Below are 1,097,416 nucleotides of genomic sequence, written 5' to 3'. Positions count from 1 at the left end.
GTCTGTGCACCATGTTGGAGACGACTTGCCACTGCAGTTTGGAGGCTGGGTAACAGCATCTACTCTTTAGTTCTGATAGACAGAGGGAGGTGAGATTTGAGAGACTGTTCTCCCTGGTATAGAAAGACAAATCTAGCAGAGCTGACCTTGATTCTCAAGCTCGTACCATCTTATAGCCAAGTGAAGTTTAAATGTAGCTTAAATAAATCAATTCATGGGATTTGGGAATGGCTGAACTACAATGACCAGATCCTTATTGCCAAGGCTCCTGGAGATTTTTGTGGCACAGCAGAGTATTTGGGTATCAGCAAACTCCTAGAGCGTCTTCTTTCTTTGCTCCCCACAACATGGCTGGGATGTGTCCTATGCTCTCAGAATCTCCAGCTATAAAATGAACCATAAAAGCCTTGGACAGCTAGCATGGTAGAGAGCTAAGTCTGGGCAAATAATTTTGGTTTTGTTTCAGGAGCTACGGCAGATCAGGAGAGACGGGGGGAAAAAAAACCAAACACAAAAAAAAAAAACACAACACACGCTAAATTTAAATTCTTCTTTTAACCTGTATGCTCTTTGGGCAGGGACTGTCATTTGCAACATGTTCTGTGACCCTCTGAACACAATAGAGCTCTGACCTAGATGGTCCACTGATATCAACATCACAGGAATATCGAAGCCAGCTTTGCAACCTCTTTTTCTGATATCTGTGATGAAAATCAAAAGCCCAGTCCCCCGTCCCCACTGCCATTTCACGCTGAATGAAAAAAGGACAGGTACAAGTTCTTATTATTAGGGTTCCTGCCTGCAGTGGAAGCTTTTGCCAAGTTTCAAACACATCTGCTCCTCAGCATGGTGGGGAGTAGGCTTGCATCAAGTATCATTACAAACTGGGCGCATCTACATGTGCACTTTAATGCACAGTAGACTATTTTACTGCGCATTAAAGTGTCACTTAAAAAGGTAACACACTAATGCACAGTAAAATAGTCTACTGATCATTAAGCATCACTGAAAATGTATGCAAATACGCTACTGTGCATTAGTGCAGCCTAATGCGCATTAATTTAGTAACTCACATTGGAGGAACTAAATGTAATGTGCGTTAGAAAAAGGCACATTAATGCACATGTAGATGCACCCACTGTGAAGTTCTGTAGAGCTGAGATTAAACATTATTACTCTGTAAGAATGACATGAGAGTACCTGGACTCTATGTAGGAATCCTTCTGCCACGTGACCAGCACAGCAACACACAAAGATGAGGGGCAGGTCTATAGTTAGGGTGTTAGCCAGCCACGTGGGAGAGTTGGGTTTAAGCTCCCACTCTGTCATGGACTTCCTTTGTGACTTTGGGCAGGTTGCTTGGCTTCCTTGTTGCCTCCTCTGTAAAACGGGCATTACTGTTGTAAAAGTAGATACATGAAGGCATTGTGGCCTATTAGTTCTATGAATAGCTGGCATGCTGGCAATTTTTGGACAAGATAAATCACTTCCCTGTGCCTCAGTTTCCTTACCTGTGAAAAGGTACAGTGAGACTCTTTGCATAACACTTGAAGACCTACTGATGAATAGTGATAGGCATACTAGTATTATCAACAACAAGTCTTACTACCTACTCTTTAATAATTATTGATTATTCATGATGATGATGATGATGATAATAATATTGTGAGTTGTTTATATATTCTCTGGTAATAGAAGTCATATAAGCACCTTATATAGATAACAGTATTTTAGATTGAAACCAGTTCCTCTCCACTTAATAGCGAGGGCCGTGTGTCTTGCACTGAGTTCTGAAAGAATGACCTCTCCTGAGCCTTGCTGCTGTTTATAGCCTTTTGCATTGCCAGTGAGCAGTATCAGAATATTTCTGAAGTGTATTGAGACACATCATCCTGGAAAATGTGATTTCACAGTTAGTAAAACATTAGACACGGTGATAAAAGGCTTAATATGTGGTGTTTGTTTTTGGGAAACAGTAATTTTTTTATTGCACTTTTGCAGCTGAGACTTCATTTGAAGTCTCAACAGGATTTTCTCAGTGATTTGGTTTAGATTTTCATCTGCAGCATTATCTTTTTCCTTAGCAGAATTAAAAAGAAACATGTACATACCCCGATGTTTCTCTAAATAAATAATTTGCCCTGGTCTTTCACAAAACAATGATAGCGACCTGTCTGCCACATATGCACCTGTAAAATATCCCATTAAAAATAAATGACAGTTCACAGAACTCTCTGAACATTTTAATATATATTGTGGCGTCTGTCAATGCCCGAGTCTTTAGTTGGCATTCTTGACTGGAGGTGAATATGAAAAGTGGTACATGAAACTACTTCCCTGTTCTTCCCAATAAAAGTGATGGAAAGTGGTGTAGCTAAAGCTACATACAATGCTATGCAATTATATCCTGTGTGCACCTATGCTTAATGTTATGAAATGCTATCCCCTCATGGAGAATAGCAATAAGCTTATGAAATGAATTTTGAGATGTTTATTTTCCAGTAGGACTGAACAGCTCACAATAGCTCTGTATGCAATGGGAGTCATGTAAAGTAACAGCAAAGGTACTTTAAATATAAAGTATAACATCTGGGATCTAGATATTGTCTACTGAAATATGGCTAACAAAATACAGAAATCTTATGAGAAAGGGAATGGTTTTATGTGATGGGGACTGAGCTGAGCGTCACATCAGCTTCCTGAAGGATTATAGCTCAGAGCCCCTTGTCCTCTCAGTGATCTCATTTACACATTGAACAGACAATCTCCCTGTACAACCCTCTGGGATCCCTCCAAAAATGAGGAAGCTATTCGATAGCAAATCCCCCGAGCCCTGCTACGAGCCACAGATGGTATCCAAATCTCATGATCAGTAGCATCCAAGGCAGCCATCTGGTCTAAAAGAGTGAGGGGGGATGTGCAGTGATAGTGTATCACCAGGAAGATGTTGCAAACGAATGCAGCTGCTGCTATGACGCAAGCCTGTGAATGGATTGAGGTCTCCAGGGACAAACAGACTTACCTCACCATTATCTTTCCACCTTCCTTTCTAAAAGCACACATGAGCTTCAAAACCAGTCCATCATGGGCTGCAATGTCCATATCAGGAGAGATTCCTGGTTCCAGGCCCAACAATTGCTGCCCTATGGGAACCTTGGTCGTGACGATGGCTTCCCAGGGAGCAGCTCAAGTTTGTCTTCGCTATCCTTCATAGGTCCAAGATGCATAAAGCCATCTTACAGTTCACACTCTGAAGTTCTGTGACCATCTTGGGCATCTCAGTTAGCAGTACAAGTTAAAACATCATCACAAAAATAAGTTATCTGCACTGAGAGCTCTACTGTGGTCAAATTTTAGAAGTTTATTTTAAGAGTCAGCTTTTTCACACAATATGGTATCCATCTTAATGTCTTGTCTGATTGCATCCTAGCTATAAAGAAAAAACTCTTTCAGACACTTCTGGGTGTTGCATTTGATTGCATTTAATCATTTAGTGTAGCTCTCTTCCTATAGGCACATTGCTAGCAGCTTGTATTTTTAAAGGCTGCTGTAATGTCAAACTGGGGAGCACTGGGGGAGAGTTAGATATTGAGATGGCCATCATTTCCTCAGCTTACACACATGGTGCTGTCAATTCAGGTAATTTTCAAGTAAGTCTGGCAGAATTTGATATTTCTTTTAAAGTGCTACCCCTGGAGACAGAGTAGGGCATTAAAAGAAATCAGCTGTCTAACTCTTTCTTTAACCACAATCCCATGGCGATCCCATAATCACCTCTTGGCAAAACCGGCTAACTGCGGCCTCGACCTCGCCATGATCCACTGGGTGGGGAATTGGCTCCGTGGCAGGACCCAAAGGGTGGTGGTTGATGGAAGTCAATCGTCTTGGTGCGCTGTGACTAGTGGGGTGCCTCAGGGCTTTGTCCTAGGGCCTTTACTTTTGAACATCTTCATCAATGATGTGGACATTGGTGTCAGAAGCAGACTGGCCAAGTTCACCGATGACACCAAACTCTGGGGTAAAGCATCCACACCTGAGGACAGGAGGGTGATCCAGGCAGATCTTGACAGGCTCATGAAATAGGCAGACAAGAACCTGATGGTGCTTAACACCTAAAAATGCAAGGTTCTCCACCTTGGGAGGAAAAACCTGCACCATGCTTATAGGCTTGACAGTGCTACGCTGGCTAGCACTATGGAAGAAAGGGACTTGGGGGTCACAGTTGACCACAAGATAAATATGAGCCTTCAATGTGATGCTGCAGCTAGTAAAGCAACCGAAACGCTGGCTTGCATCCGTAGATGCTTCTCAAGCAAATCCCCGGACGTCATTCTCCCCTTGCACTCGGCCTTGGTGAGGCCGCAGCTGGAGTACTGCGTCCAGTTTTGGGCTCCACAATTCAAAAATGATGTGGAGAAGCTTCAGAGAGTGCAGAGGAGAGCCACACGCATGATCAGAGGTCATGATGAGAAGCTGAGAGCAATGGGACTCTTTAGCCCGGAAAAGCGCAGGCTCGGGTGATCTGGTGGCCACCTATAAGTTTATCAGGGGTGTTCACCAGGATCTGGAAGAACATCTGTTCACCAGAGCTCCCCAAGGGATGACAAGATCAAATGGTCACAAACTCCTCTGCGACTGTTTCAGGCTGGACATAAGGAAGAACTTCCTTACTGTCCGAGCCCCCAAGGTCTGGAATACACTGCTGCTGTAGGTGGTTCAAGCATTGAACACCTTCGAGACACTTTTGGATGTTTATCTTGCTGGGATCCTATGATTCCTGCTGACTTCCTGCCCCTGGGGCAGGGGGCTAGATTCAATGATCCTCCGGGGTCCCTTACAACCCGAATGTCTATGAAACCTATGAAAAACCATGACCTGTGGCATCTCCCAGAGAGTCTGCAACTCTAGGATCATCCTTCTTAGCCATCAATGGACTCTTTATAACCCTTTACTTGACCCATGGGAGTGATCATCTTCAATCATGAGGGATTGCTGCCACCGCTGCTGCTGCTGACTCCTGGAGACACTTGCATAAGAATCCTAACTCTTATTTAAAAAAAAAAAAAAAAAAATCTAACCCTGCAAAGAAAGAGGCTAAAAACTATGAATTATCCTCCATACCATCCGTGTGAGGGAGGAAAATGTGCTATCCCTTTTTTACTGATGGAGGCCTGGTTTGTACAGAAATGTAGAGTTTCTGTGCTCCATTCAGTGTGGGTCTAACTTGCCTGAAATCACAAAGGAAGTCTGTAGCAGAACTGGGAATTGCACCCATGTCTTCTGACGCCCACGCCAGGGCTTCAGCCACAAGAACATCCTTCTGCCTCAGATAGTCCTTGGTTAGCCAAGCTATTTAGTGGCGATAGCCACAAGTATTGGCTAACTGCTTTCCTAGGAACAGTAGCCTCACTGAGGAACTGCTTTTGTGCCTGCATTCTTTGTACTTAGTGTATATCCAACATGAAAAATGCAAGAGGAGCAGTGCACACGTGCCTTTCTTAACATTGCTTTTCTGTGTGTCCCTAGGAAGCATCTCGCCTTAATCCCACCAATGAATAATGTCACACTAAGACTCACTGTGCTTGCTGCCCGTGCAGCTGGCAGGGAGATCTGTGCTTCATCAGCCAAGTCAAACAGTAGGCACATTTCTGGGATCCCCACTAAATCCTCCATCTCTGCCAGCTGTCACAGTTTAGTGGTATCTAAAATAGTTCCCCATAATACTCATAGGCAATACCTCTAAAAAATGTCTTTTGGAAAATGATGTTGATCACTGAGAAAAATCAACACCGTATCAGTGACCTCATCTGTCTGATGTTTCTTTTCAATGTATGGGACAGCCTGGTAAAGGTTTGTGGCTTCATTTTATCCTCTTTTGATCTGTTTCACAATAGGACAACTGCTGTAGGATGCTGTTCCACCACTACTGATCATTAGAGGTGTGCAAAGTAGGCCCTATTTGATTCAGATTTGGCCTGAATCGGGGACAGTGATTTGATTAGTTGATTTGGATCACTGTCCCCAATTCGATTCGGCAGAATTGGAATCTGAGGATTCGATGTTGATTCAGAGAATGAGCGATTCGGACATAGACACAGCTTTAAAACTTTTTTCTCCATACCTTGAGATAGCAGGCATGGCTAATGCTCCATGCGCTCCAGCATCGCAGCAATCATTCCACAGGGATGTGCTTGCGGTGAACCCGGAAGTGGACCAAAAGTACTTCCGGTCCATTCCTGGGTCTACCGGGGAGTGCACAGGGGGGTGACTGGCCATGGGGGGACCCTGCGTGCCCCCCCAGACCGAGAAGGCACCAGTCACTGAGCTGCGGGAGCATGGGGGACCCCCCTGTGTGCTCCCCGGCAGACCTGGAAGCCCCCCATGCTCCTGTGGGACACTCCATGTGGCCCAGCATTGCAGCATTGATGAGCCGCCTGCTATCTACAGGTATGTAATAAAAACATTTAAAGCATACTTATAGGCTTGGCAGTGCTACACTTGCTAGCACCACAGCTGAAAATCCTAATGCAAACACTCAGTAGCATATATTATCTTGCCAAAGGTAGTGGAAATCACAGCTTAGAGGATATCTCTGACCATTTGGCATATCATTATGATAGATCTAATAACAGACTTTGAAGATCAAGAGCAAGGTATTTTATGGCAACAATATGTGGCTTATGTCATGAATGTTTATGAAGAGTCCAAGGTTGGCAAGCTGGTCAATTGACTATTCAAATATTGTCAGTTCACCGGTCAATTGGCTGCATATTTTTGACTAGTTAAAGATTATAGCAATTTTACAAAAAAAAAAAAAATACATTTTTTATAGTTTTCTTGACAGAAGTATGATTTTTAATTGTTCTTGACACATTTCTTAAGAGAAAATTTGTGCTTTTTCTGTGCATTATTTGGACCATGTAACAGGTCGCCCTCCTCAACGCCATCTTCCCTGGTAATCCACACCTTACGTGGGGCGCCCTTGGAGCCTTCTTTGAAGTTCTTATGTCCTGCCCTCTACTGTCCTGCCATGTCTTGATGGAAATTATTATGCTGATGTTCTTGCGAGTGGGAGACTATGTATTTTGTATGTTGGGGCCTTTCACCTACATGGGCCTGACCCCCTGTCTTTGTCTAGCTAGGCCTCCCCATCTAAACCCACCAAACAGGGTTTGACTCCAAGGCTCTAGCCTTTTCCGGTGTCTTGAGGCTTGTGGCCCCCTTTCCTACTCCAATCTGGAGCCCAGCCCCCCTGGCCCAGAGGCACGGTCGCAAGTTCAAGGCCGGGGACGGTCTTGAATTTGCACTCTCTCAGTCCAAAGAAAAAAAATAAAGAAAATTGCACCTCAGGTGCACCAGACCTCCCTGGCCTTTTAAGATTGTGCCTTCAGGTGCCACGGTCAGCGCACCCCAAAATCCTGCGCCCCCAGTGGCACCAGGGCCTGTGTACTCCCAAAAGCCACGCACTCACTGGTGCTGGGGGTCTGTGCCCCTGAAAGCCATGCCTTCGCTGGCACCGGGGTCTGCACTCCATACTGGGCCCCAAAAATGAGGCCTCCTCCTTCCCCTATAGCCTCACCCAAACCACCGGTGTTTTTGCAATAACCAAAAGAAAAAAATAAACAGTCCCATCCATGGGCAATAACTGCCACCAAAAAAATATGATTAAGGAAAGCAGCATGTCAGCTTACCTTTGCAGGGTTCATGCTTCGGCTCCCCACCATCGGCTACAGTCCTTGCTGTAGTGTGGCTGCTGTCTCTCCGGGGCTTCTGGAGTCCCCTCTTCCCATCTTTGGACTGCTCATCAAGCCTCTCCATGGAGCTCTGGGAGGCACTTCTTCCCCTTTGGCTGCTGGCTTCCCACTGCCGCTCTGCCCAGGGTTTTTATAGTCCTGGCCCCTTCCAGTCAGCTGACTAGCTGGCCAGGCTCATTTAACCCCTTCCTTACCAGCACTCTGTGCCCACAAGGTTCTGGCCATAAAAGGGTGGACCAGTCTTCTGGTGACAGGGCTAGGGTTCCCTCTTACCGACCTATTGGCAGTGTTTTATTATTTTGACCCATATTTGACAAATCAGTTGACCAAACTTTGACTGGTCAAATACCCAACCCTAGAATAGTCTATTGAATTGTACAATGTAATTTGTACATTAGTAGACATAATTTTATCAATAATTAAAGGCATAATATTGTCTCTGAGTTGGAGTGTCAGTAGCTGTTCTGAACAATACTTTGGTGTGTCACCTATTTGGCAGTCTAGATAACAGGCAGAACAATGAGACTGCAATAGGAGGAACCACAGGCAATATATACTCATTGCTATAAGCTTGCTTTGAACCTGAAATGGCAAGAAGCTATTAAAATAATATCTCAAGAACCCAGCCCTGGCATCTCTGTTAGCATAGCACTGAGGAAAAGCCAATAGATTTTTTTAGCAGGAATATTTTGTGGTCTCTCACAATTACAGAAATAATTTTTTTGCACTCCTGGCATCAAGTCAAAGCTGCCTTTTCTATCTGAACATGGTGCATCAGCACCCCTGATGCTCCAGTGGGTTCTGGTGTTGACCCTACTTTTATAAGAGACCTGTGTCCATGCCCTCTCTGGCAGATTCTGTGGACAGCTTAGTTTTTGGCTTACTTTCAATGCTATCTCAGAATCAGGGCCATCTATATTAACTCCTTCATTTTCTCAAATTGCTCATTTGTGCCCCTTGTCTCCTGGACGTATTTACACGGCAGTGTTCTCAGGTTTCTGATTTAGGCAACTAGATCAGGCACAAATTCCTTCCCCCTCCAATTTCACAATTTCATAGAAACTTTTCACCCCTTCTTTGTTTGCTGGGGGAGGGCACATTGGAGATCAGTTCAACCTTGCTGTAATATAGTTGCACAACTTGCTGCACACATGGAAAACTACTGTATTTTCTCACATACATCATACCTTTAACTATAATACACACCTTGTTTTTGAAAGGTAGAATGAAGGAAAAAAGATTTTTTTCCGGTGTTACAGCTGCATAAAGCAGGGACAGAACATAATATTCAACTGCATTCAATAGCTGCTTTCCTGCATTACTAAAGCTGAATGCCTAACTGCTGCTGAAGACTGGTCTGCATTGGCAGATGTATGTTTTTGAAGAGGGCTATAGTCGGAGTAAAAGAGGGTATGAAATGTAGTGTTAAGAGCAGCAAACAAACAGCAAAATTGCCCTATAAAAGGCTAGCTTTGTAGGTGGAACATCAATTGTGCCTATTCATGACCTGGAAGGCTGCTCCGGCATGCTGTAATTACAGCGCACCAGAACAATTGAGTCTGCTGGAGTGTGGTAATGACTGTACTCCAGCCAGCCTCCACATCTCCTGTATTAGCATCTCCGTGCTTCAATGTGGCGGCAGGGACACTTTAGTAAAGCATATATATTTGAAGAGCTTTATCTAAAGCATGCCCACTGCCATTTTGAAGTGTGGGGTGCTGATACATGAGATGCTTCAGGCACTTTAATTAGAACAGTTCTCGAAGCCGCTCTTATTAAAGTGTACAGTTCCCTCCCCCCTCCCACTCCTGGAGCACATGTAAAAATGCCCCAAAATGATTAAAGAGGAGAGGCGATCTTTAACACATGTAGAACAAAGGACAATGAATCATTAAGCCAACTGACTCCCTCCGCTGCCTGAACAATAATACCACAGTTGCTGCACTGTAAGACCAGGAATTGAACAGGACGCTTCCGATGCTGGGCAGAAAAGCAGCTTCCCCATTTAGTGGGGATTTATTTTTGAGGAAAAGGTGAGTATTGTGCATGAGAAAAGATGATATTCCGCATCAGCCAGGTCTGCCTCTCTGGCAGCAGCCAATTCCCTTTATAGGTAATACTTATTCAGTTATTTTGGGTGGTATTCACAAGACAAAGATCTTTTCCCCCTAAATGACTGAATATTTTTCTTGCTCTGCTTTCCAAAGCCATGAATATAAGAGCTGATTGAATCAGCTTTAGATAAAAGGACCAAAAAAGCCCTGCCAAACTGCCCAATCTATACAGATGTTGTGGAGCCGGGTTGAAGTAACGCGTGACTCCTTCTAGTAAAGAGCGGGGGTTTTTTCATATGTCAGCAGCCATATTTCTGATGCTATGTGGGCCTGCACTTCTTTCCAAAAGAGAATTAATAGATGCCCCTTTTATTTGAAGCTCAATAGTCCATTCATTTACTGCTGCAGTGTTTTGTGGTGCTCCTTGGAGCTAGCGGTGCTGTTGTCATTTTCTTTGCCTGTGCCAGGCATGTTTTGCACAATCCTTTCAAGTGATGTTATCCATTACTGTTCATGCATCTTTCACCCTCAGCGCGGAGCGCTCTCTTGGCTACTGGTGCTTGCTACACCGTGTGTGTGGCAACACGTGCTGCTTTTTTGGTGGATGTTGACTGGAAGTTGCAGGTGTGTTGCTGCCTCATGATTTGGGCTCTTACCAGGAATTCAGGTATCCCCAACAAAATTAGTTTTTCAGGTTTAGGCCAGTCATAAACTATTTTAAATTTTCACATGCTCTTTTTGGTACCTTCTGTTTCAAATTTATAAAAGCTGCTTTTATTTTTACCAGGAGTATAATATTCCTGTGATGTCTGCACTACAGGTTCAGCATTAGCCCTATTTGCCTGATCCCATTAAAATCAATTAAATGCACTAAGTTCTTAAGAACGAATGAGTTTCAGGAATAAAGCTCTTTGCCGTCACTCTTTGCTTGCAACTATAGAGTAAGTGCCTGTTTATACCTTCTCAGATTCTCCCCAGGCTTTGCAGAAGAGTTTTAACTTGTAGTGCAGCTTCCAATTGCTTCTATTTTTCTCTCAGTTAATTTGCTTAGTTCATTTTATTTGTGGCACCACAGGTCATTCAGCGATTGCTCAGTGTCAAGGAGTTGCACTGGGCTCTCTGTTCAGAGTATGTGTCCATGTCATAATGAATTGCCATGCAGAGTCGCCCTGGCTGTGAGCACACTAGCTCACATACAAGAGCCTACACAGAGCTTATTAACTTGAATACCGCTACTGCAGCGTTCGAAGGACGCTCTACTGCTTCCACTTCTGGAACGGGAATATGCAGAGCCAGCTTGGCAATGTCTCGGCAGCATTGCACGTGCTTTTCAGTCATCTTCTCTGTCTGAGTTCTGTGTGATGATCAGCAGTGTATGACTTCAACCTCTGGAAAATGTAACGTAAGCCTAAGTCACTAGCCTTTAATACATTTGTAAGTGTACTTGATAAAATATATATGATTTCACTAAAAGAAATATGCATCTTTTCTTCAGATGACTTCACAGTGGGATCTGCTCTAGGCAGCCATGTGTTGTAATACTGTTCCTGCTTCTCTCTCTGATTATTGCCCATAGATGCACCCTTTTATCTGTCAATGGTTACTTACAAAAGACATTTTCCATTGGCACCTTGTTCTTTACATCAGTGCAATCAAGTAGATTGTAAGATCTTTTCAAAGACTATTAACACTAAGTAAGATCCTGGGCCTCATGGTACTACTGTCAACAGTTTGCATAGCATCAAGTGCAAAATGAATTGTTTCCCTGCTGTGAGAGTTCAGATTTCTGAACATAACAAATGAGATGTATTATGTACAGCTTGTAATAACAGTCCATTCCAACCCGAGCAGTATTGTAAATACCTATTGTACTTTAACTACCAGTATTGTAAATTGTGCAGCACCTACCTGGTTATACTTTCCAAGCAGGATAAAGGTAAAATACTGCAGTTTGGTATAGGGCATATTTTGCTGCCTCTAATTACCAGTGGCTGAACCTATGGTCCACAATGATTTTTTTTTTTAACAGGTTAGATGTCTAATTGAAATAGGTAGGTTTTCAGCCAGTGAAAGGGGTGCAGAAAGGGAACACACCTGCATGCCTAAACTTGCGTGCAACATTTCCTCAAGTATACAGGCAAATTAGGCACCTGTCTAGGTACAGTTAGGCATGGAACCAGGGGAGGCTGCAGCTGCACACCCTTTTGATTCCTGCTCCACCCAAACTTTAAAGTCAATTCCCTGGGAGGAGCAGAGTGTTTCTATTCAGACAGACCTGAGAAAGTCAATTGACTTATCATTTCCCTCATTCCTGCTAATCTCTCTTCACTCTACAGGTGTGAACAACCCTCTATCCTTTTTAATAGTCTTGATGTTTCACTATTCAAACTATCCTTTCTTCTGTAGTTTTGCTGTCTGTTTGCCATTCCTAGTAATGTCTCTTCAATTTTACAGCCCTGCACACTGTTTTTAGCTCTAGCTAAAAACCTTAGCTCAGGTGCGGTAATATTAACTCATGTGTAGAAATGATTGACAGTGAAGTACTGGAGGCACTATATCCAAACACTCTAGAAGGCTAGATTTATAGTTTCATATTTTTGTAGCACTTAGGGTCGGAAGGGACCTAAACAGATCATCAGGTCCGACCCCCTGCCCTGGGCAGAAACGAGTGCCGGGGCCATAACACCCCAGCCAAATATCTGTCCAGCCTCCTCTTGAAGACCCCCAAGGTAGGAGAAAGTACCACCTCCCTTGGGAGCCCATTCCAGAGCCTGGCAGCCCTAACCATAAAGTAATGTCTCCTGATGTCCAGCCTGAACTGTCTTTCTAACAATTTGTGACCATTATTCCTAAAGCCTCCCCCAATTCCCGCTGGTCCCCCCTGGTGTGTTTGTAAATGGCCACCAGATCCCCTCTCAGCCTTCTCTCGTGGAAGCTGAATAGATTCGGGCCCTTGAGCCTCTCTTTGTAGGGCCTCGCATGCTGCCCCTTGACCATGCAGGTGGCCCTCCTCTGGACCCTCTCAAGGTTAGCCACATCTCTCTTGAAACACGGTGCCCAGAACTGGACACAGTACTCCAACTGTGGCCTGACCAATACTGCATAGGCAGGAAGAATCACCTCCCTGGACCTGCTTGTGATGCATCTGTAGATGCATGAGAAAGCACAGTTAGCCTTTCTGACCGCTTCCTTGCATTTGCAGCTCATGTTCATCCTGGAGTCAACAATGACTCCAAGATCCCTTTCTGCTGCTGTGTTGACAAGAAGGGTGTTTCCCAGCCTGTAGGTGTGTTGCTGGTTCCTTCTCCCTAGATGCAGCACCTTGCACCTGTCTGTGTTGAACTCCATCTTATAGTCATCTGCCCACCTCTGTAACCTGTCTAGATCTAGCTGGATTCTGTCCCTCCCCTCCAGCGTGCCCACCTTGCCCCACATCTTGGTATCATCAGCGAATTTGGACAGTGTGCTTTCCACACTCGCATCCAGATCGCTGATAAAGATGTAGTACAGTACAGGTCTCAGGACTGAGCCCTCAGGGACTCCACTGCCCACCTCCCTCCAGGTCGAAAACGACCAGTCCACCACCCCCCTCTGGGCGCGACCGTCTAGCCAATTTGCCACCCATGTGACTGTGTAGGCATAATGCCACAGTCACCTAGGTTTTTTTTTTTAAGAGAATGTGGTGGGAAACAGTGTCAAAGGCCTTCCAGGAAGATGACATCCACCTCAAAACCCTTGTCCAGGGACTTTGTGACCAGATCATAAAAGGAAACCAGGTTAGTCAGGCAGGATCTGCCCTCAATGAACACATGTTCCCACCCCCACTGGGCCCTTGCAGATGTGTTTCTTGATAATTTTCTCAAAGGTCTTCCCAAGAACTGAGCTGACTGGCATATAATTGCTGCGGTCCTTGTTTCTCCTTTTCTTGTAAATGGGGACCACATTGGCCATTTCCCAATCCTCTGGTATCTGGCCGGAGCCCCGTGAGCACTCATACAGATGTGCCAGGGGCCCTGCTATGACCCCTGCCAATTCCCTCAGCACCTTTGGGGGGAGATCATCTGGATCTACTGATTTAAATACATCCAGCTCCTCCAAAAGATCCCTAACTGGGTCGTCCCTGACCTAAGCATGGCGGTACCTTCCCTGGGTCTGTCCGTAATCCTAGTGGGGGAATTGTCCCAGTCCCTGATCGGGAATATGAAGGCAAAGAATTTGTTAAAGAGGTCAGCTTTTTCATTTTCTACAATCACCAGATTGCCAAGCCTGTCCTGACTTGGTATTCTGAAGCTGAATAAGAGACCTACATATAACTATAATAACTATGAGACTGAAAACACAATATCATTTGACTATTTTAACTATTTTCTGCCTTATTTGTTTAAATATTTCAACTTAATATATAATCTAGCCAATTAGTGCATGCTGTGATGGTTATTTTTGTTTTTGCTTTGATCTTAGGATCAATAGTACAGTGGTAGCACCCTAGCATATCAGCAAACCTTCTAGTTTCTCTGTAACTGAAGAAAAGCAGGGATTGTGTTATGTAATGATGTGCCACACTGTTTCTACCTCCCCACCTTTTCAAAATCTGAGATTCACTGACAGATACAGTTATTGTGTACATTTGTGTTGGTTTCATCTGCAAGCTAGACACACACTTGAATTCTGTGTATCCAATTGTGCACGTAAGGCTGCTTATAGATGTAAAAAACAAAACAAAAAGTCACTTTACTTTAAACTCAGCATGCTACTGCACCAAGCCCAGTACATGCTCATAGGAGGCATCACATTAGTTGGATCCGCTCAGCCAATGTCTGTATAGATTTTGGTACTTCAGTGGGGCTTTTTTGGCGCGTTTATCTAATAGCTGACTGAATCAGCTATTAGATAAGAGTGACAAAAAAGCTCCATTGAAGCGTGTGATCTATACAGATGCTGCAGAGCCAGGTCAAACTAATGCATTGCTTCTTTCAGTAAAGCGCAGGGGGCGGGTTTCATGTCTGTCAGCAGCCTCAGTTGCTTGATGCTCTTGTTTAAACTTTTATTCTGAATAGCAGCTGTTTAGTGTCTGTATGCAGAAACTAATTTTTGTAATGTAGGTCTTGATCCAGCGCCTATTGAAGTCATTAACTTCATTCAATATTGGTTCATCCTTAATTCACCTTTCAGTTTTTATTACTATTGTTTTAGCCTGTAAATGGTTGGAACTAGGCATATACCCAAATATTCAAAGTTCTGTATTCCTGGGATCATGTAAAAATGGCTTTGAATACCTTTTAGCACAAATCTGGTCCATAAATAAATAATACTGTTGAAGTTGTGCATGAGTGATGCACCAGCCAGGAAAATGGTTTTAATTATTCTAGATGGAACATATTTTACCAATGGCCCATTACTATGTTAAATACAATCTAATAGTGTTATTTTGTGTTTCCTTCCAAATGCTTAGCTACCACCCCATCCTTCCTTAGCTTCTGGGGTGATGGTTTCAGAAAATCAGAGCCACCTCAACCTTGGACTAACAATACTCTACACTAGCATAATAGTACTTGTCTTCCTTCTGATGTGGTATAATTTGTCAATATATAACACTTTTTAACTAGGCAAATGTGTAAAATGAATGTTACCAACTAAACTGACATCTAATCATAGGCAACTCATGTCATCTTAGTCGGGGGGGCACATGCTTCCCTCCCAGCCAATTTCTCTGGCTGGGGGAGGGGTCCCCCCTCAGCCAATCTTGTTGATGGGGAGGGGAGGTCCTTTTGCGGCCGCTCGTGAGATGGCCGATTGCTGCAGCCGCTTCTGGGAGCATCACGGTGCTCCATTCCCTGGCTGATGCTTTCAGGGGGGCACTGGCACTCCCGCCTGCCCCCGTCCATCACCTAAGTGGCAAGTGCAGCCAAGCCGGGGGTACACCAGCGCTCTCAGGGGGTGCACATGCACCCCTGTGTACACTCTACGTGTCACCACTGCATCTAATCCTTTCACTGTATAGTGCTGGCTACAATTATAAGAATTTAAGAATGGGGATGTATCTTCTTTTCTGTGTAGTATACATGGGACCTAGAGCAGGTTTGGTCCTGCTGTCCTCACCGTACCTAGAGCAAGATGAGCAAGCAGGATTACTGACCGGTAGACATATAGTTGAATGTTCACCATGGGATATGAAGTCTAGATACTGTTGGTTTGGAGTGATAAGTGGAACATTAAGTAGTCTGGAACAGAACTACTGGATATTACTGCCCTGAGTTGGGTTTGCCGTAGATGGCCCTGCGTTAGACGGGCAGGTGTCTTTGCCTCCTGACCTGCACTACCTGCTGAAAAACCCACTTGTACCATGGAGCTTTTGCCATCCTGAATCTGAACCTGCTTTTGCACCTGCCTTGATGTCGCTTTGATTCACTTCACCTGAATGTTCAAACATTACATTTAAAAAGTTATAGTCAGTGGCACTAGCAAGTAGTTTGCCTCAGTTCTTTTTGTTTCTGTGTTGCATTCCTTTTCTCTAGCCCTCTTCCCGAAACCAACTAATATCAGTTAAATATTACAGTAGCACAAAAGGAATCAAAACTTGTGGAAGAGGTGATATCTTTTATTAGACCAACTAGATATTTGCAAACAAATGATTTTATTTAATAAAAAAGCCTAAGGGTGGGTGTGCAAGCTTTTGGGCACACTCACCCTTCCTCAGGCATAGGAGAGAGCAGTGACTGTAAAAGTTCTCCTAGATAGAAATGAAAATTCATATTTCAGAGAAGAGCTGAAGATGTGATAAAATTTCCTGTTTGGAATAGTTCATTTTGTTCAGGTTAGGCACAGAGAAAGGTTGAAAGAGTCTTTTTACCTCAACATTGTCTGGTGGCAAGCAGGATGTCAAAGCATATTTCCTTCAGGTTATGATATTTTGCAGAAGGGTGGAAAGATGGAAAGCTCTTCTGGGCAGGAATTTCTTTTGTGGTGCAGTGTTTCTGTGCTTGCCTCAGCTGTATGAAAGCACAGCTCACGATCCACACGGGTTTCTTCTTGTTTCAGCTGCGCTGTGCTGTGGGTCCTGCTGCAGGTAAGTGTTTTCCAGTTTTGTTTTCTCTTCCTCGGGGGGTTCTCATCCCCAGGAGTCCCCATTTGCAATTTGGGGTCCTCTCTCCCGCTCTCCCCTGGGATACTGTGAAATATGAATTTTCATTTCTACCTAGGAGAACTTTTTCAATCTCTGCTCTCTCCTATGCCTGATGAAGGGTGAGTATGCCCAAAAGCTTGTGAGTAAATAAAATAATTTGTTTACAAATATCCAGTAGGTCTAATAAAAGATACCACCTCTTCCACAAGTTTTGATTCCTTTTGCCTCTGGACCAATACGGCTACACCCTGAATACCTGACACAGTAGCATAAAGCACCTGACCACTTCCACTTAGGCAGTTAAATAGCTGGTCTGAGTTTCAGAAAAGTCCACACTTTCTAGCCATGGGGGGTTCAAAAAGTTGGTTTTCAAGAAGTGTCATAATCTTTCCATTTATTTTCAGGCTAGATGAAAAGCAGGGGCCGGAAATTTGTTGGATGTCCTGAAACCGTTTTTTCCCCTGTTATGTTATTGATCCCTGGTTTGGAAAAGTCTCCAGGATTTCACAAGCGCTTAACATGCAGCATTTTCCTTCAGGGAGATGACTTTAAAAATATAGCCTTATTTATGGGTACTGAACACTGAAAAATGTATCCCTTAGACTACAGGATCTTCAGAGCATCGGGCTTGGAGACTTAAGTGACTGTAAAGCATTGTACAGCCCACTGGTGCTAGAAGATGTCCTATCAATATGATACTGAACTTACTAACAGTTGTACAAGACCTGGTAACTCGTGTTTCTTTTAGCCATTATCTCTTCCATCGATACATTAATCACTTAATGTAGGCCATAGCTAATCCTTAGGCATAAGGGTGATTAATATTCAGATTTTTTTCCTTATTAACATAATAATTCTCTTTTTTGCCTAATTATCTTTAAAGGATTATATTTTTTTTCTCTTAACATTTAGCAACCCCAAAAGCTCGGTGTTTATTGATCAACACCTCACTGAGGATTTTAATGTAACCACAAGGGCACTGTGCAGCTGAGACCCTTCTTTGTGTTAGCAGTGAGTACTGTTCAAGCAAATGAGGTTAACCTTGGCTTTAGGATTTCATGCAGCTTCTTTGAAAATGTATGCAACAATAATGACTTGTTGACAGCTCTCTATCAATAATGTGGCAGCGGATCGCGGTTGTGCCCAGGGGTATCGTTCCAGCTACATTTGGAATTCTGGCTTCCAAACAGAGGTTATTCTGCATGAGCAGATGAGGTCCATCTCACTTTGCTGCATGGAAATAACTGAAGGAGGTAAGAGACCTTGACTCCACTGCACTCCCAGGGAGAAAGGTCTTGTGGAAACAACAGACAACTGAAAGTCAAGATGTCTTTACGTGGAAGTTCAGCCACTGATTTGCTTTGTGATGCTGGACATATTACTTACCTTCTCTCTGCCTTAGTTTTCCTCTCTAAAATGAGATCACATCTATCTCAGAAGAAGTGCTTGTAAATGGGAACATGTAAAGCACTTCTTTCCTTTCAAGAAGGGAGCAGGAGTGGTAACAGGCCTCTAGTGCTTCACAGAGGTGCATAGCCACCTTGAGAGCTCATCTGATTTCCACTTAAATGCCAATGAGACTTGCTCTTAAAGCAACAAAAGTGGCTGTTCTTGTATTTCACATGAATATTTCCCTGCCGAAAGGATTGTTGTAAGGATTTTATTTACTGTTGGGTGCTTACTATGAAGAGGAGCTCCGTATTAGTACCCTGAATAGTTCTAATACCTGATGGAGGGTGAGGAGGTAATGCAGTATGAAGTGAGGACTGATTTACTTTTTGGGAAGATGCCTTTGTCCCCGCCCTCCTCTTAATATGTTACACTCATTCCAAGAATCCTGGCACTCTAACTAAGGCCACTTTAGAGATTAAACATTTATGGCATAAGGCTATTTGATGATGCTATTAGGGCACTGCATTTCTGGGTTGTTGTGGGAGCAGCAAAAGATTGTTTCTTCTAATTAGCGGCAAGAAGCATATGGCACTGGACGCATGAAAGGATGTCTGAGTGTAATTTAATTAGATAAAGAGTGGTGGCTTGGTGGAACTTGCTGTGGTACTGAGAAAATGGTAGATAACCTGTGGGTATGGAGTCAAGCAGAATATAAGTCTCATGACATGAGAAGTCAAAACTGTTAGGTGCTTTTGCCACTAGAAACAAACAGTTGCAGGGCACCACGCTGACAGAGGCAGCTCTGCAGTCTGCTTTACACATTTATCCCCGCTTTGAGGAATTTAGCAACCGGCTCTTTGTGTCTGTGGTGACTGTGCTGTGATATGGTAATGACCTGTGCTTTATAAAATGATAATTCCTTAATTTAGACTAAACATTTGGGATCTGGATTAATGTTGTTATTACCCTGCAGCCCTTTCTACAGGTCCTTTAGTTCCTGTTGGCCAAACTATTCAAAGTAGAGTACTTGAAGTTAGTGTCCTTGTTCTATATTTAGGTGCCTAGATTTAAGTGCCCTTACTTTGTTATTTGTGTCTTGGTAATGCTGAGTGCCCAAAGAGCGGTTGGGGCACTGTTAAAGCAATGCAACAAAATTTTTCATCAGCTGATCTCCAGGGGGTTTTATTCATTTAAAAAAAAGCCTAGCATCAGGATATGTTAAAAAGTGAAGTATATTGATTGGTTAACTGAAGCACAAAGACACTCCAGCAATCAATCAACAATAGAGCTGGAAGTAGGAGACACGAGCCATAATTCCTAAGCTGCACTAACCACTTGATAGAATCTTTTCACATCTGTTAATATGCTTGTAGTTCTACAAAGCACAGCTCATCCCCACTGTTTTGATCACTTACGCCTATAGAAACTGCCCCTGGGTGCAAGCTACCTCAGTCATGTTTCTTAAGCAGTTCATTATGACGACGACTCCTCTTTTTTACCAGACCTTGCCCAAGCTGAGAAAGGAATTGTGTGCCATCAAATGAAACTCCTGTGCTGAATTCTCATCGGCAGTACAATGTAGAGTCCAGGAAGGTAAACTCTAGCAGGATTTGCCTCCAAACAGGTACTGATGCATCTCCGAGTGACCACACTGGGCCCATTCTTTTCACTTTGGGGACCTTCTTTTCCCATCAAGGCATGGCAGAAGGGTACACTTTGTCAATGTAGGAGGCTGCCCTGAATTGCTGGAGTGGCTTCACTGGGCATTTTTACATGTGATCTAGGGGTGAGCACTTTAATTAGACCAGCTCTGAGAGCCACTGTAATTAAAGTGCCCATGGGCAACCGTTGCCTCCTGGGTCGGGGGGGGAGAAATGCCCCCCCAGCAGTCAGTCAGCGACCAGGCCAATCTCGCCACCCAAGGGGGGAGTTCCCCCCATAGATGATCACACTGACCCAGAAGTGCCAGTGGCACTTCTCCTGGTCTCCCCACTCCCCAGCCAGCTCTTGTAGTGGGGACACCAGTGTTCCCAGCTGCCTGCCCTGCCCGTTGCCTAACCGAGGAACACTGGCTGTCAGGGGGTGCAACAGCACTCTCCAGGGGTGCATAAACATCCCAGTGCACCCCTACACATTGCCACTAACAGTGCCCATATCATTTTGTATATCAGCGTTTCGGCACTTCAAAATGGCAGTGGGGGTGCTTTATCTAAAGCTCATCTAAAGTTCATTCTGAAGTGTGGGGATGCTGATACATGAAATGCAAAGGCTGGCTGGGCTGTGGTAATTACCAGGCTCCAGCAGACTCTACTAAGCGAGTCTGCTCCAACTTACTGTAACTGCAACATATCGGAGCAGCCTCCCGATTCGTGTACAGGCACCCATTGGTGATTTCATCCATCCTGCTCATCTTCAGGTGGCCTATCTCACTCAATCCACTAAATCTAGTTTTAAGCAGGGTGTCTCTGTCCTTAATTGGCCTCAGCCAACCCACTGACCCCAGACTTTCTCTCTAGCCCCTGTTAATAGTATTTAGCTAGGGCTCCCAGACCCCTGCTTTTGGGCCTCTCTCATAGGACTATAGTCTCTTACTTTATGCCAGGGGCCAGAAACATACAGTCTGTGAGCCAGGTCCAGCCTGCAGAGCCACTGGATTGAGCTCTTGGAGCCACAGGGATTTGTCTGGGCCAGTGCAGCAGGAGGGTTACACTGTACTGAAATATTCTTGCCACTCCTGCAGTTTGGGGAATCTTGCTTAGTTAAGCAAACTGGGAACTTCTGTTCTTGATAAGCATGAGGTCAAAAGAAGTTCAGCATAATTAGTAGTTATGAACTATGCAAGATGGAAAGGTACTAGGCAGTGTTTATTTAAGGAACCATTAAACAGGTAAGAAATAGTTTGCCTGCTGTGAATAAAGTATGTGAAACTGGTTGAATAAAAAGCCATAAGGCTGATTTCAGATATATTGAAACAGGAGACAGCAAGTCAGACCCAATAAAGGCATTTAGGTGCCTGGCTCTTAATGTCCCATTGAACTAAGTGCAACTTAAGATGTTTACATATTACCTCTGTTTGGCCCAGGGTAACTAAATAATATTCAGAACTTTTTCTACCTTGTGTACATATTTTTTGGAAGCAGTTTCTCTTAAATGTCCAACAAGTGGATGGATGTAATGTAACAAACAACACCTATTTTTATATAGGACTCTACAGTAGTCAATCTCAAGGAGACTTACAAAGGAGACCGATATCACACTTTCTGCTCTATAGCTGAGGAACAGAGAGGTGAAGTGATTTGACCAAGGCTACCCAGCAACATTGCTGAGGATAGAACCCACAATGCCAGAGTCTCAGTCTAGTGCGCCATCCTCTTAGTTTCAAGGGTCGGAAGGAACCTGAGCAGATCATCGAGTCTGACCCCCTGCCATGGCAGGAAAGAGTACAGGGTCAAACGACCCCAGCAAGGTGTACATCTAACCTCCTCTTAAAGACCCCCAGGGTAGGAGCCAGCACCACTTCTCTTGGAAGTTGGTTCCAGATCCTAGCCGCCCTGACCGCGAAGTCGCGCCTCCTGATGTCTAGTCTGAATCTACCCTCTGCCAGCTTGTGACTGTTATTCCTGGTCACTCCTGGTAGCGCTTGGGGGAACAGGGACTTCCCCAATGCCTGCTGGTCCCCCCTGACTAGTTTGTAACAGGCCATTAGATCCCCTCTCAGCCTTCTCTTTTGGAGGCTGAACAGGTTCAGGTCCCGCAGCCTCTCCTCGTAGGGCCTGCCCTGCTGCCCCCTGATCATGCGAGTGGGCTCCTCTGGACCCTCTCCATGTTGTCCACAACCCTCTTGAAGTGCGGCGCCCAGAACTGGATGCAGTACTCCAGCTGCGGCCTGACCAGTGCCGCATAGAGGGGGAGGATCACCTCCTTGGACCTGGTCGAGATGCATCTGTGGATGCATGCCAAGGTACGGTTGGCCTTCCTGACTGCCTCCCCACACTGCCGGCCCATGTTCATCTTGACATCAGTGATGACTCCAAGATCCTTTTCTGCCTCTGCACTGATGAGAAGGGAGTTTCCCAGCCTGTAGGTATGCTGCCGGTTGTTCCTTCCCAGGTGTATCACCTTGCACTTGTCGGTGTCTACTCTAGACCATGTTGCTTATGTACTTTTAAAGTGCTAGCTACTAGCAAAATTCTGCCTCAGGCATAATTGGACTCTTGCAATCACTGCAGATATATTCCTTCAATATAAACTCAAAGTAGCCAGCGTTCTTTGGTGAGCTTCGCCGGCGCAGGGTAGGTGCAGAACCAGGCACATGGGTTGGGTACTGCTACTTCAGAACCCCATGGTTAAGGGTGAGTCCATGGAGGGAGGGAAGAGGGTATGGCATATGGTTAAGGTAGTCATAAACGGAGGTGATTTAGATCCTTATACAAGCCCTATCATAGCTACCAAGATCCAAAATGGTCTGGGCACCAGTAGAATAGCCCAGGCATGTGCCTCCTGCCTTCAGTCCTTGTTTGGCCCTTGCTCTGTTACAGGGATGAATCCCAGTGTCGGAAGGGTGACTTCATGTCATGTCACAGGAGTTTCTATTGCCCTTGTTCCTCCTCTTAGTCACAGTGAAACATCTTTTCTACCATTTCAGAGGGAGCAGTTGAGTGTCATCATCCTGCCCAAGGAAAAGGAGAGGGCACAAACTGGCCCACATATACAATGCCACAACATACAGCAGAGGACAGGACTGAGGGTTCCAGTTTATTCCCGTATAAAGACGGGGGATGTCTTCTGAAAAATGTCTATGTTTCTTTAACATGCCTGGCCCATTCCTGTGGACAGTGCCACGCCATGCAGGAGACTCCCAATTGTTGCACAAATCCAGTGAAACTGTGGATTTCACTAGTAAGCAGACATCACATTCACTCTCTAGTTACAAGAAACCAACCTGCTTTGAAGATAGAAGCTAGTTCACTAACACTAGTTCACAGAACCACTTACCTGCAGCATCCTTGTTGATACGAGGGCTGTGCATGGCTAGACTTGATATGATGGGATTATATTTTAAGTCAAAGTCATAAAATACAAATTACAATGTTTGAGTGAAGGGCTTTACAGAAGAATGCTCTTAGATACATACCCTGTCCTTGAAAAATGCTCCTGAAAACTGCTGGAACTCCTTTGTTAACTGAGTTCTATTATTCTTGCTAGAATTTTGTTTAGTATTTAATTTGTGATAGGCCTCATCTTTAAATTGTTTTTCTTTCCTTTGTTTGCAATATAAATCATGTGCCAAGATAGCCATGGCACTATAAAGCATTAGAAATAAATAAAGATTCTGTATTAAAAATTATGATTCAAGAAGTCATATTGCAAAAATAACATAGGATTGAAAAACAACCTGCCATTATTTAATGTGGGCTTTAACTCATATTCATGGATCAAATGCCCCTTTTAGTGAAAATCTATCACACAGCTACATCCATGCTGTCCTCACCCCATTACAAGCACCCAGCACACTTTTGGGTACTGTAAACATAATAAATAATAACTACGGCCATCTTCAAATACCGCCAAATGGCAGAAGTAGCAATTTTGCCTGAGAAAGGACCAGGGGAAAAAAACTGCAGGGCTAGGTTCATTCTCTAACAAACAGCATTTTCCACCTCATTTTTCCTGCATTTGCAAGAGAAAGGGTGCTTGGATATAAACAACCTGATGACAACTTCGGATTTCACAAACCAGTCATTACAATGGGCTGGTTCTAGCAGTGGCGTAAATTTACCTAAAACTCTGCAAACGTAATAGAGGGTTTCCTGTCTTCAGAGACCTTTTGTCCTGAAAAAGACAAAGCAAATCATGGCTGAGGAACATAGGAATTGTTATAGTGGTCCCTGGACCAGTAGCAGGTACTTCATTAGGAGGTTGCAGTAAGCAGGTTCTCACTCCCTTCCCTCTCCACACCTGCCAGAGATCTCATCCAAGTGTCTCATGGTTACAGATATTTTCACTCCTAGCCCAGGAGGCTGTGTAACCCTGTAGAAAGGGTTATTAACTATGGCAACACTGGATGGACAAAGGAGATGGGTGGAAAAGCTTGAGGAAAAGCTATGAAGGTGAGCTCTGTTGGAGTCAGATTTACTGGTCTCTCTAGGCTCCTGTGGAACTCCTACAAGCCTCCTGGTTACTTGACTTCTATGCAGTTGTAAGCGTCTGCAGGCTTTGACATACTTGGCAATTGGAGTGGATTCAATCTACTAAAATTGAGCTAAGCCTTGTACGTGTGCATAATCAGGGACTGCCTCTGTCATCAAGAGCTTACAGTGTAAGCAGAAAGAAAGAAAAGTGTGGGGAAAAGCAAACAGTGGTCTCCATTCTATTGCTGAGGAGCTAACATAAAAAACTACTTAGAGTCTCAGCCAATGCCCACTGAAGTCCAGGATTTTCCATTATTATCAAGTAGGCATTGGAACAGGTCAGAAGTGAGCAATGCAAGGTCACTCAGAAATCTTTAGAAGAACCAGGAGTTGAAACAAGATTCCCCGAGTCCCAGCTCAGCCACTGCTTTAAATAAAAATAAGTAAAATCAGCAAACAGGAACTGATACAGTTTTATTACAAAACATCCACAGATCATCGTTTAGTGTTCAGCTAGCTCAACATACCAGCTCCTGGCTCATCTTCAATTCATTTCAAAATTAACTTGAAAACAAACGTTTCAAATACTGAAACAGAACATAGATTTCAATTTATAAACTCCCAAGATAAATTCATACACTTCGTGTCCATGCTTTTATTTGAAGGAATTAATACAATGACTCAAGTGGGAGGCAGCTCTATGGAGGCACTGGAGACCATTCTGTGAAACTTTGTATTTGGGATGAATTGCATGCAGGCTTCATTGTATAACTTTGTGATTAGCCAGTATGCTTGGGACCTACAAGAGGGTCTTGGTATGGTTCCATCCCAGCTTCTTTTTCAATGCAAGTCTAGATATTGAGGTGAGGGTTTCCCAGATGTTCCTAGCATGGCTTGAGGGACATTGCCTAAAGAATTGTGGTCCAACCGGTGACCCATGGTCCACAAGCAGCCTGGAGTAGTTAAAATGGGCCCCTGCAGCAGCCTCTCCCACTCCCACATGGCAGGGGAGGTCCTGGCAGGGGCTGTGCACTTCTGAGAAGGGCGTGGGGACTTCATCCTGCCAATGCATTGGGAGCAAGGACTTGTTCAGCCACAGAGAAGTTGGACCGCTCTGGCCTAGAACAGAACACTGGAGTCCCTTTGGAAGAAGCAAGGGGTTTTTTTGTGACATCCTTTCTTGAACAAACTGATAATTGGGGGAAAAGCTTGACGAGGTTTCAGGCACAAAGCAGCCTGAACCATCATGGCTACAACAACACTCCATCCTTTTGGGGTCAGACTTATTGCATTTCTAGTAGAAAGGCCTGTGAACAGAGAGCAGGCTGCCAGAGGAATCTTGTTCTCTTTTAGCTGGGTAGTAGGGGTGTGTGAAACAGGCTGTATTCAATTCAGGCCAAATCCGAATCTGAATCGGGGACAGTGATTTGATTAATTGATTTGGATCACTGTCCCCTATTCGATTCGACCAAATCCGAATCTGAAGATTTGATGCTGATTCAGAGAATCATCAGTTCAGCCATAGACGCAGCTTTAAATGTTTGCTCTACATACCTCAAGGTACCAGACATGGCTCACGAATGCTGCAATGCTGGGGCACATGGAGCATCCCACAGGAGCATGGGGCCACCCCCTGCCTGCTCAGCGGAGAACCCAGAAGTACTTCTGGTCTACATCTGGGTCTGCCAGGGAGCGTGCGGGAGGCCCCCTCCTGTGCCTCCCCTGGCTCAGCAATCAGCCATGGAGGGACCCCAGGAGCCCTCCCAGACCCAGGAGGCACCAGTCGCCGAGCTGGGGAGGCATGGGGGGCCCCCCCCTGCATGTTCCTTGGCGGACCCAGAAGTGGACTGGAGGTGCTTCTGCTTCACTTCTGGGTCTGCTGCCGAGTGTGCTAGGAACTCCTCCATGCTCGTGTGGGATGCTCCATGTACCCCAGCATCGCAGTGTTGATGAGCTGCCTGGTAGCTGCCTGTTGAGGTATGTAGAAAAAACATTTAAAGCTGTGTCTATGTCTGAATCTCTGAATTGATTCAGAGGGTTCCGGTTTGACCCAGAGAGATTAAAGGGTCTCCTGATTCAATTTGGATTCAGAGATTCGGCCACTGAATCGGGCTGAATCTCCACTGAACCAAGTCAGGGACCAGAGGTTTGCATGACCTGACTGGGTAGCTTAAAGATTTAAACATAGACAGATCTTGAGGCCTACACTAAAGGTTTTATATAGCTGGCCTAGCAACACTGGGCCATTTGGGTCTCAGCTGTGCAAGGTATTCAGCACATTTGCATTGATCCTGTAAAACATTTAAGCATGCATTTACTTTAAACAAGGAGTAGGTCTACATTCATGCATGCAACCACGCACATGCTTAAGTGCATTGCCAGATCAGGTCCAGCCTATTTGGAACCTGCCTTGGAATTGGACCATCTTTGTGTCTTCAGATGTTTCCAAACCTAATAACAGAGGGATCTCTGGGGCAGAAGTTGTTTCCTATGAGAAGCAAAAGAGCTGGTAATGATTTCTAGTAGTGAACAAGAGCTCATTGTTGGAATTGTCCTCTCTTGTTTCTTGTTAAGGGAAATGGGTTGCCTTTCATAACAAAAGTTGAGAGCTGCCAAGTAAAAGGAAGTTTCCCTTTGTGGTACTGCTTGAGAGGCTGTCAGGCAAGAGTTTAAAAATGTGGTGCAAAAAGAGCAAGGGGAATTGTTAACATGAAAGTTTACTTCCTATTCCACTCTATTTTTTTGTTTGTCTGTTCAGGTTGATGACAAACAGAAAGGAAAACCAAATCCCTAGCAAGAGAGTGCTGAATTGAAATTATTGTTCATGCTGCAGCAGGAAAAAAAATGAACAAATAATGGGTGGGAGATCCCATTGGGTCAGTATTTGTTCTCCTCCCAAAACGGGACAAAAGAAATAGCCAGTATTTTGCCCAATCGGTTTGGATTCACAAATGTCACAGTGCAAAAAAAGTAACACTTTTTTTTTATCAAAATGAAGTGTTCTTCAGAAATGCCAACATTCTGCAGAAAGTTATATAATAGAAAAAGTAATTACAATGAAAGACCTTCCCCCATTTTTTTTTCCTACGGAAAATTGGAAAACAGTCAATGACATAGAAATTCTTCAAGGAAAAGGTCAGTTTCAGTCACTGGCGAAACAAAAATAGTTGATAATTTTCAGCCACTTTACTTAATTATACCCAACTACTCCTGTCTGACATTTTTACTTGGGTAGCCTAGGAGTTGAGGGGGAGAGTCTCTGTCTTTAGTAGCAGCCACTTTCCAAAAGGTGATGACCCTAACGGCTTGCCAAGCCACTGTGGCTGCAGTACTAGCAAGAAGGTGCTAGATTGGGTGAGATCCTAGGGGCACATGTGACTTGCAGCAAAGCCTAGACAGGCAATCCATGGGATGCAAGAGGGTTCCAAAATGGGAGGTCCAGCCTGGGCCCAACTCTCCCCCGGTAGTGATCGCTGGATTCAGTAAAGAAAAACATACATGACTGAGAAAAAGTAAACAATGAACATTATTGTAGAGCAGTAGGCAACATCTGCTGCTCCTTGGTCTCTCACTAGCTAGCTAGCTGCTCTCTACCTGAAAGACTACCTCCTAATTCCCAACACTCTGAGTCTCCTGTTAGAAAGCACCTTTAAATTGTAATATCTAATGCTACACTCCCCCATATTTAGTAGTGCATGTACAATAATACTGTTTTCAGGTCAGGTATCTGGGAACAGCTTCAGCCAAAGGTGGCAACCCCAACTGTAGCAGAACCTTATAACTCAGTCACTGATCAGATGATTGTGCCTAGGTCCTGGTGTGTGAGAAAACATTCCTTGGTCCCTGTAGTCCTCTGTACCAGGGGTTGGCAATCTATGACCTGTGGGCCAGATCTGGCCCTTGGACATGAGATTTTGGTAGTATTCAGCAGTCAGGGGTTTCAGCAGTGAGAAGAGGTGGTAGCGGTGGTGGTGTTAGCAGTGGCAGGGGTCTAATTCTCACTGCTCCGTCCGCCCACCGCTCTGTACCCTGAGCTGGGTCATTCTGTATCACTACCTGTAAAGGCTGCCAACCACTGCTCTATATGAATATAGCACTTCTGGGGCATAGCTAACCTTGTATCTATGAAAATATTTTAGACATTGTAATTGTATAATTATAATTATATTACATTGTATCACTGTAGTATATACTTCTATTATACTGTATAATAATTATAATTACATTATATTGTATAATTGATGTGTTTAAACTCCTGCTTATTTTTAGCATAAGCATCATCCTGGTTCCTCTCAGCTGCAAGACTTTCACCAACTTTAAATAGCAGTAAATGCGAATCCTATTGCAGCATTCTGTTCTCCATTTCAGCATGCTTGGATTAATTAGTATGTTGTAAATTATTTTTCTGTACTGGTTTAGTAATGGCAATGTCCTTTGCTTTATAAGCAAGGAAGCTAAAGGTTTCTTAACTGAAGGATATTGTCTACAATTGATCTGTAAGCTTGCTTATTTAAAATAACTTAAAAAAAAAAGATTTTTAGGTTTTAGTTAAGATCAGAACCACATTTTGCAAGGCACTGTGTAAACCTCTCTCTCTGACTGAAAAGTGCTCACATAAGTAGACACGATAGACCAAGAAGGAAAGATAGGAAATGCTATTCCTAATTTTAGAGATAGGGGCAGAAGTAACAACAAGCAAAGGGTGGTAACATTTTCAAAAGGGGTGTAAAGCTATGACACCTATGACACATGGACTTAAATTTTTTCTGATACGTGGATGCTAAACTCCCACAGATTTCTGAAATAGGTGCCTAAATATTCTAAAGCAGTGGCATAACAACATGGTCAGCACCCGGGGCAGTTGACATACACAGGAACAGCAGCAACTTCTGGTTACTGCCACCATTGCCAGTGCAATCATGCAGCTATGGTAGCAACTGTTTTTTCTCACACCCTACTCAAGTCAGCAGCTGGAGTGACTGCTAGTTATGCCTAGTTATGCCACTGCTCTGAAAGATCTGGGCCTTGAGCACTTTTGATAGCAATTAACCCAAGGTCACACAGGACTGATATCCCTTGATACCCAGATAAATCACAAGATTTCATAGATTTCATAGACATTAGGGCTGGAAGGGACCTCAGAAGATCATCGAGTCCAGCCCCCTGCCCGAAGGGAATCTGTCCTCTCTCTATTTCCACCTGCTGTGATTTGTACAACATCACAAGTTCCTCTTTGATTATGTTCAGCTGCAGGAATAGAAAGTTTTTTGCCCACCCAGTAAAGAGATTTTTCCTTGCCCCTGATGGGCACATCCATACAAGCTAGCATGTGCCTCTTACAGCATCTCAAATCCCTTTGAGGATTTGAGATGCTGCAAGAACAAAAAAAAATGTTTCCTGCACTGCAAATTTGCAGTGTGGGGGTAAAATTAGATACCTGGATATCCAGGGGTCAAAAAGTACCCCGGGGGAAAAAAGCAGAGCAGGGCATAGTCCCGGACCATGCCCTGAGACAACTGCAGGCTTGATCCTCCATAGAGATGCTCTGGTAGCCAGCCAAAGCATCTCTATGGCTAGCCCTTGCCCCAGTGCTGAAGCACGCTGCCTGCCTGTGCGGATCAAGCAGCGGTGCAGGCTGCAGGAACCTGGACCAGGCTTTGTGGCAGGTAAGTAGGAGACTGAGGGGGTTGGAGAAGGGGGCGAGGGCACCTGATCCCAGCCCCCAGTTCATTCCTCCAACTCCCCATTGGTTCTCCCAAAGCTGGAGATGAGCAGGGGACTAGAGATGAGCAGGAGAATAAGCAGGGGGATGGAGGTGAGTGGCAGGGCTGGTGGCAGAGCAGCGGGGAGGGCTCTGGGCCCTGTGGGGGGATGTGCTGTAGCCCCTGTGGGGGTTGAGACCCTGCAGGCAGGGCAGTCCATGTGCTGTGTGGGGGGTTGTGCCCTGTTGGGGGGCAAAGGACCCACCCTTCTTACCCCACCCCCACACAGTCCCCCTACCCCACTTCCACCCACATTTCCCCACCCCACTTCCACCCACCTCCTGCAAATCCCCTATCCCCCCCATCACACACCTACCATGTGATAAGGAAACCAAAAGCAAACATTAAAACATATAGATATTTAGGATTTATTTTATTATAATGAAAGAGACACTGGTAAGCTTCTAAATTACTCTAACATTGTAAATATAGCAACAAAAATTGCTCATCTGATCAGTTCCTCTCTCTCTTGTTCTAATTGTGAAAGAATATGGATTTGGAGGTATTTTAAAAGTGAATTTGGGAAGTCAGCTATCCATTTGGCACAAGGGGTAGTGTCCCCAGATACTAATTGCCAGGCCCCAGAAGCTCCTGAGGGCAAGGAGCCTGGAGCTGCTGGCCAGGGCAGGTTTTTATACTGCTGGGGCCAACACAGGTGCTGGCCCCAGGCTCTAGCTCCCCCTGGCTGCAGACCTGCGAGGATCCAGGCAGGTTTATTTTGCCCCAAGTGGCACAATTTGCCCCACACCGAAGTGTATGTCTGGGCATGTGCACAGAGGGAAAGACCCCTGCCTGAAATTTGCACCACTTCTATTTGAGCTTCTGCAAGCGCATGTGCCTGCATGTGCAGATACGCCCCACTTTTCAGATGCCCCATTCTACTGAACAGTATAAAAAGTGAAAACTCCTCTGTCCCCCAGTTGACATTTCTGCTTGCTCATGGCATGCCCTCTAGTCACATCAAAGAATTTTGTGTGAGGTACAATAATGAGCTCTTGCTTAAGTTAAGTTCCTAAAATGTTGCCAGCTGTTCTCTTTTCTTACCCTGTGCAATTAACTCCATGAATTACTTGTATGTCTGTAGTTCAAAGATCATAATAAGCTGCCTTTTCAAAGTGATTCAATCTTTAGTGGGTTTTTTCATTTGAGTGATGACATGGTGATATCACAGGAAGAACTTGCCAAAAACTCTTTCTAGGGGGTAATAAATCCACATAGTAAACATGCACTCAAGTAAAACTGAAGGAAAAAGACACTATGGAGATTTGCCACAAGTAGGTAACTTCCTGTCTTAGCAGATGTTTTGCTTCTACGGTAATCATCTCTCACAGGCAATGTGTTACAATCTGAATCAGTCTGAGACAATAAAAACAACAGCCACACTCATTGCTTCCAATTTCTTTACAAATTATTCAATCCATGTTGCCAGTTCCGTGGGAAAAAAAATCAACTGTATGCCCCTTTCCCATAGCTGTGTTGTGAGCACCAAAGCAGCAATTTGGATAGATACTTCTGTTTTGTGATACCCAGAAGTGAGCTGATGCCATCTATGCCACACATAGACTTTTCCCCCAACTTAGGATATGCCAGGATCCTTAAACCATACAATGCTATGGAAAAAAAAAACCAAGCAAAAACCCCTAATAAAGCAATAAAACAAATGCACGTTCTGATTTCTTGAGAGAGATGCAGTGTGAAAACAAATTAAATAAAACACTCTCTTTAGAGTTTGCTGTCAATGTAAAAATTAAGGAATGCATTTTTTAATGTGGAAGGACACTGTCAAGACTATTAAGTGCAATCCTTAACTTGATGCTATGATGCTGTTTGGCAGGCACTGTCTGTGTGCTTAAAAGAGCAGACATGGTACTTACCCCTAGGAAATTACACTCTACATTAGGACCCAGACACACCACATAACACCTGTGTAGCTTAGTTGAGTTATATACATCAAGGAATGTATACTGGGATACAGAGTGGACAGAGAATTAGATAGCCCATAGTAACTTCCAGACTAGGCACTATGGCGGTGCCTAGCCTGTCCACACTGAGCAAACAGCCACTCCACAATAAGTGGACACAAGACACCTGCACTCCTTTCACACTATTATACTTCTACCACTGTTTTTTTCATGGGGTAAGTCTACACTGGATACTAGTAACCTGCACGGGGATAAAGCTGTGTTGTATCTACTCTTTTGTGTGTATAAAGACAGATTGTGATGATGTAAATGTCGTGGATCCAAGTTCTTAGATAGTATGGTTTGATACATAACCAGAAGAGGTCCAATTTCAAAATTGCGTTGGTGACCTTATTTCTGGAAGCTTTGGTAGAAGGCATATTTCAGAGGGATCTGAATGATAAAGGAGTCATTGCCTATAAAAGTGTTTAGGAGTTGGGGATCATGGGTAAAATTCCTGACGTGCTTAAATGACTTCGGAGTCTAGGGCAGATTTTTAATAGTATTTAGGCATGTGAAGATTCATAGATTGTTAGGGCTGGAAGGGACCTTGCAGATCATCAGGTCCAGCCCCCGAAGATGCTGATAGGCACCCCTTGGCTAAGGACCTGTAACAGAATAGAAGTTCAGTGCGCATAAACCAGTTTCAAAATGACTGCCTACAGGTAAGATCCTAGGAGGAGAGACTGAGGGACCTAAATCTCTTCAGCCTCCGCAAAAGAAGGCTGAGAGGGGATCTTGTAGCCATCTACAAATTCACTGGGGTGGGGGTGTGGAGGATGCAGCAAGGAATAGGGGATACTCTGGTTACCAGGGAACCCTTTGGCGTTACTAGGAATGGCCATAAACAATGGCCATAAACTAACAGAGACCAGATTTAGATTAGACATTAGGAAAAATTTCTTTACAGTGGGGGTTGCCAAAATCTGGAATGGGCTTCCAAGGTGCTCTCCCCTACCTTGAAGGTATTTAAGAGGAGACTAGACAAGCACCTGGCTGGGGTCATTTGACCCCAGCGCTCTTTCCTGCCCAGGACAGGGGGTCAGACTCAATGATCTACTGAGGTCCCTGAAGAAGCAACAGGAATAGGCAAATTATTTAGCCAAAAAGTCTGACAATGAACAAGGGAACCTTGTCTCCACTCCCCAAATACAGAGCTAATTGGCATAACTCTCTAAAAATAACACACTTCAGCTGTTCCTAAAAGGCATCAATCCGTTTTTACTCTAAGAAAATGACTCTCAGGCTAGGGACAGAAGTTACACATAAACCAGCTTACGTCATCAGAAAGTGATTTAAACCTGTAACAGAACAGAAGCTCAGTGCACATAAACCAATTTCAAAATGGCTGCAACTGGTTTAAGATAAACCTGGTTGAATGTAGCATCAGACTTAACTGATTTGGCTCAAACCAGTTTATGAAACTTCTGTCCCAGACCCCTTCCTGGTTCAAGTTAAATCAGAGTCCCCCAGCACCGCAGCGTGCTTTGCAGCCCGGGTGGGTCTGTGCTCTCTGCTCCAGAGAACAGGGCTCGCCCTCAAGGACCGCCTCTGGGGATGCCAATTAACTAATTAATCCAGAGGGTTGTTAATCCTCTATGAACCACAGTTAATCAGGTTTGGGGCATTAGAGTAAGTTAATTTTCCTGAGCATTGATCCAACCCCACTCAGAGTTAGAAAGAGTAGCTACACACTACAACGCAGGTAGGTTGAGCAATACAAGCTGTATTACACAACAAAACAACTACCCGATGCAATATTCCTGTAACACCCGAGCCACAACACAATAGAATACACCTGACGGGACAATAACCTGACACACATCCCAAACCCAATGTCCCTGGTCACACAACCAATCAACTACACGTTACAATGAGCTTTGGTCACTACACAGTTAAGTACTATGCAACTTCACAGACAACCCAGAAACCACAGATGGCAGCAAGAACGCCTTGGGGCTCGTCAGCAGGAGAAACCCTCTGACAGTCCCTGAGGAGTTCTAGCTTGTCCTTGCTTAGGTACTCAGCACCTCAATTAGGGAAAAGGTGATACTTTACCCAAGTAGCTTCCCAGTGACCAGGTCACAGCAAGAAACCTGCACTTGATGAACTCCCACACTTGAGAGCTTGGGGTGGGGTGGGGTCGGGTCAGGACAGTCCCAGTCCTGCCCCTGCTCTGGACAGGATTTATAAACTTAATCATGCCATCTGTCACTCACCTGATGGTCCAATCATAGGCCCTTTCACAATACCCAATCAAATTCAAACCTGGGTAATACTTAAAAGAACCGATCAATTCAAACTATTTCAATGCAATACAAGCAACATTATCATAACTGCCTTATTAATTAATATGTCAACATTGATAAACAGTTGCATTACCATTATACACTGCGGATGCCCAGACCTTAAAAGCAGGTCATGACTTCATCAAATCCTCTAGAAACTTCTTACCCCTAGCCATATGGTGCATGTGTGGACTTTCACTCTTCTACAGCCTGGCCCCTCTGCTCCCTAGTGGAGCAGTAAGGGCTGGCTGACAAAGGGGTGAGGGGTAAACTCAGCTGGGGATGCATCCCAGTCTACAGGGCGGGGGGACTGCCCCCTCCAGACAAACCCCAGTTGGGGTCTGGGACCAGGGAGCAAGGCGTTAAATCCCCCTTGCCCTGCTCAAACTTACTGCTGGCTGCAATTGTGGACTTCAAATCCCAGAGACACGTGGAAGCAGGAAGAAGTGATGGGCAACCCTGCAGAGTCCTGCTGCTGTAATTTTGGACTGTAACTCTCAGAGACCTTGAGAGGCAGCAGTAAGAAGATATGAACACACAGCCAGCAAGCCCTACCTTAGCATTCCCCAGCTTCTGGCCTGAGTCACTGCAGGTATGTGCTATATTTCCTGTATCAAAGGTAAATGTCCATTCACTTCTGTTTTAATTTAATATCTGCAGCTCCGACTAACCTGCAAAGACTGAATCAATTCAGCCTCAAGCTTTTTTACAGTCTGTACGTAGCCCTAGGGACATTTTCAAAAACACTTAGATTTCTGCTTCTGTTGGTTTCATGCGTTTAAAAACTTTTGAAAATCCTAGTAGGTACCTAGCTGCATCCTTATGCATGCAAATACCTTTATAAATCTAATTCTTAGCCAATTTTCAAAATGTTGCACCTTAAATTTTTAGAAATGTGCAAGGCCTTGTTCACCATTGCTTGGTTTAGCATATTGTAGGCCCACTTTCATCTTTATTAGAGGTCAGTTTTTAATGGACAGAAAGGTATGTCAAAATACAGTTGAAACTGAAGCTTGCTTTTAAAATGTCAGATGAACTGTTTCCCTTGACTTCTTCCATTCTTAACTGTATGCTAAATTGAAGCTGGAATCATGAGGCTTTACTCCCCATGAAACTCAATTTTTCATCAAAAGAATGTTACCTGTTTTTTCTCTGTGTTGTATGAGGGAAGGGCAGCAATGAGTTTAGTAATTAGGAACAGAAAGTTAGAAGTCACAGCAGCTAAGTTCTACCTGCATTTCTGCCAGTGAAAGGGTAGCTTTGGATGAATCACATTGGTGTGCTCAGACTCGGTTACCTGAAGAGAAGTACCTACCTAGAAAAACCTGATTTTCTCAGAAGTATTGAGTACGTGCTGTTCCCACTGCCTTCACTAGATTGAAATTCTTTACAAAGCAACAGTATTTTTAGGTTAACTGCTTGATACTCTAACACTGAGGCTACATTTTAAATTAGATATAGGGGCTCTGACAAATTAGAGAACGATTTCCATCAAACAGTGTAACCTGCCTGGTAGCTGTGACATCTTTCACAAGATATTCCTGATAGCAGAGTACTCCATAATGGAACACGACCCTTCATAATTTGCATACAAATGCAGTATTTTACTAGATCTTCCTAAGTTAAGCACTTATAGTGTATGTACAGCCACTTTGGTTACAGGGAATGTATTTCACAACATATTTAGTTTTTGATTTCCACAGCTATGAAAGCAGTCTGATTTTGAATGTATTCTCTATTCTTCTTTTTCAAGTCAGATTTCCCAGTTACCCCACTTCTTTTAATTTGTATTAGCTAATTACTTTTCTAATGAAGATAATAAGAAGCAGAGCTCCTTTGAGATTCGGTTGGGATGCTAAGAGCATGTCATGTTACACCTGCTTATGTCACTTTGCATTGCATCCAATTCTGAAATGTAACATGCTGTTAATGAATGCTGTTTCATGCAGATGACACGACAAGTGTGGGTTCTCATTCTACTCCTACTGGAGTCAGTGGAAATGGGTATTAATTCCTCTTTAAATCCTTCAGTTAAATCACTTACTGGGGTGACTTCTTTAGATCAGTGATTTTCAATTGGTAGTCCACAGACCCTTGGGGTCTGCAGGCTACATCTGAGGGGTCCAGAAAAAATGACTAAGATCAGTCAAAAGTATTTGAATACCCACACATGCAATTCAAAGGGGTCCACACCTCTATTCATTTTTTTTAGGTCTTCACAAATGAAAAATGTTGAAAACCACTGTTTTAGATGAACTATCTATCTATGATGATACTGTTGTTCTATCTACCATTTGACATTTTTTCAGCAATATCAGCCTGATCCAAATCTACTGCTTTCATCCAGACTGTGTGAGATATAGATTTCTCAGTACTAGTTAAAGAGCAAATTAAAATGTCATGGTTGAATACTAAGCAGTATTTGTAGGTTATTAGTAGTAATCAGAACAATAATAAAGTATGTTCTAGTGGTGCCTATAATCAGGCCCCATTGTGCTAGGCACTGTATAAATAGTGAGTAGCCCCTGCTCAGAAAAACTTCTGATCTAAGTAGGCAAGGAAAACCCAGAGTGGATAAAGAGAAGATGGCAGCAAATAGCATAGAAATCATTGGAAATAAGGCTGGAAGGGACCTCATGTGGCCAAGTAATCTATCTCCCTGTCTGAAAACAGGACCAATGGTACCTAAACCGCCTGTCATGGATAGTTAGTTGTCTAACCTTCTCTGAAAAACCACCAAGCATGGATATTCCATATACCCGCTTGGTACCATATTCCAATGCTTAACTGTCCTTGCAGTCAGATGTATTTTCCTTATGTTTGCCCTAAATCTTCAGTGCCACAATTTAAACCCATTAGTTCTTGAATATGGAGGCAAGTTCGTACATAAAATGTAAGTGCAGAAGGACAACTTACAGGGCTCCTGTTCACAAGATCTTACCTGGGGCTAATGCCATGAGCAGTTCTGAAAGAACATCTTAACAAATGACAACATACAAATAATTCTTTCTATAGGTTTTGTAGGGAGAATTATAACCTCTCATGCAATTGAAACACATGTTAGAATGGTCAGCGTCTAGTCTTTACACATCAGTAACTCCACCGCCCAAACATCCATTTGCCCTCCTTTCACAATGTATGAGACAAAAATGTTAGAAGGAGGTCTCCTAAGGTATGATAAGTAACTGACTCAATTTTTTTTGCAACTTCTGATTTGTAAATGTCACAAACACTTTCTTCAGTTGATGCATAGTCAACTGTTCACCATAAATACTGGTTAACATCATGAATGATGAAAAAAGGAACTTTATAAAGAGCTAATTGGTTAAGTGGTTAGGTGCCAATAATGGGCACTTCTATTTAGTTGTCTGTTAACTTTAGGTACCCCTAACCAGTCAAATTCTGCAAGCGATCCATCCATCAATCATATGGCCTTTGGTGTTGAAGGAAGCTCAGCATAAGGAAAGGGTTGTAGAACTGTGTCCTTGAGAGGAGTCGCAGGAGCGGCCATGACCTCTCTCTAGCGCCCCCTGCCATGCCAAGTAGGTGGTTCAGCACCCTCTTACTCACCCGCCACGTCTTGTTGTTATATGGTTCTATAAGGGAGGCTGCCTCTTATCGCCCTGGACGCTGTGCTATGCTTGTACTCTCCCCTGTTCCGTAGGGAGTGACCTGGTGCACCCCAGCCTTATGGGCTATGCATGCCTCCAACCTCCCCTTTAGCACGCCCTAAACCTCGCAGATGTGCTGGATGTTCTCATGTCTATATGCTCGCCACTTCCTGGGGTCTCTCAATACGCGCACCCCCTCTCTCTGGGGTCCCTCAGTCTGCACGCCAAATATACTCGCCCCTCCCGGGCTTCTGTTTACACTCTTGCCCCTTTCCAGGCTTCTCTCTTGTAAACACCCTCTCCGGGGTCTTTCCAATATAAGCGCCCCTCTCCCAGGGCCTCTCCAGTATACGCATCCTTCATGCCCTTACTGTATACGCACCCTCTCCGGGCCTGTCAAATGTACGCGCAGCCCTGTCCGGGCTCTTACTCTCACACTCGGCCCTGTCTGGGCTCCTGCCCGCACGCTCAGCCCTCTCTGGCTTCTAACCGCACGCTCAGCCCTCTCTGGCTTCTAACCGCACGCTCAGCCCTCTCTGGGGCCTACGCGGTGCTTCTCGCGCCCCTCGCCCTCTCTGGGGCCTACGCGGTGCTTCTTGCGCCCCTCGCCCTCTCTGGGGCCTACGCGGTGCTTCTCGCGCCCCTCGCCCTCTCTGGGGCCAGGGTCATGACACCCCACAACGTTGCGCCTCTCTCCGGTGCTCACCCGCAGTGCCAGTTCTGGCACCAATCGCTATGCCCTCCCAGGGCACCCAGGAACCCCCCCACTCCACTGGGGAGCTCCTATTGAGGCCTCCTCTGTCCCCTACAGCCTCTCCCGGTCCTCTGGTCTTTACACCAATAACACCACAGAACCATAAGCCAATCAGCTGTAACAGAACAATAAGCCTACCGGCTATAACATAAAACCCAGTCCCACCAGTCTCTCCTGCCAAGCCTCCCAGGGAGGGTTCTCTCTACCCTGCAATGTGATGCCGCTACTCGTTCTGTCGGTCTGCTTGACTCAGCCCGACTCCACTGCAGAGCTGTTGCTCATCCAGCTGCCAGAAGGGAACTGCCAGCTAGGCTTCGGCCTGGGCTGCTTATAAATGCCAGGCCCTTCCCCCTTCTGGTCAGGTGACCTGCTGCAGTTGCCCCAGCAACCGACACCTGGGCTGCCCTAATTTCTTCCTAGAAATGGGGCACCCAAGTGCCCCCGTGACAAGAGGCTTAACATACCATTCATTGGTGGGTGATTTGCTTTCTGCATCTGTGGGTATAACCCATTGGCATGTATATACAAACTGGAAGACATCTCCCACCATTATCCAACAAGTGGTATTACATGTATAGCTGAAGAGTACTATAGTCCTTTCCTGCAATGACCCTTGTGTGGTGACACAGTAGATTTCATAGATTTCATAGACATTAGGGCTGGAAGGGACCTCGGGAGATCATCGAGTCCAGCCCTCTGCCCAAAGGGCAGGAAGTCAGCTGGGGTCATAGGATCCCAGCAAGATAAGCATCCAGTAGGGGATGCTACTATGCAGAGATACCCACCTCACTGTGCCAGGCCCAAAACCTCACTTCAGGGGTCTTCCTCAGGGAGCCTACAGCTGGCCATCCCACTTCCTGGAGAACCCCCACAAGCCTGGGGTAAGACTGCCGCCACCCAGGCACTGGTCTCTGGCAGGGTCTATGCAGCTTGGGACACACAGACCCCAAAAGCCTTGGGGGTGCTTTGCTCAAAGTAAAGTTTCTGAGTACTTATTTCAGCCCAAAGCACCTCTAGATAGCATTAGGAAGAACAGAGGGAAAATTAAAAAACAAGAAAAAACTTTGCTGGCCAGGCAGGGGTCAGAAGGCCACTCTCCCTCTCTATGCCCTTCTCAGCATGCCACCAATGCAGGATGTAACCCAACACCTTTATTGACTGGAGGTGGGTAGGACGAGGTGAGTCAGAATACACTTTGAGCAAACAAAAGCAACTTGAGTCTTTACAGAGACTAGGTACAGTGACCCTTTTAAAACGTGACTTGCCTAAACATAATTCTTAACTCCTGGCAGGTTTCCAAGTGTCTACTTACAGAAATCACCAGGCCACTGCCTGGGGTACATGCTTGTTCTTTCAAGATGCCCACGCTGAAAAAAAGAGAAAAGAGAGCACTCCTTCCACACCCCTGCCCCCTGGGGCATTTTATCTGGCCAGGTCACCTGATTGAGCAGGTATGGGGAGGGATCACCTGGGCTGACCCAAGTGCAGGTCAGAGAGAGGAGGAGAGGATTCCTTCACACCTTGTACTGCCCCTCTTTATTCCTAGGCTTGCTAAGAACTGCTGCCTGATAGCCACTGGCCTCGGGTAGTTTGGCATTCCCGTTCCAAGACAGGTTCTGAAGCAGCAGGGACAAAGACCCTGAAAGTGTAAGAGCCATGCATGAACCTGAGTACTTTGCAAGCACACTCATCTGTAATATGAAATGGCTTGTCTGAATTGGGTATAGACTCCAAGCTTCATAGGCAAATTAGCAGAAGCCATTAGCTGAGTAAAGCTTGGGGACCTTTGCTTTATGGGATGCAGTATCCATCAGGCAGGAAAGGAGTTATATAGCAATGGAACATTATTGTTAACAGGCAATAATGTATGTAACTGTATTTGTCTTACCAGGCGATAATGTATGTAGCTGTATTTGTCTTGCACTGAGGATTTACCAGACATCCAAACTGGAGTGAGCTGACATGGTTAGGAGCCATTTTGCATGCCTTGGAGACAGATAAATGAAGATCTCTGAGCTTTTTATTACATCTGCAGTGTCTAGCAGTAGTCAGTAGATAACTGACTTAGTATTAACAACTGCAAGTTAAGCAGTCTGAAAAATGTAGTTTTGTAGTCGGTGAAGTAGAAAGGATAATTTCTCTGGTGTGAAGGAAAAGTTGGAATGTTATTACAAGGCATTTGAGCAAGTAAGTTTTAATATTTGTAGTTCCAGAAATTGAACCAGTTTCATGAAACATCCACTTCTTGCATATGAAACATATGACTTATGTTTTTATGTGCTGAAGTCATGGGTAGGTTTTTGATCAAAGACTGGACAGGGAATGGCATGTGAACAATCCCCAAGAAGCGCCTGCCTATGACATTAAAACATCCATCTTTATTAATAGCCAATTCTATCTGTTAGGAAGAATTCCCTTTCATGACAAAACTGAACGCAATAAAACTTTAAGATAGATGAGGCTTCAGTGTCATGCATAGGCATCCTGGATGAAATCCCAGATATGTTGAAATAAAAGGCAAAACTTCCATTGATCTCAAGGATCCAAGATTCCACCCTCTAGCTGTATATTTCCAACTTTAGAAACAGGACTTAGTTCCAGTCTCCTGGCTGCCTGATCCAGGGCACTGTTCTTTTAAAAGGCTTTGGCATCTGCCAGCTAGAACCAGTTGTTTGCTATACATAAGCCTAGGTTACACACTGCTTAATGGAACTCAGACACTGAACAAAGGAGAATTATTTTGCACTCCTTAGCACTTTACCCTGAGGAGAAAACTAGAACAATTGATCCCACCAAGATTGAAACTTTCCAGAAATTTTTAAGACAGGAGAAGGAGCAAAGAGTGCCGCACTCTGTATTTACAAGCAATGGATGGCAGTGAGCAGAGTTAGAAGGTAGCTTTGTTTCTGACTGTGGGTGTTCTCAAGTATCTGCACTGCTTATTAGTGTCCTGTTAACTTAGGCAAAGGGAGTAACTATTAAGTTGGAGCATGGGTAGATGAAATGGGGGCCCTAAATTGAAGTGGTGGGTTTTAAAAAATACCGCTTCAATTTAGGGCTGATTAAACCCCTGTGTTGTGCACATACCTTACCTGCCTCTCTGGTGGGGAGGGAGGGTGAGCTGCCGGTGGGCAGAGAGGCTCCTGGACCATGGAGGGGAGCTTGTGCTTCCCTCCTTGGCAGCGGTGCCCCCCCACCAGAAGGTGGCACCCGCCCACAAGCATCCGGCTTGGGCAGTCCCAGAGGGCACTGCAGCCTCGGAGAGAAGCACCGGGCTGCCATGCAGCACAGGCAAGCAGGCAGGCTCCAGCAGGGTGGGAAAAAAATCAGGCTCGCTGCTTTTCTTGGGTGGAGCCTGCTTTCCTGGTCTGCTGCCAGGCTGCTGCAGGGCTTCTTGTAGAGCCATGGAGCTGCACAGAGCCCAGTGCTTCACTCTGCGGCTGTAGAGGCAGCAAACTAAAACTCCTTTGAGTCACCCCAAGTCATTTAAGGCAAATTACACTGCCGAATTTCCTACAGTGGCTGGAATTAATGCACAGTACACCACTGTGGCATGCAAACACTGACACTATTAAAGTGGTGCAAAAGCATTTAGTCCAGTTTAAAGTGTTGTGCACACATGCCCCTCATTTTGTCTACACATGGTCCTTAACTACAGAAATTTGAGCAGTACTGCACTCCACATAAAACTGAATTATACAAAAGATATGTTTTTAACCAGAGAGTAAAAAGAAGGTGAAAGCCCAGGCAATTTAAGGCTGAAAAGCCAATCTTGCTATTTTATGGGGATAACTGAGCTATTGATTTGGAATAAAGGCTAAGAACTATAGCACTGAAAGACCCAGAGTTATGACCCTTGACTAGACAATTAGAATTCACCAAGCAAATTCCAGACAGAAGCTTATGGAGGGTAGATAGTACTCTGACACTGTAGACATGAGGGAGAATTCAAAATACAACAGAGACAAGAAGTAGAAAGGTATAAGAGACTCAGAGTTGGAGGTCACAAAAAATAATAAAATAAATAAGAACATACATAGCTTGAACATGCAGAGGGAAACAGAATCACCCAGTGCTGTTTTCTAGTACTTGAAAAGAGATAGAAGAACTTTTGTAATGGATATCTCTTTGAAAGAGATTGCAAGCACTGGTAGAATGAGCATATTAGTGGAGTGTGTGGCCCTTTAAAAGAGGTAGACAGCCCTGGGGTAAAAACCCAGCTGTGGGAGACTCATGGGCAGTTAAAAGCCCAAGGAAATAGAGAACAAGAAGTTGAGCTGGGAGGGAGAGTTTTGCTGGCTGCAAACAGACTGAAAGTTGGAGGAGTTTGCATCTAGAAGGGCCAGAGCTAAAGGGTCTTCTCCTGCCACCTGGAAAAATGATAATGGTTTGCTTTACCCATGTATTTGTTTATTTCAACCAAGGATAATTGTTGCATGCTTGAGGACTTGCTGAGGGGCTCCCAAGGGACCAAAGCCAGACTGCAAGGCTGCCACATACCCAAGCTGGCTCACAGACTATTGTTTGCATTTTTGGAAGGACTTCTAAGAGAAAAAAGCCCACATGCACAGCAGCTGATGCACTGACTTGTTTACAGGGGCAAACAGTAGGTATTAGGGCCATGTGAAATTTCGCTGGACATTTCATTTTGATACTGTTTTGACTAATTTCAAGGTCAAAACAGCCAAATTGGAACAAACAAAGGCCATCAAAATAGCCTCAAAACAAGGCTAATCAAAACGTTTCAAAAGTCAAAACATTTCGACCATAGACTAGGGCTGGGAAGTAAGTCCAACTGGGCTGACTTCCCATCTCCTACGCAAGATCCGGCAGGGGATGGGAAGTCAACCCAGCTAGGTTGACTCCCCATTCCCCACGCTAGATCCCCATCCCTGGTGCTAGATTGTGCCGGGGGAAGGAGGAAGCCCAGGTGGGCTGCTTTCCCATCCCTGGCACTAGATTGTGTGGGGGGCAGCTGAGCAGGGCTGCTTCCCCATCCCTGGCCACTCCCAACGTGATCTAGCGCAGGGGATGGGGAAGCAGCTTAGGTGGGCTGCCTCCTGCCCCCTGTGCGATCTAGGACCGGGGATGCGGAAGCAGCTCAGCTAGGCTGCCTCCTGCCCCCAGCACAATCTAGCATGGGGGATGGGAAAGCAGCCCCACCCCCCAGCATGATCTAAGGGTTAAAAGGGCCTCCAAACAGGGAAAAAAAGCTCAGTTAGGCTCCGGAGTGGTGAGAGACGTGCGGGTGAAGCCTGCTGCGCCCCCACTCCCCCGAAGCCCCCCAGACACCCCCTCAGCAGCCGCAGAGCCCCCTGCTGACCCCCAGCACAGCCGGAGGTAAGCGGGCTCATGGTGGGAAGGGGTTAACTCCTCGATCCCTGGGAGGAGGTGGCTGCCTGGAGCCGGGCCGGGTCAAGCCCCCACCCAGGCTCCTACTTGGCCCAGCCCCCCAGGGAGAGAGAAGAGAAGGAGTAGGGTACTCACCAGTCCCGCTCCTGTAGGGCAGGGCCCCCCAAATCCCGGGCAGGGCCCCCCATGGGCATGAGAAATCAGTGTTCCCCAACAGCAGGCCCACTGCGCATGCACACAGTTTAAAAGGGCCGCCAAACAGGGAAAAAAAGCTCAGTTAGGCTCCAGAGTGGTGAGAGATGTGCGAGTGAAGCCCACTGTGCCCCTGCTCCCCCAGAGCCCCCCAGACACCCCCTCAGCAGCCACAGAGCCCCCTGCCGACCCCCAGCACAGTCGGAGGTAAGCGGGCTCGTGGTGGGAAGGGGTTAACTCCTCGGTCCCTGGGAGGAGGCGGCTGCCTGGAGCCGGGCTGGGTCAAGTCCCCGCCCAGGCCCCTACTTGGCCCAGCCCCCCCAGGGAGCCACGCGACTGGAGCTGCGCGAACAGGCTGCATAAATAGGCGCTAGTGTTAGCGTGGAGTTCATGCAGGAGAGGACATAGGAAGGGCACAAGACCCTGCCTGCGACCCCTCCAGAGTAGTCAGCTGCTGCCGTAGCCAACCTACCAGAGGCATGACACGGATGGGCACATGCCACACCCCGAGGGTCCCCTCGAACTCTGTGGCCCCCCCCATTGGGCACCTCAGAGACGGCCGCCCAGACGGAGCCCATGGTTCTGGGCTCCACACAGACGGAGCCCCTGGCTCTTGGCTGCACGGGCTGCCTGTCCCTTTTTCAGGCTCTGGGGCCCGGGAGCATGGCCACCTCCCCTTGCGGGGTCTGCTTCCTACTGGGGTCTCTGGCGCGCCAGCTGAAGGAGCTCCAGGCCCCAGTCCAGAGACTGCGTGCCATCAGGGACTGTGAGCAGGAGATAGATTCCTACTGCCAGGCCCTTCTCCCCTGGGAGCCACAGGGGAGAGCACCGTCTCCCTCCAGGACTAAGGAGGACTCTGGGACCTCCCGCTCTGCCCAGTTGGGGCATGGACCAAGGTGGTCAAGGGCCCTAAGGCCCGCCGCACCAAGGCCCCTCCCTCGCCGGAGCTTAGCAACAGGTTCACACCTCTTACAGCCCTAGCAGAGCCTACTCAGTTGCCAGCTCCCACAGGCAACCCAGGCTCAAACACAGCTACTGCCCCCGCTCTCCCCAAGACAAAATGAAAAGTGTTTGTTGTGGGAGACTCTATCCTGCGGGGGACTGAGGGGACAATCTGCCGCCCCGGCCTCTTAGCCCGGGAAGTCTGCTGCTTCCCAGGGGCCCGCACCCAAGACATTGCGGAGAGGATCCCAGAGCTCCTCCGGCCCACAGACCAGTATCCCATGCTCCTTATTCACGTGGGCAACAATGACACGGCTCGGAGCACCCCCAGCCAGGTCATGAGGTGCTACAGGGATTTGGGAGCAGGGCTTAGGGGTCTGGGAGCTCAGGTGGTGTTTTCCTCGATCCTCCCAGTCTCGGGCTATGGGCTGAGGAGGGAGAGGAGGATCCACGCAGTGAACGAAAGACTGCGGAGCTGGTGTCATCGGGAAGGCTTTGGCTTCCATGACCACAGCCCGCTCTTTGGCAAGAGAGGCAGCGAGCTGCTGGGAAGAGATGGCCTCCATCTCTCCCCGCTGGGGAGGAGGATCTTCTCAGCCAGGCTGGCTGACCTGCTCCACTGGGCTTTAAACTAAGCCCGCTGGGGGATGGGGGGACTACTGCCCCTGCTGGCCCGCTGAGCAACCCTTGCAAAGCCAGCAGACCAAGGCACTTAAGGGAGCCCACCCCTGCCCCAGCCCTGGCACAATCTGTGGGCAAGGCAAGAGCCCCCAAGGGCACACTTGCCTGCCTGTACACTAATGCCAGGAGCCTGGGAAACAAGCAGGAGGAGCTCATCCTCCTGCTCAGTGCAAAGAATTATGATGTCACTGGGATAACGGAGACCTGATGGGACTCCACCCATGACTGGACCACTGGTATACCCTGTACAGGAGGGATCGTGTTGACAAAAAGGGTGGGGGTGTAGCTCTCTATGTGAAGGAAAGCTACATGTCCCTGCAAGCTGATGTTGGTGACTGGCATGGACAGCTAGAGACCCTCTGGGTAAAAAGTCGTGGGGAATTCGGCACAGGGGACACAATGGTGGGAGTCTACTACAGACCTCCCACTCAAAGTCCTGAGCTTGACCAGGAGTTCGCCCGGGAACTGACTGAGGCCACTTGCTCCAGGACCTTGGTTGTCATGGGTGACTTCAATTACCCGGACATCTCGTGGGAAGATCACTCAGCTAAATCTGAGTGGTCGCAAATCTTTCTCTCATGCATGGATGACCTCTACCTGACTCAAGAAATCTATGGGCCAATGAGAGGCAAAGCGCTGCTCGACCTGGTACTGGCTATGGGGGACGACCTAATCAGCGACCTAGTGATCAATGGGAAGCTGGGTGACAGCGACCACGAGCTGATCACCTTCACCATCCACCGTAAAGCTGGCAAGTCAGTCAGCAACACAGAAGTCCTTGACTTCAGAAAAGCCAACTTTGACAAGCTCAAGAGGCTTGTCAGTCAGGCCCTTAGGGGCCATGACCCCAGGGAGATGGGAGTTCAAGAAGAGTGGTTGCTTCTCAAGGAAGCAATCCTCAGTGCACAAGCTAAATCTATTCCAACACGCAGGAAAGGCAGCAAGAAGGCACAGCAGCCCTCCTGGCTCTCCAGGGACCTAGCGGACCTCCTGCAGCTAAAAAGGAAAGCCTACAAAGGATGGAGGACGGGATTCACCTCCAAGGACGATTATTCTGCACTGGTCCAGTCCTGCAGGGAGCAAACCAGGAAAGCCAAGGCTGCAACTGAACTCCAACTAGCTTCAGGCATCAAGGACAACAAAAAGTCCTTTTTCAGATATGTGGGGAGCCGGAGGAAAAGCAAACCAGATGGTTTGGACCCCTGCTAAACCAGATGGGGCAACTGACAACTGACGCCCAGGAAAAAGCCAACCTATTAAATAGGTACTTTGCGTCAGTCTTTCATCAGTCACACGGGATGCCCATGCCTGCTATGGGACAGGGAGATCCGGGTGATGGGGATCCCCTACCCTCCATCAATGCTGACCTCGTGAAGGAACACCTTGAGAAGCTGGATACCTTCAAGTCAGCTGGCCCTGACAACCTGCACCCCAGGGTACTCAAGGAGCTGGCGAGTGTCATAGCCCGGCCCCTGGCACGGATCTTTGAAAACTCTTGGCGCTCTGGTGTAGTGCCCGAAGACTGGAAAAAGGCCAATGTGGTGCCGATCTTCAAGAAAGAGAGGAGAGTGGATCCGGCTAACTACAGGCCCATTAGCCTGACTTCTATCCTGGGGAAGATCTTAGAAAAGTTTATTAAGGAGGCCATCCTTGATGGACTGGCCCAGGCTAACATCCTAAGGGATAGCCAGCATGGGTTTGTTGTGAGTAGGTCTTGTTTGACCAATCTCATTTCCTTCTATGACCAGGTGACCTATCACCTGGACGAGGGAGAAGAGATTGATGTCATATATCTTGACTTCAAAAAAGCTTTTGATCTGGTATCCCATGATCACCTCTTGGCCAAACTGCCCAGTTGTGGCCTTGGCTCCACCACGATCCGCTGGCTGGGAAATTGGCTTCGTGGTCGGACCCAGAGGGTTGTGATTGATGGCAGTCACTCAGCGTGGTGCCCTGTGACCAGTGGGGTCCCTCAAGGCTCTGTCCTTGGACCCATACTGTTCAACATTTTCAAATGATGTGGACATTGGAGTCAGGAGTGGACTGGCCAAGTTCGCCGATGGCACCAAACTTTGGGGCAAAGCATCCACGCCAGAAGATAGGCAGGTGATCCAGGCTGACCTGGACAAGCTCAGCAAATGGGCAGACGAGAACCTCATGGTGTTTAACACCGATAAATGCAAGGTTCTCCACCTCGGGAGGAAAAACCTGCAGCATCCTTATAGGCTCAGCAGTGCTACGTTGGATAGCACTACAGAAGAAAGAGACTTGGGGGTCATCATTGACCACAAGATGAACATGAGCCTGCAATGCGATGCTGCGGCTAATAAAGTGACCAAAATGCTGGCTTGCATCCATAGATGCTTCTTGAGCAAATCCCAGGACATCATTCTCCCCTTGTACTCGGCCTTGGTGAGGCCGCAGCTGGAGTACTGCGTCCAGTTTGGGGCTCCACAATTCAAAAAGGATGTGGAGAAGCTTGAGAGAGTCCTGAGGAGAGCCACGCGCATGATCAGAGGTCAGGAAAACAGATCTTACGATGATAGGCTGAGAGACATGGGACGCTTTAGCCTGGAAAAGCGTAGGCTCAGGGGTGATCTGATGGCCACCTATAAGTTTATCAGGGGTGACCACCAGGATCTGGGGGAACGTCTGTTCACCGGAGCGCCCCAAGGGATGACTAGGTCGAAGGGTCACAAACTCCTGCAAGACCGTTTCAGGCTGGACATAAGGAAGAATTTCTTTACTGTCCGAGCCCCCAAGGTCTGGAACAGTCTGCCAGCGGAGGTGGTTCAAGCACCTACATTGAACACCTTCAAGAGTAAATTGGATGCTTATCTTGCTGGGATCCTATGACCCCAGCTGACTTCCTGCCCTTTGGGCGGGGGGCTGGACTCGATGATCTCCCGGGGTCCCTTCCAGCCCTGATGTCTATGAAATCTAGTGCTGGGGATGGAGAGTCAGCCCATCTGAGCTGACTTCCCATCCCCAGCGAAACATAGAAACAGCATTGAAACAGAGTCAAAACAGTCTTTCTGTTTTGATGGAACAAAACGGAACAGCTGTTTTGACTAAAATGATATTTGAAATGGAACGCTGTTCCGTCGAACCGTTGAAACTGAAGGCAACATGAAACAGTGCTGTTTCACACAACCCTAGCAGGAATGGATCTGGGAAGGTGGTTGCATTGTTGCTATCATTTCTTCAGCAATTTTGCTGTCTGTTAGCCATTCCTGATAATATTTTTTTTATATTTTGTAGCCCTTTTTAGCTTTTGCTTAAAAACCTCAACTTGGGTGTAGAAATGACTTCCAGTAAAGTGTTAGATGTACTGTCAAGATGCTTAAGAAGAATAGATGATGTTGTACAAATCTGAAGAGACAAGCATTAATAACTATGGGACAAATAAAACATCAGTTTGTCTAGTTTTTCATTTTTTAAAAAACTTTATATCTAATCTAAGAATTTAGTGCATATTCCAATAAGTTATTTGTTTTTGCTTTGGTCTTAAGCCAAATAGTATAGTCCTAGGCCCTCAGTATATTAGTAAATACTTTAGTTTCTGTTTCACTGGAGGAAGATGTGTTGTGTTATATGTGACAATGCACAGCAATATTTGTGCCCCTCCCCTTTTTTCAAAATCCTAGATTTGCCCATGCAAACAGGTACCTATAATTGGCTTAAAAAGGTGTCAGATGAAAGGGGTGTGCTCAGTGAAGAACCATGGGATTAAAACAGTTAAGGAAGAGTTTGAGTGTATTTTTTAGGAGAAAGAAAAACTCTAAGTCTGTTTCTAGATGTTATGTTTTTGTAGGTTTAATTCAGACTACAGCCATCACTATATCTATCTATCTAGATAGCTAGATAATATTTATTTATTTATTTATTTACACATGCCATCACCTCAGCACTGGGTGCTTTGAAAAGCTGCGACACGTGCAGTTGTGTAAGTGGCAAAATGCATGTCAGTGCAAAGAAAATGGTGCTGGTGTGCTTTTGAACTAAAGCACCTTGGTGGTGCTTTAATTCAAAACTGCACCACCAACATTTTCTGCACACTGACATATGTTTAACCACTTATTCAACTGCTCGTGGCACAGCTCAGTGCGCATCAGCTCACTCAATTAATCACATCTGCTCTGAAGCAGTGGATCTCTGGTGGGGACAAAAAGGTACATGTATAAATGCCCTAAGACTGGCTGTAGTCTAAATTAACTAATCCTCATTGAGCAAGGATTAAAGTTAATGCAACTAGGGCAGTCCAAATTAGACAATTTAAACTGTATTAATTAACATCGATACATGACATTGCTTTTAGAGAAAACAGTCCTTAGGAACTCAGATAAGCATTCCTTAGGAATGCAGATAAGCATTGCAAATATAAATACCCTCAAGGGAAACTCAGTTGGGTTTTTGCAACACAACAGAAGCTATCAAGCACAAAGTAACACCTTTACAAAATCATATGTGCCAACAGCACCATACCTGTGACTAAGTATCAGTATCTTGAATAAGCCCCGAGCCCTGTTTAAGCATACAGGTTACTGGTTTGTGAGGAAGGGGGCAAATCCCCTGATTATTAACTCTTAATTCAAATTGAGAGTTGAAGAATCTGTGCGATGCAAAGCCGTAAACATGGTTTAGAAAACAGTGAGCATATCTACAAACAGCCTAAAAGTATAAAGTAGAGCTGAAAGAACCCAGTTGCCTATTCATATGTCCATTACCCTAAGGCAGAGGCTACAAAGGATATGAGGAGTGTTTTTATCGCTCTATGCCAGTGGTGCTAAACCTACAGCTGTGGGCTACATCCGGCCCCCAAAGTGACTGGATCTGGCCTGCGGGACAAGAGATCAGCTGCAAGCAGCTCAGCTTGGCCTGTCATCTCTTGTCCCGCATTGTGCCATTTATCCCCTTTGTAGCTTTCTCTCTCCTCCCTCTGACATTGGCAGCTGCCTTCCTCCGTCTTTTTCCACTCCACTCTGGCTCTACTGGAGGGACATAGTGCCTGCAGTGCATTTGCGTTGCAAGCCCCTGGCCCACCACTCAGAAAGGTTGAGCTCTACAGCTGTAGGTATAAGAAGGCAATAAAACACCCAATTAATAGAAAGAGCACATTTGCTGGTCATTTAGGGAAAATATATTCACTTGCCTGTAGGACTCCAAGAACAAAGAAATGGAGAAGAACTCACTTTGGGGTGAGGGGGAAGGGAACCAGTGGATAAGGGACATTGGTCTGAATAAAGAATATGAGAGACTTAAGTAGTATAATTGAAGGGGGACTTGTCCTGAGGCACTATGGGTACCTATACATGAGCAACAAGTCTGTTCCGACGTGCTGTAATTACAGCGCGTCAGAGCAGACTCGATTAATTGAGTCTACTGGAGCGTGGTAATTACCGTGCTCCAGCAGACTCCAGCGTTTTGTGTATCAGTGTCCCCACACCTAAAAGTGGTGGGGGAGCACTAACTAACTAAAGCTCGTTCGAGCTTTAAATAAAGTGTCCTTTCACCAGTTTTAAACGTGAGGATGCTGATACACAAGACACTGTGGGCACTTTAAATTACAGGGGCTCTCCGAGCCACTTTAATTAAAGTATGCCCCCTCTGCTCCTGGAGCATGCATATAAATGCCCTTTAACAGCAAGCACAAAACAAAGTCATCCCAGGCATGCTCCAAAGAGGACATTGGCATAGTCCTCTCACATCAGATTGGTCCAAACTAGACCATAATGGGTTATGACTCGTATGCCAATGTGTTCTAGGGATCTTGTTGGGATGTACTTATGCCCACCTTTTCTCAGACTCAAGAATGCCTGTTATGGCCATGTCCTCCCAAGTTTATGATGACCTTCACTGTTGCAGCCAGTTCCTTATTATCTACCGCAGTAAGACGTAAAATAGATAATCCCATACTCGTATTCTTAATTTTTTTTAAAGAGAAGGTTCCCCCTGTAACAAATTCTCTCCCCCTTTTCTATTCGCTTAGGGATGCATTCTTTAGTGGCTTAGTATGACGTGCTTCTGTGGCATAAACCAGCACTCAGTGAAGTAAGTGGAAAGACTCCCTTTGATTTCTCTGGGCTCTGGATCAGACTCAATGAAGTGAGGGTATAATCTGAGTGAATCATGTCTATCTAGGAGTGAAAGTGCACTGAAGTCAGGGCTATTAGCAGGTTTACACCCCCATTCAAGCTGGTAGAAGTAGATTCCATTATGTTTGATAGCATTTCTTTTATTGTTACGAAACCCACACAGGAAGCACATAAAAGAAATGCACGCAAATCTGCCTATTAAATAGAAAAAACAGGCAAGTTATTAGCTCCCCAAATACAGGTTACTCTATCAGTGTGGCATCAAAGGCTGCCTCTGATGTTCCCAGGGTTTTACCATAGTTGTTTGAATACAGGCAAAGCGATATAGATATCCCTGCTCCTGTTTAATAATGCCTTCCAAAGAGATTGCTTGCTCAGATTAGCATTCAGAAATCTCCAGCACACCAGTCAACCCACTTGAGGCAAGCAATAGCAGAAGAGCACAAGCAAGAGCGCAATAGTAAGGACAGACTTTGTCAGCATTTCACTGCAGGTGAAACAAGTAAGATGAAAGGATTCCAAATACTGCAGGCATCGGAAAGGGAAAATTTACCAAGTGATGAATGTCAGTCTAAGGATCAAAAGTTTATGCAGCTGGGAGATGAGAAGAACACAGCCTGCCCATAAAGCACCATAAAAGCAATTAGAAAACGTCCAGACTTAAGACACATAAGTCATCTTTAAAGAGTGCCAAGAAACAATATATAATGGATTCGCTGCTTTGCTCCTTCTGCACCGGCCTTCTTAACAGTATCAGAATGAGTTTTATCTGTGCAGCGATGGAAAAATTAATCCCTTCCAGAATTTGGACGCGGGGCCTATGCACCACTTAAGTCCTAGTTTCCTCTTATCTGCAGAGGCATAAATCTTTATCTCTGTAAGGATTTTATACTGTTGCCCATCACTATAGTATCTAAAATCATATCTGAGCCTGAGTATGGGCCAGGAGCTGACCTAAATAACATAGTAATCTATTTTACTTAGCAGGAACAGAAGGGCAAAGGGTTTTTTGTTTGTCTCCTTAAACAAATAATTTAGTTATGATATATATCATGCTTTTTCTTTTCCTTGAGAAGACAGCAGAAGAAAAAGAACTCATGGAATAACAGTCCATAGGATTCATTCCTTATTGATTCAAGAAAGTGAGTGAGCATGTTCTTCAGTCACCCTTACTCGGGCAGTACTGAAGTATGTGTGACATTTCAAGCACTTATTTAAGTCTTAGTGAGAACTCCCAGTGCATGAGGCATGGGCTTAAGTATCTCTCTAGAATAGGAATATTGCCTCCCCTACCACACTTGGAGCAATTTGCTGCATGCCAAAGTGCACGTGCAGGGATATGCCCAGGGACAATTAGCAGCGGCACAAATATGTGCCACTGCTAGTTGTCCCCAGGGAAGCATACGTTCCCTTCAGTTGAAGGTGCAATACCTTCCCGCTCATGTGGACACAACCTTTGTGTCCAGCACACTTGAGAGTAGCCACTGGGAACAACTCTGAAGCAGCCTCACTGGACTGTTTCCAGGTTGAGCTTGTGAGAACAAGCAGGCGGGCAGAATATGTTTGGGAGGGTCTCTACCATGTAGATGTACTTTTAGATACCTTTGACAACTGTATCTGCTTTCCTGAATCAAAGTGCACTGTTATAGAAAGCAAGGAGGTGCGAGGACTAATAGACAGCACAGTCACCCTGCCTCCTTTCCTCTCTTGTGCACTGCTACTTCTCTTTCCAAGGGTGTGGGTGATATCCACTAATCTTGTGACAGCATCCAAAACAAAAAGTTAATGCTTAACCCCACAATATTTATGATGCCAAACTATTTTTATTTCTTTTTGACAGCTCTGCAGCAGAACGTTTATATCCCATTCAGTCAAAGGCTCACCGTGTTCAGTGACAGGACTGAAGCCTGACAACAGGGTAGACAGCACATATTTCATCTGAGCATCAGTGTCAGAAGTACCATGCCATTTTCCCTACACATTTATTTCTCAGCAGCTCTTTCATCATCAGGCATTTTGGTGAGCACAGGGAAAACCAACTCACTTTATTCCAACATTAGACAACATCTCCAGCCTTGGTAATTACACTGGTCTTCTCCTCTGGTTCTTCCAGATCATGGTAGTGGTTAAGATAATGCCTGCAAAGGCACATTGCACTGGAGCTGTACATATAATTGTTTTTTTTAGTGGCTGATCTTTTGGAAAAAAGAACAAACTTGTTTTTGAGTCCAACAAACACATTCAATTCTAAAAATAATAATTTGATCATTTTTAGCTTGAATTAAACTTTGGTCTAAAATTGTTTTGAAATAACAACATTTGGTATTTTATAGTTAGGAAATGGAAACCTGTATTTTTTTCCAAAATTTTCCCTCCCCCCTCCCGCTTTTTTTGCCAATGAATGTTTGCAGAAATAGATACGGGTTGTTTTTTTTTTCTCCCCTGTTCTACATATAGCACTTTGTTATTGGTATAAACCAGGGGTAGGCAACCCCCGGCATGGGTGCCAGAGTATGGCACGCAAAGGCATTTTGCTTGGCACGCATGCCTCGGGGCACACAGCAGGAAAGGGCCCTTCCATGGCAAGGACTGGGCCTCTTATGGGTCCCCCACTGGCACACCAGCATCTTTCAAGTCGAGGTTGTGTGTGCTTTTGGCACTCTGCCCAAAAACACTGCTGACCCCTGGTACAAACTATCCAAAGTAAGTATCCTGTAAGTTTATTAGTCATAATTATCATCATTGTCATGTAGCACTTCCCATAGGACATCCAAGTGCTTTTCAAAAATAACTGAAGGGAGATGAGCCACAGAGTTTATATGGTCTGCCAAAAGTGACACAGCTTGTCAGAGGAAGAATAAAGAATAGAACCACGAATGCTTATTCTCAGTGCTGTTTGTCCTCCGGGTCCCCATGACCTCTGTGTTTTGTAAATCACTGGGGAAACTTCCAGTGCTCTCCAATAAATAATAATTCTCTACATGTATAATTCCATAATTTGAGTGTGTTGAGTGGAGCGTGAAATTGTTGGAATACCAAATGGGCTTCTCACAGTGATAAAGGTGAATTGCTCGGTGGAAGTGGGAGAAGTGAAAGGTGCTGATCTGATTTTTATATAGGCCAGCAGATACACAGTGTCCTCCTGCCCTCAGGCTAAACTCAGAATCGAGGAGGTGAACTTTGGCTCTTTTTAGGGAAGGCAATGACACAGAGCACAGAGGGAAACCATCTTCCATTTCACAATGCTGTGTCTTTTCCAGTACAGGCAAACCTGAGCTATTCCAAGACGTAAAAGCACACTCCAGATTTTTAAAGGTATTGAGGTGCAGAAAGATGTAAATAGGCACAAAAAAAGGTCAAGAACCAAGTGCCCGTTGATTTTAATGAGAATTGGGTCCTTTTACAAATTCCACCCAGCCCCTATTTGCATGTTTAAGCAATATTTTTAAAAAGATGACATGAACTGTCCAATTTAAAAGTGAACATGGTTACTGTAATCTGGATACTACATGAGTGGTTAAACACCCCCCCCCAACAAACTAAATGGGGGAGGGGTTGCCTTCTTCAGCCTTGGCTAGGGGGACTGAATGTCACAAACCAGTGATAAATCCTTGAAAGATATTGTCTGACTTCCAGCCCCATCCCCCTACCCATTTCGGTCATCAAGACAAAATTACTGATATTAATGGACAGGACTTTGTTAAGTTGACGAAAGAGGTTCAATTAGGAGTAATGGAATGAAATCACCAGGGGGAAAGACAATATAATCTAGCTGTCAGTAAGTATTTCTTGACAACATATTAATAATGGTATAGGAACCAGTCCCTCAAATTGATGGCTACATCATCCTCTGAGTCCCTTGAATCCGGACTGGATGAAGCATTGCATATAGCAGCTGAGTAGTTTATTTGCTTTTTTTGTTTTTAAAGCTGCCATTGGATTTTGACACACAATTCCCAGGTGTTCAAATCCTCTAGGAAGCTTAAAGAATTTCAGCGACTTTGTAGTTAAAACCCTGCAGTGGTAGAGTGAAGTTGATAGACTAAGTTTCATATAGGTGCCCATTTCATTTCCCCAACTGAACAAGAAAGGGAGTTTCACAACTGGGCACCTAAGCCTATTTGAAGCCAGTGGAAATTAGGTACCTAACTGCCTCTGGATTGGCTTTAGAGGATACTCTTTTTTATCAATGTGTCCTCTAGAAATAGGATTAGGAAAATATCCAGTCCAGCTCAGGACGTTATAAGTATAACAATCTACAAATGAATAAGAAAGCACCTCCTTAATCATAGAAACAAATCTCATCTCTTCACCTTTTCTCTCCTGTCCAGACAAACTACATAATTCAGTGCCTACTATCAGCGCTGATCCAGGGACTGGTTCCAGAGACTGCCTTAGCATTTGCTTGTCCTGGCTGTGGGGGGGAACCTGTGTTTTCTTGGTACTGAATTTTTCTGTTTGCTGATGTTGGTACAACCACTGAAGTGCAGGCTGGTAGAGACTGAAGATTTTTGCTTTCTTTAAATTCCCTTCTGTCAGTTCGCTGTTGTCAGAGGCCATAATGCCCCATCAAGCTGAATGTTACACTGTGGGAAACGTTTATAAGTACAGGTATTTGGCTTTTACTGGTGTTGTTGTTTGCCTTACCCTGGCCAGCTCCTGAGGTTTCTTTTTAATCTCTATGTCCTTCAGCTTGATTTTTTTCCCCCATAGTTTCTCTTTACTTGTGTAAAAAGTCTATTTAAAAACTTTTCAAAGCATGTCTCTTCATCTGCCACTTTCAATGCCCCGAACAGCATACATCAGTGTAACCTTCTGCACATCATTCCAGCCTTTGCTAGAAGAAATGAATGCTGTCAGCCTCTGCTAAATCCTTCAGAGCGTCTCTTCTCTGACTCCCCCTGCACGTTCTGGTCAGCAAGACAACAGGTAATAGTGCTGTTGATGGGCAGCTTGCCATAACATACATGTGGCATTAGTGAATGAGTGGCAAAGGTAGAGTCCAGTATAAAACTGAGTAAAGGTGCTTAGTGCAAAGAAATGTTATGAATGTTAGAATTCAGATGATTGGCTTTTGAGTCCACTGATCTGGACGGCAGTGGCATGCCATTGAAAGGACATTCAAATCACATGCCATGACCTAAGACCCCTGGACCTAGCAAGTATTTTGAAGTCACATTTGAGTGCCCCATCTGACAACTTGTAGTCCCCACTGACAACTTGTAGTCCCCCCTATACAATAGCCTGCTTATGTTTCCCTCTAACGCTGTCAAACACATCAGTGACTTTAATCACAAGTTAGAATGGCTGAAAAGAGCAGAAAATGGATGTGCAGAATCAGCTTTGACTATGAATCTGCTCCTGTTCCCTTCACAATAAAAAGGTTAGATCTGAGGATGAAATAGCTTCCCAAGGGAAGCAGTGGAGGTTCTGTTCCTGGGGGTATTCACATTCCCGGAAAAACATTAGAAACATTTTATATTGCGGTAATTCCCGCAGGCCACAGCCCTACTGTCCTGAGCACTGGGTAAATAGAGAGTGTTCAGTGTAAAAGAAATTGAATGCATGCTAAGGTGGATGAGACAAACATAGGGGTGAGTGAAGAGAACAACCAGTACTGATTAAATGGTTGTATGTGCCTATGTGACGACTTGGAGAAACTAATCATAATATTAAAAATCATAGTGTTTTTCATGGCTTTATATGGCTGAAGAGAATATAGGAGTCTGCACATGGTAGCTACATGGATACGTAGTTGGTATATATTGACACACTCTAAAATATGCAGTTACATAGGCTCTGACTTTTATTTTTGCTGGCGGGGGGGTGGCTAAGAAGCTGAGATGAGGACATGCGAAAGGTTTTATGCATTTCAGGTGAAAACCCTCTTCCCAAGGGGGGCCAGGGCCCTTGGGCCCCCACGTACTGAGCACCTATGTGCAGTTAGTCATGTAGCCTACATTAGACCGGGGTAAAGGGGGTTAAGAGAAAGTTACAATATGAAGGGGAGAAGGGGAAAAAAAGACCCTGCACATGTTAACTGCATCGGTACAGCGTTGTAAAGTAATAAGACGTTCTCAGACAATGGTGTTAGCATGCAGTGTATATACCTAGCCAGTCCCTCACTCTAGGGGAGGAACCGTTAGCAGCAGGTGAAGCAGCTAGATGGCATAATGGATCTCTCCACCCTTATGTTATTCTGTAGGACCAGAATTTGGTTGAGAAGATGCTAGTTTTCAGTAACTACAATGTTGCTGCTGTTACTTTCAGTAGGGGTTGTTCTTCTTAAGCAAGTATTTTTGGTTGCATCTCTCCTGTGCGTGTTGCTAATGTAGGTGGGAATTTCCAGGGAAATGCTTTCTAAGGCACAAAACTCATAGAAATCCGGCAGTCCACTTCTTTGTGCAATGGGAAATTGTCCCCTTTCTTGCTTTCTTACATGGATGAGTCTGAATGTGCTAGTACCATACTTCTCAGTACAGCAGGACTTTTATTTGAGTACTATGATAACTATTATACAACAAATCCATAAGTACTTATCATGCTCCATTACACCTTGTCACAGGGTACTGCTGGCAAGTGACCCTGGGTTCTGGCAATGGCTGGGTCCAGACTCCTCCATCCCCTCTTGCTTTCCTGCTACACCTTGATGTTGCATAAGTTGGGGAAACCCCAGACCCATGTGTCATCATCTCATCTTCATCCATATCACTGTTGTTAGCTGGGTCCAGACCCCTTCCAGGGGTCTCTGCCACGCCACATGCAAGGCTCTTTCCTGACCAGGCCTACTTGTGACCCTCCTGGGGTTAGAACCTTTGATTTTGCAGGTAATGTCCCAGGTTTTGAAACCAGTGCTCCTACCACACCATAACTCAATTACAGACAAAGGCTTTTGTGTCAGCTCTCTACTACGTGGCCTCCACATCGTTCATTATAGCCGCACCCATACCGCCAGCTGTTAACAATCGGATATCTTTCTTTGGACTGTCCTGCCCACTAAACAAAATCCCCAGATATAACCTTTGCCCCACCAGGCCCTGCCAAATGAGAAAACTCAAGCCACTTACTGCTGCAGTGATCCCTTTGGCTTTGGGGTCACTCCTTGTGTGTCCAACAGTCTGGCCAGCCAGTTTCCAAGGTGGTTTCTCTCTCCCTTTAGATGCCAACCTTCCAGGCTTCCCTACCAAGCCTCTTTTTCCGTATTAGCAGCCAGGGATCAGTTTTATGCCCCTGTCCCTCCCCACTTTCTGGTCACCTGACCAGCCCCTTCCATTCAGTCCTGCCCAGGTGATCCTCCATAACAACATGCAACCCTCAGAAGGGGCAGACCCACAGCTTTCCCACAGCTGTGGGCTACCCCATGTCCCATCCCATGTCCTCCCCCCAGGAATAAGAATGTAACCTGCCAGGGATGTAATCCCCTGTTACACACCTGGCTTCAAAAGATAAGGCCTTATCAGATATTCTAGGACAGTTATACACTGCCAGTAAAAATCAGGTCTAATATCCCATCCAATTTTTATGGAAGTCTAAATTATTATTTTAATTTATTATTGCTTAGTGTTTGCAGTCTTTCACCTACATGTGCCACATCCATGTAAATCAGTAGGTGCCTAGTCTTCACACATGCAGAAAAGCTAAGTGTTGCAGTGTAATTTCTAGAAAAAGAATGATATTAATAATGATATTAATAAAGACATTTATTGATACACAGAATGTAATGACAAAGGGCCAGATTCTGTTATGCTAGTGTGAGCAGAAGAAACTTCATGGCTGCTGCTGATATATAGCATTTCATTTAGGAATAGAGGTCCCCAGTTGAGATTGGGACTCTTTACAGTCACATCAAAAGAAACTGTTTTAATATTACACTGAAATTATCTGGTGTGAGAAAGCCATGTTATTCCCATTTCAGAGATGGAAAACTGAGGCCCAAAGGGCTCGATCCACAAAGCAGGGTAACTTTTAGGTGCTTTGCTACCTAGTGGAATTCACAACATCCAGTTAGGCTCTGGGCTCCCTATATAATACATGGCCAGACACTGAATTTACTATCTGTCCACAACTGCAGTTACATTTTTCTAAAGGGATTCTTATATTTCTGCAGGTCTGTACCTTTTAGTGCATAGACTAAAACATAGCTAGACACCATGGTACTAATGTCCACCATTTTGACTGAGATCCACCTGGACATGGTGAAGCAGTGGAACAGGTTACCCAGAGAGGTGGTGGAATCTCCATCCTTGGAGGTTTTTAAGGCCTGGTTCAACAAAGCCTTGGCTGGAATGATCTAACTGGGGATGGTCCCACTTTGAGCAGAGGTTGGACTAGATGACCTCCTGAGGTCCCTTCCAATCCTAATTTTCTGTGAGTGTATAGATTGTAGCTGTGTTGGTCTAAGGACATAGGCAGACAAGGTTCTTTGGATAAATCTGATATCTTTTATTAGACCAACTCAATTTTTTGTGTTAGACCAACTCATTTTATTAGACCAACTTAAATCATTTTGGTATTCAGTAGCAGGACACTTGAAAGACTAAGGCACCTGACCAGCACATTTTTGTAGGTTCACCTGAGAGAACCAATCTGGCCAATTCATGTCCTGATGCTCCAGCCAACACTTTCCACAGTCTCAGTGATTCCTTTGTCCTTCAGCCTGTCAGTAGACTAAAGATGCTCCTAAGATTGATTTTGCTCCAGCAAACATCACTGTGTGTCTCATGGCAGTCTTCATGCTTGGCATCTCTAAAGTGTCACAGACTGTAATTTTGAACTGGCTAATTAGGGGAGGCAGTTATTATATATCTACACAAGAGTTCTCATGAAAGAATATATCAGGCTAACTTTTTGGCAACTTTTTTTCTTTTAAATTATCTGTTATTTATTGCAGTGTGTGAATAAGTACTTGAAGCACTTCTTTGCCCTTTAGTTAAAAAGGGATCATGCTGTATATCTAATGGATTATCTTTATTTTCATATATATATTTATAAAGTGGGGGGGAGAGAGAGAGATAATTGACTTTTTGAGGGAAATACTGATTACCGCCTATTTCACTTTCAACTAGAAGAAGGGAATAATTTAAGAGTTGCATAATACAATTAGCAAGGGCAAAATACATGACAGTCCTGCTGAATAAGGAAAATGTAGCAACAAAGGAGCTACTAAATAATGCTGTCAACAGTGCTCAGTAAGAAACAGGAGATCACTCAGGGCAGTGGATCAGCTCCACTTTTAGTGAGAGTAGCCTGCAAACAATATGAAGAATGATGTACCCAGTTTAGCAAGGAGCAAATATATGTGCCCCTATGCGAGTTTTCCTGGAGTCAAATAGTCATCTCACACTAGGATCAAGTGTTCTCTTAGAGCTCTCCTGCCATGACTTTGATGGAAAAGGAGGATAAAAGACAGAAATGATCCTAGGAGATAAAATGGCTGTTATTGACTCAGGCAATACCTCTTTGCGGGGTTCGGCCATCCCCAAACCCTGCCCTATCCACACCAGGTGTTCTACACCTGCAATTATCAGTCTTCATCTCCAGGAGGTCTGGCTCCCTGGTTATCTGGTCCCAGTTCCACAGGCCTGCTCCCTGGCCACTTGCTCCATTCTTCTTTGCAAAGGTCCAAAGCTGGCCACTCCCTGGTTCAAATCCCACCATGCGGTGCCTGATGACTAAGGAGATGACGGTCCAATTGCTCATGGATCCTGTTACTCCTTACCAGAGCAAGCAGGGAGCAAACACCAGCACACATGGCTTGCAACAGCTTTATTCAGAATGGAGAGAACAAGGGTCCTAAAAAACAGCAAACTGGGGACCTACACTGAACATTAGTTCTTTTCACATTTTATACGCCTTGGTTCATGCATATTAACATTTACTCCACCTATGTCCCTCCTTTGGTTCCACTCATTTCTCCTCCCACCTCAAGCTCCGCCTCTGTTTACTGTTTGCTTCCTTATAATGGTATTGCCTATATATTTCATTCATTTACATGCCTCTCTGCTAAGAGCGCGTGCGTAAGACTTTGATCTCTGCTTCTTTTGGTCACTCGCGATTTCTCGCTGGCTCTTTCTGGTTTTCTTGTTGACTTCAGCACCATCTGCAAGGCCATACTTCTGCTTTATCTCCTGACAATAGCTGGTGGGCTGCATCTTATTTTACCCAACACATCGTGTACTTTGCACCCTATCCTTTGTTAGGAATCCGCTTACTTAAACATTAGCAAAGTTAGTTGCTGTTAATATATCATCCAGCCTTGTGACTAGTGGCTTTTGCTGAAGTTACTTTTAATATCTTATCCAGCCTTGTGACCAGCAGTTTTTGCTGAGACACAGGGAAAAGCCTTCATTCAGCTGCACACCCTGTACTCCCCAAAATCCATATCATTACCTTAACATCCTCCTTCACTTTTCTTCTCTTATAGATTCCCAGAGTGGTTCACCACACCCTCCAAGATCGAACTCAGCAACTGGGATGTCATCACTATAGATTCATAGACTGTTAGGGTCCAGCCGTCCTGCACTAGGGGATTATTTGCCCCTAGATGGAGCACTGTATGCTTCTTAGTGTTGAACCTCTTCTGTTTCCTATTCACCCACCTCTCCAGTCTGTCCAGGTCTGCCTGTATCTGCAGCCTATCTGTAGGTGTGATCACGCTCCCCCATAATTTGGTGTCATTTGTGAACTTGGCCAGTGAGCTCTTCACCCCCACAGCCAAATCACTGATAAAAATGTTGAAAAGCACTGTGCACCCATCTGGCTTTGAACACCTGCTCACATGCTGCCTTAGTCCATGCTGTAAAGGGTGTGTGTTTGATAGCTTCGTGAAACCCCTGAGGCGGGTATCAGTTGCCTTGGGGACCACCTGCAAACTCACCTGCCACAACTTTGAATGTTACACCAGTGGAGGGAGTAGCCTCAGGAATGATCACATCGCTAGCCAGATGTTTATGGGGCTCCACCTCCCCTACACCCCAGCCTTATGCCAAACTCTGACGGGACGCAGGTCTTAAAGCGGCCGTTCCTCTAGCATGGGTGTTCCAAAGTTTCATTGACTCTTTGAGGCCCTAGGCTTTTGTCCCCTCACTTCCCATGAGTGGGATGGCAAATTAGCTTAGCTCCTGTGTCCAGGATCCCCTGCTTTGACAGGTTCTGCTCCTAAAGCCTGTTCTGGTGCCCTTGTGCCAATAAATGGAAAAGAAAAAAGGAAAAACCCCCCTGAAAATCCGGGGTCATATGGGCTGATCCCCTCAGCTCTCCTGCCTGTACCTGGCAAGGTACTCCCCGACGTCATTCCCCCAACTTCTCCCTTCCTTTTTCATCCCCAGCCCATCTCCGTGACCCAATGCCTGGGAGCAACTGGGCAGATGAACATCCATACCCACAGGGTCAGTTGCAGCCTCTCTCCCCGGGTCTCCATCCTTGTCTCTCCACAGACCAGAGCCTCCAACACTATGTTCCCTCAGCGGTGTTCGGAGCTTGTCACCCCAAGCACTCCCCACTGTCTGGGGTTCGACTTTGTTTCCACTGGTTCAGGGAGCCCCCGCAGCCTCTGCTGCCACTCCCTGCCCAGGTTGCCTTTGATCATGCCAGCGCAGCCCACTACTGGCATGAGGAGCCTCCGCCGCCTCTCTCTCATTCCTCCCACCTCTTCACCAGTGCCTACTTTTATTCCCACCAGCTGGTGATTCCTTCTGACGTCACCCGCCGGCCTTAATTGAATAAAGGTGTGGCTTGTGAACCGCACGAGTGCTCTCCTCTTTTCCTCCAGTGTTGTCTCCCCTTCAGATAAGTAACCATTTTTATTTCTTTTTTTGTATCCATCCTTGTCATGTCCTGCGGGTGCAGTTCCCAGGTTGTTTTTCTTGTTGTCCCTGGGACACACTGGACCAAGCAGGGACCCCTGAGGGACACCACTGAGCACTTCTCGCCAGGACAACACAGATCTGTTTATAAGAACTCTCTGGGTCCTACCTCAAAGTCAGTTTACTACTTATTGAACTGTCAAGCAGTTAAGCCCACAATTTTCCAATTTTCCCATGAGGGGATCACGGGTTTCTAAATCAAAGGCCTTTTGGGAAGTCTAGGTATACAATGTCAACCTCCTCTCCCATGTCCAGGTGGTGAGATACCTGGTTGTAGAAGGAGATGAGATTGGTAAGACAGGACCTGCCCATGACAAAGCCATGCTGGCTGTCGGTCAGAATCCTACCGTCTATGAGTGAGTTGCACATAGATTCCTTGATGAGTTTTTCTAGAACTTTTCCTGGGATAGAAGTTAGACTGATTAGCTGGTTGCTCACCTCGTCCCCTGCCCTTCGCAGGTGAGTGGGCTGCTGGGGTTCTTCCTCGAGTCCCAGGATTGATCCCCGGCTGCTGGCGACTCTCTGCATTCTCCCCATCTCCTCGGGTTTCTTTCTTCAGGATCGACACCAACTGTCTTGTCAGTGTCCCTTTAATTCCCCACATCAATCAGCTGGGTTCGTAGTGGCAGTTCGTGATTTGCCGCTTTTCCTGCTGCTCCAGCACTGATAGTGCTGATTGCTGCAGGCATGGCCTTTCTCCCACTTGAGTTTGTTACACTTTCCTTCCCTGTCTGGGATCTGCCCTGTAAATTTCTCTTTGTTTCTTTCCCTTTTGTGTTCTTGTGGCAGGGCATGTTAGCTGCTCTATCCCACTCTACCTGCGCAGGGATTTATGCCACTGAATGCCACAATCTTGGCATGCTTCCCAGTTTTTGAGGCAAGTGTCCAGTGGTGTCATGACTTGGGGTTTAGGGTGCTGAAGAACAGGCTCCTCAAAAGTCCATGTGCTAGCCAAGAGGAAATGCAGGATAGGAGGGCATATTGTTAACCCTGCCCCTCTCCATGACTCAGAGACTTCACTCGGAGGTGCAGGAAACTACCTCCCTCCATTAAGCCCTGATATCTCTCCTGGAGTTATCTACCCAAGTCCTTTTCAAAATCAGAACTTTCCTTCAAATGGCAAGCAAAGGAGATGGCTCTGCTACCTTCCTTTCACTGCTACCTCCCTTTCATCCAGTAACCCTCATTAGAGTGCTGGGTATGGGAGACCCAGACTTAATTTATTCCTATATCTAAGGGAATTGGAAACTACATCTCCCACATCCCAGGAGAGTGTATGGGTGTGTATGTGTGAATGTGCTGGAGTGTTCTTGTCAGGAACCATAATAGGCCACTCTGGCCAAGCTAATTAGTCAGCTGGGCTACATCAGGCTGGCTATGGCCTCCTGAGTGGTGGAGAGGGGCAGCAGGGTTTCTGTTTAAGCCTACCTGGGGCAAAGGACTGCATCAACAGACTAGCTTCAGGGTGCCAGCTGTGTTAATCCAGGGCAGTCTGCTTCTGACCCCTGTATGACCCCTGACTATGTGACTCTAGTACTAAAACTCAGCTCTGACCATTAGGTCAGACTACCTGCATCCTGGTGTGTGGACAGTTCCTAATCCATACTGTTGAAGCTGTTCTACTTCACATGAGATAATTACTTATTTAATCAGGACAGAGAGAGAGAGAGAGAGACAGCATGCAAGGGCAGAACTATGCAGTGAGTTACCAGGTAACAGCCTGTTTACCTTGAGCAAGTGGCTATCTCAAAATGAGCTGTGGACAGACACCACATGTAATTTATGCCAGTGGAGTTTTAACCCTGGTCCTTTCAGAGGCAGTTCTACATTGAACTAGGCAAAGTTTCCCCAAAGTGGAGGTTTACATTGTCTGTCTGCTCCTTTGTTTACCCTCCTTTGAAGCATCCCGTCCATGTTTTATATTGAGTTCTAGAAGTGGGATTGTTTGACACCAGATGTGCATTCATTGCAGTGGTGTAACCAGGGTGGGGTGGGGCCAGGGGCACCGAGTTGTGGGGCTAGGGGCTGGGGACAGAAAAAACAGCTGCTACTACCACTTCACAATCACACCCCTGTGCATGACATGCTCAGGCACCTGGCCACAGTGTTTTGCCTCTGACTCAGTGGGGCACTCTTTCTTATTCATGTATAGCCTCCATACATGAGATGACTGAAGCTTTCTTCTAGATGTAATAAGCAAAAAAATGAAACAAGTGTTCATCAATCCTACCAGATCTTAGGATGCTGGGAGGGATTATTAAGACCCAGACTATTTAGGAGTTTGTTGCCAGTAACCAGGACATCATATATGAAGTGGATGTAAATGGGCACTCAACTTCAGGTACCTGTGTGATGTGCTCTGGACAGTGAGTTCTGCTCTGGATGTGCAGTCACTGCGGCTTAAGATGAAACTTGCCAAGAGAATGTGGCTGTCAATTAGTTATGGCCTCCAGAAGGTGATTATCTGTTAATTGCGTTACCGCAGGAGTGCTGCTGGGGCAGGTTTTCCATTATTCAATTTGGTGAGGTCCACCCTGATTCAACATGATTCCAAAGTTTAATATAGTTTGTCTTATTTTTTTTTTAGGTAGCAGCACCCACAAATCAATACATATTGAGTTAGCCAACTGCAGTGCGATAGTTAATTTTTGTATGCCGGTATTTTGTTCGCTGTATCCACTGACTGTGTGTGTCATTGTTGGCTTCCCATACTGAATCTCAGAAGAGCTGGCACTAATGACCACTTTGAATAAATGACCGCTAATGACCAGCATCATTAGCAAATTAAATAACCTTTCTTTGTTTTAATTTAGGATTCACTCCAAATTGACCAACCCTTTCATACCAAATGATAGGCTCTTCAGATACATTTGTGGACTTAAATGTTCAAAGTGTCTAGTTTTACTGGGTGTGTTAAATTCTACATGGGAAAATTCAAACCCATTGGGAATAAGAAAGCAACCAGCTGAGATATACCATCACTTGCTTATGTGAGAGTTGTTTTTTTTTAGCAGTTCACCAAGAAACTTCTATGTAGTAACATCAGCCTTGGCTCCAGTGAAATCACAGAAATCACAGTTAAAAAATACCGTTTTTCTAAACCCTTGGGGCTGTCAATACTGGATGAGTCAGGACAGAGAAAGTCCACCTGCCATTTAGGACTCAGTCCTAGGGCCAGGGAGTCCTGTTTCATTATCCAAGGCCCTGTTGCAAGGCACTTAATAATAGTAACACGGATCAGTACTTGGAGTCCAAGCTTTGTCTTGTAAAAAAGGATAATTAAGGAAACTATTTCCTAAAGGCTTATCCAAGTAATGTTTTGCCTCCTACTGGGGAGGCAAGGGGAGATGAAGTAGTAAACAACCCAAACTTTAGCAGACTAAAACATTTAAAACAACTATTAAAGGTTCAACAACTCATCTGATGTATGAGGAACTGGCAGCGCTACCTGTAACTAATTATAGCTGACACTTCCTATTTGAAAAATTTTGCTTCCTGTTGCCGGCCAAACTTTTTCCGTTTGGACTTCAATTTTCCCTGGCAAGTTTCTTCCTCAGGAGGCATTTATTTTGCAAAGTTTCAGTTAAATTGGTTCAGCCGTTTCAGAGAACAAGATTAAGGAAAGGGCTGAGGCAACCTTTTCTTAGGCGTTCCCTAACTTTGACTGCTTGATTTTGCAGCCTTGAGGTTCTTTTAACATCGGCTTTTTGTGTGACAATTTATAACCAGTCTGAGACGTACCAAGAGCAAAGCTGGTTCCCGTGTTCATGAGTCAACATTTTTGGAAGCAGCCATTTCATATTTTTTTGCCTCACTTCTCAGATATAAATCCAGATGCTGTGGAGGGCATGAGCCTTGGGTGACATGATTTTTTTCCCCAGAATAATCTACAAGAAAAATGATACTTTTGTAAAGGGATCAAAGCAAAGCTGTTGCTGAACTCTTCCCTACGCATGGGGAAGAGCAGAAATTTGCAGCTGATCTTTTTTTAATGTATTCCCATAAGAATTATCTCTATCTTTCTCCACAATTAAGGTATGGATATACAAAAATTTCCCATGGGGTAAGAGTAGGTGGGAATTTACTGTGGATCAGCTGGAGTACAATAACTGTCCATGTGCATGCTCTTACCCTGTGACGAGTGGAAGCTAAACTGTGCAGCTTAGCCCTCCACGAAGGAAGGGTGAGTTACCACAGTTAAGAGCATGTGCATGGATAGTTACCACAGCATCAGACATACGGCAAAGCCTCACCTGCTTTTTCCCCACCAGAAATTGGTCATACGTCCATAGCCTTGGTGCACTACTTACTGGACTGACTGCCTCTGTCACTTGTGCAGGAGTGCTCCAGGGGTGTTCTGGCCCTCCTTGTTGTCATAGAAGAGGTGGAAGTAAAAAAATCAGCTGTGTTGTATGTAAAAATGGGAGAAGCAAGGTTTCAAGACAGAACCTTGGAAGTCCCCACAAAGAACAGGTAGAGAAACCACCAAAATGATGCTGCGGCAAATATCTTTGATAGGCAGTGTGGTCTCTTGGCTAGTATTCGCGTCAGATTTGGATTTGGATTTGGTCGATTTGGGGGACAGTGATTCAATTTGGTAATTTGAATCACTGTCCCGATTCAATTCAGCCAAATCTGATTTGGAGATTCAGCTGCTTCCGAATCTCCGAATGAGCTAGGCCAGGCCCATCCCCCTCCTCCCCCAACTCCTGGCACTTGGGGGGAAAAAAAAGCCCTGACTCAGCAGGTGATGCTGGGCAGGGGGGAATCCCCACTGCCTCCCGTTGCCCCACACCATGTGGGGGGCTCTGCATGAGCCCCCAAAGGCCTGAGGCTGCTGCAGGAGCCGTGGGTCCCAGGGCTTTTCTTGTTTTTTTTTTGCTTAAAGGGTCAGAGCTGGCCTTTTTTTTTTTTTAAAGGGCCCATGGGTGGCCTGGGGAAGCAGGGGGGGTTGGGGGAGCTCATGGCAGAGCACCCCCTGCAGTGGGGGGCAGTGGGGATCACTCCCCCACCCGGCAGCACCTGGTGAGCACCGGGGCTTTTTTTTAAAGTACCAAGCTGGGGTGGGCAAGGCAGCCATGGGGGCGCTGGGCGAGTGGGGGCGTCGGGGAGTTGGCAGGGTTCTCCCCCGGTCCCCTCCCCCAGCCCCACCTCCCCCACCCCTAGTACTTACCAGCTCCTATCTGGCTGCAGCTCCCTGCTGCAGCCACCAGGGACTGACCAAATCATCAAAGCTCTCTGAATCTTTTCTGAAGGTTCGGAGAGCTTTGAATTGATTCGGACCTTTAAATTGGTCCCCCGATTTGATTTGGATTCAGAGATTCGGCCGAATCTCCTCCGAATCGAATCACCACCTGAAGCTTCTCATAGCCCTAGTGACCATGCGCAAATAGGGCATCAGATATTTGCTTAATATCAGATATTAAGCAACTATCTTAATTATTGTCTGTCCTATATGATGAATGGGTCTATGGATTTGTATGCCATTATCTGAGTTAGCTTTTTTGACTTCTTTGGGCATTCACAGACATGCTTTGGGAGGTGGGAGCACTTCAATTAGCGCAGCTCTGATAGTCATGCTAATTAAAAGCTCCTGGAAGGGTCATGTGTATAAGTATCCCTGTGCTGAAAAATAGCGGTGGGGTGCTTTGAACTAAAGCCTGTTGAATGAGATTGAGTTTAAAGGTCCTCACTGGCATTTTTCAGAGCAGGGACACTAATACACATAACGCTGGAGTCTGCTGGAGTGCGGTAATTACCATGGTCCAGAAGACTTGATTAACTGAGTTGCAGTGCATTGGAGCAGCCCCCTGAATGTGTATAAGAGCCCTATGTTCCTACTGGTTTACAGCATGTTTGCCTGTCTCTCCCAGCACTGGCCCCCTCCCATTCTCCCTCTATCATTTTCTCCCTCTTCTCCTCTCCCTTGACTTTTGTATTCTGATTTCTCTCTCCTTTTTAGGACATGCAGAAAGTGGAGTATTTCACAGCTTGTGAACTTCAGCTCATGAAAATTTGTGATATATATAAAATTTGTGATATTTGTTAGTCTGTAAGGTACAAATCTACCTGCTTTCATTGTATTATCATTAGAGGTGATGCTGTGAGGACTGCTTGGAATATGCCAAGATCCGTATCAACACTACGTTCCAGTACATATTCCTTTTGTACTACATTATGTAGATAATTTTCAACAGACCTTTTTAAACACATTTTTACTGTTGTCTCCTTCTTTGCCTAGTATCTCACTTATTCCCTAGGTATTTAAATGCGGCAGTTAAACTAGGTTCCCATAGATGTGCAAACTCAAAGGTACATGTGCCTTTTCTAGAAACAATCAGAATTTTGTACTTAAACCTCCAAAATTTAATGACAGGATTGTAAAATTGATGTCTTGATTTTTTTTTTCCTGGGTAGACGGGTCATTCGTATTGCTCTCTTTGCTAAAAAACAAACAAACAAAACACCCCTTTCATCTTCTCTGATTTTGGAAACAGAGTTGTGTTCTTTGGTTCAAAATAGCAAGGACCACTGGTTTACATTTTATCACAATCTTGTTGCACTGCATTCATCCCAAAACAGAGCTGTCTCTCTTCTGGTCTATTTTTATTACCTGCTCCTCTCTAATCTCATTTACTGTACTGAGTAACTGATTCCATTTATGCTACTGATCTCATTTACACTGCTGAGACCTGAAAGCAATTTCACTGGAGAACAAATGGGTTGACACCAGTGTGAGATAAGACTCTCATAGCATTGCCATTTTGTTGTGATCTGGAAATCCTCCCTGGATCTCCTGTTATCCTGAAGAATCCCCATGTTTATACTTCTTCCCTTCCAATGTGTAGTAAGAGTTAACGGACTTCATCAGTCATCATGAACTTTTTAAGGGATTTATGTCCCATGCCTGCCTATCAGATGGTTCTTTTATACCATTTGCTTTATTATGGGGTTACTATATTTAATTCTGCCAGTAAGCTTTCCACTAGGTTATTTTTTTAAAAGATTGTGCAGTGCTTCTTCTCCACCCTTCTTTACTTCTTTTTTTCATTCTCTCCTTTATTATTCCATATACTGCATTTTTTGCTTTATACTTTTTGTCTCCCTCTTCCTCTGTTGTCCCTCTGACTTAGTGGCTGATCCAAAGCCTAGTAAAATAAATGGAAGTATTTCTACTGATTTCAATAGATTTTTGATCCGGCTCTTATATTCCTATTGGGTGCAATGCTTCCATATTTCCTCTTTTTGTTCATTCCTCTTTCTTTCCTGCATGGTTTTCTAATTAAAGAGTGAACTGACTACACTTCCACTCATGAGGAACCACATGGCATGTCAGACCTTCATGCAAAGGCTGCCCCACTGAATGAATTGGACCATCTGCAGAATTTGATTCCTGGAGCTCGTACACTAAAGGCATGACCCTTTACTGCTGGGTCTAGGAGAATAATTTTAGTGCCTGGCAGCTGTAGAGGAGGAGGAGTGAGGAGAGAAGAAGCATTCTGCCACTATGAATTTTATAAGCAAAGCAAGAGCGTCGGAAGGTATCACACAGCACTGATGATCAGTAGTGGTGTCAGTGGCGAAGAGAATCTTTTCCCCAGGCAATCTCTCTCTCTTTCCCCTCCGCATCCCACCCTCCACATTGTAAACAGACACAACACACGCATGATTTCACAAATTAAAACCCACATCCAAGAGCACACATGCACTTCTCCACGTGTCCCTTCAAACTTCAAGCCCTTAGTATATGGCCATTTCTTCCCAGCAACCGTATAAGGCCCAACCCTGCAAAATTCTGGGCAAACAGAAATCGATTCTAACAACAGCTCCAACCAGAGTTTCTGTTGCTTTCAGTGTGGACAAGTTGGAGATTTTATAAGAAACCACTGAATCCCAACTCAAGAACTGTGCCTCTGGCTTATTTTCTAAACTAAACCAGCTTCCTCTGGATAAAACAAGGAGTTACTAAGTTGTTTTTGAAACCACACTTTCCCACTTAAAGGGGTGGGTCCCGTAATTGTCTTTGTTCATAGAAAGCAGCTGAAGTGGAAGAAAAATTATCATTAAACAAGCCTCCTGGAGATCTTCCTAGGAAAGCTTCAGGACTGAGCAGGGGGGAAATGAAGTCTCCATCAGCTCCACTTGACTGTCCAGAGAATTAAGCTTGTCCTAGGAATGATAACAAATGCATTTTCTGTCAGTGGGCAGTTTGCTGGCTGCTCTAGAGCCAGCAGTTGAACATTATGCTACCTTGAGATTACCCAGCCTTTCCTTCAGCTGCTCAAGCAATCAACACTCACAGAAGTTTATTGCAAAACCTGGTTTTCCCCAGGAAGGCAGCTGTTAGTGATTCTGCACCTGCCCTGGTATCTGGGGACTCCCTGCAATAGCTCCACACAGTTCAAGGTCTTCTATTATCAGAAGCAGCATGGTCCAGTGCCAGCTTCGGGACAGGCGTGGTAGGGAAGATGCTTGCTAGGTACCTTAGCTAGATAATGAACTGGGCTAATAGTTATTTAGATTAACTGAAATAGGTCCCAGCCATTGCTCTAGACACATGTACAAGTTGCATTTGCCTTAAGGTAAAAGTACTGGCCAGATGGCACGGCATAAGGGAACAGAGGGGTTTCCAGAACTTTTTTGCCCAGCATGCCCCTTGTCAGCAATCAGCTAGCACCCCATGCCTGAAGCTTTCTGGGTTTCTTTCAAAAGGACCTTTGCTCCTCAGTGGTCGAGTAAAGAACGTGGGCAGCTGGCTCTGCTTGTCCCTAGTAAGCCACGTGCTGTAGTCAGTCAGGAAAAGTCCTGAGGCTCATTTATTTGCTTTGTCCCTCTTCGTCTTGGAGGAAATGGGACTGGAACAAATAGGAACAATCAGCAAAACATAACCCGCAGTTTATCAACAAGCAGTTCCAGAAGGCACTCGCTGCCTGGTTCCCACTGAGATGCCTGTTCTCCTTTTCAGACACTTTCCCATTAACTTGATGGCTTAACTTGCTGCAGAGAAGCTCTCAGTCATTAGTAGCCATTGGCAACCAACACCTTGCTGCTAAGGGGATGCATTTGGCAGAGCTATGAAGCGGACGCCCCCCCACCCTTTCTCCTCCGCTCCACTACTCCCCACCCCAAGCAAAACTCCAGGTGATCTCTCCCTGTACTTGATGCCCACTTTGTTCCTCAGTTCCAAGAAGACTTGTGACTGGCTCAGCTGGGAATACTGCACTATTGCCTGCCTTTCCTCCGCCAACTCGTTCTTCCACCCATTGCCAGCTGCTCTGTGTAACCTGGGGGGGGGGGAGCCTGAAAAATTAATAAACCCTGCAATGGGCTCTGAAAATGCACACAATTATTGTAAGTTTGGCTTTGGAGTTTTCTTGTTTCCTTGTTGCGGTGATTCTTTTAAAATCTTTTTTATTGCAAATTCATTCCTGTCATTGGAGGGTTTTATTCTGGAACGGTTTAGACTGGGGTGATCTTGCCTTGAGTAGGAGGCCAGACTAGACAGCCTTACGAGTTCCCTTCCAGCCCTGATATTCTAGGATTCGAACATGTCATTATTTCTGCACCTGGAGGATGCTTTGGTGGGAAAAGTGGGGTTAAATGGGAAATATGGTATTCATTTTAAGAAAAGAAAGAACAAGAACACCCTGTGTGTTGGAGCCAAGGTGAATGTTTGAAATATTAATGCCATTGCAGCAGGCTGGTTGACAGGTGATGGTACGGCTTTGGCATGCTCTCGTGATTCCCTTTTGTTCCCCAATAAGACGATCTTGTTTATTTATGCCTGAAGCAATTTTGTTATGAAGAAAACAGAAGTGTGAATCATTAGAGAAAACAATGGGTAGGTAACGAGCAGAAGCGGTGGTCTTTCTAAACTGAGAATCGCTAGCTCAGTGGTAGGGAAGGGAAGGTTTGATCAAATGTTTCCTCGCAGATAGGAAGAGAAGGGTCTTGTTTTCCTTGGCTTCTCTTTTTTGTCTCCGGGCAACTTCAGTGAAAGCACAGCCCCTTGCCAGTCTAGGAACAACAGGATGTGGTACATCCAAGTTCAAGTCACATCAACATTTGGTGGCAACACACTTAGTGGCTTTGCATTTTCTAAAGCAAAAAGTTTCTTCAGGAGAAGAAGCTGATAAAGTGGTTACTAGCCATGGGGATGACAGAGGTAACGAAGGAAGTGGGCCCCCCATTCCAGTATAGCAAAATAGAGCATTGTGAAGTGATGATTTAAGGGTAGGTTTCTCAAGGGCCTCAGTGATCATCTATTTCTGCCCCCAGATATATTGTTCCTACTGCAGATATTAGCCAGTTGTCTTCCTGAATTCTTTTAAAAATCCCGCCCCAAATATATATACAGGCGACCCTCGCCATTTGCGGCGGATACGTTCTTGTATCCCCTGCAAATGGTGAAATCCATGAATAAGGCACTGCACTCATGAACCCAGTACCCCTGGCAGCTGTGGGAGGCACAGCGGTGGTGGCGGGAGTTCGGCAGCAGAAAGCTCCCAAGCAGCTCCAGTAAGTGTTTAAAGTGTATTTAAAACGTGGGTTCAGCATTCACAAATGTTTGAAACGACGAATGCTGAACCGGCAAATAATGAGGGTTTCCTGTACATGTAATTCTATAATAGTTTACGTAACTTAAATCAGGATCTCGATCACTGGGAAGCCATAGAGAGGCCATGACTCCTGTGAATCCCCAGAGATCCTAATGCCATTTAACAAAGGTCTCTAGAGGCAGCTTCTGTTTTGTTTCCAAGAGCAGCCGGTCGGAGAGAGGGAAGAAACAAAACCTGCACCCTCTCACTGAGACCGTAGGTTGTTCCGTTCTTAATTTGTTTTTCTCCTAACGCAGAGCCAGGTCCAGCCTGAAAGTCGGGTTGATTTTTTTGCATGTGGAAAACCATGAAATCCCTTTTCCACCGTGGTGGAGCAGGAGACAAATGGCAGCTGTCATGGAAAGAGACCAAAGGATTCGGCTGTTGGCCGTGTAAAAGAACAGGTAGCGTTACCAGACTTTGAAAATTCAAGCCCTGTGCACGTATGTGGATGTGCGCACTGCATAATACAGAAACGTAGCCAAAGTTAATGTTCTGTAAGTTAGTCAACATTTCAAAATGAATCCCTGTAGATTGCACTTTAATGTTTCATCAGATGACTGTAACCTTGAGAGTCAAATGCTTGACAGGTACATCTAATTACCTCACTACACGGAGATAATGTTCAGGTTTGCTAAATGGAAGCTCGGCAACCATGCCCAAGCAAACGGATGCGCCGCTGTCATTATGTCTAGTTCTAGACTTTCTCAAAACTCAACTGTTAAAATGACTCGGCTCAACAATGAGCTGTCACTCTGTAGCGTAAAAAAGCACTCAGTACTTCAATTTCATGGATCAGCATTTGTGATTCTTAGTTAAATCAGCAAGCATGGAATAGTTTTGTGGGCAGAAGTAAATAGGGCCTAAAATAAAGAACAGCTGTTGTAGTGTAAGAAAATTAAGAAATACATTTTTGGGCATAACTTGTGCTGCACTTTTCTGATGAGAACTATCTGAATTTTGCCAGGAAAGTCAGAAATTACATGCTGAATGTCACCAGCAGCAGACATTATTAATCACCAATGCTGTTGGGTAGCTTATCAAAACGTGATGACTTGGGTGCTTTTTTAGGGAGTATTTTGTCTTCTTTTTTGTTCATTATGAAGTCAAAAACTGTTGGACTGAGAAATGATCATGTTTAGATTTCTTTTATGTTAAATGTGTCACTGAAGCAGCAAAGTGCTTTTTATGTTTCTCCGTTGCCCAAGGCGCTTCTTAAAATCTCTTGTCATGAGCTAGTTTTCCCAAATATCTAGAAAAAAGAAAAGCTTATTCCCAGTAGATTGATTTATAAGCACATCCATTGGTTTTTAATATGCATTTTGATTTCCCTCCCTGCCCCCCGCTTTAGATGAAAGAGACTTATGCTGTGAATATTATTGGTGCAAAAAAACAGGTTTTATTCACATTGACTCATACAATTGTGGAGTTTGTAGAGGGAAATGACTTATCGGATCATAGAGGCCATCCTTTGGCTATTACGGGACTGTCATCTAGAATATATACTGTTCTTTATCTAAGCCAGTCCAATGTAATTTGGCTGATGTACCCGAAGACAATGCTCCTGCAGAACAATTCCACAGCCTTAGAGTTCTTATATTGGCCTGAGAAATGGGGGGGAAATCTTCTAAACTCCATTTTAAGTTTCTGATCATACCCCGCCTACCACCATAGTTCATAATCAGAGCATATACTTTCCGATTTCTTTTCTGGGTGGTGCTGTCAGGTAACTGCTGCAATTTTGCCTTGCGTGCACTGGACCTTTACATCTCTAAGGACTCTGTGGTGCCAGACACTGTTCTACAGTCATTTTCTCTCATAGGCTGATGGGTGAGGGGCTTCCACTGGATGCTCTCTCCTGGAAACTTTGCTTTTGTTACTTGTTTTCTTTCCTTAATCTAAAATGTTTTCTTTGAAAGCCCATTTGCTGTGTAGATCTGATGTCCCTCCCCCCAATTCCTCGTATGCACCCTTGTCATCTTTTGCCCACGTATTTAGGTCTCTGGAATCTTTTCTTGTCATTCATTTTCTTGTAATTTGGCTATAGTCATGTCACTGACTCCTTTCTGCAGTCCTCCAATCCATAACTCCATGCAGTCCCATAGAGAGGAACTATTGTGTCGTTGGTCCAAAGCGATATTTGTTTGCACGCACAACCTCAAGTTGCAGCATATTTTTGTACAGTTCTGAATAAAAACATGTGGTTGCCTGAAATTAGTTTCTTAAGTCAGGGCAGGCAGGAAAGGGTGTAAGTCAGCACATAAACTGTTTCTAAATGTCTCATATTAGATAAGTGGCTTGGAGACTTCTTTGGTGTTTTTAATCAGAACTGAAATTTTGACCCTGGCTTGGAAATAACTTTAGACTCTTGTAAAGCCAGATAAGCAATTTAGTTACCATCTGGTATCTGACCCTCACAAAAGTGTTTTATTTCTCATTGGAAAAGACTGTGCCACAAAAAACAGCAGAACTACTTGCTTAGGTCAGCATCGTCTTTACTATTGTATATTTTCTCGTTTCCCTAGATACTTCAGTTTGTCTAAGACAGCAAAACTCCTAAGAAAGGTGCTGACTGTCCCTCTTCCCTTTATAAGGAGAAGGGTCAGATTAATTTGCAAAACTGTTCACCTGGCTCAGTTCTTCATTCTCCAGGCTGATGGAGCTCGGGCATATTATGGAACTGCTATGGCTGTGTTCATGGTCTGGTGCAGAGAAGACGGCCAATTCATAATACAGCATCAGGTTTACAGCAGAAGAGGCCACTTGTTCAAAATTTCTCAGCATTTTGCTTGTAGCCACTTCAGCTGGGCATCTGATATTTTTATTTTCATGTGGCTTGGTGGTCACTGGGGACAGACACCAGTATAATTTAAGTAGTTTGCTTGGGGGACTTGGTGTAAAACTTCAACCATTGGCACCTAAGCCCATTGTGAAGCACTTGATTAGATGACCTGAGTTTCATGTCAAAAGTACCAGCAGCTCCCACTGATGTGAATGGCAGCCACTGGAGTTCAAGGTCTCAGAAATTGAGTACTTTATTTAGGGGCCTAAGTTTACATACTAAAGTTTGAAAATTGTGTCTATTCACCCCTCCCCTCCTCCCCTCCTCCCACTTCCACCCACACACCATTTCTCCAAACACTAGGGAGAGGTAGTTAGCCATGTTTAGTCTGAAGTCAGGCAAAAGGAAGGGAAAGGTGGCACCTTGAAGCTTAGCTAGTTCAAAGAGACATGAACTTTCAGAGATCTAATGAAGTCCACTGCTACCTATGACAACTAATTCCTTCTTCCAGAACTGGAAGACAGGCCTTACAGCATACCATGAGGAACAGCAGATACATGACACCAGGTCTGTACATTACAATTGATGTTAAAGCACACTGCTGTTGGCACTCTCACCTCAGAGGCTAAAAAAGGCCTTTCTGCTACTGCTGGATGTGAGAAACCTTCCCTATGTGAATGAGGAGTCTTTCAGGGAGCCACAGATGTGGTGAAACTCAGCCTCCTCCTAATCTAGGAGTGGGCAGTTATTTCGGGTGGAGGGCCACTTACCAAGTTCTGGCAAGCTGTTGAGGGCTGCATGGGTAGCTCTGCCCCTTGACAGATGCCCCACCCCCTGGTCACCATCCTGTGACTGGAGGTCCCACCCCCTAGTCCCTGACCTTTGCCATCAGAAGTCCCTCTCCTTCCCCCAAAAGTACTCCTTTCAGCAAGGGGTTTTGCCATCTCAGAACAGAAAAATACAAATTATTCTAAAAAAGAGAACATCTACAACATTCATTAATTGATTTCATAAAATATTTTTGTCCTGTTTACATGTGTCTGTGTAGTGCACATGAGGTGATTCATAGATTCATAGATGCTAAAGTTGGAAGGGACCTCAACAGATCGAGTCCGACACCCTGCCTAGGCAGGAAAGAGTGCTGGGGTCAGATGACCTCAGCCAGATGCCTATCCAGCCTTAGGCCAGGCAGCTGCACATGGGCTAGACAGCTGCCCAGCTATGTATGTGTGCACACAGTGTGTAATTCCAAGATAACTTGATATCTAATGTCTTAACAATATAATAGCTTAAAATTAAGTCTTACTCTTGGATATCATCGGGCAATAGGGGCATGGGGGTGGTTATAGCTTTGTGGGGGGCTGTGGGTATATGGGGTGTGAGGAAGGGTGTGGGTGTGTTTGTGGGGGTGGATAGGTGGGAGCTGAAGGATCATGTGGGTGTGTTTGTGGATATGTGGGGTGTGGGTGGGTATGGAGTTTGTGGGGGAATGTGTGTGGGGGAGGGTGGCTGAGGTGTGTGAGGGGGTGTGGGCATGGGGAGTCTGTGTGTATGGCAGTGTGAGGGGGCACGTGGGTGCATGTATATGGTGGATGTATGTGTGGGATGCACCCTATGAACACATACACTCTGCCCTTCCCTTCCCTACACTCTCTCTCTCTCTGCCCCTTCCTACACACACACAATCACACACACACACCCTGGTGCAGCTCCATGCTCCTGTGGTTTGGTGATACAGTAAGGAACCACAAGGTGCTGGAGCAGTGTGGGGGCAGGAAAGCAGGAAAATGGCTGGTGGTGGGGCAGGCCTGGGCTGCTCAGTCCTGCTGGCTCCCCATGGGTCCTACTGCCCTGTCATCTTTGACAGGCAGCCAGGAGCAAATAAATATTAATTTACTAAAATTTTTTAGGGGCCCTGCAGGCTGGATATAATCATCTGGCAGGCTGCATCTGGCCCATGGGCCATATTTTGCCTGCCCCATCCTAATCTCTGCTGCAAAGGAGTTTCGGCGTCTAGGACTTCACAAATGAGCGTATTCTGCCTGTGCCTCCTCAGAGTCTTACTCTAGGGCATGGGTGGGAAAAATGCAGCCCGGAGGCCAGATGCGGCCTGCCAGGCCATTCTATCTGGCCCATGGGGCACCCCCAAAATTAAGAAAATTAATATTTATCTGCCCCGGCTGCCTGTCATGCAGCCCTCAATGGCTTGCCAAAACTCAGTAAGTGCCTCTCTGCCCAAAATAATTGCCTGCCCCTGCTCTAGGGGCTGTCAGGCAGCATTCAGACTGACTGTAGCTCCTGTAATGGTGTGCAGATGGCTTGGGCCTATCCCAGTAAAGTTATAGTCAGACCACAATGAATATTGAGCCAGTGGGGAGCATTTCGTTGGCCAGAAGTGATGTGGCACACAGGTGGAGTTGAAGGGAAGTCCTTTTAATTAAGTATCACATTGCAATAAGGGATATTTTAGGTTACATGTTAGGAAGAACTTTCTAACTCTGAGAGTAGGTAAGCAACAGATTACCTAGAGGATCCCCATTAGTGTAAGTTTTTAAATGCAAGTTAGATGCATGCTTGTCTGGAATGGTTTGGCAGTGGTGATGCAGACTTGAGCAGTGGTTGGACTAGATGACTCCTTGACTGCAGCCTTATTTTCCTATGATTCTGTAGCCAACAGCTAGTATTATATGCTGAAGCTAGAGAGATTTGTGTGCAAGCCTCATGGGTCTATTCTATGCTTATAAATCTTCTGGCACCTTGCCAGGCTAGATCTTTCCCAAAATCTGAAAATGTTTGTCCAGTTTCACACACCATATTGCAGGGGTCATCCAAAATAATTGCTTTCTCCAGTCCCTGTAAACTTTGGATGTCAGCTCCTGGAAAGCAAACTAAGACTGTTTTCCACCTGACCTTTCCTGTATGTCTTGGGCTGGATGTTTTTGCAGGCACCTTGACTAGAATCCCATTAAAGGGGAAAGAACCAAGCTTCCTGAGGCAGTCCACCCCATCCCATGGCATCTCCTAGAGAACAGTGAGTACTGGAGGCCTCAAGAGAGAGAGATGGCCTTTCAGAAAGAGACTGCTTCTGACCATCCTCAAGATGAGGGACATAAACTAGTTTAAGTGGTATAAACATGTAACAGGACAGATGTTCAGTGCACATAAACTGGTTTGAAAGTGGCTGAAACCAGTTTCAGATAAACCTGGTTGAATGTGGTATCAGACTTAACTGATTTGAGTCAAACTGATTTATGCAATGTTTGTCCCAGACCCCTTGCTGGTTTAAGTTAAATCAGAGTCCCCCAACATCTTGGCATGCTCTCCCAGCTGGGCAAGGCTCTCTGCTTTATAGAAGGGGTGGCCACTCCCCTCTACTCCCTGGCTGGAGCTTTGGCAGAGACTGCAGGTGTCTGCCTGACTTGCCAGTCTGTGCTGCGGGATACTGGATGAAGGGAGACTGGACAGGCTTAGAGCTCCTTGGAGCTAATTAACAGGTACTAGGTAATGTCCCTCCTTCCTTGGAACAAGTTGTTTAAGAAGAGTTTGAACTAATGAGAGATCCATTTGTTTTAGTGATGGGGTGATAAATGTGTGAACCCTGCTGGCTCCCTCACTGACTGGTGAGGGGGGAATCCCTCCCTAATCAGAGCCTCCTGCTAGAGCCTGGCCACATCCCCCCTGAGCTCAGCATTGTGGAAAGGAAGGGAGGGCTGCTCTAGTGCCACCAGCTTCTAGCCTGAGCCACTGTAGGCATGTGCCAACATTTTTTCAGTCCAGAGGGCATGTCTTTAGGGGTACATACTGATTTAGCCTAGGCAGGTTAAACTAACTTGCAAAGATTGAATCAATTCAGGCTCAGGGTTTTTGAATGTCTGTCCATAGGAGTTTTGTATCCAGTTTTAAATACCCAAAGCAATCTGGATTGTACCACTTCCCTTAGGCTAGACTGTAACAGTCCTCACTATTGAGAAGCTCTTCCTAGTATTTGGCTTCCTTCCTTCTTTTGTTGACATTTGTCCCATTACTCTACATTATACCAACTTCCTACTACAAGTGCAACAGAGCACTTGGCCACACCTCTTCAGAGCACAGATCTGAATCCCAGTGCTGTATGAATGCTTAGATAGTTGCGATTAAGGAGAGAAGCCTGAAAAACATTTAAACCTGTGGATCTGACTGTTCCCAGGAGCAGGAACAGAAGACAGGACAAATGGGGAGTCATTTAAAAAAAAGATTGAAAATACCAATTCACTGCTTTTGTGGTATAGCCATGGGGTTATTTTTTGGAATGATGTTTGACAGAAGGATTGGGAAGATTTACTCGCAAGCAGAGGGAGGTTTTTCTTTTTTTCTGAAAAACTAGGCTCTATTGAATCTCTTTCTTTTTTATAACCTTTACTTAACAAAAGGATTATGAAATGCACAGTGAGAGAGAGTGAGAAGAAAGGATGCAGGAAGAAATAAGACCAGTCTAATCTAAGTTGTTGCTTCTATTAATCATTTGAAATGAAAAGCTGTCAGATTGCTCTCTCTCAGGTTTGGGTCATAAAGACTCTTGCTTAGAAATTAAGGTGCTGAATGTAAATCTTTTCAGTAATTTTTGATAGACTTTTGAGGGCTGTAGTTCCTTTTTCACTTGGTTTGCATCTGATTCCATTGCTTTCAGTGAGATGAGACTGGTTCTCAGTGTCTGGAAGAATTGATATTCAATTCAATTAGCTAAATTCCTTGCTAGATATAATTGCATAATTCCCTTGCTATAAGTAGAAAATGTAGGAGGATATAAGGGTAAACTTTTAAGTACATTCAGTATTAATGAAACCCCAGGCACTCAGGGTGAGGACAGACACTTAGACTAGTTTAAAGGCCACAAGAGTCCCAAGGACTCCTGTGTTAGCCAATGAAAAGAAGCTGATCAGTAGGGGTGTGCGAAGTGGGCCATATTTGATTCAGATTTGGATTCAGCCCAAATCAGGGACAGTGATTCAATTTGTTGATTCAGATCACTGTCCCTGATTTGATTCAGCCAAATCTGAATCTGAATATTCGATGCTGATTTGGAGAATCAGCAACTCAAACATAGACACAACTTTAAAAGTTTTTTCTACATGCCTCGAGGTACCAGTGAGGCTTGTGAATGCTTGGTGGCAAACCCTGAAATGGACCAGAAGTGCTTCACTCCATGAGCCCCAGCATCCATAGATTTCATAGGCATTAGGGGCTGAAAGGGACCTCATGGCAGGAAGTCAGCAAGTGACCCCAGCAAGAAAAAAGCGTGACTCCAACCCAAAATCTTTGAATCCCTTCACCCTCTAGAAGTCCAATACGCTATCCATTGCACCACAGAGCCACCTACTAGGTAGATGCACATGCTACCTATATGTATGTAAAAAAAACATCTAAAGCTGTGTCTATGTCCGAATCTCTCTGAATTGATTTGGAGGTTCCGATTTTAATTCAGAGAGATTAAAGGGTCCTCTGATTTGATTTGAATTTGGAGACTCGGCTACCGAATTGGGCTGAATCTCTGATGAATCAAATCGGGGACTGAAGCTTCATGCAGCCCTACTGATCAGATCCTTAAAATCAGGCACACAGAAGCACTGTCCAGGCAGCTCCACTCCTATCACTTGGACAACTCCTCCAATTCCAAATCAGCTCAGGATGCACCAAACTGTGGTCCATTTTCAGGAATCAAAGTAAACTTTGTGGCTTTGGGGGAAAATGCTTTTTAAAAATTGCAATAGCTCTGAAGGCTCTAGACACCCAGCTCCAGAGAACCCAAAAGAAAGGATCCAGCCCCCCTCCCAACTCCTCCCCTCCCCACCAGGCACTCCAGTCAGGGTACCATCACACAGATTTCAGTAATATGCACAACTGGATCTTTATTTGAACTCAGTGTTAGCAAGGATGGGGAACAAAAAATTGCATTTGAGCTGTATATTCATTGCTACCCCTCTGCTGGAAGTCTTTTAGCACTGCAATGCCTAAAATGTGAGGGTTTTGCTTAGAGCCCTTAGCATTATACATGAGGACAGCTGTGAACTGGTTTCCAGTCAGTGACATACTTGGAATGGTTCAACTGTCATGTCTATCTGTATCCTCACCCTTCAGGGCATTCTATAAGAGTTTAGCTTTACACCTCCAATTAATGCCAGGGAAGAACAATGGTTCGTATTCACGCAGGAAACTACAGGCCCGTTAGTCTTACCTAAGTCCTGTGGAAGCTCTTTGAGAAAATTATCCAGGAGCACATCTGCAAGGGACCAGCAGGGGGAATCATGCTTAGGGGCAGCCAACATGGGTTCATTCAAGGCAGGTCCTGTCAGACCAACCTGGTGGCCTTCTACAACCAGGTCACAAAATACTTGGATGCAGGTGTCGTAGTGGACATAGTCTTTCTGGGCTTTAGGAAGGCCTTTGACACTGTCTCTCACCCCATTCTAAAGAAATTAGGTGACTGTGGTTTCGACACCTACACAGTCAGATGGGTCACAAATTGGCTGGAGGGTTGCACCCCAGCATCCTTTCCTACCCATGGTAGGGAGTTGGACTTGATGATCTGTGCAGGTCCCTTCCAACCCTACCAAGTATGAAATTTTGAAATTTTGGACTCAAATTTTGTGAAGGTGGTTGATGTCGCGCCCGAATGACCGGTGCACCCCTGACCTGCGAGCCTTGGTCAGCATGACCGGCTGGGCGCGGGTTGGGATAGGAGGTTGGACAGGTTGGGTAGTAGCAGCAGGTAGGAGTCAGGAGATTTTAAAGCGTATTGGTTACACAAAAAGTTTATTTTTACTTACACCACAGGAGATTGCAGTGTAGGAAGGAAGTTGTGGCCGTGCAGTGTAGAAAGAGAAATTGATTTATTCAGCTCAGCATGCAGATATTTTTTGTTGCTCAGATTATAAACTGTGTAGTGCAGATTTTAAGTAAAGCATACAGGTAACTTCGGTCTGAAGACTTTCGTGAGCTCTTGACGAGAACGGACGAGACGGCAAAAAACGAATACACCTGAAAACTTTTACCGTCGGTGGGGAGAGGTCAGCAACTGGCCAAATCGCTGACTTAACCTCTAGGGCGTGTACGGAATTCTCCGCTGAAGGCGGAAATCTTTCCAAAGTTATAGCTGACAGGGTAGCCTATTACAACATGCCAGGCATGAATAAATGAATAATTACAGGACTGCCAATCATAACTGTGAACAGACTCTGTGTGTTTCTCTCTTCTGCTCAGGTTTCATGTGAGATTGACTGTGCATGTGTTTTACATTTCAGCAAAAAAGAAAAGGGGGGTGGGAAAATGCGGAACTATCGTGACAAAATACGTTATGTCAGTTTTTGGCTTTTTGCCATCGGCATCTGAGACCAAAGATTTTTCTTTGACAGTTGACTCTTTTGCTATGGTATCAGGTAGTATCATTAGGGATTCTCATTCTCTGTCTGGAATATTTCAGTACTGTTTATCACAAATTCTGCTTAAAAATGTGGTTTCAGAAGTAGCCAATAGAGCCATGCCAATCTATACTCACTGAAGATTTTGCCCACTTTTTCCATTTTTAATGGAAATTCTGGAATATGTCACCTATAAGCCAGAACTCTACTGTTCTTGGGGCTACAAACACAGGGCACAAAAGGTGGTTCTTTTCTCCCCAAGACCTGATGCTTTCTAGAAAGTATCTTCTCCTGTCTGTATATACACATAATAATCTAATCCTTGGGGACATTTTTCAATCACTAATACACCTTGGATAGCAGTGTGAGTTGCAGTCCCTTTTGACCTGTAAGAGAACAAAATAACAATACATTAAAAAAATTAGGACAACAGACAAAACTATTACAATATTACATTATGGGAAGGATGATGTGACCCTGCTTCTCCCAAAAATGTTGTAGTCATTTACCAGGCTTCTGGTAAATAAGATGGAGCTAGAGGTCACCAAGTGGAAGATTAAAGGCATGTTCAGCAGCTACCGTGAGAAAAGAAGAGTAATGAACAGCATTACTGAACAGCATTCAGTACCAAAAGTCCCTCATGATATAGTGTATGAGCCATAACATGCTTATTCTATAGGACCTTCATTATTTTTCTGAGAAGCAGTAGGTGGATCAGATACTCTACTGAGGTATTTGGTAAATAATGCTCCCTTACTTTGAGGGGACTTTTTATATTTTGCCTCTGTAAACCCAAATGATCTCAAGTGAAGCACTGGGCTTAAAACTAAGTCTGTGCTTCCCCCTTTCCAGCATGAGCAGTGGGAGGGGAGGGGAAGAGGGGGGTGTCATCAGTTGTCGTCTTAAAAGTTGCTAATTGTTTTTAGGTTTTCTATTATTCCTGGCCTAAAGTTTATTGGCGGGGAAATATTACATAGTTATTTCAGCAGCAGCCTGAAGTTCATTATGCCAACTTGTAAAGCACCTCCTTAAGAGCGCCTTAATGCTGTTGTTCCCTTTGAAGCACAATGGGCGTGTCTACACATTCATTAATGTGCCATAGTTACTGCACATTAAATTTTAGTACTTGGATAACCAAGTACTAAATCATAGAATCATAGGATCATAGAATCATGAGTCGGAAGGGACCTAGACAGATCATCGAGTCTGACCCCCCGCCATGGGCAGGAATGAGCACCAGGAGTGGGAGGGGTTATAAGACCCCAGCCAGGTGCCTGTCTAGTCTCCTCTTGAAGATTTCCAGGGAAGGTGAGAGCACCACCTCCCTGGGGAGCCTATTCCAGGCTCTGGCCACCCTTATAGTGAAGTAGTTCTTCCTAATATCTAACCTAAACCTATCCTCCCTCAGCTTGTGGCCATTGTTCCTGGTGACCCCAAGGGGGGCCCTGGTGAACAGACTTTCCCCGAGTACCTGCTGCTGGCCCCTAATAAGGTTGTAGTCAGCCCCTAACCTATAACCATAATGCTGGTTCCCTCTCCCCAGGTGCAGCACCCTGCACTTGTCCTTCATGAACTGCATCCTGTTCAGATCCGCCCACTTCTCCAGCCTATCCAGGTCTGCCTGGATGCGGACCCTGCCTGGTGGTTTATTTACTTTACCCCACAGCTTGGTGTCATCAGCGAACTTGAACAGGGTGCTCTCCACACCCTCATCCAGGTCGCTAATGAAGATGTTGAACAGCACCAGCCCCAGGACCGAGCCCTGGAGGACTCCGCTGCCCACACCCTCCCAGGTCAACATCCACCCGTCCACCACCACCCTCTGGGTGCGCCCCTGGAGGCAGTTTGCCACTCATGTGACTGTGCATTCGTCAATGCCACAGTCTCTCAGCTTGCCCAACCAGAATTGGGTGGGACACTGTGTTGAAGGTCTTCTGGAAGTCCAAGAAGATGACATCGACTTCCTCCTTCACATCTAAGCTCTTTGTTACCTGGTCATAGAAAGAGACCAGGTTAGTCAGGCAGGATCGGCCTGGCACAAACCCGGGTTGGTTACCCCTCAACCTCACTTCCCCTGCAGGGCTCTCACAAATGTGGCCCTTGATAATTTTTTCAAAGACCTTCCCCAGGATAGAAGTGAGGCTGACTGGCCTGTAGTTGCCAGGCTCTTCCTTCCTCCCCTTCTTGAAAATAGGGACCACATTGGCCCTTTTCCAGTCTTCAGGGACTTGGCCCAAGCACCAGGAGTCCTCAAACAGCTGTGCCAATGGCTCCACAATGGCTCCAATTCCCTCAGCACCCATGGATGAAGGTCATCCGGGCCCACCGATTTGGACACATCTAAGCCCTCCAGGTAACCTTAACTAGGTCTGAATTAACAGTCAGGGGACTCACATCCTTCCTGGGCCTCTCTACGCTATCACCCGAGAGCACCCCATTGTCAGCAGACAGGAACACGGAGGCAAAGAACTTGTTGAAGAGCTCTGCCTTCTCTCGCATGTCTGTCACCAACTGCCCTGCCCTGCCCTGCCCTGCCCTGCTTCGTAGCGGTCCAATGTTACCCTGAGACTTCTTCTTGCTACCTATATACTTGAAGAAGGACTTTTTGTTATCCTTAATCCCAGAAGCTAATCTAAGCTCCAGTGCTGCTTTAGCCTCCCTTACCGAATCCCTACAAGCTTGGGTCAGGGAGGTGTACTCCTCCTTTTTTCCTGTCCCCTACTGCCACCGCCAGTACACTTTTTTCTTTGCCCTCAGGCCAGCCTGGATATCCATGCTCAGCCATGAAGTTTTCTTGGACCTTTTCCTGCCTTCCTGCACAGTGGAATTGCATCCTGCTATGCCCCAAGGATAGCCTCCTTGAGGAAGGACCACCTTTCCTGGACCCCCATACTAGCTACACCCTGGGCTCTGAGTACCTCCCTGACTACTGCCTTGAACACATCAAAGTTGGCTTTCCTAAAGTCAAACATTTGTGCTGTGCTAGTTACCCTACCCACCTTCCTCTGAATAGTAAACTGGATCATTTTGTGATCACTGCCCCCTAGTAACTTGCACTACTATGCAGTAGCACCAGTGCATGGGTTTCAGTGACACTTACTGTGCAGTAACTTAATATTACTGTGCGGTAGTGTATTAGCGCAGTTTTTGCCCAGCACGCTATTGTGCAGTATCGTTAGGCTATGGTGTAGTTATCGTCTCATGTAGATGTCCAGTGGAAGCTAACACTAAGCATTCTGATTTGAATCTGAAGTGGAGTGTGTGTAGAAATACAGTGTGATAGAGATTGAGAAGTGCTTTTTCCAGCCCACTGTCAGCCCAGGGATAAAATCATAGGATTTACTCAAGAGCTAGTTTGTAAAATCTTGCATGTGACAAACCCTAACATTCAGTTGTACCCAACCTGTGCTCTAGATCTCTCTCCCTTGTTAACCAGCTACCATGTTGTGCCTAGCACTTTATAGTTCACATAGGCATCTAGTGACTGAATAATATCCTAGAAATAAACAGGTCAGTACTTTCTTACTCACTTCCTTTCACTGTTTTCACTTTAGTCAGAGGAAGAGACTTTATTTTGCTTGATGTCTTTCATGTACCATGCTTTTTAAGGAAAGAAACATTATGTTCCACAGGACCCCTATGGTTGTAAATGTATGGTCATTGTAACACATCATCTACGTCTGTGTAACAGTTAATAATTATAATTTAACTTTATGGACTCCAGTTATACTCTAATCACTTGCTAATAGGGACTGCATCATATACATGTAGATATGTTACAGGAATAAGGTTCGCTAGCATCTGAATGCTGTGGACTTTTGACCATGCAGTGAGTTGATTACTATGCTTCGAGAAACTGGGATTTTTGGGGAGGGAGGGGGTCTGGACTTGAGATGCAAGGTAATAAAACAACCCACATTCTGATGGGAGAACTTTAAACACCTGAGGAGGCCTTAGAGGCCCAATAGGCCCATGTACCAGAGGATAATAAAAATCTTTAGAAAGACAAGCAGAACAAGACGGCACGACTGGGCAGGAGGAGTGGAGGAATGGAGTGTCGGGAGTGCTGCGGGAGAGTTGTGTGCATTGGTTTGTTACTTTCTGCATGGATCTTTGCAGATGTTAAGGTTCCTCTGAGTGGAGTACATGTGTTTGGAAATCCCTTTTATTTCACGTGTCTGTGTTGCTAGTTGCCACTGCCGCACAGTCCTCAAAGAGGGAAGCAGTAACCAGAAGCTCAACAGTTTCAAAGAACCTTAAGTATAGACAGTAGCTGCTATGGAAGATAGAGGAGTTGGCACCGATTCAGGACCTAGGCAATTAGACCATGGGGTCCCTATGGCTAAGAGGGATGTCACAGGTAGGGTCTGCACCTGGAGTGTGTGCTCATGGGTAATGCCTAAATTTTGCTACACCCAAGCAAGTCAAGGGTGCATGGATTCAAAGGTGTGAAGCCAGCGTGACTGCCCGGTGAGTGTCCCGTTTGAGAAGCTCATCTAGGTTGCAACAACTGTGTTACATTAGGCCTGCCCACATCCATTTTAAAATATAATTTTTCTTTTTAAGCTTGTATAATTGATTATAGTGTTCCCTGCCTGGCACGTTCACAAGCATGGGAATATGTAAGCGCAGCTAACCAAATAAGTACAAGCTCTTTTCAATAAAAGCAGCCATCCATGTCCAGCTTGCCAGAGAAACAAAAAACCATTGTGTCCAGCAAGGCAGGAGATTAATCAAATAACCAAAACAAATGATGTAAAGGATAATGGTGCTGATTGCAGTACAAATCTCCCACTTGCTGTCTGCTGCATGGACTCTGCACGCTCTCCTGTCATGGTCTGAAGGACTGATTGCCTTTCTTATTAGCTGAAATTGTTAAGTGTCATAGTCACAATGGGAGTTGTAGAGAAGCTGCAAAACTTCTACCTGAATGCAGTATTCAACTTGAACCATCATTTCCTTGTTATGAAAGATGCGCAGAATCACACTCCCCAAGTTATTCCCCATCTTAAGCAGCATCTTGCATAATCTCTTGACAAGCAGCATAAGCTTTAGACTTGGCAGGACAGGAATGAAGCTTCTGCATAGTAAGACAGAAAAAGTTTCATCCTAATACAGCAGTTCTCAACATTTTTAAACTTGAGGACCTCTGAAAATGCCAACTCTTAGTTTTCACTCTTTTGACTACAGGAAAAGAATAGAACAATTCTTCTGTTGCAAAGAACTCAGACCACAACAGGTCAGGACATTTTTTGACACTAGGGATTCCTGTGTGAAATCTCTGGGTTTATCCTGTGAATCATGTTTGTGCACATAACAGGGCTCATATTTCATGGCACACCATGGCACCCCAAGAGAAAGGATCTCAAGGTGCCCCAGGGTGCCTCAGCACCCTAGCTGAGAATCGCTAGCCAAGTAAAACAACGTGTGGTAGCAGCTAAGCATTGTTCTTCATCTTCTGAACTCTTCAAGGTCTGATTCTGAACAAAAGTGATTATCAAACAGCCCTGGAGTTCAGTGGCAATTATACACATATATTTTTGTGCCTGGATGTGCTGGATCTTGCTAGGCCCAGTTAATCAACCCAATTAATCTGTTCTGCACATGAGCTGACATGCATGGTGCTGCATCGTTTGTATTTGTAGAAGCCACAACATGCACGTCAGTGCAGTGAAAATGGTGGCAGCGTGCTTTTGAACTGAAACACCTATGTGTTTTAGTTCAAAAGTGGACCACCGTCACCTTCTGCACGCTGACGCGCATTTCGCAGCTTATAAAACTGCAAGCAACACAGCACCAGGCATTTTTCAAGGCGCCCAGCGCTATGGCGCTTTCATATATAGAAATGCCCAAAGTGCCACAGGAAATGGGTGGGTTAGATCTTGGAACTGCAATTTCTGCACAATGAAAACGGTGGAACCAATTGGGGCTGCCTCAAGTAAAGATGCACCGGTGGTTTTCGATGGACATATGCGGTCATACTTGGTAGAAGATAGGGATGATTAGTCCTAGTTATGGAGAGAGATCAGATACCTAGTACTAGTAGACTTACTCTTTTTTTTTTCTTTTCCTCTGGAGGAAAGACCCAGTTATCTCGGGTAACAAGACGTGTGGTCTCCTGTCTAGGAGTCAGGGAAGGAGAGTTAATCACTACGAGCTAGAATGCAATGGCATTGCCTTTAGCAGCTGTACATCGCAATATTTAACAAGTGTGAATTGCCTTTCTGTGCCTAAGCTTTTTAGGAGATTAAGTTATCAATGTGAATCTGAAAGCCGCAGCCATAATGGTCCTGTGCTCCATTCTGAAGCTGTTATACCACTGGATGCTTCAAAGAGGCAGTGAATGGATGAGTGGAGCTCTGCATGGGCCACTTACAAGTGAATATCTTTCCCCATTAAGAATTCTTATGCTGAATATGTGTTCTGGATACCAACTAGCCATAGATGAGCAGAGGACCATAAAAGGACTGAAGAAATGTTCCTTCAAAAGAGCATCAGTCCTCTTTTCTACACTGGAAGCCTGTTGCCAAGTAAAGGCACAAACTGAGCTCTGTGACACCTTTTATAGATTTGAGAGGGACATTTCTCAGGTAGCATCTCTCTTGAATGTAGCCTAATGTGCCTATAGGATGTGATGTTGTTAGAATTGGACATAGGCTGCTGTATTTCAATAATCTCTGGGGAAATGTTGTTTCTTGAGAGCTGTTCCATAATATCACACAACTTTCGGATCCTATGGAAGAGCTGTGTGTGTTTTCCTTTGGATCAAGCTGCAGTCCAATGCCCGTGATCTCTAACGAACCACAGTGTCTCCAGAGGGGCTGTGGGACTTTGAGAAGTGGTTGATCAATTGAGACCACATCGAAGGCTTAAGTAGTTTGCTCCCATTACGTGTTGGAGCATTGCACCACAATGCATAAGATCCATAAGGACAAAGAGCTTGTGAGGATAAAATGGAAGGAGAAACTGGATTGAAGTGAGCAGAGGAACTTCACTGAGCTATTCTGTGAAGCATGTTAGTGTCTGCACAAAGTTATCTGTGCATTATTAAAATGTGCCCAACTTGGATCTGGGTTCACTTGGTTGCCCTCCTCTATGCTTCATCCTGTTCTGTAATAATGTTTTAGCTGCTGAACTTCTGATGGTTTATGTGAAATACCATAACATTGCACTGTTTCAGGAGTCTATATTATGTTTGCTAATGTAACCGTTCTATAAACAGTTTTGTATGTTAGGCAAAATTAGGTCCAAGTGTGAATTCCATTCCATTATCCCTTGGTTGCGAATTATGCTGAATCAAGAAAATGCAGATGGATAAAAATTCTGTAACATTGTACAAAACCAACTAGATCATCATGCTCACTGGGTGTGTTTACACATGCATTAGATCCAGGAGCAGTTTACTCACAAGTAAACTACTGAGGAGTAAATGCTTCTGGGCAGGTGTCTACATGCACAAAGAAGTGGGAGCAGATATGCTATTAATGACAGGGAACAGCTCCTACTTCCTGGGGCCCTGCAGTGGGCCCCTGCTGTTACCAAAGGGAGCTTCAGGCTCCCCCTGGGTACCAGGCCAGGGGCTGGCAAGGAGCACTGGGCCGAGAGACAGCTGTCTCCTGGCCAGGGCTGGTACATTGCTCCTTGCCCCCGAAGCAGGGATAATGTCTCCCTGCCCCAGCAGCAGGGAACTCCTAGGCCCAGTTCCCTGATTGGAGCAGGGGACTTGGAAAGAGCTGCAGGAGAGGGGCAGATCCCAGCCCCCTCCCCCTCTGCCAGTCAGCAGCTAGTAGTGAGCCCCCAGATGGGCAAGAAATCCTGGAAAGTGTGGGTCGGGAATCCTAAAAATCCCTGCCCAGCTGGGGGCTCACTACTAGCTGCCCCACTTTGAGTTTAGGGCCCTACACTTTAAAAAAAGATGTCAACAAATGAGATTGACAGCAATTGACAGAGATTGACAGCAATGGAAAGCATGACTTCTGAGGGAAGGCTAAAAAAGCTAGGGTTATTTAGTCAGAAGAAGAAAAGGCTCCCAGGGGTTTGATAGAAGTCTGCAAATGCCTGAAGACCAATTACAGAAAGAATGGAGATGGGCTTGTCTCTGTGGCTGTAGGGAACAGGACTAGGAGCAGTGACCTCAAGCTGCAGCAGTAGAAACAAGTTGGAGATTAGGAGAAACTTTCTGTCTATGAGGGTGCTCAAGCATTAGAAGAGGATACCTAGGACAGTAGAATCACCATCTATGGAAATTTTCAAGAGCAAGGTAGACAGTCATTTGGCAGAAATGGATGAGCAGAGATGGATCCTGTCTTGAGTAGAGGGCTGGACTAAATAAGTTAGTCCCTTCCAGCCCTACTTTCCTATGATTCAATGTATGAACCACCAATGGTGGTTAAAACTGGATTAAATGAATCCAGAAGGTTATTAGTTTTCCATTCCAATATAGATTAGTTATGTATTTCTTTCCCACCAGCTAGAGGCTTTATATGGGTGAGTTTGCTAAGGCAAAATTTGGTCAGTAAGTTCTGAGGCAGTTCTTCTTGTTTAAGGGTTGGAAAAATGAACCTTCAAAATGAGAATTTAACACATCCAGCCGGTAGCATTAACTCTTATCCAAAATCCTGCTGCATACAAGGCGTCTTCTAGTGGGTGCTGGAGCCAGCGTTCCCTCTAAGCTGTGTTGCATGTATGGCCGTGCAGGTGCATACCCACGCAGCTTAGAGAGAATGCTAGGTGGAGCACTCAGGGAAGGGTGCATCCTGTAACTGCATTGCATGTACACTGATAATAAAAAAAGGTTTTATTTAATGCTAAGTTTATCAGCAGCACAGCAAGCCTGGTACTCTGCTTATAATTGCAGGCTATTATACCTCTGACAGTGACTGCCTTGTCTGGGAGTGGAAGCAAGACCTCTCTTCTGTCACTTACATGGGTAGATCCAGTGATGTAGAGAAGCTGTCAGGAAAACTCCTTGATGCCACTAAATGCAGTGTTAAAACAACAACCTGTAATTTCAAGCCCTGACAGCCCTGCCATGGTGTGTGATGCCTTATTCTAGACTTCATTCTTGCCAAAGTGCTGTTTTCTGACACCAGTAATGACTTGAGAAACACGAGAGAGGTGTGAGGAGGAATAGCAGTCATACAGCTCATAGGCTACACCCTATTGGCCCCACCCCAATACCCACCCCCTCCTGAGTGGTGAGTGCCCTCAACTCCTATGGACTTCACAGGAGTCAGAGGCTCTCAGCACTTTCCTGGGAAGGTCCCATCTTGCAGGGCTCGGCATTTTGGAAGGAGAATCTGCTGGCAGCAATGAAATGTTACTTGGCTCTATGAATGTCCCCCTACTATTCACCAAGGCCCCCCAGGGGAGGACAAGAAATAATGGGCATAAGCTAATTGAAGTTTGCTTCAGGCTAGACATAAGGAAAAACTTCTTTACAAGCCAAGTGCCGAAGGTTTGGAACAGGCTCCCCCAGAAGTGGTACAGTTATCACTGTACCCTGGCAACCTTCAAAAAACATCCTGATGCCCATCTTGCTGGGATCATTTGATCCCAGTAGTCTTTCCTGCCCATGTGCAGGGGGGCCAGACTCAATTAAGGTCTCTTCCAGCACCTAACCACTATGAAACTATATCAAAGACACACTGCTGGCTCATATTCATCTTATTGTCCACTGTAACCCCCAGGTCCTTTTCTGCAGAGCTGCTGTTTATGCAGCGGCTTATGCTTGTCCATAAACTTTTATTAAAACTTTGGTCACATCTCTGGGGGCTAAATTATGTCCCATGCAATGGGCTACTAGCAATGTCACAATGCAAGTAATTCTAATAATAATTAAAAATTTTGTGTTCCAGGAGCACAGGAAAGAAAGTTTGCTGTTGTCATTTCTCATTTTTCTGCAAATTTCTGTACAGATTTATTTAGAAAGCCAGTTGTAACCATAGTGCCACTCCTTTCTGCTGATATTTCTTGTGAAGATGCTGGATCTCCATAAGTGGCTTCTTTTATTATGAGCATTGTTTTGCCCATCTGCCTTTCTTGTTTTCCAGAATTACATTTTCTGCCTATGATTTCCCCTCTTGAGCTTAGCACAAAGCCTGTTGTTCTTGCCTATAATTTTTGCTTTTTTTCCTTTAACATCAGCTCCAACTTTGCTCTTATTTGTGTAATTCAGTTGTATTTGTATTTCCTGCCGAACACTCTTCCCTCCTCTGTAATTTGTAGTTTACAGTATTCAGTGAGGGTTTCTTCTTTCCCATTTTTGAGGAAAAAGTCAGCTTTGTGCTATCATCCATGCAGTCTGATCTATTCTAGATTCTGCTATTCTTTTTTCCCCCTGTTCTCAGTACCTTATTACCTAAGGGTTGCCTTTCTTCTTAGTATAACACATTCTTTGCCTGCAACTTTTTTCATTGTTTTTTTTCCCTTTGTCATTTAATATTGTGAGGTGTTTCTCTGAATTTCTATTTTTTCAGCAGCATATTTTTTACTTGTCTGTACATTTGTTTCCCCCCCCCAAACAATCTTTGTTTTCTTCTGTCTATTTGTCACATCTAGTTTTCTTGCTCAGTTGTTGTGACAGTTCTTAAGGCAGATTCTTGTGATGAGGAATTCATTGCAGTATACCATCTCCTCTGCCACAGACTTGCGGGCTCCCCAAAGTCAGTGGGAAATGTGCCAGTGCTATTCAAAGCAATGGGAGCAGGAGCAGGCTCCTTGTGGGTGCTGACAGAAGTGGCATTTGTCATGCAATTGGCCCCTTGAAAGTGCTGTGCTGCCATACCCCAATAGAAGTGCACAGCTGCAGTGTTTTAAAAGTGTCTGATTATGCAATAAATTAACACTCATTACATGAGGGTTCAGATGAAGGCATTCCAAAGTGGAGCACCTTCATTAACTTCTGTCTGTCCCTGCGCCTCCCCAACTCAGGCTGGGGAAACCCCAACCCACAGCTCCCTCTACCTCCCATCCTGCAGGCAGCTGGGATCTAGGGAAAGAGACAGGCAGCTCCTCCTAGATCAGCTCCAAAGTGGGGCTCAATCTTTACCCCCCACCCTCCCCAACCCAACAGTGAACATCTGTTGGGTTGGGGGAGTCGCTGTAACTCATGGTGCTTTCTGCAAAGCATCATGAGTTAGAGCAGGGAGCTGCACATTTGTTAATGCCCTGTGTTTTGCCACTTCACTACATTCAAACTTGCCGTTATCAAATTCTTACTGGTAACAAGCCAAAGTCTTTTGCTGACTCAGTAAGCAAAGCCCAAGTATAAAAGGACTCACTTTGCTTTCATGCAGTGTAGTAAAAAGAGAGCAGAATTACTTCTATCTTGATGAAGTCAATGACATTACACTGATCTGAACCAGCTGGCATAGGACAGGGGTGCTCAGCCATGTCACCCCTCCCCCGGCTTTAGGACAGGGGTGCTCAGCCATGTCATGTGGCCTGCTGGACTCCCTCTCCACAAGTCTGAGCATTTGGCAGTGGGGGAGTAGTGGCAGCTGGGGCAGAAATCATCCATGCTTCTGATATAGCACAGTTAGCAGTTTCCACCATAACCTCCTTTCCATCTTTCTGTGCTTTCAGCCCCCAGACCTAAGCACTGACTTAGTTACAATTTAAAAGTGAGTGGGACTCAGGTTGGAACAATAACACCTCCGTAGCCCAAATCAATGTGGTTGACCATGGAAAATTGTGAGCGCTATGCTTGGCAGAACAGATGTGGCACGTCCATTTTTCACCATTTACATTATTTTTCATGTGGGCAGGACCTCTAGTGGGGCATCTAATCTAGCTGTCTCATTGCTTGCATTTAGTTTGGCTAATCCCTAAACAAGCAAATAACTTTTATAGACTCTGACTGTCCCTGAGCCATCAGAGCAACTGGAATTTTTTCCTCTGGTTTGAAATGTGTTGCTAACTTAAAGTTGGAGCAAATCCATTTCAGAAATGTTGCATCCAAATGCAAAATGTTGGCACTTTAAAGCAATATATATCTATGAACACACAACGTATTTATGTTGGGGTAACTGATCTTCACACCTGTATAAACAAGAAGCAAAACAAGAAGCAAACTCATAGCAATCCCCTATCTCAGGGTAATTTAATCCAGTCTGAAGGAGAATTGGCCTGAAAAAAGAAGGGTAAAGCTATACAAGAATAGGTTACACTAGTATAGATTATCTCTGTCCACGGTTTATCTTGGGGTAGCTGCTTGCTCAGTAGAGGCTGCTACTGATACCCTTACCACATCATGGCAAGAGATAGTAATAAACTGTTTGTCTGTCTAGTCCGGATTCTAGGACTGTGGAGTTCACGCAGGCTGTCACAGGGAGGGTGTGGGGTACTCATGAAGGCAGTTCTGCTACCAGTGCGAATGCGTACCGCCTCCCTCCCCCAGGTGCCCTTCCAGACTGCTCCACACTGCCCTGGCGATGCAACCCCTGCTACTCACAGCACGGACCATGCAGCCTCTCCGTGCAGCATTTATTGTATTGTGTGATTACTGTTTGAATTTGTCCTGGTTTGGAGGGGCAGTAGAGAGAGGCTGGCACATATCCCTGTTAATGACATGTAATAATAGATTTGCTTTATGCAAGGTTTTTTTTGCAACACAACCCTCGGATAAAGAGAGACCCAGAGTGTATCATACCTGAAAAAGGTCCAACCATTTATAAAGTTATAGCTTGAAAATGTGTTATAAATTTATATCTGGTTTCTGGACTGCTCCAGGCAAGTGGCTGGGAGATTGCAGCTGCTGCAGTCTCCCAGCCATTGTTATCTCCAAGCTGTGGGGTGCTCCACACACTCCTGTGGCTGCAGAGGAGTGGCTGAAGGGGACCCAGTGGCCCTCCCCTCCACTGCCACCCGTGTAGCAGCACCCCACAGGGCTCTCAGTCCCAGCTGTGCCCCATGTACAGCCATGACCCAGTATCCCGGCACCTGGAGGGGTTCTTGGTTCCAGCTGCACATGTGCTGCATCCAGGACTGAGAAACCCGTCAGGCGTGGGACTCTCAGTCCTAGCTGCACATGTTCCCTGTGGTTGGAAGCCCCATCGGCAAAGGGGGCTTGGCTCCCAGTCATGGGTGCCTGCTTCTTGCTGATTCAGGGGCAGCCCCCTACATTGGAGGTAAGGTGTGAATGGATCTAATGCGTGATCCCACAATCATGCCTCCTGCCATGCATGTGTGGCATAGGAGGAGGTGTGATTGGGTAGATCACCCATTAGATCCAATCGCGCCTATACCTGCACATGTAGAGGGGTCTTACATGACTATATATATCTCAGGGGGATGGAAAACAAAATGGCTGTGTATATGTGCTGATATTTTATAACAAATAAAAACAAATTATATCAGTGCACTGTGCCAATGTAAATACATCATGGTTCCAGGTCCTACATTTAGCTGCTGATTCTGTTTGCACAGCACCTTGCACAGAGAGGTCCTGGTCTGTGCCTAGGACTCCCAGGCACTGTTACAGAACAAATAATTAACGGTAATCTTCCCAGAGGGAGGCCTGATTCTGGCATCATTATTCACACTGAGAAGCAGCCTGCTGTTAGAATCAATGGGCCTACTCACGGAGCGATATGCTGCTCAGCAGGAATAGGGCAAGCAGAATTAAACAAAGGATCTTTCCCAGATGAGAATACATGACTCAGATGAGCAACAATCACACTCACATTTGGTTTGGGTAGCTGCTGTCTACTGATCACAGACTGTAAGCCCACACATAGCCTGACATGAGACAGTGAACTGCAAGCCGAAGAAGAAAAGCTTTGCAACAGGGAAGGTTTTGCCCTTTCTCCTGCTGAGAGCAGTGTGTGATGTGAATTAGAGAGTGTATTGGCTCTTCCTAAGGTAAGTGAAATGGGGTTTTTGATTCTAAAGCTTCTGATAGATGAGGGCATTTGAAGCCAGAAGCTTCATTTATGCTCCCATTAAAACTTTCAAATGACCTAGTGACTCCTGAATTACTGCTACAAAGCAACAAAATTTATATTTGGTCTTTTGCGGGGGAGGGGGGGGAAGAAGATTTGTTTCCTTTCAGCCGGTAAAAGCTCATCAGCCTATAAAACACTTCTACACCTATAGTAGCTGTAATAATGGCATATTATCTTTTAATCTCTCTGCTCGGGAAACTGTTCGGGAAGTATTGTCAGGCAGAAAAACCAAGGCATGTCCTGTAAAGAAAGCGTGGGCGTGAGGGGCACAGTGGGTGCTCACTGCATCATTAAATAACAGTAACATGTTTTGATTCAGGACTGTAAAGACGCTGGGTCACATCCTCTTGGGCATCCATGTAGTTCTTAGAGTGGGCTGATCAAATGCCAGTTCTATTAATATATTCATCTACTTGCAGTCTTGCCCTTAACATCTAGGTGTGGGTGAACTCAGCACCTACGCAGCATACTGGGGAGCACTGCTGCGGGGTGACACACCCCTCTATTTACTCTAGGTAGAATGACCGTGCAACAGAAGATGCTTTCCCCACCTCTAGCACTTCTAACATTACCTGCAGTACAAACAGGCCCTGTAAAATTATGGATTCTCACGCCTGACCTTTACGTGCTCATCAGAGATCTGCTGAATAACGTAATTGGTTCATTATTATTCTTTTAAAAGAGATTGCTGATATCACAGCCAACTTGTTGTCCATCTCCATTCCTCCCGCGGGTCATAATATTTAGTTTAGCTTGTTTGCAACACTTCCCAGCTCCCACCCCCGTTATGTGACCAGCTAACAATGAGCTTGATTTGGTTCTGAGATGAGGTGTGTTTGAATTACTAATGACTTTGAATTACTAATATTGCTGCAAGGGTGGAGGGCAGGCAGTACTTTGCAGGATCAGGTCTGCAAACTGACAGAATAATTCAGTAGGGAAAACAGTCCCATTTGGGGCGGTCTTTCCTCCAGTATTACTGTTGTTGACAAAATAAAGTAAGACAAATTTAACATGGGCAGGGAAGGGAATTGGGAAGACTTCATGGCTTCGGGTTCTGCTTAGCCTTTGCTGCTACCCAGAGCCAAACACCCTGCCTTTGTCCCACAAAGACATGAATTGGGTATTGATATTTGTATTATTTTCCAATAATGCTCAAGTACTGATGTCGGAATGTGCCTGGTGGGTGTTGAAGATAGCACGTGTCTCCACATGCATTTGCACACACAGAGCAAATTGTGCTCCTCAAACCACGGCATGGTCCAAATGGACAGCCGGCCCGTGTGCATGGTGGCCAGTAAGACAGTACAGAGTGTGATTTTTTTCCTGTTAAACAGAAGTACAGTACCCAGTGCTGCTCCTTTTGGTAACAGTGCTAAAGAGGCAGGTCCCAATTCTGGCGTCACCTGCCCCACATTTCCACAGAGTCATTCTGTCGGTTTTGGCGGTGGCATCCCTCTCGATTTATACAAGCAGGAAGTAAGAATTGGACCCAAAATATGAAGTGTCCAAAGCAGCTTCCCCATTCATCACGTCTGGGCATCTCCACAGTCCAATTAAGGACGTTCTCTGTTAATCAAAGAAGATAGACTGTGTCTTTTAATGATCTAGCTCTGCACAGTCGAGATAGCAAATACTTTTAATTGCCATCACTCCCACTTTAACTGTTTCTCTAGATGCTTCTCAGGAAGGGTGACAATTTAGAGTCAGAAGACTGATTGTCTCTGCATTATCAAGGCAGCTGGCATGCTGGAGTCACTGCTTATTATACCTACAACTGTGACACGGGTGCCTCGTGCCTTTCCCTGTGTTGCAGTGTCCCCTTGCCTCTCATTGTAAGATCTCAGGTGAGCCTTTGTGCTATGTGTTTATACAGCACCTAGTGCACCAGGGTCCTGGTTCCTCACCATGGCTTCTAGGTACTGTCACAAAATGAATAATAAGCAATAACAAACCAAATATTAGCAGCATTGGCTTGTTTAAGAATAGAGAAGAGGAAAACAGCACTGCCATTTGTATGCTGATGAAGGAATCCCAGCCTGCTGAGCAAAGAATCACATACAAGTCTTTTTTGCCACCACCACTTTATATTACGCAGGCTGAACCTTATACACCCACTCGAATGGAAACGGACATTGTTTTAAACCACGGTTACTTAGTAGTACACAGTTATTGTAAGACCCTGATAACAAGTATACTCAGCCTCAGAAATCTTTATCTCATGGACTCCTCACTTGGATAAAGATTTTGCCCAGCATTTTTTCAGCAAGGGATTGCTCTGATGATACACATAACACTTGAACAATCCCTATCTAAAAGCTACATGGTTAAGACACCATTTTACTTCCAGTGGCAGTGGTGGACCAGTGATAGATCGTCCATGCAATGCATGAGCAAAAAGAGGTAGATTAAACCTCAGGGAGCGGATAAATGATAATTTAGTCTGTTTACCAGCGGCAATATATTATCAGCAATTTTTGATAAATTCATTTTATTCACATCTGCTTTTCCATAAGAATGAAGATATTTGGCTTGATTGAAATTTCACGGTCTGAAGGAGGCTATAATGCTAATCACGCCAATAATGTATGAATATAAATAGTCTACACTACTAGAGCACTAGAAAAATATTATCTGAAAAATGGAAACTGGGAGGGAAGAGGAGAAAGGAGACTTTCTAAATGGAAATATGGTGCAGTCCTAAGTTTGGTATGGTGCTGGCTGTGATTGGGCTTTTCTGTCTCCATCAGTCTCCACCTGAATAGAATGGAAATAGTATGTGCATGTTCCCCTTTAAAGTGCCATATGCATGAGTCATGTTATGTAAAAGTCTCCTTCAGAAAGCTGTAAGAGTTTAGAGACCAGCTTCATTATGGTCAGAACATCTGCCCACAGCTGTTAAAAAGACCATACGATCTGGACTTTGTAGTTGTGTCTCTGCACTCCCCAGAAAATATACAGTCTAGAGTGTGCAGTTGGTATGACTCCATGTGCTGGGGCTTTGCAGAGTTGTGCCACTGTAGGAAAAGCTTGAGGGCTGCAAGGGCTGTTCCATGTTCATGACCAGTGTGGACTCTGCTTGCTGTAGAGATAATGCAGTTTGTTCCCTCTGGTGCATTTATGCTGCACTCTGGGATGAGGTAGATGGAAAGGAAGGGACGTGGCCCTTTCCCCCAAGGTTCGTCCTGGTATATCCATTCTCTGAAAGGGTTATGGGCTCCAGTCTCTATGTAAAGGGATTACCATTGTTCTTTGGCCTTATGTGGGGTACCTGGTGAGACCCAAGCACCTCCCTGTGGAAATACATGCTGAGGCTCCCAGTGCTTTGGGTGGGAGGAGGATGCTCTCCAATGGGTTGTGCAAGACCAGGATGAACTCTATGCACCACCACTTCTGCTTGCAACCTCAGCAATCTCATTCATGAAGCTCTATGATTATAACAAGATGGGTTTTTTTGTTCAGCTGTCTTAAGCAAGCCAATTTCCACTTGGGAGCCTGGAGCTGTCCACGACTGTCGTTAAGGACCAGATCCTGTTCCACCTGTTAGATGTATATGTGGGTTTGGATATCTGAATGTGAGTTTTTTTCATGCTGCTGAAGTCCCTAAAATACTGCAAATGCAAAAGGTGTAAGAAAGTCACACAAATAATATAATACCAAGGAGCCATGTTGCCAATATTTATTAAATATTGAATTAAATATTTATTAAATATTAAAACAGAGGTACACGTGATATACAAAGAACGAGGCATTCTTAAGGCAAAGATGATGGCATGTTACCAAGGTAGATGGATGAACACCTTTTCAGGAACTCAAGCCAATGGAACAGAATCACAGCAAGACCCTTAAATCCATATAATAAATGAAATCAGATATGGCCCTAAGGTTGTCAGAATGTCTCATCGTGGGGGGGATTTGTAATAATGTTCACTTCCAGCCAGGTTCTGTAAGCTTCCTGGTTCTCTACTGGCTGAAGGAGAGAGTGTGCAAGTGCTTAAAAAGATAACTTCATTCACAAACTTGCTTTGTAGGCTCTCATATTTACCATGGGAGAGAGTTGTGTATGCTCTATGTGCCTCTGTTTTCATAAATATTGGCAACACGGCTCCTTGTTGTTACATTATTTGTGTGACTTTCTCCTCCACCTGCTCTATGTCCTACTTGTGATCATCTCTGTTCTCCTGGAGAACACGCACCACAGTGGCCCAAGAATTAGGGATGTTTGTTTAGCCAGTGAAAGGCCAGTTGTGCTCAAGGGAATAGCAGGAAGGGCAAAAGTAACGTCCTTGAATCCTCCATACAAATAATTTAGATTCAATCTGTTTACAGGGGTTAGAAAGCACTACATTATTCAAATCCCATTAGACTGTAACATCATGGGTGAGATGGTATTTAGATAGATCCTGGAAACTGAAATCTCCATTTTCTTTTCTTAATGCCGTTAACTCAACACATTGTCCTTACCATATATGGAACACTGTCTCTAAAATGAAAAAAATGAATGTATTTAAATGTTAAAGGTATTACTTTTTAAAGGCATTTTTAACTACTTTTTTCTGTTAACCTCAACTTCTTTTAATGCGTCTGGTAACGCTGCTGTAAAAATGTGGATAAACTAAAATAGAGCTGTATTGTTATTTACATATTGCAATATTAAAATGAAGTATGATATGTTTCCCCAATTTATTATGAGGAAAAAAGTTGCGCTCCCAAACTTACTTTACAAGGCAGGAGTTGAAGTGTTCCTTGGTGATGCACTGTGAGCGTTACTATTTTCTGGCACAGAGGAAAAGTCAAGACTTGAAAACTTTGGCTCAATATGATGATAGCGACTGGGCTTTTCCTGAAAGAGGGCACCACCACAGCAGGCTGCATTGGGCATCTAAATGGATGCCAAGCTCTCCTGGACGGGTCTGATTCCAGCTCCAGATCCATGCTTGCAATATGTGGGTGGTGCTAGGTGGAGCTATAAGCACACAAGTATCTCTGTGGTGATACTTGCATGCCCATTTCGAAGTATTAAAAATAATGTAGTTGTAAAAATTCATAAACAAATTTAGAAAATATCCAAATCTGTGTTGACTGATGGGAATTGGAAACTAACTTGACCTTCTAGAAATAGCTGCTTACAGAAATTGATTAACTGGAGCCTTCTCTACTACTGATCTCTGCCAGCAGCTCCCCTTGGCTCTACTGCAATTCCTGGTACAACAAGTAACTCGATTACAATTTTACATCCACATATGATCCTTACATCTATTAAATTAGAACTTCCCTGTTTCTCCACAATTTCTACTGCCAAAACAAGGCTATTGAGTACTAAACTTGAAATCTTTGACTTAAAATCATTCTTGCTGTGGTAGCCAGACTTACTTAAAAATCAGTGGGTCAGCCAACAACCAGCATATTAATTCTCTTAAAAGAATATTTCATCTTGCTGTATTATGTTGCCCAAATGCGAATGAGAAATGAGCTGCGTGGTTCAGTCGCCACTTATAAAAAGGTGAAAATAATCAGTCAAAATCATGCATTGCAAGTGAAATGGCTTGAACAAAAGTTATTTAGCTAGAGTAGAAGGCAAACACTGAGAAGACAGAGCCATTCGCTCTATATAATATTTTTATCTTGGCTGTCAGTCTCTTTAGATCAACCCTTTGGTTTATTCTTTTAATCTCTACCTTCTGTCCCTTCTCTTTGCCTGGAACAGACATTCCTCTCAGGAGTGCCATGTCATCCATCAACTCTCTTCCAAAAGCCAGCATCCTCAAACCCATCCTACGCTCTACTAAAGTAACTAGAAATAAGTTAGTTATCATATTGCTTCAAAAAAAACCAGTTTGAAAATCTAAGAGTTGATCATATTAAGACTTTATTGTGTTTGTACAGCACCTACCTCAAAGGGATTGCAGCCCATGCCTGGGATTTACAAGACCTTCTACAACAAACATTATCTCTGCACTGCCAGATCAGACAGTTGGAGCAACATAAATCAAACTGAATCAAGGTGCCTAGTTTCTGACAGCCGGTATATAAAAACGGTGCAAAATGCTGTTTTAAGAATTAAGCCATCTTACTCATGAGGACTAGGATATGCTTGGTTTGCTAGCTGAAGATTCGTCTCATCTTGAAGGATGCCTTCAGCGACAATAATGTGTAGTAGTTGCAATACAGCATTTTCTTTTCAATTTCATAGGATTAAATATGACTAAATAGCGGTAAAAGGGGGTCATCCTGGACCTACAGTGAGGGTGCAAATTATACTTTGACACTTTGACTCTTGATGGGGGAGGGGGAGTCTGCAAAAAAAATGGGCTGCCCATCATGCTTCCCCAGCAAAATTGGAGACCCTCCCAAATTATGATTTTTCAAATCTTACAGGAAGATCTCATCTCTCATGGGGAGCTCAGCTCCCCTCCCCACAAGCTCCCCTGTAATTCAGACCCCAACTACAGCACCTGGAAGGACACTTCAGAACAGAGTGATGGCAGCAGTAACTCCGTAAGTATAGTGGGAGTGAGTTTTTAAATATAGAGTACAAAACAGTATGTTTATGATAGCTGAAAGTCCTTTGTATGACTTTAGACATACATAAAGTCATGGACTGAAATGCTAAAAAGTGCCCAGGAATTTTGATGCCCTCATTGTTTGAGTACTCAACTTGTGAGCCCTTAAAAGGACATGAATTTCAGAGCTGCAGTTTTTGAATTTCAAGACGATTTAAAGTGGTTGAAATTAAACGTTCAAAATCACTGGTTTGTTTTAAAATCTTGCAGAATAGGGTTGTTTATACACATGATGATGTAGTTTTCCAAAGAAGGCATGGTAGATAGTTCTGCAGCTCTTACTGAAAGTCAAAAGGAATTGGTCAACCATCTCCCCTTGTGCCTATGGAAAATATGCCTTAATGTCAAAAAATGGTATAGTGTAAAAGATAAATTGGTGCCCGGTGGCATGCATATGCTTTGCCAATGATCTTCCATTGCCTGACTACACGTAAGTAGATGTGTCAATGGGGGGAATAAAGCAGAATCCATTCAAGAGAGACAAAAATGAATCTCATTAGAATAAACATAATTCCTCATCCATGAGGGGCGATTAAACTTATTTTACTAGTAACAAAGTGAGTCTAATAAAGTTATGGGGGGTTTAAAACTCGTAAAAGCAATTTCTATATTCCCCCTTCACGGGTGAGCTCTCAGAAGTCATGCGTTTGGCAAGCTTATTACCAGACACCATTCAAAGAATGGCAGGACCATTAAAGTGCTCCATCAAGTTTACTCTCTTTTCATGTTTCTCCTCATCAGTTCACAAGCACATTTCCTTTACATTTAAAGAAGACAAATAATGTATTCAGGAGCTCATGTTATTAATGGTAGTAGTATTCCAGCTCTATAAATGCCAAGGTATTTGGCAAATCGGCTGCAGATTTTTTCCCTGTCAGTTAATGGAAACTATATAGGTGAAAATAGTACCTTGATTGCATGCTTCTTGTAGCAGAGACTGTTTCGTTCTGTGTTTTTATAGCCTCTAGCATGCTGGTGGCCAACCTGTGGTACATGTACCAAAACTGGCAGAGAGAGCTGGTGCGTTTAGTATATGAGCCTTGGGCACAGAGTTTAAAGGGGACCCTGGCAACGGGAGTCAAAGTGGCACTTAGGGAGAGGGTGGAAATCAGGGTGGCAACTTGCAACATGTCAGTGGCAACAGGATGGCTGATTATTAGAGTGGCACTAGCTCCTACTTTGCACTTAAATTGTGGCACACTTACCAAAAGGGTTGGCCACCACTGCTCTAGCACAATAAGGCCTTGACTTCTGCCTGCAGCTCCTAGGTGGTTGTACACTATGAATAACTGGTATTTTGTTTCACCTTGTGGCCAGCTGCATCAGCAATTGTTATGCAACACCTGACACAATAGTATGTGGTAACTGTGTGTGTAAAGGACTTTCTAACGGTGACTTGTATTGTCACTGGCTGGAATTTAAAAAAAGATGTTAAGCAAAATAAAGTAAGGGGAAGGCATACAGCTGCAATGCTTTGGGCCGCATCCCATTTCTCCTATAACCACGTGGCTCAGCTGGATGATGGGTGTCATAGACTGAAATATGAGAAAAGCAGGAGACTGCAAGGAGGAGAACGGTCAGAATTGTTCAAAGGGGTCACTATGTGCACAAGTGCACACAAATGCACAAGACTGTTGAGAGATCAGTTCCCATTCAGGCATCTCAGCCCTTTGGAAGTCATTGGCTTCTCTGCTTTGCTTGAAGCACTGAATCTCTAAGTGCTATTCTTCAAGCCAGTACGATGGGTGGGAGAAAGCAACCTTCATAATCTTCTCAAAGACCCTGCCAGCCTGGAAGCATTTACTTCAAATGCAATTTAGTGAAAGGAAAATTAAGCTCCTGCAGAGGTGTTGGTTCAATTGCATAGAGGTTTTGCTGGGGGATGATATTGCATCATTAACTTTCTTCTCTTGGATACTTTAATCAACACTCCCTAGACCTCATAGCCCCACATGCAAGCACACACATCCAAATGTTTTTGAGAGACCTTTTTCTTCTGAGTGCTTAGATTCAACATCAAGGAGCAGTATAATTACCAGGATAGTTATATCATATACTTCTAATTTTGTTGCATGTGCCAGAAACCATTTAATATACTTGGTAATCGTACACTGTGAACAACCTCTGAGGCAATAAAAATAAAGACGAGTCGGTATGTTTTACAAATTTAGCTTTGCCACAAGGATAAAATATTGTGCATGATACTTCCCTCTACCCTGACTAGTGTCCACGGCTATCTCCAGCATCAATGTATTTGAATGGGGCTCAGTGCCTGAAATTTGGCCCCATGTAACTTAAGCTCCAAAACAGTGCCTTGAGTAATCTCATGTTTTATGCACGCTCAAAAACGTTGAATGCTACAGAGGCCTTTAGTCAAACAAACATCTAACAAAATAAATAAATGCATCTCTTTTTGGTCTACAAAGGTTATGCATTTACCTAGTGGCCCTTCAAACACAAATTCAATAAACTCTCAGTATTCTGTGTGGAGTCTGGGTATAATATAGTTACTTCATGAACACCATTTTATAGCTTTCTAATATAACAAATCTCCAGTGTGAAATACTATTAATGATCAGCATAAAATACCGATCACTTTGGTGCAGCTGTAAATCAAAATTTACTTTTTACCTGAGCTGCAGTGAGGATATGATTAGGTTTTATAAAATGGGAAGGACTGGGGGAAGCATCTGATTGGTCAGTATTAGCTCTGAGCCCTGTGTGTAACTTTTATGACTAAACAGGTCGAAATTCATTAGACATATACCCCTCCCTCATATCAAGTTGCTCATTAAAGAAGTAGAAGGAAAAAAAGTACCAGTAAAAAATATTTAAGTTTATTCCCTGTTTTATTTGCTTTCAGTGGGCTATAAATGCACTTCAGGTTGTAGGTCTGGCTTCGGCTTGATGCTTCAGCATCTTTATAGGCCATGTCTGTTTTCGCCACAAGTTAGCTTGCACATGGTTAGACAAACTCTTTGAAGTCATCACAGCTAGGGGGGACACATCGCTGTGCCCATAACAAACAGTGATCTGTATTAAGAGCATGCTGTCATTCAGTTCCAGGCTCCAAAGACTTTGAACTTGTTAGAAACACAGTTAATTTTTTCAGTGTGGAAAATGATGCACTGGTGTACGGTATTAGAAGAAACTGAACATGGATTGACCACAACACTAGAAGACAGTTCTCCTTGGGCACTATTACATGTGCTACAGCTGTGGGGAGGGGTGGCGCTTTAATTAGAGCAACTCCAAGAGCCACTGCCACTGTAATCAAAGTGCCACCGCATCTCATGTATCAGCATCTCCCTTTGATGAGCTTTAGTTCAAGTGCCTCTACTGCCATTTTGAAGTGTGGGGACTCTGATACTCGAGACGTGGGAGGCTGCTGGAGCATGGTAATTGCCATACTCTGACAGACTGGATTAATCTAGTCTGCTCTGATACACTGGAATTCCAGCGCATTGGAGCAGCCTCCACACTTGTGTATAGGCACCCCAATTTTTAATCTTGACTGCTGATTCTGCCTGATGTTGTGGTGTAAAGCAACACATGTAGACCTGCACCTTCAGATCCTGTTGTCTAAACTTAATGGGCCAAGCTAAAATGATTGCATGAACACCTTAGGTAGAGGTGCTAACACTTCTTTCAGGGATACAGGTTGTAGCTGTATTGGTCTACAGGCAAAAGGAATTGGAACTTGTGACAGAGATGATATATTTTATTAGACCAACAAGATATTTGCAAAAAAAAATATCTTTATTTGCAAGCTTCTGGGCACACACACCCTCCCTGAGGCATAGGAGAATGCCAAGATTGTAAAATTTCCCCTAGGTGGAAATGAAAATTCATATTTCACAGGAGAACTGAAGATGTCGTAAGACCTCCTATTTGGAATAGTTTGTTTGTGCAAATTAGGCTCAGATAAAAGTCAGAGTAGTCTACTTACCTTGAAGCTGCCTGATGACAAGCAGGATGCTGAATGATGTTTCCTTTTGGTTGTGATGTTTCATATTTCACAGGCGGATGGGTTGATGGAAGGTTCTCCTGGGCAAGGAATTTCTCATGTGTTGAGGCAGCTCAGTGCTCTGTGAACATGCAAGTTTGAAACAAAAGCCTAATTTGCACAAAATGAACTTTTCCAAGCAGGAGATCTTCTAATACTTTCAGCTCTCCTGTGAAATATAAATTTCATTTCCACCTAGGAGAAATTTTACCGGCTTTGCATTCTCCTATGCCTGAAGAAGGGTGAGTAAGCCCAAAAGCTTGCAAATAAAGAATTTAAAAAAATATATATCTAGTTGGTTTAATAAAACATATTACCTCTGCCACGAGTTCTGACATTTGTTTTCAGGGACTTCAGCAGGGTCACACTTTGGTACCTTTATCCACTTCCAGCAGTTTGTGGCATTTAGTTTATGCATGTTAAATCCAGTACCTTTGGGTGCCTGTATACGAGCCAGAGGCTCCTCCAATATGCCATAATTACAGCGTGTTGGAGCAGACCCAATTAACTGAGTCTGCTGGAGTGTGGCAATTACCATGCTCCAGCAGCCTCCTGCATCTCATGTGTCATTGTCCTTGCACTTCAAGGGCATGTCCAGAAGAGCACACATGTGCCTCTTGCCCCACCTCAAACCCTTTGGAGGTGGGACAAGAGGCACATACAGGAACACAAAAATGTTTCCCGCTCTGCAAGTTTGCAGTGCAGGGAGAAAATTAGACCCTTGGATATCCAGGGATCTGAAAAAAAATGCTCCACAGAAGAGCAGAGCAAGGCACAGTCCCAGAGCACACCTGGAGCCAGCAGGGAGTCAGTCTCCCAGAGCCGTGTGACCCGCTCCGGTGCAAAGCCAGACTAGAGAGCCACACAGGGCTGAGCCAGGTTCCAGCCCCGCGGGCCCCGGCGCACAGCCGGCCCTGGGGCCCATCTGCCGTTCAGCCGGGCTGGACCCACGGTGACAGGACCCAGCACTGCATGTGGGGACCGCATGCCAGGCCCAGCTGGGTCATGGGGTCCCTTTGCTACCCGGCCAGGCCGGGCCCATGGCAGCAAGACCTGGTGCAGCATGCGGGGACTGCGTGCTGGACCCAGCAGGGTCCTGCCACCCTCGGGGCTGCTCTGCCACCTGGCTGAGCCATTCCTACAGCGGCAGAACCCAGCCCGGCGCACAGGGACTGTGCACGGCCCTGGGGCTGCTCGTGCTGCCAGGCCAGGCCGGGCCGCAGAGCAACCCTGGGGGTGGCAGGACCCGGCTAGGCCTGGCATGCGGTCCCCATGTGCCATGCTGGATCCTGCCACCATGAGACTGTACCGGCTGAGCAGCAGGAACAGCCCCAGGGCTGGCAGGACTTGATGCACGATCCCCCCGCTGTTCCTGTGAAAGGTCAGTTGTGGGCCCTGGGAGGGGAGTCTGTGGCCCTCCAGGGTGGGGCTGGGACCCTGGGTGGGGGGCGCCCTGTGGGGATAGAAGCTGTCAACCTCCAGGGGGGAGCTGGGGCCCTGGGGCCCTCCAGGCTGCCTGGGATCCACGTTTGGCCTGAGGCACATAAGTGACCTGAATGTCCCTGTACATTGAATGACCAATGTTTAGCATTACAGTACCCACTATTATGATATTTGGTGTAAACTGAGGTGCTTACGGCTTCCTGTGGGACTAGGTGGCAGCTGAGTGAAGCTTCAAAGATCTCGGCAGTGTCTAAATGTTGGATTCAAGCATTTAGGTTACTTGTGGATATACTGTCACACGCCCACAGTGGGTGCTGTCTGAAGGGAATCTATAGTTGCTGATAAGCCTTTTTGTGTCCCTTCTTCACTCGAACAACTAAGGCAATGCTGGAATCTGGCAGCTGATTTTTCTTTTGCCCTTTGGGGAATCAACATACTAATTTCTGGCACATGGAAGCATCCAGCAAACTTGATTGAAATAAATCCAACATAAAATTGAAGTGACAAGAACCCTGATTCAGCAGCAGCGGTCCCCTTAGCTATGCTAGAAGCTGATGATTGCTGGACCAGTCACTGACTCATCTGCTCAGTTGTCATTCAGACTGGCTTCCGAATGACAGCTGCAGCAGAAGCAATGCTGACAGAAGATCAACATCAGGGACCCAATCAAGTGAGACCTCTTCCACCAGTGCCTAACAAAAACTTGGCAAATTTCAATCAACCACAATGGGAGAAAGTTGGCAGTGCTTGGGGTGGCTTCAAGTCCACCGTCAGCACCTACAAAGAGACACTTGGATTCTTTACCAGGAAACACCAAGACTGGTTTGATGAGCATGATCTGGAGATCCAGGAGTTGATAGACAAATGCCATTTGTGTTTGGCAGAACAACATCAACACCAAGCAAAATAAATTAAATCTTCAACAATTCAAGGTAGAGGTCCAAAGGAGGACCCACAATATGAAGAACAGATGGTGGGAAGACAAGGCAAAGGAGGGTCAATATCTTGCTGACATCCATAATATGCACTTTTTTGTCAATGCTACCGAAGCCATCTTCGGTCCAAGACCAACCCCTGTGAGACCTAAGGATGGAGGAGACCTGATACAGGAAAGGGAAGTCATCAACGCCTGTTGAAAGGAGCATTTTGAAGACTTTCTTGCTGGGATCATAGGATCTCAGCAAGATAAGCATCCAAATGTGTTTTGAAGGCGTTCAAAGCAAGTGCTTGAACTGCCTCAGGCAGCAGTCTGTTCCAAACCTTAGGGGCTCGGACAGTGAAGAAGTTCTTTCTTATGTCCCGCCTGAACCGGTGACAGTGGAGTTTGTGACCGTTCGATCTTGTCATCCCTTGGGGGGCTCTGGTGAACAGTCATTCCCCCAGATCCTGATGAGCACCCCTGATAAGCTTATAGGTGGCCAACAGATCACCCCTGAGCCATACAGTTTTTTTGGCAATTTTATCCTTACTTTACCAATGGGGAGTAAGAAAAACTTGCTATTCACTTTACATAGGCCCCAGCCCACAAAGGTGTTTAGGCACCCTACTCCCATAGAAATCAATAGAAGCTAAGTACCTACATATTTTTGTGGAACCACCCACAAGTGATCTGCCAAAAATCACACTGGAAGTCTGTGACAGGGCCATTTAATTATGATCCTAACCACTGGGCCATTCTGCCTGTCTGGAGATAGCAGTTATATTTTTAACTACCAGTTAAGTGGCTGGTTTATGCATAAGAGTTTATGTCAGTATATTTTTTTAACATTCATATAAATGTCTAATTGCCTTTCAGTCCTGGTAAGTTTTTGTTGCCGTGAGTTCCAGAAACTAATGAATAACCTGACTAAGAGTATAACAACAACAACAAAAATCCACTGCTTATATTTGAATCATATACATATATTATTATGGAATGCGGTTTAATTATTGTGATGGCTTCCTTTGCCCACACAAATTCAAAACTAAATAGATACATATATTTGTGCCCGATGATTGGAAGAAGGCCAATGTCATGCCTATCTTCAAGAAAGGGAGGAAAGTAGATCTGGCAAACTGCAGGTCCATCAGCCTGACCTCTATCCTGGGGAAAGTCTTGGAAAAGATTATCAAGGAGGTCATCCTTAACAGGCTAGCTGAAGGCAATATCCTGAGGGATAGCCAGCACGGGTTTGTTGCGGGTAGGTCTTGCTTGACCAATCTCATTTCCTTTTATGACCAGGTGACCTATCACCTGGACAAGGGGGGAAGAGATCGACGTCGTATACCTCGACTTTAAAAAAGCCTTCAATCTGGTATCCCACGATCACCTCTTGGCTAAACTGATTAACTAACTGCGGCCTTGATGTTACCATGATCCACTGGCTGGGGAACTGGCTCCGCAGTAGGACCCAGAGGGTGGTGGTTGACGGGAGCCAATCGTCATGTTGCCCTGTGACCAGTGGGGTCCCACAAGGCTCTGTCCTAGGGCCTATACTGTTTAACATCTTCATCAATGATGTGGAGATTGGTGTCAGAAGTGGACTGGCCACGTTCACTGATGACACCAAACTCTGAGGTAAAGCATCTACACCTGAAGACAGGAGGGTGATCCAGGCAGATCTAGACAGACTCATGATATGGGTGGACGAGAACCTGATGTTGTTTAATACTGAAAAATGCAAGGTTCTCCACCTTGGGAGGAAAAACCTGCATCATGCATATAGGCTCAGCAGTGCTATGCTGGTTAGCACTACAGATGAAAGGGACTTGGGGGTTATGATTGACCACAAGATGAACATGAGCCTTCACTGTTATGCTGTGACTAGTAAAGCGAGCAAAATGCTGGCTTGCATCCATAGATGCTTCTCAAGGAAATCCCAGAACGTCGTTCTCCCCTTGTACTCGGCCTTGGTGAGGCCGCAGCTGAGTACTGCATCCAATTTTGGGCTCTGCAATTCAAAAAGGATGTGGAGAAGCTTGAGAGGGGGCAGAGGAGAGCCACGTGCATGATCAGGGATCAGGAATACAGACCTTATGATGAGAGGCTGAGAGCAATGGGGCTATTCAGCCTGGAAAAATGGAGGCTCAAGGGTGATCCGGTGGCCACCTATAAGCTTATCAGGATCTGGGGGAACGTCTGTTCACCAGAGCGCCCCAAGGGATGACAAGATCGAATGGTCACAAACTCCACTGTAACCAGTTCAGGCGGGACATAAGAAAGAACTTCTTCACTGTCCGAGCCCCCAAGGTTTGGAATAGACTGCTGCCGGAGGCGGTTCAAGCACCACTTCTAACGCCTTCAAGACGCATTTGGATGCTTATCTTGCTGGGATCCTATGATCCCTGCTGACTTCCTGGAGCGGTGGGGCTGGACTCAATACTCCTCCGGGGTCCCTTCCAGCCCAAATGTCTATGAAATTGATGAAAAAAAATTACTTATCTCTTGTAAATAGATTCCTGAAATATGCCCATGTGGGAACAGCAGAATAAAAAAAGTAATGAAAATAGCTGTGTTTTTTTCCTCAAAGCAGTCAGGCATGATTAGTGGAGAAGTGGTATTAGAGCATCAGGAAAAAAATCCATATTAGATACAAAAGTGCACTCTTTACTCAAAAGGAACCTAAAGAAATTTGCCTGAACCTCTACATTTATTGTTTGGAAGATTAGGCCAAAAATGGAAGTGATGTACAGTGCAAGAGTTATTAAACAGAGAGAAGTAATTTCTCCTGTCAGTGTTCAGTGGATTTCATTAATATCTATGGATTAAGAATTCTTTGCAATATGTTTCTGCACTCTTTGTTTGGTTCATTCCTTCCCTAAGATTCGCTGCTTCCTGCCAACACAAGAAGTGATTTAATAGCAATATTAATAAGAGGGGGCAGAGCCCTAGTCACTCAGTCCTTTTGGCTTCTGTGTATTGGAACTCTTTAGGGGATGGTTCGGTGGTGCGTTCCTTGTACAGCACCAAGCACATTATCAGTGGCTTGAGAAGTCTGCAGTAGCCTCCTTTGGTAGATCAAAAATGCTACTGTAATTTGGTTATTTCTTATTTGTTTGTTTTGTTAGAGGGGGAAAATGCCTTCTGTAGAGGTAAAGACAACACAACCAGTAATACATAAGGGCCTGCCCCTATCTACAGTGTAACTTCCATGAAGCATCCCTCTTCACTTAACCCACGGGGGTGAGTTCAGGATGGGCAGACCTGATTCATGCCCTGGATGTCACTTGACTACTCCGACAGACATCTGTTCACAGTGCAGGCTGCCCATAAAGAAGTTGGTCGTGCCCTTGCCCTTGGACAGATGGCTGCAGCCGGTGATGAGTTTAGAGAAGAACAGTCTGTGTGATAGTGTGAGATCTCTGGAAGAGCATGTTTTCTCTGTGCCTTGTGCAAGAGAGTATATGAGAGATTCAGCTCATCCCTTCTGGTAATCCCTCCCTCTGTTGCTCCAAGGGAGGCTCAGGAAATGAGTCTTGTTATTTAATCTGAGAGCACTAAGATTATTCGCATCTCCACGCTGATGGCCAGCTTCCCACTGTTTTTGATTCCAGCAACACTGCTTCCATAGGCCCCTGTAGGAACAAAATAGGGGTCATAGTGTCCAGGCATTAGGGTGGTATAGTATCAAAGGCTGCTATCGCTTGGGAAGCCTGTGCTTTGGATGCAAAGGAGCATGGTTTTTAAGGACAATACCACCATTCCTGAAGGCCGTGGTACCCCAAAAGCTGGGGTCTCATTACAGAGCACAAATTGCATTTACCTAAAACTCTACCCCATGTTAGAAAGGAAATGGTAAAAAATGCACTGAAAGTGTTTTTCCAAAGGTATGCTTATCCACAAGACGATGCGGTACATGAACAAGGATAGCGAGACCCAGTTGCTCATTTTTAAGCATGATTGGAACAGATAGAAATACTTGAATGGCACAGCTGTCCCCAGAAGACAGTAGGTAACAGGTCCAATCCAACACTGTATTAATTAAGTTCAAGATTCTCATAGCAGACAGTCGATTTGCCATGTACTTAACATTTGAAAACTTTTTAAGTGCAAGACTGTTCCTTAGGTAGCTCATTCCAAGTTTGTATGACTTTTAGTTCAGAGGCTGTTTATTACAATGATTTATATATATTTATCATCATGATTCTGGGTAACAATTGCTGAGCAAATCCCTTGATAATTTTGTACCTCTTCTGATCTTTAGAAACTATCTCTGAACAGACAGTGATTTACTCATTTTCATGGAATACTGAAGGAATGATTGTCGGTAGCTTGTTCAGATGTTTATTTTAATCATGACAAGTCAGATATTCAAATGAGATCAGCCTTGGCCTAATTCTGCTTCTGCTGACAGCAGTACCAGGTTTCCCCAGAGCTTCTGTGGAAGCAAGTTATGGCAGTATGCAGGACTGAACTGGAGGCCTCCAGAGCCCAAAGCAGAAGTCTTTCTGCAAGGGTCCTGTAACACACTACATCTTCCCTGTCGACCCAGCAGTGCGGATGCCACATAGACAACCTGACTGGTGAGCTGCATCCCCACAGAGCATTTTGTTATCTCCAGGAGGAATGTTTCAAAAGCAGAAGGGTTTTTGAGTGGAGGCAAATCATGTGGCATGTTGCTGTTTCCTGATTGGATAGACATACCTCTCAGTCAATATTTCCAGTAAGAGCATATAATAAATTATACAAATGATAATATGATTCCAGTTACTGTGCTCTGCTGCTCACTCAAATGTGCTCTTATAAATCATATCTGGCATTTCACTGAGTTACTAAACTATTTGGGGGCAAGGGATGCAGTGGCAGAATGGGTAATGGCTCTGGATTGGTACTAAAGGTGACCCCTGCTTGACCAAGCTGTAAATGGTACTTGTTCATTTACACTCAGATGTCAAATGGAGCCAGAAATAATATTGGTCACATTGCTGCCTTGTGTACCATTGGCTTCAGCAGCTGGCTGACTGGGCCACTAGGTTCAGATGGACCTTCCTTCTCAGAGGGTGATATTTGTATCACAAGTCCAAGCAGGTAGAGCCTAAGGGCATGTCCACACATGCAAGCACATGCACTTGCAGCAGCTCAAATAGAAGCGGTACAAATTTGAGCCGGGGGGCATTGCTTCAGCACACCTGGTTGGACATGCACTTTGGTGTGGAGCAAGTTGTGCCACCTGGGGCAAAATAACCCTACCTAGCTTCTCCTGGATCTGCAGCAACGGGGAGCTAGAGTCTGGGGCCAGCACCTGTGCTGTTCCCAGCAGTATAAAAAGCCGCCCTGGCAAGTAGCTCTCAGGAGCTTTTGGGGCCCAGACAATTGGTACCTGGTAGCTTGTGCCAGCTGGACTGCTGAAGCAGCCCTGAGAGTTCACTGCACCCTCTACCAACTGCAGGGGTCTGGCAGTGGGGGCTGCTGCCTGGCTGTGACCTGCTGTGCACCTACCAGACTCGGATGGGGACTGCAGAGCCAGTAGAGGCATCTGCCCCTCTGGGCCAGCTGCCAGTGGACTGTGGTTGCAGGGTTGGCCTCTGTATGGCATTACTGCCATGTGTGCCCCCTGCCTGCCATCTGGGCAGCTATAGCTCGGAAGATGTTCCGGGTGTTGTGGCCTGCTTTGAAATGTCAAAGCATGTCCTCCTGGCCCCATTTGGCCAGGAGGTCTGCCACAGGCAGCTGGGTCCAAGGTGCCAGCTCTGAGCAGGCAGGGTCCTGCCACTGGCCTCCCTAGCAGGAATTCTGGTGTTCCCTATTGGAAAACTGAGAAATCCCTGATTAAAAAAAGTCCCAGAGTCACTCTGTAAAATACCCCCAAATCCATGGTCCTCCACAAGTAAAACAAAACAACACTATAACGAGATTGAGAGCAAGACAGAGACAGCTATCAGTTGGACATTGTTTTATCGATATATCTACAGTGGTAAAGCAAGTCTCTTAGCATAATAATAAAGTGAACTCTAAATACAGGTTTCATGAATTCATGATTACATATTCTGCTGCACTCCCACAAGGAGTTGGCCCCCCACACAAGGGGTTTGCCCCCCCAACAGGGGTTTAAACCCCCAAACAAGGAGTACTGCCCCCCAACAAGGGGTACAGCCCCAAACAAGGGGTTCCCCCCAACAGAGGGTTCAGCCCCGAACAAGGTGTTTTGCCCCCACACAAGGGGTACACCCCCCAATGGCCAAATGGACCCCACAGGGGCTACTACCTCCCCTGCAAGGTCCACATGCCCCCCCAACTGCTGCCCTCCAGGCCCCATTCCCCACCAGTTCCTGCAGCCCCCTCAATGGCTGCCCCACCCAGCCCCACTCCCCCAGACTCCCCCAATGGCTTCCCCATCCAGCCTCACCATCCACCTTGCACCCCCAGGCTCCCATGGCTATCCCCACAACTTCAGGCACCATCACAAAACCCAGAAGAAAAAGGGGGGGGGAAAGGGGGAAAAAAGCCTCTGCTTACCTTAGAAGCAGGGGTTGGTGGGCTCCAGGGCCTCCTGGCAGAGCTCCCCCAGGCAGCACAGGACAGCAGGGGGGGCAGCAGGGCCTGGGCTGGGGCTGTCAATCTGCCCCACACTGTGCAGGTGGGGCCCCATTCAGGCAGAAGGCAGCTGAACTGCCGGTAAGTGCCAGGGGTGTTGATTTTTTAAGCTATAGGGTGGTGGGGCAGGGATGGGGGGCTTGGGGGAATGAGGCCAACCAGTTCAGGGGTCAGGGACCTCGGGGGGAGGGGGGGCTGGCAGGGGGAGGGGCCAGCCATGGCAGGGGGAGGGGGACTGGTGGGTCTGGCAGGGGGGAGGGGCAGGCCCCAGCAGGGAGAGGGGGTCTCAGGGGGCTGGCCCCACTCCACCATGTTTCCCGCCCCCCTCCTCCAGCCCCCCCTGGATAGCCAGGGGTCAAAAAAAACCAGAGTGAAAAATACCGGGACCGTGCCCTGAGGCAAGTGGAGGCTGGGTCCTCCACAGTGATGCTCTGGTAGCAGCCAGTCAGGGTTATTTTGCCCCAAGTGGCACAATTTACCCCCCACCAAAGTGCATGTCTGGGCATGTGCGCTGAGGCAAAAGACCCCAGCTCAAATCTGCACTGCTTCTATTTGAGCTGCTGCAAGTGCATGTGCCTACATGTGTGGATGTGCCCTAAGGGCCTACTCCTTGCCAAGCCGTGCTAGGCACTATTGTGAAACCACTCCCTCCCACTCTGTGTGCACCAGAGCCAAAAACAGTATTATAGCTGCTTTTCAGCATGAGCCCAGGATGCACCCAACACCAGTTTCAGTCTGAGATGAGGTTATTCAAGCAGCACTGGAGCACACCTGGCACTATTGAAATGGTAGCTGTGTCATGGGCTAGCCTGGGCTAATTGCCTAGTGGGCCACACCTGCCCGGGGCTTTGACTGCTCCCCTAAACCTGCAACTGACTCCAGCTGGCCACTCTCTTGGCCTTCTATTTAGGTGCTAGAAGAGCAGCTTCTCCATTTAGCTCTAGCTGTGGCAAGAGACTGCAGACTAGTCAGCAGCTCTGCTAAAGGTCTGCTTTAGCAAGCCTCTCTGTTCCTGCACTTGCCTTTCCTGGTTCTTGTAGATTTTTTTTCTTGGGTTTGGGAACTTGGCACCCAGTTTCCCAGACTGTCACCCTGACTTTGCTCTAATTTGTTCTCTGCCCTAGGGTTTCCCCTTGAGTTTGTGGAAAATTGGCTCCCCAACTCTGTCCCACCCTGTTTCAGGCTAGGCACCTGGCTTCTGTCTTCCTTTCCTGGTTTAAGCACTAGGACAGGCTGCCTCCAACCCAGCCCCTTCCACTATGTTACAGTGTTTCAGCAAGGCAGGGATGTGTACATTCAGGGTGCTTGTACAGTGACCAGCACAATGCAGCATAGGCGTGATGAGCCTTAATACATTACATCGCCCACACCGAGCACCAAAAGGAAGCGAACACAGCAAGTCGGTCTGTTTTTAAAAGCTAACGTGTTTCTATTTATTTTGTAGCATTCATTCAGCTTCGCAGATGTACAGCCTGTTCACGGAGGCAGACAAGGCACCAGCAATAAAGCAGTAAGTCAAGTTAGACTGAAAAATGAAAGCAGTGTCACTCTAGGGCAAGTACAGCCCAATAAACTCCTAGAGCAGAATACATTGACAACAGCAGCTTAGATTTGCTACTGTAAAAATCCTTTTAAAGTTGTCTCAAATTTTGGCAAAACAGAAATTGTTCTTCCTCCCTCCTGCCCCACCTCCCCTCCCCAGTTGTTTGGCAGAAATTCTCCTAGGCAAAACTTGATGTTCAGTTGTTCATATTTCCATGTTTGGGGGGGGGTTCATCAGCCCCTGGATCTATGAAAAGCCCAGAGGTGTTGAGTTGAAAATTGCCAGCTCTTGAAGAAACAGTGAAAGTTTCATGCCAACTTTTCCATGCATGCGGACAGCTTCATGGGCGCACTCCTTCCCTTCCCAGGCTTTCACAACATTACCTCTAAACTTTAGTTGGTTGAGGCTCTGTCTGCTCCCTTTTACCTATTACTTGTTCCTCCCTGACACTGAGTGAATCAGATCCAGCTGGTATTTATGGTGGCTGTTATTTCATATTGATTATTTTCAGCTCTTACTATTCCAAAGAAGCCAGCTTTTATATTGAAGTTCAATACCAAATCTAAGCAGAGCAGCACTCTGTGATAATTATTTTATGAATTAATTAAGGGTAAGTGGCTGAGCATAAGGGTAATTGGAATTATCAGTTATCAAACAGTGAACTACTGTAAACTTTCATGAACTGAGGGCCAAGTCCTGCTCACTTGGCTTCTCTGAGCAATATTGTTGAAGGTAACAGAGCTGCTTACATACAGGATTGCCCTACAAGTAGGCTGCTTGACTTAAATATTTAGGGTCCATGTTGTTTTCCCCCAACGGTCATATTAACTGTCTCTTTTTCTCTGCCCCATATTAATATTCCATTACTGTGTCAGTCACACAATGTCACCATAAGCCTTGATCCTGTTCCCTTTGCTAAAGCAAAACTCTGATTGAAATGAATCAGTAAGGAGCATAGGATCAGCTCCTTAATATTACTTGTTCATCTCTGGGATCTGTATAAGCCTTGCTTAGCTATATGATACCTCATCTCCACTTCCCCACTGTTGTTCCTGAATCTTTCAAAGGACAATATTAAGACAGAAGCCAAAGAAACATAAAATAATACAAACCACAGAGTCATGGTTTATCTGTGTCTTTCCTCACTCTAATAGAAATGAAACTCAGCATTTATTGGAGAATTAAAATAACTTCAATACTGGTCATCGATACAGGGTCTGGGGGGATTTGTGCCTCCTTGTACCAATCCTGCTCCTGGCACTTCCCTGTGGATATACCTCAGGGAGCACAGACTGTTTCCCTAGTTTGGATTTTCCTTAACGTCCACTAATGACTCCCCAGAGGCGTTCTCCTCTGGGTACAGAGGAAAGATAATTCATACATCTATCTGATCTGCGAGTGCCTTCTTGTTTTGCAGTGCTGCATACCTCTTTTCATTCCAACACCCCCTACTTAACCCCACCACCCTTCCCTACTTCTGTACTGGGCTTTCTTTACACCAGACTGTGGTCACAGTTGCATGTTTATATGCATAGCAGAAAGCACTGTGATAAGGGTTAAAGACAAAAGGAACCGGTTTGATCCTCTAGCTCAGTGGCTGTCACTATTTTCCATCAAGTGACCCCATGTTTGACTGAGACGAAGGTTTTGTTCCCAAACCACAGATCTGTTGTGTGACATTGGGCAAGTTGCATCATTTTTCTCTTCCTCAGTTTCCCCTTTACTAAAATAGTAATAGTGATCCTGAATTTCCTTTGCACAGTGCTTTGAGATCCACTGGTGAATAGATTTGTAAATGGGTAAGAGAATGATGGTTACAACAGAAAACAGCTTCAGCTCCCACTCTGATCTAGCTGTAAAGCTGGGTAGTTTGTAATCCTTAGGTTGAGAGACCCTAATATTTGTCTGATCCACACAATATAGAACATGGGACTGCAGCTAGTAATTTCTGTGTCAAATCCATTTTTTCCCTTACAGGTAAATTTTCCATCAAACCCAACTGTTTGTTGTACCCAAACATTTTCAGTGAAATCAATAGCAATCTAGAAGAAAACCAGGATTAGCTCGCACGTGAGGATGTATTGTGATTGTTCAAAATGGGAGGTGTGGGATAAGCAGAGAAAAAATGAGTTTCCTGTCATAATAGAGAATGATGGAGGGCCAAGGACACCTGCTGCCAAACCATTTAAACTCTGAGTGGCAGATGAGTCGGGCCAGTATTTTTGCAGGCTATGGGAAGGATCTCCAAGCTGACCCCATGCACATAAAACCGTACTCGGGACAAGCTAGAGTGACCTAAGTGATAGGCCGCTTACTTGCTTGTGTATAGGTACAGTGGCCCCCGGTAACCAGCACTAAAGGTAGATCTTTGAGGATGCCCTGGGAAGAGGGGATGCTCAAAACTGCCATTCTTGAATGTGGTGGAAACCCAGGTCTTGAGCGTCATACTGGAGCGTCATACAGGGAGCGTCTTCCCTGCCTCTTCTGATCTGCATGAAGTGGAAATAGGTGAGTGGGTTTTATTTCCTCAGTGGCCTCATAGAGCACTCTGCTGCTGTGATATACATGTACCTGAGAGGCTGCAGCTAGCATTTTGACTTATTAATGCAGATGTAGGAGTGGGTGAAATTATAGTTCAACCAAGATTTGGGTGATATATATGACCTGCCCAGCCCTTGCATGCTTCATTCACGCAAAGCCCAATAGCTTCAGCTTTGTGCCACTAGAGTGAGTTTCATCCCATCAAGATGGACCTCCAAATGAAAACTAATGCTTGGAAATCTGGAAGGGGACTTTGTGTGGGAAGCAGGAAAGATCAAAGGCTAATTAATTTGGCCCTTAGAAAATGAACCAAAGGCCCAAGCAAGTAAGATATATACACTTTGGCATTCAGATTTTGGGAGCTGAAATGTTTCTAAAGAAATATGAGAAAATGAAATGTACTCCAGTAGAGCAATAATAAAGATGGGGAATGTAGGAGGCAGAAATTGTCTCCTATCAAAAAAGTACCATTATGAAAAAGGAAAAGGGATCCAAGAAATGGTGAGAAAATTTGCAATCTGGATTAAGTGCTAGAACCAATTTGGATTTTTTTCCCCCAATATATAAAAACTAGTATGATTTGAAAAATGTTAAGCTGTTCCAAAAAAAATCTAAGAGGTATCTTTAAGGGAACATTAGTTTCATCTTGTTCTTGAGCAATGCTGAGTGGTGTCTTCTCTCCAGATCTACAGTAGAAATTGGGGGAGTTTTTCCACCTTCCACAGGGAGCTCAGTGCCTCTCAATCTGGGCCAAAATTAATAAAAGTTTAAACAATAAGTGAACATAAATGCCCAGTTATATGAAGATTATTAGTTGTGACATAATCAAAGTTAACTATATAACTTATCTAGGATATTTAAAAAATAATAATAGAAAGGCTGAAGAATATTACAGATGCATCCATTCAAAATTGCTAGATGTGCTAAACACTTAAAACTGCAGTGCACTCAGGGGAACCCTGGCCTCTAAACATCCTTGATAATCAGGCAGAATCATCAACTATCCATAAATGTACAGACAGTCTGCTTACAAAAAATTGAGTTGTCCATAAAAGACTAGGAAACAGAGCTTGATTGAAGATCTGTTGTCACCAGATCTGGATGATGGTGATGAATAGGTAGAAGAGGAGTGCCACCTTGTGTCTAACCAGGAGCACAGCTTAAAGCCCTGCAGGAAACTCTCCAACAGGGCTTTGTGGTCTACAGGCACCTCCATAGCTCATTCCCACCCCCATCCCTCCAACCATGTGCTGCTGCCGCATCCAGTCAGTCATCACTTTCCTGTAATGGTTGCCCACCTTAAAGGTCAGTAGGGCTGGGTGGTTCTAGGCACTCTGAGGCACCAGGCAGGAAAGAGAGGGAGATAGTGTAGCTAGAACAGAGTCACAGGAGGGGGCAGAGGCAATGGGTGAAGGTCCATACTGGGATGGAGAGTGAGGCTGGCAGGGTAAGATTGGGGGTGGGCTGGGGTGTGAACAGCACTGTGCAGGGTGCATTTCGGTGTATCAGGGTGTGAGGCAAGTAGGAGATCCCTCAAGTAGGGGCAGCATGATCTAAAACCATTGCTGCAGTCAAGTAAGCTTTTATTTATCAAAACCTCATTGCTCATATTATTGGCTCTGTTTTAAATGAACACTGCGTGTGAACAGGGAAGTTTGTTCACTTCAGAATATCCAAAGTAAAATTTGTTTTCCTGGGATTTCTGAAAGGAGGCATGAGCCAGATTTAGAAAGTTGGTTTTAAACCCCTACATTTGAACCCAGAGCTGTTACTAACCCTCCTAGCAGAAGGGTTACATTCCCATAATATAAAATGTAGGTCAGTATAAAAGTCTAGCTGGCAGTAAAGAGTTTGCATATTGTCACTAAAAAAAAAAATTCTTGAGGGTTGGAAACCTTGCAATCAGGCCAAGGGTATCCATATTCTGAGGGACTCCCCCCCTCCGGCCCTACCAAACTCTGTAGGACAGCTAAATATAGATGAACTTTTCTTCCAAGTTGCATAGACAAAGGCAGAAGAGCTAAGTGACTGGAAAGAGTCCTCTCCGGAGCCATGGTGAGAACTCCCAAATTAGTAGGTCCCCAACTTCTGGCATTGTCACTAGAACCAATGATTCTCATAGGGCACACTGTCCCCCTGAGGTGCCTTGAGATCTTTCCAAGGGCATCACAGGGTGCCATGCAATGTCAGCAGTGTTAGGTGGGGAAACAGGATTCACAAGATAAACCCAGAGGCTGAATCTAGATGTGCAAGCATGTGCAGTTTATGGTGCTGCGAACCTTTTTGCAGCACCACAAACCTCATGCCTGGCACATTCAAACATGCCCTGTGCTGCAGGTTTGCAGTGCAGGTGCAAATTTTGTTACCAGGAAATCCCAGTAGCAAAAAAACAAAACAAACAAACAAAAAAACCAGCACAGAAAAAATTGGCGTGGCAAAGGGAGTGTGCACCAGCAGGCACAGAGGCTTAGTCCTCTTGGGAGATACCAGAGCATCTCCACTCCTTTAGTTGTCCCTCGGCTACTCCAGCATGCCAGGAGGAGTGGGGAAAGGGCAGTATTCCTGAAGCAAGCCATTTTGCCCCACAGCAAAGCGCACGTGAAGGGGTCTGCACTGCAGCAAAATGTAGTGGCACCAATTTGTGCCACAACTACTTTTGCCACTGCAAGCCCACACCCCTGCAGTTGTGGAGGTTTCAAATAGGAATCCATAGTGTTAAAAACATTCTGACCTGTCCTGGTCTTTCTGAGTTCTTTGCAACAGAAGAATTGCTCTATTATTTTTCTGTAGTCAAATACTGAGTGAAAATTAAGAGCTGGCATTTTCTGAGAGGTGCTTTGAGTCTAAAAAGGTTGAGAGCCATTGTACTGGACAGTGTTTTTCTCTTTTTAGCCTCTTGCATACAAGTAAGTGACAGGCCTTAGTGAGCAGGCAGGAGAATTCCAGAATCCCCCTTTCTTCCAGAGAAGGAAGAAAAGGAGTTACAGGATAAAAACCTGTCCTCATAGAAATAAATGACATTGGCTTCAGTGGGGCCAGGATTTCACGTTTATGGTTGGGGAAAAATGAGTTTAGCCTGATAATTTGATACCAGAAGATGCAGCAGCAACTGTATGGAAGTTTCTTGATTCTTTCTGTTAGGCACAATTTTGTAGCATTCATCTTTGGGATAGAAAATGGATAGATAATGAAATGTGCTTTGAAGACAGAAATTGTTGAGTTGAAGTGGCTTTAAGTATATACCTGAATGTTGGTGTTGAATTAGCCAAGTCATGACCCTTTCATAGTTTCATGGTTGGAAGGGACCTGAGCAGATCATCAAGTCCGGCCCCCTGCCATGGCAGGAAAGAGTACTGGGGTCAAACAACCCCAGCAAGGTGTTCATCCAGCCTCCTCTTAAAGACCCCCAGGGTAGGAGCCTGCACCACTTCGCTGGGAAGTTGGTTCCAGATCCTAGCCATCCTGACCGTGAAGTAGCACCTCCTGATATCTAGCCTGAATTTACCCTTTGCCAGCTTGTGACCGTTATTTCTTGTCACTCCTGGTAGTGCTGGGGGAACAGGGACCCCCCAATGCCTGGTGGTCCCCCCCGACTAGTTTGTAACAGGCCACTAGATCCCCCCCCTCAGCCTTCCCATGTGGAGGCTGAACAGGTTCAGGTCCTGTCACCTTTCCTCATAGGGCCTGCCCTGTTGTCCCCTGATCATGCGAGTGGCCTCCTCTGGACCCTCTCCATGTTGTCCACATCCCTCCTGAAGTGCAGTGCCGAGAACTGGATATGGTACTCCAGCTGCGGCCTGACCAGTGTCACAGAGAGGGGGAGTATCACCTCCTTGGACCTGTTTGAGATGCGTCTGTGGATGCATGACAAGGCGTGGTTGGCCTTCCTGACCGTATCCTCACACTGTCGGCCCATGTTCATTTTGACATCAATAATGACTCTAAGATCCTTTTCTGCCTCTGCACTCCTGAGAAGGGAGTTCCCCAGCCTGTAGGTATGGTGCTGGTTCTTCCTCCCCAGGTGTAGTACCTTGCACTTGTCAGCGTTGAAACTCATCCTGTTCTCATCCACCCACCCCTGTAACCTATCTAGGTCTGATTGCAGCCTATTTCTCCCTTCTGGTGTGCCCACATCCCCCCCATATCTTAGTGTCGTCTGTGAATTTGAACAGGATGCTTTTTACCCCCTCGTTCAAGTCATTGATGAAGATGTTGAACAGTACAGGCCCGAAGACCGAGCCCTGGGGGACCCCACTGCCCACATCCCTCCAGGTTGAATAAGACCCATCCACCACCACCCTCTGGATGCGGCCCTCCAGCCAGTTAGTGACCCATTTGACTGTGTAGGTGTCAACGCCACAGTCTCCCAGTTTTTTAATGAGAATGGGGTGAGAGACAGTGTCGAAGTCCAGAAAGACTACGTCCACTGCTACCGCCGAGTCTAAGAATTTTGTGACCTGGTCATAGAAGGCCACCAGGTTGGTCTGATAGGACCTGCCTCTAATGAACCCATGTTGGTTTCCCCTAAACATAATCTCTCCTGCTGGCCTCTCACGGACATGTGTCAGGATAATTCTCTCAAAAAGCTCATCCAGAATCAAGGTAAGACTAACTGGCCTATAGTTTCCTAGGTCCTCCTTCCTCCCTTTTTTGAAAATGGGGGAACCACATTGGCCTTTTTTCCAGTCCTCTGACACCATGCCAGAGCACCATGAGTGCTCATAAAGCCATGCCAGGGGTCCCACAATGACCTCTGCTAATTCCCTCAGCACTCTGGGGTGGAGATCATCCGGACCACCTGATTTAAATACATCCAGTCCCTCCAGAAGTTCCCTGACTGGGTCCTCACTGACCCTAGGCCTGGGTGCGTCTCCCCTGGAGCTTACAGGGGTCCCGGTGGGAAGGGGTGACCCGATCCCTTCTCAGAAAAGTAGAGGCAAAGAAATTGTTAAATAGGTTAGCTTTGTTGTCTGGTGCGATGACCAGATTTCCTAGTATGCCTTGCAGAGGTCCCAGATTACCCGCTACCTTCTTTTTACCCGCTATGTATTTAAAAAAGGACTCCTTGTTGTCCTTGATCCGGGTCGCTAGTCCCAGTCCCATCTCCGCCTTGGCCTTCCTGACTGCCCCCCTACAGCCCTGAACAACCGAGGTATAGTCCTCCCTGGTGATGGCCCCTCCCTTCCATTGGGTGTATGCCTCCTTTTTAGCTAGGAGATGTTCCCATATGCTTTTGGTGAGCCATGGGGGCTTTTGCGCCCCCTTGTTCCATGTTGGGATTACCTCCCTTTGGGCTTGGAGGATCGTCTCCTTAAGGAATGACCACTCTTTTTGGGCACCTGACTCCTCTCCCCTCTGGGACCTCAGTACCTCCCTGACTATATTCTCCTTACCTCATTGAAGTCCACACGCCTGAAGTCCAGAGCTGCTGCCTTGCTACAGGCCTTTGCCACCTTGTGCTGGATGGTGAATTCCAGCAGGCAGTGATTGCTGTTGCCCAGGTGGTTGAGTACCCACAGACCCCCCGACCAGGTCATCATCCGTGGCCAGGACCAGGTCTAACAAGGCATCTCTCCTAGTGGGGCTGTGCACCTCCTGGGTTAGATGGAGGTCCTGTATCTCAGCTAGGAACCTATGTGAGCGGTCAGACCTGGCTAACTGCTCTTCCCAGCAGATGTCTGGAAAGTTCAGGTCATCCATGATGACCACGTCCTTTGACCTAACTACCTCTGTGAGTTGACTTAAGAATTCCTGGTCTAGCTCTTCCCCTTGGTTGGGTGGTCTGTAGTAAACCCCCACTGTTAAGTCCCTTTCCCCTCGACTTCCTTGTATTCTAACCCAGAGCACTTCAGTGTGCCCATCCTCTGACCTTGTGCTGCTTGTTGAGGATGTGCGTTTTTCCTTGACGTAGAACACCACACCCTCACCTTTCCTCCTTGTCCTATCCTTCCTGTACAGCCTATAGCCCTTGATATTCACTGTCCAGTCATGCATTGGGTCTCACTACGTTTCTGTGAGCCCCACTATGTCTGGGTTGGTGTCAGCTAGCAGGAGGGTAAGTTCCTCCTGCTTGTTCCCCATACTACAAGCATTTGTGTAGAGGCATCTGAGGCCTCCTGAAGATGTGTGCACTGGCCCCCTAATCTCAGTACTACCTGGGCCCCTGTTACTTACCTGGGTATTTGTTCTGCTCATCGTCGGTCTAGGCTGGGATGTTCTTGTGGGTGATTTTTGGTTTAGTGGTCCAAGGCTTCCTCTGCCCTCATTTCCCCTTCCCCTGATGAGCCTAGTTTAAAGCCTGCTGGAGGAGATTGACCAGCCTAGAAGAGAACACACGCTTACCTTTGGGGGAAAGGTGAAGCCCATCCCACCCAAGCACGTCTCTCGTCCTGATGTGTGGGCCATTGTCTAGGAAGCCGAAGCCACCTTGAGACACCATTCCCAAAGCCGAAAGTTGATCTCTCTCTGATGCAGGTCTTGTGTCATCTTCCACATCCGCTCACTGGTAGGACAGAAGAGAATACCACCTGTGCCCCTATGTTCTTCAGCATGCCCCCCAGAGCGTGGTAATCCGTCATCAGGTGATCAGGGCTTCTCCTGGACACATCATTAGTGCCCACATGGATTAGGACCATGGGGTAGTAATCGGTGGGCTGGATCATGGCCTGGATCATCCCCCTCATGTCCTGAATCTTTGCTCTGAGCAGGCTGTAGACATCACGTGTCGAGGGGCCCTGGTGACAGATGGGACCCTCTGTACCTCTCAGGATGGAGTCACCTATGATGATCACTCAACGTTTCCACCTCTGAGTCTACTTAGCTCCTTCTGCCTGTTCAGAGTGTGGAGTTGCCTCCTCTCCAGATGCTTCCTCCTCCTTCCTTCTCCTGCAGTGTCTCCAGGGCCTTGTACCTTTGAGAGAGGTGAATTGTGTATAACCCATCTATTCTGCCTGGGGTATTTTGATGAAGTGTGTAAAGATTACCTGGATATGATGGTAAACTGCATAAAACTGGAGGGGCTAGTGACAACATGATGGAGCTACTTGTGGCAGGATATCTCCTACAGAATACCACAAGGCTGCAAACTCCTGAGTAAGTGCCTCAGAACCCTAGCCCTCACTATCTTGTGGGTAATCCTTGGTTGGAGAAAGTGGGTGCTGGGGTCCCTTAGCCTGAGGTGTTAGGCAGTGAGCAGCAGTTCTTATGTGTTGCCCTCTGGCAAAAACCATTGAGGCACTTAATGTCTGAACTTGGTTTGGCCTTTGGATTCTCTCTTAATGGTCTAAAGGAGAATGGTAAGCCTTGGGCAGCTTCCACTCCTCTGTACTCTTGCTGAGGCATATGCATCAAAGGTCTTGGTGTGATGGTCATAGGACTCCATACAAGCAGATTCATCAGGTGTCTGATAGACCATTTATGCATACGCCATGACCCAGAGGATTCATGGTTGCTACTATTGCAGAATACCACTTGGTAGAACATCTTGCCTCAACTCCTCATGATCCTGTAAGAGCCGAAGAAGTTAGGGAGCACCAATTCTTTTCAAGAGTGCTAAGCACTCATAGATCTCAGCTGCTCTCTGCAGAGGCAGTCTGTATACTGGAATGATCTGTATGTCTTGTGTATACCTCTGAAAATCAGGCAGGTGCCTAAAAAGAAAGTTTGGAGCCTATAAATAGGCTGCATCAAATAAAAGAGTAATAGGAACTGAGATATTTTTAGGTGTACTTACAGAGGACACAATCCAAGTCCTAGGTCTGTATCCTGTACTTGTAAATGAACACCTTGCACTCATACCAGCAGCCTCACAGTTCAAAGTCACCTATTATCAGATGATCTAAAAAACTCTCTAAGAGTCAATGAATGGAGCTTTCATGGTCATCATGAAGAAACTGAGGCACAGAGCAATAGATATCATTTGTCAGGTTTATACAGGAAGTTTGGAGGCCGTTCTGGGACTAGAAACTTGCTACCAGACCACGTAGCTCTCAGTCCTGTGTCTTAACCACAGTTCTGCTCTTTCTGCCTTCCTGATTTAAAAAAAAAAAAAATCAGTGGGAGGTTGTAGCCCACAGGGATGTATTTTAGCCCCATTGTATGATAAATCACACTTCACTTTCCAGGGCTAAAGGGTAGAGAATTGCTACCCCTGCTCCTATACTTCTCAGAAATTTCCTTAGAAGGAAAATTGCTTCCATTTGCTCTGAGTCGTTGGGTTTAAGGTCTGGGGAAAAAAGAGAGATCCATTTACATGGAAGTAAATTTCTTTTTTGTTTCTAGCCCCATCCATAATCCTGTCTTCTAATGTGGTTGAAGCAAAGTTCACAAGTGATGTGCTGCTGGAGACAGGTTTATGATTATTTTCTTAGAAATACCTGTTTGTTTCTGAGCTAGGTTATTCCAGTTTAGGTAATGGATTTGGCAATCCCAGTAGTTTGTCAGAAATATAACATGCCATTGCAGTTTGAAAGGCTGGCTTTTATAAATGCTTGACCCTTTGGAAATGCATCTCTGTTTCTTATGCTCTGCTCTTACCCCATTATGGGACCCCCTGGGAAGGCAACACTTACCCTGTGAAAACCACACTGGAGAAATGCATTGTGTGGAATAACCCGGCCCAGTTCCTAGGGAATAGATAAATAACTTGGGTTTCTTTAGGTTTCAGTAGTCTGACTAAGATCACGGGGTCCAAATGATTCTGATGTCCTCACTCCAGCACAGCGGAGTATCATATTTTTTCTTCCACAGGCAAGTTGGAGAACTAGAAACTCTGTCTCGGACTTCTCACGTAGCCTTGAAAAAGCCATGAAAGCCCATCTGTACCTATAAATGAAGTACTATGAGGTTAAATTCTTCAGTGTTGATTCCTGCAAGTTAAGGGGCTACTCATAGTGAGCCATGCTGGGGACAGTGACTGAAAATGACTGGGCAAAGATTGTGGTGACTCTTATCTTTTATCTTTTCCAGCTTTATACGCTCCTGTTAAGTGTAAAGCATTTTGCTACATCAGGATTTCAAAAATTAGCTTCTGTGAGTTCCCACTTTATAGAGTTGTAAATTGTAATGTTTTTCCAAGTTGTCAATTTCTGTTCTATTACTTCCAAGTCTGGTTAGCCGGGGGGACCAAGGAATCAATTCTCATCTTCAGAGATATCAAAGCAGGTAATACAATTGTTAGGGTTATCTCTCTGCATTCAAAAGGAACCTGGGCAATTTTTGGCAACTGGTCTTTGAAGCAACAATCTCCACTTCTCCTCAAAATTCATTCCTTTACCTCACATCCATAGATCTTTGCAACCCCAGAAAATTGTGGGATATGCTTGATCACAGAACATTTTTCTGACTATATTGTCGTCTGTGAACTACAAGTGTTGAGAATCACAAGTTTATAATATGAAAAATGAGATGGCAAGTGTCTGTCAGATGTCTACACAGGCATCTTCCTTACTATTCTTCAGTATTTTAATGGCTTAAAATCAAATTCTTTACTATTTTAAGAGCTGTATCTGTATCTAAGCCCAGCCCTGCCAGACTTCTGTGGATGAAATTTCTTTGATCTCTGTTGGAGTGTTGGGTGTTCAGGGAATCGTAGAAAAGTAGGGTTGGAAGAGACCTCAGGAGGTCATCTAGTCCAACCCCCTGCTCAAAGCAGGACCATCGCAGCCAAAGCTTTGTGTAGCCAGGTCTTGAAAACCTCCAAGGATGGAACTTCCACCACTTCTTTGGGTACCTGTTTCAGTGTTTTACTACCCTCCTGGTGAGACAGTTCTTCCTAATATTTAATCTAAACTTCCTGTGCTGCAACTTGAGATGACCGAACAAGGAGCAACCATCTGTCACTGCTGAGAACAGCCCAGCTCCGTCCTCTTTGGAACTCTCCTTCGGGTAGTTGAAGGCTGCTATAAATCCTCTCTGTCTCTTCTTCTCCAGACTAAGCCCACTCTTTCCTCACAGGCCATGTGCCCCAGCCCCCTCACCATTTTTTGTTGCCCTCCACTGGTCTCTCTCCATTTTCTTCACATGCTTTCTGTAGTGGAGGGCCTGAAACTGAACACAGCACTCCAGATGTTGCCTCACTAGTGATGAATAGAGGGGAATAATCACTTCCCTTGCCTTGCTGGCAACGCTCCTCCTAATGCAGCCCAGTTTGCCATTGGTCTTCTTGGCAACAAGGACACACTTTTGGCTCATTCAGCTTATTGTCCACTGTAACCCCCAGGTCCTTTTCTGCAGAGCTGCTGCCCAGCCAGTCAGCCCTCAGCCTGTACCTGTGCATGGGGTTGTTCTGTCCTAAGTGCAGGACTTTGCACTTGTCCTGGTTGAACTTTGTGAGATTCATTTTGGCCCAATCCTGCAATTTGTCTAAGTCATTCTGAATCCTATCCTTACCCTCCAGCATATCTACTACTCTGCTCACCTGGGTGTCATCTGCAGACTTGCTGAGGGTGCACTCTGTGCCATCTTCCAGGTTGTTGATGAAGACCTTGAACAAAACCAGCCCCAGGACTGACCCCTGGTTCACTCCACTTGGTACTAGTTGCCAACTAGACATTGAGCCATTGCTTACTACTCTCTAAGCCTGATGCTCCAGTCAGTTTTCTGTCCACCTTACAGCCCATTCATCGTGTCCATACTTCCTTAGCTTGCCTGCGAGGATGTTGTGGGAGACCATATCAAAAGCCTTGCTAAAGTTAAGGTACACCACATCCACAGGTCTCCCCGCATCCACAGAATGGGAGATGGAGTCCTTTCCTTAGAACAAAGCATAGCAATAACTAAAAGGCAATGAAATCTCCTTTTATTAGGTGGAAGACTTCATGGTTACAGAACCTGTATGGTTTCTCTTAACAAAGTAAACATTATTTGAAGCTAATTGAGGTTGATCACAGAGTTTGGTTCTTCAAGCTCAGATCACAGAAATTGGCTAGAAAGTAGGGCAGAAGTGGGAGTTGGACATAGCTGTGGCCCAGTCAACAGGCTGAAGTATTTCCAGGGCCCTGGGTAGAGGATTTTTTCCCCAGCATTTCTCTCAGCTATTTCAAAAAACTACATCTTAACCATGAAATCACATGGTGTGTGTCTATAATAAATAGGTATAGCAGATATAATGTGTTTGTTGTAAATAATACATCTGCACAGATGCACACCCCTATGATTTAAAAACATAACCAAGTTAGCAAAGTGAAGCACTGAAAAGAAAATATCATATTTAAGGATATCTCAGCAAATCTGACCTCCAGATCTCTGGTCCAGCACCCAGAAAACAAGGAACCTAAAAGTCCCATTTGCAAAAATCTGTTTTAAGTGATATACCCAGCATCAGATACAAATTCTGGGGCAGAGCTCAGCTGTGAGACAATCCTCTCCACTACCTACCTCCCAACTTCTGCAACAGATGGCACAGGCTGTCTCCAGGCAATGGTGGTCTCTACCATACACTATCTGTTCACTCTTGGAGCAGCTCCATCTTGCAGGGTAGGTAAGGCAGGGATCCTACAGAAAGAATAATGTGTGATTGTGGAATTACTGAACTCTATCGTATGCACAGCGGGGTGAGTTTAAGATTTCTCAGGTATCCCACAGCAGCTAAATGGCTCATGAGTCCGGACCCAGTCTTCCTGAACCCTAGTTTCCACCTTTTCACACTCCCAGCCCCAGTCTCCTTGCCAGCCAGTCCTAGCCACTGTGCCCTCCTTGACTTCCTCTCCTCTGATCCCACTGGGCTTCTGTCTCAGCTTGCTCCTTTCTCCCTACTCTATTTGGCTCTTACCTTTTTCGGTACAAACCAAATGGCTTTCTCCTGCATGCTAGTTAAGTCTTCTCTGAAAGCAGCAAAGAAAAAGCACCCCTGTCCTTATTCCCAATGCCAGAACCATAACTAGGATTTTTGGTTCTCAGGGACTGAAGGAAGTGTTGCTGTGGCCATGTGGCCTCCTGCTGCCACAGGGCAACCTCCGTGAACACAGCACAGGCAGCGGTAGCAACGCAGGTTCTCCAGGGCCTGTCATCTTGTCACCTCCTTTCAATCAGCAGCCAGGGCTGGCATCCTGCTTTACCCAGACCGTTGCCACACGCTGGCACAAAGCAGACAGGAAAAGCTATTGTAGTGGAAGTCCAGCTTCACCTGCACATCCTAGGGTCTGAAGGCAGTATACTTGATCACTCTGTGGAGATGATGGTAGTGCAGTCTGGCAAAACATTGGCACTGAGAGCAAACTTATTGGGAATAGAGGTTGTGGAGGATATAGCAACTAAGCTCTAGAAAATCTCCACCAAGCCAGATGACCTGGCTCTCTGGGTTGGTGGGGGGAGGAGTGAGCACCCCTGTTGCATGCAATCTAAAACAGGGCTTTAAAATGGGTAGCATTGGGAAGCCTTAATAACAGGCAGTGCTATTAGAGGTTCTTACAGTGCAGGTGTTGGAAACAAATGTAAGGGAGGTCATTTTTTCCACCAGGTGAGCAGTTAAAACAGACGAGGAATCCCTGCCCGTCCGTACAGCATCACAAGCTAACTCTAAAGGCCAGACATGAACAAGGATATTGGGTTCAGATCCTGCAACCTCTTGCTCACATCAGTCATCTTACTATACCGGAGGATCAGATTCATAAAAGAAAAAGGGGGAGGGTGATCAAAATAATAATATCCTAACTTGGGTCAGACTGCACCCTTGATCTTTGCTCTGAGTTGATCACCTCCTCTGAGCCTGCGTGAACTGAATAGGGCTGCCTTTTGCAAGTGAAAATGGTAGACATTTGTCTAAATCATAAATCAGATCTTAAAGGACAAGAAACGTGTAATATTGAGTCCATTTAGGAAAGCCCATGTGATTTCATGAAAAGAAGGTTATGCTTCACTAGCTTGTTAAAATTTGTTCAGCTTTACTGTCAGTGTAAAGGCGGCTGTAATGAAACTGAAGACTGCACAGTGCTGAGATATTCATAAAGCTTTTAACACAATTCCTCAGTTTCCAATTAAAATAACATCTAAGGGGCAGAGTCACGGAGCTGTGAGATATTAGTGCAGTGCTTAGAATTAGGCTAATGCTAAAACAGTAAGTGGGTTTTTTTTTTTTCTTTTAAGATTGTCAGAGAGATGCTGCAGAAACCAGCTGTGGGACACGAGCTTTGTTATTGTGTATATTAACAATGTGCATAATGACATTGGGATCGAGGTTTTCAGGTTTGTAAATTATGCTAAAGACCAACAAATGATAATGAGATTTGAAATTGGGCTCTGAAGTAATATCAAATGGTGAATGTGATTAAATATGGATAAACAGAGAACAATCAGTCATAGAACAAAGAACCAAAAGAGGAATTGCAAAAATGGAAATGTACCGCTGCATATTGCTAGGAAAAAGAGATTTGGGAGTGCTTGCGAGAGGAGGAGAAAATGAAAACCAGGATGTCCTGAGCTCAGGCTGAAGCCTCACTAAAGAAGGCTAACGGGACACTGGATTGTGTTGCCAGAGAAATATAATTATACAGTAAATCAAAGGAAGCAGTAATACAGCCTTGCTATATATGGTGCTGGTTACAGGTCATCTAGAAAGGCTGTTGCTATACTTCTGAAAGAATATAATTCCTTTTAATGGGACCCAGTGTAGAACAAGCTGAATGTTATACCTCTAAGAGACATGAGTTATGGAGCAGGGGAATGAAAATTGGCCTTATCCCTCACCGCCTGCGATAAGACTGCACAGCAACATAGATGTTAACTAACGGTCTCAAGCAAGATGGATAAAACAGCTCTAAACAAGCAAGCTCTCCCAGTATAAGTAATAAGAGCCCTGTTCAGTTCAGAAAGCTATTATGCAAAGGGGCCTCGGCATTGTTTGCAATGGAGCGGTGCAACTTGGGCAAGCAGGCAATTACATGTTGAGGAGGTGACTATCTTCCCTGAGGAAAGGCTGCCCTTTGTGGTCTAGTAAGTTTGTACTTCTGCAGTGCTACAATGTGCTAGGTGCTATACAGTCCATAGCAAGAGAGTCTTCCTTTCCCCCAAAATGTTTTTTAATAAAACTATACCGGGATAGAAAGAGCCATAGAGGCCCATGGAGCTGAAATGACTTGTTCCGAGTCAAACGCAAGGTCTGGCATGGACTACCAGTCTCCCAAGTCTTGGTCCCATGAATCTGTCTGTGTGTAGTCCCACAGACATAGGACTGCATCTGCTCTCTCCAGTATGGTGTAACTGCACAGGGATTCTGGATTATATCCTGTCTTTCCCACAGATTTTTCTGGGTGACTTTTGTCTTGTCACTTAACATCTGTGCCTCAATTTCCACGCAAAATGGTAGCAAGAACATTTCCCTACATCACTGCGGTACTGTGAAGCTGAGCTGTGTTGCAGACCTTCAGAGGAAAAGTGCTGTATAAACACAGACTCTTACAGATCTCTCTTGCTTTTCCATGGGGCAGATGTGGATGGGTCTACAGCACAGAGCAGAGATGGAGAATAGGGACTTAGAGGCAAAACAGTCTATAAACAGAACCATGTTGCACGGTGCTGTGCCGCAAACTGTCTGTCTTGTTGACAGAACCTCCTTTTGCTTTATGTTCAGCTCAGACCATTCATTCATTACCCTGTTCCTAAGAAAATTGTCTACTCTACCTTAAAAGCCTAATTGCCTTTCGGATTGTGCATATCATTAATACTGTATATCTTCATTTTCTAACCTAGATAGTAATTGAGCGTTCAGTCATTGTTACACTTGCTATTCTGCCAATATTTATTAAAATGAAGCAATTAACTATTGTCTTAAATGGAGTTTAGAGGTAAGGCTCATTAGTTTTAGACTCATTACAATTAACTGGGAAGATAAATGTAAAATTATTTTATTGCAGTTTTGTACAGAAAACTGATTATCTTATGTAAACGTGCATTTTGCATAATGTGCTTAAAATAACAGTTCTGCTGGGGCCATTTTAAAGCAAAATTTGGCATCTATAAAATGACCCCTATTAAAATGGTAAACCTCAGCTGCTCCTCACAAGGGCTACCTTTGGCATTTCAGCCACCGTGCCCCAGGCTCACTAAACCACCATTCTTTGATGTTAACTGGCTCTGCTGCTTTTTAAAAGTATTTAGATCTTACCATCCCAGAATCCATTTCATTCTCTACCCTTACTCCTTTTGCTTTTGATGCTTATGATGCCATAGTTCAAACTGGCATGTGCAGTAGCCCAGAGGGGTTATTATTCTTCTACCCCCTTGGCAAATGTTCTTGGTGTTAGTGTAAATGCTGTTCTGTCGGAGTAAGTTGTTTCACAGGTGCAATGTCCAGTGAGGAAGCCAGTGACTAGTCTGAGTCCACAGCCTTGCAAAACGTCATGCCAAAGGGGTTTCAATGCAAATGGCTAGATGGAAATGAATGCTTTCCTGTGGACAGGAGTCAGCATCTGGTGTGCTCACGGCCAAAATTTTCAAAATTGGCTGCCCCACGTTGGGTTAGGGAAACTATATCCAACAATACATCTTGATTTTGGAGGCAGAGTTCAGTGGGAGACCCAAATTAAGGTCATTTTACAAAGACTCTTGTTCAGCAACACTCTTAAAAACATGACCAGCTTTAAAGAGGTGATTTGTCTCTTTGAAGTCCAATGAGGCTACTCATATACAGTACTTAAAGCATAGACCCAATAATGAAGTGCGCTGCTGAACTGGGGCTTGAAGGACATGCGCATTTGAAAAAGCCGGTATCTTTTTGTGGTGTGTGATGTCCATATGTGGCCCACTCCATTTCAAGGCTCAATGTCATGTAAAATCGATGTTGAAGGTATTGTACTTGTCTTATTTGTTCAAAGAGGTTCTTACCTCATGCTGTATTGCCAGGACCTTGCTTAGTTGTACTAATGATACAAGAGAAATGAATTCCATTAATTTCCACAGCCTGGGAAAAAGCAAAACTACTCTGAATCTTCTATGGCAAGACCATTAAAACACAATTTCTCTGTGTCTCTAGTCTTTGTACATAAGTGCTTTAGGTTGCTCTTCATTCTTGGAGCCTTGTGTGAGGGGCATATTACTAAAGATCTGACCACCCCAGAGCTGGCTTGTAGGAGCACAAGCTTAGGTCAGAGAAGTGGAATGAGAGTATGGAAACTTGTAGGTATGTTCTACTTCTACCCCACCATCGGCTTACTACTATGGAGGAGATGGTGGGTGGCTTCTTCAAAGCTTTCTGTCCTCTTACTGTGCTGATGAAAGCTTAGAGGATGCCTATAATAAGGAGGAAGTATTGTAACCATGGTGGTCCAAGAACAAATGGGAGAAGCAAGGTTTTTTTTGGCCAAGCTTGTAGTTGGGAGCAATCTTAAATAAGCTGGGCCTGAAGAAAGGAACTTTGTGCCTGAACACTTAGCTAATATATTTCCCAACTATAATATTGGCCCAATGAACTATATTGCCAAATAAAAAATCAAACATTAAATCCCATGCTTTTCATTTGGAAGATCCCTGGCAGAATGCTGAATTTCTGCCATGGCTGTGCCTGTCCAAGGTGCTGATCACTCGCTACTCAAGTCAGGGAGAGGTTGCTATTGCCTTTCTGAGGACAGAATCAACCTCAGCACATTGAAGTAAAACCCACTTGCTCATCATACAAATACTGTTGACAGGCAAAAACAGATCTTCTTTCACAAATTGTGCAGCTGAAGTCCAAAACTGAAATGAATGCAGTGTCTACCAAGAATATTCCCCACACTGTGCACGTACCAAGTGTTCCAGAGACAGGATAATGTTAATGATGTTATGTAAAATTACGGGGAGAAGGAACCAGGTCAATAAAAATAGGTTTTGCTGTCATCCTTAGCCTTTGGTTAGACTCTTCTTGGTGCAGAATAGCATCATGGCAGAAATAAGCTTTCAGCTGCAAACAGGGACAAAAAAATCTGGGTCTAGTTTTTAAGGGTGACCAAAACAAGTTTTTTGTAGTGAGAGAGAAAATTGCAAAACATTTCGTGACCAGGCTGAACAAAATGCTTTGTATGACTGAAACAAACATATTTACTCTAGGTGTTTGGTATACAAATGTTTTTAATAAAAATACAGTCCAAAATAAAATGCATTTGGAACTTCTCATTTAAAAATGGTTGATAAATATTTTAACTTTTTTCTGATTTCCCCTCTCTCTCTTTCTTTTTTTTTTTTTTTTCCCAAAATAATTTTTTTTGCCAATATGGATGCAAGAACAAAAACTGTTTTGATCGACCTAAATATGACTTTTTTGGAGAAAAAATTCCAACTTGCTGAGCTTTCTTCTCTAGCTATTTGGGTTTTTGGCATGAGCTTCTTGTAAGAAGGGACTCCCATGTAATCACCTGACTACTAAGAGTCTGCCTAATAGGGCAGTCTGCTTCAGTAAGTGTCAGATAGCCTGAAGGTATGAAGCCCCATCAAGCTGGGCACTATGCAATCTTTCATGAAGTGATCCCTTAACCCCCAGTTGAGGGTGCTACTATTCCGGTTTTACAGGTTTGGGGTGACTACATGGAGATAGTAAGTCCCAGAATCTTTACAATTATTTGATTTCAGTGGTAGATAAGAACCCAAATATCTTAAAATTGGGCCTTGTGCGACTTGCCCAATGTTGCCTGCGGCAGACAAGTTGGGCAATAACTGAACCCAGATCTCCTGTAGCCAAAAATAGTATTATAACCATTGGACTATTCTTCCTTTAATGTTGCATTTATCTATGATGCACCCCTAAGCACAAAGAGAGGCACTATGCACTCATAAGCCCCTCTGCCCATACTCAAGAATTTACGATTTTTCAATAGCCCACAGATGGAATTTCTAGGAGGTAGGACACGCCTTTAAAAAGTCAATCTAGTGCCACAATGCAAAATATGATGTCAATTAATCCAGGGATAAACTATTTTGGATGTATAAGAATTCTGTTACATTGAGCTATTATTTTTTTTTGTATGTATTTATTCTCTAATTCTCTGATTTTTAGAGAATTCTCTAATTTTTAATGGGATTTATTACAAGCTTCATTTTTATAGATTTAAAAAAATGTTTTGATTTATAGGTTTTATTTACTAAATTTTAATACAGCCTAGAAGCAGATGAAATAAGGTTAAAGAATTGTTTCATGCTTTTCAAAAAGAAAACACATTTGACTTTATCAAAATAAAGTGTTTTAACAATGTCAAAGCAAAATGCTTCAAAACACTTTATTCATGAAAATTTTCAGCTCAAATTTCATCCCAATTCTAGACACAACTTGCTTTTTGAAATCTCAGAATTTTCCATAGAATGGATATTTTCTATGGTTCAACTAATTATAGTCACTTGTATTCTTCAAAGTTGAGAGGAATTGATGAGTCGGTGAAGAAGTTAGAGAAGTTGCATTCCCGGATGTCTCTAATTTAAACTCCTCTCCCTTCTCAGAAAATAAGTATCCAGAAATTCTGTACACCTTGTTCAGTGAAATCATTAGTTGGTTTTTCATGCTTCTGGCTATATCCCACTGTACTGCTGTAACCAAAGGAAGATTTTGGCCCTTCCTGGGGTGTTCACACTATCATTTGCTTTGATTTTTCAATGTTGAGGTCTCAGGAGCCAGAAGATTTTGATGGTTAGCAAATACATAAAATGAACACTGGGTTACCAGCTCCAACTTCCAGCCAGCACATCTCAGTCATCTTCTTTGGGAAGGAAATTTAATAGAAAAGTACAAAGAAGCAGACTTGCCTTATCATTCTGTTAATACCTAGTAACTTCTCTAAATAATTATGTCCCCAGCCTTCTCAGAAATGTATCATAAGCTCTTTCCTCTGAGACATTCATCCTGTTCTAATAAAAGCTAGTTTCAGGTACTGGGAGCCTTGCCTACTACTATAACCCATGCATACTGTATTTACAAAATGAACAGTGTTAGAGGATTCACTGATTTACTAGATTAGGTACTCAGTCCTGGATATCCAGTTCAGAACTGAGTGACTGAAAATCATTATTAGTATCTACCTGCAAAATGTCTGAAGTGAACTGAGATTTCATGGTCTTATCTAACTCCCTAATGCAATGCAACCCCTATGCAGAGGGGTTAAGATGGGTTGATATGACATAAGGTCTTTTTGCAGTTAGGTAGCTTGGGATGACAAAGTGATTTCTCCCAGAATGGATAAACCACATTCACAAGGGAATGATTTTTTTTTTTTACACAGAGAAAAGGAAAAGCAGCAAAGAACCAACACAATCTAAGAATCAAAGAAACAATCATGTGCTCTGCAAACAGGTAACCCACAAATAAACCTCCACTATTTTTTTTTTCTGCTGTCCTGTTACAAACAGTGTCTTGGCAAACTCCTTACGGCTGAAGTTGAATACAGATAAAAAATAAATAGAGAACACTGGCTTCTGTTTCAAGGTATAATGGCACCATCTCAGAATGAAGATCTGATTACCTTTGGGTTGTAAAGAAACAGAAAACAGTATTTTATTAATTTTGATGACTATTTCATGCCCATGAAGGCCAGAGCTGATTTCAGTAATCCTGGAATGAATACTTTCATATGTGCAACAAGTTGAATGTTAGGATACCCTTCCTGTTTAAAATGCACTTAAAATTGCTTACCATTTCTTTAAACAGGAGTTGCAGTTTTCTTGATCCCACTCATTAACAAGGTTTCTTTCAGTTTTTCCTGCTCTGTTCCTTCTAGCTATGTTCCACAAAGAGTTTGATCTTGTGCTCTTAGTTCAGTCAAAATCCCATTTGAAAATCAAAGGGGAGTTTTGCATGAGCTAGGATCTCAGGCTCTGGCCTGAAGTGTGCATTGCATCACATTGATATTTCAGACACTTCACTGCATTTTCAACATTCATCCTCCAATCCAAGATTATCTGTGCCCATCTGTTAGCTATCATGCTGGTTACATGACCTGTGCATCACCCTCTGTTTCTTTTTAAAATCTAGTTCACTTTGTGCCCATTCATTATTTAATGTTTATCTCTTAATCTCCAAAAATTGACAGCCCACACTCTCCTCTAACAGATGTGTTAAAAGATTGCAAGCAGCATAATATTATAATGTTTGAGTGTATGTATACATATGCGAGAGAGGGGAGGGAGTATATATGCATCTCTGTAAATCAGTGTACATTTACACCGAGTGGACATTACTGCATCTGGGTTTGTATGGGTCTCTTATTACAAAGCAATATGGAAAGTCATGTGTCACGTCACTATAGATTGGAACCCCTGAAGAAGATCAGAGGGGCGCAGAAGGTCAGGCTTTGCATTTATAATGCTACTTAAATAAGTAGAAAGACAAATTTAAAGTGAGATTTTTTTTTAACAGCATGGCATTCATAAGTGATCGCCTATTGTCTTGTGTATTCACCGGACCATTGCAGAATGTTTACTTGACAAATGTTCTGAGCTAAAGCAGGGGTGTCAGAGATACAGCCTGCGGCCCAGGTTTGGCTTGTGGAGCTGTGCACACCTAGAACCCGGGGTAGATGCTGCACACAGCCAATCTGGGACACAAGCCCAGAGGGGGGACCACATATGGTGCAGTCCTGGACCAGCCAGAAAGGGTTCTGGATCCATCGTGCAGGGGTGGGGGGTGTTCCCTGGCATGCCAGATCGAGCACCTGTTCTAGCCAGTCTGGGCCTGTACTGTATGAGGCATTCGCTTAAGTTCAGGACAGGGGCTGCATGCAGCACCTGCTCCAAACTTGCTGGAGCAGAGGCCACGCATGGCATATGTCCTGTATTAGCAGAAGTGGAGACCACATGCATTAGATACAGATAAGGGGGTGGCCTGTGGGCCCAATACAGTCCATAGGACAGGATGAATTTGGTCTCATCCAACTTTTATGGTCCTATCCAACTCCCTAATGGAGTGTAATCCCTACACAGAGGGGTTAAGATAGACAGATAATGATGTAAGGTCTTTTTGCAGTTAGGTAGCTTGGGATGACGAAGTGAACTTCAGCTAAGGAATGGATTTCAGTTATTCCTGAACTTTTGTGTTTCTCCAAAAGCAGAGACTATTTTGTTCACGTGCCCTCTTATCAAGGGCTGCGGTACCCTCTCAGTAATGAGAAAATGGAAAATCTTGATTTTAGTATGTCCAGGAATCAACCACAGATATTAGACTTGAAACAGGAATTACCATATTTTCTCTCATGTAGCACATCCCTTAATATAACCCATGCTGGCCTGATCAGGCTCCTGGTGCCATGACATCTAGCTGGGGATTCCCCAGAGGTTCAGAGATTTGGCAGTGGGGGAGCAGTGGCAGCATTAATTGTCATGATTCCCAGAGTGACTCTGGGAGCCGTGACAATTAACATTGCTATCCCTCCCCTGCCACCAAATCTTCAAGTGCCTGGGGAAACATATTTGTTGCATTTGATGTGCACCTGTATTTCCCCCAGCTGATTTTAGGGCAGTATATGTGTGTTTTATATGAGGAAATACAGTAATTCAGGAACATCATATGGCCTATGTTACATAGAGTAAACGATCACAATGGATCCTTCAGTTAATCTTCTCTGTTCTTGCTGCATGACTACTTTGGAAAGAGGCTTCAACACGATGAGAATGATGATCAACTTGTAAAGTGCCAACATCCAAAGCTTCAAGGAAGTGTGGGGGATCTTTGACCTTCTGGATTCATTTGATAAGACATGACAAGCAAATGTGATGAACACAGGTAGGGCAGGGCATATGAGTGTGCAAGAGGGAAGAGGGTAATGATGTTACATTTGCACGCTAAGGAATATGAGAAGGGCAGATTCTGACTGTGTTTCAGATATTCCACAGCCAGTGCTGCTCCCCCTTTATGCCATGTGAAAGCAGAATTGACTCAGTCATTTTGTTCCTGTAAAATCCATAACTTTTTAATTGAAAGTTGCATCCCTCACTAGTGCAGCTCTGCTGTAGGATGGGGATAGTTATACTAATAATGCCTCGCTCTTATGCAGTGCTTTTCCTTGGTTGATTGGAAAACCTTTTGCAAAGAGCTTAGTGTTGCTGTTCCCATTTGCAGACAGAGAAACAGGTACAAAGGAGCAAATGAATTATTTGCTCAAGTCTTTCAGAAGCTGACCAATATCAGAGCCAGGAACAAAAACCAGGTCACTTAAGTTCCAGTCAGGCGATTTATCTTATAGGCTTCCCTGCCTCCGGTCTTCTAGGGTCTGCGACAGCATTAGTTTGTCTGGACTATATCACAGGTGTGTTGAGAACAGTGCAGAAATGCTATGCCCCAGCTACCAGTGCTGGACCTATCATATCTGTGGAGGACAGTAGCTCGGGTACTAGGAGATTGCACTGAGATGTTTGTACAGTTTGTGGCAGAATGGGGCCCTGATCCTGACTGTAATTTTGGGGTGCTATAGCAATGAGAGAGAGATCCCACCCCCAATCCCTTCCAGTATAACCACCCACCTGTAGTGAGGACACTCTACTGAGATGTGGTGGAATCAAAATTTAAGTCCCTGCTGTAAATCAGTTATTCATATTCCACTAGTGATTCCAGTAAATGCTCTTGCCACTGAGCTGCTGGCTGTTTTGTCATTTTCCCCCCCCCCATTTAAGACACTGGAAAAGATTTTGTTTTGCAACAAACTACAGACAGCTTCTGAACCTTACACTCTTTTGTGAACCAAACCCAATCTCCAACCATCCTTAGATGAGACTCCAACAGGTCTTGTTCCAGGCTTGTGAGCAGAGTATTAGTGAGCACGGACAATTCTGGCCACTTTCTCCAAGCTTGACTTGTCCTATCTTATGTTATCACCCCTGTCTCTGCCCCACAGGGCTGGTCCAAGGGTAATCAGCATCCTAGATGAACTGCGTACCTCGGCGCCCCCACCACTTCCAATATAGAGGAAAATAAGAAGTCTAGAATGAACTTTTATGGCTCGGTGGGAGAAGCAGCCCAGAGACCGGCCCCTGCAGCCCCAGCGCCAGCCCTGGCTCTGCCTCTGGCTCTAGCTCTGACCCTGGCTTTGCGGGGTGGGTGCGCTGGGCAGGAGTGAGGGGCACCACTGGCCTGGGGGCAAGGGCTGCAGGTTAGGAGTGAGCTGCATTAGCAGGGCTGGGGGCAGGGCTGGTCCAAGGTGGAGCCATAGCTGGCCAGGGTTGTTATTTAGAATGATATTCCTGTTATTTTGGTCTGCATATAATTTTGGGGCCCCCCTTCAAATGTTGGTGCCCTAGGCGACCGCCTAGTTTGCCTAATGTTTGGACCAGCCCTGCTGCTCCATCCCTAGCTCTTTATTTCAGTTCCCTTCTCCTTGCCTGAGTAGCTGTCTTTTTCAACTCAGCCTCATTCTTCTTGCTCAATTCATCCTATTCTTGCCACTTTTTACTCCCCACCAGCCCCAGTCCAACTCCAATCTAATTGTCCCACCGGCCCAGTCTTGTCCTGATTTCTTGTCCTGAGTATCTTTGTCCCACATTGTCTTCCCTAATTCAGTTCACCCTCTTGGATTTCTTGTACAATCTCAGTCTCTACTTCCTTATCCCAATATCTTTGTTCAGCCAGTCCCAGTTGCCCTGCCTGCCCCAACTATCTCACCAGAGCTCCTTGCCCTCTCCAGGCTCCTAATTCTTCCCACCTCCAAGTTGGCTTTTGCTCCCTCTGTTTCAACTCAAGCACCTTCCTTGTCCATGTTGCTTTTTTGAACACAGAGAAGTGGTAAAAAGGCCTATCCCTGCTTCACAGAGTCAGTGACAGAGCTGTCCCAGGAAAACCTTCCAAGAAAAAAAAAAAAGCAGCTTATAGCAGACAACAGGCTTGGAAAATTGGTCGCAAATGATTAAGTGGGGACTGCTGGGCAACCCGAATAAAAGAAGTTTCATTTGAAAGGGGTGTTGTACATGATACTCCACAACAGTCTTCAGTTACTGGGGACAAGGGATAACAGCCATGAATGTGACCCTACAACATTTTGGACACATCTACACAAGATGTTTACTGTGGAGCTGCCTAATTAGTTCCACGGTGAAGTCTCAGCATACACACATGTGGTCCTATTAGGCTGCAGTAAACTAATTCACTCTGCCATAGTTTAATATCTGTAAACACAAATACTATCCTATGGAGGCATTTTTTAGTGTGTAGATGTAGGCGTTCTTTAGTGCATAGTACGTGTAGATGCTGACAGGGCTGGCGGGGGCCTGAGGGTGCTTCAGTGTAGGGGGCTGCCTGCTGGCCAGCCCCACACTAGAGCACCCTCGTGCCCCACTCAGCCTCTCTGCAACAGACTGAGCTGGGTCAAAGCAGCCCCAGGCTGGCAAGCTGACCATCACCCACTGGGGCCTCTTGCCAGCTAGGGCTGCTCCGATCTGGCTTAATGTGCTGCAGTCCCAGGCACCTGTTCAAATGTGGCACCCAGGAGCAATAAACGCTGGCATGATATGCGCTGTAATTTATAGCTCCATGCTAATAGCATGTGTAGACATGCTCTGTATCAGCTGCTTTGTTCCTGCTTGCCTGAACCTTATTCTCAGATGCTGCAAGCCCCAGAATATGGGCTGCTGCTACATGATGAAGTGAGGGATGGCTGCCCTATCCAAGTCCCCTTACTTCCATCCTCAGCACCCACTTGTGCATTTGGGCAGGACCAGACAGGTTCTCACCCAGCAGGCAAAGATTTGTCTGCATTTGTAGAAGAAAAATAACTTTGCTGCAACATCAAACTAACAGCAACATTTTTTTCCTAAGCAGAATTTACAAACCATTACCCATCACATGCAAAGTATTACTGAAGCTGTCAGGAGGAAGGAATCAGTGTAGAAACATCATTCCACCAGGAAATGTAAAATGGCAACAAGTTGGTCCCTCTACAACGTGTCCAATACTTAATATAAAATGATGTACAACTAACCTGCAATGAGTTCTGAGAAGCAGCTCTCTTCTGGGATGCTCAGTTGTGGTTTTCTTGATTGTTCTGAAAAATAGCTTTCTGGGGTTTTTTACATAGATTAATGAAAAAGCCATGTTGTGCTTCAGCTGTGAATGTAAGCGCGGTAGGATTATATTTCATCCTTCCTAATTGTTTCATTACAGCTGTGGTTTTCTCCATGTTTTATTTCTTTATGCCCCTTTCAACATGTGCCTTCAAGCCAACTGGAAGTATTGACAACTAAGTATTGATGCTGTGGTCAAGCCCAGTCCCTTCACCCTTTCCTCCACCCGTGACCTCTTTGTGTGTCTCCCATCACACAGGTTCCCCTCCAGCTTCATTTTATATGCAGTATCTAACTCATTTGCTTTTGCTCATGGGCCATGTCTAGATTGTCAAAGATCAAAGTCTTTGATTTCAGATGCCGATGGCAAAAGGTCAGAAGCTAACACAACAAACTCTGTAATTGTAGTCTCACACTATTATTCTTTAGTCTGTAACAGTGCTGCATATACACACGCCTGTCTGCCTCATTTTAAATCACTTAAGCTCCCATACGAGAGAGAAGTTAACCTTGGATTGTATACAACTCAGACGCTATGACGTAAAAAAAGATACTGTACCTATAGTAATGAGATTAGCTGACTTTAATGAAACTGTAAGATCAGAATAATGTGTCGTGCTTACCCTCTTGTGACCAAACAGGCTCAGTACCACCTAAACTAAAAGAAATGCCCCCCACCCCTTTCTTGAAGGATGGGCTGCCAGCATGAAACTTGAGCAAACAAAGAAAGCACAAGTGCCAACTCGTTAATTATTCATGCCTGGCGTGTAGTAATTGGTCACCTGGCCAAGTATAACTTTGAAAGAACTTCCGCCCAAAGCAGAGAACTCTCCACACACACACCCAGGAGACGCAGTTTGTAAAGTGGCCTCTTACAAACATCTCCCCGCCTCCGATCTTTATCTTGGCGTAACCCCGTCCTTGCCGGCTCGATTATCTCCCTCGTTATCTTTCTTATCAGGAACTCTTGGTAACCTGCAGACTGCAATGGCTTGTGTGAATCACTCAGAATCAACTCTCTTACCCACCCTGTAAATGCTGGGTAACACGATATCTGCATGCTGTAACCGAATAAATCAACTCCTCTGCCTACACTGCATCACATCAGTAGCGTAATTAAGATAAACTTTCTGTGTAACGGTTACACTTTAAATCATCTGACTCCTGCTCACTGTTAACACCCACCTGGCCGGTCATAAATCCCCCCTCGTGCCCAGCTGGTCGTGCTGACCCAGGCTCACAGGTCAAGGGTGCACCGGTCATTGGGGCGCGACATAGATAATGTCCAGTGAGTCTACAGATAATTCCAGTTTTGTGCTATTGTTTTCTCTGTCAAAAGGCCTTTTCTCTTCCCATACCCGCAAACCAAGTTGGTCTCTTGAAAACCCTTCTAGCCTCCTCCACTTCTTTTTATGAGGTTTTGTCGTTCTTTTCCACGAGACCAATAGGATAAAACAACATTTCTCCCTTTCTCCATTCTGACTCCGAGGACTTTCACATGCTGTCTGTCTTCTAATTCCTTTCTCCCACCCCTGAAATTCCATCCTTTCCTGAGAGATTGCTCTTCCCCTCTTCCATTCTTCTGGTTCACTCCCTCAAAATTTAACCATGTCTAGTTTGGTGCTCATTACCCAAGACATCCATGGTATTGCTGGAGCTGTCCCTACTGGTTCTTCAACCATCTTCTCACATCTTTTTTCTTCTTTACCTCTAAACTCACTGAACATGCTGTTAAAAGCAGTTATCTTAAATTCCTCACTCTCTCCCACTATTCCGGATCCTTTCCCTCTTTTCTCTACCATAACTACACCCAGTGAGCTATCTGTCCTCCTCATCTCCATCCCCCTCAATACCTCCACTATTTTTAAGGGGCTGCTATTTTTGTGATATCTTTTATTAGACCAACTGTATAGTTGGGAGAGCTGTTGGACAAGCTTTTGGGCATCAGATACCTGTATTTAGGTCACTTTTGGGCACTTGATTCCTGAAAGCTTGTCCAATAGCTCTCCCAACTATATGGTTGGTTCAGTAAAATATATTGCTATACAACAAATCTTTGCATCTTGGACACTTCCTGGACTATCATGGCTACAATAGCACTCAAACTCCCCTCCTTTTGACACCTTCTGATACTTTCTCAGCAGTTTGTGCTCTGTCCTTTCCTGGTTATATGTGGAGAACTCCACCTCTTCATAGGACCTGCTGCTCTCTTCTGTTGTCTGTCAGGTTCTCTTTGGCCCCCTCCATTTCTCCCTTCATATCCTTTCTCTGTGTGACCCCATCAGTTGATATGGCCTCAGTGACCATCTTTATACTGATAGTTGATAAATACAGCTCTGAAGCTCTGGACTTTCTCCCCAAAGTGCCTCAGGTTCGTGGATGTATCAGGGGGAGTCGGACGCTATTTTTCCTCAAGTCTTGTCCATCAGGGTTTGAACATACCACCAGTCTCCTTCACTTTTTGGTTCCTCCCTTCCTCTATGCTCTCATCCAAGCTGTATCTGAATTCTGTTGTTTTTCTGTATAACCCTACTAAAAACCATTGCATCATGTCTATTCAGGCACCAAAATAACTTACTCAGGGTCTTGCCATTTCTCATGTGGATTACTGCAACCTCCACTACGTCATCCTCCTTGACACTCGATGCACCTCTATGCATATTGTAACCTGTCCAGTGCATGGGGCAAACCCACTGCTTCTTCCACTAGGGACTCTCTTTTGCCCTGCCAGAATAATCTCTTAACTTCAGAGGAAGTTAAGCTGAATTGGGATGAAAAGTAAACTGCTGAAATATATACTTTGCTCAAGGTAGGAGAGGAAATGAATGAATGTGTCATGCAGTAGCATGCAGAGGTGGCAACAGCTTTGGCAGTTCAGGAGAAGAGACCTATGAGGAAGAAATGAAGGGTGTCTAGAGAATAGGGTGCTGCAAGGGGATTTGCTGATGTGTCAGGAAAAAAGGAGAGAAGGACAAAAGAAACCTTGACTGAAGACACTCAAAAGGAATCAGTGGACTGTCAGGTTGGTGACCTTTAATAAATGTAATAAAGTGGCAAATTATTGGAGCCACCCTCACGGGCTGAGGACAGCAATAGTAGGGGCAGTAAGGGAAGGTCTTTAAACTCGGGGCTTCTTCTCCTTTTGAGGCTGATCTTTCAATAGAAATATCACAGAAAAAGCCCATATGTACAGGACCCTTGTTCTGTTTAACTGCCTTCTGTTTAACTTGCACTTCTATGTAAATTCAGTCGAGTTATTTGAACACAACTGTAGCAGAAAATGCATTTCCTGTATGTCCCAAGCACTTGTAAAAAATTAGATCCTAGTCTAGCTCATCTTTACAGTGTAGTAGAAGTCCTAGGGTGGGAATTTTCCAATACCTAGTAGACATTATTGCCTATTAAGATGATCTGTTGCAACTACTGATCCTCCCTCAGGATACAGTGCAGAGTTACTCCTTATGAATTATTTAGGTAGTGCTCTGCACTGGGTAAAATATATATGGTGATCCTGAAAGGATTATTTTTGCACTTTGCTGTGTTCAGGTTATTTCACTTGCTACTCTAATATGTTTGTTTTTGTGGGTTTTTTATCAGACTGTTCTTTAGTGGGTAGTTTGTACCTCATAGTATGGCACACGTGACTTTTGAGGGAAAAAAATAATACAGATAAAACTGAAATGGAACAGATTTCCTTAAAAGAGAGAGAGAGAGGTTTGTCACTCAGGCTGTAAATCAGTATACAGTATATTTGCATAATGCAACTATCATACTGCTTTTTCATAGTGTTTGTATTTAAAACCCAAGTACAGTGGAAGTTAAAAATTCTCCCTGGGCTTTCTGGCATTAGGCTTTTTTATTTAGGCTATAACTTCATGCTGTTTAGACTACAAAGGGCCTGATTTTCACTTATGTGAAGGCCTCTTACACCATCCTGGCAGAGTGAAGAGTGTAATGGAAAGAAGACTTATCACAGAGTGAACTGAATTTTCTGGGCGAGTTGTACCCATTTATCAGCCCTACTTGTACCCATTTATCTTCATTTGGGTAACTTGGCTTATCTGGGAGGATGACTAGGTCAGTGGTTGCTATGAAGCTGACTGAGGTCTCCTCTGACCTGGCATTTGCCTGCAGTGAGGGCTGGGTTTAAAAAAAAAAACAAAAAACACCTTAAGAAGCAACTAGGAAGTCCTGGTCCTCGCAGAAGGCAATAGCCCATGCTGCAGAGCATGGATGGCTGCTGCAGGGAGTTGGAATTTGTCCTGTAAGGGGGGAAGGAATCTCTCTTCTATACCTGTGCTGAGGATGCCCTTGATCAGATGAGGGAAGCCCCGATGCGAGGTTGCTACGTGTCTGGTCTGGCTTTGTTGAGCAAAACCAGACCTTAGCAAGAGTGATCATCTGACATGTGATATCTGAGCCAGTTTTGAGAACCCCAAGACTGGAGGGCCTGAAGCAAATGAGGGCGTTCATGCTGGATGAGGTATTATAAAGATAATTGCAACTTCCAGTTTGGCAGTATACTTCCAGTGTGATTTATAAAAAGTCCGTAACTATCTCTCTGATCTACTCAGTAACTATGCAGCCTTTCTGTGGTAAGGACAGTGTATAGAGCAGAGAACAAAATGGGGCTAGATCATAGTCCTCCAGGGCTTCTGCTCATTTCCTGCCCTGGGAGTGGAAGTAATTATACTCTACCCTTTCCCAGGAGCCATGCACCCAGTGAGCTAGTAAGTGGGCAGGCAGAGCTAGGACGCCTAGCTCACTCAGCAGGTGGAGGAGTTAGCTAGTTTCTTTTCCTTCCAAACCATCCCCCAGGGTAATTACTAATATTACTAAATATTAGTAAAAAAGTCATAATCTGAGCAAGGTGAAGCAAGTGATGAAGGGGCCCTGCTCCCTCAGATTGCTGAGCCCAGGCCTCCTTTTAGATGAACGATAACCTGGGGATTAGTTCACTAACTTGGTCTTTGCAGACTCTGTTCAAATCCCTGCTTCACCATAGCTTTCCTTTGTGTAAGTCACTGCACCTTGGTGTGCGTCAGCTGCCCATATGTAAAATGGAGATGGTCCTCCCTCCTCTCATGGGGCAATGTGTGAGGATGAATACATTAAGGAATGGGAAGTGCTCAGATCTGTAGTACCAGAGGCCAGAGAAGCACCATAGATAAAATAAAATAAATACATCGATAAAATAAATTGTTCTGTGACATTCTGGCTCTTTATTTTAAAATAAAATGAAGAAAGCCTTTTTTCCCTGAGTTTCTCTATGACTTCTGCAGAGTTGGTTCATCTGTGCAGACCGTGAAGACTATGATTTGATTAGGGAGGCCAAGATGCTAACAACTGAACAGGAACAGCTATACATTTGTTCCATTAACATGTAACTCCTTTGCCCTTGAATTGGCTCCATTTGCTATTTCTGATACTGGAAAAAAATCCTAAACACATGAGTGAGGTAGGGAAGAGAAGGAAATATTAGTAAGTAATATTGTTTTTTATGGGTTTGAAATTCTGCTCTTGGAGCTCTTGGTAGAGGTGATAAGGCACTCCAGAGGGCCATAGCTTCACATGGCACTGATTCTGCAATGGGTGGATTCACTAAACCATTTAGAACAATATAAATCTGTGTGGATTTGGGTTTCTTATTTGAACAAGGAAAAAAAGGCCTTAATATGGAACATCTTGATCTGAATGCAGACTATTAATTTTGGTGGTCATTGTCAAAGGGGTTTTGCTGTGGGTTATTTTTTGGCTCTTGACATCTGGAGTTAAAGTGTTGGCTCTAGTCCTGAGTGAATATTTGTTGAGTCGCATGATTCTTATCTTTGTGGATTGAATAAACATCCTTTAATACTATTATATCATTAGGCTCAATTTGTCTCTGTCTCTTTTCAAAGAGATCTGGTCTGGTCTGGGAGAGGTCTGGGATGCCAGGAAGCTTGTATGTCATGAATGGCATGTACATGGGGGCAGTGAATAAGACTACTTATTTGATAGCAAACCAGTACACCTAGTTCCTTGATCTATCTGGCAACTTTCCTCCCAAACAGGATCAACTTATTAGAAAATAAGAGCCTGGACAGAAAAGTTGTAGGTTGAAATATAAAACTATTATGAGTCTCTTCCATAATAGCTATGCTTCACTAAACTCAGACGACTAAATCCTTCACAACAAATAAAATCATTCTCAGTTATATGCAGTATTCATTTAGTTGCTCTTGAAAGGCTGTGGAAAATCTACAAGTAATATCTCAGGTAAATGAATGAACAAAATGCATTGTATGATGTGATTGTACATGTGCACACTACTTGTCAGTTGACCTTGAGAGATACTGATTATATTTACCTCCCACTCAGGTTACCTAAGGACACATAAAAAGTTCCATGCATAATTGAGCTTTATTATTATTGTTTCTGCTGTTATTTTTTTTAGCTTTTCTATCACAGTACTTCCTGTACATCTCAACCTGTTCTGGGGATTACAGACAGAGTGAGAGTCACTGCCCCAAACAGTAACTCTGGTAATGGAGCATAAGGAAACATTTAACCATATAAGAAAAGTTTGTAGAGGTGCATTTTTTTTGCTTTTTTTCTTTACATTGGTCACTTGGGTTGAAATTCATGAGTTGTAAAGCTAGCAGAAACTCTCATCTAATCTGATCTTCTCTAAGTCAGAAGCCATAGAATTTCACACACTTGCTTATGTATTGAGTCTGTATCAAGAGCTTAAGTGGTCACAGACCTTGTGTGAATGCTCCAGCAAAAGGAGTGAATTTTATCTTTAATGATATTGCTAACTAATGTATGTCTCTCAAAGTTTCTAAGCCATAAACCTACAATATCAAATGTTAGTCTCTTCCCTTTAGTAGGCTAAATGACTTACTGAGTATGGCACCATCTTTCTTTTGATTTTTCTTTTTCTCCCCAAATAGCTAGGAATGAGAGAATTGGGCACCCAAAAGATTATGACCTTGGCAATCCTCAGGAATGGAAATGGCTTATGTGAGCTGCCAAGAGACAGTGGCATTCTGGAGCACTTGTCATATTAAGCGGGTGCATCTGCACAAGACACTAACTGCACAGTAGCCAAATTCTACTGCGCATTAGCATGCAGGGCAAAACCCATGCTAATATGCTAACGCACTGTAGTCTAGGGCTACTGCACACTTAGTGTCACTAAAAAGTCATGTGCGAGTGCTACTGAGCAGTTGTGCCAGTTACTGTGCATTGATTTAGTACTTGGTTATACAAGCACTGAACTTAATGCCCAGTAACTACAGCACATTAATGAATGTGCAGAGGCACCCACTAATTAGCTGCCTCTGTGCTATTTGTGGGGTAATGCATGACTTCCTGACTGACCAAGATCTGACAGGACAGGTTACATGAAATGTCACTTTTAGCAAGGTAGTGATTTTGATATATTTATTCAAGATACCTTATCTAGATTCTTCACATAATGATCTGGGCCTCTACTCTTCTCTCCTAACATGTTTCAGACTACTGATGCTGAAAAATTCAAGAGGGTAGGGAAGGAGAAAAAGAGGATACAAGAAGGAGGCCTTAAAACTATATAATATTTTAAAACAAGACACCATTTAGCTTATCAAAATGAAGATTGGAAAATGATTTAAGTGCCTCAAAAGGGATATTTGATCTATCAGAGAAGAGCCCAGCCTTAATCAGTGGTTGGAACTTAATGCCAGACACCTACAAATTAGAAATTAGTCCCATATTTTTAACAGAGAGGGTGAATAACTACTGAAATAAATTACTCTTCATCTTCTGATGTCTTCAGAGCAAGACTGGAGACCTTCCTGAATGAGACATTTTAGTCTGACACAAGCTGTTGGTCTAAGTCCAGGGAAAATCAGGTGAGATGTAGTGGACTCTATTACATAGGAGGCCATGCTGGAGAATCTTGCGAACACTTTGGCTGCAAAACATTTGAGCCTATGAATCTAGAAACCTGCAACCAGCTTCCGTAAGACTCCATAAGGATGCAGAGATGCACAGGCTCAGTTGTGGAATAAGGGACTATGTACTCAACCTTGGGGAAATGATAGCTGTGCTTTCAGGCAAAACTCACCAGCCTATGCTGGGCAAATAGAGGGTTTTCTTGAACAGCTGAAACATACTCCTAGGATAGTCACATATTTGGCCAACAACAGAATGGGCTTCTGAGATCTGGAACTCTCTTTCCCCAGCTCTTGGGAGAGGGTTACATAAAAGCTGAATAGCCCAGAAATGCATGAAGATTAAAGCTGCAAGTTAAGTGCTAGAATCCCTGACATGGAAGAATTTCACCCTGAGACTGGGTCAGGAATAAATGAAACCAGTTCTGACACATTCTCTAATCTCTTCCAAAATGCATGGTGTTAAAGATGAATGCAGATACGTTGGGGCCAAACACCTTTAAGTTTGCTAGTACTTTGCTCTGAAAACACTTCCATATCCTTCAGTGGGACCTCACTGTGGAGCACAGCTCTATGCAAGTGTCGTGTCTAACCCTTCAAAAATCATTCATGCTTTAAACAGTGTTTGCTTGAATCTTAAATATCAAGAATGGTATTTTCTCTACTGGGAATCAAACCACTTCAGAAGAGATGAATAGCACCTCTGTTATTATGTGCATTTTAAGTTTGCTAGGATATAAAAAGGATATGGATGTAAGCTTCTTAAAGCGATTATCCTGCCATTGTTTCCTTTGGGTGGGTGTAGGACAAATGCCACCCCCTAGCATCAGGAGGAAAACTTGAGCAGTTGTCATCCCAGTTCAGCACGGTGCTCAAGTGTGCTTAGGTCCCATTTATGGTAAAGTCAAATATGTGCCTACATTCCTTTCTGAATTAAAATCTGTTATGCCTTTCAGTACTCCAAATTAGGTTGCATCTAGCCCTGTGTTCTTCAGGCTAAGACACTGTGCCCAAGAGGGACACTGACTGCCCACTCCTTAGAGCAGGTAAGTGGAGAGGGTAAGTGAATGCCTGGATGAAGCACAGGCACCAGTTAAAGTCAATAGCAAATGACAGTGCCCCTGGAGCAAGAGGAGGTCAGGAGAAAACTCGTGCTCTGAGCCACAGCTTTTGTCCTGTCCTAGTGCAACCCTGTCCTGTAACAGTTTCTTTCCTGTCCTGGCTGCCTCTTCCTATGGCTGTGTCCCAGAGATGCAATTTAGCCCAAAGTTATCAAAGTTGTGATCCATAATTTTCCAAGTAGTTGGCATTATGGTTGTGTGTTAGGGTGGAAGTTGTGCAATAAGTTAACAGAAACCTTAGCTTTATTATCTTTTCAACTTGCTTTGCCAGTGGACCACAGGTGCAAAAGCTTTAATGCTAGGAGATGCAAATTCTCTAAATAAATAGCACTTGAGTGTTCTCCATCTGATTATCTTTCTATTTTTTCCCCCTGTTTACTCTTGAGAGTGAAGTTCTGTCAGCTCTCAGGTGCCAACAGAATGGGACAGAAATTGTTAAGGTACGTCTGCCTGCAATTTTCCTTGCATTGCTTGTTCTCACCTGTCTCTGTGCCAACCAGTGGAAAATGCTTTCCCAGTGCTCTTGTCTGTCACTGTCTCCTTTTCTTTTCCCCTCCTGGCAATGAATGGTTTTTTATGGGAGTCTGAAAGCTGCTCAGAATGCACCAGGTGCCATGCACCTCTCAAAAGAGCAATTAACAAAATGTGCTATAAAAGAAAAGGTAGCAAATTAGGAGTCCTTCAATGAGCTTTGTTCATGCTGTGGATCATGTACTCTGCATTTAGCTGTTTCATGCATAAACCATCCCTCCTGCTCCTGTTTACTTTGTACAGAATCCAGATTATGTCCATGGTACTTTGTGGCCCCAATGCACATTTATGTGCTCTCTCTTTATTTCCCTTTTGTTTTAGAACATAAGAACTGCCATTTACTTGGTCAGATGATATGTCCATCTTCCCCAGTCTCCTATGTCACACAGGGGCAGAGTGGATACTGAAAGGGAGAGTGAGCAAGGTCCAATGAGGGTTTTTCCCCCATTCTGCTCACACTTGCAGCCTCCAGTACTCAAGATCTAGGAAGTTTTATTTCAGTCTGGCCAAGCTGGGGTGCAAGCTCTAATGCTCCTACTCTGTGAAAGGTCCAATTTAGGGCATCCTGATTCTGCAACACATACACATGCAGTTTTACTTGCACGAGCGTCACTGACTTCACTGTAGTACTGGGGAATAACTCAGGGGAACTATGCAGAGTAAGCAGTCCTTAAGGTAAGTCAGGGCAAGAGATTAGTTTCTTGTCTATACGTAACTTTTGATTAGTGAGATTTTTGTTAAAGAAAATGCCAGCAGTACTATTTCTGGGCCAAATCAGCCAAGTAGGGCAAAGTTACCGAGGAAATACAATTCCTATGACCTGTATAATAAGGAGAATAAACCATGACAGTAATAGACTTACACTCCATACAGAAGCAAGCAGTGAACCAATTTTGCTGTAATAAAATTTTTGGAATGGGTCTCTCTAAACACAAAAAACCCTGGCTAATCTTGCCCCTATCACATATAAAAGCAAGCCATAAATCAGTTGCTTCATCATAGCAGTATTGAAACTGCATGGAAAAGCACATTCTAAAGCAGCTTCACCAAAATTGCATATAAATCCCATCATAGGAAACCTCAGTCAGCCAGCTCTAATTTCACAGGAAAATCAGACAACCAATTGTATTCATAATTTTTGCATGTATAATGTTCTCCAAAAGAAAGGCGCTATTGTGTTTATACTGATTCCTTCAGTAATTGGTCACCTATAAATAAATTTAGGAGGAAAAAAACATATTGGCATCAACTAGAACTTATGCCAGTTTATATCAGCCCTGTATAATTATTTATACAACTGAGGGAGCATCCTTGCAGACATTTTACATGAAAAAACTCACACTGACTATCATGCAATGCCCTTCAATGGCAATGGCAAATTGTAGGAAGTACACTTCAGAATACAGGTATGAATTGCACTGTGAGCATTTTTGCAATCATGCATATATCTAAATGTATCAGTTTCCCATAATACCTGAATTTAACTTGAGAGATTTCAAATGCAAGCTAAAACAACTAAAAAGTGGATGGTGTGTTTAATTCTATAGGAAGAAGCAAATTTGTGATCTGCTCTCAGATTACACATTCTACTCCTTCATGATTATCTAGTAAATGAACCGGTGGGTGTGGAGCTGGAGAAATGGCTACAGTTATTGCTTAGCAAGAGTAATTAGTGTGCTTATAATGGTTAGGTCGTGTTAACTATTGTGACTATCATACTATACAGTGCTTGAAGGTTACTAAGAAGGTCATAAATTTTGTAGTATGAAATAGGGGGTGGAATTTTAACTAAAGGTTGCTATAGAATTAGTTTGATTTCAGCGTTTGAAAATGTGCTACTTCTAGTATAGCAGTGATGGCAGCTAAGTAGCTGGCCAAATGATATCATCTGAGAAAGCAAATGATGCTGTTTAAGAAAATAAAGGCATCGCATGAAAACTGGAACCATATTCCCTGTTTTGGGAACACAGATATTTACCCAGTGTGATCCTTTACTGTCCCACACACGTAATATCATCAACTGACTTCACTGGGAAATGTGTTTGTGTAAGGACTGCAAGCTAAAGAAAAGTTAATTAGATTTTGATTATATATAAGAAAAAAGGGCAATGCATAAGCCATCTATTGTATGCCAAAGACTTTCCCCCTCCATTTTAAACTGGCAGAATAAGGCGTTAGAAGAAAAAGACATTTCAAGAGAAAACAGTAAGTTAAAAACATTTCTCGGGTTAAAAACAAGGAGGAGGAAGAGAAAGAGACACTTGGGAAGGCTTTATTCAAGCCCCTCTAAGAAAGGTTCTTCAATATGAGTTTTCAGTGGGTGCATCTACACTTGCAGTTAAGGCACATGAATAAAATCTGGAGCTTATTGCTCTGGAGTTCATTGCTCCCAGGTGCCACTTCTTCACCTGCTTCTGGGACTGCAGCACATTGAGCTGGATTGGAGCAGCTCCAGCTGGCACAGCCTGCCACCCTGGAGCTGCTCCCCCTGGCTTGGTGTGCTTTGGAGGGGCTGGCTGGGGCACAAGTATGCTTCAGTATACAGCTAGCTGGCAGGCAGCCCCCATACTGAAGTATCCTCGTGCTCCAGTCAGATAGGTTAGCATCTACACGTGTGCTGCTACAGAGTAAAAAATTAAGTTTACTCCGGCCTAATAGTGGAATATGTGTAGATGTGTAATGGTTACTGCATGGCTAATTAGTCTGCTGTGCAGTAAACACCTCACGTAGACATGCCCAGTTTCAACATAGTCTCTTGGCTACTCTGGGTGTCTCTCACTTTTGCCTCCCCACTAAGTTTTGAAAATCTGATTTTTCTCTGCACCGAAACAAAAACAGATTTTTACACCTTGGCAGTTCTTTTGCAAAAGATTTGTTGTTCTGAGCAGCCCAGTTATTAGCACTTTCAGGGTCCCAAAAATGGAAACCTAGAAAATTAGGTGCACAATGCATGCACATTTTAAGCAATAGTCTTGCTGAGGCCAGGAGGTCTGTTAGCATATCAGGTTAAGCATGTGTCTAATTTATCTTGCTGAACTAGGATGGATGATGCGTGCCCCCACAGGCTGGGGGGGCACAGCTATGGCCCACAGGTGGCGGCAGCAGAGGCATGGCAGAGGTGAGCAGGGAGCTCCTGCAGGCAGGCATGACAGTGTCGGGGGGTGGGGGTTGGTGAGCACCCACAGACACCACTGGCAGTGGTGGCAGTGGCCAGCAGCCAGCAGTGACTGCCCACAGAGGCTACTGGGGGCGTGTGCGCTGGGGGGGTAGTAAGCGGTGACCATCCGCAGGCACCACCCGCAGTGTCAGTGGCACTTCTGTCAGGGGTGCACCACCGATCTCAGGGGGTGAATGTGCACCCGCGTGCACCCCCTATGTGTTGCCAGTGTAAACTAGGACCTACCTATAGTATCTTAATTAACAATATGCAATATCTGGTAACTGATGATACTTTAATGGTTGCCACTGTCAATGGGAAGATTTTGCTTCACTCCATGAAGTTGTGAAGGAAGTGTTGTGTTTGTCTTGTTTATGGGTAAATAACAATTGAGTATTTCAACAACATAAATCAACTTAATCTCTCCTCTCATCTCTGTATATAGCAGGGCCACAGCAGAGAATTAAAGCTGACAATCTCTCTTCAGCTGTCAACTCTTTTGGAGTGGTGGAGAGGCTTAGAAAGAACTCTGCATGTACTACATGGCTAAGCAATTCAGGGGACCTGTCATTGACTTTTTTAGTGATGGACATGAGTGAAATCTCTCTCTAGATGGTAAAGAAGAGAGCTTGCTTTTTCTTTTTGTATGGATGTAATCAGGATCATTACCCACTGGAATTGAGCTGTAAATCTAGTGTCAGCTTCAAGGTTAGTATCATCTAGAGCTGTTTCCTACCCAAGTTCACTCTGATGAAGTATTTTGACTTAGTGCTGTTGCTTCATGCTGCTGAGCTACATCTGATTATAGTCATTTGGTCTTGTGAGCTAAAATGTCATGGGCAATTCACCATTTGGGCCACCCAAATGGAAGTTTCTTGGGGACCATCATGAAGCACCTGGACAAGACCAGACCACAGAATAAAACATAGAGTCTGGGGCCAAGGCACAGAGCTGTGGTGCCATTTTTCTGTGTGCCCCACAGTCAATGGGGAGGGGGATATTAATGCACCTCAGCTGCTCCTTGAAAACTGTCTCTCTTCCTGTAATTACATCAGGGTGAGTGAAAGCTAAACTTGGGCAAGTTTGCCCTGCATCATTTAGGGGTAAGGTCCACTAGTTATGCTCGCACTGTCAAGTAATTTTGGGCACAAGTAACACAGAGCAGCTTAAGCGAAGGTACATCCCTTCCTGTTCTGGTTCTTCCCCATTCCTTGTTAATAAAGGGGGCAGGATCTGTGAAAGAGTGCCAAGTCGAAGAGTTTGGCGCTTGCACAGTGGAGGACCAAGGCTGGGTAGGGTGTCACCATTATAGACAAATTCATTCAGAGAGGTGTGAGCTTTCATAGGCTGCAGCCTACTTCATCAGATGCTATGCATGGACTTGCAAGGAACAGGGATACTGAATAGAAATGAATAAGGCCATTTAACTACAAAGGAGAGGGGAAGGGAGAGGAAAGGAGGGGGCACTGCTGAGAAAAGTGAAGGTGAATTGAAGAAATCAAAAGGCATAAACAAAGAGTTAACTCACTGAAAGACACAGGGGTTATGAAAGTAAGGTGAGATAATGCCTCTCTGCACAAGTTAGTCTATAAGGTGCCACCCTGCCCTGCATTCTGCCTGACTTCAGACTAACATGGCTAACTATAACTACCTCTGTCTGCAGGATGAAGGACAGCTTCTGTGTCTACAGTCAATGGTGTGGGGACTTCAGCTGCTCCACTGTTACTATTTCATGCATCTATTCCTATTCTATGGGAAGTTACAGCTAACCCAGGACAATTTAATATAATTTCATTCAGGGATAAGATGCCCTGGTTTGCCTGTCGCTGTGTGGTAAGACCAGGTCCATGAATGGTTACTGCAGAGCAGGTGAGGAACAAGACCAAAAGAACTAAAGCAGAGAGAGGAGGAGGAGGAAGAATGCCTATTGGGAGCTTGAAGGATGGAGCTTCCTGGGCAGGGCAGGTTCCAGAACATGAGAGATGTATTATTCACCAACATAACACTGCTTTAAATGCAGTAAGTGGGGAAGCCCCCTTGCGTCCCCCACCATTAATAGCAGGCATGTGACATGAGCAGCAGAAACTACCTCAGTGGAGTGGCATGACTTATTATCCCCACTGTCAGCAAGGTTGCAACTCAAACAAGTTTGGGAACCTCTACAACTGCTCCCTATCACACTGAAATACCTGCATCATTCATGCATAGTCTACCTGGCTCCACTGAACTCCCTGCCCCTTGGCTTTCCCTGTCTACAGATTCTCCAGGCTTCCTGTAATCAGGGCTGGTGACCAACTTCTTCACTGAAAAGACTTTCTATTTGCCACCTGCGTGTCCTTTACGAAGTCTTTCTGCTACAGAGCCCATTGTAACCAAGCACTTATGTACTTGCTTGCAGGAGACAGGGAAGTGTTTTAAGCCCATGGCTAAAGTTGCAAATGCATTTAAGTGCTTTGAGAAGGGGGCCTTTTGGGGAAAGGAGTCAGTTAGTTCATGTTCCGTCATATACCTGAAAGGTAGTGATTCCATGAAAATCTGTCTCAAAGAAGTTGTAGAAGGGCCTGTAGCACTCGTGCTTTCAACAGCTGCATCTACCTTCTCATCACTTGTTGCTAAGTGGTGATGTTGCTTTGTGACTCATAGTTTCTGTAGTCAGACACCAAAATGGCAAGGTAGAGAATTCCACCACAAAGAGAAATATGAGCAGGATCTTGTTATGTATTATGATAAACACATTATGAGATGGTGCTACTGAGTGCAGGTTCTGAGTGGGAGTAATTACAGATATTGCGTCACCCAGGTAGGATGGCATTCTGGAACATACATTTGGGGTCATTTCACAGTGCTGTACAAATGAATTAAGAGGAAGCTAATGAAGCATTTAACTAATGGAGTCCCAGGAGGTCTGACTGGTGAAAGATCATTTCAGCCACAGAGCTATTAAGTATGCTTCTAATATGTGGATACAGTTATGTAGCTCTCATCTAGTTACTGTTGTTGTGCTAGACCACCTTGCAAGTATTAACAAATCCCTCTTGGCAGTGCCCTCAGACCAGGACGGGTTAACTTGACACAAAGAGTCTGTGATAAAGTCAGGGAATGAACTTGGATCTCCTCCATCCAAAAGCAGTGCCTTAAGCACAGAGTCACCCTTTTTCTCCTGCTGATGGCAAGGAACCATAAACTGAAGTTACTGAGCAGGCCAACTAGGAAAGGACTCATGTTGGCCAAATTTCTTCTTTCACTATAACTTTTGTCACCCCTTTCTTCCCCAAACTCATTTATATATTCATGTAAAACAGTTAAAATGATGTTTCAGAGCCTAATGATATAGAGAACCTGGTTTACTTTGAAGCCACATTCTAAACATTTCATTTGCTTTTTCTTGTCTTTATGCAGAGAAGTGATTAAGCCATTCAGAAATCCCAGTGGTAGACTCCGCTTACATCCTAAACTGAATGACTCTGCCCCAGATCTATTGTTGCATGGATTTTTTCCCAAGATTTGAATAACTGTGTTGCCTCACAATACTCAGGGTTGTGAGCAGAGGATCTCGTATGTGAATTCTACTGAACTGTGGAAAAGGCTCGGAGTAAATTTGAGTATTTTTTTCTTATGTGGTTAAAAGTCGTAGTAACTCCCAGACAGGATTTCATCTCCTAGAACTAAAGTTTGCACCCAGACTCCTACAAACAGAATTTTAGCCAGGATACTTCCAGGCTATATTTGAGTAAGGATTTTTTCCCAATTAGATATAGAGTCATACTTTCACAACCCCAGGCTGAAGTCGGTATCTTGTCCTCCCCCGCCTCCTTCACCTCCCACCCCCTTGCACATGCAAAAGTTTGTATGCGCATACCACCACCATTGCATGGGCAAATCAGGCTTTTCCCCATGTAACTATGGATTTAGATAGCTTGTGCACCAAATGTAGCTGTGCTTGAAATATTAGGCCTCTAAAGGGCTATAAAATAAGATGCATGGGGCCCAAGTTCTACTTAATAAAACTCTCATTGCAGTTTATTGTTAGGAAACCTGGACAAAAGGCAGAGTTCAGCAGTGATTTTGCAGTTGTTTTTTTATAATAAATGCACAAGCCCTTCCAGTGACTTCAGTCAGGATGCTGCTTCTCTCTTCCCCTCAGGATTGGGCCTCTTAACTTTAGGTAAGACTGAATGTTATCATCTCAGGGGAAGTAGGCTGAAGGATGGGCAGAAAGTGTCTCTCATTTTCCCTTCATAAGCACAGTGCATGTTATATAACCCAAACTAATAAGCCTACACTTGGTTGCTGTAGGAACTGGATAATATTTTCTCCCAAACTTGTTTACTAGCATGATAACTTATTTGGTAGTATCTTATAACAAGACTGATGCGTCCATGCCTCCTTACTGGATAATGAGGTGCTGCAAACAACATTGCCTTAGTGTAATTAGGGATAAAATACAATGTACACCAACTGCTAGCACATGGATTAAAGCGATATTTGCAATTTAGCATGCTTTTCTTCCTTTGTGAATCTTTTTTTTAGTGTACAGCCTAATAACCTGTAATGTACAATTATGATTTTCTTGCCTATAATAAGCATAAATGTCATCCAAGCCAATCACAGCTGCACTGAAACACTAAGGACACAAGAGCACAAACAAGTGGTGATCTATGCTTTCATGATGAATGCAGGCTATGCAAATGGTTTTTATGAATCAATACCTCAGAGTGCCTGGAAAGGTCACAAAGAGAGAATTAGGACTCAATCTTTGTATGAAATCAGAATCACCATCAATGAGGTACAGCATATGCTTTACGAGGCACCAGTTCTACAGAACCAGGCATGGGAGATAGTTCAGGATGAAGGAGCAGGTTCTGGTGATGTCGGGTTACCATTTTTTCCCTTTGTCTCTCTCATCTGTCTGCCTCCACAGTGAGGTGAGTTATGCTCAAAAGAATTAGTGCCCTATTCTACATCACAACACCACGGGGGATAATTCAGTGTTTGAGCCCCCCAGGTTTTGATGCCAATATCACATTTCTTCAGATTCATCTTCAAGGTGTCTTTGAATCTCTTCTTTTGCCCACCTCTAGAGCAGTGATTATTGGTGAGCCAGGGGTATAGGATCTGTTTTTTGGGAGCCAGGTGTCAGGCAGCCTTATGACAATTCCTGTCAACAGCGCTGGTGACCTATAAGCATGGCTTCAATGCTGGTGGTGATTACCTAGAGCCAGAATGCTGGCTTTCAGTCTTCTGGCCTTCCAATTGACATGGAGGAACTTTTAAAGGAAATTACTGGTAGTAATGTCCCAAAGCTGGCAGGTGTTTCTGATATGTTGTCCAAATTTTACACTCATACAAAAGTATAGGAATGACAACAGCCTAGTAGAAAAGAAGGATTATGACATTATCCTGATGTCATAATTATCAACAACACAATTTTAGAGACATTAAGGGCAACACTGGCAGATTTTATCCAGTGTTGAATATCATCATCTATATTTGCCTTTTTGGAAAAGTGGCTAAACAAGGGTAGGGAAAGGCTTGCTGTTCTCCAGGGATTTCCCCCTAATCATAATATATGGACAAGCAGCTGGTTGGTTTGGGGCAGGTTGTTAATGTATCTTGGTTTTTGTGAAGTTGACAGTGAGTCCAGGCATTTCATATGCTTCACAGGAGCAGTTTAGAGTGACCTGGAGCTCTTCATTTGGGTGGGCACACACAATGCAATCATCAGTGTATTGAAGATCAGTAACAGAGGTGTTGGTTTTCTTGGATTTGGAACATAGCCAGTTGATATTAAAGAGATTGCCATCTATGCAATGTTGGATACTGACTCCTGTCATGCCATGGGCAGCCAGGGGTCACTCAGGGTCAGGATAAGCCAGGAGGAGATATGTCTGGGGAACCACATCAGAAATCAAGAAAGCATGAGGTCAGGAGGCTAGCTGAATCAGGAAGTCAGGCCAGACCCAGGTCAGTATCCAGAGGGTCAAGCAGAGTGTGAGGTCAGGAGGCAAGCTGGGTCAGGTATCCGGAGAACCCATCAGTCAGCAGCAGCACAAGCCAAGGATGCAGCAGCCTAGGTACAAGGTTGCACCTTGTTGCCAGAACACTTTCTCTTCCAGGGCAGGGGTTTATATAGGGAAGGGTAAGAGGTTGGCAGGGAGTGGGTGAGTGCCTAGGGTGTGTCCCAGATGGGAGGGTTCTGGCCACCTTGTCCACCCCATTGTTCCACTAGGGAGGTGGCACATGGCAGGTGGTGGAAGTCTATTGGCAATGAAATGTGAAATACCTATGATAAAGGTGGAAAAGAGTGTTGAGGTGTGATGGGCTGGCTGGCAGTGACCTGGCCCAGGGGTTTTGAAAGGGCAAAAGTTGATTGGAGGACTTGGGATTCTCCTTCTGCACCAATCAGGCCCCAGAGACCCGCCTGCACCCCCACCCCTGGTGTCCTGATTGGCCCCTTGGGTCACCTGGAGGGGGATAAAAGGGGCAGCATGGGCTGACTCAGGGAGAGACCAGTGAGGGACAACAAGGAAGGAATTTCACAGAGCTGAGCCAGCAGGGCAAGAGCAGTGCCATGGAAGAGCCTGAAAGAGCAGGACCTTCAGGCAGCAGTGGGACCCTCAGCAGCATGGTGTGTGGCTGGCAGGAGAGGCTCCCCACTGGGCTCCAGGATCCCCTATGAGAGGCTGCAGCCAGCAGAAGATGCTCCCCAGCTCCAGCAAGGATCTGAGCAGTGACCTGAGAGGTTCCCAGCTCTGCTTCCAGCTCCTCCAATCAGAGGCCAGGCAGCTTGATGTGAGGCTGTGCCCTGGGAAGGTCAAGACCCCTAGCAGGCTAGAGCAGTGCCACCGCTGGTGGCTGTGTGGCAGTGTTCCTGCCTACCATGTGGGAGTTCTGGGTTCATGTCCCAGCTGGAGTGACTTGGGGTGAGTAAGATAATAAGAAGCCAAACTTCTTGCAGAGGAAAGGGGTCATTGTGTCTTCTACCACTTTCTCCCCCTCCAGGTACCAAGGCCCTATATTTCCTTGACATTTTGCATTTTGTGCCTTTTTTATATTTCACCAACCTGTGTTATTTGTTCTGCTGTTTGTGTTTTATAGTTTGTTAACCCTGTTTTTTGTCAATGATTGTAAGTGTCTAACCTTTGTTGAATCCTGCCCCCTTGGGGCACTGTATTGTCCACTATACCCTCTGATTTATGCCTGTTATGTTCCCAGTATTAAAAGGTATATGGTTAAGTCCTCATTGGTGGTCTGGCTCTGCTCTATAGGGGGAGGAGAGTCCCTACATTTCCCACAGTGCTTGTGCACCTGCTTTGAGCCCTTCAATTGGAGAGGGGGTACCTCTTGGAGTACTGCCTGGGTTACAGAGGCAATTGCACACTTTTGCTTGACACCAGTCACTGATGGGGGAAAGGGTCCCTGTCTGAGCCATTGTAAAAACTAGTTACTGTCATATCCTAGTGAAGAGATCTAATCATTGTAACAAATTTGGGAGGCATCCAAATCTCATCAGGATTTCCATAGGGCCTATGTGCTGATTGAATCAAAGGTCTTAAACCAAGTCAGTGAAGGCCATGTAAAGATCTCAGTATTGCTCATGGCACTTCCCCTGCAGCTGTCTAGCAACAAAGATCATATCTATTGTACCTTTGAGTGGTCTGAAACCATGTTGGGACTCGGGTAGAACCTCATCAGCAGGGATCCTGGTTTTCTCTGATTTAAAAAAAATCCCTAATTTTCAGTTTAAGAAAAGGTAACTCCAAATTTTTCCATAATTAAAATGAAACGCACCTATATATACATTTCTATATTAGTGGTGTTTCATTTAAGTCATGGAAAAATGTAGATTTGGGGTTACTTTTTTTTAACCAAAAATTAGGGATTTTTTTTTTTTTTAAATCAGAGAAAACCAGGATCCCTGCTCATCAGTGAGGAAAGTGAGTCTATTGCAGAGAATGCAGGTGAGGATCTTCCCAGCTCTGGACAGGAGTGCATTATAACTTCTGAAATCCATGCTCTCTCTTTTCTTGAACATAGTCACAGTTCTGGTCACTGGGAATCTGTTCATGTTTTGATAATACATCATTTTCATAATAATATATAGTTGGTAAGAGAGCTTTTTTTTTTCACCTTGCTTATAAATTTCAGCTGGTATCTGATCAGGACCACATGCTTTGTTGTTGTTCATCTGCTTAATGGCTTTTCAAGGCTTCTTGATAAATGGATGGATTCATTTGGTAGTCTGTAGTGGGGTGTTGTGGAATGGTTTTGATGGTAATATCTTCAACATTAGAATTGTGGTTTAGAAGCCCTTGAACGTGCTTCTTCCACTAGGCATTGATGGAGGAGTTGTCTTTTTAAAGGGTGTTGTTGTATGCTGCGACAACACCTCTGACAGTAACCCTGTGGGGAGGCACATCTCAAACAATATTCAACATGAGTAAGGGTTTAAGGATTAGAGTGAAGAAATGGTGCCAGCAGTGAGAGTGCTAAAGGGGAACTTGGGAGAGCTGGGTTTAATTTCCTGCACTGCCACAATTTCCTGTGTGGTGTTGGGCAAGTCAGTCAGTCTCTCTAGCCCAGATCCACAAAGAAATTTAATTGTTTGACTCCCATGGTATATAGTGACTAATCTCTAGATAGCATGTGGGCTAGAATAAACCCACCCCGCATCATTTGCACATGTAGATGCGCCTACTGAGATGCTTCTAGGCCTGTCTGGATACAGAACTTTTGGCTTAACACCCTTAATGGCTTTGGCAGAACCTTTAATGTCAAAAAAGTGCGATACTTGTAGACTTTAGTCACCACCAGGTAAAGTAAGGTGGCAACTGAGCAGGTGTTTTGAGGGTCATTATTTTGGATTTAAGCATCAAAATGCTTTGTGGATCCAGTCTTTTAGGATGCCATTCCCTGTCTGAAATATGGGAATCATAGCACTTCCCTGGCTATTGAGGAACAAACACAGGAAACTGTGAGATGCTCAGGTATTTTACTAGTAGAAGCCTTATCTTAGAAAGAATCAGGAAATGTCTTTGATTAGATCTATCTGTGTGGGAAAAGATCAGCACTAAGGAAAAAATGGCAAAAATGGAATTGAAGATGAAAGAAACACACTGAAATGTAATTGGATGGGGTGGGGAGAAGGCCCTGAAAAAAATTCATGCCTGGTACCAGACTGGCTTTATTCAAAAAATAACACATTCATCACTTCTCCACTAAAATGCTATTCCTACTTTATCACACAGTATGATGACTGAAACAGAGACTAAAACTAATGTTTATATATGCAAATAGATGTAAAGAATATTTGTATTCATAGATTTGAGGGGCAGGAGAGATTAAAATCCAGCAAAAAAAAATCTTCTCTGATTTCAGTGTCCTACAGATACAAATAAAACAGGTGAAACATTCCTTGTCACTTCAATAGTCATGTTGGCATTTTTCTATTTGGAGACCCCTCACAGTCATGATTTATGACTACATGATTTAAGCTAAAATCAGATTGTCGGGGAAGTTTAGCTTTCTTTTTTCTTCAGCATAATAGGCATTTAAAGCACACGGATCTTTCCATTCAGTTGCAAGCTTCAGCCTCATTCAGTCAAGTTTGTTAGGTTCAAAGCAATCCTGGACATTGTGCTTTAGCTGTCAGAGATAACAGCTGAAATCTGCTTCCGAGCAATGTCTGAATAAATATATATTTTTGGTACAAAATTTAAAAACTAGAGAAACACAAACTCTACTTCAAGTTTGCTGGCTGCTTCCCAATTGTAAATGAAAGGCTGAGTCAGAGGAAAGTCTTTGATAAATGCCTGGAGGACAAAGTGGGTTGGAGTTGTTCTTCCTTACAATGAAGTAGTAGCTCAATAACTTTAAAAATGCAGCTTATTTTAGAGTGGAGCTAAGGTGGAAATTTTTGCAAGAAGTTCCATCAGGGCAGACTCCACTGAAAAAAAAAAAGAGGCTTCCCATGGGGGTGGGAAGCAGCCAGAATGGAGCTCACTGCAGAATTGAGACTTATGTCTATGTTGCTTTCTTCCATCTCTTGGGTTATTCTATGAAGAACCAGCCCCAAAGACTATGATGCAGATGGACAGGTAGACAATCAATTATTCAGGATTCTTTTCCTCTGCTGTAATTCCATTAGAATCATTTCTCTACTGATGAGTGCTGCTTTTGCATGTCAAATAATGCCTTCGTTTATCCCTATACATGAAGTAAGAATGCCTTCAGACATTCTGCATGGCCTGTTATTCATCTTTGGCCCAAAAGCACTTAGAGCTTGGAGGTTACAGTGAAGGTTTTGCTGGGAGCCTCATAACACTTTTGCTAAATGTATACTGCTTTTTATAGTGCTACCTGTGGGTAATTTCAGGAGTTCAGTGTAAGATTGTCGAGGGCCCCAGAGCCGGGAAAGTGTGCCCTTTTAGTTGTCATTTTACTTTATTTGAAAATAAATATTGCTGTAAGATACAGTAGTAACACTGACCAATTTCCACGCTGAGAGCTGGTTTTGGCATTTCACATTGATATTTTAACATTATATACCAGTAATTAAATTGCAGGCTTTTGGATCTCAATCAAATCTACGTTGGGTGCTGTACAAATAAAAGGTTTAATCCCTACTACAACTTCTGGTAAATCCATAATATAAATGTTTAATAGAAACCCATTCCTCTAATGACTTCACTGGTATTTCCAAGGATGGAGAATGCAGAAGGCACCTGGTCACAGATGCTGTACAGAATAGTCTCGCATTTGCAATGAATGGCTAATATTGAACGTTGCAGGTGCACCTAATCTTATTGGAATAACGTTGGGAGTTTTGCCAGTGTAACAGTGATCTTAGCAATGTTCCTTCCAGTCAGTCTAAACTGTGCTGATAAATTTAAAGTAAAAATGTCAGTGAAAGCACCCTAGTAGCTTGGTTTGTTTGTTGAATTCAGCATGTGTGCACTGACAGAGAAATTGTCTGTGTAATACTAGGTTTATGTGGAGGGTTTGGCTGTAATGTGAAGTTGATTGCTTTTCATTTTGAATAATTCATCACTAGAAGGATCAATTTAATTTCTCCCCCACCCTTCCCAGACAGACTGTAATTAACAAAATCTACATTCCTTATGAGATTTACAGCTTTAAATATATAAAACGTATGTTACATATTAGTCTAAAAGACTGGGCTGAATTCCTTTCATATTAATTAGTATTAGATCATATCTGCATGTATTGAAAGCCTCTTTATACTATTGTTGTGTTGAATTCCTTAGAATCCTGTATAATATCTTAATGCAAATTAGTCTTTATTGATCTCTCATAAGAGGGGGCGGCAGGAGGGAGGGAATCTAGACAGGATTTTATTTTAAAAGGGCTGTGGTGGGCCTGCTCTATTGACATTAATGAGCACCTTTTCAGTGAGCTTTGCATGTATGACCTATACCTTTTACTCACTGTCATGTGTTTGAAAATTGAAAACATTTATTGTAATAAACAGTTCTGGGAAGCCCAAAGAAACCACACATGTAGAAGAAAAGAAATAACTAGGAAAGGCTCTCACACATGTGCTTCATAACATGGTTAAGCCCCCGGATAAGGAATACAATTATGATGTCTTCATTTGCTGGGCTCAGTGCAGTGAGAGTGTGTGTTCTTCATCTCGACATACAGGACACTTTTGTGTTCTGGATTTCCTCATCCTTTTGCCATCCTTTTCTAGGCTCATGAAAAGACTTCTCATAACAACCCATTCCGATTAGTTATTGAGGGAAGATAGTACCCTTGGCTTTTATTTTTTTATAAAGGAGTCAGGTAATTCAAAGCAGATGACTTAATAGTCAATGAAATGCCTTGTTAAACAGGGTATGTTACAATGTGCATTTTAATTATTCACAATGTAATACTGCATTTACATATCAATGCCTTCATAGATCTCTGATCATTGGTAACGAATAAAGTTAGCAGAAGATCATATGAAGATAAAACTATAGGAGACATTATCAGAGAGTCTTGAAGATACCATTTTATTCTTCTAATGTAACCTCTCTGTGCTTAGTATATGCACTAAAACACAATATCTGAACCAGAGTACAGAGGTGGTTATCTTTGTTAGTTTGAAAGCAGGCAGAAAATAGGGCAGGGTGTCACCTTAGAAACTAACTGGTTCAGTCTAATTCATCAGCAACTGGATGCTGTCTGGATTGCAGCTGTCACCTATGAAATCTCATGCCTCGCTGAACTAGTTGTTCAAAGGTTACCACCCTACCCAAACTTCTGCCAGTACTGAACCTGCATCAAAGCTGAGTTCAAGGGGTCCATTCAGTGAAAAGGTGCATGTCATTCACTACTGTAACTCCAGAGCTGCAGAAAACTGTATGGGAGAGGCACTTTATAGCTAGAAGAAGGTTTGGCTGGTTTGAAATTTACCTAATCCTCAGCTACCTGCTGGCATCTCTATCGAATTTTACCCCTGAAGAGCAGGACTTGAAAGCACCACCATAAGTAGAGCAAACTTCTGTATCAGATCCTCTTCCAGAGCAGGACCACACATCTGTGGTCAAGTCAGAAGAGTGGGTAAGCAGGTTTGGCACCTTCCTAGGGAAAGATTCAGAGTTAAATTCTGCCCTCTGGTGCAGTTTTACAAGGGGAAAAGAGGGCATTTTTATCACAATTCTGTTTGAGCTTTTAGGGCTTTTGGGCTCAATGATAATGGGTCACATTTTCTCCTGATTGTCCTTCCATTAGATGGGGGGAGACTACTCCCAGCACAGGTGCCAGAGTGTGGCACTCGAAGACCTTTTGTTTGGTGCACATGCCTCTCGGTGGATGGCAGGGAAGGGGGCAGGGCTATATGGCCACAACAAGGATAAGGCCCTTTGTGGCTCCCCCGCCATCTGCCCCTGGCATGCCAACATCTTACAAGTTGAAGTTATGGGTGTTTTTGGCCCTGTGCCCAAAAACGTTGATGACCCCTGCATTAGATTTTAGCAATAATTGCTGTTCCTCTGAACATGGTCTCAGCTTGCAAACTAAAACACTGGCATTAGGTCTGTTTTAGTTACAATCATCAATGTCTATCCCTTGGCCTTCAATTCCCCCCCCTCCACACTCCCCCTAAGCCTTGGCAATAAACTACAAAGGTTTTATTGTAGCTTTATGTGTGCTATGGAGAATAACTCAGTGATCTCTCTTGCCGCAATTATTAGGTAAATTGTGTACAGGCATAAAAAATTGTCCAGCATGTGAAAGGTAAAATGCTTTAAAAACATTTGATGGATGACAGCATGTTTCTGAGTAATTATTGCATAGTTTAGGGGTCATGTATAAGGTCTAACTCTGATTGTCATAAGATTTCATGCAAGAAGTAGAGCACTCTCTAGAAACCAATGCTGTAACAATACTGCTTTTGCTCTCTGGCTTAGCGGTTTGTGCATTGTGTGCTAGGCTAGAAGGTTATGAGTTCAAGGCTGGGAATGTGTTTGACACCCTTTCCCTTGGACTGGGTGTGCTAGACATTTTTTTTGCCTGTACTATTCAACATCTTTATTGATGATCTGGATCTGGGTGTGGAAAGCAGGCTGTCCAGCTTCATTAATGACACAAAGGTGTGGGGAGAAGTGGGCATGCTGGAGGGGAGGGACAGAATCCAGCTCGATCTAGACAGATTACACAGGTGGGCAGATGAGAATAAGATGGAGTTCAACACAGACAGGTGCAAGGTGCTGCATCTAGGGACAAGGAACCAGCAACACACCTACAGGCTGGGAACGCCTTCTTGTCAATATAGTGGCATAAAGGGATCTTGGAGTCATTCTTGACTCCAGGATGAACATGAGCTGCCAATGTGAGGAAGCAGTCAGTAAGGCTAACTGCACCTTGTGCATCCACAGATGCATCTCAAGCAGGTCCAGGGAGATGATCCTCCCCCTCTATGCAGCATTGGTCAGGCTGCAGTTGGAGTACTGCATCCAGTTCTAGGCACCGCACTTCAGGAGGGATGTGGACAACGTGGAGAGGGTGCAGAGGGCCATCTGCATGGTCAGTGGGCAGTAGGCCAGGCCCTACGAAGAAAGGCTGAAGGCCCTGAATTTATTCAGCCTCCACAAAAAAAGTCTGAGAGGGGATCTGGTGGCCATTTACAAACTCACCAGGGGGGACCAGTGGGAATTGAGGGAGGCTCTGTTCCTCTGGGCGCCACCTGGGATAACAAGGAATAACAGCCACAAATTGATTGAGAGCAGGTTCAGGCTTGATATCAGGAGACATTAGTTTACAGTTAGGGCTGCCAGGCTCTGGAATGGGCTCCCAAGGGAGGTGGTGCTCTCCCCTACCCTGGGGGTCTTCAAGAGGAGGTTGGACAGCTATCTGGCTGGGGTATTATGATCCCAGCACTCATTCCTGCCCAGGGCAGGGCATCGGACTTGATGATCTGTTCGGGCTCCTAATGACCCTTGAAACTATCATATGGACTTCCTGAGAGCAGATCAGCAACAGTGTGTGGATGGGAACTCTTATCTTCTGGGTCCTGATTTGGAGTCTTAATCATGCTGCCTCATGCCTGGGAAGTGAAAATAGCCTAAAACTGGAAAAGCATTGAGAATTGCCAACTCTCATAAATTCCTCCCATATGGTGGGATTTTCACTGGGGCTGGCTTGCAATCACAGAAGAAGCTCCACCCCAAACCCAAATTTTAGCCCTGCCTGGGGAAGGGGACCCTCTGATTGGTTGCCTGAACACCCTGCTTGCCTTAAAGCAACCAATCAGAGGGCTGTTCGGGAAGCAGGCTCTATTCTGACCTCAGCATCTCTGACAGAGGGGGAGGAGGACAGCAAAGAGCTGCTGGATCCTTCAGCTCTTTTGCCATGTTGAATGGGCTGAAAATGTTCAATCCCCTGCCACAGTCATAAGGGGACCTCACATAACTGCTCTAAAGACATAGCCAGAGCTACTTTTAAATAGTCTTCTCAAAGGTCCAAGATAATTTTTCAATTTAAATACGTTAATTTTTAAAAATTGGCAAGTTTCATGAGGCTTATGATCCTAGAAAACTTAGTTGTATGTGTGTGAGAGTAGGGGGTAAAGAAACAAGGCTCCATCAGACAGGACTAGTGGAGCCTGAAGATGGAAATCTGAGATCCATGTTAGTAAAGATGGGATATAAATTGTGGCAAATTGTAAAGCAGAAGCACCTTCTGGTGGTTAGGTGGTGGTAACTGTTTTGTTTCCAGCTGCTAAATTACTTGAACAGGCAGCTAAAAATACATTAAAGCCAAGATTTTCAAAAGCAAGTATTGATTTTTGGGAGCCCAACTTGAGGCTTTTTAAGAGTTTGATTCTTCAGTGGGTGTGCGCTCACTGTGAGCACTCTCTGAAGGTCATGCCCCAAAGGTGTCTGAGGCTGGTCACCCAGTAATTAGCAAGAGCTCTGGTCAGCTTTTGATAATATTGGCTCTTGCTATTGCTTCCTTGTACAAGCAAATACTCAAGATATTATGCCCATCAAGTGGAACAGAAAAAAGTGCTTTTTGAGAGAGAACTGGATTTTCACCAAAACCATTTTTGTGTGCAAGTGTGTGCTTTGTGGAAAGTATTCATATCAACAATAATTATTTTGGTTGAAAAAAAAAATGAAATGGTTTAATTTGGAAATATTGGGGTGGTGTCTCATGTCTCCTTCTGCTATTGCGGCCAGGCTCCCTGGAAGGATTGCAGATGCCATAATGCACAAAGGCCAGGTACTCCCATGATTCATTGCTTCCCCTCTCCAAGAGGAGAGACTGGTGCATTGTGGGTGATTTATTCCAACCAGGCAGCCCATGTTAAAAGGATATTTAGAGCACCTGGACTACAGCTTCCCTGAGGTGTTGCAAGAGCACTTCCAAATATCTCTATTTTTAGTTTAGAAACACATTTTTAATTGCTGAAAAAAACTGCATTTTACTGTGGAAACTTCAGATGAAAATGATTATTTTTGTTTGTCACAGGTTTCCCCTGGGTAGGAAAACACTTTTTCAACCCGCTAACACCCTCTGGCTAATGAAAATCTTCTGGCTGAACAAGTTTTTATTCCTTTTATGAATTCTGTGCCTGACCTGAAGGATGTGAAAAACGGGTGGGAGTTTCAAAAATCCCAAAGCGATAAGCAGCACAGATCTTCCTGATTTTCAGTAGCGCTTGTGCTGTGAAATTGTCTAGACACTTTTTAAAATCCCATCTAAAATATTGCGGATCACGGTGGGCAGCAGGAGTATGATCTCCCTGCCTCAACAGTATCGCTGCATAAACCCTCCTCTTCTGACATCTGCACATGCGGCACTTGCTTCTCAGCTGATATAAAGAGTCCCTGCATTGATCTCCATCAGCTGAGAATCTGACTTATGTTTTTTAAACTGCATGCTTCTTCTGAAGAGGTGGGATATGAGTAAAATTACTTGTCGTGGCTTGTGTAAGTTAAAAGGCAATTAGCGTGGTCTTAATCTAGCCTCGGGATTTTTGAAGGAAGCATGTAGTGCATGACTTTGTTGATGCTTATATTCTTTATAAATTATGCAATATTATTGTAACAATGTGATTTAATACCCCTTCTGCACATACTTTCAGCCAGAAGTAATGTGGAGATGTGTCTTTGAAAGGCCATTAAGTATAAATAAATTAGAGGGAGAGCTGGAATTGCACCGAATGGAATCCTTCCTCAGTAAGGAGATCTTGTAGGCTAAAAGGCAAGAGTACCAATTCCTATAGTATCTTGTCAAAAGTGTTGTATGAGTGTTATAAGTTATAAGAGGGCAGCTCTAATAAGTGACTCCTGTGGCTACAACTTAGATGCTGCAATGATGAATGTCTAGTTGTTTGACCTTCAGCATGAAATCCGTAAGGCAGGGCCAGGAGTCTAGGTTCCCTGTAGGTGGCCTGCAAAGTTAGGTACCTCAAAACAGGACCCCAAACAGCTGATCAGAGAGCCTCCCCAGAGCTGCCATATAGGCACAAGGTATGTCTGAAGCTCAAGGTCCTCTATACATTTGGGCTCTGCAGCCAGGAACTCTCCCCTAACAATAAGCATTATAGCAACTCTGTCCAAAAACTGAGCCTGGCTCAGGTTTTGCTTTGGGAACATGGCCCAGGGAGGAGGTAGTGTTGATTTAGTTTTTTTAATGAAATAAGGGTTCTCACCCTGGTAGTGTGGTTTCAGTTCAATTCCCTCCTCAGCGCGAGATGGTTTAAACCTCTTCTTCCGTTACTCCTGTTCTCATCCCTCTGACACAGTAGCCCAATCTGTCACTGAGTGACCTACAGAAACAGGGGAGCAAACCTGAAAATTCCCTCTCTAGGTGAGTGCCCTGATCACTAGGCCAGAGTCTTGCTCCCAGTCTCTGTCCCAATTAAGCTGGCGTACTTTGCTGCACAGCTACAGCAGGATTGGCCTGTCCTAGGATGTGGAGATGTGAGTTTGAAGTGCCTCAAACTAAGGAGAGTTTTGAATAAGGATTTCCTGCTTTCTGAATAAGTGCCTTAACTGCTGGGCTGTTATGGTACCACCAGAAGCATAGCAAAGCACCAACTCCTCTTCCTTGAGCTATTATTTACAAGAAGGTGTCTGTAACTGTATGCTGGGAGGAACCTGATCTTGCTGCTGTGTATGAAGTCTGCTCTCATCACCCTAGTGATTTGGGCCCCTAAGGTCCTTAGGTGGAGGATGCTGTTTCTGGATCCTGCTCAGGCATAGGTAGGAGATAAAAGGATTCTGGGCATATCCAGGGATGTAAATCTAAGTGTCTTAAGTCAAAATATAAGATCCTGGTGAATTTAGGCATCTACAGGGTCAGATTGACAGCTGAATAGGGTTTTTTTTTTTCAGATTTCAGTTTTTGACGTGGGTGTCTCAATTGCACCTAAATCCTCTTGAATCTAGTCCAGGGTCCCTTGCTGTGAGGATCTCAGAGACCCATTCCCACAAGCTGCTCTGCTGATCCTTATTCTTGTAGGGAGCTCCAGTGATGTTAATGGATAGTTTCATAGTTTCTAGGGTCGGAAGGGACCTGAGCAGATCATCTAGTCTGACCCCTTGCCATGGCAGAAAAGAACACTGGGGTCAAACGACCCCAGCAAGATGTGCATCTAACCTCCTCTTAAAAACCCCCAGGGTAGGAGCCTGCACCACTTCTCTTGGAAGTTGGTTCCAGATCCTAGCCGCCCTGACCGTGAAGTAGCGCCTCCTGATATCTAACATAACCTACCCTCTGCCAGCTTGTGACCGTTGTTCCTGGTCACTCCTAGCGGTGCTCGGGGGAACAGGGACTCCCCCAATGCCTGCTGATCCCCCCTGACTAGTTTATAACAGGCCACAAGATCCCCCCTCAGCCTTCTCTTTTGGAGGCTGAACAGGTTCAGGTCCCGTAGCCTCTCCTCATAGGGCCTGCCCTGTTGTCCCCTGATCATACGAGTGGCCTCCTCTGGACCCTCTCCATGTTGTCCACGTCCCTCTTGAAGTGTGGCGCCCAGAACTGGACGCAATACTTCAGCTGTGGCCTGACCAGTGCCGCATAGAGTAGGAGTCACCTCCTTGGACCTGATCGAGATGCATCTGTGGATGCATGCCAAGGTGCAGTTGGCCTTCCTAACTGCCTCCCCACACTGCCGGCCCATGTTCACCTTGGAGTTGATGACCCCAAGATCCTCTTCCGCCTCCGTGCTGACAAGAGGGGAGTTCCCCAGCCTGTAGGGAGGAGGCTCTTCTCAACCAGGCTGGCTGACCTGCTCCACCGGGCTTTAAACTAAGCCCGCTGGGGGATGGGGGGACTACTGCCCCTGCTGGCCCGCTGAACGGCCCGTGCAAAGCCAGCGGACCAAGGCACTTAAGGGACCCCACCCCTGCCCCAGCCCTGGCACAATCTGTGGGCAAGGCAAGAGGCCCCAAGGGCACACTTGCCTGCATGTACACTAATGCCAGGAGCCTGGGCAACAAGCAGGACGAGCTCGTCCTCCTGCTCAGTGCAAAGAAATATGATGTCATTGGGATAACGGAGACCTGGTGGGACTCCACCCATGACTGGACCACGGGGATACAGGGCTATACCCTATACAGGAGGGATCGTGTTGGCAAAAGGGGCGGGGGTGTAGCTCTCTATGTGAAGGAAAGCTACATGTCCCTGCAAGCTGATGTTGGCAACCGGCATGGACAGCTAGAGACCCTCTGGGTAAAAAGTCGTGGGGAATTCAGCACAGGGGACACAACGGTGGGAGTCTACTACAGACCTCCCACTCAAAGTCCCGAGCTTGACCAGGAGTTCGCCCGGGAACTGACTGAGGCCGCTTGCTTCAGGACCTTGGTTGTCATGGGTGACTTCAATTACCTGGACATCTCATGGGAAGATCACTCAGCAAAATCTGAGCGGGCGCAAAGCTTTCTCTCATGCATGGATGACCTCTACCTGACTCAAGAAGTCTATGGGCCAACGAGAGGCAAAGCGCTGCTTGACCTGGTACTGGCTATGGGGGACGACCTAATCGGCGACCTAGTGATCGATGGGAAGTTGGGTGACAGCGACCACGAGCTGATCACCTTCACCATCCACCGTAAAGCTGGCAAGTCAGTCAGCAACACAGAAGTCTTTGACTTCAGAAAAGCCAACTTTGACAACCTCAAGAGGCTAGTCGGTCAGGGAGATGGGAGTTCAAGAAGAGTGGTTGCTTCTCAAGGAAGCGATCCTCAATGCACAAGCTAAATCTATTCCAACACGGAGGAAAGGCAGCAAGAAGGCACAGCAGCCCCCCTGGCTCTCCAGAGACCTAGCAGACCTACTGTGGCTAAAAAGGAAAGCCTACAAAGGATGGAGGATGGGATTCACCTCCAAGGAGGATTACTCCGCGCTGGTCCGGTCCTGCAGGGACAAAACCAGGAAAGCCAAGGCTGCAACTGAACTCCAACTAGCTTCAGGCATCAAGGACAATAAAAAGTCCTTTTTCAGATATGTGGGGAGCCGGAGGAAAAGCAAGGGCAATGTTGGACCCCTGCTAAACCAGATGGGGCAACTGACAACTGACGCCCAGGAAAAAGCCAACCTATTAAATAGGTACTTTGCGTCAGTCTTTCATTAGTCACACGGGATGCCCATGCCTGCTATGGGACAGGGAAATCTGGGTGAGGGGGATCCCCTACCCTCCATCAATGCTGACCTCGTGAAGGAACACCTTGAGAAGCTGGATACCTTCAAGTCAGCCGGCCCTGACAATCTGCACCCCAGGGTACTCAAGGAGCTGGCGAGCGTCATAGCCCGGCCCCTGGCACGGATCTTTGAAAACTCCTGGCGCTCTGGTGTAGTGCCCGAAGACTGGAAGAAGGCCAATGTGGTGCCGATCTTCAAGAAAGGGAGGAGAGTGGATCTGGCTAACTACAGGCCCATTAGCCTGACTTCTATCCTGGGGAAGATCTTAGAAAAGTTTATTAAGGCGGCCATCCTTGAGGGACTGGCCCAGGCTAACATTCTAAGGGACAGCCAGCACGGGTTTGTTGCGGGTAGGTCTTGTTTGACCAATCTCATTTCCTTCTATGACCAGGTGACCTATCACCTGGACAAGGGAGAAGAGATTGATGTCATATATCTTGACTTCAAAAAAGCTTTTGATCTGGTATCCCACGATCACCTCTTGGCCAAACTGCCCAGTTGTGGCCTTGGCTCCACCACGATCCGCTGGCTGGGAAATTGGCTTCGTGGTTGGACCCAGAGGGTTGTGATTGATGGCAGTCACTCATCATGGTGCCCTGTGACCAGTGGGGTCCCTCAAGGCTCTGTCCTGGGACCCATCCTGTTCAACATCTTCATTAACGATGTGGACATTGGAGTCAGGAGTGGACTGGCCAAGTTCGCCGATGACACCAAACTTTGGGGCAAAGCATCCACGCCAGAAGATAGGCGGGTGATCCAGGCTGACCTGGACAAGCTCAGCAAATGGGCAAACGAGAACCTCATGGTGTTTAACACCGAAAAATGCAAGGTTCTCCACCTCGGGAGGAAAAACCTGCAGCACCCTTATAGGCTCGGCAGTGCTACGTTGGTTAGCACTACAGAAGAAAGAGACTTGGGGGTCATCATTGACCATAAGATGAACATGAGCCTGCAATGCAATGCTGCGGCTAGTAAAGCGACCAAAATGCTGGCGTGCATCCATAGATGCTTCTCGAGCAAATCCCGGGACGTCATTCTCCCCTTGTACTCGGCCTTGGTGAGGCCGCAGCTGGAGTACTGCATCCAGTTTTGGGCTCCACAATTCAAAAAGGATGTGGAGAAGCTTGAGAGAGTCCAGAGGAGAGCCACGCGCATGATCAGAGGTCAGGAAAACAGATCTTACGATGACAGGCTGAGAGCCACGGGACTCTTTAGCCTGGAAAAGCGCAGGCTCAGGGGTGATCTGATGGCCACCTATAAGTTTATCAGGGGTGAACACCAGGATCTGGGGGAACGTCTGTTCACCAGAGCGCCCCAAGGGATGACGAGGTTGAACGGTCACAAACTCCTGCAAGACCGTTTCAGGCTGGACATAAGGAAGAATTTCTTTACTGTCCGAGCCCCCAAGGTCTGGAACAGTCTGCCAACGGAGGTGGTTCAAGCACCTACATTGAACACCTTCAAGAGTAAATTGGATGCTTATCTTGCTGGGATCCTATGACCCCAGCTGACTTCCTGCCCTTTGTGCAGGGGGCTGGACTCGATGATCTCCCGAGGTCCCTTCCAGCCCTAATGTCTATGAAATCTATGAAATCTGTAGGTATGGTGCTGGTTGTTCCTCCCGAGGTGCATCACCTTGCACTTGTCTGTGTTGAAACCCATCCTATTCTCATCTGCCCACCCTTGTAACCTGTCTAGGTCTGATTGTAGCCTGTTGCATCCTTCCAGTGTGCCCACGTCCCCCCACATCTTAGTGTCATCAGCAAATTTGAGCAGGGTGCTTTTTACCCCCTTGTCCAAATCACTGATGAAGATGTTGAACAGCGCGGGCCCGAGGACTGAGCCCTGGGGGACCCCACTGCTCACGTCCTTCCAAGTTGAGAAGGACCGATCCATTACCACCCTCTGGGTGCGGCCCTCCAGCCAGTTGGCGACCCATGTGACTGTGTGGGTGTCTACACCACAGCCCCCCAGATATATGGATGTACAGGTTGGTTCATATTTGACAACTTAATATGACAATTACCTAGATCTTGAAGTGCTTTTCAAAAATCCAGTATCATTTATCTTCAGATCGGGAGGCTGAGGCCCAGTGAAGTGAAATGACTTTCCCATGGTTACCCAGCAAGCCAGATACTGCACCATAATTCAAACCCAGCATTGCTAGAGCCTGGTTTAGTGCTCTATCTCTACTGCCCTGCTGTCTTCCAGCTTCAATAGCTGGTAAGCCAACAGGGGAGTGAATAAGCACCATTGTCTGCAAGCATCTTACAGTTTGTCTGTGGGGTTTTTTTTGGCTTAGGGTTGTTTTTTAATCTCTCTCCCCGCCTTGCGGTTTCCAGTCCAGCCTAACGTTAATAGGCCTTGAGAAGAAATGAGTTTGACAGGGGAGGCAGGTCACACTTGACTGGCAGGGGTCTGCAGGTAGAAAGCATTGCCTGGAGATTACAATATTGAACACATCCAGAGCAGTGCGTGGGCTTTCTCCATTCTTTTGGTCACGTACAGCTTCTTGCAGAAGATCAGCAAAAGGCATGTGTCTGCTGCAGAATGCAGCGGAGCAAAACAATTCCCCAGCTTGTTTCAAATGAGCTTGCTCAGGTCCTGATAACAAACTAGCTACTGCAGCTTGGAGCTCATGGTGGGCTACAAAATCTACGTGAGAAGCAGAGTAAATTAGCCTTGTTTAGCCCCAAGCTGCCATGGTCAGACTGCTCTTGGTCTGAGCTACACGGTTTAAAAGAATTGGGTATTATTTCTACATTATGTTACAGTCTATGTAGTAGGCATACCCTGGCATACTTTTCCAAACATAAGTGCCTGTTTTGGGTGAAGGGCCTGGAGTTGTCCATGGGTGGATCTAGGATTTTGAAAAGGAGGACACAGATAGTGTGCTGCATCATCATATACAACACAACACACATTTTTCTCAAAAAAAATAAACTGGAAGCTTTCCTAATAGGTTAGAGGCCTAGAGTTATATTATTCAGTTCAAGATTGTACAAAAGCAAATAGAACTTAAGTTAATGCACGTTCCACTAATATAATAGATTACATATTAAAACATGACAAACTAGGCAAAAATAATCCATAGAGCTTGTTTCTTTAGTCCTGTTGCCATTAGAATGAATTTTATATTTCCTTCATGTTTACGCAACACGATCTAGCCTTCTTGAGTATCTTGATGGTGCATCCAATGCTTCACTCAGGTGAGCTGAGGTTCACCTGAATTAATGTTTCCACACCTGAATTAATGGTTTTAGCTAGAATTAAAAACAGTCTGCAGAGCTGTGAACCAGGAGCTACTTTAAGAGGAATTCCATCACTGCTGCCTGAATAAAAATGCTAGTCAGGAAGTTTGTTTTAAACTTTGGCCAGACCAAGAATCAAGGGGGTTGGGGGAGGTGGCTGCACCTCTGGATCTGTCCTGGAGTTGTCCATGTCCCTACAGGTAAAGCCTGAAGCTAACAGCAGAACTCTGGTGATGGATTATATGAGAACATCACACAGCCTCTTTCTGTACTGGCTTCACTGCTGTTAGCAGCAACAGAAGTCCTGTTTGCATATTACTGCACTGTCCCCTAACTTGGCTGACATCAAGTCTTGCTGAGGATGGGGTTGCTTCAGGTCACCAGTATACTGACCAATCTACCTTCTTATTCCCAGCAGCGTAAATGAGACCATAGGACACTTTGGAAAAAATGCTTATGCTGCCAGCGCAAAATAATAAGCAGTCCCTTTGCCTCTGGGACCCCAAAACTAGCCAGTCTTTCATTTATCTCTGCTGGCCATGACTACTAAATGATAGTATGACCCTCATCTATGCATGCATCATGAGGACAATTGTAGCAATCAAGCTTGCTCATGCCAGGCCACCCACAATAGCTATGTCCACTTCAGTGGATGCAAAAAAAGCTCAGCCAGGCTCCTGGTTATGACTAAACCATCTAATTATAGAAACCCCATGCTGCGCATATTACATTTGTTCCGAATCCATCAACACATTGATTTTTTGGAACCGTGTTCTTTACCACATTATGATCTTGGTTTTCAAAAACTCCTTCTCTCCTGGGCTCCCTTCATGCCTCTAGTTTCTTCATGTGAAACCTGATGTTCTTTCTCCAAGTCCTTCCTGTTTCCCTTGCAGTCAGGTATTTGCCTACAAGTCATTGCTTAGGTAGCAAATTTGAGTGGGAGCAGTGAGGACCTTGGTAGTCATCATGACATCTGCTGTATGCCACTTCCATGTGGATTACACGTGTCCCCATTGCAGGGTAAAATGGGGTAAGCAAGCAGTACCATCCTGAATAGATAGTGAATGTCTACAATAAATGCAGAGTACTGAAGAATTGGAGCTACTCTGTTTTTCTTTTTGATTTTTAATAGGGACAAGTTGAAAATTCCAGGGCACAAGCAGTGCATGACTCGCATTTGATTTTTGGATTATATTGAAAACCTGCAAAACTGGGAATTTCACAGAGCAGCAATGCAGCACCCTTAGGCAGTATGGATCTGTATGAATACATGCTCCTGCAGGAAACACAAAAACACTAACAAGTCATTTTAAGGGACTGTCCTAATTTGTGAAGTTGTAATGAAGCACGAAGCCAGGCTACTTTCAGAGTTGCCAGTTCTTGAAGTTTTATGTTAACCTTTGCGGCACAGGCTGTTTCTTTAAAAACAACTCAACACTGGATGAATGCCTGAGGATGTAGTTTTTCTTTTCTTCGATGTTTTTACCCCTTTGTGGCTATAGAAGAAAGGTGGAACATTTTAAGACTAAATACTCAAGGCAAGTGAAAGGATCCCAACACACGTTATTTTTTAAATTAATATGATTTTACAGCCAATGTTGTGATTAGGGGTATTTGATTTTGCTGATATGTGATTTTGCTTTGAATACTTAGAGTTGGCAATAATGATTTTGCATACTTCTGAGTTTCACTATAAGGATTTTGCATAGCTCCAATCCTACTCCAAACAAAGAATTGCTCTTTCACAAAATGCTCCTAAAGTATGAGTAAGACTCTCCTTTTTAATACCATTCTCAGCTGAGCTTATGTATAATCCTTTTCAAGTGTAAAAATGCCCATGGATGTTTATAGGCTGCTGCTTATGATAGTGTACTGGTGTTCTTTTACAGTCCTTTGAACAGGCTTTATATGTTAATCCATAAATTGCTTGCTTTTGTCATACACATCTGAATATTTATAGTCAAGAGTGTGCCATTTATGATATTTGTTCATTCTTTTATATTTTCTGTAGCAGAGTGGGGCATACAATATGATTTTTCTTTATAGAACAACCTACTATAATGACTTGTTTGTGTTCATCCTGAGATGAGAGCTGAATTATGCTAAGAACTGCATGCAGACAAAGAAAGAAACAATCCTGCTTCATCTAACTAGATTGGACAGTTGAGACCTGGGAGAATGAAGTAATCTTATCCTCATTTTGCAAATGAGGAACTGAAGTATAAAAAAGTGGTCTTGTCCCAGATCATATAAAAAGACTGAGGCAGGGCTCTGTATCTCCCAAGTCCCAGCCCAGTGCATTAGAAACAGGTTCTTCCTTTCCTTCTCAGGAGTTGATGAATATCAAATGAAACAGTTACTCAGTATAATAAAGGTAACTTATTTAAATCTTTGTCAAAAGCAGTGCACTTCTCTTGGGCTAATTGGGCACACATTAGGCTAATTGGGGCTGCTGTTTGCTTGCTTGCATTATAGCTCTGTGGCCTAATGCCATTCCTTCTGAAATAACTTTTCTTAAGGGACAGGTGAAACCCAAGACAAAAGTCTCCACAGGTCACACAGAGATCTCAGCTGAACTAGACTGTGTGCTGGTAACTAAAGACACCTACACACGTGCTCCAATGCATTTGGATTAGAACACAAGGGAGCAAAATCGAATCTCCTGGAGCGTTTTAATCAGAACGCTACAGCATGCGGCGGTGTCTCGTATTCAGCATCCCCGCATTTCAGAATGGTGGTGGGGGACCACCACTTAGTTAAAGTGCCCCCACCGTGATTTTGAAATGTGGGATGCTGAATACACAAGAGCAGCTCTAATTTAAATACCTCCCCACCCCGGAGCACATGTAAAAAAAACCCCTAAGAATGCAGGAAGCATGGGTCCTGCTGCCTGCTAGTTGTTCCTGTAAGGCACAACACAAAAAAGTCAGCGCTATAGCCCTGTGCCGCATATCACTTGATGCACCATCTAGGCTGGTTGCAGAGCAGAAGGCGGTACAGTCGATGTGCTTCCTTATATCCTGACTTACATGCTTTCAACAAGGAAGTAAAGCCTCCCTCAGGGGGCACGTGTACACATGCCATCAATGTGCAGCAGTAAACTGCGGAGTGTCTTGCTTGGCAGTTTATTGCTCCCAGGCGCACCATTTTACACAAGCACCTGGATCGCAGCACACTGAGCAGGGTCAGGGCAGCTCCTGCTGTCAGGAGATCTCTGGGATCAGTCTGCCAGCCTGGGGCTGCTCTGACTGGACTCAACGTGCTGCGCAGGGCATGAGGAAGCTTCAGTGTAGGACTAGTCGGTAGGTAACTCCTGCAGCGAAGCACCCTCATGCCCCAGCTAGCCAGGTCAGCATCTACACATGTGCTGCTTGCTGTGCACAAAAAAACTCCGCAACACAGTACTACTTGTATTTACACAAGTACTACTGTGCTGCAGAGTTTATTAATTTTGTGCTTTCTAATAGGGGAACACATGTAGATGCTGAGGCATTTATCATGCAGTTATTAGTCAATTGCACAGTAAACATCTCATGTAGATGTGCCCAAGAACTCATTCCATGCCAGAAATGTCTTAAAGACACTATCTAACACTTTATCTTTTGTGGTGCCTGCAGTATCCACCAGTTCATGAGTTGAAATACAAAAGCCCTAGCAGAATGAGGAAAAATCCAACAAGTATTTATTTTGTGTAATAAGGGGATGTGGTGGAAGTGAATGAAAGAGACTTGACAGACAGAACAGTGCTTTTAACACTTTTCAACACTTACAGGTGGCAAGGGATCAAAACTTCAAACCTTTTTTCTGTGCTGTACAGTGGTCAACACATTTTGCCAGACCTTGTAAAATTTCTCTTGACACTTTTAAAAGCGTAGAACAAATAGGGCTGAAAGAGGCCTCATGTGGTCATGTGCTCAAGGCAGATCATCCCTGTCTAAATTTCACAGGCAAAAGTTTGTCCACTCTGCACTTACAACTCCGATTCTGGAGATTCCTTAGTCTTGAGGTAATCTGCTCCAGTGCTTAACCAGCTAGAGTTGGAAAGTGCCTCCTAATATCTAACCTAAATCTCTTTTGTTGCCATTCAAGGCTATTGCAACTTGTCCTTTCCCCTGTGGACACACAGAACAATTGATTGACAGCCTCTCTATATCTTCAAATACAAAAGAAAATCATCAAATCCCTCCTCAGTTCTCCCTTTTCTATGCTAAATGATCCCAGTTTTTCCAGGCTTCCTACATGTCATGCTTTCTAGACAGCTAATCATTTTTGCTGCTCTTTGGATTCTCACAAATTCATCTATAATCTTTCTTGAAGTTTGGTTTCCAAAATGGGACAGAGACTTCCAGATGTCACCAATGCTAAATAGAGTACTGTTGCTTGCATATGAAGCTCTTCTTAGTATATCCAACTACGTTATTACCTTTTTTTTTCCTTTGCAAAATATTACCTTGGTTTAGACATCGAGTTTGGGATCTGCTGTCACCCTCATATCAGTGGTCACCAACCTTTTTAAGTAGGAGATCACCTTTATGACATTTAAAAGCAATGCAATATCTACTGTGTGCCATTGCTACCACCCTCCTCCCCACCCCTCAATCCAGCAAGTTAGTTTGTGGGGTCGGAAGCGGGGGAGAGCAGATTGAAGCAGAGGGAGAAGAAAATTATTTGGGGGCATGTCTCCCCAGCAGGTAAGTCCCACCTGGCTGGGGCCCCACTCAATTTACCCCTACTCCTGCTTCTGCAGCACTGTCCCTCACTGCAGGGGTCTTGATCTAGCCCCTGCCCTTTCCCTTCCCCATGGACTGACCTGCTGGGCTGGGGCACACACATGCATGCATGTGGGCACTCAGCCCCCGGCCCCAGCCTCAGATCAACTCCAAGATCTATTGGTGGATCAAGATCCACTGGTTGGTGGCCACTGCCCTCAGATCCTTTTCTACAGTAGTGCAGCCTAGCTAGTATTAGCATATTTCCTAAGTATTTTGCACTTGTCCTTACTGAATTTCATTCTATTTAATTCAGAACATTTTTCAAATTTATCAAGGTCTTTTATCTTCTAGCATGGCTGCTAGTCTACCCAGATTAGCGGTATCTGCAAAATTAGTCAGTGTAACTAATTTTATCCTCTGCAGCTATTATGGAAAGATGTGCCAGGTCCAGTCCAGACCTCTGGGGAACTCCACTTGGTACCTCCTCATAGTTGGACACTGAGCCAATGGCTAAGTGTTGAACATGATTTACTTGCTAGTTAAGCACCTACTGTAGTAGTTTTGTCTAGACTATATTTCTTTATCTTACTTTTCAGAATGTCACAGGAGCAGTGCCAGAAGTCTAGCTAAAGTCAAGGTATAACACATCCTTACTTCCACCCCTATCACAAAGGCTATCACCTTGTTGTAGAAGGAGATCAGGTTGGTTAGGCATGGTTTGCTCTTGACAAATCCATGTTGGCTGTTCCTCATTATTACCTTGTCCATGAGGTACTTCCAAGCTGATTTTTTTGGATAATATGCACCAGGATCTTTCCAAGCACTGAAGTGAGACAGAACAGTCTGTAATTCTGAAGGTCCTCTATTTAACCCTTCTTAAAGACAGGTGCTGTCTATTTATATTTTCCCAGTCTTCTGGGACTACCCCAACTTCCATGAAGTCCCAAACATAACTGCCAACGGCCCTGCAATTCCTACAGAAGCCTAAAATGAATCTCATCAGGTGGAGCAGATTTGAAAATATTTAGCCTAAGTAATCTCTAAATTATTCTTTCCCTACTCTGGGCTGACTACTTACCACTCCCTCCCCTCCAACCACTTTTGTAATTACCTGGTCTAGTCTACAACTCCAGGCTGTTACATCAAGCAGCAAACTCAGCTCAGGGAGTAAAACGCAGTCCACCGCAAAAGTATGAAGCAGTATCTGTAATTTGATTGATTAGGAGGCATCTTGCTTGGTAAGGTATGAAAACTGAACCCTCAGCTATCCAGGCACAGCAGTAAACTCTTAATTTCAGTCAGCATAAAATAAAATAATCAGGAGAGAGATCTAACAAAAGAGAGCCCCAGAGAGTAGTTGGTCAGCGTGTGTTGGATCAGTGACTATAATGCTCATCAGAAATGGGAACTCATAAGTATTGCTCTGATACTGTTTCCTCAGGGGGAGCTGAGTGGAAGCACATCAGAGTTAAAACCATCTTTTTGCTAAGGCTGGGCTAGGCAGTGCTATTGAAAAGTGATATGAAATAAGCATTTGAAAGGCTTTTGGAGCATATGGATGGCCTGGCTGTAGAGGAGATGCACTCTTGCCTGGACTATGTATTTGCCTTATCCATGGTTCAGGGTTGGTGTGTGGCATTAGCAACTCTCTGAACAGCTTCCCTGCCTGTTCGTAGGCAGGATTTTACTCTTCCCTGGCTCAGAGGTTCGGGTCATCTTGTCCACTCCAGCCAAGCTGCTGCCTCTCCCCAAGCCTCTAGAGCTAGAGGATTTGGCCAGCGCATGAGCCCAGCCCCAGGTTCTTGGGATCTGGGGAGTGCTTTTGATCCCTTGTTTTTTCCAGCATGATTTGTGTCCGTGGGAGATCCAGCTCCTGGTGGGGGTGGATTTAGGGGGGCACACTTGCACCCCTTTGATTCCTGCTCCACCCACAGTTTAAACCCAACTGCCTGGGATGGGGCCAAAGGTGAAATCCCCCTAAGTGCACATCGAGTGATTGTGGGGAGGGCAACCGAAGTAAAGAAAAGGACTGGAGTGAGGGCCAAAGGCTCAAAACGAGCGCGCGCCACTCTGCAAAGCACCGAGTCCAGCCAGCCAGCGGACACTGCCCCCGGGCCTGCAGTCCTGCGAGTCCGCCTGGCCCCGTAGCAGCCTTACCCCGGGGCCCCACACCTGAGGGGGCCGCAAAATTGTGCAACACATTTTTCGAGGGGTGAAGTTATTGCAAGGAAGTGGATCTATTTGCATTTTTAACACTCGACTATTGCTCTAACCCCCCCCCCCCCAATAAATAAATAAATAGATCCCCGCTACAACTGTGGCGGGTTAATATTTACCCGAGTCCCTCTGGGGGCCCCCACATGACTCCCTTGCCCAGCGCTGGGCAGGTCCGGCGGGGTGGGGCCGGGACGTGGCGGCTCGCCTGCGCTGAACTCTCCCCAGCGCCGCGCCCGCCCGCCGCCCGCCGCCCGCCGGCGGCTCTGAGGGGAGGGGGGAGGGGGCGCTGCCCGGGGCCGCGATCCGCGCGGGCGGAGGCGGCTCTGGCGGGGAGGCGGCGGTTGAGCCGCGCTCCTCATCGCGCCGCCGACTTGCTGCGGGCTCGGGCGGGCGGGTGGCCGGCGGAGCCGCTGCCCTCACCATGAACCAGACGGCGGGAGTGAGCAACAGCGTGCGCTGCCCCGCCGGGAAGGGCCCCAAGGTAAGGGCGGGGGAGCCCCGCAGCAGCGCGGGGGTGGGGTGGCACAGCTCCCTGCCCCTGGCAGCAGGCAGAGCGGGGCAGGGCGTCCCCTGCAGAGGGGCACCAGGACCTTCCCCCCCTTGCCTCCCTCTTCTTCGTGGGGAGGGTTTCCAGGCTCGGAGCAGCCCTTGTGCACTTGGCCGCCGGCAGCTCGAGGCTGGGCGGCTTCTCCTTGCCAGCCTCGCAGCCCTTCTCTCTTCGGGGTGTTATCGCACTTGCGCTTTTCCCAGCTCAGGCCAGAGACCCCCCGAGGCAGGTGATGCGTCCTGCGCCCGCCTTCCCCACCTGCATCGTTTCATAGTTCCTAGGGTCGGAAGGGACCTGAACAGACCATCAGGTCCGCCCCCCTGCCCCGGGCAGCAGCGAGTGCTGGGATCATAACACCCCAGCCAGATATCTGTCCAACCTCCTCTTGCAGACCCCCAGGGTGGGGGAGAGCACCACCTCCCTTGGGAGCCGGTTCCAGAGCCTGGCAGCCCCAACCCTCCTGATATCACTGCATGAGGGGGGTGCCCCTGTTTCCCTCGCTCCCTGGCTAGGAGGCTAGGTGAGCAGAGTGGAGGCTTGCAGGCCGTCCAGGTGTGTGCCGAGTCGGGGTGCACCCGGGCTCATCTTCGTGGCTAGTCCTGGACTAATAGTTAAGGGCATGCGTGGGGACTTGAAAGATCAAAGCTTAAATCTAATGGCATGGCCCTTCGGAAAAGTTGTCAAGGTTGGGTCTCCTTTGCCACTCCCTGTTCTTTATTTGGGTGAAGGGTCAGGGCCATGGTCATTACTTAATGTTGTTATCGTAGTAAATGCTGCTGTGTTATGTACCACAGAAGGGCAAGATACGGGCCAAGCCCCAATATTTCTGGAGCTGAATAAGTGATAGATGTGTACTTGAAGACACCTGCAGCTCACGCTCCAACACTGTAGGTTGCATTTGAATGTTTTATTTAATGATTGTTTGAATAGTTTATTTAGTGACTGGTGACTTAAGCTCTTTATTTAAAACCACGTGCAGCTCCATGCTTGCTTGATTCAGTTGCACAGACGGCTTCTACAATTCAGAAACAGTATCTCTTCAGCAAGGGCTGAAAACTAATAAAACTTATTTGCCTATCCTGGAAGACTAGTCTAAGGCAAATAAGCCGACTTCCTTGGGATGTGTGCTGAAGCAGTTTGCCAGAAGTTTATTTTCCCCTGAAACGTGTTGGCAGACTTTCGATTTAATGTCTTAAAACAGCTGGGATTGCCAGCTCACTGGGGCAAGGTCACTCTGATTCCTGGTTTAGCTGTGGTTTCTTTCTCTCTCTAAGGAATAGTCTCTACACCTTTCCTTTGCAAGATTTACAGCTCTGCATATCTGTGATGAGCAATGGAGCTAATGTTTTAAATACAGGGGTCCTAGTAAATGAATGATAAAAGTAAATAGCTTGATTGAAATTCTAAACTGTAGCAGTGTGGAAGTGTCCACTAAAACCTTGCACGTTGTATTGATGTATCCATTTAATTTATTTAACCGATTAGCAAACATCTAAATCCATGTCACTTCCAATTAGCATCGAAAGACTGATTAGTTGGCTGGCAGTAACTCTTTTTGAGCAAATTTTTTTTCACACATTTGGGGTCCGCGCTTTCCTCAGGTGAGTAACCCCATTACCTTCAAAGGGACAGCTTATGTCAGTAGGATGAGCAGTAATCAACCTCTGAGTTTCCTAAATCTGCAAACACTGTGAAGTCATTGGGGAAAACTCTCATTGATTTTTTGGTGGGAGCAGGATTGGACCTAAAGCAAGCAAGTCTGCATTAAAGGAAGGATGTTGTAATGACAGGAATGCTAGACTTGGGTTTACAAGATTCAAATTCAGTTCCTTCCTGTACCACAGGCTTCCTGCATGATGATTTTGGACAGTTAGGGCTAGATCTACAAAAGGACTTGGGTAAAGTATTGCTGCTTGTTGTAGATTCCTCATTTCCAGAGTGGAAGCCAACTCCTGGATATTTAGCTGTCTAACTCTCCCCATGTGCTGTACAGGGAGTTTTGGTGAGATTTGTAGTGAGATTCATACCCTCAGCATGTTTATGGTGTGACTCAGGTCCCTTCCTGCCACATCCCACCCCTTCTGTTCCTTGATATAATAGGACAGGAGCATTCATTTAATTTTAGAACAATAATGACAATGCCGTCCGGTTATGCCCTACCTTAGTGTTCAGAGCACTTATCCAGGATGTGAGACACCTGGGTTCAGCCTGAACAGGTTCAAATCTACATTTCCATCTTCCCAGGTAAGTGCCCTAGTCCCCAGGCAATTGGGTAGGCTGGGGGAGAACACTCGCCATCCTTCCTATGTCTGCTATGCCACTTTGCAAGAATGTATGATTCATTAGGCCAATGAGAGAGAGACTTGGTCTGTAGCCCAGGCATCAAAATGCTTGCTGGGGAGAGGGGAGTCCTGTCTGCTGATCTCTGCTTCAAGTTGCCATTGAATAAAATGTATAAGGTTGCCTAGTGCCAGACAGTTAGGGAGATGTGGGGTTCATACATTGGAGCAATAAGGTCATAGCACCCAAATCTCTCGAATCTGGAGCTGCGCTCTCCAACCCCTGAGCTCTTATATAAAAAAGGGGCCCTGACACCAGCACTACGTCTTCTTCTCTGGCCATGGTTTAGGATGAAAGTAGCCATGGGATGTGTGTTTTGTGGAGTTCATGCCTGAAGATGTGTCAGACAGGCTCACAGCACACCTATTACACTGGTCCCTTTAATGTGTGAGGGCAGAGGAGCACCTAGGCTGGAGATCCTGGTCAAGCTTAGGCCTGAGGCAGATGCTGAATGGTTTAGCACTGATGAGATGGAAGCAGCTTTGGGTATTCACAGAAACAGAACTTGAGTCCCATAGAGAATTTAATAGGTTGGATATTAGGTGACAAAGTAGTTGGCAGGGTTTTTGCAGGATGCCACTCTGGGACTTGGATGTCTCAGTTCCATCTACAGACACCCTGTAGATGCCTGGGTCTTTTTTTGGATCTGCGCTTTAGTATTTCTGTGCCTCTATTACTCATCTGTAAAATGGAGAGAATCACATTTCCCTTCTTCATAGGGATCTTGGGAGACACTCTGGGACTGTATGGTACATTTTGGCCCAATTGAATAATGCTGAATTAAAGCTGAGTAAATGGTAAACGTTTCTATCTTTGATCTCCCACATGCTTGTAGGACAATCTTCAGTTTGTTGTGGATATTAAGCAAACAGCAGCCATATCTTAACTTTCAACTAATATAGATATATCTACAGAACTTCTCACTTTAAAGTTGAGGAACTTGGGGTATCTACATTAGTATAACCAAACTGCATGTCAGCAATATGACTACTTATGGGCAGCATTGGGTGCTTTAGACATTTTTGCTTTTTCGAGGAAAAACAGCTGTTTTCTGTAGCAAATCTCAGTGTCTTAAAAAAATTATGAGGTGGAGAAACAATTATAGGCCTATTCGCCTGCAACAATATAAAGTCCTTACTCAGGTAAAGCACCATAAAGCTTATCCTGAAAAAGACAAAAGACTCATTGCATCCTTGATTGCTCTACTGTTAGTTTGAAAAGATGCAGATGACAGCCATGCACTGCTACTTTAGATACTACTTACAGTACAGCGTCTTCACAGGCAGTCGCACCAAACTGATGGTGGCAGAATCTGTTGAAATCTGGTGAACCAGTATTACTAGGACTAAAATCTTAATCTACATTGTCTGGTGCATATAAAACATTTTTTTACAATGTTTTAATTGCTCTTCTTTAATTAGAGGCTGTCATATTTGCACTGTAGGCGTCCGATTCTCCTCTCACTTAAAGGGTTTTCCACCAAGTTTACTCCCACTGATTTTAAATCCTACTGATTTCCATTAATACAACTGAGTGGAGATTTAGGCCCCATACATTTTTAAAAGCCCAGGTGCATGACAAGTGTGGATAGGGCGATGATCTTACCTTCTGTGCTGTCTTGCTTCAGACGAGATGAGTCTGGCTCATTACATTTTTCTTCTGCCTGTGGCATTTGACCATATTTGTGAGGGGCAGCGTTAACTTTGGTTTGTCTGGATGACAATAAAAGTATGCTTATAAAATGCCCTAGCTAGCTGTGTGCTGTAACAGTCTGCTGACGGCCGTCTTGTTGCACTTTAATGAGTCTTACGCAATAGTGCTGTTAGCATGCTAAGATGCATCTGACCCTATCTGGACTAGGGTTTCAGAAGGTGTCAGTTGGATCATTTTCAAAAGGCATCTTTTAAGCCTACTCTGGACACACTCTTTAAAAAAAAAATCACATTTTCTATCTAAATATTTTTGCCTTTTTAATGCTGTAAACAGTCATGCACAAAAGCCCAACAAAGACCAGGACCTCATTGCTAGATATTATATACAGACATATGCGGTAAGAGACTGTAGGCTTTAGGGAGCTGGGACTGTCTAAACAGACAGTGCAGACAAAAGGTGAGAGACAGGAAGAGTTGTTCTCATTTTACAGGCAGTGAACTGAGGTACAGCACTTAAATGGTTTGCCCGTAATCAAGGAAGTCTGAAGCAGAGCTGGCATTGAAACCTAACACTGCAGTCTGGTGCAGGTGACAGATTGGAGAGAGTTTTTTCTATTCTAATTTTCTTTCTCTCTCAGATTTTGTCTTTGACAGTACTAATATAGAGTCTTTCTCCTATATAATCAGCTGTACCAAGCCCCACAACCCCAGGAACTGGCAGAGGGAGCCAGCAAGGAAGGTTCACCCTTTTATATTGGGGATGCTGGGGATTAGGGTCACAAGCCAATGGGCGAAAGAGAGGGGGACAGAAAGACTTAAATAAACGTTACCAGTCTGGTACATACACTTAGGATCTGGGTGACAAGAAGTAAACGGCGACACTGTGGTGAACTCAGCCAAGAATAGGTAGCTGGTAGAAAACACTAACACTGTGATATATACACTTAAAAGAATCTAAAACCCTCCCACAACTCCAGAGGGCTGCAAACTAGTCTCTGGACCCTTAAAACTCTTAATTGCCGTTTGCCCAGCCTCCACATCTGAGCCCCGCTGCTGCAATTTGCTGCCCAGCTCCACCACTCCTTTGAGCTTTCTGGCCAAGCATCTCTTTCTCTCTCTGCTGTGCAACCTGAACCCCCATGCTGCTCCTTTCACTTTCCCCTGCCCCCTGCCATGTTTTGGGAGTTGTAGTGCACATTGCGTTATAGTTCATGTTGCAGAATTATAGTACATGACATTCAGCATCACAGTACATTATACAACTTTCCATTGGAGGCATCTTTTCCACAGCAGAAGGGGACAAAAAATGTCAAAAATTTGAAAAATGGACTGCAGGACCACAAAAATTGACACGGTGTTTCAGAGATCGGTGTCACGCTGGAGACTGACTTTAGGATGTGGTAAATTGACAAGATTTTAAGTTGATGCTGTCTCTTTAATGTGCAGAATTAGTATGAAATGTCTTGCAGCTGTTGGAAATGAAAAGAAGTTTTTGTCAGCCTCTTAACCAGACTTTAATTAACTCAACATTAAGAATTCGAGAACTAATGACTCTTTGTGAGATGCTTGGCCAGAATTTCCATCTTGTTTTATTTCACACTTTAGAATCTCTGCTCTCTTTTCTATAGTATATTATTGTATTTTCCCTTGTAAAGCTAATGTTTGTTTTCAGTGAATGTCATGGCTGTCCCAGTAGGGACACATTGAAACCATTTCTACCACCAGTCATTCCTCAAGGCTCCCATTATTGTTAATAGGAATTTCACAGGAAGCACAATGGCAGATGGGTTGTGGTTGTTGCCTGTTTAAGGTGTCTCATCCTGACTCCAGAGGGAAGTATCTGAGTCTTGGACTTGTGCCACGGCTGCCTCCAGCTGTGAGTGGGTGCCTGGTCCTTTGGGATGCTGGCCGCATCACTCCTTTGTGTGCTACTGGCTACAGAAACAAGCACGTCTTAACTGTGTTAGCCAGGCTTGAGAGTACTTCTGACAATGGCAGTTTCAAGCTCATAAATAGTCAAACAAGTCTCAAGTTTTCCTTTAAAGAATCTGTAGCATATAATCGTTTCTCAGGAAGGTGGCATTTTGACATATATTAGTGATACAGTTCTCCATTGCATCCTAAATCATCAGAGAGAGGTGTTGGAAGTTAAATTTAAAGAGTAGCCCATCAGTTGCTCTGGAGCTTTAGGGCTCAGATTTGTGAAGCCATAGTAGAAGCCTAGTGAAGAAAGTATTGGGCTGGGAATTGGGGGGCTGTGATTTGACCTTATGCATGTCTGTGGGCAACTTGCTACACCGCTTTGGGCTACTGATTCCCCATGAAGCCTTGTCCCTTGAGGTGGTGGGCTCTTCACAAGAAGGACTGGTTCTGACTGTGTACTTGTTCAGTGCCAGGCGAGGACCTGGATTGATGAGTGTCCTTGACTCCCTTGGGAACTTAGGAGTGAGCCCACAAAGGAATGCTCTTTAAATGATGTCAGGCTAAATCATGTTTAAAAAGATGAGACAATACCAAAGTATGAAAATGAACAGGGAAAACATTCAAAATGAGATTGTGCTTCGTCTGATCCATGTGTTCATGCAGGGTAGGACTAAGAGCTGAAGATGTGCTGAAAAGGTGTCCCCATCCAGTGTTAGAATAGCCTATTTGCTTCATTTCTGTACAGGTGTGTTTGGGTGGTAAAGAATAACTTGTCTGAGGATCTCTTCCCCATATACAAGGGCTACAGACTAAATTGTTTGCCTTACCATGAAGTCTAGACTGCTGTTATCTCTGGACTACACAGCATGTGAGCGTGGGGAAGGAACCAGAGAATGGTTTCTTATAAAAGTTTTCCGGGAAAGCTGGGGAGATGGTACTCTCCAAAGCCCTGAAAATATCACACCTGTTGCAAACGTGCTCCAGCACATGGTATGGTTTGTCTCTGCAGTGCTGTCTACTATACATCAGCACCTTAGAAAGGAGGGAGAAAGCCTCAAGATACATGTCAGTGAGGACATCACGAATGACTGCACTGCTGTAGCTGTCTTGGTTTGTATTTACTTGTGGGTGCCAAACTCTCTTGCTGTTTTTCATCTTTAATGAGAGCTGAACACATCATAAAATTTTATTGGGTGTTTATGCTAACAAAATTAACTAACAGTTGGGGCTTTAAAAGCTCCAGCAGAGCTCTGTGCACCACTGCTGGGATATGCAATGAGTGTTTAACTAGTAGAGGGCAGACAAATATCTGGGATCCAATGGCAGTAAACCATTTTATGCTAATTTTATTATTAATTTGTTATTAGCTAAAATGGATTAATTAAAAAACTCCTAATGTTGCACGGGCAAAAAAGAAGTCCCTTTCAGTGGATTTAAAATTCCTTTAAGGAGGACGCTCATGAAATAATTAGAAGTGGTATTAAAGTTGTAGCATTACTTTGTAATACTCAGGCCATTGGATTGGGGGAGTCTTAATAATCTAGCCTGCCAATTTCCCTCCTCAGATGCTCACTTCAGGTAATGGGAAGAAAATCAGTTTTTACTTTTGAATGATTTTATTTCCCAGTGAGCCAGAAGCGTTATCATGCTATGACTATAGTATGGATCACTTGGGGCCATTGCCACTGGCTTCAGTGGGAGAAGAAATGGACCCCTGGGCTATGCTGTGCTTGATTGTGTGAAGTTGCTTAAGATTTAGTTCCTTGTTATTTTTTATCCATGTTGTTATGTAAATAGGGAACTGATTTTTTTTGGATTGTTTTTAATATAGCCTTCCAAGTTCTGGGCCCTTTTATTTGGAAAGAGTTTGATTTTTAATCTTCACGTTATAAGGAGACTCTGTAGTCTTTCCTTCTCACCTCAGAGCAGGATGGCAAGGCTCGCACACTGGAGGGCAAGTCTATTCCAGTGGCTCTTGAGTCAAATCACTGAGGGTACCTGGGTGTGAATGTCTGGATATTTGTAGGCCCCTCTTCGTGGCCTGGCCAGAAAGGAAGGATGGTCTTGTGGCTAAGAGCACTGGGATGGAATTAAAAAGAAATGGTTAAAGCACAGATTTCCAGTGGGACCTTGGGCAAGTTACTTAGATTAATCCTGCACCAGTGAAGTCTACTCCCACTCCAGCCCTGTGGCCTAATTCTCTCTATACTGTAATTTCCCTTTTCTGCAAAAGTAAGGAAGACTGGTAGGGAGATAATACTTTCCTTGTCTATTTAGATCAGGAATGCTTGGGCAGGGACTTACTGTGTCTGTACAAAACCAAGTTCAATGAGACCCCAAAGCCAATTGTGCACCTGTCATTAAAAACTGAGCCCCTCACATTTATTAATGTCTTTAATTAAAGGCACCCATTCTACTTTTGCGGAAAACAAACAAACATGAGAGGACCTGGACCTAGTACACCAAATAGTTTCCCAGCATCATCCCATGAGGCCTGCATAAAGAAATACTCTGCAGGAAATTTGCCAGGTGTCCCTTATGGAAATCTACAGCTCATGAGCTGAGAGAGTCTTGAAGTCCTGTGTTCCTTTAAGCAGTGCATGCAGATTGAAAAAATAAGTGGTAAATCAATGCTTTTGGCCCCTTACTTACTGTCTGAAGTCAACAAACTATCATTTAATTGCAGATGGTGTCTCTCAAATTGGAATTCAAGAGACAGGTTGAAATTATCCCAGACTGAAAGGCAGATGAGTTACTGGTAATTTACTATTACTTGCCACAGTCGTAACTTGCCATGGGCAATGTTCTTTTTTTTTTTAGTGGGTTATCTTGTGTCTGTAAATTAACTCATGCTTTTCTAGGACTGCTCCCTAGCCATCATAAACAGCTCCTTCTGCTTGCAGATTTTAGGCAGGGCATTTTAATGAAGTAGGAATTTGCTCAATAGGGTATTATGCTCGCACTGATGCTTTACAATGGTGACTGATAGGAACATGCAGGCATTAAATAACAAGTCTGCTTAATGTTCCTTTGATTATTTCTGCTTATGAAACCCAGTCATGGTTCAGGACAAATATAGCTAAGGGGCAATGCAAGGAGCTGTACAAACTTGGAGAAAAACAGTCCTCCTACCCCAAAGAATTTCAGCAGTCAGAGTTTAGATTTGTTTACTGGTATATAATCTTCACCAGCCTAGAGCTTTATTCTGCAACTTTCATTCAGAATGAATAGCATGTGTGCGTGTGAACTGTCCTGTCTCAGGGTCTTCCACAATGCTTAATGCTTGCTATACAATATTAAGAGGACTTAGTGTGGGCCCTTAATAAACATCCCCTATTGCCCTGCCAATTTGTCTAAGGCTGTTGACAAGTGCATCTTTTAAGTACTTTGAAAGCAGGGAGATAATGCACATCAGCTAGAGTAGGATATACCTTAATTGTGATAGTTGTGTGCTGCTGTAACAACACAAGTTAACTACTTTTAAATCTATGTAAGAAACAAGGTCAAAGTTTCAGCAGTTTTACTATGGTTGTATTGATATAGACACATGCAAATGCCACTATCGCATTGTAATAGCTTATACCCTGTTATTCACTACTGATACAATTATTACTTGGGTCTAGGTCTAGGTTGCGGGCCCCTGACTTAGACATACAGTGCCATTAGATCCAGCCTAGAGCCAGGGGACTTTGGTGGCAGAGGAGCAGGAAGAAGTACTGCCACTGGCCAGGTTCTAGCAGTGACTAACTTTGGACCCAAGCTGGCCCAGCACAGGAGAAACATTGCTGACTGCTGCTTTAAATTTTGAACCTGGCATGACTATCGGTGGATTACCTGTCCACTAGCTAGGGACAGACATTCAAAAAGCTGGAGCCTGAATTGATTCAGTCTTGCAGATTAGTCTAACCTGCATAGATTGAACCAGTTTGCAAGTGATCAGACATTCACTTTTGACTCGGAAAACCCCCTCCCTGCCCCCTTTGCCTAAGTGGGGTGTGCTGGCCAGCCTCTGGCCACACCCCTGCCCCTGCTGCTGGAGCTGCAAGGAGGAGGGACCATGATGGGACAGTAGCCCCCATGATGCTGTCCAGCAGAGGGGCTGTGCTGTGGGCGGAAGCAGGGTGGGCAGAGGTGCCACATACTGTGGGATGAGCAACAGCACTGGGGCTCGGAGGGCCCTCCCTAGCACACTACCACCACTCACCCCACGCAGTCTGTGGCAGTTCTGCCCACCCTGCTCCCGCCCACGGTGCAGCCCCCCCGCCAGGAAGAGGCTTGCACTCCCAGGGCACCATCACAAGGGCTGCTGCTGTCAGGGTCCCTCCCCCTTGTGGCTCCAGTGGCAGGGGTTAGCGCATAGCCAGAGTCTGGCCAGCATGGTCCCCTTAGGTGAAGGGAGCAGAGAGGGGTCTGCTTATGCTGTTCACCCCACACAGGGAGAGATTGGTGGAGGTGGCAGTCAGAGATAGCGGACCCTACCTCCAGTCCCTCGGGGCAGAGGGGACGGAGGGGGAATAAACCTCCACCCTGCCCTTTTTGCGTCAGGGGGCATGCTGGCTGATGTCTGACTACACGGCCACCCCTGCCACTGCAGCAGTGAAGGGGGAGTGACCCGACATAGGCTTCTGTGCCTTGGCCAGGCAAACCCTGGCTCGGGTCCATGCTGGTGGGACAGGGAGGGGGGAGTTATACTCCCTCCCTGGCCAGTTCACTTGAGGATACTGTTGGGGCTGGCAATGCCTTCTACTGCTTCAGCAGCAATTGCAGGGGGAGATGCAAAATGCCTGAAAAGAGGAATAAACCCCCTCCCTGCCAGCTGGTTCTTGGTGATGCCTCCACAGCCATGCCTGTGCAGCAATGAGAGGGGCAGACCCTGACACAGACTGCTGTGCCCCAGCCAGGCAGACTCCAGCTTGGGTCCATGCCTCTGGAACAGGGAATGGAGTGGGGAATTAAACCTCCCCATCTCCATTTGCTTCACACTTCTGCTGGGGCTGGCCATTCCCCTGCTGCTGGAGCTGTAAGTGGAGAAATGCCTGGCAGGGGCTGCTGCTGCCTGGCAGACCCCAGCTGGGGTCTGTGCTGGTGGGACAGGGGATGGATGGAGAAATAAAACTGTTCTCTGCCCCTTTTGCCTTAGGGGGGCCGGCATCTGGCCATGCCCTTGTCCCTGTTCCAGCTAGGAAGCAGGGTGGTAGGGCCAGCCCTGCTCAGCTGGAGCAAAGAGCACAGCCCGGCCCAGAGCTATGGAGCATGCTGGGATGCTGGTGGACTTTGGCTTAACTTAAACCTGGCAGGGTTCTGGGACAGAAATTCCATAAACTGGTTTGACCTAAATCAGTTAAATCTGATACTACATTCAACCAGGTTTATCACAAACTGGTTTTGGCCATTTTGAAACTAGTTTATGTGCACTGAACTTCTGTTCTGTTACAGGTTTAAACTAATTTCTGCTCACTTAAACTGGTTTACGTGTAACTTCTGTCCCTAGCCTACGTGTTACTGCCGGGTAATTTAAGGGACCTCCTGTTGGGTACCTAAAAATCACACCTAAATCTTCAGTCTAGTCTAGTGATATACTCAGTGCCATAAGGATGAATGACTCCATATAATGCCATTACTCATGCCCTTAGTCTCTAGTAATAGGTTAAGTGGATTTTTTTCTTCATGCACCAGCGGAAGATTTCAGTACTTCACTATATAAATATTATGCATGATCATTTTACCATAATAAAAATATCTTGTTTAAAGCTATGTCTTTGACACCAGAGGATTATAAATAGCTTCCAATTACTAGCCTTCTTTATTCAGGTATTTTTCTCCAGTAATTTTGATGTATTTTACAGTATTTGGTACTTGGAGAAGGCCTAATTGCTGACTGACAGGGAGAAGCTAAAGAGGCAATTTTTCATTCTGTGCATGGGAAACACACCAAACTTCCCATAATGTTAATAAGAACATGTAACAGGAGTGGCGCGCTGGAGCCTTTCTGTGGGTGGCTCCGCCTTCCTGCCTTGGGCTAACCACCTGCTTACTCGCCTGCCATGCCTTGATCTTAATTGATTGAGTGATGTAATTAGCAGGAGGCTGCCCACTTCATAAGCCTGGTGTCTGGGGGTGCTACCTGCGGCTCCTTTTTCCTCCTCTACACCGCAGCCCAAGCCTCGCAGACGATACTTGACATGGTTTGCCCTATGCCTTGGCCCTCTTCTTTACTTCTGGGGCTCCCTGCTGCCCCCCCTTGCTCTGGGGCTCCCTGCTGCCCCCCCTTGCTCTGGGGCTCCCTGCTGCTCCCTCTCGCTCTGGGGCTCCCTGCTGCTCCCTCTTGCTCTGGGGCTCCCTACTGCCCCCCCTCGCTCCGGGGCTTCTCACTGCTCCCTCTTGCTCTGGGGCTCCCTACTGCCCCCCCTCGCTCCGGGGCTTCTCACTGCCCCCTCTTGCTCTGGGGCTTCCGGGCTAGGGCCAATGCGTCCGCAAACAATGCTGTGCCCTCTCCAGCATAAGGAAACCCCACGCTACCGTGGTGTCTCTATGAGGCCTCCTCCACCCCTAGTAGCCTCACCCGGTCCTCCGGATTAAATAGCAAACACAAAGCCCCTGGGCTAGAACGTAAACTAAACTGCCCGGTTAAAAATCCATGTTCTGTCCCTACTGGAAAAATACTTCAACTCCGCCGCAACCAGGGGATGCTCCTGCAGTCTATCTTCCCCCTTTCCCTGCGTGCTGGCCGAGCTCCCCCCTGTTTGGCCGCCGGAGGGGAACTGCCCTCCTGGCCTTATGCTTGGGCTTAAGAAGGGGCCAAGCCCTGCCCCTTCTTGTCAGCTGACTCTCTTGGTTTCCCTGGCAACCAGCACCTGTGCTGCCCCGGTGACTGGCAGTTGAGCCTCCCCTTTCTCACCACTAGGGGTCTCTCCTGCCATTTCTGCTTTTAGGCGCAGGGCACCCGCGTGCACTGCGACAGAGCAACACACCTAAGTCTTATGTGCACTTATTGGCAGAGAATAGCTCAAAAGCTGTTTCAGAGTGCAAAGCTTAAATTTATTGAAGAACCCAGTAATGAAAAACTATGTTTCTTGGCACTTATTGTACAAAAATGAGGCCTCCAGCACTTTAAATTACAATTTTCAGAGACATCTGGTTAAAAAGCTCCTCTATTCTGAGTTCCTTGTAGGCATTTATTAGATTTGGATTCTGATATGGAGACTATCCAGAATGAGAAAAAAATCAATGCTTTAGCTATGAGCTGTCACTTTTATATACTTTGCTATGCTCTTGAATCAGAAATTGAGAAAATTCAGGGTAAACTGAGGGAATAAAGCCATTGTCCTGCCACAGTTGTCTCGGGTCTTATCTCTAGCAAGGTAACCTAGTCTGTTGTGATGTTTACAAGTTCAACTAAACTTGTATACAATTGAGAAATTGGTACTCATTGCAAAAGCCAAAGCAGGCAGAAGCAGCCAGATCCTGAGATGAGAAAGAGAGGGAGAGATGTTATGGCAGCAGAGGCATATTGTATAAACTGGAAAAGAAGCACTGTATCTCAGGCTCCTGAAAGTCAGTATGTATGTAATAAAGTTCATGAGCCTATCAGTGCAAATGTGTGTGGAAATAAAAAGGGAACAAAATAGGGATGCAGCTGAGGAAAGGTCTGGGGCAACCCTGAAATTAGCACTGTGTTTTGATTTTTTTTTTTTTTTTTTTTTTTTTTAAGAGGGCAGTCAGTCTAATCAATTGTTTGAATAATTTAGACACACAACTAAGAGAGCATTTCCACATCCCCTTGCAAAGCCTTTACTTTGGGATGGATCTCTCGGGCAGACTCTCTGTTCTCATTTAAAATGAAAAGAGAAAGTCTCAAGGTTACAGGAAGTCTAATCAAAACAGGGATAGAGTGCAGCCACCTCTGCCTGCATGTGCAGAGCTTGAATGCATAGCTTCATGGGAAATGGCTAGGTTTTTTTAGTAACTGCTAATCGACAGGGCAGAGATCATACTTTCTCAGCCTTGCCTCCTATTCCACCTCCTCTGGAGACATGTGAGAAAGGAAAGAATGATAATAGGAAGTGATCCACCAGCACCTTTTGAAGTATGGGGCATACTCCCTGGGAGGAAAGTCTGGTAACATGAGGTAAGCTAGATAGCAGCACACAAGAGTTGTGGGGAACAATTTTTGTCACTTATGCTTTGCCCAAGCTCAGGCTTTCCGAAGTTTGGGTAACTGAACTAAGCAATTACCAACACCATATGGGTTTAGGCAGTTGTGTATGCACCTACAACCCTGCTGGATACTACATGATGTAATCTGTTAATCTAACACTGGGCTAAGCAAGAAAAGATGCTTTGATGAATCCAGAGATATCTTTTTTGAAAAGCCAGTTCAGCCAAGCCAGTCAACAGGAGGATCCCGGCTGAAAAAGAGTTGTGAAGCTGTTGGTATTTGTGCATGGAGGATTTATGGATCTCTGCATGGAACTGAAGGCAGATTTAGATAAAGCCAGTTAACTTGTGCTTTGCCTGTAATTGTCAGCGTGATACCAGCTTTATTTTTTTTTGGCTGCAACAACCTTTGGGAGCCCTGCTGGGTACTATACAAGCATTAGCAGGTCAGGCATTGGCTGGCCCATGCTTCACTTTATGAATGTCATTCTAAATAAATCTAATCAATACCACAACTTCTTTAGAACACAAGTGCTTTGCTATTTATGCTATACATCATATGGCATGATGGTATCTCATGGCAAGTGATTTTTCCTTTAATCCTGAGAGCTCTAGATTATGTGTGTGTTTGAACAAAATAAACCCAGAAGAAACCGGTTCTCCAGTCCCTTGACACACTTTGGGGCCAGTGTAATGGCATTTAGCATGGCAGGGTTGAAGTGGAGAGTCAGATTGTATCTTCCTGTAGTATAAGACTCCCAGCAACATGTCCTGATGCATTCATATGTTCATTTTTAATCAATCAGCCCTAGATTATTCATCTAAATAATCTAGCTAAATTACTGGAAGGCTGTTGCCAGTATAATTGGTCTAGTCCTTGTTTTTAGCTTTGGACTACTGTGATAAAGCTCCGTTTTGCTTTTTGAAGAAAACTAACTTTCAGTCTGGGGTTGGTCCACACGTACATAACAGTGAAGAAAAGTTGAGAAGCTGGAGAAAGTTGCTCACAAAACTCTCTGCAATCATCAGTGGAGTTTGAGGCCTTATTACTGGGAGGAGAGCAATTACTGACTATGTGGAGGAGGCAGCTGTTTCTCTAACGTACTTTTAATTATCTATGGCGCTCATTACTGTAGCAACTCAAAATCCTTAATGCATTTTTCCACCTAGCACTCTTGTAAGGTAGGAAAATATTGTTATCCTTGTGAACAGAACAGGAACTGAGGCACAGGGAGATTATACACCAGATACTTAGAGAGACTTAGCATATGTATGGTGCAAAGCAACACTGCAGAGATGCCAGAACTAGAATCAGTATAAATGTGTTAATACGGGAGCTGGGTCCAAGCCGATTATCTCTGTTGAGGAGCAAGGTTTATTCACCTGCAGTTAAACACCTACATTCATTCAGATTCTGGAACTAGTGAATGCAGAGCTAGCTCAGCACATCTCCACATGGCATCATTTTGCACTGCCTAGACTTTCCCCTGGGTGCTTTAAAGATGTGGACAAGGGCCTAATTTGATTTTCCTTAGGACCTAACTCTGAACAAATGAGAAATGGGACCCCCGGTTCTTTTGGCAGCCCTGCAAGGTGCATGCCTGCAACTTTAGCTGCCTACAAACTTTTAACAATCTGGCACCAAACAGCTTTTCCCAAGATTACACAGGACATGAATGGGAAAGCAAGGAGCAGATTCATAGATGTTAGGGTTGGATCTTCAGTGCACTAGCTGCTTGATCATCCTCCCAGCAGGGACAGAAAAGGTTTTTGCGCTGCGCTGGTTTAGTGCACCCACAGTTACCAGAGGTCAACCCTTGCCACACATCTCTGAATCAAGACCCCAACTCAGAGAGGCTTCTGACTCCCATGGATTCCAATGGACTTAGACTGTTAAAGATGTCTGGGATACTTGTTACAACCCTGAGGACTGGTATCCATTGACTCCAGTATTTGCAGTTATACTTACAGCTCCATGCAGTCATATCAAGGCCAGTGATAGGACATAGGCACATGAACAAGTTACCATAAGGGGACAGGGAGGTAGGACTTATCATGCATCTGCTACTCCGTAATAACCGACATGTACATGCTCTTGCTCCATAGTAAGTGGTAGGTCAATGGAGAGTATTCTTTTACTGCAGGGTAAGAGCATGCACACAGGAAGTTACCACCAGGCAGCTATACATTTTTACCTCCTGGGAATTTATATTTATATGGCCACAGTGTGGTCCTTGTGTATGTCACACTTGCCTAACAATATGCAACTTGGAAGTGTCACTTTTCACCTCTGAATCCAGCCCTTGAAATCTTAATAGTATGGCTTAGGTATCAGAGAGTGCTGCTGGCATATTATTCCCATACAGTCTCCTGAAGAACTACAACTTCCCTGACAGTGTCATAGCATTTAAGGGCTGGATCCAAAAGCAGCTGTAGGTGCACAAAGTGGGATTTGGGTGCCTAATTCTCCCTTCCTCTGAAGTAGCAGTCCTGAAAGCCTCTGCTCAGCTGCTGCCTAACCCTAGAAATGCCTAATGTGACCACCAAATAATAGAATTCACGATAAGGCGCAGAATGGGAAAGATAACTTAGTAGGGTGGAAGTGCTAGACTTTAGGAAGGCTGACTTCAGCGACCTCAGGCGTTTAGTCAATGATGCACTGCAGAATAAGAGATTTGGTGAGATGGGAGCCCAGGAAGGGTGACAGTGCCTTAAGGAAGTGATCCTTTGGGCACAGAGGGGGATGATCCCGATGTAAGAGGAAAAGGGCTTCCTTGGCTAACCAGAGAAATCCAGAGCAGCTTAAGGGGAAAAAGGGGGGCATATAAGCAGTGGAAATGGAGAAATTACTAAAGAGGAGTATGCCTCCTCAGCTCGCAGTTGTAGGGAGGCAGTTAGAAAGGCAAAAGCTACCATGGAGCTGAGGATGGCATCCCAAGTTAAGGATAACAAAAAATTGTTTTTCAGATATATAGGGAGTAAAAGGAAGGCACAGAGTGGAATAGGACCACTAGTGAATGGGCAAAAGCAATTGGTGACAGACAGCGGGGACAAGGCTGAACTCCTCAATGAGTTCTTTGCTTCAGTGTCCCTAAACAAGGGGCAAGACAAGTGTCACAATCGTAGAGAGATAACAGCTGGGCACCAGACTACCAAGTGTTGACCCTGAGAGAGTGCGGAGTCACTTGGAGGACTGGATGTGTTTAAGTCAGTAGGCCTGGATGAGCTCCATCCGAGGGTACTGAAGGCACTGGCTGATGTCATTGCACAGCCACTGGCAAGAATATTTGAGCACTTGTGGCACATGGGCCAAGTCCCAGAGGACTGGAAAAGGGCCAATGTGGTCCCTATTTTCAAGAAGGGGAGGAGGGAGGATCCAAACAACTACAGGCCAGTCAGTCTCACCTCCATCCTTGGCAAAGTCTTTGAAAAAATTATTAAGGCTCATATATGTGAGAGCCCAGCAGGAAAAATTATGCTGAGGGGAAACCAGCACAGGTTCGTAGCAGGTAGATCATGCCTGACTCATCTAGTCTCTTTTTATGACCGGGTTACAAACCACCTAGAAGCAGGAGTAGGGGTAGATATCGTTTCCTTAGACTTCAGAAAGGCCTTTGATATGGTATCCCACCCCATACTGGCGAACAAGTTAAGAGGCTGTGACTTGGATGATTACACAGCCCGGTGGGTGGCAAATTGGCTGGAGGGTCGTACCCAGAGAGTGGTGGTAGACGGGTCAGTATTGACCTGGAAGGACAGGGGCAGTGGGGTCCCACAGGGCTCAGTCCTTGGACCAATACTCTTCAATGTCTGCATCAGTGACTTGGACAAGGGAGTGAAGTGTACTCTGTCTAAGTTTGTGGATGATACAAAACTGTGGGGAGAAGTGGACACACTGGAAGGCAGGTAACAACTACAGGCAGACCTGGAGAGGTTGGACAAATGGGCAGAAAACAACAGAATGTGATTTAACAAGCAGAAATGCAAAGTGCTGCACCTAGGGAGGAAAAATGTCCAGCACACCTACTGCCTAGGAAATGACCTGCTCAGTAGCACAGAAGCAGAAAAGGATCTAGGAGTCCTAGTGGACTGCAAGATGAACATGAGTCGTCAGTGTGATGAAGTCATCAGCAAAGCTAATGGCACTTCATCGTGCATCAGCAGGTGCATGACAAACAGAACGAAGGAGGTGATACTTCCCCTCTACTGTGCACTGGTCAGACCACAGTTGGGATACTGCATGCAGTTTTGGGGGCCACACTTCAAGAGGGATGTGGGTAACCTGGAGAGGATCCAGAGAAGGGCCACTCGTATGGTTAAGGACTTGCAGGCCAAGCCCTACGAGGAGAGACTAGGGCACCTGGACCTCTTCAGCCTTCGCAAGAGAAGGTTGAGAGGCGACCTTGTGGCTTCCTGTAAATTCATCATGGGGGCACAGAAGGGAATTGGTGAGGCGCCCCTGGGGCTCACAAGAAATAATGGCCATAAGCTAGCAGAGAGCAGATTTAGACTGGACATTAGGAGGACCTTCTTCACGGTTAGAGTGGCCAAGGTCTGGACTGGGCTCCCAAGGGAGGTGGTGCTCTTCCCTACCCTGGGGTCTTCAAGAGGAGGTTGGATGGGCATCTGGCTGGGGTCATCTGAACCCAGCACTCTTTCCTGTCTATGCAGGGGGTCAGACTCAATGATCTATTGAGGTTCCTTCTGAACCTAACATCTATGAATCTATAATGCCCATAGACGCTGCTTCTTGTGATCTTAAAGATCCCCAAGTGCTGGAAGATATTTGGCACATGCACAAAAGCACATTAGTCCTGACAGGTCTGAGTAGCTCAGCAACCATGTCCTGCCTAAGCCTGATCAAGGGCCAGAACCTAAGGGGAGGGGTTCTTCAGTCTGGGTGGCTCTCAGAGCACACCTAACACACCAATAGGATAGGGCCCATCAGAAAAAAAAATGCAGCGATAGCCACTGCTTACTTTTACGTTATGGCTGGAGAAAGAGGTGGTGTTGCCACAGCCTAGCCTTTAGAATGGTTGCCCAGTATGAGAGAGACAGGTTCAGATCCCTGTGCTGCCTGATGGTAGCCAAAACCACATCTCCCACCTGCAAAGAGAGTAGCCAAGCTATTAGGCTGGATACTTTTTCCTCATCCTGCTGAAGCTGCACCTTAGAGAAGACCTGGAAATTCATTGGGGCAGAAGGTTGGGGGTGAGGGAGAAAAAGAGCAAAAGCAAGCCTAGCAATCTGAGTGCTCACTTGAGGTAGTGAACTCTTGTCTCCTTTGTTTCTATGTTTTTATCCAATGATTGTCACAGATATGATCATGAATTGTCAAAGGGTTTCTCCTCGCAGGTGTCTTAACCACTAGGCAACAGAGTCCTACTCTTGCTCAGTCTGGCCAAATGCTTGAATACCTTTCTGCACCATGACACGGGTCCAACTGGATATGATCAGAGTATCCAGCAAGAGTAACCTGTACTCTGGACATAAGGGCAGTCACCTGGGAGACCTTCAAAGGAAGGCTTGATCGCAGGTCTCCTGGTTCCTGGGAAAATGCTGTAGTCATCAATGGGCTCTCAGACAACACATGCAGCACCACTGCAACTATGTCATTCTCCTTTAGGGTAGGGACAGACATTCAAAAAACCAGAGCTTGAACTGATTCAACCCTTGCAGATTAGTCTAACCTACCTAGGCTGAACTGGTTTGTAACTGGACAAACACACTCTCTGAACTGAGGTAAAGTGGACACATGCCTGCAAGTTTCTCAGGTCAGGGGCAGGTGGCTCTAGAGCCAGGCCTCACCTACAGGGAAGCTGTGCTGGGGGGTATGGCCCACCGAGGCTGAACTGGCCAAAGAGGGGTTTAATTCCCCAACCCTGTGCCACTGGCAGGGACCTGAGCCGGGTCTGCCTGCTCTCCCCCTCACTGCTGCAGCAGGGGGGCACCATGGCCCCAGAGGCAGAGCAGGGCAGGGAGCAGAATTAGTTTTCCCTCTACCCCACTGGCAGCTGGGTGGACCCTGCCCAGAATACACCCCCAGCTTCCCCTCTGCTGGAGGGAGGAGGAATAACCCTGTCCCTGCCCACACCCTCAGGGGCTCTACCTGGCCATGCTCCCTTCTCCTTGATGCAGCAGGAGGGGGCAGAGCCCTTACTGGGGGTGGCAGCCCCAGTCGCACTGTGCAGGAGAGCGAGCCTCTTCCTGGCGAGGGAATGAGCTGCGGCCTCAGTCTGTGCACAGCAGTGCTGGGGTATGGAGTGGGCCAGAACCCTGCAAGCCCCCGCAGTGCCACCGCACTCCACAACAGCTGTGCCAGCCCCACAGCGCAGACCCACTGGGAAGTCATGATGGGCTTCTGCCCACTGGGCACTCACCGCTCACCACTCCAGCTGCCAGGCAGGGGCAAGGACCGGCCCCCACCACTCATTCTGTGTTCAGGCAAGCCACTGACGGGGCTTATTCAGCTGCTGGCCCTGAGACTTGCACTCCTGGAGGGGTTACCTTGCAGCCCTGGGGCTCCCAGCTGGTGGATGCCCACTCTCTGTTATCCCTGCCCCGAGCTTCAACTGCGGCTGGGCTGGGCAGACCCCTGCTGCAATGCCAGCGGCTGAAAAAGCCCCCTCTTGCCAGGAGGGAGCTGGCTCCGAGCACAGAGCAGCTGCCTAGCATGGCCACCGCTGGCCCAGAGCACAGAGCGGCAGCTGGGCTGGGCTGACCCCACTACGGTGCGAGCGACTTCTGTGCTTGGGGCAAGCTCCCTCCCAGCAGGAAGGGGCTTATTCAGCTGCTCACACAGCAGCAGGGTCTGCCTGGCCCAGCAACCACTGCTCTGGGCTTGGAGCTGGCTCCCTCCTGGCAAGAGGGGGCTTATTCAGCCACTGGCTGCTGGAATTGCAGCAGGGGCTGCCCAGCCCAGCTGCAGCTGAAGCATCCACTGGCTGGGAGCTCCCTCTCTGGCCAGACCCCTGTCCCTGCCTGTCCCTCCTTGGGCTGGGGATCAAGTCTAGCTGGGCTGCAGCAGACATCCCTGGGATGCTGGGGGTCTCTGATTTAACTCAGAATGGCAAAGGTTCTGGGACAGACATTGCATAAACTGGTTTGATCAGTTAAGTCTGATGCTACATTCAACCAGGTTGATCTGAAACCAGTTTCAGCCATTTTCAGACTGGTTGATGTGCACCGAATGTCTGCTCTGTTACAGGTTTAAACCAGTTTCTGATCACTTAAACCAGTGTATGTGTCACGTCTGTCCCTGGCCTTATAATGTACTTTGAAAAACAAGAGTGAGCTCTGCTCAGTGCCACCCTCAAGCTGTAGACAGAGGCACCTTGCTGAATCCTTGAGTGAGGCATCAGGGAGTAGAACTTAAGACTTGTCCTTTTCCTCAGCCTTTCTTGATGGCTTGCTCTAGGCAATTATGCACGCTGCCTTTTGGTAGCTTCCCACCCACTGGCTTTGTTGGAGTCCATCCTAAAGTGCTGGACCCTCAGCTTGGCCTGTATAGGGTTAGAAACCTAATACAAGGCTCTGGCTTTCATTCTGGGGCTCAAGCATCCAAAAGTTAGGTGTTGCTGAGTCTCTAAAATTAGACACCTGTGTACTTTATTGGATCCAGCTCTGATTGTGCAATATCTTTTTGGACTTGGCACAGGAAAGTAATTGAAGAGATCCTGCTGAAGCTGGTGAAGATTCACAATGGATTCAGAATGACTTTGATAAATTGGAGAAATAGTATGAAATAACTTGGAAGAAATTTAATAAGGACAAGTGCAAAGTCCTGTACTTAGGACAGAACAATCCCATGCATAAAGCCAAATCAGGGAATGACTGCCTAAGCTACAGTACTTCAGAAAAAAACCCTGGAGGCTATAGTGGACCACAAGCTCAACCTGAGTCAGCAGTGTGCTGTTGCTTCAAAAAAAGCCAAAAATATACAAAGTGGTATTAACAGGAATGTTGCATACAAGTCATGGGAAGTGACTTTTTCACTCTCTTCAACACTGGTGAAAGCTTACCTGGAGTGGCCGGTTTTGAGTAGCGCACTTCAAGAAAGAAAGAGGAAAATTGGAGGAAGTCCAGAGGAGAGCTGAACAAATGATGAGTCTAGAAAACATGGCGTATAGGGATGGGTTTGGAAGAACTAAGGTCATTTAGAATGGAGCAAAGAAGCCATCAAATGCAAAAAGGGTTGCTGTAAAGAGGACAGTGAACACAAAAAATAGTTTATCATTGTCTTCTTTAAAGCAACTAGTTTTGCATTTGATGGCTTCTTTGCTCCATAGGACAAGTAACAATTTAAAATGGAAACAAAGGAGATTTAGACTAGATATTGAGAGGAACTTTCTCGCTATGAGGGTGCTTAAGGACTGGAATGAATTTCCAACAGATTGTAAAATTTTCATTGTTGGATGTTTGAAGTGCAGATTAACAAGCACTTGGCTCGGGTGGTGAAGATAGGGGTGATTCTCCTTTGAGCAGGGGCTAGACTAGATTACCTCCTGAGGTCTCTTCCAGCCATATTTATGTGGTGTAATAATTGAAATATTCTTTCATAGTACTTTCATAGAAGTACTTTCTGTAGTCTTAGAAATAATAAAAGGCAATTCCTGCCTAGTATTGATTGAAATAGCTTTTCAACATCAGAATCTCCTGGTATGATGATATGCTAGATAGACACTCTGATTTTCATGTATGATTTTGGTTAGTGGATTGCAAAATGCTTTACCAAGAAGATCAGAACAGTATCATTGTCCCCATTTTACAGCTGGGGAAACTGAGGCACAGAGTGGTAAACTGACTTAGTCAAAATTACCTAACAGACCATTGGCAGAGCAATGGTGGGCAACCCAGGGAGTCTCCCAAGTTCCAGTTCAGGGCGTTATCCAATAGACCCCACTGCCAATACATAGGCTGCTTAAAATAATATAACCTGTAACTTGGCATTTTTCCTCCTATGCATCAATGGATTCCTTGTTTTTTCACTGCCCATACAACGTTTGAAGGTGAAAGAACAGCACAGCATGAGGCAGCAGGCTACATGTATGCTTTTCGGTTTCCATAAACTAACATACATTGGCCCAGTATTGTTGTAGTTTGAATTTCAGTTGAGATTTTCCAGACTTTCATGTATGCCATTAGAAAGTCTTTCTGAACCAACAGAAAGAAGGCTTCTGCAGAGAAAGCCTTTTCTTTGTACAAAGATCAGAGAGACGCCAGATCTAGAAAATCGCATCAGTTAGGAATGAAAAACATGCTGTATCAAACCAAAGCATTTGGGCAATGGCATGTCATACTTTTCTGTACTGTATACATGGTAGCCCTGATCCTTGGATGCAGTCAAAAAGAGCTCAGCTCAGACCAGGGAGGAGTAGGGATGTGAAGGTAGATCTAAGTCACCCTTGAGTGACCCCTATTTTGGGGGTCCTGTGCACTAATCCAACTTCCAATGTAGTTGGAGTAATGTTAGTTGAAGTTGGCTGCTGCCAATCCTAAAGAACGGTGATAGTAGCTATGGGGGAATGGACTGGAGCCTCCATCATGCGCAACAGCAAGTCGGGATTGTTAGACCAAGTAGCTTGACAATCTAGGAAGCCTTAACTGAGGGGGTGACCGATGCTATCTTCTGGTCAACTCTGCAAAGAGGACTTGATATCCTTGAGGACTAGGGCCCCTCCTTGTTCCTTGTGCTTTGCCATCATTACAATTTAAACTATTCTGATGAAAAATGAAGGAAGTAATAAATAAAACACCAAGTTCTGCAGCTTTCCTGGCTTCAAATAAAATTATCATTTGGCCTTTTTTTTTTTGCTGTGACAAAGCTCTAACTTTTTCTTCATTTTCTGTGTGACAAATAACCAGCCGTGATCCTTACTGATCACAAACCTCTTCTCTTTTTGTGTCAGGTACCTCAGCTGGTGGGCTGTCGGGGAGCTACGGTTCTGTTTCTTTGTGCTAGTATATTTAGCAGGCAGCGTGGTCGTTTTGTTTCTTTCCGAGATGCTGATCCACTTCAAACTATTGTTTTCCCCTCACCCCGTCAACATACATTTTATCAGTTTCTCCTTAATTGCTTAGACTGGTTAAGACCATCCAAAGTGCTTTGGGGTCCTCAGCCCTGGTTCTGTTCCTTGGGCAGTGGCAGCAGTGGCTGGGCTGGAAGACACAGCAGCTACCATTCTTGTACGCCCTCTAAGTGGGTGCCAGGACCTGGTGCCCCAGTCACTCCCCCCACCCCTTGTTACGTTATTATTGGGTCCCCAGATGGAGACAACCTGTATAGGATCTGATTTCCAGCTGAGTTTCTCACCTTCTGAAACCCGGCCCTTTTAAATGGTAAAACTGGACAGCTGAAATTTGGGGTCACTTGAATCACTAATCACTTTATTTGGGGGGAAAAATGGTGGTCAATGCATATTTATTGCTGTTGACTACAGGATTTATTTAGCTCTCCATTCACATCCTTTCCAGCCTCTCTTTCCTAACTGAGAAAGCATTAACTGTGACATCTATTTGAACAGAAAGTAAATGCTCTTCCTTTGGCATACCCGTTTCCTCCAGAGACAAGTTCCATGGTTGAGTGTTTGGCTTTTGCTTACATTGGCAATCTGTCCTTCAAAGCTCCTTTCATTTTGCTTTGCAAAAACAAAAAAGTTTATTGTGCTAACGAAGGCCACTTTTGATAGCAGCACCTAACTGGTTGTGTAAAGCACAGGCAGGAAAACCAATGAATTTGAATTGAAGAGAGCTCCTTTAAAATATGTTAAGAAGAATATAGCTTGAAAGAATCTCTCTGCACCTTCCAATTAGCCAGGTGTGTGATCACTTTGTTGTGGGATATAGGCAGTTTCCTTGTTGCAAATTGAACTAAGGATCCCATTTCCCCCCAAGACCAGATCTTTTGGTTCAATAAACACTACCCAGAATACAACAAGACTGAGTTCTGTTTTGCGGTGGAAGGAGGGCAGGATGTGAGGTATTAATGCCAGGGGCTCTGCATCCCTGACATGGATGCTATAACTCGGTGATTACTTGCCCCCACATGCACTAGTCACTTTTGCTTATAATAAAAGTCACAGGTGATCTGGGATGGCACAAACAATGATGAACCAGGTCTACTGTCCTGGTGTTCAAGAACTGATATTTTAATTGAGATTATGGGGCCTGCTGAATGTTCTCATTTTCTGATTTCATTAATTAGGTTCGGATGGCTGTCATTATTATCTTTATAATAAAAAACCCATGAACATAGGACCGGACTCTTTGGTGGTATAAATTTGCACAGTCCTGCTGAAGTCAGTGCTGTGGCACCTATTGAATGCTAGCAGAGATTTTTGCCCTGCTCTTTTCATGATATATTGGCACGTAGGACAAAACTGGACTGACACCAAACTGAGGATTTACGTCTGATCTCGCACCAAAGAACGACCAGCATCAAACTCAGAACGTGTTGGGGTTGGAGTGAATGGCTGCATCTGCTCCAAGCTTCAGCTGTCCTCCAAATGGCACGTTGAGACAAATCTTAGGCAGGGAGGTTAGGGTGTTCTTCATGTTTTGTGGTGGCAATGTGGTAGTTGTGCGATGGGGTTATTTATATAGTTTTAAGAATAGGTTAGACAAACACTTGTATAGGATAGTGGGAGGTAGATAGGAATGATCCTGCTTTGAGCGAGTGATTAGACCAGATGACCTCCTGAGGTCCCATTGAGCCCTACTTTTCTGTGATTCTATATTTTGGAGAATGTGCCAAATCTAAAATCTCTGAGGTATTTAGGCACTCATCTCCTTTGCTTTCAGTTAATTAGGCACCAAACACATGTCATAGTCCACCAAGACCAGAAGGTTTCATCATTACAAAACAGTTTTTCCAGTCCTCTCTGAAACATTGCATTTCTGGGACAAATTTGTTCCTATATAGCATTCCTTGTAGCAGCTGCTACAAGGCTGAAAACAATTCATACAAGCCTCTTCAGACAGAGTCAGCAGGGAGCTCTCCGTGTATATGTGCTTTTCAGACACCTTTGTGCTAACTTGAAAATCCAAATGCAAAGTCTAGAGCCTTAGGACATCATGTGGCTTTGGGACACCCCTTAGGGATTGGTAGGTTCATAAACTGATGGTTGAACTGCTTCCTTTCATCGGTGTGGTTTTAACTGTGGTGGGAATATTGTGGATTCTTTATTGAATAAATAAACTAGAGTAATTCAGTGTGTGACCGATGTGTTAAAATTTTAGAGATGGGCTTGAGTTGGGAAGTTCAGCTCTGGGTTTATGGGTCTTCAAACCTAGAATTTGGTCTGGCTAATTATACACAGGGGCTAGTTATAAAGTTCAGACACAGATTAAAATTTCCAGTGCTGAGAATTGGAGGTTTTTACTCTACGTCCTTCACTCTTAGACTTTCGCCTCAGGAGAAGTGGTCAAGTGGAGGTTTGTCTTAGTGAATTTATGTGAACTAAGCGAGACCAAAATTCAATCTTATATCCCAGTCTAAGCAAAAGAAAGGAAACAGAAATCACCCAAATCCCTCCCTGTAGCCTCTGTTTAGGGCTACTTTATTAAGTCTCTTGAGGTGCCATACAAGGCACTTGTGTCCCCAGAAATAGGTATGACAATCTCACTTTTATTCCCTATACGTCTTACATTTCCCAAAGTCATTTGTTCCTGCAGTCTACCTCTGGCAGGAAAAGGATTTGGGCTTCTAGTTTTTGTTTTGTTTTGTACAGTTTTTGCATCTTATCATCAAAAAAGTATCTGAGGGCTCTCTGCTCTTCCTTTTATGCTAATTAACATGTTTTTGCAGGTTAATTAGCCATGCCAGAGATGTCAGCCTGGGGACCACACATTGTCTATCTTCAAAGAGGCTATGTCCATGTTTCTTATGACTCTCTCTTAACTTTATTTATGCTCTGTATCAAATGTGGCAGGTTAGAGTCTTTCAAGTTCAGAAATGCCCCATTACTGTTAATTAAGAGCATTCTCCTTTAGCTCAAGAAACAGCTCCGTTGTCTTGCAACCAATGGAGTGGGATTCTGGTATTAGCTTTTGTGTGATTTACCAAAGGAGTATTTTTGATGTTTCTAATAATCCTTTATTAGGATTAGGCCCTCTTTTATTATTGCTCTAAGGACAACCCTATGGAAGGATAGCCTTCCAGACCACTACAAAGCTAACAGAGGCAGTAACAGGTGAACATTGTGTTGCTCTTGTAATACTTGGGTTGTCCCATCCAGATCTCAGAAGCAAATGGCCAAAGTTCACTTAACAGGGGTAGGATAAAATCAGCTTTTTTTTCCAGATGAAAACCTGTTCCCGTGAAAATCTAACCAGCTCTAGACCTGAAGCTGGGCTCCCTAATGGCACAGTAGCCTGCCCAGCCATATAAAAAGACAGGAACAGGGCCCTAGCATCTCTGTAGCCATCCTCCGGTAGGTACTCAGTCTGAGCAGTAGCGGTGAGTGCTGATGTTAATTTACCACAAACCCATTGCAGCATGTACAGCAGTCATGCACAGCTCTCTCTGGGGCAAAGAAAGCAGAATAGCACAAAACTAGATCCCATAAAAGCAAGACAAATAAAATCTTTTTATTGCCTGCGATAGAAAACTCTAGCAGTATAATATGCTCTGAAGAAAATCCTGAGATGGTGCCACTGAATGCACAGTCCGATCAACGAGAAGCAATATCCACACAGCACCATATCAACATTCAGAGAATTTCTGATCATTTCTTTATAGATAAAAGGCAGCCACTAATGTATATCCCCAAAACACAAACACAGTATTGAGTCACACAAGTGTGGTTTATTAGAATGCAAGTATTCCTCTGTTTACACCACAGCTGGATCTGCCTCATTGATTCAACCCTACTTCTACATTGGCTAACGTGTGCTATGCTGCAAGCATAAATAAGATGCAGTTAACAGTATAACCTGTCTTGCCAGCCTCTATAGTAATCAACCCCAGCACAAGTCACCAGCAGCTGGAACTCCATCAGGCAGAGGGATAGTGGTGACACCAAGGAGCTTCAGTCCCACCATGCAGGGGAAGAGGGTCTTGGTGCAGGGTCATTTTCTCTTCTTGCCACATCCGTGTTTGCCTCCTGTTGCCTATACTTAGCTTAGGCCCAAAATATGGCATTTAATCATTGTCTGCAGGAAGGATCCATGCTTTAGATGTTGACCTTCATATATATTCTAAAAACCAAGAAATGCTATAGGAGGCAACCCCACCAAAATTAAATATAAGCACAAACATACATGTAGATAATTTTAATATCAAATCTAATAGTGAAATACAGGGAAGATATATATGCCTAAAAAGTACAAATAAGGCATATCAAGCAATTGATTACACATTTATCGCTGCTCGACCTGGTACTGGCTATGGGGGACGACCTAATCGGCAACCTAGTGATAGATGGGAAGCTGGGTGACAGTGACCACGAGCTGATCACCTTCACCATCTGCCGTAAAGCTGGCAAGTCAGTCAGCAGCACAGAAGTCCTTGACTTCAGAAAAGCCAACTCTGACAACCTCAAGAGGCTAGTCGGTCAGGCCCTCAGGGACCATGACCCCAGGGAGAGGGGGGTTCAAGAAGAGTGGTTGCTTCTCAAGGAAGCGATCCTCAGTGCACAAGCTAAATCTATTCCAACACGGAGGAAAGGCAGCAAGAAGGCACAGCAGCCCTCCTGGCTCTCCAGGGACCTAGCAGACCTCCTGCGGCTAAAAAGGAAAGCCTACAAAGGATGGAGGACGGGATTCACCTCCAAGGAGGATTATTCTGCACTGGTCCGGTCCTGCAGGGAGCAAACCAGGAAAGCCAAGGCTGCAACTGAACTCCAGCTAGCTTCAAGCATCAAGGACAACAAAAAGTCCTTTTTCACATATGTGGGGAGCCGGAGGAAAAGCAAGGGCAATGTTGGACCCCTGCTAAACCAGATGGGGCAACTGACAACTGACGCCCAGGAAAAAGCCAACCTATTAAATAGGTACTTTGCGTCAGTCTTTCATCAGTCCCATGGGACGCCCATGCCTGCTATGGGACAGGGAGATCCGGGTGATGGGGATCCCCTACCCTCCATAAATGCTGACCTCGTGAAGGAACACCTTGAGAAGCTGGATACCTTCAAGTCAGCTGGCCCTGACAACCTGCACCCCAGGGTATTCAAGGCACTGGCGAGCGTCATAGCCCAGCCCCTGGCATGGATCTTTGAAAACTCCTGGCGCTCTGGTGTAGTGCCCGAAGACTGGAAGAAGGCCAATGTGGTGCCGATCTTCAAGAAAGGGAGGAGAGTGGATCCGGCTAACTACAGGCCCATTAGCCTGACTTCTATCCTGGGGAAGATCTTAGAAAAGTTTATTAAGGAGGCCATCCTTGAGGGACTGGCCCAGGCTAACATCCTAAGGGACAGCCAGCACGGGTTTGTTGCGAGTAGGTCTTGTTTGACCAATCTCATTTCCTTCTATGACCAGGTGACCTATCACCTGGACAAGGGAGAAGAGATTGATGTCATATATCTTGACTTCAAAAAAGCTTTTGATCTGGTATCCCACGATCACCTCTTGGCCAAACTGGCCAGTTGTGGCCTTGGCTCCACCACGATCCGCTGGCTGGGAAACTGGCCCCGTGGTCGGACCCAGAGGGTTGTAATCGATGGCAGTCACTCATCGTGGTGCCCTGTGACCAGTGGGGTCCCTCAAGGCTCTGTCCTGGGACCCATCCTGTTCAACATCTTCATTAACGATGTGGACATTGGAGTCAGGAGTGGACTGGCCAAGTTCGCCGATGACACCAAACTGTGGGGCAAAGCATCCACGCCAGAAGATAGGCGGGTGATCCAGGCTGACCTGGACAAGCTCAGCAAATGGGCAGACGAGAACCTCATGGCGTTTAACACCGAAAAATGCAAGGTTCTCCACCTTGGGAGGAAAAACCTGCAGCATCCTTATAGGCTCGGCAGTGATACGTTGGATAGCACTACAGAAGAAAGAGACTTGGGGGTCATCATTGACCACAAGATGAACATGAGCCTCCAATGCGATGCTGCGGCTAGTAAAGCGACCAAAATGCTGGCTTGCATCCATAGATGCTTCTCGAGCAAATCCCGGGACGTCATTCTCCCCTTGTACTCGGCCTTGGTGAGGCCACAGCTAGAGTACTGCATCCAGTTTTGGGCTCCATAATTCAAAAAGGATGTGGAGAAGCTTGAGAGAGTCCAGAGGAGAGCCACGCCCATGATCGGAGGTCAGGAAAACAGATCTTACGATGACAGGCTGAGAGCCATGGGACTCTTTAGCCTGGAAAAGCGCAGGCTCAGGGGTGATCTGATGGCCACTTATAAGTTTATCAGGGGTGACCACCAGGATCTGGGGGAACGTTTGTTCACCAGAGCGCTCAAAGGGATGACGAGGTTGAAAGGTCACAAACTCCTGCAAGACCTTTTCAGGCTGGACATAAGGAAGAATTTCTTTACTGTCCAAGCCCCCAAGGTCTGGAACAGTCTGCCAGCGGAGGTGGTTCAAGCACCTACATTGAACACCTTCAAGAGTAAATTGGATGCTTATCTTGCTGGGATCCTATGACCCCAGCTGACTTCCTGCCCTTTGGGCAGGGGGCTGGACTCGATGATCTCCCGAGGTCCCTTCCAGCCCTAATGTCTATGAAATCTATGAAATTATGAAGTGCACATTTGTCTAAATGCAAAATAATCTTAGTGATATTTGAAAAGAAATTAATCTGGAAATTTCTAAATCCTAAAACTTTAAAAAGCCTCTAACAGGTGGCCAAGTTGTTAGGGCAAAGGGCTTTTCACCTAGGTTTCAAATTAAGTTTTCAAAAAGCTCTTATTTTAGTCAATCTGTAAATGGGCTATTCAGCAGGATCTGTAGTTCAAAGCTGATGAGCAAAGATGCCACGATGAACCCAAATGTTTATATTCTATGGCTTGGCAAAAATGTCAAAAAGCTTACTAAATAGAGGGAAAATATATATATCAGCATTCCTAATAGGTGCTACTCTAATTAATATTCACATGCCTGTTCTTGTCCCCTATATAAGTTATCTCATCTAAAATTTGCCTTGTCTAGCACCAAACCACTAAATGTGTTTGAGACAACCTTGCCATGTTTACCCTACTTTTTTTTGCAATCCCGCTTTCTTCAATTTTTGTGACTGGCTCTCACTCTGACGTCCTCTGCCTTGTCATATCCTTTCCTTTTTCTTCTCTTACCCAAACTTTGGTCAGGCATATGCAAGCAAATGCTATACCTTATCACCATTAAACAATCTAAGGACTACTATACTTTACAGGGATGGGCTCAGGGAGGTTCATGTGACATCCAGCCTAGTGGTGCAGATGGTGCTTCCTCCTGTACTGTGCTTATAATGCAGGCCAGTGCAGCTGAGGGCAGTGGCATGGGTTTCCCTGTGTGGTTTCCCTTATGGGACGTTGTTCCACCCTGGACTTGGATGGGGAAAAAGGTTACACTGGAGACCAGCTGTTTGTGGTCCTAGCACACTTCCCATCCCTCTATGGCACTAAGTTAGTAATGGTAACAATTCCACTGTCCAGAAGGTGGGAGGGAAGGCCTTGGTGGGGAAGAATGGGCTTGTGAGCAGTGAACAAATTCAATGTCTTAACTCATTGGCTTGTGCTGACAAGGTTTCTACAGAGCCCCAGCTGAAATTATGTTAAATGTTCATTTACCCAGATGGGAAGCACTGCAAAAAGTGGTATTATCCCTACTCCTAGCTAAATGAGCACCTTAAGTCTGGGATGCCATGGGACTTGTTGGCTCAAGGAGGCATAAATCGCTAGCTGTGGTGAGTCCAGCCAGAAATCGAAAACGTCATAATTAGATTTACTACGTACCATAGTTTATATGTTTCTGGGAGACATTTATTTTTCCTCTTTTCCCTGTTTCTCTTCAATATGATTTTTTGTTGGCCTGTTTAAAGCAATCAACATTTGCCTTACCCACAAGGGGGGCCAGCAGGCAGACTTTGGAAAATGTGCTAGCAACATTTAAAGTTTTCTCCGACTCTGAAGAAACCTTTTACATTTCTGACTGTTAATTACAAGCAAATACTTTGATAGCAGCAAAACTAAATGAACTGTCCTCCTACCTTTCATAGTGTTGAACTTGTCACTAGGTCTGAATGCACAACTTCATCCAGTTTGATCACAAACTGGAATAAATAGGCTAAGAATAGGCTGATGGAAATGAGTGCAGGGAACTTGAAAACATTCTCTTAATGTATGGAACTCAATTTCTGTTGGAATTAATGAGCATGCTGCTATAAATACCTAATTCCTCTGAATTTCAGATAAAATGGGAAATATTTAGGCATGTCATTACTGTGAAAGAGAGTGTGTTTGCTATTTTAGTGGAACCACTACTGCTGTTGCTTTGTGCGATTATGGAGAGAACCCAGCGAAGACCAAGTGACAGTGTGCTAGGTCAGTGGCATGGGACTAACCCTGTGAGCCAGATGAGTGGCATGGGGCCAGTCCACAGGCTGAATCTGAGTCTGGAGATGCATCATCTGACCTGCAGGGCTAGAATTTGGCAACAGCTGTTAATTGCTGTGGCTTCCAGAACTAGAAAAGTTTCCAGCTCCACCCACAGCTGTGTGGGCCAGATGGCATGGCTCCATGCTCTGGATCCAACCCATAATGGCACAGGTCCATACATTTAGTGGTAGGGTGAGCAGTGGCAGGGTTAACTGCCAATGCAGTGAACACTGTCACTGCTTGCCATGCCACCAAGCTTCCTATTCATGCAGTTACTATATGGGGACTGGGCTGTGCCGATGAGATCATGCAGGGAAAGGGCAGTTATAATGCACAGGAAAGGGAAGAAGGAGAGATGACCTCTTCTCAAAGACATCATTCCTTGTCCATCCTCTCTGGAATTCCAGAAGCAAGTTAACAGTGACCCTATTAGCATTACCTTGTATCATGGGATCATAGGGAAGTAGGGCTGGAAGGACCTCACAAGGTCATCTAGTCCAGCCAACTGTCTGCTCAACCTGCCCTGGGAATTTTGACAAACACTGAATCTCATATGTCCTCATCATTCCTGTAGATTTGGAGAGTAACTATGGCAACTGTGCTCTGAAGCAACTTCTACTCCCATAGACTTGTAGGAGCATTGGGTGCTCTTCCTCTTTCATTGAATGAAACAGCACCAGCATCATGCTCAGGTCTCAAAAGGAAAAAAAATGGCAGAAAAATGTCATCAATTATATTAACATTTGTTCAGTATTCACATAGCCAGGGGCACACGAGCTAGATCTGAAATGCAGCACAACGCCCTCCTTTGCCAGGGTTTCAGTTAGAATACCAGCCTGACTAGTGACTTCTTCAGAGAATGACACAATGACAGATGTTGCTCACAGTGAAGATGGACAACACCTGGGGTTGTTTTCAAAGACTTGTATGCAGCACCTGTTTATTATTTTATCCTCACCAGCAGAATCATTCAGCCACTCATAGATTGTAGGCACTTGGACCCAACTTTTTCTCCAAAGATCTGTAATCTTGCACTGAAATGCAATTTAAAAAAAAAGGCACATGTTAAAAACTATGTCATTCCATAATTCTCAGTGCCATTAAGCCATTCAGCAAGGGATGGAGAAGTTGCTTAGGAAAAGAGAAAGCATGATAATTTATGAAAAACACAGCCTGTTAAATTGCTTTGCTACTTCCAAACATCTGGGGACAAGAATAAAATACGCTTATCCCTGCTCCAGCTGATGAACTGAAACAGCAGAAATGACTGGGCCTTTGTAGTGTGGGTCTGCATTTCAATTCTGTGCCTGGAACTGGTGGATTCTGTGCCTAATTAGCACCAAGTGGGTTTGGAGGATGCATATAGGGGGTAGTCTGCATAATTTCCTTGTGGAAATTTTAATTCAAAGATGCGTTCACAACAAGACTTGTTTTTTCTTGGGGCCCTTCGACCAGCAACCTTGGGGAACTTCAAGAGCTGAGGTTCCACCAGCAAGGGAAGAAATGGTGTAGCCCAGCTGAAACCAGTTCTGAAAATCAACCCATCGCAGACATACCTAGTACCAATACATGGTCTCCAGTGTGCATCACTCTCTAATGTGGAAACTTCTGCTCTTTACTACATCACATCTATATGAGTGTTTCCAGTGTAAGTGAGGGCTGGCCTTAACCCAGATGTAGAGTACTGTGGGGATGGGCTTTACCGTGACAGGGAGATTGACCTTTTGTATTGCTGATGGCTGTCCTGCACCTGCGGCCAGGGACAAGAGAACAGTGTCTTCTTTTGTGGGCTTTCATTAGAGCTGAGTTTGTCCAGATTGCCCAAGTGTATGTGACCTTTGGCAAATCACCTCTCCCTTCCCCTGCTATGAAAAGTGCAAACTCTCTGGGGCTCACTGTGACTTACATGGATATTGGAGAGGACAAGGTGTGGGTGGTTGTGTTGGAGGGTGAGCTCTTATTTGCGAGCAACTCTGGTAGTGGCATTGCATTCATGAGAATCAAACTCTTCTGTAAGCAGGCTAATAATCTCCAGCTGGGTAGAGTACAACTGAGCAGCCCCAGTGCTTCCCAACAATGCTGTTAAGTGCACACAAATTAAACAGGAAAAATGACTCCCATGCAAGCAGCTAGTGAGTGGGAGCTACAGTGTCGTGACCTTCCTCTCTGGCACCACTGCTCCTTGTAGGGGGAGCCACAAGAAAGAAATTACCTAAATGTAAAGAGCTTATAAGAGGAAATCAGCACCTCTGGAGAGCATCTGCCCTCCATCGACATCTTTCAATACCTAGAAAGAAAAAGAGAGTTCTCCAAATAGAAGTATCTCACATAGAGAAGCCCAGGCACTCCAGCACTGATGAATGCATGCTGGATAGGGATGCATCAGGAATCCTAATGCATCACAATTAAAAGGAGCCACCTGGGCCAAATTGTATCTGATACTATTAGGAACATGAATTGCTTTTATGTAGTGAAATTTTCAAATAAGTTCCTCTTGTGCTTTCTTCCATCTTACTTCTCACAAATGAGAGGAGCTGCCTATGAACATCCACAACTTACCCCATTGTCCCTCTTCGGATCCTTCCAGGCAACTCTCCTTTGCTATGATGTCTACAGAAACATGACCACAGTTGGACTACTGCCGCTTCTGCTGACCACTTTTGTCTCCTGGTTTCCCTGCACTCCCTCATTTACCTGTCCATCTTCTTATGTTGTCTTTTGTCCTATACTTGGATTGCATGCCCTTTGGAGTAGGGACTATCTTTCTGGCCCTCTTTGCATGTGAAGCTAAAGGTGCAATAGGATTTGATGTGTGATTCACACAATTGAAGCTCCTGCCATGCTACATATGTATGGCAGGAGGCGCAATTGTGGGACCATGCATTAAATCCCATCATGCCTTATTGATCCCAAACCTTGTCTTTGCCGCCTTTGTTTTTTTTAAGCTCCCTTAGTGATTTTTGTAATTCACTGGTCAGTGTGTGCCCAGATGTCTCCAATCCACAAAGAAAATGAGTCTCTTACACTCCCAGCCAGGCGCTCTTGTCTCTTTTGCTCAGGATGAAACAATTTAGTCCCCATTGTGGCAATCAATATGGCAGGTCAAACAGTTAATCTGGATGAAAAACACATTCTTCATTATGACTCCTCATTCATAGATCTTAACTTTATTTCCCACAGAGGACAAGTTTCCTTATTTTTATTTTACTAGGGGGAAATAAAGAGGTGTGCTCTTGTGTTGAGTCATATCTTACTCTGCAAGTCAAATGGGTGTGCTCCTTGCACAAGAGAGGTTGAATCTGTCCTTAGGAAGCTGTGATGTTGAGAGAGGGATTGTGGCAAATCACATTTATGTAGTTATGCAACTATTTTGTTAGTTCACGATCTTTAACATATTGATCCTCAAAACAGTTCCATGAGTCAGTCAGGGAAATGCCTGTGTCCCCACTTTATACGTGGGGAGCCAAGGCACAGAATGGTGAACTGATTTGCCTGAGACCACACTGGAAAACTTTGGTGGAAAAGGGGCTTCAAGGTTGATCTCAGGCTTCAGTTCCAAACGCTCTACTATCATTCCTCTCTGCACATCTTTCAGCGGATTGAAACTCATTTTTCTACCCCCTTAAGAGCTCTTTCCAGGAAAGATATCATCCCATCAAAAAGGGAGTGGACACATTCTTGGTGGAAAGGTACATAAATAGCTATTGAAGATGGGAGTTGGGGGTACAGCCTCTAATCAGAACTTTCTACACAAATGCTGAAGATTGCAAGTGGGAGAGGAATAGTGAAAAAAACCCTAGTCATATCCAGTTCACTCTCCCTTTCAGCATCCACTCTGCTACTGTGTGGCATAAGAAACTGGGCAAAATGGACCTATTGTTGGACTCAGTGGGCATGTCTACGTGTGCATTTAGGCTGGTTTAAATTTACTGCGCGGTAAGTAGGAATAGGCTGGCATCAACACGTGCAGGCGTTAAAGCGCATTAATGCTATGCGTGCACTGACTTGAGACTAAGGTTGGTCCCAAATCAGTCCACACGCACAGTGTTACTGTACAATAACTAAGTAGGCAGAAATTTGATACCATCATAATGCAGGTATCAATTTTATGCTGAAGTCTGCGTTAAGTCACCATGTTTACGTGTAGTATGGGTGCACACATGCAGACATGCACCCGTACTGCACAGTAATTTTGGTTACTGCACAGTAAATGTGCACATGTGCCCAGTAAGTGATAGTTCTTATGTTTTTATAAGCCATAAGTATTTTTTTTTTTTACCTAAGAGTTATGATTGGTTGGAAGGTATGTACCACTCTCTCTGGCTAACTAGGAAGAGAGGCCCTGAAACACCGTGTGTTCTACCAGAGGGGTCACAATAAAGAAATGGTTGACAGCCATAGTGGATTATTCAAAGAAAGGCAAGAACAGGAATAATAATCCTGAAATGTGGGGTGTGCACTTACCTACTGATAGAGTTCCTTGAAAATGACATCCAGTACTGAATTGCTATTTCTCTGTCTCTGTTAACATTGCTAAGTTTCTCATCCTGAACTGCTTTTGTAGTTGCTCATTTAAATTCTGCTGTCTTGGTATTCACTTTGTTTTACTCTGAACTTCATTCTTTCAAAAAAAGCATTGGAATCATTCTTGGGTCCAATAACGAAGACAAGGTATAATGTACTAGGAGAGGTCTTATCAGTTCCTTACAGTATATAGCAATTATAGCAGTGCTTTTGATTTATGTTATATTCCCTTAGCAACCAAGCATTCTGTTTTTCTTCTTCATTTTAGTTGTGCATTGGGCTAACAGCTCTGGGGATTTTTTTTTCCACAATAAAAAATCCTTAATCTCCCAAATAGTTTCAAATCTCTTTCTTGGTCAGTGTGCTACAACCTTTCATTTCTTCAAGGTTTTTTCTTTTATTATTGTTATTGCTATTGTTTATTTTCCCCCAGAACACATTTTCTTCCGTTTCTAACAGTCTGTGAGCTTGAATATTTCATTGATCTAAAGATTGGACTGGTTGGCTGAGTTGATTTTGGTGGGAAGGGGAATGGTTTCTCACTTCTGTGTTTATTCCAACCTAGTATCTGCAAACTTGCCAATCTTATTCAAGTCTCATATGCAAATACTGAAAATCTGGCAGCCCAAAGGTTATCCAAGAATCAGTCCTTCTACCACCAACTTTTCCACTGTTTCATCTCTTGTTTATTTTTTGCTGGGAAAACCCTGAGGCAGGAATAGTTTTGGTTTCTTTCCTTTTTTACTGTACACTGGAAGAAAGAAAATACTGGGAAGACAGTGAATCTCTACTGTTGTGGTTCTAATGTATTACAATGTTCTAAATTTAAGTAAAACAAACTATTAATTTGCAAGCAGGCAGCTTGTCTAGTGACAGGGCCATCTGTAGGGGACCAAACTCCTAATTTAATTTATTTTATATTTCTATTTATAGAACGCAGCTCTCATTCAGATCTCTGGGCCTCCACAGCAGAAAAAGAAAAACAGGCACCAGACTCCTGACTGTATTGCTTCTGCAGCATAAGGATAGTGGAAGCAGGGACTCCTCCTATGATATTTGTGTGGATACCTTTAAGAGTGTTATGTATAAGTTGTTACATTTTGCCCCAGGATTGCAGGAGGGAACAGCAAGACAGTAGGCAGGATGCTATTTTCTGAATAAAAAAGTTATATTACTAGGAGTGGGATGCAAAGAAAGACAAAAAATGGAGCATCTCAGAATTCCAGAGGAGTTAAAGCTGTCCAGTGATGCAGCTGGAAAACTGGAAGAAATTTAGACAGAGCTTCACTATATACATGACAGCCAGTGGAGCTACAGAGAAGGAAGATTCATTCAAGGTAGTTTTTTTTTTTTTTTTTTTTTAAATATAGCAGACTCAGAAGCTCTGTCACTTTACCTGTACCACTCACAGTCTATGACTGTTAGAAGCAGAACAGAAAAGCTATAGCAGAGTAATTAAAAAATTGATGAATCGAAAAATTGAAGAAAATGAAACCTTTGAACAGTATAATTTTCACATGAGACAGCAGACATAATGTGAGACAATAGAGGAGTTTGTCAAAGACCTCAGACTGCTGACCCAGACATGCAGCTTTGGAGACCTAAAAGAGTCCATGATTAGAGGCCAAATAGTATTGGGTATAAAAGATACAAGCCTCAAGAAAAGACTGCTAGAGGATCCTAAGCTTAATTTGGAAACGACAGTTAGAATATGCCAAGCGGCTCAGACAACAAATGCCAGACTAAGAAGCTGGAGGAAAAAACAGAACAAGCTGAACTAGACAGGATTATAACACTTCAAAAACCTAAGGCAATGCACAAACAATACAGAAAGGAAGACCTCACTCTGAAGCAGGCAAGCAGAGGCCAAAGAGAACTGCTTGAAGAAACAATGGTCGGCTGCAGATGCTGTGGAGGTTATCACAAACACATGCAATGCCCTATATTTGGTAAGCACTGCAACAAACACAAAAGATTCAATCACTTTGCAAGGGTTTGCAGAAAGAAGCAGGATGCAACACATGAGAAACAGAAGGTGAATGCTATAAACACTGAGGAAGAGGAAGAATTCCTCATTGGTACAATGCAAGAAAAAGTTTATTCTTCTGAGGGTTGGACACTCACACAGAACACCAGTGGACTAATGGTACTTTTAAATTAGATACAGGGGCACAGATCAATGTAATACCAGAATACATTATTAAAAAAAATGAAAACTAAACCTGTGTACTATGAGAATAAGAAAATAAGACTTAGAGCACATAATGGGAACATGATTGCAACCAAAGATTTTTGTGCACTGCATATTAGACACAAGGGTAATATAGTAAAAATTGAATTTGTAACAGCCCCAGGAAAGCTAGTGCCAATTATTAGGTTGCAGACATGTAAGAGAATAGATGCCATTGAGGGACTAGGAAGTAAGGATATACAAGAAGAGTTTTATGATGTGCTTCAAGGCATAGGGAAAGTGTCAACTGAGTTGATAAGATAGAACCAAGAGAGCCAAATACTCCCAAGGTTCATGATCCAAGAAATGTTCCCCTTGTACTATGGGAGAAACTGAAAAAGGGAAATAGATTAGTTAACATGGACATAATAGAAAAAGTAAAGCACCCAACTGCTTGGGTTCATTCACTGGTCATAATAGAAAAAATGCTCTCTGAGAAAGGGGTGCAAATTGATTCTGCAAAGGTTAAAGCCATTACAAACATGCCATCCCCTACAGATAAGGAATCAGGGCAGAGATTACTGGGAATGATAAATTTTGTAAGGGAATATCTACCTAACCTAGAGTAGGCCAAACACCTTAGAACATTCCACAAAAGAAGGCTCAGAGGATACGGGCACATGAACATGAAGCTGAATTTAAAAACGTGAAGGAAAGGATAATGAAATCTTTGGTACTAAAATACTAAGACCCTAAAAGACCCATTAAATTGTCAACAGATGCTTCTAAAGAAGGGACTGGTGCAGTGTTCCTTCAGAAGTATGGGGATAGCTGGAGACCCGTGGCATATGCATCTAGAGCACTCTCTAAGTCAGAGTGTCTATGTGCACATATTGAGAGAGAAAGTTTAGCTCTGGTTAAAGTTTAGCTCTGGCTGTAAGAAATGTCATATATTCATCTATGGGAAGCCTATGATAAATGAAACTGTTCATAAACCTTTGGTAGCTATAACAAAGAAAGAGTTATCAGGCATGCCATCCAGATTACAGAGAGTTTTCTTTCAACTGCAAATGTATGATTTTAAACATTCAGTACACGCCAAGAAAACATCTACTTATTGCAGGTATGTTGTCCACTCCAGAGCATATGACACAATGGAAAATAACAGAATTCCAGACTCAGACACAGTGTATGTTAATCTAATTACAAGAGTGATTCCTGTCAGAGGTAAAACGTGGGCACCAATTGCAGAAGCTACTGCACTTGTAACAAGTCATAACAGCTATTTGTGCTGGTTGGCCTGGAAACCATATACCTAGCCCCTACTCTCAGTTCAAGGAAGAGCTGTCAGTACTGGATGGCATTTTTTTCAAAGGCTCGTGACATGTTATTCCAGCAGTGCTAAAGAAAAACATGTTAAACAGACTACATGAGGAACATCTAGGCATTTAAAAACGCAAAGGAGAGCAAGGGGTTCTCTATATTGGCCCAACATAATTAATGACATAGATGCTGTAAAGGCTTGTACAACATGCCTAAAGTACAGATCAATGCAAAGAAAAGAGTCCATGATGGTCATGGAGGAGCTCAGTGGTATCAAGTGGGTGTTGACTTATTCGTGCATGCAGGGAAAAATTATGTATTAGCGCTGGATTGTTATTCTCACTATCCTGAAATTGCATTGCTCAAAAGCACAACAGCGAACCATGCCATAACTCTCATCATATTGGTTTTTGCTAGACATGGGATTCACAAACTGTGAGAACAGACAATGGACCTCAGTTCAACTGTCTTGATTTTAAAGAGTTTGCAAACAAATATGGATTCCATCACAACACTTCAAGTCCTAAATACCCACAATCCAATGGGCTGGTGGAACATTGAGTACAAATAGCAAAGAAATTGTTGCAAAAAAGCTACAGATTCACACCCTGATGGTTACCTGTCACTCTTAAATTACTAGTGGGCAACATGGATGAAGAAATATGGATGTCCCCAGCAGAAATGTTGTTTAAAAGGAAACTCAAAACCAGGCTGCCAAATCTTGTGGATGATGCTCATCAGAATGGAAAGCAAAATGTGAAAACATTTTAAAAAATTGACAAACTCAAACAAAAATGGTAGTATGACAGCAGTTCCAGGGAGTTACCACAGCTGCACAACAAAGATATGGTGCGTATTTCAGATGGATGATTGTGGAAACAAAAAACACTAGTTTCTCATCACGCAGCTCCCAGATCCTATAAAGTAGTCGCACCAGAAGGACAGATGTTAAGAAGGAACAGACGACACTTGCAGCTCATGAAGGGGAGAAAAGCAGCAGCATCACAAGATTCACCAAAGGAAGCTGAGCTAACATCAAAGTAACAAGAAGTGACAGAGAAATTTGAAAATGACACAGAAGTAGAGATATCTGAACAAAGAAACCAAATAGTAACTGAACCAGTAAAGACTGAGACTGTAGAGAAACTGAGAAGATCACTTAAAGATAAAAAGCCAACACAAAGACTAGTAGAGATCTGTTAAAAAGTGCTTTTACTATGGGTTGAACTAAGCTTCCAATGTTAGTATTGCATGTAAAGGGGGAAGATATGTGAATACATTTAAGAGTGTTATATATAAGTTGTTACATTTTGTCCCAGGCTTGCGGGAGGGAACAGCAGAGCAGTAGGCAGGATAATGCTTTCTGAATAAATGAGCTTTATCGTTCTATAAGCTTAATTCCTGGGTCATTTGAAAACAACACAGTATTGTGAGCAAAAGTGACCCTGTTTGACTGCTGTCCAAGTTTGTATTGGGTTTGAGAAAGAAACTAAAGAAAGCTTCATTAGCTTGTTCATTGTAATGGTGTTGATTTTTTAATACATTTATATTATACTGTATTGCATTGATGAAATAACTATTTACCTTTTCTGGGCTTGGTCTCTAAAAACAGAACCTGTAGCGAGGAGCTCTGGGTAGGTGAGTGGGGGACAGATGGGGTGCAACACTTTCCACAGTAAAGTGGAGGCCGGTGAAACTCTTTCCTTTCCTGCTCTCCCTTGTTTCCTATTCTTCTGTTTCATGCAAACTTGTGCCTCAGTGCTGCACACACACCCATGCTTAATTATGCACATGGACGCTATAGTGACCTTGGCTCTACATGTGTGTCAGTATTAACTGGACAAGGCCCTAATCCCTTGATCCTGAAAACACTCTGAAGGTAGAAATTTCTATTGACGATAATCCTCTTGACTTCTGTGGGATTAGTCATGGTGCCAAGCATTGTAAATGGCAGTGAGGGTTAGCAGAATCAGAACCTCATAGCCCAATATTGAAAGACTTTCTTTCAGAAGTGCCCTTTCCCCAGTTGAAATCCTGAGGGCCACTGACATGGGTACATACTGATTAAGGTAAAGGCCAATAACTGGAGAAGAATCCTGGGCTAGGGACAGAAGTTACATGTAAACTGTTTTAAGTAATCAGAAACTGGTTTAACCTAGAGGTCACAGATACATCAGTCCAATGCCAGACCGTCACCGATATAAAGAAAAATGACTGTATCGGAAATCGGCCTGATGTGGCCAATAATTGGGCTGATAAATGCCCTGTGCACGCACTCAGCTGCACTGCAGCACATAGGTGTTTAGGAGCACAGCCTAGCTTGTGGAGCTGCTTGCAGCTGGTAAGTCTGTTGTGGTGGAAGGGGAGGGGAGAGGAAGGAAGGGAAAGACTGTGGGGGGGTCAGATCAAGGTGCCTGCAGTGAGAGGAGGAGTGGGGGTGCCAGGGAGGGGCGTGGGAGAGAGCCATGGCTTATCTTGGGGGCACGGGGTGGGGTAGCTCCCACCACTGTGTACACCCTGGGAGGGCATGGTGGGGGGCATGTGCCCATGGATCGGGGTAGGGTGGGGTGGGGCAGGCTGGGGTCAGGGCTGTGTGGGGTTCTTCCTGCAGGTGGCTGGGCCGTGCTGTGCTCGGGGCAGGCAGTGGTGGTGCTGGGAAGGTGACTTGAGCGGGGTGGGGGAACTATGGCAAATATTGGAGTGGCTGCAGTCCCCCCATAGCTCACCTCCCAGTGCCCCCCACCCAGTGCCACCACCACCTGGGCCAACCCCTGCCAGAAAGAGACCCCCACAACCCTGGCCTCAGTCCCCATCCCCCAGCGGCAGCCTGCTCCGCCCTGCCTTGCGCAGATCCATGGGCACATGCCACACCCCCTTGTACGCTTCCAGGATGTGCGCAGTGGCAGGACCCATCCAACCCTCCCTGAGCCCCAAGGATGAGGTGTGGCTCCATCCCACACCCTGCCCTGCCCCGGCCTGGCTGGCCAACACCTGTCTCAGCCCCAGCCCCACTGCCTACTGCACTGTAGCAGCCTTAATCTGCATCCCCCACCACACCCCTTCCTTTCCCCCTCCCCTTCCACCACAACAGACTTACCAGCTGGACACTGCTCTTTAAGCTGCCAGGCTGCGTATTGGAAATTGGATGCCTCCTTAAAAATCAGCTATTGGTATCGTCCCCAAAAATTTCTATCAGTGCAGCCCTTGTTTAAACCTGTAACGGAACAGAATTTCAGTGCATATAAATCAGTTTCAAAATGGCTGAAACTGGTTTAAAATAAACCTGGTTGAATGTAGTATCAGACTTAACAAATTTGGGTCAAACCAGTTTATAAAACTTCTGTCCCAGACCCCGTCCTGGTTAAAGTTAAATCGGAGTCCTCCAGCATCGCAGCATGCTTTCTGGCCTTGGGTTGGGCTCTGCTGTCTGCTCCAGCAGAGGATGGCTGGCTGGGGAGGGAGGCAGGGATGCCCCTCCCATAACAAACCCCAGCTGGGGGCTGGGTTCGTGGACAGGGGTTAAACCATGCTTCCCCTAACTAAATCCCCCTTCCCCTGAGTACAGAGCTCCCCAGACCTGTTAAACTTACTGCAAGTTATTGGTGGCTGCGACTGCAGACTACAAATCCCAGAGGCACTCGGAAGCAGGAAGAGGAAGTGATAAGCAACCTTACCGAGTCCTGCTTCTGTGATTGTGGACCACAAATCTCAGAGACCTTGGAGGCAGCATGAAGAGGATGTGACTAGGCAGCCCATGCTGGCTACATGCGAGAGAGCTGTCCTTTAGCACCTCCAGCTTCTGGCCTGAGCCACTGCAGGCATGTGGCCGCATCTCTTGAATCAAAAGTGAATGTGTGTCCAGTTGTTTCTCAATGTAATGTCTGTATTTTAGACTAATCTGCAAAGACTGAATCATTCAGCTTTGGGCTTTATGACTGTCTGTACTTAGCCTGAATGGTCAAATTCACAGGCATTTTTTTCTGGCAGCTGGGACCTCTTCCTCCTCCTGTTTAAATCAAGTGTTGGACCTACCGAGTCAAATGGAGAACTGGCACAAGCAGTGACCTCAATTCAAGTGACTGATGCCTGGTTTGAGTTGCAGTCCATTGGGACTCACTTGAAATCAGAAGTGTCCAGGTGTATTTAAAATATCACGGTTTGAGAAGTGAGAGTATTTATTTAGCAATGCATCAAAACATCTGAATATACCTTTGAATTGTCACAGACTGGTTATGAGCAAAGAGAATATAGGCTCTTTATTGCATGTAAAGCAAATGCAAAGAGCACGTAGCATATGGGTAGAATTTGGTATGGTGCTGTGAAATATTTAGACAGGCACCTTGATGTCAAAGGTATTTGAAATGTTTCTGATTCTTTTTTTTTCTTGGTGCCAGTAGGAATTTTGGGGCAGGATTTATCATTTAAATATACCGTTTGCTTGTTTTTTTTAAAAACAAAAACTTCACAGGTTTGGTTAACTCGAGATTTAGGATCCTTTTCTCAAGACACTGTGATGGGAATGTGTATCACTTAGGGCAAATGTCCCAGAGGGATCTTTATGCTAAATGATGCATCTGACAGACAAAATGTAATATTGAGGTCTTCTCCTTATATTAGAAATTTTCTGTGTGTTCCTGCTGGGTTTTTTAAACCTTTGCCATCTAAGCTACACCTGAATTGTGGCATAGTAATTTTAAACAATATATATATTCCATCACCCCTCTACTTCAATGTCTCTGGAAGTATGAAATACCATATTTACTTGACTATAAGATGAGGTTTTATCCTCCAACCAACAGGGTGAAAATGCCCCTCATCTTATATTCACATACAAGGAAACGCGTTAAATATTACCCATCTTTGAACTGCTGTTAAAAGTCAAATGTGTTCAGTAATGGAAACCAACTTTAAAGTGATTAAATGCAGCCGACACTGAGCATGATTATAAAGTATATGGCCCATATTGGGCAAACATGCTGAAAGGAACTTTTTCTTTTTTGTGACCCTTTAAAAATAACAAGCAGTTTTCTCCCAGGAGGGAACAAGCACTGGGCCTGGAGATACTGCAGAACCAGGCTGGCATGTGGAGAGTCTGGAACAAGCTCCAACCTCCTCCCCTGGTGCCAAAAATGCTTAAAAACGCATTGGCCCTAAAAAAAATGGACAAGTGGTCCCTCCTCAGGGAACTGGCACCAGGCCTAGAGTTATTGCAATACCAGGCTGGCTCTGGGAGGGCCAAAGCCATCTCTGACACCTCCCCTTATTGCTAAAAATGCTACATTTGATATGCCAATGGGAACCTACCACATTTTTTTTTAGTTTAAATTTTGTGTCTCAGGTCAAATTAGCCAAATATGTTCCAAATTCTGTCAACTGAGCAGAACTCAATCATTCAAATCTGTGTGGTGCTACCACCGCCAAGTATCTTTCTTCCCAGACTTTTCAGCCTCAGGCTTTGAGATGCTCCCAAATCCATGGCACGCATCCTACATGTAGGCGCCAAACCTGGAGGCCTTGGAATTCAGATGCCCCTGATTCTCAATTGCCCTTAGCCCATAGACCAAAGCAGCAAGCTAGGGAGAAATTTCTCATCTTCACAAAATAGGCGCATAGCCAAGATCCTCCCATTGGGAGGCTATGATAGACTCTTGTAGAGAGGCCTTTCTGCTGTGCATTAGACAGGTCTCCACCCTTCACTACTCAGTGCTGTTCAAGGTGATTTGATCCCCATGGGAAAATCCCCTCATAGTATTTCCCCTGCCACTGGCAGACTACCGGTGATTTGAGCCAAAAGGCTGGGAATCTACTACAGGGACAGATCAGTGCAGTCCATCTGAGTGAGACATGGTAATGACTATTAAATACGGTCCCCCTCCTCACCAACCCCTTTTCAAGTCATTGTGAGAGCCACTACATTGCATACATTTCAACTTCCTCTTCACTCCCACAGCCTTTCTTTCCCATTTCCAATGACCCCTGCTTGTTCACCAGCCTTAAATGTCTGGCAAACATCACTGAATGGGGCCCCAAACAGTTCATACAGATCCCCCTGTCAGCCACTCTCTCAGCCTGTCACATATGATCAGTATGGCCCCGCTCTCCATGAGGTGAAGCTGGGCCAGGTTGCCTTATGCCTCATCTGTATATAAAATTTTGGAGGATCCCAGGACTCATGACAAGAACACCCAGTTCCAGTCACGAGTGGGAGGTAATTAGCCTTTGTGGGGGTGGGGAGGAGGTATCCGGAGTATACACACATACTGAGCAGTGCTGAGCTGCTGAGCTATGGGGTCACTATGGTTTGAAATGCTGTTGACTCTGGGACCCAGCCCAATGAACTGTATGGTAAGTCATGAGTCTTTTGTCTTTGGATCAATAAATATCACGTCTAATTTGATATTCTCTCTAATTAGGTACTAAAGTGTTACTTAAAAGTATGTTTATGGAATACCTTTGCTAAACCTTGCAGCACTTTCAAAGAGGGTAAAATGTAGAGGTGCACCAGAAAAATGACAGTATTGGCTATTGGCTTTTTTTGGTTGATGTGGCCAATAACTGCTGCGTGCATGCGCAGCCGCAGCACAGCACACAGGCGGCCAGAAGTGCAGCCCTGCAGCATGGAGAGTATCCAGGTCTGGCTGGTAAGTCTGTTGTGGGGGAAGGGGGAGGGGGCAAGTGGGGCGGGAAGGGGCACGGGGAGGACAGATCAAAGTCCCCATGAGGAGGGAGGGAGTGGGGTGCTGCCTAGTTGGGGTGGGGTATGGGATGGAGCCACCAGTGGCTCATCTGGGGGATGTGGAGTGGGGAGGGGGCAGCTCCAGCTGTTGCATGCAGCCCAGGAGGAAATGAGGGGGCATGTGCCCCGGATCTGTGAGGGTGAGGGTGAGCTGCTGCTGTGGGCTATAGCTGGGGGGAATGCCAGTCTCTTCCCAGTGTGGGGCTGGATCAGGCCGCACTTGGGGTGGGTGGCAGCAGGCTATGGGGGCGGGTTTCAGCCACCCCTAAATTTGCTGTAGCCCCCCTCCCAGCACCACCACTGCCCACCCCGAGTGCAGACCAGCCCCCATGTCAGGAAGAGGCTGGCACCACTCTTGGCCCCAGCCCACAGTGGCAGCCGGCCCTCACCCTGCATGCAGATCAGGGGAGATGTGTCCCCCATGCCCTCCCAGGGTGCATGCAGTTGCAGGAGCTGCACCCCATCCCCATGCCTCCCAGATGAACTGCTCATGGCTCCATCTTGTGGCCTGTCCTCGCTGGGCAGCACCTGCCCCTGGCTCATCCCCAACCCCACTCCCTCCCTCACCATGGAAGCCTCCATTTGGAGAGAGAGCAAAGGGGCTACCAGACCTCCTACCCCCCGAATTACTTTCCCTGCTGTAGTAATGGGAGGAGGACAAATTCAAGACAGAGGTCTAATAATTAGATTCCATACCTGGAAAATTATATCAGATTTATTAATTTTCTGTATAGAGAATCTAATTATTGTTGGGGAGGGGGGTCATCTTATAATAAGCGTCATCTTGTATTCAAGTAACTATGGTAGTTTCCCCTCCATACTGTTTGCTTATATTTGGCAACACTGGTCGTTGCACAATCATGAACCCATACATGTCTAAGACATTTCTTTAGTTTTCATGGAAACATGCTTTCTTTCTGTGACTTCGGCATCATAAGATATGGGCCTACGTTCCTCTTAACCATTTTAAAAAGGGGTGTGGAGCTGCCTTGCTGGAGCTCACATCAGTTGTTATATTGGAACTTTTACACCCACCTGTTAACCCTGGAGGAAATGGGGTTAAAGTTGCAACAGTTTTGCTCCACTTGTATTACTACAAAACTTTGCAGACATAACAGTTGCACTTTAATAGTTTATATCAGTATCTTCTGATATCATTCAATTGTTATATCAGTTTATACCCTTACATAACACCCTAAGACCATGTCTCTAGTCAGCTCCATTTAAGCTAAATTATTACAGAGGGAAATTTCCAGATTTACAGAACCAGAAAGGAAAAATGAAATGTATTTATAGGAATGCTTGGCAGATCATCAACTTGATTTTAAATCCTCTATCAATTTTGAATGTATTGGCAGAAAACTCATTTGCTGAAGAGAGACTGACATATGAAATGTTTGACTGGGGTCACTGGTGGTGCCAAGCAATCCTGTCAAGTAAACTGACTTTAGGGACCATATTATCCACAGGATGGGAATGGATAGTTTGGAAATCCAATGAGTTTTAGGAGCTTCAGCTCATTGGTGACACATGGGGGGTGCACGTGCACCCCCTGAGAGTGGCAGTGCACCCCCTGAGAGAAGTGCCACTGATGCTACCAGCAGCACCTGCGGGCAGTCACCACTCACCACCTCCACCCCTCCTCACTGCCAAGACCACCAACGGCGTCTGTGGGTGGTTGCCAACGCTGCCAGTGGCACCTGCGATTGGTTGCTGACTGCCAGTTGGTGCTCGCCACCCCCTTTTTCCCCCTGCTGCCACAGCTGCCTGTGGGAGCTCACCGCTCACCACCGCCATGCCCCTGCTGCCACCGCCACCTGTGGATGGTTGCTATGTCCCCCAGCCTCCGGGGGCATGCATCATGCATTCATGCTTCAGCTTATGGATAGCTTCTTTGGGAAAGTACTTTCTGCAGGAAGGGAGGGTTAGGGCCAGCATGGAGAGGAAACTGCAGAGTTTTCTGAACAGTGCTAATAGTTCTGGGGTGATGATTGACTTCTTCCATATCAACAGAGCATTGAGGTAGGGACAGAGAATGGCATAATGATTTTTTAAGAGAATGAATTCTGTTCCTTGCATCAGTATCCATCCAAGAGAGCCCATGAGGAGCATGCCCCAATGTGGCTTCTCCTCACGACCTTCTTTCTCCCACCTCTGGCATGCTTATGCATGACTTGTGGATCCACAGTTCCCTGTTCCATGTTCTTAAAGAAGAGGGCTTGTAGATGCCTAGTGGTGGGTGGTAAAGAGCATGTCCTAAGTTGCTACTGTATCTTTCATGCTCTCCCATCCCATCCATTTTTTTCTACTGATCTTCTTCTCACAGAAGAGATCATAGAGGAACACAGAGTCAAGGTATAAATGTGCCTTCAGGAGCACTGTATGCCTTTCATGGCAGTAGCATAAGGCTCCTTTAGTCTTTTTGAGTGATGATTTGCTTCTTGCTTCTCTGCCATTTTGAAGATAAAGATCAGTATCTCTGGGCAGGATTTTTCAGAAACACTTGGCATTGGCCAAATTCCACTTCTGTGGAAGTTAGTCTAGTCTCAGTGAGAGTCAAGTGAGGCCAGCACTACATATGTTTGAAAGTGCTCATGTATCTTTAAGAGCCAGGCCTTGATGCAGAAGGAAAGCAAGCAGATAATGAGATGGCAGAGCTTATTTGCATATGGTAGGTCAGTGCGAGACACTGGTGATATATAGGAACATTACACACCCTCTATATTCATAATTACAACCACACTATCCAGGTGGTTCTACTTAAATGAATGCTTCCTTTAGAAACTTGCTCTAGGATCTATATTCCAGTCAAAAACTTGAAGAAGATTTGGAGCACGTGTCTCCCAAGATGCATCTGGCTATATATATGCATCCCCCAGCCAATATGCTAGACCCTCGTAAATCATCACAAATGACACTGGGCCTGGCTATGGAATGGAAGCAGCACCAATCAGTTCTCTCTTAATAGCCATAAATCAAGGCCAAAGAGAATCAAAATCCTGAGCCTCTGCACAGCAGTCCTAAGAACATATGCCTGGAAGGGGTTTGCTGGTTCATTGACTCCAGACCCCTAGGACTGCAGGGAATCGTGTAATAAACATTGATGCAGAGACCAAATATGCCTGCCTCTCCCACATGCCACAGCTGCAAAGTATGTGAGATCAAACTTAGGAGCTGTTGTTCAAAACCAACCAACCAACCACCCTGCAGTGTGTCACAGGAAGAGAGAAGGAGAGAAAGGGGTGCCATTGTTATTTTTTACACTGGTGATCACATGATGCTGTTAGCTGACTTGAGATAGATGGCAGAGTTCAAGGGAAATGTTTTATCATGATGTGTGCTTCTCTAAAGACCATGCTCAAGGTAGGAAGCCTCTGTCACGAAACTCTGACTGGCTGGTAGACGTTATACTGTCCAAACCAGTGGTGTCTTCATCTTGACCATACACCATCGTTGCCTCTCACCTCCATTAGTGAAGTGATGCTTATTTGACCTAAAAAAAATGTATGTTTTATTTGACTGAAAAATGACTACAATGACATCACCTCCGTGCTCCATTTACTCCATAGGCTGTCTGTAAAGTACTACCAGGAGGCCTGGGCAATTCTGAGATTTTCTTTCCCAACAAGTCCCCAATCTGAGTGAGTTTGGATTAGATTTGGGTTGTGCTATGAATACTTTTCCAGGTATCTTTATATACCAGACTCTGCATGTCTCATTTTCATAGATGAGGATATATTTAAACTCCTATGGGATAATATTTCTTCACAGTTCTTAATAGTTGCATATTAAATTTAATTACATTTGGGTTTTTAAAATTTCTTGATAATGTCGCTTTTTATAGTTTGTCTCAACTAGCAGAAGTCTCAGTGAAGGGAATAAAACGCTAACATTTTAGCTTTGCCTCACTCCATTTTCCTTTTTAGGGGAATAGTTTAAAGGACTGGTTTGTCAAAAAAGAATAAAACACTGTGTCATGTTGAGAGTTCCTATAAAAAGCCCTAAGAGCATCTATAGAGTCATTAGCATCTATTGTGCACAGTGGATCTGTACCATACTGACAAATTCAATGCACTGAACTCTGGTAGTATGATTTGGAAGTCAGCAGATCTTCCCGTGAATTGGCAGCCTTGTGCCCCTCCCTCTAAGAAAACCTTATTGTTGTTCAGTTTGCAATCCGTCATCCCTTTGCAACCACATGTTTCATGGTGGACCAGCTTTAGAAATACGAAACTTAGGACACGTTAATTTGGCAAGAATGAGTGCACTAGCACAGCAAGTATGAGGAGGTCTTAAGAACAGTTAAATTTGTATTCAGAATAGAATAGCTGCTAAAAGAATGCACACAAATCTGAGTGTAGTAGAAAACAGTGGATGGCACAAAACTCTGTAACAATCAAAAACAAGGAAAACTGATGGTAAAACAAGAAAGATGTAAGTAAGCATCTGCAGTAAGTTATAGAGCAGAGGACAGTTCATGCTAGGCAAATTCACAGAAGTTTAGGGCTGGATGTGACCTTGTGAGATCATAAGGTCCAGCCCCCCTGCTCTGGTCAGGAAAGACTGCTAGGGTTAAATAACAGTATAGTTCTTTGTTTCATGTGGCTTCCACACGTAAGGACAACAGTACAATGAAATGCATTGGATTAAAAAAAGAGAAAGTAGGTATTATGAGACTCAGGAGAAATTTATTCTTTGTACGTGCAACTTTTTTTTTATTTTGATCATCAAAGAGGTAGCATTTCTATGGGGAAATTAGTGTTTTTGTTTTATTTTTGCAAACAGTGCATATGCGCCTATGGAACTGAATGCAGCGCACATCAGGAGAACGACACAACACTGACACCCCCTCCTACTCAAAGAGTCTTTGCTGGGCTTCTCCTTTATTAAATGAAAAAGGAAATTAACAAACACTTAAAAAAATAAACCCCCAAGCCACTACTGTAAGCAGTTCTTTTACCCCCAGAAAGGAAAAGTGACTGTAATGCAGTGGACTCCAGGAGGAATTTTACTGTAGCTTTCAATTTACATGGAGGATCTTAAGTTATGGCAGCAGGCAAAATGCTTGGGCAGCATCCTGAGACTTGGGCCCCCTCTACTCATTGCATGCAATTACTGGGTAGATTGCACAATTAATTTATACCAGCTTCATGTGCAAATGAACTACCATGACACAAAATGGTCCAACCAGCTATAAAGTTAGAGCTGGAAAATGTGTCCTAACTTCATAACTGGTTGCTGTTGAGCTTTAATCTGCATGTGCAGCATAGCTGACGGCTCCCAGGCACAGACGCGCACCGTGAGCTGTGGTGGCTGGGAGTCTCGCAGCTGAGGGGACGCCCAACCATGGCACTATTGCATGAGCTGCTGCAGATCTGAGTCCTGTCAGCTGATGAGTCTCCTATCTGCGCAATGGGAGCTGATGCAGGAGGAGCCCAGGATTGCAATCCTGGGCTCCCCCTACACTGGCAATAAGGCATGATGCTGGATCCCGTGAGCACATCTCTGGCCAGGCATATGTGGCCTGGCAGGAGGTGCGATTGTATGGAATGCATGTTAGATCCCATCATGCTTTTACCTGAATGTCTAGAAGGGCCCTTGCTGTCTTCTCTTGCCCAGGACAGACTGTCAAGACAACGAGTACTTTGGGGTCTTTCTTTTTGGACTTGTCACTGACTCTTATCATATGTCACACACACACACACACACTCCACCATGTCTAGCTGGCTATCATATGTCACACACACACACACACACACACACACACACACACACACACACACACACACACACACACACACACACACACTCCACCATGTCTAGCTGGCTAGCAGATGATGGTAATCATAGCCAAGATGGCTTCACCTTGACCATATACTAACTACCCATATTACCTCCTGCCTCTGTTTCTGCAGGTCAGTTTATTTGACTTAAAATATAAGGTTTTACATCCTAAAAAAACACTTCAAGTGGAGCAGAATGTAGTGGTAAACCGTGACCTCATAGCTTATTGCAATGGCATTGCTGCCATGCCCTGTTCACTCCATGCGCTGCTGGTTGCGTCTCATCAGAGGACCGGGCAGTTATGTGGGTGATGGACCAAAATATAAAAAAACTACAGAAGGTAGATGCGACTGAGGACAAAAACATGGCAAGGTTTAAACAAGGATTAGATACTTCAAAGATTGACAGGAATGCTCAGAATTAAATGAGAAAGCATTTTCTCCTGTCATAGGGGTAGAGAGGATGGACCTGAGGGTGCTGGGGGAGTTGGTCTATATGATTGCAGAGCCACTGCCCATCATCTTTGAAAACTCATGGCAATTGGGCCTATTTGAAAATTAAAAGGCCGTGGGCCTGGCCCACTACAAACTGGGGGGTTGCCACTGTTGGGCAGCCAAGAGCCTTTAAAAATGCAATAAATTACAGGGGACAAATAATGAAAAACAGGGTGGCCTCGTGAGGGTCATAAGGCCAAAACAAGTGCACCCTGAGGGGACACTAAGCAGAGCACGCCTACCAGCACGCACCAGCCCTTGAACTCAGCAAGAGAGCCAGCGCCTACTGCCCAGCGATGCTCCACCTAGAGATGCACATGAAGGACACCCAGGAAAAAAGCCCCCATGTCCCTGGGAACCCTCCTGGCCAGCCTCCCACCTGGTTAGCCAGATAGTAAGCTAGGCCAGAGCCAGGAGGAGGTTGACCACTCATGGCAATTGGGAGAGGTCCTGGACGATTGGCAAAGGGCAAATACAGTGCCCATCTTTAAGAAAAAGAAGGAGGAGGATCCAGGGAACTACAGACCAGTAGCCTCACTCTAGTCCCTAGAAAAATCATGGACCAGGTCCTTAAGGACTCCATTTTTAAGCACTTGGAGAAGAAAGTGATTAGCAGCAGTCAGCATGGATTCACCAAGGGCAAGGCATGCCTGACCAACCTCATTGCCTTCTATGATGAGATGAGTGGCTCTGTGGATATGGGAAGAGCAGTAGATATCTTGACTTTAGCAAGACTTTTGATACAGTTTCCCACAACCTTCTTGCAAGCAGTCTAAGGAGGTATGGGTTGGATGAATGGAGTGTAAGGTGGATAGAAAACTGGATCATTGGGCTCAGAGGGTAGAGGTCAATTGCTTGATGTCTAATTGGCAGCTGGTATCAAGCAGAGTTCCCCAGGGGTTCTTTCTGGGGCTGGCTTTATTCAATATCGTAATCAATGACCTGGAAGATGGGATGGTGCACCCTCAGTAAGTTATGACACCAAGCTGGGTGGAGGAGTGGGTATGCTGGATGGTAGGGCTAGGATTCTTAGAGACCTTGACAAATTGGGGGATTGGAGCAAAAGAAATCTCATAATGTTCAATAAAGACAAGTGCAAAGTCCTTCACCTAGGATGGAATAATCCCATGCATGGGAACAGGATGGGTTGCTGACTAGCTGGGCAGCAGCTTTGCAGAAAGTGGAGTTACAGTGGACAATAAGCTGAATATGAGCCAACAGTGTTCTCTTGTTATGAAGAAGGCTAAGGCATACTGGGCTGTATCAGTAGAAACATTGCCAGCAGATCAAGGGAAGTGAGTACTCCCATCTATTCAGCACTGGTGAGGCAGCATCTGGAGTCCTGTGTCTAGTTTTGCTCCCCAAAACCCCACTACTACAGAAAGGATATAGACAAATTGGAGAATCTAGGAAATGGCTAGGGGGCTGGGGCACATGACTTCTGAGGAGAGACTGAGGGAGCTGGGTTTATTTAGTTTGGAAAAGAAAAGACAGAGGGGATTTAACTACCTGAAGTGGGGTTCAAAACAGGATGGAGCTGGACTGTTCTCAGTGGTGACAGATGACAGAACAAGGAGCAACGATCTCAAATTCATAGAATCACAGAATCAATGAGTGGGAAGGGACCTAGACAGATCGTCGAGTCCGACCCCCTGCCATGGGCAGGAATGGGCACTGGGGTTGGGCGGGGTCATAAGACCCCAGCCAAGTGCCTGTCCAGTCTCCTCTTGAAGATCTCCAGGGAAGGTCAGAGCACCACCACTCTGGGAAGCCTATTCCAGGCTCTGGCCTCCCTTACCGTGAAGTAGTTCTTCCTAATATCTAACCTAAACCTCTCCTCCTCACCATTGTTCCTGGTGACCCCAAGGCGGGCCCTGGTGAACAGACTTTCCCTGAGTCCCTGCTGCTGGCCCCTGATAAGGTTGTAGGCAGCTACAAGATCCCCCCTCAGTCTCCTCTTGCGGAGACTGAAGAGATTCAGGTCCCTCAGCCTCTCCTCACAGGGCTGGCCACTGAGGCCCCTGACCATATGAGTGGCCTCCTCTGGACCCTCTCCAGCTCCTCCACATCCTTCCTGAAGTTGCAGCAAGGGGTGTTTAAGTTAGATATTAGGAATACTTTTCTCACTAGCAGTAAAGAACTAGAACAGGTTACTCAGGGCGGTTTTGGACTCTTCATCCTTGGAGGTTTTTAAGACCTGGGTAGACAAAGCCTTGAGTAGGGTGGTATAGTTGAGGATGGTCTTGCTTTGAGCATATGACCTCCTGAGGTTCCTTCCAAGCCTAATTTTCTATGATTAAAAATGTCTTGCATTTTATTTATTTATTCATTTATTTATTTATTTTAACTCTTTCCCAGCTATGCAGTTGGTCCAATAAAGGTTATCACCCTAAGAAATCCTTGCCTCTCACATAATTCCTGGACCATCATAGCTACAACATTCTTCTAACATTGCTATTTGTCTTCAAATTCCATCTTTTTCCTTCTGATTTTCTTCATCCATTTGCTGGCTGTAGTGTCTACTTGTGTACAGTGTTTTATTTGGTTCAGCTTTCTACTTTTTGAGGATACTGACTTGAATAACCACTTGAACATTGCCATTTAGCCCTTCTGATTTACTCTTACCTTCTTCTTGCTTTCACTGTAGAGCTATATATGTTTTCTGTGCCACTATTATTGTTCTAGTGGAACTTGGATGCCTCCAACCAAGCCTGTCTTTGGCCTATGTGCAATCTCTGACCTCATTGAGACTAATATACATCGTAACTGTCTTATTTTCAAGCTACCTCCAAAGAATAGGCTGAATCCAAATACAAGTGTTGAGGATTAATTGATGGGGCTGTGCATGTATATTGGAAGCAACCATAGAGCAGGCAGAGAACAGCAGAAAACCAGGGCATAACTGAAGTGCTTGTTGTGTGGTCCCTCAGCAAACCAAAAGAGTAAGTTCTTTGGGCAAAGTACTGGCTGGAAAAGAAGGCTTGAAACTGTGAGCACAAAAACTACCTTGTGCTGTTTGATAGTACTGTGTACTAGTAGATGGGGCCTTTCATAATTGTGGAGGCTGAAGAGGTTCAGGTCTCGCAGTTGGTCCACATAGGTGTTTTTCTGTAGGCCTTTAACCAGATGAGTGGCCCTCCTCTGAACCCTCTCCAAGCCATCCACATCCCTTCTGAAGTGCAGTGCCCAATACTGGATGCTGTGGCCTGACCAGTGCTGCATAGAGGGGAAGTATCACCTTCCTAGACCTGTTTGCAATGCCCATACTTATGCAAGAAAGGGTGTAGTTAGCTTTACTTATTACCTCATCACACTGGTGACTCATGTTCATTTTGGAGTCGACTACGACTCCGAGATCCCTTTCTGTAGTTGTGCTACTTAAAATGGTCCCTCCCAGGCTGTAGGAGTGTTGATGATTCCTCCTCCCCAGGTAAAACACATGACACTTGGCCTTGTTAAACTGCATCCTATTCTGTTCGGCCCATTTTCCCAGCCTGTCCGAATCAACCTGGATTCGCTCCCTGCCATCTGGTTTGTGTACCTCTCCCCATAGTTTGGTGTCATTAGCAAACTTGGACAGGATGCTTTCTACTTCCTCGCCCAAGTCACTAATGAAGATATTGAATAGTACCATTCCCAGGACAGTGCCTTGGGGGACTCTACTGCCCACATTTCTCCAGGTAGAAACCAACCTGTCCACCACCACTCTCTGGGTGCATCCCATAAGCCAATTTTCTACCCACTGGACTGTGTAATAATCCACATTGCAACTGTTTAGTTTATTTATAATAATTGGGTGTGACACTGTGTCAAAGGCCTTCTTGAAATCTAAGTAAATCATATTTACCTCTGTTCCTTCATCCAAGCATTTTGTGACCCAGTCATAAAATGAGACCAGGTTAGTCAGGCAGGATCTGCCTGCTATGAACCCATGATGATTACCTCTTAGCATCATTTTACCTGCTGGTCCTCTAAAAATGTGATCCTTAACAATTTTCTCAAAGGTCTTACCAAGGATAGAGGTGAGTCTAACTGGCCTATAGTTACCCAGTTCCTACTTCCTCCCCTTCTTGAAAATAGGAATCACATTGGCCCTTTTCCAATCCTCTGGGACCTGTCCTGAGCACCACAAGTGCTCAAACAGTTGTGCCAGCAGCTCTGCTATGACACCAGCTAATTCCCTAAGTACCCTAGGATGAAGATCATCAGGACCTATTGACTTAAATACGTTCAACCCTTCCAGCTGCTCCTTTACTATGTCAGCACAAACAGTTGGTGGGCTGGTAACTATACTGGGCTTACCTAAGGTCCTAATGGGATGCATATTTGTATTTGTGTCCAAGAATACAGATGCAAAGAAATCATTTAGAAGCTCTGCTTTGGCCATCCTATCTGTTACCAGTTGCCCTAGTTCATCCTGAAGGGGCCCTAAATTACCCTGCACCTTCTTTTTGCTCCCTGTATACTAAAATAATGCCTTTTTGTTATCCTTGACTTCTGTTGCCAGCCGAAGCTCCATTTCGGCTTTGCCTCTCCTCACTGTTTCCCTGCAAGCTCGAGCCAAGCAGGTATATTCCTTCTTGGTGGCAGCCCCCTGCTTCCACAGCCTGTAGGCCTCTTTTTTTCCCTCTAGGATCTCCTGGATTTCCCTGCTCCACCAAGAGGGTTTCTTTGCTTTTTTACCCCCTTTTATGTGTACTGGGATGGTCCTTTTCTGTGCCTGCAGGATTAGTCCCTTAAGAAACACCCACTCTTCCTGGGCTCCCATGTCCCCAAGGTTTTTACCAGTCAGTCTCTCCCTAACTAATCTCCTGAGCTTGTTGAAGTTGGCCTTCCTGAAGTCTAGCACTTCTGCCCAGCTAGTTATCTTCTCCACCTTTCTCCAGATAGTGAAACCTATCAATAGGTGGTCACTATCCCCTAGCTTACCTGCAGATCCCCCACCAAGTTGTCCCCTTTGGCCAGTACCAAGTCTAGTAAGGCATTTCCCCTAGTGGGAATGTGTACCTCCTGCGATAGGTGAAGGTCCTGTAAGAAGGTTAGAAATTTTTGTGAACGGGCAGACCTGGCTGCCTGCTTCTCCCAGCAGATGTCTGGAAAGTTAAAGTCACCCATGACGACCAGGTCCTTTGAGCGCGCTGCCTCTGAGCGCTGTCTTGAGAATTCTAGGTCCAACTCATCCCCCTGGTGTGGAAGTTTGTAGTAGACCCCCACTACCAAGTCCCTTTCACCCTGACCCCCCTGTATCCTGACCCATAGTGCCTCAATTTGCCCTTCCTCTTGTCCCAATTTAACTACGGAAGATTAATCTTGCTCCTTAACATAGAGAGCAACACCCTCCCCCCCTTTTTTCCCCACTCTGTCCTGCCTGTACACCCTATAGCCCTCAATGTCCACTGCCTAGTCATGGGTGGGATCCCACCACGTTTCTGTTAGCCCAACCAGGTCCAATTCTTTGTTTTCAAGCAGGAGTGCAAGTTCCTCCTGCTTGTTCCCCATGCTTCTAGCATTAGTATAGAGGCATCTAAGCCCCACAATGGGTGCCCTTTCTGCCCATTCTGATTCTTAGTAGGGCCCTTGGTACTTACCCGGACTGTTCCAGCACCTGGCTTTAGGTTTGTCGTTCCTGGCCTCTCCCTGCCATCAACATCCCTGTCCCCTGATGAACCTAGTTTAAAGCCCAGCATAGGAGATCAGCCAACCTGTAAGAGAAGAAACTCTGACCTTTTGGAGAGAGATGTAGCCTGTCTCGTCCAAACAAGGCCTTATCCTGGAAGTGCAGGTCGTGGTCAAGGAATCCAAACCCTGCACGATGGCACCAGCTCCAAAGCTGCAAGTTGACATCTCTAACGCAATTGCTGTGGTGCTGTCCTCGACTGCTGATGGATAGGATGGATGAGGATGTTTATGTTCTTTATCATCAAACAGGATTACAATGAAGAAATACTTTATTCTGTTTGGATGGTCTCTCTTAATGGAAGCACTCGACAAGGCCTCATATACTTACTAACCACTCAGGTAAAAATGATAAGAGATGTTTATGAACAGTCTGAATGGCATGTAAGAGTTTTACTATCTTTGCTTTTGATGTCAGTGCCTGTGGCAATAACTCTATGTTGCAAGGCAGTACGTGGTTTACAATAGCTGTGTGTGTGCGCTAGGTCCTGAACCAGTATAGCAGTGTTAACACAGTATTATGTCCAGGCTGACTCGCTTTGCTTAGAGAGCACTGCCACACGACTGTGGCTGTACTTCTCCTGGTGTAGAAGCAGGCACATGCAGAGCTAGGGTGATGTGTCTGTGTGGGGCTCCTTGCACTGTAAAGACAGACCCTTTGGAACTAGTATTGCACTATCGGTATTTCTGCTGTCTAAAGTTTACTGTTCCATGTTGGCTTTTAGCCCTTTGGAAACAGTTGAACTTGATCACGTGGTGGTCTCTAGTACCTAATGGCTCAGCTGCCCTTTTTTTTGCATCAATGCCTGTGTGTTGCTTTGAGTTAAAGACAGTGTCCTCTAGTACACGCTTAACCTACCTGTTCTGGGAAACAGTCATTTTTTAGGATCAAGACATTGCTTCTTTGAGCCTTTGTGACACTTGACCTGTTTATATGCAGATAATGGGAGTTGTTCATGCTCACCATGGTATTGGACTGTTTCTATTTGATTTGTTTGAAGAGGTGTCTACACCTGGTGTCATAGGCCAGCTGGGCACTGTGAGTGTATCAATTTTGTCACAAGCCAACTGGGCTGTTTGATTCAGTTTCAGATTGAGGAGGCAAAGTTGGGAGTGAAGTGAAGGCAAATTTATCATAGCTTACACACACAACAGTTAACAGAAAGATAAATGTGATAAGCAGATAATGCAGTATTAAAGAGCTAATAGTAAATAACAGATAATAACAACAGATAGATAGATTGATTCTGTCACAGGCCAGCTGAGCACTGTGAGGGTATTAGCCACTGGGCTGTTCAAAACAACAGATAGAAAGACATGGGTTGGCAGCTTATCGATAGTCCCTCAATGCCAGGTGTGCGTCAAGTGATTCCAGCTAAGTCAGGCATCCCTGATCGATGCTGTTGGAGGGATTACCGGGGAAGGTCCCTTGATCAGGATCCGAGCCTCACTCACACCGGGAGTTCAGGGTCTGGGCATGGAACAGAAATGACTGTTCCGTTTCCTCCTTCCTGCTGGTTACCTGATGCAAGTGCTTTTTATACCTAGTCTTATGCTAAACTGTTGGCTTTAGAGCCACTCATAATGTTGCCCTATAGCTGTTACCCTATGGGATTGAAAAGTGTTAAAATTATCATAAAAGGTTACTACCCAGACTCAGGTTTATCCTATAAGCAACTTATAATGCAGCACCTTTAGGTTTGAAATTGACATTGCTCCACTTAAGCCCCAACCCCTTTTAGTTTTCATTTGAATATGCTTTCTTGGGATGTGTTTTCCTGGAATGTGTTGGGTGTGCCAGGCATTTGGATCCAGTTTTTTATCGTCAAAGTTGAACCCTGAGCAGAAACCATTAGGTCAGCTAATCTCACATCTACAGCTTCGCCTATGGGGCCCAGTCATAGATTTCATAGATTTCATAGACATTAGGGCTGGAAGGGACCTCAGGAGATCATCGAGTCCAGCCCCCTGCCCAAAGGGCAGGAAGTCAGCTGGGGTCATAGGATCCCAGCAAGATAAGCATCCAATTTGCTCTTCAAGGTGTTCAGTATAGGAGCTTGAACCACCTCCGCTGGCAGACTGTTCCAGACCTTGGGGGCTCGGACAGTAAAGAAATTCTTCCTTATGTCCAGCCTGAAACGGTCTTGCAGGAGTTTGTGACCGTTCGACCTCGTCATCCCTTGGGGCGCTCTGGTGAACAGACGTTCCCCCAGATCCTGGTGGTCACCCCTGATAAACTTATAGGTGGCCTGCGCTTTTCCAAGCTAAAGAGTCCCATGCCTCTCAGCCTGTCATTGTAAGATCTGTTTTCCTGACCTCTGATCATGCGCGTGGCTCTCCTCTGGTCTCTCTCAAGCTTCTCCACATCCTTTTTGAATTGTGGAGCCCAAAACTGGACGCAGTACTCCAGCTGCGGCCTCACCAAGGCCGAGTACAAGGGGAGAATGACGTCCCGGGATTTGCTCGAGAAGCATCTATGGATGCACGCCAGCATTTTGGTCGCTTTACTAGCCGCAGCATCGCATTGGAGGCTCATGTTCATCTTGTGGTCAATGATGACCCCCAAGTCTTTTTCTTCTGTAGTGCTAACCAACGTAGCACTGCCGAGCCTATAAGGATGCTGCAGGTTTTTCCTCCCAAGGTGGAGAACCTTGCATTTATCAGTGTTAAACACCATGAGGTTCTCGTCTGCCCATTTGCTGAGCTTGTCCAGGTCAGCCTGGATCACCCGCCTATCTTCTGGCGTGGATGCTTTGCCCCAAAGTTTGGTGTCATCGGCGAACTTGGCCAGTCCACTCCTGACTCCAATGTCCACATGGTTAATGAAGATGTTGAACAGGATGGGTCCCAGGACAGAGCCTTGAGGGACCCCACTGGTCACAGGGCACCATGATGAGTGACTGCCACCAATCACAACCCTCTGGGTCCGACCACGAAGCCAATTCCCCAGCCAGAGGATCGTGGTGGAGCCAAGGCCACGACTGGGCAGTTTGGCCAAGAGGTGATCATGGGATACCAGATCAAAAGCTTTTTTGAAGTCAAGATATATGACATCAATCTCCATCAGTCAGTTCCACGAACAATTAATTTTATCATTTTGGTTAAACTTATGACAGACAAGTTACATTTTCCGTTTACAAACTTACAAGCTTTATATTAACTAATATTCCCTGTTTAGGCAAAATACCAAATGCCTCCAAGGAAGTACATATTTATTGCTTATTAATCCCTCTGGTTCTGACCGTCACAATCTGGTCCTTTCTCTAATCTGGTAGCTAGTAGTATGAGTCTGCCATTATATTTGTGTTCTTATGACTTGGGATCTGTATCCACAAAATGATAGCATATGGTTGTCTCTACTCTGGTTCTGGTGATCTACTTTAGGTGTAGCAGTATTCCCCAGCAATAATCGGTCTTTCCCGTATAATTTATTGCTGGATATTACAGTATCCTATTAAAAGATATAGGTCATGCCCCATGTTTCAGTAATACTTATGTTGTCAAAGTCTTTTTCCTTTGCAAGAATTCTAGTCCATCTGTTCTTGCTTGCAGAATCCTTGCATCGGCATACAGACACCTTAGCCTAGATCCTCAGCTAATGTAAATTGGCATAGGTCCACTGGCATCAGTGCAGCTATGTCAGTTTGCATTTGCTGGGGATCTGTTCCTTATCATTATGTTTCTCCCATGCCCTTATTATTTAACTCCTTTGTCTGGAATCCAGTATTATATATCCTTCATTCAAAGTTTACCTTGTCCAGGAATGATTGTGCGTTTGCCAACATGGAATTAGCCAGGCATAATCAGACCTATTAGCATTTCTCACAGGTCGTTGGGTCTTGACCAATCAAAATAATTTTGGGCCCCTGAAGATGTTGCCACCTTATGGGAAATGCCATTACCTGTAATTCTTAGAGATATATAATGAAGATCCTAGTGTAAACCTTAGGGCAGAGGCATATCAAGCAGGGTTTGTGCCCTGGGCAAACCCTGTGGGGCAGGGGGAGGCATAGTTCTGTGAGTGACGAGGGGGAAGTCAGTACAGGAATCTTACCCCTGTCGGGACCTCTGATGCAGTCCCCAGCTGCGCTGCTGTCTCCACTGTGTGCTTTGCCCACCCTGGCTCGCTTTTCTAGCAGCAGCAGCAGCAGGGCGTCCATGCATGCAGTTGCTGTGACAAGAGCAATGCTGTGAGGCCACTCGTGCTGCATGGACTTTGCAGGGGTGGAGGACAATTCTGGTGCACTTCCTAAACTGGCTCCTGCGGCTGGTGCCCCTCTTGCTCACCGTGAGTTATGCTACTGCCTTTTGGTCTGTGACTACATACTCAGTCCACAACTGTTTATGGCCCATTGAGAGTCTTTTCATTGGCTTCAGTGGGCTTTGAATCAGTACTCAAGTTTCCTTGCCAGCCTGTTCTGAGGGAGTTTGCCAAGGGTCTTTTGGAAAAGAAACCTTCTGGGCACAGACTTAAATGCAACAGTGAGATATGTTAGGAAACCATTTTTACCCAGCAGCCCCAGTGGTCACTGAGGGCAATCCTGCCCTACCTTTGGACACCACTTCCCTTGCAGCCGCTCCCAGGGGGCTCTTGTCTTGTTCTGTAATTCAAGACAGGCTTCATTGTTTTAAATCTTGCATTTAAAAAGGTAAAAAGGAATTTACCTTTTTAAATGGAAGATTAATTGATTAATTAGTAAAGAGCATGAGTGAAGAAAAGGTTGCAGATTGTAGTGTTAGGGTTTTAGAACGTCTCCATAAAATTCATTAAGTTAAAGGAAAACTTCTGTCAAGGCCTCCTTCAATAGCCCTGCCTGGCTCATCTAAAGGAATGTGTATTGGACAATGTACTAGAAAAGCAATGAGACTTTTCAGTTCTTAATGTTCAAATTTCATTAAGCAGGATGGGTGTTTCCCTGCCAACAGTTTGAGCAGGAGGCATGAAGAATTGATGCAAGGAAGGCTTTAATTATGCAGGAAGTGAAGTTCAGGAAGTAGATGGAATCCTGATTCCCTGCGGAGGTCTCCAGCACGCACTGCAGAGGGTGATGGCAAAATCTGCTGCTGCTGCTGCACGTGCTGGGAGCCATCGGCAGGTGTCACTGGCTTGGAATCAATAGGGAAGCTCCTCCAGTGGCGAGACGGGACCAGGATGTATGGAAGGAAGCTGTTCATCTGCACATGCCCCGAACAGCTGCTGATAAGAGAGTCACCCCCACTAGGAAGAAATGAAACCTAGAAGAGGAGGAGCCCAGCAGAAGGGGCAGGACGCTGTGCCTACTTACTGTTTCTTTCTCATCCTCTGCAACAAAAATCTTGATGTCCTTCAAATCCCTTTACCAGAGCCCATCTTCAGGTCAGTCTTGTCCCTGGCACAGTGTATATCTTCTCCGATACCGGCCTGTTCTAGATCTAAGAACTATATGGAACAAGACAATTTTGTGATTTGCTTTCATGGATAAGTCCAGGCCTCTTCCACCAACCTTACGCCCTTCCCTGCTTGCTGCTGCCCTTTGTTCCCATTTTCATTTTTTTGTGCAGCTCATCTTGTGTGGTGTGCTTTGTGCTAGGTAGCATGTGAACTCTCAGTACAAGAATCTTGTCATCCTTTACATTGGAAACACATGAGCCCCAGTGGCATTGTACCATGGCTGTTCTTAAAAAGGCTCATTCTGGGGTGGGAAATATTTCCTATTACCTTGTGAACATCATCATGGTACAGGGGACCTCTCAGTCCCCCAGCATCCATAGTACTCTGTTTTTGCTCCCTCAAAGAGAGGGAGGGAGAGCAGGCAGGGTGGACAGTTATTGTACATAATCCCAGGGGAGCATAGATTGCCTTCTCCCCACAGATGGGGCTGTCAGTGGATGTGGGACCAAACTAGACCCACTGACTGCCAGTCCTCACTCCATGCTCACTGACGACCCTGTCCCAGCTTGGCTGGCAGCACTCTGCAGGCTATAAGTGAGCAGGCAGGACTAAGCAACTCCCTTACACCCCTGCCTGGAAAGCACAGCCCGGAGCCTTTACAGCCACAGCAGTGCTGCTGGTGGGGTTCTGCACATCTGTCCACACCTGGTACCACACCCCTGTTGTGGGTTTTCAAAGTGCTGTGGTACTTGCAGCACAACAAATGCACATCTGGCCACATCCTTGGTTCCTGCTATAAATGGACAAAATTAGTTTGGTTCTTTGTCTTCACTACTTTGTTGGGAGGCTGTTTCAGAAACTCTTTCCTCTGACTGACAGAAATCTCCTGATTTCCAGCCTAAATTTATCCATGGCCAGCTTATCCCCATTGTTTTTGTGCTAATGTTGTCCTTTATCTTAAATAGCTCTTCTTCCTTCCTAGTGTTTCTCTTGATAATGTATTTATAAACTGCAGTAGTATCTCCTTGTAGCCCTCATTTGGCTAAATTAAACAAATGAAAACTCTTTCAGTCTCCTCTCTGACAGTGTCTCTATTCCCCTATGCCACACCTTTTCCAGATGGGCTTAATTTCTCCTAAACAAAGGTGAGCATCCTATGAACAGGAGCACCACTGCCAGTTGATAACTCCGAATAAAGGTCATCATCTGCATTAAACGAACACCCAAAGTGGAACACCTGACTAATAATGCATCAGGGAATATAATGCATTGTTCTTGATAATGTATGTTTGATAACCGTAACACTTCCAAACACAAAAGAAAACCCACTCCATGTTTCGGAAAGCTCACACGCTGAAATCGTCTGTTGTCCCCTTCTGTGCATGTCAGGTTATTTTTGGCCTTTTGTGGTTGATAATTTCCACTCCCAAGTGTCTATCCTAGGTCACTCTGAATCCTGTGCAGTTTGTGTGATCCTGCTTTCTATGGAATGGGGACTCATCCCAGCACAGAGGTAAGTCCTGCCTGATCTTCAGTCAACATGATCTTGTCTCGTTTATGTAACGGCCCATTTTGGTCAAGATCAAGCCCACCGCATCTGAAGGTGCTAGGAATTATGATGATCTTGTTTTATTTGGTTTATTTTCTAGTAACCAATGGAGATGCTCATTGCACGATACAATATGCAAATAAAAAGGCTCTTGCGCCAAATACTCTTAACAACTAAAGCCTTGGTCCTGCATGTACACAGACTTAGCTTTAAAAACATGAATAGTCTAAAATTCAGTAGGACTGTTCAAATGTTTAAAGTTAAGCAAGCAAGTGAAAGTGTCTTTGCAGGATTGAATCCTAAGAGAGAGGCAAAGTTGCTCTGGGGCAAGATGTTCTGAGAGGCTGTGGAAGGAGTTAGCTTTGGATTTGTCGATTTGCTGTTTTGCTTCTTTTTTTTATATAACAGGGTAGGAAAAGGGTGTGCGTGGTATGTTGGTGTTTATGGGCATTTCAGTTAAAGTAAAATTTTAGGAGGGAGTTGAATAAGTGAAGACCTAGTGCATCAGAGCTGGAAGATCATTCTGTGCAAAAGAACTAAAAAGGAAGAATGGACCGAACATCACCAGCATTTGGATTGGAAATGTACTGCTTCATGTGGCTTAAGCTTTCTCTAATCAAATAGCTGTTTTACATACCAAGTATCTTTCAGGTCCATGTCTTATGTCTAAAAAAGTTTCCCTTCTGCTTTGAGCCGTGGGTTAGACTTTACAGGGGCTCACAAATACTGCTGCTGAAAAACATTTTGATTAAACAGCCATCAGAAAATGAAGCTTTGTCAAAACAGACACATTATAGGAACAGGCTGATTAGGAGAACATTTTAAATGAGTGCAAAATGAATCTTTTCAACTCTTGTTTCATTTTAGAACAAAATGTATCCCTTTCACTTTAGCTTTTTTACTCTCATTTGACTTGTATATTAAAATATTCATCCTAATCCTATGTGTGTGGGATTTTCTTTTACATATTTAATGCTATTGTTTATATTATAATATTTTGACCTTATAGTAGGGACACATTTGATGGTTCCAATTTTTGTTCATGGGACATTAAAAAAATATTTTTTCCATTCAGCTGTAGAATTTCCCCCGTAATAAGCATTCCAGTACTACTTCCAAAAAGTCTGATTTCCATACCTCTTTATAGTAGGTGCAGGTTACCATTTCACTAAGTTACCTTCCCATTAAGAGACTGAGGCAACAGTTCTCATCAGGTTGACACAGGTGTGTAATGAAGCACAGATATGGCATGGTGGATATTCCTGTTTCTGTATCCATAACATGTTGTATTATGAAGAGAGAGAAAGTAATACAGACTTCAATTCAGGCAGTGTTTTAACAGCAGCAAGACCATCTCTGAGAAGGATGGGAACAAAGATTGGGTGGACTGGTATATGGGTATGACTAGAAGGCCCTATGCCATGAAACACTGCTATTTTAAATACACATCCCTGGTGCATATGAGTTTCATGGTTGCTATAGGACCATGGGTGATGCTGTGCTGCTTCCAGATTCCTTTTCAAATGTGGATTTAGCAGCCTCTGCCATCAAGTGCTATGTAAGCATATCATTATATGCCATCTCTAGAGCGTTTCAGAGCCATATATTTCACTAATGGCTACATATCAAGTGTTTCCTTGGTTTTCAGATTGCGCTCAGATAGATATCTTTCAAAATGATGTGTAAATATTGATTTAGTGCCCTTCTTAGACATGGATCTCTGGCCTGGACTCTTAACAGCATGTGCGCCCATGTCAAATGGGAGAATTAAATTCATAGTCAGAGTTCAGTATAATAGCTGTTTTATTTATCTTGTGCTTACCTTTAAAGTGTCATACTGTCATAGATGTCTCTGGAGTACATTAACACAATACATGTATTGAAACGTTAAGGTCCCTGACAGTGAAATATCCCTGGACCCTTATGCTGGAAATACCTTAAAGAGGGATTCACCTTGACAAAGTGACTGTAGAAATGGTGTAGAGGGATTTCCTAGTCATTGTCCCTACATGATTGTTTATTGTGTCCCATGATCATTCCTGACTGTTACAAGTTATGATAGCTTTCCTAATTTCTACATTCAACTTGGCATCTAATAGACACTTTTCTTCTTACATGTCAGCAGTAAAAACCATCCTGCAGAGTAAGTGTTGTTCTCGGGTACAGTAGCAAAATCTATTGTGTCCACTGGGGCTGTGCTGGTATGTCAGAGTGCTTGTCAATGGGCTTGTTGTATAGGTGGAATGAAGGTACAGTGTCTCCCTGCAGTTAGAGCACAGTTAACAATTCTCCTGCTGTGTGAAAGAGAGTATAAAAACCCCTCTTCCTGTGCCAGAGTTATTAAATCTCTTTAGGACTAATAACAAGTAATAAAAAAATCTATGGGACTGGGAGCAAGGTAAAATGTAGTGGAAATCCTGACCCACAGAGAAATAGCAAACCACATGCAAGGACGAGGTCTGTGGAGAAAGGTGGCTCCAGTTTTATACAGTCCCTTTTCAGAATTGAACCATACTTTGTCAAAGGAGTCATTTCCACCCTTTGATCCCGGATCCAGCTGAACCTAGGTCCAGGTCACAGTGTATTTCAGGACTACGGCCTTAGAGGTGCTCTAATGGGTTTTTAATGGCCCACTGAGTATGTTCTGATGTGTAGGAATTGTTAGGGTACAGGGTCATCACGGGCACATTCCTTAATCTCCAGATGTGTCTCTGATATCATGACTTGGAAATGGAAATCACTATGGAGACTTACTACAACTTGTTCACCTATTGCCCAGCATGTTCTACTCTTTCTCTCTCTCACTCTTCTATACACATGCTTACAGGTACTGCAATGTCTGGGGTAGACATCAGGATACTTCTACTTCCATTGGCTTAAGTTTCTCATTAGAATTGTCTGTTATCAACTACATCTCATATTAATAGAGATGTTAAAGAAATCAAGGCTTAAAGCTTATACCTGGAACACTGTTATTTCTAGACAAAGGGAAAAATTAACACAGGTTACTGTGGATTCATTTCCGTATCATTTTATTGTTGGTACCCAACATTTTGCCAACCTTTAAGAAAGGGAAGAAGAAGGATCTGGAGAACTACAGAATGATCAACCTCATCCCAGTCCCTGGAAAAAAATTGTGAAGCAGGCCCTCAAGGAATCCATTTCTAAGCACTTTGGAGGAGAAGGAGGTGATTAGGAGCAGTCAGCATGGATTCACCAAGGGCAAGTCATGCCTGGCCAACCTGATTGCCTTCTGTGATGAGATGACTGGCTCTGTGGATGCAGGGAGAGCAGTGGATGTGGTATACCTTGGCTTTAGGAAGGTTTTTGATACAGTGTCCCACTACCTTCTTTCAGGCAAGCTAAGGAAGTATGGGTTGGGTGAATGGACTGTAAGGTGGATGGAAAACTGGCTGGATTATTGGGCTCAAAGGGTAGTAATCAATGGCTCAGTGTCTAGTTGGCAGCTGGTATCGAGTGGAGTGCCCCAGGCCAGGCTGTCTCTAGTGGGGGATGAATTGGGGGGGGGGCTGGGCCTCACACTTTGGGGGGCCCTGTGGAGCTGGGCCAGCTTCGTGTCTGGCCACTTGCCACCCTGCCCTCCACCGCTGCTGCATCCAGGCCCCACACATGCTGATTTGCCCCAGTCCCCGCACTCTGCTACAGTTGTCTCTGGTCCAAGGGTCAGTTCTGGTGCTGGTTTTGTTCAATATCTTCATCAGTGACCCAGAAGATGGGATGGATTGCACTCTCAACAAGTTTGCAGATGACACCAAGTTTTGGAGGTGTAGTAGATACACTGGAGGGTAGGGCTATGATTCAGAAAGACATGGGCAAATTGGAGGATTGGACCAAAAGAAATCTCTTGAGGTTCAATAAGAAGAAGTGCAAAATGCTTCCTTTAGTTCAGAAAAATCCCATGCACCAGTACAGGCTGGGGACAGACTGGCTAAGTAGCAGCTCTGCAGAAAAGGAGCTGGGGGTTACAGTGAACAATAAGGCGAATGAGTCAACAGTGTGCCCTTGTCATGAGGAGGGCTAACAGCATACTGGGCTGCATTAGTTGGAGCATTGCCAGCAGATTGAGGAAAGTGATTCTTCTTCTCCGTTTGGCGCTGGTAAGGCCACATCTGGAGTGCTGTGTCCAGTTTTAGGCCCCCCACTACAGAAAGGATGAGAAAAATTGGAAAAAGTCCAGCAGAGGGCAACAAAAAAAGTTAGGCAGCTGGGGCATGTGATGTCTGATGAGAGGGTGAAAGAACTGGGCTTATTTAGTCTGGAGAAGAGAAGACTGAGAGGGGATTTCATTCGATAGCAGCCTTCAACTACTGGAAGGGTTATTCTAAAGAGGATGGAGCTGGGCTGTTCTCAGTGGTGGCAGGTGACAAAACAGGGAATAATGGGCTCAAGTTGTAGCGTGGGAAGTGCAGGTTAGATATTAAGAAAAACGTTCTCACTAGGATGATAGTAAAGCACTGGAACAGGCAATGGAACAGGACTCTCCATCTTTGGAGGTTTTTAAGACCCAGCTAGACAAAGCCTTGGCTGGGATGATCTAGTTGGGGATTGCCCTGCTTTGAGCAGGGGGTTGCACTAGATGGTCTCCTGAGGTCCCTTCCAACCCTAATTTTCTAGGATTCTATGATTTCCCCCCATATTATCCTTGCCTCAGCCCTCTCATTCAAAAAAACTCAGGATCAATAATCCGTGATAGGCAAATTGTGAGGTATTGAATGTAAACTGCTTCTGATGGCTGGGTGTCAGCAAGAGAATGTTTGTTACTTTTAGTGTTGTCAAGTTTAAGGCACTGATGGATCAGACAGCAGATTCAGAGAGGCAGGTTGATGTCCCTGGGAAGATCAATGATATGAGAGGTTAATTAATGACACATGGCTAGTTTTAGACTGAGGAGGGGCACCAGCTGTGCAGACTGTGAGATGAATTTGTTGGAAGATCAGTGCAGCTGAAATGGGATGAGCCAGAGCTGATCTTGCTGAAACAGGCTGGCAGATTGCACTGCCCTACGCCAACCTAATTAACTGTGCCCTGGGGAGATTCACCTGCAAGGGAGTGGTGCGTGTGCTCCATGCTTCCTCTCTTACCTTCAAAGGGTATTAGGGAAGTTGAAGCTAGAATTCACCTTGAGTGATACCTACATGGGCAAAGGAAAAATTGGTTCTTGGAGGGCTGGCCCAATCCTGTGTGGTCCTGAGCTCTTTGGCTCCTATTCAGCAAAGCACATGCATAATTTTTAGGATGCGAGTAATCAAATCCACATAGTTAAGTGCTTTGTTAGATTATGGCCAGGGGTTCATGATCTTGCTAGACAAAGTCCATGGTAGGTACTGCTCATAAGGGTAATACCCACCTCTTGTATAGCACTTTCATGAAAAGAGCTTTACAAAGGAAAAACTTAGGAAAAAAAAGTGAGGAAAAACTTCTTCACAGCCAGGGTGTCCAGACTGTGGAATAAGCTCCCTCTAGATGTGGTGCAATCACCTACCCTGGAAAACTTCAAAAGCAGACTGAATGGTCACCTTGCTGGGGTCACCTGACTCCTATTGTCTTTCCTGCTTGGTGCAGGGTGCTGGACCTGAAGATCTGCTGAGGTCCCTTCCGGACTTGCAATCTATGAAAGGCCTTCTGTTATAACTTTTCCAGGTTTCCAGATGAGGAAACAAGGTCAAGGACAGGCCAAATTACTGTCCCAAGGTCACGCCTTGGGCTGGGAATAAAGTAATAGAGCTGGGAATAGCGCCCAGGTCATTTGAACTGTGGATCTGGTCATTCCACGCAGGTTGCTGACCTTCGGGGAGGATCTACCAGTATTTCCTTGCATGTACATGGTATGTGTATCAGTGGGCCTGAACAAGTAGGTGCTACCATAGTGGGAATCACTGCATAAATGATAATTAACTGAGGTAGATCATGGAAGAAGGAGCCTCCATACATGGATCTCTTCCCTACAGCACTAAAGAGGAGCAGTGCCACCCTTGTAGTGTTGTCCCCCCAGCCCCCTTGTTCTACAAGGATAGGGTACCATGGCCTTTGGGAACAATATGGTCATCTTGGGGCCAAAGCAGGGAGAGGCAGTGGGGCCAGAAAGGTGCTATTATCACAGCACCCTGCTCTCCTTTGGAAATGTATGTGTAATTCAGGCACAGTTCTCCTCCCTGGGTGCTATTGAACAGTTGCTGGCGTCTCTCGGGGCTTGCTAGAACCATATGGCCAAAGAAAGGGGGAACATGTGAGACAGGATCTGTCCAGGCAGCTGGCTCCTGTCAGTACAGTGTTCTCCTTCCTGCTGCTCCAGAATATCTTTGGAAGTAGGGAGGGCTGTGATTTGACTTTCATTTTGATCTGTCTCCACCTGCTGGCTGCAGGGGTTATTCCAGGTACCAGTGCAAAGCAAAGCCGAGTACATTGTAAAAGTAGCAAACGATGAATTATGCACCTAATAAGTCCATCTAGCCATGATAGCTGAAACATCTTTGGGAAAGTCCCATCATTTTTGCATGACCGCTAAATAAGGGGCAGTTTTATAATTTGCGCTGCAGGCACTTCTAGAAATCTTCTCCAAAGGGTCCCAACTAACTACATGGATCCCAATGCCCCATACCTCAAATAAAGGGCCCATCTTTAAGTCAGAATTGAGTGGCAAGGCAAAAAGAAGCTGTTTCATAGATTTCATAGACATTAGGGCTGGAAGGGACCTCGGGAGATCATAGAGTTGAATTGCACAAGGTGCTGGCATGCATTTAATACAAGTACAAGGTAGCAAGCCCTTCAGTTCTCTGTTATGTATGCAAGGAAGCCCCAGAAAATAAGTGGGCAATTGCTAATGAACCAAGAGGGAATTAATGGGATAAAACTGTAGTTTTAGTACCGTGTTCCTCCTCAGTATGCTGATTTTGTTTAAAAAAAAAAATGTTGACTGACTTGTCTGAAAAACTGTTGAGTGGCAAGGTCTGATGCATCTCTTAAGCTCTGGTGTTATATGTTGCTACATATCTTTATAGGTTATCAAATGAAAGATAAACATGGGAAAATAACAGCTGCCTTTTACTGCGTGATGAGCATCCGGAGAATATATAGGCTAAGTTTGCCCTCTACTGGACTGCAAAGATACATCACCAACACGGTGTCCATTAGAGAATTTATATTGTTCTTCTTACAGCATGTCCTAGAAAATATCCCTTCACATACACAGGCATTAGTTCTTCAGGGTGTGTTCACCTTTCAGGTCAGCTGGGCAGTCAACATGATGAGCTGGTCTTTGGAAGAAAAAGTGTTGCTCCTCTGGAAACTGCAAGTCAGGTTTAGGCAGCATCCCTTTGTGCGGACCAGAGGCTGATTGAACCGAGCGGCTTACAGAACATCAGGAAGGAACTAAGAACGCTGTGCGGGCTGTTTCTTTTATGCTACTGGTGTGATTGTCAGCAGTCATAGTCCCCAGCCAGTGTGCTATAGCAGCTGCGTAGAAGACTTGGCTACTGTAGAAGGAAGGAAGGCAGAAGGAAGCTGATACTCTAGTTACAACCGAGTTAGCATGCGGCAATCTGGGGCTTGTTTCATCAAATAAAGATCTGTTATGTTTGCAGCTTGGATGGGGCCACCTGGCTACACAGAGTCATGGGAAGGACTTGTGCTGCACACCTATTCTGTAACCATCTGTCCCTTCCTTGCTGCCAACAAAAAATACTGCTAGCGTACTGACGCCTTTAACAGTTCTGGGGAACTGTACACCAGCAAGAGTGGGCTTGCGGGCCAGATAAGGTGAGGATGGGCAGGCCCTGAAATAAAATCTAAGGCATCTTTAATATTGTTGACTGTGTCCCAGCTTTCCCTCCTGAGGAGAAATGGTGTGGGATAAATCAGTCTTACATTGTGTTAGGGCTTTTTGCTGGGGAAAATTATTACAAAAGAACAAGTGCAAGGAAACAGTCAGCGATTCGAACATGATCCCCATTAAAGTGACACAGCCATGGGGGTGAGATTTAAACATTGGCTTATTTTGACATGAGGTCCTTCCTCAAAGTTTCATTATAATAAAAGATTTGAAACACCAGGAGATATGGGAAAATGCAATGTTCCACTCTGCCACACAAGGAAATAGCTGACTGTCTATACCACCGTCTCTAAGAAAACCCAAAGCTCTGGGTAGAGAGATGAGAAAAATTAGGATGAGGGCTAAAGTGAGGGGATTTTGCCACAGTCTGGGTCTACAATAAAGAGTTTTGAACCTATGAAGGCTTTAGCAGCACCAGAAGAGAGAGGGGGTTCGGTTTGATTCAGGCAAACAAAGCAGGACATTTTAAAATGTAATGTTTCTCCTACTGGTGTGGCTGGATCAAATATTATCAATTAAATGCAAGAATTGCATCTGATTGAGTGATATTTGCAAGTGATTAATTTGATTTAAAAAAGCATGAGATAATCATTGTTGCTGTTATTCAGCCCACTCTAGAAATTTTTTTCCAGAAACATGTCTTTTTTTACTTTTAAAAATGCATATTTAAAATAATCTATATAGAAGAACCACATTTTGGCTTCAGTCAAATACAAGTGTGCTTGGGATCATAGGGTCAGATAGATAAAATTGAGTGGAAATTCTGCTCTGACTTGAATAGCAGGGTCTCTATAAGATCAGCTCCCACGGTGATTTAAGTAGTGAATCTCGATTAACTTCCACAGAATGATGCTAACACCAGCTAAGTTTCTGCCTCATTTTGAACATCATCTTTGGTTTATAGAGAGAAATGCTCCTTCTCGGGCTGAAAAGGGGGCTCAAAAGAGACTAATGATCCCAAATCAAAAGCATTTCTTTCCCAGGTATATTTTGTACTATGCATGGCCTGCAGAAAACCATAGAGCAGGGAGATTGCTGGGACTAGGGCTGTCTTAAGTGTGGGCTTGTGCAGAGCCCAGCACAGCGGGGGCCTGGTCAGTGCCCCTAGGCCTTACTGCAGGACAAATAATGCTCATAATCAACCATATTCCTGCCACTAAACTCACAATGAGTCATTCCAGGAGCTGTCAGAAGAGCTTCTACATAGGAAAGCACAATCATTTATTTTCTTGCAGTGATAGCCATGTTGACAGCATTAGGGCTGATGGGACTCACATGCTTTTGCTATCATGCCATGTAATCCTGTGCCGGTGGAAAATTAAACTGCAAAGCTCCAGGTGTAGATGAGCCTATTCGGGCAACACTCCTGTTGTCCTGTGAGACCGCGAGAGTTGTGACAGGATACTTTGGAGGCCAGAGCCTGTGCCTCGGCCCAGGGCAAATAGTCATTGTTTCCCACAAATCCCCAAGGAGGGGAAGAGCAGAACTTGCCACTCTGATAGGAAAAGGTAGGGTGGATCTTGCCTGTGGCTCCCTCCCGAACGGCTTGTTTGTAAGTCAAGTCTCTGAGCTCACAAAAATTCCCTATAAATAACCCTAAAACAGCTTCACCATGCATAAAGATATTGCACATTAAAAATCTGATCTCAAGCAACTCTGCAAAGAGAAGTAGGGAACACTTCCAGAGCATCTGTGCCCAGCCTTTTGGGGCCACAAAATACTTAGCCATCGTGCCACATACGGGAAACCTGATACTGAGCCCATCAGTCCATGCCCAGCCTGGCTTGGAGTCAGGATCAGCTTGAAGACAAGCAGGGGACCAGATATTTTACACCAGAGAAAAGAAACATTTCTTTGGCAAGCTGATTTTTATTATACGTATTTAAAGAGGCGTTTTTAACTCTCTCTGTGATTTGGAAGTTAGAGCAAGTCTCTAAGGCGATGGACTGGTGAGGAGAGGGCAAATGATCAATGGTCGGAGGTACAGGATCATTTAGTGTGCCCATGGTACCACAGTTCGTCACAGGAGCATCATCTCTGTGTTAACTGGAGGAGACTGCAGCTGACTGTGCTATGGCAGAAGTCCATAGATGGTGCCGATTCATACCCAAGAAAATGTTGGCCGCTCTAGCACAAGATCACTTGGACTTTCCTGTGGTGCACACGCATGCTTCCATCCATGTATTACTAGGGACCTACTTAATTCACGATTTCACAGAAACTGCAAAATCCAGGATCCAAAATCTGAGAAATCAACAACACCACCAAAAACCTCAAAAATAAGATGCTCGTTCCCCAGTGGGAGCCAGCAGTCCTTGCTGCTGGGCCGGGTAGGCACTGGCCAGCAGGGCAGCACAAAGGGCAGGAGACGAGATGGTGGGTGTCCCCTCGTCCCCCATGCCCCCACCAGGACTTCTCCACCTATCAAAGGGCAGCCAGGAACCAAGATAGTGGCTGCCTCTTCGTTCCCCCTCACCCTACACTGTGGCTTCTCTGCCAATTGGTGCCAAGGGGCAGGGTTGCCACAAAATGCCTGTGCAATCAGCTCCGCATGCCACAAGTGGGACACAAAAACCCCTTTGTCTCACCATGATTTAAGCAAGTCCCTATTTATTACACTCTGGGGACTCGGGGCTGATAAATATATGGATTCGAAGTATGCGTAAATGAGTCAGAACTTTACCTCCGACTGTAATGTAGCACTCACCCAGGAAATGAGAGACCTCTCCGCATGAGGGAGTCCTAACCCACATCTCCCACCTCCTAGGAGACTGCTCTAGCCAGCAGGTATAAACTAATGTTCAGGGATGACTAATGCATTTTGTATTAAAGAGTCATTGGCTAAAACACATGAACGGCACTGAGAAGAAAGAGCTAAAACTCAGATCTCCTTCTCCTAAGGAATTGCCTTCAGCAGTAGGCTACAGTCAGGCTCCCTTTTTTTTTTTACTGCATTTCTGGCCCCACGAATCTTGCATTCTTGTCTGCACGGTGCCCTGGTTTCAACAGGGATATAGAGAGCTGTACCCCCTCCAGACTAGTCTATACCTTCCCTAGGGCAATCTCTTGAGGGATGGAAGAAGTGGGTTTGAGGGTGGCCCGCAACCTGCATTTCCTACTACCTGGGTAAGTGCTTTAACCACTAGGACATTACATAAAAGCAGACACCAGCACTTCCACCATCTCCTCTTTCTCCAGGGGTGTCTCAGAAGAAAAGAGGGAGTCAGTGGTCTGTACCAAAGATATGCCTCAGTCCAGGAAAGGGATTTGGGTTGTGAGTCTCAGTGCCTCTTAGGGGCTTAACTCAGGGCTGTAGTTAGGTACTTAAGCCCAGGACAGAGGTTGCCTTTCTTTGGCTTATCCTTGGGATTGGCTTAGGCACTCCCTTTGCTCCTGGTGTTGGCTGTTTGTGAACCTTATTCTTGGATGACTAAAACCCCTTATTTTAAGTCAGCACCCTAACTAAGTTATGGAAAGCCTAGTCCCATAGCCAGACATCTATTGCTGAGGTGAGGTGATGCTTAGTGTATCCATGCCTGAGTCCCTTTGTGAATCTGGGCCTTAATACTTGCCCATGGGACCAAAGCATGTCTGTGACAAAACAAGATACTGAACTGAATTGCTGTCTTGTGTCCTCTCACCCTGAACCACATTTTCTGTGCACTGCATAGATTTCCTACTATGACTACAATGTTTTACAGACCTTAATTGCTTCCCTTTGCATAAATATGTCACTGGATCTCAGTTTTTGTTTCAGGTGGAGGCTAGTCCTTTCCCAGCAGGCTGTAGATTTCTCCCTTCTCATAGCACAAAACTGAAGGACTGAGATATTACCAGACTCTAAACCTATCAGTAGTCCAGGACTGAGTTTTGTGGGCCACAGGCCATTTTCATTCTATGTGGGGGAGAGGGAATTTCCCCTCTGGGAGAAAGAAGGAAAAAGCTTTAGTGGCAGGTGAAATGTTTGGGAATATGGGCGTTCGCGGCTGATCAGAGATTTGGAAATGCAGATATAATTCTAGGGGTGTGGGATTAGTGAGGAGAGGGCAAGTGAGGTGGCCATGGGATCATAAGTAATGTAATTTTTTTCAGTACTCTGCAGTTAGTCACACAGCCTTGCAGTTTATCACATGGATATATCACCACATATGACCTATCTAATCTCCACTGAGGACAATTAAATTAAATGTGCTGGTTTGAGGCAACTGAGGATATTCCCATTATCCTTAGCTGATGTATTTTGTATAACGTTTGTGTAGCCTGCTGGGACAGGACTTTGTCTCACTATATGTTTATGCCTAGCCCAACCCAACAGGGTCCTGCAGGATCCTGAATGATGTTTCTGAGAACTGCAGTGATACAAATAATATTGTAAATTATAATAGAATCACTTACAAGCATTTACATTTAAACATGAGCTGTTACGTATGGGTCTGGTCTCCTGTGGATCCCTGGGGATCTGACGAGGTTGGAGATGAGCCCCATGGGCTTTTTTGCATGAAGAGCAAACCTGCCTTGATGAGACTGCAAGGGAATAACTCAGAAATTCCCTTCCACTAATCTACTGCTGCTGCTGATGTGTCTCCTCCTCCCCCCTGGAGGGTGCAAGCACGACAGGTACAGTTCAGCAGTGAATACATTTGATTTGCATCCCTTCAGAGCGCACCTCATTTACGACTTCGAGCCCGGCTTCCCTTCAGTGATAGCAACAAAACTCCACTAGGGGCAAAGCTGAGATACACTCATTCATTTTGCTCCTACGTCTGCCTGGCTTTGAATTCCTATCTCTACATAGGCTAATGTATTACTAATGTATGTACTACACAGGCTAATGTATTGCTCTGCTCGCTAAGTAGCCCTCCACGTTTATTTCTGAGAAACAATAGCCGTAGTGATGAAATGAGTCCATAGGAATTATACAGAGAGAAGTGAATGAGTTTCTCCTGTGTTGCATCATATCTCCTCCCATCTAATTTATTCACCATGCAGATGCATAAATCCACAAAGAAGCTGGAGTCAGCTGAAAATGGAATGGATGGTGTGCTTACTGTATATGCAAGATGTTTGTGAAAGCAGTCTGAGGTACGTTTGAAAAAAGGCAGTGCAAAAGCGGGTAGCAATAACCTCTGCCCTTATAAGCTGCTTCATTTCACATTTTCTTATATTGGGGCAAAAAAGTTTAGTGACTAAGCAATTGCTGCACTTAGTATTGAATTACAGCTGGCCAAGGAACATGATTACAACTCTTACAAAAAAATGCCTCCATTAAATTATCTTAGGTAAAATTTAATATTTTTCCAGTTGTTTAAGGGGAACTATATTATAAGGATTGAGGTAGGTACATCTTGCTCTCAAATTGCAGAGGTGCGACAACAAACTGAATTTGGCCTGGCTTTGTATAATCATTTCATTTGGGAAATCATTTCCCTTTGCTTTCTGTCAAAATGTTACGTAGTTTAATTTGAAGGAGGAGGCTGAATTAGGCAGGAGGAGAAATGTTTGCATTTGTGTGGGAGTGAATGGGAGACACTAAAGGCAGATCTAGCGGCTTGTTCAGATTATGTTTCAAGCAACTTTTAAGTGTAGCAGCACTGGTAGAAGTGCATTTTTCCAATTCCATTTTTATTTCTTTTTCATACAGTTGTAGCTTATTTCTGCCCTGTGCTGATAAATAAGACTAAATTTGGGCTGGAAATGAGATGTGTACTTCCAACAGAGAAGGTAATTAAACATTAAAATAATTTTTCCAAGGGTTTTGGTGGATTCTTCATTCTTCACTGGAAATGTTTAAATCAAGATTGGATCGTTTTTTCTCCTGAATGCTCTGTTCTTTACTTCAACCAAGAATTAATTCAGGGAATTGATGTGGCCTCCATTATGCAGGTCAGACTAGATGATCATAACAGCCCCTTCTGGCCTTCCAACCTTTGAATCTCTAAGATGCTTTCAGAGTGAATTGGATGGTATCTGACATCTAACTTGTAAAATGCAAAGGGTCTCATTTGCACTAAATTACATTGATACCCAACTGAGGGTCCCTTTCTGCCACTAGAGCATTTTTTGTAAAAGAGAATCAGGGCAAAGTGACATGATGCTTTTTGCCTGTGTTGTTTTTCAAGGAAGCTAAGCTTGCAGTGCATATTTGATAATGATGTTTGTTACCATGCCACTTGTATAGGCGGGTTATTAAAACACACACATTGTTTTGTGGTGGGAATTGGGGGTTTTGCCTGAATGACATTTCTCAATGAAAAGTGCTTCCATGCAATTCAGAAAATTGGGAGAGAGAGGAGGGTTTGAAAACCCCCAAAATTTTAGCCCTGAAATAAAATAGCTCTATTTTAATATTCTGCCATGGTGCCTTATGGTACTTGTACTTCAGTGGCTTCACGTTCCTGTTCTTCTCCATGGCCTAGCCTTCTCAGGTAGAGCCTGCCCCACAAATAGCACCATCCTATATGATAAACCATTGCCCCTCTCCATCTCTTCGTGAAAGCTGTTCAAACAAAGGGACAAGCCTATAGAGGATTCAAGCTTGGAGCATCTTAACTGGTTCTTTCTTCTGGGAAGCATCAGTCATGATTTTTTTTTTTTTTTTGGTGGTCTTATCGGTCATGGTAGGAAGGTGGTCAGAGATGTTTCTGTCCTGGCAGGATGCCCGCTACGTTTTTCTTCAACCACCACAACTACAACTCCAGCCCAACACTAAGTTAAACAGGAAAGATAAGCACCCTGTGCTCATCTCGTTCATGAATATTATTTCACAATTTCTCAAACGCTGTTGTTGCCAATGGAACTGCTCACATGAGGAATGGAATTGGGTTCAGTACTGAGATCTGTTCCTTGTGGGTGCTTAATGGGAGAAGGTCTAGGTAATATTTACACCATTGGATGGGACCACACAGATGATGGAAGCCTCTTCTAAAGTTTTGCCTTTGTGGCTGTCCTGGCATTTGTTTCAGTGACTTTTTTTTCCGTGACTTCCCTGTGCTTTAAGGAGTGTGCCCAGACAATTATTCAGTGCATTTGGGAAATAAAGTGAAATAAATGTATGTATTTATAATGTCTGGAGAAACAGAGCGTATCCCCAAATCTTTTACAGGAAACAGAACCTTTGTAGGTTTAAACCTTTATCCACCTCTGCCAAAGCTGAAGTGCAATGTAATGCTATTTATTTGTTTTAATGTTAAACCCCCATTTGTTTCACTACAAGCAGTGCTGAGCTGATAATTATCAATCTGCATGGAATCTTTATTCAGAGTCCAGGCAAAAAATGATGTAAATTAGTGTACACAATAGAGATTTTTTTGAAGCTGAGCTTGACCAGAGAGATCAGATGCTGATTCATGCTTCTCAAAAGTGTGTGATTATTTAGATTCACAGTTGTCTTGGGGTCTACCTCTAACTGACATTAGAAGAAATATTCTATTGCAATATTTTGTAATGCAGAACAGGCAACTGGAACCCATGCGACTAAACACTTCACAAATGCGTGCTAAAAGGCAGTCCATGACCCAAACAGTTTACAATCTAAATAGAAATGAATGACCAAGGAACCAAGGGAACCCAGGAAAAGTGATTTACCAAACACACAAATATACAAGCAGAGAACAGAAGCGGGCTCTCATGAACCTCAGGACAGCACCTGCCCCCACTGGCCCACGCTGTTAAATACCATGGACAGATGTAGGCATTAAGGTCCAGATCATGCAACATATTCAGGCTCCTACTCTCCCCTGAGAATATGAACTCAATATACAAAGTACGTCTAGCAAGACTGTATCTCTTGTATTACAAAACCTTGCGAAGCTTGGTGTTCCATTGCTTTCAGTAGGAAAGTGCATTTAAAATTACAGCAAAAGAATTGAGGCAAGGTGGGAAATAAGAGGTGGTCTAGGATTTAGACTCATGCCTAAAAGTGTACAAAGAAGTCCAAGTACATTGAATACCTTATATCAGCCTTAGAATGGATAAAAGATGTAATGCAATAACATTTTGTCTTATTTTGTTTAAATATTTTTGTCAGGCACAGGGTGTTTCTGCCTAAGATAGATAACTAGCAGCAAGGATTTAATCATCTATATCACAATGTGGGGGGAAAAAAAATCAGACTTTTTAATCAAAATGCAAGTCCTACCTGCTTTGAAATTAAAATGTCGCACCGTGTCTTCAAAATAAGAGAGTTTAGCTAAAATTGAATGGGAATTGGCAGGCATCAAAATTATCTACCTGAAGGAACCTATATCATTTCAGGACTGAAACAGACTTACACCAAGAGTCACAAAATAAAACCTATCTGTGAGGCCACAGCGTCCAAGTAGCATCTTATCTAGGCTATGCCAAGAGCAACATCATATAAATGGGGTGGTCCCCAAGCAGCCTGCATATAACCTGAGTTTTCATACATGGAACCAAAGTCTCTACTTGAGTAAATTGGCACAGCTTCCTAGACAATAGAGTTGTGCCACTTTATAACAACAGGGAGTTTGTTCCATGAAACTCAAGGGCAAGTTTCAGGGCTACATCCCGTACTCATGAAATTCAGTGGCCGAACTGCCACTGACTTCAGTGGGGACTGGATATTTGGTTTCCAGTGCTTAGCGTTGTTATGGCAATAGTCTGCTATAGATTTCCATCAAGTTTTGCCAGGCAAATAACGGCAGTTGTGATTTGTTTTCCACTTGGCAGGGATCACTGTTAGAATTGAACATCCGAGTCAAAGGGACTTCGATGAGTTTTTTGCCTTTCTGACTGAGCTATCATCTAATCATTTTCACTGTTGGAGCAATATTGAAATTAAAAATGTTGTAATATAGGACTTTAACCAAGACTAAATCTTTAAAGGTTTAAAATAAAAATTAACATTTGTCTATGTGTTATTAATAAAAGCTCACCCAACAGTCTATTGTAGCATTTCTCGATTATAAGTGTAATGTGTATTTCTACATAAGTCAATAAGTGCTTGTTGGTTTATTTTTTAATTTGAACTACTCTACACACGGAGAAGTTACATGCTAATACAGGACTCTAATTCAGCAAGCACAGGCATAACAAGATCGATAGGTTGGAAATTGAAATCAGCAAAATGAAGACCTGAAATAAGATGCAGGTTTAACGGTCTGGGGCTGTGGAAGATTACCAAAGGCCATTGTTTGCAATCTTTAAGTCAAGACTAGATATTTTTTGGAAACATCAACTCTCAACCACAGGTGGTGGGGCTCTCCACTGGCTGACTGGCTATGTCCTGTGTTACGCAGGAAATCAGAGTAAAGAATTGCAATGATCCCTTCTGCTTTTAAAACTTATACATCTATCAGCAAACATCGTGAGCCAGTTCCCATACTTCAAGGAATCTCAATGATCTGCTTCCATGTTAGTGAAAGTAAAGTGAGTAGTTTCTATAAAAAAGCTAGTCAAAAGAGGTGATTTCATATTACAGTTTTCTGTTGTACTTCTAATCCTTCCTGTCACGGATCTTGGTTTTCAAGAGCCTCAGAATTCTTCTGCCTTTCTAAAATGTCTATATAATGGAGATGACATTTTCATTCAGAAATATTGTAGACACCTCTCCTCCCACTCATTATCACATCACCCATTATCTGACAATTTCAACCGTTTTGTTCATGGAAGAATAATTATTAGGAAAAGGTTACATACAGTTTCTAGCTTTTTTTCACTGAGTTCAATAGCTGGAAACCTGGAGGAGAAATCAGCAATGAGGCTAGGTAGCTATACAGACCATCTTCACGTGCCCGGAGACCATCATTTGAGACCTCTCAGTCAAACTATTTTATGGAAGCTGTCTGTTATTTGCTAACTTGAACCAAAGCTGAAGAGCCCCAGTTCCAGGTTTGGGAGCACAGAGTTCCTTTTTCAACTTTCCTTATACTCACCTCTGCAGATTGAGGGCAAAGGTTTCCAGATAGATAGCTGGTCACTAGGAAAGAAGGTGAAAGTAGTGTCTCTCAAACTATTTAGATCACCGTTGCATTCAGCACTTCCTGTGTGTTCGAAATGCCAGACTTCAAAACACAAATATTTACATTTAGCAGTTGAATAGTGTTCAAGGTGAAAAGTAACGGCAATATTTTAAGTTACCCAAAGTTTCTGTCAGAGTAAACTGGAAATAAGGAGTAAATTATCTGGTCAAACCCTTAGGGAGGTGCTTCCCAGACAGTCAGTCAGCATTAACAGCAATAAGTCAGTAGCCCTTTTCCAGATGAAGCAGATTTGAGTTGTCCTGTAGTAAAATTCGGTGGCATTTTTGGTTGCTTAGTTATGTCTCCCATTGAACAAAATAGCATCTGTATTTTACATGAAACATCTTTTAATAAAGCTGGAATGAAGACATGTGAAGCAGGAGGCTAAAAAAAGGAAACAGGTGGAGAATATGAAGAGGAAGGAGTCTCTGTCTGCTAACAAAATTGCAGCTCATATCATGCCAAGTTGTAGGCACTGGGGAAAATAAGATGAAATAGTATTCAGAATATCATTCCACAAGGGTTCCTTCTGCTCAGCCTGAGACAGAGATCTCCTCAGCTGGGGCCTTTGAGCAAACATCAGACAAGCAAGTCCTCTCAGCTGAACCGTGGAAACAACCCACGCGGCCACCTTTTGGGCTTGGCTTCTGGGAGCAGCAGCTCTGACTTAGGGTAGCATCCCAGTTGCTGTGTAGTTGATTGAAGCTTAGGTCTGAAGCTGTTGCTTCAAGTTATTCTGTATTGGCTGGCATCCTGGATTGGGCTCCTTAATTTTGGCTGGTTTCAGACCTTGGCCCTAACCGTTAGGATAGACTGCCCATGACCTGGTCCTTTGTGCCCTCCTCCTCAGATACAATGGCTTCCATTAAATATCTGAATCTTTTATGAGTAGCATCTGAGTAACTATGCAGGTCTTTTCCTCCTTTTTCTAGCGATAATGGACACTGGAAATTTCTAAAATTTCACTTGGAAGTAATAGTTGCTAACGGAGACTTTTTCTAGTACTGGCTAACATAGGGTCAGTTCTAGCATACTTCTGGATGCAGGGGGCTCAAGCGGTAATGAAATGCTTTTATTTAACAATTGCATTGGCAACAGATACAGGCAGATCTACTGAACTCAAAACAACAGTCTTCAGTCTCTCTGTCTCTTACTCTACAGCTTATCTCCAAGCTTCCTGCTAGAAGTTATCTTGTTGCCAAACTTCTTGTTAAATACATTTGGTATGATGATACTGGGACAGACTAGCCTTTGATTTTAAGAGTGTGTTTGTGTTTGTTCATGGTTAGGAAGATGGTACCTGTGCATGAGTTCTCATAAGCCAACTGTGCCCCCCAGTATAGCAACTCTCCAGGTCTTCTGAAGTGTGTTTGCTTTAAGTAGCCTGTGAATGGGAACCCAGAGATTGGTACCTCCATCCCTGTCTCATGCCAAGCACCATAACAGTCTCCTTCCCTCCTTTGGTATCAAACCTTTAAGCCTTAAATGACAGATCTAATGCACAGCTCTTACTTAGATTTCAGCAAAGTGCCAACTATGTACCTAAGTGCTTTGCTAAGTATTGGCAGAGGGAAGTATGTGTTTAAATGTTTTGGCCATTGATAACTTCTGGTGTCCAGTGAATGAATCCAGTACTTAATAGCTGGTTTCTTTCTTTTCTTCAACCATTCGTTTCCTCTCAAGACATGGGTGTACATTCACTTCCAACATTTCATGCTCTACTCCACGCTGCCTACCTATTAGAAAATTAATATTCCTGTGTTGTATAATGGAACTTTTTTCCCTTTGTCATTGTTTTTCTGGTGTTCTCCCTAAGATACAGAAATAGAGCTCACTGGGACATGTCATTATATATTTTAGGTAGGATTCTAATTTGTTAAATTGCTACTCAAAAACCAATCCCTTTTCCCTTGCCAAATCAGGGATGCTTGGATCTGGGATTCACAGATTCACAGAAGTTTAGGGCTGGAAGGGACCTTGTGAGATTATCAGGTCCTGCTACCCTGCTCCAGGCAGGAAAGACTGCAGGGGTCAAATAACCCCTGCAAGGTGTGCATCCAGTCTCCTTTTGAAGAACTCTTTATATGTGTCTTTAGCACTGATATTGTTCTCTTTTTTTTCTCTTTAAATCTGGTCTATTATAAAGAGAAAAATAATCTGCAAACTTCAGATCTGGATTCATGTTTGAGTTCCAAATGAGCATGTTCAAATCCAAATCCTTTGTTTGGGCATAGTTCGTGTGTGTGTGTGTACACACACACACACACACACACACAAATACTTACATACACACTTGGATTTAAAGATTTAATGACATTTGTATTCCTCACCCAAACAGAGTGATTAGAATCTATCACGTCTGATCCTATTACTTCTGTTTATGCCTCTACTGCATGGTGATTCATGATCCAAATTCTCACTCTTTTATATTTCCTTTATGTATCAATTTTACTATTTATTATTCAGTTACCATACAAACATACCCTTCTATGCATTAGCACCTCTGATATGCAAGCAAATTAGCTGCTGCTTACTGTTTTCTAGAGCAACTTTAACCCTACCAATGTTTGTGTTATGCTTCACTATAGAAAAATCTGAAGTTCTCCCTTTATTGGAGGGTATCTAGGATCATGTTAATTGCTGTCACTATAGCTACAATTGTGTCCAGCAGGATTATAGTACAATGTGGATAAAGACTTTTCTTCTTGAGAGCCACATCAGAACAGGCAAATAATCAACAGACTAGCTTGGATAGAATGGCTCTTAAAAAGCCCTGTGCAAACTGGTAGAAAAAACTATGCTAGTTGTGTTTTTACATGACATGGCAGCCAATTTGTGAAGATGGTGTAATGTCAATACTGTATTCATGACCTTCGTTATTTTCTTCCGGTATAACTCCAAACTCATTGTCAACATCTGGTATTTGCATGTGCTTTTACTGATCACAAGTCTCCCCAGCATAATAAACTAAAGGTAAGGCAGATCCTACACATGATCTGAAGTGGACAAAACTCTGATTTTTTTCTTTTCCCCTGGCAAGTTTATCATTGTTTTCATATGATAATAATACATAATAAAGAAGTGGGACATTGTCATGATGTTTGGATTTCACGACACTTTTGGCCATGTTTTAAATTCTAGGTTTTGGTAAACATTTTGAGGTCTTGCAAAATGTTTCTCTTTATCACAGGATGAGCCGTCCCTTTAGGAAGGTGGTGGCTCATCTGAATGTTTTGCTACTTTCCTCCTGCATCTCAGGTGAAGGGAATAAATCTCTGGGATCGTGTGATAGCACACTGTGGCTGCATCAACACTTGTGCTTTACTGCAGAGTAGACAGCTGCAGGGTAAAGCATCACTGTCTTCATGTGCAAGGGTATTAGGCTGGAGTAAACTAATTTACGCCTCAGTAAGATAGCGCTGTTGGAGACAGTACTGTCTTACACCAGGGTAATTTACTGTGATTAAACACAGGTGTAGACACTGACACTGGGCATAAATTGCACCTGGTCAGTCCAGCCAGCATGGGGAAGACTCCTGCCTGATGTCTAGCCGCGTGGTTCTGCACTTTCAGCACCCTGCTGCCCCAACCAGGCCCTCCACTGCCTGAAGCTGCCACCCAGAGTCCGGGGCTGAGCAGCCCTGGTGTAAACTACTTCACCCCAGCTCATATTGCTGCAGTCCTGGGTACATGTGTAGACACTGTGCCCAGGAGTAATTTATTCCTGCTCAAACTGCTCTAGAGTTTATTGCTGTGAATTAACTGCATGTGTATATGCACCCTGTGATTCTGAATCAAACCTGCTGGGATTTAAAGGGAAGGTGGACTTCTTCAGTGAGAGGAATGGGGAAGGAGATTTTCCTTAGATAAAGACTCTAAGACACTTAGAAGCAAGTCTCCTGGGGGAAAACCCCCAGCAGAGGACAGCAGGTAGATGCTCCTTACCTCAAAAAGAAGGCCTATGAAGACAAACCAGCAGGGAGTAGATATATTCCCACAGGAGATCCTGGGTGTGGGGAAGAGGGCATAGGAACTCTTGAAAAAATGTCTGATCTGGGAGGAAGAAAATGTAGCCTTAAATTGGGCTGAGATACTGATGCTCTTGCAAATGTTTTAATATACTAGCTGGTGAGCTGGCCTGTTGGCTTCTACCTTAATATTTTTTTCTTTAAAAATATGGAATACATGAAAGTCTGTGGTATACAAAGAGCAAGTATGCCTTATTTGAAATTAATTTTTTCCTGCTCTTACAACTACTGTGTCCTGTCGATACAATATGAGCCTTCCGGCACCAGCCTTGGTTTGAGACAGAGTACCGGACTTGAATGTATTCAAAGGGTTTTTATTTGATAAAATAAGTTCTCCCATCCCTAAGCACAGTTTAAATATAGTATTGTGTAGTAGACAGAGAGAGAGAGAGTCTGTTTCACTGTAGTGAAATCTACACAGGACTGAATTTTTATAAGACAAGTTGTATTCTAAAATTTTAATGGAACAAATGAGAAAATTGCTAGCATAGTAAGGTGTCACATTTCATACCTTCATAGTGTCTGAGATCTAGATAAATCAGGTTGGTTAGGTATGAAGCTAAACCTTTCTGAGCTTAGAACTCTCCCATTCAGAAAATGTTTTAGATACTAATGGACAGTATTTCAAAAGTGCTCAAGGGCTTTCAGGGGGAGTCTGGCCATCCAGGAGCGAGTAATTCTGGTCAAGGTTTCACATGAGGACACAATTACACCAGTGGAAGTAAAATTGCAATGGGTAGGGAACTATTTAATTTATGGTTTTGTGGATTTTACAGAAACTGCGAAGTCCACAGAATCAACAACTCCCCCCCAACTTGTCCCGCCAGTGGTCCTCATGGTGGCTGCCCCCTTGTCCTTCACCACCAATCAGTACCAAAGGGCAGGGTGGCACAATGGACACAGCCAGCAATCAGGATGGCAGTCAGCACCTCCTCCCTCCCTCACCCCGGGGCCTCTTTGCCAATCGATGCCAAGGGGTGGGACTACTGCGAAATGCCCGTGAAATGGGCTCTGTACACTGCAAGTGGGCCATGAAATACCCTTTGTTTCACTGCATTTTAAGTAGGTTCCTAGCAATGGGACCCAGCATCATGGCTCTTGTGGTTCCTTGCTGTTCTGAAAGTTTACCATTGACTACATACAGTGATTTGCATTACTATTTAGAAATCTCACAGTAGGAAGGACCATTTTTTGTGCACCTATCTTAGCTTGCAGTGGGAATTCCTTGTGCCCACTGCTCTTTGGTCCGAAGCCCAAGGTTGGGCAACGGTCACTTCAGGAAGCTTTATGACAATATAATGGTGTGGTTTTTTTAATTGGCTTATGGGATGCCCAATGATCGCTCCAACCTATCGAAAGCATGTAACAGCAGAACTGTAACTTCAGTCTTGGAAGAAGTGAGAAAAAAAGTCATCCTCTTGCACTTACTTGGTCATGCCCAAATTATGAAAAAGCTCAAAGCCAATTGCATCCCGACTGCAATCGGTATGCCAGTCCAGTGTGGTTAAGGCAATGGCAAGCAAGGCAGTAATGTGGCTAACATCACATCCAGCTGTCTTGGGCTGAAGAAATCAAAGGGACAAAGTACCCACTTCCACCTGGGGCAGCCTTTGGTATGAATCTGGAAGGATCAAATTCACTCCTTTGGATTCCCTCTCTGTAGCAAGATGCTTTTGCTGCTCTACCCATGCCTCAAGGTATGGTGCATGTTATGTCTATGGTAAATATCAGAAAAGCTATAGCTTCAAACCTGGCACCTCTTTGAGTATGATAGATACAATGAAAGGGATATGAAAGTGGTCTTCAGTAAAGAATATTTTCAAATAGTCTTGGCAGATAACACAGGTGGGCTATGTCTCATGTCAACTGTTTTATGTATCACCTTTCTAAATTCACTAAGTAGCCTCCTGGCTCTATGGTAAGGTGTTATGGCCAATAAAAAAGAAGATTGCTCAGACAGTCCTCCAAGAGAAGCAGGCAGTGTTTTCCAATCTTATGGGTCATGAACCTTCAGTGACAGGCCATTGACTCATTTCTGAAAACTTTTTATCTGCACTGAGAGGGGAAAGGGGCAAAATCCATTAAATGTGTAACGGGCGTGAAAGTGCACGTACCTTGGAAAGGCATGCTCCATGCCGGACACAGCGTGGCTTGCAGCAGCAGAGGTTTGTCCCTTCCAAGGCACTATAGGGAGCAGTGAATTTTATCCCTCTGGGGAAACCAGACTAAGGGCAAATGAAAACCTGCCTCAGTGGGGACATCTTGGAACAGGGAAGTCCCAGGTAAGAGGCTTGCAAACAAAAGGATTTGTCATCAGCAAGACTGTGAAAAATCCCAGCCTCTTGATTTGTTGGGAGGGCTCCTTAAAGAGAGGAGGTCTTTCCCACACCTGGAGGGAAGGGAGAGAGAAGGGCATGTGCTGGAAGACAGCAGAGGGAGCTGCGCAGCAACAGATCCACCCCCGTTGGCTGGCCGGAGCTTGCGAGGGGACCTCCAGAGGACCAGGGAGCACTCAGCCCACAAGAACCAAGCCGGGGCGCCAGGATGAGACAGGGTAAGTCCCACAGGCACACCCTCCCCGAGGATCCCCTGAGCCCTGTGCGGATGAGAGGGAAGGTGAGACTGGAGGGAGTTAGTCCTGGGTCGCCTTTGGCCTGAGCAGAAGGGGATACTGAGCATCACACAGGGAAGCTGTGTGATGGAAGAAACCCTAGGAAGGGTGAGCGAAGGGCTATAGGAAGATCAAGAGGGGTTGGAAAGTGCAGACCTTGTGTTGCTTCGTCATGTGTTTGCCTTTGAGTTAAGGTTTGTATCAGGGGTGGGACTGAGGGTATTGGAAGCCAGAGTCAGCCACCAGATGAGCATGGCATCCTCTAACAGCTGCTGCTTGAAAACTAGGGGTGTCCAAAGTGGGTCCTATTTGATTCGGATTCAGCTCAAATAAGGGACAGTGATTTGATTCATTGATTCTGATCACTGTCCCTGATTTGCTTTGGCCAAATCTGAATCTGAAGATCTGATGCTGATTCAGAAAATCAGCAATTCGGACACAGACACAGCTTTAAATGTTTTTTCTACATACCTCGAGGTACCAGCGCGGCTTGTGAATGCTGTGATGCTGGGGCACATGGAGCATCCCACAGGAGTGCAGGGAGGCCCTCCACGTGCTCGGCGGTGAACCCGGAAGTGGACCAGAACTGCTTCACTGCACGTGCCCCAGCATCCATAGATTTCATAGGCATTAGGGGTTGGAAGGGACCTCATGAGATCATCGGGTCCAGCCCCCCACACCATAGGTGGGAAGTCAGCTGGGATCAAGTGACCCCAGCAAGAGAAAAGCACCCTACCAGGAACCTTTGAATTTCTTCACCCTCCAGAAGTCCAATGTGTTATCCATTGTGCCATAGAGCCACCTGCTACCTAGATCCACCTGCTACCTAGACGTATGTAGAAAAAACATTTAAAGCTGTAACTCTTTCCGAATCGCTCCGAATTGATTCAGAGGGTTCCAATTCGATTCGGAGAGATTAAGGGGTCCTCTGATGCAGTTCGGATTTGGAGATTCAGCCATTGAAGCTTTGCACAGCCCTACTGAAAACCCAGCTGAAGATGAGGTTGTGTGTGCCAAGCCCGGCAGACCCTGAGCTGCACCCCCTGCTGAGCACTGGACAGACTGCAAAAGGCATTTTATTGTCACCCTGATGCATGGAGGTATTAAGTGGAAGTACCCATGTATTTGAAGCGCTGTGTTTATATATATATATATCAGTTTGTATTGTGTCTTGCACTGGATGAAGGCAACTCGGAGTACTCTGCTGCTCGGCTGCTACCAATTCTTTGGTGGACTGGGAGAAGGACCAAGGCCATTGGCACCCCAGGGATCTGAAATTGGCAGTAGGCCCGCACCTAGCACGGCAGACCAGGGTTACAAATGAATGCCACAAAGGCAGGAATTTCTGCTTTGCAAATGATTTGCATTTCCTTGCCTAACATTCCCGCTCCATCACCTTGTATGTCATTGGAAAATGAATCCTGGCATGACGTGGAAGAGCGTACTTCATCCCACCTGCAACATTTGGAATCAATGTAGTGTAGTGAGAACAGGATTTGTGCAGGAATGGAAAAAGCAGCAATGGAATAATGCTGGTTTGATGAGCCAGGACTGATCTGTTTGGATAAAATAAATTTTAAAAACCCCAACTCATTGATATCAAAAGTGAAACTAAGTGTTTTGCTGCCAGTCTCTACTTGAAACAAAACTCTTAATCAAAGCAATTGCTCCAGTAATGCCAAAGCCACATAAATTAGAGATTAAATAAAAGAAGCAGACAAAACTAATAACTGCATTATGACAGATCCAGAAAAAAGAGCTGCCGGAGTTCAATATATAGTAAGTGATTCTGTTGGTGTATAAAGTCATTGAGGAGGCAAATGGGACCTGCTAACTGTGAAGCATATAACAAATATTCTGCCTTCATTCATAATTAAAATACCTGAGGGTAGAATACTCCAATGGAATAGACAAAGCCTGATAAAAATTGAAAAAAGAAGTAAAGATGGCAGGAGGCAAGATCTGGGAAAGTCAAGTGAACACTTTGAATTCAAGATGAACAACAGATGTCACCTGTAGGCACCTACCAAAGTAAAACAAGGGAGCAAATGAAAGTTGTCAAATCAAAGGGGAAGATTTTTGCAAGTTCTCCCCAGAAGAGCAGGGCAGACAGGTGGGTGTTTGCCAAGCATCACAAGCCTTCGTTTCCAGTTGGAGGATTCCCCAGGAAAGACCACAGGACTAGGAAGAGCCTCTAGAGTAATTGTATCTAGTCTCCTGCATTTGCAGGCAACCATTTGTTCACGGAGTCCACAAGAACACCCTCTCTGACCTTTCTCTCAAGCCATAGCTACAGTGCACCCTATGAAAAAACCCCCAAACTACAACACACCACAAGGAAAGGGTAACAGAGGCATGTGCTGCTACGCCTTGCCACTGCAATAACAAGAAGTTTGTTAGGTTTCCGAGTATCACAGATGGGTTTGATCTTTTGCACGGGACTTTCAATCTTACTGGCTTTATCTGAGTTTCTTTCAGCAAGCTGTGAAAGAAGCTGTGGATTAGAAAACACACCAAGGCATGCATAGTCAGTACAAGAAGATTGTGGGTCTTTGTTCCAACCTCCCACTGACTGGTCCATGTGAAAGGGTCACATGTTTCCTACAAGCTGGAGAGGTTGATGCTTTTAGTTGAGACACTCCAGAGTTCAAACCCCTCTGCAAGCTGAGTTATAAAGCGATGGCATAAACAAGGGGGTGTAGCAGGGAATGCAGCTCCTCCGCTGGTAATGTGGTTTGGGTAGATTGTGCTCTCCGGTCTCCTTGGCTGTTGCAATGAGAAGTCCCCTTCCTGTTACAATCTAAGCGTTAGTTACAAAATAATCTCACTCTATGTTAGGGGTGGCAATTATTTGGGCTGGAGGGTCGCTTAAGAAGTTTACGTGAGCCATGGCTGGGGACAGGGAGGGGGGAGTGCTGACTCAGCATGGCAAAATGGTGGGGGCAGGGAGGGCAGAGTGGGAGCATTTGATCCAATCTGGTTCCAGCCTGTCACCTCCACATCCCCACAGGGTGGGTGGGCGGGCGGGGGCGGGCAGTCTCCAGAGAGACTGGCTGAGGACCCTCGTAGTCAGGGTGCACTCAGCCGAGCAGATGGGACCAGGCCACAGGTGGGGGGGGAGTGGTGTGTGGGAGTGGAAAGGGAGAGCAGGGCCAGGATCCCGTCTGCTTGGCTGAGTGCACCCTGCCTGCAAGGGTCTTCAGCTAAGGCAGTGCCAGCATGGGGCCAGGGCCCGGGCCAGAGCTGTGACCCATCCACGCAACAGGTGCCAGTTCCACAGGCAGGGACGTGCGCGGAGCAGATTGGGGCTGCCCCGGGCCCTGGCCCTGCACTGTCACTGACCGGTGATCCTGGAACTGGCCCTGGCTGCCCATCCCAGTCCTGGACACCACTTCCCATCCTCCTGTGGCCCCATCCCACGGGGCGCCCGAGCCAGTCTCCATGGCAGGGCAGACAGGGCAGGGTGCCCGGGCAGCAGGACCAGGTCCAGTGGCGGCAGTGGAGACACTGGCGCAGCAGCCCAGCAGAGCGAGCCACTGCCACAGGGGCTGCCGGGCAGCTGGGTCCAGCCACTCATCACCCCTGCCCTGCTGTGCATCCGGGGACAGTGGGACTAACCGCACACACCGTGGCCCGGGCTGCCCCCGCACCTGAACTGGCTGGGGCTGAGGGACTGGCCGCAGGCTGCATAGCATCCCTGGGGCTGGATCTGGCTTGCGGGCTGGGTTTTGCCCACCCCTGCTCTATCTTTATGGTCCTTCCCTCAGAAAATAATCAGCCCATTCACTTATTTCTGACTCTCTGGATCTCTTTCATTGTTGCTCCTTCGAGCAATGCTTACCAGCACCAGCAAATGCAGTCAAAACTCTTTTTAGCCAGATCATCCTTTCTGAGGCGTGAATTCCCTCGCCACCGTGGCCCCTGTAAATTTACTGCACACTCAGGGCTGGACACAGGACAACCGGACTGTCCTCTATGATGGCCACCCTACCCAGGGCCTGGATAGAAAGGGGCCTGAAAATGGTAATTTTTGATTATTATCATTATCTCTGGTGAAATGGGGCCTGATGCTAAAAGTTCACCCAAGGCAGCTAGGAGTCCGAGCACGGTGCCGTGCGCCATGAACCAGTTAAGCGCGTTATCTAGGGAATGGGGGGTTTTGGTTTGTTTTTTTTTAAATATAATTTGTATCTGAGGCCAAATTAGCCCAAACTAATTCCAAACCCAAGAGTCCAGAACCATAAGTGGCCCTACTACCGGCAAGCATCCTCCACTCGCACCTGGGGCTTCAGATGTTTCCAAAACCTTAGGCGGGCGTCCCACGTGCGGGCCCAAGCCCCCGAGTTTTGCTTGCCCTTTGCCATAAGGCCCTTGGAGCAAGCTAGGGAGGAGACTCCGTTGCCACTGCACCTCGGCAGGTACCGAACCACGCCAGAGGAGCGGTTGGCGGTTCAGGAAAGCCGCCTTCTTGGATATTTCCCTTGCCAGGTTGCGAGGCCACAACCCTTGATCTGGGCCAGAAGGCGACAGGTGGCTGGGGACCAGCTTTGCCCCGAGTGCTGTAACTTTCCCCTGTCTCCCTGCCTTTAGGGACAAGGTAGGCTTGACCCCCCAGGGCCACGCGCGCTGCATGCCGGGCTCTCCCCTGCCTCGGGCTGGCCAGGAAGAGGGCAGCGCGGAGCCCAGCCCCTGCCCTGCAACCTGCGCTCCCCGGGCCGCGGCTGGGGGCCGGCGCTCGCCTCCCCCGCGTGGAAACCCACGCTTCCGTGCCCGAACACAGTAACTCAAGTCATGAGACGGCCTCGCTCCTATTTCAAGAGCTGGCAGGAAATACATAGAGCAAGAAAGGAATAAAATAAAGAACTCCTTCCCCCCCCCCTCCTTCCCGGGGAAAAAAAATAAAAAAAGCCCGCCCGAGCCGCGGCGCCCAGCGCGCCCGCGCGCCGCCGAAGTGCGGGAGCCGGCGGGGAAGTAAGTGTGCAGGACACGGCCCCGCGCGGCGCACGCGGCAGCATGAAGGAAAAGGCGATGATCAAAACCGCAAAAATGCAGGGCAACGTGATGGTAAGTGGCCGCGGCTCGCGCCTGCCCCGGCCCCAGCCCCGCGTGCGGCCCCGCGAGGGGCCGGGGCCGGGGCCGGGGCCGGGGCGGCGGCGGGAGCCGGGGCGGCGGCGGGGCCGGCCCGGGCGCCCGCAACTTTGCGAAGTCGGCGGCGGGCGCCGGGGGCCGCGGCGCCCGCCGCCGGAGCGGCCCCGCGGGGAAGGGCCGGCCGCTCTCCCGGAGGAGGCGAGCGCTGGTTGCCATCTTGTGCGGATGGAGCCGGCGCGGGCTGGGGCCGGTGGCGGGGAGCGGCGTTTCCCTGCCCCCGCCGCCCCCGGCTCGCGGGCCCGGGCCGCGGGGCCGCCGGCGGGGCGGGGCCGGCTGCGAGCGAGGGCTGGAGGGGACGCGGTGGCTTGAAAGTCTTGGCTTTCACAGAAGAAAAGGGGAGGGGGAAGCGACTTATTTTTTTATTGTCTTTTTTTTTTTTTTAAATCGGCTTTCAAAGGGCACCTGTTGGTGGGTTTTTCCCACCCCCACCCCTGGAGATCTGCTTCTTGCAACCTCGGCTCTTAAGGAAATGCTAATATTTAGTGGGAGGAGGGTGCCCCCTCCTCGCCTGACACGGGGGCCCGAAGTCGTCTTCATCCAAATGACTCAGTGTCTTTTTCAGAGGCGATGCTTCCTCTTCCAGCACGAGGCCGGTGCTTTTTCTAGCCTGACTTTTTCCCCAGGAAGGTGCAGTGCTATGTGACTTGTGAATTCAACTAACCAACTGAGGGAACTGGGCAGGAACTTCTGCAAACATTTTTTTGTGTTCCCACCAGGCTATTGCATGAAAGGCGATGGCACACCCGCCCCCCCCCCCCGTTTCTTTTTTATCACACCCTTTAAATGTCTGTGAAAAAAACTTGGCGCTCCAGTGTGGGGAAAGCTGAATTTGGGGGGGGGGGGTGTCTTCTCTTTTTTCTTTTTTTTTTTTAACTCCCCTGGTAAAGGCCGTTTGTAGTCTTCCACTAGGCTGTTACCTATCGCTAAAAAAAGAAAAAGATAATGAACCACCTGAGATGATGCTGTGTGATTAAAGTACAGGATTAGCCTAATTTACATACACAGTATCAGGGAATTCATGAAAACTTACAACACATGATCCTGGCGTGGTCTCTGCAGTCAGGAGTAATTGGAGGGAAGGGATCCCACAGCCCAGCTACTGCTCATTTCAGTGCTGGATCTTCTTTCTGGTAGGAAATGTTGTTATAATTTGTGCGTGTGGCAAAATGGGGGCGACGTATACAGTCCTGTGCTCAGACAAGGCAGCCGGGAATGATGGGTCTAAACACAGAGCCACGCTCGAAGCGGGAGCCCGCTCCACAATCAGATCCAGCTCCTATGGAAAAGACTGGGAGTTTTGCCACTGATTTGTAATGAGAGCAGGATCGGGCCCATGATGCTAAGTCCCAGCCATAACATTTTGCATGTCGCTCAATTAAGTCTGTTCCCTGAGTCAAATGCCAGGTTTTATCTTGGTTTGGAAAGTGCAACTTTCAAACTGGATGTCGCCAGTAAGATTTCAAGGGAAGAAACCGTTACATTGTCATGGGTGATTTAGCTTCATACTCCTCAGCTTTTAGGGGTTGCGTTAGTTAGGAGAGCATCTTTTTGCTTGATTTGACCACGGAAACCTGTGATTTGGTGTGGGACAGCTGGTTCTGCAGCTTATTTAAAGGGTTTATTTTTAATTTGATTGACACTCAGAATATGGGGCTGGACCTGATGATCTTAGGAGGTCCCTTCCAGCCCTCGCGTCTAATGTCTATGAAATAGTCTCGCTAGCCAATAATAGACCGTGCTTGGCTTTCCTCAAAGTAACAGGCAACGGGCCCAATTCTGAAATAGGGCAGAAACTCCCATCGGGCTTCAGTGAAACTTCTTGCAGTTTCCAGCTCTGTCGGTCTTGATCTTAAACCACTTGTCTGTGGTTGCTTGGTTTTTTTTTTTAAGATATGCAGTTCTTACTACTGTTGTTTTTCATTTTACCTATTCATCAGTTCTGTTAGGAGGAAAAAATAGTCTTGGATTATTCTTATTAAAGCTTTACGTTTAAGAGTCCTCTAGTGAATAGTTCGCAGGGCAATCTCTTTTAAAACGCTAGCATTTTGGTGGATGTGCACATGTCTGTGTGTGCGGTGGCTGAAGCGACTCTCATCATGTTCCAGTCCATGTTGTAGGAATTATCCAGTAGACTTGAAAAGGCTGATGAAAATTCAAAGCCAACCATGGTTTTTATTTTTCTTGTTTGGCAGTTTTTGCTGTTGCTTAGAATCCTGACAAGCTGCTAAGTACATATTGATTTTCCCCCCCCCCCTTCTCTTTAAAAATCTTTTTAAAAATGAGCCGTTTTAACCTCAAAATGATCTAACAGCATGCAACAATCCTGGCAACAGTCCTAGTCTCTTGTCTCACAATGGACCCTCTGAGTGGGGGGGAGGCGGGATAGCTCATAAAATCGCTGCCTTTATAAGATCTTTAATATCTCATGAAACCAGCAAATGAGAAGTTCTTATGAATCAGAGGGGAAGTATTAGTATGCCTGCAACAATATTTTACTGGTTGTTGTTTGTGTACATTATCTGGAAAAGTAACAATTTTTATTTTACTGTGCTACTTCCTGTTCATCATTTGAGTGGGGGAAATATCGTTTATGGGAGGCGAGTTTCCAGTATTTACAATGGAGCTTCTTTTAATCTGGGGTGTGTGAATGCGCTGGGAGGCGAGCTACCCTCTGCAGTTTGTCTGAATACATCTAATGGCATTCCATGAGCTTGTCTTGTTCAAATTAATATATGGTGACAGGGTTTGAATGACACACGTTGGGCAAACATTTATCCAGTCTTTATCTTACGTAAAATTAGTTCCTAATTTCGTTAAGAGCTTATGTCTTCCTATTCTCCTCCATTTGAGCCAAGTTGAGCGAACAGGGAAGATTTCCCAACATTTATGTGCTTTATCTGCAGACTTCACGGCTGACTTTCCTAACACATGCAGACTTTGGTATATATTTGCATGCGAAAAAGCCCAATGCTGTGCATTTTAGGGGAAGATAGTCAAGTCAGTAAGACTCACAGTGCCAAATTCAGCTTTCACTCAGAAACCTAATGGGCCAAATTCACAGCAGGGAGAGTTGCACTGAAGTCAGTGGAGCTGAACCAATTTTGGCCAGCTGCGAACTTGGCCCATATGGTTCATTGAAGGAATAGATCCAGGGAAGTTGCATATGAGTAACTAAGGACAGAATTTAGCTGACTGTATGTAATAGGCGTTTATAGCTGGTTTTGTTCTTAGTCATTTTATTATTCAAGGAAGCGGCGAGAAGAACATGCTCATCAATACAGCTAGTTAGAGTCTCTGTGAGCAACTGCATCCTGCCGCTGTCCAAGTCCTGGTCTGAATTCAAGTGCTGGCTGGAGTACTGTATTGTCTGTGTCTAGAAAGTATCTAGACACATCATAGGCTAATGCATAACTTCCTGTGTTATAAAATTGTGCCGAGCAGATGAAGTGCCTTATGTCCTTACTCTGTATGAAAGCTGTTACAGGGAACTGGATAGAGGGGCATATATGAAGGCTTTCCTGGCAGGTCAAATCCACACAGTTAGCTGTGAACCAAAATTGTTGCTGTTTGGATGTAAGAGTAAGTTTAGTGGCAAGTGTCCATCCCATGGGAGCTCAGCTGATCTCTTTGTTTGATGCCTCTGAGAGACCAAAGGTTGGAAGAACATGGGGGCTGAGCTCCTCTTCTTATCCTTTGAAGGGGTCTTTTCCTGTCAGATTGCAGGCTGTGTTTCTGCAGTTGAACAGATTGGTGTCTTTTTCTGGTTCAGGCACGGAGAGCACATGCAACACTCCTGGCTGCTCGCTTACGCTCTGCCATCATACCTCCCAGAATATGCTGTGCCCTAGGAAGTGCCAAATATTGCCACTCGCAGGATGTAATGCCCCTATCAGAAATGCTGCAAGACTTGCTAGGCCTGTTCTTATGTAATCCTACAGGGAGGTGGAAATCAGGACCCTGACTCACCTGGGAAAAGGTAGCAGGAGAAGAGAACTCTGTGAGGATCCCCACGTGGCAGTTCCCCCCGTACCGTTGCATGGGAAGGGGAGTCAGGTTCTGCCGCTTAATTTCTGACGTGGGGCCTAGCCACTTATCCTGCCAGTCCAGTGGAAACTACGGGTGAGACCTGCTTGCATGGTGACCAGGTGCCTCCTCAGTAGTATTGGTCTCTGCTGCCTCCTCTTTCTTCCCAGTATCTGGCAGTGTGCGAGATTATGGTAGGCCACCAAAGAGGCGAAGAGCAACATTGTGGGGAGCAGCCCAGCTCGCTGCCTAACAACTGGGAGGATGGAAGGACTGAGGAATCCTGCCATGGTGTTTCTACCAGAAACCAATTCCAAGCCTCTGTCTTCCATATTGACCTTAGGTCAATGTCTGATCAATACCAGTGCTCCTGCCTTTCCATGACTGGGGGGAAGCTTCCATCTGCCCTTCTCACTTCATCTGTTTAGTCTTTTGATTATCCAGTTACTCCTTCCCCAATTTCTTTTTCTGGGTCTTCCTTTCCTGAGGATAGATTCAGGTCCTGCTTCTGCTCTTCAAAGCTTTTCTACACAGCAGTAGGAGAGAGATGAACGTGACTCATGCTGATTTGAATGCTACCTACTCTGGGAGCCTCGGCTAAGCTCTGAACAGCAGCAGAGACCACAGAGCTGGTCGGCTCGCTGCAGTCAGGAAGACAGCATTGCAGAGCTCCTCAGTCAGAGGGTGCCTTCACTAATGACATCGAGGAAGGTAATACAAATAAAATCAAAACCTAAATCCTACAGAAATCAATGACACAGTCTTCCTAGCCCCTTTCTTGTTAGGGAGTAGTCCCCACTTTTTGCTGCTGAATGCATTTGTCAAGTGATATTATGCACTATGTGTACCATCAGAGGGCAGGCTGGAGGGCAGCATTCTGATCTGAGTATTTTACACTCACTTTGCATTGGTGTAAGTGCCTTTACAAGGGGAAGGGCCATGGAGAAAACAGGCTGGGAGAAAATTTCTGACTGTAGATAGCTTTTTAGTCCAACAGACGGGCAGAATTCAACCGGGTGGGTAAAATGAGAAACAAGACAATTTCAGACTAGAAATGAGGCGTGCAGTTTTAATGGTGGAAGTAAGTAACCAATGAAACAATTTACCTATAATATAGTAGATTTCTTATCACTTGAAGTCCTTAGAGCAAGACTGATTGTCAAAAGAGTTGTGTGCTAGCATGTGGTGAAGTTGTACAGTCGGCGTATGCAAAAGGCCAGTCTACATGCTCATCCTGATACCTCTGGGTTTAAATCTCTTAATCTAAACAGTTTGATAGCATCAGAAGCACAGTATATGCATAAACATGTTCAGTCTCCTGGCCTTCTGGGGTGTATTTTTTCTATATGTTTGAATTGATACACTGTGGTTCAGGTGGGATTAACAAGCCAAGCCTATTTATTTAATAGTCTTATGTAGAATGAATCTTGTATAATCCACTGATGTACAGTGTTATCGCTTAGCAAAAGAGCATTCCATCAACGTGCAGCACTACATCTGGCACGTTCGCCTGATGTTTACATGGTGTTCATTTAATAAAGGAAGGCGATGGCTGGAAGTGAAGTCGTACAGCTATATCAAGTTTGTAGAACAAAACCTATAATCACAAGGGCACTAATGGTGATATTGTGTTGAAAATGGCAAGTTCCTGTGGCAGCCAAATGGGATGGTTCTGTGGACACTGTTGTTCTGTCACCCATTTAGGATATGTCGGTACTACAGTGATGGGAACTTGCAGGGACAGTGATCACATGCAGTGCGCATGAATGTTTTGTTTTTCTTCGCAATGATTAAGATACTGCCCTTGAGAGAGTTTTGTTGGTTGCATCTTTGAAGTCCTGGCAATTTGTGAAGCAATTATCCCATAATATTAAGTAATGTTGAATCATATCAGGGGTCAGAGGTTTGTCTTGCAGGTAATTTCTAAATTCTAGGCACCATATTATGTGCTCTGTCTGTCTGCTTGCTCATAGCCTCCTCACTGCAATGTTTGCAGGTGGGATGGAACTGAACTGGAAGACCTGGTGTGGTTGCAAAATAGTGGCTTTTTGACCAGTGAGAGAAGCCACTGCAGGCAGGATCTCAGTTCAACACATCCTTGGGGTTGCCATTGTGTAGGCATAGTAAAGCACTGTACACCGAATCATTTAGATAAGGGTTTTAACTTAATGCCAGTAAAGCCTCATTATTTGATGGTTGTTTCAAATGAATTAATTCACCAAAACATATTACAGAGCAAGAGACAGTGAATTCCCCACCTCCCCCTGCTCCCCTTGCTAGTCTGTGTTTTAGGGTTTTTTTCTAAGCCTTCCTCCGTGTCATTGAGTGCTGGCTGCAACCAAGATCTGGGATGAGACTGGGGTATACCAGTGCTTTGCTGGGACTTAAACCCAGACATTCCTGGCTAGAGGGTCTTGCTCCTTGGCTCAGGGCCAGACTGATCACCATATTTGGGGTCAGGAAAGACCCCATAGTCAAATTAGTATGGACTGTTGGGGTTTTTGCATTCCTCTGGAGCAGGGGCATGGCCCTCTTCCTGGGATCTCTGAAGTCCGTATTAAAAATCTTTACAGCAGCAGGTCTTTGGTCACTGTAGTCGCCTGCTTTATCTGTGGTAGGTTAGGGTGTTATGTCTTGCATTGGATCAGCATTGATTCTGTAATTTTGCTAAGAGGTTAGACAATGGATTTGTACAGGATGATCTGGATAGGGATGATCTTGCCTAGGGCAGGGGTTGGTCCCTAGATGACCTCTCAAGGTCTCTTCCAACTCTACTTCTCTGTAATTCTAAGCATACCTGAGTTTCTGATCCAATCTGTTTGAGTTTGTGATATGAGAAGGTATCTGTATGTGTGTATTTTCAGGGAAAAAATGAAAACACAAAGCTTACCTTTAAAAACAAGAGAATTGCTTGGCTCCTGGCAGCTGAATTCCCAAAGAGCGGTGTTTTGCAGTAAACAGCATGGTCAGCGCTAGTGTGAAAAATCTCTCGTGCTAAATTAGGAGGTAATGCTAAGCAGATGACTCTATCAGCTCAGGCACCTATACAGCTAGCATGAGCACCTGCTTGGGTTGAATTCTTGTAACATTAGGATCCATTCATCCAGGAAAAACCTCCCACTTGATCTCATTAAGAATCTTACCTGAGTAACGGGCTTCACACTTGAATCTAGAGACAGCCACACAAGTCATTAAGGATTTTTTAATGCCATATTTTCTCACCAAATTCACATACTATTTTCCTAACAGTCAGTTGCTGGAAATTGGGCTGCATGATTTAAGTAAAGAAATGTGGTCACATGAACTTCTGCCCCAGGAACCTCTGCTGGGGAAAAGAGAAAGTAATGCTCTATGTGCTGCACGGGGTGCTCCCTAGATGCTGGGTGTGGATTTTCTCTTTCTCCCAGGCTAATGCTGCAGAAGCTGGCAGATGCTGCTGGCAGCCCACCTGGCTCAGGCTGGGAAGAAAAGAAGGGTCAGGTATTTTTGGCTTAGCCAGTAAGTAGTACCTGTGGTGTCTTGCAGCAGTGGGGTTAACAGAGCAGCAACAATGCCACTGCAGCTGCTGTTTTCCTTGGGAAATTCCAGACCTACCAGTATTATTAAGGAAAGATCTTTTTCTTTTTTTCTTCTTTCCTCTATTTTGTTTTCAAAAGCAATGTATGTATCTTACCTGGAGGGCATGTTGTATGGGAGAAAATACAGTACTCAATTCTTCCCAAAAAGTACATGGTGAGAAAAAAAATAAATGAACGATTAAAAACCTAGGTCAAGACAGTTCCAGCATGAAGCTCTGACTCTTCAGCTGACTGTACGTGGTGATGTATATTTTTTGTGGTCAGTCTGAGGCCTGATTCTGCAAGCTGTTCATGTGCAGACCCACATCAGTACCTCCGATTCTTCATAGAGTTTGCTGCATTCTTGCATCTTTGTTTATATGTGTCCTTATTGATGCAGAGGCTGATGATGTACACTGGAGATGAAACAATCTAGGTTGAAATCTAGCACACTTTATTTAGTTCTCCTTTGGGACTGACTTTATTAAAAAATAGAGCAAAATTGAAATCATGGCTTGGCATGTTTACTATGAATATAGAATGATTTTTTTCTATAATATATACTACAACTAACGCATCCCAGAAATGAGTTTATATTGCTTTTTTTTTCTTGTGTCTAATTATGAGGATGTGAAAAATATGCTCATACTAATGTCTTCTCATCAAGATTTTAGGGCCCTGAAAGTACCTTTCACAGAGATCTAGTTTGTAAAGCAAATGATTATAATGCGAGACTATTACTATTCATGAGCTCTGAGTGTATTGATTCATAGAGCAACCAGGTCTGTGGTCCATATGAAGGATATTTGAAATGCTGGCAAGTGCAGCAGCAGTTCAGAAATGTTATGCATTTCTTCATCTCAATAAGAACACTTTCCTAACCTTCCCATTAGCGTCCTTTGTCAATGCAGGAGGTTTGGGATCATACCTCTGTCACTTTTGTGTCATTGTATGGCTATCACATTGCAAAATACTATTTTAAATTTGTTCCAAATCTTGTTCCAAATTTGTTCCAACGAGTCTACTTTTTAAGATGACCCTGGTATCTCCTTTGGAGTCAAACCCGTAAGAGTCCAACAATAGACTGCATTTAATATATTAATGTCTTTTGGATTTTCATACTGCTTTCATAGCTGTGTTTTGTCTTTATGAAGGGACTTATTCTTACTGTATAAAGCCCCGAACACAACTGGGATGATAGTTGGGGGGAGGGGTCTTTGGATGGTGCTAACAGGCAAACAAATATTTAAATGTGTGATCAAGTAAAACAAATCACCCACACTGGAGACATTCCCTATTACAGCCCATATCTGGTTAATATTAACTTTAGTATTAAGCATATCCTAGACAAATGTTTTGCTGAGTTGGGACCCATGAGAAGACTCGATCACAGACACAGTAGTTTAACAGTTCTTTATTCGTCTGTGCTAGAGTTTTATACTGGCATCCAGCACAGTTGTAGCCAAGTACCTTCCAGGTTAATTAGGTTGGCATAACAAGATTCCTCATGGACTTCCCGCAGCCTTCAGCTCTTCTGTGCTCTGTGGTCTAGGTCAGAAACTCTGCTTGAAGTAGGGTAATTTTTGAATTCGTAGTTAGTAATTGAAAATGAAATGGTGCAATATGTAGAGGTGAACATGCTCAAATGCAAATGGGATGGCATGTATTGTGAATACATAATACATGTGAGTTCTGTTTCACATTGCCAGCGTGAATTGGGTGGGTTCCTCAAAACACCAAAGTGTGTTTTACCCTACAGGGATACTAACATTCATGACAACATAATCATTAATGCACAGCGCTCAGCTTTAGCTAGTCGTGGCTATGTTTTAAGATTTCTCTAACATTTTAAGCTGGCTATGACTAGATACAGCCAGTACATTTTATAAAGGGTAGCGTTCTTTGCAATGTTACCCAAAGTCCTGCTGTGGCTACAGAAATGCTAAAAATTGAAATAATTCCAATTCCGTGTAAGAAAACTGAGGCTGATATTCTGAAATTAAGGAAAAAGTATGTCAAGTCATGAGGAGATCCAGCCAGGATGCAAGTAAAAGGAGAAAATGATTTCAGCTCAGATAGGCAAATGGTGTCAAAGTATGCATCCTGAAATTTAGCTGCAGAGTAAACACAGTCATAGCAGCGGGATTTCAAATGCTAAGAACAGTCGAGAGGAATTCATTCAAGTGTTTTGTGGTGTAAAAAAGGAAGTTAAGGAAAACACAAGTCAGGCATGTGTGAGAAATTTTGACATGAGGAAAGGCACAAGGACATCAACTGAATCCTAGTGAGGAGAATGGGTGGAGGTCTGCTGGATTTCTTCTGCATATTACTTTTCTTGCCTACCTAGTTCTATCAAGTTTTTGACTTACAGTTTTTAAAATGCAGAGAGTGTCCTATTTGAATTGCTTCAACTTCTCTTTAAGGATTTGATATCATTGCATGCATTATGACCCTGGACCACTGTAATATAATACTGCTATGTCAAATGCAGCATTAAGAGACAATGTCATGATGACACTGTGACGTTATGCCATATGCAGACATCTGTGCTGGACTCAGATCTGTGTTTCTGCTATTGTGAAGAAGGCACACCATGGATGAATGTGACCAAGGAAACGTAGAGCACTTACTAAAGTTAGGCAAGATGGAAGAGGTGAGAAGCTTCAAGGGATTTGTAATGGGGTATGAGATGTCACAGCTGGAATCCTTCCCAGGTTAGTAGCTGTTGAAAGCTGCTAACATCCATTCCCTGTTTCCTGACCTCAGTCCTAAATGTATGAGTTGCTCTTAAATGTATGCAGTATGCACGTTACAGAAACCACCTTTGCAACTGGCAACTTCATTGGCAATCACAGCAAAAAATGATTGGGCACAAAGCATTTTGGACATCGGGGTACAAGCGACCTCACAGGTCATTGAGTCCCAGTCCTTGTTGTCTCAGGAACCTGTGTGGTAAAATGCCTTTCATAGGCAGAGAAAAAGTTTAATACTAATGTGCCCATTCAATCATGTAGCCTGGTCTCCCATATAATACAGACCAGAGAATTTCACCCAGTTATCACTGTACTAGACCCAGTAACTTGTATTGCCTCAAGCGTATCTTCCAAAAATCCACTCTGACTTAATTTGAAGACATTAAGAGATTGAGAATCTACCACTTCTTTTAGAAATCTGCCCCTAATAACTACTATGAATGTGTCTGACTAGATAGAATGATAGAAAATTAGGGTTGGGAGGCACTTCAGGGGTTCAACTAGTCAAACCTGTTGCTCAAAGCAGGACCATTCCCCAACTAGATCATCCCAGCCAAGGCTTTGTCTAGCTGGGTCTTAAAATCCCAAGGATGGAGATTCCACAACCTCTCTGGGTAGCCTGTTCCACTGCTTTACTACCCTCCTAGTGAGAGAGTTTTTCCTAATATCTAACATAAACTTCCCTTGCTGCAACTTGAGCCCATTGCTCCTTGTTCTGTCATCTGCCACCACTGAGAACAGTCCAGCTCCAGCCTCTTTCAAACCCCCCTTCAGGTAGTTGAAGGTGGCTATTAAATCCCTCCTCAATCTTCTCTTCCAGAATAAATAAGCCCAGTTCCTTCATCCTCTTCTTAGAAGTCCTATGCCCCAGCCCCCTCACCATTTTCATTACCTTCTGTTGGACTTTCTCCAATTTGTCTACATCCTTTTTGTAGTGGGGAACCCAAAACTGAGCATGGTACTCCAGATGTGGCCTCACCAGTGCTGAATAGAGGGAATAATCATCCCCCTTGGTTTGTGGTAACGCTCCTACTAATGCAGCCCAGTATGCTGTTAGCCTTCTTGGCAACAAGTGCACACTGTTGGCTGATATTTAGCTTATTGTCCACTATAACCCCCCATATCCTTTTCTGCAGAGTTGCCTCTTTGCCCGTTGGTACCCAGGCTGTACTGGTGCATGGTATTGTTCCATCCTAAGTGCAAGACTTTGCACTTCTCCTTACTGAGACTTTTTTTTGGTGCAGTCCTCCAATTTGTTGAGGTCTCTTTGAATCCTAGCCCTACCCTCCACCCTATCTATCACTTCCTCCAGCTTGGTGTCGTTTGCAAACATCCTGAGCCTTCCCTAACCCTCACCATAACCCACTGATGAAGGTATTGAACAGGACTGACCTCTGGGGCAACCCCTGCACTGATCATCTAGAAACTTGGCAGATTTTGTGGCCTCAGCAGGGGTCACCACCCCTGCAGTTTTCACCCCCCACCCCCCGTGGTGTAACACATACATGTGACTTGAGTTTTGTTTTCGAGAAGTTGGGGTGCAGTTGCCCCGAACCCTTGCACTGATCTTCTTGAAACTTGGCAGGCTTCATGCTCTTAGCAGAGGCTACAACTCCTGCAGGTTTAATCCAAATCAGACAAAAGACAGCAAAGTTATAGATATTTAATTGGTTCCCCATTATACCCTATGCCCAGATCTCCAAGGTGTCTCTGAAGCTTTGGAGCTGCTTTGGCCGGATCGAAACGGGAACCCGGTCCGGATCTCCGGATCAGATCGCTGGCATCTGAAGCGGCCAGATCCGAAGCCAGATTGAATAGCTGCCAACTCGTACAGGCCTACTAACTAGACATTGAGCCACTGACTACTGCCCTCTGAGCCCAACAATCCAGCCAGCTCTCTGTCCATCTTATAGTCTATTCATGCAACTCAAATTCCCTTAGCTTGCTTGCAAGAATATTGTGGGAGACCATATCAAAAACCTTGTAAAGTCCAGGTATATCAAGGTCCACTGCTGTCCCCACATCCAAGCAGCCAGTCACCTCATCACAGAAGGCAATCAGGTTGGTCAGGCATGTCTTGGCGAATCCATGCTGACTGCTCCTAATCACCTTCTTCTCCTCCAGCTGCTTAGATTCCTTGAGGATCTGCTCCATGATTTTTCCAGGGACTGAAGGGAGGCTGACTGGTCCTCCTTCACTTTCTTAAAGATGGGCACAATATTTGCCCTTTTCCAGCCATCTGGGACCTCTCCCAATAACCACAAGTTTCTACAGATGATGGCCAGCAGCTTCACAATCACATTGGCCAACTCCTTCAGCACCCTTGGGTTCATTTCATCTGGCCCTGTGGATCTGTATACATCCAGCTTTTCTAGGTAGTCCCTAACTTGTTTTTTTCACCACTGTTGGCTGCTCACCTCCTCCCCAAACTGTGTTGCCAGGTGCAGTAGTCTGGGAGCTGACCTTGCCTGTGAAGACCGAGGTAAAAAAAAGGCTTTGAAGTACTTCAGCCTTTTCTGCATCATCTTGCTACTAGGTTGCCTCCCCCATTTACAAAGGGCCCACTGCTTTCCCTGATCCTCCTCTTGTTGCTGACATACTTGTAGGAACTGTCTTGCTACCCTTCATGTCCCTTGCTAGCTGCAACTCCAGTTGCACTTTGGCCTTCCTGATTTCATCCCTGCATGCCAGAGTGATACTCTTATACTCCTCCCTGGTTGTTTGCCCCGGTTTCCACTTCTTGTAAGCTTCCTTTTGGTGTTGAGCTCACTGAAGAGTACCCTGCTAAGCCAAGCTGGTCTACTGCCGCACTTGCCAGTCTTCCTGTGCATCTTGATGGTTCATTCGTGTGCCCTCAGTAACATTTCTTTAAAATACAACCAGCTTTCTTGGACTCCTTTCCCTCTCCGACTTGCTTCCCAAGGGATCCTGTTGCTTTCTGTTCTGTCTTTCTCTGCCACTCGAAAGAGCCTGTTAGTACACTGATTTTTCTCCATGGAGCAAAATTCAATCACTGTTTGGTATTTTTTTATGATAAACTAAAAAAGTTTGCTATCAGTCTTTTATGGAAAAGGTATTTTTTCCATCCCTTGAATCTTTTTTGTGGCTCTCTTCTGCATCCTCTCTGATATCTTTACACCCTTAAAAATAAGGGCATCAGTACTACATGCAGTATTGTACTGTGTTTTTCACCAACTTTGTGCCAGAGGTAAAATCACTCCTGTGTTACTTTTTACTGCTGTCCTGTTTGTACACCCAATGATCACATTAGTTCTTTTTGCTACAGCCTTATGCTGGTAACCCGGGTATATCTGCATGCTCACCATGACCCCTTTGATTTTTCCAAAGCCCAGGATCCAGCTCTGCATGCTGTAGGGATGGCTGATGGCCTTTATTTCTTGTTCTTAGGTATTTAATTTTTCGCTTGACTGTATTGCATACATTTTGCATGGCCCCGCCTGCCCACTCAGATTGCTGTTTATGACTGTCTAGTTTTCATCCTTCATTGCCATGTTGCTGATGTTTGTCATCAGCATGTTTTTTAGCAGTGGTTTCATACTTATTTTCACATCTGATAACAATATAGAGTAGCACTAAGTTAAGAACTAACCCTCACAAAATCCAACAAGAAGCCCCCCCATTTAATAGTGACCTCCATTTACAGGCTCCTTTTTTAGACCTGTAAATTCGTATCCGTTGTATATGAGCTTTTTTGGTGTTAAACAGTGCTAATGCAATGTCTTGCAGTGCTAAATCAAATACCTTACAAATGTATAAGGCTAGACACAGATGTGACTTTTAACTGTTTTAAAAGTGGGGAGGGAACTGGCGCTGGGGAGTGCACATTTGCCATTCCAATATAAATCTTACTTCTGTCTGCACTTGCAGTAATATTTTAGGTAAATTTTTATCATTTAAGTTCTGAATGAAGGAGGGTTCGTGTTGCAATGGTTTTGTTACAGTTGGATTGATACAGAAGCATGCAGATGATATGATAACGGCTTCCGCCAGGATTAGAGTCAATGTAATCGTTAGGTCTGCCAATAGCGCAAGTCTATCAAATCTACGGTTACCTTTATCAACCACATCTGTAATCTCATCAAGGAATGAAATTAGGCTTGTCTGACAAGACCTATTTTCCATAAGCTGATGGGCATTAAGTATATTCCTGGCCTTTAGTTCTTTATTAAAAGAATCCTGTATCAGCTTTCTTACTCTCCTCATCTTTGACAGAGTCCCTCCAGAGGGATATATTGGCAAAGTGGAGTGGGGGAAATTTGCATTGCTGTTTCCCACACTGTATCATTTCTGTGTCTAAATAGGGCATCAATCTCCATGATGCTGGCGTAAGCACTATAATTCATGAGAGTAAAATCAGTGGGGGGAGATGAGGAAATGTGGAGGCAAGGCTAAGGGAGTTGATCTGTGATATAAGAGAAGACAAAGCAACTTCCATGATTGAGTCTAGTCAGAATTCTGCAGTGTCAGTAAAATGATCTGCGTGTGTATCTGTAGCAGTCAAGGAGATAGCATGTGAGCATGTGAAATACATTGCTTTCAGTGAAAGTCCTAAGGTAATGGTATTGTGCCTTATATGGTTATTATTTGTAATCGGAAAGAGTGTATGCTAACAGCACGAGGAGAGGCAAATATGATGTTGATGATGCCGTATAGGTGTAGAAACAACTTTATGGTGTGAAAAAAGGCAATAACAATTTCCAGTTATAAAGAGGATGTTCTGATGTGAAACGCAAAAAAGAATATTAATGTGGGCCTACTGATGCAATGCTAAGGCGACAGCATTTGTACGAGATGATATAATTGAAAGTCAGATGCCACATTTCTATGGCATGAGGAAACTTAAGAGGTTGTTAATGCAAATGTGTTACGCCATGGGAGGAAAGGCAAATCTAGAAATGAGACTGTAAATGAGAGGAAGGGCAAACCCCACGGTAATGCAATGCAAAATGTTTGATCAAAATGCAGTAGGGAAATCTGAATAGTAAATCTTTTATATGACGATGTCATCCGAGTCCCGCAATCTACAAGGTTCCCTTCCGAACATGCATGTTGCCCTTGATGTCCACTTTGATTGCAGCAGATGGTAAAATGCAATTGTTATCACTTGGTTTGCTTGGCTTTCAGAGGAAAATCAAAACTGCTTTGCCCAACCAGTTCTGGCTATTGCCGGCTGCAGTATGTGTAAGACCATCAGGCTTTGTTCGTGGAAGGCTTGGGTGATTTGCTGTATTTAGGAGAATCTGACATTTCACAGATGGGTTTTCCTTTTTCCTGTGTTTATATAGTCATAAAGAAATACAGTTTGCAACAAGAACTACATTAAAATGCCAATACAAGTTATACACACGAGAAGAGAAGGTAATATGTGGCTGCCTGGCTGTTTTCAACTTACCTCCCCTGCACAAGTATTAACCCATTATAAAGTTCCTGAGAGGAAACATTACCTTGATTTTTGTTTTGAGCTGGATTTATACTAACAAATCTGTGTTTAGTTTCTATCCCTACCCCAGATTTCTGGTGAAACTTTGGGCAAGTCTTTTAAATTCTTGATTCCTTCAGAGATTATACTCATTCCCTTGGCCCGCTCCATTTGTCTGTCCTGCTGACTGCTCACGCGGCAGCAGCTGTCTCTTACTGTGTATATGTGTGTGTGTGTGTGTGTGTGTGTGTGTGTGTGTGTGTGTGTGTGTGTGTACAGCATCTTAGATCAGGGCCTGTTGTGCTAGATTGGGACGTTTAGTGCCGCTGTACTGTCAAATGAATAAAAACCATTTGAGCGATGTTGCAAATTGTATGCATGCAGACTAATTAGTTACATGAACATTTTAGAAGCTGTATCATACTACTTGAGCTGCACCTATAATCCATATAGTTTTATTTTCAATTCCATAGAAGAGTGAGGGCACTATTCCAGCAGTTCCATCTCTGCCTGTCATCTGTTCACGTTTGTGCTCACATAGCGGGTTTTTCTCGAGAACCCAGGCAGTGTGTGTCAAACTTGATGGGCAGCAGTCCTTTGTTACTGGATGATACATTATTCTTTATGTAAGTAACTTATTCATATCATTAAACGTATATGTCAGTCTTAGGTGGTTATTAGATGTCGTAAAAAAAAAAAATGTGATGAGATTTTTTTTTTACTGTGTGAAAATGCCCAGTGGTTGAAACTGGAAGTTCTTGGGAGAATGTGTCATTTTTAATGAAATGGAGGGGGAAGGGTGTTGGTTTTAAAAAGCCTTTTGATGTGATTAACACATTTGGTTTCATATGGTTTCAATGGAAAGTTTTCATTTCAAAATGATTTTTGTTTCAAAATTATATTGGAAACATGAAAAAATAAAATGTTAAAATTCTTTTTGATAGTTTCAGTTTTTTTCAAGTGGACTCTTGATTGATATTTGACAACAAATTTTACTTCATAGGAAATCTAAATTCTTTGTTTTTATTTCACTTTGGAACAAAACCAAATTTTGAAACATACAATTTCCCATAAGAAGGACACTCCATTTCCTGCACAGCTCTAGTGATTATATATGTTAACATGTGACTTCTCCTCTATTCTACACCATGCAGCCTCTGGACATTTCAGAAACAATGTTGTCATAACTGTGAGCTGATCAAGGTAAGCATATTATGACAAGCTATTAATCCCTGCTTAATTCATCCATTGTTACTCAAGATCACACACTTCTGAATGGCTCTTGTAATATTCAGCACAAAATGTTAAGCATGACTTGGCTTCTGTTGGACTATTTGCATGAAAAACGTGAGCAAAACTTGTTCCAAAGTGGTTTAAATGACAATAATGATGCCTTCGCATACTTCTGATCGTTTTAATTCTTTTCTTTATTAAAAAAGAGAAGAAACCTGTCATTGGAGATCAAAATGGATCTTATAGGTGCTGCTGTGTTACTGTCCCTTTGGATCTGATATGATTCCAGAGAAATCATTATAGCCTTCCTGATAAGAATGCAATAGTTGTCTTGCAGCTGTTAGGATCTCTTAAAAAAAAAAAAAAAAAAAAAAAGTACCAGGTAAGTCATACCCATAGCACAATAAGCAAATACAAGTAATCCTTGATGCCTCTTGCAAACAGCACAATTACATTTCAAATACACCATTCTAAAATCTTCCTACAGGTCAAATCTTCAAACATCATTTCAACACGGCATTTTCGTCTTACTTGGAAAAGTAAAAGCCACACTGACGCTTAAGTGCTGTCAGAGGGTGAGAGTGAGCCAAAAAAAGTGACTTAAGCTAGGTCTGTGTTTCAGTCAAGATGTGACTACACCTTGCATAGACATACCTATATTATCTTTAAACTAGCCAGTTAAGATACCCATGGCACTGTAGCCCCACCGCCACAGAGTTCAGCGTGGCTGCAAAATGAAGCTGGGAACCTGAAGAAGTATTAGGGCAGTTAACCCATCCTGAACTTTGTGCTCCCACAGTGCTTTGGGTACTGTTTGGCTAGTTTAAGTCTAGCTTGACTATGTTCAGACCTTGACTGCAGTATGGACTTACGTTGCAGCTTTTCCTGGATTTCGGCTTCTGCTGGAGAGCAGTTTCCTCTCGCTACTTGTCCACCTGACGTTGGTTCTGGTTCACATGTAATGTGGGGGAAGCGAAGGCTCCGTTTTCCTCAGCCCCCCGTCCCTCCCAGAGCTGGCAGCGCTGGTGCTCTGTGAGAAGGCCCTTTTCCCCCTTGACTCTTCTTTTGGGTCAGGGCACTGCCCACGGCCTGGTGTTGAAGGTTTAACCTGTAGCGATGAGCAGAAGAAGCGGACGTGTGCCTAGAACAATCCAAACTTCTTTCTGGGGGACCTAGCTGTGATATCCCCCCTTGGGCCATTTTTCCTACTACTCTGTGTCATTCGCTATTGTGAGCTGTAGAGACCTTGTTGTCTTGTTGCAAGCTGTATTTGGTAAATGTTTAGACCACGGAGCTGAGCTGTGTGCAGGAGGTAACCATATGGTGCTGGTGATCGGAGCGAGTCAATGAACATATGCTGTAGCTGCCACTTGGAGAGAGAGAGCGAGCTTGGCCTTTTTTAAAAGTACTTTGTCTCAAGGTATATAAGGGCCATGCATACTGGAAATGATACCTGCAGGCTTTTGTCTTATTTGAGCAGAAAGTCAGGGGCACTAACTGTGCTTCAAAGTGAGCTTAATCAGAAAGGCTGTCCTATTGCATAGGGCAGTCTCCCCCAACACTGTTCCTATACAGCTGGAATTGGAGAGGTGCTGGCAGGATGGAGTGGTCCTATAAATGACCCTGATTATCACTTTCATAAATGACTCCGCATTTTCCAACCTAATGACCAATGAAGTGAAAGACTTTGAACAAGATTTTTAATTATAGCAAATGGAATCTGCTACCCTAATCAGATATCTGGATAGGTGGCTATTATTCACTGCTACCAGTTAAAACAATTAAACTTCAGGCAGTCATAAGGCAGCCTATTCAGAAAAAGCACTGTCTAGTGTTTGTTGGGTGTCCTTTGTGTGTGTTTTCAAATTGCTATCTCCAGCGGAAGCTCGCAATAGATCAGTTTTCCAAATCTACCCAAATGTATCACATCTGTACTGTCCAAGGCAGCAGCTGCAGGAGTTTCCAATATGCATCTGGTAACATGAAGAAATTGCATGTCAGTCATTTGCAGAACTGAGGAACAGATCTTAGCATGCGGGTCCATTGTGCATTCAAAAGGCAAATGCAGATGCAAACACCAACTGTCAATATTCTGCAGGAGCTAGTGGAAGGTGCTTTGGGACCATCTCTTAATTTTGTCTCCCTAAGGTGTCTCTTTTTCCTTTGGTTTGACTTGGGGAGTGGGTGTCTGGCAACCTGCTACTTTTTTGCATTCAAACCATTAACTTTTGCCTGACCTTAGCCAAAGAACATAGAATGTGCCTGCCTGGGGCTATACACATGGGAGCAAATCACATTTGCAGCTTACATCTCTGATAGATATTTACATGGTGCAGTTGCATTGGTGCAAAAAACCCTACTGCAGGCAAACTCTAATTAACCTCTCCTGTGTTTGTTTACCCATTTGTAAACTGGGCAGCATACCTACCTATCTTGCAGGGGTTTTGTGAGGGTTAATTAATTGATGTTTATAAAGTGCATCTAGATTCCTGAATGAAAGACACTGTGTAAATGCTAATGAGTCTCCTCCCCCCTCCACCGTTACTTTTTTTTTTCTTTATTAATTCAGCCCGGCAGCTGCAGAGAAACTGCAGCACTGTTCTCACGCAAAAGCAACTTTACCCACCCTTCTTAGGGTAGAGTGAAATTTGCATTCATTTAAAAGTGGTTCACACAATGCCCTGGAAATTAAACTAAAGCCACACAATTCGTAGTAAATGTAACTCACAGCAGGTACTGCAGGTAAAGTGTATCCACCCAGTAGCTAATTTTTACCAGCTGCTAGCAACAGTTGTTGAGTGCAAGCATTTGTAGAACGAAAAAAATTAGCCATGCGTCTTTTGAAAATGAAATCCTGATGTGTGGGCTTGATCATATGGGCTAGGGACAGATATTCAAAAAGCCTGATTCTGAATTGATTTAATCTTTGCAGGTTAGTCAGTCCTGACTAGGCTGAACCAGTTTGTAACTGTACAGACATCCCTTCTGGATGGAGGAAATTCAGGCACATGCCTGCAGTGTCTCAGGCTAGAAGCCATGGAGTGCTAGAGCAGCCCTCCCTACCCTTCCATAATGCTGAGCTGAGGGGGGCGTGGCCAGGCCCCAGGAGGGTGTGCTGATTAGACAAGTTCCCCCCCCCACTCGATAACATAGTATTTATCAGCTCTGTTATCAGAAAACAAAAAGTCTCTCATCAGTTCAAGCTGGTAAACATTTTCCAAGGAAGGGAGGGGCATTACCAGTTACCTGTTGATTAACTTCAGAAAGCCCTAAGCAGCCACTGTCCTGTCTGCCCTTGTCCTATCTGCCTTACACAGACACCTCTCAGCATTAGCTAGCATACCACATGCTGGCTATGGTCCGTGCTGTGGGAGGAAGGAAGGGAGGGATCCCTGTTTGAGCACTGAGCAGCAAGGGAGAGAGGGCAGGGGGAAGGGAAAGCCAGGCAGACACTGCTGTGTCTCCAAGTCTCTGCCAGAGTTCCAGCAAGGGAGCAGAGGGGAGGGGTCAGCCCAACTTTCTGGAGCAGAGAGCTCCACCCAGGGTTGCATAGCAACTGGGATGCTGGGGGAGTCTGATTTAACTTAAACCAGGAAGGGGTTGGGGACAGACATTACATAAACTGGTTTTACCCAAATCAGTTAAGTCTGATATTACATCCAACCAGATTTATTTCAAATCGGTTTCAGCCATTTTCAAACTGAATGCTTGTTCTGTTACAGGTTTAAACTAGTTTCTGATGACTTAAACCAGCTTATGTGTAACGTCTGCCCTAGCCATGGTATCATGGAAACAGCTAGATGGACTCAGCAGGGATCTTGGTTTTTTCTGCTTAAAAATTGAAAATTCTCTAATTAAAGCACCAAAATCCATGATTAAAATGAAAGACCAGTTTATATATATATATATATATATATATATATATAGGTACCAGTTGAACACAGTGTTTTATTAATATATTTACAGTTTTAAAGCAATTTGGAAGCCTACCAGTGCCTCATTCACTATAATAAAATAAATTTTAGATACCTATATGTTTTGGCATTTGATTTGGGGTTTTTCATCATGGAAAAATCAGAGCTCCTGCTGACACCACTCTGGACACCCCAGGGAATTATGTGCAGAAAAAATTCAAAATTATGTGTGCAGAAACTCAAAGCGTGTGTGTGTGTGTGGGGGTGGTTGTGGATGGGCATAGGTATGGGAGTATGTGGGGTTTGGGGGGGGATTGTGAAGGGGCTTGGAGGGTGTGTGTGCGTTGGCGGTGGGGAATGGTTGTGGGCAGGTGTGGGGTTTATGGTGCACAGACCCCACTGCTCAGCAGCAGGAGGCTCTTAGGGCATTCATGGCTGCAGCAGGCAGAGCCCCTGGTGGTGTGTGCCCAGCTAAGTCCCAGGGCCTGCACATGCTGGCACAGAACTGGCCTGGTCTGCTGGCGCACACCTTCTGTGAACCGGGCTGGTTCTGTGCCAGCACACACAGGTCACAGTGCTGCAGGCAGGAGCCATGTACCATCAGGCCAGGCAGGCTCGGTGTCTCTATGCACAACTTCCCACTGGAGTGCTGGAAGTCCCACAAGGAGGAAGTTGCTGGCCAGCCTGACCCAATGGCATGTAGACTGGAAGCTGTGCACCATTAAGCCGGGCGGGCTCCATGCCTTCATATGGGTCTTCCAGCACTCCAGTGGGAAGCCGCATTTGAGGACAAGCAGGAGCCTGCCTGGCCCAATGATGCACAACTCTGTGGCTCCATGTGCAGCTTCCTGCTTGGCTCAATGGCACATGGCTCTTGGTCCGCGTGCCATCGAGCTAGGCCTGCCCTCCATGCGGGGCTTTCAGCACTCCAGCAGGAAGCCACACATGAAAGCATGGAGTTGCGCACACCATTGGGCTGGGCGGGCTCCTGCTTGCCTCAACATGCAATTTTCCACTGGAGCGCTGGAAGCCCCACATGGAGGCACGGAGCCGGCCAGCCTGCCCAATGGTGTGTAGATGGCAGCAGAATTTGGGGACTTGCCTTGGCCTCCGGCACTCTGTGCCATCCCTAGAGCTGCAGCACTGTGCTGTGGCCACTGCCTCCCGCTCATGGAAATGGGTGGTAAGGCAGGTGCCCTGGCTATTCAACAATGCTAGGCACTGCCTGTCTGCCCATCCCAACCCCTGGCGGGGCACGGGGATGCTGCCTAGGTTCTCCCGTGCTGGCCTGAAAAGTGCCCATGGACACTTCCCTGCTCCTTCACCTCCTCCCCCCACCCTCGCCACTGGCTCTTCCCACAGGCTCCAACCTCCCCCCACCCCCTAAGCCCTGGCAGTCACCTGCACCCAACCCACAGGCCTGCCCGCAGCCCTGCCAATATCCCTCATTCCTGACCTGCAGCCCCCTACGCCTCAGCCCTGCTGGAGGGGGCCCGCAGCTGGCCCCTAGCCCCCTGCAAGCTTTACTTACCCCAAAGGCTTCAGAAGGGAAGCCCTGCCAAGCCAAGCCCTGAGCACAAGCCAAGCCCTGGCTGACTTGAGAGTCTCAGGCCTTACCCCTTCCCCTTCTCCTTCCCCCTCGAGATAGGGCTTAGGGTTTCCTGCCCTTTTTGCAAGAAGCTCTTGCAGGCTTGGGAGCCTGCCAGCTTGCACAGAGCTCTTTGCAGGAGTGGAAAATTCATGTGTTTCTCCTTTAAAATGAAAAATCCGCTTTTTTTTCTCAGTCACAGGGAAAATCTGTTGTTTTTTTCCATTTTTCTGTGGGAAATGGAAAACCCAGATCCCTGCTCCAGGTGTAGTATCTGAGCATTCAAGAGTTGCCTGAGTACAATAACACTGACATTTTCTAAAGCTTCAGTGCCCAGTTCCTGTAGACTTTAATTGTCTTCTGAGTGATTTTGAAGATCCCAGCTTGAATACCGAGTCTTCAGAAAGATCGTTAGCACCATTATTTTACTTTTTGCCTTTCATTTAAAACATGCTTATGTGAGGAAGCTTCTGCATTTCAGATTCAGGCTGGGTAAAGATGCTAGATTGCTGGAGTGGCCATCCATAAAGCAAGGACTTCTTAGGCATTATCCCCATTCAGCATGCTGCCCAGAGTACTTCACTCTTCATGCCTGTTCTGTGCTGCTAATTCTGCGGAGTATACCAGGAAAGCTTCTAAGTGGAAGCCTGACTGCCAGGAACTGCACAGGGACTCATTTTGCATACACCTTTAGATGGTGGCTGCTTTCAGATATGGTTCTGCCTAGCCATGGCTGCCAGATCTTAAATCCTGATGGTCCCTGCTAAGGGAGTGCTCACATGGGGAACTTAGTGCGGTGTTAGCTGTTATGTTTGTCCAAAGGTATTTAGAAACAAATGACTCCAGCCGTAAGTGTGGGAAAGAATACTGCTGGGTGGCAAGCGCAGCCTATGCTGTAGACATAAAGAAAAGCTATGCATTCCTTGCCACTCAGATTCAAAAGAAAGTAACTTTTTATTCATATGTACACAGTAAACACATTTATATATCTCACCTAAACCAGCATCTGAATTTATAGCATGCCAGCTATTCCACACTAACTCTCCATCTGGACACTCCCTTGGGGCTCTTCCGGACAGGGACATTCAGAAAATTCATCCAGTTTACACGAAAGTGTGAATTTGAAGTGAATTAATTCAACCACATTAAACTGTTGTGTGGACACTCAATCAGCATTAACATGGCCTTAATTTGATTTAGCTTAATTAACTTTGAAAGTAAATTTACCTAAATCAAATTAAGTTCACTTTAATTCTAAATGGGAGTATCCACACACATGTGTTTAATGCAGTCTAACTAATCCACACCACAAGTGATTTGGATTAATATTCCTGCATGTCTCTAGGTAGACGTATCCTTAGTTATTACTTCTTAAGTATGTTAAGTGGCACCATACAAAGCCACTGTAAGTGCTGAATAAGAGCACCTACTTGGGGATTTAGTGTGCTGTAGCTCGTGCACTGTAAATTCATACTCTGCCTCACTCTGTACTAAGTTCATTATGTAGACCAATTGAAATCAATAGACCCGGTCTGAGGTCTTCACAGACTTATCATCATTCACAGAAATTCAGAGAGAACAGAACTGGAATGCAAGACCCTGATTCAGCAAGGGACATTACGAACATGCTTCGTTTTAAGTATGTGAGTAGATCCATTGACTGGTTAAGTGCTTTGATGAACGAGGGCCAAAGTGTCTTGGCTCTCCTGTGACATATATGGAGCTGCAGGAGACCATTACTCAGTGAAGACTCTGATAATCTTCTTTAATAATGCAGAGGTTCCCATTTTTCCTTAAAATTCTACCTCCAGCAGGATGGTACAGTATTTTTGCTGATTTGGGTCCTAGCTGTATAAAGGCCTCCCTTGCAGAAAGTGGCTTACCCGATTACAGCTTTAATGCAAGCAGCAGAAAGACTTGCTTTCTCCCATCCAATTTTTACATTCAAGTTGTTTATTACTTATTAAAGCTATGTTTTAAACTGTTTCTGGGGTTGCCTGGGAAAACAGCACCATTTGCTCCAAGAACTCCAATTTAATTTAAATACTTATATAAGTAGCTATTACTAAAGGAAGACCCCATCATAGAACAGTGATGAGCATTAATAGCGGCATTATCCGGAGGTAACGCAAAGCTATTAATGTACTTTACCACAGCCACAGGCGATTATTTCCTATGGAAATAATGCTTCAAAGGGCTCGTTGGAGGAACCTGTGGGAAATCATGCAGCATCTCACAATTGTTAGGAAATTCACACATGTCTCTCATGCCAGTAAAAATCGCCTTCCATCAAGTGTGAAGAATAGGGCTGGAGTTTTTTTAAAGGAACTTTTTGGTCCCTTAACAGGTATGGTTTAATAAGCAACTTTTGATTTTTAAATAAGCAGTTAAAACTTAACACCAGACACTTAATAAGATACCTGATTGTTTTTCCACCCTGAGCATCCAATGTCATTGGATTGACAAGGATGACATTATAACAGGTTGCTATTATGAGTTCTGTAAAATGCTCTGAAGGAGCAAGGAATATTTTTGTAAATCCGATTGGTGCCTAGGGTGTGAACGGTCTGTCAGTGGACTTTACAATCCCAAAATGCACAATTGCAGCTCATGCATATATATTATTTACCAATGAGATCAATGTATGCATTCTCTTTTCCAAGTGTCTGGACTCTAATCATTGATAAGCTTCTGTTTGAATGTACAGAGGACTAGGAAGTTCAGAAAACTAAAATGAATGCTCAGTAGCCTCTGTCTCCTCCTCAGTAGCAAAGCCAGAGACATTTTCCACAGTCCTTCGAATAGATTGAGAAGCTTCTGCTTAAAAATGACACCTCTCATCTTCTGCAGCTGTTTTGCAATGTATTGGCACAGCAGTAATTAAGCCACCGACTTCATAAGAGTTAATGCTCCTATTGAAAAGTTAAAATTTAAATATAGATTGAAGTTTAGCGTGTTTTAGACCATTTTTTACTCATCTGTGGCCTGATCGGAAGCCAACAGAATTTAACGGGAGCACTCCTGTTGACTTCAGCAGACTTCGGCTTGCACGTTCAGTCTCTGATTACAAGTGCGCGTGCGTGCAAGTGGCTTCACACATGAGAATAGAACTCTTGAACATAATAAAGTGACTTGCAATAGTAAAGATCCTGACATGACTGGGCATTTGTAGGACCTCCCAATTCAGCATTTTCTCCATTAAATTTTATATCCTTTATATAAAGAAATTCTGCCAATGGAACAAAGATGCCTTTTCCTTTAACTATTTTATCTGTTTTTTAGTATGCGGTTTTTTAAAATTAATTATCTTGTCATTTGTAGTTGAGGCACTCAGTGTCTGTAAGTGACAATACTTCCACAGTGCAGTTAATATAATAGTCTGAGCCCATAAATATTTCACAAATGCATTTTTCTCCAACATAAACTGAGTTCTAATATATTGGCCTTGAACATTTATCATGGCAGTGCTTTGTAGTTACTTTAAAGTATTTCTAAAAAAGATCTGATAAACACATTCTAAACAATTGGTTTGAAGATTTTAGTATCTCAGCCATTTTCTTCTACATCTTCAATATTCAGGAGAAAACAAACACACATTTTTGAAAGCAAGTTGAATAAAGTTCAACCAGTGCTTTCATAAGCATTTAGATATTACACATCTTCTAATTATGCCGATCAAAATATGAATGCAGGTCCTATTGATGATATTGAAATCAGTTTTTATCAGACATTCAAATGGAGTACATAAATGAAAAAATAGTCCTTACTACTTTACTTTTATTCTGGCTGATTTATAGTTTTATGGATAGATTATGCACTTAAAGGTCTGTGGGTGAGACTTTCAGAAATGAGCAATTATTTGGGGTGACACTTTAAAGGGAACTGTATTAATGGGGGCACAGTTGGAAAATTGAGTTCCTTTAAAGTGTATCAAGTTGGGCAAACAAATATTACTCATGGCTTTTGAAAATCTTGACCAATGATAATAAAATCTTCTTAAAAAAAGCCCACGTGTATTCAGTATAACCTCATTATAGTGAACCCAGTTTATAACAAACACCTGCTTTTAACAATCTCAGCAGCAGGAACTAATTTTTTCATTATTAGGAGGCAGCAAATTGACTAGCCCTCTTCTAATGAACACCATTTTCTAATGAACTTTTCTACCAGTCCCAGGGTAATTCATTATATGTGTATTTTTATAGTGTTGAAATAGGACTGGGTGACACATCACCACAGGAAAACTCACTGTTTGTTCTTTTTCAGATACTCTTACTTATTGTTGCTGTTCATATGTTATATGCTACATTTTAAAAAGCACATTTACTGGGTGGATGCAAAATAACAGCCCTAAAATGCGAGAGGACTCTGCCAGACATTTTTATGTGTCTTGATTGTTATCCTCTACTATCCCCCATCATTTATACTGTAATGCATTACTGGAAAATCTCAAGTAAATTTAATTTCCTTACCAGCTGTGGTCTCTTCCTTTTGGCACACAGCGATTATGTTAGTCTGCGTTTAGAATTAGAAATGAAATGGCTTCTCCTGTTGCCTCTCAGAGCTGAGGTGTGGTGCAGGATGTTGAGAAGGAAACCAGCAGTTCAGGTTTCTTCCTCAGTGGCTCATCTCAGAATGGGCCATAACACACCCAGCTAGAGCCTCCGGAGACCTTTTTACTAGCCAGGTGGCAGGAGGTCTTCTGAATGGAAGCCGAAGCTAACCACTTTTATTTTGAGGTGGGAGAGGAGGCCTTGGAAGGCATCCTTGCATTCAGGGGGAAATCCTACCCTTTCATCCTTGGTTTCAGAAACCTCCATGGAATGGAGGTTATGAGTCTAGTACAAGAACATGAAGGCAGTAGTTTCCAGGGAGCAGATGCATAGCCTTGGTGCAACATGGAAACAGTCTGCAGGGACCCTGTGGACACTAGTGGATACGGTGGAGGTGAAAGGGGGAGGGGGGTTGATTTTTGATGGAGCCTATGTACTCATTTCCACGGTGATGATGGCCGTGTAGTCACCTGAACGGATCTTCTCCCCCCTGTAAGAGGAGATGTCTCTCAAGACTGCAGATGTTACTTCAGCACGGCAGTAGTAGTGCACTGGCTTATAGGGTTCCTTTGCTGCATTTCCCTGCAGTTCATTTACTTATAGGATTAACACTGCAGGAAGCCTCATAGACATTGTAGCAATGATTGGATGATTTGGGCCTCATTGTATCTAATCTTCACCCAGTACAGCCAAGCCAATTTAAATCTTCTGGTATAGTTATCAAAGTACTTTCCTTAACCATGCTCCTGGTGAATTCAGAGGGCACTTTATCCATGACTGTACTGGGAACAGGGTTAGGCCGATACCGTATACTATTGACGGTTCCCATACAACAAGTGCATCCTTATAGGAATATTTCAGATAGCTTCACCCCAAAAGCCCTTCTTGTTTTGCCTTGCTCATGGTTTATTTGCTTATTCCGTATGGTAATATTTATTTCTGTAATCTACTGAGCCAAATTTACCCTGCTTTCATTAAATAATGCATTTTGTTATTAAAATTGGCCCATCCAGGTTGGTGGGATGACTCCACTGCCTTGAGTGGAGTTGCATCAGAGTAGGTTTGGCCCCCTGAATCTTCTGTACTGGAAGAAATACTTACAGGTCAATGGTAAATTAAAGATAGACATAAGGTGACAACAGCCATCAGCTGGGAAGCCTCCCTTTTTTTCCAACACAATCAGCACCAACACTAGCCTAATTAAATTCCTCAGCTGGCAAGAGAGTATTCAAGCTTGATTTAGCCAGGCAAATCTTCTTAATTAAAACCCATTGCAACTTGAACAGAAAAGCATTCTTCCCTGAAAGTTTGCTGGAGAAGGCACATCTAAATAGCCACCTACCAATGGAGATACCATTTAGTGAAAGGGATGCCACAATACTGAGTACCAGCCATTGCATTCTTACTAAAGAAGGCAAGGGTTACAGGGGAAATGTTTCAGGGGGAACCTGGCTATCAATTCTCTCCTAAATACAAAGCTAGAACTCCCTTTATTTCCTGGCTTGTGTAAGAAACATTTTCACACTGCTTCTCATCATCTGCTCTCACGCTGCTACTTCATTCTGCTTTAGGGCCTGGGTTCACATTATACTGCTGTAACTTGCTTCAGTGGTGTATACCAAAGGAGACTGACGTAACTATCCTGGGGTAGCTGCATGTAGTAGGTGACTATTACAGTCCTTAGACACTAGGGCCTGTACAGACATTACCCTTTTACCAGTATAAGTGATCAGAAACTGGTTTGTACCCGTAACAGAAGTGCAGCACACACAAGTGGTGTATGCCCATAACAGAATAGATGTTTGGCACAAACAGACTGGTTTAAAAATGGTAGAACATGGTCTAAGATTTGCACCCCCCCTCCCCCACAAAGGGCGAATGTATTTTCTGTTTGCTGCTGGTCTAAACTATGCTGCTTACAGAAAACTGCATAACCCATATTGATTCCACCTCAGGCCTTTTGAATGTCTGTACCTGGCCTAGGTGGTGGGGGAGCAGATAATAGCCTGCAGCTACCCCAGGATAGGCTGAGAACAGGTAACACATACATGGGGTATAACTTACACAACTGTGTTTGTATCTTGAATTTTTCTAGGGCAATTTTACACTAAATTGAAGTGTTTTCCAGTAGTTTAGAGCTATACATGTGTTTACTCCTTTTTATATGAGTGTAAAGGCTGATGACTGCTATTTAATGTGGTTTTGTTTTCAAACCCTTAATCACTGAATAAAGGGGAACAGACACTGGGGACTAGCAGAAAAGTGAAGGAGGAATGAGAAGGGAAGCTTGGATCAACTGCAGAATCTTAAGTGATGAAAGGCATCTATTCTTCATCTACTTCCAGAGCACTTATAATGGAAGTGACCTTTTAAGCCAGTATGATACTATTTTTACTCGCCTACCACACATGCCTTTTCCTCAAAAATTAGTCCTCCAAAACTGGAGTGTGTGTCTTAAGCAGGGAAGCTGATTTTTCTTCACTGGACTAGAAGCAGGGAGACACTGCTGCAGGATGGCTGCTGTGATTTTCCTCCTGCCAGAGCTACAATGTGAACCTTTTCACAGCCACAGCCAGTATAGTCAGGATTTCCTGCAGTCAGCAATCAGCCATGACTGGAAAAGTCTTTTTTTTTCTTCATTCTGCATCTGAAAACAAGGTGCATGTCTTATTTGGGAGCATACAAGATATGCAAGATATTTTGATATACAAGAAAATACAGTATTGTGGTTTGGTTAGCTTTTGTAGATCAGCTCATGCTCTTGCTAAGTATCTGGGCAATGTACCCAAGGAGTTGAGTCTACATGCATGACGTCTTCTTAGGACTGTTTGATTAGCTAACTCATGCACTCAGGGTTTGACTTGTGTTTCCGAGTCTGACAGGTGTTGGGGTTTTAATAGCTGAACCTTTTGTTGAGTTTTGAGTATTGCAGGTGCAGTCATCTGAACATCATGGGTGCATTCCTCCAGGAGGTTTTCCCTTTCACTTCTTGTTTTTATTAATCTCTGTTGTGCTTTGGCCCCAATGCCATTTACCCTTTGTATTTTTAAATGCAATTTCCAAAGACACTGTAAGTGGGGACAATTTAACAGTGCACAGAGAAGAATAATTCAGTACATCCAGGAGCTGTGCCTTGATGTTCATTTTGGTGCCAAAATTCTCGCACTAAATAACTGCAAGCTGTGAAATAGCTGAGAGATGGAAAAGCATTGTGGGGATTAGCATGTGAATGAGGACACACTTTGGTTCCATATCTCTATATTCTGTATCACTACAACAAGAGCCTCTAAACTGGAGCTGGGCTTACCCACAAGGTAGGTTTATAAGAGTGCCCTGCATACATGTTTAACACTGTTGGGTCTTCTCATCACTTGAATGTAGTGGCCTGACCCATGCACCGGCACCAACATTTCCTTCCAGTGCCTCACTGTTCCACAGCTATTTAATATCAGAGCTCTGTGAAGCAAAATGTGAGGTTTGGGCAAGAGAGACTGGGGCCTTGGGGTATCACAGCAATATAAAATGAATAGCAACCACCATAAAGTTCTGCCAAAAGAGAGGCCGGGGAAAGAGAAGCAGAAGCCAGTAATAAATTTAAGCCCTTTTACTTTTATGCCAGCTTTAATTTTTAAAGAATAACGAGGGAAAACACCCTCATAGTGAAAACCAAGGCAAGCATTATGATGCTACTGAATGTTAGGACCCTTTCTCGTGGCTTTTTTAATATGCAAATTGAGATTAAAGTAAGCGGACTTAGAACCCAGTGGAAATGTGGCTATTGGCAAGTCCCTAAACTGAGGAGAGGAATTCAGGATGTGTCTAGAGAAAAAGAGCTGGAACCAAGCAAAGGAATGAATAGCAAGAAATTCTCTGGGTAGTGGACTAGCTGTTCAGGAGATTTGGTGCTGTGTGGGGTTGTCAGGTACAAATAAACCCTCCTCCCTCCCCAGCCAAGGCCTGACTTCAGTTCTGAGGTCGTTTCTGCAGATTTGCCCACCCCACTGACTAAGGCGTCTTTATTTTACTTGCACCCTCTCTGCTCCATGACACTATTTCCAATGGTCTGGGTCTATGAAGCAGATTCAGTCCGCTATCCCTACATTTACCTAGTTCCTTACCTTGGCAGTGGCCTTGAGGGGCTGATGACTACATGCTGCTAGGGTAGTGCTGGCAGGGTGGACATCACTGCAGAGCTATCTCTAATGGTTTCCCTTCCCCTACGTAGGTGTTAGTGCCTGCAAAGACCAGGTGCTGCCTAGCAATTTGGATACTGCTCGAATAGGATTTCATCTATAACTCACTAAAGAGCACTTAGCTGATATACGTTGCTGAACAGTTAAAAGTATAAGGCTGTGATGTAACTTAAGACGTATATAAAGCCTCATAGATAATTGTTTAATTATCATTTATTTTTTGTGTTAGGTGCTGTACAAATACAGAACAAAAAGATCGCCCTTGTTCTTGACAATTTAAAACCTAAGAATTACCATCTAATGGCAAAACAAAAGTTATTCACCAATGTAATGGAAGTGTTGAAAGTACGATAGACAAAGGATCACTAGGAGACAGGTCATGTAACCACCTTAAAGGCAGGTTAGATTTAAGAAAATGTAAGAATCATTTAAATAAGTTCAAGGTAATTTTAAGATAAATTCTGTTGTTATTCTTATTTACTTAATTTAACAGTTATTAACAGTTATATGATAAGTCTAAATCATTATAATTTGATGAGAAAAATGTTTTTTTTTCCCAAAATGATTTAAAAAAATGCTTTTCTGGGGAGGTTTCCCTCATTTATAATTGCAAATGTTATGACAATGGTTACAGATATCTTCTGCTTATTGAAACAATATTCAGTATCTTAACATTTTAGGGTAAATGATGTTTTGATAGCCATTTTGAGGACACTTTATATTTAAATTTGAAAATACCGTATCTAAAAATAATCACAAAAATTAAACATAAAACAAAAATGTGCATTGCAAACCCTCAACAACAAAACAGTTTCAAAATGTAAACATTTCATTTTTCCACTAACAGATTGATTAGATTAACTAAATTTGTTGGTGCATACAAGCTTTCTCGAAGAATGAAATTTAGCTAACAAGGGTGTGTCATGCAGTTTTGCTTCCTGCTGGCAACCAGAATGCTGTATCTTTAAAGGGTGAGGGCCAAAGGCAAAATGCTTATTTGAGTTTTTTTTGCTTCTTGATGAGGTACAGAGACAGCCTCGAGGGCTTTGCTTCTATTGGGAAGTCTAAAAAATCCTTACTGTTTTCACTGGTTCATCAGCAAAAGCAGCCATTCTATTGATGGGGGATTGACTGCTGCTGCTGTTTTAACCCACAGTGGGCATATCTACGTGTGCAGTTATGGTGCATGAATAAATCGTGGAGCTTATTGTTTCGGAGTTTATTGCTCCTGCGCATCCTGTTTGAATGTGCGCCTGGAAGCAGTTACCTCCAGAGCAATAATCTCCAGAGTTTATTCATGCACGGCACATGGAGCTGAGTTGGAGCAGCCCCATCTGGTAGGGGTCTGGGGGGTCAGCCTGCCAGCTTGGGGCTGCTTCCTCCAGCTCAGCTTGTTGTGGAGGGGCTGACTGGGGCATGAGGATACTTCATTGTGGGTATAGCCATCAGGCAGCCCTTGCACTGAAACACCCTCGTGCCCCAGCCAGCCCCTCCAGCATCTACATGTCCACCGCTGCAGAGTTTTAACTTCTCAGCAGGATAGTACTATCCTGCTGTAGAGTAAAGTAATCTACTCCAGCCTAATAGGGGTGCACGTGTAGATACTGAGACGTTTACTGTCAAGGTAATTAGTCAACTGTGCAGTAAATGTCTCATGTAGATGTGCCCAGTGTTGGGTAGCTGTATTGAGAATAGGTCCAATCAGTAATGCAGTGATGGCCGAAAGGGAACCTTTCCCAAGTGTAGATGGAGCTGGAGGTGTATTTCATAAAGTCTTCTTATGACCTACAAAGAAATGTCAGGTCTTGATTCCCTCTTTGGGGTGTAGGGCCTTGCTTACAGCTCAGGTATCAGTCTTGTGAGAGAGCCTCTAGAGATTTTGAAAAACGGAAAAGAAGGAAATGAGGACCTGAAAGTTGTAATGCAATACAGCGCTGAGATGAAAATGTAAATGGCACAGCATTGCCTCTGAGGACAAATGGTGACAAACTTGGGGGGAAAAAGCTGTGTGGTATTTTCATGACTGTGACACAAGCTTTCATGTGGTGTTTGTTATAGTGAGTGACATGCTCCAGAGTTAGACCAAAGGAAGCTATTAGAGGTACCTAGGTAAGGAGAGTTTCAGTACAGGAGGGAATCTGATAGTGCTGGAGAAAGAGAGTCCATCACCACAAATATTTAGTTTGGACTGAAAAGAGAGCCATTGAAGGGAACAAACACATAGGGGCTTGTCTACCTGTGATAGTTCCCGTGACTAGCTAAGGTCCACTAGCAGTTCCTCCTTGCTGTGTGGATGCTCTTATTCTGCGTGAGTTGAGGCCTCTCATTGCTTTTCCCCTTTTTCTATATCTGTCTTTGGGGGCTTAATAAATGATGCATTGCTGTGAAGATGCCATTTTGAGTCGCTTAAATTCATTGGTAGAGGTCTGCTCAACCTGAGGAGTCAGGTAGCTGATTTTGCAGGCGGATTGTGGGTCTGGTCATCATTTTTGCACTGATTGCTGGAGAGGGCTGTCTCATAAAGCTCTGCCTCTTGCCACTGAGGGCTGTCCAACATGCGGCCTCACCACTGATTGGTGGAGAGGGGCAGGGCCACACAACAGGCAGCCCTCTCGCCCAATCAGTGGTGAGGAGCGGGGCTGGAAGCCATCCTGTCTGCTCGCCTTTGTACTGGTAGCCCCCTTCCTCCTCCCCTTCTCCCCCCAGTGGGTTGCAGGGCCGGGGAGATTATTTTCAGTTAGTTTTTTTTTTTTTTTTAGTACGTTTCCCTCTCCCCCTTCCGGATTTCATGGATTTCGCCCGTTTTCATGATTTCTGCAAAACCATGATTTGAGTAGGTCCCTACTCATTGGCCACCAGTCCTTAGTGTGGAAGGACTTACAGATACCAAGGGTACTTGGGCGCTGTCACTAACATAGCAGGAAAATGGGGAAGCTGCTGGCCAGAGATCCAGTCAAAAGGTAGATGTCGATAAGTATAAAGCGATGCACTTGAACAAAACTAACCCAAACTGTATTTACATTATGTTGGGCTCAATATTGGCTGCGATCACGCAGGAGAGACTCTGGGAATCATTGTGGTCAGTTCACTAAAAACATCAGCTCAGTGCTCAGCAGCCATCAAAAAGGCAAACAAAATGTTTTAGACGGGAGTTGTAAGCAAAACAGAAAATATCATTATGCCCCTTTATAAATCCATGGTGCATCCATACAGTGATACCGTGCCCAGTTCTGGTCTCCTCACCTTAAAAAGAGTATAGAAGACTTAAAAAAAGGTACAGAGAAGGGCAGCAAGGATGATCAGTGGTATGGAGGGGATTCCACGTGAGGAGCAACTGAAGAGGCTAGGCCCATTCAGTTTAGAAAAGAGACATTTGAGGGGGGACATGACAAGCATTCACAAAATACTGAATGGTAAAGAGAAAGTAAATAGGGATTTATTATTTACTCTCTCAGTACAAGAACTAGGGGTCATAAAATGAAACTAGTAGTAGTAAGTTAATAGAGTTTAACTTACTAGTTAATAGTATACTATAATATACTATAATACTACAGTTAATAGAGGTTTTTCACACAATGTGTAATTAAAGTGTGGAACATATTGCCACAAGATGTTGTGCAAGCTGACAGTTCAACCAAATTCAAAAAGAAATTGGACAAATGCTTGGAGGAAAGAGGCATCAGTAGCTATTTAGCATGGGAAGTAGGTGTACTGGCTGTACAGCTAACTCCCTAATCGGAACGTCCTAAATCTTAAATGCTGGAGGCTGCAAGTGATAGAGGAACAGCAGAAAAGACCCTGTTTGCTCTCCCTTTCAGCATCCACTCTCTGCCGCTGTGTGACACGAGGTATTGGGCAAGATGGACCTATGGTCTTACACAGTAAATGGCAGTTCTTATGGTCTTATAAATTGCATGGGATTTTGGGGGCAATTCAAGCCTGTCACCTAAGGCAGGATACTCCTGGAAGATGCAGCCAACCCACCAACTGTGACAACAGCTTTCTTCAGTAAAATGCATCATTCTAGCAAGGCAATGAACAGTGCATTTCCATGTTATCCTGGAGCTCACGCCTCAAAACTTTGAAGGCACGTTCATTATGAGCTGCAGAATGATGTGGGAGCAACCGGCATGTAATTTTTTTCCCCTTATAGAAGGAGTTAAAGGCCAGCTGCCTCATTAATGGGATTTGAATTATTCAAGTGTCCTCTTAAGCTCTTCAACCTTGTCATTTGCAGGTGTTTGTGTCTTATAGGAGGCTTCCCACAAGTTAAAAAGGAATTGGGGACATGCTGGTTCTATATTGTATCACCCTAACAATTTACCAAGAAAAATTATGGTAATTTCTTTTAAAAGGTGCAAGGGTCTTTTTGGTGATATCTTTTATTGGACCAACTGTTGAGTTGGAAGAGATGTTAGGCATGCTTTGGCCTCAAAAGGTTAGTATGGGTATGAGGTTCAGAGAAATGAAGGGCCTCTGAGGTTACGAAATACATTTGTTTGATTTGATCCATGAACATTATTTCCTTATTGTACCCAACTGTTCTAGCACACTTGAGTTGTAAAACTCAGCTTGCTTTTCAAAGGAGGACAAGTATCATTACTCCAATTATTCAGGTGGGGGAAACTGAGGTACAGAAGGTGAGTCAGTGACACTGCACTGGGCCAAGCCCTGATCCTGCAAAGATTTACAGACCCCCTTAATTTCAAGTGCACAGGTCACCTCAAGGGAGTTCAGGTAGGATATGCTTGCTTGCAGTTCACTTGTGTGGGATTCAGGCCAGATACTGATCCACACAAACTTATCCACTTGAAGGGTAAACCAGCACCTTAGGCATCACAAACAGGGTGTGAAGAGAACAAAGAAGCATTTCAGGATATGGCTTCATAATTCACACTTAATTTGCCAGTCTCCAGTACTAAGAATCTGGCATCTCTTCCAGTCAGTGGAGAGAATGAAAGAGGGGTGGGTGTGTTTGAAAGACTTTTGAAGATTCGCATATCTGCCTGCATATAACATTTTATGTGTTAACACATCCAATCACTTACAATCCTGAATGGGCTGGAAAGGCAGAGTCTTCTTTGTGCTTAACATTATAATACCATAGCAGAGAGGCGATCGGCCGTTCCAGTCTGAAGTCAGGCAGAAGGCAGGGCGTGGAGAGTATGCCCTGAGAAACTAATTGGTTCACAGAGGCATGAGCTTTTGTAGGCAGAATATTTACAATATATATAATATCGAAAGGGAATTTGTACTGTATAATATCACAGAGGTCATAGGAAAGTAGGGCTGGGAGGAACCTCATGAGGCCATCTAGTCCAGTCCCTTGCTCAAGGGAGCTGGATACTTAAGTATTTCATTCTCTACAGTGATTTGCTACAGTGCCATCATTCTCCCTAATGTTCTCCTTAACCATTTACCAGTAAAACCAAAGTTGTTTTGGGTGGAGGGAAGAAACATGAAAATAAACTGGGCTGTGCAGATCTATTGCTCACTTTAAGCAGGCGAGCAAGTCACTCACTTCTGCTGACTAGGAAAAAAAATCCCTCTCAATTTGTTAATGTTCAACTGCGGGACAAAGAACTGGGATGAGGAATGCAAAAACACTGTCACTGCCTGAAACTCAGCAGTGTGAAACTCTTTTCTTTATTATAAATAACACTGTTCTGAGACTTCAGTGGCACGTTTCTTTATTTCTGAAATAAAGATGCAACAAAGAATGTGTGGGGTTGTCAACTTTGTGAACAGTCAACTTAAGTTTGGTCCTCGACAGAGGGATGGATGAGAAGTGCATCAGGTGTTCACTCTTCTGTAACTGGTTACTACAGCAGTGCCAAGGACTCAAGGGAAGTTGACTGGTCTAGCTATAGCAGAATAGCTATACCACTATGGCTATTTTAGTTTAACTCCCCTATATGGACGCTATTCTGGAATAAGGTCACTTATAAAGTCATTTTTAGGAAATTATGCCAGCATAGCTATAGGGGGATAATTATTTGACTCTGCTGACTAATTTCCCCATGTAGACGAGTGCTAAGATCAAGTCTGACTGTAGCCTAATACAGCGAGAGGAGATTCAGCATGAGCGCTATTCTGAACACCGCAGTCAGTAGTGCAGAGAACACAGCTCCCTGTCAGTGCCTCTGAAGTCGTGCTCCACACTATCCCAGCGGTGCTGGAGTAATCACTGCGCTCGTTACCCAGAGTGGAGCATCATTTGAAACAATTTGTTGCAAATCAGTTCTCAGGCTGGTGTTCCAGTTAAATGAGTGCCTCATTTAAACTCCATGATAAATAAGGGGCTTCTACTGTGCTTATAGAGAGGAGGAGAAAACAGGCCAGTTCTCTCCAGAGGATGCAAGGGATATTTTGCCTTTGTAAAACATCTTATTCTGTTAATCATGTTTTGTTTATTTATTGATTGTGCTTATTGCAGTCATGCCAAGGAGCTACTTGTGTATGAGCCCCATTTTGCTAGACAATGGTTGTATTCTCTTGCTTTAATGTTTCTAATTCTTTTGATCCTGTTGTTTTGCAGTTGGTTTGTCCCTTCTGAAGAAAGACATTTCCATACCTGAAGCAAGTAGCTTCATAATCTGTTGTGCTAACCATTTGGTTTCAGATCTGTGTGTTTTAGACAACGATTTTAGGGGTGCCAAAGGGGGGGTTATCATATTAGCTCCACATTACTTCATTTTTGATAAGGAGTAGCAGGCGAAAGAAAGAAGTTAAAAAAAAAAAGAAAAAAAAGAGGCCTCTATATTCACCAAAATCAAATGAATCTCTGATTCACACTGCAATATAGTCTGTCACAGGCTATCCAGTTTGCAGCACATGTCCCACAGCACAAGTGCAGAGAGGCACCGTAATGGTCTTAGCACAAGAAAGGAAGGTAGAATTAGTAAATTTGAATCCCAGTTCTTCTGCAGCTTATGGCAAGTCACGTAACTTCCGTACCTCATTTTTCCTCCTGACCGACAGGCATAAACATGAAGATTAGATTACTGGATAGGTCTGTAAGCAAATTATTGCCACAAGACTTCATGTTGGGGCAAAAAACAACATGCATGTAGATCTTGGATATATATCTAGTTCTGACATAAGAAAGGTCAGTTTTGGAAGAGGAATTGCTTCTTGCTATTTGTCTTTGCAGTGTCTAGTACAATGGGACTCAAATCTTGTAGCGAGCCTGGAAGCAATACCAGGATACAAATATAAACAGTGCTGAAGGTAGAGATGTCCACTTGCACAAGGGTTAATTCTAAATGGTAAAGCTATCTTATGCCTGTCAGACAGCACAACTGATAGATCTGGTTATTTAGGAATGTTATATTAACATTATGAGTTCCTTAATAGTAAGGACACACAATTTCATAGCACTTTACATCCTCAAAGCACACAGCAAACATTAACTAATGTGAGCTTTCTGCTTCTGCCTGCATACTGCAATCCAGGGAGCTAGTTTACATGACTCTGATAATGCTGACACTAAAATGTTAGTTTCCTATTAAGAGCAGCTGAAACATAACAGGAGCTTGTTTTATTTATACAGTGGATGATACAGAACAGATGTTCAGTATTATTGTATACAGATGCTTTCATGCTACTGTGTTGGTTTAGTTTTTGAACGTGTCAGCATTTTTATATCAAAAAGGCCTTTCGTAGAAGCATGGTGGTCAGGTATTTTTAGCGTTTACTAAAATGTGTGCATCAGGGATAAACAGCTTAGCTAGAGTAAATAGTATCTCTTTTCAAAGGGATACTGAGAAGGAAGCATGAATTTAGTTAGCACAATTTGACGCTATCACCTTAGAAGGTTTTTTTCTCAAACACTGCAATTAATCTAATCACATTTAAGTTTATGACCCACACGTTGAGCTATTATATCTCAAAGCTACTAAAGGCTGATCTTTAGATAACCAGTTGCACGTGACATCAGGTGGGATTAACCAAACATGCAAAGGCAGGGGGGTTACATTTTGCTCTGAAAGTACACTCATGTAAAGACAATCCTGAACAGGCCTGTGTGAATAACTGACTTTTTAGTGTAGCTGCTGAACTACAATATGTGTGTGTCTGTGTGTATAATATCTATCTACCTAATCAGCTTGGATGGATTGGATTTAATTTTTGTTTCAATTGAAAAGTGTTACTCAGCATTCTGTCTGACCTGAAACAACATGTTTTGTGTCAGGTATTTGTAAGAAAATCAGGGGAGATTGATTCACAATGCTGGTGGATGAGTAGGTGTTGTCATTACACTGTGCCCAGTGCCCAGTCTCATGCAACCTGGGACAGTTTCAGAGTGTTTCTCTGTTTGCTGGATTTGAACCCATACCTTCCCCAACCCTCCTCCAGGCCATTGGGTATTCTGAGGTAGGTCTCAACCCTCTTGCTGGTACTATTGCACTTTGTATAAACATTCACTGGAGGGGGACCAAAAAGTTAGGTCCCCCACTGTTAGGTGAGTGTTTTAGCCACCAAGTTAGCGAATCAGTCTCTCTTCTCCAGTAACTAACTATATTTAGGTTTGTTATACTTTGTGGACCATCTGTAGTAGGAGGGATGGTGGGAGATTCATCAGGGCATACAGTATTCTGGTGATGGAAACTTGGGCTCAAAATCCTGCCCCAGGAAAAGTTTTATTATTTCTACCAAGTATCAAAAGAGCTCCTTGCCTCAGATACTTTATAGTATGGCATCGTCCTCAGAGAAGTGGATTTAAAGCCTCAGAGACAGAAGGGAGTTTAACTGGAGTTTCCAACATCCTGGGTACAGTGCTGTCATCCCTGAGTGGATTGCATAGCACCATCAGCTCCACCCCCTCTGACACATCTGTGGATCTGGCCCTGAACACTTTTTCTGGATGAAACTAGCTGGGAAACGAAACCTGAATTTGGAAATAATTTGGTGATGACAAGAACTCCGTTTTCCTGCAAATTTACTGTTGGCCAAAACCCCCCAATAACTTGAATCCTTAGCATCTTGGAGTGTAGCATCAAGATAGCATGGAAGTATTTCTTGTGCACCTGACTTTACACAAGAAATGCACACGTCACCATCCTCCCTCCTTATCCGAGGGATGTGCCGGATAGAACAGGGATCTTACTATTTTTCATCACAGGATTACCTTTTTATATAACTGACTACACTAACTGTTCAAACTTCACAAAGAAGAAAAGTTTTCTTGGGTTACAAATAATGTTTCCATATTCCTCTGAAAGTAACGAAACTGGGGTTGTTAACCATTACAGACTTGCACTCTATATCCCCCGGAATTTGCTTGAAGTTTTAGACCATATTTCTGAAACTAAGTGCAACGAGGAGCGTGACAATGGCACTTCTGCTAAGCATCAAGCATCTTCAGTTAAATGGTTATTTTTTTTGTAGTGTGATAGTACATAGGGACCTCATTCAGGAATCAAAGCACTAAGACAGTCTGGTGATAAGGCTTGCAAATCCCGCACAGCATAAAGGGAGATGGGACTGCATATAGCAGCCAACACAAGGATTGTTTCTGGCTCCACCAGCTCTAACAGTTATGAAGACAGTGGGTCAGGAAGGGAAAGAAAGTGCAGACTGAGGCATGAACAGCCCCTCAGGTGTATAGACTTTGCTAGACAGCTCCCAGTGGTGAGAAAGCTTGTGGCCCAGGCCTATATTGAGGCCAAGATGTCAGTGAGACACCTACTGCAGGTGGTACGGATGGACCAGAAAAGCCAAACAGAGAGTTAGTGTCCATGCGCATTGGCAAATTGAGGTAGGAAGTGATCCAGAGACATGGCTTGAGGATCACTGTGGCCTAACAGACTGATTTCCATAACTGTGAGGACCTGAATCAACACTCAGTGGAGCAGACCAAGCCTGAGTCCCTTCCCCTCAGCTCACATTTGGCTGCTATGGGGAAATGATGCAATGACATACCTAACTGGGGTGCAGAGTTGGCTGTCTGGGCCAGACCCCAAAGGGGCTAACATCTGTCATGTACAGATAATCATCTAGGGTTTCTTGTAAACATCTATACAGATGGCCAAAGCCTAAAGATGGGAGAGACTCCATGGTCACCCTCCACTACACTCTGGGGCTTCTTCCTGGCAACAGGTTGCTTTCAAGGTATCCGTTATGAAATGAGAAATGTCTGTTATTACTTTTCTGACTGTTGTGGGCCTTACTGCCGTGGTGTAGACTTGTCCATGACTGGGGTGCTTGCTATGAAGCCAAATCAAAAGGGGTCATTAAAAGAAGCAAGCAAAAAGGGTAAAACATTAACACTGATACAAGTTATGGAGGAAGCAATGGGGATGTTACCTCTCGCATTTCACTGAGGTTAGAGTGGTTGACTTCCTAGATCATAGGGTCTTGTAAGCTTATAGATACCAACCTGCCAAAAGGGGGAGAGAGTGCTGAGATGGTTGTCAACAGTGTGAAAAGTCTGTCCCGTGCCACTGCAAACATGGGCTACAAATACGGCTCTCAAGAAAAGAAATCTGCAGTAAGGGTCCAAGCTCCCAGGGACTAGTTGGAGGAGAGTCTGAGAAAAACAGGCCTAAAAACAGAGCGCCATTTTTAGAACAGCAGTCATAGGTCGGTGGGGGAAGCCTAGGGCCTATCAGATGGATGTGGTCCCAGAAGGACTGTGTGTGCATATCTGAGGCAGAGCATGCCTTGTGGGTCCATGGTGGCAGCTAACGATCATGAAATATTGGGGGCATTATTATCATTGCCTTTACTCTGCCCAAGGCAAATAAGAACCTTTTCAAGGAAAGCTTGTCAGGTCCCATGCTTTTCACACGCTGCATTTCACCTTAGAGCAGCATCTCCTCTCTGTGAAACAGAAAATACCCCGTTCTCTTCAGAACTTAGGTTTCTTATTCCAAAAGAAAAGGCAGATTGTACCAGGGCTTCAGGACTCCGTGTGGACATGCAAAATTTCCTCGGGGGCTCTCATTATCCCCAACACGATGAGAGTCAAAATGCTGAGGGCCTGACTTCTATCAGTGTGAGATCAGAATCAAGCCTTGGAAGTGCGTCTGGAAAATGATAAAGTGATCAGTAGAGGGAGATGTGGGAGTCTTGGAGGCAAGGATCCTGCTGCCTCAGGAAGGCATTAAAGGCTAAGCTGCCTGTTGAATTATTTGCAAGTATAGGCCTGTTTTAAGGTTGTTTTGAACTTAAGTCATTGACACAGCTGAATAAAAGACAACGTTGGCTAAGGAACAAGTTGGAAAAAGAACCTATCTCTTTATAAGGGTGGCCTAGCTCACTGACACAGTGATTTAAAATAGGACCATTTATCCACCTGCTTCTGTACATGAACAGAACACCAGCTGTGGACCCAGTAGACTCGGGGTGTCAAACATATAGCCTGTGGGCTAGATTCAGCTTGTCAAACCATCCCACTAGGCTCACTGGTACCCCAGCAGGCTACTGGAAGATGGGGGACAGGGCTAGGGGGGCATGGCTTGCTGCTGAATTCAGGGTCCCTGGGCCCTAATGGACATGGCCATCAGCAGCCATGCAAATACAGCTATTTCTTGCCCTGCCACCACCCAAATGTGGACCTGTGCTGCTGCTCGAACGTTGACCCCCTGTCGCTGCCACTGGGTGCACCACAGCTGTCCCTGGCCCCACAGATCCAGCTCGGAAGAGCCCCCACAGTTTAGATCTGGCCAAGAGCCCAGGGCAAGATTAACACCTCTGCAGGAGAGAAAATTCTGTTTAAAGAGTCACTCACCAGAAGCTAACCTTCATAAGAACAAAGCCGTTATGGTAAAGACATCCTAAACTTCACTTAGCTGGTCACTGGAGAAACTCTTATTGTAGATAGCAGCCACAGATGACAAGGCCATAATTCCCCAGTTCTCTCTTGTAGCCATAAATTTTCCTTGGTACAGAGTACACATTGTATCAGTAAATGACTATCAGATTTTTAATGATTTGCAGGAAAAAAATGTAATGTTTGATGGCGATTTTGCATTTCTTGCTTCTCTGAATAAGGAAAATATCTGAGCCAAAGATACTTGTATATTACCCAGATCTATGTTGTATTCTAGTAGAAATGAACCACTATCAACCAAACACCAACTGCTATATGAGAGAATAAGCAGGAAAACAAAACCATCCAAATAAAGATAAAGGGCTGTCTGCTCACTAGGGGCTCATAATATACGTTTTCCACTCATGTCAATGAAAATAGGACCAGACTCAGATAGCGAAACTCTGACACCGTCTTGTTTAACCTCTCAGGACATTTTGTATGGATCTGTCACTGTTGTGTTGGTTGTTTAGTCTTGCACATGGCACACTGTAGCTAATGTCATAAATTTGAGTTTGTTTATTCATGGTGTGTTCATCTGCCTGTATCGAGTGCTTATTCTGAGAGCTCATTTAATAACATAGGGTCTTGTTACAGACCACAAAGAGATATTCAGTGAAAATATTTTCAAACATTTTGGCAGTAAATGCCCATATTCAATCATATCCATAAAAGTGTCCAGTTGATTCTGCTTTCCATACTTGTTATTAAGCAACACTGCTTCAAATGCATTAAGTTTGGGTTCACTTTGGGTGAGAGCATCCTCAATATTCACCAAGCCTGGCTAAAGCTCTTTCCTAAATATTCTTGAATCTGATTTATCTTGTACACAATAAACTGTTGCCAGGATTTTGAGTGTAAAATTGCAAAAAGGGAGGAACTTTTCTAATGTGTTGCACTGTTTATGCTAGATTTAGGACTGGAAAAAATGTTCCAAGTGAACAGTTCATTTGTCAAAACTGCAGTTTTGAGTGGTTCAGAATTTACTGTGAACTCTGACTTTGGCAAACAGCTTGAGTCAAGAAAAAGAAAGGAAAACACATTTCAAAAAGTTGAAATGTTCTGAAACTGGACTTCTCCTCTCAAAACAATGGCTCTTGTTTGGTTAAATTCGCTTTTAAAAACAGAGAAACACATATAAGAGAGCCACTTCTGTTTCATTTTCGTGTTTTATCTTTTTAACATTAAATTTAACTAAATTACAAAATGCTTTATTTTGGACTGATTGACATATTTCATTCAATCCATTTTTTTTTCAGTTTGCCAAGAAAACCTAAATATTTCATTTGGCTCAAACCAAAACAATTTTCCTCTCTGATCTTATATCTCAGCCATTAAACCAGTTGCTCTCAACCTTTCTGGACTCAAAGCACCCTTTGTTACACTTGAGGCACCTCTTGGAAAATGCCAGCTCTTAGCTCGTTCCTTCATTTTTTAATACAGAAAAATACGAGAGAAATTCTTCCTTTAGCGTGCCTTTTATGAGAACGGAAGACCACTAGGCTGTGATACAGTGGCCACACTGAAGTTAGGAAATCAAGGGAAGGGGGATATGAGTAGAGGTTGGGGGAGTTGCCAGCTGTTTGTTTTCAGTCTTTTTTTTTTGAGCACAGAAAAATAATGGAGCAATTCTTTTGTTGCAAAGAACTAAGAAAGCGCACAACACATCATTATGTTTTTACATGACGGATTCCTATTTGAAATCTCTGGGTTTATCTTGGGAATCGTGTGTAGGTGTCTGTACACTTAACGGTGTTAATGCTTAGTGGTACCTCATGACACCCGTACAAGGATCTCGGGGCACCCCAAGGAGCCAAGGCACCATCACTGCACTAAACCAAAAAATGAGTTCTTCACACAGCTGAGGCTTATTGCGTGTCACCTACCCTGCTCTCACTTAATTCCAGGGACCATTCCTTGTGGCTTGAACAGAACAGGTTCATGGCGTATACGTGACTTTTAAGCTCTTCTAGGGAACAACTTGTTATCTCTACTCGGTCAGTAATTCTCTCTCGCTCCCAGCAACGGGCTTGCGGTTGCCCGCTGGTCCAGGTAAGGTGCAAGAAGCAAGGCTTGTGAAGTGAGTAATAGCTCTTATTGGACCAACCTTAGGATTTTTCCAATGAAAGATAGCAGCTTGCCCTACAAATGTTGCTACTCACTTTAAGGGTGGCAAATAGGGTAGTAAAATTTGGTCTCAAATCCTTTACTGGTGGAGTGTTAAATGCCAGTTCCACTGATGTCAGCAGTGAAAGTGCCGGTGAGCACACTGGGATCGTGAGCTCACCCAGTGAGTAGTAACTTCACTCTGGGAGCAAGTCCAGCGGGACCCATGGTTCTCAGCAGGACGTCTCAAGGAGCCAGGTTCATTGTGTGAATTTGTTGTCCGGTGTGATATAATGGACACACAAGATGCACTAGTTCAGCATAGGGCATTTCCCGACTAGCAAAGCTTGGCTTTTGACTGCCTTAGTTAGGTTGGTTTAATTCTCTGGTTATGCTTAAATAAGATGTTTTACTCATTCTGTTCCATTTGACCAAAAACTAGGACCCAGACAGAGTGAAGGAAAATGTTCTTGTTTTTAGGAGCTCTTAGTTTTTAGCAAGTCTGAAGGTTTCCCTTTTTAAAGCCACTCATCTTACCCCCCAAAGCATTTTTATGTCTCTTGGTTCTGTTCTGGGGTGTTCCCTGGTTTTGGGAACATTACAGCTTTGTTAGAGGAGGCATCAGGAATGGGTCTGTACCTCTGCGAGCGTCCCAGAAAGCATGTGGTAGTTAACTGTGCACTCCTTAAAGACCTGTACAGCATGCGAGAGGCAGGCCTGTGTGCCAGTGGCACCACTAGCAGGTGTATCTCATAAAGGACTTCCAAACCGTGCTGCTGAGGTCACTCATTGGCTGTTGCTAAACGGTGGCACTTTCGGTCTGTGTGATTTGCTCTGAATATTAAAATAAAAAAAGAAGGTCCTGATTCTGCAGAGTTCATTGAGCCGAGAATCTCGTTGCCGTCAGGTCTCAGGGAGGCAGCCTGAAACGGCTCCTGCTTTTCCATGGCCCAGGGTTAGTTCTGTTGCTTTGCAGCAGCCCAACCCTGCTTTATTGTGCAGCGTTCATGTGCGTTTGAACCCAATGTAGGGAAAGAAAATCCTCGGAAAATAAAGGAAAACGCAGTGCCATCCCCTCTGCGGCTCTCCCAAGCTCTCCTGTGCCGCCTTGATGACTGCGAGACACTTGCTGTAGTAAGCTAACCTTCAGGTAATTAGAAATCCTGGTTAATTTACTGCAGCTTCCAATAATTAATTTCTTGAGGGAGGAGGGAAACCAGTTTAAATCAACTTTTCTTCCCCTCCGCCCCCTCCACAACCTCCCAGATAAATTCAGACACACGCCAGCTCCCTCCCTGCCCCCCTTCTCCTTTTACTCCCCTTCTTTTAATGCACTCTCAGAACTAATTGAATCTGAAACAGTGATTATTTTCCCGAGATAAGGATCGCATGCGGTTCGCTCAGACGAGTTTATTCCCCTTCATCAGCATTTCCCACCCCCTTCCTGCCTCCCCTTTGCTTTTTTTGGGAGGGAAGCGAAAGACTCTCTGGATTTTTCTCCCCCCCCCCCCCCAGCAGCATTGATTCGCTGCCGTATTTAAACCCCGAGTCCAGTGTGCAGGTACAGAAGTGCAACGTGCGTAAGATGGCACGGGCCGGGAGCGGGGGGTGGCGGGGCCGGGCCGGGCCGGGGCGAGGCGCGGGGTGATCCGTCACAGCCCGCGGAGGGTGACAAGATGCTGGCTGCCTCCGGCTTGATTTCCTGAGGCGAGGAGCGGCGGAAGCGGGCTGGGGAGGGGGAGCGTGGATCTCCCCGGCAGGGGTGGGAGCTCTCTCCGTCTCCATCTCTCTGTGTGTGTGGCTCCCTCCTGCCACCACGATGTCAGTGATGATTTCAGCTCACCAGAAGGTGACCACCACCACCTCCTCCTCCTTCTCCTCCGCCTCCGCGGCGCTCAGTAAGCTGGTAGGTGCCCGCCGGGTCGGGGGGGGGGAAACTTTGCGGCCCGGGAGAAGTTGGCGGGCGGGGGCGGCCCCGCGACGTGCGTCTGCTCCCAGCCCGGCTCTGCGGGGTCCCTGCCTACTTGCCCCTCCTTCATGACTCCCGGCGCGACCTTTTGGTTTCTTTTAGGCGCTCAGGATGCATCCCCTGAGCTGCTTTTCCATGTATAATATTTGGAAAGGGGTCAAGGCGCAGCTTGCCTTGTGCCCCAGCCAAGCGGCTACTGGCAGAGGCGGCCTGTCCGCCCTCCGCTGTGGGGGTCCCCTCTCTCCTGCCCACCGCGCGCCTGGCAGAGTGGAAGAAGACGGGCGGGTGTTTAATCATAATTTGCCGCTGCCTCTGCCATGACTTAAGAGCTGCGGGTGAGAGAGAAATCATGCTTGCTGGTTAGGTTTGGAAATAGATGGTTTCGGCGGTATTCCTATTATTATTTATGGTCTGGGAGTAGCGACAGGCTCCGGGCTGGGCCCAGTTGCGCCCGGCTTGCGCAGCGGGAGGGTCCCAGCCCCGAAGAGTTCGCCCTCCGGGCTGGCGACAAGATGCAACAGGTGCCCGGAGCAGGCGAATGAGCCGGGCATGGAGGGAGGGAGGATGCCCGAACAAGGAGGGGGCTGCGCGTGTTCCTGGCAGGCTGGCGGCGCGTACAGTACAGCTGCCTACCTGTTACAGACGCACAATGTTCCTCAGCAGCAAGGCAGAGCTGAGATTTTTTGTAAGGAGCGATGTGGGGAATCTGGCTCTGGCTTTTTGAGGGGGTTTGTAAAAGTACTGAGGCAGAGAGCTGCAGGAAGGTGGTACTTCTCTGCAACTGCTGCTCCACAGAAAACCAGTAGTATCTAGGCTGTGTGAAGAGGCAGGGAGAAAAAGTCTCCTGTTTCATAGAGGGAAGGAGGGGAGCAGCAAGGAGGACTTGTGCAGTCTGGAGCAAGTGAGGAGGAAGGCAAGCGTCACAGCTGAAGGGATGCAAAAGTCAATGGAATGAGACTTCCAGCCTTGCGCAAGCTTCCCCTGAATGGTGTGGCCGGATGGGAGAGTAATGGATACTATCATGTGCAAGTGCATGCTTTTAATTATAACATGTAAGATCCTAAGTTGTGAGCAAAACGCCCATTGTGCATGTGTAAACCAGACATTTCCCTGCCTAATGCAGCTGCATGCTGATCACTGCTTGGCACACTTGCATTGGGCTTTTGTGCATACAGATGAGTCGTGTGTAAGTATGTGTATATATATATATATATATATATGTGCAATTTTATATGCTTGAGATTCATAAGAAAGCACAGTACCTACACCTAGACCCTGTGGGCAAGAAGCTTGGTCGTTATGTGCTGAAAATCGCCTCATGCTTTTCTGTATTATCTTGTAACAGAGTATTGACACGGGGCATGGTAATGTCCTAATTTTTTAAATTGCAATTTAGGATTGCCACTAAAGACATGTTCAAAGAACCTTGGTGAGAACATCTTACCTGAAGTCCTACCTATGCCTTTTATTGTAAACTATCCCTAGAACTGCAGTACGCTGGATAAACCTCCAAATGCTTGTGTGGGCTTGAACACACAATTTGCCAATCTAGAGACAAGAGTGCTGCCAACTGCACCATGCTGACATTTTCAGAGCGAGGAAAATCAATAACTGAAAAACAAATTGATAACATTTCAGAGATTAAAAGTTTTCATTAATATTTAATACTGGGCTTTTCTAGCAAAACATATGTTAATCCAGTGCACTCGGCTCGTGACAGAACTGAGTATATTACTGGGATCATTTGTAAGCATTTCAAGTGTGACTTCTCAGCGCTTTGTGCCTTAGGTGATCATTATTGCTTGGGCAAAGGGGTATAATGTTACCTCATTGTATTTTTATTTTTTTTTAGTTTTAGTTTTTGCAGAGTGTAAATCATATTGAGTACCACATGCTGGGTGATGCCATGAGAGGACTCCATGTTTTTAAAAATAATAGTTCTCTTTATTAAGAGGACTGTTTACTATGATGCTTCAACTTCAAGTAGTCTTCCTGTCATGTACAGGCATACCTTGGAGATATTGTGGGTTCGGTTCCAGACCACCGCAATAAAGCGAGTCACACGAATTTTTTGGTTTCCCAGTGCATATAATAGACTACAGTATAGTGTAAACATAACTTTTAAGTGTGCAATAGCATTATGTCTAAAAAAAACAATGTACATACCTTAATTAAAAAATACTTTATTGCTAAAAAATGCTAACCATCATCTGAGCTTTCAGCGAGTCGTAATCTTTTTGCTGGTGGAGGGTCTTGCCTCGATGTTGATGGCTGCTGACTGATCAGGGTGGTGGTTGCTGAAGGTTGGGGTGGCTTATTTTAATTTCTTAAAATAAGACAACAATGAAGTTTGCCGCATCGATTGACTCTTCCTTTCACGATAAGCCTGTTTCGCTTTCTTATCATTCGTGTGTTCGCTGGAGTAGCACTTTTAATTTCCTTCAAGAACTTTTCCTTTGCATTCACAACTTGGCTAACTGTTTGGCGCGAGAGGCCTAGCTTTCGGCCTATCTCGGCTTTCGACATGCCTTCCTCACTAAGCTTAATCATTTCTAGCTTTTGATTTAAAGTGAGAGACGTGCAACTCTTCCTTTCACTCAAACACTTAGAGGCCATTGTAGGGTTATTAATTGGCCTAATTTCAATATTGTTGTGTCTCAGGGAATAGGGAGGCCCGAGGAGAAGGAGAGAGACGGGGGAACGGCCGGTCGGTGGAGCAGTCAGAACACACACAACATTTATCGATTAAGTTCACCATCTTATATGGGCGCAGTTCATGGTGCCCCAAAACAATTACAATAGTAACATCAAAGATCACAGATCACCATAACAAATATAATAATAATGAAAAAGTTTGAAAGATTGCGAGAATTACCAAAATGTGACACAGAGACATGAAGTGAGCAAATGCTGTTGGAAAAATGGCGCCGATAGACTTGTTTGATGCAGGGTTGCCACAAACCTTCAATTTGTAAAAAACGCAATATCTGCAAAGCGCAATAAAGCGAAGCGCAATAAAACGAGGTATGCCTGTACACACCAACTGACCTCCTGGCACCACCGCTACCTTGTGCCCTCTTGCAACCAATGCTCTTCCTTCCGAGTGCCAGGCAGGTTGCTATACAAATGATTCAACAAGGTGCCAGTCAGTGGAGAAGTAATATTAAACCCTTAATCTTGTTTCTTAGATGAAAATTAATTCATTTAGATTGTGCGCATATCTGCCTGAGCTCTATATTCATCTATACAATCTCTTGGCTTTGACAGTCTCACTAATTATCTCCCTGTCTATTCTTTCCTCCATCCTGAAAGTTGTTGAAAAGGTGGTGAGTTAATTTTAATGTACTTTGGCTCTGCAGATATTCTTAGTCCATATCAATCTGATTTCTGGCAACAAGCTTGAACTAATGTTTAGGTGCTTTTTTTCCATTGCTGTCTGTGTCCTGGATGGAGAAAGGTCAGGGAACCACGTGTTTCATATGTCGTTGTCCTTCAAGTTCTGACAACTTGTGCGGACCCAGCTAAGGTTGTGGGACTGGGATGTGACTGGTGGTGGCAATACTTTCCCCTTTTATATGGCAGCACAGTGATTCCAACACTTCCCTAGGAAGTGCGAGGCCCAGGGTCAGCCTGAAGGCCTTGAAATATCCCCCACCTCCCAAGAGGGCTGTGCATGAACATATGCTAGGGGTCCTCTCCACCTTTCCAGCTGAGGTTATACCACCATGTGCCAAATTGTTCCAGATCCTTTTGGTCTTAGGGGGAGAGAGAGAGAGACTGGGGGCTCTGCACCCGGGTGGTTACAGCATTTATCTGAAGTGGGGGGGTGGGGGGGTGAGGGGCAGGGTTGCAGGCCATCCTTCAGGGACTTGTTACTTATTTTGCATTAGACAGTTACTGAATATAGCCCCAAGTCCTCCAAACTGACATTGCCTAGCTAGTTTCAGAGCATTTTTGAATAGCTTATATGTCTAATAGAACCCAGCGATAGGCTCACTTTATCAGATCAGAAGCTAAATACATATAAATATCCCTTAGGCCAGGGAAATACTCAGTTTACCTTGCTATTTTTGCAATAATGAAAATACTTGGAAGAACTCAGCACTTCAGCTTGGAAAAACTTTTATATAGGAGAACGATGAATGCAGGAAAAATGCGTGCAAAAGCAATTTACTTTTTCCAGTAGCTCTCTGCAATCCTATTTTTGCCTTTATCCAAACCACTTATTTAAAACACATTCTCTCTCCACCTGATCTTGCTGAGAATTCTTAATCACACTCTTGTGACTTTAGCCTGCTGCTAAAGAAATTGAAGCAAAATCGCCAAGTCAGCAGCTTTCAAATACAGTGAACTGCTTTTCTTCCATACCCCTCCAAGCCCATTTTAGTGGAGAGTATTTTTGTCCCTACTGTACAGATGGGGAAACTGAGGCACAGAAAATGAAATGGTTGGCCTAAGGTTGCAAAGAAGATCAACTGCAGAGGAAGGAGCAGAACCCAGGCTCTCTGTCGCCACGCTTTTCCATATTGGTGTGATGCCTCATGAAACGGGGCTGGAGCCTCTAGGTACTTCTGCAGTATACATCATAGCTTTGTGAAAAAAGGCAGGGAAAACTATGAAGAAAATGTAGCATGAGGGAAGGGGGGAACCCTCCATTTTCTAAATATAATGGTTTAATGGTGTTGTGAAAATATCACATGATCACAATGTCATATAGCTGAATAATGTTTGAAAAGTTAATTGCAGCAGGTGCTATCAAAGAAGTACCGGATCCTCAACCACCTTCTCATTAATTCCAGGTTATAACATTGTACCAGATACGAAGCACACTACTAGAATACAGTAAGTTCAGTGGCATAGAAAATGGATTATTATTCTTAATAACCGGGAAATGTTCCCCTAGCTTTCCATGGGTATCTATATTATTATTATTATTATTATTATTATTACTTTTGAGAAGTACCTACAAGCTTCATTCACAGGTTTGGGCCCTGCCATTCTTGTCTGGTGACCTGTGTTCCTCCCCCATGGCTCTCTGGCAGTGTGGTACCAATTGAGCACAAAATTGAGGACTGGTTGAAACCACTTATAAAGATTTGCCTCAAGCTATAGTTTATTTTTAAAACAACATTTGAATATTTAGGTTCTTAATCCACAAAGTGCTTTCATATGGGAGGGCCCTTGGGACATTCTGCTGGTTTCAGTGGGATGGAGCTTGATGGCAAATGTCTGCCCAAATGAGGACTGAGGCCAAGTTGTCTTTATTTATCTACCAGGAGTCGTCATTTGTAAGCTATTTTTCCTCTAGTTCTTAGTTACCTCTGAAACTCTCAGCCCAAACAAGGAGCTAAGATCGACGCACTGTTCTAGGAAGTTATTCATTGTTGTAGGAAAAATAGAACCTTGTTTTTGAGATTCTTGGCAGATTAAAGCCATTGTACTTGAAACATATTTGAACTGTGTCTGGCGGCTCTACATAATGTCTAAGTTACCACTTGTCTTCTGTTATTGACAGTTTATTTTCTTTAAGTGCTTCATTTCCCCTTGAAAATGCAGTACAGCCACAATCCTTTAGTGCTCAGTATCACTCACCAGAAAAAGGTTCAGAATGGTGAACCTTATGGTTAAAATTCAGATCCACTTCAGAGTGAATATTGCTTTTGAGTAGGCCTGTTGTGTCTAAGACAAGTTCTTTACCATTGTCTAAATTTTATAACAGGATATGTAACATAAATAAATAAAATCACAAGGCTATATTGTCCGTACCTTCAGAACAGCATCTAGGAGTGAAAGGGAATAGTGTCAATAAGTCTCCATCTCCGATTTCCACAATATGGATGGAACAGTCTATTGAACTAGACCTTCAAAGGTTGTGGCTAGTTGAGTGCATGTAACTTTACCCATACACAGCTGATAAGTGCTAGGTTTTTTGCATAAAAAGCTGTGCAGGCAAGCAATGATGGATAAGTAGTTTGTGGGCACAACTAGACATGAAGCTGTTGGCTTTACTGGAAAAGCAGACCTCTCAGGCCAACTTTTTTACATGCATCTTTTAAAAAAAAGTAGTGGTCCCCCCCACTTTCATTCCTCAAAACCAGCAAATTTTATTATGAACGGGTTCAATGTCCACGTAGAAAGATTTTCTTCTAATTTTGTACCTCTGGGTCCCAACTACTGTGAATACCACAAGTGCTGCAAGTCATAACAAAAGTGTTTTGTGATTTCCCCTCCCAGGCTTGAAATCCCTGTAAGCACCCATTTTTATGAGCTGGTTTGGCCTGTGCCTCAACCTCACTTCCCCCTTGGACTTGTTTTTTTAGCTTCTGTAGCCCACCAAAGCCCAAGACCAGGGGGAGTCTTTGGAGCAAATGTTACCTGAGTGAGAGATGTGGATTCTAGGAAGTCCTTGCCCTTCAGGACGGCTCACTGGAGGTTATAGGGATTGCCTGGAGATGGCTATGTGAAATTATCCTTGCATCATTAAGCTTAAAACCAGATTGAGTAAAAATAGGGAGAAAGTGGAATTAAAACACAAGAAAAGGTTTGCTTAACTTGTATAGAATTACACTTATAAATTAAACTATATGAGGCATTTTCAGCTAAGCTGCCCCGGCCAAAAAAGAGATTACTTATCTTAAAGGCAGTCCACTAGCTGCTACTTCTCCTCAGCTTGTTGGCACAGATTGCTGTCTAGAGGCCAACAGCACTTTGTCCTGTAAAGACGCTTTTCCCCCTTCATAAGCCCACTCCTTCTCTCCCTGCAGCCCCCAGAGCTAGTGGAGCTGCTCCCACTTCCTAAACTAATTCTTGCGCGTGCACACTCTTGCGCACACGCACACGCACTCTGCTTTGAGGTAGGTAGATCATGGAAGATTCAGTCCTTTATGGACAGGGTGACTGTAGATCCCAGTTTGGCTGGGAGAGTCCCAGATTCTGTAGGCTAGTCCTGGCTCTGGTAGAAATCCCTAGGCTACCGGGAAATGAACATTAAGTGGAAAAGCTTAGAGCTTTTTTCTTGTTCTCTCTCTTTTCTTTTTTTTTATAAGAGAAGCTTCTTAAATCATCCTTTGTGATGTGGGGTTGAAGGAGCTGATCTGCTCTAGACAATTTGCTTCTTTATATGTTAGAAAGACCAACAGCTGACAGGGAGGTGGGGGATGCTTCCTTATAGGCTTAAGATGCGACATGGCATGAAGGGCACTAAGCAAAAAATCCTTCTATTTCCCAGCCTTTTTGCCTTTTCTAGCCATACACTAAATATCTGTAGGAGAATGAACTCCCGTTGCTAAGAAGAAAAGACCAAACAGCGGGGCATTTCCCATTCACTCAGCAATCAAATCACTACTGATTAATATGGGATCAGCTCCAGGTTTTGAATTCTTCCTACTCCTTGGTTAAGAAGCGTTTACTGTCTGCCATCTGGCAAAAAGGAAATGTGGGGGAAGGAGTTGGCAAACACATTAGGAGCTGAAGGGTCAGTTTTGTGCTCTGGAATTGTAGCAATAAAGTCTGTGAAGAGAGACGGGGCTAAGGGAGGGAAAGTCTGCTCTACCCACAGGTGAGAACGCAAGGCGTTGGAGTGGAAGGACACACTGATTTGTTTCTCAGAAGTCGTTCACTGTTCTGGGCATGAGTGACTGGTGCGTCTTGTGGGTCCCCACCCAGATTCAGAAGCCCTACCAACAGCATCAGTGTTGACTGTTGGGTGGGCACCAGCCCTGTCAGGGGGTGCATGTGCACCCCCTACCAGTTGCCTATGGTTTTCGGCATCAAAGTCTCACTTAAGTCGATGCATGCTCTTGTAGCTAGGTTTAAGCTTCCATGTGAATTATTAATAGAAAAACAGCAGGCAGAGTTGTGTCTTAGATATAATTAGTAGTACTGCCTCTAAGCAAAAGTATAGTACCTTCTGCTTGTAGGCAGGACTCACTCATTTTATAGAAAGCACTCGTTGGATGATATTGCCTCACCAGGTTTCCTGAGATGACGGCAGATGGGAATTTGGGAGGCCCTTGAAAGTCTCAGCAGTTCCTCTCTTCCAGTCGTGCCCTTTCTAGAAAAGGTGGGAACATATAGTTTTCCTCTTGTCCCTCAGTAAATCAAAGGGACCCAGGGCAATACAAACTGTTGTCAGGATATGAGAACTACCCGACACACTGCAAACCAGTGTTTTATTTCCTTGCACCCGTCTGCAGCCATGATTTCCCCACACCTGCTAAAGCTGCAGGTTCATAGCATTGACTGATTAATACAAATGAGCAAGCATTCTTATTGAATGTCGATGAATATGCACTGCACCATTTACATAAAACACCTGATAATAGCCTGATGCTCAGAACTTAAACCCAACAAGATTGTAGCGTGGAGCTAGCCATAGGCATACAGGGGCATTTTAGTGTTCCTGGTTGGCTTTATCGTCTCATTAGCTTGATGTCCAGGTAGCTCTAGTTGTTCCTTTGGCTGCCCCTTGTTTTGGAGCAAGAGGAAGGTAGTGGTCAGGAGGATGATGACACTAGGTGGATGACTGTCTCTGGCTGCTTACTTCTTCCTGGAGAAGGAAAGGGAATAGGAAGATCCTGGCCATATTTCTGGCTGAAGAATTCTGGTCTTGGTCTTTCCTGTTCCTCCTTTGCAGGCTTTTGTGGCATGAAGAGATGGATAGAGCACTGCCAAGAATTACCCTGCAAGTGAATGTTTGTCTCTGTTGGCTGAGTTGAAGGACTTTGCTTTAAGCCATATCTCTGATTACAGCCCTGGAGAATTGACAAATTATACAAATAATAAGTGGATAGAAAACTTAGAGTGTCTCCAGAAGACAGCTGAATACAGGAGTCTGCCAGCTCTGATGCTCCGCAAGATAGCATATGCCTTTCCTGAGGGACGTGTCCTGTTAGGATATCAAGTTCCAAAGATCATTGAAAATCTGCCTCTGAACAAGGAAAGGGGAAAACCAGAAGTTCTTGTCAGTGTGTCCTGGGGCTTTTCCTTGGATCCATTAATGAGAACAATAATGTTTGTAGACACAATTGTTAATTAAATTTAATTAGCCCAGCTAGGTTTCTCCGGAGTTCAGAGAAATCCTGTGGTTTGACTAAACAAACAGACTTGAGACTTTTCCTGAGCTTCCCAAATACTTGCAACCTGCCATTGCTGCAGAGGAAATGAACACACGTAGGGATTCTTGAAACTCCTTGCAAAATTTCAAGTTATTGAACTTACGGTGATCTGAAATTCTGTGATGTTAACATCAAATAACCAAACCAGTCTGACAGTGCCCTAGTTTATACCATGGGAAGTGTCATAGCCTTTAACTTCCAAATAGACCATGATGACTCCCAATCTGACCTTCAGTATTCCCCAAGCCTGTAGGAGACCTAGGTAAATATCTTGTGTTACTTTGACTCTTAGTCCTTTGCGCTGGTTACCCTGTATAGGAATTGGGTGCGATCTCTGTGGGGAAGAGGCCATCTTTGTTCTGAGTTTGTACAGTGCCTAGCAGAAGGGAGTTCTGGTTAATGACTGGGAAGAGAGTTCGTAGACACTACAATTATACAAATAATAACACAAAAGATATGAAGACTGAAGGAAATTTCATCTATTTTCTGGTTATTGTGTTGCTTGCTAAAAGGTACCAAAGGGTTAAGTAGGTCTTGGGTAGGGTTGCTTGTCTACAGCAGTGTTCCTCAACCAGGGTTCACAGCACCCTACAGTGCCATGAGGTCCTTATAAGGGTGCCACCCCACTGCCACCAAGTAGAATGACTTCACTGGACCTTTGTGCAGGAAGCAGTTGCAGCAGGAAGGGGCAACCCCTTGTAGTCTTGCCTAATGGAGGGGCTGCCATGAGGTGGTAGCTGCTGCTGACTTGCGTGAGGGTCCAGACCAGCAACACCATTGCTGTGGACAGTAAGTCCCACCTCTGTACTTCCTCTTGGGTGAGGGGCACCTCCTTGACTTCATGCCTTGAGACAAAGATGAAGGGTTTGGGCATATCTCCCTTGGATGGGGGGAAAAGAGGGGCTCCCTCTGCTCACATCCACAGAGAATGCTGCTAAATTCAGGAAAGTTCAGTTGGGGGACACCAAGGGCATTTATACACGTATCTTTTCATGGTGCGATGCGCTGGAGATCCAGCGTGTCGGAGCAGACTTGGTTAATCGAGCCTGCTACACACAAGGTGATGTGCATGGTGCTGTGTCGCGTGCATTTGTATAGATGGCAAAATGCACATCAGAGCGCAGAAAATGGCAGCGGTGTGCTTTTGAACTAAACCACCTTTGATGTGTTTTAGTTCCAGAGTGGCCCACCATTATTTTCTGTGTGCTGACGCGCATTTTGCCGTTTATACAAATGCACATGCCACAGCGCCAAGCGCTTTTCAAAGTTGACTCATACACACGTCAAAATGCCCCTTGAGTCTAAGATGGTTGAGAACCACTAGTTTAGTTAAGGGTTTGAGATAGCTAGCTCAGCCACCACTACTGAGCTACAAGAAAGATTTCACGGCCTTTGGAATTCTTGTCCTGTTCTGGTTTGTACAGGAGCCATAGATCTTAAATAACTTGGAAACTACTAAAGGAACAAGTTATCACAGACTTGAGGAAAGTACATGGCCAGCCTTCCTTCTGTGATTGGCTGATTATAAGGTTCTACTAGTTTTTGACATTGGACATTGCCAGGGGAGCAGTGCTTTTTTGGAAAAGCCTGGATGCATGATTTGAAGAGTACTTTGGAAACATCCCAGGTTTTCTAGAGGTGACGGGGCAAACTATTTCCCTTGCAGAAAGCAGGGCAGGATGGCACCTTTAGAGTCTCACTTGTTTAGAGAGGCACAAACTACAGCTTACTTCATCGGATGCTACAAATGAGCTTGCAGAGAACAGGGGTTCTAAATAGAAAGGATAGGGAAGGTCAGAGAAAAGGGGGGGCATTGCTGAGAGAGGGGAAGGCGAGTTGAAGAGATCAAAGGGGCTGAACAAAGCTGCTAACTCATTGAGAGACATCAGGAGTGTAGAGGCTAGTCCAGACAATCTATAATTAGTCTCAGGGATAACAATCTACAATCTCTGTTGAGACCATACTTGACACAGTCCAGTCTGTGGATGATTTCTTATTCTGCAATTTCACATTCAAGTCTCTTTTTAAAGTTTTATTGTTTCAGAGCAATGATGGTGGAGTCAGTGGTGGAATATGCAGGGTGGTTACATTGTTCCGCCACAGGCTTTTGGGTCTTTCTGAAACTGATGCCAGCTCAGTGCCCATTTATTCTTTCACAGAGGGATTGCCCCATCTATCCAGTACAGACAGCAACAGGGCCCTGCAAGCAGGTGATGGCACAGAGGATAATGGAAGAGGAGTAGGTGAATTGATCCCTGTCTGCTCTAATTCATGTTATTTGGTCCAGTGATGATGTGGTCCATGTTGATGAGGGGGCATAGCTGGCATCTTGGTTGGTAGCAAGGCCTGGTGGCTTGGTGAGTGTTGGAGTTGGTAGTTTGTTGCTGGAGAGATGTTGTTCGAGGTTGGGGGGCTGCGTGTAAGCCAGGACAAGTTTGTCCTCCAAGGCTGTCGTGAGAGAGTTGTCATTTTCCAGGAGGAGCTGAAAGTCATGAATGATGTAATTGAGTAGTAGAGATAATGACTGATGAGCTGTAGCAGCATTCATCAGGTCCTCAGCTAACCTCAGTTTTGGAGCAGAGATTATTTACGCTCCCTGGATTTTATGGACTTATGTCCATGTTACCCCTCTTCTTTTCTCTTGTCCCATCACATGGAGTCCTCGCATTTCCCCCAGTCATGGGTAGACGTTAAGAACTTGGTGTTGCAAAGACTGGAAGGAGGACACCCAGTGTTCTCATGCAGGTGCGGTGGCTAGGGATGTACTTGGGTCAATATACGGACCTGGGCAGGTTGTGTTCCCCTGAAAAGAGATTACCCATAAATGCTTTAGAAAATTTGGCTCATTTGAAAAGCCTGTGTCACCTCCAGTCCTTGCTGCAAGGAGATACAAAGTTGGTGAGAAGAAACACAAGGACTTATCCCATACCACAAACAGCAGAGAAGAATTCAGCAACCAAAGGAAAATTTCAATGCAGGACTTCAGTTTTGAGGAGTGGAGAAACTGCTACTCTTTCTCATTGCCCATCATCTTTTAGGAAAAGGAGTTTTCTGACACAGAACCCAAAATGAAATCAGGGAGAAGGGAACTTGGCTAGTGACTATCCCAGGAATAATTGGCTTATCCCCTGTGATGGTTCTCTTTTCTGAGGAATGTACCTTTAGAAATTAGTAAATTTGAAGGAGAACAGTGAGTCATAAACCACAACAGGCCACATGCCATTTTTCTGAAGCTTTTCAGATTATATAGCTGCTTGGATGCAGTTCCAGTTGTCCACTTATAAGACATCCAGGGAGACCTCAGCAAAGATTTTTGCACTGCCTCTAAAACATCCCTGCATCCTGAGTATTGATTGCTTATCTGCCTTGGCAGGTCCCTTCTTTGGGTCCAGGGTTCACTGCCTGTTTTTCTAGGATATGTTTCCTGCTCTATGTGACCCTTTCTCGCCCTCTCGCTTTCTCTCTTTTTTTCCAGACAAAGCCTATCAAACCTAGACCAGTGGTCTCAAGATGCAGGAAGTCACAGTTTTCTCTGTAAAGGTGGTCTCTGCATACATTGGCCAGAAGAGGATCAAGGAAGCTGTGGGCTGTTTGTTAATGAGCCAGGAAGATCTCCTAACTGAAGATGTGAAGAAGGTGGGGCTACTCAACAGCTTATTTGCCCCAGTCTTCACAATAAAAAAGGAAGCTGCAGCCAGACACCCGATAACTAGGGACCTACTGAATTCATGGCAGAAGAAGAGTACACGGCAGCTCCTTTTATTCTTGCATGCTCTCCCATGTGCGCCGCGCCCCCTACCTCAACTCCAGCTGCTGATCAGCAGGGGACTCTGCTCCCTACTGGTAAGTAGGGAAGCTAAAACTGCAGTTTTAAACAGGGTGTTATTTTTGCCTCACCCCCCACACCCCAGGGCTGCTTGGGGTCCCTCAGCCAATCAGTGGGTGGAGGCAAAAGCAGCGCCATATTTAAAACCACAGGTTTTGGCTCCCTATTGATCAGGAGCGAGCCGCAAGTGGGGCCCCTTCACCGATCAGCCGGGGTGGGGGCATAGACATATCTGCAAGATTAAAGGAGTTGGCACACAGACCATTTCTGCCATGAATTTGATAGGTGCCTACTAATAAAGATTATTTGGATAAGGAAGGGGGCAAGCTGAGGAAGGAGACAACAAAAGAGATGGACAGAGTTTTTGATGGGTCCGAACGAATTCAAGTCTGGCAGAGGACATCTCGGAGCCCTTGGCAATGATCTTCATGTTGTTGTGGGAGATGGGCCAGGTACCAGAGGACTGGAAAAGTGCCAGTATAATGCTGCTGTTTGTTTTTTTTAAGGAAAGGCAAAAAGGAGGATCTGGGCAACTGCAGAGTGGTTAGCCTCACCTCAGTACTTAAGAAGTTAAGGGGACATATATTCTAAGGAAGGCCATTTACAAGCATCTGGAGGAGGAAAGGCTGATCACAAGTAGACAGCATGGATTTATAAAAAACAAATAGTGTCAAACAAAAGTGATCCCCACTTTTGACAAAGTAACTACTTTGTGTATCTGGATCTCAGCAAGGCATTTGACAAAGGTTCCTTGTGACCTTCTCATAAACAAATTGGACAACTGTGAGCCAGACAAAACTGGTGGAGAGACAACTGGCTTAATAGCTGCAAGCAAAGGGTAATTATTAACAGGTCCATGTCAGGATGGCAGGAGGTTTTGAGTGGAGTCTCACAGGAGGTTGACCCAGGCTGGGTGCTATTCAATATGTTTAATGATTTGGGTGCTGGCATAGAAAGCTTCTTGAGCAAGTTTGTGGATGCCACAACACTGAGAAGGCAGTGCACATGTTGGAAAATGGGAGCATAATTACAAGGCTCTCGACAGATTGGAAAGCTGGGCTAGAGCTAACAGAATGAAGCTCAGTGCAGACAAATGCAAGGAGCTACAACTTGGGAAGAAGAATCAAAAACACAAATAGAAAATGGGTGATATGTGGCTGGATGGCAAAATGATGGAAAAGGACCTGGGAGTCTCAGCAGACCACGTAGTCAAGATAAGTTGCAGTGTGATGCAGCCGCACAAAAGGTGAATGTAGTTTTGGGCTGCATCAATAGAAGTATTAGGTGCAAGACACAGGAGGTGATGGTGCCTCTCTACTCAGCGCTGGCTAGGTCTCATTTGGAGTACTGTGTGCAGTTCTGGGCTCCATATTTTAGAAAGCACTTGGAGAAGTTAGAGAGGGTCCAGAGGTAGGCAGCAAAGAGGATAAAGGGCTTGGAAAGCAAATCATATGAGAAAAGGCTGAAGGAGCTAGGCATGCTCAGCTTGTGGAAAAGGCTGAAGAGGGGACATGGTAGCAGTCTTTAAGTACCTGAAGGGCTGCCATAAAAAGAGGTAAAGCACCTTTTCTGTCTTGCTGCATAGAGGAGGATGCAGACTAAAGACTTGAAGTTGCAGCAAAGTACATTTAGATTGGATATCTAAAAAAATGGTGTCACTGTTAGAACAGCAAGGCAGAGGAATAGGCTGCCTAGGGGAAGTTGTGGGCTGTCCATCACTGGATGTGTTCAAGAAGCAGCTCGACAGCCACTGGTTGGGAATGATATAGGCATAGCAATGCCTATGTTTTGGTATGGGTATTTCCCATGCTTCCAGGCTTCGCTGGTTATCCCCACTCCACCTTTCTGCTACATATGTCAGGGTGTTTTTTAACTCTCCCTCAAAGGCATTGGGTGTTGGCTACAGCCAAGGCTGGGGATTTTGACTGGGGTGTGCCAATGTTCCTGCTGGGACCAAAGCTGGAGGTCCCTGGCTAGAAGGGTCAGACTTACTGCCATATTTGTGCTCAGGAAGGAATTTTACCCCATGGTCAGATTGGGATGGACTGTGGGGGTTTTGCCTTTCTCTGTAGCTGGGGGCATGGCTCTCTTCCTGGTATCTCTTAAACATATATTGATAACTTTGTATAGAAGCAGGACACTTGCTGCTGAGGTTCCCCGGCTTTACTTGTGGCAGGTTAGGATGCTATTTCCTGCGTTGCATCACGGTTGACAGTAGTTGTATGCAGAGTTTATGTTATGGTTCTGTAGAGGATGGTTTGGATAGGAGTGATCCTGCCTCAGGCAGGAGGTTGGACTAGATGACCTCCGGAGGTCCCTTCCAGCCCAATTTCTCTGTGATTCTATGATTTAAAATACAGCAATGGTTTAAAACAATAGTTTTAAAATATCTCCCTTTTAGTTTGCTTTTTTGCTTGGGGGTGGTGTAAGTTATCCACCTTCATCTTTCTGTGGGCATTTCTTTACCTCTAGCTCTGCATAGCTCTTTGCATAGTCATACTGTTCATGCTCATAAAGGCTTTGTCTAGGGCTGAAGAGGGAATTTAGGTCCAAAACGCTAAATATCAAGTATAATCACTTTTTGTTATACACATGAGCTCAAAGTGCAGTTCATCAGGCCCAGGAGGGAATGAAAACATCATTTAAGAGGTCACATCTTTGTTTTGGAGAAGCAGTGAGCCTGTCTTGCTCTGTAGGCGTTTCTGTAGAATCAGATGAATATACTCGTTGGCTCTTTTCTTAACAGTCTGCTGTATTCAGCAGTTTGCTGAAGAGCTTTTCATTTTACCTGTATTTAAAAGCTTCTGGACTGAGTTGCAAATCAATCTCCCTCCAGCTGCAGGGTTTGGCGCTGGTTCATCTGTCTTTCTGTGGTAGGGGAAGCAAGAGCATCTCTAGTAAGCACGTTCATATCACTCTCATCCAGGGGACCAGGGAATAAAGTTATAAGCATTTAAGTGAAACCCTGAGGGAACCATTGGATTGGTTTTAAGAAAAAATTAAAATACATAATAAAACCTAAAACACTTGCAGTCCTATTTTCCCGTGATGTATTTAAGGCTGTCTATGTTCTCACTGGGTAAGGAGGAGCAACACATTTTTTAAGGTCACTGGAATTAACCTGGTGTAGGACCTGGGCAAGCGGGAGTTGATTCAGGCTGAACTATATTATAGTGCAGGGGTGTCAAACACATCTGCCCACTCAGGCCAGATCCAGACTGTGGGGTTACCTGCAGGCCAGATCCAGACTGTGAAGAGCACAGGTTGGATCCACCCCCACCTCCAGCAGTAAGGCCAGCAGTGGCGGTGGGGGTGGACAGTGGTGTTGGCAGGACAAGCGTCGCTGTGCATCAAGAAGCTGTGTCAATGCAGTCATTACTTGTCCTCCCTGCTGCTGAAACACGTCCCCAGCAGGGCTCCATATCCTAGATTTCATTGGTGGGCCCTGTCCCTGTGCCCTCCCTTCCCTTCCCTTCAATTCCTGGCCACCACAGGCCATACCTGTGCCACCCTGCCTGTAATGGAAGCTGTCTTACAATCTGATCTGTTCATGTGCCGGGCTTCTCTGAAATGTAGTCACCTGATGGTCATTGTGTTATGGGGATGTCACTGATCTTGTATCTGGTGTGCTCAGTTTATATGGGAAAAGATATTTTTCTTCTTTCTAGGCACCAAAGCAGTGACTCCCTGCCCAGGAGAACCTGAAATTTCTACAAGCCTGGGTCCCCTCATCTTCATTCACCAGTGACATTGATTCCACAGGCTGAATTATGACCCTTAAAATACTTGAGCAAACCCTGTCCCCTTAAGGAGGGAAGGGGGTCTTACTAAGGTCACTAATGATGCATCAGAAAAAAACAGGCTCCCGTTCTCTCAGCTTTTTGACGCTGCAGAGATCAATATGAATAAAACTCATCTCTTTGCTCCTGACATCAACAAATCGGACTCTAATTGTGCATGCCTCCAGTCGGTTTGTTCCATCACTTCTCCAAGCCTGACTTGAAAGGACCAATCCTGCAAGTTGCTGAGCAACTCCAGAAATCTGCTGAGTACCTAATATTCCCAGTGGCCGTAGTGGGAATTGAGGACATTCAGCACATTGCAAGAGGAGGCCCATTTGTATTTTGTAAATAATGAGCTGCTACAGCATTTTCTGAACACCATATTAATATCCAGGTGATGTATATGACAGCGATAAAAATCACTACAGCATTACCTAGCGCTTTGTCGAGAGAATCTTCCTATCACTTCTAAGACGTAGTTGGAGAAATGTGTGTTTCCTGTAATGCTTTTATCCTCCAAAGAAATCAAGGTGAACTCAAACCCACTGAGGCCATACGGAAAAAGGAATTTTGCATGAGAGGAATGCGAATGCAGCTTGCTGGGGGAAGCTCTGTTCTCTGTCTCTGTGAAATACGATGACAATGTAAACCAAGTGAATGAGTTGGTTTTGGAGGCATTGTGTGCATGTTGGGTCGAGGTTCACAGGCACTTGTTTTTACATATCTGATCCTGTTCTGTGTACTTAGTGGAGAGGGAGAATGTACGTATAGAAAAACTGCAGATCAGTGGGAGGGATGTAAGTTCCTCAATGATTTTTCTACTCATGAACATATGCTGTGGTCCATATTTATTTGCATGCCATGCAATAGAAGCATGGAGATGCTTTAAGATGCCTGCTGCTGCTTTTCTTTCTTTCCCTCAAAGAATTCGGTCGTCAGCAGTGGTTTTTAATCCATTCGCTGCTGACTGGAGCAGGGACAGAGCCCTGTCTTCAGCTCACTCATCCACCCTTTCCTGGTCAGGCAGAAGCAGTCAGTTCAGCTGTGAAAGGGTTAAAACAGTGGCTTTGGTCTGAGCCAGAAATGGCTCTTTTCCCTGCTGCATGTGGCTCTAACTCTGGAGAAATCAATTTTTTCCCCTCTTCATTCTCTCTTCCCAAATACAAGGTGCATGTATTATTTTGGGGGCAAGCAATATGTGAGAAAATATAGTGGATGTCCCTGTCTAACTCATGTTTTAGGCCTTTTCTCCCAAAAGACATTAGCTTAATCCACTGTGGGAGTGGATTAAAAACATGACACTGCTGTTTTGCACTGAGACAGTTCCTTTAACTTCACATTTGTTCCAGAAAACAACCACCCCACTGGCTTTGAAAACCTTCGCTCTGGGATACAGTTTTCTATAGCTCCCAAATTAGTGTATTCAGATCCAGGTTCAACAGTTCTTAAGCACTGAAAGCCGGTGTCACTTAAGGGTACATATCTGCCTCTGTGGCAGATTTCTTAGTTGCACCACACGGGAAGTAAACGCTACCCAGCTCTTCCCTTGCTGTGCACATCAGCCTTTCACATGGAGTGGGGAGTATGGCTGGAAGACATGGGTGACTGGTGCCCACGTTGGATGGGCACAGTTTGTGGGTGGTAGTATTGGCGGTGGGGTGGCGAGCGGTGACCGCCTGCAGAAACCAGCATTGGCAGGGTGGTGAGCAGTGATGCCTACAGAAGCCGGCAGCAGTAGCAGCCAGTCTTGGGGGGGCACATGTCCCCTATGCTCCCCCTACCAATTGCCAATGCTGGAGGATGCCCTGGCATTGTATGCAAGGCCTTGGAGTGCTCAAGAGCGTTGGCTTGGGGCACCCCCGCAGCATCCTCTACACCTCATTTCCAGGCCTGATATGTGCAAAGCTGCAATAGGTGGATAGGGCTTATTTCCTCTTCCCATGTAATGTAGACCTGCCCCTAGGCTCATAGGTACCCAAGTCAAATTGCAGCTGGGCTTTTGATACCTCAAATTGCTTTAAACATTTTACAGTTTCAGTAGTTGTTCGCTGATAATCTGTTGCGCTTGGGGCTCCTTTACTTATTTCAGATATAGTGTAGTAGTTTATATGAGCAAACATATAACCCATATTGGGTTTGAATTTTTTTTTTTTTTTTTTTTTGCACATCTCATAAGCATGAGGGAGGGATGTGGCTGGTTTGAACATGACTGTGTCGACTTTGAAATGGATGCCATATTCAGCCGTTGCAGCCTCTCTCGTGTTTCAGTCTCAAGGGTGGAATTCTCCCTTTATTGTTTTTTAAACACTCGGTTTTCTCTTCTGCTCACCTGCTTGGGAATATCCTCTGTAAGTCACTGGAAACTCCACAGATATTCCAGACATGGTCTATCCCGTGTCCATAAAATGACCGACTTTCAGTGAACAAAATCAGGGTTACGGTCCGGGTTATTCAGAACCAGATGTACCAGTTACTGCAGCCACATTTGTGTGGTGCTGTGGACAAACCAATTAGGGCAGCTGAGAGGTAGTCACTTGGCCTTCATGCAGGGTTGTGGGGTAGAAACAGGGTGCTGTGCAGTTTCAGGCTGAGCCCTCACCTGACATAGCAGGGCACTGTCCAGCGTTCAGGAGGTTGGGAAATCTGGGACCAAATTCTCCAATTTGCAGCTGCACCAGAAAGTTCAAGACAGCTTGCCACTTTAATGCCTTTATCCATAGCACACTTCCTGGAGGTAGGGCAGCAGTATTGTCTCCATTTGACAGGTGGGGAACTGAGACATAGAAACAGACTCTGTGGCTACACTGGGATCAATGTAGACATGCTTAAGCTACCTTGAATGCGTATGGTATGGGTAGCACAATAGCCATAGTAGGATAGCACCATAGTCATAGTAGCATAGCATGGGCTAGCTCTCTACTTCACTTTTTCTGCTCTGGTTCAGCTCATTTACTCGGTGATTTATGCAGGGTCACCATAGAGAGCCTGGAAAATGGTAGATCTTGCAGGCTTACGCTACCGCCCTAGCTACTGGATCATCCTTCCTCATATGGCCTGCTCTGGTGAAATGGATGCGTGTCATTATCTGTTTTTCTGTCCATCTCAGAAAAAGGGTTTCATGGTACAGAAAGTGAACCTTCAGCAGTTAGGGCCGACTTAGACAGCAGTAGTTTGTACAGTCCTGTCTGGAGGGAAAACCAAGTTAGATGGAAGGTGGTTCCCAGAGCAACTTTCTTTCCAGCTGAGCTTGAAGACTGAATACAACCTGCAGCAGGTAGCATTTATGCTGCAGTATCAGCACCCAAGGAGTGAATATCAGCCCTTTTTGTTCCTGCTGAATGTTTTATTGTGCCCTCTTAGTTATTGAGGAGTTGTACGAAGAGGAAAGACTTATTGTGTTGCTGCCTGGAAACTCTGAGGATGGTGCTTGGTATTGATTTAGTCATAGTCTACAAAGAACACTAAAAAATATACCTGCTATACTTGTTATATTTCTTTCATCATAAAATCTTTATTGAGCAGCCTTGGCAAATAATAATAATAGATGGGACTCTATTAAGCCCAGTGCTCTTGCGGGTCAAATGAAGTCTTCTCGTGACACACGTAGAGATTTTGTGTAGCTGGCATTCGCATATATTTCTGCAGCACATTTTTGGTGAGAAATGGGATTCTTTGCTTTCATAGCTCTGTTTGGCTGGTCTAGCACCTGGGTTGTTTGGCTTTTTCAGAAAAGGTGACTTAAGAGGTTCTGGTTTTATAGGTGCATGTGTAGCCTGGCGCTGCTGTTAGAGCACTGTAGGCATCAGGATTTTGGTTACCAAGTGGAACAAGGAATTGGGAATCGCCAAATTGTTTATGGGACTATGGGAGGCAAAGCTCTGGTCTGCACTTGGGGAAGGACCTGGAAATGTCTTCTCCACAGCAGCAGGGCAAGAGGGCTGGACTCATGAAGTTCGTGAAGCAGCAGGGAGGGCAGAAGCTGCTTTACCAGCCTCTTGAGGCACCCCAGTAATGCAGCTAAATTGTAACCAGGGATCCTGGTTTTCTCTGTCTAAAAATTATAAATTCTCAGATGACAATCGCAACTTCTCTAATTTAAAAGCCCCAAATCCATGATTAAAATGAAATGCCACTAGATAATATGTATGTGTATGTAGGTATGTATACAAGTGTGTGTGTGTGTGTGTGTGTGTGTGTGTGTGTGTGTGTGTCTGTATCAATTGAACACAATGTTTTATTGATATATTTACAATGTTAAAGCAATTTGGAAGCCTACCAGTGCCTCAATCACTATAATAAAGTAAATTCTAAGTACCTCTAAATTTTTGGTATTTGATTTTGGGTTTTTTATTCAGAGATATCCCTGCCCCCTTAGCTCACCAGGATGCAGGTCCAGGCCCCTCAGTCCCCACCCACAGCCCCTCCACCTCCCAACCCTGCCAGAAGGGACCCCTCAGCTGCCAGGGCTACGGGGCCAGGGACCTGAGTCTGCAGCCCCCTGCTCCTTGCATCAGTGCCTGAGCCCCAGCTGCTGCCCACGGGAGGCAGTGGCTGCTGCGGCAGAGCATGGGGCCCGGCTCCCCTTCTGTCATGGGCAGCACAGCTGGAGTGGAGCCCATGATGGGTGTGGGGGTGTGTGCGTGCTGTGGGCTTGGGACTCCCCGCCCTGCTGCCCTCCCCCTAGGGCCTCTGTGGCCCAGAAGGTGGGTCCTTGTCTGGCAGGGCAGAGCGGGCAAGGAAGCTCAGTGACACCACTGGGAGCTCCACACCACATGGCAAGGTGTCCTCTGCCCACCCGGCAGCAGCAAGGGGCACAACTCCACCCTACCACCCCATTGCTGCTGGGTAGGTAGGGGGCACTTTGCCATGGCAGCACAGGGCTTGCAAGGCCGGCATTGAGCTTCCCCACCCCGCTTTGTCCTGCCACGCTGGGTCCCAAGCCTACTGGGTCATGGAGGCCCCTGGGGGACGGCAGCAGGGTGCGGAGCCTGAGCCCTCAGTGGTCAGGCTCCCCCACCCCCTCTGCACCTGGATCTGGGGTGTACGTGCCCCTCTGGCCCCTGAGAGTGCACCCAGTGGCCCAGAGTCAGCTCCACCCTGCTCTACCTCCCAGATGAGCTGCCCACAGCCCCATCCTGCTCCCCGCCTGGGCCCTGCAGCCACGCATGCCAGTCCTGGGCTTCAAGCCCCACATACCACCCCAGCTGGGCAGCAGCCTCAGTCCCAGCCCTGCCCAACTCTTTCCCGCTCTATGGGGGGCTCAATCCCCCCTCTCCATCTGCCAGACATACCTGCAGGAGCTGCTCTCCAGGCTGCCTGGTGGCCATGTGCGTGTGTGAGTACGCACATGCATATGGCACCTTCTGCCTGATCACCCTTCCCTTGCTCCCCCCAGCCCGTGGCAGGCTGAACTCTGCCAGCCTGCAGAGAGGTCTTTGCAAAAGTGGAAAATATCCATTTTTTTCTCAGTTAAAAAGGAAAATATTTGGGGGTTTTTTCAATTTTTTCCATGGTAAACGGAAAACCTGGATCCCTGGTCATGACACATGATTCACACCTGAAGTTTTGGACTAGAGAGATATTTGGCCTAGGTCCTCTGTTTTCCCCCATGTCCCTTCCATTGCCTTTTGCCTCACCAGCTGGACCAGCAAGTTCCTATGATACAGAGGTTTTATTTGGGAGATTCCTTTTTGGGGAATTCCTGGCTGGCCTGGAACAAGTAGAAGTAGATTTATATCATGGCAGCTTTGGGGATATGATAAGAGTTTCATGGTGTGCTGCTGGTAATAGAAAGCTGTGGGAATGGGTCTGAGTGGCATCACCATAGTCAGGAACTAACAAAGCTGCTCTGACTTGTGCTACAGGTGGCTACTTTTGCATCCCCTTCACTAAGCAGAGCTCTGCTGGACCCAAAGACCAAGTTCAATGCCAAGAGAAAAATGAGGATTTTGGGGCTGACTCAGCAGAGATCCTTATAGATTATGAAATAAATAAGTACACTACAACATGTAGACTGAGTCTGATTTCATGATCCTTGCTAAAGCTAAGCTAAAACTACCCTTGATTATTTGAGAATATTGTTGAAGGACTGATCCTGATTTCAAGATTTGGCAGTACATCTCTCAGGCAGTCAAGGAAATGCATGGGCAGCTGAGGGAAGCCTGTAAAAAAAAAAAAAAAAAGCAATAAAGCAGCCCTGGACTGATTGTAAGTCCCTAGACACCAAACAAGAGAACAATAGTGAATGGTTACCAAATGGGACCTGTATTGCCTCTAGGAATGGATTCATCTTCTTATGTCATTGGCTACATTTCCAAATAAATGCCTTTGTGTTTCTTCCCCACACTTCAATCCTGATAACCTCGTAAGACCTGGTTGGAGATTTTTCAGCAAAGCAATTGTGGTGGTGGTGGTGTTGGAAAGTGCTGATTCATCAAAAACAAAATGCATCGCATATGGTTTCTCAGGTCATGGCTGGAATCTGTGAGGAGAGAGAGACCCACACTAGAATGACCAATAGTTTGGTGGTTGGGATGCTCATTTTTGGATGTAGAAAATGCAAAGTTAATTCTCTGGCCGAAGAAGGTAATTTCAGATGAGTGCCTCTGCCACCAAACTATTGTCTAGTCTGGCTTGGGGTTCAACTCAGTAACTCCTATAGGAAAGTTTTAACAAGTAACTAAGTATTCAGCCCAGAGAGACTGAGTTTATCGTCTGCCAGTTATGAAGCTGACATGAGACTCATTGTACTCGGGCTCAGATGTCCAGTCTGACTCAAACTGAGAGCAGAGGCTTGAAGCTTGGCTTCCCAGGGCAATGCTTTAAATGCAGAAGGCATGGCAGGGTGACACTTTTAAGACCAACTGGGTCAGAGAGGCATGAGCTTTCATAAATGACAGCCTATTTGTCAGGTTCAATGAATGGATATAGCATCTAACAAAGTAGGCCTACAAAAGCTCATACCTCTCTGAAGGAGATGTTCTTAAAGTTGCCACACTGCCCTGCCTTCTGCCTGTCTTCAGACTATCTGCTTCTCTACTGGATAATTCATTATTTTACAGTAGATCTTTCTCCCAAAAATGTCCCACCCAGTTCTAAACTGCCTACCTGCCACACACAATGCACCCTGATATTGTCCACAGGTGGTTTTTAAAAAATTAAAGGTTTATTTTGTATTTGAATAAGAGCTCTAAGCCAGCCAGGTGCAACCTAACTGGGAGTGAGATAAGGAGTTTGCATTGGTGCATAGTCAGGGTCCAGTCCTCTTAGTGTCAATGAATGTTTTGACCCCAGTTTCAGTGGGGCAGCTCTAAATGTAGCAAGATGTTTAATTGACTTCCTGTAACTCATTCATGAATTTGAAACTCACTACGCTTAATTTACATGCAGTCTTTGTTTTCCATTTCTATCAAAATAAGTGAATGAAGGACTGATCGAGACAAAATCAAAATAAGTGAATGAAGGACTGATCGAGACAAAATTAATGAGCAGGGTTCTTGTATGTTCAAATGTCTGGCCACAACACAAAAATGAAGCTAATAGACAGAGCAGCAGGTAGGTGCTCATGATGATAGTGATGCATGGATTTATAGTTGACACCTAGGACAGAAGTTAGACCCTAGGAAGTTTTAAGCATTATTTGGGGAGTTACTACAGTTTTAAGAAAGGTCAAATTTAGAATCGGTGAACCCAAATCTTTCTTTAAAAGATTTTTAATGTATTGTTTTGTTTGTTCTACCATTTTCCAAAATCCTCCTCAGTTTCCACATCACCTTGCTCCTGACTTGCTACTGAGATTGCAACTGCATCTTTAAGACAAGTTCAGAAAACGGAATTGTAAAATTCATTTCTTAAGTACATAAACCATTAATGTCTGTTGGTAGGTTGCCAACATAACACCCACTTTCAAAAAGGTTTCCAGACGTGATCCCAGGATCTGTGACTAGAGCGTCTGACTTTTATCCAAGGCAAGTTGGTAGACTATAATAAAGAATAATATGCTGATAGTGAGGAGTTGCAGAAAGAGCTCATGAAACTGAATGAGTGGGCAATAAAGTGGCAGATGAATTTCAACACTGAAAAGTGCAAAGTAATGTATCTTAACTAAATATCCACAATGTTGGGCTTTGAACTACCCATTACCACTCAGGAAAGAGACCTCAGTCATTGCAGTAGTTCTTTAAAACATCAACTCGGTGTGCAACAGCAACCAATAAAGCCAATAAAATTGGAAACAAAATGGAAAACATCATTACAGCACTGTGTAAATCCATGGTGCGCTCACATCTTGAGCCCTGTGTTCAGTCCCAGTCTCCACATCTTAACAAGAATGAAAAGGAATTGGAAAGGCACAGAGAAGGCCAACAAAAATGTGAATGGGGTATGGAGCCTGGCATATCAGAAGAGACTAAAAAGGGTAGGACTTCAGTTTGGAAAGGACGATATGATAGAGGTCTATAAAACCATGAAGGGTGTGGACCAAGTAAACAGAAAACTTTTTCACCAAATCCCAGAACACAAAAACTAAGGGGTGCCCACCAAAATGGGCTTAAAACAAATAAGAGAAAGTGCTTATTTATACTGTGAAATATGTTGCCACAGGAGGTTGTAGACGAAGATAGTGTAGCCAGGTTCAAAAGGACAAAAAATAGACAAGTTCAAGGAGCAGAGGTACATTGGGAGCTATTAAATTGAACAGTCAGGGGTGTATTCTCTAATATCTGTAAACTAGTGATGGGTGATGCTAGGGAGGGAGGGGATGGATCACTCATTTATATACTCTTCTCAAATCACTGAATCGAATCACTGTCCCTCCGAATCGGCCAAATCCGAAGCCAAATTGAATACTTGCTGCTTCGCACAGGCCTAATGGATATTCTTATTTAAATGGCTTCTTCTGAATTGCAGTCCTTCATAATGACCGTGTATTATACATTGTGAGTATATTTTAAAAATACATACACAGAGAGTCATTCATATAGTGCATTCACAAGTGATCCTGGAATGAAAGCACAGCTATTTTCCTGTTGATATAGTAACCAGATGTTTTGTACATACCAAATGCTATACAAACAGCTAAAATGCAAGTGGCCCTGCAAAATTCTGCCAACTGTTTCAATCTTGTCTTCTCGAAGGTTGCAAAATTTCTTGAAAACAGCTGTCTGCTGTGAATTATATGACTTCCTGGTGATGTAAAGTAGGACCTCTGAAATCATCTCAAAAGGAGATCAGTGGGAATCGATACAAAATAAGGGGCCTTGAGGATGGAAAACAGCTTCTTCATGTTATGCTATTGTGACCCTGTTTAATCACATATATAGAGTAAAATTTTTGTTGGCTTTGCTTGTGTTTGTTTGGTTCCTCCCTCCCTCCTCTTTTCTAAAATAACTTATTAAAATGTAATTAAACATCCGATGTGAACATTAATTATGAATAGAAGCATGGTAAGAGATTAGCAAAGGGCAGCCTATGATCATATTTGTAAATTATACATGTGTTTATAATATACCAGATCAGTGGAGATGTCAAAGAAAAGGAAAAATTGTATTCACACAATATGTATGGAGAGCCCAGAACCCCAAAGTATGCAAAGAAAACTAGATTTAAACCACTTGCTGCCTCTGCACTAGGCTCAAATGTTTTAAGAGGTGACTTAACAGCACTGATCTTTGCACGCCCGCTGTGGGGCTCAGATGATGCTTGTGAGTGTTCGAGGGATGCTGGAGAAGTAAAGCAGAGATGTTTGTCTATTCCTAGAACACGTTAGTGAACCTTGCTGTCACCCCTTCCATGCCTGTTTCAGTGAAGAGGATCAAAGGCACAGAAAGGGATAAATCTCCTTTATGCTTTCGTAGTGTTATGGCTTCATACTCCTGGAGAAGAGGTGTGCCTTATTTAAAAAAAAAGAAAGGAAGACGATAAAAGAGAAGTTAAATGACAAAGGAGCAATAAACTAACCTTGATTGTGAAGAGCCACAGCTGAATAAGCTGGTTGTTTCAGTTGCCGAAGGTGTAACGCAGCTGCCTCTCTGTTTGCACGCTTGCCACAGCTGAGTAAAGTGACTCTGTGGAGATCATGGCTTGTTGAGTATATATTTTTTCAGTGTGGTCTAGCGGACAGAGGACTGGGGAAGAGTTCAGGGAATTGGCCTCATAGCCAAGCCCTTTCCCCTCTCTGTGCTGCCTATTATCTGTTCTGCCTCTCAGGCTGTAAACTCTCTGGAGCAGGATACTCCCTTGTGGCCTGTTTGCTCAGTGTCTGGTACAGTGAGACTGTTCTCAATCAGGGTTTCTAGACGTTGCTGGAATATAAATAATCATCTTTTTTTCCTCAGTAGTTCGAACTCTGCATCTCTTGATACGCTGCTCAGCAGAGCAAGGAATCTTAGGGAATCCTGCAATCTTCACTCAGGCAAAATTCCCACTGTTAGGTTAAAATCCCATTGGCTGTAGGTGTGGTGATTCCCTGAATTAGGTCTGCAAGGTTGGATCCAGATAGACTTCCAAAAGAGGAGGGAAAGGGACGGTAACCTACATGCCAGGGGCTGAATCCAGCCCACAGACTTGGGGGGCTTCAGGGGAGTCCAGTGTTGGGGTAGGGGGAGCTTTGCCCATGGTAGCAGCAGCAGGGTCCTGGCATCCTCCAATCTCAGACCTGAGTTGCATCATTCTGGCCCAATGCCACAAAATGCTTGCCAACTGCTGCTGTACGTGGCTTGCTGTCACTCTCCCACATACTGTAAATCCTATGCTAACTCCATACCTTTTTTCATACAGATATGAAGGAGTATTTTAGATCCCAGGGCATCCTTGCAAAGGATCCTCCATCCTTTTTGGTTTACATAACTACTGGGGCTGTGCAAAGCTTCGGTCCCTGATTCGATTCAGCAGAGATTCGGCCCGATTTGGTGGCCGAATCCCCGAATCAATTCGGAGAGATTAAAGGGTCCTTTGATTCGATTCAGGGCCCTCTGAATCAATTCAGAGAGATACGGAAAGATTCAGCGATTTGGACATAGACACACTTTAAATGTTTTTTCTGCATACCTCTAGGTAGCAGGGGCTCGTGAATGCTGTGATGGCGGGGCGGAGGCTCCCCAGCGCACTCAGCAGCAGACCCAAAAGTGGACCAGAAGGGGCTTCCCCGGTTTAGTGACAGGTGCCTCCTGGGTCTGGGGGGGTTACCCAGGGTCCCTCTGCAGCCATTCGCTGAGCCAGGGAGGTGCAGCAGACTACTTCCGGTCCACTTCCAGGTCCACCACTGAACACGTGGAGGGGCCCCCCTATGCTCCGGTGGGACACTCCATGTGTCCCAGCATCGCAGTGATCACGAGCCGTACCTGCTATCTCAAGGTATATAGAAAAAAATTTAAAGCTGTCTGTGTCTGAATCGCTGATTCTCCAAATCAGCATCGAATCTTCAGATTCGGATTTCGCCAAATCAAGTCAGGGACAGTGATCTGAATCAACGAACGGAATCACTGTCCGTGATTTCGGCCCAATCCGATTCGAATAGCGCTCACTTCGCACACCCTTAATAACTACGCTTCTATGGAAGATAATGCCATAGATCCTCTAGCTGGAGCTTCCCGCTCAGCCAGTCTCTGTCAGAGTGAACTTTGCTAGTGACTCCTTGTGGGAATGGTATGGAGACTGTGTGAAGAGCACACTGAGCCCTAGCAGTTGCCCATCCTAATGAAGAGACCAGCTGGACAGGGATGGGAGAGAGAATAGGGATCCATGGAAGTGGTAGTGCTGGTGTTTCCCATTAGACCTACCTGTTACTGATCAAATCATTGGAAAATTAGGCTTGAGGCACCCTTCAAAGGTCCCCCAAGGCCAACCTCCTGTTTAAACTGTCTCAGAGAAGTGTTTGACTTACCTGTACTTACAAGTGTCCCAAGACAAGGACCCTAGAATCTCTCCAGGTAATCTGCTCCAGGGCAGAGCCATCTTCCTAATACCCAAACTAAATCTCCCTTGCTGCAGTTCTAAGACTGTTATGGCTTATCTTGCGTCTGTGGAAATGGAGAACAATTGATGGCTATCCTCTTGGTGCCACCACTGCTATCCAATCTCCCTGCCCCCTCAGCCTTCTCCTCTTGAAAATACATTTATGGCTTTTGTTGCTCTCAAGACTCTCTTCAAGCTGGCCTACTTGGTCTTGCCCCTTATTGCATTTATGCATTTGATTATTCCTAAGTGTAACCCTTTGCACTTACTGTATTTCATCCTATTTATTTCAGATAATTTTCAAGGTCATTTTGATTCCTATTCATGGCCTCTTAAGTGCCTTCAGCTCCACCCACAAATTTACTAAAGCTTACATACTATTTCACCCCCATGCACCTAAGTGGCACTTATGTAGCCATGTAACTGCAATTGTGGGCACTTAAACAGAGGCAGATCCAGGGACATGCAGTGGCACTGATGTACCACCCCTTCAGTTGACCTTGCTGCGGCAGGAACATCTGGGAAACTTTTTTTCCTCCCCAAGTCCCAGAAACAAGTAAGAATTCCCCACTGGCTTCCTCTATATGCTCAGCTGCTGCTGCTGCTGTCTCTAGCTGAGGGGAAGGGAAGGAGGAGGGAAGATCCTTACCTGCTTAAGGGGCTTTAAAAAAGCCCCTTGCTGCTGCTGTTGTGGTGTAGTCTGCTCATAACAGGGCTTTGGGTAGTAGAGGCTGGGAGTCATGGTGCACCCCCCTCTGCAGCTCAGGTTAATGTTCCTGCACCCCCTTTTCCAAAATCCTGGATCCACCCATGGACACTTATACAGCGTTTTGATTCTGCCTTACTACACCAGCCCCACATTTCCTTTCTGAGAATGCAGAACCTTTCTGGTACATCAGCACCGCTGCATGCCCCCGTTTAAGTGCCCAAAATTGCACTTACATGGCTACGTAAGTGCCACTTAGGTGCATGGGGGCAAAATAGTATGTAAGCTTTAGTAAATTTGTGGGTTCGAGCTGAAGGCACTTACAAGGCCATGAACAGGAATCAAAGCGACCTTGAAAATTTTCTGAAATAAATAGGATGAAATACAGTAAGTGCAAAGTGTTATCCTTTGCAATAGGCTACACTTGGTCTATGTAGATGCCCATGGAGAGAAAAGAATTGCCCGGATGCATGTGTGATTCCCTCTAAATCCTGCAACTTTACTTGCAAAAAAGCCAGTACCTGTAGCAGGTGGTGTTGCCAGAGAAGGACAAGGAGGCCATTTTTGCCACTTTCTCTTTCTCTATTTTGATTCTAGTTTGGTACATGTGTGGGGTGATCTTATTCTGCCATGGGTGAACGTATAATACAATCTCTGCATAAGTGCCAAACATTGCCTTGTGCACCTATGTAATTGCCATTTCAGTGCTTGAAGGTAAAATAAGATTTAACTCTAAATGGGCACATCTAAATGTGTGCTTTAATGTGCAGTATCCTGTTCTACTGCACATTAAAGTAGCATGTAAAAAACTGTGCTAATAGGCTAATGCACAGTAGAATAGGCTACTGTTCATTAAGCATCACCTAAAAAAGCACGCGTTTGTGCTACTGTACATTAGTGCAGACTAATGTGGATTTATTTAGTACCTCATTTTGGAGGTACTAAATTTAATGCAAATTAGGGAAAGCGCATCGGTGCACATGTAGCTCCACGGTCAGTTCCATCTTCCAAGTCCTTAATTAAAACTTTGATCATTACTAGGCCCAGAAAAAAGAGTTTGGAAGTCCCATTGGCACCACCTCCTTGTTTGACATTCAACCATTCACAACTACTCTTTAAGAATGATTTTTGTTTTGAAAATGATTTTGAGAATGAGTTACATACTCACCTTATAGTAGTTTCATGTAGGCCATATTTCCTTGCCTAACTTATGAGACTGTCATGGGAGATGGTGGCAAAAGCCCTACTAAAATCAAGGCATATCACATCTACTGTTTCCCCAATGAACAAGGCCAAAATAAATCTTACGTTAAATTTTGTCCTCTGTGTAATACCAGTTCTTTCTGTAGGGTTGTATCAGTACAGAATTTGGCCTCTATTCTTTAGGAGCAGGCCATGGAGAAAGAACTATTTCCATAGATCATGATGATAAATATCAGTGATAAAATGGTTGCATTTATTCATTGTATTAATATAAAAGGGGAAGGTTGGTGTGCTGATATAAGGCATAAATATTGGTTTGTTAGCAGTGCTGAGAAGGACAAAGTGAGCGGAATCCAAGATTGCTTCCATAGATTCCTTTTTGTGCTTCATCAATCCTTCACATAATTTCAGTAAAGAAAAACCAGGATTATTTCAGTTGGAGAAACCAGTTTATGAAGGAGCTGGACTTTGATAACATGAACAGGCCACATAGGATAAAAAATATGGAATATTTTGCCCTTGTCACGCATTTGGAATTCTATTGCTTTTTATGTGTGTGTTTGGTTTTCAAATAGCAGAAAGAAATTTGCCTATTACAAATGCTCAATTCACTCAGGCTTATATCATTTTTTCGACCTGCAATGTTGATTTTTTTTTTTAAAGCTAAATAGCATTCCAAATCTATACCATTTATGCATCTTCAATGGCAAGCAGGTTTGTGAAGTAATTTCAATGTATTATTTTGCTGCATTATGTTATATTGCAGTATAAAGTACTACATGAGTAAAATGACCAAAAATACCCCTTCAGGAGGTAATTTTGAGTGTTTAAACCTCTGCTTTCAATAGAAAAAGATTTTTTTTTCCATTTGTGTCATTTTGGCTTAAAATATTGTAAAAAAACTTGCATTGAACAGGGCTGGATGGGTGAAGTTCACACATTGAAAGACATTAAAATATCACTCCACTATATATAATGAAAAAGCTTACAGTAAAATCTCAAGCTTGCCTGCTCATTTAAACTATGTATGATGGCTCTCCTTTTCTTCCTATACAAATACACTAAAAGCCTGATTCTTCCTTTTATAATAATCCCTGAGCTCAATATAGTGCATACAAAAAGATCTACATAGCAGTTTGTGGCTGGGCACAACGGGAGAATTTTGCTAACCCTGGAGATTTTCACATCCTCCATATGTTGAATAGAGAGAGGTAGTTAGCTGCGTTAGTCTGAAGTCAGTCAGAAGGCAGGGCAGGATGGCACCTGAAAGACTAACTGGTTCAGAGAGGCATAAGATTTCCTAAGTGACAGCCTACTGCATCAGATAATATGATGGAGTAGGCTGTGACCTACGGAAGTTTGTGCTCCTCTGAACCAGTTGGTCTCTAAAGTGCCACCATGTCCTGCCCACTCTTGCATAGAAAGCCTGATAAAAAAAATCTTTTGAAATATGCAATGATTCCTATGGACTGCAGTGATTTTCTTTCTTTTTTTTCCTTTTATTCTTTCAGATAAGGTCCATACTCACTAGCAAGAAGCCTCAAACTAAATGTTGTTAGGGAGGTTGTTTGTATAAATCTTTTTGTTTGTTTGTTTGTTTCTTATAAAGTTGAGATTTTTGTACTTGTAGCATTCTGCAAAATACTTTTTGCAGAAAATTAGAAGTTGCAGGCTGATACTGAATTCAGCTGTGCACAGGTTAAAAAAAAAGTTATGTCATCGACTTTAATCTGGGATATCTTGTCCCCACTTTGTGTGCTAGAGTTTTAAATTCTAAAAAGAAATTGGCCAGCATTTAGAGCGAAATTTGGATGCTGGGACCACACCTTTTTAAAACCAGGCCCCCTGAGGACCCAAAATCACTGGCCACTCATGAAAAGCTTGGAACATTTATTGCATTTGGGATGTTCTCAGAGCCGTCACATTGGCAAGGACACAATGGTGCCAGAATCCCCTTGGACGCTAGTGTTAGAAGTGGCTACAGAAGGGCAGTTCCCGTAGCCCGGAGCTGCTGTGATTATTCTGAGGATAGAACATTTCTGAATCCTGTGGTTTCGTAGTGTTTTTTAAACGGTCTCACAACCAGGGTACAAGAGGGAAAGGAAAGTTCTTTTTCTTCTCCACAGTATCTCCAAAAACTCACACATCGCTTTTGGGAGGCAGACCATCCTTATTTTCCAGAGACTCTCAGCTGTCTGTACCCCTTCGCTTGTGAGGAAATGACTTACTACGTTGCAAATGAGACTGATCAGATTAGGGATAGGCTGCCTGTTTCCATGGTGGCTGAGTAAAGTCTAGAGAGAAGCTGGGCTTGCTTGAGGCATGCTGTAGTCTATGATGGTCATGGAGGTACTGAGAGAACTTCATCCCACAGTCTGTGCTTTGGAACAGTGTCCCTCCTGTCCCTCCAGTGAGAAAGTACTGGGTTCCTTACCTCTGGAGATTGCCAGTGTTTCTTTGGAGTAAGCAGACTGCCTGACACTTTGAAAGAAGCAAGGATACAGCCTTTCCTCAGGATAACTAACAAAATTGTCAGCAATGGTTTCAAGGGATGGTCAGCTAAGATGATGGAGAGGATTGGGGTGAAGGAACTCTATTCTTTCTAGATAGCTAGATGTCTTGATCTAAGTTATCAGTTGAAGTACAGGCGAGATTTTAACACACATACTGCACTGGTTAGTGACGACCAGATGTCCACACTGGTAACTTTTTAATCTATCACCGGCATTAAAAGCTATTAATCCATGAAGTGTTGACTTGCTTGCACACTCTGGCAGAAATGGAGGGAGCCATTCTTCCCCCTCTACATGAGACTGGAACACAGATTTTTCTGAAGGAACTCTTTTCTTTCTAGATAGCTAGATGTTTTGATCAAAAAAATTTGAGACTGGAGCACAGGTGAGAACAGATTGGCTGAAGCTTGGTCCAGACAAGAATAAGGTAATGGTGATGGGTTGAGGAAAGTAGGCAGAGGACATAGCTAACGTGGTATGAGTCCCTTTGATTGCACGAGTATGTCCAACGTGCTGCTACACAACAAGTGCAGACTCCCCATTGGTTTTTGGATGGGGTTTAAGTTTCTGGTTACAACATATGAGTCCCTCAATGGCCTGAGACCAGGCTACCTGTGGTCTTTGCTGCTGTGGTCAGCTCGGGCACCTAGATCCCACTGATTATAAAAGAGTACAGCTGGCACGGCATTTTCTGGAGGGGCTCCAGGGCTTTGGACCTTGTTACCTGCCCTTGGTTTGAATTCGTCTGCATTTGATGACTTCCTGGCTATGCTGCAAAGGATGCTTTCTTGCTAGGCTCTATAACATGGGTGGGCAAAATGTGGCCCGGGGGCCAGATGAGGCCTGGTAGGTTATTCGATCTGGCCCATGGGCCCCCAAAGTTAAGAAAATTAATATTTATCTTCCCCTGGCTGCCTGTCATGCAGCCCTCAACAGCTTGGCAAAACTCAGTAAGCGGCCCTCTGCCCAAAATAATTGCCTGCCCCTGCTCTATAAAGAGGCCGGAAGGTTTGCTTCCCACAGTGATGAAGGAGGGGAAAGACATCTCTGGAGGTGGCTGGTGATGGAGTCCCTGTTAAACAGATGAATGTAACGCTGCTGGGTTTTACTGGCTTGCGAAAGATATTGGCTCTTGCAAGCACCCTGGATGCTCTCCAAACAACGGCAGCCTTTCAAAGGCAGCCCGGGTCACCATTTTAAGTCTAAATGAACAAATAAAATTGTTGCAGCATAGGACCAACACAACTTAGACCTTAGACCAACACAGCTACAACCTATATCCTTGCAGCATAGGAAGCATTTCCATTGCGTTCTTCACAGCAGCCCTGTGATCCAGGATGCCCCTCATGCTGTTTTTCTGAGAGGGAAAGGATACACAGCACTGATTCAGAGGTGCACTGTGGTGCAGTTGCCCCCATACCTTCCTCCCCATACCAATAAGTCTAAGAAGGCTGGCGTAGCCTTCTGTGGTGTAGGAGCACCGCGGGCACGCTTCCCCGGCACACCCTGTCCAACAGGAAGGCAGAGTCAGCCCTACCGCCCCTGTGCTGATGCCATTGTGTGCAGCAGCATCCAGGTTAGGTCATGAGGAGCTAAGGGACATGCTGGGGAAGGAGAGGGCATAGTGTGTGGCATTTCCAAGTCCTGGCTAATCCCCTTTTGCTTTGATACCCAGAGTAGCCCAGAGTAGGAGTGGGGAAGGGGAAGTCAATGCCCCATGAGACCTCACACTTCGGGACAAATTGAGACTACGTTGTAGCATGTGGTTTTCCTGCTGTGTCCCCTGGAAGAGACCTCTAGGTTGGTTATGCTGTTTGCAGCTGCCTCAAGGCTCAGCTCCTTGTCCAGGAGAAGAAGATTGCTCTTAAACCTGCATGTGAAATCCAAAAGAAAAATGGAGTAACTGCCTCACAAAGGATCATGGAGAACCCACTGCTAACTGGCTAGATTTGTCTGGAAATTTAAAAGGGAACTAAGTATTTGGGAAGTGTCAGCCTTAGGCTTGTCATGGATTTCATACAGAAAGTACAATAAGCGGTCTGCCCATTTAAGAGCCAGGAGGCCTGGGCTGGGTAGTCCTCTTCAGTCAGCCTGCTGCTACACCTGTACGGGGTATTAGCCTGGAGGGAAAAAAAGGTGTAGCAGGAGAAGATTGGCTGGGGGGGAGGACAGATGCCCATGGGGAGCAAGAGCCTAGGCAGACTGGGAGCTGTCTGCAGCCTGCCAGGCGGCCTGGTCTGGGTTGGGGCACAGAGCAGGTATGTTGCTGCTAGAGCTCGCTTGCAGCGAAGGAGAGCTGAACATTGGGAGCAGAGAGGCTGAGAAGTCATGGAAAGGAGCCTACGGCAACAGGCTGGCTGGGGCAGAGAAATGCAGGAGGTGAGTGAGTGAAGCTGCCGCCCTGAGTGAGGCAAGAAAGGAGACAGCCTGGGGAGGCAGCAAGGAATAGCAGCCGAGCTGGCGTGTGCAGGGTCCCAGGTGTGGGACTTGGGGGTGCTAGTGGGCCTGGGTTCCCAGTGCCATCCCTCTTGCCTCCACCCCCATGGAGGAGGAGCGAGTATGGTTTCAGAGGGGTGTAACTAAGTGCTTCCCTGGAAGGGAAAAGGCTGCTAGGCTGCATCTATGTGAGGCAGTGGTGCACTCAATACACTATTATCCATGTACACCTGGCCCTGAAGCTATACAGCTGCAGCCACACAGTGCTGAGGGTGCGCTAATTAGCAACTGTCTTTGGCTTCTGGTCTGGACAGTAGCACATACAGAGTTGCTTTGTGTCTCTGAGGGCTGCACTGCCTGGCACAGTAATTTTCCCATCTATGCATGGATTTAGGGCCCCAGCTGGAGAGCTGACAACATGCCACCAGGATGGGAAAGACCTGGTACAAGACAGGCAGCTAGGGCAGACTTGCTGCAGCTTCCCAGCCAACTGAGGGTGGTGGAGAGGAAGGGAGCATTTGTGGGTGAAAATGAGTATCAACAGAGGTACAGGATCGCATCGGTTTATTGTGAGGTTACGAGCCTGAGCCTGCGTGAGCTGTTCTGTCAAATTAGGACATCCATTTACATTCTCAATATGGTCTGAGTCCAAACTGGAGCTTCCAGACTGACCCGTTTGCCCTCATTGAAATCACTGGCCATGCCCTGATGATCCTGCAGCAGGGCTGAATCCTTGGTGTAGGGCATATACCATGTGCCCTACACCATCACAAAACAGAGCAAAGACAGCAGAGCACTACATTGCAGGAATGTGCATCTCCTCACCTCCTGGCTTTGCCTCAGCAACAGTGTGGTTCTCGCTCTCCCAGTCGAGCTGTGGGAAGTATGGATCAGGTGGATCAGTTGGTACTTTTGTTGTAGCTTTACACCAGCATAAAACTGGGCAACAGAATTGTGCATCTGGCTCTATTTGCAGAAAATGGATGTTCCCGGCACTTTGCAGATGTATTGAGGACCATACCTGTTTCAAAACACAGCTTTGAGTTTTGTTCCAAGCATTGTTTTGAGTTTAGTAAACTTTTTGCACTGTGCTATAACACCACATTTGTATTCCTTTTTGTTTCGCACACAAACCATTCTGTGCATCCCAGCATGGAAGATTTCAGCTCCAAATACCCAAGTGTTTCAGACATTTATATGTCTGTGATACAAGAGCCTTATAATGGAAACTGTTTTACATCCTCATTTATAATGGGTACTTACAGGCATCTGCTATGATTCTAATATTTACACAGAAGGAAGAATTAGAAGTGTTACTGATTACATTACAATGTAATTAAAATGAATTAAGAGTCAGGTATGAAGGTGCAATAAATAACACAAATATTTATTGATAAAACTGTGTGCTGCTAGCCTGATTCTCAGAGCTGGGATACTGCAGTGCAAATTCAGTCATAAACGTGCCTTTAGTGCAATGCTAGCATTGCAGAAAAGCATAAATCTTTTTTTTTTGCTAAATAACCACAATTAATACAAAATACCTTGGAAATAAATAATCAATGGAAAATTAAACTGGATTTTCTCCCTGCCTCCCCCCCACCCCCAGCTATAGGAAACGCTACTCCTGCCCACCCCCCAACTATTAGAGAATCAGCTATATTTTCAGTGTTACATGTTATCTGTTGTTAATGATAGCAGCTTAATTCAGGCCTGTGATTCCAAGTGTTCTTTATCTGTATAGGCTTAGCCAGTCCATCCCTCGGGTGGCAGACATCACCGTTTGGGCCTCTCCCACGACCCTCACCAGGATAGTGGCCAGCCAATTCCCTGACTGGGCCTGAACTTACTCTGGCCCCTTCTGGGAGCAGCTCTCTATATATAAGCATGCTGGGGCCTCAGCCCTCTGGTTCTTCTCCCTGCTCACTGGGGCTCCCCATCTCCACCCCCTCTCTGTGGTTCCACATCACCCCCTTCACTGGGGCTCTCATTTCTGTCCCCGTCACTTGGGGCTCCACACCACCCTCACACTTGGGGTCACAGGGCTTCCCTCTCCGGTGGGCTCAGGTGGCCATAGCCGTGTCTGGCCCCCACTACCTTTCCTTGGGGTCTTGCACCCCACTCAGGGCTCAGGTGGCTGCAGCCATGCCTGGCCCCAACTCTTCCTTCTTGGGGTATAACACCCTGCAGGGCTCAGGAGGCTGCAGCCATGCCTGGCCCCAACTCTCCCTCCTCAGGGTCTCTCATCCCACAGGGCTCAGGTGGCCATAGCCATGCCTGGCCCCAACTGCCTCCAGTATTACACAAACCCACCCGAAGGTGAGAGCTAGGGTTAAGGCACCCCTACCCACCTTTCACTGGGGTGGTAACTGGCCTGGCATTTCCTGGGGGCTCCCACACCACTGACAGCTCCACCAGGCCACCCACTCCCAGCAGCGTGCAGTTTTATGTCATGCCCTGGACCAGGAGCCTCCTAACCATCCCCTACAGCTCCTCCCTTACCTCCAGGGTGTTACAGAGCCTCACAGCCAGGCAATGTTGCTGCCTTGGCAGCAAGCAGGGAACTGAGCTGTTTATATGGATGGCCAAAGATCTAAAACGGCCGCTGCAATCAGGCACCTGCCAGCTGCTTGGCCTAGGTCTTAAAGTGGCAGACACCAACACAAAGCTAACATATTTAATGATTTCTTTGCCTCTGTCTTCCTAAGTAGGGACCAGTCCAGCCACCTCCCTGCTGGGCCCCCCTCGGGCCCTGGGAGAGACACGCCTGGGCCAGGGGTTAGCGAGGAGTTAGTTAGGGTACTTCTGGAGAGGCTGGACGTGTTCAAGTCCGCTGGTCCGGACGATCTTCACCCTAGGGTTCTACAGGAACTGGCTGAGGTCATTGCGGGACCCCTGGCGCGGCTCTATGAGCACTCGTGGTGCTCTGGTGAGGTGCCGGAGGACTGGAAGAGGGCCAATGTGGTCCCTATCTTCAAAAAGGGAAAAAAAGAGGACCCGGGAAATTACAGGCCAGTTAGTCTTACCTCAATCCCGGGTAAGCTCTTTGAAAAAATTATCCTGGCACACATCCAGGAGGGCCTTGCGGGGGAATGCATGCTCAGGGGCAACCAACATGGGTTCATCAGTGGTAGGTCTTGTCAGACCAACCTGGTGGCCTTTTACGATCAGGTCACCAAATCATTAGACGCAGGGGTTGCTGTGGATGTAGTCTTTCTGGACTTCCGGAAGGCTTTCGACACTGTCTCTCACCCTGTCCTCATCAAAAAGCTGGGAGACTGTGGTGTCGATGCCCACACGGTCAAATGGGTCGCCAACTGGTTGGAGGGCCGCACCCAGAGGGTGGTAGTGGATGGGTTCTTCTCGACCTGGAGGGACGTGGGCAGTGGGGTTCCGCAGGGCTCGGTCCTCGGGCCCGCACTGTTCAACATCTTCATCAGTGACTTAGATGAGGGGGTAGAAAGCACCCTGTTCAAGTTTGCTGATGACACTAAGATGTGGGGGGATGTGGGTGCACTAGAAGGGTGCAATAGGCTACAAGCTGACCTTGACAGGTTGCAACGGTGGGAGGATGAGAATAGGATGGGGTTTAACACTGATAAGTGCAAGGTGTTGCACATGGGGAGGAAGAACCGGCACCACACTTACAGGTTGGGGAACTCCCCTCTTGCCAGCACGCAGACGGAAAAGGATCTTGGAGTCGTCTTTGACTCCACGATGAACATGGGCCGGCAGTGTGGGGAGGCAGTCAAGAAGGCCAACCGTACCCTGTCATGCATCCACAGATGCATCTCGAGCAGGTCCAGGGAGGTGATCCTCCCCCTCTATGCGGCACTGGTCAGGCCGCAGCTGGAGTACTGCGTCCAGTTCTGGGCGCCACACTTCAAGAGGGACGTGGACGATATGGAAAGAGTTCAGAGGAGGGCCACTCGTATGATCAGGGGTCAGCAGGGCAGGCCTTATGAGGAGAGGCTACGGGACCTGAACCTGTTTAGCCTCCACAAGAGAAGGTTAAGGGGGGACCTTGTGGCCTGCTACAAACTGGTCAGGGGGGATCAGCAGGTATTGGGGGAGTCCCTGTTCCCCCGTGCGCTGCCAGGAGTGACCAGGAATAACGGTCACAAGCTGGTGGAGGGTAGGTTTAGATTAGATATTAGGAGGCGCTACTTCACAGTCAGGGCAGCTAGGGCCTGGAACCGGCTTCCAGGGGAAGTGGTGCAGGCTCCTAGCCTGGGGATTTTTAAAAGGAAGTTAGATGAGCACCTTGCCGGGGTCATCTGACCCCGGTGCTCTTTCCTGCCAAGGCAGGGGGTCGGACTAGATGATCTACCTAGGTCCCTTCCAACTCTAGCTACTATGAAACTATGAAACTATAATGTCCAAGGAAAGGACTCTAGATGTAACGTTGTCCCCTTGCTTTACCTGTGGCAGGGTAGAACGCTGTGCTTTGTGGTTGTGTAATGGGAGTACCTATGTAATTGTAGTAATACGTTAGACAAGGGTTTGCTTGTGATGGTTTGGATAGGGATGATCCTGCTTCAGGCATGGGGATGGACTAGAGGGACCTCCAGAGGTCCCTTCCAGCCTTACTTTTCTATGATTCTGTGGATATCAAGATTTATGTGGTGGATGGCTATGGTGAAGGGGCAGTTGGCCTGGGAAATTTTTTATTGTCCATCAGGAAGGCAGATCTCAAATCTGGAAAATGTTGCATCAGTCAAACCAAACTCCCCTGGTATGAACCGATAAATGAGTAAGTAGCCAGGTAGGAACAAAGTTGCTCAAGTACCATGTGCCTGAAATTCCAGTTGTGATGAAGGCCGACACTATCCACAATCCTGGCTGATGGCATGAATCTCTGACAAGGCACAAGCATTATTGTTGGAGATCTCTGTAGAGTTAATAGCAATAGTCAAGTTTATAGTTAAGATGAGCTGCTTTGTGTTTTGGAAACACTATCGGGGCCAGTTCTCTGCTTGATCTTGCCTTTGGGTTGGGTTTGACTACTTCAAGCCGAAGATCACTCCTTTTGGCTCCTCAGACTTATCCAGTCTGTTTCAACATAGGGGTGCACCTCTCCTTGACTGGATCCAAAATTGTTCTGTGACTCTTGATGTAATAATTTGGAGTTCCTAGATGTCCTTCGTGGTGCTGTGAGCGCTGATGCATAGCATCCATCCACAGCATTAAGGCGGAAGAGGGGAGTGTGTAACTAATCTCCTCATTGGAATTCTGCAGAACAGACTCATGCCTCAGTCCCCTTAGAAATTTCTGTTCTGGACTTAAATGCCTTCCCTTTGTTGCTTCTTATGATATAAAATAAGGAAATGGGAATACAAAGGGCTTTCGACTTTCTACTGTGCCACGCAGGGGGACTGCTCTTGGCACTTTGGTACTTTTGTAGCTTCCATTCATACTGGCTTTGGAAGGTGAGGACCTTATTCTCACTGAGTATTATGCTAGCAGCTGTGGATTCAAGATTCAAATTATCGTCTTGTGTGAGTACTTTTATAATAGTTTCTAACCTTGTGCACATCCCAGAAGGATCCGATTTTTTTTCTGTTCCAAATTCAGATGAAAATTGATCTTGAAAACTTTTCCAGAACCTGAGCGTTTAAAATAATTTGAATTTTGACTAATTGAAATGTTTCTGTGTTTGTAATATTTGCTGCAATTGGTTTAAACTTCAACAGAGTCACCTTTTAATTTCTTTCCTTCCCAAAATGTGATTGATCCTTTTCCAGCAATGGTTTTGATAAATTAACAAATTCACCAAAAGCTGATGAATCCAATGAAAGGGGAAAAAAAAGCACCATCCTAATATTCCAGTACTCCAAACAAGCATGTATATATAAGCCAGAGGAGCCAGAATTTGACATGCCAGACAGTCTAATACCTTGGCAATATTAATTAGGCATCATTACACTCATCAGTATAATGATCCCTTTTTTACATCATAGTCCTTTGCCCTGTCCTCTGCAAGCCAACATGCTACCTCATGCACATAACCATCTTTATAGGAAAGAAAATATAAGTTAGCTTGACTTTTTTTCTTTTGAATGATTATCTATTGTGGTTTTGTTTTACTCACTGTTCAATAGGTCTTTCGTGGGAACTAGTCCTATGCGTGTCTTAAGGCAGGGACTGTTCAAATGTCCTGTAATAGGTTGTAGCAAAAACATGGTAATATACCCTGGAAAATATTATGCTTTTCTTGAGTGAGAAATGTTTGTACATAGCCCTAGAATGTATAGTTATGATGAATTTCTGCAGCATATTTCTGTAGAAATGTGTGTGCTTGCATTACTGATGTTTTGTTTTGTTTTTAATGGGGATTATATACAGAACCCTACCTCCCCCCAATGCCATTTGATCACCCTAGCTAGCCAGAAATGCTTTTGAATTAAAAACCTTATTTAAAATGAAAATCTCTCTTGTTCAGCATTAGCATTGGCTGCAAATTTAGTTCTAAATGTTAAGTGCACAAATTGAAATAATTAAGTGAATTACAGCAGTGTAGCTCTCAACAAAACACCGGTCTCCCAGCACATCTCCAAGTTAATATTTAAGAACTACTGTAGCACCCTCAAGTGGTGATGCTGATCTCTATTTACAGGTTTTTTTCCCCCAAAATGTTTCTTTCCAGGGCTTTAAAATGATTCATTCTAATGCTTTAGTTTGAACTTCTCAGAGCTGAAGTCTGATCCTGGTATCTTTACTTGGGTAATACTCCCATTCATTAGAATTAGTCACGGTAGACTCTGAAGTAGGAACTTAGCAAAGTTGTTCTTGCATTGTCAGATGGTTTTATGTGGAACATGAAACATTTTCTGTGCCATCACGTACTGGTGCTGCTGCTTATTTTTTTTTTCTTCCCAGTTGTTGGAAGGCATGAGCAAGCCAAATTTACAAACAAGCCAAACAAAACATGATCTAGAACATCCTACAGCCAGGAGAAGGGTGAAAAGAGGACTTTCCGTACTGAAGAAGGATGACAGGGATGGGGAAGGAATATGAGGTACAAAAGAATGAGATCAGGAATTCAGTGCATCCCTTGCACCTTTTCAGGATAGTTTGCTGCATTCCCCTAGTCTGTTGGATGTACTGTTGTTGTATTTACTTGTCAGCCTGTTTTTTTGTGGATTCCCACATTCTGGTTCATTGATGCCGATTTAGGCATACCAACATATGGGCAAAAACTTGCCATAAAATAAAATAAACCAGTGATATCCAATATTTGTAATGCCCTCCTGACACCTCACTCCTTTTTACATTGGGTCTAACTTTATTAGTACATGGAAGAAGAGACTTTAGTTATAAAGAGTGTCTGAGCTGAGAGCAGCAGTCTTTTCTCTGTTCCAATACACGCCTGAATAAGGCTGGGCTAATCATCCCCTTCTGTACCTCCCTTTACTTTTCTGTTTGGGAGAATTGTAAAGCTTAATTGCCATTTGCAATCCACTTTGAGGGCCTTCTGAAGGCAACTGTAAAAGAACCTGTTATAATAGGTTGTATTTGCTGTATCAGAGCCGAGGAGGAAAGGTAAGTTTGACTAAGCAGTACGGGTAAAAGGAGTATCTGTGCTCTTTCCACTTAGGAATCATGGGTTGTAAGGTGCCAGGATGTTGACTGTTTACCAGCAATGCCTTTATGTTGTACAAAGAGAAGAAATTACTTGGTCAACTTGCCTCCAGGCTACCTCTGAAATGAACAGAAGCTCCAATTAAGCATTTCCATTAGCGCTGCTTTAGGGAAGCCGTGATCTGGGACATGCTGATAGCGCACACTGCAGCTGACCCACAAACCTATTTAAAAACATTTTGAGTGGGGGAAAAATATCTCCGCCCTTAATGATTCTCAGAATTGGACAGTCTAGCTGGAGAGTGGTAGGGTATCTGTCTGTAATACATCTATAAAGGGTGCTATAGTAGGGGCTTCTCCATGGTTTGAAGGTTTGCAGGCTGGCTTGCAAAGTTTCTTACTAGGGAGAAAGCCTGTGAGGTATGTAGCTATACAGAGTTTCTCACAGCCTGTTTGTTGTTCTATCCTTTTGATTTACAGTAGATTTTGTAAAAGAGCTCACGTGAAGCTCTGGGTTTCTCTTGTCTTACCAGCATATGTAGGTTATCAGTGCATTGGAAGATCCATTCAAAAGGAAGACCCTCCTTGTCCTAGCTGCTAGACATCAGAATAGTAAGAGACAGGCCCTTACTAGGCTGTCTGGAAGAGCTTGAGGCTTAAAAAAGATGAGACGGTGAGAAGGAGAAAGGAAGTCTTGTTATCAAAACCGTAGAGAATAGAGGTGACATAAATGGAACTGGATGTGGTTAAAAAACTGACCTTCTTCTTTCTCTTTGACACACATGCCCTGAGTATGTGAGGGCCCTGCCTCCTCTCGGGAAGAGGGCTCTCACCTGAAATGTGTAAAACTTTCCACATGTCCATCATCTTACCTCCCCTGAAAAAATAAAGGTCGGTGCCTATGATTTGACATGAACTAAAAATATACCCCTGTAACATATATCCCTGTAAAACAGAAGTTCTCCGCATTTGTCCCAAAACCAAACATAAGCAACCAAAGTTTGACATAAGTCTGAGTTAGTGTGTGGTATTGACCTACTGGTTTGCACTGTGCCCACCCTCCAGCAAAGCCTGGGCACATGGGTGGGTAGTCCAAACAATTTGAATTATTTTGGTCCATGAGGGGCAGGGAGCCCTAAGGATGAGTCTCCCTTTGGAGGCTGCTTCCTCCTCTTCACAGCAAGGAAGCTGTAATGCAAGTGATTGCTATTCCCAAATCTAATGGTATCACGACGTGGAGAGTGGGTAAGGCTTCTAGGTTCATATAGGTCTAAGCCAACACCACAGATTCTCTAGCTGGACACTAATTGTATCTATTTCTGTAGTGTTTCTGTTATGGTTTCATTGTGACAGTCTTTCTGCACCTTTCCAACACATGTTTTTTCTCCTTTGACAAGTTGTTGCCTAGATTTGTGATAATACCTTCCTGGAAATATCAGCACCTTGCACCCTTGTTTTCTAGCAAGGGCCTGCTGTTTCTGAATGACACTAGGTCATTTAAATGGTCACATAAGTGGTATTTTTCTCAAAATACCTGGGTGTTGTCCACATCCAGGAATTATATCACAGTATTAATACAATGTTTATCTGAATGCTACAGAGGATTAGTCATATGGAAAATATATTTATGTAAATGCTCCCTGATTTTTATCTGGTCTACTAAACAGGAAAAGCATTAAGCCCATTCAGTCCAGCATTTAGACCTTGGTTTGACACAGTGCTTGTGCTGGTCTCACTGGTCTGTTATTTCATTTGTCTGATGGGCAGTTTTTTTAAATGTGCCTAGGTGCATTTGGCATTTCAGGTTCTCTTTTTTCCCAGGTATTGTTTTCTCCCCCCTCTGTCTTTTATGCTTTGAGTGTTTCTTGGTCTTCATGATCCAGATGGTCAGCTGATATCTGGGAAGCTTGCCTTCATGACCATCCCTACATTTATTTCTCAAGAGGGAATCCTCCATAAAGGACCACTTTTCCCCTTTGGTCCCAACAAGACCCATGCTGTTGCCCCTACTTGTAGCAAGGCCTGTCCACTCACTTATGTCACTGCTTGGAGGGAGGTATAGGATAGAAAAAGATTATTCTAAGTTACAGGGTCAAGGAGTTTTATCGCAAAATTTACTAAAAACTTGTCCTGGGGAAACAAGGAGTGATGGGCTAAGTGTTAATCATTTCTCTCTCTCAAATGTCAATTCAGAGATGTGTTTCCTGTTCGGCAAAGAATCCCATGTGTCATTCCTCCGGGAACAGCTCAGTTAAAGGCTGGCAAAATAATCACAGTTGTTAACTATGTCTGTTTCTTTGCTTAAAAAGAAAAAATCTTTCTTTAGTATCCACCCCCCAAACACACACACACACACACACACACACACACACACAAATTGCTTATATTATACCTTCTCTTCTATATGCATCCTCAGAGAATTTCCTGCAGAAATTACATCTTAAGAGTGAGTCCTGCTTTGAGGACCCTCTTCTCTATGTAAAGTTTAAGAGAAAAGTATAGATTATTCCCCAAATTGGTAGGGAGCAAGTCATGTTTCAGTCTTTACAGATAAGCAAACACATTTCATTTAGGGATTAGTGAATTCTGTTCGATTATCCTGGGTAGACTGGTTTAGAAATGGGCAGTTCAGTAAGTTGTTAAAAAAACGAAGTTTGGAGCTCAGTTACTTAAGAGGCCATTCAAGACCTTAAGAATCTTAACAGTCATTAAACTGGCTTATCTCTCTTCCAATTAAGTCCTGCTTTTTCTCCTGGTATATTGAAGCTAGTTTATCTCCTCTCCAGGAACACGTAGTCTAAACAGTCTAGTGTTTAATGGGAGAAGCTGTTAATACATTGCAGTAGCTTTTCAGTATCTCATTTAAAAGGATTTTGCAAGAAGTTGTTAAATTCAATCCCTTGACAGTGCTCTTACAAGCTGACTGAAGTCTTGGTGATGCCCTGGCTGGCAGGCTGGTGTTTCATAGGCCTCTTTCTTTGTCTTTGTTTGGTATCCTGCTTTTGCTGCTTGCTTGCTTATAGAGGTAAGATGAGCATAATGCTGTTGCAAGCTGCCTTTATCTGGGGAGAGTGATGCTTTCCAAGTTTTTAGTGAGGGAAGAAGCCATAATTCTTTCAAGGGTCTGGCTATATTCAGTACCTTCAGCATTAAGTGCGCCCTTCCATTGGCTCAGCATCCTCATGGGATTATCTTGGTGATGGCAGGTTCAGCTCAGGAATCTGCAGTTAGTGAAGGCGTTAAAAACTGCTTTCTGGAAATAGTCAGAACATCACTTGCCCCTTTTGCTAAGGGCTAAGCTGCTGTGGCGGAGCTTTGATCCTCTTCAGGGTTAGAGTATACAGAAGGGTAGTTTCCATGGCACAGTGGATGCCCTCTTTTGCCTCATGGTAACTTTGTGTATCCATGCTCTGCATAAGAGTACTGGACTTTTGGGGCCCGGGAATTATTTGCTCTGCCACTTCTTGTCTGTCAGTGGTTGATGGAAGTTAGAGAATGCCTAGGAAAGAGCCCATGTAACTTAACCAAACTAAAACCATAAGCATATGAGTTGTCATATGCCCAGCGAATCATGTATGTGTGGTGACTGTAACTATCTCTTAATTCAGTAAAGGCACAGGGAAGTTGATAATAACCAAGAATAAGATTTATTTACATAATTGCATCAGTAACCCTTTTGCAATTGAGATTGAGATTGACCTCTTGTGGTAATTTAGCTCTTGCAGTGCTGTGTGGTTGAAGGTGATGGTGATTCTTGTTGTACTGCCGTGTTATTAAAAATCTGCATGCAACTTTGGTGACTTTTCTTACAAGAAGTCCCCATAAGTCAGGGTGTCCATGGGGTGCAAACAATTGATTCCCAAGGTTTTGATAGTACTTGTTTCCTTCAGGGCTACCTTTGAAGCTCTTCAAAAGGTGTGCACATCTGTCCAGATGGCTCTTCAAAATGCCTCAGAGGTTACAAATGTTGTATCTGCCCACACCCTGAATGTTCTCCCTTTTTTAAAGGGAAGAGTCTTTTAGTAAGACTGGTATGATTTTAATGGGTGTGGTTAGGAAACAGAAAGCACAGAGGATTTGATTTATATGGGTGGTTCATTCCTGAAAAACCCAGTAAGCTGCACAGTGGGGGTTTTAATTGTACCTTCACTGTAGACATCGATGGGCATTTCATTGCTTTTGAAAATCCCAGCACGTATCTTGCTGCATCTCAACTAAATGCCTTTAAGAATAAATAAAAGCCTGGCCTTAGTGCCTTCAACTGACCGACTCAGAAGGATTTAAGTACATTTTAAAAGATGCATATGTTCTGGTGTGGTAAGTACAGGCACTTTAAAATGAGGGATTTGAAATCAAATCTTCACCCAAGTGTCTCGTAGGCTCATTTAGACTGATGCGCGGTTACCTGCACTCATCAATTTTTGTTAAAACACTAAGGACTCCTTATTCAATTTCCTATTTGTATTCCACTCTCATCATCAGGTCTTCCATGAGAAATTAATATGTTTGGCCAGATACCCACCTATAAGATAATTTATTTGCTGACGATAACAGCTGACCTAAAGAATTAACAAACCTTTAAATTAGCTGCAGGGGTCCTCAACTGTTCTGGGCTCCATGTGGCTCGGGGTTGGGAAGCTGAAGAAGTGAGGCAATTTGTTCTTAGAAACATATTTATAAATAGATCAGGCTATGTGTTTCCTGCCTCTTCATTTCCATACATTGAGTAGAAAACCACACACACCTGTACAGTACTAAGCTTCCACCTCCTACAGCTTCTGATACCTTCCTATTATGAACATTTGCCAAATCAATTTAGCTCCCTTTTCTCCAACAAGAGAGCTGTCTGTTTGGTGACAGTAAATCCCAAGGTGCGGCGTCCTACTTAAAGGGACTCTCTGCTTCGTAAGGAAGAAGTCTCCGAACCAAACTATTCTATCCCTTGTCTGTTCCTTTCTAAAGTGGTGGCACTCAACTTAAAAGCTGTCTAGCTGAATTCTTTGTTTCACTGGGATCCTTTTGCCTGCAAGTGCCTTTTGGCAGCTGGAAATTCAGCCTTTCTTCAAAGTGCAGTTTGTCTATGTTTCCATTATTGGTGACAGGGCAAGTAGCATATTTCCAAGCTACCACATGCCCCCTATTTTTTTGCAAAGGCAGAACGAAGAGGGGAGAAGAAGATTTTTCCAGAGTTCTGGTCACATGGAGCACAGAGCCTAATCTTCAGGTCGCTCACCATCACCCCCTCCCTGCTCAGCTGAATTTTAACACTTTCACAGCTAAATAGGCTGCTTTTGCCCAAGTAGGAAAGGGAGGGGAGCAAGATGAAGATTAGGATTTGTCTTGCTCCGTTTCAGCAGTGAAAAAATTAAAATTGTAGCTGCTGCTGAAGGCTGGATTTTGCCTCTCCCTCCATTGCATCACTGTTAGGAAAAGAAGGAAAAGAAGCAGCAGCCATCTTACAACATCTCCATGCTTCTGTTCCAGGCAGAAGAATCACCTGCCTCGCTTAAGACATAAGCACCAATTTTGAAGGACTAATTTTGGGGGGGAAAGGGTGTGCATGGGAGGGGATGGGGAGCACGTAGATATGGTATATGGTATGATGTTGGTTCTTTCCCATATATGAAGTTAAAGAAATGTAGAAGTGGTTCAGTCTCTAGGGTGGAATTATAGCCATAGTTTCATAGTAGCTAGAGTCGGAAGGGACCTAGGTAGATCATCTAGTCCGACCCCCTGCCTTGGCAGGAAAGAGCACCGGGGTCAGATGACCCCGGCAAGGTGCTCATCTAACTTCCTTTTAAAAATCCCCAGGCTAGGAGCCTGCACCACTTCCCCTGGAAGCCGGTTCCAGGCCCTAGCCGCCCTGACTGTGAAGTAGCGCCTCCTAATATCTAATCTAAACCTACCCTCCGCCAGCTTGTGACCGTTATTCCTGGTCACTCCTGGCAGCGCACGGGGGAACAGGGACTCCCCCAATACCTGCTGATCCCCCCTGACCAGTTTGTAGCAGGCCACAAGGTCCCCCCTTAACCTTCTCTTGTAGAGGCTAAACAGGTTCAGGTCCTGTAGCCTCTCCTCATAAGGCCTGCCTTGCTGACCCCTGATCATACGAGTGGCCCTCCTCTGAACTCTTTCCATATCGTCCACGTCCCTCTTGAAGTGTGGCGCCCAGAACTGGACGCAGTACTCCAGCTGCGGCCTGACCAGTGCCGCATAGAGGGGGAGGATCACCTCCCTGGACCTGCTCGAGATGCATCTGTGGATGCATGACAGGGTACGGTTGGCCTTCTTGACTGCCTCCCCACACTGCCGGCCCATGTTCATCGCGGAGTCAATGACGACTCCAAGATCCTTTTCCGTCTGCGTGCTGGCAAGAGGGGAGTTCCCCAACCTGTAAGTGTGGTGCCGGTTCTTCCTCCCCATGTGCAACACCTTGCACTTATCAGTGTTAAACCCCATCCTATTCTCATCCTCCCACCGTTGCAACCTGTCAAGGTCAGCTTGTAGCCTATTGCACCCTTCTAGTGCACCCACATCCCCCCACATCTTAGTGTCATCAGCAAACTTGAACAGGGTGCTTTCTACCCCGTCATCCAAGTCACTGATGAAGATGTTGAACAGTGCGGGCCCGAGGACCGAGCCCTGCGGAACCCCACTGCCCACGTCCTTCCAGGTTGAGAAGGACCCATCCACCACCACCCTCTGGGTGCGGCCCTCCAACCAGTTGGCGACCCATTTGACCGTGTGGGCATCGACACCACAGTCTCCCAGCTTTTTGATGAGGACAGGGTGAGAGACAGCGTCGAAAGCCTTCCGGAAGTCCAGAAAGACTACATCCACAGCAACCCCTGCGTCTAATGATTTGGTGACCTGATCGTAAAAGGCCACCAGGTTGGTCTGACAAGACCTGCCACTGATGAACCCATGTTGGTTGCCCCTGAGCATGCATTCCCCCGCAAGGCCCTCCTGGATGTGTGCCAGGATAATTTTTTCAAAGAGCTTACCCGGGATTGAGGTAAGACTAACTGGCCTGTAATTTCCCGGGTCCTCTTTTTTTCCCTTTTTGAAGATAGGGACCACATTGGCCCTCTTCCAGTCCTCCGGCACCTCACCAGAGCACCACGGGTGCTCATAGAGCCGCGCCAGGGGTCCCGCAATGACCTCGGCCAGTTCCTGTAGAACCCTAGGGCGAAGATCGTCCGGACCAGCGGACTTGAACACGTCCAGCCTCTCCAGAAGTACCCTAACTAACTCCTCGCTAACCCCTGGCCCAGGCGTGTCTCTCCCGGGGCCCGAGGGGGGCCCAGCAGGGAGGTAGCTGAACTGGTCCCTACTTAGGAACCAGTCCCTACTTAGGAAGACAGAGGCAAAGAAATCGTTACTGCCACAGAAGTACAGCTACATCATACCTTATACCTTGAATCAGCAATTTAAGACAAACTTGACCTGGAAAACTGGAAGAATTTGAGGGGTAAGCCATGCAGGTTGTAAGCAGGAACTTCTCAAAATGACTACTTGTAGGTTTATAAAACACTTGCATATATGAACATTGTGTAAGATAAAACAGTATTTCCCCCTTAGCAAGGCTTCAGATATAAAGCTAATGTTCCTGTAACAGCTACTCCAGCTGTTCAGAGCTGCATTAGGAAGTCCAGTTTGCTTTTTCATTCATTGAGAACCTCTTGCCGAAACCATCTGAATCACAGGGTGAACTGGATAGAAGCATACATGCACAAAAACTGGTTTCCAACATGTGCCAGGCCCTGTATGAATGACTACCAGACACTTTTTATACCTGTGGGGAGAAAACAACCTCGATTTAGTTTGTCACGATGACATAGATTCATGAGTTCATCTAAACTTCCTTCTGGGAAATTCTGGTTCACCAGTGTATGTGACGTGAAGTCTATTTGTGTGCAGTCACTACGATGGGTCATAAAGGTAGCTCTCTTGCAATGTGAAAGGTGTCTAGTAATGCCTTGGCGGGGGGGGGGTGTTGCTGATCATTATTTAGGGCCAGGATGAATTTTATTTCCCTTGACGTTTTGTTTTGTTCGTCTGGGGCATTGGAACATTGGTCACAACAAGGACTGTGACCATAACACTCATCACAACTAACCCCTAGCGTAGGTGGAGGTGTGCTGATGCTCTTGCCAGTACTTAGAAAACCCAGAGACTCTGGGCTAGAGGTTCTTGTTTCTTTCACTCAGGACCATACTAGTTGCTAATTTGAAGTGGGGAAGGAAATTTTCTTTAGGTCCGATTGCTATGGATTGCCTTCCTCCATGGTATGGAGCATGGTTCTTTTTCTTAGGATCTTCTGAGTACTATTGGCACAGATGCTATTTCACCTATTAAGCACGAAAGTGGATGTAAGCACCTCGGTGCAATTCAGTTCCCCCTTATTTAAATTCCAGAAAATCCATATTGTGTCTAGTTTTGTAATATACCGTCTCCCATCCCTGAAGACTGAGTAACAAAAAAGTAAGGAGAAGGACCTATCCACGTCTTTATTAACAGTTTTTCAGGGGTGGAATAGAATTGTACTTAGGTACCTACATCCACTTACATGCCAAATGGGTGAAACAGCATCTGGCCCATATGAACTAATGACTTCCCTTTTGGTAAGCTTGCCTCTTCAGCACTAACCTGTGGCACATTGTAGGGGGTTCTTGGTGTTGCTGTTATTGTGCATTTTACTTGTATCAGGGTTTGAAGTGGCAATTCTGGGGTTGCATTGTGCTGACAATTTCCTGAAAATGCAGGGGTCTGGACTCAGCTGCCTAGGGACCCCTTTCTAGTGTCATGATACTTCAGATTAAGGTTTAAAAGGTACAAATGCTTTTGAGCAAGAGTGTCTTCAAACAAGAGCTGCATTTGTATTACTGTGGGAGAACAAATCAGGACCTCTCTCCACTAAATGCTCTGCAAGCACTTATCTCTCTTTCCTACCTGGGCTTTTCTGCTGAATCCAATCCTGGCACCGTTGTTGTCCCTCTGCTCTTTGTTTCCTCATTGTCTGTTGTCTGCCTTTCACTACCTCTGCACCATTTGCAGAACTGTAGAAACTAAAGATAGAAAAGACCCATTGGGTCATCAAGTTGGTTCCTAGGCCAACTGGCAAGAGGATTCCTTATGGTATGTTTCTGCATATTTTGTGCAGCCTCTCTTAAAATCTCCCCAACATTGCAGTTTCCACCTCTTCCCTTTCCTGTTCTTCATAATTGAGCTGAGAGTGTATTCGAGGACATTCAGCATACACGTTCCCTTTCTTGACTTACACCTAGGAGTTACTGGATATTTAACATAGCTCCTTCATCTACCTGAGGTCCGCTAGCATGTGCATTGCTTTATTGTTTTTCTCTTTTTTTTCCTCGGTATTTACAGTTGCTATTGCACATGTTGGTATGGCACTGCTTCAACCCCTTTTTGCTCAGCAGTTTCTTTGTTTATCGACATAGGCATCTGCAAGAGAAGTGAATCCCAAGGCTCAGGACTTGTAGGTAACCGCATTAGCGCAAAGATAGAAGCACGATTGTGTTGTTTCAAGCCAGGAACAGCTCTGCAAGCTCCTACTTCAGTGAAGAAACTAGTTTAAAAGTGCTTGTCTTTGGTCCTAAAACTTATTTATAAAGAGGCTCCACCTAACACCAGTGCAGCTCAGTCTGTCCCCTGTTCCACTCTGGAATTGTACAAATCTAGCTTTTAGCCCTCCTTTTATCCATCACACTGGCTACTGCATGGGAGCTGCCCTCTCTTTAGCATCTGCCCTGTGGGAATGGCCTTTCTGCTTCTTTCTGCCTCATTGACTCGCCACTTCATTTTAGAATTTAGAAGTTATTTATTGCCCTTGGAAATCTATTTTCTCCCTGTCCTACACCACTTCTTTCTCTCTTTTTTTTCCCCCTTGTAGATCTAGGAAATGTTTTGGATGATGAGAGACACATCTTTATAAAAAGATCCATTTACCTACTACCTGTGTCCTGCTTCACCCAGCAGCAATCTCTTTAAAATCTTGAGAAGAGATGGATTGCAAAGACAATCAGTTTACTACTGCCTTGGGTCAACACATGTGGGATGCCCACTGGGGGTAGGTCATAAGAACTTGTATAGGTTTCAGGGAAGCTAGTGCTGAAGCTGAAGGAGGCCATCCTCCAATATCTGTAGTCACAGGCAGAGCAGCAGGTATCCTTAGCAACTTATTATGACAATAGGATCTGACTAGGGTAGTGTCTCAGTGGAAGTTGGGGGAACTGCTCTGCTGCTTCAGTCTCCTACAACCCCTTGGTCCTTTCCCACTTTCTCTAGGCCCCTTTTCATGCACCCTTGAACCTTATCACCCTCCTCCTTCCCCTGCTCTAACTCCTTTTCTTTCATCTTTCTCACTCCTCACTGGATCCTTCCCATATGCATGCGTTTTTCCTCCTCTGCCTCCATCCCTTCTCTGTCCTACTCCTCCTCACTCTGCCCCTCAAGTCTTCTCAATGTCCACTTGGAGCCTGTTGTTTTCTCCTGCAGCTTGTCTCTCATAGTCCTCCATGGAGTCCAGGACCTTGTTGTTGCCTCCTCCCGAGACCTTTCTTCTTCTTCTAGACTCCTGTATCTTTGTTGTTCCAGTTCCCCCAAATCCCCCCATTCCTGATTATTATTCCCTGTGGCAGTGCTCTACTCCCCAACGAACCTTAAAGAATCCTGGGTGCTGAGCCCAGGGAGCTATACAGACACCCTTTTTCCCCCTTCCCAAACCATTCCTCCTAGGTGAGGCTTAGAAAGCTTTTTTTTGCAGTCACAAAAAGCTGGAAAATTAGCTGTCCAATTATCTCAGCCCTCACCAACTTCTCCAGGTTAAATGCTACCTTTTGTCTGCCCTCCGGTCACCCAGACCCCAGTGCTGTCCTCTGTTTCTTGTCTGTGTAATGACCTAATTCTGACATTGTTTTGAAAGATGCCCTGCACAAAAAAATGAAGCAAAGCTGAGTAGTATTGCATACTACTAATCCATATGCTGCATTTCCTCTCTGCCTTCAGCCACTAGACAGAGCCACCTGTTTGCTCTCCTCAGCACAAGGACTCGGTCTAAAACTAAATCAAGCCAATCCTTGGGGATTGTTAACCTGGTGCAAGGTGCTTGTCTGACCCCCAAAAAGGAGAGATTTTTATTTCTTTCTTACCTGTGTTGTTTGTTTCTTTTTTTTTTAAAGATGGGCATTTGAGAGATGATGAATATTCAGAGCCCATTAAGGATGACAGAAATAACATACTTAATCCATCAAGTTTATGTCTAGGAAGTCTGTACTAGTTACAGCTTACAGATCTATCTATGACAGTGTAGTGTGGGTACTAGTAAAACTGTGCTAGTTATAGCTCTCATGGCTAAGGGCTAAGAATGTCAACTTAAAGGAAATGTTCATATTTCGAAGTACTGAACTGTTGACAGTTTGAAAGTCACTAGTTATTAGTGTTTTTTTTTTTTTTTTAAATAAGCACTTGATACTTGTAACTGTGATCCTCTGAAAATGCTAGACAAGGATTTGGAATTTTTTTAGCTTTTTCTAATGTTTCAATACAACAAATTGCATCTCAATGTCAAGTGCAAAATAAAAGGATGTGTATTGTCTAACGAAAGACAAGGTGGAACAGAATGAACTGTTTGCAATGTTCAGACTTAGCATTAGGAATACTAATGATGATTTTCAAAAAAATCTAAAAAAACCCCCCCAAACCCCCAAAACCCACCGCTTGTCCCTAGTTTTGCTTATCTCATTCTTGGAATGAGAAGTCTTGCACAAAAAAGATGCCATGTATTTAGTTATAAAGGCAGATGGGCTCAGGCTCAGGCCTGACTTGTGATGGCTTAATATCTGGTAGCACTCAGATTTGGGTAGTAAATTATCTGTTGAAAAAGAAGCATGTAATGAAACATTTTTGTCTGTGCTTACCTTTTAGCTCTAAAATGTGAAAAAGCTCAATAAAATTGCAATTGCGGAGATGATATTTTTGTTCAACTAATACATTTATATGGAAGAAATCCATTACTAGTTGAGGAATCCATCTTCTGTATAAAACATTGCATACTGAACTAGACAAGCAACTAGATATATCTGAGAGGACCTGTGTTTGTTTTGAAGTGTTTCGTTACTATTTCTTTATCTAGAATTTGGGGGGAGGACAGGATTTTTAACAAGGAGATATGTATCTATAGACATCAGATTGCAGTAGTTGTATTTCTGGAAGCTTTTATGTTTAACTGTTAAATTTATTTCACAGTACAAATTACTTTCTTTGTCTTGAGTATCACTCCAGCCGACTCACTCTTTATGCAATGAAAGCACACTTGTGCAAGTGTCTCTACAGCAGTTATTTATTGCCACTGACATAGCACGTCAGAGCTTGATGCTTTCCATTTTCTTTGGATTCCTCCTGTTTTGCATGCCGATTGGATTGCATATAATGCTTGATTATATAATTACATTTCATGGACCCGCAGTTTCCCTGACTGCATATGTTGATGGCTAATTAAGCTCAAGTTTGCAAGACACTTGGCTTCAGGCATTGAACTAGAACCCGGGAACCCTGATCATGCGAGGTGGACAGTACTAAAACGCAGATGAAATGATGGATTTTCAGAAACTATCTTTCCTGTCTGGATGGTTCATTAGGGTAGAGATGCTGCTATTATAACTGAGGTATTTTTTTTTCAAACTGTGCACACACTTCCATTGTTCCTTTGATTATTCTTGCCTTTTGATTGCTGGTTTTCTGATGCTTGTTCTGCTCTTTGTGGGGGGGGGTTGTCTTGTTTTTGTTTTCTTTTCTTTTTGTTAAGGGGGGACCTACTTGCGTAACCCTTTCTGTTGGTAATTCCAATTAGTAATGAGATCTCAAGGGAGGTTTGGCTGGCTGCTTCTTGCAACTTCCTGGTGGTAATGAAGAGATGTAGTTGAATAAGTGATGGACGATTCGGTGGTAGCCACAGGCCCCCAATGAGACAACAACCCCTGCTCAATCCAGTGAGCAGTGGGCAGTGGAAAGTGGCATTGCTCCTATCTGACTTGAACGCAGACCTTTCTCTTCTGAGAGTTGCCCATTAGCCTTCTCCCTTTTAATTAAATGTCAGGATCTGAATTCCCCAGCTTAAAATTTGTTTTCAAGTACTGTCAGGAAGAAAGCACTGCATGTGGGTGGTTTTTCCCCCCTCCTCCCTCTGGAGGAGGCAAGGCTCCCTTTTCATCTAAATGTTATGACTTTTCATCCCTGCCTTTGAAGATGCCGATTAAGGAAAAAAAACAAAACAAAACAGTGTGACAACCTGGGTGGGTAGCAAGTGATTAGCCAGTTGATTGAAGCAAAGTGGTGGGGGGGGAGACAAAAAAAAACCCTTGGCTTGCGGGGCCTCTTCCAGGTCCTGTGCAGTGGGCCAGCTTCAGGGCCTTGGACCAGACAGATGGGTGTGTGGTAATAAAGCCCAAGAGCCAAGCAGGGTTCAATGCCCCCCCCCCCAAGTATGGAAGGGACTTGCAAGGGCAGAGATGTCCTAGCGAGGGTGGGCTGGGACGAAGGACCCCGCTCCCCCTTCAGCTCGGGAATGGGGGTGGATGGCAACTCTGCCACCTCTTCCCCCCCCCCCGTGAAGCATCTGTTGCTATGGCAACCCAGGAGCCTGGTCCCCAGGGAGGATGGATGGGCCCCCTCCCCAGCGCCCCCAGCCCCGCGGGCGGGGCGGGGCGGGGCGGGCGCGGGCCACGTGCGGGCGGCGGGTCGGGGTCGGGGTCGGGGTCGGCCCCGCTCCCCGCGGCCGCGCCGAGCAGCCCCGCCGCCGCCCGCGGCTCTCCCGGGCCGGGCACAGTTCGGGCGGCTTTCCACGGAGGGGCGCTGGAGCACGTTTTAATGCAGCAAAGCGAATGGGCAGCCCGCGCCTGTTTCCCCGGGATTGCCAAGGGGGAGGCGAGCCACCCGCCCGGCGGCTGCCCCCGGGGGCGGGCGCGGCAGGCACCCCCGCCCCGAGCCGGCGGGACTCGGTCGCGCCGCCCCGGCGCCGCCGCTGAGCCGGTTTGATTTGCGAGGGGCGGGCACCCCCCCGCCACACCGCCGCCGCCGCCAGCACCCCGGCATGAGGCCGCCCCGCCGGGGCTGAGCCGGGGCCGGGGCCGGGGCCGGGGCCGCGCGGGAGCAGCGCCCGCCAGCCCCGCGGCTGCCCGCGTCCCGCCGTCGGCCCGCCCTGCTCGCGCTGGCTCCATGGCTGCGCTGTACCAGCGCTTCAGCGGGAAGATCAACACGTCCCGCTCCTTCCCCGCCGCCCCCGAGGCCAGCCGCCTGCTGGGGGCGCCGGGCGCCGACGAGGACGGCGCGGCCGGCAAGACCCCGCGCGGCCCGGCGCCGCCCGAGCCCCGGCCCCGCTTCCAGTACCAGGCGCGCGGCGACGGCGACGACGAGGATGTAAGCCCCGGCCCGCGGGGGGGGGGGGTTACGTGTGTGTGTGAGTGTGTGTGAGTGTGAGTGCGCGGCTGGGACACCCCGCCGCCCCCCACCGGCTCTCGCTCCCCGCCGGGGCACGTCTGGCTCGAGGCGGGAGACCAGAAGTTTGACCCCGCGGCCGGGCACGGCTCGGCCTCTCTGCGCCCGTCTCGGCAGGGGCCGGAGCGCAGACTTCCGCGCTGCCCAGCCGCGATTGCGGGAAGGGGCATTTGCTGCTAGGGCTCAGGGCTGCAAGGGTTAAATCACCCGGGACCGATGTTTCCTGGCTTCGTGGGGGAGGGGGGGTCCGGGCAATAAATGGGGCATCTTCATCCCTCCCTCGCTCCCTCCTCCAGCCTTGGGTCGTCTTAGATTTGGAAGGGTAAATGGGGAGAGGGGGCGTGTTTGGGGCGATTGCTGTAGTTTGGAATAATCATGCCTGTGAAACGCAGTGATGTCTCGGATACTGGACGGGGGTGTCGGGGGGGCGGGATTGCTACAGTTTGGACTTAAACACACTGGTGGTGTGCACGCACTTTCGGAGTGTGTGTGTGTTAGGGGGGTCGGGGGCTTCTGCAGTTTGGAGCAACACCCCGGATCTGTCCTGATCGTTCCCCTCCCGGGGTGCGCGTGTGTCGGGGAGTCGCATCATCCTGCCTGTTCAACACACCGGGGTTTCCCCCGCGGGATGGGACAGCAGTTGGGCGGCCGGGATCGGCTTCAAGGAGAATTGCCCAACGAAACCAGCTAAGGAGAGGGGCGGGTTAAGCCCTCTCCTTTCTCTTTTTTGTTCCCCCCCCCTCCCCATGAAACCCCCGAGGGGGAAGGACAGCGGGCGAGGCGTATGTCGCCCGAAGGAAACTTTTCTCTTCCGAGCCCTGCACAAGGAAGGCTCATTCCCAGGGGCCAGCACTTGAGTGGGGCACGAGTTTCCTTTTCTCCCTGCAATCCGGAGCCTCCGAGCACAGCTAGGTGCAGGGCGGGAGGAAGATGCCTGCATGCAGGCTGCTCGCAAAGACACCCGGGACGCCGATATATTTTCCTTTCCGTGCAGGCACCCAGGGAGGCTTCGTCCTGCAGTCGGGTCTGCCCGGGACCGAGCCCCGGCCCTGTCCCGGATCGCTTGCGCCCGGCGGCCTCTAGGTGGCGCCACGAGCAAGCCGAGTCGCCGCCTCTTGTTGCGTCTCGGGCAGATTTTCCTCTGGATTTTTTTTAACTCCGCTTGGAGCGTGTCTTTTTTTGGCTCGGAACACGCCAGATGTCTGGAGCTGCTTCTGTGATCATCAGAAGCGTTGAGCCGAGAAACAGATAAGGGGATTTCACATGTGCAAATGATTTCTGCTGACACGGCTCGAAAAAGAAGAAACCTCTCTAATTAGGTTCATCAGATGCGTGAGCTATATAACAAAAATATGCCTAGCACAGCCCCTCCCCCCCCCGCCCAGCCCTTTGCAAACAGAGGTCTAAAGGCTGTTTGTGTCGATATTAATGGAAAAGAAAGAAAAAGCAAGGTTGCTCGACTGCTTGGGATTTTATGGAAGCTAACCCCCCCCCCCCAAACCCCAACTGCGCCGCTGTGACAAAGTTTAATGGACCGTGCCAGGCAGTTAAAGCATGGTAGCTGCAATCCACCGCTAATAGATTCATAAGTTTCCCTCGCCTGCCCCTCGGGAGTCACTCGGGTAGTTAAGGATAAGATGTAAGCAAAGCGGCAGGCACGGAAATTGCCTTCGAGAGCGACTCCTGCGCACGCGGGAAGTGGGCCCGTGCGGCCGTGGCTGTGGCTCCCGCGTGGCGGCGGGCGGCGGGCGCTGTCCGCGGTGCTGGACCGGGCGGTCCGCCGCCTCCCCGGCGGACCTCTGACCTTGGCCGTTTTGGGGATGCGGGGAAACGGGAGTTTCTCGCTCTCCCTCCTTCTGGGTCCGGAACCGCTGAGCAGCTAGAAGGCTGGACAAATGAATGCAGCAGAAAACCCCAGAGGAGAGGTCAGATTGCCAGGCAGGGACAAGGGCGTTTGAATGGGTGAATGGAGGTCAGAGGTGCACACAATGCCCCTGGGGGAGGGGGGGATGTTGACGGCTGCTCCTGTGACTTTTCGTGGCACATGCTATTGCCGGGGGACTGCATTCAAACCCATCTGAGAGGATTAAACTTCTTAGGCACATTTTACACTAAGGCTGCAAGTATCCATTGAAGCTTTTATTTTCCACCCCGGAGAGGGTATTTTATTTTATTTTCCCCCCTTCAAAATCTCAAATTAATCAGTTCAACAGTTGCTAGGTCAGAGGTAGAAAATACAAAGCCCCCCAAATGTTTTATGCTTCGACTGAAAGTACAAGTAAGGCTTTTTCTTTCCTTTTTGTAAGTCATTTGTTCTCTCACATGAAAATCAGAGCTGACAATTCTTTGCAAGGTCACTGATTGGAAACTCTCTTTATATTAAAGGTATTTGTTCTCCCTTCCATAGTATGGATCAATTAGTGTCAAGTATTTCTTAAACACCGGCAGTTCTCAGTGCAGTGCAAGATACAGACAAGAAAGATGGGGTCCTTGCCTAGACTGTTAACCTGCATTATTTCACTTTCCTGTGTAGTATTTCAAACACAAGAAGAAACATCGTTGTAACTAAACTAGGAAGCAAAAACCTCAAAGCAAGGTTTGTCTCATTTGCTCGGAGTCTCATTTGCTCCCACAAGTTTTAAAAATAAGGAAGCAGTGAAGTTAAGATAGGAACTGCCCATCTCACTGCAGTAACTATTGAGTGAGTTATGAACATAGGGCCGGATCCCTTGTACCTCCTGGGTGTCTAAATGTGATTCTGTTCCACCCTGCTTGAGTCCCTGAAAACAATAGCCTATCTGCTTTTGTCCATGTTTGCCTTAAGGCTCAATCACAGGAACTTGTGAGGAGGGGGAAGATGACTGCCCATTGCTAATGTTAAGTTTTTCAGGGAGTCAACCAGGGCAAAACAGGAGTGTGTTTAATAAATATCCCTAGATATGAAAGAGAACAAGTCTGTAGTTCCCTCATCAAGTCTGCATTTCTTTAAATAACACAATGGCCTAGGTGCAGTTGGTATTTTGGCACCTAATTTTCATCCTGGTTTTCTTTATCATCAAAACCTGTGTCCTTAAGTCAATTCTCTATGAACAGGTCAATCTCTCACTGGCTTCAAGAGCAGGACTAAATTGATGGCAGATAGTTAAATGACTGTAAACATAACTTGGAGGTCCTTGTCCTTTTTGCCAGAAACACGTCTTTTCCAATGTAGTTGTCTGGATATGATATAGTACGCGTGAAGAATTTTAGTGATGTCCAGAGTACTGTCATAACAGAGTATTAAATTATTTTGGCAACATGTTAAATTATAACTTTGGCAACATAATCTCCCTCTTTAACTCTCTGAGATTAATGGATTCCACATTATAATGTAGGCAGGAGTCTTTCTAGATGTTGACTTTAGACATTTTCCCCATAAAATAGAGCATATTCATTTTTCTCGAGCTTTTCTGTGGCGTCACAGTGATTAATGAGTTTAATTTTTGCAGGCAACTGCCAGGAGGTGCTGAGTAAGATGTACATGCTGATTGTATATAACCCTGTTCCTTTTAATTACTGAGATGATAACAATGCATTAATCAAGTGCATAAGAAATTCAGCATTTCTCTGTAACACAGAATATTGATCTGTTTTATAAGGCATTAAATATAAAAAATGATAATCACATTAATCCTTTTAAAATTAAATTCAGAATGATAAGTTGCACGTTAAAGGTATTGAGCAGTCCTCTAAAATGCCATTTGGATCTTCTCTATAAGGACCCAGTCTTTTCTCTTTTATTTTTATTTACACAAAACTCCTATTCACTTTTAGTGAGAGTCTTTCTTATGTAAAGATTGCTAGATTGGTCCAGAATAGAGTTATCTCTATTTTTACTGAAAAAAAATTGGAATGCTTATCTAAATTTTGAATATTTGCCTATTTGAGCAACGAGATGTTGCTTTTTAAAATAAAAAAGCACAATTTAGTTATATTGGAATTTTATAGCTTTTAGCCTTGATAATTCAAACTGATGTGACTTGAGAGAAGAGGTAATTTCAGTTGTGATAATCATTCTAGAAGTCAAATAGAAGTGAAGTTTCTACTTTGAGAAGGAAATCAAATATGGGTTTCATCATTGTTCAGCATGTTTAATCGGATAAATGTTGCAATCCCCTGTAAATATATTTAGTATATAAGATTTGCTAACGCACACACATTCTTTTTTCTCCAATTGTTTATTTTGCTGTTGGAAACAGCATTTCTTCCTAAGATAACTGAAGGGTGCTGTTTCAGGCCAAACAGATTAATTTTTAGTTTATACACTGAGGCATTCATAGAACTGTGTATACAGCAGCAGTTCATAAGGCGACCAAAAATCTGCTTATAAATCAGACAAGCAGTTTTCCTTTTCCTGTAGTTGCTGCTAATGATGTCACTTGCAGCTTCTTAGTAGATCCTAGCTGGACTAGATTATCCACCTGCCATGGAAATATGTGGAAAAACTGCTGCTAACTTCAGGTCAAATAGGATCAGGCCCTTATTTATTTGTTCATCTCTGCTCTTGGAATTGTTAATTATATATTTCACTATCATTTAACCTTGCATAATCTAAATTACAGCAATGTTGTTTTTTTTTTTTTACTTTGCTTTACAGTTTTTATCTTTGGAATTCAATTGCTTTATGATTTTTTATACTAGTTTAAAATTAACCCCCCTCCCCTTTTTTTGCAAGCCTTACTAAGCATCACTTGATGTATTATGCATGCATTAAAAATCTGCTAGGTAGAGAATATTTTTAACACATGAGAATAACTATGTGAAGAAGCTGACTCATCTTTGTAGTGGTAGTGAAATGCACAGTAGCTTGTTTTACCTATGTCAATCTTTGGCTAAGGCCTCCATCCTTGGCTAATGTGGGCGGCGGGGAGGTAGGCTTTGGAGAAACACTTTGGAGACAAGGTAGGGAGCAGTTTGTATTGTTCTCTGAAGAATCTTCCAGAAGACCGAGGGAGTGAGCTGCATACATCTTTCTATTGTCAAGGGTTCAGTGGAAGGCAAGGGGGGAAACACATGTGCCTGGAAAAACTTTCTCATGAACAATAAAGGAATAACACCTATAGGAGCGAGCTAGTTTTTATAGAGCACGTATTTGAAGGGCATGGCTATACAGTCAGCACTCCAGGAAAATCCTCCTGAAGTAAAGTAATTCTTTTCAAGTTAATTTTCCTGGGAGTTTTGCTTGGAGGCCTGCAGAGTGGAGCCTGCAGAGTGCAGTTATACAGAGGCATTTTCACAGCATGACCAAGGGATGGCAGTGCCTCTTATTTAGTATTTTTCCATAGATCGCTTAAGGTTGCCTTTTGTAGTAAGGCATGAATCCTTTGTTCCCATAGCCTCCCTTATCTATAAAAGGGTCGCTTCCAGTTGCACATAACATTTTTTCCTACGTTTTATTTTTTCCTGAGTTTGGGAGAGCTCTGTGAGTCAATGAGTAACATACTTTTCAAAATTTCATGCAAAGTGGCAGACCTCTATGGAAGAAGTGGGGAGAAGTACATTCTTTGTGCTAAGAAAATGTCTGTGGCTCTTTGTTAAGCAACTTTTTGCTCCTCTGCAGAAGTGAACGGAACCTTTTATATTTGCCTTTCTACTCTTTCATATTTAGTACTTACAGGGGGTATAAATTGTAGCCATGTTGGTCTACCCGCCTCCCACCCTGTCTCTTACCTGGCTAACTCCTCAATTTACATCTTCACTGACTGGCTTTCTTGCATGGATACCAGCCTCTAGCGTCTTTACTATTCATTCCATCCAGGAAGCGCGCACACCAACTGCAGATGCTTCCTCAGCCTGACAAAGGGTAGTTATACCCGAAAGCTTGCTAAGAAGAATGTTTCCAGCTATTTGAGTTGGTCTAATAAAAGATATCAGATTTACCCAGAGAACCTTGTCTGCCTCTATGTGGTACTTGACATTTTCAAAAGTGCTTAAGTGACTTAGGGATATTATTTGTAGCTATGTAGGTCTGAAAACATAGGCAAAAAAGGCTCTTTGGGAAGATGTGATATATTTTTATTAGACCAACTAAATAGTTTTATTAGAACAACTAGTAGTATTAGACCAATCAACAAATTAGACCAATTAAAATTGTTCTTTGCAAGCTTTTGGGCACAAACACCATTCTTCAGACATAGGGAGAGTTTGCTTTCCTGGGTAGAATAGAAGTAAGTGACTTAGGATCCTCAATCCCATTTTTCAAAAGAACTAAGGGTAAGGAGACATACATAAACTATACCTAGTTAGGAGACAGGTCTCCCCTCCATCCCCATCATGTCAGCTGCTTGACAGAAGCTGTTTTCATGTGTCTACTTCTATCCCATGGTAAGTAGAAGTGTTTTGTGCAGGGGTGAGCGGCTCTGGCTTAGCTTTCGCTTACCCCAGTGCAGAAGTAGACACTCAAAAAAATACCATGGAGCAGCTGATGCATGATAAGCACCCCCTTCTTTTAACTCAGTGTAATTTGTCTGTCTTTATACCAAGTCACTTACCCGCTTTTGAAATGGTATCCATCGTCCTTAGGTAACAGACGTGTCTACCTGGAATGGTGAAAATTAGACTTAATCTGGTGGAGTTCCCTAGGTTAGTAATGCATTGTGCTTATGTGTATTAGAATAGTTTAATAAATCCAACGTTTTCCCACTGTTCTGTGGGTAGGATGTATATGGCACTATAAAGGACACAGTATAGATGAGTAGACATGTCCACTGAAGAGATGGTGTCTATTGGAAATGCATTTGCAACTTATCATTTGTATTGTTAATTTTCATTACAGTGGCACCAGGAGACCATCTGAGAATGGGGCACTGTTGCAATAAGCCCCAAAGAGCCTACAAGTTAGACTGGCAAAGGTTGAGGAGTAAAAGTGGAGAGAAGGCTTTAGGGTGTAGGGTACAAAGGAATTGCATGACTTATCCAAGGTCACATAGAAGACCTTGATTTCTGAGCACAGAACCCAAATGTCTTGAGTTCCCAGTGTGTCAAAACTGCACAGTCCCTCACTCCCTCTGTGATTTACATCAGATTTTTAAATGAGGATTAGAATCAGAAAAAGTCCATGGAGGGGTTTGGCTGTGAGCGTTTCAGTAGGATGCCTGAAAACATACCCATGTAACTTATGCTGCTAGTAGCCTGAGATAAGTCAGGACTCAGGTTTATCTGTGCCCAGGCTCAGCAGACAGAAAGTTTGTGGCATTATTAAATACTCAGGAATCTCTGCTGAAGTCTTAGCGGGTTTCCACTGAGTGTGCTCACAAGTGATCGTTTTCAAATTAATTTTAAACTTCTCTAGCTTCCAATTATTTGTCTCCAAAGCCAGCACTAGTAAATAGTGCTCTTCAGTTCTCTCAAATCCCTGTAGGTAAGTGTAACTATCTTCATTTTACTGCCAGAACATCGGCAAGAGCAAAGTTAAGTGATTTGCCCAGTGTCTTTTTTAATGGCAGTTGCAAAGCTCAAGTAGCCTCATTTTCTCTGACTCTCAGTCTGGTGACCTGTCTACTCAACTATAGGATTTTGTTTGTGCTGGCCCTGATCCCACAAAGGCTCTAAGCCTTGTGAAGGGTCCCGTTGACCTCTGTGGGATACTGAAAGCAAAGCGCATGTTTAAGGGCTTTAATGAAAGGTACAATCTGCTTGGTATTTCGTGGTATCAAGAGAGCAATTTTCAGAAGATGTTTTGAATGTCACATGTTTTCCTGTAGCTGTTTAAGGTTAAAGAAAGGGGAATGGATGCTGGGGGGGTTTTTTTCCCCAAGGGAAAAGTGTTAATGATACTCAAAAAATATGTGTGGATAACAATTGCTCCAGCATTTCAAGTGAGTTCAGCTCTAAATAGATACCGAGCCAGGCACATTCATTTTCCAAAAGAAATGAACAGTTTGGAAATGTGGAAGTATGTGGAAAAGGAAGGCTGTAATGGGAAAACTGAACTGTACAGTCTGAACTCTAGCTGTACTGCAGGCATTCCTTTGGAAGGGTTTAATGCAAAGATGTATTTCTTATTAAAATGAATTCTAGCTCCAGGTAGGAGATGGTAGCTTTGGTATTTCAGTCAGAGGGGAAATGATCCATGCAGTGATTCAGCAATGACAAATGTTGCAGTAGTTTTCCTGACCAAAATTATAAAGCTTGGCATCTTCACTGCAGCAGCTGCGTGGTGCACCTGGGCTCCCTGACTTCCTCCTGTCCTGACAAGGGGCAGTGGGAGGGAATAATCTCCCGGCAGCAGAGGCCAGATTCCTCTCCCTCCTTGTGGTGCAGTCCATGGTGCTGCAGAGCCCGGCTTTCATGTAGCATTGGAGCCTTTGGGTGTTTGACACATGACGCCTACATCAGTGTAATGACACTGGTTTTATACACAGTATAAATGGCATTAGGATCTAGAGTGGACAGAGGATCAGCCTTTCCTGCAGTAGACAACTATAGGCTGCTGTCTTGCCACTAGCTTGCAGGGGAGCAGGTAATAGCTTGAGTGAACGGCTACCCCGACATAGTTGACTGACCAGAGCTGTGGACCGCATGATGGTATTCCATGAAAAACCATACCCCATGGGATGCAGTTGTACAGCCAGCCGATAGACAGTGATATGAGACTCTTCCACAGCGGGCTGGGAGGCAAACCATAGCCACTCACTTTCTGCTACTTCAGCCTTGTTCGGTTCTTTCTCCCATTTCAGTGGGCTATCCCTGGCTCTGGAAGAACACCAGCTGGAGAAGGGAGTGGGGTCAGGGGCTACAGGGAAGGCAACTGGCTGTGTCATAAAAGACACGGCTCCATTTTATTTCAATCCAGGCTGGGAACATATCCCTTTCCCCTGCAGAACTGACTGACTGTCTACTGTCACAAATGCAGCTGGATTACTCTGCTCTGAAGATACTGTTTCTAGGTTTAGTCAGAGGATTTTATCCTCTGGAACAATGGAGTCCTGAGACTGGTCACCCTTATCTGATAACTGTTTAATGCCCCATCTCTCCTAATGTTCCTGTAGATACAGAATGACTTTATTTTTGTTCTGCCCATTGCTGCTAAGTGCCAGGATAGAAAGAGGACACTTAAAAGACCAAACATCTATTAAACTGCAGATAGAAATCCTGGAGAAAGCAATGATGTTTCTATAGAAACATGAATGGCCTATGGTGAACCACAGATCTCTAGGTTTACTTGTTTTGCTGTTAAGTGTAGTGAATACAAAAGCATTATTGATACAGTCCCTTATTGTGCCTCTCTGTGTCTTGTATTAGATAACACCATATCTCTTGCTCAAGCATGTGTAATCCTTGATACAGGAGGGACACCTGAAGAGGATTCAAAAGGGTATTATAATGTTTCATGATGATATCACTAATAATATGGTCTCTGCTGAAGCAGCTGTTTCATTCGCCTGCAAACCACAGAATAAACAATACTTGTCAAAACATGTACGGTGATTCACTACAAACCAGGGGAAATAATAAGGAATGACATAGCAGGGTTTAGGGCCGCAATCCATTGTTGTTACCTTTCATAGATTTCATAGACATTAGGGCTGGAAGGGACCTCGGGAGATCATCGAGTCCAGCCCCCTGCCCCAGGGGCAGGAAGTCGGCTGGGGTCATAGGATCCCAGCAAGATAAGCATCCAATTTACTCTTGAAGGTGTTCAATGTAGGTGCTTGAACCACCTCCGCTGGCAGACTGTTCCAGACCTCGGGGGCTCGGACAGTAAAGAAATTCTTCCTTATGTCCAGCCTGAAACGGTCTTGCAGGAGTTTGTGACCGTTCGACCTCGTCATCCCTTGGGGCGCTCTGGTGAACAAACGTTCCCCCAAACCTTGTTAAAGTTCTGCTTGTTAGGGCTGCTTTACAGCTAGTTCTATCTTTTGTTGTGCTTGTAAAAAGTATGGATTCTTGCTTATTTCTATGCACATTTGTGACCTTTCTGTTGGAATCCACATGGAAAATGGATATAGCACTGTATGGGCATGTAGGGATAGAGTTTGGCAGTCTCTGTACTGACCTGCTGCATGGCCATAGATAGGCAAGAAGTTCACTCCATAGGTTTTTTTGCCTTATCTGTCTGGAATGTGGACTCTTTGGGGAAGAGATTCCCAGAAACCAGGTAGGCACAGATAGTACAGGAATAGCACATCTTGCATTTGTGCAGGATTTATTGTCAGCTTTTTATTGTCAGAGTTTCTTTGTGCAGGGGGGTTGAACTTGATGTCCCGTGAGGTCCCTTCCAACCCAATGATATTCTTGCTCTGGCTTGCTCTCCGTTTCATTATCTGGCACACCACAGGGCCTTGATCACATTTGGGGCCTTGGCTGGTGGTGTAATTTAAAGCACTGCTGCTGCTTGACCTAGAAATGGCTGTACCTTGATGGCCAAGTGGAGTGAGTCTTGTTTATATCTTTTTTTTCTCCTTCTTTTTTTTAAGTGCATGGGATGGAAAAGCCCTCTCAGAACAGGAAGCTATTGTTCCATTAATAGTATGGTGCAATCCCAAATTCTATAAAGAGCAACAGTTTTGAGAGCATTGCTGATAACCAAACTATCTGATTGTGTCCCATTTGGAGTAGGTTAAAGGTCTTTCTTTCATTATAGCATGTCACATGCAGTGCCATGAGCTGATAATCACTATAATGCACAGTCTCTTTGAGCTAAGAAAAGCTAATAAGCATCTGTAGTTTTGAAAATGTCAGATTGAGCCAAAGTGCATGCAATTAGATAAGGATAATGTAGCAGATAATAAGAAGATACATGAGGCTGGGTGAGCAGTTATCTGACTATTATACTTTTGGCTGCTAAAGTGCTTTGTGTCAGATGAAACAAGTGGCTTGTTGGCTGAGGAAAACGTGCTGCAAGTTGTCAGAGATGGAAACATGAGCTAATGTGGTGTGGTGACAAGGTTAGTCCCGAGGGCCTGCAAACAGACATCCCAGGCTCTTGATAAGTGAACAGTTGCCTAGGTTAGAAGTCCTGAGCTTCTGAGTTTAGGAAAGGAATGAAATCAGAGTAAATAGGGAAAACGTGGCTGGCAGGGTGGGACTTCTTCTCAAAGCTGCCTCTCGGTTGTTGCAGCTGCCGATAACCAGAGGCCAGAGTGGTGGGTGGGCTATTTTATGACATTTATGAGGTTTGGTAAAGAGGAATTTTTTTAGTCTCCTGTTGATAATCTTTGCTCACATTGCAAAGATGCCCACAGCAACAACCACAGCTGCCGTCTGCAGAGGACAGCCTCACATCAGAGACAGGGATGCTGGCAGGCCTGAACATACGTGAGACAAATGCCATTGCCATGTCTTTTGCTGTGCTTTTCTTATGTTGCTTTCTTCTTTAAATCAGGACCTGGAAAAAAATTAATTAGTTTTGTTGGGTTGTTGGTTTTTTTGTTTGGTTTTTTTGCAGGGGGGGGAGCAGGGCTTATTGTCAGCTTCCAGTTCAAAAGGAAAACTTGTCGCCTCCCTTGTGAGTTTTATTGTAGCAAACCAGTCTATTTGCCCTGAGTGACATCTCCCCTCATCACACAAGGCTGTAATCCTTAGCTACTCTCCTTTCTGAGGCTTGCAGTAGACCTACCTTTTACTCAGTCCTCCAAGGCACACACCAAACCTCCCACTGAAGCCTCTGATGAGGTCCTAGGGGCCTTTTTTGAACACCAAGAAATGGAGGGTGAAATCCAGCCATCCAGAAGTCCAGTTCTGTGGTCTATATGGGGGAGGGGACAGTGAATTTCCCCCTCCCAGCCCATGGCCAGGATGTGGGTCTGAGGCACTGTTCATATTTTTGCTGCACCAGTTGTATAGTACAGTGGGGCCACTGACTCTCTGTGTTAAGCAAATGTATTAGCCCTTTCCTTGGCCAGTATCGTGCAGTAGCCTAGGAACTCTGCTATATGCCCCCTACCTGTGTACTGTGGCTCCCATTACCATAGATGGCCCTTTTCTTCTACTGCATGCTGAGGTCTTGGCTTAGCTGCTCTCTCTGCAGTTAGCTCCCTTCAAACACTAGTGCAGGATGGGCTGAAGAGGATTTGACTCTGTGAGGGGTCTAGTTCCAACTCAGTACTTCTGACGATGGATGGAGACTTACAGACTGCATCCTCTGCACATGGTGTTGCTTTTGGAGGGGGTGGGGAGAGTGACAGACTCAGAGGAAGGAAAGAGGGATAGAATGAATACAATCAAAAGGCAATGGAGGGAGAGAAGAAAAGATCAATTAATGCACAGGGATACACTGTAGCTCTTAAAGCCAGAGGCACCCTGGAGGGAGTGCAGGAAAGCTGTGCCTGGTTAGAAACCCCAGGGCAAGATGCCTTCTGGAATTAGAGGTGGCACAGTCTGCAGCTCTGCTGTCTACCCTTCTCTCTCTGCTCATCCTAATCTAGTGGCTGGCCATGGATCAGGCCTCCCTGTTGGGATAATTATATGCTACTGCCTTCCAGACTTACTTTTCTGTGCTGACTTTGTGAAAGGATATGGTGGAGTGCAGCAGGGTGCATGCCTTGTGTTTAGCTTTATACATCCAGACTTGCAACATAGCCTGTCATCTAGGGGAAGGAAATATAGACCGACCAGGCATCTTCCTCCTTGCATCTGGGGCCCTTTGGCCGTCTCATTCCAGCTTTCTTAATGTGGGGAGATCACTGATTGTGCTGGCTTCGATCAGGTGTCCAGTGTGAATGCTTTCAAAAAGCAACATTGAAGCACTCGCTATCCATGAGTATTTGAGCATGCGGACTTAAATGCCCTTTCCCAGAACAGCGAGGCAGTGCTTAGTCACTTGGGATGTTCCTGGAAAGCAAAAGAAAAGGTGTTTCAAGCAGGGTCAGAAGGGATCTTTTTACAATGGGAACACTTCCTTCGGGAAGAATCTGGGGGAGAGACGCCGGGGTTTATTTCACTTTGTAGCAGTGTTAAAACAATGCCCAATCCTCCTTCATGCTCTGGGGGGACCTACTCGCCCCAAGATAACTCTAACAGAGCTTCTCAGACGAGCCGACTGGCCTGCATGCAGCACTGCGAGAAGAGGGCTATGCTGCTTCCGGTTCAGGAGGGGCATGGGCAGCGCTGCCCTAGCCGTGTGGCTGTGCCCTGAAGGACATGTGCTTCTGCAAGAATGACAGAATATCAGTGAACTGGAAAGATATATGCGAAGGCTGCTGTCAGCTCTTTTAACTGTGCAATTTGGTATAAAATTTAGGGAGCCGCAGCATGAATCAGAGGCTGGAACTTGCCCTAAAAGTTGCACAAAAGGTTCTTTTACTAAAGACAGATTGTGCCACTCCACGCTGAAAAATGGTAATTTAATTTGAAAGCCCTGCTCTGCATTCTTTTCACCTGATCTCAGTTGGTGACAAGCCATAACATTTCTCCTTGGTCTACTGGCGCTCAATAGATGAGAATTTCCTAACTTCATGAAATGATTACAAGAACTTGGAATGTATATGATGAGCCCGGCTTCTGAGATGCTGCTCGTTCAGGTGCCTATGTAAGAGGCTTTGTGAGCTGATTGAAGGAGAGATTGCCTAGGTAATTATTAGTTGAGGGGAAGGTTAATAAAATACAAGGCTTTATGTTAAAATTCAATTAAAGAACAAATAATGGCATGTGTGAGAGGGCAGGCTGTTACAGCTTGCCACAGTGCATATATATGCATTGCATAAGGCTCAACACTTCCAACAGTGTTGAAAGAGACGTGCCACGCTTCCTTAGCTGTTGACCCTTTCCTTTTTCTTTTTTTCCTATAACTTTCATCTTGAACAAAAGGAGTGGAATCCAACAGGTTTTGGTTTCTAAAGGCTTTACCTCTGTCCCAGCTACAAAATCCTTTTCCAGCAGCAAACCATAGAGTAAACCAAACTAATTGTATTTTCATCAAAGATTATTGTATGAATAACCCTCCCTAGAAAATTGTGCCCTGTTCATGGTTATTTTTGAGAACCAGTGCAAAACAGTGTGAAACATTGGCCAATCTGTAGGCTGTTCCTTCTATTCCTTTTCCCCACATGCTGGCTGGACGTGGCTTTGAAAAGTGACCAGTGAATGAAGGTAACTAGAGTAGGCTGGGATCTTTAGATTCCTCAAAAAAACTATTGTTTTCCTTCATTAAGCAGTGTCTTAGCTTTGCTGAAACTTGGTCCTGTTATGTCTCCATTGAGACACTCAAAGTCTCCAGTCAGAGTTGAACTGGCTTTAGTTTTTAGTGGAATAGGAGGCACTGCACAGAGGTGGTATCTGTCTACATCAGTGGGTTTTGGCTCAGACCTGAAACAGGTATCTAGGATGCTTAGCAGGTTTCACCCACGGATCTCAAAGTACCTCATTTACTCAATTATAAGATGAGGTTTTGAACATGGGGAAAATCAGGCCTCACCTTGTAATCACATGCGACTTACCTGAAATCAAAAAATGCACAGGGAGGAGCAAGGTTAGTAAGGACCCAGAGTGGCCAGGTACCCAGCATGTCACCAGCCAGCACAGGGCACCCAGGCTCCCGTCAGTATGCAACTATCCTCATTTTACCACCAAAACATTGGCAAGAGCAAAGTTAACTGATTTGCCCAGTGTCTTTTTTAATGGCAGTTGCAAAGCTCAAGTAGCCTCATTTTCTCTGACTCTCAGTCTGGTGACCTGTCTACTCAACTGTAGGACTTTGTTTGTGCTGGCCCTGATCCCACAAAGGCTCTAAGCCTTGTGAAGGGTCCCGTTGACCTCTGTGGGATACTGAAAGCAAAGCACATGTTTAAGGGCTTTGATGAAAGGTACAATCTGCTTGGTACTTCATGGTATCAAGAGAGCAATTTTCAGAAGATGTTTTGAATGTCACATGCTTTTCTGTACCTGTTTAAGGTTAAAGAAATGGGGATGAAGGGTGGCCAGTGCAGGGTCCCTCCAAGCTGCTGCCTGCCAGCATTTGCCCACTTGCCCACTTGCTTCAGCACCTCCTGGCCAGAAACCCCACATGCGGCTTGAAATGACCTGGCAGATGCCAGGCAGACATCATTCCCACAGTGCACGCGGCTTCTGGCCACCACATGCTGAGTTGCTCTGAGTTGCTGCTCAAGCAGCAGGTAGTGGAGCAACCTGGGACACTAAAAGGGACCTGGCCAGGTTGCCAGCATGTAACAAGTTGCTCTAGCACCCGCCGCTGGGGCAGCAGCTCAGAGTGACTCAGCATGTGCTGGCCAGAAACCCTGCACACTGTGGGGATGGTGCCTGGCTGGCAGAGCCAGCTGTAGAGGTGGACCCTCCGGCCGTGGGTGCTGGAGCAACTCATCACATGCTGGCAACCTGGCTGGGTCCCTTGCTGGGTGCCAGGTTGTTCCAGTGCCTACCACTGGGGCAGCAGCTCAGAGTAACTCAGCACGTGCTGGCCAGAAAGCCCCACATCCTGCGGGGACGGTGCTTGTCCAGTGCTTGCTGGGTCATTTCGAGATGCATGCAAGGAACCTGGTCAACGCATGTTGAGTTGCCTTGGCACCTGCCGGCCAGGCAGCAGCTGGGAGCGATTTGATCGCCCGCCTGCCAGGCGCCTAGCATGCTGTGGGGAGGGGCTGGCGAGGGACACAGCAGGGAGGGGACCACACAGGCCGGCCAGCCTGCAGGGAGGAAGGACCCTTGCCAGCACACAGCAGGGAAGGACCCTGAGGGGCTAGCCACTAGGCACCCTGCATGCTGCAGGGAGGGACCTGACTGCAGTGACAAGGGGCTCAGCATGCAGCAAGGGATCTAATTCATGGGGAGGCTCCAGGCAGCAGTAGAGAGGGATCCAGCATGCAGTGAGACTCCTAGCAGTGGCAGCAAGCAGTTTAGCACATGGCAAGGAACCCAGCATGAGGTGAGGCACCCAGCATGCATTGATGAGAGACCTGGCAGCAATGATAAGGGACCCAGAAGATGCATGCTGATGAGGGATTTAGCACACGACAAGGAACCCAGAAATGGTGATGGGGGACCCAGCATGGGCATGCCAGTGAGGGATCTAGCACACAGCAAGGCTCTAGGCAGCAAGGGAACCAGCATATGACAAGGCACCCGACAGCAGCAAGGCAAGTGGCAGCAAGGCACTCAGTGGAGGGAGGGCCGGTGGCAGGGGAGCATCCAGTGGAGTAGCAGAGAAAGCAGCCGATTACAGGGAAGGATCACCATAGACTGGCCAAAATTTTAAACCAAAAAAACCCATGGTACATTCTGTGGAGTGAGAGATGGCAGAGAAACCCCAATGACAGATCATGTAGAAAAAGGAGATAGTAGCAGTACAAATGTGAATATACCAAAAGGAATGAGGTTCAAAGGCGATACAAACTTTAAAATTAAGGTTATAAATTATGCTGAAAATACAAATAATTGTGAGGCAAGAAGTAAGTATAATGTTACTGAAATGAATGTGAATTGATGGAGACAATTAAAAGAAAAACTTGAGAATGCTTAGTGAACATGGAGAACATTTGGGGGTCCAAACCAAGGTTGCTTTCTTGAAATCAATAAGCAAGTTCCCAAGTATGGGTTCAAGAAAAAAGTAAGGGGAGAATGTCAATCACCTGTGAAGTGCTTCTACTCAAGGCATTAGAAATAGCGAAGGAATTGAACACCCCCCTTCAATAATTCAAAGCAAGTAGCTTGTGATGTATCTGAATGAGGGGACATAGTGGCTTAGCCAGGAGTTGAAGAACATTGCTTCCCCAAAAGTTATCATCAGACTGCAGCGAAAAACTTGTTGAATTCTAGCAGTACATTATTGGGCTACACAAAATTCATGATTACCTGCTAGGCTAGATAGGTAATGCTGTTGAGACTCCAGTCTATTTTGGCATGTTGAACAATGTCACCATCCACAAGAAATGTGCAAAATCCATAATTATGAGAAATACAGGAAATGAAAAATTGTGAATTACAGTGATGCTAGCAGTATTGGCAGATGAGAGAAAATTGCTAGTCTTTGTGATTTTGAAATGCAAAATTCTGCCAGAAGAATAGCCACCCAGGAATAGTGGTTAGGTGCCAGGAACAAGGATGGCTGTCGTGTGAACTGATGAATGACTAGTTAGATGCTGTGTGGGAATGGAGACCTGGGTCACTGCTAAGAAAAATAGGAGTGTTAGTGCTAGATTCATTCAGAGGGCATTCAACAGCAGATGGGAAAGCAAAAATTCAGCCAATGAATTGTGATCTTGTAGTCATAACTACTGGTATGAGAACTCAGTTTCAGGTACTGGATGTCATAATGAACAAGCCCTTTAGGGACCATTTACGGCCTCAGTACTCAGACTGAATCTTGGCAGGAAACCATGTGCTTACACCTGGTGGGAAGATTAAGAAGCCAACCACAGCACTGCTTTGCCAATGGGTTCTGGCTTCTTGGGACAGGATATCTTCAGAATCCATTATTAAGGCTTCAAGAAATGCTCTATGTCCAATGCCATGGATGGAACTGAAGATAATGTTTTGTGGGAAGATGAGGGATAAGATGAGAACAGTGAAAAACGTGAGAGTGAGGATGCACGTAAAAGTGACCTGTCCCAAGTTGTAGGATCTAAGAAAGGAGTGGCACTTACCAGGTTCTGGCCAGAACCTAATATAAATTAAGTTAATGTTTGGATTGAATTGAAGCTAGTGTTGAATTTATGACTTACTGGCATTGTTCAAGGTTTTGTTGGTATGTCTTTTTATTAAAAAAATAAATACATAATTTTTTTAAATTACCAAATAATTTTTTTTCCTTGTGTGGAATCTAATTACTGGGGGGAGTCGTCTCAAATTAAAGATCATCTTAGATTTGAGTAAATATGGTATTTAAGAAAGGTGGATCCCTCCATTCTTTGACCCACAATGCAATTCTGTACTTTGGCAGAGAGGAGAACAGGCCTTTTCCCTAGGTTAGGAGGTCCCTTATCAGAGAAGGATCATGACATTCTCTGTGACTTGTGCGCTCCCGTATGTGGGAGCAAAGAAACTTTCCATCCTTGAGGGTCTCACCTAGGGTAAAGTTACTCTGCGAAGTCCAGGCATTCTCAACACTTTTCTTGGGACTTCAGATTCAGTTGTGGCTCTTCACACGCTCATGATGCACTTCACCAGGGCAGAAGAGCTCTTTGAGTTAAAGCAGGGGGTCTCCACCTTTTACTTTTTGAATCTCCCCCCCATCCCCCCCAACCTGCTATAAAAAGTCCATGGCCCACCTGTGGCGCAACTGCCTGGCTCCCAGCCCTGTCTGCCTGGCTGCAAGTGCAGCAGGTGAGGCTCGGCGGTGGGGGGAGACCTGGGGCCCCACTCACCTGAGCAGCAACGTAGAGCCTCACCTGCCTGCCCCCAGTGCTGCCCAAAAGACGGAGGCTGTGGGCCCAGGCAGGGCAGGGGAGGCCTGCCCCTTCCTCGGGACTCACCTGAGCCCTGAGGGAGCCAAGGTGGCTCCTCTTTCCCGCTGGGCTGGGCTGGCCCAGGTGGAGCCCCCGAAACCTGGTAGTGGCCCCCCAGGGCCTGTGGACCCCTGATTGAGAACTGCTGAGCTAAAGGGCATTTGGCATAAGAGTAAATGGTATATAAGCTATCCCCAAATAAACTTAGGAAGGAAGTTTAAAATAATTCTAGCCATTGGAGCAAGGAGTTCCTAGAATAGCCTGTCAGGAAGTATAGACGCCTAACTAGCTTTCAGATGGAGTTTGCTAAAACAGCTCATGTAAGATAGTTCTCTTAAATAGCAGGGGATGGGACTTAATGGGCCATGAGATTCTTTCAGTGTCTTGGAGGCTGTGCAGCCTATGGGGAAAGCCCCATCTCCAACCAGGAATTCAGAAAGTCGGTCTCCGATTAAAAGTCAACTATCTTTGTTTAGAGGAAACCCATTTGGGGTGGGGGGAAAGGAGTGGTTGTTTGGGGACTTGACGTTTCAGAAGAAAATTAGAGGAGTGAGAAATGGCAGCTGAGGTGAGATTCAGGCCTGGACATAAACCTTGGGGGGAAGCGGGGAGGCTCAGGTCATTATGTTTGCTCTCTAGATTGATAGATTTGGGGAGCTTTCAGGTAATGTATTCATAATATTAGGCAGTTTTATCCGATCTCTTCCTGCCAGCTCTCTAACTACACTTCCTACGAGCCAAATACTTTCCTTGTCAGGAGGGAGAGACGCAGTAACATATTAATGGGTTTCTTGCCACAAGGGCAGTAACATTTACATATCTTTTTACTTTCAAATCTGCGTCACAAATCTGGCTCTGAGCATTTCTATCTTTCCACTTCTATTGTTATGTATTTGTACATTTGTGTTCATTCCAAATGTGTTTTGTTCTGCCTTTTCTACACAGAACAAGCTTCCTAAGCCTTTCTGTATCAGCAGTTGCTTTGAGTATCTCACTAAATGCAAATTGAGAAGCCTAGATAATAGACCAAACAGGGCAAATATCACTCAAGCATTTCTTTCATACAGCACAGTGGGCTGAGTCACTGTCAGGAGCACCAAGGTTTCAGTTGAGCACAGATTAGCTTTCAGATCATGCAATTCAGATTCATTAAAATGCTGAGGATTGCTCCAGGTAAATATTTTGTCCTTTCTTAATAACACACAGTGGGATTTTCAGAAGGGCTCCTCATTAGCTTAACTTGGCTTTCACTGAAGTTGGCCAACATTGCCTGCTTTTGAAAATCCCACCAAGGTAAAAGGAAATGCTAGTGGTTATGCAGGAATGCAGCCAGGTCTTCAGACACAGGGGTGAACGGTGTGTGTGTGTGTATGCATATGTATACGTTAATGTTACTGAAATCAATGCACCGTGATGGCTTTGTCTTACTTGGCCAGCTCTGAGGCTCTAAATAGACTTTTTATTTGTCCCAGGAGAAGTATTTTGTCCTGCAACCCTATAGACATACAAGCCATCTGTCCAGTTCCAGGTCCCATCAAAGTGTGTGGGGTAAAATGTGCTGTCACTTTTCCCTGGGACTTTGTGGTGTCCCTCTGTAAGGTTGTTGTGGGTCATGGCCTAACAACTGGCCAGGCTGTGTGCTCTCGCTGGCCACCCGATGGAGAAGTAGCAATGCTAGTTGGAATGGCTTTGTGTGTAACTGCTTGCGCTGCCCCTTGTTGATCTGGGACAGTTGGCACCAGGTCAAGTGTGACCTCTCTGTATAGCCTGGTAGTGACTGACAGGAGAAGATGTGGTATGTTTAGGAACGATTGGTCAGGGCAGGGTGAATTCTTCAAGATAGTGATGTGACTACAGAGAGGTGTGAAAGGAAAGAGATGAAAAATGGGAGGTATTATCACTGGCCATTATTTCTGAAAACTTCTGGCCATCAGGAGACATCCAGGATGATTGGAAAAGGGCAAATATAGTACCCATATTTAGGAAAGGGAAGAAAGAGGATCCAGGGAACTACAAACCAGTCAGCCTCACATTGGTCCCCGGAAAAATCATAGAGCAGATCCTCAAGGAATCCATTTCTAAACACTTGGAGGAGAAGAGAGTGATCAGGAACAGTCTGCACGGATTCAAGAGTAAGACATGCCTGACCGACCTGATTGCCTTCTGTGATGAGATGACTGGCTCTGTGGATGTGGGGAAAACAATGGATGTGATATACCTTGACATTAGCAAAGCTTTTGATACAGTCACCCACACCATTCTTTCAAGCAAGCGGAGGTAATAGGATCTGGATGAATGGACTGTAAGGTGGATAGAAGGCTGGCTGGATCTTCTGGCTCAATGGATCAGTGGCTCGAGGTCTAGTCATCAGCTGGCATCAAGTGGAGTGCCCCAGGGGTCAGTCCTGGGGCTGGTTTTGTTCTATATCTTCATTAATGATCTGGAAGATGGCACAAGGTGCACCCTCAGCAAGTTAATTGATGACACCAAGCTGGGGGTTGGGAGGGTAGGGCTAAGATTCAGAGTGACCTAGACAAATTGGAGGATTGGACCAAAAGAAATCTCATGAGGTTCAACAAAGACAAATGCAAAGTCTTGCACTTAGGACAGAACAATCCCATGCACCAGCACAGGCTAGGGACCAATTGGCTAAGCAGCAGCTCTGCAGAAAAGGACCTGGGGATGACAGTGGATAATAAGCTGGATATGAGTGAGCAGTGTGCTTTTGTTGCCAGGAAGGCTAATGGCATACTGGGCTGCATTAATAGAAGAGTTGCCAGAAGATTGAGGGAGGTAATTATTCCCCTCTGTTAGGCACAGGTGAGGTAACATTTAGTGTCTTGTGTCCAGTTTTGCTCCCTGCCCCTCCCTGCCCACCCCCCCCCCCAACACACACACTCAGAAAGGATGTGGACAAATTGGAGAGAGTGCAGTGGGGGGCAATGACAATGGTTGAGGGACTGGAGCACATGACTTACTCTGTTCTCATTAAAAAACTGGGGGACTGTGGTGTCAACACCCACACAGTCAATTGGGTCGCCAACTGGCTGGAGGGCCGCACCCAGAGGGTGGTAGTGGATGGGTCCTTCTCAACCTGGAGGGATGTGGGCAGTGGGGTCCCCCAGGGCTCGGTCCTCGGGCCCGCACTGTTCAACATCTTCATCAGTGACTTGGACAAGGGGCTAAAAAGCACCCTGTTCAAATTTGCTGATGACACTAGGATGTGGGGGGATGTGGGCACGCTAGAAAGGAGGAATAGGCTACAATCGGACCTAGACAGGTTACAGGGGCGGGTGGATGAGAACAGGATGGGATTCAGGACTGACAAGTGCAAGGTGCTGCACCTGGGGAGGAAGAACCAGCAGCATACCTACAGGCTGGGGAACTCCCTTCTTGTCAATGCAGAGGCAGAAAAGGATCTTGGAGTCATCATTGATGCCAAGATGAACATGGGCCGGCAGTGTGGGGATGCAGTCAGGAAGGCCAACCGCACCTTGTCATGCATCCACAGATGCATCTCAAGCAGATCCAAGGAGGTGATAGTTCCCCTCTATGTGGCACTGGTCAGGCCACAGCTGGAGTACTGCGTCCAGTCCTGGGCGCCACACTTCAAGAGGGATGTGAAGAACATGGAGAGGGTCCAGAGGAGGCCACTCGCATGATCAGGGGACAACAGGGCAGGCCCTATGAGGAAAGGCTACGGGACCTGAACCTGTTCAGCCTCCACAAGAGAAGGCCGAGGAGGGATCTAGTGGCCTGTTACAAACTAGTCAGGGGGGACCAGCAGGCACTGGGGGAGTCACTGTTCCCCCAAGCACCACCAGGCGTGACCAGGAATAACGGTCACAAGCTGGCAGAGGGTAGATTCAGACTAGACATCAGGAGGTGCTACTTCACGGTCAGGGCGGCTAGGATCTGGAACCAACTTCCAAGAGAAGTGGTGCTGGCTCCTACCCTGCGGGTATTTAAAAGGAGGCTGGATGAACACCTTGCCAGGGTCGTTTGACCCCAGTGCTCTTTCCTGCCATGGCAGGGGGTCGGACTTGATGATCTGCTCAGGTCCCTTCCGACCCTAGAAACTATGAAACTATAAACTATGACTTCTGAGGAAAGCCTAGGGGAACTGGGCTTATTTAGTCTAGAGAAAAGACTGATGGGGGATTTGATAGCAGCCTTCAACTGTGGACAGTTTTTTGGGAGAGTCCAGTGGAGGGCAACAAAAATGGTTATTGGGCTGGGGAACATGATTTTGGAGGGGAGGTGAAGGAATTGGGCTTACTTAGTGCAGAGAAGAGAAGACTGAGAGGAGATTTAATATCAGCCTTCAACTACCTGAAGTAGGGTTCAAAAGAGGATGGAGCTGGACTGTTCTCAGTGGCGGTAGATATCAGAACAAAGAGAAGTCATCTCAAGTTTCAACAAGGGAAGTTTAGGTTGGATATTAGGAAAAACTCTCTCGCTAGGAGGGTGGTGAAGGACTGGAAGGGGTTACCCAGAGAGGTGGTGGAATCTCCATCCTTGGGGGTTTTTAAGGCCTGGTTTGACAAAGCCTTGCTGGGATGATCTGGTTGGGGATGGTCCTGTTTTGATCAGGGCGTTGAACTAAATGACCTCCTGAGGTCCCTTCTAACCCTCATTTTCTATGATTCTAGGTAGGAGGGAGTGGCATGGGTGCACTTGCTTTTGTCCCATGTTGCATGTTTTGAAGTAGAGAGGATCAGAAAGCTGATTGTCTTCTCTCCGCAGTACGAGGACAGGCAAGACTATTCCTAGCACGCTCTGTGAGAAAAACACGATGGAGAGCATGCCTGACTGGGAGCTGAGATCTGGGAGCCATTCTGCTGCTCACTGCCTGTGTCAGAAGCTTTGAAAACACAGTGTAACATAGGATAGCTTTTCTGGCAGATTTATGTTACGCAGTGAAAACTATCTGATATTGTATCTACTTTGCACTGAGGATAAAGTGGTCTTATTATATCCTCTAATCTTACTTGTGCTTTCTCTTGACATATTTTTATAATCCTTGGACTAAAAGATGTTGTGATATAAAGGATTCATCCAACAAAGAAGTCCAGATTTTGAAGCACTACGAATCATGCCAGGCCTTTGCTGTTCCTCTTTACACACTAATCTAATGCTACGCAGCGCAGTTTATTTTAGATGAAAGTGGCAAGACACGTGAGAACAACTGGAGTTAAACCAAAACTATCTTTGGCATGTGTAATCAGTGGGATTTCCATGTAGTTCTGCCCAAAGATTATATATGATTAAAATATATTCAAAGAATATTGACATGACAACATCAAACGCTCAAAAATAAGCACCTGTCAGAATTAAGTTTTTCTTTCTGTGCAACTTCAATTCAGCTCCCTTGGGTGTTGGAAACAATCTTCAGTTACATAATGATACCCTCTGTACTTCCACAGGACCTCTGCCTCATTCAGTGCGCAGCATGGCTGGTGCTTTTTGAACAGGCTGCTGTTCAGTGGTCCCATGGTGGGTGGGACTCGGCCTTATTCACCACAGATTGATTTGTTCAACCCTTCTCTGAAGACCGAATTCTTGATTTTTATCATGGACTCCTACGTGGTATCTGAATCCTTCCTCAACATGAATGAATGCATTTTCATGATGCTTCTGTGAAGTGAGGGGGTGCCTGTTCAAAACTGTGTAGAACAACTCTCATGGACTCTTCTGGCATTTTTGTAAACCAGATCACAGCAGTCTCAGCCTGGGTACTGGAAGCAGGTGGCAGGCTACTGAGTTCTGCAGGTGGGTTTTGCTCCCTCAGCCCCATAACCAGCAACTTTCAAATAAAATGTAGACTTTAAGCAAAAAACAAGCAAAGTAATAAAAAACAAATCAAAACCCTTCTGCCCTTTCCTGCATTAGCCGGGGAGCTTTGGCTCTGGCTCCGGGACAGCAGCTTGGCCCACCCTTATAGTCAGCTGTTCTGCTCACAGCTTTCTTTCTCCTCTTCCGCTTACTCTTCTAGGAGCCTTTTCAAAATCCAAATGGGACACTCCCCATCTACCCAAATGCCCCGCACCTGGACTCTCAACAGGGCTGAGTGCTCTGTCTTAAAGGGAAAGGCTTCTCTGTTAAAGAACTTGTTCTCAGTCATATTCAGCACATGCCTTTTAAAGTCCTGAACAAATAAGGCCAAGGTCCTTAAGACAATATATAACCCTGATTCACCCCTCTGCATAGTCCATCCCATTCACTGGATAAGACAAGGTTCTATGGAAAAAGGGGCAGATATTCATGTCATTGAAGACTTCACCATGTATTATGCGTGTTTAGGTTTTATGGGGTCATGCTAGTTCTTTCATTTTGGTCTTTTGAGTGCTTGATTTTGCAACTTTAATGCTTTTTTAATGTAGCTGGTATGCAAGTTCCTATTTTGTTTTCAAAAGAAAATAGGAAAAAAACAGAAATTCTGTCATGTGGCACCTGACTCCCACCTGTGCCATCAGCCGTGTGAGAGCTGTTTGTACCCCAATGCAGTTGTCTTTCACTCAAGCTAACTTCAGTAGTAGGTTGCTGTCCTCTGAAAGCCAGGCACTGTGGGTGGACGAGGCATGCGTTTTGCTAGTCACCTTCACTGGTCTTTGATGTCAGAAGAACATGGAGATTTGGGAACCCTGGGTTCTCTTTCAGTTCAGAGGGAGCATGCTGTCTTGGTACAGGTTGGCCCACCAAGTCTCACTCCTTTTGCACTGTCTCTTCCTGTCCTTTCTACTCTCAATGGTACCCCCGACCTTCTTTTGCCTTTTTGGTCTAGTGTTCTCCAAACCTCAGCTCCGGTGCCCTGACTCATCGTGGCTCCCTGTCCTGGTCTCCACCGCCCCTTGCTTCTTGGCTCTTGCAGCTCACCCCTCCATATTCTGGTTCATTGCTTATTCTTCCTTCTTCACACTGCCCACATGCCAATGGGAAGCACCATCTTCTCTGTGGTTTCTGTCTTCCTGCTTCCAGTTTCTGTGCCCAGTTCCAATGCTCCGGGCAGAGCAATTTCAGCCTTGGGATGGAGAATGCTCAGGACCAGCAAAAACTTTAGGGAACTGTAAGGCATGGGCAGACCTGCAATTATATCTTTTTAGAGGGGGTGGAGGAGTTTAGAGGAAAGGCTGAAATAACTGGGATTATTTTAGTTGGGAGAAGAGAGGACTCAGGTGGGATTTGCTAACAGTCATCTAATACCTGAAGGGTAGTTATAAAGAGGATGGACTGGTCTCCATGGCCACAGGGGACAGCACTGAGACAACAATTTCAGACTTACAGCAGGGAAAATTTAAGTTGGAAATTTGGAAGAACTTCCTGGCTATGAGGATGATCAAGCGCTGGAGCACATTATCCAAAGAGGGTGGGGAATCTCTATTCTTGGAAATGTTCAAGAGCAGGTTAGTTAGACACTTGACTAGGATGTTTTAGTAGGGGATGATACTGCCTTGAACAGTGGGCTGCACCAGGTGACCTCCTGAGGTCCCTTCCAGCCCTGTTTTCCTATGAGTCTAAAGGTATATGTCAGCTGAATCCACAGTAAATGTTTCATCTGTCCTCTCTGAACCTAGAATAAGCAAAACCACAATTAGCTGAATGAAAGGGGATAAATTACTCCAGCAACTTCACTTACTGCAGGTGAGGAGCAAGCAGACAAAACATACCGTGGCTTCAATGGCAAAATTGTAAGTGCCTGGCCCTTACTGTGGTTCAACTCTCTCAGCTGTCCATGCCTTTTAGTATAGACTTCAATAGTTCAGTAATTAATATACACAAATGGAGATTTTTTTTTTCCAGGAGTTTGTGACTTGAGCAGATTTGGGCAAATTTCAACCCCCCACTAACAAAACGTGAATCCAAGACTTGTGTTAATGCCTCTCCGTGGAAAAGTCGTTTACGGTGAATTAAAACACGTTCTTGGGAGCAGCTGAATGATTGTTGCTGAAAGCTGTCTCCCCAGCAGTTGCCAGTCATAAACAACAGGGTCTTACAGAGAAGCTGTTGGGTGACCTGAGCAAAGAGTGCTCCTCCCTGCACTGAAAAAAGACAAGCGGGGGCCGTGCAACATGGCTGAGCACTGATGTTCGGCAGGTTCCTGCTGTTAGTTCCCCAATTGGGGAGGGGGCATTGGGGCAGGACGGCAGGGCGGGAAAAATATTTTTAATCCATTTTTGTCCGCGCGTGCCTTAAGGGGTTTTGTTCTTCTGTTTGTGTCACAGTGCCACCCAAAAACCAGTCATGCGTTAGGACCACTCCACATCCTTGCCTGGTTAATCTGCTGGTGTGCAGAAAGCAATCCCTATCAAGCTGACTAGTGTGGCTTCATTGTTTCCCCATGCTCCATTTTCCTGTATCTGTTTCTTGTCTTATGCATAATCATAAATTCTTTGGGGTAGAAACCAGTTTCATGATCTGCGGTTGTACAGTGCCCAGCACATGGGGCTCTTGTCCATGACTAGAGCTTCTTGGTACAGACAAATGATATTTTTTTCCACCCCAGCAATTAATAACTGTACCAAAAACCTGTCTCCATCAACCCTGTACTGTTTGCAAGTTCACATAGGCTTTGCTCTTTTGTTTCATGTTTAAAAAAAAAATCAGGGATAATTTCTTAAAAAGGAGAGAGGGGCATGGTCTCTTTTTTGTCCAGAAGCTAAATAGAGCAGTTACTCAGAATATAGGAGTGGAGGTCTTATGCTCTCCTCAGATGATTTGAACTCACATGCCTTGCCTCTTCTAGGACACTTCTCTGAATGCTGAGCTCAGGGTTGCTCTCAGGTGGGAGCCATACTCCCTCCCTCCTGTTTGAAGCCATGCCATTTTCTGTACAAATAATTTCAACCTCCGTTGGAGTAGAGAATGCACAGACCTGTGACGGTGGCCTGACCGCCGGGGTAGGGACTTCTTTCTGCTCGCTGCACTGGTAAATCTTTAAGTATTTTATGCAAAGTCAAACCTCTCTGCTAGGAGGGACTGAGAGCTCCCTTCTATTGGATACCCACTAGTTGGGTTCATAGGGCACTTGCCTGAGACGTGGCACATATGGGAGCTATCCCTGCCCTAACTGGGCAGGGAATGGATGTATTGTTTTGGGATGAATTAAATCACTTATATTCCACCCCTCTTCAGTTTCTGGTTTCCAAGTGGAAAAAATGAAAATTTTAAATTCGGTTTGATCAGACCCCTCCCAAATCAATGTATTTGCACAGCACTGTCCAGAGGACGGTGGAAATATAAACAGCAATCTTTTGCTACCAGCTGCACAGTGACACTCTCCCTTAGTCCAGGATTCTTTTTCCAAGCTTGGAGCACCCTTCCCTCTGTGCCAGAAGAAAATCTGACTATGCTTCTTGGCCTTCTTCATCCTAACGGTGTTGTTTGTAGCATGAATTATAGTACGGACCGACATTTGCAGGTGAAATAAAATAGCTGCCAAAATATGTTTGAGGTACGCCAGGAATTCAATTCTCCATTGTGCAAAGTGCAAGGCATTTGTGGAAAATGGGTTTACTCATCTTGTGTCTTGTTCACATTGGTGTACATGATCCCAGAGGCACAGCTATCAAATTTGCTGCTTGGGGCAGAGATGCCAGAGAGCAGGGTAGGACGTGAGAAGGGGCTGAATGCTGAGTACAGAGAATTTTACCAGAAACATAGATTAGATGTTGCATTTGTCCCTGGATACGTTGTGCCTGTATTTACCCCAGACCAAAAGTATCCAAGATTTGGCATGTAAACACACTGCTTATCTAATCAGTGTTTAGAGAGCAGCTGAATGCACCACCACTTTTCTGCCATTGATTCAATGATGAAATCCCAGGTGGACTGTACAGATGTTCTTGGCACTATTCTGGGACAAGCTGTTGTTATCTCTTATTCAGGAAACATTTTTTAGGATTTATCCTGGGACAACAGACACGGATAGCTGTAGGCTTGCACATTGTCCCAGGATATAATGGTTTGTTTCTGCAGCCTTAAAGTCCTTGGCTGATTTTGGCACCCCTCTAAAGCCACTCCTGGGGCTGGTCCCCCAATTACCCACCCCTAATTGCCCTACAGATGCAAGTGGACAGTGGATAATCAAGCTGTAGGACTGATAACTCACAGCACATGCTACCAGCAAATAACTAAGCTTCAGAAAAATTAGGAAAGGACAAGCTTAGCTACTGGCAGTAGGGATTATTCTCTAGAGCCTGCTTACTATAATTGTGTCAGGTCTACTTTCAGCAGTCCCGAGTCTGTGATTTCCACAATCGGTATCTCTTCAAAATAACCAGTAACTGCTTGAACAAGGAAAAATTTCAGGAGGATCAATGCTGGAATGAAAACGCTCAAGCTGAAAAAGCAGAGGAGTATAAACAGCTATTTTTCATGAATACTGCTGTACCCTGCTGAGATTTTTCATTATTCAAGCTGCAGTTGGGCGGGGAGGTTATCTTCAGGATAGCATTTTCAAGAGATTTGTGCATGCTATGACATGATGTGTGCTACATTTTAAATTACATGTTATCAAGAGGATAAGAAATGATTTAATCTCTCCCCCAAATTTAACACCGTATATTCTTGCATATCACCTGCCCTCGAGTAGAATTCATGCCCTGTTTTTTTGAAGCAGCATGGAAGGAAAAAATAACTTTCTTTAGATAAGTACCTGAGGAGCAGCAGCTAGGCAGCCATACTGCTCCTGGCCAGCCCCGTGCACTACATAGGGCTTGCTGAGTGACCCTGTGTGCCAGTTTGGTCCAGTGCACCAGGTCTGGGGACACATGCCAGGTCCAATTCAGCATGTGGGACCATGTTTCCAGACCTGTGAGGATCTGTTTCTCACATATAATATGCACCCCAAGTTTTACTAGCTGTTTTTCTGGGGGAAAAGGTACAGGTTATATGTAAGAAAGTATGGGAATGCTTCTGTTGGCTATTGCAACCTGGGTTGGGTTTGGGCAGAGCTGATGCCAGCATGAGCCGAGGGGGTTACCTTCTCTAACTCGCGTGAAGGAAAGCACTGCATACACTTTGATGTTACAGGAACATTTCACCCAGCAGTCAGTAAACCACAGTCTTCATGTGCTTAGGAAAATACCTGTAGATAGTAGCTGGTATGCTGAGAAAGCTGAGCTGCAGCATCACTGTTTTTACTTTGTATTATAGGAAAAATAGTTGCCTCTGTATTTTGATAGTGGTGGCACACTCTACATTTGTGGAAACAAGGGCTTTCATGTGTCTTGGAGAGGTTAAAGGCCTGAGTTTGAGGGGGAAAATTAAGTGAAAACAATAGCTTCTTACATAAAGTGATTTACTAAGATTGCTTGAAAGATATAAATAGCAAGAAGGAAGAGGATTTGCACAAGGTCATACAGGAAGGTTGTAAACCTTAAGATTTACATGTGGTCTAAGATAAGTGTGGCAGAATGCCGGGCTTGCGATTCCGGCACCGCTTGGGGAGCCGCGGGCTTTACGGAGCAGGCGAGCGCCCAGCTTGTGGGGCGGGATTGGAGGTAGCTTTATAACTGCCTTCGAGGTTCGCCGAGCTGGCGCAAGTAGACCACTTAGAGTAAGTTGTTAGTTTTCTATAACAAGTTTGTAGGGTGTCTGTTGGTTCACGGGGTTCTGGAGCAAGCCCTTGCTTTCCACCGCTGGAACTAGTCCAATGCTGGGTGCGGCTGCCAACTCCTTAAGTCCCAGAACTGGTCAACAGCTCATTGAGATGGGATGTTAGTAGTAGAAGTTATTACAGAGTAGATATAAAGTGAAGTAAAAATTTGTTTTATTCGATCACCTGGCCTCACCCTCTTACGAATAAGAGGGGAGGCCGGCTGGAATGAAGTTGCAGTAAATATAAGTATAGAAAGTGTAGATATGCTGTCTAAGCTGTGAAGAGAGGCAGTCGAGAAGTGGAGTCTCCGATGTTTCTTCAGTTACAGTATGCCGGATACAAAGGGGGTCTGTTGGCCCACAGGGTTCACTAGCAAGCCCTTGCTTTCCACCACTAGAACTAGTCCAATGATGGGTGCGGCTGCCCACTAGTTAGTCCTAGGGCTGGTCAACAAAAGACTGGCTCTATGATTTTCCTGTAGTCAAAAAACAGGTGAAAGTTAAGAGCTGGTGGGTGCCTTGAGTCTAAAACAGTTAAAACCCTAGCTTAGACAGACACGGGGATGCAGTGGTTCAGGCTAGGAAGATCCTGCCTTATGGAGGGGCTTGCCCTAGATCATCTCCTCAGATCCTTTCCAGCCCTGTTGTTCTGTGGTTCCATGATTTTACGAAAGCTTCAGAAATTCAGTTTTCTGAGTTATTATTGCTTGTGACTATCTCTTATGTTACCTCTGTGAGTGAAGGTTTGCAGAGAACATAAGAACTGCCATTTACCGTTGCCCGTTTCACACGGTGGCAGAGAGTGGATGCTGAAAGGGGAGTGAGCAGGGTATGACCAGGGTCCTTTTCACTGCTCCTCTGCCACTTGCAGCCCCAGCATTTAAGGCCTAGGAAGCTCTGATTTAGAGACTGTTCCCCCAGCTCTCATGCTCAGTAGCTACTGCTGCACCTTTCTTCCAAGACTTTGTCCAGTCCCTTTTGGCATCTGGCTAAACCATCAGCTTCCACAACATCTTGTGGCAATGAGCTCCACACTTTAATTATGTGCCGTGTGACAGAGAATGTCCTTATGTTCATTTTAAACTTGCTACCTACTAAAGCTGTGACAGTTGAAAATCAGGCTAAGAATAAGGTACAATTTACAACTATTGATCTTGTTATATCTTTGTCTGGTAGATGGGAGAGGCCTCTTTGAATTTTCTGTGTGTGGACTTATAGGTATTGGCATGATATCATGTATGTGGCCAATGCTGGATAAACACACAATGCATGTTTGTCACCTCATCCTCATTTTTTATTCCTTGTCTGTGTTTTAGTTCAATGAGAAACTGCCCTGATTCTGAAGCAGGCCATTGTGGAGTGAGAGGGTGTCTGAGCTGCAGTGCTACCTCCTGATTACAGCTCATGTAGAAATACCCTCACTGTCTTTAATTTAGCTGATGTGGGTACCAGTGCCTATGTAGTCATAGGAGCATTGCTCCCATGTTGGCTCTGATAGCCTGTAGAAGACCTTAATTATGGTTGCATACGCATGTTTGAATGATCTAGGAAAATTCTCCCAAGTTTGTTTTCCTGGTAGAAAAACATACCTGTAGATGTCTGAACAGGCATTCAAATACCGAGCCCCTGAAGAGTAGAGCACTTGCAGTACTGATGCTGCACAGCCAGGGGAGCCCAGTGCACACATCTCAGTGTGATCTGAGCATGGTTTCTTCCAGAAATTGCCAACTCTTCCTGGAGAAAGAGAGTATCTGCACATGGCCACAGTGACTACACATGCTGAAGCCTGTCCTGCCATGGTGTTGGTGCTGTCAGTACCCGAGCTAGTGAGATTAAAAATAGCTCAAACTTGTTTACGACATTCAGTCATGTCCTTTCATTGCAATGCAGACATAAGCAGATTTCTCTGATTTCATTCACCCCCTCTCCCAATCTTTCTATTGTCCTCAAATCCAAAAGAAGATTAAGTCAGACCACTTTGGACTGAGCAAGCAAAGCGAATTCCTCTCCATGTAATTCTTGGCTCCTGGGAATGATTAGAGTGGCTGTTCTGTACTATTAAAGTATTAAAGTCACTTAGAGTAAGTGTCCCCCGTCTTGTAGTATATGTATCTGCTTTAACTTTACCAAAATGATAAGGCTGAAATTAATTCCACCTTAAAATGGTAGTTAGGTTTAAAAACCAAAATTGGTTAAACATGAGCTATCCAGAAATCTTGCAGTTCAGATTGCAGTAATTTCTGCTGAGTTTCTGTGTGTAGGTCTTCAGCCAAATTCAAAAGAAAGGTGAGGTGGGGCAAGGGTTAAAGATACCACTTCCCAAAATGCAATAGATATGAGAGGTTGGGCAGACAAAGGGATTGAGAGAGAAAGAGAAGCAGAGGTAAAGCTCCCATGGAGGTGTACAAGAGAAGTGGGGCTAAGTGTATGGTAGTATCACCTCTGAGATAACTTTGAGCAGAGTTAAGACATTACTGCCAAATCCTTGACTGCAGATTTCTTGAAGACCTGATTTGCAGATGCAATCACCACCTTCCATCATCTTCAATAGAGCATTGGAAATAGCCACTACTGAAAAGTACAGCTGTAGTTTTTTAAGTTAGGTTTTTCTTAAGTAAAACAAAACCTTTCCCTGCATTGTCCTAACGATCCAAAGTCTTATGCTTAGCTTTTTCATAAGATGGCCAAAAGCCTTGAAACCATTAGTAGTGATGGCAAAAATCCAAATCATCTCTCCACGTGATAGTAGGCATGTTTCAGTGTGTCTTACAGTCTGCTTTTAAATGGTTCAACTTATAGAGCTTCCCAGAAGTGGCCTTTTTTTCAACGAGCATATCAATTAATCCAGCAAAGAGCCATGCACAGCCTCAATCTGCAGAGTAAACTCTCTCTGACGTCAGTGGAAGGTTTATATGTGCGTGCGGGTCCTGAAGAAGTCACAGCCCAAGGAATATAAATTTTGAGAAAATTATCCAGGGTGGGACTAGCAGGAGAGATCATGCTTAGGGGCAATCAACATGGGTTCATTCGAGGCAGGTCCTGTCAGACCAACCCGGTGGCCTTCTGCAACCAGGTCACAGAATCCTTGGATGCAGGTGTTGTGGTGGACGTAGTTTTTCTGGACTTTAGGAAGGCCTTCGACACTGTCTGTCACCCCATCCTCATTAAAAAATTAGGCGACTGTGGTGTCAACACCTACACAGTCAGATGGGTTGCTAACTGGCTGGAGGGCCGCACCCAGAGAGTGGTGGTGGATGGGTCATTTTTGACCTGGAGGGACGTGGGCAGTGGGGTCCCCCCGGGCTCAGTCCTCAGGCCCGCACTGTTCAACATCTTCATCAGCGACTTGGGCGAGGGAGTGAAAAGCACCCTGTTCAAATTTGCAGATGACACTAAGGGAGTGTCATCTGCAAATGTGGGGAGTGTGGGGAGAAGTGGGCACGGTATAATGGGGGGACAGGCTACAACTAGATCTGGACAGGTTACAGGGGTGGGCGGATGAGAACAGGATGGGTTTCAACACTGACAAGTGCAAGGTGCTGCACCTGGGGAGGAAGAACCAGCAGCATACCTACAGGCTGGGGAACTCCCTTCTTGTCAGCGTAGAGGCAGCAAAGGAATCAATAGTGACTCCAAGATCCAAGATGAACATGAGCCGCCAATGTGGGGATGCGGTCAGGAAGGCCAACCACACCTTGTCACATGCATCCATAAATGCATCTCAAGCAGGTCCAAGGAGGTGATCCTCCCCCTCTACGCGACACTGGTTAGGTCGCAGCTGGAGTACTGCGTCCACCGCACTTCAGGAGGGATGTGGACAACATGGAGAGGGTCCAGAGGAGGCCACTCGCATGATCGGGGGCAGCAGGGCAGGCCCTACGAGGAGAGGCTACGGGACCTGAACCTGTTCAGCCTCCATAAGAAAAGGCTGAGCCGGGATGTGGTGGCCATCTATAAACTGGCCAAGGGAGACCAGCAGGCAACGGGAGAGTCCCTGTTCCCCTGAGCACTACTGGGAGTAACAAGGAATGACGGCCATAAGCTAACTGAGAATAGATTCAGGCGAGATATCAGGAGGCGCTACTTCACAGTCGGGGCAGCTAGGATATGGAACCACCTTCCAACAAAAGTGGTGCTCGCTCCTACCCTGGGGGTCTTCAAAAGGAGGCCAGACAATCACCTAGCCGGGGTCATATGACCCCAGCATCCTTTCCTGCCCATGACAGGGGGTGGGACTTAATGACCTGCTCTGGTCCCTTCCAACCCTACCAATGGTGAAACTATGAAATCCTCCATGAAAAATAATAAGGATTTAGTTTGGCACCCTGAACCATGATATGTCTCAGTCTCCCCCAAAACTGAACCAAAACCAAACGCACATCCTGTGCAATTTTTTCTCTAGAATTTTAAAAGACACCAGTATATATAGTGCTCAGTGGAAGTTTTTCCGCAAGGCATGATTTCACCCATGGCGATTAGGCACCATTAAGTGATCTAGCAGCAAACTCAGATTTGGGACTATTTTGTCACACTTCAAGAATTAAAGGTTTCCAAGTCTGTAGTTTCCTTTCTTTCAAGGGAAGACCAGAAGCCCATTGAGGCCCACTGAGATCTTTCCAATGATTTCAGTTTTCTTCTGGGTGCTGATCCCTAAGAAGAGCTTTCTTTAAGCACCAGACTGATGCATTCTTAACATTTAACCAGTTGACGTACTCATGCTTTAATCATGATGCATTTCCCGTCCTTGTGGGAAAACTAATGTTCTTGAAGCCGGGCAGAAGTGTTGTCGATAAGGTGCCATCTGACTTCCCAAGGATTAACATATCTTTCTGTAACAGGGTTGGAGTGTTGTTACAGTGATGATTCAAAAATGTCTGAGGGGCAAAGATATTTGGGCATTGACAGGTGTGGGGAAAAAAAAGAGCACTTTAACAGAAGAGGAAGCATGGTAATTTGACCCAGCTCCCCAGCATCTGTATCGATCAGGCACTTAAGTGGGGCTTTTTGGCACTTTTGTCAAGAGCTGATTCAATTAGCTATTAGATAAAAGCACCAAAAACCACTGCTGAAGCCCCCAATTTATATAGACATCGGGCAAGCCGGGTCAGACTAAAGTGATGCCTCTTCTGGGCGTGCGCTGCGCTAAGCATAGGGGTGTGTTGAGCTAAAAGTAAAGTGCTGTTTGTTTTATTCTCCCCTGTCCCCCCCGCCCCCATATCTATAAGCAGACTTTATTGATATATTTTATTGGATCAATTGTAAACTTGGGAAAGGTATTAGACAAGTTTTGGGGTATCAAATGCCTTTCCTCAGATCTATGTCCTCCCAACTTTACAGTTAGTCCAGTAAAAGATTCCTTGCCTTTTATGTCTTTCAGGTAATTCAGAGATCCAAATGCAAAGTGTCACATCAACGATTGGTTGGGGGTTTTTTGGATACTTCTGGGAGGCTTTCATTCCACACTTGGTATGAATAAAATGCGTCAGACTGCATATGGGGTTTTTCATCTGTCACAGAGGATGTTCTTTATTATTTTTCCATCTTCTGAAGACTGACAACTGAAGACAGTTTAATCAAAATTAATTACACAAAATGAGATGATGCTTTTTGGGCAAGCAAATTATGGAATAATTGGGGTTTTTTTCTTTATTTTGCCTGTAACCGTCAAAAATGAAAAGAGAAAATTGAGCAAATCCTTCTGAAATATTAGCTGATCTCTTCACACTCTTTTCAGCACAAACTTCATTAGGAAGTAGAGTTAGGTACTACACTGCTCAGATGTGTAAGCGGCGACCAGGACTGGCTGTGGTGTGAGGGTGCTCCAGTGCGGGGGCTGCCTGCTGGTGGAGGGGGTATTGTAGCACCCTCATGCCCCAGTCCGCCCCTCTGCAGCACGCTGAGCTGCGGCAGAGCAGCTCTGGGCTGGCAGACTGACCCCCTGGACCACAAGCCAGGCAGGGCTGTGCTGCCCTGGCTTAACCTGCTGCAGATTTTTCTACCCACACCTGGGGGATGTATACATGTAAACGCTGCACTTGGGAGCAATAAACTTTGGCATGAACTGTGCCAGGGTTTATTCAGGTGCACTAATTGAAAGTGTAGATACACCTGAAGTGACCAATCTTTTATCTAATGCTGATTTCCTACTAAATATTATGGCCTGGATTCATGGTTGGTTTAAATGGCATCTTCATTCAGTCTGGCTTAGTTACACTGGCACTGAATTTGGCCCTCTGCTTTTCTGAACTGTCGGCACATCCCTTTCTAACCAAGGATTTCCGAGCACCTTGGTTCATTTGCTGACTTGGTTTAGACCATGTGTTTGGAAACAGGTTTTAGAATTGAAGTAGATGCTGTGAATGAAGCATCTATGTGCACATCATTTGGAGGGGGAGAGCACCAATATTAGAGCAAAGATCCTGTACTGCACAACGGTGCAATGAATGTACAACTGGGTTTGTTGCTTTGGTGGCCCTCACGTGGCCATCGTGAAATGGCACTGGCAGAATTCTGATATCCACGTCCCACGCAAGGATCATTGAAACATCTGCCGCAGGGGTAACTTGTGCAGAATTTGCCTGAGAAATGAGGATAAAAGATCAGTAACAGACTGAGAAAGGGGCAGAGAGGGGCGGTACTAGGAAAGGGAGCAATGGGTGGGTGTGTGTGAGCTCCTTGTGTCCTCTGGACTCCACTCCCCTCCTGGCATGCGTACTCATCATAATGCGTTTTTCAAGCTATATGGTGCTTTGCAGCCACGAACGCTTTCTGAGATTAGAGCAAAGCTGGAAAGCTGTCAGCCACATTGCCTGAAATCCACTCCTCTGCCCCTGGCTTTAAGCCACTAAAACACAATTAAAACAGCATGAATAGCATGAACAGTATAATTCACTGAAACAACAATCACAGTGTTCTACCACAACCTGCCAGTTGTGCCCTCGGGAGGGCTCACAACAGAAGGCAAACCCCACAAATGTTTATACATTCCCCAGGTGTGGGTGGAAAGGTCATAGGACTGGCATGAGCAGCCAGTAATTAGCAGCACAAGCAGATAAATAAAAAAGAGATCAAGGAAGGAAATAAGGGGCAAGCATCAGAAATGGAGACAAAGGACTATTACAAATAATCTAGATCGGGGCATGCAACCCCTGGTACACGTGTCAGAGCATGGTGCGCAAAGGCATTTTGCTTGGCATGCATGCCTCAGGGCAGATGGCGGGGGAGCTGTGAGGGGCCCGATCATTGTTGAGGCAGTGCAGCCCCAGGTATTTTACTTAAAGATTTACCTAAATATTACTTAAGTCATGCGTAAGACAGCAAGACATCTTCCCCATCGTCCACCTCGCGGCGTGCATGCACCTGCCACTGGCAGTGAGGCAGACCAGAGCTCCAACGACCCTGGTGCAGCTGCTTGTAGCCTCCCTGCCATCTCCTGCAAGCAGCCTGGGCTCCATGGCAGGCAGCAGGGGCCTGCCCAGAGCCCAGCACAGCTTTGGCAAGTGGTTACACCAGGGTCTTTGGGCCCCCAGCCCAGCCCAGCCCATTGCTGGCAGTGGGTGCACATGCACCTCAGGGCAGATGGCAGGGAAGGGGCTGGGGCTGCACTGCCACAACCAGGATTGGGCACCTCATAACTCCCTTGTCATTTGCCCCGGCATGCCAACATCTTACAAGTCAAGGTTGCGGGTGTTTTTGGTACTCTGCCCAAACACATTGCCACCCCCTGATTTAGGTCTTTGTTATCCCTTCCTCCTTTTCCAATGCTTTTTACACTACAAAGAGCAGGGCTCAGTAAGACATTAAGGCCAGGTAGAGACATTGCACTTTTCCCGATATAAGTAATCAGAAATTGGTCCATAGCCACAACAGGACAGCAGTTTGGTGCACATAGACTGGTTTAAAAATGGCAGAAGCCAGTCTAAGATTTCACCAGTGGGTGAGTGTGAGTTCTGTTCACTACTGATCTAAACTTTGCCGCTTACAGAAAACCATGCAACTTAGATCGATTCCATCTCAGGCTCTTTAAATGTCTGTACTTAGCCTAAGACCCTCTTGGCATTAGAGGAATTTGCTTCCTCTTGCTAATGCAAATGCACTAAAGCAGTAAAGCAGGAATTCAGCACATGGAAATTGCACCAGAAACTCCCCATTTTACATGAGCGTGGCCTGTCTACGTTAGTGGGGTGTCAGAAATATGTTGGTGCAAATTTCTGTAATGCAGCCTGAGCCTAAATAGCTTTCTAGTCAGAGATGCCCATTAGTCTTTCCTGACACCATGTGGCCTGCCACAGCATCATCAAGAGTTAAATCATGAGTAAGACACCAATGATACAAAGCACATCAGTTTTTTAAAACAGAGAACTGTAATCCCACCCCCCTTTTTTTTGGTTTGTCTTCTGAATTCCAACTGCTCTCTCCCATCCTCAGTGGATTTGACATTTAATTTTTTCCCCACACAAAATTATGGTGAGCTAAGGCAATTTTTGGATCCTGCCGCAGGAGTCTCTGTAGACAGCCACTCTGAGATGGAGCAGTAGTATTTGCATACAACACTGCTTGATGCTGCAGTTCAAGCTTCCCTCAAGTCAATTTGCCAGGTAAAATTCTGTGCCCCATCCACCCCCTGGCACCAGACAAATCATTAATGTGCTTCCCCAGCCCCAGTCCACACATCAGCTGGCGTCCGCAGTATGTCTGCCACCCTGAAGCCACACATCAGTTAACTTTGTAGCCCTTGTCTCCGCTCCAGCCCTACATCTCTCCCTTGCTCTGCCCCTATGCAATCAGTGGAAGCTCTCTACCACCTCCAAACCAATTTCAGCTGAAAAATTCAAGCCAAGTTCCAGGTGCTATAAAGATGGAGGGCAGAAGGGAAGCAGCTGGGAAGAGCTGAGTCGTCTTTCACAGGGCAGGAAGATATAACAGAGTGGTCATGGCTGGCTAGGCTTATTTCTCCTCCCTCCTCTCACCTTCCCCTCTCATGGGGAGTAGTGTTGCTTGCTCGGTGTCTACAGCCACAGCTTCCATCTCCCACGGGAGGTGGGATAACTCTGTTAGCCTCCTGCAGCTGCTGCAGTTGGGGGGTTTTTGTCCCAGGAGGTGGGACATGAGGAAGGCAGCCAATGAGAAGAAGGCTTTTCTCTTTGGCAGGTCTTAAAATTGTTGCACTGCTGTACGGTTGCAAACAAATCGTGTTCTTTTGACAGCCCCCCATATATCAGTGACCCCATTCGGCCAGCAAGGCTTAGCTTTAAATAGGGAAGGAATGCAATCCGTGTTCAGCAAAACCATTACTGTTTACTTACACTTCAATGAATTAGGGGTAGGCTTAAGTTTAAGCACTTAATCACGCGCTTTGCTGAGTCAGGGTATGTGTGGCAACTTCTGCTGTACTAATAGTAATGGAAGAAAGAAAATCCATTTTGAAGGACACCATCAATTTGAAATTCACACTCTGTGTGAAAATTGAATCTCCCTTAATTAGAAATAACACCTAGGATTCCTGTGGCAGAAGGAAATTGTGTGCATAGGAAATTTACTTCATAGCTTTACTTTGCCTTTTAACCGCACTTTGTGTGAGTGCTGTGTCAGTGGGTAGCTCTGTTCCTTGCCTCGTGGATCATTCTGATGATCTGAGCCGCTCATGCTGCCCTCAGGAGAAGCTGTGTTCATCTTCTGCAGCAAGCACTGCAGGAGAGGGATTTTCCAGGAGCATCAGTAAGATTCTTACTGGTCTTGCTGAGTTGGGGCTAAATTCGCTCATTTTCTCAGTGACCTCTGTAACGGATTTAGTGCAGGTAGAAGAATGTTCTTTTGCTGCTTTTCTACCTGTAGCCCCGCCCCCCCTTTACTTCTCAGGTCAGGTCACTTAGGCAGCATTTCCAGGATCACGTTATACTTGCCCGAGTTGGAATAACTTTTCATCCACATTTTTGTCAGCCATGCCCTTCATAGGTGTAGAATCAGCTGTCTTGAACTAGGCTTCCGTAGCAGATTTCAGACACTAAAATGTAGCATACCGCATACCATGGCACAGTACTTGGCATCTCTTTCTTTCATAATTTTAATCAATGTGTTTAGAATGTATTCTCATTCCTCAATCCCCTGCGTTGCACCTGCAGTTAATTTTGGTACCACCCTTGCAAGCCATGGCTCTAACAGACTCTGCTTTAGCAAACATATTAACTCAGAAGCCAGCTAATGGCTTTCAGAGAGCTGTAGGATGCTAGCATAAAAGGCGCCTTAGTAGACGAATTATTACTGAACATGTAATAATCACCTGACCAGCAGTAGAGAAGAGAAAGGGAACTCAAGGGGACTGTGCAAGTTAGAACTATGGGCAATTATACAGTAAGTGCTATATTACTGTCCAAGAAAACCTTCCCATCATCCACCACTGAACTTGGTAAATGCTACAAGCTATTGCTGTATGAGAAGCAGCTTCTGCAGTCTATGAGCCTACAGCCTGTGTCCATTTTGCAGCACTTGGTGTTCAGTTCTAATGTCCTGTTTCTTTGAAAAGGTCATGTGCACTTGGAAAGGCTCTCAAGGAGCATGGATCTGCTTCCCCTCTGCTGGCTGACAGCCTGGCTGCCTGCATTGCTAGAGCTCACCTCATTCGCTCCTCCAGAATTAATAGATGCGTGAAAGAATCCCAATGCCAGATGAGACAATCTGACTGTATGTCTGTCTCAGGTGGTGAGAGAGTCACTAGCTGGAGTCTGATTCAGGGAAAGACTGTTTCTTTCCTCCTTCAAACACAAATGATAAATCTGGTATTATAAATAAATTTACCCTGTAAAGATCTCATACAAAGCAAGCTCCTAGAGAAGCTATCCCAGTCTAGCTGGTGTGGGCTTATCTATCTGATGTCAATAGTTTAACATGGGGCAGAAACAGTTGGGTAGTGGATGATCTCTTACTGCCAGTGGACGTGTTACTTTAAATTCCAATTGCCAAATCAAGAGTGAGAGCTTATTAAGAGGGATAAGGCAAAATTCAGCATTTATTGATTACGTAAATTAGACACAGAGGTTTTGACACACCACTCATATAGACACACACAGATCATCATGCACATTATTACACACAGACACACACAAACACAAAACAACCATTTCATTCAGATACTATAGTTACCAGCAGCAGTTGTTCAATAATAGCACTGGGTGGCGAGCCCAGGCCTTATTGAGAGAAAGATCCTGTAGATAGCAGCTTTGGAGCTGGGTGAACAGATGCATCTGTGCTCCAAAAAAACAGCAGCTGAGAGAGAGACTTGCCCAATTTGGCATTTTCAAAGTCCTCTTGGCATTCTTTGTTTCAGTGCTTTGGAGTTTTCCCATACCCAGCTTCTGTTTTTGTGGTTGTTCTTCATTCATCTTCTGCTTATCTCAGCCCGAAGTCAGTTTGGTCGTCAAAGTTGGTATCTCAGCCTTGGAGTGTCCTTGCTGCCCATCTGGCAGGATGTGTGCAATTCGTCCTCCTCGTTATCTTCTTTGTGCCCTAGGCCTCAAACGGATTCTTCAACCATCCATTAATTAGTTTACTGACTGGTAACTTACATTTGGTGCTTTGTTGCTTACATAAACAGTTAAATCTTCTTGTTCCTGTCTCTATGCCATTCTCTCACCATTCACCCTACACTCATTCAAAAAGGGCATATGGAGTTCATTCACTTATGTCAAGCAAAAGAATACCAAATGGAGTGTTCAGGTTACTTACAGGACAAGACTAACATGGTTACATTTCACTATTATTACACTCTGTTAACATCAGCTACATTAGTTCAGTTCCTGCTACTGATGGAGGGTAGACAACTATTCTTATGCTCCTGGACCTCTACAACATTGAATTCTGACTACAGCTTCCTGTTATCCAGCTGGAGAGAGCTCTCATATTCCAGCCTAATATGCCCAAATGGTTTGACCCCATAATGGAGAAAAGAGACATGATAGGACACTGCACTTCCAACTTCAGAGCACCTTATTTATGGGCAAAAGGGCCTATTCTTTCTCTGGTCCCATTCAACATACATTACTCTAAGTGAACGGAACTGGGTCTTCACTGTCCCATCCTGGTGGCCAGTGGCCTTACTTGTTACACACCTCTTTGTCACCTTCTCTCTAGTATTACAGTATATCTAACAGAGAGACCATCAGCACTGACTGAATGTGGAAGGGGATGTAGAAGATGCAGTGAAGGCTGAAGTATTCAATGCCTCCTTTACTTCAGTCTTCATAAAAAGGTCAACTGTCAGATGTCAGGCACAGGTAACAGCAAAGGTAGTAGTGAGGAAGAAAATCAGTCTTAATTAAAGAAAGACTTAGAGATGGCTAAAACAAGAAGGATAGTTTTTAAATCAGCAGGTCTAGATAAGATTCAACCTCAAGTACTCAAGGAATTGGCTGAAGTAATTGCAGAGCTATTGGTTATCATCTTTTGAGACCTCAAGTAGGTCAGGTAAGATCCCAGTTAACGAGGAAAGGGCAAACGGTGCCCATCCTTAAAAAGGCAAGAAGGAAGGTGCAAGGAATTACAGACCTGCCAGTCTTACCTCAGTACCCAGGACTATACTGGAGCATATAATCAAGCAATGTATTTTTAAGCACCTTGAGGATAACAAGGTAATAATGAACAGCCAACATGTATTTGTCAAAAGCAAATCATGCCTGACCAATCTGATCTCCTTCTATGACAAAGTAAGGGCTTTGTGAATGTGGGCGAGAACAGTGGATGTGATATACCTTGACATTAGCTAGGCTTCTGACAGTGTATCCCATAATATTCTCACTGGAATACAATCCAGTACAATCCAAACAAGGAAATACAATCTAGACAAAACTACTGATAAGTTCAGTGTATAACTATTTGAATCACCTTGATCAAAGATTTGGCTTAATGTCTAACTAGGAGGAGGTAACAAGTAGGGTTTCCCAGGGGTCTGTCTGCAGTTCAGCACTGTTCAGTATTTTCCCAGTGATGTGGAGGATGGAATTAAGTGCATGCTTATTAAATTTGAGGACGATGCCGTGCTGGGTGGGGTAGCAGACATTTTGGAGGATAGAATTGGGATTCAAAATAATCTTGATATTTTGAAGAAGTCATCCAAATTAAATTGGATGAAATTCAGTAGGGAGAAGTGCAATGTTCTGCATTTGTGATGGAAAAATCAAATGCTATAATACAGACTGGAGATTGACTGGCTGGTCTGTAGTACTGCAGAAAAGGACCTGGGGGTTATAGTGGACCATAAGCTGAATCTAAGTCACCAGTGTGCTATTGCTGCAAAAAGACCAAAGGCACAGTGAGCTTCATTAACAGGAATGCCACGTACAAGTCATGAAGAATGATTCTTCTACTGCGTACAGTACTGGTAAGGCTTCACCAGGGGTACTCTTCAGGCATAGCACCTCAGGAAACATATGGAAAAATTGGAAGGAGTCCAGCAAAGATTAATAAAAATGATTAAAGGTCTATAAATTATGCCATATGAGTAAGGATGGAAAGAAATGGGATTATTTAATTTGAAGAAAAGAAGACTGAGAGTGTGATTTAATAATTTTTTCAGATACAAAAAGTTGCTTATAAAGTGATATAGTATTCTCTATGGCCACAGGGATGAGAAGAAGCAACAACCTTGATTTGAAACCAGGGAAATTTAGGTTGGATATTAGAAAGAACTTTCTAACTATAAGGGTGGTTAAAATCTGGTGTAGATTACCTGTGTCTCAACAGCTGGTTGGTCAAATGAATGGATGTAGGCTCTAATGCCGGGGTGGGCAATTATTTCAGGTGGAGCGCCATTTATTGAGTGTTGGCAAGCTGTTTTGGGCCGCATTTCCCCCTCCAGTGCAGGGAAGCAGGAACAGCCCCATGGTCCCAGGCCAGAAGCCTCTGCTAGGTTGTGGGGGCAGGGCCGGGCAGACCTTGTTGCTGGGTCCTGCCACCAGCTTCCTCTGGGTCCTACTGCCCCTGGCTCCTGTCACCTTTGACAGGCAGCTAGGAGCAAATAAATATTAATTTTCTAAAATTTTTAGGGGCCTTGCAGGCTGGATAGAATGGTCTGGTGGGCCAGGACCATATTTTGCCCACCCCTGCTCTCATACTGATCCCGAGAAGCTTGCAAATCATTGGCAAGTCATCATTCAGGGCAGCTAATACATGGGTGTAGCCACCTGTGTCTTACCACCCAGTAGAACAGTAGGGCAGTAGAGTTCTGGTATCAGGGCCAGAGTGGCTGCCTCTAGTTCAAGAGGGGCCAGGACAGGGCTGGAAGCTGTGCATTGTGGGATGCCTGGGCTACTTGTCCTGGGATGCAATCAGATGCACTTCAGAATATCCTAGAACAAAGTTTTAGTGGCTCTTATCCTGAAAACCTTTTGGGGATCTGTTCTGGTACAATGGAAATGGCTGCCTGAACTTTTGCAATTTATCCCTGGAGAAAATGGATTCTCTTGGGACAAATGCAACATTTGTTCATAGCTCTAGGGACATTTTGGAATCTTTATCAAAGGAAGTTTTTAAACACAGGTTGGACAAACATTTGTCTGGGATGGTTTTGGGCATGGAGGATGATTATATGACTGACTGATATCCCTTTTAGTTTGATCTCCCTATAATTCTGTGATTTAGAAAACTCTGACTGGTACAGAATGCTGCAGTATGTCTCTTCTACCAAATGAGACAGTATAAAGACATCATACCAGTTGTTCTTTTTGTCTATTGGCTTCCCATAGTCAAATTCAAAACCTCACTCATATTTTAAAACTTGATGGCCTGGGCCTGGCATACCTAAGAGGCTAATTAAGCGTGAAGGCTTTTATAGACAGTGTCACTACACTGGCACAAGGACATATTAGATTGCAAGGGGAAAGTCTGTCTGTGCAGGGCATGGAGCTTCCCCAGGAGCTCATATGAGAGCATGGAAAGAACTCCCTCAGGAACAAAAAAGCATCAAAAAGTTCTTTGCCTTTGGCCACAAGACTAAGGGATGTTATTTTGACCTGCTTTCTCTAATATACCTGCAGACCAGTGGGTATGTTTAAAGTTAGCACCTAGCACCCTACTTGAGCAAAAGACTACATGGTGCACAAGCTTCTTCCCCTGGGGTGTGGCGGTCATGGCAGTCTCTCATGATCAAGGATGATTGCTCCCATGAGTCAAGTAAAGAGTTGTAAATGAGTCCATTGATGGCTAAGGTGGCCAATCCTAGAGCCACAGGCTCTCTTATAGATACCACAAGTGGTGCTTAACGCGAGGGTCAAACCATAGATTTCTGTCTTGTTTCCTTTCCTTCCATTTCTCTCAGTTTTGTACCTCCAGGGTAAGACAGTTTGCCTCAAAGTAAGAAGTACCTTCTTTCCCAAGGTGTCACCATGTAGCCCTGTCTTGGGCTACTTGTTTCCAATTTGTGATGATTTGTGATGCCAGTGCCCCACTTCTTAATGTTTTCCTTGAGGGCGTCCTTGAAGCGCTTTCTCTGGTCCCTCTGTGTTCTTTGTCTTTGGCTGAATTGGAAGTATAGTAGTTGTTTTGATAACTGCACATCAGACATGTGCACACAATGACCTGTCCACCACAGCTGATGTTGAATAATCAAAGCTTCCATGCCGGTGGTGTTAGCATTGATAAGGATACCAGAATTTGTGCAATGATCCTCCCACTTTATTACAGGGATCTTCCAGAGGTAGTGCTGGTGAAGGCATTCCAAACTATTCAGGTGATACCTGGAGAGGATAAGTGAAAGTACTATCACCACACAAAATATGCTAGTCATCTTCTTGAAGGCACATAGACACTAGGGGTGTGCAAAACGGGCTGTATTTTATTCAGATTTGGATTCAGCCCAAATCAGGGACAGTGGTTCAATTCGTTGATTCAGATCACTGTCCCCAATTTGATTTGGCTGAATCTGAATCTGAAGATTCAGTGCTGATTCAGAGAATCAGTGATTCAACCATAGACATAGCTTTAAATATTTCTTCTACTTACCTCGAGGTACTAGGTATGGCTCATGAATGCTGAGATGCTGGGACGGATGAAGCGTCCCACATAAGTGTTCTTCCGGTCCTCTTCCAGGTCCATTGGGAAGTGCACAGGCCCTCCAGCTTGGTGATCAGCCATGGGGGAACCCCAGGTGCCCTCCCCCCCAGACCCAGGAGGCACCAGTTGCTGAGCCAGTGTGGGAGAGCCAGTATGCTCCACAGTGGTCCGGAAGCGCTTCTGGTCCACTTCTGGGCCTGCTGCCGAGCGCGCTGGATACCCCACTGTGCTTCTGTGGGACACTCCATCTGCCCCAGCATCGCAGCATTCACAAGTTGCCTGCTACCTAGAGGTAGGTAGAAAAAACATTTAAAGCTGTGTCTATGTCCAAATCTCTGAATCTTTCTGAATCTCTCCAAATTGATTCAGAGGGTTCCAGTTTGATTCAGAGAGATTAAAGGGTCTTCTGATTCAATTCGGATTTGGAGATTTGGCCACCAAATTGGGCCCCCCTGCTGAATCTAATCAGGGACTGAAGCTTCACACAGCCCTAAGACACTATAATAACAGTAATAGAAGGACAAATGCAGAGGAATAGGTTATTAATGTAAAGTGAAAAACACTAGTAATGCTTGTCTTGGTCTTAATCATGCAGCAGAAAGATCTGCAGCTTTCTCCAGAAATGTTTTTACACACCAACCCCTGCTGTTGAATTTTATGAGCAGAATCCTGTGGCCACTGAAGTCAGTGGCAAAAAATCCATTAACTTGAGGGGCCTATAATTGGGCCCTTATATAAACCTTAACTTGCTGGTATATTCAGGAGGTTGTTTCTCTTACATGCAAGTTTCCATCCTCAGTCACAGGTCTTTAGTATTAAAGTTGGTTTTAGTACTGCAATGTATTGGCATTTTTGGTAAAAATGCTGAGATTACAAAATGAAAGAGAACTTATGTTTGGCTCAAGTTTTGAGGATATACATTACGCACAACTGAAGATATACATTGTGCATGTGATTCAATAGGAAAAAAATAGTAATTTTGTATTAGCCTGATATCTGCCTAAAAGCAGAATTTAGGCAAACAGGTTTACACACAGAACTAAAGTGCGAACTTTGGAAAATGTCTTTAGTCACTGATCATGTAACAGCTGCAGTTTACAAATATCCTAATTCAAACAAAAAGTTATGGTAAATCAGCATTATCTGAGCTTTTATTTTTAAAAATAGAAGTTTGTTTTAAAAAACTCAGGTCAAACAGTAATCTCTGTTTTTGGAAAATATATTTTCCCTATCTGATGAAATCTTCTCCCTTAACTGCTTTGCCATTGCCATCCCTGGAAGACCTAGGTTTCTGATTCCTAAAGGCACTGATCCCACCAAACATTTACACACATTTAACTTTAGATATCGAAAATTTTTCCAGAAATCACTCACAAGGTACAGACGGATGGTCAGGCAGATTAGTGGGATGTTAGATTGTATTAAAAATAGTCACGCAATCTAATTCAGTTTGCCCATGTGTGGATGTTACATTTAAGGTGAGTCTACATGTTGCTGTACAGCACCATGCCTTAGTATTTCCTTTTGAAAGTGCTAAAGCACAGCATAGTAACCACCCATACTAGCCGCACACGATTAGATTTGACTGCTACATTGCCGTAGTGGCACACTAAAACAGGGGAGCGCACCTCTACGGCGACGTAGCGGCCAATCACACGTAGACCCATGTGATCGTTATGCCACCGTAGCATGCCATACGGTGACATAGTGCGTCACTACGTCGCTGCTGGGTGACGTGTAGATGTGCCCCTTGAAGTTTCGATTGGTCTAAAAATGGCTGACCCAATCGAAGTTAACTGTACCTCCACCATAGTCTAATTTAGACTGGATCCAGCATGACTGATTTAGCTGAACTTCTGTACAGGTCCTAACACAGCCCCAGGGCTGGGAAGGCCCAGCCGCTGGCCTCAGCCCTGGGGCTGTGCTTTTCCTAGTCACCCTTCTGGCACTGCGCTATTTTTAGCCCCCTGGCCCCTTCCCACTCCCCAAGATGGATAATCCCCCCACCATGGACCACCCAGCCCCTCCCCCCAACCTGGCCAAACCCCCATCCCACAAGCCACTCCTAGTGTCAGTTTTACTGGCATTCACTAGTGCCAGGAGCTGATTGAAGTTGTGGGGAGGGGGCAGGTGGGGGGGGTTCTCTGTTGGGGGAAGAGGGGTTGTTGATGGAGGGGCAGGGGGCTAAACATAGCCCCTGGTCCAGGGGGAAGAGAGAGTTCCCAAGCCTTCCTGAGGACCCCATAGCCCTCTGATCCCACCAAACCCTCCCAAGCCCTAACCCTTCCCACAGACCCTGCTTGTTCCTCCACTAGCCCCCCAGTGAACCGCATTACCTCCTCCAATCCCCCCAATATGTTCCACAGGCCCCGCTTGCTTCCCTGATCCTCCCTCATTCCCCAAAAACCTGTTTGCCCTACACTAGTCCCCCATTCTGACTTACTTTAGACATTTTTAGCTTGATCTAACCTCCCCAAACATCTGTATGTACCCAGAGTGTTCCTGCTTCACTGCAAGTCAGAGGAGTCAAATATATGGCCCATGGGCTGGAACTGTAGGACTGACACATGGGTTTCTGGACAGACCTCATGTACAGGCCTCAGTGCACAGGCTGGACCTAGTGCCACGCATGCTGCATGCAGCACAGGGTACCGTATGCAGCCTGCAACTCGGACCTCCTGTGTCTTGTGCAGTACTGGGTCCAGCCGGTGTGTTGCACGCGGTGTGCATCCCACGCTGGCCCTAGGGCCACGTGCAAAGTGAGCCCCGGCCTGTCGTGTGTTGCATGCGGCATGCAGGTCTGGATTGACGGTGTGCATTGCACGTAACAGGAGGTGGCATAAGAGGAGCAGGGCATAAGACAATGCTGTGGCATTGTATGACCTTATAGGGAGTCAGGGGGAAATGGTCACTTTTTTGAAAAACGAGGGATAAACTGGAAATGGAGAGTTAATGCATAAAGTGTTCCTGTCTATTTTGTGAGTGACATGAAAATGGCTGAAACTTCCTTTTTTGTTTTTAGTTGTTTTTGACAGAGTCCTAGAAATGGAATAGGTAAAATCCAGAATGCTCCCTCTACAGGGCTTTTTGCTTGCAAATCATTGCAGTCTAAAGGCAAACAGAGAAACAAGAGGAAGGACTTTGGCATTAATTGCATTTGACCAGCAGAGGGCAGAGTTTACCGAGTAGAAATTATTGTTGGTAAGAGAACTAAATCTTAGAAAAAATCCAGGGGATGTCTGAAGGAGGAGATTTTGGACATTGACAGCTCATAATACTGTTGTAAAAGAATCTTTAAATTTCAGCTTCGTGCGTCTCAGCTTTTGGCCTCATTACTTCCATTTACTTGGAACAGGTATGTAATTCTCTGTAGCTTCATCGCTGCAAAATATTGTTGAGGCCTCCATTCATGTATGTCATTCTTTGTAGCTTCATTCCTGCAAAATATTCTTAAGCCCACCATTTATTTTATTTTTTTGTGATTTGTTGACCCAGAAACATTATTCCAATTTTTATAATTTTTTAATGTCATTTCAAGCCACTTCAGTTTCTTTGAGAAACTTTAAAACAGAGCTATAATGCCATACCATAAAATAAATACAGGGTGAAATGTCTCCATCAAGAGGGTCAGGAAAAGTCAGCATCTCTTAGGAGGGTGAAACACAATAAATAATTCTAGGGAAATTAAAATATTTTTGGGGCTTCACTCTCTAAGCTTGGTTGCATGCATCCGAGAGAGGGGAGTGAAAACCGTGTTGATAGGATCTCTCTTTTACATGGAAGATCAGAACATGGGATAATATTAGTTCCCAAACCTCTATATGTGCACATAGCAAATAGCTATTTCCAGTGCACACTTTATCTCTAGAATTAATTTAGCTCCTGGTAAGTTTTAGTCATGAGCTGTGTTAGGGTAGATAAGATTATTGAATCTTTGGGTGTAACAACAATAGTTTTCTGAAGTACTTGGTTATAGTCAGAGTGAATATTTTAGTCTAAGAACTGGGATTTAAAGAACCTTTTTGGATCTTGATTTGGAGAGCTGATTTCTTTTCATACTGGCAAAAGAAAAAAAAATATTTGTAAGTAGTCAGATTTGGGCCTGCCAACTTTGAAAGCCCCCTTTAATGTCCTATTTCATTTGGCTAATAACTTGATTTATATATGTTAGATGAGATTATATTCAAATTGTTTATGCAGAATTCCTGAAAAAGGGGAAAAGAAACTTAATGGTGCAAAGTAATAAATATTGGTTAATCTCTAAACTAGACTTGAGTTGGGTTTTGTGTTGGGCTGATTCTATTTTCATTCAACACCAAAGAGAGTTTTGTATTTTATTTTCAGTTGACACACTGTCAGTGGCTTCAGTAGCAGGAATTATGTTTGGTGGTGATAGATGGATGCTAAACAAGTATCTGCAACAGCAGGAGTGAGGGGGATTAGCCAATGCTGTCTGCATGGGAGAGTCTTCCTGTTTTCCTAGAAAGTGCTAGCTGCATTGGGACTGCTCTGAACTTCTCTTCTTACAATAATAGCAAGAAGCTCAGGGAGAGTTAGATGTTGAGAGAGAAATAATTTGAACAGAAAGGGATAGCCCTGGAAGAGTATGTTCAGGCAACAGTAGATGGTCTTATATGTGTCTTGTTGTTACCCCAGGAAGGTTCAGATCTTTAGTGCTGGGATCTTCTTTATATTGAACCTACTGGCTTTGACTGCAGGAAAAACAGGAACTTGAATCAGCTTTAGAAAGTGATCAACTCAACTCAACTCAGCGGGAGAACTGTATGGGGCCCAGTGTAACACACGGATGCAGGAGCAATCCGGAAGGGTAGGCCTGAGCTTTGAAGGTAATAGCATTCTCCTCAAATATCTTGAAAAGCTGATAATAGCTGATAACAGACCTGATGTAGTCATATGGCCTCCATTACCCTCACAGAATCATAGAAAAGCAAGGCTGGAAGGGACCACACTGGAAAGGGAGGCTGCCCAGTTTTCCCATGCCTGTGTTTGGGTCTGCTGGGAAGACTGAGATAAAAAAGGCACTGAGTCCTTCAGCCTTTTCATAGAATCATAAAACCAGAGAAAATTAGGGTTGGAAGGAAACTCAGGAGGTCATCTAAGCAGGACCATCCCCAACTAGATCATCCCAGCCAAGGCTTTATCTAGCCTGATTGTAAAAACCTCCAAGGATGGAGAGATCATAACCTTTCTAAGTAACCTGTTCCTATGTTTTACTACCCTCCTACTAAGAAAATTCTTCCTAATATTAAACTAAACTTCCCTTGCTGCAACTTGAGCCCATTGCTCCTTGTTCTGTCATCTGCCGTCACGGAGAACAGTTCAGCTCCAGCCTCTTTGGACCCCCCCGGCCCTTTTCTGGGAGCTGAAGGCTGCTGTTAAATTCCCTCTCAGTCTCCTCTTCTCTAGACTAAATAAGGCCAGTTCCCTCAGCGTCTCCTCATAAGTCATATCCCACAGCCCCCTCACCATTTTTGTTTCCTTCTGCTGCACTCTCTCCAATTTGTCCACATCCTTTCTGTAGTGGGGGCCCCAAAACTGAACACGGTACTCTAAATGTGGCCTCACCAGTGCTGCATAGAGGAGAATAATCACTTCCCCTTGACCTGCTGGCAACACTCCTACCAATGCAGGCCAGTATGCCATTAGCTTTCTTGGGAACAAGGGCAAACTGTGACTCATATTCAGCTTATTGTCCACTGTAACCCCAGGTCCTTTTTTTCAGAGCTGCTGCCCAGCCAGTCAGCCCCCAGCCTGTACATGGGATTGTTCTGTCCTAAGTGCAGGACTTTGCACTTCTCCTTGTTGAATCTCATGAGATTTCTTTTGGCCCAATCCTCCAATTTGTCTAGGTCTCTCTGAATCCTAGTCCTCCCCTCCAGTGAATCTACTACTCCCCCCCGCCCCGCTTGGCATCATCTACTAACTTGCTGAGGGTGCACTCTGTGCCATTTTCCGGGTCGTTGATGAAGACATTGAACAAAACTGGCTCCAGGACTAACTCCTGGGGCACTCCACTTGATATCAGCTGCCAACTAGACATAGAGCCATTGATTACTACTCTCTGAGTTTGATGCTGTAGTCAGTTTTCTGTCTAACTTACAGTCCATTCTTCCAGCCCACACTTCCTTAGCTTGCCTGTAAGAATGTTGTGGGAGATGGTATCAAAAGCTGTGCTAAAATCAAGATATACTACATCCACTGTTCTTCCTGCATCCACAGAGTCAGTCATCTCATCATAGAAGGCAATCAGGTTGGTTAGGCATGACAAACTGATTTTTTTCTACATTTGAACCACCTGAGATTTCTTTTGGTCCCATCCTCCAATTTCTCTAGGTCACTCTGAATCCTAGCCCTACCCTTCAGCATATCTGCTGCCTCCCTCTCTCTCTCCCCCCCCCCGCCCCACCTGGTGTCATCTGCAAACTTGCTAAGGGTGCATCTTTTCTGCATCATCTGTCACTAGGTTGCCTCCCCCATTCAGTTAGAGACCCACACTTTCCCTGATCCTCCTCTTGTTGCTTTTCCCTTCATGTCCCTTGCTAGCTGTAACTCCAGTTGCACTTTGGCCTTCTTGATTTCATCTCTGCATGCCTGAGCAGTACTCTTACATTCCTCCCTAGTTGTTTGCCCAAGTTTCCAGTTCCTGTAAGCTTCCTTTTTTGTGTTTTAGCTCACTGAGGAGTTTCCTCATAAGCCAAGCTGGTCTACTGCTATACGTGCTAGTCTTCCTGTGCATTTGGGATGGGTTGCTTCTGTGTCCTCTGTAAGGTTTCTTTAAAATACAGTCAGCTCTCCTAGACTCCTTTCCGCCTCAGACTGGTTTCCCAGAGAATCCCACCCATCAGTTTTCTGAGTGAGTCAAAGTCTGCTTTTCCGAAGTCTAGGATCCTTACTCTACTGCTCTGCATCCTTCCTTTCCTTAGGATCCTGAACTCAGTCATCTCAAGGTTGCTGTTGTCCAAGTTGCCATCCATTACTACATTCCCCATGAATTCTTCCTTGTTTGTGAGCCGTAGGTCAAGAAAAGCATGGCTGCTAGTTGGCTGCTCCAGCACTTGCACCAGGAAGTTGTTCCTAGCACTGTCCAAAAACTTCCTGGATTGCCTGAGCAATGTCCAAGGGTTTCCCACTCTTCAGTCGACTTAGCCTTACAACATCCGTGTTCATTTCATTTCACTGGAAAATGATCCTACCCCCATTTCATAGACAGTGAGTGGAGGGACAGAGAGACTAATGGCTTACTCATGGTGGCACAAGAGCAGCCTTGGGTAGAGCAAAGACTTAAATCCATGCTTCAGCCCAGTCACTGCAGTAATAGTATTATTACTCTCTGGCAGTAATAACATGAATTCTATCTTGGCTGGGTTTTTAGGACATCCTAAGCAATGAGTTCCCTGTAGATTTCTCCTCTTATCTATTCTGTCAGTGTATGTACAGACTCAGGGAAATGGTACAACGGCAAAATGGATTTAGCTAAGAAATATTTTCCAAACCAAATTTTGCCTGGAAGTCCACTCCTGAAGTACATTGTAGATTTGTTAGAGGTATTTGGATTACTGTGCATTGCAGCGCATTGAATATTTAAGGAAGTGTCAGGAAAGAAAGTTTGTGTACAGTATAAATTAGGATTCTCTAGGGATTAAAGAGAGATGTTGGATTTTTTTTAAGTAGCTACACTACTAGTGAAGAATAATGAATAGTTGCTATAGCAACCTCACTTTCACATGGTGCACACATACTGTACCAGCATGAAATAGAACAGTGTCAAAGAAGGTATCAAACTAACCTTTGCACATTTTGATTTAAAATATCTATATTCCTCAATATATATTGAATATGTATGTATGTATCTGTTCGTAAATCAAAAGTAATTGTGTTTTTTCACATGAAATGAATGTTAAAATTTGCTTCCAATATTTGAGAGGGAAGTTTGAAATATTGAAGAAAAGAGGACTGTCAAAGAGGGTAATGACTCTTTCCCTTCATATCCACAGGACGAATAAAGAAAGAATATTTCAAACAATCAGGTTTTTCTACCTGTCCCTATAACCTGGAACTGGGCCAGCATGGTCAACAATGTTGCCATTATTTACTTCAGCATGTATCAGATATTTAGGTAACATGTGACATGCATCTTACTTATAATTGGTGCTATGTAAAACACTCATAACAAACAATGAGAACAAGACAAACTCTTTTGCCTATAGAGTCTAAGCACTAGGACTGTGCAAAGTAGCAAGTACTCACTTCCGATTTGGCCGATTCGGGGGGACAGTGATTCGATTCAATGATTTGAATCACTGCCCCAATTCAGTTTGGCAATTTGGATTCGGAGATTCGGCGCCAATTCAGAGATTCGGCCATAGACTATAATGGGGAATCACCAAAATACATATAACTTTGTTGGTTTTTTTCAGATTTGGATGAAAACAGCAGGGATGGTAGCTCCTTCTGAGGGCATGAAGCCTGTCAAATTTCAAGGAGATACGTGTAGGGTTTTCTGTAGAAGTGCATTTCAAACTGTTGAAAGCAAAACTCGTATCACTTGTATGTGTTAAGGCAGAGCGGGATGAATGCAGCAGGGATGGCAGCCCCTCGTGCAGGCATGAGGCCTGCCAGGTTTGAGGCAGGGTGGTGCAGGGGTTTCTGTGCAAGTTCACCTCAAGGTTCTGAAAGCAAATGAAAAAAAGCAAATAGGTGCAGAGTGAGGAGGGTGGCACTTACTCCATCTGCACGTGGAGCTTGAGGAACTCCAGCAGCAAGAGGTTGATCTTCAGGAACACCAAACCAGGACCCAGGCAGGTGCAGTGGGGTGTCACAACATCCCCAGCAATGCTGAACACCCTCTCGCTTGGCACACTGGTCGGTGGACAGGATAGGTATTCCTGGGCAACCGTAGCCAGATCCTGCCACACCTGGCTGCGGGTTGCCCAATAGTCCAAGGGGTTGCAGTGCAGCGACTCCACATCCTTGGTGAGATAGGTAGCCACCAAGGCCTCCGCACTACCTGCCTGATGGTGGGGTCTGGTGCCCCTGGACCCCAACACTGAAGCCGTGCCTGACTGACACATGCTTTTGATCTTGTGTCAGACTGAATCAAAAAATTCCAAATGGCTCTTACGGATCATGAACTCATGTGAAATGAAGCTCTTTTCTTTTTTTGCAAGAACTAGTGCAAACCAAAACTGCTAGTTATGTCATGCATTCTGCTTTACAAATAAGCATGCTAATTTTTTTCAATTACGTGTCTCTCATTCTGTTTAACTATGTGGCCTGAACTCCACAATCGACAAAGATGGCTCTTCTGCTTAAAAACAAACAAAATTCTTTAGACAGGAAGTGAAAGGCGCTGTATGGAAACATCTGTGCAGCAAATGGGTGGGGGAAGAGAGGAAAGAGAACATGACCAGCAATTGAGAAAAAGAAAAAGCCAGCATTTGTATGAAATTGATAAGGGAAGACCAAGAACTTAAGGGGAAACCCATGGTCAGGAGTATTTAAAATATCCAAAGAATGGGACGATTCCTAGCAATGATATTGGTCCTTTATTCCAGGGAAATCACAGAATTGTCAATTAATAATTCAGGACAGGCAAAAACATTCAGTACAGATTTCTCTTCTGAATTTGGGGGAAAGGAAAAATGATTTATTCCTATCATATGGCAATAATGAAACTCATTTCACTCCCAACACTAATTCAGGATGACATTGAACAGCAACTTGCTCATGTTTATTTGTGTTTTTTAGTGTTTAAACTGGCCAGTCCAGATTGCTCTATTGAAGCTGGTTATGAGCCAACGGGGTGCTCTTGTAGCAGAAAACACCAACAGCATACTGTTGTATTAACAGGAGTGTCTCTTGCAAGTTGAGATGAGTGATCCTTCTGCTCTGTTCAGCACTGATGAAGCCTTACCTGGAGTGATGTGTCCAGTTTGGGGTCCACACTTTAAGAAAGATATAAGACAGATCAAGGAGTTTCAGTTCAGGTCCTAGAGCCTTGTCTGGGCTGTGGCCTCCTGGCTCTGTCCCACTTTATATTGGCTTTGCCTCTTTGCTCAAGATCCACTGTCCCAGGACCACAGGCTCCCAGGCTCCAGCTCCAGCTCCAGCCTCACCCTTCATGAGCTTTGTGCCCCTTGGCCTTGGTTTCACCTTTTGCTGGATCTGGTTTTCTTCCTTCAGTCTTTTCTGACTCACGCCACAGTCCTTTAACTGGCAGTATTGCTCCCCCAAGGCACTGCTTGCAGCCTCCATGCTTCTTGATGTTGGCATCTGTTTTCTTGAAGTTATGCCTTCAATGTGTCCTTGTAACATTTCCTTTGGCCACCACAAGATGCTAGCAACTCAGCCTTGATCCTCTTGGCCTTTGTCCCCTTTTGCAACCGGTCCCCTCCTCCGAAGGGTTCAGGACCCCAGGGTGTCCCAGGCACCCTTCTCAGTAAAAGTGTAATGTCTGTATTTGGCCTGACTTGAGTTTTGATATTCGCAGTTCAAGAAGATAATAAAAACTGGGATTGGGTATGGAGGAAAGTTATGAGAACACGGAGATAATTGGAAACATGAAAAGGATCTTGATCTGTTTTTCTTATAAAAGAGAAGGTTGGTCAGTAACGATAGTTTGGATAGAGTTAAACAGCTTTTGAGTGTGAGAAATTGTTCTTCAGGTTGAATGCCTTACATCTGAAAACTTGTCTAACTGTCTCCCAGTTATGCAGTAGGTCCAATAAAGTTATCATGCTAAGAAATCCTTACCTCTCATGTCATTCCTGGACCATCTTGGCTGCAACATTACTTTAATATTACCTTTCAGAAGGCATGTTACATGCTTAAGATGTGATTTACTGAAATAAGGCCATATATTTATAGGGGCAGAGTTCCTTTTTCCAAACCCCTGTAGCAGAAGTGATTGAAATCAACGGTTTATTTATTAATTTATTTTTTCACACTGGAAATCCTGCATGTCCCATTCTCACTCAGCGTGCAAAACCTTTTCAAACAGCTTTAGCCTCATTAAATACTAAAAATGCAAACCCAATGAAAAAAAGGCTGATTTTGAAGTCCATAATCACAAATTAATAGGTAAATCCAAAATTCACCCCAGCCTCTTATTAATCCTGTCCAACTATTCTAAATGTGCTATTTAGAGCCATAGCAGCCTTCTTGATAAAATATTGCTTAATGCCAAATGCTAATTAGTAGTGAGAATATGCTTTTCTTTAGCCCCAGGTTGTTGCAGAAAATGACAGTTCGTGATATTAAGAAATGAAGTAATATGCAGTTTCTCCTGTGGCATTTTAGTGCACACCACATCTAATAAAAAGAATGTTTTTAAGGTCATTTCATTACACATGACCCCATAGGTTTCTCTCTTTATATCTGGTAATACAGTAATTTATGTTAGAAAAAGTGTGCATGGTTTTTGGCAAGTACACTATAGAGTCTTGAACTTTGCAAATCTATGTTTCTTTATTTACACAGAAGCAAGTATCTTATATGGCGACATACATAAAAGTTGTGGTTGGCTGAAGAACTCTGCCAACCACATCTTGATCCATTTTTCCTGCCTCTGCACAGATCACAGTAGTGCTGCCATTGCATCAGTCTCAGCACTCAGTCTCCCACACCACTAAGTTTTTAGGGGTTCTTTTTTTTAATTCTGCCCTCTTTCTTGATTATGTTTTTACCATTTCAGGAATCCTCAGCTGCTGTTCAAGGCTCCTAGAATCATAGAGGAGACAGGCTGGAAGGGACCTCCATAGGTCATTTAGTCCAACCCCTAGGCAGGATCATCCCTAGTCAACCATACTATATAAATCCATAATCTAGACTCTTCGTAAAACTACCATCAACCCTGACACAACACAGAATATGGCACCTTAACCTGCCATAGGTAAAGGAGGGAAACCACAGCAGCCAATGTCCTGCTTCTATAAAAGGTAGTTAATATACGTGCAACAGATCTCAGATAGAACGCCATGCTCCCCACTAGAGAGGAAGGCAAAACCCCCTACAGTCCATGTCAGTCTGACCATGGGGTAAAATTCCTCCCTGACCCCAGATTGGTCTGACCCTGAGTGAAACAAGACCCTCTAGCCAGGAACCTCTGCCTTTAGTCCCAACAGGAGCAGTGGCACAGCCAGGTCAAAATCCCCCGTCTTGGCTGCAGCCAACACCCAGTGCCTCTGAGCACCCTGACACGAATAGCAGAAAGGAGGGGAGTGGACAACCAGCAAAACTCTTGGGACTCTTTTAGATCATTCATAGATTTCATAGATGTTAGGGCTGGAAGGGACCCAGAGACTGATTATGAATGGCGTCATTACCTGCTGTCGTTACCTTTTTGGCTCACCAGGGGGTGTTTCCATTAACATTTTAGGGTGTGGATTGGGCCATACTATCCCAGATAGGGTATGAGGTAGATTCAGGCATCATTCACTAAAAGAAGTGTATGTCCCAATGGGAAAGCCACTCACCCCATAAGAGCACAGGATAGTTAGGGTCACGTCAACTTTGCAAAACTTCTTTTCATACCACCTACCATCGTCATCGTCAGTCCCTTGATTCAAGGATAATCTGTGCCATGACTCACTAAGGGGATTCAAGAGTCCAATCCTTGAGCCACAGACCTGTTCACAAAAGCTGCAGGTCTTTTTGCAGGGGAGAGTATGCAGCAAGCTAGGATTTCTCTCCTTTTTCTTCCTCTGCTCTCTCTGCTCTGCTTCAAGGGCAAGACACTTTAGCTTGAAATAGGCTGCTACTTGGTTTAGGTTGTGGCACCATTGGGGTCAATTAGCAGCAGGCTCCTCCCAGCTCTCGATGTTGGCATCTGTTTTCTTGAGGTTATGCCTTCAATGTGTCCTTGTAACATTTCCTTTGGCCACCGCAAGATTTTAGGCTGTTACTGAGCTGGGAGCAGAGCACTTGTTTTGGGAGTCAAGAGTCAGGCATCCACATACAATGTCTGGTCCAGTGAAGTTGTTGCTTGAGGATCACCGGCTCAATGCTGGTAACACTGGCTTCAGCAAGATGCGGGCATCTGTGCAATGATCTTCCTATTTGATATGTGATTCTGCTGGAGGTGGTTATCCAGCCAGGAGAGCAGCTGCCGAAGTGCAACCCTGTCTCAATCCAAGTGCAAGATTTCATAGATTTCATAGACGTTACGGCTGGAAGGGACCTTGAAGATGATCAAGTCCAGCTCCCTGCCCCAGGGGCAGGAAGTCAGCTGGGGTCAAAGGATCCCAGCAAGATAAGCATCCAAGAGTTTCTTGAATGAGTCCAGAGTAGGTGCCTGCACCACTTCTGGAGGGAGTCTATTCCCTAAATTTTTTCTTATGTCCAGCCTAATACTGTCTTGGAGGAGTTTATGACCATTGATCCTTGTTTTTCCATGGGACACTGTGGTGACAGACGTTCTCCCAGATCCTGATGTACACCCCTTATGCACTTATAAGCAGCCACCAGGTCCCTCTGGAGCCTGCACTTTTCCAGACTGAAGAGACCCCTGGCTCTCAGCTTGTCTTTGTAAAGCCTATTTTCTTGCCCTTGCCCTCTGGTCATGCGCATGGCTCTCCTCTGGACTCTCTCAAGCTTCTTGACATCCTTCTTGAATTGCAGAGCCCAGAAAGCCGAGTACAGCAGGAGGACGACATCCTGAGATTTACTTGAGCAGCATCTGTAGATCCAAGCCAGGGTTTTGTTTGCTTGACCACCTGCAACATTGCATTGGTGGCTCATGTTCATTTTGTGGTCAGTCATGACCCCCAAGTCTCTTTCAGCCGTGGTGCTAGCAAGCATAGCACTGCCAAGCCTATAAGTATGCTGCGGGTTTTTTTCCTCGAGGTGAAGTACCTTACATTTATCGGTATTGAATGTCATCAGGTGTGTCTGCCTCCTTACTAAGTTTATCCAAGTCAGCCTGGATCACTAGCCTGTCCTCTGGTGTGGATGCAATGCCCCAAAGTTTAGTGTCATTGGCAAACTTAGCCAGTGCACTTCTGATGCCATCAGGCTACTGCTGCCTGAGTGCAGATTTGTGGCTGGAGACTGCCAGAGTCACTAGTCCCATCTCAGTCATCATTCTTCCATTGCCACAGGGCTTTTGGAGGCTGTTTCAGAAGAGTGTCTTGTTTCCTGTGTTAAAAGCCTGCATGTTACTGTTTAAAGTGAGGAAGCTGGTGCATGCAAACAGCAACCACACGATCTTGACAAGGTAGAGTTTTGGGCCCAGTGGCAAGGGAGAACTTTAAATGATAGGAGGCCTCCGTCTTGCTCTGGCCTTCTCCCATTGTTATAGCTGTTGAGATCCTGTTATCATCTACCTCCTGAACTGCTATTGAGGACTTGGGGTTGGATCATAATTTGTCTGAAACCTCCCTGCAGGCCTGTTTCCCCTGGGTGACCCTGCCAGAGGTGTGAGACTCCAGGTGGCACAGCTCTGAGGATTATTGGGACACAAAATCCTCTGTACTGTTACAAGGTCTCCGTCCACGGAGAGGATTGCACCTACCTCTGCAGCACGCACCTACACTGCTCTCCACATTTTCTCATGCTCCAGTGGGAGTTATTCACCACTAAGCACCCTTGTGAAGTCCCTCTGCAGTATTTACATGTTTAAACAACTTGCTCAAGATGCTTTCAGCCTTAGGTGACCCTGGCTGCTAGCTGGCACCTTTCGGACCCATTGGGTCTCATCTCAAGCTGTCTTGTTCACTGGTGGCAGTGTATCTTCTTCAAAGGGCTGTTACTGCACAGGAAGCAAAAAGCCTTTAAAAAACATGTTTTTCATCAGAGTAATAAGCATTAAGAACATTAACATAAAAACATGTCTCACCATTAAGAATTTTACTAGATTTAATGCAATTAATTTTAAGTTGAGATTTTTTTTTTTTTTACCTTCTATGATGATAGGCTCCTCTGCCTATGTGTGTCTCTAAACTGTGCCAGTTTCTAGGATTTCCTTATTCCTTGCAAGGACCTAAGCAGCTGCAGAAATGAAAGAGAGGTATGTGGGGGAAGCTGCTTAAATGGACCAGGCAGGCAGGCTGAGATATGCCCAGGTTGCTCTACATGATACATATGAACAGCAAATAATATTTAAAGCAAGTAGTTCTAAACTCCACTCTTGCAAAGGAAGTCTCTCACCTGACAAAGAGGTGAATCTTTCACAGATCTAATGGGGTGAGGCTCAAAGAAGACTATTATCCTGAGTAATCAGGGAAGCTATTTAAAACTTCCCTTATAGTTAGTAGCCCCTGTAACTTCCCTTATAGTTAGTAGCCCCTGTGTTGCCATTCTTTAACGGGATGGACTGGCAAGAATTAAGTTGGAATAGGGAAAAGCTGAAGTCACAGAGCACAGAGGGGTGAAGAGTGGGGCTTTCATCTCTGTTGATCTGCGAGATAGGAGACATTACCTAACTGTCCGTTGTTTACTTGCATGTGGCTGAGGCCTAGCTCCCTCTGAGAAATTTTTTTGTTGTTGAGTAGCATAACTGAAAAAATCATTCATCTCACTGGAGTTGCATCAGCAGTGAATTTAGCCCTTGTTTCTCAGTGGGCACGTCTACACAAGATGCTTAAGGCACAGAAGACTAATTCTACTGTGCATTAGCGCGGTGGGCAAAACCCGTGTTAATGTGTTAACGTGCAATAGATGTAGTCTAATGCACATTAATGTCACTAAAAAAGGGTTCATTTGTGCTAATCTGTAGTAGCACAGATTACAGCACATTAAGTTAGTACCTGTCATTACAGGTATGACACTTAAAGCACTGTAAGTACGGCACATTAATGAACATGTAGATGCACCCACGGTAATCCTTAAAGTGATAGAATGAATGCTTTCCCTATTTGTCTTTTAAAAATTATCCCCCAGTTTTGGCTAAGCATCATGCCTCAGCATAAAGTACTACCTGACAGATCCTATCCTTTCACGTAAGTCCCTTCATCGCACCAAATTGCATTAGATATAAGATTCTAGATCTAATGTTATACCATAGGCTCTAACTAGTGTTTTGAGTCTGATCAAAGCAGGCCAATGTAACAGATGACTTCCTAACACTGTGGGTTCTTCTTCTTTTTTTTTTTTAAAGAAAAGTTTGATTTGTAAGCACTTCCCATCCATTTTAGCTTGCTTTTTTTGAGGAAGAGCACAGCAAGTTAAATTTCCTGTATGTATTTTTCTTAGATGGTGGTTTGCAGTACTGGGAGCACAGAGTACCCTGAGAAGAAACTTCAAACACTATTGATAATTCTAAAGCACATATTCAGAAACAGTGGCCAAGTCTTAGTAATCCACGTTCATCTTCTGAATGATGGATCTGTTTTAAAATACTCTCTTCCAAAGTATCAGTAATGTGGGCTGAGTTTTTCATGTGCCCTGAATAGCTCCTGAGTTCTGTACAACTGCAGTGATCCTCATCCATAGATCTCGTGAAGATAACAAGCTGAAAGCTCACAATCTTGTACTGTCTTTAACCTGATTTTTCAGCCACATCAGTGTAAATAAACTCTGAGTTGGTCTGTGATAGAAACATGTATTAGGAATTAGAGGGACAGAGCCAAACTTCCCCGGGGGAAGGGGAGCAGCTGAAAGGAGCACTGAGACACCTGAAGTAATTAAAATCGATGCTTCTGATTCTCCTCTTATTTACACTGATTTACCCTTGTGAGGTGAGATGCAGCTCCAGTGTCTTCTGCTGCCATCTCCTATGTACAGAAACTTTCTAATGAATGTAAATATCCTAATGACATTTGAATTCAGAATATGTTTGTTTAGCCACTGCTTGCTGATCCCAATTTGATGACTGTGCTGTTCCTCTCTACCGGTTCAATTTTATATTTTCCTAGTAGGTGGAATAGGATCTTGCTCAGAATATGCTGTGATTATGAGTGAGTCCAGCCCACTGCTGTCCACATTAGTACTCAGTCCTTGATGTAAGAAATCCCACTAGAATGGCCAGAAAAATAAACTCTGGTCAAATGACTTAGATTGAAATCTCCTTGTGCCACGAACAGCTTCTCTTTCTCTGTGGTGGGTTTTATACAGCACCTAGCACAGTGGGTTTCTGGGCCCTGACCTAGGCAAATAGGTGTTCCTACAGAACAAAAAATATGAAATGTAGCAGACTAAGGGAGGTGAGTTGCAAGGGCAACGTTATCATTGCAGATACACCCTGTGCACCTTGTAACTCCCTGTGAGTGACTAAGTCAATGGACAGTTCATTTATTGAGTTCAAAGATTATATCATTGGTGTCATGGATGTCACAGAAACCCTGATGTTAGATCATTCTGTACTTGACCTTCTATGATGGATTTTCTGCTATTTTGTGGATTGCATAGGATGAAACAACTGCTCCTGGTTTTAATTAATTGTACTTTACTAGCCTGACATAGATTGATGGTTTTTTGTCCTGCCAGCCTAGGTGCACCCGCCCCTATTAGCATTAATGGTGGTTACATGAAGTCATCCTTTCTGAAGGGCCTGCCACAAGACAGAGAGGAAGGACGGTCCAATGGTTAGGGTGCTTGGCTATGCCTTGGTGGAGTGGTTAGGGTGTTAGACTATGACTTGGCAAAACTTGGTTTATGTTCCTGTGCTCTCCATTACCTCTGGCAAGATCTTTAGGACCATCTCCAGACAAGATATTTAGGTACCTGACCCCTATTTAGGCTCCTAACTGCCATTCTCTTACAATTAGACGCCTAACAATTTTTTTAAGCTGGCCGTTAGGGTGGGTTCCACCACAATGGCAGCATTTTCCAGGAGGGGTGCTCCCACTTGCATATTCTGTCCACAGAAATAAACCAGTGAAGCTCATCCATGTTTGTTCTCAGTAGCTACATTCAAATTGATGGGAAACTCAAGGTCTCGAGGGCAACTGAAGGGGGGTGTCCCCAGAACGGGGCCCCACTGTTGCGTTTCTGTGTTTGGGGACTACGAGCAAGAGTGAGTGAGCAAGACATGCTCAGGAGCGTCTCTAGCCACACTGTGTAGAAATACCCTTAGTGTTTTTGATTCACTCCCCTTACCGCCTGGGGTGTTATAAGAACAAATACATTCAATTCCAAGGCTCTCCATATTCCAGGAGTGAAGCCATGTCCTAAGTACCTTGAGCAGTTTGCCTGGGATCATTTCATGCTGGTAATCAAGTTTTGAACCTGATGGAGGGCTCTGCAGTCCTGATTGAAATAGCGAAAGGACAGGCCGATGAATACCAACCTCTGCAGCGGTTCTACCAGGAAGCGTTCCAAAACCTCACGCAGATGGTAATAGTTTGATAGGGAAGATGAACGTTTTGGAAAATCCTGTCTTAGTTCTTGACCCTTGCTTGAAAGGAAAGTTCATGGTTTCTAAAATCCTTTGACAAGCAAGCGTACATTCAGCCCTGCGATTTTTCTTTTTTGGAAGGCTGACAGTATCCGAGTGGAGAGTGAGGAGGTGTATTCCAGTGTTAAATAACAGATTAGGCAGATCAGTAATAGGCTACAACATCTTTAAGCAGATTTGAGTGATTTAGATACAAGCTCATAATTCACACTCTTAAATGCAATCCTTCTGTGCTCTGTGGCTAACTGTTAGAGGCAATGATGCAGATATGTAGCTACTGAGCAAGACAAGAGGTTGGTTTAAAGATAGTATATATCTTAAATCTATGACTTGGAAGCAGTCCTGTAAAACTGCCTTCTTCAAAAGTTTTGCTCTGCCTTTTCTGGGGTGTAGGAGCACTGCCTGGAGCCTTAAGAAAGAGTTATATCCTTTTCTTGTACAAGTACTCAAGAGTAAGGAGAGAACAGAGGAGAACAACTTGGAGACTCTAAGCTTCAACCCCATGTTCACGGGGTATGGCTAAGTGCCAGACAAGGGAATTTTCTATCTCTGCTCATCTTGAAAAGCCCTTGCCTGTTGTGATTATATCTTCCTGCAGAAATTCCACCAGCTCATGCTCCTCTTTACAAAACCACATGTTTAATTTGCAAGAAAATGTTATGCGCTGGGAACTAATATTTAATTCTTTGGATGACAGAAGAAACAGCACGCTTAGTAAAATGTTTAGATTGTGTAATTGGGAAGGCTGCAGATATGCAGGAGGACAGGACTAGAATTCAAAATCTTCTTGTTACATTGGAGAAATGATCAGAAATCAATTAGATAAAAGGCATATGTCAAGGCAAGCACGAAGTGCTACATTTAAGAAATGCAAAAATAAAAAGGAAGAACCGGCTATGCAACTGTACAGCAGAAAAGACATGGGAAGGAGAGGTGTCATGGTGGAAGACAAACTGACTCGTCAATGTGATGCCGTAGGTGTTGGGGAGGAAACATCCTTTTGGGAAGTACTAACAGGTAAGACTTGGTGGGTGCATCTACATGTGCCCTTATGGCACCGTTGTTACTGCACCATCAGTTCAAAAGGAAGTAGTAAATGATGGTGCACTAACAACCCATAGTGCACAGTTATTTTTAGCTGCTATGTCACCGTAGCAAAGCGCTACACGGAAGGAGTGGTTTGCTATGACAGCATCACAGTTTTTGCCAGCGGATGCTACATTGCTGTAGCATGTTGCTATGGCAAGGTAGCATCACGTGTAGACACTCACAGTGGGTAATTATTCTCCTTTACTTGGTGCAGGAGAGGCTTCAGTATACTCTAGGAAAGATGCAAATTTGGGGAGAGTGTAGAGGAGAGCAACAAGAATGATCCAAGTCTTAGAAAGCACAACCTACAAGGGAAGGTTGAAGGACTGGGGTTTTAATTTAGAAAAAGACAACCAAGGGTGGAGGAGAGGGGATTGTATATCTCTGCGGAGCAGCAGCAAACTAATGATGCGTGAGTTATTAAAAATGACCACATCAGAAGACCAGTGCTTCTGTGAACAGAGCAAATGATCAATCATATCTTGTTCAGAAAAACCCTTAATTGCAAAGAAAGATGAATATATAAGACTTGTTCTTACGAACAGAAATTACTTGCATACAGGTTTGTTTGCAGAGACAACAATATTCTTGCTGTTCATCCTCCATTCACTGAGAGCAGGTTATCATCTACCTAATCTGTTCTGGGATTAATAACATTTTGGGCAAAGGAATTTTCCAGTGATTCATAATCTGAGTAAATTCTTAGGATGAAGGCAAATAAAACCACCAAGATTTTTTCTTGGTTTAGCCTGTAGCTTTTTTTAAAATCAGTGATGTCTGGAGAAATTATTTTGCAAGACAGGAGAAACTGAAGATGTTCATGTCTTGTTTCATCTACTGTTATAAACTAATTGTTATTACACTTTATAATAGGGCATTTCAGTGAGCATCCACAAAGGCCTATACATGCTTTCAGTCACTTGGTGGCATTTGTCCACACAATGCATTATTAAGATAAGTGAAACAGAAGGGAGCTAGAGAAATACAGACTAGCTGATAACAGAGATTTAAGCCTTTAGAAAATATTTAAAACATATTTTCCTTACTCAAAAAAGCTAGTGAAATATGCCTAGAAATGCAAGCATTTTCCAACTAATTAATATACCTCTGTAGGCAGTTTTGGGTCTCCGCAAAAATATAACAGTGAATAGAGACAACTTGGTTAGAATAATGTTGTCTGAGATGGTTAAATTAGTCACTGAAACTGAAAATATCTAATCAATTGAGCCCTTTTTATCTTTTCCTGTCTTATTTGTAAACCAGCCCTGATTTTTTATATTATTTTACTTATTATCATTACATATTATCATCACTTATTACGTATTATTATCATATGATTTTACATTATTATCACAATACTCATTATCATTATTATTATATACTTTATACTTTTTACAGCTTATATGTACTTATTTCAGCATGTGAGCTGTTAATCACACTCGGCAAATGTAGTGGTTACTTATAGTCAAACTGTAAATTTTGTTGATCTCTGACTCTAAGCATTTTTTAAAGAAGACATCAAGTGATTGACAATGTTCTTGTTACAGGGCTGTCCAGACAGCCTGCCATGTTAAAAATCATTGGAGTTAAGGATTCACAAGCAGTCTTGAGTAAACTACAATAGGGTGAACACATGGGATGTTATCCCATCCCTTTTGAAATTAATGGCAAAACTCCTGTTGACACCAGTGGGCTGAAGATTTCATTCTTGTCTAGAAAAAAATAGATAAAAATATCTGCTAGCTTTTCCTATTATTCCATAGCTGACCCTCTTAACCTGCAGGATTTGTTAGCACACCCATTTTTCTTTCATTCATGTTAGAGATGATGTTACCGGTACTATACCCACCGAAGTTGACTTGGGTTCCATTGATGTTGCCATTGACTTCAGTGCCAGCAGGACTATATCCTCCACTTGGCCTGTGATCACTACTGCCCCACTTGGTAACTCCCAATACTGAGCTTCTTCCTGGTAGCATAACACACTTGCTTGTTAAAGAAATGCAGTCATCTGGGTCAGGGATGTAATCATTTTGTTAAAAGTTCTCTGGTAAATCATACCCTAGCATTTGGAGCATTGTTATGATTCTTTCTGTTTTACAGCTAGACCTTGGGAAATTATATCTGAAAAATTTAGTCATTTTTATGGAGATAATTTGTCAGTGGTTTGAATATTAGACATTCAAGATTTATTGTGCCAGCTAGCTAATGATCTCTTTTTTCAGTGCTTTGTCAAAGTCTGGTATGCTGCCCATAAGCTAGTTCCTGTATTAGTGACTTGTTTGGGATGTGCTCTGGTGATTAATAAGGTCCTGCTTTGATCTTAAAATGATTACACTGGTTCCTTAAGAGCGTTTTTTATTCAAAGATGCTTGCATACTGTTTAAGCCATTGATGCCACTGTGACAGCTGTGTTTGGTTGGATAGAAAAAGGCTATCAGGTTATTACAGAAAAAAATGTGTATTTGCATGGATATTATTTTCACTTGCAGGAAATGAATGATCATATAAAATATTGGTGCTTTTTTAGCGTTCTAAGGACGCCTCAAATTACAGCCTCCAGCTATGTGATAAATTCCCTGGATCAAGTATGGTTGAATGAATTTACCTTGGTAAGTCACAACAAAGATGTGCTCAGTGGTTTGGAGAAGGTGAAAGGAACATGAAAGTTAATGGCTTTTGGAACTGAAATGAAACAAAGTGGGAAAGTGTACCTGAATACCGAAACCCTTGTTCAGCTGGCAACTGTGATATGACATAGAGAGATTCATTATGAGGGAGAAGCCAAGGAAATTCCCTTTCTTTCAACAATGTTTCCCGACAGCAGACATTCAGTAATTTTCCAGACAGTGGATTTGCAGTGAATATTTTTATATGAATCATATTAAAAGTGTCATTCATTGCATCTTATTATTAAGAAGTACTGTGACAAGGTAGCAAGCTTGATAAAGACTGAAAATCTTTCCCTTCTCTCTTTTTTCAAGGGGTAAACATAGTGGTGAGGTGCATCTCTCTCTGAGAGTTAATGACAATGATTTTCATTAAGACCTCTGAACATCTCTCCCATGCCCCAAAAAATCATGCTGTCCAAATGCCTGATTTGGCAAATGGGTATAGAAGACTTGACCCATTTGCTGCTTCAGATGCAAAAAGCACTCTTTCAGCCTTGCCTTTGGAAACATAGACACAGACTATAGGATAGGATAGGACAGGATAGGATAACCCCCAAAGTCAAGCACTACACTGCACACACAGTTTGCCAGGTGAGGGAGGAATAACAGGGAGAAAGAGCTACATGTTACAAGTGTTGGTCTTACTGCTAAATGTCCCTCTGGAGGCACCCACAAACTACAATGATGAGGGCAGCTTAAGAAACTGTTTACAGTGAAAAAGAAACTGAAGATCACAATAAATAAGTGATGCTAACTGACTTGCTAACTTGGAGCTGTCTGACTAGGGCCTTGTTGCACCTTACACTGCTAGCTGTGTATATACTGATGGGTGTTAGCACTAGCTCCAGTTTGGAGCAGACACACATTGAGGCCAACAGGGGCCTGGAGGACTAAAAGGTAAAATTGCCCACCCATCCCATTCCAGACTTTCCCTTGCCCCACCCCTAGTGCTTCACCAGTTGCCCTCTGTCTCTTTGGCTTCCCCACCCCGCCTACTTGCAGCTGCCTGGCTGTCTGTCCCAAGCGAGTAGGCCAGGAAGGGTTAACCTGCCTGTCCAGCCTCCACTGCTGGGATGCTGCTTTTCTCTGGGCTGAGCCCTGCCTGCTCCCCCAAGACAGACAGCCAGGCAGCCACAACTAAGTGTTGGCGGGGAGCAGTGAGTGAGGATCTGGAGTGCTGGGGAGGGAAGTGGGCCCAATCGGGGCCAGCACGGGAGGGGATGTGGGTGGGGAATGGCTACACTATAGTGCAACTTGGAGCCACCTAATGAGTGCTTAAAACTAGTTTCAGGTGTTCATGTGCAGACAGTCCAGGTGTTAAGAATTACAAGAGCTGCCCAAAATTCCCATGTAACAAGACCCTTAGTAGTTGCTGCTTAGCATTCTCCTCAGGTGGTGTGGGAATGGGAAGTGTTTCACCATCACCATCATCAGTATATGATGTGAGTATAACACGCTGCTTTATCTTGGGTATAAAGCCAAAATGTTGGCCAGTTACTTCTGCCTTTTGGGCACTGGGATGTTGGCCATAGCAAAGGCTGAAGGTTTGGACTGGGGTGGTGGTACTTAGAAAGCCCGAGGGTTCCTGGCTAGAGAGAGCTTTTCTCTTCTATTCAGGGTCATACTGATTGTCAAATCTGGGATCAAAAGGGAATTTTTTCCCTTGGTCAGACTGGCACTGACTATGGGGGATTTTTTGCTTTCTTTTATAGTGTGAGGCATAATCCTTTTTATAGGCTCTTCTGAGGATGTTATGACCCATAACTGATTTGTCTCTGCAGGGGCTGGGATTGGCGGTACCCTCACCTCCCCTACCAAAGGCATTGCATGATATGTTCTGGGTGTTTCAGATATTGTGCCTTGCAGTAGTGCGTGAGGTTTTGCGGTGGTGCGTTGGGGAGTTCCTTTGGTTAACGAGTGTCTGTAAATATAGGGGACTGAACTCTATGACCCAAAAGCCTCTTCAGTCCCGTGTCCCTACACTCCTATTACTGACAATTCTTCCATTTTATCCATTGATAAACCAATGCTATTGTTGGGGGAACTTTTGTTCTTCTAGCTCTAACCCTATCTCATTAATGTGTTTCATATTTTAAAAGAAATGTATTATCCAAAATTGTGACAAAAGCAACATTTTCTCCCCCAAGATGAAATGGGGGGGGGGGAGGGGGGCAGGGATGCTCTTTGTGATCAGCTGAAACAATTTCTTCCACTAATTTTAAGATGGCTTATTTTAATGAGTCAGCTTAAAAAAAAACTAGTGTATTAACTTTAGACTAATTTTTTAAGTGAAAAGTAATTTCAACCCAGAAAACAGGATTTTTGTTGCCAAAATGTCAAAATAAATGATTTAGACAGCTGTGGGGAAAAAAAAGTTTCCCTAAATGCACTGAAACTTACTCTCAGAAGGTTTCAGATCCATTTTCTTTGTCAGTCTTCTGACAAAAAAGTGCTGTCAAGTTTGCCAGTGAGCTGTAATTGCGATCTCTCTGGTTCCTTCTTACTTCTCTTGGCCATTCATTTCTCTCTGTGTCCTTTTGGTGGTCCTTGGCAATTTTCTGCAAAACCTAGCTTCTAATTTGTATTCATTGCTAACAACTTCCCCTTCCTTATGTGGATTGTTTTTGTAGCTCTTTACACTCCCCCTTCCCTCCTTCCTCCCTCACTCCCCACCCTGAAATCCTGATTTTAGGGTTTTGGATATTTGGACATTTAGTATAAAATTCTTAACAAGCTTAGACTTAAAATAAGCTTGGGTTTACATTCTTTTCCCTTGCTAATATGATTTGTAATTGGGTTCAGCTTTGAGGAACTGACTCTTAAAGCATGGAGTGTGCATCTGTGTATGCACGCCTGTGTGTTTGTGTGTAACATAATTTGCTTTGGTCTTATATTTTGTTTGTACGTAACAAATATAATCAAGTCATGACTAGGCATCTAGGCAACCGCTGGTTTTGAACCGTGATCAACTAGTCTTTATCTGCCCAAATGAGATCCAATGTCGACTTCTGTGTTGGATGAAACACTTTAAGGAACTTGTCCTTAGCATTTCTATAAATCTCAGATGACATCTTGGTATGGGCACCGCATCATTTTGATTGAAACAGGATGCTGTAGCTTTTTTTTTCCCTGTGCATCATAAATAGATGATTAAGAAGCTGGTCATCTTGTTTTCTTGTGCGGTTTGGCAGTGTGGAGCAGGCTCCAGCTGGTATCCTGCTTGTGCTTTATCTGGCAGAGCAGTGGTTTTTGAAGCTGTTCTGTGTAACCCGGCGTTCTGGGGCAGGTCATCGGGGGTTCTGCAAAGACATTGGGGTAATGGGGGAGTGGGCTGGGAGGTGGTCTGCCCCTATTGCCCCATACATGTGGGTTTTCCTGGACATGTCCTCTTTTTTGGCCCTTTGTCCTCCGTCTGGGCAGGTTTTTAAAATGCAAGCAGATGTCCAGGTTTTTGCTTTGCCTCTACTTTTGCTTGGGGCTACGGGCAGCAGGGGAAGCTGACCAGCTCTCAGGGGTTCACATGCTTTGTTCACAGGCCCTGGCAGTTGCTGGCAGGTGAGCGAGAGTGCGTGCATGCATGTGTGCATAAGGAAGCTGCTCGGGCAGCAGCGCTGGGAGGGAGCAGGAGGCTGCAGGTCAGGATTGCAAAGCACTGGCAGGGCTGTGGGGGCAGGAGGCTGGGGGTCAAGAGTGTGAGGCACCAGCAGGGCTGGGGGTATATCACTGCCCTCCCCCACAATCATATTCCCCTTCCTCCTCTGCTCCACCCCCCCCCATAACAGGTGTCCTTTTTAAAAAAAAAATTGAAATCCGGTAGCCCTAGGCAGCTGGATTGTCTCCACGTCAGCCCGTGGAGCCGGAGCGGGGGGAGGTTGGGTGGGGGCGTTGTAGGGCAGAAGAAGTGACACGAAGAGTCTCATGACTTTGGGAAGCTTGAAAACCCCTGCTTAGGGTACTGATCCATGAAGATCATTGGCTTCCAAAATGTCAATTGTCCAACTGCTATTTTTCTCTGAGAGCGGTCCCAATGAAATCAGGCTGAAGTTAGACAAGTTGTGTTCATATTTTAGGGGGCAGAGAGGAGGCTCTGAAGTGTTGCTGTGTTGCTGTTCAGTTTAGAACAGCTCGTTTGGAAAATGTTTTAAAACCCACATTCTGTATATGTGCAAACCCATATTCTCGCTTATAGAGTAAATCATGCTACTAAGCTTTTATTGCCAGTATTAACTGGCATCTACATTTTTGGTGATGTATTCTCATCAGGTAGTCTGCCAGATAACCATGTTACTTTGTCATCTGATGATGTACCTTTTCATTTTGCTTCATATATTTTTAGCCTCCTGTATTTCTAGTTACTTTCAGGCTACAGGTTTTGGAGCTATTAAATGGTGTCACAGTTTCTCCCTGTAAATCATGGTAAAATACCTGGGCTCTGTGATTCCTTGTTTCCTAATCTTTTAGACTAGGTGAGAAGGGAGCAATGCATGTGAATAACAGCTGTCTCCCATCTCTTGGAGCATTGGAAGGGGGAGAACAGGAGATGGTTGGAGGGTCCCCACTAGGACCCTCTGTAGGGATCCCCATTGCCATCAGAGCTGGGCTTTACCCCTTCCTTGGCATTGAAGTTTCAGACACCTTGTAGTGAAGCCAGGAAGCCCCTGCTGCCTCCTTTTACCTCAGTTTTTCCCCCTCCACCTCCCATCCCTAGGAGGGAGGGAAGAGAGAGGAGCAGTGAGCAGAGCTGCAGGCCACGGCAGCCTAGTTTAGCACCCCTTAGCTGATGCTAAAGGACGCTGAAATTTTCCAAATAGGAACAGTGAAGGAACATGTGTCCCATGGTTGAAACAATTCTTTTATGAAATGTTTCTAAGTGTATTTAGCTTGGAAACTCGGCCCTTAGTACTTCTATCTGCACCCAGTGATACAAAGGCTTTGCAGTCTCCCAGCAAAGCTCTCTAGCAGAGTTGCAGCTGAGGGCCGCCAAAGGGGTTCTTGTGCCAGCAGAGTCCAACCAAGGCGCACATTACATTTAGGATGCGTTAACTCAGGGGTGAGCAATTATTTGGGCCAGAAGGCCACTTAAAAGTTTTGGTGAGCTGTTGAAAATGAATGGTGTTTAACAACAGCTAGACTTAAAAATTGTTACGGCATTTATAGTATAAACACCATAACCAGTTTTCCATACATCACCATATTTCCATACATAAGTCCAGAAAAAAGTTTCCGAACTGTGACACAAACTTGCCAAGTTTCCACACATTTCCACAAAAATCACATTTCCACACAATTCCAGATAAAGTTCTCATACTACCATACGGTTTTCCAAATATCCTGTTTTCTTGAACATATCTGCAAAACAGTTCTGGTCCCTTCTGACCCTAACATCTATGAATCTATGAATCACCACAGACTATCACATGGCCACACTAGCCTCACAGCCTCCCCAAAACCATGCTGTGGCAGCACCTGGCGTTGGGTCCTACCTGTGTGCCCTGTATTCCCCACCCTGGCTGCACCACCACCGACCTGCTGTGGGCTGTGTGCCATGCTGTCCGCTGTGGAGCGAGGCTAGGTGATGCCAGGCTGTGCCAGGTGCATCATGTCTGCTGCTGCCATCCAGAGCACAGCATAGCTGCCCTGGGCACCCTGAGAGTGGCAAAGCCACACAGACGCAGTGGCAGATGGCAGGGAGAAGCATCCCACCAGCACCGGATCTGCAGAGGAGTGGCCCATGTCCACCTGCTGCTTGGCCATGACCCCCAGCACTTGGGGGAGCTTGGTTCTCAGTTCTTCGTGTTGTTTCCACACTTCATCAGAATAACCTATTAATTTGCTAATGAGCAGGTCTACTCTATACTTATCCACAGGCTGAATGGAATCAGTTGGCAGGTGGATTTTGCTTACCCCGTGTTAACTGCACTGAAAACATGAGCGCTCGCATATTCAAGCAGTAAAACACATGATAAGTGCCAACATAGCGTAGCAAAGTTAGCTTTTTTGTAGCAGTAGTGTCTATCCAGATGGTATTCGGTAACAGGTGTTCAGCTTTTGTTGGACTGCTGCACAGAGATAATATAAGCACAGCTTGCTGATTCTTGGTCCCAGCCTGGCACCTCCCCCGAGTCTTGAGTCGGCACCTGTGTCCCTCCCTGTACCCGTGGCAGAGGCCTGGCTCACCCCACAGATCCAGCCACGAGAGCAGTACACTGGCCCAGGCTCGGCACCCCATGCTTCCCTCTGCCCATCACTAGTAGCAAATACCCAGCTCACACTGATGTGCCAGGGGCACATGGTGGGGAGGGCATGGGCTCTGGGCATGGGGGGTTTTATACATCCTCATGGATGGACGTGCAAACTGTGGCACCTGGTGCTGGGGTCAGTATTGGGGGTTGAAGGAGGGTAGGGGGCACAGCTGCCTCCAGCCCTGTGCAGGGTAGGCTGAGATCATAGTAGCCAGTATAGTGCTACTGCTCAGAACACGTTCTAGCTTTTAATATGGCACAGTAATACTTACTACTCAGATAAAATATGTGCTAAGTGTCCTGTGTGATGGGGACATCAGCTGCACTGGCAGAAGAAATCTTTTGTTTGTCTCAATTGCATTTCAACGGGCATTTTTGCAGCTAGGCATATGTCAGTTAAACCTATGGGATACTTTTCCCCCAGTCCTAAATACGACATAGTCATGCTAATACTGTTTGATAGTGAAGATCTAGCCCTGAAGCCATATGAGGGCTTGGTGTTTGCTGTGGAAGATGTGTACATGATTGTTTGAGGTAATGCACACCTGTGTCATTGATGGCTCATGGTGACTAATTTAATTTAAGCTTGCTTCCAGTTCAAGTCCAGGTTGTTGTAAGTGTTTGAGTTTGGAAGGCTGCAAACAGAGTTTTTTTATAGAGGAAACCTGGCAGAATTAGGGGTAGGGGTAGGGGGTGGGGAGGGGGGAGAGAGAGAGTGCTATGCTGAAGGGTAGAGAACTTGCCTAGATTTTCTCGACTGCTTCACACACTTGCGATCCTCTCCCCTCTTCAAGGTCTCGGCACTGGCCTTGGCACTGAAGCTCTTCAGGACACCTCAAGCCCAAGGTTTGCGTGGAAAAGATGTGAGGGGCTTTTTCAGCTAGCATGCCTTTTATGAGAAAGGAGGACCACTGTGAATTCAAAATCCCTCTCTTCTTCACAAACGACCTTTCACCACTGGCAGCTCCCCTTCAAAGAGAAGGGCTAAGGTCTTCCCTCAGCTGAGCGCCATGGCGCTTTGATGACTTGTTGTACACAGTAGTCTTATCCGAGCAGACACACTGCTGGAGGCGCTAGGCCCTGATGCAGTGACCATGGAAATAAGGAAATCAGGGGAAGGGGGATATGATTGGAGGTGGAGGAGCTTATAAATACTACTTAGACCAGGGGTTTTCAACTTTTTTAGACTCAAGGCACCCCTCAATAGACTCAAGGCAACTCTCAGAAAATGCCGACTCTTCATTTTCACACTTTTTTTGAGTATAGAAAAAAATAGAGCAATTACTCTTTTGCAAAAAATTCAGAAAGATCACAACGGGTCAGAACGTTTCTTACACCATGGATTCCTATTCGAAAACTCTGGGTTTATCTTGTGAATCATGTTTCCACACCTAAGAGTGCTGACGTTGCGTGGCACCCTTGAGAGGATCCCAAGGTACTACATCACCCTGGTTGAGAATCACTGACTTAGGCATTGCAGGGAGGCCTGATTCAGACCTCATGGGCTATGGATAATAAGCAGAAGCTCTATTTTATTTAGGGTAGGGGCAAATGGAACCACGTTACTGAGTTAAAATAAATCTACTATAAGACACCCCCCTCCATGTACATTTTTAAACTTGGTATATTGTTTCATCTGTCCATGTCCTCATACAGGAGATCTTGTAAACGTATCTGTAGTGAATTATTTCATGGATTACCAGAATCTAGAAATCTCTGAGATCAGTAGTTTCAGATTGGTGTCTGGCCCCTCATTAACAACAGAGTCAAAGGGACAGACTATAGCTGTGTAGGAGGCTGCTTATCTCTAGTTCGCTGTTGTTGCCTGTATAAAGTTCTTCCTATTTTGTGAGGGGCTGTGGTTTTACATAGCATGACAAATAGAGTGTGCAGTTTTTAAAACAAGACTAAACCTATTTATTCATTCAGCCTTGCAAAACAGTCACGGAAACTTAGCAGCTGAGCCACAAAGTCTAATCTCCCAGCTTTAGTGGAATGAAAAAGCTAATGACATTTTACTCGTCCATCAAAAATAATTACTTGTCCCAGATGAGTGGGCAAGTAGAATTTGCAAGACTCAATTAAAAACCTAAATTTAGGGCATTATACATGATGATCTTGTTGTAAAGCACTTTGACTCTCCTCAGCGCTATACAAATTAACCACTGCACTGCCAACGAAGGTACCAAGTGCATGGGCGAAGCTCAGATGCATTCATGCTTTCTTTTCTGGTACAGTCAGCTCATACGCGAGGCAGTGATAGGAAAAGGCTGCTGCAGCAACTAAATTGCCACTGACTGCAGCAGTGATAAATAAATAATACTAAACGAATACTGAAGCAACATTGTGCTGGAAGACCAGTATTTCTCTGTTTTGGGTGAGGTCTTAGTGTCGGGGAATAATAGCAACTCGGAGAGATATGGAACATACCCTGAAGGCTGAAACTGGTGTTGGGAATAGTGTGGTACCAACCTGTCCTAGGGAAGTTGGTAAAGGGATTATTCCTCGTTAAGGTGTCAGTCAGGCTCTTCTGTCCCAAAGCCCTGCTGTGATGCTTTTGTTCTCCCTGGTGTCCACACTCTGATCCAGAAGCCAGCCCTGGCATGGTGGGTTATGACCAGGGATCTAGGTTTTCTGTTTCCAATGGAAAAATGGAAAAAAAACATAGATTTGCCCCCTACGCAAGAAAAACATGGAATTTTCAAATTTCCCCACTCCCCCAGGTCCTCATAGGCTCTGCTCCGGTCTTGCTGCCCATGGAGGAGGGGGAGCCAGGCCTCCCGCTCAGGCTGCAGCAGCCTCCCAAGGCAGCAGCCAGGTCTCAAGCGCTCCTATGTGGGTAAGGGGCTGTGGATCTGGGCCCCAGCCCCGTGACTCTGGTAGCTGGGGGCCCCCTCCAGCAGGGCTGGGGGCAGGCAGGGGGCTGTGGGTGGAGGGTGAGGAGCAGCAGCAGGGCTGGGAGGCTGTGACTTGGGAGTGAAGGGTCTGGACTTGCATCCTGGTGAGCTAAGGGGAAGGGGGAACTAAGATTTTTCCATGATAAAAGAACCAAAATCCAATACCAAAATGTATAGGTACTTTGAATTTCTTTTATTATAGTGATTGAGGCACTGGCAAGCTTCCAAATGGCTTGAAACTTGTAAATATATCAATAAAACATTGTGTTCAATTGATATGTGCATATATATAGTAATGTTTCATTTTAATCATGGATTTTTGGGTTTTTATCAGAGAATTTGTGAATTTTTTTTTTAATGAGCATTTGCAATTTTTTTTAATCTGGGAAAACCAGGTTCCCCAGTTAAGACCCCATCTCTTCTTCATTGTATGTCCCTGGGGGTAAGTAGAGGAACAGATTAACCACTCTGCTGAGTGCAGGGACCCGAGGATTGTGACTGGCTCTTAGTCTGCTTCCACTGTGTCATCTGCATGAGAGCCAGGTGCAATGTAGCCATTTTTTTTTTCAGCTTTGTGATAAGGACATTTCCTCAGGATGAAAAACATGTTTGTGATGAATGTGCCACATAAAGCACTGAGTAATGAGCTTCTACAATGCCACGAGTTTTAATTTTAGTCACTACGAGTCAGATGACAAAAGTTTGCAAGGGAGGACAATCCAATACCAATCACTTACCATGGCTTTGAATCAGCTGATTTGCCCTACTCCGTGTACATTAGACTCCACGGAGTTGTGTTGTAGGATGCTCAACACCCTCTAAGAGCTAAGTAATAACCAGTCCTTGCTGCTGATAAGCCACATTGCTCAGATAAGTTCTTGTGAGTCTAATTTCTGACAAAGACGAGATTAGTGCAGGATTTATGCGATGAAGTTCTGGATGTAGGCTAAAATTAAATAGCTCTGAATATTTCCTGTCATAAATCCCAGAACACCTGCAGCCTGAATCACTGTCACTTAAGCATCACAGGGACATGGGTTATTTTGAAAATATTACAGGTTGGAGTTGAATTCCTAAGTTGATTTCCTGCTTCCACAATTCTGAGAGTGCGGTCAGCACAGCTTGCCTATGTACCTGCCAGGGACAGTTGTTCTCTGTTGCCCATCATGCACCGTCCCCTTCAGCTAGAATAATCCTCTGTTACCACACTTCAGTTAGTACAATGCGTAGCTCACATTTTATCAACTAAACATAAGATGTTTTATGACAAAGGGCTCAGCATCACACAAGTGCATTTTTTAAATTCATTTTAAATGTGCGTATTCTCAGGGAAGTTGGGGTGCAGTGCAACATTTCTAAATGCTATAAAACAGGAACTCTCTTGTAAAACTAAAAGCAAAGGAGACTATTCAAAAAGACAAAATTGTGTAGACTGAGATGGTTTATGTCAGCTAATGGAAATTTGCAGAAAATATGTAAGTAATAAACTATTTTTGTCTTTAGATGTAAACAAACAAAAAATCTCTCGCTCAAAAGCTCTAGACCTCCTAGCATTTAGTTAAGCTTAAATAATCATAGATAGGTAACAAATGAGCTCATTCAGCCAGAAGCATTAAATAATCATGCATTCACAACAGCCAGCCAAACAGTAAGTCAAAACAACATAAAATCTCTCCCCCATATGCACGTTGTCAACTTTCCTTCAGTCTGCCAAACAAGATTCTTGCGAAGTACCTACTAGCTCATTACATGTACGTTACTTTTGACCAAGAAGTTGCAATCCAGAGGCATGGCGGAAGTCACCCTGCTGGTTGTCCCATCTTTTATATCCATAGATATCCAGTTCAATTGTGTCATGGGAAGAGAGGGGATCCCTCAGGTAGGTAATTCTGAGGGAAGGGGAAGGATGGTCCAGTAGTTAGTCTCCTACGAACCAGGACAGTGCTCTGGGTTCAAATTTGTCTTCGCTGTGTACATCCCATGTGATCTTTGTCAAGTTATTCAGCCTCTCTGTGCCTCAGATATAATAATAGCTCTTTCCTACCTTACAGGGAGGATAAATACATTAAATAGTGTGAAGTACCCAGGTTGTAGCCCTATTGGTCTAGAGGAAAAGGCAATCAGGACTTGTAGTAGAGATTGTATCTTTTATTAGATCAACGGTCTAATAAAAGATATCATCTCTACTATGAGTCCTGGTTGCCTTTTAAATAGTGTGAGGTGTTCAGCACTATATGAGGAACAGATATGGTGCCCACTCATGCGGAGTGACAGGTTCCCTGGTCATGGAAGACTTTCTAGGTCACAATTTCCACCCAGACACTAGTGCTGATTTCAAAGCATGATGGATATTAGTTCCCAGTGAAAAGTCCCACATTATAAGTGAACTGCTACATTCTCTACCACCCCCTGAATGGCTGTAAAGCAGGGACGGGCAATTATTTTGGGTGAAGCACCACTTACTGAGTTTTGGCAAGCCGTTGAGGGCCACATGACAGGCAGCCAGGGGCAGATAAATATTAATTTTCTAAATTTTTTAGGGGCCGTGTGGGCCATATAGAATGGCCTGGTGGGCCGCATCTGGCCCGCGGGCCGCATTTTGCCTACCCCTGCCGTAAAGTGTAGCATACTAATCTTGGGGTAAGAAAAGGCAGGGTGATCTGTGTCTGTGAATGTGCAAGCCAGTCTGTGGGCAGACCCAGTGCCCATCTGGAGAGGTGTAAGCACAGCTGTGAGCTTGCTGGAATGGAGTCTGTATTTCCCAGCTATAGGAAATTAGGCTTTTGGTCAGGTAACCACTGGGAGACCAGGCAGAGCAGGAACTTGAACCTGGGCTCCCCTTATCTGGCATAACTGTTCACTGTTCTAAAGTTTTCTCTTTGGACAAATATCCCCCCTAGTCCTGAAAAAACCTTTCCTGAAGCAAATTTCATCAAAACTAGTGCTTTGCTGTGAAAAGTCTGGGTTTCAACAAAACGCTATTTTCTGACTGTACTGCAAGAAAAAAAAAAAGAACCTGAGAAAAAATCGTTTAATGAAATAAGAAAGAGATGAGTTAAGTTGGTTAGAGACCCCCATAGGGAGAAACAGAAGTTGAGAAATGAGAAAACAAACAAACCTACCCCCCCAAATCAGTTTTAAAGGCTGTATATGAAAGATAAAAGTAATAAAGGTTGACCATGCTCACACACAGATGTGCTAGAAATGCAGATGAAAACCTACTCAAGTTGCCACTGTATGAAGTAGAGTTAAAGAGCAATAAAATACCTGAGAAAAATTAGAAGATATAAGAGGATCTTCCTATATAAAAGACTGGAGGATTAACATGAGTATACATAAAGCAACATTTTAAAGACTGTTGTTTCTTATTGTTTTTTATGGCACCCAAAATGTATTAGAAAATGGACAGTTGGAATGTATGCCGTAAGAAATTCACATATGACTAGTAACAATCATAGGTTTGAAAGGTACAGCATAAATATATTCACATTAACTATATTTTGGCAGGGTGGGTAAACTAACCTGAAATTTCTCTTCTCCCTGGTCATCATTGCCAGCAGTTGTAATGTCTTTAGCACTAAAGGAAATGCTGTTTCATTGGAGAAGTGTCTCGGTAGGCAATCAAGAATCACTGGAGTCCAAAATGCCAAAATTAAAAAAACCAATAAACTTTGCACAGCAGTTTCAACAAATTAAACAAATATAGCCCTGAAATGAAAGAATGGTAAATTATTGCAGTTTGTGTTTCGCTTAGCACAGGGCAGGAGCAGGCACGGATACTACTGACAGATGCTACAAAGCAGCTGATGGGTGGTAAGTTCCTGTCCCCAATTAACTCTCTACGGTTCGTTTATGTGTCCCTACCCAAAGCAGAACAGTTCAATAGCATCAGCCAGTCAGTTCAGACTAAATGTTCATCATTCATCTGAGCTCCATTTATACTAGCAGTGACAGGTCTCCTGAAGATCTGTCCAGACAGGACAGGTACCTGAATGAAATACTGACTGAGTTGGTCTCACATATAGTGATAGCAAATTCTTGGGAAATGAAATGAAATGACACAAGAAATTCCAATTACAGTAGGATGACATGAATATAGTACCTGACCTGCAGGCAAGTACTCGCCAGGACAGTCTGGAGAGGCAGGTTGGCATACTAAAAAGGAGCAGGTGTTTGTCTAAGAGTCCATTAAGGTCTGAGTTATATTCCTAGTACTTCATGAGCAGGTTTTTCCACTTCTTTAGGCTTAGAGTCCAGCTATATGCACTAGGTGGCAGGATTGAAGCCTCAGATGTTCTTTGGTGTAACCGTACTGTTTTATATGATGTCAACCAGCTGCCTGCTGCCAGGGCAGGCTCTGCCACCAGAGCCCAGGCGGGGACAATGTCCCGCCTTCCCTGGCAGCAGGAGCTTTCAGCCCCTACTCCATAATCACAGGATTGAAGATAATCTCTCAACCTCTGTTCTGTGATTGCAGAGTGGGGACTGGGAGGTCCTTGCTGCTGGGACAGGGGGACACTGTCCCATGCCCAGGCTGTGCTGCAGGAGCCCGCCCTGGCAGGAGGCAGCTTGTGGGGACACGGGGACATGTTCCAGGTCCTGCCAGGAGACAGCTGTCTCCTGGCCCTATGCTCCCTGCCACTCCTGGCTGCTGCAGGGGGCCGGTGCGGGCAAGAGTGACCGCCATGGTGAGCAGAAAATCTGATCCTGCTCCCCTGCATGAGTAGACACCTGCCTGGTGTGGGTGCAATTTACTCTAGAGTAAATTCACCCCTAAGCAATTGTATGAGTAGATGTACCCATTGTGTTGCAGGCACTGGTAGGACTGGACCCATAAATTATATGTACAGGGATGATCATCTGACAATACAGTTACACTCTTGTATGCTGCTCTAATGAGAATTAGACAATACATCGCTCCCGGGTTCATCCAGAAGATCAGACGAGCCATTTTATCCTTAGAACTAGTATGCAGAATGAGCATATCTTTGTGGGACTTTAAAGAAATTATTAATCTAATCAAGGCAGAGGAAATTCTAATTCCAACATACCTGTAAAGAGGAGCGTGACACAGCTTTTTGTTCACAAGGCACAGTCAACATCAAAGGCTTGACAAAATGAAAGGACTGTGTTAAATGTAAGTGTTTAACTTTATGAAAGGGAACTCTCTTCGGTCCAGACTGGGCAGCCTTTGCAAAAAGACATAACTGATTTTAAAAGGTAGACTGCAGAAAACAAAGAATAAGAGAAAAAATAAGAGACTTGGAAAATATGTGTATTAGTTCAGGGGCTGACAATGCTGAGCAATTCTTTAGCCCCAGAGGCATCCAGACAGAGAAGAAGAGATTCCATTAGGAAGATGAGATGAGAGCCCCACTCAGGAAAAAGCCAATCTTGTTAATGACCTACTTCCTGTCGGTCTTCCATCAGCCCAGTAGGATCACCATTCCTGACAAAAGGCAGGATCACCAGGGGAAAGGCGAACCTATGCCTATCATTACCACTGATCTTGTAAGGGAACATCTTAAGAGGCTGAACATCCACAAATTCAGCCATCCCAGATGGAATGCACCCAAGAGTGCTACAGAAACCAGTTGACATTATAGCACAGCCTATGGTGAGGATATTTGAGAACTTGTGGTGCTTGGGCAAGGTGCCTGATGATTGGAAGGGGGCTCAAGAAAGGGAGAAGGGATGATCCAGGTAACTGTGGGCCAGTTAGTTTGACCTCAATCCCTAGAAAGATCCTGGAAAAAATCATTAAGGAAACCATTACCAACATCCTAACAGAAGGCAATATTCTGAGAGATAGCCAACACGGCTTCATGGGGGGTAGATCTTGTCTGACCATCCTGATCTCCTTCTATGACCAGGTGATACATCACCTGGACAAAGGAGAAGAGGTGGATACCATATTCTTGGACTTCAAGAAAGCCTTTGACCTGGTGTCCCATGATGTCCTCTTGGAAAAATTGGGAAATTGCAGCCTAGACAATTTTCACAGTCCAATGGCTGGGGAACTGGCTCTGTGGATGGACCCAGAGAGTGATAGTCAATGGAACCAAATCAACTTGACGCACTGTAACCAGTGGTGTCCCCCAGAGCTCTGTACTTTGACCTGTACTCTTCAATGTGTTTATAAATGATCTGGACTCGGATGTTACAAACAGTCTGGCTAAGTTTGCTGGTGACACCAAACTATGAGGAAGTGCAGCCACCCTAAAGGATAGGCTGGCAATCCAGGCCAGCCTCAACCAGCTTACAAGGTAGACGTATCAAAGCCTGATGACATTCAATGCCGAGAAATGCAAGGTGCTCCACCTTGGGAGAAAGAACCCACACCACACTTACAGCCTCAGCAGTGCTACACTAGCTAGCACTGCATACAAAAAACACTTGGGGTCATGACTGACCACAAGATGAGCATGAGCCACCAATGTGAAGCTGCAGCCGGCAAACCAGAAAAACCCTCTGGCTTGCACCTTCTGATGCATCTCAAACAAGACCGGGAAGTCATCCTCCCACCTTACTTGGCCTTGGTGAGACCACAGCTGGAATACATTGTCCAGTTCTGGGCACCGCATTTCAGAAAGGATGTGGAGAAGCTTAAGAGAGTCCAGAGGAGAGGCACATGAATGATTAGAGGACAAGAAGGCAGGCCTTATGAGGAGAAGTTGAGAGACCTGGCACTTTTCAGCCGGGAAAAGCATAGGCTGAGGGGTGACTTTGTGACATCCTAGAAGTATATAAGGGGTGTGCACTGGGAACTGGGAGAACAACTATCCACCAGAGCATCCCATGGGAAGACTAGATCTGATGGTCACAAGCTCTTGGAAGGCCATTTTAGGCTGGACATAAGGAAAAACTTCTTTACTATCCAAGTCCCCAGGGCCTGGAATAAACTCCCCCCAGAGGTGGTGCAGGCACCTACTCTGGATTCCTTTAAAAAAAATGCTTGAATGCCTATCTTGCTGGGATCATTTGACCCCTGCAGACTGCCTGCCCTTTGGGCAGGGGGCTGGACCCAGTGATCTTGCAAGGTCCCTTCCAGCCCTAACATCTATGAAATAGGAAAGTGGGGTTGCAAGGCAGAATCATCCCTGACGCCATCCTAGTCAAGCATCTGTCTAACCTATTCTTGAAAATTTCCAGGGATGGAGATTCGACAACCTCTCTAGGTCCCCTGTTCCAGTGCCTGACCGCTCTTGTAACCAGAAAGTTCTTCCTAAACTCCAGCTTAAATTTCCTCTGCTGTAGCTTGAAGCCATTCCTTCCAGTCTTGTTCAACCGCAGATAAATGCCTATCTCCATTCCCTCTATAATTTCTGCTTATATATTTGAAAGCTGTTATTAAATCCCTCCCTTAGTCTTTTTTTCTCCTGGACTAAATAAACCTAGTTTTTCAGCCTTTCTTCATAAGTCATGCTTTCCAGACCTCTAATCATTTTTGTCGCTCTCTTCTGGACTCCTTGTAATCTGTCCCTGGTTTTTTTTGAGTATGGGGCCCAACACTGGACACAGCACCTCAAGTGAGGCCTCACCAGTGCTGAATTTAGTGGAAGAATCAATTCTTTCAATTTGCAAGTGACACTCCTGTTAATACAACCCGGTATGCATATTGCCTTGTAATCTCACACATCTTGAATGTAGTCAGCAGCCATCTCCTTGCACAGCTGGAGGCTGGCAGCACCATATCAAAGAATGCTTTCTCTATCACTTGTCACTTAATTTATTGTTCCTAGGACTTGTCTACACTGAAAGGGTAGTCTAGGTTAAAGATTATTTTGTATTTCTAAGACAGTGTAGTCATTGGTTAATAACTCTATGGGGACTCTGTATAGAGACTCTCATATTCAGCAATGTAAATGTGGTGTTCCTGCTGTTTCTCATCATTACTTAATATTTACAGGGTGGTAACCCCCAAAGATCAGAACTGGTTTGAGGTTCGCTGTGCCAAGTGCTACCAAGAATGATTGCCCTTGTGCCAAAGAGATGACAATCTAAAGAAACAACACAAATGAAAAGGGCGAGGAAAGCATTACGATTTTTGCCATTTTTAAGACAGTAAATTTGATGAACAGAGATCATATGCAGGTCACATGGTAGAGGAGCCCTGCAAAAAGGGAACATGGTTCAGTATGGGGTACTCATGGTGTAGGGCGGAAGTGATATAGGGAATAAAGATGTGCCAGTGGACACTGAAAAGATGTGAATGGGTTGGGATGCAATGACTGCACGAGCATCTTTCAGTCAGGTTGATAAACTTGTCTCTGTTTTCCATGTCCCCAGTCTCCCTTATACTAAACCCAACTGCAACTTTATTAATGTGGGTAAATATTCATTGTACCTTTTAAAGTACTCTCCTTTGAAGTACAATTCCCACTTGATTGTTAATGAAAGATCAGGAAGTGCTTTGTTTGGCGGAACCAAGCTCTCAGCGGAAATTAATAGACTGGGCGACATGCTGAACGTTATACAGATTGCTAAAGACTGGAATTAAAGTTTCCGCTTTTGGAGGAGTAGTTGCATAATACAGAGATAGATACCCTTGGCTAGAGCCCTGACCTCGCCTTTGGTGAATCTGTGGCCTCCTTATCTCCCAGTGGCTTTGGTGGGTGCTTATCATCTTGAAGAATCAAGCCCTCAGTGAGAATTAACACTAATAAACACATCACGTGGCCCCCACTTTGGAGCAATGCGTGGGGTCGAGCCCGTCATGCAGGGGTCAAGCCTGTCATGCGGCAGTGAAACAGTTTGCAAAGGCAGCAATTCCAAACAGGTGTCAGTGCATTGTTTCTACGCAAACAATCGAATCGGCTGAAATCCCCAAAGATTCAGCTGCTGAGGCTTGTGCTCTGAAGTGATGAATAATGTGCCTGAAAGGATTCTCAGGGGAGAAAAAATGTTACCCAGGGAATGAACTCCAGCCAGAGGAATTTTCCTTAATTCCCTCAAAGTCTATTCTGTCCGTACTACATGAAATAATCGCATGTTTATATGATAACCTCTTCCCCTCTCCATTTCAGTGCCTTACCTTGGGCTGCATTCAGTTGGAAAATATCGAGTTCTTTGCTTTCTTTGAATAGTGTAGGCCCATACTTGTCAGATGCATCATGCCTTGGGCAGGCATTAGCATCAACGTAGACTAGACAGTGTTGCCCTTTGTGAATGGCTGAGCAAGGTGCAAGGCAATGGAGAATTTATTTTGGGATCAACTGAATCTGTGGGTGAGCACAGTGTAAAAGATCTGTGGCTCTGAGCAGTTTGGCCACTGATCTGTTACGTATATTGGCCCCTGACAGCCAGATACATGGTTATATACCACATATATAACCGATCAGTGCTAAGATAATTAATTTGATTACCAAGGGGCAATACAGATATATATATATATGAAGCTTTGTAGTAAACAGTAACAAAGCAGTGCGTTAACGGTGGGGGATCATCTCCTGAATTATGTCCTGAAGCATGGGTCAAATTCTCCCTCCTGCAAAGTACCCCTTCCCCCCCCCACACTGCTCCAACTCTTGGCTATGGTAGGTATGCTCTGCACCAGCAGGCTGGTGTGCGGGGACACAGGAGGTAAGTAAGACCATGCCTCCCTTTTGGGGTGCAGGATGCTGGTGCCTTTGCCCTGTTTTCAAGGATGGAGGCTTTGCCTTTTCTCACCATATTCCTCGTCCAGTTCAGAGAGGTGAAGTTACCAGCTTTGCACCAGGTTCCCCCATCCCTCATGTAGAAATGACTTGCATTTGTGGGGAGGAAAGGCATCTTTCCTCTTCCTCCAACCTCACAAAACATCCTCTGTGGGTCCCAGCAGGTCTGTGAGGGCAAGGCAAGGGATGTTCGTCTAAGAAACAAAATGAATTTCTGCTTTGTGCCAGCAGGTCGCCCACAGAGGGAGGAGGTGGGTTCTTGGCTAATGGGGAGCCTGACAGCAGCAGAGTGGGGCTGACCCTTGAAGTGCATCAGGTGCCCATTGGCTTGGAAGATCCCAATCATCTTCAAGCCCTCCCTCCCCACCCCACCCCCCACAAAAAAAAAAATTAGGACAGAGATTTCTGGCCCCTTTCCTCTCCTATCAGCCACTCCTCAGAAGGCAACATGAGTCTTTGTCTCTTTTTCAAACCATCTTATTCAGCATCTAATTGTTATTCAACAATTTCAGACAATTCTATTAAAAATGCCCCTAAGGAGCATTACAACAAAAGACACAACCCTCTGCTAATTGCCAAAAGCTGGCAGATGTTTTTGAAGTTCTGGCAAAAGCCGGACCTTCCTAAACGGAACAAATGTACCTGTCTCTCCTTCTGAATAAGGATAGGAACACAGAACAAAAGACCCAAATCCTCCAACAAGTCGTTCGAAGGTGAAACAAAGACCTATCAAAGTAAGTGATTAGACACCCACAGAAATCAACAGCAGCCTGAACCTGCGTACCCCGTGGCTGGCTTTGGCCCAAAGTGTCCTGCTCAGCAGCAATGGAAAATTGCCACAGAGAAAGTAAATAGAGCATGTAGCGTTAGGGAGAAAGAAGCGAGCACAGAATGGAGTAAGCCACACGATCCCAACGCAGTGGCTGGAGTGCTTAGATATCCCCAGAGGTATAACTAATGAGTTTGGCACTCTGGCTGAAAAACTCCCCTGAACCCCCCAGGGGAGTCATGGTCTTGCCTCCCATGTCCCTGCACACCAGCCAGCCGGTGCAGAGCGTATCTGCTGTAACAAAGAGTTAGAGCAGGGGGTGGGAGGGAAGGAGTACTTTGCAGCAGGAAGTATTTGACCCACAGTCCAAGGGGTGGGCAGCAGATGTGTTCTGGTTTATAGGTTGTGTATCACTGCCTTGCTCAGGGCATTTGTGTGGCATTGCTGAGGGTTCAGGTCATTTGTTTCTGTGCCCTAGAAACAAATGGCAGCTGATAGACTGGTTCTGCTTTGGGCTTGCAAGATGCACTAAACCATGGGCAGATGAACTTTGTAAAGCTGAGTTCCTTTCTGCAAGGTCAGGGCAGCATTTACCACATGATGCCAGTTTACATCCCAACGTTTTGGACATCTTAATGCCAACAGTCTCCTAAGGCTACTGTTCCACTTCAGCCATAATCTCTACGACCCTGCACCGCACCCTATGGACTGCAGTCTTTCTGCAGGTGTGCTGCAGTCAGCCTGACATGCAGCTGCCACAACAATGTCTGGGAAAGCAGGGCCCCAATTGCTGCAGCTGCATAGCAAGCAAGCTAAATTACTGTCAGTTTGATCGAAAGGACAAATAGGTTGATGGTAATATGTGGCACTATTGAAAGGCGACAGCTGTGCAGGGTGAGTAGGAAAAGGTAGGACAGGACTTCAGGGCAGAGCCTAACTATTAGATTGCACACTTCTGTTTCTGTTTCTTCATTCTGTGCTATTACATTTGACATTTGTGTGTGCTTGCTGCTTATAATTTTCAATTGTGTTATTGAAATAAGAATGGTATGTGGAAGCCACAAGTGATAGATTATTTAGTGCTTTCCTAGTGGCTTTGGCTCATTGCGTTCCTCCCTTATAGCATGCTTGGCTATGATGCAAATGGGCACACGTACTGATTCCACTTTAAAATAAAAAGCCATGCATTGTGGACTTAATTTTAAGTGAATTGCATCTTTACTGAAATATGGGTACATGCTCTGCTAGCCAGAGGCTAGGATTGCAAATTAAGTTGTTCCTCTGGTCACAGGACTGTGTTCAGGAAACCAGGCTGTCAGCATCATGCATGTGGAGGAACTGTAAAACAGTGGATTTTTAGTGCTTTCTTCGAGTGTCCGCAAGGCCTGTGCAAGGTTTAACTCTCACAGGACAGCTTAATCCAAAAGCAAACATAGATGGGGCATGAAGGAATAGTACAGGCATTTGGGGATAAAATCACAGAAAGGTGATGGCACAAAATGTAAGAAGCTGGCAGACATATAAAAGACAAGATGATGTTCCATAAATAGAACTTATTAGAATAAAAATAGAATATTGATGTGTTAGAAGAGGAAGAGGAAGGAAATTATAAACACATTGGTTAATTGGAAGCAAAGCAAATAATGGAGGGCACAGAGAAGGCTCAACATTTAATGTTTGTCTCGGTTTTCCCTCCAAAAGAGGTTAATTGTCATCTGATAATACAATTAATTTTAACAAGGCGAGGTGGGGGGCACTGGCCAGAATAGAGAGAATGGGTTAAAGATTATTTTAATGAGTTAAAGGCATATGAATTGGGAGGGCCTGATAATACTCACCAGGGTATTTAGGGAGTTAGCCAAATCAGTCTCTGAACTATTAGGGCCACCTCCACCTTCAGTTTACTATATGAGCATGGTACTTACATAGCTGCATGAGTACAATTGTTGGTACTTTCATGGCTCTTTTTCTTCTTTGCACCAGTGGAAGAACACAATCACCTTGGTGCACATCTCCTGCCATGGGGGAGAGGGGATATGGTAGAGAGATTACTCTCCTTTTAGCCAGACAGGCTAGTAGTTTGGGTGATTTATCCAGGGAACAGGAGACCTAGGTTCTAGGCCCCCTCATCTCCTACTTCCCAGAAGAGTGCTGTAATACCAGGCCATGGGCTAAGTATCAGCCAGAGCACCCTCCAATTCTCCTGTGGAAGTTAGCCCACTGTACCTTGTATTTATTATTAACTGGATAAAGTGGAATAGTTTTTGCCCCATTTTTGGAGAGCATGGCCAGGGTCCCCTCCCTGGGCAGTACTTATCTCACCAGGGGCAATGTGCAGGCAGTGCGCAGGGGTGCATGTGCACCCCCTGAGAGTGCCGGTGCACCCTCTGTCAGGCCGCACTCCCTGTTTAGCTGTTGGGCAGTGGGGCATGCAGGCAGGTGAAAGCACCAGTGCCCCCCCTTTGAGCACCAGGCGGGGGGGTGAGGCCACCAGCAAAAGTGGACATGGGACTCCCAGCTGCTGTGGGACTGCCTCCCCAGTCAGTGATATTGGCTGCCAGGGGACACCCCTCCTCCTCCCAGCCAGCGGGATCAGCTGCTGAGGGACACCCCCCCCACCCCCAGTTGCTGACTGGTGTCAGGGGGGGCACGTGCCCCCAGACTCAAGAGGCACCAGACACCCATATATCTCACTGAGCCACCTGAGCATCTTCCCTTCTGTGCTGCCAAATTCTGTGAAAGTGCCAAGAATTACACTTGTGTGGTTACCCAAGTGTCAGTCCTGTGTGCAAAGGTGAAATAGGATTTAACCCATAGAAATTATCTTTGATAAGTCACGGGGAACAGGGGAGGTCCCAGAAGACTTGGGAAGAGCAGGTTGGGTGGTTGAATCTTAAAAAGGAGGCTTTAAGGATAATCAGTCAGTGCAACCACAATACCCAGAAAGCCACTACAGCAAATTATTAACCAATCAGTTTGTAAACACCTAAAGGATAATAAGGTAATAAAAAAGTCAGTGTGGATTTGTCCAGTATGCATCCTGTCAAACCAATTTAATTTCCTCATTTGGCAGAGTAACTGACCTCCTGCACAAGGGGAGAACAGGAGATGTGACACTGCTTCTCTTCATTAAGGCTTTTGGTACATGACATTTCTCATAAGAAAATGAGGGAAATCACCCTGAGGTGGGTGCACAGTGAGTTAAAAAAAATCTATTTTCCAGGTAGTTATAACTATCAAAGTAGGAGGACATGTGAAGTAGGGTCCCTCTGGGGTCTGTCCTGGGCCTCGTTTTCATTAATGAATTGGATGGTGGAATACAGGGCATGCTCACGGAATTTGCAGATTTTATAGCAGGGAGGATCGCAAGCACTGAAGGGCAAGATTAACATCCCAAATGATCCTGATAAATGGTCCTGATAAATTGGAGAAATGGTCAGAAATCAATATGATTACATTTATTCAAGACAAATGCAAGGCACTGGATTGAAATCAAATGCACAAATACGAACTGTGGAATGACTGCCTAGGGCAGCCATACTGCAGAAAGTGGTCTGGAGATTATTAATATGAGTCAGTGTGAAGCTATTGCAACACAGGCAAATGTTATTCTGTGATGTATTATCAGGAATGGTTGCAGGCAAAATATGGGAAGAAATCAGTCCACTCTTCAGTGCTGGTGAGGCCATAACTAGAGCACCATGTTAAGTTTGAGGTACCATGAGTCCAGAGGAGATAACAATCCCAAGAGGTTCAGAAAGCATGACCTGTGTGAAAAGGATGAAAGGTTTGCAGTGCTTCTCCTTGGGCTTAACCCAGAGGCTCCTGGCTAGAGGGTCTTACCCCTCCAGTCAGGGCCACACTGATTGCTCCATCTGGGGCCAGGAAGGAATTTTACCCCATAGTCAGATTGGCATGGACCATTACGGATTTGTACCTTCCTCTGTAGCAGGGGGCAGTGCAGGGGCATGGCCCTCTTCTTAGAATCTCTTGAGCCTATATTAACAACTTTTACAGCAGTGAGCACTTGCCACCATGGTCCACTTGCTGTACCTGGGGCAGGTTGGGGTGTTATGTCTTGTGTTGTCAGGGTTGATGGTATGGTTTTGTAAGAGGTTAGACGGTGGATTGGTATGGGATGATATGGATAGGAATGATCCTGCTTCAGGCATAGATGACCTATGAAAGTCCCTTCCAGCCCTACTTCTCTATGGTGCTATAATTTATGGAGTCTAGAAAATAGAAGGGCACAATAATAGTCCTCCTATATGCCATATATGGCTTATAAGTTGCTCTCCATATCCAGGAGGGATAGGGCAAGCAGAAATCACAAAAATATGGTGCACAAAATATGTAAGATGAATAATGGAAAAAAAATCTGTCTAACTTTAAGGTTGGAAAGAAAGGTGGTATAGCCTCTTTTATTGCGAGATGTTAAGAACGGATTCAATAGATACAGGTTGGAGATGATCTAGGTATGCGCCATAGTCCAGGGGGTGGATATATTGATCTCTTTAGGGCACTTCCAGCCCTGTATTTCTACAATTTATGTTAAGAGAAATTCAGATTGGTAAGCTTGGCCACCAAGAATTCTAATAAATAGAAATGTTGAGTGACCCGAGGAAGTGAGATGAAGGAGATATCTAGGACAAGAAGATTCAAAGAAACTATAAGATTGAAAAATGTCAGGAGATGACAGAGAAATTGCAGCCTGCAAAGAGACGAGGAACATAGGACTCTTAATGTCTCAGGATGGTAAGGCAATAAGATGCAATAAGAGGTTCTGAATGGCAAATAAAAAGAACTGAGCGTTATGGATGATGCAAAGAGCCTGGAAGCAGTTGAATGTGAAGAAAAATGCAATAATAATAGAAATAGGCACCATGACATGATTTGAACAGGAGTATTATGCCCAAACCAGCAAAACCCATCAGTGCAGCTTTTGCACCTAAGTCCTATGCAAGTAGTTTACAGCCAAGCAATTCTTCCAGGATTACCCAAGACCTTTTGAGTCAGGTGACCTTGGTACTCTCATGGCCTTATTGCTGATCTGTTGGACCACACGGGGTGGCAGGGGGAAGGAGGGAGGAAACAGCCCTTTTTCTGTGACTGTCTTATTTCTCACCCCTGCCTCAGCAGGTTGTAGCTCCAGCAGTGCTTCCATGCAAGCAGGACATGGTTTATTTCTTTCATTTGTGGTGGGCTGCTTTGTTCTGGAGGACCAAATCCATTCCTGAAGAGCTCACTGAAGCTCTTCCCCTGTGTGATGTGCTAGATGGTGAGATAGCCCACTGCCTTCCAAAGACAATCTGCTTCCCAATCTGCTCCACCCTTAGACTAGAGCTTGAGCAGCAACCTTATCTCTCTATGGCTATATAGCACAATTGAACTCTGGTCTGGGACGTGCAGGCACCGCTGTAATAGAAATGATATAACCCATCCTCAGTGTTTGCCAGAGGTTTAATGGCAGGTTGTTATAGAGATGGCTCAATTTCTGCAACTACTGCTATAAACGCTACAACTGTAGCTTTATTACAAAGTACTAATATTACATCTGGAACTAAATGATACTTATATTTAGCAAATCAGGATTGTTTCAATGCTCTGGGTGATAGCTTTTTCGTCATTCACTTCGTCATTCACCTCCAGTCATTTCTGAGAAATAGGGAGGCTTTGTATAAACAGAGCTGAGAGAGAAGCAGCCACCAGCTTCAGCAAAGTGAGGACTTCACCCACAAAGAATGGAGGGGGAATAAAAAGAAAATGTATTTTAGCTTAAGCTTGGAAGTGGCCGTAAGCCAAGGAACCATTCAGAGTATGCTTACACTGCAATGCTAGCTCAGGTGCTTAGCACCTGAATATGAGCACTCGGGCCGGTCAAGCATGTGTGTGAGCATCCAAAAAGCAGAGCGCTATGAAAGTTAGGGCATCCTGTCTGTACCTGAACTTTCTTGTCAGTCTGAGGGCTTATACCACAGGTCTTTGTGCTGAGATGCAAGGATTTTTGTGGGTGATATCTTTTATTACACCAAGAGACGCTCTGGAATTCTTTCCTAGGCAAACGTAGGACATCAACCGGCTGACCTTCAGGGGAAAATGTGGGAAGGGCATTGAAGGACTATTAGCTCTTGAGTGATATATATTTGCCTGCTTTCTTTCTACTTCAGCCCAGAATGAAATGGAGCTCAGGCTCTGACCCCCACCCTTCATCTGTGTATATTTGCCTGTGCTTAAGGTATCCCAAAACACAGGTTAGGGATTTTTCAGCATGAATGATAAGATCATTCAGGTGATATTGTAAGCACCAACCTGGTCTATACCATGTAGTATAGATGTACCCCAAATAGGCTCAACAGACCATAAGTTGCTATCAAGGACAAAAATCATTGCCAAGTGTTTGCGAGCTTTCTGCAAAATATACGACTTACCTAAGAGAAGCCATTGGTGTGTAAGATCCATCTCTATCCCATAATAATTTTATCAGACACTTTAAAAGAGATAGTAACATTTAATTTTGAATGCAGGATTAAAAACTGTTTTATTTAATCCACAAATTGAAATAAGGAAATCAGGTTTGTCCCCCATTTGTTTATAGCTACAGATTGTAAAACTAAGTTTGGAAGAAAATAAGAATTGTTTCCCCCCACCTAAGTGGAGGACATTTTTAAGGAAGAAAACTAATTTAAGGGAAATGCCCTCTTTTTACATTCCTGTTTTGTGTCAAAACAAATGCATAATGCAGCGTTGAACGAGGTCTCTGTATTGTGTAAATTCTGATTGAAATTGAAATACATTCCATTTCATAAATTATATGCTGTTCTGAAATTTTAAATATGAGCTCGAAAATGTGAAAATAAATTAGAACTTTTTATTCTCTCACCAGTAAACTTTAACAAATAAAACTTAATATCCTTGGAGGACAAATGATTCAGAGCACTGAAAGCAGAAAGCCTCTATGGATTAGGGTCATGCACTCAATCATTTTCTTCCAAACTTAAATATAGGTATGAAAAACACACTTCATTCTTTATACATTAAATCCTGGGTCTTGACTCCATGCTTTTGTCACAATCTGTTATAGAGACATAAATCACTAAACAGAAATCTCCATAAAGCCTCATTATGGAAAGGACTTCAGTGGGTACCATTGATTTTATTTTTTGCTGATTTACTGCTTGCTCATAATTGATCGGATCAAGTTGTCTTCTCAGTTTGCTAAATTCCACATGCATCAAGTAAAGATTTGTTTAAAATATTTTTAAAGCAGGTAAATTGAGAGACAGACACGCACACATTTCCCGGGAAACAAATCTACCTTAGACCGCCCCTGTCAGAATTTAAAATCCCCCTCCATAACTATCTCACCAGTCTAGGAAGTTGTTTGAGTATGTGTTTTAAATTCAAGAATGTGCTTACATTAATTGATGTGATTAGTGTTTCCTGAACCCTGGTCTGTGGCCAAAATGTTCCTAGATTTATATTTAGATGCTTCACAGGTGAAGGTACACGTTACACTTGGACCATACTACGCGCATTTAAAACACAAGCATCTGCACTTAAAGTTCATTAACTAGTGCCAAGTGCCCTTTGAGCATCGCAAAGTTACACCACTTTAGGTGAGGATTAACTCTGAACTGTGCTACCTAGATTATGTTCAGGTAAATTGTATACCACAAAGATAAAAGGGGCAGTTTGCAGTCCTCCAGCAGCCCAGGATCTACTGTTTCCAGCATCTTCTCCTCCCCCCAAGCAAGGATAGAGCCCAGCTGTCCTGACTTCTAGCCATGCCTCTGCTTGCCAGCTGTCAAGTAGCAAGTCAAAGCTGTGCAGGCAAGAAAAAGTGTGAACCCTTAACATATAACTGCTCACAGTACATTATAACTTTAACACCGCTTTACTTTCCACTGATGGTCTAAGTGTAATGTATAACACCAATTCACCGTAAGAATGAGAGGTACAAACTATAGGCCCATTAGTCTTACCTCAGTCCTGGGGAAGCTTTTTGAGAAAATTATCCAGGAGCACATCTGCGAGGGGCCAGCAGGGGAAATTATGCTTAGGGGCAACTAACATGGGTTATTAGAGGCAGGTCTTGCAGACCAACTTAGGTGCCTTCTACAACCAGGTCACAAAAGCCTTAGATGCAGGTGTTGCAGTGGACATAGTCTTTCTGGACTTTAGGAAGGCCTTTGACACTGTCTCTCACCCTATCCTCGTTAAAAAATTAGGCAACTGTGGTGTTGATGCATATACAGTCAGATGGGTCACAAATTGGCTGGAGGGCCACACCCAGAGAGTGGTAGTGGATGGGTCATTTTTGACCTGGAGGGATGTGGGCAGTGGGGTCCCCCAGGGCTCGGTCTTCGGGCCCTCACTGTTCAACATCTTCATCAGTGACTTGGATGAGGGGGTGAAAAGCACCTTGTTCAAGTTCGCAGATGGCACTAAGTTGTGGGGAGAAGTGAACACGCTAGAAGAGAGGGACAGGCTACAACTAGATCTGGACAGAGGTGGGCAGATAAGAATAGGATGGGTGTCAATATGGACAAGTGCAAGGTGATGCACCTGGAGAGGAAGAACCAGCAGCATACCTACAGGCTGGGGAACTCCCTTCTCATCAGCACAGAGGCAGAAAAGGATCTTCGAGTCATTATTGATTCCAAGATAAACATGAGCCGCCAATGTGGGGACACAGTCAGGAAGGCTAACCGCACCTTGTCATGGATCCACAGATGCATCATGAGCAGGTTCAAGGAGGTGATCCTCCCCCTCTATGCAACACTGGTCAGGCCACAGCTGGAGTACTGCATCCAGTTCTGGGCGCTGCACTTCAGGAGGAATGTGGACAGCACCAAGAGAGTCCAGAGGAGGGCATGATCGGGGGGCAACAGGGTAGGCCCTGTGAGGAGAGACTATGGAACCTGAACCTGTTCAGCCTCCACAAGAGGAGGCTGAGAGGAATCTGGTGGCCATCTATAAACTTATTAAGGGAGACCAGCAGGCAATGGGAGAGTCCCTGTTCCCCCAAGCACTACCAGGAGTAACAAAGAACGATGGCCATAAGTTGATGGAAAGTAGATTCAGGCTGAATATCAGGAGGTGCTACTTCACAGTCGGGGCAGCTGGAACCAACTTCCAAGGGAAGTGGTGCTCACCCCAACCCTGGGGGCCCTCAAAAGGAGGCTAATCAATCACCTAGCCAGGGTCGTTTGACCCCAGCATCCTTTCCTGCTCATGGCAGGGGTTTGGACTTGATGATCTGCTTAGGTCCCTTCTGACCCTACCAGCTATGAAACTATGAAGAGTATCCAAGTGACTTAGGTGTATGTGTGCTATTTGGGTGTGGAACAGGTTGCATGCCTCAGGGGCTGCAGCCCAGCTGCAGGCAGTAAGAAAGTGATTGCAGGGCTGCCCAAGAGGACTGGGTCAGCTGCTAAGGATAATTGACTGGTCCAGGGGAATTTAAAAGTTTCAAGGGAAGAGGGCTGAGAGAGAAAGAGAAGGCTGTGAGACAGAGGCTGCAGCATCAAGCCAGAGTACTCTCTCAGGGTCTGGGATAGGACCACAGTGTGTGAATTAACCCTTTACTGTTGATGTATTTGTTTGTCTGATGATTTATGTTTTATATTTTGCCCTGTAGGCAAGCTTGCCCCAGGGCAATAAAAGACTGTTGCTACCTGACAAACCCATACAGGGGGCTTTAGGCTCCTCTAGAGACAGCTCTTCTAAAATTTTTGTAAAAGTTCAACTTTTATAGTTCACATCTAGCACTGGAAGTGTGCCACAAGAAAGCTCATGATGGCAAAGGAGGAAGAACGACTTTGTTGTTCAGATACAGGCCTGGGAATCAGCTCTGTCTAGACATCAAGTGGGACAGAACCATCTCTCTGGCATAGTTTGTGCTAGAGTTAGCTCCTCCCTGGTGCTGCTTTGTGTGTGCCCAGGATTGCAGCTGTTTAAGCTGGAGCAGCCCTGGGCTGGCAGGAGGTCTGGGGGCTCAGCCCCAGAGTCCAGGTGGGGTGGTGAGTCTGGCTGGGGTGCAAGGATGCTACAGTGCAGGACTAGCCAGCCATAGCCAGCCCCAGTCACTGTCTACACGTGCATTTTGGCACACTAAATGACTCTGCCATAGCCTAGTATTTGTTCCAGACAGTACTATCCTATACCAGAGCTAATTAATTTGCTGCACCCTAATATGGGCACCCATGTAGATGGTAACGCTTTACTGCAGAGCTAATTAATTAAGTAAAATGCATGTGTAGATACACTCACTAGGTACTAAATGGGTTAAGCAAGAATTTTTTGTCCAGTACCTTATTAACTTGGAAATAGATTTTGTAGAAGATATGGCTGGGGTCCTGATTGTCTATGGGAAAAGAAAACAATGAGTAAAACCAAGAATCCAGGGTACCAGGTTCCATTTTAGACATTTCAGCTGGCACTCTTAAAAGCTTTTAAAATTCACACCAGCTATGCCTCTGTATTTACATCTATACTATTTCTAATGCTTTCCACTCAGTACACCAGTTCAGTTAACACCTCATAAGCTGTTTGAAATGATTACTTAAAATGTGGCGATATGCAAGTTTGTTGCTGACATAGTAACCCTAGTAAGGCTTAAATAAAAATGCCTTAAATAAAAATGTACAGAGCATTAGAATCCAAAAGATGCACACTTCCAATTCAGCAGGCAGGATGTCTATCTAACCTGTTATATTTCTCCCATATTTGAGGAGGACCACTGACTGCCTTTCAGGGGCAGCCACTGAATCCCTTTCAAAGGCAGTTCATTTGAAGTACAAGTGTTTTCTTCCCTGAGCTCCAGAGGAACTTGGTCTGTCCTTGGACGGCTGCTCAAAGAAGAGGCAGACCTCTCGTGCTATGTCCCCGTGCTCCTGAGAGGTGCCCTTACAACACCGAGCTTTTGAGAATTCATGACTGCTTTACCACGGTCTGGCTTGCCTCTCCTGCGCTACATCTACAGCAATGCAATGTGTCCAAAAAAATGTACAGTGCCACAACTTGGGCATCTCAAGTGAAGTCTCAGCTGAACTCAATCTGCCTAGTTTGGTTGAATCCAGCTGGTCGTCAGACTTGTATGTCCTTGAAACACTTCATCCATTTCTTAAATGGATCAAAAAAACCTTAAAAGGGGAAAATTAAAGTGACTGATGGTATTTAATATAATACAGAAGTGAACCACTCACAGCATAGGGATGAATTCTCTCATATTTTGGAATTTTACTATCGTAAATAGTTTGGATTTTAATACCATGCCCATCACCATCTGAGCACCTCTGAGAAGCAAAGCAAGTGATATGACTAACACCTGTCACTTGCTGCTCTTTCTTCCTGTCTGTGTTCTTTCCCCTGAAGATGGAAATTGTGTGTGGAGCTCTAAGCCATTTATTTTAATACATGGTGTGGTTTTTATTAGTGACAAGATGGTCAATAAAATGTGCCTGGCTTTTAAAATGGATCTGGTGGGTGAAGAGTTGGTGCTTCTCAGATCTTGCCAGGAGTTAGTTCCACAGTATTGGAGAAGTCTATGATCGTCGTGCGCCTCCCGAGACTGGGGAGGGGGCACGGCAACTGCCCACAGGCAGTGGTGATGGTATTGGCAGCAGAGGCAGGGCGATGGTGAGCAGGGAGCTTTTACAGGCAGCTGTGGTGGCATTGGCAGCGAGGGACGGGGATGGTAAGCAGCAACTGCCAGCAGGCACTGCCAGCAGCATTGGCAGCGGCCAATCTCAAGGGGTGCACATGCACCCGCTATGCATTGCCAGTGGATGAGTCCCTGCCACCTGAAAAATTTCAGTCTCATTTTACTAAGGATCTTTATTCTTACAGTTCCATTGTCCATCAAGAGTGGAGTTGTTATCTGTAGTCTTCATTCCCAGGGTATCTCAAACCTAGATCCTTAGAAGCATTTTAGGGCAGTTTTTATTTCACCTCGGGCATGTCTACACATGCCATTACTACTTTCCTGGGAGCACAACTACACATGCACCCTGCTGGGAGCAAATCTGTACCCAATGGGAGCAGCCCAGTCCCACCCTGCTCTTCCTCCCTGCAGCAGCCAGGGGGCTCCAGGCTCCCCCGGGGTGCTAGTCTAGGAGCTGGCAGAGGACCAATACCAATGCACATGGTGCTAGGAGAGCTCTGCCAGCTACAGCAGCAGCTATCTCCTGGCCCCGTGGAAACTGGGGGCGGTTCTGATGTGCACACAGCTGGGAGACAGCTACTACTGCAGCTGGCAGATCTCTTCCCACCCTGTGCACATCTGGACACACCGCTGCCAGCCAGCCCAGTGTCCAGGGGCCTTTCCCACCCAGTAAGAGGCTGGCAGGGAGCTATCCCACTGGTGGGGCAGCTGCCAGTGAGCCCCTGGCTTGGCGAGGAGTCCCTGCCCAGCCAAGTGCTGGTGGGAGCTGCCAGTCATCCAGACGGGCTCACTGGCAGTTGCCCCACCAGTGGGATAGCTCCCTGCCAGCCTCTTACTGGGTGGGGAAGTCTCTAATCTTTCAGTACACAAATTAACCCCTGCTCTCCAAATTAACCCCTGCTCCCCAAGTTCTGGAGAGGGCAGGAGTTTGTCAAACAATAGGGTAAAAAAAGTGAAAATATTTTTAGGGATATTTTGAAAAAAAATATCTTCAACAAGTGGGACAGCTGCTGGTGAGGCAATGGCTGAGCAGGGAAGCCGAGCGCTCCCCGGTCCTGGAGCTGCTTGGCAGGAGCCGGGTGCCGCACAGCACCAGGATGGCAGGTGTGGCAAATTTGCTCCAGGTCAGCATCTACACTTTTTTTATCTTATTGTTTGATAAACTCCTGCCCTCTCCAGAACTTGGGGAGCAGGGTTAATTTGTGTACTGAAAGATTAGGGAAAAATGAACTTTTTGCAGGAAAGAAAATCACCATTTTTTTTTCAAAGCAATTTTCTATTGGGAAAATATTTTCAATAAAACTTTTTTTTGTTTGTTTTTAACCAGCTGCACTGTCATCTTTCCCTTTTCTATACATCCCTTTTCTTCCCATTCCACCAGTTGGCTTGCCCTGTTTATTTTCCTAAGCTTATGTCATGTCACATTGTACCAGACAAAAGTCTGCAAGCATCTCAAGCACTTTAGCATAGAGCTGTTTCTTCTTCTCTATTTGTGGATCTATTTGGAGGCTGTAGGTGCTGCTGTAATCAAAATAAACATAAGGACAGGGTCCCGGATTGAAAGGCTCTTTGTCTACTTCCCCCTCTCCCTTTCCTGTTTTGCTCTCTATCCTTTCATCATGACTCCATTTTGCACCAACGCTACCCATCTTTCTGCCCATCTTGTCTTGCATTGGGTGCCACTATGCTTTTATGGCCTCTTATGTGCTTCTTCCTTTGGCTTATCCCAAACAAGCAGCTTTCTGCTCTTTCCCCTTCTTCTTCTAGCTCCGTCTCTTCCGTCACCATATCGGACATCTCTGCCAGTCCATCTCCTATCTCGCTTGGCCATGGAGGCTCTCCCATGGAACAATGTTACACCTATTTATAGAGGGTCAGTTATCAGCACTTGTACGTGGTGATAATTCAAGAGTTAGTAAAATACTCCATATCTGAAGTGAGTCAAAATAAAAGTTATGTAACAAATCAAATTAAAGCTAACAGCAGAATGCAGGGGATCGGCCGAATTCCACATCCCGATGGGCTGCTTTTTGGAGCCTCTCTCCTTAAAATGGGAATTCTTTGCCCACCAGTGCAAATGTTCACAATAATCGTTAGCACATGTGTAGGGTCTTATACCTGCTAATAGACCTTTCTAGTCTGAAAACCTGCATAATTTAGACCATTAAATCTCCCTCCCTTCCCAAATACTACTACGTTGATCTTATTGACCTCAGATAGACTAAACCAGTGGGGCCAACATTTTGGCAGGCGTGCCACAAATTATCATATTTTTCACGTCTGACTCACAGCAGCCCTAGTCAGAGAGCAGGGAGCACTGGTCAAGGCAGGGTTAAAATCCTCTCCCCTTCCACCCCTGCACCACCCCTCCAGCGATCACGATACCATCTTTCCTAATCTATAGATTCATAGATTCATAGATGCTAGGGTCGGAAGGGACCTCAATAGATCATCGAGTCCGACCCCCTGCATAAGCAGGAAAGAGTGCTGGGCCTACATTACCCCAGCTAGATACACATCCAACCTTCTCTTGAATACCCCCAGGGTAGGGGAGAGCACCACCTCCCTTGGGAGCCCGTTCCAGACCTTGGCCACTCGAACTGTGAAGAAGTTCCTCCTAATATCCAATCTAAATCTGCTCTCCTCTAGCTTGTGGCCATTATTTCTTGTAACCCCCGGGGGCGCCTTGGTGAATAAATACTCACCAATTCCCTTCTGTGCCCCCCTGACGAACTTATAGGCAGCCACCAGGTCGCCTCCCAACCTTCTCTTGCGGAGGCTGAAAAGGTCCAGTTTCTCTAATCTCTCCTCGTAGGGCTTGGCCTGCAGGCCCTTAACCATACGAGTGGCCCTTCTCTGGACCCTCTCCAGGTTATCCGCATCCTTCTTGAAGTGCGGCGCCCAGAATTGCACGCAGTACTCCAGCTGCGGTCTGACCAGCGCCCGATAGAGGGAAAGTATCACCTCCTTGGACCTATTTGTCATGCATCTGCTGATGCACGATAAAGTGCCATTGGCTTTTCTGAGGGTTTCGTCACACTGCCGACTCATGTTCATCTTGGAGTCCACTAGGACTCCAAGATCCCTTTCCAATTCCGTGCCACCCAGCAGGTCATTTCCTAGGCTGTAGGTGTGCTGGACATTTTTCCTCCCTAGATGCAGCACTTTGCATTTCTCCTTGTTGAACTGCATTCTGTTGTTTTCTGCCCACTTGTCTAACCTGTCCAGGTCTGCTTGCAGCTGTTCCCTGCCCTCCGGCGTGTCCACTTCGCCCCATAGCTTAGTGTCATCTGCAAACTTGGACAGAGTACATTTCACCCCCTCGTCCAAGTCGCTGATGAAGACATTAAAGAGTATCGGTCCAAGCACCGAGCCCTGCGGGACCCCACTGCCCACACTCTTCCAGGTCGAAACCGACCCATCCACCACAACTCTCTGGGTGCGACCCTCCAGCCAATTCTCCACCCACCGGACTGTGCAGTCATCCAAGTCACAGCCCCTTAACTTGTTCACCAGTATGGGGTGGGATACCGTATCAAAGGCCTTCCTGAAGTCCAAGTATACGACATCCACCCCTCCTCCTGCGTCGAGGCGTTTTGTGACCTGGTCATAAAAAGAGACTAGATTGGTTAGGCACGATCTACCTGCCACGAACCCGTGCTGGTTTCCCCTCAGCATAATTTGTCCTGCCGGGCTCTCACAAATGTGAGCCTTGATGATTTTCTCAAAGATTTTGCCAAGGATGGAGGTGAGACTGACTGGCCTATAGTTACCCGGGTCCTCCTTCCTCCCCTTCTTGAAAATGGGAACCACATTGGCCCTTTTCCAGTCCTCTGGGACTTGACCCGTGCGCCACGAGCATTCAAATATTCCCGCCAGTGGCTCTGCAATGATGTCGGCCAGTGCCTTCAGTACCCTCGGATGGAGCTCATCTGGGCCTGCCGACTTAAAGGCATCCAGTTCCTCCAAGTGACCCTGCACCACCTCAGGGTCCACGCATGGAAGTCTGGTGCCTTGCTGCTGCCTCCCTACACTCCCAGTGAGAGACTTGTCATGCCTCTCGCTTAGGAACACTGAGGCGAAGAACTCGTTGAGGAGTTCAGCCTTGTCCCCTCTGTCTGTCACCAATTGTTTCTGCCCATTTAGCAGGGGTCCTATTCCTCCCTGGGCTTTCCTTTTACTCCCTATATATCTAAAAAACAATTTCTTATTGTCTTTTACTTGGGTTGCCATCCTCAGCTCCATGGTAGCTTTGGCCTGTCTAACTGCCTCCCTACAAGCACAAGCAGAAGAGGTATATTCCTCTTTGGTGATCTCTCCCTGTTTCCACTTTTTATGTGCTCCCCTTTTGGCCCTTAGTCTGCCCTGGATTTCTCTGGTCAGCCAGGGAAGCCTCCTGGCCCCTTTCCCTCTTTTACCTCGCACGGGGATCGTCTCGCTTTGTGCGAGAAGGATAGCTTCCTTAAGGCACAGCCACCCTTCTTGGGCTCCCATCATTTCAAAACTACTACTCTGCAGTGCATCCTTCACTAATCGCCTGAGTTCACTGAAATCAGCTTTCCTAAAATCCAGCACGTTCACCCTACTGGTTACCTTACCCACTCGACGCCTTATGTTGAATTGTACTTTTAGGTGATCACTGTCCCCCAGATGGCTACCGATCTGTAGGTCCCCTACTATATCATCCCCCGTTGCCAATACCAGATCCAGTAAGGCATTCCCCCTAGTGGGACCATGTACCTCCTGCGTCAGGTGGAGGTCCTGTACACAGGTTAGAAACCTGCGTGAGCGGTGGGACTTTGCTGTCTGTGTCTAATCTAGGCTCTGCCTAGGGCACCAGAAGAAGTTGCTTCAGTTCCAGTTCTCCCCTCCCACCACCCTTGCCCTTTCACTTAAGGAGCACTTGCTCCTAATGGGTCGAGTGAGTAGCAGCAACGAGGTGGTCAGGAGCGGTGACAGTTTCCCCCACCCCCTTGCAGCTGCTGGTGTTTCACTGCTAGCAACAGTAGGTGTTTATTCTTTGTTATATTAAATTACTTACCAGTACTTTCAAAGACAAATTTATTTCTTCACTCCGTCTTCCCAAAATGGGGTGCATGTTATAGCTGGGGTGTGTTGTGTGTGAAAAATATGGCAAGCCCCATGCTTTCCCCAAGTGCTACTCAGGTCCCCTTCCTCTGCCTGATCTGCTGCTCTGTTTTTTGCTCCCTGTCCTATCTGCTGCTGTGCTGGCTGCCCCCTTCCCAGTTGCCATGTGCCACGCACAGAAAGTGCCCATGCCACTTGTGGCATGCATGATATAAGTCAGCCACTCTTAGACTAAACTATTTCAGTCTTTGGGAGATTAAACTGTTTTATGCCACAAGCGGAGAACAGAAAGAGGCACAACCGCTGAAGGCCTCAAATGCCTCTACACGAATGCTCGAAGTATGGGGAAGAAGCAGGAGGAACTTGCCCTCCTCCTAGCTGTCACCAGCCCTGACATAGTAGGGATCACAGAAACGTGGTGGGACTCATCGCATGACTGGGCGGTGAGTGTCAAGGGCTATAGGCTATACAGGAAGGACAGGATAGGAAGGAAAGGTGGAGGAGTAGCACTCTACATCAAGGAGGAATATACTTCCTCGTTAATTAGCATGGGGGTAGAGGGGGGGCACTCTGAGGTGCTCTGGGTTAGAGTAAAAGGCAGTCCAGGGGAGAGAGACTTAACGGTGGGAGTCTACTATAGACCTCCCAACCAGGGAGAAGAGCTCGACCTGGAATTCTTAGGTCAGCTTACAGAGGCAGTGAGGGCTAAGGATGTGGTCATCATGGGGGACCTGAACTTCCCAGACATCTGCTGGGAGGAGCAGTCAGCCAAGTCTGATCGCTCACGTCGGTTCTTAGCCAGACTGCAGGACCTCCATCTAACCCAGGAGGTGCACAGTCCCACCAGGGGAGACGCCTTGTTGGACCTAGTGCTGGCCACGGGTGATGACCTGGTGAGGGGGCTGCGGGTGATGGGCCACCTGGGAGACAGTGATCATCGCTTGCTGGAATTCACCATCCAGCGTAAGGTGGCAAAGGGCTGCAGCAAGGCAACAGCCCTAGACTTTAGGAGGGCTGACTTCAACAAGCTAAGGAGGATAGTTGGGGAAGCGCTGAGGACCCAGAGGGGAAGGGAATCAGATGTCGAAGGTGAGTGGTTGCTCCTTAAGGAGACGATCCTCCATGCCCAAAGGGAGGTAATCCCAACAAGGGTCAAAGGGAGCAGGAGGGCACATAAACCCCCATGGCTCACTAAGAGCATCCGGGAATGTCTCCTTGCTAAAAGGGAGGCATATACCCAATGGAGAGATGGGGTCATCGCCAAGAAGGACTATGTTATAGTCGCCCATGGATGTAGGGGGGCAGTCAGGAGGGCCAAGGCAGAGTTGGAGATAGGACTAGCTTCCCGGATTAAGGACAATAAGAAGTCCTTCTTCAAATACATAGGGGGTAAAAAGAGGGTCCCGGGTAATGTGGGGCCCCTGCAGGACACGATGGGCAACTTAGTCATCACGCCAGATGACAAAGCTAACATATTTAACGATTTCTTTGCCTCTGTCTTCCTAAGTAGGGACCAGTTCAGCCACCTCCCTGCTGGGCCCCCCTCGGGCCCCGAGAGAGACACGCCTGGGCCAAGGGTTAGCGAGGAGTTAGTTAGGGTACTTCTGGAGAAGCTGGACGTGTTCAAGTCCGCTGGTCCGGACGATCTTCACCCTAGGGTTCTACAGGAACTGGCTGAGGTCATTGCGGGACCCCTGGCACGGCTCTATGAGCACTCGTGGTGCTCTGGCGAGGTGCCGGAGGACTGGAAGAGGGCCAATGTGGTCCCTATCTTCAAAAAGGGAAAAAAAGAGGACCCGGGAAATTACAGGCCAGTTAGTCTGACCTCAATCCCGGGTAAGCTCTTTGAAAAAATTATCCTGGCACACATCCAGGAGGGCCTTGCGGGGGAATGCATGCTCAGGGGCAACCAACATGGGTTTATCAGTGGCAGGTCTTGTCAGACCAACCTGGTGGCCTTTTACGATCAGGTCACCAAATCATTAGACGCAGGGGTTGCTGTGGATGTAGTCTTTCTGGACTTCCGGAAGGCTTTCGACACTGTCTCTCACCCTGTCCTCATCAAAAAGCTGGGAGACTGTGGTGTCGATGCCCACACGGTCAAATGGGTCGCCAACTGGTTGGAGGGCCGCACCCAGAGGGTGGTAGTGGATGGGTTCTTCTCGACCTGGAAGGATGTGGGCAGTGGGGTTCCGCAGGGCTCGGTCCTCGGGCCTGCACTGTTCAACATCTTCATCAGTGACTTGGATGAGGGGGTAGAAAGCACCCTGTTCAAGTTTGCTGATGACACTAAGATGTGGGGGGATGTGGGTGCACTAGAAGGGTGCAATAGGCTACAAGCTGACCTTGACAGGTTGCAACGGTGGGCGGATGAGAATAGGATGGGGTTTAACACTGATAAGTGCAAGGTGTTGCACATGGGGAGGAAGAACCGGCACCACACTTACAGGTTGGGGAACTCTCCTCTTGCCAGCACGGAGACGGAAAAGGATCTTGGAGTCGTCATTGACTCCACGATGAACATGGGCCGGCAGTGTGGGGAGGCAGTCAAGAAGGCCAATCGTACCCTATCATGCATCCACAGATGCATCTCGAGCAGGTCCAGGGAGGTGATCCTCCCCCTCTATGCGGCACTGGTCAGGCCGCAGCTGGAGTACTGCGTCCAGTTCTGGGCGCCCCACTTCAAGAGGGACGTGGACAATATGGAAAGAGTTCAGAGGAGGGCCACTCGTATGATCAGGGGTCAGCAGGGCAGGCCTTATGAGGATAGGCTACGGGACCTGAACCTGTTTAGCCTCCACAAGAGAAGGCTAAGGGGGGACCTTGTGGCCTGCTACAAACTGGTCAGGGGGGATCAGCAGGTATTGGGGGAGTCCCTGTTCCCCCGTGCGCTGCCAGGAGTGACCAGGAATAACGGTCACAAACTGGCGGAGGGTAAGTTTAGATTAGATATTAGGAGGCGCTACTTCACAGTCAGGGTGGCTAGGGCCTGGAACCAGCTTCCAGGGGAAGTGGTGCAGGCTCCTAGCCTGGGGATTTTTAAAAGGAAGTTAGATGAGCACCTTGCCGGGGTCATCTGACCCCGGTGCTCTTTCCTGCTAAGGCAGGGGGTCGGACTAGATGATCTACCTAGGTCCCTTCCGACTCTAGCTACTATGAAACTATGAAACTATGAGACTGCGGTGCTACCACTGCACAAGGCTTTTGCAATGAGGGGGAAGTGATTAGATGAGACATGTCCAGGGGATCTCAGCAGGTGACTGCTAGTCTACACTGCAGAGGAAAGAAAAATAGCCAAAGTCCTTGCTAATTTTACCAGAAGGAAAATTCCTTCCTAATTTCAAATCTGGCAATCAGTTTGACCTCCTGCATGTACGAGGAAGAAAGCAGACTCTTATCTAAGCAAAAAAGATTCTCTGCGCCATCTCTGAGCACAGGTTCACCCCAACTACTGCTGTGTCTTCATCTTGGCCAATCATTTCTGATGCTTCAGAGGAAGGGGAAAAGATCCATGCACACATCTGCTCAGTTGTCAAAAAGATTTTTTCCTCGATCCTTCAGAGGCCCGAGGCATGAGATTGATTTATTCATTGTCGTATTACAGAGCTGTGAGCATGTGGAGGGCATCGTAGGCAGCCCTGTGTCCTGCTGGCCCCCATAGGAAATTATTCAACTTCTAAAAGGGAGCACTATCCAGCCTGACCTCTCCATACACCTGGATGGTAGAACGTGTCCCAGAAGCCAGTTCAGAGCACATTTTTTAGAAGGCTGAATAATCTTGTCCACAGTTTCCCTTAATAAACTGTTCCAATGTTTAATTAACCTCACAGCTAGTGAATTGTGTCTTATTTCAAGTGAGAATTTGTTTAGCTTCAACTTCCAGCCATGAGATCTTGTTATGCCTTTGTCAGCGTGACTGAAAAGCACTGCACTATCAAACAGGTTTTCCTTATGTAATTACCTGACACAGCGACCAAGTCACCTCTCATGTCTCTTTGATAAGTTGAGCTCATTAAGCCTCATATCAGAAATGGTTTCCGTCCCTAGGTCATTTTTGTGGCCCCCTTTTGAACTGTATCCAGAATTTTTACACCTCTGAAGTGTGAGCATCAGCACTGGATGTCCAAAGATTGCAACCATGCATAGCCCTTTTTGCCCTTGAGTTGCACTGAGAGCTCATGTTGAAGTGGTTGTCCATGATGGGCATGAAGCTTTCTCAGAGTCTCTGCTTTCCAAGACAGTCTCACATTTTGTAAATGTGACCCCACATTCTTCATTCCCAGTTGAATCACCTAGCGTTTGACTGTGTATAAAATGCATTGTGTGGGACTACCATTACTTAGCCAGGCAATTCACAGTACTTTGAATAAGTACAGGAGCGGTGCCAGTACAGGTGGTGGAGCTGAGCTGGGCTAGACAGAAAATTGTGGGGGCTGTGCTATACAAAAGCAGGACATGGGCCCTGCGGGCCAGGCTGGGTTGGGAGCTCTGCACCTCTGCAGGCTGCGGGCGGGAGCGAGGAGGGCTCAGCTATGTAGGGTGGGTGATGGCAGCAGCCCAGGGGAGAGACAGGGGGCTTGGACAGGGGCAGCGCTGGGAGGGGTGGCTATGGGGGTGCTAAGGTGAATTTTGGGGTGGCTATAGCCCCCCCAAGCCCGACCCCAGCACCACCTCTGAATAAGTAACTTCCTCATAATTCACCACCGTCAATCTTTGCATCACCTACAAACTTTACCACTAGAGAGTTTACATTTGTCTCAGTGTTTGAGAAAGATGTTTAATAGTACTGGAGCAAAAACCCATCTCTTGGACACTCCACTAAAAACATCCCCACTCAAGACTTGCAGTTTCCCCATTTTGAATGGTGTTGAGGTCTGGCAGCTAGTTTTCTTTATCTGTATAATTTGTGCCGTATTAGTTCCATGCAATTTAAAAAAAAATTGTTATATGATGCTAAATCAGATGCTTTGGAAAAATCCATGTAGCAAAAATAGTCAAGTGAATGGCTGTTTTGGACAAGGCCTACTTTCTCAGAGATCATGCAGCATTAGCATTAGCATCTTTTAACCTCTAGCTCTTCATTCCCAGGGTTCCAAATTGACCCTTGTATGTTTTTCACCTGGGACTGATGATATGCTCTCTAGATCTCCCAGTCACCCCTTTGACCTCTTTACATATTGGACCTACACTAGCAGTCCTCCAGTGTTTTCAAACTGAGGAAGAAGGTGGAACGTGTCACCATTTGAAACAGAAACATGTGGCAGAGATTTTCACAGCTGGAGGTATCAGGTCATTGCCAAGTAAGATGTTGAAAGAGAACAGCCAGTAAGAACCAAGCAGAGGAAAAGCCTTGCAGAGGGAAGAACGGAGATCCGCTATCCAGCTCAAAGCAGTTGGACCACAGACAAGTGCAAGAGGACATTCTTAACCGGTCAGCAAAAGCAGGCAGCCCTCCTAGGAGACAAACACAGGCAGCCCTCCTAGGGGACTCTTATTAGAATAGAGCTAATAGGGCATTCTGCAAAGGGCAGAAGGATAGCAGGGCAGTTTTGCTGTTTTCCAGGAGCAAAGGTAGAGGACATCAAGATTCAGAGGTTGGCAACAGAGACCTCTTTCATGGCAATCCACATAGACACTGCTGTCACCATCTTGGGGATCTAGGAATAGAGCTGAAGGCAAGGACATTGTTTCTCAGCATCCTCCTCTTTTCTTTAAAAGAAGGAAGAAAGAAGCTGGAGGATCCTGGAGTTGAAAAGTTGGTTATGGAAGCGATGTAGGTAAGAAGGTCTGGGTTTTGGGAAACCATTAATGTGTGTAATGTGGCAAGGGAAGTGGTTACATGGTTTTTTCAGCCTCTGTCTTTTAGTAGTGGATTAACTAGGCCAGGTAAGAGGGCTTTAAACTAAGCATGCAGATTGAGCAATGACAGAGTAGTCACAATACAAACTCCTAAATGTATGAATCAGTTCCAAGGCCTGCAGTGACAAATGACAAATTCAAGCACAAAGGGGGCAGGTAAGAAGCACATTTTCAAATTGTTTCTATTCTGCTGCTAGTAGTTGAAATAATAAACTGAGGAGTTCATGTAAGGAAGTAAATGTGATATGGTACTGGTGAAATGTGGGGAGGTGGGTCATATATCTGATAGGTAAAAATCAGTGGGCACTTATACACATGATGGACCTCTGACCTGTGCTAATTAGCATGCATTGGAGCAGACTTGATTAATCGAGTCTGCTGGAGCATGCTAATTAGTGCACTCCAGTAGCCTCTGCACCACATGTATTCAGTGTTCTTGCAGTGGAAGCGCTTTAACCAAAGCTTGTTCAACAAAGTGCAGGACACTGAACGCATCTGATGCTGCAGGTGCTTTAATTAAAGTAGCTGTAAGAGGCCCCCATCCCAGAGCATGTGTAAAAATGCCCAGTCCACCCTGGAGCACATGTACAGACACCCAGTGGTTTCAACCTATGTTAACCTAAAAGGGGAAAAAGTGAAAGGCCTGACACTTTACATTTAAGGCATTGTCACATGTTACAGAGTCAAATGATTCAAAATTTTTGAACCTCAAATTCTGTGTTTCTTGGGTGACTTAATCTTGGGAGACCTTTTCTGGACATTTTATGTGGTCAATAAAAACCTCCTTCAAGTTTCTAAAAAAAAATGTCTCAACACAGTCTTGCACTTCACACAAAGTAACTCAATATTGGGCCTTGAACTTGTGCTTACAGTCATGCCAATCACTACCCTAAAAATTAGCAGTTGCCTGAATATTAGTAATCACGATTTACTTATCTTTCCTTTGTGCATCAACCAGTAATATGTATATTTGGATCTCTAACAGAGTCAATTTTCCCAAGCTCTGAACAACTGCTGGTAGAAGTAATTGGAATATTTGATAAGAAAGTGTTAATGAAGGCTGGAAATTATTTGGAAAAAAAAACTCTTTACTTGATGCTCAAAAAATCATGCTAAGCCAAAGTTATTCTGGTTAAAAGGAGAGGTGGAAGTGGTGAAAAAACATCATTATGGGGGGGGGAAATAAATTGTGGTGTATTAATCACAAGATAAAAAGAATGTAGGTAGCTGATAAAGGAAGCTAAAGGTATCTGTGAACTATTCAAGGTCAATAGGGTTAAAAATAAGAAAGCAGGAAGATTACAAAACACATTGATCTAGCCATAAAATCAGTTTTAATCACCAGTCTAAACACTGTAACTTCTACTGGGCCTAAATGTGTGCAGTGCTGTGTATTCTGAATAACCCCCAGGATCAATACGAACAGCAGCATAATCACCAAAGTATTAAAGCCCTTAGGATCTTGCACAAGTAGGTGTCTAGTGAGATCAATTATGTTTTATCCTAACCAGCCAGGTTGGGACACACTGGCCACTTGCCTCATCCTATTAATAGTCAAGATTCAATTAGACCTCCTGGATGGGTCTGAATAGCCAGAGACAGATACTGGACAACTTTCAGAAGTCATCCAATACCTTCCTATTTGGACAGGCATTTACCAAACAAAGCTAGGTTGGGATGGTATTTAGGGAGGTTTTACCTTAATATCCTAGTTCACTTTTAAGTTACGTGGGTTTGTTCTCTTAGTGCTCTCCTGTCTTAAAGTTATTCTGTTTTCTTATTGTAAGCTCCCTCGAGCATTTGTTGCTTTGTTGGGAAGGGCGGCATATAAATTAGATAGATACCCATTGAATTGTACAACAGTACAATTTCTAGTGCCAAGAAAACTGGAATAGTAAAGTACTAGTGGCAATGCAACAACTTCCCATTAAAAAAAAATGAAGTCACAGACTACTACTGTACCAACAATTATATTGTTTTTTCACGGTCCCCCAAAGTACACAAAGCATTTTGCAAAAGCCAACTGAAGACTCCATCTAAAATGATTCTCAAACACTCTCCGCTAGTTATTGCTCCAGTACACAGCTTGGCAGATAGGAGAACATTTTGTCATATCCTAGAACAAAATGTCCTGGCTTGTACAACAATTGCTATTTAGTAGACTGTTCTTCAAATAGGAAGCCAATCGAGATTCATCTGCAAGGTTAGAGAGGCCAGCCAATCAAATGGCCTGCCGCTAATATTGCTTGTCATGATTGCTCAGATTGGTGGGAGGACCTATGTCACTGGCCACTGCAACATTACCAAGAAGTAGTAGCCACGATACTTAGCCCATTTAGAAGAAACCCATTCTGCTATTATTCAGTTGCTGTCTTTATGTTCACCATACATTGCAGACACTTCTGATCTATTTTATTTTTGATATATACTTTTCTTGTACAAATATGAGTTTTTGTTGCAGGTCTTTACTAATATTTAACATCTCCTAGAGAAGTTTGTTAAAACATTCAAAAAGCCTGAGGTGGAACTGATCTCAGTTGCACAGTTTTCTGGAAGTGGTGTACTTTCAATCAGTAGTGAACAGAGCCCGCATTCATCCTTTGGTGGTGGGAAAAATCTTAGACCAGGTTCTGCCATTTTTAAAGCAATCTATATGTGTGCTGAACTTTTGTTCTGTTATGGGTATAGACCGGGTTCACATGCTGAACTTCTGTTAAAGGTATAGACCGGTTTCCAATCACTTATACCGGTAAAACTGTAATATACCTGGCCTTTACAATACAACCAACGTTTTTCATATGCAAGTGAACTCAGTGGAGCTGCTTGCAGACAAGGGCCTCATACTACATTGGTAAAGGCGTCAGAATTTCCCTCTCACTATTTTAGGGAGTAATGTGATTTGTCCAACACCTGTACATAATGCAAGTTCTGATTACAGTCTGTGGATTTGAGCAGTCCAAGCCTGGCAATCTGGACCAGAACCACCAGAGAGCCACAAGTCTCTGCACCCTTAGAGAAGTTGAGAGGTAGAGCATATTTTATGATGGGTCCTTGAGCGCCTGCTGATTCTGAAGATTGCAGTATCCTCTCAATTCTCAGTGCAGCTGAATGCTTTACTGCTGGAGTGAGACCCCACCGGTTGCCAGGGCCTGATTCTGCAACCCATGCCTGCTCCAGTGCCCTGGAGGTGGTTCACAATGGGACCACTGTTCAAACACAATAATGAATAAGTAGCATCTTTGGATTTGTAGGGCTGTGCAGGCAAATTTATCATGCAGCTTTATTCTTTCTTCCAATAGTAGAATGAAGGGATAAGTCTCTCACTTCTGTTGCCTTGTCTTGGAATCCTTGATTAATGAATGAAATGAAAATGCACCAGGTATTTGACTATATGGGGAAATCACTGTTTTCATAAATGACCCCTGTTTTTGAGGCCTATCTTGATACAGCCAGGGGCAGCTTTTCAGAAGTAATGAGCACCCACAAATCCATGTGAAACCAGTGGAAGTTTCACATGTCCAGAATGCCTGAAAATGAGACTCAAGATATTGGGCAGGTAGAAACTTAGCTGCTGAATCAGAAACCCTGTTTTACCTGTAAGATATATTGCTAAGGTAAATTATGCTGTGTATTGTGGGAGGCTGTATGAATTGACTGCGTATGCTATTGTAAGGGATATGCTGCGATGCACAGGGATTTTCCTGAGCCGCATATTAAAGGAAGTGGCACTCTAACATTTCTTGGGTCTCTCTCCAGACAAAGGAATGCAACAGAGAGCAGCAATGTCACTTAAGCCAAATAAAGTGTATTTCTAAAAATGTATCTTCTAAAAGTGTATATTTCTAAAGTGTATCTTCTAAAAACGTTTCTGTAACAGCCAGGCTTGACATTAGCATTACCCAAACAAAACCAGTCAGGACATGAAAATCCAGCATAAAACCAGCCTTTGTTTGTAAGGTAAGACTCTCTGATGGCCACTACTTGTCTTTTAATATGCAGGCATTCAACAGCATTTAATTTGCATATATGCAGATTCTTAAGAAGGTCTGCTTCTGCGGGAACAGGCACGACAAAGAACACATGTATGAGAACAAAGACCTTTTCGGTGATATCTTTCAGTAGACCAATTTAGAGTTGGGAAATATGTTTCCTGGACCAGTACAACAACAACCACAAATCTATCCTACAGCAACCAAAGTCCTGCAGTGATTTTTTTTTTTTAATTGCAGCATTTCTTTGGCCATCCATGACTGAACAAGGTGTTTAATTAAACACATATAGAAAGCTTAAAACATACCTTTTTCTCTTGTTTGGGCTGAAGTCAATGAGAATCTTTCAGTTAACTTAAGTAAAAATTGGCTTCAATGCAAGTAGGGCTTAAAATCAAAGGGCATCATTACACATACTCAGGGTGGAAGGGGAAGTGCTTTAATTAGAACAGCTGTGAGAGCGGCTTTGAATTCTGCAATAGCTCTAAGAGCCACTCTTATTAAAGTGCCGTAGTTCAAAATGGCGGTGGGGGTGCTTTAATTAAAGCTTGTTCAACAAGCTTTAGTCAAAGCGCCTCCACTGCCATTTTGAAACACGGAGATGGTCAATACACATCAAGTGGAAGCTACTGGTGAGTGCTAATCGGCACATATTGGAGCAGGTGTCCAGCACATGTATAGGTGCCCCAAGATAAGATTTTCTGCTTTCTTTAACATGCCAGTTTGAATGGCTCCAGAAACTTTTCCTTGAATTAAATGTGCAATGAGGGCTTTATTTAATGCAAGATATTTTGATATTAAATATTTAGTGTTTTTGCTTTTACTGTTTTCATGTGCTATTTGCAATGCCTTGTTCATGTTGCCAAGGTGAAGCTAGAGATTTAGGGAGAACAGAATCAGAGCATTTGACAACAAAAAAGCATTGGAGATGTTGGGGCTTTTAATATAAGTACATTTGCTGGATTTTCCATACTAACAATGTAAATTAATTAACCACATTGGTGTTTAAAATGTTATCTCCAAATGTCAGCATTAACAACATTGAGATGAATACTATCTACAGGTTTAGAAAGATACCTCTGCATGCACTCGGTTCACAGGCTTCAGGTTTTCTTTGCAATCCTTGGGGCTGGAAACAGCACTTCTGAATAAAATGCAATTTCACTTAATTTGCATGCAAGAATGCACTGATATCCTGAAATCTGAGCCAATCATGTTTTTTCTCCAAAAATACGTGATAGATAGGAAATGCTTCCACCCAGGCTTGTAGAGTATTAAATACCAAAGAAACTTCGCTAATAGGTTCAAGGAAGGCAGAGGCAGAAAGTTCACCATTCATGGTTTACATTGTGCTAAGCTTTGTGAGAGTGGGTAGATTGGCTTGTAAAGCTGCTACGTTTCTAGCTATAAAAATGTCCAAGGATGATTTAAAATTATTGAAGCCACAGAAGAACTTACAGCATTTGGATCACTTGCCATATGCTGCTCTCAGCTCTGCTCTTCCTTGCCAACCCCTTTATTTTTCCTTTAAAGTTTTCGTTGGCAGTGGGAAATCTTGTTGCATGATTCTGTCTCATTCCATTATTGTCAACGGTGCTACAGTTTTGCTGATAGAAGCCATATAGTTAGGACTCTTTAATCTTGGGCCGTATTTGTAGAAAACCTTTCAACCATCTTCCCTCAACTTACTGCGGTGACTAGTGAAAGGACTTCTATAAAACATACCCAGTTATTAGCTCTACCTTATAGAAGAAAGAAACCCTCTCTCATGTGATTGTACCTAAATTTAAATTAAACGTGCTGAACAGCACCTTGCATTAGTCCATTGGGTGTCTTAGACTCTAGCTACTTTGCCAGCCATGAACCTGTCATGACCAGACTGGTGGTTGGCAAAGTAGCTAGAGTCTAAGACACCCAGTGGACTAAAGCAGGGGTCTGTTCAGCTAATCACATGAGAGGGGTTTCTTTCTTTCTCTGTCTTCCTCCCTTTGCAAGAGTTGAGATAAAATTTCTCTTTATCTTCATGCTTCTGAATTCTTCCCTCTCTACCATTCTTTTTCATGGAAAAAGCTTTTAAACAATCAATCCAGATTGGTTTCTGTGAAGATAAATGAGATGTCAGTGGGGGTCACAAGTGGGCTTTGCATTTATAACAGTTACCAAAAATGATGTCAGAGAGAGGGATGGTTTCACTCACTTCCCTGACTGTGTAAAACAGGGTAGTGTTATTTTGTGGGTAGGAGATTGGAGTGAATCTCAGGAGACCTGGGTTCCACCATTACCTTGGAAATGCCGTTTCACTTCTCATTGCCTGTTTTCCTCCCATACTTGGTCAGTCTTGTCTCTTCAGACAGTAAATTCTTCAGGGCAGGGGCTGTTTCTGGCATTTGTACAGTACCTAGCCACAGTGGAGAAACAATCTTGTTAGGGTTTCTAGTAAGCCTGTGTGAAGCGGCTAGTATTTGCTTCAGATTTAGATTAGGCCGATTTGGGGGACAGTGATTCAATTCAGTGATTCGAATCGCTGTCCCGAATCGATCTGGGCCGCATCTGATTTGGAGATTTGACTGCTGCTGAATCAGCTAAATTTCTGAATCAAACAGGCCCTATCCTGCTCTCCCAGACCTGTCAATGGCTGCCCTGCCCAGCCCCAGCATCCTGGCTCTTTAAAAAAAAAAAAAAAAGCAAAAAAAGCCCAGAACTCACCAGATGCTGCCAGGTGGGGGAGGGGTGGGGTGGGGAGGGCAGTGACCCCCACTGCCCCGTGCTGTGAGGGGGGGCTCTGGTACAAGCCCCCAGAAGCCCTGATGGCCACTGCAGCAGCTTGTGAGGGCAGGGCTTTTTTTTTTTAAAGATCCAGGATGCTGGGGCCAGGTGAGGCAGCTATTGACAGGGCTGGGAGAGTGGGTGGGGGTCGGAGGGTGCTCAAGGGGGCTGGGGGAGCAGGCAGGGGATGGGGCCTGGTGGGGGTCCCCCCCTATGGTCCCCCTTCCCCGTCCTTCACCCTCCCTGCCCCCTACTTACTGGCACAGAGTCCAGGTCCAGCTCCCTGTGGCGGCAAGAGACTGCCCGAATCTCCGAAGATCTCCAAATCTTTTCTGAATTGATTCGGAGAGTGTGAAATCAATTCAAACCCTTTTATTGGTCTCCCAGTTCAATTCAGGTTTGGAGATTTGGCCTCTGAATTGGGCTGAATCTCCTCTGAATTGAATCAGCACTTGAAGTTTTGCACAGCCCTACTTTCTAGGCACTGCCATAATGCAAATACTAATGCTGTCTTTGCAGCACACAATTCCTTGTAGTGTTTTGTTGCCAAAATGCAATGCCTTAACATATTGACAAATATGGGCAACAAGGAGAGATGACTTTTTTGTCTGGGTCATTTGAAGGATGCAGCAATCATTCTAGGGCCTTCCTAATTCTGTGTAGCTTCCCAGATAATATTCCAGGGGCCAGAGTCTCCTGCTCTCAGATTGCACAGGAGCGAATCCTGAAGGGTGATGAGCACTAGCTCCAAGGAGAGAAGAGGGCAGTCAGCATCTCACAAAGGATATCCAAAGGATTGCCCCTTCTGTGAATGAACTGAAATATTATTAGGACCGTGATTCTCAGGACAGTAATTCTCATCCTGGGGTGCATTGAGATCCTTTCAAGGTTGCTGCCGGATGCCACACAATCTTAGCACTGTTAGGTTTGCAAACATGATTCACAAGATAAACCCAGGGATTTCAATCAGGAATTCAGTGTTTGCAATAGAAAAACTGCTCTGTTATTTCTCTGTAGGCAAATTAAAAAGAGTGAAAACCAAGAGCTGGCATTTTCCAAGGGGTGCCTGGAGCCTGTCCAGGGGTGCCTTGATTTTAAGGAGGCTGAGAACCACTGCATTAGGAGAAGCAATGGGTTTGTATTTGTGAGCGGGTTTTGATCTTCTTCACTCTAGGCCCTTTGTTGTATTTTCTTGGGCTGTTCCCAGTTACACGATTGTTCACTTCAGCCTCCGAGCCTTCAGTATTGAGGTCAGCCTGGGGCCAACCTATTTCTCATTGTCCTTGAAATGCAGGCAGGGGGAGGCTACACAGTGTTGTACTGCTGTGCTCCTTTCTCTAGAATCGATAGTGTTCCCTTCTGAAAGGGTCTTTCTAGCAAAACATACAGTGTAGAAGTGAACAAATTATTTCTCTGGCCTTTTCTTTTGAACTTAAATTGGGAAGTGGATATCCACACTCTCTGAGCCAGTACTGAAATTGGGATGTGGCTAGGCAGCTGTTTGTCACTCTGCCACAAAGCACTGGGGTAAACTGGGTAAAATCCTCTGGAATGAGTGAAATGATCATGAGTTTTAGAAAAGTACTTTGTGGGAGAATCACTGAATTAGTTGTATTGCTGGCTAAGTTCTGAACCTCTTTCTCTGGCGCAATACTTCCTATTTTCAATGGGGGAAGGGCTGTCTGAGTAGGAAGTTGAGGCATGCTTCCCACAGGTGAACGGGGTAACATTTTGTTTTCCAAAGTAGTATTAAGCAGCTTTATCCCTGAACCTGGAAACCAAGATGTTTCCAGCCAATGGGACTACACATATGAACATAACCACACATCCACTTAAGTGTTTGCACTGAGTTGAACTTAGGCAGCAGGTATCAGCTCTCTACTAGTTTATTCTGACCCGCGATTAGGAGTTTTACTGTACATTTCATAAGAGTAGCAGTGATAACTGTAATGGTCTCACCAGGTTCCAGGATGGGGAATTAATTTCTCACTGCTTAAATACTCTGTATAGCCTCAAGGGTAAGGGAATGCCTTGCATGTCTTACCTTAAACTGTTATTTGGCATTAGCTTGAGATATTGTAACCCTCTGGTCAGTGAATATAATGTGTCCTCCTCTGTGCTCAGTCTACACAGGATATGAGTCTGCTACAGCTCTCAGCTAGAGAACCTGTTCACTTAGCTCCAGCTGTAATAGCTTATGCCTTTAGCTCTGGAGGTCTGTCATTCAGTCACTGGGGTTAGCCAAGATGGCATGCACTTTATTTCATGCACATGCAAAATTCCCATTGACTGAAACTGAAGCATCTGCTCTTAGGAGGCCCTATAGCGATTCATGGAGCTGGTCTGTAAAGCCTTTCCAGTGAAGGCAACTAGCTGTATAAGAATAACAACAGCGGGAGCATTAATTAAATTAATGCATCATAATTTTTTCAAATACTTGATAAGCGAGCCAGTTTAAAAAATAAACTATAAAATATGCTAATATTTCTGTGAAATTTATTTGTACAGTTCATCTGCCTTTTCAGTTTTAATAAGAGTCGAATCATTTTCAGGTTATTCCATTTTATTCCTGAACCCTGCAGACCATCTGTATTCTTCTGAAGAAAACATGCTATTATATACCACCGCATTCATACACATTACTCTACCTGAGTGACAAATTCAATGAACCAGCAGCAGAATGGCTGGGAAATTATATAAAATGACACCGTATTTTACATAACACTGGTAAGGATGGTATATCTGATTTGTGCTTACAAGCTGCCAGAGTACTTCATGGTTGCTATAGTCTGGATACTTCAAGTGCATGTTTTTGATGGGCAGGGTTGCCAACACCCCATAAAAGATCGCCCTAAAAGCATCTGTCTATAAACATCCATAACATTTTGCCCTCTGGAAAAACATGGAGCCACTGCAGCTTTAAGCTCCAGCAGTGTTGGAAGATATTTGGAGCACAGCAACACCACCTGCTAGTGAGGTGAAGCACAGTACTCTGCATGCACAGAGCTCCTCAGGGCTTTGTACTCCGGCTAGACCCTCCCCCCCCACCCTCCGCTAGCAGTATTCTCATAACAATATTCTGCTGCCACTGGGTACCTATACCTGTTCTCTTGCTTTAACAACTGCTTTTGTCAAAGGTACAGGGATTAGGTGCCCTGTGGCCAGGACACAGCTGTGAGCTAGAAGGGGGAGAGGCAGTGGCTGGGAGTCTGTGCTAGCACAGGAAGACCAGGACCAGTGGGAGTCCAGCTGTGCTGTGGGCTGTGGGGGTACGGTGCAGTCAGGGTTGTCAGGGTGTGGTCTGAGTAACCCCTGCAGTGGAAGCAGCAGGGTATAAAACAGGGTTGACAACTCACGATTTTTTTTTTTTTTTTACTGAAAGGAAAAATATGACCATAAAAAATAAAAATGTTCTGTCAGTAAAAAATGTGCAGTGTCAGTAAAAAAATAATTTCTTGGGTTGGCAATCCTGTTGGTGGGTGGGCTAGGTTTCATTGTTTGTGATAAACCATGGTTCAGTAACAGCCATTACTAAGTCTTCCTCTTCAGAGAATCTGGGGTATTTTTACTATGAGCAAAATTTGACATTTTTGTACTTTGGCAAGCCATGGTAGTTGGGTTACACTAATATCAGAAGGCAGTAGTTTGGATAGCTTCCTATATAGATGCCAAGAAATCTAGCCTCTGTTTATTTTTTTAATCTATTTCTTTCACAAGTAGGTGGCTTTACATTAATGTCCAGTGCTAGTGAGGTTTTTGTAATGTTTGCGAAGGACTTATTATTTTAACTTCCTAACTTCTCAGAATAAAGAATTCCAAAAAATAAAAGCTATGCACAGGAGAAATGAGCAAGAACACCGACTTGTCTCATTTTATGATCAGCCTATTGTTAAGAGAATAATTGGTTGTCAGTAAAATGGACCAAACCTTTTCTTCTGTACTATGATAGTAAGAAGTGGGAGCTAACATGAAATAGAAGTTATTCTTAAGAACTTGAATAGGAAGCCTTTGCTTGAACTTTGGAGTGCTGTCTTATAGCAGAGAGAGATGGTAAAGTCTAAGTATAAAAGGGAACAGACAAGTTTGTGGATAACATTTTTCAATTCACAAAATTACTTTTCAGAATCTGTCTTATTCAAAACACAATGTGGTATCCGAGCAGGGGGAAAAATAAAATGAAGTAGTTAAACCCTCTAGGCAAGTTAAGCTTCTACATAAGTTGCTGAAAATTAGAGTGAATAAAGGTGGAAAGTTCCTTTCTTGTACTTTATGGATTGGAAAGAGGAAAGGCTTGAAGTGGCATTGTTTGCCCATTGTAACAGTAGTGGCATATCTACTTCAGTCTCAAAAGAGGGAGCTAATGAGAAATTAGAAATACATATGAATACTTCTGAAAGGTATTGGGTTTCCAGTGAAATGTACCCACAAGAAGCATACATTTCCCAGGAAGAAAGAGAACATAGCCATATGCGACAGACTCAAAGCAGGTTTTGAAATGGCTGAAATCTGCAGATTATCGAGGTTTATTCATAAATTACAAAAATCATGGAGTGTTACCAATTTTAACCACAATAAAATCAAAGTTACAATTTCTCTTCTTGCTCCATAGATTTCTGGATCCATAATTAGGCTTTGATAGAGTAATTGTAAGTTACTAGACAAGCTGAGCACTGCAAAGTGATGCTGATTCCTTTAGCTTTCTGGTTGGCTGACCAGCTAAACGGTTTTAGATCTCAAGGTCACCTGGCTTGGAAAACTTGTCATAATGCCTGCTGTTTTGTTACTATACTTATAGTCCAAGCCACATACAAAATACTGAGACACAGAAACTCGGCACAGAAACAGGCCATTCCCTGCATGTGAATCCATAACTTTTTAAAGACTGGCTAAAGTATAGGAGTAGGCACAATTTATTATATCATATGGGCTTTTAATATGTATTTGCCATCTTAAGGTCAGAGGGACTGTAAACGACATTTTCGTTTCACACAGTTATCCCTACATAGAATCCAATAGCTGATGTTTGACTAAAGCATATCTTACAGAAAGGCAGCTAGTCATATGCTGAGGGCAGGTAGAGGGAGACTCCACCACTTTTTTTACTGGGTACTGGAGTATAGAGCTGGCTGGAAATCAGGATTTGCAAGGAAACTTTTGCCCTGGATCTCCCAATCAGATTAAAACAATCCTTTTGGTTTTATCCATCATTAATCTGAGTCTCTTTGCATCTCCTATGGTGCTTTGTGAGCAATAGTTCGTACACCTCATGTCCCATTCTTCTTTGGTTGTATTACATCATCCATGGTGTATGATGGTCATGTGACTCCCACAATAAATTCCTTTACTCTGAAAACACTTCGGAATATTCTGGAAGCTTGGAGGACATAAACTAATGTCCAGGTGAGCTTGAGTGAAGCATTTTGACTCACATTTGCCTAGCCACTCGCATTTTGACTAGCCACAATATTTTGTTTTGATATTCTAAAATGGAAAATCGAAATGTTTTCTCAAAAATAAACTTTTTCCATGGAAAGTTTCAATTTTTTTTGGTGAAAACTGCATTTTTATTTAAAAAAAACAACAAACCCAAAACCAACAATACTTCACTGGAGAATTTCCAACCAGTTCTTGCGTTCAGCCTGAGTGAATCACAATTTTGCCATCTGGTATTCAGTTCAGAAGCTGCACCATATGTTTCATTTACGTTACTATTTGATATTTACAGGTAAGACAGCATAGTCATACATTTGGCTAATTAATTTTAAAGTTACACATCCAGAAAATTCCTGGGAGCCATGTGGTGAAACTTGAACAGCTTTGCAGGATGGATGTGGACAGGAGTGTTTTTCCTGTATAATCCGTAATAGGAAACCAGAAGACAGAGGGCAGATTCAGGGAGAGGAAGCAGCAAAGCACTACAAAAAAAGGGTTTGGGTCTGCAAGATGCTCAGGCTGTCCTGTAAGGCACTGAGCCACCCCCACATCCTCTTCATGTCACTGGGAGTGCGGTTCACTCATCACAGCAATGGCCCAGGGCCCAAATCCAGAGAAGTTTCATATTGTAGCAGGGCACTGTGGTATGCCTGCTTCTTTATGGGGAAAAGCTGCCTGAGAGGCAGCTTCCAGGTGATGTGAGGGCTGATTGCAGACTCACCTGGACTGAAGAGGACCAGGCTTGGGCTAGATAAGCCTAATGCCTGAGCTGGTCAGGGAGCCCAGCCCTGAGAGCCTGAGGAGAGGCGTTCTCTGTAAGCGGGCTCTTGAAGGACCTAAGAAGGTAGGGGAAGCAGAAAAACTGTGTAAGCTTGGGAAACAGAGAGTATTGCCTGGGGCAGAGAAGAAAGGGCTTTTGTAGGCAATGGGCCTGTGTTTTATGTTGATATTATTGTTCAAGTTACAAGCCTTGAGCTCTGCTGGAGACAGGCTCAAGGCCCATAGAGAATTCCCCATCCCAGAGAAAGGGTGGAGTGGGATAGAGGGCAAAGGGAATACAGCCTGCCAGCCCAAAGGAGGGAGCTCAGGGCACAGAGGAGGGTTGGAAGAAGGGAACTGAGCCCACCAGTCCAGACAGGGGGTTGATCATGGTACAAAGGGTTCCCCACCCCAGAAAAGGACTGTATGAGGGTCTAGGGGGTCTGAAGACCCAGAGTACAGAGGGACCCAGAGGATCTAAGAGTCAGTGACAGACTAAGGAAATTAACCAGCTGAAGTGGTAATACCTGCGAGGCTTGGGTTGTGGTGTAGGGGAGGAATGGAGCCACGCAATTTGCCCCTCAGGCTATAGGTGCCCTGCAAGGACACTGCCAGGCTGAAAGGGCCTATTTGGCCGCTTGAGACTAGCAGGGCTCGGGCTGCTTGACAGTGCTGTAGCAATGACGTTTGGCACCCAGGGCAAAGCCCACAGTGGCAGCCTGGCCTCGCCCTGCTCACAGATGCCCCATGCTCACCTGGGAGTGCACGCAATGGTGGGAGACACCCTTTCCCCATTCCCGCGCCCCCCAGATGAGTTGCTCCATCCTCTCTATGATCATCTTTCAGGCATTTGAAGTCTTCTCTTCTCCAAGCTAAATAACCCTTGTTCTTTTAGTGTTTCCTCATAAGCCTTGCTCCCAGGCCCCTAATCACTTTTGTTGCCTTGCATCAGACTCTTTCCAAACTGTTTCCATTCTTCTTAATGGACAAGTAACTTGATTTACAAGTGACACTCCCATGAATATAATCCAGTATACCATTGGCTTTTTTGTTTATTTGTTTTGGGGACAAGAGCACACTATTAGCTCATATTCATCTTAGGGTGCATTGTAGCCCCCAGATCCTGCAGTACTGCAACTTAGCCAGTCATTCCCCAGTCTGCATTTGTGTATTTGTGATTATTTTGTCCTGAGTGCAGGATATTGCACTTCTCCGGTTGAATCTTACCTGGCTGATTATGAACCATTTCTCCAGACTGTCCCAGTCGTTGTGGATCCTAGGCCTGCCCCCTGAAGTATGTGATTCCACCCAGTTTGGTGTCATCCACAAATCTGCTCATTGAGTGTTCACTCAATTCTGTTATCCAAATCATTAATGAAGACGTTGAACAATATTGGACCCAGAACAGACCCCTAGGGAACCCCCACTTAATACCTCCTCCCAGCTAGACATTGAGCCATTGAGGACTGCTTGCCCACAGTGCCCCAGAGGGTAATAATTGATAGAAGTCAATCATCATGGTATCCTGTGACCAGTGGGGTGCCCCAAGGCTCTGTCCTTGGACCCATATTGTTCAACATCTTCATTAATGATGTGGACATTGGAGTCAGAAACAGACTGACCAAGTTTGCCAATGACACCAAACTTTGGGGCAAAGCATCCACACCAGAAGACAGGTAGGTGATCCAGGCTGACCTCGACAGGCTCAGCAAATAGGCGGACGAGAACCTGATGGTATTTAACACCGAAAAATGCAAGGTTCTCCACCTTGGGAGGAAAAACCTGCACCATGCTTATAGGCTCGGCAGTGCTACCCTGGCTAGCACTACAGAAGAGACTTGGGGGTCATCACTGACCACAAGATGAACATGAGCCTGCAATGCAATGCTGCAGCTAGTAAAGCAACCAAAACGCTGGCTTTCATCTGCAGATGCTTCTCAAGCAAATCCGGGGATGTCATTCTCGCCTTGTACTCAGCCTTGGTGAGGCTGCAGCTGGAGTACTGCATCCAGTTTTGGGCTCCACAATTCAAAAAGGATGTGGAGAAGCTTGAGAGAGTCCAGAGGAGAGCCACGCGCATGATCAGAGGTCAGGAAACAGACCTTATGACAACAGGCTGAGAGCCATGGGGCTTTTTAGCCTGGAAAAGTGCAGGCTCAGGGTTGATCTGGTGGCTACTTATAAGTTTATCGGGGTGACCACCAGGATTTGGGGGAATGTTCGTTCACCAGAGCGCCCCAAGGGATGACGAGGTCGAACGGTCACAAACTCGTGCAAGACTGTTTCAGGCTGGACATAAGGAAGAATTTCTTTACTGTCCGAGCCCCCAAGGTCTGGAACAGCCTGCCATCGGAGGTGGTTCAAGCACCTACATTGAACACCTTTACGAGTAAATTGGATGCTTATCTTACTGGGATCCTATAATCCCAGCTGACTTCCTGCCCTTTGGGTGTGGGGCTGGACTCGATGATCTTCCAAGGTCCCTTCCAGCCCTAATGTCTATGAAATCTACAATGATCCAAACAGTTATGTATCTACCTTACAGGACTTTCCTCTAGTCTGTATTTCTTTGGTTTATTAATGAGAATGTCATGGGAGACCCTGTCAAAAGCCTTGCTTAAATCAAGGTATACCACGTTCCACTGCTTTCCTCACATTCACAGAGACTATCATTTTATCATAGAGGAAGTCATGTCAGTCAGGTGTGACTCCAGCCAGGCACTTGGTGAATCCATGCTGACTGTTGCTGATCACCTTATTTTTCTCTAGGTGTTTCACAATGAATTCCTTGAGGACCTGCTCCATGGTCTTCCCAGGTATAGTGGTCAGGCTGTCTGGTCTATAGTTCCCCAAATACTCTTTCTTCCTCCTCTTCAAGATGGGCACTATATTTGTCCTTTTCTACTTATCTGGAATGCAAGACAACCTCCCTCAGTTCTTAAAAAGGATAACCATGTGGCTATCCAAGTTGTCCAGTCTGGGAGTATAGCTCCTGGGGAAAAATGGGGGCAACAAGGCATCTTAACTGTAGGTACTCAGAAGCACCAGAACAGCACTTCCAAATCCTTACTTTCTTGTGTGGGGGTGGGAGGAGGGTGGGAGATAGGTAGGGCTGGGAGCGAGGTAACTGAAATATTCAATTATGTTTGCCAATCCATTGCAAAATTGCTTTTTTCCAAGAAAATGGACAATTTCATGAAAAAATATTTTAAAAATCCTCTGAAAATCAGTTTTGATGGAAGTTTGTCTAGTCATTGTATCTATTCTTCTTTTATTTCCAATTTGTGTACTGTACTGAGAAAGAAAAAGGCTTTACTCTTCTTAATGCTGAAGAAGTGATATAGTTCTGGAAGATACAACCTTATGGGATGATAGCTCATATTGAACTCAGTAAATTGTCATCTGAATTTTACTTTATTAAATACTGACTGCACAATTTTTATTATTGTCAGTGACCTTAAAGATGGAAATTATAAAGGCTGATTTTTTTTAGATCTTGGGCTAAGTTTTTAGCAATGAGAAAATCATGTTTTGACTTGTAAATGAAGAACGCTGAACATAGAACTGATTTAGGGCCTCCACCAAAAGTCCATTTATTTTAATGAAAAGACTCCCACTGTGTTCAGGCTTTCTGAGATGCTCTGGAAGTACACAATATTATTTTAACACACCATAATTTAGCTGATTAAATTGAACAACAAGGTACATTCTATTTACAAACAGAAATATAGACTCTAAAGGTATCTTTGGAAAATGTGGGCAGAGAGAAAGGGAAGGGAATCAGATAGGAATGTAGTTACCAGACAGGATGGCAGGTGGCCTCAGAATTGTTTTCCTTGATATGTTAGCTAATGATCCCTCCAAAGAAAGAATGCTGTATACATTTTCTAACGCTGAGAAGAGTACTAATGAGAGATACAGGGTCCGGCAAATTTCACATCTGCTATACATTATGTAAGAATTTGAATGCAAAAATATTGCAAAACCCTGTGTCAGATTAATAACCTGTTCTGAAGAGGAACTGCAAGTACTTGGTAAGTGCAATTTGAAATGCAGATACAGAGTACAGAGAAGCGACGTTAGAATTTCAAGTTACGAAATTTAAACTCTCGAGTTGTACTGAATCTTGCAATGCTAATTTGTTGAAATCTGGTGAATGTTAAAAAGTGGAGGAAGAACTCAGCACGGTCATTCTCCCTCTTCCCTCACCCTCTTGAGTTCACAGCTGTCTTTGAAGACCTTGGCAGTTAAGCAGGAAAATATTAATATTAAGCAGACTTCAAAGGGTTCAGTGTAGTTGAGATAAGCATTTGAGAATGTGGATACATTTCTGAAGCTCAGAAGAATAATAGCAATAATTTATTATAATAATACTTATGTAACTAGCACTTCTGCACCATTGTCCTGATGTAAAGTGGTCGGATGTGACCGAAGTCATTAGCTGTTTTTGAAATTCTATGCTAGCTTTCACTTAAGATTATCAGAGTGGTCTGACTTTGACTGATGCATGTCCAGGAAACCCATGTGAGGTGGGAAAAGATGATTTCCACTTGTTTACAGATATGGAAAGTGTGGTTCAGTAAATTATCTAAGGGTATGCCAACTGTCTCTGTCAGGGAAGTGTAACCCAAGTCTCACAATGCTAGGATGTTTCCTATCAAAATCATCCATATTTTTTAGTTTTTATCATAGTCTCCTTAGTGTCCTTTTCTTCATTTGAAATCCCTGACTTTTTCAACATGATCTGTTCTCGCTCCTTCTATCCCTGTAGCCAGCTCCCTTTAGAATCCAGTCTTTCAACCTCTCTGGGCCTGCTGAATTACATCTACATGGCTTGTTAAACCCAAACTACACTGTATGCATGAGAGCTTTTAGAAAATAACTTTGGATAATGCAGTTGCAATTAGAGAAGAGTAGTTAAAGGGCTTAGGTTTAGAAAAAGACCTCAAGGCTGCCTGGTGAGCAAGTGAGTGGCACAGGAGCATAATTCAGGGAAGAATTTCATCCATGAGATACAGGGGAACTCCTCTGACGCAGACCCTATTGAAATTAATGGCTCCTAAAACACAGCCAGGAAGAAGCTTTCCTCCCCCTTCTTATTTACAACCCAGGATGCTGAGTGCTCCCTTGCATGAGACTCAGGTTCAAATCCCAACTCTGTTTAACTGAGAGCAGGATTTGAATAAAGGAGGATACCCTAATGACTAAGGTGTCAGGTATTCCAGAGGGGGTTTTTTTTGTGCTGCGTCCTCTTGAAGCTCTTCCACTTTGCATAAATAATTAAATATTTATTGGGCCAGAGAGGGAGAACAAGAGACTGACTCTATCTTATTGGATAAGGCACGCAAGTGGGAGGTTGATTAGCCAGCTTCTGGTCCTGGCTCTATTCAATTATTATTTATGCAGATGGCACCATTTCTACAGTGTTTGGAGCACACTCCTGGAAGATGGTATTCAATCCAATCAGGTAGATTTTTTGCCTCTGCCTCCCACATCCCAGGTGAGTGCCCTTAGCAATGAACTATGGGGTATATGAGGGATGCTACCTTCTATGCTCCTATCTTTTTGTGGAGAAAGGCCTCACCTGGCTTAGGTGCTTAATCCAGGTAAGGGTTCTTGGCTATTGCCACTGTTACAGCTACCTCCTTTCTCATGAAGTTAGATAGTCAAGGGCACATGTACACAGAAGTGATGTGTCCCAACCGTGCCATTCCTGAGCCAACTTTGAGATCTCCATCTCCAAGGTTCTTGAGAGTGGCTGCTGGAGATAAATGTTGGGTAACCTCATTGGCATATTCCCAGGTTTGGAGCCTGGATGTATGAATGGGTAGGTGGGGCCTGCAATGGGAATTGCTTGGCAGAGCAGACTGCCACCATCATGTAAATAGTCTAATTGTCTCCAATTAAAGCCATCCACCTTTTGTCAGCATTTCCTGCTGCCTAGCTTAGGCTGCTCCTTGCATGGCATGCTGGTTAATCTTGCCCTTTAGCACTCAGATATCCCTCTGCGTTGTACAAGGATACCAGGTGCCTAACATAGAGATGTAGGTTGTAGCCATGTTGGTCTAAGGTAGCGGTTCTCAACCCTGGCTCATGACCCAAATGAGGGTTGTGGGGGCAATGCCGGTGATGCCGCACGGCCACGCCATGTACCGGGAGCTCCCCGGGCCACTGCCACCACGCTCTGCTCCCAGCAGCGGGGCATGGAAAAAAAGGTTGAGAACCGTTGGTCTAAGGACATAAGCAGACAAGGTTATTTGGGTAAATCTGATCTCTTTTATGATTATTATTATTATTATATTTTATTATGATATCTTTTATTAGACTAACTCAAATAGTTGGAAAAGCTTGCTAAACATAACTTTTCCAACTATTTGAGTTGGTCTAATAAAAGAGATTGGATTTACCCAAAGAACCTTGTCTACCATAGAGATGTGAATTCCTCTAGACAGCAGGGTGCCTAAAAATTAAGTGTTTACTACACTGGGCCTATGAACCTCATGCCTGGGGAGATTAACTAAAGATTAGAGACATAAATGAATGCCCCAGTAGACAGCAGCAAATATTTGACGGGTGGAAATTTACCCGGCTATGCATCAAGGTCTTCACCGTAGAATATTTCTAAAGTGTGATGACAAAACTGACCAGGAAACGTTCTGCGTTGTGTTTTTCAGAAAGATAAAGCCCAGAGTTAGGAGGTCATCATAACCATGATTCTGCTCAAGGCTCACTATAATGGCTGGCAAATACTCAGTAAGCAAAGATGAAGAATTTCGGACTCAGAAAAACATGAGCACAGAACAGGAATTAATAAAATTAGGCATGATACTGGCTGGTCACTGAAAATGGTACATTTAACCCTGAAAGCATGGAAGCAAACTATCACTTTGGGAAGAAACTATCACTGCATTGTATATTGTTGTATTTGTGTAGACATCCACAAGTAAGAGAGATTATACAGGTAAAAAGGGCTATAAACAGAATTGCAGAATGTGAATGTAAAGAACTTAAAAGTATGGATGTGTGGTGGCTCAAATGGATTAGGATCTGACCTACCAGAAAATGAGGCACTGGTAATCAAATAAATAGTGCAGCATAATTACAGTCATTACCTTTAGTAATTACCAAATGGCTGCTTGTGATTTTAGGAGGTTTTTTGTACGTTCTTAAACTGTTGTTTTCCTCCTTCATCAGAAGTGTCAAGCATTAGTGGGAAACTAGGGTTTTGTTATGCTTTAAATATGCTCAAAGATTGCTTCTTGTATTGCTCTCATTATTCTGTGGACTGATTTATCCTGCACTTATAATGTTTTTGCTTCCATGCAGCCTATATTTCTATTTGCTTAATTTCATCCCATTGCTACTAGTTACTGGTACATCGCAGTCTACAGTAAATGACTATTTGTCTTACGACGTGATCTCCCTATTCCCTTTTGTCATTAGTTTCTCAAGTTATACATCTGTCTAAGGTTAAATCCTACTGACCATACTCATGTAAATAGTTCTTTATCAGCTAATGTGATCTGATTTTGGTGCAAATGGAGCAAGGGGGAAGGATGTTTGCATTGTTGCACCGGACTGATGAAACAGGAAATTATTGGTGCGTAAGCAGGAGAAATGTGGCTGCTTTGATTGGGGTCCACTGAGAGGATGTGTGTTCAATGGAACAGCAAACTCAAAGAAACCCCCATCAGCAAAATCATAGCATGCTAGTTAAAGTGGAAGCAATTCATAGACTAAAAGAGATGAGTTTCAGAAAAACCTCCTATGATTCAAATGGGCACCACATGGAACCTAGAGAAGGCTATTAATGTCAGCAGCAGAGGGCAGGAAAATAGAAACAGATCCTGTAGCTCTTACCTGACTGTGATCAAACAAATAACTCTTAGATACATGAAGATGATACTTTGGCACATTTAATGAGTGCTCATTTTCCTCTTACACAAGAAATTGTAAAGAATTTTTTAACTCTATGATGACATGGATTTATAAGGAATTATTTTAAAAATTACTCAGTAGGTAATAAGGGGAAGAATTATTTAGGTGACAAGATTTACAGGCATACCAGTAATTCAGATAATCTGAAACTAGTGTGTGTATATCAGGGGTGGGCAATTATTTTGGCTGGAGGTCTGCTTAACAAGTTTTGGTGAGTTGTCTAGGGCCACAAGGGTAGCCCCACCACTTGACAGGTGTCCCACCCCCTGCTCACTGTCTTGGGACCAGAAGTCCCTCTCTTAACCCCTGACCTTTGCCACTAAAAGTCCCTCCCTTTGCTTCCCCTCCCCCCCGCAAGTACTCCTTTTGGGAGGGGAAGGTTGCCATCTTGGAATCAGAAAATAAATCATATACTAAAAGTCAAACATCTGCTGTAACATGCTTTAATTTTATTGCAAAAAATATGTGTGTCATGATTTGTGTTTGCATTGTGTTTGTAGAGGTGATTGCATAGTAACTCAAAAAGAAAGTCTTATTCTTGTATATTGTGTATGGGAGTTGTGGAATGTGGCTATGTGGGGGGTTATGAGGGGGTGTGGCTGTTTTGGGGGGCAATAGCGTATGCTGGGGGTGTATATGTGGGCAGGTTGTCAGGCAGGGTGAGGGGGCATGGTATTTGTAGGGTCTGAGGGAGGGTAGGGGATGTGTGGACCCCTCCAGACACTCCCTTTCCCTCCCCAGGTGCTGCCTTCTGGCAGTGCACAGCTCCGGCCAGTGCTGGCCGTGGTGGCAAGGAGTGCAGCCAGGCTGGCCCACCTCCACTGCACAGGGCTCTGCACAATGTACATGCTGCTTCCGGCGATCGTGCACCACCCAGGGAAAGCCCCACACAATGGAGCCTTCTGTCTTCACTGCTCCCTGCCATGCAGGTCCCAGGACTGCTGGGAAGCAGGGGGTGGGGCTCCCCTTCACTTCCGCCAGAGTCTGGGACCTGCATGGCAGGGAGCAGCGAAGACAGCTTTCTCCATCGAGTGGGGCTTCCCTCGGTGGCGTGCGCATGTTGAGAGCTGCACGTGCGGCACATGGAGCCCCACGTGATAGAGGCAGGCCAGCTTGGCTGCGCTTCTTGCCACCACATGCAGTGCTGGTCAGAGCCACGCGCCACTGAGTGGCAGCACCTGCACAGGCCACAAGCACCCTGAGTGCCCACTGCCTGCTGCTGCCACTGGAGGCATGGGTTGTGTGCCATGGGGGGAGTGTGGGGTGGGGATTCCTACATCCCTCCTGCCCTTCCCCTCACCCTCATGCTGCCCAGCCAAGGTCCGTGCTCCTGCTGCTTCCCTGGGTGCGGGCTCTATACAGCCGCCAGCCCCATGCTCCACACTCCTACCCAGCTGCAGCTTTTCCTCCTCTGGCCCCACCGAGGTGCCCTGGCAGCTGCAGCAGTGGCAGCAGCAACCCTTTCTGGAAGCTACATGCTAGCTGGGCTGGGCAGGGAACAGAGTGCATGGACTGGGTGGGTACAATTAGTTGGTGGGCTCCTGTGGGCCAAATGAAATTGCCTCTGCAGGCCATATTTTGTTTGCCCCTTGTGTTTGGGCATATATCCTAACAGTGTACATAGATTATATAGCATGTGGAATGTATATGAAAGAAACCAACTGATGTAACAGAAAAACATAGCCAACCTGATCAAAGAAACCAACATACATAACTAACTGAGAAAATGATGGTGGCTTTTAAGAATAAAATAAGTTTCTCAAAGGGGTTATCACTGAAACGTTAGTGAGTGTCAATTCCACAGGCTTTAAATAAATTGATTCTGAACATTGTACAATACAGGAAAGGCAGTTAGGAATAGAGGGAAAGGAAACAAAGCAGGTAGAATAGCTCAAATTGTACCAGTGGGTGCATCTACACATATGCTTTACTGCAGAGTTGACTTATTAGTTCCTTAGTAAAGTGTCACAGTGTACACATGCACTGGTATTAGGGTACACTAAGCTAATTAACTCCACCATAAAATAGTACTAATGGGGACAGTATTTTCAGTCATTAAATAAAATCAAACACATATATAAACAGTGACCTCTGGGCACAAATTGTACCCAGCTAGCCAGACCCCGGTTCCTCCCAGCCCCTCTGCCACCCAACACCAACACCCAGAGCCCAGGGCTGACTGCCCATCTTCCTGTCAGCCTGGAGCTGCTCCATCCCAGCTCAAAGTTCTGCTTTTCCATGGGCATGTGTAGATGCTTCACCCAGGAGTAGTGTATTCCTTGCTCAAAGAGCTCTGGAGTTGATTGGTGACACGTAAGGCATGCACACGAGTGGTGCACCACCTACTTAGGGGTGCACCCCCCCTTAGGTTGGCAGTGCACCCTCTGCAAAAAGCACCACCTGCAGGCAGCTGCCGCTCGCCACCCCCCCCTCCAACCACTGACACCACTGACTGTGTCTGTGGGTGGTCCCCAATCACTGCTGGCTGCCGCCAATGCTGCTGGTGGCATCTGTGGGTGGTTGCCAACCACTCAGCAGCGCTTGCCACCCCTCCCCTGCCACCACCAACACCGCTGCGGCTGCCTGTGGAAGCTTGCCACCGCCGTGCCCCACCATCAACACCACCACCGCTGCCGCATGCAGGAGTTCACTATGCCCCCCCCCCACGGCGTTCATGCTGGGTTTATCACGTCATGTTAATTGCATGTGTAGATGCACCCAGTGAGCATTAATATACAGAAAGGCAGCAAAGAGTGGTCAATATAAAATAAGAACAAGAAATGCAAGTAACAGCACTGACAGAATCATGGAATCATAGAAATTATGGCTGGTTGGGTCCTCAGGAGATCATCTGTCCAACCTCCTGCCCAATGCAGGATCACCACAAGATATACCAAAATATACTCATTAAAGTGTATTAATGCATTTAACTTTAATTAAATGGACCATTATTGTAGGTACTATGAAATATTCTCTCACAAAATATTCACTTGAAATCTTAGTTTTCCAGACCTTTCTTGCTTAAAGGGATAACAGTTGCTTAGTCTGAAAAAGAGTGGTGCTCCTGTATTAAAAGCACTTGACTGGGACTCTGTATACTTGGGTTCTCTTTCTAGGTCTGCCACAGACTTCCTGTGCAACCTCAGGGCAAATCACTTAATCTGCCTACACATCCGTTCCTCATTTGCTCTGCCCTCTAATTGCCTCTTTTTGGCAAACTCGCACCCATGGGGATGCCCAGGGGCAATGTTCTACTGACCTGGCAAAGTAGAAGGCAAGGAAAGCATAGTGCAGCCAGGAGCTGAATGCAATGTGAAGGACCGTGCTTGAAAGTAAGCATTTTACCCATATGAATAAAACATTGAACAATTATATTTGGAAGCTTCACTGTTCTTCTGACAGACCTAGTAATTTTTTTCAGCTAATCTCTTGGCTGGCCCTCCCCAGCTGAGGGCTGTCCCCCTATCCTCAAGGACTTAAAGAGTAACGTGATCAGTGGTGACCTACAGGGAGTGCATGTGCACCCCCTGAGAGCGTTGGTGCACCCCCTGACAGGCTGCACTCCCCACTTAGGTGATGGGCAGTGCAGACAGTCGGGAGCGCCGGTGCCCCGCCACTGGGGAGTGGGAGCACCAGATGTCGCGCTGCAGCCACTTCCAGGAGCACCACAGCTGCGGCACGATCGGCCACAGGGGACACTTCCCCACCCCCCTGGCTGGTTGCCGAGATTTGCCATGGATTTGCTTCCCCCGCCCCTGGTTGCTGACTGGTCACTGAAGGGGCACGTGACCCCATTAACTAAGGTGGCACCAGTCACCCATGAACATAATTAAAGATAACAGGATCATTTTGAAGAAATTAGTTACCTTGTAGGCAAATGCACTCCACCAGGACCTTGGCTCTCATTTTCAAATGTAGCCATGGCTTAGATAAGCTACCTCAGTTAAACACTGAACTTTCAAAAAAAAAAAAAAAGAGAGAGAGATTCAGAAGATTTAATTGAATCTCCCTCCCCTGAGGAGATGTTAGTCATACTCAAAGACTTGCTTAATAAGTCTCCTGGTCTAGATGGGTCTCTGATCTTGATTGCTGTAAAAATTAGGCCCAGTAGACCTGCTCATCTAGCATTACTATTTAGCTATATTATTCCCATTTCTTAATTTACCCAAGACCCTGATAGCATACAGCTCTGTGATTCTGAAGAAAAAATAAATATTGTTGGCCTCATCTTTCCACAGCCTACAGCCTAAATTTTCAATTGCTCAATAATCCTCAGCCAGTCAATTTTAGACGGCGTACTTTCTTCTCATAGCAGAGAAGACATAAGACAGTGGTGTGATGGATATAAAGAAGACTCTTTACTGGGGCTTCTAGATACAGTTCCTTCTGGCTCGCTCACACTTACACTTGGAGAATCTGTGCACAGTGTGCTGGGATCTCCTGTGCTTTGCTTCATTTGTTAAGGAAGGGACTGTTAACTGCATTGTAAACCTCAATACCAAAATTCATAACTCTGGTCATTCCCTTTACGCCACGAACATTTTCTTCAGATTGAGGATCATAGGTCAGGCATGTCTCTATTTACTATTAATTTAATGGGCTTTCCACAGCTAACATTAAGGCAGCCCACAATACTGTATCAATAATATTAGAATAGAGAGATACAAATAGTTTTTAGGAAACAAGCACTTCAAGAGATCCAGTGGTAAGTCTTTTAAATCATCCTGCTCATTGCTGAAGAAATTCTGTTCCCTTTTTGAAACACTAGGAAACATCAACTAAAATGGATAAATTTGTCTTATAATGGTTTTGATTTTATCTTTAAGTGTGTGTGTGGGGGGGAAACATAGCTTTTCAGAGGACTCCGGAGAGAATACCTGTCCACTATTCCTTGCATTCAGAATGGAATTAATAAGTTTCTTAAAGGCTTACTCCCTACAGATCTGAATTTAGAAATATTATCTGTCTTGGCAAAACAGCCAGAATTTCTCTAAAACAGGCTTTGTATTGTTTCCAACTAATGAATTGATCCTTGAACTTGGATGACCTCCACAAGTATTTCAGCTTGAAGGGTATAGCTTTCATCACTCAGAAATTTCAGTCTGAGCTTTCTAGCTGTGCAAGCAAGGGCAATTTTATGAATGTGCATAGCAATACAGATAAATGATGAATTGTCCCATATGAGTTTTAGCATAGACTTGAACTTGCTGATTGTGACTTCTTAACCTTAGTTTAAGAGGGCTGCTTTTAACGTAGACAATAGGAATAAAGTAAAATAAAAAAGTCACTGATATATACTACACACACATAGGCAACTAGCAATATGGTACGCCACACCATGATCTTGTACTGCTAGTAGTGTGGAAGTTTGTGGTATTTCAGTTACCACAGTGCGATGGTTGATGGTAGTTTAAATTCAAATATCTCAGTAACATCCAAAGTGTAAGATGAGGTTGAGTCATTAAGTGACTTGCCCATGGTCCCACAGGATGTCTTTGGCACAGCCAGGAATTGAGTCCAGATCTGCTGAGACCCACAAGACCATGTTCTTTATCTCTTCTGCCAAATTGCTCTTGTTCTTAGCCCTTCCTTTGCAGCTGTCATTATAAATGGGTCAATAATATAAATTCAAGCATTGGCTTCCTACAGCTGTTCCCCCTTCTTTTGGATTAGCTCAGTTTTATGTTCAACATCAGAAACTTCATTAGAGATGGAAGGATGAACAGGAGCATAAAACTCCATGATTTGAGCTCCATATGGAGGGTGTGAACCTGCTGTAAAATACCGCTGTATACCTGGAATGTGTTGTCCCTACATCTCATTAATTTAATCTGTGCATATATAATGGGCAACACCTAAATAACAACAGTCAGTTCAGTGAAGTATGCTTGATGTTCAGGTGCGATTAAGTGAAGAGCTATTTAAGCTAAGGAACAGGGTTGATGAAAGATGAAATGGGTACATACATTTAGGCTGAACATGAGTATAAAGTTTTTCACTATTAGAACAATCAAGTTGTGGAACTGAAATTGGAGTCAACAGAAAGCCAAGTGGACCATCAGGCTAGTGTGGACCATCAACTCTACAACACTCCAACCTTTGCCTCTGGTTAAGGTGTGCCGGTTGCTGTAGTTAGTAGCACACAAAGGAGAACTGTTGCTGGTGTAACACATCCAGCTGTCTTTGATTCTGCATCCTGAGTGACTGTGTTACCCGTTTTCAGTTGGGCCAACTGGGGGAAGCCTTTTGGCATGTGCTCACAACACGGTTTAATGTTATGGCCCTAGAACCATAGAAAGCCAGCTAAACCACTTTGTCTTGAGCACGATCCAGCTCCAAAATGAGTAGTGGAGGAAAACAAATATAACTTTGTTTAAGATGGAGCTTGAAAAGTTTATGAAAGGGATTATGGGGTGTGGTGCCTGCAATAGGATGGATTGGACCGGATGACCCTGGAGGTTCCTTCCAGTCCTGTGTTCATAACGAAGTAGAGCAATTCAGGGTAGAAAGAGAAATCTCCTGGCTGCTGCTCCCATGATCAGGATTTCCCAGACCCCAGCACTCTCACAAGGTGTGTTGTCTTGACCAAAAGAGACTTGGGAGTCATGATTGACCACAAGATGAACATGAACCACCAATGCGATGCTGCAGCCAGCAAAGCAAATAAAACTCTGGCTTGCATCTACTGATGCATCTCAAGCAAGACCAAAGAAGTCATCCATATGCTTTACTGGGCCTTGGTGAGGCCGCAGCTGGAGTACTGTATCCAGTTCTGGGCTCCACACTTCAGAAAGGATGTGGAGAAGCTTGAGAAAGTCCAGAGGAGAGCAACGTGCATGATTACAGGCCAAGAGAGTAGGCCTTTTGAGGAGAGGCTGAGAGACATGGGGCTCTTCAGCCTGGAGAAGCAAAGGCTCAGATGTGACTTGGTGGCAGCCTGTAAGTACATCGGGGTGTGCATCAGGAACCAGAAGGACATCTGTTCACCAGGGAACCCCCAAGGGAAGAGAAGGCCTAATGGTGACAAACTGCTGGAAGACTGTTTTAGACTGGATATAAAGAAAAACTTCTTTACTGTCTGAGTCTCCTGCATCTAGAATAGACTCCCCTTAGAAGTGGTGCAAGCACCTACACTGGATACCTATAAAAAATGTTTGGATGCTTCTGCAGTCCTCTGACCTCAACTGACTTCTTGCCCCTGGCATGGGGGGCTGGATCCTGTGATCTCATGAGGTCCCTTCCAGCCCTACTGTCTATGAAATCTATGTAGTCTTTCATTGTGAAGCAGGAGGAAAATTCTGACAAACATTTTAAATTAGGTACATGAGAGAAGTTTCACACACAGGGCTGAATGAAGAAAGAACAAAGTAATTGCTAACATCAGCAATGGCTCAGGGCTTTTTCCAGCTCTCCAAGCCCTGAGTCATGCTGGACCTGGCAGCCATGTGGATACTCAGGAAGTGCTTCAAGCGACTGCCTCCTATCCTACATCCTGAACCTCTGGCTCAAGATGTTGGAAACAAAATCAGACCCTCCCCTTGGAGATAAGGGGTTGTTCCCTCCGTGTACCACAGCAATTCATATCTCCCTGATGAGGTAGAAAGATGTTATGTGTGTGTTACCTACTCCTGAGCCTGGCAAAGGAAACAAGGGTTGGGTCTCTGGTGCTACAGTTTCTCTCTGTTCTGTTACCAGCACGCTGCAACCTTGTACCACTCCTGACTCAGTGTCATAGCTTACCCACACAATCAATCAATTACAATTTCAGTATATAGTAACCTGCACTTACTAAATAAGTAATCCATTTTATAACAGCCCTACAACTTAAAGGAAACAGAATAAAACCAAAGTAGGGCACATCCCATGTCTCTATGGTTCTGAATGTAATCATGGCATTTATTTTAAAGAGCTATAAAACTTTCTAAGTTCCAAACTGAGATGATCACAATCATTTTACATAACAATTTTCTGTAAAGGTTATAGGGAACACTTCCATGATCTTAGTTGGAAGAACAAATCTACCTCTTGTGCTGTTTTTAGTGTTTGTTGAAGTGATGGTAATTAATGGGGTGAAATGATTTCTTTCCCTGGATTTTTTTTAACTGTTCATTCATTTTCTTGACTTGTACCACCTTGCCGAAGGCAGTTTGCCAAAGGCTAATGATCCAGTTTTATATGATTTACTTTTCTTAGCCATGCCCTGAGCTTTAAAGGAGCTAATAATTTGTTACACTGCTAATCTCGAAAATGCTTACAAAGCCTCCAACCTGACCGTATCAGTACTTTAATCATGATATTCTTTTGTTGGTGTTTCTGTTCCATTTTGTCTAGAATCAATACATTAATGTAAGTGCCGAACAAATACTGGATTATATGACCCAGATAATTTTGCACAGCTTGCTCCTGCAAGGATTTATAAACACAAACTACATAATGGAAGTGCAGATAGAAAGCTGCAAGACTAATTAGAAGAAAATGCTGGGGATGGGACATTATCTACCTCAGATCATATTTAGCTGACCTTGATGTACCATCAGCCTGTCCTTTCATGGAGGTGAGACTCACTAGTTCCTAGGCTCACCATCCTAGGAACTAGTGATGCCTTCTTGCATCTCATTGCAAACTCTGACAGGAGACTACGTTTTCAAAATATCCTAGTAATTACAAGTGCCTCAGTTTTTAGGTGCTTGATTTGAGCCACTGGGAAAAGGCCCAACATTCAGGCAGATACCTATTAGGTAATGAAAATTGGGGCTCTTCAAAGTGTTTCAGGTTGGCACCTAAAATCCAATCCACTCAAATCTCCGATTCTTATTGAAAGCATAGGCTGATTTATAATGCGCCCTTCACCACCAAAGCCTTTTTTCTCCTTGCACCCACCGTCATGACTGGCTTTTGCCAGTCACCTATCCAGAATGCTGAATATCATCGTCATCATCAAAATCTTAGAGAAGAATAGTTTTCAGTTTCACAACAATCCTGCAAGGGATAGCGGGTTTGGCATATTCTCTATTTTACAGGTGAGGCCACAGAAGCACGAGTTGGTCAATGGCACACAGGAAGTCTGGCAACCATGGGCATTAAACAGATATGGAAATCAGTCCTGTTCTATGTAGGCTGCTAAATAGAGGTGTAGGAGCCTCACTGTAGATGCTTGTTGCTTGAAACGTTTGCCTTATTTTTTTGCTCAAGGTGTAGCCCTGTGAAATCCTAAGTACCACTCTTCACATAGAGGGGAAAAAAACAATACATTCCTTTTAACAAAACTGTCTCGGTTGGGCATCATAGCCATTACCTGTCTAAACTGTTGAAAAAGTTAACATAGGAATTGCCAGATCAAAATGTCATAGCCTAATGCTCCATCTGGTCCACTGTTCTGCTTCCAACAGTGACTCATACCAGGTGTTTCAAGGGTGTAATAAAGTATTACGCAATTAGAAAGGTGCCAGAAGTGCCCTAACCAACCACTCAAGCACTAATGCACTCATTGGGCAGCTGCTGTAAAATCTAGTAACAGGAGGTCTGCCAGCACTCCTGCTTTTCTAGTCTATGGTGCAAAGAAGTATGTATTATTATGCATGTACAGCAGCCCTCCAGACTTTACACACATGCTTGCTTGCATGAATACACATATACAGTTCTCAGCATAAGAAAGTCACAACGACGGCCATGGGCAATAGATTTCATGAGAAGTAAAGACATGCTGGGGAGAATCCTGCTCACAAGGCTGATATTTTTAAAATAATAGGGGAACTTAAAGGTTTAAGAGTTAGAATAGCTAATGCCTGCAGATAAATTTCAATACACCCTTTTCCTTCTTCCCCACTGAGGCCCTGAGCACTAATTATATCTGGCAGGGTCTAGATGGTTTTGGAAATGGTATAATGAGTATTTATTTCTGAATAATGAATTGAGAATGATCCACCTCAGTAATGAAGAAAAGTTGCTAATGTTGGAAGGACATGAAATAAGACGGTTAATATCACACAGCACTGCCGAAATTAGCATTAATTGGCCCCATGTTTGGAAACTAGCCAAAAAACCCATGGAGACCCGTACTGACTAAGCCGATAGTTCACCTGCAGACTTTGTCCTGTAAACCTAGGTAGAAGCACAGCAAGGGACAGAATAAGTGACACTGCTCTCTGTGAATAAAAATGTCCAGCTTCCTCCGAGTGTGGCACCATTAAAAATCACTACAGTTGCCCTTTTCGGTAAATCCCTCTGATGCTGTGTATTTTAGAATTCAGCATTCGGTTATCTAAAACACAGAGTTATTTTCCTGGGGGTGGGGGGGAGGAAACAAGCTGTTTGCTGTGTATTGTCTTCAGATGCATTTTGTTGATGCTTTATTTCATAAAGCTGGGCTCCTGTGGTAAGAAGCTAATTTATTTCTAGGTGGTTTAAAAATTACTCACAGCTTAAGCAGCTCGGGTGTAAATAATACCTCAGCTTTAAGCCCATTAGCATTCCTAACAATACCACCCCCCCGCCTACAAAGAACATACAAACAAAACCAGAAAACTGCAAGGCGTCAGGTGCACAATGTTTTACCCCCAACCAATGCCACACAAAAAGCTATATATAAAAAAAACCCTAGACAAAACCCTTTGTAAATGGTAGAGAAAGAGTCTAGGAAAAGACCTGAGACTTCCTATGGGGAGGCACAGAAATGGTTTTACTAAGAAAAAAATGTTGTGTGCGAGGCCTAGAAGTAATGTATGTGTGGAAAAATCTCTGTAAGTAGGTATGGGTCCACTTGAGAAGAGGAAGACTTTCTTGCACTGGGTTAATTTGGACCATTGTATATTAAAGTTAGGGACCTACCCAAATCGAGGGGGAAGGCAGCTGATTTCATGGGCAGATTGCAGGGGCCAGCCACCATTTTCAGAGGTTTATTACAGCAGGGACCCTTCTGGCCAAGGGGTCCCGGGGCACCTGAACCTCACTGACGATTGGTCAAGAGGGTTGTCTATCATGTGGCCTTACCCCTCACTGCTGATTGGTGGAGAGGGGCAAGACCCTACAACAGGCAGCCCTCTTAGCCAATCAGCAGCAAGGGGGGGGGGGTGGCAGGCAGCCCTCTTAGCCAATCAGCAGCAAGGGGTGGGGGTGGCAGGCATTTTTGCTGCTCTCCTTTATGCCAGCAGGCCTCTGACCCCCTTTTGCCTCCTGGTGGACTGGGCAGCCAGGACTCAGTGGCCATGAGGGTTGCTGCTTTCAGTAGGGAGCCAGCATTTTATTTTTAATAGGCTTTTTTTCTCTTGTGGATTTTTTGGACAATGCCCAATTTCACAGACAATGCCTATTTTCATGATTTCCACAAAATCTATGAAATCACAAATTGAATAGGTTCCTAATTATGGCTATGGATCTACCTAAGTCACAGTGAGTAAAAGAGATTTGTATGGGGTTGTGACAGGGCGGGACCTAGGGGTGCCAAGAACTCCCCTAGTGCCCCCTACCACGCCAAGTTGGTGTCAGCGCACCCTCACCATCTCGTCTGCCGTGTCTTTGGTGTTATTAGTGTTTAAGGGAGACTGCCTTCTTATCTTCTTTGACATGGTACCCTGAGGTGTCCCAGTCTGTGCCCTGCCTTAGGTGACTCAGTGCACTAATGCCTTAGGGGTTATGCGTGGCTCCTACCACCCCTGTACCACACCCCAAGCCTCACAGATGTACCGGACATTGTATGGCCAAAACCTTGCCCGCGCCCTCACGGACACTCCCTTGCTCAACTTGCTATTACCTGCACCCCTGTGGACGCTCTCTGGGCTTGTCTCACTTGCCTGCACCCCTGCGGACGCTCTCTGGGCTTGTCTCGCGGGCGCCACCCACACTGGGGCCTCCTCCACACTTGCGCCCGCACTGGGGCCCTGCCTCGCGATCCTGCCCGCACTGGGCCGGGGTCGATGCACCCTAAATGCTGCACCCTCTCTGGTGCGGGGGTCTCCACGCTACCGTGGAGCCCCCATGAGGCATCCTCCAACCCCTGATAGCCTCACCTGGTCCTCTGGTGTTATAGAACTACAAAAGCAATAACGTGAGCCAATCGGCTATAACTCAAAATCTAAGCCCTCTGGCCAAAACATTCTCCAAGTCAAGAGTTCTCTAAACCATGCACCATGTCACACCCGTAACTAGTGATTTGTACCTCCAGGCCTTTCCCTTTTCCCCCTTCAGGGTCAAACTCTTTTCCTTGATTCAACAGTGCTCCTTCAGTCCAGCTGCCAGTTGAGAGAGGGAGAGCATCCACAGCCTCCTGTTTGTGTTTTATGGTGGTCAGCCCTGCCCCTTCCAGTCAGCTGACCTACCAGGTGCTGGCCCTTAGCTCCTCCTGGTTGCCCCTAGCAAGCAGCACCTGAGCCCATACTGATGCTTTTCAGTAGCAGGCACCTTAGTGCCCTGCTACAGGGGTGCTTGCAGTGCACTGAGCCAATTTTGCATCTTTTTCACAGTAAGCCTACCCCTCACTACTGATTGCTTGAGGGGCCCTGGTGGCCCCACCCCTTGCTGCCAGTTTCCCGAGTGGGCTGTCCTTCATGCAGCCCTCTTGCCACTGACTGACTGAGAGGGCTGCCCACCATGCAGTCCCACCCTTCACCCCTGATTGGCAGCAAGGGACTGGAGTGCATGACAGGCAACCCTCTCAACCAATCAGCAATGGTTGGGGTGTGTGGGTGACATCTTAGCTGCTCCCCTTCATGCTGGCAGCTCCCCGCACCTCACTAAGCTGCAAGGGTAGGCTGCAACAGCCATGAGGATCACTAGCTGTCACTTAGGAGCCACACTTTATTTTTAGTAATTTGGGGGGGACTGCGAATTTTGTGGACTTTTCTCTATTTTAGGGATAATTCCCGATTTTGCAATGTCTGAATCAAAGTCATGAATTAAATTGGCCTCTAATTATGGCATAGAGATCTCATGTAAACTGCTGTGACTGAGTTGGTTCCAGTTGGTCCTCACATTGGCCAGTTACCAGGGAAGTCTCTGTTTTTGAATGACTAATCTGAGACACCAAGAAAGAGCCTCATAATCAGAAGGCAAATTACTTCCTTTCTGTGGTGACTGTTACTGTAGCGCTCATCATTTGTGCTAGCTTTATCCTCACAACATCCTGCAGGATATGACAGAGCTATTGATACCAGTGGGAGCAAGGCACTGAAATATCACTGCGTATCTTAGTCTCTCTGTGCATCAGTTTCGGATACGTGAAATGAGGTATCTGGCTCCCTGACAGATTCTTCTGTGCAACACAGTATCTGGTCCTGCGTGTAAAGAACTCAAACCCTGTTTCACCTGATAGAATCAGCACACACATATCACTAAATCTAATATTTCAGGAACAATTGTACTATTGTTGGATATTTGGGTTCTACAGTTCTTCCATTTGAAAAGCATGCTATTGTATACAGTCAGCCATGCTAGTTAGTATTGCGTGCCACAGCCGCCCATTTACAAATGCTTTGCCCCATACACAACTTTGTATCTTATGTAGAAATATATATTTCTGTTCATCTTTCATCACCATTTTATAATACATTGCACTAGAGGAGCTCCCATGAAGCAGCTGTTCTCACTTTCTCCCCTGTTAATTATTCCAATTACCTCTGATATTTAAAGGGTATGAGAGAAGAATTTTCTATTTAACATGGACTGTAGATGTATTAAATAGTAGAGTGTAGTCTAGTGATAGTACCCAGAGAGAGATTATGGTGCTCATACTTCTGATTTGTGTTCACCATTCTGGAAGACTGTCTTCCAGACAGCAAGGCCATATGTCCCAGTGAATACTAGAAGATCCGAAGTAGTCATCATTTTGGTATAGTCAGTCATTTAGGTATAGTTCATTCTGCCTTGGGGCAGAGAGATGGACTAGATGACCTTTCAAGGTCCCTCCTCATTTAATTTTTTTTCTATGTTCAGAAAGAAACCTTATCTTGTAGTTGAATTTCCCTGTAGTGAAGTGGACACTTGGCAAATAATGTGTGCGTAACATGTGGAGGGATATCTTGGGTCATCAGCAGGGATCCTGGTTTTCTCTGTTTAAAAATTGCAAATTCTCTAGTAAAACAAAAAAAAATCCCAAATTCTCTAATTTTAAACCCCCCAAACGACATTTTTCTATGATTGAAATGAAACACCACCATATATACTTAGGTATCAGTTTATTGATATATTTACAATTTTAAAGCAGTTTGGAAGCCTACCAGTGCCTCAATTATTATAATAAAATAAATTCTAAATACCTATATATTTTGGTGCTCCATTTTGGAGTTTTTTAGCATGGCAGACTGGAGCTCCCCCTGGCCTCTTTGCTCACCAGGACATTGATCCAGCTGCAGATGTCCCCCCTGCTGCTTTGTGGCACTGAGAAGCACTGATATACCAGTGCCCTGCCCATGCCGTTGCCCCTCACTCCCAAGTCAGCTCCCTGCCCCCCCGCAGCTCTGCTGGTACCCCTCACTCCCAACCCACAGTCCCCCACCTTCCCAGGCCATGCTGGTACTCCTCATTCCCAACCTGCAGCCCCCTGGCCCTGCTAGTGCCCCACACTCCTGACCCACAGTCCCGCCCCCCCACAGTGTCCCTCACTCCCAGTCAGCTGCCCCCATCCTGCCCGGGCTGGAGCACAGCAGTTACAGCAGCTATAACTCATGTGGGTGGCAGCAGAACAAATCTGGCCCTGGCATGGGCTAGAGGGAGGAAGGGAGGCCTGTGGCACCCCTTGCTCTAAGCTGGGGCTCCCTGGCTATGGATGCCCCCAGGCAGCGTCTCCTAGCCTCCCTGCTCCTGCGATCACAGGCACTGGTCCCAGTGCCACTGGCTTGGACACACAGTTCTGCGTCATCCCCAAAGGCCCCCCCCCCAACATTTCCTTTTACTGAAGGGGCAGGCAGCTCCCCACTGCCCGCACCCCACCCTGCCAACAAACACACACACCCATCTTCTCCACATACCCCTGCCACACATGCACACACGCACACACACACAGTCTCCAAGCCCTGGCCCTTCAACCCCACCCCCCATAGACTTACCTGCATACACCTACTGGGGCTGCTTCCACCACCCTGTCCGGCTGCATGTTGGCACCCCCTGCCTCCAATCACCCTCCCCCCACTGCCCCCAGCCCCAAGCAGCTCCTTGCAGGCTGGAAGGTTGCCAGCCTGCAAAAGGAATACCACTATTTCCTGCAATTTTCTCCTTTAAAAAGGAAAATCTGCATTTTTCTCCTCTAAAAGAGAAAATCTATGATCCTTCAGATGAGAGAAATCTATATTTTTCTGCAGCAAACAGAAAATCTGGATCCCTGGTCATTACATCTAGTCCCCTGCTATGATAGGGAGCCACATTCACAGAATCCCTTTTATCGACTTATCAAATGCCATTGTAAACTAGGTAGGTGCCCTTCCCCTCCCCCCATTTTTTTTGGAAAGCTTTTCCAGAATTTCTGTCCTAATGTTTGAATCTCCTCCTAATTTCCTGCCTAAATTTATGACCTATTTATACCTACTTTTTCTTGTGCCAGCATTCTCCATTAGTTTCAATAACTCTTCTCTCTTTGAGGTGTTCACCCCTTTTGATATCATTATAGATAATATCTCCTTTTTGTCCTTTGTTTTTTAGGCCAAATAAGCCATGCTCTGTAATCTTCTGATCATCCTGGTAGCTTTTCTCCTGTTCCAGTTTGAGTTCCTTTTCTCTGAACAGTGATGACCAGCACTGACCAAAGTATTCTAAATGAGGGCTCACAAGAGTTTTGCACTATGACAATTGTACTTCTGTATCTCTACTGGAAATACCGTGTGTGATACATCTTAGAGTTATATCGCCTTTTTTTGAAAGCTGAATCACTGGCAGCTCAGAATCATTCTGTGATTGGCTAACCTACTCATTTCCAGCCAATTAACTCCCCTCTTACCACAGAAATCCTTGTTATGAGTCCCCAAGTGCATAACCTTGCACTCCATGCTATTACTTTCATCCAACTTCTAATAAACTTAGGTCTGCTATAATCTTATATCTGCTAAAAGTAGGGGAGGTGCTAATTATCCTTTCAGTTATACCTAGTCAACCCCAGTGCTTACAGGAGGTGTGACTCAGGGCAGAATTTGACCTTGGTATGAATGCTTTGGGATGATTTTGGCCCATTGTGTTTAAATGAAGCACTGTACTAATCCATAAAATGTTGAACATCTCGCCTTACTGGAAATGAAGCAGAAAAAGCAGTAAGCGGTTCTTAAAATATTCTTGTCCTGAACTCAGTGCTGTGATCTTTTCATTGAGCTAGTACAATGACATTTGTAACTCAATGTACTGTTTTTGCTGAATATATGTTCCTGGTGTCAAATTTCTAATCTCAGGCTAATGGGATGTGTTTTGAAAAACTGCAGAATTCATAGCTTCACAGAGTTTAAGGCCAGAAAAGACCATTCCATAATCAAGTCTGACATACTCTATATCGCATGGTCTTAAACATCATCCAGTTATCACTTATCTCAGTGACTAAAACATATTATGTCTTGGATTGACGCATACCTTCCAGGAGGTCACACAGTCTGGAGTCAAAGACATTGAGAGAAGGAGAATCCAGTACTTCCCTTGGTTGTTTCTTTCAACAGCTAGGCATGCTCTTGTGAATATTTTTTGCTCAGATTATTCTGGGTTGAATTTTCTGGCTTTAGCTTTAACCATTAACCATTCCTTCTTATTATGGTTTTCTCCCCTGGATTATTTTTGTGATCCATTTCTGTCCCCTCTTCAATACTTGACAAATTTTAAACTGTGGACACCAAAACTATATGCTGTATTCCGGTATCAGTCTCATCAATACTGCGTATAGAGATAAAATCACCATTATACTTTCTCACTTCACCTTTGTTTATACATCCAAGGATTGTGTTATCTGGGTGTTTGTGGTAAACTGCTTGTCTGCCAGATCCTTTTCATGGTCCCTACTTTCCAGGATACAGTTCCCCATTCCTTAGGCAAGATCTACGCTCTGCAATCCTAAACATAAAGCTTTGCATCTGGCTTTATTAAAGCATAGTTTATTTTAATGGCCCAGTTTACCAAGGGCTACAGATCATGTTGTATGATCCTCTCCTCATTAGTTATCGCTCTGGATTTCTTTGTGCTAATGACCAATTTTATCAACAAGTTTATATTTATTTCCAAATCATTGTTGAAAATGTTAAATAGTTCAGGCCTAGTAGCTATCACTGAAAGTCCAATTAGAAATACTCTTATTTGATCCCCATTGACTACTTGTTATTACATTAACTACATGGTTTAATAATATTGTATAGTGCAAATATTTTCATCTGGATGTTGTGCAATACTAGGTTAAAGACCTTGCGTCGTGACAACTTCAGTTACTTTTATCAAGCACACTTGTAATCTCCTCAAGGAAGAAAACACTTTTTACAAGATATTTTCTCTTTTTTAATTTATTACATTTAGTGAATGTATTATTTATGTTTTAATTGTCATAGCCTTATCCTTTAATGCCATTTAATTGAAACCTACATCAGCTGTTTCCATTATTTTGTCCAGAATGGGTACTGTTTGAATTTTTTAGTGCTTTTTGAATATTGACACAACATGAATATTGACACAACACTAGCACTCTTTCTGGCTTCCATAATTTCTCTTGCATTCCAATATTTATTAAAAATTAATATTGGAAGGCCAGAGAGCTCAGCCAGCTGTTTTAGGAATCTTGGGTTTATGGTCTTGCTGTTCATCTGTAATGAATGATATTTAACATCCTCCTTTGTTACTAATGGACTGGGAAGTACTTCGTAATTCTCATCCAGTATAATTATGTCATTTGGCATACAGGACCAAAACTTTTATTCAACATTTTTTAATTTTATTCTGCATTGTTATTAATAAACGCACCAACTCCTTTTAAAAATGGGCCTTAAAATTACTAGAGTTTTGTTGCTGTTTGTCTGTTGTTCCTAATATATATACTTACAAAGTGACTTCCATGGATTTTTCTCACTTGTCTTTTCCTTTTCTTATTGTATATACTTCACAAACTGTCATTCATATTTATTTCTAGTCCCATTTTTCCACTTGTAGATTGTTTTCACATTGATGCCTTCACTTCAATGATAAAATGTCAGTATTGCTTATTCTTAGATTTTTATCTGAAGTCTTCCATTTTTGGTGTATTTCTTAAGACCCCAGCTTCTGGGGAAACTTTGTGAAAACCTCATTCTTCATCTTTTTTTTTTTTAAGCAGATTTCTAACTCTGGTTCCTAAAGAAAGTTCTTGATGAAAGATTGATCTAGGCACAAAAGGCACAAAACCCAGGGTAAATAAAAAGAAGTCTACATATATTATGTAGCCTGGGGACACCCGGAGGGTATGCCCTGTGCTCCGATGACAGGGGTAGTGGTCAGGCAGGGTGCTGAGGAAGGGGTCAGCTACTAGAGCTGCTTCCTCCCCTCTCTATAGAGCTAGGTGGAAACCAAGTACTTAACTATGTACAATTTATTACAAGAATAAACATATACATGGAATATTTACAAGGTTTAACATATAATACTATATATAAAATTCCACATTCACATATAATACCAAATATGAACCAGATAACTTACAACCTATACAACACAGTTAACACATAGGGATATTAACCTATATTACTCAAGTAAATTAACAATAATATTTCTTTAAACCTTCACAAATAACAATACCAATATACACACTGAGGCATTAAAACACATAAACCATATGAACCCCCTTAAAGAATACCCCTAGCTATATAGCCCTTAACACAACTACCTCAAAATAGGGAGTGCACCCAGGGGGTTTCCCTGAAGCCCCTCCCCTTTAGGGCCCTGGGACGTGGACATGCCCCTCCCACAATGGAGGGTGGAGGCGGCAGACCCTCCTCACCCATGTCAGCCTCTCTTGCAGGGCCCGTTTCCCCAGCAACTCACGCTTCCTCTCTGGAGAAGTCAAGGCTCGTCCCTTGGTGGCCTCTCCCCAGCAGAGCCTTCAGGTGTCCTCGATGGCCCAGCACCCCGCACTGGGCACCCAGGGCTCTCTTTCTCTCATGGGAGCCAAGCCCTTACAGGCTCCAACTCCCCGGTCCCACACCAGGGTTCTCCCCTTTCCCAGGCCCTGCTGTGGGGACCAGGACTCTTTCAGTTAAAGGCGGAGTCGCACTGCAGGGCTCCGGTCACTGGGCCTAGGGCCGGGGCTAACTGGAGCAGCTACGAGCTGCTTCCAAGGCGGTTTTTCTGTGCACCGACCCACGTACCATGTGGAGCTGAAGCAGCCTCAAGCTGCTCCCAGGGCCAGCTCCTCATGCGGCGATCCACACACCGCTGAAGCTCAGGCGGGGTCCCAAGGATGGCCATCTCTGAAGCTCCTCAGTGTCTCTCATCGTCTCTCTCAAACCTGCCGAGCATGCTCTTTTTATACTCTTCAGGGGCTCCACCCCCAAAGTTCTCCAGACCTGGCTTGTGCAGTTCTGATTCAGGTCCAGCTGCTCCTTGCCCCCTCCCTTCAGAAAAGGGCTTGATATTGCTTCCTTTTGCTGTCACCACATTGGTAGATGAGCTCCACCAGTCAAACAGCAGACCCTCGAGTCTGGGACTCTACCCAAGCCCTAAAAAAGGTAAGCTTGCTACAATTATGTATGTTTGAGGCCAAACTAACAATTCTGGGAACCCTAGAGAAAGAGAAAATGAAAGACCAAATTAAGCAAAACAAAAGATGCGAATTCGGGTTGTAGAGGACTCCATTGACAGCTAAGAAGGCTGATCCTAGAGCCACAGGTGGTGGTTAAAGGGAGGGTCAAACTTCAGCTTTCTCGGTCTTGTTTCCTTTCTGTCTATCTGTGTCATTTTTCTGCCTCCAAGGCGAGATGGTTTTCCTTCGAGTAAGATATACCTTCTCTCACAAGGTGTCGCCATACAGCCCTGTGCCTGGCTAGTTTTTCACAATTTGTGATATCAGTGCCTCACTTAATGTTTTCCTTGCAGGCATCCTGAAGCATTTGCTCTGGCCCCCACATGTCCTTTGTCCTTGGCTGAGTTGGGAATACAGCAGTTGTTCTGGTAAATGTACATCAGGCATTTGCACACAATGCCATGCCCACTGCAGCTGATTCAACACAGTTGAATAATCAACAGTGTTAGCATTGGTGAGGACCCTGGCATTTGATAGTAGATGCCAGTAGGGAAAGGGAAAGAGTTTGTTAACAACCTGACCCTTCAATATACAATGAGAAATACTTTTTTTTAATGCTTGAAAATAATACTTTTCTGTAAACAATTAAACCCAGATCTTCAAAGCTGATGAGAGGTACAAGGGTAATGATTACTGAGAATGGGCAATGTGTTCTGTATTGCCCAAAATTTACTTATGAGACTCAGCACCTGGCCAAAGGAGCTTGCATTTTAGTCAGTTCAGCAAGTTTACTATATACCTGGTTGTAGGCTGAAAGCTTTAGAGATTCTAGGACAGATTACTGAGTAAAGAAGTGGGTTTTAAGATAGGATTTAAAGGTGGTACTACCAAGTGATTGGTGCATGAGGCAAAATGGATATGCAGGAATGGAGAAGGTATCAGGATGTAATAAAAGCAAAGGATTGGGAGTAGCCAGGGGAATTAGTGGGTAGGCAGATGAAGAGAGAAGAGAAGTGGGTAGTGAGAAGCATTTGCTCAGCATGGAGAGTGACTGTTTTGGAATAAGTTGCAATGTTAGCACTGCTAGATGTGCAAACACCTACATGTGATTCACAAGATAAACCCAGAGATTTCAAATAGGAATTTACAGTGTCAAACATATTCTGTCCTGTTGTGGCCTTTCAGTATTCTCTGCAACAGAAGAATTGCTGTAGTATTTTTCTGTAGTCAGGATACAAGTGAAAGCTAAAAACTGGCATTTTCCAAGAGGTGTCTTGAGTCTAACAAGGGGTGCCTTGAGTGTAAAAAAGTTAGAACCACTGGAATAGGGAGCCACATAAATATAGCTAAGGCTGAAGGGTGGATAGGAGAAGGATATGGGAAAGTAGTTTTGCAGACTCGCATTTATTTCATTGTAACTTTAGTAGAAAATATCGATCTGTCTTTGCAGACCCCCAGGTTTGGGTTTTTCCTTATTGACTATCTCTTTTCTTCAGCCTGCTGTTCAGGTTGTTGGATTGAAGACAAACACCTCTATAGTGTTGACATCTAATGTTGACTGTATAGACCCTGAGTTTGAGGCAAGAGTGAATGAAAAAGCAGGGTTGAGTTTAAATATTGATCATAGGCAGTAATTACCAGTTGGGATCTGTTCCTACCTCTTCCAGGCACCTCATCTTAATCAAGGCACCTAATGGATACCAGTATTTTGATATCTGTGGGTTTCATACATTTGGGTCCAGTGAAACGCACAGAGAAAAAAGATTTCTGTTTTATTTACCATGGGTCTTTGTTCTCTAATTTATTTATCAGCCAAAGGGTGAGGAAATCACTTTTCAGAAAATTAAAATACCAAAAGGACACAATGCTCTGAAAGCATTTTGTGTGATTCCAAACTGCATATAATTCAGACGTAACCATCATTTTTCTTGGCTCTAATCATAATACTCAAACCACAAAAAAAGCGGCCACAACAGAATAGCGTTTACCTTGACCTTGGTCCAGCCATGCAATGCTATTTATAAGCATTGATCAGTGCAAATGAAAGAAATGTACAGAGCGCCTTTCAGGCTGTTTACTCATTATAGTAAGCAAGGTCAGAGTTCAGATCATTCTTCTGAAGACAAAGAAATACAAGGCAGATTTTTTTTCCTGTTTAAAGGGATGGTCCTATACGTGATAAATGGATTTCCTTTTTGATACTAACCAGAATCAAGATGAATTGCACATAGCACCCCCCTGGCTGCAGCCAGTAATATAGAGTGCAGCGGGAACACAGGACTAAGATTAGAACAGAATGGGCCAGATTTTGACTTCTAACATCAGAAGCAAGGTGCATTATTTAAGATTTGAAGAACAAAGGTCTAACCTATTCATTTTCATGCAACTCTTGCTCAGCAGACATGCTTTTTAATGGCATAGAGCTGGTTTCCATTCAATTCTGTGGGCTGTATTGGAGGCAGTGACGTTGCAGCTACCATATTTACTTGAATCTAACACAATTCTGCATGGCCTGGCATAGGCTGCCCTTCCACATGCTGTGTGCCAGGGGGAAACAGAGCCTGAGCAGCCTCTATCAGTAAGAGCGGGTGGGAAGAAGCGGAGACTGGGGGGAAGTTGTGGGAGGAGAGGTAGAGCCTGGGGAGATGTGGGGAAAGAGGTGAAGACTTGGAGGAGTAAGGGGGAGGGACAGGGGCTGTGAGGAGCTGGGGGTGTGGTGTGCAAGTAGCAGAGGGGCAGGAAGGTTTCAGGGGGAAGAAGTGTGGGGGGGAGCACAGGGCCAGGGGGCTGCTTGATGTCCTCAGCACCTGACCCTCCCCAGCCATTGCTTTCCCTGCTGTAGCAGTGGGGCGGGAGGTGAATTCAAGACAACCCTCTGATACTTAGGGTGCCTGTACACAAGTGCGGAGGAATTCCAGCACATCAGAGCAGACTCGATAGCCCGAGTCTGCTGGAGCAGCCTCCTGCACCTCTTGTATCAGTGTCCCTGGGCTTAAAAATGGCAGGGGGAATGATTTTACTAAAGCTTGTCAAGTGGCCCGAACCGCCATTTTTAAGCCCAGGGACGCGGATACATGAGAGGTGGTGGTGCTTTTATTTTAATTTAATTTTATTCAAATTAAGGGTCCCCCCCTTCCCCCCGCACCACCACCCCTAGAGCACATGTAAAAGTGCCCTTAGATTCTATACCTGGAAAATTAAAACAAGTTTATACATTGTCCACATATAGAATCTAATTATTGAGAGAGTCGTCTTACATTTTGGGCCATCTTAGATTCAAAAAATTATGATACACTCTCTAAAATTGCTACTCCTTTGGGGAGTTATACAACTGCTCCTCTTGTCAGTATTAAAATATGTGTTTCCATGTCATCACTTCTAGATTGTATAGTCCCTAGACACACTGGAATATAAAACTGTTTTATCTGTCCTTCCTGTAATAAGCAGATTAATAGCACAGAACATTGTCAACCTGATTGAAAATTTAAGTTTGAAAATTCAAGTGTAGATACTATCTTGACTGAGTGTTATTAGAGAATTCCTGAAGCTCATTATTAAAGAAAGCTGAAGTACTTATAAAGCCTCCAGTGAGATGCAGTAAGTTTTTTTGGAGAGTGCTGGGGAGAGGTTTCTAACCAGACATGAAAGGTTCATTATGAAGCAAGGATCTGCTCCCACTAAAGTTAATGACAAAACTTTGCTTGACTTTCACAGAAAGTAGAATCAGGCCTTTAACGCCAAACATTAGAACAGAATTAAACAGGGTGAAGCAACTACGCAAAAACAGTCTGTTGCTTCCAAAGCTGATAAAAATTGCTCTTTAGAAAGACCAAAGTTAGTAATTGTTTTAGACGTAACATTTTTTTCTCTCTCCTGAATTTGTTCTTCATTGGGCTCTTTGTGTATTTACTATGGATTCACTGATGATAGCAGAATTTGAACTCTGCAACTTTGGATCTTATGACAGATCTATAGATCTTGGCTACTCAAGCAGCAAAGAGTAGTGAGTAGCACTATAAAGCAAATAACCCACTAGGGAGGGATGTGATTTTCTTTGATAGTATGCTTTATAAACTAGATGGGAATTAAACTAGATTGTCAAGTTTTGGCCCTATACACACTAACATTGCATCACAAAGCAATGATATAACCTTTTTCAGGCAGGAAGTGAAGTTTTCTGTGGCCAGCTAAGACTAGAGGGAAAGTTGAAGCTGGTAAAATGTACTAAACAAGGAATAAAGTAGAATTCACACTGTGTTCTTAAGAAATGAGTCATGCAAAAAGTTACTGGGCATTACAAGCAAAGACTCCTTTTCGTATCTCATCCTGCATGGGTGACTTCTAGAAAGGCGCTGTTCCATAATATGGTGCTTTGGATTAATGTTGACACAGGAAAAAATTGTGTCACATACTTAATCATCAAGGCACTTCCTGAAGCATTCAGTGACTTTTCAGCCTGGCATTATTTATCTTGTGAGATGTTAGCAGATCATACGCTGAAGTGATCATATGGCAGGGTGGGTTTTTGGTGATACAAAAAAAATGAGCTCATAAGATCTGTCTCACAGTCGCTACGTGCACCTAAAAACTCTGAACGCTCTATAAACAAGTTATTTTCTCATGCCAGAACTGGATGGTGAAATAATGGTAGTTTCATTTTTCCCAAAGCTGAATTTCTGAGGCACTTACCACTTCATTTTCTGTTTGCTGAATTTATGCCAAGGAACACCAGAAAACAAAACAGAAGCAACTGCATGAGAAATTCTCAGCATCCTTCCATGGCAGATTATTGGAGCGGTTTTTGTAATATCTCTTCATTTCCATATATTTTAAAGCAGCTTTGATTTTGTTTTAAATACAGGATTTAAACAATCCCTGTGTTAAAACTAAGCATGACAGTGTCTTAAAGTGCCACCATTTTCAAGCTCCGGTATCTTCTTAAGGTTGGATGTCTGACAATATTTTTTTTCCCCCTGCCCTAAATCAAGCTTTGGATGGATCAAGTCTGCTCTATGATCTTGATGGAAAGGTTTTTTTGGTTTTTTTTTAATGTCACGTTCAGCTATTGGTTACTTTATGCTGAGCTGTGGACTGTGTGGTTATTGGAAGCAGCATTAAAAGCTAAGGAGTGCCTCTGATTTCAAGAATACCTAGTGCTCTACTGTTTTAGGCACCAGGCTTATTGTAGAACACAGTTGCAACCACCCAGGATACATATCTGACCTGCAGACATCGGGGATGAACAAATCAAAACTATCCAGAGTGAAGAGATGTAAAAAATTTTGGAGGGTGAGTGAAAAATATACATTAGCTTACTAAGAAACTGTTATGGTAAAAATTAAATGTGAAGTAGAGAATGTGTTTGATGACAAATGACCAGCTGTAAGTGAGCAATCTGATCAATCTTGACAGTGTAGGATTTGATTATATATGCTTGTTGCTTTGCAAATTGATTTAATTTTAACAAATCACTTGCTAGGCACATAAAGCATACAGTTTGATCTGACGGGTATAAGAAAAGTTTTACAGAGTTTGAAACAGAAACAGCATTTGTACACAGAAAAACACTTGAAACCAAATTGATTTCTTTCATGTCCTTTCAAATTACATTTACTGGAACGTGTATATAGAAAGGTACTTTTTTTAAAGAAACTCTTTTTCCCTGAAGCTGTGTTTTAGAGCTGAGGGAGACTCATAAGAAAAGTAAAACACAGTGCAAAGTAATTTCTTAGTTTTAACTTCTTGGAGATTAGAAGAGAAGAGAACAGTCCAAATAAGAAGAGGAAAGCTTCAAAGAGAAAATGTAGGATTTCTTACCATTGTTACTGATGTATTTTAGAGATTATAAAGGGAATAAGACCATGTAGATGTATGACACACATTTCAAGCTTACATTGTTATCCAGTGCAGTGGTCAAATGAATTAAATGTTAATGTGATAGCCTATTAATCCTAAAACCTCTTGCATATCTTGTGGAGTACTGATAAAATCACAGAGACATTTTACAGATCCTTCTTTGGGCAAAAGTAGACTTAATTTGGTGCAACAAGTGAAATGGTTATATCGTGAAATGGTTATATCTGTCATGTACGCTGAATGATTTTCTCTAGTTTTGATGGAACAAATGCAGGGCAATGTTTCATTATGAGTCCATACTACAAAATAGGGATCACTTCCAGATGGCTTTGAATTAAACCTTCTGTATGTGTTGAGAATATATGAATGGATATCACTTTATGAGACTACTAAAATTAACTTGAGTAGAGTCAAGTCAATTTTATATATTAAATAATATATACAATTTCAAGGATCTGAGAGTCTGCTAATTTGTTTCAAAACTTTAAGATATAAAATTAGTCTTGATGTGAGACTTCATCAGTGGTGGGAAATGGTTGGCTTTTATGGTAATACTGTCATCTGTAAGCAAGAAAGAGTAGTTAGGGATTTTCCCTGTTTGTAATGATCTATCTTGCAATCAGAGTGATGTTCTTATTCAAAATTTTGGGTCTTTTTTAATGTATGTCACTACTTGAGTACAAATCATATTTTCAATATTATACCGTGTTTTATGTGTGCAATATAAATAACATTTTCTTGGAAATTAAAGCCTATCCAGTACACATAAGTAGCTATTATATCATATTAAATGGCATGAGATAATTACTGCTGTCAAAGCATGGCACTTATATGGGCTTAGGGAAGCGTTTATTTTAGGAAGGCAAGATGTCCTTCTTGAATAGAAATATTTTATTCACACAAAACTTTTGATGTTGTGGTGCTGAACACTTTACCTCTTTGTGTGAGCTATTTTAGGCTTTTAAGATGCCTTTGTTTTGTATATATTCTTTCTGGATCCCTAATGTTGTTGTCCTATTTTATCCCTAAGGTATGTAGCATAGTGAGGTTATGTAGTCCAAAATTTAATGCTGAAAAAAAGTTTCATTTTTGTGTGTTACTGTTTTTTTCCAACTGCAGGCAGTTCCAACAAGAAATATGTCAAAGCCTCATAGAGAGTTTTTATGGCTGGAATTAGAATATAATGGGGAGGTGTTTTACTGTACAATATATACAGTTAGAATAGCCCATAATATATTTATGCAGGAGATTATGTATCTATATAATATGGCGCACACGCCTTCATTTCACTTAACTCTGAGTCTTATCTTGTTCACTATTTATGGCCATATCAAGGTCATGATTTTCAGTAGTCTTATCATTAACATACCTAGCAATTGCTCTCCCTAATTCTTTCCATCCCATGGAACATAATAGTAAATGAAAAAGAATTCCAGGTAATTAAATCAAATCCTCAGCATTAAATAGTTTGTGAGGATGAATCAAAGTATAATTCCAGGAGGATTTTGAGGGCCTTCTTCTTGGCTGGTATAAATTAAAACCAATGGAGCTCTGATGATTTATGCAAGCTAAGGATCCAGCCTATATTGTTAATTATTATCTATTCTTTTTTAAAAATGTTTTAATAATGACTGGATTCAGAAGCTCTATATTAATATATGAAACATCAGATAACACAGTGCTTCAATAGTAACAATCTGATTTATGGATTGGGGAAACGCAGCTGGCATGTGCTGGAGGGTTTGCCCTCTGGGTGATGGGTGGGGGAGTAAATGTGGATGGGGGTGCAGTTTTAAAGTTTTGAGATGTTGTTTGGAGAGTCTTTTATATTCTTGTGGGTCTTTTATTGTAAGCTCCCCTGAGCCTGTTTGGGTAGGGCAGGTTATAAATCTAAATAATAATAATGTAACCCAGCAAAAGCCAGTGAAACTCTACTTCTATCCAGTATTCAGTGCTTACTGAAGTCCACAGGAGACCTCCTCTCTTCAGCTGACTCTCTGGTCTTCGGTTCACATAAATCTCCCAAGACTGGGAGATCTGTACACCAACAGGAAGATTTTCAAAAGTGCTCAGCAGCAAATCAGTGCGACTGAAGACATTTGCAGTACCAGGATGCTGATAATTTTTAAAAAAAATATAGCCAGAATTGTGCTTGAAACACTTGCACACAAATGGCCAAACTGAGGATGGAAAAGCGAAGTGTTTCCCAAAGGAGACATTTATCTAGAGTTAACAAGAACTTTATTTTTGCTTCTTAGAATAATTACAAATAAGGCTGAAGACTGAAGTGTTTAACTTATAAACCAAGGTGTTTTGAGGATTGTTCAGTAATATTGTTAATATGAGAGAGAGATTTCTTTAATATTTATACCAAGGTTTGAAAATAACAGGGTAAAATGTTATGAGTGTTAAAAAAGAAAAGAAAAGAAATTGTCATGGAAACACAGAAAGTTTGATATGAAAGGATATAATGGCTACTTCAGAGCCACTGAGGTCTCTTGCAGAAACCTTTATTTAGAAAATGTTTAAAGCACACATTATTTACTCAATACTGCACCCTATTGTGATCAATCAAACCTATAAGTATTTAAGGACTATTTTTAATGGATTTTTGAACCAATAGACCATAACAGCTATAAAAAAGCTATTATGAGCTGTAGCGCCACATTTTTGAAGGAGATGTGCACAGTGTAAGCATGCATTTCAAAAAAGAACCCTTATAATTTACTTTGAAAAGTATTTATGGTGGTGGGTTGAGGTAATAGCTCTTCTTCAATATTTGTTTCAAGTTACTGTCAAGGTTTCCATCATGACCCTGTATTACCCCAGGTTTATGTTTTGTTCATAAATGTGCTTTAGGTTGTAAAATGATATAGCAAGCATCTGTCTTGGAACAATCTCTCCTTTTCCTCACATTTTAGATGGGATTTAAAGGCCGTAATACAAGGGGACTGGTGCATGAGACAAAATGCATAAGAAAAAAGGGTGAAGGTATAGGACTAAGAATGAAACCATGATAAACGTCAGTTGAAGTGTTTTTTATTACAATTTACAGAGAAAATAGAGGCAGCTTGTGTGTCTAACTATTAAATAAAAACTGAAATGAATGTTTTAATATGCGTATTATATATGATTTATATGTATAAATCCCTCTAGTATACACGCATATATATCCCAATCTCTCATTCCTTAGAGCAGAAAAAAAAAAACTCTTGGAGAAGGCAGGACTGCTGTTGTAGTCTGACTTGCTCAACCCCCCTGATGAAGTGATGTGGTACCCAGTTTTCTGTCTGTGCCTCCTGTTTTAAAGGCTAAGGGAGCTGCTCCTAACTCTTAGCTGAAAAGGAATCTCCTGTAGCTCAAGCAACCAAGGCCTGTGCCTTCACTGCTGAGAAAGAGGGCTCTTGGGCAAGCTCCCCATGTGCAGCAGGGTGCATGCTGGTTTGCAGCACAAATTAAGTAGCAGGTAGTGTGCAGCTGTAAACGCTGAGGAGAAGCCTGTTGCTTCCAGCTGGTTAGGAAGTCTTCCACAGTGGCAGGAGTGCTGCAGGGACCGCTGTCCTCCATTATAGATGCTTGTCAACAGTGCAAATGGTGCATAGCTCACCTATGGACCGACCATGTTTATAGGAGGAAGTCTGTTGCACAGACCATTTACTCACAGTTCCTCTTCCTTCTGTCGGGGGGAGGCGGTCGTTAATAAGGGGCTAATGGGTAATCTAATTAAATCTCTTTTACTTACTGGGCAGGGTTATTTTTCTTTTCTCTGTTGCGCTGCCCAAGAAAATAAGAGTAAGCTGGGGCTGGAGGTCTATACTCATTTGCTTCAGTGACAAAGAGGAGGGAGCTCACGGTAGCGCTGGGAGAGCTCCTCTCTCCCTTAGCTGCAGAGACCAGCATCTGCACAGGCTGCCTCACAGGTTTGTCTGGGGCTGAAATTGCAGCTGCCTCCCTAGTGTCCATGCTCAGGGGCAGCAGCATGGAGATGGGCAAGAGGTAGCAAGTAGGGGGAGGGTTTGGGAGGAGAGGGGGTGTGCATGGGCATGAAGAGATGGGGGCTAACCTCATTGTTCCAAGGCAGAAAAAACGGGATAGGAGCAGTAGCAAAGGAGCTCTAGAGGCAAGGCATTCAGGCTTTCCCTTTGGGGAGAGTGCAGGGGGTATAAGAGTCCCCTAGCTCCACCGCTTACTGAGCCTTGGTCTTCATCGCTGTAGTATAAACTGTGCAGCTCAGGCCAGTGCTTGGGAACCCACCAGGCAATTGCAAAGCAGCACCACCTGCGTCTGGCTTGGTTGCTGGGACCAACGAGAGACAGCTGTGTCCAGAGGCCTCCACCTTGTCTGGGGGAACCATAGGCTTTGAGCAAGGACCCCCAGAAATGGGGCTACACAGGTACCTTTAGTGCTACTGATTTTACAAATCCCGATCCTATGCTGGTTTGGGGCTCTGTGCATTTTCTCTTCAGCCATCCCTGGTTTTTCAGCTATTCAGGAACCCTGCCCCGGTAATGTCAGGTGCTTAGGGCTGTTCAGAAGAGAGGTTGGTAAAGCCAGCAAGTAGGCAGTCATTTTATGTAAATGTTGAATCAGTTGTTTTTTTTTCCTTTTTCTTTTACATTAAAAACTTCAAATAGTTTAGGAAGACTAACCAGCACCATATTATGTACAAATGCATTTTGCTGCAGAGAATGACTGAGAATCAAACTTACCTTGGCTTAAAAGAATAATGCAGAGTGTTTTTAATGGTGTGTTTTTGTAGGGGGGGGTTAGTGGGTATATTTTTTGTGCTAATTATCGCTAAAGATGCCATTAGGCGCTTCCTCAAAAGAGAGGTGTTATAATCCATGAAAGATTGTTTTTACATAACCAGCTTATTTTCTACGAGTTGTGAACATGCTGGGACAAAATAGTCATGAAACCAGTTTTAGAGACTGCTGTATAATATGGATTGTAGACCTCTTATAATGGTATTACTGGGCTGTATTCTTTGCTAACATCTGGTACTTATGGCCAGAATGTGAACTCCTTAATGTATGGGTGTAAGCAATAAGAACTCCTCATGGGAGGAACTAAGGGGCTCACAATCTGATCTTCAAGGCTAGATACAGATAATCAAACAGCCTGAGGTGAGATCAATCTAAGGTATGTGGTTTTCTGTAAGCGGTGTAGTCTAGATTGGCAGTAAACAGAACATACATCCCCGCTTTGGTGGAGGGAAGGCAACTCTTAGACTGGGTTCTGCCACTGCTAAACCAGTCTGTGTCAAATTTCTATTCTGTCATGGTTATAGTTATGGTCACAGACTGGTTTCTGATTGTTCATACTGGTAAAAATGTAATATCTGTACCTGGTCTAAGTTCAGTAATATGATTTATTGTGGAATGGGTTGTTTTGACTTCTGCAGGAGTCGGTGAGTCTTGTAAGGACGAGTGAAGTCAGGGTGAAACAATTTAAATCACTTAATTTTTGTGGTTACTGTTTCACTTTGTCCTTCTACAACTTCAGACTATATTTTACAATTAACTAATGTGTAAACAATAGTGGTGAGGAGTACCGCCACTTTGTTAGGGCATCTCCTTTGAGTGTTGTCTCCTTTGAATGTTACAAAACTGCCAGGGGCAATAAGCAAAATAATATATAGCCCTGTTTTTTGCAGGCACCAAAGAAAGTAAGCAACATACTCGTATCCATGTCCTTAAGTGTTTGCTGCATCACAGGTTAAAACTGCATTATTATTAATATCTGTTCTGGGGGGAAAGGTGTTACCAAATTGATATGGCACTTTTCAGTTAGACAATTGTCTAGGATGGTTTAGATGGGGTGATCCTGCCTTGAGCAGGGGGGTGGACTAGATGACCTCCTAAAGTCCCTTCCAGTTATACTTTTTTATGATTCTAGTAAGATACGAGCACATAATGTCCACTTTTGCAATTTAAGATGAAGAACACTAAGAATTATGAACAGACGTTCTAATTTTCAAATAAAAAAAATCTCACTGGCTTTCTTTCACTGCTCTCTTTCCAGCTGATCCTCTTACTTGCTAGAATATGTAGAAAACATGCACACGTATCTCAAATCTCTCTTGCTGATACAGTGCTAATGGGTGTTTACACCCACTGTCAGCAGTGAAAGCACACTGTATAAAAAACCCAGATCTCTGATGTTTCTGTTTAACATTTCGATTATGAATGAAGAGACTGCATTTCCAAGGGGAAGTCTTCCTCAAAGTTGGTGGTGATACCCCCATTGAATTCACTAGGGTCAGGACTTGAAACCTGGAGATATTCTGCCAAATGCACCCAGTTCAAAATGTGATGTTGTACCTAAGCCAAGCTGTATGGGTTGCACAGTCAGGCAGTTCCACAGGTTTTTATTTTTATTTGGAGGAGGTGCAAGATGTTCCTAGTTCATGCATGTATTCCCTTAAATGCTATGGGGAATGAATCAGCAGCCCTGGAAACTCAAATCATCTGGAAAAGGAGCAGGGTGACCAAATGGAGCTGAAACATGTTCATTTGGTGCTCTCCAGTCAGCTGACCACCTACGAGCATAGCCTAGTCGTCTTGGCCTCTTTACTGAGACAGCCAAAGTAGGATACCTCTCTGTGATACTGGCTTTGTGCTTGGACTACACCATCCCAAGATGTCTCTTTATCAGTTTCATGTAGGGTTGTGGCTGCTTTTAAATAGATGTCATGATTTTTTTGGTTGCTCGTATCCAGGTTCATAGCTGGATTAGAGCAGCCATGCTTTGTGTCCCCATTATTACTCTCCTTCCTTTTCTTTGCCTCTGAGAAATGTGAGCAAGGGGAGAAATGGGGAAAAAATATGAAGAACAGTCTCTTCTTTCTCCTTACTTTTCTCCCTCTCAGTGTATGGCTCAGAAACTTTACAACTGTTTCAAGATGAATGTGGAATTGTAGCTATTCAGTTAATTTAGGTGTAGCTGGTCTTAAATTATGTACATTTAGCAATGATAATATTTTTGAAATGCCATAGAGACTACCTTTTAAACTTTCCTTTCAGTTCAGATATGAGAACATTAATTTGCAATGCTCTGATGATCATCTTGCTGCTAATAATTTTCCTCCTTGCTAGCTGGAGTGGAATATTTGCTATGTCCCAGAAGCACCTGTTTACCATCTCAGTTGTTTTTGCTTGGGCAATAACTAGAGCCCTTCCTGAAAGCACCAGCACTGCTAAAATGCATTGTATGAGCACTGAAATGCCGCCTGTCCTGAAATGCCTGCAGTATAAATAGGAGGGGGAAGGTGGGAAATGGGACTGAGGTACATATATAGGATAAGGCAAATGATTTGCCAAAGACCAGAAAGTAGAAACCAGCAAGAACCCAAGTCTCTTGACTCAAACCCAAGGCTCTACCCTTTGGCTCATGCTGCTTCTCAGTTAAACTGAACCTGTTTGTTATACATGGGAGGCTGTGGGCTGAGGCCCACACAGAAACTGCTATCCCTCTCTCTTCTTAGAAGGGCTATTAAGTGTGCAGCAACTGAATACTTGGGGCAGCTAAAATGAAAACTGGGATGGGAGTGTGGGTCAACAGCTAATAATGAGGTCTCTGAGGGAAGACACCAAGAGGAGCACACCCACCACAAGTCCAAGGAGCCAGTGGATGCTGCCCAGTGTTATTCTGTCTGCAGACATAAATGGAAGATGGCCCCAGTCACTGGAGGTCCCCTGGTCAGAGTCGTCTTCTTGGTCAGGTGTATAGCCAGGTTGGAAAGGGCTCAGTTAAACCAGGAAGTGGGGCTTCAGTCATACTTTAATCGTAGCGTGACTCCTGGGGAGCCAGGTAGGTGAGATCTGCAGCCTGGGTTCTGTATAGCTCAGTAAAGTTGAGCTTCTGAGTAGAGAGGTGTGGAAAGCCACAGCCCATATGCCACACTTACAGGTGCTAGGCTTAGGGGTTTGAAGTGAATGGGAAGGCACAATTTGATACAGCAATCAGTACGCTATTTTTACACATCTAGCCTGTGCTTCCTCCATCCCTTCTTCAGCTGCAAAAGTGGTGCATATGGAGTGGGGGAGGCAAAAACTTCTCTGCATACTACCTGGAACCCTCTGACCTGGACAGCCTGGCTACTTGATGATGCTTGAGCTTTAAGGCTAAGGATGGATATTACACATAGACCACTAAGTGATCAGAAACTGGCTTAAACCTAACAGAACAGAAGTTCAGTGTATGTAAACCAGTTTGAAAAATGGCTGAAACTGGTTTGAGATGAACCTGGTTGAAGGTAGTATCAGACTTAACTGATTTGGGTCAAACTGGTTTATGCAATATCTGTCCCAAACCTCTTCCTGGTTTAAGTTAAATCCTCCAGCATCCCAGATGCTTTGCTGGGCAGGGCTCTGCTGTCTGCTCCAGCCCAGCAGAGCTGGCCTTTCCCCCTGCTCCCTCACTGCAGCTCTTGCAGAGATGGCAGGTACAGCAATGTCTGCCTGGCTTCCTCCTGCTCCCCACCCTACCCTCACCACTCCCTGCTCAAGCAGGGATTCCCCCGTCCCCTCTGCCTTATGCAGACACCTCTGGGCATTAGCTAGCAGACCACATGCTGGCTACAGTCTGTGCTGTGGGAGATGAGACAAAGGTAGACAGGACAGTATCCGCTTGGGGCTGTTTGGAGGTAATCCACAGGTAGCTAGTAGGGCTGTACAAAGCTTTGGGTACTGATTTGATTCAGAGAAGATTTGGCATGATTCAGCGGCCAAATCTCTGAATTGGAATCGAATCAGGAGATCAGTAAAAAATTCCAAATTGATTCAGAGATTCGGGCAGTCCCCACTTGCTGCTAAAGGGAGCTGGCCCTGGACTCTGTGCTGTTAAGTAGGGGGAGGGGGAGCTGTAGGAAGGGGGAGGGGACCATGGGGGCACCCCTGCCAGGTGCCATCCACTGCCTGCTCCCCCAACCTCCTCTGAGCACCCCTGACCCCCACTTGCTCTCCCAGCCCCGCCCCCCCACCATGGCTGCCCTGCCTGACCCCAGCTTCTGGTTCTTTTTATTTATTTATTTTATTTATTTTTTAAAAGCCCCCACCCACCAGCTGCTGCAGTGGCCATCGGGGCCCCTGGGGGCTCATGACAGAGCCCCCCCACACAACGTGGGACAGTGGGGGCAACGGAGATCACCCCCCTCAACCTGGCAGCAGCTGGTTAGTGCCTGGCTTTTTTCTTTTGAAGAGCCAGGAGGCTGGGGCCAGCTGGGGCAGCCACTGACAGGCTGGGAGAGTGGGCAGGGGATGGGGCCTGTCTGATTTGGAGATTTGGCCGATTCGGCCTAATCGATTTGGGACAGTGATTCAAATCACTGAATCAAATCGCTGTCCCCCAAGTCATCCGAATCCAAAGTGAATTCTAGCCACTTCGCATTGGCCTGTAGCTAGTAATGTCCCTCTGTTCCTTCCTTGGAAATAGTTGTTGTTCAAGTTCTTCTTAAAACAAAAGGATCTCTCATTAGTATTCAGCACCCCATCAACAAACTAACAACTCCCTGTGTCACTACCTGCTGTGTAACTCAGTGCTGTCTTATCAACTCCCTGCTGGCTCCCTCCTCATCAGTGGGGAGACCTCTCGCTAATCAGAGTGTCCCGCTGGGGCCTGGCCATGTGCCCTCTCAGCTCAGCACTGTGGAAGGGATGAGAGGACTGCTCTAGCGGCCCTGGGCTTGTTGCCTGAGCCACTGTAGGCATGTGCCTGCATTTCTGGAATGAAAAGGGAAAGTCTATCCACCTCCAAATCAGTTCAAGCTTTGTAGGTTAGACTAACCTGCAAAGATTGAATCAATTCAGACTCGGGCTTTTTGAATGTCTGCCTCTAGCCTAAATGTGTAACTGTCTGATTCCAGGTGAGTGAATGGGGCAGGGTTGCTGCCTGTAGCTCTTTCGCTTCCTTCTGCCACACACCCAAATAATTGGCTTTCTAATTTAACCTGATGTGTTAGCTCATTCTTTGCGCAGTAATTGGTAGTACTGTGAGCAGATGCTGTTCCAAGGGACATGGATCCCCAGTCCCACTTGCACTCATACACACACTCACCCTTCCACTTCTGCCTTTTAGCTCAGCTCAGTAGTTCCTTCCCCTCCTGTGCGTCAGAAGAGACATTTAGCATTGCCAAGACCTTTGAGAATTTTTCTGGTGCCAGCTAGCTGCTGTGCTCTTAGTGGCCTATAGGCCTCCTAAAGGGGTCATAGCAGGTAACCACCTCATTTCTGTAGCTGTTTCCTTGCAAACTCTCTTCCCGCCCCCCACCCCCACAAGTGTAACGGCCACAGGCCTACTACCTTTAACTGTTTATTTCTCATTGCAGTATTAATTTCTGCGTACTTAGTCTGACCACACCTTAACCCTTCATCCATAATACAGATGACCCATATTATTCTAGTCTAAAAGATACATTTGAATTAAATATCTTTTTCGTGGTATACATGAGGTCTCCTGTTGGTGTCTCATGTGTTAACCATATGTACACATGAGTCTTTTTATGCAACTCATTTAATTTGCACGTCTCCTCTTGACAGAGGACAATTGTAGATTGCCCAAGGCCTCATGTACCTTTTAATATTAGAAGTAATTTACATCAGCAAAGAATTGTGAATGATTGCTCTAAACAGTCACCTGTAGAGCACTTCGGTTTCATCTTGCAGATACTCTGCTAAATTAAATACTGAATCTGTAGCTTTGACAGGTTACTCTTGTACAAATTTAACAGACTTTAACTGTAATAGACGTTCATGCAAGTGAACCCTCCCCTGGAAGAAGAGTTTAGACCTGCAGCAGTTAGGCCATGAGCTTCTCGACTGGTCTTCTCCTGCGGTAATGATGTCCCCTTGTACACTGAGTGACAGCAGAGGAGGATGCGAAGGTAAAAATATGCTTGACACATGCTGCTGGATATTTGCTTGGTAAACAACTGCAGCTTCCCAAGAGGTTACAAAGTGCTAGTAACAAAAATGATATATAATACAGATCCAGCACGAATAGGTTTCTGTCAGGATGTAGAGATTCACATAGCATGTAATTTTGGTAAGTATATTTGCAACTCATATGGCTTAGATAGAAATAAACAGAACTGCAACCCCTTCAGCTCGAAGAGGTCATTTCCTTACTAGTATCATTTGATCTTGTGAACGCAATGCTGTTTGCTTTAAAACGATGAGATTTTTGACATCACTGGAAAAAGAATGGGGCTTTTTATCCATTTGAGAGCGAGCAGATAAATCCTGACAGATATTTTCCCATCTGAATGACTTCATTTTTAACCTCTAAGTATCACCTGGTGGAGACTCTAGTTGTCCTCTTCAGAGTAGGCTCATTTTGGTGAGTGCTTTTGGGAGGTGATATTCCTCCTTCTCTACCACCGCAACCGTTACCAGCTCCCCATCCTCCAGCTTTCATGGACTGGGGGGAAACCCCCCTCCCCCCCATAAGCACTGTTGGACTGAGGAGTGAGAATTTCCTCCTTGCTGCAGAGCTCAACTGAGGCCTGACTTTGTTTTTTTTCATGTCCTTCTCAGACATGGAAGGCTTTTTTCCTGCTTCGTTTCCTTCTTAGTTTCACTGGTTGCCATGTAAATAGTGAGTGAGGCAAGGAGGAAGAAAAATCTGCCCCTTCACCCAGGCTGCTTGCTTTAATATCTGCAGGCAGGTACAAAGAGTTTTTCTTACAATCTTCAGGCAGAGCTAATGGGGACCATTCATATTATCAGCTCTTTGAAAAGCAAAGCTGTTACAGAATGTAATGGGTGACAGCTGGGGCCTGCTGAGGTCAACAGCCCGGCTTTACTGGTAGAAAACCCAAGAGGCAGCTTTGCAAGCGCAGGGAGGAGGGGCCTGTAGGATGCTGCACCGTATCTGGCATAACTCATTCAGCCGCACAGATTCTGAAAGGGAAAAATGACCTTTCTGTGTTCACTTCTGTTCCCAACCAGCTGGAAAAGTGGCATTTGTTAATGAGAACTCTTGTACCCATTCCAAAGTTTCATGCCAAAGTATCTGTTTATGCTGAAGTGCCCCTGTTCTGTCCATGTATTTGAATACCTGAGCTGTGCTAAGAGTTAACCTGCATCCCTTGTAAAAAGGTGCTCAACCTGCAGAGGTCGAGACCCATCTGCAGCTGGTTGGGCGCGAAGACTCTGCCTGGCTGGAAGGTTGGGGACCACTTGCACGTGATGACCAGTAAGTGAGGGTGGCCCTACAGAGGGTTTAGTGCTCCAGGAGCAGAGGGCAAGGGAGAAGCACGGAGCTTGGATTGCCCCTTTCAGTCTGATGAAAGACCATGGATTTTGGTTTAGTTTATTTGCTTGTTTGCTTTGTTTGTTGTGGGGACAAGGTCATCCTGTGTAAAATAAATTTTCTGGAAGGCAGAAGTCAGAGCTGACTGGTCTTGATAAGGGAGCTGTTTGAAAGACTTGCTTACACCCTTCAGGGACAAGTGGTTCACTTATACCATTGAGGGACTACAGAAATACAGAGCGGGAAACAAGATGGCATTCAAGTCCACTGGCCTGGCCTGCTTAGTTGACACCACCCAGGTGGGGACCTTGATATATTTCAGCACTCTATAGGTGCTCATCTTACGCAGCGATGCCACAAAGCTGGCCGTAGCTGTCGTTTGGGGATTGCCTTCATTTTAGCAGAAAAAGCAAGGACAGAACAGGACAGGGATGCAGTGACTGTACAATTCTGGTCCTCTTCAGCCCCATCCAGCTCAGGCCTAAGTCAAATACCAAATGAAAAATGGCTCGTGTTAGAACAAGCCATTATTTTATTTTGTATTTAACTTGGACTACACTTACTTCTTCCCCAGGCCTGAGGAAGGGCACTTCATGCCTAGAAGCTTGACTGATATATCTCCCAAATGTACAGTAAGCTCAGTAAAGGTATCAACAAGAAAATCCCTTGCTTCTTTTGCATTTTCTGCACCATCACAGCTACAGCAACTCTCCAAACCTACTATATTTATTGGGATATCGGTGTCTGTACAATCTCCTATATTATAGATATTTTGCATGGTTCATCTACATGGTTCAGTCGTCAGCAGTCCCTCTGAGTCAAGGATGACATCCATCAGCTTGATGGGTCCTCAGGTGACTGAGGAACCTGATTCTGGGTGCCCCCATTGCCGAAGAATGGGTGTATGTTGTTGTGCGGGGAGTGGGATTTGCAGGCCCGGGCTGGTCACCTTCTCCTTCCTCTGCCACTGCTGTACCACCTCGGTATCAAGTCGTTGGGCCTCCAAGTGGTGCATGCCTTGGTGGACCAGGTGGCGCCACACCGAATGGACCGGTGTGTAGGGCACAACAAGCATTTGCACTCATTGCCCAAAGACAGGCATCCTGGGTACAAAGACTGCGCAATGTCCACTCCAACGTTTAGTGGCAAAATGCTATAATAAATTGGACAAATCTTGGCTGATAAATCCCTTTGTGGTAGGAACACCTTTTGTGGTATTTGTACAGCTTCCTGCACAATAGGCTCAGCCTCTAGAAGCAATTGCAGTACAATAAGGAGCAGCTCCCTTTTTGCTGTTTAAAAGCCTACAGAGTCCTAAGGAACTTAGGAGCACAAGTGCTATTAAACTTATGCTCCTAGATCTTTTAAAATGTTCTTCAAAGATTCCTTCCAAAGCTATCACTCTCAGTACAAGAGAAACTGGAAGAAATTGTCATGGCAGCCTAACTAGGGTGGGGCAAGAAGAGCACCAGTCCTGAGGGCCAATGTGGGGCCATGATCAATGACAATCCCTCAATTTGGGAATGATCTCTCCCCCAGTCCTCTGCCACCATAGGCAAAGCCCTGCAGATCCCAGCCATAGGAGCTGGGCAGATGCAGACCCCACACTCAGCAGTGTATCCGGAGTGCAGGGTGGCATGGCACTCCCTCCCTTTTGCTGTGGGAGGCACAACTGGGTGCCTGGGGCAGCAGGAGGGGCCCCAGGGTCCTGCTCAAGCCGCACTGCTCCAGGAACAGACTTAGCAGTAACAGTTGCTGCCCAAAGAAAGCCCTATCAGGCCAGACTCTTCCCTCCATTTTCCCCCTCCCTCCTGTCCCTAACTCCTCAGCAGTCAGCATAATTCCTCCCCCTTTGCCCCAGGCACTGGAAGAGATTGCTATGCCTCTGTTTTATGACTCGCATTATTCTGGAGGTCAGAACAAATGATCCAGTGGTATCTTCACTTTATATGCATGTCCCATATATCTCAAAATGTGAGTCCTCATTATGGTCTGTCTAGGATGGTGCCCATTGCTGTAGGGTCAGTGTGCTTCACAGAATAAATGGGAGTATGCTGTATTTCAGCTTTAACTGTCAGGTTTCATGTTAATTGAGGGAGCCTTCAGGAGTAGGTTTCCTAAAAAAAGCAAGAAAAGTGGCATTTTCTGCAGCTAACTCCTGTCTCGCTTCGCAGAGGTGCTGCTCAGAAGTGTGACAGAATCCCTGCTTTCCACTTCAATCATGTTTCCAGTCATATCTGCCAAAATCCCTTGCTTGTCTAGAAAGTGTGGCTTTAATGTCCTGTGTTATTTGGAAGAAGTTTTGGTTTATTTTAGAAAAAGTATAAAATAATAAAAGGCAGCTGAGATTTCTTTTTAAAAGAAACTCGGCTGTCTCCCTAGAATTGTTGAACTTGTGGGACCTCATGATTTCTTGATAGTGCAGATTCTTCTGTGGTGATCTTTTCCCTGCTTATTGTGAACTTGCTGTTTGTGGTTTTGTTCCTGTTCAGGTTATATACCTCTTCTTGGTTTTGCACAAGGAGAAAGATGACAAATGTGACAGTTCAGGTTGGTGGAGACCAGCTGGTTAGGTTATCTAGTACCTTCCCTTAAATATAATGGAAACTTACTTAGTACTTTTCTAGGATCTCGGGCAGTTTAGTTGTTTATGGCTGATTTTGCAATGGCTTGTGCATCTGTTTAGCTGTGTAATTCCACTAGGTTAAGCTGCTGCTTCCTTCCACTCCCTCTGCCCTCCGCTCTGGCGCCACATGGTTCTCGGCTGCAGCCCAGCCCTTAGGAGTGGGGTGATCACCTGCAGTCCTCCCCTGCTTCCCCCCGCACCTTTTTATTTGAATTTCCCTCTCAGGCAGAGAGAGGCGGGAACAGCCACAGGGGCCCAGCCCAGAAGCCTCTGCTAGGAAGAGGCTTCTGGCTAGGAGTGGTGGGGGAGAGCTGGGTTTGCAGGGGCTGGGTGGGTCTTGCTGCTGCAGCTGCTGGGTCCTGCTGTCAGCTCCCCCTGGGTCCTACAGCAAAAGTAACAGAAGCCAGCAGCTAGATAGAATACCTGGCAGGCCAAATTCGGCCCCGGGGCTGTATTTTGCCCACCCCTACTCTAGCAGCTTCCTTTCCTTTATATTTATGCCACTTTGTAATTATAATTTTTTTTTTCTGTGTATAGGTGGCATAATGAAATATTTGTTCTCTGTTTGGCTTCTGGCTTATGTGCTGTGTCCAAGAAGCAGAGCTTGGGGTTTCTGCACAAGGACAGGGATCTGTGATTCATTAAACTCTCAGAGGCTCTTGCCTCCATCTTTGCTCAGTTGGGATTTGTATAATAGTGGCTCCATCTTTGCTCAGTTGGGATTTGTATAATAGTGGCTCCAGCTTTGCTCAGTTGGGATTTGTATAATAGTGGATCCTCTTCTATTACAGAGTGATCAAATGCCGACAGATATGTAGGATTCCCTGACGAGCTCAGTATCAAATCCTTGTCCCTATATTCTTTTCTGCAGAACTGCATGGGTTCCATAGCATTTCTGTCTTGCTCTTCAGGGAGAAAGCAGGATTAACCCACTGGGGTCTACACTCTTGGAATGCCTGTTGCCTGTGATCATTTTCTTTCTTTGTCCATCTCTTAAATGATTTGCTGTCTGCATATTGCCTTGCAGTGAAAGAACGAAATAGCTCAAGCCCTAGATTGCTTTGTGAAATCTCAGCAGTTGGTCAGTTCTGCAGTATTCTGCCCAGAACTTAATGCAGTATTCCTGGATCGATGGTGGATCTCTAGAATTCTGTGATAAAACGTCCATTGACTTCTGTGCACCAAGCACTTAACATATGATATGTTAATACCAGTGTTGTGTAAAAAGGAATTTTACCTTCCTGCTTTATGCATAAAACCTGTAAATATGTAGTTCAAAATCCTACTGGCTTTCTTCCTGCTACATCACATTAGAGCCTTAAAGTGCATCTACACAGGAATATCAGTGTGACCCAATAAACTCTGGCACACTTTGTGCTGGAGTTTATTGCTCCCAGGCACATGCATCCAGGACTGTGGTACACTGACCTGAGGCAGCGCAGACCCAGCTGGCAGGAGGGACTGGGGGGGTCGGCCTGCCAGCCTAGGGCTCTTCTTGCCTGGCTCACGGTGCTATGGAGGGGCTGGTTGGGACGAGGGTGCTACGGAGCAGGGGTAGCTGGCGGACAGATTTGCACTGTAGCACCCACATGCCCCAGCCAGCCCCAGTCACTGCCTACACATGCATTGTGGCAGAGTTATTTACTCTGTTGTAAAATAGTACTTATGTCGGGCAATACTATCCTAGAGTGTGTTAATTAGTTTACTAATTAACTTCAACCTAACAGCAATGCATGTATAGACCGATGATACTGTACTGTAGAGCTAATTGGGCAACTCTGCAGTAAGGCTCTCGTGTAGGTGTGCCCTTAGGCTATAAGCAGACATCTCATTTCTTATGGCTCTGGCTGTGCCATGACTTGTCCCAGAATGGAGAAGTCACAGGATTGGCATATCTACATGTTGCCCTTTCAAGCAGGGTTAGAGTGGCCAAATGCACTGCTGCTCTTCTACCAGGAGATGGCCTGACAGAACGCATCCCAGCATGCTTGGTGTTGGTCGAGAGTCTGTAGTTTTCCCAGACTCTGTCAGCACTGAGCAAACTAGCCATTGGTTGTTCAGAATGTGTGTGGTGAAATTTTCAGTGGAACCTGGCTCTGATGCTGGTCTTAGATGGGTGGCAAGCAAGTTGCTGTACAAAGCAATTGATAGGTGGGGCTGGCCACTGGGACCTGACAACCTCCGGGCAGTAGAGTTATGCGGTCAGGGCCAAAGTAGCCACACAGAGTCTGGGGCCAAAGCAGTACATTATGGGAATCCCAAAGGACATGCCTGGAGGATGCTTATTGGACAAACCTTCTTGGGGCTTGTGCTGCAGCAAGCGCAATGAATGTCCAAATGCCCATATTTGTCCCAAGACAAAGCATTTCTCCATCAACAAGGGTGACATCTGTTCGTACCCATAGTTTGCACTGTGAACTTGCACAAGTTCTGCAGCAGTGTTTCCTAAATTTCTCTTTCCATGTACATGTAGAGTAACAAAAGTGATCAGAGGGTTAGAATGATTAGCATATGGTGAAAGGTTCAAACATCTAAATAGCACAAAGTTGTTTGGATGAGCGATGATGGGGGAGAGGGCAGGTCTGGAAGAGTGTGTCACTGTTTGAAGGATGTAAACAAGGAAAGAGAAAAGATTTATCGTGGTTCAGTGGAGTATAATTTAGAATAAGGGGATAAATTTTCACTTTTCTAAAAACTTTAGGATGAATATATATATATATATAAAAAAAAAAAATACTTCCTGCCTGTGAGAGATTCAACTGTAGAATAATTTCCCAAGGGAGGCAACTAAATCCCTTTTCCCATTATGTGGGAGTTTTGAAACTGAACCGGAGGAAAAGAGAGAGAGAGAGAGAGATATTTTTAAGAGAACAGTCCTGAATTAACTGTGGGGGAAGGACTGGCTTTTTCTAGGGATTTCCTGATTCTCCCAAGTTACCAAGCTCTGTCGAGGGATGCTATATTATTATGCACTAAGAACCAACTAACTACTGCAATGGATTTTGACCTCCATAAACAGCAATTCTATCCAAGTATAGGGTCTCTGCAAAGTAACTAGATAGTTGTTTATTTTTCTCATGGTACTGGGAAAAGTTGTTGTTTTCTGTTCTGAATTAAAACACCACTTTTATAAAGGAACGGGAATAAATCTAGTACAAATTGCAGCATCAGTATGGTACTGCCCGCATAACTCTGAAAGGCAATGTCTAATAGTTAGCCTCTGTGCAGTGTTTAAAGTGCAGAGCAAATGTTCATTCTTGGAATAGCCCTCTGAGGTAAGCGAGCACCAGTATCATCATTTTACAGACTAGAATATTACAACGGAGATCAGGCACCCACACTGAAAAATTTCCTTTAAAGGTAGGCAGGGAAGTCCACAGTGACTGCAGTGCAATCTGTGTTTGCTCAGGAACTCTCAAAAATGGTGGAGGGGAAAGAAGGGCGGGGGGTGACATTTAGGTCCTGCACATCAAAAAATGTTGCCCTTAGATAGTAGCCGAAATCCATACAGGAATCAATGTCAAGGCTGAGACGATGAATTTAGGAATGCTCTCTCCGTCCATTGTTCGGTCCCTTAAGACTGTTTGCTTCCGAGACGGACATGTTCACATCAAAAGATAAAAAGGTATCTCTATCGCAGTGGGTTCCTCCCACCCCCACCACCACCTTTAATGATTTTTCAAGGCTGTAGACATGTCACAACTTGGGTAAAGCTCCTCTGCTGAACACTTGCCAGATGACTGTCCCATCCCATCCTGCCCCCCATGCTGGACCTCTCAAGTTTCCCTTGGTCTGTGTAAACCACAGAATTGGTGATTTTTCTTTGCCCCTCTGCCACGCTTCCTGGGCACAAACCTACTTTCCCCTCCAGGGATGTGTGGGACCTCATGGTCCACCTGTAATATCCTCTCAGCAACATTACTGTCTTCACTGTCACTTAAGCACTCCATTCTCCAGAGTTGCAGCCTTGTGCATGTGCTAGGTTTACAGTTCCCTTTTTCAGAGCCTCTTAATTGCAGAATCAAATGGATGTGTTGGCTTTACAAAGGGCTTGGAACTAAGTCGCTTTTTGCTCTAGCTAGCAAAAAAAAAACCCTGCTCAAGCTGAAATAAGAGAGCCCCTGATTTGATTGCCCTGCCACAGTCTGCTTATCACTCTTGGGCACTCCCTGGCTCAAGGAGTCCTCTGACAAATCAGGATTTTCTCTCTCCCCCCCCCCCCCGGCAACTCTCAGCAGATGACTTCTCCTTCAAATCTCTTTCAATTGTCTAGTGAGAAATACTATTTTCTATACTTTCTAGACCCTTGTTCCAGAAAGCCCTCGGAGATGTCTTCTCAGCTGATCAGTGTTCCTTCAAGGGGGGCAATGCTCAGTTAATGTTTTTGCTCCCTGGGACTAAGTAAAGACAGTCTAAAAGCCCGAAGCTAAATTGATTCAATCTTTGCAGGTTAGTCAAAGTTGTGTAGATTGAACCAATAAGCAAATGAACAGATATTCACTTTCAATTCCAGAAATGCAGCCACTTGCCTGTAGTGGCCCAGGCCAGAAGCTGCGGGTGCTAGAGCATGGCTCCCTGCTCACCCGAGCAGATAGCTTGGGCCAAGGCTAACCAACCCACCCTGCGAGGGGGAGTTTGTGGGGCAGCTGCAAAGCACCCAAAGATGCTGGGGGACTGTGAGTCAACTTGAATCTGGAGGGGATCTGGGACAGATGTTCAATAAACTAATTTAACCTAAATCAGTTATGCCTGATACAAAATCCAGCTTATCTTAAACTGAATGTGGCCATTTTGCAAGTGGTTTATGTGCACTGAACTTCTGTTGTGCTACAGATCTGAACCAGTTTCTGATCACTTGTACTGACTTATGTGTAATATTTGTCCCTTGCATAGGAGTTCAGACTTGAGAAACTGGACAGAAACCCTCTTTGTGATGCATTTGAATGGACAAGGATCAACGTTGAATAACCTTCATTATGGTAGCCCTGTGCTGAGTGCAAACTATTTTATCGACTATGGATTTGAACTCAATGTGAAGACAAAAGCTAGACAGGTGGTAAACAATCCCCATGTTCAAAATGAAGTTTGCAGTGTGATGTAGATACTTGGAAGCCCTGGTATCAAACAGATCCCCAATCACCACATATGCAGTGACTAGGGATCTGTTATATATGTATTACTGTAGGCATGTGCATGGGGTGGGGTAACTGCTTTTCAAAGCGAACATGTATTGCTTCATTAAGAGGTATTTAAAGGATGCTTTGAATTCAGTAGACACTAAAGAGACACATTCCAGCAGTGTAAACTTGGGGGAGATGACTCTCTTGAGTGGTATCAACTCAGTGTAGGTTGGAAAACCTCTCTTTAACAGTGCCAGATCTTTTGAAGTGGAAATCTTCATGCTTTGAGGCAATGTTTGAAGTGCAAACACCACCCTGCCCATGGGAAAGCTGCAAAGGATGCCCACCAGCACTGATGAGCAGCACTGTCAGCTGCAATTAAACAGTTACTCCATAGTCATCCTTTATAGTCTTAAGCGGCTCCAACTTAAAGGCAACTTTCTGTCTTTGGTCTGCTAGGGTACATAGAAGTACAACGGGGCCAGCACAGGCCTCTTTTTTAGACATAGCACAATGATGTCCCTGCTACCTCCTAAATATGAGGGTGAAGGCAGGTTTCCCTTTGGCTGGCTGATACTCACAGGGGTAAGGGTCTAAAGCGGTCTCAACCGAAGGGGACAGATCCAGAGGTGCCGTGGTCAGTAGTGATCTGCTCATCAAATATAACCCTGCTTGCTTACACCAGCTGGGAAGAGTTATGAGGCTGAGCTTTCCCCCTATGGGTGGGTGCGAGAGGTTCATGGTATGGAAAGGAAAGCCTTCCACAACAGTTGGGTAACCGCTGCTCCCTGTAGTAAGGGCCAGGAGCACCACCACTTGTTTCTGCACTGAAAAGGTATATTCGCAAGAGCCCAGTTCCCACTCTTGTGTGAGCACAGGATCAACAACCCAACCTTAAGATTGTTGTAATTCCTATTGGGTGGGCAGGCTGTATGACAGGTGCCTTGCTAGCCATGGAATAGGTTATTTTCCAATTGCAGCCAGAATCTATTGTCCGGAAGGATGCAGATTACTAGAGGAATTCACGTTTTAGAAAAGACCATGCAGGCTGCAGGGTAGTTGAAAGTGGTTGTATAATTTCATTAAATAGATTTCATAGACAGTAGGGCTGGAAGGGATCTCAGAAGATCGAGTCCAGTCCCTTGCCCAAGGGCAGGAAATCGGCTGGGGTCACAGGATCCCAGCCAGATAAACGCCCAATTGACTCTTAAAGGAGTCCAGAGTAGGTGCTTGCACCACCTCTGGTGGCAGTCTGTTCTAGGTCTTGAGGGTTTGGACAGTAAAGAAGTTCTTCCTTACGTCCAGCCTGAAACGGTCTTGGAGAAGTTTGTGACCGTTCGACCTTGTCGTCCCATGGGGCACTTAATCCCCCAGATCCTGATGTCCACCCCTTATATACTTATAGGCAGCCACCAGGTCCCCCCTGACCCTGTGCTTTTCCAAGCTGTAGAGTCCCATGGCTCTCAGCCTCTCATCCTAAGGCCTGTTTTCCTATCCTCTGATCATGCGTGTGGCTCTCCTCTGGACTCTCACAAGCTTCTCCACATCCTTTTTGAATTGTGGAGCCCAGAATTAGATGCAGTACTCCAGTTGCAGCCTCACCAAGGCTGAGTACAGTGGGAGGATGACATCCTGGGATTTGCTAGAGAAGCATCTATGGATGCAAGCCAGAGTTTTGCTCGCTTTGCCAGGTGCCACATCACATTGGTGGCTCATATTCATCTTTGTGGTCAGTCGTGACCCCGAGTCCCTTTTGGCTGTGGTGCTAGCAAGTGTAGCACTGCCAAGCCTACAAGCATGCTGCGAGTTTTTCTTCCACAGAAAGACGATAGTAATGTCTGAATGGAGAGTGAAATAAAATTGTGAGTATAGGCACGATTAAGTGGTCCTAGTGTATATAGAAAATAGCACCTCTTTTTTTTATAAATATCCACTTTCCTCAGTTGTAACCTTAAAACTACTATTCTATTTTGTTTAATTTTTTAAAAGAAAAGAAGCTTGTAGCTGTTCAGGCAGTTGAATGATCTGATTGGCCCAATGTCAGTGCCAGTCCCATAAATGTTTTATATATTCTGCTTCAGTTAAAAACTTCACTGCAAGCCATGTTAAAACTTCGGGGGGGGGGCGTTTCTGACAACTGCCTTCAGATTGGCAATTCTCTCTGTTCGTTCCATTACATAAGTGAACCAAGCAAGTGGGTCACAGGTGGTTTGATCCTTCTCATGAGGCTTTAGGCTTCTCTCGTGACCATAGCAAGTACCTTGGGTGTTGTCTCAAGATGAGCTTATATCCCTCCAAATGGATGGGTTACAGATCTCTTTATGTGACTTTTCAAGCATTAGTGTGACTGAAGAATCTGCCCTGAATATTGGTTCTGAGGTTGCAATATACTACCTAATTTCTGGATATGCTATCTTCAAGAAAAGGAGGATGGTTTACACAGTGCCTTATCTAGGCAGTTGTTGCATTTGAAGTCTACACTTTGCAGCCCATGGGTGGCTTTGGACCTGTGGTTCTCAATGTCGTTAGACTCAAGGCACCCCTCCATTCCTTTCCTAAACTGGCAGCATGCTGGTTGAAGACCACTGTTGCACCAGCATAACTATTATTTCTGTGCAGAACTGGAAGAGTGGTAGCAAGAATGGGTAATTTGGGATAAAGTGTAGCATGTATAAACAGCCTCCAGCAGTTGCTACAATAAGTGGCTGGAGTAAGTGGGACCTAAACTAAGGCTGCTTGTACACATGGGGGGGGTAGTTCCCCTAAATTAAAGTGGTGGGTTTTTAATCTTGTGCATTTTTTAATTCTGACCCACTGTTTCAATTTAGGGATTTCTGTCTGTAAGCCTGCCTGCCTCTACTGCAGCTGGGGAGTGAGCTGCCAGTGGGCCCCAAGCTGCAGGTGTGCCCAGTCCTGCCCTCCACAGTGGTGGTGCCCCCCCGAGCGGCACCTGCTCAATAGCAGCCCACCCAGGGGGTGCTGCTGGCACAGAGGGAAGGACCAGCTCCCCCTCTCCCCCCCCCAGCTCAGGGCCTGCAGACAACTTACTCCCTGGCCAAGAGAGAGGCAGGCTCCGCCAGTGTAGGGAGAGAACAGCAGCCCCCTCACTACTTCCCCTCCTCCCCCCCACCAGTAGAGCCTGCCTATGCCAGCTATCACTGGGTTGTGCAGCCCCTGAGCCGTGGGGGGAACCTGATGCTTCCCTTTGTGGTGGCAGTGCCCCCCGGGGCTGCCCAGGGGGGTGCTAGCTGGGCGGGTGCTGCCCCAGCTCTCAGGCAGGCACCACCTGGCTCGATCCAACAGTGCATGGGGCACTGGAAGCCTAGGTATGCTCGGGGAAGCTTGGGCTTGGTGGGCTTCCAGTGCCCTGTCCTCACCAGCTCCTCCAGGCACCTGGGACCACCTGGGAATGTCTTGACTTGCCCCTGGTGCAGTGCGAGGAGGTGGCAGGAGGGCAGCTGGGTGTGCTGGCAGGGACGGTGCCCGGGGTGCTGGAAGCCCAAGCCCAAACTTCTGCAAGCCCAGCCAGGCATCCAGCTCCCTGTGCACCGTCCCTGCCACGTTCTCTGGCTTCCAGATCTGTTTTATCCACAATGGGACAATCTGTCCCAATCAAACTAAAATACAAATCGGAGGTGGTCTAAACTGCCATGCTCAAATAAATTTTTACACAAAAACACCCGAATTGTGCACGTATACACCGTGATGTCATTACATTAGAGAAATGACAACGTCTCATCACTTTGTCGCATGTACATGGCTGCAATGGTGAGATTCTTAGGGTAAGCAAGTTCTTAATTTCGTGGCAATCAGACTTCTGGACAGTTTGAGGAGGTTAGGAAAGTTTTCAAAGCAGAAGTGGAAATTAAGCACTCAGTTGTTGCCTTTCAGCGGGTGTTGGGTGCTGAACTGCTCTATGCCTCTTCGTCTTTAAATAATCTAGTTTGTCATCTCAACCTGTGCAGAGCAGGCTTGGTAACATACGTTCTGAGTAGAGTTTAGACCTTGTCCACACAAATAATAAAGTGCAGAGCTCTGCCCAAGTACTATTTGATCTTGTCAGGAGAGCTGAACTGGTGGTGGGGATGGCAAACTGGTGGGGAGAAAAGTGTAGTGTTTTGGGAAGTGGCGACCTGTTTGCTCTTGTTTTGTTTTTTTTAATGGGACATATAGGACGAGCCTTGGGAGAGATCTCAAGAGACAAGGCAGAACCATCGTAACTTGGTACTGAGACAAGGGGCCTGTTGCCCTTTACCTTTACATCTTTTTTTAGGAAAAAAGATCCTGGCCTTAGTTAAGAAGTAATATAATCAGGATTCCCATTGCTTTAAAAAATTCTCTACAAGGTAAGGTTTTACTGCTAGTCCTGCCAAGCATTTTTTTTTTTACATGTGATGGTACAGCCATCGCATTTCCAGGCCAGTAGGCATTAGGGGAGAATGAACACGTGTCTCCAAATACTCCACTGTATCTCTTGGGGAGGAGGGGGCTACTGCTTAGGTCCCTTATATTGGAGAAAGAGTGTGATGTGTCCTCATTGTTATTGTTTCAGCATTTCACAGACAGCAACAGAAAAGGTTGTGTAGTTAGGACTTGTTCATTTCTTAGGAGTCAGTGGCTCTTCTTTTAAATTAGTGAGAGCCGTTGAGCCATTCCTACACAAGATGCAAGTGTGAGCAAGATCACACTTGGACTGCAGGAACTTCCACAGGAGCCCTGGGTCATAAGAAATTCACTGCCACCCCCTTTGCTGTGACCAGTTGCTACAACTGATGGACAAATGTAAATTATCCTCAACTCTCCTTATGTTCAATAATGGAAAGAGCAATGAGGAGAACATTGGAAGACTGCTGTGCCCCAGGGCTCAAGATAATTTTCTTGTTGGCCTACATACTGTGTTTATATCTACCAATTATCCATAAATATTTTGATGGAAAGCTGCTAGCCTGACTGGAGGGTCTTCATATACATTTTATTATTAGCAGGTATTCTGTATTATATTTAACTTTTCCAGAGCCACAGCATCCCTATTTATATTCCAAGCCATTTTATTTATTTGTTTGTTTGTTTATTTATTATTTTTTGGAGAAACCAGGATGATTTCTTCTGACGGAATATATTAAGAATAGTTGCTCTTTGGGTCTCATTTCTGCACTCTATAATAAGTACTAAGCAATTGCTCTGTGCTTATGCAATTTGTAAAATTGATCTACTAACTAAAAACTCTGATTCACTGAGAAAAGAAAAGAAAAGACAAAGGAAATGTCTTGTGTAAAGGTTAAGTGCAAGCTTTATTTGTAACTGGCTATTGGAGCCCTACCTTGCGGAGTCTAGATCTCTCTGAGATTTTGCACAATTAGCAAACCACAGTTTCTTTACTTGCCACTTAAATAAAATCAGATAAAAAATATGTAGTTAAGGTGCAGCCTCCTTTTCTAGTGGCCACCCCATCTGTGCCATAAGGCATGCTCCTATGCAGTGTTTGTTCCACAGTAATGGGTGGGGAGGTACTGAGGCAAGGGGCCTCTTGTTCCTTGCCACCCCCTCTTCTATAGAAAGCCAGATGGGTATACCATGCAGCCAAATCCCCTGAGGGGGTCCTCTCTGATGCCTGTGGAATAGCTGTTGGTGAGCAATGGCAGACTGGCATCACTGAGTGATGGACAACGCAACTCGGTAGGACTGCTGTTATGAAGCGCAGTGAAGCTCCTTTCTTGCAGAGGTGCTTAGTAGCATGTGTTACTGCAAGCTGCATTCCTCCTGAGAAGAGGGAATCCTTCAGAGGGTGACAGTTTTTGGTTTAAACCTATCATCTGTCACCTCTCTCTATGTAGTCGCCTCTCTTGTATAAGATAGTGTAGGAGGAGCCTCCCTCTTAATTAAAAACAAGGTATATAACCTGTTACTGCCACGACATAAAGAATTGTTTCCTTTCATTAAAGGAAAGCTACCATCCCTCTTGCCAGTAGTTATCTTTTCTATCTGGGCTCATTCATTTTTGCTGAGGTCAATGTAATTAATTATTTTCAGTCTGACAAAAAAAATCTCTAAGATGTCACTTTCTCCTGTCATTGGCCTCGGTCATAGCAGGGGGACTGCATGTTATTGGGAAACAGAATAATTTATATATGAATGCTAATCCAGCTTGGCAGATTTTACTCTTGGCAGAAACAAGAACAGCTTGGTATGGCGGGGTGGAGGCTGTGAGGTGGGGAGGGGTAGGGGTACCTAGCCACGTGCCTAGGGTTAATCACAGCTACTGATGCACTTGTCTAGGCTGGGGCCCAAGTAAAATTGTGATACTCTCTCTCCCCTGGGAATGGTCATCTTGATGGAAAATAAGCACAATGTATACATATAACTCCTGCTGGGTTTTTTTTCTTTCTTTTTTTTTTTTTTAAGTGGGAGCTACATACAGGTAAGATGCTCCTGGAGGCTCAGAGACGTAGGACTAGCCCATCTGGGGCAAGAGTTTCAGTCCAGCTCATGTTACAACTTTTTGCCAGCCGACTGGGTAAGAAGGAAAAGTTCCTCGTCTCATTGGTTCCATCCTGACCGGCAGTATCTACCATCTCAGCAGATTGGATAGTAAAGTCTGAACTTCGGAGTAAGAACCATCTTTTGTGCTTCAGTTGTACAATGCACAGTAGAGCCCTAGCACATGACTAGGATTCATAGGCACTGCGATAATGCAAATATTTAAAAGTAGACTGTCCTTCTAGGGCAAGATGGAGACTCATGGGAGGGGCAGAATGATGAAGCCGTCACTGCCTCTATTTTGTGGATATCTGGCTCAGTCTCGGGACTTGTCAGGCTGGCTCTTTTTACTATGCTTTTCATTTCATCACCCACAGAGTCCCAGACAGATGCTGAAGGGAAACTAACCTTTTCCATACATTTGAGAACATTGTCAAAAAGTGTGGCTGACGGAGAATACTGTAGAGCAGAGACTCTTGTTTGAGCATGGAGGGTGACTGAGAGCGGTCAGGAAAAACTTCTGGGCACATCTGTCCTGTGGTTTAGTTATTGCACTTTGCATTACATCATCGGGGTGCAGGAGGTTATTTCTGATTACCGTGCTTTGAAATCAGTATTGTTAACTTGTAAATCTGCTGACTGGGGGGACAGAAAGGGCAGGGGCAGGTGCAGTTTATGTTTTATCTTCTCCAGTAAAGCCCAGCAAATTTGTGACCAAAAAAGAAAAACATGCTTATGCCTTATTTATACCAAATTTTGTCCAATGATGTACAGTGAATATAGACACTAGATGGAGGTACTCTTAAGATTAGACTTGCAGATCACCGTGTCCTTTGTACAGCAACATATCTGCCCTAAAAAAAAAACAGACTAGCAGAAGAAAAAAAATCATAAAATGTTGTAATCGGGCAGAGGATGTTCTTCCCGTAACCCAAGGCTCTGTAGTGAGTTGAATAGGACATGAAGTGGAAGCTGAGTTTACATTTTAGTGGGGTTGTCAAACCCTCTGGCACCTTGTCATCAGCTGAAGAGTGGCTCTGGGTTTGGAGCAATATGAACTGCTAAGGGCCGTGTTGCATGGTAATTTTAGGTGGCTCCTGGAGCTCTTAACCCCTGGCTTGTTTGCACATAAACACCTGAAACTAGTTTTAAACACTCAGCAGACAGCTCAAAGTGATGCCATTCCAGGGCAGGATTATCTCTAATCCATGCTACCCAGCTCATGTTAGCTAAGGTGTAGCTCTTCTAGGATACGTCTTAGTGTGAACACCCCACCCATCCCCACTTCCCCACTGGCCCAGATCAGGCACGCTGTCCTGTTTCCCTCCCCAGCACCCCAGATTCTTGCTCACTGCACCCCTGCTCCCTCTCCACTTACTTGTGGCTGCCCACACTCCCAGGAAAGCAGGCTGGAAAGCGTTAGGCGGCTTGCATGGCAGCCGCTGCTATTGCTCTCCGGGCATGCTTAGCCTGGAGAAGCGCAGCAGCCCAGCAGCTGGGGTTGGCCAGGCCAGTTAACCCTGCCCTGTCTGCCCACCCCGGGAACAGACAGTGCAGGCAACCTCAAGTAAACTTGGGGGGGAACCCTGGGGGCGAGGAAGAAGCCTGGAATGGGGGGCAAGACTTTTACCTTTCAGTTCTCCAGGCCGTGGCTGGCCTAATCATATGACTACTTCAAACTTGAGCTAACGCTAGCATGGATGAACATTTCCTCAGCTCACAGTGTGACATGTAACAAAGCTCTAATTAAACATCCTGCAGAGTAAATTGTGACTTGCATCAATCCCTTACCCGCTGTCAAGGGATTTTCCTGTCCTTCTGAAAGCAATATGAAATGATTTAATCAGACCTATATTATTCTGCAGTAACCAGCCAGCTACCATTGAGAGAAGAATGAGTCTAGGAGAAAAGCAATACTACTTGAAGAATGTGTCTTTGTGCCTACGGTGATTATTTAAGAGCGTGGTGATTTGCTTTTAAGAAAACGCAGTATAATGCTGTGTGAGAACACGTGCTTGCACTGTTGGCATGAATCTCTGCTGCCTTGTACTCTGCATGGTTATTTAGAAATCGATTGTGAAATGCGACTTCCTCATAGTTTCCTCCCGTATCACATCAGTGATGATATTTGCACTCGCTCTACACAGGTGTTAATGACTGAACAAGGTGCAAGACGGTACAGAAGCCCTGTGTGTCTGTCATAAGGTCACAGATATATGACCACTCTCGCCAGATATTTTTTCTGCACTCAGTGGTGGTGGCTTTGATATTTCTGTCTTGAATCAGTTGCAGATGGCCGCAACCAGATTCCTTTTTGAGGGTTTCTTGGCAAAACTACAAAACCCATAGCAAGGATGTTATGAATTGCGGCCACTACTTCTGCACTTATTTAATATGTAATGTGGTTGACAGATTTTATCATGAAACACAACACCCCAGATTTCAGTGCGTTAGGCTACTGCTGTACATTCATTACATCTGGGAGTATTGTACATGCATGCTCAAAACTTTAGAACTCAGTTGACGTACAAAGTTGTTACAATGGTATAAGTAAGAGCAAAATTAGGGACAGGAATGAATTGGGGTTCAGTATACTGTATACTCAGTAACTTGCTTGATAACCTATATATTCTTGCATATGACGAATATAATGAAATATACAGCAGAAATTACAGGATAGTACAAGAGTTCTACATGTTAATTTATTAATTGTAAGCTTAGTTTATCATCAATATAAAGCTAATTACTGTTTGAGCTGAAACATAATTTAGTTTCTGGGTACAATTGCTAGTGGAACAATGTCCGTTCTGGGCAGGTAATTGAAAAGCTGGCAGCAATCCTGTCAATGAGGACAAAAGAGATGCCACAAAAAGCAGCATAGCAGCTTCTCTCCTGTGTTGGTAATTTGAACAGTGCATCCTGTTTTTTTTCCTTCCATCTAAATCAGACAGCTGTACAGCAATTACTGTCAACATAAATTGAGCAAGCTTGCAAATTGCCTTCAAAGTCATCCAAGAAAGCAACTTTATCCTTCAAAGTAACTGAAATATTATGTTGATATTATATAAAATTATTCGGGTAATTTATCAGTTTTCTTCGGGACAAGTTAAGTGCACTTTATGTGTTTTTATCTTAATGACTCCTAATGCATGGATATGTGAATTATTCATGGGTTGGTTGTCTTTTGGTTCTAGGAATCTTTATATAGCTTTTGTTTGATAATGCATTTGATAAGCTATTTTGTGCACTAACGCATTATATAGGTAATGTTAGCAGTAAAATAAATGCTAAATTATACATTCCATGGTTGTGCATTACAGGCTGGTACAATATGATCCAACACTTTCCCCCCCATCTTCCAGTTCACTTATCTATAGATAATTTACACTGTGAAACTGTCTTCCACCTCATCTAAAATATGCTGCTACTGATCCATTGTGCTGATGTAGAACTGCCACGGGGTTTGGCCTTTTCATTGTTAAAACAAAGCAATGCTGAATTCTTAATAAAATAGGCAAATTTTGCCTATGAGGAAACAAGTAAATTAGAATTCTGTGCAAGTGCTGAACCAAATGAGGTAACGGAAAGTAAAATAAAGGTGCCCATGTGTGAATTTTGAGTTCTAAAAGTGCTAATGAGGAAAAAAATAATTAGATCCAGAATTCAAAAGCCCCAACACTATGAATTCGTTTTTGCTTTGTACCGTGTGCGCTACTTCCTATGAATGAAGACATAGGTGACACCAGTCTGTCATTCCCTCTGTCTGAATTTATCTGCCTGTCTAATCTTGGTTCCCAGAAGCTCGGTCCTGGAACAAGAACCTATTGTACTAGATGCTGTACAAACGCGGGAGAGAAAAAATGGTCCTTGCTATAATAGGATGGCAGTGTGCCTGTTGGAACCCAAGTGTGTTGTTCAGCAATTGCTCAGAGCCTGTGGGTCTCTCAGAAGTCTCCAATTAATATCCTGAGGTCTAACCATCCGGTACTGAATAACAAAATAACTAGTTCTAGTTGGCTCTTGCCAATATTTCATAAGATGCATCGTTTTCTTCTTCCAGTCAAACATAACTATAGTTGCAAATAATGAACAACTTCCACGTAATATAAGATTTCAGATTCTTATAACCAAACTAGTAACTAAGCTACCTTAAATCTAATGACTTTCTTATTAGTCCTGCACTATTGCATGGACTCTTCCGAGAGACTTGCTCCTTTCTGGGCAGTATTACCCACTACCCATAGTGGCGCCAATACCAAATACCCTCTTTGAAGCTGCTTAGCACAGGTTAGTTTTGCACTGTCAGTACAGTACATCTGGATTGAGGCCTCTTTAACTCCTTATGCTTTGCAGCCTGTGTCCTTTGGGCATCTTTCACAGTCATGCCCTCAGGGTGCTCAGTTTGGATTCTTTTGCATATGGTACAAATTTCCCTACACAGTCCGAAGGAACCCTGTCTTTATTTGTGAAGGGAAATGGGTGGATTGTGTTATGGTGGCCTCAGTATGCCAGTGCACCTCTTCCCATGCTACCTTGTTTTCTTCTCTGTTACTACTGTTAAACAGGATTTATGTTTGTTTAGTTTATTTCTGCAGAAAGAAATTTCATTTTGTAGAACCTAACACCCTTTATATTATGGAAAAATGTTATAGGGTGTGTGTTAATATATATCATATATAGTGTGTGTATATGTTTATATATAACAAAGATATGTTAACTTGGGTTTACTAGCTTATTAGTAAAGCTTCTAGTGTCTTTCTAAATGGAGAAAAATGGACTGTGCTATACGTGATGAGGCAGCACACCGTCTGCATCCCCCTTTTCAAAATCCTAGCTCCATATTTCCATGTACATACAAAAGGCTCCATTTCCCCAAACCACCACATGGTGATGGAGGTCAGGGGTTGGCACCCCCGGGCACGTGCGCCAGAGCATGGCATGTGAAGGCATTTTGCTTGCCATTAACCCCTCGGGGAAAGGGGCCGGGGCTGCACTACCACAACAAGGAACAGCCCCCTCACGGCTCCCCTGCCTGCCAGCTAGTCTCACACTGAACACCCTGTGCCCCAGCCAGCTGGGGCAGCATCTCCCATGATTGGTAGGAGCATGTGAATACGGGATGACTGAGGGTGTGCCATCCAGAGCATACTGCTGCTGTAGTGTACACAGATCTTAATAGACTCTAATTTACTCATCGTTGCTTCTATGCCTTAATAAAGGTGACCTTTCGAATACACTGTCTGATGTGCTCCCAGAGCACACTTGTACATATTTCTGCAAATTCTTAAAAAACGCCCGAATTTTTTTCTCACTTTTGTATAGCTCACGATCCCTCACTGAGCTCTATGTTCTGCTTTGAAACCACAATCCTTTCTGTCCCAGTGCAACTGGTTTTTGTGGAAGGCAGTGTGCCATTCTTGAGTAGACCCAGTGTGTTTGTGATACCCATAGACTTCTCTAAAGGAAAGGTGGTGGTAGTAAAAGGAACAAAAATAGGCCTACTAAAATAACAGGAATTATGATAACAATCTATGTGTGTAACTCTCAGGAATAGCCACTGAAAGCCATCAAATATGAACAGTACCCTTCTAGGCTTTACGAGTTAGGCTTTCATGCACTACCATTTCATAGGTATGTTGTAAACTGGAAAACATTGCAACTCTGTCATTGGTATTTTTAATCTGTTAATGGTTTTGATGGCATTTTGGAAACCATGTCCTTTTTACAGTTTACTTTTCCTCTTATCCTGCATTTTTATTATTTCTGATTAAACTCGTTGCTAGCCATTTGGATGTAATGGGTTATGAGCCATGCTTCCTGGGGATAATCGCAAAAGGAAGATTTTACTGTTAAAAGTACAGTTAATAAAAAGTTTCAATGTGGGTTTAAAATTCCAGTGCTCTTAGTTTCCAGGGAACCCGGTGGTTAGAAGTGATCAGAATATTGTTATTAAACTCTCTTGAATTAAGCGGATGGATAGATGAACAACTTTTGGAAGAAGTCCAAATCTTCATAAACTTTGAGAGTTAGGATTTAATGGACTTATTAAAACATCATGATTAAATTAATTCTTAGAACCAAAGAGAGCGCTTTTCCTACAGGACTTAATTTTTATGCTTGTTAGTCTACAAAATGTTCCTTGGTGGTGATGTTGTCCATTGATTCCATGCTTCCTTTACCAGTTTGGGGTTCACATATTGCATTGTGATGCCCTCCTTTGGTTGGGAGCAGCACCCCAATGGGAACTCTGGAGGTAGACCATGGAGGATGCAATTCTTAAAGATGGTGCAGCCTTATAATCCAAATGCGCTGCTGGGGTTTCTCCTTTCAACCAATTCTCTTGAAGTGGTAGGCCCTTCTGAAGCTGTTCGTTGAAAGCAACACAAGAGCTCTTTGAGCATGTTTTCAAATCAAGGCCTGTGACTGTGCCAAGCACCTACATAGAGGTACACAATGGAGAGCTCTTGCTGTCCTATGCCTAGCTCCTCACGTGTCTATGTAAGAAGCAGGCCTGGGCTAGTCCCAGGCAGATAATGTACTGCTGACGTTGTTCTTCCTCAGGGCAGGAGTAGAGGTGGGTAGTTGGCAGTTCCAAATGAGCTTCAGGACTGAATTCTCCAAATCTAATGCCCTCCCCCATGGATGAACTAACTCTATATGATAGCAAAATTTGGCTCTGAGAACATGCTGCATTCGGTGAAATGTTAGAGGCTTCCCTTCATTGCAGGGTGTAAAGGAGAACAAAGAATTGGAAATCCTTTTGCTCATGAGACTAAACTGATGAAGGGGGTTCCTTGAAAAATTCAGCATGCAATCTCTCTCCAGCATAGCAGATTAGGGATTAGTTGTTCAGTTTATGCAATTGGGTCTAAATCCCTCAATTTCTTAAAATCATTAGGTTTATGTGGTCATTCTAGGAAGTGGTTATGTTCGTAAGACAACTGTAAGACTTGATCTTCTCAATGTTTAAGTATTGGAAAAATCATTTCATCTCCTATTCTGTATTTAAGGACATAGTTTATTAATTTTTATCCCATACTAATTTTGATGTTTCCTCCTGAATGCCGTAATTAAAATTCATGTTGTTCTTCAACTACTGTAGCATATTACATCAGAGACATGCTTCCTATGGCAATTAACGGGAGTGGTACATCAAAATTTATTTGATGGATTTGAAAATTGCAGCCATATAAGTACTCTGGAAGGGTTTTTGCTAACTCATTTTCACAACACCCGTTTTGAGGTAGGTAAGTAGCTTCTAACTATTTTATCGATACCAACATAGATATCTAACATACGCTGGAGAGGATCTCTGCAAGCAAGGTCATGAAAGGACTGATGGGGCTCATCCCATGTCCATGGAGGTCAATAGATATGATCTTGTAGATTTTATTTTATTGTTGGTGGCATCAGAAATGTTCCTCTGAGCCCATTCTTCCTTCCCCATACTGGGCTGGGCTTCAGTTCCCCACCTGTAACATGGGGCTAACTTTAGTGTCTCCTTGGGTGTTGTGAGATTACAATCCTCCAATGCCTACAGCAGGTTCTCATGAAGAGCATGTGTTAAGACAAAACGGTATTAACAACTTAATCTAAGGGTTGTTCAAATTGGTGGGAGCCTTCCCAGGTCTTGCATGGGGTTGTGTGAGGCTCGGCCTTGCTGTTTATATAAGCAATATTCACTGCTCTGATAGGCTTCATTGTGTTTGTGGAGGCCAGAGGCAAACTAGATGAAGTAACTCATTTATTTAAAAAAAATAAATAACCTGAGTTGAGGGTGAAACAAAAGGTCTGGAAACACAGAAGAGTTCACCACTAGGTCAGAGCTCTCTTGCCAGGGCCGAGTGACAGTCCACTCAACCAGTGACTCATAAGATGATTGCATCATTGGAAGGAAAAAAAAAAAAACCCGTGTCACCGAATGCTGCATGATCCCATGGGCAGGATGCTTGTTACCTAGCAACTGCGGAAATCTGCTTTCTTTACAATTAACCCTTGAAAATGGCACCATGTGCTAGAATGACAAAAAGACCTGTTTACGCAGATGCTTCTGCAGCAATTTAATCAATACTTGCATGTGAGCAAAGCAGGGGACAGACTAGAGGGCTCTTGGCTCAGTTGGACAGATCAATCCACATCAGACACAACATGAAACTTTCCTCCCTGCACTTACTTCTGTACATTTTCCCACAGCCTCTCAGGGTTGGAAGTTTCTGCTTTTTCTGATACCCAGTAGTTGCTGTGTCATCACTTAAGTCCGCCTTTGGACTGTACCTTTTTGGCAAAGTCTCGTGGTTATGATGCACAGAGAGACTATATATTTGACACAGACTTTCACCTGATGGCTTGTGGGTTGGAACTGAAGGACCTACAGTGCATAAGAAGTGAGCCGCTGTTGTCAGGGGTTGTCATCTTAGTTGCAAATAAATATTACTTTTGTCCTGAAACAGAGTGCAATAGTTCAGATGTCCATGTCCATTATCCTGGGATAAATCCTAAAAAGGTTTAGTTCATCCCAAGACATTGCAAAGTGTGTCGGGATGGTTATCCCAAGATAGCATCATTGAAATCAATGGCAGGATAACAGTATTGCATTCAGCCATTCGCTAAACCCTAGCTGATTAGCAGGGATCTGGGTTTTCCATTTCCCATGGAAAAAACAGAGAAAAACTTGGATTCCCTCCTCTATTTGAGGAAAATGCAGATTTTTCATTTTAACAGAGAAACCTACAGATTTTGCACTTGTGCAAAGAGCTTTCTGCAGGCTGGCAGAGTTGCAGCCTGCAAGGAGCTGGGAGGGCAGGAGGAGGGCAGTCAGACAGGGGGTACCATGTTCATACACATACACATGGTGCTGGGCAGACTGGAGAGGAACTCCCACAATACAGCTGTGCAAAGCATCAGTCCCTGATTCGATTCGGCAGAGATTTGGCCTGTATTGGTGGCCAAATCTCCAAATCTGGATTGAATCAGAGGACCCTTTAATCTCTCCGAATCGAATTGGAACCCTCTGAACCGATTCGGAGACCTGCGTTCTGTGAGTGAAGGGGGCAGGGAAGACTCTAATTTTTTCCATGATTAAAAAACCCCCAAATCAAATACCAGAACTTATAGGTATTTAGAATTGATTTTGTTATAGTGCTTGAAACACTGGTAGGTTTCCAATTTGCTTTAAAATTGTAAATGTATCAAGAAAACTTTGTGTTCAACTAATACCTGTATCTATCGTGGCCTTGCACTTTAGCCGTGGATTTTGGGGGTTTTGATCAGATAATTTGTGTGGATTTTTTTTTTTTTAATCAGAATTTGTGATTTATTTATTTATTTTTTAATATAATTTTATTGGGGAAAACCCAGGATCCCTGCTGATTAGAAGGGCAGTGTATGTACATGCTAATTCCAGGATTTGTCCGTTCCAAGACAAACAGGCACAACTCATCCAGGGACAAATGCAACATCTCTTCCTCGCCCTTGTTCTGTACAAGGCTGAGCATCCTGGCAGCCCGAGGTGGCGCAAGCTTCTAAGTCCTGCTCCAAGAGGGACTTGATGTAGGCTGCTGTTGGCTATGCTGTTTCAGAGTCGCTCTGGATTTAGGGTATTCAGGAGATCCTGTTTATCCGCTGACCAGTTCCAGCTGGAATGTGGTTACCTACAACCCATCGGAGGTGTAGCAGGACAGTAGTGTGATCAGCTGCCAACTACTGCAGTAAGTATTTTTGTTTTTAACTCCCCTCCAAGGCAGCACCTGGAGCTGCTACCCTGGTTTTCCCTGCCCCTGGGCTTCCAAAGAAAAGCCACTACCACCAGAGATGACCCTCACTCGAGGGCTTCTGTAAAAAGTGTTATCAGTGTGAGGAAGCAAGTGCTTGGCCACTAGGGTGAATGGAAGAATCGGTGGAGAAAGCATCTCTTACTATGTCAGATTTCAGGCAGAAGGTCAGCCAGGGTGGCCAAATGATCTGTGGCAAATGTCTGTCTTTCAACATGAACATGGTGGGAGATTTCCGTCATGCACTACAGAGTCGCTTTAAATTTCCAAAGGAAATTTAAAGTGGCTCTCAACGGTGCTAACTTGTCCGGGCAAAGTGTTGTGTGAATGTACGTAGGTTGTTTTTTGGCTTAGGTGTGTCACATGGTATTCATTGAGAGGAGGCAGGGAGGGAGGATCTGATGTAGGTTTAAAAATCGCTGGAGATGGAGAATCCCACCACAATACATGGCAACTTTTGAAACTTTTAGATACTTTTGCGTGTATCTGCATCGCAAAATGACTAGAAACGTTTCAGCCTGGTCACTCTTCAGAGCGAATGGACTGCCCAGTGCTGAGACCATGTGATGCCCAGTACTGCACGTGTACGAAATCAGTGCAGTAATATGGAACTGATATAATTACAGCAAGCTAAATTAATATCACTGTAGTGCCATTGACTGATGGATTTTTATTTTATTTTTTTAGCAGAGGGTAGTGGTCATTGTCTAAGTTTGATGACAGAAACCACTTAAATCCATAACAATGAATGTTTAATGCACTAACCAGTGTTAATATCTTGACTTTTACCTGGTAACCCCTTAATTTACATCTGGTGTGGGGGTCACAACTGAATTAACTGGTTCTTTGCCTTATCTATTATGCAGATATGTGTATCTGCATCGCAAAAAAAACATTACTCATTCTTTTGCTTTTGGGTCACCAGTTTGAATCCAACCCAGGTTTACTTGCATGGAATTAAAGTTGTTTTACTTTGGATGCTGGGGCCTTTCCTCATATCAGTCCACTAATAGCTTTCCATATACATAAAAATATCCCTGGAAAAGTTAACATCTTTCTTCTGAGTCTCATCTGAATGGGCTGTGGGAGAGGCAATGGGAGCGGGACACTGAAAATCATGCCTGTGGAGGCTCAGCCTTGTTCTTTCTTAGCCCTGCATCCTGTCCCTTCACCTCCTGGCTGAGTTACCAGTCACCCTTCCCTACCATCTGCATGTTGCAGAATTCAACTGCAGCCTGTCTTCCATGTATTCTGAAGGTAAGTAAAAGACTTGAGGTTTCAAGGTGTCTTTTGCAACCCACCAACACTAAAACACTGACTGCAAAGTGCTTTAACTTCATGCCAGTGAATAACCCTATTGCAATGATACCAATAGTGTTTTTAGATGTCCACATGTCTGTCTGTAGGTTCCTTATTACAAGGAAAAAGTTCCAACCTGTCCACGTTTTGGTATAATGTTGCAGATCTTGCAACATCTACTTAATAGAAGTTCAGGGCTTGAATGCTAATGGCATCACAGCTTAAAGTCAGAGTGAACTAACAAAGTTGCCTACCTAAGTTTTTAAGGACCTTGTTTACAATATCCCTGCTGCTTTGCAGTGAAAATTAATTTCTTACTCTTCTGAAAACTAGACCTCACCTGACTCATCTCAAAGTTGCCAAGGAAAAAATAGAAAATCAATAATAATGAGCAATATCATGTTAAGATCTAATTAGGAATTGTTTTCCTTTATTGTCCTGATAATGGTGAGCTTTAAGAATGACCACATCAGAGAATTCAATAGGATATAACAATGGCTTTGAAAAAAACCCCTACCAGATCAATAGCTTCATGTACCACAAGATTCAACTGCAAAGAAACTCTCAATAAACACTGTCTAAAACGCAGTACTCCATTTTAAAACAAATTGTAAGGAACCTCGATCTTGCACTTGGGAAAGCTGCTGCCTTGACATATCTCAGGAGAGTGAAAACTCCTCTTTCTCACCATCACAAGCGCTGCCTGGGCTTGCGGGGATGGCAAGCAAAGTAGAAGGCTTCTTTTATATCTAAATTTATACCTAAAGGAACCTTACACAGCTGGGACTTCGATAGTATTGGCTTTTTCAGTTGGGAACTGAAGGGACAGTAGGAAAACTGAAGCTATTCAGCATCATTTCAACCGCCTTTAAAATAATTGTTCTAGGTTCTCCTTTAAAAAGGTATTTTAAGTATCTTTCAAACAGTGTAAATCAGATCATGTTGTAACTTTGTTGTTCATAGCTTTTTTCCACAGCATCCAAAGCAAGCCGACTTTTGCGAGAGTCAAACCTCCAAGAATGGGTTTTCACGTCAGCAGCATGGTTTCATTGAAATAACACTTAGGAGAGCCAGATGGAAAGTAGGATAGTGTTGCCCATCATGAGCTAACTGACTCTGAGATGCATAAGCTCTTGTAAACAACAGCTTAATTCATCAGGTGCTATGAGGGGGCATAGCGTATGAATGAAGGAGTAAGTTGGTGCTTACAAAAGCTTACACATCTTTGATTTAATTTGCTGACAAAGTGCAACTTGACCCTGCCTTCTGCCTATCTCAAATTAACACCACTAACTACCTTGCTCCGCTTAGGAAAAACCAATAAGGCCTGGTTTCTGCAAAGCACTTACGTAAGCTGTTGTAACATGCAGTATGTCTGTTATGTCCCAGGGCAAAGTTTTCTTAAATCTACATGGCTAATCTTGACTTATGTTCTGCCCCTTGTGGAAGCAGAGCATCCAATATATGATTTCTGCCTAACGAGCCTATTGCTCTGGTTCCTAGATAGGCTTCCAGCCCCTCTATACGTGAGCAGACTTTTTTCCTGTATTCTCATTACAAAGTGCCTTAGCAACCTGTATTACTAAATATAATTGCATGTAACCAAATTAGAAAAGTAGCTTCTCCTTTTGTTTTAACAGATGAAGCTGACTATGCAAAGAGGAAAATTACACCATTATTATTATTATTTTAATTTTAAAATTACCTGTAATGTCTTGCTGCATATCTTAAAAGGTGTAGCTTCAGGATTAAAGGTTATGCAAAGGTGAAGTTTCCAGAGTAGAGAACTTGTAGAGAAAAGATAAGAAACTGCATGTAATTATTTTAACTGAGATTTGAAATAAAAGAGCCAGGGTTGTTGGAAACGGAGATGAGCACTATAATGCTCAGCCCTGCAAAAGGAGTTCACCACCGGTAACCAAATTTGAATTGCACTTTGCTAGATTTCCTGCATATGTCAAAAATAAGTAATTGCCAATTACCCTGCTCAGAAGAGCTGGTGGGGTACAGGCGTTTCACTTAAGCATAAGTGCAGAGCTAAAGAATGCAGAGAATGGATTTGTGCAGAGAAAGAACTTCAAGAAATGGAAATCAGGATGAGATGAATTAAAGGAAAGGTTAACATTAGCATGGTCTGGGATGGAGATACTTCTGGTTCTAAAAAAAAAAAAAAAAAGGAAAAAAAATGTTAATCATCCAAGGTATTTAGATAGCCTCTATTGCTGTATTTGCTAAGCAGCTCACAAAACATATTTGTTCTCATAACATGCTTAAAGAAAGCTGGTTGCATTGCCCATATTGTCCTCTTGGAAGGAAGAGAGGTACGGAGCCTCCGTGGCTGGCTCAAGATGGCACAAGAAGAAGAAATGAATGGACTCTGGGTCTCAGGCCAAGGGAAATGGCAAGGTGGTTGGGACGGGGGTCTCTTGTGCTGAATACAGAGGAGATTCTGCATCAAAGCTGGTCTGGCGTGCTAACAAACCTGTGCTTATGCAGAATCACCATCGCAGGTGTGATAAGCTCTGTCGGATCTGACTGTGGGGGAATTCCCCAGTGTATTGGGGGATTCTGGGTTGACTCCCAATAGCCTTAAAGCTGGCATGGGACCTGAGTCAGGGCATTCATGGGTTTCAGCAATGACTGGCTCCTCACCGGTGCTTGTCAGGCTTCCATACCTTGTGCGGTAGGGTTATCCTCAGGGCTGGGGTTGGAAAAAAGTATGCAAAGGCGGATACCTTTGCCACTACCCTGTACTCTGGCTTGGGGCTTGGCGTATCCTACAGTAGTAGGATGGATTGCTGAAGTTCACCATTTGCAGTCTAGCTTTGCTCGTGGAGTCTCAGCTGTCCTCAGTTTACAAATCTTCATGTAGATCATAGTTTTAGCTTTGCCAGGTCACTTGTGTAGTCTGAAAGGGCTAATCAGCCACCACAAAAGAGAGCACTGGAAAAATTGGCTGATATAGTAGGAAGTGCAGAAAGAATCCCATCATTTGCTTGTCCCCAGAAAATCGTATTAGTTCCTTATCTTTAAATAAAATACTCATTTGAAGAGGGGCAGGGGGAGGAAAGGCAATAAAGCCTCATAAAAGCCAAAGGAAATGAGTCCTTGTTGAGAGGCACACTGTGCTCCTGCTGTCCATGCTGGGGTTTTGTAATGCAGCATGTGCCTTTCTAGTCTTCAAGGTGATTCTGTTCTTGAGACCTGTCACTTGGGACGGTTTGTTGTCCTCTGTCAGTCTGAAACCAATGTCAGTGTACAATAATCCAGTAACATGTAATAGAGAGACTGCAGCGTCAAGTAAAGGATAATCTAATGTGTGGCAGTATTGTTCTCTGCCAAGAAAATAGTCAGAGTAAACATGGTCCTTTGGGTGAAGGCAGAAATACAACCCTAAAACCCTTGGACAGTTTTGTTACTTCTTGTATAGAGCAAGAACAAATAACTTGGTGATTGCACTTTGTAATCAATCTATATCTCAAAATATGCGCATGATAATTGTAGCATTAGCTTTACTTCTATAAGGGACCACATTCTCCGCACAGGCTGAAGGGGTTGTAGCCTGAGTCCTGTTAGAGTGCCTCTCACAGGAATATTTCTGCATATAGGATCAGGTTTAATTTATGATCGGGGAAGGTGGTGGACTGATAGGTTCAATGATGGTCTGAAACTAGCTGTTACAATTTAGGATAAAAAGCTCTCTAAAAACATCATTTGATTCTGCAGCAGTGGTCAGAAAGGCAAATGAACTGTTAGGAATTATAGTTTCATAGTTTCTAGGGTCGGAAGTGACCTGAGCAGATCATCCAGTCCGACCCCCTGCCATGGCAGGAAAGAGTACTGGGGTCAAACGACCCCAGCAAGGTGTACATCTAGCCTCCTCTTAAAGACTCCCAGAGTAGGAGCCAGCACCACTTCTCTTGGAAGTTGGTTCCAGACCCTAGCCACCCTGACCGTGAAGTAGCACCTCCTGATATCTAAACCTAAACCTACCCTCTGCCAGCTTGTGACCGTTATTCCTGGTCACTCCTGGCGGTGCTCGGGGGAACTGGGACTCCCCCAATGCCTGCTGGTCCCCCCTGACTAGTTTGTAACAGGCCACTAGATCCCCCCTCAGCCTTCTCTTGTGGCAGCTGAACAGGTTCAGGTCCCGTCACCTCTTCTCGTAGGGCCTGCCCTGCTGCCCTCTGATCATGCGAGTGGCCCTCCTCTGGACCCTCTCCATGCTGTCCACATCCCTCTTGAAGTGCGGAGCCCAGAACTGGATGCAATACTCCAGCTGTGGCCTGACCAGTGCTGCATAGAGGGGGAGTATCACCTCCTTGGACCTGCTCGAGATGCATCTGTGGATACATGACAAGGTGCGGTTGGCCTTCCTGACTGCATCCCCACACTGCCGGCCCATGTTCATCTTGGAGTCAGTGATGACTCCAAGTTCCTTTTCCACCTCTGTACTGACAAGAAGGGAGTTCCCCAACCTGTAGGTATGGTGCCGGTTGTTCTTCCCCAGGTGCATCACCTTGCACTTGTCAGTGTTGAATCCCATCCTATTTTCATCCGCCCACCCCTGTAACCTGTCTAGGTCCAGTTGCAGCCTATTCCTCCCTTCTAGCGTGCCCACATCCCCCCACAACTTAGTATCATTAGCAAATTTGAACAGGGTGCTTTTTACCCCCTTGTCCAAGTCACTGATGATGATATTGAACAGTGCGGGCCCGAGGACCGAGCCCTGGGGGACCCCACTGCCCACATCCCTCCAAGATGAAAATGACCCATCCACCACCACTCTCTGGGTGTGGCCCTCCAGCCAGTTGGCGACCCAATTGACTGTGTGGGTGTCGACACCACAGTCCCCCAGTTTCAATGAGAACAGAGTGAGAGACAGTGTTGAAGGCCTTCCGGAAGTCCAGGAAGACTATGTCCACTGCTACCCCTGCATCTAATGATCTGGTGATCTGTTCATAGAAGGCCACCAGGCTGGTCTGACAGGACCTGCCGCTAACCCGTGTTGGTTGCCCCTAAGCATGACCTCCCCTGCTGGCCCCTTGTGAATATGTGCTAGAATATTAGGAAATTAGGAGGAGAGGAAATGAAAACAAAGCTGAAAATGTCACTGCCACTGTAGTATGCCCATATCTGAAAAGCTATATGCAGTTCTGGTTGCCACATCTCAGAAAGGATATACTAGAACTGGAAAAGTTGCTGGAAAGGTGATGAGTATGAAGTGACTTCTGTAAGAAGAAACACTGAAAAAGCTGGGATGCTTCAGCCTGGAAAAGAGACAGGGAAGGAGGGATATGATTGTCAGTAAAATCATGAATCCTCTCTCCAGGGGGAGGGTGGAGAGAGAACTGTTATTTACTGTGACTCATAACACAAGAGCAAGGGGGCATATGATGAAATTACCAGGCAGGTGTTGCACAAATGAGCCAATCCTTTCCTCTTTTTGTGTATACGCAGCTTATAAATTAAAATATGAAACTCATTGCCCAAAGATGGTGTGGAGGCCAATAGCCTAGCTCAGTTCAAAAAGGGATTAGCTAACCGTATGGGGGCTGGGCCCATCAGGGGCTCTTAACACAGCAGCTAGGGCAAGGGTGCGCAAAATGGCTGATCTGGCCAGCAGCTGAACTCCATTTCCCAGCAACCCCTCCCTATCTGGCTGAGGCCGGTCTCCATGGAGACCTCAGCCAGACCTGCGGCTGGGGTTGCTATGTAGACCAGCCCCAGCCCCGCTGCTCTGCCCCAGCTCCAAACCAGGCTGTCGCCACTGCATGGAACCAGGGCAGAGCCATGATCCCCTGGCTGCGTGCCCCTGCCCAGAGCATGCAGGCTACATATCATGGCTCTGCCCTGGCTCCAGAGCAAACTGCCCCCATCGCAAGATCCCAGCGGCTCTGGAGCAGCCCTCTGCCCTGGTCTGCCACTACCCCTGCCAGTGTGGCTGGGGCTTGTCTCTATGGCAACTCCAGCCTTCAGCTTTCACAGGGCAGCTGCCACCGGGGTCTCCATGGAGACCGGCCCCAGCCATGTGCAGGGGCAGCTGGGAAATGAAGTCCACTGCCCATTGGATCCAGCCTGCGAGCAGGACTTCGCCTATCCCTGAGCTAGGGAGATAAACTGCTGGTATCTGGGAGGATGGATTATTTTATTTTATTTGTGCCCTGTTACTGCTCTTCTATGCGGAGGCTGTCCAACTTCTGAATGGTCTGGGGCTGGTTGTTGCATGCAGGCTGTGCTGCTCCACCCCTAGGAGTTAGGGCTGAAGGGAGAGGGAGCCCAGAGACCCTGGCAGCAGCAGAAAGAGCAGTGGGGAGAATGGCAGCAGCGAAGGAATCCCTGGGCCCCAAGCTAGCCCCTCCCAGGTGCATGGATGCACTGCTTGTCACTGTCAGAGCCTGGTGACTTTGGTTTGACCCTGTGCAGGAGTTTTTATGTGACCCTTTGGCTGAGCTGATAATTCTTGAGGAATAGTGCCCAAAGGTTGGTCACTTCACATCCATTTACCTGCTGCTGCTGTTGCATAGGGAGGGGGGCAGGTCAAGGCTGCTGCCCTTGACAGGTAACCCTGAGTCTGCAGGAATGAGCCACCCTGGGAGGTCTGTGCCCTAGATCTAGTGTTGGCCATCTCTACACGTAGAATTGACTACAGTTATGATGCGTCAATCACAACAGAGCTAGAGAAACATATTTTGGACCTCGTTTGTAGGTAAACTAGCCCTCAGTTTCTAGGGCTCCTTATTACCACCCTGTTCTTGTGCTACAAAGTAGTTCACATCTAAATCTGTTCTTTGCTGCTTGCCTTCTTAATCCATGACCACATTTCACTTTTCCCTTCCTTCCGAGACAAGCTTCTGTGATTAAGCATCCGGTGGAAGTTGTCACTGGCGAACGCACCATTTCTTCTCAGTCCGGTTATCAGATTAGAATCATGCACAGAGATTTTTTGCCCCAAAACTTCTGGTTTTGCTTTTATCTGATTTGATTCAGCTTGCCCTGGCAAGTACGATAGTAGTCTGTAAATTTGGTCCTGTCTTCTGCTTCTTTATAATGGGACTTTGAATTAATTCTTCAAGTTTTCCCTGCCATCTCTGTTCCCTCCTGCTCCCTTTTTATGTAGGTAAAGCCCAGCAAGTCATAATTTCCAGTACAAGTGACCCAGGCATTACTTTGGCCATCAACTTTCCCTTCAGTATTATGCTGTAGAAATTTTTAATGCTAAAATATACATTTATGTCAGTTGATCACCTACTTCATTTCCTCTAAACTCTTGGAGTGATACCAAGCAGCCCTGGTGATTTATTGTGTTTTAATTTATTGAGCTGTTCTTTCACCTCTTTCCTCAATGTATCTGCTTTCCTGGAGCCTCAGCTTCATTGCCTGTAAAGTGTCACCTTAGGATGGATATTTCCCCTTCACCCTCTAAAGTAAAAGGAAGCTGAAAAGAAATCCATTTAGCTTCTCTTCTCTTTTGACTGACTCATTTACTTTCTCATTCTCTTTGATCGCTCCTTTTACACCATACAGCTTTAGTGGCTCTACTAACTAACTTTCCTGTAGGCTTCTTCCTTCTGATGGAGCTGAGAGTGTCTTTTGCGCTTTGTAGCTTTCATTATTTGCTCTTTTATTTTAACTGGCCCTCTTCTATTATTCACTTTACATCAGCTCTGCCAAGTGTGTGTTTTTAATTGGCACCACTTTGTGTACTTCTTTGGCCAAAATCACTCGTGCATTTTACTGTTTCAATCAAGGTAGCATTTGCTCTCTCTTCCTTGCTTCCAGCTTGTCTTTGGGTCTTCTGGGCTTCTGAGATTCATACAAGCAGTTTTTTTGCTAACCTCCTCACTAATCCTGTAGGTTTTCTTGAGAGAGGGAGGGGGGAGATTTAAATCAGTAAGAAAGATGCAGCACATTATTTAAAACCTGCCTGAAAGGGATATTCCAGGCGGGGATGGGGGGGGGCCTCTCAAATTGGTATGGGATCTGGTAAACAGTGATTTTGACAGTCACCAGAAGGTTGACAGTGCTATGAAAAAAACTGCATAAGATGCTTATAAAGTATTCATCCCTGCCCTGAAGTACATGGGTTTAGGCCACTCCAGCAACAGCAGCGCCCTCGCAGATAGAGCTCCTGCCCTTATTGTTCTGTGGAAATGATCATTCCTGCTGGCTTAGCCGAGCAATTAACTACCACATGGTATCAGCTGTGCTTGAGGTTTGCTGAAAAATAGAAAGAATACCCACCCTTTATCCTTGCACATATCCTCCCTCATGGCCTAACCATCTGAGTTTGTTTGCTTCATCTGTGTAAAGCGTGGTTGCTGTGACAGAACGGATTGAGCACCCAAACTACTGGAGCATCGGCGATGCCTGTGTATGACCTAGGCCTGTATGTAATCTTTCCCCCATCTTGGTGAACTGGCCTGTTCCCCCATAGCTGCAAACTCTTTTGATTTTATTCTTGTCCTGCCTGTTGTACCAGGGCTTACCCTCTGCATTAGGTGCCTTAGCTCCTTTGTGGGTTCTCTTGGCAGGGGAATATTTAATGTTGTTGACATTTATAGTTGCTGGGGCAGAATTTTTTCTCTCTTTTATGCTTAGTTTACCCCATATAGATGGTGTAACTGAGGTCAGAATCTAGCCACTTACCTAACAATATTGAGGTTTATGTTTAGTTGCCTCTTTGTCCAGGCATCTTGCATCTGTCCATTGGAGATTGCTTCTCCTTGGCCCTTTCTGCCATTCTCCAACTCCAGATACAATTGTCCTACTTCTTACCATTTGACAGATTATCTCTTGGTGGCCAACTTGTGGCATGGGAGGCCTCTGTGTGGAGGTTATGACAGATTGGGGAGGAGGCAGGCAGCAGAAATCAGAGCAGATCTGTAGGGGCGGATTGGCCAAGGAGCAGAAATCAGAGCGGACGATTGGATAGCGGGTACAGGGCGGAGAACAGACAGCAGAGCAGCAGGTCAGACAGGGAACACCGGGTGGCAGCAGAAAGCAGAGCAGCCAATCCTCAAAGTGCAGGCTTGATTTGCAGCACACTTACCAAAAATGTTAGCTCCCAGTGGAATAACTTATGCGTCTGCTGTTCCTATCAGAATGAATCACTGTGTCTGGCTCTGCTGACTTTTCCTCCAGTTCTTGTTTAAACAATCCCACAGACATTTTTAATGTTCATTGCCAGAAGTTACATCTTTTTTGCCTAAAGTGTAAATCATTCTGCCTTTATAGACTCTTTCCTGATGAACTCCCCAGTGACAATTAAAGTTAGGCCCCTTTCAGGCCCATGCACACAGACGGTGCAATTAAAACAGCGAGCTGAAAAGACTTGAACCTTTGTCAAGTGCAACAATTGGCAATTTAACCTGCTGTTGTAGCTGTTGGAATAAAGGGCTTTACTATTTGGTTCTAAAACAGGTTAGCATCTTGATCAGTTAACAGACACATAAAATAGTGCCAGATGTTTCATATTTTACAACCAATTGAACTAGCCTCTGTGGACTGGTACTGCTTGGTGTCTCTGAAAACTGCTTTGTATCTCAGGTTGGTCAGGTAAGTATACTGACTTAATTTTCTTTCCCGCTTTTTGGATTTAGATCATAGTTCTAGTATGATGTAGGCTTCCTAGATCAGTCGGAGACAAAATTCTTTCATGTTTCATATAGTGCCAGCATGCTTTATATTGAATCCTATCTTTTTTTATTATTATTTTAAACTTCTGCTGTACTGAAACTGTCTTTGAACTAGATTCCCCATTAGACTTCTACCCTTTGGATTTCACCATTTCTTTTCCCCTGCTTCACCCCCCAAATATGCATACAGAAATGGCTCAGTTAATTACTGGAGGTTCAGAAACTAACTCCAACATTCACTCCCGATTCGCAAGCCTTTCGGGGCTTAAGGCTTGGAAACCAGCTTCTCCATCTGGTTTCTACCGTAAGAAGGCAGGGAAATCTTGTCTCAAGTCTTTTTAGCTTCCTCCGGTTTTAAAGCAGACCTATGGTGGTAGCCTAGAAGTGACCTCTTTCCTTGTGTCCACCCCCAACTTACTCAGAAGAGGAGCCCCCACAGGAACCTTCTCCCAAGAATCTGTTCATCTATTTCCAAAGGCCAAATTCACTTTTTCCTCTTCCCCACATGAAGAGAAGTGACTAGCCATGTTGTTCAAAGTCAGGCAGAAAATAGGGCAGGGTGGCTCTTTAAAGACCAAGGTTCACAGAAACGAGGTTTTGCAGACAACGGATAGTAATATCTGTTGTTGTCTATGACAGCTCATGCCTTTCAGACCCAGTTAGTCTCTAGCTGAGCATGTCGGGGTGGTGCGGGGCGGGGAGGGCTTCCTACAGAGGCAGCCAGGGCCCCCGTGAGAACTCGGCACAACCAACCCAAGCAGCACCATAGGATGCCACAGCAGCATCCCACATCCTGGTGAGAGTTGGGGCACTGGCAGCCTCTGGTGAGGTAGTGGGCCTTCCTGCTGCTGTAGCCAGTGCTCCGGTGAGAGCTGGGGGCTCAGGAAGCTCTGTTGACATGGTCAGAAGCTCCATCATTGCAACCAGGGCCCATTGAGCCAGGTCTTTTGCCTTAGCCCTTGCTAGCGTGGTAGGGTTTCTGCCTGCAGTGCTCTTCTTCCCTGGGTGCTGCCTGCTACCATGGGAAGCCCCACCATTGCAGCCAGAACCAGGGCAAGAGTCCATGGGCTGGATGATCCAGGTCAGTGGGCAAATCTGGCCCACAGGCCAGATGTTTGACACCTCCACAGTACAAGAAGGATGCTAAGCTATTGTGGTATCAGGTCTACTTTATACTCATATAACTGTATGAACACTGAAAGTTGTTTCGGTTAAAAAAAAAATAATCGAACAAAAAACCCCACCCCTTTTTTAATCATATTAAAATTGTTTTGTTTTTGGAACTTTTGATATGAAATGAACCAAAACACAAGTCTCGCTGCAATTCAAAACTTCTCAAAAACACTTTTCCTTTTTTGGCCAACATTTTCACGAAAAAAAGCCTAGTGTCTAACCACTTCTAATTTGAAGGGAAAAGAATTGGAGGCCCTTGCTATATGCTGCATATATTACACACCATTGGCATCCTTTTGACTGCAAGATAGTGGATATTGCAGCCTATGGCATGGATGGTTTTCAGTGTCTCATGTGACTGAACAGTCCAGTTTGGGATTTGCATGATCTGTAGCAGTGGTTAATCATACAGTAAATTTAAACCAGCCACATGTGTAAGTATCTCACCATAAAAATGTCCATCCAGCTATAAAAAGAGCCAAACAGCTAGTGCTTGAAAATGTTACAACAGTGGTTCCCAACGTTTTTTTTTTTTTTATACTGCAGGCTGGCAAACATATTTAAATTTTTACATGGTGGCAGGTTGCGAAGATCGGATCGGGTTGGGGCACCGCAGCTGGGGGACCCTGCAGGGGAGGGGGCTGCCTGGGAAGAAGGGGCTCTGCTGCCTTCCCTAGGAGCAAGCAGTGGAGTTGCATCCCCACCCTCCAACCCAGGCATTTCCCCGCCTGCATCCCCCCCCAGTCCCAGCTGTGGGCAGGGCTGGGGGGTCCTGCCCAGCCCTGTGCAATCCCCAGTACCTGCTGAGCAGGCAGCGCCTCACCACGTGCAGCCATGGTGGCAGGACGAGGTGCACAGAGCCGGCTGCCCCACCATCCAGCTTTAACCCCGCATGTGACTGCTGGCGGCCCAGCAGTCAACCCTTTGTAGCCCGGTACCAGGCTGTGGCCCGGTGGTTGGGAACATCTGTGTAACAACTTTTATAGGTTGTTTCTATCCAGCTTTAATTTGGACCTGTGCCAGGGCCCTGAGGTTGGGTCCTGTAGATACTACTGAATCTCAGATTTGTTATTTGTATGGAGGTAGTACGTAGACAACCCAAATGAGAACAGGACCACACAATACCTGATCTTACAGGAAACAGCGTTGAACAGTCTGTCCCAAAGAATCTTCTATTTTAAATGGGCAAAACTGAGAAAGGAAGTGATGTTATCCGCATTTAAACCATGGGAATTAAGGTATAAAGGTGACTTGTTCAGGTTCACATAATATATCTGTGGAAGAGCTGGCAGTAAAATCTTGGTCATGTGCTTTCACTACAGCATCATCCTTCCTTTCCGGACAGCCCATTCTTCTAGTTAGTATACAAATAACACCAGTTACTTATCCAGGTATCTATCAGTAGTGTAGAGGAACAGGCGGAAGGAAGCCGCAGAAGACCTGGACATTAGGGAGCAGTATATAGGGATGTCCTTCTGTCAGTTAGCCTTCTTGGTCAGGTCTCTGTCAGCCTAAAGGGAGCCAGATTAGAGCATCTCCAAAAGCACCGTGTGCTTTTTATAAGTGTTTAATCACATCAAGTATTGAACTAGGTTCTTTGTTTAAAATTGGTTAGTCAGAAAAGTGAGCATTATCATCATTCTTCTGGAGAGCATTTTATAGAAAGATCTCGACAGACAAGGATATGCCCGTTCGCAAAGAGGACTGTTATCTTGCTAACCTCATCAATAATTTTTCATGTTTTATTAAAAATAAAAAAGCGATATTGGAAACTCATGCAAAGTACAATGAAGGACATAGCTCAAAACAGTTAGAAAAGAGTTTTCATTCTATCTTGAAAATATAAGAGAAAAGCACACCCCCTGTCTTTTAAAAGGAAGAGATAATAGCCCACTTGAATGTGTTGTTATATTTGAAGAGAAACACATTAACATTTTCTACATTACTTTTCCTATATAGTAACCTAAAATGCAAATTTAATGGGAACAGCATATAGTGTTTTGTATGATGCTTTCTATTTTTCCCCCCAGAGAGGTATGTTCAGTATTTTTAATAACACCATCTGTCACAGCAGCAAGTGCCAAGCTGCAATATTGATCTTGTCACTTTGGGGAATGGCATGATAGTTAGGATTATAAACAATACTTTGCTCCATTCACGTGTTTAGATTGTATACAAAAACTGAACCCAAAAAGCTACTTCTGTCACCTAAGATGACACGTACCTTCTCAGAACCCACAACAGAGGTGTCATTGGGACATGAAGAACAGCATTTGTATGAGCAGCTGTCTGACTGTAGTGGGGCAAACAGTTTAATCTGTCTATATGGTTTCCATACAGCACCAGTTGTAATAGCAGGCAGGCAAGCAGTGGGTAGTAGATGCTGGGATGTTGTCACTGGGTGCACCTACACATGCAGTTGCCATGAAGCAATAAACTCCAGTGCAGTTCACACCACTGTTTGCCCCTCCAGTGCAGTTCACACCACAGTTAATTGCTCCCGGGCATAGCATTTACGCTTGAGCCCGGGACCACAGCAGTTGAGCTGGAGCAGAGCAGCTCCGGCTGGCAGGGAGCGTGGGAGGGTCAGGCTATTAGCCCAGGGCTGCTCCACCCATGATCAGCCTTCTGCTCAGGGGCTGGCTGGGGCACGACACTGCGACAGTGTGGGGCTAGCTGGCAGGCAGCCCCCACACTGAATCATCCTTGTGCCCCAGCCAGTAGGACTGTGTGAAATTTTGACAGGTGTTTTGTATCGAAGCTGTTTTGAGCTTGAAATAGCGACATCGAAATGAAATGAAATAAAAGGCTTTGGAACAGCTTCAAAACTAAATGAGGGTACTTGAAACGTTTCGAATTGTGAAGCCAGGCTTGCCAGGGAAGTGATCAGAGCGCTGGAAAAAGCAACTGGAGAGCTGGGAGCATGTTCAGGTCTCTGAACAGTTCCCGGTTGGATTCACCAGCTCTTCCCGGCGGCCACCAGTGCCAGCTGCAATGGGAGGGCTGCAGGCTGCAGGGCTGTGCCTGGGTCTTCCCTATGGAGCTCAGCCTGGCGGCAGGAGAACCAGTGGTAGAACCGCTCAGAGCGCAGCCCTGGTAAGCACATCCCAGTGGCTGGAGGCTCTGCAGCCCCATGGAGCTGAGCGTGGCAGTGGGCGGCAGCAGAGAGCCAGTGGCAGAGCTGCTCGGGCTTGGAGCACAGCCCTGGCTCCAAGCGCAGCCCTGGCCAGTGGCTGTCCCCAATCTCCTGCCACCAGGCTCTGGTCCATGGGGCTGGTGGAGCTGCTCAGAGTACAGCTGGGAAGTGGGGAGAGCCAGAGCTGCACTCTGAGTGGGTCCACAAGCCCCACAGAGCTCAACTTGCCCTCCCAGGATTGCCACCAAGTGCTGGGAAGAGCCTGGTGCCATCTCTGCAGCCCCAGGAGTGGTGGGTGCCTCCAGCCTCTGGGCTGCATTGTGCCCTGAACCCCCTGGCACAGCATAGCCCAGCAGCTGCAGGCAGTCAGCATCTGCCACTTCCAGGGCTGTAGCAGGGACAGCACTGGGCTCTCGCCAGTGCTCAGGCTTGGCTGCAGCAATGGAAGCGGGGTGCTGCCACCCCAAAATTCATTGTAGCCCCCCCATCTGCCCTCCCAGTGTTGCCATGAAGCATGGGTCTCCTGGGGGATGTGGGTCCCCAAATCTGCATGCAGGAAGACAGGAGGCTGCTGCTGCTGCTGCTGCTGCTGCTGCCTGGGGCCGGTGGCAGCAGCAGTTTTCCCAGTGCCAGATGCGGGCTGTGCCCAGCACTGGTCCCAGGTGGCAGTGGCATCCTCCTGTCATCCCATGCAGAGATCTGGGGGCCCACATCCCTGGGAGGAGTCTGGCACAGCCCTGCAGCCTACCAGGAGGCACGGGCCCCCCGATCTGCACATGGGATGACACCATGCTGCTGCTGCCGGCAAGTGATATGAGTTTTTTGCTTTCAACTGTTTGAGGTGCAGTTTCACAAAAACCCCTGCACCTATCTCTTTGAAGCTTGGCAGGCTTCGTACCCTCAGAAGGGGCTACCATCTGTTCAACTTTCATTTGAATCATCAGGCAAGAAATGACAAATTTATAGGCATTTTGATGATTCCCCATTATAGTCTATAGGTAAAACGTCAAAACAGTTATGATAAAAAGAAATAGAACAGTGCTTCGAAACTAAATGAAATGATGAAACAAAACACTGTCCCTTCGAAACGGTGAAATAGAAGTCAAAACAAAAAGGTGCTCTTTTCCACAGCCCTACCAGCCAGCCCCAGTCACTGTTTCAACATGCGCTTGGGTGCATATAACTACTCTGCTGTAGAGCAGTACTTGTTCCAGACAGTACTGTTCTACAGTGGAGCTGATTAATTTACTGTGTCCTAATACAGGCACATGTGTAGATAGTGACACTTTATTAATGAGCTAATTAGTCCTCTCCGCAGTAAAGTGCATGTGTAGATGCACCCACTGAGTACTAGTTTTCTCTATTAAAAAATGGGGATCAGTATGCTAATGAGATTTTAAATAAGGAATTTTCTGACTAAGATTACAAAGAAAGCAAGTATTTTACTGCTATCTGTCTTTGTTATTGGACAGCAAACACTGGGTATTAGCAGGGCCTTCATCGCCAAGTAGCTATATCCCAGTTGTTGGCTGCATTTTGTGATATGCGCCTGATTTGCTTTTTTACCTTTTCATTCAAGCTGGATTCTCTGGAGGAAATAGGGTGGAACTTGGCTGAGGTTATCAGGGAGCTCAAAAGGTTATAGAATACTGTTTGATTAAGAATGGTTATTCCCTTTGTATTGGGATGTTGGCTAGAGCGATGTAGTCTTCTGTCTATATGAAAACTGCTCTTCTTTTTTCCCCCTCTCTCAATTTTGCATTTCTTCAATTTAGCCATTTCCCTAAAGTGTACTGAACAAAGCTTTGTTCTTCATTTTCTATCTGATTGCAGGTATAAGGATTGCAAAGTTGTGAGTGTGTAGAATTTGGCACAGATTTTGTGTGCTTGAATACCGTTGTCTGTCTAATTCTTTCACTGACATAATTGAGATATTAACAATGTACAGGTCTGCAGACAATCCAATAATCCACGGACTCATTTTTTTTAAGAGGGCAAGGGGTAGGGTTTTTTGTATACTTCATCATACATTTTTAACAAATATCAGCATTTTATCTGAAATTTGCAGTGTTGGTCTATTAGAATGAAAAATGTTTAAATATTAACTTTATTATGGTTTTTCATGCAATTGAACACACTTATCCTCCACAGGGCAATTTTGCTCAAAACTTTAAGGCTGACAGACAGCTCATATGTATTATATTTTATAGGTTTTCACTTGTTGTTAAACATTGCTATTAAAAGAGAGCATTCACACAAAACATCAAATGATGGTGTTAAAATAATTCCTTATGATTCTCTTATTCATTCCTGACAGGGTGAGAAAATTGATTTAATCTAGAACATTGCCCAAGTATGTGCAAGTCTGGATTGTTGGGTTTCTTTTCCCTTCCCTTCTCTCTAACATTAAGAGATTTGATCTTATAAACTACTGAATTTTTATAGGGTGGAAGAAAAAGACTCGGTGAATAGCTTTCTGGTCACTGTAGTTAGTTATTTAGACCCTACCATCTCTGGTCTTTGTTGCTAGCTCTCCAGATTGCTAAATACAGCAGTCGCATCTCATAGATTTCATAGATTTCATAGACATTAGGGCTGGAAGGGACCTCGGGAGATCATCGAGTCCAGCCCCCTGCCCAAAGGGCAGGAAGTCAGCTGGGGTCATAGAATCCCAGCAAGATAAGCATCCAATTTACTCTTGAAGGTGTTCAATGTAGGTGCTTGAACCACCTCCGCTGGCAGACTGTTCCAGACCTTGGGGGCTCGGACAGTAAAGAAATTCTTCCTTATGTCCAGCCTGAAACGGTCTTGCAGGAGTTTGTGACCGTTCGACCTCGTCATCCCTTGGGGCGCTCTGGTGAACAGACGTTCCCCCAGATCCTGGTGGTCACCCCGATAAACTTCTAGGTGGCCATGAGATCACCCCTGAGCCTGCGCTTTTCCAGGCTAAAGAGTCCCATGGCTCTCAGCCTGTCATCATAAGATCTGTTTTCCTGACCTCTGATCATGCGCGTGGCTCTCCTCTGGACTCTCTCAAGCTTCTCCACATCCTTTTTGAATTGTGGAGCCCCAAACTGGACGCAGTACTCCAGCTGCGGCCTCACCAAGGCCGAGTACAAGGGGAGAATGACGTCCCGGGATTTGCTCGAGAAGCATCTATGGATGCACGCCAGCATTTTGGGCGCTTTACTAGCCGCAGCATCGCATTGCAGGCTCATGCATCTCTTTACTGCGCTCATGGCTATGATGCCTCAGTATTGGGTATGCCAAATATTATTTCTTCGAACCACTGACAGACAATCACAGTTGAATAAGCAGCGAAGCAAATTTATTGCATGTGGACCTTCATGCAATATTTATTAAGAACGAACCACCTATTATAGAGAATTGCACATACAGAATAGGGAAAGCCAGTCTTGACTGGGATTCCAGAGATGCCTTCATCCCCAGATGATTTCCTTCACTGTACTGTGTTCACACGGCAGACTCGCACAGGTGTGGGGCAAGAAAAGATAGCTGCACTGTGGGAGCATGCAGCTGCATGGCTTGTGGTTCTTGGTTCATCACAGGAACAAACAGCGGCTATTCGAACATGTTACCAGTATGGAAAACTGTAACATTTGGTTATAAGCTGCAACTCTCCCTCTACAGCTTTTACACCTTGTGAAAGCCTATGGCATGGGGCTCAGCTGATGGCTGCCTGGCTGAGAGGGCTCAGGAGTTCTGGGTAGAGAGCAAGTGAAGGTCCTGAAGGACTGATCTGGTTTCTGTGGCTCTTTGCAGGATATACCAATTCACTCAATGACTGGCATCCCCAGGAGGGGGCAGCAAGTCGGAATGAAAGTGTCTTGGCAGAAGCAGGTAGAAACACATCACCCTTGTTTCACAAAAGGAGGCCATCTGCCTAATTAGCTGTCCTGCTGTTCAGCACAAATCTGGAGAAGAACAATGTGTACACATGTAGACAGTAAACATGGGCACTCCTTATTAGCTTCCTATAGGGTTGCCAACTCTGACTAAAGCTGGTCTGAGAGAGTTTTTTTCCCCAGCGTGATGTAATGTCATTAATAGGGGTGCACTGATAGATTTTTTTGGGCAGTGGTGGCACTGGGAGGGGGCTGCATCTACCCCAAAATTTGCTGTATCCTGCCCATAGATGCCCTCTCCCAACCCTGGCCCAACCCTTCTCTTCCCTCCCCCACCATTGGGAAGAGCCTGGCACCACTCCCGGCTGCAGCCCACAGCAGCAGCCCACCCTTTCCCCATGCACAGATCTGAGGTCACATGCCCCCTGTGCCCTCCCAGGGTGCATGCAGTAGCAGGAGTTGCCACCCCCTCCCCGCAGCCCCCAGACGAGCTGCTCACAGCTTCATCCTGTGCCCCACTCCCTCACTCACTGTTGGGCCCTTGACCTGTGCCCCCCAAACCCTTCCCTCATAGCAGAGTTCCAGCTGGACTCTGCTCTCCACATTGCAGGTCTGAGCTTCTGGCTGCCTGCATGCTGTGCTGTGGCCGCATGCATGCACGGGGCATTTATCAGCGACATTATTGGCCACATCAACCAAAAAAAGCCGATTTGCCAATACTGTCAATTTTCCTTATATCAGTGCCGTCCAATATGGGACCAATGTATCGGTTCACCTCTAGTCTTTAATTGTCCTGTTCAACCCACGCACTATATCAATCTCCCAGATTGCTTTTGATAGTCACCGGGAGATCGATGCCAATTCTGGTAGACTTCCGGCCAATCTGAGAGGGTTGGCAACCCTAGCCTTCTAGTTAGTTGGTTCAGATATGCCGGGCATAAGTGTTGGGCCTGTCATCTTTTATTGAGACCCCCTTGATTTTTCAGAGGCAGTAATGTCTCACTAAGGGTGAGAGGCAAGATGGGAAGAGGCTGTGTTCTTCTAGAGACTTTCTGCAGCGGCAGTCAGTGATTTGTTCTGCTTTTCTATGCAATCCAGGCTGGAATCCACATGATGAGTCTCCGTGAACCTGAGTTGACCTGATCTGTGTTCCCATTCTGGAGTTCATGAGTAGCTGAAGCAAGAGAAATAGCCTGAGACACTCCCAATCATGAATTCAGCGGCAGGCTTTCCTTCTTCTTAGGAGTCTGGTGTTAGCTGGCGATGATCTTGTTTGGACAGGGGGATCTTGACGAAGGGGAAGAGCAGGGATCTATTGAGGAGACCAGGGGTGGAACAAGTGCAAGGAATGGTAAGAAGTAGGGAAGGAGGAGGAAAGAGTAGGCTGTGGTGTGGGGCAGGGGGAGAAGGAGCACAGAAGGGGCAGAGGATTTTCTGTAAATAGTTGTAACCAAATTGGGTCTTGCTGGTGCTAGATTCAGGAACAGGTACATTTCCAGCACCTGACGAAGCACTCTTGTCTGGGCTGGCTTATGATAGCCGCATACTTTGAGAATACATTCCCAATAAGGACACAGGGATTCTTTTCCTTTTTGTGATCAAATATGGGAGCTGAATAAAAAGAACCGAAACTGCTTGATTAAAACAAACCCAAAGAAGGCCAACTCTGACAGTTGTCTTTAAATGAAAGACACTTTGTACAGCTGCATAGTCAGCCCACGCAGATAGGGCCATACCTGGCAAAATGAGCAATTAATATTCTTCCAGAGATAAGCAAAGCTGTGCAGAGAAGCAAAGGAGGGGAAGGGGCAAGTGCATCATGGAGAGAACACAAACTAGAACAGACACATTGCTAAGCGGAAAGACAAAGAGAAACACATTTGGAGTGGAAGTTAATTAAGCAGCAGATTTAATCAGAGAATTTATGGGCATTAATATGAACGGAAACATCTCAAACATATTACTGTTAAAGGACTTAGCTATGCAAATACACAAATCCCAGTAAACATCCAAAAAACCACAAAGATAGCTGTTCTGGAGGCATATGGAGATATATGTCATTCTTGCTATTCCCCAGTTCATATGATGAAACTAGCTAAAGGCAGAATGACTTGGTGGCTAATAACAGTGTGGGAAACAGGTCATATTTGATTCGGATTTGCATTCGACCCGAATCGGAGAAAGTGATTCGGTTCGTTGATTCGGATCACTGTCCCCAATTCGATTCAGCTGAATCTGAAGATTGAATGGTGATTCAGGGAATCAGAAATTCAGCCATAGATCCAGCTTTAAATGTTTTTTCTACATACCTCGAGGTACCAGGCGCAGCTCATGAATGCTGCGATGCTGGCACACTTGGAGTGTCCCACAGGAGCACGGGGAGGGGCGCCCCGTGTGCTCAGCGGATAAGTACTTCCAGTCCGCTTGTGGAAGTACCCTGGGGGGCCTCCCCATGCCCCCCCCCAGCTTGGTGATTGGCCCTGAGGGGTCCCTGGGTGCCCCCCCAGACCCAGAGGCACCAGTTGCGAAGCTGGGGAGTACAGGGGGCTCCTCTGCTCACTTCCTAGTGGACCTGTAAGTGGACTGGAAGTGCACACTGGGGAGACCCCCACACTCTTGTGGGATGCTCCGTCCACCCCAGCATCTCAGCATTCATGAGCCACCTGGTACCTTGAAGTATGCAGAAGAAACATTTAGAGCTGTGTCTATGTCCAAATCACCGAATCTCTCTGAATCGAGGTTCCGATTCAATTCGGAGAGATTAAACGGTCTCCGGATTTGATTCGGATTCAGAGATTCTGCCACCATATTGGGCTGAATTGAATCAGGGACCAAAGCTTTGCACAGTCCTAGTGACTGATATTAAAAATCCCAGCTAAGGTAAGGTGGTTGTTTAATGCTGATAATAAGAAAGAGCATTACTTACCAAGAAGAGTTTGGTAACTCAAAGGGTTTGGTGAGCTATTTGGGTCAGGAATTAGCACTTCCTGAATTTTTATACATCATATAATCTACCTGGAGTGTCATCTTACTAGAAGTGGTAGCAATTGGCTGAAACTAAGAATAGAAACCATCAGCAGAAGGACAGATCTTTCTGGACAGTAAGCAAGCATGCTATAGATAGCCCAACAGGACAATGAAATAATTGCAAGTATGAAGCTACATGTAATGAAACCTAAGTGGTAGTTAAGGGATATTTTGCCTTAACTAAATATAGCCTGAATTATAAAATGGTCTAAGTGGACTGCAAGTGACTTATCCAGTTACTTGCAGATCATAAGGATCTACATTTTCAAAACAGGCCCCTGACTTCAGAGAGCTTCCACTGTCGTGTGCCTGCAGCATTTCCTGGACAGAAATAGGCAGGTTGTAGAAAGAGGAGAAGAGCCAAGTGGGACAGTGGAGTGAATACTGAGGTATGTTGGTGTTAAAGGAGAAACCCAAGCCCCTGAGGAGCAAAACATTTCATTTCATGGCTGTTCCTGGAGGCTTAGGTTTATAGTGGTCTCTGCAGTATGTGTTCTTCTGTACACCCAGGGGAATGTGGACAACAGAGTAATGTAGCTAACTCCTTGTATCTGCCAAAACTTACATGCAGAGTTTGAGGGAAACTGCAGTGTTTAGCAAATAAAAGGTACAGAGGAATTCATGCCAGGAGGCCATTCTGTGCAGCACAATCTTTGAACATTGGGAGATGTGAACCAAGAGTTAATAGATGGGACAACAGTGGTCCCATGCAGTCCAGTTGGGCTGGATGATATATATATATGTCAGAAAATAATGGAACTTCCCCCCAAAAATGTTGTTGGTGTAACACATGATTTGCTAATAGGGGAATAATCAGAAAACTGGAAAATACCAGTAAGTAAATGTTGTTACTGATCTCCAGAAGCAAGAGAGGAAAGTGATATTGTAACTCTGACTTCTCTTCCCAGTAAAGTAGTAAGAGACACAATCTTACCTGAAAAATGTTGTGTAAATTGGCTTGGAGAAAAGCATTATTGAGTGAATTGAAACCTGGCACTGGGATTTTGACAAAGAGCAAAGAATCTATTTATGAGGAGTTTGTCTATTGTGGTTGTCTGTATTAGGTCAGATCTCATTTAACATCTTCATTAATGATCCTGAAGAGGGAGTCAGCAGCCTCGTAACGAAGTTGGGAAGTGATGCTGCTATTTGGGAGGAGCTGCAAGCAGCAGGAAAAAGGAATTATATGACGGGAGAGGGGATGATGAACACTGGCAGGAAATAATGGTAAAATTCATCTTGGAATAATGTGAGTTAATGCATTGGGGAAAATAAGCTGAGATGTAGGTATTCAATGGGTTTGGAGAAACTTGGGAAAGACAGAATGATGAGAATAACTTGAGAGAATAGCAGGCAGCAAATTGGACTTGTTTTCAGTGCAGTTGTAAAAAGGGTGAGTGCAATTTTGAGCTGTTTAGGAACTGGCAGTAAATGTCACTAGTCAGGCATGTAATAATGCATTTGTCTAGTTTGTCCATGGCTCAAATATTATGTTCAGTTCCAAGCATGTGCCTGTTCCAGGGCACTGACACAGTAACATGAGCTTAAGGAAGAGTTGTGAAAATGACTATGCATTTGGACTGAGATGAGATTAAAATATCTTGGCTACATCCCCAATAAGACTGGGGCAAAGCGACTTAGAAATACAGAGAGGGTACTAATACCAGTCAAGGAAACATGGCGTTAAGAGGGGCAACAAGGGGTTAACTAAGAGTAATCAAATTGCAGCAAGAATTGGAAACTTGAACTGAGCATTGCATAATTCTTCCTGCTAAGGTTCCTGGTAGAAAGAATAAATGTGCCAGCATGTTCCTTAAAATTGGATGTGGTCAACCATTAAAAAGGTACAATGTGAAGAAGCCCTACATTGTCGAGAGGATGGACTAAATAACCCAACAGTGCATTTTCCTGTGGCCTTTCCTCTCATTCAGATTAATTTATTCAACATGGTATATGCCCAAAGAATCACAAACAGGATCTTAACCTAAATGAAAATATGAGCAGGCTTCAGCGTCTTATCTTGGCCCTTCAGTTTCTGGTTCCATCAGAACCCAGGAGTGAAAACAATTAATCTTTTGACTCAGGGACCTGAGGAAGGGAACTGTGTTAGCCAAAAAACTTGCTGATGTCTATCCCAACTATGCAGCTGGTCCACAACTCTTGCTTTTCACAACAATTAATCAGACCTTTCAGAAAGCCAAAGGTTTGGGAAAAAGTTTTTGCTTCTAGGCTGAGATGTGAAGGTGTTCAAACTCTGTTTTAAAAAAAAAGGTTTGCTCACTGGTAAGACCCAAAATATTTGATGCTTTTAATAAAGAAGGCTATCTCCTTAACTTAATGCTTTAGAGCTTATTTGTGTGCATGTGTGAGAGAGAGAAGTTATTGCTAATCTTCAATGAAGTTCCCTCGCCCCTTATCCCTCTAGAACCTGTGCTGCATCTATGTTGCAATGCACCTCATCACTCTTGCCATGTCACACTGCAAGAGAAGTAAATAAGTACTTTTCTAAGATTACCAATAGGAAGGAGGGAGACAAGGTAACTTAAAAATCCTAAAAAGGAAAGCCAAAGGCATCCCAAAATTTAGCTGGATCAGCAAACAAAATAGTGATGAAAGGATAAACAGTGACAATGCCCTTAAAAGGCACACAAGCAGTGCGGTAGTCAGGAGGTCAACAGGGGCATTAGGAGGAGTGAGTAGGAAGTGACAGATGAGGCTGTCACTGCGGAAAGCCTTCCTGAATACTTTGCCATCAGAATTAACGGAAAAGCTGAAGGTCACATCAGAGAGACTAGAATACATTTTCCTAGGGGCAATGTGAAATGTTAAAAGGTTTTATGATTATGCCAGAGCAGATAGTTAGGCAATTAGGGCTGTTAAAAGTTGACAAGGCACCAGGTCCAGATGAATTACATCCCAGAATTGAGAAGGAAGCAGCAAGTGAAATTGAAAGCTTTGGCAGAGATTTTTTGAGAGCTCTGCAAGGACAGGGTGGTTTAAGAGGATAAAGAGGAAAACAGAAGTTAATGGCGTTCCTACATTTAAACAATACTCAAGAAGAGGTCCAGGAAACTGCAGCTTGGGTGCAGTTTGCATCCAAGTGTGTCGGGGTATAACGATTCTGATAAGGGAGAATCATATTCCACTTATGTGAGGGTGTGAGAGTGCATCAGGGAACAGATGCTCCTGGCTGGAGAACGTGGCTGACTTTCTGAAAACCATTATTGCATCAGTAGACAAAAGTCAAACAAGGGTCATAATGTATCTTGGTTTCCTGAAAGCCTGGCATGAAAACTATCCTTCTACTTGAGAAGCATTCATTAGCTACTGAAAATGATGAAAATTAGCTCAGGAAGGAAGGGTAGATAGCATTGGTAGCATTGTTCCTGGTAAAAAGAGTGAGCAGGAGGGCCACATTGTAGGATTTATATTAGGATTAGATACGTCTTTTAAAAGCTTGGTCTTGCAGTTATAATACAAAGTTTCCTTTGTGGTGGGCAGAAGACTTGAGTCGTTGGAGAAGGGCAAACTGCCCTTCACCATGGTTTTGAAGTGCAATGCGGCTACCACAAATGATGCAACATAGCCGTGTAAGGAGTATGTAGGCTGTGTGGCAGCATCTGGGGTTGATAGTGTTGGCTTTGCTAGCATTTTGTGGTATGTTTCCACCTTCTGGGGTGCTTGTTCTTAGGCTGCCTGAAGAGTATCCCTCTTAATAACTGAAGAGGATTTCAAATGCAGCTAAACTTGATGGCCCCAAAAAAGGTAGAGCAAAAATATGCTAGCACAGAATAGCTGAAGCTGTTTGAATTAAGTATTCCTTTCTGATCTTGTCTTTCCCTTCCTACAAGTACAGGGAGTACCACTAAAACCATTAGTACTGGGAGGCTCTTTTAACGGTGCCCTCTGCACTTCCTGCTCTGCTCTGACGCTATGGAATAATGAACTCACGGCTTTAGATTTACATGCTTAACACTGTGTAAAGCTCCTGCTGTGACAGCATTGAGGAGAGCTGGCAAAAGTAATATTAGGAAAAATAATCTAATCATATGTGCTATGAGGTGGACGTGGATGTAGCACATGCACATGGAAATGAGCAGTTCTGCAAAATGCTTGGCACCCTTTTTTAAAAGAGAAAGACGCATACATGTTTGATGTATAGCAGCCCAAATTCTTTGGGTGCAGTCTCATTGGTGCTGTGCCTAGCATTTGGACTACTAGCTGCATTACTTGTTACCATATCCAGAAAAAGATCGAAGAGTATTGATAACATTTACAGTAATAGAAACCAGTGGCAGTGATGGTGGGTGGTGGGATGTTAGGAAAGCAGATTTAAGTCAAATGTGGAGTGAGTGGAAAATTTAAGTTGCCACATGTGTTGTTGCAAAAGAGAGGAATTGAGTGACATCTAAGACTCGGAACCTTCCATCATTGTTTTGTGGCTTATTTCTAAGGTAAGCTACTTTACTGGGTCTCTGAAAGAGGATCTTTAATGAGTTGTAGCACAGTATGAAAGGGAAAGAGGGGTTCTGAGAGTGATCATGTAATAATGGGGTCAAACACAAGAGAATGCGAGAAGGGGAAAAGAAAAGAGTTTCTGTATTGGGGTGAAGCTTCAAAGTAGAATAGTGAAATTGGCAAGTTCTCTGAATTTTATAAGGATTTTACACCTTCCTCTGTATCATGTAGAAGGACAGACCGGGTGCTCCCAATGGTTACTTCTGGTCTTAAAATCAATTACTGCCTAAATAATGTCAGCATAGAAGCCTGTTTGTGGAGCAGGTTTCTTCCATTTTGCCAGGCCTCGTTCAACTCTGGAAAGCATCTATGAGTATTGCTGACCAACTCTGCTGAGCCTTCCCTGCTGATAGACTTAGCTAGTCAACTTCTGTTGACCGCACTACAGAAAAGCAAAGGAGATACGTGGGCCATGTCCCAAGGATGAACAGTAGAACCTAGCAAGGTAAAAATGAAAGTCCTACCTTTATGGGGTGATGGGGGAGAAAGTCAAGAAAGTGATCATGTTTTAGGATTTGCGTCCTTGTATTTGTTAGTGTTGCTTAATAAGGGCCCTATTTAAATGGAACTAACCATGGTCCTGACCCAAGAGCTGCAAGGGATAGGTGGGAACATGGGAACTGTGAATTCAGGATGGGCCGTGCTTTGTGCGTATGAACTTTCCTGCACAGGCAAGTGCCCTTCATAATGAAGTGGGGGAAGCTATCAACTGGTTCTTTCATCTGAAACCTTGACCTCAAAGACTAGGATCTGTGGAATCTGCTCCTGGACAAAGAGTTTGTTGTCTCTTTGCCTGTGCCTCTTTCATGGTTCTCCCTACAGTTTTCCATCATGTTAGAAAGACCTACCCTTTATTGGCCAGAAGTGAACCCACTTGGAATGACTGGTGCTCGGTATTTTATGTATCAGGTGTTCTCAGTTTCATCTCCCAGAATGCCCTTCGTGGATGACCCATTGCCAATTTGTTTACAGTCTGGCTATCTCAATATTAAATAGTGTTAATTAGTGGCATACTCTTGTGCAGTGTCAGAAGGTGACTGGCCCCAAACCTTTGCAGCAGGGTAATATGACCCTGAGTCATGGGGCAGTAGAAATCAGTTGATAACTGATGATAACCAGGATGGAAATGGTGCTTGTGGTGGAACTACATTGCCTGAATACGTCATGGATGCCATGAGCCTAGAAGGATTCATAAAAGGAGTGGGCAAAACATTAGGATGTCTAAAGAATAAGCTAGAGAATCAGACAAGGAATATTGATAATGCCATTATATAAATAAGTGATGTAGCCTTGTCGGGAGTGCTGTGTGCAGCCTGTGTTCAGAGATGGGTGACGAGTGAATAGAGGCACCGAGAGAAAAAACACATATGGGGAAAGATTGAAAGGATTGGAAGTGCTTAATAGACAAAGGGCTGTGACAAAGTATACCATGTATTATACAGAGCCTGAGCTAGATCAGGCACATCAGGAGCTTCTGTTTTTTCCTGCCTTGTGACACAAGAGGGAGGGGATGGGTCTTTGAATTCTTCCCCCTTTTTTATTTTGCAACCTCACTTATTTCCACTCTTTACATTAGAGGGCAACATTCTTTTAACAAGTAAAAGTTGACAAAAGGAAATATATTCATAAAAGGCAAAATGGAGATGGTGGAACTTATTGCCACAAGATGACATTGAGATCAAGTATTGAGCAAGAAAGGGTTTGGAGGCTTAAGTGGATAATAGAAATATCCATGTTTTGTTTTAGAAGAGATAGTAAAACTCGTGCTTCGGGATTTAAACTATTTTGTAACTGAGATTAGAGTCTAGGTTGAAAATTGGTGCGTGGAGCAGATTCTCCTGCTTGTACTTGCTGTGGGGTTTATACACCCTCTGAAATGTGATGCTAAGCCACCGTTAGAGACAGGATACTAGATTAGAAAGACTACTGGTATGATCCAGTCTGTTAAGCTCAGTGTTCCTGCTTGTATACAGATGCCAAGAACATCCAGAATTTTAACTGTAAAGATTAAAAAAAATACGAGAGAACAATAAATTGCCTTGGCCCTGAATCATGTTATACATATCTGCCTGTTGCAGGCGCTCTTGTATTTCTCAATGAAGCTGGCTCTGGTCATCGTATAGCATGCTGCACGAGACCATTGTTGTAAGGCACTATGGAAATTCCTGTGTCCTCATATCTTACGTTTTGTTGGGCCTGGATTCCTCATTCAGAACGTGCTTTACCAGTAGAGTAGCTGAACTGACACAGGGCCACTCTCAAGATACTTTTGTGGTATTTGGCAGGATGACAGGCTTCTACCATTATCATTTTGCTATGTCACAGGTAGTGCTTAGCAGAACTAAGCAGAAAATGGAAAAAGCCTTTTAAATTCTACATACTGAAAACTCTTAATTTGGGGGATTTTTTACCAGGCTGGGGGGGGAGGAGGATGGGTATCTTCAAGCTATGTGGAAAAATGTTTAATTGTATTATAGTGTATTCAGCTACATATGTCCTTTTACCATGTTTTATCGCATGCACCTTGCCCAGGCATAAAATACACACCTTGTTTCTGAAAGGCCGAGTGAAGGAAAAAATCTTTCCTTGTGGTAGGTAACTGAGAGGCAGCAGCTGGGGAGCCAATTGTGCGCATTGTTCTGTTCCCTGTGGATCACTGCAGATTTTACTTTTGCTTTTTCCCAGTAAGTAGCAGAAATTTCTCTTAGCCTATTTCTCACACATAATGTACACTCCAATTACCAGCATCTGTTTCTTGGGGGAAAAAAATGTGTTGTATGTGAAAAAAGATGGTATATTTCTGTGGCTCTTTCCCCGCTAACAGCACCATGAGTAAAATTTTATTCCAATCGATTTGAAAACTGAAAGAAAAAGGCAGTATTCTGTGATTGTCCCATCAGTGAAACAAAACAGTACACTGGTGTTTCTATTATAGCCCATCCATGCAGCTTTGTTCGTTGGTGCTAGGTTTTTGGGGTTTTTTTAACAGGTCTGCTGAAGGAAATGATGATAAATCTATATTTTCTTAGACTTTGAAGTTAGCAGATAAGAGGAGTGAAGTAGGGTCAGTGCTGGGCTTAAATTTGGAAAGGCATCTTGTGGTGTTACCAGTCTGAAGTATTCAAAAATAATTGCTCAGGCTTAAAGAGGCAAGAGGTAAGAATTTTTGTGGATGATTTTATTGAAGTTTTGTGGGTAGTTTTATTGAACCAACTTCATGGTTGGGACGGACATAGGCAACCTTTCAGGTGACCTGGGAAAAAAGATCCTGGAATGTTAAGAACAACTTACGGTTTCCTGAATTTTGAGCCTTTGTTAATGGCTTCAAACTATTAATTTGTGAAAAGCTACATTTTTTTTCCAAATGAAACCTGAGATTTGTATGCAATGACATAACTCCAGGAGTTAGGCAGGAAGAAAAGAACCAAATGTCATGGATATTTTCAGCTTGATGACTAGAGGTGTACCCATATATCGGTCCATATCATATCAGCAACAATAAAAGGAAAATTGACATTATTGGCAATCTTTTTTTTTCCTTCTTTTTTTTGCTGATGTGGCTGATAATATCACCAGTAAATGCTGCATGCATGCATGCAGTCAGGAATGCAGCCAGGCAGCTTGAAGAGCAACATCCAACCAGTAAGCCTGTGGGAGAGAAGGGGCATGGGGGAGCAGATCGAGGCCCCCACAGTAATGGAGGGAGTGGGGCTGGGGCTGGGGCAGGGGCAAGGGTAGGTGCTGCCCAGCTGGGGCATGGTAGGGTGCAGGATGGAGGTGTGGGTGGCTCGTCCAGGGGGGTGGGGAGCAGGGTGCTTTCTTGCCACTATTCACACACCCAGGGAAGGCATGGGGGACATGTGCCTCCCCAGATTTGTGCACAGGGTGAGAGTGGGCTGGGGCCAGGGACTGCACTGGCCTGTTCCCAGTGAGGCCAGAGTGGGTGGTAGCAGTGCTGGGGGGGGAGGGTGGTGCTATGGCCACCCCAAAATTCACTATGTCCCCCCCTCCCAGCCAATCCAGCCCCCAGCCACAGCCCACTGGGCAGCCTACCCCTGCCCTGTGCACAGATCTGGGGGGCATATACCCTCCCATGCTTTCCCCAGGGGTGCATACAATGGCAAGAAGCCACCCCCCTTTGCACCCCCTTCTGAACCCACCCGGATGACCTGCCTGTGGCTCCATCTTGCGTCCTGCCCCAACCTGGTTGGACAGCCCTGCGCCAGCCCCACTCCCTCCCTCACCATGGGGGCCTTGATCTTCTTTCCCACACCGCTTCCCTCTCCCATGCCCTTTCCCCCACAGAGACTTACCAGCCAGATGCTGCTCTCCAAGCTGCTGGGTTATATATCAGCAGTTGGATCGGTTTTGGCGAAAATGGCTGGTTAATAATTGGTCATTGGTATTGGCCAAAAAAATCTTAATCAATACACCCCTATTGGTGACACTGGTGCCTGCAAGGAAAGCCCAGTGTATAGTGTGATTCATTAAGCGAACCAGTGCCCTGCATGAAGGCAGTAGATCGCCCACCTCGCATAGAATCCTGAAAACCGTTCCCCTGGAAGGCTTTTTAGTGCACATGTAGGAAGGAATTTGCACTGCTCTGCCTCCATCTTCATTCACCTTCCCACGCTGGATGGAGTGTTCTTCCCACGCTGGATGGAGCAAGTAGTCTGTGTGCTCCCTTTACATCCAGTCCTGGGATTCTGCTTGGTGTTTTTTGGGGAGTCTCAAAGCAAGGTGGGAATCCTCTCTCCTTTTCTTCCTCATGAATATGGGCAAGGCAGGATCTGATGCATATATTAGGAGTCCTGGGAGGAGGGCATTGGGTAGCAGACATCTCTTCTCAGTTAAATGTTAGAAGCACATTTGGTTCCATACAGTTATAATTTATGGTGTGATGCTGGAAGTCATTTAACTGTTTTATGCCTCATTTCCCCACCTCTGCAGCATGGACATAATATCACTTACACACCTCCACAGTGGAGAAAGTGCAATTTCTTCCTTTGTAAAGGATTTTGAGGATTAAATCTGTCCATTCAGTGTTTCTCAAGCAGGGGTGCAAGTACTAATGCAAGTATGGGGTAATTTTCTACAGGGTTCAGTGAAAAGAGAAAAACAGGAAAGCTGAAGAAGGGAAATGGGAAATACAGAGTTTTTAATTCTTCTTCCTTTTTTCTCTAATAGCTCTACAATGCCTCTCAGGTTGTTGGAGATATTACTATGTGGTTGTAGTGACATAAATCATGACTTTAATTATCTACAACACTGAATCATAGGGCTACATAGTAGAATAACAAGCTTAAAAATCATGTATGTGGCTCAAACTAGTTTGAGGACTACAGTGCTTTGCAATGTGCTGGATCATTAAAGATCCCATAGAACTTCCTAAAAATGGAGGGGGATTATTAACCCATCAAGCACCAGTCTGAGTCATCTATTTGTCTGCCTTTCCAATACAGTTTCAATCAGCTATGGTAATGTTTCTTGATCTGTAGGTCACAATTCTTTGAGGGGGGAGCAAAGTGTCACTGAAGACAGTTGCAGAGATGATGAGGCTTTGAAAGTTTTATTATAATATAAAGCAAAGGAAATCTCACTCCCATACTCCCTGTACACCCTTGCTCTTTGAGTTTAAATACGCTGTTAACTTCTTGAAACCCTCCATCTTTTACTCTAATGCTCATAAACTACTGTATCTTCAAACACACAGCACGCCCTTGTTTTGGAAGACAGAATGACGAAAAAGATCTTTTCATGTATTAAGCAATTGTGTAGCAGTAGCTAGGGAACCAAACCTGCTCATTGTTCTGTTCACATTTTTGCTTTTGATTTTGCCCACGAAGTGGCAGAAACTGCTCTCCCTATATTTCTCTCATGTTGGCTAAGTACAGCCAGTCAAAAAGCCCAAGGGGGTGGGGAATTGATTCAATCTGTATGGGCAGTGGCAATGCGTAAGGGGTGCATAAGGGTGCATGTACACCCCCTGAGAGTGCTGGTGAACCCCCTGACATCAGCATTCCCAGGTTGTGGGGGGGAGGGGGCAGGTGAGAGCACTGGTGTCACCTCTGAGAGTGCCGGCTGGGGAGTGCACCAAGAGAAACGGGTCCCCCCGTGGCCGATCTTGCCAATCTGGAAGTGCCAGCAGTGCATTGCTGACACTTGTGGGTCAGTGGGATCACCCATGGAGACCTCCCCACCAAGTCTGTGGGATCAGCTGCAGGGACCCTCACCCCCACCCCCACCCCCAGTTGCTGACTGTCCACTGGGGGGGCAAGTGACACCCCCCCCAGACTCAGGAGGCACCAGTCACCCATGTGTATAGGTTTCTCTAAGCTGCATAGATTGGATTGGGAAAGAACAGGACATGTATTTCTCCTTCTGTGGGGTGGTGCTGGGGAGAAGAAACAGACGCCTGCACTGGCCAAGATCAGAAGCCAGGGGTGTGCTTCTGCACACATCCCAGAGCGCTGGACATTGCTGATGGCCACCAAGCCTAGCTGAGCTGGGGCCATCTTTGATTGGCTGTAGGACACATGCCTGCAACCCTCTGCTGTCACTGCAGACCCTCCGCACACTGAGCGCTATGCTTCCAGACCAAGTTCTGGCACATCTGGCAGCCAGGCCCACGGTGGCATGGGGGAAGCTGGAGCTGGACGGGGAGGGAACTCTGAGGCTTCAGCTCTGTCAGACCGTAGCACCTGTGCTCAGCCTTGGCTCTTGGCTGGAGCAGGCAACAGGGGGTATAGGGAGACAACATGGGCATTTCTCTCAAGGTCCACAGAGCCCCTGCTGGGTCATCGTGCAGCCTGGAGCTGCGGGGGGTGGGGAGTGGGGAGCACAAGGGGAGTCAAGATGGACACTTCCTTCAGGGTCTGCACAGCCCTGGGTAGGCCAGCACAAAGCCCAGAGCTGATGGGGAGGAGACAAGGGGGACAGGGCATGAGGGCAGCCAAGATGGACACTTACCTCAGGGTCCTCAGAGCCCCAGCTCAGCCATCAAGGACCCCGGAGCTGGCAAGGGGAGGCAACAGGGACCCTGAGGGAAGTTACCGTTTTGGCTCTCCCTGCACCCTCTCCTCCCCTCAAGCTCTGGGCTGCGTGCTGGCTAAACTGGGGCTGCTCAGATCTAAGGCACGGCTCCCTGTCAGCTCCTCCTCTGTGCCCCCCCCCCCGCTTCTGGCTTGTGTGCTGGCCAAGCTAGGGCTCCGTGGACCCTGAGGCAAGCGTCTGTGTTGGTTCCCTGTGCCCCCTCCCACCTTGCCTGCTCCGGGCTGTGTTGCCCAGAGCTGGGAGCTGCAGCTAGACAGCGGAGCTGTGCAGGAGGTTATTTGACAGCCCGGGGGTGGGGCCAGCTAGGCACTAGGCCAGAACAGCAGAGTTTGAGCCATGTTCCAGCAGACTGCCCTGCTAGGGGGAGATATCAGGGGGCCGCAAAGCATCCTGGGATGCTGGGGGGACTGCAAGATAACTTGAGCCAGGAGGGGTCTGGGACAGGAGTTTCATAGACTGGTTTAACTTAAATCAGTTAAATCTGATACTACATCTAGTTGTGGGGGTCCCTGGTTCTTCCCTCCATGGTGGCAGCACCCCCCAGGGCCACCCAGGTGGGCTGCTAGGGGGCTGGTGCTGCCCCAGCTTGGAGGGGCAGCCCGATCCAACTGGTTCCTGAGCCTGAGCTGGGGCAGCACCTGCCCACTAGCACCCCACCCAGGTGGACTCGGTGGGGGGGGACCCTGCTGCCATAGAGGGAAGGAGCAGAGCCTCTCACAGCTCAGGGGCCATTCGACCTGCTGGCAGCTCACCCCCCGGCCACAGAGAGGTGGGTAGGCTTCGTGAGAGAAAAAAGGAAAAGGATTGAGCCCCTTGCCACTTCTGCCTTCAGACCACCTTTCCTGTGGGGGCAAGGGGCGAGCTATCAAAAGGCTGCAGTGTTACAAATAGCTACAGTGCAAAATAAACTACATGCAAATGTGTTTTAGTTTACAATGTAACAAATTCATTTCAATGGTAAAAAAAACCCACACGTGTAAAAGTGCAGCACAGTTAAACTGCAAAGACAGCCAATTTTTGTCATGTGTACAAGCATGACAAAATTGCTAGACCCTATGGGCTTCTCTCTTCCCTTTCTGGCCTTTTTGGCTTGTGTTTCTGTTTAACTTCACCCTGGTGTGGTTACACATTGCAGGGCTGAAGAAATTACTATTGGCATAGCTCGTACATTTTGAAAAGCATTGGGTGTTTGCCTGAGATTGATGATATAGCAATGGATGCTGATAATAAACATAATTTTAAATAAGGCTGCTGGAAAGAATCCTAATCTGTAAGGAAAAACTGACATTTTAAGAGCTGTGTTGTAGGTCTAATGAGAATTAGTGTTGCCTTTTTAAATCCTGTCATCTTTTTCAGGCTGACAGTAGTATCTTTCATCAAGTTGCATCTGTTATATGACATTACATTATGTTAAACTACTGTTTATCCCAAAAATATACATAATGGCACAGTGGATTTTTTTTTCCTTAATGCAGTTTTGAACAAGAGTGTTCTTGAAGTGGGGGTTCTGCTTTTCAGAGATTTCCTGGATTCCTGCAGCCTCGGACTGGGAAAGTCCAAGCTGCCTTTAGGGAATCCTGCGGCTGCAGTAAGAAAACAAGAGCCCTTGTGCCTATTCATAGGCACCTGGATTGATGTTATTGTCCATAACAGTGTTTTCTGAAATTATGTCAACAGAAGAAAATAACAAATACCTTACAAAGCTCCTGTTTCTCAGTAAGCACGCATGTTGGGTAGACTGAACTATGTGTTATGATGGTGTACTCAATTTCTGGCATATTTTAGACCTGTATAGTGTCATTTTCAAAATGTGAAGACTCAGTTTTTAGTGCGTTAGAAAGTTCTGAACTACAGTTATGAAACTAAAATCATCCTCTAGCATGATGTTGCTGATGGTCCGTGGCTCAACCAAAGATATGTACGGGGAGAGTCAGTGTTTCTTATTGTAATCATTTGTGATTCAATTCAATAATACAGAAAGGTTCATCTAGAATAGAGGCAGGTGTGAAATAATGAGTTTCTCTGAAGAAAACTGTTTTTTCTGCTTTTTGTTGAAACCCAAAGCAACAGCTTATTTACCAGTGCTACTGACATTTGGCCTGAATTGAATTCCTAGGATGTACTGAATGGGATAGCACATCAGAAGTGTGTTTAGATTTGGCAACAATCAATTTTGATGGTGCACAATTAACCTTAACGGACTTCTAAACTGAAAAGTGCACCTATAGATGTGAATTAGAGGTTCCTATTCATTACTGTTGTGCACTGTACATATTTTTTTTAGGAATACTGCCCTTGACTTGAAGGGAGTTTATCAAACTTTGAATAAACAACTTCCAGAGGGAGGATAGTAATTGATGCAGGAAACCTGTACTTGTACCGGTATTTATTTGGACCTTTTATATCCATGAACGGTGCTTTAAAGTGGTCTCAAAGTAGAGCAGGTGTAACCAACTTGCCCAGGATGAGTGTCCCAAGTCTAGCATTCCTGAAATGAAAGTATAGGAGGAAGTGCCTTCACTCTTAGTGTGTCATTGTCAAGCTGCCTGCTTAGAAGTTATTTTTAAAGAAAAATCTACTTTAAGAATATGAGCCAAGCATTGGGTAGATGATGGTTAGAGTAGGTCCTATAATCTTTATTCTATGCTTGTACAGCTCCTTGCTCAGTGGGGTCCTGTCTCATGACTGCAGGTTCTAGGTGCTACTGTGATGCAAATAATTAATAACAGTAATAGTGCTGGATTGTGCTACATTCCAGAGATGTTGGTCTAATATGTACAACTCTAACGTGCTAAATTACACAGTGGAGATATGTACATATTACACAATAGATATATACCAGTTACACTGTAGTCCTTCTTAACTGCTCTGGCATGGAAAGAGGGCTTAAAATGGATGCATGTTGCATTTCATCCCTACTTTAAACCAATCTACATTAGCACAGGGATGCTAATTAGTCCAGGGACTTGAGGTATGATTGACTTTGAGCTATCATGTCTGGGTGAAAGTTACATGTTAGCTTAAGCCATAAGTCAGATTTGATTGTCATCTGCCATATCTCTAAATTAAAAAAAAAAAACGGAAATCTCATTTACAGCCCCAGCTATGAAAGGGGAAATGTATATTGCCCCCATCTCTTAAAAAAAACATAATTAAAAAAACCCTAATTTTCTACAAACACAAACTCATGGTTACTTGCATCCATTGAATGCAACACTGCCCTAAACAACGGCAGAAGCAGTAAGTCTGTTGTATTAGCTGAGGCTTTAATATTTTTAGGGGGCTGGTCTCCCATCCTGGTCAGTGATTAACCTCTGTTAGTTTTAATGAATTAGAGCTTGCGCTGAGGGAAGAATGGAAGCTTTAGACGAGATTAGTTTAAAGAAACTACTTGGCATTCTATTATAAAGTGAATTGATAAAGCATGTATTGACAGTGACTGGAAAGCTATTACAGAGAATTTATTTAGCAAAGAGATGCAAAAGAATTAATTTTTACTGTAATTAGTTTCATCTGAATGGGCCAGTTGATAGGAAAACCACCATTACACGAGAACATTATATTACATAGACTATAAATGTACTTTATTTACTTTGTATCACCCACCACAAAGATAAACCAGTAATCTTGTTAGGCCGGTATGTAACTTGAATGCACATACCGTAATTTAGCCATAAACATTCAGCATGTAATTCCACCTGTGATTCCATCAGGTTGTGGGGGGGTGAACCACAAATTTTAAAATGTCCTGTTAAGACCACAAGAGCTCTCTGAAATTTGCGTAACATAGTTGCTTTCAAAGGACAAACGCGCTCAACCTCTGTCTCTGACATCTAAATGGGAAAGGAAACCCTCTTGAAAGCAAAGTCACTTGGTTGGGAACTCTTGTCTGTGTTCACTCTTGAGTATTTCTCAAAGTTTTTAATTCTGACCCATACACGTCAATGGCAATGACAGCTTTCTCAGTGATTTTAATGAGCTCCTCTTCATGTGATGAGGATATGTTTTCATCTGTTGGAAGGGCCATAACTAAGAGAGCTGATGGAGAGATCATGGTACTGTTGAAGGTTGGAGTGGTGTTGTAGCCATGGTGGTCCACGAAATATGTAAGAATAAACTTTTGGTAATAGCTTATGTTGGATCAACTGTATTAGTGGGGAAAGTGTTAGAAAAGCCTTTGGGCACAAAGGTGTACTTCCTCAGATCACTGAGAATGGACACTTTGTGCCTGACAGCTTGGCGAACCTCTCTCCCAACTATCCAGATGGTCCAATAAAAAATATCACCCAAAAAAAGGCCTTTTCTTCATGGTACAATTTAGGCATTCTGCCCACTTCCCTGGTACTTGCTTTAATATAGCTATTGTGAAAGTCTCCCATCTATGCCAAAATCATGTTTTCTGGCAAGCAGGAATATATCTACTTTTCTTATCATGATGTTTTTCCCACATCTTGGCATTTCTAGAAACAGCTTTTTAAAACCATTTTGTAATGTAACATGACAATGTTGCTTAAGATAAGTAGTGGCTTACCAACAACCCAATACCAAATTGTAAGGCAGTATCTTTTCACAGTGTCTCTACCATTTTAGACTCCCATAGCTTGGTTCTCTGAGGCCATGTCTGCCCCACAAACTCCATGTGCCAGATGTGTGTGCCCAAACATGCCGTGCTGCTTAATGCACCCTACTTTCTGGACTGAAAGTGGCATGACTAAATTCATGTAACGCTGCTAATTTGCAACGTGCATGCCACTGTCTGGCATGAGAAGTTTGCAGCCCTAAACATTTCTCTCTATGACCATCAGAAAAGCTATTTCCCTAACGCCACATTTCTAGTCTTTACATCAGGAGGTTTGGGTCTGTAAAGCTCCTTTTGGATGCAGTAGAATAGAAGGGGCGACAAAATGTTTATTCAGAGGATGAACAATGTGTATGATGCTGCTTGACTATGCTTTGAGGACGTATGGCATAGGCAGTGTTTTTGCATAATACTTGAACTGTAAAGATTTATTTAAGGATCTAATAGCATCTGGGCCTGTAGTATGCAGGAATCCCTGATCTGCTCTGCAGCCCAGAGCAGCAGTGCTCTTTGCAATATGTTTTTCCTTGTGCCAGCCTATGCATGAAGGTAAACCATTGTAAGCTTTCCTAATACAGGCACGTTACAATTGCAAATATTTCCACATGTGTATAGTAATACATTGGGGTAGCCAGGCATAAATCTCAGGCTTTCCAAAAGAACACATTGTTTAAAAAGCTGGTTGATTCAAACATGTGATCTGAATTCTGAATACGTATTGACAGCAAGCCTAGAAATTTAGATTTCTCTGCCACATCTTCTTGGCAGATAGAGCATGACTATCACTAGAAGCCAAACTGTGCTGTGCACGGTTTACCCCATGTGTACAGATTTCTGCATAGTACCACATTTGGGCTGCTGTGTACAGCATCTCTACTTGGGACTCTGCCTGTAGCATTATAGCATGTTGCGGCTTTTTTTAAAAAAAACTTGAGTTTCCTACTCTGCTTAGCACTTCTGTAAAACCTGTACTTTCTTGTGTATTTGTATTGAGTTACGAGTCGCACAGACTTTGCAAATCTTCCTTTTCTTTTCATTCCCTTCTGGGCTCTTCAAATGTTCACCCCCGTGCTATTTCATAAAGTGAAGCAAAGCACGGTACATTGCATCATGTGTAATTCAGAGTTGCCCTCGTTTTTATTCTGCTATAAACTACCTTGAAATCATGATCGTGCTATTATTTCTTCCCCGCTGCATTTCTAATATGGTGGAATATAGAGGTTGTTGGTACAATAACGTGATCAGACATTTTTTATTGTCCACAAATCCATTCATAACTATTACAGCGTGGATGTGTTTTAGTTGTCAATTCAGAATTGTACGGAGGAAGATTCTATTGCATCTCTCGTAGCGGATGGCCATGCACTTGTTGTTTCAGCAAGGCTGCAATGTGCGTTGTTCGCAATAACAGAAACCGGCTCGGCCATAATCTGAAGCTTTCACATGGACAAATGCCAATGGGCTAATCCCAGGCCAGATTGAGCCATTAGTTTTTAAGATGAATTCCTAAATAATATATTGTAATGGTCTTTAAAGTCTCTGAAGTCAATACAATGTGTAGACGCCCAGTACATAAGGCCTCTGTATGGATTTCATCCCTTTGTACAGTACTCAGAACCGACTTATTTTCTCAACACAAAGCTGAAGTCACACATTTGTAGTCCATAGTTCTTTTGTTGGTCTCCTGTTTCAAGGGGGTTTCATCCCAGTTAAGACTTCACCCAGGTTAAGAACACAGAAAATAAATGGCCAGATATTATGGGATCCAGCCCACTTTAGATTGTATAACTCAACTATGGTATGTGGTTGCCATGTGCAGCAATTAAAGTGCGTCTCTGTACTGCATGTGATTAAAATATCCACTCTCTAAATACTTCCGTGCATCTAGGATTTTGTTCGATGTGGGAAAGTTACGGCAGTAAAATTGCTGCTAAAACATTTTTCAAAAAGCACTGAGAACCCACCCTCTGAACAGCAGACATCCTTATGATGTTTCGAGATGGGAATCTAAAATCTGTGAAAATGTAGACTGCCACTAAAAAACCACCCACCTGTCCTACCACCTGTTTTCTCTGTTGTTTTTTTTCTTTTGCTCTTGGAAGAGATGCACATTAACATTTGTGTTTTGGATTCTGGCTAGAATAGGACAAGAAAAGGCTGTTTGGACTATAACTGACATTTCCACTAGAGGGCATTCAAAACACTGTGCACATATATCCATCATCTGCGTTTAAGAGTTATTTAAAAGGATATTGGCAAAGACCTGTAGGCCAGAAACCTAAGTGAAGCAGCAGGGTAGATGGTGAGGCACAGAGGAGAAAACAGCACTAAGTGCATTTCTTCATGTGTGCATATGCACTGTTTGTTCACTTATAAACTGAAGTGAAACCCTCTGCATCTTGTTTTCTCCCCCAGGTCTTCCCTTGTCCCTTTCTTTTCAGGATGTAAGATATTCACTTTTTTTTTTTAATTTTCTGCCTTAAAAAAAAAAAGGTGTGGGAGGAGACAACTTGGCTTGTATGCCTATGATCAGAATGAAAAGGAGTGTCCTGCAGCTGTCATGCTGGCCAAAGCATTGAGAATGCTGCTCTGGAAATTTGGAGGACTGTCACCAAATCAGACACGTTGGATGAATGCACATACATGTTTACACCAAGCAGTTTTCATCCAAAGGAATGAACAAGCACTTCCTGCCATTCAACTCCAGTGGACTTTTTAGGAAAGTAAGGCTGGAAGGAACCTCATGAGGTTTAGTCCTTTCAAAAGATGGCATTTGAACATCTAAACAGGAATCAGTTTGCCAAAGGTACAAGACGACACCCTTGTACATTTGGCATTGCAGGATATCCTGGGCAAATGGTTGCTGGACTACCACCAGCTCAGCAGCACCCATACTGGAGCATTGGTTCAGTAGTGCCTTATAGGAGAACATTGCCATCTCCCAAATTGCAACCCTTCCTATGGCACCTGGCAGTTGCTTTGAGATCTTTCAGTCAGGCAAAACCTGGCTCAGCCCTGCTGAACTCATGAGAGCTACACCCTTGATCCTACAAGGAACTGAAAATCTACTTGGGTATTGACCTCAGCACAAGCTTAGTGCATTCAGCCCTTTGCAAGATCCAATCTGAGAAGATACCTAGTATGAGGTGGTCTGATCTGCAGACAGATGTCATTTTGAAGGTGGGCTGTGCATTAAAACTATCCATCTACCTTGACTATGTCCCTGTGGTGGTTTGTGCTGGATTGTGGTATTGTATATGTTCCCCCACTGAAAGCTTCATAATCTTTGCTCAAGTGTTTTCCCTTTATTGTTTTTATTTAATGCCAATGTAAAAAGTAAATGAAATATAATCATTAGAGTGAGAAGGGTGCTCTGCAAGGAAAATGTTTTTTAAAAAAGAGGGAGAGGAGGAAAGTGCATCTCGCTCCAGCTGTCTCCTTTATGTATGAGGATCTCTCGAGCAATTGTATATGCTTGCATAAGATCTTTCATGGCATTTTATATAAAAACTATTCATCATCATATATGCAGATCAGTTATTCAGCCTATAAATCAGTATTATGGATAAAATAAAGATGAGTTGCTTCCTGTTCTAAGTAGATGAGTTCTACACAGTCAAGCTTCATAGGTTTGCAGCTGCTTAAGTGATGTGGATTCTGTGTTTGAGAGGGAGTAAGTGTGTGTGTGTGTGTGTGTGCATGCGTGTTTTCCCTTCCTTTCATTAATGAAGAGGTCTCTTACATTTTTTTGATTTGAGTACTTAAATCCTGGAACATTTAAGTGGGTATTCTGTGGATCTCGCACACTAATAAAGCAAGAATTGCTAATAATCAAAATGAACTAAAAAAACCCACTCATGCCATAAAGAATTGGCTCAGAACCTATTCAGAAATGAGAAGTGCTTGGTTTTTGTGTTTGTGTTTTTTTCCCCCTTTGTGAGGACAATAAGAACATGGGGAATAAAAGCAAGGCTTGCCATGAGGTGGCTAACATTGAAAAGCCAATTTGGAGCCAGTGTCACAGCTGGCACTAAGGTTGAGGCCTCAGAAGTCTCTCTTGCAGATAAACAAACTAGAACTAGGCATCTGTTGCATTACAGCTGCCAAGGTCATACCAGCAGGAACAGACAGAGAGGGAGGGGAAAGCGGCAGTAAGTTCTGTATTACCAGCAACAGTAACATGATGCCAAATGTCTGTGGTATTGCTCTGCTGGTGTCTCTTCGAAACTATAGTAATGCCTTGAAATACAGTCACTGATTCAAAAAAGAATAATCCCAGTAATGACCCATGAGTAACTTTTTATAAGATGTCCTTTTTGATGGTGAATCCTTAATATTAGCATAACAGATTTATCTTTAGCCAAGCCAGTCGACCAGGTGGATGCAAGCGTGCTGTCCAAAGCGGGTGGAGAAGCGTTTTTTGTCATGACGTGTGGAATCACAGTCCATCATAATTGGGAGACACGGCTTTCAACCAAGAAGGCTTCTTCCACAGCTTGAGGCTCACCATGGCTACCCAGGACTACATTCAACTAGAGATCTATACAGCTCTCAGACATTTAGAGCTGCCTAATATATACTAGGATCACTCTTACAACCCCCCACCTAGTAGAGGCCTGGGGGCAGTTCTATCAGTATCTACTTTTATACATGTTGGAAAGCTTTCTCAAAATAGTAGTGAAAATTTCAGATGAGTAGGGGCAATTTCAAGGGTACTTGCTGTAGCAATATATACTCATCTCAATACTAGTTTCTTGACATCCACAAAATACAGGAGCTTAAGGTATTAAACTGAAACTAGTGCACAAAGTAGGTTTCTTCATCAGGGAGAGAACTTAATAATGGAAGCATTTTCTATTTTGCTCTTTAACATCATCCTCCCCATGCCAATGTTTTATATGCTGGATCACCTTTTAGGCTCCAAATAGCCCCTGTGCCTCCCAAGGGAATCGGCAGGAATGCACCCGCGTGTGGAGACTTCCCCAGGAATATCACTTTGCAGGACCAAGCCCATACAAAGACAACAGGAGATGGATGGCAAGGGCAAGCTAGCGAAAGAGAAAGTTAATTAATGTATACTGTTAAACAACGCTGCCTTTTCCCCTTTACCATAAAATATCTTAGTGAAATTACAGGTCCTTCTCTAAACCAACAATTCTTTTTAAGAGATGAGGGCTAGTTTGTGAGCATGGTTATATGTATGTTAGGTGTTCTACTATGAATGAGATTTATAGGCTGGAAGGTAGCATCAGAGACTATAGGTAGGTGCTGACTATAAATATTTCCTTTGCAGGGCTAGAAATGTGTATCTGCTGAGCTTATTGTTAAAGTGTTTCAGGTTCTCAGTTGAGAACTGGGCCATTACTATTTGATAATACAATATTCCTCTTCAGTAAGGTCAACATATTTCTGGACAGGGGCAGGGAAAAGATTGCCCTTTAAGAGCAAAACAGGAATTCTCTTCAGAAGCAAATCCAAATGACTGTGAAACGCATAACAAGCCAAAGAATGAACAGCCCAATTATTCTGCTGTTTGGCCTCTATAAGCAAAAATCCCTGTGCAGGGTTTTTACCAGAACAAATGCACACTCTTAAATTTATACTACACATCACCTGGGCTGGTGGGAGCTGCATCATGGTATTCTGCTAGGAGAGCAGTCCCCTCTTTTAAAGGTAAAGACCACTCCTTCATATAACTGAGGCTAGGGACAGACGGTCAAAAAGCCTGAGCCTGAATTGATTCAATATTGGCAAGTTAGGCTAACCTGGCTAGGCTGAACTGGTTCAAAACTGGACAGTCATTCTCTCTGGACTGTGGAAATCCAGGCACATGCCTGCAGTGGCTCAGGCTAGAAGCCAGCGTGTGCTAGAGCAGCCCTCCCTTCCCCTCTGCATGGAGCTGAGCTGAGGGGGGCATGCCCAGGCCCTGGCAGCACTCTCATTAGGGATGTCTGCCTGCCCAATCCCAGGCTTTTCCCCTCTGGCTGCTCAAGGGACAGGAACCTTGCCATCCCCTGGCTAGCACTCTTGAGGCAAGAGAGGGGGGGCAGTGCTTGCATCTGTTGATAATATGCATCTTTTCAATCTCCCTCCCTGCTCCGTCATACTGTCTGCAGCAAACTGACAGGGGAGCAAGCCAGCAAAGGTGGGGGGGGAGGGTGCTTATCACCCAATTAGCAAAACAGTAGCCTCTTTCCACATAACTTCAAACTTCTTAAACAGCTTACCAGCTGACCTGTTGATTAGCTCCAGAAGCCCTAAGCAGCCACTGTTCTGTCTATCCCAGTGAAATGGGAGACAGACACCTCTCGGCATTAGCTAGCATACCACATGCTGGCTACGGTCTGTGCTGCAGCAGAGAGGAGGAAGGGATCTCTGCTTAAGCAGTGAGTAGTGAGAGGGGGGAGAGAAGGGGGCACGGGGAAGCCAGCAGACCCTGCTGTGCCTGCAAGTCTGTGCCAAGCTCCAGGCAGGGAGCAGAGGGGAGGGCACAGCCCTGCTGTGGAGCAGAATGCCCCACCCAGCCCAGAGAGCATGCTGGGGGACTCTGATTTGACTTGAACCAGCAAGGGGCCTGGGACAGACCATGCATAAACTGGTTGGAGACAAATCAGTTAAACCTGATTCATTCAACCAAGTTTCATCTCAAACTGGTTTCAGCTATTTTCAGACTGATTTATGTGCGTTCAACATCTGTTCTGTTACAGGTTTAAACCAGTTTCTGATCACTTAAACGGTTTATGTGTAATGTCTTTCCCTAGCCTGAGTGGCAGAGATGACAGTTAGCACAAGAAAGCAACAGAGTTGGGGCGTCCTGGCAAAATGCATCCTTGTGTTGTTGTTCATGTGCAAACTTCTCCGAACATACCAAGGGAACAAGCGGAGGGACGGCATGTGCTATGTTGCCGTAAGTCAAGATGGTGGACATCTTTTCATGGAGGAGGGCACCTTTTGCCTATCTTTTCATATTGGCCTCATCCAAACTCAGCATCTCTCTTCACCTGCACCTGGTAGAGACAAGGGCAATACGCCAAGGGGCAACTGCCCCTTCAAGTATTAGTGCAAGAGCTGAAATAGGGAAGGAGTTAGGTGGCTGCAGTTGCGTTTTGTCAGGCTGCTTTTCTAGGAGGCTGGTGCTGGTGATCCTAGAAGTACAGAGTATGTTATCAGTTGAACACTACTTTCCAGATAGCTGAGCCACTGAACAGGGGAAGAGCTCACCACTTTTTGCTGTTGCAGCTGCAGGTGCTGCCAGCCTTGTATCCAACATGTCTGTCTCCTCTCTAGAAAGCAGTAGTCAGACATACTGAATGCTTTTCCCCTTTGCCTCCTGTGGGTCTGATTAAATCCAAGTTTAATTTGTCTCCTTCCAAATTAATGAAGTTAATACACACAAGCATGCACACATGCAAAATGATCCCACCTGCGGGTTTTGTATGAGGTTTCTCCCTCCCATTGTGGACTTGAATGCTGTCACGTTCATTCGCAGGCTCTGCTTACCTAGCTCATGGTGCCTTACCTAGCTAGGTGTTGCTTTCATACCACCACAGGTTGCCAGTGGGAGTACTCCCTTCATGCTTCTCCAGAAGAGAGACCAGGCCCAGGAAAACCACAGTGATTGTTGCTCACTAATAGTAAGGAGGGAAAGCAGAGGGGGTTGGTTGCATGGAAGCAGGTTAAAAGGAGGGTGGTCTGCTGCTGATGAAAAATATGGCAATCCAGTACCAAAGCTTGGACTCAGCCGGGGATGCAGGTAGTGAGCTCTGCAGGGCCGGGTTCTTATCTGGATGAGTGGAAAGGGGAGGACAGTGACAGGCTGTGCAAGGGCTCATTAAATCAAGCTGCACTCAGTTCCACCTGTGAAGCCCCACTGACTTCAACTTCCTTGATGCATTAATGATGGGAGAAATAAGTAGCCAGGTTTGCCACAGGCTGGATCCCAGTTGGCAAAAGGTCAGGAAGTCCATACAGCAGCTCCTGCTGCCACACAGCAGAGGACTGGCTAAAAGAAGGGAAAAAAAATGAGTAAACATGCCTGATGCTTCTTCAGGCCCTATTTTCAGGCTCCATCACATACGTACATGTGTGGCTGTCTGGTCCTTGAAAACCCAGGTGTCCTTGGGACTGACTGCCATCACGTGCAAGGGGCATGATGCCCTGCACAGATTCCTGAAATCCCCCTTGAGTAGTGGGTCTGCGCTAGTTGCACTGAGGGCAGTAACTTCTCTAGCCATGGATAGAGGGTGTAGGGAATAGCCTTATATAACAGGTTTCATTAGGAATTCGTGGAGGTAGTTATAAACAGCAGGGTCTTGCTTCCTTCCTGAGCATATGTTGATGTGATCAGTAGTGTTACAGTACAGTACTGGGCCTCTACTTCAACTGTTAAGAGATGTGCAGAGATCCTTGGCAATAAATGTGCTCCTTGACTTAAGTCATCTCCCTCTGACAGTGTCACAGAAATATTTTCTTCCATGTTTACCAGGCATATTTTGTAGCTGACTGTGACCATGTAGGGGCTTCATGTAAGGTGTTAGGATGCACATTAAGGTCACTTGGGAATTTAGTTTGACGGTGTCTTATACCCTCCGGCTGTTGTACTCCTGACTGCCCCTTGGACAGAGCACTTCCACGTCAGCAGTACAGGGTCTACGATGTATTTTTGAGCCAGTCCATAATGATATCATTACAAATCGATTGCCTTGCTTCTGTATGCTGCAACTTTTGTAAAACAAGCAATTTAGGTGAAGGCGAAAGATTATTTTGCCTGCTATTTGCCACCTTTCAACAGAAGAATGATAAACAGATCAGCTGTATTGCAGAGTTGTGGAGGGCAATCCAGAGACATCAGTGAAGGGCCAATAGTGGGCTATTATTAGAGTACCTCGGTACTGAGTAATTTCTTTGGGAAGACGGTGTTCAGCCCACTCAGGTTAAAGAGCAAGGGAGAGCCACCGGGGGCTTCAGTTGCCCTGAACTGTCCAATAAGTTGCGTGGTGTCAAGCACATTGATTAGTTAAAGAAGGCTGGAGTCCAAGAGGGTAGCTGGTGCAGCAAGAAGAGAACAGCACAAAATTAAAAAAGAACAAATGCCTGAGACAGACCTTCAGTGGCTGATAACTGGCCATTTGCAACCAAGAGGCAGAGGAATCTTCCCATCTTAGAAGAAACAGTGCTCATAAGCTATGTCCCTGATCCAGCACCCTAGGGTGTGGAATAGTCATGATGCTGACTGAGGGTTCATCTCCAAAGCATCCTTCCTGCAGGGAAGATGAGCTGCTGCAGAGCCAGGATTTATTATAAAGGGGAAGTGGGCAGAAGGATCAGGGCTGCACTGAGAGGGAGCTGAAGTGCTCATAATTGCTTGGGTCATGGTTTCCTGGAAGTGCTAGGTGTCGGGGAACTGCGGCCCCAAGGTCACAGTGGGCCGAGGGTTTTGGTACGGAACAGGCGGGATTAGCGGCGAGGAGTCTGAGGGGTACGCGGACTCGTGCAGTTTCAAATAAAGTTGATTTATTTACTTAACGCTTTTGGAGCATTGGCAGAGGAACTTGCTTGTTCAGTTACAGTAAAATAATAACGTATGAACAAGGGAGTCTGTTGGTCCACGGGGTTCCTGAGCCGAGCCCTTGCTTTCTACCCCGAAGGATAGGTGCGGCTGCCCGACCCGACAGTCCCAGGACTGGTCAACAGCTTATTGATCGGGATAACAAACAACAGAACTGTAACGCGAAGAACGATGTGATGCCAGTCCAATGTGGACGAACGAGTAGTCGATGGTGATGCAGATGCCGAGGTCGATGCCAAAGGATGTAGTGATGTCGTAGCCGTTGATCGAGCGGGTTAATCAGGAAGCAAGGTCGGTAGCCGGAAGATTAATACACGAAATCAGATCAAAAAATTGGTGAAGAACGAATTGCGGGAACTGCACGATGAGGGGACCGGTGGGCCTAAAGCCCTCCCAAGGAGCAGTCCCTGCAGCCGCAGCCTCTGCTCTCAGGATCGGGTCGATCTCTCCCTGTGAGACAGTCCCTGCCAAGGCAGCCTCTGTTCTCAGGTCCAGTCTCTTCCCTGCCACTCCCGTCTCTCCCCCCGTGGGCGGGGGTCACAAATCTTTTATAGCAACCAGTTAGCCAATCAGGTTGCGTTTTCCATAGAATTTTCTGGTCTAATTACATCATCTGCTGAGCAGAGCTAAGCATGCTCGCAATAGTAAAGTAGGTCAGGTTTGACAGACAAGCCCTGGGGTCGTACAAGGGACACATGCTGGGCATGCTGTGGAATTTTCCACTAGTAGACTTGTCTGCACATGCTCAGAGCTAACTCTCTGTGTTATCAGCATTTATTCAAAATTTGGCTCTGACACTAGGCAGCAGCCATCAGCCATCAGCATGGTCAGGCAGGAGAAAGGAAGAAATGTGCCATTCCCCAGCTGCCAACGTCCCATTCCTTCCGAGCTCTCCCAGCCGACCCAATAGTATCATCAGTGCAGATCCTTCTACATCGACCGCCCCCAGGGCAGGTGAATCCAGGCTCCTATCCCATGACCAGTATGCCTTAATGTTTTGTAACAGGTAGCTTTAGGCAGCAAAATCTATTCTAACCTAGTAAGTAGGGGGCAGCCTTTACACAACTACATAAGGAGACATAAAGGGATTGTTCTGCTTCTGTTGATAGTATTGTTTCTGCACCCCTGGGCCCACTGCCTATTCTGCTAACGCTTCCTGGGCTGGCCTCTTTGGCCACTACCTGAATGTCTCTGTCTGCGGGGAACTTAGCAGAGAACTGAAGGTTGTAGTTGCTTTGCTGCCTCTATTTTCCTGTAAGCAAGAGGTTTGGCATGAAAATCTCAAGTGAAGGATTCTCCATTGCTAAACGTGGTAGGCTCAGAGGCAGAGGAGATCTATGGTACCTTTCAGGAGGGCACCTGGATGTCTCTGCTATGCCAGGACCCATGTAAAAAACATTGTTAGTAAACCCCCCACACCCAAAAAATGGAGCAGGGGGCAGATTAAGCCAATGAAAGGCATGAGCATATAACAGAACCCAGGTATAACAGCTAGGCCATGTAAGCTGGATAGTTAACTCATGTGACTAATTGGAATTATTTTGTTATGTATCTGACATCAAGGTTATTGGAAGAAATGTACACTACCAGGGAGGGCAGAGTTTTACACAGCTAGCCAAACCCACACTTCTTAAATGGAGATGTTAAGAAGGAAGAAACTGGGGAGCATCTAAATTGCAAGGAGACTTACTGCTGCCCATTTCTGGAAAAAAAAAACAGGCAAAGTGTAGTGAAAAGCACAGAACGGCTTCCCCTTATAAATCTAGTTTAGGTGGCCAGCAAAAATACACAAGCAAAAAACCCCCAAGCCCTCATCCCAAAAAACCTTGCTTGTATCCAAATTAGAAAAAAAATAAAAGCAAACCATCAAATCTACTAAAATGAAAGATTCACTTGCTGTCTAGGTTGGGATTGTGGGGGAAGGATGCTGAAACGGTAGTACACAGCAAGAGTTCACAAATGACAAGGATAGCTCAGGATGCACATATGGCTACTGAGAAGTGTGAGAATGGAGATGGAGCTACTGTCTTCTGTCCAGGCGTGAATGTTACTGCTCAAGAGAAATATCTCCATGTGAAATCTGCAATGAATGCGTGAGGCAGAATGCAAAGGAACCACTGAAAATGTACGAGAAGGCCGATCAGCCTTGGTCCAAAGTTGGCATAGGTCTTTTAGATGAAAAGCAAATTATTATCTCATATAAGAAGGCTGCTGAGCTCATGTTGTTTTTAAAGGAGCCACTGCACAGACTAGGGTGACTGGGAATATGCAGCTTTTTTACTGGCATTACTGTGTGTCACACTTTTATGTCTTAGTTACTTTGAACTTTTGCCGGTTGGTGGTATTGCAGAAATGCTTAGGAGGTTGAAACTTTAGAGAGTGGAGAGACTCTTAGGAAAAATCAGCCTGTTGTTGATCCACCATTTAATTCAGAATTATATTTGTTGTGGATGAGAAGTAAACTTTGACTTCACATTAGTTGCACTTGTGGTGAATTTGACCTTTGGTGACTGATTCTTGATGTAATGTTTTGGATCAGATGAGACACAGTCCCTTACCTGCCAGATAAACACTCTGATGTACCTCTTCTTTGGTCCTTATCCGTAGGTTCAGAAGGGACCCCCATACCTACCATGTTTTGGGGAAGTACTTTGCTTTTTTCCAAAATACTGCAATTAGGTGCACTCATGCTCTGATCTACCACCTAGAATCCATTTCAAGACCACGTCTGTTCTGATGAAGGTCTGTGCATGAAGCCAAAATTAGCTTTATGGCACCTTCCTACTTTCTGATGTTTGAGCTGGTTGGAGGTTGGCTCCATCCACAGCATCATTTAGCATAAATTAGAGCTGCTTTAAATTATGTCCAGATGCTTGCAGGAGGCTATTTGAGAACTGAGGATTCCTAGCACCAAGTCAGTCCCTCCTCCTTCCTGTAGAGATGCTCACTGAAGCTCCATAGGGATCACCAAGGGAATCCTCAAGCAGCCACGTAAGATGGAATAGAAGAAAGCAGCCGGCGTGGACCAGAGAACCCAGACGTGCCCTGTGTGTGTATTTGTACAGTATGACCAGCACTGCCAGATGCAAGTTAGCACAAGAAGTAGGAAGAAATAGTGAGCATCCCCTTCTTGCTCAGGGACATAGGCAGGGGCTTGTGCAGGGTAGAAGCTGTGAAAGGGTATGTTCTACCCGTGTGAAAACTCCCCTTGCTGGCCCGTAAGGCAGACATCTAACTGGGCATCCGTATCCAGAGATTGTGTTATCCCCTGGAACTTCCCTCCTGCATTGTATGTTATAGCCTCCATGATCTGTTCTGTCTGCTCTGAGAATTGTGTGCACATTAAACCTTGGGAAATGTTTCCCTTATTATGCAAAGGATACAAACAGAGGTGGGGTGGGGGTGCCTTTTCCTGTAAGCGAGGGTAGCTGTTTCTGGGGGGGTGTACCATGTTCACTGGACTGTGCCTGCAGTGGACAGAAGAAAAGGCTGGGGTAGGGGTTGAGAGGCAGTGTATGTGAAGCACCCTGTAATGCTTCAGCATCTGTATCCAGATATTCCTTATCCCAGGGGCTGTGCGCGAACCTGACAGCTAAGCTACATGCTACACGTTCGGAGAGGGAGGCACATTCTGCTACAACGCCGGCTGGTGCATGCGCAGCTCTGGTGCTGACTGTGGAGGTGGGGGAGTGGGGACCACATCACTGTCTTCCAGCTCTGAGCTGCCAGTTGCTGGTTGCCAAGCAGTTATCATTGTTTCTGTGACGATTGCAGAGGCTGTTGCTAATTGAAGAAGCCCCCACAGCATCCTTCTCTCTCCTCCTGATCCTGATTTCATTTTAGAGGCAAAAGGGGAGGGGGGGGGGAGAGAGAGAGAGAGGCTTAAGATTTTTTGCATTAATTTTTTTTTTTTTTTTTGTGGGGGTGGGAAATTTCTCTCTCAGCTGGTGATTAAGTGATGGACTAGTTACTCATCCTTATCCCTCTAGCCTTTTGTGTGTGACTGAACACACACACATACACACACTCTGTAAAAATCCTGTTTGTCACTGCAGTGGGCACAAATAGGTGAGCATGACTACAGCCAAGGAGCAAAATGCATCAGGGAAACAAGCCCAACAACAAGAACAGGTAATGCTGTTTATTTTCCTCAATTGAAAACAGATATGGATTTGAATTCTATACTTGTAATTGTCTTATTTGATGATGATGCTAATGATGATGATTTTTGTTCGTCTTGGTGTACATGCCTAAAATTGTCACCTGAGTCACCTGTCAGTGGAGAGAGGGAGAAAAGTACTGTGTAGCTGGGTTGATGGTCTGTTGCTGCTTTCTTTCTCCCTCCCTCCCCCAGCTATTTTTAACGGATTGCACCTTGTAATCAATAATATATAGGTGAGGAGTGCTTCTTTTTCTTATTCTGTGACTTGCTCAGTGTGCGTGCGTGGGGGTGTTTGGTACAGTATACTGGGACAGAGGCCCCGGCTCCCTGGATTATTCACAGGTTTGCATTTGGAACTTGCAAGGCTTTTTAACAAGAACTTTGCAGTTGGACATAAAAATTGCAAAAGTAGATTTCAGCTCCTGACTTCAGCTCTTAGTGTGAAATTACTGCCTGAGGTTTCCTCAATGTGACACTTTGCAATACACAGTTTATGCCCAGAATGTGTGTTTTCTGTCCACATAATCCATATTTATGGGTGAAATTCAGCCATGTCTCACTGTACCTCTGTTTCCCCTTTATAGCTTTACATATGCTTATATAAAGGGAACAGATAAAGACTTAAGTTTTCTTCTTTTTCGTAGTCTCAGATCATTGTTTGTACGCTTGCTTCTGCTCATCTTCGTTCTGTGCTGATGGACAAAGTGGAAACTTTCCCTAACAGAATAGGAAGAGCCATATCATTAGCTTGAAGCGATTGGCATGGTGACATTAGGGCTGAGATACCTGAGACTCAGCTAAAGACTGCAAAGATTTCAGAGATTCTTCTATGGTACCAAAGCAGAAATTCCATCATCCTCGCAAACCTGCTTCCTCTCCCTGCACACACGTTGTCAGAGTCTACAGGGAAATAAAGATGACTCTATCTGCTTCGGTTCTTGCATTCTGATATTTTCATTGTCTCCTTAAGAGATTGGAAGTTCACCTCTTTAATCATTAGTTGGGAGAGCATGGGAGGATAATTTAAATAGATCTATTGGGGGACACATTAATTCTTAAAATAATTCCCTCCCAGCTTGATGCATTGAAAGTCTCAGGCATTTTTTCTTGGTGTTATATTTTAGGGAAACCGAATGCCCTGACACCAAAAGTAACGTAATATGATATGCATTTACAGGGTGACATTTTACTAACGGCCAACTGTTCTGTCCGAATGTAAAGAAAGCAACTTTGATACTGAGAGTGAAGGGACTGTGCCTTTAATCAAAGCTTTCATCTACACAGTGCTCTTTCTCTCTCTCTCTTCACTGTTTGTTTTTTGGGATGTGTATTTTTGTCATTGTTTGCTGCAGATAAAAATGAACAAAGCTGTGTGTCCAGGAGAACGGAACATAAAAACTGCTTTTTATGAGCAATAAGGATCTTTGGGGGTTTTGTCCATCACAGCCCGGTGAAAGTGCTGATTATTTTCCCCAAGGCTCTGTGGGCTCAAAAAGTGTAAATCAGTTGCCTTTTGTATCAGAGTTTTGCTTCTGTTCTAAGCAGTGTTACCTTCCTAATGCCATTTTGTTAATGACTTGCTGTCCTTTTGCTACTTCTCCCTCCTCGTGTTTAGTGCAAAAGGCACAGAACGTCTGCCAACCTTTTAGCATGATGCAGAGGTTCGTGATTGAACGCAGTTCATAACTGATTAAGTAGCAATTATATACATAGGGCACGCTTAATAATTCTAAAAGCACACACGGCCTAAGCATGGCTTGCTCTGAATATGCAAAAGAAATTTCAGGCATATATAAATAGCAATGTTGCTGATGAGTAACACTCTCTGAGTCTGTTAGAAAGTTTCCCAGCTCCTGCAACATTTCCTGTAATTTTCCTTATGCATTTGGCTTTACAATAACTTGATGCTAAGGGTCAGATTCTCAGCTGATGTAGATAGGCACTGCTTTCTGGACCCCATCATACTTGCACCTACATATATAAGAGGATGATCCAAACCCTTGTTTTATTAAAGTAAATAATTCATAATTGTAAAAAAAAAAAAATGTGGAGTCCTTAGGCATTTCCAGCTAGAGGGTGGTTTGGGTATATGGGGAACCATTGTTCTCGTCTTGTTAAAAACTGATCAGGGAGCTGAAGATTGTACCTGGGATAAAATAGAAGCAAAAGTGCTGCTCTGCCGGTGTAGAGGATTGAGTCGTCTTCAGAAGCAGCTGCTACTGTCATATAAGATTGTGACTGTTCCATTTCTGCCTTCCTCATTGTGACGTCTTCTTGGTCCAGAGGCATTCAAGTTTCACACTTGGCTGAAGTGCATTCTGCTTGCTATAAAATTAAGCTAAACAGAAAACGGTCAGTAAATGACAGTATAAAAGTAAGGAAGTACAAAAAATTAAAAATGCAAAATTTTTTTTCACATTACAAGTCAAAGCTGTATGCTTATCCGTGTACCTGGAAGAAAAATCAGGCTGTGCCAAATAAAAGTCTAATTGCTCTTAAAATGGGGAGAAGCGGGGGTTCTGGGCAGGTGGGAGATATGCCCATGTTTTGGAGATGTGGTCTGTACAGATATGCCTGCTTGAGGTCAGTGAAGGAACACCCTCCCCCCATTAATTGATTAAATTCTTGTTTTAAATGGATATATGATCAACAACATATCCATCTTTAATCTGTACACATAGCCCCCCTCTTTCCATGCTTGCTGTATGTTCCCCCCCCTTTCCATGCTTGCTGTATGTTTCACTCATGTACAATATTAGAGGCAGACAAGGGTCTTTGGGTGAATCTGGTATGTTTTATTACACCAACTGAAATAGTTGGAAAACATTTTCTTAGCACGCTTTTGGGTTCAAAAACCCTTTGTCTTTTAAACCCAAAAGCATGCTAAGAAATTTTTTTCCAGCTATTTCATTTGGTCTAATAAAAGATATCAGATTCGCCCAAAGAACCTTGTCTATCAATGTCCTTAGCCAACACGGCTACACCCAGGTAAAATATTAAGCCTTCCAAGTACAGCATACAACACAGACGATATCAAGTGAACTGGGAGAGTTGGATGTAGTTGTCTGTTTATCCATCATTGCTTCTGCCGTAATAATGACTTTTTCCCTCATACATTTGGAGACACGGACAGAGCACTGCTCGCTGGCAGTATACTGTATACGTTGGCGTGCAGTCTGACCTCACAGCCCACTGAAGTTAGTAGAGATCCCTGTTGACTCCAACTGGCTTTGGATAAGGCTTAGAGAGAATATCGAGCCTTTATCTCTGCCTTTGGGGATTGTTAGCTTGTCATGGGAACGAGCTTGAAATTTAAGACTTCAGCAAATGAATAGAGAAAAAATAGCAAATCCGTAGGACAGGTCCTCAGATAGCATAAGTCAGTGCAATTTTGCTTAGCTCCACGGAAGTACAGTGTCATATGTGAGGATCAGGCCTAGCGTGGTAAGTAGGGTGACCCTACGGCTCAGTGTGGCTGGGGCACACCTGGATCCCATACATCAGTCCCAGCCGGTTGGTCAAAAGTCCTGGGCTAGAGTCCAGGGGACAGGCAGCCTGGCATGGTGCACCAGGCAGGTATCCAGGCAGGCAGGCACTGGTGCTCCTGTGTGGGAAGAAGGTGGGCAGACTGGGGCAGGTGCCACTCTGCCCGCATGTGACATGTTTAATTGAAACATTGTAATTGGCAAGTTGCTAAAATGAGAATTTTTTTTTTAAGTATTTTAAAAAAACAAAGTAGATTTGTCAAGCAGTACCAGAGTAAATAGAGACAGTTGGGGAGCAGGCCTTTTAAAATAAAACTCTTTAAAAGGTGATGGATTAACTTGATGCTTGAACATTAAAATTTAAGTAACTCATTCTGCTTCCATTGAAATTAATGGAAGTTTTCCCATTGATATGAATGGCAGCAGGATTACACTGTCAAACATGCACATTTCCTAGACAGGTTGAGTTAATGATAACCATTTACACTCAGTCTGTTGTCACATGCGCCAACTAAAATTAGGTAAAAAGGTGACAAGTTGGAGGATGATTTTGGACTGAAATGTCCTCTCAAGGAAATGAGATCAGATCAATAGTATAGTGTGCTCTAGTAATTAATAATAAATTTTCTTTATTTTCAAAACCTACCAAATCTCCCATGATACGTGACCAGAAACTGGGAGAAGACAGTTAACTCAAGAAACCTGATCTAGGTTCAGCAAAGAGAAGAGGGATGGAAAGATTAATATTTCATGGACCATGGCACGTTGTACAGAAATAACCTGTAGTATGTTGCTGAAAAAGTACTACCATACTGCGCATCCAGAAAAGTGGGAACATACACTTTTCAGCACCTCACTGGCTTTTGAGGCACTGCAAAATGCATGTGAAAAGGTTCCAGAAAATCCTAGTACCTAAACAAAACAAAAAAAATGTTTTAAAAAAAGTGGGAGGGTGCACATGCAGTAGCCTCAAACCAGTGCCTGGCAAGCCAGAGCCATACTCTGGCTGCTGCCCGGGCTCCACACACCCAGATTGCTGCTGCTGCCACCATAGAAGGCCTCTATCTAGTTAAGGCTGCTGGGGCCAGTCCCAGCACCTGGGCCAATTTTGCTGCACGCCAAGAGTATGCATGCAGAAGCGTTCCATGGGGACAAGTAGCAGCGGCACAGCTATGTGCCACTGCTGTTTCTCCCCAGGGAAATACACATGTACGCTCAAGGGGATGCACGCATAGTGTCTTGTACAGCGTACTAGAATTTGCCCCAGTTTCCACAAGTTGATGAAAAGAGCAACAGGAGTCACCAAGCATAATGCAGGGATGCTCCTATCCCCTGCATCAGCCTGGTTGTCTTGGAGGGGATTCTGGGCATGTACCTACTGTACAGCTGCGTCAAAGGATATCCTTCCTTATGCTCCCCTTAAGAGCTTGCTAGGGTCTGTATTGCCACCTTGCTGGTAGCTTAGGCCCAGGAAGAGCCATGACAGAGCTTTGTATGCCTCTTTAGCAGGAAGGAGAGATTGTGTTTCAGCAAATTCAAACCGATGTAGCTACCTGTGGTGGAATTGATAGACTCCTGAAGCAGAGGATTTTTTTTAAAGTTCACTTCATTGTGAAATGAACTCTTCTAGGCCTGCTCTGCAAACCAGATTACAGCTGTAAGCTGAATACACTAGGCTATAGTGAAGGAGATATCATGAGCATGATTTTCCACATAAAGAAGCCTTAGCATAACCACCCTGATGATATAAAATGCCTAAAATGAATGCCAGATTACATTGCCAGGATAGTGTAAAGAAGCTATTGTGGGGCTGAGAGTCCCATACACTACTGTGTATTGTGGGGATGTATTCTTCTGCCTGTCGACAATATCACTGTATTGAAAGCTTAGGGAGCCTTGCTGTTATGTGGAAACTGAGTTAGGCTAGGAACAGACATTACACCTAAACTGGTTTAAGTGATCAGAAACTGGTTTAAACCTGTAACAGAACAGAAGTTGAATGCACACAAATCAGTTTGAAAATGGCTGAAACCAGTCTGAGATAAACCTGGTTGAATGTGGTATCAGACTTAATTGATTTTGGGTCAAACCAGTTTATGCAATGTCTGTTCCAGACCCCTTGCTGGTTTAAGTTTAAACCAGACTCCCCCAGCATCCCAGCATGCTCTCTGGGATGGGCAGGGCTCTCTGGTTCACAGCAGGGCTGGCTCCTTCCCTCTGCTGCCTGGCTGGAGCTCCAGCAGAGACTGCAGGCATCTGCCTGGCTTCCCCCCTTTTCACCACTCCCTGCTAAGCAGGGATTCCCCTGTTCCCTCTGCCTTACACAGACACCTCTCAGCTTTAGCTAGGAGACCACATGCTGGCTACAGTCTGTGCTGTGTCAGAAGGGACAAAGGCAGAATCAACAGGTAGCTGGTAATATCTCTCTGTTGTTTTCTTAATGGGGTGATAAACACTGAGTTAAGGGTGATAAAACACTGTTATCAATTCCCTGCTGGGCTGCTCAGGAAGGGGGCTGTGAGCCCTCAGGTCAGCACTGTAGAAAGGAAGGGAGGGCTGCTCTAGCACCCCAAGCTTCTAGCCTGAGCCAGTGCAGGCATGTGCCTGCCTTTTTTTTCAGTCCAGAGGGGATGTCTGTATGGTTACAAACCAGTTTAGCTGTGCCAGATTAGACTAACCTGCAAAGATTGAATCAATTCAGGCCCAGGCTTTTTGAACATCTGTCCCTAGCTGTGAAGTCTGGAAGTTTCTTGTGACTCACTCCCTAGGTTCCACCAACTTGTGCTTCAGAATCCCTCTCCTGGTTCCCCCGTGGCTGAAACTTCAACTGAACAGAAATTTAGGATCCTGCTTTACATATTGTCTGCTTCCCTGATTCCAGTGGGGTGGGGGGCGGGGGCGGAGAGTAACCTTGAGGTGGGCCAGCTGAGATGAAGAGCAGGTGGGGCTAGGCTACCCAGGAGATGAACTAAATCAGCGTCTCATCTCAGCAGCCTGTAATAGCAATGCTGCTACAGAGCCCTGGCTTGAATTTAAAGCTGTCCTCTCCTAAAGGTGAATTCACTGCTTGTGAGGCTCATTCTAGCCACCTCTAGGTAAGGCGTTGGTGCTGTCTACTATAGTTATGCAAAAGACAGAGAGGAGTGTCATTTTGTGAATGCTGACATTCAGGAATAGGAAAAGAACAAAAATGAACCTGCCCTGACTTACACAGGAAACAAAGCCAGGTTTATTTTTCTGTTCAGGCTAAAGTAGATGTTAAATGCACTTGGGGGGTTTTTTTGTTCCAAAGAAAATTGTTGGTGTGTGACAATAATATTCTTATTTGATAACTGCTTTATAAGTTACATATCATGTTGTAGATCCAAAACAGACATTCTCCAGGAAGTCACAGTGAATATTTGTGTTTCATTCCCTTAATGGTATCTGATCTGTTTCTCTAGAGATTAAATTTCTGTAATAGGCCTCCCGAGAACACTGCTTTCAAGAACATGAAATTGCATCACACTGGTAACATTTTCAAGGTGTCAATTTGCTATATAGAGTACAAGCCACACAAATGTGGGGGGAAAGAGAACTGTGGGTGCAAGAAGGAGCATCTCAAGTGACTCCCATTCAAAGCATTTAAAATTATTCCTATTTACCATTTTAGATTGAATTAGCATCTGTAGACTCCCATCAGCTCAGGACCACACTGCACCTGGCACTTTACACAGTACATGACAATCCACGTCCCTCAATTTTCTCAAAACAAATTGGGTTTGGTTGGCCCCTGCTTCACTTTGCACACACCTCCCTATCTCCCCTGGGAGAGAAACACGCTCGGAAGATCGGCACCCTGCTCAGGAATTGCAGTAGTGGGGGTGGGAATGAGAATTTGATATTGTGGTCCTGGTTCATAGGAGGACTAAAGGCAGCAGTTATTCATGGGGCAGACTAACCACCTGCTCTTCGGACTGCACCAGAGGCTACTTCTTGGGCTCTACATGACTGGTGATGACATCTGTTTGTGGACACTTTTATGTTTCAGCCTCCTGGCCTTTTTTGTTGAGGATGAACAAAGTTATGCAGCTAGAAGCCACAGTGCCTAACTTCCAATGCTCCCCAGTTAGAGTGCAAGGCATTGGCCCAAAACTTCAAAAGAAAAATGAATTAGAAAGATAGTGGGTACCAGCTCCTTTCTGGTTCTCTAGAGCATCCAGTGGCTTGGATCTAGTTATGAATGATGCAGTCAAGAAGGTTCTGCACTGTTGTAGTCATATAGGGAAATAAGATTTGTCTGTTTTGTATTCTTACTGTGAATGCTGATTCTCCATGATCCTCAGAAAATGTTAAGGTGCCATGAATCATGGTCACTGATGCTGTGAATTCAAAACAAGGCAGCAATACTAACATTATTTAAAGTACAGCAGTACCCCATACCATGGAACATACACTTGATCTATTTTCCTCCCTTCCTTATGTGATAATGTCTTTGCTTTGTGGAAAAAAAGATGGTTCTGAAGGGGGCTTTGAATAAGAGGAAAGGGTACAGAGAGAACTAAGGTGATCTTCCGCTCCGACCTAGGAGGGCAAATGCCTTCTGGGATCAGAAGCCAGAAAGGGCTAGACTGGAAGAGTGAAATGATCTGGCAGAACAAGTCCCACAGCTTGTTTTGTAAAGTTGAAGGGAGGATTGGCAGGGGAATAACTTGACTGTCCAGAATGATTCAAAATAAAAAGTGGCGGTGGCGTTGTGGGAACAAGGGTGATCAGTGGAGGCTTGGGGCACCGGTGTTCTCTTCCCTGCTCCGCCGCAAGCAGCAGTGTAGGGACACAGCCCGGCACGTGGGGCAAAGTGGAAGTGGCAACTTCCTGTTGCCGCTGTGATTGTGAGTGCCAAAGTGCCAGAAGCAGTCACTCCCACCCCACCCTCCCACCCCCACGCTGGTGCTTGGGGAACATGGCCCTATTGGCCCCCTCCTCCCATCTGCACCTCTCCCCTCCGGTTTACACCACTGGCCACAGATTTCCTATGAGACCACAAACAAGTCCCTTAGGCCCAGATCCTCAAAGGTATTTACCAGTAAGCACCTAACTACACTCTGCATTTCCCAGCCGTTCTGTCCCCAGTTTAATACAAGGATGATAGCATTCCTCTATCTCACAAGGGCATTGGGAGGATGAACAGATTAAAGCTATGAAGTGCACTCAGATACTACATTGACTGGAGACACAGAAGTACCTTAGATATCTAGATAGATAGACTCCTTGACATTTGGAAAATAGGACTGTAGGAGGGCCATAAAAGAGGGCCTTGAAATAGCTCATCTGAAAAGTTAAGGCACAAGTAAGGATTTCAACAGAAGTGGGTCCAGGTGAAGGCAAATCCTGGCAGGGGTCCAGGTGAAGGCAAATCCAGGCATGGTGGGAAGTAAACTTGCAATACAAGAGGCAAATGAACTTTGGATTTATATATGGCTCTAAGCTTTTTGGAATTGGAAGCAAACATAAAGCCTGTTTCAATGCTGGAGAGCAGAAGCAAGTATCATTTCACATGGGGCAAGAGGATTGTTTATTTTGGAAGATCGCTTTGGTCTCGGCAGTGGGCTTGCCAAGTGAAGACATGAAGGCAGATGGGAGGGAGTCAGGGGTGATGTAGAGTTGGACATCATGCTCAGCTGACAGTGTCTAACGCTTAAGATAAAATAAGACCTTTCAGGAGGATGGGGAAGAGAAGGCGGCTGGAGATGGAGGGGTCATGCCCCTGCTGTGAGGCTTGAGGCATTGGACATAGCTTTGTGAAAGTCAGACAGGGAGTATAGATTTATATGGGCTGAAGTTCAACTACAGAACTTAGGGGCACTGTATAGTAAAGGGTAAAGGCTCTGCTAGAAGCACTGGGTGTGGAGAGAGCTGAGCTGGAAACTGAGGAGCAGTATGGAGGCGCAACTCCTTGAAGCGGAGGTATCAGTGAAAGTCTTTTACAGATCCAGGAAAATAAGGGAGGGCAGGAGGATCAGCAGTCTGAAGAGAAATGCATTGTCTGTCTGGGGAAGGACAGTCTTGCTGCTGTGAAGGGGCCACAGAAGGAGGCAAATTCAGGTTGCTGAGGTTCTGCAAGAAAATTGGTGGGATGAAGGCTGGAGATGAGTTGACAGCTCCTCAAAGTGCATGAAACACCCTTCCTCACTACATGATTGGGATTGATAACAATTGCTGAGAGGCAGGGAATGGTCCATCTCAGCTGAAGCAAATGGGTGTGCTGTGCATGGCAGTAATCCCAGGGGTCCCCTGCCTGCCATCATTCAATCCATGAGTACATCATGCTTTGAAAATGTTTAAGCTTCACAGCATCCATGCCAGGTGGTTGGGGCCAAGAGGCAGCTATGTAGCAGATTATGCCAGATTATGAAGACAGCATGAAGTCCAGGCCTGTATTTTTGCAGGGTCTCTGCTACGGGTTTATGCTGTGGCACAAATTTGCCACCGGTGGAATGAGGATGCCCATATTTGTTTACCCACCTTCCTCGCAAGGAAGTTTGTCAGGATTATTTAGTTAAACTGTGTGGATCACTGCTGTGACTGTGCAGGATGCTGCTTTCCATTGACCCAGCACCTGCTCACAGTCGACACTGGAGTCCCTACACAGGGTCCTCTCCTACCAGGTACACATGCAAGATTGCCATCAGACCAAAGTCTGTGGGATCTGTGGCAGGGCCCTGATGCCTCGGGGAACTCAGATGAGTTCCCATAAATGAGGTGTCCTGCACAGGAGTTTTATTCTCCCAAAAGATTCAGTGAAATATAGGATTCTGTCAAAACATGGATGCATGGATGGTTGTGTTTGGAGGATGGACCAGGGCTGCCAGTATTTGCATGCAGCAGGATGGAGAGAATTAGCCAAGTGTGAGGACTGGGATAGTTCATGGAGAAGGGAGTAGATCTCTGCATCTCCATTACCTTGTATCAGTCAGATACAGGAGTGCAACAGATGTGTAATGCACCACCATCATATCATTGGGAAACTTTCTGCACATGCTTAGGAAGCATCCACACAAGGTTCAGAGAATCAGGGGCTAAATATTTCATGTAACAATAGGAAAATGAGACAGATTGAGGTACTTATTTAGGGAGAGTTAAGATGAGTTTGCAAGGGAAATGATCATCGAAAGCACATTACACAGGAGAAGGAGGAAGAGTTTATGATGATTGCAATAGTAATAAAAGCAACCTAAGGCCTAAGTGTTTTTTTCTTAATATACTCTTAAAGCCTATTTTCTCAAATCGGCCACTCTGACAGCAAACAATTGTGGATTTTACTCTTTATAAATAAAGTCGACATGAAAATAAAGGTAAATTTTATACACAGATTCACAGTGCATTGATGAAAGTAGTTCTTAACTGCTGCTGTGCTTGAAATTGGAGAGATAATAAGCCTTCAGCTGAAGCAATTAGTCTGCAGTTTTTGACTCCATTACCTTCACTTATGTCTGTAGCTGAATAGTTACACTAAGATATTTAAAGCTTAGTTGCGGTATATTATTGTCAAAAGTGAATTTGCAACTTAAAAGTTGATTTAGTGTTAATTTAGTTCAGCAGAGATACAGTTTTAAATATGGAGCTGCCTGGTGGTGAATGTATATAGTTTAATATTATGCAGAATGCATTTTGGATCTTTAATTTAGCATAATCATACACTGTGACCAGCCTCTCAACTCTTCCTGTGTAGAGTCTAAAGGGGTCTGATACTTGATCTCCATAGGGTTGTAAGATTTAATTAGCATACATTAAGTGACATAATGAGGCCTCAGTATGTCGACAACCTTACACTTTTACCTTCCCATTTTTGTGGTCAAAAGCAACTAGATTATCCTCAAATGCATACGCAGCATTTTGTAGCTACTGGTGGAGAGAAGCTGAAGGATACAAAGGGGAAAACAACTCATTGGAATTTAGCCCTTATTAAATGAGAGAAGACTAAAGCCATTTTTACTAACTCTGCAAAACAAACCTAGTGCTTGAGTGATGTAGTAAGAGGCAAGAACTTCAGAATTGTTTTATTGTTCTTGCAGACTTTGGTAATAAGTATCAGAGAAGCGCTTAAAATTCAGAAATGTAATGAAACTTTTGATCTCTGCTTAAACTTCAGTGTCTATAGATGTCATGGCACTGAGTGTAATGGGAACTGATTGCTCATCATCATATTGGAAATATGTGCCTGGCTCATGTTACTTTCTTTTTTTCACTCGAATTCTGGTATTCACCATTTATGATGGTTCCAGTGGAACCTACCAGTATACAACATCCTCTTCTTTTCTTTAATATGTATTTTTAATATTACAGTAGGTGTGAAACAAAACTTCAGCATATTGGCATTTTGTAGAATGTTGATTCACTGAATGTAACAACTCCCTGAGATTACTCTTGGGGAATTTAATCTGCACAGGATTCAGCTGCATTAAATCAGATTCCTTTTCCTCGTAAGGTGTAATACACAGTTTTACATGGATTGTATTGATGCTTGGCTTTGCTGTTGCAGTTTCACTATAATTAGAAGTTTTATTACCCCGCACTCAGAGTTAAAACAGCCAGATAAAACAAAGAAGAGTTGTGAATACACAGGGCAGCAAAATCCGAGGAGAAATTGATTGAAATAGCCCTGTAAAGTACTTAGCACATAAGGCTTGTCCATTAGTAAAATGTGTATTGATTAGTGAACCTTTTGACTTTCCTTGTTGGGAAAGATGAAGATTTTCTTTTCAGTTCTTTAGTGTTTAAATTCTCAGCCATCATCCATATAGTCTGGCCTCCAGTACTGTTTATCCATCAGTTTTGTAAAAGTCATACTTTTAACTCTAGCATCGTTATGTGCCTATATATGTGCTCTGACAAAGGATGCATTGGAGCAGACTCAATCAATTCGCTGAGTCTGCTGGAGCATTCGAATTAAAAACGCTCCAGCGTGCTGCAGCGTCACGTGTATTCAGTGCCCCGCATTTCAGAATGACAGCAGGGCTGCTTTAACTAAAACTTGTTGAACAAGCTTTAGTTAAAGTGCCCCAGGCAGCCATTCTGAAGTACAGGGCACTGAATACACATGACACTGGGGCATTTTAATTAGAGTGGTTGCCCAGGAGCAGAAAGGCTTTTTTAGCGCACATTGAAGTTTGTATCCCTGTACTACAAAGAAGCCTCACATGTTTTTGTGCTGAACTGGCCTCCCCATCACATCCCCCCCATCCTCCAACAGACCACTCTTCTTTCAGTTGCATTCACCCGCTAACTCCATGCACCAGATTCCAGTGAGAGGCTCTGCCCTGCACTGAATGAAGTTTGTTCCCAGTACCTTATTGTGGCCTTGCTAGTATCCCAAAGTCCCTTACCTCAGTTGATAAAGGGGAGATCTGTTTTCCACAGATGTGCTATTCTCCCAAATCACTGCACATGTCAGCGCTTCTTGATCAAAGAGGGGACTTGACTGGAAGAGGAGCAGTCTGGGTTGGGTACATTGTTTTCCCATGCAAAATGTGGATCCACACACCTGCCAGATGTTCTAGACAGAAGTGATAACTAAAGAGCAAAAAGGTGTCAGAATAGCTTAACAGTCCCCAGATAGTCCACTTCATTGTGAGGAATGTCCTTGTAGATGTATATTAGACCTCCTCCAGATTTCAGCCCCATGTCTTCACTGCAGAGTTAAAGAGGCAGTAGATTATAATGCATACCACCTATGCTTGTTGAAAACACAGAGAGCTTTGGGAAAGCTCATGAACTTTGACAATGTCTAGAAAAGAAATTAATCTCACGAAAGATGCAAAGCCTTTTGAAGTCAATGGTCAAATTTCATGGAGGTTTGGACCAGGGCCCTAAGTAAGCTTTCACTTATACAAATAAGTGCTTTTGAAGCAAAATTGTCACCATAAATCTCTGGGAACAAGGGAGCTTATTATCAGCACTCTTCCTCAGCCTTGTTTCATTTCAGTTTGGGACTTAAGTGCCATGTTCTGGATATTGAACGTTGTTTTTTTTCCCCCCTCTATATGGCATTTTCTCTCCTTGGAATTAAAATGTTTCCTATCCAAGTGATGAAACAATTTCTCTTTCCTCTTCCCTCAGTTTCCCATCCAAAGAATGTGCCCTACTATTATCAGAGAGCCCTTTTTGCTTGACCAAGGACAGTGTCAACCTTCATTCATCCTATTGTGTAGGTTGTCTTCTTTGTTTTACTGAAAAAGTTAAATAAGATGTATTTCATCCGCAGATTGAAACCGAAAAAGTGAACTGCGGAAGGGTAAGGAATGGGTTTCTCCCTCCTTGTCAGCCATCTGTCATATCATTAACCTGCTAGGAGTACTGCCGTCAACAGAAATAAATGCCATATCTATCATCTGGCAGATTCTTCTTTGCTTCTCCACTAGGTGAACTCTGTTGGAAACTGGGCTGAATAAAGAGTGCAGGATCAGGACTGTGAAGTAAATTAGTTTCCTATACAACTAAGCATCTTTCCAGTTACTTGTAATGTCCTAGTCATGTACTTTTCTGATCTCCTATGCAAAGAAGTTAACATTAAAGTGTTTCCTCCCAGGAAGGCAAAAACCTTCTATGCCTTCCAGGAGCTCCAGAACGATTGATCCTGCCACTGGCTGTGCACATGTACCCACATGGAGTCTTTAGTAGGACTCATGCCAGTGTTTATAGGGCTAGGGCTAGATTTGGACTCTCCAGCACTTCTCGTCTCTTTAAGATTAGAAGCCTCCGAATTTTTTCAGTCATCAGGGTTTTTTTGCTGAAAATGCCAGTTCATCAATGGTCAAAAGCTCTTTCTAAAAACAAAATAGTTTTCAGTGAATCTTCTGACTCTAAAAGCTTTTTTTTGAGGGAAACGTTGACAAATTTTGTAAACTGGAAGGGCAGCTGGACGCCAGATTTTCTCAACATCCCATGTGAAAATGTTTAGAATAGATGGGGACTTTTCATTTCAAAGCTTGTGGAAAAATGGACTTTTTTGGGGGGAAAAAAAAAGATCTGAGTTGAAAATCATTCTTGATTTACTTGGACAGAAGCCCTGCGCTCTGTGATATATATACTATAATAATGCTATAATGCTGCTATAATCTGTGTATAAGAAAATGCCTGCCTGTGCAGGAAACGCCTTGCACGTGGAGTTAGCGGATGAATGCAACAGAACTCAAGAAGCGCACGTTTCCCCACCACTCTCATTCTCTGGGTGACCCGGTACATCAATACTTCCATGACACATATAAGTTGCATTTTTTTTTTTCTGCTCCATTCTTATTCAGTGTCTTATGCCGGGGCCGGGGTCCATCATAGGTGAATGCTGCAAGCTGCCGGAGAGATGGCCTCTAAAATTCGGAAAGCCATTTCTTCTCATTCCCTCTCTTCCCTCCTGCCTTTGTTCAGTACACACTTTGAATCAGTGAAAGTGAAACTTGGCAGAAAGGAATTTGTTTCAAGGCCGGGATCAAACACTGTTTGTGTATTTCCATGTGGTCAGCCACTCGTCAGGAGCAATGCATGACTTTTTTTATTTTTATTGCTGGAATTGCTGATAAAACGAGAGATGACAGGTGCTCTGAGGAGGCTGAATTTAGGTGACACCAGGATGTTTATACTTCATTACTTTTCATTGACTTGACAGCTTCCATGGAGTTTCTTTCCATTGTACAAGCCTTCAATTACCAAATGAAGATTAGTACATGGCCTCAAGCCAGAAGGCTATCGAGTAGGAGGGTTGGTTTTTTTAATATTCTTCCCCAGGCTGGACAATATAACTGACTCAGGAAAAGATCAAGCTCAATTAGAGCTTCTCAAAGAATAATCGTGTTGGCAGAATGAAAAAGCGATGACCTAGAGCTGTCTGCAAAATAAGCAGTCAGTGGAGGCCTGTGCTTACTGGGCTTATGCCCTGTTGCAGTACTTAGAGGCACCAATACTGGGAAACTGGTTGCCTGCTCCTTTTTCTCTACAAATAAGGGTAGGGGAAAGAGACAAAAAGTGTGCCAGCTCCAACAGTTTAAAAAGCAAGCGAAGCCTCATTACATCATGCGATTGGCAAAAATGCTCATAAAGGGTTTTTTTTTTTAAAGTGCGGGGTTCTGATTTTAAGTATGAAACCTCTGCTCCTCACTTGTTAGAGCTGTAGCTTTAAGGAAAGCACTAAATAATGCAGGAGTTCGAAGTGCTGCAGCCCGGCTCCTGACCTCCCTCTTCTCCCCGGAGCAAAGGAGGCTGCTTTGCAGTATGGAGGCCATGTGCTGCCTTGCCGCTCTTGCTGCCTATAATGGCTGGTGGCATTGCTGCTCTTGCTGCCTATAATGGTCCGTTGTCTCAGGGGTGCAGCAGAGAGTGAACAATGCACAGAGAGGATGGGATTGGTACAAGCTGAGTTGCATTCACTCTTTTCACCACGCACCCTAGTGACTGTTCTGCCTTGCCTTCCTTTTGCTCAGCTGGTGCCCTGGACTTTGGCTGGAAGTTGAATTTCTAGGACTGTTCACCATTTATCAAACACATTTGGGGGAGGGGGAAAAAAAAGCTTGCCCCCAGCTCTGTCTGTGAAATGCTATAGTATAGCATATAAGTATATGGTTCTGCTTTTCTCATGGTAAATGGAAGTGCAAATCTGAATGACCTTACTGGACATCCTACATTTAAAAAAAAACAAAAACCTGCAGAAGTGTATTTAGATAGCTGGGTTTTGGCATGAGTGGACCAATTAACTCAAAAAGCCAGGAAATATCAAATAGCTGTGGGAAATGTTGAAGGTAACAGATGAGAGGAAGCTGCCTGCAGAATCTTGATTCCATGCAATAAATTATCGCCAGCAAATTGAACTGCTGCCCATTTTTCAGCAATATTAGAGAGCTGGAAATGATGCATATTTTGGCCAGGCAGTCATCCACTATCTCGTCTTGACATGCAAGTGATAGCAGAATGAGATAAAGCTCTAATTAGCTATTATTTTAATGTAACCTTTACTAACATATTACAGGCCTGACATTTGAGCCCCACCTTGCAGTGCTCACTTAAACGCAGTCTGTTTTATATGCAATAAAACCTCAGGAAAATTGTGCACAATTATTCAGGGGGGGGGTTTCAGAAGCGTGTGACAGAATTAGGTGGTCAGGTCTTACTGAAATCTGCAGCCTCCAATATTTTGCCTTATTGCACTGCACACATGGTGAGTAATATTACAGGGAGAAATTCTTGAGTCATCTGATAAATTGTTGAACACCCAGTGACTCCTGCTGAACTCACTGGGGGCTTTTGAATGTTTAGCCCTCTTCAAAGTCAAGCCATTTATTTTAGGTTCTTAAATATAGGCTTGGGAGCCTCTCTCTCCCTGCATATGAAGCAGGATGGATTTTTATTAGCCTTCTGGTGTATTGGGGTTTTTTCTTCTTTTTTTTTAAATGCACTAAATATTTTAATTTTAAAATAACTTCAAATGAAAACCGAACTGCTACCTCATACAATCTAGTCACATTAAGGGATTTAATGTGAAATAGAGGGTAATATCAGGACTGATAATAAGACAAAAGTAACCATATCCCAAATATCAGAGTACAAGGTAGTATTTTTAAGATTGTATCTTTTTCTTTGAACCCAACAGGTAATTATGGGGCTGCATTGCCACTGAAGTGATAGAATGTGCATAAGGTTTTGGAAGAATGATCGTATGGCAGATGCTAACAACATTTAAATGTAAGGATATAGTTACACTTTTGTAATAGGTCTGCTACTGTACTATAATCCCCATAGAGACAAGTGTGGTATTAAACCAGCTCTGCCAGCAAGATGTAAATAGTTGGAAAATAATACATGTTTACTTCATGAGTGCTTTGTATCATCAAATCACTTTAAAAGGCAAACCTAATATTTCTTCTGCTATGCCAGTGAGGTAGATGGTATTATTGCCACTTGGCAAATGGGAAACCTGAGACATGGGTGCTATGACTTGTTCCAAGGGACTATTGTGATCATCTTGTCTGACCCCAGGCCAGGGCGAAAAAACCTGTACTTTCTGGCTCCTGCTCTCGTGCTCCAGACTACGTGACCTTTTACTCACAAAATTGTATCAACTCAATCGCTTAAAGTTAGAAGACAGTGCGCCAAGTCACTTGATGCTTTGGAAAACATCCATTTGGTGCTTTGGAAAATGTTACCAATAATATTTATTCTTTTATTCACATTTCTGTGAGTGCCTATTCCAATGTCTGAAAACCTATGCTTGCACCTTTAGGGGACAAGACAACCACTTGGTAAATTATTATAGAGCCCAAGGGTCCCAATCCAGAGGAGGCTTCTCTTTTGCTTGGTCTAGAGCAGGATAGCTACTGCTTTAGACTGCTACTGCCTTTGAAATGTGTCTCTACAGTGTTTGTGTTGGTGAAGTTTCATTAATTGCCCTAATAACCACATTTTTGTGCTGTTTGAGAGAATCCAGGGACAACATGTGAGGCCTCTGTGGTAGCAGAAGAAAACGGGTTTATAGGTCCTGTCACTCAGAGGCACTTGTATGCCAACCACTACCATTTTACCTTTAATGTTTTAACCTCCAAATATTTATGAGTCAGGAATGCGGATTTGTAGATTATAAAAATCCAAAGGAACTACTGTGATCATCTGACCTGACCTCCTGCATAACATCTGTCTTTCTTGATTTGGCTCTCCTTTCCCATTTTAGCGATGGGGAACTGAGGCATGGAGACTCTAAACAAATTATTTAGGATAGCAGAAGTCTGAATAGGGAATTGAACTCTGGTCTCCTAAAATCTAGACAAGCGTCTTCACCACTGAAGCATGTTTCTTCCTACTCAAGTGGGTTTCTCACTCCCTGACTTGATTATGGTCATGCCATGCCAGGATCTATGCCTGTTCCCAGTGCCCTTTGGGAAGCTTTTAATGACACTCGGGTGCAACCTATTGGGAAGCGGAGTGCGACATGAGTAAACTGAAGCCATCTCCTTTTAGCACTCCTAGTGGTTAGACGGTCCCCAGGAAAAGGAGACTTTAGCAAGCTTTCAAAAAAGCCCAGGTTGAACTCCTCAGGCACGTCCAGCCGAGAACACACGTGGCTCCACCAAATGCATGTGGCGCATGTGAAAAGGTTCTCTATGGAGCCAAAATGAGATACTGAGAAATCCATTATCTAAAAAAATATTCTAAAAAAAAGCGGGCTGGTACACATAGCTGCAGCATGCAGCACCTGAAACCGGAGCCTGGCCAGCCAGAGCCATGCTTCAGCTGCCAGGCAGGTTTCACGCATCCAGATCACCCAGGAGGCCCCCAGGATCCAAGTAAGGCTGCTGAAGCCAGTCCAGGTGCTGGCGCCAGCCTCCCCTATGCCAACCAAGGCAATTTGGCATGCACCAGAGTGCACATGCAGGGGCGTTCCCCAGGCACAACTATGTCCCACTGCTCTTTGTCCCTGGGGAAACACATGTGCACACTTGTCTGGATGTATCCTTGGCTTTTATAGCCCAATAAGACACCCCCCTCTTGAGTAATGTATTAGCTTTAGCCTGGGGGCCATTCTAGGCCAGGAGAAAGTGCGTCGGCTGGGGGAGGAAATACCTCGCATTGAAAATAGAGTAATGAAAATAAATCTGATGCAGCATAAATCCCATAGTTCCACTAGAAAACCAGCATTTCATTCTCAGTTTCTTTCTGTTATCTCTGGCAATAGTACCAACACAATTAAAGGCAGTCTCTGCTTTGAAATATTCTGAGTGGGATCTCCTCCCCGGCTCTGGAAACAGCAGCACTGTAAGGTTGGCTAGACAGCCTGTTTGCTATCAGAGCGGCTGCTACATTTTCTAGTAGAGGAGTATTCTGGCACTGGGAAGCTTGCGATAAACGTTGCTTTCAGGAAATACTTCCCAATTTAGGGCACTTGTTCCTTTTCTTTTAGCTAATGATTGCAAATGACTCTTCCCTTGGCTTAAGAATCCAGTTTTTAACATATTTACCAGACCTGCTGTCATGGTGGTTTAAGGAACCCGTGCTCTTCCTCGGCGAGCCATGTTGAAAGCTGTTCAAAATCTTTTCTCATTTCTTAATTGGACTTGTTTACACTCAGACAATTGCCTGCTTTCTTCCTCCTCCTCTCCCCCTCCAAAATAAAAGAAAGCAGTTAAGGTTATGAACTCCAACTCCATTAAGAATCTGTGTAGCTTTCAGAAAATTGAGTATTAAAAATATCCAGGTTTGAATTTAAGGATTAAAAATAAGAATTAGTAATATAGGTGGGCTTAAATTTGCCACTTGATTTTTCTTTTAATGTCCCTGTTGTATGTAATGTTCAGTACAGGTGAGATTTTCAAAAGCACTCAGAAGTGGCCGAACTCCGTCCTAAAGTTAATGAGATTTTATGTCTGGCTTTGGTGGGGACAAAGGTGGCCCAGAGCTGAGTGCTTTTAAGAAGACACACTATGATTAGCGCTGAAAATTCTCTGTTAAAAGCACTGGCAGAAAACGATGCACTTTACGTCGACGCATGAACTCTGCAAAGGACTTGTTATTCCTAAGGGCTGTTAGCTTTCTCTATTAAAAACAGCCTCATATGTAATCTGCTAAAATTAGTTGGCAGCGTTGTTTGCTAGCGCATAATGTGAGCGCACGCAAGTTCTCTCATTAACCTTGAATGCAGACTTTCGGTGACCGGACTACGAATATCAGCAACCTTGAAGTCGCATCACGTGTATTGTTTGGCATGCACAGGTAGGTGCAGTATTTAAATGACCTAGGGTAATGGTTTGCTATTGCTCATAGTACCTGCAAGCCTCCAAGATATAGAAGCCTTATTGTCCTGTACATCCATTGCTCCGAAAAACTTACAATTTAAATAGGCAAGAAATAGGTGAAAGAAGTTATTCTTAGTCTTCTCTGACAGCTGGAAAGCTATATGGTTATAATCAAGTCCTCTGCTTCCTACAAGCTGTGGTTGAATTCATTCTGTAGCTACCTAAGCTTACAGAAAATTCTGCTGGCAGAGGTAAGGATTGAACCCGCATCCTGAGTCCCAGGCCGGTGTCTTAACCTCAAGAATACAATTCTGCCTCCTGTTGAATTGACATCTGCTGATAAGGAACAGTGGTGCCCTAGTGCTAACGTCGCTCCTAAGTAGCTGATACTGTTAAAGCAAGTGTTGCCTGAATACGTGATAGGGAAAATGTTTCCTTAGGGAAATGTTGCCAATACTTAGCTAGGTATTGCTGCAAACAGACATCAGTTCTATATGCAGCTCTTTCTTCTGCATCTTGTTAGGGGTTTTCCAAATCTTCTGGTCATGATCTATCTGTGACAACAGGAGGAGAGCAGCACAGCCCACTGTAGGCAAAAGGTACCAGTTGAATGCCTGGGGGGGCTGTGGGGTCCCTACTAGGCTAAGAGAGCCAATGTGCAAGTAAGAGGAGAGGCCCAGGGATTGGGCCCCATAAATGCTAGCCCAAGAGATAGCAAAGAAAAACGGGTTCCTTTCCCCTACCAAAGAGACATGTTCTTTGCCTGTCTCACTTCTTTTTGCTCATTGCATATTAAAGTTTTAAATCAGAAGTATAATCACGTTCGACACAACAAATGCTGCACATGAAGGAAAATGTCACCAAAATATTTCACTTCATGCAGGGATTCTTTAATGCTGCCATGCAAATATTTTAAATGCTAAGAGACAAACTATGGTAACTGATATGATTTGTTGTGCCATGCAAGTGAAAACAGTTATCCTGAATATGTGTTACAGTGGCAAGCAAGACTGTTCCTCCAGGGAGACCTCTCCTTTACAGCTTGCAAAATCCAATTAATTTAACAATTAATTAAAATAATCTAACAGTTAATAGGAGGAGGGCCGGTGCCAGCCCCAGAAAACTATCTGGTTTATCAATCTAAATTCATGTTTTGGAAAGTATGTGTCAGTTCTTTCTTTAATGGAAGCAGTACTTCTCTTTCATGGTTATTTTTTCCTCTCTCCATTGGTTCACAGTTTCATACCTGCCATGCTGACTTGGGATGTCCAAAAATCATCCTGTTGATTTGTACAAAAGTAAATAGCTGCTGCTTTGTAGCCAGCAAGGTGGAACTCCATTTCTCTTATTATTCAGTTATTCATACCATGGTAGTTTCTATTAGCATTAATCATGGATCAAAACCAATTGTCCAAGGTACTAGACAAGCATTTCTGCCCCAAAGAACTTAAGATGTAAGCCTAAGGTAAGAGATAATAGGTTGACACAGAGATGGAGGAGCAAGAGGATGATGATGAGAGAATAAGACAAAGGTAGTGGGAGATGGGCCTCTTTCCTTCCGGGAATGGGAGACGGGATAACTGATGTCTGAGGGTAATGGTTCCCAGTTTAAGGATTACAGTCCCAAATGGGGTCATGATAATTAGAAGTAGGATCACAAGCTCCATGGAAATTCATTTGTAAAGTTGTGATCTCATGGAAAGTGGGGTCATGAGCCCGAACAGTGGGAACCACTGTCTTAAAATGCTGTAAGAAAAGGACTAGATGCTCCCATCTGAAATTAAGTGCAGGTGGCTTTTTTGGAAAGACAGCCAAGAGTCTATCCCTGAAAAAGACAAAAACATTTAGTACTGGAACTCCTTCCACCACTTCTGGCTCAGGAGAGAAGTCCAGAATGCAACTCAAAAAGATGTATAGTATAATTTAGACAGCAGATGCTCTACAAACCTTCATGCATGCAGTGGCTAAGGCATCTTAATTCACAGAGTAACTCAAAACATCTGTTTCCATTGTCTTCCTCTCCAAGTTTCCTGTATTTCATGTGCTTCCATTTTTTTTTCATTTCTAAAGGGAAGAACTTGCTCTTCTTAACATGTTTTCTTCTATAAGGTTCTTACACTCTCCTTTCTCCCATATAGAGCACCAACAAGTCCTAGTCAACGAAACCGTCCACAAGACCTTCACATTTTTAATATTAGGTGTAACATGAGTTCAACCGCAGCTTTGAGAAAGTTGAGAGTTGGATTCTGACCTCATGTATGCTGTTACGTATCACTGTGTATCTTGCAAAATCAGTCAATGGCCATGTGGGCTTGAGAGCAGTAGCTGATTTCACATGATGTCCATTGATGCATGGCCATGTGTGAAAGGGAGGTCAAGCTTCCTGTCTGTTGTTTGGCTTTTTGAAATTCTGGTCACTCATCAACCATGCATCAACCATGTATAAATGGTTATTTCTGCAGAGAGCAAGATTTCTGTTGCCACAATGTATGACCAAATTCTGTGCTTCAGTGAATGCCTACAGTTCTCACTGGCCTCTCTGTAAACTCCTTGTATACCTGGAAGGATAATCCACCCCTTTATTTCAAAATATCTTCCTCAAATGTTTGACTTAGTAGGATGTAGAGTGAAAACCCTGTCTTTTTCATCGCAACAGATTTTTGTAAAATAATGTGAATGAGGTTTCCACAGTAAGTTGAATTATTGTGCTGTATTGCAAGGCTCCATTTACTAGTTAAAGAAATTATTGCAATATTTTGATGCACTTAATCACTTTCCACTGAGACTTGGGGCGAGATGGGAGTTTTCTCTCAGCACAGACCAGCACCACCCCAGAAGGTAACCTGGGGAAAAATGACTTGCTTTGACCCAGGGGGAAGTGGCTTGGTGCAGGCTATCCTTTCTTGGACTGTCCCTCCTCTGCAGCCAGTGCATTGAGAGGTCTGGAGTTGGCCCAAACCGCTATTCACTTGTTGTTTAGAGTGACCTTGCTCCATTTGTGCATTTGGGTAAGATAGGGACATTGATTAGCCCATGAGTGGCAAACTGACCTGGCTCCCTGGGTCCAATCCAGACTGCAGGACTCTCTGGGGGGCAGATCTGGACTGCAGGGCTCCTCAGGACCTGGATCCAGGCCCATCTCCAGCAGTAGCAGCAGAGTGAACAGCAGCAGGGCGTGTCAGGGGTTAATGACATTGCTTGCCAGTATGCACGGCTCTATACCCCAGTAGTGGGTCCCATCCTTTGCTGGTGGGCCCCATCCTTATTTGCCCTCCCCTAGATTCCCAGCCCTCAAGGAACCTCACGAGCCAGATGAACCAGCTTTGTGGTCCTTACATTTAACACTCCTGTTTTAGCCCATACTGAATTAAAAATGGGGCCATCAATGGGGCTGCTTAGTAAGGTGAACAGGTGTGGCCTGCTGTCCACATGAATTAGCATAAACTCTCCAGCTGTACCCTCTTCGAAGAATGACAACAAAGCCCTTAATCAAATCAGTATAAAACACAAACCAAGTTTTATTCATGGGAATGATCATGATTAAATGATGAGAAAGAGATCACAATGTGACCGGTGCATGCATGTCAAGCCTCATCAGAGGTCTGGGTTCTTTAGAAAAAAATCTATTAAGGCTAGCATTATTTGCAGCCCCTAAACCCTGCTGCTTGAATCACTGTTATTCCTTTGGTTGTATTGATTTCTTCAGTGACTCTTGGTAACTTTCCCAGTTACTTGCTGTGCTCACTAAAGCTGCCTGTTGTTTGTCTTCTATGAAAACTTTTAGATCCATGATATTTCTGAACAATTTCATTTTTCAGCAGGCTGTTCCAGATGGCATTTTAGCAATATTTTAGCTAAGATCTAAATTGTTTTTCTTCGGAAACCCAAATTGTTCTGAGATGCAGTGTCTCAGAAAGTACTGTAGGAGTGAGCAAGAAAAAAAGTGGATTCTAATCTTCATTGGCAAAGAGCTGCATGCATTGGCTTGAAGCGCTGTGACACTGTTCTGCACCGTTCTGGGTTTGTATTGCTTCCCTGACCTATCCCTCCTGGTCTTGTCCTCAGCCCTGACTGCCATTCAGAGCAAAGTAAGTAGCACAATTTTTCTAATGCTGCTGCAGACATCTCCTAATTGAGACCTTCAAGCTCAATTTTCCTTGAAACCATAATCTGATTTATACTGGCTGCTTAATTAAAGCCCAAATTGTGCAACATGCACATGGCCCTGACTGAGAATAGTGTGGACCTGGACTGCCCCAGTGACAGCATCAGGATGCTCCCCCAGCACAGCTTGGCCAATACATAGCTGTGTGTTAAGCTTTTTTCCTTTTCCCCTGGAGTGTTTTATGCTTTGGGGAGCAGTAGGGTAGAGTGATCTCTACTCTCTGGCGAGCACAGGGCCCATAATTATGATTGGCCTCTGTGTAGGACTGGGGCACTCAACCCACAGCCCACAGAGCCACGGCATCTGGCCTGCGGGCTTGCCACAGGTCAGGAAATTTGGCAGGGGGGGAGCAGTGACAACCAGTACTGCCACCCCTCCCTTGCTGCCAAATTCCCAAGCCCCACACTAGATTGGTGCCCTGCCCTAGCCACCACCACGTGGCAGATTCCCCCACCCACCCTCACATGGTCGAATCAGGCAGTCTGTCTCCCCTTTCCCCTTGTGGCCAGAATCACCCCCCAGGTTGTTGTCGCACCCCCTGCACCAAATCGGGTCCACCCATCAGTTCCAGCCTGTGGATTCATCCATACCTGTCACCACCCATCCAGGCCATGAGATGAAAAAGTTGGGTAACTTTGGTACAGTATAACCGCATAAATCTGGCATGCGTGGGACTGAGCACCTGCTGGAAATTTGAAAATTCTGGATTTTTGAAACCGGAGCAGTGGCTGGACACAGGGCGGGGCATGGGGTAGTGGTGGCCGGTCCCGGTGCAGCGGTCAAACACGGAGCAGCAGCGTGAGGTGGTGGATGGAGGTGGCAGCCTCCACATGCAAGCTTCCCCCTCCGCTGCTCCGGGACCGGCTACTCCCTGATGTGCCAGATTTTCAAGAATTCCAGATTCTTGATATCCAGATTTATGAGGTTGTACTGTACAGGGAATGCAGGAATCTTGAAGGCATTTTCTTATGCATGTTTATAGGGCGACATTCCCAATCTACCTGTAAGGATTTATGTTTTAAGGTCCAACTCCGATCCTAAATATGCTGTAGAAAGTGCTCTGTATGGTGAAAAACCTGACCTGGGATGCATTGTGCCTGGCTTTTAGTATTAGCTGTGTAGCCCACTTAAGTACAGACAAGATCTTGGAACAGGAAGCTTGGTGTAATGCAATAAGGATTTGTGTCTGTTTAGTTTTCTTAATAATACCAGGAAACTTGCCGTCAGTTTTGACCTTTTTTCACTTCAATCTGGACGCACAAAGATGATCGTACAGCTACTTGCTGAGTCTGTCGGCCCAGTCTATTACCGTGCAATAGAAACCCAGATAAAGCAGGGGTGGTCAACCTGTGCAACAAGTGACATGGGCAGTCTCTGCACCACAACGGGGAGGGCAGGAAGCAGAAAGCAGAGCTGCAGCTTGGGCAGGGAGTACAGGGCAGAAAGCAGAAAGAGCAGCAGATTGGGCACGGGCAGAGGATCAGAAATAAAGCATCAGCTGGGCTGGAAACAAACGCTGTATGAAACATGAAGGTTCCTCTAGATGTCAATACTACTAAGATACTTTTGTGTTCCCCTAACTCTTCTATCCCAAGCAATCACACATTTCTAATACAGTGGAATGGTGGTTTTAATTATGTTATATGGAAAGCACCCCCACTGCCTTTTTGGTATTTTTGGTTGGAGAAAGGCGAAGGGACATCACTCTGACAGAAACACACTCTCACAGAGGCATTCGGCAGTCAGAAGCAGTTCTTATCTATTGCTTTCTGTGAAAAGATACAACCATCAAGGCACTGAACGTGGCCTTAGTCTGGCCTTTGGATTCTGTCTCAGTTGCTTAAAGAGGGGATGGGAAGTCTTGGGCAGTGTCCACTCTTTCATACTCTTGCCTAGGTGTACATGTCAAAGATCTTGGTGACTAGACCTCTTATGTGTACAGTATGCCATGATCCAGATGAACAGTGTTTGCCTAGTACATGGATGGCAGTATGAAGGGAAAGAGAATTAACCATTCCTACTTTCTGACCAAGTGACTTGGAAATGCCCATTCCCATTATGCTTACATGCCATCCAGATGTCCGACTCCAGACTCCCACAGCAAGCTTTAGTCTCCCAGCTCAGCCAAGGTGTGTGCTTGAAAGGAGGGCAGAGAAAGCACTTCAGGAATGTCCTCAAGGCCAACTTAAAAAAATGCAACATCTATGTCAACTTGTGGGAGACTATTGCCCAGGACTGCCCCAGATGGAAGAAGTCTGCTGCAGGGATCTCAGTACTTTGAAATCTCATGGCAACTAACAGGAGACGGAAAAGCAGGAGCGGTAGAAACAGCGTGTCACAAACCAAGTCAAGAATCTAGTGCCACCTGCCCCACACAGAAATACGTGGCCAAGCCACATTAGTCTGTTGATCTCAGATAGGCCTCATCAGCCATCTTCAGACACACAGATAAGACAATCATGGAAGACAATCATCCTCAGCTGAGGAGGATTGCTGAAGAAGGCATCCATTTAAACATGCCTACCCTGCCAAGTCAAACCCAACTGCCTGCTTACTTTTCTGAAGTAGCAGTGCCAGGTATAGCTAATGATGCTATTAATAGATATAATAGATTCTAGGATTGGAAGGGACCTATTAGTTCATCGAGTCCGACCCCCTGCCCTGGGCAGAAAAAAATGCTGGGGTCAGATGACCCCAGCCAGTTGTTTGTCCAATCTCCTCTTAAATACCTCCAAGGAAGGGGATAGCACCACCTCCCTTGGAAGCATATTCATATTTTGGCAACCTTTACTGTAAAGAATTTTTTCCTGATGTCCAAGCTAAATTTGCTTTCCTTCAGTTTATGGCTATTGTTTCTAGTTACCCCGATGGGTGCCTTGGTAAACATTGTATCTCCTATTTCCTGCTGCCCCCCGCACGTGATGAGTTTGTAGATGGCCACAAGATCACCTTTCAGCCTTCTCTTGAGGAGGCTGAAGAGATTCAGGTGCCTTAATCGGTCCTCATAGGGTTTTTCCTGTAGGCCTTTAACCAGATGTGTGGCCCTTCTCTGAACCCTGCCCAGGTTATCTACATCCCTGTTGAAGTGCGGTGCCCAAAACTGGACGCAGTACTCCAGCTGCAGCTTGACCAGTGCTGCATAGGGGGGAAGCATCACCTCCTTTGACCTGTTTGTGATGCACCTACTTATGCAAGAAAGAGTGCGGTTAGCTTTACTTACTGCTTCATCACACTGGTGACTCATGTTCATTTTGGAGTCGATTACGACTCCGAGATCCTTCTCCACAGTTGTGCTACTTAGAGTGGTCCCTCCCAGGCTGTAGGAGTGTTGATGATTCTTCCTCCCAGGTGCACATGGTACGTGTCTTTGTTAAACTGCATCCTATTCTGCTCTTCCCAGTCTGTCCAAATCCACCTGGATTTGCTACCTCCCCTTATAGTTTGGTGTGGTCAGCAAACTTGGACAGGGTGCTTTCTACTCCCTCATCCAAGTCACTAATGAAGACATTGAACAGTACTGGTCCCAGGACAGAGCCTTGGGGGAGTCCGCTGCCCACATTTCTCCAGGTAGAAACCAACCTGTCCACCACCACTCTCTGGGTGCATCCCATAAGCCAATTTTCTACCCACCAGACTGTGTAATAATCTGCATTGCAACTGTTTAGTTTATTTATAAGAATTGGGTGTGAAACTGTGTCAAAGGCCTTCTTAAAATCTAAGTAAGTGACATCTACCTCTATTCCTTCATCCAAGCATTTTGTGACCCAGTCGTAAAAAGAAACCAGGTTAGCCAGGCAGGACCTGCCTGCTATGAACCTATGCTGGTTGCCCCTTAGCGTTATTTTACCCGCTGATCCCGCACAAATGTGATCCTTAACAATTTTCTCAAAGGTCTTGCCAAGGATAGGGGCGAGGCTAACCGGCCTGTAGTTACCTAGTTCCTCCATCCTCCCCTTCTTGAAAATAGGGACCACATAGGTCCCGGAGGACTGGAAAAGGGCCAGTCCTGAGTGCCACGCGTGCTCGAACAGTCACGCCAGTGGTTTCACTATGACTCCAGCTAATTCCCTAAGTACCCTAGGATGAAGACCAGCAGGGCCTGTTGACTTAAATCAGAAAGCCTGTTGACTTAAGCCTGTTGATTTAATGGTGCTAGCAGAGTCGTCATTAAGTTAAATGATTTTTTGGATGCCTACAGTGTATTAAAAGCACAAAAAAGCAATTAGATTTTCCCCCCCTAAGTAAAGTTTTTTTGATGGAAATCTCTAATAACTTATGTAAATGGGAGAGACCTGGCATCCTGGTGACTTAATAATGGTATACAAGGTTTCTCTGTTCTAAAGACCAAATATTAAAGGGAGTATTACCACTGACTTCAGGGAATTTAAAGTTTGGCCCTAGGTAACTGACTTGAAGCTAGGCTTGAATGGCTTTGTATGTAACCACGCATAATCTCATAATCACTCAGTGGCTTTATGGAATGAGTTGATGCCTTCGATCCAGCTCCGAGGGGCATTGTAACAATATATACTTAGGGTTTCCTATGGAGGTCAATCCTCGTCATTTTAAATGCTGTAAAATAGTGATCATAAGTTAAGCTAATGCCCCGAACAGTAATTTTCCCACTAACCTAGGGGCTACCTGGGCATCACAGATAGGTTTGAATTCTCCTTTGACTTGCACCCAAATGGTACAAGGAGCTCTGAACGCTGACGCTGTTTGCTGGCGGGGGGGTATGCAGACTGTTCCTGGATGTGGGGCTGAAAGCACATGTTCTCTAAGTGTAAACTCTATGTCTGACATCTCTCCTAACTGTGGGGACCCCTGATTTGATTGCCTAGGCCTTGAAATGAGTGCTGTATTCTCCAAATCTACCCGGTAGCTCTTGTGCATTCCCAGGCTTCTCACCAAGGGTATGAAACCTCTTGGTTTTAGTTTAACTCTAAGGTAGTGTGTTACAGAGGTAGTAGGTAAAGCATGTGAGGTATGGACAGGCAGAAGATTTAGACTGCTGTGATTAATAGCCTCTGTGGCAGAAAGCCATCTTGGTTTCTCCCCAAAATCTCTGCCCTGTGACACTGTGACTAAAATCTCTGGGCAGCAACTATTTGATTAGGGTGAGCCCTGCACCTGTCTATTTAGGTAACTTGAGCTGGCTGCATTCCTGAGGGAGGGGGGAAACCTGCTCCCTCTGCCTACCTGACTTGCATCAATTACCTGGGTAAGGGGTTTCTACCTGGGGAGCTGGAATCTGCCCGGTAACAGGTGATGTATTTCAAATTGGTTGGCTGACAGCCAACTGGGGCTGACCTCCACTGGACCAAGTGAATGAGGTCACAGGGGCTATATAAGTTGCGGGGGGAAGGAGGCGGGCTCTCTCTTCGGCCATGAGGTGAAGCAGCAGCCATGCGGGGGACACAGAGGAGCTTTACCATCTGAAACTAGCTCTCTCTCACCCCAAAACTCATGAGCAAGGAACTGCCTGCCCCCAAAGGGAAACTTCACCTGCCTTTGGAAGATGCTTGTGAGTAAGCTACTCAATCTGATTAGATATTTAGCTGGCAGTAACACAGATGGGTAATCAAAAGGCTACCTCAGCCCCACTGTTTGCTCTTTAGGATTTCTAAGATATTGCTCAATCCTGTGCCCTAGTTTACCCTACCCCTTGTAATCAATAAAGTTCTCCTTTCTCACTGGTGTGGGAGACTTATTGAGGGGTGGGTCTAAATTATGCCTAAGAGACCCCTTAGGTCTGCGGACTAAGGGAGACTTTACTTTTTGCCCCCTTGACTTGGGGAAGTGCCCCAAGTGCCTGTACTGGGTCGAGTACCCGTCGGACTATTAGGCCCGTGTTTCCCCAAGGACACAGGGCCGAGACAGTCCCTTCTCGGGGTGGTGGCGGCAATGTTACCCCCAGACTAGCGAGTGTGCTCCGGGAGAGGGGTCGGCCAAGCATAAGGCGCCCCTAGGGAGGCATTTGGAGCCTGGAAGGTGGTTGGGCGCAGGGAGGTGGGCGGCTCAATGCAGGAGCGCCCCTTACTGGCCTGCCACAGTCTCTAACTGCTCTTATTCTGTTTTTGCCTTTTGGGGTTGTGCAGGAAGGGAGAGAGGGGTTGGGAGGTGGGAAATCTTAGCACAGGCTCAAGGTCTCAGCAGCTTTATAAAAACCAGCCTGAATGAATGGAATTTGCCTTAAATGGCTTAATGACCTCCAACTGGAGTAGTCTTTTTGTACGTGAGCATGTTTGAAAATGTTATATTAGCATCTGCTATGGTGGTGTTTTCTGTATAGGCTCAAACATGTAAACACTTTAAGGACTTGAGAAATCAAGAAATCCTGAAATAAGAGGGAACCACTTGAGCCTCATGCTTGCCAATTTTCGTTTTCCTCTATGTAATTTGCTTCCTTTCCTTCTCGCTCCATCCATTTCCACAGTCTTTTATACCAGAGGCACATCTAACTCTTGGCATGAATTCAGTGATACTCTTTGGTCAGTGGCTGTTTTGAATACATTATCTCTTTTGAGTTTTGTATGAATTTAGCTTTTATGTATGTTCTTCTAACCAGAGAAAAAATTTGCTTTTATCCTCCGTCTGATCCAGCTACGTCCTGACAAACCATTTGCTACTGAAGTGAGAGTTTGGTCCCAGCCTTCAGATGAGTGTGCAGAAGCAAACAAGCCATTCAGATTACTTCTAAAATGTGCTTATCCTGTTGTGACTTGAGGCAACAAAACCCTGATACGTAAAGGGATGTAGGTGTGGCTGTGCCGAAGGGTACCGCATGCAATTTTTCAGCATTGAAAACCGGGAGTGGAATTTGCAAACATGAGTTAGGGCCTTGTGTGTCCTCTTCCATGAACAGGGAGAGTTAAGGTATGGGTCAATGAACCATGCACAGTTAGATAGGGTAGGTGGGCAGTAAGTGGAGACATGGTAGCAGTCTGTCCCGCCACAGCTAAGTGTGGAGGGAAGGAGTATGGATTGTTCACTTGCAAATTAGCTAGGTGCCCAGTCCTGTTTTGGGACATGATCTTAAGTCAGTAGTCACTGTCCTTAAGAGTTCAAAGTCCCAAGACCATGATATCCCAACTGACGGGGTATGGCTTCTGCCCCTGTTGGGAGAGTGCCCCTGTGAAGAGACAATTGCAAGATCAGAGCAAGAAGACCCTCATCCTCATTCAGACCATGAAGTTTCTTGTTCATATGAGCAAGACTTCAGGAGACCATGTGTAGGGCAATTAGCATGAAGACTGACATAATTAACTTCACCCAGAAGCCAGTATTTTTGTCGCAAGGAATTGTATTAGTCCAATGAGACCGGCTGGGTGTGGTGGGGGGTGCCTATTATGATTCTCTGTATATGGTCATGCTTCCCAGTTGCCATCAATTACCACAATTCAAAAAGGATGTGGAGAAGCTTGAGAGGGTCCAGAGGAGAGTCATGTGCATGATCACAGATCAGAAAAACAGACCTTATGATGACAGGCTGAGAGCCATGGGGCTCTTTAGCCTGGAAAAGCGCAGGCCCAGGGGTGATCTGATGGCCACCTATAAGTTTATCAGGGGTGGCTACCAGGATCTGGGGGAACATCTGTTCACCAGAGCGGCCCAAGGGATGACAAGATCGAACAGTCACAAACTCTGCCACGACCGATTCAGGCTGGACATAAGAAAGAACTTCTTCACTGTCTGAGCCCCCAAGGTTTGGAATAGACTGCTGCCGGAGGCAGTTCAAGCACCCACTTTAAACACCTTCAGGACACATTTGGATATTTATCTTGCTGGGATCCTATGATCCCCACTGACTTCCTGCCCCTGGGGCAGGGGGCTGGACTCTATGATCCTTCAGGGTCCCTTCCAGCTCAAAAGTCTATGAAATCAAGCCAAAGGGCTTCAAGCTACCACAAGGCCCAGTAACAAGTGTCATCCCATAGCTTAATTTTTCCAAATATGTTTAAAATCTATGCAGTTTAACTTCTGAACTAATTCATTTAATACATGCAAAGATGTTTTGTGCCCTACCTCACCCACATCTTTTGGACGCCTTCCCATTTCCAGTTACATAAACATATTAATTATACATTTTTATAATGAATAAATTATAAGGTATTCTCACAGTAGCTACAAGTCTTTACACGACTGGTTGTATGTCATATTTATGGCCAAATCCTGCACACACCTGACTCATACAAATTGTCCCCAAACTTCAGTGGGAGGCCCATTCTGCTAAGGTTGACTTATATGAGAGAGACAAAGTAGGCAGACCATTTTACCTTCCTTGCTCACTGAACGGAGTCAGGAAATGTTAGAATTATCTATAAAAGACAGGGCAGCAGCAAATTCTATTCTCTGCTGGAGCTTTATAATCCCTTTTGTGCTTCAGAAGGAGATGTTGTCCATTGTCTTTCCTTACATGAATATAGGATTAACCACAATGTAAAGCAAGCAATCTATTACAAGACAAGCAAAAAGCCATTCAATTTATTTATTTATTTGTAGTGAATTGTACCCCTTTTTTGCCTTCTGTATATCAAAGTATAAAAGGTTGGTTTGGATATTTGGACATAAGAATTTTTTTTGTATGCCTTTTCTGCCTCTTTTTATCTTATGAATATTAGGAATTCACAGGATTTAGGTTTGTTTTTTGTATCATTTTGTTCTTCATTTTGTGCTTCTTTTTATTTTAGGTGAATTAGGAATTTGCAGGATTTAGGTTTGTTTTTGAGGACTGGGTGAGATCTCAGAGTATGGTTACTTTGAGCTCTCTCACTTGAATTATAGGGGTTCAGATTCTTGGCTCTCAAACAAAAAATCTGTCCTGAAGATGTTGAGTTTTTGAAAGGCATTTTTACAAAAATGAATATAGTCAATTAAACAATGTCACTGCTGCTCTACTTATCGGAATTGCCACTAGGGGTGTGCGAAGCGGGTCCTATTCGATTCGGATTCAGCCTAGATCAGGATTGGTGATTCAATTCGTTGATTCAGATCACTGTCCCTGATTTGATTTAGCCAGATCTGAACCTGAAGATTCAATGCTGGTTCGGAGAATCAGCAATTCAGACATAGACACAGCTTTAAATGTTTTTTCTACGTACCTCTCAGTACCAGCGCGGCTTGTGAATGCTGTTATGCTGGGGCACATGGAGCGTCCCACAGGAGTGCAGGGGGAGCCTTCCACCTGCTCGGCTGCAAATCCAGAAGTGCTTCACTCCATGCACCCCAGCGTCCATAGATTTCATAAACAAGAGGGACTAGAAGGGACCTCATGAGGTCATCGGGTCCAGCACCTGCACCATAGGTGGGAAGTCAGCTGGGATCAAGTGACCCCAGCAAGACAGAAGCATGACTCTGCCAGGACTTGAACCCAGGACCTTTGAATTCCTTTAATCTCTAGAAGTCCAACGCACTACCCATTGCAGCACAGAGCTGCCTACTAGCTAGATTTTCCTGGTACCTAGGGGTATTTGGAAAAAACATTTAAAGCTGTGTCTATGTCCAAATCACTGACTCTTTCTGAATCTCTCTGAATTGATTCTCAGGGCTCCGATTCAATTAGGAGAGACTAAAGGGTCCTCTGATTCGATTCGGATTCAGAGATTTGGCCACCTAATTGGGCCAAATCTCTGCCAAAGCGAATCAGGGACCAAAGCTTCACACGGCCCTAGTCGCTACCCAACTTGGGAACCTGAATTTCCCTGTAAGAAGTCAAGCTGAGAAGCAGAAGAGGGAAAAAACACCTTTTCGGACTTTCTGTGTCTATAAAGCAGCATAACAAAAAGGTAAAAGTTCAATTTAATATTCTTTTGGTAAGTCTCCTGTAAGGATCCAGAAGTCTGCATGTGTCATACCCATGCACACACCCTCCATTAAATATTAGCTCTAAGTAAAGAGTTCTCACTTTTTATATGCTATGTGTATTTTCTTTGTGCTTCAAGTATTTTCTATTTTATTAAGATGGATTGGTCTAGCCCTCTCTTAAATGCTTTGCTGTTTCTTCTGGGTGTTTTGACCACTAATTTCAAAGGGCCCTCTGTTTATTTATTGAATTCTTCAAATGTTTGCCCAGGCTTAAGGACCCTTTAGAAGCTGCAGCTCTGTGGTTTTTATTCAAAAGAGTGAGGCTGTTAATATGGTAGTGTGAATTTCTTTCATTGAGACAGCAGGTGTTGGCCTCAAGGCACTAGTTGAACTGGCAGTGGAGAATGGATTGTGATTAGGTGTGACTATGAGCTGTAGTTTCCATCTCTTGTGTTCAGAATTTATTTGGAGGTTCCTCCTCCCTCCCATACCCCCATCACGTGTGCACACACACACACCCACACACACACACACTCACACTCTGAATGTTTCAGAGCTTCATTATTTTCTCTGCAGTGATGCTCACAGTATTAACTGCTGGCATTTCATTCTTCTCTTCTGCAGCATGGCTATAGCTGTTTATCCTCTGGCATTTGTTGATCAGGCTAGTTTTTACATTTGTCATCAGGCACGGTGTTCTCTTGATCAGGCAAATGGGAGTTATTGAGAGCTTGATCTAACTCTGGCTCAGTACACTTAGGAGCAAAGCAGACAATACATAAAAATAAGTACACATAATCTTTTTTCCAAGTGGAGAAACAGGGAGGGAAACCTCACTTACCATGCATTGACTTTACATTTAATTCTAGCATCATGATGATAAGCATGACAGAAAAACCTGAGTATAATGACGAGAGCCCCAACATGAATTCTTGTCCCTCTTGAAGTGAATCTTCAGTCTTACCACTGACTTCCCTGGAGAAGAGGCCTTTATCCTAAACTTTAGTGATATTGAATGGCATTGACTTGGTAACCTAATAGAAACATAAAACTACAAAATTGATATTTTTTGAATAACAACCAAATTATGGAGTTCATTGCTTTAGGAACATTTTCCTAAATGCTGTGACTAGTTTTTCGTTTGTGTGTTGACTAATGTCCACCTTGATACCAGTAGTTACACAAGATAAGATTTAAGGTAAAGCTTATCTTTAAAAGACGATGGGTGCTGTGATCAGGCAAAGCCCTCCAAGCTTGGAGTCCCCTTGGTTTAAGTAAGAGGCGCGTGAATGCCTGATGTTTACAGAAAAAGGCTCTTGCCTCAGGAATTCCCATCCTTCATCACAATTCAGATATATTTATCTGGAAGACTCTTTTAGTCCTCCCACGATCTTCTTGTGCCTGGCTGGAGGGGAGACTGCATTGCATGTGGTTGTAGGGGATGAGAGTGAATACAGAAGAGAAAGAGTTAATATCAGTAAGTTGGGAGACACTTCTCTTGCCATTTTGTTAGTTCTGCATTAAAGTGTTCAATGGGAATGCAACTACATCAAAAATGTCTAGGAGTCCAATGATCAGCCACAGGGTTTAGGATCCATTTTCTTCCATCATATTATTGTGGCACTGGCAGGTACCTGCCTTAGGGATAAAAATATACCACTCATATGAGGTTCAAGGCATGCTGGCACAGTAGTTTGAACAGTAAATGAGAATGTTACTTTGGTTCTAATGGTATAGGCTGGAGCCTTGCTCCAGACTTGAATTGAAGGCTGGCTCCATTTGACCCAGCTACAAATAGGACCTGCTCATTTGGGCTGGGGAGCCAGCGGCATTTGGATCACTCCTTTTTATGCCATTGGGCACACGACCCCAATAGGACCTATAACCCTGAGATTAAAAATAGTCCTTGTTGGCAATCCCTTGATTTGAGGATTATCTCTACTACAGCTCATTGGTGCATCTTGAAATGACTTAAGAGTCCAATCCTGGAGCTGTGAACTCATGTGTAGAAGTTGCAGGTCTTTCCATAAGGGAGAGTAGAACATAGGCTAGGATCTCTCTTTTTCCTTCCTCCATTCTCTCTTATCTGCTTCAAGAGCAAGACATTTTACCTCAAAATGAACTACCATTTGGTTGGGGTTGCAGTAGCAGTGGAGCTGCTCGGTAGCCAGCTCCTCCCAGCTCTTGATGTCGGCATCTGTTTTCTTGAGGTATACCTTCAATGTGTCCTTGTAGCATTTCCTGTGGCCACCACAAGATCTCAAGCTGTTACTAAACCGGGAATAGAGCGCTTGTTTTGGGAGTTGAGTCAGGCATCCACACACAATGTTCAGTCCAGCGAAGTTGGTGTTTGATGATCAATGACTCAATGCAGTTAACACTGGCTGCATCAAGGATGCTGGCATCTGTATGGTGATCTTACCATTTTTAGGAGGTATTGTTGGTGATACCTCTCCAGGTGCTCGAGATGACTATGGTAGGTCTCCCACATTTCACATCTGTAGAGGAGATTGCGGATGATGACTTCATTGTAGACCTGGATCTTGGTGTCTTTTTGGAGATTGCAATGAATAAAGATTTGTTGAAGCTATTTCCCAAAGGAGGCACTTGCGCACTGGATCCTGTGCTGTATGTTCATCAGTGTTCATTTACTGAAGTAGAGGGAGTGCTTGACTACCTCCAGGGTCCTCTCTCAGTAGTGACTTGGGGAGGGGGAGTCACATAAATGGTCCAGGTGGGCTCATAGAGCACTTCATCTTCTCAATGTTGGGAGAGAGGTACAAAGTTCAGTAGACTTCTCCAAAAAAGATGCAGCGTGGTCTGAAGGTTTTCTTCAGTGCACAGAAGTCTTAGATATTTTGTGGAGGTGGGATACCAAACTAGGTGGAGCGGTGACTTGCTCCTATGTGTTGGATCTTCTGTGGCTTTACTTATCACTAACAGAACATGTACACCTTTTAACCTGGTTGGGACTTGGAGTCGCTGCAGTTATTTTGTCAGCTTCCAAGTCGGAGGCAATCGTAGTAACTCGTTTCAGTCCTGCTCCATGTAGCATTGTACTGGGTGCTTAACAACTCAGCATTCATAAATTCTTGCATTTTCTTTGACCAGAGATTGTGAAAGTCATGGCATGGCACCCTAGAGACAGCTGACAGATAGACTGCGTCGGAAGACTTTTCATAACATGGATGACCAGTGGTGTAACTAAAGCAGGGGAGCAACCAGCGTACCAGCCTCAGGCGGGGATCGGCTGCAAAATAGCAACCGCTACACCATTGCTGGCAGCCCACCTGCAGCTGCTGCCCTGTGGGGGGCACAGAACTGCCCGGTTACATACCTGTGGCCAACACCTGGAGAGAGAAGTTGTGCCAATGCCACCTCCCATCCTGTTAAGAATCGCATTAGTGGCAGCTATAGCAATTGCTTACATGGAAAAGTAGCATTAAGAAGGCATTTATGTTTCTGGCTGTTTTCTTAATACAGTTGCCCATCTGGAAAAATATCAACAGACAAGTGTTAAATGTGTTTTCTAAGCCTTTTTTTTTTTTTTAATGCAGTTTAGCATTTGAAAACCGAGGAGAGCCAACACCATGTGTGCAGCCAGCTTTGCTTCCCACCAGCAAATGCTTTGTGGCTTTCCAGTGATCTATGGCCCACAGCTTGGGAATCACTAAACTAAGGTGACATCGCAGTTCTGCCTGGCATCATGAAGTGTTTAAAACACTTGCAATTTCACTGTCTTGCCATTTGAAAGGCAGCAAATATTTGCTACTGTTGCAAACGTAGGTGTGCACAATTGCAAACAAGCATGTGCGTTTCCAAATAGCTTGCCTATGTCTCCAGTATAGTTGCAGAAATCAGGAATTAATGTGCATGTGGTCAGTTGTGCATGCACAAATACCCAATCTAGTCTGTGTGTTGAATGTGTGCACAACAGGTCAGGGGCATGGGACTGCATCCCAAATCCCAATATTTTTACATATGACCTTAAAATGCAGTCCACCACAATGTCTTGCAACGAGTTAGAGTAGAAGAGTGACTCAGAATTGAGAGAAGGATAATAGAGATGTGAGGAGTTATGGAGATGTGGTGAAGGGGAGGTAATATTAGAGCAGAAAGATGTAGATGAGGTCAGGAGAAACATGACATCCAAATCCAAGCAGACAGCCTGGACTTGATGAATGCTAGGGAATCAGTGAAGCTGGTGGTGGAACGGATGATATGCTCTCACATTTTATTTTTGAGACCAGAATGTTCTGGCAACAAAATTGTAGAGAATTGGAAATTAGAGAACAATAGATGAGAGAAGAGGGAGAATAGGGGAGAAAGATGATGTCAAAGCCCCTCTTAAAGAGAGAAACATGCCTTGCTTGCCATACAGTCTTGCCCATTAAATCACTCTTCGAAGTTTATATTAATGAGTTGGTTTGTATAAAATGTGGTGTGTGTCCCACTCCTAGCATTTGAAATACTGTAGGAACTGCAACCATACTTGTAAGTACTTTATCATATATAAGCAGTAAAGTAGTTGCACTTTTATATATCCTCCTGATGAATGATTTGCTTTGCTTGTTGAAGCAAGAATGCTTTATTGAATTCCGGTGGAAACTTCCGTGAATGATATATAAGAGCTCACTTAATTGGTCCTGTGGTCTTTTCATTGTCTACTGTATCCACTTTGCTTCCTGGATAGGTTTAGAGTTATATAATAGATGAACTTGCCATCCGAACTGAATGTTGCTATTAATATCACAGGAGTTTTCAGAAGCCCCAATTAGGACTGAAGCTCTATTAAGCAAGGCAATACACACAATGTGTACACATACACTATCATTGTCCCAAAGGGGTAACATCTGCTGGTCCAAATATGGTTTTTTTACTTGACAATGAGTTGTTCTCTGCGGGCAATTTCTTTGGAGTGACACCTTTGGGAGGGACTGCCCAGAGTAACACACTGTTCAGCTGTAGTAAAACTGGCAGAATCTAATCCATGGACTTTGGACTCTGGGGTCAAAAAGAGATTTATTAAACTCACATAATTTTGAAACATGAAAGAGGAGAAAGTGACTTTGCCTTCAGTGATGGGGAGGTAGGAACAAAGGTTATGAGCACTTCAGCACTTGACTACCAGAGCTGAGTACAGACATTGAAAAAGTCCAAGCTTGACTTGATTCAATATTTCCAGGTTAGTCTAATCTGCATAGATTGAACTGATTTGCAAGTGAATAGCCATTCACTTTTGACCTTGGAAATGTAGCCACATTCCTGTAGAAGCCAAGGGGGGCTAAAGTGAGCCCTCCCTTCCCTTCGGTAGCAGCTGCAAGGCTGGGGGGAAGCTAACCTGGCAGGAGGAGAAAGGCCAGGCCCTGGAAGGCTGCTAAGTATCATTGGGGAGGGGGTCAAACCCCCACCTTGGCCTGCAGGGACCCCAGCTGGGGTGTGCCTGGAGTGGGAAGGGAAAGGCAGCCAGGTTTGTCCCCAAAGGGGAGGCATGGCCAGACACCACGCAGGGCAGTGCCTCAGGCAGACCGTGGACAGGGAGGGGGTTAAGCTCCCCCGTCTCCCCTCTGTCCCACAGGCATGGGGCCCCCAGACAGGATTTGCCCAGCTTTCTGCCCTGATGGCCACTCACACAGCAGGCATAGCCAGGGCTGGGGCTGTGAGACTAAACCCCCTCCCTGCCCCTTCACCTTAGGGGGCCATGCTGGCCAGCATGTAGCCATGCCCCTGCCTTTGCTCTGGCTACAAAGCAGAAGGATGGGCAGAGCCAAACTTAGGGGGGTGTGGGGCCTGGGGCAAATCAGCCTGTGCGGGGCCCCTTTAACACTGCGTGGGGCCGTGGGACCCCAGCAAAGGCAGGGCACAGCAGTGCTATAGCAATGAAATTGGCACCCAGGGCCAAGCAGATCCCATGCGCCCCAGATGAGCTGCTCTTCAGCGATTGAGAAGCCAGAGGTGCGTGGGAGGTGGGGAGTGGCAAGCAGCTGGATGCTTCTTCGGTGGCGTGAGGCTAAGCCCTGCAGGAGGGACCACAGCCGCTCCACCCGGCTTCGCAGGGCCCCCCAAAGTGCAGGGCCCAGGGTGGTCACCCCAATTTGCCCTACCCAAGGGATGGCTCTGGGGATGGGGCCAGCCCTGCTCTCTGGAGCAGACTGCTTAGCCCAGGGCTGAAAAACATGCTGGGGGACTCTGATTTAACTTAAACCAGGAAGGGGTCTGGGACAGAAGTTCCTTAAACTGGGTTGACTCAAATCAGTTAAGTCTGGGCATGAGTAGACAAAACGGGGGCCCTGAACTGAAGGGGTGGGTTTTTAAAAACACCACTTCAATTTAGGGCCCTTTAAACCCCTGTTGTGCACACACCCAAACTTACCTGCCTTTCCAGTGGCGGGGAGGGGAGGGCAAGCTGCTGGTGGGCAGAGCGGTCTCTGGGCTGGGCTTCCCTCCGTGGCAGCGTGCCACCCCCACCCCGCCGCAGGTGGCACCTGCCTGCAGGCACCTGGCTCAGGCAGTCCTGGGGGGCAGCACAGCCGTGGAGAGAAGCATTGGGCCCTCGTGCATTTCAGGCCGGCAGGCAGTCTCCAGGGGAAAAAGTAAAAAAAGATCAGGCTTGCCGCTTTTCTTGGGCAGAGCCTGCCTTCCCGGGATGCTTCCAGGGCTTCCTGCAGAGCCCCTGAGCTGCACGGAGCCTGGTGCTTCGCTCTACGGCTGTAGGGCAGCAAACGAAAACTCTGCCTAAGTCATTTAAGGCACATTACGCTGCTGAATTTGCTACAGCGGCTGGAATTATTATGCAATATACTGCCGATGCCTGCAAACACTGACACCATTAAAGCAAAGCAAAAGCATTTAACCCGCTTTAAAGTGTCTTGCACACATGCCCCTCGTTTTGTCTACACATGGCCTCTGATGCTACATTCAACCAGGTTTATCTTAAACCAGTTTCAGCCATTTTGAAACTGGTTTATGTGCACTAAACTTCTGCTCTATTACTGGTTTAACCCAGTTTCTGATTACTTAACCTGGTTTATGTGTAACTTCTGTCCCTAGCCCAGTGGCCCTGGAATTTGACAGTGCTGCTCACTTGAGTCAAGAGTTCAGGGTTTGGCCCTATGTCATTACTGTGATAGCTAATTGATTCTTATTCATGGATCACAGTTAGTATTGGACGGATTGCTGAAACAGCTGGCGGCTGGTTAGTATGACAAAGGGTGGAAGGAAAATATATTTCTCGTATTAAAGCAGGTGTAATGAGCTAACCGGATCCTTTCGTCTCATTCCTGAGAGCAGAGTAATTGAAGTGCAAACACACTGGGAGGGAATTTCATTGCAAAGTCACAGCTCCTTCTCTGGGTCCCTTCCTATGGTGAAGGAGGGGTCATCATACCACATGCCTTTACAAGCAACAGTGTCTGGCTTTGAATATGCTGGTGTGGACTGGAGGGACAGCCCCGTGGCTCTACTGTCTGCACTCCTTACCTGTTTGCTCATAGTGGGGAAAAGTAAGTACACGTCCCTGTCATTATTGCTCTGTACTCGGACACTAGGGAGGCCGACTTTACCCAGCTGCGTGATCAAGACAGTTCCTTACTTTCCTCACTCTCCCAGTTAGTGCCAGAGAAGCAGGACATAATCTGGCCTTCTAGAAGTATTTTACTGCAGCGGTCCTGCTGGTTTTTATCTGCCACCTGCACAACTGCTCTGATTCCAAGTCATATATTTGATAATATCCTGTATTTACCTGTTGTAAACTATAACTGATTAATTAAGCAGTTTGTAGTGCGCACTTAGGGACGTGCATAGAAGGCAGCTGTATAGGGAGGATTAATACATTTTCTGTTAAGAAGAGATCTGATGGGAACAGTCACAGTGATTGAGAGGATCTGAACCTGGCATTCGGTGTGCAGTAGCTGGGATAAGCGGTAGTCCGAGACCTGACATATGAGACTGGGAACTAGACGTTGTGAGAGAGAGATTTCCTGTCCTGCCATAAATTTTCAGTGTAACTCTGATGTTTCACATCTGCTCAGTACTACAGCTGCCTTACCTGAAGCTGATAACACCTCTGCGAGGTATACAACAAGCTTGCTTAAATATTAGAAAATGCTTTGAAGACCCTAAACAAAACGATGATGCCATTTCACCCCAACACTGCTCATCTTGTGAGCTGAAGGGTAGAATAACTGCATGATTTTCTTCTAGACGTGTGACCTGATTCTGAAATTAGACCAATTCACTTATATGGGCATCCCATAGGCCGCTTGTTCCCACTCTGAAAGGGTTTGATCATTCTCTCTGCTCTATTGGTCTGTGGCGACTGTGAATTGGCACTTGTGTCTGAGGCAGAGCCAAGCAGACTTTCACAGCAATCTTTCCACTGGGAGAAATTCGAGTCTGACTGATGCATGGAAGGCCCTGCAGTTCCTGAAACCCTGCCTTTGTACTCAGAAATACATTTGTGATTTTATTCCAGTCTCATTAGCTCCCAACTGCAACCAGAACATTTGCAGAGAAGGTGCTCCAGAATGACAAGTGTTTACAAGTCCATGGCTACTTCTACCAATGGTGCCACTTTTTGGCTCGTACCCTTCTCCCTCATCGCAAAGAGGAAGGGGGGGGAGACCCTGGAGAAATACCTGTTACGAGAGATATTGGTGGAGCAACTATTTTATGCCAGATTTGAGGTCAGCTTCCTACTGCATTTGAGGCAGGGAAATATTAAACATAACAGTTGAGGGATTTCTCCTCTGATAAGAGCAAAAGGTTGCCATGTCCCGAAGGGGAGGGGGAATAGGCATGTATGGAAAAGGGAATAGCCCCCCTATAGCTCACTTAGCTTGCAGGGGTGTTATGCAGAGAGAACCACTCCTCCCGGAGTATCCTCTTTACTGTAGTTTTGTCTTCTTCCAGAGTTGTTTCCCCCCAGAATATTTGTCTTTCATGTAAGCAGAGGTAAAGCAAATGCGGCCCTGGCCGCTGCTTGCTGTAACTTTTCTGCCATCTGGTCAGTGTGTTTAGCTTGTTACGTATTGCCCCGTCCTTATTCCTGAGTTGATGGCACATATCCAAGCTGCTGTTGTTCAAATATTCTGGTCCCAGGAAGAAGGATGTTTCTAAGTTAGTTCAGTCTCATCCCTAGTTCAGCCACAGACTTCCTGTAGGGCATCAGTGAGCAGCGGTAGAAATCATCCGCAAGTAGAGGGATTGCTGAGGACATATGGCATTGGCAAACCATGTTATGAACTGTTTTTTAGCAATTCCTAACACCCACTGCTTCATCTGGCTTTGATCGAGGATTTCTGTGAATCAGGTCCTAAAGGTCTTTTTCTACCTCGGTTTCTGCATCTGTAAAATGGGAGTCGCAAACATCAGGAGGTGCAGTAAGGCTGTATTCAGTCCCTATTGTGAAGTGATATGGAGGATTAAATGAGGTAAGAAATAGAATCAGATGTGTTTCTGGGGAGTAGGAGAGGTGGAGTGAATGTTCAGTGTGGAAACTTTGATTTTTTATCTTGAAGTCAGGTTTTTAGCTGGTGGAGTGGTGCAGGGGGAAAATGGTGATGTTTCTTGTGATAGTCATAAAGAGAAAAACAAGGGAAATAGTGGAGGAATTAAACCCTGAGTTGATATAACCCAGGATCCTGGTTTTCTTTGATTTAAAAAAAAAAAATCCCCAATTTTTGGATTTAAAAAAGTAACCCAAAATCCCCATTTTCCCGTGATTAAAATGAAACGCCACTCATATAAACTGGCATTTCATTTTAAAGTACAGCAAACCATTTAAAGTAAACCAAAATGCACATTTTCTCTGTGATTAAAATGAAACACCACTAATATCTAATCACAGAAAAATGTGCATTTTGGTTTACTACTTTTAATCCAAAAATTGGGGATTTGTTTATCAGAGAAAACCAGGATCCCTGGATATAACTTACACAGGAAAATCCAAGGGACTGGGCTGGGGCCTTCCAAAGACCCCACCATCCCAGTTCTGTAGCTCCCCACTTTTCTGGGTTCCCTCTTTGAGCCTGAATAGTTGCTAAATCCCCAGCATTTACTGAGCTCCTGCCAATATATTCCTATAAGTAAATCCCTGCACAGGCCTGGGGCGTAGGAGCTTGCCCAAGCAGCCCTGAGAAAGGCCCCCTGGCTTGTTAGACAGCCTCGCATTGCTCTCAGGCAAAAACTGTGTTTCTAAGGAAACACAGATATGGGTGAGGACCTAAAAATAAAATGAATAATTAAAAATAAAAAGCATAACCTTGCTATGTCCATGTAGGAATTAGCTTCCAAATCAGGCCAATAAAGGACTGGATGCATTTTCGTTGACCAAAACATGTCATTAACACAAAACGAATTGTAATTAATCTTAGTTGACTGCTAATTACCTGTACAATCTGATTAAAGGGAAAACTAAATTTACCTACAGTAATTAAGATTTTGATACTAAGCTTGTGTCCATGGAAGTATGTCTGGCTTCCTTTGCTAATTTATTACCAGTGATGCTTATGAGTATTTTTTTTTTTTGCCTTGCGCAAAGTTTAGGAAGACTGAAGGGCAAAATTAGAATAATAAATGTTTGTGTATTAATATGGTAACAGAACAAATATTGCACAGCTGGTTGACAGACTCCAACATCATGATACTGTCAGAGAAGCACAGCATTTCAACCATATTAGCATTGAAATAGGTTTGTTTCCTATTACCTCAACTAGTTTTGCTTGCACTGGTTTGTCACTCAGTTGTCAGCAACGAGGCAACAACCATTCCTTACAAACTGACCCTCAGAGCAATGGCAGAGCCCACTTGCCATTGAAAAATGGATCCTGAAACAGTCCCATAATGAAATCCCCAGAGAAAACAGACTTCAGCAGCCAGCGGGATTTCATCAGGCAGTGTCAAATCACTTTACAGTACTACTGCTGGCCACCTTGGGTGAATTAGCGGTGCAGAGAGGTATGTACCCTCTCCCTGATGTGCTTAAAAGAAGTAGCATCTGGATAACTCCCTCTCCCCAGACATGAAGTTTCTGTTTCCCCTTCCTCCTGAAATAGCACTCTTGTGAGAGTAGCCGGAGAGAATGAGAGCTCTTCCCTAATATGGAGAAATAGGTTGTGTGATCATCCTCTCGCCGGCTTTGCCTGGAGCAAAAGGAAAGATGGATTCTGTTGTTTTATTTGGGAAATGGGAGATAAAGCAACTTCTTGGATACAATTCCGTGTCTTCACAGTCCATCAGAACAAGAGTAAACGGACTTTCTCAGATTGGATGTGTTCTGTCGGGATAGACTTTTATTCAAGTCTAATAGAAAAAAAAACTATTTTAAAATAACAATAAAGTTTTCAGGCAAAATCTCCAAAGAAATGTAGTTCTGCATTAAGCCCTTTAGCTGCCCTAATGGCTAACTACAGATAGTCAAAAAGCCTGAGGCTGAATTGATTCAGTCTTCGCAAGTTAGTCGAAACTGCATAGATTTAACCCTTTCTAGGGTTTTCAGCCTTGCATCTTTCATGGATATTCATCTAACGCCAAAGAAGCAACACTGTATTTCAAGCTGAGGACTTGACTGTTTAGTTCCACACTAAATTTAACCCTGCATTTGGAAGGATTGAGGAGCCACCAAATTGTGCAGCAGCTGCCTGCATAACCGCACAATATTTCTGTTGAAAGGTAACGTAGCCACTTCTTGCACCATTCTCACTCCTGGGCTTGCTCTAAGAGTGGCCATGCAACATTTCTTCAGCATGCCACATGCAACAAGATGCAAGTGTCTAAGATGCATTTTCACATGGGTGCTCCCTGGCACCATCCAGCATGCTGTAGTCATGCCTGGGATTACATTATAGTGCAACCTCAGTGTCATGCTCAGTCTTCAGCTTCTTATTCTCCTCATTTTGAGATAAGCAGTGGGTTCTCATTCATTTTACTGTATGTACCAAAAACACACATAGCATCCTAACATTTCAGATATTCCCCATGGGGGTTAGTTTATTCAGTGGCACTGGCAGTCCCTATACTTCAGCGTTGCCGTGCTTTGTTGCATGAATTTGGAATATTTGGGTCTGTTTCTCATTCGCAGAGCCAGCAGGCAGGGACCTCTAACAGTGTGGGGCAGTGGTTACAAAGGTGTCTCTTATCTTTGTAGTACAGCTATTTAGTTTGCCTTGCCAAGAAATGGTCACATCATGCATCTGCTCTATCTCTTCCAAAGATAGCAACTGAGACTCACTCTGGCAAGCAGACATGGAAGAAGGCATAATATGTTCCCAGGTGGTAGATCCTGGGCCCATTTTCCTCTGTTATCCCTAAGTGGGAGGTTTACCCACTTAAAAGAGTGGTTGTGTTTCTATCTTCCCCCTGTGGTGGGATTTCCTTTGAAGGGGCTGGCAGCTTTCATTTCTCCTGAAGCTCTACCAAATTCTGGGTAGAAAGAGCTCTGCAGCAAATGTTGCGCCAACACGCTTTTTATTCAGCCCGACCCCACAGTATTACTACAGGGCACCACTGGTATCCTACTCAGGGGTTGTCTGTACCAGGCAGTTACCGCAGAGGAGGGTAGGGTGGGAACTTGCAGCACGCTCGCTGCTCTGCATTGATTCCTGGTGCGGATGCTCTTACCGCACAGTAAGTGCAAGATGGCTTTGCAAGTAGAGCAAGCTGTCGTTCCCTAGGGGGAAGACACGCATGTTCACTCCAGAGCCATTTATTGCAGATCTTACTTTGCGGTAAATGTAAGGAGTGAACACAGAGAACCCACCCTCGCAGGCTGACTGCCCACAGTAGGTACTTGCCTAGTCAGTAGGTGCCATGATAGGCATTGGTTTGTATTGAGCAAATTACTGCCCTGGAATGAACTTGGCAGAGGTAGTGGGAATCTGCCAGGGACACTGGAGTGACTATCTGTGGAAAATGTAGTGCATCATGTATCTACTCCACTTTCCCCTGGAATAAATTGAAAATACTGTGGAATAAGCATGCTGCATGTCCACATGGAGAGTTAGTATGGAGTAGATGGGGCACTTTAAATTCACACCCTCGCACAAAGTGCAACTGAAATAAGCTCCCAGCTTCCCTGTAGGTGGGACTGCATTTATTTAACTGCAGGTCCATGCTTTGGTACAGTCTCTGTCACTAAAAAGGTCTGATGTCAGTTGGTCTGGTAAAATTGGCACAGACCCTACTCTGCCCCAGGTTGTCTTACCTCCGAATTGGAGTTGGAGATCTGGGGCTAGGGAGCAGCAGAAAGTGTCTCACTTGTAGAATACCTCTTCCAGCTCATTGCTGAAGGTCTTGTGGCAGCAGACTTGTCTTCCAAGCCTTCAAGCCACTAGTTGTGATCACATCAGACGGCGCTGTTAAGAAACACTTTCTCCTTCAAGAATTATTCCTTCTTGTATTCAAGCTTGGCACAGTCTTTTGTGTCTGGATTTGCGTGCTGCTTCTACAGGTCAGGCTGGTTCGCCCTAATATACAATGATTGGATGTGTTAAAATGCTTAGAAGAAACTGGATATAGGCAGGCCACTGCAGCTCTGCTCATTGCTGGGAACAAGTTCTGGTAACTTATGTTTCTTGTATTCCTGATTAGTTTTCCTCTGAGTATTGTCGAATTAGGGGAATGCAAGCCTTGTCTACGGTAGAGTTTAACACTAACTTCAGTAATTTTTTTGGCCAAAATCCATGAATGCCATTTCAGTACAGGCCTGTGTTGTAGACAAAAGAGAATCGCAATTTGAATGGCTGGAGCTCACTCCATTTACAGGTGGGGGGTGAGATGAATCAATGCAGGATGCACTTGTGCATCTCTTGATGGCTGAAATCAGAGCTAAACTCTAGGCAGGGTTTCAGAAACTTTGTAGATCTTATTAAAAAAAAAAACAGTACAGAGGTAAGAAAAGGCCATGCCAAAGGCAGTAGAATCCATAACACCAAACCTTCGAGCGCACTTTGTTTGGCACTTCTTGCCGCAACTTGCATGCGAACAGCCAAGATATCCTAGACTGATGCATCTGACATGCAGTAAAAATTTTTATTCCCATAGCAGAAAAGAGGTTGAGAACCAGATAAACCTACAAGCGGAGGAAGTGGGTGCAGGGTGGCCCCAGGATTGCAGTAACCTGCAGATAAGGGATTTAGACAGTAAAAGTTACAACATGCAAATTGACTGGCACTGCCAAGGGCACTGTTGTCCCGAAATTGTCCATAGTTACAGAACAACTCCATAGTAATTTAATAGTGAAGGACACCTTTGTTTTGATACTCAGCATCAAGGAGCTGGTATAATATTTAAAGATCCTCGGTGAATAACAGGATTTTAACAGCGCTCTCTTTATGCAGTGGGCATGTGTTTTTGTTGGCACAGGGAGGAGATTTTTCCTTGTGTTGAGACACAACTCTGAGTACTGAGGCTGATTCTTCTTCTATACAACAGACAAAAACAGCCAATGATTCAGTGTATTAAAGCCGGACTGTACCAATGTGAGTAGCGATTCTGTGCTTGAAATCAGCAGTAGACCTCTGCTAGTGTTAGAAGAGAAGGCAATCCTGGTAACATCATTGATTCAGAAGTATCAAGTCTGCATCTTAAAAATTCACAAGAAAAAGCAAAAGGACAGTTAGCTGCTGAATTAATAAATACAGACTGAAGCGCGCTCAAGTGAAACATGACCTCAAAGCGGGGGGAAACAAAGTAGATACAAAGAGATATTTGAAGAGAAGGATAAAAGAAATTCAGGGCAATCAAATCCTGAGAGAACTTTATCCGTTTCTGAGGCAGGATTCTGGGACAGATTAAGCCTCTTAACTTCATAAGAGAAGAGCAAAGCACTCGCTTCCTGGCTCCAACAACAGTATTAACAGGAGCGAGCCAGCAAAGTGATCCGTCCAAAACCAAGCACAAGTAACTGCCTCTCAAGATACCCAAATGCCCTTTCTTGCTTGTGTTTCATTTATGCTCGTATTATGTTGGCCCAAAACACCCTGGGGGCTAATACGCACTTGAAACAAGAGTGAAACAGTGAGCGGCAGTGTAGGAGTACCCAGCAAGATGCATGCTGGGTGAATGGCTATTGCATAATATGTGGAAAATCTTCCCATTTTCTTGGAGACGATGAGTGAAATTATCCATCTCTCATGGCAACAGCATCCTGCAGTCTATGTCAGAAGTTTCTCCTCTTCTTCCCACTCCCAAAAGGAGAGAGTATGCTGAAAGAGACAATTTTGCCTTTCACTACTGAGGATTTCTGGAAGTCTATTTAGCAGAAGCTTCTCTCTCCGCTGTTTGAAGTCTCCAAAGGAGGTGTGATCAATGACAAGTCAGGGTGAATGATGAGTTTCTTAATTCACATCATGTCCCACAGTTGGTCTAGTGTCAAATGACCTCGTATCAACTATGCTTGCCTTTGCTGGCACTTCCTTACTCTTAAAGGGATACAGTGAAGGGGTACCAGCAATCTGTTCTGGAAACTGTCCCTTAACCGTTTGACTACCAATATTTCAGATTGTTCTAATTGAAAGAAAATAATACAGAGCCAGGTTCCCAACTGGCTAATAAAATTCAGGAACTGCAATGAAGCCAAATAAAATTTAGTCCAGATGAGGACCTCACTCATAATATGCAGAACTTGTTGCCATTCACATTTATCTCACTATTCGTAAAGGCCTTACCTGCCACTGAATTTCTGGTTTTGATTGCTGTCGGGTGGCAGGAGGTGAGTGGTAGTGGAGGCATCAACCCCCATATGCCAACCATGCCAGCACAGCGGCTTTGGCATCCTGCTCACAAGAAGCCCGGCAGCCTTGACCCTGTTAGACGTCCCGTTTCAGCGTGACACTCCTGTTTTTAGCTCGTTTTGAAAGTTCTAGCATTAAAGGTTGCTTTTCTCCCAACTTGGACACTGACGACTTATTGCACTTTCGGTTTTTCTTTTATGCTATCTTGGCACCACCGCTTTAGTTCTGCCCTGTCCTTTCTCATTCCCTTGTTAGCATCATCACGTGAGCTGTGTGGAGAACTGATTTTTTCCATTAAATATATATCACTGAAAACTTGGCTGGGGAAAGGGGAGGCATGGGAGAGTTCATACTGGGTAAGATGAAATGGTTCTGTCTTGCTTTTAAGGTTGTTTTTTTTAAAAAAATTTTTAAAGAATAAAATTGAAGCAAAAGCTCATTTAAAAATGATGAAAGAGAAAATGTTTTCAATTCCGTTGATCAGAACAAATCACTGAAACTGCCATGAATTTGCAAAATGTTTTGATCAACCAGAAGATGCATTTTTTCAGGGGGGAGAAGTGGGGGCGGTGGTGGTGGAAGAAGTGGTAGAAAAATGTTGTCATGGAGCAATTGATGTCTCTGCTAGTTTTAGACTCTCTTTATGTTAGCACACTGGGGGCAAATTCTTCTCTTCCTCCTGCCCTTCACCTCCTCAACCCCTAGTCAGGGGGGAAATCGCCAGTGTTTTCAAAGGAGCCAGGACTTGAGCTGAATCCAGCCCACGGGATGTATTTTACCAACTTCTGCTTTCATAGATTTCATAGACATTAGGGCTGGAAGGGACCTCGGGAGATCATCGAGTCCAGCCCCCTGCCCAAAGGGCAGGAAGTCAGCTGGGGTCATAGGATCCCAGCAAGATAAGCATCCAATTTACTCTTGAAGGTGTTCAATGTAGGTGCTTGAACCACCTCCGCTGGCAGACTGTTCCAGACCTTGGGGGCTCGGACAGTAAAGAAATTCTTCCTTATGTCCAGCCTGAAACGGTCTTGCAGGAGTTTGTGACCGTTCGACCTCGTCATCCCTTGGGGCGCTCTGGTGAACAGACGTTCCCCCAGATCCTGGTGGTCACCCCTGATAAACTTCTAGGTGGCCATGAGATCACCCCTGAGCCTGCGCTTTTCCAGGCTAAAGAGTCCCATGGCTCTCAGCCTGTCATCGTAAGATCTGTTTTCCTGACCTCTGATCATGCGCGTGGCTCTCCTCTGGACTCTCTCAAGCTTCTCCACATCCTTTTTGAATTGTGGAGCCCCAAACTGGACGCAGTACTCCAGCTGCGGCCTCACCAAGGCCGAGTACAAGGGGAGAATGACGTCCTGGGATTTGCTCGAGAAGCATCTATGGATGCACGCCAACGTTTTGGTCGCTTTACTAGCCGCAGCCTCGCATTGCAGGCTCATGTTCATCTTGTGGTCAATGATGACCCCCAAGTCTCTTTCTTCTGTAGTGCTAACCAACGTAGCACTGCTGAGCCTATAAGGGTGCTGCGGGTTTTTCCTCCCGAGGTGGAGAACCTTGCATTTATCGGTGTTAAACACCATGAGGTTCTCGTCTGCCCATTTGCTGAGCCTGTCCAGGTCAGCCTGGATCACCCGCCTATCTTCTGGCGTGGATGCTTTGCCCCAAAGTTTGGTGCCATCGGCGAACTTGGCCAGTCCACTCCTGACTCCAATGTCCACATCATTAATGAAGATGTTGAACAGTATGGGTCCCAGGACAGAGCCTTGAGGGACCCCACTGGTCACAGGGCACCATGATGAGTGACTGCCATCAATCACAACCCTCTGGGTCTGACCACAGAGCCAGTTTCCCAGCCAGCGGATCGTGGTGGAGCCAAGGCCACAACTGGGCAGTTTGGCCAAGAGGTGATCATGGGATACCAGATCAAAAGCTTTTCTGAAGTCAAGATATATGACATCAATCTCTTCTCCCTTGTCCAGGTGATAGGTCACCTGGTCATAGAAGGAAATGAGATTGGTCAAACAAGACCTACCCGCAACAAACCCGTGCTGGCTGTCCCTTAGGATGTTAGCCTGGGCCAGTCCCTCAAGGATGGCCTCCTTAATAAACTTTTCTAAGATCTTCCCCAGGATAGAAGTCAGGCTAATGGGCCTGTAGTTAGCCAGATCCACTCTCCTCCCTTTCTTGAAGATCGGCACCACATTGGGCTTCTTCCAGTCTTCGGGCACTACACCAGAGCGCCAGGAGTTTTCAAAGATCCGTGCCAGGGGCTGGGCTATGACGCTCGCCAGCTCCTTGAGTACCCTGGGGTGCAGGTTGTCAGGGCCAGCTGACTTGAAGGTATCCAGCTTCTCAAGGTGTTCCTTCACGAGGTCAGCATTGATGGAGGGTAGGGGATCCCCATCACCTGGATCTCCCTGTCCCACAGCAGGCATGGGCATCCCATGTGACTGATGAAAGAGTGACGCAAAGTACCTGTTTAATAGGTTGGCTTTTTCCTGGGCGTCAGTTGTCAGTTGCCCCATCTGGTTTACCAGGGGTCCAACATTGCCCTTGCTTTTCCTCCGGCTCCCCACATATCTGAAAAAGGACTTTTTGTTGTCCTTGATGCCTGAAGCTAGTTGGAGTTCAGTTGCAGCCTTGGCTTTCCTGGTTTGCTCCCTGCAGGACCGGACCAGCGTGGAGTAATCCTCCTTGGAGGTGAATCCCGTCCTCCATCCTTTGTAGGCTTTGCTTTTTAGCCACAGTAGGTCTGCTAGGTCTCTGGAGAGCCAGGGGTGCTGCTGTGCCTTCTTGCTGCCTTTCCTGCGTGTTGGAATAGATTTAGCTTGTGCACTGAGGATCGCTTCCTTGAGAAGCAACCACTCTTCTTGAACTCCCATCTCCCTGACCGACTAGCCTCTTGAGGTTGTCAAAGTCGGCTTTTCTGAAGTCAAGGACTTCTGTGTTGCTGACTGACTTGCCAGCTTTACGGCGGATGGTGAAGGTGATCAGCTTGTGGTCGCTGTCACCCAACTTCCCATCAATCACTAGGTCGCCAATTAGTTTGTCCCCCGTAGCCAGTACCAGGTCAAGCAGCGCTTTGCCTCTCGTTGGCCCATAGACTTCTTGAGTCAGGTAGAGGTCATCCACGCACGAGAGAAAGCTTTGCGCCCGCTCAGATTTAGCTGAGTGATCTTCCCACGAGATGTCCGGGTAACTGAAGTCACCCATGACAACCAGGGTCCTGGAGCAAGCGGCCTCAGTCAGTTCCCGGGCGAACTCCTGGTCAAGCTCGGGACTTTGAGTGGGAGGTCTGTAGTAGACTCCCACCGTTGTGTCCCCTGTGCCAAATTCCCCACGAATTTTTACCCAGAGGGTCTCTAGCTGTCCATGCCGGTTGCCAACATCAGCTTGCAGGGACATGTAGCTTTCCTTCACATAGAGAGCTACACCCCCGCCCCTTTTGTCAACACGATCCCTCCTGTATAGGGTATAGCCCTGTATCCCCATGGTCCAGTCATGGGTGGAGTCCCACCAGGTCTCCGTTATCCCAATGACATCATATTTCTTTGCACTGAGCAGGAGGACGAGCTCATCCTGCTTGTTGCCCAGGCTCCTGGCATTAGTGTACAGGCAGGCAAGTGTGCCCTTGGGGGCTCTTGCCTTGCCCACAGATTGTGCCAGGGCTGGGGCAGGGGCGAGCTCCCTTAAGTGCCCCCTTAAGTGCCTTGGTCCGCTGGCTTTGCAAGGGCCGTTCAGCGGGCCAGCAGGGGCAGTAGTCCCCCCATCCCCCAGCGGGCTTAGTTTAAAGCCCAGTGGAGCAGGTCAGCCAGCCTGGCTGAGAAGAGCCTCCTCCCCAGGGGAGAGAGGTGGAGGCCATCTCTTCCCAGCAGCTCGCTGCCTCTCTCTCCAAAGAGCGGTCTGTGGTCATGGAAGCCAGAGCCTTCCCGATAACACCAGCGCCGCAGTCTTTGGTTCACCGTGTGGATCCTCCTCTCCCTCCTCAGCCCATAGCCTGAGACTGGGAGGATCGACGAAAACACCACCTGAGCTCCCAGACCCCTAAGCCCCGCTCCCAACTCCCTGTAGCACCTCATGACCTGGCTGGGGGTGCTCCGAGCCGTGTCATTGGTGCCCTCATGAATAAGGAGCATGGGGTAGTGGTCTGTGGGCCGGAGGAGCTGCGGGATCCTCTCCGCAATGTCTCGGATGCAGGCCCCCGGGAAGCAGCAGACTTCCCGGGCTAAGGGGTCGTGGCGGCAGATTGCCCCTCAGTGCCCCGCAGGATGGAGTCTCCCACAACAAACACCTTTCGCTTTGTCTTGAGGAGAGCGGGGCCAGTAGCTGCGGTCGAGCCTGGGTTGCCTGCGGGAGCTGGCAACTGCGTGGGCTCTGCTGGGGCTGCAAGAGGTGCGAACCTGTTGCTAAGCTCCGGCGGGGCAGGGGCCTTGGTGCGGCAGGCCTTGAGGCCCTTGACCACCTTGGTCCATGCCCCTGCTTTAGGACGTTCAAGAAAAATTCTGGCTCTGTCCTTTTGCATAAGTGCAAGAAAATAGGTAAGGCCTTTTCTGGGGTAGTGGTGGCGGGGGGGAGAACAATTTGCACCTGAATATGCTTGGATTTCATAAGCACAAATAAAACATAATTTTAAATGTGTGTTAATAGTAAATGCACCATACACTCAAGAGTATTTTATTGCATCCAAAGTTTGATAATCTAGAGTTTTGTGGCAGTATCCTGAACTAGAAAGATTAAATTGAACATTAGACCAGAACAATGGAAACATTAAAGCTAACTAGTGTTTGAATGCATTGTTCCCAATGATTTGCATTCATGTGATATGATGAATGTAAATCAGATGGAGATACTGCATCCATCTATCAGTCTAATCATAAAGCTAATGCCTGAATCAATAGAGTGAAGTCCAGTGAGAGCTATTTGAAATAAAATCCAGAGAAAAGACACTAATTGTCTTTGATCTTGAACCAAGGCATTTATAGTGGCTGTTTCATTAATACATTATCTCTGAAAGGTAACTGGGTTTGTTGGAGCTGAAATAAGATTAAATAAATCAGCTATTGTAGTTCATCTGTTAAATCACAGCACTTTGGTCTCAGTTTGTAAAATAATCTTCAGACTAATGAAGTAGGGTCAATTGCATGCAGTTTTGTTGGAAACAAATTGCCATTATTTGTATCGCAGCTATGGCAAGGTCAATAAATGTTGCCTTTGTACATTGCCTAAAGCAATAGGAGAAAATAACCCATTTTTCACTGTCATTGGTTGAGATTTAGGATAGCACACAGACAAGACCCTAATTTCTACCATATTAACAGCATTCTGAACAACTTGCATTGTTCACACAAACAGTGCTGGTGTATTTGAAAGTATCTCATTACAGCAGGAGCCAGAAGAGGTTTGGGCAAAATCACAGAGTTTAGTCACACTGAATATGGCTGCCTTAGCAGATAGTTAACGTGGCCTCATGATGGATGCTCAGGAGTCGGATCCAGGAGTCATTCCTTTGTACAAGTCCTGTGTGACATTACCGGGAATTATGTACATGGATCTCCTTCTTAAAAGGATCAAATCCATAGCCATTTGGGTTTGGCCAGTGACTCATTACTGGTTGGGAAGGAGGTTTGAGGCTGATCTGTAATAATTCATTAATGCTGTGCATTGACAGAGTAATGTGGTGTTCCTGAATGAACATATTGAGTCAAATTATTAGCATTTAATTCACTAGCATAAAATGCACGCTGGAGGAGGGGAGGTGCTGGATCGTCATATTCGTACCTCTTGGCAAATGTTTCATGAAATGAGAGATAATGCAGAGGCATCTCTTAGACATGCAACATCTGGCAGTCTGCAGACCCTCTGGAATTGCTTTAATCAAGCTAAGGACAGACAAGAGAAGGTCTTAAACCCTTCAAATGAATTTAGAGGCATGGGAGATCTCCGTTCAGATTCTTGCTTTGTCATTCTCCTGAATCCCAAGAGAATAACCTCACTTCCCCCCTGGGGTGGGACTTTCTCAGTTTCTTATATTGAGGCTTTTCCATTTTCCATAAGCAATTGGACATCCATTGTACCAGAAAAACAGGCTCACTGTATAGCCAGTAGATAAAGCGCTCGCTTGAAATGTGAGGGATTCAGGATTAAGTCCTAGCTTCAAAGCAAGCTTTGGACTGAAACAGGATGAGCTTCTTTTGCTTTTGGTGTCATTCGCTTTCTCTCTCTCCTGTTTTGAGCTGAGATCCCATTCTGGAGTGAGAAGCATTTCCCAGTGAGAACTTGGTTGAAAACAGCATATTCCCTTGGAAGGCTTTGAGGAATCACAATTGTCTGATGAAAAATGTTTTATTGAAAATGTTCTGACCGGCTCTAAAGTGACAGTGAGTATTTCATCAAACCAGCTGAGCACCTCATAGATTCTTCTCGCTATACGAAGTCTGATGGTGTCTCTCACCAGGTTAATAAACTGTTTTATTCTTGGGCCCATGGATAAAGTTGTCTCAGATTCAAATAGTGAGAGTTGACTTGTGCATTCTGCTGTACAGGGGAAACCTACTTAGGTTCTTTAGCAGTGATTACAGTATAATGTATCAGTCAAGAAGGGTCCATGTTACAATGTCTTAGATGTGTATTCAACCAAATCGTACTAATGCTGATGCATTTGTAACTTGTTTTGCTTGTTGCTTTAGGAATATTACTCAGCACTTGCAAGTTGCTAAACACAATCCAAACATGTAACGAATATCACAGTCTCCTTCTTTATCCAACTAGTTGTATGGCTCTTTCTCTTAATCAAATGCGTTGCACGGAATGGCCAGATAGGGGCTTCTGGCCAAAACTGAAAGGATGGTCCCTAATTCAGTTGCACAAGAGTGGAGGCCAAATACTGGGCCCAGAGTAGAGGCCAGCTACCTGGCCCGGTTGTTCTCTGATTTGTCTTGAATGCAATTTTTATAGACACAAATTAGGAAGGGACTGGAGCTGCTTGGTTGTAATTTAAGCATGGAAATTGAATGTATTTCTAACCCAGGGGACACATCTACACATGCCCCTACGGCGCCATTGTTACTGCACCGTCATGACGGTGTTACTGCAACGTGCTGGTAGCGCCTAGTTATTTTCAGCCTCTTCATCACTGCAGTGACGCACTATAGCGAGGGAGCACGTTGCTACAGTGGCATAGCTGCGGCTTCGCGGTTTGCGCCTGCCAACACGTTTTGTATACACGCACCCAGGGTGTATAAAATCACTCCTCATACATACACTCACAGCTTTTATACTCTGCATTCTCAGTTGTGTGAAAGGAGGAATATGACTCAAAGCTGATTGTTTCTCACCCTTCTCTTCTAGTTATCTACAGCTTTAAATGTGGAACATGTCTCCTTGTACAGCTGTTTGATTTCAGGCATCTTAACAAACAAAGATAACACTTGGGATTTAAGCCTGTTTTAAGTTGCCTGGTCACAGCTCCCATGAAAATGTGTGAGAAGCCCAGACCTGTAACTGAGGGCAGGATTCAGCTGATTGCAGAGGTGACTGGTACCTCCTGAGTCTTGGGGGGACACAATTTGTGGATGGGCCCGGGGTGGGCCAAAAGCCCCATATCCACTCCCATACTTCTGTGCCATGGCTTAGTGTCTCCCCTGCCCAACATGCCACTGGCCCGTGCAACAAAAAAACTGTCCCACTTTCAAAAGACAGTCTTGGGAGGGCATGTGTCACCTGTGGCCGATTGGGTAGCATTTAGCCATACTGTCCTTCATTGGCATGGTCTGTTTTGAGACCTGGCCTGGATAGCTCTCTCTTCTATTCATACCACCTCCCTGGCCTTAATAAGGATGGGCTAGAAAGAGACCACTACTTGACTCTTGCTTTCAACACCTGCTTCCCTGCTTTGGAGTTAAAACCAGGACTGCAGTACATGAGACCTCAAACACAAAAAGGGTTTGTTATTGTGAAGAATTCTAGACGAGCATGGGGCTTTGCCCCTGTTAAGAAACACATCAGTACTAGTATACCATTACTAGTATGTCAGTCACTTAATGTGCTGTTAAATTCCTCTGAGTAGCAGCATTTGCCCCAAACTGGTATTCAATGAAGCACATGAACAAAGCAACGACTTAAAAAAATTGATTAAAAGCAAAACCTTGTGCAGTTTTCTTTAAATGAGCTCATTTAGGCAGTCCCCTGCAGGGGCAAATGTGAAACAGGGGAATCTGTTACTGGAGAAGGAGAATGATTACAGGAAGATCTAACTTGGTGCTGCAGGAGGTCTAAATGGGGTGATTCTGTGTGTGAATGCAGTCTAAGTCCAATGTTGTTTTCTAAAGACCGGCATAATGGCAAAGCAGCATATTCCTTAGGGAGCCATTTTTTTGTTGGCATCCAAGTTATGAAAGTTTGCACAATGTGTTAATTGTTCTGCCTCATCCCTCCTTGCCTTATGATAGCAGAGGACAGCATCTCATTACAAACTGCAGAGGGCTCCTGGAATGGCCACTTGCTCTTTGAATTAGTAGAGTGGGTGTATCGGAGGGTGAGGTTACATGTTACATTTAAACAATACTAAATCTGTGGGATATGACGCGATGTTAAAGTTAGAACATGCTGTGAGCAGTTGCAAATTAATACCATTTCTTGCCTGCACTGCCCTGACTTGCCACTAAGGGATGGAGAGTAGGGGTGTGGCTAGGAGCCAGAACTGGAAGCAGTGCATCCTTGGATGCAGGAGGACTGCAAATTGCTCATTTTATCTCTGTGGAGCAGACTGAAGTTACCCTAACACAAACAGGGTAGCACAACAGAATTAACCCTCACCTGAAGTAACATAACTTTGAGAGGGGACTGTCCAAATGGCATGTAGCACCACTTAACGAGCTTTAATGTGCAGATGCTTGTGTTTGCCATGCCTTTAGTATGGTTTGAGTGTAATAAGTAGGGGCCTTGTTGCATGGTAATTTTTGGGCAGGTCCTGGAGCTCTTAACATCTACGTTGTCTGCACATTAACACCTGGAACTGGTTTTAAGCACTTGTTATGTGGCTTAAAGTTACACCACTCAAGGGGAGGGTTTTTGATCAGTGCTACCCAGCTCATGTTACACTAAGGTACAGCCACTCTAACACCTTAGTGTTAACGCTGCACCTGCTCCCCCCCGTGCTACCCCAGATCCCCATTCAGGAGATGGCTAAACCTAGGGTGCTGATTTTCAGTAAGGCTGAGGATGCACAGCCCTGATTTGAAGTCAACGCAAGCTGTTGGTCCTCAGGATTTCTTAAAGGAGGCTCTAAATCCTTAACCCTTTCAACATCCCTCTGAGGACTTTTGCAGGTCAGACTAGTGCATTGTAGTTGGTCTAGAGCTACAAAGCACCTCTTTCCATGGCTTGAAATGCTTCTCCTGTTTCACTACACAGTTTGCAGAAGCTGTGATGGAAAGGTGGGGCTATTTGTGCTGAGTGAGAAGGGAGGACTCCAGTGGTTGTTCTGTATGATCTGTATGCTGGGGGACGTTTCCACCCCAGTATGTGCTGGCCTCCTTGAATGTCATCTTCATTTTGGCTTGTCCGTTCAGCCCTACAGCCCCTCTACTGGGCTGACCTTTGGGCAAACCTCCTTACAGTCTGCATGTGACTGGTCAACAACCATCAGTGGCCAAGAGGTTTGGCAATCAAAGCCAGTGCAGGATGAGGTGACTGTGTGCTTCCTGTGAGCCTGTTTTCCCTGCTGAGACAACCAAAGAAATGACAAGGTTATCGCAAGAGAGGAGGAGGGATAGTGCAATGATTAAAGAATTTGGGTGAACACAGATCAGTTTCCTGGTCTGCTACCAATGTCACATTAGCAAGTCATTTAGGATGGGCTATCTGGCAAAAAAAATGGGAATTCTGCGATTTCATTAATAATCCTCATGTACCTCAGTCCTGGATTTGTAGAATGAGAATAGTTGGACGCACAAACCCCAGGCACGTTACTATCTTGCTAGATTTATTTGTTATATGGTGTATAGCATTGTGATGTTTTAAACGTGCACTCCTTTTCCCAGTGTGGGAAATGCAGTATATTTTGTAAGATGCTAAGGAACTGATGGAACAAGACACTCTGTATCCCTCTCTAGGGAAAGAATGACGGACTTCGTTTTCGTGATAGCTATAAAAGTAATGACAGTAACTCCTGCTGTTTCTATTGTATTATTCACAACCTGTTTTTTTCAGCACCAGCCCTGCATTGTTGTGGCAGTGTAGGGTCCTTAATAGCTGTCTGTACTAGAATGGCTTGTACATTTGGTGCTAATTTAAGAGGGAGTCTTGGTGTTTCATTACTCAAAACTGACAGTTGGGGTTTCTTAGCTCTACGTTTCCTGCTCCTCCTTGCAGCATAAGTCATGAAATAGGAAGAGGAAGCTTTGTTGTTAAGGCATTAGACTGGTAAAGACGAATTGGGTTCAACTCTTAGCACTCCCATGATTATCCCATGTGACCTTGCGTAGGTGAAGTTTTTAATAGGGAGATTTTTCCTTCATTGATTTAATAGGATATATTCATCTTTGCAACCCCCCCTATTAAAGTCACCAGGCCTCCACAAGGTTCAAGAGTTTCTCCTTCTAGAATAGTGTGCAGTTCTTGGTAATAGACTAAATTTAAGCTAATGACTGAGAGGTGAAATGTGTGGTATCTCATTACTGTATCGTCTCCTATCCAGCATTGCTGTTCCACAATATAATAATAATAATCAGAGACTATATGTTGAATTATATAATTACATTGAAATAGCCTCCATTTTCACTGATAAGAGGAGTAGCAATAATGAAATTTTTGCATCTAATTAGGACATTTTCATTTATATGACCATTAGAAATGTGCCAAACATTTGGAACTGTAATTTATGCACAGCAACCCTTTGTGATTAGTCATTTTATTTAGTGTCAAATCAAATGTATTTTTAGCACAATTTCTATGGAATTGCAATCAGATCTATGTAAAAAGTACATTAATCCTGTCTGCAAAAGCTGTGTGCATATTGAAGTGCATATACTACCCCACGTGCCCCTGGTTTTATTTCAGAATAATCCCACAAAATATTATTCTATGAAATATAGGGAACATTTTTTTCACTTCTAGATATATATGGAAGTAATTTAACTTCAAGTATTCAAGAAAAACATATTTCTGCCTCTCCATTCTCTCATTATTGCTAATTCTGAGTGGGGAGAATGGGTCATATTTATGGTATATGATGGAGAATACTGGTCAGAAACAAGGACCTAGTCCTGCAATTTTCACTTCCATTAAAATAAATAGCATTACTTACAGAAGGAAGGACTAGACTAGAGAGTCAGGAATTACGCTGAATAGGATTAGATTCCTTGGGAGCAATTTATCATGCTCATTCACAGGATGAATTTAATTTTTCTTCCTTAGTGTTAAAACATCAAAACAGCCTTCTCTGTGTCTTCATCTAACTACCTGTAAAATGGGGGCACGTGTGTGTGTATGCATGTAGAAGTGTAGACCTGAATATCCTGAGCCCGCCAGATTGTTGGGCCCAATGGCCAAACCCTGTGGAGGCAGGGGCCAGGAGACAGCACAGTCAAAGCTATAAGGTTAAGATTTTGCATAGGTATGACAGAAAAATGATTAGTATGGGCACTGTTTTCACTAGACTACCCAAAGGGGTTTTTTTTTTTTTTTGTTTTTTTACTGTTTCTAGGAAAAAAGCAAAAAAACTCACCTTCATTTGCTGTTTTTCCCAAGTCCAGTAATGATGAAATCAAGTGTTTTAAGGTGTTTTTTTTCCTCCCCAAACTAGCTTGTACAAAGGCAAATCATGGTAATGCTTGTAAGTCATCAGGAGACTGTACCATGCAGTGTGAAGTATGAATAATTTAACTACTCTCCAACTGAAAATGTATTTAAATATCTGCGTAGGTTTTAAGAGAACATACAGGTTTTTCCTTATGTCGATTTATTCTGACTACTAATACTGAGGAAACTGCTCACCAGAATGGACCAACTGTTATATATGAGAAAACAGATTGCAATGCTTTTAGGTAAGGTTGCCTGACATTTTTCATTATAAGACCCTGTTTTCAGTAGCTTGTAACATTGCAGAGCTTTAACTAAAATTTCCCGTATCTGGTGTCTGCTTTGGGCTGAAGTTTCATCCAAAATGGTTTAGCTGTTTTTCAAAATGAGACTAAGGGAAAAAACACATTCTTTTGTCCTTCGTTAAGAAGCTCTGTCACCGCTATGCTTTGAAGTAGAGACTTGAAATTTAGAAGAGGACAGTAGTTCCCTCAGGGTTAAGGATACGTTTTTTTCTGTTCTCACAAAAAAAACTGCTTAAATTTTACCATGGAACAAACATCTGAGACGGATGTTGGCGCTCACCTAGCATACAGAAGAGTGAGGAATTAGGCTCAAGGTGGATGGCAGGACCAGACATTGGCACTATGGTTGAAGGGGAAGAGACTTGTGAAAAGAACTGGTGAAATGTAGCAGTGGGGGGATTAAATCAGACACTGTGCAAATATTTTATGTTGGGGAGTATGGGCAGGGATCAGAAGCTGAGAGGGATTAGAGGGATGGTGTTGCTGAAATGGGAAGAAGGATTGTCCAGTGGCTGGAGTGCTAGCCTAGGCTTTGAAACGCCTAGCTCCACCAAAGGGTTCCTCATGCAGGTCACTGAGGGCCAGATCCAGATTAGCCATCTAGGGTGTTACAGCCCCTAAATATTAGTTGTCTGGCCCGGCGATGATAATCCAAATAGCATTAAGGATGTAGGAACCCCTATACAGTGAATGTGGAAACTTGGGCACTTTCAAGGAAAAGCTCAGCTCTCTGTACAAAGAATGGGAAGAGTTAGCACCTAGAGGTAGCAAAGAGGAACTACTGTACAGTCTGAAATCCCAATCCTTCCTGGAGCTTGGACCACTGCATGTGGCTGTACATCAGGGTCTAGAGTGCCTACCAGGGGTGGGCAATTATTTTGGGCGGAGGACCGCTTACTGAGTTTTGACAAGCCATCGAGGGCCACATGACAGGCAGCCAGGGGCAGATAACTTAATTTTCTAAATTTTTTAGGGGCCCTGCAGGCTGGATAGAATAGCTTGGCGGGCCGCATCTGGCCCGCGGGCTGCATCTTGCCCACCCCTGGCCTAGACCTGCTTCTGCCCAACTTTGGGGTGGGGCAGGCAGTGATACCCAGCTTTCAGATGATGGTCAGAAGTGAGATGCCTTGTTTCTAGACCTTCCTCAGCCTGAGTGGTCTCAAGCACACATCTTCCACTCTCCAGGGGTGACCAAACCACCAGGCTATAGTGCCTGAATGGGGGCACCCTGCCACCACTCATTTTGAAGTAGCTGGCCCTCAAGGTAGAAAGGCATGCAAGAGGAGAAGAAGCAAGAGGGAGCCTAGCTCTGAAGCCTAGTGCTTACTGCACTTGCTGGGAGGTGGGGGTCCTGGGGTCTGGTCCCTGCTGTTAGGCATGGGGAGTATTTGCTTAAGAAACAGAAATAACTCTGAGCTGAGTTGTGCAATTTAGATATATCATCCACAGTGTTCACTGTACAAGGTAAATGGTTTCAGGGAATGACTCAGGGTTGTTTATAGAATGAGGCTGTTTTCCGCACCATTTGTTTCAGAGGTCACCAGGGGTGTAGCGAACAATGCAGGAGACCGTGGGTTGTGAAAGGACTTTCTCGTTACTAAGGCTGCCTTGGAGAATGAGATTCCTCTGTGTCTGTCACTGTGATCCTCAGCGATGCTGGACGAGTCACTTAAACTTTTTCATTACCTTTTTACTTGCCACTAATTGTGCTCATTTGTTGGGTGCCCAGAGAGATGTCATTAATTTGAAGACGTTCTGACTACTCTCAGTGGCAGCTACAGTCAGTGGGAACTGTACCCTGACCAAGTCAAGTGCTATCCAATTCTAAGGACTCTAAAACATCAGGCCATAAGCATTTGCATTGGGTATCCCAAGTTAGTGGATACTAATTACTTTGTCTGTGCCTCAGTTCCCCGTCTGAAAAATGGGGATATAATACCACATTACGGAATTTACATCCTGTGCGTTAATGTTGGGAGAGCACTTGGATACAGGAGTAGTGAGCCTATTAAAAAAAAAAAAAAAAAAAAGCCCTTAAGGAAATTAAATAATTCTGTATACAGCAAGATTTTAATGGTGTGCAGTCAATAAGGCACAAAGAGGATGATGTTAAATATTGAATAGCTGCTTCTTCAGTGAGCATTTTTTACCTTGTAGGCTAAATGAGGAAGGATGATCAGCATATGCAATAACAGAGCTAAAAGGTACTTTTGTACCATAATGCCTGTGCCTAAGCAGCACACATAGTTAACGCTGGCACTTCCTAACTTTTGCAAGTCTGACTTTTCAGCCTTAACATTGTAATATAGTTTGTAAATGTAATTTCTATAAGTATTAAAGCATTCTCAAATGGGCTGGCAGTTTTAGAGGCCAAATGCATTAGCACTCATCTGTAGCAAACATGTTGCATATTCAGATTGGTTGTATGATGCTTTGAGAATCAGCTGGTAATGGGTATTTTGCTGGACATGTGGAGATTTCTGATTTGCGGTGAAGGACAGGCTGGTCGTGTATTTGAGCAGATGGTAGTCATTACTTGTGCCAACACGTGACTACAATTAATTATAATGGAAATACCGACAGGTTATTTTACAGGGCTTTTTTTGCTTCATATATGTTTTCGCAGAAAAGGGATTCAGTATTCAAGGAGGCATCGGAAATAAAAGGTTAGAGTTGCAATATTTTCATGTTAATTGCTTCAGTATTTAAAAACAATGCCTAATATTTAGAAACTCCTGGTCTCACAGTTTGCATCCATGCAGAATCTTGGCTCAGGAGAAAGCCTGTCTTCCTAATTTTGCAATAGCCAGGAATTTGTGGTTCACCGTAATGAAAACTACATCCAATTGTAAATCCATCAGGCAGTGGAGGAAAAAAACCCCTATATTTTTGCACATTCATAATAATAAATACGGCTGCTCACCTTAAAACACACAACTTCCAGTTTTAAACCACATTATATAAAATTAACTGTAATGCAGTAGGATTCTTTCTTGGGGCCTGTGTTATGTTATATTTATGTGCTCCCTTTGGGTCATATTTTCCATTTTTATGGATTATTTTATTATTGTTTTGCTAATGAGACTCAAATCTACTTCTCTCTCTCTCTGGTAATACATCTTTCGTGACAGGCAATGTGGTCTCCTTGGCTATACATTTGCGGTTGCAGGATAATTTTTAACAATTAAATACAGTTCTGACTAAACTGATTCTTCTGCTCCATAACTTACCTCATTGCACAGTATACAGGGAAGAAAAAATCATGTAGCAGTAGCTGCAGTAGGATGATATTCAGGAACAAAGGGGTTATGCAAGACGTTTCCTTTAATAACCCAACCATTGCTCACACCCTGTGCAGTTCCAGCAACATCCCATGGCCATCAATCTAGGTTGAAATGATCTAGTTGGAAACTGAATCCCATGCAAATATGAAATAAAGCTACTTGAAGTGGTAATGCCTGTTGCAAGTAACTACTTGTAGTAAGACTGTGTACCTTGAGATCCACAGTAAAGGAGTCTCAAAGTCCTAGGTGGTGGCACCATGGTAAGAAGCCTAATGCCCCTGGCATGGCTTGCAATCAATTGGCAGAGGTCATTGCGGGACCCCTGGCATGGCTTTATGAGCTCTCGTGGTGCTCTGGCCAGGTGCCAGAGGACTGGAAAAGGGCCACTGTGGCCCCCATTTTCAAAAAGGGGAGGACCTGGGAAACTATAGGCCCATTAATCTTACCTCGATCCTGGGGAAGCTCTTTGAGAAAATTATCCAGGAGCACAGCTGCAAGTGACCAACAGGGGAAATTATGCTCAAGGCTACCAACATGGGTTCATTAGGGGTAGGTCCTGTTGGACCAACCTGGTGGCCTTCTATGACCAGTCACAAAATCCTTAGACACAGGTGTTGCCTTTAGAAACAGGATGTAGTCTTTTTGGACTTTAGGAAGGCCTTTGACACTTCCTCTCACCCCATCCTCATTAAAAAATTAGGAGACTGTGGTGTTGACACCTACACAGTCAGATTGGTTGCAAATTGGCTGGAGGGCCGCACCCAAGGAGTGGTGATGGACGGGTTATTTTTGACCTGGAGGGATGTGGGCAGTGGGGTCCCCCAGGGCTCGGTCCTTGGGCCGGCGCTGTTTAACATCATCATCAGCAACTTGGACAAGGGGGTGAAAAGCACCTCATTCAAATTCACAGATGACACTAAGATGTGGGGAGAGGTGGGCATGCTAGAAGGGAGGGACAAGCTACAACTAGATCTGGACAGGTTACAGGGGTGGGCGGATGAGAACAGGATAGGTTTCAACACTGATAAGTGCAAGGTGCTGCACCTGTGGAGGAAGAACCGGCACCATACCTACAGGCTGGGGAACTCCCTTCTCATCCGTGCAGAGGCAGAAAAGGATCTTGGAGTCATTATTGATTCCAGGATGAACATGGGCTGGTAGTGTGGGGATGCAGTCAGGAACGCCAGCTGCACAGATGCATCATGAGCGGGTCCAAGGAGGTGATCCTCCCCCTCTATGCAGCACTGGTCGGGCCGCAGCTGGAGTACTGCGTCCAGTTCTGGGCTTCGCACTTCAGGAGGGATGTGGACAGCATCAAGGGGGTCAAGAGAAGGACCACTCATATGATCGGGGGCAGCAGGGCAGGCCCTATGAAGAGAGGCTATAGGACCTGAACCTGTTCAGCCTCCACAAGAGAAGGCTGAGAGGAAATCTGGTGGCCATCTATAAACTTACAAGGGGGGACCTGCTGGGAACGGGAGAGTCCCAGTTTCCCCGAGCACTGCCAGAAGTAACTAGGAATAATGGCCATAAGTTGACTGATAGGTTCAGACTAGATATCAGGAGGCACTATTTCATAGTCAGGGCAGCTAGGATCTGAAACCGACTTCCAAGAGAAGTGGTGCTGGCTCCTACCCTGGGGGTCTTCAGAAGGAGGGTAGATAATCACCTAGCCAGGGTCATTTGACCCCAGCATCCTTTCCTGCCCATGGCAGGGGGTCGGACTTGATGATCTGCTCAGGTCCCTTCTGACCCTACCAACTATGAAACTATTTCAGTGCTATCTGTGTACCCATAGCCTGCTGATCTCCACAAGTCGTTCCTCACAGAGTCAGGGTTTGGTTATTGTGCAGAAGGGATTTGATTCCACAGCATAGAAGTCAAATGGTGGTCTTGTCACTGAATTCAGGATTTGGCCTTTAGTACCTTCTGGCAATCACACCTTAGGCTGCATTGTTACAGTGCACCTGTATGATCTCTTAGCATGTCTCTGACCTTGCCCCTTTTTACTGGCCACATTACAGCTGCTCTTCTACTTGCAGGGATTTGTTAGCAGTTTGGCTGGCAGGCTAATTTTGATCGAATGCACTGAAAATGTCAGTAAATGTTTCTTGTCACAGCCATGTGACCAAAATAAAGTTCTTTCCTCACTAATAATGCACTAGAGACCTTTATTAGTGTGCCTACTGCCTTGCGGCTCATTTTGCTACTCTGTGGGCTTATCTCCACTTGCAGTTGAGGAGCATGAATTACCTCCTTCATAAACTCTGGAGTTTATTGCTCTCGGGTGCTGAATCTTCACGTGTACCTGGAACCGCAGCACCTTGAGCCAGGTCTGGTTGGCAGGGGGCCCCAGGGCTCAGCCTGCCAGCCTGGGGCTGCTCCCCCCAGCTCAACGTGCTGTGGAGGGGCTGGCTGAGGTAGGAGGGTGCTTCAGTGTGGGGCTAGCTGGCAAAGTCTACATATGTGCTGCTGCAGAGTAAAAAAAACTCTGCACAAGGATGGTACTTTTATTTACAAGTACTATCCTGCTGCAGAGTAAAATAGTTTACTTCAGCCTAATAGGGGTGCACATGTATATGCACGATATTTACTGGGCCTGGTATTTACTGAGCAGAAATGCCCAGTTTTCCTTTGCTAACTGCAATCAGCGGGGAGAAGAATTAGCTTATCCAGGTCATCAACACCTACATTTTCATGGGCTACTCCACTAACCCAGCATGTTGTCCTACTCTGTATCGTATGCTCATATTTGGGGCACCTTTTCCTGGTGTTTGTTACACAATCTTTCTTGTGCCTTTCAAGACACTTTGGAAACTTAGTCAATCTGATTGATTAACTCCATAATTTTGTTGCTGTTTCAGCAGGAATGGTTTGTTTCATCCATCATTTAATTTGATGGCCTTTTGAAGTTCTACGACTTTCAACTTCCCTCGCCTTTTCTATTTGTGGAATTCACTGTCATTGGAGGTCAGCAGCTCCCAAGCTTTTCCCGTGGCAGTGGTAGAATAGAGTGAAGACTTCTGATGGTTGCTCAGTTCAGGCAAAATCCTGCCTGTGTTTTAGTATTAGAGCTATTTAGCTAGGAGAAATGAAGCAGACCAGTTGTTAGTGAGACAATCTTTTCTCTGCCTGTAGTTTCCTGGTGACCTCTGCAGTAGATTCCTGGAGACATTTCACAAGGTCGCTGAAGCACAGCAGGAGTCACCCAGGACCAGCTGATGGCACTCAAGGAATCCCTTGGACTAGGGACAGACATTACACATAAACTGGTTTAAGTGATGGAGAAAAGCATGTCCGCGTACATTGGAGGCCAGGGAAGAAATCTTCTTACCACCTTTTACCCATTTTTATCATGACTGCACATCAGGCCACAATCTTGTCCTCAGTATTGACCCATTTAGTGGTATTTTCATGTTCTTGTCTGATGAAGAATTCTCACAGAACTTCATATCATGGCACTAAGTCATCCCTTTATTGAAATGCATATGAGTGAAGGTAGTTTCTGAGCCATGTACGTTCATAATTTTGCTGAAAGAAGCCTCTTTGTGCACAGGAAATTACCTACTTTGGGGATGTGTTTATTTTTGTTTGATGGCTGTATTTGCCAGGGTTCCAGCTGTGATGCACTGTCTTCTGTTGCGCCTTATCACTTCCCGCAACTCTTTTATCACACTAAAATGACAAAACTGCTGAGGCCCTATGGGAGACGGTTTTATTCTTTGAAGTTTTTGACCTTTGCTTGAGCATTTTGTACTATATAAATATTTAAAGTGAGCCATGAATCGAGATTAATGCATTAGTGACTACCAAATCATTAACTCTGCGGGATGGAATCAAGTTGACACGAGGGGTTTTGTTAAACAGGGTGCGTTGCTCATTAAGGATAAAGGGCTGGTGTTATGTAAATGTGAGGGCAGTACCCCAGATTTCTTTAGGGAAGTGCCTCAACCAGGGTGCCGTGAGATCCTTTGAGGAACCTTGTGCAATATTAGCACTATTAGTTGTGTAAACACAACTAGGATTCACAAGATAAAAAATGAGATTCCAAATAGGCACCTATTGTATCAGAACATTTTGACCTATGGTGGTCTTTCTGAGCTCCTTGTAACAGAAGAGTTACTCTCATTTTCTGGAGTCAAGAAACAAATGAAAGCTAATAGGTGCTGTAAGTCTAACAAGGTTGACAACCACTGCTCTAAGAGTTGAGTCCTGTATAGCTAGTAAGTGAGGCAGTAACTTTGCGGTAATGGTCTGCCTAATCTAATTGTAATCACTCCTGTGGATTTTGATTAACTCCATCTCTTCCCATGATGATGATAATGATTTACTCTGGTTTACCCTGGGCCTCAAAGCCATAATCTGAATAGTGCTGAGAAGAGGGGATTTGTCAGTCAGAAACAAAATACCGAGAAGGAAAAAGCGCCAGAGAGGAATACAAACCTCGCCAACTGTAGCAAGTATTAAAAGTCTAATCTTTCTTTTTTGGCAGTGTTTGAAATAAGAACAGACCATGGAGCATTATTAATACATTCTCATGACAGACCATTAGAAAATGGAAAAAACCCAGAATCTAAAAGTGTTAGAGTTCTTTAAAGTTCTCTCTTGGATGTCACTCATTTACTTTATTCAATGTATCTGGGTCCCCAAATCATTAGATTTCTCGCTATGGGCAAATACTACGAGAAGAGGGGAAATACTTGCAAATATTCTTTGACTAATGCATTCAAATATAAAGTACTTTGGCTTTTTTGTTGTTGCCACGAGCAGTTCATAGAAGGAAATTTGTCTTGGTGAGGATGCTAGCTGGAAGAAAATGTCGTAAATGCTAGTGTTAAAATGGATTCAAACAAATAATGTATATTTGCATTTGTATTTATGCTAGAACAATTTTAGCACTTATCTTAATGGCCTTATCTGAGGAGAAACCTTGGTGGTGCTCAGGCAAGAAGCAGAAAGACAGGATGATGTCCAGTGCCTAATCTCATGGCTGAAAGACAAGTTCTTCCTCTCAAATCATCATCTGGTGTCTTTCAGTACAGCCTTCTTTCTGCCTTGTCACCGCGGCTTCCAGCCCGTCGATGCTGATGACATAGCTGCACAGAACCCATTGCATCATGTGCTTTTATTCCACTGATTTTCATGTTCTTTTTCAGCATTTCTCTTTCTCCTCCATCCTGGACTTTTGTATTCTCATGGTGATCTCCTCCCATCACCACCCCTGTCTTGCAATACTGTTTGCTTCCTCCGCTTCTTTTCTCATGTTGTGGACCATCACTGGTCTCAACGACTCTTATGTACTCCAAATTTATTCTTCCCTCTTCTAGCTCTGCCATCTTCCTAGCTTACCAACTCAACCTCCCCAACTCAGCCGAATCATACCCCCACAATTCCAGCTTCCTTGTTTTGCCAATTTGGTGTCATTCCTCGAGCGTTCCCATCATGCCGCTCCCAGTTCTCTTTTAGCACAGAATTTCTTCCAAGAAAAAACAGCCTTCACTGCTTTTCCACTTCTCTGTTACTCACAAACTATTCCACTGTTTGGCATTATGGGATTGCATGTGAATCTTCATAAAACAAATGAACAAACAAAAAGGGGAAAAACCCAAAGCTTCTTGACTTTACAGTTATACAAGAAACGTTGACAACGTGAACTACCAAGGATCAAAACCCAGTAGTGAAATTAGAATGAAACATTGATTATTAAAACAGCATGATTTTTTTTAAGTAGGCGTCATGATTTTTTTAACACTTAGGCTAAGTACAGACAGTCAGAAAGCCCGAGGCTGAATCGATTCAATCTCTGCAGGTTATAGTCTAAACTGTAGTCTAAACTGCATAGATTGAACAAATAAGCAAGCTGAACAGACATTCACTTTTGATTCTAGAAATGCAGCCACTTGCCTGCAGTGGCCCAGGCCACAAGCTGGGCGGTGTTAGAGCATGCCTCCCTACCTGCTGGATCAGACAGCTTGGGTCAAGGCTTGCCCACCCACCCTGCAAGTGGGGGCTTGTGGAAGGAGGTGGAAAGCTCCCTGGGGTGCTGGAGTACTGTGAGTTAACTTGAATCAGGAATGGATCTAGGACAGACCTTCAATAAATTAATTTAACTTAAATCACTTAAGTCAGATACTACATCCATCCAGGTTTATCTTAAACTGACTTTGGCCATTTTGAAACTGGTTTATGTGAACTGATTTTTTCTTGTGTTACAGATTTGAACCAGTTTCCGATCACTTGTACCAGTTTATGTGTAACTTCTGGCACTAGCCCTGGGGTAGGCAGTGTTCTCTTTTTCTCCAACTCCGAGTTCACAACTCTGCCCAAACTCATATACAAACCCTTGAATTTCTTTCATTTTTATCATTTTGGGCTCTATTTGTGTTCATTCCATGCCCCCAATCTCCTCTTCTGGCTCTTGCTGTAACCTGTCTCACTAGCGTGGGAGGCCTTAGTAAGTACTTTTACTCCCACATATCTTAAAAAGACAGTATAAGTCAGTTGAATATAAAATAATTAATTTATTAATTGCACAAAGGTGAAAGCCTCTGAAGTCTTTACTTATGGCCAAATTTTGCAGTTTATGTACGTGTTTTATTTGCTGAATCCACCAAAACACTCTGCTCTCCGAATGTGGCACTTCTCAGCCTCAAGCTTCAGCTGAGCTGGGAGTTTTGAATTTGGCTGTTGGCAAGGAAAGAGAGCCTGTTCCAGAGGCTTTTTTCTCCTACCTCGAACGTGGGATGCCCTCACCGTCTAAAATCTTTTGTCCTCGGCACATCCTCAAGGTTCTTCCTGAATTATCACTGAAAACATCTCTTTTCTCTTTTCCGTGAGCTACAGCTTTGTCTTTACAAGCACATCAGCAGGAGGGAGAATGCCAGTATTTTTCAAATGGCCAGATTCTTTAAAGCATCCTCGCACCACTCAATCATTGTTAATTAGTTTTAAAAAAACTTGTGACTTAAGATACCAGTAGAAGGTCTTACCCTGCTCCCTCTGGCAACACCAACAGCAACATTTCTATTGGCTTGAACAGTCTGAAAGACGGGAACACTTCAGCAAGTCACTACTATGAACAGCTTAAATTTGGCACTGATACCTGTTGTAATCAGGGTTCGGCTTTATAAACTGCTTCTGCCTTTATAAAACATTTTTCTTCGAAAGGCGGAAATAAGCTTTTCTTTTCCATTGCTTATTTTTTGGAAGTGTTAACTAAAGCCGTTTAAATAACCAGTTTCTATTTATCCTAGGATTGTCTTACTTCATGGCAACTTCTTACTGTGTGCAAAATCTGCTTCTACTACAAGTGACATTGAGATAGCACAGTGTAGTCTCCAGAGTCCTTGAACTGTTTCTAAGAGGTAAACTGCTGGGGTTTAACCCAGTTGGGAAATCTGTCTTTTGGGCTGATGGATTATAGTCCATGTAGTGAGCATTCAGCCTCAGCAAGGTTCATGGCATCTTCACCTTTAAGTATCTAATTTATGTAGAAACGCCGATAAATTATTTAGAAGGGCGTTCTTGCTGATATCGGCACTTGTGGAGGAAGCAAAAGATGGTGTGACTTTGCAAATCTTTGGAAACATTGGCACATCTTCAGTAATTCTTCAGAGGTTCATGCTATTAAATATTTGAAAACTAAAAAGCTTGTTTCCCTTTTCTCCCCAAGGTTGCCCTGGCATTTGTTTGGATTTTTCTTAGGAGGCAATTTTTGGAGTTAAGTCGACACTAATTCAGGGTGAGGATAAGCAAGTTAGGGGAAGAATTATTTCACCTTGCCTAAATATAGAAGGTCTTCCTTCTTTCCCTTGCTTTGTTAAACATTCATTCTTGAGTTCACCTAGTAGTTAACCAGGGAGTCGGTTTAGTACAGCGTACAACACAATTGAAAATACAGAGTTGAGCCGCCAGAATTCTGAATGGCAATGGATCCGAACTTTTACATTTAAAATTTGGCAGCTAAATCCATTGCAAGATTTCTGAATAAGTGGCCTGCTTCTTTTTAACGTCCACGTTCTTATTTCAAGTTAACAGTAGTTTGAAACTGTTGACTTTATGAAGATAGGATTATTTTATCAACCTTAAAATTAATTCACAGGCTTACCATTACTGTACTTGGGGGAGACAACAGATTGAATTGATTGAGCGTGGCACTGAGCATCAGGAAGGCTGGATAATTTTCTCAGTTCTGCGACTCCTTAGCTGTCTTAACTTTTGACCTGTTGTGCTCACCTTATCAAAAGCTGGAGTTTCCCCAGTTGTAAAATGGGGATCATAATTTTTATGCTCCCTATTGTAAAAGACTGAGCGTTTTAGCTGAAAAGTCCATACCACCAAGCATTCAAGTGGGCCTTAAATGACATATCCATGTAGAAATGATAAAGCAATCCACACTGTAAATATTATTTGAAAGTAGTATGAAAGCAGATTAATTTGGGATGTAGAGGAGCTTTCCTGAAATCTGGCTTAAGTTCATTCTTAGCTCAGAACCATTCATATCAGGTGTTTATGATACATTTCTGTAAAGCCAAATTGAACCTTATAATTGGGGTTAAATCTTTAAACTCTGAAGTATAACATGGTTATGATTATAACAGGCTAGATTTAAAGTTATTTGACCTTATTCTTGGCAACAATCGTGCGCACCATTCTCTACCAGCATCATTCTACGTTTTTCTCCACTCTTTTCATTGTATGTCCGCTGGCTTGTAGCTTTGGGAGTCCTCTACTGAGTTAAAAACCTTTACACCTGAGACAGCGACTGCAAACCACAGGAGTATCACTTGTGTGCTCGTCTCCTAACAGCTGTCAAATGGGAACGTTTAGTCTGTATTAACTAAGGTAAAATGTGTGCTGTCCACTTGGAGCTCTTTGCCACTGTCCTCAGCTGTCATGTTCCCTATTATTCTTTTTTAAGCTTTATGTGTTATTCATTTGTGTGTAGCAGGAGGGAGGCGGTGGAGAGGGAAGGAGACCTGGGGGTTTGAAGTACTCTTACAGTTACAACTGAACATCATTGTTTCCTACCCATTTGGGATAGATCATGATACTGTAATTCGGAGTGCAAGATCTGGTTCAGGATACTGTCTTAAGATAACAGTCCTAAGGTGAAGGTAAAATTCCTACTAGTGCTGTCTGACTCAGATAAATTAGACTAGACTTACAAACATTAACTGTCTTCCCATAAGCTTCAGGGTCTGATAGGAAGTAAGGCGAGTTCCTCAAAGTATTTTACTACAGAAGAAATTGGCCGGGGCAGGGGAGGGATTGCTTAAAATATTTATTCCTGACTTGCTATTTTACAATTTGTGTAGCAGAGGAGGGGAATAGCATAATAACACACTGGGATAATTACCTAAGGAGACTGTGGATTCGTCGTTATTGGAGTATTTTAAAAGAACATTAGAGAAGCAAAGGTTTAGGTACAGTTACTCCTGCAGCCCAGGGGTTCCTCCCCTGGCTCCTTCCAGCTCTTGTTTCTATGATTCTGACTTCCTCCATCTTGAAGATACACTGATGCAGGAGGATCTCAGTTGTCAGCATGTGAACTTTTCAGGTGCTTAACTTGAGGTCTAAGCCCATCATTGCCTCTTCAGTGAGTATCAGTAATTATGTCTTTAGGGGCAGCAGCTGTCGTCTTGTGTTCTGTTTGCATGGCACCTGGCACAAAGGAGGCCTAGTGCATCTACAGGACTCCTACTTTCTGCCCTGATTAAAAAAGAACTGCTATTATAATTTAGGTCCAGGTTTTCAGGAAACTTCAGTTTCCATGTAGGCACCAACAAAAAAAAGAACAAAAATGAAAAAAAAAATAGATTTTTTTAGAAGATAAAACCATGGGTACTGATATAGTCTGAAAAACTAACCATCAGTATTACAGCTTACCATGCAGCACTTTGTGGAAATCTGGCAGTTATCTAAGTGCTTAAACCTGAGCGTAGGTGATCTCTAAAATCTGGTTCCCATTTTGCATGCTGAACACTTGAAAATGGTTTTCTGAGGTCATCCTCAGTACTAATTATAACTAGTCTCTTCTGTTTCATTAGCTGCTATTATTTCAGGCTCTGCCTCCTGCTTCAGTCTAGAGCTTTCCTGAGATGGAGCCTATCCTAACATTTTCAGCAGGATGTTGTTGCGCTGACAACATTTCTCCTGTGAAAGGCAAATGCACTCAGTCCTCCTGCTTTGTTAGCCAACAGCAGGAGGGCTGGATGAATTCCCAGGAAGCCACAGATGAGGGAAGAGCCTGAGGAATAAGAGTTGGGTGCAAGAGGCACATTTGTGGGGTGTTGTCCTCACATCAGGATTGTTTTGGTGTCGTTACATTGCTTTTAGCTCTCCTGGAAGTTTGGTTTTTATTTTTGTTCTCCAGTGATTATGGAAAAGGTGCTTTTTGAATTTCTAGCCATTCTCTTAAACTTGGGTCTCCAGTATATTCTATTTAAGGACATAGCCAGGCAAGGTTCTTTGGGTAAATGTGGTATCTTTTATCAGGCCAATTAGGATTGTTGGAAAAATAGTTGAGCAAGCTTTCTGGCACAAGCACCCTTCTTCAGGCATAGGGAGAGGTGGCCGGTGCTTGTGTGCGCTCCTGGGTGGAATAGAAGCCAATATGCAAACGGCAGGTCTGTGAAAATGGGCATAGCCATGCACTTGAAATATGCATTCATCTATTCTCGGTATACAGTGCTCCATAACTATAGCCCGTGCCAAGCTTTTGCACCACATTCAAGCCTGTTATCTTGTTTTGAGTGCACTTTACACTTGTAGCCTTGAAACTGATACGACCTAATCAGCTCCTTTCGAAGCTTTGAAATTGAGGGCTTGTAGTCAGCCTCATCAATTATGCAGCTAAATGCTTACAAAGTGGACCGTGGGGCTGAAAAGTGTAGGGAACTGAAGTAGTGGATGCACTGTAAGAAGGAGCCCAGAGGGATCCTGTGCCTTTCAGAAGACCAGTAGCAGGCTGAGCTGGCTCCAGAAGGGCTGGCAGATAGAAAACAGGCCGATCACTACTGAGTTAGCAGGCAGCAAACAGGTAGCCTTGTAGCCACTTGGGCTAACCTTGGGTTGGTGACCCTCCCAGGAAAGAGTCACAAAGCAGTGAGCTGCACTGGGGCATGCGTCTAGGCAGCCCAGAGGCCAGGGGCTGTGGCAGGTAGAGCTAAGCCACAGCAGGTAAAGCAGGCCAGTCATCTGGCCCAGAATGGAAACCCCGGTAGGTGACTGGAGACTCACCTGACAGGAGGGGGCAGGGCTTGGGAAGTATATAAACCTAGTGCCTGAGAGGAAGCAGCCAGTCTGGCCCAGCCAGCAAGGGCTCTGCAGAGAGATGGCTGTAACTGAGATCCTGCTATACCTGGGGAATGCAAGTAAGGAGTTGAGGACTTACAGGGAGCTAAGGCCCAGGGTGTGGAGGGTTTTGTTATACACCCAGTGGGCTCAGAGTTATAGTTACAGCCACAGACTTGTATTTTTTTGTTCTAGTTTACCCGTGAACTGGATTGTGATAATCAGGGGAGGACGAGGTCACAGTGGTACCCACTGAACACATGGCTGTTTTGAACCCTGTCAGGGGCCAGCCTTAAGGTGCTGAAAGGTGACAACCAGGGCCAGGAAAAGGCGAGCTCAAGAAAGGCAAGAAGCCTGAAAGTGTGAAAACTGGGGTCAGGGGTCTGAAACCCAAAAGGGCAGAAACCAGAGCCCAAGAAGGCCAGACTGGGGCTGGAGCCCAGAAACTAAGTCCAGCACAGTGGGCCTAAGCTAAGGGGACCAGCACGAGGAAGGTGACAGGGGCCAAGAAGGCTGAGGCCCCAGTAAGGATATGGAGGCCTGAGGTGGCCTAATATTGGATAAGGGCAAAGTGCCTCACCTTAGTGGTGACCAGTAACATCTGCGAGGCATGGGCATGGCTGTATGGGAGGTTGGAGGCCGCAGAATTGCCCCTTAAGGCAATTAGTGCCCTGGAACACAAATGGGCTTGGAGGGCTCCACTTAGCACATGAAGGGCAGGATGGGGGTAGGGGCCCACTCACTGATACTAAGCAAGAGTTTGCTCTGGGACCCTGAGGCAGCCTCTCTTTTCAAAAACAAGTGAATACATCAAGGCATGGCAGGAGAGAGAAGAAAGAGGGTACCTTAGGAGCCTGAGCAGGGCATGTAGGACCAAAGGTGCTGCGCAAACACCATGGGGCATCATGGCCACCCCTGGGGCATGGACCGTGTTACACGCCTGTACAAATAAACATTGTTTGTTACCACGTAAGCAGTAGCAGGGTGTAAAATGGGCCGTATTTGATTCGGATTTGGCCTGAATCAGGGACAGTGATTCAATTCATTGATTCGGATCTCTGTCCTGATTCAATTCGACTGAATCCAAATGTGAAGATTCGATGCTGATTTGGAGAATTGGTGATTCTGCCATAAGCACCACTTTAAATGTTTTTTCTACATATCTCAACGTACCAGGTGCGGCTCGTGAATGCTGCGATGCTGGGGTGGATGGAGCGTCCCACAGGACTGTGGTTCCCTTCCCCCGTGCTCGGGGGTGAACCCGGAAGTGGACCCGGGGTACTTCTGTTCCACTTCCAGGTCCCCCCTACCCCTGTTCAGCGACTGGTTGTGGGGGGAACCAGGGTGCCCCCCAGATCCAGGTGGCACCAGTCGCTGAGCCAGGGCAGTACGGGGGAGCCCCCCCACACGCTCCCCACCAGACCCAGAAGTGGACTGGAAGTGCTTCTGGTCCACTTTTGGGTTTGCTGCCAAGTGCGCTGGGGGTGCCCCTGCAGTCCTGCAGGACGCTCCATCCACCCCAGCACCACAGTGTTCACGAGCTGCCTGGTACCTAGAGGTATGTAGAAAAAACATTTCAAACTGTGTCTATGTCTGAATCTCCAAATCTTTCCAAACTGATTCGGAGAGATTAAAGGGTCTCCTGATTCGATTCAGATTAGGAGGTACAGCCACTGAATCGGGCCAAATCTCCATCAAATCAGATCTGTGACCAAAGCTTTGCACAGACGTAGCAACAGTTGATCCTGGCACTGCATTGTGCACTTAGGGAAATTACGATAATCTCTGGCTAACTGGCCTGTGGGAATAATTTTCCTTTATTCCATTCCCCCTTTCCTTAACTACTAAGGATTTGTCATTACTGGATAATTCATGATTATTTGCATTCCCCTTGGGTTGATGAATCAGGTAGAGTTTACTGCATGCACTTATATGATATGCACCGAAGTTGAATACATTGTATACTAGGATCTTCCATGTACTGGAAACCTTCTGTGTTTGCAACCTGTAACAATATATCCTGAATTCCCTGTCTTTGGAGCCCAGCAGCTATTTTTTTCTGATGGCTGCTTTGAACTATAGTTAGCCATCCATGTCCTCCCAGGAGCTGATGTTTTTGTAGTAGGAGAGAACACTGCGAGCTTTATGCCACGAGGAAACTGATGGTTGAAGGCTCTGACGTGAATATATGGACCAAGTAGGTTTTGTGTGTTGGACTGAGTGGGATGTTTCCAGAAATGTCTAAACCTCATGGAGCACTTCCAGTCAAAGCAGAGAGAACCACACAGGATATTATCATCCGACAATTAGTGCACAATGAAGTAAAGATGTAGATATGTAATTTACAGGTTTTGGATTATGAAGATGCAGTGCAGTATGAAAAATGTAATAAAAAGGGCAATCAGTATGAAGATGAAAGCACGCGATTTATGTTTCACTTTTAATTTTTAATCACCAGCAAGTCCATTAAGGAACTAGAAATATAATATCATCAATTGATATCAAAAGAATATTTTTTCCCCAAAAATGTTAATGTCTTTATTATGAAGTAGCACCTGTTACTGCACTCAAAGTTATTGGATTGTATGTGCATGAAGTAATTCCCTTAGAAGAAATTAGACGAATAACCCATAATAAATCATATGTCACAAGGGTATGCAGTTAATATCAAGATTAATTATGTGCTGATTTGTAAGTCATTATAGCATAGATTGCAATGCTGAGGTTTAATTTTTCCGCAAAAAACGGATGAATTCTGCTATAGCTGTTTAACTATTTATAAGCACCCTTGAGATGCAGGCTAATGCAAGACAAGAAAACATATTAGTATTTCATTGGTTTGCCTTGCATACTGGAGTGGTTAAATTTAAAGCATCAATCACAATAAAGCTTAATTGGAGTTTGTTTTCTGACCTCATCTTGCAAACCTCAGTTTGTTGCTGCGTTCCAAATCCTTCACAAAGATGCTAGTGACCTGTTCTTCTGCTTTTCATACTCTTGATGTTGCAATTGTAACATTTTGGCAACATTTCTATCTGATTTATTAAAATGGCTCAATGGCAGAGGAAAATACAATATGGATTTGATAAAGCTTTATGTGATGTTAATATGCTGTTTGTGTCCAATTTCATTTGTGTTCTTGAATAGCTGGGGTATTAAAATACATATATTTTCTTTCAATTCCTGGTAGAAGGACTTGGGCTAAGGTTCAACATTATATTCCTATGCAGGAAAACACTTAAGCTCATGTGGAAGTTTCGCTGCTGTCTATGGGACTTGTACAGGTGCTTAACAGCACTCTTGAGTGCAGATGGATTTAAGTACCTTCTTAAATGCTTTCCTGAACACTGTAGGTCTGTGCACTCTACTGGGCATCTAGGACAAAAGGAGACAATGGTTCTCCCCTGGGCACTGTAGCATGTAGTAATAAAATAGTGTTGGATTATGAGAGGGAGAGCATTGTATCAGAGAAATGACAAAGTATAACCATGGTACAGTCTCTCTCATTAATTCCTGTCCTGATGGTACCACTTTCTAAACTATAGTGAAATGAATGTAATGGAGTATCAAATATTATTGTAGATCCTATGGATTTCTCCATTGTTTTCAAGTGTTAAAATTATATAAAGAAATGAACAGTATCACAAGACACAGTGCAGTCATAGATAAATATAACAGGCAAGCAAGCAGAAAACTGCCCGATGAAATGCAGGACAAGCTTTGGCTGCATCTTGGGTTACAATGTGCTTATCTTTTCTTCCTCCGGGTACCCCAACCTCTTAGAGTATGAAATGTAAAATGCAGGAAAGCCAGATATGTCAACCCTTTAATCAGTGGAGCTCTGAGTTAACGGCATAAGCAGCATATAGGGAGTGATACAGATGCTGAAATTGGACCCACGTTGGACCGACTTATGACAAAGGTCTTGTTGAGACTTGATGCAGACAGTGATTATAAACAGAAGAAGCTGTCAGCCATTCCACCGTAGCGCTCTGTAGGACGCTCAGCAATGGCTCCAGCATATGGAAGCAGGGTTCCTCTTCCCTCTGAAACAAATGTTTTAATAATTGATAATGAAGGTATTAAGCGGAAACCAAACATGACATTCATTCATGCCACATAATACGAGCTAATAAAATATACAGAGATGAGGTCTACCTGGGCGAGATAATGGAAAGTGAATAGTGCAGTATTCTTCAGAATTCAAATGTTCCTCTCCTGACAAGGTAATGAAAAAAGCTCTGATTGCCTGCCATAATGACAGTTGATTAACAGTAACTGCCTCGTTGCATTACTGAAATGCTGCCCTCACTTCCCCCTTACTGCTGACATAACAGATGCATGGCTGGTAGATACGGATAGAGGACCAGATGCAATACTGGGACTGTGTGCTGTTACCTGATTTCAATCCAAAGAAGCATCTTGACATTAAAGTGCAAAACTGTTGGTTTCAATAGAATTTTGTCCATTTGCCCAGTGGTATATCTTGGCCCCTGGTGCCTAACAGAAAACTGAGAAACAGTACCTTTTCTTGAGGCCATAGACTGTTCCTGAAGCCTTTCTCTTCTATAATGATTCCCAACTTTGCACATTTTTACTGAAGTAGGTTCTGTGGAATTGGGCAGGGGAGTCTTTTTGGAAGGACTTGGAAATACGGTAACCCGTAGTATCATAGGTATTAGCTGATGCTATTCACACTGATGCTCAGCTTTATAAAAAGGCATTCAGATGCCTAATGCCCAGTGAAGTTCATAAGTTTAATGATCTATGTCCTGATCTCTATCATCTATGGCAGCTAGCTCTAATGTCTGTGTATCTAGTGGTTCCTTGATCAGGAACCTTAAAGGAAAAATAGTGTGGACTTTAAGGATATACATAGGGAGAAACTTCAAGGATCAGCCTCAGAATGGGAATTAACTGAGTCTGTCATTATAGAATCATCGTAGAAATTAAGGGCTAGAAGGGACCTTGAAAGATCATCAAGTCCAACCCCCCTGCTCTGGGCAGGCATACTGCAGAGATCAAATGATCCCAACAAGGTGCCTGTGCAGACTCCTCTTGAAGACTTCCCAGGTTGGGGACTGAACCACCTTCTTGGTAAATCTGGTCACTCTTCCTGAAAGTTCTTCCTTGCATCCAACGTGAAACTATCCTCTAACAGAGCAGTGGCCATGTCCTGATGAGATAACCCTAGTATTTTCTCATAGAAAATGGAACAGTCTTCAGTTGATGGATGGTGTCCATCTCCTAGGACTTGTGAAAAGAGCTAGGGCAAAAACTAATAGAGGCTAAAAGTGCATATCAGCTACAAAAGAAAATGCAGAATATTGACCTTGGTGTTGCTGCTCAGTGGGTGTACCAGCTGCTTAGAGGGCACATCGGGAAAGGTTCTTATATCAGGGTGATGGCAGAAAAGGTTGTTTCTAGGAAAGGCCTCTTTCAGCTTTTTCCCCACATGCAAAATGTTTCAGGCTGGTACTCCAATGGCTTCTCCTTTAAACTAGTTCTAGGAAGGTTAAGCTTATAAACTAGCAAGATCAAATCACTTGGGTTTATAGAAGAGGCTCCCTAAAATAAGCATTTTTAGTAATTTCTCTCCATTGGGCTCTTTCACTCTTTTTTATTTTTTCCCAGCAGATGTATTTTGGTGTCCTTTTAAAAAAAATCATCCCAATCCAGAGTTCAAAAACTTTTGTTTCCACCGTAAGCACAATAGCTAGGAACTTAGAAGCTCATTTGGGAATTTACTGTCAACACAAACCAAATGATAGAAGCTTTTTAGTCTTGTCTTCCAGGGCTTCTGCATTCAGAAATAACCTTGGCTTTATTGGGAGTTGATTATGTGGATGGGTGTGTAGGATGCAGTTCTGTGTCAAGAAATCTTTCATTCCCGTAGGTGATAGTGGCTTCTCAAAGAATTCCTTTGATGGCAAATATACTTGCTTGTTATGAAAACAGTTATTAGCTCGTGATTCAAGCCTTTGCCTCCCTTTCAGTCTGTGTCAGTAAGGTTTTATTTTTTTTCCTAGAACTCCACCTTCTTCAGCAGTCAGTAATGCAGGGGCTGGTGGAGACCTTGGAAGGTTGATTATTTTACACTTCATGTCTTCAGCTTGCAGAGGGGCTGTGTTGTGTGACCGAGTAACTCATACGGAGCGTGTTTTATATGGAACTTGCATCTGGACTCGCAGCGTCTCTGGATTATGTTACCAGACCCCAGGGAAAAACACAGAACGCTGCTTATTACCTACAAGAGAGTGTTTTTTGTTTTTTTTTTTTACTGAAGCATAAAGGGAACATACAGGAAAGAGACCAATTGAAATTCTTTTTTCCCCCCTTCCATTAGAACTGTTCACCCAGGAGGAAGAAATTAAACATTGAAGGCACAAATAAATGATGAGGGAGCCATTAAAGACAGAGCAAATTAAAGTGAAGTTCAAAAGATGTATGAAAACTGGGGAAGAGATATGCTGCAGTATTTTTTTTTTTTTTACCAGGGGTCTTCCCAAAGGAAGAGAAGAAATCAGGTCAGTTCTGATTAATTTTTTTTTAATTTATGCTAGGAAAATGAAATAAGAACAACCTTGAGTCCTATATTGCCCCATTAATGTCCTGTAAAGTTTTCTGACCAGAGACTTCTTCTATTTTTCATGGTGAAACTGTAAGAAGAATATATTTTGAGGGCAAAATAATTTATAAAATGTCCTGGTTCAATTTAGGGACCGCAGAAGTGGCGCACACTGAGGGATGAAATAAAGATATTTTAGCTCTCCTTCCTCTATATTTTCTTCCTTCTGAAAAGTAAGTGAAGGTATGTCTCATTTGCAGACACTGCCATACAGAGGCTAGTTGCAGTCCAGCTAGCCTGGATTTTAGTAGCGGCCTGGCTGTGGCAGTGTGGCAAACTAACAACTGGTGTGTTTTACACATCTTCTTGGGCAGGTTTTGCAGCCCACTTTGAATGCCATGGTACAGCAGCAAAACTACTATCAGTACCCAACCTAGCTAGCTCAAGTATATGTATGCTATGCTGGGGTCTCAGCGGTGGCTTGGAGCATGTCTATTCTGCAAGAGGCCCCTATAGGTATGTATGCATTTTTTTTAGATCCAAGAGTCTCCTCCTCCACTGAGAAAGCAGATATGCCTGCAGAAAGATTGGACAGCATTTGGTGTTTTTCCTGTTACAGTTGCTACTGCTTTGTACAGGTTTCTGATCAGACATATTTTTCATTAATTATTCACTATGGTCAGACTCCCTCACCATATGGGGAGGAGATTAACTGAAATAATGTACCTCTGCTGCAACTTATCACTGTTGCTTCTGCCTGGCCACCATGGGTAAAGCACTAGGGAAATGGCTGCAGCTGTTGGCTTGCTGGATGTTTGCTAAGAGGAGCCAAGGTCCCGCTCCACCCAGCTTGGGAGGAACAGCTTATTTCATCCTTCTGAAGCTGCAGGAGCCCCCAGAGCAGGTAGAAAAGAGCTGAGATTTTGCTCAGGATTGAGTGGACATAGGAGGAAAGAGTGTCAGCTATATATATCATGGATGAAAAAAGAAAGCCTGGCTCTGCTTTTCCCCTGTTTGCCATAGCAATATAATATGGCCAGCTCACTATGAGAAAAGCCTAATTGCTTTTCTTAACACACAAAACCCCCCTAAGTGGGACAGCAGAATTTGAGAAAAATACTAGCCAAAGTTTTTCTATCAGGAGTTGTCAATATTCAGGTGAGGGGCTGGACTTTTGTCATTGTAGTTGATCAAGGAAGCGGATGACAGGTCTTGACTCTTCCCGATCCAGTACTTCAGGCCATACTATAAGTGGAAAGAGCAAATGATTCACAGCAGCCATTTCTGAAGCAGAAGAGAGTGGGCATATGCATCTTCCTCTGTTAGCATATGTGTCCATTTTGCTGGAAGAAACACTAAAAGGAAGAGATAAAGGTGATGATCCAGGAGAAAATGATATCAGTGAAGCCAAGAAGAAGCAACATGCAAAATGTCTGTTGTGGTGTGATTGGCAGGTAGTAGGGAGGTCAGACGCATCAAAGGTAGAGTACAAGCCCTGGCACTTGGCTGGTGTTCCTCAAGAGAGCGTTTCACAATGACCAAGCACAAAACTTTCAACTCCAAATAACTGAGATCATTGTCTTGGAGATCACAGATCTGTAAATACACACCACCATTTCTCCTAAATACAGATTTCAGCACTGAGCTAAAAAAAGGGTTAGCTGTGTGTTTTTGGGGAGGGAAAACTAGGTATTAATATCTGTGAAGTGAAAGGAACATAGCACAGCTGATTTATCTTGACTCATCCATGCTGTCTGTCTTCCTTTTCATTGTGCCACTGCTATCTTTAGTCTCCCAGCAGTCAGACTGGTGTATCAAAAACACATTAGTTGCCACATACTCTCTACGCTTCATTGGCATAGAGATAACAGGTCACAAATATCAGTCCTTGCTGCCACCTTTGGGAACCTAACCAAGCCCGTGTTGGCAGTGAATGGGACTTGACAGAGCGATCAGCACAAAGTTTATGAGTGATTCACGATAGTTTGGGGAAAATGCTGTATAGAGTGGTCTAATCTTGAAACGCTTGGCATTTTGACTTTGGTCCTTTCCTGTAACTGTGACTGTGCTTCTAGGATAATGTTCAGGCCCATGCTTTATGTACACTACATTTAAGGGAAGGGTAAGGAGGAAGTTAGTTAGTTAGAGCAAGGAGATTTGAATGATGATTGTGCACATAGGATGTTTGTGAAACTATCGTTACTTAAGAGTGGCCATGTACATGTGGAAGTCAGGCCCTACCCATCTTCAGCACAGCAGCTATATCAAAGGTCTTTCCACAGCGGAAGTACCTTACTAACTTACTTAAACATTCCTGACTTGTCAGTCTATGAGAAGTTCATTGATCCCAAAGGAGCTACCATGCATCTAGGTCCTTTCTGAATCACTGGCTAAAAGAATGGAATTCCTATTGATCTCTGAAAGGACTCCTGTTCTTGTTGCTAATGGGCTTTGGGTCAGGCCATCTGAGCAAATATCTGAAGAGACCAGTAGTTTCATTCCTGTTGTCCAGGTGGAAAAAAAAATCCTTGGCAGGGTTTATTCACATGTGCAGCAGGAGCTTTGCTTGTATAAGGACTACAGGATCAGATGCCCATTTCTGCTCTTAATGAACATATTGGCATGTGTAAGAAAGAGCAGACTATGGTGCACGTGCTGACAGCTGACAAATGAGATTTGTAACCAAAATGACTCTATATTATGTCAAGTAAAATGCTGGGCTCCGTTGGCCGGCAGGAGAGAGAGTGCTTCTTCTAATTAGGGGTCAACATTATCTTTCACTCATAATAGCCTTTTTGTAATCAAAGAATGAAAAACTTTAAATGCACATTGATGATTTGTGTGTGTGTGTGTTTGTATACCAATGAACATTACAATCACAATGTAGTTTTAAATTAAATTCTTTTGTTCCTTTGGTTAATTTAAGTTTGATGGTTTTCCCTTAGCGCCACAGTCTAAGTTACGGCAGAGAATTCCCTTTAATTGATTTTTAAAAATGCTTTTGCATGCACTGCATTAACCTGTTCATTCCCTTGTGGTATGTGTCAAAGGGAGAAGTGGGTCTTCAGGCCTGGTTATTGAAAGCACAAATGAGGATGAGCTGTATTAATCAGGTGGAGTTTCCCCTTGGCTCTGCACAGATTCCGCACAAGCTGGATTGAATCTGAGTCCTGTTGTAGCATATCTGTCTGGCGAAGGTGCTCATGTGCCCTGTGTCATCGTGGTGCTTCCTCGGTACCCTGGTGAGCCTGGGAAGAACTTGAATCCCTAATTTACAGAAGGGGCCCAAAGGGCCAGATCCTCTGAGGTACTTGGGTGACAGCTCTCATTGAAGCCGATGGGAATTAGGTGTCTAGATGCCTTTGAGGTTCTAGGCTTGAGAGACTGAGTGATGTGTCCAAGTGGCAGCAGGGAAATGAAACAAAGTCCTCCAGATCTGAGGCCAGGTCTTCCTTATGTCCTGGACCGGCTGCCTTCTCTATGAGCAACACTTCCATTGGGAAGTACTCCAGTGGGAGCAGAAGGTCACCTCTGAACCTCCTCCTGCTATTCAGTTGTGTTGGCCACTCAGATAAGAGCAAAACAAGACTCACATTGTGCAGTCTTCCTAGGACTGACCCTGAAGATAACTTGCTGTAGGCCACAGGTGTTACTGCTCCATGGACTTCTGTTGTGTCCCAAGAACTCCCCTGTGAGTCATGGAAGTCTCTGAGACAGCTGTTAGCAGGATATCACATTAAATACTTGCTGGACAAGTTAAGTAGTTGGGTTCTGGCAGCATAACTCAACTTCAACGTGGCCATGCACTCATGAATTGTAAAAAATGGTGAAGGTTTAGGGTGAAGATTTAAGACCCATATTGTCTCCCTTTATTGTTTGTTGCAGCCCCTACAAGGGATCTACAGACAAGGTAGCAGAGCCTTAGAGAAGACTTGCAGGTGGATGGCAAGGTGTGGCCTATCTGGTAGCAGGGTTTTGATGGAGCTAGAGATGCTGTTGCTAGGTGCCTTTGGAGCTAATGTAGCTTTCAATATAACTTTCTCTGAAGGGTCCCCTAAAACCTACAAAGATTAAGAGCAAACTCCCCTCACCATCTCTGCCTGTTAAAAAGATGGGGCTGGTCAGATATCAGGCTTGGAGGAGACTAAGCAGGATCTGCCTTTACCCTCCTCCTTCTCCTCCTCTGTTTTCCCAGGCATGAGAGGAGCCAAAACATATCACCTAACATGTTTTCACTGTCTCTACGTAGCTGTTTTTCCCCCTCTGTCCAAATCTTAAATGAATACAAATTCTTATAGTTAGCTTCTATTTCTCATACAGGAGGCCTGTGTTAAATAGTTGTGCACCAACTAATCCAGTCTCCCTTGCTTTTGAATCCTTAACTGTGAGCTCAGCAAGCATTGCATGAAATGAAAATATTTTCATGATGAGGGAAATGTACAGATCAAGAGCAGTTCAAGAAAACAGAAGGCATCTTCAACTTCCAGAAGCACTTCTTGCTTGATTCAGAGACTTCATCTTATGTTTCATAGTTTCATAGTTTCATAGTAGCTAGAGTCGGAAGGGACCTAGGTAGATCATCTAGTCCGACCCCCTGCCTTAGCAGGAAAGAGCACCGGGGTCAGATGACCCCGGCAAGGTGCTCATCTAACTTCCTTTTAAAAATCCCCAGGCTAGGAGCCTGCACCACTTCCCCTGGAAGCTGGTTCCAGGCCCTAGCCACCCTGACTGTGAAGTAGCGCCTCCTAATATCTAATCTAAACTTACCCTCCGCCAGTTTGTGACCGTTATTCCTGGTCACTCCTGGCAGCGCACGGGGGAACAGGGACTCCCCCAATACCTGCTGATCCCCCCTGACCAGTTTGTAGCAGGCCACAAGGTCCCCCCTTAGCCTTCTCTTGTGGAGGCTAAACAGGTTCAGGTCCCGTAGCCTCTCCTCATAAGGCCTGCCCTGCTGACCCCTGATCATACGAGTGGCCCTCCTCTGAACTCTTTCCATATTGTCCACGTCCCTCTTGAAGTGTGGCGCCCAGAACTGGATGCAGTACTCCAGCTGCGGCCTGACCAGTGCCGCATAGAGGGGGAGGATCACCTCCCTGGACCTGCTCGAGATGCATCTGTGGATGCATGATAGGGTACGATTGGCCTTCTTGACTGCCTCCCCACACTGCCGGCCCATGTTCATCGTGGAGTCAATGACGACTCCAAGATCCTTTTCCGTCTCCGTGCTGGCAAGAGGAGAGTTCCCCAACCTGTAAGTGTGGTGCCGGTTCTTCCTCCCCATGTGCAACACCTTGCACTTATCAGTGTTAAACCCCATCCTATTCTCATCCGCCCACCGTTGCAACCTGTCAAGGTCAGCTTGTAGCCTAATGTTACTATTACTACTACTTATTGCAAGAAAATTATTGTTGGAGTGGGGAAGAGGATAAGTTCCTCCACTGTGGGCCTGTTCTTAGGATTTTACTTCATTAAGGATTTTTCTATTAGACTGCAAGTGAACAAGAACCATGTTTCTCAGATGCAAGACAGCTTGTTCCTGTATTCGGTGGCACTGCAAATGCAACATTCTGTGGGAGAGAGAGTTAGCATATTGCTTTCCTAAGAAGAAATGACTTACTATCTGTTTGCTGCCAGCCAGCAAGGTGCTTTCTGGAAAATAAAAATGAATGAGTCCTTTACAAAGCTCTTTGCAATGTGCTGTAAGAGCCCTGGTAAAAATAGAAATCAATTAGGTTAGACCAAACATAAGACTTGTAAACCTTTGGAGACCTCGGAGACATTGCCTGTGACAGTGGTATTCTGTATTAAGCCGAAGTGAAGTGGCATTTCATGCCAAGGGCTCTCATACCTCCAGAGAGCTATCGTTCTTCCAAATGCACTTTTACCAAGCTGCAGCTAGACAACAGCCTACAGGGACCGAGACTTCTAAAACTTCACGAACATGCGCATATGGTATCCGTTACAAAATACCCATAGAAAGTATTACACAGCACCGGTAGGAAAAGGATTGTGATGGTACACAGGGCTTGTGGCTGTTTTCAGAGTGAGAAAGGGTTGGTGAATGGAGGTAAAGTAGAACTGTGTGCACCCTGCCTCTTCTGTTTTTTTTTTTGAATGGGGGGTGGTCTGTGTGCAGGGTCAGAAGTTCCCTTCTTTCCAAGTTAATTGGGAAATTCATCTCTCTCAGGGTATTTGGCAAGATTGTTCTTTGGATCTGAGTCATACTAATGTGATCACATGATAGCTTTGGTTACTGCACTCACAGCATGAGGATGTTATGGTGTGCTTGTTTTAAAAAAGAATATATATATTGCATTAATATATAATAATGCATGTATATATGTGTGTGTGTGTGTGTGAATATATTTTTATATAATATATATTGCATTACGTTGCAATGCTAATATAATCCTGTCTCCTAATGTTTTCTCCCAGGGACTAAATACCCACAATAAAAAGGATAGTGTCAGTCAACCTCGTTTGGGAAGTAATTTCATGGAAATAAAATGGGCAGCTCAAGGAGAAAGATATTCTTGGATGTGAGTGACGGTGCCAGAAATGGGTGAAAAACATTAGGAATGGAAGTTGGCCACAGGTTTTTGTTGTGGGTAGCTGGTTTCTCCTTTGGTACTCCTGTGAGATTTGCATTTGGCTGTTAGTTTTCTGTTAGCTAACATCTTAAGAAATAGTTGAATTTTTGTATGAATCACGTAAAGAATCAGCTTGAATTGCCTCTCTCATATATACATACATATATATGTATATATGGGAGAGGCAATTCAAGCTGATTCTTTACGTGATTCATACAAAAATTCAACTACTGACCCACAGATCTAATCACAGAATTAGGATCCAAAAGCCAAGTATGACTTGAAGGGATGTTTTGGACAGCCAAAGCCTTTTATCCTAGAAACAGAAGAGCGTGAAGACTATAGTATAAGTAAAATTACATGATAAGTAATAAACTCACTGTGGTTTCTTCTTTAAAATTCCCATTCATTGTATACCCTGTATTTTTCAAAGCAGTAAATGATCAGTGGTTGGAATAAAAATAGTAAAACAAACAAACAAACAAAAACCCCCAAAACCTTGTGTAATGATGATCTTCCTTCCTCTCCACTGCTTCCTTATGCATTTCAATCCCTGAGTTTATCTGATTGGAGTGATATCTGGCATAGGGTATTAGGGAGAGGGGGGAAGTGATTTAAACCCAAATGTGAATGGGAGCTGAGATTTACCAGAGGGTTTGCTCTTAAGGGTGGCAGGCAGGAAAGTGGAGTGGGTGATGTGGTGTGGAGCTTTCTAGTTTTGGGGGTGGTTGGGGGAATTTACTGTTATTGCTTGTCATTTATTGCAAACTGCTCTGAGCCTTCCTGGATGTGGGATGATGATGATGATAGGTATGATGATCATCATCATCGTCATGATCTTCATACCCCCAGCCCACACTTTGATTCCAATGGGCATTTTGAGTGCACAAGGAACGCAGTATCACTTTTCGACTACCACCTCTTATATAAAAATATAATTCGGAGGGTCAGACCCACACCTAAGAATGCTGTATTGGCTTCAATAGATGTAGGTTCAGGCCTAAAATGAGAGAGAACGTACAGGTTTAGGTTGCCATTGCCTCTCTTGAGTGAAATTTAGTTTTTTGGAACTGGACTTTTAGGTAAAACAAGTTCAGGTGCAGTGAAAATTATCATTTCATCAACAATAAAAGCATTATTTTACTAGCTGAGTAACATTTTCGGCATTACTTAACATGCTGGTTTAATCCCAGTGGAGCGGGACTTCAAGTAGAATCTCATGAAGGAGAGAGGAATGTGCAATTCTTGCTTGCTTTCAGTTTTGTGTTTGAGAAGATTTGTGCGTGCAGCCATCACTTACCCTGTTGTTACATTTGGATGTTGCATTTTTTCCGTAAAGTAACAGCCATTCCATTGTGCATCTCAACTTCCATGTTTTTTAAGCTCCAAAATCCCATCTTACGTGCCACTGGTAACTGTTTAAAAGAATGATCTGTGGTCAGATACTTGGCAGCCCCCTGAAACAACTGCTGCACTTACCTCCTATACTCCGTTCTCCTAATGCATTCAAAATCATCTCTCTTGCCTTTCAGTGCGACTGTCACCTTATCCTTGTTGCTGTGAGTTACTTCTGTGTATCCCATGGTGCTGCACGTCAAACTTACGCTTCTCATTTAGACCTGAAGGGCTCTGGCACCCAGGCAGAGTTCTGACCTGGTTTCTTGGGATGTCCCTACCATTCTGCCAAGAAAGCAAGGCCTTGTATCACTTCAGCTCCCTTCTTTCACAAATGTCTCTGACTTCTGTTGTCCCAAACATATTCACCAAATCTCATTCCCATTTCTCATTCAAATGACTCACTTACTGCACCCAGAAAACCCAAGCCCTGCCATCTTGCTCACAAATATTGATGATGGAGGAAAAGTACTTAAAACAAAAAACAACCAAGCTGGTTTTACTGGTAGTAGTAAGTACCATGTGGCATTTCAGTAACATTTTTGTACATGTTTCTCCGTTACTTTAAAATGTATTTTCTTCAGTGCGAAGGTTTCGGAGGTTTATATAGGGCTCCTTTCCTGTTGTTTGAAAACCCACAGTAGTCAATATTCGATACGCGATATTCATTCCACTGTGATGAATGTTAATGAGAAATACATATGTCTATCAACTGGAGAATGAACCCATGCCTACTTGAATCCATCTATGTGATTGGATAATAATTACTTTATCACTGATTTCTTTGCAAGCAAGCTGGCAAGGTAATGTTTACTTTCTTAGCATACGGTATAATCTGCATCCTGAGTTTGATAGACACCCGAGGAGCATCCCAAATGAAACTGGTAAACCTGGTTTCTTCCCACCTGCTGAACATAATATTTACGTATTCAAAACAAATCCTCTTCTACTCATCTCTGCAGCTCTGTAATTTGAAAATTCAACCATCTTCCTGTCTTTTCTAAAAGCAGTTTGGAAACAAATCATTTAGAAATTCAATTTTATTCTCTTTGTGTCTGTTTCTGATGTTGTTTAGAAGCAAATTATTTGGAAATTTAATCAAAGCACCAAAAAAAAAAAAATCCCTAGATGCTAGGGAAGTATGTTATTAACCAGAACTTCAAATGCTATCATTTTACCTAGTGAGGTTAAACACTACTTCAGTATCTCAGATTTCTTTCTGTGCCCATACTTACACAGTTAATGAGATTTACCTTGTTTTGAAATGAAGCTCCTTCATAAATAGTACTTGCAATATGTCACTAATGTACATATAATGGTATAATATTTCATGGAAAATGTGCCAGGAGTTTAAATGAGGATTGATGGTGAAGGGAATCATTGGATCTACATTCCCTCTGAAGGACTTCTTTCCCCACTTCTGGACTAGAGCTTTGTTCTGGGGGACAGGATGAGAGGAATGGTAACTCTTCCAGACATTCAACTGTGAGCTCTCAGGAAATCTTGCATGGATGATAATGATGACCAGGGATCCTGGTTTTCTCTGATTTAAAAAAATCCTCAATTTTTAGTTAAAAAAACCAAACCCCAAATCCACATTTTTTCCAAGATTAAAATGAAACTATATATATATGTATATATGGAAGTGTCTCAGGTGTGTAGCCACGTTGGTAGCCACGTTGGTCTGAGACAAAAAGACATACAAAAAACTAGAACTCTTGGTTCCAAAATGATACCTTTTATTAGACCAACTGGAAAATGGCAAGAAAATTGTCGTTTTCTGCAATCTTTTGGGATGCTTAAAATGGTTTATATGGGCCAGTATCTTCCCAGGTATTAAAGTGAAGCTGTAATTCCATGGGTCCTCCTTTTACCTAATCAGTGTCAACTGTTGGGGTGTTGTATGGCTTATGAAAAAGTACAATTTTAATGAAAGGTCTCACGTATTTGATACAGCTGTTTGCTAGCTGTAGCTGCACTCAAGGTAGAAGAATTATCAGCTCAAGATTATGAGGCTGGATCATCAGCTGGTGTAAATCAGGCCAGCTAATGTAATTGCATTGGAGCTTCTCCAGTTCTGAATTTGTGTTTCAGGCTGTTCACGTTTGTAGTCAGAAAACTACTGTCAGAAATATCACCGTGAAGCACCACATTTATTTTCTCCTGATGACTTCTCAGTTGAATTCTCTTACACATCTCCAGTTTAACATTAGTTTCTTTGTGCTGGTATTTGCTGTATTCCCAATGCCTCTCTGTGCATTCAGGTCCAAATTCCCTATGCCTCTCTGTGCATTTTCAAAGGTATTTAGGTGCCTGAAGAAGCTCTCTGTGGAACATCCCACAAGCTGTCTCTGACTTGTTAGCTGCCTATAAAATCTGGCCTTAATCACCAAGTGTAACTGAAGAATACAGGAAAGACTACAGCAATATTGTTTGTTCATCACCATTAAATGACAGCTAATTTTTAAGTGTGTTTCTGCAAAGAGAAATGGGTGATGTGTGCTAAAAATATTCATATGCTGAAGAAATCCATGGTTGTTACCTGCATCCGGGTGTGGAAAGGCATTCAAGGTTTTCATTACAATGCTCCTTAAACCATCAGATCATACAGATTTCTGAAGTGTGTGTTTCTGCATCTCCTCTTAACTTGTTGTTTATGTTGTCAGGGCTTTCACTTAATGCCATGCCCAAGTTCAGTTCTGAGAAATGTTTCTACTTAGAAATAACACTGGGCATGATGCTCATCTGAAATAAATTGGCTTTGCTCCATTCAAGTCAATGCAGCTGTGTCAATTCTATGCAAGCTGAATATCTGGCTCCTTGTTCTCCAAAATCTTGAGAACACCTGTCATCTGTTAAAACTAACATTTAGCCTTAATGTGTAAAGATGCAGATAGCATTAAGCTTCTACTATTGGCTTTGCAGTAAAAGCTTGGAAGATTGAAGACTCAATCCCAAGGCATAAAACACGCAAGGACAATTTTTATGAAAGACTGAAAATGACAGACATCACCTTTCTTCCCTAGCATTCTCAAATACTCCCTTAGTATCAGACCTCAAAGCATTTTTAATCTATATTTTATTAAAAATGATGAGATGAAACGTACTGACAGAGCCAAAAACATGGCTTATGCATGTGTAAGACAGTGCTGCTTGCACACCGAAGCTTTCATAGCGTGTTGCAGTTGTGCAGAATACCAGACCCTCTCTCTCAATCCAAGCTGTGGGCCACAGTGAGGTTAAATATAACTGAACTGTTACTCCGTGATAGGAAATAGATCTTTAAGCAACCACCAGGTGAAGAGAACTGTAACTTGGGTTTATTTTTATCATTTTATCTAACAGGACATCAAGGCCCATTGTAACCATTTTTTCCCACCTGAATATTGCTCAAGGCCACTTGTAAGAGAGCTTGTGCATTATCTGCCCATCCTTTTAAAAACTACTCCAAGATTTTTACTCTCACCCGGTATCAGGCAGTGAGGTGACTGTCCCCTCTAGCATCTCAACTGAAGAGAGTAAAGAAACTTTTCCCATGTGGTAGAGAGTTATTGTTTAGCTTCATTCCTCATCTAGAATACAAAATATAATAACAACAGCATCCCTGACAATAATTACCCTGCATAATCTACAGAAGAACTACTATTAGGGGATAAGAAGAAGAGGAAAAATGCCTTCTGTAAAAAAACAGACATACACCTCCTAACCCAAATCCAGGGAGAAGACTGTTGGTGCTAAGGTGCGTTAGAATGTGTACTATGCACCGATGCCGTCTCAATCATAGCTCAGGACCCCAAAATGCTAACTGCAGTACAAATACACCACAAAATGATGGTATCCAAACCAAGCACTTACAATCTAACTAGAAGACAAGCGATAACATGTGGGTACATGCAAGAGAAGAGGACAAGAAAAAAATGAGACGGTATTGGCTTGCATGATAGCTTCCTCAGATCAACGGTAGCAAAGCATCCTTACTGCCGCATGCAGCTAATGATGTATTAGTAAGTGCTGCCAAGGCTCCGTGTAATTTTTAGCAAAGTTTAGCACTTGATGGTGACTTACAGATTTTTTTAATGGATCATATTCCCATTTAATTCATGGATGCTACAGAGTTGGCCTCGGTGGCATTACTGCCGTAACATTTGCAGAATGTCCTTGGTTGTAGAGATGACTCAGCAAACAAGATGAACAAAGGGTGAAGTGAGGGCAAGTTAGTATTGTTTCTACCTTTTGAATTATTGAGGCACATTTCTCATTAAAGAGTGAATACAGCTCTTTTGGCAAGTTTTGGGGCAGGTTTCTACAGCATATGGCACAATCTTGACTGGGGCAACAATATCGATAATATATAATAATTAAATCCCCAGAACTGTGGAACAATAGATGAAATAAAATTGCATTTGATATGGAATTATCATTTCTCTGAACTCAATTGCTTTCCAATGTTTGGCTTGTCTTGTGCTGCTTATTTTTTGAATAACAGCGTCCAGCAGTTATAAGCGTTTTAAGTGGAATCCTGATCCCACGGAAACAAACTGCAGTATTTTGTCCAAGGCCTTTATACAGTTTTTAAAGTACACTGCAGCTCTAAAGATTTTTTAATCTTGGAACTGCTTACATTGGAAACAAAAGGAGATGGACCCTCCCCACACCAATAATAAACGGTCTTTCCCTTTATTCTTCAAGGTTTTGCGCAATTCAGCCTTAATAACTTTGGCAAGACAGCTTCATCCAGTTTCTTTGGCAGATTATTTCATAGTCAGATAAAATTTGTTTTAGAAAGGATTTTTTTTTAAAAAACACCCCCCTCCCCCAATCTTAGGCCTAAATTATCCTTCAGTTGCTTTTACCCCATTACTCCAAGTTATAAAGCCAGGCCCATCTTAAACAATTCCTTTACCTCTTTGTAATTTCCACCCCGCCTCCACTTAATTACTATGGTTTTTGATTTATACCAGTTAAGTATCTGGCCCAATAAGAGGGTTTGAACTTGATATTGCTTAACACCAGTAACACACACACATGCCATTTCATCTGAGTAAAAGTACTTCTGTTATATATTTAGGTAACTGAAAGGAGAGTCAGTCCAAACATGTGCATTCTTGGTTGCAGGGACTATATAAGTACATGTGCATCGGTTAATGCAAATCACTGGAAGTCATTGGTTTCACTGGAGCTTTACTAAGGAAAACGCATCCTGTCTTGGTTCTGGGCATCACCCTCTTGCATTGAAATCTTCTTCCATCTCAGAACAGGGGCATCCCTGTAAAATCTCTGCAGCAAATAGCCCACTGTCTGCAGTATTCCTATATTCCACTAAGGTGCATGTGCCTATACATTATTAATAGGTAATGTTTGTGATTTCCCTTAGTTTCATTTAGCAATATTTATATGACTACTTAATGGTCAACAAATGCTATATTTGATGAGCTTTTGTCTTAAGAGGGTAAGATCTGTAAATTATTCTAATATGGCTACCTTGCTGCCAGACTTTTGGCAGGTTTGAAAAAAACATGCCAGAAGTAATTTTGTTGACAGGTTTCCACACTGGAGTATTTCCAGCCTTCATTCATAACATAGCAGTGCAGTGATACTGTTGTAGTTGGGAAAATATGCCATCATAGATCCATATTTTAGAATCCTAAAATACTGTGGATGGCAGAGATTAATGACTCCAAACTCAACTTTGGAGGTAGGTGACATTATTTTGGAGTCATAAAGAGAGATAAAAATGATAACACTTACAGGTTTTAATACAGGGCACCAATTAGGCGTGCTTATTTTACATCCTATGGTAATGTTTGTTTTACTTTTCCAGGAACAATCCTAATCCAGGAACAATTAGGATTTCCAGTAAGGTGAGGAAGGCCAGGAATGCACTGGAACTGGTTATATTTCTCTTCACAGAAGCATTATGACAAAGGTAGAGAAGGGGAAATACAGGAGCCCATGCCCACTGCGCCATTGAGGCATGCCTCATTGAAGCACAAAGCATCTGATTATGCAGGCAGGATTAGAAGTGCAGGGCAGCACCAGTAAAATGAGATTGTGCAGAGCTGCCAGCAGGCCTTGTTCCCAGCAGGGGCAGTAGTCAAATGCACAGGGTAGCATTGGCTCCATGGTCAGTTCTCTGAAAGAACTTTTCCATTTGCAGGCTCATGTTTAAGGCCCAGATTCAGTCCCCAATGAAATTCAGGTAGACTGAAGTCTGTGTCATTTATGCAGGAAAATAGAATTTCAACTCAAAGAGGAGTGAAATCATGACCACATTAAAGCTTTTTTGGAAATTTTTGCTGTTGACTTCAACTGAGCAAGGATTTTACGTAATCACTTTTTCTCAGTGAGGCTGGTCAAAAGTTTGCTGAGCCTGTCCAAGTCAGCCTGGATCACCTACTTGTCTTCTGGTGTGGATGCTTTGCCCCAAAGTTTGGTGTCATCAGCAAACTTGGCCAGTCCTGCACTGGTCCCGTCCTTCAAGGAGCAAACCAGGAAAGCCAAGTCTGCAACTGAACTCCAACTAGCTTCAAGCATCAAGGACAGTAAAAAGTCCTTTTTCAGATGGGGAGCCGGAGGAAAAGCAAGAGCAACATTGGACCCCTGCTGAACCAGATGGGGCAACTAACAACTGACACCCAGGAAAAAGCCAACCTATTAGATGGGTTCTTTGCATCGGTCTTTCATCAGTCCCATGAGACACCCATGCCCACTACGGGATGGGAAGGTCTGGGTGATGGTGATCCCCTGTCTTCCATTAATGCTGACCTCGTGAAGGAACACCTTGAGAAGCTGGATACCTTCAAGTCAGCCAGCCCTGACAGTCTACACCCCAGGGTACTCAAGGAGCTGGTGAGCGTCATAGCCCAGGCTCTGGCACAGATCTTTGAAAACTCCTGGCGCTCTGGTGTAGTGCCTGAAGACTGGAAGAAGGCCAATGTGGTGCCTATCTTCAGGAAAGGGAGGAAAGTGGATCTGGCTAACTATAGGCCCATTAGCTTGACTACTGTCCTGGGGAAGAGCTTAGAGTTTATTAAAGAAGCCATCCTTAATGGACTGGCTAACGTCAACATCCTAGAACGTGTTTGTTGCAGGTAGGTCTTGCTTGACCAATCTCATTTCCTTCTACGACCAGGTGACCTATCACATGGACAAGGGACAAGGGAGAAGAGATTGATGTCATATATCTTGACTTCAAAAAAGCCTTCAATCTGGTATCCCATGATCACCTCTTGGCGAAACTGGCCAATTGTGGCCTTGGGTCCACCACGATCCACTGGCTGGAAAATTGGCTCCGAAGTCAATCATCATGGTGCCCTGTGACCAGTGGGGTCCCTCAAGGCTCTGTCCTTGGACCCATACTGTTCAACATCTTCATTAACGATGTGGACATTGGAGTCAGGAGTGGACTGGCCAAGTTCGCCGATGACACCAAACTGTGGGGCAAAGCGTCCACACCTGAAGACAGGCAGGTGATCCAGGCTGACCTGGACAGGCTCAGCAAATGGGCGGACGAGAACCTGATGGTGTTTAACACCAAAAAATGCAAGGTTCTCCACCTTGGGAAGAAAAACCTGCAGCATCCTTATAGGCCTGGCAGTGCTACGCTGGCTAGCACTACAGAACAAAGACACTTGGGGGTCACCATTGACCACAAGATGAACATGAGCCTGCAATGTGATGCTGCAGCTAGTAAAGTGACCAAAATGCTGGCTTGCATCCATAGATGCTTCTCGAGCAAATCCCGGGACGTCATTCTCCACTTGTACTCGGCCTTGGTGAGGCCGCAGCTGGAGTACTGCATCCAGTTTTGGGCTCCACAATTCAAAAAGGATGTGGAAAAGCTTGAGAGAGTCCAGAGAAGAGCCACGTGCATGATCAGAGGTCAGGATAGCAGACCTTACGATGACAGGTTGAGAGCTATGGGGCTCTTTAGCCTGGAAAAGTGCAGGCCCAGGGGTGATCTGATGGCCATCTATCAGTTTATCAGAGCGCCCCAAGGGATGACGAGGTCAGATGGTCATAAACTGCTACAAGACCGTTTCAGGTTGGACATAAGGAAGAATTTCTTTACTGTCTGAGCCCCCAGGGTCTGGAACAGCCTGCCATTGGAAGTGGTTCAAGTACCTACACAACACTTTCAAGAGCAAATTGGATACTTATCTTGCTGGGATCCTATGACCCCAGCTGACTTCCTGCCCTTTGGGCAGGGGACTGGAGTCGATGATCTTCCGAGGTCCCTTCCAGCCCTGATGTCTATGAAATCTATGAAGCTCACTGAAGAATAAAAAGAAAAAATTGCATTGCTTTCAGCAGGCTTTGGATAAGGTTTCATAGAATCATAGGAAATGAGAGTTGGAAGGGACCCCTGGAGGTCATCTAGTCCAACCCCCTGCTCAAAGCAGAACCATCCCCAACTAGATCATCCCAGCCAAGATTTTGTCTAGCCAGGTCTTGAAAGCCTCCAAGGATGGAGACTCCACAACTTCAACAGGTTACTGGGTACCCTGTTCCAGTGCTTTACTGCCCTCCTAGTAAGAAAATCATTTCTAATATCTAACCTAAACTTCCCTTGCTGTAACTTGAGACTGTTGCTCCTTGTTCTGTCATCTGCCACCACTGAGAACAGTCCAGCTCCATCCTCTTTTGAACCCCTCTTCAGGTAGTTGAAGGCTGCTTTCAAATCCCCTCTCAGTCTTCTCCTCTCTAGACCAAATAAGCCCACTTTCCTCAGCCTCTCTTAGTAAGTCACATGCCAGCCCCCTAACCATTTTTGTTGCCCTTGGCTGGACTCTTTCTAGTTTGTCCACATCCTTATGGTAGTGGACAAACTAGACACCATTACTTCTGATGTGGCCTCACCAGTGCTGAATAGAGGGGAAAAATCACTTCCCTTGATCTGCTGGCAATGCTCCTACCAATGCAGCCCAGTATGCTGTTAGCCTTCTTCACAACAAGGACACGCTGTTTGTTCATATTCGGCTTATTGTCCACTATAACCCCCAGGTCCTCTTCTGCAGAGCTGCTGCCCAGCTAGTCAGCCCCCAGCCTGTACTGGTGCATGGGATTGTTCTGTCCTAAGTGCAGGACTTTGCACTTGTCCTTATTGAACTTCATGAGATTTCTTTTGGTTCAATCCTCCAATTTGTCACGGTATCTCTGAAACCTAGCCCCATCCTCCACTGTATCTATTACTCCCACAAACATGGCATCCTCTACAAACTTGCTGAGGGTGCACTCCATCCCATCTTCTAGGTCCTTGATGAAAATACTGAACAAAACTGGCTCCAGGACAAATTCCTGGGGCACTCCACTTGATACCAGTTGCCAACTAGACATTAATCTATTGACTACTACCCTCGACCAGCAAGTTTTCTGTCCTCCTTATAGTCCATTCATCCAACCTGTACTTCCTTACTTTGCTTGCAAGAATGTGGTGGGAGACCATATCAAAAGGCTTGCTTAAGTCAAGGTATATCACATCCACTACTCTCCCCACATCCACAGAGCAGTCATATCATCATAGAAGGCAATGAGGTTGGTCAGGCATGACTTGCCCTTGGTGAATCCATCCTGACTGCTCCTAATCACCTTCTTCTCCTCCAAGTGCTTTGAAATGGATTCCTTGAGAACCTGTTGCATAATTTTTCCAGGGACTGAGGTGAGGCTGACAACTGTAGTTCCCCAGATCCTTCTTCTTCTCTTTCTTGAAGATGGGCACCGTATTTGCCCTTTTCCAATCGTAACATGCTCTATTCCATCACTTCATCTTCAGATTTAATCAGGTCTTCAGAAGGCGTTGACAAATATATGTTGTTTATTATAGTTTCACCATTACACACAGTTAGAGTAAATCCAAAGTAAATGATGAATTAGATGCTTGAATACAATATTATATGAATAGTGTCAGGCCACAAAGCAGTATGTTCTTTGGAGTGGTTGTAAAATTGAAGTAAACCAGCATAAATCTAGTTCAGCATTATATATGCTATGCTGGTACGCATCTCAGTGTCTCGTGGTTTTTCCTCTTCTGGTATCTTCTATTCAGTAAAAATTATTTGAATCTGGTTTCACATACCCATGGTATATGCATGGCTTTATAATTTGTTACCCTCTTTACCCTAGTAAATGGCCCATGAAACAACTTTTCACCATCAACAACTATTAGGAGAAAATATGTCTGAGCTACCCAATGCGATAACTTGACCAATTATTTCTTACCTGAATTGTCCTCTGGATGTTTCCTTTAACAAATTGACCGTCAGTGGATTTGCCATAGTTTTCCAGTGACTGACAGGGGAAGTTGAATGATTTCCCTTCAAAATTTTCAAGGAAAAGGGGGAAAAAGAAATAAGTAGGCTCAGTGTGCATGCCAAAAACAAAAATGGATTCTTAAAAATATGAATCATTTTAAATTGTGTAAATTCTTGTATTGGAAATATTTAAAACCAAGTAGAGGGATGCTTGAATAAATGGCCTGGTGTACAAGATACAGAATGGTTACCTAGGACATATTTCTGGCTTCACTTCAAACTTTGCGGGTGATGTGAGCAAGTCAGTTCATGAATCTGTGCCTCTAATCCCCATCTGTATAATGGGAGCAATGCCACTTCCTCCTTCTGTCCTGCATACGCAGTTGGTAGCTCCTTGGGGTAGGGATCATCTCATATTATATTTTTGTGCAGAGCCAAGAGCAATTTGGCCTGGATCGTGGCTACAGTCAGGGTTACATAAAAGAAAAATAAAGAATTGGGGTTGGTTTGGGCTTCAGGATTAAGTTCCCATAAGATCCCAACATTGCCAAACTTCATGTTTATATCACAGCTCTTGCAATCTGGGGAGACGGGTGGTTTTGTTCAACTCGTCCCATCTCACTCATTTTCCTTTAATCAAAATGGGTGCCATCTCCCATTGCTGCATATTGGGCTGCAGCCAGCAAAATGGTCTCCGTTTTCCTACTGGTATCTTCATGTGGAAGCGAGGCTGCCTTTAGTAAAGGTGGCTGCCACCTCTTACTGTCCTCTAGGAAAGTGAGGCACAGCGGTTGCTATTTCATGGTTCTTGGGGCTAAGCAGGTCATAGGTGGCGAGGGGCAGTGGAAATCACAGAAGAGTTGGAAGGAGCAAGTAGGAGCTGGAAGGCACAGCATGGCATCTCCCACTCTGGGACAGCTGAAGGGAAGGGAGAGCCACCTGCGAGCATTGGGAGGAAAGATGCAGTGTTGCATGTGTATAAGCAAAGCTGGAATTTGACCTCCAACTCTGGGGGCAGGTTATTTTCTCCTAAAGCTTCAAGTCCCAGAAGATGTAAATTTCTTATTTTGGAACACTTCACGTTTTTAAGCCAAATGCCCGTGATTTTTTTTTACTTGTGATTTTTGAACACGTGAGGTTGACAACTATGGATCTTACTAGCAGGATTGGTTGTTTGCATTGTGCTAGAAGTATGTTAATTCTGGTGAAATGTCTCTATGTGAGTTTACAACAGATATTTTTTGCAGGTGGATAACATGAAATTTGTAATGTTTGAAAGATGCTTGCTGTAGTCATGGGACTCCTTCTCCTCCTAGGTCCACAAAAATGCCGTGGTGACTGGCCCTGTTTTAGAGCCTCAGTTGGTTAGGGACTGAGCAAAGAGAGAGAATTGGTCTCTCCTACTCCAAGGGCTATCGTTGGGTATAGACAGACAGGAAATAATACTGTTTTCTCATGCTCCTGGTTCTTCATTCTTCCATGGGAGGAGAAGCCATTCAGAAGAGACTCAAGATTAGTGCAGAGGGGGTGTGCTGCTGGTGCCGAAAAGCCAGAGAATGAGCTTAGGACTGTCAGGTAGGCACAGGGTGCAAACTTGGTATGTGGCTGCCACGATATTTGCAAGTCTCTACTGCTGCCTAAAGGAAGTGGATGCTCAGAGGGTAGGCCCAATGGTCTGTTTGCCCTGCTTGTGGGTTTAAGTAGATTTTCTTGTGTGAGGCTTACTGAAGTCCCATTATCAGATGCTGTCAATAATGGTTTGGTGCTGCGGTAAAAGAGTTGGAATAAATGTGTACCTTGGAGGGATACCTAGGTGAATTTGTAAAGCTGTAATGGAAAGTTCATCAACCCAGAGCAAACACTGACCCTTTGGGATAACTTACAACAGAGGAGAGTGCCCCGCTGCAATAGGAAATGACTGGTTATACTGGCCCCTACCGTCTCTGTGCAACCAACAAAACGTGTTGTCCTGTTCTGGTTATATTCAACCCTGATATAAGTCAACTCTACATGCTCAGGTTTAGTTTGAAGAGAAGCACATATTCCCTGAATATCAGTTACTGTTTCTATGGGGGTTAACTGAAAACAAGACATTATGGTGAAATTTGAGCCCAGTGGTCAGGGATCTGTCAAGGATCTGTGTCTAAATTGAGCACGTTTTCTTTTGATGAAGCAAAGGTAGTCTTATAATTGGAGCAATATAGTATGAGAGCCATGGCTCCAATAACTACACCCTGGCTGCTTCTATATTATAGCTCATTCCTTGCCATTCAAATGTGCAATGAGTCCAAAGGTAACTCTCTTTAAAGGAGCTTTGCTAAGTAAGACAATTTTTTGTGTTATTTAACCCCCAAAAAGAACAGTAGGAGGTGGCAATCTCTCACACACACACAAAAAAAAAAGAGGAAAAGGATCATCCTGCCCCTTTTTCAGAGGACAAAGCGAAGTCTCTTCCTTGGGACTCCTCCAAGAAGCAGCTTTATTCAGTTTTCCTCTCCTAAAAGGTTCCCCTGCAGCCATGGCCCCACAAGGGGCACTCCTCTGGCTTCAAGTCCCTGGCTTCCCTGGTGATCCATAGCACTGCCACCACTGGGAGCTCCTTCTTTTCAGTCAGCGTCTGGAGCAGGGAGGGTGTTTTCTTCAAACAGCACAGCGGACGGACACTGCTTCAAAGCAAACAGTCTTTACTGGGCCGTCCCAGGTCCCTCTGTTCTCACTCGGACTTTGCTCTGTCGCCCTGGGACCATTCCTTCTCTCTGTCCACCTCGGGTCCTTCTTCTCCCAGTCCACCCTAGGACCTTCTCCAGGTCCAGCTTCCTCCGAGCTTCATTCCTTCTCCTCGGGCTCAGTCAGTCACACTTGCAACAACTTGCAGTTACAAAACTATATTCTTAACCCGGGGACAACACTCACCCAATACAATAAAACATAATGTCATCAGATATAGTCTAAGAGGTTATTAAAACCTTGAATTCAGTAAGGATCATCCACCTCTAGATCCAGTAGGGTAGAGATAGGATGAGTCAAAGAGCAGTCTCTGTGGCCTGCTGTCAAGCCTAAACAGCCATCTGCCTCCAAAGTAAAACGAATGGAAAAAAGATTTCCTTTCTTGGTTTCCTGCCACACACAAAAGCCAGAAATTTTTTTACAAGCCTTTCCATCCTTGTTTTCTAGAAGGACCTGGTCTTGTCTACTGTGACATTGCTGGAGGATTCCAGGGATGACTAATTAGTGGGATAATGATATGATTAGGAGTTCGATAGGAGTATTTCTATACATAAAGTTTAGGCATGTACATGAATCTGCCTTACTGGGATCTAAGGATGGGTGACCCTCACTGAACTGAAGGTTTTAATGACCTATTCACTTATATTAGAATTTGTAAACCTTTTCCTCCTCTAAGACTTTAAACCCTTTGGATTTTTTTTGTTCAGAAATTATTCAAGTATATATACTGGTTCATTTATTTGCATGTACATATGAATATATTATATTAATATGCATTACAGCCATTACAGATACAATCATATATCTAAATTATATATAAATTAATTTGCGTACATTTAAAATGGAAATCTTATAAATTATGTGCATATTGTGTATGTGTTATATATAATGCACATGAATTTATCTATATGCATGTATTTATATATGCATATGTTATATATAATTGTATCTATTTTTGCTATTGTACATATGTATACATATATTATATTCATGCATTATATTTCTATGCATTTATTCATATTTCTATAGACATCTAAATCATCAGTATATATAATTGATTCTTTCTGATCACAAACAAAAATAGTGTTTTATTTATTTTATTTAATTTTTTGTTTTAATATATATAAAGTAGCAACATATTTTCCTTGCCAAAGGAAAACCTTTATGTAGAGAACAGACCTCAATACTCTGTGTGTTCTGTTCACAATACTGTGTATTTTTTGCAAATTTTTCCTCCTTTTCGCTCTCTGCTCCACTTTCTCAGTCTGTTTTTCGCTCAGCTGGTGTTCCGCTTGATTAATTCATCTTGTGTTCCTTTGTTTTTAATAAATTAGTTTTTGCCCCTGCTTTCAGCATCTCCAAATGGAGTGCAGTCATAATATTCAAGTAGAATCACGTTTTAGGCAAGAAGTGTTTTTGCCTTCCCTAGGATAACCCAATTGCTTTAACTGCCTTTTTGCTCTGTTAATACTATGCAACTCCTGCTGGTTTTCAAAACACCAGTACCATCAGATGTGAATAGTTACAGGCACCAAGATATTTCAAAACTCAGTACCTGCATATTTCTCACAAATGGCCTTTGACACACTGTTGTCTGTCGAGTGTGTTTTTGGCACAGAGTCTACTTTGTTTAAGTTCCTTCCGTTGGGTGGAGAGCTGTAAGGCAGTAATGATTGATTTTGACTGCATTAGTACCAGGCTCTGTTGATAGAATTACAATATTGAAAGCAAATACTCCTGCAGGATACATGTTTTTACATCTTTGGGGGGGGGGAAAAGTAAATCTTTGATAATGATTATGCTCTGCATAGTAGCATCAAGACCCACATGCTGCTAAAATCATTGCATAATATGTTCTACAGGCTGCCAGTATACAGTTTTAATATTGAGGGCACTGGTCAACTGAAAATGCCTCTTTGAGGGCTATAGGTGCTATAGACTATAGGTTTCTGCAACAAAATGTTGTATTTATTGTATTAAATGCCCATATAAATGGTGCGTTAGGCCAGGTACAGACCTTACATTTTTACCAGTATAAGTGATTGGAAACTGTCTATATCCATAACAGAACAGCTGCTCAGCACACGGACTGCTTTAAAAATGGCAGAACTGAGTCTAAGATTTGCCCCCCACAACCACCAAAAGGCAAATATATGGTCTGTTTGCTAAATTAACAGGAATCTACCAGAGATCTGCCCAAGCAAATTGCCATCTGAACTCAAGATAACTAGGTCCTAGATGAAAAACCAACACAGAATTGTAGAAAAGTAGGCCTGGGAAGTACTTAATGAGGACCTGATTTTGGGGGGGCCTACAGTTTCTCTTGGGATGTTCAGGGTGACGCCTACTGAAGGTTTACAACTGTTTTCAGTGGGAGCTGGATGTGGCTCTGAGTTGGCATGAAGGGACATAAACTTTCACACCTTATCCTTGGAAGCTTTACACTTCCCACCCATAGCTGTGCTTCAAATTAGTATGATGGGGTGTCAGGCAGTTTCCTTGTTTACTGCAATGTTGCATCGTGTAAGTCAAGTAAACTAACTTCTTTTTATAATGACACCAGACTCTAACCTGCAGGTGCATATCATGTGTTTCCATGGGAATAATGAAGCAGTCCCCAACTTGCTTTTCCTTTTCCTGGAAGCAAATTGAATGTTACAGATTATGCAAGGATTGTCGAGCGTGGCTTGGCCGGCATTTCTTCTGTTTTCTAAAGTTAAACGGTCAGGATATTTTTAAAACAAGGAACCCCACTTTATTGGGCGCTACAGTTTGTTACCAACCAGCCTTTCCTCTGCAGAGTGTTTCCAAGTCTTGTGGGACAAAGCTGTGCCATGTGAACCAAATTGTAGATACAGCTGTTGGAGTAGCAGGGGCATGTTTTCCACAGGGGGATTATCACTAGCATTGTTAAAGGAGCCAAGATTGCAGAGGCCTTATTCTGCCACATAATGAGTAAAGAAAACTAAGCACCTCTACCTCTTACCTGCTCAGACCTGCTGAGATGGTGAATCTGGTAATGGCAGGTGGAGCCCAGGATACTTGGTCAATAATCCCCTGAAGGAAACATTTCTTGGAGCAGTAGAGGGAAGGGGCAGGGGCCCATGTCCTCCCCCTGCTGCCTCTCTCTCCTGCCATCATGTCACAACCAGAATAGCTGCCTAAAAGCACAGGGTGAAATAATGACCCTTCCCCTTCTAGAATTGGAGGTGGAGTGCAGGCGGTCAGGGATTATGAGTGAGTGACTGTTTGCTGTTGGGTCCGGTGCTTTAGCGGTGCAACTGCATGCCACCTCTTCCTGCTGACAAATTAGAACTGACTCAGTAATTCAAGAATGATGAAGAGGAGCTAAACCCTTGTCTTCAATGGAGTAGCAACAGGAACAAATCTGAACCAGTGTTACTTTGACACTGCCTCTTGCCTATTGACAACCAGATGTATTCAGTGGGTGTGTCTTACAAGTCATAGATTTACTGTGCATTAGCTGATGCACACTAACGCATGTGTAGATGCTGACTGGGAGCAATTTGCTCCCAGGCAGTAGGGTGCCCAGTGCTCCCTGTCTAAGCCTGGATGTGGCAGGGAGCTGTGCCAGCTAGAGGGACAGCTGTCTCCCTGCCATGTGGGGATTGGGACTGTCCTGATCCCCACACAGCCAGGAGAACTGTCCCAGTAGCAAAAACTGCTGCATCTCAGGCAGGTGGGGGCCAGGCTTGGACCAATCCCCGCATGGTGAGAAGAGGCATCCCTGCCTGGGGGGGATATGTATGTGGGGATCATGGTCCTCCTGATTTTTAGGTGCCCAGGAGAGGCATCCCCACCTGGCAGGGACTCTGCCTGGCAGCCCACATGGCAATCAGAAGAGTCCTGCTCCCCATGTGGCTGGGAGAGGTGTCTCCACCCAGCAGGGATACTGCCTGACAGCCTCATGGGGATCAGTAGGGTCCTGATCTGCATGTGGTCAGGAGAGGAATCCCTACCCAGCAGGGATGCTGCCTGACAATCCTGCAGGGATTAGGAAGGTCCCACCTCTCCCAGCTGAGTGGGGAGAGTCCTGATCTCCATGTGGCTACTAGGCAGCATCCATCCATCAGCAGACACCTCTCCCAACCCTGCTAATCCCCACATGGCTGCCAGGCAATACCCCCCGCCCCTCCGGGCAGAGATGCCTCTCCTGTCTCTCCCGATCCCCATGTGGCTACCTGGCAGCATCCCCACCAAGCCTTCCCGCTAAGTGGGGACTCCTCTCCCAGCCTTGTGGGGATTGGGTCCAACCCCCCCCATGGCTGGGATGCAGTAGTCCTGGCTGCTGGGACAGCTCTCTTCCCCACACGGTGGCTGGGACCAGCCCTGTGCCCCCTACCAAACAGGCTGAAGCTCCCCCTGGCTTGTGCATCAGGGCCAAGCAGTGCCGGGGGGCAGGAACATCCCTGGTTTCAACTACTCCAGTAGGGAGCAACCTTGCCGGTGCATGTGTAGGCCTTTTCCCAGGGTGCTGTTTACTCTGCCTTTTTTAATGTCCGGTAACCTTAGTGTACATTAATGGCATGTGTAGATGCACCCAGTTTGCAAACTCGTAGAAACTTTTACAGTACGATCAGCCATGAAGGGGTTCAGACTAACTCATAGTTAATATTTCATTGCCTGCTCACACTCCCAGCTCCAGCGAATAAAACCTATCAGTGACACTGACATAATGACTCATTGGCCTGCGCCTTGTACATTGGGATGGGAATAATTTTGCTCTGAAGTCACCAGGATTAGTCATTGGTTTTTCCTCTGGTAAATAGGAGAAGGAGATGCTGTAGCTAAGACAATCTTTCATACTTAGCACAGTTTTTTGGTCTCTCTCCCTTATTAGTGCCTAGTTAGATGCAAAGAAGCATTCTGTTAAGAGCCCGGCAGTGCAGCACAGTACTTTCTCGACATATTTCTTCTATCCCTCCTGCTCCTGCTGGGCCTTGTTAAGTGACAGGAAGGGGGACCTATGATTAAGTGTCCTGACCTGGATTCTTTTGCCTGCTCTGTCTCTGACATCCTGTGTGACCTTGGGGAAATTGTGGCATCTCTTCTGATCTGGAGATGCATCACTTGATAAAGAAGGATCATATTTTTTTTCCTGCCTCACAGGGGTCTTGTAAGGTTAAATTAAAGTTTTGTAAAGATGGTTAGGGGGAAGGTGTTATATAAATGCAAGGCATTGATTTCCTGTTGAAGTAGTTGTTGTCAACCTCGCATCTCTCAGAGCTCCCGACCTACTTTTCAGTTTCTTTTTCCAATATGAATAATATTACAGTCATTATTTATTCCTTCTAATTATTTTTCCCTTCAAGCCAAAGACAAGCATTATCAAGGTTGACTGTTCTCCAGTCCCTGATCCTTTAAAGGAGACAGTTGTCCCGTGATACCAAGAAATAAAACAAACCGCGGAAATAAACAGGTGTCTCTTGTAGTACTTCATGTCCTACACATTGGGTTTCCAACCTATACCCATAACCTCATCTGATGGTCAAGTCCTCAAACACATGCCAGCCTTTTCTTTTGTTGGAAGACAGATTTTCATATGGAAAAAGAAATGGAGAAACCCTGGCATTTAGTACTTTGCCAGCATTTCTCAAACATCAGAGCATGTGAGAGCTGCACAAGCTCCCCACAGCCCTTCCCTGAAGGGTGGCAATCTTCAGCCAAACATATGACACAGCAAGTGAAATTAACCCTTTGAATTCCATGCACACGCAAGTGTTATGAGGCAGTTTTGCTAGCATAAAAAAGCGAGATTCCTGAAACTAACCCCAGCAACCCCTCCCCTTAGACCCGCAAGGGCTTGTAATTCTTTGCACTAAGCAAAAAACAATCTCAGATTAGTGAGAGTGGCTCTGGATGGGGCTTTTAGTGATGCTTTTGCTGTGAGCCCAGATTTATTGAGTGATTATTCAGCCTGCCCAAGAAGCAAAGTCCATGGCTATTTCTTAAATTTCTTGAGATGCTTCAGTGCCCACATGAAATCAGATTAATGTTGAACGCTATGGGAAAACCAGTGCAAGCCAGGAAACTAAGGCAAGGCAGGAGGTGCAATAAATATTTAAGCTGTTGCAAATGTGAATGCAACACTTCATAAAAACTTCATCCAGAAATGCAGAGGTGCAGTAGATTCAGGGAACAAACTTACGGAACAGCCATAACAGTGTCGGACTTCTCGGTGAAGAGCGGCGTAGGGGTTTCTTCAACATTTAGGGCCAGGTCCAAGCAATGACATATAAGTCAGACCCTCCTAAGCTGCTCTAGACTGACCATTGTGTCAGGGACTGTAAGGCAGTCTAAGGGGGTGAAATACATTTTCAGAAGGCAAAAAACAGATGTTAATCAACATGGGGGGCAACCTAGCTTAGTGTATTTTACATCTTTCTACCCTCCTAGAAGTTGCTTTTTTCCCTACTATCTCCTCTCTGGTGTCTTAGCATGAGATTTGGAGTGATTCAGGCCTTCTGAGTGCCATTTCTGAGCCTCTCTGAGGGGAGGATTAAAAAAAAATTGTCCAACAGAGAGCGGACGTGAAACCCAGTGCATGCAGTACAGGTGCTGAGGGCACTGGAGGCAGGTGTAAGATCCAGTGACCAGAATCCCTCTCCAGATTTCTGCAGCCGCATTCAGACACGCCTCGCTCTCCGGCCCTTGGTTGCTTGCAGAAGAGCCAGCACTTCATTTTCCTTACGATCTAGCTGCTTTTCTGTTTCAGCTCTGCCGAGTAAACAGAAAAATATAGCCCTCCACAGCAAGCGTTAAGTATTAGCTGCCTCCGTATATGTCTGACAGGGCTCCTGCCCACTCACCCCTCTGTGCTCATATAGAGGAATAAACCACTGTCTGACCTTCTGGACTCTCCGAGGGATGTGATTCAGAGGTAGCAGAACTAGCACAGCTGCCACCACTAAACAGCCCCCAAGGGCACCCTTGGCCAGTGCTATAGCTCTGCCGTTATGTTTGATGAACACCAGCCGGGCTGCAGAGCTACGCTGTGTTGGGGGGGTCGAGGGGCAGACAGGAGCATGCTGCAACTTTATATCAGTGAGTTCCTTTCCCAACTGCTCATTAGGTCTGCCTTAAGTCCACGTGGTTATGCCTAGGATGCATCATGTCAGATATGTTGTGCCCATCATATTTATTGGCCATATGGTTTGATTCAGAGAGTAAATCGAAACGCAGAACATATTCCTGTGACGTGAACTGTATTCTGAGTGGGCTGCTGTCACCAGCATGTTCTGGGAGAGGACCTTGCCATGTGAATGTTGTCGTTTTCCTTGTCCAAATGCTGTTGTTTAATTCCCTGTCCTTTGGTATTTTTAGGAGCTGGTGGGAAGTAATCCTCCACAAAGAAACTGGAAAGGAATTGCAATTGCATTACTTGTTATTCTGGTTATCTGCTCCCTGATTGTCACCTCTGTTATACTCCTGACACCAGGTATTTATAACCTTTAACTCATTCTCAGTCTTCCTTTTTTGTTTTCTTGTGTAATTTTCCAAGGGCAAGGCAATGTCGAGAAGGAATCATAATTGTCTTTCCTGTTCTTTTGTTCTGATGCAATGCCTGTTGTGATAAATGCAAAAACTCTGCTTGAATTTGTCAAGCTTTGCATCAGAACCCAGAAATTTATTTTTTCCAAGAATATAGCAGACAACTATTAGATTTACTTTTTATTAGAGTAAATAATTTGTACTTCCCACTGGGTGATTCTTAAATTTCATCTTATTTAGCAAGCTTTAGCTATTTTCTGTTCACATCGCCCTTGTTAAATTATTTCTCTTGCAATAACTGCCTAAGTACCGGGCAGAGGCTGTAGGCTTGAATTTTAATGGACTATCATTATGTTTATTGATTATTACATATTTCCATGGCCTCATAAATTTCCATGCCTATTTGCAGACTAGAAATAAGACACTTTCTCTGCTTCAGAGAGCTGATGTTCTAAATAAGAAAAGACAAAAAAAGTCAGACAAGACCGAGGAAAGTTTAGAGGAAAATAGAGGACAGAGGATTTTCCTGGAGATATTGGTGTGAAGGAGTAGAAAGGAGTGTTCTTCATGGATGAGTGCAGGTGAGTGGGTCCAGGTGTAGGGATCAGCATGATAGAAAGCATGACCAAAAGAGAGAAAAGAGAGAGGGAGAGAAGTGAAATAATATGAATATGAGCAAAAAGCCTGGAAATGAAGATGAGAACATGGGTGGAAGCTTGAAGGTAGCAGCTTTCTAGTGAGTGCAGTGCTATGCAGGCATTGTGTCATCAAGATCTCTTCAGCAAATTTGGCCTCTCTTTTGTGGAGTCTGTAGTCCTGCAATACAACTAGGCTAGAGGTTGTGGACAACCCAGAATGATCAAGAAATGATAGCTTTATTAAATTTACATATGAAAAGAGACGAGATGGTTGCTTACAGCTGTTTACCTTGATCCCACATTCAGTTGATTTTTACGCTGCTCCTACATTTTGAGTATGTAGCAGAACTTTGGGTTTAGTCCTCGGCTAGGTGTAAAAAGGCATAGTGCTGCTGCTGACCGCAGTGGAGCTGTTCAGAGGTATACGGGAAGAGCCTCTAATTGCTTGTACTGAAAACACACAGCTGCTCTTACAGAATTTATCAAAGTGGAAGTGGAGGGTTTTGCTAGCTGGGATCAGGGATAGCTGAAGCCTTTTATGTCTGAGAAGAACATAAGTGGCACGCTTATGGAAGAAGCACTTTAGTTGTAAGTTTGTGCAGCTCCCCTTAAGAGCAGGCATAGGTATGGTTGAATATATGGGCTCAGCAGCTAAGTACAAACAGTCAAAAAGCCTGAGGCTGAATTGATTTATTCTTTGCAGGTTAGTCTAAGCTGCAAAGATTGAACCAATAAGCAAATGAACAGACAATCACTTTTGATTCAGGAAATGCAGCCATGTGCCTGCAGTGGCTCAAACCAGAAGTCGGAGGGCTCTTGAGCATGGCTCTCTGGCACATAGGCAGCATGGGCTGTGTGTTCGTTTCCTTTTCCTGCTGCCCCCAAGATGCTGGCTTCTACCCTGGGGGTCTTTAAGAGGATGCTAAATAAACACCTTTGCCGGGGTGGTCTAACCCCAGTACTCTTTCCTGCCATGGCAGGGGGTCGGACTTGAAGATCTGCTCAGGTCACTTCTGACCCTAGAAACTATAAAACTATGAAAACTGGTTTATGTACACTGAATTTCTGTTCTAGTACAGGTTTTCACCAGTTTCTGATCACTTTAAACCAGTTTATATGTAACTTCTGTCCCTAGCCATACACATCCATACATATGAGTATATGCATACTTACATTCATAAGAGCTAGTCAAAAGATGATAATTCTAAGTGTCTCCCTCCCAGTGGCTCCTGTGGTACTCTTTCTCTTATATTACCTGCACTAAAGGTGTCTTTTAAAGAATTTTTGTATGGGCTAGTTATAGACATCAGAAAGCACAAAACAGACTAGATCTTAAGTTTGCGGTTTTCTGTGAGTGGCAGAGTTTAGGCCAGTAGTAAATAGAACAGACATTTGCCCTTTGGTGGGGAGAGATGGGGAAGGCAAATCTTAGACCAGGTTATGAATGACGTGTGTCCCTGGCAGCTGGGGGGCATGGCAGCTGTGGAAGCACGGAGGTGGCAGCAGGAGTGTGGCGGTGATAAGCTGGGGAGCTCCCACAGACGCCACCGGTGCTGTCGGCGGTAGGGTGAGGGGGTGGTGAGCGCTGACCAAGGGTTGGCGACCACCCGCAGGCAGCAGTGGCAGTGGCCAGCGGGGATTGCAGACGCCCCTCTGATACCGCTGGTGGTGTCAGCAGCAGGGTGTCTGCAGCGCCTTTTTGTAGGGGGTGCATAGCCACGCTCAGGGGAATGCATGTGCACCCACAAGCACCCCGTACTCATCGCCTGAACCAAGTTCCACCATTTTTAAACCAGTCTGTGTGTGCTGAACTTCAGTTCTGTTGTGGGTATAGACTGGTTTCCAGTCACTTACACTGGTAAAAGTGTAATGTCTGCACTGGGCTGTGGTGTGTGAATCTGAAAAGGATCCAGGAAACTTGAGATCAGTTCCTGGCTCAGCCACAACCTTCTTGTCTGGCCTCGGGCAAGTCACTTCCCCTACTCTGTAGTGCAGTTTTCTCCCTCCCCGCACACTCCTTGGGTAGCTGAGAGGATAAAAACCTTTAATGACTGAAGTAGTTGCATACTGCATTGGAAAGGGCAAGATAGGCGCCTTGACAGAAAAAAACTATTGCATCTTAAGAGCCAGTAGGTTAACACCTTGTTGTCAGTGGAGCAATTTGCTGTAAGTCAAACGACTGCTATGGAGCAGGCGTGATGAGCTATTATGCTATGTTCTACTTAGCGTAAAGTGGGTAGGTGTGAGATGTACACAGTCTATATTTCATGTCAATATACACACACCTGTACATAGGTGTGTACTGATGCACACATACAGGCATTGGCTCTTGTGGAAGATACATGTTTATGTGTATATACATGGAGCAAATAAGTATGTATTCAGTCAAAACAATACGGGGGCCTGACTATCGACCATTACTTCCAAAAGGGATTTTTTTTTACATCAGGCCAGTCCTATCAAAACAGAGATTCTCCATGTAGATTTCCAGCCTTAGTATCTAGATTTCAAACTTTCCAGTTGGCTCAGACTGGGTTGGAAATAATTTGTTTTCCTTTCCTCCCAGTAAGTCTCAGTTAATTCTGCCACTTGTGCTTTTATGGAAAACTTTATTCTTCATCCAGGCTGCTTCACAGTGAGATTTCGAGTAGGAACATTGCAGAATTTAGGTTGCCATTGTGGCTTCCCAGTGGCTGTCTTTACCCATTCTCAGGCTACTTGACCTTGTTACAAAGATGCATCCTGGCTTATATGGGGTAGCAGGGTGCTTATTTCACAAGTACCTCCTGGTCTGTAGTGAGACCTTAACATTAGCTGGGCTAGCCCAGGAACCATGCTCAGCGTCCTGAAGATCAGTTGAGGAATCTTAGTGAGGCCTGGTACCTGGCAGAAAGGTGCGTCTAGGGAAATCACCAGGGTGACATTTTTGTTTTCGGGTACAGGGGAGAGTTCATGCTTGAATGCTATGAAATGCTGGCAAAAAAAAAGATGTCTGTACTTGGGGAACCAAACAATAAATTAGGACTGAGATGAGTAATGTAACAGTGAGGCAGGAGTGGCTACAGGTATGGTTTTAACTCTAAAATAGTGATTTTCAACCTGTGGTCTGCAGACCCCTGGGGCCTGCAGACTATGTCTAAGGGGTCTGCAAAATATGACTATGATCAATCAAAAGTATGTCAATACCCACACTTACAATTTAATGGGGTACATACCTCCACTGGAAATTTTTAGGGGTCCACAAATGAGAAAGCGTTGAAAACCACAGGTCTTAAAACTTCATCTGTTCACTCAACCCCTATCCAGCTTTATCTAAAATTGTTATTCATTATTTGTATCATGGCAAGGCCCGGGCGCCCCAGCAGGACAAGGAACTAAGACCCTTATTACAGAAAACAAAAGGACACATTGTGCTCCAAGGGCTTGTAGTCTAGGGCAAAGCAGGAGAGACAGCTGGTTTCAGACCGAGAACTGGGGGAGCACCAAGAGATAATAAGGTTGGTCAGCATGACAAGCAGCCGTCTCCACAGACCAGCTGCCTCATTGGCGTAAAACTTTTGTAGGCATTGGAGCAAGGAGAGTTTTGTGGACGAATGCAGGAGACGTCAGTGCAGTGACTCTGAGGTTGTGTATAGGGAGCTCCTCGTGCGAGGGCAACACAGAGACAAGCACAGGTGGGCTTGTTTGATAATGTAACCAATGGGCAATAAAGTCTGTGTCAGACCCTTCAAACCTGTTGAGATTACTTAAAAATCAGCTTCTCTCTCCAGGAAATAGTGTGCCTCTTCTAATCCACCCGCCACATACAATACCCATTGACCAGTTTCTCCTGGCCTGATGTTAAAAACCCCTCCCTCCAGCTAACCTACTCATTGCTGAATTCTCCCTCCTCAAGAAATGGCTTGCTGACATGAAGGCAGCTATTGCTTTAGTTCAGGGTTGTCCAGAGATCATGTGCAGCCCCCCAGAGCTTAATTTGTGGCCTGAAGGCTCCCATGCAGCAGATGCTCCCGTTACTCCAGCTGCAGCAGCAGCAGCAGCAGCTTGGCTCTCCAGACTCCAGCTCCTTTCTCCAGCTCCACTTAGCAGAAGAGCATAGTGCAGACTGCATACTGGGGCCTCTGTGCAGCACAGTGCAGTGGGGGAGCTGGGGGACTGAAAGAGGCTGGGGTGCCGACATAGCGTGTGGCCTAGGGGGCCTGTGGCCTGTACTACTGTAGTCAATGCACCTTGCAGCCCCTGCTGGTATGGCCCAGGGCAGGACAAGGCTGCTGGTTGCATAGAGGTTAGACAGCTCTGCTTTATTTCACTGCCATTTGGGATGTCAGGACACACTCTTGGTGCTTGCCCTTCCACCCCCTCCTGCAGTGCAGTGCCACAAGTTACAGTTCATAGACATTCAGCACCTATGATGAACATGATACAAATGACTAAATATCACGTCAGGAATGCGGTGCGAAACACAGACAGAAAGTCCAGCTCAGCAGAGCCATAATGGCAACCAAGACCTCCATCTTCCCCAGTGAAAGGCAGGGGACATTCCTGAGAGCGAGAGGTAGAAGAGTTGTTGCAGAGAAAAGGGAGCATTCCCTTGGAGACCACATCCTGGTGGACTGAGGCAAGTAATTGAGGAAGAGGATTTTATGCATCTCCTCAAGTTTCTTGTCCAAATCGATCCAAACCTTTAGAAAAAGGGTTTTAACTCTGGTTGAGTTTCCGATAAGGCTGATATTCATGCTGTTTCAGGTTTTTCAGAAGCAGGTCACTCGCCCTGTTCTAAGATGATGCCTATAAATTATGAATGCAGTTTTTGTTAGATGCAGTAGAAATTCTAATTACCGACAGCTGTGCTTTATGATTAGGTACTTTTTGTTGTTCTTATGTTACAAAATCCTACTGAAATTGGACCCTTTTTATGGGACTGATGAGTCTTCAGATATGCAAAGGTAGCATTTGCAACAGAGGAAAGAATTTATATGTTGGTAATTGCTTGTCCTGGAGCTGCTTGCAGTAGTGGGCATCTGCATGCATGGGACTGCCCGTCAAACCCAAAGGAGTTTGAGTCATTCCACCTCCCTTGAGGGCCTGATTCTGTTGACATCAGTGGCCAAACTGGGCTTGACTTCCCTGCTGCAGGACTGAGCCTTTTCCACTATGTATATGCCTCCCGCCCCCATATCATAGTAGGTGAAACACATAGTGCCAACACCCTAGAAATTGTAGTCCAAAAAAACACAAGCTAGGGCAGAGAGGGAGAGATTTTCCATCAGTTTGCACAGTCCTGCAGTACTCTCTCAAGCTCGCTGCCTCATGACCACAAGAAGTGTTCTGCTTTCATAAGGCCTGCAGGATTGGCCCCCTCTTTTTGGAAAAGAAGCCCATTAAAATATAGCATGCTGTTTCCTAATCTGTGAAGCTTTTTTGGAGAGACACATTGAGATCCTTCCTTTCAAGCCTGACCTTTTAACTGTAAAAGTAAGTGCATCCAATTCTATATTAAATTTTTAGCATCAGTCTCCAGGAGCATCTTTTACAGAGATAGTGTGAAAGGTAGTGACTGTAATGCCGCAGCTTGCTGAACACCACTAGTGAGTCATACACAGTCTGGTGCTCCTCCTATGACTCATGCTGTTCCAAAATAGTGGGGCAAATACCCTCCAGTGTTCACACAGAAATGAAATGGAGCTGATTTTTGGCTCTTCTCTTTCAGGCCCCTGTTGTCAGAGAAACACGGGCCTCTGTAACTAGTGCAAAGAGTTAGATCCAGAGCTTCCTAAGGAGCATTTCCATTTAGGCTTCAGTTCACCTAAAATAGATGCTTCCCCCCAGGACTAACACTTTCTGCAGGGAATGGGGCCAGGTGGGTGCCTTCAGAGGGGCATCTAGCATGCCCAAGGGGCTCAGCAAGGAAGCACCTAGGGCTGGCCAATAAAGAAATGCTGTGGGTTGGGGTGTGCCCCCTCTCCTGCATCTCTTTGGGGCTTAGATGCCTGACTCAGGGCTGCACGCTGCATGCCTCTGCCGACTCAGAAACCAGAGTGCTAAGGATCTGAGGACTAACATCCACAATGAGATACTTGATTTGGATTACTTTTGGCCATGCTCAGAAGCCTAAATCTAGAGGTCTTCTAAGGCTAAAAAGTGCCTTATGATTTTAGGCTCCTAAGGCAGGCTGCTAGAGAAGGGTCTATCTGGATTGCTTTTAGTGACTTAAGCACCTAAAATTCAATTTACCCCTTTTTAGGCACCTATGGAAAGGTGTGGATCATGCCTTCCATAAAGGTTTATAGCTGGTTCAAGTCATCTTATTCCAGCTTCCCAAGCACGAATGGGCTACTTGGTAACCCTGTCACGTGAATGTTCACAGACTGTTACTAGCTGAGCGGAGCTGCGCAAATAAAAGATTTTGTTTTTTTGCTGGGAATTCTGAAGAATTAGCACTAGGCTGGGGTCAAACAAGGTTTTCTTTGCCCCAAAGTGAATGGCTTCATTTTACATTCGAGCCTTTGTTTTTTAAGATTTCTTTTTTGAACTTGGAGAAAATTTCAAACCCAAAAGGTCATTTAAAATCAAAGCATTTGATTGAGAAATTACGAAAACTATGCATTTAGAGATTTGGACGGGTGGGGGGGGTTGACAGGTGATCAACATTGAAACTGATTTGCCAAATGGCTCCTTTGATCTCTCTCCTCCTCTTTTGGCAAAAAAAAAGTTTTGAAAAATGTTGCCTAGTTCCATAACCGAGATGAACGTTATCCCCAGTACATTATGGACTGTGTTGTGCCCAGGAGCACAGCCTAGTTGGTGCCGGATTGGAGGTGCACCTCAAGAAGAGAACATGCCCATCTGTAGGCTTGCTGGCATGAGCAGCTCTCCCCTTTCCTCAGAGATAGTACATACCTGTGCTCACAGAGAAGGAGTAGTTCCAGTTCTGGCTTTTGTGGAAGGAAGACTTATCATGCCCTTATCCCACCACCATCCCTGGGTTTCAACACTAGTATCATGGACCCCATTCCCCCGTGTGCTGCTCAATGTACATCTAAGTGTCGTTGCACTGTGGATTTTCCTGCTAAATAGTTTCCATATTGGCTGTGGGTACACCTGAACATTTGGGCCCTGGGTTGCCTGCTGTTCCTACCCTACATATGCAATTGCCCTGTTTGCCGCCATCAGGCACCAAGCTTTAACATCTTGCTGCTTGGAATATAACTGAAAAGATCGGTTTCCTTGAATTCTTGTACCCCACGGTTTTCAATTGAGTTAATAAAGAAAACAACAAAAAAGATGCATAATCTTACATAGAGGGATTTGGCAAGGCTTGTACTGGGGTATTTTAGTTCCTGGGGCAACTGAGGTGAAATGGAGTAGAACAATTACACATTCAGCTATACTTAAAAAACAGGAAAACTGAAAAATGTGTCATAACCTGGTAAAAAGCAGTACTGGAAATTTTAGCACCCGTTAGTGAAGCAAACATGCCTCCTAGTTATTACTAAGTGGCTGTGGGTAGCTCAGTGCGTCAGATTAGTGAAGTAAAAAGCCATTTTCTCCTCCATTAATTGGCTGGAAAGAGTCTGTTTCCATTGTATCTAAATGGGGACGTGTTCAGCCTGCGTAACAAGTTAGCACTGAACAATAGTAAAATGCTTAGGGATATAAGATGCCAACACACCTCAGGCACTCAGATGCTACAGTGATGAGCCATACAAAAACAGATAGGCCTGGAGCTTCAAAACACAGCAGTATTTTTTTTTCCTTTTAACAAACTAATCTTCTTACTAAGGGAAAGTGAAAACATTTCTGTCAACACAAGTTTTTCAAAGGAAACTTGGGCTTTGGAAACAAAATTTTCATGGAAAGAATTTGCTTTTCATGCCTGAAACCCCCCCCCCCCCCCCCCATGAATTTTAAAATATAGAGTTTTTGGCCCCAAAAAAATCAGCTTTCAGTTTTGTTGTTTTGGGATTTTTGTTCTGCTTTCTTTTGTTTTGTTTTGCTGTAAGAAATTGAATTCTTATCCGAGGAAGTAAACTGGCATTTCCAAAACAGTTACATACATAATTTGGGACCCTTGGATACTGCATATGTTTCCCCCGTATGGAGGCCAAAGCACCAGCGCAGGGTTCTCATGGAAGGTTTTCTGAGGATCATAATGGAGCGTGGTGGTGACTGTACACACGAGTGGTGCACTAGTAGGGAAGAAACTGTGCTAATCATGCATTAAGCTTCTGAGAGTTAACTATAACCTCTACTGCCAAGCACTCAAAGAGCTCCTAAAATTGTGGTGCCCTCCTTTCCAACCAGCCTGACTTCTGAGAGTTGATTAATTAAAGTCAGCATTGTTTATACCCTGGATAGTTTAATTCTTTTTTAAGGTTTTAAAACATAACATTCTCTGCACTTTCTTGGGTTCGCCGCCAGATTTTAATGCAACATAAGTGTGCTGGTTTTAATGGGGCTCACCAGGCATGTGCAGAAGAGGCAACGGCTCTGCTTATTCTTGCACACTGTGTTGTGTTAAACACTGGAATTGGAAGTCCTTTTTTAACGATGGTTAAAGACTTTTAGGAGTCTTGATGTTGGCCAAAGGGCACTAAAGACTGCTTTGTTATCTGATCTGTTTTCCATCTGGCAGGCATCTCTTACCATATTCCAAAAACGGTCAAGATTTTCAATATTCAGTGTAAAAGGAAAAAAAAAATTAAAGTACTTTAGTACTTGGTCAAGATCATTGAGAAGGCAGCAGTTTAATGCCAGTGAGATGTTTTAGCTCTTCAGTAAATACAGTCATTCTGTTGATCGGGACAGAATTCCCCTACTGTGTCATGCACAAGCCTAGGCTCACTACTACAAAAATGCCTTGAGTACAAGCTGAATTAGAATGGGTGGGAGTGGGATTCCACAGCTGCTTCCCTGTACTGCCCGCCTTCGCCTCTACTGTTGCCACTTTTTCCCCTCCCAGCCCCGTGCCGTGATAATGAGGTGAAATGCTGACTAGACAGTGTTTGGCCCAACCCCATCCAGCCACGTTCAGGTAATTAGCCGGCGCCTCACCCGCCTGCGATTCTGTTATTCTGCCTCCTTGTGCTCTCGGAGGAGTTCCAGACTCGGAGGATTCCTTTTAAACAACCCCAAATGGCACAGCAGTTTCAGGTGTTTTGTGGTCTCAGGTGTTTTGTGGTCTCTTGTACCACAAGGGCGCATCCAGACAACCTCAGTTGTGCAGTATGACATGCTGCAGATGTGTGCACATACTGCACAGTCCAGTGTTCTCCATGCTGCAAGGGCATGCTGTCTGAGCATGCACTGCACTGGGGTTTTTTTCCCATGGGTTTTTTTTTTTTTGACCCCTGGTTAGGGGTGAAAAAAACCTGTTGGGGGGGAGAACACCACAGTGCAACGCACAATAAGGCAGCATGTCCTGCTGAAAAGTGGAGCCAGGCCGCCTAGAGCTGTGCTGCGGCTGCCGGCCAGGGTCTGCAAGCATAATTGCCACAGCTGCAATTACCAGGACCCCAGGTAAGGCTGCTGGGCCCAGCACAGTGCAGGCTCCAGCCTCCGCTACCGCACCCAGGGCAACATGCCGCGCGCCCAAGTGCGCATGGCCCAGGCATTCCCCAGCGACAAGTGGCTGTGGTACAAGGTGCGCCACTGCTAGTTGTCCCTGGGGAACCAAACATCCATGGACATCTGGACGCACCCCAACAGTTCAACATTTTTGGTCTTGAAATTGCTTCTCCTCCTCTTAGTACATGAAGAGTTTATAGTGGGAGTCTTGCCCTACTGCCAGAGTGCTCGTGGTGACAGCATATGAAACAGCAGAACATGTACTGGAAGCATGTCTGGGGGCAAGTGAAGTAGAATCATCAGGAGACTGATTATGGGGGAAATAAGCTGAGGATGTCCTCTTCTGTACCGGGAAATCTTCCAGGTCTTAACAATAACGTGCATGCTGCCTAGGTTTGAAGGCTGAGGAACTGTTCAGCTGCTGTAGATGTCTCTGCAACAAAAATTGCCGAGCCCTTTTTGTTTAAAATGATCATGCACCAGATTCATAAAGGCGCCTGAAGAGGTACAGACATATTGTGGGATTTACAAAGCACCGAAACAGCTTTAATGGGTAACACCTATTAAGGATCTTTTCTAAATCCCACCAAGTTGTGATGTATATTTCTAAATGCCTTTATTAGTCAAGTCCTACGTGATGTTTAATGACAATCCCCCTCTAAAGCTATATGAATGCTTAATTTAGGAAATGATTTCATCAGTAGTGTCTAATGTCTAGCGACATCTATTAGTAGGACTACTAATAATGGCGTATGCTTTTAGAAGAGGAACCATGTCCTCTGCATGGGGTGGGGGAGCCCCACAGACTTTGATTTGTGATCCTTCAGTAGCCACGGGAACTTGATATTGGTTCCTGGCTGTGGAGGCCTGATTCTCATTTATGCTAAGGTCCCTTTATACCACTCTGGCCATATAGAGATGTCTTAGCATCACTGGAAATTCATGCTACCAAGTTCTGCCATACATATTCAACTGTAGATTCATTTCAGAATGGGGAGTGATCTGCTCCATTTTCAGAAAAAATTCAAATTAGGAATAACAGGTCTTTGCTTCTAAATGTTTTACAGTGGAAGATAACAGCCTGTCTCAAAAGAAGAAGATAACCGTAGAAGATCTATTCAGTGCTGATTTCAAAATTCATGACCCAGAGGCTAAATGGATAAGTGGTGAGTTGGATATACACATGGCTCTAACTCTGCTCTCACATGTGCATGACATGTCTTTCTCCTTGTCTTGCTTTTGCTCTAGTATCAAAGTCCCTGTTCCAGTTTCAGGGTAAATATAAATGGTGTGGCTCCATTATTCATGGCATCATCGTGTTGTTTTTATGTGTCCCTGTTGTCTAGGGGCCCTGATGACAGGGTTGTGGCAAGCGCTATACAGATATGTAGTGAAAATAAGGAGCTTGCAGTCTTAGGCAGGTGATGAGATTCAGCAGGCAGCCAAAACACATGATTAGAACACAATTGCAGTTGGGCTTTATTTTACCACAAACAAATCTTCTCATGTATATCTTCATAACTTAGTCCCTTCCCAAACCATTTTTGCAGGCAGAGAGGTGAAGTGTTGCTACACAACCAGCAGCTCAGTGGTCCAGCAACAGCTGGTCTGCTTCTTGTGTATGAGCCAGGCGTTCTTCTCATCCTGTGTTGCTCTGTGTTTTCTAGTTGGGGGGAGATGGTATTAATAATGTCAGAATTAATGCATATGATATTTGAAGGAATGGAAATTGTTCTACAGATGCAGATTCTGACTCCCACTAGAAACTCCTGCAAGCTAAATAAGCTCTAGCTGGAAGAGACGTGAGAATATCCAGCCCATGCAAGGGCCCACTCCAACTCCCACTAAAGTGAATGAGAGGCCATCTGTCAAATTTAATCAGGACTTTTCTGCTGCCGGCCTTACCAGGAGAGAAGGATAAGTGTAGTTATATCTATAATGGGGGCTTTTCTCAAACATTAAAGGATCTGGAAAACTACTGTCAAGAGTACGTACTGGATAAGCACGTCCCCTGGTCACCTTAAGCAAGGCCATTTCTAACTAGCACCATCCTCTCTTTGCAGATCATGGCTACCTGGCAAAGGAGGAATTGAAGTCACCACCACTTGCCAGGGGACTTCCGGTTATTGGGGCCCTAGTTTTTGCCCAATGTGAATTTCTTTCACTTTTGCTTATAATGTCTTATGTTTAACAGTCACTTCTGCCACTAAATTGTTTCCATTTCTTTCTCGGTTAAAAGGTAGAGGTTTTTTCCTACACAGTAATAGTCCTTCCTGTGCAAGTCCAAGCTACCCCAAGTTTTGATCATATGCTAGTGCCATGTTTATGCTTTAATTAGCTTCTAATTTTGGCCAATGTTGTAATTCCCAGACTAAGGGGTCTAGACTCCATCGGGCCTTGAATCGGGCCTCAATGACCTAAAGTTATTTAAAAGCCAGAGTAAAGAAAGCAACATAAAATCAACAGTAAACTATCATTGGTGCAGCTTCTACAAGTATGTCTCATACTTACGCTTTGTAGTACTAATACTCATAGGTATACTGCACCAGCTTTTTATCTCAATTAACCTGGAGTAAGTCCAGAGGAAGTTCATGAAGCTGGTAGTATTTCTTTACATTTATACCTGTATCAGAGATCAGGCTCCTAGTATAAAATGCTACCACATCATTCACCCACAGGCTTGATAACATTTCACAAACGTTAAGTAAATCTTTCAATATTATATGTGGCTTCTAACTGACCAAGTCCCGTTTAAGGTGACTGATAAATCAATAAAAGAGCTTGAAATAAAACTTAAGGGTGCCTATACACATACACTGAGGCTGTTCCAAGGCACTGTAATTACAGCGTGTTGGAGCAGACTCGATTACCTGAGTCTGCTGGAGTATGGTAATTACTGTGCTCCAGCTGACTTTTAGCATCATGTGTACCAGCATCCCCATGCTGAACAATAGCGGTGGGGGCACTTTATCTAAAGCTCTTTTGACTCAATGGTGCTTTAACTGAAGTGCCCCCACTGCCATTTTTCAGCATGGGGACACTGATACACATGACACTCTGGGCACTTTAATTGGAGTGGGTCTCGGAGTAAGTCTAGTTAAAGCTTCCCTCCCTCCCCCGCAAGAAGCACAACTATGAAAGCCATAATATTGTGGCTTCCCAATCCCATGCTCTGATCATAACTTTAGACATCCTTTGTCCTCTTGTACCACTGTTTTCAGAGGTCAAAAGTCCTGTTGTTGTTTTTCCTAAGAACTTACTGAAGAAGCCTATAATAAGCTAATACCACTTAGTATTAAATGGTGCTGAAGGACCTGTAGGAAGAAAGGAAAATAAGTGGGTTGAATCAGGGCTGTTGAACTGGCACCCACAGGCAACATGTGGCCTGCATAGGGTTATGTTACAGCTCCTGGACTCCTGCCCAGCCACCACTCTTTTCATGGCTCCAGTTGCAATAGAAACTAGAGTGTCTGGGCTTCCACTCCCTCCTCTACCTTTTGATGCCTACTCCTCCACCAGAGGCAGGGCTGTGCAGCCCAGTGAGCTGAGGGTGAGTCTGAGGCCATGCCGGTGCACAGTGCAGCAGTGGGGAGGGTGCAGGTTTATGGTGTTGTGCAGGGCATGGGTGCATACTGCAGCAGGGGGGTAGAGGAGACATCCAAGTGGTGTGCAGCCCAGGGGCCTCTGACTCACCCTTATGCCACCCACGGGGGTGCAACCCCTGCCGATGTGGCCCGCAGAGTATTCAGTTTCCAGTCGATTAGGTAGTTGCACAGCTCTGGGTTGAATGGATGGACATTGTTTGGGGATTCCAATAGAAATAATTGAAAATGTGACGATGTAATATATCCTTGTCCCCATCCCATTCTTTTGCTGTTAACACCATAGCATAAGCCAATCTAATTTAGAGAGATCCAAACGCTAGATTGCAAAAAAAAAAATCAATTCTCTCGACTTCTTTCACATGTACAAAATTTCCCTTAAAGGTATTTCTCTCTCTCTCTGCATCTCTGGCTTTACTTTTTGTTTATACAAAAGATGGAGTTTGATAGCCTAGCAGTTTGCTTAAGCGTGGTGTATGGTTAGAAGTATTCAAATGACCTAAGCGATCATTAAATGGGAAGAGTTTATTAAGCCAGAGGAATACACTTCCTCATTTTAGAACAGTTGACAGAGATGAGAATCAGCCTCAAAGTTTGAGATAATTGCATTTCATGTGGTGAGATCACAGGTTTCTCTCAGGCTTTGCAGAGCTCTCTTAAGGTAGTTTGATGGTTAGGAGTAGTTTGTGTATTTTTTTTATTTTAATAGCATTTTAGGTGGCTTTCCTAATAACCAGAGATGAGCCCAAACTGGTTCCTGAATTCTGAAATGATTAGAATCTTGGAAGTGTTGGATTCAAACCTGTACTTATGATTTTCAGTTGTAAATGAGAGAGAAGTTTTCTGAGGTTAAATACAAGTCCAAAGTGGTGGAAATCTCATTGAGGATTCTGAGGGTATTACATTTCCTTCATGTTGTACCAAGTTTCACCTAAAAATGCTTGCAAATCTTCAGTACTGTCAGTTCATTCAGCTTATTGATCTGTAATGAAATACTGACCTTGAGTCGTTGCTTAAAACTAATTTGTGATTTAGATGGGGTATGAACACTGTTTCCATCAGCCCATTTTTATAATTTCCCATGTCACAGGATGGGGTCCCCAGGGATAGCCATGATACTCCTAGGGCTCCTGGACTGTGCCAATCCTGCTCAATAGGAACCTTCTTTCTTTCCTGCCACGTCTTGCTGGTAATTATAAAAAATAGAGAAACTGCCCTCGAGTGTGTATTTGGACATGGTCCTGATGGACCCCACTGAATCCTATGGGTTCTTGGACCCCTTTTGGGTCCCAGTCCAAAATGGGTGCCTCACGGGACACACTCAGCCTTATGGGCCAGATGCATGGCTCCAAAGCCATCCCTTTACTATGCCTCATGCCTCACAGATGCTATTCACACATTGTCCCTCCAAGGCCTTACTTTATTTTGGCCTCCAGTCATCGCTGGTCTCTCCGCAGCCCTGTCTCCACGTCCCCTGGCGCTGGGCTTTCCGCAGCCCTGTCTCTGCACCCACACTGGCACTGGGGTCTGCTCACCCTCTGTCTCACTGCACCCCTGATGCTGGGGTCCCCACACTGTAGTGGGCCCTCAATGAGGCCTCCTCCTTCCCCAGTAGCCTCAGCCCGATCCACCAGTCTATAAACAACAACCAAGATATGAGCTCCTGGGCTATAACATAATATAAGCAGTTCAGGGTGCGCTCTGTCCCTTTAAAATAATCAAACTTCCCCACCCAGGACTAAGTGCCTTATAGGCCAGGGTCCCTGGTGAGCTTCCGGAGCCGCCTTAATCCTACCAGAAGCAGAACGGGCAGACAAGCTTCCTCTATGAGAGCTCCTTCCCCCTCGGCTGCTGACAGAGAACTAACCCTGTAGTCCCAGCCCTGGGGTTTATATGTGCCCAGGCCCTTGCCTCTTCCTGTCAGCTGACCACCTGCAGGTGCAGGCTAATTCCCCCATTAGTCTGCTGCCATGGTAACCTGCACCTGTGGAGTTCCTGCCTGACTGCTAGGGCCCTCTAGGCGGTTTCTGCCCTTAAAGGAGCAGGCACCATAGTGCCCTGCGACATCCCATGATTTTCACATTGCTCTCTATAGGTTATAAAGGATCTAAACAACCTATGAGGTAGGTCATTATTTGTCTCCTGGGGGCAGGGTCCCAGTTCTGGTTCTCAACAAGAGTAGGCATGACTTATCTATACTGGGAGGTATGTATGGGAGAGAAATGCTGGGCCAGGTTCCCACTGGAGGGCATCATTAGAGTGCCATTGACTTCCCTGGAGTTCTGATGATGTATACCGATTAGGGATCTATTCTCCTTTTTTCTGTACACTCCACCTTCCACTCTCAGCAGGTCCTCTCACTTTCCACTGAGAAGTGCTGTGAGCCACATCAGCATGGCTGTTAAACAATGATTCACACATCCTGTAAATCATGGAGACTTGCTTTTGTTCTTTCTTCGCTTTCTCTTAATGACAAGAATATGCCCATCCATACCAGCTCACTTTATTTGTTAATGGAAAGCACAGCAGCGGCCCATAGTCGTACTGACTTCCTTGGATCCTGTAGTTGATTGGTTGTAGCGTATCACCAGTCACTGCTATTGTTTTCCTAGCCTCCAGGATTGGGTTAAGGCCTGCCATGACATCACCAACAATGCATTGGTGGTGGGGAGAGGTGGCAGTATGATAATGATGTTTCCTGGCTGCTCGTTCCCCAAAGGGGGAAGTGACAGACAATAGATAGCTTCTATTAATAACGGCTGTATTTACCAGTGCTCTTTAAATGACGTGCATGCAAGTGTCCATAGAGTGGTGCAAATTACTAAGCTTTCACTTGGGAATCCGGTGGGGTGTTGACTTCTGATTTGTTTTTTTCTCCAGGCTTGTAGTCTTTTCTTTTGTGTAGCTTACCTCAACTGCTTTTCCTGTATATTCAAGGAACTAGTTAGCTATATAAAAACAAATAGTTTGATACATACCATTGTTAAAGAACGGTTGCTATTTTCTGTTCTCATTGAACCACTTGAAATAGGGAAATGGACTCATTCTGAGAGCAGAAGGGTTTGTTCAAATACAAACTATCTTTCCCTGGGCGCATCTACATGCGAGATTTTCTGTGGAGTAGACTAATTAGTTCCACAGTTAACATCTTGGCATCTACACATGCAGGGCTATTAGGCTAGAGTAAACTAATAAACTCCACAGCAGTGTAGTACTTGTACAAATACTATCCTGCTTCGGAGTTTTTTACTCCACAGCAGCACGTGTGTGACCAGCCTAGCTGGAGCATGAGGGTGCTTCCGTGCAGGGGGTTGCCTCCTGGCTAGCCTCACACTGGAGCACCCTTGGGCCCCATCCAGTACCTCCACAGCATGTTGAGTCAGGTCAGAGAAGCCCCAGGATGGCAGGCTGACCTCCCTCTCCTCCTCTTCCCAGGGCCTCCTGCCAGCTGGGGTTACTCTGACCCAGCTCAACATGCTGCGGTCCCAAGCACACATGTAGATGTGGCACCCAAGAGCAATAAACTCTGGCACAATAAGCACCGGAGTTTATTCTGTTGCATTAATGTGCACGTATAGATGTTCCCCCTTAATGCTACAAGAACAGCTAAAGGTTGGCTCAGCAGTCTTTGTCATGCCTTGCTGAGGATAAGCCTATCAGCTGCAACTGAGAGCATGTTTCCGGCACCGTACAAGGTCACACAGAGAGCCAATCCTTGCCCCAGTGGGCTGACAGTCCAAATGAAAAATACAGTAAAAGGATGCAACAGGTTGTTGTTAGGGCAGTTATCAATTGTATGAAGAGGCACTGAGATACTGGAAGCCAATCAAATAGCTAGGAATTAGGCTAACCATCTAAAGTCCTAGTCCAGTAGTTTAACCCCAACAAAAACACACTTTCCCAGTACCATATCACTCCTGTTTCTCACCTGAAGAGTCCCAGTGGCTAAAATTGAACTGCCATTTTCAGAAGCGACTTAGAACCCTAAGTTTGAATCTGAAATGCTCCCGAGTGTCTAAATAACTTCCAAAAATGGCATTTGTCTCCCAAATTGCATAAGTCCTCTGAAAGTTTTACCCAATAACTGATGTCAAAGCCAAGCAAAAGTCTTTTTTTGAGTACTGAACAGTACACAGGTTTTTACTGAATATTTTACTAATAACATTACAAAAGGATCGCTAGGCTCTTTTTAAGTTGAATATTGAATGTAATGATCCAGAACTAATACGTTTTATTTACCATGCTGAAAAATGTTGTCTTGTAATAACCAAGGTAATTTATTTCAGTTTACCTTTAGTAATAATGCTTGGATCAAGAGAACTTGAAGAGCCCCGTGTCCCCAAGCCTATTCTGTACAATGTAAATTCATTGAACTATATTGATAAAACCACCGATGCGTTTCAAATGCTGCAGACGCATGAGGAGTAAATGAATTTTTTATGGTTCACTCTGCCTAAATGTTAAGAACTTTTTAAGTACTTGGGGGTTTTTTTATTTAAAAAAAGGTGTGAATTAAGGTGTTGCGTTGACAGCCCCACGAAGCAGCTTTGTAGACACAGAGGTACAGCAGGACTTCCCCATGTTGCTCTTCAAATGTGTTTTAAAACATGAACTGGGAGAGGGTCTACCTATGAGTGCTATCCAATAAGAGTCTTTCTATTGACTTCAGTTGATTTTGAATGGGTGTCTGCATGACTGAGGTTATAGTTTATCTCCTTGGCCTGTCTCTGCCCTGTCCATTACCATCAGCATCAAAGGGTTTGAGTTCATAAAGAGCATCTCTAAAAGGAGAATCAGGACAAGAAAATTGCCCTAATCTAGTGGCATCTGCATGAAAGACATCAAGGCGTGCCTAGTTTCAAACAGAGATTAACAGAAAGTATTTATAAAGGAAAGACTTATATTTATACCAGTGTAAACCAGGAGTTATTCCCCAGGTGCTAAGGTCCCGATAAATGCCATAGAGTGAGAGAATCGCGGCTAAACCATTTTAAGTTCTGCTTTGATGCCAGCAAGGCTATTCTGACATGTGAAACCTTAAAGAAACAAGCTTTCTTTCCAGGGCTACCAAACGATTAAAAAATTTGATTGCAGTTGACCCGACTCTGATTTTTAAAAAACTGTCATAATTAATCACCATTTTAATCGCACAGCTAAAAACTTAAAATTATGCTCTGAAAAACTCCAAATAATGCAAAATTATGCAAGTACTTCATGGGGGGGGGAGTGTGTGTGTGGGGGGGGAATTCGTGAAGGTGTGGGAGGTTGTGGGTGTATGGGGTTTGGAGCCTGAGGAGAGGGAGAGACCTGCATGCCCTGGCAAGATGCATGGTACTGTGGGTCAAGAGTGAGGGGCAGCAGCATGGTTAGTGGGGCTGTGGTTTGAGAGTGAAGGGCAGGGGTATGTCATAGGCATGTCACTGCCACCCCCCACATCTTATTACCTCCTGCCACACAGGTGTCTTCTTTTTTATAACTGGAAATATGCTAACCCTACAGAAATGCAGCCCAGTGGTGTGTAGAGCAGTCCCCACTACCTAAGTCTGTGGAGGGGAATGGGTGGAGGGAAAGGGAAGAGGAGAGCGGTGCAGATCAAGGCCCTCATGGGGAGGGAGGGAGTGGGGAGGAGTCAGAGGATGGGGTGAATGGGCCCCTGGGTCCAAGCTAGGTTGTGGGACAGAGCCATGGGTGGCTTATCCAGGGGCACAGGGAGGCATGGCTCCCCACCACTATGCGCACCCCCGGGAGAGGCATGTGCCCCCCTCCCTTGGATTTGTGTGCAGGGTAGAGGTGGACTGCCTGCTGCATGCTGGAGCTCTGTGCCCTGCTTCGTTTGCCCTGGAAACCACTCACTCGCTACACAGCGTGTCCCCTGTCCACCTGCCAGCAGGAGGCACAACATAGTGTTGTGCAGCTCTTGCGACAAAGGCAGCAGGGTGTAGAGCCCCAGCCCACAGCAGCCAACCCACCTCCACCCCACACACAAATTCTGAGGGCACATGCACCCCCATACTTTCCTCTGGGAAGCATGCAGCAGTGGGGAGCCACCTCCCCCCATGCCCCTGCACAAGCCTCCCCCAGCCCCATCTCATGACCCACCCTGGCCCCGGGGCCCCATTTGCTCCTGCCCCACCCCACACTTTCCTTCACCATGAGGACCTCAATTTGCCACCCCTACCTCTTCCCTCTTTCCCCATCCCTTTCCCCACAAAAGAATTACCTCCTGGGCACTGTTCTATGTGCCACTGTGCTGCCTTCCTAGCTGCGGATGCTTGTGTGTGTATGTCTGTGTGTATGCCTGTCTGTCTCTGTGTCTCTGGGTCCGTGTCTGTGTCTGCATGCCCCTCTCTCCCGCTTTCCTGCTGCAGCAGCCTGGAGCCTGCACCCAGGCTGCCCTGCAGCTTTTCTGCACTGCCACTGCTTCCCCACTGGGCAGTGCAGAGCCAGCGGTGATGGCAGCGGAATGGACCCCGTGCATGGGCTCCAAAACCACGTGCACAAATAATGCGTTAAAAAGATTAACACAAGAACAAATTAACACGTTAATCACACATGTTAATGGCGATCACTTGAAAGCCCTATTTCTTTTATTTGTATGTTTGATTTGCTAAGATGGCTGAAAAAAAATCTATCCCACTCTTGCCGCAGTAATAGCCAAATAGCCTGGCATCCTTGTGAGTGTTGCAGCTCATTCTTGTTCTCCAGTATTATTCTCCTAGTATACTTTCCTGTGTGACTGATGCATCCAACAGAAACTCTTTCTTATTGTTCATGGCAAACAGAATGCTCTTGTTTTCAGCCTGTCCACTTTAAGGTTGAAACCTTGTTTGTCAAGCCAGTCATCTACTGGGCAGCGTCTGCCAATTTCCAGCCCCCAGAGCAGAGAGTAGAGAAGGCCGCCATAGCATAGTAAAACTAAAGTAGTTTCTGTGCTTATGGCATTGAAGGATTGAAATTCATATAGTCCAAAACAGCTGAGTAGCTAGTGGGGTAAGACGTCGGAGGGATTGGGTCCACAAATAGGCAGGTACACTGGTTGCAAACTCTTGTATAGGGGACTGAAGAGGGTCCTATAATACCCCCCACGTGGATTTAACATGTGAATTCCTTCCATGCCATTTTCTTGTGTCATTCCCTGTGTGAATATGCGAGTAAGCTTGTTTCGTTTGTGTTTCTCAGTCTAAGGGCAACCAGGAGTTAAGAGCTCAGTAAGCAAAATACTTTCAGTACAGTCTTATTGAGGTCCCTGGGACTATTCAGGATCTCAAAGATAGTTATCATTCATGTGCTAAGCTGAAATCTAGCAGGAGAAAAACAGAATTTACATGGATCTATGCTCTGTCCAGACTGAGAGTCAAATCCTAAAGGTGCAAAGCTCATTTTTGCAACCCCAGTCCCTCATATATGCAAGCACCATTGACCCAAAGAGTGCTAAAAATGACTCACGCTAGCCCTTTGCACATCACAGCTGTGAAGCACCTTATGAAACAAACCCAAAAACAACTTACTTAATTTCTAAGAGCCATTGGTAATAAGCAGAGGAGACTATTACCTTTCAGACCTAATATGAGGATAGCAAATACTCAGATCTGCATTTGCTGGTAGTTGATCCAGGAACATCTCTGTTTTGTCATGTTACCCCTTCCACAAACTTTACTGTCTCCACCTCGGAGCAGTGAAGGTTCTTTACCCCTCTACGTTCCAGAATTTCACTCCTGTCATAATTAGAAACATTCTTCTAATGTCTAGTCTAAATTGGTTCAGACCCAGTATGGCTATTTCCTCTTGTTCCTATAGTGCTCTTTAACTTAAATAAGCTCTTCTTCTTAGCTGATATTTACCCCACAAATGTACTCACAAAAAGATATTATGTACCAGAACCAGAACCATGCATAGCATGCTAAAAATGGTCTTACCAATGCCTTGTACTATGGTACTAATATTTTCTTGTCTCTACTGACTATGACCTGCCTAGAATTGCATTAGCCTTGTTCATGGGTGTTTCATACTGGCAGCCTGTGGTCAGCCTAAGATTGACTGATATACCCAGATCTCTGTCTTTATCTGATACTTATGATCTATGATCTCCATTTTATAACAGAAAATTTTATTAATCCCTAATTACATATTCTGTAGTTCATGTGAGTAAACAGTATATCACAAGTATTTTTCTATTCCAGTATGTTATCTGTTTCTATAATAAATCAGACTAATACACTCCTCCTTATCGGCATTATACCTAACTTTGCATCACTCACAGATTTTATGAGCAGATGTCTAGTTCCTGAACCAGTGTCAATGAAGAACATGTTAAGCAGAATGAATCCTAAGACTGATATCACTCTGATAACTCACCTTTTGATGTGACCATTATTGCACCCCTCTTAGCCAGCTCATTATGTACTTTACATGTACAGTATTCATAACTCTTCTCTCCAGTTAGGCCAGTCATTTCCTGTGAGGCACGTTGTCAAAATCTGCTTAAACCTAGATAGATATGGTTTACTGTGTTACTCCTGTCGAGAAAATCAGGCGTCTTGTCATAAAAGGTAACTAGATTGATGTAACACAACCTTCCTTGGATAAAACCAAGTTGGGTTTTGTCCCATTTTCTGTTTACCTCCCTATCCTTGTGTATTGTTTAATGCCTGTTCTAAGAAGTTGCATAATGCTGAAGTCAAGTGATAATCATTCTGTTATTGCATGGATCACTCTTTCTCCCTTTTTTTAGATATAGGCACTATATTTGCTATTCTTCATTCATAAAGCCCTGGCAACCAGAGGTGGCAGATGCACTGAAGAGCTGTGCTATGGAAACTGCTATTTCATGCGTCAGTTCTTTCAGGTTTCTGGGATGGACACATCCTTGATTGTGTCACAGATCCAATTTAGTTTTTGCTTCCACTTCAGGTGTGGTAATTTCCATGACCACACCCTCGTTCCCATGTGGCACCTTTCCATTTTACTCATTCACATTATCATCCTTATTAAAGACCAAGACAAAGAATTGTTTAGTACTTGGGCCGCACTGAGATTACCTATGATCTTCACGTCATAGTCAGTGTATAGGGCTCTACAATTTCGCTGCTGGTGTTCTTTTTACATATATGACTAAAGAAACTTGTGCTGTTTATTTTTACTTTTCTTTGCAGGCTCTAACTCAGCTAAGCTGTTGGCCCATCTTGCTTTATTGCTGCGCTCTTTCTTTATTAACTCTTTCACATTCCTAGATAGATGCCTCTGAGTTGTGTCCTGTGTTGAGGTGCTTGTTCACACCAGCATGTTGGTAGCCCCTCCTTACCAATGTTTTCCTCTTCCTTGGGGAGCAGGCTCCAGATACTATTAGCACTTTTGCCTGATAGTATCTATGCCTCCTCTTCTACATTCAGCTTTCCAGTCTCATCTGTGTCCCTTCTTAAGTTAGCTTTTCTGAAGTCCAGAACTCTAGATGTAGACCTCTTCTTATCTGTTCTCCAGTTTAAACTGAACTGCCCACAGTTTCTTGATCCAAGTGCAGGATGTTGCAGAGAGATGAACCATGTTAAGCCATGTGAACCCTAACCCCTAATTTTAGATGCCACCCTGGCTTATTCCTTTCACAGCTTTTCACAGGCTGTGAATTCCTGAAACCATCAAAGAGCATTGTCATTCCCTTCCCGGAATCAATTTTCTTGGTATTTGCTTATTATGCACAGCCAGAGACCTGAATTTGGCCCTATACTAGAGAGCAAAAAGTCTGCAATTCATTGTTTTTTAATGTACCTTCTCCCCAGATAACAGCTGGGAAGGAAAACAGTTTTAGCATGCAGCTGGTTTGTGTTGTTGCTGCTAAAGAGAAGGAAACAGGAAATCAATCTGGTCCTCCTGAAAATTAATTCAGTTTGCACAGGCATACTGGTGGGAAACTGCTGTCTGAGTGCCATGGCTTTAAATCTATCCCTATGCATTGTAAGGGAATGCTTTGCTCCCCTGCCATGCCAGGAGTGCTGATGTGCTCTATATACCTGTGTTAAACTGGAGAAAATTGTCCTTTAGGATTTACAATAACTCTTGGACTTGCAGGGGAGGCAATCCAGTTGGTTCCAGAACTCTGTGCTTTTTCAAAACATCCAGCTCTATAAGAGTAAAAGCAGAATGGGCAAGCAGTGTCGGAGAGGCCCAGCTAGAGCTGAGAGACGTAGCACACAGCACACAGCCACCATAACGCCGCACAATGTGTCCATGCCTCTAGAATGGTGTGGCAGGTTCTGGCTTTTGCTGTGGTAGAGAGAGTGCAGTGCCATGGTCTTACTTACCATGCTGTTTTATATAGCTTGTATAGGGCATGAACACTGCAGGGGGTGGGGGGAGGGCAGGACCAAGGATTTTAGAAAGGGGGACCTGAGAGCAGGGACTAGCTCCCAGCCTCTCTCTCTCTCACACACACACACACACACTCACACACAGAAATGGCAGACTGCTGCAAAAGGAGCACTGGGGAACTTTTTTAAGTCCCTCAAGCAGGAATCTTCCCTTCCCCTCCATGCTTAGCTGTGCATTCCCTCTCCTGCCCTGCCTACTGCTGCCGATGCCCCCAGCTGAACCAGGGAGGGGGTGCTACAAAGCTGGTTTTGCGCTGTGGCTGCCAGACTGCACATGGAGCCAGGTTTAGCTGGAGGCAGCAGCAACTGCTACAGGTGGGTTCCCTTGAGCTCATGTGAACACAGGAACACTGGGGAAGATACCCAGGAAACACCAGGGAGACTGGGCAGGAAGGAGGGATCTGCCTACCGCTGCTGCTATCCCTGCATGAGCCCAGCTCCATTCAGAGTCCAGCTGGAACAAGCAGGATTAGCTCTGAACCTATCTGTGGCCCACTCCCTCCCCCTGCGATAGCTGGAGACAGAAGCAACAGTGGGCAGGGAAGGGAAGAGGGGAGGAGGAGGGAGGTGCTGCTGTGTGCACAGGGGAAAGAGGGGTGGGATTCTTATTTGCTTCAGGGACTTAAGACAAAGTGTCCAGCTGCTTCTTCTGTGGCATGGCTGACTGAAAGGGAGGATGTCTTCACCACTGGACCCCTGAATTCACCCCGGGGCATGAACAGGGAGCAGGTCCTGTGCTCAGGAGAGCCCAAGGACAGCAGTTCCTGTCACAGTAGGTATATGGAAGGCTTCTATCATTCATGTTCCCCACACAAGGCCGGCCCCAAGCTTTCTATCTTTTTGTCAGGCCTCTTTCTAAGCAGGTTCTTCTTTCTGGGCCATTTTCTCCTAGTTTCCATTGCCATTACCTTTATATGTATACCATCATGGTGTTTATTTCTCCAGTGTAACAGGTGTGCACTGTGCTTTGCAAACAACGTGGACCCGGTTCCATGGCATTTATCATCTTAAATTGCATTGTAGCAGGGGATTCATGGATATTGGGGTCGGAAGGTACCTTTGTAGATCATCGAGTCTGACCCCCCGCTCCATTCAGGAAAGAGCGCTGGGGTCAGATGATCCCAGCCAGGTGCTTGTCCACTCTCCTCTTGAAGACCCCCCATGGTAGAGGAAGCACCACCTCCCTTGGAAGCCTGTTCCAGATTCTGGCAACCCTTACCATAAAGAAGTTATTCCTGATGTCTGACCTGAATCTTCTCTCTGTCAGCTTGTGGCCATTATTTCTAGTTACTCCAAGGAGTGCCCTGATAAACAGAGCATCTCATATGCCTTGCTGTCCCTGTTCCCTCCCACCCCCAATGAATTTTTAGGTGGCCACAAGATCACCTCTCAGCCTTGTCTTGAAGAGGCTGAAGCAATTCAGGTCTCTCCTCATAGGGCCTTACATGCAGGCCCCTAACCATACGAGTGGCCTCCTCTGGACCCTCTCAAGATTATCCACATCCCTCTTGAAGTGCAGCGGCCAGAACTGGACGCAGTATGCCAGCTGTGGCCTCACCAATGCCACATAGAAGGGAAGTATTACCTCCTTGGACCTGTTTGTGATGCACCTGCTAATGAATGATGAAGTGCAGTTAGCTTTACTGATCACTTTGTCACGCTGATGACTCATGTTCATCTTGGAGTCACCTATGACTCCGAGATCCCTTTCTGCTACAGTGCTGCTGAGAGGGTCCTCCCCCAGCCTGTAGGTGTGTTGATAATTCCTTCTCCAAAGGTGCAGCACTTCGCATTTGTCCTTGTTGAACTGCATCCTCCTCTGTTCTGCCCACTTCTCCAGCCTGTCAAGATCTGCCTGGATTGGTTGCCTGCCAAATGGTGTGTTTATTTTACCCCATAATTTGGTGTCATCCATGAATTTGGACACAGTGGTCTCCACGCCCTCATCCAAGTCACTGATGAAGACATTAAACAACACTGGTCGAAAGACCAAACCTTGGGAAACTCCACCGCCCACATCTTTCTAGGTCGATGCCAATCCATCCACTGCTGCTCTCTGGGTGCATCCCATTAGCCAATTTGCCACCCACCTGACCGTGTAATCATCTACATCACAGCCGTTCAGTTTATTTATGAGTATAGAATAAGATACTGTATCAAAGGCCTTCTTAAAATCCAGATGGATGACATTTACCTCATTCCCTGCATCTAAGCATTTTGTGACCTGGTCATAAAAAGAAACAAGGTTAGTCAGGCAGGGTCTACCTGCTATGAACCTGCACTGGTTGACCTTCAGCATTATTTTTCCTGCTGGATTCCCACAAATATGATCCTTAATAACTTTGCTGAGCAGAAGGTGAGGTGGGGGAAGATGATGGGGAGAACCTGGGCTGCAATAGTATAAAAAGACACACTAAACTCTCTTTCTTTATATATACATATAAAAAAATTCAGGCCAAGGTTTTAAAGCATGGCCATTGAAAACAGTCTGGCCCTTTGTTTAGGTACCTCGGTAAGTGACCCGATGCATGCTGAACTCCCAAGTCTCCTCCTAATGTCAGTGGCCACTGTTGATCACTCATTGAGGTACTTCAGGAGGGACTTAGGTGCTAAACTTCAAGTGTCTGTGTTAGAAAATATTGGCTCAATGTTCAAATATGGTAGCTCTCAATTTCTATCCCATTGCATCATACCAGACTGAGTGACCAAAATCCAGTCTGGGCAGAAGTTGGGGAGTTAAGATCACTGTAGAAAGGCTAGGTGAAAGAAATGAATGAAGAGGAAGATGATGTAGCATTGCATGAAAAGATGTTGTGGAGTCATTTCAGACAATCAGGGAAACATGAAGCCACCTTTGACAAAGCCAAAGGTATAAAACAGGGAATAGAAGAGGGGTATACGTTGTGCTACAGCTCAGCGGGACCTTAATGGTTATGAAGAGGAGTGAAAATGTGATAGGGAAGGTGATTGCAAGTAAAGTATGAGGCCTAAGCGCAGTGAGCCAGAAAATATGTTTTAGTCTTCAACAGATCAGATAGTTTGAGAGAAGCAAATTGAGACAGGGAGGCAGCAGTTGTTAAGAGCCGTGGTTCCTAGCGGTTCACAGAATTGCCACTGATCACCAGGGTAGATGCAAGGGGTGGTCTGTCAGTCCTTTCACGAAAAGTTCTCTCAGTGCCAGGCAGCATCGCATGTAAATGGGAAACAGTATATCTACCTTTGTGAGCTAGCAAACTGCATGGTGTGGCCTGTCCCAGTGCCACAAGACGTGCCCAAGGTAGTGATGCATGGACTACCCCCTCAACTAGAAAAAGCATATCTATGTAGTGCTGTACCTGGGCTGCCCAGGTCACTCCACCATGATAATTAGCTTGCCCACAGTGCCACACTAGAGGGGCTTTAGTTGCCTACTTCAAGTTTTAGCTAGACCATTTCTAGTCCTTCCGTGGTGGGCCCACTTCTAACTTCTCCTTACAGTGACAGCTGGGGACATAGGTCTTTTCTCATTGAAGTCACTGCCAGGATTTCCCTTCACATAAGTGGAAGCAAACCTGGAATGAATTTCCTCGACTTAGAAAGATACATGGATGATTGCTTTTGGGGCAGGATTTCATATTTGTTACAACCATCACCCAATGTGAGAGCAAATTCCCTGTTTCTCCTTCCCTGGCTGAACTAAATTAGCACTTTCTTCTCAGACTAACTCTGGGCAGCAGTGTGTCTCACTTTGATCATGTATCTCAGTGTGGGAGGGTTATCTGTGTGATTGGGAAGACCATTTGGACTGGTAGTGGGTGTGGAATCAGAATGGCCATTTTCAGAGGTTTGTGGGGAAACCTTGTGAAAATTGAAGGGATGCTGCCCCTTCTGTTTCTATTTGTTATCCTTTATTTTCTCCATTCTCCTACAAGCTACATATCTACCCTTCATATATGGTGTGGCAACATAGAATGGTTCCAAACCATTGTGATTATGGCCCATTAGAGTTAGTTGTTCACATATAAACGTTGAGTATAGTGCTGTATCTCTTTGTTGTGACAGCCAGGCAGAATTCTCTGTTGCACCCAGTTCACAAAGGGGCGAGCTTCTTTTTGCAAAGTTGGAATAATAATCGTTGGAATGGGAAATGGCACGTTGCCATGGGGAGCACTGAGCTGGGCACAGCTAAGCACAGTTGTGGGGGACTTCTGAAGGCATGGCTCACATCAACAGTGGTCCAGCTATAAAGACATCACGAATTCTGAATCCCCCTTCCTTATCTTTTGTAGTCTAATTTCTCTCTCCATCTTGTACTCTGCTTTTTGCATGTCCTTTTACTTTGAAGTGAACTTGGGTTCACAAAAGTTTTCTCTCTCTCTCTCTATATATATATATATATATCTATGTCTATCTATCTATCTAACTATATATCTATATCTATATATACTTTAGTTAGTCTATAAAGGTGCATATATACCCTGTCTTCTGCATTACAACAATATTACAGGTAGAGAAAAATTAGGCCCTATCTTTTGGTGTTGAAGAGACAAGCTGAACAATTGATTGTGTATGTGAGTATATGCCTTGCATGTGTCCTTACCAAGGTTATACCTGCAAATCAGACTGCTGCCTTTGCAAATGGCGAGTTGTCCCCAGTTTTTGTAAGGGCATAGTAAGGGCTCAAGGTATCAGGTCCAGCTGGAGGCTTAACAATCTAGTGGCCATCCTGACTCTTAACATGATTAAATGCTGAGTAGCAGGGCAACTCTTACTTATTCATTGAAGTCATTGAGTCCACATGACTACAGTTTAATAGAAACAAAGGCTGAAACATTCAATTCAGTGCACTGAGGAGCCCCATCCATCCACATCTTGAGTGGCCATTTCCAGAATGTCATATCAATGTCTTTCAATCAACTTGCATGCTACGTTTTGGAGTTAGCTTTTTCTTTTGGAATTCTGCCTTTTCCTACTGCCCAACCCCAACTCTTGAGTCAGGGCTGGCAGACCTGACTTCACCCAAATATTTTCCTGGCCCGGTTGCATTTTCTGACTTAGCTCTAGAAGTCGCAGATACTTGTCTTGTGCATAGCACTCAACAAGGATAATTGGAATAACATAGTACATAGTCTGCCATTTGTCCTCTGTTAATGAACATTAAATAAATACATGCTCAAGCATATTCATTTAATAATTCTGCAATGGGGAATGCCCTGCCCTTGGTGATTAAATTTTAGAGCAGATATCTGTAATTGAAAATTTTACTGGGTAAGGCTTGTTCTTCTAACAAACAAGGTCTCTTGTGGTTTTTGGATCTCTTGATTGTAATATGTTAATATTTTTTTTTCCTCTGAGAAACTAAATCAGACTTGTAGCATTCATCATAGGAATTTAGAATCAAATGAACATCATTGGCTTGGTAAATGTAATTCTGCTTCTCCACATTTGAATATACAAACCTCTGGTATATGAAGAATAAATTAAGCATTGAAAGCCTTAACGCTGAACAGTATGCAGGCGCCTTACTGTGATTTCAATAATGTGGCCATAGATGTCATGACAGTTAGAGAAAAGTGAGTTCACATAATAGAGCTGATTTAACCTAAAAGAGGAACCTAAATATTAACAAGTTGCATTGTATGAGAAGTCAAGTCCCTGTGCCTCTGTACCTAGTGTTTGTATTGTATCATCCTGTGTAGGTATAATACTCTGTACAATCATGGCTATTAGTACACCAGTCTTCCTTTCCTAGTTAGATCTGGATGCAGATGAGTGGGTTAATTCTAGCCTACATTGGATATAGGAGGTGGGTTACCTAAGAAACAGCCTCTCTTGCCATTGTCAGATAATGAGAAAGAGTCCCAGGGAGATAAAATGATTTTGTGGTAGTCCCAGGACAGTAAATGGGTATCCCTGTTGCTGAGAGGATTGCTGACCTAGTGTAATATAATACCTTCTACAGAAATCACTTCTGTTCCACTTTATGCACTATCCATTAAATAGCCCTCCAATTATTGCACTCCATTTATATTAAGTATTCTCGTTACTCTGTAATGTTTCAGGGCTTGACACTCATTCAGTTTTCCTAAAGCAAAATGTCTAGAGGTTACTACGAATAAACCATAAGGTGTTCTGTGGTTGATTGGGAGAATAAAGTACAGCCAGACATCTGTTTAATAAAAGGAAATCAAAATTATCATCATCCCATTAAGGGACTGAGGGTGTGACATAAAAGCAGAAGCAAACTCCTGTTAGAAATGCTACTGTCCAAAGTATTGGGCTGAGAGAGAGCGAGCTGAAAATGTACATAGAATTAGGACAGGTCACAGCATGGCCAGAAGGAGAGCCAGCATACATGGTGTTGCAGGCTCTCACTGCTTTACAGAAAACTCTTGATCTGTGGTGTTTTAAGGTTGTTTGGCTGTTTCACTCCTTTCCTGGGGCCAAATGACTGTTTGAGAAGCTCTAAAGTAGTGCATCCTCATTGCTGCATTGAAAAGATTGAAAATGCAACCAAAAGGCACTCCAAAGCTTAAAAAGCTAAAAGACAAGGACAAGAATGCACCATTTTATTTGGGTTCACTTCACAACATTTAAAACAATGTCTGGATCTTTGGAGCTTGCTTGCTGGCTTTGAAATGTTTGGGATTAGCCATGCTGTTTGTAATCTAGTCTGTCAGCCTCAAAACATGCCCGAGTTTCAGAGTTGGCAAATTATATAATGTAGACAATTAACAGTGAAGAAAGTTTAGGAGAAAGACAATGAAGAGCATTGAGCATTCAAGCCACTGAGGGACATAGTCTTGTTGGGGTTTAAACATGTGGGAGGGTAGAAGGGCTTATTGCAATCTCCTTTAAATCAATCTCCTTTAAATCAATTAATTCTTTCCCTAATCCCTAAATTAACACTGCAACTGGTCTGCCCTCCTCTCACCTTTGTTTATGTGTCCTGGCTCTTGGCCATGCAGGGAGACACCTATAGGGAAACCTATAGCAGGAACCTCTGTCCTCCCATTGTTGGGTAAGATGTGCAGATCTTTACCCCCTTGCTTCCATCTGGACTGGATGTTGCAGGGAAGTGAGGGGAGAGGAGACTGTGAAGCCACTCCCTTGCTCACAGAAGGAGAGAAGAGGAGTGGGCATGCCCTGAGCTGCTGGGCAATTTCTGCTGTCCTCTTTTCCACTCTGGAAATGATCTCAGGGGCTAGGGATGGACATTCAAAAAGCCTGAGCCTGAATTGATTCAATCTTTGCAGGTTAGTCTAACTTGGTAAGGCTTCCTCAGTTTATAGCTAGACAGACATCCCAGAAATGCAGACACATGCCTGCAGTGACTCAGCCTAGAAGCTGGGGGATGCTAGAGCAGCACTCCCTTCCCTTCCACAGCAAGTTATGCAGTACTGAGCTGAGGGATGTGGCCAGGCTCAGTGTTTATCACCCCATTAAGAAAACACCAGAGGGACATTACCAACTACCCACTGATTCTGCCATTGTCCTGTCTGCCACAGCTGGACTGCAGCCAGCACCTGGTCTGCTAGCTAATGCTGAGAGGTGTGTATGTAAGGCAGAGGGGAGGAGGGGTTCCCTGCTTAGCAGGGAGTGGTGAGGGGAGGGGCAGGAGTAGGGGGAAGCCAGGCAGATGCCTGCAGTGTCTGCCAGAGCTCCAGCCAGGGAGCAGCTCTGTTGTGGAGCAGAAAGCCCTGTCCAGCCCAGAGAGCATGCTGGGATGCTGGGGGAGTCTGGTTTAACTTAAACCAGTAAGGGGTCTGGAAGAGACATGGCAAAAACTGGTTTGACCTAAATCAATTCAGTACGTTCAACCAGGTTTATCTCAAACCTGTTTCAGCCATTTTCAAACTGGTTTATGTGCACTGAACATCTGCTCTGTTACAGGTTCAAACCAGTTTCTGATCACCGAAACCAGTTTATGTGTAATGTCTGTCCCTAACCAGGCTGTTGAGGACGGGTGGAGAAGGGCAGGCCTGCCTCTGCAGTAGGTGTAATTGGAAAAATTGTTGGACACTGTACAGGCAGCCCATCCACAAAGGTTTTCACTCAGGCACCGCTAACAGTGTGCACCCCCTGGGATCCAGATGGCCTTTTTAGTAATTTCATTTTTCAGGTTTGTACCCTAGCACACGTCCAGCCCTTGCTGAGAGACGCATTGCTCTCAGTTGCTTATAAGCGCTGTTTGCTTAAATCGTCTTTCCATTCTTGTGTTATAAAGCATTTTCTTCCCTCTTGCCATCCTTCAGCCAGGTTTCTGTGCTCAGTCATTTCATACAGTAGCCTCAGGGAAATGAAATGGTCCAGGTTCCAGGGGACAAATGCCAATAAACTGTTGCCACAATTAGCATTAACCGCCTCGCTGACTGATTCAGCAGAGACAGGAGACCATGGGGGCTGAACTATTATCTCATCAAGAGCAGAGCAGAGTTGAGGCACGTTAGGAGGGCAGCATAAGGAAGCTTTCACAGATGTTTATGCTTATTGTACCATGTGATTTATTATTGTACACTACAGATTTCCTGGAAGATTTGTACATAAACCAGGACCCTTATTAATTATTTGAAAGACTCCTAATTTTCTTTCTAGAAAGGAGGGTTGGTTCTGGTAGAAAAAACTTGTTGTTACTGTAAAAATGTTCATAATAAATGTAGTTCGGTGTGTGCCTTCCCTATTTCCAGTAACTCTCTTCCTACAGGTTTTATGTCAAGGGATCATGCATACAAAAAGGATCTTTATGCCTTATCCTGCAGTTCTTACTCAAACAAAATTCCTATTGAACCAACTGCTGATCTTATAACATAAAATCCAGGCTATTGCCTTAAAGTTAATGAAATAAACTATAGCCTTTCTGTGTTTTTATGTAAGAAAGAATTAATGGAGAGGGAAAAATGTGAGAGCTATAATTTAAGTTGGAGTTATCTCCAGGTCTAATAATTAGTCTTCCAGTCTTTCCTTAACCCAAAATACTTTTAATGGGATCTAAGCAGACAAGATCTAAATTTCCTTGGAAATGTAGATCAGGGTATGAAAAATAGGAGAGGTTTTGTTTAAATGCTGTAGTGCTACATTCATCTCTTTTCATCAGGCAGTTGAAAACATCTGATCAATATTCAGTGATAGTCAAGAGAGCAAGCAAGTTGATGGACTCTGTTAAGAAACAGAAAAGGACAGAGAGTAATGCTGAAAAGACACTGCTCTTATCTAAATGAGCAGGTCATCATAACCTTGACCACTCCATTGGGTTTTGGTCACTTCACCTGAGAAGATAAGCTTTAGTAGGCATACAAGAGCTTCAGAAAGGGGTCAAGAAGATGATAGAAGCTTGACGAGGAATCCATAAAAGGAGAGATTAAAAAGATTAGGCCAATTTAGTTTAGAGTAGAAAGGGATAAGAGGTAACGTGATAGAGGCATAGAAAATCCTCAGTTGTACAGCAAACGTCAGTGCTGCTTATAACACAAGAGTTATACATTTCTCAGGCAGCCCATTTAAAACTGGTTCAGTGAGATACCTTTTTTACAGTTATTAATTAGCTTGTGGAACTCATTTCTACAAGGTATTGTAGAGATGGAGTTTCAAGAAAGGACTAGACTTTTATTCAAACTTCATTAATTATCTCAGTTAAACCAGGTGTAAGATATATAGCCCTTCTGCTTCAGCACACAAACCAGTGACTTTGTCTACAGGTTAGAAGCAAACCTCCACTATTGTTAACCTTGTTGTTATTAAAATTAATAAATAAATTACAGAACAGTCCACTATGGAGGAGCTGCACTCTTTTTCTCCAGCAGGCACTGGGAACAGTTGGGCTAGGGACAGAAGTTAGACAAGCCGGTTTTTAAGTCATCAGAAACTGTAAAACCTGTAACAGAACAGAAGTTCAGTGCACATAAACCAGTTTCAAAATGGCTGAAACTGGTTTAAGATAAACCTGGCTGAATGCAGTATCAGACTTCACTGATTTGGGTCATATCGGTTTATGGAAACTTCTGTCCCTGACCTTGGAGGCAAAGTTTGATCTGGTATGGCATTTCCAGTTGGAGGATAAGGGATTGCTATAGCAGGGAGAAGTGCTGGGGGGAGGTTAAGGGAAAGGAAGGTGTTTAGACATTGCCAGTTTTAACTCTTCCTGGCTGCAGTCCTTTAGTGTGTGTGTGTAGACTTACCCATAATTACAAACTGTTGCTTCCAATGTGTTTGCCTGTATACTTGTTTAGATTGACTCTCAACTGCCATTGTGGCCTCCTGTTTGTGCTAGGTCCACTGTCCCACATGACAGTCAATTATTTATTACGGTTTCTTTGCATTTTCCCAGATGTTTCTATCGAATCTGTAGCACAGTGCCCTCTTGTGGTCGATGTAACACCTATCCCATTCTCCAGATGACGAACTGGGAAGTTGGAACAAGCACCTGCCTTGCATTTCAAAGGCATTTGAGTTTTGGTCATTTGCTGACTGACTTTCCTTTTAAAAAGTATTTAATAAACAGACCTGGGCAATATGGTGAGGAGTGTAACAGGCATATCTTAAAATAAATTCTGAAGCCATGGAAAAGAGATTATCAAATACCATACTCTTGGATAATGAAAACATGAAAGCAGTCTGATTTACTCGTTAAAATACAAAGATATTTTTTCCACCTGTTTGGCAGGCACAGCAGTCTGCCAGTGTTCATACTAGTGGGAAAGCAATTTTTTTCTAATTGGTTTTGTCCTCACACTCAGGACCACTAACACCCCCAATTCAACTGGGTCACAGAAAAAAAGGAGGAAATGCACAGATGGATTAAGACAGCAAGCCAGAAGATTATATTTGAATACAGATTTATTCAGAGATTCTTTTTCTTCTGAGTATCAAGTAAATGATTATGTGGATCTGCAATGCTTAGGGTTACCCACTCCCCACTGTGAAGCCAAGCTAGATGAGTCAGGAAAGGCCCCATGCATTCACGAGAGAGGAGGAGCATCCCAGGGGCACTCTCTTGTCAGCCTTTGGGGATGCTGCCAAAGCAAAGTGTTATTGTAGGAAGCATTAGCACACTTGTGCTAGCTCAAGCTAGCTGAACAGTGAGGACGTGGCGTCATAGGTTTCAGCACACACTAGCAATCAGGGTGTGAACCATGCCTGGACCTTCAGCATGTCAGATGCAGGTTACTAGCTCATGCTAAAGCTTGTGCCTCCATATCTGCTACTCTTGTGTCTTGGACCAGCTACGTTAAACCCTCAGTGGTATTCTTGCAAATGCTACAGCAGCACTTTCCTTTTGCTGTGTAGACTTAACACCCTAGCGTACATATCTGCCTACGTAAGAACTCTGTTTGGGCTAAGTAAAAGAGTGACTACTGCAGGGCTTTGTTACTTGGTTGCTACCTGTATAAGGTCATGTTGGTGCATAGGCTGCACTGGGAGCCAGTTAGCTTCTGCCTGGAGATCAAGGGGCTCCCGTACACATGCAGAGAGGCTGCTCCAATGTGCTGTAGTTACAGTGCGTTGGAGCAGACTCAATTAAGACTGGATTAATTCAGTCCCCATTGCCATTTTTCAGTATGGGGATGCTGATACACGTGGCACTTCGGGTGCTTTTAATTAGCACGGTTCTCAAAGCTGTGCTAATTAAAGTGCCCTCCCTCCCCACCTCCCCCTCCTCAGGCCATGTCTATAAGCACCCAAGGTGTTTGGTTTCGACTTGAATAGTTCTAAACAACTGGTTCTCAAGGATCTCTGTAACACTGAGATCCTTTCAGGAGCGCTACAAGATGCCATGCTTTGTTAGCACTATGAGCCATGCAAACATGATTCACAAGATAAACCCAGAGATTTCAAATGGGAATCCAAAGTGTCAAAAGCATTGTGGCCTCTTGTGGTCTTTCTGAGTTCTTTGCAACAGGAGAATGGCTCTAGTACAGTGGTTGTCAACTGGGGGTACGCATGCCTCTAGGGGTACTTAAAAGGGTCATAGGAGGTACACAGAACACCACGTGTGTGTGCACAGCCACGGCCACAGCACAGCACGTGGGCAGCCAGGAGAGCAGCCCAACCACATGGACAGCAGCCAGATCTGGCTGTTAAGTTTATTGTGGGAGGAGGGAGTGGGGCTGGGGCAGAAGCTGCCCAGCCAGGGTGGGGCATGGGACTGAGCAGCTCCCACTGCTACACACACCCCAGGAGGGCATGGGGGCCACATGCCCCCAGATCTGTGTGCGGGGCTGGGGCCGGATCAGGCTCTTCCCAGTGGGGGCTGGGCCAGGCTGCACTGAGGGTGTGTGGTGATGACACTGGTGTAGGGGCTATGGCGAATTCTGGAGCGCTACAGCCCCTGCCATAGCCCCACTCCCGTAGGCCCCTGGAGTGAGGGAGGGAGTGGGGCTGGAGCAGGGGTAGGTGCTACCTGGCTGGGGTGGAGTGCAGGACAGAGCTGCGAGCAGCTTGTCTGGGGGGCATGGGGAATGGCAGATCTTGCATGCTGTATGCACCCTGGGAAGGCGTGGGGGGGATGTGTGCCCCTGGATCTGCATGCGGGGTGCAGCAAGCTGTGGTGCTGAACTGGAGCAGTGCTGGGGTGTTCCCTGGGCGAGCTGCTCAAGACTCTGTCCTGTGCTCCATCTCAGCTGGGCAGCACCTGCCCTAGCCCTAGCCCCAGCCCCACTCCCAGTCCTTCCCTCGCCATGGGGGCTTATGGGAGTGGGGCTATGGGATTTGCTGTAGCCCCCCCCAGTCTTCCTCCCAGTGATGCCACTGCCTGTCCTGAGTGCACCCCAGCCCACCCGCCTGCCCGCCTCTTGCATGCAAATCTGGGGGCACACACCCCCTCATGCCCACCTGTGGTGCACATAGTGGTGGGAGCCACCCGTCCCCTGCAGCTCAGTCCCGCGCTCCATCCCAGCTGGGCTGCCCCGACCCCAGCCCCATTGCTGGAGGCTTGATCTTCCACCCCCGCAGTGGCAGCCTACCCTTGCCCCACATGCAGATCTGGGGGCATATGCCCCCCCCCTTGCCCTCCTGGGGTGCACGCAGCAGTGGGAGCTGCACCTCCCCCAGACAAGCCACTTGCAGCTCCATACCATGCTCCCCCGTCCTGGCTGAGCAGCACCTGCCCCTTCCCCACTCCCTCCCTCACCACAGGGCTTCAATCTGTCTCCTCCCCCTCCCCCTTAAAAACAAGAAAAAAAAATAAAGGGGTACATGAGCTGAAACTTTGAGACAGAAGGGGTACAGTAGTTTTAAAAGGTTGAAAACCCCTGTTCTAGTATTTTTCTGAGGTCAAAAATCAAGTGAAAACTAAGAGCTAGCATTTTCTGAGGGGTGCCCTGAGTCCGTCAAGGAGTGCCTTGAGTCTAAAAAGATTGAGAACCATTGTTCTACACTGTTTAGGAGCTGGTTATCCAAACTGAGCCTCGGCTCCAGTCTTTCACACCACATTGGGGTTTGGCAGAGGCACTGAGATAACGACATGCCATAATGAAAAAGAGGAGGTGTCCCTGGCATTTTGCAGGAATGTCTCCTCAGCTCTGAAGCCCTCCTGTGCTCCCTGAGTTATGCCAGCATAAATGACTTTCACAGTATGCCCCACAAGCCAGCTTTCCCTGCAAGGCAGATTATAATGGAGTGCAGGCGGGATTATAGAGGGTAATTGTGGGAGTCTTCTCTTATTAGTTTTGAGACTTCCTGTGCAATCTTGGATGGTCTGATTGGGGCTGGATTTACTCACATGGGTTTGTGTGTGTTACGTGTGTGTTGTGGGGGCATTAATGCAACAGAAGTAGGGAATGTTTCATGCCCAGAACTTAAGATTTTCAAAGAGGAACAAACCTGACAAATGTTGAGATAATGGCATTTGGTTTAACCCAGGGATGTCTAACCTGCAGCATGAGTGCCAGAGGTGGCTTGAGCAGCTGGTGTGTGTGACATGCTGCAGATCAAGTAGGGAACAGGCAGTGGGAACAGATGGGGCAAGGGGCAGAAAGCAGGGCAAGAGATCAGGCAGAGAGCACAGGGCAAGAAGCAGAAAGCAAAGAAGCAGCTCACATAGGGAGCAGAAAGCGAAGCACCAGATGGAGTAAAGGATGGGGATCAGAGTGACACTTGGGGATGGTTCAAGGATAATGGCACACCTGGAAAAAAGGTTGCCCCCACTGCTTTAACCCAGTGGAGCCAGCAACAGAAATAGCACCTGGCTTTGAGTGTATAATACAACATCTTAAGTGGGGGTGTCTGAATTTGAGGCTTGAGACACATTCAGTCCCTTAGCAGAACAAGCTGATTTTTTCCAAGCAGTTTGGGATCAGACAAAACAGAAAATAAGGGTTTTGGTTACTGACACCTCATGTTAAGTTATCCCAAGAGGCCTCAGCCTGTCCTTGAGCTTTTGGCAAGTAAATTTACAGCACTGCTAGAGATGCATGTTGAGAGGAGTATTTTCCATTTTTAATTTTCCTGAGATATAATTGTGTTTTCCTTGAACGCTGCTACTGATAAAAAGCCCCATGTTGGTACATTGGGTACAGGCAGCACTGAAGTGATGAATGATTAAAACTACTTCTTGCATAATAAAGCACACTTGCTCATGTTGTGCTTACTTAATGTTCCAGTGAAATGTGATATTTGGTATTTAGGTAAATTACAGTAAATCACCTATTTAGAAAACTTTTCATCTCAGCCCTTCATGCAAAAAACGCTGCAAGCAGTAAAAGGATAATGGCTCATAATGCTGAAAAGATAAAACCAAGATTTTGGTTGTCTCCTGGAATGAAAGACCGTCCTCCCGTTGTTAGAGACAAGCTGTTCCCTGTTTCTAGCTGCTTCCCGGGACAGATGCACTTATTCAACTCCATAGCTTCATTTCTGCACTGTGGAGTAGGAAGGCTCAGGTAAAAGTACTTGGTGGTGAAATGGGATTAAATTTGGAGGACGGTGTTGCTGCATAAGGGTGCACCATGGAAACCAGCTCCGTTACAGTACCTTGCATGCTGGGCACCGGTGTGTAGGGGAAAGGGGAGACCTGTTACTGATGGGGCAAGGATCTCTTCAGGATGGGAGCTACAAGTTTTGTTGCTACATAGAGTCTCTGGCTGCCTCATCCCTTCCTCACACTACCAAAGACAGGAAAGGTGAGAGGGTCTCTTTCTCTTCTGACTCTTCCCAGTCACCCACCAGCATGCTTGGGATGTAAGCTGGGGCGTGGAGTAGATGAACGGACCCCCGTTTTGGGGTGTAGTTTTAATTGCTTTAATAGCAAGCAGCATTGCAGTTCTGTTCTGGCTTCACTTGGAGGTAGGGTTGTGCTGTTTGTGCATGTGTGTGGGTGGTGAGGGCAGTGTTTTAGCAGTGGGGTTTAGCAAGCTTTGACTGTATTGTTTTATGTTGGGTCTCACCTATGTTGTGCTCAGGAAGACAAGATCCCTGCCCCAGCTATTTTAAACTCTCAGGAACTTGCTCTTCCCTACCTGTTCCAAGTGGTGCCTTACCCTGCGAGGCATCCCATTGATTGCAGGAAGGCACGTGCTGACTGATGTGCGTAAATAAGATGGGCCTAGGGCGGCAGGCCTAATAAATAAAATACAACTTTGCCTGTCATAAATGCAAAGTAAAATCAATCAATCTTTCTAAGCTTAGCCCTTCTCTCTCTCCTTCCACCCTCTTCCACTGGGTTTTGTTCATCCCATTTGTTGGATTGCTGTTAACCTTTTGCACTTGTGTTTTTTTACTACGCTTTCTCCCATTCTTTTCTCAGCTGCTTAAACATTCCCCTTCCTACTCGAGTTCCCTAAAATTCATGTCTCCCCACTGTAGTCTTTTTGTCTAAAGATGAAGTCCTGCACTCTTGTAAGCAGTCAGTGGAAGTCAGTGGGAACTACAGCCGCTCTGCCCTGAGCAGGATCGGTCCCTTTTGCACAGATGTGATTGCTTGCATTGGTCACAAACAGAGCGGCTTGTTTACCGCGGCCTGTCACACTCTCGGTTCCCATCACTCAGGAAACACGCTCTCGACGGGAACTCTCAAGCCCTTTCCAATTTACATTCCAGCCATGAACGGTAGGATGTCTAAGAGAATTGTTTGGATAGCTGTGTTTAATCTGTAAGCTTGTTGCAGACCTGGTGCTTACAGGCTGCTTTATCACCTCACCGGTTTGCTGCGTGTGGGCCTGGTTGGTAGCGTGAATACAAATAGCCGCACCGTGCAGACATCCACAGCAGCGGGAAGCTCAGCGTTTCTGAGAAGCAACGTTGGCAGTGATGTTGTTGTCACAATAACACATTGTTTTTCAGCAAAAGATGGATCTCTCACAGCACCAGGCAGAAATGCAATTCCTCATATGCCACAGGGTGATAGCCCACAAGGCCATAAATCCTTCCACATAATGCACAGAGGCTACAATAATGGGGCAGATGCATCTCCTGTTGTAGGGTGAATGGCTGCTGGATCTATTGTCGCCATCCTGGATTTACTGCCCCCATCCTGGCCCCGCTCTTCCCCTCCTCTATGCCCTGCACGTCCTGTACATCGAGCTGTTGAAACCTGCATATGTGCTTTCCGTTGTGCGTCCTCTTTGTGAGATGCTGAATACTGCCCATTCCTCATGTTGGTTCTGGGCCAAGCGTACTTGCTAAAGAGGGTGTCAGGATTAGACACTGACAATAACATCCATATAAACCTCAGTGAAAGAGAAGGAACGAAAGCCCATTCAGTCCCATTTAATTTCTCAGCTTCAGTGTCCTGTATTCTTTCCAAATGATTATGATTACAGTCTTTGCTACTGCCTGTTTTCTGTCTGTATGTGATCTGTCCTACAGGCATGCCCTTCCTTGTTGTTATCCTGTTAGATTGAAAATGCTGAGCAGTCACGCCTGATCAATACTTGGCCGGGACAGCTCCAAGAAGTCCCGGATCGGTGCAGAATTGGTTGTTACTTCTGGTTCTGGTAGACAGAGTTTTCCCTCTGCCTTAGCAGGAAGCCAGGCCCCCTGGCATCTTGGCATTAGGGGGCACTGTGCTGCTGGAGGAGTTGTCTTTAGATGTTTGATAAAACCAAGGTCCTGATAACTGGTGGTTATTGAAGGTCCCATGGCACTTTATTTTTGGTAGAAGAGAGATGTTAATATTGGCATCTTGGCTTAATTCCAGCTCAAGTAATTACCTTCATCCTATCTGAGATGTTCCGTTCCAGTTTGGACATGGATACAGTATCTTCACTTTGTGTAAAGCTCAGAGGACTCTTTAAAAGGTTCCTACTTCACTGTGTAAGTCTATCCACTATTAACTGCCAGCTACTCACCCTGGATAAGGATAGTGAAAGGGGAGTCTGTTACTTTGCAAGTATGCTCCTTCATGCAGGATGCAGAGGTAAGAATTATACCTTACGTGGTTAAGATGGTCCCGTGGCATTAGGTGTCACAATGAACAACTAAATCAGTGCAGGATGTGCTGTACATTCACAAATAGCAGAAGCTCCAGAGAGAACGAAGTCAGCCTGCACCTGCAGGGCACACTGCAGTGTATGGAGCTGACAGTGTCTGATTTGTTTGCTACCTTTACTGGCCATCAACTCATCCAGAGACTCATTTTTATCTGAGACTGCTGGGGATCCCTACATGACTTACATTTCCTTTATTCATCAGTATCTTTTAAGTTGAAGATTGACGGCAATAATACCCTTGATGCTGGCCTCCTTTCATCAGACTAGAATTCATTCAATTATTTTCTCCATTTGTTGATCGGGACCTATAAAAGTCTCATCTTTTCCTTTGAGCAAACATTGATTGCACTTTTAATCAGTGTCTGTCACTCCCACAGGCTGGAGTGACCCACCGGTTCAGATATTGCTGCCTTCTTTTAATCAGGCCACGTGAAAGTTTGTTGTGGCTCAGTTTTATCATTTTTATTTTTATGCTTTCCAACTGTTTGTTTGCTGCATTTCAAGGAGGTACCCCGTTGCTTCATTATTTTCATGCCTGAATGAAATTTTTCTTTTGCTACCTTTTATCAAGTAGTTGGGCTTTCAAGTGACAAATAATGCAATAAGAAAAAAAGTTCTCAAAAGTTTATCCGTCTGTTTTGCAGCTTGTGCAAATATCCTGCAGGGACCAAACCAGGAAAGCCAAGGCTGCAACTGAACTCCAACTAGCTTCAGGCATGAAGGACAACAAAAAGTCCTTTTTCAGATATGTGGGGAGCCGGAGGAAAAGCAAGGGCAACGTTGGACCCCTGCTAAACCAGATGGGGCAACTAACAACTGACGCCCAGGAAAAAGCCAACCTATTAAATAGGTACTTTGCATCAGTCTTTCATCAGTCCCATGGGACGCCCATGCCTGCTATGGGACAGGGAGATCCGGGTGATGGGGATCCCCTACCCTCCATAAATGCTGACCTCGTGAAGGAACACCTTGAGAAGCTGGATACCTTCAAGTCAGCTGGCCCTGACAACCTGCACCCCAGGGCACTCAAGGAGCTGGCGAGCGTCATAGCCCAGCCCCTGGCACGGATCTTTGAAAACTCCTGGCGCTCTGGTGTAGTGCCCGAAGACTGGAAGAAGGCCAATGTGGTGCCGATCTTCAAGAAAGGGAGGAGAGTGGATCCGGCTAACTACAGGCCCATTAGCCTGACTTCTATCCCGGGGAAGATCTTAGAAAAGTTTATTAAGGAGGCCATCCTTGAGGGACTGGCCCAGGCTAACATCCTAAGGGACAGCCAGCACGGGTTTGTTGCGGTTAGGTCTTGTTTGACCAATCTCATTTCCTTCTATGACCAGGTGACCTATCACCTGGACAAGGGAGAAGAGATTGATGTCATATATCTTGACTTCAAAAAAGCTTTTGATCTGGTATCCCATGATCACCTCTTGGCCAAACCGCCCAGTTGTGGCCTTGGCTCCACCACGATCCGCTGGCTGGGAAATTGGCTTCGTGGTCGGACCCAGAGGGTTGTGATTGATGGCAGTCACTCATCATGGTGCCCTGTGACCAGTGGGGTCCCTCAAGGCTCTGTCCTTGGACCCATACTGTTCAACATTTTCATAAATGATGTGGACATTGGAGTCAGGAGTGGACTGGCCAAGTTCGCCGATGACACCAAACTTTGGGGCAAAGCATCCACACCAGAAGATAGGCGGGTGATCCAGGCTGACCTGGACAAGCTCAGCAAATGGGCAGACGAGAACCTCATGGTGTTTAACACCGATAAATGCAAGGTTCTCCACCTTGGGAGGAAAAACCTGCAGCACCCCTATAGGCTCGGCAGTGCTACGTTGGTTAGCACTACAGAAGAAAAAGACTTGGGGGTCATCATTGACCACAAGATGAACATGAGCCTGCAATGCGATGCTGCGGCTAGTAAAGTGACCGAAATGCTGGCGTGCATCCATAGATGCTTCTCGAGCAAATCCCAGGATGTCATTCTTCACTTGTACTCGGCCTTGGTGAGGCCGCAGCTGGAGTACTGCGTCCAGTTTTGGGCTCCACAATTCAAAAAGGATGTGGAGAAGCTTGAGAGAGTCCAGAGGAGAGCCACGCGCATGATCAGAGGTCAGGAAAACAGATCTTACGATGACAGGCTGAGAGCCACGGGACTCTTTAGCCTGGAAAAGCGCAGGCTCAGGGGTGATCTGATGGCCACCTATAAGTTTATCAGGGGTGACCACCAGGATCTGGGGGAACGTCTGTTCACCAGAGCGCCCCAAGGGATGACGAGGTCGAACGGTCACAAACTCCTGCAAGACCGTTTCAGGCTGGACATAAGGAAGAATTTCTTTACTGTCCTAGCCCCCAAGGTCTGGAACAGTCTGCCAGCGGAGGTGGTTCAAGCACCGACATTGAACACCTTCAGGAGTAAATTGGATGCTTATCTTGCTGGGATCCTATGACCTCAGCTGACTTCCTGCCCTTTGGGCAGGGGGCTGGACTCGATGATCTCCCGAGGTCCCTTCCAGCCCTAATGTCTATGAAATCTATGAAATCTTAAAGTTTACTTTTGAATGTTTCTGCACCGGCCTAATGTGGCTGAGATGGTTTTACGGCCAACTCCTCCTGTGCTTTGACACAGATACAAACATTTGGTCCTGTATCAAGGGTGTAATCCCTTCAGCCTCTTTCAGTTTAGTAGGTGTTGAGCTTATTTCTGCTATGCACTAGAATGGCGACAGACCTATGGATCATTACTCAATTAGTTGGGTGCCCGGTTTGATGCCCTTAATTAGTGGATTCTCCAAAGATCAGTGCTTGTCATTTTCTACAAATAAGGTTCCTTCAGGCATGTGTCAGGTTGGGATCCTCAGAATAAAGGTGCTTAAAGTCACTAGTCACTAGTTTGGGCCACCTCATGTGGTGTGCTCCCCTTCAAGAGGTACCCTTGTGTTTTGCCTTCTTTTCACCAATGGTGGATGGACAGGGCGGAAGTGCACTCGCCATTATTTTCAGAAGGGGCTCCCTGCTGCCAACCTCAAAGCTTATACAGACGCTGCTGTCCTATATAAACACCACCACTTCAAGGCAGAAGACCATAGGCGACTGGTCAGGTATGCACGGGGGCTGGTGCCCTGCCCCGATGGCCGACACCTGATGCTGTCGGTAGGGCTGGTGCCCCCTCAACAGGACCACCACTATCAACAGCTTCTGCAGGTGCCCTCCCAGATTCAGGAGGCACCAGTCACTCACGCAGAAGATCTGCCCATGGCTTCTCATGCAGCGTTTGGGCAACCAAACTTAACTTAAGTACATTTTAGTGATGCCACTTCTACTTTTGTATCTGGAAAGATGATCCCTAGCACAAGTGATGGTAAATCGAAGGATTCGACTTGTGGAAAGGAATGGCCAGATTTCCCGAGGAATTGCTGTGCATCTTCCTCCACTGGATTTAAATGTCTGCCAGCTGATAACACCTGACCTATTGCAGAGGGCCAGGATTTCTCTCATCAGAAATGTTTTTATGAGCCAGCTTCCTCTCCCCAGCTGTCATTTCAAACTGGCAGTGGGTTTCTAACTGTGTCAGATCCAGAGGGGGTGCAGTGGTGAAGTCACAATCCCCTTTCCACAGTGGAGCTCAAGGGCTGTGGCTTCCTGCATCCCCAGATGGCTGGGTCCCCTGCAGCATCCAGGCCACACTGTGGGAGCAGCAGCCAGAGACTTTTTTTTTTAAAAGTCCCTGGAGCATATAAGAACACTTCAACCCTCAGTTGCCCCTTCCTTCCCCTCTGTGCTCAGCAGCACCTTACCTCCCCTTCCCCCCTTCCTCATCTCTACTTAAGTCTTAGGGAGCAGGAAGAAGAGAGCCACCTGCTGCTGCCACTGTCCCTGCTTCATCCCAGGGTAGGGGAAGCCCCAGAGCTGCTCCTGCCCTGTTCAAGCTGGAGCTGCAAGGAGCAGCTGGGCAGGGAGATGAGCTCAGCCATGGTCAGCAGAGGGTAGCTTCCCTCTCCCTGCACACCCCAGGTATTCCCTGCCCATCAGGTAGCAGATGCCGGGAGGGGAAACCTGCCTAATGCTGCTGCTGTCCCCAGCCACGCCTGGCTCCCTGTGCAGCTGCTCCCCACAGTCCCTATTGGAGAGGGGCAGAAGCAGCCAGGACAGTAGTGGCAGCAGATAAGTACTCTCCTCCTACACCCAGACCCATAAGTAGAGGGGGTGGGGGAAGAGAGTGGGAGGGGAGGGGAATGCTGTTACCTATGGATGGGAAGGAAGGAGGTGACAAGCCCAGGGGTGATGGGGAGAGTCTTACTTGATTCAGGCACTTAAAAAGGAGTCCTCAGTTGCTGCTCCTGCAGTTTGCTTTGCCCACCCCAGTGCAGGGGAAGTCTGGGAGCAGGAGATTGCAGCTATCCTTGCAGCACCAATCACTTTTCCTAACACCATCCCTTTTCAAAATCCTGGATCTGCCCACAGCTTCTAATAAAGGATTCCTGGGAGGCCCTTGGTATCTTCTTCCAGTTAGCCTGCATGTCCCAGACCTTGGAGCGAAACTCTGCGGAGAGGGCACGAGAGGGTTAAAGCAAGGAAAACAGAAGGGATCATGGCCCTCTTGCCTCACCTTCTGTGAGGTATTGTAAATGTAATATATTATTTAACATGCACACACAAGCCCAAAAACAAGGAAACACTGTCTGAAAAACAATATCATGTATATTAGACTGGTTACCTATTTAACACGTGGTTTTAATGTTAAAATCCATTTAATTTCAAAGAAATATTGGACCACATTTAATATGGTTGCAACAAAATGTAAAGGTAATCAGAGAGTGTAATCTTCTAGATTACCTGTGCCCCCTGCGTGTGCTTGGTTTTATCGGAAGGGTGTTTAGTAGCACAGACGTCCTTTAACTCGTGGTACTCTGGAGTGGTGCCAGAGGACTGGAAGAGGGCCAGTGTGGTTCCCATCTTCAAAAAGGGAGGACCCGGGAAACTAGGCCAATTAGTCTTACCTCAATCCTGGACAAGCTTTTTGAGAGAATTATTCTAGCACATATCCACGAGGGGCCAGCAAGGGAGATTATGCTTAGGGGCAGCCAACACGGGTTCATTAGTGGCAGGTCCTGTCAGACCAACCTGGTGGCCTTCTATGATCAGGTCACCAAATCCTTAGATGCAGGGGTAGCAGTGGACATAGTCTTCCTGGACTTTCAGAAGGCCTTTGACACTGTCTCTCACCCCATCCACAAGAAACTGGGGGACGGTGGTGTCAACACCTACACAGTCAAATGGGTCGCCAACTGGCTGGAGGGCCGCACCCAGAGAGTGGTGGTGGATGGGTCATTTTTGACCTGGAGGGATGTGGGCAGTGGGGTCTTCCAGGGCTCGGTCCTCGGGCCCACACTGTTCAACATCTTCATCAGTGACTTGGATGAGGGGGTAAAAAGCACCCTGTTCAAATTTGCTCATGACACTAAGATGTGAGGGGATGTGGGCATGCTAGAAGGGAAGAACAGGCTGCAATTGGACCTAGACAGGTTACGGGGGTGGGCGGATGAGATTAGGATGGGATTCAACACTGACAAGTGCAAGGTGATGCTGGGGAACTCCCTTCTCATCAGTGCAGAGGCAGGAAAGGATCTTGGAGTCATCATTGATGCCAAGATGAACATGGGCCGGCAGTGTGGAGAGGCAGTCAGGAAGGCCAACCGTACCTTGTCATGCATCCACAGATGCATCTCGAGCAGGTCCAAAGAGGTGATCCTCCCCTTCTATGCGGCACAGGTCAGGCCGCAGCTGGAGTACTGCATCCAGTTCTGGGCGCCACACTTCAAGAGGGATGTGGACAACATGGAGAGGGTCCAGAGGAGGCCACTCGCATGATCAGGGGGCAGCAGGGCAGGGCCTACGAGGAGAGGCTACAGGACCTGAACCTGTTCAGCCTCCACAAGAGAAGGCTGAGGGGGGATCTAGTGGCCTGTTACAAACTAGTCAGAGGGGACCAGCAGGCATTGGGGGAGTCCCTGTTCCCCCGAGCACTGCCAGGAGTGACCAGGAATAACGGTCACAAGCTGGCAGAGGGTAGGTTTAGACTAGACATCAGGAGGCGCGACTTCACGGTCAGGGCGGCTAGGGCCTGGAACCAACTTCCAAGAGAAGTGGTGCTGGCTCCTACCCTGGGGGTCTTTAAGAGAGGCTAGATGTACACCTTGCTGGGGTGGTTTGACCCCAGTACTCTTTCCTGCCATGGCAGGAGGTCGGACACGATGATCTGCTCAGGTCCATTCCGACCCTACAAACTATGAAACTATTACCTTGTAAAATTGACATTAAATTGTGCTGGTGCAATGTTTTCCTTTATTAACTCCTCTGTATCTTTCATTGTGTTCTTTGATAGAACTGTTCCTTCCAGTAGCAAAAAAGACAGAAAATAGTGGTGCTTGACAGCTGAAAGAAGGACGTAACATTGACTGAAGAGTTGAGAGGTGCAATTTTCTTTTTTAGGTCTTGTCTACACTATAGAACGTCTGCCAGGAGAGTTATATCAGCATTTCCCAAATGGAGATACAGGTCTACCAGACAAATGGTCCTTTTAGTATAGTTTAAGCCAGTAGTACTCAACCTCTGGCCCGCAGGCCAGATCTGGCCTACAGAGTTGCGTCAAACAGCCGTGTGTCTGAAAATGTTGTGGTGGGGAAATGATGGCCGTGTTAATGACCCTGCTGCCAAAACTTCTGGATCTCTAAGGAGCTGTTGGGACTGGATGGCATGGCCATTAGACCAGAAGGTTGGGCACCTTTGATTTAAATTAGTTCTTCAGAAGGAGTTTGCCCTACTGGGAAAGGGACATTTTTGTTAGTAAAACTGTATCTTCCAGTACGTTTAGTTTTTGTCGGGGTTCTTTAGAAGAAGAGGTTGTATAGAGGGAGGTCGTGCTCTGAAGGAGTGCAGCCAAGTTAATTGTGAACTCCTATATTTCAGTAAAGTGAAGATCTCCCTTTTGAAAGACACGAGGGATTTTTTTCAAAAGAAACTTTAGAACATCAGTGCCAAAGTCCAATTGACTTGAAACAGGATTAAAATCAGTTCATTTGAGTGAAATCCCTTTGAGGTTTCAGCAGGATTTTGCTAACTAAGCAGGTTAGATGTCACTGAAAACAGTTTAGCAGGATACTTCCTCTTGAAAATCACACTAAATGCTTCTTTAAAGCGTCTAAATGACACAAAAAACCTGGGCGATAGGCCAGTATGAAAATATACCACTAGCCCTTGCCTATGATCCAGTCCTGTTCCATTAGAGTCAATAGGGGTTTGGCTACTGATTTCAGTAGAACAGGATCTGGCCACTAAGGTCCAACACATGGTTGTGTCCAACAAAGAGAGTATTCAGCTAATAGTAAGTACTATGTGTAGTTCTTCCTTATCAAATATTAGAGGATCTTAAAGCCTTTCCATTATTCTCAACAAGCGTGGAGAAAAAGTGGAAGGGCATTGGAAGGGGAAAGCTTTATGTGAGGAGTTGAGAGTTCAACCAGGGTGTTCATCATATCATAATGTGATAAGACCCCTCACTTTGCAACCTAAATCCCATTCCTTCACGCACCCATTGCTACAGATTCAGGTTCCCTACCATTGCCTCTTCTGCTTGTGATTTTCAGCCTGGGCCCATGTTCTCAGCACTCCACTCTTGAACTGTGAACGATCACACCTGGAAGGTTGTTTCTGTAGATTAGTGTTTTCATAATCATTAATAAGAGAAAAATGATTTTTTTAAAATTATTTGCAAATCAGTCAATTTCCTGGAAGTTGAAAGTGGGGGAGGAATAACCCAGGTGAATTCAGCTGTTTAAGAAAATGATCATATAATGGAATAAATGGCTTTATGCCTGAAAGTTACAATTTTCAGCAACATTTACACTGCACACCGGCCCCACCGAAAGGAAGGTATAAAAAATGAGATTCAGCGATGACCTTTATCAGCTGTGGTGACAGCTATAAATCACCCTGCAAACTCTCATCAGCTCACTGGACAGAATTCATTACAGACAAAGATTGCTGCCTTGCTTTTGTCTTTGATTGAGGTACGTCCCATTTAAATGAATGCTCCTTCACCGGAACAAATCACACGTTTCAAAACAGAAGCCCAGGAATATTATTCATTGATTCTTTTGATGACTACGATAATACGTCTTGAAGACTAGCTAAACCTTGCTCTGTTTTGCTTGGAATACAATGCAGATCAATTTGTTCTTTTTTTTCTAAGCAGACCAATTTTCTGTTCATTAATCCAGACTCTGTATTGATGACATATATTGAATATAATAGCAAGATGCACAGTCCTCACAAATCAATGCTGGTTTTCTTTCCTTTTTTAAAATAAAAAATGTGTTGTATTAGTTCCAGAAATTCGTGCAAACACAGTAGGGGTTGGATCAGACGACTCTTATGGTCCTTTCCCACCCTACAATTCTATACAATTTCTGTAAGGAAAAACGTCTTTCATCACCAACTTTCAGCCATAGTTTTGGTCATCTTGAAGAAAACACTTTTCTAAAATGGTTAGTCTTTTTAGGGGAAGGACAATTAGAAGAATAGGGAATAGTAAGACTTTAGCAGGAACATGGTTAAGGGCAGCAATAGAAATGTAATCAGCCCATGTTCTAATTATTAATAGACCTACAGGCCTGAGTTTCCATTTGACATCAAGCTTTATATGCAGATTACTGTAATTTGAAAATGTCTTGAACTATACACGCACATATTTTTGAGTGTTATAGCCAACAATATTTCAAGCAAGGCTTTTCTACTGAATTCAATATATAATTCAAATGTCTTCCAAGGTGCTTACATAGCACTCTGTTTAATGCAGTAGCATTTATGAACGATTGATTGTTAATAAATACTTAATTAGTAGAAATTTGAGAAGGGTCTTACAGTTAATTTGTCATTTATTACCAGTTATATCTGCTGTCTTCATAGAAAGCAGACCTTTGCACAATCTTTTTTTGTGATAATGTGGTATCTACGGGGTAGACTCAGTTTTCAATTAAATAAATGGAAAGGATTTTGCTGATTGAGGTAGAACCACAGAACAGCAAGTGCCCATTACTTAGCTTTTCCATAGTGGGTCATGTCTATCAGGAACAGAAAGTTTGCATAATTTTTTCCCCAGAAGAAAATTGCACTTCAAAGCCATGCTGGGGAGGTTTATGCAAGTAGGAGAACCAAGCTTAGTATATAAACCAGTATAAAGCAAAGCATGCCACTTTATAGGGCAGATGTCTCATCCTTTCTTTATTTGTCTTCTGGTGTTGGGGGTGAACATGGAAAGAGTGTGTTTGTTCTGCAGGCACCTAATGAAGAAACTTTCCTTCTTTATTTCCTGCAAATAAGGAATGAGTCACTTTTCTTAAATTACAGCAAATGAATTTCATTGTGTTTTATTGATTGCGCATCAGCAGTAGGGTTATGTTGCACACAGATACATAAAGATGCTCAAGAGTTTTGCTTGTGCTCAGGTAAAGTACCATGTATCCTTGATGTAACATGGTAGTATTGTCTTGTGGAAGGAGTGCCAGACTTGGACTTGGAACACCTTGGTTCAGTTCCTATCTCTGCCATTGCTTTGGTGGGTAATATTGAGTTAATCATTTCCTGTCTTATGCCTCAATGCTTTTATTTGTGAAAGTGGGGATTATAACACCTGTCTCATTTGTAAAGTGCTTTTAGATCTATGGATCTAAAATCTAATGAGAAGAATTAGGTTTATACATTTATATTGTAGTTTCATAGACTGGTTTTGCTGATCATGAGTCTGGAATATTTTGTCTTGAGCTGAGGTTGAGCTCGGTCCTTAGAGTTCAAGATGTTAATAGGGAGGATGTCCTCAAAGTAAAAGTATTTTGGAGACTTGAAGCTGCTACAACTCTGGCTTATATAGGTAACCCTGCAGGTCTTGAGCAGTCCCTCCAGAGTACATATGAGCATTGATGCTACCCCTTTCCTCTGCATGTACTTTCTAATTCTTTAGTTAATTGTGCCATAGATTTAAGCAGAGGCACAAGAGGATAGCTCCATACATGCCCCATGTATCTCCTGGATGCTTGTGTCAATGGTGCTGGCAGATGGCAGTGGCAGCAGCTGATATTTTTCCAACCCCCTTCTTCCCCCGCTGCTCTCCCCTAAATCAGTGCCTAGAGCTGCTACCTCTGTCACCCTGCCTTAGACATGCTACTGGACATGTGCAATATGTGCCCGAAAAAGACCTATGTTCGGGATGGTTTAGGATGTACATTAGGTTGGGACTGGGATTTGAGGCCAGAATAAGACTAAAATTCAGGTTTGGATTTGACCATTTTGAGGTCTGGTGATCCCTATCTGTGAAACCTTGGGGGATGGGGAATGTTGCCTGCTGATGTTGAGCTGAAATGTCTTAAATACCACTGCATCCAAACCAGGACTGGTGACAAGCCCTGTTTGGTTTGAGACCAGCTTAAACATAGGTCAGGGTATGAGGAGTCACAAAGTCCCAAGGGATTTACATTTGATTTTGTCCCTTCTTTCAATCTTGTCATCCTCAAATAATTCCTAGGCAATTGAAGAATTCTCTCATCTTTAGCACAGTTGCTGTGGGTTATGGCTGTAGTAACTAAATAAGACAGCAGCTTGAGAGAGGAAATGAAGGCCTACTTCCCTAACTGAACCTGGAGGGGAAATTTAGGTTTACTGAAGTTAATAACCCAAGTTATTAATTCAGCCAGATCACAGAGAGCGGCACTGCTTCTCTTGTGTGAAAACTTCCATGGGATCTGTTGATAACGAAGCGATCAGGACTTCAATTTACTTGAGAGGCAGCCACCCCTGCTGCAGCGTGCTGTACTGGGACACAAGTTTGTTCCTGACACGGAGAGATAAAAGCAACCTTCAAACAGCCTTTTGTGCTGTAGCTTGGTTTTTTCCTGCTGGTTTAGCAGCTGAGGACCGGCTGCACCTGACTCTCCATTAGCCAGATCTGAGAAGAACAGTTCATTTTATTGTTTCAGTGTTGTTATATTATTCTAATAACTTTACCTGGGCCATCCTCATTCAGTTTGTATTGCAGCCACTTGCTGTATTCTTTTTGTCAAATTAAACTTGAGAGTCCCCACACCCAGAAATGACTTCTTTGTCACAGCAGCAACCACACCATGATGGGCCCTGTTCCTTGACTGGGATTCCCAGAAAGTGCCACTGTTGACATGATTAATACAAGTAGCTATAAATTAGGTGTGTGGTGCCATGAAGCAATAGTCAATTCCTACCATGTTTCTGCTTCAGATACTAGTTCGCAGGAAGGAAGAAGGTCAGAGTCGGTAATAATTGCCCCGACACTCTATTGTGGTAACAAATGCTCATTTGTGGATGCATACTAACTGACTTGGAAACCAAACCCAATGTGGAGCAAGCTCCCACAGAGAACTAAACATCTCAAACCTTGCTGTTTTCTGCTTTAAGGCATTTCTTTGCCTGTGCCCCCTCTACAATAAAAATATGGGAGGGCAGTGGCCAGTGTGTGTACACACGTGTGCGCTAAAATAAATACTCCTTTGAAAACAGTTTCCATGGGGAGAGGATGGGGTGGGAGAAGAAACCTATTACAGATGTTATTCATGTTACTTAAAACACTAGCAGAAGGTGCACAGATACTTTGGCGATGGACAGAACAGGACGGAGGAGATCAGAACTGAGGTGTCATAACAACAGGACATTTCTCATCAGCTCTGTTTGGCACAAATCTGTAGTTAAGTCTGCATAACTCCATTGGTGAAAATCTGGCTGACTTCTCTTTTTTTCCCTTCAGATAAAGAATTCATTTATAGAAATCGGAACGGCACCGTAATTCTGCGGAATGTTGAAACAAACAATTCAACGGTATTAATAGAAAACAAAAAAATTGTAAGTATTTTCTTTAATGAACAAGATAATTTCAGCGTTTTTGTGCCTTTGGGTCAATAAAGCAGAAAATGACTTTTAGCTTTCAACTTCTTGTACTGTCAAGCAGAAGCAATAAACTTGTAATACCGTGGGCTAAGCAAGGATAATGTGAAACTGAAACCATGCTTTCTCTATTAAGGTAGGAGCTCAGTTTCCTTCATTGTACTAAAAACACTCTACAAGTATTTGAAGCAAGTCTTGCATATAATATATAATTGAAAGATAAAGAGCAATTTTACACATTTACTTTTCAGAACATCACAATAATGTGTTTATAATTTGCCACAGATTGCCGGGATTTTTCTCAACTCTCCTCCTCTCAAACAACTGTTTTCCCAATGCTTTGAGAAATGCTGATTTCAACTTGTATTCAGATGATGAAAGTAAATGTTGTTTAACAGGAAAGTTTCTGAATAGCGGGGCATCATGTTATATGGGGTTACCGGAAAAAAGCATTATTGGAATAAGGCACTAAAAAACAGTTATTGAAGTAAATTGAGGAATCTGTTTGCATTTAAGGCAGAATAGTGTCTATGTAGAAGATAATGCAGGTGTTTTGTAATGTTAATTCATGTACCAAATGAACCCCAAAGGAAGTCAGAGGTTACTACTTTAAATACTAAGAGCTTATCAACATTCCTCAGGAAAAAGAATAGGTAAGTTAGTAAATGCCAGTTGCCTGATAAAGTGTAGTTTTGCATTTGCAGGGGCAATGAATTATGAACCCTGTTGCTTTTCTAAGATCATTGGTCATGCATTTGAACCAAACATTTTATTGATTTTATGAACTAAACATTATTTTTTTTCTGTGGAGGGGACAAAGTAGAAGCAAAGATAAATATTGCAATAAATTGGAGTTTAGGGAACAGAAAATGTGCATCAGCCCCCAAAAGCTGGAGGGAACAGGGTTGAATGTTAATGACATTCCTCAGCCTGACAAAGGGTTTTTAAACCCAAAAGCTTACTAAAACTGTTTTCCAATTATTTAAGTTGGTTTAATAAAAGATTGATATCTTTGATTAGACCAGCTGAAATTCACCCAAGGAAACTTGTCCACCAATGACAATGTGTGTCCTCCACTGATGCTTCAGCAAACTTCAAGATATGTCTGTGGGACTGAACAATTAAGCCTATTAGAGCTGACTCCTACAGGTTCTTGTACCACTTAGCCCCTTTAGCAGAGATTTTGAGGGCAGGTAGGGATGGAGCAGCAGGGCTATGCTTAAAGCTGAGGGTTTTGTTTTCTATCCCTCTATGGATGTCTTCATACTTCTAGGATTTCCCATTTCTGTTGTACCCCATTCTGCTCAGTCAGAGGAGAAGATCTACAGCCTCAATGGTACCATGTTCATTATTTAACACTGGTGCTCTGATATAGGAGGGTTTGATTTTTTTTCTTGCCATATGAATCTCTTCCAACCTTCCCTCCCAGCCACCCGAGCTAATATCGTCCCATTTTGCTTTCTGTTCCACTTACTGGAAGCAGCCTTCATGGAAGCCATTTAGCCAACCTCTTTCGTTGGGGAATCCCTCACAGGCAATTAAGCTGCCTTTCTGCCAGTCTTGACCTAGTGGAACAGTGCAGGGTAACATTGCATTTCTCTTCCTCTAGGTTTTGGCTCAATTAAAAATGGTTCTCTTTCCGAAATCCAGGCAGTACATCTGTTTGCAAATACAGTGCAAAGCCGAAGCATGCTCAACACAATTACAGAAAAGGTGTAGCGAACAGGTCTGGAAATTACAGCATTAACTCAGTCTTTGGGGGGAAAAGGGAATAGAAACACATCTTTGCTTCAAGAACACAATAAAAATGCATTCCAAATTGCCTTTGCTCTACAGCAATCTCATATTGTTCATACACTGCTGAGGGGCTGATACCTGAGCATTTTATCATTGCACTGGATCCAGCCTGAAAGGCCACGTGTTTTAATTTAACCTTCACACCTTGCCATATCTCCAAAACTACTGTTTCACCATCACTGTAAGGCCCTTCTTATAAGTACTTTGTCCACAGACAGGTGCTGCACATCTAATTACATCAGTCACTTATTCACTGACAATTTTACAGAGAAAATCCACCAATTCAGTTGAACCACAGAGAGTTCTGGCCCAGAGCTAAAGAAGGGAGATGATAAATCAACAGCATATGCTTTTAAGCACATGCTGCTAGTACCTTGGTGTATGTCTTGAGCATTTGGAAGTGGAGTCTAGTCCAGGTTTGCATTTTTCTGCTTGTGAAAAAAGGCCATTGCCATCCATGTCTTTTGGGAGTTTTTTAAAGAGGAACTGTATCATAGATCAGATATCATGTTTTTACCATAGAAAAAAAATCACAAGTCCCCCATGTTCTCATAGTTTCATAGTAGCAGCATAGTAGCTAGGGTCAGGAGGGACCTGAACAGATCATCTAGCCTTACTCCCTGCCACAGGCAGGAATGAATGCTGGGTTCACAAGACCCCAGACAGGTGATCATCTAATCACTTTTTGAACTTACCCGAGGTAGGGGCAAGGACCAGTTCTCTAGAAAGTTGGTTCCAGACTCTGGCCACCCTAACTGTAAAATATTGCCTGCTGATCTCTAACCTAAACCTATTCTCCATCAGCTTATTACTATTGTTCCTCATCACCCCAGGTGGTGCTGGAGAAAATAGGGATCTTCCTATTTGCTGATGATGTCCTTGACAAGTTTGTAGCAGTCACCAGGTCCCCCCTCAGCCTCCTCTTGCCAAGGCTGAATAGGTTCAGGTCCCTCTGTCTCCTCGTAGGACCTGTCCTGCTGCCCTCCCACCAAACAGGTGGCCCTCCTCTGAACTCTCTCCAGGCTGGCCACATCCCTTTTAAAATCCAGCGCCCAGAACTGGACACAGTACTCCAACTGCGGCCTGACCAGTGTCGCACAGAGGGGGAGGATCACCTCTCTGGACCGGCTTGAGGTGCATCTGTGGATGCATGACAGCGTATGGCTGGCCTTGCTGGCTGCAGTCTGGCATTGGCAGCTCATGTTCATGTTGGAGTCAGTAATGACTCCAAGATCCCTTTCCGCCTCTGTGCTTTCAAGAGGGGAACTCCCCAGCCTGCATGTATGCTGTGGAGTCCTTCTCCCCAGGTGCAGCACCCTGCATTTGTCTATGTTGAACCCCATCTTATTCTTGTCTGCTCACTTTTGTAGTCTGTCTAATTCTAGTTACAGCCTCTCTCTCCCTTCAAGTGTGCCCACCTCGCCCCACATCTTAGTGTCATCAGCAAATTTGGACAGCGTGCTTTCAACCCTGTCCAAGTCGCTCATGAAGATGTTAAACAGTGCAGGCCCGAGGACTAAGCCCTGGGGGACCCCAGTGCTCACATCTCGCCAGGCTGAGTATGACGCATCCACCACTACTCTCTGGGTGTGCCCCATCAGCCAGTTTTTTACCCATCCAACTGTGTAGGCATCAATGCCACAGTCGCTTAATTTATTGATGAGGGTGGGGTGAGAGACAGTGTCAAAGGCCTTCTTAAAGTCTAGAAAGACTACGTCCACGGCGACACCATTATCCAAGGATTTAGTTACTTAGTCATAAAAGGCAACCAGGTTGGTTAGGCAGGACCTACCTTTGATGAACCCATGCTGGTTGCCCCTGAGCATGATCTCCCTGTCTTCTCTTCTTTTCATTTCCTGCCAGCCTACAAGGTCTTGAGTTCAAGTGTAACTATCTTTGCCAGGAGAGTTGAATTGAGTTTCCTCCAGTACCAATGAGTTGTGCTATTTGGGTCAGTGCAGAACTGTCTCAGGTCTCATGCCTCCTCCCATATGATGTAAGAATATCATCATCCCAAGTTTGTGGCTCTTTCTTTTACTCATTGTCTGCTTGGCAGTGCCATGTGTTGGACGTAGACTAGCTGGAGCTGGAGGCATATGTTGAACTCTTTTTCCAGCTGCATGTGATGACGGTGTTTATAGCTGTTCTGTGCTGTTCATCCCACAGAGAACTGCACTCTGTCTAAAGGAGCTGCCCAGACTTGTTTAACAACTAGCAGCTCTTCACTGAACTCAAGCTTTTTAAAATTTGCTATGGCTTTGAATAGACTTTCACTGTCTATTCTTTAGTCCACTGCCTCTTGTTTTTTTTACCTTTCAGGTAGCCCACTTCTTTCCATCTCTGCAGCTGTCTGGTTGCCCCCAAAGCATATATGCATTCTGCAGAGGATGGAGCAAGAAGCTCCATGTGGCAAACCGCACCTCTGCATCAGAGAGCCACTGCTGTGCCCTGCTTTGACATGCTGCCTTTCTCTCCTTGCATCCTGGCTTTGTGTTGCAACTTGGCCTGTCTTCCTTCCTCTGTATTATTGCTATATCTGCAAACAAAATCTGTCTTCATGCTGATAGTGCTGGCAGGCACACTCTTCCTGGCACCCCTCCATCCTAAACTGCTTTCTCTGCTCCCTGCCTGCCTTTGCCTTTGGATGTCCCATCTGATTCCTTATGTGCTCGGGCATCTCAAGTACTCCCTCTGACCTTGCAGAGGTGTCCTGCTTCTGCAATACTATACACGTTCCCCAAGCCCAAGGTCCCCTTCTGTTATGCCACTAAGTAATCTTTCAAAGAATGCCGTCCAATTTGTCAGATAGAGTCAGGTTTAAAAGCAAGCAAAAGAAAGGTATACACAAGTGACCTCTTTTTGCCTTTGGCATGCTGTGAGCTGGCAATATGTATTAAAATGCAGCAAAGAGGGGAAGAGCCATCAGCACTATAAAAGTTAGAGGTAGCGCAGGAAAGAGAAAACTGGACGAGCATTGTGCATTTCAGGATCTGCTCTCTATTAAGTCTAATAGATCTAGAGCTAGAATTTAACTGTCTGCACAGGGCTGAGCAAAAGGGGAGGTCTGCAAAAAGCTCTGGAAGCAGCCCCTGAAGAGATTTGAGACCAGGACACCTTTTAAGGCACCGCTCCCTTAGAGTAGGGGGTAAGCAGTTGTAACAGTTTGCTGATGACCTGTGATCCAGTGATTCTGCTACTTGGATGGACCAGCAATTCTGATGCTGTCCAGTTTGGGAGGAACTGAGTGGTACCAGGTTTCCCCTTTTCTCTTCCTCCTCCAAACACATTCCTGCCCATCTGGTACAGGTCTGCACTCTAGGTTAGCACCTTAACAGTTCTGAACTATGCAGTTCTGCCCTGTCAGGTCCAAAGTACAGGTTGCCTGCCTAATTATGGTAAGGGGATGGGGAGCTTAATTCCTTGGGCAGCTTCATTGACCAAGTCACAATGTAATTTTCATATGTCACCATGTGGTGTGCCATCCCCTGGTTCCTGCTTAAGGAGTCCACAGCCTAAGAAGGAGCAAACATTGGCTCAATATTGTAAAAGTGGATGCGACCTCCTCAGTATGGCATTATCTTTGGTTTCATCCCCTTGTTTTAGTGCACATTCACCCTGCTCCTCCTCCAACAACTTTTTTGGTGTGGCTTTGTGTAGGTGGTACTGGAGATGGACACAAACGTGAGGGAAGGGAATAACCAAAGGACACAAATGTGTGAGAAAGTGACACAGAGTGGTGCAGATTCCTAGCTCCACCTGCACCTTTTGGGGGTTTGCAAGGGATAATCAAAAGCACTTTTCTCCCTGTACCTGCCCTGAAATTAAGTCCAGACATGGGTTGTTGTAAACCTGTAAAATTACGTGTCTATTTTAATATCTGTTTGTTTTCTAGGTTTCCTTAAAAGCTATTCGGTATGAAGTGTCACCTGACCGGGAGTATGCACTTTTTGCATTTAACATTGAACCGGTGAGTAAATTGACTTGATTTTATTTATTATTTTATTTATTGACACATTTTATTAGTCTTCCCTCCACCCCACCAACTTTGATGATGCTGATACACTGCTCAATTCAACTGATCACTTTAAAACAAATAAACCAAAAAAGGCCCTTCACGGCCACCGGATATATTTTCTAAGCATGTCACACTGCCATCTAGTAGAAAGGAAAGGTATAAATAACACCACTGAGAAAACACTGTCAGTGCCAGAGTTTTATAGGCTTTGGGTGGGAGATTATAAGGACATGTCTTTGCTACAAGGATTTCTGTTCCCCCTTTGTGTAATTTTTTTCCATGACTCCTTTCTCAGTCATGCTATAAATTTCTTCCCAAGAACAAAAAGCAACTGTCAGTGTCTCCCACAACCGAAATAATACATTAATTATGGTGTCACTGTTCCCAGTGCTGCAGTTAAGGTTGAGCTATCACTTTCATTATAAACCCGTTTCTTCAGCAGTTTAGACATAAATCAACTATAAAAATTCACCCCAGGTTACCACTAAGTTTTAGACCAGGGCTATCTTTTTCCCCAAATTAAAAAGGAAATAAGTGCTAACTGATCATTTTTAAATGATACTGAAGTAAGAGAAAGAGTGAAATTTTGTAGTATGGGATACTTTCTGGGGGGCTTGCATGAAGCTTATTTTCTTTGATTAGGAAAACCTGAAAATTTTGAGTGATGAGTGGTTAGCACTGTCTGGGGATGTTAATAAGCACAGAAGTTTTACTTTCATCATTTATAATAGCACCAGTGTGTTACAGTAGAAATAGCTCACCCATTGTCTCTTGGTGTCTTGTGCTTAAATAATGAAACAAGTTTTAAGCAATTACTGAAAGGACTGGCAAATTTCTATTGCTTTGGAGAGATCAGGCAGAAAGCAGGCAGGACACCACCTTAGGGCTTTTGTACTCACCATGTTTTTTGCCCTTTCTGACACTAACTTGTTCACAAGTTTCTGTAAGTGATGGCCTGCTTTGTCATGTGCTATGAACGGACTTGAAGAGAACATGGGTGCTAAAGAGAAAGGAATAAAGTCATTTAAATAAGAAGGGTAGAAAGCAGGGGAGGAAAGGATAGGAGGAGGGAGCACTGCTGAGACAGGCTAAGATAGCTGAAGAGATTAAAAGGAATAAACAAAGTAGTTAACACATTGAGGCACACGAGGGTTATAGAAGCTAGTCCAGGTAATGGGACAAGAATCCAGAGTCTCTGCAGAAACCGTACTTAACACAATCCAGTCTGTGGATGATTGCTCATTTCCCAGTTCCATGCTCAAGTTTTTCAGTAAAGTTTTGTTGTTTAACAAAAGCTGCTCTGAGGTCAGCAGTGAAATGTCCAGGGAGATTAAAGTGTTCTGCCGCAGACGTGTCTGTCTTTTTGGAATCAATTTCAAATTGGTGTCCATTCAGTCTTTCAGACAGAGATTGCCCTGACTGCCCAATGTAGACCAACTGTAAGAAAGGGATGACCTATATGGTGTTGGTAGAGAGGCAAGTAATTAGCCCCATATGTTGCAATCCATGTTGTTTGGTCCACTGGTGATGTGGTCTTTGTTGATGAGGGGGCCCAGCTGCATCTGGGTCTGTAACAAGGCCTGGCTCGGTGAGAATAGGAGTCAGGCAGTCTGTTGCTGGAGAGATGCTTGAGGTTGAGGGGCTGCCTGTCCTGCTTCTCATCTCACTTCTTCATTGGATGTATACTTGATCAACAGTGGTATAACTGACAGTAGAGTAATGCCTAGAGGTAGATTAAGCTCATGTAGCATGGCACTGGAACCTTTTGGAGTCATTTGCATGGACTGCTTCACCCGGGAAGCAACCTGCTGAAAAATGGTCCTTCATTCGGATTGAACTGAACACTAGTGAAAAACCTTTTCTTAATGTGCATGTTCCAAAGGTTAGAAGTCTGCTGAAGAAGTCATTGCAGGGTTTTGAAGGAAAGAGCATCATAGGCTTGGAAAGAGCTTTAAGGACCATCTAGTCCAACCTCCAGCACAGATATGGGACGTGCTGTTCCTAGCCCATTCCAGACAGATGCCCGCCCAGCCTCTTCTTGAAAACCTCCAATAAAAGAGAATCCATAACTTCCCTGCCTACCTTGTTCCATTGTCCTACTGTTCTTACAGTTGGGAGGTTTCTCCTGAGAGTTTATTTTAGTCTCCTTTGTTGCAGGGTGAACCCTTTGTCTCCTCTCCTGCACTCCTCAGCAAAGGAGAATTGGACTTCTTAACCTTTTTCATGGCAGCCTTTCAAACGTTTGAAACTGCTCTCTTGTCCTCTCTACTTCCCTCCACAAACTCCTTTCTCTGGGCAAAAGATAGATCTAACTCTCTTATCTTTTTCCAGCTATTATCTTTGTCACTCGCTTTTGGATCCTCTCCTGCTTCCCTACATCCTTCTTAAAATGCAGCCTCCAGAACTGGACACAGCACTGCAGCTCACACATAACCAGCACCAAGAAGAATGGTACTGTTACCATTTCCTTTGGTGTTTAGCATGCAATACTTCTATAAATGCATCCCCAAATTATGTTTGCTTCTTTCGCAACAGCATCACAGTAGCGGATCATTTTGAGGTTGTGATCCAGCAAAACTGCCAGATCCTTCTTGGTAGTTACCCACCTTCTATATGTGTGCATTTGGGTTTTTTTTCCTAGGTGTAGCCCCTTCCATTTATTTTTGCTAAATTTTCATTTGTCATTGATAGTCCAGGTCTCTCATTTATCAGGAGCCCTTTGAATTCGAATCCTATCTTCCATGATGTTTACAGCTCCTTCCAGTTTTGCGTCATCTGCGGACCTGATTGATAAGCCCTCTTCATTCCTGCAAACAAATAATAATAAAAAAAAGTTTAAACAGCTCTGGACCCAGAACAGGCCCCTATGGAAACCCATATGAGACCTCCTGCCATTCTGGCATTGATCTATTTATGGCTCCTCTTTGCTTGTGGTTGTTTAATCAATTCTGTATTCACCTAATGGCAATTCTGTTTAGCCCAAACAGAGACATAACAATGCAGCCGGGAGCAGTAACGGCCAGCATGATCATGCCCACCCCAAGTCGGCACCCAGGGCAGCTGCCATAGTCACCCCACCCCCGTTGCACTAACAAGCCCACATATTTCCAGCTTTCTTAGAGAATGCCACATGAGAATGTGTCAGAAGCCTGTCTAAGGTCATTGTATATTAAGTCTACTGTATTTCCCTCATCTACTAAGCTAGATATCCTGTTTCTCTTACATTTTAAAAAGTTTTCGTATAGAAGAGCCTGCCTAATGTTATGCTTTCACAAGCAGAAAGGAGCACCTGTAGAGCTCCTCTTGTAATTAGTATAGGAACTGGCCACTCTGGAGGGAAAAAATTATTTGAAACACTGCCAATTAAATCACTGAATTTGCATGGTTCCCTTCTGGGATTAACATCTAGAGAAAGCTCTGGGAAAGAACACCCCTTGGGTTACCTTCAAATACTCGTGACCATGTTGTGGAGAAGAAACCACAAATTTCCACTCCTTATCATCTTCCCCCAAAATGTACATGCATTTCCAAATGCCACTGGCCAAGAGTCCCAGCATGTAGCTAGGCTGAGGTAAGTGGAGCACTAGCTTGGGATACTGTTTTTGAAGAGGTTGCCAGCAGCATCTCACAGCCCTCTGACCCCATCTCCTCCCTATTTTAAGACACCCACATTGCTAGTTATGCCTCTGCCAGGGCCTGTTCCCTTGCGCCTCTTCCATGGTCCCTTGTAAGTCAAGTCTGATCCCTGTTTTCAGAAGAATTCCTCCTATAGGCGGTGATATGTTCCTTCCACGCGTCCCTTCCTTCTTCACCTCCAAACTTGGATGCAGAGATCTATGGAAATCAAAGAAAAATAAAGAATGTTTTTTGCAACTATTTAGTTGGTCTAATAAAAGATATCACCTCAGCCAACGGTTCTGCAATTTTTTTGCCTGTAAATCAAACAGCTAAAACCTGTATCCCTGAGATCCATGGAAGTTTTTCAGTGGGATATCGGGGATCCTTGCAAGGAGGTTTCTCAAATGTGCAGCCGTAGAGAGCAATGTGTATTCATGCTTAATAGTCCTTCCTGATGCCTCAAGCTATTAGGAAAGGAAAATGTTAGCTTCAAGAATGGAAATCACCCTCTACACAGATTTTGGAATGTTTCATAATCTGTAGCCCTGTGTGTTGTTAGCCCCAATGCCCAATTTACAAAGCTAGGCACTTAAATTAGGGGGCTTCTCTTTGTATCTGAATGTTCAAATGAACATTTAGACATCTCAAGCAGGCATTTGAGCATCTAAGTGCTGACTTGAGAACCCTGATGTAACATTAAGGCCTGTAAATTAATAAAAATGTTCTCAAGGCATTCATATCTCAGACTGTTACAGCAGCAGTATTTAAACATACAGAAGAAACCTCTAATTTCTTAAAAGGAACCCCTTTAGCTCCATATTTTCAACCTGGCACCTTATTTATTTTCATACTTGAATAATTTACCCATAAACTTTGTTTGTGGCTCTTTGATTATTGGCATGTGCAATAACTAGTACTCAATTACTTATCCAGATTTATTGTCATTTTATATGCAGACTGTGGTTGTAAATGACCTCATATCAGTAAACTTTTCTTATTTTCTCATTTGCCTAGTCAGATGAAATTAAAACGCTGCTGGTTTCTGCAATGTGAAAGCTCCAAAGAATTGATTATCTCTGGACCATGGGAACTGCAAAAGCCCACAAAGTTTCAGGAACTATGTTAGCCATCACATTTTCATAAGTTTTGCTTTAGTTCCACAAGTTCTTTAAAAAATTGTGGAAACTGGTACACTGATTCTATACAGAGTATAATAATGTTCTTAACTAAGGATTTCCATTACATCATTGATTATATACAAGATATTTTATTAATAAGTTGTGAATTGTATGTATATTGAGAGGCTGTTAGCCTTGTTAGTCTGAAGTCAGGCAGAAGGCAGGGCAGGTTGGCACCTGAAAGGCTAACTTTGTTCAAAGATGCATGAGGTTTCATTGGGAATAGCCTACTTTGCCAAATGCCTCACCCAACTCCTCTTGAACTTTCTTCTACCTCATGCTGAAGAAGTCATCTCATGGGGCAGTTGACATGATTAGGGACCTACCAAATACACAATTTCACAGATTTCAATGAAATCGTGTTATACGCTGTCTCCTGTGAAATAGCCAGTTCCCTGTATAAAAGCACAGGGAGCCAGCTGTGTTCAACAAGCTGGCACTGCCATGGGGTCAGGTACGCATGGCGCTGCAGACTCCAGCCTGCTGCCCTCCGTGCCGAAGCCAGGCTCTGCGCAGCATCCGCCTCTCCGCCACCTCACCTTGCCTCGCCTCAAGCCTGTGCCCGCCCATGGTTGCCTCTCCCGCTGTCCCCCAGTTTCTACGAGAGGGATAAGCTGCTTCTACCACCAGACACTGCTTTGGGGACTGAGGTGGGGCAGAGAGCCCAAGCCAGGGCTAGGGCTGGAGCCCTGACCTTCCCCTCCATGCCCTCCCTGGCCCACTGCACCCTGCCCTCATGGCTGTGCCCCTGCAGGCAAGCAGAGGCTGTCAGCTGGGCACAGCTGGGGCCACTGCTGTGTGCACCCTGAAGCACCAGGGACTCCTGGCTGGGGAAATGCCAGTCCCCTGGGACAAGCGTGGCAACGAGCAGAACTATTTCCATGGGACGACGTGTCAGAAATGGCCACCCGTGGGTGGCGGCAGGGACACAGGAGTCTCTGAGCTGAGGCACCAGGGTCTGAGGGCAGGGGAAGGGGAGCAGTTTGTAACACCCCTCCTGGCCCTTTAGCAGGGGTCCCTGCTTCTGCCTTTGCCTCTGTGGCACGTACCGTTACACGGGACACAGGGCACTGGGAACCAGTGGCAGCTTTTATAACTGGAGACGCAACCACACAGGAAGGCCCTTGCCATCTCTCCATGGCACCTTCCTGTGGCCCCGGCATACCCTCCTCAGATCACTGAGTCCATATGACACATCTACCAGCCAGCCCTGTGCTCTGCTGCTTTCTTTTACCCCCATGTGCCACCAACCCAGAGCCCCTTCACTTTGAAGGCAGAAGGTAACAATTCCCTTTCCCAGTCTCACTCTTCAGCATCTGATAGCAGCCTACTTCTCGCCTTGTCTCTCCAATGTTATATAGAACAATTTATATATATATATATAGAACAATTTATATATATATATATATATATTTCCAGTGACCAATTAAATTCCCAGTCCAACTGTGGACACTTCAGTGACTGTCTACAAGTATCCCTGGGCCATGTAACCTCAACTGGGTCAGCCTCCTACTGAGTACAGGAAGTGTTTAATCACTACACTTAAACTTCTTGTTTACTCAGTAAGGATCACCCTCCACCCCTTGAAGAGGTTGATAATTACTGAATTAACAAGCCAGGCAGCTCCAGCTAGGGCTTTCAATCAATGCCTTGGAGGGCGGGACTTGCAGCACTGCTCAGCTAATCAAAGGCATTGGGGTGGGAGTGCGCTTTGCTCTGCCTTCAAAATGGGAGCCCCAGCCATGATACAGCTATGAAATCAGGAGACCCAGCTGTGGTACAGCTGTGTAATTGGCCACCAGGGCCCGTGAATTTGGTAGGTCCCTAGACATGATCTGTGTTACCCTCCAGGTCCAGGAAAAGTGTTGGAAACAACATTGGGCTTTCACTGACCTTACAAAGGCCTTTGGCTCTATCAATTGCAAAGCCTTGTGGAAGGTATTGGTCAGATTTGGAATCCCTGAGAAATATGTCAGGTTTCTGAGACTTCTCCATGACCAGATGACTGTGGCTATTCTTTGTGGAAGATTGGAGACAGATTCATTTTTCATTCAAACAGGTGTCAAGCAAGTGTGTGGCATCACCCCCATTTTGTTTTTCATTTTTTGACCATTATTCTGGTTCTCATTAAGGGCCACTGATGTTCCAGAAGTGACACTGAATACTGAATTAAGGGAGGGCTTTTCAGTCTGGGGTATTTCTGCAAAGACCAAAGAATTCAAAACAACCATCCTTTATCTACTGATGATTTTGCCATCTTTACATATGCTGAGGAAAACCTCTAGGCTGCAGTGGATCTCTTTGCAGATGCCTGCTGAACTTTGGGCCTCTCTCTCAACATCAAGAAGACTAATGTGCTCTATCAGCCTACCCCAGACCACAAATGTGACTCCCATTCTTCAAATTTACCGCCAAGGGAAAGACCCTGGAGGTAGTCAAGCACTTCCCTTACCTGGGTAGCCACCTTTCTCAGAAAGTGAGCATCAATAAGGAGATCCAACACAGGATCTGGTGCACAAGTGTCATCTTCAGGAAGTTACTCTGACATATTTGTATTAATCATGATCTCCAGAAAGATACCAAGATCCAGCTTTTCAGCACAATCCTTGTCTCCAATCTCCTCTACAGATGTGAAACGTAGATGACCTACCATTGCCATCTCAAGAACCTGTAAAGGTATCACTAGCAATGCCTCCAGAAAATCCTCCACATCATTTGAGAAGATCACTGTACAAATATCAGCATCCTTGCTGAAGTTAATGTTAGCAGCATTGACTTGGTGCTTGTCAAGCACCAGCTTTACTGAACTGGACATTGCATGCAAATGCCTGACTCTTGGCTCCCAAAATAAGTGCTCTACTCCCAGCTAAGTAGCAGCCTGAGATCTCACAGTGGCCAAAGGAAATGCTACAAGAACATCCTACTACACCAGGTATTAAACAGATACCAACATCAAGAGGTTGAGCTAGCTGCTAATCAGCTCCCATAGTGCCACAACCTCAACCAAGCAGCAGCCTGCTTTGAAGTAAAACATCTAGCCCTCAAAGCAGAAAAGCAGCAGCCAAGGAAAGAAAATGAGACAAATTCTAGCCTATGGCCTACTCCCCTCTGTGGAAAGACCTGCAACTTCCGTGGAAGGATCTGTCACTCTTAAGTCACTCGATACACATCAATGGTAGAGCTCAACCTCAGATTGAGGGGATTGCCAGTGATGACAACCCTGACCTAGCGTGTGCTATATATGTACTGTTATCCTTTTGGACAGCATTATCTATATCATAGCATGTATCCAATAAGAAATTAATTAAACTGCTTCTTTCATTTTTAGTATTAACAGATTTTGAAGTTAGGTTTCTGCCGTTGACAGTGAAGACAAGTAGCTGGTGTGTCACGTGCAAAACAAGGGGAAGCCAGTGGAAGGGTAAAGCTGTACTGAGTTTGGTAGGCATCCGTTCATTAGGCCGAGGGCTTTCTTATAAAATGATTGGGGAATAAAATCAAGCAAACCAGTTGATATGTGTGGAGCCTAAATTAATGGTGTGCTGTACCAGATCCCTGTCGTGTCCCTGCATAGCAATCCAGCTTAAAGTTGCCTTAATCAAGCAGCCTGTATCATATTGTAATATTTATGCAAATTGAGGTGGAGTTCTAACTCCACAACACGAGCACTTCCTGACGTAGGAATACTTACTCTGTGACCTCAACACAGCACTTTGTGTAGCAGGGAAGCTTGTATTTGCTAGACGTGGTTGGAGCGAGTAGTATTTGGAACTGAGTTAGGGTTTGAATGTGACAGCACCAAACTTTCCTGTATTGTAGTTTTGGAAATGATTTTGAAACCCCTTTGATTTGGTATTTGTGGGATGAAGGTTTGGAAAATCAGATAGGAATGTCTACTCCCCTGAAATTCAAAATAGATTTACATGGAAGGGGAGAAATGGGCCTAGGATCTGGCAAAGTAAGTTATTGCCCATGAAAGATCGTGCCTCTCTGACTCATGGAATCATAGAACCACAGAAAATTAGGTTGGAAGGGAGCTCAGGAGGTCACATCTGGGCCAGCCCCCTGCTCAAAGCAGGACCAGCCCCAACTAGATCATCCCAGCCAAAGCTTTGTCTAGCCAGGTCTTGAAAACCTTCAAGGATGGAGCTTCCACCATCTCTCTGAGTTACCCATTCCAGTGTTTTACTATCCTAGTGAGAAAATTCTTCCTAATATCTAGCCTAAACTTCCCTTGCTGCAACTTGTGACCGTTGCTCTTTGTTCTGTCATCTGTCACCACTGAGAACAGTTCTGCTCCATCTTCTTTCGAACCCCGCTTCAGGTAGTTGAAGACTGTTATTAAGTCTCCTCTCATTCTTCTCTTCTCTCTAGACTAAATAAGTCCAGTTCCCCCCAGCCCCCTCACCATTTTTGTTGCCCTCCTCTGGACTATCTTCAACTTGTGCACATCCATTTTGTAGTTGGGGGCCCAAAACTGAACACAGTGCTCCAGGTATGATCAGCTCCAGATACAAATCAGACTGATCAGCTAGGCTACAAACAGACTTTGGGTTTAATTTTGACCAGACTTGACTCGTATTAAAACAGGTGCTAGACAATCTTTTACATATCCAGCTTGAATGGCCGTTAACTCAAATTATCTGGCGTTTTCCCAGGACAAGGTGTTAATTTGGATACTTCACAGGTACTTAACATGGGACAACAAGTTTGGTCATCTGTAGGATCCTAAGATTTAAGTTTAGTCTCCTAAGCAGTTCACTGAATCTGAAAGGCAAAGGTGATAGTTTGTGGTACAGCAGTTCAATAGAAACGATATCAGATTTCAGGGCTAGCTCAGCAGAGTCCATACTCTGATGCTGTGTCAGGAAAGGGCCAGTGCTTTGCTGTTGTTTCCTGCACGTGGAAAGGCAGTCTCTGCGGGACTGAACCTTCAGTGTTCAGGTTGGGTTTCCTCAACCTAGGTACATTTGGTTTGTAGCTCTGTAGCACTGGCCATCAGAGACTCGCCACAGTTTCTGTCTCTTCTGGTGCATTTGGATTTCCTCCCAGCCTGTCTGCCCACAATGTTTATGGCTCACAGAGCTTTCATTGATTGAATTTTAAAGCAGCCAGGCCAGCAGACAGTTGTTTTATATTCTGAACCATATCTGTGGCTTGTAGAATGGTTGGATTAGAATAATAATAATTTGGAAAAATAAACCATTGGCTTGTACAAGTTCTTATGGTAATCTGAATTAACCAGTGGAGTTTGTGTAATTGGTAATAAAAGAAATAGAGGAAAGTAAATGAGGAGAAAAGTAGCTTTCTTGAGTGACACAGTAAGATATTAAGTAGAGAATATTAAATTTCTTTTATTATGAATGGTTATCATTGTAATGCAGCAGTGGGGGGAGAGTGGAAATGCCCAGATCCTTTTAAAAGCTATTTGTTCTTCATTTCCAATTTAGCAGTCCATTACTGTGTGTGAGCTAGTTAAGAGCAATTATATTCAGGAAATTCAAGCTGATTAATATGGACCAAATTACTAGTGTCTTCTGAACAACAATTAGGATTTAGAGATTTTTATGGCTGATACAACAGACACTATTATCTATTTTGCAGTTAAAGCAATGCATTTTTATATTGCTGAAAACTGTAAAGAATTAATCATTGTTGTTAATTAGAGCTGCTCCAGCTATTTGTTTGGAACGGTTTATTTGGGAAACCTAGCCTTTTTTCCCCCAACTCACAAATGGCCACAGACTTGCAGATTATTCACAAAGCTTTATTTATTTATTTATTTATTCATCTTTCCCAATGAAGAGTTTAAGGATGAGTTTCTTTTCCTACAGACCACTCGTGAAGTGTAGCTTGCGGTTGTCAGTCCATCAAATGGACCATGGGAGTTGCTTTACTGGTCACATGTTCTCTGATTGGAGCCATGACTGGGCAGAGGACTTAAACATGGCTGAACTTTAAGCCCAAGCAAACTTCAGTATGTTTGGGTCCCCTTTGATCATTTTAGACCTGGCTGGTTTAATTTAGCAAGTCCTTCTGCATCCCCTTGAAAAAACACTTGTTAAGTTTTGCTCTTAAATCAATTTTACATCTTGAATACTCAGTCTCTGTCTTGAGGCTAGGATTTGTTTTCTGAGCATATTTGTCCCAACCAAACTCTCTCAAACTTTTAAAAAAAATGAAATCTGAAGAGGGGGTGGATGAAAAATACAGACTCAGCAAAATATAGGGCTGGAAGGGACCTTGAAAAAGCCAAGAGAGACATCATCTGCTATAACCCTCTGTCCTAGCTGGAAGAATCAAGTATACCTAGAGCACCAATTAATTGAAATGCAGAGTTTATAAAACTGCAGCAAATATTTCATTCTTAGTATTTGTTCAGGTCAAGTTGTTATGTAGAACAAACTAGATTTTCATTTACGGTTCCAATCACACGCTCATCTAACTTTAATTAATCATTTAAAAATTAAAATAATATAATGCTTATTATCTTCAAAGCACTAATTCATATAAATATTAATGAATCTTCAGTGTCCCTTTCAGTTAGGTAAGTACTATTATTATGATAAATATGCCTCTGAAAATTAGATATTGTCACAGCTATCACCAGTAATAGTGCTAAATATTGTAGCCATGATATTTATTACAACCCAAAATGGATTTAACCTGTGTTGGAAGCAGGTTTTCATGGACCCTGTCTCCATCTGTGTCCATAAATATATTAGAAGGAATTCTTTTTTAATCTTACAGAATAGGAAATGACGATACTGTTTAAAGTTTACCCTGTGTACAATGAGTTCACTTAAAATATCCAATCCAGAAGCTCATTATTCAGCGTTCTCCTAGTCTTCATTGTGAATATAAGCCATTTGCTTCAAACTGGTCAAATCTCAAAAACATTTTAAGTGAGATTGCTGTATTTTTATTTTCATGACCCATCTTATTTAAATGGATGTGTAAACTGATGTTTATTTTTTGCCCATGAGAGTCCAAAAGACCCCTTCTGTACCTGTAAGAGTTGAAAAACTTAGGGGAAATGTTGGTTGCTATCAACTATTAATTACTAACCCTTAGGCAAAAAAAAAAAAAAGAAAAAGAATATTGAGCAACCTCTAGCTCAAAACAGTAGTTTCTTTACCAATTGATGACAGTCTTGGATCTAAAGCATTATAGCTCCACTAAATTTCCCAAATATGTAATTGCTGCCTACAATAATTATCATACATTAGCAGGATAAATGATTGTAGCTTTAACTCGTATCTAAAACAAATGTAGCTTGGAGAAGGTCAAACTTTTCTTCAGCTGAACTCTTTTGCTAGCATTATGCCCAGGAACATGTACGCTCACATCTTCAGGCAAAAGAAGTTCTCTTTTTCTGTCTCGGTGAAGGACAGTAATCATTCAGTAGTTTTCCATTCTTGGTGGTTGTAGACAGCAATTTCATGGAAACCCCTAGGTCCAGACACTGCTCCAGTGTCATAATAAATCAAGTTTTCTAGTATATCTTGAAGCTTTTTTATAGAGATAGGAACTTTTATCCTTTGATCTCCAAGCACTCAGCACTCATTAACATCACTGGCTCACAGATGAGGGAACAAAGATAAGTTGTAACTGAAACCAACTTTTTGTGCCTCAGTAAGGATTTAGGTGTTTAATTTCAGGCACCTATGTTCGGCCTTCATTTCTCATCTATTATGCCTTTTTATTATTCATAATATTCTAGTTGCCAAGAGCAGTGGAGTAAGTACCTTCCTCTTTGTTTAATCATTTCTGTTCTCTATTTATAGTGATAAGAATTAAGAGAAATGCTTGAACTACATTTGCATAGCAAAAGCTAGGCTTTGTAGGCAATGAGGTAGTGTATTAATAAGCATAGGAAATACAAATGAGGTTAATTCTTTGCGTGATAGTTCATTTTAGATTTGCACCTTTATCAGCAGATATTATTTGACTAAGATTAGAAGGCAGTCAGTTCTTAAGATACTACTTAAAAAATGCATTGCCTAGTATTTTTAAGATTAAGAATCTTATCCATTTGAAATACTCATTTTTAAATACTGCCTGCCTTTTCTAATATTAGAATCAGAAAATATAAGTTTGTCTAATCCTCTTTTCCTGGAGGGCAAGTTTCACCACCACCACAAGTGAGAGGATTTTGAAGAGCGCTGGAAAAAGTTGATCTGAAACCCGTGCCCACACTTCCAGTCACTTCACCACGTGGCCAGAACGGAAGTGTGCAACTTGCAGGACACCAGTGCTTCCAGTCTCATTACATTGCCGTATTTACTCCTATATCACATGTATCCTTTCTCCCAAAATCAACCCATCAAAATTGGGGGAAGTGCCTTAAGCAGGGAATCTGATTTTTCTGCACTGGAATGGAGGACTGGAAGCATGGATGACAGCTGTAATGATTTCCTTGCTTCTCACTCTCCCAGCCTCAAGGAGGAAGAGGTTGAGTTTACAGTTCAGGGTCAGAGCAACTATGTTAACCCTTTCACAGCTTCTGCCAGTTGGCAGCAGCTCTGAAAGGGTTAACACTGGAGCTCTTGCTGATGCTGCAGAGTGTACTTGGGCTCTTCTGTCATGACTGAGCTGCGATTCAGGAAGAATCATTTTTCTTCATTCTCTCTTTGCGAAGCAAGGTGTGCGTCTTATCTGGGGACACGTGGCATGGGAGAAAATACATTAAGTAACCTTTGCCCTCGATGGTACATAAGGAGCAATGCGAGGAGTTGGCAGGTGTTACAGGGCTACATAGTAATTGCTGCTCAACCTTGAGTCCCAGTGTTTCTGTTGGTTGCACCAGTATACAGAGTTTTACTTCATCGTGCTGGTAACATACAGTAATTAGTTTGGCACAGAGGGAGAGGCAGAGGACACAAATATACAAGTCTTGAGAGTTTAACAAATTTTGTGCAAATAATGGCTTTCAAGTTGTCATCCCTTGTGACTTCTGCAGCAAGGTCTATCCTGTTAAGAAGGCTCACAGCCTTCTTTTGGCCTGATCTTGGTTACATACCTACTTATACAACTTCAGATGCTTAGCTGAACCATCCTGAGGGGTACATGTTACAAGTAAGTAATGCTGTTGTCATATCACAGGAACCTTGGCTGTTTCCTGACACCTGCCTCTTGTCAGTCAGTCCCACTCATCTTGAATTTTACATTTTGATTGGAAACTGCTAGTTGGCTTCAGACTACGAGAACAGAATTGGAGGTAGATTTTACACTCTAGGGTGCTTTGCCGGAGAATGCACAAATCGACTGAAGTATTGCAGGTTAGGCCCTGAACCTTGTTAAAAATAATAGGAAAGAAAAGTGTGTGAATCTGTCCTGTAACTCACTGTGCTTGAGCGAGCATCATTCATAGAAGCCTAGTTTTTCATTCTTATGCCTTACAATGCCCCTCTAGAAATTGTGCCCTTCTTGTTCTTTTGCCTTTAAAATAATCCCCCTGAGTTGATACGCCCACTTTGGTTTTAGAATATCTCTTGACCTAACTAAAAGGGCTGGGATTGTCCAAAAAGTAACAGCAAATTTAGGCGTATAAGTATCTCGAAAATTTGGTTTTGTGGCTCAGTGCCTTATGTTGCTTTGGAAAAAAAATTTCAAATCTAAAACCCATCACTTTAAAACATGGATGATAGGAAAAAGCCTATTACAAAAGTATAGGAGAAATGCCGAATCCCAGTTCTGAGTGAGCGAGCAACTGAAACAGCTGACTGAGAAGATACCAGGAGGAATGTAATAGATAGCCATTCACTGCCTGTCATTTCTGGTGGTTGTGAAGAGACAGCTTTTAAAAATGCAAACAGGAGGATCCTGGCGGCTGCAGACTGGGTGGACAAGGGGAGTAGAAGCAGGCAGGCTTCTTCTGCCCTCTCTTGGTCCCTGCACAGAGACAGCACCACACTGAAGGTCTTTACATCTCCTCACCACAAGGACTGGGTGGCCAAGGACCCCCGTACTCCAGTGGTATCTGGTTTAGGCACCTGCTACCTCAGATCTGGAAGATTTTTCATGCTGCCTCTTTTCTCCAGGACGCAGACCAGTTTTGTGTTCTGTGTTCGGCATAATGGATCCCTAATCTGTGCCTGGGGTGCCTAGATTTTTCTGTTCTTGCAAATAATGCATCAAAACTTCTATCAGATGTTTTTAGATGTTCTGGGATTTTTAGATGCCCTAGGATTTTTAGAGCATTAACAGACTAAGGTCTGCATGCCTCAGCATTGCATATGCAAGGATCCTGTGGCCCCTGCCTCTGTCTGGAGAGGTGCATCTCCCCATGGAGTCCTGTCATGGCTAGAGCTGTAAAACCACTCCAGCCCCATGACGTGTTACTCCATGTCACCCCTTTCCTTTATTAGGAGAAATAATGTTATGAATAACTGCTTGATAAATCTCTGAAAAGAAGTATATGGTGTGAGTGCCTGCAAGGGTTCAGACTGGATTGGACCCAACTTAATGACCAAGAAGATCCCTTCCCATGTTCCTTTGTGTAACAGGGGGCCTTCTCTGAGCCAATTTGCCTTTGGCCCGCCCACCTGTTTCTGGGCCAACTTCCTGCCTGCCATGCCTTGTTGTCAATTAATTAATTATCTTAATTAAGTGGGAGACTCCCCATTTTTTGCCCTGATGCCAGCTATCTGTGACTCCATACCTCCCCTACACCGCAGCCCATGCCTCGCAGATGGCATCCATAGTTCTTATAGTCAACAGCCACACACTGGGCCCCAAACTTCTCTGATCAGGACCGCTCTAAGATCCCTCCATTCTGGCAGCCTAACCCACCTTCATTTAGGCTATCTAGCTCCCTGAAACTATTTTCCCCTCTCGGGTGTGGTCCCCCCTTTGGCCATACAGGTCCTGACCTCACCTCCAAGGCCAATCGGAAACCCCAGGCCCTCCTAGCTCTGGGCATCCCTTGTGGTGGGCTCCTGGCCCTTTTGACTGGTCTGGTCCTGGCCCCAGTGTTGACCAGTCAAGGGTACTCTCTCTATCAGGTCTCTGAGTTTCTAGCCCCTCTCTATCTTCTAGGCCCTACTAGCGGGTGACCCACCCGGTTGTGGGAGCTGGGGTTAAGGTGCCTTTCACCAGGGTGGTAAGTGGCCTGGCATTTCCTGGTGGCTCCTGTGCCACTGAGAGCCCCACCAGGCCACACACTCCCAGCAAGGTGCAGTTTTAGGTCATGCCCAGGACCAGGAGCCTCCTGACCATCCCCTACAACTCCTGGCCTTATCTCCAAAATGATACCAACAGCCTTGTAGCCAGGCAATGTTGCTGCCTGGCCTGCCAGCAGGGAACTGATTTATTTACATAGACAGCCAGTGACCTAAAATGGCTGCTGCAGTCAGGCTCCTGCTGGCTGCTTGGCTCTGATCTTAAAGTGGCAGGCACAAACAGTGCCCTGCCACACTTTCCTTCCTAATAAGGACCTTCTGTATGACACTGAGTGAGAGTGGCCAATTTGTTTCTAACTTACCCCCTTCATTTTAGGAAACCAGTCATTTGTATCATTACAGCAAACCACTTGAATGCGTGAAATGAACAGCATCGGAAGCAAATTATACTGAGTCCAGGGTATACCATGGTAGCACACACATTCACAGAGTATTAAACAGGACAGACTCAGGACTAGGTTCTGACCCAAGCTCCACCAAGGAACAGCAAATGTAGTTAGGAGTAAAATAAGCTCTCGATTTGAGAAGGGAGATTGTAATACGTGATTTGCTTGTGTACAATCAAGGGCAGAAATTAGCACTGTTTTTCTTCGGAGCTGGAGCAGAGGCCAGCAAGCTGCATTCTACATTTTTTTCTCTGTCACAGACACACGTCAGGAAACCGCAAAAGCAAATACACGGTTCCACGGAAGGCGAGAACAATATCAAGAAGTCAGAAATAATTAGCCTGTCACGCAAGAGTACATGGCTATACTGTGTATCAGTATCAGCAATCAGCAGTCTCTCTCTGTAAATATTTTCTTTAGTAAATTAGATTTTCATCAAGCAGAAACAGGGAATAAAAAGACTCATGGCAAAAAGCCATGATTCAACTGGAACGCAGGCTTTGTTTGGGTAATATATCATTTTTCATTCTGGGTTCCTTTAACTCAGAGTGTTAAAAAGCAAAAACAAAAAACCACACCTAATCTAAAGACTGAAAGGAAGACTAATGTCCTAACTAAAATCACAATGCATCTTATTTTTTTAAGTAGAAGTATAGAAACTGCGCGTGTTCCCTGACACAGTTAAAGTCTAGGGGACACTAAGCAAAGAATAAGTTGAAAATATATTTCTCCTAACACAAGTTTAGGAAGATAAGCGAACCTCTTATGTAGAAGCCCTCTAGCTTTTAAAAGGAAACAAATAAGGTTTTATAGCATTGACTCTAAAAGCCTTAATAAAGAACTGCAGGACCAGTTAAGGCTCCATGGTTATGTTTGCAACTGCGTTTCCAATTTTAGGCATTTTTACCTCCCTTTGTTCCACTAAAAGCTGTATCATCTGTTGAACTGCAATTTGGTGGTAGACACAATTAGGCTTGTTTAAAATATATATGGAAAGACAAGCACTGGGGATTGAATTCTAGACCAGAAAAGAAACTGAGCCCAAAGCACTAGAAAGTTGTAAAGGTTAAGAAAGAAATTCATTCTCTTGGTTACATGCTGCGCAAAGATGTAGAAAGAATTGCCCCATGCCTGGGAGAGTTTGCAGTTTAATTTTTCTAATTCCCAATATCCATTTTACATAATTGAAGTCAGAAAAATAAACAGAGTGCCCTCTTCCGGAGCCCCACATTTTGCTATGCAAAGAAGTCTCAGTTAAGTTTCTGTGCTTAGAAATTCAAATCTTACTGATGCAAGTATGCTCCTTTTTATTAGTTACACAACTGATTCCAAGAACTCATAAATTTTGTTTACCCCGAACAAGCATCTTTAATCTCTGTCGCTGCCTTCAGAACGCTGTCTGTGTCCAAGGTGGTGCTAAAACCAATAAGTAACGTTCCTTCTTTTGTAGAGAGCATCTCATTTTTGGGACAAGGATCTCTTTCTGCTATTTTCGTCTCCCTTTCTGTTCACAAAAGGCCTGTCCTTAAAAAGGCATCAAATCAAAGAGCTTTTCACTACTGTGAGAACATGGTGTTTTGATCCTCTGCATTAATGTGCTGGCATGGAAGATGACCAGACTAGCTAATCTGCTGATGTTACTGTTAGCTATGTAAAGTGGCGACCCCGATGCTTCCATCATATCCCACTCCCCATACCCCGAGTTTTGGGGGAGAGGCCCACTGTCCCTTCAGTCCGTGTTTCTCTAGGTTTTGGGGGGGAAGAGAGGAGCAGGGGGGCAAGGTCATGGGTATAGAGATGGGGGAAGAAGGAATGGGGGGCCCAAGACTGTGGGGAGGGAGGTGGGAGGGAGGTGGGCAGGGGGCCAAGACTGCCATTGGCAGGCAACAGAGGGGAGACAAGTAGGGGGTAGAAGGCAAGGGAAACTTGCTTGACCTGCTCCACTGCCTGCCCCCTTACTGCCTCCCCCAGTGCTGGTTTCCCTGTTGTACAAGTGAGAGGATGAATTTCAGGTGACCCTTCAATAATTAAAGTCTATACATGGAAAACTAACAAATTTATAAATTTTCCAAGTATAGAATCTAATTGGCGGGGATCACCTTAAATTCAGGGTCAGCTTTTGGTTAAATATGGTGCTTTTGAAATATAAGTGCCGATGTAAGGTTTTGTTTAAACAAACAGCTGAATTTGATTTTAAAAGGATAAAGCCAAATTCTTACAAGATTTATACCATAATGCAAATTTAGTTCATCTTCTTTTTGGAGGAAATACTTTGCCAAATACTAGTGCTCACATACCTACGCTGAAATTGATAGTGTTATATCAGGGATGAATTTGACTCAGTGGGTGCATCTACATGTGCAATTAATGCGCCTAAATAAACTCTGGCACAGTTTGTGCCAAGTGTAGCATTTGCATATGCGCCCAGGACTGCAGTACATTAATCCAGAGCAGCACAGCCATGGGTGGCAGGGGGGCAATAAAGTCAGTCTGTCAACCCAGAGCTGCTCCCCTCCCCACTGGCTGAGGGGCTGGCTGGGGCACAAGGGTGCGATAGTATGGAGCTAGCTGGCAGGCAGCCCCCAACTGTAGCACCCTCATGTCCCAGCCAGGCCCAGTCACCGTCTACATGTGCGTTGTGGCAGAGTAAATTACTCCGCCACGGGGTAATACTTATGTCTGGCAGTACTAATGTATGTTGGAGTTAATTAGTTTACTCCGGCTTGATAGCACCACGTGTAGACGATGACACTTTCCTGTGGAGCTAATTGGGCAACTCCACAGTAAGCAACTCGTGCAGACGCCCCTAGTGTGTGCATTTCTCCTAAGATCACATTACTGCCTACTGGAGTGGTAACAGTCCAGTATGCAACCTGGAAAGATCATGCAGAATTAGGTAGGAAATTATGTAAAAAATGTAGTGTGTGCTTATTTATGGAGGATCTTGTCTCAACTCCATAATTGAGACAGTGCTATATTTTGTAGTTAAGGGTTTCAAGCTGTTTCAATCTATATATGTATAGGGCATCCTTGCTAAATTTTCAGCACTTCCTTTTAAACACAGAATTACCTTCCTCAGAATTTTACTAGTCAGTCTGTTAAATAAAATTAATGAAAACCTCATCCTGTCAGGGCACGGACTAAGGAAAATGGCAGTGCCCCTGTAAAAATCCTTTTGACCTAATCTTTAGCCACAAATGTTAACTGACAGGACCAAATGGTATTACAGGCACATAGGCTGCATATACACATGCTTGGTGGCATTCTAATTAGACTATGTTGGAGCAGACTCGATTAATCAAATCTGCTCCGTTTTGTAATTCAGATGCTGCAGCATCGCCACAGCTGCATGTGTCTTAAGGCCCTGCACATTTTAAAATGTCCATGGGTGCTTTAACTAAACCTCATTGAAAGAGGTTTGTACGAAGCATCTCACAGTCATTCTTAAATGTGTGGAGACTTAATAGACATGACAGTGAGATGTTTTAATTAGAGTGGCTGTTCTAATTAAAATGCTGTCCCCGCCCCACCACCTCTGAGAACGTGTATAGGCAGCCTTAAGTACTTGTGCCTGTGTTGCGCACAGTGACCCAGAGCAACCTCTCTCCATCTGCTGTAGGTGGAGAGGGCTTGTGTGCCCTTAGGCACAAAAATTCATTACTTGTCTGCACATTGATCTGGAAACATTTTACCTAGATTTCAGCTTCTGAGCATGCTCAGAAGCAATCCCAATCCAGCAGTTGTTCATCTAACTTCCCTCTAAGCTCCACTGTGATCCAGATCAAAAATGGAAAGCAGCTAAAGTTGCCTGGGTGCCCAGTTAATTAAGCATCTGTAGAGCGCAGCTAGGGTGCCTGTACACAAGCACAGAGGCTGCTCCAATATACTGTAATTACAGCGGGTGGCCCCTGCTACCATTTTGAAGCGTGGGGACACTAATACACGAGATTCTGTGGCGCTTTAATTAGAACAGCTCTCGGAGGCACTCTAATTAAAGCACCACCTCCTCCCCTCCTGCCCCCCCCGAGCACGTGTAAAAGTACCCCTAATTCACAGTGACATCACTACAAAGAATATTACCTGTTAATTCAGAATCACAGCCCTTGCTGATTAGCGATTAGAGTTCAGTGTGAATACTTAATCCTGTGAGAAGTAGCTTGTCTTTGGCAGGGAGGGTGGAGTGTGTACCCAACCAGTCCAGACTGAGGGCCTGGAGTCCATGTGTCTCACTTCCTGAGCAAGAGCTCTAAATACTAAGTTATTCAGCAAAAAGTGGGTGAGATTCGCTCCGCGTTGATCTATGCATCTACTGTCTGGATGCTCCGGATCCCAGGGGAATGGAGACATGTGTTGTGCAGCCCTGCTTTGCATGTGACAGGCAGCCCCCCGGGAGCAAGGTGCCTGTTCTCTATGTGGTACGTGTCTAAGTCAAGGCATGTACAGGCTGGCCTGGTGCAGCCTATAATCATAGTTGTATGCTTATTGCATTACAGAGTAGAAGGTTATTCAGCTGTCTTCAGTGTACATGTCTTACCTTATCCTGCCCTCTGGGTTTCCTAAACTGGTGAAATTTGGCTTTGAGATAACTACAGCTTCACTGTTTTTACTGATTTGTTCTCTCTACCTTAACTCTATCATACTGCAGGATTTGTTTGCGTTGTTTGGTTTTATTCCTCTAAGCATATTGTATAATACGATATGATAATAAAATGAACCTGCAGATAATGTCCTTATCCTTCACCAGGACTTTAAAATAGTCTGAGATGCTGCACCCGGAGAATTCGTGCCTGGTTATAATGCAGCTGAGCCAGCTGCATTCTGGGCGAGGACCTGGGGACTTTAGTGAGTTCTGTATGAATTCTTAAACATGTAAAAAGAGGATCTGAATAATAAAAAGTCCATTATGTATGTACTTCTCTGTCAGGGCTGAGGATCTTGCTTTCAGACACTGCCTGGTAACATAACTACAAAGCACAAATGTAGGCACAAAACAGTGTTGAATATTTTGTGGTGGCTTGGATTTATTTACCAACAAATGAGTAAATAGTGCTCCTTTATGCTGCTCAGTCTCTGCTAGCAGTTGCTTTTTCCAGTGATGCCAGTTGCGTGCTGTGAGGCACAGGTGGCTCAGGAGGAAAAGAAGGCTTTTGTAATTGTTTGGCAAGTCAGAGTGGCGTTAGAGTATGGCAGCAGTTGGCAGAGTGGATTGACATTCTCCTAAGGGCCAGATCTGGTGCACGAGCTGTGTGTTAATACCTGTAGCACAACTGATGCTGTAAAAGCATTTGTTAAAGGGGGAAAAAAAGGCAAAAAAGCATTTGCTTTACTGCCATTATGCCACTCTCCTGGAACCTGTGACGAGACTCATGCAAGGCAGTTTGGCTGGTTATGACCCTAAAAATTTTTAACACAACCCTTGTAACGAGAAAAATCTCGTTACAAATAACTGGGCATAACTCTCACTAGTCAAGCTCAACGTGTCAGTGTACCGAACATTAACTAGCGCTAGAGTCTCCCTGTTGCTTTACTATCAGGATACTTCCGTTTAGTGGTTAATGCCTTACATACCAGACATTGGTTTCTCAGATAACAGAGCGCTCTTTTATCTCAGCTGATTCAGAGGCCTTTGGGTTTGGAGCTGGGGAACCAAGGGCCTAATCGCAGCATCCTCTGTGTGCATGTGCGGGAGACTCAGTAGTTGCATCTATTGCCTGCAGCAGGAGTTAAAAAGAGCCGTACACAGACTCCTCCTACTATCCTCTTCTCCTTCCTCCTCCTCTTAGTGTGTGTCCCCCACACAGACCAATCTTTCCTCTGCCACTTCCTCCAAAAGAGCCTCTGGAGGTTGTCAAGGCCAGGGTCTGATCTCTGTTACTCCAGGGTAAAACCGGAGTCATTCCATTGCTGTTACTTGAGTTGCTCCATATTTATACTAGTATAAATGAGATCAGAGTCTTCACTCACAATTTCTCCCTGACTCATTGTTCTGTCGGGACCCCGTGGCCTGCTTAGGCCAGTAGAGAACAGCTCTGCAGTTTAAAATGGGACAGGCTTCAATGGGCTTGGATATGCTTCCTCCTATTGCCTCAGTACACAGATTTGTCAAGTGTCATTCCCTGCCCTTCTCCCCCACATGTATGGGGGAATATAGAAATTGCACAGGGCCTGCTATCTCCTCCTCAAGCCTCTGTATGGAACGGGTAGCGCATGCAGAGGACTTCAGGTGTGTTTGCACTGCCTCACCTCTTCAGAGATGCACAGGATGGGCCACAGTTTGAGTCTAATGTGGATGTAGAGGTAAAGATCATTGGCACCGAGCATAGGTGCAATCCTAAATTAAGCCAGTTTCCTTAGAGTATGGAGTTGCAAAGGCTATGAGTTCTCAAATCTTTCTGTCCATCAGATTTAAAGACTTCTGCTTCCATATCAGCTACTGTTTCTGCCACTCCAGTCATACCAGAGCTTCTGCTGACTATCCCGGTATAGCGTGTACATTGGCTTTTTTCTTTGTAACAGTAGCCAAAGTACATATGTCTTGCCATTCATTTAGCCATGTGGGAGGTATAGAATAGCTGAGAGAATGAGCTTCCCGCTAAATAAATTTGCTTAACTTTAATACACATTTGTTTGGCCGTCAGTTGAGCAAGGCTCCAAGAGATGCTATTGCATCCTTAGAATTTTTCTAATTTAGGAAAGGCACGTAGAAGAATGTGTAATATTGTTTAAGGACAGTGATGGCAAGCTGGCACACGGTATGTATTAGGCAGCCAATGATCCTCTGGCTCATGGTGGATGTGTAAGAGGTCTAGTCGGGTACCTTATGAGTCCTGCAGCCATCACACCAAGACCTTTGACACATATGCCTAAGCAAGAGTATGAGTATGGAGGAGTGGAGACTGCCCAAGACCTACCACCCCCACTGTTGACCACTGAGACAGAATCAAAGACCAGACCGAGTTCAGACATTAAGCACCTAAATGGTTGTAGCTTCTGCCAGAGAGCAACAGATGAGAACTGCTGCTGACTCCCTAATGCCTCAGCGAGGGTGCATTTCTGTCAGGGTGATGTCCCTTAGCCTTTCTTCAAACAAGGAGTACCCACAAGACAGTGGGGGCTAGGGTTTTGAAGCATCCTATACTTGCCTTACTCTGAAGGTTGTAACGCTGTGGTATTTTATAGGAGCCAACCCACCACGAGTAGCCCTGCCACGTTGCCACCAGGCCTTTCAATCAGGTGCAATTGATGGTCACATCCAGGACCAACGCAGTATGACAGTGTAGTTAAAGGTATATTATTTGGGAAGCAATAAAGCAGGTAGGATGTAGATGACAAATACAATCCTCTGCCACAGAAAAAAGGGATGCATAGCATATGTGCACCAGAGTAAGCCAGAAAGTTAGAGAAAGGAGAATCGATCCTCGCCTTGTATACAATTATTCATTGACTCTTTTCTTGCCAATAGCTCAGTTTTGGTCCAAGGGCAGTTTGCCAAATCAGAACGTAGCGACGCCAGAAGCTGGAAAATCCACCCCAGGAGCCAAGTCAGAGATCCAGAGGGTCAGACAGAGCTCAGGGTCAGGAGTCTAGCCAGGTCACGCTAGGTCAGGCATGTGTGGCTAGACCTAGCTGGAGGCTTCTGGCCAGTTGTGTCTGCTGAGTAGGCAGACCAGGATGAGTGGCAGTGCCAGGCATATGCTGGTTCCAGGTTCAAAACCACAACCTGATGCATGGAAGGTGCTGGCCACTAGTGTGGGGAAGATGCCTGCTGGCTCTGCTTTTCCCTGAACCCACTGCTGCTGCATCTCCCTGCACTGGCATGGGAAAAGCACCCAACGCTGCCATTTCTCCCTTTTCTGGTACGGAGGAAGTGCCAAATCCCTGTGCTGCCCAATGCCACTGAAGCCCCATGCCCATGGGCAGAGTCAGAAGGGCCACAGGGCAGAGGACCCAGGACCTGTTCATTCCTGTCCCCTCATCCAGAGGGAAAACCGAGAATCCATTTCACATATTTCACAGGAAGGTGCAAACCAATAAAAAATGTTTCAACTGGAGGCAACGTTGACTGACACAAACTAATAGAAAAACACAAACCAAAAATGGATTCACTTCTTAATGTATCCTTTTTCAAAAGGTGAAAAAATGACCAGAACGTTGTCATGGGTACAGTGTTCAGTTTATCAAATTGACACCCCCCCACTCCCCCCGCCAGTGACGGCAGGGCAAAGAACAGCAGTGCAAATGGGGCTATGTCAACACAGCTATTACTTACCTCCCCTTCTGCCAAAACTGATCCCCAACAGGGCTCCATAACCCCAAATTCTGCTTCAGACCTTCCCCCAACTCGCTTTGCCCCCAAATTCCCAGGCCCACCAGGAGCCCTGCAAGCTAGAGGAAATGACTCCATGGACCACATCCAAACCTGCTGGCTGTGTATTTGGCTTGGTTCTGACTCGGTCTTCTTTACGTTAACTTTCTCCAAAAGCAGGAAGTATTAGCCACACGGGGTCATTGGTTTGATCTGATTCTTTAAAGAATATTATGAACAGGAATGGCTGTGATTTTTTTTTCACCTGATAATTAGCATTTTTAGTGTAGGAAGACTTAAAACCACTGGTAAGATTAACATTTCTTACTCATTGAACATTACGGTGTTACTCCTTGGTGATTGCTTGCCTCAAGAGTGGATCTGACAGTATAGGAAGTGACCTAGATGTGACAGTACGACATTTGTTTTCACATGTATGATGCATGCTCTGATGAAGCAGTGTGTGTAATACAGAGGAATGTGCTAACACCTTTATGTGATTGCTGCTTTAAACCCAGTTTTCCCATTGATCCCATTGCAAGATACTAAAGCGGGCTTTTGTATCCCTGCTGTTCCTTGATACAGCAGAAAATAAGCTGTCACTGTATTCCAATTCTCTTTTTTTTCTTTTTCCCCCTTTTGGGATCCTTAATTTACCAACATCAGAGTCTAATTACATGCCCCAGACCTAGAGAGCCAAGAATCCCAAAATATCTTTTTCTGGGTATCCTTCATCACAGCATGGGTTACTGTTACCAGGCTACCAGATATAAACTGAAGTAGGAAGCATATTTAAGTTAACTCTTTGAAAAAAATTCCACAGCCTGATGTGCCAAGTTGACTGGATTGATTTGACATTGCACAAATGCAGAGATCTAGCAATCATGTTGAAGATAAGAGAAAAAATGGGGTTATATAACTCACCGCCAACAAACCACTGTTGGAGATCATTAATGGAAAACTTTGCTAGTTGGTCAGGCAGTTCCAGTTTCATAGGCCACCTGAAGTTTATTTGTACCACCTGTCTCATTAGAAACTAAAAGGGAAATGTGGTTTTAAGACTAATAATTTAGGTTGACTGAAAATTCTGAGTGGCTCTCTTATTTTGGGGTACTCTTTTTTGTTACTGAATACGGTTTGGTTCCCTTCACATGGAAATTCCCTGAGTGATTCATGGTTAATTGTTAATTTTTTAAATATTTCAACCCATGGCTTTCTTAAACCATTCTATACACCTAGGAATCCCAGCACAGTGCTGAGCTTTTCAGCACCTCTTTCCATCCCTATAAGTGCTTCCCTTTTTCTGTCTATTTAGGCTGCTGGTGTTTGAAGGCAGGAACACTTTGCTTGTGTATGTACAGCACCTCACACAATGAAATCTGATCTAGTTACAGCAGTATTGTAAATAATACATTGTGCAAAGATCAAGGAGCAGCCATGTAGTCAGCTGAAAAATGGATGTAAGAAAAGCAAAAAGAGGTTTTATTCCACAAAATTGTGGCAGAGTGCTCCCCTGGGGTTAATCTGAGATCAGCTAACCCTTTCATCTACTCTGGGGTAGAACTATAAATTGTGTTTGAAACTAACCTTGGGGAAAGGTGAGGGACTGGGTTGAATACCAAGTTTGGAATATTTTTCTGTAAACTTTTTGATTTCTTATGAGTGTATTTGGAAGAAACCCCCCTTGCTGCTCACAGCTACTTCTTGTTTGTGCTTAGTCAGCCCACTGGGTTACAGATCTAAAGTAGTAAACTCTTTAGATAAATGTTGATTACTGCTGATGCTAGCCTACAAAATATGACAGGAAGTAGCACAACCAGTGGACATCTGTAAAAGAAACTCTTCCTTTTCCTGAAGCTAGGTAGCAAGTCTTAGTGCCATCCCAGCCAAAAAGTGGAAATGAAAGCTTTCCTTCTCCTTCCCAACCTCTGTTTGAAACTCGTTTCCTTTTGTGCTATGCTTGTGTGTTAGCCTTCAATTAATAGTGGTACGAGGTTGAGATAACTGTCCTTTGAGAACCTGGAAAGCATCATTTTGGAGCAGGACTTCCAGAGTCCCTTTTGTTTTAATTTTTTATTTCAGTGTTGACTCATAGAATCATAGAAAATGAGGGTTGGGAGGGACTCAGGAGGTCATCAAGTCCCACCCCCTGCTCAAAGTAGCACCATCGCCAACTAGATTACCCCAGCCAAGGCTTTGTCTAGCTGGGTCTTAAAAAACAGGGATGAAGTTGCCACAGTGTCTCTGGGTAGCCTGTTCCAGTGCTTTACTGCCCTCCTAGTGAGAAAGTTTTTCCAAATATCTAACCTAATATTGCTCCTTGTTCTATCATCTACTACCACTGAGAAGAGCCTAACTCTGTCTTCTTTGAAACCACCCTTCACATAGTTCGAGGGTGCTGTTAAATCCTCCCTCGGTCTTCACTCCAAGTGTGGCCTCACCAGTGCTGAGTAGAGGGGAATAATCATTTCACGTTATCTGCTGGCAGCGCTTCAACTAATGCAATGCTCTTAGTGTCTCATTACCAGTCTTGGGAAACAGGCATACACTTTAAGTAATGATTGTATTTTAGGCCTTTGTGTTTTTCTCTTAAGTGTTTTTTTGATGTTCTGTGTACAATGGTATTGGCAGTTTAAGAGGCTTACACTAGTATTAGTAGGCTAGACTTGGATTTGTGGAGTTGGTCAGGAGCAAGGACTCCAAGGAGTTGTACAAAGGAGTGGTTTCCCAATGATAGCCCCTTCCTTTGGGTTATAATATTAACAAATCCTCCCCTAATCCTGAAATCTGAGTACAGCACCTCAATATGGACCCACTACAGCTTTGGAGCTATAGCTGCTTTCATTCTCTAAGTTTTGTTGCTGAATCTTTCTAATTAGTGATTCACTTCGCTCTGAAATTTGATTACATTTTCCCTTTGTAAAAGCAAATAGTTTATGTGACAGCAGAAAATGAATCATTCTTGAATCGTTGTCCTTGTATTTCAGATGCTGCCATGCTGGGGTCTGCTCTAATCTCCTAGTTTGGTTTTCTTTGTGCCTTGTACCCTCCTTTGTGAAATGTTTATGTGGGCCAAGTGCCATTTTTAAAGAAGGTCACTTTAGTAAGGCTTTCAACACCACCCCATAACAGTTGTTTAAACTATGTTTCCTTAGCTTACTAATAAGAAAGTCCTGTAAGGTGGATTTATAACTGGGTGGATCATTGTCCTCAAAGAGTAGTCATCAGTGGCTCAAAGTCTAATTAGGAGAAGATATCAAGAGGGTTTCCCCCAAGGTCTGTCCTGTGCTGTTTAATATCTTCATTAATGAATTGGAGGTTTAGTGCACGGTTGGCAAATATGCAGATGATACCAAACTGGATGAAGCTGTAGACACTTTGGAGGGTAGGATTAAGATTCAGAAAGGCCTGGATAAGTAGGGAAAATGGTATGGAATTAATTGAATGAAGTTCAGTACGAACAAGTACCAAGTCTTTCACTTGGGATGGAACAATCACATGCACAAACAGAGAGTGGAGACTGACTGGGTAGCCTGCAGTGCTGCAGAAAAAGACCCCATTACATGGGACCATAAGATGAATATGCGCCAACAGTGTGCTCTTCTTGCAAAGACAAGCCAACAGCATACTGGATTACATTAAAAAGTGTCATCTGCAGATCAAGGGAAGTGCTTAGTTCCCTCTATTTAGTTCCACTGGTGAGGCCTCACCTGGAGTCCAGTTTTGGGCGTGATATTTCAACAAAAACATGGAAAACTTGGAACTGAGTCCAGCAGAGAGCAACAAAAAGATCAGATGTCTAGGAAGCACGACGTACAAGCAAAGGTTGGAGGAGCCAGAGCTCTTTAGTCTGGAAAAGGGAATCCTGAGGAGAGATTTAATAATAATCTTAAAATACACGAAAGGTAGCTGAACAGAGGATGGTGATAGACCAGGGCCTCCAGTCAGTCATAAATTGGACTGCCCTGGTGATAGACTCTTCTCTGTGGCCACAAAGGACAGGCAAGAAATAACAGTTTTAAATAAGGGAGATTCAGGTGGGATATTAGGAAGAACTTTCTTCCTGTGAGTGTGCTTAAGTATTGGAACAGGTTAGCTGGAGAGGTTGTAGAGGGCACATCCTGGGTATTTTTTAAGGGCAAATTAGTCAAAGACTTGTCTGGAATGATTTAGGCAGGGATGATCATAGACGATGAGCAGGGGTTTGATGGGTCCTCCTGGGATCCCTTCCAGCCTTATTTTCTATGTTTTATAGATTTTTAAAATAAACAACCACAAAAACAATAACCATATAAATAACTATGAAAGGAAAAAAGCCAGCATAGGGTCAGATTACAGCTGGCTCTGTGTGTGCTGCAGAACAGAAGCATGCACACACATAGGAAGCATGTCTACACTTATGTGCCACGTGCTGGAGCAGGAAGAGAACAGCTAGGTGCCTAAATCAGGCAGGAGATGCATGAGCAGAGCATGAAGGAGGGTCATGCCCTTCTGCCCTCTGGACCACCAAGGCTGCTGGTTGGGTTTACTGTGATGGGTCTCGAGCCAAGCAATACTTCAACATGTGCTGAACATTATGCATGGGAATAGTGCCATGAAATAAGTAGGGCCAAGACCATGGAACTACTTTTTTGATTAAATACCACATGTTTAAGTGCTTGGCTGGAACAGAGCTCCTATTCCTGTAATGTTGCAAGTGTTCCCAAGTAGATCTTACTACTTCATAGGCACAATACTTCATTCTGCAGAGTACTAGGGGCAGAAGGTGCTTCCCACAGCTCGTGTTCCCCTGCTTCTTGAGCCATAATTTACACCTTATTATAGGAGTTTAGGAAAGTGACTGCTGTGCTCCTATATTCTCTGTTTGCGGTCCCAGTGCTATCCAGCCAGGTCTAAACGCTGCTCATTGGTGGACGTGTGTATGAGGGCAGAGATAGTCATATATATATATGTAGTGGACCTTTATGATTTTGAAAATTAGATCAAGTGTCTTCCAGATACATTGGCACTGGATCTATCTTGCTACCCTACAAAGAATGCAAATGACTTGCTGCAGGTGTGGAACAGGAGTGGACAGGGTAGGAGACACAACATGATAAATTGGGAAGAGAGAGGTACTCTACCATAACATTGTCTGACTGCAGCTGAAGTAAGGAATGTGGCTAAGGATCTTCTGCAACTTGATTTTTTTCCTTTTGCGTTCTTTAACAGCAGATGTAAGGAACAAAAAGTTAGCTTTAAACTGGGCCAGTTTTCAACACAGCCCTGTCCTGAATGTGTGCTCCTTGGCTTCAGCCAGTCATCATGGCCAGGAGATTCAGAGCTGTGCTGCTCCATGCCATGTAAGTAGGTGAGAGTAGAGGTGCACTGATATATTGGTCCATATCAGATCAACACCAATAAAAGGAAAATCGATATTATCAGCAGTTGGCCTTTTTTGTCTAACGTGGCCAGTATTATCGCTGATAAATGTCACGTCCATGCATGCATTCACAGCATGCAGGCAGCCAGCCCAGCAGCTTGGAGAGCAGTGTCTGACTGGTATGTCTGTTGGGGAGGAAGGGGTGTGGGGCTGGGGAATATCAAGGCTCTCTGCAGTAAGGGAGGGAGTGGGGCTGGGGCTGGGGCAGGCACTGTCCAGCTGGGGTGGGGTGGGGTGGAGCCTGGGATGGAGCTGCAAGCACCTCATCCAGGGGGCATGGGGAGATGGCTTCTGCCACTGTATGCACCCCTGGAGGAGGCTTGGGGGTATGTACCCCTCAGATCTGTGGGTGGGGCAAGGGTGGGCTGCCTGCTGCAGGTTGGGGCCACACCTGGCCCTTCCTGGCATGGGGGGTTGCGCTGGGGCTGCGCTCAGGGCAGGCGGTGGTGGCACTGGGAACAGGGCTATGAGGAGGCTACAGCCACCCCAAAATTCTCTATAGCCCCACTGAACCCCCTCCCAGCACCACTGTTTCCCACCCTGAGTGCAGTCCCAGCTCAGCCTCCCTGCCTGGAAGAGCCTGGTGCCACCCTGGCTCCAATCTGCAGTGGCAGCCTGCCCTTACCCTATGCACAGATCTGGGGGCCTCTGTCAGGGGTGCGCACTGTGGTGGGAGCTGTCTGCACCCCCCGGATGAGCCATTTGCGGATTGGTCCCGCACCCTGCCTCAGAGGGGTAGTGCCTGCCCCAGTCCCACTCCTTCCCTCACTTTAGGGGCCTCAATCTGCCCTCTCCCATACACCTTTCCCTCCCCCCCACCCAACAGATTTACCAGCTGGACACTGCTCTCCAAACTGCCAGGCTTGCATATCAGAAATTGGTTAGGTATTGACTGATATGACTCATTAATAATTGGCCATTGGTATCAGCCCAAAAAATCTTTATTGGTGCACCCTTAGGTGAGAGGTAGACAGAGAACATTTTAATTGGTTAAGAACGTAAGATGCAGAGAGGTTAAGTGATTTATGAGTTACCAAATAGCAAGTTTTAGGCACAGCTGGGATTATAACTCCTGAATCATTGTCAGGTTTTTTTACTCATTTTATAAAACCATGTTGTCCCTCCAAGTCAAAGGATTACGAACTTGTGTCTAGTCACCCAGATACAGAAATGAGCTGATCATATGCATGGCCCTTCCCATCCATGCTGTAATGAAGGCCTGCTAGTTATCATCAGAATTTTTTCTACTATGATTTTATTGGAACATATCACTAGAGCAAGTAGAACATAATTTTTAGGAGGTGGCTGGCCTCAAAGCCTAGCCCTTGATCAAGGGTTGTATTGGTTTCTCTGTCCTGTGTTTTTCTTGTAGGGGATGCTTCTTCTGGTAAATTAGAAAATTGTTCCAAATTCTATTTGAAGTCCACAGAAATTCTGGTGAGATATCAGACAGCTCTAGCTATTTCCCTACTTCAGAATAATTTTTGCCTGATTTGCATACCAAAGAGAGATGCAGTTATTTCAAATTGCACAGAGGTATTAAATTGTGTCATTATTGTCCCCTCTCTATTTTAGGCCTGTGTCTATCTCTGCTTTATATAAGCATTTTTGTTACAGTGGAAGTGAGCAGAGCCTTTGAGGCTCACGGTTTCTTGAGAACGATGGATAAAGTAGCAGAGCGAGGACTTGATACCACAACCTTTGCCCCTATAACCAGTATTTTCAACTTCAGAGTTTCCGTGGGGCAGCTCATGTGAGCAAGGGTTGTTCCTAGGAGTGAGTTTTGTAGGTTAAGACCCCTCAGAAGACAGCATGCCACAGTTACACCTAACACACTGTGTTTTTAGTCAGAATATACAAAGAAAGAATTTGCTCTCCTTTGTAATGAAAAATGAATTTATCTCTATAAGCTGGGGTCTCAGACAATGATAGGTGACAACTGATGCTCAGGTGATAAAGCAGTCCTCAGAGGAGGAGAAACTATCTGACACTGAGCTGCAGACTTCTAAAACTCTGGAGTCTTCCCACCCCTGAGCAAATTTCTGTCTAGTTTGCTTTTCCAGTGTTCCTCTTTTCACTGAAGACCTCTTTACTTCAGCTACTGTTGACTGTTGTCACTGTGGTCCCCCTAATTCTCTTGCCCCAGGAAACATTTACAGACACCTTGGACAAAATTTCCCTCCCTTTCTCTCAGGCCAGACACTGTCAGTGCTCACCTAAGTACTCCCCAATTTTCCCCATCATAGAGGCTTTGGAATAGGATTGAATGCTGCCAATACTTTTTGAAGCTGAAACGTGGGTATAGTACAGGGGCAAGCAATTATTTCAGCTGGAGGGCTGCTTAACGAATTTTGGTGAGCTGTCAAGGGCCGCAAGGGTAGTGCCTCGGGGCTATCACATAAGGATGTGGCCCACAACATCCTGATAACATACACCTGTGTGTGGTTCTCAGGAATGCCTTGGCCCCAGCCTGTTGGACTCTGATTTCCCCCGCAATCCTCGCCTGCCTTGATGTGGCAGGGACATCATCATGAATAGAAACTTACTGGAGGGAGGAGAACCATGAGATACATGGAGTCAGTGGGACACCACCGGAGACTGGAAGTGCAGCAAGAAAGGGGCTACACTGAGAAAAAATGCTGTGGCAAATATAAAAGAGGAGGAGCCACAACAGGACATGGGAGAGCCAGGGCCAGCACTAGTACTGGCATGGAGCCACTTTATGGCAGCGTGCCGATGCCGATTTGCCAGCCAGCCCCCTGGAGTGGAGATAAAAACCCCACCAGACAGAGATTGGAGAGGACTGGAAGTGAGTCCTCTGGAAGTCCCAAAGCGGCCTGGTGCTATTGGTAGCCCCATCAAAGGCATGTGGTGGCAGCCCCAAAAGGAGGCATGCTAATAAAGTGAATAAAATGCTGGCTTGCATCCAGAGATGCTTCTCAAGAAAATCCCAGGACATTATTCTCCTCTTGTACTCGGCCTTCGTGAGGTCACAGCTGGAGTACTGTGTCCAGTTTTGGGCCCCACAATTCAAAAAGGATGTGGAGAAACTTGAGAGTCCAGAGAAGAGCCACGTGCATGATCAGAGGTCAGGAAAACAGCCCTTACAGTGACAGGCTGAGAGCTATGGGGCTCTTTAGCTTGGAAAAACGCAGGCTCAGGGGTGATCTGATGGCCCCCTATAAGTTTATCAGAGGTGACCACCAGTATCATCCACAAGGGATGACGAGGTTGAACGGTCATAAACTCCCACAAGACCGTTTCAGGCTGGACATAAGGAAGAATTCCTTTACTGTCTGAGCCCCCAAGGTCTGGAATAGCCTGCTATCGGAGGTGGTTCAAGCACCTACATTGAACACCTTCAAGAGAAATTTGGATGCTTATCTTGCTGGGATCCTATGACCCCAGCTGACTTCCTGCCCTTTGGGCAGGGGACTGGATTCAATGATCTTCTGAGGTCCCTTCCATCCCTAATGTCTATGAAATCTGTGAGATAATACAAGCCCAGCAGGGCCTGGGTACTTACTTGGAATGGAGCCCTGGATCCCGAATACAGCCAGCTGGGAATGGGACAGCAACAAACCTGAAGAAAGAGAGAGAAGGAACCTTGGGTTACTGTGCACCTGAACCAGAGAGAGAAAGGAGCACATCTGGAATGGGTAAATTTACAGGCCAGTTAATATATGGCCCAAACCTGGACGGCACACCATCTGAGCTGGACTTTTTGAACCTAAAAAGGCCAAACAAAAACCTTTACCGTGATAAGCGGACTGTCTTAGTCACGGTCTGGAATTAACATCAGTAGTTGGCATAAGGTGGGGTGAAGGGAACGTGAAGCCCCCAAACGGGAAAACGGATGGGAAGATTGAAGGAGGGAACCAGGAGAGGCAGGAATTAAGAACGTCCTCCTGATAGTAAACATATACCAACAAGACACGGCAGGAGAGAACCCCTAGGATGACAAGTTGTCAACCATAAAGGAGACAGTGGAACCCAAAAGACCAATAAGAGCAAAACGTGATAGCAAGCGGCATGGGATGTTACACATGACTTGATGGATTGTTGTTCCGGGAGGCGGTGTTAACTTTGTGAGTCTTGTCAGGGTGCCTGGTATACTTCAAGTGGGTCTCCAACCTCCCTTTTCACCCCAGCCTTTACGCCAACCAGGCGTTACCATGGTAAAAGATATAATTCTGGACATCTGTGGGGAAGAGGGGGGGTCAACTTGAGCACTGTCTCTCTGACTAAGGCTACTTGCCATTTCCCTCTAAGTTAATTATCTCTGATGTGGGAAACCAGGTTTAAAGTGTCCACAAACTCAGCCTTAGGTTTGTTTTTATGATCTGTTAGCTTGCCCCAGTAGTATCTCTTTGTTCTCTTAGTTCTTACTCTCTTTCTGGGCTTAAGATCCAGAACCTGGCCATCTGGAAGGGACTCCTTGACTCATCTTGATATAAGAAAAATCCCACTCAGAACAAACTCCAGGTTTCTACTAACGACATCTCACATGTGTGGTTCCTTTAAGCCACAGCCTCTCTTCTTCCAGCTAGGCTTCCATCAGGGACTACACCAATTGCCTTAATTAATGTGAAGCAATACCCCCTGGGGCTAAACAGTCTTGAAATCTGCACTTCAAACAACACCCAGAAGATAAAAAAAACTTCCCTGCTAATTCAGGCTTTACTTCTGGGCTTTTAACTCTCACTGGTGCCATGTCTGACTGGCAGCAGCCTTCTCCGAGCTCCTCTGAGCCCTCAGACATCCCCGTCTCCAAGCCCCATTCCTGGGGAACAATGTCTTCTACTCTTAACCAGAGTTGCCATCCTGCCAATGACCTCTACTCTCCTAACTCTCACCTCTCAGGGAAAGCTCCTGGTCAGAAGTAGCCCCGGGGCTCTGGGAGGGTCCAATCCAACACAGCTGGCATCGTGGTAAATTAGGTCTTGTGCATGCTGGGAGCTCCCTCCTCAGTGTTGTCACTGCACTCCCAGATAAGCCTTGGCACAGACCGCACTTCTCCTCCGAAGATGCATTGCCAGTCTTTTCACAGGTAGCCACAGCCCGCCCCTTGCCGGGTGCCCTGCCCTGGGGTCACCATTTTGGGACTGGAAGCTCTGCCCTCTAGCCCTGACCTTTGCCGCCAGAAGTCCCTCATCTTGCCGGCAGAAGTACTCCTTTTCGGAAGGGGGTTTGCTATCTTGGAACCAGGAAAAAACCAAACTATATGCTAAAAATCAAACATCCACAATTACCTATTTTAATTATTTTTAAATAAATATATATTTGTCCTGATTTCTCTTTGTTTTCATCATGTGTATAGAGGTGATTGCATAATAGCTAAAAATGATGTCTTAATCTTGTATATTGATGGGGTATGGGTGGGTGAGTATGGGGCTTGTGGGTAGATGTGGAGTGTGGGTGGGTGGGTATGGGGTTTCATAGCTTTCATAGACATTAGGGACTGGAAAGGACTTTGTGAGATCGAGTCTAGCTCCCCTGTCATAGGCAGGAAGTTTGCTGAGGTCAAATGATCCCAGCAAGATATGCATCCAAATGCCTTTAATGAGTCCAGAGTAGGTGCTTGCACCACCTCTGTGGGGATCTGTTCCTGACCCTGGACACTCAAACTGTAAAGAAGTTTTTCCTTATGTCCAGTCTAAATCGGCCTTCCAGAAGTTTGTGGCCATTAGACCTAGTTATCACTTGGGGAGCCCTGGTGAACAACTGTTCTCCCATATCCTGGTACACCCCCCCTTATATACTTATAGGCTGTCACCAAGTCCCCCCTGAGCCTTCTCTTCCACAGGCTGAAAAGTCCCATGGCCCTCAGCCTCTCCTCATAAGGCTTGCTCTCTTGGCCTTTGATGATGCGGGTCACTCTTCTCTGGACTCTCTCAAGCCTACCCATGTCCCTCCTGAACTGGGGGACCCAAGAACTGGACACAGTACTCCAGCTGTGGCCTCACTAAAGCCTAATACAGCAGGAGGATGACATCCTTGGTTTTGCTTGAGATGCATTAGTGGATGCATGCCAGAGTTTGGTTTGCTTTCCTGGCTACGGCATCACATTGGTGGCTCATGTTCACCTTCTGGTCAGTCGAGACCCCCCAGTTCTTTTTCAGTCATGGTGCTAGCGAGCAGAGCACTGCTGAGCCTATAAGTATGATACTGATTTTGTGGGCCCATCTCCCATTCCCTGGATGTTTTGCATCCTAGCTGACAGGGTGACACGTTTGGACGAGTGGAAGACCAATGCAAAGTAATAGTTTAGGAGATTTGGCTTTTTCCTGATTGTCAGACATCAGCTGCCCCAATTGATTTAGCAGGGGTCCAACGTTACCTTTGTTTTTCCTCCAACTTCCCACATACCTGAAGAAGGACTTTTTGTTGTTCTTGATTCCCGGGGCTAGCCTGAGTTCAGTTTCTGCCTTCTCTTTTCTGGTCCGCTATCTACAAGAAGGGCCCAGCAGCAGTGAGGGGGCGAGGTCACTTTTCCCCCATGCTAAGCAGCGGTTTCTGCCTGGCTGCTGCTACTGCTGCTGCTCAGCCTGGGTGGGTGAGTCTGGAGGAGGTGCAGGGTGGGTTGAAGCCATGCATATCCCACCAGTATCACAGGGCTGGGGCCAGTGACAGTGGCAGCCAGGAGGAGCCGCCATTCCCCGGGCTTCCTAGAAAGGCATCCAGCCATGGAGCTGCCCCAGCTGTGCTGCGTGCCCAGGGGGTGGTAGGATGCACCACAGCTGGGTGGTGCCTGGGCCAGGTGGGACTGAGGGACCCACCGTGGGCCAGACAAAGTCCCCCCATGGGCCCTATTTTTCCCACCCCTGGTATAGTAGCATTAAGACAAGTAAGAAAGGAGTTACTTTGAAAGCCATTTGGTTTGACTTCGCACCCAAAATCATACAGGACTTTGTAGAAAAGCTTTCTAGCCAAGCTGTGCCAATATTGTGTATTGTATGATTCCACTTGGTGTCCACTTGTTTTGTATTCAGGATTTGCTATTCCCCTTCCTTCTCTTTGAAGAATCGTGGCAGCTTTAAAATTTCACTAAAGTTACATAAAACCCTCAGTCCATATCTGCTTTCTGATCTACACTACAGCTTGCCAAGTTTTACAGTTTAGACTTTTAAAAAGGTCTCTGTCTCCTTAGTGAAAAGGGGTCATATGGGGTAGAGTGGGAAAGCAACATGAATTTGTGTGATACCATGTGAAACAAGTGGGTCCGGAGGGAATGTGAAACAAGTGGGTCTGGAGGGCATAAATAAATGCCACCCTGAACTGGAATCAATCATGCTCCTGAGCCTTCTCAGATGTGTATTCACAAAGGAGTGGTCTAAGTTGCATGTGATTTTACATGTCTGTCAAGCCAGAGACACAAAATCCTAATGCAAAGAAATAGGATGTTACCTTGTGATATTCCCTGGAGGAGCTTCTCTTTGGGAAGGAATGAGTGAATTAGAGACAGCCAGAAGGTGCAGTATTGCTGCCTGCTAAAGACAAGATATTGGTCCAGTAGGAGATAGAAAAAGTGTACCTGCAGTGTACCTGCTGCTTTTTTCACTGGTTCTCATGAACCAATGCAAAGCTTCAAGTTTTGGGTTTTGCAATCACAGAAAGGGAGCATCTACTTACCCACAAGTCAGAGTATATTGTGTTTTCCTCTGTCTTCCCACTCTGCAGAGAATTTAAGTCTCTTAAAGCCCTCAGGTATAGAAGCTGGTGTGCCAACATTAGAAACTGGCACAAGAAGCAGGAGGGAGTTTCCATTTTTATACAGAACAATCATAGGGGTTATGGTCACAAGTCAACAGGCCAAAAGGAGGGAACAGGAAAAGGCAAAGAAACATTAACACTGTGGTAACATCCACTCAGCACCTTAATTCCCCCCACCTCTGGACATGTCCCCATACCAGCCTTTAGTCCTTAAAGGGCTTAAACAACAACCTGCAGCTACCCCAAGTCTGAATCCAGCTCCTTCAGGCCACAGCCCTGGCTGACAGAGCCGGTGAGGTCTCCAGCTCCACTGCGAGTTCCTCTGCACGGGGCTGACCAGGTTCCAGTGCATGCTGCTCTCTTCCCCTTACTCCAGTCTCAAGCTTCCTCTTCCTTTTTACCCTTGCCCCCAAGCCCCTGTTTTAGGGACATATATTACACATAAACTGGTTTAACTGATCAGAAGCTGGTTTGAGATCAACATGGTTCAATGTAATATCAGACTTAACTGATTTGGGTCAAACTGGTTTATGCAATGTCTATCCCAAACCCCTTGATGGTTTAAGATAAACCAGACACCCCCAGCATCTCGGCATGCTCCCTGGGCTGGGCAGGGCTCTGCTCCACCACAGGGCTGGCCCCTCCCCTCTGCTCGCTGGCTGCAGAGACTGCAGGTGACTGCCTGCTTTCTCCCTGCTCCCCCCCTCCCCTCACCACTTCCTGCTAAGTAAGGATCCCCCATCCCCTCTGCCCTACAACACTTCTCAGTATTGGCTAGCAGACCACATGCTGGCTATGTCCATGCTGTTGGCAGACAGGACAAAGGCGAAATCAGCAGCTAGATGGTAATGTCCCTCTGTTGTTTTCTTAATTGGCTGATAAGCACTGAATTAAGGGGTGATAAACACTGTTATCAACTGCCTGCTGGGCTGATCAGGAGGGGGGAACCCCTCCCTAATCAGAGTGTCCTGCCTGGCTATGCCCCCCTCAGCTCAGCACTATGGAAGGGAAGGGAAGGCTAGTCTAGCACCCCCCCAACTTCTAGCCTGAGCCACTGCAGGAATGTGTCTGCATTTCTGGGAAGTCTGTACAGTTAAAAACTGATTCAGCCTACCCAGGTTAGACTAACCTGCAAAGACTGAATGAATTCAGTCTCAGGCTTTTTGAAAGTCTGTCCCTAGCCCTGGAGCTTTGCGGGAACTGTAGTCCAGATGACCAGTCAGGACAGCTTTGCAGACTGCCCCTCATTTATCCTGCTGTTATACACATTACATTCACATTACATGAGCTCTTTTAGCTCAAGCTGTAGTAACTCATATTTTTAGCTTCTTCATCCCCAGCAGAGTGGCTTAAATGTCAGTGACAATTGTAAGATCCTTTCTTAGTAGCAGTATTTGTTGTGTAATTTATTTAACTAAAATCCTATGCTCTTGTCCTAAACTATCTGACTTTTGTGAAAACAGATTTTTAACTTTAACCAAGTTAAAGTTACATGCTCTACTCCATCACACTTAGTGGAAGCTAACCTGGCACAGCTAAAACTAATCCCTGAATGAAGCAATTTCTAAATTACTGCAGTTTAGATTCCACTTATTACAGGATAGAGTAGATAAAACAGTTACTGTGGAGCAGCTGGCATGCAATAAGCCCCAGCCCTCCTTTCTGCTTGGTGTAATTTGTTCAACTGTCCTCACCTTTGGCCAGTCAATTAATTCTGTATCGTGAATAAAAGATGGATTAGGACAAAGAAAGAAAGGGAAGAGAAAAAGTTGCTACAAGCAATTTTCACTTGGTTCTGTCCTACAACCGTGTATTCTGTGGCACTGACTTTGAAATCACAGTCGTGCAAGCTTGGTTAAGGAGTGATGATCTGCATCATGGTCACCATCAAGGTGTATATCACTAATCAGGTTCTTCTTTGGAAGAAAGGCCTCTTCCTCCCCCCGGATTGCATCTGATAACAGGCACAAATAAAATGGGCATACAGGCCTAGTATTGAAGAAGCTCCTTTCTCACCATATATTGTAGAGCTTGATTGCTTTATGAATGATGGTGGAATCTAGATACCTTAGGAAACAGGCATGGAGATTTGTGTGTTGGAGAATGCTCACTTTGTAAAGTGCTTTAAGTTAAAATCATGGCACAGAACTGGAAACTGTGGGTGTGTAAAGTAGGAGGTAATGAACCCTTGCTCCTCTTGAGCAATCCAAAATCCCCTCAAGAATTCAGGTGACTTGTGAAGACCAGCCCAGTGTTTTAAACTGTTGACCTTGCCTCCTCTTTTTCACTTTAAAGCAAGTAATAAACTTTCCTGTATGATAGGGCCTAATCATGGGAGATGGAAAATCCTCCCTCTTCTCTAAGAGAAGTTCAGGCAAGTTGAATGTGCTCACAGCTTGCTAGACCAAGCCAGCGTTAAGTCAGCATTAAGCCCAAAGTCAGAAAGCTTCCATTTGATATCTGTGAAGGTGCCACTACACTCGGGGATATCTGTGAGTCCTATTCTCTGCTTGCTTTATGCAGGAATAAACCAGTGAATATGTATTTTATCTCTGTTGTGCCTAGCTACAACCAGGTAAGCTGTCTCCAGCTGACCAAGGTGTCCTCATTAATGATTGTTCTATATTTAGCAATTGCAGGGAGTATGTGCCCCTAGTTTAATCAAAGACCCGGTTTCCATGGCAACAACACAGAGCATCTGGATATATACGATTTGGCAAACACTTTAATAGGGTGTGAGATGAAAAGAGCACACAACAGCATTAGGTGAATTAATAAATTGTTCTCTCCTGCTCTGGATTACGAAACATTATTTTGTACAGTCCTCTTGCCATAAATGCTAGATTTTGCATTAATGAGAGCCCCATTAACCCAGGTGACGTTACTAATCTTCTTGTTGTGTGTCTTTTTTTTCCCCTCTCCCATTTTGCAGGTGTATCAGCATTCGTATACGGCATATTATGTCCTCAGCAAAATACCTTTTGGGTAAGCAATTGTTCGATGTCTTAATTTAAAAAATGCAGCCATTTGGAATTCTGCAAAGTAATACGTGACGTGACAAACGGTTCCTCCGCAACAAACCTGTGCAGTGGTCTGGCTTTCGGCTGCCGCATCCAGAGTGCTACATGTTGTATACAAGAGATGTCGTCTGGAAGCAGGAGGATTTAACTTCCCTAGAGAATCGCACAGTGCAAGTTTCATCTTGCAGGACCCAGTGTTCGGTCTTTGATTGGGCTGGAGATACGACAGCATCTGGCTGTTGGCCTCTTTCCCTTTTGCTGGCAGCGGCTGAGTCCTCTGATGCTTTAAGCCTCTTGAGTCCAATCAGAGTCCAGGAACTGCCCGTGGGGTCTCTCAGCACACTTCTTGGGGCAGACCCTCTCTTTCACCTTGAGAGCTGGAAGCCAGAGTCCAGGTGCTAATGCCGACTCATCCATCCCCATCCTAATTGAAACACACTCCCTGTTCACACAGTAAGACTGAAGTTGTGAGCCTTCCAGTTTGCAGTTCAGCTTTTCCAAAGGCTTTTACTGGGCTTCTAGACAAATTGGTGTTTTCAGTTAAAGGTTATAGCACCAGGGATTATAGATCACTGGAAAACAAGCCTCCTTAGCAAAGTGCCCCTTCTCTTAGCTTATGCTGCCCTTGGAAATCTCTGTTCAGGAAAGGAAGTAATTCATAGTGCATCCTTTCTGACCTTGATTGGTCCTGTAGCTATTCCAGCCTCCCACAGACGCAACAAAAGCAGGCTCAACAATGTCCCCTCATGCCCAAACCTTCCTGTATATCTTTCTGTCTTCCCCTATGAGACTGTTCTCACTTTATCTTGTTTCTAGAAACTTTTTACTGCTCCAAAATGCAGCCTGTGGCAGATAAACTTGGCCAGCATGCTCTCTGGCCTTGGCCTCAGTTAGCCCCTTGTCTCTAGCTGTTTCCACTGCTGCCGCCAAACTTCATGATTTTTGGAGTGACCCTGGTCCCTGATCCAGGTCTACTACTCCCTGGCAGACGCACCTGGACAGAGCTATTCAGTAATGCAACAGTTTAAAAATAAAGGTCTCATAATATTAATCAGAACTCATAAATTGTGCAGATAAATTCCCCAGATCATAACCAGTAGACTATACAGCTAATAGCTAGTAAGTTAACATAAATTTGTGGTTCCCGGCCATCAAATTGCCAATTAGTCGCACTTAAACACATTTTAAACCATTACAAAAATTGTTAAAAAATACAGTTGAGATATGCTTTGCTTTTTATTGTAGCATATTGTATGTGCAACTCTTCAGCTAAAGCTTATACATTTAGAATTCATTGTACTCCTTTCTCTACATTATTATACCTATACAGAGTGTCCAAACATGGATAACAGTCAGAGGATGCATCTACGTGTTCGTTCATGTGCAATGGTTACTGCACATTTAATTTAGTTCTTATATAACCAAGTCCTAAATAAATGCACAGTAACTGGAGTTACTGTGCAGTAGCACCAGTGAACACCTTTTTAGTGATGCTCCTGTGCAGTAGCCTAATAATACTGTGCAATAGCGTATTAGCACAGTCCATGCTGCGATGCGCTACTGCATAGTATTATCAGGCTACTGCACAATTAGTCTCATGTAGATGCACCCAGAGTGTAATTAAAAAGTATCTACATTTTTGCCTGACTAGTCTCACTGATATCAACAGGGCTATTTTACAGCCCTCATCCAGTGAAGTGCTCATCTAGCCAGTGCTTTAGACCTGTCGACACCACTGAGGCCTCTGACTTCAGTGTTTGCAGGAGTAGGTGTTTAGCAGGATTTGCAAAATCAGAAAGTATGACAGGAACTGCAGCATGAATATCTGCTGTGGTCTGAATGGGGGAAAACAAATACTTGTGGTGGAAGGACACAAGAGGAAGACAATTCCAATGGGACATCAACTTCTGATAAACATGAGTCTTGTATGGAGACTCCCATGGAAAGAGTTAAACACGTGTATACATCTTTCTAAGTTCAAGGCTTAAACACACAATGTCCAGGTGACAGGGCTGCTACACGATGTGTTTTTAAAGGGTTTGATTGTCAGTTCTTTTAGTGCCTTATCCTGTAAGAAACCCTGTTGAAGTTAGCAGGACTATTTTTTGAGTAAAGTGCCACCAAACATGAGGAGAGTATAATCTGACCCCAAATTTGTTTTTTCATTATTTTACGCTGCTGTTTTTATATGTAACAGGAAAATACAAACACAAAATAGTTATAATTATCAGTGAAAAAATGAATCTTTATACAAATATTCAGGCGGGGAGGACTTTATGGCTCCATCCAAACGGGGACCTCTTGGTCTCTCCTTTCTATATAGTAAACTAGTAGCGAAAGCTCTCTGCCTGGCTGCAGGGGACCTCAGTGTAATGCCCTGCTCAGACTGTGGGAGAGTTCAACCCCACATCTCCCATGTCCCAGGAGAAATATCCTCAACACCTGACTATGAGATTGACACAAGCCATGCTTCCTGCTGAAAGTGTACCGCTGTCTAGATGTCCTCAAGCAGTTGTTTTAAATACACTTTGTAGGTGAATATAATAAAAAGGAACTGACATTAAAAATGCCTTTTAGTTGTATCTAGCTGAAAATATCACACCCAGTTTCCAAAAAAGCTGTGTTCTCCCTATAGGTATTTTAGATCTCCAAACTGCTCATCTCACAGCTTGATTCTGTTACAAAACAAAGTGCGGAAGAAGTTGTTTCATATGTGGAGCACATTAGAAACTCGCAAAATTAACAGTTTAGGAATCCAGATAATTCAACACTCGTATAATCCTTCCTCACCTCTTATACCCAATGCAGATTACATCGGATACTCAGCGTTAGCTTTTTCCCTTTGTTAGTTCTGTCATAGAACCACCCTGCTGGATGAATGGAAATATTTGAAATCAGAAGCATCCAATGTGAAGCCAAAATTATGAAAGGAACATAGTTGCCAGGAGGCATTAAGTAGTGTCAGACTCTTAACAGGTTTTTTCATAGTGTCAGTGTTAAGAAAGCAGGGGAGTACTGCAGTGAAGAGAATTGAACTAATTGCTGTGTTTGGTATTATAAAATGCCTTGTATAGATACGTTGTAAAATGCATTGTATAGATCTTGGCAGGTTTTTCAATCTGGTGCTTTTTTGTCCCAGTAGATAATGTTAGATGATATGAAACTGGAATTGGCGCATTGTGAATTCATTCCCAGAATATGTTTAATGGGAATGTGTAATCTTGCATTGAGTGATCTGGCCTTTGTGTGTGTGTGTGTGTGTACACAGATATATACACACATATATATACACACCCTTTTGTGTGTGTGTACACACACGCACACACCACACACACACACGTATATTGAGAAAATCCAGGGGGGCTAGGGTGGGTGGCGATACAGCTTGGATGATGTGATGAAGAGTGGTGCATAACTTCAAAACTTCTATGTGAGCAAGGAGAGGGAATCACATTGTATATTTTGCATTTCTTAAAGGGGAAGGCACAACTGTGCTCTAATTTGTAGAACATGCACCCAGCAGGGGATTGGAAGAAGGCCATTGGCTTACCAGGGAGGGTCTGGGAGCCATCATGCCGCCCCTGGGGCGGGATGGCTGGTGCTTGTTTTATTCCCTTAGATTTAACATTTAAACAGCAAGTTCTTACACCAAGTGCCACAGCAGCAATGAAGCTTGCAGCCACCACCCAAGCAGCATTAGACCTAATATGCAGATCCTACTTTCTGATATAAATACTCAGATATTGATCTCAGTTTTCAGAAAGTCAAAATGTTTCGTGCCCTTCCAATGGGTGGCTTGGGGGCCTGATCATGCTTCCATGTCCAAACACGCTGGAGGGTAGGGAGCTAATTCAGACAGATTTGGACAGACTGGGGAAGGGGGTGAATCAGAATAGGATGCAATTTAACAAAGATAACTGAAAAGTACTGCACCTGGGGAGGAAAAATCACCAATACACCAATAGACTGGGAAGTACCATTTTATGTAGCACAGCAATGGAAAGGGATCTCGGAGTCATAGTCGATCCAAAAATGAACATAAGTCACCAATGTGTTGAGATTATCGTAAAACTAACCACACTCTTTCTTGCATTAGCAGGTGCATCATGAGCAGGTCTAAGGAGGTGATACTTCCCCTCTATGCGGCATTGGTAAGGCCGCAACTGGAGTACCGCGTCCAGTTTTGGACGCCGTACTTCAAGAGGAATGTGGATAACCTGGAAAGGGTTAAGAGGAAGGCTACTCGTATGGTTGAGAGCCTGGAGGTAAGATCCTATGAAGACAGACTGAATCTATTCAGCCTCCACAAGAGAAGGCTGAGAGGTGATCTTGTGGCTGTCCAGAAACTCATTGCAGGTATCAGCAGGGAATAGGGGATACTCTGTTTACCAGAGTGCCTCTCGGGGTTACTAGAAACAATGGCTACAAATTGAAGGAAAGCGGATTTATCATAGAATCATAGAAGTCGGGTCGGAAGGGACCTTGTAGATCTTTAAGCCCGACCCCCCCGCCTGGGCGGGAGAAAAAGACTGGACTCAAATGAGTCCAGCCAGGTAGGTATCAAGCCTCTTCTTAACGATCCCCAGGGTAGGAGCCAGCACCACTTCCCTAGGAAGTCGGTTCCAGCTCCTAGCCGCCCTAACTGTGAAGTAGTTCTTGCAGATGTCTAATCTAAATCTACTCTCTAATAACTTGTGTCCATTATTCCTTGTCATGCCAGGGGGTGCTCGGGGAAACAGCGTCTCCCCTAAACCCTTCTGGTCCCCCCTAGTGAGTTTATAGACAGTCACCAGGTCCCCCCTCAGCCTTCTCTTGTGAAGGCTGAACAGGTTCAGGTCCCACAGTCTCTCGTTGTAGGGTCTGCCCTGCAGTCCCTGCATCATGCGTGTGGCCCTCCGCTGGACCCTCTCAATGTTGTCCACATCCCTCCTGAAGTGGAGCGCCCAGAACTGGACACAGTACTCCAGCTGTGCCCTGACCAGCGTCGCATAGAGGGGGAGGATCACCTTCCTGAACCTGCTTGAGATGTATCTGTGGACGCACGACAAGGTGCGGTTAGCCCTCCCAACCGTGACCTCGCATTGTGGGCCCATGTTCATCTTGGAGTCAATAACGATTCCAAGATCCCTTTCTGCCTCCATGCTCTCAAGAAGGGAGTTTCCCATTCTATAAGTGTGCTGCTGGTTTCTACTGCCTAAGTGCAGCGCCCTGCACTTGTCAGTATTGAAACGCATCTTGTTTATGTCAGCCCACTCCTGTAACCTATCCGAGTCTTGCTGCAGTCTTTCCCTCCCTACTAGTGTGCTCACCTCACCCCAAATTTTGGTATCATCAGCGAATTTAAACAGGTTGCGTTTCACCCCGTTGTCCAAATCGCTGATGAAGAAATTGAACAGCGCAGGCCCCAGGACCGAGCCCTGGGGGACTCCGCTGCCCACTTCCCCCCAGGTTGAATATGACCTGTCCACCACCACCCTCTGAGTATGACCCTTCAGCCAATCTGTAATCCATCTGACTGTGTAGGCATCAATGCCACAGTCACCCAATTTCTTAATGAGGATGGGGTGGGAGACGGTGTCAAAGGCCTTGCTGAAGTCTAGAAAGACTACGTCCACGGCGACACCTGCATCCATTGTCTTTGTGACCTGATCATAAAAGGCAATCAGGTTGGTCTGACAAGACCTGCCCCTAATGAAACCATGCTGGTTGCCCTTGAGCATCATCCCTGAAGCCGGCCCATCACAGATGTGCTCCTTGAGGATCTTCTCAAAGAGTTTCCCAAGGCTAGAGGTAAGACTGATGGGCCTATAGTTGCCCGGGTCCTCCCTCTTCCCTTTTTTGAAGATGGGGACCACATTAGCTATCTTCCAGTCATCTGGCACCTGGCCCAAGCACCACGAGCATTCGTAAAGCCATGCCAAGGGCCCTGCAATAACCCCAGCTAGCTCCCTTAACACCCAATTTAGACTGGACATCACGAAGAACTTCTTTACAGTGAGGGTTGCCAAAATATGGAATGGACTTCCAAGGGAGCTGGTGCTTTCTCCTGCCTTGGAGGCGTTCAAGAGGAGATTGTACAAGCACCTGGCTGGTGTCACTTGACCCCACTGCTCTTTCCTGCCCAGAGCAAGGGGTCAGACTCGATGATCTAATAGGTCCTTTCCAACCCTAGAAATCTATGAAATCTATGAAATCTGTATCAGTGCACTGGACCTTGAGCACCAGGAACCAGATTAGCTGATTCCAGCAATGCCATTTGCCCTCCTTAAATATTAGCTTCTCAGAACAGGCTCTGGCAGCATCTGCTTCCCCATGCTGTCTCATCCACATTCCTCCCCTTTCCCATAGGTGTGCACCAATAAAGATTTTCTTGGCCAATACCCATAGCCAATAATTAACCAACCATATCGGCTGATGGTCAATCCAATTACCAATTATTTAGTAACAGTGCAGAGCATTTTAAACTACTGACACAAACCTTTTATTTGTTTGTTTTGCATTGCATTTGTAACTCACACACAGGCCTCCTGCCTGCTCTGGCCCTTGATGAAAAAGGTGGTGACTGCCATGCATGTCGCCCCCTTGCCCACAGCTCCTGCCTGCAGCCCCAAGCCCTGTGCAGCCCGTGCTGGCATCCCAGGTGGGTGGGATGGACCCTTGCGTGGACACCAGCACTGGGTGTGTTTGGTGCTCCAGAGCATGCCACTAACTCAGCAACAGCGGGCCCTGCGCAGCCGAGCTCCTGCGCCCGCTGGGGAGAAGCCGCTGTTGCAAAGGTGCCCAGCGTCTGACAGAGCGGACCACTTCCCAGTCCCTCCTCCCCCTCTCCCTCCCACTGCTCACTGGGATCTGTAGTCTGCTGTAGGCTTGGGTCAGTGGTGGGCATGGGGACCAGACTACGCTTGCCAGCGTGGTCCAGGCACATGCCAATAATTATCATCTACAACAACCAAAAAAAGTCAATAATGTCCTTTCTCCTTTTATCAGTGCCGATTCAATAGTCAACTGCTATATATCAGTGCACCACTACTTTTCAGTAATCTTTCTTGATGAGAGGGGTAGGTGTTCAGCATGCAAGTTCAGCCCTTGACTTCCTTGGCTGAGACTCACTAATAAGAGAGCCAATCGGAGGTGTGACCAGCGAGTTTTATGCCATGGGCAAAACCCTGCCACAGAGGAATGGGAGGTGCTGCTGAGTGCAGGAGCACAAGAGAAGGGATGCCTGTCAGTCTTACCTGTCCTAACTGCTGCTAATGCAGTGGCAGGGTGTCCCCCTAACCTGCTGCCACTGTCATGATACAGATTTCATGGGGGTGCTATCACTTTGCACCCCGTCTGAGTCTGTGCCTACAGCTGGTGCCCCACTAGCCCACTCCTAATTCTGCTAACGGAGCCAATTAATCTGAGCTCTACTTCAAAAAAATCACTTTCATTTAATTCTCTTTATACATTCCTTTTTTAAAAGTAAATTGCTGCTTTTTACCAGGCTCCCACTAATTATGCATGTATGCAGTAGAAACAGACCTGAGCCACCAAGATTTAAATCTGGAGCTGAGTTTTCTGGGGTTTTCTGCGGAGGAGCTGAGGTTGGGCTCATCTCCACTGATACTGCACTGGTCAGTTCACTACATGGGCAGACAGCTTGTCGGATGTTCAAATCCCTGAGCTCTCATTTCTGTGAGTGTCCCTGTGGAAGGATTTGAAACGTATTTCATGTGTAAGAGTGGCAGGCTTCTGTAAGCATGTAACCCCTGGCAGTAGAGAGAAACCTGGAGTATTTAACTTGAAAACAAAGACTAAGGCTGAAGTTAAAGATAAAGCTATAAATCCTCGCAGACACTCCATGTATTTTCAGTCCTCCCCCATTATGTCAAACCTGCACAGTTTTGGGAGGTTTTTTATAGAACCAAGGTAACAAAAAATCTATAGATTTTGCTAAATTTCTCTTCAGATTGCTGTAGCTGGTAACAAACTTGTGTTGTTATTCAGGGTTTTTTTGTTTTTTACAAAGAGACCATTTTAGGGTCTCTAAATGTCGTCATATTTTATGAGTGAAACAAAAATGACTTCGCAACACAGCTGAAAGTTTGTCTTACCCATTTTTTTTCCAAGCAGGAGTGAGGGAGCGTTGAAGCTCATGCTGATCTTGGGTGCCATCTAGCGGATTTAGTTTTGCGAAGTTGGATATTGTATAGTACAGCGCACCGTGTATCAAATTCACCACCCTTGCTTTTCTCCTTAATGGAGTTCTTTCAGGGTACCTGCTGGTAGGTGTTTGTTTTGAACAGGTCTAGGCATTTTAGACTGTATTTCCACAGTGTGTAGTGGAAAATGATTTCACTTACCAAGTTGTCATGGGCAACCTTTTATTATTATTTATTTGCTAGGCAGTACCAAACACAGGTCCCCATTTTGCTAGTTGTTCTACAAGTCCAGAAGGAAAAGATGTCCCTACTTGTTCATTTCTCTACAGACTTCTGGTGTGTAGGTCTGGGAAGGAGAGATTCTGCTTGCCAGAGTTCCTCACCATGACTGATCCCTAGTGGGCCGCGTGTCCGTGTGGTCCAAAGATCTTAAATTGCTTTGCTCTTTACTTGGAGCCCATTACATTCCTGCATTGAATCCAGTCCAGCTCGATTTAGTGATTCAAATCTCCCAGTAAAAGGGGAGAAGTAGCTAATTTGTTTAAGGTATTGGAATGAGGCCCACGGGTTGAAGATGTACCTACCTGCTTGTCAAACTGTTCCCTCTTTCTTGTTAGGTTGTGGTACATTTACCCTGACAGCTCCTTCTGGGTGGGACCAGTTGTTCCATTAAAGCAGCAGCAGTGCTTAATAGACTGTGTGTAGATGCTTTCTTGTCCTATCCACAGGGACCCCTATGGATTATTTAAAAAAATCTCTCATGTAGAGCTCGGGTTCCTTAGATCCAAAAGACCCTATCACCCCTATTTTATATATGGGGAAATGAAGGCACAGAGCAAAGTTGTGTGTTAATCAAAGTCACACAGCAGGGATAAAACCCAGGTCTCCTGAGTGGCCGGGAGGGGATTATTTGATGAGTATCGACTGCAGGGTTTCATCCCCCTACCTCTTGGACAAGGGCTATTGGAGACGTGCTGCTGGACACAGTTTGCTGCGGTAGTTGGATTACTGCTTTAGTTGGGCATGGCAGTACCCAGGGAAAATGTAACTTCTGATCACTCCTTTGCTGACTACATATACGCGGCACCTTAACAATGGCCTCGAAGACCCCGCTCTTCAGCTGTCCTTTTTTAAATTTAATTTAGAATTCAGCATACAATGGGCAGTCCGTTAAGCTTCCTAATAGTTATACTTCAGGACTTCTGATGATTACTGCCCTCCAAGCAATGGACTGCTACCATTATGTTACCATATTAAGCTGGGATGCCATATAAGGAGAAAACAGCCTAAACCTCCAGATATGTTTCACTGGGTCAGCAGAGAGATAAAGATTTGGTAGTTTTTCTGCTACTGATTGAACTGTATCTGGAGATGAAGGGCTCTGCAAGACTTGCGCTTATTCTCCAATTTACCATGTGTAATCTGGCCGCCGTGTCTCCAAGGTGCAATCCTGGAGCAGAGTTTTACCCCTCTGCCCCATGCTGTAGAATTGCATTATATATTCAGGGCTCATCCCCCAAACCGAACTCCCATTTACATTTACAGAAGCTCTCAGTTTGGACAGAATGCAAAATATGTAGTCGAGGCCCATATACACTAGATAACAGCGAATTTTCTGGGTAAATTTTCAAAGCAACACGTGTAGATTTCTCCGCACGGCTCTCCGTAGTGTTCAGTAACTTCCTCTCTCACACCAACAATTCAGAGGAAAGACAATAAAATAAATGGGGGGGAAAAAAGGCTTAACCAAGACTTTGCATTTATCAAGCCAGAAAACAGAAATTCACAAAATCTCTTTGCAAAGCACTAAGGAAGAGAGCAAGACTTTCTTGTAACAGGCCATGTTTCTCGTGAGAGAAACATTATTTAATAGTTGTCTCAAGACTAAAATAAATTATAAGAGCACTGAGAATAAGATAAATAGATTCAGTTCCTGGCTTTGCTGTAGATGACTTCCAGAATGCCTCTGATCCCTTTCCCTTCTGGTTGGCCGACCCCGTTCCAGCTGTAGGGCACCTGGAAACCTAGACGAGGAACGTAGTTTCTCTACAGCTCAGTTTCCACACTTCTAAAACAGGTTACAGCAGTTTTGCTACCACATAGAGATGATGTATGAGATCCAACTCATTAATGCTTGTAATTGCTTTGAGACCCTTACAGGATAGGTGCTATAGAAGTGAAGCGTATACTTACGGAATTGCATCTTTTTTCAGCCAGTTGGATTTTAACTAGAGGAAATGAGTGGTTTCTCTCTCTTTCTCTCTCTGTTCCAGCCACTCCCTGAAGCTAGGTAGCTCCTCAGAAAACTGGATGGAGAAAAGCTAGTAACAGTGATGTACAGCCAACCAATACATTCCTCTGTATACCAAAAAACTGCACTCCACTATCACTGTCATCAATTCTCCATCCCTGCCACCATTTCTTTAGTAACCACTGCCATCAATTCAATTATCCTTTTAAATGTAATTTATATGGGGAGCTCAGGGAGCTTTGCTACAAAGTGCCACACACTACTACATCACTCAAATAACAGCACCTTTGTATTGCAGGATGCTTATTTTATTTTATTTTATTTTATTCTATTTTATTCCTGAGAGCAGAAGATTAACCTATGATCTCATCCCTTCCCTGGCTAAACACATTGGGTTAAGAGCTTGATTTTAAAGCCCCTTAAAGTTAGTGGGAGTATCTCAGCTGATTTCACTTGCCTGTGTGAGCCCTTTACTGGTTGGCCAAATTATTACCTGAGTGGTTTTTTCATTTTTTTTCCCCTTAACAAGAAGGCTGCCATCATTTCAGCCACCAACGCGTTTCACCAAAGCAGCATCCAGTTCAAAAGAAATTCAGCTTCCAAGTGCAGGTTGAATTGGTGCCCTCATGTAAACAGCTAGGGAGAAATCCCCCTCCACACTATGTAATCTCCTCTGAGCAGTCCCTGCTCACCCCTACAGTAGGTCTATCTTCTTCACTATCTATCTTCTGCACATGACTTGTAAATAGGAAATATTCATTCTCTCCATAACAGAGCAAATCGTCTTGTGCCTTCTTGTGTTGAAGTCAGATACAATGAGGGAGGGCACTTGAGAAGCACACATGATGATAACCACAAGTAATAGGCCCTCAGTGGGAAAATGTGACATTTAGGATTGAAATAATGACTGCTGTGCCTGGGAGGGAATAAACCTTAATAATGAATAGCTAGAAATAGATGCTAATGGATTAGCAGGGAGCAGCCCAGCAAACCACCTCGTAGCTTTGTCACAAAGGTTAATAGCTTATTGCTCATCATCAGACTGAAGTGTTTGAAAAAATAAAGGTGTGAGACCAATTCTCCTGTCATGTGGGTCTGAGCCAGCACTTTTTAAAGTCAATGGATGGATTGCCATTAAATTCCTTTCCAGGATGAACAGCCCCCCACCAACTGGGAACTCAGCTCAGCTTTGCTGAGATTTCTTTGCCTTTGAGGTGCAACTTTTCCGTGTTGTCCTGGACAAGATTCAACTGCCAAATATCACACGACTCTGTAGGGTCGATGCATTTCTCTGTACTGACAACCCAGAAGGTTGGACTTTGCTTGGCTTTTTTTTTTTTATTTCTACTAAAACTTTTCAATACAATACGCAGGCCACAGATAGAGAGAAGAAAAGAAAAGGTAGAATGAAAAAGAGAGACTAGATTAGATCACGGTGCAATTGTAGAACATAAAACAGGCCAGCAGCGGTGCTTGTCAAAGCCTTCCCGTTGCTCTGTTTATATGCGTTACACACCCTGAAATAGAAGGGGATGATGCAAGTGAGTCTGTAGGTGGGATTTGTTCAATTGTTTTAGCTGTGTTGATGTACAAGATGCTGCGGGATTTTTGTTAAATTGAAACAAACTAGGATGCCTTTCCCCAGGAGACTGTTTCTGAGCTGGCTGCTCCCCTAGAGTGGATGCAGCCTCCCCTATGAGCTGTGTTAATGCTTGCGGCTCTGATAAGCTAACGAAGGGGTGCGACGCATTTCAAATTGTGATGCAGGATTGTTTTGTTACATGGCATGGTGAGTGTGCACAGTGCGCTGCAGAACACAGATGGGGGGGCGGGTGGTCTATAGAAAGATGTTGCAACCTCGCTGGGTGCTAACACCTCCCCACTGCCATCCATTTTAATGGGAGATGAAGATGCTCTGTCTTTTGCCACAGCTACACACAGTGCAGCTCATCTCAGAGTGGTTCACAGGCTTTGCTCTCACGTCTCCTCTCTGCGTGATTTCCCCAGTACTGCTCAGCTAGGGAATTCCCTGGTTGCCACCACAGTGAGAGGGCGTCAGGGCAAAATATAATGTGGCCCCAGGATAGCAAAATGGGAAGCAAGGCAGGATATGTATCTACACCAGTTCTGCTCCCTCCCTTCACTCCTTGGCACAGACCTTGTATTTACAAGTCACCTGTCCAGGACTAGGGAAGAAGAGAAAAGGAAATGGAACAGGAGGTGCCTCATCTTCCATTTCCGCAAGTCTGAGGAGGGAGATCAGCGCCTCGAGGGAACGGCCATGTGACTGTTCCTCGCACTCGAGTCCCGCGTATGGAGATTTTCCATTGCAGGTATACTTGAGTTTTCAGTGCTTCTTTATGTGGCAGCCTGGTAAAAGTGGTTTGCTATGTTGTTTCTCCTAAATAAAGTATGTTTCATAAATCATGTTTAAAATGAATCTAAAACTAGTTAATTGTAGCACTGTCTAGCAGTGATGACAGGCTGGTAATGATGACTCTTAATATCTTTTGACTGATAGATTAGTTAGTGTAGGAGTGGGGCATTTAACAGGAAGGTACATCTCAGCATCCCTAAAAAAGCAGGCATGCTACCATCCAGGTTTGCCTTATCCTGCTCAGGGAGAAGAAATTAAATCTGCATCTTCTAAATGATGCAGGAACTACCAAGGTGCTCTCGTTTATCTGAAACCCAGTAGTACAAGATGATAGATTAACACAGACAAGCCCTGAAATTGATGTCTTCCTGTAAGAAAGAAGGTGATTTTTGCTTCCATTGAAGTCGCAGCGTGTAGGAGAGCACTTTTGTTGACTTCGGTGCAAGCAGGATCTCAATCGTATCTCATCTGATATCTCGAGAACCCAGATCAGTCTCTGCAGGCATTGCCTCTGTGTGCTATGATCTCATTAGATTTTGCAAGCTAGACAAGGTTGTTTGAGTAGAAATCTCTAAGGCAGTGTTTCTTGAACAGTTTTCTTGATGGCTGGCAGAATGAATCATTTTGAGGAATTGTGCCATGAAGGGAATGGGATGAGAGGTGGGGCAGGGAAAGGGGTCAAATCTTTCCCTGAAGAGTGACTATTTGGGGGGCACAGGACGTTCTTTTTTAAAATGATTGATGACACAGGTTACTTTTCAGGCTGTCTGCTGGCTGTCATATCTTTTTGGCTGAGGTGTAAAAACAAAGCTTGTTATTCCTGGGATGTTTCAGAGGCTGTTTCTTAAATGTGCAGCTGTGATGTCAGATTTTTCCTACTCTCTGTTGTTGCCTCCTCTTTTCTTATTTTGGGGAGATGGTCTTATGTAGCTGCTGTTAATGAATGGCTTTTTGCACAGTCCTACTCCTCAAAAACTTCTGTTCTACGTCTCGGGGTATCATTGAGAGGTTAGGACTTTATACTTACTTCTCCGCTCTCTAGCCTTAATCTGAGAGCCTGCTGATCCCAGTGAAAGTGAGTCCTCCTGTTTTATGAAGCTCTTAGACCAGATGTCTACAAAATTTCTATAGAGTTGAACACCAGTAAGGGAAAGTCACCCATAAGTTGTTGAGTTTGTCACCTGGACGCTATTTCTTCTTCACTGTCCCTTTCAGTGGAGAATTGATACAACTCCAGCAGAAGAAAAAAGTGCAAGAAAAATGGGGGGAAATGTTGTCATTAGGATTTAGCAAGGTCATAGATCTTCGTTTTTGAGTCCCTGTAAGCAAGCTAAGGACAATTTCCATCCTTCTTAGATGCTTACTCAGAGATGCCTCACTGGCTCAGCATCATCCATATGGAGTTACTGTAACTCTTTACCTTTTACCAGTCTCTGCTGGATTTTTAGTTGCAACAGACAGGCCTGTAACATCGTGTTACATCAGTCCCAATAGATGTCCACTGGCTCCTGCTCTGTGCAGTGATTGATCGTCAAGCTGTATTAGTATTTTATAAGACTGTGCATGGCCTGGAACCAAATATTACACTGATGGAGGCTTTAAATACAAAGATAGACAGTGATCAAATAGACCAGCTAGCTAGCACCTTATGTTGCTAGCTGAGTTTAACTGACTCTTCCCTATGTCAGGGAAAGCTTTGTTTAGAAGTCCAATATTTTTTGTTTTCTGCTTGGTGTCCAGGGAATTCACTGCCTAGTAGGTAAAATCCATGGTGTTGTGGGTTGTTTTTATGATTGCTCTAAAGATCTGCTTGTGTCTCTGATCAGGCTCTTAATTACTTTGATTTCTTTTCATTGCTTCTTCCTTTGACCATTGGAAAGCACTGGGAAGGAGGGCAGAGATGTGGGGAAGAAAGGCGGGCAAGCCTACAAACAAAAATATATTTAAGAGAAGGAACTCGGAGACGGTTTCCCTATCTTTTTAAAATGTCACCTCAACCTTACGACAAGGATTCCTGGAGCTGCAATTTCAGACAGCCTGAGTCCTTGTGTGTCTGGTCTGCTGTGTATCTGTCTGTGATTCCCTGCAGTATTTTTTCCCTGTGTCTCACTGTGGCTCTCTGTGCATCTCCTGGGAAGTGTTTCTCTTTCTAACATCTGTCTACTCTCCTGTTTGGTGAGCACTGAAATAACCAAGTCATCTGATTATTTTACAGTGCCTTTTTCTTCTCTCAGAAATAACATCCCTGTTCTCCAAAAGCATTGCCTTCTCCTTCCACTTCACTAGCTCCAGTCCTTTGGGTACTTGCAATGCCCTTTGTGCTCCATCTTGCTTTTCATATTCCAGACACCCACAGTTTTAACTGTGATAACCTTCCTGGTTCTATATTGTCCTTCTTTTCTCATGGTAGTTATACCTTGCATCATTCTCTCTATCTTTGTTTAGAAATATGTCTGGGATTTTTTTCCTTATTAATTAGAAGGGAGTATGAAGCCCCTAAGCTCATGTCTAGACCCAGATTTGATCTTTCAGAGAGTTGTAGCTCTTGTGCCTCGACAGGGCTGCCTTTTTTGATTCATTCAGTCCTAGCTGGGGACACATTTGTCTTTCCAGCACACATCCTGCTGTTTCTTCCATTTTCCCACACTCATTTGCGTACATTATTGAAATCATTTTTATTAGATACTTGCCATGCTTTTGGAAGCGGTGCAAGGAACTCCCGAAACCTCCGAGAGTACACAAAGAGTTCATTTCAGAACGTGTTGTTTTCCTAACTTAGCTCTAGTTACTCCTCTGTCTATGGCTTATTTTCCAGAATACCCAGAGCCTGTAAATTACTCCAATATTTGCCTACATCAACAGCATTTGTACACAATTTCCCATCATATTGTCACCTTTCTGTTCCCTTACACTTGAAACTAAAATGGCACATTCTCAAGATGGAATTGTCTTTTAGAAACAGAGGATTACCTGCCTAACACATGGCTTTATATGCAGCCAAACTGTATTTTAGCTTCAGACTGGCATCCTAAAATACTGTCTGTTTTTTGTTTGTTGCCTTTTAGATCATAGATTTCATAGACATTTGGGCTGGAAGGGACCTTGGGAGATCATCGAGTCCAGCCCCCTGCCCAAAGGGCAGGAAGTCAGCTGGGGTCATAGGATCCCAGCAAGATAAGCATCCAATTTACTCTTGAAGGTGTTCAATGTAGGTGCTTGAACCACCTCCGCTGGCAGGCTGTTCCAGACCTTGGGGGCTCGGACAGTAAAGAAATTCTTCCTTATGTCCAGCCTGAAACGGTCCTGAAGCAGTTTGTGAGCATTTGACCTTGTCATCTCCTGGGGCGCTCTGGTGAACAGACGTTCCCCCAGATCCTGGTGGTCACCCCTGATAAACTTATAGGTGGCCATCAGATCACTCCTGAGCCTGCGCTTTTCCAGGCTAAAGAGTCCCATTGGCTCTTTAAAGATGCTGGGTTGGAGTGTAAAGTTCCTCATTTTGTTGTTAAGCTGTACTTATGTATGAAGCCAGACCACTTTGTCATGGCAGTCTCTGAAAGAAATTTGTTTCTATCAGCATAAAAAATAAAGAGGGAGATAGTATAGGGGTGTCAAAATTTCCACAAAAAGAGAGATTCCCTGTAAATAAAGCACTCTTTTGTTAATCACCTGCTACTTTTTGGCAGATAAGAAAATGGAGAATTGGTATGAAGGGTTAATTAACTAGATCCTCATCCCCTGCTTTTCAGTTTAAATCAGATCGAAATCACAAGTCAGATTTACAGTACTGAAAGCTGGAGCAGAATAGCTTGATTTACCTTCACAACTTTGGAATTTTCCTTTTTCAGAAAATTTGAGTGGAGACTTTTTTTTTTGGCACAAGGTTTCACCCTCATGATTACATTTTTCTAGTCTAATGAAGTTTTATGAACTGGAAAACAGGAAGATTGACAGATGGAGACATTTCCCAGATAAATATTATGCTCCGTTCTGTTTGTTATTCCTATCACCCTATTTGGAACAATTTAGCAGTCTCTGCTCCAGAGAAATAATCCTAGAATAGCAGTCAGGTCTGAAAGGCATTGGGGAGGTTTGCAGAGCACCTGCTGCTGTGCACGTCTGGCTCAAAACTGCTCATTTTTTGTTCCCTCATTTCCACAGCACTAAATTCAATCAGTATTTTAAGCAACAAAAGAAGCAAGAGCAACACTCTGTGGCTGTTCACTAGTGATTTCATAAATGAAGATCAACTACAGAGTGTTTGGTTATTGAAAAGGGCAGTGTATTATTAAAAATATAAAGATGTAATAGAAGAAGTTCATGAGACAAATGTTGAATGAACTAAGTAATAGGCAGGTGCGTGAAGACTGCTTCCAAAATTGTCCAGTTTCAGGCCAATATTCTGTACAAAAGATGTCACAAGGGACGGCTCTGATAAAAACAGCAAGGCCTAATTACTTGCAGCTGTCTGGAGCATAGGATCATCACAGAGGCCTAGATGACCTATAAAAATGCTATATTTGGGAGAAGATACAAAAGGGATTAGGAAAAGGAGGAGTCAGAGACAGCCAAGGATACAATTAGGAGCCTCCCCGGGTTATCAAAGGTTGAGTAGTGCCCAGGAAAGCTGAAGCCAGCCAGGCCAGCCTTATGTGGGTGGACACAAGGCTCCAGATGTGATGAAGTGCCCTGGGAGTTGCAGGTGAACATAAATTATGACTTCTTTAAATCATTCTTGACCAGAGCAAAGCAGCCAGAAAACCCAGGAGAGTTAGAGAGAGAGCTTAGAGAGTCTGGGGAGTATCTTAAAAAATCTAAATAAGGATGCAAAGTTTAAAATACCAGGGCAGAAAAAAAAGATTTTTTCTAAAGAAATAAAAGTAGGGACTGAACCCTTTTCCTTGATGCCTCAAGGGGATATGTGACCTCATGCAATTCCCAGTGTAGACCAATGCCTAACAGGACCCTGCAGTTTAACCCAGGTCCACTGAAGTGATGTGCTTTTATGCTGGGTAATTGATTCTTGTTAAGGGAGGACATTCTTGCTGTCTCACGGTGGTATCACGTGAAGCACACCACCCAGCTGATCCTGCATTTGAGAGAGAGTAAAGACAGCTTTAAAACTGAAACAAAATTCCCTTCAGTCCACGTAAGAGATAATGCAGTAACTCAGACATGTGCAAGAGGGATATGTTTAGGGCTGAATGTTTCTTTGTCTGCTCCTGTAAGTCCCTCATAAACAAGGAGTTCTATGCAGTCCCTGAAGGAAGAACAATAGGATCATGTCAGCTAAGAGGGGAAGCCTGACCCATATGGTAGGGGCTTAGTTTGAGATTCAGGAAATCTGGGTGCAATTCTTCCATTCTGCCAGTGGCTTGCAATGGGACCTTGGGCAAAGCAATTAGTCGTGTAGCTCTGAAATGTCTTCTGCTACCTGTCAAAGTACAGAAGGTACCTACATACTTCCTGCAGATACTGTTGAGCTTTTTAGAAAAGCTCATCCACACTTCTGCTCCTCCATGCCACCCCACCTAGTAAAACTCTCTAGCTTAAACTGAGATTTAGTACTGAAAATAGTTACCTTAAATGTTTGGTTTAATCCTGCAGCCACACAGCACAGTATTTTATTGGTTGTATTTGTTGCTTGTGTATTTATCAAAAGGTTTAGAAGCAATGACATCAATCTTGCATTGCTTTTTAGACTTCACCAAACATCAGAAGTTTTTCAGTCCTTCTGCACAATTTAAGAGGTATAAATTTCATAGACATTTGGGCTGGAAGGGACCCCGGAGGATCATCGAATCCAGCCCCTTGGCCCAGGGGCAGGAAGTCAGCAGGGACCATAGGATCCCAGCAGGATAAGCATCCAAATGTGTTTTGAAGGTGTTCAAAGTGGGTGCTTGAACCGCCTCCAGTGGCAGTCTGTTCCAAACCTTGGGGCTCGAACAGTAAAGAAGTTCTTCCTTATGTCCAGCCTGAATCAGTCGCGGCAGAGTTAGTGACCATTCGATCTTGTTGTCCCTTGGGGCGCTCTGGTGAACAGACGTTCCCCCAGATCCTGATGAACACCCCTGATAAACTTATAGGTGGCCACCAGATCACCTCTGAGCCTGGGCATTTCTAGGCTGAATAGCCCCATGGCTCTCAGCCTGTCATCATAAGGTCTGTTTTCCTGACCTCTGATCATGCACGTGGCTCTCCTCTGTACCCTCTCAAGCTTCTCCACATCCTTTTTGAATTGAGGAGCCCAAAACTGGACGCAGTACTCCAGCTGTGGTCTCACCAAGGCCAAGTACAAGGGGAGAATGACGTCCCGGGATCTGCTTAAGAAGCATCTATGGATGCAAGCCAGTGTTTTGCTCGCTTTACTAGCTGCAGCATCACACTGAAGGCTCCTGTTCATCTTGTGGTCAACCATGACCCCCAAGTCCCTTTCATCTGTAGTGCTAGCCAGCATAGCACTACCGAGCCTATATGCATGATGCAGGTTTTTCCTCCCAAGGTGGAGAACCTTGCATTTTTCGGTATTAAACAACATCAGGTTCTCGTCCACCCATATCATGAGTCTGTCTAGATCTGCCTGGATCACCTCCTGTCTTCAGGTGTAGATGCTTTACCCCAGAGTTTGGTGTCGTCAGCGAACATGGCCAGTCCACTTCTGACACCAATGTCCACATCATTGATGAAGATGTTAAACAGTATAGGCCCTAAGACAGAGCCTTGTGGGACCCCACTGGTCACAGCGCACCAAGACGATTGGCTCCCGTCAACCACCACCCTCTGGGTCCTACTGCGGAGCCAGTTCCCCAGCCAGTGGATCATGGTGACGTCAGGGCCACAGTTAGTTAGCCAGTTTAGCCAAGAGGTGATCGTGGGATACCAGATTGAAGGCTTTTTAAAGTTGAGGTATACGATGTCGATCTCTTCCTCCCTTGTCCAGGTGATAAGTCACCTGGTCATAAAAGGAAATGAGATTGGTCAAGCAAGACCTACCTGCAACAAACCCATGCTGGGTATCCCTCAGGATATTGCCTTCAGCTAGTCTGTTAAGGATGACCTCTTCGATCTTTTCCAATACCATCCCTAGGATAGAGGTCAGGCTGATAGGCCTGTAGTTTGCCAGATCTACTTTCCTCCCTTTCTTGAACATAGGCACCACATTGGCCCTCTTCCAATCTTCGGGCACTTCACCAGAGCACTAAGAGCTCTCAAAGATCTGTGCCAGGGGCTGAGCTATGATGCTTGCCAGCTCCCTGAGTACCCTTGAGTGTAAACCTCCAGGGCCGGCTGACTTGAAGGTATCCAGCCTGTCGAGGTGTTCCTTCAGGTAGTTAAGTAGATATCTATTTTTAAAACAAACATCTTCTAAGAGGAAGAAAGAGAGGGGCTTTTGCTTTACCAGCTTGTCGTCTTCCCCACACCAGGGCTAGCGACAGAAGTTACACATAAACCGGTTTAAGCGATCAAAAAGTAGTTTAAGCCTGCAACAGAACAGAAGGTCAGTGCACATAAACCAGTTTCAGAATGGCCAAAACTGGTTTAAAATAAATTTGGTTGAATGTAGTATCAGACTTAACTGATTTGGATCAAACTGGTTTATGAAACTTCTATCCCAGACCCTTTCCTGGTTCAGGTTAAATCACAGTCCCCCAGCATCCCAGCATGCTTTCCAGCCCTGAGCTGGGCTGTGCTGTCTGCTCCAGAGAGCAGGGCTGGTCCTGCCCCTCTGCTCCTTAGCTGGAGCAGTGAGCGCTGGCTGACAAAGGGCTGCCGGGGGGCAGGCCTGGCTGTGGATATAGCCCAGTCTTCAGGGGGGAGGGAACTGCCCCCTCCCAGGCAAACCTTGGCTGGAGTCTGGGGCCAGGGAGGGGGGTTAAACCTCACTTGTCCTGCTCAAACTTACTGCTGGCTGCAGCTGTGGACTACAAATCCCCGAGGCACCTGGAAACAGGAAGAGGACATGATGAGCAACCCTGCAGAGTCCTGATGCAATGATTTTGGACTGTAAATCCTAGACACCTTGGGGGGCAGCAGGAAGAGGAAGTGAACACACAGCCCATGCTGGCTACATATGAGAGAGTCATGCTCTAGCACCCCTGGCTTCTGGCCTCAGCTAGTTTAGGCATGTGGCTGTATTTGCTAAATCAACGGTAAATGTCTGTTCACTTCTGTTTCAGTTTAATCTGTGTATCTTAGACTAACCTGCAAAGACTGAATCGAGTCAGCCTTAGGCTTTTTGACTGTCTGTACTTAGCCCAATAGGCTATGCTCTGCTGAGGTAACCATAGTAGTCTTAACACAAATGGCTGGCTCCTGGCATGTACGTCAAATGCATGTAGCTATGAAAAGAATCAAAGCCATTCCCATTGGAACTGGTTTCCATAGGAGCAGGTTTGTACCTAAGGTGCATTGCAGCCTTCACTTGCTCCGTGCCCCATACCTTACAAATGTGGCTGCAACTCCACAGAAGAGAAGAACAGCCGCTAACGACTTCAGGAAGCCTGTTGCCTGAGGAGGACTGTTCAAATGCCCCTGGTGCAGCAAAAGCTATGTACCAGCAGCGCAAAATCTACAGCCTGTAGGCTGGATCTGGCCCCTGAGGTGACTAGATGCAGCTGAGAGCATAAGGGATCACCAGCAAGCAGTTTGGCCTGGCGTGTCCCCTTTTCTACCCTGCACTGTTCTGCTGATCCCCTCACCAACCTTTCCTGCTCTGCTTTCTTCCTCTCCCCGTTGGCTCCCTCTGACATTGGCACCTCCTTGGCCTCTCTCTTCTTCCCCACTTCCTGCACCAGGGTGGTGACCTGCAGTGCAGCTGGATCACAAGGACCTGGCCCACTACTCTAAAAGGTTGACTATCACTGCTATGCACCTTTTAAAAGGAGTACGACTCCGTCAAACACCAGAATTAGATCCCTGGCTGGTAGGGAAAGGAGGGTCAGTGGCGTGTCTCTGGTTACGCTCACACTTCGCTGTGCTTCATTTTCATAGATTTCATAGACATCAGGGCTGGAAGGGACCTCGGAAGAAAATCAAGTCCAGCCCCCTGCCCAAAGGGCAGGAAGTCAGCTGGGGTCATAGGATCCCAGCAAGATAAGCATCCAATTTACTCTTGAAGGTGTTCAATGTAGGTGCTTGAACCACCTCCGCTGGCAGACTGTTCCAGACCTTGGGGGCTCAGACAGTAAAGAAATTCTTCCTTATGTCCAGCCTGAAATGGTCTCGCAGGAGTTTGTGACCGTTCGACCTAGTCATCCCTTGGGGCACTCTGGTGAACAAACGTTCCCCCAGATCCTGGTGGTCACCCCTGATAAACTTATAGGTGGCCATCAGATCACTCCTGAGCCTATGCTTTTTCAGGCTAAAGAGTCCCATGGCTCTCAGCCTGTCATCGTAAGATCTGTTTTCCTGACCTCTGATCATGCGCTTGGCTCTCCTCTGGACTCTCTCAAGCTTCTCCACATCCTTTTTGAATTATGGAGCCCAAAACTGGACGCAGTACTCCAGCTGCGGCCTCACCAAGGCCGAGTACAAGGGGAGAATGACGTCCCGGGATTTGCTCGAGAAGCATCTATGGATGCATGCCAGCATTTTGGTCGCTTTACTAGTCGCAGCCTCGCATTGCAGGCTCATGTTCATCTTGTGGTCAATGATGACCCCCAAGTCTCTTTCTTCTGTAGTGCTAACCAACGTAGCACTGCTGAGCCTATAAGGGTGCTGCAGGTTTTTCCTCCCAAGGTGGAGAACCTTGCATTTTTCAGTGTTAAACACCATGAGGTTCTCGTCTGCCCATTTGCTGAGCTTGTCCAGGTCAGCCTGGATCACCCACCTATCTTCTGGCGTGGATGCTTTGCCCCAAAGTTTGGTGTCATCGGAGAACTTGGCCAGTCAACTCCTGACTCCAATGTCCACATCATTAATGAAGATGTTGAACAGTATGGGTCCCAGGACAGAGCCTTGAGGGACCCCACTGGTCACAGGGCACCACGATGAGTGACTGCCATCAATTACAACCCTCTGGGTCCGACCACGGAGCCAATTTCCAAGCCAGTGGATCGTGGTGCAGCCAGTTTGGCCAAGAGGTGATCATGGGATACCAGATCAAAAGCTTTTTTGAAGTCAAGATATATGACATCAATCTCTTCTCCCTTGTCCAGGTGATAGGTCACCCGGTCATAGAACGAAATGAGATTGGTCAAACAAGACCTACCTGCAACAAACCCGTGCTGGCTATCCCTTAGGATGTTATCCTTGGCCAGTCCCTCAAGGATGGCCTCCTTAATAAACTTTTCTAAGATCTTCCCCAGGATAGAAGTCAGGCTAATGGGCCTGTAGTTAGCCGGATCCACTCTCCTCCCTTTCTTGAAGATCGGCACCACGTTGGCCTTCTTCCAGTCTTTGGGCACTACACCAGAGCGCCAGGAGTTTTCAAAGATCCGTGCCAGGGGCTGGGCTATGACGCTCGCCAGCTCCTTGAGGACCCTGGGGTGCAGATTGTCAGGGCCGGCTGACTTGAAGGTATCCAGCTTCTCAAGATGTTCCTTCACATGGTCAGCATTTATAAAGGGTAGGGGATCCCCATCACCCGGATCTCCCTGTCCCATAGCAGGCATGGGTGTCCCATGGGACTGATGAAAGACTGACGCAAAGTACCTATTTAATAGGTTGGCTTTTTCCTGGGCGTCAGTTGTCAGTTGCCCCATCTGGTTTAGCAGGGGTCCAACGTTGTCCTTGCTTTTCCTCCGGCTCCCCACATATCTGAAAAAGGACTTTTTGTTGTCCTTGATGCTTGAAGCTAGTTGGAGTTCAGTTGCAGCCTTGGCTTTCCTGGTTTGCTCCCTGCAGGACTGGACCAGTGCAGAATAATCCTCCTAGGAGGTGAATCCCATCCTCCATCCTTTGTAGGCTTTCCTTTTCAGCTGTAGGAGGTCCGCTAGGTCCCTGGAGAGCCAGGGAGGGCTGCTGTGCCTTCTTGCTGCCTTTCCTGCGTGTTGGAATAGATTTAGCTTGTGCATTGAGGATCGCTTCCTTGAGAAGCAATCACTCTTCTTGAACTCCCATCTCCCTGGGGTCATGGTCCCTAAGGGCCTGACTGACAAGCCTCCTGAGCTTGTCAAAGTCAGCTTTTCTGAAGTCAAGGACTTCTGTGTTGCTGACTGCCTTGCCAGCTTTACAGTGGATGGTGAAGGTGATCAGCTCGTGATCGCTGTCACCCAGCTTCCCATCGATCACTAGGTCGCCAATTAGGTCGTCCCCCGTAGCCAATACCAGGTCGAGCAGCGCTTTGCCTCTTGTTGGCCCATAGACTTCTTGAGTCAGGTAGAGGTCATCCACGCACGAGAGAAAGCTTTGCGACCGCTCGGATTTTGCTGAGTGATCTTCCCAGGAGATGTCCGGATAATTGAAGTCACCCATGACAACCAAGGTCCTGGAGCAAGCAGCCTCAGTCAGTTCCTGGGCGAACTCCTGGTCAAGCTCAGGACTTTGAGTGGGAGGTCTGTAGTAGACTCCCACCGTTGTGTCCCCTGTGCCGTATTCCCCACGACTTTTTACCCAGAGGGTCTCTAGCTGTCCATGCCGGTCGCCAACATCAGCTTGCAGGGACATGTAGCTTTCCTTCACATAGAGAGCTACACCCCCTCCCCTTTTGTCAACATGATTCCTCCTTTTGGTGTCTGGCATTTCTGGTAGAGCACACCTAGATGTCTTCTAGAACGGGGGCACCAGAGAAAGCCTCCTCCTTCCCACAACTGCACACCTGTGAAAGAGGGGGCAGAAACTTGCTGTACAGCTCTTCCTGGCTGGTGCCTTTTGGCAAAAGCCCTGTGAAGGGAAGGTGATTCTTGCCTAAGAAAAGCATTAACCCCTAAGGATTTGCTCAGTTTCACAGGGTGCCTTAGAAACAAAATACATTTAATTTCTAGTGTCTGATTACTGCTTTCATTTTCATTCCCTTCTGAAGGTGGGGAACAGAACATAGGATGTTTCGAGAAGGATAGTGTACTGGAGTATAACACAGGAGCAAGGCCTGTGAAAGACATTTTGAGGCTTGGTATGTCCCAGTAGGGAACTGCCCTCCCATTTTGGCAACAGGAAATATGGGATCTCTGAAGACCTATTACCTCTACCTTCTACAGAAAACCATCTCTGGATCTATTCCATACTCATCATCATTAGGGGTCCGCTGTGCTTAGGGGCCTGGTACAATTGTGCCCCTGCTCTCCTTTTCTAGTAGGCCCTTCCCAAGAGACCTGGGTATTGTTCCCAGCATTCCTGTTGGCCCAATGGGCATCCTTGGGCTTCTCCATGCTTTTCTTGTCCCCATGTGGCGGTGAGAATACTTCCTTCCTTTTTAAAGCCTTTGAGGTCAGCTACGAAAGGTGCTATTCAAGAGCTTTCTTGGTATTCTCTTCTGTAGAGTAGTATTTTATAGAAATAATTAGGCTTGTAATAAAGTGACTTCAGAATATCAAAAATAATTGTGCATGTTGAGAGTAAACACCATCGAAACAATGGGAGCTGGAAAGAGTGCAGTGCCTGAGGTGCGTCAAGGTGACATTATGTAGCACTGACATTTACAAAAGCGGCCTGCTTCTAGATTGTATTTGCCATGTTTGCTGAGGTTCTTCTATAAAATGAAAGTAATGGATGAAGGAACAAGAAAAGTATTTCAATTTTATTTTTTTAACAGAATGAGAGATTGGGTGTTAATAACAGTTTTTTCCCCTTGAAAGCCAGGCTGCATATCTGTTTAGGAGGCAGTTACAGAGATGCCAAAGCTTCCTGCCATCATATTCAAAGGAAAATTATCAGGCAGGAAAGTCATAGAGCAAAGAAGATGAAATTATCTTTTTCTCATAGCAGTATATTTCAGAACAGTAATTATTGTTTATCCTCTCTGGATCTCGGAAGTGTTGATAAATATAATTATTTTGTTTGCTTTCCCTTGACTAATGCTTATGGCTTAGGTGAATCAATGGTGGAACTAATGTATTTAAGTCTTGTATTAATGAGCAAAAGAATTTCTCTGCTAAGGGCCTGATCCTGCCAACACTCGTTATTTGGCCTGGTGCTAACTAACCGATAAGTCATCCATTGACATTCAAGAGCGAGTGGGGACAGGTTCCAGCTGAAAGACAGACATTTTAAATGAGTGCCGTTATTAGACCAGCTAAAATAGTTGGAAAAAATCTTCTTGTAGGGTTTTGGGTACAAACACCCTTCTTCAGGCAAAAGGAGTTTCTGCAGTTGTCCCTTAGCAGAGCTTCCGAACTGAAACAGCTCAGGTCTGAAGGATGAAACTCTGGAGGCTGAAATCTTTGTGTCTCTTTTTGCAGGGATCCCCAGAGTCTGTATCCCCCTGAGGTTAGCAACGCCAAACTGCAGTATGCTGGATGGGGTCCAAAAGGGCAGCAACTGGTAAGCAAATCTAAGTGTACAAATGAGTTTGTAAAATTGTTGTAATTCAAGAGGTACTCTTCCTCATCTCGTTTCTTGGAGCCCATAGGGCATGTGGATGTCTTTTCCCATCATTCCTATCATGGAAAAATACTAATTCAGACCTGGACATTGTGGCCTCAAAGTGGGCATTCATCAATGCACTAGTCTGTCAGCACACAACTCACTAAGACAAGTGGAGACCTTGATGTGTGGGTGTTTTGGCATTTTGGGCAGGTACCTACTTAGGCCCACCATACAAAATAGCTAAGTAAAAAAAAGAAAAAGAAAAAAAAAGTAACTTATAGGAAAAGCCACCAAGGCTGTTTCATATTTACCTCATACTGGCTTTACTTTACTTTATCTGTTGTCTAGGTCCACCCTACCTTGACCCTTCTGATGTTCAGTTCTGCATGTGTCTAAAAGGGCAAAGGGCTAGTTATATCAATTGATCTCTAATGGCACCTGCAAAGAGCTTGTTTTAACAAATATAAGTTGTGTATTTATATCTTAAGGAAGGCAAACCAACAGATTTTCTTTTAAATATAGGAAACTAGCAATATGTCAATGGCAATCAGAGATAATAGATCTGATTCTCCTGTTGGGCATAGAGGCAAATTCTCTATTTCTACCTGCTTTATACCTGGTTTATAACATTTCTGCTTCCCTGAAGCTTCTCCAGACTTGCAGCTCTGTTAAAAGTTTAGGCACAGTTGGCAGGGGGAGGCCATCCCCAGAGGAGCAAGGGATGTTGCAGTTGAAGACTAATGTGTATTGGCCAGTCCACGTGGAGAGTGGGTCCAGAGCTGTACTGGATTTGCAGTAGATTTGGCCCATGATGATTTGTGAAATGGACATAGGTAGATAGTGAGGCGGGTCTGAGGGGTTAGAAAAAAAAGGAGCCCAAGTGGCATACTCTGGTTCAAAAACCATCATGGATTCTTCATTGCTCATGAATGAAGGCTTCCACACCATTAGAGTCATGAAATACCAATTCTGTCATCTGCTATCTTGGAATTCACCCATCTTATAACAAACGTGAACCTATTTTAAGCATTTTTACTAGTCATTTCTGTTGGAAACAGCAGAGCTTACAGAGTCCGAAGGACACTTTTGAACAGTTGATAATATACAGTGTATGGTGGCATATGTTTAAAGATACTTTCAGTAATCAGAGACTGCCTTTAAGGAAATTTGAAGAACAATAAGAGATTCCTCCCCTCCCTTGCCCCTCCTCACATGCATTCATTTGATCTTTATTTTAGTTCAGCAAAGGAAGCAAAACAGAAGTTCCAATTTTCTAATCTGAAAGTTGACTCTGAATTGTGCTAATGATGTTCTGTAGTTCACAAGTGCCTCTCTTCGTCCTTGGGTCTTGGCTGTAGCCATGTTGGTCTAAGGACATAGGCGGACAAGGTTCTTTGGGAAAATCTGATCTCCTTTATTAGACCAACTAAAATAGTTGGAAAAAATCTTCTTGCAGAGTTTTGGGTACAAACACCCTTCTTCAGGCAAAGGAAGTGTCTGCAGTTGTCCCTTAGCAGATTGTCCAGTTCTGAAGGAATACTGTCATTACCTGCCTTATGCTCTTTGAATGCTAGCAATTCCTCCAGATTCATCTTTAGAGCAGGGAACATAGCTATGTCACAGCCAAGCACAATGTATTTCTTAAACACATGCTGTAACTGTTCAATTATATAACACAAGGAGAAATGTCTTCCTGTGTTGGCTGACGTCCCTGTACCACTGAAATCACTGGAGCTTTTTTTCATTGATCTCATTAAGAGCAGATTCAGGGTTTTAATACCTTGAAGCATTGGGTTTGGTAGACCTTGTTCTAGCTAGTGTAAGTGAGGCTATTCTCTTAAGTATCTACCATATTTTCTCATGTATAACACACTCCAAATATCTCATGCACTCTGTTTTTGGAAGGACACAAGAAAGAAAAAAAAATCTTACCTTGGAGTGGAGGCTGGTATGTTGGGTCTGAGGTCTCCAAGCCTGGGGGTTGCGTGGGGAGACCCAATATGGCACAGCAGTGATGGGGCTACGCAGCAGGTCTGACCCAGCAGCAGTCTCAGACTCAGTGTCCTGGGTCCAACCCAGCATGTGGCTGTAGAGCCAGTGCATGGAGTTGGACCCAGTTTGCTCAGTCAGACCTGGTACTCAAACTGCTGACCAGCCTGTATGCCAATCTGATCTGATGTGGTTGCGGGGGTGGAGGGGTCCCCACAGGTGTGGATATCTGGCAGTAGGGCGCAATCACAGTGCTCCAACACTGCTACCATTTTGTCCCTTCCCTCCTCCCGCCCTCACCCCCACTGCCAAAATATGAGACCTGTGGGGAGCCCTTTTCTTTGCATGCAGTGTGCACCCCAGTTTTCTCCAGCTGGCTTCATGGAGAAAGATAAAGGGTTATATGTGTGAAAATACCATATCTGTTACATGAAACAGCATATCCCTTTACCACTTCTAAATGCACTGTCTTCTATTTTCATTGCATTCACTTTATTCACGCTCATTATTCAGTGGCACTTCCTAAAGTGCTGCAGTACATAGCGGTGATTTGCATCCTAGTGCAATCGGTGTCTGCGCTGATGAAGTTCTCTGGTCACATCATTGAGTCTCCCTTCGTAGAAGCAACTTATTAGAACCCAAAACCTGTTCTGTTTTGCAAAATGGTTGACACATTTCCTCTCCAAAGGCTTACCAGCTTGGCACTGTCTACACATGCCAGAAGACAAAATCCCAGGATTTGATCTCTCTATCAGGAGATCATGAGTCAGACCTAATTTGACTTGGAAATCAGGAGTCTTGTGATTTTTTCATGAGAGTTGGCTTTACTGTGCTGTGCTGGCCAGAGTCTCTGAGACCACTCTCCTCTCCTATTCACAGCACATCTTTTGCCCACTCCTGTTTTTCATGTGTTGGGAGAGAAGGGGTAATGGGTAATGTTTTCTTTGTACTACTTGCTTATTTCCTGCCTTAAAGGACAGCGCGTCTCCCTGACTAGGACAGCTTTCCAACTGGTTTGTGCTGCTTTGGAGCCAGGACAGAATTTGACCTCGAAGGCTTCTTCTTTTCATAGCTATTTTTTTAAACACCCTCCCCCACTTCCCTCCAAGGGGCAGCTTTTGGCCACTAACTTCTGCTTCAACACTGGCAGCACTTTCTTGGGCATGCCTAATGAGACTGGAAGGGGAAGAAAAGTGAAATCTGAAGCAGAAGCAAACCAGTCTGCATCCTTTATAAAAATCTTCTCCCAAGAGCACTGTTCCCTTTTTCCTTGCTTTCTTTTGTCTTTTCCTGTTATGTCACCAGTTCATTTGAGATTAGAAAGTCCTTGGGACTCCCCACTTGTCTGTGCCAATAGAGCTATATACATGGAGCAAATAGTGGCGCTGAGACAATGGGCTTGAGCTACAAACGCAAACACATGTCACTTCTGACACTTGAAATGAGTGCTTTGCCCCCGGTTTTCTAAAATTTAAAACCAATGCAGTTGGCTGCCACTCAGCGATACCGGGACCTGGACCAATCGCTCTTGTGGTCTCTACAAAGCCTTCCCATTAAGTTCAAGAGCCTGAGAAGAAAAGTGCAGCTCATAAAATGTCATTTAACTACAAGTAACTTAGCAAGCCCAAGCTTGACCATAAAATGAATATGAGAGCGATGCTACAGTTAGCAGAGCAAACAATTTGCTGGCATGCATCAACCAATGTGCCTCAAGCAAAACGAAGGAAATTATTGTCCAGCTCTACTTGGCATTGGTGAGGCCACAACTGGAGGACTGCATCCAGTTTTGTGTGCCACACATCAAGAAGGATGTGGAGAAGCTTGAGAGAGCCCCGAGAAGAGCCACTCGTATGATTAGAGCCCTAAAGAGCAAGCCATATGAGGAAAGGCTGATAGATATGGGACTGCTGAGCCTAGAAAAGAGAAAACTTTGCAGGGATTTGGTGGCAGCTTACAAATATATCAGGGGAGAGCATAATGGGCTAGGTGAACAAGTATTCAGCAAAGCACACCAGGGAAAAACCAGGAGTAATGGTCATAAACTCCTAGAAGGTTTCAGTCTGGATATAAGGAAAAACTTCTTCACAGTTCATGTGACCACACTCTGGAATAAACTCCCAGTGAGTCCTGGGAGATCTTCAAAAGGAGACTGGACACACACCTCACTTGATCTTTCCTGCCTGGAGCAGGGGGCTGGACCCCATGATCTCAAGCAGTGCATAGCCATCAAAAAGGCTCTACAGGGGTAATAAAACTCTGGGTGAACTTGGTGCCTGAGAACCATGCGAGAGTGGCACCCTCGGTTTATCCACAGGAGAGCTGCAGCATGAACAGCAACAATGTAGGTTCCCCTTCCAGCACAGTCAAACCCTGAGCTTGTGCAGCCGCCTCCCGGGAGTGAGTTCAGATCCATAGTTAGACTCTTGAATAGAAGGTCTTTGAGAATGAAACTGTGGAAATCAGGCCACTTTTGTCTAGGTGCCTGTAGGGATTTCAGTAACTAACTTTTTATGCATCCAGTTTAACATTTTAACTTAAAAGCAATAGCCTGCACCTATTAATAGCAACATCTTGGGGCCTTGGTGCTATTTTACTTGTAAGCAGCTGTTGCTGTTAAAGGGCACACCGTGTGAATACATGGTAGGGAAGCTGTACCTAGGAAAATGCGGCTGGCAAGCAGCTTTTACTTTCCCAGATTTTTACTATTTCCATCAATTGTACATACAGATACCGCCACCTGGACTAAGGGACCAACAATAAGGTTACTGAGCTTAGAGTGCTTGCCTGCACTGACAAGGTAAAAGTACTTTTCACATGTGCTGGCACTGACAAGGTAAAAGCATTTTTCACGGTTACAGATCAGATACAGGAGGAAACAATTCTGTACAACTCAGTAGCCAGGCATTATAATCCAATAATTCTCCCTTTCTCTGGTCAGAATACTCATTCTGCAGTGAAGAGGGACATTTTATTCTGGGGCTTCCAGCCTAGTCTATTTTTTACCGTTTCAACCACCTCTTCAAACTGTCCAAAACATGTGGAAAGGGGATTATGTCTGTACTTATCTTCCAAATGTTGCTGAAGCTCTGGAGTATAGTACAGATATGCCAGATAGTTCAAATTCATCTCTGTTTCTGCAGAAGACAATGGGTCTTCTCGATTGTACGTGCTTTGGGGCAGACCTTGTCTTTAATATTTGTGTGTTGTGCAGCTTCAAGAGTGCAGCTGGCACTGAAAAGATAAATAACAATGATGGACATGGTATTGTGTGATAAGGAATAATAAATCCTCTAAGAATTCTCAAGTTCAGTAAAATATTTATGCCAGGTAAAAGAAGTAACAAGTCACATGTCAAAGTGTTCTTGCATCCCTTGAGCAATAAGCAGCAATGCTGGTAAATAGCTCCCCGTAATTGATATTGCTGCATAAAAAGTGCAATTCAATTAGGAGCAAAACCGGAATTCATTCCTGTGCTGAAGATGTGAATGACAGACGATTCTGCAAAAAGCCAGGATCTGCCTGTTTAATTTTTCTTGTATTGAATGATTTCAACACAGTAGCATAGATCACAGGCTAGCTGGGTTTTATATGGCTTTTTCAGTTACAGAATGCTGGTTAAATGATGGCACCTGGAACTAAACCAGACTGACTCCTCTAATTAGCTGTTTTGTGCTTGCCTGAATTCATGCCTGTCAGTCCAGGTTAGTTCCAGGCAAAAATGCTGAACAGATAGCAAGAGGAAGACCTCTTTCACAGGAGTAACTGAATCATCTGTTATTGCTTCTAATCCAGCAGGGCTTTTGATCTGCAGTGAGACTATAACTCCTGTAGATGCACTTGTTTCCAGCATTATTGCATAGATCCTGCCTCATTCATTTTTCATGCAGCTGTTCTCTCACATTTTCTGTTGCAGTGACATCTGAATCAATAGGAAGCTGCAGTAGGCTGCATGTAGTTATTCTGGATTGGTTTGCACCTTCTATATAAAGACAAGTTACCCCTTCCCTAATAGCAGGAGCAGTCCCGTTTGCCATGAAACATGAAGGAGTTAATTCAGGACCTAGCAGGCAACCTTTACCTGGTTCTTCTATCACGAAGAAGATAAGAAGAGCAGTATGGACTATTCAGTCCAAGTTCTTTCCACCCATGCCCTAAAAGTGATGCCATGTGGAGTCCCTTGTGGGACACTTCATACCTTTACTGAGTGCCTGGCCTGGTTTGTTGGACAGCATGCTTTGGCCTGAGAGTAGGTTCTTAAAGTTTCTAGTCATTGGGGGAAAAGCCACCTTTTACTTTTAAAACTCAAGACCTACAGGGCTAGCGCCAGCTTTTGCAGCAGAACCAAGCTGCATGTTTTAGGGGACACTCTCCTGAAGAGCCTTTTTCAGTCTTGCTTCCTTTACTGTCTCTTGCTTTTACTACTGATTTTGGTAAGCCCATATTCCCTGTAAACTCCATGAAAAATGGGTTATATTTTTTAGTGCTTTGTTGTCCACAATGCCCTATGATTGCACATGGCTGTCATTTCCTTTGGCAGCAGTGAACTTTGTGGGTGCCTCCAGATGAGCGCGGTCATGTAGTATGTGGCGCTGCAAACATGTTTGCAGCGCCACATACCTCACCGTCTGGTGTTCTCCACGCTGCAAGGGCACGCTGCCTGAGCATGCACTGCACTGGGGTTTTTTTCCGCTGGTTTTTTTGACCTCTGGGTTATCCAGGAGTCGGAAAAAAAACCATGGGGGGAAAAAAAAATGGAGTAACGGATGCTTGGGCAGCGTGCGCTGCTGAAAAGTGGAGCCAGGCCACCTGGAGCAGTACTGCACTGCCGGCCAGGCTCTGCACAGCAGAATCACCATGGCTGCAGCCCACGGAGGCCCCCAGGACCCCAGGTAAGGCTGCTGGGGTGAGCACAGTTGCTGGCCCCAGCCTCCCCTACCCCACCTGGGGCAGCTTGCTGCACACCAAAGCACGCATGGCACAGGCATTTCCTGTGGACAAGTAGCTGTGGTGCAAAGTGCTCCACCGCTAGTCATTCCCAGGGAACCAAATGTCCACGCACATCTGGATGCACCCTATACGTTTGCCCTTCATGCCCCAAGGAGGAAATCCTCCAGTAAATCATTGATACGATGTCTGTTGATGATGCCAGTATCCTTTTCCACATCAGTGTTGTTAGCACCACAGCTGGATCAGTGAGGATCAGTGCAGGAAGAGTAAGTCAGGCAAAAGCCATGTCTTCCTGACACTGATAGAGAATATTAGTGATTATGTGAAGTAATGTTTATTTCATGGTTATTTACTGAGCTTTTGCTGTGGAAGAAAACAAAACCTTTTCACCAAATGTGAAATACAGGGAAATGGCTCTGTTGGCTTTCAGAGGAGAGAGGAACAATCAGGGCCGGATACAGGGATGGGCCACCTGGGCGGCCACCTGGGGCCCAGACAGAAAGGGGGCTTGAAAATGGTAATTTAAAAATTATTATTATCATTATCTCTGGCAAAGGGGGGCCCAATACTAGAAGTTCCCCCGAGGCTGCCAGGATCCTAGGTACAATGCTGGGAAGAATGATCCAGAGACCGAGCCAGTTACTTGTAGTCATGCAGGGCATGTGGGGGGGGGGCATGGCATGTGGCTGCGCAGGGGCAGGATAGCATGCGGCCGCAGGGCATGTTATGGGGAGTGGGCAGAGCACAGGGAGCACTCCATGGCTGTCTGGCACAGGGAGCATTACCGGGGTATGGTGCATGGAGCATGGGGGCATGGTGGTGTGGGGGTGTGATGCAGCTGTGTGGCATGGGACATGGCCTTGGGGTGTGGTGGAGGGCGTGCGTGGGGGGTGAGGCGCAGGTACGGGTGGGGGCATGCTGTAGGTGGGGGCATAGCATGTGGCTGCAGGGTGCCATGTGGTGAGTAGGTATGGGGGGTGCACCCCACCCTGTGCTGCATGCTACAGCTAGCAGGCACTGCCCGTGTCCCCTGCATCCGCCCCCCGTGTGGCACCCTGCAGCTGCGTGCCATGCCACCCCCACACGCCCCGCCTCCCGCTGTGCGCCATGCGTGCCCCACGGCTGCAGCCAGTGGGCACTACCCACATGAGGGGGCATGGTGTGTGGCTGCAGGGTGCCATGCAGGGAGAGGGTGCAGGGAGCACACCCCATCTCGCGACCAGAAGCTACAATTGGTGGTTGCTGCCCACGACCCCCATGCCGGCTCCCTGCGTGACACTGCAGCCACACACCTGCATGCCATTGCCCCTCATCCACCCTGCTGCCACCGCATGCTCTACATGCCTCTATAGGAGAATCTAAGCAACTACAAGCCAGTCAGTCTCACCTCCATCTTTGGCAAAGTCTTTGAAAAGATTATTAAAGCTCATATATGTGACAGCCCAGCAGGAAAAATTATGCTGAGGGGAAACCAGCATGGGTTTGTAGCAGGTAAATCATGCCTGACTAATCCAATCTCTTTTTATGACCAGGTTACAAAACATCTGGACACAGGAGTAGGGGTTGATATCATTTACTTAGACTTCAGAAAGGCCTTTGATACAGTATCCCACCCCATACTGGTGAACAAGTTAAGAGGCTGTGACTTGGATGATTACGCAGTCTGGTGGGTGGCAAATTGGCCAGAGGGTCGTACCCAGAGAGTGGTAGTGGATGGGTCAGTATTGATCTGGAAGGACGGAGAAATGCAAAGTGCTGCACCTAGGGAGGAAAAATGTCCAGCACACCTACTGCCTAGGAAATGACCTGCTCAGCAGCATGGAAGCGGAAAGGGATCTTGGAGTCCTAGTGGACTCCAAGATGAACATGAGTCATCGGTGTGACAAAGTCATCAGCAAAGCTAATGGCACTTTATCATACATCAGCAGGTGCATGACAAACAGACCCAAGGAGGTGATACTTCCCCTCTATCGGGCACTGGTCAGACCACAGTTGGGATACTGCATCCAGTTTTGGGGGCCACACTTCAAGACGGATGTGGGTAACCTGGAGAGGGTCCAAAGAAGGACCACTCATATGGTTAAGGACTTGCAGGCCAAGCCCTACAAGGAGAGACTAGGGCACCTGGACCTCTTCAGCCTCCACAAGAGAAAGTTGAGCGGTGACCTTGTGGCATCCTATAAATTCATCATGGGGGTACAGAAGGGAATTGGTGAGGCTCTACTCACCAAGGCGCCCCTGGGGGGTCACAAGAAATAATGGCCATAAGCTAGCAGAGAGCAGATTTAGACTGAACATTAGGAAGAGCTTCTTCATAGTTAGTGGCCAAAATCTGGACTGGGCTCCCAAGGAAGGTGGTGCTTTCGCCTACCTGGGGGTCTTCAAGAGGAGGTTAGATAGGCATCTGGCTGGGGTCACCTGAACCCAGCACTCTTTCCTGTCCATGCAGGAGGTCAGACTCGATGATCTATTGAGGTCCCTTCCAACCCTAACGTCTATGAATCTATGATGCCCTGCAGCCGCAGCCGGCGGGCGCTCCCCATGCATGAGGGGGGCATGGCACACAGCCACAGGGTGCCATGTGGGCACTGCCTGTGTCCCCCTGCCTGCTTCCCATGTGGCACCCTGCAGCTGTGCTCCCTGCCCCCCCTCCATGTGCCGTGCTCCCTGCCCCCGTATAGCTGCAAGCCACACCTCCCCGCGTGCCACGTGCCAGGCACTCCATACAGCTGCGCACCCGACAGCACAGCCCAGGGCCAGTCCCCCCTGCCCTGCAGCAGGGAGCACACCCTGGCCCCGACCACCTCCACCACTAGCTCTGCTTTTGCCTGTGTGTTTGCTGTCTGTAAGGCTCCAGGCGGCGCACGCGCAATTGGCCCAGAGCGTTACAAACAGACAGACACACAGAAGGAAGTGGTGAGTCTTTTATCATTTTAGAATGGCTTGGAAGTCTCCTAAATCTATGCCAGGGAGGCTCAAAACCGTACCAGGAAGCATAGTCAGGAACCCTGTAAAACATCTGTAATACCTGATTACAGAGTTTGGAAATTAGTGAGTGGGAACAAGTGGGCTGGGCCCGCTTCTCAGTAGTGCTTCTGGACTCAGCAAGGTGGTGGTGTAGACATGGCCTTAGTGTCCATGTGCTTGCCTTTCCCCGTCTGTAAAATGGGAATTATAGCAGAATGTTTTGCAGATTTGTCAACTATAGCACATACCTATCTTTTAGTGCCAGGTCACAAGGCAAATTTTGAACTGTTTCATATTATGTTGGCCTAATAAATGCAGGGGCATGGTGGCAGTTCATCTGCATCTCCGCAGTCAAACAGTAGTATTAAAATAAGTGGCCTGAATTATGAAATTCAGTGTGCCCTTTGGAAAACTGTTCTTTTACACCAGAAAAATGGCTCTTTTTACAATGGAAGGTAAAATTAATCTAATAATTTAAAAAAAAGAATGTAGTATGTTATAATGACAGATATTGTCAGGATAACCTGAACTACACTCATAGACTTGAGTAGTCTCCCTTGGGCACTAGTACAAGCCTCATTAGGAACAAAAAAAACCAGACTAGACTAAGTTATACAAAACATTTTTTTTTTTCCTGTTTAAACTTTAATAATAAATTCAGCCACTAAAATAACAGTTCCAACATTCAAAAACACATCCAGGCCCCCAAAATATACACAACAATGTCCCACCAGTAGTACTACCACAACCCAAATCAATGTCCACAGAAGACTTGTGTTCCCTTCCCCTCCCTCCCAGCTCCCCAGCACCTCCATCTATGTAAGCATTTGTGTTTCTTCATCTCTGCAAAATAATTCACCTCCACCCCTTCCTCCACAGAGCTCTGCATAATACAAATCTCACTGTCCTCCACTCATCTCTACCCCCAAGCCCCAAATTCATTCTCAAGGATTAGCTCATAAAAACCTGTGCTTCAACATTCAAAAAAGTTTCTGAAAGTTTCTGGTTTGGGGGCAGAAGAAGATTGTTTTTTAGCAAATTCCAGACATTCCCATCAGATTTTGAAGTAAGCATCTTTTTGCCTTCTCCCTTGGAGAGTGCTGTCTTGAAAGAGAAGCTTTTCCATTATTATGACTTCCCAAATGTTTTGAAGCCAGTCCGTGATTTTAGGGGTGCCATTTCTCTTCTAGTCATTTGCAATTGCAATTCTTGCAGCCATTAAAACATGAGAAAGATTCTAGGGAACTATCAAGGACAAGCAAATGAATGGATTGTAGTAGCTGACCTAACAGATGTTACTAATTTCCATTTCTAACCACTTTTTTCATGGAAAATCATCATGTATTTTCTGCTCTCTTTTTAATAAGCAAATGATGTGTTCAAGGTCAAGCAGAGTGTCAGCAGAAGAGCCCAGAATCCCAACTTTCAACTCTTGATGCTAACTCCCAGACAAGATCCTCTTCTTAGTCAGACATATTATAATATAATAAAATATTTTAAATGAAACAGGGCAACATTTCACATGAAAAAATCTAATTTACAGTTGTGCCCTACATAACCGTCAGTGATATTAGGTTACAGAATACAAGCTAGTTCACCATCTAGAACTTAAAAGCACAATCAGAGTTCCACACTAAGTGGTACGTGTATTGATATCTACGTTAATGTAACAAGGCAGTTAGAAATTAAGATAACCCTGGTTGAAACCAGGACAAGGACTTCCAAGCAACCACAGTTCTATTTGCAGGCCTAAAATAGCTTCACTTCATCTTTTCAGTTCTGCTGCAAAGAAAAATATTTCTTTAAAATAAAGAACCCCCCCCCCCCCCCAAAAGACCTCCCAACAGCTTCCAAAATTGATATAGTTATTTATTCAACTGGACACCTCGGATCACAGATCTGATTAGAATTCAGACAGCTTAGAGAACAGCTTGCTCAGAGAATAAAAATGTAAAATGCATTGCATTCAGTAATGATGAAATGTCTGAAGTTCAAAAAAACTTACATAGGCCAGGACAGGATATTAAAATAATATGTAAAAAACACCTTGGTGTGCCAGGAAAAATCCTTCTCTCTGATGTGAGAGAGAGAGAGAGATTTTTGGATTGCAAGCCCAGGTCTCACAGTTCCATGAAATAGTTTTCTGCTGTACTTGAAGTGGGATTGTATTGTGCATATCAGTGTTGGCAGTTAAGCATCCATACAAAGATTTGAAAACTATGAGATATCACACAACCTTTGATTTAAAAAAAAGTCTAAACCACTCTTCCATGTTGCTGTCAGTGCAGCCAAATGCTGTATGTACCCCGTTAAAATGGATTTTGAGCTTGTAGCTTAGTAAGTATAATAGCGCTAGAAAATCCTGAGCGTAGCATGGGACTTTACTGGACATTCTTCATAGAAAAATAATGTTACATATAGGAAATTTGTTATACAAGTCCCTCCCCTGAAATCAACTTATTATGCCAAAAAAACCCTCTTAGTCTGCTGCCCTGTGGCCTCATCTACATGCACACCTGACTACACAGTTGTTACTGAGCAGTCATTCAGTATTTTTATTTAGTTGATACTGCACAGTAGCGTCAGCGGGTTTGTGCCCGCTGACACTACATCGCTATAGCGATGAACTATGTTGCCATAGCTCATTGCTACAGCACGTAGCATCTTGTGTAGATGCACCTTGTCTTTATTAAGGCTCACTTTATAATATGTCTAAGCAGCCACTGCAAGCAGCTGTTTTTGGTCTGCCAATATTAATATGCAAAACAACAGAAATACATTATCCTCATAAACATATATCCTCATATATCCTCATATATGCACACAACTACAATATTAAAAATGTTGCACAACTGTTTTATTGTCCCCGCTTCCACTTTCCTCTGCAGTGTTTGCTTTGCTGACTGACTATATCTTTTCTTAAGCTAGAAGGAATGATAACCTATTACCGTACATTAGCCCCTACAGCCATGATGCTATGATGTGATAGAGGCCTCTAGGTATCACAGTAATAAATAACTAAGTTTTAATTTAGTTTTATGTTGAAGAATTTCTTAAAATATTTTTCAGCCACTCGGACTCCTTGGTTAAAAGCATCTCTTTGGTTGCTCTCATGGATTTGAGAGAAGAATTTGGCTCTTAATGCTGTAATAAGAGGTATTGGCAAGACATTTGGCTGAATTCACATAACTTTCATAAGGTCAGTGTTTTGCAGTTTGGAGATTTACACAAACATAGTGTACAACAGTGTCTCCATTTTCTTTCCTAGTGACCCTAACTGCAAACATTTCTAACATTGATCCCACCTCCTCAAGTTGTAAGAGATTGTAACTGCTTGGAGATCAATGCACTACAGGTAACACATAGCCTTCGAGCTTAAATCAGGAGATGGGCATACTACTTTGGATGCATTTATGGAGTAGCCCTTGAGATCAGCTGGATTTCTATGCAGATCAGTCTGTCATTTGACCCTCTGTGGGTTGCTCACATTGTGGGAGAAAGTTCCAGCTTCCGTATCTGGAGAACTGCCTTGCCCCCAGAACCTGCCCTGCTTCTCTGTCTTTCTCATTTTCTATTAAAGGCTTTTGAAAGGGGAAGAATAGTCGTGCCTCAGCCCGGCAGGTTGTTCACAACGTCAGTAGAACAGGTGTGCATCCACACCGGCACCTTCCACCTTCAAGGTACCTAGCAAACCAGGTGCATCCCCCTGTGAGGACATCTAGGAGAAAGATCTTCCTACAGTGCTATAATAGGAGCATTTCACAAACTTTCTCAGTATGTTTTGTCTCTCATCCCTGTAGAGCTGAGGCAGAAATACAGAGGTTTTAACTGAAGATCACGTTTCAGAAATATGGTGGCCGAGCTGGGAAGTGAATCCAAATCTTTTGTGATATATGAGTGCTCTTGCCCTCTGTGACTTCTGCTGCCACCGGCTGCACTACAGGTCTCACAAACCCTTCCCGGTTCTTCCACCTCCTCAGCCATGAACGAGAGTGAAGGATCCTGACAGTGCTCTTGGAAGTCCTGAAAACAGTTGGACAAAGCTGAAGACGGACCATTCATAGCCCCCCCCACGTTTTCCCCTGGTGGATGCCTAATGTTGGAGAGTTAAAGAGAGCATCTTCTTTTCTGCAGTTTTGGCAGGGCTTGCCAGGGACTGAGGTGCAGCGTAACAGGGTTTGCAAGAATGACTCCACCACTGTATCAAACTTGTGTGGGGGCTAGATTTTGGGGCTTGGCTCATTTTAACTGTGTTTCCCAGATACTGATCTAAATACCACTTCTGCTTGTCTCTCAGCAGAACATAGCCTAAACTGGATTAAAACTGCGCGTCTCTGGGCATGTCTACACAAGATGCTGTAACGATGTGTTACGGTAATGTAGCATCAGTAGGCACAAACCGTGATGCTGCAGCTCCATTGCCATAGCAATGTACTCCCTCATTATAGCATGCTGCTACGGCAACGTAGTGGTTAAATATAACCATGCGCTGCCAGCATGGCGCAGTGCGAGCTGTTACTGTGCCGTCATTTCGTACTTCCTATCAAAGGAAGTACTACCAAAAGGTAGTACTAAATGACGTACCACAGTCCTTCCAAAAGGAAGTATGAAATGCAGGAACAACAGCACCATAGGGGCACGTGTAGATGCACCCTATATGCTCTAATCTCAGAGATAGCCATGCTCTCTATATGCCATATCCTTAACTCACCGAGGCGTGATTTGGCCACCTACCAGCCTCATCCACATGAGACACTGACTGCACAGTCATTACCGCACAGTCATTTAGTACTTGTAGAAACAAGTACTAAATGACTGCACAGTAACTGGAGTTACTGCACACTAGTGTTGCCAAATGGCTTTCTTGTGATGCTGACTGCACAGTAGCCCGAGACTACGGTGCAGTTGCATCATCTCACACTGTCAGCTATGCAACTCTACTGCACAGTAGTCATGGGCTACTGCACAGTCAGGATCTCATGTGGACGCAGCCACTCTGAATACCCATTGCAAAGATCCATCTTTTTAGGATGAGCTGAAACTGTGATCTATGATCTTAAGGATTTATCACCGTGATTCTCTAAAATTTGCTGAGCATGTGGAAGGTTTGCATGAACCCACCAGTGAAGTTTGTAATGGATGGCAGGGCTTTGTCATTTACAAAGAAAAGTGAAGCTGCACTGAATATCTCCTTGCCCCCATTCCTCCACCTGTAGCTGGTAAATATCTCCTTCCCACCACGTAAAATTTGGTAAAATAGTGATCATTTCTGGAGCCTTGGTGTCCCAACTCCATTTTTAAATGTTACTGTTCGTTCCCTTGCTGCCAAAAATATACTTAAATGTTAATGTTGAAAAAGAGTTGGAAATCAGGTCTTAGTATTTTCAATGAACACCTGTCTTTATAGTTTTCTTACAATCTGTTTGAAGAATGATAAGATCTGGCATAACTGTGTCAGATGCATAAAGAATACCAGTGACAAGAGGATATATTGGAACCAGCTGAACATCAACAGGTAGATTGTTTTGTAGATTCAACACAAAAGGTCCATCACTGCAGTATTCACTAAATAACATGTACTTCATCAGCAGAAGGCTTTCGTTGCTCATATGGTTATTCCTTTTGTTGACAGAAGGATGATGAAGGGGAATGGATAACTTTTCTGTACAATGCTTGTACAGCCTTTCTTTAGCACCTCAAGGTAAAAGCACCTAACATCTGCCTAAAAATGTGTGGATTGATGTGTTGATTCCCTTCAATACAGAAGTTAATACCTGCTCCCAAAACAAAATAGCAGAAAACTTTTCTCTCTTCTTTGGTTTTCAGTTACCCAGGACTCCGCTTCCAGGTTTGTTTAGCAAGGGATGGGCCAAAGAGCATGAGATGTACTATCTCCAAGGTTTTGAACTGGCAAAGGGAATGCTAGAAATCTCAAGAGAGGCAGTTATGAATTTGCAGCCAAGGGACCTGAACTTGCTTCAGCTGAACTAAGTGTCAAAACATCCATGTGGTTCAACACAGGCATCTTCAGGCCCAACTTTGACAGACACATGGAAGTCAGGTAGTTTGGGAAAGTAGATGTGAGGTTCAGGAAGTAGCCTGAGACTCATATAATCTGCATTTAGTTCTTCACTGTGTTACAGAATTCCTGTGTGACCTTTTGCACTTAGTCATTTTCTGTATATGTATATGTATATGTATATGTATATGTATATGTATATGTATATGTATATGTATGTATGCTTCACTATCAACTGGGTTGTTTGGATAATACACCTGTTAGTATGCATAAGGCTTGGAATATTATAGTTATTGAGGTTGGCTAAATATGCTAATAAAAGTATTTTCAGGTATTAGCAATATTAAATATCACTGATACTTATCACAGTGTGGTTCCCACAAAAGTCCCTGGCAGGAGAAATAGTCAAACCTGACAACTCCCAGAGTGTTGTCAAATGTATGCAACAAGGAAGCTTATAAATTATTTTTCTCTTCTCTTTTGGTTACAGTGATTTTAGCACTATTGTTTTTTGTGACAATAGTAGATAAATGAACTTCAGGCAGAAGTGTCATTTTGAAGTCGATTGTGGCCCTTGAAGTGAGTTTTCCAAGGTCAAACTACAGAACTGCACAGCTTTGGATTGCTTGATTCTACCTCTGTGATAAGTAAATTATTACTTGTCTTGTGCCTTCCATGAAACAATGATAAGAAGAGCGGGGGGCCTATGGTTCTGTCACTGAAGTAAGACTCAGGAAACCCAGGCTCTGGCAAAGACATGCTACATGGTCATGGACACTACAGCTCACTTAATAACTCTGTGCATTTGTTTCCCATCTCTACATGGAGATCATATTACTCCCTTTGGTTTGGCTCGCTACTAAGAACATAAGCCCTTTGGGACTATCGCTTCTTGTATGTCTATACAACATAAGTACATGGGTACTAAAGGCACTTCTTGAATGCAAATAATACATGAAAATGATGCCCAGCCTGCATGTGTGATGGTTTCATCACTCCTGGAAAATGTTCGTGAACATTTCTCTGAAATGCACCAATTCCTAAGAATGAATTTCTTGACTACTCCCTCAGACAGTCTGGTTTGCTCACGAGAATACATGTCTTCCAGAAAAAATACGGAGATGTTATTACAAAAAAAAATAGAGTGTGAAATTCATTGTGAAGAACCAGTGAGGTCTTGCTGAAGGATAGACTACAGAGTGGTTTTTCTCTTTCCCCTATCAGCGAGGCTTTCACTGCAGTGTTATCAGTTTAATAGAAGTTTGAGCCTGATTTTGAGATGAGATTTCTGCTATTTTTAAATATAAAACCAAGTACAATCTGTGAATGGAAGTTCATTCATATTGACAGCAGCCCGCCCCCCGCCCCCCCCAATAACGCTGAGGCCAAAATATGGGCTCAGGATTGTAAGACGTCAGTCCTGCAGTTGGTCATTTAAATCTGAGTAGAGATTCATTATAACCATTGGTCTCTAGCTGAGTGAAAATATTTCTCCCCAGACACAGAATTGGACCATAAATGTGAGGCACAAATCGCCAAAATAAAAAGGAGCAGAAGACTTGAAATGCTCTAAGATACCTCCCTGTAAAAGTGTCGGTAATTTAATGCAATAAGCATCTAGAACATTAGGCTTGGGCAGAGCAGTGATAAATTTGGGTGATGTTGCTCGTTCAGGTGACAGGCTATGCATGCTGGAAATGATGGGGGAAACAGGACATTAACTTAGAATTCTGCCCTGGAATCGGGAAATAAATAGAGGCAGTAAAAATACAAAGGAATAAATTGATTTTCTGTCATCTGGTGAAGGAATCGAAAATGCACTCACCTGTCTGGGGGGAGGGTTTGACAGGGAGGGAGGATTGCAGTGGAATTAAAAAAAAAAAAAGAGGCAGGGTGGTATACAGCATCATTTAGGGCTCGCTGGTTATCTGACATTTATTATAACAGTTTTGGGATGTGGAACGGCAGACACGTAATGCAGTTACAAAGCGGGGAGGCTTACAGCAGATCAGCTGATTCCCTGTAAACATGCCATATTTCTGCTTTATCCAGTGGTATGTTAGTAGATGCATCATTCAGGTATAAATTGCCCCAACGTATACAGTAGTGCTCACACAAAATAGTTACCATGGATACATAACCTCCCCTCTGTTTGCCTCAGTATAATTTGTTCATATGTCTGTACTTGTAAGGAGATTTTTATCTACACAGGATGCTTTGAAAATGGGATATTTAATCAAAAAGGTCTAATTATTCCAAATACTTCTGTTACTAAAGCTTAATTTTTAATACCATGCTGGCATTCAGTAAAAGCAAATGGCACCGCAGAGGTCTGACCCTGGTTGCAAAACCATTTAAAACATTCATTTTCCATAGCTTGTGAGGCAGGCTCAGTGAATGAAGAAACCCTGATATATTTTACATGATTCAAGCTGTTTTGTTGCTATTAAATGATAATGCTTTAAAAGGATGTTAAAGAGCCAGGAGAGGCTTCTCGTGGCTCTTTTCCTCAAGGCAGAGTTTTGGTGCCTTTTGCCGTCCTTCCCCCAGGTTGGGCAAGAGACCAGCACGGCTGCCTGCGGGCAGTAGGAAAATGGGCAAGCAACCAAAGAAGCTGGGCAGCAAATAGCCAGAACCTGCAGGGCCAAAATAAGGAGGTCACAGAGATTTTAAAATATGTTGGCCAGAAAAGAAAGACCAAAGGGTTCACTGTTAACAAACCGGGGGGGACTCTTAACAAAAGATACAAAGAAGATGGAGCTACTCAACAGCTATTTTGCCTCTGCATTCATGAAAAAAATTAAGCTGCAGCCAGACACCGAATAAGGATTATTTGGATAGAGAAAGGGACAAACGGAGGGATGAGATAACAAAAGAGAGAGAGAGCTTTTGATGGTCAGAATGAATTCAAGGCAACAGGGCCTGGTGAACTTCATCCCAGGGTACTGAAGGAACTGGCAGAGGGCATGTCAGAGCCCTTGGCAATGATATTCAGGAAGTGGTGGGGTATGGGTGAGGATCCAGAGGACTGGGAAAAGGGCCAACATAGCGACCCTCTTTAAAGGGAGGAGCTGGGGAACTGCGACTGGTTAGCCACACCTCAATACCTGTGAAGTTACAAGGGCATATCCTAAGAAAAGCCGTTTGCAAGCATCTGAAGGAGGTAAGGCCGATCGCTAGCAGCATGGAAATTTTAAGAAGATATGGTATCAAACAAATTTGATCGCCGTCTCTGACAAAGTTACTTCTTGGGTGGATGAAGGGAATGCTTTGGATATAGTGTATCTGGATTTCAGCAAGGCTTTTGATAAGGTCCCATCTGGCCTACTCATAAACAAATTGGAGAAATGTGGGCTGGACAAAATGACTATAAGGTACAAGTTGTAAATATAAAACATTGTGTTCAACTGATACACACACACACACACAAGTGTATGTGTGTATGTATGTATGTATGTGTGTGTGTATATATATATATATATATATATATATATAGTGGTGCTTCATTTTAATCATGGAAAAAAGTGGATTTGGGGTTTTTTAAATCGGAGAATTGGGGTGTTTTTTTTTAAATCGGAGAATTTGGGAGTTTTAAACAGAGAAAACCATGATCCCTGAAAATTATTAACAGATCCAAGGCAGAATGGAAGGAGGTTTCAAGTAGAGTCCCACAGGGGTCTGTCCTGGGCCTGCTTATTAATGATTTGGAGGCTGACATGGAAAGCTTCTTGAGCAAGTTTTCAGATGACATGAAACTGGAACGGACTGTGAACACACTGAAGGATATGAGCACAATTCAGAAGGATCTTGACAGATTGGAAAGCTGGGCTGAAGCTAACAAGATAAAATTCAATGCTGACAAGTGCAAAGTGCTACTACACCTCTGGAAGAATAATTCCAAATACAGGTGCAAAGTGGGTGACACCTGCCTGGATGGCAGCACTATAGAGAGGCATCTGGGAGTTTTGGTAGATCACTGACTTAATATGAATCTATAATGTGATACAGCTGCACAAAAGGAAAATGTGATTTTGGGATGCATCAATAGAAGTATTACATACAAGACACAGGAGATAATAGTGCCTCTGCTCAGCACTGGTTAGACATCATCTAGGGTATTGTCTGCAATTCTGGGCTCCATATTTTAAAAAGGACACAGAGAAGTTAGCGAGGGTAAAAAAAAAAATATGATAAAGGGCTTGGAAAGGAAGAGGCTAAAGGAGCTAGTCATGTTCACTTTGAGGAAAAGGCACTTAAGAAGGGACATGATTGCAGTGTTCAAATACTTGATGGGCTGCTGTAAAGAAGAAAGAAAACACCTTTTTTCTCTTGCTGCAGGATGCAGACCAATGGCTTAAAGTTGCAGCTAAGTAAGTTTAGTTTGGATTTTAGGAAAATCTTCATTGTTAGAACAGTGAGGCAGTGGAATAGACTTTATAGGGAAGTTGTGGAGGTATTCAAGAAGAGGTTGGACAGCCACTGGTCAGGGGTGATCCATGCCTGTGTTCTGCTTTGGATATTTCTCATGCTTCTGGGCTTTGCTGGTTGCCACACTGGGCTGGGGGAAGAATCTCCCCTCCCCTCCCCATTGCTACATGAACTTGGGGGGGTTTTAAGCCTTCCTTGAAGGCACTGGGTTTGGCTGCAGCCAGGGCTGGGGATTTTGAATAGGGTGGGCCAGTGCTCTTGCTGAGCCCTAAAGCCACAGGTCCCTAGCTAGAGGGTCATGTCCCTCCACCTCCCATCCTGCTCAGGGTCCAGTGATCACCATATTCAGGGTTAGGAAGGAATTTTATCCCATGGTCAGATTGGTATGGACTGTGGGAGTTTTTACCTTCCTCAGTGGCAAGGGGCACAGCCCTTTTCCAGGGATCCCCTGAACCTATATTAACAACCTTTACAGCAGCAGGACACTGGCTGCTATGTCTCCTTGCTTCACACATAGCATGTTAGGGTTTTATCATGTGTTGTGTCAGGGTTGATGCTCTAATTTTGCTGAGAGTTGAAACTATAGATTTGTGTAGGGTTAGGGTTACCATACGTCCAAGTTTCCCTGGACATGTCCTCTTTTTGGGTCCTCCCATTTCTGTCCGGGTTTTTTTTCAGTATCAGTAAATGTCTGGGATTTTGCTTTACCTCTGCCCCAGCGAGGAGCTGCTTGGGAATGGGAACAGTGGGGGAGGGTGATTGGAGGCTGGGACATCCCGTGCTCTGTGCACGAGCCTGGCCACTGCAGGCAGGTTGTGTGTGTGTGTGCATGTGTGTGTGGGTCTGTGCGTGCCTGCCTGTGCTGGAGCTGTGCATGCCTGCTGGCACTGAGGCTGCAGCAGGCAGGGAAAGGTGATGGGAAGGTTCTGCAGGGGCAGCAAGGAACTGCATGGACAGCAGGGCTGGAAGGGGCAAAGGGGCTGGGGGTCAGAAGTGAGGGGTATCAGCATGGTCTGGGGGACAGGTACTGTGGCTTAGGAGATGACCTATGGAGGTCCCTTCTTGCCCTGCTTCTCTATGATTCTAACTATCTAAAGCACTGTGGCTAAGGACAGGCATTACACATAAACCAGTTTAAATTATTAGAAACTGGTTTAAACCTGCAACAGAACAGATGTTCAGGGCACATAAACCAGTTTGAAAATGGCTGAAACCAGTTTGAAATAAACCTGGTTGAATGTAGTATCAGACTTAGCTGATTTGGGACAAGTTGGTTTATGCAATGTCTCTGGTCTGGGCGGGGATCTCTGCTCCAAAGAGCTGGGCTGTCCCCTCCCCTCTGCTCCCTTGCTGCAGCTCCGGCAGCGATGGCACGTCCAGCGGCATCTGCCTGGCTTCCTCCTGCTCCCTTTCCCCTCCCCCCCCAACACCCTGCTCAAGCAGGGATTCCCTCTCCCCACTGCCTTACAAAGGCACCTCTCGGCATTAGCAAGCATACCATATGCTGGCAATGGCCTGTGCAATGGGAGACAGGACAAAGACAGACAGAACACTGTTTGCTCAAGGCTCTTTGGAGCTAATCAACAGGTAGCTGGTAATATCCCTGTGTTCCTGTCTTGGAAACAGTTGTTTTAGAAGAGCTTGAACTAATGAGAGATCCTTTTGTTTTGCTGATGGGGTAATAAATGTTCCCCCTGTAACTCTCTGCTGTGTAGCATAATGCTGTGTAAATCCCTGCTGACTCTCTCGCTGACCAGCAAGGGGGAGAACCCCTCCCTAATCAGAGCACCCTACTGGGGCCTGGTCACACTGCCCCTCAGCTCACCTTGTGTAAGGGAAGGGAGGGCTGCTCTTGCACCCTCCTCCCCACACTGGCTGATAGTCTGAGCCACTGCAGGCATGTGCTTGCATTTCTGGAATGAAAAGGAAATGGCTATCCACCTCCAGATTGATTCAAGCATTGCAGGTTAGGCTAGCCTGCAAAGATTAAATTTATTTGGGCTCAGGCTTTTTAAATATCTGTCCCTAGCCTATCTGTTTAATAGAGGAACTTCCCTACTGGATTATACATGTAGGCTAGGTAGTCTATTATTTTGCATGTAGCAGTGCCCAGTTCTAGCTGCTTCAAAGGAAGTTTCAGAAAACCCTGCAGTACAGTGTCCTGGAATAACTAGTTGATAGGGAATTTTTTCCCCCAATCAATATGAATTAGTGGCTTGTCACTGCTTTCAAGCTCTAAAGGGTTCTATCCCCTTCCTAGCCTTTTAGAGCAAAATCCGCATCCAACAGAAATTGAAGCAAAATTCTGATTTGTTTCCATAGCCCGGGATTTTACCCTTTGTACAGGCAGTCCTTGGACTTATGACACACTTGGTTCCTGAAAACCATGTCTTAAGTTGAAACGTCGTAACTCAGAACTGATTTCCCCGTAGGAACAATGTTAAAAATGGGAGATTGGTTCCTGAGCCAAGGCCTGATGCCCTATTTTCAGCAAAACTAACTCAGAATTTTGTACTCAATCAATTATGGATGAATAATATAATTAAATTCATGTATTTATATTGTAAATAGCAATCATGTTGATTTGGAAGGACTTCTTTGAGGTGACTTTGCTGGACTTTTTGAAGGGCTCTTGGTTGGACTTTTTGAAGGGTTCTTGGCCGGAGTCTTCTCAGGAGTCTTGGCTGCAGGATTTTTTTCTGGAGCCTTGTCTGCTTTCTTAAAGAAAGTAACAAAGGAAGTTTGGGCAGATGTTCTCCAGGGAGATGGGTGACACAACGAACTTGTTCTCTGGCATCATGTGGTGTTGGATCAAGCTTTGTAAAGTTGAAACTGGCATCAGAAAGTCGAAACAGGGCGTCAATTTATTAATGCCGTTCATTGCAGCTCAAAATGTCTTAAGTCAAGGACTGCCTGTTTTTTAAAAAAAAAGGAAAAAAAATTGCTCTGACGTGTTGCCAGGGGGTGCTTGCTCTACATCACCAGGGCCATGTCTCGTTTCTGAGAGTGCCCCTCAAAGCCACCCCAGAAGGGACCTCCAAAACATGGGGTGGGGAAGCTGTAACTCTTGCCCTCCCTGAGACCCTGGCCTTTTGGTCCCTCACACTGGTTCTCTGAGCCCCTGACTGGGGGAGCTAGGTTCGAGTTCAGATCCTGAGAGGGGGACTTTATGTCTTGTTGCAGGGGTCAAGTGCAGCTTGAAGTTCCAAGCAGCAAACTGACATCTCTGCTTCAATAAAGACATTTACCACAGCAAAGGCCATCCACTGGCCTGCTGGCTCTGCTCCTTTCCAAAAGGTTAAGTGGTTCCTTTGTTCCCAGTCCAGTCCACACCCCCAAAGATTAGTCCATTGTTCTTTTTCAGTATACCCACTCCCAAGCCACAAAGCTGCGGCTCTGGTCTCTGCCTCCAGACTGTCTCCTTCAGGCAGCATCTTGTTTGGCCATCCCTGCTGCTTCTATTGTCCTGTATATTGCTCTCTATCTCTCTCTTGGACTTCTCCTAGGCATTACCTGACATCCCCACCTTTGCTGAAATGTCACCAAAGCTGTTTAGTCTCTGTAAATGGATGGATCTTCTGTCATGTAGGCTAGTGACTCTGGCTTCATTATCTCCATAAGCCATTCTTTCCTTCCCTGTAAGTTAGCTAAGGTGAAACTGAGGAGTGCAATTCTATTATAACACAAACCCAGTTAACATAGAAATATTACAGGAAACTCCATAGGTCATCACACCGTGGTCACTCTGGATGGTCTTGTTGTTTCCACAAATAGGTGTCTAACTCTTGGACCCAACCCTAAGGTTACAACAGAACTAGAATTAGGGGTTCCTATCTTCCATTGCACCCAGTGATAATAAGTTCCACAGGTTAATTGGGAAGGGGAGCAGTGTAATCATTGTTTCCATTTGAAATTGTCTGTCTTTCAGTTTTTTTAAATGTCTCCTTGTCCTAGAGTTATTTTAACAGATGGTGAATAAAAAGTGCTGCCTTAGCACCATTCATTGTTTTGTAGGACTTTATTATGCCCTTCCTGCTTCAGCTAGATTTAATGGCCCCAGTATTTTTAGTCTGTCTCCGCATAGATGATTTTCATTCTTGTTACTATCTCTGAATCCCTTCTGTTACTGCTATCTCCCACTAAAGACATGATGACCAGAAGGGAACACAGCATTCAGAGGGAGGTTCCAGCATTGGCACATAATAGCAGTCATGTTTTCAGCTTTATTTTCCATGCTGTTGTTATACTTCTCTTTGTAATGAACACTTTGCTTTTCTTTTGATTCCTGCTGCTAACTCCATGACATTGTCCACCATTAAAAGAATATGTGTTGCCAGTATGAGTAATCAAGGGCAAGGTATTACTTAAATGCATCCATGTAAATCCCATTACAGTGGCATGCACACACAGAAGTGAAAGGTCAGGTTCCTGTTCCCACTGAAGTCATGAAAGGGTAGCCAAGCTGTTTCAGTGCCATATCTTATGTTAGGGAAGGGCTGTACTACTTTATAAAGCAAAGGTAAAACAGAAAATTGGAACTGATGTTCAAAACAAGTTGGATGTTTTCGGGTTTATTAAACAATTCTTACCATGCATTGCTTAATTTGTATGAGTCAGCTAAAAATGACTTCTATTCTAATGTCCACAAAGTCAAAAAAGTTGGAGCTGTTTCAAAAGTATGTCACAAAATCATTGAATCTCTTTGTAATGTGAAAGCCTGAGATGTGGTATAATGTAAAGACATTTCTTTCTGATGAATAATGAGCATTCAAAAACTTTTCCTTAATTTATAAGTCTACATTACACAGAAGTTTTCCATGTCCTGTTTCAGTTCTGTTGCATCTTGATTGTGGCTGACATTTTTAGGGTACAAGGAGCTATAGTTAGGAGGATGATTTTAAATTCTCTGTGAGGTGGTGCAGATTGGCTCTGAATTATATGGAAGTTGATTTCAAGTCAGAGCACTATTAATTTTCCATTGCAGCTATCTGATGCAACAAGGCCAGTGATTAGTGCAGTGATGCTTTGAAAGACATTAAAGATGAAGAAAAAAAAATCAGTGCTAAGAAAATCCAAAACCAGATTGCTATTCAGCTTTGTTTATTTTTCCCACAGATTCATTTAAAAGTAATATCATACAAAGTTATGGCAAAACCGCCTGTCCTCAATTTGTCATGAGACTCCAAGCAAGGAATATGTTGCATTACTTGAATAATTCCTTCTGATCCGGGTGCTGATTAAGTGTTCTTTGCAGAACAGAGGTATAACTCAGACAGAGAATTAAAGTTAAGACTTAGTGTTGGATGACAGTGCCCCTCAGAATATACTGTGTGGATTACTGGTCATCAAACCATAGAAACGATAATGTTGTATTGGAAAAACAGCCCTAGAGATTAATAATTCCGCCTGAAGCAATAAAAGCAATGAGTCTGGAGAATTCTGCTTCTCCCTGTTTTTCTGAAGAGAAAAACGCCTGTATTTTTTTTGCGGGGCCCTTCTATTTAGCAGATATCTTCACCAGGCTTGACTGTAACCTAGCAGGAGGTGTATGCTACCACAATCTAACTAGCTATAACAATATCAGTTTGTAATATCCCACAATCCAAAGTCTGTAGGTTCTACAACATCACCAAACCCAATGGAGAGTCATGAGGCTGTCTATCTGTGTCCATACAGGTAGTTCCAATTACCACTATATCTTTCATTTCTTTAATCTCAGACTCTATAGTCTCCCATATTAAGTAAGCAAGTGTTATTATTTCCATTTTAGTGACAGGAAGCTTTGCTCCTAGGAGGAGAATTGACACACCCCAACTGAAGTCCCTACTCTTAGCTGTATCCAGCACCCAATGCCTGTGGGGAGGCTTAAAAACACCCTGAAACATAGCAGGAAAAGGTGAGGGGTGGGAGCAACCAGCAAAGCCCAGAAGCGTGGGAAATACCCATGATAGAAAATAGACATAACTATGCCTAGTTCATCCGTGACCAATAGCTCTTCAACCTCATCTTAAACACCTCCAGCGAGGGAGAGTCCACAGCCTCTGTAGACAGTCTTCCACTGCCTTACTATTCTCACCGTGAAGAAGTTCTTCCTCATATCCAATCTAAACTTAACTTTGCTGCAGCTGCAAGCCATTGGTCCACATCCTTCTCTCTGCAGCAAGACAGAAAAAGAGCTTTCCCTCTTCTTTATGGCAGCCCTTCAAGTATTTGAAGACTTCTTCTATTGATGCATCCCAAAATTGCATTCACCTTTGCCCCACTATATCGCACTGCAGACTCATACTGAGTATGTGGTTTACCAAGGCTCCAAGGCCCTTTTCCACAGAGCTGCCATCCAGCCAAGTGTCCCCCATTTTGTATTTGTATTTTTTATTATTCCTCTGGAGGCGTAGCACCTTGCATTTGTCTGCATTGAACTTCATCCTGTTAGCTCTAGCCCAACTTTCTGGTCTGTTGAGATCCTTCTGAGTTGCACTCACATCCTCCAACATGTTCACAATCCTTCCCAGTTTCAATACTAGGTATGCTTCAGTAACTTCCCAGGTATTGAGGTGATGCTAACCCATCTGTAGTTCCCCATGTCTTCCTGTCTGCCTTCTTGAAAAAAGAAACCCTTTTCCAGTCCTCTGGTACCTGAGCAATCTCCCACAATTTCCTGGGCCAAGGCCTCTGACATGTCCTCTGCCAGTTCCTTCAGGACCCTGAGATAAAACGTATCTGGCCCCGTTGACTTGAATGCATTCAGACCTAACAAGCTCTCTGACCATCTCTTTTGTTATTTCCATCCTTAGCTTGCCCCCTTCCTTATCCAGATAATTTCTATTATGTGTCTGGCTTCAGCTTAATTTTTTGTGAAGACTGAAGCAAAATAGCTATTGAGTAGCTCTGCCTTCTTCGTGTCTCCTGTTAAGAGTTCCCCCTGGCTTGTTAAGAGTGGACCCACCACTTCTTTGGTCCTTCTTCCCTGGCCAACATATAATAGAACCTCTTCTTGTCGTCATTAATCATCTTTTCCAGGTACAGATTGTCCTTTATCTTTGCCTTCCTGACTTTGTCCCTGCAGGTTCCTACTATTTCTAGCCATGCATCCTTAGTGACCTGCCCATTCTTCCTTTGCCCATATGTTTTCCTTTTGCATTTGGGGCATTTTAGAAGCTCCTTCTGTAGTCACATTGGTCTCTTGTCATTCCTCTGCTTCCCCTGTGCCAGAACAGCTTCTTGTTGGGTTTCTAATATTGTGCTCCTTAAAAGCTCCCAGCCCTCCCGGGTGCCTTTATCCTTCAATTTATCCTCCCATGATACCATGTCTACTAGCACCTTGAGTTAGATTAAATCTGCCTTTTTTAAATTTAACATCCTAATTTTGCTGACCTCATGCTTTCTCTGTCTCAGGATCTGGAATTCTGTTGTATAATGACTGCTTCCTCCCAAGTTACCATCCTCCACCAGTTCTCTCTTGGTCAGGCCAAGATTCAAGATAGATGATCCCCTGGTTGACTATCTTCCACTTTCTGGAAGAGAAAGTTGTCCTCTACACAAGTTAGGAACCAGTTGACATTTTAGGTTTGGTTTCATTGTTCTTCCAGCAGGTATCTGGAAAATTGAAGTGTCCCATCAGTACTATCCTATAACTTTTGGATAGATTTGTCATGTGCTTGAAGAGTGCCTTATCCACCTCCTCTTCCTGATTAGGTGTCCTATAATAAATTGCCACCATTATATCAGGGCCACATCTTTCACCTTTCATCTTCACCCAAATGCACTCTGCTTTGCCATCTTCTTCCTCCTGAACCAGGGAACAAGTATACGTGTTGTTGACATACGGGGCAACACCACCACCTTTTCTCCCAACTCTGTCCTTCCGAAACAGCATTACCCTCTCAGTTCATATTCCAGTCATAACAGCCGTCCCTCCAGGCTTCAGTGATGCCTAAAATATCATAGCTCTTTTCACAGGCTGCAGCTTCCAGCTCATCTTGTTTATTCCACATACTTCTCACATTTGTATTCGTGCATCAAATGTATTTTGCATTTTAACCCCCTTGCTTTGCTTTTATGGCACTTTTTGCAGTCCTGTAGTTCTCTGGCACTTTCCCAGAGCTGAGTTACTTCTTCGAGTCCTTTTCCCTCTGGACTGCGTGCTCTGTTACTGGAGGGTTTTGATGACTATTCCCCAGGGAACCTAGTTTAAAGCCCTGCTTATTAGGTTGGCCACATGAGGCCCAAAGATGCTCTTCCCCATTCTCGTCAGATGGATCCCATCTTTCGATAGCAGCCCTCTTCCCAAGAACATCCACCCATTGTCGAAGAAGACAAAGCGTCACATCAACACCACCATCTCTACCACTCACCCAATTGCCACCCCATATTTATACTTCCATTCATGCTGCCTAATAAAACAGTCCTATATGGCCTGGATGTGAGTGGAGCTTATCTTTTAGCAGCACCCATGGGATTACACTTAAGGCCATACACCTATAGCCACAGTAGCCACATTCCCCTCTTTCTCTAGTGCAAACTAGCTGTATACCTTGGGGCTCCTTATAAAAGTACATTATAACTAAGGAAAGCTTGGGTCTGGGCCTCCTGGGGCTGATCCTTATCATTCTGACACCGCAATAAGTCAGGGCTTCCTGGTAAAAAGCCAGGGGTTTATCCCAGCGGCGTGGGATCCTTATCAGGGGCCCAGGGTTTTGGCAGCTTAGAACTAGATGTGTTCTAAGCTTTTCTGACTACAGTAATAGTGCTGATTGTATTAGCTCGTTCCGAAAAGACACTGATGATTTGTGTCAAAGGAGCAGCCAGCATTCTGCTCACAGTACCTTGTTCAGCCTTGTTCTCCTGACTTCCATGTGCACTGAAACTTCAGCTGCCTCCCATATGCAAAATAGGTAGCTTGTCTGAAATTCTGTGCTCAGCACCCCTCCTCTGGCTGCTCTACATACTAATAATAAAAGCAAGAAAGAATGAAGAATTTAATATCTGTCACAGCATATTTTTACTTTCAGAAAATATTAATTGGATGAAGCTCTTTTCAGCTTAAAAGCCCATGTAGGCTGGAAAGGAATAAAACAAGTTACAGTTTTAGTCATACTTTTTACCCCTAGGCAAACTCACCGTAACAGCTGCCAAAATTAAATTAGGATCTATACTTGCTTCTGGAAACTTTCCAGCTTCTCTCTGGGTGAGACACATACTTTGATAGGACCTGAAACCTGAGCTGAAAGCAAATATTTTTTCCAGGTCTAACTTTTCATGAATGCAATCTGGGAAATTGCATTCTGATATCATGGGAAAGATATGCAACGTTTGTTCCAATATCTTTAAGTGTGTGGAAAATGTCTTCTTTAAATGTCTGTTAAACACCATTAATAATTTGTCTTTCAAACTGAATGGCTTTGCTGATATTTTTGTTCCTCACATCTCTGCAGCCTTGAGAATGAAGTTTAAAAATAGTTTTAAAAGCAGGAATTTTAGTTTAAAAAGGACAAATTTTGCTAGGGGGGAAAATAAATCTCTGTACTGAAGATGACAGGAAATACAATTATAGACAGAGATAGAGGTACGGATTGAAGCCTACAACCAAGTTATTAAAAATGAGTAGTTATGCTTTTGCCTCAGTATTTAACTACCAAAATATGATTTTTCAAATGTGCCCGGTACCCAGCAGCTCTGGTTCACTGGAGCAGAATACTCAGTCTTTCAAAAACTGGGATATTTATTTAGGAGCCTACATTTTTGATAGTTCATTTGCCCTAGGGTTGTCCAACTGGCAGCTTATGGGCCATATGCAGCCTGTAAAAGGTTAATTTGAGGCCTCTGGGCTCCCTTGTCCACCATTTCCCTTATTGCTCTGGCTGTTGCTGCAGCAGGGGTCTCCAGGCTCCTCTCCCTTCTCTCCCCAGGGAGCATGGTGCAGCACAGTTTGCAGTGCCAGAGGAGCTTGCACTCAAGGAGGTGAGGTGGGGTGGGCGCCCACCTGCCCACACGGTGCAGTGGTGAGAGGACATCCTGCCTGTGTGGTATCAAAGGAGTTTGAAGCTGGTGAGCTGAAGGGGGGAGGGGGGGCCATGGCCCCTGCTTCTGCAGCCCCCGCTCTCTGCCCTGACCCCACACGGTGTGTGGCGCCTGGTCACTAAGAGGTTGAACATCCCTTTTTGAAGTATAAACAAACCTTAACAAAGGGAGGGATATGACAGAGCTCAGCAATATCATGGTTGGCCTGGAAAAAGTGACTAAAAGAAAACATATTCACTAAATCTCTTAATACAAGAACTGGGAGTCGCACAATGAAACTATCCAGTGGGAGGTCTCAGATACTGGGCTAGACAGACCTTTGGTCTGACCCAATATGGCCGTCCTTCTGTTCTTATGCAGACCTTACCTAGATGGTTTTGAGGGTCAACTACTCCAGCACCATAAAGAGCAAAGCCTGCCTCTCTACAGGGGGTTGAACTTGATGATCCTTGAGATTCCTTTCAGTCCTACGACTCTATTGTCCTGCTGAACTCAATAAAATGAAATACCATCATTTATTTGAATATTATTTCCCCAGTCAGCATGGGGAAAAAAATGTTCCTCATCTTATATTTGTATACAAGGAAACCTCATTAAATACATTGTCTATCATTAAACCGCTGCCAAAATCAGTAAGTCAGTAATGGAAGCCAAGTATGAAGTTGATTAAATGTCTCTGAGAATGACTACAGAACAAATGGCCCATATGAGGTAAACATGCTGATGACATCCTGGCATCCTATGTGCAAGCCCCAGGTCTGATAGCCTTGGAGTTCATATACCTCCTGGTCTTACTTGCTCCTAGCCAAAAGGCCAAGGAGCAGCAAGGAAAAAAGTGCAAAAGCAGTCCCCCATTAGCACAATCATTTATTTTTTTTGCAAAAATTTTTATTTCTATATATATACCTCTACCAACCTGTCTTGTGACCAATATGGTTCACTTGACAGTCCAAAACACACCTTTACAGTATACCATTTTTATTCCCATTACAATAACTGAACTGTGCAGTGCTACTGTGTGCCTACACACCCATGTGTCCATCACCATCACCATAACTTTTACCCATTACAGCTATGCAAAGGACCACCTCAGTGTCCTCCCCCCTGTTTTCACCCCCTCCCCCCAACTACTCCATCCATTTCCAAAGTCCTTTCACTCATCATTGTATTCCTTGTTGTTGTCTGTCATTGTTGTCATCATCACTGCTCTCCTCAGAGGACCCAGCTCTGAACAGTGCATCTGAACTCTTCCATATGATTCCTGCCATCTCTTCCCTATCATCATCTACCATATTCCTAGTACCAGTACATCTTACTCAGACCCATTTTGATGGAGTCCTCAACAAAGGGGGTTGTGCGTCTGTTTATGAGATGGTCCCTGGTCTTCCACAGGACAAGGATAGGTTAGTGCAAGCCATCTGAATAAAATACATGGTAGGGCCCATTGTGCTTAGTCCCCCTCAGCATTGACTCTTTCAGGTCATGGTGAGCTACTCCATTGCATACATTTTTACTTCCTTGTCACTCCTACAGCTGAGCTGTGCTTTTTTTTCCCATTTCCAATTATTCCTCTTTCGTCCCCAACCTTAAATGTTTGGCAAACATCATCAAATGGGGCCCCAGCAGTTCATCCAGAATCCCTCTGTCACCCCCTCTCTCAGCCTGGTGTATATGATTAGTGTGGTCCTGCCCCCCATGTGGTGGAGCCAGACCAGGTTTCCCTGCACTTCACCTGCATATACATTTTTAGAGGATTCCAGGACTCATGACAAAAACACCTAGTTCTAGTCGTAAGTGGCGGGGTGCTAATTAGCACATGAATCCTTTGTGGGGGATATCTGGACATACACACAAACTGACTAGTGCTGAGTTGTGGAGTCTCCATGGCTTGAAAATGCCTGCCTCCTAAAACTGCCTATGTAGCCCATGGACCCAAATTATTTCCCCTTCCCCTCCCCCTCCACGCTAGTCCAATGTTTATATGAGGCATTTTCAAGTGCCATGTTACAAAGATATTCAATACATTGACAGCTCTCCTTTAAAGAAATATTAGCTACTGAAAGCAAGGAGAAAGTACCTATTCCTGTGCCCAGCCCAGGTCTCTCAGTAAGTACTTTTTAGTCCACTGATGCTCCAGGCCACCATAGTTTGTGAATTACTGAAATAGGATACTCTTCATTGCCTGCCTTTTCATTGCTGATCACTGATGCTTACCTGCCATATTTCAGTATGTGAAGCATTGACAGCATTTTAGTAGAGAGGGAAGTAACACTTCCCTGTTAGAACAGGTGTGTAGAGGTCTGGAAGGCCAAAAGAGTTAGTCAGAGCTTTGGAGATCTTTGAGATAAAAGACGTATCTGCCGTAGACTTATAATGTATTATCATGTATTATTCATTGTTGTGAAAGCAATGCACCCTTTACAATAGACTTGCTACTTAACAGTGTTCTCTTTTCTTTTTCCCTTCACATTAGATATTTATCTTTGAGAATAACATCTATTACTGTGCCCATGTGGGAAAACAAGCTATACGAGTGGTCTCCACTGGAAAGGAAAATGTTATTTTCAATGGGCTCAGCGACTGGCTGTATGAAGGTAGGACACAATATCTAGGGAAGCTGGTAGTTATGAATCTAAATTATACTTTAGCTTTGCAGATGCGAGGGGCATGAGGGGTAAAACATTGATCTTTTCAGAACCATGGACTACTAGTTGGAAATTCAGCTGTTCTAGCACTCAGCTGACTTGCTGGACTGGAAATAATGTGAAACAATGTAGGAATTGTGTTTTTTAGACCTGCTTTTCCCTTGTTCCATGGGTGATAAATCACAGGGTGTTAATGAGCAGCACTGCTTCATTATGTAATGGCACCTGCAATCACTCAGTGTTTCCCTCAGACGTGCTTGTTTTTCTAATCACAAAAGATGGTGGAGAGGGGAAGGCAGGTTTCTTGTTTAAAGGGACAGAAGCTAAGAATTGCTTTATTTGAACCATTCTGGCCTTGTTGTGCCCTGAACCAGGTAGCACAAAGGAGTGGGTACTGTCCACTTCATGCTTATAAAGAATTTCTCTGGCCTGAGCAAGCCCTTGGAGCAGCTGTCTTCCATAGCCCATAACCCTGCAAGATCAGCAGGGTCACCCCAACTCTTCAGGTAGAGCCTCTTGGGTGTTTTGCACAATTGTTTGCCTCCATGTAAGGCAAATGGGCCTATTTCCCTGCACGGTTTTATTCTTTAACCTAAATCCTCAAACAAAGTGGATCTTCTGCCATGTTGACCTGTTGCTCACAGAAGCACCTTTCTTCAAGTCCCCAGACTTTGAGTCTACTGCAAATCCTGTGTCTCCTGCAGCATGCTTCCTCTTCTTCAAGTGGCAGCTCTCAGGACTTCCTGCCTAGTCTCCCTCTTGCCACGTTTCTATGGCTTCTCTCATCCCTTTATAAGGGATGCCTTCCCACTGCTGAGCAAGACCTCCTAGCTGAACAGGGCTATCATGCCCCAAGACCCTTACCCCTTGTAGGAGCTGGACACCTTCTTACTGTGTCACTATTATCTGTTAGAGGATATGGCAGTCCCTAAGTTGCTCTACTTGTGCCAAACCTAGGGCTGATATAAAACAGCACCCAAGAAACAGGGAACTAAAAGCAGCGCAGACAGTCTGGGCTCCAGGGTCAGTGGCAGTGTTTGCTACAAGGTTATAATTGATTTTAATTTTTAAATGATGTTGGAATACTTGCACATCATAGGACATGTACTAGTTAATAGGGCTGATGGGATGTTGCAATATTCTAATTTAATCCATCTGTTTGTTTGTTTATTTATGCAGAACAGGCAGGGTTTCCTTGTGAGACTGGGCAGGTCAAACCATGCATACCAGTACTTGTGTTTTGTTAATAAACATCATTGAGTACATAAGGTCTTCTCACAGTGTGCCCTGTGCAGGGCAAAATGCTGACAAAAAAGGTTTACCATGGCAGGGAGCTGCAAGCCAGCAGGTTAGCATGTTATGATGCCAACATTTTGCTGACAAACACATTTTAATTCAATTACCAGATTGCTCACGCTGTTGCTTAAATGACATTCTCTTGCAGGTTTGTCCTTTGTAATGAACTATCTTGTTAAAGCCATGTTAATCCAGTGAGGTAATAAATGACTCTATGATTAAGTACTGTCTAAATATATCAAGACTGTTTCTGCCATCTTTACATTGAGCAAGTCTTACAATGCACTATTAGGTTATGTGCTGTATTGCTACGATTGCGGGTTACAGTCAGGCCTATAGCATCCATTTGTTACCCAGCAATTTGAGTGTTATATAACGGTCATGCTCATATCCTTTATTTGTGATGCTGTCCATGCGACAGGCCGCATTGTGGCTGAGTGCAATTAACATTTCATTAAGTATCCCATCCCCCCAAACATTCCTTAAATTCTGTATTGAGGTTCACATCTCAACCCAGGCCCAGATCACAGAATCAGAGAGAAGCAGGGCTGGAAGGCACCTCCGGAGGTCATCTAGTCCAGCCCCCTGCCTGGGGCAGGATCATCCCTGTCCAAACCATCCTATACAAATCCTTAATCTAAACTTTTCATAAAACAACTGCCAGCCCTGACACAACACAAGGCATAACGCATAAGATCAGAATTGTATAGGAAAAATCTGTCTTCTGCAGGAAGTGAGGTATCCCAAAAGGCCTCCATCCCTCTGGGATCTGAGAGCAGGAGAACCAAGGAGCAGTGAGCTGTGTGGCTCTTAGGAACTGTGTGTGGTCCTTGGCTCCCAGCTGGTTGCCATAAACCAGTTCTCCTTAACACTTCAGCCTTTCACTGCTCCTAAACACTTTCCAGCTGATTTATGGTTTTCCATTCTAGCTTTAATTTTTTTTCCGAACTACTGAAAATCCACAGGCGTGGCTGCAGTCCTTAGTAAGTCAGCAACAGCCATAACATTGACAGGGACTCTATCAAGAGCTACAGGTTTAAGCAGCCTGCAGAGAGAGCTGGAGCAAGAAGTAGGAGTTGAGATGTGGGACCTGTGGGAGCTGGGGAGCAGTGATGACCAGGACCAGTCTGTAGAGTGTCAGGGAAGATGCTCTTAATATGTCCGGGCATGGAAAACTTAAGGGAGCTGAAGCGGTCAACAGTGCTGAAGTAGTGATCGGGGCCAGCTGAAACGAAAGACCAGGAGAGAAATCCTGGCCACACTGGGGTCAATGGGAGATTTGACATCAGTTCCAGTGTGGCCAAAATTTACCCTCAGCTGATGACACCACAGCTGGGGGCTCTTAAAGTTAATCTGTGCCCCAGGGAACTTTCTTTCTGTAATATAGAGCTGAACTGCTATTTTGAACCCAGACATGCCTGAATAGGAAGCTAATTGAAATCAGGACAAAAATCTAAATTTAACATCTCATACTTCTGCCCCTTTCATATTTTCCCATAGTAATGTCTCTCACCCCATTCGCCAGCATAGACAAGGCAGATGTTCAGTCTCATATTTAGACTTGTTGCACTGCTGTCATCTCAGCCAACTATTGGGGTGGATTCTAAACATATGCAGACAACTCACTCCATCTGTGCAAGTGTAAACGCCATACACTACAGTGAAGGCTGCTGCAGTAGCATAAAGAATCATAAGTGTTCTTCTTTTCATTTTTATATTCTTGTTTTTTATATGATGTTTGCAACTGAGCTGAACCTCCCCTTGAGCCATCAGACAGGTCCCTGATATGCTTCATGGCCTGTTTATCATTGCCCCGAAACTTTCCAAGTTTCCTGTTTAAGGAACAGAATTAAAACTGTAGGCGACTTGTACAAGCAAAATCCCAACTGCCCTTTCTCAGAGCTGTTTTACATGTTGGTCTATGCAAATTACAGTCCCGACAGTGCCACCTTTCAGTGTTATACTGCTAGGTCACTCAGCTGGTAGAGGGAACCTTTTTCTTCATACTATATGGTAGCTTTTGCACAACAAAATAGATGCACTGCAGTATTAATCAGTTATTTTGGGTAAATCTGGATGCAGAAGCTGCCTTAGAGTGGATTTGATGGGCTTTTCATCTGTAAATATGCAGTTCATTGCAATTCAGGTTAAACTTTTTTGCTTTCAAAAATCTACTAAAGGGGAGAAACTTTCTTCAAGGTACTTATGCGGAACTGTTGGCTCTAGATAAAGTAGTGCAAAACATTTCCAATCAATCAGAGTTGATAAAGCAGTTTAATCTACTTAGTGCATGTAGCTGGACAGTTGTAGGCTGATGCATAGATTATGATAACATGAAAGGCTGGATTAAGCATGGCTTTTATTAAGCTAAAATAAACATTTGCAGTACTTTTGTGTAGTCTGAGTTAACATTTTCACTGCCGTGTCCTTTATGACCCTAGCAAGAAAATAAAGTAATAACATAAGAAAGAGAACAGGTTGACAGATAACTTTTGTTACATTCCTGGTTGCAGTTTTGAGGCCACAAACAAGCTAAGCACTGGAATTAATAGCGGCTCTGGAACAGTTTTGTGTTTGCTAGTGTGCTGTATGACCACTGTCAATTTTTGATCAGCGTTGCAGGAAAATTTTGTAAATACATATCAGTCTAATATAAGGTGATATCGAAGTAATCGACTGCTCCTAGAACAGCTTTCAGTCCAAATTTAATGGATTTTGGAGTGCATTGCATTCATGTTCTCTTTTATAACAGTCCCTGACAGTAGACTACTCAGTTGCAGATGCCAGCTACTCACCTAGTACAGAGATGATTGGGCTAATGGACTCTGCTACAGGCTTTTGGAAACTTGCAACCTTCTTGTTCTTCAGTTACACCTCTTAGAAAAAGCAAGTTTACCATTTCCCTACCTCAGAGGGATGTTGTGACACTAAGGGCTGCATTCATGTTCCTGAGATCAGCTGTAAGTAGTTCAGAAAGGCCTGCGTGCTACTTTAGGATCTATGGAGTCACCACAAACTGGCCAAGTACTATTATCCAGGCCTCTTCCACAAAGTACTGGAGAAGTCCCACCTCTGTGGTACTGTATTGTTATAAACTTATTACTTAACCACCTTTTAAACAGTCTCTAAGCCTCGTGGCTTTGGGAGTTGCATGATGGTGTACACTGGAAAACTGTTCTCCTGCTGCTTGGAGAAAGATAGGGGACGGGAAAAGGTTGGCTGATGTGATGTGACTTTCATTCATTTCTTGACTTTTCTTCACAGTGTGGAGAAGGCCTCTTATTTATATACTGTAGAACTAAGACGTTCCTTTTTTCTTTGGTTTCTTTGGTTTATCCGTTTCCTTGGACAAGAAGAGCAATGCCTGATAGACTGATGGGCGGTCCTCCAAGAGCTGCTTTATGTGGTGTCTTTGGTAGGACAAGCTCTTTTTAATTTTCCAACCTCTTTAATTTCCACAGGGATGAGCTGCATGTACAGAGAGTTGCTTCCCCATCTGGTGTCACTGCTGAGGGGAGTGCTAAGGCTGTGAGTTGACCTGCGTGTCCGTGTAGGTCATTCCCAAACTGACATCCCGTCAAATAGACAAACGTGTTGGCTTAACTTTAAAGCTAATCTCAATTCTCTGGCTGTAACACTAGGATCTTTCTGTCCTGTAACACTAGGATCTTTCTGTCCGTCCTAAATATGAGGAAGAGAAGAACATTGTCTTTGCAACAATAGCAGCTTAATCATAAAAACATCTCTAGAATAAGAGGTATTTGTATCCATGGCTTTCAGTTGATTTTCCCTTCTTTTGTTCAGTCCAACACACAGCAAGGGCATTATCTTTTATTTTTGGCTACCAAATACAGAGCAAGAGGAGAAATGAAGAGGGATTATTGTACTCAGCAGTGACCTTTACGTATCCTCTTAATCCTCATTTTGTCTGCACTGCCTGTTGTTGTTATTAGATACTGTAATGTGACTTTGCAGTGACACCTGGTGGGAGAGGCCAGGATGTCATCTTCTTTGGAGCCACATATCTTTATACCTACAGAAATGTTGCTGCAAGATCTCATTAAAGAATCTCAATTTCTGGCCTCAAACCTTTCTGTGTAACTCCCATTGAGCTTGTGGGAAGCATATATGCACGACTGATAGCAGATTCATGCCGAGAGAAAGTAGTAACACAAAGAAGTCCCTCTCCCTAACTTAATCAACATCTTAACAAAATTGGGGAGTATGCTTAGAGCACATAAAGTTGCATCAGTGATGCAGCACTTCATAATATCTGCCATGTTAACAGCATTTATTTTGGGCAGTAATATTTATCCTTTTAGTATTTCAGGCAACTGAAGCAGGTATTTTTTCTGAGGTTTCGACTAGCGTTACCGAAAGTAATAAGAGAATAGTCTTGCAATGATCTTGATATTGGCAGCATGATAAATATAGGAAATACTCTATACTGATTTTTTAACCTTAAAATATTAGCGCTGTACCCCTGCTTCCCTGCAACTGAATTTCCGTGGCCAAATTTATGCACAAAGTTGAAGAAAGACCAAGCACAAGTACAAGAGGGAGTATTGACTCTTGAAGTTCTTTTTGAGTGTCACCAAAGAATGAGAACGGGCACCCTAATATTTCACACAGGAGTGATAGCTGTACCAGATTAGTAGTAACACCCAAAGTGTGACAGAGCAGGTGAAAGGAAGAAAACAAGCCTGAGTCATGGATGAATTTCCTGAAATTGTTCAGATGAATTATTCCTCTAGGGTGTGACTGTCAAAAGTGTGAGAACAATTATAGCTGATTCTCCAGACATGAGGTTGACACAGGCCCTGTGGTACTGTGAGATGGACTAAGAAAATCCTTCAGCTAGGATCCCCTCGTCCCTCAACACTAAGGAATGGCAAGTTTTTTGAATACCTCAGTTGCTTTTCTCACCCAGAGCTCTCTTTAGGGGTATGGGAGAAATAAAAGCTACACAGCTCAGATTTGATACCTTTGATACCTAGTTTGTCATATTTGTCCTAATAGACTCATAGACTGTATGGCCGGAAGGGACCTTGGAAGATCATCGGGTCCAACTCCCTGCACCAGGCAATTAATTCTTGTAGTTTCTCTGGTCTTCGGAGCAGTTTCCATAATGTTTATGACTGTTAGGTCATGAAGGGGTGCAGGATAAATGTAACACAGACTGAGTGATAGTCTGATAATAGTGAAATGCAGATTTTTCCTCTTGTATCTTGCTCAAATACAGGTCCAGCACTAGTTTTATGTCACTTCAGTAGGCTCTTAGGAAAGCAGGGCTGAAAGGGACCGGCCTTTTGCTCAAGATAGGAACGTTCCCCGACTGAACCATCGCAGACAGAGGTAGCTAGCCATGTTAATCTGATTTCAAGCAGAAGACAGGGTAGGTAGGTATGCACCATCTAGACTAACAGAACAAGATTTCTATAGAGCACAAGCTTTTATGAACTTGACTTTACTTCATCAGATGTAAGGGTGTTGTAAAAGTACAGCATCTAATCAACCTTGCCAGTGAAGTGACACAAGATGTGTACACATGTTCATTAATGCACTGTAGTTACTGTCCATTTAGTTTAGTGCTTCCTTAATGAAGTACTAACTAAATGTGCAGTAACTACAGTTATTGCGCAGTAGTGCCGGCACATGTTTTTTTTGTGATGCTTACTGCGCAGTAGCCTAATAACACTGTGCAGTAACGTATTAGCAAGGTTTTTGACTGGCGCACTGCTGCACGGTGTTATTAGGTTACTGAGCAGTAAGCATCTTGTGTAGACACGCCCACAGTCAGATAACTCGCCTTTAGTAACGTTTTAGTCATCCAGTGAATTATATGCAGGGTAAGTTGCTAGAAAATGTGAAAGTGTATTCTCTTCTCGCCTTTACTGTTAACAGCCCAGTGGCAATGACAGATTATTTCTCACTTTAACCATGTGGTTGACATGATTGTCTCCACTGTAAAGAATTCTGTTCCAGCGACGATTGATAGGATCTCGGACAGTTTAACCAAGGTGTTGTGAAAAATATTGTTGTTAGAGGAAAAGGCAACACGTTGGAAGTTTCCACCCAGTCCCACAAGCACAGGTCAGTGGCGTAGGAAGGACCTCGTTAACCTTAATGCATTGGGTGAGCTTCATTTACCTTGCTGAGGTGTACCTTTATAGATGGCATTAGGTAGATAGATCAGTGTCTTGCCCTTTTCAGCCTGTGAAGGCTGCCTGGGCTATCTATATACCAATGCACATGGTGAATGCCTGCTTGAAAGACAGCAAGCTCCTCAAGTCTTTTAAATATTGCTGTTATATAGCCGGTTCCAAACAGCTCTGCACGGTAGCAAATTTGCCAGCTTCAGCCCAGTCTTTAACCTTTCCTTTCTGCAGAAGGTCATTTGGAAAGTAATGCTAGCCAATTCAAACACCTGTCAACCTCTAATTTTTTGGATCCCTATCATTTAGGCTTCAGAACAGCTTTTTGGAATGAAAACAGCATTATTTACCATGGTCGGTGATCTCCTAAGAGCAAGGGCAGGGGCCAGATATCACTGCTGATCTGTTAGCAGAGTTCAGTCAGCTCTCAGTCAAGAGGTGTTCAACTAAGTTATTTCAGCATATTGGGTTGAAGCAGCCCAGTTTTATCTTTCAGTGACATGTTAAAGTTAGGACTCTTCCCCCAAAGAGCACTGAACTACTATCAGCATTATTCTGATGTTCCTAAACTTAATATTTTTTCAATTCCCATGAGAAGAATTGTGTTTTCCTTCCCCGCCCCCCCCATAGTGGACAGATACATCCCAGTCCAAAGGTACACAGCAGTAGCCCAACAGAGATATGGCAGAAGTTTGTTGGACTCAGAAGCCTTCTGTTAATTCCCAGGTTGTGTGCCTGGATTGTCTGCTCTTTAGACTTTAACATCCAATATCATGCCTTACTTCTACATCAAGCTTTCTACTGCCTGCCTGTTCACTTCTCGTTGAAATTCACAATGAAGAATACAATCTATAAAAGCGCCTTCCACTGTGTGGCCAATTACGGCAACTACTTCAGAAGCAACATTTAAAAAAAATCTCTTGAGTGCAGCTCAGGGGAATCAGGGTATGTTGTTAAAGGCAGCTCCTTCTGTATGAACTCCTTTTCCTCCAAAAATAACCTGCACCTCAGCTTGGCTGCCTTCCCATTTGAGCCCTCCAACTCAGCCTGCTAGATGCTTTTCCCAACTTCGTGGAAAATTTGTCTGCTACTGCAGAGAGTTGTGGAACATTTGCCCTTTGTTCTTGTGATATTTAGTTCTTTATAAATGACTTATGCTTTACCTAGATTGCATGCACAGTGATGGGTGCTTCTTTAGTTGCACCAATTTGAGAAGATTTATTTGGTACATGATCAGACAGATTATTGTAATTATTATACATGCATCCCTGATACTGAGATCTGGTCCATCTCAAAGGTAAGAGACCAAATTCTTTTCAAGTTTTATCAACGTAAATACAGAATGATTCCACTAGCCTCAATGATGTTACTCTGGATGCATAGCAGTATAACAGAACACAGAATTTAGCTCAAACTCTGATCAATACTTCCTTTCCAGAAGTATTGCACTGCATTTACTTTGCTGGTAATGAAGTTAGCTCCTGGTTGACAAGTGAGAGAAAAATTGAACACGCTATACTTGTAGCTAGTAAGTAGTTAACCACCATGAGCCTACACGTGTAGATGCTTGAATGTTATGAACATCTCATAGTCAAAAATATATTCTTTAAAAACATAATTGGTATTGCACATGACCACTTAGGGTTTCAGTTTGATTAAAACCTCTTAATACTTTTGTATTTACGTCATTTCCATTATCCCCAGCTTAAGTACTGCATATGGCATCTGTGTCTTCACTTTTTTATTACATTTTTATTAGCAAAATGATACACTAGGCTATTTAAATAATGCAAGCTAGATCCCATTCTCTGTTGAACTAGCTGAAGTCAGAATGGCTACAGGAAGGGCAGTGGGGCCCTGTGGCTTTCTCCCAGCGCAAGCAAAAGAATATGATTCTGAAGCTGCAATACTTAAGGTGAAAGCTCCCTATTCCCAGGCTTATGTCTTAAATGTACATTATTCATGGAAAACATTTATGAATGTTACATGCCACCTTGTGGCAAACTCACTCAGTTTTAAGGATTGCATTTTTTTCCCCCTGCAAAGTAACATCTTTGATTTGATCTGCTTGTAGTAAAGCAAAAAAAAAAAAAAAAAAAAAAGGAGAATCATGCCCCATGTTGACCAGATATCTAATCTTCTTGTTTTTAATTTACTACGCATGGCATCAACATGTCATGAGATTTAAAATGAAAAATGCTGTCTGGTCCTCTTGATTTTCTTTTTGTCTGTATATTGACCCCTTTTTTTTTTTTTAAACCAAGTTTCAATCAAACCTCTCTCCAGGACTGTGTGGGCAGTGAACATGATGCCTAACTATGAAATAAATCATGTTAAGTCAGTTCCATGTTGAAGGTTTTACTTTTGTTTAATGTGTAAGAAAAAAGACTGACATAACATTATGATAGATTCGTGCACTGAGGGGAAGGGCAAAAGAAAAGTAGTTTCATCTGCAACAGAGATATAGGTTAAATATTAGGAAAAAAGTGTGCTAAGTGTTAGGGTGGTGGAAAAGCAGAGCAAGTTGGGGATGCTGTGGAATCCCCTTCACTTCAGGTTTTTAAGGACTGACTGGACAAGTGCTCGCCAACTAATGGCCCACAAGCTGCATGTGGTCCTCGAGGGGTTAATATGAGCCCCTGGGCTCCCACCCAGAGCCACTGCGCCTTGCTCCAGCGGCAGTAACTCCCCCTTCTTCCCCTGACTTCTGCTGCTGACCCAGCCTCAGGAGCAGGGTGAGGTGGAGCAGCATGATACAGTCCATGGTGCCAGGTGAACTGGCAGCCCAGAGTGCCCCTGAGACATGATGCCACAGGGAAACCCACCAGGAACTGCAGGTGAGGTGGGTACTGTACCACATGGGGTGCTGTATGGGGGTGCGTGCCTACCCACATGGTGCAGTGAGGTGGGACAGCACCTACCCACACATGTGAAGGACAGTGCAGGGGACCATGGCCCCCACTGGTGCAGCCCGTGAGCTGTGTGAGCCCCTGGCCTCTGAGCAGCCAGACAGCCCTGAAATGAACATAAATCTGTCAGAGATTAACTAGATAGATTTGATCTTTCTTCACTGCAGGGCACTGGACTACATCGTGGGTGCTTAACCTCCAACCAGCAGGCCAAATGCAGCCCATGGAGCCATTGCATCTGGCCTGCGGGGCTCCCCACAGGTTGGGAAATTTGGTGGCAGGGGAGTGGTGGCCACTAATACGACCACGCTTCCCCATGCCAAGTACCTAAGCCCCAAGCCCTGTGTGACTGGTTGGGACTGGGCCAGGCTGAGACCCCCTCCCCTGCAGGGTCAGGCCACACCCCCCCACCCTGCAGCTGCCTTGGGGCTGGGCTATGCCTTCTCCCCTACATGGGGCTGAGTTGGAGCCACACCCTCTTTCCCCTGCAGGGCGGAGCCATGCCCTCTTCCTCCTGCTGTGGGGCTGGGTCTAGCTACTTTCCCCTTTGGGCCCCCTGCTCTCCTCCACGTGACTGGATGGTCCCTGCTGGGCCTACCCTGAGTGCCAGACTGGGACCACTGGCCATACCTGGCCTGGAGACCAACCAGCTACTGCCCTTCTAGTTTCCCGGGGAAAAAGGTTCAGCACCACTGAACTAGATGATCTTAGGACAGGGATGGGCAATTATTTTGGCTGGAGGGCCACTTAATGAGTTTTGGGGACCTATCTAGGGCCACATCCATCCCTGTCTGTCTGTCTCCTCTCCTCTCCCATTCTTCCCCTCCTTCCCTCCCTCCCTTTTCTTCTCTCCCTCCAGAACCTGGCCAAATCTGTAGCTTTGCAGAACCCCAACACTCAGTTGTGGACCCAGACAGAAGTCCTCACGAGGGAGACAAGGAGTGGGAGACGGACAGAGAGAAGAGAAAAGACAGAGAGAGACTCGGCCGGCACAACAACAGCTTCTGCCTGGGTCCACAGCTGATGCCACTGTCAGGTTCTGGGCTGGGGCTCTGGGGGAGAGCTCCCACCGTGCCACAAGGGCAGTGGGTCAGCTGTGGACACCACCAGCAGTTCTGCATCTGGCTCCTGAACCTGCCGGTGGTGTCCAGAGCTGACACTGCGACCTGCCCACTGGGGCAAAAGCCCTGCCCAGGTCCAGTCTGATGCCTGACGCTGCTGGGTGGAAGTGGTCCCAACTGCCCATGTAGCACCGTATGGCCAGATCCATTGAATTGGTAGCCGTTCACCCACAGGGCAGGTTGAATCTATTGGTAGGCCAAATATAGTCCATGGGCTGTATTTTGCCCACCCCTGTCTTAGGAGGTCCCCATCAGCCCTATGTTTCTATTACCATATTTTCTTACATACAACATGCACTTTTCCAAAATCCTGCTCCTTGACATAGTGGTGTGCATTATAATCAAGGAAATACAGGAACAGCACTTTCTGTTGACTAAGTCTCTGCCAAGGGAAAGTGAAATAAAACTTCATGTGCTATGTACAGGGTCCCTGAGCTACTGGCTGTGGACACTTACCCTGTCCCTGCTGGCAGAGGCTCTCAAGGGAAGATCCTTTTTTTCTGCATCCTGCCTTTCAAAAACAAGATACGTATTTTATTCAGGGTATGTTGTATGCAAGAAAACATGGCATTTTATTTATTTAATGGCTTCCTCTGTGGTCTTGCAATTGGACTCATGGTAACTCAATTACAAATCATGCCCCTATTAAAACTTTTAACGTTTTAAAGGTAGATTCTCTATATAAATGCCATATACACATGCGTATTCATAGGTCAAATATGTTTTTCCTAATAAAGGCATGGGAAAAGTGGTAAGGTATAAAGGTTTTGTATTAAGTTTATCATGGCCTCATTATTCCCCCAAGGGGAAGCCATAATTTTACTTAACCCTAATGAGGGTTTTCCATCAACTTCTCTACTGAACGCTGAAAGATATTAAGCTGGGTGCGATAATAAAGGAGCAATTGAAATGTTAAATGCAACTCCAGACATATAAAATGGCTACCCTTATTAGACTCTGTGAATAATACCATAGATTTAGTATCAAGAGTAATTGTAACATATTAGTATTCAGTGTAGTGGTGCTGTCAGAGTGCAGACAAGCTATTTTGCGATGGTAAAAATCCAGTGGTCATTAAAGAAAGCCGCCACCAGGCTGAACAGTCTGCTCTCATTGTTCCTGCATACCTTGGCCCAAAGAACAAGTTTATGCTGTAAAAGCAAAGAAAAATGTGCTGTAACCAAATTAAACAGGTGAAGTTTATACGTGAGATTGAGGAAAATTCTGCTGAGAAAGGTGAGTCTTCTCAGAGAACTGACCAGTCCTTTTGTATTGTAGAGGCAGTAAAATCAAAAGGACGCACAGAAAGTGTGATGAGAGTTGAAAAATAAAATCAACCCGCCCATGGACACAGGCTTATATCACTACCCTTGCTCCCTAAAAGAACTCTACAGAGTTTAGGAAGCTTGCAGTTTCCAGACTCACATATTTATCAGAAAGCATTTGTAGGTCAAAAAGAGACTGAGAGGGGGAAAAAAAATAGAGGTGACACCAACTGATGCAATTCAAGGAGCAGAATTACTCTTGTGTGTAGTCCTGGATTCGAGAGTGGCCCTACAAAGCTGAAATCAACTTATTCCTCCCATTGGTTTGGCAGGAGGTTAAAATTTTATATAAGGAAAGTGACCTTCAAAAAATTACTATCCATATTCCTTGTGTTTGGCATTATATTGGATAGTGTAGCTGGCACACAGGTTACATGGAAATCAATGAATGGTTTTACTCCTAAACTTCTCTTCTGTCCAGTCTAAGAAGATGTACAATAGAGGAGTTGAAGTGGCTGAGAACTGTGAATCATATAGAGAATGTTTAGTGTTCAAATGGAGATAAATGAGTAGGCAGACGAATTTGTTTTTATGGGGACTACGAAGTACAACCTACCAGGACGTAGAGGTGATTCAGTACTCTACAACTGGACCAGAAAAACTGTTCAGGGTTCCTAAATTCTTGGAGCAGGATCTCACTGAACACCAGCAATTGATGCAAAAAGATAAAGCATCCCGGGACTGTATAACTCTCAGCACTCAATTAGGCTTATATCACTATAACTTCTATATAGCAAAGTTTCCACATCAGCTGTTTTCCAGTTGTCAGTGGATATGAGTCCATAAAGGACATAAGTGGGAAGCTTTGTCAACGTTTAATAAAGATTAGAAAAAATGAAGAGAACACATTTTAGAGGCTCTCTTAAAAATTCTAAACAAGTTTTAGACCATGTCTATTTTATCTGAATGGCCTCAATAAGATAGAAATGACACAGTACGCGTAGGTTGTCCTCCGGCATACCGAATGTCTATAAACATAAATAACCTTTAACTGCCTAAGCTGGGTCTGTATTAGGGGTGTGCGAAGCAGGCCCTATTCGATTTGGATTTGATTTCAGCACCCATCAGGGACAATGATTTGATTCGTTGATTCAGATCACTGTCCCTGATTTGATTTGGCCGAATCCGAATCTGAAGATTCGCTGCTGATTCGGAGAATCAGCGATTCGGACTCAAGCACAGCTTTAAAAGTTTTTTCCTCCATACCTGGAGGTAGCAGGCAGGGCTCGTGATCATTGAGATGCTGGGGCACATGGAGCGTCCCACAGGAGTGTGGGGGGGGCCTCCACGTGCTCGGTGGTGAACCCGGAAGAGGACCCGAAGTACTTCTGGTCCACTTCCGGGTCTGCTGCCAAGCACGCTGGGGAGCCCCCCATGCTCCTGTGGGACACTCCATGCACCTCAGCATCATAGCATTGATGAGCCGTGCCTGCTGCCTAGCGGTATGTAGAAAAAACATTTAAAGCTGTCTCTATGTCTAATTTGCTGAATCTTTCCGAATCTCTCCAAATCGATTCTGAGGGTTCCAGTTCAATTCAGAGAGATTAAAGGGTCCTCTGATTCGATTCAGATTTGGAGATTCGGCCGCCGAATCAGGCCACATCTCTGCCAAAACGAATCAGGGACCGAAACTTTGCACAGCCCTAGTCTGTATCTGCTGTGTGTCACCAGAGTGATGCCAAGCTTCCAGAGTGTAACAGGGAATCGAATCCAAGAAGTACCCAGGTACCTACTATCTGTCACCCTGGATACCAAAAATAGCCAACACCATCATCACTGGAAGCCAACTTTAAAGCCTCTGCTCTAAAATACCATATTTACTCATATACCACAAGCACCTTCTCCCCAAAATATAGCCCTACAAAATTGGGATGTTTGTCTCGAACAGAGAAGCTGGTTTCTATGCCAGAATAGGAGCATGGAGATGCTGTGATGGTTGCCAAGGGCTCTGCTTTTCTCTCATCTCTGGCTGGAGTTCAGCTGGGGTAGAGTCTAGTTTTAACCCTCTCACAGCCACTGCTGAATTGGCAGTAGCTTTTGTCTGAGCAGCCAAAAGCTGCTGCCACTTTGGCAGTGCCTATGACAGAGTTAAAGTTTGAGCTTGTGCCTGCAGCAGACAGCAAGCTGGCTGAGGGTGAGTGAACTGCTGCATGTGGTTAGCTTTCAGCTGTGGCTGTGGAAAAATCTCTTTTTCTACATTCTGCATTCCCAAAGCAGCATGTCTTATTTGGAGGCACATGACATGCTAAAAAATATGATGTTTGAATGGCTGCTATCATAACTTGGATATTTAGTCTCTGTACAACATCCGTGATGGTGAATCCTCCAAATAAGTTGCAGTTTTCTTGGGTTGTATGGGAGTGGTTTTATTGTCCAGGGATACAAAGCCTGATTCTGACGTGAGTACAGCAGCTCCCAGAGTCAAGTGATGTTGCAGAACGTTTAAACTGATTCTGTAACACCTGCCTGAGACTGCAAACAACCTCCAGCCAAGGGATAGCAATCAGCTGCCGAGCACACCTTTGAGAAATATTTCCCTGGCTCTGCTGGATAGCTTTGCTGCTATTCTTAACAAGCATAGTCCCTCAGATACGGTGATGACTCATTTAGAACAAGATTAGGGCCTTAGATTGTGTTGATCTAATTGTGTAGAGTGATATCTTCATGCACAACAACCAATAAATCTTTCTGATCATGCTCTGTCATGCAGGGTGGAAGCAGTGGTCTCTTGGTCCTTGGTTAACATGTTATTCCTGATGCACCTGCTGAACAAACTTAATGCAAAGTAAGAGACTTGGGGTATAATCTAGTGCAGGGCTGTGCAACTTCTGGGCAGCTGAGGACCACATGCCACAAGGGGCATAGACTTGGGGGCTTTGCGTAGCTCAAGCCACCAACCTAGGGGCCTCATGCCATTGTGGGTGGCTTGGTTCCCCCACTCTTCTGGCTGTACATGCCAAATGGGCAGCATCCCCATGCACAGCATGGCACAGCACAGCACAGAGAACAGGCAGTCCAGCTCTTACTTTGCTGTCTCGGGCTCTCCAACCCCCTCCTGGCCATTGAGGCAGAAGCAACTGTGTGGGTGGGAGTGGTGGACAGGCAAAAGCCCAACCCTTCAGGAGCTGAATGCAGCTCATAGGTTACTGGCTGGACAGCCCTGATCTAGTGGAATATACAGTAATATCTAATCCCAAGCAATACAGATACCAAAGTTGGTATTCAGTTCTAGTTGCACTGGGGAATCTAATTGAACATCTGTTTGAATGGAACAAATAGCACTTTAGTGCAAAAAACCAGGATGGATGGATTTTCCAGTTGCCTTTACATTGGTGTACAAGATAGCCTAAAGTATATTTGCCCTTCGTACAAGAGGTTACTAGTTTTAACATGAGGAAAATCAGCCAGTCACGTAAATCTGCCAAGCCATCTGAATTTGGACTCTTCCAAATGGATGACCAAACAAATGTAGTTACTTGGGCAGCTGCACTTTATTTTACTCGAAGGGAAAACTTCCAGTTGATGCAGGAAGCCTTTTGAATGGTTGCATTCTTTCAAAAAGCAATTGTAAAGGTGTTATAATAAGCCTACCAGTGCCTCAATCTCTGTAATACATTCTAAATACCTATACATTTTGGTGTTTGATTTTGTTTTTTTAATCACGGAAAATCAGAGCTCCCCTTGCCCACTTCACTCACCAGGATGTGGGTCCAACTGCAGTTGTCCCCCACTTTTCCTCCCCCCGACACTTTGTGGTGGTGAGCAGCCCAGTATGTGCCTATGCCCTGCTAATGCTGTTGCCCTTCACTGCCAAGCACAGCCCCTTGGCCCTGCTGGTGCCTCTCACTCCCCACCAACAGCCCTCCGGCCCTGCCAGTGCCCCTCACTCCCCACTCACATCCCCCTGGCAAGGTGCCCCCTGCCCGGCTGGCAGCAGCAGGGGCACAACTCCGTACCAGTGACCCCACTGCTTCTAGGAGGGCAGGGGGCGCCTTGCCATGGTGGTGTACGGCTCCCAGTGGCGGCACCAATCTTCCCTGCCCCACACTACCCTGCCATGTTGGGCCCTGCCCACTGGACCGCAGTGGTCTCCAGGGTGAGAGCAGCAGGGCGGGGAGCCCCAAACCCTCAGCCACCGGCCTGCATCTGCCCCCACCCTATGCACAAATCTGGGGGGCATGTGCTCCCCCATGCCTCCCCTGGAAGTGTGTGCAGCAGCAGGGAGCCAGCCCCCACACCACCCTCTAGACAAGCTGCCCCATGGTTTCATCTCACTCCTCACCTAGACCCTGCAGCCATACACTCCCGCCCCAGGCCCCACACACTGCCCTGGCTGGGCAGCACCCCCAGCCCTGCCCAATTCCCTCTCTCCCTCACTATAGGGGCCCGAATTCCATCACCCCCCACTCCATGGTGAATGGAAAACCCAGTTCCCTGCTTATGAAACATCATCATGCATTTTCCCAAAATATACTAAGGCTAATGAACTAGTAATTGAAAAATTGTAGGAGAGTAGAAGCTGTGCAACCTAATTTGAAGAGTCCTGTACAAAAAACAATTTACTTCCCTGGAGAAAAATGTAGGTACAACATTATTAGGATGAGAAAGAATCTTGGATTCAGGGTGGCCAAGAAAATTGGAACCAACCACATAATGGGTTTGGATAGACTATCTTGTTCCACAAAGACGAATTGAGCACTTAACCTTTTCTAAGCATTGTAATCACAATGTAGAAAACAATCATTGATGTTAAGGCCCAGTTAACATTCTTGTCCTTCCTCAAGGCACCATTTTTGACAACGTGATATTTAACAGAAGAAAATGTAGCAGCATCACTAAGATATGTTGATATTTCAGGTAAAATTTCCAAAAGCAGCCAAGTAATTTAGGAGTTTAAATTCCTCTTTAGGGAATGAGTCCATGCACTCAGGATCATAATTCTCTTTGGAAATTAATGGGACTTACTTAAACTCCTTTAGGCTTCATACAGACATTTAGTTTCTCTGGGGAGTCACTGCTGTCCCAGGAGAAATCACAAATCTATAGATATCCAGCCTTTTTCTCCTAAAGTAAAAATGGCCACTTCAGGAGACAAATAACCTGGGAAAAACCAGGGTTAAATTTCTTCCAGGAAAGTTTCTCCTAGGAAAGTGAATGTCTGTACATGCTGTTAGTCACTTAGATGCTTTTGAAAATGTTATCTGTCTCCATTGAAAGCCAGATTCAGCAACCCTGTGGATATGTCTATGCTACAGGCAGCAGTGCTGAGCAGAGGTACCTAACCCTTCTAACTACGGTACTGAAAGCAATCCATCCATGGCCAGTTTCAGGTGTTTGAGGCTCATGTGCTCATTTCTCCCTTGACATACCCAACTATACTGTATTTATATCCTACTTCCTGGGGTTACTGCTGAGCTTGGTAATTATGGGTATAATAATCTGGATGAAAGCTACTATCAAAGTGTATCAAAATGATATTATTTGTTGCTATTTACTTCACAGACCTTTACAAAATCTCTTAACTGTGCATTATAAAGCTCTCTTTCTTGAAAGATTTATGGATGTTGCTGTATGTGGGGAGTGTTGCCACTGGATTTATGACCCAGATACCTTGTTCTGGGTGGACCCAAACCCTCAAACTGGCCATGATTTCTCCATTTGATAATAGACAAATTTTACTGATACACAGTGATAGCAGATAAAAATAATGCAAACAATTCTATAACTACCAGTGCTGGAGCTGTCCTGGAGAAAAGGTATGTCTGGACAGTACTGGAGCTTCACCCCAAGGTTTTTTCTTGAATGTCAGATGCCAGCAGCCTGGAGGTTAAGGGCCGAGGCCCCCCCTCCTACCCCCCCTGAGAGCAAAATGGACAAAGGGCACACCACCAACCTATCTTGGGGACCCTTTGCTGCTCTGAAATCCCTCCTTTTCTTCCCTCTGATCTCTTCCCTTCATCTCTGGTCATTGTTGACTGGTCTCCCTGTAGTCATCACACTGTCCACATTTTGTCCTGTCAGAATATCCCTTTGTTCCCCAAACCCATCACATGCACACATCTTAATTTCGTTATTTTCTGGGCCTCCTAATTTGATCTGTCCACCAAAGCCAGAAATCCCAAGGGCTCTGCAGTTTTGCAGTGTGACTTAATGCCAATGCTGCGGAGTCCCTTATCTCTGTTTGGGTACACTGTTCATGTACATGTCTTCAATTTCCCGGCCTGTGTGTCTGCTGTCTTCAGACATAGCGGGCCTTGAAAGAAACTTTGTCACAAACAGGCTTTTAGAAATTGATTAACCGTTGCCGTTGCCCTAGACCATTGTTCTAATGCTGTGTACTTTCCCTACAAGCCAATTCCCAGAAGCAAACCTGTAAATACCATTTTCTAGCTATCAGGGAGTATTGTGCTGTGTTTAGTGCCCAACACAGTCTACAGCAATATATATTTTTAGTGACCTATAGTCATTGTGCTGCAGACAAGACTACTTTGTGCTTGTGTCATTATAGTGGCCATACTGAATACAGCTACATCCACCAATTTCTTTACCCTCTTACCCTGGGGTGAAAATAAAGTAAACATGTATCAGGCACTGGTAAGGATCTAGGCTTAGGCCATACAAGGGTATAACACACTCCCATTAACAGCCAACTATTTCTATTTGATTTTCATGCCCGGGAGGAAACGTGTCAGAGAAGAGAGTGGACACAACAAAGCTAATACATTATAATCCTGTTTATACTTTAGGCCCGAGGTAAAATTGTACAGTATAATCCAATCCTGACAAAATTTTACTTGACTTTGTATAGGTTCTGCAGGGTATAAAACCTTAATGCAGGGTACAAGCTTCTTCCTTCTCAATGCTTATTTGTCATTATAAACTATACAGTTCAGAAAGCAGTGTCTCTAAGAAAAAAAACATAAATGTTCTTGTTCAGTTCTAGGGTAACTTGGGCAATTATCCTTTACCTCAGTCACATGATAGAAGTCAGGATCGAGAGTAGAGTCCAGGACAAGAGTGGGGGGTAGATGTCACATGGACATCTGTCCAGATCACAGGAAGGGAGGAGAGAAAATGGCCAGGATGGCGCCGGTGTGGCGGAGGGAGGGAGAAGCAGAAGAAGCTGTGGAGAGTACTTCAGCAGTTACCTAGAAAGGAGCAGAGGCTGAGGGATAGAAAGAGTGCAAACTGAGAGTTTCCATTTGGCACTGACACTTGTAACAAAGTTGCACCTCCTTCCAACAGCTTTTTGCACTGTGGCCTTGAGGGTTGTTCTTTAAAAAAAAATGCATCTGCTGACATTGGTCCTTGTATTGCACTGCATAACAAATTAAGCTTGCGAGTTGTAACCTGTGACCTGAGAATCAAAGAAAGGTGGGTTTGGACAGAAAGAAATTAGCATTTAAATTTCAGTCTGTGAAATATCAGCAAATTCACAAAAAATACAAAAGTGAGGGTCAACCAGCAATTATATTTGAAAAAATATTCACTTCAGTGTTCCTGAATACTTGATCATTTACATTTCACACACAGGGCGATCATAAAAATGAATGACAGTGCAGGGCTTCTTGCTAATCCTTTGTCCAATTCACAACAGGGTTTTTACAACACTGCCCATATTTCCTTGTAGTCTGACTGTGCTTGACTATTTTGTCTCTATGTCGGTATCATTCTTTTACTCCTATATGCTTCAGGTATGACTTTTATTAGCCAGTTTTAAAATCATTTAGCGTGCACACACAGAGACACACTTTAAAAATTATTAGAGAGAGAATAAAGGAGACAAAGGTTTGTGGATGAGACTAATTTGCATCTTGAAAGGAAGAAGTTAATGCAGGGAGACATAGGAGTAGCGGGCAAAGAGAGTGATTTCCAAATGGTCATATGCAATTTGGATTTAATATGAGGATGTGCAAAAAATAGGAGTTTGGTGTCCTCTGAAAAGTTTTATAAATTTTATGAAAAAGAATACCTGCAATATTCTACTAAACTTGAAGAGGAAATGGAAAGCAGAAATGTATGAAACTATAATGACTACCTGTTAAGATAATCATCATTAGAAACAACAGGTAACAAAGCAGGAGACCGGAAAGTAACTGGTCCCCTGGTCCCTTTGTACAAAGATGAAAGTTGTATCGCCACCTTGTGGTAAGAAAATTGCAAGTTAAGCAGCAGCTCTGGTACCCTGTTTAACAGCAATCATTTGGCTTGATCTTAATTCTGAATTATTACATTGAAAAAATGTAATATGCAACCAACATCATCCAGATGAGATGTGAAAAGTAGTTCAAGGTAAAATCTTGGTTTGCTTTTTCTTAGTAGTATGTACTGTTGCGTTTCCCTGCCCACCCCCCCTAATTTTAATTCTGATCTCTACCTCTTACATGAAATATTCACTGGAAAAGAAAAGCAAGTAAGGTGCAGAGAAGAATAAATAAGTTGCTCTCTGTTTTGAAAATGAGGCCATTTGCAGGCCTTCATGAATATGAAAATCCATCATCATGCTGTTTCTCTTTTGCAATTGTCTTTAGTTTTTTCCATGAATTTTGATTTTTCTCAACTTCTACGTGTAGCCCTGGGACATTTTCCAGCTCCATCACATTTATAGTCATGGAACCATAATACTTCACAAAGATGTGCATCGTTCTATCAAAGAAAATGCTTTGCTCATATATAACTTCCTGTATAGCAGAATTTGGGATGTGTGTGAACTGCTTTTCCCCCCCAATTTTGGATCACAGTTCTTTCTGATGCTGCAATCAGTTTCTGTGGAACGTCTTCTGATCTTAGCCAATTATTATTTGGGAACCTGACCCTGATGAACACTGAGCTATTGTCAAGGCAAAGAAAGCAAAATGTGCTTCAACCTTCCTGATAAAAGGACTAGCCCCAGTTGTTCACTGGCTGGCTTCAGGCAGGGGAGAAAATGTGTCTCTGCACCAAGATTGCAGTGAAGTAGCTATGAGTACAATGTAGTGAACAATGGTTTTGAATTTTCCATGAGATGCCAACTCGTTGTCAAATAACTTCAATCACAGGACAACCTAACATTATTTTCCCATTGATTTAAATAAGTTTCCTTTTAAATTCTTTGGTTTTGTGTTTTTTTAAGTGTTCCAAGTGTGAAAGGCAGCAACCAAAAACTCACCAAGTGTGAAACTTTGTCTTGTACATACACATGATGTCATCTTGACTTACAAGTCCCCATAGGTCGGAAAACATTTAGGATACCACTTCTTACAGGTAGGAACTATCGGGTGTTTATCCATGCGTTCTGGGAGGCTGGGGGAGGATGGCACTTTAATTAGAGCAGCTCTGGGAGCCACCTGTGTATCAGCGCCCAGAGTGTCATATGTATCAATTAAAGCACCCAGAGCATCATATGTATCAGCGTTCCCATCCTAAAAATGGCAGCGGGGGCACTTTAACTAAAGTTCATCAAACAAGCTTTAGTTAAAGTGCCCCTGCCACCACTTTTCAGCATGGGGATGCTGGTACACGTGATGCTGGAGTCTCCTGGAGCACAGTAATTACCACACTCCAACAGACTCGGTTAATCAAGTCTGCTTTGACAAACTGTAATTACAGCACGTTGGATCAGCCTCCATGCAAGTGTCTAGGCGCCCATAGATATTTGCCTGCAAAAATCGTTTTTTATTAAGAGATGAGACATTTGCGTTGTTGGTTTTTTTTAACGGGGGTGAAAAAACCAGTGGTTGTTACTAGCAAGTCTACCTTGCTATGCACAAAAATAAAATAAAGGAAGCTTTAATAAGAGTCCTTCCAGAATTTCAGAAGCCAGTCAAAAATACTGTAATGCATAAACAGTGCCAGAGAGTAACAGATAAGGTGTTTCCATGGTGCAGTGCTTATTAGATTGAGGGCAATGGACTGGTGACAGATAATGAAATAAATCTTTTTTGATGGGAATTATATGGAAATCATTGTATTTATTGCATTTACTTTGAGTTTTCCAGTCCTTGTCTCAGACTTTATGCACAGAAGATTATATAACACAAAACAGACAATACCTTGTTTTAAAAATTACAGGTGATTTGATTATTGGGCTGTCGTGTACTAGCATGGAGATTATTAGGGATTATTTATAGCACTCCGTGACGTGTAGGCACCACAAAATACAGGAAAGGGAGACGTTATCCATGTGAGAGCCTTGAGAATTCAAAAGCCACTTTAATCAGGCAGGCTGAGCCTCCATGCTGCTCATAGTAGGTGCATCTACACATGTGCTTTACTTGAGAGCTCATTAACCAGCTCCACAGTAAAGCATCGCCATCTGTCTGGGACAAGTGCTGTCCTACAGTGGAGTAATTATGTGCACCAAACTGCATATGTAGACAGTGACTGGGGCTGCCCGGGGCAGAAGGGTGATCTGGCTGGGGCACAAGCTCTGATCATTGGCTTCCTCTGATGGCAAGTCCACTTGGATGAAGAAGGTACTCACTACCCCAAATCATGCAAGGAGTTTGGAGCCATCTACTCCGACCCCATTAATGTGTGAGGCTGGCCTGAGTGTGGTAGGATGCTGGCCAGTGAGAGAGACATTTATTTAATCCCTCTCTCTGCTATCAGGGAGTATATTGGGATTTCCAGCCAAGTCTAAAAACTGCCTTCAGGGCTGAATTTTTCCTCCCAACCAGGAATCATTTTTTACCTCTCCATGATGGCAGCGATGAAGTTTGATAATTATCCCTATTTGCTGTCAACAGCAATTTCTCCTGATCCCTGGTAAGAGGGGCATTGTGGGGGGTGGGGGTTAAATAACCTCCTTAAGAAGCTGTTACCTTGTGAAAACAGCATCTCTTTAATATTTGCTAATTAGGAACTTCAGCACCTCTGGCAATGCAACTACTTTTCTTTAGGAGTGTAAATAAGAATGTTTTAGGTACCCAACTTCAGTCTGTGCCTCCATTTTAAAGTCATTGGCTCTTACGTGTAGCCAGTAGGAAGCAAGCTAAAAAAAATCTGGCATCCATTAGAAACACCTCAGTTCTTTTGTGAGAGTTTGAGAGAGTGCAAGAAGGAATAATATTCTTTAAAATGAGAAAAGGGAACTTCAAGTGGGTTATTCTAGCTCTATTAGCTTGGAGCACACAGTACCAGATGAGAGGTGGGAGTAATAAGATTGAAATGCAGACATAATAACAATTTCTTTTCAGTATGAGCTGCCATTCGGAAGTGTTGTACTACATGATCTACTCATTACAGAGGCCCGAGATTATCTTTAATGAGCAGATCATGCTGTACAATTCTGAATGGAGGTTCACAGTGAAAGAAAATTGCAGTAAGAATGGAGTATGCGTGGGATGGAGGGAAACATAGTTGTTTTTTTCTTAATTGCCCAACACTACTGATCTTGTAGGACAGCCAAGGAAAAAGGAAGGATAATAGCAGTGTGTTTTAACAGAAGGTTAGTGATAACCTCACCAAGCATCACTAGGAAAAAGTATTTCAACATGCAGCCTTTAAAGAAACCAGGCTTTAAATGCTCAAAATGTAGTGTGGTGTTTTTAATTGTCTGGGGTTTTAGACTCATTTTTATAGATGCTTCTGAAATGTTATAGGATTTTACCATAAGGGTTTATTGTATCTGTCCTAGGCTGTCTGCACTAGAGCACTGCTGTTTTTTAATTAATCCCCCTGGGGGCAACACAGCTGTGCCACTGGAAGCCTTCCTGTGCTGGCAGAGCTGCCTCCACCTCGGAGGTTTAGCTACAATAACTCTGTTGGCTACCAGGTGGGATCTTTTCATGCTCCCAGCTGCCACGGTGATGTCAGCAGAACTTTGTCGTGCAAAACTTTGTAATGCAAAGTTTTAACACCCTTTGTATATCTTCACTCCAGTTACTTTATCACTGTGTCCCTCTTACCCTGCACTCAAAATGAAAGGCACAATTTCTTGTCTTTGCTTTCTGTACTTTAAATACATATTAATCCATATAGGGAAAAGAAATAAAAAACAACGTAAATATGGCACTCCGTTGCATGCATGTTCCCTGCAGAGATAGTGGGAGAGCAAATGAGAGAAAATATGAGGGATGTTTATAGGGATGATCCTGCCTCAAGCAGGGGTTGGAGTAGATGACTTCTGGAGGTCCCTTCCAGCCCTACTTTTCTATGGTTCTGTGAATTTGCGTTAGACATATTGCTCATTTGGTACACACTGCTGACTATTGGCTGATTGTTAGCATTGGTACAGAGCAGCCCTTGGCCTGGTTCGAGACCTGGGGCTGTTCTGGGTCCAAAGCCCACAAATAGCTTCTCTGGTTCTCACAGTCAGTTCAAGCTGACATAGGCCCAATGTTGATGATCAGCTAATCATCAGCATCAGGCACAGAGCAACCCCACATCTGGGACACGTGCCACACATTCAATTTAAGATGTCATACAAACTAGCCACAAAGATCTTCCACATTATATGTAGAACCTCTTTGTGACTGGGTTGTGATAAACTTCCTGAATGTGTGGCATGTTGCAATTTATGGTGTTATAAGTATGTTAATTACACCATAAATGTAACATTAATCAGGGCCCTGTTAAGCACAGTATAAGTACCAAGTCAAATTGAATACTCATTTCTACCAGTATCACAGACAATATGTAGCAGTTAAAACAACTTGCAGTTTTTTCCTATGCCAGGATGAGTGTTCTCAGTTATAATCTATTTTCCTTGTACAAATGGCTAAGAGAGGTTTGCTGAAAGGTTTGTAGTAAAGAGAAGATAACAGAACCTTTGTTATGGGCAGTGAGCAACCCTGGGAAATCCAGAGCTTGATCTCGTCTTCTTGGAGGTGTATATTAAAAAGCACAGTAGTGGTTCATTATAGGGGTACTGCAAAAGCTTTGCATTCCTATTCCTATGTGTTTGCTGCAGCTCAGATATGGTGTGCGAGGACCAAGAAATCATCTTGCTGTCTTTGTCTCGCTTCTAATTTGTTGTTCTGATCAGTGGAAACTATATGCTGTTTGTTGTGTATTTGAACAACAAGGGTAAGATGTGTTTTTATTTGTAATAGGAAAGTACTGAATCACACTTAAAAACTATTTATGGGCATGAAGAAAGTGGTTTTGGCTTCTGTGAACTCTTGAAAAGGCTCCATCGACCCAGAACAGTGCTGTGGCATTTCATTCTTGTATGCTGGATTACAAACTAAGAGCCAGATCCTGCTGATATAGTCCAGCAAATACAGTGTCTATACCAGCCAAGAATCTGGTGCTGGAGTTGTGTTAGATTAAGTACCTGAATATATTATACTTAGGTATGCAGTTAATGGTCTGTTGGTCAGTGGGAGGACAGAATTTATGGAAATATAACATCAGTAGGCTTTTGGCAGCTGATAAATATGCATTTTGTGAAATCAAAACTGAGCTGCTTTCAATTAATATTTCTTACTAACATTTCTTGCTACCATAAGCTTGAAAAGTAATGAAATCTGTCTCATGCAGTAGATCAAATATAACCTCATCTCTAATATCTTAACACATTTTAATATATCAGCTGAAATGTGCTAAGCATAGTGCATGATCTAGATGTAAGCTCACACCCATCATGGTGAGATAAAGTGACCAAACTTTTTAACCACAGAATAGAGTACACAATCTCTTGGAGTGAGAGAGAGAAATTTCCATCTGAAAATATCAGAATGAGACAGCATTGCGGTCTCTTCTGATACACATACACTTACTAGTCTGTATTCTCAGGGAGCCCAGAGCTATGTTCCCAGTTCTGTGAGTGTCCTTTGCCTTTGGGGATTGGTTAAGAGCGCAGTTAGCCAGCTCATAATATGCTAAATTATCCAGGAAAGACATTTTCTTGAGAATACAAACATAGTGATCCAGGAAAGTGAAAAAGAGATGTGATATATTGAAGTGTACATGCTATTTTGTTGTCCTGTGTTGGTGTCAGTAAGGGTAAACCCAGCTCCAAATGTTCCAGGAATAACATGAATTAAAGAGGAATCGGCTGTCTAGGGGCCTCCTGCTGTGCGAATCAGCAGCTCTGATTCCATCCAGTAAACAGCAGGGCTATACATCCACAGGATCCAGTTCACTGCAACAACAAGTTCCATATCTATTTTCATCCAGACATCTCAAGGGACTTTAGAACATTATTTAAGCTTTCCAGTGCTTCAGACGAATGGGCCAGTAATAACTGGTCAACTTGTTAGCAAGTGAAATATTACTGTAGTTATTTGTACTGCTGTAGCACCTAAAAGCTCTAGCCATGGACCAAGATCCTGTTGTGGTTGGTGCTGTACAAACACAGAACCAAATAGTACCATCCCTTCAAACACTTACATTGTAATGGGCCATAGGTCAAAACAGACAGACATATAAGGATCACAAGGAAAAGATTAAATAAAGCTCGCCAGCATAGTAGGCAGTGGTCCCATTGCAGCAAGGGCCTAACCATTTTCAGGGTTTTGAAGGAGGTTAATGAGGTAGTGTCATGAGAGGGCACATAGGAGAAAGAAAGCATGTGCTTGTTAGATATCAAATGTGTAGGTGAGAGAGGCTGGCATCATACACCCTTCAGTGGCAGGAGTCTACCATGGTTGTCAGCCGGGGGTACGTGTACCCCTAAGGGTACTTGGAAAGGTCATAGGGCGTACATAGAACTGATGTGGCCAATAATGGAGCTGATAAATGCTGCGTGTGCATGCAGCTGCAGTGCAGCATGGATGCAGCCAGGAGCGCAGCCAGGAGTGCAGCCTGGCAGTATGGAGAGCAGCTGGATCCAGCTGGTAAGTGTGTTTGGAGGGAAGGGGCATGGGGGGGTGCAGATTGAGGCCCCGGTGGTGGGGGAGGGAGTGGGGCAGGGGCAGGGCATGGGACTGAGCTGCACAGAAGAAGGGAGGTCAGCTCCCACTGCTATACAAACCCCCAGGATGGCATGTGGGGGGTGTGCCCCCAGATCTGCATGTGGGGCAGGCTGTCACTGCAGGCTGGGGCTGGGGTGGTGCTGGGCTGTTCCCAGCAGAGGGGCTAGGCCGGGCTGCTCTCAGGGTGAGTGACAGCAGCACTGGAAGTGTGAGTTAGGGAGGCTACGGTGAATTCTGGAGTGGCACAATCCCCCTCCCACAATGCCCTCCTGGGGTATGTGCAGTTGCAGGAGTTGCCCCCCACCCCCCTTGCCCCCTAGACAAGTCACTCGTGGCTGCATACTGCACCCTGCCCCAGCTGGGCAGCGCTTGCCCCAGCCCCACTTCCTCCCTCACTGCAGGAGCTTTGATATGCCCCCACCCCTTAAGAACAAGAAAAGATATAAAGGGGTACATGAGCTAAAACTTTGAGTCAGAAAGGGTACATTTGTTAAAAAGGTTGAAAATTCCTAGTCTACACCGTTGACTTGCATGAGAAATGATGGGTAGAATGGGGAGGGGATGTGAAGGGCTTTGGAAGCAAAGGCATGTCAGTGGTGTGTGTCAGTAAGACAAAGTAAACTCTCATGCGGCTTCTGCACCTACCAAGTCTAGAAAAAATGGCGGCCAACCACACACCAAGTAGATGCAGGAGATAGACTGAGAATAAAATAATTCAGTTTTCCAAAACTAATCTCAATCAATAAAAAGAGTTAGTATATGAAACGGCCTTTTGCTGGGTGTGGAGTTGTGGAAATGTAGATCACATGTATTCTCTGGTAGGTTATAAATTTTATTATAATTTTCAGTACTTGCCAGGGAACAATATTGGCAGGATCTAATGCATGTCATTTATAAATCTGTGCATGTCATTTATATGGTAATAGGGGAGTTTCCCCTCTTCCCTAGTGATTACTGAAAAATTCTCCATGCTGGTTCACAGTATAGCTTGCTTGCTCTGGTGTAAATTAAAACGCACATTCATGTTCTTTGAACAATGCTGGCCAAGATAATTAGTAATTTGATACTGTTCTGTATAGAGCAGTTCAAAGTAATACTTACAATTTACAGTTAATTAATCAGGGTTTTTTATTTAAATTTCTTAATTGCCTGCCTGTGATATCCATTTTAATATGTTTTTTCAGCAGTTTTAGACCTAATTATGCTGACAATTTCTCTCTGATGTTAGTGCTCTAGTGTGCATATAATTCTATATGCATATGAGTATGTATACATAAATATATTTTAATATTTTTGTGCACTCTAATCCTAACGGGGAAGATTATGGGTGGGTCTTTGTCAAGTTAAACAAAAAAAAATTACAGAAAATAATAGAGTCAATACATGAACTTTAATAGCAACATGCAGCAGGGAATAGGAAAAATGCAAACAATATAAAAATGATAAAACTCTGGAATTCCTTTGCCAAAATGAATAGTTAATCTCATTTGGAATTTAATTCACTATCCAATTAAGACCCTCATTACAAGACTCTAATTGTTAGAGCTTTACAGTGAAATCATGAATCGTTAAGAGATACAAACTTTGGACCTCCTAGGAAATTTAAAAATGCCAGGAAGCTGGTATAAAAGCAACAGTGCAACAGATGCAGACAGTAGGGTTCTACCCATGTGAAAAACATAGCTGGCCTTCTTCATAAATGCCAGCCACTGAGCCCAAGAGAAGTAGGTCTCCAAATCCTGTAAGATTTGAATGCCCAACTCCCTTAACCAGCCGTTATAACCTATGTACTGTCCAGAGCAGTGGGTCTCAACCCAGAGGCCATGGGACTCACTGCAGCCTATGTGATATCCTGTTAAAAAAAAAGTAAAGACATTTGACAGTGTAGAAATGAGAGTTATTACAAAATCTTGATTTGTATTGCAGTACTGTCAGATAACAGATACAAAACATTTTTTAAAAGGATACACAGGAAGTAAGTTGTGTGGGTGCAGCCCACATAACACATTGAGAGCTGCAAGTATGGCCCACTGTGGCAAATAGGTTGCAAACCACTGGTCCAGAGCCTTTGGCATGAATGCTTCAAACCAACTGGGAACAAGAATTATCAGGGATAGCCTTGCTTGGATTACCTGTGCCATATATGCTTGGTCCTTGGATTCACTGGGCCCTGTATTGGGAGTTCCCTATTGGTCTTTATTACCATTAGTTATATAGCAATAGCACTCAGGGCCACGGATGAAAATCAAGGCTGTGTTGTGCTAGACACTGCCAAGTTATATAGGGAAAGGAATACCTGCCCTGAAAAAGCTCTCAGTCCAAGTTAGGGCAAAGAGATGAGATGGATGAGACAAACACACAGAAGGAAGTGCAGAGTCAGAGGTGGTATTAAAGTTATTCAGTGGTACATAAGGTGGCCATTGGTCCAGTTTTATATCAGACCATCCTGTTTTTAAACACTTTGTCCCCTGCCTATGCCTGCATGTGGACCAAAATGGAAAAAGTCCTGTTTTTCAGTTTACTGGTGGAAATGCAAGTCAATCATTTCTGTTGGCTGTGCCTAGAGGTAGGGCTGTGCATAGCCAGGAAGAACAGGGTTCAGATCCAGCCAGAGAGGGAGAGAGGTGGAGGATTGCAGAGGCTGGTCCCCCTGCACCTGTGCAAGGTGCCCTGGCTGCTGTGCACATGCAGACGCAGTGAGAGCCAAGGCACTGTTCGTGCCTGAGTTCCCTGACCCTGACATATGCAGGTGGGCCTGGGCCCTGAGGACTGCGGTTGGTCTGCATCCCACCACACACGCACACTGCCTGGGCACAAGGTAATGTCTTCGAGAGCAGGCAGGTGGAGTGCTGCATTTGTATCTGCTGTAATGCCAGTGGGACTAGGAGAAGGCTCTTGTTACCATCTTCACACCCACAGAGCAATCCAGTGAGTCCCTGGGGTGTCTGCTGTGTGGGGAGGTGGGGCTTTAGGCAGAGGGGCCTCTGGGCTCCTGGGTGTCTAAGCCAGCTCATTAAGATATTATTTCTTCTCTGAGACAAGCAAATCTGTCTGTCTGCTGGGGAAGAAAAGCATAGACCTATGCATAGGGAGGGGTCAGGGGGGCACATGCTCCCCCTTACAGTGAGTGGTCTGGCTGGTAGGGGGGCATGGAGAGTACTTGTGCCCCCCCCACCCAAATTGGCTCCACCAGCACTTCCAGCACTGTGCCGCTGGAGCGCTCGGCAACCGGCCACTGGGGGACCTCTGCCTCCCAGTCACTGGCTAGCTGCTGGGGGACCACCCCCTGGTCATGCCCCACTGGTGTCCCCTCAGAATTGGGAGGCACCAATCACTCATGAAGGAAGGGAATGTCCTGCTGGGCAGCTGGATGCACTACAATGCCATAGATACCTAATGCCCACTGACCCCACTCAGCCCAGCTCTGACCAGAATGTGGCCAAGGCAGACTCCTGGGTGCCCAGTGTCTGTGCTGAATGCTGATGGGGGGGAGATAAGGTCCCTGTGCAGTCTGTGACCCTGGCTCCCAAGTGTGGAGATGGTCTGGATTGAGACCTCAAGCCTCACACCTGCTATGCCACGTTCTCTCAAGGCTGGGCTGTTGGAGAGAATGGCAGTGCTCTAGGACAGTGGTCTCCAAAGTGGGGTGCACGCACGCCAGGGGGTGTGCAAGACAATCCATTGGGGTGCGGGAAGAAAATATTAGAACTTCTATTTAGACGTATATTTATATAAATATACATATATTGGGGTGCATGCTCAAAAATTTTTTACTGATAGGGATGCACAATCAAAAAAGTTGGGAGACCCCTGCTCTAGGATATGTGAAACCACATTGCAGGGGAAGCGAGCTTATTTATCCTGCTTCTCTGGCTAAAGATCTGCCCTATAGTTCTGCTCAGCAGTCAGCTATGAGACTGCTTGAAGAAAGAAATACCTTGTTTTGTGACAGAAGAATGCTATAGGTAATGGGTTTTATTATATGATTTTATCGTAATATTCTAGTTAAAATAATAATGTGGTATTATTTTATTGCACAACAAGATAACGTTACGGTAACATCCAGGTAATGGAGTCGGGCCCATTGTGTTCAGTGCTAGGTACGTCGTGGCCGTGTCTGCATGAGATGCTGATTGCACAGTATCTCATTACTATTGCACAGTAGTGTCAGATGGCACGAAGCACGATGCAATGCTACTGCTCAGTAGTAACAAGCTACTGTACAGTCAGAGTCACTCAAATGCTGTTTGGCAATTTAGTATTTGTGTATGCAAGTACTAAATGACTGCGCAGTACCAACTGCACAGTCAGCCTCTCCTATAGATGTGGCCAATGACACCTGCAACAAAGAGCTTTTGGCAGCTTTTGGGTCATGCTTATGTCCTGTGCTTCCTTCAGCAAGGTTGTAAGCCTGGGCCTTGAGTGCCTTAGAATTTTAAAATAAAACATTGACTGTCATTTTGTTTTCTCCCTCCCTGGGTACGAGAAAAGTTGGTTGTTGTCGGTTTGGACTGAGTTTGCCCAGTTAATGTCAAGAGCTCTTTAATGGTCTGGTGCAGAAATAGATCTCAGTGCAACCTAGTTTATGCTTCACCAGAGATCGCCTACCGGAAGGCATGTGCGCACAGAAGGTCAGGTTGCGTTTACTAGGCTGTGAGCACCTTTACACATGTGCCCTGTGCCCCTGCCTGTCCTACTGTACAACAGCATCAGGCTCAGCTGCATTTCCACAGAACAGCAAAGCAGCCGTTACAGAGAGGATTTTGCTGAGTGGATGTTTTAAATGCATCTCTCTTTTTTTAATTTAATAAGCCAAGCACCTGCTATGTGCTTGCCTGAGTAAGGGTGGATCAAAGGCCCTGTTCAGATGTTGTTGTTGTTTTTAAGTCAGGTCTCAATGTCTGCCCTAAAATGGGTACGTTCTACCGGCCTCTGCCTGTGGAACCATAGAAAAGATCTGGCTACAGATTTCTCTGTCTCCTCACCTCTACTGATGACTTTCTGGGCTCTATAGTAATACATTTTAGTTATAGCAGCACAACAGGTGAGTAAATTCAGTTTGATCAGGCCTCGTAGATTAGGAGAGCTGGCACAGCCAGTTTAAGTTCTTTGCTGGGAGATGCAGATATTCAGCAGTTTTGATCTCAGAGGACCAGTTTCTAGGCGGAAGAGGAAGTTGGAATCTCCGCACCCTGTATCTGCAGTGCAGACGAGAGCAGAGAGCAGGGGCTGTGCCCAAACTTTTCCTCCACCCCCTCTGCACAGGTGGGTGGAGAGGGACTACAGATGGGCCAGGCCTTGGTTTCAACCCCTACATGCCAGTTGAGCTGGTGTGGGTGGTAGTAATTGCTTATGATAAACCCCAGTAACACATCAGGTAATCCTAGGAGCAGAGAAGGAATGGTTCCTGTTTCACTCAACATCCCTTCCCGAGGCAGTTCCCAGGGCATATTGCATTATGTGCAACCCCTGTGGTTGGGCTAGCAGGGTAGAGAAAATCTAAACCTAAATATTGTGTAAAGTAGCTGGTACGGGAGGGATTTCAGTGTCTACCTGATTTAATAGTGGGGAGCGTCCAAGGCTTTCATAGGGCAAGAATGGGAAACCCTCGTCAATTTATGGATTGTTTTTTATGAAACAATTGAATAAGATCCCTGTTTTCCATCAGGCTTTAGCCTGTCTAAATTTGCACTCATGCACAACACAGTCAGGCAGCAAGACATCCAAATGATTTCCAAATTTCACAGCATTCTAGCAGGCTGGTTTCATTTATGGGCCTGGGATGGCACTGTGGTCATGATGGCTTTGGAGGCAAATTCTGAATGAAGCGCAAGTGTCAGGATTTTCAAGAGTGAATATGAAAGCACAAGCAGTCAGAAGCACAAGATTATTATTACCCTTTTTTTTAAACTCTTTATTACTTGTAGCCTGCATAGCTGTAAATGGGTTTACTGATCATAAAATTACCCTTTTCTTTTTGAGGACCTGATGCATCATTATTGACTTAATTGCACAGTCCACTGCTAAATGCACAGTGCAAGTTCAGGGCAGGCTCTTTCCTTCCACACATATGCAGCAATCTTTGTAAATTCATATTTTCTCATGATTGGATTAGTTCATAGAATTTGAAAAAGCCACCTACTCATTATCACCGCCTGGGTCCACATCACTTCTATAGGAGACGTTAACGTGTTTCTTTGGCAGGAGATTGCCTGTTATACCCAAACCATGCTATTCTAGTGAACACAGTCAAAACACACTAGCTACTCTAGAGCCTAATTGTACTGCATCAGATCTCTTAGGTATAACAACAGCAGTTGCATAATAAATGTTGCTGTCATTCAAAAGACCACTGTTCTGGTATGCTGCGTCAGTCCCAATTCTGGTTCTGAGCTCATTCCTGTATTACACCAGTTGAACTTCAAGTTATTGCAGGTGTACGCGACTATGAGATCTGACCCAGAGTCACAACTCTTACTCAGGCAGATCCTGATTCCAGCACTGGAGATGAAAGCTAAGTACAAACAGTCAAAAAGCCCCAGGCTGAATCAATTCAATATTTACAACCTGACCTTCTCTGAAGTGCGTAGATTGAACTGATAGAAACTGGAAAGGCAGCCAGACCCCTGCAGTGCCCAATATCTGTAGCCAGGGGGCACTAGAACATGCCTCCCAGCTTGCCGGCCACTGCTGAAGCCACCTGAATGCAGCCGAACAGGGCTCATCCTTGATTGACTACCCAGTGTATGCCCCCCAAACCCTTGTTATCCCAGGGGCTGTCTGGATCCCCCAACCTCTGGGGAGGTGGGGGAGGGGGGTGCCTTGAGCCCTGCCCTAGTGCAAAGAGAGGATTTCCCCCTCCCACCCCTCAGTATGGTCCCACAGGACTTAACCCTGCACCCACAGGTTGAGAGTGAAAAATTATCCCCCAGTATGGTCCCCCAAGCCCTGCCCCTGGTGCAGAGAAGGGATTCCCTCTCCCACCCCTTAGTATGGTCCTGCCGGGCTGACAGGCACAGGTGGAGCCTAGGGAGCAGAGGCTTTACTGCCTCAGCCCTGTGAAAGCAGGGAGATAGAGCCAGCCCTGCTCTACTGGGGCAGACAGCTCCAGGACAGCTGAGCTGCAAAGCATCCTGGGATGCTGGTGGACTGTAAGTTAACTTGAATTGGGAGGGGATTTAGTCCAATAAACTGGTTTGACATAAATCAGTTAAGTCTGATACTGCATCCATCCAGGTTTATCTTAAACCGGGTTCGGCCATTTTGGAAGCAGTTTATGTGCACTGAACTTCTGTTCTGTTACAGGTTTAAACCGGTTTTTGATCACTTAAACTGGTTTATGTGTAATTTCAGTCCCTAGCCAATGGGATTTTTGCCTTACTCAGGGTTTACACCACTCCTGCTAAGAGTCTCCTACTGTCCATCAACAGTAGGAGTCTTTCCTGGGTAAAGACTTCCCGACTGAATCATGACCTACTAATATGTGACAATTTCCCCTTTTTTTTTCAACATTCAGCCAAATTCTTCAGCCTTCAGTAACATTCATTAGCATTCCCACTGAGCATGCTATTTAAAATGAGCAGGACTGCCTCATTCAGTAAGTGCTATTCAGACTGAATAACATTTACTCAACTGGGTAGTCTATATAAAAGGCAGGACAGCTTACATAAATGCTAATAGAAGTCAGTAAGGTTTGTGACCCGGGGCTGTTCAGTATTTGTGGTTTTTATTTTCCTCGTGAAACATTAAGGGGGATTGCTTTTGGATGTATATGTTCTGAACTGCTGCAATCTTCTAATGAATTTCTGAATATCAAATTCAGGAGCTTTTGTTTGTGATAAGCTGCAATTGCTTCCTTATATTAAGCTCTGGAGCTTCTACAGGCTGGTCAGGTAGAATCTATACCCTTTTATTTAGAGGAAATAGGTGCATTGCAAGCTACTCAGAATGAATTTAAAGAGCATAAAACTATATAGGGAAAGCCTCTATTTATTTCATTGCTCTTCATAGATGAATAAACTCTATTTCCATTGTCATCGTAAACTGTTATATGGAAGGTAAGAAACGACTTCCCAAGGGGGTGTTATTCTGCATTCTGGGCACATGGGCAAACATCAATTTTGTCTCATTTGAGTTTTGAACAATTGAAAATGTCCGTTATGACCTTCTTGCAATGAGCGCTTGCTATTTTACCTGTAAAGAGCAGTTGTTTCAATTACTGTAAGTCCTCAGAGGACTTTTGCCAGGAAAAGGCTACTATAGATTCAACGCTTCTAGCTAACAAGTTTTCATGGAGAACTGGCAACAGGCTGTGGGTTTACGTTGATGCCAAGTGGTGGAAAATTACATTCTTATTATGCATTAGCAAAAAGCAAGCAGCCTGCTCCTGTGGGTTTGAATATTCCAGGTGCATGTGTGGTTTCAAAATGATGGTAGAAATACGGGTGTTTCCATGTGAAACCTGTAAGTGACATCCTTCCTTTAATAATTCATACATCATGTTGATTGTCAACTGGTTATCTTGGCAGATGAGGGACTCTCATTTTCATCAAGCTGTCTTCTATGTATTGACCTGGCAGCAGTGTTTCAAGAGAATTTTACAGTGACAGTAATGGACTTAAACAAGGAAAAGAAAGAGCTTGCTCAGCATCGAGTGCCATTGTGAGAAATTTTGTGGGCTTTAACCTGTCCCATGTAGGGATGCATTTAGGGGTAAACAGCTATGAATGTGGAAGGATTATGCACTAAATGTTTCCCTGCATGACACAGAAGAGAAAAAGCAAAAAAAAATATTAAAAGCAGGACAGCTCTGAGGACAACACAAGTGAGAAGTGGTCACGTGACATTGTTTCTCCCTGTTTGTGTGGAAATCCATACTTTCCTATGTTTTAAAAGAGACCTAGCACATAAAAGCCCTAATCTGAATGGGCCCCCTGGATGGTACCACAGTGCAAATTAATACTGGGGCCATCTGACCTCGGTCCTCTTTCCTGCCAGGGGCAGGGGGTTGGACACAATGATCCATTGGGCCCCTTCCGACTCTATAATCTATGAATCTATGAATATTGATAAAAGTGTAGAGTTGAGGCACCAGGGGTTTTGGGATGGGAAAGTCAGACCTCTGCAGGGTTCCTGCAGAGAAACACTAGGTTTCCAACTCAATTGCATGGGGTAACAACCCCCCGATACGATAACGTTTTCCTCTTGGAGTGGGGTCAGCGGCAGCACAGCTCTTAAGGGAGCTAAGTGTGAAAGGAAGGAGTGAGCGGTGCAACACGGTGCCTGGACTCTGCAAGGAGGAGCCCGCTTCGAATTCCCTGAGGTTTCCGGGCTTGTCCAAGCATCTGCAGCTTCTCTCCAGATAGGGAGAGGGTGTCCTTTCCCCTGTACAGGGAGTGCAGCACACTGCATGTACATTTTCCTTTTCTGTTTTTGGACAGCACTTTTAACCCATTACAATTACCTGGCTAGTACAGTTACATTTCAAAATATCTTTCTGCCTTCCCGGGTGTGTGCCAGTGGGAACTGCAGGCTGGAATCAGGTCTTTAACAGCTTCCATCAGCATGTTTAAGCCCTTCAATGTGCAGAAAGCCGAGAGGTCTGCCAACTGCTTAGCAATAATCCTCCATAGCGCTAATGCTCTTGCATGCATGCTCTCAAACCAGCTGTATGGACTTGCCCCGCAGTCCCTGTCTGAACGCTGTTGCCTTGTTTATGGAATGAAATACAACCAAATGGGAGGCTGGATGTCTCAGGGAATTGATAACAGGGCAGAGGGAGCCTTCTAGATCAGGCACCTGTTATGCAGCCCAAGTCAATAGCCTTGGAAAGTCTTGGCTACCCGTTTGCAGCTTTCTGGCTCCTTTAAAAAGAGTAGCAATCTCAGTGCACCTCCCTATCCACCGGTGTCTACCTCAGGAAACTCACCCTCACAACTGGCATTGGGTCCCGGTCCTGGGCAGCATGACTTGGGGACAGCATTTGTCCAAGGTTTGCAGCATCATGCAGGGATCCATGGGAAATGGCATGCTTCCTCTTGCAGGCAGGCAGTGTTCCAGCCTGTAAGGGGCAGCTGGGAGCAGGATGCAAGGGGTGCCATGTGCATGTGCGTGCCTGCACGCATGCACGTGGCTAGGAATACAGGCAGCCTGGAGAGCAGCTCCCTGGGGGTTAGGAGTATAGGGTAAACAGGAGAGGGAAATTGAGGCCTCCACAGTGAAGGAGGGAGTGGGGCAAGGGCTGAGGGTACTGCCCAGCCATGGTGTTGCATGGGGAGGGGTATGGAGCAGGACAGAGCCACAGGTGTCTGGTCCAGGGGGGCAAAGAGCATGGGGGTGGGGCATGTGCCCCCCCAGATTTGTGCATGACATGGGGGCAGATGCAGGCTGCAGGCTTGGGGCTCCCCAACCTACTGTTCTGCCCCCAGGGGCCTCATACTGGCCGCACCTCCATAGCAAGGTGCCCCCTGCCCACCTGGCAGCAGCAGGGAGGGCGGCAGCATGGAGTTGTGCCCCCTGCTGCTGCCAGACAGACAAGGGAGAGCAGGGAGTCCCAAGCCCATCGCGAACAGCCTGCATCCATGTCCCGCTCGGCTCGGCTCGGGTCTGGCTGTGCTGCTGTCAGCAGCTGAGGTTATGTGTCCCATCTTTCCCTTTTGAAAAGGCAGTCACCCTAATCACAGCAGTGCTGCTTAACAAAACTCTGCAAGACCTGGTTACATACCATGACATGCTACCTGCCTTGTTTCCCAAGGGGACATAGTTTGCAGGTCCTGAAACAGGCCTGTTTGTCTGGGGACCACTCACAGCCCCATTGAAATTAGCTTCCACTGAGGATCCCAGAACCTCAAACTTTGTGTGGCAAACCCTACCCAGCTGGAAGGAGAAGCTGTGCAGCTTCCCGAGGAATAGTCCAGTGTCAGCCCCGGTGCATCTTTTTGGTCCCCACTGAAGAATTCTGCCCTACACTCCTGCCAAGACAAAATGTGGCCCTCTGACCGAACAGTGCCTGACCTAGAAGCACTTCTAAGTGATGGATCACATACTAGGGGCTTTGGCCAGGTTGACCAACCCTTTTTTCTGCCCTTCACTTTTCAGAGAGGAGGAGTCTCCTCATCTCCTTGGTGAATGCTGGAGACTGAACAGACGGCTCTGAGTCAGGCAGGGAGATGGCAAGACTGACTGAGCAGAAAATGATTCAAGTTCCAAATAATTCAGCAACATGACTAAGAAGAAAATTATCATGGCATTTGCAGCCCACGCCTCCCCTGTGGTGGAGGGGGTACAGAGTGACTGGCTGTTCCCATTTCCTTGAAATTATGATTTTTTAAATTCTCCAGCCTGACATTTGGATTCAGACATTATCTGGGGTACATCTGCTCTGTGCCTGAGAGCAGCAGCATATCTATAGCTCTGCTGCCACCTGGCTTTGAGTGCTTTGGAGTTGTGAAGCACACTCAACACCAAAGGCAGAAATTATGAATAGTTACAGCTTGCACTGAAATGGATCCAGAGCCTTTTGTCTCATGCACAGTAATTCACCTGTGATTCTTTTGGATATATATGTTAGAAAAGGAGCCCAGGGGCCCTACCCAGTCTGATGTGAACAAGAAGTTACTGCAACCTAGCTTCCACCTGGACTTGTGCATTTACTTGAGGAAAGACCTTCTTGCAAGGCAGAGGGAATGCATTTAGAAAGGTTGGGCTCTGCCCACAGGGCTCCAGGGATTTGCTTGAACCTTGAAGTGGGGAAGTTTAGTCTTTGCCTTCTTGCATTACTGTCTCTCCTTACAGCATACATACCATTCCATGAAGATGACTTTATTATTACTATTACTACTATTGTTACTACTGCTGCAGGACAGAACCATAATTAGGGAGGGCTGAGCAGAGTACCAGCCCTACCTTAGAAAGGGCACAAGATTGGTGGCCGCTGCCACTGCCCACGGTACAAAACCCACATGTTACACCACTGCTGCAGGATAAATTCTCTCTTCTTGTATCTGCTGGCACCCCAGAGTAAATCAGGAGTAACTCCACTGTAGTCAGTAATGCTACTTGGGTCCAAGTGAGATCAGCATGTAATGCTGGTATGGAAATACTATGAAGTGACTGAATCAGGCACTACATGTATAATGTGACAATTTTGGACATGTCAGGACACATTCACTCAGTAATGCCGGTCTAAGATATTTAATTGGGGTTACTTTGGGTTTACACCAGAGTAACTGAGCACAAACCTTTTTTTAAAAAACATAAAAAATATGGCAGAGTGGCCCTTGGAGCACTGCTGCAAAATTGTCGGCGAAGTCCTAGCTGAACAATGCGTTTCCCCCAGCAGAATAAAACTCCATGCTTTAAGACTATAAAATGGTAATGTACTTGGACATGTGGTTGGTGACTTGAGATGATCTAGTAATTGATTTTAAAACAGATGGCACCTGTCAAATAAGCATTTGTATTTATTTGATGTTTCAATGAGAGCCCCTGGGGTTTGCCTATCTCAGAAGCCTTTGTTTTCACTCTTCGTAGACCTTCTTTCATTCCTCTGATCTCACTTTCCTCTTATCTTCTTTTGATGGTTCCTACTGACAAATTCAGCAAGCTTTCTGTCCTAATATGAGCCATGGTCTTTATGTTAGACTTTAATTTCTTTCTGCTTCAGCTTCCTTTTTATTAATAATTGTAATAAAGCAATACAGTGTCTTCAGCTCACCAAATATTTGGTGATGTGAACATGATCTGCAATGTTCTCCACAAATTTAACTGCCAACTTCTCTTCGGCTGCAGTAGTCCAAAGAAGAGTTTAACATATTAGCAAGAAAAGTAATACCTACAGGAAAAGCAAAGTCTCTCTGACGAAGAAAAGTTTGCAAAATCTCGTGGGAAGATTAATATAGCCTGAGCTTAATGGATCTATAGATTGCAAGTAATATTTTGTGGTTGGAAAGAGGGGAATCAATATATTTACTTTCTGTCTCTGCTGTCACCTGTGGGCATCACATTCAAAGGGCCTGGTGTTTTGATTTCCTACTGAATGAGAGAACATGGAGTTTGGAGCACAAACAGAATAATTGTGTAACAGATATGGATTTTCTTTATAAATAAAAAATCCAAGGTGCCTTCAAGCCATTTCCCCCTTCTTAAAGGCTGCATCTGACCTTTTAAGATTCAAAAGGTCTCTGCTCCTGTAGATGCAGTTAAAAGGTTGAGCAGTTAGGGCTATTTATCTGTCTAAGGAGAACTCCTCAACTGGTGTAAACTGGTGTAGCTCCATGAAAGTTAATGACAGCACACCTGCCTGCATGAGTGCAAGTTCACAAATGGACTCCGTCTATGTGCCCCTAACATCCTCCACCTCCAAAAAGTATGGTAGATGCATGCAGAGCATTTTCTGTTTGCTCAGCTGCAAAAATAATGGAAGATGGACAGTCAACGTAGGGTGCTGCTCTGGTAGGCAGCTCCCCCCCACTCCATCCCCTGAAACTGTAGGCAATTTTTCTGCTATCATGGATTCAAAGACATACAAGTAATCTCTGCACCCCTGTAGCCCAGGAAGTTTGCTTACAGCAAGAGTAAAGATTATAAAATGATGCAAATATTCTGAGCTGGTCAAAAGATATGCAAGCATTTTGGGGTAAATTGAGGAAATGTTGCGGTTCTTATTTCCACATTTAAAGATTAACGTATTCCGTGGTTTTCCAGATTTTTTTGTCAGCGTATACTGTTTTTCATTCTTGGTTTTCTTCTTTTGTTTTCCCCTCATTTTTTTCATCCAGTCCCTTTTATTTATTTTTTTAAATAAAAGTCATTTTAGAAGGGCCTGAGATGCGGGTAGGCAGGGCTGATGAAGGGCCTGGGCTGTCCTAGCTAAAAGGTGACAATTTAATTCTTGCTTTTGTGCAAATGGACTTATTTAGAGCAATCCAGACTTGCAAACTGAGAAAAAACATAATCTAGAAGAACTAGCTGAGTAAGGATGTCCTATGGATTTCCCAGTTTGGCAGCAATGAGGGTTTTGTTCCTTTTCCAATACCAAAGCAGTTCTTTGTGACCTGCCACCCTCAGCAGCAGCCGTATTTATGGACAAGACGCTTGTTGCATTACCTAGGACAGTTAGGAGCCCCAAAACTGCTTAGAACTTGGGAAATTCCCTGGGGCTACATCCAACATGCTTTCTCAATGAAGAGAAACTCCAGCAGTCTCCTTAACATTTTTCACTTATATAAGAAGTTACATGATATGTGTCGCTCCACCAGACGCTGTTGTTCCAAAATTGCATATCTTGTACCTGAGGTATGTACATGCCTAGATCCATGTCGGCTACAACTTTTTGGAGAGCCCCAGTTACTACAGGGAAGTCACTATTCCTTATATTAATAAATTGAATACGAACATGGGAGATAGAGCAGCCCCAAGTATAGCTTTAATTTCCAGCTCTTTGATACTCATTTTCTATTTCATAAATACATCTCCTGGTTTCCTAAAGCTAATTACTTTATCTAATAATGGCAAGATCCTGGGTTTTTTTTAAAGCAAAGGTTCACGCAATTAAATCTCAGCAGCAATGGCCTACAAAATCTGCTCCAAAGCCTCACTTGGCATGTGACCTTCAGCTGAACTGCTTCATTAAGCCGGAGATCTTGGAGACAATGTTTGCTGAATAAAGTCATTCCTAACTAATGCTAAAATGTCAAGGATTCATTTTCCATCCCTTTTTGCCCCTTTACTTTTTACACTTAATTATCTCTTTAATGAGCTACTAATATGAAAGCCAAGTGCAGTATTTTATTTATATATATATATATATATATAACATAACGTGTAAGACAATGCAATGAAAATGTTCCAACAGTATTTTGCCAAGTGGAGATCAGAGGCTGTGTATAATATTACATCTTTCCTACTTGTGCTCATTAGCTTTTACTTTGAAGGTCTTGGGCTGCCATTAAATTTGGATGAATTCACCGTATGATTAATAAGGGTAGTAATTTTTAATAATGGTTGTCCTCACAACCTTTTTAACACTGCCTTGAAAAATGGGAAAATAATATTATATCACTGTATTTAGCATTTCCTATACTTATGGAAACATCATCCTTAAACATGGGGAATACTGCCAATATTAAATTAATGCTATCTAGCTATTTAAAGCAACCAGCGAGCTTTTGAATGACAGTATCACAATATTTATTATGTGATGCTAAAAATATAGCATCATAGAAATGTAGAGCTGGTGTGAAGGCAGCCACCTAGTCCAACCCCATGCTCAAGGGAGGATCATCCCTAACTAACCATCCCAGTGAAGAATTTTTCTAAGAAAGCTGCTTTAAACAATAAAAAATTAAGTCCCTGTCCATAAGAACTAAAAGCTTGATGAATGATAAAATCAGTGGTGGTCATCATGGACCATATCTTGATCATATGATTTAGATGAAACTGCCCCTGACCTCCAACAAACTTGATTTGCTTTTTGATTAAAAAAAGTTCATTTTATCCCAATCGTCTCAGACCAACAGTACTCAAACTCAGGTTTTGTGATTCTCATCCATTCAAAACAGCTTATCTTCAACCATTTGCCAAATTATGTAGAAAGATGTTCTTATCATTGGTTGTTCTGAGTACTGAGGAAATAGGATGAAACCATCAAAGCTTTCTACATGTCTTTTTTCCCATTTATATACTATAGAAAAAAATTAGGACAGTTTACACAGAGTAAATATGTTATGTAATATGTCTAAACTCTTTCTCCATACAGCAATATGTAGAATTCATTGCCTGCTTTGTTGTTGTTTTATGGGACAGAGCTTAGAGCATGCAGTATACCCCTGGAAGTCCAAAAAGCCACATATAAAGGTGTGCAAGTCTGTTTGCAGTGCAGACCAGGCACAGGAATTCTTAGTAGTGCTGTGCACAAAACTCATAGGCCAAAACACTGAATTGGCCAAAAATTAGAATGTCCTCTGTATCCTTCCTGTAGTGTAGAAGTAGCTTACCAACGCAGTGGTCACTTCTAGGACTGGATTCTTTGCAACTCCATTTCTTCAGGCTTCATGGTTCTTAGTCTCATATTAAAAGAATAAAACCTGTTTTCCTGCATAGCATTCTGTACAGCGTATGTGGTCCCTTCTTCCACAGTTTAATCAGGATGACTCATATGATATTAAACCTCTTAATGAAAATAGATTGTGTTATTCCCTTTTGCAAAAACGAGAGCTTTAGGAAGCCAGATGACTGGCTTCCAAATGCCAGTAATCTAAGAAGCTTAGGATTTCAAAATCTTATTTTTGCAGGCTTTTTATATATCCAAAACCTGAAATGGTCTTTACAGAAAGGCAAGTTAAGGTTAGAAAAAGTAGTAGAAACTAAAAGTGTCTAGGGCTAATATCAGGTCAGCATAAAGGACAGTTCCAGACCTCCCATGATGCCAGGTATGTTTTTTTCTGGTTGCTGTTCCCTACACATACATGCACACCTCAATTCAGGCATAATTTTACTGGCTTCTCTTTGACCAGCCACTCCATGCTGCTACGTTACACCTAGAATCCCAGTGCTGGAAAGCATTAATTTCTACTTCTACTGTTTACAGTGTATTGGTGTGAAAAACTGGTGCAAAAAGTGAAGTGAAGATAAAGTCAAGGTGGCATCAGGAGAGTATACTTTTAAAGCTCGATATGACATTAAGTGTCAAGGCTACATGCCCTGTTTCAGACCAGTCGCCTTTTCCAAACCTGGGATAGTGATGAGAAAGTTGAACATGTAGTCCTTGACAAGTGCTCCAGCAAATTCGATCCACAAGATTTTGTGACGCCATTGGAAGGCAACAAGAGAGCAAAACCTCAGTCTTTATCATGTTTTGAAAGGGCCAATAGTACCATGATGTATCATTCTTTGTTACTGGAGGTGAATTACAATCCAAACACTCAATATGTATAGCAAGTACACATTATATATGGGCATATCGCTCTGGGTGGTACCCTTATTACAGTGACCGGAGAGCCTCTTATAGTGCCTTGAGCAAGTGTCATATTGTTAGCAATCTGATGTTTCTAGAGCAGAATAATTATGCCTAATCACCTACATCTTTGCAATAATTATCAATCATATCAATTATTTTGCATTAACTGACTTGAAGACTAATGCCTTGTATTCAAAAATGTGCTTAACTCTTCCCGACTATGTAGCTGGTCCAATAAAAGATACCACCTAAGGAAATCCTTGCCTCACATTAATTTAATGAGCATGTTTCCTAATACTCCTGTTGCTTCTATGCTGTGCTGTGATTAGCCTGGGATTTTCAGATCTGTGCTGTTTGATTTCATTGCTAACTGGTAATTTACCTCTAATAGCCTCTCTGTGTGTTTGTGTTTTAATTAGAGGAGATCTTGAAGACCTATATTGCACATTGGTGGTCTCCTGATGGCACCAGGTTAGCATACGCAACAATAAATGCCTCCAGAGTCCCCACCATGGAGATTCCTGTATACACTGGCAGTCTTTATCCTACTGTTAAAACATATCATTATCCAAAGGTGAGGGAAAATAATAACTTTAAACAGCCTTGTTGTGTTAACTTTTTGAATTTTTCATGGTTTTTGCTTCCAGCTGACTCAGCTATGAGAATATGTAATAGAGCATTTTCATAAGCAAAGCAGTAAACAGAGAAAAGATCAGTTGTTCCCTGTTGAATAGCAGTCTTCATTACTCTTTATTTGCATCTATAAAATTACATTTTTCTGATGTTGGTGTTAGTCATTCAAAAATTGAATGAGAAAAAGTACAATGTGAACATTTTCCCCTTGTACAAGGGAAAAAAGCATTTGGGTTTTTATGTCAGGAGTTCGTCTACCCATGAGTGTCTGTAAATAAATGATATCTTATTTGTTGCTTTTGTGTTTTTTATATCAAAGGGCAAATGAAGAAAATGCATAATGTAGGCATTCCTATAAAATTCAGCATAACATGACATCAGGACAGATAGTCTGTCTTTTGAAACAGGTTGCATTCTAGCTTTACAGAAAGAAAATGATAGATGGAAAAGACCTGAAGTTTAACAGGTCCATGCCAAAGAGTGTCACCAAAGGTGGGCAGCACCTTGTGCAGATCTCCATGGGTGGAGATGATTATCATTGTTCTCATATTTTTTACTGTGCAGTATGTAATTGTACTATACTACAGAGCCACTTGCAAAAGGTATCTAACCTACCTCAATCTCATGTGTTAAGGTGGGCCAAACTGAGCTACTCCTTAACATGGGAAACATGCAAAGAATTGTCAAAGGAAGAAGTGTTGATTCAGGGGGAAATGCTCTTTCCTACAAGTCAGTATTTAATCATGTCCTATTTGCTGCTAAAGAACAGCCTGCCATTTTCAAACGAGGGGTAAAACTGAAATCCTGTCCACTTGTCATAAAACATACCACAACCTTTATGAAAGGTGTTGGTCTCAGTATTTCAGCCAGATTTCATTCTAGGGGCAATCACATTTTGTCTACCTAGATTACTTATACCTCTGTGCCTACTTTAAAAGTTAGATGGCTTTTTTTTTTTTCCTCTGGATGGTCCTCTGCAGACTTTTAACACAAAAAGTACCTATACTTTGCTATATTAAATGATTGTTTTGTGTGTAGTACTTTCTGTAGTAATTTTTTATCATGGCACAGTATTTTAGGCTCTGTTCAGTTGCAGTAAATTAAAGTAATTTATTTTGAATTTCCAGGCTGGAATGGAAAACCCAACTATTTCTTTACACGTGATTGGTCTGAATGGACCTACACATGACCTGGAAATGACTCCCCCTGATGATCAAAGAATGAGGTATGTTTCTTAGTATGTTGTCCCTGCCAATCTTTCACCATAACTTTCAATCAAAAGCATTACTTTACTCCACTGCTATTAAATAATTTCAGTCTTTGCAAACCAAAAAAAACCCTTGAAACTCAGGAAAAATGTCTTTTTTTAGTGTGATTTCCTTTCCTGTTGAAATAATATTAGTTAGGATTATAATGCCTTTCTTTTGAGGGATGTCTTCTGATTGATCCAAAATCCACAACAGCAAATTCCTTAAGCATGTTATTTTTGACCGTTGTAAAGACCATGCTATAATGCAGCAAATGGAGACACTGCCATGCTAAGCTAAGACACAGGAACAACAGCAGCACACATGAAACTCAGCTGGTTCAGGACTTAAACACTGGTTAACCCTTTAACTTGGTTTTAAGCATGTGCTCAAATGTTCAAATGAACAGGGGCCTACATTTTGTGGTTTCATGGAAGCTTGAAAACAAGTCTGTAAAAAATAGTATCCCGCATTGAGGTAAGCAGTAGGACTGTGCGAAGCTTTGGTCCCTGCTTCAATTCGGCGGAGATAGAGCCCAATTTGGTGGATGAATCTCTGAATTGAAATTGAATCAGAGGACCCTTTAACCTCCAAATTGAATTGGAACCTCTGAATCGATTCGGGGAGATTCGAACGTATTCGGAGATTCGGACACAGACAGCTTTAAATGCTTTTTCTACATACCTCTGGGTAGCAGGGGCTCGTAAATGCTGGGGTGCATGGGGTGCTGTAATGCATGGATGCTGGGGTGCTCCGCAGCAGACACAAAAGTGGCAATTCCGGGTCTGCTGGGGAGTGTGCAGGGAAGCCGCCCTGGCTCTGCGACTGGTGCTTCCTGGGTCTGGGGTGGGCACCTGGGGGTCCCTGTGTGGCTGATCGCCGAGCCAGGGAGGCATGCAGGGGGGAGAGGTGGCAGTGCACTCCCTGGCAGACCCTGAAGTGTACTGGAAATAATCCCAGTCCACTTCTGGATTCACCACCAAGCACATCAAGGGCCCCCCCCACACTCCTGTGGGATGCTCCATGCACCCCAGGATCACAGCGATCACAAGCTGCGCCTGCTACCTCAAAGTATATAGAAAACACTTTTAAAGCTGTGTCTATGTCTGAATTGCTGATTCCACAAATCAGCATCAAATCTTCAGATTTGGATTCAGCTGTGTGGAATCAGGGACAGTGATTACTATCCCTGATTCAGGCCGAATCCTAATCGAACAGGGCCCACTTCACTTGGCCCTAGTAAGCAGCTGTTATAATCCATCTACCTTCAGGTCTAATTTATTGCTTTAGTTCACAATAGTCACTTCCAAGCCTAGAGACGAGGCCACATTCTGATTTCCTTAATCAGACATGTATCTGAAATGCAAGTCTAACTTCGGTGGATTTACACTGTTGCAAGTGAGAGCAGAATTAGCTTCTTTGAGACTATTAACAAATTCAGGTAAACCTATAGGCACTGCATACAACAAATGAACTTGAATGTTTACAGGGCTCACGAGTCTGGCGGAGGTAATTTTCCCTGGACATGAAATACGTAAAAAGCTAGTCTGATAGTTAGTTGAGTGCACTGTGCCACCCAAGTGGTCCCAAGCCACGAGACCTTCTGTGAGTAAGTTGTCCTCCGCTGGAAAGAGTGTCAGGATGTGCCTCGTAGTGTTTTTGTCATGTTATTTAAGTGCTCTGTTATGGATCCATTGGTACTGCAAAACCATAGATGAGTACACTCAATATGTAGGTAACAGGGCTTGCCTTTCCAAAAGGAATTTAAAGTCTACATGTAATGAGCACTGGTTCCCAGGAAAGCTCAAAACCATTGTCCTTGAATGTTGCCATTTTTCTGTTGGGGTATTGACCGGAAAAAAAGAGTAGTCTTTAAATAAAGAAAGCTAACATTGGAATTCTTCTGCCTGGCTTTATTATAACAATTGCTTGAAAGTTAATTTGTGCAACTGCAGCTTCCATGTACTCTAATAAATATGTGCAGTCTGGGGTTCATTTGCTATAATTAGTATGGATGACTGTAATGTATTTATTTGATTATAATTGATATTGTAAAAGAATGCAAAATATATCATAATTAACAATCCTTCCTGTATATTTCATCAAAAACCTAACACTGCCAGACCCCAGAACACAGAACAAGTCTTGCTGGTAAACCCATGGGGGTACATATTCATTATGCATGTATTTTCTGAAATGAGAGGATTAGTGTGATTGCATTTCATTAGACTTGACAATGAAGATAGGCTGTCACGTTGGTTACAAAAAGGATTTTTGAGGAGGAAAGGAATACTTCTTACAAGGATTTCAAAGCAGAGAAGTGTTATGTAAAACATTTAAATGTAAATAAAACTAAAGGTTCGTGACTCAGTTCAGGAGGATGATGTCACAGCTCTTCCTGATATGCTGAAGTTCCCTTAAAACAATCTTTTGTGCAACTAGAAGAGCTAGAAAATAGTTTTTCCTGCTTTTTTTCATAGGAAATTTTGAATTTGTTTCTAAAATTCCCATGCAAAAAATATTTCAGTAAAAACAACGATTAAGAAGATAAAAGAAATGTTATTTTGGAAATCCGTTTCTGGTAAAAGTACCATTTTTTAGTAAAATCTTTCTATTTGCATAAGCTGAAAACAGGATGTACTTACCCCAAAATATACATTTTTGCAGAAAAACAGTAGAAAAACCCTCTGATTTTCAATTTCATGTGCTTGTCAAAAAAGCAGCAAACTGTAACCCTAATGAAAACCCTTTGTTTCTGAGCACCAGGCATCTTTTAATTAAAAAAACAATTAAGTAGCAAATAGCCTGCTCTATTGGGCTGTACACAGTACACACAGGGCCATGAGCCAGCCTCTTACCCAGGCCTGATATCCACTCCTACTGAGGCATTACAGGCACTTTTACACATGCTCCAGGGGTGTGCTTTAATTAGAGTGGGTCCACAAGCTGCTGTAATTGAAGCACCACCACGTCTCCTGTATCAGCATCCCCACACTTAAAAATGGTGATGGGAGCACTTGAACTAAAGCTTATCAAACAAGCTTTAATTCAAGAGCCCCTGCCACAATCGGTGACCACCTGCAGATGCTGCTGGCAGTGTCGGCAGCAGCCAATCTTGGGGGGTGCCCCGCTAATCTCAGGGGGTGCCCGTGCACCCCCATGCATCCCCTATGCATCGCCAGTGCCATTCCCTATTATTACGATGCCTGCACAGTTTGGTTTTAAGTTGCTGACTCCAAGCCATCCATGTGGTTCTTAGATGGGAAATGTCTTGTGATGAAAATAAAGTCTCAGGATGAAACTGTTGTTGATGATTTATGACATGAGGCAGCCTGACCTCCTTCAGTAGCTCAGATAAATCCTGCCAAACTTTTGACTCTTTCAGGACAATTTCCTGTGAAAACAAATAGGAATTATGATAGTTTTTATCACTCCTCATCTGTATTACAGTGAAGAATTGGTGTCTCATGCTCCAGGCTGTACTACCAGTACCTCTCTCTCAATGAGTTCATCATCTAGGATTATTACAGGGTACAACAGATGAGCAAACCACACAACTTCACAAAGGAGACTGGGTACCTGGATAAATGAGGATTTTCCATATTATGCAGAAGTCTCATTTTACAACTTGCCTACTCAGAGAGAAGTAGTATGGCTTAGTGCCTTGGCTGATAACCTATGATTTCCAGGACCCCGATTCCAGATTCACCATATTTCTGGATATGTTACTGAGGCCAGATACTAGGGTGCCTAATGGGACTTAGATGGAATTTACATCCCTGCATGTCCAGGAGAGCTGGTTGTATTTTAAAGAAGTCTTACAGAGGATGCAGGAACAAACCTTCCCAATGAACATCCCAATAAAGCTCATCGCAATCAGGTTCTGGAGGACTGGAAAAGGGCAAATATAATGCCCATCATGAAGAAGGGAAGATGGAGGATCCAGGGAATTGCAAACGAGTCAGTCTCACCTCAGTCCCTGGAAAAATCATGGAACAGATCCTCAAAGAATCCATTTGTGAGCATTTGGAGAAGAAGGTGATTGGATTCACCAAGGACAAGCCATGCCTGACCAACCTGATTGCCTTTTATGATAAGATGACTGGCTCTGTGGATGTTGGAAGAGCAGTGGACAAAATATACCATAATTTTAGCAAGGTTTTTTATATGGTTTCTCACAGCATTCTTGCAAACAAGCTAAGGAAGTACAGGCTGGATGAATGGACTGTAAGGTGGATAGGAAACTGGCTGGATTGTTGGGCTCAAAGGGTAGTAATCAATTACTTGATGTCTAGTTGGCAGCTGGTATCAAGTGGAGTGCCCCAGGGGTCAGTCTTCGGATTGGTTTTGTTCAGTATCTTCATTAACAACCTGAAAGATGGGATGGAGTGTACCCTTAGCAAATATGCAGATGACACTAAGCTGTGGGGAGTAGTAGATATGCTGGGGGTAGAGGTAGGATTCAGGGAGACCTAGACAAATTGGAGGATTGCACCAAAAGAAATCACATGATGTTCAACAAGGACAAGTGAAAAGTCCTGCACTTAGGACAGAACAATCCCATGTACTGATACAGGCTGGGGACCGACTTGCTAAGCAGTAGCTCTGCAGAAAAGGACCTGGGGTTACAATAGATAATAAGCTGAATATGAGTCAACAGCGTGCCTTTATTGCCAAGAAGGCTAATGACACACTGGGCTGCATTGGTAGGAGTGTTGCCAGCAGATTGAGGGAAGTGATGATTCCTCTCAATTCAGCACTGCTGAGGCCATGTCTGCAATACTGTGTTCAGTTTTGCCCCCTCTGTCCCACCCCCCCTACAAAAAGGATGTAGACAAATTGGAGAGAGTCCAGCAGAGGGCAATAAAAATGGTTAAAGAAATATGACTAATGAGGAGAAGCTGAGGAACTGAGCTTATTTAGTCTGGAGAAGAGAAGAATGATGGGGGATTTAATAGTGGCATTTAACTACCTGAAGGGTAGTTTCAAAGAGGATGTAGCTAAACTATTTTCAGTGATGGCTGATGATGGAACAAGTTGCAGCAAGGGAAATTTAGGTTAGACATTAGGAAAATACTTTCTCACTGGGAGGGTAGTAAGTACCTGGGACAGATTACCCAGAGAGGTGGTGGAATCTCCATCATTGGAGGTTTTTAAGACCCGACTAGACAAAGCTTTGGCTGGGATGATCTAGTTTGGGATGGTCCTGCCTTGAGCAGAAGTCTGGAGTAGATGTGACCTCCTGAGGTCCCTTCCAACTCTAATTTTCTATGATTCTGTAATTACGAAAAAAAAGTGATCCAAATCAACCCCACTTAAAGGCCCCCCAACCACTTAGGTGCCTAGATTTGTTAGGTATTTCTATTTCAGCTTGAAACGATCCCTACACATTTGGGCATGTTCAGATGCAATCTCAACCGCTGTCTGGGCATCTCACTCCTGCCCAAATTCTGTTGTGATCCAAACCCATGCTAGTAGGCACCTATATCCCTTTAGGCAAGGTCATTGCACACCTAGTGATTGTTTGATACTCCAAGTATGCACAAAGTACATTACAAATACAGCTGGAGAAGGTAGTGGGGTGCCTCACATCTTTTGCCCACTTGGGTTCCACTTCCTTCTCTGATGTTTAGAAGGGGAAATGATACCAAGATCTGAAGTTGCTGCCTGCTAGTCACCGTGAGTCATTTCAAATTTTAACATGTGTCCTCTAAACTCTATTCAAAAAATGTTGCCAGCAACAATTTGCCCTAAATTCACAAAATTTGTTTCCCCCTTTTTTTTTAATGCAGCTGTATTTTACCTCCTAGGAAACATGCTATTGCTGATCTCAAGTAAAATCACGCTTGATTTCAAGTGCTGACTTTTCAAGATACTGTTACCCAAAGGCTCCCTGTTCCTGTTCTTCAGTGCTGTCCATGCAGAAGCTAAACACTTTTCTTATTTTTTCCAGCAAATTTATGTGCCAAATATTGCTAAATTGGTTTCCAACATGTTGTTTTGCTAGGAAAATAGATCTTTGTTGCTTTTGCCCTTTTTGTTCAGTACACACAGAAATCCTTGCCAGAAGACAGAATGCTCTCTAGTGATACAGCACACTAATCCCAATGAGAGCAACAACTCCTTATACATATTTTATATCAAACAAATGAACTACTAAATGTTTTATAGACTGTGCACCATGAAAAGTCACTGTATTATAATTTAGGGATGCCTTTGGCCCATCAGTCAGTTCAATGAGAGCTCTACATTTTAGATGCAGCTGTAGATTTTTGCAGATCCATGACTGAAGGTGGAAATCTCCCAGTACCACCCCTGACTGGTGGAGAGTTTGCACCTCCTATTATATTTGGATGTTAGCCCATCTCTTCCCTCTTAGCCTATTTATTTGTATCCCCAGTTGCTTCACTTTGTCTTTTACAAATTCTTTAGGACAAAGTCTATTATGTATTATACGGTTGTTCAGCCTAGAAGAATGGGGCCCAATATGGTTCCAGTAAATACTGGAGTGATGATGATGACAAAGGGATTTGGAACCTTATTCTTATTTTTGGCCGATTCATTCTTACACAGCTTCATTGACTACTTTCTACTAATGTTTGTGGTATTAAACGCTGCATAACACTAGTTCTGTATGAGCAGGTCTCCACTGCTGAGGAGGCTCTGTTGTTCTGTAACCCAAGTCATACATTCAAATGGGAGGTTACCATATATTTCACATACAACATTCACCGTTTCCCCCAAAATCAGCTCCATAAATTTGTGGTGCATGCAATAAATGAAGAAAGTCGGGTTTTTTGCCTGGGGTAGAAGCACCGTGCTTTGATTCCTGATCCACAGTGTAGCACAGTGTAGGAGGTGTTGAATTGCTCTTCAGGAGTTGAGGAAGTCTATTCCTTTACTGACTCATTGTTCTTTACTCCAGAGGTGTTAACGATTATTTTTCATGCTTGTGATGTTCCATTAATCAAGCTAACCTTTCTAAGGACAATTTTGCTCTCTGCAAGCTACTCCTGGTTTCTCTTCTCCCATTTCACAGCCTTGGACACACTTTAGTTCTTTTCAAAGCTGTACCCAACAGCTTGGTTTCAGCTTCAGTTAAGCAAGAAAAGCAGGGTAGGTCATGTGAAGATTAGGCTCTGTCCCTGCTTTGTGCAGTTATAACTCTGAAAAAAACCTTTTATTCCCCCCCCCACACACACACACACCTTCTTTCTGCTTTTGAAAATCAAGATGCATATTATATTTTGGGGCATGTTATACATGGTAAAATACAGTAGTTTGATTTTTACATTCTTTAGCTGAGCCGGACATCTTGAGTCAGATTCATCAAACTATTTTGCCTTTTTTTTTGTTTTTTTGTCTTTGCATGTACGTAGATTTGTAACTTCATACACTTTCCATGCATCCTTTTGTAGTCCTATTGCTCTTTAGTAGTTACCCACTCAGCTGGCAACTAGAGTAGAAATTTGGAACTTACACGTAGAGCCCTAAAATATATCATCTTCCAATGCATATATAACTAACCAGAGAAACATTGAGACTTAGAGATTTTTCCTTCCCTTCCTGTTCATACTAGGATCAACAAACTCATCAGTTGGTTAAGTGGCAAAATATTGTAGCATTAGCATCTCTGGACTGCATGTTGCTGGTCTAGTCCTACAGAGTGATAGCGCTCTATGTATGTTTACATGTTTTCAGGGACTACTACATAACCATGGTGAAATGGGCAACGAGTACCAAAGTGGCAGTAAACTGGTTAAACAGGGCTCAGAACGTCTCTATCTTGACCCTCTGTGATGCCACCACTGGAGTCTGTACAAAGGTAAGAAATACACTTCAGAGCCATTTAAAAGTACTTACCTTTAATATTTGTGATCTGCACTGGGAGAAAATATTTAAACCATTTTATTAGAAAGTGTGTCAGACTGTATACAGATTTGTACATTGCTTTAGGTAGACACACATTTGCTTCAGGACATAGTAACATACCATATCTGAATTTACTGAGCAAGGGAGGGGTTCTGCGCTCCTAGTGGATCTATAGAAAGCCAGTCTCGGTCTGGCCTTCCACATTGTTTGTGCCTGTTTACGTGCTTATGGTATATTAATGTAGATAGAAACACACACACACACACACACACACATCTAACAGTGCTGTTTTTAACTTGAGAGTCCTTTTACCACCTGAGTTAATGTAAATCAGAGTCCAAACACATATTTTGGACTGATTCAGGGAAGCTTCCCCCAGTGTAGATTCAGTTATGCCACCAGAAATACCTGCATTGTAATATAGATGATTTCAGTACAGATACATAGATAACGTTCTAAAGTGGCAAAACTCATCTTCATTCGGGGGAAGGCAGGGTAGATTTGTACCTCATAGTCTAGCTAAATCAGAGATGTATAGCATAAGCTTTTGTGCTTCATCAGCATCCCTTCTCTCTGCACATTCAGGGGGATCTTTCTATGTAACTATATCTGTTTATAAGCTTATGCAGTGCAAACCCTTTGTGCATGCAAGGTCTATATGAAGATCCTGGGAATAGTGCAATAACAAGTAAATTACTGCCTTACTTCAAGGAGCCATGTGTCTTTTGAATTTCCTTTTTGTCCATATGAATAGCATGTCTTCCTATATGAGACTTTGCTTGTTTATTAGAAAGCAACAATAGAAGAACAGGCCCTGGATTATATTCCTGAACAGCACGCTTGAACAGTTTCTCAGTGCTTGTTCACAACCGTTCTGACTCAGTCAAACTGCTTTCTGCACTGATGAGCAAAATGAAACACATGCAAACTGTTATCTAATTATGTCATTTCATTTTAGAAACACGAAGATGAAAGCGAAGGCTGGCTGCACAGACAGGTAACAGTGATCTTCCTAACAGAATGTAAAATATACAGGCTCTTTTTATTGAACTACGGGACACCTTTGCCTAAAATATCTGAGATTTCTTTTTCTCTAGGAGGCTCTACTAGTTAAAACCATGGGGTGCCTATACACATGCTCTGATGTGTTCTAATTTGATTGAGTCTGCTGCAGCTTTCTAATTAAAATGCTCCAGTGTGCTGCAGTGTCATGTGTATTCAGCATCCCACATTTTAAAATGGTAGCAGGCACTCTTTAACCAAAAGTCATTGAATGAGCTTTAGTTAAAAGGCCCCCATGGTCATTTTGAAATGCAGGATGCTGAATACATGTGATGCTGCAGTATTTTAATTAGAGTGTCTGTCTGAGAGCTGCTCTAATTAAAACACCCTGCACCCCCCCACCCCGAAGCAAGTGTATAAATGCCTGAATTCCCAAAATATATTTGACTTGAATATAAGCTACCTGAAAAACTACTATTGAATGAGTCACCCCTGCACCAAAAGCCAAGCTAAGACGGATCAACAGCATAAGTCCTCAATAAAATCTTATTTGGGGGCTGACGGTTGTATTAATTGATGCAGTGGTCTTCCACACAGGAGATAATCAGAATTAAATGATTGAAAAAGCAAGTTTAAAAAGGACAATTAGATGAATCCTAAGTAATATTTGAGAGCTCCTTAGTTACCTAGGAACTTTTGAAATGTGACCTCAAATAAACTATTGCAGATACTTTAAATAGAAGACAAGAGGAAAGGCAAAAAAAATCAAAATGGTAAATTTAAGCAACAGTTGAAACCATGAATGCTTACAAGGAAACCTAGAGCATTAAATTGGAAGGGAGCTCCTGGGACATCAAGTCCAACCTACTTCTCTCACAGGGACCAAATTTTTTAGAAACTCTGTCATAAGACAATCAAGTTTGTACTTCTAAATTTTACATCTTAGTATATCAGCTCAAAAATCCACTTCTGCGTCTTAAAAAAGAGGCTGAACTGAGTATAAGCACCAAGGAAAAAGAAGTGAAGGTCAGTTAGAAACTATAAACAAAGAGTTTAAATTAATTAAAATTATGATTTATTTTCTAAATAATCATTAGCATTGATCCATACAGGCCCTATTCATCCAACATAATTATTGCTTTCTGAAGTGTAAAAGTTTGTGATAACTAATGACACTACCTGAGTGTTAGTTTAGGGAACAATCTCAGAGTTGATCGAGTTCCTTCTCAAAGAGAAGCTATTGGTATCAATCTGTTTTCTGTGGCCTGAGTGCCTGACACACAAACATGAGTAAAATAAAGAACCCATGCTGGATTTCCTCATGCAGAAATGAAGTACAGCACAAATTCGCCGTGATTGGTACAGAAATCCTAAGAATCTAGGAACTCTGATACATAATGAAACCAATATTCCCCTCAGTCTAGAGACTTTCCTTCAGCAATGTCTCATACATGGTCCATGTAAAAACTAACTTTATAGTTAGTCAGATACCCTGAACTAAAATCTTCTTTTCTCTACCGGAGTTCACGTATAGAGAAGACAAATAAAAACACCCAGTATAGCTTTTATCCCCACAATGCAATATATATATTAGCCTGGATATATCAAAAATAGTTCAAAGCTGGATCTATTCAAAGGAAAACAAAATTAAATACCTCTATTTTAAATATCACAAGATTCACTGGGAGATCTATTTTTGTAAGTATGGAACCAGTTTAAACCTCTTCCCTTCCACTTACTGCAACATCTGTCATGCTGTAACTGAACCTAGATATGTACATTTAAAGTACAATACCCTGACTGGGTGCTGAGACTTCAGAGGACCTGGACTGAGACGCATGTATACCAGAGTAATTTATAACAATTTTGGATATCAGTTTAAATTACACCAGGATCTAGAGTGAACAGAAATGCAGCTATCCTGGAGTAGATACTTCAGTATCTGCATACAGTAGATACTATTACGATGCTTCACCATTTGGTGATAGAAGAGTGGATTTGCCACGAACAAATTGGTACCTCATGGTAAGTTGTGAACAAATGACGTTTATACCAGTTTAACTTATACCAGTGCACTTTCACCCTGACTTTTCCCAGGATAATTTCATATATGATTCAAGTAAGTTACAGTAGTGGAGGACTCTGTATGTTGGCCACTTATTCCTGTTTGACACTAGTGGAATGATGTTATATATCCAGGTTCAGCATTGTTTTTCTGGTAGTATAAGTCAATACTTAAAGTGTGAATACTAACAAGTTTAAAGATAATTTTAGGTATTAAGTGACTTGCATTATATCGTGTGTGCTACAAAATGGCTAATTCTATTGCTTCTCCTCCATGCAACAAAAGCTGCACCAGGGTTTAGAGAACCCAAGTTGTTTGTTTTAAACCAATGAGTTTGATATTCCGGTAGCGTGCTAAAATATTCATCACAACAGGGTTTTGAGACATTTGGCACAACTGTGCAAATAAGTCCCAGCTGGTTTTCTAGGAGTCAGGAAAATAATGTAGAGCTCCTTGAATTTAAGTTCTGGCAATGACACTCTGCTAAGTTTCTGTTTTAGACTACCTGTATGATTATTAGGTTATTTCCTTTTCCTGTTTTTTTTTTTCCCTCCCATGTTTGTGAATTTAGATAACTATTTTAGCAGATGTGACCAAATATGTATGTTGAACCGCAAGCATTGAGCCCAGCTGGAAATGAAATTCATATTTCAGACCTAATAGTGAGTCAGCCAAGTGATCAGGACTTCTTAGGCTGAGAGGAGAACCTTCCCAGGAGCAGGAGACAGTAGCAAATGACATCCCTGTGATTCTTGTCCAGAGATGAGAGCAATTCCTTTCCGTGCACAGCTAGCTTAGCTGTGGAAAATGGCTAATTTTCTGAGTGTTCAAACCAGAACATTCAGGCCTCACACAGGCACTCAGCTGCACTCCAGAATGAACATTTAGGTATCTGAAAAACTAGTTGCGTGTGCAACTGCAATAATGCTATTGTTAGTCACTTCTGCCAGTCGCTGAAGGTGTGCAGAACACTGCCAAGCTTTTGCCCAGGTGAGTTATGAACCTAAGTCCCATTTTAAGAAGGCACTTGGACATTTAAGAGTGCAAGTATATAGTTTCAAAAAACTTCAAGTTCCTTTCTAAAAGCTCCTCAAGTCACTTTTGAAAATGAACTTGATTCCTGAGTCATGTGGGAGTTTTTGAAAAGTTTTTGTATTACAATTTAAAGACAGATTTGGCCTCCTTTGGCCCCTATCATGGGGAGTTTGCAAAGCATATTAGGCATGAAGTAACAAAGAGAAAATGACAATAAACTGGAGGCAGGATGGGAGAAAGATCAGTAAGGTTACATGGATGCTCAGCAAGGACTAGTGCCGGGAAAATTCCCCTGGGATTTCATGCAAACCCAACCAACAGGTATGGGTTTTAAGGAAGGCCTTCACGTCATAAACTGAAAGTGTTTTAATGCTCAGTCAGGTAACTGGGTGAAAATTAATGGCTTCTGAGGTGCAGGTTAGATTGGAGGATCTAATGTTCCCTTCTGTCCTGAAACTGTATGAATTAATTGTATTTAAGTACAAACACTTAGAGATGCTAGACCACCTCAGAGTTTGTCTTTGGAAGAGGCTGGAAAGAATGTAACCATTCAAATCTCCTTCATGGGAAAACAGAATATAATTGATCAGTGCATAGATCACAAATATATTACCAGTGTTTCAGAACATTTCTATCAATCATTAATATTCGTACCAATATAACATGGTGAGGATTTGGCATTAGGCTCCCAAATAAAAGTGACCTAATTTTTATTAGTGCTGTCCACATGTAGCTCCCACTGACTTTGGTAGCATTTGTTGGTGCCTATCACTTCTGAAGATCAGACCTCTTATGTTTAGATACCACCATGTAGGCATAGGGGCATGACTTTAGGGACTCACCCTGGCAAATATTGTCCTTTATCTATATCTCTAATGAGATGCATAGATAATCTGAAATAGTAATTGTTTCCAATTTTTCATGTTCCTTGGCTGTAAAAACCTTTGACCTGAGGCCAATGAGGCAGTTCTTTCCAGGAAGCAAGTGCAGTGGTCATAGGTAAAAAGTTGTTCTTCCTGGAAAGCAAGGGGAAGGGAACACCGGCAATTTTCAAATGCTGGTTTTGTATGAATATTAAGGGGGTTTTAAGTCAGTGAGAGTTTTGCATTTGACTTCAGTGCAGCCAGAAATTGCCCCCTTACAAGATAACCCACAACACCTCTCACATAAGCTAAACACAAATCTTCTCTTCATTTCCTTCCCCTAAGGTGCATTCTTTATACCAGCTCTCCTGTTTCCTTAAGTGCCTTGGCTCAGTCTTGGTCCTAGGCTGAAGAACATTTCTTAGCTTTTTCTTTTTCAGTCTCTCAAATTCCCATTGTCACAGTATAACAGTCCGCTAGTGATTCATGCATAGCGCAACTCGCGTTTTTCAGTGTAGTTTCAATGGTCTGGAAACTAAAAATGTGGCTGGCTTTGTAACCTTTTGCACTCGCCTTTCTGTGTTGTTTTGCATTTAGAAGCGTTGAAGTATAGAAATGGTTCTCCACATTGCTGTCACCATGTACTTCCTAGAGACCACAGAGCACAGCAGGGACAGAACTAGGTCTCATTATTCAACAGCATGGGCTCTATCAATAGAGGTAGAGGAAAATCTCCTTTAGCAGAGAGTAGCACCGGGCCTATGGCACTTAGTTGAGCAGTTCTTCTTTCATCCAGTAGAGGGGAGTGATACACAGAGACACACACACGTGTGCTAACCAATTCGTGACAGCACTTATCTTATGTAATAATATTATTGGTGGCAGGCCCTCTGGCCTCAGAGATGGACATCAACATATTGTCTCAACCTCACAAATCAATGCGGGGGGAAAGAGCCTCAGGGGTGAATGAGGCAGGCATCTTAACACCATAGCCTCAGGGATAAAAGTGGTAGGGGTGGGGGTGAGCTTGCTCCCATAGTCCCAGGGATAAGGGGCAGGTGAGCAGGCTTCTTTGAAAGGCTCGACACTTCTCACTAATACGAAAGCACAATAGAGACATTGGAGCAAATCATACAAATGCTAAGCCCAGAAAAAAAGTGAACGACGAAGTGTTAAAAAGCTGCAGTTGGCTATCACATTCCTGTAGCTGTTGCTGAAACGTTCAGACCATGTTTGAATTCAAATCCGTAGTGAAGCCATTGCCCTGAGACATTGTGAATGAATGCGACTTCCACCAAAAAATGGACGTGGCACCAAAACCCACACAAGCAACTCCATTTGTTGCAAGGCCAGAATGGAGGTGTGCCAGGCAGACAAATGAGAGGGCATCAACGCAGCTATGAAAGGAAGGCTGAGTCCTTGAGATGATTGGTCTGTGTGAAACTATATGACCCCTGTCTGTATAAGAAGCAAAAGCAACATAATTGTAATAAAGCTTCATGCAGCAATAAATAAGTGCATATCTGACTTTACCTCAACCCAGCCTGAGAGCTGCCCACTTTTCTGCCAGTTTGCATGCAGAACTGTTATGGCAGCAACAAGGTTGGAGCTCTGTTTTGCTAGGTGTTGTATATGAAAACTGTAAGAGCCAGTCTTTGCCTCAAACAGCTTGCCAACCTAACTAAATAAGGTGGGAGGAAGAAGGGAGACATAAAGCGATTTGCCCCAGGTCACATGTCAAGTTCAATGGTCAAGATGAGAACATAACCTCTTGAATTGGTTGATCTTGCCTCTCACCAAATGTGCAACTTCTTCCACCCAGTTTCCCCCCCAGGAAACACAATTTACTCATCTGTCCATTCCTTAAAATACTGTGGGTGGGGTTATGCTCATGCTGAGTCTCTATAACACAACTGCTGAGTTTGTAATGAAAATTGTGACTATATTAACAGGACGTCTGTCCATGAGCAGCTGCATCCAAATAGAGTGCTCATAACATCAGCGAACCACTGATGGATGGTTGTAATCATTTGTATGGTGCACATCCTTCCAGCATGTCTCAGAATAGGTTCAGTGGTCTGTTAAAGCAGTCTGTTCAAGGTCTAGTTTCATTGCAGAGAAACATTGCTAGAATTGATAGTACGATAACCATAGGCACAGCAATATGGGGTGAACCTACAACTGACTTCTCTGGAGCTGTGCCTCTTTACACCAGCAGATCATTTGGCCCACATGATGAGAGGCTGAAAAAAATAGGACGGTTTAGTCTGAAGAAGAGATGACTGAGGGGAGCTTCAGATTCATAGAAAAGTAGGGCTGAAAGGGACCTCTAGAGGTCATCTAGTCCAGCTCCCTGCCTGAGGTAGGATCATCCCTATCTATACCATCCCATATGAATCCACTGTCTGACCTATTAGCAGCCACAAGACATAACACCTTAATCTGCTACAGCTAAGGTATGGGGACCATTGTGGCCGATGTCCTGCTGCTGCAAAAGTAGCTAAAATACATTTGAGAGATCCCAGAAAGATGGCCACACCATTCCTCTTTCCCACCTCTCCCTCCCCCATTACAGAAGAAGACCCCTCACAACCCATACCAATTCGATCACAGGGTAAAATTTCTTTGGTAAGTCTTCAAATACCTGAAAAACGATTACAGAGGAGAAGGAGATAGACTTTTCTCCATGACTGTAGGAGATAGGATTTATTTAGGAGCAATGGCCTCAGGATTCAGCAGGGGAAATTGAGGTTGGAGATTAGGAAGAACTTTCTGACTATGAAGGTGGTCAAACAATGGAACAGGCAACCTGCAGAAGTGGTGGGCATTTTCAGCTCCAGGTTGGATAGACATGTGGCTGGGATCATTTTGGTGGGATGATCCTGCCCTAAGTAGGGGGCTGAACTATGTCCCTTCCAGCCACAGTTTCCTCTGATCCTACATTATTTTGCCATGGGGTTTTTTCCTCTTCTGACAAGGACTCTGAAATGAAGCATGTAGATTTTCAGATTTAAAGTTCTAGGAGATATTCAAAACAGATTAAACTTACTTTTGTGACATTTTAGCAAGCAAACAATGGCTATGCTTCTTTTAAAAAAGGACTGAACACTAAGCAAGGAAAAATAAAAATGAAGCCAGGCACTTTAGAACCCCCAAAGTAGCCCTTTTCGATCTAATGCTAATGGAAAGTGAAATAATTAATAGCTAATTAACAACGGGAACTAAAGAACGAGCAGCGTGTCAGCAGTTCTGAAAAGGAACTACATTTCCCGTGGAAGGCTCCCACATGCCCAAGGGCTGCTATACACACTGTTTCATTTCCTTCTGCAACATGCAGGATCTGTCTCAATGGAAGTTGTATAATAACAATAAAATAATTCCCTGTCTGCTCAAGCTGTTGTTTTTTCATCTGCATTAGTTTGGTATGGTATTTTGAGATGTGGTCGTAGTGAAGCCTGGGTGTCAGCCACATCTGGTGAATCGTTAGCTGCTGAAGACCCAGGAAGGCTGAACAAGAGCATCCCTCTATTGAGCGCTTCAGAGGGGGAAGCACTTAACAAGCACAGCCCAGGATAGGCGGAGTGGAAGAGTCTTGTCTCTACTTGATGAATGCATGATGGATTCTTCTTCAATATACTTCATATCTGGCTTCAAGAGATTAAGTTTTTGCTTTAGCAACTGCCCTTGTTGCCATTCAAGAGCTGGAACAAAAGAGCTACAACTAGCCTCAAAAGGCAGAGCTAATGATTTTTGTCGCCATTAGGTACTATATGTATCAAAGTCTATTGCAAGCCCTTGTAGTCCGCTCTGTAACCATCTCCTGGAGTGGAAGGCCCCCAGATGCCTGTGGATTCCTGTAGTATAAAAGAAAAGAAAGCAGCCTCCAGAAAAGAATGGGTTGCCATGTGCACTGTTTGATTTCCTTACACAGAACCGGGTCTCTGCCTGACTGAAAGTCATAATAATCACAGGAAAATCAATCATCTGGTCCACCTGGGAGCTTTGTGTCAAAGACATTTTTGAAAGACATTCTTTTTTCCTCCCGCTTGTAAATAATTTTGCAAATTAATCATCTGCACGGAGGTTGGAAAGGAGACCAAATTAGATTCTGAAAGACGGGCTGGGGATGTTTCTTTAAGGACATGTATGCAAAATGATACGCAGCCCAAAGCAGCTCTTCCAGCTGAATAAACAAGATTGGCCAAACAAATATCACCCAATTGCAAACCTGTTTAAGGTCTATATTCCAGTTGTCCCCTAGCAGCCTTCTCTCCATGAATGTATGAGCTATTTTTGCTTTTGCAAATGGGTATTGACTTTGAAGCCACGAGTGCTGCTTTGCTGCCAGTTTCATTTTGCTCCCAGAAGAGGCCAGCAAAAAGATGGCTGGTTTTTTCCTCAGCAAATAAAAAAAATGCAAAAGTTATAAGAATTTGTGTCTATTTTTCTGTTTCTAGAAGGCCTTATGCTCTTAAACTGTTTTTAGAAAGCACATCTTACTTCCCTTCAAATTAAATTAACATTTGTTTTTACCAGTAAAAAAAAATCCCCAAACATGAATGATAATTCATCGTGTGTACTTGACATTTGCAGAATGAAGAGCCAGTCTTTTCGAAGGATGGTCGGAAGTTTTTCTTCGTCCGAGCCATTCCTCAGGGTGGACGAGGAAAGTTCTACCACATTGCCATGTCCTCATCACAGGTGAAACGCCCACTGTTTACGTTGTAATTGTTAATTAGAATTGATTAGACTGTGTTATGAATATCATATCTGTGTTAAGACCAGAGACATAGCAGTACGTGCAGGGAGGACCTGGATCCCTCTCAGAATAAGTATTTGCTTCTTAATTCAAGTAAATGCCAGCGGTAGTGGATAGCTAGTCACCAGCAGATGATGCAGCTCACTTCGAATATAAACTTTTACAAATGTCCAGCATGTTTCAAAGAATCTCCCTGTTTTGTATATTTTTTTTTAATAAAGCACCTCCTTCATCGGTCAGTGAATCACACGAGAGGCTATTATCTGCAGGGCAGATGCTCTCTAGGCAGAACAGGTCATAGGAAAGAATTGTAATCTGTACTCTATCCAAGTCACCCCATTACCGCCAATGGAGTTTTGGAAAGGATCGCTCTTTTTCTTTTTTTAACTATTCTTATGCCTCTAAAGAAATATTTTGTAGCAATTCACCAAACAATGGTTTATCTTAAACCATGGAATCATGTCGGCTTCATATTTTGAGAGCAAAAAAAATAGACTTTGATAGAATTGTTTGGTGGTCTTCCTTGCAGAAAGAAGAACTCTCATGCTTTCTGTTTTTTGGCAGCCCAACAGCAGCAGTGATAACTTACAGTCTATTACATCTGGTGATTGGGATGTAACAAAGATTTTGGCATACGATGAAAAGAGGCATAAAATGTAAGTAAAGTGGTGGGTGTAAATGACTGAATGAAGAGGCTCCCAACTTTTAGCTTCTGCTTCTACAGCTGGTTGCTCTACAATTGCCATTTTGAAAATATCTGAAGCCTTTTTATGTGTAGAGATAAAAGCATAGGCAAAAGAAAAGTGTGGGCTACATCTGATTTTGGCTTAGGTACTAGTTTAAACTGGAATATATCAGTTCAGTCTTGCTTTATGTTTTTCTTTTTTCCCACTCATGCTGTTTTTAATAACTAATCTCATTTTGGTATCAAAGTCAGAGAGGGAGGTCAGAGAGTGTATTTCATCATCAACAACTTTTAATGAAAATCTTTGAAGATAGATCTCTGTGTCATTTAACAGGTCCCGTTACATATAGTCCTCACAGTGTCAAAAAGAGACATTTTTGGCTGTCAAAATATTATTGGATTATGTAAATGTTTCTAATCAACCGACATAAGTAAATCAAGAGTAAATTGGATGCTTATCTTGCTGGGATCCTATGACCCCAGCTGACTTCCTGCCCTTTGGGCAGGGGGCTGGACTCGATGATCTCCCGAGGTCCCTTCCAGCCCTCATGTCTATGAAATCTATGAAATAAGATTTTTCCAGTATCTGTTGTTTCCATCTTGTTCCTTTATAATCATCCAATAAGATGCATCAGTTCTTGGTTTTCTGCTAAAATATCAGCAAAATAAAGTAAAAGAATAGTCTAAAAAGATTTCTTCTGATTCATATACTGTGTATTTGCCTCCCATGCCCCCACCCTGGAAGTTTCAGTGAGATACAAGATCCCGAATTCTAGACATGGTACATTTAAAATTGGTGTTATCCAAATTCGCCATTAAATAGCTGGGTCAAAAGGTATTAGACCATCCCAGCTATTGAACTGTTAATTATTATACCTTAGTGCCCGGTGCTGTAAGGGGCTGAACACCTTTCATTCCTATGGATTTCAATGGAGAATGGAGAGTATGCAGCACTTGGCCGACTTGTGCCCCAACGTATGTGATTAGTCACACTGGAATTTTAGTAACTAGGTGCAGGAACCGTCCTGATGGACAGGAAGACTAGCAAGTGCGGCAGAAGACCAGCTTGCCTTGTCAGGGAACTCTTCAGTGAGCTAAAACACAAAAAGAAAACTTACAAGAAGTAGAAACTTGGAGAAAAGACTTGAGAGGAGCATAAGAGCATTGCTTGGGCATGCAGGGATGAAATCAGGAAAGCCAAAGCACAATTGGAGTTGCAGCTAGCAAGGCACACAGAGGGAAGTAAGAATGGTTTCTACAACTATGTTAGCAACAAGGCTGAAGTGCTCAATACCTTTTTTACCTCAGTCTTCACAGGCAGGGTCAGCTCCCAGATTACTGCACCTGGCAGCAGTTTGGGGAGGAAGTGAACAACTGACGGTGGCAAATGAACAGGTTAGGCACTGTTAGCAGAGCTGGGCATGTACAAGTTCATGGGTCCAGATGCACCCGAGGGTGCTGAGGGAGTTGGCCGGTTGCAGAGCTGCTGGCCGTTATCTTTGATAACTCATGGTGATCAGGAGAGGCCCTGGATGACTGGAAAAGAGAAAACATAGTCTCCATTTTTTAAAAAGGGACGGAGGAGGGTCCAGGGAACTACTGACTGGTTTGCCTCACCTCAGAACCTGGAAAAATCATGGAGCTGGTCCTCAATTTATTAGCACTTGGAGGAGAAGGAGGTGATTAGGAGCAGTCAGTATGGATTCACCGAGGGCAAGTCATGCCTGACCATCCTGATTGCCTTCTATGATGAGATGACTGGCTCTGCGGATGCAGGAAGAGCAGTGGACATGCTATACCTTAACTTTAGCAAGGCTTTTGATAGCATCTCCCACAACATCCTTGCAAGCAAGCTGAGGAAGTACGGGTTGGATGTATGGACTGTAAGTTGGATAGAAAGCTGGCTGGATCATTGGGCTCCAAGGGTAGTAATCAATGCTTCAGTGTCTAGTTGGCAGCCGGTATTAAGGGGAGTATCCCCGGGGTTGGTGCTGGGGCTGGTTTTGTTCAATATCTTCATAAGCAACATGAAAGACGGGACGGAGTGCACCCTCGCTCAGCAAGTTTTCAGATGACATCAAGCTGGAGGGTAGGTCTAGGATTCAAGAAGACCTGGGCAAATGGAAGACTGGACCACAAGAAATTTCATGGGGTTCAATAAGAAGAAGTGCCAAGTCCTGCACTTAGGATGGAACAATCCCATGCACCAGAAGAGCCTGGGGACTTGATAAACAGCAGCTTCGCAGAAAAGAACCAGGGGATTAGAGTGAATAATAAGCTGAATATGAGCCAACAGTGTGCCCTTGTTGCCACGAAGGCACAGGTACATTAGCTGGAGCATTGCCAAATACTGAGGGAATTAAGTCTTTCCCTCTATTCAGCACTGATGAGGCAACATCTTCAGTACTGTGTCCAGTCCAGTTTGGGTCCCCCAACTACTGAAAAGATGTAGACATATTAGAGGAGATCCAGCAGGTCAACAAAAATGGTTAGGGACTGGGGCACATGGCTTATGAGGATAGGCTGAGGGCTCTGGGTTTATTTAGTCTGCAGAATAGAAGACTGAAGGGGGGATTTAGCCTTCAACTACCTGAAGAGGATGGAGCTGGGCTGTTCTCAGTGGTGGCAGATGACAGAACAAGGAGCAAAGGGGTCAAGTTGCAGTACGGGAAGTTAGGTTAGATATTAATAAAAACTTTCTCACTAGGAGGGTAGCAAAACACTGGAACAGGTTACCCAGAGAGGTGGTGGAAGCTCCATCCTTGGAGATATTTAAGACCCAGCTAGACAAAGCCTTGGCTGATATAATATAGTTGGGGTTGGTCCTGCTTTGAGGGGGTTGGACTAGATGTGATGACCTGAGGTCCCTTCCAGCCGTCATTTTTTATGATTCCATGATCTTGACTTTGCCTTTTCAAATAAAGTTGGCCACCCCTTGCAGAGTTAGCTATCTCTAGGAGATGGGACACTACTTAATTATAACCTCAGGAAGCTGGTGCCTTTATTCTTCTCAAACAGAAGTGGAGCGGACTGCAGCATCAATGGAAAGCCTGGACAGTGAGAATCCTTCCAAATTTAAGCTTTCTCTTCCCTCCCTCCTTTGAGCAGAGACTTTGAACAGGCATTGCAGGTGACTGAAGTTGAGAGTTGGCCAAAACCGTCAAAAGTCATTGGAAGAGTGGGGTTTTTAATCTCACAAGAAAAAGTATTTTAAATACCACATACAGAGTTCTTTGCATGAGCCATCTTCTTTTGGTGTGCAACTGCCACATGTACTTCAGCACTGAAACATTTTCAGCTGGACTTCTGCAATGCAGCTTACCAAACATGTATATCCTCTACTGTGGAGAGGTCACTGACACTTATTTTTGTAATGGGATGAAATGAAAAAGGCACAGGTTTTTGCAGTTTCCTTTACAGGATCATGGAAATATTTTTGGGGTGGCTGTAGATGTAAATATTGTATATGTAAATGCCCACCCCAGAATCTAATAGTTTCTATTGTACTTTATGTTTTTAGTTACTTCCTCAGCACAGAAGATTTACCCAGGAGGCGGCATTTATACAGGTATGTTTTTTGTCCTTTTATATGCAAAATGTGAAATCGGTCCCATTCTAGAGGACGTGTAACAATCACATGGAAACCGTTTTAAACACAATTTAGTTTCCCTTACACAAAAATAAGCCTGCATACATTTGCATTTTGTGTAATCATATTAGCAGGTTATGGAAACAAAATCACAGAAATGTTGGGGCTTAAAAACAAGCAAAATCAGCTGGACATTATTTGCAAATGCTTTTTCTCCAGTTTCACACAGCTTCAATATGTTCTCAACAGCTGTACAACGAACATGTGAGGGCTAGTTGACATGCAAGTTATCTGCACGACAACTGAGAAATAAATTGCTGTGGGCTTAAGAACAGTGAGTCTGTTCTTACATGTACTTGTTTCCAGCCTCTTTTTTGCCTCAGACCCCAAGCACTCACAACAGCTTGAGGAGGACGTGGGAGGGAGGGTAAGGGAAAGTAGCATTATTCTCATTCTACAGATGCAGAAATAGAGGCATATACAGGATACGTCTCTGGTGTATCCATCACCTCTAGCCCTCGCACTGCTTCCTTTGGCTGTTTTCCCGTATCCATTGTGAAGAGCAGGGGCAGTGCTGAGCTCCTTTTGGCTGCCAGCTTGTTTACCTCCTGTAACACGATGCAAAGTTTTCCTCCCAAGTGGGAACGCAAAGCAACAAACTGAATTACTAGTGATTTAATTATGTCTTTCCTTCCTCTGCCTCTGTCCACTGAGCTCAGCGGTGCTTTGAGAGGCTTGGCTTTCAGCATCCATTTTTAAATTAAAAAATCACATCAAATCTGCTCAGGCCATTCATTTGTATTATAGGGAATAAATCTCATTTTCTGTGAGAAATCTCCACTGTAAGCATTGGCCTGATTCAGACTACTTCCACCTTCCAGATATAACTAATCTCTGCAGGTAGCTACTGTTCACTAACTTGCTGGGACTCAGATAAGTTTTCTTGGCTCCACTGAAGTCACAAGGGCTCCGGCAGTTTCTAGCCTGCAAGTCTCTGGCCTCCAGTCTGTAATCCCTGGTTGAAAGTATCAGCAAGTTAACAAAGCACAGCGAGGTAAAAGAGGGTGCAGATTGAGCACACATCAGCTGATGTCAGGAGCTGTCATGCATGCCTGCTCTCACTTCATAGTAAGTGAATGGGAAAGTAGGGCAGCTTCCTCCTGTTTCCCTGAGAACTGAACTGTCCTGATGTAGAGTCCACTTCCTGCAAGGGAAGAGAGGACAAATACAAAAAGTCCCTGCTCCCTTGCAATTCGCTCTTCTTTCTTTGCTTGTCCATACCCCTAGTAAATGACCCAGGCCTCCCTTCAAGTGGAGAGGACAAGCTGGTGCCCAGAATGGGAGCAAGGGTCTAATGCAGTAGGGCCCAGGGTTTTGGCCCCGCTGGGTAGGTGAGTGGCATGGGGTCAGTCTACAGGCTGGATCCTGCATGGGGCTGGCACGTGGAGTCAGTCCTTGGTCCTAAGCCTGTGCTGCCCATGCCCTATGTGTCTGGATCCGGCTGCGCACTGGCACAGTCTGGTGTGCAGGTCCACATTATCCAGCCCACAGTACTTTCCAAGGGTCCAGACATTTGGCAAGAGGGGAGCAGGACTGAATACTGCTATTGCTCCCCTGTCACCCAATTTCTGGACTGTTTGGATGATGTAGCTCCAGCCCAAATTTGCTCCACTGACTCAGGGTTGAGCACTCCTGGTCTAGTGAATCCTAACCTCAGCTCTGCCACTGCCTGTCTCAGTGGCCTTGAACTAGCCTCATAGTGGGTGTGAACATGTAACACTTTACACCAGAGTAATTTGACTTCAGGAAGTGAACTATGTACAGTCTTATGTTACTGTAAATCAGGGCTGCCCTACCTGGCCATTACTCTTTCTACTGCTCCTGCTGTTTCTGGGGTCTCCAAGCTCCCTTTTCCTCCTCCAACTTTGGTTTCCTGTCCCTGCCCCTATGGGTGGCGTGGTGGGGCTCGCAAGGGCTGAGGGAGCCCACGGTCCATGCAGAGGGAGGTTGCCTTACTTGTACTGCCCGTGTGGCGGTGGAGATCCTGTTAGCGAGTTTTATCTTCGGGATAAAGTTACATAAGTGTACTAAGTGTGTGTCCATTCCCATTGTCTTGTTTCCATCCAGTACACGCCAACTCTCCTTTCATTCTAGTGGGCAGGTACTATTGCTCCAGGCTTGGGAGAGCTGGTCATGAAGCTGCTCCTTTCTATAAAGTAAATTACTCTGTAGTAATTGTGCAATGTGTCCACATCTAGCACCTCTACTTCAGTTTTGCTACCCATAAAAGGAGACTAATACTTCTTCCCTATGTTTCCATGAAAAAAAGTAAAGTGAAAAATTGCAACAGGAGTGCTGAGTATTACCATTTCCCGTCCTTTAGCCTTCGGTGCCCTGCTGTTTAGTGCTCTTGAGGACACAAGCAGGTCAGGCTGTCTGCTTTAAAAAAAGCAGCCTGAACAGCATCTTTTCTGTCTACTTGAATGTTGTGATTACCAATCCACAAGCTGTTATCAGAGTGGATAAGGAGGCCACAGTCCAGGAGGCAGCCACCAGCAAGTCAGTTCCCCTTTATAATAAATATAATTTGTTATAGAAACACTGTGCCCTAATTTCTGTTGGTCTATTTATAGTGCAAATGCAGCTGCAGCCATTATTTCCTGGAAAGCTGTGCAGCTGCTATATGGCCTGTCCTTGAAAAAAATAAAACCAAAGAAAAAGGTTATCAGCACCCTTTTATATTATTTTTCCATGTGGGCAGAAAAAGCCCCATTACTTCTATTTAAACTCTGTAGAGTTTAAATAGAGGTTTCTCGTAGGAATGCTGGACACATTATACTTCGGTTCTACAATGCAATCAAGTGCCAGAATATTGCTTCAGTATAATCCCTGCTCAGTGACCTTCATGGATATGCATTAATTTTTTCAGTGCAAGCACAAATGGAAACTTCAACAGGCAGTGTCTGTCATGTGATCTGATTGAAAATTGTACTTACTTCAGCGCCTCATTCAGTCACAACCTGGACTACTTCTTACTGACCTGTGAAGGTACTTTTGTTTCTTGTATTGCTAAGGCTAGACTTTTGAGCAGGCTTAGACCAAGTTTGTAGGCACATGCGAAAAAAAGTGAGCCAACAGCACAAAGGTGGGTCATCTTCAAATGTATGTTTTGCTTGATAATTTACAAACCATGTTTTTGGAAGAAAAATCTTAATCTTCGCTGATAGCAAGAGTGCTCTGTAGTTACACTATGTAATGAACCCTGGATCTGCTATAGCTTGTTGTTACATGATGGATGGGCGAATGGGGCATGAGCACTGGGGAGCTGTGGGGGTGAAGGTGTGAGAAAAAAGCTAAGGGGATACCTCACCCTCCAGTCCCCCATCCCCTCCTGTCCCCTTTACCTTGTATCTTCCCTGCAGTGGCTCTGACAGCAGGGAGGGCAGAGAAGCAGCAGTGCAGGAGATGACAGGACCCCAACACAAGCGAAGCCCTGGCCGTGGCTACTGCCACCGGGGCCCAGTCCTGGCCAGTTACACCTCTGATTTGTTATATTCAATGTAAAGATCAGAGGCACACATCTCACTTTCAAAATGACTTTAGATACAGAGACAGGTAATAATTTCATTATGATCAAAGGACACCAACATAAGCTGTTGCAAAGCAATTGTTGACCACATAATCCTGTATTAAGACGAGCATATCAAAATGCTGCATGCTTCATTCAGAGTGAAATCTACAGCAATTTAGCTCCCTTATGGCACTCCAGCAGCATGCAGAGGTAGATGTTACAGCGTGAGCTGATGCTCCCTCTCCCCTTTTAAAGTACCCTATTTACCCAAATCCAAGATGATTTCAAATTTAAGATGACCCCCCCCACCAATGCTTAAGTTCTAGACATGGAGAAAGCATAAATGTGTTACCATTTTCCATATAGAGAATCTAATTATTGCAAGGTCATGTTAAGTTTGTCCCTACCCACAGCTGCAATGGGGGCAAGCAGTGGTAGGGGGGCAGGCAGCAAGGCAGTCAGGTGGCCTGACCTCTGCCCTTTGCTCCCTGTCCCTCCCATCACTTGCCCCCTTAGTGGGGTCATAATAGGCTACAAAATGAACATGAGCCACCAGTGCGGTGCTGTAGCCGGCAGAGCAAATCAAACACTGGCATGCATCTACCAATACATCTCAAGCAAAACTAAGGGTGTCATCCTCCCACTCTACTTGGCCTTGGTGAGACCACAGCTGGAGTACTGCGTCCAGTTCTGGGCACTGCATTTCAGGAAGGATGTGAAGAAGCTTGAGAGAGTCCAAAGGAGGGCCGTGAGCATGATTAGAGGTCTGGAGAGCAGGTCATATGAGGAGAGGCTGAAAGACTTGGGACTGTTCAGCCTGGAGAAGAGAAGACTCAGAGGGGACTTGGGGACAGCCTATAAGTATATCAGGGCCTGGAGGACCATCTGTTCACCAAGGACCCCCAGGAGACTACAAGAAACAATGGGCACAAACTGACTGAAGATTGCTTCAGATTGGACTTAAGGAAAAACTGCTTTACAGTTCGAGTGTCGCGCATCTGAAACAGACTCTTCCCCTTCCCTGCCCCAGAGGTGTTACAGTCATCCACCCTGGAGATCTTCAAAAAAGCGTCTTGACACCCACCTTGCTGGAGTCATCTGATCCCAGCAGTCTTTCCTGCTCAAGTGCGGGGGAGCTGGACCTGATGATCTTGTCAGGTCCCTTCCAGCCCCTAACATCTATGAATCTATGCTTGCCCCCTAGTACCTGCCCCCTCCACTCCTTTCCTCCAGCCTGCCCCCCTACTGTTTGCCCCCCAAAACCAGTTCCCCTATTTGCTCCCCCATGCCTGGCCCCCACTTCCTCCCCACACCTGCCTCCCCATGCTTACACCCCTACCTGTGCCTCTGATGCTTGCAGATGGGACTGCAATTCTAAATTGTTAATTGTGACTACAGTTTCCTACCCATTGTTTTTTTTTCTGTGTGTGTGTGTGTGTGTGTGTGTGTGTAATTATACAAAGAAATATATATATATATTTTTTTTAGGAGTTCTTTGGGGGATTATGGGAGAAGGTGGTTGTGAGGGAGGATTTGAAGAAAAGTTTATTGATCCATAGGTTCCAAGGAGCTACAGCCTGGGAGAAGTGGGTTACCTCAGTAATGCTCCATGGGCTCATCACCACTCATTTACCTTTGCCAAACAATATTAGGAATAAATACACTGTTTCTTTCTGGCATGTTACAATTCTGCCTAATTCCATACAAATGGGGCAAGTTACATCTCCCTTATTTAGGTTGCTGAGCAATTACTCCCACCCGTCATCCCACCGTGATGAATCAGGATGCTCTAATGTGTCAATTCTCACCAAAATGTGCAACCCAAAGCAAACATAACAAGACTAAAGGTTTTCAAAACCAAAGGCAACGATGATCTGTGTGCAGGCAAGGTGCACACAAGTATCTAGTGTATGTGTGTGCAAGTCCAGTCGGTTGTCCCAATGCAGTCAGGTACCTTATTGCGGAATGTGAGCAATCTGGCAGTAAGGCTGAAGTCCTCCTTCTCTGATTGTGAAGTGCTCCTTGTGAACCAAGAGCTGTTCAGGATTTCTGAGGCACGCCACAGACAAAGAGGATTTATAATTTGAAGTTTACTTAGGCCGTTACAAAGCAAATAGCTGGAAGGAATGAGCTGAAACTGAGGAACCTAGAATTTAGCCTGAATACCAAGCAAAGCTTCTGAACAGAGAGAGATGTAAAAATGTGGAGTATCCTTCCCAAATAAATGGTATAGGGCATTTATAAGTAAACTAGACAAAGTGTTGGACACTGAAACAATCCTGCATTGTAATTGTATTCTACACTATTGAAAGATTTCACACAGAAGGGAAATTGGCTGAAAATATCTACTGGTATGGTAAATATCACATTTGCTAAGTTTGTCTTTTGACAAGAAAAGCCTTCTAGATTTTATTTTTTTAATCAGTTTACAATGGCAATCAACAACTCTGTCTCTTATATAGAACATTAATGTTTTAAAATAATTAGACCCACATATGAATAAGATTAAGCTTCCAAAAGGGTCTTATCAACATGTTACATTCTAGCCAATTTATAATAAGGCTACAGTGATACCTAGACAGATTAATGTATTTTATTAGACAGTACATCCCAGCATTAATCCAAGAGCACAAGATAATGAGTTCTTGCTAACGCATTCTAGGTCACATCCTCTGCTGGTAGAAACAAAACTCAAGTGACTTTAGTATGCTTATGCTTATTTGTACCAGTTGACAGCCCGTTCTTCTGTATTGTGAATGCAACGGATTATGTTCTCAAAGTGCAATCTCACCCCTGCCTTAATGATGGAATCACTATCAACTTCTCCATAATGGGGTATGTTAGGAAAAATACGTCCATATCAGAAAATATCAGGATCCTGATTCACTTTTCACATACATCAGTTGGAAAGTAGATTTTACATTCAATAGCACTGTGATCATCAAGGCTGGTTGGGAAGGAACGTATGAATTTTCTTATACTACTTTCTGCTGAGCTGCTGAATTAGTAATGCCATGCCGATAAGGTCCATTTGGGTTGTCTGCACCTTCTCTTTGTCACTGAATAAAAGTAACTGTGAAAGAGGTGAATTCAACAAGCTGTCAGTTCTCTAACTGGAGAACAATCCATTGACAAGCCCCCTCACATGCATACACATGTGTACGTGCATGCACGCACAGGTGCACACCTTCCCCCAAGCCTTTGACACACACCTGGGAGAATGAGTTTATATCTACAGGACTCCAGTGGCTTAAAAACAGGTTTAAGATAGTTTATTATGGAAGAGGTTGGGTGGGCCAGAATTAGAGTTGGTGACTGGTAGCTAAGGTCTCTGCTACACATCATACTTAAGGTATGACTAACCAATTTATCACATCTTAAGTTGTAATTTAGACACAAGTTCAATCAATTAATGTGTTGGTAAAACAAACAAAAAGGTGTAATAACTTTGTAGCTGGTTCCTGTCACACCATTAATCCAACTTGTGCCTGGGTGGACCTGTCAGCATGGCTGGAGGACCCATCAGCTGATGAGACACCCAACTACAAGGGTGCAACTAATCTGGGCCCCCACGTGCAGGGGTTCAGCACCATCCGTCAACTGCCCAAGGCTCTCAGCTATGGGGCACATGGTCCATTCCCATGGCTCGGACCCTGCAGCTGATCTGGGCTCCCAGCTGCGAGACCACATTATGTGACCTGAGGATGGGAGCCCTGTCAGCTTGCTACTTGCCAGTGCAGGGGAAGCCTCAGATTGTGAACCCAGGCTCTCCCTGCACTGGCAATAAGGCATGATGGGATCTGATGCATGACCATAAAACACCTGGGGCCAGATCCACCTATTAGTCACCAAAATGGTTTTTGCCACCTAAACGTGATCCTATTCCTAGGGTTGCCCAGACAGTCAACTGACCAATCAATATTGTCAATTGACCAGTCAGTTGCCCACATATTTTTGATCGGTCAAAAATTATAGCGATTTTACCCCCCCCAAAATCATTTGTTGTTGTTGTCTTGATAGAAATATGATTTTTTATTGTTTTTTGACACATTTTATAATGGAAAATTTGTGCTTTTTCTGTGTATTATTTGGGCCTATTGGCAATTTTTTACAATCTTGGACAAATAGTCAAGCAGTCAATCGACCAAACTTTATTTGACCGATCAAATACCCAACCCTATCTATTCCACCCTGCTCATGTCCCTGGAAAAGAGTAAATGCAATAGGTCGATGGGTCCTTCTGTACTGTTGCAGTACTGCTGTAGTTCTCCCTCAGTGACCATCTTAAGGTTAAGATGATGTTGTGTAACAAATATAGGCATGTCGGGAATGTGCTCAGGGTGGGACAGGATTACACTTCCATTTGTACATTGCCATTTGTACATGACACAGGGGGGTTAATTCTCCCTAAATTGAAGCGGTGTTTAAGGGTGAAGTAAACCCCTGTGTCATGTACACCCGTGTTGGAGCCCAATCCTTATCTCTCTTTCCAGCAGCGGGGAGGGGAGAACAAACGGCTGGTGGGCAAAATGTGGGTTGGTGCTTCCCTCCATGGCAACAGCACCCCCCCAGGTGGCACCCGCCTGCAGGCACCCAGCTCGGGCAGCCCCAGGGGGGCACCGCAGCTGCGGAGGGAAGCACTGGGCCCCGGCACAGCTCAGGCAGGCAGGCTCCAGGGGTGGGGAAAAAAGATCAGGTTCATTACTTTTTCTTTCTTTTTTCTTTCTGTGGAGCCTGCCTTCCTGGGCTGCAACCAGGCTGCCTGCACAGGCCCTGGGCCACATGGAGCCAGGTGCTTTGCTCCACAGCTGTAGTGTAGGAAACTAAAACTCCTTGGAGGTGTCTTACTTTGCAGTGCCCCAAAGTCATTTGCTGCATCCCCGAGTCATTTAAGGCATATTATGCCGCTGAATGTGCTATAGCGGCTGGAATTAATGTGCAATATGCCACCAGATGTGCAAACAGCAATGCCATTAAAGCAGTACAAAAGGCTTTTAACCCACTTTAAACCCACTCAAAGGTGTCATCTACAAATGCCCTTAGATGCCTTGTAGAAGGAATAGGATCTGGCCCCTTAATTATATATATCAGCTCTGCCACTAACTCATTTGGGGTAGCTTAAGACACCAGTCTCTTATTTCTCCCTCAGTGAAGCATAAAGCATGAGTAGTGGGGAGTAGAAGGGGCAGGAGAGGGGAGGTGTCAGGGCACGCCAGGGGTGAGGGGATGCTGAGAGATGGTGAGGGGGAGCAGAAGCCTAACCTGTTCTGCAGACCCAAAAAAAGCCCCAGCTGCTGCTGCCGACACATGGCCTGCCTGCCTCAGTTGTTGCTGCTACAGCACTGCCACTGCTGGGGTACAGATTCTCCGGGGTGCCATTTCAAAACCCCTACTAAGTTGGCACCTGCGGTTGATTCACCACTTAACCCCCGCCTCCCCCTTAACCCACCCAGCCACACACATTGTGCTACTGAATAGATCTGATTGCTCAGACGGCTTTTGGAGGAATTGATTACCTGATGGTTGTAGAGTGTTTGATGATCCTTGAATAAAAGTCACAAAGCATGCAAAGCATGATCTTTTCAATAACTTATTGCACTGACTGCATCCAGAGCTGTAGAGCTGGGAAGCTCTGATACTGTTCATTTGATTTCAAAGGTCAAAAGTTGAATGATTTCTGCTTTTAGGCTCTCAACCTTAGTGGCAGGGTATAATCGCTGTAAAAGCAGTTCTTGTCTCTTGCCGAATACATTTCACAGCAGTACTAGCTACCCAGCTTAAAGAGGAAAGAGATAAGTAAGACATAATGAAAGGTAAACGCTTAAAAACACAGTGTAATGCTTCCTGCCAGTTGGCTACATTTAGTATCATCAGTCAATCCAGGAAGGCCGGTTACCTTATTATTCATCTAATTGATATGCTTGTGATTGAATTACTGTAGTAGGATCTGAAGAAACACAATGCTTGGCAGACAACTGTGACAGTATCTATTGTAGACACTGTCAAAAAGAGTGATGTCAGAGTGGCTGCTCTTGTCATTTTCAACATGAAACATGGGCTTGTGTTTTGATCTTGGATAAATTGACACCAGCTCTTTTGTGCCAATTCCCCATTACACAGCCACAAAGGTAGCCTGAATCAGGGGGAGGGGGAGTTACACTCCTTAAATTAGTCTTGATGATGGAGGTATTTTCTCACCTGGAACGGCATAAAAAAAATTCAGCATTTGCATACGAAAGAGGGAGCATTTGTTTACAGAGAAGAAAGTATCAAATGGGTTTGATTTAGATAATGCAAGCAAGTTAGTTTTGTTCTCTCTAATGGGCTACAAAGCGCTGAGCCACCTGGGCCTGATCCAGCACATAAGCACATGCAAAACTTGATGCACATGAATGGTCAACTTGAAGGATCAAGTATTACCAAAAGGCATCACTACAGTCCCTGCTGTTCGGTTTAAGTCATGGGCTACCACTGTTCAGAGAGCCCTTCCCTCGCTGGCTAGCAGGTTTAGCAAAGGATCGGTGTAATTTCAACTGTTCATGGTGCAGGGAGGGAGGTGATACATAGCCTCTTTTAGTTGCTTGATAAATTGGACATTTCCCTGTATGTTTATATTTTAAAGGCTTGAGTCTACACAGCTCCTGTTGCAGCCAGTGGGAGCGTTACCTGAGTACATAGCACTTGGTCACTGAGTCCAGACATCAGCTATCTCACGTAACAGCATCATACAAAGCCCTTTCATTAACTGATCCTAAACTGCAGGATCCAGCCCCATGCATTCTGAGAAGCATGATATTGCCCACAAATGGTTAGCATTTGACATCCAGAAATAAGATGAGTGGTGAGGGAGACCTATGGCATGCAAGAATATTATTGCCAATTAATACATGATCAACATGATATTGATGCATACAGGTTATGGAACACTAAGCAGCCCTCTAATTAAAGCTCTGCATAATTATACATTATCAGGAAGGATTTAATAATTTATCTAGGGATGACTCTGGAAACGGATTATTAGCGAGGTACTACTAAGTGAAGGAGAAGAGTACAATATTTTCTTCAGAATGATACCAGTGGTTGATACCTACCCATTGGCCACTAAAATCTGTTATCCTCAGATTTATTGAGTCTATAAGGCAAAAATTGCCCTGCGCTTACAACAGCATCTCTGTGAGCTAAAACACAGAAAGTTTTAGCCTTCTCCAAAGTGCAACATCATTTTCCATCAATAATATATATTTGTTTTGATAGCAAATGTTTACCCATTAGTAGTTTGGGGATATACCCTATCTGTTTGAAGGACACCTTTCCGCTGGTTACTGTGTTTTCTTTCCTTGTCTTTGCCTCCTTTTGTAGTAATCTTTACAGCAGTAATTGTCTGCCAGGGTGCCATGAGATATTTTAAAGGGTACCGTGGATTTCCACACAATATTAGCACTGTTGGGTGTGCAAACACCTACACATGATTCACATGATAAATGCAGAGAATTCAAGTGAGAATACATAGTGTCAAGAACATTTTGGCCTATTGTGATCTTCTGAGTTCTTTGCAACAGAAGAAGTGTGCTATTATTTTTCCTTAGTCAAATAACAAGGGAATGCCAAGAGCTGGCTTTTTTTCAAGAGGTGCCTTGAGTTTAACAATGGGTACTTTGAGTCTAAAAAGACTGAGAACCCCTGCCTTACAGATGCTGCATTGGCAGGGGCAGGAAAGGGAAATAAGGGTGCTGGCAGAAGTTGGGGGGGAAGAAAACCCAGTGCTTTACTGGAAGAGGAATCACATCAGTTTGAATAACTGATTCAATCAGCGATTATATAAAAGCACCAAAAAGCCCCGCTGAAGTGCATGAGCTATACAGATGCTAGGCAAGTCGGGTCAAACTGACATGATTCCTCTTCGGTGCACGTGCTACATTTGACACCAGGACATGCTGAGCTGAAAGTAAAGCACTGTTTGGGGTGGGGGGGTGTTTCCCATGTCTGTAAGCACCCTTAATGTTTAGCCTAAAGAATCCTGGTTTTGTGATTCAGATCATCTTTACCAGGCAGCGGTTAATAAATAGCCTTAACCCACTCTGCTGCAGGTCAGGAATCACCTGTAAAAGGAGTGAATGTCACCCCAATGCTTTGCTTTTCAGCAAGCAAGCTGTGTATAACAAAGGGTCAGATGCTGAAGCACCAATATCTGCTTTTACTCATTCATGCTTCCTATACCAGTGTCCAGGATGTGAGTGCCATGGGAACCACAATAGTGGCTTCATAGTGTGCAAGGGTGTCTGTAAACATGGGGAATTCTTCTTTGTGCTGCCAGATTATGCTATGATTATGCTATGATTTAAACCCATCATCAGAGAACAAGAGATGTAGAAGCAGAGGGGAGAGAATGCATTGTAACATAAGGGTCTCCCTGGAGAGAGAGTCATACTAATAAAGAGGCACCACAATCAAATGAATGATAGTCAGCATCAAATACCTAAGGACCATGTCTTAATTGGTCATGATTATTGAGCAGCCAGGTACTGTGTTCATAATTGTAGCTTGATTATTATCATCATTATTTAATATTTACATCACAATAATGTCCCCAGTCTCCACCAGGAACTGTCGAAACACATCTAAATGCATGGGATCAGTCCTAGAGCCTATTCTTGCTTATTTACATATATTTACTATTCTGTTCAGTTTTTTATACCATGTCACCAATGCAGCGTGGTACCCCCGAGTTCAACAGATCTGCACATATGTGTAAGCTTACTTATGTGTGCAGTTGTTTGCACCAGGAAACTAATAAGGCAAGCATATTATATAAGGGAGAAATAGAGTCAAATACGTAGAATGTTCATATGACTGTACACCAGAAATACTTTTAAAAATTAAAAATAAGAAGGGAGAGGTGCCCTGTTTCCCCCACTCAAGGCACCTCCTGTTTTATCTAACCCCATTATCAACAGTGTACCAAAATTGGGGAGAGACTTTCCAAGAGTACCAGTAAAATTTGCGTCTGATTCATGATCCAATGCAGGTTATTGGTATAATAAGTGAAGAAGGCAGAGAGATTAATTGGGAGCCTCTATGGGACTCCCAGGGCTATGACAGAAGTTGGTTATACCACAGCTGGGCCTTCATTCTGTAGCAGGTTGAATAGTCATGCTGACTGTCATGCATTATAGATACGTGTTGCTGGATGCAGGGCATGGGTTCTAAATGCTGAAGAAATGGGCACCCATACTGAAAATGTCTTTATCTTGCAGAGCTCAGAGGAGGGAAGACTGCAAGTCTATTCAGGCTGTGTTGAAACCATTATTTACATCCAATGTGAGACATGCCATTTACACTTATTAGAATAAAAGCTGCATGCTACAAGTTGAACATTTGCAGAGTATGCTTGTAGCTATAAACTCCTAAGTTCTTTAAACTGTTTCCCATGGATTTAATTTATTATCTTTCTTCCCTGGTGAAAGTGCCTAATATATCATGTTTTTAAGGAACATACAAACACCATCTGGAAAAGGTAGTTCAGAAGTGCATTATTTACTTGCTGTCTCCATTTGTCAAGTTTCTCTCTCAGCATTTTAAAAGTTTCTTCATTACTTTGCATTTATTTTACTTGGCAGGATTTTGTTGGAGGTGTCAGAAACTTTCAGTTTACCAACAGTGCTAAATTATCCGTTCCAGAATGCTGTTAACCAGGTTGTAAGTCCAAACAATGGCATGGGAACATTTTACATTCCTAAACTTTTGTACTTTATAATATGGCCACAACAACATCAGTCCCTGCCTATAAGTTATCTAAGCTAAGTTAGAATATATGTTAAAGTATTACCATAATGTCCTGCCGTGGTAAACTGTGTCATAAAAGTGGGCCTCATACTATTAATAGTCACCCAGTGAAATGAAAAGTTTGTACTGAAAGCATCTTTTGGACATGCCAGTCATCTGTGTTTATACTTGTAGGGATCAGTGCAGGGCAGTGCAGATAGCCTTGCTGGCTATAATGATGGTTAACCACAGTAGGTGCTAACCAGGTTCCAGCATGTTTTCTCTGAACACCATTGACAAGGAATATTTACTATGAGTTGTTCCAACCAGCTGCCTGTGGATAGAGTTTGGAAAACCAGTGGGCAGAAATACAAGCAAGTTAGATGGTAGCACATGCAACATAATTGAGCATGCCCCGAATGCAAGATTAACCTGGATATTTTGTTAACATGATTAACATATAGCAGCCTTGTCCTTTGAAAGCAGGAGGGTTCAGGATAAGACACTGCCATCTTTCAATCCTGAAAGAGCTGATGAAAGGATAAATGTGAATTAATTTAGTATTCAGACCTATGTTTGTAGCATTACCTACTCTTAGCCTGATGCTGTTGCTCAAAAAAATACAGGGGTCTAATTTTCCCAGTTTCAGAGTTTGCTCTCTTTTGGGGTCTGTATTTGGGAGAGTTTCCCAGTGTTTCTTTCTCCATCTAATCAGTGATTACCAGTTTCAGGAATTAAGTTAACCAGGCTTCAGTGTTTTCACCAACAAAAGCTAAATTAAGCATTTGAATTTATTGATTCATTTTTCTATAGCAAAGCGACTTTTTACATTAAGCTGGTTTTTATGGATTCAGACAGATGCAGGTATCAGCACTTTTTATACTGCTGAGTGCTGAGTGTTTTTTTCCTGAAAGCCCAGTAGAGCCCTGAATAATCTGGTTTTTAATGTTCAGCCATTACTCAGAAAAAATCTATTCGTCTCAGTGAGTTGTTACTATGCTTGGGAAGCTTTTAGTATATAATATAAGAGAAAGCCGTACATTTTAGTATATAATATAAGAGAAAGCCCTGTTTTCAAGGGCTCCATCTGAAGGGGGCTGAGTTTCCTTTCTCCCCTTGTAGATTCTTTACTCTCTCAGGCCTTGGCCCTTTTGCTTCAGTTCCCCACATCTTTAACTCAGGGATAATGTATCACATGGATGTTGTCAAGACTGGTTAATGCTTGCGAGTCATTTGGAAATCATACCATCGTTATTATAAGATGTCTCGGTGTTCCCTCACGTTGAGGATTACCAAACCACTTGGGTGCGGATGGAAGCTTTTTCCTTGGTAAAATTAATATCTCTTACTTTTGCTTTTCACTAAGGACTTCAAAAAATGTTGGACTAAGTAACCTCTCTGACTCCTCAGGGAAGTCGATAGAAGCATTGTCGCTCCCATGTTACAGGCTGGCAAACTGAGAGGCAGAAACTGTAAATGGTTTGCCTGTGGCCACGTACTGAGTCAAATATCCCAACCTCCATTTCCTTGCTCTTTTACCTGATAGCACTTCTAGGTAAGGAGCCAGTGACATACTGGAACAGGCTGGTTATCGCCAAGCTCAGCAGTCTGTCCCCAACAGGGGAAAATGCATAATTGCCCACTTCAGGATTTTTGTAATAATCTGCCCTTAAGGGACATGTCTTTCTAGCCTCCTTGGTAAGAGGTTGGCTTATACCCTGAGGCATGAGAATAATGAACCGCTTTCTATACTTTTCCAATTCCTTCATTCAATCAGACCTTTTAACCTATGTTGTTTGGACTAGACAGACTGTCGAAGTCTGGGGAAGGACCTACGATCAGGCTTTGTGATTCCCATCTTAGACGCACTTGAGACAAGAGCCTTGGAAATGTCTAGGATTGATTTGAGGCTCCTATGATTCACTGGAGCCAGTTCTTAAGCCTGTATTTTGTACACTAGACTCGCTGTCCGCACTAATATATCACATCCTGCATCAAATAGGAAACGTACGTCCCACTGCCTTGACAATGACGTTTGCGGACCTTAAAGCCTGATTGCCATTAGTAGCTTTTTCCTCCCTAAATATTATTCATACTAACATCAGCAAAAAGCTGAGCTTCTTGGCAAATATGTCGAGCTTGACATGGTTACCTCAACAACAGAGGAATCATTAGGTAAGCTGACTTCTTTATTCTCTCCATGGGTTATAATGAAAAGTAGGATTAGTTTTAGAGCATCTCCAGATGCTGCAAATCCCAGGCAATCTGAATGTGGACCTGTGGGGTGAGCGCAATCGTAAAACAACACACAAATTGCTGAACAGTCTGGAGCGAGGGAAGCTGTAAGTAGAGAATTAGGAGGCCCGGGTTGGCTCCAAGCCCTGCAACAAAGTTCCTGTGTAACCTTAATAAATCCTTTCACTGCCCATCTGTAAAATGAAGCTAGTACTTCCCTTTCCCATGCTGCATTATGAAGATAAAATACTTTACTGGCTGTCGTGTGCTGAGGTGCTGTGGTTATAAGGGGCACTGAAGTACCTAGACAGTAGGGCTGTGCAAAGCTTCAGGTGGTGGTTTGATTCAGAGGAGACTCAGCCCGATTCGGTGGTCAACTCCCCAAATCCAAATAGAATCATGGGACCATTTTAAGGTCCAAATCTATTCGAAGCTCTCCAAATTTTCGGAAAAGATTCAGAGAGCTTTGATTCGGGCAGTCCCCAGTGGCTGCAGCAGGAAGCTGCAGCCGGACTTGGAGCTGGTAAGTGTGGGGGGGGGGGGGGGCGCTGGGGAAGGGAACCATGGGGGGGACCCCTGCCAGCCCCCATCCCTTCCCTGCTCCCCCAGCCCTCCTGACCCCTGCCTGCTCCCCCAGCCCCCCCCCATGGCTGCCCCGCTGCCCCAGCTCCCAGTGCTTTAATAAAAAGCCCCTACTGCATGGGAAGGCTCTGCCATGAGCTTCCCAACCCCCCCCCCCACTCCACCAGCCCCCCCCTGCCCCGTGGCAGCCCCTCCACCCCAGCTTCTGGTCCTTTAAGGAAAAAAAAATGAGAAAACCCCTGGGACTCACCGGTCATGCAGGGGCTTCAGGGGGCTCATGGAAGAGCCCCCTACATAGCATGGGGCAGCGCACCACAGCAGGGATCGCCCCCACCTGGCAGCACCTGCAGAGCTGGGGCTTTTTTTTTTCCCAAGTCCTGGGAGCTGGGGCAGGTGCAGCAGCCATCGCCTGGCTGAGTGGGATTGGCCTAGCTGTTTTGGGGACTCAGAGATTCAGCAGCAGCCAAATCTCCAAGTTGGATTCGGCTGAATCGAATCGGGACAGTGATTTGAATCACCAAATTGAATTAGTGTCCCCTGAATTGGCCAAATCCAAATCCAATGCCACTTTGCACAGGCCTGCTAGACAGATAAATTATCAGCGAGTCGTTTCATTGAATCTTGAACCCGTTCATTGCACAGAAGCTTGTTCGGTAGAAGCCCAGCTATTACCAAGCAGCCATTTGTGTTACAGGAGCAGCGTGCAGAATGATTAGCTCAAGAGTCGGTGACATGCAGGGCGTGCACCCGTGTTGCACACCTCTGCATAACATTTTACCTCAATAGCAAGTCAATAAACACACTGATTGCATTGTAGACTTTAATATAACTACAGGCCCAATGCTTTGAGGTGCCGAATGCCCATCATTCCCCACCTCCAGTGGGAGCTGAAGATGCACAGCATTTCCAAAGAGATTCTCAGCATATGACAGGGTTGGATTAGCTTGGGTGGTCACAGGATGAGCCAAATGGTCCCTTTAGCTACATACATGAATTGGAGATTGTCTTGATCTAGGGGTTGAAGTGTGTTTTACTGGCATTAACATAATCACGAAACATATAAAAAGTCATCCTATGTACAGCTGTGCCATCTTCCTCTGGCAGTATTAGCACTCATTTTTACCACATCCAGAGTGTGCAAGGAACTTGCCAGAACAAATAGAAGTGTGTGCTTGTTCTTGGAGCATTTTCTGTGCAATTGTGGACACAATGCAATGTGTGGACAGTGCTGGGGTGAGGCAAAAGAAGAGGCTACAGTGGAGAGGCTGTGGAGTTGCTTTCTTTTGGCACAAGCAGATCTAAAAGGGATGGTATCTGGCTGAGTGTGGATTTTAGAGAATTCTCTCATTTCTTGAGGTGATACAGCAAGAGTGAGCTCTTAAGTAGATGTTTGGACAAGGAAAGGGCATCTTCTCCGACAGGTTGGGAGGTGGATTTGGGCCCCTCACTACAGAAAGGACGTGGAGAAGTAGGAGAGAGTTCAGCAGAAGGCAACGGAAATATTTAGGGGTCTATGGGGACATGACTTACGAGGAGAGGGTGAGGGAACTGGGTTTATTTAGTCTGCAGAAGAGATGAGGATGGGGCTGGGCTGTTCTCAGTGGTGGCAGATGACAGAACAAGGAGCAACGGGCTCAAGTTGCAGCAAGAGAAGTTTAGATTTGATATTAGGAAAAAAATTCTCACTAGGAAGGTGGTGAAGCACTGGCATGGGTTGCCTAGACAGGTTGTGGAATTTCCTTTCTTGGAGGTCTCTGAAGCCCGTCTCGACAAGCCCTGGCTGGATGCTCTAGTTGGGGCTGGTCCTGATTTGAGCAGGGGGTTGGACTAGATGTGACCTCCTGAGGCCCCTTCCAGCCTCATTTTCTATGAGTCTGTGATTCCATCTACTGTACCAAGGTTGAGCTGCTCTCTGCTTTTAGTGGTCATGGAGACTGAAGTTACCCTGTAACCTCTTTGTCTAGGTACAGACACTCCAAAAACCCAAGGTGGAATTGCTCTAAGTGATGCAGGTTTCCATAAGTGGCATGGGTTGGATCAATAGGAACAGAATACACGTTCACCCTTTTGGTAAATCTTAGACCAGGTTTCACCAGACCACGTGCGCCAAACCTCGGTTCTGTAATGGGTATAGACTGGCTTCCAATCATTTATATTAGTAAAAGTGTAACATCTGTACCTGGCCTTTGTGTGTACCTCATCAGGTCAGAAATAAGTATATCTGCTAGTCAGCGTGAGAGCGCTTACACTGCCTATGCCTAGACAGTGCTTTCAATCCAGGACATCAAACACTAAACCCACCCTTTTAAAGCATACGCCATCATGTAGAAACACAAGGATCTGTGAGGAGTGAAGTTTAGCATCTCTTCATAACATCAGAAGTTTTCACAGGATGGGGATGACATGCTTTTCGTGTAAGATCCTGTGCAGCAGTTCCTGCTGAAACTCAGGTTGGAGCTTCCTCGGTGCTTCCAGCCCAGCTGAGACCCAGCTGATGCTTGAGATTCAGAGCGAGCTTTGGCAGGGACCCTAATAAACGCCATCTTAGAGGCAGTCTACAGAGATGTGATTGGAAGTTGAAATAAAAACTAATGCTGAGACAGGGGTTTCACTGAGTGAGCCAAGAGCTAATGACTACTACGATCGATGTGTTCAGGTTTAAGCAAATGCAACAGATTGATTTTCAAACTCTGCAGTAGTTGCTTGGGCCAGCAGTGGTACTGTAGTAAAAGCAGAGCCCCACTCTGCCAGACCCAACAAGACCCAGTCTAAGCACACAGATCCAAAGGAAGTCCAGAGGAGTAAAGGGATTTGCCGTAAGTCGGTTGCAGAGCTGAAAATCAATCCAGTTTGCCTAGTCTTCTTGCCATTGCCCCTATCTTTTCTCCCCTACTCACACTGAAGAGGTTTTGCAACTAGCTTTTGACTTCTGAGAAGGGGCATGAATCCACCCCAGGGGGGGAAGGGGTATGGCTTGGGCCCAGCTCTGCCCCACGGGGGGAAGAGGGCATGGCCCAGCCTCAGTACAGCTGAGGGGCAAGGGGGCATGGCCTGGCCCCATGGGGAAAGGGATCTCAGCCCTGCCTGGTCCTGAACAGCCACAGGGGCCTTGAGGTTTGGGAATTTGGCATGGGGGTAGGGCCATATTAGTGGCCACTGCTCCCCTACTGCCAAATATCCTGACCTGTGGGGAGCCCTTTGGGCCAGATGTGGTGGCTTTGTGGGCCACATTTGGCCACAGGCTGGAGGTTCAGCACCCTGGAGTGGATGATTTCATAGATTTCATAGACATTAGGGCTGGAAGGGGCCTCGGAGGATCACTGAGTCCAGCCCCCTGCCCCAGGAGGAGGACGTCAGCAGGGATCATAGGATCCCAGCAAGATAAGCATCCAAATGTCTCTTGAAGGTGTTCAAAGTAGGTGCTCGAACCACCTCCAGCGGCAGTCTGTTCCAGGTCTTGGGGGCTCGGACAGTAAAGAAGTTCTTTCTTATGTCCAGCCTGAAACGGTCCTGAAGCAGTTTGTGACCGTTCGAACTTGTCATCCCCTGGGGCGCTCTGGTGAACAGACGTTCCCCCGGATCCTGGTGAGCACCCCGATAAACTTATAGGCAGCCACCAGATCACCCCTGATTCATATTGATGTCCTGGATTGACTGCGTTTTTCCAGGCTGAAGAGTCCCATGGCTCTCAGTCGCTCATCATAAGGTCTGCTTTCCTGACCTCTGATCATGTGCATGGCTCTCCTCTGCACCCTCTCAAACTTCTCCACATTGTTTTTGAAGGATGATGGAGATGGAAGGCTTTTTCCACATCACTTCTACCAATCTGCTTTAATGGTCCTCATATGAAGACAGTTGGATTGCCATACCTGCACAGCACCTCTGCTGAGATTGCCAGTAGTCAATGCCACTGTAAGAGGTGAACTAGAAGAGACTAACCGAGTGAATCCAGACTCAGGGCACATGGGTTCCTTTCTTGGCTCTGCCCCTGGCCACCTGATTGTCCCTCGTTGCATCACCTTCCCTTTTATGCGAAACAAAGGAAATGCCAAAAACCCTGTCTGTGAAGCATTTGAGATCTGCTGGTGGAAGGCATCACACAAAGGCCAGGTATTATTTTTGAAGGCCACCATAAAGCTACCAGACACCCTCCATTCACTCTGAAACACAGCAGGATTGGACCGTTCTGAACTTCTTATTCACAGCCATATAGGCAGTTTTCATCTGTTTGCCTGGGATCCCATCATTTCCTAGCCCACGAAATGTGGTGATATACTTCATTAGGGCTGCAATGCTCCTTCTGCGCAGGACTGGAAGAAAGATTTAAAGTAGATGTAATACTAGATTGCATTTAAAAAACTCAGGGAAACCACTCTGCCACCTGGTCATAGCAGACACCAAAGGCCAAATAATGCAGCTGATAAAATCCAGGACAGATGCATAACTAGGCTGTCAGTTCAAGTAAGAGCACATCTACATGGCACAGTGCAGTGCTGTGCGGGGATGCCTGACTTTGCTCAAAACTGGATGCGGCCTAGCAGCTTTAGTCTGGCATTACATCTGACCTAATATGCCTGCCTTCGTAGCACAGGCAGTTAACCCAGGCAATAGGTCAAACCAATACAGCCAGACCACTGCTGGGACTCAACAGACTTTCTCACAATGAGAAAATGAGCTCTAGAAACTTTTGCACGGCAAAATGACATGAATCCCCTTTTCCCACCCTGCTGAATACTAAACAAGCGCAGCTCAGGGATTCATGTCTGGAAGGTATTGTTGGTTGTTGCTAGTATATTAGGTCACTGGGTGACTCTTATCTGTTGTGGCCAGAATGGTTTCCCATACAAGGATGATTATGAAGATTTTTTTGTATAACCAGTAGCAGGAGGCTGTAATTAGTGCTTCAAGGCAAATGGTGACCTTTTGGAACTTTTCCTGGGGCTTATGAAGCTTAAATTAGTTTTTGATGTCGGAAAGCATGCACAGACTTAATCTCTGGGTCCCATTTATATTATAATTACTATACAATTCACATTTGCATTCACTTGTCCCTTTTTCCAAAGGGACTCGTGTCCTTAGCAGTTACCGGTGGCTTTGTGTCTCCATGCTCCTTTGTGAACAGCTCATGGGTCAAACTCCTGTGTGTGAAGGAAATAAGTAGGGTGCTCTCCTTCTCTTACACTGAGCTCTGCTTTAAAATCTAGGGCTGGGAGAAGAAACAAAAACAGAAGCTGCCACAAGAGCTGTTCCTCACCAACAACAAATATATATCTGTGATTAGCATGCTAGGTTTTTAAACATCTGCTCTGTCAGGCTTCAACACATAGTTATTAAAGTAGTCTGAGATTAATTAAATTTGTCACTGCTGTGGATGTTTAAATTACATTTCCTCTTTCTTTGAACAGGCCATTCATTTACATGTTATAAAATATTTCATTGTAGTTATGCATCATTAATTTTGTGTAAATTATCCTTAATTGCTCACTGACGTGGGGGAAAAGTGAATAGGCATTTATGCATAAAAGTGTTTAATAAAAATCTGGATGCAGGGAGAGCTACCTGTGCTTTCTGGCATGAGAGCAAGGGCATGTTTATGGAATGAGAAAAACTTAAACCTGTATCAAAACGCTGACCTTTGGAAAGTCACTCCATTCTGAAAATGTCAATGAAGCATTGGGCATAGTTTGATCCTGCTCTCTTTTGTATCCTGGCTTTGTAAATAAGAGGTATATTGGAATACCTGGAACCATACAGAATATCATTTTCTGGTCACCAGGACCCTTCTCGTCATGAGGTCACTTGGAACTTCCTTCTATAAATTCAAACTCCGTTCAAAGGAAATAAATGACCATGGCGACAAGCTCCTCATGATGCTTCAAATAATAAAGCTTCACAAATCAGTCAGTCGCCTGATGTATGCACCCTTATACTGAGAACAGGATGTATGCACCCTTATACTGAGATACATAAGCGACCTTGGTTGAGCTCATTCTTCTTGAATGTATAGTACAGATGTTACCATCCCACAAGATTTAATGCTTGCTCTAAGGAAAACAGCTTTGTTCACCTTGTATGCCATCTGCACCAGCTACTAGGTTTAATGCTAGATTTTCTTTTCTGATTTCCGGATACCCAGTTAGTACTTTATCCTTCCTGAGGAGATATTAGAGCAATGGAATTGGTCTGATGAAAAGTAAAGTAAGAAATAGAAATCGTATAACCTTTGATGATCTAAAAAAGGATACCATCCATATCAGTTACTAGATATCTGGAAAGGAATCTGTTATTTTGTTGTAGGGGAGCATTTTCTTGTGGCGGAGAATAAATAAAGAGGATTCTTTATACTTTTTACAACTGGATAGTTTCAAGAATAAAAGCAAACACTCATATTCTCTGCACTTTGGGAGAAAGCTCTCTGCATTGCACCTGCAATTATTTCATCAGTGCCAGCAAGTTGTAGATGTGCAGTGAAAACAACCGTTTACCCTGCCAGGACCTGGAAATGGAAATGGGATCAAGCATAATAGTACAGGGGGCTAAGAGGAGAAGGACTGGGCTGTACTACTTGATCACAGGTGGATTGTGTGGGATGCAGCCATAAACAAAGCAGATGGGATCCCGCAGTGCACCAGGAAACACTTCTGCCAGTAACAGCAGGGAAATATTGGAGCTGGTGAAGGGACATGAGCAATACCATGTCAAGTTGTGGTTGGCCATGTTCAAAAAGGGTGAACTGGAACCATTGGAAAGAAGGGCTATCAGGAGATGTGACAGAGTCTATATGATGAGAAGAGACTAACCAATAGTCAAGTTTAGCTTGCTTAGCCCAGCAAAGTAAAGCATGGGAGGACACGTGATTGCTCTGTACAGATATACCACAGGGCAAACACTAGGGAGAAGAGCATTTAAACTAAAAGATATTGCTGGCATAGGAATAAATGAGCATAAATGGACTGAACAAATGGAGGCTGGAAATTAAACACAGTTTCAAACTGTCAGAGCACTGGGGTGCTGGTATACAGCCTTCCAGCAGTAGCTGTAAGGGCTAGAGACCTAACTGTTTTAAAGATACATATTGACCCATTTATTACTGAGTTTCTTGCAGCAGCAGGGGACTGATCAGGATAACCTAGGAAGTCCTTATACTCCTTAGCAGTGTCGCAGATCAACATGTCAGGTGCAGAGGCAGAAAAAAACATCCAGATCACTCCCGATGGCACCAGCTCCTGCCCACCCATTTTCCTGCAGCTCAGTTCGCTCCTCACAAATTCTAAAGGAGCATTTGAAGAACTGTCTCATTTTCCAGATACCTTCATTTTTCCAGTGACCCTGATTGTGAGACCAGTTCACTGATCAGTGGGGCTAGTCCCTGCACATAATCAAAGCCAGGGCTCATTTAATTTTCCCCTGCTCAGCTCGTCCTCCAGACCTTTTATTACATTTTAGACCATCTCAGCAGCAGTTGTGTCTGCACTTCCATGCAGCAAGCAAAAAAGCTGCTGCTAGTTTATGGGAAACAGAAGCAAGCAGCACGACACACATCCTATGAACAAGTCAGCATAGTAGATCATTTTATTAGATGAATGACATAAAAAGACATAAAGATTGGATTGAAAAATGAAGAGCCTTGGGGAGGGCAGTAGCAGCACCAATCACTGTTTGAAGTTGGTGATAACAAGGCTGTGAAAGCAAACGTCCTGAACTGTGGCATCAGCTTGGAAACACTATGGAGGGGACAAATATTTTAATTATAAGCAGCGGTTCAGAGAACTCCCCACGTCTTTATTTATTAGTTTGATAATATCACCCCAGCGCACGACCTGCATGCCGGATGCATACATAATTCATGGCTTAGCAAATAAAGAGATCTGGAATCTGTACACAGAGCTGGCTGCTGCCAATTATCTCCCTTCTGCAGAGCCGGCCCCTCTCGGTTCACACTGCTTGCAGCTGCTCTTCTTAAATCATTCATCAGTGCTTAAGAGAGACACTGGTGGCACTGGCAGACGCTGTTTGAATTTTCATTGTTTACACACGGTGAATTTAGCTTCTGGTCTGAAATTATCTGCCACATTGAAGCCTTTGAGAATAGAGATGAGACGAATAAGATGAGCAGCGTCTTTGACTTTTTTATTATTATTATTTTAGATATTTTTAATGACTTTGCTTTCACCATTTTTTTTTTGGTGGCTGCCGGTTTAGTTTTAAGTTATGACTGTCATAATCCCTCCCTGCGACTCCAATCAGGGAAATACCAGCAATAGTTTGGAAACTCACTGACAAGTTTTAGGCTTGAACATGTGGCCAGGGTTTTGGTCAAGGATGTGGCAAGAGATGGAATGTGACTTTCCATTTTTAATTTGACCATCCATTGCTTGTCGCCTAAAAATGTAGGGCTGTCCCTTTCTGTCATTTTTATGCAGAACTCCCCATTGGAAATGCAGATGAAATATACTTAAAAAATTGATGCTGTGCCATGGCCAGTAACCTTTTTTCTCATCAGATTGCTCAGTTATGGTGTTCCTATTTATTTTCAGATGTTGCCGGTACTTTATTTATGTTAAATTTGCCCCTGTCGTTACAGTGATGTAGCTTAATGCTACTCCCTGCATGAAAAATGGCGGGAATTGGGCATTTGAATCAAAGCTTCTTTGATAAAGCCAGATTGTTAGCCCTATTAATTGAAACCTTATTCCTGTAACAATGGATTTCTACAGCCTTGTTCATTCCAGTATTGCCTAGGAGCACATGGTCTGGGCCAACGTGCCAGATCTGGCCTCAGAGCAGCCCTGCACACCAGATCCAGCTCTGGCAATTTATGCTGCCACTTCTCCCCCTGCCACCAAATCTCGACCCGTGGGGACCCCCCACCAACTGGATGACACGGTGGTAGGGAGACATTTGCCAGGGGCCCGGGATATTTTGGCTTCCAGTTGAGACAAGTGTGGAGCAGACTCTGCTGCAACATGGAGACCCAGCTTCCTATTTACCCTCTTGTTTCCCCTTTGTTCATCTTCTTTCCTGTGATCACATCTGGCCCTCATCTAGTGTGTAGCAAAGGTGTATCGCAGGGTAGGCAGACCAACTCATAATGGCATCAGTATTTATTTTAAAAGAAGGGGGAAAAGAACGGGTGGAAACTCGGGAGTCCCATCAAACTTGTGTGGAAAAGACTCTGGAGAGCAAGTAGAGTGGGAAGCAAAGCCTAGCTCTGCTTCTGTCTCCTCTGAACATTTCACTGAACAAATTGGGTTTTGCTGTTCAACCTGCAAGTGACAGCGAACGGCGTTCAGCAGATGGTGAGTGCAGTGCAACTGTCACATCAGCCTGAACTTAAAAAACTAACGTAGGAGGAAGCTGCTAATGAATTAGTCCAAAGAAACACCAGGAATGTCATTCTCACAATGGCAAGCATTAGGCATCAAGTATGTGGCGTATAATAAAAGGCAGTTTGCTTCTTCAGATGCTCCCAGATCGAAGTTAGTTAACATCTCAACTAGTTGGCACAACTTTAAAAGTGAGCATTAAAACAACATATTTGCGACATGCCTTGAAATATGATATCATTGAAATGTTCAACTAAAATGGTCGGGAACAATCTCTTAACTTAATCTGATAACCAGGGATCCTAGTTTTCTTTGATTAAAAAAAAAAAATCCCCAATGTTCAGATTTTAAAAAGTATCATTTTTCTATGATTCAGATGAAACACCACTATGTAGGTATATGAATGAAACACCACTAATATGTATACATATATTAGCGGGGTTTCGTTTTAATCATGGAAAAATGTGGATTTTGGGTTACTTTTTTAAATCTGAAAATTGGGGATTTTTTTATCAGAGAAAACCAGGATCCCTGCAGATAACTTTACTAAGAGTACTGTGATCATTTGTCCTGAAACTTAAAAAAGAAAAGTTGAGAACTCTACTTCTTCATAGGTATTGATACAGTTTTTAAAATATCTTTATATGAAATTACCACAAAGTGAGAAGCTGTCTTGAGAACTTTGTTTAGTTTTCTAAAATTTGAGGTGGGGGGAAGAAAAGTGCGAAAGAGACCAAAGAAAAGCAATATATAACGGGATTTTTTTTTTTTTTTTTTTTACCTCTTCACCTTTTTCCAGTGTTAGCACAAAGAGGAATAGAAAGAGAAATCAGAATACAAAAGGCTTTTATACATTGTCTTTCTTTAATTACCTTCTTTGTAATACTTACTATATTAGCTATGCTTCCATTGAAGTCAATCAAAAATTTCCTTTGTGTTCATTGGAAATGTAACCAGACAATTTCTGAATAGTACTTTGTTCATTTCCTTCCAGAAGCTTTCATTCTGGGATTGATGGGGAAGTGGTGAATAGCTTTATAAATATATTTAGTGCATTGTTGTATATAAGCAGCTGAAAAGCTCTTTCACCCTCGTAAGTAATATTTACCATTCATTAGAAACCGACTCTGTCTACTCAGCCAATTATCCGCAAGAAAAAAAATTACACTTCTGTGTCTATCTTCTTTGATGATTCAGTTTCTATCTAAAACCATTTAACAAACAGAGGATAAAGGAATTGCATTGCTAATGTACAAAATTCTCTATTAACAGAAAATGAAAATCAGAACTGCCACATCAGTCAAATAGCACAATGAAGAAACCTGTTCTGCCTCCATTTAGATTAGCAATGCACAAATGGCAAACCTGTCTGGAAAGAAGAATGGTATGAACTTGCTCGCAAGATGTTTCCTGTCTGAGGGAGACCTAGTCAGCTTCTCACCTTAGTCATGATGCTATACATCTGGATAAATCCACTGCATCGGAAACAGTCATCTAAGATTTACTGAGTAGAACAGAGATGAGAATCTGACCCAATTCATTTAAATGTCATATACCCAAAGCTAATTGATTCTTTGTGTACTGGGAAGAAAATATGTCATTCCTGGCTGTTACTTTCTTTCCTTCTGTACATGCAGACAAGTGCAATCATCCTCAGAAAAATAAAAACTAGTATTCACTGTATCCATTAACAGCAGCACATCTTACATGGTTAAAAAACTAGAGCTGGTGAAAAATGAGGAATGTTTTGTACTTAAATTTTTCAAGGCAATGAAATTTTTTTGTTTAATTTTCCCAGGTCCGTGCTAAATGAAGCACTTTTCTCACTATAGCAAAGGCAGTAAAAGGCATGATTTTTGATGGCATAGCCAGAAACATAAACAACCATAAAATGCTTTTCCTGCTGTAGCTCATTTTGTTCACTGAACTGGGTTAAGTTATACCAGCCAAAGCACTTTCTCTGACAGTATGAACAGCATCTCCTGAAGGAGATTGCTGCTATGCTCTGGACCTAGACCAGTGGACATTTTCCAGTATAGACCTCACCTCCGATATAGACCTCACCACAGAATTTTCTGTGAAAACGTTTGAGTTTCTATTCTGTTTAGGATAAAGCCCTCCCTCCCCCCCCCCCCCCTTTTTTTTTTGTAAACCTAAAATTTAATGAAAAAGTTGCCATTGGTTCTACAAAAACCTGCGGTCCAGGTTTGGGAAAGTGACTGGTAACCCTGGGTGCTTAAAGTACCTGCTAAAGGCGGGTACTCCGGGTTATCTGAATATCAGGTGCCTGGAAAGTGTGTTGGTATCTGAATTTATTTCATGTTTGGGTTTTCGGTTTTTTTGTTTGTTCTGTTTTTAATTTTGCCCTGTAGGCCAGAACTACCCTGTAAGAAGGAGATTTGGCCCTTTATGTGGGGTAGCCATCCCGAGGGTCGAAGCCTAGTGGTGAGTGCTTAGTGGCAGTGAAAAGCCCAAGCAGGGAAAGAGCAAGGAGCTTGAGCTGGGGAAGAAGCAATTTTTAGGAAGGAAGCAGACTGAACCTAGAGGGGCTTGCAAGTAGGAAGGGCCAGAGCTGTAGAGGCCTCTCCTGCCGCTTGGAGAAAGGCTGATGGCTTGCTCTGCCGGTTTATTTGTTTGGACCAAGAATTACTGTCTTTCGTTACAAAGACTGGCTGAAGGGCTCCCAAGTGAGCAAAGCCCACCTGCACAGCACCAAACTAACCCCAACCCATTTACACACCCCTTTCTGCCCTCACTGCAAGGGGATAGGAGCCAGGACTCCTCTGCACCTTCACTCTCATGGAGTTTCCTTTGCATCATGTCCCTGGGCTTGGTCAGGATTTACTCCCTGCATAAAGCACCGACAATCCTTAAAGATCTTGTGTGGTCTGTAGGAGAAGAAGGGCCTTGTACCTGAATCCCCGACAGCCCCCGCTTCCCCCCACCTGAGCCTCTCCTACCATTCTCCCAAGGCTTCTCCTGGTGACACCCACCCCTGGACCACTCCAGCGCAGAGAAGCAGGGGGGCAATACCCCCAAACAAAATAACAGCACTGGCATATGGATTTAGTTTCTTAACCAGGTCCGTGGTTCGGGCCTTGGTCCTGAAAAGAGGTGAGCATTGCAAACTGAAGTTAGTTCATTTGAATGAGCTGACGGAAGCACTGAAGACTACGCCCAGGTTTAAGTGCACGGGTGGCAGTGGCTGAGAACATTTGCCACCTCTCAGGATGAAGCCCTTTGCGGAGACTTTCAGCTCACTTTCCACGTTCTGTTGGTCAAGGCAACATGGGGAAACAGCAGAAAGGCACCAGGCTTTCTGAGACTCCTCCTTAAGGGAAGGAAGAGAAAAGGTTTCTGACAAGCCTTCTTCCATTCCTAAGCAGTTGACTTTAAATGTTGTGGTTTCTTTGGTCAACCCATCCACATAACACTCATGGTTTGTGTGGGAAATCCATGCTATGCATACTCAGAGCAAAGCCCTGCCTCTACGATATAAGCTTGCATCGGCTGCGGAGAAAGGAGCTGCACTGGCAATAAGCCTGGCACTGGAGCCAGCAGCTCAGGATGATAACCTGTGCGAGGAGCACCTTGCTTTCCTTCCAAAAAGAGTGCATGTGCATCCACATAGTTGGCTGGGAGTGTGGCCAGGTGCCCTCTTCATTACTGCTCCCTATGCCTGCACCACTGGGAGAAGAAAAAGAGAACAAGTCAACCAATATCTCTGGGGTTTGGATGACACTGTGACCATCAGTGAGCTTTTCTCCATCGACATCAACACATCAGTGACAGCATACCCGGCCCATTGAACTCCCAGCATGGAATGGCAGATCCCACCTTTCCACCCATCCTTCTTCTACCTACATACCTACCTGCCACATGCTACCTTCAGCCGCAAGGGCAGGATTTGGTCCTTACTTTCAGTTCTCCTGCCAAGCAATGGTTAAATTCTTTCACTTAGCTGCTGCCCACATTTTGCAAGTGTGTAGTGCACTTGCCACAATTTCTACAGCACCTGAGGACACCATGTACTTATGCATGCTCAATATTGCTGCTACACCAGAAGAATAAGAATCAGGGTCAGAATCCTCTTTGCAAAACTGGCTGATCTCAGTAGCCAGATATTGCACATTGAGGATGAAGCCGCTGATCTTTTTTATTATTGGAACCAAATAAATAGGAGGAGATCGGGATGGGTTATGTAGTGTCTCTGTAACAGCAGCTAGTATCTAGGGTATATAAAATGTAAATGCTTTGTGTAATGATGTCTGTGTGTCATTAGAATAATCTAAAAAGCAAGGTATTTTAATTGTGTTTGTGCTAATTATAATGTTTACAAATTAGAGAGAGATGCATTTAGCAGCCCACTGGGAAAGGGCTTTGAAACCTCACACGTCTGGGAGTTTACAGAACTGTCATTTACTCATAGACTGCTATTAATACCTGGGTGATTTTCTTTTGATTGCTTTTCCATGAAATGTAATTCTCAGAGGTCTCTAGCTTTTAGAAATCCAAAAGCAAGTTCGTATGTATAAACATACTTGTACACACATATCTGCACTTGTGCATTTTCACCAAATGCCTTTTTTCTCTTTTTCTTCAAGGTCCAAGAGTTCCAATAGTGACAGTTCACAACACAACAGATACAGAAAGTAAGTAACAGGCTGAGCTTTGTAACGCTTTAAAGAAAAGACACAAGGCAATGTGATAAAATGCCACCATTCTTTGGTGGTATTCCAGTGATGTGGTAGCTTTGATGATCCAGGAAAAATGCTAGAGGCAAGGATTTTTGTAGGTCCCGTCTTTTAGTGGGCCAGCTATAGAGTTGGCAAGGTTATATGCGAGCTTTTGGATAACAAGTAGCATGAAGGGTACTCACTACCTGAAAGTTTGCCTGTATCCCTCCCAAATAGACAGTTGCTCCATTCAAAGATATTGCTGTCCTTCAGTAAACTTACCTTGGTGGAGCCCAGACTTTGCCAAAGTGTGGGTGGCATGGACTAGTTGGCAGCAGCTAAAGTGCCACAGCAAATTTTTAGTGAGCTAGGAGTAAAGCTCACTACTGCTAGACATGCATGTTTTAATATTCTCTCCTCCTCCACTCTCCCATCTTGTTTCATCTACCTCTTGCACCCTTTTGAAGTCTATATTGTAACTTCTTTGTGGCGTTCATTAAGCATTTGTACAGCACCTACCACAGTGGAGTCCTGATTACTGGTAGGCACCATCATAATATAAAAAATAAGTAATAACAGCAGATTGCTGTAGAAGTATAACCCATGGAAGCTAAAAGTCTGTTCAGGCCATGCTTATCTTACCTGTAAGTGTATCCTGTTGTTTGAAACACTCCAAGAAAGATAGATCGTCACTTTTTAGTGAGTGTAGTCTCCATAGGCCATACTGCTATACCACCGGCTCTACAGGAAACACTTCAGCTTTAACACAGTGATCCATGAGAGAAATAATCAGGATATGGAGCATGGTCACAAATGGCAATCCAATTTGTCATCATGCTGTCTCTCTGCTTTCAAATAGTAAGTATTACTGAGGTAGGGGATTTTTAAAGGCACAGAGGGTAGTTTGGGGCCCACATCCTTTTGAAAATCCACTGGAGCTGCCCACCAAACTCCAGCCCCACTTGGGCTGCTGCTACTCAGTTGCTTACTACAAGGAAAGATCTTTTTCCTCCTTCATTCTGCTTCTCAAAAACAAGGTGCCTGTTTTATTCTGAGGGCATATACTGTATGCAAGGAATTATGGTGATGCTTGCCACTTTTGCAGGAGTGTTGCCAGGGTAGTGAATTTTCATTAACACCATTGAAATATGGGATGGGTCTATGAACATGAAGTAATGCTGAAATCTTGCAGAGATAGTCCTAGCTGGTTTAACTGCTAGGGAAAGGAAAGATAATCCAGGCCCCCACAAAGCTGTCAGAGGCTAGAAGAAAGTAAACGCAGTTCTTGGGATAGATTTGGTGAACCTCCAAATTTAGTGTAGCATTTCTGGGAGTCAGTGTTTTCTTGACCCCTTCGTTGATAACTGCGGGTGCTGTCTTTTACCACCAACCCCTCTGTTTCTGCCATGAGATCCCCCACTGAGGAACAGGGCTGATTTTCAGCTGAAAGAGCATTTTGATAAAGGATATCCGTGTTGGACAGTACCTCACTCTGCCCCTCAGATAAGTGTAACTTCCCTTTAAATGTGCCAAGATCTTTATACGCACAAAGAAAGACGGCCAGTTCCTTTCACTGAGTATTTACAATGAGACTCACTCGCGTTACAGTCCCTCCTTGGTAGGTTGACACCACAATGCAGGAGCGTGGGCAGACCCAAGAACAGAGCGCTGATGCAAGCAGCAATCATGAGAGGGCTTCCCAAAAGAGGTGCCAGTGGTGAAGAAAACAAATCCACGGAGCAGGGAGAGGGGAGGGAAGGGGAGGGGAGTGGGGGCAGTGTCATCCCCTCGGGTTCCCGAGCCACACCAACACAATTGCTCCAGTAGCCCCTGGGCTGAATCTGGAAGCGGATCATCTGGTCCACGAGAAGCCTCACAGGCCAGGTGACCCCCCTCCACGGGCCATATGTTTGACATCCCTGCTTTAGTGAAGTGGAAGGGAAGAGGTCACCACAGAGAAAGGGGGCAGATTTTTCCAAGCGTAGGAATAGTATGAAAGAGGCTGAGTAGCCAGCAGTATCGTTTCCTAATAATAACAAGCCTCTACATTTTAAACAATCTAGCATCGCTTCCTGGACCCTGTCCCTCAGATAAACCATAAAATCATATCAGAACAGGCTAGAAGAGGCTCATGATCAGAGGGCAGGAGAACAGGCCTTACGATGAAAGGCTGAGAGCCATAGGACTCGTCAGCCTGGAGAAGCGCAGGCACAGGGGGACCTGGTGGCAGCCCGGAAGTAGATCAGGGATGTGCATCAGGATCTAGGGGAACGTCTGTTCACCAAAGCGCCCCAAGGGATGACAAGGTCCAATGGTCGCAAACTCCTGCAAGACTGTTTTTGGTTGGACATAAGGAAAAACTTTGTTACTGTTTGAGCCCCGGGGGCCTCTGGAATAGGCTCCCCCCAGAGGTGGTGCAAGCTCCTACTCTGGATACTTTTATGAAACAGTTGAATGCTTATCTTGCCGGGGTCCTTTGACCCTAGCTGACTTCCTGCCCCTTGGGCAGGGGGCTGGACCCAATAATCTTATGAGGTCCGTTCTGCCTTAATGGCTATGAAATCTATGAATTCTACTCTCACCCCTTGCTCCATCTCCTATTAAAAACAGAATTGGGGCCTACATAGTATCAGGGACAAAGAAAAGCTCCCAGTTCCAAAATACATGACTTCTCGCATCCTGCTCTCTGCATCCTCCTTGTTCATGATCCATCTCCTTGCCTCCCTCTGTATAGAAGAGCCTTGCACAGAAACAACCTGCAGTGCACTGCCACAGATGTTTATCTGAATGTTTTTAAATCTCCTATAGGAATGCAATTATGGTGATGCAAAATTAGAGTTAGAGAAGATGAGTACTTTAGATTTTTAGGGGTGCTTGAGGAAGCAACAAATAAAGGCCAGTGCTTGCCTAGGCACAGTTTAATAGAAATGTAAAAATGGGTCAATCAAAGTGCAATGTGAGTCATGTTTGAGACCTAATGCAGCTTTTGTGGGTGACTTACAAATACCGAGTAACAGAGCAGGCTTCGGTTTGGATGCTGTCAGAGAAGATGTGCTGTACGTTTCACCATAATGTCCAGCTGGCCACCCCCTCCAGTTTCCCTTTTTAAATTCAAATTGTTCTTCATGGAGAAGTTCTCATAAGTGAGGTGAACAGAAGTCAGCAGCGTCCCTGGGAGAAGTTGCGTCTGTGAGACAAAAATGAAATCCTTGACAAAAATGGTTAATGCAGTGACATCCAATGGATACAGCATTGGACCAGGACACCTTCATTCTTTTCCTGGCTCTGGCTCCTGGTCTGCTGGGTGACCTTGGGCCACATAATATTGCTCCTCTATGCCTTGATTTCTCCTTCTGGAAAATGGGGTAGTGATGCTTACCTCTGTTGTAAAGAGCTTTCAAATTTATGGATTAGAAGTGCTATATAAGAGCTAAATGATGCTGTTAGCGCTGAAGCATCCTGTATGGAAACACGTGGATGCAAGTACAGCGAGCAATTGGTAGCACCAGATCACTTCTTCCAGCAAGGGGCTTTATGGGTAAGGAAGGAAAATGCCCCTGCCAGAGGTTATATTTATCATATTATGGACACAAATTGTAACGTGTCACATGTGCAAACAATTTATGGTGGGATAAAATGGCAAACCAGCCAGAAAGATTTAAACACCTCCTTGAATGGTTTGTATCCTGCTTCAGAGTGAACATGTGGCACATGCTCCAGACCTGGGGCTGCCTCTTGCCCAGTCCCATGGATCAGATGATCTTTTGGATCAAGTCCCCAGGGCCAGGACAGAGTCGCCCCTGCCTATTGAAAGGCATACCAGATCTGATCTCTCAGTCGGGTTTCCTTCAGCATTCCTGCAGAAAGAGCTAGCTTTTTGTTCCATTTAGGCTAGTAAGCCTAAACCAAAACTGCCTTTTCTTTCTTCAGTCCTTCTATTTGGCCTGTGTATTTGTGGGGAGTCACTGCCCAGCCAGGACATTTTGTTTATAAACAGGAAGGTTTCTGCACTCACCTGGAGTTTGGCTTTCCATTATTTGCTGGCATGGCAGGCGACAGGAACAAGGAGCACGAGCCAAAAATCATATGTTCCAGCCATATCCTTCTTCCCCTGCCCAACGGGCAAGAGCAGCAGAGTGCTTGGATACCTGAGCTCTTCCCCGCGTCTTCTCTGGGGTTGAATTATGATCCTCGGGCTCTGCAGCCTTCCCCTTCTTTCTTTTTGGGCTTCGGTTCCTCCTCATCCCCTTTCTGACATGCTTCCCCCCTCAGCCATGTAGCATGGCTAGGTAGTGAAGGATGCAACAAGCCAGGACTATACTTTCTGAGGGTGTGCCGTGATGCTTCGCTTGGTCAACTGAAGCAGAGCACACAATGAAAGGGTGAGGACTGGAGTAATGTATATGTAGTGAGTAGTGTTATGCATCAGTGCCTCCATACCTGTGTAATGGCAAGCAGTCCACTCAGAGCCAGACAAACTCTGCCAGGTATTTTTCACTGTCTTCCTCTTGGGCATCTTGTCTCTGATTCTCCCACGGTATGCCGAAACCGTGCCTGATCCTAGTGGCCCCATGTGCCTTGTATGGGGTGAACTGTGATTTTTAAGGATGGGAGGAATTATATGAGCTCTTCTCTAATGAGTGCTCCTGATCTTAGCTTCCCCCTTTTCCTTTGACACCAAGAAGTTTGTTTTTCCTAAAAACACCACATACAGAAAAGAGAATTGTAATGGCAATGGCAGAGAATTGTACGCCTGTGTATATTATTATAAATGACTCTTAGGTGTCTCTTGTAAGAGCAACCGTAGCATATTAAAAGCAAATAAAATGCTTCAAGTAAGGGGTATAAAACATGCCAGAGCTGTAGTGCACTTGGGGAGTGATAGTATTTGCTGCATAGATAATTAGATGCAGGCACACACAAAACTCATCCTCTGTACTAAAATATCTGATTTTTGCATTTGATTAGCATTTCCCCTGGTCCCTCATTTTCCAGCATTTTGTTGCTTTTGAATAAAGGAGGTAATGATGGCAGTTGGATGTTACTGAATGTATTTATTTAATTTTAAGGCATTACTCCATAAAGGGAGTTTGTCTCGGTATTCTGCAATCATCTGATAATAGTGAGTTGCACTGACTATTATAGCATGCTTACATTTAATTAAGCAATGACCATTTGTACTTCACAGGCTAGGGTTCCCTATGGCCCTAAAGCAGAAAAGAGGGTCCTTTAGGAGATATGCCAGTCTTTTCTTATTTCCTCTACTCTGTTTCTGCCTTTCTCTGGATGCAATTATATGAACAAATAAAATGGCTTTACTGAACTCCCCTGTGTGGCAGACCTCTTTCTGCTGATAAAGCTAGTTGTGTGGGCCATAATTAAATGAGAATCCTAATATTTAACTAAACTTAATAGTCTGTTGCTTTGGAGCTTTTGTGGGGGTTACAATTTCAATAGAGATGAGGCAGGCTTTTCAGAAACAAGTTGAATAGTCTTTGAACTGATATAGCCACTCGCTGAAAGATCTGTGAAATGCATTAAATCACTGGAAAAGCATGTTTTTGTCTCGTGCCTGCTTTTATAGTCATTGAATAGAGGCACAGATAAATATGAGTCAGGACATGAGCACGAACTACTTTATAGTAATCTTTTTGTGGGCGGAGAGGATACAATAGTGTGCAACTATAAATAAGTGTCACCAAATTGAATGCGTAATTTAGCACTGGGAGTTTCCATAGTCTATCTGGACTTTGCTGTTAAATATGGCATATTTATAATCATCCCAAAGAAGAAAAACATTTGGGTCTGATCCTCAGCTGAAAGACACTGAAGGTGTTGGCAAACCCAGATTTGATTTTAAGAGGGATTGTGTTAGGGTGAACTGAAGGATGGGTCCTGTAGAAGATGTCCTTGTAGGTGGAGTCTAATGCCTCCATGCAAGCAGAGGAAACCTACCTCAGACTCAAAGCCACCGAACCCGACCTTCCCTTGTCAGAGTCCGTATATCACAGAACGGGGGGAAGGAACAAACTGCCTCTCTGTCGAGAAGGGATCTTGTGTCAGAGCTCTGGCACCAGGGGCCAGGTCCAATGCTGAGCTCTGTGATACCTAACTTTTTAGGTGCCTGGCCTCCCTAGCTGAGCTGATCACCTCTGCTCCCTATGTGAGCCCTGTGAAGGAGGAGAATGAGAGACACAAAACCAAGTCTGCTGAGCGGGGAGCTGCCCAGAGTTAGCCAATAGAAGAAGAGTGAGGACAGGATTGTGCCTTTCCAGGGCTCAGGCTCCTTACTGCATCCTACTAGGAATCATTTCCGGTCGCTCTGGATTAACATCCCCAAGCGTTCCCCGGAAAACAAGCGCTTCATAAACACAGCAGGAGTCCCTCTTTCCAAGGGTGGCAGGGGTCCCCTATTATACAATATCTCAGTGGTTAGAGCATTTCCCCAACATGTGGGAGGTGCAGTTTATTTTTCTTTCTGTCTGAGGGGATTCAGACCCCCAGCTGACTAAGCACTTGACTCAGCATCGTTCGGTGCTAACGGGGAGAAATTTTCCAAATTTCCTGTTAAAGCTCTTCCATAAGAGCATGATTCACTGGACCAGAGAAAGAGAGCAAGAGGTGGCATGACTCTGGGCACATCTACGTGTGCGGCGGACTGCTCATGGGTGACTGTGCAGTCATTTAGTACTTGCTTAACCATGCTTTCTGCCACTCACCTGGTGAATTTTAATTCTCCTGGCATGTAGAGAAGAGGTTTAGAGAGGGCCCTTACCCCGTATAAAGCCTAGCGTAAAGCCAGATGGTTAGGGCTGAAGGGTGGGTTTGGCAGAGATAAGAATCAAAGCAGGGTCTACCACATCCTGGAAGAATATGCTAATCAAATCCCTGAGCTGGGGCTGAGACTGGTAGCACTCCCACTGCCTCTTCGAGGCCCATATTTTCAAAGTGGTGCTGGTCACTACATTTTTGCAGAGCCCAATTCATTGCATGTTCCAAGAATCCCTACGGGATAGATAGGCCCTTCAAGAGGGGTAGGTGGAGCTTTTCCCCTGGGGAATCATGCCTGGTTTCTGGATCCAGATTGGACTAAGTCTTCAGCTAGCCAGTGGGCTGTGCAGACCTGTTAAGCTGGAGGCACTTCTGGATATGCAGGCAGGGAAAATATCAATCATCTACAGAAGTGTTCAATGTCATGCTGAAAATAGAGGTACCTATGGAGGTTGTGCAATTTTAGGGTTAGGAGGCACCTGAACAGTGATTTTGAGCATCTATATTTTGGACTTAAGCAGATGAATTCACTACAGTCCCTTTTTGAATCTGCTTTGAGACCTCTACCACAGCATCTAGGAATTAGGGAGTTACAGCTGGATGGACATATGGGAAGCCAGGACCAGGCAAGTACTTGGTTGGAGATGTGTTGGTGCTGAGACCTGATAGCATCCCTGCAGAGACTTTGGTTTTTTGGACTGACCCTGACAAGCTGCAAGCTCCCAGACCAGGAAGGTACCATCAAGATCCCAAAGTGTGGTTATGGTTAGATCTATCCAGCCCTTGCAAGTCACTGGGAAAAGTAGGACTTCCCTCAAAGAGAGGGGAAAAGATAGTGAGTCTTACCAGAGGTGTCAAGAGCAGAACCTGGACTGCACACTGCCCTGGCTTCCTCTCCCCCTACCGCACGCTGCTGCTGGGTGTCCCTCCGAGCTCTGCCAAGCAGTCGGCCACTCGGCTGGGCACAAGGAGCAGCTCCAGATCAGTTGTTACACTGTTCGGAAAGGAGGAACACAGCTGCTGGCCTACTGCCTGGGAGCCAGGCGCCAGCCGGAGACTATCTTTAGCGTAATAGGCTCCATAATAATAGGACTAAGGTTGCTGCCCAGCAAGAAACAGCTCAGCTGATCAGCATTCAGCTGCAGCCTGGACGGGAGGGAAGGAGGTGGCACCTGGTGAGCATCTTTCTGGAGGAAGGGACAGCTCAACAGGAGGCAGCAAAACAGCTGAAAGGAACGTGTCGCCCTAGGTAACTGCCTGGCGTGCCTGCAGGGTAGAGCCACGCCACTATCTAGCACCCGAGCATCCCATGAGAGGTGGCGGGAGCTGGGCAGCCTCTCTCCCGGGTGCTGCAAGTAGGACATCCATAACGGAGATACTCAGATATTTTCCAAAACCTAGGGTTTAGTCTTTTTAGCAGCTAAATTCTTCCACAACGCATGCAGCATCCCTTCATGTTGCTCTTTGTGCATGTCTGTAGTGTAAGGCTAAGGATGATTTTAAAATGGAAAGACAGCTTAGCTGTGATTCGCAAAGCTGTGCTGTGGACAATGGACGATGCTCTATTTAGAGACTGCTAATGCTTCCTATTGATTTCCCATGCCTGGAGAACTCGCCAACAGCATATTTTCCTCTAGAGTGAAAATCTGAACAAATGTACATTTGCGCACTGAAGAAAAATATCCTCTTTTCCCATTCAGTGTGAGCTCCAGAGTGAGCTTTTAAAATCCACGGATTTCACCCTTCTCATTGTTGTCTCTGTCTTTGTTTTGTGCAAGACTGAAACCCTGCTACAGCAACTTGATTTTGAAGGCTAGATCCTCAGCTGGTCTCAGTGCTACTTCATGAGTTTCAATGGGTGCCAGTTTACACCAGAACTTCATCTGGTCCAAGGATGATAATGAACATCTCTGGATCTGATGTAGGTTTTAGAAGGGTACAAAGTAACTACTGCATTTTAACTGTGCATCGCACATCACAGGCTTTTGTGAGGACTGTGTGCATCGAAAAGAAATTTGCATTGCAAACATGAAGGGCTTACATAAAATGTTAAGAGGCTATGTCCATGAACTGCTACATTTGTGTTGTTTTCATCCTTTTTCTTTCAGAAATCTTTGAGCTGGAGGTGAATGAAAATGTGCAGTTGGCTGTAAGTGATAGGCAAATGCCTAAAGTGGAGTACATGGAAATCAAGATAGATGATTACAGTAAGTCTGTCTGTCTGTCCCTTTTTTTTCTTTTTTTTTTACTGCTATTGCTCTGAAATGGTACAATCATCTGAACCAGATTAACAGGGGAAAAATTACTTTGGTTCTCAATTAAGGCAGCCACATTGGGCAGCTCTGCATCCTTACACTCTGTATAGAAGGAAGTCGTTATGAGAACAGAAGGAAAAAAGATAAATATAACTTTTATCTTTTAAGAAAAAAAAACCACACTGGGAAATGACATGGTGTGGATCTGCCTCTAATGCAAGAGGCAGTTTCTCCAGCCAGGCCTGTTTATTATTGAAGATAAGTTTGAAATGGTTTGTTGCATGTGCTTTTTAGCTCCAAGTGCAGCAGCTTCTTACTACAGAGCAGTAAATTGCAGTGAACGGAGGAGTAATCACCAATGGGGAGACAGCCATGGTAAAGACTTTCAGTCTCAATAATTAAAACTTTTCCATGCAAACCACATGAAGTGTTAGAAATTGGAAGACAAACAAAAGTTTAAAGGCAAAAGCATGGGCATGCTTTTTTTTAATTACAATAGAGAAGAATGAGTCTTAGAGCTGTTTAAATTAGCATTTTTAAAAAAAAAATTTTTTGGTGCCACTTCTTAATTAAGTATTCTCTCCTCATCTAGCTGCAAAAGGGGGGGGGGGGCGGGAGGAGTAAAGGGTGGGAACAAAAATACCAGCAAATATACCAAGTAGATGTAGTTAGGGCCTAAAAATCCAAATATTCCCTACCAGCTTCCTTTCCTGCACCTGCAGCATTTGGAAGAGCACCTGTTTTGTTACAAGCGCACATGTTCAAAACCCCTGTTCAAATTCTTCCAAATGTTTAATGTTCCCAGCAATCCTCCCCTCTGCAGATACTCGACAATTCTGAAGAAGCAACCAAGAAGGCATGCCTGAAAATGTGTCCATTAACATTTTCCTTGTGATTGGAGTAATTGAGGACTAGAGTAGGCAGAGTAATATAATATATCCCTTCAGATATGATATGGAATGACAGTAAGCAATAAGGTATGCTGGAGAGCGTGTTGCTTTACTGTGTATCAGACTAATCTAATGCACAGCAAAGCGTCAGCATCTACACACGCACAGGACTTACTGTGCAGTAAATTAGGCTAATGCACCATTTGCTAATACCAACGTTTACTAGTAGATTAATGATACATTAGCTACTGTGCAGCAGTTCATGTGTAGATGCTGACAGGGTACAATTTGCTCCCGGTCAGCCTAGGCATCAGGGGAGGGAGCTGACTGCAACTGTAGCACTGCTCAACTCCTGGCTCTCCCCGAGCATGGGAAGGGAGCAGAAGCCGATGTGCTGCACAGGCAGCAGCAAGGCTGAGGGGACAGAGAGCTCCCCACTGCCTGTGCCTGGGGACAGCTGGGAGCTGAGCAGCGCTGGGAGCAGGGACATAACGCTGACAACAACCTGTCAGTAATATCCAGCTCTATCCAGGTCGCTTGAACCATCTCCTCATTATAGTTTGCATTTATTCCTAATAATTCAAGAGTTGTTGCTAAAATTCTTAACTGCATATGTTGTCTGCTCTGGCTCACTGTGTGTACACATACATATGCGTGCACACAGGCATTTGTGTAATACAGGTACACAATACCCATGCGGATGTTTTTGTGTTCCCTCACCATGTTTCCCACAGTCTGCCCAAAAGGCTGAATGGGACCGAGAACAGTGCCTGCCGTGTTCATGTGTCTTTAAAATCAAGGAGCTGTCTTTTCCATCGATCCAGTTTGCAGTCCATTAGCATTCAGATGGAATAACTAATTAAATTGAGTGTCAGAAAATGACTGCAAAACAGACCACTTAAACCTGATGGTTAATCTGTGTATTAATCCTGTTGAAACTGGTGCTAATACTGATTTAATTGCTGTGCCTTTGGTCATCTGGACTATGGTTAATGTTTTGAAAACAAATGTGCTTTTGTGAATATAGAATGTGTTGACGTGAAAGCACGTTCTCATACGAGCGTGTGGCCAAGCAGAGCATATCGCTGCAGTTAAACAGAGTTCTAGCAGGTGCCATAGCACAACTTGGATCTAACTCACCTCTTTTTTACACTAATTTGACACCAGTGTAACTTCATTGACATCAGCTGAGTTACCTCCTGATTTATATTATACCAGAGTAGTGTGAGATCAAAATTGGGCCCCTGAAATTTAGGATTACAAGGGACATCCTGCAACTGTCTTTAAGCCCCTAAAGCAAGAAAATCTTCCATGCCATCGACTATGTTTTATTTGGCATTTATATCCTGCTTCCTTTTAGCTTTAAACTATCCTTTTTCACTCCTTCCTTCCTCCCCCACTACCCAATAGTATTGATTCTTGGCTGTGTCCTTTATCCGGCTGCCTAAAGGGAAAATTATAGCTTTTGCCAGATATTAATTGCATGTTGTATAAGTGATGCCTGACTGAACAGGTCACACTGCACTCTAGGTTTAAATTTCTTGTCACCGTGGTTATTGCAACGAGAGCCGTATTCTTGACAACGCATATCTTTCTAGAATGTTATTTATCAGAGTATCTTATGAAATGTCATTTATTCCTGTTATATGACTATAACACCATAAAAATCTACTATAGTTATGTTGACATTTCTGTACTAAAACTATTTTATTATCTGTTGCTTTTGCCTAGAACTGCCATTGCAAATCTTAAAACCGGCAACCTTTGCAGACACTGTGCACTACCCTTTGCTACTGGTTGTGTAAGTTTTCTTTCTCTTTTTTTCTTTAGCCAGAGTACACTAGTGCCTAGACTCCTCCACCAACACCAGAGCCCCCTTTTTTCCAACACAGGATACAACAAAGTTTCAGTCCACCATTTAGACCCTCAGCCCTCTCGTCCCTAGCCTTAGGGGCAGTGACATTGTACAGGTACATAAATTGCTGCTCCTGGGCATGGGCACTGCAACACTGCCTGAGTATTGATAGTGTTGAGATGCTTGGCCAACCACAAGGCTAAGGTTCCTCAAGATGTACAGTCAGTGCATTCTTCCATCTAGCTTATGTGCAGGGCAACAGCTGGTAGGCACCCTCAAAGCACAGACAAAGGGGAGTGTTATCAGACCTCTCACTTTACACCCTGTATCCTAGTTCATAGATTCATAGATGTTAGGGGCTGGAAGGGACCTTGCAGATCATTGGGCCCAGCCCCACCACTCCAGGCAGGAAGACAACTGGGGTTAGGTGACCCTCGTGAGGTGACTGTCCAGTCTCCTCTTGAAAACCTCCGGGATAGGTGATGGCACCACCTCTGGAGGGAGCTTATTCTACAGTCTGGACACCCTGACTGTGAAAGAGTTTTTCCTGGTCTTAAGTCTGAAGCAGCCTTCCAGGAGCTTGTATCCATTGGTCCTGGTCTTCCCCAGGGGTGTCCTAGTGAACAGTTGTTCACTGAGCTCCTGATACACTCCTCTGATATAGCGGTAAGCCGCTATGAAGTCCCCTCTCAACCTTCTCTTCTTTAAGCTAAAGAGGCCCAGGTCCCTCAGCCTTTTCTTGTATGGCTTGCCTTGCAAGTCCCTGATCATACGGGTGGCTCTTCTCTGGATCCTCTCAAGTTTTTCCACATCCTCATTGAAGTGCGACACCCAGAACTGGACACAGTACTCCAACTGCGGTCTCACCAGTGCTGAGTGTAGTGGGAATATCACTTCCTTGGTTTTACATGAGATGCATCGGTTGATGCATGCCAGCGTGTTGTTTGCCCAGCTGACTACCGCCTCGTATTGATGGCTCATGTTCATGCGATGGTCAGTCATTACCCCCAGGTCCCTTTCGGCCATGGTGCAAGTCAAGCTGTCACCACCGAGCCTGTATGTATGTTGAGAGTTGTTTGCCCCCAGATGGAGCACCTTGCACTTGGAAGTGTTAAACTTCATCTGGTTAGTGAAGTGCTTGCCTTCTAGACCCAGGTTCAAATCCAATCTCTGCCACATTGGGAATATGGTCTTGGGCCTACATGGTCTTTTGCAGCTCTTAGGAAAGTGCCCATATCTGTTGACTGTAGGGGATTCTGAATTAGAGCTCTCTCCATCTTTCCTGTAGATCCTGATCTGCTCTACATTCATGATTAAATAGTCACTGAAGATGGGGAAAGAGAAGGGAAAATAATAACAATTGACTCTATTTGAGTGGTTGGTGTTTGAATATGGGAGAGTCAGATACTGATCTCTGCTTTTCAGATATGGAAGTGGGACAGCTTCTACAGGAGAGATTAAGAGAGACCACCCTAAGCATATGTCATCCAGTGTCATCCCCCCTCCTGAGAGCTGGGAGGATGCACAGTTGAGTCCTTTCTCCATCTGATTTGAACCCAAATAAGGTGGAGGAAGGGATTAAACCAGGTCTCCCATATCAAGGACCTTTAGGCTGCACCTCATCACCAGCATGCCTAGGGAGACATGTTCTCAAGCACCCAGCCACACATACCTATTCACACATGCTGGGGCCATCCCTTCTAGCTGCTTTCAAGCACTGTGGAGACTGTGGTCTTGAGAGCAGCCACAAGGAAATACCCAAGGTGCATTTCTCAGTTTGGTTACAAGTGGGTGGGTAGGGCATGTTGGGAGCACCCTCCTCAGACACACCAGTGCTGCAGCATAGACGCACTCTTAGAGTTAAAGGAAACTCAAACATCTTAACACCAAGCTATCCCAGGTTTACGCAGAAGCCTTAAAACAGTGGGCTGCCTTCCAGAGACTTCATCAAGAGAAATTTGAGCAAGTAGTTCACATTCACCACCTGCTGCTATTTTCAGTGAGACCAGGAAAGAAGTGCAGAGTAGGAGGAGTAGAAACAAGGGATTTCCTTAAAAGATCTTCAGGTAGGGCTTCAGATAGGGCTTTCTCTGAATAATTTCTATCAGCTTTCCACCACATATAATGTCAGGTCCACTCCACTCTTCCAAACTGGTCAGCAGTTTTTTCAAACATATCCACAAACCCTGTAAATTGCCTTGGGCAGAAATGGACAGACCCTTACCAAGCATTTGCTTTAAACCCAGCAGAGAATTGCAAACTCAGTTTTTCTCAACTATGCAACTAAGTGAAGGAGTCATTTTTTGTAACCTGTATCTGCCCCATCCCACCTCGCTGGCATGACTCCTCAATTAGGAGGCATAACTAGGATGTTTTTAGGCCCTGGATAATGACAGGTGGCAGGCCAACAGAGGTGACTGTCATTATTGCACCCTCTCTCAGCCCAGCTCATGCACACCTAGCTATGCTAATATTACAATTTCTTAGAACTCTGTTGGCAGGACTGGCTGAGCCCACTCGTGTTCAAATGCTGCATTGCAAGGTGTGTTGTCTTCCTTCTAGACTGTACTGGCAACTTAAAAGCACTAAGGGTGCTGACAGATGTGCAGCACCCTGCTGCAACTCATAGCGCTTTGCAGGAAGCGCCTTGAGTTACAGCAATCCCCTGAACCCAGCAGATGTTTTTTGTTGGGTTTTTGGGGTTGGGGGGATGGATTGAGCTGCATTTTGGAGTGGCTGCGTGTCTGCAGCTGCTCTCCCCTAGCCCTGCCCCTCTCCTTTCCCAGCTCCCGTGCTGTCTTCAGAATGAGAAGGGGAAAGGGCTGAGGGAGCCCAGTCTGGGGTTTGCCCAGCCTGCGCTGGATGCACCCGTGCCACCCTTCAATGCGGGCCCCAGATGGAAATCCCTCCCTGCCTTCTCCCCCTCCCATTCTGAAGGGGGCTCTGGGGACAGGGCTGGGCTTCTTCAGCCCCACTCCTGGCATGCACTGGCAGACGTTAATGAAACGCTCTGGTTTGGAGTACTTTCATCTGAACGCTCATATAATGAGGGTTCAGATTGTCACATGATCGAGCATTTTTAAAGTGCTCCACAGCCATGTACTTCTGTCACTGTGTGGCTGTAGAGCATTTCAGGGGCCAAATCACATGACAAACCATTACCTCTGTTAGCACCTTTAAAGTACTTGCTTTCTGTAATGGGCTCCTTGCATAAAAACGTCCACGTATAGTTGCCCTGCCCTTTGGTTTTAGAAACAGCAATGTCTAACCTGCTTTAAGTAGCAACAGAGTACCCTACAGGCTTTCAGAATATTCTGGTTGCTCAAGTCGCATGCTCCAAGTGCCCCGGTGTCCTGCACTTGCACCATCACATTGTATCCCTTCTCCTGCAGGGTATCAGACAGTGGCTTGTACTTGGACAGCTTTTGCTGCTAGGTTTTTGCAAAAGCCTGTCATCTATTTTTGAAGGGGATGATCATAAACCTGAGATTTTCCAAAAATGCCTAAAGAATCAAGGAGAAGTATTAGATGAATTTGGAAAAATCTTCATAGGTCTTCTATGGCTTTCCTGTGTCTTACTGATTAGCTGTACTTTCAAGTTCAGATTCACTTTGCCCAGAGAAAGGGGTCTGATAGAGGAATGAAGGAGGCAATTGCTGCTGAATACCAAAACACCATCCTGCAGCTTCCCTTGATGAAGGGCAAAACCACTGCAATAAACATGCCGTTACATCACCAAATTATCTTGCAGAAAATGTACTTCATTATACAAGTGCTTGAGAAAGATTGGTACTCATCAAGCTAACAACACTTGATTAGGCTGCCTCTGAACCTGGATGTGTCTGGTTGTTTGGTGAGTCAATGCAAACAACTAAAGTCACATGCACATTAAAAATGTGACAGGCTTTTTTTTCCTCCTGTCTCCGGGAATTCACAAACATGGCTGAAGTGGGTACAAGTGCCAGGACCCCCTAATCATTTAACACAAACTAAACAACGTCTTTTCCCCTGGCAGCCCTGTCCTCTTTTTTCTGCTTGGAACAACAGAATTGAAGAAAATGCTCAGCTTAGTTGTGGTTGCAGGTTCACGTGATCCTGTGTATTTCTCATGACATTTGTAAGACTGAGACTGCTTCAGAGAGCAGGCAGTGTAATGCAAGGACCTAATCTGGCAGAGAAAAATGCATGGTTGGACACCAGAAAAAACAGTTGGGTTAGGGACGTGACAGTGTATGGTGTCTCTGCTCTGCCTCGCAGGCTTAGGGGGGGTCCCATTCATTTGGGCGCTGCACTCACTCACTGCAGCCAGAACCGGACAGGTTTTGAAGTCCTTTGTCTGATCATCTGTTTTTCTCTCCTTTAATTTGCCTTTCTGTCCTGCCTATTTGAAACAATAGTGCCACCAGATGAGTGACAATCCCATCTATAGATACTAGTCCACAGTCCTCTGAGTCTGTGGGACTGAGGGAGCCCAGGCCCATGTGGTGTGGGGGTGCTGCTGCAGCACTGCTGGGTCATTTGTAGCATTTGGGGGGGAGCATGCAATGTGACAAAGCGAGGTGCAGTGCAGCGGGGTATGGGCATGCAGCACAGGCCTCCAAGAGAAGAGAAACCGGTGATGGCCGAAGCGAGGAGAGCTGGAAGACCAGTGCCTAATCATGAGACACAGTGAATGTCTCTCCCCAAACCTTTCTGTAATGCACCTTTACAGCTACCTTGCCAGAACCCCCCACCAACACTCCAGTTCACCCCACCACCAGCAGCAAAATGAGTCTCTCCAGACCAGAGAGCTGGAAATGAGAGACGTAAATGTAGGCTGAGGTCAGCACTTCAGCTGGTATCAACCGACATCTCTCTGTTGACATCTGTGGCCCCTCTCCAAATTTTACTTATTCATGGTTCTTACCCAATATTTCTGTACACATCCTACTTTGATGAAGTGCTCAGGCGTTAATGATGGCTGCTCCAAGAAAAGGTAGGCAGGTAAATAGCTAGAAAACCCTGCTACAGCAGACACCCCAAGAGCAGACACCCACGTATCAGACTTGTCTGTCCATGCATAACATGAAGACGGATAACCAGGGACTCTCTTCTAAACTCTATCACCATATAATGCACATAGCACCAATGCAGGTTGGTCTTCCAATTGTCTTGTAAATAGATTATAATTGTATAACCATGTTCTAGCCCAGTGTGATTGCTCATCTTGGCATTACTCATTAAGAATACATAAGATAAATTTGCTCGACATCTGTTCCTGCTTCAGGGATGGAACGCCCGGTAGCCAGAGCGTGACAGAAAAATTTGAAGTGAATTGGGAAAGCGTGCTGGTCAGCTCCCACAACGCAATAGTCATGAAGTTTGATGGCCGTGGGAGTGGATTTCAAGGGACTAAGTTGTTACATGAAGTTAGAAGAAGACTTGGCATTTTAGAAGAGAAGGATCAGTTGGAAGCTGTCCGGTGAGTGACACTGTGTGTATAGAAGCAAAGAGCATTCGTAGTGAGAATGTGTTTTAAAAGGCTCTTTGCTTTGATCCAGACACGAGAAAATACCTTTTAAATGAATACACACACCAATTCAACCATGCTTCTCATATCTGTGAGTGCTGTTTCACAATCAATTGAAGCAACGTGCTGAATAAAGAGTGTGAAACTCTTCTTGCGCATTTTCCTATGGGCAATAGAAGTTCACTATGTAAGGACTGCATGTGTTCCCATATTGACATCCGTAGGGATTAAGGATTAAGGACAAAGGTCTGTTTTAAAATATTTGGGAGAGGTGGCTAAGAGAGATTCATTCTTAAGTGTTTGGGTTCGGATGAAGCCCCACTGCAATGCTAAAAGCTTTGGGGCCTTAACACTATTTCACAGAAAACAGCTGCTGTAATGCAAGACAAGAGACTGCCCCAATAACCTATTGCTGAGTTCAAGCCAGCTTTCTCAAGGTGAATCGTCTAGCGTCATGTGTTTCCTATAGCTAAAGGCAGGATGTTTTTTAACTGACTCTTTCTTATCCATTTCATATTTTAGGACAATGTTGAAGGAACATTATATTGATAAAATGCGAGTGGGTGTATTTGGGAAGGTAAATATTTCCCATTATTCATACTCTATTTTAGCTTGCCGGTATACTTAACCCTTTGGGATTAATCTTGATTTACTAAGTGGCATGTGTGTGCTGAGTTTTTTTTTAAGATAGATTGCTTGATGTTTGAGATTGTAAAGACTGCATCCAACGATTCATCAATGTCTCCTTTCAACTTCGCTTGAAAGGGACGATCACACGAACTATTTGTCAGGAAAATGTTGTCAGGTATTTAATTATTTTTTATGTGAACTCTCACTTAATTTTCAGCGTGTCTTTTAAGGATTGTGGATGCATCTGGCTTGTATTGTACAAATGTGAACAATGCTATTGATTTCTGAAGCTGAGTCACACTACGGTGTGTGGAGAGTTGAGAAGCATTAATTGCAATATGCACGCTATTGGACATTAGATAGAGGGAGCATCGGGGGAAAGCATTGTTGTAATAAATTTATAGCTATAGGAGGTGAGGGGTACGGAACAGCTAAGAAAATCCCTGTATCTGAGTTGTTTGCAGGCCAGTGCAGAGAATGAGCTGCTAATGTCTGTTCTCAGTGGCACCGTTTCAAAGGGAGCGAGGGAAGCCATGGCTCCGGGATTTGGAATTGATTCATTGGAAATCAATGAATCAGACAGGAAAGATAAGCCTGGATGATACTCAGACGACAGCTCTGCAGACCTGGCAAAAGACAGAGGCCATATTTAAGCCTGTGAACGTAGGTCCCACTTGCAGGCACATGCGTGAGCTACTTTGCTCACACGACCAATCCCAGATTGTTCCTCACGCTTAGAAATAACCCGCAGAAGTGCGTCTGGGGAAAGAGGAGGGTTTTCTTATGGGGACCAAGGGAGCTGCCCCCAAACTTGGAGGTTCGTCAGGGGTCAAAAACAGGCATGCCTGGAGCCCCTGTGCCTGCAGCATTATCAGGACCTCCTGATGGGCACTGCTGTCCCCAGAACCCTTTGAGTTAGTGTGCCCCATGCACACGATGTCCTACAGCCTCTGCACAGTCAGGACTGAAGAGGAGTGTGATATCCCCTCTACAAGAGACAGTGCTACAAGAAGACAGTGCCCTCCTACATGCAGATCATCAGGGGGACAACTGGGACTCTTGGCATAGTAACTCCCATGCATAAAGTCTTTCTTACTGTATCATGGAGCCAAAGTCATTGTGCTAGGTGCTGTACAAACAGTTACTAAATGTTTACAGAGCTACAGGGCCAGGCCAAGCATAAGGCCAAGCTTGCGTTTTTTCACCTGGGCCAAACTGGCCCTGAAGCGAAGTGGCATATTTGCCTCCCAGGGCACTGCAAGAATCAGACTTCCTGGCTGGGGAGCTGCAGCAAGGGCCTGGGACCCTGTTTCCCAATCGCTGGAAAATACCACGGGCCCAGCTGCATGCAGCTGTGTGTGATGCCAGCAGGTTTTTGTCATATTGGGCCTCACTGGTCCCAGTGCATCCCAAATGATTGGTAGGTAAGCAGCCTGGAACAGCTCTTATTTAGTGATCATCCTGCTCTCCTGAGCCTCGTCCTACCACTATTTTGTGTGGTGTAATGATGTGCACACCTTAGGGCCAGGCTAAGGTCCTATCAGCTCATCCCCAGTGACTCCCCCTTGGGTGCTGTCTGCACTGCTGTCCTCTGCAGGCATCACTGTATTTGCCAGGAGTGTGAAGAGGTATGATCCTTAACCAACAGTTTGCCAACAGACTTCTGCAGCATAGAGGCAGCTGTACCCACTATGCAGCACTCCCAGCATAGCTTGCTTCTCACTTAGGCATGGTATTACTGGTACACCTTTGCCAGTAGAGTTGCTATCCAGACTTAGGAGTGCCTCCCAGGTATAAGGTATCCAGGTTGTAGCCATATTGGTTTAGAGGAAAAAGCAATCAGGGCTCATGGTAAAGGTAATATCTTTTATTAAACCAACAAGATTTTTGCAAAAAAAAAATCTTTAATTGGAAGCTTTTGGGCACAAACACTCTTCATCGGGCATTGGAGAAATGATTGTAAAAGTTCTCCTGGGTAGAAGTTAAAGTTCATCTTTCACAGGATTTCACAGGGGAGTCAATAGATGGAAAGCTCCTCTGGGCAGGCACTTCTTAGCTGGTAAGGAGTCTCCCACTGCCTAGGCATAATGCACTCGCACTCCTATTCCAGCAAAGTGCTCCTCTTGTAGACACGGCCTTTGATTCCAGGCTGTGGGCACATCTTTGCTTGCACAACCCCTAACGCAATGAGGTTAGTGCCTCTAGGTGCTACCACAACACAAATAGCTGCAACATTGAGAACAGATGCTGCTTTTTTTTCATCAGAACCAGTGGGTTAGTAAACCTAAATTATCCCAAGTGCTAGATCTTAGAAAAAAATGACGCTTTTCATGCTGATTAATGTCTGCAATGATTGTGGTGGTGCCTGGCAGTCTTGCATGCTCAGGTAACGTGTGGCTGTTTGTACTCTAGGATTACGGTGGCTACCTGAGCACTTACATCCTTCCGGCTGGTGAAGAGAACCAAGTGTTCACATGTGGAGCTGCTCTTTCCCCACTGACAGATTTCAAATTATATGGTAAGCTGAACTCCTCCAGGCCCCCAAATACCAATTCCTGTCAGGTAATAACCATCCTCTAAACATGTTTACCTTGCTGTATTTCCTAAGACTGTACCTTTGGGTCTCCTACTGCGTGTTGTGTTTGTCTGGTTGGGCTGGACTGTAAATCCTTTATTCCCACAGACTCAGACAGTCTAACCCCTGACTTCAGCGGGCTTACTCGCAAGGCCTCAAGTTCAGCTGTTGCCTGGCTCTTTATGACAGAAGTCATGTGGCCTTTTGTCTTGTACACGCTGGGTGCCAACGCAAAGTGCAGCCATCCACAGCTCTGATGGCTCACCAGCTCCAAGCTGTCGCTCCTCCTGCAGTACCCCATTAGTGCAGAAACGGCTAAACAGTAGAGGAGATGCATACAAGTGTGAGAGAAACACAACCCAGGAGACTTTTGAAAACTAGAAAATATCTCAGCTTACTGCTGCTCTGTGCACCTCCATTGCAATAGCTGGAGTCAAAGTCAATAAGGGCAGTCAGAGCTTTTGGACTAGAAATTCCTCCAAACTGCTTCACGCTGTTACACATTCAGAGCCAGGTTGGAAAGCAGCCTATGGTCGTTTGGGCAAATGGACAAGTCTGTGCAGTGCAGGCATCTGGTGTGACATGGCTTTACAAAGAGCATGGTCCTATATTAAATTAAGTGCCTAAAATAAGGTCGTACAAAAAACTAGAACTCTTGGTTCCAAAATGATACCTTGTATTAAACCAACTGGGAAGTTGCAGGAAAAGTGTCCTTTGTATACACAAAGACACTCGCATGGACCCAAAGGGACAGCCTTCCATCTTCAGCTCCTTCTGTGCAAAAATGAAGTTTATTTCCTATTTATGGAGACTTTTTAACCAACTTTTACCATCTATACTTTTCCCAGAGCCTGGTAAGGGACTTTGAGCCCGAAAGCTTATAGAAAAGGGCATTTTTTTGCAATTTCCTTGTCGGTCTAATACAAGGTACCATTTTGGAACCCAGAGTTCTAGTTTTTTGTATGTCTTCTTGTCTCAGACCAACATGGCTACCAAGTACACTCCCTAAAATAAGGTTTAACTTCAGTCTAAAAAGCCTAGGTCCGTGCATAGGCAGGCCCTGTGCCTTCAGAGTCACATTGGAAGCGTCTCTGCTGCTGGGGCCTTTCTCAAGGTTGGTTCTTGTAGAATTGGGGCCTGCTTTACAGTGTTACACTGGGGAGGACTGGGACAGCTCACGGTTGCTCCTGCCAGCTCACTGGGGACTCGCACTTGAGCTCTTTTTCCAAAACTGCAAGGAAGCTAGGTTTATGCCTGTTCATTCAAGGAAGAGATGAATGCAGGCCACCTTCTAGACCTGTATAACTATTTTCCTCCCTGACAGAAGACGCAGCAGCCTCCCTCTCTCCTCTTGCCTGCCCAAAAGGGAATGGAGGGGTGTGTGTGATTATCCCCCACGTCACCTGGGTGTAAATCAGGAGAAACTCCACTAGAGTCGATGGTGTTCGAACCATGCAGTGCAACCTTTACTGCAGTCACCGAGAAGTGTTCCACTGCATTCAAGGAAAGCAGAACTGAACCCCAAATGCTGTTGATGACCAAGATAGGTCTGATTATGTTTCACTGCATTCAGGACGCGATAGCTTAGCCACTGGAGGGCTCTGCTAGCACCTGGGAGTACACATTGATAACGAAAAATGGTGTAGGGAATAACATAGCAGGTGTCTATGATGGAGCCTTTGAGTTGCAGACTTGTTTTGACAATATCCTTATTAGAATTAACTTGGTCTCCCCGTCAATGTGATCACAGATTGATTCGCTAACTAATGCTTCACAGTTTTCTATTATACTGTATACATTATCTTACGAGGAAAGCCGAGTTAAAAAATGTGGCTTTTATTTTTTTAACGGTTTGATGCGGCACTGTGAAATCAGGTAAAAACAGTTTGTTTTATTTCTTTTCTAGCTTCTGCCTTTTCTGAAAGGTACCTGGGGTTACATGGGATCGATAACAGAGCATATGAGGTAATTGCACAGGGTTGAGAACAGAGCTTTGAATCAGTGTCTACTTCTATGGTAAAATGTAAATACTGCTTTAACCCCATCTCCTCAGTGCCATTGGGTCGGAGGGGGACACAGTGCTGCCGAATAGTAGAGCCACCCTCTGTTGAAAATGATTTGTCTGTAAGCCTGTGGCTGAATTAGCTTCTTTTTTCCTTCCCTAATGAGCTGTTTCCTGATGAACTGTTAACTCTAATGGTAGCCCTCTAGCTTAGCTAAACTTTAGCACCCCCATTTTACAGATGGAAAAACTGAGGCAGAGAAGTTGAAACCACCACTGGCCACATGAAGCCCTGCTGCTGCTCAACCCATTAGATCATCTTTAGCCTCTGTTTTGCTTACACCCCTATAACATGTATACTATCTCATCTAAGGCCAAGATAAGTTAAGCTTGCCTGCTGGTCACTTTGCTGCAAAATTCAGTGCCGGAGCATAGCAATCTGAGACAGTTACCAACTGCTATAACGTAGGGAGACCAGCACTGCCTCAAGACAGGCACAGGTAAGGTGTCAGATACTCCAGTAACAGGGGCCACAGACTGGCTGGTAAGAAAGCTCCATGCTTTTACATAGATCCTGTTCAGAGAAGTGCTCTCAAATGCTTTTCTGCCTTGAACAAGCAGTTGCTGTGCTTCCCTTACTTAAGTCCAGCTACAGGGAGTTTCATCAGGCAGCAGGATCTCAAAATGATGTACTTCTGAGGCATGCTCAATTCTTTCCTACAAATTTAGGGAAGGAAAAAGACGACACCTTTTTTTTTCTCTTGAGATGCTGAAGCAGCTGTAGACGTCCGAGGCATTTGAAACCTCAATCCATTGGGGAAAAAAGGGAGAGAGTTCCTTTTCAGCAAGGGAAAAATCAATGGTCTGTCAGAGCTCAGGTTTCAGGACACATCTTAAAAGCTCCATTAAGTAGACGCTGAAGTCAGGAGATCTGGAAGAGAAGTATCTGTGAGATTGGGGTGTACGCTGTAGAGGCGTCTTTCTCTGGCAGCTGCTGTAGATGTTTTACACCGGGTTCCTCACATAGTGCTCTGGGCGGGCATTTAAACATCTAAAGAAATTAATATCCAGCTGGCTGTGAAGGGTTCAGGCACAAATGGATGGATGGGTTCTCCTCCATTGTACTGCTGAACTGAATCAAGAAGCCAGAGGAGAGACGGTGACAATGCCTGCTGCTGTCCTGGCATTAAGCATAATTAAATGCTAGTCACTTTTTATAAATTACTAATTTCTGGCAAGATGCTTAATTGTACTTGCAACCTTTACCTTTGCAGATCACCAAATTAGCACACAGAGTCTCATTACTGAAAGAGCAAAAGTTTTTGATCATTCATGCTACGGCTGACGGTAAGTTAACCCACCCTTTTAGCTCAGTACATGATGATGTTTTTTAATTTTTCTTAATTAAACTTGCCTTCTTATTGATACTCGTCTGGTTTTACAGAAAAAATCCATTTCCAGCATACTGCAGACCTTATTGCACACCTAATTAGGGCAAAGGCTAATTACAGCTTGCAGGTACAGTATGCAAGTGTTTCCCTGTTTCATATCTGAACAGTCGTTTTGCCCTTTGAACAAAAAACAGATGTGCCAGAGTCAGCATTTAAAGCTGTATTCAGCTCAGTATGGCAATGCAGGTAGTATTAATGCTAAGTCATATATTGTAAAGCTCTGTGTGCATATATACACACACACACACAGTAGCGCACCTAGAAGTGCCCCAGGCGCCCACTTAGAAGAGTAAAAGAATGACACCTAACACCACCATTGACCCTGTCACCGCCAAGGGCACAGAACCTGATTGTTAGACCCCTGTATACAAACGTACACGTGCATGCACATACTCCCTTACTTTTATATTGGTATTTAGGTTTGGTCTCCTTCCAGTGGGAATGAAGGGCTAGAGCCACATCAAGGATCTTGGGACAGCAACACCTAATTTTCAGGCACTCTGCTGTATATTGGAGTTTATAGCCTGTATCGTAGGTCCCTGAGCTCCCTGGTCAAGGCATGAGGCCAGGCACTTAAGAACTGACAAAAGCCAGCATGGCGCTGCCTACCTACCAGCCCGTAGGAAACATGGAGGAGAGGGGTGTGCCTGCCTCCCTTGGGATGGGATGGAGTAAGTGCTTTATTCTGGGGTGGATGCCTGAATTCTCTCCCGCCGTTCCATTGCAGATATACCCCGATGAAAGCCATTATTTTACGAGTGCGGTGCTCGAGCAACACTTGTACAGGTCGGTTGTCAACTTCTTTGTGGAATGCTTCCAAGTTCAGGACAAGGTCCCGATAGTCACGCTGAAAGAAGACGAGGAGGAGGATTAGCCCTTCTGGTCCGTGCCAAGCACAAGGCCCTTCTCTATAACAATATGCAAGTGAATCCATGTTCCTGGAGAAAGAAGTGTTATGTCGTTAGCATGTATTTAAACAAAACTGAAAGCAGCCCGCCTGCTTTACAGGACAGCAACTCCTTCCTGAATGGAAGAACATTAAGCATGATGAACTCAGCAGAACCTGCTGTCAGAAGGAACCCATCATAAATGACATCACCTTTTTTGCCACAAAGTGACTTCTGGAGTAAAAGACTCAAGAACTGGGACTTGAAGGACCACCCCAAGAAACCGCCTTGAGGATTAGATTAGATGGCCCTTAGCATTCAAGCAATCAAGCAGTAGCAATGAATTCCACCATCCGTATCATGATTACCATAGTCAGCATCGCATTGCACCAGATAAAACTTAATACATGGAAAAGATTATAGCACAATTATTTTAAGGTACTGAAAGTACTGGTTCATACAGATTTGCCTGTTGTCTCCCATGCTTAGAAGATTCGTCATTTCCGTGGGGCATACAGATTCCCAATGTACAAAGTGTCGCTGTGGTTGCTCTGATGTTTACCTTGATGGTGTTAATCCGTTATTTACCTGTTGTTCTGTTTTCATTTAGTCTCATGCTTATCTCAGAAGTGTCTCCGCTTGTTCTGGGTGAGCAGAAAACACCCATGTCAATGATTAGATCAGTGTTTCCCCGTGGGCCGGAGGTCATGAGAGAGTGGTGGAGGTGGGAAGTAACCCAGCAGTGACGATGTTGGTACAGCCTATTGCAAAGAAAATCTTGCTCCCCCACTCCCGGCCTAGTCGTACCCCTCAAGGTCAAAGATTCTCTGTCAACTCTTCAAAACACGCACAAAGGAAAATTAAGATTATAGGCGTGTCCTTGTCATCATGGATGCATTTTTACTCTTAACTTCTACAGTGAGACGGACACGCTTTTTTTTTTTTTTCTTACTTTGAATAACTCATTGCCAACCAGTTGAGAGGCTGAACTAGACTATGGTAGTGGGAAGTGTATCAGAAACGTTGCAGATCATCTCATGAAGCAGTTAAAAAAAAAAAAAAAAGAGAGAGAGAGGGAGAGAGAGAAAAAATCTGTTTGCTTGGATTTGTTGTTCACGCCGTCTGCAGCTTAGCTTTGATTTTGGTTCCAACTCAGTGATTATTGTATTTTCAGCGCTTTTAATGATCTCTACTGCTTGCATTAGGTTTATAAAAAAACCCCAAAAAACAAAAAAAACCATAATGTGCGCGCTTGCAAAATGCTTAACCCACATTATTCTTTATGGGGTTGGGAAGCAACTTTCAAAAAAACCCGTGTTGGAACAAAAATTTCTATTCTCAAAAACCTTTTCATTCACTTCTGGTTGCCATATCATGTGGATTTCGGCTAGTGTCGCTCCTTGTAAAATATTCTGACCAAATGTACAGCCAGTATTAATACTGTATATTTCATTTTGTTGTATATAAAGGAATGTAAGTCAATGACTGGTCAGGTCCCCAATGCAGTATTAGTCTTGTGTTGAGCATGCATGCTATAACACTCTTTTGCTGATCAGGACCCTTTAGAAGTACTAGCTTGGCAGTATAGCAATTAATGTGATTTCTTACATTGTTTTGACAGCTTGAATGTCAATGCAGGTTTCTACATTTTTACATAGTACTGTGGGCAATCTTGCATCCTGCCAGCAATGATGATGTTTCCATGGTGTTCTTTAGGAGGTCTCTGTTTTGTTTTCGGGGGTTTTTTCCCTTTTCTTTTATGCTTTGAATGTTGGTTGTACTTGACCATCACGGAAGATATACTGGTAAACAGAAACAATCTAGGTTGGTTTTGGTTATTTCCTTTCATTTACGGTGCATCGACATTTTGTGAACCGGAATCCGCTTTTTCAGGCAACATGCCAAATAGACGATAAGACTGCTGCGTGTCCAGATTTTGCTACACCCAACAGGCTCAAAAGTCCGACATGAACTCGAGCTGAGAAATGTAAAAATCTGCTCTGTCCACAATCTTTTGTAGAAAGAAATTTAGGATGTGGCATGGTAGTGTTTGTTCATCCATGAAATAAAACATTATTTTACCACCCTGGGTAGGTATCTTTGTTAGCTAGTTAGATAAGGAAACAAATATTTAGTTGTTGGATGTGCTGTTTTTAATCAAATCGAAAACCAGGACACTAGGGTGCAGAGGCAACGTACTAAAACATTTCAGCATGAAATCGGAAAACCCACTTCTTGTTCATATTGCCAGTACATGTCTGCTGCTTCTGGTGATGATACAGGAGTAAAATATCAGGGATCCGATCCGAAAGTTGCCAAGGTGACAGCAACTGTTACCCCCCCCCCCCCGCCAACACCACCCCATCTTCTCTGGTACCATGCCCTTCCCCGTATATCCTGTCGTCTCCCACTCACTTCAATAACTTAATGTCACCCCAATTTGTACCTGCCTTGTTGGACCTCTCCTCAAGGGCATCAGCTGATAGGAGTTTTGATACCAAGTACTACCAAGCTGCACTGACCACAACAGAAAATGTTTAGCACTTTCTCTTTCCTTGCCCTGTCTAGAAGGCAATCAAGCAAACAGTTCCCAGGTGAAAGCGAAAGCCACTTGGGACTGCTCCTGGCCCTAAGGTTGAGATTACATATTACAACTAGACCATGTTAAGAACATGTAAAACATGAAGGGTCACACATCAAGGATCATTAACAACTGCTATGTGCCCTCTCAGCATCTTACAGTTATGCCACTTTGGGTGAGGATTATCTTTGAGCTGTGCGACCCAGCTTGAGTTAATTTAATTTCTGGCTGTTCACCTGAGAGAAAAACCACCTATTTGCAGTCCTCCCCCATCTCAGGAGGCACTGCTCCCAAGTGGACTAGCCATTATCCAGGACTGTTACAGCTCTGGACTGACAGCTGGGGACAACCAGGCAGTAGATGAGTGAGGAGGAGGAGAAAAGGGTGAAACAAGGCCAGGGGCAAGAGGGCATGAGGATGGGGGAGTAGGGCAGGATTGGAGAGGGGGAAAGGGCTAGGAGAGAGGGTAAATCGGTGGGTGGGGAGCTGCTGGGCTGCACCCCTTCTTACTCCCAGATTGCCACGCTGCTACCCCAATCAGTCCAAGAGTGGCAGTGGGAGGGGCGGGGGGTCTGCTAATTTTAGTCTGCAATCTCACCCTTAACACAGATGTCCTCCCTTTCTGTTCTGCTAATCTACTAGGCATAATACCTCTCCCTGCAGGGTATCCTGCTATCCTTGGATTTAAGTGAAGCACTAGGTTTCTTGCCTTTTCCCCCAGCATCTGCCCAACCTGGGAAAGACGCCTTGTGTTGTGTAAGCTTTGCTGGATTTTCCAAGGTTCCCCCAAGGAGGATGTTCGGGCTGCCCCGCTGCCCCACTCGGGCTCCCCTCCTCAACCCCCGACCAAGTGACGTACTGTCTCCCCTTCAGGTCAGACTGCTAGTTCAAGGAGAGTTTTTAACTCCAGGTGCACAGAGCTTATTATTCCTTTGAAAAGCTGGGGTCAGGTGCTTGCTACTTGATTAATCAGCCTCTACACATTGGGGGGATGGGCACTGACTTCTTGCTGGCTGTCAAAGTCACACCGCCTCGGAGCTGGCACAGCCAGCGATTGTGCGATGCAGCCTGCTGCACTGAAATCCCTCAAGATGCATAAAGGGAATATTTTGACAATAAAGCAAAGTGAAGCTGGACAAAACCATTGAAAGCTTTTGCCAGCTGCTCAGGAAGCAAAGCTTTGTCATTGCTACGGGGCAGCAAAATATTCCACTTGTCCACAGCACTCTGCTGTTGCATTAGCCTCATGCTATTTCTTAGCATTTTTTATTGGCTGAGCAAAGTGAGAACCCCCCCACACCCTGACAGCTGTGCCGGCTGGATGCAATACCACCAGACGTGTTCAAAAGTAAGGGGAACCCACAAGCAAAACCCAACTGAGTGGGCTGAAAATTAGAAAACTGGAAGGCAGGGGGTGGGGGGATGGACACCTGCAGCCCCAGAGCATCCTCATCCACCTGGAAACAGCACCATCATGTTCCCATCCTGGCTTAGCCCCGCCTCCCTGAAGTAAGTATGAGTTACCGTAATACGAGCGCACGGCCCCCTGTGCAGGCCAAAAGGAAAGCTCTGCGGGGTGGCACAGGGGTCACACAGACCAGCTGGCAGGGGAGAGAAGGGGTGGGCCGAGACACTTACACAGAAAGGACATCCATGTGTTGCAGGAAGGTCCTGGAAGAAAAAGGATGGGAGGGGGCACGGAGCGGGCTGGCTGTGGGAAGGGAAACCTGGCTGAATGCAGTGACCTCAGCCCACAGCACAGGGGGCATTTGCAAAGGGGCAGCATGGCGGCTCCGTGCTCGGGGCACTGGCAGGGTGACGACCCACCAGGTGTACTGGCAGATGTTTTTAACCCGGGACCTAAATGTGCATGCCCCACCAAACGTGCCCCAGTTGCTGCCCCCTCCCCTGCGTTTCACCACTGGGCTGTGCTCACCATGGCGTGCTCCTCTGGAGGGATGCCTCGAGTCAAACAAAGGGGGTCCTTAGGTTGAACAGCGGGTGCCCCCGAGTCTAAAGAAGGTTGCAGCCCAGTGGTCTAGGAGCCAGCACACTGGACAGCACGATCTAGCGCCGCCACCGGCCTGCTGCTGGCTGCCAGCTTTGCCTCCTGGGAGCTCAAAGCACTGAGCTGTAAACCCAGCACTGCCCTCCTCTGCAAAGTGCTTTGCGGTATTGGGCTGACAGCCCTGACCCGTGCTGCAGCACTACAGCGCGAACACTATAATATCTCTGCAGGGCTAAGAGCCAGGCACAGCCCACAAAACCCAAGTGGCCTGCTCCGTGGTGGAGCAGAGGCGGTGCAAGCCTTTCCCATCCTGCCTGTTACCCAGCCGGTGTTTCCACCTCTATTGGCAATGCTCCTTTCCCCCTCCATGCAGCACCGCATGCTCTCAGGTGGCTGCAAAACAGAACCGAGGGCCATGTCCTCTCCCCTTCCCCACCCCTGCTTACCCATTTGCTACTGTTTGATAGATCGTAGCCATGGCCCCAGTGAAAGATAGTGTTAATAACCAAGCTTAATAATATCCAGCTCCTCTCCTGGGAGCGCTGGACCCAAATCAACCCCCATTACACCAAGTAGCAAACTCGTTCCTCGCCCGCTCCCTTTGCTTTGCAGTTATTCCTCTGTGGGGTCATGCTGAAGGGGTCAAGCAATTAGCCCTCATGCGAACGCTGGCTGCCTCAGGGATGTGGTACGGTGCTGTCTGCGCCGGTGTCGTCCCCAGCCGGCCATACGGATGGATACGGGTTGTTTTGGACCTATAAACACAGCCCCTGCAGCGCTTCCCACACCCAGCCAAAAGCCAAAATTAGGTTGGAGGGCTCAGTATTCAGACAGCCACCAAGGGCACGTTCACAGAGTCTACGTCCGATGACAGTTCAAAATGACAGCATACCTCTAGGCCAGTGCAAAATACAGGAGCCTTGTGGAAGCAGTGCCTGCCTCTCCAGCTGTTACACGTTACGTGAGGTACTGACAAGGGCGCTATTAGGTAAAAGCAAGCCTAAAGCACACGGGGTTAACAATGCACTGAATACAGTATGGTGGTTTACCTGGGCACAAGGGTCGCCACCTACCTGCAAATCCACCTGAGCAAATCCTACCTGCCAAGGACAGGCCAGCGCGCGAGTGAGCCACACACGTGTGCTACTTCTGTGTTCTTAACCCAGCTTTAGTGAAAAGGTTTGGGGCACGTCATAATCCAGCTGGAGCGCAATTTTAAACTTGAAATATAATTAGCCTTTTTTTTAAGCTATTTTTTTTCATAGTTTCATAGTTTCTAGGGTCGGAAGGGACCTGAACAGCTCATCTAGTCCGACCCCCTGCCATGGCAGGAAAGAGTACTGGGGTCAAACAACCCCAGCAAGGTGTTCATCTAACCTCCTCTTAAACACCCCCAGGGCAGAAGCTTGCACCACTTCTCTTGGAAGTTGGTTCCAGACCCTCGCCGCCCTGACCGTGAAGTAGCGCCTCCTGATATCTAACCTAAACTTACCCTCTGCCAGCTTGTGACCGTTATTCCTGGTCACTCCTGGCAGCGCACGGGGGAACAGGGACTTCCCCAATGCCTGCTGGTCCCCCCTGACTAGTTTATAACAGGCCACAAGATCCCCCCTCAGCCTTCTCTTGTGGAGGCTGAACAGGTTCAGGTCCCGCAGCCTCTCCTCGTAGGGCCTGCCCTGCTGCCCCCTGATCATGCGAGTGGCCTCCTCTGGACCCTCTCCATGCTGTCAACATCCCTCTTGAAGTGCGGCGCCCAGAACTGGACGCAGTACTCCAGCTGCAGCCTGACCAGTGCCGCATAGAGGGGAAGGATCACCTCCTTGGACCTGCTCGAGATGCATCTGTGGATGCACGACAAGGTGCGGTTAGCCTTCCTGACTGCATCCCCACACTGCCGGCCCCTGTTCATCTTGGAATCAATGATGACCCCCAGATCCCTTTTCGCCTCCGTGCTGACAAGAGGGGAGTTCCCTAACCTGTAGGTATGGTGCCGGTTGTTCCTCCCGAGGTGCATCACCTTGCACTTGTCTGTGTTGAAGCCCATCCTGTTCTCATCTGCCCACCCCTGTAACCTGTCTAGGTCTGATTGTAGCCTGTTGCATCCTTCCAGTGTGCCCACGTCCCCCCACATCTTAGTGTCATCAGCAAATTTGAACAGGGTGCTTTTTACCCCCTCGTCCAAGTCACTGATGAAGATGTTGAACAGTGCGGGCCCGTGGACCGAGCCCTGGCGGACCCCACTGGCTATTACAAACTAAAAGCTGTATCTCCTGCCCCTTCCCAACACAGCTCTCCCCCCCGCCCCCAATTCAAGTGCTCGGCAGATGTGAGCTGACCGCCTGCCAAGCAACACTGCTGATGAAAAACAGTAAGAGAAAAGCTGTGCCGACAGCAAGCCATTCAAGGGCAAGGCAACTCAGTGCAACAGGGCTTCTCCAGGCGCTGCTGGAGCCAAACCATTGGGCAGCGTCCTTCACAACCACACTGTCATCAAGATTCATGATTTTTTAAATAAATAAATAAAGCACAAAAACTATCGTACTAGCTGTTTGTTTTCTTCAAGCTCCAACTCCTGGAGTCCTGTGATTACAGGAGACGCCCATACATGCAACAAAAAGCTTGGGCAACCTGAGCTGTGAGCACCATCCAGTCGGTGTCTGAGAGCTGGCCAAGCTCAAAAAATACTGCGGGGGGCTAAAGAAAGCTGATGTAGCTATTCAAGTAAGTCAGCCTGGATCCCTGAAAAATTAAAAGTGAGTATATATCTATTGATCAATCGATAGATATAGTGCTCTGCTTTTATGGTCTTAATGGGTGTGTCTACATGTGCCCAGGACTGTGCATGTGGTGCCACTCGGCAGTCCTGGTGGCAGGCGGTTAGTGTTAGATGCTACATCACCATAACGATGAGTTACGATGGTGTAGCCCATTGCTAGCTATGGTGACATTGCATCAGCATCACGGTTTATGACGTAGCGCCTCGTGTGAACGTGTTCAATAAGACCAAAAAAGTCCTGCAGCTTCAGAGGCAGCAGGAGGTAATAGAAAGGCAGCCTCTGCTTTCCAGCAGCTGAGGTCCAGATTCAGGGGCTGCTTTGCCCTGGTAGGGCACCCCATTCATCCCAAAGCAGGCACTGCTATGGCATTTGGCTGAGGGGCACTGCACAAAGAAGTCAGGCTGCGAGGGCGCCGTGCTGGCGCCCGAGGAGGTTACTGGCTAGGCAGTCTCAGCGCTGGGATCACAGTTCTCACAGGCCTCCAAACCCTCCCATAACAACCGGCCTGCCTCCAACAAGGTGAGCCCAGGGACTTGTAACATCTTCACCCTCTCCCCTCCCTCACATTGGAGCCTACCTCCTCCGTGCTCTTCCCACTGGGAGGCAGGCAGCAGCCAAGGGATGGCACCCATAAGCAGGCTGCTCCTTTTGTGCTTCCCTCTGGGAGCTGGGGTCTCAAATCTCCCCGTATTGCCTGGGGGGCCCTCACATCTGCCCTGCACCTCCTGCCCTCTCCCCACAACCACTCCCTCCAACTTTCTCTAACCAATATAACAGGTTATGGCTGTGATATTTTTACTACACAGGTTCTACCATGCCCTCCCTCCCCAGTGCCTATGCATTCATATTGGCAGTAGCCTTACTGAAGTGGGCATTTGGGCTAGTATTCCTGAGCACCAACTTGGGTGGAAAAAAGGAGTGGAAACAGCACATTTTTTGGTAATTTGAGAGCATTATGAGACGGCCTTAGTGCACTGAGCTCTATGCCCTGACCCTCCCCGGGAGAGCCACACAAGCCTTTCTTTCTTCATGGTTTCTGCAGCTGTTGCCAAGGTCCTGCAATTTAATTTGTGCTGAGCATCCACAGATAATTTGAACTGACTGCAATTTGTACTGAGTATGGGTAGTCAGTAGAAGTGCACCCATACATTGGTCTGATATCGGATCAGTACCAATATAAAGCAAATTGGCTTTGTCGGAAATTGGCCTGAAACAGCCTGTAATTTGGCCGATACATACCCATGAGTGTGTGCAGCACGCAGCAAGGAGCACAGCCCAGCAGTGTGCAGCGGGTAAGTCTGTTGTGGTGGAAGCAGAGTGGGGAGGGAAGGGGTGTAGGGGAGCAGATCAACGCCCCCTGCGGTGAGGGAGGCAGAAGGCAGGGGCAGGAGCTGCCCAACCCGGGCAGGGTGCGAGGTAGAGCTGCAGCTCTTTGTGGGGGAAGGGGGGGTAGCAGCTCCTGCAGCTGCGCACACCCTGGGAGGGTACAGGGGGGGAGTGTGTGCCCCCCAGAACTGTGAGGGGCGGGGGGGGGGGGGGCTGCAGCTGCAGGCTGGAGCCGGAGCTGCTCCAGGCTCTTCTTGGCAAAGGCTGGGCTCAGGAAGGGGGCTATGCGGGGGCTACAGCTATCCCAAATTTTGCCATAGCCCTCCTCCCAGCACTGCCACCGCCCACTTGGCACAGCCCTGGCTCAGTGCTTCCCCTCACACACTGAAAATTGCCAGGGCTGCACTGTGTGGACAGCAGTGACACTGTGATTGGGCCTATGGTGAAATCTGGGGTGACTGCAGCCCCCCTCCATAGCCCCCTCCCAGCATTGCCGCTGCCCGCCTCGAGCCCAGCCCCTGCCAAGAACAGCCCAGAGTAGCCCCATCTCTAGCCTAGAGCTGCAACCTGCCTGCCTGCCCTGTGCAGATCTGGGGGCACATGCCCCCCCTCCCCATGCCCCCCTGAAGTGTACACAGTGGCAGAAGCTGCCCCTCACCCCCGAGCCACGGCTCTGTCCTGCACCTTGCCCCACCCCAGCTGGGCAGCGCCTTCCCCTGCCCCCTCCCTCCCTCCCTGCAGGCAGCGTTGATCTGCACCCCCATGCCCCTTCCCTTCCCCTTCCCCCACAGACTTATCAGCTGGAGGCAGCTGTAACTCAGAAATCGGATCAGTATCGACCAATTCACCTCCTTAAATATTGGCTACTGGTATTGGCCCCCAAAATCGCTCTTGCTAGTAGCCAGGTACACAAGAACCAAACTACTTGCAACCCACAGCCTCTTTCAGAAGGATGTGGCAACAGTGGGAACTACTCCTGCCCTCCCCCCTCCACCCCCAAAAAACAACTTAGAAAAGCCATCAACACCCAAAGAAATGAATGCAGAAGACCCAGAAGCCAGCAAAGCAGATCTGCATCAGCAGCATCTCATAGTCCGTAACGGGCTGCAAACAAAAAATCCCCTGTGATTTTCAGGTTCTCTGAGAGCTACGCAATTGTATTATCATTTGTCAGTCTAAAATCGCCACTGTGTCCATGGATCTGTATCTAGTCTGTGACAGGAAACTGAACTTGAGTAATGGCTTCCTATTGCAGGTTTGGATTTCAGAGAAATTTGGCCTTTGAGATCAGCGAGTGCTGTGAACTCCACCAGAGAGACAGGCAATATAGCATATTTATTGATGGCACAGCCCTCACCTCCCAAGGCTGCAGGCCACTGAGCCAGGACACCTGAGCGTTGTTATTTTCCCACCCTATCACTCGTCATTGTTCTCTCTTTCTCCGATACCTGCTGGTACAGATATTAGCTGGTGTCCAGTGTTTATCATGAGACAATTATGATTCTCCAGTTCTGCTCTCCACAGCTCTATGCTGTTCATTGCTTTGTGTTTAAGGCGATGCAATGACCTAAAATTGGCAATTCCTTCAAATCATGAGGCACCATTTTCTGGTTCAGATTTTCCTCCTGCTTGGCCTGGCTCATGAGTGTCGGTGCTAATGCTAACGCTCATGTTTCACACCAGGTTTGCCTGCACCTTGCATCCTCCATTGTTATTTGTATTACACCAGTCCCTAGCAGTCATGGTCCCAATTTACAGGGCACTGTACCAACAGGCTGGAAGAGACTGTTTGGGGTTTACAATCGATATGAAAGAGGCCAACAGCAGCACAGCGAGGAGAAACCACCTGTGCAAGACCATGAATAGAGCACAAGTCTCCTACAACCCTATCCAGTGCCCTTTCCAGAAAACAGCACAGTTTTTGCTACCAGGAAGGACTTGAGTAGACTCAGTATTGAGAACACATTGGTTCAAGATGCTAATATTTAGCTCTTGTATCTTCTGCTACGGTCCTCCCTGATCTGCACATCCAAAGCATGAGAGCGGTTTGCCAAGCCATCACTTCAAGACAGAAGAGGTAAGTAGCATTGCATATATCTTTTTTTTTGGAGGGGGTAGAGGCCTTGGAGCAGAAAGAAATACACGTGCAGGTACCCAAGGGCTCCAAAGATAACAAAAGGTGTGCATTATTCTTTCCAAACAGTTATCCACTCAGCAAGCAACTTTACTCAGCATCCTATACCTATTAAAACTAGCAGTCAATAAGGAAATCAATGCTGACAACGCAAGCAGCAACCAGACACTGCCAGTGCTCGATGCTACTTACTTTATGGCTTTACAAATATGAGCTGAATTGAGAGCCGGAGAGAGCTCCTCATGCAATAGCCAGAAGTGAAAATCGTATTTTCTGAGCTGTCGATAAAGGATTAGGCAATAAAGAGTTGGTCGACTGTTGTTGATTGTGGTGCTGTAAAGATGCTGGGTAACCAATAAAGGGTCTGTGCTTTCAGTGGACTTGAGATATAAATGCTAGGTAAGCACTTCCCACCCTCTCGTCTTGCAGTATATCATATGCTTTAATTTTAAAACCAACACATTAAAATCTTATTAACTATATCAGAAGTACCCTGGCCTAGCAGGATGGGGTTGAACTAAAGCTCACCGGTTTGCCTTCTGGCTGCTGTGATTTTATAACTTAAAAGGAAACTGGCTGGAGCTAACCGTCTCTGCAGCCTCTAGTGGTAGGTAGGCTGCAAACAGTTCACCGGGCAGTGCATGCCAACACCAAACTCCATTCAGATTTCTCTGAAAAAATCTCTGCCCAATGGTTTCAATAAGCTGTGTGCTGAGTCAGCCTGGGCCCTGTATGCCCTTTCATACAGGACCCGTTATTACTTTTTAACACTAGAGAGCCACCATTTTCCCACCTGGCACCCCAGAACGCTCTCCACCCTCCAGTAGTTTAATGTAAGCAAGAGCTGGCAGGGGTCACTTTTCCAACCAGTGCCTCCAGATTTTCAGCACTCCATTGCATGCTGTACCCAAATACGCTATAAAAGCCAGCTTCAGGGCTACCCCTGCTTGTCTGAACCAAGGCGCAACATAATCCCTACAGCTAGGGAAGTGCAAGACAAGCGTGTGCAAGAATTTAGGTTCTACTTCTAGGTCTGATGCCTGGCGTGTAGTGTAAAGTCACTTGCATCTCTGCACCCCAGCAGCCCCACGTGTGAAATGTGGGGAATATTTTTTTCCTTTGCAAAGCATGTTGAGGTCCAAGGAGGAAGAGAGCTAGAAAAGCTGGAAACTAGTGTTCAACCAAATAGGAGGGATAAGCCACCCGAATGAAAATCGTGACAAAAAGAAAATGTAAAAAAGCACAAAAAAGGGGCATCAGTAACATAACAAGACACCAAAATGCCTTAGGACACTGATTTTTTTTGAAGGCAAGCAAAAGGGAAATCTAATTTTTTTTTTTCAAATTTGCTGCTGAAACACTTAAGCGTAAGTGTTACAGGTTCCTTGCTGTCGGTACAACCACAGAATTCAACAACATGTGAGGAAATATTTGTTGCACTCTTACAAGCAGAGGAGCATTTGGGTGGCGTGACGCCATCTGCTGCTTCAAACTATTATTTTCTTGCTTTCTGTCCCTTATAAGAGCGTGCTTTGTGAGAACAGGGGACATTTTCGTACCACACTGGACTTGTTTGCAAAGGAAAACACGTTCATCGACGAAGCAGAAAATCGGCACAGAAAAGAAAATGCTGACTGAAGACTTGTAATGGTTGGTTTGGTTGATGAATTATTAGCAGAGAAGGCCGTATAATAAATGAAGCACCTCAAAGAAAACTTACGGCATTTAGACTCTTGCACTTTGATAACTGTCTTGGTATTTGGGCAATTTTCTGTTTAATGCTGGGATTCTGCTGATAAATGAAATTCCATCCTATTAAAGACAATATCCATGTCTTTGAGCCAATGCAATAGCCCGTGACCCTGAAATGTAGGCGCATGTCATTTTGAAAGTCTGCTACGTGAAGAACAAATTAAAACGCTCCGTCAGATCTTAGGGACTAGAGCTTAAGCCTTCAAGTAAGCTCTATTAAGTCCAGTAATAGACACTAGTCATACTCAACACCACAATGGAAGTAAAATGAAATGAATAGTATACCATCATCACTGACACCCTGGCAGTAATAAGCATCACGCTGGGCTCACAGCACTGACTAATGCATAATTTATCTAGCTTCATAAATATCAAAACACACCACAGCTGTTAGTACTTCAGTGCAAACCCTGCAAATATTGCTTCAATTATTCAGGAGCGCATCTCAGGGAACCAGTCAACTGCTTCAAAGTTGCATTTCTAGAAAGTATCAATTACTCAGGAGTTTCGGTGAGGTGATGCTGGCCTGGCCTTCGAGGATCCTAGCAAAAGGTACAGCAAGGGAGTTAAACCAAATGCCTTTCCGTGCAAAAATCCTGCTGCGAGGACTAGCAGGAGCCTCCTGAATCCTGCCTTCATCTCAGTGACAATGCACTGGAGCTGCTAGGGGGCAACACGACAGGGCCTTCCTTTATTATTTTAAAAGTTGCAAGTTTTTAAGAGGTTGCTACTTGGTGTAAAGTCTGACTGAAGCGCAGGTGACAGCAGCGGCAGCATTAAAGCAAAGCCATGCTGATTGACACACACATGCCTGTGCAACCTACTGTGACTATCTTGCCTATTTTCATTCCTGGGAAGCATCTCCATCTCCTTGGCGAGGATATTTAGATACTCCAGAGTTGCCGACCTTAGAAGTTCATCACGGTCAATATAAGGAGAGGTCTCTCCTAGCTCCACGCAGGGTGAACGTGGTAGCTAACAGGGCCAGCGTAGTTGCTTGCTCCAACCTTTTCCCTTGCCTCTAAGGTAAGCCAAATAGTCCCTGCTGGAAGTCTTTCTTTAACTGAGATCACTATAGTGGTTGGTGATCAACAGTGATCCTGGTTTTTTTTCCCCTGATTAAAAAAAAAAAAAAAAAAAAATTAAAAAAATTGCAAATTTTTAATAAAACCCTTCAAATCCATGATTACAATTAAAGGCCCCTCACAGTCCCCCGGTCCCGCTGGTGCCCCTCACTCCCCACCCACAGCTCCCTAGCCCTGCTCATGCCTCTCGTGCCCCACCCACAGCCCCTGCTGCCCCAGCCCTGCCAGAAGGGACCCCCAGCTGCCAGACCCAGGTCCACAGCCCCCTGCCCTCACTCTCCCCTGCTGCAGGCTCAGGTGGGGGGACCTGCACCCCCCAGATCTGCATGCAGTGGGGCTACGGGCTCAGGCTCCTGCCCTGATGCCCTCCCCCAGGACCTCTGCAGCCCAGTGGGTGCAACCCAGCATGGCAAGAAACAGCGGGGCCGTGCAGAGAAGCCGACTGCCAGTGCGAGCTCTGCACTGCCTGGCGACGCGCCCCGTGTGCAGCTACTTTGAGGGGCACAACCCCATGCTGCTGCCCTCGCCGCAGCCACGCACGCAGGAGGTGTGTTGCAAGGACCCTGCGGAGCTTGCAGTGGCAGGAGCTTCCCTGCACGGTCCTTGCTTCACTGGGTCGTGCCCGCTGGGCTGTGGAGGCCTTGGGGGAGGCGGGAACACTGCCAGCCTGCAGAGAGCTCTTTGCAAAAGTGCAAAATCCGCGGGTTTCTCCAGTAAAATGAGAAATCCGGTTTTGCCTCTGGTAAAGGTAAAATCTGCTATTTACTCTGATTTTCCATGGGAAGCAAAAAGCCCAGATCCCCTGGTGATCAACTAGCTCCAGTTCCAGTTCTCAGTCTGCCAGCCATGGCTTTGAACCTACCTAATTATTTACTGGGGTCAGTAAAGTATAGCATCATTTTTTGCTGTACTCCTCACTACCCTTTAGGACATTGTGGTCTGTTGGGGCATGTGACTTTTCTTTTCAACTTATAATGTAGCCCAATACTTCAAAATCAATACAAAAACCCCAAAAACAAATGTAAAGCAATCAGAAAAGAGGCTGAGATTAATTTAAGCTTCACAGAGCTCAGTCCACCTCAGCTTATTCCATGAATTATCTCTTAAAAAAATATATAATCAGCAAAATGTAAAAGGTAAAAACATGGAAATTCATCCAAAAAATGCCCCGCTGCTACTGCTCAAGGACTGTCTAAGATCATGTCTGATAAACAAATGCAGCGTAAAACCGGGTCTAAAATGTGCCAGAAATTGGGCCTTAATTGGTAGAGAGAATAATGAGAGGCTTCTCCACCCTCTTTCTCCTTTTACTTTCTGATTAACAAAAGTAGAAGCTTCCTTTAGCTAAATCAAGGCTGTTTCTCTTCCAGCCTTTCTGTACGTTGCTGGAAGCAATGTCTCCAAGGCCTGGTATAGACATTAGACTTTTACCTGTATAAATGATTGGAAACCAATCTATACCCATAGCAGAAAGTGGTGCCCAATGCCACGTCAGGACTGTAAAATCCGGAGGCGCCATGGATTAGGTAGATCCCTATTGATGTGCCTTCACTGGGGGCACGTACAGGCTGCTGTGGGGGTCTCCCAACTCTCTGAACTTCCTGATCCATTTAATTTTTCATAAATTACAGTCTTCTGCTCCCATAACCTTTGCAAGAAAAATAATGTGCTATATTTCCATTAAGGGTTTTGCTCAAGCAAAGCTAGCATTGAGCCGTCTAGAACTGAAAAGGGCAAGACAGTGGCATGAAATTTTCATGCAGATTAACCCAGTTGGGCATCTGGGGGGTGGGCAGTAGGGGGTGGGGGAGCGGGAAGAAAGAAAAGCCACATAGGAAACAAGCACGCGGGACTCCCGGGTGCTATCCCTGCTCTTAATGAATGAGCCAGTGAGTCTCATTAGTGCCATCTTCAGCACCAGGTGTCACCCAGGTGACGGGGAATTTTGACTATTGAGGAGAAAAGTGTGCCAAAAAAGGAGAAGAGAAGAGAAGAGAAGAGAGAAAAACTAATTAGCACTGTAGACACATGTGCAGCACTGGACACAGGGTACAGTAAGTGCTGTTCAGCTGTGCATGTCACACGGATATTTTCCCCAGCAGTAGGCTGGGACAAATAATTTCTGAACAAACCTTCGGTTTCCTAATATACTTAATATTCACCAGGTGTCTGGGATATGTAGCTTCCCTATGATGGAAGCTGCAAGGTCTTTGGAGCAGAGACCACCTTTTCAGGGGGACGGGGAGAGGTGCTAGCACAAGACCGCTCTGACCAGGGCCTCTAGATCCTATTGTGAGGCAACCAGGAATAAGGACTGAATCACAGATGGCTTCAAAAGACCATAAATGGTGCTTGGTTTTCTATATGGGCAGCTCTAACCGTTAACTTTTGCGCTTGGCTGTTCATGCGCTGAGGTCAGCCACCCAAGTCATAGGGTAGTTATTCTGCTCCCTTGCTGGATGATAAATTTACTAAAAATAAGACTAGAACTGAATTCAGACTAAAGTGCATTCAGTCTGCACTTCTGAAGCAACAACCACCCATAGCTAAATGCTGAGCTCTTCCTGGCTTGGCGAATGTTTTTAGGTTGAGGGTTACCCTGCCCTGTCCAGGCTGCGCAGTGGCATCTCACCAAAAACCTTCAGTGAGGCACCCCCCCCGAGCCTAGGAACAGACATCGCATTTGCCCCTGTTCTGTGTTTGTCTCAGAACAGAAATGTCCCAGGACTGGCATGTGCACACATTTCCCTCTTAATCAGGGGTCAGTGAGCAGCTAAATGCACTGCTGCGATTTTTCCGCTGTCGATCCAATGATGTAATGCTAGGACACCTGCTTTGACGCATTTTGCAATATCACTGGATGAACTGTTGGTACTTCATATCCCATGAACCTGTCTTAGGACAGCGGACATAGATGGTTGAACAAATTCAATTTGATCTGGGATAAAAATCCTGGGACGTGTGATGTCTGTTTGTAGCCTGAAGGAGCACTAATCATTTGAACAGCAAGTCCGCGTGCAGCTGTTCTGCTAACCTAAAATGCTTCTTGAAAGTCCTTGTAGTCATCATGAGTGTATCCTTTGCCTCATAGTGACCTCATCTTCCAGACCAGGAGCAAGTTCCTTTCTACCTCGGAAGTAAGCAGCACCAGCCACAGTTCCTCGAAGCCCATTTAGGGCTCCAGGCCGGGAGCTGTTCCTTTACTCCATTTTCTGTGCTACCCTATTTTAGCTTGCTCTTTCTTCAGTCCCACTTTCATTTTCAATAGGCAGATTGCCCTGGCTCAGACGCTTCTTAGGAGAGAGGCTCTCACATTTCAGAGAGAAAAAAACCACACCGCACAGCATCCTGCAAATAGTGCTTCCCATGCATTTAAATTTGCACTTGGACACTTCAAGACACGTGGCTTCAAACGTGTCTGCCTGACAAAGTCCCCCAAGAGTCCCAGTGAAGGACGCCTGCTGGACAAGGCATACGGTCCTGACAAGCATTAAGAATGGGCCATGGCGCCAAGCAAAAGGACTAAAACGCAGAGACAATGCCCTGGGTTGCACTGCGCCCTGTCCAAAGGACTGCAGCTCTGTGGTCTCTAGTGCTGAGGGCTGCTTGGAGCCTGCTTGAGAGGGCCCTTCAGATAAGCACAGAGAGGACAAGCCAGTTGCAAGCACAGGTCCTGGGTCCTGGTTTCCTTCGGCCAGAATCACACTGGCGGGAAGTGGGCAGCATGAAAGAGCAGGACCCAGGACTCCCTGGCATCTCCCAGGGACTGCATGCTGCAGCAGCAGAGTGGCTGGGTCACCCTTGCAGCTGGTGTTGTATGAACCCAACCCGCACTCACATGACTTGTGCAGAGACAGAAGGGCGGCCTCTCCCTCGCCCTTCCACGGCCCCCTAGCATCATTAGCACAAGCCCCTTTGATCGCTGGGCGAGGCATGGGAGCCCTGAATGGGAACGTGCCCTTGCCCTCTCTGAAGTGGACAAAAGGGATTGCAAAAATGACAGAAGAGTTGAGCTGGGAGGGACCTAAATAGATCATACCTCCCCCCCCGAAAAAGGTAGGGAAAATGCTACAGTTGAGGCTTGTACCACCTTAATTCAACAGCTCCCTCCCCATATGTGTCCCCTACCTCCTCTACTCAATGGGATGGATATGCACAGAGGCTGAAATAAGGTGGTGGGGGCAACCTGAGCTGGGATCTTTAAACTTCCAAGTGCCTTTGCAATCCAACAGGATTTTTGTGATCTCCAAACAGGGGGCAAACTGACACGAGCATCTTCCATCTGCTGAGCGTTCAAAGGTGTCTGGGACTTGGCAAGTTGGATTCCCAGCAGAGGAGAAATCAGAAAGCAAAGACTTGTGGTAGAACTTACCGTATTTCACGTGGTCCTAAACGCCCTGAGGCGCAGTCTCCTCAAACAGGAACAGCAGTCCAGCACCAAGTGCCCAGTTCCCAGGGAGAGACATCAGGGATGAAGGCCAAGGACGTGCACCACTTCTGCTTGCACAGCCCCCTCTCTCCAGAAGCTTGCATCCCAAGATTAGCGCTTCATAGCATGTCTGCCCAGGCCTGAACATTGGCTCACATGGTAAGAAAGAAAACTCAGCAGCCCATGTGTAACATTGCCATCTGGTGGCACCTGCAAAACAGTTGTCCCACCAAGTTCAGACCGGAAGCACAGACAGCTGCTAACAGGATGCCACGCTAAGCCACACATTCATTTGAGGATTGGCATCACCTTATTTACTGTGGGCGAACAGCACGTCTAGCACACACAGTAGTTACAGCTATGATTACTGAGCATGATGCATAACTGTGGCAGGTGAACGCACACTGTCAGGGTGTGGGGCTGTAGGTACTACCTACAAATAAGGATTAGTAACCAACATACTTCTAGGCAGTAGGGGATCGTAAGGAAAATGCCATGCTTTTAAGTATAACAGCCATTCCATCTTCCAGGATACTTAATCAGTAACTTCTTTGTATATTCCTTAGACCACCCTAAACGGCAGCAAGATACAGGACTGAAAGCAGGCAGGTACCTTCTGTGCCCCAGCCAATGCCTGAATGCATGCTACCACCTGGAGTAGATAAACACGCACTTCTCCCAAGCTCTGGAAAACATCCCTTGTCACTGCTTTCCATTTGTTTAAATGCCGGGCTGATTTGGGTTATTCTGGGGATGTTTCCCTGCCCCCCTGCCACCGAGATGAAAAGAGTTCAGTAATTCAGATGCCATGGAGCTACTGCTTGTTTTACAGACACCTTATTTCCAAATCCACGTGGCCCTGGACGCTCTACTGTGTCACGAGGAATGGACGGAGCTCCCGAGTGTCGCCGTTGCCTGCTGCATCCCTCTTCTCTGCGTAACTGTAATGTGGCAAAACTACAGTCAACCCCAGACACCCAGAAGCGTGAAGCTGGACACTGGACTCCATACAATCCCTCAGCTCTCTTTCTATAATATTCAGGAAGCTCACCATCTTTATTTAAAGTACGGAAGTGCTAATATTCCCATTTTACAGATAAGAGACTGAGGCAGGCACACCGAAGCTTGTGTCATTGGGACTGCTGCCAAGAAAAGCTCCACCCACTAACTTTTCCTGTACTCAGGCATAGGTCTAACGATGAGGCAGCACAGAGGGTGGCACTGGGCTATCTGCACTGCCTCTGAGCTGGCAACTAGGCAGGGCTTGTTTCAAAGCAGCGGTCCTGGGCTTGGCAGGGAGGCAGTCTAGATATGGCCTAAGGGAACTGCCTGCGGTGACGCCAACTGTCGGCTGAGAAGCAGGAAGAGAACCCGGGCCCTGTGGGAAGAGCATCCCCCCTCTCTGAGCCCAACAGCCCTGTCCCAGGAGAAGTCAATGGCAGTCCTTTCAGAAGCCAGCAACATTTTACAGGTGAGCAAAACACTAAAAGAAGTCACAGATCCATTGGAGCGAACAATGAAGCCATTGGAAATTCGCTGTTAACAAGACGTCCAGCCCAGAATTGCAAGGAAAGTGAGCAGTGGGGTAGCAAACATTTGAACGTTTGGTTTTGGCCACAGGTTTTGCTTTGCAGCAGTCCTGAGCCAGCAGCTACCTCCACTGACCTGTGTCCCAGCACAGCTGAGCCTGTTTCTTTGCCTACCTGATGGTTAGAACGTAACACCGGTCCTTGGCCCCACCGGTGTAGCAGGCTGCTGGCCGAGCCAGGCCTTCATTTAACTGCTCGCGTCCTGGCAGTCCTCTACAAGCTGCGATGCTCCATCCCTGTGGGATGCAGTCTCTCACTTTTGCAGCTCCTGCGTCTCTATGCTGGGACACTAATATAGCCTCTAAGACCCTATGTTACCAGGTAGGGGCCCTTTCTGGCCCATTTTTCCTCTGCCCTCAGGCTCTGGGCTGCCTTCCCATTGCTCCCATCTAGTTCCCGTATCCCCCCTTGGCACTGCATTATTTAAACTCCACTGTGCAGTCCTCTGAGCTTAGCTTAGATATTAGATTGGATTGGCTTAGAGACAGGTTATGCTTGAGGGTACAACAGGTGTAAGGATGAGGCCTCTCCACAGCCTTGATAGTTGCTTTCCAAGTGGTTCACCAAGAACTAATGGAAGTCCACATTTCAGGGCCCATCTCCTTCAAATGTATCCTTGTATTCTGCTAGAAAACTGGAGAAGGCCAATGCTGATTGTTCTCCACCCCCTTCCCTTCCCCTCTACCAAAATTATTCTGGCTTGGCCCACCTTGCTGTTCACAAAGGGCAGTGCTCCCCTGCACCAGCTACTGTAGACGTCTTGCCTACAGGTCTGAGAAGGGGTTGCATTGCACCCCACCAGCCCTTGGCCTCATTTCTCCAGTCTAATATTCCTGCTTATGAGTGGGGCTGGGATCCCATCTAGAGCTACCTGCAATGTAATCAAAATGGTCATTGCTCTAATGGCACAGCTACAAACATAGTGTGCAATGTTTTTCCTGTATTGCACGCACAGAGAATCTGGGCCCTTCAGAGTCACACCATCTATCCCTGCTTGCATTGCTGCCCTTTCCTCTCTAGCGTCTCTGTGACGCAAGGACAGTGCAAGTTTGTTTCTCACCACCTTTGCACTGTGGCTCAAAGTCTTGGGTTTTTTACCCACCACCTTTTAAACTGTTTTTTTTGCACAGTACCTGGAGTGAATCCCAATGCCTGCCTTCTCAGTCGGTCCACTTCTGTCTGGCCTCCTGGGTTTCTTAGCTTGCCCAGCATAGTGGCCATTTAAAACCCTTCCATGGACAGTGCAATATTTCCTGCTGTTTGGAGGCATTTCTCTAAGATTTTCCCCTCAGTATTATCTCCTGCAAACTGGAACGACATAACCTACAAAGAACTACCCTTAACTAGGGGACTATAAATGGTGCATGGAGGCTGGAGGTCTCAGCTCTGTATTGTGACTACCTGTCCCCCACGTGGCTTCTTGACTCCTTGCAAAATAAGCAAACGAAGTCAAATAAAAATCTGCACCTCTGGGATTAGAAATCCCAGTACTCATCTTTATCAGGTAGTCCAGCATTTTGGGCAGAATATCTAGCAACAGTATCTCACTCATTTCTTGTCCTTTTTTACCCAATGAAGTAGTAAACCACCAACTTTACCCTGATCTTTTCCCCCATCTTTCCAATCATGGACAGCACCATGTACGGGGCCAGTATTTGCTTCATTATTACACATTATTGTGGCTTTGGGGCCAATAGATAGGAGAGAGTTTTGCTTTTTGATAATTTAGAGGGTCAAAAGCATCATTAAGAGAATGAGCTAAATTGAAGCCACCCGTCTCATCACTTTACATCTTTCTTTGGAGCGATATTTAATGTCAGTCTGTGAGTAGTCACTCTTCCACCAGCAACAATTGTTTAAAAAGTAAACTGGGGACTCATGGCTCTCTCATAGTTTCATAGTTTCTAGGGTCGGAAGGGACCTGAGTAGATCATCTACTCCGACCCCCTGCCATGGCAGGAAAGAGCACTGGGGTCAAACAACCCCAGCAAGATGTCCATCCAGCCTCCTCTTAAAGACCCCCAGGGTAGGAGCCAGCACCACTTCTCTTGGAAGTTGGTTGCAGACCCTAGCCGCCCTGACCGTGAAGTAGCGCCTCCTGATATCTAACCTAAACCTACCCTCTGCCAGCCTGTGACCGTTATTCCTGGTCACTCCTGGCAGTGCTCGGGGGAACAGGGACTCCCCCAATGCCTGCTGATCCCCCCTGACTAGTTTATAACAGGCCACAAGATCCCCCCTCAGCCTTCTCTTGTGGAGGCTGAACAGGTTCAGGTCCCGTAGGCTCTCCTCATAGGGCCTGCCCTGTTGTCCCCTGATCATGCGAGTGGCCTCCTCTGGACCCTCTCCATGCTGTCAACATCCCTCCTGAAGTGTGGCGCCCAGAACTGGACGCAGTACTCCAGCTGCGGCCTGACCAATGCCGCATAGAGGGGAAGGATCACCTCCTTGGATCTGCTCGAGATGCATCTGTGGATGCATGCCAAGGTGCGGTTGGCCTTCCTGACTGCATCCCCACATTGCCGGCTCATGTTCATCTTGGAGTCAATGATGACCCCCAGATCCCTTTCCGCCTCCGTGCTGACAAGAGGGGAGTTCCCTAACCTGTAGGTATGGTGCCGGCTGTTCCTCCCCAGGTGCATCACCTTGCACTTGTCTGTGTTGAAGCCCATCCTATTCTCATCTGCCCACCCCCGTAACCTGTCTAGGTCTGATTGTAGCCTGTTGCATCCTTCCAGTGTGCCCACGTCCCCCCACATCTTAGTGTCATCAGCAAATTTGAGCAGGGTGCTTTTTACCCCCTCGTCCAAGTCGCTGATGAAGATGTTGAACAGTGCGGGCCCGAGGACCGAGCCCTGGGGGACCCCACTGCCCACGTCCTTCCAGGTTGAGAAGGACCCATCCACTACCACCCTCTGGGTGCGGCCCTCCAGCCAGTTGGCGACCCATGTGACTGTGTGGGTGTCTACACCACAGCCCCCAGTTTCTTAATGAGAACGGGGTGAGAGACAGTGTCGAAGGCCTTCCGGAAGTCCAGGAAGACGATGTCCACTGCTACCCCTGCATCTACTGATCTAGTGATCTGATCGTAAAAGGCCACCAAGTTGGTCTGACAGGACCTGCCACTGATGAACCCGTGTTGGTTGCCCCTAAGCATGCAGTGCCCTGCTGGCCCCTCCTGGATGTGTGCCAGCATAATTTTCTCAAACAGCTTGCCTAGGATCGAGGTAAGACTAACTGGCCTATAGTTTCCCGGGTCCTCCTTCCTGCCTTTTTTGAAGATGGAACCACGTTGGCCCTCTTCCAGTCCTCCGGTACTTCACCAGAGCACCACGAGTGCTCGTAAAGCCATGCCAGGGGACTTGCAATGACCTCGGCCAGTTCCTTTAGAACTCTAGGCTGGAGATCATCCGGGCCGGCTGACTTGAATACATCCAACCCCTCCAGAAGCTCCCTAACTAAATCCTCGCTAACCCGTGGCCCATGTGTGCCTCCCCCGGGGCCCGAGGGGGGCCCAGCAGGGAGGTGGCTGTTCTGGTCCCTACTTAGGAAGACGGAGGCAAAGAAATCGTTAAACATGTTAGCTTTGCCGTCTGGTGTGACGACCAAGTTTCCCATCGCGTCCTGCAAGGGCCCCACGTTACCCGGGACCTTCTTTTTACCCCTGTATATTTAAAAAAGGACTTCTTATTGTCCTTAATCTGGAAAGCTAGCCCCAGTTCCATCTCTGCCTTGGCCTTCCTAACTACCCCCCTACATCCCCGAGCAACTACAGAATAGTCCTCCCTGGTGATGACCCCTTCTTTCCATTGGGTATAAGCCTCCTTTTTAGCAAGGAGAATTCCCGGATGCTTTTGGTGAGCCACGGAGGCTTGTGTGCTCTCCTGCTCCCTTTGATCCTCGTTGGGATTACCTTCCTTTGGGCTTGGAGGATCATCTCCTTAACGAGCGACCACTCTCCTTGGACACCTGGCTCCCCTCCCCTCCGGGACCTCAGTGTTTCTCCAACTATTCTCCTTACCTCATTGAAGTCTGCCCTCCTAAAATCTAGGGCCGCTGCCTTGCTGCAAGCCTTTGCCACCTTGTGCTGGATGGTGAATTCCAGCAGGCAATGATCACTGTCACCCAGGTGGTCGAGCACCTGCAGCCCCCTCACCAGGTCATCACCCATGGCCAGCACTAGGTCCAACAAGGCATCCCCCCTGGTGGGGCTGTGCACCTCCTGGGTTAGATGGAGGTCCTGCACTCTGGCCAAGAACCTACGTGAGCGGTCAGACCTGGCTGACTGCTCTTCCCAGCAGATGTCCGGGAAGTTCAGGTCCCCCGTGACTACCACATCCTTAGCCTTCACCACCTCTGTGAGCTGACCCAAGAATTCCTGGTCAAGCTCTTCTCCCTAGCTCTCTAGTTGCTTGCTGTCCGGCTGCCTCAAAGACAGTAGCATTGTTCTGCGCCTGAAATTGGGTAAAACTGTCCCTATGAACATGAAGTCATTTCATGGTCTCACTTCTTTCCAGGCTGCCAATTTGCTTTTGATTGCTGCAGGAGGCACTAGAAATCATTCACAATAAGGCTTTTAAATTGCACTCCATCTGGAATAAGCCTCGATTGGTCACATTGTGCCAGTAATTGATCAGCGCGGCCTGGCCTCATCTCTGCAATGTTGTAAGCATTTAATCACCATGCCTTCGTCATTCTGAAACCACTTTCAGTCCAGCCCTGTCATTATTGCCTGCTCTCCCCTGGCCATTAGAGCGTCCTAAGCAGGAACACTTGAGGCAATCAAAAAGCTTTGGACTCATATGGAGAGCAGCTACACAGGCGTTGCTGTTATTGTCTGTGGGAAAGGGAACCAGAGGCAGGATGGAGCCTCACACAGGCTACTGGAGGGCACAGCTCTGGATTCAATGGGAGTTCCCCATTAGGGAGGAACAAGGGCCATGTACACAGTCAAAAAGCTGACTCGTTCAATCTTTGCAGGTTAATCTAACCTGTGTAGATTGTACTGATAAGCAAGTAAACAGACATTCACTTTTGAATCCAAAAATGCAGCCACAAGCCTACAATGGCCCAAACCAGAAGCTGGAGGTGGGTGGGGGGTGCTAGAGCATGCCTCCCTGCTCAGCTGATCCCTTCTTGTCAGCTCAGAGGCAGAAAAGGATCTTGGAGGCACTATTAATTCCAGGATGAATATAAGCTGCCAATGTAGGGACACGGTCAGGAAGGCCAACCGCACCTTGTTGTGCATCCACAGGTGCATCACGAGCAGGTCCAAGGAGGTGATCCTCCCCCTCTATGCGGCACTGGTCAGGCTGCAGCTGGAGTACTGCGTCCAGTTCTGGGCGCCACACTTCAAGAGGGATGTGGACAGCATGGAGCGGGTCCAGAGGAGGCCACTCGCATGATCAGGGGGCAGCAGGGCAGACTCTATGAGAAGAGGCTACGGTACAGGACCTGAACTTGTTCAGCCTCCACGAGAAAAGGCTGAGATGGGATCTGGTGGCCTTCTATAAACTGGCCAAGGGAGACCAGCAGGCAATGGGAGAGTCCCTGTTCCACCAAGCACTACCAGGAGTAACAAGGAACGACGGCCATAAGCTGACTGAGAGTAGATTCAGGCGAGATATCAGGAGGCGCTACTTCACAGTTGGGGCGGCTAGGATCTGGAACCAAATTCCAAGAGAAGTGGTGCTCGCTTCTACCCTGGGGGTCTTCAAAAGGAGGCCAGACAATCACCTAGCCGGGGCTGTTTGACCCCAGCATCCTTTCCTGCCATGGCAAGGGGTCGGACTTGATGATCTGCTTAGGTCCCTTCTAACCCTACCAACGATGAAACTATGACAGCTTGGGACAAGGCTAGCCCAACCACCCTGCGAGCAGGATGCAAAGCATCCTGCTGGGGGACTGTGAGTTAACTTGAAACTGGAAGGGATCTGGAATAGAAGTTCAATAAATCAATTTAACCTAAATCAGTTAAGTCTGCTGGTGCATCCATCCAGGTTTATCTTAACCAGTTTTTGGACATTTTGGAAGCAGTTTATGTACACTGAAATTCAGTTGTGTTACAGATTTGAACCGGTTTCCAATCATTTATATTGTTTATGTCTAATTTTTGTCCCTTATCTTGGAGTTTAACTCACTTATATTAAAGGGCTTCTCTTCCTCTTTTCTCTGCCTTCCGAGGGCCCATCCTGCGAGCTGCTGCATGCCCCTTCCTGCCATTAAAGACATTTGTAGAGTGCAACAAAGCCTCTAAATATGAATATAACAAGCTGTACAGAGTCTATCCTTCATCTTTCTTGAAAGGAGCCTGGCAGACTGACTTCATTAGGTTTCTTTGTTCTCTGTATTACTTCTCATTTGCCAGTGTCCTCCTGGGTGCAGTATTCTAGGGGATGTCACATCACCCTTGTCTCTGGGTTGGAGCTAACACAGCAACATCAAATTGTACTGGCCCTTTTGTCTTGTTTTAGGAAGGAAACACAGCAATAAACTACTGCAGAATTACAAAGGAAGAGGGTTAGAGAGGCTGGTTTTGTGCTTATGTTATTAGATTGGGACTCAGGAGGTCTGGGCTCAGCTGACCTTAGGCAAGATGCTCTGCCTGTCCATCCCTTAGTTGTCCTAGCTGTAGAACAAGGATCTCAGTGCTAGCTTTCCTTTCAGAGTGGTTCAGGAACTATTGATGAAAAGTCATTGTTATTTTTAGTTACACACTTGGTCAAAGCTAATATGCCCTCCCAGGTCCTTCTCCATGGTATCAGCATCCCACTTCTATCTCTCTATATATGCAAGGGTTTCAAGTATCATCCCATCACCACTGCCAGGCTCCAAGCTCTGTGCACTTCCACCATGCTTTCACATAACAGAGGCTGTGCAACCCCCTTTCTGCTTCCCCAGCCCATACCAGATGCCCAATGCCATGAGCAAAGCCTGCATCTCCTTGAGCTTTCCCATCCAAAGCACCAGAATAGAAGGTGCGGGCAGACAACGGAGGTCTTCTTTCTGACCGTCTTTACCCTGCACCATGGGGCAGGTTGCATGAAGCCATGGAGCTCAGAGGGAGGAAGCAATGAAGCCTCCTGCAGGCTCTCCTTCCTCTAACTCTCCCTACTGCATGAGCATCTCTTGCGCCCAGCAGCTGTTGGGCACCTCTCAGAAGGGAGAGCATGAAGCAGCTTGTCTGTGTTAATAGCTTTTCCAGTTTGCACCCAAATCCACAGAGATTGGCCCTAGAATAGACCCAACACTCTAAAATGGTCAAAGTGTTCACAACTTATCTCGTTACTTCAAGACAGACCTGTTCCCAGGTCATTGTAAAGCCAGAAGGGATCATTGTGCTGCAATCTGGGACCACCTGGCCTCCAGTGATGGACATGGCTGAAATAATTCCTGTTTGAATGGAGACACATTAAGATGTACCGTCAAGCTGCATCCGTTGCTTCACTCCACTCAACAAGCTCTGCTTTCTCTCAACTTCAGACTGCCATGTCTATCCAGATTACTAGATTTGGGGTGGAGACTGCCCCTTACTTTGAGTTTGTATAGCTCCTAGGGCAGTAGGGCTCCGAGCTTAGAGGAGATCACTAGACAGCACTGCAGTACATACAGAAACTTGTGACTTGGTGCCATTTTATTTTCTATCATCATAGCTAGGTTCTTCTTTGCCTCTGATAATATCTGCTCCCATCACCATCAGCTTTACCCTTTTCCACTTCCATTGCCTTGTGTTTTTCCAGGATGAATCCAATTTTCTACAAGGATAGCCATTTTTTTCTTCATGTTTTTCCTGTTGTTACTGGCATTTTCACTGTTCACTGTTGCAACATCTGCCAACTTGCAATTTGCTCCCTCTTAAATCGGACATTTATGTACCTTGTGGACTAGAAACACTATTCTGATTGGGGTCCTGGATGAAATACCATTAAATAAGATGGAGTCTAACACCAATCCGTGCAACAGCTTGTTAGTATCTCTGGTTCAAATTCATGTAACATCATGTTCACCAGCACTTATGAGTTTGTCTACACCACAGTTTTCAGTTGGATTTTATCTTGGGTGCAAAACATTTTTTGATGATGAAACGCTTTGCTAGATGTCCAAAACATGGCTTAAGATCCACACAGCTTTACAATCCTGGAGGTGCCAGTGCTGCAGGCACTCAGGAATGTAAAGAATTTAACTCAAATGCAAGTTTGCAATTCTGTTTTAAAAAGCCCAAGTCAAATCTTGACCCTAGGGAAGCATTGGGAGCTTTGCGACTGACGTCAGTGTAGCAGAATTTCACCCAGTGTTCAGAAATGTCCGTTCGGTTCAGGCTACTGCAGACCCATCTTTCACTGCTGGCTCGTTTCTGCAGCCTCAGTTTAATATTCCCTCTCCCTATAGATTCTGGTACGGGGCTGTCTCCAATTGTGATGAGAACAGCTATCCTATTCTTTCAGCACTCACTGTATCCAATTCCATTACTGCACCAAGGGCATTTGTGATACAACCCAAAGGAAACCCCCATTCATTTATAATCCTGTTTTGTATACTTCCTAAATGAGAATGTTATTAAGGCAGAGAGGAATTAAACCGCACTGCTGATGCTATGCCTAGCTGAGAGTTTACAGAGTGGTAATTAAGAGAAGCACTCTCTCATATGAGAGCTCTTTAGCTGCAGAGGAAGAAAGAAAAAAACATGTTTCTGCTTATTTTAATCAGACATTGACAGACTGCATTAATCAGGTATGCCAGCACGTCACCACGGTTTTCCTGCTACAGAGCTGCAGCTCACTCTCTTTCCAGCTCGCTTTCCAATTGAAGCCTGCTCAAGTCCATGGAAGAACACCTAATGATGCCAGTGGGCTTGGGATCAACCCCTTTGTGAACAGAAGATGCATTTCTGCCCCAAGCAATAAGGCCTCCTCAGGACTCTTCAGCCCTCCAATCCTTTTCAGGCAGCTGAAGATCTACAGGCTCTCCAAGGGTTCGATCCCACTCTGAAGTCAGAGTTTTGCTTTTAATTGCAATGAAAGCCAAGACCAGCTCCCAAAACAGGGCTCCTGTAAATGTCCTAATTTCAGTGCAGTCCCTTGTCACCTTCTGCTTTATTCCCCATCCAAGATCGAACTCCTAGTAAAAGAGCTCTCTCCCAAATTTGGCCTGAAAACCTACTGGCGTTTCCCCCTGCACTGCTGTAAAAAGCGAACTCCCCTTTTATCCTGACCTGACAATACAGGTGCAGAGATGTGGCAGCCCCTGCAATGTATTTGTTTCAGCTTGCTGAGCATCGATTTAGAGCTCCTGGTGCTTCCATGGCACTAAAACAAGAACTAACTGTGTATCCGCTTTTTCCAGAGTCACCAGGAAAGACCTGCCTTACATTGGGCCAATTTCAGTGGTACAAATCAACAGAACCAAATTAAGGGCTGAGGAGCTCACACCCTCTCTCCAGTAACAATGACACGGAGAATCCTTACATACCTGGAGTTAGTAATCCTTGTTCTTATTTCCTTCTGGTTAAAGTTATATGCTGGACTAGCATCTCTGGAGGAGGTGCTGATGACAAGTGAGCAAGTGAGACCCCTGTAAGTGTACCATTTGAAACTTAAAAATGTCCACCACCACTGTGATATCCGAGTACCTCCCAGTGATTAATGCATTGCTGCTCACAATGCCCCGGGAGGTGGGGAAGTGCCGCTGTGCCCATTTCACAGGCCAGGAGCTGAAGTAGAGAGAGACAGAGGCAACTTGCCCGTGGTCACTCAGGGACCCCGGCAGAAACCCAGGACTTTGGCTAACAGCTCAAGCCCTAGACCAATGCTCTGCAAACTTTTTTGATCACGCACCCCTATCAGTTAAAAATTTTTGAACACGCACCCCCCAATATATGTATATTTATTGGGGGTGCCACTGTCGACCCCTCCGCACTGTGAAACTCCCACTCTTACCTCACGTACTGTACGTGACATATGACCGTCTGACATACGGACCGAGTGAGGGCGCCAGTGTCAATCCGTATATTAAATATTGGTAAAGCTTAATTTCTTTCTTATTGTTTTAGATAAAAAAATAAATATAAATAGAAGTTCTAATATTTTCTTCCCGCACCCCAATGGATCGTCTTGCGCACCCCACTTTGGAGACCACTGCCCTAGACCACTCTCCCCCATAGCAGCACTCAGCCATAACATCACCACCAGCATCACGAGTGCACAGTGGCCCAGCTAAGGAGCAGCCCGAGTTGGATCACCAGCGTCTTTGTTGAAGTGGTTTAGGGAGATCGGCGTGAATAGCTTACAGGCTCCTTCGTCTGGAAGCCACTTGATAATGTCAAGCTGAATTTAAAAAGAGGTTCCCAGAGATTGGGTGTGAAGGCCACCCTGCCCTGCTTGACATTTGGGTGACCCCCTGAATGTCCAACATCGTTACACAGCTTAGCCTCTGCTTTCCTGCCATAATAGTTTCTGTTAGCGACTGCCACGTTAAGCCCCCGCTAAGGAGGAGGGACGGTGGGATAGGTGGAGACGCACTCACTTGGAGATGGCTTGTGAAAGCAGGGAGATTTATCCCCATCACCCACTAGTCCCTGCCTCCTCCCCACCTCTTGTAGACTCCCCTTTGTCTGCTCCCCCTGCGACTGAGGATGAAACGAAGAGAGGAAAAAAACAGTTAGCAGCTGCTCCCTGTGACATTGCCTCCACGCAGAGCTGCCCTCTGCATCCACACGGCACCTGATCCTGCTGGCAGTGGCATTCGTTTCTCCTTGGTCAACTTCACAGCTGCGCTGCACATTAGGCAGCTTTCTATGGAGCCGTGCCAGCAGCAGGGCCCCACAGAGAAACTCCCATTGGCCTCGGGGTATAGTTCCCGCGTCCCTGGATCCTCTGGATGAGGGTCCACTTTCTACATAGCCCCCACTGCTCCCCAAGGGGGACCCTTACCAACTGTCCAAGGCTGTCTGCTCCCCGTCGTTCCTCTGCGGTGGAGGAAGGTGCAATGCAGCCGTACTTGCCCTCAGTAACACTCATCACGCCACTACGTCCTGCTGAGATTTGGGTTTCATGTCAAACATGGAACCGGTCAGCTTCTTTGGAAAGGACACAATGCCGGCTACAGCTCAGAGAAGAGACTTTTTCTATTAACTGAAGTACAGGACTTGGGCCAGGAAATCCTGTCTGTGGCCCGGATGTCATTTCACTGTCTGACGTTTAGTGATCTGATCACTCGGCTTCCGAGCCGCAGTTTTCCCCAGGTGTAAAAGCACATTTCCCTACCTCTGCGGGGTCAGATTTCATTCTCAACTGTGCCATTCCACATTTGGGATCGATACCCAATGGGCAACATTAAAAGTTGCAAAGTCAAGCACTCAAAAGCAAGAGGATGGCAGGGTTCACAACATGTGTGCGTGCAGTTTTCCTTTTTCTTTTTTTCCAAAAAAGAAAGAATTTCTTTGGCACCCATTTTTCATCATGAGGCATCATCAAGCTTGGGATTTATTGATATACCACAGAGGCCTCTGTTATAAGCTGTTATGAAGAAACCCACTGGAGTCGTAGGCTGTCATCTTTTGTGTGGCCGGCAGAGGAATAGCGTACCCCTGTCCCTAAGGCTTCCCCCACTGACCAAACTTCAAACACTCAGATCCAAAACTTTGGGATGCCCAAGCAAGTCAGAGAAATGGTCTCTGGTATTTAATTTAATTTTAATATGGCCAGTACCTTTCCCCTAAACTAATGCTCCAAACCCTTACAGCTGACTATGTTTTGGAAGACATTCAAATCTCAGATTCCCAGTATATGGCATTGCAGCCAAAAAAATTAGTTTGGCAAAAATTACATGCTATTAAAACTAAAGCCTTATAATAGGAAATGTCAGGCAACCTTAATAAGCGATTATAGAAAACACGAGAACCTAGAATGTGTTTTCATGAAATGTGTCCCCCTTGTGTAATTCATCCACTGTTTTATTGTTACCTTCTCAGGAAGTTAACATATTTTCATAAGACTCATGCTAGGAAGATAGGGAAGAGAGCTGGGCTGTCAATCACAGTCCCCAGTGAGGGTAAAGGACTCCACACAAGGGAAGAAGCTGAACAAAGGTGCTATTTCAGAAGCTAGGCACTAGGTGCAATCTAGCTACTAGGTGATACTAGCTACCTTCAGATCTCTAGAAGAGGAAGAATAAAAGTCCCGCAAAAGGGGACCAATGAGGCAGTGTCAGTACTACTTTTTAAATCCATGAAATCCAAGCAGTACAGGAAAATCAAGGAAAAGGCATACTTCCTGGGCAAGAGGGATCCATTTTGACTGTTGGACCAACAGAATTTGAAGTTTGCAGGGATCAGGGAGGTGATACCAGGATTTGGAGGATAAGACACAATCAGGAGAAGGGACTTAAAATCCTGAAAAGTGATTGACCCAAATCCCAGACACCGCACAAGACTGATAGTAAAACTGAAGCAGAGAATGCCTTGATCTGCGCTTATCCGGTGCTGTCTCCAGGTGAAGAACAATTGTGCGTTATTTTCTTTACCCTTTGTGTGTCCTATAAGAGATATAGAAAGAAAGAATTAAACTATAAAGTTAGAGTACATAGGAAGCCTGTGCTAATGCCATTAGGAGTCTTAACAGGCTCAGCATTGGCATTGATGCCTCGAGCAGCTGGACTGTGAGGATACGCTTCTGTGAATGGTACTGAACAGTCTGCTTCCAGGGAGCATGTCCAAAAGGCTGGAGTCCAAGAGAGTTGTGGCCAAACCCTGCTGAGACCCAGAGGAACTTAGGGGCATGCGGATCCATCACCTGGGTCCAACACCAGCAGCTGGGTAAGTGCTCAGGCAGAAGCCTCTCACCCAGGAGCACACAAGCGGTGCTATCTGTCCCACCAGGAGCAACTCCAGTGGTAGCAACTGAGTTACCCTGAATCATCAGTGTCTGTAACATGCAAAACGCTAAAGGTGGTCAGCAACAGCAGTGGGGATGGAGCCCAGGAACTCTGCCATGTAAGCCAGGAGTGAGCGATAGAAGTGGAAGTAGCAACACAAAAATGCAGGGGAGTACAGGGCCAGGCCTAAAATAGTGAGCCATACTCCTGGTTTTTGCCCACTACCTCACACTATCCCTCTTGCAGTGCTCTGATCCTTGGCCTGACTCAAGTCGGGACGTGTACAGACATGCAGGAAATAACTGAAAGTTTGCCACACCTCGCCAGCCCTGCCCTCCATATATCAGCAGAAGCCTATTTTAGAGCACGTAGTTCTGGTTTTCAGCAGAAGCTGAAGACTATTTTTCTCTAACCCAGTTTGCCTAGGCTTTGTAACAGTATTCCAGTCTCCATCTCCTTGTGAGAGAACAAGCAGTTCTGTTAGGCATTAAAGCAATTTTTTTCGCCAGCATTTGCAGATCCACTCTCTGAGCTCCACGTGGGAAGAGGCTGGGGGCACTGCATGGGGCTGGACATATCTCAATGTAGAGTCAAGCCATGTGCCAGAGGCACAGTCAGAAACCTGGACATGTGAATCTTATTGTAATGATGCCTTGAAGCACAAGCACTGTCCTTCTCCCCTTCCTGGCAGTGCCCAACTCAGATCTGCCTTCACCACGGGAGCAACATGCAAGACACCATGGTGTTCCTTTGAAGGGAAAGAGCTTTCCAAAAAGACAGTTGTTATTTTGAACGGTGGGGTGGGAAGAGCCATGGGGGTCATGCTTTACTGTGCTGCTGGTTGCCAGAGGCACCGTCCAAAAAAAAAAAGTGAACCATCAGAAATACAAAGTCAAGACACTCCAGGCTCCAACCGAGTGCCAGAAGCAGGTCTGACATCTAAGTGTCCACCCCAGAGGAAAGACAGGACAAAGTGGAAGGTCTGTGCCTTTTGGAAAGCTTTGGGCCTCCCACTGCCGCTCGCACCTTCCTGCAGCTCCGTGTGGGGAAAGAATTAAAAGTATTTGTTAGAGGAGGGAGCTGCGTGCAACTGTGCCGCCCTCAGCCCCAGGTACTGCTGGTTTGACACCTGCCAGATGAACTGCCCTGATGAAGCCAATACAGGGATGCATGATTGGTTTGGAGCAAGATCATTACTGTTGCTGCCACTACTGCCCTGTAACACGTCCAGTCCTGCCACGCTGAGACAAATCATTAAGGGACTTCAGTTACTGTGATGATGCATGTGGCGTAAATGGATTAAGATGGACTAGACAAATGGGACAGACATAGCAAGAGAGAGGGGCCCAGCTTCTGAAATAAGGCACATGCATCTAATCATGTCAGACTAATTAACAAGCATGACTACTCAGCGTGCGTGTTCAGACCATGTGCAGAGGCAAACCACCCACTGTAAGACCCTTCATCTGCGACAGCCAATTGTAGGTGCAAAATTACATGGGGCTAATTTGAAAGTAAGGCCAACTAGCCTAAAATTAGCCTGCGCTGGATTGCAATCCACTGAGTTTTGAGGAAGTCTGGATGGATTCATACATCTCCACCTGGCTCCAGCTTGGTTCTCCTGCTCTGTCAGTCCAGAGCCATATCTGCCTCTTTCTTACTCTGGTGCAAGTCAGAAGTCAATTGAGTTAAAATAGTGCAGGTGAAAGGAGAATCAGCCCATGTAATGTCTGGAGGGATGGATCAGTGGCCTGTTTAAAAGTTTTCCAATTAAAAGTAGACCGAAGGTTCAGAAAACTAAGAGGATAACAGAAAGGAGTTGGAGAATGAAGAAGACATGGATGGAGAGAGGAGGGATGAGGAAAAGGCAGCAGGGGACTAGGTAGAGGTTACACTTCTTCTAGCGAAGCCTTGAGCAGGATAACCTGGGACCAGCGAGCCAGCACTGAAACCCCAAAACAGGTGAAGACTGGCAAAACATTCAAAACTATCAACAGATGAGTCCCAGCTGAGCCACTAGCTACCACAGACAAGAAAACCCCTTAGCTTATGCCAGTCTTTCAGGCAACCCAATGAGAAACCAGATGAAGCAGGAGGTCCTCTGAAGTTCAGTCCCTCCAGAAACAGCCATGCAAGGTCATGCGCACAGTGCCTATCAATTACTATAAGACTCAGGTCTTCCACTGTAATCAAAACAGCTATAAAACCTCTGGAGATATTGGAGGAGGACTTCTGAGCAGGTCCTTCCACCAGAAAGTGAGTTTGACTCAGGCTCGGAGATGGGAAGATTTTACTTCAGTCCTTTCATCCCCAAACCTCAGCCCAGCCGAAACAACTGGACTGAATGAAGTCTGGTCATTTATTCAGTTTCCATGGCCTAATGTCCTCCAAGCCTTCAGCCACTCCCCCCAGGTTTGTGCCTACAGTCTCTGTGAATCCCATCCACGCACCAACCAGGCCCAGAACTGCATAGCTTCTCATACCGGGTATATTTATGTCAGCATGGCAAATTTCCCAGTTATATATGGCAAGGAAAAAAACAAGCCAAGAAACAAACACAATCCCAGAAAAGTTGCAAACACCTAAGTGTCTCTTAGGTCAAGCTGGAATATGGACATTATTCATTTCAAACATGGAGCTGGAGGATGACAATGCCTTCTTGCAGGGAAGAAATAGGACATATTGCAAACATATGGAATTAAAATGAGGAGACACGTAAACTGGCTGGTGTGTACATGTGTGTACACACATGTGTACATGTGTGTGTGCCCCTCTGACGTGGCCAGAACTGTCCATCTCATCAGAACCATCTGTCTATATTTCTACAACAATCAAAGATTAGAAATAACTCTGTAGCAAGTGAGCGGCCTCTGTGCTTTGGAACAGCTCTGTTCCTCCAATCTCTCTGCAAAGTCCTGACTTCACATGTCTAAGGTAGTAACTATCATTAGATCAGAGGAACTTCCAATACACAGTAGCTGTAGTTGTGCCAGATGCTGGTTTCAGGTGTCCTTGCGTGAGTTCTGTTTTGGGCATAGTATTTAAATGATTACAATCCAACCGAAGTGTTACAGCAGCCTAAGTCGTTTTTATTTATGCTGTTCTGTGCTTTTATTTTATGCCATTCAATGCCTGGAGAGGAGCATTTCACACAAGTCAGCACTGAAAAGGAGCTCTGCATGCACGGGGTTGCTGGGGAAAACATCATGGTAAATACTATGGGGTCACGTTGCAGTTGGCACAAGCCAGCCTCCGCTCCTTCCTTCACTGTGAAGTAGTCGTCATCACATGTCCCTTTGTCTCACCTCTGTGCCAGCCACCGACAATTAAAAAACCCCAACTAGCAGGGGAAGCTGCAGTCTCGCTCCTGAGCCATACAGGTAACTACAAACACTTCATACTCATCCAGCTCACCCATCTCCACAGAAGAGAGATCAGCTCTTTCAGGCATTCGCTAGCCTGGAACCAGCTTTGATCAGCCAAGGCTCTGGGATGCAGACCATGGCAGAAACCCCACAACTCTGGGTTGAATTGAACTTCATGTCACAAGGGTAAATCTTACCAGCACTGGACAAAGGGCTTTCTCCAGGGATCAGCCCAAGACTGGGGAAAACCTCACCACTTACCTGTCTAATGGTTTTATTGAACTAGAGGAGGATGAGGGTGCTCCCCCTGTATGGTCCAGTGGCCTGGTGGTTAGGACCCTTGCCTAGGAAATGAGACAGTCAACCTTAGGGGGAGTGGAAACCATCTTCCCCACATCCCAGGAAAAAGCCCACATTGAGCAGCCCTGCCTCAGTTTGCTACAGCAGACAGAGGCTGCTGAATTACACATTACAGAAAAAGCGCACACAATCCAGCCAACAAATCAGCAGTGCACTTAACTTGCTTTTTGAATCCAGACCCAAGGGTGCAGGGCACTGACCTTCTCTAACGTCAGTGCAGAGCAGTGGGAACATCGAACAACCCCCAGAAGAAACGACGTGTGGTGTACACAATCCTTTCCTGGAGGAAATGGGGAGAAGAGGCGGGGATGGAGAGTGAATCGCATGTGGCAGGCTTTAACCACATTGCTTGCTATGTTATTGAGAGATGTTCTGCTGTGCTGTTGGGAACAGGGCAGTTATGAACCCCGTACAGAACGAAACCTTGAAGGACATCCCAGCAAGCAAGGCCGTACCTGAGAACAGCCTGTGCTTTTTTGAAAAGCATAAACAAACCAAGAAACAAATAGATCCAAGGCTGGCGGCAAACACGCACCATTTGGAAAGGTTTTCATCAAGGCTGAATCCTTCAGAGTTATTGTTTAAATTACAGCTATGCTGAAGGGGAATATATCTACCAAGCAGTGGCAGGAAAGAAAAATGCTACTGCTCCCACATAACTGGAGGTGTTAGAAAAAAGTAAATACTGCTTGTAAATAAACTGCCTTGATCATTAATTGCCAGCACAGACATCACAAGAGGAGAACTCAGAAAAAGAAACGCTTTTAGTAAAATTTAAGACCAGCAATGTGCAAATTGCTAAAACACCACATTTCAGAAATGAATCAAATCCCTAGAGCTTCCTCTGCAATTTACTTTTAGTGCTAGTGGAAGTTGCCATCTCAGCATCGAAAAGTCAAGATGTCAAGAAGAGGCTTCAGCCACAAAACACCAAAGGGCACCCCTTAGTTAGATGAAACGGGCCTTAAACTAAAAGGTCAACTAAGAGGGAACATGATTAAAGCATGCAAAAGGCAGGAAAGAGGTTAAGTATTATGGCGGGGGAGATCTCCAAGTTTCATAGATTTCATAGACATTAGATTTCATAGATTTCATAGACATCAGGGCTGGAAGGGACCTCGGGAGATCATCGAATCCAGCCCCCGCCCAAGGGGCAGGAAGTCAGCTGGGGTCATAGGATCCCAGCAAGATAAGCATCCAATTTACTCTTGAAGGTGTTCGATGTAGGTGCTTGAACCACCTCCGCTGGCAGACTGTTCCAGACCTTGGGGGCTCGGACAGTAAAGATATTCTTCTTTATGTCCAGCCTGAAACGGTCTTGCAGGAGTTTGTGACCGTTCGACCTCGTCATCCCTTGGGGCGCTCTGGTGAACAGACGTTCCCCTAGATCCTGGTGGTCACCCCTGATAAACTTATAGGTGGCCATCAGATCACCCCTGAGCCCGCGCTTTTCCAGGCTAAAGAGTCCCATGGCTCTCAGCCTGTCATGGTAAGATCTGTTTTCCTGACCTATGATCATGCGCGTGGCTCTCCTCTGGACTCTCTCAAGCTTCTCCACATCCTTTTTGAATTGTGGACCAGCCATCAGTGTTCTCAGGGCAATAGATATGCCAGGCTGCAGGGACGGAGCAGCACAAGACAAGCAACAGGAACCCCACTCATCAGCGTGGCTTCCCTTGCTAAGTAAATGAAAGTAGCTGCAAGTAAAGGTTAAAGTTTCTGACAAATAGTCTAGAAGCTAGAGCTGAATTCTAATGCATCTCAAGACCTACCCCCGAGCCCTGGCAGGGCTAAGCAATCCCTCCATGAAGTTGCTATTGCCACATGAAAACTTATGAGAACAGACAAGCATGAAGGCTGATAGCTACACCGAGGACTGACCTCTGCAGAGCTAGAGGCATGAACTGCTATGGTGTGAGCTAAGGAATCCAGGCTCCTACCTACAACAGGCCACATCCTCTGCAAATCAGGCACAGATTATGACTGTAACATGCAGATGTTCCTCAATGTAGCTAGTGAGGGACATGCACCAGGGAGCTAACATCTCTGCCAGGCCCCCCAGCTTGCTCTTGGTCTCAGTGAGTGTTTCACTTGCCCAGATACCCTGATGTAGTGCATGGATTCTGCAGTGGATGCAAGAGGAGACCTTAGGAAGATGGAGGGATCCTTCCCATCTACATCCCAGGTTCTAACCCAGGGATTGTCAAAATGGCTGATCTGGCCAGCAGCTGGACTCCACATGGCTGGGGCCAGTCTCCATGGAGACCCTAGTGGCTGGTGCCTGTGAAAGCTCAAGGCTGGGGTTGCCATGTGCTGACAGGGCACATGGGAGAGCAGGCAGTGGGCTGCTCTGGAGCTGCTGGGATCTTGCAATGGGGCAGATTGCTCTGGAGCCAGAGCAGAGCCATGATCTGTCACCAGCATGCTCTGGGCAGGGGCATGCAGACAAGGGATCATGGCTCTGCCCCTGCTCCAGGCCAGGCTGTCACTGCTGCAAGGAACTGGGGCAGAGCTGCAATCTCCTGCATGCGTGCCCCTGTCCAGACTGTGCACGCAACAAATCATGCCTCTGCCATGGCTCTGGAGCAAGCTGCCCACATTGCAAGATCCCAGCAGCTCCAGATCTCACCAGCTCCTTTGCCCTGCTCTACCATGCATGCTGCCAGCATGGCTAGGACTGATCTCCATGGCAACCCCGGCCTTGAACTTTCACAGGACAGCTGCTGCTGGGGTCTCCATGGAGACTGACACCAGCCATGCGCAAGGGGAGGCTGCGAAATGAAGTCCATGGCCAACCGGATCTGGTCTGCAGGCCGGACTTTGCCTGTCCCTGCTCTAGCCCATATCAAGAAGCACTTGCTTTATCCAGACACACTTTGTGACCAAGATTGGAGAAGCACGCAACGGGAAAAAAAAAACGACAGGCCTGTACGAAGGTGCAGGGTGTCCCCAGAATGTATCTGCTATCTATCATATTTGCCCCCAGTTCCAATCCAGACAGGTTTTGATGGGTTCCCTGAGGCTGGCGAAATATGCAGCCATCCATTCTGTTACCACAATTCGAGATGGCAGGCAGGCAGGCATATTTTCATCCTGTGACATTCTGGCACCAGAATAAAAGGATTCATGGGAAGTGGGACTCACAAGGTCAGAGGTCACTGAGGGCTGGGACATAAGCTACGTTGGTCTACACCCTGGTAGCAGAGCTCAGTATCTCCCCCATGCTCCCACTCCATCTGTGTCAGCTCTGGAAATGAGCTGGTGAGTGTTAGGGTAACACTATGTGGATTTTCGGGGAGCATTGAAACTGTAGCTGGAACAAGGCTTTAACCTGAGGCCTAGCAGAACTGCTGACCACAAGGCAGAATGACAGTTAAGCCAGTCATTTGCTTATGCTAAGTAACCATCTTAACTGTGTCAACCATTTTCTGAGGAAAAAACAGCTAGTGAATCTGTGTGAGTGTGCGTGCTGTGAATGAGGCAATGTTTTAGGAATGTGGAAGATGGTACAACCTGACACAGAAAAACAAACTGGCATGTGAAAAGCAACATGTAATTGGTAACAGAATCCAAGGTGAACATATGCGAAAAGGTGAATGGCGATTGGTGAAGAAGCCTCCAGAATCTTCCAGGTTTTGGTCAAAGTCTGCCCATTGACTAAAGAAGAAAAGTCAAGGTCTTAGACATGCGCTCATAGCAAAAAGACATGTAAATGAATGAAATGCATAGGCAATTCCATGCTAATGAAGCAAACAGTAAACAGAGGCGGAGCTTGAGATGGGAGGAGAATTGGGTGGAACAAAAGGAGGGACCGAGGTGGAATGAATGTTAATGGGCATAAACCAAAGTGTATAAATGTGGGAAAAAAACTATTGCTCGTGGCTGCTCCCTGTGTTCATAGACTGGGTGTCTGTGAGGGAGGTCGCCTGAAGCGGTCTCCATTCTGAATGAAGCTGTTGCGAGCAATGTGTGCTGGTGTTTGCTCCCTGCCTGCTCTGGCTAATGAGTAAGAGGACCCATGAGCAATTGGACCATTGTCTCCCTAGTTGTTGGGTGCCGCATGGAGTCGGGGTCTAATAGTGAGGGTGCTCTGGGGACTTTCCAAGCTGGAGTCTCATATCTTCAGCATGGTACTAAGGCTGCCCAAGTAGTGTCCTGCCTTATTCCAGGATGGAGGCCCACCAAATAGGAGTGGGCAGGCAGAGCTCATGGCAAACCTGAACTATCTGCCACCACAGCACAGACATAACCTTAGGTGCTGATTCTGAATCTGTTTCAGTTACTAGTACAAAGGGCAGCTGTGAGTTAGCCATGCAATGAAGGGCAGTGGCTTTTGTTCATTATGGAGATGGAGGTATAGGTTTCTAGTAGGACAATCTGGCTCACAAGCATCCCTCCTCATGCCTGCCACAGGGGATGGTGGCTGGACCATCCTGTAGAAGCAAAGCTAATGGGAATTTACACCAAACCAGTGCTGGAGCTCTCAAACCTCAGCTGCAGTCAGCAGGTCTTGAAGGAAGAGTCAGGAAAGGAAAAAAAGTTACTAAATCTTATACCCTTTAAAAGAAAGTTGTACTTGAGTTTGCTGCTTTACAAAATACAGCTCCTTATAACAAATCCATGGCTGCTTATCTCTGGGAGAAAAACATCATGATACACAAGCAAGTTCCTTATTATGCAGCCACAGCACGGAAAGTGATTCTACACATATTGCTGTGAAAATTTCATGTCCAGAGAGGCCACCAATGGGTGGTGGGTGTGCTGTTCACAACACACCTTTCTCCCCACCCACCATGACTTTGCTGTTTCTCTCAGATGAGATTTTAATTATGGGGAGGTGATACCTTGGGTTCTTTGGTAGTCTTGGCACAGTCGAGTTTGCATAGAGCCTCTGTGGGGCTCCTCCTCCCCTACAGCCCACTCCTTTCCATTCGGGTGTTAGTGTCAGACCTTGATGATGAGTCAGGTTCCTACTTTGTTCTTTTCTTCTCTAGTAAGTACTCAGTAAGATTCAGATCTGCTAGAACAGTGCCTGTGCTTCTGTCTCAAGAATTACAACAAAACAGGTAATGAAACATAAATAGCTCTAATTTGTTGGTCAGGTGAGACAGTGATGCCTCAGCGTGGACTGAGCTATTCCCTTTTGGGGCACTGATATTAGTCCTGGGTGCCCTGGGCCAGGCTCCCAGTGCCTGCTGGTCAGTTGTCCCAATCCATGAGTTCTCCCTGCCTGCATTCCTGGCAGGCTATCAAGTGGCTCAGGCCAGTCGATACTGATCTTGCGCGGGACTGGCATTCCATCTGGCTGGTTTCTGGGGCACTTCTGGCCCATGGGCTTTCTTGCTGGTCCTGCAACATCAGATACCCATCTTGGCATGGCTCCTCTGGCCATGCCCCTGCCCAGAGTCAAAGAGAGCCTACTTTTTGCTATGAAAAGCAAAAAATCTTTTAGGTGAGACAAGAGCGAATGTTTTGAGCATGTGAAGTCAGATGGGAGCAGAGAAGGAGAGGTCACCAGTTGGAGGCCTATCTGGATCATCCATTTTTCCTCCAACCAACACAAACTTCTTCTCTAGAGTAACAGCTCAGAGGTGCCATCCTCTGAATGAGGCCTTCAGTGCTGGAGCACTAATCTAAGCTCCCCAAACAGACTCTAACATTGCCACCTGCTGTACACACTCCTAGTGAAATTCCTCCTCCGGTTTCAGAGTTAAGTTTGCTTCTCTCCCACTGGGGCAGCACTGGCAATGAAAAATTCCCATCCTCCCTACCCCAGAAGCAACTGCCGTTCATTTGGTTGTGAAAAAATCCTCCCCCATATAAATCATAAAAGCTTTTTGGGATAAATACGCAACATTCATGTAAAAAGTCTGCAACCTCTACCCTCCTTGGCTTTAACACATCTTTTGTAGTGCAAGAAAAATGACCTCCGCTGAAGAAATACAGAGAGAGGGGAAATCTCAACCTTTCAAAGTCAGTTAAAGTTTTCAGAATGTACTTGACAAAAGTTCAGTAGCCTCAGCAAGCATTTCTTTCTCCAGGACATGGCCTCATCTGAATACCACAAAGTCCCCTTCAGTCTGTCTTGATGTCTGATTCCCCGCCTGGATCCTATTATCATTACTCACTGGGGAGACCAGGTATGTTTGAAAGGAGCCAACTCTTCCAGCCTGTCAGTTCTGAGATGTCGCCTCAGGCTGCTCAGGCTCTTATTATTCCTCATTAGGTATTTGGTCCTTGGCTACCTGCAGCTCTCACCCTCTTCGTTGTACAGATGAGTTTGTGTTTCAGTGGCTACCATTTATAAAGAGGTGAATTGAAGGCATCTTTGGACATGATGTTACAAACCACAACTTGATTGAAGGCTGCAGAGCGGCAAAGTGTAGTCTGAGCAGAGGTGATGTTCTTGTCAGAGGAAAGCCAATAAGAAATCCAACCTATGACAGAATTTGGATTCCTGCCTCAAGCGCAAGCCTGCACTTTGACATGCCACCTTTAATTTCCCCAATTAGTTTGTTTATGTTGATTTCTTCACTAACGCTCCCACCATGCTACATTTCTCTACCTCTATAGCAGGGTGCTAAGGGTGTAGTACTGCTTTTCACAGCAGCACATCAGTGTTGAAACAACACAAGGATAAACAACAGAAGGAATGAAACACACTGAACATGTTTCAAATTGCCAGCAATACACCCAGCAGCAGGATTAGGGGATGGAAACTACCGTATTTACTTGAATCTAAGTTGACCCTGAATTTACTTGAATCTAAGTTGACCCTGAATTTAAGGCAACCCCCAATAATTCAATTCTATTTATCAAAAATGTATAGATTTGTTATAATATTCCAACTATAGAATCTAATTATTGGAGGACTGTGTTAAAATTTGTCCCCCTCCCACTGCTATAGCAGGGAAAGCAACAGCTGGGGGGTGGGGTCAGTGGTTCGGGGGGGAGGAGTCAGGAACCCCCCTTGCCCTCTTCCCTCCTTCATCCCCCTGCAGCCTTCCTGCCCCCCACACCCAGCTCCCCACAGGCTCTTCCCCTCTCCTCACTCCCCATAGGCTCTGCCTCTTCTCCCCAAGAAGGTGGCAGGGGTGGGAGGCAGAAGCTGCAGAGGGCAAGCGGATGGGTGGTGGGACATAAAAGGCTGCTGTGGGTCTGGCTCTGGCCTAAATAGCATCTTTCACTTAAGCACATGGAGTTCAAGTAGCATCAAGGTTTGAGGTTGACTTAAAAGCAGCTTTCAAAGGGTAGAAAAGGCAACTCTTAATCTACAAGTTTAACCCGCAAATACCGCGAGGTGTAAGAGATAAGATCATTCTCCCTTCTCCAGAAACAGGCATGTAGACCACTCCAAACATTCACTACAAGGCAAATCCATCAGCAGGCTGCTTGCTTCCTAGGCACAATGGCCAGCTCTCTGCCTGCTGTAGAAAAGGTAGCATGAGGAAAGGACCCAGACGCTTCAGTGGAAGATCCTACGAGGAGAATGAGGGCTAGGGATGGGGCAGCATCTAGAACTGGGCTGAACCAAATGCTAGAAGAGCCAACAACTGAGAGCCATGCTGGGAGCAAGGGGCACCTGGTTGGGCATCTTGTTCAGGTCCACTTTGAGTGGGATGTTGACTCCTTCACCTCCAGTAGTAACCATGCTTGCCCTCTCAGGGCAAGACAACATTGACCAATCATTTGTGCAACTAAAATGTTGATTTTCAGGTCAATAATATGCAACACACACACTGCTCCAGTATCTGCCCGGCCTGATGGAGAAACAAACTGTTGTGGAGGTATCCATCATGTTTTTTGTCTTTATACTGACTGGCCACTAACTCATGCACTAGTGTTGCCCTTGGCATCATTCGCTCTGCTGGTGATAATAAACCTACCCATCTTTTCTCTCTCACTTCCCCTTTTTCCATCCCCTCCAAACTCTCCTCCCACAGGAGTATAACCTAAGCATGCTCCCCCAGCACATATTGAGCATGTATTAGATTATTCACTGGATACAACTAGAAGCTGTGTTGCAGGAACTGAGGATTGCTTTAATTGTGCAGCGATAGCCCCAGAAAGATTTATTTCACTTTGGCACAACATACATCTCTTTGTTGCAAGAGCTGCAGTTTTTTTAACATTAAGCAAAAAAGTATAAATTACCCAATGGATTTAATTATTCTTATGTCGCTTTACAAAAGCGGAAGAGAGGCGACCTACAGTTTTACAAGCTTTTCCAGAGGTACCTCAGGCCCATAAGCAACGCTCCCTCTAGTGGAAGTATGATGGAAGCCATCCTATGATAACATGAGGAACAAGTGAGAAAAATCAGATCTAAAGAAGTGTAAAAAATGCAACCCAAAGGCAACTAAAGAAACAGCCTGAAATCACTCAGACTCCTTTGTCATTATCCATTCCCTGCACAGATTTCCAGTCTACTATCCCTTCCCCTCTCTGTGCACATAGCAAAGATGTTAGTAAGAGTTAGCAAAAATAGACACCACAGAGGGTCACAAATCTTATCTACTTAGCTTAACACAATTTTGGAGAGCTGTGTGGGCACAGAGTCATCTCCTGACCAGGTACAATGGCACCTAAACATGCCAATCGACTCCTCTCTCACAGCTGAGTTTGGTTCAACGAAGTTTTGAAAGAAACTCAGGGCACTTCTACAGCATTTTTAACCCACAACAAGCAAATCAGTGAAATCGAGTTGTGTGAGAAGAGCGGAAGTAACTTAGCCTGTCCAAGCTGTTAATATTTTACACTCCTGGCATTCGCTCCTTCCACACAAACTACTCAGAGAGCTTTATGAACATTAGGCCGTGTCTACACGAGCCGCCGACTGCACACTAGCCCAATACTGCTGCGCAGTAGCATCGTGTGGCAACAACCGTGATGCGATGCTACTGCATAGCAGCATTAGGCTCTTGCGCAGCAGCGTCACAAAGATGATGTTTGTTGACACTACTGCTCAGTAAGTACTAAATGACTGCGCAGTCAGCGTCTCGTGTCGATGCGGCCTTAATGAATAAAAGCCTCATCCCATCTCTGAGGGAAGCATTGAGTGCCATGTTACAGACAAGGGAGTTTAACCACAGAGATGCCCGACATCTAGCTCCAGGTCACACAGGCCACTTCTGCACGAGATGCTGATTGTGCAGTCAAAAATGATTGTGCAGTAACTGGAGTCACTGCACAGCAGCACTGCCAAACAGCTTTTAGGTGACACCAACTGCACAGTAATTCATTACTACTGTGTTGTAGCGTCACGTCATGCTTCGTGCCACGTGGTGCTACTGCCCAGTATTAACGAGCTACTGAGTGGTCAGCATCCTGTGTAGACACGGCCACAGGGAATTGCTGACAGAGACAGTGATTGAGTCTGAACCCTCAGATCCAGTCCTTTGCCTTTAGAGCAATGCTCTGTATCATCTAAGGAATAAATTAGACAAACAGTTCTCAGGGGCATCCCAGATTCAGTTTGGGCACATAGTTCAGATAATCAGCAAACTTTTTGGCTATCCCAAGAAAATCAAATTGCAGACTGAAAACCTGACTAGGAAACAGTCACTGTGCAAAAATAAAAATAATAAGAAAATAAATCAACAGGACTTTTTTGTAAAATCAACATGCACTTTAGCACTCTTATGGGTGAGGGCCTCTGTTCTGACTGAATGACACCTCGCACTTACAAGATTTTTACTAGACGAATGACCTCCTCCATTAGAGATGCATCTACTTTGCCAAAGGATATTATAGATGCATTATAGTGGGTACATCTCTGGTAGCAGAGACTTATTAAAGAGTGGCAACACTCTTATAGGAGTACTTAGTATACTTAATGCTCATATTGTATGTTATATTTAGCCCTGTAATTCTTATATTTAAATAAAGGCTTTTCATCAGGTCCTAGGAAATTGCGGCAGATGTGGGGTAATTTTGCAGTGTTATCATTAATCCCACGAATAGAAAAACTAAAAAGAAAATAGAGCCCTGAAATGAACCCTTTTTCTCAACAGCGTCTTCTCTATGAGCATGGCATAAAAAAAGAACAAAGAAATGAATTGCATCCAATGGGCACTGGCACCCTGGGTCAGATGTCTCTGCAGCCAGCTCGGATCCTAGGGTTTTAACCACGGAAGCTGAAAAAACACCAGATGGCAGCAAAGGACATATTCTGGGGAAGGCATGGCCTTAAATCACAGGAATCTCCCACCCTAAGCTTAAGTTTTTCACCTCCTAGGAGGAAGGGATGGTTCTGAGCTGTTGTATTAGTGACAAATAAACCTTAAAAAGGAACAAAAGCTTTCTAGACATTGGTTCCTGAAAACCGCGTCTTAAGTTGAAACGTTGCAACTCGGAACCTATTTTCGCATGGGAAACAACGCTATAAATGAGGGATTGGTTCCTGAACCAAGGCCCGATACCCTATTTTCACCAAAGATACCCTAGAATTTCGTAGTCAATCAATGATAGATGAGTAATATAGCTACATGAATGTATTTATATTGTGAATTGCAATCATATTGAATAGCAATCGTATTGATTTGGAAGGACTTCTTTGAGGTGACTTTGCTGAACTTTTTGAAGGGTTCTTGGCTGGAGTCTTCTCAGGAGTCTTGGCTGCAGGTTTTTCTGGAGCCTTGTCTGCTTTTTTAAAAAAAAAGTGTCCAAGGAAGTATGGACCTATGTTCTCCAGGGAGATGGGTGATGCAGCAAACTTGTTTGCTGGCGTGGCAGTGTGTCAGATTAAGCGTTGTAAAGTCAAAACTTTTGCAGTCTTCTCCCTCTCTCAAATTATTCCCTGCCATACAGGTACAGATGCATGCTGCATTTCACAGAATACAGGACTGTGAAAGAGCCCAATTTCGAATCTAGCTTGAGCAGCGATGAGCACAAGTTGCTACTGGGCAGATATTTGGGAGTTTGTGCAAAATAGTTTCTTGGCCTTAGACGGGACCTGCTCAGATCAATGCCTGCACCTTGGCTGATACTACACTCCCAGTGAGAGTGCAGCCTTGTGGAAGAAGCCAAGCATTGAAAGGACATTTAGATAGATCTCTACCCTAGAGAGGGTCCCTCTGGGCCAGGGTTTGAAAACACTGATGGAGAGCCAGGGGACTGCACTGTGTCCCAACTAGTGCCTGCTGAATGAATGGAGAGTTCATTCCTGCTAGGGGTGAGCACTCTGGCCCTGGTCTTGTAGAGCACGTCACATGAACCAGGTGAATCTTCCCACTGAAGTCAAACACACACATGATGCTTTATGAGGCAAGGGGACCCCACAGAGAGGGTTTGGACTAGTCTACCCAGCTCCCATCCAAAATACTGAGGTCACTTGGGGTCCCACTGAAGTCTGTGGTAAGCACGCCTTCAAGAGCAATGGCTCTAGGGTTTTAACCCTTTAAAAAGATGTTAAAAGCTGGACCCAGAAGAAGCTGTTTCTTACCCAAAAGTTCTCTCAGCATTAATCTTCTAGGATAGGAGGGTGCAAAATGCTGGGCCATCATATAGGGGCCTTTGCCGCTGACTTCAAACAAGACTTTCTCCAGTACAGAATACAGCACTAGATTCATCTTGAGCTAAAGAAATTGGCAATGTTGTGCTCCAACTTTGGATTGTTTGCAGCTGAATGGTAGAGATAGTAGGAGAAGAAATCAAGTTAAACCTGAGTTGCAAGGTCTGTGGGTCTCATGTCACACCTGCCAAATCTACATGGAGGACCACGCAGCATCCTTGCTTGCTGAATGGGTTCGGCTCCCTGTGATGTTCCATAAAGCTGCCAGCTGCAGCCCTGCCTCAGCTGTCTCCCACCATGAACAGGCATCATTGCATTAAAGCAGGGGTCTGCAACACTTGGCTCATGGGCCAGACCCAGCCTGTGAAGCCAAGACGATGGCAATTTAATAGCAGATCCACCCTGCTAGGGGGAGAGTGGAGAGGTGGCAGGGGTGACCAGGCCAGAAGCAGTGACCCACCTTTGGACTTAGCTTCATTAAAGCTACCTGGCACTCCTAAAAAAAGTTGCAGGCCCCTGGATTAAAGAAAACAACGTCTCCTGTCTGAAACAGCTGCATGTTTGTAACAATCCGATTGCAGACGTCTTGTCAGGGAAGGGGAGAATACACACACTCACTCTAAAACTGGTTTGCCCATGTGAAGATGTGATACGTGAAAGAAATGCAGCCAGCCTAGGAAAAGGATTAATCATTTCTGTGGCTGAATTCAACATCCTTGCAGCCCACAGCTTCGACCATTAGGTATCCCACACCCTGCTCAAAATCCCACAGGCAGGACCTCTGACTTAGGGTCCGATGGATCACATCTGTGCAGTGTCCGCGCTTGGCCTGGACCTGCTGGATCACATCCTGCTGCCTGGCTCCCACGCCGTGTGTCAGCTTGCAGACATGAGGCAATGCAGCAGTGCCCCCGAGCACAACCCCAGGGCTGCTCCCGGGCTCTGTGCCGTGGGGTGCTGATCAGGGCATGCTTCGTACCGGTCCAGTGCAGCTATTCTGTCCCATTTCCGGCATTTAGGGAGCAAGTGGGTGGGGTGTACTTCACAGCAGCACTCTGGGATGCAAGCTCACCCACCGACTCTTAATGACATTTTAAACCCGCAGGAAGAAAGCTGTGTACTGAAGAGAGAAAACATTGGTGAGGCAGTCCAAACTGTGCTCAAGGACCTTCTACCTCAGATGCCTAATGCCTGCTCTACTTCTGACCTAGGTAACTTCAAAACTACTAGGAGACTGAAGTGAGAGAGACAATGCATCTCCTCATGTGGAGGAGTTGTTCTACTTCCAAACTGGGGTCAGATCTCACCATTTTTTCTCTATACATGTGGCCCTTCGTCAGAGCTACCCCACTGGACTCATGAGATTTCTCCAGTAAAACATCAGGGCCTTGGCTTTTGGCAAACAGTTCAGGAGTGGCTATTTCAACACTTTTTAACCCTGGAATTGCACAACTAGAAAAAGTGAATGCAAACCTACATAAAAAAGGAGCAGGCTCACTTGCAAAAAGACAGGGATTTGTTTTACTGGTCTTCGGTGACATCATAAAGATGCAAACCTCCAAAACTTTACTATGATATTTAAACACATATTTTTGCAGTGCTAGAACTGATCCAAGCTGGAAGAGCATAGGGATGCCTGGAATATTTATATTTCTGAGGGGCAAACACACCCATATTGTTCCTGATATTGGGGCACTGGGCCAGTAAGATCTGCCATAAGAGAAAAAAAAATTGATGTAGGTATTCAGGAATTCATTTAAAGTTTTTCAAAAAAGCCCTATTAACATTCCCTGGTTCACTGTAACAATGCCGTTACATTTTAGAAAGCACATGAGATTCGCTAGGTGCAGACGAGACCTGAACCTGCACCACTGGATTCAATAGGAATTTCGCCATTAATGCGAGCTTAGGATCGCTCTCTTAACAGAGATTGAGGGGGAAAAAAAAAAAAAAGAGGACAGTGACTGATGCTTCTATTGTTTCTGGTTCATTTTCCATCCAGGATTGTTTTCTTGAGACTATCTATAGGAACAGGTCAGGATGAACCAAAATATATATTGCATTTAATTGCATACTATGCACATCTTTCACTCCAAAAATCAGCCTTCCAAAATTGGGGTGCATGTCCTAAGCAAGGAAGCTGATTTTTCTTCACCGGAATAGAAGCATGAAGGAACGGAAGCCATTAGAACAAACAATGTCTCCATGCTGGCAGAACAGCTCCTCCCCTTCTGACCCAACAAGCAGAAGAGGTGGAGTCCTGTGTTTGCTCTCTCGGACGTGCTAAGAAATTTGCAGTGGCTATTGGCTGAGCACTGCAGTGTGTGCCCGAAGCAGCAATTGAGCTGGTTCAGGACAAGTGAACTGCTGCATGCAGTCTGTAGCATCTTGATGAGGCTTGTGGTATGGAAACAGTTCCTTATTTACAGGAACTTATATATAGAACAAGTTACGGTAAAGGAGTAACAGTCTTGCTACTCTCCTTGCAAGGGGCTGAGGACTTGCCGTGCTGCTGTTCTGCCACACCAGGCAGTTCCTACTACCTCGCCCAGACTGTCTCCAGGGATGCTGCACTTTCTGGACATACTATAGTTTCCAGGAGGACTTACTCCATGTCCCATAATCAGATATGACTGAAAAAAATTTTTTTTATACATTCTGCCTTCCAAAAAACAAGGTATGGTCCTTAATTGGGAGTGTGTAATATGTGGCAAACTATGGTAACAAAGGATTCAACGGAAATGTCAGAACGTCCTCAGATTAAGCAAACAGGTGAAGTTTTAGTTGTCCCAAAAACAAAAGCAATTCATATCAAAGTTCTTCAAAGAGTCCAGGGGAGTGGCCATTTGCTGCCAACTTACAGCCTTTGCTATTGTTCTAAGGAACTTCACTTTTCTGCTTACAAAGTAGACAGCTAATGGAAGTCCACCAATACCACTTCTAGCACACCTACTCCTAAAAGAAAGCTCCTCAAAACTGATTGCCTGTATGAATTTTCAGGCATTTAAAGAAAAATTGCCTAACTGTAAAACCTTTTCATGGGGAGAGATTATTATTATGGTCTTAGAGGTTAAGGAACCAGACTAGGGCTCAAGAGACTCAGTTGAGGTTCCCAGCTCTGCCATGGATTCGTCTGATCTCAGACAAGTCATTTTTTATCAGGTCCCTGCCTATGAAATAGGGATTAGGCCTCCCACAGTTTATTCCTAACCTTTGTTTCGTCTATCTAGTCTTTAATCTTTCTGGGGCAAGGAATGTCTCCTATTAGGTCTGCACAACAACTACATAGTACAGTGGGGTCTTTGGCTAAGCTTTCTAATATAGAATACATCATCGCCATCGTGGAGAGCGTAAGCACAAATGTGGGCAAGAGCAGAATTCATCTGACTGAAACAGCTTGAACTCTAACCATGGGAACAGTGGTTGGAAAAGTAATATTTATTGTTTTTATTATGCGAATGCAAGCCCCCCCCCAACTTAAAAAGACTGAAATACACTATTAAAACTAAGAAGACATACAAAAAACTAGAACTCTTGGCTCCAAACCTTTTATTAGGCCAACCGGGAAATCACAAGAAAGTTGTACTTTTCTGTAAGCTTTCGGGATCAAAGTCCCTTTGTCAGGCTCTGGGAAAACTGTAGATGGTACAAGATGGTAAAAAGTCCCCATAGGTAGGAAATAAACTTCCTTTTTGCACAGAGGGCACTGAAGATGGAAGGTCCCTTCAGCGCCCTCTGTGCAAAAATGAAGTTTATTTCCTACCTATGGGGACTTTTTACCTTCTTGTACCATCTACACTTTTCCCAGAGCCCGACAAAGGGACTTTGATCCCGAAAGCTTGCAGAAAAGAACACTTTTTTTGTGCTTTCCCAGTTGGTCTAATAAAAGCTATCATTTTGGAACCAAGAGTTCTAGTTTTTGTATGTCTTCTCATCTCAGACCAACACGGCTACACCCCTGATTAAAGCCAAAGCATTAATGACCCTGTGTAAAGAATGTTGTAAATACCATACTTTTTTTTGTCTACAACATGGCCCAAGTAAAATATGTACCTTGTTTTTTGAAGGAAGCATATGGAAAATAAAATATTTTTCCAGAGTCTTGGCTGACTGTGTGACAGAGTACGTGTAGGTTAGGCAGCAGCAACATCCTGCATCCTTAGAGCAAGTCCAGGAAGTGTGGTATGTCACACAAGGCTAAGCCCCTGACCCTTGCAAAGACAGTGGCAGAATGGTGAGTACTTTACAAGAAGTAGTTCTTTATATAAAGCTACTGTAAATAAAGTGTTGCTTCCCCAGCAGAAGCCCATCAAGGTACTACCAGCAGCTCACGTGCTGCTTCAGGCATCAGTTACAGTGCTCAGCTAATGGGGGTGAGAGGGTTAAAACACGAGACTCCTTTTCTTTAGCTCGCTGAGCCAGTGACATAAGTGACAGCCATTTGGAGAGCTGCATGGCATGCAGCATCTCCCAGCATGTTTCTTTTCCAGCGAAGAAAACAGCTTCTGTGCTAAATACATACACCTCCATTTTGGGGGCAAGGTGCATGTTGTACGTGGGAAAATAGTCGATTCATTTTCTGTCTTGTTATGGATGGTACAACGCATGTTGACATGCTTTCAAAACCAGGTGCTATCCTCTCAGTTCAGTTATTGCTTAGATTCAACGGGAGCTTTGCCATTGCCTCAATTGTAGGGGTCAAGCTCTTAATTGGAGGTTAAGGCAGCAGAGACATAATATTTGAAATATCACTGAAATATTTCAAGAGGTGAGTGCACAGATGGTACATGCCTGATAAATCTCCCAAACGTGACAAAAACGTACCCAGAAGGAAAAGGTACTAATTTGCACCATTTTGTGAAGTCAGGGTGCAGGGAGCACTCGTTCTTCCTCCCACCCCTTGTTGAGGGGATGGGAAAGCAGAACTGCAGACCCAACCAAACCGCCCCCTAGCCCTCCCCAGCCTGGCGAGCACCACCACTCCAAACCAAGTGACCTGGAAATATTTCAGTAGAGGAGAGCGAACAGGGTGAAGGCGAGGGCATGGCAGGCAGGTAGGTCCATCAGGTATAGACAGATGCGTCTGCCAGTGGACAAAACAACACAGTCGGTCCAATACAAAAATGTCACCCACAAGAATTCTTGCCTCTCCATCTTTTAAATGTTTCCAGCAAATGTTCCATCTGTCTGTACCTTAGGGGAAAGGATAGTAGCCTACGCCCAAAATTGTTTATACACATCTAGGATTCAACTTTGGGGCTGGGAGGTGGCAGATGGAGGGATTTGCTGGGCCCAGTTTTGGCCCCTCTGATTTAATGGAAGCACATTTCTCTTAGGCTATAAACAGGCATCATCCTTGGAGCAGGATCAGTTGTGCTGGGATGTGTTCCTTGAGGGGAATTCCTGCAACGTCCCCGAAAGTGCCTGCCTGGGGTGACTTGAGAGTGCAGCTAGATCTGGGCTGCCCATGCTCTCCCACCATAAAGCACTTGCAGACACTTGCTGCAAAAAAGCAGAGCACAAATTTTACCACCTACTGTCACAGGTGCAGTTTTTTACGGTCATTTATTTGCTTGGACTTCATGCTGCCTCCAAAATAGTTGTACTGTCCCTGTAATTAGCCTGTGCTTGTGACCTGGGTTGTCCTTTTCCACTTTTTTTTGTGTCCTCGTGCAACAAGGTATTTAGCAGAATTCAATCTCGCTGGAAGCCGACAGGCCTGTGCCATGAGTTCTTCCGTTACGGCCTCAAACTTGCAAGCTGTGGACTATCAACTGTGCACCTCAGTGCCCATGCCACCCCAGCCCTGCCTGGGCAGTAGTCACTGTAGCATGTTCACATGCAAGTCCTGGGAGAAACTCAAAAAGGTTTTCCATTTCTCCCCCTCTTCTTCATAGAAGGATTTTAAAACAGCCATTGTTGGAAAGCAGAGCCAAATTAATGCAGCTCCATATTAATGGGCTACTTATTAAACAGAAAGCAAAGCCTTTTTACAGAAACCTATGCAGACACACACATCCACAATTATCCTTTTAATTCTAAATCAAACTAAATTAGCAGTCTAGCACCAAGGAGTAAACATGATTTGATTAGGCATTTCATACACAGTATGTGACAGAAGTTTCTGAAGAACTCAACTGCAATTTGTGAAGCACGCTCTCTGTGCGTTGTGAAAAGCTCACAAGATGACCACAACAGCTAAATACAGAGGCCCACATTTTCGAAGGGGCCTCCACTGAGCTTCCAATTGAGTTTGGCACAATTGGGAGAATTCAAATGTACGTCTGGAAAGAAGCCAGGTCTCGTAATTTTACTGACAGCCTTGCTATATAGGTTGCTCTTTTTTGAAGTTTCAGCTTCTGGAGGCGTGCGATTACTTTGAGGAGCATGGGGAGGAATGGGGGGCTTAAAGTGAATTTCTACTCCTCATAGGTGTAGGGAATAAAAAATTTGCGAACATGAATCTTGAAGGTTCAGCCATTAGAGGGCAAACAAGATAACCCAAATTGTTGGCTTAAATTGAGAGGCTTAAAATAATCTGGTACTGCCAGGACTGACTGGCTTTTTAATGCTCTGGATTGGCCACATTGTCACTTGCCCAACTGAGAGGGAGAATCAGGGAGACATTTAAATTCTGCCATTTGTGCCAACCAACTGTGGGCATAAGTGATAGTGGCATCATCTTGAGGATCCTGGGAAAAGTCTTACCTAGAAAATCAAAGTACCGTGGTGATGATAACTTGTACAGGGTGACATTTAGGTTATGTGACCGTGAAACTTTGTTCATGTGCAGGCAATCCAGGAACACATAGGATCCCTCTGTACAAATCACACAATCATAGTAAAATGAGGGTTGAAAGGGACCTCAGGTCACATCTAGTCCTACCCCCTGCTCAAAGCAGGACCAGTCCCGACTAGATCATCCCAGCCAAGGCCTTGCTACCCAGGTTTTGGAAACTTCTAAGGAGGTTTTTAACCTCCTGGAGGCAATGCTTCCAGGAGACCAGGGAGGGCCTGAGAAACTGAGGTTTTGTGGATGCCAACTGATTTTCACCTATATGGCTCTTACCTGAGGCTGCACAGTTTTATGGCCTGCCTAATTCCTTTGAGAAATTTACGGTGACCCCTGAACTCAACTGTGAATAGCCTATGCCTACTGTGCCCATTATTTTTATGTGAGGCTCAGCATTGGCAGATATGTATTTTTGTCCACAGGACAATACACCTGAAAATTCACTCCAAGTTGCTTTCTAAACAGGCCAATAAACAGACACAATCCTTGCTTTGATGACCATATTGTCTCCAGAGAAATGAGTGACCTCACAACTATAAAGGAGTAGGCTGACATGGCAAATGGCAAGGACATAACTTTGTTATGACCCGGTCTAGCAGCATCTAGCCAGGTCATTATTAAAGGAACAAACTTCTAAGAGTAGGGACATTTTAGACTTGCAAAATGCCACCCACGCTTGGAAGCACCATTAAGGAGCCAAATAAATCAATCTAATGAACTGACTTTTCAATGGCCTGTTTCTCATCAGCTTCGGATGCATTCGAAGAACAAGGCAGGAAGAACACAGGTTCTGACATATGGCAAAGTACAGAAGACTCAACAAATAAGATAAACCAAGCTCATTAAAAGAGAAGGCAAAGTAAGACCTGTCACACTACCCGATTCCTTAGACAATTCCTCCTCAAGTTATTCCCCTGCCAATAAACTGCAAATACTAATGCTCCTTATCGTTAGAAAAGTTATTTTCAGGAATGCACATACAAGAAATTTGTCACCGACTAGACCTGACCCCCACACTATGAGTTCAATGCGAGTTGCATCCGCTATACGTTGATCTGAGCCAAGGAATTCAGCACGTGATGCACATTAGCCACATGGGGAACGAATGCAACTTGAGCAAAGGGATACTTCAAGGAAGCATGTCCCATTCTCCATCTATACATTTTTAATATGGCAATAACTAATATTTTGATGTAGTCGCAACTCATCACAGCTGCAAAGGAAGCAAATTAAACTAGGATTGGCATATTATACATAGATACAGAAATTAAGGGGCTGATTTTTTTAAAATACTCATAAAAATCACTTGATTAATTTGCATGAAGAATTTTTGTGATCATCAACTGGATGCTTTTTCCATGCAAGAGACTAGACTGACTGTTTGCCCTTAGGCATACTTGCAGCAATCAGAGACACCGTTCTGGGAGTGCAGCATTGTGTGGATCACGATATCATTTTATTTTTGGGACCTTGGGAGTTTGTGACTCTCAGTCTTGTAAGCATTCAGGCATGGATCTCAGTTTGCCATATCCTCGGTCAGCCTTAATCGAGAAAAGCCTTTAAATAGGTGCTTGACTTTAAGCTAGAAGATGGTTCCCAAGAGAAAAGTTGATAAAACCACCCATATTCACCTTGAAGTTCTTTGGGAATTAATAAGGCTATTTCCATTGACCATTGACCTCGGGGCCAAGCAACCTGATTACTCTGCAGGTTCCCTAGGAATACCAAGCTAGAAGTTTGCGGAATAAAAGAGATGACTTCCAACTGATTTTCATTTCTCACATTATCCTGCCACAAGGTGAGAGCCAGAGAGGCAGGCAGGCAGCTGGTATTTTCCTCTGCAAAGCGCTATGTATACTCTACTTACCATATAAACTGCTTTCCCCTCCAGAGAGATCTTTAATAACTGAAACTTTATCATACTCAGTGGAGGAAAACAAAAAAAATAAATCAGACACCTGCATTTTACAATCACAAAAAAAATCGCCGTGTGGTAAGAAAGGAAACAAAGTTGGATCCATCTTGCTAACTTGGGATAGGGTATTCAACAGTCAGAAGACAGCATAAAGAAACCAGAACATCCAGCCTGATACGCCTCCACAAAGCAGCTCTGCTTAGCTAGTAGCACATAATGCAATGAGGCTGTGGAGGGGCTGCTAGCACACAAAATGCTTTAATTCCTTTCTGCGGGAAAGGCTTGAATGACCTCACGTACCTGAGAGTGACAGGCTAGAAGAAGCAGAGGAGATAGGATCACCAATATCAGGCACGGAAATGAGAACTGCTGCTTGCAGCACAACCCTGAACATGGGCCTGAAGGGAAAATAGCAACTACGCTATTAGCTGTGTTTGAATGTGGATGGAAACAGGGCAACCAAGGCCACTAGGCTGACTGACATGCATTTACCATTTGGATACATACATAACCCACAACTTAGCATGCTGGACAGTGCAAATTTACCCCCTTCTAAACTAAAATACAGCGCCCCATGCTCTTGTTGACTCAGAGAAGTCTGATCCTCTTAACTGGTGGCCACTCCAGGGAAGCAGTTAAGGCTGAAAACTGTAACACTGCTACCCTGCCCTTTCGGAGGGGAATAGGAGAAAGGAGATATCACAATACAACAAGTGACATGGAGTAGGAAGGTAAAGAAATCTAAACGGTCTGATGTTTGGAAGCCGTATAAATTTCCACGTTGCGTTACACTGCCACAAGTCAGACACAGGAATTCTACTGGGACCTTAATAACATGGGGAGAATTAAAATAGTGCCAGCCAAAGCAAGTGGTTGCATTTTTAAGCTTTCTAGGTAAGTATGTCTGAAATGATAGGTTTGCCCCTTACACTGCAAGCTCCTGAGGGCAGGGGCTGGCTTAGCTGCATCTTTGACAACACCAATCTCCATGACTTACCTAAAGTCACATAAGAAGACTGTATCGAAGCACAGCATCAGCCTCTAGGGCCCCTATCCGTGAGCAGGGAGGCTGCTCCAACATGCAGGAATTCCAGGTCATTGGAGCAGACTTGATTAATCAAGGGGTAATTATAGGAGCGGGGCAATTACTGTGCTCCAGCAGCCTCCCATGTCTCAGTGCTTCCCCACACTTCAAAATGGCAGCTGGGGCACTTTTATCTAGCAAACAAGCTTTAGATAAGCACCCCACCACCATTTTGCAACCCAGGGACACTGATACAGGAGACACTCCAGATGCTTTAATTAGAGCGGCTCTTGGAGGTGCTCCAATGAAAAGCGCCCCCTCCACTGCTCCCACAGCACTTGTATAAACACCCCGAGGGTCCAGAACTCCAACCAAAACTGTCCCTTCTGCTATGAATGCCCAACCAAGTACAAGCACCCACAGACCTAAACCTGGCATGCACTAGCTATCCCTCTAGCTGATCTCTTGGTGTCCTGTATGCCTTGCCCTTCTCCCAGCTTTGGTTTCTAAGCCTCAGGGCACTCTGATCAGATGACTTATAATGGCAGGTGCATGTGTGCCTCGGGGCCAACAGCAGGGAAGAGCCTGCACTGCCCCAAGGATCGGGCCCTTGCAGCTCTCCCACTGGCTGTCCAAGTTACACATGCACCCACCACCAGCAAAAAGCAGGGCTGGGGCTCCTCAGACCCCAATGCAGCTGCTTGCAGCTTTCTGGCTACATGCCACAGCCAGCTGAGGCCCCTGCTGCCCACCACTGATCCTGGGCTGCTTGTGGCAGGTGGCGGGGACGCTGCAAGCAGCTGCACCAGGTTCTGCAGATTCCCAGCCTGGTGTTACTGGTAGTGGGTGCACGCGAACTTCTGGGTGGATGACCAGGGAGCCGGGAGGGGCCCAACCCTTGTTATGGCAGTGCAGCCCCAGCCCCTACCCCACTGTCTGTCCCAAGAGGCATGTACCAAGCAAAATGCCTTCAAATGCGGGGGCTGCCGACCCCTAAATTAGAAGCCTTGCTGATACGCTAGAGGACCAGTGCTACATAGTTCAGCATAAAAATCAAAGCCAAAACAAATATAACCACTGGAATCTTCACTAGTTTGCTAGATTAGATACAAACTTGAAAAAAAACACAACAAACTAGACAAAAACAGTCCAAAAAAAAAGTCAGCAGATTGTGTGCCATTAGTCCAGGAATCTTTACAGATAAACATGTCTCTTATTCAAAGTCATCGACCGAGATCTAGCCTTCTTGAGTATCTTGACAGTGTCTCCAATACTTCACTGTCAGGCATTTCTACACATAAACTAATATTATCACACCTGAGTTAAGGTTTTTATAGCTAGAGCTAAACTCAGTCTGCAGGGCTGTGAAATACAATAGAGACATTACCAAGAATGGCTAACAGACAGCAAAACTATAGAATAACAGATACTTTGAACAGTGGAACATCAAGACCTTCAAAAAGGATACAGCGTTGTTAATACCTGTGAAGCAGAGAGAGATTAGCAAGAAGCAGGCAGAGGATAATGAGCCATGAAGTCAATTGACTCTCAGCCTTGCCTGAATTAAAAAAAAAAAAAATGCTGCTATGCCTACAAGGGAGTTGGTTTTGAAGTTTGAGTGGAGCAGAAATGGAAGTGGGATACAAATGCACGACTGCACCAGCACCCCCCATGCTCCCCCACAGATCTGCTTCTGCATAAACTCTCCCCTTCCAGGTTGGCAGGAGCAAGCAAAGCCTTTGGAAATTATTACTCAGCCCCCTTCAGTTGAGTTGGGTTTTGCATTTCTTTGGTGCATAACAGACAAACCCCAAGAAAAGGGCCTTAAAACCATTTAAGCTTGGAGCTATAAGCGATAGTGTCTTTTATTAAATTGTTCTAAGATACAGAAAGAGGGTTTGGTCTAGCAGCACATTGGTTGTGCCTGGCTTCAGCTGCCACACGTCACTAGACATGCACGCATGCATACATGCTGCCATGCACATGCACACACACATGCACACCCCACTTCTTGGCCCAAATAGGAGTCATGGATGCTTGGGGGTGGAGGGATAGTATTTGAAGGGGCAAAAGGAGTCCAGTCAGCTCCCCGCACCTGGCCAGTCCTCTGCCAATCACACTCCCCAGCAAGCAGCCTTTCAGTGCAAAGGCTCTTCGGCAAAGACCTCTTGAGAGCCCTGAACCCAGGCCCCTCAGACCAGCTGGGAACCCCAAATTCCCTTAGCTTCAAAATTAATCGAAGCAAACCCCCTTGTGCCTCAGGAAAACAAAGCATCTCCATAAGCCTCTTCTCCTCGGGACTTGACCACCAAAAACATTTTAAGTTTGTTTCTTTTGGAAAAAGAACACAGAAAACAATATAAAGGGCTTTAAAAGTATCCCTCAACTCACGTGCCTGAGAAATCTCTTAAGAAAGGAAAACTTCCCTCAGCAAGTCTCCAGACACCCAGCGAGTAAGTCCTTCCTTCTACCTGCTCCAGCCTGATGGCCCAGAAGGCCAACAGGTGCCACCTGCTACTTGTTTCTAGGCTGTGCTGCTTAACCCTTGTGTCACCAGATTAAACTCAGGGGTTTCCTGACCTAACCAACCTTTCTTTCCCTGCTCACAAGTAGAATTTTTATGCGCTTCCCAGACACGTTGCACGGCATAGTTAAAATTTGGAAAAGGCCTCGAGTGTGTCAAAGCCAAGTACAGATTATGATTAAAAAGCATAATGTTCTAAAAGAAATAGTTTTAAGATGGATTTCTAGTACCGGGCAGGGCAGGGTGGCATGAGGTTCGGGGCTAAGTATAGACAGTCAAAAAGCTCAAGGTTGAATTAATTCAGTCTTTGCAGGTTAATCTAAACTGCATCGATTAAGCCAGTAAGTGACTAGACATTCACTTTTGATTCTGGAAATGCAGCCACTTGCCTGCAGGGGCTCCGGCCAGAAGCCGGGGGCGCTAGAGCATGCCTCTCTGCTGGGCTGGAGCAGACAGCTTGGGCCGAGGCTAGCCCACCCTCCCTGTGAGGGAGGGAGCTGCAAAGCATCCTGGGATGCTAGGGGACTGAGTTAACTTGAATCTGGAAGGGATCTAGGACAGAAGTTCAATAAACCAATTTAACCTAATTCAGTTAAGTTGGATATTACAGCCATCCAGGTTTGAGATAAACCTGTTTTGGCTATTTTGAAATTGGTTTACGTGCACTGAACTTCTGTTGTTACCGATCCGAACCAGTTTCCCAACACTTACACTAGTCTACATATAATTTCGGTCTCTCCCTAGCCTCACTGGCCACAGTTTATGTTGTTAGATGCCATCAGATGCTTCATGCTTCTGCTAGCATCTGACAGAGTAGGCTGCTGCCAACAGAAGTTCAAGCCTGACCTAAGTAGTCTCAAAGATGCCTCCCTGCCTCGCATTCTGCTCGACTTCAGATGACCAGTTTACCACCTCTGTGCTCACAATCATAACCTATGAAACAGTACTAGCTTTAAGGCTTGAATTTTCTATTGCACACTGGTTCAGCAAATAACATGTTCTTTCCCCTCTCCTCCATGCACACGCTGTCTGAGCTGCTGTTGAGAATATGGTATGACACTTATTTGGAAGGTCAGAAAAGCCTAGCATATTATTTAGGAAATAGAATGAGAAAAAAAGGTGTTGGTTCTCTTCCAGGTTCCTCAGACAACTCACAACAGACTGCACAGAGGTACAAACAGAGCCCTGCATATTTTTGGGATTCAGATTCCTGTTAAATAGGATGCAAGCACACTCCCAAGGTTATAAAGGGATCCTTGGGTTTTGCTCATTGGCAAGGCTCACAACTCAGAGGGCTTTTCAATCTCTGTTGTAAGACCCCAGAGGCCCCAGTAAATTCTTTGGCCTTACATTCTTCTTGTTTAGGGGCAGGAAGAAAAAAAAAAGTGGTGGTACTCTCCCAAGCCCACAGGTGGTGCCAGACAAAGCTGTCACTCACAAAGAGTACGCAGATCTTCAAAACACGACCTCTTTCCTTAAAAGCTTTGATGGGCAGCAAGTTAACAATGTTGACATTTAAAGTCTCATCATTAGCATCCAGTGAGATGGATTGAGCAGATATCACACTTCTCAGAGCTTCCGTTTCAGGTTCTGCAAATGTCACTGCATTAGTTAGCCTTGAAAATGTTCAGCAACCATAACAGCAAGAGGCTTTGGGGTTTTTTAAATGAAAGTTGGGATTCTGGAGAACAGGAAGGCAACATCAAAGAGGTGCCAGGACACCATACTGATGCACACTGAATGAGCTTTCCCTGTGAAATTGCTTTTAAGACGGCCTCACTTGACCTATGAATGCAAGTAAAAATGTCCATATTTTAAAACTCATCCTTTGGTGAAACAAAACGCTTTCATGATCTTCTTCTTCCATGAAATGACGTGTAAGAACTTTCATTTAAGTCTATTACAACTTATTGTTTGTAAGAAAGTGTAAAAACGTAAATCGATCCGTGCAGTCTGTTGTGTCATCCACGTGGGGACGAATGATGTGGCCAGGGGCAACCCTGACTGCATTATGGAGGATTTCAAGGCTCTGGGCAACAAACTTAAGGAGACGGGGACGCAGGTGGTATTCTCCTCTATTCTTCTGGTGAGTAGGCGGGGATGGTGACACGAGGCCTGCATTGGCGAGGTCAACCTACGCTTATGCAGTTGGTGCCGCCAGGCAGGCCTTGGGTTCCTAGATAATGACCCCTGCTTTCGGGCAGAGGGCTTGCTGGGGTGGGATCTGCTTCACCTCTCTCCTAAAGGCAAGCGTGTCTTCTCTTCCAGGCTGGCTGATCTCGTACGGCGAGCTTTAAACTAGCATCACTGGGGGAGGGGGCCGCAGGAAGACGAGGAGACACCACCCAAACAAGACAGGTAACAAATGCTAGGACTGCCCAGGTAAGAAACAGGGGTCCAAACAGTCTCCCAAATCAGGGGGTGGCACACGCAGCTAGGCAGGGCCTTAAATGCCTATATACCAATGCTCGTATGAGGAACAAGCAGGAGGAACTTGCCCTCAGAATAGCCAGTTCAGACCCAGACATAATAGGGTTAACAGAAACTTGGTGGGATTCATCCCATGACTGGGCAGTTAGCATTAGGGGCTATAGGCTTTACAGGCAGGATAGAGAAGGAAGAAAAGGCGGGGGTGGGCGCTCTATATCAAGGAGCAATACATATCCTCTGCCAGCAAAATGGGGTCAGAGGAGGGGCAAGCTGAAGTGCTCTGGGTCAAGATACAAGGGGGCCGTGGGGAGAGGGATTTAACAGTGGGGGTCTACTACAGACCCCCCAACCAAGGGGAGGAGCTAGACCAGGAATTTTCAGGCCAGCTTGCAGAGGCACTTAAGGCAAGGGATGTAGTTGTCATGGGTGACTTCAATTACCCAGACATCTGCTGGGAGGAACAGTCAGCCAGGTCAGACTGTTCAAGGAGGTTCCTGGCCGAGATACAGGACCTCCACTTAATTCAGGAGGTGCACAGTCCCACCAGAGGAAATGCCCTGTTGGACCTGGTCCTGGCCACAGGCAATGACCTGGTAAGGGGCCTCCAGGTTCTTGACCACCTGGGTGATGGCGATCATCGCTTGCTGGAGTTTACTATCCAGAGCAGGGTGTCGAGGGCCTGCAGCAAGGCCGTAACCCTAGACTTCAAGAGGGCCAACTTCAATGAGTTGAGATTAGTGGGAGAGGCGCTGGGGTTCTCGAGAGCAGGGGAACTCAGTGCCCAAGATGAGTGGTCGTTCCTTAAGGAGACGATACTCAGGGCCCAAGGGGTGACCATCCCAACAAAAAGCAAGGGGGGCAAGAGTGCCCGAAAGCTCCCCTGGCTCACCAAGGGCATCCGGGAATGCCTGATTGCCAAAGAGGCAGCATACACCCAGTGGAAGGGAGGTGCTATCTCCAAAGAGGAGTATACCTCCTCTGCTTGGGCCTGTAGGGGGGCTGTCAGGAACGCTAAGGTGGACATAGAGCTAGGACTTGCATCCAAAAATCAAAGATAACAAAAAGTCCTTTTTCAAATATATAGGGAAGATGAAGAAAGCACCGGGAAATGTGGGGCCCCTGCAAGATCCTCTGGGCAATCTGGTGGTTGCGCCAGAGGAGAAAGCAGACTCTTTAACCAATTCTTCACCTCTGTTTTCTTGTGCAGGGACCGGGACTTCCCCACCGAGATGCCAGATGGACTCAAGGGGTATGCCTCCAGACCTCAGGTTGGGGAGGACCGGGTTAGAGAGTTTCTGGAGAGGCTGGACGTGTTCAAGTCAGCAGGTCCAGATGCTCTCATCCCCAGGGTGTTGAGGGAGCTAGCAGGGGTTATTGGAGGGCCCTTGGCACAGCTATATGGGCGCTCATGGTGCTTGGGCCAGGTGCCAGATGATTGGAAGTTAGCTAACGTGGTCCCCATCTTTAAAAAAGGGAGGAGGGAGGACCCGGGCAACTATAGGCCCGTCAGTCTTAACTCAATCCTATGGAAACTCTTTGAGAAGATCATCATGGATGTCACAGAGTGGGGCCTATGAGCAGCCACGATCCCTCTAGCGCCCCCCTACCGTGTCAATTAGGCAATCCAGCACCCTCTATCCTCGCCCGCCACGTCTTTGCTGGTAAGTGGTTCAACTAGGGAGGCTGCCTTTATCTCCTAATCCACGGTATTCGGTGAACTATCCCCTGTTCCTTATGGGGTGACTCGATACACCCCAGCCTTAAGGGCTACGCGTGGCTCCTACCTCCCCTTTAGCACGCCCCAAGCCTCGCTGCTCTTCCGGACGTTGTCAGGTCCTTCTCTTCTCTGCGCCCTGCCCAGCGCCCTGGGCTTGTCACGCAACCAACACCCCTCTCTGACGCCCTCGGGCTTGCCACGCAACCGACGCCCTTTGCCTGGCGCCTCCTGGGCTTGTCACGCAACCGACGCCCCTCTACTCATTAGCCCTATTGGGCTTACTGGTGGTGCTTTTACCCACTGGGGTCGGCGGCCTAGGCCTTTCCTGGCCCCTCTGGGTTCCTGTCAATAATAAGTGTCCAATTAGGCTCAGGTGACCTAAGCCTTACCTGGCCTCTCTGGCCCTTTTGGGTCCTGTCAATAATGTGTGTCCAGTTAGGCTCAGGTGGCCGGAGCCTTACCTGGCCCCTATGGGTTCCTCGGGGTTCCTATTACTACAGAAACCCTCTGGAACGCCTTCCAGGCCGCACCCCTCCTGGGGTGACTGTCAATCATACATGCCCCTCTTGGGGTTGCTTCTTGCTACCCGTGCCCCACCTGGGGCCTCTCTTCAACACGCGCCCGCTCCCACGGCTTCTCAGCACCTTCCCCGGGCTCTATATAGCCACAGATTCGCCCTCACTGGGCTAGTCGCCTTTACAGCACCCACCCTAGGCTTTCACTCGTGTGGCTCCCACACCTGGAGCCCAACACGAGTCCGTACAGGCTTCACTCTGGTGCTAGGAAACCTCGGGCGGGGTCCTCTGCCCTGCTCAGGTCTCTATCGCCCATACAGGGCTACCCGCTGTGCCGCCTCGGCACTGAACAGCTGTGCCGTCCCAGGTACCACTCGTTTGCCCAGACAGGGCACCGGGAACCCCCAAGCAACTGGGGAGTTCCTGTGAGGCCTCCTCACACCCCTACAGCCTCACCCAGTCCTCCGGTCTTAGCAATATCAAACAGGGAACACAAAAGCCATGAGCAAACCGGCTGCAACACAACAATACACCTTCTGGCTATAACATAAGGTCCAGGTGCCACCTGGCTTTCCAGTAAAGCCTCCTAGTCAGGGTTCTCTCCACCTGCGCCGTGATACCGCTGCTCACTCTATCAATCAGCTCATCATCATGGAGCACATCTGCAATGGGCTGGCGTCAGGGATGATGATCAAGGGCAACCAGCACGGTTTCATTAGGGGCAGGTCACGTCAGACCAACCTGATTGCCTGATTGTGATCAGGTCACAAAAGCCTTGGATGCAGGTGTTGTCATGGATGTAGTCTTTCTGGACTTCAGCAAGGCCTTGGATACCATCTCCCACCCCATCCTCATTAAGAAATTGGGTGACTGTGGCATTGATGCCTACACAGTCAGACGGATTACAGATTGGCTGAAGGGTCGTACTCAGAGGGTGGTGGTGGATGGGTCATATTTGACCTGGGGAGAAGTGGGCAGCGGAGTCCCCCAGGCTTGGTCCTTGGGCCCGTGTTGTTCAATCTCTTTATCAGCAATTTGGACAATGGGGTGAAAAGCAACCTATTTAAATTCGCTGATGATACCAAAATTTGGGGTGAAGTGAGCACACTAGTAGGGAGGGAAAGACTGCAGCAAGACTTGGCTAGGTTACAGGGGTGGGCTAACAAAAACAGGATGTGTTTCAACACTGACAAGTGCAGGATGCTGCACTTGGACAGTAGTAACCAGCAGCACACTTACAGAATGGGAAACTCCCTTCTTGAGAGCATGGAGGCAGAAAGGGATGAACATGGGCCGACAATGCGAGGTCACAGTTGGCAGGGCTAACCGGATGTTGTCGTGCATCCACAGGTGCATCTCAAGTAGGGCCAAGGAGGTGATCCTCCCCCTCTGTGCAACACTGGTCAGGGCACAGCTGGAGTAATGTGTCCAGTTCTGTGCGCCCCACTTCAGGAGGGATGTGGACAACATTGAGAGGGTCCAGAGGAGGGCCACCCACATGATCGGGGGCTACAGGGCAGACCCTACAATGAGACTGTGGGACTTGAACCTGTACAGCCTTCACTAGAGAAGGCTGTGGGGGGACCTGGTGACAGTCGATAAATTCACTAGGGGGGATGAGAAGAGTTTGGGAGAGACCTTGTTTCCCCTAGCACCCCCTGACATAACAAGGAATAATGGCCACAAGTTGTTGGAGAGGAGGTTTAGATTAGACATCTGCAAGAACTACTTCACTGTCAGGGCGACTAGGATCTGGAACCAACTTCCAAGGGAAGTGGCGCTGGCTCCTACCCTGGGGGTCTTTAAGAGGAGGCTTGATGCCTACCTGGCTGGGATCATTTAAGCCCAGTTTTTTCTCCTGCCCTGGCAAGGGGTCAAACTTGAAGATCTATAAGGTCCCTTC

The 1,097,416-nt window shown here is 44.7% G+C and overlaps 1 protein-coding gene across 5 annotated transcripts; it reads left to right on the top strand.

The window, feature by feature from the left end:
* The first annotated feature begins 190,630 nt into the window (after positions 1–190,630).
* Positions 190,631–1,032,896, top strand: DPP6 (dipeptidyl peptidase like 6). Of its 5 annotated transcripts, none has more exons than XM_090047677.1 (26): positions 190,631–190,770; positions 747,894–748,008; positions 759,334–759,432; positions 801,453–801,547; positions 807,279–807,353; positions 848,139–848,191; positions 874,336–874,417; positions 907,306–907,426; positions 952,500–952,654; positions 953,841–953,938; positions 961,662–961,785; positions 962,791–962,829; positions 971,391–971,498; positions 972,121–972,212; positions 975,762–975,809; positions 978,760–978,878; positions 1,005,911–1,005,958; positions 1,014,862–1,014,960; positions 1,017,630–1,017,699; positions 1,023,020–1,023,214; positions 1,023,785–1,023,839; positions 1,026,305–1,026,410; positions 1,028,374–1,028,432; positions 1,029,744–1,029,816; positions 1,029,914–1,029,987; positions 1,030,648–1,032,896. In XM_090047677.1, the coding sequence occupies exons 1-26, from the start codon at positions 190,711–190,713 to the stop codon at positions 1,030,792–1,030,794; spliced, it is 2,409 nt and encodes an 802-aa protein (XP_089903803.1). In that variant the 5' UTR covers positions 190,631–190,710; the 3' UTR covers positions 1,030,795–1,032,896. The 5 variants fall into 5 exon arrangements, with proteins under 5 accessions (XP_089903803.1, XP_089903804.1, XP_089903800.1 ...); XM_090047678.1 differs by lacking the exon at positions 190,631–190,770 and adding an exon at positions 286,436–286,582; XM_090047674.1 differs by lacking the exon at positions 190,631–190,770 and adding an exon at positions 390,838–391,358.
* The last annotated feature ends 64,520 nt before the right edge of the window (positions 1,032,897–1,097,416 follow it).

This window comes from Crocodylus siamensis, chromosome 5 (assembly GCF_052110815.1).
Source record: "Crocodylus siamensis isolate JL-2025a chromosome 5, ASM5211081v1, whole genome shotgun sequence".
NCBI classification, from domain to species: Eukaryota; Metazoa; Chordata; order Crocodylia; family Crocodylidae; genus Crocodylus; species Crocodylus siamensis.
Note: the sequence above shows the minus strand (reverse complement) of the source record. Positions and strands in the feature narration are given on the sequence as shown.

What these genes read in the sequence shown, in the direction of transcription:
- DPP6 (XM_090047674.1), top strand. Translation starts at nt 391,158, where the DNA reads ATGGCTGCGCTGTACCAGCGCTTCAGCGGGAAGATCAACACGTCCCGC. An exon ending in AAGGCTGGCTGCACAGACAG is followed by an intron (nt 962,830 to 971,390) that starts GTAACAGTGATC and finishes TGACATTTGCAG; the next exon opens with AATGAAGAGCCAGTCTTTTC. An exon ending in TACCCTTTGCTACTGGTTGT is followed by an intron (nt 1,017,700 to 1,023,019) that starts GTAAGTTTTCTT and finishes TTCCTGCTTCAG; the next exon opens with GGATGGAACGCCCGGTAGCC.